A 1,153,433-nucleotide genomic window follows, 5' to 3' on the forward strand; every position below is an offset into this window, starting at 1 on the left:
ACGCACGTTGGACTCGAACACCGGCTGTTCGGCGAAGCCAGAACTCTGTGGCCCGTTCACGCCAAATTCGTGTGGCGCTCACGGCCCACAATGCACTGCGTCATCGCAGTGCATTGCTGGCTCATGATTGACCAAGCATGCACTGTAACCCCGCATGCTTGACCAATCACAGCGCCGGCAGCGAGGAGAGCCATAATTGGCCACAGGCGGGATGCCTGTGGCCAGTTATAGCTCAGGGGGGTTAAGCACATGCCCCACACTATATAAGGCCGCCAGCGTGGCGGCCTTGTGTAGTGTTCCGGCGTCTGCAGGAGTTAGTGGGTGTTGTGTGCCTTCAGTGCAGTATACACCTGTATCTACCCTTTATTGCTGTTCTCTAATAGGGCCATCTGCAGGAGTTAGTGGGTGTTGTGTGCCTCCAGCGCAGTATACACCTGTATCTATCCTTTATTTCTGTTCTCTAATAGAGCCATCTGCAGGAGTTAGTGGGTGTTGTGTGCCTCCAGCACAGCACAATATACACCTGTATCTACCCTTTATTGCTGTTCTCTAATAGAGCCATCTGCAGGAGTTAGTGGGTGTTATGTGCCTCCAGCACAATATACACCTGTATCTACCCTTTATTGCTGTTCTCTAATACAGCCATCTGCAGGAGTTAGTGGGTGTTGTGTGCCTCTAGCACAGCACAATATACACCTGTATCTACCCTTTATTGCTGGTGTTCTCTAATACAGACATCTGCAGGAGTTAGTGGGTGTTGTGTGCCTCCAGCACAGTATACACCTGTATCTACCCTTTATTGCTGGCGTTCTATCATACAAGCATCTGCAGGCGTCAGTGGGTGTTGTGTGCCTCCAGCACAATATACACTACCCAATTGCTGGTTTTGCCATCTCCCTGCAGGCCATTACTATGTCTGGAAGGCCAACAAGAGAGACAGTCACAAGCCAATAAAAGAGGGCAAGCAGGCTCTGTGTCTAGAGATAACAGTGCTGGTCGTGGACGCTGTGCAGCGTCATCAGCGCATGGCCATGGGACACGCTTGTCCTTATTTTCGGCAGCTGGACGTGTTGAGCTACATAATGCCGAAGACTTGGTAGAGTGGATGACCAAGCCCTCTTCATCCTCCTCATCCTCTCTCACCCAGGCTTAGGGTACTAGCAAAGCAGCTGCCAACGCATCCTCTTCCCTCGTCTCAATGTTGTCATCAGTCACTCCTTCCCTAGACCCACCATGTCCTCCTGAGGAGTCCCCCGAACTGTTTGAGCACAGTGTTGGGTACATGCTCCAGCAGGATGCCCAGTGTTTTGAAGGCTCTGATGATGATACTCAGCTAGAGTAAGACAGTAGCGTGAGCGCAGAGAGAGGGGATGCTGAAGAAGGACAGCAATCTGGCAGTCATGTTCCACAAGCTGCAGCATACTGCCAGGTTTGCTCCAGTGATGAAGAGGGAGGGGATGATGAGGTCACTGACTCCACGTGGGTGCCTGGTAGGAGAGAGGAGGAGGAGGCACATCTCCAACGAGGCAGGATGCCCTCCGGGGGCCAGCTTAGGGGCAGCACACTGACTGAATCACACCGCAGAGCTCCGCCTGTGCAGGGCAATGCCTCTGCGCGTTATTCCAAAAGTTCTTTGGTGTGGGCCTTTTTTGAGACGAGTGCATCAGATCGCAGCGCTGCTATTTGCAACATATGTCTCAAGCGTATCTCGCGTGGCCAAAACATAAGCCACTTGGGCACCACATGCTTGACCAGACATATGTTGACCTGCCATGCAGCTCTTTGGCAAGTGTACCTTAAAGACCCACACCAAAGAACAAAGCGAACCTCTCCTTGCTCCTCATCAGCTGGGATCTCCAACCCCACTAGACCTTCAGTCCTCTCTGAAACCTGCACTGAGAGGAACGAAGGTGTAGAATTAGGTGTGTCACAGCCAAGTGCTTGCGGGCACTCTGCTAGCAGTACACCCACGTCCGATTGTAGCAGGCAAATTTCCCTGCCCCAGCTGCTGGACCATAGAAAGAAGTTCACTCCCAGCCATCCACATGCCCAGCGGTTGAATGCTAGCTTGGCTAAATTGCTAGCACTTCAACTGCTGCCTTTTCAGTTGGTAGACTCGGCCCCCTTCCGTGAGTTTGTGCAATGTGCGTTTCCTCAGTGGCAGGTCCCCAAACGCCACTTATTCTCACGGAAGGCGATTGTGGCTCTCTACCGGCATGTGGAAGGCAATGTCCTTGCCTCACTGGACAGGGCGGTCAGGTGCATATTACCACTGACTCATGGTCCAGCAGGCATGGACAGGGACGTTACCTCTTCTTCTTCCTCCATGGCCTCTTCCAGTGCTATGTCCTCTGAACCAGCGGTGCTCTATAGGAGTTCAAGGTGCTACGCAAGTACGCAGGCAAAAAGATGCCATGCCGTGCTTGTGCTGGTTTGTTTGGGGGACAGGAGTCACACTGGGGCAGATATTTTGTCAGCTCTGCAGGGGCAGGCCGAGAGGTGGTTGACGCCAAGCCAGCTTAAGCCAGGAATGGTGGTTTGCGACAATGGCACCAACCTCCTCTCCTCCCTCCGACAGGGACAACTGACCCAAGTGCCCTGTGTGGCTCACGTCCTTAACCTGGTGGTGCAGCGGTTCTTGGGCAGGTACCCAGGCTTACAGGATGTCCTGAAGCAGGCCAGGAAAGTCTGTGTGCATTTCCGCCAATCATTTAATGCCAGCGCTCTGCTGGCTGAGCTCCAAAAGGAGTTGAACCTGTCCAAGAACTGCCTTATATGTGACATGCCCACCAGGTGGAACTCAACGTTGGCCATGCTGCAGCGGCTGCACACACAGCAGAGGGCCATCAATGAGTACCTGTGCGACTACGGCACCAGGACAGGGTAGCTTGTTTTTTTTTCTCACCACGCCAGTGGGGCATGATTAGGGATGCATGGACTGTCCTGTCACCGTTTGAGGAGGCCACAAGGATGGTGAGCAGTGACAATGCATGCATCAGTGACACTGTACCTCTTGTCCACCTGTTGGAGCATACGCTGCGTAGAATAATGGACAGGGAACAGAGGCAGGAAGAGGAGGACTTCCTTGCCTTTCAAGGCCCCCTTTATCCAGACAGTGTTCCTGATGTCCCATCGATCACACAGGAAGAGGAGGAGGATTGTGTCAGCATGGAGGTGGAGCCTAGCTCTCAGCATCAGCAGTCTTGTAGGGATGATTTACAGTCGTAAGAAATCCGTGGACTTGTACGTGGCTGGGAGGAGGTGGCTGCGGATGACGTTGTCCTTAGTGACCCAGAGGACTCCGGACCGAATGCCTCAGCTAACCTACGCTGTATGGCCTCCCTGATCCTGCAAAGCCTGCGGAAGGATCCTTGTATTCTTCGGATCAAAGAGAGGGACCATTACTGGCTGGCCACTCTCCTTGATCCACGGTACAAGGATGAGACATCTCCGGGAGGCCTTGCAGAAAGGTCTGTGCAACGCGTTCCCAGAGACTGGGAGGTTACAAACTCCTGGTCCTGGACAACGTGTTGCTGAGGCTTCAGTCAGAAGGAGCGGTGGAGAAGGTGGCCGTCTGACCAATGCCTTCAGACAATTTTTTAGTCCACAGCCCCAAGGTATAATCGGTTCCAGCAACCATTGCCAGCGTCTGATTTACATGGTGCAGGAATACCTAGGGGGCAAGGTCAGACTTGGACACCTTTCCCACTGAAAATCCTCTGGCTTACTGGGTCTTGAGGATGGATCACTGGCCAGAGCTTGCACGGTATGCAATTGAGCTACTGGCCTGTCCTGCATCCAGCATTCTTTCGGAACGCACCTTCAGTGCTGCTGGTGGCTTTGTAACCGATCACAGGGTGCGCCTGTCCACCAACTCGGTTGATCGACTGACCTTCATAAAGATGAATCAGTCTTGGATCACCACCAGCTACCAAGCACCTGAAGCTGATGTAACCGAATATTTTTTTTTTTTTAAATGTCACATCCCTCCAAGACTGCCTATGCTGAGTGACTGTCCTGTTATGTTGACTGTCTATCCTTTTCCTCCTCCGCTGATATCTTGGAAGAACATTTTTGGTTCTGGGTGATGCCACCAGCCCAATTTTTCAGCCCCTGTTTAACAGGGGCGTGTAATTACAATTTTTGATGCAATGCTTTGCAGCAGGGCTCATTCCTGCACTACAAATAGAGTATATGGTAGAGGTTGCAGTGTCGTGGCACCAGAAGCCCAATTTTTCAGCCCCTGTTTAACAGGGGCGTGTAATTGCAATTTTTGATGCAATGCTTTACAGCAGCTCTCATTCCTGCACTCCAAATAGAGTATATGGTAGAGGTTGCAGTGTCATGGCACCAGCACCTAAGGTCCAATTGTTCAGCCTGTTTATCAGGGGCATGTAATACAATTTTTGATGCAATGCTTTGCAGCAGGGCTCATTTCTGCACTCCAACTAGAGTATCTGGGAGAGGTTGCAGTGTTGTGGCACCAGCAAGCAGTGCTTAAGGCCCAATTTTTCAGCCCCTGTTTAACAGGAGCATGTAATTACAATTCTTGATATAATATTTCACAGCAGGGCCCGTTTCTGTGCCCACCGAGAGTAACTGTGAGTACTTATAGTGTTGTGGCACCAGCACCAGCAGCACCACCACAACCACCAAAAGGCCCAATTTTTCTACCACTGTTCAACAATGGCATGTAATTACAATTCTTGATATAATCGTTCACAGCAGGGCACTCCTGCACCCACCAAGAGTCACTTTGAGGGCTTACAGTGTTGTGGCAACACCAACACCTTGTTCCGGCCATTTCTGCAGAGCATATAGGGCAGACCCCTACTTTCAAACATCCAACTTACAAACGTCTCCTACTGCAAACAGGAGACAACAGGAAGTGAGATGAAAAAAGACAGACGGCAAAAAAAATTATACAGGGGACATAACCCTTCCCATGTTTTCCAAAAAGTTAAAAAATAATTTTTTGACTGGAGCTACATTTTTAAAATGTACCAGTTCCATTTTGCTGAAACCAGATATTGCATTAAAACCGCAAACAGTTTTAAATGACTTATTTTCCGTTAAATGTCATTTTGTGCAGGGACTGTTCTAAACACGGGAAACACGCGGCACTTTATAGGCATACTATAGACACCCCCCAGGCACAATATTTAAAGGAATATTTTACTTTAATCGTCATTGAAATCAGTGCTCCCGAAAAAACATCAGTTTTTAAAAACAATTTTGGCATTGACCCATGTCCCTTGGGGCAGGAGCCAGGTCCTCAAACCCCTTTTAGGACAATATCTTGCATATTAGCCATTAAAATTAGCTTTTTTTATTTTGAACGTTCAAGTCCCATAGACCTCAATGGGGTTCTAAAGTTAATATTATACTAATATTAATATTATACTAATAGCTTGGCTGTCTTGATGAAAAAATGGCTTCAATATTTTGAGCAAATGACTTGGGAAATAAGCTTAGTCAGAGCCCCTAGCCTGCATACTTGTTTCAGTTCAGCAACCCAAAGCCAATAGATCAACATAAGAGGCAAGCAACAGGCATTTCGGACAGGTTTTCTTAAAAAAAAAAAAAAATGGCAGAGGTCTCTTGCCCTTATGGTGAGTCAACATAATGCAGTTGTGTACAGAGCACATGGCTAGTTTATGATGAAGAGGTAAGGAAATGCAGTCTTTCCTCTTGCCAACACAACAGCTTGTCTCACCATGCATACATGCTCTTTCATGGGCTGGTACACTCCCCAAGTTCTCACAACTGAGCAGCTTGTCAATGTCTCCCAATTAGCAAGATGGCACATTTGCCACTCTGTAAAGGAATGCCAACTTGTACCACCCCAGTCCATGGTAGTTCACAGCACGCACTTTGACACTCAGACGCACACGCAAGCATTCTTACAAAGCATATTTCAAACAATTACATCCGACATGGTGATTACAGCAGCAGTAAAAGGAATTTTTCACACTGGGATTGTTTTGATTGGTCAAAGGACAAGTCAGACTATCTCAAAGTCAAAGCAAAATCTTACCCTGTTCATTCAAGTTGGATGGAAGTAGGACAGATGTTGCAGGGCAAAGTAGGATGATAGTTGTACAACAGTCCTTTCGTACCAATGTGAGCCTCAGCTAAAGATTTTATTATTTTGTAAAGCATAGCACTATTTTTTTTCTCTATATTTCAGTGTATACATTTTCATGTCAGTAGCTTGGTTGTACAATCATGTTTTATATTTAAAGTTTTTTTTTAACCACTTTCAGACCACCGCACACCAATGTAACGTCCCTACTTTAGGGACGGATAGCATTGTTAGGGCAGCAGCTAGTTACCATAACCCCGGTATCCCGTGTTCAGCCGGTGGTCCGGTACAAGATAAAAGTGGTCTCTTCAGCAGGTCAAGTGCAGAGACCACCAGCAAGAGCGGAGGGAAGTGAGGCGAGAAGTTAAAAAAAAAAAAAAGCTATGAGCTTCTGTGGGGATGAGGGAAAAAAAAAATACTGTTGTACCTCCCTTCCCACAGGGGGGAAAGCAAACATGCTGCTCTCTGGATGAGGAATCCCCCTGGCTTGTTGAGACCACACATGCGCTGTTAGCTGAGACACCTAGCTGACTGAGAAGAGACGTAGCAAGGTATGTGCATTTACGCCCTCTAGTGGAGAATTTAAGGCATGACATTTTACTCATGGAAGAATCAACCATAGGTGGACTTTTTACAGTTCCTAGGCTTCTTCCGTTACCCTCACCGCAGGATACTGCTAAAGTCAAACAAATCCAAACTTCACCCATCACAGCGGGCTTCATTTAGCAAATCTTCAAGAACCGGGTCCCTTTTTAACCAGGCTTCCACTCCCTTGGACCTGTATAGCACCCCACAGGAAAACTTTAGGTAAGGTGAGCATGACCAAAAAGCCCTGGGTCCCAGGGTCCAGCCCTGCAAAGAGAGGCACTACAGGCAAAACCTCATGCTTCGTATACGAGGCCTGGGTACCATCCAGCTTGGCCTCAGTGGCACTTTGGATGGATCCGGTCTGTGGAGGCTTTTTAAATCCAGCATGGATCCCTCCTGGAGCTCCTCAGAGCATATCTTCACTCGTGACCAACACCTTAGACACTGGCAAAAAAAACTGAGGTACTCCTGGTAGGAGGAGGGGTTATATAGGGAGTGAACTTCCTGTATTGGGTATACTGGTGTCCATCACCTGAAGGTGCCTTGATACCACATTGTGATTACTATGGAGCTCTGTGTCCCATGATGCATGATAAAGAAAATAGGATTTTTGTATTCACCATAAAATCCTTTTCTCTGAAGTTCATTGACAGACACAGCTCATTTAAATCGTGACCTTTAGGAGAGGACTAGGAAGAACATGTAAAAATAGCACCGCCCGGGGTGGGGGCTTCCCACTGGCTATACCCCCCCCCCCCCCCCACTCTGCTTCCTGCAGCTCATTTCGTCAAAAAGCAGTACAAACATAAAAAGGAGGGGTGGGTGCTGTGTCCGTCAATAAACGTCAGAGAAAAGGATTTTATGGCGAGTACAAAAATCCTATTTACTCTTTCGTTCACCAATGGACACAGGTCCTTTAAATCTTTACCTTAGGGATGACCCCAAGCAGTGTCAAAAAACGAGGGGTGGAAACAGCAAGAAATAACTTCATCCACAACAAGAGGAACTCCTCAAACAGAGGAGTTGCCACCTTAAAACGGCCACCAACAACCTGCGACCAACATATGCATCTAAAGATACGTTCACAACAATCTCATAACTTAATGAAAGGTTGAATTGCAACCTTACACAGCCACCTACAAAACCTTGCAACCAAAGATGCGCTCACGTCAACTTTGTGAAAGTTTTAACGGACGACCAAGTCGCCGCCTTACACACCTGGGAAACAGACGTTTGATGTCAGAAAGCCCAGGAGCTTCCAATTGCCTTGGTGGAATGAGCCATGACAGGAAAAGAGGGCACCCACCCCTTTAAGGCACAAGGCTGAACCACGATCTGTTTGATCCACCGAGAGATGGTGGTAGACGAGATCGCCATACCTTTTTTCAGACCAGCCACTGAGCCAGAGACCCTGACTTTCAGAAAGGAGCCATAGCAGACAGATACACCCGTAGAGCCTGGACCACATCCAGGGAATGTAAAGCAACTTCTTTCAAATGTGTCGACATAGGGATGGCAACAATGTCCTCATTTAGATGAAAGTCCGAACCCACCTTTGGAAGAAAAAAAAAGAGGGCTGAGGACGTAGCGCCACCTTATCCTTGTGGAGGACAAAGTAGGGATACTTTCATGACAAGGCCGCCATCCAAACCCTGGCAGATGTAATAGCCACTAGAAAGACTACTTTCTGAGAAAGTCAACAAGGGTATCTCCCTAATATTTTCAAACAGAGGTTTCTGAAGAACAGATAGCACCAGATTCAGATCCTATGGAGGTAGCAGTGGCCGAGCCGGAGGGGCTACGCGTCGAACCCCTTGCACAAAATGTACTCTCAATGAGTGAGTCACCAAGGGACATTGGAAAAAAGACAGCCAAGGCTGATATCTGCCCCTTGATGGTGCTTAAGGCAATTTTCTGATTCACTCCTCCCTGTAAAACACAGCAGGATCCTGGAAACTGAGTATGTGCATGGACGCCACCCCATCTCCTCAAACATGGAGCTGCAAGCCTTCCACGTACGATGGTAAATCTTCTGAGAAGATGACTTGTGCCCTCAGCATAGTGAAAAATACAGTTTGACAGACCTTAGTACCTGGCTTTCAACAGCCAGGCTGTTAAAACCAGCGACGGTAAAGTAGGATGAAGTATCAGACCTTGCAATAGAAGGTCCTCTTGCATCGGCAGCCGCCAAGGAACATTCGGCACCAGCCGTATTAGGTCGGCGTACCAAGGAGGCAGAGGCCAATCTGGGCCATCAGAATTACTGGAATCTCCTCGGTCTCCACTCTGCGGGGCAGGAGCTTTAGTGGGGGAAGGCATAAATCAGCCGATAATGCCCCCCATGGAGCCACCAACATGTCTGCGCAGGGGTCTCTTCTCCTGGACACAAACCTCTGCACCTTCCACATGAGCCGAGAGGCCAAGAGATACATATCTGGTGTGCCCCACTTTAGGTAAATGAGCCGGAATACATCAAGATGTAACGACCATTCCCCTTGGTCCAGCATCTGACGACTTAGGTAGTCCGCCCGCCAGTTTTCTACACCCGGAATGTATAGGGCCGGCACGTGCCGCTCTGCCCACTGTAGGATGTGAGCAACCTCCCGTGCTGCAGCTCATTGTTCCTCCTTGATGGTTGACGTAGGCCACCACTGTGGCATTGTCCAACTGGATCCTGACCGGATGCCCCTGCAGCCTCCGTGACCACGTGGAAGGACACCGCCTGATCGCCCAAAGCTCACGCACATTGATCGGCAGTTGAGATTCTTCCCACGTCAAAAGGTCCTGGGCCGACTGTGCGCCCATAATCCCCCCCAACCGGTCAGGCTGGCATCTGTTGTGATCACCGTCTAATAGGGAGGAAGGAACGATCTCCCAGACCTAAGGGCCAGAGATCTCAACCACCAGAGAAAGGAACCTCTGACTAGCTGGCTCACACAAATTTGACAATCCAGGCATAATGGAGATTTGTCCCATTTTGACAAAATCTCTTTTTGCAAGAGTCGAGTGTGAAATTGAGCGTACGGTTCTGCTTCAAAAGTGGCTACCATGAGGCCTAGGACTCGCATGTAGAAGCGCAACGACAACCACCTGCGGTTCACCAACAACTTCACCGCAGCTTGAAGAGTCTGCAGCTTGTATGAAGGGAGAAAAACTCTCGCTTCTGAAGAGTCCAGCAGTAAGCCCAGGTACTCCAGGCGTTGAGTCAGCACTAACACCAACTTTTGTTTAGGTTCGGTACCCAACCAAACTCTCAGAGCGTCTGTATGGTGACTGCTACATCCTCCCATAATTCTGAGGCAGAAGCTGACCTCAGAAGGTCGTCTAGGTAACCCATGATTGCGATCCCACATTGCCATAATGCCAGAATTGGGGCTAACACCTTAGTGAAGACTTGGGGTGCTGATGTCAGGCCAAAAGGGAGAGCCACAAATTGGTAGTGCTCTTCCCCGATTGCAAACCGAAGCAACCTCTGATGCCTGAGGATGCCTTGATATCCAAGGATGCCAGGAAGTCCCCCTGATGTAGTGCAGCGACCACACAGCGAACTGATTCCATCCTGAACCTTTGCACTTTCACAAAGCAGTTGAGGGCCTTGAGGTCTAGGATTGGGCATACCCCTTCCTTCTTTGGAACTACAAACAGATTGGAGTAAAATCCCTGAAACCTCTCCAGCGTCGGTACAGGTACTATCACCCCGTGCAGCAGCAGGTCCTGTACTGCCCTAAACAGGGCTCCCTAACAAGCTGGAAGGAAAGAATCGATTTGGTGGACAAGAAAGAAACTATCTTGTATCCTGATGAAACCAGTTTGCAGACCCCATTGGTCGGACAGTAGGGAGGTCGAACCAGCTGCAAACTCCCGTAGGCGACCCCCCCCCCGAGAGTTGGGCAGGGGCTTTTGGCCTTCAGGCGGTGCCTTGTCGGACTAGGAACGCTTACCTGCTGACCCGGGCAGGCGAAAAAGCAGTTTGAGCTCCTTATCCTTTCTGGACTGTGAGTGTAACATGCTCTTCCCACCAGTAACATTTTTAATGTCATCCAGTGAGGCTCCAAATAGCCTCTCACCTTGAAATGGCAAATCCGCCAGTGCGTTTTTTTTTAGATGCCTGGTCTGCAGACCAGCATTTCAGCCAAATCAGGCGCCGTAGCACCACTGCTGCTCTAGAGAGCAGGGGGGCCATATCCACGGCCGCATCACAGACATACTTAAGGCCATGCACCAACTGATCTGCCGGTTCTACGCAGACCGGGGAAGTCTGTTGCTTCTCCAATTCATGGTGCAACAACTTTGCCCATTCAGTAATTGTCTGCGACATTAAGGCTTTGGCCAGCACAGGTTGCAACGCTGACCCCACCACCGTAAACAGACCGGGGCCTCTGCCTTGGCCCTCCTGTCAGTTGGGTTCTTCAAGGCCCTTCTACCGGAATTGTGGTTACTTTATTCAACCTGGATACCGGTGGGGGTCAATGACTAGAGGAGATGCCCATTTTTTTTTCAAGAGGCTCTCCTCAAAAGGGGCCACACACCGCCATTCTTCTCTGGACTGAAAAGGCCCGTTACGGGCTTCCTCATTCCTTGTAGATGAACTTATCAAAATAAGTCAAATACGGAAACACCTTAGGCATGCGGGCCGGTTTGCAGGACCACCACCTCTGCAGATTTCCCTGCTGCATCCTGTATCTTCAGGGGATCCCGCACCGCTGTAATAAGTGCTCCTACTAGCACTTTTTCCTGTGCTAACCCGGACACAGTCAGTCATTCTCACCATCCGAACGGTCCTGGTCCGCATCCTCTGACCAGAGCTTTCCCCAGAAGACGGGGGAGGGGGTAGGAGGCGTTTACCCCACCGCCCCTTGCACCCACACGCTGTTTCCACCCTTACAACAAAGGTCTCCAGGACCGCCAACAAAGTCTATAGGCACCGCATTTTGTGCAGGTGAGCCGGTTGCAATAGCAGGGATGTCTGGGGAAGAAGCGCCGGCTTCTGAGGCCATGCTGACCCTCACTCTCCTGCCACAACTCAGGGACATAAGGCAAGGTACACAAAATCCCACCCTCCTAGCTGCTTGCAGACTGAGGGGCCCCCTGCAGGACTCACCACCCTGACGAAGTACTGCACTGTGCTGCCGCCGTCCACTCTGCCCTGTAAGTCACAAAGTGCTCAGAGTAAAAACTGCACTGTTCTAGAATTATAGACACCAGCACTACAGGTAAACTGCTCCGAGGCTACAAGAAAATGGCCACCGGCCATTCTAGCAAAAAAGAAAAAAAAATCACCAAGAAAAATGGCCACCGAACCTTCTAGAAAATGGCTGACAGCAATACACTGCATAAGGCTACAGCCTGATACTTTACTGCGACAGGAAGAAAAAAAGGAGGGAAAGAAAAAGTGGGCCCCAACAGTCAGCACAATAAGCCCCCCCCCCCCCCCCCCCCCGAGGACCCCCTGGCCAGGCACATGCACCGCACCTCATGCCCAGTCACACAGCGGCCCCAGCAGGGGGAGGAGGGAATAAGGGCTAGGGAGAGAGGAAAGGGAGAGCGAGAGACCCCCTAGTCAACCTCCCAGGGAATGCCCAGCTGCTCCATCCTGCCGAGGCAAGCGGAGCTGTACTTACCCCTCCTGTCAGGACTGCTGGATGCATTCCACCACAGACCCATCACCGAGCAGTACTAGGTGGCTGTTGGCCACGGTACACAGACAGCAGTAGCCCGCTCAAATGTGTGCCGTTGAGCATATAGCTCACTGGCCACCCCTGGACCAGAAGGGGCATGTCATGGCCAACCAAGCACATAGCTGGGGTCTGCTCACGCTCGATGGCCAGGCTGGGGAGACTACAAGGATCTATATTACCCAATCTGTCACCTAGCCCGGCTGTTGATTGTAGATGACAGGATCAAAACTGCAGAAATAAATAAAATAAAATTCCCAGCACCAATGGTCCCCTCAGGGAGCCAGGTCTTTCTACACTAGGCAGAAAAAATAAAAATAAAAACTGAGCTGCAGGAAGCAGAGTGAGGGGTTATAGCCAGTTGGACAACCCCCTGGGTGGTGCTGTGCAGTTTTGCTGTTTTTACATGTTTTATATGTTCTGCCTAGTCCTCTCCTGAATGTGGCGATATAACCCCAAGGTCAATGAATGAAAAATTCATTTTACCTACAAACAAGTCTCATAGGCTTACCTGTAAACAAAAATCACAAAGTGGGGTTTACAACCACTTTAAAAATCAAACTCCTGCATGTTTCAGAGTGACTCTTAATCAGACAAAATAATACTGCCTGGGAAGAGTGGAGAGGGGAAAAAAACAAAACAAAAAAAACTACACACCATTTTGCCGACGACGGCTAGTAGATGTAGGAGTACCTCTTCCACCAGTAACTTGTGAGTTCCTTGAGGAAAGAATTCCCTAAATAGGCATTCATCAAAAGACATGTGGTGAAAAATATGGTTGAGAACATTGGCTGTAGTTGTCCCAGGAGAGCAAGGTCAAAAACAGCCCTACACTGTTTATATATTAAAACACACCCATGATAAACCGAACTTATGCACCTTTACATTATAAGAACTCATTCGTGCACAAAGTGCTTTTATTTCAAAAAGTTGCTACATACAAATATATATACACACACACACACAAAAAGAAAAAAAAAAAAATCAATCCACCACAAAAAACGATGGTGGAAACTCCTAAATAAGCAACACAGTAACAAAATACAAAACTGGACAACATGCTGGATGCAGAATCATCAAACCTGCTTATAAAAAAAAAAAAAATATTATATATATTGATACAACGAATGCACATTTTGCAAACGCCAAAAGTGGAGGCTGTTTTTGTAAAGGAGCTTTCGACAAAAGGGCAACAAATTATTCAGCATTAAAATATCCTGGTGCTGGTTAAGTGCTTATTTTTTCTCTCTGATGCAACATTGACACCAACACCATCCTTGGATGTCTTCAACCCTTTGTAATGGGGCTGACCTGCGTGCATCTCTCTGACGTACAAGAGGTAGGGAAAAGTCCACGATAAGCAGGATGTATTTTGGCTCCAAATATATTAGAAACAGTGCTGCCTTCATTGGGCGTATCAAACATGTCATTAAACCTTGACATAAAAGACAAAAGTCTGCTAGTGTAACTGGATAAGGGTGAGGGGAAAAAAAAAAAAAAAAAAAGGAGGCAGGAATGATACTATCAGATCAAGAGCAATGATTCATATACGGTAAGGAAATTAAGTGGTATCTACAAACGTTACAGAACTGTTGTAACACAACAACAGAACAGAGTTTCTCTTTTGTTAGGTCTCCTTTGGCAGTTTAAGATAGAGATGAAATGCTAAAAGAAAAAAAACAAAATTGTGGACATCAGTGAAAACCTGTATTTACAACACCTAGATGGCACTGCCAAATAATGATCATAGAAAAAAAAATAAAAAACAACAGGACAAGGATGAGGCAGCGCCTCTTCAATCTGCATTTTGTTGCTCGATTGGAGGGTCTTATTACTTCAAGTTACAACTCACACATACAGGTAGCTAGGCTCATCATAGCCAAACACCGACTTTTGCTCATACAAGGCAACTACTGTTCAACGCCGCCCATTAAGCACAGGCTAGTGATGCAACACTTTAGTCTAAAACTGCTCACAGGTCAAACAGTATTACATTGCTAAACTGCAGTGTGTGCTTCACAGCCTCTGTTCTCTGGTAATGAGCAAACACTGCACGATGTTGCATAGCTGTGATGTGCCTAGCTACCGACATGCATGAGACATTACAGCAGTGTGATCTGAGGGTCTCAGGCACCATTGGAAGATTGGCAGTGACCACAAGCACCACTTGATGAGATTAGAAGCTGGTGCTGACCGGCTTGATCTTTAATATGTCTTTCCGGCACAGTGAGTAGAGGTTTATGAAAACTGATTCCCAAGTTGGAGTGCTCCGGCACTCACATACAGTCCATTGAGTTCTCTGGAATTGGGTTAAGTGCACCAGAAAGACCCTTCACAGGTGCGCAGGTTGGAGGAAGCATCGCATGGGCAGCAGGGTCCACATTCTCAATATCTTCCATCTTTGACTCGCCTGTACTCTCCCAATTGATGTGAAAGCGCGTAACACGTGGATTTGATGCCAAAATGTTCCTTTGAAGCTGTTGGGAGAAAAATTTATCGTCAAGTAACAAGTCTTGCTACAAAGGCAAAACAGCAGATTAAATGATGCCTTCCCCAAAAAAGGAGCAACAAACCCTCCCATGTTACCAGTAACTAAACCAATGCTCTGATGTTAATGCCTTTAAGCAGAAGTATAGGCCAACATAAGTCTATATATAAGTTTGTTAGGGTCCTTTCAGACGGGATGGAGCCGTGATGATCCGCTTGCTCAGCGGGGATCACGGTTTATCCCCACTGAGCTGGCGGATGACAGGGCGGTCCCTGCACACTGTGCAGGGACCGCCCTGTCAGATCTACGCTCTCCCCTATATGGGGGGGGGGGGGGGGGGGGGAGGAGAGAGATTTAATGAACACAGACCGTCTGTCCATGTTCATCCGATCTGCTCTCCAGATGGATAGAAAAATAGGATTTTCCTCCGTCTGCAGAATCGGACCATAGCGGGGACGGATGATATTGGGTGTCAGCGGGTGTTTATCCGCTGACACCTGCTATCCCATAGGGATGCGTGTATTTCATCCGAAAATGTCATCCTTTAAAAACAAAAGCATTCTAAATAGCTATTTAGAGGTCTTCAGGCTGGCCACTTTGCAGCTCCAAGACAGGGCTTCTGCGGGAGGAGCCGAGCTACCAGGAGGGACGTCAGCTGGGGAGATCACGGTCCTTCCTGCAGTAGCCGCGTATTGGAGTTGAAAAGCAGCCGCGAGTCACGTGACCCACCTGAAGACAGCTCTAAATAGCCATTTAAAATGCTCATTTTTAAAAAGGATTTACACAGTATGCCAGCCTCTAATAAAGCGGCTGGTAGCTTTTTTTGTTTTTTTTTTAAGGCTTAAAGCGGGAGTCCACCGGGACTCGCTCGGCTGCCGGGTCCCGCCGCCATCTTGGGTATGGGAATCAGGAAATGGAGCCTTTCGGCTTCATTTCCCGGTTCCCTACTGCGCATGCGCGAGCCGCGCGGCGCAATCCGGACGGTCCCCGCTGCCTCTGGGAGCTGTGTGTTTCCCAGCAGGCAGCGGGGCACTTGCTGAAGTGGGCGGGCGCTTGCGGAAAGGGGCATTACGTACGCCCCGTTCCGCAGAGAGCTAGCCTGGAAGTGGGTGCAGTTACCTGGATTATCCAGGTAACTGCACCCCCCTCCCCCCTGAAAGGTGCCGATTGTGGCGCCGGAGGGGGGGATTCCGATGAGCGGAGGTCCATTTTAGGGTGGACCTCCGCTTTAACACTTTAATCTTAAATGGACATTGGGGACTTTAAACACTGCAGCCCCAGAAGATTTGCCCCCTCCAGACCAGGCCATTTTTTTGCTATACGGCACTACGTCGATTTAACAGACCATTGCACGGTTGTGCAATTTTGTACCCAAATAAAATTGATGTTTGTTTTTTTTCCCCCACAAATAGAGCTCTCTTTTGGTGTGTGTGTGCATATTTTAATGTATTCATCAGTTTAGGGCAATATTTTCTGCTACATATTTTTGTTAAAAATAGGCATATTTGCGCAAAAGTTATAGCATCTTCAAAATAGGGGAAAGATTTAGGAAGTTTTTATTAGTAATGGTGGTGATCTGCAATTTTTTGCGGGACTGCAACATTGCAGTGGACAAACTGACACTTTTTGGGGACCAGTGACACCAATACAGTATTCAATGCTATAAAAATACACTGATCACTGTTTAAATGAAAGGGGTTAAATGCGTTCTCTGGGAAGTGTATCTAAATGGATGGGCTGCCTGGGAAAAGAGATGCTGATCACTAGGAACATCTGATCGATCTCTCTCTCTCTCCTCCCCTGTCAGAACAGGGATCGGTTTACATTGACAGACTCCTGTTCTGGCTCCCTTTCCCGCGATCATGGGTGGCCGGCAGTCGGCCAGGCCCGTGGGTGAGCTCCCACGCACACGCTTGCAGTACCACATGCACAGACCGATGTACAGGTACACCAGTTTGCGCAGGCGGTCAGCAAGTGGTTAAGTGGTAATATTTAAATAATGCCTGCAACTACAGGCATCATCCAGATCATAGCAGCTGTTTAGCCCGTTGGTTTTTACAGGCAGGAGGCGACCTCTCCCTCCCACTGCTGACCGGTCACTCCAGTGCAAATCAGTGAGCCAGAGAATTAATCTGCCGACGATGGTCCCGGGCCATTTCTATGTCCATTGGAAGCCAAGCCATGATGTCACTTCCGGCGCTGGCAATGTAAACATTGCCCTTTTTTGTTTTAGCTGGAAAGCCAGAGATAGATTCTCTATTTAATCTCAGGCTTTCCAGCATAGAGGATATTGCTTAAAGGGGTTGTACCAGGGTGATGCTTGCAGCTGCAGACATCCCAGTACTGTTTTTTTTTATTTATTTTTTTAAGAGTCCAGTTGGCCTTCTAGTAAGAACCGAGGTGGCTAAGCAGCCGCGCAGTTGTTATTACAAGCTGGAGGGGACATCCTCCACGCTTTCCACCCAGAATCAGCTTTGATCGGGCCTTGGATCTAGTAACCCGGAATCGACATCACTTCTGGATTACTGGAATCTTAAAAAGGCACCAGTTTAAAAAATTTAAAAAAGCATTCAAAAAAGCCATTCTTGGAGTACTGAATACTTTCAAGTGCAGAGGGGATTGGGGTCTTTTAGACCTCAGATCTCTCCATAAAGAGTACTTGTCACCGCCTATTACTGTAACAGCAATAAAAGTGTAAAAAAAAAAAAAGTGTAAATAAAAACATCAAATATACAGAATGATGCTGGCCTGGGGCGGCTGAAAAATCATTATCGGCCCTGAAAAAAATAAATAAATAAATTTGATAATCGGTCGACCCTCAAGGTTGTCAATTTTTATTGCTTAGTTCACCCTTTTCTCGCAAAACCCCATACATACTGTTGAGAGAAAGTGCACTGCGAATGTACATAGTTTAGTTTAAATAAGCTGCAGTGGCAGTTGGGGTGGTACTTCTTACACACAGTCATAGCACAGAAGTTTTTGCTGACCAGCTACAACAATGGAGGGGAAAGGAACACATTTAATTTAAATTTTTACTGGCTGAGCAGTGGTATGTAGTGAGCTGGGGAAGTTTAGGAAAGATGAACTAACCTTATAAACATTTAACAGAACAGGGAAGAAAAAAAAAAAAAAAAAAAAGGGAAGTTGTCGCCTAAATTTATGACTGTTTATTTTAAACCCAGCTCTTGCTGTTAGACAATGGTTCAGCTAGAAATTTTAACAGCAGCATTATTGCTGCATAACCAGACCAAAAAAAAAGATTTTTTTGTTCTGGTTATGTACACAGACAGATCTCCATTCTGACAGGAGAGTTAGAGTGAGATCTGCTGTTCCTAGTGATTAGGAACAGCGATCTCTCTTCCTCCAGTCAGCCCAGTTCCCATATAGTTAGAAACCCTCCCAGGGAACATACTAATCCCCTTGAAAGTCCCCTAGTGTTAACCCCCTTCTGTGACTTTTACAGTAATCTGTGGCTATTTTTAGCTGTGATAACTGGTACCATTGACACTTGTACAATAAAATGTCAAAAGTATCTGATCTGTCCGCTGAAATGTTGTAGTCCTGCTAAAAATTGCAGATCCATGGCATTACTTGTAAAAAAAAAAAAAAAAAAAAAAAAAAAAAAAAAAAAAAAGCCATAAATATATCCCCTATTTTGTAGACGCTATAACTTTTGCGAAACCCAATCATACGCTTACTGTGATTTTTTTTTTTTAACCATAAATATGTAGAAGAATATATATTGGCCTAAACTGGGGGGGGAGGTTTACATATTTTTGGGGGATATTATAGCAAAAAGTAAAAAAAGATTGAATTTTTCTTCAAAATTGTTGTTTTTGTTTACAGCGCAAAAAATAAAAACTGCAGAGGTGATCAAATACTACCAAAAGAAAGCTCTATTTGTGGGGAAAAAGGCACATCAATTTTGTTTGTTACAGAGCCACACCACTGTGCAATAGTCAGTTAAATCGACGCAATGCCGTATTGCAAAAAAAGGGGAAAATCTTCAGGTCTGCAAGTGGTTAAGCTTTTAATAATCAGTGCAGTTTCTCTTACAAATGACAGATACACATGCAGCTATGGGATGAAAATGTGTCCAATCTGTATTGAGCCTTTATGTAAAAGGTTATGTGACCTGTTTCAGGCTGACACACTCAAGTTGACGACCTAGGTTAATTATCACACGTTTTAAGAGCTAAACACAAAGTTTATATGAGGAAACCGTACCTGACAGAAATCTGGTTTTAGTGGTGGATTCTCTCGAAGCTCAGGATCAGAGTATTCATTATTTACATAGTAGCCAACCCGGATAAATTCTTGACCTCTATATGTGCAAGTAATCAAGACGACTGTAACCCCCACCGCATCAGACTCTGGGATAAGGCTGGAATTCGGAGCATCTGCCTACAAGGAAAAGTGTAACGTTATAGTTTCTTATGATAAAGCAGATCCTATACATTGTACTTGGATAACTGTATTACTAGATCAACTAGTATATAGGGTGTATGCCCCTCCCAAACAGGTACAGAAAACATCTCTTAGCTGTTTAAGACATTTAATAAACCCGACAAGCATAATTCTCAATATAGATTTGGAGAAATGTTTTTCCACAAGCCAGGTCTGCCCCCCGTTTTATATAAGCACAGAGTAAATAAAAGTTTGGGAAGAGCACCATTCCTCTTCTCCTGGCTTCTTCAGTAACTTTATTTAAGCCAACTCCTCAGCAAGGTAGGCAGGCAATTAAGCTTTCTCAGTTGGAGGGACAGCAGTGGCAAATTCTAACCAGTTAATATTGTGAACAGATATTCTAAGTACATTCTGTGTAAATACAAGACGTGTTCCAACTTGAATCTTCATGGGCTTAGTATATTTGTTCCAGATCTGTGTAGTAATCCAGTGTGAAACTGCCTTTGCTTAAGAAGCTTCCTGCAATAAAGACCAGTCGCTGCTGCTGTCACTTCTTGTGCAGGGCAACTGGTCTTGTCTCCACTCCCCCATAGCTTTGTGCAGGAAGCTTTAATGTGTGAAGCCTACTGAGCACCTCCACTCCATGCACAGCAATGACACTTACTTTTGCAAGGCGACATCTGGGGGAGAGCGAGAGAGAGCGAGAGATTACATACACACATTTTTAGGGGTGCAACGGATCGTAACCGATCCGTGATCCGAACAGGTCAACCTGTTCAGATCGGCGCGCGGAGCGCTCCGCTGCCTCGGCCTTAGGAAAGGCAGCGGCTTCGGCCTAGTGCCAGAGAGGCAGCCCGCTGGGTACGCCCAGCAGCCGCTTACCACGTGATCGCTCCGTCAACTGATGGAGCGTTCACTTGTCAACAAACCGGCATCATGTCATGACGCTGGTTCCTCTCCCCCCTCTGTGTACTGATCTGTACAGCAGCGCTGTGGGCTGGATCTGTAGTGCCCACAGCGCTGCTCTGTGACAATTGCAGTCACATCCATCCATGCTCAGCCAATATTACAGTGGGGGAGATGTCCATCAACGCAGCTAGATTTTAAGTGGTGAAATACTTTGGAGCGTTTAACTGGTGAATTCAAACCATGGATGTTATGCGAGTAAAACTTCAATGGAGATTGGGTCATAGCGAGGAGATGAAAGCCAGCTCACGTGATAGAGTCCAGCAGCGGTAGCTAAGTACAGTAGAGATCCTGGTCAACCACTTTTGTAAATTTCCAGCCTGGGGGAACAGGACAAGAGAAAGACAGGGGAGGGCGTAAAAGAAGAAGTGGGAATGACAGAAAAGCCAAAAACATAACAAGTACGCCACGCAAAGCGTGGACCACATCTTCAATATGATATGCAAGGCGGGGGGTCTCGACCGCTGGGCACATGGCCAATCTATGCCATGATATCTCATAATACAGCAAGAAGAGTGGGGTTCGGAATGACTGGTTGAGTCAACCAGTCAAAAGGAAGGGGACAAGGAGGAATGATCAACCTGGCAATTGGCTACAAGAAATTGCTATTTAAACTGCTACCATAAAATTGTTTCATAACAGAAAAAACGCAACTGGAATAAACAACCCTTGAGGTTCCCTTCATGCAGTTAGTTTGGCCCCCAGCCAAATAACCGTGAGGGCCAAACCTGAAGTCCGCCAAGAGATCCCCGGAGGCCCACCACCGAGCTCAAGCGCCCTCAGGAAGCGGGCCCCTGGAGAGTCCAGGCGGGGGGTAAACCCCATGGTGCAAAGTGAACAATGGGGTTTTGATGCAATGTCACAGTTTGGGGATTCCTGGGTGTGAGCACAGCCTGGAAGTCCAAAGTGAAGATCCTGAGGAGGTAACTTGAGCAGTGAGTGGAATTAAAATAGTCAGGTGCTGCACGTTTGGGAGAAGGCCAATACGTTCCGAAATCCCGGAGCAGTTCAAATGAACCTGACAGGATGCAAACTGGGTGAAAGGGCTCAGGGGTTGTCATGTAGAGTGGGCATTAGAAATGGAAGATGGTCTTAAAAATGGGTGGGAAAGGGGTGACATTAATGTCCGCATCAGCAAGTTGGGATCAGGCAGGCTGGTGGGTGGGGTGGGGGGGCACACAGCCCAACTAAAATATGGCCATCTGTGGGCTTGTGCAAACAGGAAAAGTCAACTGTTATAGGCGGTAGGAGAGGGGCCCCGGCCCAACCATCACTTACATGGGATAGCTGATAAAATATAGGAAGGTCCGGGGGAGAAAAGATAAAGACAGGACTCACGGTTTCAGGGGTCAACCTTGATCAGAGCGTTTAGGGCCGGCCACAGATGAAGTGGGGGTGGGGGGGTTTGGGCGTCTTTACCCCTTGACCGTTTCCCACGTGTGACCCGGGAGGTTGGTGGAGCATTGAGAGGACTTCGGACATCTTTATCCGTTAGTAGCAGCTGGAGCGTATCCAGAACGGACTGTGCTTCGTCTGGTGAGGTCAGCACGTGGTTGCGACCATTGTATGAGAAGGAGAGCTTGAAGGGGAAGCCCCAACGGTCCCGGATTTGATGAGACTGAAGAGCTGCAGTATAAGGCTTCATACGTCTCCTCTTCACAATCGTGGATTGGGAAAGGTCCGCGAATACCTAGTAGCGGTATCCCAGGAAAGTAAGGTTGGGTTTGTCCCGAGCCACACGCAGGAGAGTTTCCTTTTTGCAGTAGTAGGTGAATTTGATTATGATGTCGCGGGGCGGTCCCTCAGATTTCTTGGGGCCGAGTGCCCGATGGATGCGGTTGAATTCCCGCCTGTCGATGCGAATAGCTGGGACAAGTTCATGGAACAGTGCCGTGGAGGTGAGGTCTATGACCGATTCAGGAACGCCCCGCAGGCACAGATTACCTCTGCGCGCCCTGTCCTCAAAGTCCTCCAGGCGTAATAGGGCCACATCCAGCTCCTTTTTGATGTCAGAGATGTTCTGTTTGTGGTTTTCCAGGACAGTGGCATCCATTTTGTCCTCTAGGTCATTAGTGCAGGAGCCGAGCTCCCTAAATTTCCCTAGTGAGGTGGGTGGCCAGTTTGGCATTTGCTGCCGAGAGCTCTACCTGCAGCATGATCTTAAAAATGGGAGGAGATCAGCATCCCACAGTGGTGGCTGTTGAAGCGGGACCGCCAATGAGTCTTCGCTCATGACGGGAGACTGCTCCAAGTCCTCCGCTCCAGGTTCGGAGAAGGGGTCTGGGCTCGAGGCTGGGGCTTCAAACATGACGGATGCCCCAGGCCGCGTACGGCCCTCCGATCTCGAGCCGGACGCTCGCGTGAGCATTGCCTTGCACTCCACTTGGTATGGGAGTTGGCGGGGGATACCCTCTTAAATAGCTTGATTAGGGTGCCGATGTGTCCAGGCGGTGAGGAGCGAAGTTGGGTGCAACCATTTCATCCGCTGCCCACGAGCGCCCTCCGGCTGAGCATTTTTTGAGCAGGGTGGCATGGTGCGGTGTGTGATCACAGCAATGTCCACGCTCCCGATTTTAAATTCGGCCGGCCTTGGAGCTTCCCCGCCGCCCAGAGGGTTCATTAGGCCGCACTAGGCCAGAGTAGGCCATGGCGGGTGGTCACAACAGCCCCGCGGATCGCAGGGTTCCGTCTGAGGCATGGAGGGGTAAGCTGGATGAGGGGGTCCACCTACCTTGGCCAGAAACAGCTCTCCATGGATCAGGATAATGGCAGCAGCTGCAGTCATGGAGGATTGGTGGTTCCCCGGGAGATCACAGGCCCGATCTTTACAATATAGGCACAGGGAGCAGCAGATGGCATAGGGGCAACCTGCAGGCAGGTATTTTGGTCAGTTTTTGGATGTTGGAGGTGCGGATGGCGAAGGATTGACTTCAGGGTGCCTGGAGCGAACCATTTCAGTACGAGAATGCACCAACAACTTCTCAGCATGTGAAGCTGAAGAAGGTCCCCCCCCCACTTGATCCCTCGGAAGAGGAATCATCAGTCTGTTCACGGTCCCCTGAGGGGGATTCATCTTCACCTTCCCACAGTTCCTCCATTTGAGGATCCTGGGTGGAAGAAGGGGACCTAATGCGTTTTCTTCCACTCTGTGAAGATGTGATTAAAGCGACTTATCTTTCCTCTAAACCACTCATAGCCGAGGAGAAAACCTGCTCAGTTATATAGACAGGGGTTGAAGTGTCAGAAGCAATTGCAGCCCCTGATGACCACGATGGCTCACTCTGACCAGCCTCCTTAGATCGATGTGGTGTTGAAGAGGGAGACTCCTTAAGACCTGGGGCCAACCTTTGGTGTCCTTGGTTATGTGGCATTTGAACCACCTCCTCTGGTCAGTGCTGAGCACAAGCGCAGAGGTACTACCAAATAAATGCACCCACTGCTGAGCAATAGTCCAGCAACTGCCGCTGCTATTAAGCTCAGCCTGATGCTTAAGTAAATGTGCCTTGGAATGCCTGTGTCACCCACTCACATGCCACCCGCCCTGTGCACCTCCTTTAGCTGTATGCACCTGAAATAAGGTGCATTTTATAGCTATACAGTCCGTGTTGACACGGAAGCACGCTAACGCCACTAAGACCACCCACCGCCTCAGCTATTTTAAAATGGATAGTTTCCGGTACGAGTGGGCTCCGATCCTGACTGGACCGCATGGAGGACTGGGATGTAGGAGTAGAGAGCTGCTGAAGGGAACCGCCGTAATGGCAGCGGCGTGGCATACCGCCGTCTGATGCCATGCTCCCTCTGCCTGGAGGAAAGCTATCCAGGTGGGGGGACATTCCTAGGAGAGAGAAGAAAAAACCCTTTCACGCGACTTTAGCTTTAGCTTGGGCCGGAGGAAGCCTGCAGCTTGTACAGAGACGAGACGGACAAGCATGGAACAGGTACATGTTCTTGACAGCCCCTGACGGTGACTATAGATAGGCATGACATTTACTTAAAGGAGAAAACCAACAAGAATTAGAAAAATTCCTTAGGACTCTCTTTCCTCATCCAGCTGCAGGGTTCTGTGGTAACAGACCCAATCTTCACCTCTCACAGTGGGCTCTGTTAAAAAAACCTTCAGGGACTGGGGCCCTCTTTTTAATTAAGAGATCCACAGCCCTGGGCCTGTAAAAAGCACCCCGGCAAGAATATGGCTGAAAAAACAAATACTGGATCCCAGGGTCCAGCTCTCTAAAAAGAGAAGTGTTACAGGTAAAACCTTGTTTCGGACACTAGGCCCAGGTACTGGTCAGCATGCTCCGACACGTCAGAACAGGGGCCGCCAGTCACCACAGGGCCAGAGTCTGAATCAGAGCTCTCCCCAGAAGACAGTGTTTTTCCCCCTCCTTGTGCCCACATGCTGCTTCCACCCTGGCAACAAAGGTCTCCAGGACCGCTGACAAAGCGTCCATGTGCACCGCAGTTTTAGCAGGTGAGCCAGTTGCAATAGCAGGGATGTCTGGGGAAGAAGCACCTTCTGACGCCATGCTGACCCTCACTCATCTGCCACAACTTAGCGACTTAAGGCAAGGTACACAAATTCCACCCTCCTAACAGCTAGCAGACTAAGAAAGGCCAGAAAATACAAAACTGATCCCAACAGCACTGTCGGGACTGCTGGACGCATTTCACCACAGACCCATCATCCGAGCAGTATGGGGTGGCTGCTGGCCATGGCACACTGTGACAGACAGCAGTAGCCCGGTCATATGTGTGCCCCGGAGCACATAGCTCACCGGCCACCCCTGGAGCAGAAGGGGCATGTCGTGGCCGATTCAGCACGTAGCTAGGGTCTGCTCATGCTCGATGGCCAGACTGGGGAGACTACAAGGATCTATATCCAGCTCGGCTGTTTATTGTAGATCACAGAATCAAAAACGTAGGAAAAAAAAAAATTCCCAGGCACTAGGCAGAAAAAAACTGTGCTGCGGGAAGCAGGGTGAAGGGTTATAGCCAGAGGGACCGCCCCAAGGCCGGTGCTGTGCAGTCAGTTTTTACATGTGTTACATGTTCTGTCTAGTCCTCTCCTGAAGGTGGCGTGATAACCCAAAGGTCAAGAATTAAAAGAGTGGTGTCCGTCAATGAACGAAAGAGAAATAGAGTATTGAAATCTGTTGCTATTTAACACGCGCACACAATTTTAAGGTTAGACGTGTTGGGTATCTAGTCAGTGCAACCTCATCTTTTATACCATAATGTATTTATGGCATTTGGGTGCCCTAAAATTAACTTGCACATTTACTGAAATTTTACGCAAGCAGAAACTGGCTCTGCAGCAAAAGGGTTAAAATGAAGGTTCACTTTAAAAGCTTTGCACAATGTATCAATTCCCATTGTGCAGAAAGGTGTGACCAACATCTTACCTGAAATACAAACATATGACGGCCAGCAGGGACTGGTCCTACTAGCACTGAATCCAGGACCTGATCATATTCTTCACTTTCTGCTGAACCCACATATATTATTTTCCACTCCAAATCTGTGAACAGAAACATATATTGTCAGAAATAACCAGAACAGAAGGAGAATCTTCCCAATGAGATGAGAGATCGCAATAAAAGCTAGAGCGGCACTTGGACTCGTTCAACAACTAGATCAGCCAAAATGGCAAAGGGTATCCTCAGGGACTCATAAGTTAGCAATAAGTGAAGTCAGGCATGTAATGGGTCACATACCATCAGACTTCAGGTGACAGTCTGATTTCCTCAGCAACAAAGACTACCATATTTTAAGCTGTCAGATGATCAGCTAAAGTAGGGAAAGCAAATCTTTCATTTTTTATATTGCAACACCAACTCGTCTTTCCCAGATTTCATGGCCAAACTACAACTGTCATAACAATGCCAAGGTCTTGGTAGACTATAAAAGCAGTCTCAGGTAATGACATAGCACAGGGTGGTCCATAGGCATGAAATAAGGGAACATCGGTCCCCAATAAATTAGGATCAAAGATGGGTAGTGCAGAGGAATTTCCATCAAATACAGGCAATAGCAAGCATGTGTAGTAACTCCTATAAAAGTAAAAAAACTGAATAAAACTGAACTTTAACCACTTCAGCCCGGAAGGATTTACCCCCTTAATGATCATGCCATTTTTTTGCGATACGGCAGTGTGTCACCTTAACTGACAATAGTGCAGTCGCGCAACCAAACAAAATTAAGGTCCTTTTTTAAAAAAAAATAAAAAGCAATAAGTGTTTATCAATTGGTTTGCGCAACAGTTATAGTGTCTACAAAATAGGGGATAGAGTTATGGCAGCATTATTATTATGATTTTTTCCTAGTAATGGAGATTAGTGACGTAGAATGTCACTGTATAGTCCGCAGTATTTACATTTTTGATAAACTCATTTAATGAATCCAATCTCTGAAAGCGGAGATAACATGCACTGTCAATGTTATTGTTTTAATCAAATAAGAATTTGGAGTAGTTCAACTATGTGATTAACCTAAAATCAGTTATGATATAGTTATACTAACCTGACGGCTTATTCTAAAAACGAAACCGTCATTTTGTTTGCAAATATTAAGGATTCTAACAACCAGCAAGAATAAGGCCTCACATTTACAGAGCACCTGTCATTTCAGATGCATCATGACAGTGCCTGTTAGCAGGCATCCCCTCACCTTGTGTCACTGATGCATTATCAGCCTTCCCATTAAAGTAAATGGGACTGTCGGTGAGCCAACAGCGGGTCGGAGGAGTAGTCTCTGCAGGACAGATACTCTTTAAAAATTGTGATTTAAATCAAATCCACCCTGCTGGCGACGGTTAATCACAGCTCTCTGCTCTGCCCCCTCACTCACTAGGGAGCTGGGCTGTGGAGGGGGTGGGAATGGCCGGCTCAGGCTCTCTGTCAGCATGTGGGTGGATCCGGACACTGTTCACGATGATGCTGAGCCTGGACCGACTTTGTGATGTCAGCAGAGAGCAGACTTCAGCCTGCTCTCTGCTGAAAACTGGTCACAGGAGTGCAAAACAAACTGCACTCCTGTGATCCATAGAAGTACAGACTAATGAGCTTAGGCTGTACTCCTTTTAAATAAAAATTAAAGCCTTTGCTTTTACCTTTATTACACATTTACAAGATAAAATGAGATGCAAAGGATAACTCACCATCCGGAAGATCTTCTATACATTCAAAAGTAACCTCAAACTGAAAAGGGTTACGGAACGGACAGGGGTTATCCAACACCACCATGTTGAGAATCTGCACCTTCGCCATGATGCTGAAGAGATTACTGTAAGCACTGCAAAAAAAAAAAACTGGAACAAAACATATATATTAATTACAAAAAACAGATCTAATTTATCAATGTCTCTTAAACAAGCCTTAGCACCCCATCAGTAACCAGATTCTCACCTGAAACCAAACTACTGTAAAAGACTGAGATTCAGATGCCAACACCCCCTCCCTCCCTCTCTTTCCCCAGCTACACATCCTTACTCCTTTTGCTCCACCGCCAATTTAGGACCACAGGAAAAAAAGGTTTGTTTATGTGTAAGTACTTTAACTGTTATAGATATGAAGAACAAAATGTAAAGAGTTCAGGATGGTTTTTATTATTCGTAAATTTTAGCAAATAAAAAACATTTAACTCGTTTCAGAGGCGAACAGCCAATCAGAGGAAGCTTTGGATTCATTGATAGAATAGAAAGCTGCCTATAAATGGCTGAGTGCTGCTCAGCTTGATGCCATTTTCCAGTGTATACAGTGAACCCACACGTTAGTGTAGGAAATTGTTTTGGCCACCGTTTGGACTGTGACTGACAGTCACGGCTCTCTGCATAGATTGGAGGAGAGAACTGAGTGATCAGTGGTATTTGAGCGCTCAATTCTCTGAGTAAAGACAGCAGGGACAGATGCAGCTGGAATCCATGCTGCAGCCATCTAGGCAAGTACGATGATTTTTTTTTGGTCGATTCCCATACATAATGCATTTTAGCAGCGCTTAATTTGCGAGTCCCCAGGACATGCAGGTGTGAATGGGGCCTTACACTAGGTTCACAGCCCTGCATTTTGCAGCAACACATCAGTCTATTTAACATAAGTTCCTATATGTCTTTTATAACATTTATGCAGTTTCCATGGTACTTTTTTTTGGAAAGGTGCAGAACCTTTTTTTCTAAACAGCACATTGAATTTTTGGCTCTAAAGATTTCAATGGAAGAGCAAGAAAAGTGAATGTACATGCGTTATTGTTTTTTTCCCTGCATGACAGCAGACGCCTCCTCCTAGTAAAGTAGAACTACAGGCAAAACTTGTTTTTCACTTTGGATAGAGTAAGGGAGGGTTATAACCCGTCAAATTATTTTTTCTGCCTGTGTCCCATTGAGGAGATTTCCCTTCACTTCCTGTCCCATAGCCAAACAGGATGGGAGAGGAAATCCCTGCAAATTAAGGGAATCTCTTGGGTACCCCCAGGTCACCAGAACTAGTATCAATTGGAAGATTTCCTATTACTTTTCTGGTGACAACTCAAAATTTGAAATTTTCTTTTACTTTGAATGATACAAAAATAACAGAATATAGAGGGTGACTCTCCTTAAAAACGGGGACAGACAGCAATAAAAACTGACAGGGGGGTTAATCCCCCTCTATTCTATCCAAAACTGAAAAAATAAAAGTCTTGCCTTCAGTTATACTTTAATGCAGGGGTCTCTAAACTGCGGCCCTTTGGCCAGTGTTCCTCTCACTGATACAAGACACTAGTCAAACCACTGACACCAACGATGGTGCATTCTTCCTACCGACACCAATGATTACACTACTCCTCCCACAAACACCAACGGGGTACTATTCCTTCCAATGACACCGATTGGGCATTATTCCACCAACTGACACCAAAGTCCTGCCCCCCTAAAGTCTGAAGGCCCTTTGTTTTGAACGTTTGGATACCTCTGTTTTATGGATAAGTTCACTTTTCGAACATGTTACATGTTCCAGGGGTAAGTAGTAGAGTGCGGCCGATAATCACTTTTGAAGCATTGGTCAGAAACGTACCAATGTTACAGATATCGTTTCGAGGGATTCTACCAGGGTGATGCACACATCATGGTACCGGACGATCGGCTTTTTTGTAACAACCACTGATGTGGCTCAGCAGCTGCTCAGCTACTATTACAAGCAGCGGGAGGAGACGTCCCTCCCCCATCCCATCGGGAGGCCTGAGCGACCAGCTGGCACGTCCGGCAGCCGGCCGAAGACCCAAACAAAGCAATCAGCTTTGTTCGCCTTAATTCCAGTAACCCGGAAGTGATGTCATGATATCACTTCCAGATTACTGCCATCCTAAAGGCACCAGGTTTAAAAAAATAGATACTTTCAAGTGCAGAGGGGTTTTGGGGTCTTATAGACCCCACCCCGATCCCTCCATAAAAAGAGTACCTGTCCCTGCCTACTACTATGAATGGATAGACTACAAGTACCATGAGCTGGTAGTTCTCAATGAACTGTGGGGGGCACTGCTGAGCGCTGTGGGTAGTTCATTGATCTTCCTGCTCTCAGCTACCATTGTAATAGAAAAAAAGCATGACAGCTCCTCTTAAATATGAGATCTGGGTTCAAAAAGTCCTCAGATCTCATATTTGGACTTAAATGCAATAAAAGAAAAACAAAATTTGTCATTTGAAAAAAAAAAAAAAAAAAAAAAAAAAAAAAAAAAAAAACACACACACACACACACAACAAAAAAAGTGCCTTTAAGACTTATGGTTAAAAAAAGTCACTTCTGCCCATATTAGCCTCACTCCTCTCCCTACCCAGCCATGGATTGGTCACCCCCGGGGGGTGGGAATGTGGGTGGAGCCTCTGTGCTGTTACATTCCTTGTAACAGGAACAGTGACGCATGTTTTAATTTTATTTTTTAAAAGCACGTTAAAAAAAAAAGGTTCTTATTTATTTTAAGTGCCCAATCCCGACAAGCTTGCGTGCAGAAGTGCGAGTATGTCAGTAGCGGCCGCATATGAAAACGATGTTCAAACCACACATGTGAGGTATCGCCCCGATCGGTAGCGCAAGAGCAATAATTCTAGCCCTAGAACTCCTCTGTATCTTAAAACATGCAATATGTCGATTTTTTTTTAAACGTCGCCTATGGAGATTTTTAAGGGTAAAAGTTTATCACCATTCCACAAGGGAGCGCAAATTTTAAAGCGTGACATGTGGAGTATCAATTTACTCAATAATATAAAAAAAATTGGGCTAACTTTACTTGTCTTGCACTTGTAAGACTGCTGTGCAAATACGGCGTGACAGAAAGTATTGCAACGACCGCCATTTTATTCTCTGGGGTGTTAGAACCCCCCCAAACACTATACAATTTGTTTCGAAGTAATTTTCTAGCAAAAAACGTGTTTTTAACTTGTAAACACCAAATCTGAAGAAGAGACTCGGTCTTTAAGTGGTTAAATATCGCTTAAAGTGATACGCTTGCTTTGCGCGAAGGAAGGCGGCGTGTCGCCCTGCGATTATCACATTTCCCTACGACCCCCCCACATCAATAATGCTAAAAAGCGAACGGCAGTCAGATTTTCCTTCATGTATAAAATAATTCCCCTCCTGACCCCAAACCCTGATCATTAGTCCTGGAAGCCCCCGGGATAATGAGGGGGGGAAGGGGTCAGTATGGAAACCAGGGGGACAGGTGACCCCCCCATCCCCAGGACTGTCCCTATTATGACTGGAGGATGGGGGAAGGGAGGTGTAGCGGACATTACCGGCTCCCGGTGACGTCTCTTCTCCTCTCAGCTCCTCTTCTACCCGCGCGCGATCTTTCCCGCTCTGCCGTTTGTCTCCCGCGCGAACTCCCCACAACCCCGGCTCGCGCCGAGCGGCCCCGCCTCCTCTCCCCTCTGCCGCGTCACGTGCCTCAAGCCGCCCACCAATCCGCAGGAACGAGGCGTCACATAAAGAGGGCGGGGTTACGGCAAGGAGCGCTGGGATCCAAATTTTCCGTAGGGAAATGGGGCGCTTCAGTCAGTTTCTAGCGCGGTATCGGGATAGCCAGGGTGTACGGGCGTCACAGGACGTTTACTTTATAAACTGACTTGCCCATGGCAAATATGGCCGTCCAGTTAGTTGTCGTAAGGGGTGACGTAGGTGGGCGGAGCAATGCAGCTGCGGCTGACGTTCATTCCCGCGCTCTGGCACGGCTTTCAAAGGGGTGGAGTCTTTGTGGAAAGTCACGTCATTTACGTGTCGCTAGGGGGCTGACTTCCGGTTGACCTTGTTCTGGAAGTTGTCTCCGCAGATTAGGTGGACTAGTCTGAATGTGTAGCAGAAGTGACGTTTCGTCACCGCCCTCTTGCTACACCCCGCACCCCTCCTCAGTAAGGATACACCGAGAAGGGGGAAAGCGGACATCTTGTTACACCCACCGGAGTTTTGTATTTTACACTTATTTTTAAGAGTAAACCGAGGCTATATTGATATACAGTATTTAGAATTCCGTCAGAATGTTCAGATGTTGAATTTTAAAAGCAGCGAACTTCTGATTTTAAAATTCAACATCAGATGGCAGACATTCCCAACCTGCAAAAACGAATTTGAGGGGGGGGGGGGCGTGGCTTAAACGGTCCTACTTATTGGGTGTGGCTTAAATAGGGTGTGGTTTAATAGATTCTGAGATGACTTACATAGTGTAGAATGTAGTCATGTTAAATAGGGATTGTACAGTGCAGAGTATATGGCGGTGGGTATAATGTGCATGTGAGGAGTGTGGAGTGTACAGCGGGGAGTAGGATGTGCAGGATGGTGTCAGTAGTTCTTTATTTTTATTTTTTATAATTGTATGTTTTAAATGATTTTACAATTTACTTTTTTTATTTTTTGTCTTCCACAATGATTGGGGGTGGGGTTAGTGGACAGTGTCAGTAGTTTTTTGTTTTTATTATTTTCTCTATTTTTTACAATTTTGTTGTTTATTCTTTTTCTTTAAATCATTTTTTTAGGGCTGTGGAAATTATAGATTCATTTCTCGATTAATCGATTAATTTTTTTTGATCAATCAAAATTCTTTTGATCGGTACTCACCTCTCCGCCGGCTTCCGGGTCTTCAGGGAATTCCGTTGGAGATCTGGTGACGTCATGGACATCGATGTCACCGGACTCCTCCCCCCTTCCCCAAGTGCCTTTGTCTGCTAACAAAGGGAAGGGGGAGGAGTCCGGTGACGTTGAAGTTCTGAATTGAACGTAATGTGTACAGGGGAGGAGCTACGCATGACGTCACCCGCTGCTGCCCTACGGAACACGATTGTTGGCTTTACATACTTTGTTTTTATCATCTTTATGTGAGTAGTTTGTGTTTGAACACAAAAATGAAATCTTATACTTAAGCGGCGATCTTTTCTTTCTACTCATGACCTGGTGTCCTTGCTGAGATCTAAGGAGACGTGAGAGAAGTTTATGGTCAGTGTTAACCCTTTTGGTACCCGCTTGCATGACCACCTGTTTGCACAGGGGTCCATGCCATCAGGTGAGAGTGATTAGTTAGACCGGAGGTGGAGGGATTGTCACGCTACTGTGGAAAAAAAATTACTTACGTCAGTGCTACAGTTTGAATTTAAAACGTATTTGTGTGAACTGTGAAGTTAAGTCATGGCTTGTGGAAACAAACTAGTCTGTCTGGTGATTGTATATAGTCTATACCATATTTATCACTGACTACATCAACTAAAAGTAGTTGGATCTGTATGTGCATTATAATTAATAAAAATTAGTAGATTAATCGATTAAAAAAACTAAGATTAATCGAACACAAATTTTTTAATCAGTAACTGCCCTACGTTTTTTCAAATATTTTTTTCATAGTGCTTCTAGGGAATGGGTGGAAAGTATGTGGCAGTGATTGTGTCAGTAGTTTTTATTTTTACATACTTTTTTTTTTTTTTACAATTTCATTTTTTATTTTTACATAGTTTTTTTTTTTTTTTTAATCAACCCTGTTGGGGGAGGGGGGGGGGAGCTTTGATGAGATCAGTAGTCTAAACAGACCCTGACATCTCTTTGAGACAGAGAAAGAGGCTGAGGATAGAGATTCCCCAGTCCCTTTCTCAGCATTGAAGATGAATGGACAGAAGACAGCTACTCCTCTCCATTCATGAACAGAGCAGAGTATCACACAGGTTACTCTGCTCAGTTTTCACAGGAGCGATCTTAACTCATTGTGTCCTCATTGTGTCCAATTCAGAAAAGGCAGGGGCTAATAAATGACCGGTCCCTTCCTCCGCTCTCCATCCTGACAGATCCCCACAGCTGGCAGGAGAGGAGAGAAGGGAAGCCGGCTGCGGGGGACGAGGGGGGGGGGCATAGGAGGAGGACAGGGAGCCAGAAAAGAAGGGAGGGAGAAAGACACAGAGGGGGGCTGTAGAAGAATGGGGGAGAAGGACACAGAGGGGGGCTGTAGAAGAATGGGGGAGAAGGACACAGAGGGGAGCTGTGGAAGAATGGGGGAGAAGGACACAGAGGGGGGCTGTAGAAGAATGGAGGAGAAGGACACAGAGGGGGGCTGTAGAAGAATGGAGGAGAAGGACACAGAGGGGAGCTGTAGAAGAATGGAGGAGAAGGACACAGAGGGGAGCTGTGGAAGAATGGGGGAGAAGGACACAGAGGGGAGCTGTGGAAGAATGGGGGAGAAGGACACAGAGGGGAGCTGTGGAAGAATGGGGGAGAAGGACACAGAGGGGATCTGTGGAAAAATGGGGGAGAAGGACACAGAGGGGAGCTGTGGAAGAATGGGGGAGAAGGACACAGAGGGGAGCTGTAGAAGAATGGGGGAGAAGGACACAGAGGGGAGCTGTAGAAGAATGGGGGAGAAGGACACAGAGGGGAGCTGTAGAAGAATGGGGGAGAAGGACACAGAGGGGAGCTGTAGAAGAATGGGGGAGAAGGACACAGAGGGGAGCTGTAGAAGAATGGGGGAGAAGGACACAGAGGGGAGCTGTGGAAGAATGGGGGAGAAGGACACAGAGGGGAGCTGTGGAAGAATGGGGGAGAAGGACACAGAGGGGAGCTGTGGAAGAATGGGGGAGAAGGACACATAGGGGAGCTGTGGAAGAATGGGGGAGAAGGACACAGAGGGGAGCTGTAGAAGAATGGGGGAGAAGGACACAGAGGGGGAGCTGTAGAAGAATGGGGGAGAAGGACACAGAGGGGAGCTGTAGAAGAATGGGGGAGAAGGACACAGAGGGGAGCTGTAGAAGAATGGGGGAGAAGGACACAGAGGGGAGCTGTAGAAGAATGGGGGAGAAGGACACAGAGGGGAGCTGTAGAAGAATGGGGGAGAAGGACACATAGGGGAGCTGTAGAAGAATGGGGGAGAAGGACACAGAGGGGAGCTGTAGAAGAATGGGGGAGAAGGACACATAGGGGAGCTGTGGAAGAATGGGGGAGAAGGACACAGAGGGGAGCTGTGGAAGAATGGGGGAGAAGGACACAGAGGGGAGCTGTAGAAGAATGGGGGAGAAGGACACAGAGGGGGAGCTGTAGAAGTATGGGGGAGAAGGACACGGAGGGGAGCTGGAGGAGGAAGATACAGGGAACAGCTGGGGATGATCGGTGCAGCAGGAGGGACAGCTGTGATCACCGATCTTCCTGTCATCCACAGAGAGAGAGAAAGAGAAGCGGATGTCAGCTATACAGGGAAATCGGTGTTCACAGCTGTCCCTCCTGCTGTACCGATCATATCCGACTGTGAACCAGGGGACAATCCAGGATCAGCCCTGCATCCGGGAGCCTCCCCGATATGCGCGAGGCTCCTGCACCTCTTGGGAGACTTGGGATGTCTGAGATGGAGTTCTAATTATTGTATTTCACTATATAACCTCAGTTTACTGTTAAAAATAAGTGTAAAATGCAAAACTACGGTGGGAGTAACAAGATGTCCGCTTCTCCCCTTCTCACTATATCCTTATTGTGGGCGAGTGCGGGGTGTAGCATACCTCCCAACTTTGAGATGGGAATGAGGGACACCTACTAGTAAAAGTACGTAGGCATAGGACACACCCCCTATGATGCCCACCTAAAGGAGAATTGTACAAAAGGAATCGATTGTTTAAATTCACAAGTGCCTTTTTTTTTTTACCACAACTTTTTCCCATTATATTGGCTTTTGGAATTTACAAATGCAGCAATTTAGAAATTGTATCGGATGAAAGGTTTAGCACTGTAAAACACTTTTTGATAGATAAATAGTGCATTTTGTATACAACTATATAGATCAGACCAAATGAGGAGCTATAAGGGACAGAGGGACTTTGTTCCAATTCAGAGACAGTTGGGAGCTATGGTGTAGCAAAATGGTGGCGACGGAACATCGCTTCTGTTACACATTCGGACGGGTCACCTCATCTGACGAAACACCAGTGTTTCGTCAGATGATGCGACCTGTCAGATTTTCTAACGGAAGTGACGGTTCATTGCTGCCATCTTGCTACACCCCGCACGCGTCCACAGTAAGGGTATAGTGCGAAGACGTCAAGCGGACATCTTCTTACACCCACCAGAGTCTGGCATTTTAAAGTTATTTTTAACAATAAACAGAGCATATATATCGTGATATACAGTACTTAGAACTCTGTCTGACTGTTTTGACGTTGGTGTTTGAAAGCAGCGGTGTTGTGTCAGATTAGCAAACATGTGAGATCAGTGGGCTTGCCAATACTTTTAAAATTCAACATCCAAATTGTCAGATGGATTTAAAAATACTGAATTTTACTATTTCACTTAATGTGACACTAAAGGTTTGAATATAAAAAAAATAAAAATAACAAACATGTCATACTTACCTCCACTGTGCAGATCGTTTGGCACAGATTGGCCATGATCCTCGTCTTCTGGGGTCCCCCGGTGGCTGTCTCGGCTCCTCCTCGCTTCTGATAACCCCCTCTGGAAAGAGCTCTCCCAAGGGGGTTACCCTGCAGGTGCGCTCCCGGGTCCTGTATTCAGCGTCCATAGCCACCGACTACAGGACTCGGGTCGGCCCCCCGACCCTTGCGTCATTGGAGTTGACTGACAGCAGTACGAGCCAATGGCTGTGCTACTGTCAATCTATCCAATGAGAAGAGCTATGGGCAGAAGTGACATTTTTACATCGTTTCTGCCCTGCAGGGGTATGGGGACGGGTGGGGGCCATCTTCCCCTCACTCGTCTCCATACCAAGCCAGGGACAAGACATGATCACCTCAGCCGCAAACGTTGGCTCCATTAAGTGGCGGAGGGCACCGGAGAGCGGCGTGGGGGAGGCCCTCTCCCGCTGTTGATAAAAGTGATCTTGCAGCGAATCCACCGCAGAGACCACCTTTGTCTTGCAACGGACCGCCCGCTGAAGAAGAGGGTTATTGCTTGCTGCTGCCATAACAACGGTATTCCTCTTCAAAGGAGCAACGTAAAACGATGGCAGGCGGTCTGGAAGTGGTTAAGCTCCATTTACTGTTAAAAATAAGTGAGAATTGCAAGACTCCAGTGGGTGTAACAAGATGCCTGCTTGCTGCCTTCTCAGTGTATCCTTACTGTGGACGAGTGTGGGTTGTAGCAAGATAGCGGCGATGGAAAGTCACTGCCATTACAAAATCTGAAGGGTCGCCTAATCTGACGAAACACTAGTGTTCTATTAGAAAGCCGCTGCCGAAGTGACAGTCTGTGGTCATCTTGGTACACCTACACTCTTCCACAGTAACCCTACAGTCTGAAGTCGCCAAGCGGACATCTTTTTACACCCATGGAAATCTTGCATTTCACTGTTATTTTTACCAGTAAACTGACCTTATACAGTGGTGTGAAAAAGTGTTTGCCCCCTTCCTCATTTCCTGTTCCTTTGCATGTTTCACACACTTAAGTGTTTCGGAACATCAAACCAATTTAAACAATAGTCAAGGACAACACAAGTAAACACAAAATGCAATTTGTAAATGAAGGTGTTTATTATTAAAGGTGAAAAAAAAATCCAAACCATCCTGTGTGAAAAAGTGATTGCCCCCTAAACCTAATAACTGGTTGGGCCACCCTTAGCAGCAACAACTGCAACCAAGCGTTTGCGATAACGTGCAATGAGGCTTTTACAGCGTCCTGGAGGAATTTTGGCCCACTCATCTTTGCAGAATTGTCCTAATTCAGTTACATTAGAGGGTTTTCGAGCATGAACGGCCTTTTTAAGGTCATACCACAACATCTCAATAGGATTCAGGTCAGGACTTTGGCTAGGCCACTCCAAAGTCTTCATTTTGTTTTTCTTCAGCCATTCGGTGGTGGACTTGCTGGTGTGTTTAGGATCATTGTCCTGCTGCAGAACCCAAGTTCGTTTCAGCTTGAGTACACGAACAGATGGTCGGACATTCTCCTTCAGGATCTCTTGGTAGACAGCAGAATTCATAGTTCCTTTTATCACGGCAAGTCTTCCAGGTCCTGAAGCAGCAAAACAGCCCCAGACCATCACACTACCACCACCATATTTTACTGTTGGTATAATGTTCTTTTTATGAAATGCAGTGTTCCTTCTACGCCAGATATACTTGGACACACACCTTCCAAAGTGTTCCACTTTTGTCTCATCGGTCCACAGAATGTTGTCCCAAAAGTCTTGGGGATCATCAAGATGTGTTGTGGAGAAATTGAGACGAGCTTTGATGTTCTTTTTGCTCAGCAGTGGTTTTCTCCTTGGAACTCTGCCATGCAGGCCATTTTTGCCCAGTCTTTTCCTGATGGTGGAGGCATGAACGCTGACCTTAACTGAGGCAAGTGAGGCCTGCAGTTCCTTGGACGTTGTTGTGGGGTCTTTTGTGACCTCTTGGATGAGTCGTCGCTGCGCTCTTGGGGTAATTTTGGGCGGCCGGCCACTCCTGGGAAGGTTCACCACTGTTCCATGTCTTCGCCATTTGTGGATAATGGCTCTCACTGTGGTTCGCTGGATTCCCAAAGCTTTGGAAATGGCTTTATAACCCTTTCCAGACTGATAGATCTCAATTACTTTCTTTCTCAATTGTTCCTGAATTTCTTTGGGTCTCGGCATGATGTGTAGCTTTTAAGGATCTTCTGGTGGACCTTACTGTGTCAAGCAGCTCCTATTTAAGTGATGCCTTGATTGTGAACAGGTGTGGCAATAATCAGGCCTGGGTGTGGCTAGAGAAATTGAACTCAGGTGTGGACAACCACAGTTATAGTATGTTTTAACAAGGGGGGCAATCACTTTTTCACACAGGGCCATGATGGTTTGGATTTTTTTTCACCTTTAATAATAAACACCTTCATTTACAAATTGCATTTTGTGTTTACTTGTGTTGTCCTTGACTATTGTTTAAATTGGGTTGATGTTCCGAAACACTTAAGTGTGACAAACATGCAAAGGAACAGGAAATGAGGAAGGGGGCAAACACTTTTTCACACCACTGTATAGTGAAATACAATATTTATGTTTAATTTTAAAAGCAACGTTGTTTTGTCAGATTAGCAAACCTGTGAGATCAGCACCTTGCCATTGCTTTTAAAATTCAACTTCAAAACAGTCACTTCCAAATACTGTATTTGACTATATAAGCTCGGTCTACTGGTAAAACTAAGTGTGAAATGCAAGACTTCAGTGGCAACTTCAGACTGCTTACTGTTTGACAAGTGCAGCTGTACCAAGATGGTTGCAACAGAACGTCACTTATGTTACATATTCTGATGGGTTACAGCTTTCTGACAGAACACTGGTTTTATCGTCAGATTTGGCAACCCGTCAGATTTTGTAACGAAAGTGACGTTCCGTCTCTGCCATCTTGCTACATCCCACACTCGTCCCCAGTAAGGATACAGAGAGAAGGTGGCAAGCGCACATCTTGTTACCAGACATCCCAAGTCTCCTGCGAGGCAGGCTCCCGGACACCCGCAAGTGCCCTGTGACTTCCCGGCTGCCGGGCTGATCCTGAGCAGCAGTGGTGTCATCCATGTGTCCCCCTCTGTTCTCCCCTGGCCCGCTGTCCTTCTCCGCTCCCTCCTCCGGCCCGATGTCCTTCACCGCTCCCCCTTCTGTCCTCCTCCGGCCCGATGTCCTTCACCGCGCCCCCCTCCGTTCTCTGGCCCGCTGTCCTTCTCCACTCCCCCCTCATCCCCTGCAGCTGGATCTCTCCTCTCCCGCTGGCTGCGGGGGGGAGGGGGGAGGGGGATCTGTCAGGATGGACACCGGAGGAAGGGGCTAGTAAATATATCATTTACTGGCCCCTTCCTGTTATGAATTGGACACAGTGAGCTATCGATCCTGTGCCCTGTAATAACTGAGCAGAGTAAACTGTGAGTTTATGAATGGACGGGAGACTATGGAGGTTATTTACGAAAAGGAAAATCCACTTTGCACTACAAGTGCAAACTACAAGTGCAAAGTCTCTGTAGATCCGAGGGGGACATGCAAGGAGAATAAAAAAATAAAAAACAGCATTTTAGCTTACACATGACTGGATAATAAAATCATCAGTTTCCCCTCATTTCAGATCTACCCCTGATATTTACAGCGACTGCACTTCCAGTGCAATTTCAAGTGGACTTTGCACTTGTAGTTTGCACTTGTAGTGCTCAGTGGATTTTTCCTTTCGTAAATAACCCCTATGTTTCCTGTTCATTCATCTTCAGTGCGGAGAAATGGAGTGGGGAATCTGTGTCCCCAGTCCCTTTCTTTGTCTCAAAGGGGAGATGTCAGGGGTATGTTAAGACCACACCAAAGCCCCTACAACAGGGCTGATAAGAAGAAAAAAAAACAATAAATATTAAAAAATTTATTTGTACAAACATTATAAATAATGAAATTGTATAAAAAAAATATATATATATCTCTATCAAATAAAAAAAACTACTGACACCATCCACTGCCTTATTGACACCGTCCACTGCCCTACTGACACTGTCTACTGCCACATACCCCCACCCCCTTTCCTAGAAACAAATCTGTAAAAAAGAATAGATAAAATAATAAAAACAAAAAAACACTGACACCGTCCACTGCTCTCTGGACACTGTCCAATACCCCCCTCCCCCACCCCCAATCATTGTGAAAAACAAAAAATACAAAAAATGAATTGTGAAAAAAATAAAAGTGAATTCTGATACTGTCCATTGCCCATTGACACCATCCACTGGCCCCCAAAAAGCATTTTGAAAAAAATGAAAAAAATTACAAAAAAATTTAATTGTAAAAAAATAAAAATAAAGAACTCCACTGCCCTACTGACACCATCCTGCACATACGACCCACCGCTGTACACTCCACACTCCTCACGTGCACACTATACACATATATACACGCATCACTAACTTACTAACAGACATATCTGTATGGATGTCACACCACTTCCTCAAACCCAACTTGTCCAAAACCGAACTTAGAATATTTCCTCCCCCACGTGCCTCTTCCCCTGACTTCTCTGTCAAGAGCAATGGCCCAACCATCCACCCATCCCCACATGTCAGCGTGCTAGATGTTATCCTGGACTCCAAACTCTCCTTTCGGCCCCACATCCAATCACTTTCCAAAGCTTGCCGTCTCAACCTCCGCAACATCTCTAAACTACGTCCCTTTCTAACCAAAGAAACCCAAAGCTCCTGATTCACTCCCTGCTCTCTAGCTCCCTCATCACCTCCTCCCATATCCGCCTCCAGGACTTGTCCCGAGCCTCTTCCATCCTCTGGAATTCCCTACCCCAATCTGTCAGAATGTCTCCAAATTTATCCACTTTCAGGCGATCCCTGAAAACGTTCCTCTTCAGAGAAGCCTATCCTGCCTTCATTTAACAACTGCCCTATTTTCTCCATTAGTTCATCCCCCACAGCTATTACCCTTTTGTATAACTTGACCCTCCCTCCTAGATTGTAAGCTCTAATGATCAGGGCCCTCTGATTCCCCCCTGTATTGAATTGTATTGTAATTGTACTGTCTGCCCTAATATTGTAAAGCGCTGCGTAAACTGTCGGCGCTATATAAATCCTGTATAATATAATTAAAAATAATAATGCCCACCTACATACATTCTGTACTCCTCTCCTGCACATAATTCCCACCACCATACACTCCATATTCTTCTTTTGCTCATAATACCCACCACCATACAGTCCTCACTCCTCCTCCTGTACATACTACCCACTGCCGGACATGCCACCCTGTACATTCCCTATTTAACATGTAAGTCATCTCAGACTTTTAAGCCCCGATGGGTTTTACTTCCTCTGCAAAGTAAAAGCATAATGGGCTAGTATGTATTGCATATTAGCCCAATATGTGCCACTTACCTGCAAATGAAGCCTGCGATGTGCCCGCTGGAGGAAGCATCCATTTGTACTCCTCTTCCTTTCGGAGGGCCGTGGACTCCAGCTCTGTGACTGGCCAGAGTCGCGTGACATCACTCCTGCGCACGCAGCTGCAAAAAAACAAGAAATTGGAAATCCACTTCCCAGTTTAATGTTGAGTCCCAATCTATCACCTACCTAAGCATAAAGATAGGCAAAGAACCTGCATCTCTATATTATTTGAACTATCCCACTCTTATTGCCAAGATTTGTAGAGAATTAGAAGCAGAAGATGAACCTACCTTTATCACTGTTTGGTAGATGTCATTTATTTAAAATGATCTTTTGCCAGATTATTGTACCCGCTACAAACAATCCCGCTATTGCTCAAACACTCAGATATAAAAACACTCAACAGAGCTTTAAATTCATTCCTATGGAAGAATGAAAGACCTAAAATATCCTTGTCTAAACTTTATCTCCCAAAGAGTGAAGGAGGGGCTGGTATACCAAATGTTAGAACCTATAATTTGGCATGCTTGCTTAGGATAGGCATTGAATGGCTACTGTGAAACTCCTTCTATACAAATAATATACTGAAACTGGAATACGTTCAACCCTATAATCTACCAATTCTACTTCGTAGCAAGTTCAACAACCTGCCCTCAAATTTACAACAAAGTATACTGATTAGAGCCACATTCATGGCCTGGTGCCCAGGGAGGAGATTGTTAGGCCTTCTCAGCTTCAATTTCCAACCAGCAAACATTGTACAATAACGTCAAATTCTTCATAAATATAAGCAAAGAGGACGATGAAACCTGGAACTCTAACGGCCCTACAAAAGCGTCAGAAATTTTTAAACCTAACTCAACTCAATTCAAATCCTTCAGTGAAATATCAACAGAGTATGATTCTTCAAATGATGCTTCAACCAAAAAAGAAATCCCTTTCAACATTCAATTATCGACCAAGCCACTGAGCATTCAGCAAACTCTATATCAAAACTATATGCTCCCCTAAACTTAATTTTTTCAAATCCTCATGGACATTCTATCTTAAAAAGTTAGCAAAAAGATTTTGAAGATGAAAACATCTGAGAAAAGATCTTAAACGGATATCTTACGATTCATCACTTTATAATAAAGGAAAATTGGAGGATAACCCAATTGAAACGTAAACACAAAGCTTGCGTTCCATTCCTGTTTAACCACTTAAGGACTGAGATTTGGTGTTTAAGAAGTTAAAAACATTTTTTTTTGCTAGAAAATTACACAGAACCCCCAAACATTATATATAGATTTTTTAACATCCCGTGACTACGTCTTTGGAGTGACGAAACGCGTAAGAAGGAACGGCGTGCTGACGTCACCGCGTTCTATGCCAGTCACGGAACTAACAGGCGGTAGTCGAGAGCCGGCTGGCTCATTTGTTTTTTATGTCTTTTCTGTATCCAGATTATGTGAGTTTACATCTATGCACTATTTAAAGAAATTATAAAGGTTTTTTATGCTATGCGAGCATCTCCCTTTTTTTTCTATATGGATTTGCTCATAGCGGTGTAACATCTCGTTGCTGGAGACTTCCTGTTTGCTATCTCAAAGTGTCCATCCTGATGGTTTATCTATGTGCTTTTTGGTCCCACTCAATAGGGACCTAAGGTTCTGGTAAGCGGCCAGAGTTGATATTGGTGGTGGCATTTTCTGCACTTTACAACACTTTTCCAAAGGGTGTTTTGTTTGATCCTGCACTGGATTCCTGTTGATCCCTTTGCATGAGGAAATTGTTGGGACATTTATATGGACTAACATTTTCTATTTCGCTTATATTAAGCATCATTATCAAATTGTTAAGTGTCACGTATGAATTTGTATTTATTTATATGGTAATTTTTATTAGTTTAATAATTTCCATTTATTAATTTATATTCATAAATTTTCACTTATGATTTTACATTTATGTATTAGGAAAATTTTTTTTTTGCACTTTATGATAGGGTCAATATTAATCAATTTTTTGATCACAAAATAAATTTTTGATTATAGCTTTACACTTAAAATATTTTTTAGCTTAGCTCCTTATAGTTGTTGATAGATTTTTTAACACCCTAAAGAATAAAATGGCGGTCATTGCAATACTTTCTGTCACACCGTATTTGTGCAGCGGTCTCTGAAATATAAAGCATTATTTGACGCATTCTGTATAATAACTTCTTGTTTGTACAAATTATCCATAACACAATAAAAATTATGGAAAAAAAAAGAATCACTCACTTGTGAGTCAGTCTGAGGCAATGAGAGCGGATTACCGGCACTTTCATGTTTACATGTGACCGGCTGTGATTGGACACGGAGGATCACATGGTTAAAAAACCAAGTCAGCGGCTGTTTACAGAGATCAGGGTCGGCGTGTCATATGACGTCCAACCAGTACGAGAGCCGCACTATCCCTCCCTGATTTGACGGTGGATGGGCGGCAACTGGTTAATTTGTATATCATAATTGGCTCTTGCCATATTCTGCCCATAACTTCACAAAAACAAAATGTTTTTTGGTGATTATACAAGAGCTGAGGAAGCTCTGTCAGTTAACATTGTCCCCTCCCCTGTTGTCAAGAGGGAACAGAGATTTTTCAATGGAGATTTTTCAGTTTGCAAAATTTGGTCCTAACTGTGCATGATCATAACTAAGTGTACCCTTTAAATAATTTGGCCTTCACTAATGGGGCCTACACATTATATGATAATCGAGGGAAATTTCGGAATACGGAACGATTATAAGATTTTTCTATAGTGTGTACACAAATTTCAAGAGACATTTCAGGCCTTCCAAAAGAAAACGACTGAAGGAGAAAACTGCACAAAATAGACAATTTTGTGTAATGTGTACAGGTTTCGTACAATAAAACATCACATTAAAAATATTGTACATGACTGGAAAAAAATAAATTACAACCCAGAACATCCCTTGCTTTCCTAGAAATGTAAATCTCCAATTCAACCACAAGATGGTGCTGTGGATATAGGAAGTATGTGATTTGCAGCACCAATCGGATAAATAGCTCCTGGGATGGTGCAATTCTAGACTCTCTTCCCTGATCTTCCCATTGGGATCTTCCCAAAGACTCATATACCAACAAATTCAGTAATTATTCTGGTTGTTGGGTTTGCCAAAGGAATAACATTTCCCATTAAGGGAGATCTAAGCAAGTTGCAAAACATTTTTACTACAATATATTTCCACATATTTCCAGCACAGTCATGCAAATCTAAACACGTATTACTTTTTTTGGTCTAAATCTGGTGTTATTTTAAGTTTTTGCATTCAGTCAGCAGCAGATGCTGAGTGTTTATAGGGTAAGGGCTCATTTACACTTGCTTCTGCTTAAACACATTAAGGGCTAGTTTACACTTGCTTCAAAACATGGCTTCGGACATGCTTTGTTAAAGCTCTCTGAATGCCAGTCAAAGCTCCTGTCACTAAATATTTATTTATATTTTATTTGATATGATCGGGGCCATCTTTAAGGCAGGGCAAAAGGGGCAGCTGCCTTGGGCCCTGTCATTGTTGTGGGGCCCAAAGCAGCTGTCTCATACTTGCCAACTATCCCAGTGTAACTTCCCTTGTCCCTTGAAGTTTTAGTCCTGTACTGTGTCCTGATATCTCAGTGTGAAGTGATGGTACTAATGCTGCCCAGCTCTGCCTTATTGTTGTGTACAGATGACTCACCTGCAGACCCTGTGTTGTAAATAACCAGCATTCATATGTAAATATTGGCAGCATTACTAAGTAAATTGATTTGGCTGGCAGCATTGATATGTAAACAAAGGTGGCATTCATATGTGTATCATGCTCCATGCAGTGAGGAGATGATGTGCTGTAATCTCTAGAAACCAATCAGTGAGCAGTATTAGGCCTTATGCACACAAGACTCAGGTGAAAACTCTGCTCAAAAAAAGCTGAAACGTGCGTTTAGAAACGCGCGTTTTGCCGCGTTTGCATGCCGTGTTTAGCTGCGTTTGCGTTTATAAGCGTTTATAAAGATAACATCATGTAGACCCTCCCCAAGCTCTCAAAGCATGTTTTTTTTTAACTATTTCTGCTATTTTGATCAGAGTGAGCAGCAGCAGCATAAAGAGCAGTTGTACACTTGCATTTGCCTCTCTTTCTGTGGTATATGTTTTGAAATGGATCCCATATTAAATATGCTCCTGATGTTGCTCTTGATGAGACAGCAACTTCGTTGCAAATTTCGTGAGAGGTCCAGAGTCAGAGCTCGTCGATATTGGACCCATCCATTGATAGGACAGCGAATGTCCGTTGGATATTTCACAAACATGTATGTGCAGCTGCGTACCTACCTCGACAAGTTTTTTAATTTTAACCGGATGTCCATTGTCACATTTGATCTACTCTTAGAAAAAGTACGACCTGGTCTGACATTCATGGACACCAATATGAGAAACAGTGTGTCACCAGAGGAACGTCTGTTGGTAACGATCAGGTATGTGTATATATTTATAAAATATATTTATCTATAGATGTACAGATACATTTTTTTCTCTGTCCTTTATTTAAAAAATAATAATGTCTATTTATAGCAAATTATCCAATTTTTTAAAATATCTAAAATTTTCTTGTGGGAATTTTTAAAATGTTTTTATTATTTCTAATATAAAACAATATTAAAATAGTTCTTTTTTAATCTTAATGTATTTTTTATTCATTTTTTCTAGTTTCAAATTGTTTTATTTAAAAGCAAATCTATGTTAATTTGATTTTTTATAATTGTTTTCAATTTATTTGGCCAATTTTTTAATATATTTTTATCGTGAAATATGTATTGATTAATATATTTTAATTCTTTGCTGCTGTATATGGTAGTATAATATTTTTGAATGCCTTATTAAAATATCCAGAATCCTAACCCTAACCACTAACCCTACCCCTAACTCTAAACAATAACCCTAACACTAACCACTAACCCTACCCCTAAACAACCCTAACCCTAATCCAACCCTTAATCCTAAACAATAACCCTAACCCTAACGGATAACCACTTACCATAACACCCAACCCTAATGACCAAATTACATTGCCGCAGATGGTCACAGTTGACTTTGAGGCCATGTATCTATAATGCAGAAAAGTGCATGACATTTTGCGACCCGACTATCTCGGGGTCACTTGGTGATAGGAACCTCAAATTTGGATATGTTGTAGTACTAGTTCCACAGTGTCTGCATACCGAATTTTGGCCCCAAGATATGGGCCCCCAAATTCGGGTTACAAAATGTCATTCTCTGATGCAGAAAAGTGCATGACATTTTGCGACCCGAATTTGGGGCCCCCTATCTCGGGGTCACTTGGTGATAGGAAGCTCAAATTTGGATATGTTGTAGGGTCACAAAATGTCCTTCTCAGATCATATTTCTGAGTTTTCAGGTCCAACAAATTGGGTCCCTTTATAAACGCTTATAAACCTAAACGCAGGTGCCGCGTTTAGCCGCGTTTTGCGTCTGAAACGTGGACATTTTTGCGTCTGAACCCATTTTTTTGCTTCTGGAAAAACGAGGTTAAACGCAACTGCATAAAAGCGGCAAAAAATTAGACTGTGTGCATGGACACATAGGATAACATTGAATGAGTTCAGGGGGAGTTGAAAAAAGTGTCCAACTGCATCTGAACACGCGTTTAATAGCGTCTCGTGTGCATGAGGCCTTACTTAACAGTAATATCTAGCAATCAATTAACAAGCAGAAATCATTTGCTGTAACCTCTAGCAACTAATCAGTGAGCCGTAACGTGTGCTGTAACCTCTAGCAACCAGTCATTAAGCAGTAATGATATGTGGTAACCACTGGCAACCAATCGCAAATTGCTGCCTGATCTGATACAGTAAGCTGATTTTAAGTCTAGATGCTATTTATTGTATGTCTCAGAGCAGGTGGAGAGCAAAATTGCATGGGGGGATGGGCCCCAAGAAAATTTTTGCCCAGGGTCCAATCAATATTAAAGACGGCCCTGGATATGATGATTATGGCTTACAGCTGGTGAAATCCCAAAATTCTGTATGGGCTCGTTTACACTTGCTTCGGCTTCAACAAGGCTTCAACTGTCAGGTCAGGTCAGGAGTCGGAAGTGCACTGCTAAGATACTGGACCCTAGGACTGACTGCTGCGGATAGTACCCAGGGAGGTTCAGGAAGCAGGTCTATTGGATCACTAAAGCCCCATACACACTATCAGATTTTCTGCAGATTTTTGTCTTCGGATTTACCAAAACCATGTAGTGCAAGGGCCTGCCTGATTGCATACAAATTGAAACTACTAAGGTTTGACCTCATATTATATGATTTTGGTAAATCTGAAGACAAAAATCAGCAGAAAATCTGATAGTGTGTATGGGGCTTAACACAGATCCCAGTGGAACTAGAGCATAGATTCCCCAGGGCGCGCAGTCTAAGAGCCAGCAGGTGTTCACCAGAGCCTCTAGTGGTGAGGATGGACTACGCTGCAGTCTGGCTCCAGGTCGCGGCTCCTAGGGTCTCACAGCTTACACTCACGGTAGACTACAGGAGAAGGAAGCAGCAGGCTAGAACAAAAACGGATAATTCAGAGGTCAGGATGACTAGCAGACAGGAACAACAGAGTACACGCCAAAGGTTCGGGGGTCACAGGCAAGCAGGGATAGTTGGGAACACGCCAAAAGGTCAAGAGCAGACAGGAATAGTCGCGAACACGCCAAGGTCGGTAACAGAGACAAGCGAAGAGCACACGGCAAGCAGGAAACACTAAGCCAAATACACAATGGTTGATCAGCACTGCTGGCTTGCAGTGCACAGGTTAATATAGGGTTCCCTCATAGGGCCTGGAGTGGAGCCATGCTTAGAAGAGAGGTTATAAAAACAGCCAGGTGAGAGTGGCTGGCCTCTTAGTCTGAACACATGAGGAGAGGTAAGCTGACAGAGAAAGATTACTACATAATCATGACATCAACAAGGCTTCGGACAGGCTTTGTCAAAGCTCTCTGAATGCTAGTCAAAGCTCCTGTCACTAAATAGAATGGTTAGCTTGCAGTCCTGTTTACACCTTGGTTTTGCTTTGCTTCAGCTTTGCTTCAAAAATTATACCTGTAGCGCCCTGGGGTTTAGCTCCTCACCAAATTCCTTAGCAGGGGTAGCTACCATAGTCAAATTGTTAGAGATCCATTGATTTCTCCCTAAGTTTGGCCTTCTTGTACTTTTCTCTTCTGCCACTAGGTGGCCAGGCACTTGGTGGTACTAGATATGAGAGGACAACTCAAGGTCAGGTTATGGGTATATGGGGTATCTCAGCCAATGGGCAGGGGTTTTCTTGAATCCCTTGGTCTGCTGAGAGAACCTTTATATTCAGGAGAGGTCAGGTGATCTGTGTTCTGTGCCATCCACACTGCCGTCTGGGTGGACGTGTGTCGTCTGCCCTGGGCTGCAAGGCTGGAGATTGGGCCTATCCGGGGGCATCTGGCTGCCAGGCTATGTGAGGGCCTATCAAGAAGGAAGCGGGCACCGCAGGGTTGGGACTGCGGCTTGCAGTCCAACCAAAAGTAACGGCTCTTCCGGCCAGAGAACCTGTCATGGTCGGAGGTAGAAGGGAAGCTGTTGCCACTAACCACCTTTGCCATGGACCACAGTAAGTAACTGAAGTAAGTACCGGAACAGAATTCTCACCGAAAGGGTACGGTGGAGAATCTGAAAAATTCAGGCTGTGATAAAGTCAGGGACCCAACCAGCAGAGGTGATGCTTGCAGAGCAGCCTTGTGTGTCAAGCTAGGGACTAAGACGATCAGCAGGGGTGAAGCTTGAAGGTATTCAAAGTGCCAAGCTAGGGACCCAGCAGGGAAGCGTGGGTGATGCTTGAGGGAGATACCACTGCAAAAGCCTTGAGGAGCTCACGGGTTTCAGATTTAATGAATCGGAGGTTCCAGTGAGAGACAAGGAGCTCAAGGGGCAGAAGAGCTACAAGTAGAAGTTGCAGTAAAGCTGTTACGTTTGAATTAGGAACTGTTAAGTACTGTAGCCATAGGGGACAGCAAACCTGCACGTGCAGAAGTGGCACCTTGCTGGGGCCTTTCCCTGTATGGCTGTCCTCCTATTGAAGTCTCTGAGTCTGCTTATTGAAATTGACTGGTAAAAGAAATAAAACCTCTTTTGCATTCAATAAGTGTCTGGCACCCAATGACTTTTACCACCTTTGCACCCACTATGCCTCACAACCCACTACATATTGAAGGATGTCAGCGGTCTGGGGCCTCAAAGGCTCCCATTAGACCGGAAGAGGTTAGAGATTCTGCTACATACCCCATGTAGCTTTAGTGTTGCTTCAAAGTGTCAAAGCCTCCACAGAAGTCTATGGCAAAGCTCACCTGAAGCCACACAGAAGTCTTATCGAAGCCCCAAGAAGCCTCACCGAAGCCCCACCAAAGCCTCATAGAAGCCCCATCGAAGCTCCACCAAAGCCTCATCGGAGCCCCACCGAAGCCTCATCAAAGCACCAAGCAAAAGCAAGGTGTAAACAGGCCTGTAAGCTAACCATTTTATTTAGTGGCAGGAGCTTTGACTGGCGTTCAGAGAACTTTAACAAAGCGTGTCCGAACCTATGTTTTGAAGCAAGTGTAAACTAGCCCTATCTCAGAAAAGTAGCATTTTGTGGAAAAGTTCAATATTGTAGACTCATGGTGACTCTAATCAGCTAATTAACTCAAACCACATGTAAACCTAGCCTTTACAGTAAATGGTCTCTCAGTCTGGTTCAGCAGGTTACACAATCATAGGGAAAACTGCTGACTTGACCGTTGTCCAGAAGACAGGAGGGTAAGTCACAAAAGGCCATTGCTAAAGAAGCTGGCTGCTCACAGAGTGCTGTATCCAAGCATATTAATGGAAAGTTGAGTGGAAGGAAAAAGTGTGGTAGAAAAAGGTGCACAAGCAACAGGGATAACCGCAGCCTTGAGAGGATTGTGAAGCAAAGGTCATTCAAGAATTTGGGGGATATTCAGAACCAGTGGAATACGGCTGGTGTCAGTGCTTCAAGAGCCACCACACACAGACATGTCCAGGATATGGGCTACAACTGTCGTATTCCTTGTGTCAAGCCACTCCTGAACCAGAGACAAGTCAGAAGCATCTTACCTGGGCTAAGGAGAAAAAGGGATTAGACTGTTGCTCAGTGGGCCAAAGTCTCTTTTCTCATGGGAGAAGATTTTGCATTTCATTTGGTAAGCAAGGTCCAAGAGTCTGGAGGAAGAGTGGAGAGACACAGAATCCAAGTTACATGAGGTCCAGTGTGAAGTTTCCACAGTCAGTGATGATATCCGGAGCCATGTCATCCGCTGGTGTTGGTCCACTGTGTTTTATCAAGTCCAAAGTTAGCGCAGACCTCTACCTGGAATTTCTAGAGCACTTCATGCTTCCCTCCACTGACCAGCTTTATGAAGATGCTGATTTCATTTTCCAGCAGGACTTTGCACCTACCCACACTGCCAAAAGTACCAATACCTGGTTTAATGTTCATGGTATCACTGTGCTTGATTGGCCAGCAAACCCTTCTGACCTAAACCCATAGAGAATCTGAGGGCTATTGTCAAAAGGAAGATGAGAGACACCAGACCCAACAATACAGATGAGCTGAAGGCTGCTATCAAAGCAACCTGGGCTTGCATAATACCTCAGCAGTGAAACAGGCTGATCGCCTCCATGCCACGCATTGAGGTACATGGATCCTGAGGAGCCTGACCATGTATTAAGTGCATACTATACTGTACATGGACATACTTTTCAGTAAGCTAGCATTTCTGTATTAATAATCCTTTTCTTTATTGGTCTTATGTAATATTCTAATTTTCTGAGCTACTGAGTTAGCTGTAAGCCATGATCATAAAATATATGAGTTTCACTTTTTGATTTGAATTACTGAAATAAATTAACTTTTTGATAATCCAATTTTTTGGAGATGCACCTGTATATTTTGTATTCAGTGGAAACAGCTATCCTGTAAATAATAATAAAAAAAAATCTGCTGCTAGCTGTGACTTTACCTTTAAGGCTGGGTTCACACTATTGAGAATTGGATGCAGAGATCCCTCATCCAATTCGCAATAGCCTGAGAATGTGACCGGATCTGCAGTGTGAATTTGCACAGGAGCCCTGTGTGTCTTTTGGTCCATTTCAGGTCTAAATTTAGCCCAAAATTCGGGTTGAAATCGGACCCGAAACAGTGAACCAGGACACTCTGGACCCATGCTGGGAGCCGCATCGCGTGTCCTGGTTCACCATGAACTTTTTTGGCCATACTTTTTTTCCCATACTATGGATTGCAGGAGTACAGTTTGTTCTGCATTCTGTGACCTGTTTTCAGCAGACTTCTGTTCAGCAGACATCACTCTCATCAGCCAGTCTGGGCTCGGGAAAGATTCCGATCATATTCTGAGAGCCTAAGCCAGTCCCTCCTGCCCCCTCCACAGTCCAGTTCTCTAGTGAGCGTTGAAAGAGAGAGCAGAGAGCCGGTGACTGACATGCACAGCTCTCTGCTCAGAACAGAGGGGAGAACTGAGCGAACATTTGTTTTAATTTGGTCTTCCTTTCTATTGGTTCTTTCCAGCTTCTGGGTTTTGTCTGTTGATAGTAGGCAGACTATGACTTTGTATACCAAGATATTTTTTAAATAGCTTGAATTAATTATTAGTTGTAGGTGGCCCTGCAGACCACATTCAAAAATTGCAAAATCGACTGAGCCAGGTGGTAATTTATCAGCTGTGTAGTCACTGCATTCTATCATATAAAGCAGGGGTCTCCAAATTTTTTAAACAAAGGGACAGTTTACTGGCCTTCAGACTTAACGGGGGCTGGATTGTGGCCAGCGGAGGTAGAAAATGTCCCAGGCCCAGCATCAAAATAATTATAGCTCTATAGTTGGTGGTCAGTAGGAGGAGTAGTATCCCGTCATTAGTATTAGTGGAAGAAATAGTGCCCAATTATTGGTGTCAGTGGGAGGACTAGTGCCCCATCATTAGTATTAGTGGGAGGAATAATGGCCCAGCATCAGTGAGAATAAACATGACATTAGGGTTGGTGATCAGTAGTAAGAGGAGCAGTGCCCCATAATTGGTATCCAGGGCTGCCATCAGGGGGGTACAGCAGTTAAAACTATAAGGGGCCCTGGGCCCCGAAGGGCCTGCCGGGCCAGAAGAAGGCAGGACGGGTGAAGGGGATCTGTGCTGTGCAGTACAGAAACGATCTCATGCATGTCATTGACTCAGACATCAAGCTCTTTACTGCCACCTCTGGCTACTATGTGCATGTGCACCCCCGGGTGACAGTGATCTGCCTGTACTATGCATCTCAGCAACATGTCAGCTTTGTGAAAACTAGCTGGGACCAGGTAGGATGCTACAAGTAGGGGCTGTGAAGGTAACGGAGGGGGGCTGTTTGTGTACAGGGAGGGGCCAGAGGCTTGTGAGTGTACAGATTTGTGTATGGGGGGCGCTGACATATATACAGGTGTGTGTGTGGGGGGGCTGACATATATACAGGTGTGTGTGTGTGGGCTGACATATATACAGGTGTGTGTGTGGGGGCGCTGACATATATACAGGTGTATGGGGGGGCTAACATATATACAGGTGTGTGTGTGTGTGTGTGTGTGTGTGTGTGTGTGTGTGGCGCTGACATATATACAGGTGTGTGTGTGGGGGCTGACATATATACAGGTGTGTGTGTGGGGGTGGCTGACATATATACAGGTGTGTGTGGGGGGTCCTGACATATATACAGGTGTGTGTATGGGGGTGGCTGACATATATACAGGTGTGTGTGGGGGGGGTCCTGACATATATACAGGTGTGTGTATGGGGGTGGCTGACATATATACAGGTATGTGTGTGGGGAGGGCTGACATATATACAGGTGTGTGTGTGGGGCGCTGACATATATACAGGTGTGTGTGTGGGGGGCTGACAAATATACAGCTGTGTGTGTGGGGGGGGGGATACACTGACATATATACAGGTGTGTGTGGGGGGCTGACATATATACAGGTGTGTGTGTGGGGGGCTGACAAATATACAGATGTGTGTGTGGGGGGCTGACAAATATACAGGTGTGTGAGTGGGGGGTGCTGACATATGTACAGGTGTGTGTGGGGGGAGGGGGCGCTGACATATATACAGGTGTGTGTGGGGGGTGGCTGACATATATACAGGTGTGTGTTGGGGCTGACATATATACAGGTGTGTGTGGGGGGGGGGCTGACATATATACAGGTGTGTATTTAGGGGTGGCGGACATATATACAGGTGTATGTATGGGGGCTGACACATATACAGGTGTGTGTGTGGGGGGGGCGCTGACATATACAGGTGTGTGTGGGGGGCTAACATATATACACGTGTGTGTGTGAGGGGGCTGCCATATCTACAGGTGTGTGTGTGGGGGGCTTACATATATACAGGTGTGTGTGTGGGGGGTGGGTACTGACATATATACAGGTGTGTGTGTGGGGGGGCGCTGACATATATACAGGTGTGAGGGGGCTGACATATGTACAGGATTGAGGGGGGACTGAATGTGTACAGGTGAGGTGGCCGGTATGCAGATTCGGTATGATGGCCCATAGGCAAGCCCTGGGTAATATTGGTGGTCAGGCTCGGGGGTGGGGGGCCAGGCCTAAAGCTGTGTAAGGGGCCCAAAAATTTCTGATGGCTGCCCTGTTGTTATCAGTGGAAGAAATAATGTCCCATTGTTGGTGTCAGTGGGAGGAATAGCACCCCATCATTGATATTAGTGGGAGGAATAATGCCCCATCATTAGTATCAGTGATAGGAATTATTTCCCACTGTTGGTGTTAGTGGGAGGAATAGTGCCCAATATCGTTAGGAAGAAAAATGCCCCAAGGGCCAGATAAAGGCCAGCAAATGGCCACATCTGGCCTTTGGATCACAGTTTGAAGACCACTGATATTGTCAGGGCTGGGCTCAGCCCTTTCTTCTCAAAGCTGGCTGCTTGTCGGCTAATTTCTAGCTCCTATCTCTCCACAGTGACTCACCTGTTGATGATATCCTGCTTGTCAGTCCTGCCTACTTAAGTCGTCCAGTCCAGATGATCTCTGCCTTCGCCTTGGTCACATTTATAGAGACGCTCTCCTGTGTCCCTGTTAAAGACTTGCTTGGCTGACATCCCAGATCCTGCTTGCTGCTCTGCTACGCTCATCTCTGGCTCCCCGACGTTTTAGCTTGTCTGACTATCCGTTTTGAATCCTGAACTCTGGCTATGTTTTGACTACGTTTACTCTGTTTACCTTTTTTTAAATTATTATTAAACAAGTGTGATTTAACTGCACTTCTGTATCGGTCTGATTCATGGTTTCTGACCATAGTCGAAGGCCACGAATTCAGAAGATACAATGAATCCACGTGTTGGTAATATTTTTTCCAGATTGGATGAGCAGAATCACTGCATGGATCAGTTTCCCATGGCGTTACAAAGGCTCCTGAGTCACACGGCTCACCTGGAATTTCCCACTGTGGCTGCTCTGGTACAACCTGTGTTGCAGCCCATCCCTGCTGCTGCTCCAGTCTCTGTGCAGGCACCCTCCTTGAGTATCACCTCTATAAGAGGTATGTTTGGTTCAGCTCCTCTTCCCCATCAATTTGTGGGTGATCCAGTCCAATGCAGAGGGTTTCTCAACCACATTGAGATATACTTTGAGATGCTGCCCCAGGCGTTTCCCATGGACAGAAGCAAAGTAGGTTTTGTGATATCTTTGGTTTCTGAGAGAGTTTTGGCCTGGGCAAACCCTCTATGGGAGACGCAAAAACATGTTTTCTTGAGTTACCCTGAGTTTGTGACTTCTTTTAAAAGGGTATTTGACGTTCCCGCACACTCCGCTTCTGCAGCCAAGTGCCTCATGTCCATCAAACAGAGTATGAGAACTGTTGCCTATTACACCATTGAATTACGTACTCTGGCAGCAAAGGTTGCTTGGAACAATTTGGCCCTCGTGGCTGCATTTTCTCATGGTCTCTCGGATACCATCAAGAATGAGATAGCAGCCCGAAAATATACCCACTGAGCTGGAGAGGTTGATCACGTTTGCCATCCTCATTGACTCCAGACTCCCTTTTAAGGAGCGCTTGCGGAAGCCTCCTGTACATTTGTCTCCGAACTTTGCAGCCCCATCCTTGCGTCCCTCTTCTTCCATGCCTCCTGGTACCGAGTCAGTCTGTGAAGATGAACCCATGCATTTGGGCTTCACCCGTCTCTCTGTGGATGAGAGAACCCTTAGGAGGAGGGAGAAACTGTGCCTTTATTGTGGCCAGGCAGGTCACTTTTTGAAGTCTTGTCCTACCCGTCCAGGGAATGCCTGAACCTTGAGATCCAGTCACGGACAGACCTTAGGTGGCGTTGTTTCATCCCCAGTTATCTAGAAGGATATGGATGGTTTTGGTTACCCTTCCTTGGGCTGAGTCGTCCATTGAGATACAGGCTCTAATTGACTCTGGAGCTGCAGGCCTATTCATAGATGCTGCCTTTGTATCGAAGCACTAGATTCCACTGCAGCTGCGTGACACTCCACTTGCCATTGAGGCTCTTGACAGAAGACCTCTGCAGGCTGCCCATGTGACTCATGAGACTGTTCTGTTGTCCATGGCCATAGGGGTTCTTCACCATGAGATAATCAAATTGCAAGTTATTTCCTCATCTAAGTTCCCGTTGGTTATTGGTTATCCTTGGTTCAGGAGGCACAACTCCTCTTTTGATTGGCTCCGTGCTGAGGTTCTCTCCTGGTCACCACAATGAAGTAAGAAATTTTTCCAGAAGGTAGCCAACGTCCTCTTCACTTTCCTCCCTGCCGGAGCAGTACCTCGATTTTAGCAATGTCTTTGACAAAGGCCAAGCTGGTAGTTTGCCTCCACCCTGGTCGTATGATTGCGCAATTGACCTTCAACCTGGTCGGGTTTACCCTTTGTCAGTCTTGGAGGATAAGACCATGGAGGAGTATGTTGCAGATGCACTTTATAGAGGTTTCATCCATAAATTCTTGTCTCCTGCTGGTGCTGGCTTCTTCTTTGTGAAGAAGAGTGGTGAACTGAGACCTTGTATTGATTACAGGGTCCGCAATTGGCTCACGATTAGGAATGCCTATTCGATTGACTACGGAGTTATTTGACTGTCTCAAGGGAGCAACAGTTTTCACAAAGCTTGATTTGAGAGGGACATACAATCTCGTGAGGATTAAGGAGGGCGACGAGTGGAAAACTGCGTTTAATATTTTGTAAACCCATGTATATTGGGAGAAGATTTATTGTAAATTCCTATGTTATGTCATTTCCACTTCTGGTTTTTTGATGGACCCAGGGAAACTTTCAGCAGTCCTACAGTGGCCGCGACCCATAGGTTTATGTCCTCTGCAGCGTTTTCTTGGCTTTGCCAACTATTACTGAGGCTTAGTCGTAACTTCTCGTCTCTGGTCTTGCCCCTGACTGATATGACCAGAAAGGCAGGTAACCCACAGAGTTGGTCTCCGGAGTCCATTAAGGCCTTTGAGAGTTTCAAGGCTGCCTTTGTTTCTGCTCTTGTGTTGGCACATCCTGATCCAACTTTACTTTTTATCCTTGAGGTTGATGCTTCTGAGACTGGAGTTGGCGCCCTTCTGTCTCAACGCCCTACCTCTGAGAGTGCTATGCATCCTTGTGGCTACTTTTCCAAGAAATTGTCACCTGCCGAGTGCAATTACGAGATTAGTGACAGAGAGCTGTTAGCGATCATTTTAGCCCTGAAAGAATGGATACATCTCCTCGAAGGTACCACTGTGCCGGGTTCTCATTCTTACTGACCATAAGAATCTCACATTCTTGTCTGAGGCTAAGCGCCTCTCTCCCAGAAGGGCGCGATGGCCTCTTTTCTTGTCTAGTTTCAATTACATTGTCTCATTCTCACCCAGTATTAAGAATGTAAGGGCTGACGCTTTATCACAACAATTTTCTTCCACTTCCAAGATGGAGCCGTCCTGGTTCCTGTGATTCCTCCTGATCGTATTCTGGCTATGGTTCACACCAGTCTCACTTCTCCTTTGGGTGACAAAATTCTTGCTGCTCAGGCCCATGCTCCTCCTGAGAAACCTTGTGACCGCTGCTTTGTCCCAGAGAGTCTCCATACTGCCGCTCTCCAGACTTACCATTCTCCCAAGGCTGTTGGCCACCCTGGGAAGAAAAAAATGGGCTGGTCATAATTCTTGGCATCCTTTCAAAATTGTGGCTAAATAAGATTGTTTCAAGCATGTGATGCTCCTTTAAACTCACCTGGGGCAAGTAACAGGTGTGGGCAACATAAAAATCATACCTGAAAGCAGATAAAAAGAGAAGTTCACTTAGTCTTTGCATTGTGTCTATGTGTGCCACACTAAGCATGGACAACAGAAAGAGGAGAGGAGAACTGTCTGAGGACTTGAGAACCAAAATTGTGGAAAAATGTCAACAATCTCAAGTCCATCTCCAGAGACCTAGATTTGCCTTTGTCCACAGTGTGCAACATTATCAAGAAGTTTGCAACCCATGGCACTGTAGCTAATCTCTCTGGGTGTGGATGGAAGAGAAAAATTGATGAAAGGTCGCAATGCAGGATAGTCCGGATGGTGGATAAGCGGCCCCAAAAAAGTTCCAAAGAAATTCAAGCTGTCCCGCAGGCTCGGGGAGCATCAGTGTCAGTGCGAACTATCCGTTTACATTTAAATGAAATGAAACGCTATGGCAGGAGACCCAGGAGGACACTGCTGACTAGGGATGAGCTTCGTGTTCGAGTCGAACATATGTTCGACTCGAACATCGGCTGTTCGTCCGTTCGGCGAAGTTCGAACATTTTGGTCCGTTTGCGCCAAATTCGTGTGGCGCTCATGGCCCACAATGCACTGCGATGGCGCAGTGCATTGCTGGCTCATGATTGGCCAAGCATGCACTATGACCACGCATGCTTGGCCAATCGCAGCGCCAGCAGCGAGGAGAGCCATGATTGGCCACAGGCAGGATGCCTGTGGCCAATCATAGCTCAGGCTGTGTAGTGCACGCCCCACACTATATAAGGCCGCCAGCACGGCGGCCTTGTGTAGTGTGTTGGCGTCTGAAGCAGTGGGTGTTCTGTGTACCTTCAACACAGTACACACCGATCGTTTTTGGACGATTTTCAATCTTGCTGTTGTGTAGTGGTTGTTGTCTGCATGCCCTGACCGCAGTATACACCGCTATATTCACCTCACCTATATAGCTAGTGATCTATCTTTTATAATAGAGCTTGCAGTCAGTAGTGTTAGGAGCTTGTGCGTGCTGTCTGCGTGCTCTGTACCCAGTACATACCGCTATATCCACCTACATAGTTGTTCTCTATTTGAGCCCACTTGCCATCTGCAGGAGTTATTGGAAGTTGTGTGTGCCTCCAGCACAGCACAGTATACATCTGTATATACCCCTTTATCTCTGGTGTTCTATAATAAAGGCATCTGCAGGAGTTAGTGGGGGTTCTGTGTACCTTCAATACAGTACACACCGATCGTTTTCGGACGATTTTCGATCTTGCTGTTGTGTAGTGGTTGTTGTCTGCGTGCCCTGACCGCAGTATACACCGCTATATTCACCTCACCTATATAGCTAGTGATCTATCTTTTATAATAGAGCTTGCAGTCAGTAGTGTTAGGAGCTTGTGCGTGCTGTCTGCGTGCTCTGTACCCAGTACATACCGCTATATCCACCTACATAGCTCTTCTCTATTTGAGACCACCTGCCATCTGCAGGAGTTATTGGAAGTTGTGTGTGCCTCCAGCACAGCACAGTATACATCTGTATATACCTCTTTATCTCTGGTGTTCTATAATAAAGGCATCTGCAGGAGTTAGTGGGTGTTGTGTGCCTCTAGCACAATATACACTACCCAACTGCTTTTTTACCCAACTCCCTTCAGGCCATTACCATGTCTGGAAGGCCAGCAAGGAGAGGCAGACAGGCGCGAGCCGATAAAAGAGGGCAAGCAGGCTCTGTGTCTAGAGACAACAGTGCTGGTCGTGGACGCGGTGCATTGTCCTTCTTTTCGGCAGCTGGACATGTTGAGCCGCAACATGCCAACGACTTGGTAGAGTGGATGACCAAGCCCTCTTCATCCTCCTCATCCTCTCTCACCCAGTCTCAGGGTACTAGCAAAGCAGCTGCCAACGCATCGTCTTCCCTCCTCTCAATGTCATCATCAGTGACTCCTTCCCTAGACCCAACACGTCCTCCTGAGGAGTCTCCTGAACTCTTTGAGCACAGTGTTGGGTACATGCTCCAGGAGTATGCCCAGTGTTTTGTGGGCTCTGATAATGACACTCAGCTAGAGGAAGGCAGTAGCGTGAGCGCAGAGAGAGGGGATGCTCAAGAAGGACAGCAATCTGGCAGTCATGTTCCACAAGCTGCAGCATACTGCCAGGTTTGCTACAGCGATGAAGAGGGAGGGGATGATGAGGGCACTGACTCCACGTGGGTGCCTGGAAGGAGAGAGGAGGAGGAGGAGGCACATGTCCAATGAGGCAGGATGCCCTCCGGGGGCCAGCTTAGGGGCAGCACACCGACTGAATCACACCGCAGAGCTCCGCCTGTGCAGGGCGCTGCCTCTGCGCGTTATTCTAAAAGTTCTTTGGTGTGGGCCTTTTTTGAGACGAGTGCATCAGATCGCACCGCTGCTATTTGCAACATATGTCTCAAGCGTATCTCGCGTGGCCAAAACATCAGCCGCTTGGGCACCACATACTTGACCAGACATATGTTGACCTGCCATGCAGCTCGTTGGCAAGCATACCTCAAAGACCCACACCAAAGAACAAAGCGGACCTCTCCTTGCTCCTCATCAGCTGGCATCTCCAACCCCACTAGACCTTCAGTCCTCTCTGAAACCTGCTCTGAGAGGAATGAAGGTGTAGAATTAGGTGTGTCACAGCCAAGTGCTTCCGGGAACTCTGCTAGTGGTACACCCACGTCTGATTATAGCAGGCAAATGTCCCTGCCCCAGCTGCTGGACCGGCGAAAGAAGTTCACTCCCAGCCATCCACATGCCCAGCGGTTGAATGCTAGCTTGGCTAAATTGCTAGCACTTCAACTGCTGCCTTTTCAGTTGGTAGACTCGGCCCCCTTCCGTGAGTTTGTACAATGTGCGGTTCCTCAGTGGCAGGTCTCCAAATGCCACTTTTTCTCACGGAAGGCGATTCTGGCTCTCTACCGGCATGTGGAAGGCAATGTCCTTGCCTCGCTGGACAGGGCGGTCAGCGGTAATGTGCATATTACCGCTGACTCATGGTCCAGCAGGCATGGACAGGGACGTTACCTGTCTTTCACGGCCCATTGGGTCACTCTTCTGGCAGCTGGGAAGGATGCAGGACAAGGGGCAATAGTGTTGGAGGTTGTTCCGCCACCATGCCTCCAAAATGCTACTATTGGTTGTGACACACCTCTCTCCTCCACCCCCTCCTCTTCTTCTTCCTCCATGGCCTCTTCCAGTGCTCTGTCCTCAGAACCAGCGGTGCTTCGTAGGCGTTCCAGGGGCTATGCAAGTACGCAGGCAAAACGATGCCATGCCGTGCTTGCGCTGGTTTGTTTGGGGGACAGGAGCCACACTGGGGCGGATGTTTTGTCAGCTCTGCAGGGGCAGGCCGAGAGGTGGTTGACGCCACGCCAGCTTAAGCCAGGAATGGTGGTTTGTGACAATGGCACCAACCTCCTCTCCGCCCTCCGACAGGGACAACTGACCCATGTGCCCTGTGTAGCTCACGTCCTTAACCTGGTGGTGCAGCGGTTCTTGGGCAGGTACCCTGGCTTACAGGATGTCCTGAAGCAGGCCAGGAAAGTCTGTGTGCATTTCCGCCGATCATTTAATGCCTGTGCTCGGCTGGCTGAGCTCAAAAAGGAGTTGAACCTGCCCAAGAACCGCCTTATATGTGACATGCCCACCAGATGAAACTCAACGTTGGCCATGCTGCAGCGGCTGCACACGCAGCAGAGGGCCATCAATGAGTACCTGTGCGAGTACGGCACCAGGACAGGGTCAGGGGAGCATGGTTTTTTCTCACCACGCCAGTGGGGCATGATCAGGGATGCATGCACTGTCCTGTCACCGTTTGAGGAGGCCACAAGGATGGTGAGCAGTGACAGTGCATGCATCAGTGACACTGTACCTCTTGTCCACCTCTTGGAGCATACGCTGCGTGGAATAATGGACAGGGCACTTGAGGGAGAACAGAGGCAGGAAGAGGAGGACTTCCTTGCCTCTCAAGGCCCCCTTTATCCAGACAGTGTTCCTGCTCTGCCACCCATCACACAGGAAGAGGATGAGGAGGAGGAAGAGGAGGAGGAGGAGGATGATTGTGTCAGCATGGAGGTGGAGGCTGGCACTCAGCATCAGCAGCAGCAGCAGCAGTCTTGTAGGGATGATTTACAGTCCCAAGAAGCATGTGGACTTGTACGTGGCTGGGAGGAGGTAGCTGCGGATCATGTTGTCCTTAGTGACCCAGAGGACTCCGGACCGAATGCCTCAGCTAACCTACGCTGCATGGCCTCCCTGGTCCTGCAAAGCCTGCAGAAGGATCCTCGTATTCTTCGGATCAAGGAGAGGGACCATTACTGGCTGGCCACTCTCCTTGATCCACGGTACAAGGGTAAGGTTGCCGACCTTATCTTGCCATCGCAGAGGGAGCAGAGGATGAGACATCTCCGGGAGGCCTTGCAGAAAGGTCTGTGCAACGCGTTCCCAGAGACTGGGAGGTTAAAAACTCCTGGTCCTGGACAACGTGTTGCTGAGGCATCGGTCAGAAGGAGCGGTGGAGAAGGTGGCCGTCTGACTGATGCTTTCAGACAATTTTTTAGTCCGCAGCCCCAAGGTATGATCGGTTCCAGCACCCATCGCCAGCGTCTGATTTACATGGTGCAGGAATACCTAGGGGCAAGGTCAGACTTGGACACCTTTCCCACCGAAAATCCTCTGGCTTACTGGGTCTTGAGGATGGATCACTGGCCAGAGCTTGCACAGTATGCAATTGAGCTACTGGCCTGTCCTGCATCCAGCGTTCTTTCGGAACGCACCTTCAGTGCTGCTGGTGGCTTTGTTACCAATCACAGGGTGCGCCTGTCCACTGAATCAGTTGATCGACTGACCTTCATCAAGATGAATCAGTCTTGGATCACCCATAGCTACCAAGCACCTGAAGCTGATGTAACAGAATAATTTTTTTTGAAATATCACATCCCTTCAAGACTGCCTATGCTGATGCTGAGTGACTGTCCTGTTATGTTGATTGTCTATCCTCTTCCTCCTCCGCTGATATGTTGGAAGAACATTTCTGGTTCTGCGTGATGCCATCAGCCCAATTTTTCTGCCCCTGTTTAACAGGGGCGTTTAATTACAATTTTTGATGCAATGCTTTGCAGCAGGGCTAATTCCTGCAATCAAACAAGAGTATATGGGAGAGATTGCAGTGTGGTGGCACCAGCACCAGTGCCTAAGTCCCAATTTTTCTGCCCCTGTTTAACAGGGGCGTTTAATTACAATTTTTGATGCAATGCTTTGCAGCAGGGCTAATTCCTGCAATAAAACTAGAGTATATGGTAAAGGTTGCAGTGTGGTGGCACCAGCACCAGTGCCTAAGGCCCAATTTTTCTGCCCCTGTTTAACAGGGGCGTTTAAGTACAATTTTTGATGCAATGCTTTGCAGCAGGGCTAATTCCTGCAATAAAACTAGAGTATATGGGAGAGGTTGCAGTGTGGTGGCACCAGCAGCAGTGCCTAAGGCCAAATTTTTCTGCCCCTGTTTAACAGGGACATGTAATTACAATTCTTGATATAATATTTCACAGGAGGGCCCCTTCCTGTGCCCACCCAGAGTAACGGTGAGGACTTATAGTGTTGTGGCACCAGCACCACAACCACCAAAGGTCAATTTTTCTACCACTGTTCAACAATGGCATGTAATTACAATTCTTGATATAATCGTTCACAGCAGGGCACTCCAGCGCCCACCAAGAGTCACTTTGAGGGCTTACAATGTTGTGGCAAAACCAACACCTTGTTCCGCCATTTCTGCAGAGCATATAGGGCAGGCCCCCTACTTTCAAACATCCAATTTACAAACATCTCCTACTTGCAAACGGAAGGAGACAACAGCAAGTGAGATGAAAAAAGATGGACTACAAAACAAATTATACAGGGGTGATAATCCTTCCCTATGTTTTCCAAAAAGCTTAAAAATTGTTTTTTTGACTGGAGCTACACTTTAAAAATGTACCAGTTGAAAATTACAAACCGATTCAACTTAACACAACAAACCTACACAGTCCCTGTCTTGTTTGCACCGCCTGTATACTGCTGTTCTGAGTATATAGGGCCTGGGGGCCACACGTATTTCCTTTTTTTAATATGGGTACGGGGTTCCCCTTAATATGTGTACAAGACCCAAAGGGGCTGGTAATGGGCAGGGAGGGCTACCCATGCCATTTTTTTCAATGATTTTCAACCATATTGCAGGAACCAGATATAACATTAAAACCGCAAGCAGTTTTAAATGGTGTTATTTCCGTTTAATGTCATTTTGTGCAGGGACTGTTCTAAACACGGGAAACACGTGGCACTTCACAGGCATACTACAGACACCCCCCAGGCACCATATTTAAAGGAATATTTCACTTTTTTTTCACTTTAATTGTCATTAAAATCAGTGCTCCCGCCAAAACGGCCATTTTTAAAAACATTTTAGGCATTGACCCATGTCCCCTGGGGCAGGAGCCAGGTCCCCAAACCCTTTTTAGGACAGTATCTTGCATATTAGCCATTAAAATTAGCACTTTTAATTTCGAACGTTCGAGTCCCATAGACTTCAATGGGGTTCTAAAGTTCGTTCGAATTTGGGGTCCGTTCGAAAGTTCTGGTGCGAACCGAACCGGGGGTATTCGGCTCATCCCTACTGCTGACACAGAGACATAAAAAAGCAAGACTACAGTTTGCCAAAATGTACTTGAGTAACCCAAAATCCTTCTGGGAAAACGTCTTGTATACTTACAGTGAAATATGGTGGAGGTTCAATGATATTTTGGGGTTGTTTTGCTGCCTCTGGCACTGGGTACCTTGAATGTGTGTAAGGCATTATGAAATCTGAGGATTACCAAAGGATTTTGGGTTGCACTGTAGAGCCCAGTGTCAGAAAGCTGGGTTTGCGTCCGAGATCTTGGGTCTTCCAGCAGGACAATGACCACAAACATACGTCAAAAAGCACCCAGAAATGGATGGCAACAAAGCGCTGGAGAGTTCTAAAGTGGCCAGCAATGAGTCCAGATCTAAATCCCATTGAACACCTGTGGAGTGATCTTAAAATTGCTGTTGGGAAAAGGCGCCCTTCCAATAAGAGAGACCTGGAGCAGTTTGCAAAGGAAGAGTGGTCCAAAATTCTGGGTGAGAGGTGTAAAAAGCTTATTGATAGTTATAGGAAGCGACTGATTTCAGTTATTTTTTCCTAAGGGTGTACAACCAAATATTAAGTTAAGGGTGCCAAGAATTTTGACCAGCCCATTTTTGGAGTTTTGTGTGACATTATGTCCAAATTGCTTTTTTTCCACCCTTTTTTTGTTCCAATACACACAAAGGGAATAAACGTGTATAGCAAAACGTGTTACTTCAATACTTTTCCGTGAGAAATACTTGTTTTTCTGGAAAAATGTCTGGGGTGCCAACAATTTCGGCCATGACTGTATAGTGGTGAAGTCCATCCCAGATCAGGCCAATTTTTGTGCAGTTCTGAAACTAATTATATGGGAACTGCCACTCAGTTGGTACACTCAGTAATTAAAATAAGGGTGATGCTGTGATCTCAGGACACAGTCTTTGGGACAAAGCATCTACATACATAAGTATGTATATACATGCATATATATCCTCATGCATGTGTTCATGCGTGGGAAATCCTGCTGCGCATTGACTACATCTCCCACTTTTTGTAGTTATCATATAGTGATTTCTTGATTTTTTTTTTTTTTTTTGCAAGACATATTTTTTTTTTTAATGTTTTATAAAGACATTTATAAAACATAGAGAATAGATTTAAACATTGTGCTAACATCTAGTGGCTTCCATTGTAACTGCAATTTGTTGTATTCTGAAGTGGTACAATCCAGTTTACCTGCATGTTTGGATTAATTGGTTTGGTCCTTAGCTAGATCCCTTCTCTTCCACTTCTTGTTCCCTCAGAGGGTATAGAAGATTATTGTCCATTTACACTTTGATTTGACCAATGAACATCAATGTATTGTAATTCTATCAAGTAAAACTACGTTGGATTAAACTGATATGTTTTATTGGAGAGTTGAGCTGTCTGTGGAGGGGACTAATTCAACACGTGATCATACTGATCAAAAATGGGGAAAGCAACAAGGGCAGGACTTAACATGAAGTATCTATTTTTTGCACTCACGCACTTCATGTAAAGTCCTGCCGTCGTTGCTTTCCCCATTTTTGATCATTATAGGGATGGAAACATTTGACCTTACCAGGTCATTGTTTCATTTAAAGTCCCAGGGGATGGAAATAGGTGGCAATACCAGGCCATAATTTCGTCAAAGTCCCCAAACCTTCTCCTAATTAATTATTGAATAGGGAGGGAAATGCGTGTGTTGCTTTATTTTTTCAATATTCAAACTATTCTTGCCATGTATTGACTTGCTGTTAGTCTTTCCTGAGCTCATTTGCTTTACCTATTTATCTATTTTATTTTTGTAATTGACAGTCGCCTGAAACCATTCCAATAGTTGTTTCTATGGGTTCACTCCTGTTGATGGTGGTCTGATTGGCCGGACGTTACTGCCGGTGTGTGGACTCCCTCCCATCCGGGAGTTGTGACACGTTTGGTGCCCCCTCCCCCTTTGGGGGTGGTTATGCCGCCACAGCGCATCAGCGTCACGCCTCCCACTTCAGACGTGCATGCCCATTTTGAATGCTAGCACGTTCGACTTGGTGATTTTCCACGCTCCCACGTTTCAGAGGTGGGGTGTCTGTGCCGATCGGCCGGGCGCTACAGTGCCCGTTCGGCGGTGCATCTCGCCCTTCCCAGGTATGTGCGGTGTGACCCTGGTGGGCGGTCTTTGTGGTGGTGCCCATAAAGGCAGAGCCTCGGCTGTGCTGGCTCTCGGGGCTCTCATTCCACTGGATGTTTTATCTGTTTGGGGATTGTTTTTTCTTTCTCTCCTTCATCAGTTCACTCCACACACCAGGTACTCTCATTGTTTACTGCTATTTCCTTTCACAGTCCTAAATTGGCTTATGGTTTTCTATTGGCACTTGGTTCTTTCACCTTTCCTTTTAAATATCTATTCGTATTCACCCTTAGGGTCACCCTAGCCGCACTCCTCTTTCCCTCTTTTTCTTCCCATCACGTCCCATTTTTCCCCTTCCCCTCCTTCACGATCACATCCACACACTTCATTCATTCACTCCAGTTTAACACCCGATGGCACCTCCTGTTTTGAACCTCCATTCACACAATTTCACTTCACATGTAGGCCTGCCCCGTGAGGTTTATGCCGGCCTTGGATGACGTCTTGCGGGTTACCTCCACTGCTCCATCCACCTCAGATCCAGATAGCCGGCGGCGCCCGGCTCCCAGCGACCATCACACGAACCATAGTATGTAGGCATGTACCTAGGGTGGGTTTTTTTTTATTAATACCCCACCTCTGTTTCATGTCTGCAATTACCAGACCACTCTCATACCATATATTTCTAATTCTAGATAAGACACGCACTTGCTCCCGACGAGTGACATTTCAGCCATGAAACGCGTAGAGCCCCCAAATGTCGTGTTCTTCATAATTCTACCCAATCCTCTACAAGTTTTACATAATGTCTACCCCACAGGATATTCAAGCCACCTGTCATGCAGGCACTATTGTATATTTCATGATTTTACAATAATATTAATTTGGTGTACTGCTGAATATCTTCGCGTTCATAAGATTATGTATTATTGCTTTATTTTGGTTACCGTAGATATCTGTTCTTATCTGGAATTGGTATTAATATTCTATGTGTGTTGATATTCTAATATTAATATTCTACGTATGTTACATTGTTCTTTACAATTTTTATGAACCAATTAAAGTTTTCCCAATTGTTCACCAAATTCTATCTATTTTGTGCACTCACGCATTTCATGTAAAGTCCCGCCCTTGTTGCTTTCCCCATTTTTGATCATTATAGGGATGGAAACATTTGACCTTACCAGGTCATTGTTTCATTTAAAGTCCCAGGGGATGGAAATAGGTGGCCTTACCAGGCCATAAGTCCCCAAACCTTCTCCTAATTAATACGTGATCATACTGGTCGGATGGATTGGGGTCTAAAGGAGGTATGACAATGTACAAGGTGGTGTTTAAAACAGAACACATGTACTTGGTTTCAACCAGTGGCGGCTGGTGCTCAATTTTTTTTTGGGGGTGGGCAGCATCAGTGTAATGCTGCAGCTGTCCCATGCTGCCTTTAGAACTGAGAACTGAGTGTTCACAGGATTGCTCAGTTTTTGGTTTTCCTAGAGTAGAGAGCAATGACTGTCAGTCACCACTCTCCACTCTGCTCCTCCAGCACTCTCAAAGGCCCCGGGCTAGAGAGTGGCCAGTGCAGCTGACACTGCCTCCCAGCCACACACTGACAGCTGTCAGTCAGGCAGCTAGGTGGATCACAACAATATGGCCGGGATCCTTCCAGAGCCTGGTGCGTCTCTGTCATGTCAGCTGACCGTGGGCTAAGCTGACTCTGGGTCACAGGGGAGCAAAAGTAAGTGTACTTCTGAGACCCAGAAGAGAAATATGGCCAAAAAACCTTGGCCATACTTCTCCTTTAATATAACATTGAAATGTGTATAAACTTAAAAAAAATGTCTTTATCATTTATTGAGGGACACAGGAATTTAGTAATTCTTGGACATTTGGGTTATACTGCTGTCTCCAGGTGGTCAGAACACTGGAAAACAAAAAAACATTTATTTTATTGGTCTGTGCATAATTATTGAAGTCATCTGCATGTAGAGTCTCTAAGCCCCCGTACACACGGTCAGAGAATCCGTCGGAATGTGTCCTATCGGACCGTGTTGTCGGATAATCCGTCTGTGTGTGGTATGCATCGGACTGTTTCTGTCGGAATATCCGTCGGACCAAATTTTCCAACTTGTTGGAAATATTTTCCGACGAACTGGTCCGATAGGACATACTCCGATCATTCTGTAGAGAATTCCGATCGGACAAAGTGCCACACATGCTCAGATCAAATTCCTACATCAAAGCTATTGGCTACTAGCCTGAACGTAGTCCCATCGTAACGAAATTACGTCATCACGTTCTGAAAGATCAGATTTTTCGACAACTTTATCCGACCGTGTGTATGCAACAGTTTCGGACACAATCCGACGGACAAAATCCGACGGATTTGGTTGGCAGAATGTCCGACCGTGTGTACGGGGGCTTAGAGTGTTGAAGCACAAGCCATGGCAGAATCTAATTCTGACTCAACTGTACCTCCACCATGAAAAGTGTCCGAGGCTCCTATTACCATCTCTGTTTCGGATTTAGAGTCATCACAGCCTTCTACTGTAGGGACCGTATTTCAGCAAATTTCATATGACTTTACAAAGATTCCTTGGTATTCTGATTGATGTAGGGTGTTCAACCCTGCATTTGCTATGTAAAATATTCCTCTCTGAAGATGGGAAACAAACTGTGGAGTCAAGGCTTCCTCACGGCAATGTGAAGGAGATTTTTTTCACTTTGAAAGGGAATTTATTTATGATGTTTCCATATATAGGGTTAGGTTTGGTCAGACACTTGCTATTGTTTGTGCTGTATATTTCATGGCTATACCTTTTAATAGCTGTTGTGATGGGTAGCACATTGTACTTTCCTTGGCCAGATGCTGAAGTTATGTTGATATTTTTATTTCTTATGCTCCCTATGTCACTGTCAGTTCCATTCAGGCTCTGCCCATCCATAGTACAATACTCCATGGCCATGCACCTGTCAGTGTAACAGGCACAGTGGCTGGGGTGGGAGTACATTCAGGAAGGATTGTCTCTTAGAGGTACATGAATCTGGCATAAGCACCATCACTTTTGGCTACTACACCCTGTATGAATTCCCCAGTGTCTTCAGGGTCCTGCCTGTCCCTGATCCATCTTATGTTCTTCACATTTTCCAACAAGGCACCATTAAATTTATATAGGTTCCATCGAGACTGAGGATTAACAGACCATGGGGTCGATTCACTAAGAGTTAAATAACGGCTAATCTTATGCGGTAAAATGTGGCATGCGGTTGTGCAAGTGTTTCAATTCACTAAGAATTTGTAGGTAAATACCTGTAGCACCCTGGTGTTTAGGCAGAGTTTCTAACACATTTATTTTGCCAGGTAGTAATTGTCCTGGCTCATTTTTAGAAGATCCACTGATCCCGCTCTAATTCTGAAATTGCTGCACCTTTTCTCTTCTGTCACTAGGTGGTACTGTGGCTGGTGACATTAGATCGGCAAGGACATAGCAAGACCAGGTTATGAATGGATGGGGTGACTCAGCCAATTGGCAGGGGTTTCTTTAGTACCTTGGCCTGCTGGCAGAGCCTATTTATTTGGGTGGAGTCAGGTGATCGGGGTTCTGTGCCACCTGGATGGCTGTCTAGGTGGATGTGTCTTACAGTATGTCACTCCGGGTTGCTAGGCTGGAAGCCAGAGGCCCATCGCGTGGACACCTGTCTGCTAGGCTGCCTGAGGCCTATCTGGGAGCAGGAGAAGCAGCGTAGGGTTGGGACTGCAGGATTGGAGTCCAACCGAGTTGTAAAGTTTCAGCCAGACGGGAAACCAGGTGTGGTCGGAGGTAAAGGGGAAGCAGTCGCCACCTTATTACTGGAGACTACTGGGAGCTCAGTGAATGAAGACCTACAGTGGGATACTGTGAGATAAGAGAAGAACTATTCTGTGTTATCAAGAGTTAAATCAGTTGCCATAGGAGACAGTGGTCCTACCTATACAGATATGGCATCTGGCTGGAGGCCTTTCCCTGTATAGCTGTCTACCTATAGTGTCTCGGAGTCTTACCATTGCATCTACCTAAGGGTGTCCTGGCCCTAACCCACAGTTCTTGTTAAGAGACAATAAATCTCTTGTTCGTATCCAAAAAGTAACTGGGGCCCAGCCATCATTTCATCTTGCGTTACACCCACCGTGCCTGTTAACCCACTCTACAAGGAAGGATGTCAGCTCTCCCTGACCCTTGAGGTCACCATCAAGGTCTGTGAGGTCGCTACATACCAAATGCGGTATTAGTTAGATTTAGCAGTAATTACCACATTATTTAATGCAGTAATTTACCACAATAAGCTGGTTGCTAAGGAGCAGGTGACATAGCCAACTGGCCTCGCCCCTTCTTACCTATATGAGAAGACATCAGAGCCTGCAGTAGGCAGCCAGTCTTCACCGACGGTGGGAGCGCCTTTGTTATTTTTTCTTGTTTGGGTCCAGTGGGCGGTGTGATTGGTGGTGGATTTACATTATGGGACACAATTTTTTTATTTTTTAATAAAATAATTGTCAAAAACTGCCCCCCCACCCCAAAGCACCCACCCCCCCATGTTGAGGGCATATGGCCTGGTATGGTTTGGGGGGGCACTCACTCGTTCCCCCCCTTTTCTCACCTGCCGGGCTGCATGTCTGGATAGGGGTCTGGTATGGATTTGGGGGGGGGACCTCACGCCATTTAAAAAAAAAAATTTGGTCTGGCGTTCCCCTTAACCACTTGCCGACCAGCCGCCATCATTATACTGTGGCAGGTTGGCTCTATTGCGTGAATTGCCTTAGTAGTACATCAGTTTGTGCAATAGCCACAGTGGGCAGGATTTATATAGCACCAACAGTTTGCACAGTGCTTTACAATATGGGGGCAGACAGTACAGTTACAATACAATTCAATACAGGAGGAATTAGAGGGCCTTACCCGTTAGAGTTTACAATTTAGGACAGGGGTGCCCAACCTTTTGAAGAGTGAGGGCCACTTAAGTGACTTGGTAACCGGTTGCGGGCCACAATGAGTGGAGCAGAAGGATGACAGTTCCATGTCCACTCTGCATATGCAGAGCAGACATGGATACAACCCACGCTACTCTATGGGCCCTTGGATCCCATCTGCCCAGATAGAAGGGGATGTGTGGTGCACTTTCTGAAAGCGCACTTAACTTGCAGGTAATAACAGAAGTCTATGGCTCAGTGCAGGTAACCCGCTGGTGTTCTGCACTGCACCTGCGGATCAGTTTGAAAGCAGCCCAGTAACCACAGCAGAACAGATATGCCCATATATATTGTACAATTGTACAATATTATACATTGTGATTTAAGTAATAAACTTACCTTTAATAACAGTCTTCAATTCAGGTATCGCCAGCTGTTGTCCCAGGCCATAGTGCATTTAGTATCGCTCCACCCATGACAGGAGTTGGCACTAAACAGGAAGCACTGGTTTATTTGGCTCTGCAGCCACTTCCTCTACTAGTGGCTTTTTTTTTTAACAGAAGCTTTACCTGTGTATTTATTCACAACACTGATGCTCTGGGATGGCTATCCCAGAGCAGGAGGTCACGGGCCACATCCGAGGGCCCCAGGGATGGTAGGAGCAGGAGCAGGAGGTCGCGGGCCACTGATTGGGCATCCCTGATTTAGGAGATAAGAGAAACAGCTTTGACTAAAGTTGAATAATGCCCTTGCTATAGGTGTAGGCCATTTATGTACTTCATATAGCCTGACCTATATTCATTTGTTATGGTAAGTATAAAAGATGGAGTTACGTTGAGTAAATAGATACCAAACATGTCAAGCCCTAAAACTGTGTTTGACCGTGAAATAGAAAAAAAAATCTGGTTCCCAAAATTGGTCCTAGATTTATTGCTTTCACTTTGGCATGTGTGTGCCGATATCTAGTATACGTACCACAATCATTTTTGTGGGTGGGTACACCATCCACATGTGTTTATGTTCGTATGTACTATACATGGGGTGTAGGAGCTTTTAAGAAAAAAATTCTTGTGTATCTGGTTACACGTTGCCACACCTGTGAAGAATCACTTCCACAAGAAAGCCAGCAATCGGCTAAATAAGTAAACATTCCTGGCGGGTACAAGAGTCGGGAGTGCATGTAAAAAGCCTCCACCGGGTTAATAAGACCTATCCGAGGATACTATTCTATGTCAGACTAAATAGGTTGAAGAACTTGGAATCTCTGTTTGACAGATGAGGATTGAATAGATAATTGGTTAGTGATTGCCAACAGCTCTAGAAATACTTGATATATAAGATATACCTGCTCTGTAAAATTCAACATGTTATAACGTTGGTACCAGGTGCGTGCGGTGAGGTCAGTGGCTGGTGAGGCACTGGCTAGTATCTGAGACAGATACACACAGGTTACATACGCAACAATTGTTAGAGCGAGAGCAATAATTCTAGCACTGGACCTCCTCTGTAACTCTAAACATGTAATCTGTGAAAAAATGTAAAGAATTGCCTATGGAGATTTTTAAGATTTTAACATTTTAACCCAATCTGGGTTGTCTATAATTTTTTTACACATAAACACATATTGTTGGTATGTGTAAAAAAATTCTAGACAACCCAGATTGGTATAGACCCATTTCATCTAGACTCATTGAAGATGATTTTTTCCGAGTTTGTCGATAATGCCTTTGCAGATGGTATTATCCCCAAAAAGACGTGTGATTATATACGCACGGATTTCCCTAAGATCCCCATTTTTTATTCCCTCCCTAAGGCCCACAAAAGCCTTAGTAATCCACCTGGGAAACCCATTGTCTCCGGCAATGGCGCACTGATGGAAAATCTGAGTCGTCTCATTGATGAACATCTGAGACCACATGTTCTCTACCTCCCCTCATACTTTAAAGACACCATACACTTTTAGAAAATCATTGACAATTTGTGTATACTTACACATATATATTTGGTTACGATTGACAGTGAGGCCCTGTATAGTTCCATCCCTCTTGATTTGAGCCTTGCTGCCATCAGACACGTTCTATCTCAGAGAACACAAGACGATCATTTCATAGTGCAGGCCTTGGATTTTGTCCTTAGACACAATGTGTTTACCTTTGACGGTTCTCTTTTCCTACAGGTGCATTGTGTTGCGATGGGGACTTGCTGTGCCCCCATGGTATGCCAACCTGTACCTGGGAGATTGGGAACGTATGATCATGTCGGATGAACGATTATCAATGTACACGGACCACATAGCTATGTGGAACCGATACATTGATGATGTCTTTTTGATATGGGATGGTCCTGAAGATTTGCTCAAATCCTTTTTGGACAGACTAAATAAGAATGAATTCAACCTGATGTTTACTATGATGTACCACTCCAAGGAGGTCACATTTCTTGATGTCGCAGTAACATGTGACACAAATGATATGTTAAAAAGTTGCTTACATTGTAAACCGACGGCTGGCAACTCTGTTCTGCATGCGTCCAGTTTGGACACCAAACCATTACTGAAATCCATACTGTACAGCCAGTATCTTAGGATCAGAAGGAACAGCTCAGATGAAACATCCTTGCAGCAGGAAGCACTTAAATTAAGAGTAAGAGTGAGGATACACCCAACCTGTTTGAAAAAAGCCTACAAGAAAGCAATTAGCAATTCCAGGAATAAACTACTATATGGCCCTCAAATACCTAGTAAACAGGAGAATTTCACCAGAATCAGCATAAAATATTCCAATCAACATTAGACATATTATACAGAAACATTGGCACTTGATATCTCTGGATTACAATATAGGGAGATTTGTATACCAGACTTCCCAGATTACTTATAGACGTTCTCTGTCATTGCGGGATTCTATCACCTAGGGTGAATACAAAGGTGAAAAAAAGGAAGGATCCATGCAAATACAGGGGTACCTACACCTGCGGAGGTTGTAATCAATGTAGATACATACAAACAGGTGCCTCCATTACAATGCCAAATGGACATCTACTCAAGGCCAAACATTTCATTAATTGCAAAACCTGCGGTGTTGTGTATCTCTTGATTTACAGCTGTGGTTCCTTCTAAGTTGGGAAAACCAAAAATGAACTGTGCAAAAGAATTTAGAGGCATGTACTTAGCATGCAAACTGACAATCCTGAGCTACCCCTCGGTAGACACGTTCGTGTCTTACACAAGGTTTTTTTTCCTATGGTTAGGCTTTGGGCTTTGGAATGGATCCACCCCAGCTGTCACAGTGGAGATTGGAACAAACTTCTCCTCCAGAGGGAGCTGAGGTGGATCCACTCTTTATGAGCCACCACATACCCAGGCCTCAAAGAGGCTGCCAATTACAAACCCTTTTTGAAGGGCTTTGTCTCAGGAGGGATGGAGTTACAATTCCCCTCTTGTGGCTTCTTCTCACTCTCTTTACCCTTGCCTTTGAGTGGAAACTGCATTAAGTCCCCCTCCCTTTTTTTCCCCACATGTACCATCTATCTGGCTCTGCTTGTTTTTCCCAGGGGTTGTTACACCCGGCACACCCAGGCCGATGGAGTTCAGATATACTCTGACGCTTGGGGATAATGTCCCCTTGTGTCATCACTGTCTGCATTTCATTGGCTTCCTTTTGCCGTCCACTTCCGGGCTGCTGATATTTTCTTCTGCACGTGTGACCTCTAGGTGTTATTTCCATCTGACTGGTCACCGCTTCCCATTTTCGCCACTAGTCATGCCCACAGGCTTGGATGGCTGTTCTGTGTTGGTGGGTTCTGAGCGTGTGTCATCACCCCAAACACTACGCCCCCTCCTGTGGGGTGGTGCGGGATGACGCTGAGAGCTCTCTTCCTGGGAGATGACTGTTTTGGTGCCATCTGGTGCTGTGCACACCTGGGGCTGATTATAGGACTTTGTTCCCTCCTCCTGCTCCACAAGCTTCCACTTAGGTGTCCCTATATAGAGACAGCCTAGGTCATGCAGCAACCAGTTCGGCTTTCTGCATACAGGTTACGCCAGGCAAGGAGGATTCTTTGGAGCAGGTATGGATGTTCACCTTTTTGGACTTTGAATACACTTTGAATGTGGGAAAGAGGTGGCAGGATCTTGTTTCCGCCACCATCCCCACATTCTAGTATTATTTACCATCTACATATGCACTTTTTTATTTAATTTAAGAAACGTTTTGGAGTACATCATTTTCCTTGTGACATCCGCTACTGCTCTGAATCCCCTTCTTGGGATTAGACTTCTGGGCTGTATTTGGCTACTAGCACCATCTATGAGGAATTATCAAATACTTGTGATTGCTTCAGAGGTTGGGGACCATCTTACTGCTCATGAGGTAACTTTATTTATATTTGACATGTGCATTCTTGCACACTTCACTTATTACTTCCCTTTTACATATTCCTGTATATGTGTTTATATATATATATATATATATATATATATATATATATATATATATATATATATATATACAGTACAGACCAAAAGTTTGGACACACCTTCTCATTCAAAGAGTTTTCTTTATTTTCATGACTATGAAAATTGTAGATTCACACTGAAGGCATCAAAACTATGAATTAACACATGTGGAATTATATACTGAACAAAAAAGTGTGAAACAACTGAAAATATGTCTTATATTCTAGGTTCTTCAAAGTAGCCACCTTTTGCTTTGATTACTGCTCCGCACACTCTTGGCATTCTGTTGATGAGCTTCAAGAGGTAGTCACCCGAAATGGTTTTCACTTCACAGGTATGCCCTGTCAGGTTTAATAAGTGGGATTTCAAGCCTTATAAATGGGGTTGGGACCATCAGTTGTGTTGTGCAGGAGGTGGATACAGTACACAGCTGATAGTCCTACTGAATAGACTGTTAGAATTTGTATTATGGCAAGAAAAAAGCAGCTAAGTAAAGAAAAATGAGTGGCCATCATTACTTTAAGAAATGAAGGTCAGTCAGTCCGAACAATTGGGAAAACTTTGAAAGTGTCCCCAAGTGCAGTGGCAAAAACCATCAAGCACTACAAAGAAACTGGCTCACATGAGGACCGCCCCAGGAAAGGAAGACCAAGAGTCACCTCTGCTGCGGACGATAAGTTCATCCGAATCACCAGCCTCAGAAATTGCAGGTTAACAGCAGCTCAGATTAGAGAACAGGTCAATGCCACACAGAGTTCTAGCAGCAGACACATCTCTAGAACAACTGTTAAGAGGAGACTGTGTGAATCAGGCCTTCATGGTAAAATAGCTGCTAGGAAACCACTGCTGAGGACAGGCAACAAGCAGAAGAGACTTGTTTGGGCTAAAGAACACAAAGAATGGACATTAGACCAGTGGAAATCTGTGCTTTGGTCTGATGAGTCCAAGTTTGAGATCTTTGGTTCCGACCACCGTGTCTTTGTGCGACGCAGAAGAGGTGAACGGATGGACTCTACATGCCTGGTTCCCACCGTGAAGCATGGATGAGGTGTGATGGTGTTGGGGTGCTTTGCTGGTGACACTGTTGGGGATTTATTCAAAATTGAAGGCATACTGAACCAGCATGGCTACCACAGCATCTTGCAGCGGCATGCTATTCCATCCGGTTTGCGTTGTTGGACCATCATTTATTTTTCAACAGGACAATGAGCCCAAGCACACCTCCAGGCTGTGTAAGGGCTATTTTACCAAGAAGGAGAGTGATGGGGTGCTGCGCCAGATGACCTGGCCTCCACATTTACTGGACCTGAACCCAATCGAGATGGTTTGGGGTGAGCTGGACTGCAGAGTGAAGGCAAAAGGGCCAACAAGTGCCAAGCATCTCTGGGAACTCCTTCAAGACTGTTGGAAAGCCATTTCAGGTGACTACCTCTTGAAACTCATCAACAGAATGCCAAGAGTGTGCGGAGCAGTAATCAAAGCAAAAGGTGGCTACTTTGAAGAACCTAGAATATAAGACATATTTTCAGTTGTTTCACACTTTTTTGTTCAGTATATAATTCCACATGTGTTAATTCATAGTTTTGATGCCTTCAGTGTGAATCTACAATTTTCATAGTCATGAAAATAAAGAAAACTCTTTAAACTCTTCCAAACTTTTGGTCTGTACTGTATATATATATATATATATATATATATATTCCATTTCCCCCCCCACCTTGTGTTTCACATCAGGGTATCTCTGTGTAACTCCCGTAGGCCCTGTCTGAGCCTGGGGGGATTCCCTTTTTTACACTTCACTGGATCCTGCAATATTGTTTTCAAATTTTGGTTGGCCATGCGCTGTGTATCCACTATCAGGCACTGTGAGTAATTCCTCCGCTACCTCTCTCTTTTCTTCTCTGCTCCCACCCGCTTTGTTTATATTGCAGAGTACCTGTGATTATGTTCTAATATGTGTTTTATTTGATAGAAGATATTTACCAAGGCTGTTAAAACCAATCCTGAAGAAGGCGCATATAGGACTCCGAAACATGTTGGTGTTTGGTTTATACATCCATTTTATCATTGCATATTGATTGATGCTATTTTGTGCCTTGTGGCCACTGACAATCTAACTTCATGTAATATTGTTGTATGTACATTATTTTATCAATACTTTTTAACTTTTGATACTAATAAATACTTTGCATTTACTTTACGTTCAGCTTACATCTGTACACCTTTTGAGCCTAAAAAGTCCTGCCTGTTTTCTTGGGGCATTTTCCTCCTATATATGTTCCAGGGCCTAACTAAGCAGTTCTCTTAAACTTTTTTCTCAACTGAAAAAATTATAATCTACTATGGATTACATGGCATTATAAACATTCCTAAGTTCTATTCATAACTCCCAACTGTCCTTCATTTGAAGGAACTGTCTGCCTTTTGGAACACAATTGCTCTGTTCCTTCTACCCTTTCAGCAATTCCTATTTTAGGTCTGATGCTAAGACATCCATGAATGAATATAAAAAGTAAATATAAACCCCTAATAAATGACATAGTATGGCAATGTACTGAGGGAGATTTACTAAAACTGGTGCACAAAGAATCTGGTGCAGTTGTACATAGTAACTAATCAGCTTCTAGGTTTTATTGTCAAAGCTTAAAGTGGAACTTTATTTAGAAAATTATGTCCTGCTAGATCGCTTCAGACTGGCCCCTTTTGCAGGTATAGCTTCGTAAAACATAAAAAATAAGTGCCTATACTGTTCAAAATACAGTAATACACTGTCTACTACCCTGCTCTGCACATGCTCAGTTGCTCTATAATTTGCAGCACATGTGATCGGTTATGACACCAGCCATTTGATGGTTTGACAGTTTGTTTGGTTGAGGATACAGCAATCCCGGCATTCCAGGAATGTAACAGTTAAATTGATGGGTTTAGTTCCGCTTTATGATTTACTGGTGCTCAGGAACTCTGATCTTCAGCTAAATGGCAGCCTCCAGCAAGAAGAAACAGAAATAATACTAGAGGTAATTTACAGCACACACTAATTTTGGTAGCATAATTAGTAATGTGGAATGTATGTTCCTTGCTAAAAAAAACATTTCTTTTCAAGATGTGGGTAAAGTTCTGCTTTAAAGTGGATCTAAACCCATTGATTTAACGGTTTAAAAAAAACAGTTACATTCCGGCATGTGCCAGGAAGGTAACTGCCAAACCATCAAATGGCTGGTGTCATAACTGATCACATGTGTAGCATTATATCAGTTGAGGCAAATAACAAACTAAGATGGCAGCTTCCTTAGCTGAGAACAATAGGAAGGTTTAGCTCTGTTTTAATTGAATACACTGAAGTTAGAAGCTGATTGGTTACAATGCACAGCTGTACCAGATTCTGTGTGCATCCATTTTAGTAAATCATTTCAGTCTTATGAATTCAAAAACAAATATTTGCCATCTTGCCTTCTTTTCACAGAAGGTTGTGCTACATACTGCTGGTAATCCCTCCAAAAACATGGCGGCCGCTACTGGTGGAGACAGTTGTCAGAGCACTCTATCGTCAATGATGGGATGTTTCACAAACACTGCCCCTTTGACCAGCAGTGCACGAGCACAGGAAAGAACATCAGCTACAGCTGCATTGCTCCGCCCACTCATAATGTTATTTTGTGTCACCCCCCCTATGATAAGTAACTGGACAGCCATCTTTGCCATGGGCATGTAAGTCTATAATGAAAATGTCAAGTCACGCTCATATGCCTGGGCTATTCTAATACAACTCTAGAAACTGGCTGATTCTGTGTGCACCCGTTTTAGTAAACACCCCCCCCCCTGCATATCATAAACAATTGCTTTTTTTGCTTTTCATCCTTTGCTGTATCTTAGTGCTGTTGATCTCCTTCAGAGGCACGTTCTGTCTACATGCACACCAGCCATGGCTACATGGCATTTCTCAAAGCAGGTCCCTGATAATGAGAACAGTGGACCATAAATGTGTAATGTGTGTGGACCAGTTATTATTTCTGTGTTCATTTCATTATGATCTGGGTAACCGAAGGTGTGTTTCCTTTATGTACATACTGTACCTTGTGCTAAATATATTGTGCTGTCCTTGATTCTCAGAAAGTTGGGTTGTATGACATACAGTATTGCCATATGTGTGGCAGAGTAAAAGCAGCTTATTAGGGTGCATAACTAAAATTTCGACTTTCCCTTATAGCTGAATAAAAGTTCATTCAGACAATGATGACAACCATTCAGAAATCAAAATGTTTTTTATTGGTGTGTTTCTTTCACTCCACAAGTTGCGATATTCATTTTTTTTTTATATATTTTTTTCAACATCATTTTTTCTGCCTTTTTTTGTTTAATTTTTTTTTTCTACGTACGATATGGTTTCAGTCTTTCGTACGACAATTTTTTTGTTTTGTTCGCTTGTAGAATGGCGTTCGACCCATTTCTGGTTTTGGCATATGAAAAAGAAAATGAAGGAAGGAGAGAGAGAGGAGAGGAGGGGGCGGAGGTATTTAACCCTTTGCTCTTGTCAGAATCTATGGGGTTCAGTGGTGGTTGACAACAAACAATGTAAAACAAAAAGGGAACAGATACACAACCTAAATATGCGCTATAGATGTGCTGGGCCTGAGAACAAGTGTCTAACAGAGGAATTTTCCTTCTTGCCCATTACAGACCAACCTCATCCTCATTGGTTGTGGCTGGGTATTATGGACAACAGGAGTAGACCTTTTTTTTTCCAAAAGTCCATTGTTGAGGCCCATTATAACTTGTTCAAGTCTACCTCTCACTGATTTTGTGAAAGAAGATTCCAAGGACGTAAGGTTCTTTTAATCTTAGATCTCCAGCCATCATAACTTCTCCAGCAAGGAGACATAGTGGCATGTTGAGTCTCATATTATATACTGGCCTTCAACATTTAAGGATCTAACGTCAATATTTTATAGGGGGTTCTTTAAAATTATTTTTTAAAAGGGATTTTACATAAATATTCATTCTGTATACATATATCCTTTGAAATACAAGCTTGACAAAAATAGTCTTTAAAAGTGCTGAGTTCTGTTTGGGGCAACATGCAAATTATTTACTTAAGCCATCTTGACAATCAGTGGAATTTCACACAGTGTTAGCAGTACAAAAAATATATACGACAGCCACCATTAGTCCCTGTGTAGCAGTAGTATCACTGCAAATAAAATAGTAGTTTCTGAATGTGGCTACATAGTAATACACTCTTGTCCCTAATATGGTACAATGGCAGCCATTCTGTAAGTGTACAACATGTAAGTAATATTTTTGAGAAAGCAGGTCAATTTCACACTGGAAACTAACTGCACTGTCTCATTGATCTCAATAAGATTAGGCCCAGATATTATAAGCAGGCCTTGTAGTCCCAGACATAAGGTACCATAGCTGTTAAGGATGAATCTCATGCCTTGCCACTGACCAGCCAGTGTCTGCAGCTTTTAGGTATAGGGAACGACAGGCACAACTACCTACACTTCCAATTGTTCACCACCTACCAGTATTATAGTCTGGAGGAACAGTCAGAACCAAGGCCCTAACACCTGCCTCTGTTCTTAAGGCCATGCTGTAAACTGTGCAAGGAGCCATGTTTCAGTTCCAAGGGATCCTTCGGTAGTTTCCAGTGGACTGACAGGGTGAGCATTAAAGAAGCCCACAAACTAGGCCAGCTGTATCATCATATCAGTACTAAGAACCGGATCTCCTTTCCTGCTAGCACCAATCAGGTTAAATTCTGTCCTGAATGTTTGAAAATGGCTGCTTTCTCCATTAGGTAACAAAAAACCCTGAAGCACAATGAGAAAACTGTGCTGTTGAATAAACAAGAAAACATCTTGAGATTCTTTGAACTGTCCACACAATTTCTTTCTGGTGACTAGGCCACAATTATAATTTTGCCAGCTTATTTACCACAGGAGCTGAAATTTGTATCTGAAGATGGACAGTGAATTGCACATCCACATTTGCACATGAATGCAAAATGTAGATCAACCTGATTATTAGCAGTTAAGAAAATGTAAGAGGTTTACAACTGAGGAAATAACATATGAAGAGAAAGTCCAAAAAAACTACACACCTTGCAGCTTTTACATTAGGATCTACAGCTCTATATCTACTACCCCTCCATATGGCAAATTCTCACATTTCATAGATCTATGTAAATACGTTAAGATCCAATCATTTAGAGATGTATAGACCTGTGCAGGGCAAACATAAAGCTGATATATGCCAGTAAATAGGTTTTGGCTTTAGCTGTGTGCAGAAACCACAGGGCAAAGGCTATGACCTAGGAAAACCTGTGGTAAGACAAAATAGCAGACACCACGCTTGAGTTCTTGTTGAGGCAGCATGGGGCTTGTTAAAGTGATTGTTTAAAGTGACCCCATGTTTAATGCCTTATTGCACTGTTCCCTAGAATTCATGGCCTTTATTTAGCAGCAGAGAGCTGGTTAACGGGTATTTGTATTTAAAAAGAAATCCTATGGGACTATATATATATATATATATATATATATATATATATGTATATATATATATATATATATATATATATAGTATATTTTCTAGATTTAAAACATTAAGTTGTGACATCCATTCTGTTATTTGAACAAGGTCATTAATGACAGAAGTTCTTCTTTGTATATATAAGTATATATATATATATATATTTATAAAATCTTGATCTTTCATGTTTTTCTTTCAGGCAGGTAGATGACCAAATATATGAAGAACCTGTACAATTCTGGATCTCTACATGCAGAAAAATAATAAATACATAAAGAAAAACAAAGGTGTTTAAGAACTCAAACAAGGTAGCTGACAACACAAAGGCAGGATCTTTGGGACTGGTGAAGATCATTCATGATTCTGTAGTGGAATGAACAGAATACGGCACAGTGGCAATTTTGGACAGGAAGAGACACTGCTGAAGGCAGACACAAATAAAATAAAAAATGCCCCCTACTGACCATTTCCACACCTCTGATATTTATCTGGAGAGGGGTATAGGAATCTCCCCTCATCTCTCCCTTTCCCCCCCTTTAGAAGTCCGTTATTTACAGCAGTCGGAAAAGACACTCGCTTCCCCCATTGATAAAGTTCAGATGGTCCTCTGTTAACAGAGGTGGGGGATGTTTTGTGCTTAAATAAAGAATATGCAGGGCAGCTGGTCCTTTTCACCCCAGCCATTATCTTTTAAGTGGTGTTACCACCTTCCTGGCAGCAGTTCCTGTCTCCCTGGTAGCTTCCTCTTCCTTTCTGTTACGCACAAACCATGCTCTTCTGAACCGGGCATAAAAAAAGTCTGATTTCATCGTTGAGGCAGACAGTGGGGTTTGGGCGGAGAGAGAAGATGGCACCAAGGACTTTGATAGAAAGACCCAAGGAAAAAGTTCAGTGGTGAATGCAAGTGGCTTTTTTTTCAGGATATTTAACTTTCTGAAAACTCTTGTTCAGTTTGCATGTCCTCTACTTTTCTATGGGAATGCAAATCGTAAGCTGTGACATTTCAAAAATACAAAGGTAAATTTCACTATCTTAGGCAATTTACATCCTTATTACTCAGCAAGCCCATGGGTTGTTTGGCACCTCTTATTGAGTGCAAGAAATGAATTCCTGACCGTGAATAAATGACCAGTTTTACTGTTTGTATCCTTTCATTGCACCTAGCGTTGCTAACACAGAGGGGCTGCCTACAGTTACTGTTGGCTATTCACTAGCTCTGTCTGTAACTTTTCATTTTTGTTTACATTGGCTTTGCAGCAATACTGTAAATGTCAGCACCAAACTGGTGGTTGTATCATTGTATCAGTAGCTCTTGTTGGGGCAGATAGTTATGTTGCAAGCAGCTTATTTGGCACCCAAACCCCTACCTGTTTGTGGCCCTCATAAGAAATATACATAATTTTCAGATGGATGTTGGCAATCAAGAGGAAGTCCAAACAGACTGAACCCAGATAATACCTGCCATCAATACTAGTAGTCCATTGACCAAGGCAGTATTGTGTCCTCACCCCTACTCCACTGAAATAGCTCCTTAGTTAAATACCACTTCCTTCCACCATATGACCCTGCTTTCTTCTGAGATGGAGAGGGAAGGCAGTATCTCTCATTTTATTTTGTTGGGGAGTAATGGAGTTGGTGCCAGGGGTGGACGAGTAAGTTCAGAGGCTGGTGATGAGCTGCATCTGCCCGTCACCCTCAGGTACTGACCCTTCTAGACCCAGAAACCCTTGAGGCATCTGGTAGAAGGCTTGCAACTGCCCTCTGGGCACTGAACCCAGCCGGCCAGGGAAGTACATGGCATCTGCCGCTGTAGGCGGGGGGACCCCTTGGTGGCACGGCAACATTTCCCCAGAAGATGGCAGGCCTGGTTCAGGGCTGCTGTCTGGGTAGGGAGAGTCTCTGAGGTTGGTCATGCTCGTGTAGAGAGAGTCGCGGTTTGGTGAGTCACGAGGAGCGGGTTCGGCTTCAGACTCCTCTAGGTCACTCTGGTACAAGATGGACTGAGCTCTCTGTAAGAGAAGGGGTTCTTCTAAAGCTTTGTACATGCGCTCCATCTCCAAGGTGGGAACTTCTCCACCTTCTCCAATTGCCCCAGATGTTACCTCCTCATCTCCAGTGTCTGTTGTCCCCTGGTGGGTTTTGCCCCTCAGGTTGCTGTGTACCAGCTCAGAAATTATCATCTTTTCAAAGGCTGCAGCATCCGTAATATTACGACGTCCCCCATCTCCCAGTTTGGAAGGATCGGGTGGGAAGTCTCCAGCTCTAAGGGAATAGCTGTTGTTAAAATTACCATTGAGTGGAAGGGGAGGAAGGGCATCCTTTCCACACGGATCTCGGCTTAAGGTGTGTTCTGTGAAATAAAAATTAATAACAATGAAAACCTTGTTTTGATCAACCTTAGCAAATATATCAGTTCTATATTTCCTTTCTATACCGTATGGAGCTTTAAACTTTCAAGCAGGTAAACTTGTAAAAGCTGAAAACTTACACCTGCATGGTTTATAGAATCCATTGTGTTAAAAAAAAGATCGAAATACACACAAAATGGCTGATGAAACAATTCAAATTGTATGATATCACGTTCACTATACAGAAGCACACATTTAGAAAGAAGTAAAGGCTTTATTTAAGCTTTAAATGCTGGATGCAGGGCTGCTTTAACTATTAAAATGTTAGGCCAGTTGCCCCATGCTCACCATAGTAGTGGAGACCTACCACCAGACTTCTGAACAGTTCTGAATTTCATTGGCATAGGCCGCTATGCTTCACATAGGTCCAGCAGGACCCTTCCTCTCAAACTTTGCCTATACAGTGGCGTTATAGAGATTGAGATTAAGGGTATGCGCTAATTACAGAAACAGTCAGAGGAATGTATGCAGAGCAAATCAGGCTATGCCCCCTGAATCTGGGACCGCTATGGGCCTGGTGGTCATTTTAAGAAATGGGTTGTTTACCTATTTCTTAAAACAGCCCTGGCTGGCTGCATTTATTTTTCAAATGATCCTTTTATATGGCCACTTTTGAAATGATCATAAAGAAATTTATGCCACAGCTGACATATTCCTACTAACTCCTAATGCTGTTTTTCTGTTTAAACATGCTCTATAATGCTCTATAAGAGTGTAAAAACATATATCAAAACAAAAAAACAAGCAGTATATCTTTGCAATACATGCACATTTCGTCTTGTTCATTGGTTCTTGCCTTTAAAGAAGCTATAAGTGCAGTAAATATCTATCGATCAGCTTTAAGCTGTATTGTAGGTTCACAAAACACAGCATTTTGTGGAGTTTCTCAGCCTTGCCCAGTGTCTTTCCTAAACTACTAAGCCACTCACATTCTCTACAGGTCTCTACAACACAAAGGCTAATAATCATTCTTCAGCCCAAGATATGAAATAGGAAATTTTAACAGACTTTTTGAAATACAACACAGGAAGTATGCACAAGACACCTCTGATATTCTAGCAAGAGCAATATGTTCTTTTGTTTTATCAAAAAAATATGATAAATGCTTCCAATGGATTATTAAAACAGACCAAACGGTCACAAATAGAAGAAATTCATAGTTAGGGTTTACACACATTTTAGAGTGATATTAAACCCTTACATTTTTTTAATGGTTTTTAAAGAGGAGGGCAAACCATTGAATAAATAATGGTTCTCTTTTATGTAATACGTTCACTTTTATTGTCTTTGGGCTGATTCCCAAGCTACTGGCTCCCTGCCTATTTGCGGGAGTCACCTTTGCTTAGCCAGGTGTGACTATAGACACACACAGCACCTGGCAAGCCACACCCTGACTTCCTCCTCCAACCAACTTGCCTATGTCTTTGCTGTTCTCAGAACCCGGAAGATCGCAGAACAGTGCAAATGCCTGGGACCCAGCAGCAAGGACAATAGTTTTTTTTTTTTTTTTTTTTTTACTTTAATGCATATTAATGTGACTAGAGACTTCATGGACCAACAGGATGATCTGATAGTGGAGCCAAACCCAAAGCTGGCCACAAACAGCTTGAATTTCAACTAATTTCTGCTGAATCGTCTAAATTTGAGCCATGGGTGATCCAGCAAGCACCACCTGGCACAACAAAAGTCAATTCAAAATTTGATTGAGTTGGCTGGAACATTATCAGCCAACCAGTGACTGCATCCTATCAGGTGTGGTTGCTGAATACAATAGCCAGCAGTAGAGATTTCTCCATCCATACTGTTTAACATGGATGGGGGAATCAAATGATTCTTGCTAGCTTTGATTCTATTTACAGGAAGAGTTGAAGTCTGCATTTAACTTTACCTGGCAAATCTCTAGATATACTGATTGTTTTTACATATGTTTTTTTACCGAAGGCAAGCTCTGCCTATACATCTTTTCTCATACTTTCAATTTGAATTGGCCAGTTATGTTTAAATGATAACTAAACATAAAGTACAGTTATTTGTTAATGTAAAGGAGTCTTAATTTTAAGATTAACAAATTTGTTGTTTTAAAATGTTTTTGGCTGTGAATTATTAAACTTGCATTCTTTATTATAAAGATATTTCCCCTTTTATTTGAATGTAATATTTGTAAAAGCATGCCTGTTCATTGAACAGGCTAAGTACAGAAGTACATTTTGACAAGAGAGGAAGTGAGCATTGGTCCAGTGGTGGCAAGTGAGAAAATGCGTGTTGGTCATAAGTGAAGAAATAGGTGTGGTGCAGTAAAGGCAAAGAAGGAAGTGCACATTGGTACAAAGGGACGAATTAGGAAGTGCATGTGGTGATAGTGTGCATGGGGGCAGAGGCAATAAGTAAGCAAACAGGATGAATACTGAATTTCCTAAAAATTCTCTCTAACCTTAAAAATTACTACTGGTATGTAATCTGGGATAATGTAGCTTACAGTACAGAGTACAAATGATTTTAGCACATGGCTTGGCATTACATTAGCAGTGAAAATAGTGTGTAAGTGTAGCAGCAGTCAGCAAAGTAGTGCATTGGTGATGTGGTGGTCAGTAGAGTAGTGCATTCATGTAGTGGTAGTCAGTGGAATAATGCACTGGTGTAGTGGTGGTCATTGGAGTAGCTCTTTAGTGTACTGGTGATCAGAGGAAAAGTGCATCCATGTAGTGGTAGTCAGTAGAACAATGGATTGGTGTAATAGTGGTCAGTGATGTAGTTCATTAGTGGAGTGGTGGTTAATGGAGTAGTGCATTGGTGTAGTGGTATTCAGAGCAATAATGGATTAGTATAATGGTGATCAGTGGAGTAGTTCATCAGTGTAGAGGTGGTCAGTGGAATAATGCATTGGTGAAGTGGTGGTCAGTTGAGTAGTTCATTACTAGTGTAGTGGTGGTCAGTGGAGTAGTGCTTTTGGTGCTTTGGTGTGGTGACACCCTATCGCTACTGACAAGTGCTGATTGCATTTATTATAAACTATTAGCAGTAGCAGAATATTCGTAAGGTTAAATGAGGCACTTACTGGGATCTCTGAACGTTCCTGTATTTCCACAATAGAAGAACCGAGAAAGTCAGGTAAGAAAGACAGACAAAGATACATTATTAGAATCAAGGTACAGAGATATGATGATGTAGAAAAGAGGAAACTGTATGGAAAAATGTGATAAGGGGTAAGAGAAACATACATATTATATGTTAGGAAGCATTCAGTGAGGACACCTTTCTCTTTATCTACATCTACATACTGTATATATTTATCCTATGTATATTGTAAATAATATAGCATACTTGCTCTCTACATGCTGTTCCGGACTGAATTATAAGGATCTGCAAGACTTAGTGGGGGACAACTAAAGCTGAGCTTATTATATTGCTATTGTACTTGCATTAATACAATCAAAGGTTTGGCACTAAACATACTGCTCTATGTAACTTTTGAACTACAGGGTGAAAGATAGGGTTCTGTTGATAGTACACAAGGTATCAAACATGGTTCTCTAAGCCCTTGTACACACACGGTCGGACATTCCGACAACAAAATCCATCGGATTTTGTCCGAAACTTGTGTTGCATACACACGGTCGGACAAAGTTGTCGGAAAATCCGATCGTACGTAACGTGACGACGTTATTTCGTTACGACGGGATTACGTTCAGGCTAGTAGCCAATAGCTTTGGTCTAGGAATTTGATCTGAGCATGCGTGGCACTTTGTCCGATCGGAATTCTCAACACACAATCGGGCAAAGTCCGATCGGATCATGTTGTCGGAAAGTTTTATAGCCCAGCTCTAAAACAGTCCGATGGAGCCCACACACAGTTGGATTATCCGACAACATGGTCCGATCGGACAATTTACGTCGGAATGTCCGACCGTGTGTACAAGGGCTTAGAGTAATATGACTAAATATATTTTTATACTAGCCACCACATATGGTCCTTTAGATCTGCAGGATAAATTATGTACATCTGTATTATGTCTGTTATGGCTGTTACTCAATCTTGCAGTTTTGGACTGGGAATCAACTCCATAACTATTGAAATTCTGTGACCTTAACATACAGCCTCTGGTTGACAAATCTATGAGAAACCTGATCATCTAAAAATATAATTTTCTGGATGATCATTGTTGTTCCCCAAGGTAAAGCTGGCAACAGGTGTGTCTTCCTGGTGCATAATCATGCAGACTCAACAGGAACTATTGTAAATGCTTATGCCTCAATTTCTCCATAGATCAATTGTATGGTTGTCAAATTTATTTCCACAATCTCACATCTATGGCTGGTCTGAAATATGGCTCTGCAGAAGAAATGACATACACTATATGGCCACAAGTATTTTCAGGTTTTTCTTGTGAAGGATACTGTTGATGCCACAGCTTACAAAGACATTATAGACACCTGTGTGCTTCTAATCAGGTTTCAATTGTTTGGTGAAGGCCCAAATTCTGGTCTATAATGACAAGGTGTGATGGGTTTGTTGGTGAGGTTCTCAAGTGGCCTTGAGAGTCCTGACCTCAACCCTACTCAACATCTTTGGAATGAATTGCAGACAGCGAGCCAGGTCCTCTTGTCCAACATTAGTACCTGACCTCTTTTGGCTAAATTAGTACAAATTCCCACAGACACACTCTAAAATATTGTCTCTCCAGAAGAGTGGAGTCTGTTATAGTACCTTAAGAGGGGGAGGAGAGAACTCCATATAAATGTCCATTGTTAGATTGCGATAGCCAACAAGCCCAAATAGGTGTGATGATCAAGTATCCACAAACGTATGGCCGTATAGTGCACATGTGCTTGGTAAAACTATATGACTATTACACTGGGTATCGAATATGGCTTTGAGTGAATGGAAAACTGTAATTTAACTGGAATAGACGTAAAAAACCTTATAGAAAAGTGGGCTGCTTTCATTCTTGATTTCTTATCATAAGCAATTTATTTTTAATTTTGGTAGAATTTGTTTGTATGATGTACACTAAGAACCTTGTTTCCAAGTTAGGGTAAACCTTTGTTCACCTTAACTCTTAAAATGAAGGGACATCTGTAAAGAAGGCATTTAAGGCATCTGCATGTATGGTCACATGCCTTTTAGAGAACCTCAGGATCTCCAATACCAGAAAAAAAACTAGGAGCTGGAATTGCTATTGCATATTAAAGCTTCATGGGTTTGGGGAATCTTGGGATGCTCTAGGAGGTATATTACTATACATTTTATACATTTAGGTCTAACTACATTTTAGGAGATTCATGTATACACAGATAACTACGAGCCTATATAGAAAGCCATGTTGGCTTTGATACACATATTACTTTGACTTACATATATATATGTCTCTCCAATATATAACAATATACAATATGTCTCACCAGTGGTGTTGTATCCAGGGGAGGATGGACTAAAGCCCACAGACTCTGTGATAAGTGTATTATACGGGCTGGTGCCTACACGGCTTTGCAGCACAGGATTCGTCAGTAAGTGGTTACCCATTGTGCCTTGGAGGACAGTAAACAAGAGTCAGGTTGACTATTAGGAGTCAGGCCCCGTTTTTATTGAAATTTAAAACCTATCTTCAAATACAATGCCCAAGTTCAACTTTCTGACAAATGGAATATTGCAAGTCAATAGCAGTGAATCAATCATATATACAGTATCATATTTAATGTGATTTTTTCCCCCTTACACAATTCCTTGGTATCCACAGTGTTTTCTAGGAAATTTTAAAATATTATATTGGACCGATTACTGTATACACAGCCGAAGGCAACTTTTCCTATAGTAAGAATGAAAAAGGTGAGGGTTTCCTATGGAGCATCTAGGATGCTAAAGAGTTTGATCAATTGATAATTTCACTGTCCTGCCTTACAAAACATCAATTTGTCAGAAAATTAAAGTTGTGCTCTAAATTCTTCAGGTGAATATGTTCTGGACTTTGAATGGTTGTACACACCTCTGTTTAGAGTTGGGGTGCTATTTAGGTCTCCGGCAATAAAGGAGGATTCTGTCTGTTTTCTGACAGTGTCATTCCACATCCGGCGAATACGGCTCTGGGTGTAGTATCGACTGTTGACTGTCGATTTCAAGGTTCCGTGTTCTGCTCCTGGACCCCTCACACAACAGTACGAATGCCTCAGACATTTGCTGTATTCCTTATGTACCTGTTGAGACAGGGCACAATAAAGGCTATTTGAACTGTAGTTGTAATCCTTCAGACCAGAGCAGCCATCTTGCATTCTAAGCCTACCCACTTACACCTGCAACATCAAGACAGTGGATAAGCCCAACCACATCCCTTTCAACCACTTCCACAATACACAACATCCCATTCATGAAAGAATTTCAGCTAAATATAAGTTCTTTCACAGACTGACTGTATCCTCTCTCTGAGTTTGAGGGGCTTTGATGATTGATAACATTTATGGCAAGAATATAAATTCAAGGAGGAGGACAGAGGCATGTACGTCTGAGGATGAGACCCAAGAGCGTTCCTCCGGACCGTACCCTTTTCAATGCACCAGGTACAGTATGCACCCACGGAACATACGGGAGTCTTCAATGGACTCGACTTAATACTCCTCATGGTTCTCAACCTGTACTGGGTGAGGACGAGGCACCGAGGTGGTAAAGCGTTTGCAGACCAAAGGTTTTAATAAGGAGACATGAAATACATTCGAAATACACATATTAGAAGGAAGGTCTAATGCGTAAGTCACTGGGTTAATCCCATGAAGAATACAGAAAGGCCCAATAAACCGAGGTGCGAACATTCTGAGAGTGAACACAATGTCAGAGGTTGTGAGATGACAGCGAGACCCTGTCCCCAACCTGGTAGGAAGGCGCAGGCAGGCATTTGCCATCAGCATGGAGTCTATACCTATCATTAGCATGTCGCAAAGCCTCCTGGACTTGTGCCCAAGTGGAACGAAGACAAGAAAAGAGGCCATCGCGCCCCTCTGGGAGAAAGGCATTTAGCCTCAGACAAGAATGCGAGTTTCCTTATGGTGAGTAAGAATGAGAACTGGCACAGTGGTACCTTCAAGGAGATGTCTCCATTCTTTCAGGGCTAAAATGATCGCTAACAGCTCTCTGTCACCAATCACGTAATTGCACTCCACAGGTGCCAATTTCTTGGAAAAGTAGCCAGAAGGATGCATAGTGCTCTTAGAGGTAGGACGTTAATACAGAAGGGCACCAACTCCAGTCTCAAAAGCATCAACCTCAAGGATAAAAGGTAACATCGGATCAGGATGTGCCAACACAGGAGCAGAAACAAAGGCAGCCTTGAGACTCTCAAAGGCCTTAATGGACTCCAGAGAACAACTCTGTGGGATACCGTCCTTTCTGGTCATATCAGTCAGGGGCTTGACCAGAGAAGAAAAGTTACGAATAAACTTCCGATAATAGTTGGCAAAGCCAAGAAAATCCTGCAGAGGACGTAAACCCATGGATCGGGGCCACTGTGGGACTGCTGAAAGTTTCTCTGGGTCCATCGAAAAACCAGCAGTGGAAATGACCTAACCCAGGAATTGAACCTGTTCACCATGGAATTCGCACTTTTGCAATTTACAATAGAGATTGTTCTCTCTTAGTTTCTGAAGCACACGATAGACATCTGTGTGGTGGTTCTCCAGGGACTTGGAAAATATGAGGATATCATTGAGATAAACTACCACACATAACTGCAACAAATCTCGGGTAACATCGTTAATAAATTCCTGGAAAACTGCTGCGGCGTTACAAAGGCTGAAAGCCATTATGAGGTACTCATAATGGCCTATTCTGGTATTAAACGCAGTTTTCCACTCGTCAATCCTCCTTAATCCTCACAAGATTGTATGCCCCTCTCGAAACAAGCTTCGTGAAAACCTTTGTTCCCTTGAGGCAGTCAAATAACTCCGTAATCAACGGAATTGGATAGGCATTCTTAATTGTGAAGCGATTGAGACCCCTATAATCAATACAAGGTCTCGGTTTACCATTCTTCTTCTCCACAAAGAAGAAACCAGCACCAGCAGGAGATGAGGATTTACGGACGAAACCTCAAGAAAGTGCATCTGCAAAATACCCCTCCATGGCCTTATTCTCCGAGAACGATAAAGGGTAAAACCGGCCATGAGGTGGGTATGGCACCAGGTTGAAGGTCAATTGCGCAATAATACAACCGGTGTGGAGGCAAACTACCAGCTTGACCTTTGTCAAAAACATCACTAAAATTGCGGTACTCCTCCAGCAGTGAGGAGAGTGTAGAGGTGCACAGGACTTTGGCTACCTTCTGGAAGCATGTCTTACTGCATTGTGGCGACCAGGAGAGAACCTCATGCATGGAGCCAATCAAAAGAGGGGTTGTGCCTCTGTAACCAAGGATAACCCATAACCAGTGGAAACTTAAGTGAGAAAATAACGTGGAATCGGATTATCTCATGGTGAAGAGCCCCTACAGCCATGGAGAACGGAACAGTCTCATGAGTCACATGGGCAGGCTGTAGAGGTCTTCCATCAAGAGCCTCAATGGCAAATGGAGTGTCACAAAGCTTCAGCAGAATTGAGTGCTTCGATAAAAAGGCAGCATCAATGAACAGGCCTGCAACCCCAGAGTTGATTAGAGCCTTTATCTCGACGGATGACTCAGCCCAAGAAAGGGTAACCAAAACCAGGAGCATATCCTTCTGGATAACTGGGGACGAAACAACATCACCTAAGGTCTGTCCATGACAGGACCTCAAGGTTCGGACATTCCCTGGATGGGTAGGACAAGACTTCAAAAAGTGACCTGCCTGGCCACAATAAAGGCACAATCTTTCCCTCCTCCTAAGGGTCCTCTCATCCACAGAGAGAGGCGTGAAGCCCAAGTGCATGGATTCATCTTCACAGACCGACTCGGTACCAGGAGGCATGGGAGTTGAGAGAGGCAAGGATGGGACTGTAAAATTCGGAGACAAATGTACAGGAGGCTTCCGCAAGTGCTCCTTAAAAAGGCATTTGTCTAGCAGCAAGTTGGGCTGAGCTGTGTGATAAAGGCGGCCCTGTGTGTTTTCCCCGGGAGTCGCCGCAGAAGGACGGAGAGGGGACCCCGACCGCTCCGCAACCGTACAGCCCCGGCCCGACGTCCTCTCCGTGTATCGCCCTCCCCTTCCCCCCTTCTTGTCTCCCCTCCCTTCCCCCCCTTCTTCTTCTCCGGGACAAACAGACGCCGCCTCTCTCCACGACACTGCCGTCCCTCCGGGAGAGTGAGCGGGAGTGTATTGAGAGGCGAACGGGTTCCAGAGTTCCTTCGCATCCATCTGTGAAAACCCTGGACTTGGGGAATCAGTCATCCGCTCTGCATGGTTCTCTGTAATAAGGAACCATACACCTTTGGTAAGCGGCAGTAATATCTATGGTGGAGGTCATACACGGGTCACGTTCGTTTTGGATACCTATGTTGTCACTATTTCACAGTGGAATACTTTGCAAATAGAGACTCTCTATGGACTTTATGAACACTCCAATATCTTATGTTATAATTTTTTGTCACATATAACGATGGTTTATTAATGTTTAGGTTAACTGGTTATTGGATGATACATTGTTTTTTTTGTAGGTTCAAATTACATTATGATAATTTATATTATTATTTAAGGAATCCTTATTGTTAATATTGGTACATATTTGCTATTTATACCCAGTGTAATTCCACCTTCGGGTATAGTTATTAACTTAATAGCTATTCTTTAGAGTTTATTACATCTTTATGTAGGGGTTTTTCCGCTTACAATTATTAATTTTATTTTTTGTGCAGCTCACCCTTTTCTTTAATTTTCACATTCATTTGAGTATCCACTATCATGTTGGTGTTTGTATGAATAATATCAAGGTATATTTGCTATCTTCATAGCACCTTTCATCTTTATATATTTATTTAAATTCCTTTGCACTTAAAATCTTTCCGCATAGGATTGATTAGTTATCAAGTCAAAGTTTTTGGAGTTTTTCTCACGTAGGTGTATTTTTTGTTTAGTAGTTTTTTGTAGCGCAACCCATCCCTTTTTCCTCCTTAAAAAGGAGTCTTTCTTTGAGTCTGAAGTCATTGAGGATGGCAAACGTGATCAACCTCTCCAGCTCAGCGGGTTTATACCGGGCTGCTATCTCATCCTTAATGGTATGAGAGACCATGAAAAAAGGAACACCTAATGAAAGCCTCCCTGATCCAAGCAACCTCTGCTGCCAGAGTACAGAATTCAATGGCGTAATCGGTTTACAGTTCTCATACTCTGATGGACATGAGGCACTTGGTAGCAGAAGCGGAGCATACGGAAACATTAAATACCCTTTTAAATGAAGTTACAAACTCAGGGAAACTCAAGACAACAGGTTTTTGTATCTCCCATAGAGGGTTTGCCCAGGCCAAGGCTCTCTCAGAAAGCAAATATATCTCAAAATCTACTTTGCTTCTGTCTGTGGGAAGTGCCTGGGGCAGCATTTCAAAGTATATCTCAACCTGGTTGAGAAATCCTCTTCATTGGACTGGATCACCCCCAAATCGCTGGGGATGCTGAGCGGAACCAGACATACCTCTTACAGAGGTAATACTTGAGGAGCGTGCCTGCACAGAGACTGGAGCAGCAGCAGGGACAGCTTGCAACACAGATTGTACCGGAGCAGCCACAGTGTGAGATTCCAGGTGAGCCGTGCGACTCAGGAGCGTTTGTAACATAGGATGACAGCAAGCAGGATCTGGAGCCAGAAGGAATGTCAGCCAAGCAAGTCTTTAACAGGAACACAGGACAGCGTCTCTAGAGATGTGACCAAGGAAAAGACAGAGATCCTCTGGACTGGATGGCTTAAGTAGGCAGGACTGACGAGCAGGATATCCTTAACAGGTGAGTCACTGTGGAGAGATAGGAGCTGGCAATTACCCGACAGCTGAGGGGCCAGCTTTGAGAAAGGAGCGTTGAGCCCAGCCCTGACACTTTCCTAAGCTTTATACCCCGTACACACGATCCGAATATCGTACGACCGATCTCAAAACCGTTTTCGGTTAATAATCACAAGTATAAATTGAATAGCTAAATAAAGTCACAAAAATTCTCGTACGATAGAAAAAAAAATCGTTAGTGATGTCATGTGTTTGTATTGTATTTTCGGACGACAACTATACTGACTAAACGAAAATCGTACGATCTGGAATCGTACGAGGAAAATTTCCGTGCATGTCTGATCAAATAATATCGGATGGATGGTCGTGATCAACTGTCGAATTTAGAGTACACACGATCCGAAAATCATACGATCCTTCCTCGGACGACCATTTTAGTACGATATTCGGATCGTGTGTATGGGCCATTAAGGTCTTATTTACACAAGTGTTGATAAAGAACACCTTGTCAAGTGCTTCTCAAACACTGGAGGCATCGGTATACATTTCAAAACTGTGACCTTCGAAGTTTTGTTAATGCTTATATGCAGCCTTAGACCTGGCATTTAAATGCTTTGCAAGCACTTGTTAAGCCCTACATGGGTGCATAATAAGTATTTGACAAGGAGTTCTACTAGAGCTGCATTTTTCACGTTTTGGTAACTGACAACATCCAATAAACCATGAAAGTAATGCTTATTTTCTTCCACTAACAAATACAAATACTCTGCTAACTAATTTTACACAGTAAAGCTAAAAAAGCACTCATCAAACATCTTTTCCTGATGCTTCTAGGTCTTAAAAAATAAACTAGGTCTTATACAATAATCTCCTAATAAACAATTCTTTCTTGAGAAATTATGGAAGCTATTGGAGAAAAATGTGAAAAATCTGGTTGGAATCTATTTAGTAACATGTGAAAACAAAAAATTCCATTAACTGTTCACACATTTTGTAAACTAAAGTATAGCCGGTGAGCTACAGTGGTGCTTACAGAGGAGGATAGTAAAGAGCAGCCTTTCTCAACTAGGGATCCTCCTGAGGTTGCTGGGGGTTCCTTAAGCTTAGGAAGATTGGTAATTAAATTCTCCCTGACTACCAATTTAAAAGATCATTCCTACACTAATGTTGGTTGACATCAACATTTTGACTGTCTGCATTTCCTTTCATCAACCCATATTAATTGCATTTCAAGATTATATTTGAAAATAAATTTGGGTATGTTGCTGTGGGTGTTAAAAAAAATATCTGTTCTGTTGTCAAAAACTTTAGAAACATCACATTCTTTATTCTCCTATTTAAAATGTTCTACAACGTACTGATTATGCAAATGTACCATAAACTGTGGATATAACCATTATTAGCAGGGGTCCCTCAAAACCAGAAAGCTACTTTAAAGGTTCCTCAATGACAAAATTGTTTAGAATGGCTTGTATAGCTTTTAGGCACACTGCAATACCAGAAATCAGAAGCAGGTGGCACACTAGGTGAAGTCTAAAATTATATCTTCAAGTCTCAATCAAATAGTTTTCCTGGACATTTTCTTTAACCAGGAGGTGAACATAAACACTAGAACAGCAAAAGATGCGCTCACGCTGCGAAGCATGCCTAAAAAACTGATTAAAATATTATTATAATTATGTGTTTGGAAATCATTTAGAATGTAAACCACGGCAGACTCAGTAAAGCATTGCTTGATAGCTATTGCACAGTTTTTTTTTTCTTTATGGCAGCAAAGATTTAGATTATTCCTATTACAGTAAAAATGAAAAGCAAATGTTATACTGCAAAGGTTAAATGATGTTGCAATTAGCACAGGAATATTTATTAGATCTGATATTAGCTCAGTTTTCCCCATAATGTGATATGGGTAGCCTACTGTTTTGTGGGAGAAGCGGATGGATTCCAAATCTAATTTACATACGTGGAATAATAAGTTAATGTACTGTAGAAAATATGCTTTTTTTCAGCTCGAGACCATGTTCTTACATTTAAAAAAAAACATTTTATGTGTAATTATAGGGGAAATGAGAAAAATGGGGCCTGGTAACGAAGAGACAATTTACAGTGACTGACAGGCCTTCTGCGGGGAGTCATAGAGAAACACTGGCACTAGCACAATGTTCTTGATGTATTGGAGACAGACAGAAAGCACCAGATATTTAATCATGAAAGGTGCCATTCTAAAACAAAGTTTTGTATAATAATGTGTATCGTGACTTAAATATACATCAGATTTTGCCTGGTATTGTCTTTGTGGTAGAGTCAGGAATGTTCAATTCCTGTGTAGCAATGCATACTGGGGCTGAGCACTGCTGTGTCAAGCTCTGACAAGATGTTGCTTTGTGTTGAGAAGCTCTACAGGAGATGATGAAGTGCATACAGGTCAATGATTTCCCTGTGTAGGTGTTCTCGAGATTTCCACAGAGCATAATTGCAGTGGTGTAGCCTTCCGCTAGGCCTCTGTTATTTGTGAGGCTCGCGGCATGACACGCTACCAAATCTACGGGTTGCATGCTAACCTTCTTCTGGAGAGCACAGTGGAAGATGAAGATGAAGAGGCCCTGCAAAGCATTGAAGGTTGTAAAGAGATACGCCAGGACCAAAGACTCTTTATTGATGAACAGGAGGCCAAAAGCCCAGGTGAGACCGAGGAGGAAGAGGAGGGTAACTGCCCCTAAGGCCCATGACCTGAAATGGGAACAAATAAGTTCATAATTAAACATCAGATAGCTTACACTTACATTTGACAGTAAAACAAACTACCTGAAGAGCCCAAGAACTTTATTCATCCCTCAGGTTAAAAAAACAGAACATTTATGGCCAATTTCATTTCATTCCCTGAGTTCGCCATATTCAAGGGAAACTAATGGAATTTGCTAATCAGAATTAAATCTGAAAGTTATGTAATTTAGTCAAAAGTAAAGAATATGGACCGATGGGGGCTATGCTATAGCCACCCGTATAGTGGATAACTGTCCTAATATACTGAAAGTGATGATGGGGATTAGGGTGTTACTGAAATACTTACTTGATGTTCTCCAAGCGGCTGGAGTCTGGCTTCAGGACAGAGGAGGAGCGAAGCATCTTATGGAGAGTGACCAGGAGGATAAGTAGGTTCACCTAGAAATAGAGATAATGAGAGATTAAATAATATGTATTAGGGGGTTCAAAAATCGATTGGATGCCCAAAACATTTTTCTGTACTCCATTACACCATCTTTGGACGATTCTCCTATCTCTATTCTTTCACAATATGCTCAATTCACCTTAGCATAATCCATGCAATATTTTGGTTTCTCTGTTTTATTGTCTTGTTTTACTTTAATGTTTAGTCGTCAATGGGTTTTTCAATGCCGGAAATGTGGTATTTTAATGATTTATAAAGGTAGCTCAGGCTGGTGAAAACTATAATGCCGCGTACACATGATCGGACTTTCCGGCAGACTTGGTCCGGCGGACTGGAATCCATCAGACAATTCGATCGTGTGTGGGCTGCAGCGGTTCTTTTTTTCCCCAAAAGTCAGACGGACCTAGAAATAAAACATGTTTCAAATCTATCCGATAGACTCAAGTCCAACGGACTAAAAATCGGTAAAACCGTTCGTCTGTGTGCTAGTTCGATGGACCAAATACGACGCAAGGACAGCTATTGGCTACTGGCTATTGAACTTCCTTATTTAGTCCCCTTTACGTCATCACATTCAAAACGAATGGACTTTCGAACGGACATAGTCCGGGCTTGTTGGACCTCCTACGAAAGTCCGTTGGGAAGACCGTCGGACCTAGTCCGTCGAAACGTCCGGTCATGTGTAAGCGGTACAAGTTTAAGCAAGGTATCTACTGTGGAAGGCAGGAAAAAGGAGAAGTCTAGAATGATGATAAAAAAACACTTTATCAATATTGGCAACAAATCTGCCTTTGTTTTCATTTTCTGTTCTCCAGTTTTATGTAAATAGCCTCCTAAACACAGGTTTCCTGCCTTGAAGAAGGGGTCCATGCCTTCTGGGTATTCTAGATGAGGAACAGTGGCAGAGGTATCAGCATATTTTGTTAAAAAAGACATTGATTTTGGCCAGGAAGGCTATATCTCAAATGGATTCAGCCGGTCCCCCATCTGTCTGAACATGGATTCAGCTGGTGAATCAGGTTCTGTCCTTTGAGAAACTAGTGTACGAACATAGAGGTTGCCATAAGAAATATAATAAAGTATGGGATGTATGGTGCTCCTCCACTCTTACTATATCTGGTACGTAAGTACATATATGTTGCCAAGTCTATTGGTTTGCAGGCATGATGTTGCACTCTTTGGAATTTAGTCCTCAAACATGATTTTTGGGTACCCATGGGTATAATTTCTACTTGTTTTAAGTTTCCTTTTGTTTTGTGATCCAAGTGCAGCTGTATCTGTACTTTTCAATAACCGTTATCTGATTTTACAATTGTAATATGTATACTATGATACTCATGTTGAGCGTAATTGTTGAATGTGTCCAATGTTTTGCACACTTGTGTTTTTTTTAAAAGGGGGTCCACTGAGCAGTAAAACCCAGGGTTAGCAAGTACCCCTGAGCAGTTCCTCTAAAAGGGGGCTGTTGTATGTGCAAAAGATTATACAAACTGTGGACTCTTGCCCTTAAAGTGGTTGTAAACCTCATACATGAAATATGAACAAAGCATTTCCCTCTATAGTGTTTACTTGACTCAATTAGGAGCACTAAGTGTAATTTCTGTATCTGCTGCTTTGTTCCTCTGCTATCAGCAGGAGTCACTCCTAACAAGTTTTCCTGACACCAAGAAAAAAAAGATGACATGGGAGGAGCTCCAGCTAATTGACAGCCTCAGCTCTGTTCCTGTGTTCTGTGTGAAGGGGAGGATTCTCTTCCCTCCCCTCCTCTCCATTCGCCTCTCCGAACTCTCCTCACTGAGCTCTGCTGAGTGTAGCTGTCCACCTCCTTTTTTCTGACAGCTCAGACAAGCTTTATAAATTCTGCACTTTGAACAGATGTAGAGATGAGAAGACTGCAGACAATCAGGCACAACTTATGTAGGAGGGTATGTTTTATCTTTATGTATCAGCTAAGGATAATCACTTCTCTGGGTAAATGTAAGGGTTTACAACCCCTTTAACCTATGGACATGCAGGACATTGGTTCCGAACTACAAGTATATCATTCCCTAACCCTAAGCAGCAGTCGTCTGCTCTTCCTGACAACATATAAGTATTCTGATTGTGTGTTTAGATCTTTGTATAGAATTCTATGTTAAACATTTTTAAGTGAGAAATGTATCAAAGGAAAGGTTTGTTAGACTTGGGGTCTCTGTCCTTAAAGTGGAGTTTTTTTTAACTCACATCTAAATGCTTGTTGCTAGGGGGTCCCTCGTAGTCTGCCTCCTTCAGTGCCCGAGCACCCGACTTCACTTCCCCTTGGTGCAGTCAGTCATCTGGGAAACGTGACAGGTCCCAGATGACTGCGCGACATATCACGGCGCGGTGCCACTTGCACATGCGCAGTGGGTGCCTGGCTGTGAAGCCACAGGCGGGTGTCCACAGTAGGAATGCCAAGCAGAGCTTCGTTCCCCTGCATCACTGGACCCTGGGACATGCAAGTGTCTGATTATTAAAAGTCAGCAGCTGCAGTATTTGTAGCTGCTGACTTTTAATTTTTTTTTAAGGGGCGCCCCACTTTAAACTGCATACTAGAGGATGTAAATGCATTTTTTTTGTTATGCAGAGGTATTTTGTGTAGCTGACATTAAACAATAAGACATTTTGTGGTTTAGTCTGTTTACTATGGATTGGTTTGTGAAAGGCTCACATTAATAAGTATTCTGAACTATTCTCATAATGGCATAATGCTGGCTATACACAGTTTGAATCTCGGCGGGCTCAGAAGGGACTGGCCAAGATTCAAATTATGTATGGGCAGGCTGATTGTACCCAGGTTGATCAACTTGGGTACAACCAGCATGTTGGATTTTTCATGTTATAATTTCCAGCAGCTGTAGCTGCTAGTAATAATCACTGTATATTTCCCTGGCCTTGGGTGGCTCCCCGTCGGGAGAGCATAATAGCTTCATAGGAGGCATTCCCTATCAACACTGACTGTGTTGATGGGGGCATTGAGTGATTTTCTTTTACAGGTTGCAGGAAGGAAGATCGCACCATCTATGGCTGGCTTAACTTGTCCACTATTCAGATTAGACACATAACTCTGCAAAAAATGTTAGGTGTGCTTCTAGTGCTGCTTGCATCTGATACAGTATAGAACTGTAGGAGATTGTCCCAGGTGTGCATATGGTATTTTTATAGGAGCTGCCAGTACTGGGCCAAAGAGAAGATTTTAGCGTAAAAGGATGACCATCTGCATTGGGGCACCATTAAGTTCCAAACACCATGGGTGTCTACAGTGCTAATTTAATCCATTTATGTAATCATTGTAAACTAAATCACATGGCTCCATTCTTCCAGAAACAAAATATTTGTGAATTGTGTGCACTTGGCCCTTGGTATCCAGGAGCTTGGGTCAGCTTGTTGTAAAGTTATTAGCAAAAAGACCTATTAATCACTAAAAGAGTGCTTATATTACTCTTTTTAATATGACTAAATAATATGCCGATCACTGAGGTCATATGTACCCAGTAGACTATCTGGTGGGGTGTCTTTAGGGTCAGCTTGATGACAGCCAGCAACATTAGCAAAAATTCCATCACTATAGAAAATTAGCCAGTAAATTTAGAACATGGTGTCAGTAAATTTACCTAAGAATTGGTTCTACTAAAGGATAAATTCTTCACTGATCAACAGCTTGCAACACATGGAAGTGAATGAGATCCTCTGAATGGATCACCCACAGTCACTGATTGCTGTCATTGCAAGAACAAGAACACCACGAGACACCCTATGAAATATTAAAAGTGTACTGAATGCTCTAATGTAGTCTTTCTCAACCTTTTTAACATGGAAGATCCCTTGAAGTCACATTTTATTCTCAGGGAATCCCCACAAATAATTACTATATCTACAGTACACGGTACATGAACTATGATGGCCGATGGAAAGAATGCTCCTTACATTTGTGGTCAGTAAGAATTCTCCCTACAGATAGCTAAAAAAAAATCATTGGTTTTAATGGTTACTTTTCTTAGGCCCCTTTCACACAGGTGGACCGATCAGATCTGCCTGCCAGTTTTTTAGGCAGACCCAATCAGACCATCTATTGCCGTCTATGGAGAGCTAGGTGTCAATGGACAATGTGTCCGTTGACACCTGCCGACTTCCATCCAATCCTATCCACTAAAAACAGATGGATAGGGGATCCATTCCTCATCCGTCAGGTGGATCAGATGGCTATCGGGTGTATACAGACAGGTGGTCCGTTTAAACCCGACCGCCTATAGACGACAGGCTGTGTCTGTGTCCGCATTAGCTGACAGGTTCCTGGCAGACTCCATCCTACATGAAAGGGGCCTAAGAGGTAGACATTGCTCATTACTCAAGGAACACCTAGCAACCTCTGAAGGAATTCTGGGGTTCCATGCACTAATGAATCTGCATAACTCCCTGCCTGTCTTTGACTTTTGTGTTATCACCCCCTTCACTCCATATCTCCATAGTTCATGCTCTCTCATACTCACAACATTCCATACGATAAACTTGCTTTCTTGTAGGATTGATGAAAGCTAGGCCAAAAAAGCAGAAATCTACAACAAACAACTGAATGCCTAATTCAATTTTCCTTTATAGTTTAAACACGGAATCTCATTTGTTTTGCAATGGGCAAAACTATTGTTCTCCTTTCTTCCAGCTTTCCTCAGCCTCCATCTCCTCCAGCTATCTGCTGTGCTCCCCGATCACCCACCTCTCAGGTTTATTAAACCGTGAGACCAGTTTAATGGAAAGCACATTTTTTAGAGAACATCTTGATTTGAAATTTCTTGTAAAATGTCATAATTTCTTTCTTGATTCTAGACATAAAAACCCCTTGAATCCACAATGAAATGTTATAAATGGCAGGTTATCTTTGTGATTCTCTGTGTGTTTCAATCTAACACGTCTTCCACCGTCTAAAGACAATCAGCTTGGACTCATCAAGCTTGATTATAAATTACTGGCCTTAAATTTGTTGCTAGCTTAGGCTGTACTAAGTACACTTCCCTTGAAGATTTCAGACTAGCAGTTTGTTCACTGGCATTGTCAAAAGAAATACCACAAAGGAAGGTGTGCACTTGATATTGGCAGTATGGAGTTGTTGGTTGAAGGACCTTGTGCACTACTCAGCGATGACCACAAGAGGCTGCAAAGTCACAGAATACTTAGCATTGAGTTGTGTGTATAATAACTCAGAGAATAGGTGCAGGTACTCCCCTCTTCTGAATCACCCCTGTCTCCACCCCCCACCCATCACTATCCCTTGGTTTTACCCCTACCCACCTCCCTGTACCCCTGCTTTTAGAGAATACCTAAATATCATTTTATGGTACTAAGTATTTTATGTGAAATATTTTAATGATAACAAGAAAAGCAGTAAAATAGATCTCCTGCAGCCAGCAATAATACCCCCCTCCCCCACGCAACAATACACCCCCTGCAACCAAATATCTCCTCAGCAACAATATATCCACCCAACAACAATAGATGCCCTGCAATAAAATATCCTCCACAGCAATATAGACCCCTCCAGCAGCAACCGATCCCCCGGCAAAAATAGATCCCCTGCAACTATTTACCCTCCCAGCAACAATAGATTCACCCCAGGAACAGCTGACCCCCCGCCACCAACAACAGATTACCCTCCAGTGACAGCAGATCCCCTCAGTAGCCAGAATCAATGGACCATCCAGCACACCTCAGCACGCTTTTCAGTGCTGGAGGTGCCGGAAATGTATTAAAATGAAAACAAAGTTCCACTTTTATAATGAAAATATGGACACATGGGAGGTGAATTGTCAAAAGTAAATAGACTGCTCACTTTTGCAAGGGAAGTTGCACTTTGCATGGGAATTTTCCCCAGAGCTTAGTAAACGAGTTGAAGCTCTGTTGATGTCCATCTTTCAATCATGAGCAAGCAAAAATTCATTTTTTTCCTTGAACATGATTGGATATTTGCAAAGTGAAATTTCGCACATACGCCAAGCTCTGGGAAAAAAAGTGCAGTTTCCCTTGTAAAGTTAAAAAACAATTTTCCTTTAATAAATCAATCTCAATCACTCCTCTGAACAGTCCACACATTAGGGTTCCTGTCTTAGACTTATCATCTATCCATTACTGGTGAAATCAATGTATTTTGTAGGTGACTGGATTAAACCTGACAGTCTTTATAACATATTATAGTGAAGACCTTTTTTTTCTTTTTGTGTGTTCTTTTTTTCTTTCGCTGATCTGCTGATTCTTGAATTGATTCCATAAAGGAAATACATTGGCCACAGATAACTGGCCCTGTACAGGTGACGTCTTAAAAGGCTTTGCCCACTCGGGATCAGACTAGGATTCAAATACACCCAAACTCATCCCTACTGCTGAATCAACTGAAAATTGGGCCAAGCACCACCATGCAAGCACTACCACAAGTCAACAAAAGTCAATTTAAAAATCAGCAGATTTTTGACGAATCAGCAAATTTTTACCCGATCTTATCAGATGCAGTTGCTGTTAAAGGGATTGTAAAGTAAATTTTTTTATTTTTTTAAAATAACAAACATGTTATTCTTACCTCCACTGTGCAGCTCGTTTTGCACAGAGTGGCCCCGAACCTGCTCTTCTGGGGTCCCTCGGTGGCTGTCTCTGCTTCCTCCCGCAGGTACTTCTCATGTTCATGTGAGCTCCCTCGCATGGCGAGAAGCATGTACGGGCGCGCTCCCATGATACAGCCGGCGGCTATAGCAGCTCGCTGTATCACACAGCCCCGCCCCCTGGCGTGCTGCGTCATTGGATGTGATTGACAGCAGTGCAAGCCAATGGCTGCACCACTTTCAATCCATCCACTCCAGCCAATCAGCGGCCAGGCTGAGCGTAGAGGACGGCGGGAGGCAAGCGCAGGCTTTTCAAGGGTCAGGTAAGTAAAACGGGGGGACTGGAGGCGCCGGCAGTATAAGATGTTTTTTCACCTTAATGCATAGAATGCATTAAGGTGAAAAAACATTTACCTTTACAACCCCTTTAAGCTATGTATGGATACCTATAATCCCTCTTAGTTACATAGTTAGTAAGGTTGAATAAAGACACCAGTCCATCCTGAGTGAGTGTCTACAATTGTCCCTATCCCTGTACATTGCACACTCACATTGGTCCCTACCCTCAATCCAAGGTTCCCATTCATATACTAGGGCCAATTTGGATCAGAAGCCAATTAACCTACCTGCATGTCTTTGGTGTGTGGGAGGAAACTGGAGTACCTGTAGGAAACCCACACAGGCACAGGGAGAACATGCAAACTCCAGGCAGGTAGTGTTGTGGTTGGGATTCAAACCAGCAACCCTTTTTATTGCTAGGTGAGAGTGCTAACCACTACACCACTGTGTCACCAGACCAAGCAGCAACTGTAAAAGTTTGGATTTCCCATCACTTTCTGTCCCAGTGACAATGATCACCAGGAAAAGTAGAGAAAGTAAATCTCTCCAGCGGCGTGACAGGGGTTCTAACGCTTCCATTTTATTTAAAACGTGAAAAAAAAGTTCTAGCTAGAGGTACAGTTTAAGATTCTCAGGCACATACTATAAAAGCCTATATTATGTCATTAAAGTGGTATTAAACCCAAAACCATGAATGTCATTTATTGCAGCTTACCAATCATTAGATGTGGTGACTGCATTTGTTTTCTATTTTTTTTTGTTGTTTCCCCCTCTGTTTTCACCTGGTGATCTGGCCAGTAACACACCTCCTGTATTAGTGTTCTCCCACTCTGGATGAAGGAGCACAGAGGGTACCTTTTTACAACAGTATTGTTAAACTTGGGGTAGGGGAGTGTTGAATGCACTAGCAAATTTAGATGCACTAACAAATTGAAGCTGAATTCTAGCCTTACACTTTATAAGCAGTTACATCATCATGTTTTTTTCCTTTTGGGCTAAAGGTTTTACATAAATAAATGTTGATCATTGTAAGCCCCCTTGTCAGTAGTAAATGGTTTGTCTCAAGCCTGTGACTGCTACATCTGCAGGACAGCTTGTTCTGTTGAAAAACAACAGACTTGCCTGCCAGATCACCTGCTGAAAGTAAAGTAAAGAACGCCTAAAACATGAAGCTAATGCAGCCATCACATCTAAGAATTGATAAGGTGCAATATAATAAATGTTCGCTTTTGGGGCTAAAGCTACTTGGTCTACAAAAGTCTTGCATAAGCTGAATTTGCATATTGTAATGGATGCGCTTGGAAGTTAGGAAGAGAGGGAGATAGATGTGAGAGGTACTGTTGTTTTTCAGGGAACAGAAATGGCATTAGGGAAAGATAGAGCGAGAGACAGGGGGAGGGGGACTGGAACTGTGAAGGGTTGCCCAAAAAAAGGCAGTCCCCAGTATTGCCTGTAGGCTCAGTGTGGCTGATCTTTCTCCATACTGACTTACCATGCCTTGTTCTACCTGTCTCTTTGTGGAAGTGGCCATCTTGGTAGAGGCAGGGCTTTGTTTCCTCATGGCAGCCCCATGATGAAAGGTGATGATTTATGGGGCAATACTTAAAAATGTGAAAAAAGGTGATGGAAGCACAGTTACTCAGAATGCAAGCTGTTCTGTGAGATGAAGAGGGCGGATAAATGACAGGATGATTTACAGAATGTTTTGCATTTTGGGAAAATAATTCAAGGAGCTTTGTGAATGGATAAGAAAGGAGACGACAAACAGAATTTCTCCTTCACTGTTACAGTGACTGCTTCTAACCCCCATAGCGCTAGAAGATCACTGCTGCAGGCAGGATGCAGATTCACTAATGAGAGAATTTTTAAAGTAACCAGCAGCCAGCTGGACATAGCATACACTTCATTATTATTATATAACGCCAATAGTTTGTGCAGTGTTTTCCAAAACTGGAAGGAGACAGTACAGTTACAATCAATTCAATACAAGAGGGATCAGAGGACCCTCTTCATGGGAGCTTACAATCTAAAAGTCTAAGCCCCTGTACACACGGTCGGAACATTCTGCCAACCAAATCCGTTGGATTTTGCCCGTTGGATCTTGTCCGAAACTGTTGCATACACACGGTCAGACCAAGTTGTCGGAAAATCCGATCGTTCAGAACGTGATGACGTTATTTCGTTACGACGGGACTACGTTCAGGCTAGTAGCCAATAGCTTTGATGTAGGAATTTGATCTGAGCATGCGTGGCACTTTGTCCAATCGGAATTCTCTACACATGATCGGAGTATGTCCGATCGGACCAGTTTGTCGGAAAATATTTCCAACAAGTTGGAAAATTGGGTCCGACGGATATTCCGACGGAATCAGTCCGATGCATACCACACACAGTCGGATTATCCGACAACACGGTCCGATAGGACACATATTCCGACAGTTTCTCCGACCGTGTGTACAAGGGCTTAAACCCCCCTCCCCCAAAAAAATGTATACAAGACTTTTAACTATTTCTTACTCTATCTAAAATGAAATAACATTTTGGCTTTAAAAATATACCATATATTGTCAAGTATTGGGACACCTGCCTTTACACGCACATGTACTTTAATGGCTTTCTTAGTCTGTAGGAGTCAATATTGAGTTGTCCCACCCTTTGCGGCTATAACAGCTTCAACTCTACTGGGAAGGCTTGTTTAGGAGTGAGTCTATGGGAATGTTTGACTATTCTTCCAGAAGCGCATTTGTGAGGTTAGGCACTGATGTTGGACGAAAAAATTTGTTCCATCGGGTTGAGGTCAGGACTGTGCAGGGCAGTCAAGTTCGTCCACCCCAAACTCTCTCATCCATGTCTTTATGGATCTTGTTTTGTGCACTGGTGTGCAGTCATGGTGGACTGGTCCCACAAAGTTGGGTGCATGAAATTGTCCAAAAAGTCTTGATATGCTGATGCCTTAGTAGTTCCCTTCACTGGAACTAAGGGCCCCAGCTCAACCCCTGAAAAACAACCCCACACCATAGTCCCCCCTCCACCAAATGATTTGGACCAGTGTACAAAACAAGGCCTATAAAGACATGGATGGGTAAGTTTGGGGTGGAGGAACTTGACTGGCCTGCAGAGAGTCCTGACCTCAACCCAATAGAACACCTTTGGGATGAATTAGAGTGGAGACTGCGAGCCAGGCCTTCTTGTCCACATTAGTGCCTGACCTCACAAATGTGCTTCTGAAAAAATGGTCAAACATTGAACATTGAATCTCCCTTCCAGTCAGCTCTGCAGGACCTTTGTGTTCAGCTTCTCTCTCTCTCTAGGCCCCTGGGTCAACCACCCAGGGCCACACTGCCACCTCCGCAGAGGAGAGGGTAGCCACCCCCTTCCTTCTGGACTCTGTTGCCCGGCTCAACTAACTTTGTGAACATGTGCCTGGACTTTAAATACAGTATCCCAGCATGCAATGCAGCACTTTTCCTCTGCCAATTGCCAGGACTGTAACAAAGCCTGTGCGCTCACTTGTCAGGTCCCCTACCACTGTCCAATATCCTCCCTATTGGACCAGTGAGGGACAAACAAACAGTCAAACAAGCTGAGCTGCACCTGAGCACATTGAGCAGACCTAACCAATAGATCCTGCTCCCTGGTAGGCAGAGAGCACTCTAAGTTTTACCTGACCATCTTCCTGGTAAGAAGAAAGACCAAAAACTATACTCTCTTCTAGCACCTACCTAGGAGGGTGCTACATTCCCATAGAAACACTCCTAAGCCTTGTGGACAGCCTTCCCAGAAGAGTTGAAGCTCTTATAGCTGCAAAGGGTGGGCCAACTCAATATTGAACCCTATGGACTAAGACAGGGATGTCATTAAAGTTCATGTGTGTGTAAAGGCAGGCCTCCCAATACCTTTAACAGTATAGTGTACATTAATGTCATCCTGCTAAAATATATGAAAACCTTGATGGCATGAACTGAATATAGCAATGCAAATTCTAAAATGCATCTAGATCTGCGACATCAAGCTACAAGACTTCTCCTGGCGCACAGAAAACACAACTTCTGGGAAAATGGGAGACTATTTCCATTCGGCTCTTAAAGACAGTACAGAAAAGGCAGGTAATTCATTTAATTAACAAACATAACTAGTTCACCGCCCTAAATAGTAACACTGAATTTGTCAGATGTGCAGAGAAAAGTGGTGTTGCACTTTAAAGTGTATGTCATTACATATGCATCTATTCAAACCTCACATATTACAAGCGCAAATAGATTTGCAGCACTTTCCCTTCGTCACCACGGAGCTCATGTTTTACCACATTAATTCTCCATTAAATTCTATTACCTTTGATGAGATAAGTAACACACTGTACATTGTTTCCTCTTTCCGCTGAACTGTGTAAAAAGACATTTCACTTTACATTTCAGTTAAAGTGAAATAAAGCGTGCCAGTCACCTCCATAAGCAGAAATAGCCATTTTGTGAAAAAAGAGTTATTGATTACGGTGAAGGTTACAGAAGTGATCCTGTTGTCATGGGACACCCCCCGCTCTATTCTGCCGTTCTCTGCCGATCAGAGTTTAGACTTAGAGGTACTTTGAAGCCCAGTTTAAATGAGATAGATACATTCCAAGAAGCTCGGACCAACTGCGATGGATGAGAGAGAGCACATGGATTAGGTTTTGATGCTCCTTTTGCCAAGGTTTGTCTACCTTTAAATGCAATTTTACTGATTTTTCTTTATCTTTGCAACTAGTTTTGCTGGTCCCACTATGTTGTCATCCCGTACAATGCAAGACAAGCAGTCCAGCATTTTACTGAAAACGCTGAGGGTCCTTTCCCATCCCACATCATCAGAAAGGGGAGCTGTGGCTGCCAGGAAAGGGAGGTATACAGTAAGTAAAACATTACACTAGACCAGCATTTCTCAACCAGGTTTCCGTGGAATGCTATGGTTCCTCCAGAGGTTGCTAGAGGTTCCTTGAACAATGATTCATTTCTGCCTCTCAGATAAGTTCCCACTGAGACCATTGATTTTTTTTTTTTTTACCTATCAGTAAGAGGGGGATTCGTCCCAATGACCACCAATGTAAGGAACATTCTTCCCACTGACCACCAGTGTAAGGAACATTCTTCTCACTGACCACCAATGTAAGGAACATTCTTCCCTCTGACCACCAATGTAAGGAACATTCTTCACACTGACTACGAACATAAGGAACATTCTTCCCATTTATTACTAATGTTAGGAACATTCTTTCCATTGATTACTAATGTATGGAACATTCTTCCCACTGTCCACCAATGTAAGGAACATTCGTCCCACTGTCCACCAATGTTAGGAACATTCTTCCCACTGACCACTAATGTAAGGAACATTCTTCCCACTGACCACAAACATAAGGAACATTCTTCCCATTTATTACTAATGTTAGGAACATTCTTCCCATTGATTACTAATGTAAGGAACATTCTTCCCACTGTCCACCAATGTAAGGAGCATTCTTCCCACTGTCCACCAATGTTAGGAACATTCTTCCCACTGACCACTAATGTAAGGAACATTCTTCCCACTGACCATGAATGTAAGGAGCATTCTTCCCACTGACCACCATTAATGTTTTTGGTGGCCACCAATGTGATGAGCTTTCTTCCCACTGAACATCACACATTAGTGCAGTGATTTGTAGATCATCAGCATCTTGCATCTGAGTTCAGCAGTGAAATCTACTTCAATCCCAGCTGGATTCCCTCATAACATGCTGTATCTATTCTACTTACAGAGAAACCCCTTGGTAAACTGGTAATACCCCCTCTTAATAATTGCTATGGCCTTTGGTTAAAAATAGGAAACCTACCGGAGATATCTCACTATTGGAGCCTTCAAGAGGTATAACATAGAAACCTATAAATAATTTAACTTGTCAAGAAGCACATACATTAGAACAGTTCTAGGCAGAGCTGGACTTTAAGAGATTTCAAATAAAACCTAAAAGGATTAAAGAATACATTCTTATACCTCCGCCTTATTTGTGAGTTGCACTGTGAACTCCTGGGCCACATTTTAATGAAAAGCGGCTCAGCTGACAAAATGCCCGCCCGCACTGTATGAGGCCCAGAGAATTGCATTAAAAACAACACCATTCTATCCTCATTAATTTTTTTTAACTTTCCTTTTTGTAAGAGTCTAATGGCAATATTTAGAGATGAAATAATAAAATTCTTTCTATAGGACTTTAACTCTTTTCATTGGAAGGCATCACTAAGACTGCATGCAGCGCTCACAAATTTTTCCTTCTTAACATAATCCCATTACCTCCTCCCAGAGACTTCCCGTCAATCTTATTCATGTGTGATAATCCTCTCACAATATATGCTTGTATGCAGCATAATGGCAAGGGATAAGTATGGCATAATTCTAGTGGGTTATGTTGAATTTGTGGGTTGCGGCCAGGCAGTTTTATACCCAGATTTAAAGGAAGTAAAAAGTGGATTCATTTGTAGGTTTAAATGTGAAATGTACTCTTAGTTACTGACATCAGGTGGAACAGCTGGTAAACGAAACATACAAGTTGTATTACTGGCGGATCTATTTATAGCTTTAACATATATATATATATATATATATATATATATATATATATATATATATATATATATATATATATAGCAATTTTTCTATTCCACGATGCACAGTGGTTTGGTGGTTATGAATTCTGCTTTGCACCACTGGGGTTCTCAGCTCAAATCCCAGCCAGGGTACTATCTACATTGAGTTTCCATGTTCTCCTTGTGCTTGCGTGGGTTTCCCACCCACACCACAAAGATTTGCTGGTAGGAGAAATGCACTTGTATACCTATGTATGCATGGGAGATACAGACCTTAAAATGTAAGCTTCTTAAGTGCAGAGAATGATGTGAATGAATAGCATGCAAGGCACTGTGTAAATTGAAGGTGCTATATAAATGCCTGTAATAAATCACTAAGAAGATGAAAACCTGAAAAATAAAATCCTCACGGTTCCTCTACTATAGCCCCCCTGCCCATCAAAGAAGAGACCATCAAACAATTATAGGTGGAGGACTCAGATATACCCCAGAGATACTAAAAACCTGGTTGCAACTCCCAAAGCTACAAATCTTTTTTTTTTTTTTTTTTTTTTTTTTTTTTTTAGAAGTATACATAGATAACATACCAAAGTACATTCAGTAGGTTCTGATATAAACATACCAATATTTTAATCATATCAACAATAGAAAAATGACCACAATATCTTGGCCAAGTATAAGGTTGCAAAAATAACACCAACTACAGTACACCTGCTATTACAAATTGCCCCTAATATATGGCTAAAGCAAAAAATCTAAATACATCAAAAATATTCATCCTGATAACTATACATGGATCAATTCAGTCTGAAAGTAAAGTATATTGCAAATTGAATCTCTTTCAGTTCATTCACTTGTCTTTAAAATGTGATAATAGGTCATACTTTACACTAACCCAACCATAGCTTATATACAATGAAGAAATACTTCTAGACCAGGGATCTCAAACTGGCGACCCTCCAGCTGTTGCAAAACCCAAAAGTCCAGCAAAAGTCCCACCATGCCTCTGCCTGTGGTAACCATGATTGTAACTGTCAGCCTTGCAATGCCTCATGGGACTTGTAGTTTTGCAACAGCTGGAGGGCCACCAGTTTGAGATCCCTTTTCTAGACCCTCAGATAGAACAGCTGTATCTTTAAATGTCTCTTGTGCAATGCAAATATATACTGTATATCTTATGCATTCAATTTCATATATGAGGGGTCTCCAAACTTCTTAAGGAAGAATTCAGTTTACTGTCCTTCAGACTTTAGAGGGACCAGACTGTGTCCAGTGAGAGTAACAATGCCCGATTTTTGGTATTAGGAGGAGAAATAGTTGGTGTTGTTGGGAGAAATAGTGCCCCATTTTTGTTGTCAGTGGAAAGAATTATGTCCCATCATTCATGTCAGTGGAAGGAATAATGCCTCAAGTGTCAGATAAAAGCAAGGAAAGGGCAACATCCGCTCCCGGGGCCACAGTTTGAAGACCACTATGATACTGTATACTGTATTGTATGGCAATCAATCTGTGGTGGAACAACTTCCAAAAATTCCTGTACCAAATTGTATTTCCACAAAAAAGATGCAATCCTATATAACATCAGTTCTTCAAACACTCATTATATCCAATATACTGGCCAAAACACTGCAAAAAAGTAGGACTGGCTCTGCATTTGGAAAATGCATTTATTTGTGTCGTGCATGGTATAAACAATATGACATCTCCACATGTTATATTCTAGTAAAGGTAACAGGCATAACATCCCCCAGGTATAAGTGCAAAAGCCATCCATCCTAAGTTGTGGAGCATAGACCAGTCCATAGGCCACTTCATCACTCCATAGGCAGGAGACCATCAGGATCCTGTAGATTGGTGAAAGATGCCTGACCGGTTTGGCCGACATTAGGCCAGCTGCATTAGAGGCTCTAGAGCATTAAGCCTCTGATGTGGCTGGTCTAATCCTAGAAAAACAGTCAGGCATCTTTCACCAGCTACATGTTCCTGATGGCCCCTGCCTATACACTGAGGACATTATGAAATTATAAGAATTTGGGTGTTATTAATCCATTTTGCCATAGCTTATAGCTTGATCTATACTCCACAACTTAGGATGGATGGTCATTGTATATAAGCCAAGGTTTCTGGTTGCTATTATTGGGTTCCATTCCCAACAGTGGAGTATGACCTATTATAAAATTTTGGAGACAAGTGAATGAACTGAAAGAGATTCCATTTGCAAAATACATTCATACTGTATTGACCCATGTATAGATATCTGGATGTATTTTATTTATGTTTTTATGTATGGCTTTTTTGCTTTATGAATATATTAGGGGCAATTTACAAGAAGAGGTGTGGGTGGGGTTGTTTTCTTAACCTTAATCTTGGCCAAGATTTGTTTGTAATTTTTTTCTATTGTTGAATGGATGTGAACAAAACATTGGTATATTTATATGAGAACATATGTACTTTGGTGTGTTCTATATTTTCACTTCTAAAACAAAGGAGGTGGAGTTTTTATGAGTTACAGCCAGGTGTTTAGCATTTCTGTGGTAATATTTTAAGAAACCCTAATCGAATGATACCGAAGGCTCATTTACACTAGTGTCAGCCTTCTGAAGAGCGGCTCATGCTGGCCATTAAAAGTCTGCACCACCGTGCTGCAACCAAAACGGGAATGCAACATTCTTGCCAAGAAGCAAAGCATCACGGGCATGCCATATGTACACCCCTGTACGATGACTTTGGAGCTTAAGGGGGAGCAGTTGGGGGGGTGGGGGTCAGACACATGCTCAACTGCTGCAAGTGTAAATGAGCCATGTGCATCCTGAATAATTGATACATTTTAATACCATACTTGTTTCAGCATTTTCATCTTCTTCTGATCTCCTGTGTCTTTTTGTAGCCACTTCCTGTCTACATGCATACACTTGTCTGATTGCTGCATGGCATTTCTCAGGAAAAGTTTCCTGATGGTGACAACAGTGGACTATACTGGTATATTGTGTGTTATTATGGCCACTTGTGACTTCCATTGGAAGCTCATGTGACAGGGTGACAGCAAAGGAGCTCAGTTAGTAGACAGGGACAGAGCATTGTCACCCTCTAACAGGAGGTGTCTGAACAAAGACCTTCATAGTAGTATCACCAGGTATTATTTTAATGGAAGCTTTAGGATTTTAAAATATGGAAAGCTTCTTTTTAAAATCATAATAATGTGTTAATCTTAGAAGATTTTAGTAACTGGGTTGACATACTTTAACAACTAAAAGCATTTTTCTGTAGATGTTATTTACAACCTCTAAATTGCATTGCATTTCTTATTTTCACATGCTAATGTAAAGGGGAAAATGGTGGTGAAAAAGCAGCAATGTGTTTAATTGACTTGTATTTGTTGCAGTATACATTTCTGTTGATGCTAAGCCTAGTAGATTCTTTACATATACATGACGTGACTTTTTCTCATTAATTCTTCATGACGTGCATGACCTGAGGTGTGGTATCCTTTCCTTTGCTGCGTGCTGGTCACTGGTCAATGACTCAGAAAATATTGAGGTGAGACGCAGTCAGGCAATTAATGTTTTTAGAAGGAGGTCATCAAAGTCAGCCTCTGTTCACGTTTTCTTTAAAGAGAACGGATATTAAATGCATTTCAGTCTTTGTCTGAAATAAGTAACCTAGCTTAGATTATGAAAGTTTTTTATTTTTCCTTATATTTAGTATTATTTATGTCTGAATCAGATTTAAAAAAAAAATAAAACATTTAAAATAGATCATACCTGCAAAAGAAGACTCCTAATAATACTTATCTCTTAGGTGGGTGGCGAATCCAAACTTCACTCTCTTTAAGAACGACCACCTTGAGGGGAATCTTCGGCATAAGACACGTCCATGTATACCAAATGCCTGCATCTCCCACTGCATGTTGTGGTTCTGTCTGCCACCCCTACATCAGTACAGGGCACAGTAGGTGGAACAAACCACAGTGCGTAGCAGGGAGACCAGGCTGTAGCTCAAGTGAAGACTCACCACCCACCGAAGAGGTAAGAATATAGAGTATAATTTTGCAAGCCCACTTTTTTAAGACTTGTTTTTGCACATGATACAGTCACTTTCAGCTTGTGCTAGGGGTTTAGAGGTCAACCAATGTCTTAAGCTGGCCATATGCAGCTCAATTTTCATCTGATTCCTGCTGAAAGAAACAGAATTTGAGCTTTCGGCACCACCTGGCTCAACAAACATCAACTGAAAATTGGAAGGATTTTTTCCAGAAAACAGTCAAACAGTAACTGCAGCTAATTAGATGCAGCCACTAATTCAGGTGTTCCAAAAGTGCTGCGACTATATGAATACAACAGCCAACAAGGAAGATTCCTCCTCCATTTAGCCTGGATGGAGAGATCAAGTGACATCTTCTGTTCAGCTGGCAGCTGTCCTGAACCCTGACACAAGCTAAAATGTGAGAGAGAAAGACCAGGCATATGGTGCAGATGCCTAAAGCACCCCCCTAACAAAAAATATAATAATAATAATTCTTACCTGCCTGCTCAAAAAAAATATTTTGAATGTACATGCAGCTCAGTGTTTGTTTTTGCCATTCTTGGGTGCTGGGATAAATTAGCTTCTGCACATATGAATGGGGACCTTGCATTGTGGGCTCCTTGAGGGTAGGGACCAATATGAATGTGAATGTGAATGTGAATGTGCAATGTATAGGGATAGGGACAATTGTAGACACCTCACTCAGGTTGAACCGGATGGTGTCTTTTTTCAACCTTACTAACTATGAAACTATAAGTGCTGGAGTTTAGGCATCATGGCCCATTCAATAAAGTTGACCGAAGATGTAAAACACAGAAGTATAGGTGGCTTAAGTTCCACTTTAACAAGCCATCTAAGCTCCACCTACATTAGGATGTGCTAATTTATTTTGCAAAGCACAATTCATTGATCCTGATTGGACATGATTCTATCGAGAAACTTTTGTGCTTAGCATAACAGTCAAACGTACCAAAAGCAGAACCGCTGCACATAGAGTTAAATTAACTATAAGCAGTGGGTTGAAGGGTTGCTTCATTTGTGCTAAGTGATGCTTGATCTAGACAGTGTTCACAAGGCCTCCTAAAGGCAACCTACATCTACCCTAAGTAAAATCAAATAAGAATGCAAATTTGAGCCTTACTTACAGTATGTAAGCTTGCAAATTCATTCTAATTTAAAGCTAATTTTCACACAACTTAATTCTCCTTGAAATACATGTGATTGAATTGTTTGAACTTCTATAGGATTTGAGAGCTCTGCCTTTGAGTTTCTGTGTCTGTACAGCAGCTTTTTTTTTTAAGTGTAGAATATCTGCAACAGGAGAATCTGGAACGCAGGTGGGCAAGAACATCCAAAAGTCTCAAGTGGAAAGCAGAGCAATTATGGCAGAGAGGTATCACTATTGGAGCATCTAGGACCAATAAGAAGACAGAGGCCCACCCACCTCTGTACAAAAAAATGTCAACCACCCCAATCTATAACTGGACTTTGCTGCAAGGTGCACATGATTGGTAAGTGTGCTGGGAAATTTTTTGTTTCTTTGTGGCCCACCCACATCTATCTTTGACTAAATGATCACTTTGGTGGCGTCCACTAAGTCCACCATTTGGTGAACTAGGCAATTTACTTAAAGCAGACCCTCACCCACGATAAGCACTTGCTTTATTTTGCCACCTCCCTCTCCCTCTTAGCCCTTGTACACACGGTCGGAGAATCTGTCGGAATGAGTCTTATCGGACCGTGTCGTCAGATAATCCGACTGTGTGTGATATGCATCGGACTGATTCCGTCCGAATCTCCGTCCAACCCAATTTTCCAACATGTTGGAAATATTTCCCGACCAACTGGGCCGGACGGACCTAATCCGATCATGTGTAGAGCATTTTCATCGGACCAAGTGCCACGCATGCTCAGATCAAATTCCTACATCAAAGCTATTGGCTACTAGCCTGAACGTAGTCCCATCGTAACGAAATTACGTCATCACGTTCTGAAAGATCGGATTTTTTGCCAACTTGGCCCGACCGTGTGTATGCAACAGTTTCGGACACAATCCGTCGGACTAAATCCGACAGGCAAAATCCGACGGATTTGGTTGCCAAAATCTCCGACCGTGTGTACATGGGCTTGCACAACTGGATTTTTTTTTTAACATGGAATACCTTTTTTATTTTTCAATGGATGCACTTTCTGAATCCAAGCCTAAGTTAGGATGACGTGTATAGCCACCTGCTGTCTCCTGGGATGTCTACATCACAACCCATTGGGCAGTATTTCTTTGTTTAAGTGTGAGATCTCACGCATGTGCAGATCCACAGCCACAGGTCCTTGCCAGTGAATGGGTACTGGCAGAGAACTGCAGCACGTCTGCACATGCATGGGATCTTGTTCCAAAATGGCAACATGGGAGCAGAGTGACAAAGAAGAGTTTAGGTTGGAAGAAAGTCAATGCTAGACTCCATTGGAATAGTAGTATGCTTTTTATTTACATACAATGATCAGGGATTAAAAAATAAAGTATTATCCAGGTAGGGAGAAGTTCCCCTTTAAAAAGCCCAGGTAATAGAATTTAAGAATTCAGTTTGCAGTTTACAGAACTGTGATAAAAACAGGGGCAGTGGGAGAAGAAACCCTCAAAACAAGAGAATGTATCTGGAAATTAAGACGGTCGATAAAGGAAATAATATCAAGTAGGTTGCACTGATCAAAGATATGTTCCTTTCTGCTAGACTTGCGCAGCGCAGCTATTCCTGATTTACATGTATGATTATCTTTGGAAGCTCTCAAAAGACTATGACAGGCCAAGGACAACATTTTTTTAGATCTCCAAGTGGTCCTACCTACGTGGAATTTTAACAGTCTGTTTCCACACATGCACGAAGCCTTTATCACAGCAAGTCTTTGTCTTAGCACAAAATATATAGAGAATGAGACTTACAAAGCTGCAGGCTGCTCCACCATCAAAGTTATGCTCCATTGGAATCAGCCTGCCGCACTTTAAAAAATAAATCCCTTAAGCTGTATTGAAAATGGTATATTAATTAAAATACCTAATTGGTCCTGGGAGAAACATACTGTTATTTTCAGCCTCTTATTTCCAATTTTTATTACAAGCATCATTTGGTTAAGACATGATGGTGAAATGAATTAGTTGAAAGAATGAGTAAAAAAATTAGACAGCGGTGACTGCAATGCTACTTATATTTTCCCAAGACGGAGAGATCAGCGCAAAGTAATCAGAGATCTGACACTAAATTCCTTCATGGCTGGGGGTATTTCATGCTGCCTTGACTGGAGTCATTCTGGTCTAAAGGCTTTGAAGATGATTATTTATTTTTTTCTTGGAGAAAGCTACGATGGGCATTGTGAGAAGTGCCTTAAAATCCAAGTAAACCCAAAATTTATTTTATAGTATGTTTGGTATAATTTATTTATTATAGGTACTTATATAGCACTGTCAATTTACGAAGCGCTTTTATATATATATTGTACATCCACATTAGTCCCCGTCCTTAAGGAGCTTGCAATCTAAGGTCCCTAACTCACAAACATATACTAGGGACAATTTGGACAGAAGCCATTTAACCTATCAGGATGTCATTGGAGTGTGGAGTACCAGGAGAAAACCCCCACAAGCACAGGGACAACATGCAAACTCCTTAGGTAATACCATGAATTTGAATCAATGACCCTAGTGGCGCTAGGCAGAAGTGCTAACCACCTATTTATTTTGCTTTACTATGTACAGTTTTCTTAAGCACATTTCACTTTTTTTTTATTTAATCTGTTGCAAAGTTTATTACCTTGAGATCCTGCCAATAACAGCACTTTCTGTTGCCAGCTGACAATGCTCAGCCAGTTTTTCAATTCAAAAACTCTCCCTGAGGCTTGAGTCACACCTAGGCATTTTTAGTGGTTTTTGCATTTTGCAGATTTGCACTACAGAATATGTTCCATAGGAAAATGGACTGTAGTGCAAATCTGCAAAATGCAAAAAGCACCAAAAAATGCATAGGTGTGAATCCAACCTTAAAGTAGAATTCCAGCTAAAGCCTAACTAGTCTTAAAAATGATCCTTCCCCTCTCCCTGCACCTTTACTAACTAATCTGTGTAAGAAAGATGTGTGTACTTACCTATTTTCAGGCTGCTCCAGTCAAGTGATCCGGCTCCCCTGTGTCAGCCAGTGGCAACTGCAGGGGAGAGGAGAGACCACCAACAACAGTTGCACCATGGGAGCCTATGGGTGACTTCATCATCACTCTCTGCTTTCACAGCCATTGTTGGGCACCCTCTCTATTCCCCTGCAGCCACTGCTGGCTGACACAGGGGATCACCTGACCAGACCGAAGCGGGCTGAAAATAAGTACGCATATACATCTTTCTTACACAAGGCAGCAGAGGTGTTAAGAGGGGGGCGGGAGCATATTTAAAGTGGAGTTCCACCCAAAAGTGGAACCTCCGCTTAACTGCTTCCTCCACCCCTGTTTCAGGAAGGGGAGGGTTGACAGGTACCCTTCCCCACGTCCGGGAGACAGCACCCCTCCTCCTTCCTCCACTGCTGGGCCAGTTATAATGCACAGCGCGCTTTGCACATGTGCAGTAGAGAATCAATTGTGAATCCGAAAGGCTTCACTGCCAGTTTCCCTTATGATGAATGGCGCAGGCAGCACCCGACAGCTGATCTGAAAATCAGCTGGGGTGCCGACATCGTGGGCTCCTTGGACAGGTAAGTGTCCATGTATTAAAAGTCAGCAGCTACAGTATTTGAAGCTACTGAGTTTTCATTTTGTTTTTCCCAGGCGGAACACCGAAAAGTGACTGAATCCAATCAGCCACTGTTCTTCTGGGGCCAGCTCTCAACAGGAGATTTGTTCATCCATGATGTATCTGCATGGATGGAACTGAACAAAAAAAAACTATAAGTGTATGGCCAGCATTGGTGTCACTAACCTGTCATACCTACTATAAAACATACACTAGCACTTAATTCTTCCCTGTCTGAGTCCTAACCCTTAACCTAAACCTTAAAAACGAACCCATAATTCATAACTCCAAGGTTAAGTCTGTCTACAAAGACATATTTATGGGGAACACATTGAAATAGGGTGCTCTCTGCCCTACACTTTGCCACCCAAGTCCCAGTATTCCCATCTTCTCTACAAACCTGCTCCTGGCTTCTTCTTGTTGATAAGGGGTAAAGAAAATAGAGATTTATGGGGTCTATGAGAAAACTCTGAAACCTGTTTTGTATTTTAACAATACCTGCCATTTGCATGGCAGGTATTGTCAAAACTATTCCATTTCCTTTGCTTTTTCCACACACTGTGTCATTTTCTGTGTGAAATATATTCTATAATGCATTTATTTCTATTTATAAATAAGTTGAACCTAATATTTCACCTATTTGAAAGATCATTTTGACTTTTTCAGGATTTGGTGTAATCCATTGTAACCAGTGGACCTTCCCCCAGGAGGTATAAATTACTTTTAGCCACTTCTCCTTTTTTTACACCATAGTTACACCATTGTTTGCATAGCACTTCCCATTCCTTATTTTCTTATTATGGTTTAAAATGTTAATGTTAATTGTAAAAAAAAGCACTGGAAATTAAGGTTTTTAATTATTTTTTTTTTTTTTAGAAAAAGGGCGAATTGGCAACTGGCTTTAGTTCAGGAATAAGATACTTCTTCACATAGGAACTGCTTCTCTCTCTGTACAATCAATGGAAATGTAAAGACAGCTTGCCATAGGTTGATTCAGCTTAGGCGCTGTTCAAACTAGTGTGATTTCAGATGCGACTTGAATCGCATGACAATGGAAATCACATTGTTTTCAGTGGTGCCTGTTCACATCAATGCAATTTTGGAATTGGTTCCTGTACTACTTTGGCCTAATTTCAGCGTGATTTTGGCCCCATATATTGTGCAAACCACATCCAAGTTGCACTACATGATTACACTGAAAATCGTATCAAAATCGTATCACAACCAAGCCTTAGAAGAAGGTCAACTGCCATTAATTTTATACAGCAACCCAGCAAACAATCAGAATGCTGCAGCATTACCACACAACAAAACACACATTGCGGCATGACTTTTTTTGTGCAGTGCAAACCACTTATTTGATTGGCTACATCATGCAACACATCTCAACGCATTAAAGTGGTTGTAAACCCTTACAAACCACTTTGACCTACAGGTAAGCCTAGATTAAGGCTTACCTGTAGGTCCAAGAAATATCTCCCAACCCTATACGGTTTAGGAGATATTTGCCCGAAGACGGGCACCTCTGTCTACGGCGCATGCGCCGTAGACAGCGGCGCGCAGGCGCACTGAGCGTGGCATCCTCGATAACGAAGATGCCGCGCAATGCCACGCATCTCGGCTCACGTGCGCATGCGCGGGAGTGATGTCATTGCGGCTTCGCCGAATGACAGCGGTGGAGCTGCGAGACCCACTGAGATGATGGATGCGGCGGACTACAGGGGACAGCGGTGACTTCGCTGGCTCCTGTGTCAGGTAAGTGACACATAATGGGCTACTATGCAATGCATAGTAGTCCATTATGCTTTACCTTTGCAGGGAATGAAAGAGGAAGTAAACTCATCAGGGTTTACTTCCTCTTTAAGATGCATTCCCCACAGGGGTGAATGGGCCCTCCATGATCTCAAATGCAACTGAAATGTACTTGAAAGCACAAGCCCTAAAGACATTATCACAACACAATTTTGACATACAGTCACTGAAAGGGAGAGTTTATTTATAAGAATTTAGAATTATGTTCTGTATGTTCCCAAGTAGACTGTAAGCTTGAAGCCCAATTTTAGTAAAATTTTATTTGTTTTGGATGGCGTGGGGAAGGATTACAACTTCTGTCTGGTTTTTATAGTTGTCTGTGTACTCATTATGGAGATGTTCTCTAATTTTCTGTCTATTTTAAGTGTGTTAGATAAACACGTAAGAGGAAATCTCCCCACAGCATTAAAAACATATTTAGTAAACTGGGGAAGGGTTAAAACCTAAGTCAGGATTTTACAGCTGTCTGTGTATCTTGATGTTACACAGAACAGGAAGGATGGGACACAGACAGCATATAAAACTTAACAAAGATCCTAAGCCTTCCACACTCCAATTAAATAAAAATAAAAATTTGGCAACATTTAAGCTTTAACATGCATTTGACATTTGTCTCCTTTTTTTGTATGACTATATGTCTCCTGTATGCTAAAGCTTTAGGCTACATGAAAATATTAAAATAGAAAGCTTTCATTTGGTAACTGGATAATCACATCATGACATTGCTTCCAGTAGTGCAATAATGAAATATGTATGCATCAAAGATGGGCCTCATTCCCACTTGCAATTAGGGCAGACAGCAGATTCCTGCAGCAATAATCTTCAGATTTCTGTAGCTGGAATCACAGGTGGCTGACAAGAGCCACGGCTGTCCACCACTGTTCACATGTATCCACACATGTATCCACACATCCAGTGGTTACCTGAGGTTTAGCGATAGACGATTAGTCCTGGACATAATCAGTGTCAATCCAGGGTTCATCATCTGTCTCTAACTGCAGTAACTGCTACATGTGCCGATACACGTGAACAGTGGTGGACAGCCATGGTTCCTGTCGGCCTGTCATTGCTTTGTATAGGCTTCATGGCTTAACCACCTGTGATACCAACTGAAGAAATCTTCAGATTCTTGCTGCAGGAATCTGATAATGGCCCAAAATGCAAGTGTAAATGCAGCCTAAGGTATAAGGGGTTGTGTCTTGACTGCTACCGCCACTACCTTTACTGAGACATGGTCCACTTTAGGTCCATTTCACTTTGCACTGCTTTACATCTTGATCTGTTGTATTATTACATCATGATCTGCAGGACTAGTACAGCAGATAAAGATGTAACAGTACAGAAGAGCTAGATGTAAAGTAGTGGAAACGTAATTAGACCTGAAGTGGACCATGCCTCAGTAAATGTAGTGGTTGCAGCAGCCAAGACAACACCACTGACTCCTTAGGGCCTGAACTCAAAATGTGAAGATTGGCTATCTTATAGGAAACATCCAGAGCTGGTAAATAGTTCTAAGCAGTACTTGTGCTCTGAAAAATCAAATATTTTATTTAATTATTCATGATAGATTTCAGTGCACTTACTGTGCCCAGTCCTAAAAGCAGTATATTTGCAGTGTGAAAGCAATGTGCCTCTGAAAACTAGTCTCATGGGAACTGGAGTGAGTTTTGATGATGTTACTGTTCACTGTTCTCCTTACTGGAGAGGAAGGTTGAACACGACGACTGGCAGAGAAGCATCTCCCTACTTTATTTATTATGTAATCTGTGCATTCTGCACCTCACCTGCTGCTTTTCAGATATTCTCCCACCAGTCATTAGACCACTGGTCATCAGGGGTGCACCTCTGACATGAAGAAGTAAGGCCCTGCTCCTCTACCTAGATGGCTGCCTTCATATAGATGCATAGTGCAGAACAAAGTGTGGTAAGTCCATAACAGGGAAAAGATCAGGTTCATGGAGTCCACAGATAATACTGTTGATTTATTTAGTCCACTGTCCTGTACTTGCCTTTTTGGTCTCCTATTCCACAGTTTTGGTCCTTCTTAAGCTGGCCTTGCACATTACAGCCTTATTGTACATTAGTACATTTCCCTCCAGATTTACCAAAGATATGTAATGCACAGACTCATGTACATGTATGGTCATCTTAGAAATTGTGATTACAGTGTAGATTGGAGTGTTGTGAAGAACAGGAAAGTGCCAAGATCCAGTACAAAGTGTAGTAGTAGGGGTAGTAGTAGCATTGGTAGTAGTAGCAGGACAGAGAAAAAAGTTTATGAAAACTGGACAAAGGGGTTGCTGCCTAGAGCAACCAATCAGACCTAATTGAGCAAAAATAATAAAGGATCTGACTGATGCATATAAATAATTTATCTACCTTTACTCCAGTTTTCTTACCTCTGCTTTTATAACTCAGCTGCAGAATGTTATAGGAAGCCGGAAAATGGTGCAGCAGCTCAACATCGGAGCACACATGGGACAAAGCAGGTACGTGGGGGGAGAATTAGACAGTGACTTAAAGAGAAGGAGAAAGCTGAAGACAACAATATCATCACTCACCACAACAACAAGGGAAACCGGGCCAATAAAACTCCAGATGAAATAATTATCAACCCGCAGCCAGCAACTGTGACAGAGAGAGAAATGGGAAAACAGTCAGTGGCACTGATAGAAGAGCAGAGACACAGTCACATCCAGATAGCTGGCTAATGAGAGATAAACACACTTCCCCAAAGTCAGCGAGAGAGACAGAGAAAGAGGTATATGTCTAGAGATTGTATCAGACACAAAGACAGAGAAAAAGAAAGATACATAAATGTTAGAGAGCAGAGAACCCATAGTCAGACACTGATTACAAAAGAAGAAAGTTGGCACCTAGTGCTAAACTATATGAGACAGGCAATAAACTACATAAGATAGTCAAGAGGGAACATAGACTATTGCCCTATTAGAATGAGAAAAGCAGGTAAACATTGGTAAAGAAAGTTCACACATGGTCATCGTAAGGAGAACCCCATTTTCACAAAAAAAATAAAATATATAAAACACACATATTATACACAATTGTAACACAAGAAATGTAATTGCTAAAAATAATAATTTGAGGCATCAGCATGTTATACACAGTTACATTGGTCCAACTTGGACCATTGTAAATATATATATGACATACCTGGCAGATGCTGCTGGAAGCTGAAAATCACTGAAGAAGACATTGCTACCGCAGTGATCTCAACTTGTTTCTGGATCCCATGCGGAATGGCCAGCCTGATGCCTTATGAATACATGGGTGCCATTCAGAGATTGCTTTGCATTTTCTGAATTAATGCAAAGCATTCTCTGATTAGCCGAGGTGGAGAGTGTGATCTCACCTCCCCACCTCATCCAATAAGGGAATGCTTTGCATTCATTCAGAAGATACAAAGCATTCCCAGAAAGTTGCCTGTGCCGAATGGCCGACCTACTGTGCTCAGAATGCAGCAAGACAGCTGATTGGCATGGGACCCAGAGGCAAGCAAAGATCAGCTTCCAGCAGCATCAGCCAGGTATGTCATATACATAGCTGGAACAATGTAATGTCATATACATAGTTATTTTGGTCCAAGCTAGACATATGTAACTATCCATAACATTCTGATGCCTGAAATTATTCTTTAACCTCCATCCCCATCTGGCAACATATTCTTACCTTTCTTTAGCTTTCCCAATGCTCAATTCATTTACAGGAGCCAAAGGAAATTCCCAGTACTTTTAATAATGGAAAAGCATGTGACCCACTCCATATGACAGTGCTGGGCCAATCAGCATTGTCACAGAAGGCGTCCATAGCCCTATTATATGCTACTAGTATGGTGACTTATGGGACTATACAGAGCAGCGGAGGAGCGAAAGGAAGTATGTACTGCTGGCAAGGGCTAAATTTGGGTGAATAGGTTGATTTGCTCTGTGTGACCAAAGCACAAGTATGCTTTAATAATAGCATTTGCATGTCACTCTTTGCCTGCTATAGTATTCTAGAGCTGCCAAAGAAATGTAACTTCATTAAACAATGGAAACCAAGAGTGTTCTGTGCACTGTCTGTGTACAGAACACTTTACAAACTCCATTGTTGTTGTGTTTTCCTTATTGAACAAAATCTTCACAAATGCTGAAGTCAAATTACAGGCCCCATCTGCAACAGATGTTTTATTTTATTTTTTAGATACTCTAAAATAGTCTTGAAGAGTAAAGAGATGCAGATGCTAATGGTTATCTTATAATACAAATTAAACCAATAATGAAAGTAGATAAGTTTCCCACTTAAAAGTCAGTTTAAAAAAAAATAAAAAAATCAGGCAGATATGAGTATATAGTGGGACACTATATTTGTCAGAGAGTAGAAGGTATACTTTTGTACACCCGTTAAACATTAAGAAAAGGAGGAACTTAGCTGGTTACTATTTATCAGATAGACCCAAAATTAGAAGGACAGTAGTCCACTCACGCTTTATCTGTGCCGTAGCTTCTGTAATCTACAGCTGCTGAAATCCCCACCACGAGGGCTGGGAAGACGTAGCCACAGAGGTAGTAGTACTTTCGACGAGAGTGCTCTGTTTCAAATACCTCCACTAGCATGAGATAAAGCTGCACACCCTCTAGACAAAGCCAGGAGAAGGCTGACAGACTGAAGAAATGTAAGAGACCAGCCAAGATGGGGCACACCACCTGAAAGAGATATATAGTATAACAACAAATAAGCAACAGGACAAAGTTTAAGCAGCCTTGTTCATATAGCAGGAGTGAGAATGAAGCTAATAGAAAGACGATGCACACCTGATACTGGGTTTTGTCAATACCGGTGAGGAAGAGAAGCTCGACAAGGAAAAGGCTGATACACAGGTTCTTGTGGATGGTGTTCCTGTCAGTCTGAAGACCTCTTAGGAAGCAGAAGGTTGAGATACAGATTCCCAGACAGACCAGAGAGATCACAATTCCCACCCATGAGATGACAGAGAGCAGCAAATCATTTATGTGACCTGGGTACTGAGAAACACAAGTAGGCAAAAGAACACTGTCAGATATGAGATTGTTAATGCTGTAGATCCAGCAAGAAAAGACCTAATGATGCTACATATAGGACAGTAGTGGGGACAGAAACAGAAGTCAACAATTTATGCTAGGAAATGGCAAAAATATGATTCAGTTAATCAGAAAAAAAGGAAAAAATATAAAAATTATTGAGAATAATACACCAAATACAATAACTTCAAAAAGACAGTTAAAATGCACTCAGTTCATTAGCAGACTAAATAATAATCATGGCACCCTCACCATATCCCTCTGAGCCATTAGCACTGCAAAGTTGGTGAGGTGGTTGCATGCACAGGTTGTGTGAGTCTTGTTGGTATGGACCAAACGGCAGCCCTGCGTCGACCAGTACCCCAACATGGAGCGCTCTGAGTAATTCCAGAATGTGCAGTTGGCATTAAAGTGGTTTTTAGACTGAAAGACAAATGAAAAGAGGTAATGGTACAATAGGCTTACTCTATTTTCCAGCTATGACGGATGTATACTGACCACTGAATTTACAAAAAAATCCAGAGGAGAAGCAATAATTTGTGTGTCCTGGTGGAGGCTTTTCTAAGCGTTCATTTTAACTTCTCCCTACTCCACACATGGCATACTGGAAACCTACTAGAAGCCAGTAAAACAGGTCCTCCTTCTGTCCACCACCACTGTGAGAGTCTCAGATTGAAGATACTGCTTTCATAGTTTCATAGTTAGTAAGGTTGAATAAAGACACCAGTCCATCCAGTTCAACCTGAGTGAGTGTCTACCCCTATCCCTGTACATTGCACACTCACATTGGTCCCTACCCTCAAGGAGCTCACAATCTAAGGTCCCCATTCATATACTAAGGCCAATTTTGGACAGAAGGCAATTAACCTACCTGCATGTCTTTGGAGTGTGGGAGGAAACTGGAGTACCTGGAGGAAACCCATGCAGGCACAGGGAGAACATGCAAACTCCAGGCAGGTAGTGTCGTGGTTGGGATTTGAACCAGAGACCCCTTTTACTGCTAGGTGAGAGTGCTAACCACTACACCACTGTGCCGCCCCATGTTGCTTTGAACAACCAACTGGTCTGAAACTGTCAATTTTCAATGGCAGTAGTTAGAGGAACTGATGGCTATTAAGAAAAGCAATCCTGCCATAATTCTGGCTTTAGGTAGGTGTATACATGGGGGCAAAGGTTGGCAATAGGTAGTGGCTCTTTTATGCCTACTTAAGCCACTATAACTATTTCTATTCCTGAAAAAGATCTGATTACCAAAACATCCTTCATTTTACTCTTCTAATCGGATCTTCAACTAGCCTATTTTCTTTTCTACTCAGCTTGAACAACCTTACACTTACAGATTCTACTCAACTAAACATATAAGTATATTAGTATTTCTTACAAATCAAACATAAAAACTGCCCCACTGAACAGTAAAAAAAAACCCCAACCTTTATGGATTACTCACTGACATTAAATCTACCTCTAATCTATAAAGCCTGCTAAATACTGAAATGCATATTCAGTTCAATCCACACTCTGCTGTACCTCTACACGTACGGAATAATAGATTCATGCAATAATTTTTGTGGATGAACATACCATTCGGCAATATTATGTCCTAACTTGAAGAGAAAGATAGACTTTGATTTTCAGTCCATGCTTAATTTATGCTTCCCAAGCAAATGTGAGGCTTAATTCACTTATACTCTAGCCGCCTCACTTCATAAGTAGGATCTAATGTACCATTGTAGCTTATCTTCCATACATTATATTCCTTCTCCACCATACAATCTTTTTACAAAATTTTCAGCAAACCAAGTATATGTAAAATAAACCTTCAAGGCATTAATGGTGGGTTATTTTTAGAGTGATAGGCTCAAAATCAGGTCTTAAATAATGAATGGATGAACCTGAAAGACATGTATCTTATTTCATCTAAACTTGGTCAGTGAACGTGAACATTTGCCCTTTTCTTTTTTGCTCTTTATTATATTGATCTTGGTGTTTTATAATAAGTAGTTTAGCTTGTGTTAGGTGCAGTTCCCTATTTGCATGTGTCTTTGCTATTACCTGTAAGTGAGGTAAGGTAAAGAGAACGGGTTCCACCAAGAACACTCTGCTAGACTCCTTATTCATTGAAGCAGCAATTATTTGTGAGTTTACGACCAGCGAGTGTCCAGTAGAGCCACTCTCTCCCCCAAAACGTACAGTAGAATTTTCCGTTGACAAGAAGAGACCAAGATTGTTGTAGAGGATAAATACCACCTTCACCACTCCTGCAGAAAAGACATACAATACAATCATGTCAGAAGATACAATAAACTCACCTACTGCAAATACCAGTACCCGTTTTTGAGAGATTACATCAGGGCTGTACAAATCCCAGAAGCCAAACAACCCATGCTTCTGATAATTGCATCTGCTCACAACTTTGTAAAGCCTTTTCTATTGCTACAAGTGGAAGCATATGTTCTCTTTCTCCTTAGAAACGCCTCCTGGCTTCTAGATTGAACTGACCAGGGCCTCCAACCTACTTGCATGTTTAATGAATCACGTTTTTGTTATGCTGATCTGCATTTCCTTTTCAAGCCAATTCATTTGGGTCATTTCATTCATTTAACTTATTCAACGATCAGTCTACCCCGCATCAGATACATTAGCTTTTGGTAGACGTTAATCTGTTGAATCACATGCTTTTTTTAAATGTCTTTGAGACTTTGATAGTGAGATCTCTCAGCTGTAGTTTGCCTCTTGTGCTTTGACGTCTCACTCTCTCTTTTAAATTCTCCAAAGTTGACCATGATTAAAGTGTATCTAAACCGAAGAACAAAATTGTAATATATATTGTAGCTCAGCAGTTTTTAGATGTGGTGGCTGCACTGGATTTCTTTGTTCAAGGTTTTTGTTCTTTATTTTCACCAGGAGATTCAGTAAAACACTTCCTGTCCTGGGGTGACAAAGCTCACTTACCGTACTGATTCTACAGAGCAGGGGTCTCCAAACATTCTAAACATAGGGCCAGTTTACTGTCCTTTCAGACTTTAGGGAGGCCAGACTGTTGGCTATAGAAAGTGCACTGGCAACAGAGGAAGAAAACAATGCCATCTTTGGTATTCGGGTGAGGAGTAGTGCCCCATTATTGGTGTCAGTGAAAGGAATAGTGCCCCATCTTTGGTGTCAGTGGGAAAAATGGTCCCCCATTGTTGGTGTCAGTGGGAGGAATAGTGCTCCATTATTGGTGTCAGTGGGAGGAATAGTGCCCCATTGTTGGTGTCAGTAGGAAGAATAGTATCCCATTATTGGTGTCAATGGGAGGAATAGTGTCCCATTGTTGGTGTCAGTGGGAGGAGTAGTGTCCCATTGTTGGCATCGGTGGGGGGGAATAGTGCCCCAAGAGCCAGTTAAAGGCAATCTGGTCCCTGGGCCAGTTTGGAGACCACTGTTATAGAGTATTCCTAGGACAGGAAATGTGTCAGAGCTACAGACCACCCCTCTTCATCTCTATAAATAAGTGAGAGGCATTCTGTAGTTCACAGAGGGACACTGGGCAGGTCTAAAACCACTGCTTGGGATTTAACAATTATAAGCCCAATGGATTTCTAGCTGGTGATTTTGGATCAAATATAACAAAAATGCTTTCAATGGTATATTTAACATATCACAAGGTAGCAAACGAAATAAAATCATTGCTAGGGTTTACATACATTCATATATATAAAAATCCAATGGGAAGCCTGAGAAAGGAATCTCACCATTGCGACTGTTCTGCTTGATAGAGTTGGCCGAAAGTTGGATGGAGCTCACACTGTGATTGTCCTGGGGGAAAACCAGCTCAGAAACAGGACCTTCTGTGTTCACCACTGACACCTCGAGCACTAAGAGAGGAGACAGAGAGAAGTGTAGATAAGGCATAAACATCACCAACATTAGGAGAAGGGACAGTGCTATAGAGATCACACAGAGAACAGAGACATCTCCACTATTACAAGAGAGAGTATTATCTTACAGACCTCCATCAGTGAGAAACAAGCCAGTTATCATAGCCAGAAACACTTCCAGGACAGGAGATAGAAAATTACATTTTTTGATTTGTGCAGGAAGGGGGATTTAAGAGTAAAGAAGATCTCTGCTGGAAGGAGTGGGGGAGGTTAATTTGTGCTTGTCCTGGGAGACGGGATTTGAGGAGGAAGAAGAATTTGTGCTAGGAGAGGGGATTGGATAGGGGAGGATTTTTTTGGGGGGGTAAGGTTTTTTCTTAGGTTGTTGAGGGTACAAAGATATGTGGGGGATTCCGGCAAGGGGGTCATTTCTTGTAGTGGGAGGAGGTGGGAATTTTTGCAATTTTGTTTGGGTATTCCCCTGACCCCTGCACTTACTTCATTTTGTACTCCACACTCTGACCCCTCCATGCTCTGTGTTTTATGCACTCTGAAAGACTCTGCATTGCAGCACTCCTGTGCTATAATGTACATTACATACAAGCTGCCCTGTCTATTCCTATAAAAGTATCCTTTATAGGATAAGGCTTGGTAGGCTCAGACAAAGTGTTAGGTCTTTGTCTAGTTTCAGTGTACAAAAGTATATTTAATGGGAAGCCTTTCATTTAAAAAAAATTATTGTACTAAAGTTGAAACATGTCTTTGAGACTTTTGCTTGTGAAACGGCAAGCAAAGCATATTTTATGGCTACAAGGAGGCTCAGGTTTGTTTTTAAGCATGCCCCTTCTTTCACTGTTAAAGCAATTACTACTCTACTTGGGGTGCCGAAAGGTGCCCAGGTCTTTTACAATCCCAGCAATGCACCTGAAGAGGATATTGAGTGTTACAGAGGATATTTGCAGTTTTCAGTACTTTTCAACCTGAATCCATAGTCTCCTGTTTGTGTATTTAACAACTTATGGATGTTCCATTTTTTTTTTAGATATCACTGGGATCAATTTAACACAATAGATCCAGAGAAATCCAATATGTCCTATAGAAAAGTTCTGACGCTTTCTGAAGTTCTGTGCCCTTCTTATCTTCTGTCTCCGGGAAAATGATCAACCGGAATTGCTTTTTTGTTTAACTTGTTTTTTAAGAACTTTCATCACTTCTTCTCTTCAACAAATATATATATATATTTTTACAACTTCTGCATTGGATGAATTATACTAGTAAACTGAATCATAATTTCTAGGAAAAGTTCAAACAATTTGAAGATATGCCCCCAAGAAACGAAGAATCAGAAATATAGTTGCAAACACTTCTTCAGCACTAAGGAGATTAATAGATATCACCATGGCACATCCAGAACTGAGAGGGCGAAATAAACAGAAAACAAATACATTTCCAGCACAAAGAGTTTAGGAGTTTATAGATATACTTCCATCAATGAGAGAGACAGCATACAAAGATATAAAGGTCTGGAGAAAACGGAAAAAGCTCTACATGCCACACCAACAGTAACTTACACATACAGTATATCAGCGTTGAATGAATGGCAATTCCCAAATCAATAGTATCAACAAAAATGGAAATAGTATAATGGAATTTAGACAAATATATACTTTATTTCATCATGTGATACAGAAACTTAAAACAAAAACTTTTAAATCCCTTTCCAAAAAAAAAATCTCCAATGTAAGATGTTGTCAATGGTCATAAACACAACACCTATTCCTCCATTAACTCAATGTGACCTACACTCTACCTAATATAATATATGAGCAGCACAGTGGTTTAGTGGTATAGCACTACTACCTTGGAGCAATAGGACACTTACACTTTATTACCAAAAGTATTGGGGCACCTGCCTTTACATGCATATTAAAGCGGAGTTCCACCCCCTTTTTTTTTTTTTTCTAAAGGCACCTGTTCTACTGGTATTGATCAAATTCTCTAATAGATGTTCTTACTAAATCCGTCGTTTTATTACATGTTTTTTCTTCTTCTAAACTTTGTTTTCCTTTTGCTGCGTGAGTCCATCTTGATTGTGGGCATGTGACGCTCTTTTCCAGGATATGGTGCTGTTGGATACCCAGCATGCACCTCCTGATCTAGCACATGAGCATTACACACAGGGCGCAGCACAGGGATTGTCTCGGGTTGCCATCACAATGGGTGGCATCGGAGAAAGTGCCCGCCCCTTCCTTTTTTGAAATAACACAATTAAATCCTGCAGCGATGCCGACTGACTCCTGGGAAAAATGACACACATCTCCTAGGAGCAGAAATGCAATAACATACATTGCTGCATCCCCAAAGGAGGCAGATTACACAAGACACTCTAGCAACAAGCGACACAGAATAAGTAAAGAAAACAAAAACTCCAAATGTAGTTCAGCTTGCAGGAATGTACCTATTGAGTTCAATTTTTATAATATGGGTGGAACTCTGCTTTAACTAAGACTGGGATGCCATTAAAGTTCATTGCGTGTAAAGGCAGGCGTCCCAATACTTTTGGTAATATAGTGTAGCTTGAATCCTAACTAGGACACTACCTGCATGTTCTTCCTGTGCTGATATGGGTTTTCTCCCATGCTTCAAAGACATGCTGGTAGGTTAAGTGGCTCCTGCCTAAATTGTCTGTAGTATGTGTATGCATGTGAAGTAGGGACCTGAAATCACAATAACTGATTTGAATGTACATGATAGTGAAGTGCTGTGTCAGCATTATTTAAATACCTATAATAATGGAAAGAGAACACAACAGTTCTTTTAGTAAGAGAAAATACAAATGAATTGGTTCAAAAACGTGCCATCTATGAGGGTAGTTGAAAAGGAAAACCTCTCCTCCTGTGTGAAAAGTTCCTCACATGGATCACATTGAGATAAGCTATTGGAAACATTCAAAAAACATATTCTACTACTCTCAAGTTGCTGAAATTGTAGGACCTAGGCCTTTGATACCAACTTTGCAAAGGAAAAATATCAAGGACCATTTAGGTTTGGGGTAATTCCAACCCAATGAGAAACATGGTTGAGTATAACTGCACTGCATAGTATGAACCAGTGTGGGAATTGTATTATTTGCCTATATGTGGAAATTGACTAAAACACGACTAAAACTAAAACAATTCAGATGACTAAAAAACGACTAAAGCTAAAATGGCATTTTAGTCAAGATAATATGGCTAAAATGAAATTGAAAATTTAAGTCAAAATTAACACTGGTCATTACCCTGGAGGGTACAGGCAGCAATGCAAATTTGACAGGGATTCTAATCATTACTCTCAAAAAACAAAAAATAAGCCTAGTCTCTAGATATACTAATTAATGCTCTGTAATGTCGAACAACATGGAGTACAACTTGCTTATTTTTGTTTAAATCCCAAAGCCAGAAAATAAAACATAATGAAAACAGAAAATAATGATATATACAGTATAACTGAGAAATGGAAGCATGCACACCAACAAATTTGTTAGAAGGAAATGTAAAAATATGGATCATTTTAGGCTTTTAGCAGTCTTACCGACATTAGTACGCGCGGTCTGAAAGCGGGCAGGCTCTTTGACATTGTCAGCTACTAGAAAAGCTCCTTCTTCCAATATGTCCAGTAACATGGTAGCAGCATGCTCCTGCTCGGTGGCATTCATATCTCGCCATGAGGGTAATGCTTCTGGGCGTAAGAGGTTATCTACAGTTTCCACCACCGCCTTTAAATGAAAAACATAGCTAAGTATGACTGATTGTACAAGACCTGCTTGCTCCATAGAAAATACACACACACACACAAACTATGACTGCGTATAAAATGGGTGTCAGAGATAATGAAAACTCTAGCTCAGAGCGTAACTGTCTATTACAACTGCTTCCACCAGATACGTTGGCACTTTTTTATTTCAATGCATGAAAGTGCAAGGACCTGAAAAAAATAAGGTATGTAAATGGAAGCAGGTCACACTAGTGAGCCCTATGCGGACTGCTGGGAGTGTCAGTGAAACCCTAATGACACCCCCAGATCAGTTCGTATATCGCAGTGCGATCTGCAAACTCGGACTGGAATCGGATCACATGGTGTGAATACCCATGCGATCCGATTCTGCGGCAGACCAAAAAAAGGGTCCTGTGCGAGTTTGGAGCGGGTGCGATGCGAATTCAGCCATACTATCTGTATGGCTGAACTCGCATCGCACAGAGATCGGATGTGATTTGCACTGCAGTGCGGTGCGAATCACATCCGGGTCTCCCAGTCGCAGCAGTGTGAACCCAGCCTCAGGGAATGCCTGGCTAATCTTCTTGTAATGCTGGATCCAAATCACATCAATATAAATGAGGATGTGACTTGGAGGCAATTTCCATTAAAGTCTAGGTTAGACAGAAGTCACCTTGGAACCTTTTCTAAACACAGAGCAACTTCAATAGTGTTAATTCAGACAGCTCTCATTAAATAACATGGGATTTCACATGTCATGTGACTTGGGGTCTCACAAGTCTGACCCGAATTGGGCTTGGTTCGCGGCAGTGTGAACCAAGCCCAATTATCTCCAAATAAATTTCTTTAAAGAAAAAAGGGCTCATGAGTGGATGCAATTTTCACTTGCCAGGTCTGTACGTAAATGCTTCCCCAGCTATACTGTAGTAGTGGAACTGTAGAGGCTGGGTGATATACAGTTGCTGAGAAGAGTCATAAGGCAATTTGTGTCTCAAGTTAAAAAACAGCCATCACCTTTATCTCTACAGGCTCTTCAGCAGTGGCAGTGGTAATTTTTTTTTTGGGGGTGGCAAACAGTGCACAGTTGGGTTGGTTGGTGCACTTACCCCTTCCATGGTGGGCAATCTCCAGTGGCTTCCCCTGCTCCCCTTTGAGGGCATCAGGGCAGTGGGAATCATGGGCAGCTTCTCCTTCTCTGCTCGATGGCTTCCATCTCCTCCCTCCTCCTTGGCTGCCAATCAGAATGCTTCTCCTTTCGGCCAATCGGGAAACGGGTCTCAGACCCGCTTACTGATAGGCGGAGAGGAGTTTCAGTGTGAGAATAGTGAATATTCATTTGCTATTCCCACACACTTGGATGGGCTCTGAGTGCATTCTCTGCTCCCCGAGCCCACCCTATTTCGAAGCCTATTAGAGCCTCTGATTCTAATCGGTGCTTCAAAAAAACACTCAACCCCCATTGGAATTCATGCATCCGGCGTCCTGAAAGGGGCTGGATGCATGGATGGGGGGGGGGCGGCCCCTGCTCTATAGTGGCATATCCAGAGGTGTTGCTAAGGTTCCATAAAAGTGTGGGCTACCCCTGAGCAGTTATAATAAAATACTGTGGGGTTTGTAGAATAGTTTCCTTGCAAATTTGAGGCTGCATTTCAGCACATGGAGTTGATCAGATCAATGGTGTCCTCAATGCTGAGACATACAGGAACATACTTATCCATCATGCCATTTCATCAGGGAGGTGTGTGATTGGCCCCAAATTTATTCTGCAGCAGGATGATGACCCCATGATGATGACCCCAAACATACAGCCAATGTCATTAACCACTTCAGCACCGAAAGGTTTCACCTCCTTCATGACCAGGCCATATTTTGCGATACGGCACTGTGTTTCTTTAACTCTTTAATGTTACTTTAATTTATGTTCTTTTTCCCCACAAATAGAGCTTTCTTTTAGTGGTATTTAATCACCTCTGCAGTTTTTATTTTTTGTGTTCAAAACAAAATAATGACAGACAATTTTGAAAGAAAATAAAAAAATATATTTTTTACTTTCTGCTATGAAACATATCCAATAAAAAAATAAAAAAAAATCGAATTTCTTCATAAATTTAGACCAATATGTATGCTGCTACAAATGTTTGGTAAAAAAATCCCAATAAGCGACAGTGTGGTGGATATTCGGACACTACAAGATGTCACTACTACATGTCTTTGGTAAAAAAAAATTCAATAGGCATATATAGATTGGTTTGCGCAAAAGTTATAGCGTCTACAAACTATGGGATATATACTGGGATTTTTTTTCATACTAGCAATGGTGGCGATCAGCGACTTATAATAGCATGACTGCGATATTGCGGTGGACATTCTGACACTAACTGACACTTTTGACATTTTTGGGGACCGGTGATACTAATACAGTGATCACTGTCCTAATGACACTGGTATGGAAAGGGTTAACATCGGGGGCAATCAAAGGGTTAAAGGTAAACCTGGCAGTGACCGGCCCCCCAGCCCCCACTTTTACTTACCTGAGCCCTGGAATTTCACAGGCTGGAGACGCCCTCTTCCTCTGCCCGGGGTTCTCGGTTCTTGATTGGCTAGGTTGATAGCAGCGTAGCTATTGGCTCCCGCTGCTGTCAATCAAATCCAATGACGCGGGTGCTAGGGGGCGGGGCCGAGTCCAGCATTCGTGTCTATGGACGTAAATGCTGGACTTGGGAGCGCGCCCATAAGATAACCCCCCCCCAGGAGAGTGCTTCTCCTAGGGGGTTATCTGATGCAGGGAAGAGCCGCAAGAGGCGAAGAGGGACCCCAGAAGAGGATGTTCGGAGCCACTCTGTGCAAAACGAGCTGCACAGTGGAGGTAAGTATGATATGTTTGCTATTTTAAAAAAATTAAAAAAGTGCCTTTACAATCACTTTAAGTGGGCTCCTAGGAAGTGCTTTCTAACTGTGTGGGAGATGGCTTAACTGGAGAAAGAGAGATATCTGTGTTCCTGCTTAGCAGAAACACAAGGGGGGGTTATTTACGAAAGGCAAATCCACTTTGCACTGCAAGTGCACTTGAAAGTGCAGTCGCTCTAAATCTAAGGGGTAGATCTGAAATGAATGGAAGCTCTGCTGATTTTATCATCCAATCATGTGCAAGCTAAAATGCTGTTTTTTATTTTCCTTGCATGTCCCCCTCGGATCTACAGCGACTTTACTTCCAAGTGCCCCTTCAGTGCAAAGGTGATTTTCCTTTAGTAAATAACCCCCAAGTTCTCCATCTTCATCTCTGACAGAACGGTGGTCTGCCTTGTTTACATAGGCAGACCGCCGTTCTGCCTCTCCTGTCAACGATTTGCGGGTCCTTGCGAACACCGTGTCTGCCAGACCCGCTAATTGGCTTCCGCAGTGTCCAATCACAGTGGGAGCGGGTACGTAGTTTTGCACAGCCGGGCCAGCCTGCTGCAGTAAATGTGTGGTGGGCGGTCCGGAAGTGGTTAAGAACTATCTTCAGCGTAAAAAAGAATAAGGAGTCCTTGGAAGTGATGGTTTGGCCCACACAAAGCCATAATCTCAACATCATGGAGTCTGTCTAGGATTACATGAAGAGACAGAAGGATTTGAGGCAGCCTACATCCACAGAAGAGCTGTGTCTTGGAACAACCCACCTGCCTAGTTCCTTCAGAAGCTGTGTGCAAGTGTACCTAGAAGAACTGATGCTGTTTTGAAGGCAAAGGGTGGTCACACCAAATATTGAATATTGTTAATTATTTATTATTATTATTATTATTATTATTATTTTTTAGGTGGCAGGGAGGGATTCTGCAGTTACCTTAATATAGTCCTTGCAGGTCCTTTCTCTCTTGTGCATCTGTAAAACAAACACGGAGGGTCAGCGGTGGCAGACAGCCCTTCCAAACCTGTAACTCACAAAGCTGCCAATGACAATCATAAAGCTAGATGTGGATCGGTAAAATCTATATGGCTCTGCTCAAAGCTGGCTGTTGCCATGATACTGAACTTCATTTCAGAGCTAATGGACTTAATAGGCTTAATCATCATTCCTACAGGACTGAGCTTGTCACAGACCCTACTGCGCTCCCATTGTGTTACTAAGCTCACACACTGTAGCGCAGATACTTGAGCCTCCTGTCAGTTACACAAGTTGTAAGAATCTTAAGCTGGCCATAGTTACTATATTGAGAATGAAGGGGCCTCTGCAATTCAAAGGTTAAACAAATGTATTGTTAGATCTGTGTACACACTAGTATTATGAAAGCGTGACCTAGCAGGCATCTTCTGCATGATGGAAACAGTAGCGACCACTTAGGAAAAAACCAACACGGCTGATAGACTGATTAGCCAAGTTTCATGCTGATATTTTTAAGAATCTCTTCAGAATTTAATTCAAAATCAACAAAATTGGTTTACAATCATCCAAAGAGCTATGAGTTCCTTTACTTGCAAATGGTCTTAAAGTGGAACTTCACTCTTTGTTTCAATAGTTTTTGTCGGTATATCAAATAAAAAAGGAAGAATTACAGTCATATAAATACGAGATGGTCAAAAATAAACAACAATGTTGCTGAATTAACTATAAAAAATCTTAACCATAAATATTACATATACAGAGTGTATCTAAATGAGTGTTACAAAGGATTCAACTCTAATGCCACGTACACATGACCGGTCTTTCCATCAGAATAAACTCTGACGTTTTTTCTGACGGAGTTCCGCTGAAACGGACTTGCGTACACACGACCACACCAAAGTCCAATTGTTTAGAACGCAGTGCAGATGGATTCCATGAAGTAATTGCTACATGAATCATCTGCTCTTACTCAAGATGGTCACGACCAGAAATGTGGGGGAGTGGTTTTTAAAGTGATTTCTCAGCCAGAAAAACTAAGCATGGAGATATGGATGGATGGGGAGTTTGCTTTGAAAGAAAAAAAAAAGATTTTAAGTTTGTGGCGCTTAGATGCAGTGAAGTTACACTTGAAGACTAAGGCTACACTGGCAATTAAACCTTTTGGATACTTTCGGATACTCAGAAACCTACTCTAAGAAAGCCAAGGAAGCTGCCATCTTAGCCTCTGTTTCATCAGCAGTTGCCATGGTGCTGCACATGTGATCAGTGATGACACCAGTCATTTGAAGGCTTGATAGTTCTGTTGAGAACACAACCAACTGTGACAGTTGACGTTCACAGCATGCCTTGACTGTATCTGTTCTGCAAAGGCATTAAATCGATGGGTTTAGATACTTGTTAACTTTTTGTTGATAGTTATCTCATTAGAATCACTTTGAATTCAGTTTGCAGACAATTAGATCAGAGCCAACAAATGGAGATGTCTCTTAGTGACAAAGAAACTTAATCACCCATGTAGCTCTAACCCTAACTACTAAGTGGCTTGATTGACATTGGGTTGAGGGGCTTACACAGTAGTCAGGAAACATGAGTTAGTAATGACAAACATGGTCAATCAGAGTTGATCTTCTAACAAGTGAAGAAAGTTGAGCCAAGTTTACTGGATGATGTTAGATCAAAAATGGGTAATCTTACCCTGTTGTAATTCTTTCCTGCACTCTCTCTTTCTATTGGGCGCAGTGCTTGTAACTGAGCATCCAGAATATCCACAAGCTGTTCCAAAAGTCGAACCGTAGATGTGACATCCCCGGCATAGATCTGTCCACGGGTGTGACGCGCTAGTTCCCCAGCAATGTTAGCTGCATTCTCCCCACTCTTAATCTGAAGTGCACAATATGGAAAGGGTGATGACAATGTTGAAAGAACCATTACAAATGCAAAAGTGGAAGATTTAGAGAAAAAGAAACCCTTAGAAACCCAACATTATGAACATTATTAACATTATCTTAAACACAATGCAACTCATTTAAGAAAATCACTGTGTAACAAACTCTTTGTGCAAATATCACTATAGGCCTCACCTTCTGCGCCACCTGATTGACCCAAGGAGATGTACAGTTACTGAGGTCTGGGCCACGAGGGTTCCAAATGGCCACTGTTGGCATACACAGGAATGAAGCAATGCCTGAGAAGGAAATATAAGCACAAGACTTTAAAAAAAAGAAGTTAATAAAAAATGATTGACACATATTTTCGAGGCCATCAGATGTTGACCTGACAGGTCAAAACTTAAGTGGCAAGCACGAGGCCACGTACACAGTGATTGGCGATCACATGGGCATCCAAGACCCACAGTGTTCATCACACACTTAAAAGTGTTGCAATGATGTCAGTTATGGAGTACTGCAAGGACCCCGGTCATCACAACAAAATCTGTGATGCAGTGTATATTGGACTGGTTGCTTCTATTGCGTGGTGTTAATAAAATGATAATGACATCCAGTTTGGTCCCTAAATAATGCTAGCCATGCAAATATTTAGTGTCATTGTCTTGTGACGGGAACAAAAAATTGATACTGAGGCTCATCATTGTGGACATTTTCATCCATATCAGAGGCATTCTTTGCTCCTCTCTAGGCTCTTATCTCCATTAAAAACAGACAGGTTTGTTATATCTAATCGTGGATTTCAAGTGTCCTCATACGACATGAACAACAGCATATATGGATAAAAAAAAGCTTCAGAGATGGAGCTACAGCCTTAAGCCTAAAACACACTATACGTTTTTTTTGTTCAACCCAGCAGGCTGAACAAACAAAAACTGAGGCGCTCAGGAGGAGATCCTGTACTAATAATCTGATGTTACTATATCAATCTCCCTGCAGAGCTATTGTGTTCTGATAGGGGGACTGCCCCCCCCCCCTCCCCCACCAGAATACACCGGTCAGCGCTTTCAGCCATTGGCACTGATCTAATGCCAGACCTTGGCAGACCTTTTTTGGCCATGCCCCTTCGACAGAAGCCATATGTTCGGCCGACTTCTGTCATACTGGCTGCCGTATGGTCCGAATGTTGGCCAGTTTCTATTGAACTGGCCGATACCGCCCAATATTCGGCCCAATATTTGGCTTAATATTCGGCCCATGTGTACAGGGCTTTACCATGTGGATTTTCACAAAAGGAATAATACAAAACCTTTTTTTATAGAGAATGGCTAAAAGTTTTTTTTTTGTGCTTTTGTTTTTTGCTGTTTGTGACCCAGATTTGCCTTCCAGTCCTAGAGACTCAGCAGGAAGTAAGAGAAAATCTCCCCAAAGGGGGGAAATTCCCTCTAAGCCCTTGTACACACAGTCAGAGATTCCGACGGAATGTGTCCGATCGGACCGTTTTGTCGGATATTCCCACTGTGTGTGGTCTACATCGGACTGTTTCCATCAGAGTATCCGACGGACCAAGTTTTCCAACTTGTTGGCAAAATTTTCCCACGAAATGCTCCGATTGGACATACTCCGATCATGTGTAGAGTATTCCGATCGGACAAAGTGCCACACATGCTCAGATCAAATTCCTACACCAAAGCTATTGGCTACTAGCGTGAACGTAGTCCCGTCGTAACGAAATAACGTCATCACGTCGGATTTGCTGACAACTTTGTCCGACCGTGTGTATGCAAGTTTCGGACAAAATCCGACAGACAATATCCGATGGATTTGATTGTCGGAATCTCCGACCGTGTCTACAAGGGCTAAGACAACTGTCAACTGGAACAACTGGCCCCACTGAAAAATGTATTCTCCATTTTGTTCCAGAGATAACCATAAGATAACGTTTTGATTCTCTATCACTTTCTGTCCTGGTGACAATAATCACCAGGGTGAATAGAGAGGTTAAATCGCCTACAGACAGCAATAAAAACCCTAAAGTGGTTCTAACTACTCCCCACGCTATATGAAAATTAAAAATAGAATTTTTGCTTTCGATACACATTAAGGTGTCTTCAGGCATTAAATGACGCCTGATCTGGCCTTTTTTTTTTTTTTGGGCTGGGATTGCAGACAATTTATTATCTATGGGACACCAGCAGTCAAAACTTCTTGATGCTTGAAAATCTTCCTCCAGAAGAAAGATTTGCAGCCTGGGATCCAATGGTATTAGTAAATGTGGGCATGTCTGCAGTGGTTTTGCCCCCCCCCCCGTCTGCTTGTGATCGTTTGTGATGTCACAAGTTGCAGCCATGGAAATGCTTGGAAACACCTTACATATTCTGTCTCAGGTGTAACCTGTGACCTAAAAAATGTTATGCATAAAATCTGCCATTACCATACCATTTTAAAGTGAGTCTGCCTATTCAGGGCAAAGTAAAAATCATCTTTTTAGACCAAACTTTCCCGTGTTCCACCATAACCTTGTTCATCTCCCAGAGCCCTGAGTTTAATCCAGGTGTAAGATCCATATCGGAAACTTCCACTTTCCTTGGAGCTCTGCCTGTCTTTTAAAGCCTCAGCCCCCTGACTCTATCGCTAAGTTGTATTGGCTGAGAGATTCAGGCTCCCTCTGTCTGTTTAGAAGTTCTGGAACAATGCCCTGCAAACCACAGAAGAGGAACTCCTCCATCAGGTTCACATCTGTCTGGATGTGATTTGGCGAGTGTTTCCCCTCCCAGCAAGGTAGAAGTGATTACCACTGTGTAAAATAACAGCCTCCCCAGACCGTCCAGTTCTCTGTCCTCTGCACTCCCTCACTCCCATTTACTTCCCCATCCCAATTTACAGCCAGGCATTACAGCCAATAGAGATTTTACAGTTTTTTTTTTTTAAAGCTGCATTTCTGTTTGTCAAAAAGCAAGATTTTTGTTTGCATATAAATCGTGGCTTATTTATAATGACGATATATATCACAACAGCTAATCTGTGTCTATAGTGCACATTTAAACCTTAATACCATAAATAACATGTTATTAGAGTTTTACTCCAGGAGTATATAATGAGTTTGGAAATTCTAGAAATATCTTTAAATAATGCATTACAATTTACCTAAACCCATTAGATTTTAGTTGACTAAAAAGTAGTGTAGCTTTTAGTAGACTAAATAAAAATTGGAATTGATTTTGGTCATAATTTTCTTCAATTTTCTAAACTCTAATTTGATTTTTGGTTAGTTTTCGTTACTGAATACATGCAGCTGACGAAAACTATGATGAAAATATTTACGTCAATGAAATTGACACTTCCCCCATGTGACAGAGTTTGGGTCTGACGAATTGCCACTTAGGCCCAATCGCTGCATTTATGGACAAAGGGAAGGTCTGATCTTCCACCATTACTGAAAGCATTAGTGGTTTCTGAAGGCTCTTAATACATAAATGTGGCAGCAGTAGAGTGCAGCAAAAGTGAGTATCAATAGGGGAGGAAAAGTGGTTAGTTATTAAGAGAACCTGAATGGGTAAAGTGAAATGCCTGTGTTTATAAGGATTACATAAAAATACGTCTATGTTCACCCTATAGTCAGCATAAAGTGAACAGAGCTGCTTCAGTGTAGAGGCCAACTGCCAGATTTAAATGAACACATTCTTATGTTGCCCATACATTCTGTTGTGTCAATTTTAGAAACTTTCTATCTGCTTTTAATTAAAAAAATAATCATGTGGAATCTACTGCAATTTGCCACTCTAGACTATTTCTCAGGTTCAATCAAGAGATGGAAATTGGGGCAAAAAATTATCGAAAATGCCTTTCAGTTTTGATTGGTTTTCACCACAATTTCACAACGAAGAGATTGGAATCAGATGTATAGTGTATGTAGTGTATAAAATCGGATGTATAGTGTAAAATATTCAGTTTCAATAACTTTTAATCCACTGAATTAACAAATATGATTGAAAGTAATCAACGGTAACTGATCAATTTTGCCCCTGGGTTCATTGCACCACTAGAAACTGGTTTCAAACCTGGCAATAATGGACAGCTATATTACTTATCACTGATTGAATTGAAATGGTAAAAAAAATGAAAAAAGTTGTTGAAATTGATCAGATTTTCCAGCTGTGTTTGAGCAGAACAATTTTGATCCAATCTACTTGTAGTCCGTTGATACCATATTGTGACTTATATTGCTTTGTGACTTTGATAAACAATGAAATTGAATTTGCAATCAACTTGTCACTTATATGGCAAGCTTTAGACTAAAGAAGAAAGGTAGGACTGGCCAGTGAAGGGATTACTTTGCGGCAGGTGGCCAGCTTAAACATTTATTGCAATGTATATGAACTATAAAATCCCCATTTTTTTATTGAAAGGTTTGCTAGAGAGAGATGGTGTGTTGCAGTGTGCAGAGGGTTCATCCAAAATGTTAAGACTTAGACAAGATTATTTTTTGTTAGAATTAAACTTTCATACCGTAGTCTAGACTATTTAGAAAGTTTTACAAAACCACAGACTGTGTTGTTGCTTTGTGAATATTTATGTGAATTAATGCAATTTTTCTGCAAAAACACTTTGGTTAAAGCCGAATCTGAATCTGCAAATCAAGAGTCAAAATAAGAATAAATTATTTCCTTTTCATGCAACGGTGCACATAAGATGAGAATGTTTAGAACACGACTCATGATAGCATCGACTTAATCTCTTTTTTGGCTAACATTATTTGGTATGTTTTTCATGATCTCCAATGTCTGCCTGGCTTAATTACTTAACTGACCTTTACAATATGACTTCAACCCTGAAACTTGGAGTACATTCTGTAAATGGTTGAAGAGGTCAGGATTGTGTGACATTCTAAACTTCAAGCCAACAGAATTTACCATCAAATTTTGGACTGGGAACTGGTGAGGATATGGTTTAGGCAGAGCTATCTTGTATTAATATACCAATGTTTATTGCACAATATGCTTCCTAGACTGGCTCTTGCTGAACCTCCCCTTTAAGGTGATGGCAAGAGCCCATGGAATCCAATAAAGTTTTTATCGCATATGCTGCCTTAAGCAGCAGTTTTAATGCAAACTCTCCTCACTGGTTGAGATAAACCATGTCAAATGTGTACTGCTGACAGTCTTGAATCATCATTCTCTAAGAAGCTGGAACAGCCCAGCCAATAGTCATATTTTGCCTATTCTTAGAGATGGAAATGCCTATATTTTAATTCAGACAGAAACTCACCACGAGTGCCCTTTGGGCATGGTCTCTCCACTCGCATGCCTTGCTGAGTCGCTGGCCACTGGATTTTCCTTTCCTCACGGGCAGGACAGAAGACTTCAGGGTGTGAATGCTGGTTGGAAGGGGGTGGGCGACGAGTGCCTGGAGTAGGAGGGTCATGTCCCACTTGGTTTATAGCCCCCACAGGGTGTGTGGTGAGGGGAGGGCGGCGGACAGTTGTGGTGGCAGAAGGTAGAGTGGTGACAGTCACTGGAGGGGGAGGTAGAGTAACCGTAACCACAGGTGGGGTGGGAGTAACTGGACCTAAAAGAAGAAAAACAGTACCGATGATTAATATAAAGTGTGAGATACTAAACAAAGCTCATAACTACATACTGGAACATTTAAGGCATATTTTCCCTAATGCACTCCACCATTATATATGATAAAAATTTGGTCTAAATGTCCCTTAATTTGTAATTTGTAAGCTAGCCTTTCTTGTTAGATCCTATAAATCCAGACTGCCCCACCATAACAGAATAGTTGGAGTAGTGTAGATTTTACCATATGCCATAATGATTCAAATCTTTCTATCTGCCAATAATGTACACATTTTATTCCAAATATTCAGAAGCTTTTTCATTAGCAATTTATTTAACACACACAGCTGATGCACAAGACATTTCTAAATATGATTATAAAAAATTACCTTTCGATTTCTTTCTGCGTCATTGTAAAAATTTACATTTTTCTTTCTTTCAACCATAACAACGGTTTTCAATCAAAATGCATAAAATCCCAGAATCCTTACCCTGCTCCTGTAATTGGTTTCCTACTTTTTCATGAAAGTGTGGGCAAGCCAGCTTGTTACATGGAACATAGAATCCAAGGCAATGTATATAGCATTGTAAGTTTAAACTTGTATTTAGGTGTTTGTACAACAAAAGGGATTGGGTGGATATAACTCTTTTCTTTCAATGCAATGCTAGGTGCAATCATGATTAAAATAAAGGAAGAATGCCCCACTTAATGGAAAGATGTAAAGTGGTTCTAAAGCCCAAACATTTTTAATCTCAATGCATTCCCTGCCTCCTCACCACAACCCCCCTTATCCGTACCAGAGTCCTCACTCAATCCAGCACTGTGCTTCTCTGTAGCACCTCTGCCCTCTCTCCCACTCTCACAGGGCAGTGGGAGTCATTGGCACTCATTGCAATCAGTCAAATCCTGCGACGAGGAGGCGGTGCAAAGCCAAGCTGTCTGTATCTATGGACACAGGCAGCACCACTTGGTATTCAGCATGCAAAAATGGCCATATAGCAACCGACTTGCTATGGGACACTTGCAGAAGAGGAGGAGCGAGGCGCACCAGCAGGGGACTCAAGAAGAGGCGGTTTGGGCTCCTCTATGCGATTCCAATCCATTGGGTATTTTTCCCTTTAGTTCCTGTCCTAGAGTTGCAATAGGAAGGTATAAATCAACCAAAGTGAGGTTTTTTTTGTTTACCTTCTTCAATAGTTGTCCACGAAGTGTCCCTTTTGGAAGAATTTCTCTTACTCTGTTCTGGGGACTTTTCTTTCACTTGCTTTTTTGTGACAACAGTCACCTGTACAAATAGAGAAGTGTTCCAATGGGGACACAGGCTGGAATATGTCAACCTTCTATGTTTTCCAAAACGAAAAAACACTTTTTTGCCTAGCGATACATTGTTAAGCACTCCGGCAAAAAGTGTACTGTTTTTCTCTTTGTGAAGATTTAACTTAAATTTGTGTCCCGGAGATGCAACGATCTGGTAGGTGTATGGTAAGCAGGGTGTATGGAGACCTGGTTATGGTTCTAGGCTGTTGCCTCTCTGATCACAGTGGATCAATTGTTTATCAGATGATCTCTTCTTTGATGTGGAGATAGAAGCCCCTTGTAAAAATGATCATCTAGCTTGGTGATTCATATAAAATGTTTATTGCTTAGGAACATCAAATACAGCCTCAGGCTGTATTTGATGTTCTTAAGCAATAAACATTTTATATGAATCACCAGACTAGATCTTATTTACTAGGCACTCTAAAGCCTTCATCCTAAAGATGCAGCAGAAAGTATGAGGTAAAAGTAAACAGATTTCCCCTTTCATCAGAGAAGGGGGTCACCAATAACATTTCCCCCCACATTCTGTCCTGTTGACAATGGTCACCATGATAAATAGGGTAACATTACCCTGTAACGGGAACATTGCAGCAACCTCTCCCTACTTTATTCAAAACAAAACAAAAGCATGGGTATACAAACACTTTTACCAAGTTTATTTGTTGAGGAGAAGTATTTAAGGATCTGCACTTAAAAATGTAAATCCTGGTAATTTAGATTGTAGAAGGCTTCAAGGGATTTTTTTTTATTATTCCCCCCCCCCCCCAAAAAAAAAACTACAATCTTCCAAAAGCATATCTCAAGATTCAACCTCCTTGCCCCCTCAAAGTCATAAAAAAAGCAGAAGAATAATGTCTATAGAAACCCTAGCTCTAGGGTCCCACACCCCAGGCCTTACTTGTCTATTCCCCTGAGAAGAACCATATTGGCATTTTTTTCTGCAAAGTATTTTATCACTAGTACTGCTTTTATGACTGTAAGGGTGCATGGTAGCCTGGTAGCAGGGCTTTTCTTGGTCTAGGCTTACACTTCAGAAAATGAACTGTATAAATTTATTTGTTAAAACAGTTGACATCATGGCAGGATCTGACGAATATATCACAATTGTTTGGTACATCAGGTCAAAATCTAACATAACATACCCACCAGCAGTTCTGCTATGTTGGATTTTGACCTGATGTGCCAATACATTAAGTCATATTTGGAAGATCCTGCCATAGTGCCGACTTTCTTTGAAAAATTATGCTATTGGATGGCCAACAGGGGCAATAGACAGAGCACCTGCATTCTTCACCTGTGGAATTGGGTAAAGAGGTAGAATATGACTTATTTTGATATTGTTATTAACTGTATAAAGAATGAATTCTGATTGGTCTTTTCATTGCCTACCTTGTAGCAGAAAGATAAAGGTTTTCTCTGAATAAAATGAGCTAGAGGGAAAGACATGACTTACATAACACCTATATGTACAGGTTATAATCCCATATACACATCTAGATAACATGAAAATCAATCACAGTAACTAGTGAACTATGTTCATTTCACCTGCACTGGAAAAACAAGGGTGATCTGAGATATTGCCATGGCTAATACAAAAGACTGATAAGGTAACTGTGTCATAAATAAATGATTTTGCAGGCACATCTTAGATCTAATTGATTATTACATGTGTTGCCTACAACCTATTTTCCAATTACTAATAAGAATAATCAATAGCAAAACAACAGATGGGTAGTCATATGGGGGTCAACAACACCTTTAGAAGAAATGTATAGTCAGGAAAAAAATTCTACATTATTTTAAAATGTTTAATATGCAGCCTTGCTTTCAGCAAGCTAGTAGAGCTTAAGCTTTAATGATTATTCCAAATGTGGCAAACAACCCATTTCCTGAGTTAGGGCTCATTTACACTTTCTTCGACTTCAACACACATTAACGGCTAGTTTACACTTGCTTCATAACAAGGCTTCGGACAGGCTTTGTTAAAGCTCTCTGTAATTAGTTTCAAAACTCCTGTAACTAAATAAAATGGTTAGCTTACAGTCCTGCTTACTCCTTGCTTTTGCTTTGCTTTGCTTCACTTCAAAAATGATACCCCATGTACCTTTAGTGGTGATTTAAAGCATCTTCAAAGCCTCCATAGAAGTATATGGCAATGCTTGCGTGAAGCCCCACCGAAGCCTCATCGAACCCCCTGGAAGCCTCACCGAAGTCCCACCAAAGCCCCACCAAAGGCTCATCGAAGCCCCATCGAAGCTCCACCAAAGCCTCATAGAAGCCACACCAAAGTCTCATCGAAGCCTCACCAAAGCACCAAGCAAAAGCAAGGTGTAAACAGGACTATAAGCTAACCATTTTATTTAGTGACAGGGGCTTTGACTGGCATTCAGAGAGCTTTAACAAAGCGTGTCCGAAGCCATGTTTTGAAGAAAGTATAAACTAGCCCTAAAGGAAAGGAAAAAAGGCTTAGAGCCGGTTCACACAGCGGGCGATGCGAGGCGACACGACTCGCCTCGCTCTCGCAAGTCGCCCCCGTTCTGTACAATGGAACCGTTCTGAGAGGAGCGACTCGAGTCGCTCCGACTCAGAAAAAAGGTTCCTGTACTACTTTTGGGCGACCTCGGGGCGACTTGCATTGACTTCTATACAGAAGTCATCTGCAAGTTGCCGCTGAGGTCGCGGCAGGTCGCGGCGAGGCAAGTCGGAGTCGCCTCGCCTCGCCTGCAGTGTGAACCGGCCCTTAGGCTAGATTACTAATAGGAATAATTAGTAGCAAAACAAAAGATGTGAAGTCACGTGGGGGTCAAAAACATCTTTAAAAGAAATGTATAGTCAGGACAAAAAAATTAAACAAAAACAGTATTTTAAAATGTTTGTTATGCAGCATCACTTTCAGCAAACAGGTGGAGCTTAAAGTGGTTGTAAAGTCATAAGTTTTTTTTTTTCCTAATGCATTCAATACATTAAGATAAATAGCCTTCTGTGTGCAGCAGCCCACCTCAGCCCCCCTAATACTTACCAGAGCCCATCTTGTTCCAGCAATGTTGCAGGAGTGTTTTGGCTGCCTGGGACTCTCCCTCCTAATTGGCTGAGACGGCAGCGCCGCACCATTGGCTCCCACTACTCTCAAGTCAGAAAGCCAAAGAGGAGAGAGAGGGGGTGGGGCCAAACCACAGCTCTGTGTCTGAATGGACACACAGAGCAGCGGTTCAGTTGGGGTGCCCCCCAGTGAGGGACCCAAGAAGAGGAGGATCTGGGCTGCTCTGTGCAAAACCATTGCACTGAGTAGTTAAGTATAATATGTTTGTTATTTAAAAAAAAATGAGACTTTAATATCACTTTAAGGCTCCTTTTCATTTTCATGTTGTTTACAGAGCCCTCTAGCTCAAGTCAATATTTGCACATAGAAGGTTGGGGAGGTTGCAGGAATGAAAGCAAACCTGTTGCTTATCCTGCATGGGCAAAGGCTAGGTTTATTTTAAATGTGTTGCTGTAAAACAAAGTTAGAGATAGATAGATAGATAGATAGATAGATAGATAGATAGACCGAGAGATCGATAGATAGATAGATAGATAGATAGATAGATAGATAGATAGATAGATAGATAGATAGATAGATAGATAGATGGACCGAGAGATCGATAGATAGATAGATAGATAGATAGATAGATAGATAGATAGATAGATAGATAGATAGATAGATAGACTGATAAAAATGATTCTGTTGGCTTGTAATTTTAACATACATTTTTTATCATTTTCAACATGAAAATAAATGTTAATTAATTTAATTTGATATTTTAAGTACCTTACTTAATTTTCATTATTTCTTAAAACACACCTTTTACATATAAAAAAAATAATGTATAATATTGAGTAATCTATACAAAACTTTTAAGGTATGTGCATTTCCATATTCTAATTGAGTTACATTTACTTAAAAAAATTATCTTTTCATTTGAATGAAATTGTGGGACGCATGTTTTGATGCTGTATATTTTAAAGAGTTTGACGTCTTTTGGAACTTTGAAAGCTTGCAGAAGGCAGTTCCCATACGTTTGAGGCCCATCAGGACAAAAGAGCGCCACCAGTGACAAGAATTTTTCCAGGTCACTACAAAGCCATGCAATGCTATTGAAAGGTAAGAATGTTGCTTAACATACCATCCAAAATGTTCATTTTTATTTGCTGATTAATATATTTATAATAAATGGACATACGTTCGTTGTATAAACCTATTGAGACAACTCATTTGTGCGTACGCAAAGTTTGCGCTTACTGCATTATGCAGAACGCAACCAAGATGGAGGGTGATGGACCATCGGCTGTTAAGCTTAAAAACTATTTTGTGCCACAAAAATTAATGTTTCAGCCGGTTCAGTTTTTGAGAATTCAAATTCAGATTATTTAACATCAAGCCTCAGAGCCCATTCACACAGGGGCAACACGACTTGTAGGCGACTTGATCAGGCTACTTGGACACGACTTGACAGCGGCGACTTGGGACGACTTCAAAACGACTTGTGATGACTTCAAGCGCGACTTGGGACGACTTACAAGTCGCCCCAGGCCAGGCGACTTTTGCCGCGGCCAAGCAGAGAATGAGCTCAAGGGGAAACTCCACGGCAAATTTCTGAAAAAAAATTGGCGTGGGTTCCCCCTCCGAGAGCATACCAGGCCCTTAGGTCTGGTATGGATTCCAAGGGGAACCCCCTACGCCGAAAAAACGGCGTGGGGGTCCCCCCCAGATCCACACCAGACCCTTATCCGAGCACGCTACCCGGCCGGCCAGGAAAGGGGGTGGGGACGAGCGGGCGCCCCCCCCCCTCCTGAGCCGTACCAGGCCGCGTGCCCTCAACATGGGGGGGTGCCTTGGGGGAGGGGGGGCGTGCGGCCCCCCCACCCCAAAGCACCTTGTCCCCATGTTGATGAGGACAAGGGCCTCTTCCCGACAACCCTGGCCGTTGGTTGTCGGGGTCTGCGGGCGGGGGGCTTATCGGAATCCGGGAGCCCCCTTTAATAAGGGGGCCCCCGGATACCGGCCCCCCACCCTATGTGAATGAGTATGGGGTACAATGTACCCCTACCCATTCACCTGTGAAATAAAGTACAATAAAACACACAACACAGAGAAAAAGTATTTTATTGCACAGCCGGGGGTCTTCCGTCTTCGGGGGTCTTCTCGCCGGACTCCTCCGCTATGTGTGTGTAGCTCTTTTGCCAGCGGAGGAGTCCGGCTTTCTTCCTCCCCGCCGCCGGCCTCTTCTCCCGACTTCGGGGGTCTTGTCCCCCTCTTCGGTTCTTCTGCCGGCCACCGCGCCTGGTCCGGTGGCCCGGTCTTCTGTCGCCGTCTTCCGTTCTTCTGTCGCCGCCTTCGGTTCTTCTGCCGGGCCACCGCGCCTTCTTATAGCTCTTTTACAGGCGGTGGCCCGGTCTTCCGTCGTCGCCGCCGCCGCCGCCGCCGCCGCCGCCTTCCGTTCTTCTCCTTCTTCTTCTCCTGGAGATGTTGACTCGACGAGCTCTCCGGCCACAATGCCAGGGACGCGCTCCGCTGCCTCTTATATAGGGACAATGGGGCGGTGTCACATGGGTTGATGTCACATGGGTTGGTCACATGGGTTGATGTCACATGGTAAGGGGGCGGGGTCACCATGTGACATCAACCCATGTGACCAACCCATGTGACATCAACCCATGTGACACCGCCCCATTGTCCCTATATAAGAGGCAGCGGAGCGCGTCCCTGGCATTGTGGCCGGAGAGCTCGTCGAGTCAACATCTCCAGGAGAAGAAGAAGGAGAAGAACGGAAGGCGGCGGCGGCGGCGGCGGCGGCGGCGGCGGCGGCGACGGAAGACCGGAAGACGGCGACAGAAGAACCGAAGGCGGCGACAGAAGAACGGAAGACGGCGACAGAAGACCGGGCCACCGGACCAGGCGCGGTGGCCCGGCAGAAGAACCGAAGAGGGGGACAAGACCCCCGAAGTCGGGAGAAGAGGCCGGCGGCGGGGAGGAAGAAAGCCGGACTCCTCCGCTGGCAAAAGAGCTACACACACATAGCGGAGGAGTCCGGCGAGAAGACCCCCGAAGACGGAAGACCCCCGGCTGTGCAATAAAATACTTTTTCTCTGTGTTGTGTGTTTTATTGTACTTTATTTCACAGGTGAATGGGTAGGGGTACATTGTACCCCATACTCATTCACATAGGGTGGGGGGCCGGTATCCGGGGGCCCCCTTATTAAAGGGGGCTCCCGGATTCCGATAAGCCCCCCGCCCGCAGACCCCGACAACCAACGGCCAGGGTTGTCGGGAAGAGGCCCTTGTCCTCATCAACATGGGGACAAGGTGCTTTGGGGTGGGGGGGGCCGCACGCCCCCCCTCCCCCAAGGCACCCCCCCATGTTGAGGGCACGCGGCCTGGTACGGCTCAGGAGGGGGGGGGGCCGCCCGCTCGTCCCCACCCCCTTTCCTGGCCGGCCGGGTAGCGTGCTCGGATAAGGGTCTGGTGTGGATCTGGGGGGGACCCCCACGCCGTTTTTTCGGCGTAGGGGGTTCCCCTTGGAATCCATACCAGACCTAAGGGCCTGGTATGCTCTCGGAGGGGGAACCCACGCCAATTTTTTTTCAGAAATTTGCCGTGGAGTTCCCTCTTGAGAGCTGATAATTCTGTCAAAGTCGCCTCCGTATAGACGGAGATCCGACTTGGAGGCGACCTCCATTGAAATCAATGGGTACCGGTCGCCTACAAGTCGGATAGAAGTAGTACAGGAACCTTTTTTGAAGTCGGAGCGACTTCAGTAGCGTGCATTAACACGGCTCTCATTCACTTACATTGCTTTTTAAATGTTGTCCGACCTGAGGCGACCTGAGGCGACTAGGGGCGACCTGAAGTCGGATCAGGAGTTGCCCCTGTGTGAATGGGCTCTCACCCACTTTGCACCCAATGTTATTAAAATTTTAAAACAAATATAGCATTCGTTTGCACTGCATCCTTGCTGATTTGTGCTGCAAAAACGAACGTATGTGCTGGTTTGGTTTCAGAAATATTGCGCATTATAGTTGATAAAACCTCTTCCACTTTGCACCACATGTTATTACATTTTAAAAACAATTATACAATTTGTTTGTGCTGATTTGTACCACAAAAACAAACTTTCTGTTTGTTTGGTTTTGGAGATATTGGACATTCAACGTCTGATTATGTAGCCTAAAGCCCCATCCACTTTGCATTGTTATTACACTTAAAAGAAATGTAACCATATTTATGCTGCATTGGCAAGAAAAACAAGCATATTGGTATAGTGTATTTGTTTCATATAGCACTCTCATTTTGTATCAGAAAAAAATGATTATGGGTCCCATTTATGCTTTTAGCCTGAGCTACCCTGAAAACCTAAAATATAGCTTTGTAGTTTTTCAGAAGATCTTTTTAGAGCTAGATGTGCGGAATCTATCTTCAAAAGTTCACACTTTAACCTTTAACTTTAACCGCTTGCCGACTAGCTACCATCATTATACTGCAGCAGGTCAGCTCTCCTGGGCAAACCGCCGTAGGTGTCGGATGGTCTTTGCACAGGAGATAACGGGCACGCACGTGCAACTGCCGCGTACTGCCCACGGGTCCGTCGGAATCGATGTCTGCCGGCGACCCACGATCGCAGTATACAGGGGCAGAACGTTGATCTGCCTATGTAAACAAGGCGATTCCCGTTTTGCCAGATGCCACGTCAGACATCTACTGTTTAGTGATCGGGAAGAGCTATCTCTTTCATGTCCCTAGTTGCCCATACCCCTTACAGTTAGAACACACCCAGGGAACACACTTAACTCCTTGATTGCCCCTGGTGTTAACCCCTTCCCAGCCAGTGTCATTTATACATTGATCAGTGCATTTTTATAGCACTGATTAATGTAATAATGTCACTGGTCACCAAAAAGTGTAATTTGGGGTCAGATTTGTCTGCCGCAATGTCGTAGTCCTGTTAAAAATTGCAGATCTCCACCATTACCAGTAAAAACAATAAAAAAAATTAAAAGTCCCTAAATCTATACCTTAGTTCGTAGATACGATAACTTTTGCGCAAACCAATCAATATACGCCTATTGCGATTTTTTTTACCAAAAGTACAGTGGTGTGAAAAAGTGTTTGCCCCCTTCCTCATTTCCTGTTCCTTTGCATGTTTGTCACACTTAAGTGTTTCGGAACATCAAACCAATTTAAACAATAGTCAAGGACAACACAAGTAAACACAAAATGCAATTTGTAAATGAAGGTGTTTATTATTAAAGGTGAAAAAAAATCCAAACCATCATGGCCCTGTGTGAAAAAGTGATTGCCCCCTAAACCTAATAACTGGTTGGGCCACCCTTAGCAGCAACAACTGCAACCAAGCGTTTGCGATAACGTGCAATGAGGCTTTTACAGCGTCCTGGAGTAATTTTGGCCCACTCATCTTTGCAGAATTGTCCTAATTCAGTTACATTAGAGGGTTTTCGAGCATGAACGGCCTTTTTAAGGTCATACCACAACATCTCAATAGGATTCAGGTCAGGACTTTGGCTAGGCCACTCCAAAGTCTTCATTTTGTTTTTCTTCAGCCATTCGGTGGTGGACTTGCTGGTGTGTTTAGGATCATTGTCCTGCTGCAGAACCCAAGTTCGTTTCAGCTTGAGTACACGAACAGATGGTCGGACATTCTCCTTCAGGATCTCTTGGTAGACAGCAGAATTCATAGTTCCTTTTATCACGGCAAGTCTTCCAGGTCCTGAAGCAGCAAAACAGCCCCAGAACATCACACTACCCCCACCATATTTTACTGTTGGTATAATGTTCTTTTTATGAAATGCAGTGTTCCTTCTACGCCAGATATACTTGGACACACACCTTCCAAAGAGTTCCACTTTTGTCTCATCGGTCCACAGAATGTTGTCCCAAAAGTCTTGGGGATCATCAAGATGTGTTGTGGAGAAATTGAGACGAGCTTTGATGTTCTTTTTGCTCAGCAGTGGTTTTCTCCTTGGAACTCTGCCATGCAGGCCATTTTTGCCCAGTCTTTTCCTGATGGTGGAGGCATAAACGCTGACCTTAACTGAGGCAAGTGAGGCCTGCAGTTCCTTGGACGTTGTTGTGGGGTCTTTTGTGACCTCTTGGATGAGTCGTCGCTGCGCTCTTGGGGTACTTTTGGGCGGCCGGCCACTCCTGGGAAGGTTCACCACTGTTCCATGTCTTCGCCATTTGTGGATAATGGCTCTCACTGTGGTTCTCTGGATTCCCAAAGCTTTGGAAATGGCTTTATAACCCTTTCCAGACTGATAGATCTCAATTACTTTCTTTCTCAATTGTTCCTGAATTTCTTTGGGTCTCGGCATGATGTGTAGCTTTTAAGGATCTTCTGGTGGACCTTACTGTGTCAAGCAGCTCCTATTTAAGTGATGCCTTGATTGTGAACAGGTGTGGCAATAATCAGGCCTGGGTGTGGCTAGAGAAATTGAACTCAGGTGTGGACAACCACAGTTATAGTATGTTTTAACAAGGGGGGCAATCACTTTTTCACACAGGGCCATGATGGTTTGGATTTTTTTTCACCTTTAATAATAAACACCTTCATTTACAAATTGCATTTTGTGTTTACTTGTGTTGTCCTTGACTATTGTTTAAATTGGTTTGATGTTCCGAAACACTTAAGTGTGACAAACATGCAAAGGAACAGGAAATGAGGAAGGGGGCAAACACTTTTTCACACCACTGTATGTAGAAGAATATATATCGACCTAAACTGATGAATAAATTATTATTTTTTATAAATTTTTGGGATATGTATTATAGCAGAAAGTAAAGAAAAAAAATTTTTTTTTTCAAAATTGGCAGTTTTTTTGTTTATAGCACAAAAATAAAAAACGCAGAGTTGATCAAATACCACCAAAAGAAAGCTCTATTTGTGGGGAAAAAAGGAAGGTAATTTTTGTTTGGGTACAGTGTCGCACAACCGCACAATTGTCAGTTAAAACGATGCAGTGCCGTATCGCAAACAATGGCCTGGTCATTAAGCGGTCAAATCGTTTCGGGGCTGAAGAGGTTAAAGTGCAAATTACTTTCCTAAAAGGCTTAAGTGTTAATACATTCTGTATTCTATGTTCTTTACAGATATACTGTATATACATGTACGTGTTTCAGTTTGATTTGTTAGCTGAGAAAATAAGTTTTACCAAGTTAAAAAAATCGAGTAAGTTACAAGTTAATATCACTTAAAACTAAGTTACTTAGCAATAAAGCAGCACAGTGGTGTAGTGGTTAGCACTTTCATCTATGAGAAAAAGGGTTGCTGGTTCAAATCTTGACAATGGCACTCCATGCCTGCTGTTTGCATGTTCGACCCTGTGCCTGCGTAGGTTTCCTCCCACACTCCAAAGACATGCTGGTAGGGTAATTAGCTCCTGTGTAAACTGACCTTAATATGTGTATGTATGAATGTGAGTTAGATTGAGGGCAGGGACTGATGTACAATGTATATGTAAAGCGCTCTGTAAATTGACAATGCTATATAAGTACTTGAAATAAATAAGGTAATTGATGTGTTCCTAACTTAAACTTTTTATAGAAACTGGAAAAATTTAGTTGGCTTTACTTGAACCTATGGTCTATAAACTGGAAAAATTTAATTGGCTTTACTTGAACCTATGGTCTATAAACTGGAAAAATTGCGTTGGCTTTACTTAAAAATGTAGTTTCAGACAAGTTAAGGCATGTCTTCCTAACTTAAAACACTATGGTCTATAGATTGAAAAAAAAATGAGTTGGCTTTACTTAAAACAACTAAATTGAAAACATGAAACGTTGAATGAGTCAGACAAAAATAAGTTTAGTTGACAGTACTTAAAAAGAATATGCAAATAGTTGCCTCAATTTTTTTGAGTAGACCCAGCACAATATTTTTTACAGTATAGATAGATAGATATATATACAACTATAGGATTCACAGGCTTCCTTTAATCAAGAGAGGGCAGCCACATAGAATTTAATCAAAAGGTAAACCTCGAAGAGTCTGAAAGGAGAAACTCAATTTAAAGGGGGCTCTATGCGTAAAAGCTTAAAGGGGCTGTAAACCCTTTGTTTGTTTTTTTTTTAAATAATACACATGTCATACTTACCTCCACCATGCAGTTTGTTTTGCACAGAGTGGCCCTGATCTGCTACTTCTGGGGTCCCCCCGGCAGTGCTGGTGGCATCAAGTGCCCACATTGGAGAAGGCTCTCCTAAAGTGGCCACCCGTTTGGGCATGCTTCCAAGTCCTGTTATTGTGGCCATTCACACAGAATGCAGGACTTCAGTCCCGGTGCCTGTGCCATTGGATTTGATTGACAGCAGCAGGAGCCAATGGCTGTGCTGCTATCAATCTATTCAATCAGGACACAAGACACCAGCTAGAGCTGGTGTGCTCGTTCCCGGCCAGAGAATGATCGGGGTCAGGTAAGTATAACTGGGGCTCAGGGGGGCTGCAGCACCACAGCAGGTTTTTCACCTTAATACATGAGGGTTTACAACCCCTTTATAGTAGAACTAAAGGCAAACCTTTTTTTTTTTTCATTTTGTGTGGTGTAAAGGAAGTTTATAACTCCTGTCAGGTTTTTTTGCCATCTGTGTTCCTTTGGGGAGATTTCACTTCACTTCCTGTCTCAAAACCAAAACAGGAAGTGAGTAGAAATTCCTCCAAAGTGAGGGAATCCCTGGTTGTCACCAGAGATCATATGTTTTGGGGACAATCCAATATTTGGTATTTTTTTTTACGTTCATTCTCAGTAAAAATGATCTCTAGGACAAACAGAGAATTAAATCCCCCTAATAGTGGAACAGACAGAAACATGACAGATGTCCTAATCCCTCTCCACTATGTCAAAAACTAAAAAAAAGTTTTGCCTTTAGTTTTTCTTTTTTGTAAATCATTTTATTAAAGTATATATGCTCACTTTATTCAGATTACTGCTACCTGTCAGATCATGAAGTGTTTGGAATGCATAGCATCATGGAACGCATGTTGGAATGATGGGTATTGGTAATCTTCTGTCGGTCCAACTGCAGTACACACAGGCCGAATGTCAGCCTGTTTCTATTAAACCAGCCAATGCCGCCTGACATTCGGCCCGTGTCTATTAGGCTTAAAGGGGGCACCAGTTTGTCCATAGGCATGAGTAAACAAATAATTTTACATCCTACAGAATCACTTTTACTACATACAATAAATGCTGGATTGTCATGACACATAGCAATTATTAAAGTATATTTAATTGCTCGTATTTACTAATTTCTCATGCAGGCCTTGTTTTCTGCTTAGTGCCGTTGCACAATGGTTGTGTTTTGCTGATTTTATCTTACTCCAAGTCTTCCAGACAGTCTTTCTGAAGGAAAACAACAGACTCTCCAAAATCAATAATGATATAACCCACCCACATTGCTCCTGGCAGCAACATACCATGCGTTCTAGGTTACCTAGGCTTTAGGTTGCATAAGAGAGATCAATAGCAGTGTTTTTATCTAAATGAGTCAGTAACATTGCCTTTCTGATTCATGTGAAGTGTGAATGTTAAAAACCCAATCCCAGTTGTTAAATTATAAAAATTGTGCTCCCCCTTCTCCAGCTAATAATGAAGTATTTAAAGTGTAACAAGGCCAAACTTTTTATTTATTTTAATTTTTTTTAAATTTTGGATAGAGTAGTGGAGGTATAACCCCCGCCAGTTTTTTTTCCCATCATCGTGTTCCTTTGGGGAGATTTCCCTTCACTTCCTGTCCCATAACCTAAAGAGAAAGTGAAAGGAAATCCTGCCAAAGTGAGGGGATCTTGGGGTGGCACCAGGGTCACCCGAATTAGTGTCCCCATTGGAAGATATCCCCTCTATTAGTGTTCCAATGTCAACCCAAAATTTGGGATTTTCTTTAAGGGCCAGTTCACACTGGTGCGATGTCAGAGAGCGGATGTGAATCGCATCGCACTGCAGTGAAAATCACATGCAATCTCTGTGCAATGCGCTTTATAGCCACAAAGATCATATGGCTGAATTTGCAGCAAACTCGCACAGGACCCTTTTTTTTTGTCCGCAGCTGAACACCCCTACGATCCGATTCCTGTCTGAGTTTGTAGGTCGCACTGCGATATGCAAACTAATTTGGGGGTGTCTTTAACTTTTACCTGACATTCCCAGCAGTTTGCATAGGGCAGTGTGAACTGCCGGCCCTTACTTTCAATGATAACAGTAAACATGACAAATAGAGAGGATGAATCTCCCTGATGGTATATAAAGCTGACAGGTGTTCTAATCCCTCTACTCCATACAAAACAATTCAGCACTGTGCTACTTTAACTGGTAATTGCATGGTCATGCAACACTGTACCCAAATTAAATTTATGTCATTCTTTTCACACAAATAGAGCTTTCTTTTGTTGGTCTTTGATCACCACAGTATTTTACATTTTTTGCGATATAAACAAATATAAAAAAATACCGAAAATTCAAGAAAAACAAAAAACATTATTTTTTACTTTCTGCTATAAAACATATCCAATAGAAAAACAAAAAAAAAATAGAATTTATTCATAAATTTGGGCTAAAATTTATTCTGCTACATTTTTTTAATGAAATAAATGCAAATTACTGGTTTGTGTGAAAGGTATAGCTTCTTAAAACTGTGAAATATATACTGGAAATTGTATTTATTTTTTATACTAGTAATGGTGGTGATGATCAGTGATTTATAGTGGGACTGAGATAGTGCAGCGGGCAATCTGACACCTAACTGATGCTGAGGGGGAACTGACTAACTGCCACTGACATCATCAGTGACACTAATACAGTGATCAGTGCTAAAAATATACACTGTACTAATGACACTGGCTGGGAAGGGGGTTACCTTTGGGGGCAATCAAGGCGTTAGATGTGTGCCTAACAATGTTTACAGTGCTGCTTTTACTAAGCAATGTGCCGGTTTTCAGACCAAAAAAAACGCAAAAATGGCACATCGCTGCTTTCTGCGGAGAGCCCTGTGTTGTTTACCTACACCTGGCCCCCCTCTGTCATTCGCTCCGCCGATCGGCAGGTGTTGCAGTGAATGGCAGCACAGACTTAGATGGCAGGCATCTTCTCGCAAACCCTCTACCCAGAATCCAAGATCACATATATGTACGCTATCCAACGCAGGGGTCCTGAAGCAGTCAATGATCTCACACAGTGTAAATCTTGCAAAGTGAGGCTCAGTTCACACTACTGCAATGCAACATTGATGCGATTAACAGTGCGATTATATGGTGAAACTTTGATGTGACTGCATATTCTGTGGAGCCAAGTCACACTATAAATTGCACAAAAGTAGTGCAGGAACTTTTTCCAAATGCTCACCGTCACATTGATTAGAATGGGAACCAATGAAAAAAAATTACATATCACTTGTTATGCCATTCTGTGTTACTCAAGTCGCATCAGAAGTTGCACAAATATAAACCAGACCTTAATCTAGCAAGAGTAAATGTTGCATGGTCCAGCATGCCAGCAATGACTAAGCTTTTATTGCTGGTCTCTGACTGGTCCTGTCATCGCCCCTCTGACTGACATCATTACATACAATACACACAATGCAAGACCATAGCTGGTTCTGCATTGTAAAGCTGGAGTGCCCACGTACATTCTGGACTGGAGCAGGGGGGCAGGGGCAAGGCAGCACAATTTTTACAATTTAGCAACTGCCCGAATGCCTAATTTAATCAATGGTCTACGTCATTGGTGCCCAAACTATGGGCTGGATGCAGCCCTTTGTGTGTAATTAACTGGCTTGTGGCACCAACGATAGGCAAAGATAGGCGCAATTTCTCCCACTGTGACTGGCACCAAGAAGTTGGCATTATTTCTCCAACAGACAGCAACAATGAGGCACTATTCCTTCTACTGAAACTAATCATGGGGCACAATTCCTCCCATTAACACCAATGATAGGGTACTATTCCTCCATTGACACCAACGATAGGAACTATTCCTCCCACTGTTATCAATGATGGAGCACTATTCCTCTGAAACCAATGGCAGGGCTTCCCATCCCATTCCTTCCCATTCCATCCCATATCCTTCCCATTGACAAGAATGAGGCACTATTATTTCTACTGACACCAACAATGGGGCAGTACTCCTCCAATGACAGCAAAGATGGGGCAGTATTCCTCTCACTGTTATTAACCACTTACAGACCGGACCATTTTGCTGGTCAAAGACCAGACCACTTTTTGCGATTCGGCACTGCGTCGCTTTAACTGACAATTGCGCAGTCGTGCAACGTGGCTCCCAAACAAAATTGACATCCTTTTTTTCCCACAAATAAAGATTTCTTTTGGTGGTATTTGATCACCTCTGTGGTTTTAATTTTTTGCGCTATAAACAAAAATAGAGCGACAATTTTGAAAAAAACGCATTATTTTTTACTTTTTGTTATAATAAATATCCCCCAAAAATATATAAAAAAACATTTTTTTCCCTCAGTTTAGGCCGATACGTATTCTTCTACATATTTTTGGTAAAAAAAATCGCAATAAGCGATTATTGATTGGTTTGCGCAAAAGTTATAGCGTTTACAAAATAGGGATAGTTTTATAGCATTTTTATTAATACTTTTTTATTATTTTTTTTTACTAGTAATGGCGGCGATCAGCGATTTTTATTGTGACTGCGACATTGTGGGGGACCCATCGGACATTTTTGACACATTTTTGGGACCATTGTCATTTATACAGTAATCACTGCTATATAAATGCAGTGATTCCTGTGTAAATGACACTGGCAGTGAAGGGGTTAACCAGTGGGTGGCAGTGTAGGGGTTAAGTGTTCCTAGGGGTGTGTTACTAACTGTGGGGGGGTTGGGTTTTCATTTAGTGAACACTGATCTCTTCTCCAATCACATGGAGCAGAGATCAGCGTCACTAGTTGCTAGGCAGAATGGAGAAATGCTGTTTGCACGGCATTTCCTCCATTCAGCCGTCCCGTGGGATGATCGCGGGTATGCCCGCGGCGATCGAGTCCGCGGGTCCCGCGACCGGACTTACGGGGGTCCCGACCAGCGTGGGAGCGTGCCGCCGGCAGCGCGCTCCCGATGGCAGGGCGGCATTGAAGATTGGACGTACCTGTATGCCAATATGCCTGCCAGTGCCATTCTGTCGACGTACATCGTCGTGCGCTGGTCGGGAACCGGTTAATGATGGAGCACTATTACTCTGAAACCAACAACGGGGCACTATCCCTCCCATTGACAAGAATGAGGCACACTTATTTCTACTGACACCAATGATAGGTCACTATTCCTCACTCAGAAACTAATCATGGAGCACAATTCTTCCCATTAACAGCAATGATGGGGTACTATTCCTGTATTGACTCCAACGGTGGGGCACTATTCCTCCCAGTGTTATTAATGATAGGGCAATATTCCTCCAAAACCAACGGCGGGGCACTATCCTTCCCATTGACAAGAATGAGGCACTATTATTTCTACTGACACCAGCAATGGGGCACTCTTCCTCCAATGACACCAATGATGGCGCACTATTCCTCCCACTCTTATTAATGATGGGGCACTATTCCTCCGAAATATCCCTCCCATTGGCAAGAATGAGGCACTATTATTTCTACTGACACCAACAATGGTACATTATCCCCCTCAAACTGAGCACTAATGCTAGGCCATTTTTGTTTCCACTGCTTATCAACTATGGGACATTTTTTACTCCCACTCCTATTAACCACCAAGGCTGGAGCTAAAGTCCTAAGGGCAGTGATCTGATTTTGTTTGGAAAGTTTGAGAACAACTAGTCCACTTAGTTGCTTTCCTTATTTTGCCCCATACTATACTTGCCTGTGTCTGGTATTTGCACCCGGAGCCTGCACAAACCAAAATCCCTAGATTCCTTGCTGGGCAGAGCTCGGCAGCAGTGCAAACCCAAATCTGGACCAGCTTTATTCTTGCTTTGCCTGCTGTACCTTTACAATTTCTTGTTCAGGCAATTCCTGTTCTAGGATGACAATGCTCTGTCCCTGGCTCTGAGTCCTAAATGACCTCCTGAGTTGTCACTCTGCCACACAGACGTTTGATAGAGACTGCAAATGGCCAATTCAATACACATTATGCAGGCGTTATCCACTGTTGTCACTACCGAGAAACCCACCTTGAGAAATGTCATGCTCCCATCACTGGAATGTAGTCAGAAAGTGTCTGACAAGAGGATGCAGAAAATGTGTCAGAAAAAAAGAAAAAGGAAATGGTTTATGATACATGGTGCTTTAGTAAGCTAAATGTAATACATTTAGGGTTTACACCTTGTGTACTCCAGTTCTGTGTGTTTCCTAGACACCTCCTCACCCTGCCCCAGTGTGTGAAATATGCTGGAGCTCTGATCTATGAAACAATGCAGCTTATTTACAAAGCAGTGAATCTGACACTCACCAAACATTCACTGCCGGTGAATCTTCCAGGTGCATGTGTTTAAATGACTGTGGATGTTAGCTGATTGTCACATTCACTGCTAATAGAGCCGGTTCACACCATGAATCCCACGGGAACAGGCTGTGTGTGCCTGTGCGATTTACATGCAATCTGAGTGCAGTCCGATTTCAGTCAATCAATTTGAATGGGCTGGACCGTCGCAAAACTTTACAAAATGCAGAGCAACTGGATCGCATGGTTCTTCTGTACCATGCAATCTTGTGTAGGAAAATGCACTGCATTTGCGACTTGCATTTGGGAAGTCAGTAGCATTGCACTGGCACCCTCTGCAGATCGCAAGTGCGGTACTTTTGAATGGGGTGTGGGAAAGGCGCACAGAACGTGGGTATCCAGCACCGCATTTTGGTGTGAATTGGCCCTTATGATGCACATTTGCCTGTGCAGATTAAACATGCTGTTTATTTTTGGAGCCTCAGATGTCCTGCTACTGCATACAGCCACCCAAGGTCATAAATGGCTGAAGTAGAAACATAAAGAGGCCAAAGTGCAGGAATAAATAAAACCGTAGAACATTTATTTTAAAAACAATTATCCAAGCTTACATTGTACTTGAAAAAGGAGGGGGGCCTCTGAAACACGTTGTACATACCCCCTTTCCCACATTTCGAAGCTTGTCCTGAGCTTGTCCTGATCGTAGATGCCACCGTTCTATCCTTCCATCCTACAGGCGGGTCCCATGTGCTTTGACAGCTGCTGACACTCTGCAGACGGCATTCCATCTACACACACGGTTTCCCTCTACGATCAAGCAGCAATTTCTTTACCGTTTGAATATTTGTTTTTTAAATAAATGTTATTTTTTTTTTTTTTTTTTACTGCGCTTTTGCCACTTTATGTTTCTACATGGAATCCTCCCCTGATCTTTTTTTTAAATATATAATATTTATTTTGTTTTCAAACACATACATAACTTACACAAACAAAATCAAGGTGATCAGGGTTGTCCAACACTTGCATGAATCCAAAAAATATATATATATATTACAGATATCACAAATCCCCTTAGCGGTGTACTAGAAAATATAAAATAGAAAAATAGTTTATAGCATAAAATAAAAGGAAAATAAAATAATAGTACAGACTCAAACGTGTTGCATGGCCTGGCCCAGGATAGGGACAGGAGTCTGTGATATTGCGGACAACATTGTTGGTCAAAGGCCAACCCAACATACAGGGAGGCCATACTGACCACAGTAGTCATAGGAACATAATCGATGGACCACAGGATGGGAACACCACATGGAGGGTTGCCCTAGTGCCCATGATACAGTCCATTGTGTTCCATCCAAACAACTGTATAAGAGTAGCTCCTACAAATTTAGCCTTGTTTCCCCGGCACCAAATACTGTATCTCACAGGTGCAACATATGTAAAACAAAACAAAAAAATAAACCAAAAAAAAGTAAAGTGGGGGAGTTAGGGAAATATTGGATGCCAAAGTCCAAAAAATTTACAAAATTATTGGCACCCTTAATTTAATATTTGGTAGCACACCCCTAGGAAGAAATAACTGAAATCTATTGCTTCCTGTAACCATCAATGAATTTCTTACACTGCTCTACTAGAATTTTGGACCTTCTTTTTTCTTCTTTTGCCAACTGCTCCAGGTCTCTGGATCTCACAGCTGCTGTTTTGAAATCTCTCCACAAGTGCTCTATAGGATTTAGATCTGGACTCATTGCTGGCCAGTTCAGTACTCTCCAGCTCTTAAACTATTTATGGGTGCATTTTGATGTGTTCTTTGATTTATTGTCCTGCTGTAAGACCCATGACCTCTGACAGAGACCCAAATTTATGACACTGTGCCCTACATTGCACCCCAGAATTCTTTGGTAGTCTTCAGATTTCATGATGCCATGCACGCGGTCAAGACATCCAGTGGCTGAAGCAGCACAACTTCTTGACAATGTTGCGTACAGTGGACACAGGAACATAAAGATCTCTGGAGATGGACTTGCAAGCTTGAGACTGTCCATGCTTTTCAACAATTTTTGTTCTCAAATTCCAAGACAATTCTTTGCTGCTCTTTCTCTTCTCGGTGCTCCATGTGTCACACAGAAACACACAACAGAAATGTTGAGTCAATTCTTCACCATTTTACCTGGTTGCCGGTGTGATTTCTATACTGTCAGCACCTGTTAATTGATATAGGTGAGTTTAATTACAAATGATGGGATTGTTACAAACTTGGAATGCAATTATTTCTTATGATTTTGCGAAGGTGCCAATAATTGTTTCCAGTTTGTTTTTGAAGGTTTGTGTGGAATGTGTCAGATTTGGTTTTTTGTTTCTCCACTTTCTTGTTTTTCGTACCAATACAAACAAAATAAATAAACATGAGAATGCCTAAACATTTGTAATTGCAACAGTTTTCTGGGTGAAGTGATGCATTATCTGACAGAAGTGCGGGGGTGACAATATTTTTGGCCATGACTGTATTTGTGACTGTTCACACAAAGCGCCTCCAGCCACATTCACTGCAGGCAATTGCAGACAATTCTTGAAACTGGGATTCACAGTGGCTAAATGCCCAATGCGAATACAGCCAGAGGAGATAGGCAAAAACTGAAGCCACTTACTCCAGTATATCCTTAACTTCTTTTTTTTTTCTTTACTACATTTATAGAGTTCTTTTTTAAAGCCTCACTAAACACAAATTTCAAGGTGTTATATACATAAGAGCTTGTAAGAACATTCATGAATAAATATGCACTTTTTTTTTGCAAAAGCCCAGGAGAAATGAATATATTTCAAATGGAAGTAGGAACTGGAGAAAGCATAATTTTCCTGCGCAACACTGACGACTTGTTCAGTAGTTCGAGTGAAACAATTGTTTACCCCGTTTAGGCCCCTTTCACACAGGCGTCCTCCTTTTCATCTGAGCCGGGGATCCTAGACTGATTTGGATCACAACGGAACGGAATGCCATATATGTGACATCTGTGTCCATTCTGTTTTTTTATCTCCATTCTGTGATGGGGGAACAATGGACTCATGTAATTCTTATGAGATATCCTTCCACACCCGGTCAAGTCCGAAAAAGTGGACATGGACACACACTTCTTGCATTCAGTCCAACAAACCTAAATAAACACAGCAATCTGTATTTGATCAATCTAAAAGTGGGTCAAAAATGGACTGTGGGAACACACTTGAGTAAAAAGGGATTTATGGCCAAAATAGGATGACAGCATGAAACAATATGCTGTATGGCACAGCTACTTAGGGCCTGTTGCCACCAAAATGAGGTGCAGGAATCCTGTGTTCAGTATGTGTTTCCCGCACTACATTCAAAATGCACTGGGTGTGCAATCCGATGCGGGGTGTCAAACGTTGATTTCAAAGACAATGGGTTTGCCTGCACTGGATCACATGGTACCATAGTACCATGCGATCAAGTTGCAGTGCGTTTTTAAAAGCAGTGCATGCACTAATTTTGGTGCAATCCAGTGCATTTTCAGGAAATTTCTAATTAATATATTCCTGCACTGAATTGCACAGGAATCAAGCAGGAACACCAACTGCATTCAACTGCCCTTAAACTGAGTGCCAGCTAAGACTTTTTATCTTTTAGGCTCAATTCACATGTATGCATGTTGCTTTTGAACGTTTCTGCAGTACTTTTTGTGGATCTAACTTGCACTCGCCTGGGTCGAAGGCCAGTTGACTCAGTCTTTACAAAGTAGCAGAAGAAATTGGAAAAAGTACAAGCAAAACTTTAGGTGAACATTCCGTGAAGAAACCAAGAGTTTTTGAATGTCATAGGCGGTTTAAGTAGGGTTGGGAAGATGTCCACGATGACGCAAAAAGTGGGCAGCCACAAATGCAAGAGACGAAGGTAAATGTGGACAGAGTGTGAATCCTTGTACGTCCATGCTGATGTGATTTATTTATTTTTTATCTCAAGGGGATAGTTTACTGTAAGTTCATAGAACATAGTACAGTAGTCAACCAACATTGTTACTTGGAAGTTCTGGAATCTGTTTGGAGGAAATGACTGGAACTCTGGCCTGACTTTTTGGATTCTCCATCACGACAGTGCTCCTGCACCAACATTTCTTTATAGTCCATTCTGAGAAATTGAATTGTTACACCTTATATTTGGACATTTATATGATTATAGGATTTAAAGTATCACTAAATCCATATCATAAAAAACTATTAATAAATGGTGTATTACATTCTGTTCATACTCACTCAGTCACTATAAGTTTTTTTTTCTGTATTCTGCAAAAACCTGGTTCATCCTGCTGCTCTTTATGTCCACCTTCTGTTCATGTCCCAAATTCAGCTGGGGATTTTAAAGCTGTGGTAGCAACTCTGCACATTCTCAGTCTTTAGTAAGTTTCTATGCTGAGCATTCCTCTCTATCTCATCTGAGCAGCCCATGTGACTATAGAGTTACATATGTGGGCGTATACATAGTGGTAAATGAAAGTCCACTCCCTCTCTCCTCCATGCTCACTAATCAGCTAAATACAATGGGGGTGGGATATTACATGTAGATTAATGGAGGCTTCTCCACCTTCTTAATCCTGGTACACGCTACTAGTTTCTTACTGGCTACTACTGGCAGCTTCTGTCAGAGCCGCTGTACCAATGATCCGACGTTAGTACATCGATCTCCCTCGCTGAGCTATTGTGTTCTGACAGGGGATGCTCCCCCAGCCAGAACACTCCGATCAGTGCTCTCAGCCATTGGTGGAGAGCGCTGATCATGAGCTGGACAGCTGCGGGTTTTCCAGCAAGCTTGTCCGACATTCAGCCCATGTGTATTGGACTTTATTCTAAGACACAGGCTGGAGGGGTGTGACTGACCGAAATTCACCCACACCATGTTATTTCCACAAAACAGTTAAGATTTCCTTTCAAGTATATATCTGTATGACAATTTAAAACAGTTTATTGATATTATTATTATTTTTTTACTCTTTATCCTAAAGGCTGTTTTTTGTTTTTTTGAACATATGACCAGCCGTAGAGGACTAGAAGCTCCTCCTGCCTATGTTTTCCTGCAGACAGGCAGGGAAAGAGCTGGGTCATGTGACAGCTGTATATCAATTAGGAAAAAAGTTACTTATATGTTTTTTTTTAAATTAAAATAATTACAGAGCCATCATTCATATACAGAAATAAAAGGGGCAATGTAAATTAAACAGCGTGTGTTTAGTACCATTTAAATTATCACCAAAAGCCCTCAAAGTGTAAGCAGGTAGCCTTCAGTAAGATGAAATTAGAATAACAACCTGATACTAAAATTTATTAGGTGGATGCATTAGAGTACTCCTTACATATACCACCTATGGGGATGTTTTTCTGGTCTGCTATGTCGGATAACACAAACAAACAGGGATAAAATAAGTTCAGAAAATGGATAAAAATACAATTCCTCTGTTGCCCTCTTAATGATGTCCCCCTAGGCTTGTGCCCAGTGGAAAATACATCCCAGATCCTTGGCATAGTACTGAGTGCCATTTGTAATTAATGCGATCTATAAGAGAAGCAAATAACTCCCAGCGACAGCGCCCGTGTAGCCTTTGGCACTTCTAATACGCTGGGAAGCTCCTTGTTCCCTGTTGCACAATAAAGAGAGGGGATGGAGTTTTATTAGTTTTGGAAAAAAGCATTAGGAACAAATATAAGCTCATGAATAATAAGAGAATGGTGGGTGAGCAGTGGTCAGTTATCTTAAGAGAAACAGTTCAGGTTTTATAGCACACAGCATTATTGACTTTGCACTATTATTAAAATGAATATACACTTCTATTCATAATAAGCAATTAACACACTTTGCATTATGTATATTATTGTATTATGTTATGTGTTATATTATATATAATTATATTTTTGTATATTATTCATATTTACAGAAAAACAAATTTAAATGTATTATGCGTATTTTAAATGTATGTTACCTCAAAAGTAGCACTTGAAGGGCCACAAAAAAAAAAAAATTGCTTACATAAATATTGTATTGATCATATTAACGGATATGATATCTATACATATATTTGTCCTTTAAATTGCACACATAGCCAAAACGTTTTGGTAAATTTGGATAAAGTAGGGAACGGTTAAAACCTCATGGTAGGTTTTGTTTGCTGTCTATGCCATTGAGAAAACCTCTCTTCATTTACTGTCCTAGAATGGCAACAGGAAGTTAGAGAAAATCTCCTAATGTGAGGGAAATTCCCCACTTACAAAGATTTCTCCACAACATGTGTCACCAATGAAAGATTTCCCCTCACCTCTTGTTCTAGGGACAACTTTAGAATTTCCTTTACTTTCTTTCTCAGTGACCAGCACAAATAGGCACGTGTTTATTTCCATTGGGGACACAGACTACAATAACCACTTGGCAGAAGACCTAACCCTTCCCCACTCTATCCAATACTACAAAAAACCTGCCTACATGTACATTTTAAGCCCATGGTCTACATTTTTTGAAAGCTTAAATGGAAAAGACAGCTGCAAAGCTCATTTCCAGGTGCTGCCCTGTAGTAATTTCTCTTCCCCACAAGATGTCCTCAGTCTTGAACTGAACCATTCAAACCAGTACACTAAGGAAATACTGTGAGTGCAGGGTGTCATAGACCCTTCCCCCAAAGAGACATCTCTGCAGCATCCTCCCTCAGTGTAATAGGCAAAGAAAGAGTCTTTTTTAAGCAACTATAATATTATAGCAACTTGAAAATATTCTATCTATCCCCAATACAATGTTACCATCCAGGGATGAACACACTACCTCTGTGGTCTATGTTGTTAAACAGAGACCCATGTTAAAAGTGGAACAGGAGAAACAGACCCTGGTAAGGATGTCCTACTATAAGGCTCCTGGCATGGCATAAGGTGGGCTGACACTGGTAACACCATAGAATTGTGCTGAGCACTCTCCCCGTCTATGAGCAGCATTCGCTTCCAGGACGCAGCCCGGGGCAAGGTCATGTCGGGACATCATTTCAAAAACCGTGGCTGTCCCGGGAAATTCGGGACAGTTGGCAACTATGTGTGTTTGTTCCTGATAGAGGCAGACTGGCCATATTTTATTATGGCAGGTGGGCATGCATTATGAAACAATAATAGCTACAGGGACCCAAAATTGTCTTTTGCACAGGAGCCCTCTATTAATGTTTAAGGGCCATTACAGCCTCAGTGCTCAAATCTGTCACCAAGTGGATGGCTAAGATCATTAAATCCCATCATACTTTATGTATTTAGAGACAAGCAATGCAAAGCCATAGGGTGGAAATAAGAAGAAGATATGTTTGGTTACTCAGAGAAAGAGACATGTTGATTCAGACTGTGTACTCATAGCTTCCATGGCAATGAGTGTTATTTCTTTCTAAACACATGTGGGCAGAAAACGTCAGTTCATCTGAGATAGAGGGGGGCATATTAACATGTGATGAACAATTAAAGCAATTGCAAATTATATTCTCATAATATTGTATTCATTTCAGAAAATCTACATCTAAAGTCATTTAAAGGGCATCTTCCTGCTGGATTGTTCAGTCAGGGTTTCCAAACTCTTGGGCACTGCATTATCCAGGTGTGGCACCCTCCCAGTTAGTGTAAGTTGGCAGGTAAATTTAGTTTAGCTCCACTGTAATAAGTGGAGCAAAGGTTGATTGGTCTAGTCTGCTCTGTGTTTTACAGACTGCTGGTCTTATTGCTTTCCCCTGCATTCTAGAGGATTAGAGAATTACAGTGGGTGGAAGAATACCTGACTATTTATGGGTACTCAGCCAATCCCTGGAGATGTGTATCCAGAAGGTAGCTGGAGGGCCCATAAATAGTGTGATGCCTGGAGCAGTGTGTGCGTGAATCCTGGGGGCAGTCCTGCCAGAAGTGTCTCCTGTCTAAGGGGTTCTGCCCCTCTAGGCAGCCTACGGGGTGGCCATCGAGGTCCCAGGTATAGCCTAAGCTGCGGGACCTATTTTTGAACATCTGTGATTTCTCCCTTACGGTTTTATGAGAGCTCACTGGAGGGTACCTGATGGAGGCTGGAGGGAAGAGTGTCCAGTGACCTGTGGTATCATGAGTCTGTGTCTCCCTCCCTGAATAGAGCCCGGTGGATATCAGAAAGAGGCAACTGATGATCTTGTGGCATTGAGAGCACTGACCTAAGTCCTGTGCCCTACAGACTGTATGCCTTTCTCAGTTCTAATAAAAAAAAGTTCTAGGCATTCTCCCAGCAAGTAGTGAACCTGGTGGGAGCTCTCTGCAAGAACAGCGAGAAGAGAAATGTCTTCATATAATCCAGTCCTTCCAGGGTATCCCATACTTCCCCATACCCATCCAAGTTCATAAAGCAATAAAAATACAAACGACACCTCTAGACTTTTTTTTTTAGAGCAAGTGGGAAGGAAGAAATACCACATACCTGATTGTGTGTGAACTGAGTTTGGGGAAATGGGACCATCAAACCAGCAGCCCCCTTTAATGCTTACCACTGTTGCTCCATCCATGACATGATGTGGTGCCACCTGGCAAGCCCACTTTGATTAGGAATTCAATGAGACCTACAATTTGTTACACCTGAAATCATAGCTGCCCAGTTTGTCTCTGGTGCCCGGCATACCTTTCCACTGCTTAACCCTCTCATTGGTACAATATGTGGAATTGACTGCACCAGTGGACCCAATTTAATGCTGGGCTGCAGCCCTTTTTTGGGGAATATAATCTTCCTTAAAATTAGCCCAGTTTATTGTAGGTGAAAAGAATGTGCCTCCATTATTCTGGCCACTTTTTTACCTACAGGTCCCTTTTGACCTCTTTCCTTACAAATGACCCAAGTAACTATAGGCACCACCCATGTGACCCCCCCCCCCCCCCCATCACTCATGTATCTTACACATTAATCCAGGTGACTGGATAAGATGAAACCTTCTCCTTAACTCTGACCACCTCACCCCACCCCTCCCCTTGTTCCCTACTTTTTACATGAACCTCCTTTATTCTGATTGCCTAACTACCAATATGGCATCCCTCGTACTTCTCTTTCTACAAACAAATCCCTGGTAATTGGGGAAAGGGAAGTTTTTCCTTTATCGTGACCACAGGCCGCCTATTTGGTTCTCTAAAGCTCTCCTTGTCCGTTTTGTCCCTTGAGCAGGAACACATGCTACACCGTCCGACTTCCCCTGGCAACAGGAGAACTGGGCTTAATGCGATTTTGTCCATGCACTCAAGTCTAACCAGCATTTCATACCGTGGATGACACCGCAAGCACAGAAGCGTGCAGCTGTCTTTTATTAGACAAACAGTGGCAGTGTCATGGACAACCTTTAGAAAAAAAGATTACGCAAATGTTCCTGGAAATCAGGGAACACTGACAGCTCTAAGACAATATTTGTTGAACAATGACACGGCAGCAGAAGATTTTCAGCTGGGGCAAGGCTTGAACAACAGGTCATGGTTATATATGTGCCGCTGTAGGGATGATGGACAGTAGAAGGGCAGGATGATTTCTACAACTGTGAATGGGCTTGCAAGCAGAGCAATAACAGAGCTGTGACACTAAAGGCAGGCCTTGCAAGAATATGTAAAAAAACACCACTTTTTATCTTCAAATAATTAATTACACATAGATTTACTAACAACACCATTAGATTTACATTTTCCTGTGTAGTGGTGCCTTCTGGATTCGCCATATTTGTGTAGCCCTCAGAATGAACGGAGACACTTTTTTTTCTAATTTCTTCTTCTCTCTGGTCCTTTTTGAGGCTGAGAAGTAATATAGATGTAATAACTAGTGACTATTCCTATTAACAGAGGTTGGGAATGACAGTATTTTCTCAGGGCCCTCTGTAAATATCATGATGTCCTAGGTATACTTGAATGCTGACGTCCATGTGTATAGGTTCTGTGCTTGGAGCCATATGATAAATATGGCAATAACACTTCTAGAATGAGTTATTGGTGGCAGCAAGGGGTCCCCCTAGTATGCAGAATTACCTTTTATCTTTACAGACCACCAAGGTAAATAAGGAGTAATGGTATCATGTTTCCTGAATTGCAGTAAGTCACATGACTCTTCTCAACTTCCCCAGAACCTTTTTCCCCCTATCGTTTTAGTGTTGAATTCAGACACAAATTTCCAGAGGTGACTAGGAGAGAGGAACAAAATAAGGAAAAGGGTGTCACAAATAACTAATTCTGAGGCCCTTAGACAATATAGTGTGCTGCTCAGGTTCAGCTGATTCGGGGAGTGACGTCGGTGGTAGATGCATCCGCTGCGGGAATGCTGGCAAGGAAATGGAGCTCGTCCTGGCTCCTATGGTTACTGGAAAAAGAAAGGATTCTCTTGCCGCACATCCACGTGAGTGTGTGATGGTGAGAATGACAACCTCAGCCTGGGCTCCTACCAGGCCACGACTAAAGCCTCGTACACAAGATCGGATTTTCCAATGGGAATTGTGTAATGACAGGCTGTTGGCCGAAAATCGGACCGTTTCTACGCTCCATCGGACAATTGTTGTCGGATTTTCCACGAACAAATGTTGGATAGCAGGTTTTAACATTTTCCACGGACAAAGTCTGTTGTTAGGTTTTCCGAGCGTGTGTACACAAGTCCGTCGGACAAAAGTCCAAAGTATAAACACGCATGCTCGGAAGCAAGGACGAGCTGGAAGCGGTCGGTCTTCTAAACTAGCGTTCGTAATGGAGAATTAACATTTGTGACGTGGCAAATTATGAAATATCGAAATGCAGTGCACAATTCTCTTCATCTTTAATAGGATAATAATGAAGCTGCTTTGCTGGTGATACTGATGGCGTTATTGAAGGCTCAGCCACCAGAATGTGTCATCAGAATGAAGTATGATAGCGCTTTAGAGATTTAGAATGGCTGCATAAAGCATACCTCCCAACATTTTGAGATGGGAATGAGGGACACCTACCACCAAACATATGTAGGCATAGGACACACCTCCTGCCACACCCACTTAAAGGAGAATTAACCGCAAAAAATGGTTAATTAAATCCACAAGGGCTTTTTTTTACCACTACTATTCCTTTATATTGGCTTATAAAATTTACATATGCAGCAATTTAGAAATTGCACTGGGAAACACTTTTTGAAAGATAAAAAGTGCACTTTTTATACAACTATATAGATCAGATCAAAATGAGGGACAATAAAGGGGAAAGAGGGACAGAGGGACATTGCTCCAATTTAGGGACAGTTCCTCAGAATCAAGGACAGTTGGGAGCTATAACACAGCACTGTCACCTGGAAGGATCAACAGGTATGTTTGACTGTAAAGAAATGGCTAAAACAGAAAATATTATGCTACTTAAAGCCCAACTGGACTTTCAATTTAATCAGCTGAATACATTGCGGATGAATCAAAACAAAAGGTGATAAAAGTCTTACAGTTCATTTTCTTTACAAAGCAGCCACAGCCTGAATAAAAAAAGCCTATCCATTGTCATCAAGCTGCAAAGAAGAACCCTTGATCTCTGCATGGAGTCAGTGGGCTCTCTGTAGAGGTCCGACATGCCCTCTGCTGAGTCTGGCTAGAGCTTTCCGATCAGTAGGGAGCATGAGCTTTGCTGATTATAGAACTATTGGACTGACTCAGAGGGGGACCTCTGCAGAGACATCATTGCCTTCACTCTTTATCTCATTTTGAAAAAAAATGTTTGGAAAAGAAGCTTTTGAACCTTTTTTTTTCTCTTAGCCTCTTGCTGTTGGGGGCATACAATGAAGGGGATATCACAGGCATGGCTGCAAGGAAATGGCCATCCCTCAACTTCAGACTCTGCCTGCATATAGACAGTGCTTTGTATAAGTATTCACCTTTAGAAATATTTTCACAATTTGCGGTGCCGCAACCTGGAGTTAAAAATTGACTTAAAGGGGCTTTAAAGGTTCATGTTTTTTCACCTTAATGCATCATATGCATTAAGGTGAAAAAACACCTGTCTGTGCCCGGCCCCCCAGCCCCCCCCCCCATTTTACTTACCTGAACCCTCAAACTTGGCCCGCGGGGACCTGCTCTCTCTCTGCAGGGGGTTCTCAGCTCTTGACTGGATAGATTGATAGCAGTGCAGCCATTGGCTCCCTCTGCTGTCAATCAAATCCAATGACGCATGCTCCAGGGGGTGGGGCCAATCAGATTCTAACTTCAGCTTGTTCAATTAACCACTTGACCTCCGGAAGATTTACCCTCCTTTATAACCAGGCCATTTTTTGTGATATGGCACTGCGTTACCTTAACTGACAATTGCGCAGTCATGCAACGCTGTATATAAATGAAAATGATGTACTTTTTTTTTCATAAATAGAGCTTTCTTTTGGCAGTATTTCATCACCACCAAAAAAAAAAAAAAAAAGAAACAAACCTGTATTTTTTACTTTCTGCTATAAAACATATCCAGTAAAAAAAATATAAAAATCAAATCTGTTCATAAATGTAGGCAAAAATGTATTCTGCTACATGTCTTTGGTAAAAAAAATCTCAATAAGCCTATATCGATTGGTTTTGTGCAAAAGTTCTAGCGTCTACAAACTATGGGATGTATACTGGAATTTTTCCTACTAGTAATGGTGGCGATCAGCGACTTATAGCATGACTGCAATATTGCGGTGGACACTCTGACACAAACTGACACTTTTGACATTTTGTGGGAACCAGTGACGATAATACAGTGATCAGTGCTAAAAATATGCACTGTCACTGTACTAATGACACTGGCTGGGAAGGGGTTAAACATCTAGGGCGATCAAGGGGTTAAATGTGTGCCTAGCCAGTGTTTGTGTACACCATGTGTGGTGCTTTCAGTAAGGGAAGTAATGGATTTCCCTCCCTGCTTTGCGGGGAAAAACAAATCCAGCACTTGCCCAGTGACAGGACAGGGCTCTGCCTTGTTTATATAGTCAGAGCCTGTCCTGTGTTATTCAGACAAATGGTGGGTTCCAACAGTGATCTATTGGCTGGCACCCGCTGGTCGTCATATGCTGTGTTTAATCACAGCATCGCCGGGTCACCGGTGGCACGCGTGTGCCCCCTACCTGGTATTACCGAATCACGTACTAGGTATTCACGCAGCAGGGGCGCATTGCCAGTATATCCAGGTTATACAGTTGGCGAGCGGTTACGTTTTGACAATAAAACCTGGAACCTGATTGGTTTCTTTGTAGAGCTGGACTGGATTTTGCACTCTCCAGTTTTAATAAATCCCCCCAATGGGTTTTCAAGCTGTTTGCAAACAAGGAAAAAAAAATGCAAATATATCTTGATTGACTATGTATTCACTCCCTCTGAAACCCTGTAAATAGGCTCTGGTGCAAACAACCGCCTTTAAAATTGGCATAATTAGTTAAATGGAGTCCACCTGTGTGTTAATAAAGTGTCACATGATCTCAAAATAAATACACCTGTTTTTAGAGTGCCCCAGGGTTTTTTAGTGAAGGTACCTAAACAAACAGCATTGTGAACACCAAAGGAGTTATTGAAACAAGTCCAGGATAACGTTCTGCGGTAACGTTCTTGGTAATTAAGGAAAGCAAACTCCGAGCATAGTTTAAAGCACGATTAAATAGAAAAAGAATATGGCACAATCGGGACTCTAACTGGAGAAGGCTGTTCACCAAAACTCTGTGACTAGGTGAGGAGGTCATTAGCCACCAGGAGGCCAACATTTACTTTTGAAGGAGCTGTCTGGATCCACAGCTAACATCAGTGAAAATACCAAACATCATACACTATTATAAGGACTACCATGAATCTACAGTGCCTTGCAAAAGTATTCACCCTCTTGGCATTGAGGATTTGCATCATTTAATTTACAGAACATGCCCACAACATTGAAGATTTTTTTTTTATTGTGAAGCAAACAACAAATAGGACAAAATAACAGAAAAAGTCAATGTGCATAACTATTCACTCCCCTAAAGTCAATACTTTGTAGAGCCACCTTTTGTGGCTATCACAGCTCCAAGTCACTTTTGATAAGTCTCTGTGAGCTTGCCTCATCTTACCACTGGGATTTTTGCCCATTCCCCCTTGCAAAGCTGCTCCGGCTCCTTCAACTTGGATGGTTTGCACTTGTGAACAGCAATCTTTAAGTCTAACCACAGATTTTCTATTGGATTGAGGTCTGGGCTTTGACTAGGCATGTTTCCCCTTAAACCACTCAACTGTTGCTTTAGCAGTGTGTTTGGGGTCTTTGTCCTGCTGGAAGGTGAACCTCCATCCTAGCCTCAAATCACACACAGAGTGGTACAGTTTTTTGTTTAAGAATATCTCTGTATTTAGCACCATCCATCTTTCCCTAATCTCTGACCAGTTTCCCAGTCCCGACTGCTTAAAAACATCCCCACAGCATGATGCGGAAATGGTGCTCTTTGGGTGATGTGATGTGTTGGGTTTGCGCCAGACATAGCGTTTTCTTTGATGGCCAAAAAGTTAAATTTTAGTCTCATTAGACCAGCGCACATTGCTCCATACATTTTGGGAGTCTCCCACAGGCCTTTTTGCAAACTCAAAACTTGCCATTTTGTTTTTTGCTGAAAGTAATGGCTTTCTTCTGGCCAATAAACCTCAACTCTATGTAGCGTACGGCTTATTGTCGTCCTATGTACAGACACTCCAGTCTCTGCTGTGGAACTCTGCAGCTCCTCCAGGGTTACCTTAGGTCTCTGTGCTGCCTCTCTGATTAATGCCCTCCTTACCTGGTCCGTGAGTTTTGGTGTGCGACCATCTCTTGGCAGGTTTGCTGTTGTGCCATGTTCTTTCCATTTGGTTATGATAGATTTGATGGTGCGCCTAGGGACCATCAAACATTTGGATATATTTTTATAACATAACCCTGACTTGTACTTCTCAACAACATTGTCCCTTACGTGTTTGGAGAGTTCCTTGGACTTCATGGCAGTGTTTGGTTAGTGTGGTCTCTTGCTTAAATTTTGCAGCCTCTGGGGCCTTTCAAAAAGGTGTGTATATGTAATGACAGATCACGTCACACTTAGATTTCACACAGGTGGACATCATTTCACTAATTATGTGATTTCTGAAGGTAATTGGTTGCACCAGAGCTTTTTATGGGCTTAATAAAAAGGCACATGCCAATTATTAGTTTTTTATTTCTGAAAAAGTCTTATGTATATATTTTTCTAATTTTACTTCACCAACTTAGACTATTGTGTTCTGATCCATCACATATAATTCAGATTAAAAAAAAACATTGAACTAAAGGCTGTAATGTAACAAAATAGGTAAAAAACCAAGGGGGGTGAATACTTTTGCAAGGCACTGTATACTCAAAAATTAAAGAAATATATTAGGTAGCAAAAATTCAGTTATGTTTTTTTTTTCTATTACATAGAAACCCTTATAAAATTATTATTTTTACCATGGTTCAACAAACCCCATTAAAAGCAGAAACAGTCATTCCTCCCCTGAGGCACATATATTATGTTGTTCTTGAAGTAAAGGGACACTTCATAGAGGTTCTAAACAGAACTTCAAAATATATGGAAAGTAAACTAGATATAGAATCAGGTTTCAGCTTCCTCTATATAGGAGCCCATGGACGATAACTCGATGGCCGAAATGCCAGTGGTACTATAAATTAGCCTACAAGATTAAAGATCGGTCTACATATATAAAGCATGCGAAATAAGGAAATTAAAATAATTCTTATTAAGGAGATACTCAATAGTCCAAACAAGGAGTTTTCAGAACTGAACTTTTGTGTGATCTTCAAGATATTTACAAGCCAGGGTTATGAGCCTCACATCCAAAATTGGAATCAAAGCTGACAATATTAAGGCTTGGCACAGATTACAGCCTCTTCAAAGTATTTCCATGTAAACCATAGTCAGTGAAAGGGAAAGATAAATGAGTCATCCTTTTGTAAAACAACACCATCGCATTATATACTAAATCACTGCTTGTCATATGAAGAATCTAATCGCCTTTGAATCAGAGTAGTAGCCACCCTAGCTGGAAATGAATAAAGAGGATTGCACTTCTATAACTATAGGTAGATTCTTTAGATTTGTCTCTAATGGCACGATAGTTTAGAAATAGGATACAGGCTCAAGGATATATATGTGAACAAAGTCCATATTTATCCCCATCCTCATAGTAGAAGTGTCTCAGGGGAATGGACAGGGGAGGTCACAGGCATCTGACTGGTTTTGCCAGTAACGTCCAGCTTCCTCAGAATTCAGCTGCTGAAGACTGTATCTTTTATGGGACATGCATACTAGACATTGAATAGGTGGTAGTCTGTACAATGTCGAAATTATTTTTGCCCACTCAGAGTCCAGTGGTAGAAATCAGAACTGTATTGAAATTGATGTTCAATATTGTACAACAAGTCCAGCGGTAAGGCAACCTGACCAGATGAACTCACAGGATGCACATTGATGAGTAGTAGCAGTATGTCTATAGTGTGCCAACAGCGTCTGTCTCCAGGGGTGAAATGCAGTCTTGCCACTCTATACTCAAGTGGGGAGGCTTCCAGGATGGATGGCATGTCCTTGCACTTTTCCTATTCATATGGAAACTCTCCCTGATGTTAACTTCTGTCCCTGAAAAACGGGTGACCTGTCCTTACTCTAGCCACACGCGACATGAGCGCCAAACCCAGGAGCCAGGGTCCTAAATAAACTTTGCCTGACCCTAGATGACTACCAAAGTCTCATGGGAAGTCAACATCCAATTGAATGCTGCCTCTTTGTGACCGAGGACATCATGGATGAACTAGGTTCCTCTTGACTTTCTCCTCCACCTGCATTGCCGCTGCGGAAGAGTGACACCGGCTTCGGTCAAGATAGACTGCAGCTGCCTATACACTCTTGAACATTAATACTATATACCAGTGGTGGCGAACCTTGGCACCCCAGATGTTTTGGAACTACATTTCCCATGATGCTCATGCACTCTGCAGTGTAGATGAGCATCATGGGAAATGTAGTTCCAAAACATCTGGGGTGCCAAGGTTCGCCATCACTGCTATATACATTAGATGCTATATTTCCACTTAAGGCATGGCCAGTGAAGCTACTATGACAAATTGAATTGATGTGATTGTTGTCATAGATGTGGATATTTAACACTGAATGCAACTGAGGAAAGGGATATTTCTGAGATATCATGCCTTTAGAGACATCTCTAAAGACCCAGAGCGATCGTACGATAATCTACTCTTTAGTACAGAGCTTTCAAGAGCTGATCAGGACAGTTCATCTGATATTATTTGATCGGACATGCACAATTTTTTTTACGTATGATGCCAGATTGTAGGATTTTAGTTTAATCAGTACAGTTGTCAATCGAAAATGCAATACAAATACATTACAACACGTGACATAATTTCCGAATTTTTATCCTGTCGTACGAGAATGTTTGTGACTTTAGTAAACTCTTCAGGTTCGATCTGAGATCAGCATGCAAAAAAAAAAACAGACGTTCATTCGTCTGATAATCTCATCATGTGTACCAGGCATTAGGAGTCTACCTATAGTTGTGGAAGTGGAATTCTATTTTTTTTCATTTCCAGCTAGGATCCCTACTACTCCAATTCAAAAGTGTTTTGAAAGATTTTTCACATGACAAACAATAATTCAGTATGAGTATATGAAAGATACACAACTGCCTCGATTATCAGTATAATGTGCTGGTGTTGTTTTACAAAAGGAGGATTTATCTTTCCCTTTCACTAACTATGATTTACATGAAAATACTTTGAAGACGGCTGCAATGTGTGTGCCAAGCCTCAATATTGTCAGCTTTGATTCATTCCAAATTAGGATGTGAGCCTCAAAACCTTGGCTTGTAAATATCTTATTATTCCTGGTCAAGAGTTCAGCTCTGAAAACTCCTTGTTGGGACTATTGAGTTGACGGCATTCAATATCTCCTTTCTAAGAATTATTTTCACATCACTGTTTTCCTTTCTTTATATATGTGGACCACTACCTCATTTTGTGGGCTGATTTATAGTAGCACTAGCAGTTTTGTACTCAAGGCATCATCCTTGGCCCATATATATGAGAAGCAGACACCTGGTACTATATCTAAGTTTATATTCCATATATTTTAGTTAAAGGATGATAGGTCCGTTTGAAGTTCTGTTTTGAATCCCTATGAAGTGTCCCCTTGCTTCAGGGATAACAAACTATTTACAGTGTCTCACAAAAGTGAGTACACCACTAACATTTTTGTAAATATTTTATTAGTTCTTTTCATGTGACAATATTGAAGAAATGACACTTTGCTACAATGTAAAGTAGTGAGTGTACAGCTTGTATAACAGTGTGAATATACTGTCCCATTTACAATAACTCAACACACTGCCATTAATGTCTAAACCATTGGCAACAAAAGTGAGTACACCCCTACGTGAAAATGTACAAATTGGGCCCAATTAGCCATTTTGCCTCCCGATGTCATGTGATTTGCCAATGTTACAAGGTCTCTGGTGTGAATAGGGAGCAGGTGTGTTAAATTTGGTGTTATCATTCTCACTCTCTCATACTGGCCTCTGAAAGTTCAACATGAAACCTCATAGGAAAGAACTCTCTGAGGATCTGAAAAAAGGAATTGTTGCTCTACATAAAGATGGCCAAGGCTATAAGAAGATTGCCAAGACCCTAAAACTGAGCTGCAGCACTGTTGCAAGACCATACAGCAGTTTAACAGGACAGGTTCCACTCAGAACAAGCCTCGCTATGGTCAATCAAAGAGGTTGAGTGCACGTGCTCAGTGTCATATCCAGAGGTTATCTTTGGGAAATAGATGAATGAGTGCTGCCAGCATTGCTGCAAAAGTTGAAGGGATGGGGGGTCAGCCTGTCAGTGCTCAGACCATATGCCCCACACTGCATCAATTTGGTCTGCATGGCTGTTGTCCTAGAAGGAAGCCTCTTCTAAAGATGATGCACAAGAAAGTTGTAAATAGTTTGCTGAAGACAAGCAGACTTAGGACTTAGATTTCTGGAGCCATGTCCTGTGGTCCGATGAAACCAAGATAAACTTATTTGGTCCAGATGGTGTCAAGCGTGTGTGGTGGCAACCAGGTGAGGAGTACAAAGACAAGTGTGTCTTGCCTACAGTCAAGCCTGGTGGTGGGATTGTCATGGTCTGGGGCCGCATGAGTGCTGCCGGCACTGGGGAGCTAGAGTTTATTGCGGGAACCATGAATGCCAAAATGTACTGTGACATTCTGAAGCAGAGGATGATCCCCTCCCTTCAGAAACTGGGCCACAGGGCAGTATTCCAACATGATAACGACCCCAAACACACCTCCAAGACAACCAATGCCTTGTTAAAGAAGCTGAGGGTAAAGGTGATGGACTGGCCAAGCATGTCTCCAGATCTAAACCCTATTGAGCATCTGTGGGGTTTTCTCAAACAGAAGGTGGAGGAACGCAAGGTCTCTAACATCCACCAGCTCTGTGATGTCGTCATGGAAGAGTGGAAGAGGACACCAGTGGCAACCTGTGAAGCTCTGGTGAACTCCATGCCCAAAAGGTTGAAGGCAGTGCTGTAAAATAATGGCGGCCACACAAAATATTGATACCTTGGGCCCAATTTGGACATTTTCATATAGGGGTGCACTCACTTTTGTTTCCAGCGGTTTAGACATTAATGGCTGTGTTGATTTATTTTGAGGGGACAGAAAATTTACACTGTTATACAAGCTGTACACTCACTACTTTAAAGTGTAGCAAAGTGTAACTTCGTCATTGTTGTCACATGAAAAGATATAATAAAATATTTACAAAAATGTGAGGGGTGTACTCACTTTTGTGAGATACTGTACATGCCTCAGGGGAGAATAGTTTCTGTTTTTATATGGTTTGCTGACCCATGTTAAAAGGATAAGTATGTTTGGCTGTTTTTACTTTTTTGGGGGGTTTGTAAGATCAGCGAAAGCATCTCTGGGACACATATAACCTTGAAGCTCCACAAAACTGAGCTTTATGCAACAGTAATAAGGTATAGCCACTGCTGAAAAGGCTCTGAATTGAATTCAGTTTTGAGCTTGCCAGAAGGTATGTGGGAGACGCAACACACGGAAAAAATTGTTTTAGAGAAGTTTTTAGCTTTTTCACATGTTATGCGTGGTGGAAAGCTGTCTTATTCTGAAAAGGGGGAAACACTTTTGCAACCCAAAAATATCCTTTTTTTTTTTTTTTTTTTTTACAAATGAAGTTTTATGTTACAATAAAGACACTTTTATCACCTAAAAGGCCAATACAAACCATTTTTATTGCAGGTTCTAAGAAAAGTTAAGGGTGAAGCTTAAGGAAAAAGTACTGGGACATTTACCAAAGTTGCAATATGTTTTTTTATATAAAACTACTTACCTATGTTGACTTTGTGACGGGCTTATTTTAAGTCTGGTAATCATGGACTTAAACTTCTAAAGACTCCAGGTCACTTTTTTTCATCTTCAATTCATAATAAGTATTCATTATTTAATTCTATAACATTTTTTTTGACAATAAATTTCACAACTTACCCTCTGCTGGGTCAGGAGGACCAAACCTCAATGCATAGCGGACCAGAAAATAGTTGTTCCAGACATATAACTGCCCGTCTCTTGGGTTGTAGTCCACTGATGACACATACTGGTAAGGGTTGGGAAAATCCAATCCATTGGCTCCATTGATCCCCAGTGGCTCTTCTCTGTTACGATGTGTGTTAAAGGCATACTCAAGCCGGTTGCCTGCTGATTCATTATCATCATCTGCATACACTGATCTCAGCACATAAAGGACACCACATGCCATGAAAGCATTTGATGCAGAACGCTTATCATAAGTCGTCTCCCATGTCCCCTCAAACCGGAGAGTATATGGGTTAAGCTGGGTCACCACTAGCCTCCCGCTGTTTCCTTCCGTAGCATAGATAACCCATAACCCATTCTCATCCACAGCCAGGTCTATGTCAGTTTTCCCACCCCACCTATAGGGTGAAGTATCGTGATAGTTTGCTGTGGATATAATTGCCTCTCCACTCTTGATCCGTGTCCTAAGGTCATATTTGACAATGTTGCGTGTACGTTCCTTGTTATAAAAAGCAGCCCCATCGTACACCACAAAACCTGTGCCATCCACCCGACTTGGTAGACGGTATGTAGTAGTATGTCGTCCAGCAGCATAGTCCTCCCAGGATGCATACTCTGTTAACGTGTCTGTACGGTAGGGAATCCATGGCATGACATAGAGTCGCTCACCAGCTTGCAGTGGATCTCGACACCATGCTCCCGATTGATGGTCAGACTCATGGGTTGAAGTGGGCTCTAGAATCTCCTGTAGCATTCCCGGGCAGACGAAAACTGTAAGGATGGGAAAAGGTGGGACAGGACAGAGGGAGGAAGAAAGGAAAATAGCAGATGATGGTGGGGAGAATAAATGAACCATAGATAAAATACACAAAAACGACAAAAAGAGAAAGAAAAAAGTTGGAGGTAAGTCAAGAAATGTACAAAAATAATGGACAAAAAAAATCAAAAATCAAAGACAGGAATGTCCAAGGTAAGGGTGTATGGAATTTAAGAAAAAGAGTAAGTTGTAATGGATTGATGAGAAACAGGAAATTAATATAAAAAGAATGAACAAACAAGAGAAAGAAGTGACATGGTGGGAGGCAGATAAACAGAGAAGAGAAACAGGGTTGAAAGAAGGAAAAGAAACAGGGGTAGGTAGGGGAGGGGGAGAGAAAGAAACAATTGCAATGAGCTGTGTATACTTTCTACACCCCCAATATTAACCTGTGATCATAGGAGGATGAGTCTGGGGGAGTGAGAAGGGTATGACAAGGGAGAAGATTAAGAGAGAGAATCAGAAAAGAAAACCGTCTCCTAATCTTGAAGCCATCCCATACTCTACACCTTCCTGTACCAACAAATCTGACCCACTAGATTACTTTCTTGTCTCACGTCTTACATGAATTCTCCCGAAAACATGCCTCCATACTCTATTCTCCATATTCATTTACTAATAGCCATTGCTGTGAGGTGTTATTGTTTTTTCTCTAAAATCTGTTTTCTCTTTCAAGACTTTATTGTCTACCTCTTCCATGTATAAGCTCAGTGTACTATTCTACTGTTGCTCCAGGCTCAATAAAGTGTCTGAACAATCTCTGATCTCAAAACATTCCCTTTCTCCGTCTAGCTACTCCTACAGAAACTTTTTCTGTTAATGTCTTTAAAATCATAAGCATCTCTCTCCCCCTCCTCCTTTTCATAACTGATGTCTTCCACATCCCATAATAAGAGAAAAACAACATTTTTTTTTATTGCCATGGCATCGCTGCTAGGGGAGGGAGAGAGAAGAACCTCTTAGGTCACATAGCACTCTTTCAGCCAATCATGGACCATGGGTGGTTGACCTCCCCCCACTGAGGATCTCTGTTGCTGCTCACACTGGGATCCTGAAAGCTAATTGGGTTAGAGGGGAGCTGATTAAACAGCCGTGAGGTGCGAGACGCAAGAAAGAAACCTGCTGAGTTGCACTGTGGGTAAATGAGATTGGCATCCGCTGTCCTGCTGGACGGAAATATTGATTAAGTTAAAGAAACCCTTGCAGAAAACATATATCCAAATTATAGGAACATCCTGTTGTGCCAATGTGCCCTTTATAGAAGGGAACCCATTAAAAGAACACCCCGTATAAATAAATAAAATTTGTTTCAAAATATTTTTTTCCCCATAATAGGACGGCTTGATTAATTTAAGACCCAATTTAAAAGAATATTTGTGTGAGCCCATTACTTGCACATAGCAGGAACAGCCATTTATTCATCCCACACATGCTGCCGCTTTTAAATAAAGTCCGCAATCAGTGGAATATGGCATGAAATTGACAAAATGGTTGCCTCTGCTGTGTCTAGGTAATAGGGTTAACTTTGGTCGGAACAGGCAGAACTTTGAGCTTTCTCTGGGGCTGGAGTCAGATTAAAAAGCAGCAATTCAGAAATTGTATAGTCCAAGGGTCACATGGATTTAACTAGGCACTTATTGACGTAGTCTCTGGATTCACCTTTTAAAGTACTGCCTAACAAGTATTACATTACATTTAGATATACTGTTTTTGAAATATATTCCAGGGTATGCCAAGACTGTCATAAACCTTACTCATTATTTTATTCTCTAACGCAAGGCTGGACGAATTCCAGAAGCCAGGATGCCAATACGCCTAGAACATTTTAACTGGACCCTTAATTAAAGTCTCTCATATTGTCAGTGGAAGCATATATGCCCTGGCTGTTAAAAATGCCTGGTGGCTTATGCATTGGGCTTAATGGCTTCTGCATGGTGTGCTAGATTGTAAAGCCCTTCTGTAACTCTTTGTTAACATTTAATTTGTCCTTACCACCTACTCAAAAAACGGGAGTCAAATACAAAAGGCACACCAGAGGTCCACGGTTATTAGGCTCTGTTCTGAATTTACTTGCCTACAGGACAATAAAGAACTTAAGACCTTTAAACTATATGCCAATCTTGTTTATATCAAATGCAATATTTTTTCACACTATATATAGACCTAATTGCTCAAAATACATGAGGATCTATTTATATATTTTTTTTTACACAAGAATAAATTAAATCCACTTAAAATGCATGAATCTTGGGTGAAAGTTGTGTTAATCTTGTTTAAAAACCCCATGGTGAAAAAGAACTACAAGTCTTCCCAAAACATTTGCACACGCTTATTATCCTAGCTTTCTGTAATTCAGGTAATGGTGACCACTGGTAGGCCACTGGATAAAAAGCTAAAAAAATATAGTTTGAACTTTACGGCTACATTTTGGCATTTGGAGCCGATTTGGCACTACATTCAGGCACTGAACAGCATTATATACCGACATCTAGGTCTTAAAATCCAATTTAAAGCATAGCTAACTTCCCCCCCCCCACCTACACAAAGAAATATATTAATATTTTGAAGCTTACCGGTCATTAGGTGGGGTGTCTGCATTAGTTTGTTAAAGCTTTTTCCTTTTTTTCACCTCGCAGTCCTACAGATAAGACATTTCCTATCCTAGAGTGGCTACACTTACTCAGCCCCCTGTATCTATATAGGGAGCCATGGTTGCCACCTAAGCTGAACCTCAAACATATCTTAACCTGGCCGTACACCTGGCCATACACAGGCTGAATGGAAAACATCTAACAGATCTTCCATCCATGCTATATAGCTTTTGTATTTTGACAGCTGGCCTCACCAACTTTCAAAATACCCGAACAGCAGCTACATTTGATTGTATACAGATGCTGTTTAGCTGACAATTTCCCAACTGATTGCTTAAATTTTTCGATTGAGGGATGTCAGGCAGGAGGTGGCTGACAGGGCTACCCACTGAGTAAATTTCATCAGATTCTTTGGGAACTGGCTGAAATGCCCTCCATGTATGGCCAGCTTTACGCTCTTCATCTCCGATACATAGCGGTGGGCAGACTATTGGCTAACAAAAAGAAGATACAATTATTTGTGCTTTTAGTTTAGTTCACAGGAAGTGACCAGAACATAACATTTTTAGTAAAATCAACTGGTATTTTCTGTACTTTCCAAAAAATTTTCTTAGCCTGAAAAATGAAAATGAATACAGCCCCCATACCTAAGGACTGGTGAGTTGAATTATATTTTATTTTGATTCTTGACTTTAGACATTCTTTAAGGTTCACATAGACACTAGAAGACACTTTCCAACCACCATTAGGAACTTGAGTCTGCCAGGGGGTTACTAAACATGAATAAACACTTTGACTGACTTTCCATTCGGTCTATGCAAAGAGGAACAGGGTAACATGCATTTCGATAAGCTTTTCTAACCTGCCTGATAACCATTTCCTTAAAAAGACTTACAAGTACCCCACAGACATGAATTTGTAACCCATTCCAACCATGTCTATGGGTACCTTCAAATGAAGTTTTTCAACCTCCATTTGCATTTCCGAGAAGCCTTGTTTATTTCCGATGTTGTTGGATTAAGCTCAACTCTGGTGTCCTTTTCGGGTAAGAATCTAATGTATTTAGAAAACCAAGCCAAGCGTGAACATTTAGAAACAAAGCCCAGAAGCTTCCTTAAAGAAACAATCCAAAAAAGAAAACGAAAATCTATATTAGATGGAAAATGCTTGCACAAGAAATTATATTTAAGCCACTCAGTAAGTGAATAAGCATTTTTCATATATAAGAACTATAGCCTTAAAAAATCTGCTAAACGCTATATTGATCCCCTGACATAACAGCTCTTCAATTTCCAGAAGAACCCTTTATGTGAAGAACAACTTTAGGGGTCCCCATACTCCTATCTGTTTGGGCCACGCCTCCTCCTCAGCATGTCATAGCTGCTAATGATGAAGGCGGGTGAAGACACAGCATGGCTCCACAGTCTCCCAATGATCTTATGACACAACATGCACAAGCAAATCATTCTGACAATTTAAACACAAGCCCTTCTAACATCTGAAAACGAGACAAATTGTAGGTTATCACACACGCTCTAAAGGGTTTTGTTTAGACTGGAGTTATACTTTAATTAGATTATTCACTTTCTTCCCATCATTAATGTAAAGCTCAACCTCTAAAGCTCCTTACCAGAGACACTGGCTACTTTGATTTTGTACAGCACTTTAAGGCTGTTAGTAAAATGTATACCTTCATGACAAAGCTAAAAGCTCCTTTTCTTTTTTTTCTTGCTGGCTGGTTCTAAAATCCTAATGCAATCTTCATTATCTCCTGCCCAGACTTCTGTAACAGCCTATCCTCGGCCTATCTTTAAAATTTCTAAAATTGCATCTAAAAGGATGGCCTCTGCCCCACTGATCATTCTATGCTTCTTCCTACTTAGAAAACATTTACATTCTTCTCCCAAGAAAAGACTGAAGACTCTGCACATTTTCGGCAGACATCAAGACATCATGTCTGCATCATTCTTTTTTTTGCTATGAATGTCACCAACAACCAAGACAGAAGGCTACACAATTTCTTTGGTTTAAGGATAATCCAACAAAAACTGATGTTTCAGTTCAGGTGCTGCTGAAATGCATAACTTATTGGGCTCTTGTATTTCTAGAAAACTAACAGCAAAATGTATGAACCAACGTTCTCCACCTTATCCACCAACTTCAGCCATTACAAAGTTCTCTCACTCTTTCTTTTGTGAGGAGTGAGAGAGGCATCAGATGGAATGAAACTCCAACTTGGGTAGTACGGGGAATGTTAGTAGAAAATACATCTACTGGAAGCCATGAGAAATATTAGAAACCAGGGGGCGATCATACCCACCAGCTTCTCCTTTAAACTGAGAATGTCATAAACCTAGAGATATGCAGCTAACTGAAAGCAGACCTAAACTTTGAAGTAGGTTCTACATTAATTGATCAAGCATTATGGGATAGGAAGGCTAGACATGTGAAACTGAACAAATATGACCCAATCCTTTGTAAACAGCAGGTCCTGCACCCTTCAGATTTCAGACCACAGGAGTGCAGTGGGCTATTCATATCAACAGGGTCATTATTGGGTCAAATAATTTTCACATGCCCCTAGCCTGCATCTGTAAAGCCTGCCTATGGACTCCACTATACTATTTAGGTTCACTTAACTTTACTTGTTAGACTTCCGTGATGGGATGTAGTTCATTCTTAAAGGAATTTTCCACCCTATTTCCTACCCTAATACCCCATTTACCCTTGTCACCTCACTCCCCTTGCCTCTTTTTTTATATTTTGTCATGATGGATTAGGTACATCTAGGGCAATAGTGTTGTGTTGGGAATACCTGAAAATGAAGGGTGGGTGAAGGAGTACAACCATTCTCCATTAATACATAAGGGTTTCTGAAGCAGCTTTATCAGTTTTATTTATTTAAATCATACAATTAAAGTGTGTATAAACCCAAGAACTACATTTGGAATATTGCAGCTAATTAGTCCTTAGATGTGGTGCCTGCATTCATTTTTTTAAGCATTTTCCTTTTTTTTTCAGCTGATCACCCTGCAACACATTTCCTGTCCTAGACCACAAGACAGCACTGGATTCCTGGAGCGATCAATGGATATTGTTTTGCACAAGGCAATTAAGAGAAGTTCATTGTAAGGGTTTACATACACTTTAAAGGTGTCCATATGTGTGAATATACTAGGCAAGGTATCCCAGTAATCAGTGTAAACAAAAAAGATGAGAATGGAAGCTGCAAGTCACTTGAACCTCTGCCTTCTAATGCGTTTTACTCAAGCAATGCACGTATTCGTAGAGTCAACTCTAGAATAAGCGCATTGTTTGAGCAAAATGCGCTAGGGGTTGAGGTTCAGATATTTTGCCATGCATCCTATGCATTAATAAACTTGTAACAGTGTTTTTTAATTCAGCTTCTTTCTCCTCTTTTTAGTTTATTCTTCAAGCATACAATGGACTGCTGGGCAAGCCAAGACCTGTAGTTGGGAGTGATTGGGCAGATGATCAGTAGCAGCGTGTTGGGTATATTTTATACACAAGTCACCATTATTTAATGCATGTATGACTTTTTCACTTAGTATTTGCTTGGATATCTTGCAATCAGAATGAAACGCATGATCACTGCAGAGCCACACAGCCTCATATATGGGGCTCTTGTATGATCTGATTCACTGTCTCGTTGAGCAGTGAGCAACCTATCAGGACACCTGAATCTGTCAAAGCTAGATAATTTGATATCTAAATCTACTGAACATTGGGCCAATCAAAGCCAGTGATAATTGTTGAACAACCCAACCGTCTTGTGCATAGACAGCTTAAGTTGAAAAAGAATCAGCTTCCTACAATATTTAGGTACATATATGCAAACTGATTTACCTGTCAAAACCTGATTTACTTGTCAAAAGGTTTCTAATTATGTTCAGCCATTCTTTTGATTTCTATATATCTGCTAACTAGAGACCACCCTACTTCCAGTTTCAGCTTTGGAGCTTAATGTATCCCCACACTGTATCCAGCCTCCTCAAAGGACTATGAATCAACATCACCATACTGCCGATTCATTGTTCAATGAGCAGACGGGTGACACAAAAAGCTGTAAAGATGAACCAGGAAATTGTAGTGTCATCTGCATTCCTATTATGGGAGGGTGCCACACGACTGACTGAACTGCATTGAAAATACTTTAACAGATCAGGCAAAATTATATATTTCTACTTAAAGAGGAACTGCAGTCTGCTCACATAATTTGTAATAAAAACACCTGTGCAATTCTGAAGTTTCCCTCCAACTATTTTGCATATTATTTTATATATACTGTGACTCTGTACTTGCAAAATATGCTGCAGAAATCTCCCTCCACTGTCTGGCTGCATCCCTTTTAACGATGGGCAGCTGAAGCTGCTGCCTGTTCACTTCCTGGATTTATACAGACACACAGAGGCACATCTCCAGCTCTGCAGCCCTGCAGCTCTCATTGGCCCTCTTATGGCTCATCCCCCATCCCTTCCTAGCAAACTCCCACGAGAGTGGGAGAGAGAGCTGTGCATGATGTCATAAGCCTGGGCTTTTTACCAGACAAGAAACAAGAAGTGGGCTGTATATCGTATTTACTGGCAGAAAAAAAATGTTCTACTTTCCAAAGTTAAAAAAACAAGAGATGAAGATTTAATAGATGGAAAGTTGAAAAAACGACTGAAGGCCCACGTTAATTACATCTTACAACTCTTTTTAGCTATACTTCTTTATAAACCTTTGGAGGTGATGTATACAAACTGTAGGGGTGGTGATGGAAGGTCTCAGCTGAATTTTTTTTCACAGATTTAAAATGTTAGCATCACTTACTTGTTGCTGTGGGAAATGAATCTTTTTCACTAATTCACTATAATAAATGTCCACTTTTAACTGTTACAATTCTGATTAACAGGGCCTGATAAAAATGTCTCAACTCTACCTCAGTAATCCTAAACACCTGGGACTGAGCTGTACCTTTAGTAACTATATCTCACTATAACCCTGTATAGCTTCATTATAAACAAAAATGCTCGGCCCACCCATTCATTTATGTTTATATTGGAATCAATGGTCATATCTTGCTGCATTCCTTGCCATCACCTAAGTCTATGTTAGTATACAACTGATGTACTACAACTGTCTGTAAATGTGCCTCACTATAACTCTTGGTAAGTGTACTGTAACTCTTCAAATCTCTTCTTCACTATGTAACTCTCTGTAATTATACTGTACCTCATTAAATCTTTAGCTCAATCCCTGTTACCATATTATAACTCTCCAAATTTATGTCTCACTATTTACCTTTCTGTACCTATCCTATGGCTCGGGGTCACTATGTAATTCTTTCATAACATACTAAAGAAGATTTTAAGCTCACTGTATAACTCTATATAGCAATTCAGAATTTATGGCTTACTATGCAATTCTTTGATTTATGCTGTAGTGGACTGGCTAAATATGTAATTCTCTGATAGTTTATTGAAGAATATTTATAGCTCACTATATAACCCTATATAACAATAATGGCCTTCTGAATCTATGGCTCACTATGTCACTCTCTGTAACTGCACTGTAGTGGATCTATGGCTCAGTATGTAATTCTCTGATGCTATCATTTTTATCGGAAAATGTTGCCTACTATGTAACCGTGTTACTATATTTCTATGGCTCATTTTGTAACCCTCTGTAAATCAAACAATACTGTAATTCTGAATCTGAATGAAATGTATGGACGGCAATACTTTTGCAATTTTGTGTGCCACATCTAGTATTTTAAACCAAAGATTGGAGAACCTCTAATGGTGGACTTTTAGGGCAAGTACACTAAGTATAAAATGTATAGAGTGTAAAAAAGTTTATTAAATGTAAATGTCCTAAAAACATATAACAGGGAATGCATAGACAACGTAATCAACAGTACATATACAGTACAACAATCTCTGATGCTTAAGCACCCTACGCGTTTCAGAGAGCCTACGTCTCCTTCTTCAGGGGTAGGTATAAAGCGCAGGACAATTATATTAAAAAAGTAAAATAGCATGTATTAGAAAAATTAAAAACATGAATATATGACTATATATATATTATATGCATCTTTGTGTGTTACACTTACGTGTTCAGAAAAAAAGTACTGAATAAGCATTCCATGGTGTTTGTAATTAAAAGCAATCAGACAGGACAGATGTAACCGATAGTTACTTTACTCTCAAAAAAACTCCCAATATGATCGTCTTAAGATGTTTCACAGTGAGGTCGAATAGCAATAGGATGTGATAGCAGACCAAAACTCTCCCAACCTCAACACTTAGCACTTTTGCTGAGGTTGGGAGAATTTTGATCTGCTATCACATCCTATTGCTATTCAGCCTCACTGTGAAACATCTTAATTAAGACAATCATATTGGGAGTTTTTTGAGAGTAGAGTAACTATCGGTTATATCTCTCCTGTCTGATTGCTTTTAATTACAAACACCATGGAATGCTTATTCAGTACTTTTTTTCTAAACACATAAGTGTAACACAGAAAAGTGCATATAATACATATAGTCATATATTCATGTTTTTCATTTTTCTAATACATGCTATTTTACTTTTTTAATATAATTGTCCCGCGCTTTATACCTACCCCTGAAGAAGGAGACGTAGGCTCTCTGAAACGCATAGGGTGCTTAAGCATCAGAGATTGTTGTACTGTATATGTGTTGATTACGTTGTCTATGCATTCCTTGTTATATTTTTTATGACATTTACATTTAATAAACCTTTTTACACTCTATACATTTAATACTTAGTGTACATGCCTTAAAAGTCCACCATTAGGGGTTATCCAATCATTGGTAATTCTGAATCTGTGGTTTATTACATAACTCTCTATAACTATACAGTAACTCTGAATCTATGTAACTATACATCTGTGGCTCACTAACAAACCCCAAAAAAATATTTGGCTTATCAAATAACCATCTGCATCAATACTGTCATTCTAAATCTATAGTTAAATATATAACTTTCTGTAAGTATATTTTAGCTGATCTATATCGAACTCTTTATACCTATAATGTATTTCTGAATCTTCAGTTTACTGAGTAACTTTGGGGTTAGGCAAATAGACTTTTCAGTTTCCAATGAAAGTTGCAGTTTTCAAAAAGTGCAAGTGGTTGGTTATTCTTTGCAAAGTGAAATTTCAGCCCACTCACTAAGCTCTGGGGAAAATTCCGTTGCAATGTGCAACTTCCCTTGCAAAGTGAATAGCCTATTTGCCTTTAGTAAATCAACTCCATTAAATCCATGTCTCACCATATAAATCTGTTACTCTACCTTCTGCAGTATCTCTCTACACTTGACTACATTTATGTGTTCCTGTAGCTACACCTCACACTTTTCACATTCTTTTTTTGTATAAAAGATACCTTATATAACTGTGTAATCCTATTCATTACAACATTGTCCTAAATTGTGCCGTGTATTCCTGCATTTTCCATTTAAAGCAGGGTTCTACTCACAACTTTGCTGGTTGTCGGTGGGAAGTATCTGATCTCCTGCCAAATCTTTACTGCTTACAGATTGAGGATTCTCTAGAACATACTGCTATGTAAACTGCCAGCTTGTAGATTGTCTAGAAATACTTGCAAAGTTCCATTTGGCTGGTAATAGAGGAAAGGGGCTCTCAGATGAGCTGATATTGCTGAGTCTGAGCAGAGATCCTCAAATGAGGCCATGGAGAGGTGTGAAGACCAAGCAGGGGTTCAGATTCTTCCTCAAGTTTAAACCATTTGAATATGTTTCTTCTTTAACACTGTTCTAGGATCCCTATAGACAACATACTCTATATGCTAGCAAATATATTGCTAATTCTAAACTATCTTTCTTTGGTCTCTAAATTGTGCAACATCAAAGATACAAGTCCACCCATGTTATAAGAACAAGCCCCTTTAAAAGAAAACTTACAGCTCCAACATGTCCCTTCTGATAAGCAATCTTCCCGTTATAAGAACACCCCATCAATATATAAGTTTTAAGGGACAGTTGTTGTTTCTGCAGGCAGCCTATTAAGCACAATTTGGGAAAATACTGTGCTTCCATTTTAAATAATGATTTAATCCATTGCTTTATGCAAATGGGCTGGTATCATTAGAAATGTACAAGCAAACTGAAATACAACATGCCTTTTCCTCATACATGACATTACAAACCTAACACATGCTTCATAGTCTAGGGCAGAAGATGTCAAAGCAGTCATCAAATTCACCCAGTAATGAATGTTCTACAGATCTCCTCCAAGGAGAATCCATGATGAATGTGCCTACCTGGGCAGCCAGTGGTTAACCCACCACTTTTCTTAAAATTCAGAAAACCCGGACTGTCGGAGAAGCGTGAGGCCAGGTCTCAAGAAAATCTGCACTAGGGTCTTCCAGAGATAAAGGGAGCAGGCTAGACAGCATATGGGTTTATAGATATCAGATGCCACTCCTACCTATCCTTTCTTTTAATACCTAAGAAACCATTTGTCTAACCTCAGAGAACATCAGAACTAATTCAAGGTCAATGAAGACCAAACAAGGGATCAAGGTCAAGGGAATTTGTTGATAGCCTCAATTTGACCACATAGGATGAAATTAAGGTATATCACTGTTTATAGCTTTTTTAAATAACTTTTTTGATCTGATCACACTAAGAGAAAACCAAGGTACTTTATGCCTACACAATAAAGAAAAAAACAGAAAACATTGTTTCCTATTTGAGTGACCTCACCATGAAAAAAAAATCAAGGTCCTTTATAGCTGAAGTTCATTGTACCCACTCTAGCAGGAACCCAAGGAATTTTGCTGCACAGACATCTTTGCATTGATTAGCCAATTGGCACATTGTGACAGAATGCAATTTTTGAAAGGGGTGTCCTTGTAACCGGAGTTCCCTTACAATAACGGGATCAGCCTGGCTGTAAGATGTTTCTATCAGGGTGTTCTTGTAACAGGTTTTAAATCAGTTAAACAGCTTACACAGCAACGCAGAAAGAAAGGTTAATTTCAGACACCTGTAGGGAGAAGAGTGAAGTCAAAGATAGTGCGTGTTGTACGGTGGTGTGGAATCCGCCTGCTCACAAAGGAAGCCGTTAGACGTGACAAAAGCCTACAATGTAAAGACAGTTTTGTCACCAATTCATGAAATGTTGGGTGGAGACTGGTGGAGTCTGTCCCTCCCTTAATACAGTGAAACAAGCAGAAGGGAATGTAAGAAATACCTATATGAGAGGTAGATGCTTCTATGGAATCAAATGGGAATTATAGGAAGGAAAGCACTAAACAACTAGACTAAAAGGGTCTAATCAGGCAGCCAGATCTGCAGAGATAGGCTATATGAAAAATGTTAATTAGAAGGAGAAACTACATGGAGATAAAGGGGGGATTACAGGGATGGGAGAGGTCATATGAAGTGAAAGGATGAGTTACAGGTAGGAGTCATATGAAAAAAGAGTGAGTTTTAGACAGAGGGGTTTATGGAGTGATAGTTTGTGCTACAAGTAAAAGTTATAAGGATATTTAGGAGGAAATACAGACAAGGAAGTTACAGGGAGTAATAGGAGTATCTACAGACACAAAGGAGTAATAAAGAGAGTCAAAGGTTGAGGATTTATGAGGTAGAAGTAAGGTGTGCTATAGTGAAAAGTTATACAGGTTATGTAGAGGAGGACATAAGGAGACACAGAGGGAACCACAGAGAGTAATAGGAGGATATACAAACACAAAGGATTTATGGAGAAATAAAGGAAGTCATAGATAGTGGGGTTATGAGGGATAGTAAGGTGTGATACAAGGAAATGTTATACAGGTTAGCAATAGGAGGAGATATGGAGAAACAGAATGGTTTTATAGATTAATAAAAAGGGAGTCATAGATTGAGGGGTAGTAAGGTGTGCTACAGGGAAAAGCTATACAGGTTAGCAATAGGAGGAGATATGGAGAAATAGAAGGATCTAAAAACGGAAAAGTTTTCTAGAGTAATAAAGGGAGTCACAGATCGAGGGGTTATGAGGGGTAGTATGGCCTGCTATAGGGAAATGGTATACAGTTTAGGAATAGGAGGAGATACGGAGAAAGACAGAAAGGTTTTATAGAGCAATAAAAAGGGGATCATAGATATAGGGGTTATGAGGGGTAGCAAGGTGTGCTACAGGCAAACGTTACACAGGTTAGGAATTGGAGGAGGTTTGGAGAAATAGAAGGATCTAAACACAGAAAGGTTTTATAGAGTAATACATGGAGTCATGGACCCAGGTGTTATGGGGGTAGTAAGGTGTTCTTTAGAGAAAAGGTATAAAACTTAGGAAAAGGGTGAGCTATATAGAAATAGGAGAATCTAAAGACAGCAAAGTTTGATGAAGTAATAAAGGGAGTCATAGATAGAGGGGTTATTAAGAGTAGTAAGGTACGCTATTGGTAAAAGTTATACATGTTAGGAATAGGAGGAGATAACAGGAAAATAGGAGGATCTACAGACAGAAGCATATTATAAAGTAATAAAGGGAGTCACAAGTAGAGGTGTTATGAAAGGTAGTAAGGCGTGCTATGGGGAGAAATTATACAGGTTATGAATAAGAGGATATACAGAGAAATAAGAGGATCTACAGACAGAAAGGATTTATGGAGTCATTAAAGGAGTTATAGGCAAAGAGATCAAATGAAGTAGCTTGGAAAATCCATAGTCATAATCAAAGGAGGTAAAAAAACGGAGGAGGTTTTGGGACATAATAGGAGGCTCTATAGACAGAAACTATTATATGGACTAACAGACAGTGTTAGAGATAGGTTATAGGAAGTAGTAGGAGGGGTTGCAGCAAAATTAATAAAATAAATTAGAGGAAAGAGTTATTTAGTTTCATAAGAAGATTATATCAGGTCTTTATGTGAAGTCACAGGAGGAAATTTGGGATTAATAGCATGAAAAGGAAAGTGACATGAGAGAAAAATCAGAAGAGAGGAGTCCGTATGGATTTACACAAAGGGCTTTAGGTACAGGTCATCTAGAGTAAAAGGGGGAGGAAGGATATTTATATATATATATATACGAAACGGTATGAAGAGTTATTGAACAGAGGCAAGGGTCTCAAGAAGTTATAGGTAAGGGTCTTCATGAATTACCAGAAGAAGGCGATATATGGAGTCACAGTATGTGTGGATGAGGTGTGCAATGAAAAATGAAGGGTCTTACTACTTTAAATAACACAAAATTTTAGGATAGGTATATGGAATGTCAGGGTGACATAGAGGTTATACCAAGAGAACTCATGAGGTAGAGAATCAATATTAGGCTCTATATAAAAAAGATTATATGCAGCAATGAGAGAAAATTTCATGTCTTAATAGTTCCACCCACAGAGAAAGCTCCCGCCGTCCGTTTTTATATATCAATACACAGGTCTGGGCACAGGCGGAAGGAGAGACCAGATTAATGGCGTTAGTAATCAGAGTGCGGCACAGAGCAGACAGATGAGAGGTTAATCATCTCCACAGGGTGCTGTGTGTTATCAGCGAACACCACCAACCTCCCCCTTCCCCAGAATCCTGTTCTCAAATCCTCCGTGAGCAGCTAGACCATCTGAAAATGCACTATGGCCAAATATTATCTACATTTGTATCTGTCATATTTCCCATATGAGATTTGTGGATATTTAATAACACGGCACAAACAGCAGCGAAAATCCTATAGCCGCCACACAGAAACCAGCTTTCACCAGTCCGCTCATTCTAAACTATACGAAACCTTGTTTCTGACTGGTTTGACTGGAGCTACAGAATGTTGTTGCTTCTGTTATGGCTTCATGTATAAACAGAATCGGGAAGTGTCCCTGTTGCCCATAGCCACCACTTGAGCTGTACATTTTATAATGCACAAAAGGAAAGTGGAAATCTCATCCGTTACCATGAGCAGCGCACTTTTGTTTTATACATGAGGCAATGTGGGCTTGATTTATGAAAATGGAATGTATGTACAGGTCTCTGTCATCTATATCAGTAAATCAGGTCCCACTTTGGATTTTGAAATTTACACTGTGAAAGTGGAGTCTGATTGGTCGCAATGAGCAAGGGCCCAGCCTTATTAAAAAAGCCTGTTTGTGTATAAATCAACAGGCGTGCACGCTACCACACAGCTGCATATTTTGCCTCCATCTTCGTGCCACTTTATCATTTTTATTAGAGACAGCATGTACATTTACATAAGGTGTTGCTGCTGCTGTGATGCCCTTAGGCCTTTCCCTGACAGAAGCAGATGTTGTGAGGGTAAGGGAGTTCCCTTCCTTTAAAAAAAAAAGGGTGAGGAGGGAGAACAGATAAAAAGAACAAAATAAATAAATATATATAATTAAATTAAGTAGGAGAGTGACACAACGAGTGGGAAAGAGAGAGAGCGAGACTGAGCAGAGGGACGAGAGTGAGAAAGTAGGGGAAAAGCTGATGGGAATAATTGAGGTAGGCCAGGTTTCTGAGGGTTGCTATGGAAACATGACAGGATAAGAGGAGGGCAGTGAGGAATGAAGGTTGGCTGGAGGTTGCAGAGTATTGCACTTTTTATCTTATTGAATCCTGCTAACTGTAGCTGAGCTGTTTAAAATATGAAGCAGATTATCGCTTCACTGACTCTTTCTCTGCCGGAGACCTAATGCCTCCTTGAGAGGGCTGACTGGTCATTCTCTGACCCTGAGAAAAAATAAAAAAATAAAAATAGCTGCACCTTTTCCATTTATTTCATGAACCTACAATAATAGTTATTGTTATAGTTACTGATAATCTCCCTGGTGAACCTCATTGCTGAATACAGTGGCCTTTGGATATACATGTAAGGGACTTTCACGTATCACTTAATCTTACAGTGCTTAAAAAAATAAAGCAATAAAATAATAGCTGATCTCCCATGATGCACCTTCTAACCTTCCTTTTAACAAAACTTTAATCCTACCATACAGGCCTAACCCTTTACACTGCTAAATCCTTCCTCTTTCCATGCTATGGAGTCTTTCAGGATTTTTTTTTTGTTCACTGTTTCACATAAAACTCCAGCTCTTGTAATCCTTAAAAAGCGAAAGGGATTAGAGGGTAATAGGGTCAGCGAGGGGGAACAGAGGAGGAGGGGAGGTGGAGAGAGAAGGAAAAGTTAGGATTCTGACATTAATTATGGGCGGAATTAACGAGTCACCGTGAGGGTAACAGGAAGGGACTAATGAAAATTACCTTTTTGCTCCACTTCTATTCACGCATCAGAAAAGAAAGAGAGAGAAAAATATCAAATGAAAAAGAAGATAGGAAAAAGGAGAGAAAGATATTCATGAGTGTCATTACCAAACCTTCCCTCCCCTCCACTTTAAGGTATTACGAATTCTTCCCCTCCCTCCACCCCACATCCCCCACCACACAAGACAAGCCCAATTCCATATCCCCATTGTGTGATGTAGGGGAGGGGGAGGGAATCGTGGCTTCCAGTGGAAGGTCCTGTAAAGAGAGAGAGAGGTGTGCAGAGAGGAATGGAATTGGGTTTGGGGAACAGGGGGTTCAGATGGTATAAGAGAGTTTATGAAAGACAGAGAAGGTGCAAGTGATGGTGACCAAGATGGGTAGTGTATTGTGAATCGAGCAAGAAGGTTTACAGGAGATGAAATCCATGACTGAATGTGAAGAATGAAATTTGAATCTCATTTCAAGACCTTGTAAGAACAAAATGTTGAGGTGGGTATTGAGCAGCACTAGCCAAGCATAAGTAAAGAATGGTAAACGCAGTATGGAGGTAATATTGTGTGCACAGTCAGGAGAGTGCAACAATCCATATTGGGCATGGGTAAATGGGTTATCATGTGGGATCAATGACTTTTAAAACATTAAATGCAGGAATGTGAGGCCAGCATAAGCACAGTAGAGCAAATGTATGTCAGGTATAGAATGACTGTAAATGTCAATATAGGGATATATGCATAGAAGGGAAAGACAGAGTGGAAGGGAATGGTAGCGAATATAGAGGGCATAAAGAAAAGAGAGATGGTAGTAGATAACAAAGGAAGCATCAGTGAATGTAAAATGGTGTGGAAAAGAAAGGAGAAATAATGGTGGTGAACACAATTGGGGTGGAAGGGAGAGAAGAGATGGTGATGAATGTAAGTAAAGTGGAAGAGAAAAAACTTCCACTTTTTCAGAAGTGAACAGAGTGGGATTAGAACTTAAGAAGCACGCATCATGGTGAATGTAGATGGAGAGGAGGAGAAATGAGGAGGTATGATGGTGACTGGTAAATAGAGATGGGTCATAAAAGAAAGAAGATGGTATGGTGGTGAATGTAAAGGAATTGGAACGTAAAGGAGATGAGATAGTGGTGAATGGAGACCGAGTGAAAGGAAAATGTGTGGTGGTGAAGAAAAGGGGAAGGGATGATGGTAAATGGAGATGAAAGGGAAGGGAGAGGAGAATAGATGGTGGTGAATGGAGATGGCGTGAAGAGGAAGTGAATACCAAAGGGTATAGGATATAGGGTATAGGATAGTGGTAAGTGAGATGCAGAGAAGGGAAAAGTTATGGGGATGAAAGGAGAAGTGGAAAGGAAAGGATAAGGGATGGTGGGGAAACAAGAAATAATAAAAAGGAAAGGAGAAGAAATGGTGGTGAATGCAGAGGTATTAAAAGTAAAGGGAAAAAGAATGTTGGTGAACAGAGAAGGAATGGAATGAAACATAAAGGAATGGTAATGAATTTAGATTATGTGGAAGATAATGAATGAGGACTAGAAAGCAGAGGATAGAAAGTGTAAGTGAAAGAAATAAGTTTAATTGGATGATAAAGGATAAGGGATATGGAAAAAGAAGGTAATGGTAAAGGAATTTAAAGTGTGAGAGTGAAAGGAAGCAAGCGAAATCAGAGCAAATGAAAAATAGAAGTATAAATGGTCAACAATTGAAGGGAGGATTGAGAAAAGGACAAAGAGGATAGTTAATGGCGAGGGGATTGAAATGAAGGAAGAGGGTACTGAGAAGTGAAAGGATAAGCAGAGAAAATGGAATAGAATAAGGATGAAAGGGGAAGGAGAGAAAAGGGATGGAAAAGTATGGGATGCAATGGAAAGCAGTGGAAGTGGACAAGTGATTATCATAAGGCTAAATGGCAAGGAGTAGAGGGGTTTCTGAAATGCAAAGGTAGGAAAATCAGTCCTTAGATTCCTGGGCTCTGTAAATGAAAAAAAGGGAAGATGGAGAAGAGGACATTAGTGGTAAGGGGATGAAGAATGGGGGAAGGTGAATATGACCGTGCAAGATTTAGGAAGAGATACACTCAAGGAATCTGCAATGTAAAAGTTAATATTGATATTTATAGACAAGCAAACACAGGCAGTGAATGTCAAATAGGTAGAGATTTAGCAAAAGGTGTTAAGGTTTAGCAGTCCTTATCTCACACCCATAGAAATAGGAATTATGGAGTGCTAAACCGTGCCACCATCTGATAACTCCAGGGCAGAGGAATATATTGAGAGATGAAGACAAGCAAAGAGAGAGAGAGAAAGGCAAAGCAAAAATCTTACTTAGAAAAAAACTGACATATGTCATTCTGATCAAAAGATGAAAGCGTATATAATGTATATTATAAGAGATATACAGCAAAAGATAGAGTCAACTGAAGCGACAGCAAGAGACTGCAAAGACCGAGAGACAGGTAAAGGGAGAAATAGACAGAGCACGACAGCCTTGGCAGAACATCCTGGGGATAGAAGTATTATATTAATGAGCTGAACCTGGAAGGGAAATCAGAGGGTTAAACCATTAAATTCACAAAGTTCACCTCGTCTCTCCACAAGGCTCCACTAAAATGGAGAAAATAGCCCTGTGCCAAAATGCAAGGCCTGCAGAGCACTGTGGAGACCTGTCAGTCTATCAACATACTAAAACATGTTCAGAGCAATATATGGGTGCAAATCAATATGATATGTGTGCCTTCTAAGCAGAACTACAGCTTATGTGTCTATGGGGGTCGATTTACTAAAACCGGAGAGTGCAAAATCTGGTGGAGCTCTGCACAGACACCAATCAGCTTCCAGGTTTTAATGTCAAAGCTTAATTGAACAAGTTGAAGTTAGAAGCTGATTGGCTACTACGCACAGCTGCACCCGATTTTGCACTCTCCAGTTTTAGTAAATGAACCCCTATAAGTGACTGAGTACCTATTAAATGCATGTGAATATTCACCTCATGTGTCTGGTTGTGTGTGCAGTGCATTGCAATACGTTGCTTTGGCAGGGTATTCATACATCAGTAAACATGCCATGGAAACTACTCAAGAAGCCATTACAGGAAAGACTAATGCCATTGTAAATCAGGCTCAATATGGTCTTTGTAGGGGGGCTTGTTACCTACAGTATGTACATACATTTGAAAATATGCCATACATTTTGAATTATTTAATACTCTGTGAAGTCTTGAATTAGAACTCACCAGACAAGACAAGGACCCCTGGTGTAGGTAGTGAGCTTACATAAATTACAAATAATTTCCTAATGATTCTGGATTTTTGTAGTCATTTCAGGAGTGTTTTAAAGAATACCTGCCCTCCTGTTACATAGGTAACACTATGCAGCTGTTCTAGAGTATCTTAAATTTCTTGCTTTTGTATATTTAACCAGTTATGTCCTAAAAATGTAAAACAAAGTACATTAGGCATACCCTATACGCCCTGATCTTTCTCCGCTCTCCGCTCCTAAAGCTGGTATACTGATAAAATTGGAGAGAACCGGTAGACAGAATGCTTTGTATCTCAATTGTGACTGCAGTGGCCCCCATGTAAGATAATGCCAGCAAACCATTTGCAGGTATCACTTATAAATACAGTACACTGTAACAATATTATAGTTACAATGTATGCACAAAAAGTATTTAATATGCTGATCAAAGGGATATCCCTCAAAGTAACCTTACACAAAAAACATTTGTGTAATTTTTTCCTATTAAACTCCCTTATTACCCTTAGCTTTCCTTAAACAGCTCTAATGAACTCTACTTATCTTAAGTATTTTTAAACTATTTTATTTTAACAATAATGTTTTTGTTTTTTTTCTTTTATTGTGTTCCTTTGTGTTAATTGTAAGCACTGCATTAAAATAATCAGAAAAATTCAAAATAAAAACTTTGTTGTATGTGTACATAACTGCCCTGCTTTGTACCAGAAATCTAATTCAAGTGTCATTATATAAATAGATATAATGACAGAATAAAATGAGCAATTTTTAATTACAACAATAATTATTATTTTTTTTAATTATCACTGATCAAATTAAAGAAAAGAATATATACATTTTTGATTTGTCGTGTGCTTTTACATGTAGATTGTGTAGAAAATGTTTAAAAATTAAAATTTTTCTTTTTTTTATTACTATTAAATATTTGCCCTGCTTTGTACCAGAAGCTTAATTTAAGTGTCATTATAAATAAGTAATGATAGAATAAAATTTGCAGATTTAATTACAGCAACAATATTTTTTTTTATGCTATCGCTGATCAAACTAGAGAAATGCGTATGTTTTATTTTGCTATGTACTTTTGCATGTAGATTGTGAAAATTAAAATAATTACAAAAATAGAAAAAACTAAAACTTAATTTTTTGTAGATAACTGCCCTGCTTTGTACCAGAAACTTAACGTGACATAATTAAATAGTAAAATTTAGCAATTTTTAATTACAGCAAGCCTTTTTATTTTTTAAAGCTTCAAATTAGAAAAAACAAACATATTTGTGTTTTGTTATGCCCTTTTACCCATAGGTTATATAGAAAATGAAATAACAATTGCAAAACAATCATTCCAAAAAAGCATTGTCTGGCCCCCCAAAAATATGTACCGTATTTTTCACTTCATAAGACGCACCTGACCATAAGACGCACCTAGGTTTTAGAGGTTGAAAACAAGTAAAAAAAATATTCCAAACCAAATGGTGTACTAAAATATTTTCCAGTGCCCATGAAATGCAGAGTGACCATTATTATAGAAAATGCAGAGTGATAATTACCATAGAAAGTATTGGCAGGGTATGGCAGAGTATTGGCAGGGTATGGCAGAGTATTGGCAGGGTATGGCAGAGTATTGCAGAGTATTGGCAGGGTATGGAGGGAGGGCTGTGACTGCACTTGTCACAGAGCAGCGCTGTGGGCACCACAGATGCAGCCCACAGCGCTGCTGCCATCCGATCTCTCTCCTCCACTGTACAGATCTGTACACAGAGGGGAGAGAGGAACCGGCATCATCGTGACGCTGGTTTGTTTACAAGTGATCACTCCGTCATTTGACGGAGCGATCACATTGCAAACGGCGAGTGCACCAAGATGGCTGGCGCTCCGAGGCTAGGCCGAAGTAGTGGCCTTTCCTAAGGCCGAGGCCGCAGAGTGCTCCGGAGCGCGGTGGGGGGTGGTGCCAAGCGTTTATTCGCACCATAAGACGCAGGCACATTTTCTCCCATATTTCTGGGGGAAAAAAGTGCGTCTTATAGTCCGAAAAATACGGTAAATTACTTGCTACTTATTATTATGACAAAGCTACTGCTTAATTAGGAGGGCCCATAGTGGAAATGTAAAAATTCATCTGGTACATAAAGGTATATAAAGGGTATATGGATGCGAGCGCTGCAGTGAGTAACACGTTGCTGCTAGTAGATAAACGTTAACTGGCGGTGGTCTCGGTAGCCCATATAAAGCTATACTTTTTGCATACAAAAGAGCAGTAAGCTAACCAATCAGTACTCATCTTTTACTGCTCTGATAGCTCAGAACAAAAGAATGGTGAATGCAGTTTTTTGTAAATCAGGCCAGGCTAAATCAGCCCTAAGCTTTTCAATTCTGCTGCTATATTCTCTGTAATGAGAACAAAATAATTTTATAGGGTGTGTGAGACCTAATGCTAATGGCTCCCTTGTAATGGTTGCAGCAGGTCAGTAGACTTGGGAACTCCATCAGAATTCCTAAAATATTAAAGGCCGCTCAGATCTGTACATTGCGGTGTGTTGTGTTAACGCATTCGTGTTAATTTGCACTGTGTTAAGGCATCACTATCAAATGAATGGGCTGTAAACACACACCAGAATGGACTGAAAATCGGATATACACCGTTTATTCTAACATAGACCACAATACACTGGAGCGCGGTAGGGCATTGTGGTGCTCAGCAAAGTATGTGAGTCAGAGGTGAAATGGGGTGCCATTGACAATGGATGGCATTTTAAACTGCTTATGTACATAATCTGCATTGTGATGTTTGGCATGCGAGAAACAACACTACAACTAAACTTTTTTTCCCAAGCCTGAGCTACCACTTTTAGCTTTCGTGGCCCTTTCCTAGTATACTGTGATAATCTCACCTACAAGACACAAAAACATGATTGGGGTTACATACTCCATCCTAAATCATGGCTGGATCTAGGGGGCTCGGTGGCACTTGTCAGAAGGAAGCTGCACCTGGACTACTGAGCATCTCCTCCCATCCCCACACTGCACACAGCCTGGGCACAGGGCGCACAGCAGAGTTTATTCTTCCCGCACAGCACACAGCTGAGATCAGATTCTCTTATGCCGCGTACACACGGTCAAACTGTATGACGTACTTAGTCTGGCGGAAAAGTACGCCAGACTGTCCGTCGGAATTTCCGAATGGGCTACTTGCCCACACACGGCACTTTTTGAGCGGACTAATACGGCGTACTAAGTCCGCCGTACTATCCACCCTACTTTTGAAATGAACAGACTCGCCCACACACGCGGAGGAAAGTCCGCTCATTTCGAGCGCGTCTCCAGGTAGGCGGGGCCCACAAAGGAGACATCGCTGGCCCCGCCTCCTGGTATGGACTTAAAGGGGAACCCCAACGCCGAAAAAAATCGGCGTGGGGGTCCCCCCCAAGTCCACAACAGACCCTTGTCCGAGCACGCTACCCGGCCGGCCAGGAAAGGGGGGCGAGCGAGCGCCCCCCCTCCTGAGCCGTACCAGGCCGCGTGCCCTCAACATGGGGGGTGCCTTGGGGAAGGGGGGGCCGCGCGGCCCCCCCCACCCCAAAGCACCTTGTCCCCATGTTGATGAGGACAAGGGCCTCTTCCCGTCAACTCTGGCCGATGGTTGTCGGGGTCTGCGGGCGGGGGGGCTTATCGGAATCCGGGAGCCCCCTTTAATAAGGGGGCCCCCGGATACCGGCCCCCCACCCTATGTGAATGAGTATGGGGTACAATGTACCCCTACCCATTCACCTGTAAAATAAAAGTACAAAAAAAAACACAACACACGAGATAAAATACTTTATTGCACAGCTCCGGGGGTCTTCTCGCCGGACTCCTCCGCTATCTTCTTGTAGCTCTTTTGCTAGCGGAGGAGTCCGGCTTTCTTCCTCGCTGCCGGCCTCTTCTCCTGACTTTGGGGGTCTTGTCCCCCTCTTCGGTTCTTCTGCCGGGCCACCGCGCCTTCTTATAGCTCTTTTACAGGCGGTGGCCCGGTCTTCTGTCGCCGCCGCCGCCGCCTTCCGCTCTTCTTCTTCTTCTTCTTCTCCGGGAGATGTTGACTCGACGATCTCTCCGGCCACAATGCCAGGGCCGTGCTGCGCGGCCACTTATATAGGGACAAGGGGCGGTGTCACATGGCTTTATGTCACATGGGTTGGTCACATGGGTTGATGTCACATGGGGACTATGACATCGTAAGGGGGCGGGGTCACCATGTGGGGCCCCCTTTCCTGGCCGGCCGGGTAGCGTGCTCAGACAAGGGTCTGTTGTGGACTTGGGGACCCCCACGCCGATTTTTTTCGGCGTTGGGGTTCCCCTTTAAGTCCATACCAGGCGGCGGGGCCAGCGACGTCTCCTTCGCGGGCCCCGCCTACCTGGATACCCGCTCGAAATGAGCGAACTTTTCTCCGGGCGGGAAAAGTCCGCTCATTTCAAAAGTACGGCGGACTTGCATACACACGGCCGGATTGTCCGCCGAAATGCGAGTACGACGGACAGAATTTCGAAAAAACCGAAATTCTTAGTACGCCGGACTGCACGCTGAAAAAGTCAGCTGAAGCCCACACACGAGCGGACTGTCCGCTGAAATGTGTTTCGGCGGACTAAGTAGGCCATACAGTCCGCCCGTGTGTACGCGGCATTACAGACACAGATGCAAACTGCATAGTGTGTAGCTCGCTGCTATGTTCCAGTTCTGGTCTTTGAAATTCCCAGGCCGGAAAGGAAGTGCAGCTGCAGTAGCCAACTACATGCTATGCAGATCGAGGCTGTGTCTGTAAGAGAATCCAATCTCAGCTGTGTGGGAAGTTCTGCTGCGTGCCTGCCAGCGGAAACCCTTGTCCTCTTTCCTGCTAGCTTTGACCCTCTGTCCTCCGCCCTGCCAGCAGTGACCTTTGTCCTCTGCCTTGCCAGCAGTGACCCCTGTCCTCTGCCCTACCAGCAGTGACCTCTGTCCTCTGCCCTGCCAGCAGTGACCTTTGTCCTCTGCCCTGCCAGCAGTGACCCCTGTCCTCTGCCCTGCCAGCAGTGACCTCTGTCCTCTGCCCTGCCAGCAGTGACCTCTGTCCTCTGCCCTGCCAGCAGTGACCTCTGTCCTCTGCCCTGCCAGACGTGACCCCTGTCCTCTGCCCTGCCAGCAGTGACCTCTGTCCTCTGCCCTGCCAGCAGTGACCTCTGTCCTCTGCCCTGCCAGACGTGACCCCTGTCCTCTGTCCTGCTGAGCCCTGTTTTCCACCCTGCTGATCCCTGTTCTCTGCTCTACTGACCCTGTACATTGACCCAGTGACTCTTGTACACTCCCCTGATGACCCACTGTAAACTACCCTTTTCCCTCCCTATCCTAACTGCTGACCCTATCCCCTGCTGACCATCCCATCCAATTGCCCCCAGACAATTTTTACTTCATCCCCACATCATAAAGGCAAGATCCGTCCCCATCCCAAGTGAAAACAAAAAGGATTATACATTTTGAGATAGTTACTTTCCTTTCTTAAAGCCTGGTCCCTAAACCCCCCCCCCCCCCCCCGCCCTTAAATTAGATTAGCCCCAACCATCTGGCTTCTGCTGGCAATAGATTTTGCTTTTAGTGTTTTAATATTCCAGTTTTGCAAAGTGTTCAGTCCAGCTACATGATGCCCTTTTCCTTTCGGACTCTTCTCTGAGCTGATGATCCTCAGTGATGACATCAGTGCCACTCTCTGTACCAGTACTATATGAATCATGGTCCGGTGATGTCCCCAGAGAGAACAAGGCCATAATTCACAGTATGTGCCACTGGTTGCCATTTGAATGCAACTGGTTACCATTTAACATGGAGAATGAGAACATCTTGTAGAAAAGAATAGGTAATATGTGTGACAGTTCTGGACTGAAGAGGAACCCAGCTGCTTTTTTTTCTCCACTTTCTGGAGGATCTATTTACAAAGTAGAAATTCAGCCTGGAGATTGGCTTTAACCACTTGCTTACTGGGCACTTAAACCCCCCTCCTGCCCAGACCAATTTTCAGCTTTCGGCACTGACGCACTTTGAATGATCACAGCTGGGGTTTTTATTTTTTGCTAAACAAACAAAAAAAATTACAATTTTGAAAAAAAAACAAAAAAAAAAACATGTTTAATAGTTTGCTGTAAAATTTTGCAAACAGGTAATTTTTCTGCTTCATTGATATGCGCTGATGAGGCGGCACTGGTGGGCACTGATAGGCTGCACTGGTGGGCACTGATAGGCTGCAATGATGGGCACTAATAGGCACAGTTAAGTTGGCACTGATAGGCAAAGATGAGGTGGCACTGATGGGGACAGATAAGTCGGTACTGATGGGCACAGATAAGGCGGCACTGATGGCCACTGATAAGATGGCACTGATCGGCCCTGATGGGTGGCAAGGATGGGTGGCACGGATGGGTGGCACGGATGGGCACTGATAGGTACCACTGATAGGTGGCACTGATGGGCACTGATAGATTTTACTAATGGGCACTGATAGGTGGCACTGATGGGCACTGGTAGGTGACACTGATGGGCACTGGTAGACGGCACTGATGTGCAGCAGCACTGTCCAGGCACTGATTGTGTGCACTGATAGGTGGCACTGTGGGCACTGACATTTGGCACTGGTGGGCAATGACTGGTGGCGCTGGTGGGCACTGGTAGGCGGCACTTGTAGGGGGCACAGGTGGGCACTGAGGATCTGGGCACATCGCAGTGATCGGGACTGATGTCCCGCTTACTGCCGACGGTGATCGCCCGATTACCGGCTGTGTTGACATCACGTGATCAGCTGTCATTGACTGACAGCTGATCACGTGGTAAGAGGTCGGGATCGACTCCTTACTCCGATCTGTGATCCAGCCAGTCTCATAGACTCGCTGATCACAGAGTGCGCGTGCGCGCAGGGCACTCGTGCACGGGACGGCATAAATAGACGTCGTCCTGGCAATGCAGGTCCGCATTGTAGCAGTCATTTGGCTATAGTGTGGATCTCTAGAGGTTAAAGTAGAACTATAGGCATTTCCATTTTGGATAGAGTAAGGGAGGGTCATAACACCTGTCAGATTTTTTTTTTCCTGCCATCTGTGTCCCATTTCCCTTCACTTCCTGTCCCATAGCCAAACAGGAAGTGAGAAGAAATCCCTGCACTAAGGAAATCCATTGGGGTCCCCCAGGTCACCAAAACTACTATTACTTTACTATTACTTTTCTGGGGGCAACCCAAAATTTGATATTTCTTTTTTACTTTTATTTTCTATGATAATAATAAACAGGACAAATGGAGAAGGTGAATCTCCCTAAAGGGGGCACAGACAACAATAAAAACCTAATACGTGTTCTAATCTCTCTCCACACCATACCTTTACTTTAGTTATACAGTACTTTAAGTATCTGTGCCTTGGAACTGAAGTCTACCTGACAACTGAGTGAAAGATATGAGCACTAGTGATGGCCGAACGGTTCGCCCGGCGGTCGTTTCGCGGCGAATTTCCGACATTCGCGGTCCGCACGTTCGAACGCCTTTTTCCGTCGTTCGCCGCGGCGGACTTACGTGTTTAATGTATACAAGAACTTTAACCTTTGGTGACACGTTTATCATGTGATACAGGACAGCCAATTGAGACATGACAGCACATGGACACTTGTACATTCCCCCTAACCTATAAATACACCCGATCCGGTGGCCATTTTACATTCTTTCTTCTGTTAAGATAGGGACAGGTTCCTGTGTGGAGTAGGGAGAGATAAACCACTAGCTATTTGGTACACAAAAGTTCTTTTCAGGACTGGTATAGGTGTTAGGTGTTGATAGGTTTGCTGTGCTGCTGATTCTTGCAGCAGCCTGAGTGTCTTTTGTTAGTTTAGAGAAAGGGAAAGGACGGTGTATGCTACAGGGACAGCCAGATTAGTCTTTCATCATCATCATCATCATCATCATCATTAGCTGTTACTATCAAGGTCCACAAAAGAGCTGTTCCAGTAACCACTAATCGTTCTCTTTTTTTGCCAATTTGTATAGGGACAGGAAGGAAGCAGTGTTGTCAGGCAGTGAGGGTAATTTTAAAGACTTGCTGTTATTATTAGTTCCACAAAGGTTCTTTTCAGGACTGGTATCAGTGGTACAGTAATAGGCTTGTACATGTATAATATTCTTTCTTCCAAATATAGAAAGGATATTATACTTGACTGCTGCCCTTCTGCTGCAGTCTGCTAAACATTCACAACTCACTTGTTCCACAAAAGTTCTTATAAGGACTGGTAACTTGGTATAGGGTGCTACGGTACATAGGCTTGAGTGCGGTACAGTCTGCTGTTCTGTAAGGACCGCTATCGGTCCACAATAGATAGGGTTGACGTGCACCACTGCTGACCGCTGCCCTATACTGCAGCAGTCCTTCAGCGGTATAGGGACTGACGTACAGTCTGCTAATCACTAACACACAACCTGCTTGTTCCACAAAAGTTCTTATAAGGACTGGTAACTTGGTATAGGGTGCTACGGTACATAGGCTTGAGTGCGGTACAGTCTGCTGTTCTGTAAGGACCGCTATCGGTCCACAATAGATAGGGTTGACGTGCACCACTGCTGACCGCTGCCCTATACTGCAGCAGTCCTTCAGCGGTATAGGGACTGACGTACAGTCTGCTAAACACTAATACACAACCTGCTTGGTCCACAAAAGTTCTTATAAGGACTGGTAACTTGGTATAGGGTGCTACGGTACATAGGCTTGAGTGCGGTACAGTCTGCTGTTCTGTAAGGACCGCTATCGGTCCACAATAGATAGGGTTGACGTGCACCACTGCTGACCGCTGCCCTATACTGCAGCAGTCCTTCAGCGGTATAGGGACTGACGTACAGTCTGCTAAACACTAATACACAACCTGCTTGGTCCACAAAAGTTCTTATAAGGACTGGTAACTTGGTATAGGGTGCTACGGTACATAGGCTTGAGTGCGGTACAGTCTGCTGTTCTGTAAGGACCGCTATCGGTCCACAATAGATAGGGTTGACGTGCACCACTGCTGACCGCTGCCCTATACTGCAGCAGTCCTTCAGCGGTATAGGGACTGACGTACAGTCTGCTAATCACTAACACACAACCTGCTTGTTCCACAAAAGTTCTTATAAGGACTGGTAACTTGGTATAGGGTGCTACGGTACATAGGCTTGAGTGCGGTACAGTCTGCTGTTCTGTAAGGACCGCTATCGGTCCACAATAGATAGGGTTGACGTGCACCACTGCTGACCGCTGCCCTATACTGCAGCAGTCCTTCAGCGGTATAGGGACTGACGTACAGTCTGCTAAACACTAATACACAACCTGCTTGGTCCACAAAAGTTCTTATAAGGACTGGTAACTTGGTATAGGGTGCTACGGTACATAGGCTTGAGTGCGGTACAGTCTGCTGTTCTGTAAGGACCGCTATCGGTCCACAATAGATAGGGTTGACGTGCACCACTGCTGACCGCTGCCCTATACTGCAGCAGTCCTTCAGCGGTATAGGGACTGACGTACAGTCTGCTAAACACTAATACACAACCTGCTTGGTCCACAAAAGTTCTTATAAGGACTGGTAACTTGGTATAGGGTGCTACGGTACATAGGCTTGAGTGCGGTACAGTCTGCTGTTCTGTAAGGACCGCTATCGGTCCACAATAGATAGGGTTGACGTGCACCACTGCTGACCGCTCACCTATACTGCAGCAGTCCTTCAGCGGTATAGGGACTGACGTACAGTCTGCTAATCACTAACACACAACCTGCTTGTTCCACAAAAGTTCTTATAAGGACTGGTAACTTGGTATAGGGTGCTACGGTACATAGGCTTGAGTGCGGTACAGTCTGCTGTTCTGTAAGGACCGCTATCGGTCCACAATAGATAGGGTTGACGTGCACCACTGCTGACCGCTGCCCTATACTGCAGCAGTCCTTCAGCGGTATAGGGACTGACGTACAGTCTGCTAAACACTAATACACAACCTGCTTGGTCCACAAAAGTTCTTATAAGGACTGGTAACTTGGTATAGGGTGCTACGGTACATAGGCTTGAGTGCGGTACAGTCTGCTGTTCTGTAAGGACCGCTATCGGTCCACAATAGATAGGGTTGACGTGCACCACTGCTGACCGCTCACCTATACTGCAGCAGTCCTTCAGCGGTATAGGGACTGACGTACAGTCTGCTAATCACTAACACACAACCTGCTTGTTCCACAAAAGTTCTTATAAGGACTGGTAACTTGGTATAGGGTGCTACGGTACATAGGCTTGAGTGCGGTACAGTCTGCTGTTCTGTAAGGACCGCTATCGGTCCACAATAGATAGGGTTGACGTGCACCACTGCTGACCGCTGCCCTATACTGCAGCAGTCCTTCAGCGGTATAGGGACTGACGTACAGTCTGCTAATCACTAACACACAACCTGCTTGTTCCACAAAAGTTCTTATAAGGACTGGTAACTTGGTATAGGGTGCTACGGTACATAGGCTTGAGTGCGGTACAGTCTGCTGTTCTGTAAGGACCGCTATCGGTCCACAATAGATAGGGTTGACGTGCACCACTGCTGACCGCTGCCCTATACTGCAGCAGTCCTTCAGCGGTATAGGGACTGACGTACAGTCTGCTAAACACTAATACACAACCTGCTTGGTCCACAAAAGTTCTTATAAGGACTGGTAACTTGGTATAGGGTGCTACGGTACATAGGCTTGAGTGCGGTACAGTCTGCTGTTCTGTAAGGACCGCTATCGGTCCACAATAGATAGGGTTGACGTGCACCACTGCTGACCGCTCACCTATACTGCAGCAGTCCTTCAGCGGTATAGGGACTGACGTACAGTCTGCTAATCACTAACACACAACCTGCTTGTTCCACAAAAGTTCTTATAAGGACTGGTAACTTGGTATAGGGTGCTACGGTACATAGGCTTGAGTGCGGTACAGTCTGCTGTTCTGTAAGGACCGCTATCGGTCCACAATAGATAGGGTTGACGTGCACCACTGCTGACCGCTGCCCTATACTGCAGCAGTCCTTCAGCGGTATAGGGACTGACGTACAGTCTGCTAAACACTAATACACAACCTGCTTGGTCCACAAAAGTTCTTATAAGGACTGGTAACTTGGTATAGGGTGCTACGGTACATAGGCTTGAGTGCGGTACAGTCTGCTGTTCTGTAAGGACCGCTATCGGTCCACAATAGATAGGGTTGACGTGCACCACTGCTGACCGCTCACCTATACTGCAGCAGTCCTTCAGCGGTATAGGGACTGACGTACAGTCTGCTAATCACTAACACACAACCTGCTTGTTCCACAAAAGTTCTTATAAGGACTGGTAACTTGGTATAGGGTGCTACGGTACATAGGCTTGAGTGCGGTACAGTCTGCTGTTCTGTAAGGACCGCTATCGGTCCACAATAGATAGGGTTGACGTGCACCACTGCTGACCGCTGCCCTATACTGCAGCAGTCCTTCAGCGGTATAGGGACTGACGTACAGTCTGCTAATCACTAACACACAACCTGCTTGTTCCACAAAAGTTCTTATAAGGACTGGTAACTTGGTATAGGGTGCTACGGTACATAGGCTTGAGTGCGGTACAGTCTGCTGTTCTGTAAGGACCGCTATCGGTCCACAATAGATAGGGTTGACGTGCACCACTGCTGACCGCTGCCCTATACTGCAGCAGTCCTTCAGCGGTATAGGGACTGACGTACAGTCTGCTAAACACTAATACACAACCTGCTTGGTCCACAAAAGTTCTTATAAGGACTGGTAACTTGGTATAGGGTGCTACGGTACATAGGCTTGAGTGCGGTACAGTCTGCTGTTCTGTAAGGACCGCTATCGGTCCACAATAGATAGGGTTGACGTGCACCACTGCTGACCGCTCACCTATACTGCAGCAGTCCTTCAGCGGTATAGGGACTGACGTACAGTCTGCTAATCACTAACACACAACCTGCTTGTTCCACAAAAGTTCTTATAAGGACTGGTAACTTGGTATAGGGTGCTACGGTACATAGGCTTGAGTGCGGTACAGTCTGCTGTTCTGTAAGGACCGCTATCGGTCCACAATAGATAGGGTTGACGTGCACCACTGCTGACCGCTGCCCTATACTGCAGCAGTCCTTCAGCGGTATAGGGACTGACGTACAGTCTGCTAAACACTAATACACAACCTGCTTGGTCCACAAAAGTTCTTATAAGGACTGGTAACTTGGTATAGGGTGCTACGGTACATAGGCTTGAGTGCGGTACAGTCTGCTGTTCTGTAAGGACCGCTATCGGTCCACAATAGATAGGGTTGACGTGCACCACTGCTGACCGCTCACCTATACTGCAGCAGTCCTTCAGCGGTATAGGGACTGACGTACAGTCTGCTAATCACTAACACACAACCTGCTTGTTCCACAAAAGTTCTTATAAGGACTGGTAACTTGGTATAGGGTGCTACGGTACATAGGCTTGAGTGCGGTACAGTCTGCTGTTCTGTAAGGACCGCTATCGGTCCACAATAGATAGGGTTGACGTGCACCACTGCTGACCGCTGCCCTATACTGCAGCAGTCCTTCAGCGGTATAGGGACTGACGTACAGTCTGCTAATCACTAACACACAACCTGCTTGTTCCACAAAAGTTCTTATAAGGACTGGTAACTTGGTATAGGGTGCTACGGTACATAGGCTTGAGTGCGGTACAGTCTGCTGTTCTGTAAGGACCGCTATCGGTCCACAATAGATAGGGTTGACGTGCACCACTGCTGACCGCTGCCCTATACTGCAGCAGTCCTTCAGCGGTATAGGGACTGACGTACAGTCTGCTAAACACTAATACACAACCTGCTTGGTCCACAAAAGTTCTTATAAGGACTGGTAACTTGGTATAGGGTGCTACGGTACATAGGCTTGAGTGCGGTACAGTCTGCTGTTCTGTAAGGACCGCTATCGGTCCACAATAGATAGGGTTGACGTGCACCACTGCTGACCGCTCACCTATACTGCAGCAGTCCTTCAGCGGTATAGGGACTGACGTACAGTCTGCTAAACACTAATACACAACCTGCTTGGTCCACAAAAGTTCTTATAAGGACTGGTAACTTGGTATAGGGTGCTACGGTACATAGGCTTGAGTGCGGTACAGTCTGCTGTTCTGTAAGGACCGCTATCGGTCCACAATAGATAGGGTTGACGTGCACCACTGCTGACCGCTCACCTATACTGCAGCAGTCCTTCAGCGGTATAGGGACTGACGTACAGTCTGCTAAACACTAATACACAACCTGCTTGGTCCACAAAAGTTCTTATAAGGACTGGTAACTTGGTATAGGGTGCTACGGTACATAGGCTTGAGTGCGGTACAGTCTGCTGTTCTGTAAGGACCGCTATAGGTCCACAATAGATAGGGTTGACGTGCACCACTGCTGACCGCTCACCTATACTGCAGCAGTCCTTCAGCGGTATAGGGACTAAGAGTTTTGTCACAGGGTCATTTAAAAAATGACATGCAGAGGAAGAGGCAGGCCCTTCCGCAGGGGTGGTAGGGGTAGGGCAGGAGCAACAGGCTTGAGCCAAAGTGGGAAGTTGCAGAAGGTGCGTTCAATTACTTTAAAGGATGCACCAGACTTGGTTGAGTGGCTCGCTCAGCCTTACTCTTCTGCACCCTCCTCATCCTCTCGATCTGCACCCTCTTCTTCACTCTCTGCTATGTGCACCCCCAAAGACACTACCACCAACAACACGACCACCACCACCACCACCACATACCTTCCGCTTGAGTCACTGGAATTATTTTCCGATCCATATCAAGAGGACATTTCTGATGCGCAGCCACTCTTGGTATTGGATCAGGAAGAGGAGGTAGCAACAAGCGCTACTCAGCAGTCTGACGCCAGTACCCAGATCAGCCCAAGGAGGAGGTTGGTCCCCGGTGTTGCTGCCTACTCTACTTATAGCGGTGGGGAAGGTGACGTTGATGATGACGTGTCTAGTGATGTCACGTGGGTGCCCACAAGAGAGGAAGAGGAGGGGAGTTCAGAGGGAGATATGGACCAGCAGATAGGGAGGAGAAGCAGCAATGACTTACATTGCACAGCAGGGACAAAGCAGACTGCAAATGTATCAGGAGCGAGTCATCGACCATGTACGGTCACATCTGGCGCTCCCAGGACACCGGCACATGGCTCCGCAGTGTGGGCTTTTTTTAACGTGTCCGCTGCTGACAATAGCGTTGCCATCTGCAATCTTTGCAGTCAACGCGTTAGTCGCGGTAAGCCCAATACTCACCTAGGGACGACCGCCTTAAGAAGGCACATGAGCAGCCATCACCGAGCCCAGTGGGAGCAACGGAACACACAAAGCCACACTGCAGGCTCTCACCGTCCAGCCTCGTCTTCTACTTCTCCTTCTCCTCTCTCCTCACAATTGTCCTCCACTCCACCTTCCATCACGCCAAGCTCACATTTTTCTGCAAAAAGGCAGGCTTCCGTGGGCCTAATGTTTGAGCGTAAAAAAATGATGACGCCGGATAACCCTCTTGCCCAACGGTTGGCGGCTGGCTTGTCAGAACTCATAGCCCGCCAACTACTGCCATATAAACTGGTGGACTCGGAGGCCTTTCGCAAATTTGTGGCCATTGGAACACCACAATGGAAGGTCCCAGGAAGGAAGTATTTCTCAGAGAAGGGCATCCCAGAGCTATATGGCCATGTTCAGCGGCAAGTGAATGTATCTCTGGCACACAGTGTCGGTGCCAAGATACATCTGACCACAGACACGTGGTCTAGCAAACACGGGCAGGGAAGGTATATCAGTTTTACTGCCCACTGGGTGAACCTTCTGACGGCCGTCAAGCATGTAACCCGTGGCACCCGTGTAGATTTGGTTTTACCGCCACGGATTGCATGCAGGCCTGACTCTTCTTCTCCTCCTCCTACTCCATCCTCCTCCCTCTCCTCCTCAGCTGCCTCCTCCTTTTCCGCTGCTAGCGTCTCTTCCACTGCACCGCCCAAGCTCCCCAGAACCTATTCCACATGCCAGGTGAGACGTTGCCATGCCGTGCTGCGTCTGTTGTGCCTGGAAGCAAAGAGCCACACTGGCCCGGCACTCCTTTCAGCTTTGCGTTCACAGGCAGATGAGTGGCTAACACCGCTCAATTTGACAGTTGGTAAAGTGGTGTGTGACAACGGTGCCAATCTGCTTAGCGCATTGAAACAGGGCAAAATCACGCACGTGCCGTGCATGGCACACGTCTTAAACTTGGTCGTGCAGCGATTCCTTGTCAAATACCCTGGGGTCCAGGACATCTTGCGGCAGGCAAGGAAAATCTCGGCCCATTTCAGAAGATCTTACACGGCCATGGCTCGCCTTGCTGACATTCAGCGGCGACACCATCTGCCGGTCAGACGTCTTATTTGCGATTGCCCGACGCGATGGAACTCAACCTTCTATATGCTTGATAGGCTGCTCCAGCAGAAACGTGCAGTTAACGTCTACCTGTATGAACTCTGCGAAAGAAACGGTTCTGGGGAGCTGGGTTTTTTTTCACCGCGCCAGTGGCTGCTCATGCGCGACACATGCAGACTTCTGCGGCCATTTGAGGAGATCACCAAACTGGTCAGTCGCAGCCATGGCGCCATCAGTGACATGGTACCTTATGCCTTCTTTCTGGAGCGTGCATTGCGTCGTGTCATTGATCAGGCTGTGGAGGAGCAGGAGCGGGAAGATGAGGAAGTCGCAATGCTGGATGAATTCCCAGGGGGGGCTACTCTATCTGAGACAAGTCAACAACAGGAGTCTGATGAGGAGTCAGAGGAGGATGGTGCCGGGGCGGATGAGCAGGAGCAAGAAGAGCATGCTTTAAACCTTTCTGGGATCCCTGTTGTGCGAGGATGGGGAGAGGAGAATGAAGAGGACGACATTATCCTGGATGATGAGCAGGAGCCAGGCCACCACACCGCTTCCACTTTAGTGCAAATGGGGGCCTTCATGCTCCAGTGTTTTAATAGGGACCCCCGTATAAAAAGCATGAGGGTCAAGGACCAGTACTGGGTGGCAACGTACTTAGACCCCCGGTACAAACACAAAATGGCGGAAATGTTACCGCCGTCGCAGAGGGCTGTCAGAATGCAGCACTTCCAGGCCTTGCTTCGAGAAATGCTGCATTCTGCTTTTGCGTGCGCTGGCAGAGGAGCAATTCCCACTCCCAGAGAAGGATTTGCGGGTACCAATCCAACAGCGCCTGCAAGAAGAGGCCGGTTTGAAGATGTGTTGGTGACTTCGGATATGAGGTCATTCTTTCAGCCGACCCATCGACAGGTGTCATCCGGATCCAGCATCAGGGAACGCCTAGACCGTCAGGTGTCCGACTACATTGGGTTAACGGCCGATGTGGACGCTCTGAGGAGTGATGAACCCCTAGACTACTGGGTGGGCAGGCTTGACCTCTGGCCAGAGCTTGCCCAATTTGCAATCGAACTGTTGGCTTGCCCCTCATCCAGTGTCCTGTCCGAAAGGACGTTCAGCGCAGCAGGGGGGATTGTGACCGATAAGCGTACTCGCCTAGCTCACCACAGTGTTAACTACCTCACATTTCTAAAAATGAATGAGGCATGGATCTCGGAGGAATTCAACACATGTGATCAGTAGACCATGTATATGTCTATAAACAATTTTTGGAATCAAGCACACAGACCTTCTTAATTCATTTGGCTCACTTCCCTGACCCAAAAAAGCACACCGTACTATATGCCCCTACCCTCCTCTTTGAAGAGGTTGAGCGGTGTCATATTTCTACTGGGGCTGCTTATTATGAGGGGTTCCCACCATCCCTGTGCTGTGCTGACTTCCTCCTGGGTGTTCTTATTATGAGGGGCTCCCACCATCCCTGTGCTGTGCTGACTTCCTCCTGGGGGTTCTTATTATGAGGGGATCACACCATCCCTGTGCTGTGCTGACTTCCTCCTGGGGCTGCTTACGGTGCTGCTGTCAGCGCTGTATGTCACGGAGCTGCTGTCAGCGCTGTATGTCACGGAGCTGCTGTCAGCGCTGTATGTCACGGAGCTGCTGTCAGCGCTGTATGTCACGGAGCTGCTGTCAGCGCTGTATGTCACGGAGCTGCTGTCAGCGCTGTATGTCACGGAGCTGCTGTCAGCGCTGTATGTCACGGAGCTGCTGTCAGCGCTGTATGTCACGGAGCTGCTGTCAGCGCTGTATGTCACGGAGCTGCTGTCAGCGCTGTATGTCACGGAGCTGCTGTCAGCGCTGTATGTCACGGAGCTGCTGTCAGCGCTGTATGTCACGGTGCTGCTGTCAGCGCTGTATGTCACGGAGCTGCTGTCAGCGCTGTATGTCACGGAGCTGCTGTCAGTGCTGTATGTCACGGAGCTGCTGTCAGCGCTGTATGTCACGGAGCTGCTGTCAGCGCTGTATGTCACGGAGCTGCTGTCAGCGCTGTATGTCACGGTGCTGCTGTCAGCGCTGTATGTCACGGAGCTGCTGTCAGCGCTGTATGTCACGGAGCTGCTGTCAGCGCTGTATGTCACGGAGCTGCTGTCAGCGCTGTATGTCACGGAGCTGCTGTCAGCGCTGTATGTCACGGAGCTGCTGTCAGCGCTGTATGTCACGGTGCTGATGTCAGTGCTCTGTATTACGGTGCTGCTGTCAGTGCTCTGTATCTCCTGCACCCTCTTGTTTGCCTACCCTGGTCCCTGACCTTCCCTCTCCTCCATTGCCTTCATTAGCTCCATAGTCCTGAATTGTCAGAACAATTTCCCAAATAAAAAAAAAATGCTTGTAGTTATCGATCCCAAATTCACCTCATACATGTATTATGCTATTGTCCAGGTGGTGGGACTACGTGCTACCCCCTAATAATTACCCCGTGGCCGCAAATTCGACCTAAAGGTTTGCGAAATTCGCCTCCCATTGAAGTCAATGGAGCCCGCGGCGAACGGTCGTTTTCGCGAACGTTTGTGTCCGTTCGCGTTTCGCGTTCGCGAAACGTCCCGTCGGAAGTTCGTCCATCACTAATGAGCACATAGCAGGTGTCTGTACTTCATACAGGTTGATTTTATGTGCCATTTTGAACCAAAAGGGTTACCTAAAGAATGACTATATTTTATAGATGGAGGGGAAGTACTTAACACATATAATGCATTATACCCCATACTGTCCAAAAATATTTATAGCTACATTATGCCTTTCCCTAGGTTAGAGGTCATTTATCAAAACAGATAAGATTTTACAGCCTGCTTTCCCTGGTGTACTTTACTCATCCACCAATGATTGAAAGGGTGATGAGAAGTGGTGTGTAGATAGACGATGACCAAGAAATGAATGGGGACTAATCAGGCATCAGACTTTATAAAATAGGTACTCCAAGATGGTATTGTTCTGTGGCAGATGAAGCCAAATTGTCACATTCATCTGGCACTCTAAGAAGAAATTTAATAAGATTATGACCCAAACTATTTAAACATTTTTAAACTTTTTGAGAGACCATGTTGGAAGGCATTTTTCATGTCTGAACTGCTTCTCCACCCATACAAGTCAATGGGAATGCTAAAACAGATTGAAGCAGGTTGATGGCACAGTGGTGTGGGCGGCACAGTGGTGTAGTGGGTAGCACTCTCACCTAGCAGTAAAAAGGGTCACTGGTTTGAATCCCAAACATGACACTACCTGCCTGGAGTTTGCATGTTCTCCCTGTGCCTGTGTGGGTTTCCTCTGGGTACTCCGGTTTCCTCCCACACTCCAAAGACATGCAGGTAGTTTAATTGGCTTCTGTCCCAAATTAGCATTAGTATATGAATGGGGATTGTGGGCTCCTTGAGGGTAGGGACCGATGTCAGTGTGCAATGTACAGGGATAGGGACAATTGTAGACACTCACTCAGGTTGAACTGGTTGAACTGGATGGACTGGTGTCTTTATTCAACTTTACAAACTATGTAACTATGATGCAGCTCAGATAGAGATCACTTGCTGTCAGAAGGAGGTCCACTGCACCTGTCAATGAACTCAGCAAATAATCTCAGAAGCATCTCAAATGCAAGCTGCTTTCTCTCAATGATACCATAGCTTGCTCTGTTTTGCTATTAAGTAGTTTGGAAAATGCTTTTGTTAAATTTTTTATCAGCTTTTTATTATGTTACTTGAGATAATCAAACATTTCAGATAAAAAAAATTAACGTATGTTTATAAATATTTAAAAAATAGTTATAAACTATATTTGAAGCACCAAGCTGCTGTAATATTTTTTCCAATTAAAGCTGAACTTCAGGCAGGAAAAACAGCAATTAATGAAGTTACGTATTCATTAAACATTCTTGACTGTGTTTTTGAATGCAGCTAGTTTAATTCTCGGAATCTTTCGCATCATCCTCCCTTAGCCCCCTTGAACACACTTGAACGCAGCGTAAGTAGGCAATTTGAGACATTTTTTTATTCGTATTTTCGTATATGTTTTGCATGTGAAGTGCCATACATCAGCTCATATACCTTTTCAAGCTTCAGGGATTGAGTTACAGGCACCTAAATGCTCAAATGTGAACAGGGAAAAGTAAAAAACCATAGGATTTGGCTTGTTGAGCATTCATGCTACAAAAATGCCCAGGTATCAATGGGGGCTTATTCAGACTGTGAATGAAAACACCTCCAAGCAAATTGGGCTTCGCAGTGTGAGTATATGCTGATGGTGAAGATATACTGACAGGATGAGAGAGCAGAGTGATGACCTTATCTGTGTGCTACTGATGCTTCTATGACCAGCAGGAAGCTGAGTGTATGTGTTCTGCAACAGAGTTCTTGACCAAGCTGTGCTTCTTCTAATTTAGAGACTGAAACTCTGGTAGCGTTGTCTGGCAGTATGCTTCACAGAATTAAAACCCTTTGGCACATAAAACATGTTTAATACCTGTCTTTATAACTGTTTGCACAGGATTCTTCTTTAAGTATCTGTATCCCTCAACAGAACTAGCAAAGCCACATATGAAGTCATCTTCTTCTATAAAGCACTGTTCCAACTGAGCTTGAGCATGATTCTTGTGCAACATCCCGGACCCTTACACTGCTTCATCATAAAAAATTCTCTTCTACACTAATTTGTCAATGACTGAGAGGCTGACGAAAAGCAATGACAAGAGGGTGGTGACTTGGATCAGGAAATAAATGGGAGAGATTGGAACATCGTTCTTATTTAATGTCTTCAATTCCATTTCATTTTCTTTCTGTGTACATGGACTATGTACTACATGTCTCTGGCAGTGAATGAAAGGTTGGTAAAAAGCAATAAGAATAGGGAGGCTACAAGAAACAAATGGGGCAGATAAAATTGTAGAAAGTGTTACGTATGAGTAATGTCCCGGGTTTTATCTCCTTCTTTCAACATATCTGAATTGTGTACTATAGTGTTCCACCAATGAGCCATGTATTGGGAAATATCTGAAGAAAGAAAATGGTAATTGGTATAGCAGATCAATGTTTTGGGAAACAATGGTAATAGGTAGGCTACGTCAAATGTTGGGGAGGAAATGTTAATTTGTAGGGCAGATCAAACTATGGGGAAAAAATGTTAACTGGTATGGCAGATCAAACTTCGGGGGGAGAAAATGGTAATTGGTAGGGCAGAGCAAACATTAAAAAGAGCATGGTAGTTCATAGGGCAGAACAAAATTCTGGGAGAAAATGGTAATTGGTAGGGCAGATTAAACTTTGAGAAGTGAATGGTAATTGGTAGGACAGGACAAAGGTCTGGGAGAAAATGGTAATTGGTAAGGCAGATCAAACTTTGACAGGAAAATGGTAATTGGTAAGGCAGATCAAACTTTGACAGGAAAATGGTAATTGGTAAGGCAGATCAAACTTTGGAGAGAAAATGGTAATTGGTAGGGCAGATCAAACTTTGGGGAGAAACTGGTAATTGGTAGGGCAGGGCTAACTTTGGGGAGACAATGGTAATTGGTAGGGCAGATCAAACTTTGGGGATAAACTGGTAATTGGTAGGGCAGGGCTAACTTTGGGGAGAAAATGGTAATTGGTAGGGCAGAACAAACTTTGAGGTGAAAATGGTAAGTAGTTGGGCAGATTGAACTTTAGGGGGAAAATGGTAATTGGTCAGGCTGATCATAACTTGGGGGGGGGGGGGAGAAATGGTAATTAGTAGGCCTGATCAAACTATGGGGGGAAATGGTAATTGGTAGGGCTGATTAAACCTTGGGAAGAAAAGGGTAATTGGTAGGGCAGACAGGCTTTGAGGAGAAAATGGTAAGTGGTAGGGCAGATCGAACTTTGGGGGAAAATGGTAATTGGAAGGGCTGGTTAAACTTTGGGGAGAAAATGGTAATTGGTAGGGCTGATCAAACTTTGGGGGGGGGGGGGATGGTAATTGGTAGGGCTGATTAAACTTTGGGAATAAAATGGTAATTGGTGGGGCAAGGCAAACTTTGAGAAGAAAATGGTGTTCCATAGGGCAGATCAAACTTGGGGGGAAAATGGCAATTGGTTGGGATGATCATCAAATTTTGGGGAGAAAACAGTACTTGGTAGGGCTGATCAAACTTTGGGGACAAAGTGGTAACTGGTAGGGCTGATCAAACTTGGGGGGGGATGGTATTTGGTAGGGCAGATTAAACTTTGTTGTGTGTAGCAGCCCCCAGTCCACCTCTCCAGATACAGTGCCCTGAAAAAGTATGCATACCCCTTGAAATTTTCCACATTTTGTCACGTTACAACCAAAGATATCCAAAGACAACCAAATCTTTTGCAGATTCTAACAGGTTTTCTTCTGCCCTGTATTTGGCTCCATCCATCTTCCTATCAATCTGACCAGCTTCCCTGTCCTTCCTGAAGAAAAGCATCACCACAACATGATGCTGCCACCACAATGTTTCATAGTGAGGATGGTGTGTTCAGAGTGATGTGCAGTGTTAGATTTCCGCCACACATAGTGTTTTGGTTTAAGGCCAAAAAGTTAAATTTTGGTCTCATCTGACCAGAGTTCCTTCTTCCACATGTTTGCTGTGTCCCCCACATGGCTTCTTACAAATCGCAAATGGAACATCTTATGTCTTTCTTTTAACAATGGCTTTCTTCTAGCCACTCTTCCATAAAGGCCAGATTTGTGGAGTAAATAATTGGGTTGGAAATGACTGCGCTAAACCAAAAAAATTGTGAAAAAAAAAGCTAACACTCAAACAAAGTCCAAACAGAATATAGAAATACAGTGTAGCTCTAAAAACATGAGAATTATAGTGTACTGAAACCATAACAAATTATGCAGTCTGTGTGACGATATTCACTGTGGTAAGTTGTTCAGGACAACTGAATGTCCATAAATATATAATAGTGATTCTTCACTCAAAAGTCAGATGTGCAACAGGTCATGGACAATAAAATAAATTGAAATTAAATGAAAGTAATTAAAATTGGAAAAAAGCAATAAGAAGAGCATGCATAGTGATCCCAGGGATCGCTACGCATGATTTTCATGTTGCTTTTTTCCATTTTTAAATACTTGTGATCGCTTTTATATGTACTCATTACATTTTGATGTACCGTCTTTTTAACCTCCCTGGCGGTATTCCTGAGTCTGGCTCGGGGTAGAATTTCAGAACCAAAAGCGGTAACCCAGAGCCAGACTCGGGATCGCATCGCAGGATCCAGGAAGAGCTTACTTACCTTGTCCCCTGGATCTTGCGATGTCTCCCCGCAGTGTGAGAAGCTCGTCCTCTGCTCGATTCATCATGGAGCCAGACTCCATTCCCTGCGGGCACTGCGAGGCATGGGAACGGAGAAAGGCGCCAAATTAAAAAAGTGAAACACACACTATACATACAGTATACTGTAATCTTACAGATTACATTACTGGATGAAATGATTTCACATCCCTTTTGTCCCTAGTGGTTTGTCCTGTGCCCTGCATGCAGTTTTATATTATAAAAGCTGTTCTTTCTGCCTGGAAACTGGAGATTGTCCATAGCAACCAAAACTGTCCCTTTACATCAAAAGAGGTTTTAGACCAGCTAGAAAACAGCGATAATAAATTAAAATCACTCACAGAATTGAGCGATAGCGATTTGTGGGGAGATCCGTCATCAAATACTGAAAAGTAATGACAGCGACAATTCTGCAACTGAGTAAATTTCAGTGTTTTTGATGTGATTACATTATTGAATTTTTTATTATTATTATTATTTGGTATAATTATTTATAGTTATTTATTATAATTTATGATTTTGTTTTTCAAACTTTATCATACCCGGGATGTCTACTAGACTCTGGTTTGGACAGATTTAAGTAAGTTATTCCTAAGAATTACAGGCTCACAATATAAAACACCAAATTTCCGTGCAAAATAATGGTACTGCTTTCAACACCAAAAATCTGAAATAATCATACTGCCAGGGAGGTTAAATAAACCTAATTGGTTTGACCTGCACCATATGGAGCCTTCTCCCTTCTTTTTACCAGTTCATCCCTGTTGGCTGAGCCTCCTTTACACATTCTGACACTCTGAGGATCAGTACTAAGTGGAGATTCGGTGTCATTTCTGGTGAAATACAAGGATCAAGATACCATGCCAGGATTGCCATTACTAAAGTCTTGGTGTATCCTGCTGAGGAGATTCCTTCTTTCTGTCTGATCCCCACTGTGAGGCATTCGGCTCAGACAAGCTCGATTGACCCACTACCACTCGTAAGTGCGTTCACCACATCTGGTAAGAGTATCCACCCATTGTCTTACCACAGAGGATTTGGTATTTCGTTCACATTATTTTATTGTCCATGACTTGTTGCACATCGTCACTTTTGAGTGAAGAATCACTACTATATATTTATGGACATTCAGTTGTTCTCCTTTTGTATTTTTTTACACTTACGTCACACAGACTTTTATTTGGAAAGAAATTTGGAAAACCATTTATCGTTTTCCTTCCACTTCACAATTATGTGCCACTTTGTGTTGGTGTATCACATAAAATCCCAATACAATACATTTATGATTTTGGTTTTAACATGACAAAATGTGGAAAATTTCAAGGGGTATGAATACTTTTTCAAGGCACTGTATGTCAGCTGGATTTGCGTTACAATGCTCTGGCCCTGAGCAGAAGGTTCTCAGGTTAAACAGACAAATCTGTAGGTCATCACTGCTCTGCTCCATCTGTTTGTAGGTATGAGAGAGGTTTTAATTTCTCAAAAAATCTGAAGATTTCAGCAAAATGTTGCCATTTAAGCAAAATACATTGAGGTCAAATTAAACCCTAAGTGCAGCCAAAATCAAAAATAGAAAAATCAACACAAGGGACATCACAGTCAATAGGATGTACATTGGCCACTACTATATAAGAGGTCGGGGTGCCGTTTGTAACGCTTGGCACCGCAATGCACCATATTCGTGAAATGCACTGATGTTTTGCAGTTACTGCCTTGCAATAGTCTGCATAGGGCTTTAGTAATCTGTAAGCCCTTGTACACACGGTCGGAGATTCCGTCAGAATGTTTCCTATCGGACCGTATTGTCGGATATTCCGACTGTGTGTGGTCTGCATCGGACTGTTTCCATCTGAATATCCGACGGACCAAATTTTCCAACTTGCCAGTAAAATTTTCCGACAAAATGCTCCTATTGGACATACTCCGATCATGTGTAGCCTACTCCGATGGACAAAGTGCCACGCATGCTCAGATCAAATTTCTAGACCAAAGCTATTGGCTACTAACCTGAACGTAGTCTCGTCGTAACGAAATAACGTCATCACGTTATGTACAATCGGATTTTCCGACAACTTAGTCCGACTGTGTGTATGCAACATCACTTCCGGACCTCTTCCGGAATTAATCCGTCGGAATTACTCAGACGGATTTGGCAATCGGAATCTCCGACCGTGTGTACAAGGGCTTAGAAATTGACCTCTAGACAATTTTAATATGCACTGTGTGCACTACTTCTGTATTCGTTCTTTTAAAAATTGTGTAGGATCGTTTCATGCTTGTGTATGATTTATAATCTTAAAAACAGCCACCGTACTTTTAAAAATTGAAGTATACATGAAAAAGTTACCCAAGGAACCCATAGCTTTAGCTTAAGTCCCGAAGCGCAGAATATTTAACTTAGGTGTGCATAACTTACAATACCCACTGAGTGTATTCTGACAGTTATGCACATTCATTTGTAAAATGTCCATATTTTACAAGGAATATATTCTCTACAGCGTTCGGTAAATCGCTGCCAATTTCTTTCACGCTTTATTTTTGTCGGAAAAGTATTTTTGTTATACATATTATATCCGTAACCTTGTACCCTGTGCTAGGATTTCAGAAGAGTTGCACTTTGCAACTGTAGAGTTAAAAAATGAAACAAAATTTACAAATTTTGTTTCAGCCTTTCACAAAGAAATTTGACTGTTTGCTGTCAAAAAAGGTAAGATTTCTGCATGTGATCCTGAAAACCCTGATCATGCTTCTGCAACAAAAAACCTTGAGAATCACAAGTGACGCTTCATTCTTTATAGTATCAGGTAAAAAAAAAATTGACTTCTCAGAAAACGTAGGATGAAAAATGTGTCTTTGGAAACATTGGTGGACTAGAAAAAAGGCATACATGAATGGTGAATGACTGAGCATAGTAATGTTATCACAGCATAAAAAATATTCTACTACACCAAGGACAGTGACTAATAAAGCAGTGGCAGATACATTCAATATGAACACATTGAACAAAAAATGGTTTAAAAAAGAAAATAGATTTTGAAAAATGGATAAATAAAACAAATTTCTGGGCTCCATCAAAGTTGTGAACAAATGAATGCACATCTGTCAGTGCTGTAATGTTACCAATATGGCTCAGTGCTAAAACACAGGCACACCTGTACCGTATAAAAAATCTTTGCAAACACCATGAATACAAATTTTGATATTTCCTAGCACTATTATTTTCTGGCCCTAACTTCTCGGCACATGCAAGAGGACAGAATTAAAATTAGACTTGGGAAACTTAACATTAATAAATCACCAAGACCAGATGGTTTGCATCCGAGGGTACTTAGGGAACTCAGTCAAGTAATTACCAGACCATTGTTCCTAATTTTTACTGACAGTCTACTGACTGGAATGGTACCAGGTGATTGGAGAAAAGATGAAGGACTATATACAAGATTTTAGTAACGAGAGCGGTATCATTAGCAGTAATCAGCATGGATTTATGAAGAATTGTTCTTGCCAAACCAATCTATTAACCTTCTATGAGGAGGTGAGTTGCCATCTAAATAAAGGAAGACCTGTAGACGTGGTGTATCTGGATTTTGCAAAAAGCATTTGACACAGTTCCCTATAAACATTTACTGTACAAAATAAGGTCCGTAGTGGGTAGTGGGGTTCCCCAGGGTTCTGTGCTGGGACCAATCCTATTTATTTTGTTCATAAACGACCTTGAGGATGGGGTAAACAGTTCAATCTCAACCTTGCAAGAAGATCTGAACATGTTAATGGGGTGGGCAACAACATGGCAAATGAAGTTGAGCCCTGGTTCACATTGGTATGATTTGACATGCGATTTGACGTGTCAAATTGGTGTCTATTGCTGGCAATGGCACCGTCCTAATTAGTGTGACACTGCACTGATTTCGAAAAGTAGTTTCCATTCTACTCAAATCATACCAATGTGAACCAGGGCTCAACCTCATTTGCCATGTAGTTGCCCACCTTGCAAGGTTTCCACATCCTGCGGAGAAGTTATTGCCCTGCTTAGCTTAGTATCGTCTGCAAATACAGAGATTGAACTGTTTACCCCATCCTCCAGGTTGTTTATGAACAAATTAGATAGGATTGGTCCCAGCACAGAACCCTGGAGGACCCCCCTACCCACCTCTGACCATTCTGAGTACCCACCCCTGACCATTCCGAGTATTCCCCATTTATCACCACCCTCTGAACTCGCCCTTGTAGCCAGTTTTCAATTCATATACTCAGCCTATGGTCCATGCCAACGGACCTTTTTTTGTACAGTAAACGTTTATGGGGAACTGTGTCAAACACTTTTGCAAAATCCACGCCACGTCTATGGGCCTTCCTTTATCTAAATGGCAACTCAGCTCATAGAAGGTTAATAGATTGGTTTGGCAAGAATGATTCTTCATGAATCCATGCTGATTACTGCTAATGATACCGTTTTCATTACTAAAATCTTGTATAAATATATATAAATATATATATATATATATATATATATATATATATATATATTTTTTTTTTGGTCATTTTTAAATATTGGTGCTACATTGGCTTTTCTCCAATCCACTGGCACCATTCCAGTCAGTAGACTGTCAGTAAAAATTAGGAACAATGGTCTGGCAATTACTTGACTGAGTTCTCTATGTACCCTTGGGTGCAAGCCATCCGGTCCTGGTGATTTATTAATCTTAAGTTTCCCAAGTCTAATTCTAATTCTGTCCTCTGTTAGCTATGAGGGTGCTTCCTGTGATGTGTCACAAGGATAAACACTGCAGTTTTGGTTACTGAAGCCCCCCGATTCCCTTGTGAAGACTGAGGAGAAGAATACATTCAATACCTTTGCCATCTCCCTATCCTTTGTAACCAGATGTCCTTCCTCATTCTTTATGGGGCCGATATGGTCTGTCCTCCCTTTTTTACTGTTTACATACTTAAAGAATTTCTTGGGATTTTTTTTGCTCTCCTCCGCTATGTGTCTTTCATATTCTATCTTAGCTGCCCTAATTGCACCCTTACATTTCTTGTTGCATTCTTTATAAAGTTGGGAATGCTGATGATGATCCCCCAACCTTGTATTTTTTGAAGGCCTTCTCTTTTGCTTTTATATGCATTTTTACACTGGTGTTAAGACATCCAGGACTTTTGTTCGCTCTTTTAAATTTATTACCCAATGGGGTGCACTGGTTAATGCCCTAATTTAATATTCTCTTAAAGCAAACCCATCTCTCCTCTGTGTTCTTTGTTCCCACGATTTTATCCCAATATATATCTTCTAGCAAGGTTTGCAGTTTAGGGAAGTTGGCTCTTTTGAAATTCAGTGTCTTTGTATTTCCCTTATGTTTCCTATTTGTGTGATTTATACTGAAGCCAGTTGACCTGTGATCGCTGTTTCCTAAATTGCCACGTATTTCCACATCAGTGATCAGGTCTGTATTGTTGGTAATCAGTAAATTTAGTAACACTTTATTTCTAGTTGGTGCTTCTACAATCTGACCCATGAAATTGTCCTGCAAGACATTTAGGAACTGGCCAGCCTTAGATGAATGAGTGGTTCCCTCTGCCCAGTCTATGTCTGGATAATTAAAATTCCCCATTATGATAACACTTCCCATCCTTGTTGCTAATCCCAAATTGTGATAGGAGATCCATCTCCCCTCCTCCCTCAGGTTAGAATACTCCCAGTAATATTTCCCCCTTAGCTTCATCCCTTTGGAGCTCTACAGATAAGGATTCCACCTCCTTCCTTGCTTCCTCAGTGATGTCATCTCTCACATTCACTTGTAAATTGTTCTTGATATACAGGCATACCCCTCCCCCTTTTTTGCCCTCTCTATCCATGCGATAAAGGGTATAACCTAGAATGGTTGCCAACCAATCTTGAGAGTTGTTGAAGTCTCTGAAATTCCCACAAATTCCAAATCCTTCTTGTACAAAAGTATCTCTAGTTCACCCATCTTGTCCCCCAGGCTCCTGGCATTGGTGAACATGCCACATAGTTTAGACCAATTGCATACTGTCCTCTTATTAGGTGTTCTGAGATTGCAACTAGGACTTGTTACTATACTTATCTTGGGTTTTTGTGCTTTAGTCAACCTACCACTAATGCCCACAATACTATCCTTTGGAATATGTTCCGTGCTAACCATCTCTACCTCTGGACCCTCCCCTGTCGCTTAGTTTAAAAACCCTTCTAACTTTCTGGCCATCTTTACTCCCAGCAGATCTGCACCCTCCTCATTTAGGTGCAGTCCGTCCCTTCTATAGTACTGTACTATGCTGCTATTGTATATGCTATATTATTATTATTTTTCATTTGCTATTTTTATTAACCGTTTTAACATTTTTTCTTAGACCTAGGCAAATGATGTCATACATCCCAGGAATCTTCAGGAGGGGAGGAGGGGTTTTCTCAGCTAAGCACACCCTCCTGCCTGCATGCCTAAGTTAAGGGCAGATGGACTCCAGTCAGCAAATGCTACATGAATCATCTGCCCTTACTCAAGATGGCCACCCCCAATGCTAGGGAGATGTTTTTCAAAGTGATTTCTCAGCAAAATAAAGCATGGCAACATGGATGGATGGGTAAGTTTTTTTTAAATATTAAAAGTGAATTAAATAGTGTTTTTGGTTTGGCAGTGTAGTTCCATTTTAAAAATATTTTTTTAACTTTTCATAAGACACACTATGGAATTCATTAGGGCTATTTTACATTGGTGGCAGTCTCTACCATCCTCCAAAATGAAAAGTGATCCATTTTGGATGGCTTTTTAGAGGGTAGTAGAGCAGTGGCTGCAAGGCATTCAGGAGACGATCTTGAGCTAGAAGAAAATCCTGCATAAAATACTCAGCAAACGTACTTACGTGAATATGTGTTTAGATGTGTAAATTTTAGACACGCACAATTCTTTTACTGGCTTTATGTGTATATGCATATACAGTATCTCACAAAATTGGGTACACCCCTCACATTTTTGTAAATATTTTATCATATCTTTTCATGTGACAACACCGAAGAAATTATCCTTTGCTACAATGTAAAGTAGTGATTGTACAGCTTGTATAACAGTGTAAATTTACTGTCCCTTCAAAATAACTCAACACACAGCCATTGATGTCAGTAAGTGAAAATGTCCAAATTGGGCCCATTTTCCCTCCCCGGTGTCATGTGACTCGTTCGTTTTTCAAGGTCTCAGGAATGAATGGCAAGCAGGTGTGTTAAATTTGGTTTTATAGCTCTCACTCTCTCATACCGGTCACTGGAAGTTCAACATGGCACCTTGTGGCAAATAACTCTCTGAGGATCAGAAAAAAAAGAAGATTGCCAAGACCCTGAAACCGAGCTGCAGCACAGTGGCCAAGACTACACAGCGGTTTAACAGGACAGGTTCCACTCAGAACAGGCCTTGCCATGGTCGGCCAAAGAAGTTGAATGCACATGCTCAGCATCATATTCTGAGGTTGTCTTTGAGAAATAAACATATGAGCAGCATTGCTGCAGAGGTTGAAGGGGTGGGGGGTCAGCCTGTCAGTGCTCAGACCATACGCTGCACATTGCATCAAATTGGTCTGCTTGGCTGTTGTCCCAGAAGATGATGCACAAGAAAGCCCGCAAACAGTTTACTGAAGACAAGCAGACTAAGGACATGGATTACTGGAACCATGTCCTGTGGTCTGATGAGACCAATATAAACTTATTTGGTTCAGATGGTGGGAAGCGTGTGTGGTGGCAACCAGGTGAGGAGTGTCATGGTGGTGGGAGTGTCATGGTCTGGGGCTGCATGAGCGCTGCCTGCACTGGGGAGCTACAGTTCATTGAGGAAACCATGAATGCCAACATGTACTGTGATATACTGTAGCAGAGCATGATACCCTCCCTTCAGGGACAGGGCCGCAGGGCAGTATTTCAACATGATAACAACCCCAAACACACCTCCAAGATGACTACTGCCTTGCTAAAGAAGCTGAGGGTAAAGGTGATGGACTGCTCAAGCATGTCTTCAGACCTAAACCCAATTGAGCATCTGTGGAGCATCCTCAAATGGAAGGTGGAGGAGCGCAAGGTCTCTAACATCCATCAGCTCTGTGATGTCGTCATGAAGGAGTGGAAGAGACTCCAGTGGCAACCTGTGAAGTTCTGGTGAACTCCATGCCCAAGAGGGTTAAAGTAGTGCTGGAAAATAATGGTGGCCACACAAAATATTGACACATTTTTGACATTTCCACTTTTGTTGCCAGCGGTTTAGACTTTAAAGAGGAAGTGAACCCTGATGGGTTTACTTCCTCTTTGATTCCCTACAAAGGTAATGCATAATGGACTACTATGCATCGCATTGTAGCCCATTATGTGTCACTTACCTGAGGTTAAATGCTTTCAGGAGGCTCACCGGTCACACGTGGCGAGAGATCATTCCAAAGCATGTAGGGAACAGTATTGTCTTGATGGAAGAAAGTGGGGTAATGGACTGCCTCTTGTTTCTGATGTGAGGTCAGGTACTGTCAGAATCCAGAGGAATACTGTCGTGTGAGCTGGGAGACACTGGCTGGCTACGATGATGGCTGGAACTGACCTCTGTAATCCAACAGCGTTGTGCTAAGCTGTTTAGGATGTAGTGTCTGCCACCGCTGGAGGATGGAGCCAGGAAAGCCGAGTGTAGCCACTGGATCCAGGCAGGGCTGTCTTAATGAGTGGGCACACCTGGGCACTGCCCAGGGGCCCCAGCTGCATGGGGGGCTCCTGCACTTTCCCCAAAGCAGCTGGTCCTTAAGCCCACGCGGCCCAGAAATTGGGAGCCCCATGATGGCACTGAGAGTGATGGCTACACAGGGGAGGCAGGCTGGCAGCTGTGCGCCGTGCTGTGCAGATCGATACCTATTATTTCACAGCCAGCAGGGAAGGGCAGGGCTGGAGTTGGAATCCAGTCCATGGTACATATATATATATTTATATATATATATATATATATATATATATATATATATATATATAAAATTTTGGCTCCTACCCATAAACCTATAGCAACCATTTTTACTAGCCTGACTGCTAATCTGTTGAAAACTGGAATTTGATTTTATAGGTGTTACCTTAACCCATTGGCTTCCTCCCGGCGCACCATGGCACCGGAAGGGAGATCACCTCTCCCCCCTCCCTCTTAGCAATCATCTAAGACACGTCACAGGTCCCAGATGATTGCCCGGGCCAGTCATGGCACGTGGTGCGGCTCGTGCATTCGCAGTGGGTGCCTGGCTGTGAAGCCACAGCCAGGTGCCCACAGTTACCATGACGGCGTCACAAAGAGGAGTGGGAGACAAGCGGGGCTTCGTGCGCCCGTATCGCTGGACCCTGGGACAGGTAAGTGTCTGATTATTAAAAGTCAGCAGCTGCAGTATTTGTAGATGCTGACTTTTTTTTTTCTAAGCAGAACTCCTCTTTAAGTGTACTGAGGATCACTTTATGTAAACATGAGTCAATGTCTATCACTATGCAAGATGTTCAGTCTGGTGAAATCCCATTCAGTCTGTCACACTGTGTAATGCCATTATTCTTTACTGTTGGTTCAAAGGGAACCTGTCATTTTGCAGAAGCCAATATGCTCTAAAGTAGGAAGGTAAGGAAGATGAATGCCTCTGTACTTTTTCCGTTATGAAAGATTTGGTTCATTTTGGACTATTTTTGAATAACAGTAACTTAGCCTTACCATTATGTATAAGAGAGATTATGTAGGCTGCCATTGATTTTTCTACTTGGGAATGCCAACTCCCTGGCTGTTATGTTGCTGCTACCATTTCAAAGTTTAGGTGGCTTGCAGGCAAGTGCAGCCTGTACTCACCACTGCAGGCAGGTGCAGCCTGTACTCACCACTGCAGGCAGGTGCAGCCTGTACTCGCCACTGCAGGCAGGTGCAGCCTGTACTCACCACTGCAGGCAGGTGCAGCCTGTACTCACCACTGCAGGCAGGTGCAGCCTGTACTCCCCACTGCAGGAAGGTGCAGCCTGTACTTCCCACTGCAGGCAGGTGCAGCCTGTACTCACCACTGCAGGAAGGTGCAGCCTGTACTCACCACTGCAGGAAGGTGCAGCCTGTACTTCCCACTGCAGGCAGGTGCAGCCTGTACTTCCCACTGCAGGAAGGTGCAGCCTGTACTCACCACTGCAGGAAGGTGCAGCCTGTACTTCCCACTGCAGGCAGGTGCAGCCTGTACTTCCCACTGCAGGAAGGTGCAGCCTGTACTTCCCACTGCAGGCAGGTGCAGCCTGTACTCACCACTGCAGGAAGGTGCAGCCTGTACTCACCACTGCAGGAAGGTGCAGCCTGTACTTCCCACTGCAGGCAGGTGCAGCCTGTACTTCCCACTGCAGGAAGGTGCAGCCTGTACTCGCCACTGCAGGCAGGTGCAGCCTGTACTCACCACTGCAGGAAGGTGCAGCCTGTACTCACCACTGCAGGCAGGTGCAGCCTGTACTCACCACTGCAGGAAGGTGCAGCCTGTACTCTCCACTGCAGGCAGGTGCAGCCTGTACTCTCCACTGTGGGCAGGTGCAGCCTGTACTCCCCACTGCGGGCAGGTGCAGCCTGTACTCATCACTGCAGGAAGGTGCAGCCTGTACTCACCACTGCAGACAGGTGCAGCCTGTACTCACCACTGCAGGCAGGTGCAGCCTGTACTCACCACTGCAGGCAGGTGCAGCCTGTACTCCCCATTGCAGGCAGGTGCAGCCTGTACTCGCCACTGCAGGCAGGTGCAGCCTGTACTCACCACTGCAGGCAGGTGCAGCCTGTACTCCTCACTGCAGGCAGGTGCAGCCTGTACTCACCACTGCAGGCAGGTGCAGCCTGTACTCCCCACTGCAGGAAGGTGCAGCCTGTACTCACCACTGCAGACAGGTGCAGCCTGTACTCACCACTGCAGGCAGGTGCAGCCTGTACTCACCACTGCAGGCAGGTGCAGCCTGTACTCCCCATTGCAGGCAGGTGCAGCCTGTACTCACCACTGCAGGCAGGTGCAGCCTGTACTCCCCATTGCAGGCAGGTGCAGCCTGTACTCACCACTGCAGGCCAGCAGTAATGCAGGAGGGGAAGGAAATTGTGAGGAGCTTAGTTACTCTATGACTTCTTGTGTTTACAAGGAGACAGCTGTCCGATTGGATGCTGGCTCCCCATTTGACTTCAGTGGCCATCTTGGGTCAGGCAGTGTCTATTTTACACTCTGACTCTTGGGATTAGAGCGCTTTATGCAAGTGGCTAGCAAAGGGACAAAATCCTCGTCTGGCAGGGGCAGTGCTTAGAGGTAGCAAAAGGTTCCAGATCAGTAGGGACTGTGCAAGGACTATGTCTACCTCTCTTCAGGAAACCCCTCTCTTGGGTGGTCTCCCACAGTACACAGAACATAGAAATGCAATTATTTTGGTAACTATAAACTTCTAAATACCCTTTCTCATCAGCAGTATATAGCAGTCTTGTGACTTCTAACAGTGTCTGGTTAAAGCTTGTAGGAGAAGTTTTCATTCTCCTCTCACTGTCCTATGAGGCTGCATGATTCCTGACCATCTGTCTGGACAGTGCTGATTGGCCATGTGCTGATCACATCCACTCTCCCAGGAAAATAAAAAAAACTCTCTAACAATACACACCAAACTGAGCGGGTGCAGGGTGACTCCAATGGCTCTGTCTTATCAGGACATGGATTGGGGACAGTGGAAGAAAGGAAAGATCAGAGAAGACAAGATCAAACAGCTTTTTTACACAATGAAGATAATTAACCCCTTAGGTTCCACAGTGAGTATAACAAGTATGCTTTAACCACTTTAGCCCAGGAAGGATTTACCCCCTTAATGACCAGGCCATTTTTTGCTATACGCCACTGCATCGATTTAACTGACAATTGTGTGCGTCATGCTACGTTGTACACAAACAAAATGTTTGTTCTTTTTTTCCCACAAATAGAGTTTTCTTTTGGTGGTATTTGATCACCTCTGCGGTTCTTATTTTTTGCGCTATAAACAAAAAAAGAGCGATAATTTTGAACTAAAAAACAATATTTTTTACTTATATAATATAATAAATATCCTAAAAAATACATAAAAAATGCCTTCATCAGTTTGGTAAAAAAAAACGCAATAAGCGTATATTGATTGGTTTGCGCCTCCAAATAGGGGATATATTTATGGCATTTTTATTATTATTTTTTTTTTTTTACTAGTAATAGCAGTGATCAGTGGTTTTTAGCAGGACTGTGAAATTGCGGCTGACAGATCGGACACTTTTGACACTTTTTGGGGACACTTTTTGGGGACCATTGACATTTATACAACGATCAAAGCTAAAAATAGCCACTAATTACTATAAAAATGTCACTGGCAGGGAAGGGGTTAACACTAGGGGCAATCAAGGGGTTACATGTGTCCTAGGAAGTTGTTTCTAACTGTGGGGGGATGGGACTTACTGGGAGTAGCAATAGATCGCTGTTTCTGATTACTAGGAACAGCAGATCTCTCTCTACTTCCCTAACAGAACGGTGATCTGTCTGTTTATATTGACAGATCCTTGTTCGGGCTCTCTGAGATGCAATTGCGGGTCATCGTGGCTGCCGGCCCTGTGCATCGGTCTCGGCAGTGCACGCACCCCCTATAGCTCTTAAAGCAGCCACTGTACACCTACAGCGATTCGCGCAGCCGTGCCAATCTGCCGCCGTATAATGACGGAGGCTGGTTGGCAAGCAGTTAATGTACGTACAGACTGATTTTACTGCTGTGGTTTAGTAACCCTTTAAGTGTTCGCATTGTTGTCACAGTTTGTGAGTAGCTCAGGACAAGTGTGCCTACACACCAGACCAGAATAAGTTGTGTTGGACCTTTCTACAATATAGCTTATAACTCAGTCTCTGTGTGTTCACATCAAAGTGAGCAGAGAGATTACTTCATTTGTATGCTGCTGCTCTTTCACTCTCCAGTCAGCAGGCTGGGGATGGACACAGAACATCACTGTATTACCTAACTGAAAGTTGGAGTCATCCACCTGTGCTATGCGAGAGGGCTGTATAAATATTAGGATGGAATGGAGAGAAAATAATTTACCTGGTCAAATAGCAACCTCATGTATAATCCTGTATAATAATAATAATAATAATAATAATAATAATAATAATTTTATCTGCGTATTTACAAGTTTACTTAAGGTGGTTGCAGCCATATTAGTGCACATTGATTGTAAATATGGTCAGTACTCATAGGAATCGTATAGAAGAACACTGATACATTTCATTATCCCTATACAGTTGTGCTCAGAAGTTTACACACCCTGGCAGAATTTATGATTTTTTGGCCATTTTTCAGAGAACATGAATGATAACACAAAAAACATCTTTCACTCATGGTTAGTGTTTGGCTGAAGCCGCTTATTATCAATCAACTGTGTTTACTCTTTTTAAATCATAATGACGATAGAAACGACACAAATGGCCCTGATCAAAAGTTTACATACCCTGGTGATTTTGGCCTGATAACATGCATACAAGTTGACACAAAGGGGTTTGAATGGCTATTAAAGGTAAAAATCCTCACCTGTGATCTGTTTGCTTTTAATTAATGTGTGTGTATAAAAGATCAATGAGTTTCTGAACTCCTGACAGACCCTTGCATCTTTCATGCAGTGCTACACTGCTTTTTCTGGATTCTGAGTCATGGGGAAAGCAAAAGAGTTGTCAAAGGATCTGCGAGAAAAGGTAGTTGAACTGTATAAAACAGGAAAGGGAAATAAAAAAATATCTGAGGAATTGAGAATGTCAATCAGCAGTGTTCAAACTCTAATCAAGAAGTGGAAAATGAGGGGTTCTGTTAAAACCAAACCACGGTCAGGTAGACCAACTAAAATTTCAACCCCAACTGCCAGGAAAATTGTTCGGGATGCAAAGAAAAACCCACAAATAACTTCAGGTGAAATACAGGACTTTCTAAAAACACGTGGTGTGGCTGTTACAAGATGCACAACAAGGAGGCACTTGAAGAATGAAGAGCTACATGGTCAAGTCATCAGAAGAAAGCCATTACTACGCAAATACCACAAAGTATCCCGCTTACAATACGCCAAACAACACAGCCTCAAGCCTCAAACTTTCTGGCACAAAGTAATTTGGAGTGATGAGACCAAAATTGAGCTTTTTGGCCACAACCATAAATTCTTCCTTTGGAGAGGAGTCAACAAGGCCTATGATGAAAGGTACACCATTCCTACTGTGAAACACGGAGGTGGATCGCTGATGTTTTGGGGATGTGTGAGCTACAAAGGCACAGGAAATTTGGTAAAAATTGGTGGCAAGATGAATGCAGTATGTTATAAAAAAATACTGGTGGAACATTTGCATTCATCATGCCAGGAAGGCCAAGTCAACCTGTCATTGGTTAAAACAGAATAAAATGAAGGTTCTGGAGTGGCCTATCAGTCTCCTGACCTCAATATCATTGAGCCACTCTGCGGAGATCTCTAAAGTGCAGTTCATGCAAGACAGCCCAAGAATTTACAGGAGGCTTTTTGCCAAGAGGAATGGGCAGATTGACCATCTGAGAAGATAGAGAGCCTCATCCAAAAATACCCCAAAAGACTTCAAGCTGTCATTGATGTTAAAGGGGGCAATACACAAAAAAACAGGGTATGTAAACTTTTGATCAGGATAATTTGGCTAGTTTCTGTTGTGATTATGATTTAAAAAGAGTAAACACAGTTGATTGATAATAAATGGCTTCAGCCAAACACTAACCATGAGTGAAAGAAAAGTTTTTGTGTTATCATTCATATTTTCAGAAAAATGTCCAAGAAATCATAAGTTCTGCCAGGGTATGTAAACTTATGAGCACAACTGTATGTGTTCTAAGTCAGTGACTTAAAGTATTAAAGCCCTTTATTCTGGTCAGGCTAATATGGGATGATCCCTCTGGCATTTATCCTGCAACCTTAACTGAAAATGTGATCCAGCACATAGAAGGATATCAGGCATTTGTCTATTGTCATTGTATATGATACGAGGAAAACTGGGTTCAAATAGTTTCATATCATTGTGCCAATGGCCACTGTGTTGGTCTTTCCTGTAATGGGGTAGAGAATCAATGTGGTGCAATTTTTATACTTTCTCAGATAACCGCCTCCCAATATATCAGCCTTGGGGAGAATTGTATTGAGAGGAGAGTAAAGTGGGACTTTACATGAAGCATAACTGCAAGGTAAGTATGCAATGACATGTTTGATGATTCCTTATCCATGTACAAAATTTAGGGGTAAAAAATATAACATTGGTAACAACAGTATCAATTGGTTATCTTGTATTTCATATATATATATATATATATATATATATATATATATATATATACACACACATATTCCAACATAATCTACAATAGTAATAGACATATTGTTATGAGGTACACAACTAGAAATGACATAAATAATCTTCAGTTGATTGAATGATAAAACATTCTACGTGATTAGTGGAGTTCATGCACTCATCAGGAGCTCCTGATGAGTGGATGAACTCCACGAAACGCGTAGAGCGCTTATATGCTACCACTTGCAAGCATGTATTTTGAATTCTCCCTGATTACGTATTCTATCTACAATGTTTTATCCTTCAATCAATTGAAGATTATTTGTGTAATTTCTAATTGTGTACCTCATAACAATATGTCTATTACTATTGTAGATCATGTTGGAATATGTGTATATATATATATATATATATATATATATATATATATATATATATATATATATATATATATATATATATATATATGGGAAATAAAAGATAACTAATTGATATTGTTTTTACGAATGTTATATTTTTTACCCCTAAATTTTGTACATGAATAAGGAATCGTCAAACATGTCCTTGCATACTTACCTTGCAGTTATGCTTTATATAAAGTCCCACTTTGCTCTCTTCTCAATACATTACCAAGGATGGAGGTAGATGAATCTAAACATTCATTGCCTCACTCAAAGTCCCAAATTTCCCCTCCCCCTCTTTGTCTTGTGAAGAATTGGTTTCCAAATGGCAATGTTCTTCATGATGTACTTGTTTTTAACATTGACATACAAAGTGTATAACACACAACATTGAATGCAGACATTTAATATTTGGCCAAAGGTGTACAAAAAGAGCAGTAGACTAATAATTGGCTCAGAAATTGTGTTTAGCGTCCTTTTAAAAGCCAAAGGTAAGGGCATTTTTTTCAGATTTATATGCTACCATCAGCCAGACACCTGCTCCAGTTTGGCAAAATTTGCCAAACTGGAACAGACATTTTGCTTAACCACAGACTATTGCTCTTAAAAAACTCACTCAAATATTGCCATTTCTGTCCCTCCAGATATCCCCATTTTCAGTATTGCTTAAGCCCTGATCAAGGATGTTTTAAAACCCCAAAACGTGTTGGCTTTTTATTTGATGCTACAAACAATAAACAGCTTTTGACCAATTATTAGTCCCGTGCTCCTCTTCTTACACTGTTGGATACGTTACTCATTGAAGACAAACCGTGGCCTGTGCATACAAGAAAGCAGCCTAATGATTAAGTTCTATATTTGTCCATTTACTCCTCAGATTGACACCCCTATTTATTATTTGCCAGATTAAAATCAGAGCAAAGTCATACCAGATCCATTGATATGACTAATCTCTGACTATTTCTGTCAAGAGCCGGCAAATTTGTAAAGGAAATTTTAGCATCTTGGCCTTTGGAATTGTTGGTATATAAAAGCAGAGGAAGTTAATGAACATTACAAAGGGGGGATTGGTTTCCTTGGAACCTGTTTGTCTCCTGCATTGTTTCTTTAATGATGTTTTCTACAAAAAATGTATATATTGAGCTTTATATTCTCCTCATTGTGCTTTTGAGGTCATTGTCTCTTATTGTCTTTGCATTCTTTTGTGTAATTGTTATATATGGAGCTGTATGTTTCTTTCAGTGTGCTCGCTGCTAGTTTCTCTTACTTTGTACCTGTGGTTTGTGTTCATATACTGAATGTATGTTACGTGTCATGCATGTTATTGTGTATACTCACTGTAAGGTACGCAGTCATACTGAACTTCCAGGTATTTGTAGGTCCCCGGACAGGGGTCTGGAAAAGCTTCTGAATCAGCAATAACAACACATTGTGTCCGATTGTTACACCTAAAGAGAAAATACAAAATGTTAAAAGGAAATAGTCAGGAATTTTATAGTGATTCCCTATGTGTTCTTTGCATAACTTCCATCTGAAAGCCTTTTTAACAAAGTTGCCTTAAAAATATGAAATAATGACTTAAAATATATTAAAGGCAAACATTTTATACTTACCTGCTCTGTGCAGTGGTCTTGCACAGAGCAGCTCTGATCCTCTTCTTTTCGGGTCCCCTGCCGGTGCTCCTGGCTCCTCCGTCTCGATCAGTGCCTGCAGAGAAAAATCCTTGCCCTGGGGGCACAGCTGCATATTTGCACATCAAGCCACGGCTCAGCTTCACCCACCCATACTCTCCTTATTGTCGTACTGACTGTGATTGACAACAGAGGGAGCCAATGGGTTCCCACTGCTGTCTCAGCCAATGAGGAGGGAGAGTCCCGATACAGACGAGGCTATCGTAAACATCGATGGAACGGAGGGGGCTCAGGTAAGGATTGGGGCCAGTCACTGCATACAGAATTTTTTTTACCTTTATGCATAGAATGCTTGAAGGTAAAAAAACAATTTAAAGCATAGGTAAACCCAAAATCTATTGTTTGGCATTATGTATTAGGGTTTACCAGCCATTCTCAACCAGGATTTTGTAGAAACCCCAGGGCTTCTCCAGAGTTTGCTAGGGCTTCCTTGAGTTATAGGTGATTGACCTCCTATTTGATGGTAAGTACATAGTTCCAACACCGTCTGGCAAAACTAGTGGCCTGATACCAATAATCTTTTCAACTGTCTTTAAAGGTGGCATTCTGACCACCACTGTTAGCCCTTGTACACACGGTTGGACATTCCGATGGAAAATGTCCGATTGGACCGTGTTGTCGGATAATCCGACCGTGGGTGGGCTTCATCTGACTTTTTCCGTTGGAATGTCCGACCAACAAAGTTTGAGAGCTGGATATAAAATTTTTCCGACAACATGATCCGATCGGACTTTGTCCGATCGATTGTAGAGAATTCCGATCGGACAAAGTGCCACGCATGCTCAGATCAAATTCCTAGGCCAAAGCTATTGGCTACTAGCCTGAACGTAGTCCCATCGTAACTAAATAACATCATCACGTTACGAACGATCTGATTTTTCAACAACTTTGTCCGACCATGTGTATGCAACACCATTTTCGGACAAAATCCGTCGGATTTTGTTGTCGGAATGTCCGACCGTGTGTACAAGGGCTAAGGGTAGTATTCTTCCCACTTGCCACCAATGTAAGGGCATTTTCCCCATTGGCCCCCAATTAATTTTATTTTAGTAAGGGTTCGCAAAGACCTGAAAATTATTTTATGGGTTCCTCTAGGATAAAAATGTTGAAAAAGGCTGGTGTATACAGATGTTATAAGCAAATAGTTATTTTATGAATCTTTTACAAAGTTTTGTACCACGAGAGCCTGCCAATAACAATACTTTTTGTTGTAGACCAACAGCATTAAACCACTGCCTTGCAATTAAGCAACAGCATTGTCAACCTGCTACAATATGTGCAATGCTTCAGTTGACTGTTAGACTCCCTTTTTCTCAACCTCCAGGACAGCAGTATGATTCTAGACACTCTGTCTAACTCCCTGAAGGCTTCAGGAAGGGACACCACATACACCGTTATAAATCTATTCATTTGAGGAAAAAAAATTCCATCCTGCTCTTTCGAACATCCATTTGATCCCACTATGAAAAGTCAAACAACCGTTTTTAAAATTAAAATTTACAAACACATTCTACTAGCCTATGACCAGGTTTCCCCTCCCAAACAACTGAACTCGGACATGAGCTATGCCCCACTGAAGGGAAAACACATTGTTCTCTTACCACCACCTGTTGGAGCTCTCAATGGTTCTACTCTTCCTATAGACTACCACCACTAGTAGCTCCACCCCCATATACTGTATATGTCCTGTAGGAGAAAAGAGGGGTCAGCCCAAATGTTGTGGAGACCTGGTGGACCCCATCCCAAAAGAGGTATTAACCTCCTCTTACAAGTCTGTCACAGGAATATCTGTTACTGGCAGGATTTCCAGGTAAGAAACTTTGCAAAACATTATTTGCTTAAAGTTGTAGTTAAGTCAATGTAATAAAGAAAATAAATGGGTCCCCCAGCAGATTTAAATCACTCATAATGTACTAGTATGCAGCACGGCATACTGGTACATTATGACAGACTTACCTGCACATGGAGCCCTCTAGCGCAGGTCTCCCTGGTCCCCGGTGGCTTCCATCTTCATCCGGTCTTCCCTCTGGTCTTCTTATCATCGGTCGCTTGAATGGCCAGGCCAAGGTGACGTCACTCCCACACATGGCGTACTAAGTGGGCCGTAAATATGGTCTGAGCTGCGCATGTGCGGCTCAGATCACATTACCCACTGACAGGCAGGGGAGTCATTTATGACAGAAGAGACCTCCAGGGTCACATCTGTCATAAAAAACCCTGTCTGTCAGTGGATTTTATGCTTTATCACTTTACTACCACTTTAACTAAACTCTATACAGTGAAGCATGATGCCAAACATGCAGAAAAAGAGATTTTCATACACTTTAATAAGCATAATATTTTCTACAAAAACAAGGCCCACCAATCGTGATGTCAGATAGTTAAAAAGAAAGCTACAAACACATTACATCCAGGACAAACAACCTTTAGACCATAAACTGACTCTGACAACCTAAGCATGGATGTGTGCTGACACACGCAGTGTCCTCCAGAAACCTCAGGTCATTACAGAGATAAACCGAGGTGCCCAGATAGTCAGTGACAGCTGTCAGGGTTGGCACACGACAACAGATGTGAACACCTCGGCTTCTGAAGCAACATTAGAGTGAGTTTCATAATGGCACGTAACTCAAAGCATACTTCCACTTTAGTAAACGGCTACAAAGAAGAAATCAAAACCGATTCTGTACATTGGCCTTCCATTGAGGAAGGACTAAAGCTAACCTCCAGGTAAGCAATTAAATAAACACTTCAAATAAATATATTTTGCCCAACCACCAGTGCTCAGTGTCAGAAAACGAAACATCTAAGACTGCAGCAACCCTATATCTGAATACAAGATACATACAGTAGACATTATTAAAGTGGACGTAAATGATTATTTTTGACCTGTACCTACAGATAAGCCTATAATAAGGCTTACCTGTTAGTACAGTGAATATCTCCTAAACCTGGAGATATTAACACTGGATGCAGGTGGTGACGTCACCGGCGCATGCGCTCTGAAGGGACAGTATACCTGTGCCGTCCCTTCAGAGCTCCGTGCCATAGTCCATGACTTTTCCTCGCATGCACAGGACTGACATCATCGCGTTGCGGCCAAACAGACAGCCGGAGGATATGAACTCAGAAGGAGGACTGGGTAAAGATGGAAGCAACTGGCTCCTGCATTGCTCCCCTCAGTCTTGCTTTTACAGGAAAGGCTGGGGGCTGCTCCTGCTTTTTCAAGGTCTAGAGTCTTCTACTTAGACTTCATCCTGGGCCAGGATGATGTAAACCCGAATACTGGGGTTCCACACTAAGCACGTGTGCATAGTGTGGTCAGTATACAATCAATAAAACAATGCTAGATTTTATTGTAAAGACTGGGGGCAGCTCCTGGCATTTTAGGGCAGTGTGTGCGTCTATGGACACACCAAGCTTGGTGCAGATCCCAACAGGGGCACTCATGCATGGGTGCCTCCTTAGTACCCTGTTTGCTACAAGAGGCACCAAAAGGAGTGGAGAAGTCTACCACGCTGGTGGGGTATTTTAGAAAAGGAAAAATTCAACATTTCTGTGTAATATCATTGCATGGAACAGGTAAGTGTGTAAAACCTATAAAAGCTATTATTTGTTCCCTTTTAGTCAGTTAAATATACCATTAAATGTGTTTTGCTATATAATTTTAATAAGATAAAAAAACAACACTGTTGATCCTGCCAGAAATATTGTGATCTGTCAACTTCCTGTGCTCTCTGCTTGTGCACAAAGAGGGGCCATTGAAGGTGGAGAGGTCGCTGTCCTTTGTGATCCATCAAAAATGAAGTAGGCAGGGCTGACACCAGGTGTGTAAGAATTTAAGCTGTTTGGTCAAAGAGGAAAATAGGAACATGCTATATTTCTTCTGGCATATCAACAGTTGTTTTTCTGTACTTGCAGCATGTTTTAAGGGATAAAACCTGGGATAATGTGCATGTTTTGCTGAGGTGTACTATTTTTATTTTTTCTGCCTTAAACAAGACACGATTCTGCACATTCTAATGCATGGTTACTATTTTTCTGCTGAATTTAACAGACTGGAAAAATAAAACATAGTCGTGACACTCTTCTTTTTGATTCACTGGTGTTATTTATCCCTAAGGTTTCTGAACATTAAATTAAAACTTTGGGCAAAAGAAAAAATGACATATATGATGTAGTCTGTCACTGGCATTAAAGCGGAACTAAACTATTCTGGGCCCCCAGGAGCTATTGCCATAATGTGAAGTATCCGCAGCATATTTGCACATTATTGCCCACTCTCCTAGCAAAACGCCATCCTCCAGCAATGAATGTCCACACTCCCCCTCATCACTTCTGCTACCATCTTTTTTCAAGGTCTAGAGTCTTCTATTTAGACTTAATCCTGGGCCAGGATGGTGTAGCATTTTTTCACAAATCCAGTTGAGTCTGTTTAAAGGGTTACTCCACTTTAGTGGAAAAAAATATATCACAAATAACAAAAAAACAATATAGCATATACAACTGATACAAAAGCCATATTGTAAATTAGTGTTATTATAAATCACCTTTCTTTTTTATTATGCAGTGCTGTCATTTTCTGTAAAATGTAATGCAACATGGCAACCTGGAGGCGTTCTCTACACAGTGTATAGAATGCCCCCAGAAATGTCATTTCCTGCTTGTGTGATTGGCTTCCTGATTTTCCCAGAAGTCTGCACTAGGATGCACGTCACATTTTGGAAAAACCTGTGCAATGAAAATTTCAGTTTTTGGTGAAATACGCCCCAAGGGTAAAATACTTCTAAAGGGGTGCAGACCCTGCAGCTTTTCTGTTTCAATAATTCAAAAATTTTGAATAAACAGGAATAAACAATAGACTACAATCTGCTCCTTGTGCGCCCTCGCAGGGGCTACAAAGCATGAATATGAAACCGAAGGGCAAACCATCACATTATACTTATAAAAACACAAGAAAAGGAAGGAAAAAGAGTAGGGGATGGTATCGAGACTGGCTCCAGTACCAAGCAACTCGTTCCTTTATCGTTTCCGGAGGGCAAGCCCTTCTCCCACTACCCCCTTCTACGGGGGGCAGCAGTATTTGTTAGCAATGAGAGAGATTACAAAGAAGAGTGAAAAGAGATAGGGAACAGAAGAAGGAAAGGTAGGGAGAAAAGAGGGGGAAGAAAAGAGGGGGAAAGTTTGGGTGTGGACGCCTCGCCAAGAGGAGTTAGACCAAGCCCAGGCATGCAGCTTGGAGCCCGGGGAACTCATAGGAGATCCACGGCTCCCAGATTTTCAGAAATTTAGCATGAGAATTATGGACAATACTGGACATATGTTCCTGAAGTAACATAGCAGTCATGCGGGTTTTAACCCCTTGAAAATCTACCCGTTGGGACTTCCAGGCTTGGGCAATGGTCCGCTTGGCCGCTATAAATAAATAAGTAGCCAGCTTCTGTTGAGGGCCTCGCAAACCAGGTACCGGGCAATGTACAAGAGCTAGCTTAGCATCCCTTCGGATCGTAAGGTGGAAGAGTGTCTGCAGCAAACCAAAAATCCTAGACCAGAACCCCACCAGCCTTGGGCAAGCCCACCATGTGTGCATAACATCACCTCGCTGTCCACAGTTGTGGAAGCATCTGTCAGTACTCCCAGGGAAAGCCCGAGCTGTAGGGACCCCCAACACTCAAAAAAATTTTGTTGCGTGGGTTGTCAACACCTGATTTGTGCTCCTAACCCACAAACATTTAGCACTCTCTGAGTCCCTTCCACTCGTAAACCCCTTGTGGTACATTTAGATGTACCACTCTCTTTGTTCTCCTTTCTTTCCATTTTATCTCTCTCTATCCTAATTTCTTGCCCCCCCCCCCCCACCCCATTTCTCTTCCTCCTAATTTCTTGTTCTTTCTCTTCCTTTTTCTTTGTTCCTTCCCCTCTTTTACAATCTCTTCTATGTATTACCTCTTTTATTTTCCTTCTCTGGCCCCTTGTTGGGGGGGAGAATGGGATGAGTGTCAGAGCTGGTGGTGGGGGGGGGGGGATCAGCGGCATTGCTGGGGGGTGTTCTGATCGCCAACTTAGGTGCTCTTGATCAAGGTCATCTGCTCATCTGAGAACTGTAGTGGAGACTTTTAACGGCAACTATAATCACAGGCAGTGTTACTCGGATGGGACCTCTTCCATCCCCTCCCACTTCATGTTCCTCACCAGTCAACTGTCTCTAGTCTCCACCCCCCAGCCATGCCGTGAACTGAATGGGTGTCCCTAAACCCACATCATAAAAAAATCTATTAATAAATGGTGTATTACACCATTCTGTTCATAATCTTTCAGTCACTATAAGATGTTTTCTGTATTCTGTAAAAAAAACTGTTTGATCCTGCTGTTCTCTATCTCCCCCTTCTGTCCCTGTCCCCAATTCAGCTAGAGATTTTGTAGGGCAGTGGTGGCAACTTTGCACATGCTCTGTTTTCAGTGAGTTTCTATACTGAGAATTTCCTCTCAATCACATCTGAGCAGCCTATGTGATAATAGAGCCACACATGTGGGTGTATACACAGTGGTAAATGACACCTCCCTTCTCCTCCATGCCCACTAACCAGCTAAACATAATGGGGACGGGTTATTACATGTAGATTGATGGAGGCATCACCTCCCTCTTATTCTAAGACACAGACCGGAGGGGCATAAAACAGCCTGTGACTGGTAGAAATCCACCCACACCAGGTTATTGCCAAAAATAAAAATTTGATTTCAAATACATATTTATATGGTGATTTAAAACAGTTTATTGATATGAATTATTTATGTATGTATTCCAAAGGCTGTTTTTTTGTTTTGAATATGTGACCAGCAGCAGAGGACTAGAAGATCCTTCTGCCCCTGTTTCCCTGCAGACAGGCTGGTAGAGAGCTGGGTCATGTGACAGCTGTATATCGAATAGCAAAAAGCTACTTAGATGTTTTTTTATTAAAATAAATACAGTGCCATCATCCACATACAGAAATAAAAGGGATAAAGCAAATTAAACAGTGTATGTTTAAAAAGGAGTTCCGCCCCCCCCCCCACAAAAAAAAGTCAGCAGCTACAAATACTTTTAATACTAGTACACTTACCCGTCCAGGGATCCCGCAATGTCGGAACCCCAGCAGATTTTGTATCGGCTTCCAGGGGGCTGCCATTGTCATTCATGGTAAGTTAAACTTGCAGTGCAGCCTTTCGGCTTCACAGCCGGTTCCCTACTGTGCATGTGCAAAGCGCACTGTGCTTTTTAACTGGCCCGGCGGCGGAGGAAGGAGGAGGGGGCTGAACTTCCAAGGGACGGCACTGCGGTGCTGTCTCCCCGGGAAGTGGGGAAGGGCTCCTGTCAAAAACAAGTATCCGTTCCCCCCTCCCTCCTGAAAGGTGCCAAATGTGGCATGGGGGGGGGAGCAGATAAGCGGAAGTTCCACTTTTGGGTGGAGCTCCCTGTTAAGTGGCAAACGGCATTTTGTTTCTTTGAAATAACAAGAATTGGAACCCCCGTCAGTAAAATAGTTTGTCTCAAACCTTGTCACTCTCACTTTCCCTGAATGGCTTGGCCCGCAATAAATAATATGAATAAAGACATGTAAAATTAAAATAAAATTAGATATTGAATTTTAGCATCGCGGGTATTACTTTCACATCTTAAATAATTCTCTGACACTTGAAACCTCTTAAAGTGTTTTGATAATATCCATTGGCCGTATCCTGGCTTCTTATAAAGCCATGTAAGAAGCTAAAAATAAAGGATTTCATCTTACTAATAAAGGAAGGTTATAGAAAAGGTTATCTAAATGCTTACTGCTTGCAAATTTTCACTATTCAAAATGCCATTAGAAATGGGAGTTAAGAGGATGTGTTGAACCCTCGATATTAATCTAAAAGACAAAGAACTATCTCTACTTATAGAATGGTCAAGTATTTAAATAAAAATCACAATTTCACCATCAAAGTAAGCAAAGTTTTTTTATATGTCATAGGGCTACAGTCTTTTGTTGGGTTCTGCCTGCCAAATGTGATCTACATGTCAGAGTCATCTCAAATAATAGGACTTACTTACGGGACGCTTTATTACATATATAAAAAAAGAAGGACATATAAGGTATATAAAGTACAATGCAAATTGTACCATTATTGAATATGTACCATTAACTTACAAATGTGCCATTCACTTTGCTTGCTTGGAGACAAATTTGTCAGTGGAGAAAAATAAATAAATCATGTGACTGGCCTTGCCTTCAATCATATAATACATATAATATAATTAAGAAGCAAACGACAGGGATTGCTGCACAACAAGATTTATTTCCGAAGAATAATCAGATACAAAATATCAAAAAGGCACCAGATGCAGCTATAATTAGTTATAAGTAAGAGTCTAAGATAATTTATTGATAAAATTGATTCATAGCAGAATAAAGCTGACGCATTTCAGGAGCCAAACACACTTTACCTTCATCAGGGCTACAAAACAAGTACAAATACCAAGGTCATGAATCTCAAAATAAAAGGCCATACATATGAATATAACTAATATACAGTACAAGTAAAAATGAATGAATATAAAAGTCATAAATAGAAATAGAAGTGATAAAGTAAAAGCTATACCCTTTTTAAATGCATTATCTAAATGTGATTGAATAGTGAAGTGGCAGCAATGGACTGATGAAGTTATCTTTCTTCTCTCTGTTCCATTTAGCATGTTCTTGTAAGCAGATGTGAATGCAGCATGCCCGATTCCGTTCCTATGTTGCCCCTCCCTCTGCCAATCTTAGTTCTGGGACTGATGATTTTCATGGCAACTTCTGTGTTTATTATATGTCTTTATTTTTTAAAATGTTTTAACTTTTTATGTATACTGACGCTAAACACTGTATGGTATTTTTTTGTAAACGCACCTCAACAAAACGTATTATTGTTTAAAATTAAAATAAATAAACTCAGTGGAGTTTATTTACTAAAACTGGAGAGTGCAAAATCTGGTGCAGCTGAGCATTGTAGCCAATCGGCTTCTAACTTCAGCTTGTTCAATTAAGCTCTGGAAAATAAAACCTGGAAGCTGATTGGTTTCTATGCAGAGCTGCACCAGATTTTGCACTCTCCAGTTTTAGTAATTCAATCCAAATATCTAATAGAGCCTAATTAGTGCTGACTGAGCATACCTAAATATATATAAAAAAGAAAAGAAATCTACAGTCACAGTACACACTTTTATTTGTACCTTCAGCACTATAGAAAACAATAAAAACAATAGTTACATTAGACAATCTAATATAAGCTTAAAGTGGAATTCCAGGCTTTTTTTTGTTTATTAAACATCAGCAGCTACAAAATGTTTAGCTGCTGATTTTTAATAAACAGACACTTACCTGTTCCACAGTCCAGTGATGTGGCCGCACAGAGCCTCATTCCTCTCCCTTTCCTCTCCACAGCACCTCCATTGTAACTGTGGGCACCCGGCTGTGACAGCTTGCGGCTTCACGGCCGGGTGCGCACTGAGCATGTGCAAGTCGCACCGTGCTCTCCCAGTGGAGACCTGTCATGTGTCCCAGAAGATTGCCCGAAAGGGAGGGGCCGCTTAGGGGGAGAGGAGGAGTCGCCTAGGCGGCCCGTAGTCAGAAGCAGGAAGTGGGACAGGAAGTGCACTAAGCAGCCACTCCCCCCCCAAAAAAAAATTACATGCCAAATGTGGCATGTAAGGGGGCGAGGAGTGCTTAAAGCGGAAGTACCACTTTTGGGTGGAACTATGCTTTAATTGGAAAATCTCCTCTCCTCTCTCATCCTCAGCTGGCATCTCTTTCCCCAACTTCCCAGATTCCCGGCATGCTTTGCAGCTTCTCCACAAATTCTAAGGACTACATATCCCATTGTACCTTGCTGTCTGCAAGCAGGGACTGACTCCACCTCCTGATACTCTTCCTCTCAGCACCGCTGTAGTTCAGAAGGCAGGCTTTGTGAAATGCGTGACACAGCAGTGCCTACTCACAGGGCATAGTGACTCCGGGTCACAGAGGTAAACATTTGGGGATCTTCATAAAGTACGTTTACAAACTTTAAGATTGTTCTGATAAATAGCAGTAGGCTAGAAAAAATTGAAATACAATGTAGAAATGAATGTATTTGACATTTTGACTTTAGATACATGTAGCTACTGTTGTTAGTGGTGTCCATTAAATTTAGCTTTCCTGGCTATTAGTTTGCCTGGGATAAGTTACATAGTTCCCAAGTTACTGTTCCTGATTTTGAGGGACTGTCCCTGATTTGGAACTAAGTCCCTCTATCCCTCTTTCCTCTTCATTTGTCCCTCATTTTGGTCTATATAATTGAATATAAAATGCGCTTTTTATCTTTCAAAAAGTGTTTCCTGGTACTAAACCTTTAATCTTATTTCTAAATTGCTGCATTTGTACATTTCAAAAGCTAGTATAAAGGAATAGTAGTGATATAAAAAAAAATCACTTGTGGGTTTAACTAATAATTTTTTTGTATAATTCTCCTTTAAGGGGGCGTGGTAGGGTGTGTGTCCTATGCCTACATACTTTTCCTAATAGGTGTCCCTCGTTCCCATCTCAAAAAAGTTGGGAGGTATGAAGTTATAGTCTAGTCCTAGACCCTTAGGTTGAGGATTGCTACTTTCCCTACTGCCACTGGGTTTCACAGGCACTCAGAGCAATAGACATGGGGGAGGTAACAATCTTGGACTAATGTCCCCTCATCCAACCACTAGGAAGGTCATGTCCAGTGGTGCATGATGGGGTGGCATATAAATGTTTGTGGAGCTGCTTGGTGAGCTTCCTTACCCCTGGGATGCGACCTGGGGAGGTGCGTGCAATAGTTGGTGCTAAATAAGGCTAGATAGAGCCTTGTTGGGAACTAACTCAGAATCCTCAAGCTGCCCTTTCCGGCTAAGGAGGGGGCAGCACCCAAGGTGGTAGAACCAGAAGATGGAAGTCCTGCTAGAGGGGAATTGGTGCCCACCCTAAGAGGATCCTGGTACTCCCTTGAAAAAGCGTGGAACCCATGTTGTCACAGGAGACCATATCCTAACCATTTCTCCTTGTGAGTAGGAGCAATAAATTTGATAAAGATCACCTAATAAGACAATGTTGCCTCAATTCTGCTTTACAATAAAAATTCTGTCTTCTATCTAAATATAGACAGGAAGATAGATAAGCCTGGTACATTGTGCTGAAACACTTTATAGCATTTAATAGAAATCTGAAATTACTTTTAAAATAAAGACTTCAGATCACTCCGGTTACAAAGACAAGAATTGACCCCCAGTTGTACTGGGGATAGGCAGTGGAATAAATCTTGGAGTGACGCAAAAACCACTACAAGATGGGACTTTCAATGCTGAAAATCTATCCGGAAACTGTTGAAAAAATTCAAAAAATTCCACCAGGGATAGAGTAAAAAAAAGTATAAATTAATTTCCCCTCTGACATGGAAATGGTACAGTCCACATGTCAGTTACAGCCAGGCTGTTATTTGACAGTTCCATTCCTCTCCAGGGCTTTTCTCCTCCGTTTCTACAGTGAAATTCACACAAAAAAAATTCAATGTCAGTCTGCCGTTAAATCCCAAATACCAGGAAAATCTCCAGCTCTATGCCAATGTTATTAACCAGTAAACACAAGTGCTTATAGCGGGATGACAGCACAATTTTTTAAAGAGAACCCTTCACAATTTTCTATTATAGCACTGGGATTACATTTAATTATGCTATATATAGAATCTCCTATTTGGCAATTTTTAGGAAGATTTTTGAGTGGTAAGGGATTAATATTCTATAGTGTACAAGGGCAGAGAGAGCACCTTTTTAATGAAAACTTAAAAACAAATAATTGCACTTAGACCCCTTTCACACTGGGCCGTTTTTCAGGCATTTTTCAGGCGCTTTAGCGTTAAAAAATTGCCTGTAAAGCGCTTGAAAGAAGCGTTATCTTCAATCCGAATGTGAAAGCCCGAGTGCTTTCACACTGAGATCCCTTTCACACTGGGGCGTTTTTCAGGTGCTTTAGCTTAAAAAAAAAAGTGCCTGTAAAGCGCCTGAAAGAAGCCGCAACTGCAATCCCAATGTGAAAGCCCGAGTGCTTTCATACTGAGGCACTGCACTGGCAAGGCGTCAAATAAAAGTCCTGCAAGCAGGTGAATACTCTATTTGACCCCTAGCAGGGGTTAAAAGCGCCCCACTAGCGCTCAAAAAACACTAGTAAAGCTCCGCTAGTTTAAGTGGCGCTTTACGAGCGTTTTTCGGGCGCTGGCAGTGTGAAAGGCCTCTTAAAGCACTTGGGCTTTCACATTCGGATTGCAGATGAGGCTTCTTCCAAGTGCTTTTCAGGCGCTTTTTTTAACGCTAAAGCACCTGAAAAACGCCTGAAAAATGCCCCAGTGTGAAAGGGGTCTTAAAGCTGAACTCCAGGCAGAAATCGCTATCAATGTCATTACTTACCTTTAGGCAATTTCTCCAAGTTTTCAAGTGCAAGTATTGGTACTGCACACCCCATTAGCTTGAATTCTGCTCGTTTTGCGAGACAACACTCGCAAACCGAGTCAGAATCAAAAAAAAATAAAGTTGCTTGTCTTTCAAAACGCTCGTTAACCGCGTTACTCATTACCAAGGTTCCACTGTACAGGCAAAACATTTGTTTCATTTTGGATAGCGTAAGCCAGTGGTCTCCATACTGTGATGTGGCCCTTTGCTTGACTATCTGGTCCTTGGAGGAAGCATTCCTTCTGCTGATACCAACAGTGGGGCATTATTCCTCCCACTGACACCAATGGGGTACTATTCTTCCCACTGACACCAATGACTGGATGCTATTCCTCCTCCTACTGACCACAGGCGTTATGTCAATTTGGTTTTTAGTTTCACTGACCATCAAGCCTTTAAATTTACTAGTATGCCAGAATTCAGATTTGAAATGGAAGATTCTGGGTTAAAGCATGTCAAAGCATGATTCAAAGGTCCACAGTCATTATAGGAAGCTGGTGGTGCCTGTACTTCTAGACTGCCAGTCAAAAGAAGGAAGAACATGGAAAACATATACAAAGTACATTAGAAGATTGCTGGAGACACTTAGGGGTGGTTTTATTAGTGGCAAATAGACTGTGCAAGTTGCATGTGCATTTGCACTCATTTGCACACTGTAAGGCCGCGTACACACGCGCGGACTGTTCGCCCAACCTTGTTCGTCAAACAGTTTCGGCAAACAGTCCGCTCAAAATTTGCATGAGCGGACTTGCCCACACACGAGCGGACTGTTTCAGCGAACTGTTTGCCAAACAGTTCGCTCAACTTTTGAAATGAACGGACTCGCCCACGTAAGGCGGAGCCAAGTCCGCCCATTTCGAGCGCGTGTACAGGTAGGCGGGGCCCGCGAAGGAGACGTCGCGGGCTCCGCCGCCTGGAATGGGCTTAAAGGGGAACCCCAACGCCGAAAAAAATCGGCGTGGGGGTTCCCCCAAAGTCCACACCAGACCCTTGTCCGAGCACGCTACCCGGCCGGCCAGGAAAGGGGGGCGAGAGAGCGCGCCCCCCCTCCTGAGCCGTACCAGGCCGCGTGCCCTCAACATGGGGGGTGCCTTGGGGAAGGGGGGGCCGCGCGGCCCCCCCACCCCAAAGCACCTTGTCCCCATGTTGATGAGGACAAGGGCCTCTTCCCGACAACCCTGGCCGTTGGTTGTCGGGGTCTGCGGGCGGGGGGCTTATCGGAATCCGGGAGCCCCCTTTAATAAGGGGGCCCCCGGATACCGGCCCCCCACCCTATGTGAATGAGTATGGGGTACAATGTACCCCTACCCATTCACCTGTGAAATAAAGTACAAAAAAAAAACACAACACAGGGAAAAAATATTTTATTGCACAGCTCCGGGGGTCTTCCGTCTTCTCGCCGGACTCCTCCGCTATCTTCGTGTAGCTCTTTTACTAGCGGAGGAGCCCGGCTTTCTTCCTCCCCGCCGCCGGCCTCTTCTCCCGACTTCGGGGGTCTTGTCCCCCTCTTCGGTTCTTCTGCCGGGCCACCGCGCCTTCTTATAGCTCTTTTACAGGCGGTGGCCCGGTCTTCTGTCGCCGCTGCCTTCCGTTCTTCTGTCGCCGCCTTCGGTTCTTCTGTCGCCGCCTTCGGTTCTTCTGCCGGGCCACCGCGCCTTCTTGTAGCTCTTTTACAGGCGGTGGCCCGGTCTTCTGTCGCCACTGTCGCCGCCGCCGCCGCCTTCCGTTCTTGTTCTTCTTCTTCTTCTTCTTCTTCTTCTCCTGGAGATGTTGACTCGATGAGCTCTCCGGCCGGAATGCCAGAGCCGCGCTGTGCGGTCACTTATATAGTGACAATGGGGCGGTGTCACATGGTATATGTCACATGGGTTGGTCACATGGGTTGATGTCACATGGGGACTATGACATCGTAAGGGGGCGGGGTCACCATGTGACCAACCCATGTGACATATACCATGTGACACCGCCCCATTGTCACTATATAAGTGGCAGCGGAGCGTGTCCCTGGCATTCCGGCCGGAGAGCTCGTCGAGTCAACATCTCCAGGAGAAGAAGAAGAAGAAGAAGAACAAGAACAAGAACAAGAACGGAAGGCGGCGGCGGCGACAGCGGCGACAGAAGACCGGGCCACCGCCTGTAAAAGAGCTACATGAAGGTGCGGTGGCCCGGCAGAAGAACCGAAGGCGGCGACAGAAGAACGGAAGGCAGCGGCGACAGAAGACCGGGCCACCGCCTGTAAAAGAGCTATAAGAAGGCGCGGTGGCCCGGCAGAAGAACCGAAGAGAAGGACAAGACCCCCGAAGTCGGGAGAAGAGGCCGGCGGCGGGGAGGAAGAAAGCCGGGCTCCTCCGCTAGTAAAAGAGCTACACGAAGATAGCGGAGGAGTCCGGCGAGAAGACGGAAGACCCCCGGAGCTGTGCAATAAAATATTTTTTCCCTGTGTTGTGTTTTTTTTTTGTACTTTATTTCACAGGTGAATGGGTAGGGGTACATTGTACCCCATACTCATTCACATAGGGTGGGGGGCCGGTATCCGGGGGCCCCCTTATTAAAGGGGGCTCCCGGATTCCGATAAGCCCCCCGCCCGCAGACCCCGACAACCAACGGCCAGGGTTGTCGGGAAGAGGCCCTTGTCCTCATCAACATGGGGACAAGGTGCTTTGGGGTGGGGGGGCCGCGCGGCCCCCCCTTCCCCAAGGCACCCCCCATGTTGAGGGCACGCGGCCTGGTACGGCTCAGGAGGGGGGGCGCGCTCTCTCGCCCCCCTTTCCTGGCCGGCCGGGTAGCGTGCTCGGACAAGGGTCTGGTGTGGACTTTGGGGGAACCCCCACGCCGATTTTTTTCGGCGTTGGGGTTCCCCTTTAAGCCCATTCCAGGCGGCGGAGCCCGCGAAGTCTCCTTCGCGGGCCCCGCCTACCTGTACACGCGCTCGAAATGGGTGGACTTTCCGAGCGGGAACAGTTTGCTCATTTCGAAAGTGGCCTACACACGGGCGGACTGTTCGCTCAAACACAGTTTCAGCGGACAGTTTTTCGGAATTTCCGAAAGACTTTGTCCGTCCAACTGTCCGCTGAAACTGTCCGCTGAAAGCCCACACACGGGCGGACTGTCCGCCCAAACACTGTTCAGCGGACAAGGTTGGGCGAACAGTCCGCCCGTGTGTACGCGGCCTTAGTGCAGTTTCTCTAGAGCTTGGTAAATGAGATGAAGGTCTGCTGACTTTAATCATTCAATCATGTAGAACCAAAAATGCTGTTTTTTTTATTTTTTTGCTTTGCATGTGATAAGGGGTCCTTTGCAAAGTGAGGCTTCATCTCATTTACTATGCTCTGAAGCAACTGCACTTGCAAAGTGCACAGTCTATTTGCCTTTAGTAAACCCATCTCTGAGGACTGGTTCATATCTATGCTGGTTGCAGTTTGCCTATTCCAGGTGCAATTTGCATTTTTCTTTTTTTTTTTTCAAATATAAATTTTTATTAATTTCAAACAATGCCCAACATGGGCATGGACATAACATATAACATAGAAATGGGATACACAAAGGGGAAGGGAGGGAAAGGGAAATACATATTAAATATATTACCGAAAGCAAGAGGAAGGTAGGTATACAGTACACACTTACATGGCATACTAATCATAGCTCTATGGAAGACCGAATTCAATCTGCCATCTGGTGATTACCGCTTATCCAAGCATAAAATCTCCATTAAGAAGCCAGAAGTGTATCCAAGAGCCTAAGTCCGTTCAGTTCCCTCAGCTCTTGCCCTCGTCAGAATCTCAGTACCCCGGCAAAAACCCAGTGCCAGAGGGGAGAGGCCATCGGGAATGGGGGAAAGGGACATTGAAGGGGAGATGATGAGGGAAAGGGAGGGAGAGGGGGAAGAAAAAAAAAAAAAAAAGAGGGGGGGGAATTCTGGTTGAATCAGGACTGCCCCAACCCATACGTAGTCTATAACGCTGACCATATTACACGGTCCTTAAGGATACTCCTTCGGATGAGAATATGAACTGGTGCCAGAGTGCCCATGTTTTCCTAAATTTTTCCTGCTGTTGCCTCCCCGTAAGCACCAGGTCTTCCAATTTACTAACGTCCTCCACCCTACGAATCCAGGACAATTTGCATTTTTCAATACATGTTTGTGATCCATTGAAGTCTATGGAACCAAAAAACAGAAAAAAGTCCCTGGCCCTTTCCATGAAATGCACAGACGTGAACTACATCCATAGGAAACCATGTTACATGGACTGTAGTATGGTTCTGCAAAACTGAAAATGCACTAAAAACTGCATAGGTGTGAACCAGTCCTTAATCTGATAAACTGTGTCCCAGACAAGGAGAAAAGGAGCCCAACTGTCATCCCTGAGGCTGGATTCACACCTATGCATTTTTAGTGCTTTTTGCATTTTCTAGATTTGCACTACATTCCATTTAACATGGTTTCCTATGGAACACGTTCTGTAGTGCAAATCTGAAAAAATGCAAAAAGCACTAAAAATGCATAGGTGTGAATCCAGCCTTAAGTAGTATCAGAGGCTGTGATAAAAAGGCAATGCGCTGAAACATGCGAGAGGCAATTTTACATACTGAGTTAATTTTGTGGTAGCGTGGAGCACAGACAAATTCCCTTATGGATTTTGTTTACATTTTTCTATGTTTTAATCCTTACCCATGTTGTCTACGAATACACATGGAGTGTGCATGTATCAGCACCACTAACATTCATCAATTAGTAAGCATGTCACAATTTGCAAAGTTTGTTTTACGGGGTTAAACGGGACCTGAACTAAAAAAAAAAAATGAAGAATTGCTATGTTATAGGGAAAATCTAGATATGTTAAATGTGCCTGAGCAGTGCCTGAGCAGTACCCGAAAAAATGTACCCTTTGCTGGAAATTCTCCTTATAAAAGTGGTGCACTTCCTATGCCTATGGTCTCATAGCTGTGTATATGAACTATCAGATCTAAGGCTGGATTCACACCTATGCATTTTTAGTGCTTTTTGCATTTTTCAGATTTGCACTACAGAATGTGTTCCATAGGAAACCATGTTAAATGGACTGTAGTGCAAATCTGCAAAATGCAAAAAGCACTAAAACTGCATAGGTGTGAATCCCGCCTAAGGCACTGCTGCCTCTGATCATTAGGATTACAAGATTTGGAGTGAGAGTTGCTGATGTTACTACTGTGCAGCTCACTGTTCTCCTTGCTGGAGAGGAAGCTGTAGATGAGGATCTGCAGACAAGCATCTTCCTGCTTCTGCTTCATTCATTCTGTAGATACTGAATGTGCTTTCTGAATTTGTCCTAGTACGTCTTCATTTTCCCTCTATTAGTCATCAGACCACCAGTCATCAGAAGGTCAGCTCATACATGAGGACCAAAGACCTTCCTCCATCAAAAGACCAGCTGGAGAGAGAGCACAGACAATACAGGTGTCTTTGCCTTTCTGAGCATATCTTCCACAATTTAGGTACAGTTAATGCGATTGTGAAGTGAACTTGGGCCCAATTTACTAAAGTGGAGAGTACAGTGAAGAAAAGTGAACCTATTTTCACTTCAAACATCAATTCATGTGTAGGAGCAAACTGTATGCCTGATGGGTACACAGGTCCACTTCACACATCAGTACATTATGCACACGTGGCACTTCAAATCAAACAAAGCTTCTCTTGAGAAGGCCTGGAACCCCAAACCCAATTTCAACTTGAGCTCCATGTCTCTCTGACACATCCTTCATATGTCACAATGCAAGGCATGTCTCATGGTTCCTAGCGATGTTTATATTACACTGTGGAATATGGGGAGGGCCCACCAGAACTGTATAAGGGAAGTTGAAACCTTCATGCAGAGTGTAAATGGCTGTACAGTGGAAACTCTGGTTAATCTAATGGGAAGTAATGCCTGCTGTCAGGGACTTTTATCTTTTGATTTCCCATGATAACTTTACTGAAATAGAAATTTTAAATCCTAAAGTGCACCTGTATTGTCCAAAAACATCTAAGGACAGTGAACACCATTCAGATGATGCTTAGTAAATTTCTCATTCCTCATTTCTTATTCAAACAGTCCAATGTAATTTTCAACTTTGCAGAAAGTCTAAGCCTAGCCCAGCACAAACGCTCATCCATCACATCCCACAATGCAAAGCAATGCAGGTGTATCTCAATTAGTTGCGGAGAAACACATTCAGTTAATTTTGGAATGCGGCAGGCATTTAAGGTTATTGAGTGTTATCTACAAGTGCTGAATATTAACTACCTACCAAACATAAGGTTTATCAACATAAGGTATATGGATACTAAAGTTTTACTTTAAAGTGAACTCCATCTTTATATAACGTGTAACAAGAGAGAATATGATGAGTATGGATGAAGTTTGTATCCACAGTTATCATGGGCTTGCAGCATATCCTCCCTAGCATTTGCAAAGTTCTCAAATTGTGTGCTTTTGGCCAAAAAATTTGTGAGTTCAAACCAGAAATAAGGAACAACATGAAATGCAATGCATAGCTTTTGCTTCTGTTAGCAAGAATAGTTTGAAGAAATGGATAATTCTGTGTAGGGAGAAATATTGTTTTATTTTATATATATATATATTTATGGTCAAAGCCCTATGGCCGATACGGATATAAACAAATAGACTTTACCATAAGATTAACAACATGAAATGGACCTGAAGTGTGCCCTGGTCTCATGGTCGGTATACCACAATAAGGGGGCATACCCTAGATTAGAAATTAATGTTTGTGAAGAGAAATGAATTTGAGAAATGCCCTGAAAAAGGGGATGGGAGGGTGGGTGCCGCGCACCGGAAACCGACAAAGACCACAGGCGAGCGGGCTGGTTAAATACCCTCCGGGCTCCTCCCATAAATTCAGGCCACCACACTGGCCTTCCTACTTATGGTCAAAGCCCTATGGCCGATACGGATATAAACAAATAGACTTTACCATAAGATTAACAACATGAAATGGACCTGAAGTGTGCCCTGGTCTCATGGTCGGTATACCAAAATAAGGGGGCAAAAACATTCAGGTAGGGGTGTAGTTTTATTAGTTTTAGCTTAATTAGTTTGGTGAATGCTTGTGCCATTTCCATCCGAGGATTGGGGATGTACCGGGCGAGGTAGGCAGGGTTCCAACTGCTTAGACTCTCAAAGACGTGACTTGGGACCCATGCCAACATGCTGCCAAGGGTGCTCAAATACTAAAGAGTGACCACGGTATGGACCGGGGTTGAGGTGTAGGCTGCGTAGAAGAACCCCATGTGTTTGGGAAACTGGCAGGTACACAAGTGTTAGCACGAAAAGGCAATAGGGAACTGGAGTTTAGGCGTTCCGGTAGGAGTGACAGTAGGTAGTCGAGTATGGTTACTTGACACCAAGCACTGCCTATTCTATAGAAATGGACGTCTATCCTGGAGCCAGATTGCTGGGTTTTAGACACTGCAAGGTGGAGGATGAAATGGTGTTGGTAGCGAGCCAAGACGACTATGCCGGACTTGGCCTGCGGGATTGCTGAAGGCCTGGAATGCCCATACAATGGACTTTAAACTGGTGCCCCCAAGATAACTGCAGCAGTCTGCGCAGGAAGGACCCAACCGAGAGCGGTCCAGACCTGGCGTCATCAACAAGGTGAGCCTCGGCCCAGTTGTCGGTGGTGAAAGCCACAGCCTGTCCTGTCCTGACATAACCCCAGATTCGAGAGGCTGTCATGACCGGGTATAGCTTGAAGAGGGAGGAAGTCCAGGTAAACCCGGGGTTTAGGAGTATCCCTGATGCCATGGTTCTGTAACCAGTGGTGGCCAAAAATTGCAGCGAGCCTGTGGGGGCTGTGGCATCCGTCACTACCAGGGGTGACAGGGGCATCGTAGATGGTCTAAACACCGCTACACCAATCCATGCAGTAAGGAACCTTCCGACATAGATAGGTCTGCTATTGCCACGGCATCTAAATTAAGGATCTGAGAAGGGTCCTGTGTCCGTGAGAGGAGGACCAGGAGGCGTGACATAAAGATCGACCCTGGGGAATGGCCCGTATTGCCGATTTGAACGTTCGTCAGGTAGTGTCTGTGTAGAACCTGGCTGCCAGTGCTACCAACAATAAATTGGCTAGGCCATGGAAAACCACAAAGGGCCAGGTAGATGGCCGCTTGGATGACTAGACTGGGGAATATGCGAGGATTTTTATATGTCCGTAAAGATGGCAGTTGTGATGGGCGTCGTTTGCCGTTGGCTATGGGCGATGCCTCTGGATGCCTCGTAGTGGGGATCTTGCTGTATGGGCCGTAAAGACGGATGGCTCTCCGGGCCCTGTAAGGATAAGAAATGCTGAACGCTGGCTAGGTATAGCCTGAGCGTGTTACAGGAAGAAGCCAGTTGCGTGTGTCAATATGATCCTGGTGCAGGATGGAAGTTGCACTCAACTGTCCTAAGGGAGAGACAGACAGACAGGAAACGGTGAGTGGCTTGTAAGAAAAGCCACAGGAGACAAGTGGTCAATTAAGTGCTGCTGAAAACGACGTGTAGCCAGTTTGTGTGCCACTGAGAATGTGCTTGCAAAAGAATGATTGCAAGAAGTTATGCTAAGTCGCGAGCCTTTGCATGATTGCAAAAGTAGTGTTTAAATGTGTACTTGCGACAATTGCGCGGGAGTTTGTCACTGGAGATGTGTTGGTAGTGACTATGAGAAATTCGTGTTACCGCATGTGCTTTGCAAAGACTGCAGGAGTTGTGCTTGAACATGTGTTTGGATGCATGCTTGCAACGATTGCAAGATGTTATGCCAAGATACGTGCTTGCAACGATTGCAAGATGATATGCTAGGATGCGTGCCTGCAACGATTGCAAGGAGTCGCACCAGGATGCGTGCTTGCCATGATTGCAAGATGTTATGCTAGGATGCGTGCCTGCAATGATTGCAAGGAGTTATGCCAGGATGCGTGCCTGCAACAATTGCAAGGAGTTATGGTAAGATACATGGGTAGCCAGGTCGGAAAAGACAGAAGTGCATCCAGTCCTAACCACGAATCAAACAAATAAAATACTGCACAACCCGACACACCCAATTCTACACCCACAGCTGATCCAGAGGAAGGCAAAAACCCCAGCAGAGCATAGCCCAATTTGCTACAACAGGGGAAAAATTCCTTCCTGATCCCTCGAGAGGCAATCGGATTTACCCTGGATCAACTTTACCTATAAATATAAGTACCCCGTTATAATGTACCTTTAGGAAAGTATCCAGGCTTTTCCTAAAGCAATCTATTGAGCCAGCCAGAACTGCCTGCTAGCAATGATTGCAATAAGTTTGTGCCTGGACATCTGCTTGCAATGATTGCAAGAGGTCTTATGCTCCAATGCGTGTCTGCAATGACTGCAAGAGGTCTATGCCTGAATGTGTGCTTGCAACGATTGCAAGAAGTCTACGCTTGGATGCGCGCTTGCAATGACTGCAAGAAGTCTACACTTGGACGCGTGTTTGCAATGATTGCAAGAAGTCTACACTTGGATGCGTGTTTGCAATGAGTGCAAGAAGTCTATGCTTGTATGCGTACTTGCGACGACTGCAAGACGTCCATGCTTGAATGCGTGCTTGCAACGATTGCAAGAAGTTAATGCTTAATGCGTGCTTGCAACGATTTGCAAGAAGTCTATGCTTGGATTCGTGCTTGCAACGATTGCAAGAAGTCTACGCTTGTATGCGTACTTGCAACGACTGTAAGACGTCCATGCTTGGATGCGTGCTTGCAACGATTGCAAGAAGTCTATGTTTGGATGCGTGCTTGCAATGATTACCAGAAGCCTACGCTTGGATGCGTGCTTGCAATGACTGCAAGAAGTCTACGCTTGGATGCGTGTTCGCAACAATTGCAAGAAGTGTACGCTTGTATGCGTACTTGCACCAACTGCAAGATGTCCATGCTTGACTGCTTGCTTGCAACGATTGCAAGAAGTATATGTTTGGATGCGTGCTTGCAACGATTGCAAGAAGTCTACGCTTGGATGTGTGTTTGCAATGATTGCAAGAAGTCTACACTTGTGTGCGTACTTGTAACGACTGCAAGGCGTCTATGCTTGAATGCGTGCTTGCAACTGTTGCCAGAAGTCTACACTTGAATGCGAACTTGCAACGACTGCAAGACGTCCATGCTTGAATGTGTGCTTGCAACGACTTGCAAGAAGTCTATGCTTGGATGCATGCTTGCAACGATTGCAAGAAGTCTATGCTTGGATGCGTGTTTGCAAAGATTGCAAGAAGTCTATGCTTGAATGCATGCTTGCAACGATTGCGAGAAGTCTGTGCCTGGGAATGTGTTTGCAATGATTGCAGGGAGTGTATGCTTAGGTGCGCGCTAGCAGCGATTTTTCAAGACGTTGTTTCTAGGATGTGTATGGAATGAATCCGATATGAATCGGTCGTACGAATGAAAACAACTGGAGCACGCCGGAACGAATCGGTGCATGTCAGATGCGACCGACTCAAATCGGGGAATGAGGCTATAGCACTGGGGCACGCCGTAACGAATCGGTGCATGTATGCAATTGGATTCGAAACGGAGCGCGGTACGTGGTGGTGAAATTATTTTGATTGCCATGACGGAGGCACGAATCGATCATGCCGCTGATGCGACTATCCGTTAATCGTGCATGCTCTGAAGCATGTACTGAAATGTGGCTGAAATACCTGGGGCGCGGCGAGACGAATTAGCGCACGATGCGACTGGATTCGTATCGGAGCGTGATACGTGACAGTGAAATGATTTCCCATGACAGAGTCATGAATCAGAGAACCGAAAACTGCGACCGATAATGAATCCTGACTCTGGAGCATGTACTGAAATGAGGCCGTGACCAACTGGGGCACATCGAAACGAATCGGTGCATCACGGATGCGACTAGATTCGAATCGGAGCGCGGTAAGTGACAGTGAAATGAGTGACAAAGTTTGCCATGACAGAGGCCCGAACCGGTCGTGCCGCGATTGCGAGTGACAACGAACGGGACTCTGGAGCATGTACTGAAATGAGGCCGAAAAAATACCTGGGGCACGCCGGGACGAATTGGTGCATCGTAGATGCGACTGGATTCGTATCGGAACGTGATACGTGACAGTGAAATGATTTCCCATGACAGAGGCACGAATCGGTGCGCCGTAACCTGCGACTGACAACGAACGGGACTCTGGAGCATGTACTGAAATGAGGCCGAAAATACCTGGGGCCGTCCGGACGAATCGATGCACGGGGATGCGACCGGATTCGAACTGAACGTACTACGTGACAATGAAATGTTTCCCATGATAGAGCTACGAATCGGAGAGGACGCAACCTGTGACCGCCAACGAACGGGCTCTAGAGCATGTACCGAAATGAGGCCAACGCAACTGGGACACGTCGATCGAACCTGTGCGTTTTGAGAAAAGCGACTGGTTTCGATTCGAAGGTAATAGGTGAGGTGAAATGACTCCCATGACAGAGACCCGGGTCGATTAGCAACGAGCGGGCTCTGGAGCATGTACCGAAATGAGGCCGAGCAACTAGGGGCACACCGGAACGAATCGCCGCATTTAGGGATGCGACTGGATTCGAATCGGAGCGCAGTGCGTGACAGAAATGAGTGAAATGATGAAATGACCTACGTGAGCCAGCTATGGCAGAGGTACGAGTCGTTGTGCCGTGAGATACGACTGGCAACGATTTGACTGTGGAACACGGCAACGAGACTATAACAAGTTACTAAAACAGTGCAGTTTTTCCTACAAGCAATATCTACCGAAATGACGCCCGTGAATTGAAGGGCGCTGCGAAAATAGTGCGTTTTGAGTGATAACAACCCGGTATCATAACGAACGATTCGATATTTCAGGTTTTAACGACACTCAAAAATAGTACAGGAAGGTCAATCGAGACCCTTACCTGCGGCAGTCGAGCCGGCGACGTTTGTACAAAAACGAACGGGAAACGTAAACCACGAGATTCTAGTAGAGAGACGTTTTGTCCGAGCGGCAACGAAACACGAGCAGTCGGCCTAGTGACGTAGTGCCGCGCACCGGAAACCGACAAAGACCACAGGCGAGCGGGCTGGTTAAATACCCTCCGGGCTCCTCCCATAAATTCAGGCCACCACACTGGCCTTCCTACATATATGTATATATATATATATATATATATATATATATATAATTGATACATTTTTTCCCATTGGTACATTTCCCCATGGCAGTGTCTGTCTTTCTATTTGGCAATAGCTTGCTTATTATCCCTACAAAGGGATAAAATTTAATAACAAGTTTCGCCCACTATAGACTTCAGTGGGGTTTACTGCAAAATTTGCAAACTTCAAACTTTGAGAATAATTTGCCATCCCTAATGGTGAGGTCAGCCTAAAAGTTAAAAGTTTATCCAGTATAAAGCATGGTAAAGCCTTCCAATTTTGTATATATGCATTTAAAAAAAAAAAAACATTAAATTCAACCTTGTTTTGAAAGCTATAGGGCTATGTAGTTATCGTCTGCATCTGTGGAACCCTTCAAAATAAGTAAGAGCTGGAAATGTTTGCCGTTACTATAAAATCATTCTCAATAGAGCTGTAATAAAGAATGCACCTTCTACAACCCCCTCTCACTGTGTAAGTATCTTTTGAGAGGTTGACCTTCCACAACAATAAACCAAGCCTCCTAACACAGACATGCCAAGGTTATCTAAGAGGCTATGCATATTACAAAAGTCTTATGCCTAATACACATGATCAGAAAATTGTAGGCAAAATACCGCTTTCAACGCAATTATAAAATAATCTGATCGTTAGTACACAGCTTTCAAGAGACGATCACGACAGTTCATGAGAAATTGTCAGAAGGGACAAACACAAAAATCTTTTCACCTACGATACGAGAACAAACGATTTTCAATTAATCAGTATAGTATTAGTCCGAAAAAAATCGGAAGACCAAGACTACGGGTGCTAGGAAATGAAAGAATACTTTACAATACAATACATCGCTTCTGAAGTTGTATTCTGTTGTATGTGAATTTTCCTAACTTTAGTAACCTCTTGATTTTTGATATGAGACTAGCATGCAAAAAAAACAGAGGACCGTGTGTCCGATATTCTTATCGTGTGTAGTAGGCTTTACAGCTTGACATAATTTCACATGTGCTAATGCATTGAGTCTCTCACTTCCTGTGCATGCCTATTGGTCAGTGAGAAAAGAAATATCACAGCGCTGGGCCAATAGTGGACAAGACAGAAGATGCCGGTCCAACGGACTAATCTCCTACCTAAAATTACATAATGAACAATTTTTGAAGTCTTTGCTATAGAAAATGGTCAAACCTACAGGGAGAAAACTGGAGGTGTCCATTACTCCATTCCAGTGATAGTTTAGCAACCAACTACAGAAGACGTGGGACAGAAATTCTGGGAAAGGCTGACTTCATAGCTCACAGGTTTGTACTTTGTTTCAATTATGCAATTGCTATAAAATTCATACTTTATGCTGGCTGGTTATTTTATATAGTTATTGAAGGCCATATGTTGAACGGAATAAAAAATCTGAGAAATGTGCTTAGACTTTCCAAAAATTTTACACAGATGTTTGGAGGTAGAGAATATGTTTGTGAATGTTTATTCAGGTCATGGTCTAGTTTTTTTAGTAGTTAGTCACAATCAACTGAACTTTTTTCATAATGTTGTTCATCCAAGCTGCTTCTTCAGTTCTAATGAGTGCCAGGCAAAAACCCAGCACTTATAGCTACGTAACAGGTCACTTAATTCTACCACCAAGGAATGTGTCAAGGCAGATGCTGATTGTTTAGACCACTCTATTTTATTTACACTATACGGTCACCATGGTACCATGAAGTCAGGAACAAGTGTGATCAGTCCAAATTAAATGGCTGATGGTATACAGTACATCGTTGTCAAGAGATATTAAAGAAGAATTCTGGGTACGGACCAATGTAACTATGCATATACAATAGCATACCGGTGGGATCCCTCTAGAAGCTTAAAATCACTGTATTAGGCATCCCTACTTCAGTTGTCTCCACTAGCTTGAAGGTCCCGTGTGAAGCATCTGCTTTTCTCTATTCCGAACACAGGAGGTCAGCTGCTTGGCATGGGTGCCATTCAGAGGATGCTTTGTAGAGGAGGTGGAGAGCATGACATCACTTCTCCATGCTTCTCCACCTTGTTCAATCAGAGAACAGTTTGCACTCATTGAAAAAAATGGAAAGCATTCTTTGAAAGGTGCTCAAGCAGAGTGACCAACCTCTTGTTTTCAGGATGCAGCAGGGCAGCTACTGGAGATCACTGAAGTAGCGGTGCCTACTACAGGGATTTCCAACGTCTTAAGGGATCCAACAAGTATGGTATATGCAGAGTTACATTGGTCCAAGCTGAGTCAATATAACTATGTATAAAATACCATACCTGGAATTCTTCTTTAAAACAGCATTATACGGTGTATTTGGATCAGTATTTGGTACAGTGTAACAGATGGTGTTGAAGGCCCCTGTGCCTGTTTAGGGATAGTTCCAGTTTAATGTAGATTGGCCTTTTTTATACCTCTTGCAAACAAGTTGCCCTCTCTGTCCAAAATGTGCACCTCACTTTCCTGAATGAATGTCCTTTTTAATTTAGGTGAAGAAAGATTGAGGAGTCCTGAGGTCCTGGGTTCAAGATTCATAGTCCTGCCAACGTTATGGGCAGATTCGCTTGGACGAATTTTTAAAACTTGAATATTCTGCATGGTCTTTGAACTATGGCAAAGTGTCTTTTGAATTGTGGCAATAAACGTATGCGCTGCTATGTTACTAAAGCCCAAAAAAAAACAAATAGTTAATAGATGGACTGCTGCAACCACCTCTCAAGTGTACTCTACCACTTCAAATAAAAATTATTCAAAGTAAATGGTGTGCTGTTCCAAAACAATTTATGAATAATACCCCCCCCCCCCCCCCTTTTAGACTGATTCAAGCAAATGAATAAATAAACAACTAATTTAACTGATAAAACTTGTGCACAAAAATATATGACATTTAATCAGCTTTAATATAATAAATCAATTAGTATAATCAACAGCTAAACTCCATATATTTGTTGACAGTGAAAGTCCCAAAAAAGGGTCACATTCAAAACATGTAAATAGTGCTGCAATGAACATTCATAGATTATCCTTAAATCAAAAAAAGTCCATATTTAAACCATAAAAATAGTGCTGCAGTGACCATCCAAACAGATATCTTGCCTTTCCACCACCAATCACCTATAGGTGAAGTGCCTGCACACCTTCTGGGAAGACCTATTAAGGCCCCTTTCACACTGGGCCGTGCGGCCATCGGTGGTAAAGCGCCGCTATTTTTAGCGGCGCTTTACTGTAGTTTTAGCGGCGGTCTGCGGCCGCTAGCGGGGTGGTTTTAACCCCCGCTAGCGGCCGAAAAAGGGTGAAAAACCTTTTGCTGGCGATATAGCCGTGCTGTCCCATTGATTTCAATGGGTAGGAGCGATGAATACACCGCTCCTTTCATCGCTCCAAAGATTCGGCTAGCAGGACTTTTTTCACTGTCCTGCTAGCGCACCGCTCCAGCGTGAAAGCCCCTAGGGCTTTCACACTGGAGTGAAAGGGGCCGGTTTTTTCAGGCACTACACAGACGCTATTTTTAGCGCTGTAGCGCCTGAAAACCGCCCCAGTATGAAAGGGGCCTCAAGGTCAGTATCTTTATTGTGTTAGCCTTGCAGGCCTGGCATCCATGTGATTAAGTGACCTTCAACCATGTTATCCCCTTTTATTTATGGGTTTGCCTGGATTAGACTCCGCTCCACCAGGTTACTCAAATATATGAAAGGAATAAGTTCATAGAGCAATATGTACTGAATATGTGTCTTTAATAAAGATTCACTGAAACCCACTTGTATGGCTTGTATGAGGCATAAAAACTGAACATCAGCCAATCGCCTCCTCCCTGTCTTCCGGGTAACGGAGACACCGGAAGTGGCGTCACAGGCCACGCCCAAGGGGGGCCCAATAGGTGAGCATTTTACCTACAGGTGATTGGTGGTGGAAAGACAAGATATCTGTTTGGATGGTCAACGCAGCACAATTTTATGTTTTCAGGGCCAGTTCACACCACATGCATTCCAGTGCGTTTTTTTTCTGCATCAAAAATGTATGGAAAGTAGGTTATATGGTTTTCAATGGCATAGTTCACACCAGTGCTTGCAGTTCCAGTGCGTTTAATTTACAGAAAAAAAGTAGTCCTGAGCTGGACTGTACTGGAAGGCTGTAAAACGCTCTGGAACGCACAGGAATGCACCAAAAACGCACGAGAACACACATGTCCTTATTTAAGAAAAAATAGGGGGGAAAAATGCACTGGACTGTTCTATGGTGTGGACTGGCCCTAAATGTGGGCTTTTTTAAGGCTAATCTGAAAATGTTCACTGCAGCACTATTCACATATGTTTTAAATGTGACCTTTTTTTTGGGAGTTTCGCTGTCAACAAATATATGTGGTTTAGCCTGGCTCGCTTATACTAAAGCTGGTTAAATGTCATATATTTTTGTGCACAATTTTTATCAGTTAAATTAGTTGTTTATTTATTCATTTATTAGTTGTTTATTTATTCATTTGCTTGAGGGCCAGTTCACACCGCATGCAGTCCAGTGCTGTTTTTTTCTGCATCAAAAATGCATGGAAAGTAAGTTATATGGTTTTCAATGGCATAGTTCACACCAGTGCTCGCAGTTCCAGTGCGTTCCAGTTCCAGAAAAAAAAAGTACAACATGTCGCATTTTTGCTGCACTGGACTGTACTGGAAAACTGTAAAACGCATCAAAAACACACTGGAATGCATCTAAACACTTCAAAAGCATACTGGAACACACATAATTCACACCATAGTTCACACCTTAGAAATGCAGTCTGGATGCGTTCCAGATACTTTTCTGCATGAGCGTTTTTGAAGCTTTCCAGCGTGTTTTTGATGCAGTTCAGTGCATTTTTCCCCTGTTTTTTTTTTCTTAACCTTAAGGACATGTGTGTTCTAGTGTGCTTTTGGAGCATTTAGAAGTGTTCTGGTGCGTTCCAGTGCATTTTTGATGCGTTTTAGTACAGTCCAGTGCAAGAAAAATGCAGCATGTACTTTTTTTTCTGGAACTGGAATGCACTGGAACTGCAATCACTTGTGTGAACTGTGCCATTGAAAACCATATAACCTACATTCCATGTGTTTATGATGCAATGGACTGCATGTGGTGTGAACTGGCCTCAAGCTTAAGAAAAAAACAGGGGAAAAATGCACTGGACTGCATCAAAAATGCACCAAAAACGCATCAAAAACGCCCATGCAGAAAAGCATGCACTGGAACGCATCTGGACTGCATTTCTATGGTGTGAACTGCCCCTCAATTAGTCGGGGTGTATTATTCATCAATTATTATGGAACAGGACACCATTTATGTTGAATTATTTATATTGGCTTTTGGCTAAGCCAGATCCTCAATATAAAAGGGGGGAGCAACCATAAAGTCCATGAATTAGAAGCTGATGTAGGGAAATCATAGTGCAAGTTGGCAAACTGCATAAGAAGATGTTAGGGTCAGTTAGGAAAATGCACCTAAATTCTAATTGCTAGTTCTTAGGGCAATCAAACACTTTGCCGCCTTTTGTTGTTGTTGTTATTGGGGACTTTTTGCCTTTCATCCCATTTTGTGATTGATTTGAGGTCAGCAGTAACTCTTAGCTGCTGTCCTGTCCAAAGCAAACTTTTTTGCTGCAAGGATTCCCTTCTAAAAAAGGGCTTTTGTCTCAGGGAGTGGTAGTTTGAGGTTTTCATTTATTTTAGGGAGTATATATTTTTATTTCATGTTGATAAGGTTTTTGTTTGTTTTCTTGCCGTAAGGCTGCTTTAGAAAACTTGTCTTTTTTCAGCGGTGGTATTTAGGGATTTTCATTCACTTGTTACTGACTCTATCTATCAGAACTGCCTTTTTGTTTGCAGCACGCTGATGCATTTGTTTGAAAGAAAAATAAGACTACAAAACAAAAACAGTGTGCACCTAAACCACCCATATTAAAGCACTCATATTCTCCAAACCCCCCATACCCATAAATAAATGAAAAGTCAGGCATACACCGGTTAGGGCTGTTATCTCTTATTAAAACTGCCTTGCTGCTTGCCCATTTGTCACTGCTGTATCCTCTGCAGTATCCTAATTTCTGTAGTAAAGCCCCAGTCTGTGCTCTTTGTTTTTGAACATTTGGGTATAGCCTTGCACATTAAAATGTTTCTACTGCTGGCCAATTTTACACTGCTGTGTCATCTGTGGTCTCCTAAAATGGTATTAATCCCAAAAACAAACATTTATTATATTGCAGCTTACTTTTTCGGGATTTCTTTCTTTTTATTTTCACCTGGTGATCTGGCCAGTAAGTCTGTTGTTTTTCAACAGAATAAGCTGCAAATGTATCAGTTAGAGGGTTGAGAAAAAACATTTACCACTGTCAGGGGAGCTTACAATAATCAATTTTTATTTATTTATATAAAAGCTTTATCCCAATATGAGAAAGAAACAGTTTGCTGTAACTGCTTATAAAGCGTTAGCTGGAGTTTAGATTTAATTTGTTTCGTGTATTTAAAGTGGTTGTAAAGTCAGCAGTTTTTTTTTTTTTTATCTAAATGCATTCTATGCATTAAGATTAAAAAAACCTTCTGTGAGTAGCAGCACCTAAATACTTACCTGAGCACCATCTCGATCCAACGATGTGTACCCGTATTTCGGCCATCCTGGACTCTCCCTTCTGATTGGCTGAGACACATCAGTGGTGCCATTGGCTCCAGCTACTCTCAATCAACGTCAGTTAGCCAATCAGAAGAGAGAGGGGCGAGGCCAAACTGCGGCTCCATGTCTGAATGGACACACAGAGCTCGGGTGCCCCCACAGCAAGCAGCTTGCTGTGGGGGCACTTGACAGGAGGGAGGGGCCAGGAGCACCAAAGAGTAACCTGAAAAGAGGCGGTTCTGGGATGCTCACAGAGCAAGTAAATATAATATGTTTATTATTTTTAAAGAAAAAAACAAAACAAGACTTTAGTATCATTTGAAAGCTGCCTAGGACATCTAAGTCCCTGTACACACGGTCGGACATTCTGCCAACCAAATCCGTCGGATTTTGTCCGTCGGATCTTGTCCGAAACGCTTGCATACACACGGTCGGACTAAGTTGTCGAAAAATCCGATCATTCAGAACGTGATGACGTAATTTCGTTACGATGGGACTACGTTCAGGCTAGTAGCCAATAGCTTTGATGTAGGAATTTGATCTGAGCATGCGTGGCACTTGGTCCGATCATAATTCTCTACACATGATCGGAGTATGTCCGATCGAACCAGTTGGTCGGAAAATATTTCCAACAAGTTGGAAAATTGGGTCCGACGGATATTCAGATGGAATCAGTCCGATGCATACCACACACAGTCGGATTATCCGACAACACGGTCCGATAGGACACATTCCGACGGATTCTCCGACCGTGTGTACAAGGGCTTACACTCCTCTCCTCCAGAGTAACAATTCTGATGTCCAAAGGCACTCCTGTGCTCCTTCATCCAGAGAGTACTCCAATACAGGAGGTGTTATTGGCCAGATCACCAGGTGAAACCAAAGGGAAAAAAATCTAAACAATAAAAAATGAATACAGCCACCACATCTAATGATTGGTAAGGATCATTTTTGGTTTTGGGAGTAATATCTCTTTAATTCTCATAGTAATACACCTACCTTTACTTTTTTTTCTCTAGTAAATTTCACCCTATTCTATTACCAATTGCTTTCAATTGTTACACTATACTGTACTGCAGTCTCTTAATTCTTAATGAGAGACTGATAGAAATCTGCCAGCAGCAGGGCAGTTTTGTATCAGTGAGAACAGGGACAGCCACAGAGAACTACTGGCCAACTTTTATCTGCCGATCAAAGCTAATCCATTACTGTTTAAAAAAAGAAACAAATAAACAAAAAAAGAAGGTGTCACTGCTACTTGTAAAAAAGCCTTTGTTTCAAACTGAAATAAATCAGATTATAGTGCTGCTGCTGTATGTAAGCCGAGCTAATTGCAAGAGAAAAAAATCAATTCCCCAGTCAAATATGCACTGGCAGTGTACCATGCGCTGATGCCGTTTTCTTATAGGTCCGTTCACAGCATACAGCACGTAAAAAACCCAAGTGTGTTCATGTGCATTAAACATGCACTTTCATGCATATTGCATTTCATTGTGTTTGAACGTTGCCATGCATTTTCATGTCATTCTTGGTGAAGTGACGGGTCCCTGGAGGGGTTAAAATGCTAACAATAATTTAATATTTATATCTGTATTTTTAGTTTCCCTGCAATGTATTGTATCTACATGCATTTTAACACAACGCACACATATATAACATTGTGGTGTGAGAAAGGCACATAAAAAAAAAACAGTTTTCAAGGTGCCCTTACGGTAACCTGCATAGCTCCCATCTGCCCCTGATTTCGAGGGACTGCCCCTGATTTGGAGCAATGTCCCTCTGTCCCTCATTCCTCCTCATTTGTCCCTCATTTTGGTCTGATCTATACAGTTGTATATAAAATGCACTTTTCATCTTTCAAAAGGTGTTTCCCAGTGCTAAACCTTTCATCCAATGTCTAAATTGCTGCATTTGTAAATTTTAAAAGCCAATATAAAGGAATAGTAGTGGTAAAAAAAAATCCCTTGTGGATTTATTAACTTTTTTTGGGTTAATTCTCCTTTAAGGGGGTGTGTCAGGAGGCGTGTCCTATGCCTACATACATTTGCTAGTAGGTGTCCCTCATTCCCATCTAAAAATGTTGGGAGGTGTGATTGTGGTGCGAGCAAGGCACATAAAAAAACAGTTTTCAAGGTGCCCTTGCAGTAACTTGTGTTGATCTGGTGTGGAAAAAATGCACATGTTGTGAACAAGCCGCTAATGTTATTTAAAGCGGAGCGCCACCCAAAAGGGGAAGCTCCTTTTGTTTGCTTCCTCCCTCCAGTGCCACATTTAGCTCCTTTCGGGGGAGCGGGTACTTGTTTTTGACAGGTACCCATCCTCACTTCCGTGAAACCTCGCCGTGGCGAGGCTGGCCGGAAGTTCAGCCCCCCTCCTTCTTCCACCGCCACCCAAGCATTCAGAAAGCTCAGCGAGCTTCGCGCATGCGTAGTAGGGAATAGGCTGTGATGCCACAAGGCTGAAGAAATTGCAGTGGCAGTACCCGAGAGCCGACTTAAAAAGTCGGCTGGGGTGCAGAGATCGCGGGATCCCTGGACAGGTAAGTGTCTTAATATTTGTATTATTTGTGTCCTAGTATTTGTAGCTGCTGACTTGAAATTTTTGGGATGGGGGGACTGGAGCTCCATTTTAAACCTAAAAAAAAAGTGCTGACAGGTAGGATTTTTATGACAATAAAGACCGAAACAATATTTTTTACTTTCTGCTATAAAACATATTCAATAAAAAAAAAATTGAAAAATTGAAATTCTTGATAAATTTAGGCCAATATGTATTCTGCTACATATTTCTGGTTACAAAAATCTCAATAACTGTATATTGATTGGTTTAGGCAAACGTTATAGCGTCTACAAACTATGGGATATACTTATGGAATTTTTATTTATTTATCTGTTCATACTAGTAATGGTGGCAATCAGCGACTTATAGCAGGACCGTGATATTGCAGCTGACTAGCGGACACTAACTGACACCAGTGAGACTAATACGGTGATCAGTGCTAAAAATATACACTGTCGCTGTCCTAATGACACTGGCTGGGAAGGGGTTAAACATTTAGGGTAATCAAAGGGTTAACAGTGTGCCTAGCCAGTGTTGTTGTGTACTGTGTGTGCTGCTTTCACTAGGGGAAGATATCAAATCTAGTCCCTGCTTTGCAGAGACACAGGATCGGTCTCTTCCCCCCTGTCAGAATTGAGATAAGCCTTGTTTGCATAGTAAAGCAAAGAGAACTGAGATCTGCCTAACGATCGGCGAGTGCCAGAGGACACTGAGTCCCTGGAACCTGCAGATCAGCTTCTGCTGTGAATTATATTATCACAGCAGAAGTGGCCCGCTGATAACGCACACGCGCCCCCTGCAGACAGGAATGCGAAATCATGTATATATATGTGACCCTGCCCACAGCTTCCACCCTGTAGCAGAAGTGCTATATAGGGTGGTCAGCAAATAGTTAACAATTTCCATACAAATTACTTAGCATCACAAAATTCTGTATTATTCTCTAAAAGGGGGGATCCTGGGAGGTAGGTAGGGGGTGGAACCAAGGGACGGTGCTCAGGGGTGGGTAGGGGGTGGAGACAAGGGGTGAATCAGAAAAGGAGAGTACCTGCGCCTATTCTATGAGAAAAAAACCCTCACTACATTGCTCCACGTTCTTTGATTTCTTCTCTGTTCGATGGTCCTGTGGTTTTGCTTGAAATTGTAGATATGGGGACAGAGAAGTGACCATGATGAAAATATAATTGCAGACACAAAAAAATGTGGCTACCCTCTTCAGGCAAAGATCTATATGAGTGTGGGGGGACGGACAGAACCAAGAGCCAAGCACGGAAAAATAGAAGGCAATACCCAATATAAATGCTTTGACTTTTTATTTTTTGAACTTGAGATGCTTTTTACAGTAAACAAGAGAAGTAAGAGAAGTAAACAAGTCGGTCATCTGCTGGAACTGCCTCGGGCTCATCTACGCAGGAAATGGGAGTTTGACTGACAGGAAGACATTATAAAAGAAGCACATTGCTGAATTCAAAAGAAAGAACATCAGAAATAATAGCACACATATATAATAAAAAAATAAAAAAAACACTTAACTGAATGTGTTAAAGCAGATTTACACACAAATGTTAGCATAAAACAATGCTAACAGTGTTGCTGGGATAGACAATTTAAAGAGTAGGAGAAGAACTGAAATACCTTTTCCCGGAGAAATGCTGCTCCAGGCTAGCGCCAGTGCTTCTCACATAACCAAAAGCCTAAGCCTTTGGTCATGTGACCTCTGCTGGAGGGGGGATCAGAAAATAAAGTCAGCATCAGCAGAATATTCTTTTTATTTCAGATAACTGTAGGTGGGTGCAGCATTGAAACTTATATTAAAGTCAATGGAAAACAGTTCACAACAAGCCTGGTGGAAGGAAGCCCAACGGAAACACTCACGGATGACAGCAGCATGTAGTGGAACAGGTCTCAGCTGAGCTGACAGCATCTGTCTTGAGGGGCGGAATGAGGCCTGATTGGTCCAAGCCCAAGAAGAGTGGCGGATCGATCCCTTAATGTTTTCTTCCCCTCTGGAACCTTTCCCTGCCACTATTACTGTCCCTGACAGATGGGTGATCTATCCCTACACTTCCCATACTCTAAATGCACGCCAAATCCATGACCAGGGTCTTAGGTAGACTCTACCTGACCCAAGATGGCTGCCAGGGTCACATAGGCTGTCAACAGTCAACCAGATCATTGCCCCAGTGACCTAGGAAACCATAGAGGAACCATTTTCCTCCTGTTTTCCTCTCCCTCTGCACAGCCACCTGCAGTAGAGAAAGCAGACTGCACCTGCCTACAGCTTTTTCATTTATCATACTCTAGTACAGGAACCCTACATTTTCAGCAATGAGAGCATCATAGACCTTTGGTACTCTGGTTCTTGAAGATTGGCACTCTAGCTCTTGAAGATATTGAAGAAGACTTGTACTATTAAAGCTGTGTCTAAAAGGGTAAGCAGTAGGCACCTGTATTTACTGTAGGCTACCTACATCTGATCTCTTCCACATTACTGACTTACCATGTTATGTTCTACACCATGTGTCTGTGTGGAGGTGGTCATCTTGGGCTTGGAGCTATCACCCACTGACTGTGAACTAATAACTAATGGAGGAATATTCAAGAAGCTGCAGGAGAGACGGAGGAAGACCAGACCTACAGAATAAATAAAGTCGATTGCAGGGAGATCCTTGCACTGCAGGTTCTCATATACAGCTTCCTCTCCAGAAAGGAAAACATTGAGCAGCACAGGAGTGATATCACCAAATCTAGTGATACTAGCAGTCAGAAGCATAGTGCCTTAAACAGAGTCATAACTAGAAATCACAGGTCTCCATAACAGGAAAAAAGTACTATTGTGTAACATCCTAGTTAGTGTGACAGGTTACAAGGGACTGAAGAGGAGGCAGCAGTGATATTGAGGTAAGTAAAGATCTGTGAACAAGGAGGGTGGGAATAGCACAGTCATTAGAATGGAATGTTATGGAATATAAATTGGCATAAGAAATGAGGATGTGCGGGCTAGGGAATGTACAACATGGCATATGGAATGATAAGGTGTGGAATAGGAAATGTACAGCAATGCCATATGGAATGAAGTGTTGAAAATTAAGAGATGTACAGCATGCAAATGGAATGAGGAGATGCAGAATAGAGAATGTACAACATATGGAAGGAGATCTTCAGTTAGGGTTTTGGTCTACTTTATTGTAAGGCTTAAAATTAGTATTCCCTTCACTTTATTTGAAGATTTACTTTATCTGAATACGGCTATATTACTCCAACATTAATATTAATGTAATCCTATGAATCTACATATAAAAATTAAATATACACATATAAAAATATTATCTAAAAATAAACAATACAAAATAATAAGAATACTATTTGAAACGGAATACTAGCACCCCAATATAGTTACATATATTTACATAATAGATAAAAGATACGTATAGATATAGGCTAATGGTCTAGTTACATTTTTTTCTATATACTCAAGGAGTGCCACGTCCCAGTGAAAATTATACAAAGAAAGGGGATGAGAAACAAGAGGGACTGGAGGGCAACCAACCCCCGGGACTTTTATGACGGCACTAAATATACTTAAACCATGTATAAAAATTTTATACATGGTTTAAGTATATTTAGTGCCGTCATAAAAGTCCCGGGGGTTGGTTGCCCTCCAGTCCCTCTTGTTTCTCATCCCCTTTCTTTGTATAATATTTACATAATAGGTAAGGTTGAATGAAGACAATAGTCCATGCAGTTCAACCCGTGTAGGTGTGTGTGTGTCAGTGTTGATAATCATTTCCCATATCCCTGTATGTTGTGTTCTTTAAAATGCACGTCCAAGAGTATTTTAAAATATATCAATACTCCCCGCTGATGCCACCAATTGTGGAAGAGAGTTCAACATTCTTTACTGCCCTGACAGTGAAAAAACCCCATACGCAGCTTACGATTAAACCGCTTCTCCTCGGGCGTCAGAACGGACTCTTCTGCGTACCATTTTATTTTATGCACGTAAAGTGATCTTATTGCACTGGAAAGAAAATGTTCCTCCCAAAATTCAATCACTGTATGGTATTATTAATGGTGAACTCCCTAAATTTAAAATAGTGTATAAACACAGAGCTTGCTTGAAAAAGTTTCATAAGGTGTGGCAACCATGGTTGGATGTTTCTGGATCATTTTGGGGGACGGTCCTGTCCTCGCAGGACCCCCTGGGGCGGCTGCGGGGGTAGGGCCGGAGGTTTGGGCTTTGTGGATGGTGGTCCCGGGTATGGGGAGGGGGAACGAAACGGGGTAGTAATTTGCTACTGTATGACCTTATATGGCAGCTATTTATGTTGAAATGATACTGCATAGGGGGACGGTGACAGGTGTGAGTGTGATGGGTGTGTGTGCGCGAATGTTGGCATGTCTGTTGTTGTGTCTTTGTTTTGTTGGGGTTTCTCTGTGTTTTTGCATATAATGGTAGCAGTTTGGTTTACTCCAACGAGGCATCTTTATTGTTGCCTCTGTATTCACCTCTGGAGGGAGACTCCTTGACTTATGTACTGTTTGCCTTATATGCTGTATGTATGTTCAAAAATATTTTAAAATAAACACCTTTTAAAAAAAAAAAAAAACGCTTCTCCTCCAATCTCATTGTGTGGCTACGTGTCCTCTTACACTCCCTGAGACTAATTCGATTTTTTCCTATGCAGGGATCATCATTGAGGTATTTGTAAATCGCTATCATGTCCCCTCTCAATCGTCTCTTCTCCATCGAGAATAAATATAGTGTTTGTAGTTTGTAAATATCATCCACTATTAGATTTATTTTCCTACTTCCATCAGTGCAGGGCCCACTATTCCAGCTCACCCAACCACTGCTGTCACTTGTAAACACAGAAGCGGGAAGAGGCTTCCACTTCCTATATTCTTTGTTGTGCTTTGCAATAGATGATCTCATCAGCCCATCAGAGGCACAGATGAAGAAAATAGTGGAATACTTCCTGTGCCTGCTTCTGTATTTACAATTGACAGCGACGATCGAATGAGCTGTCACAGTACACCTAATGCTGATGGAGGTCTGGATGGGGCCAGGTGGCCCAATTGAAATGTGTAACAGTCAGGTAAGGATAGGAGCTCTTCCTTCCGCTGACTGGAAGGTTCCCTCCAGCTCAGACCCCGCATGGGCGCTACAGCAGTAGTTCTGCTACGGTGCTCAGGTAGTGTACTGCTACTTTTTTAAGAGGAATTCAATACAGATGTTAGATTTTCTTAGGAATTTTCAGGATACTGCTTAGGCAGAATTAAGATAGCAAATCTACACTTTTTGAATTCAGGTCCACTATAAAAGGGACTTTAAGATTTTGCATCTGTGGTGGCAAGCAACTCATGCTCAGTTTAGAGTGAGTTTCTATGCTAAACATTTCCTCCCTATCACATCTGAACAGCCCATGTGACTATAGAATCCCACATGTGGGCGAATACACAGTGGTTAATCGAGAGGCCACTCCCTCCTTTCTCCTCCATGGCCACTAACCAGCTAAACACAATGAGGGTGGGATATTCCATATAGCTTAATGGTTGCTTCAACTCCCTCTCATTCTAAGATACAAGCTGGAGGGGTGTGGCACAGCAGGTGACTGGCAGAAATCCTCCCACCTCATGTTATTTTTCACTAAATAATAAAGATTTGATTTCAAATATATATTTGTATGACAATTTAAAACAGTGTATTGATATTATTCATTTTTACTCTGTATTCAAATAAATTATTTTTTTTGAACATGTGACTAACAGCAGAGGACTAGAAGCTCCTTCTGCTTATGTTTCTCTGCAGACAGGCTGGGAAAGAGCTGGGTCATGTGCCAGCTGTATATCACATAGGGAAAAGGTACTTAGATTATTTTTTAAATAATTACAGTGCCATCATCCACGTACAGAAGTAGAAAGGACAATGTAAATTAAACAGTGTGTGTTTAGTATCACTTTAAAATACTTGAGTGTTCTGTGCATTTAGCTTACATTTTTTAAGCTGGTGACTGGGTCTCTTTAAAGTGCATCTAAAGCCATACCATTTTTTGTTTGTTTTGGATAGCATAGAATCCCTTTACAGTTTTCATGGTTGTCTGTTTCCTTGTTATGGGGATTCTCTCTACTTGTCCTGATGACCACTGTCACTGAGACTGAAAGTGAAGGAAAACCTTAGATTGTAAGCTCCTTGAGTTCAGGAACCAATGTGAATGTACAATATATCTGTAAAGTGCTGCACAAATTGGCAGTACCTATAATAAATAAATAAATCAAAAAACTTTAGTTTTCGCCAGAAGAGGACAAGGGAGGAAATCCACCATTGAGGAATAATAAAATGTTATTATTATACAAGATTTATATAGCGCCAACAGTTTGTGCAGCGATTTACAACATGAAAGCAGATAGTACAGTTAGAATACAATTCAAAACAGGAGGAATCAGAGAGCCCTGCTCGTTAGAGCTTACAATTTAGGAGGGAAGGTCAAGTTATACAAAAGGTAATAACTGTGGGGGATGAGATGATGGAGAATATGAAAGTACAGTTGTTAGGTGGAGGCAGGATAGGCTTCTCTAAAGAGGATGGTTTTTAGAGATCGTCTAGTAGGAGATAATCTGACAGATTGGGGTAGGGGTGTTTCTATAGGATGGGAGAGACTCTGGAAAAGTCCTGGAGGCGAGCATGGGAGGTGGTGACGAGGGAGCTTGAGAACAGGAGGTCTTGGGAGGAACGAAGAGAATGATTAGGTTGGTATTTTGAGACTAGGTTAGTGATGTAGCTGGCGCTGAATTGTGGATGGCTTTGTAAGTTGTTGTTAGTATATTGAATTTATTTTGTTGGGTGAGCAGGAACCAATGAAGGGTTTGACAGAGAGGAGTAGCAGACACGGAGCGATTGCTAAGGTTGATGAGCCTGGCAGCAGCATTAATGATGGACTGAAGGGGGGATATCCTATGCAAAGTTAAGCCAATAAAGAGGGAGTTGCAGTAGTCAAGACGAGAGATGACCAGGGAGTGAACTAGGAGCTTGGTGGTGTCATTGGTTAGAAAGGCACGTATTTTGGAGATGTTGCGGAGGTTGGGATGGCAAGATTTGGACAGTGATTGGATGTGGGGCCTAAAGGATAGATCAGAATCCAAGATTACACATAGAACATTGGCATGCAGGAACAGGTTGATAGTTGTGTCATCAATCTTGACAGAGAGATCAGGGGAATGAGCACGTGGTGGAGGAAATATAATGAGTTTGGTTTTTCGATAGATTGAGTTTGAGGAAGTGGTATGACATCCAGACTGATATGTCTGTTAGAAAATTAGTGATATGTAAGGGGTAGATAAAGAGATTTATTTGGGTGTCATCGGCGTAGAAATGGTATGACCCAGCTGACCAAGGGAGGAGGTGGGCAGTAGGAGGGCAGTTTCTGTGGAGTGTTGAGGGGGAAATCCAGACTGAAGGGGATCAAGAAGGTTATTCTTGCCGAGGTATTTGCTCAGTTGGTAGTAATCCAGATGTTCAAGGAGTTTGGATAAAAAACGCTATACGATATAAGGATATAAATCTTTGTTTTCAAGCAGTAAAAGCCATTTGCAACAATAGTTATGTTATTTATTTAAAATTATTTAATGGCAGCTTGATTAAAAAAAATTCAATGTTTTAAAAAAAAAACAATAAATCCCTTAGGGATTATATATATAATAAAAATATGTATTTGCCTGGTTTATTCTTCCGACAAGTTCTACGTTCTTCTTAAATCCCATTAGGAATACAGATGATGTTGATTTAATGTACTTCAATTTTAACTGAGCTCTGATCTTCCCAGAATACAATCATCAGGCTTTTTCCATAAGCCCCTCTCTAATGAACATTACACCAACCATGCCCTGTGACACCTATTGCTTTATTACAACTGGGCTTCCAGCCTCCTTAGAATAACTGATGGATCATCGTCGCTGCCAGCAAAATTTGCCACCTCGTTATGCATCTCTGTCATACACATTGTGCCAGGCAAAGTGCCTTCAGTTGCTTAATGAGAAGCGATTTACAATATGTACCATCATTCATCAAGTACAGATGGAGCCATACGTAACTCACATTTGCAATGGACGAGGAGAGGAGGACATTGTAACCCTCTGTGTCATTTAGTCTGCCACTTGTGCTCACTTCCCATCTGCATATATCTTTCTCAAGAAACTAAAGCACAACCCTGCCTTGTTATCAAAAGCCATATTGGAAACAGTGACATCGTCAACCCTATAAATCAGTCTTTCTCAACCGGTGTTACGAGGACCACCAGAATTCCATCAGAGGTTGACAGGGGTCCTGTGAATTGTGGCTAATTGACCTCCTTGATGCTATCTATATAGTTTAATCACCAATGCTACAACATGACACCAATTATCTTATTAGTTGTCTGTAATGCCGTGTACACACGACCAGACTTTCCGGAAGACTAGGTCCGACGGAATCAGTCCGTCGGACAATCCTATCGTGTGTGGGCTAATCCGATAGTTTTTCATGAAAGAAATTCAGACGGACCTAGAAATAGAACATGTTTCAAATCTGTCCGATGGACTCAATTCCTATCAGGAAAACCGTTCGTTTGTATGCTGGTCCGACGGACCAAATACAACGCAAGGGAAGCTATTGGCTACTGGCTACTGAACTTCCTTTTTTAGTCCCGTCTTACATCATCACGTTCAAAACGGATGGACTTTCGAACGGACTTAGTCCGTTCATGTGTGGTCAAGTCTGTTCGTTCGGAAAGTCCTTCGGAAATCCGTCGAAAGTCCATCGGGAAGACCGTTAAACCTAGTCTGCCGGAAAGTGCGGTCGTGTGTATGCGGCATAAGGGTGGCATTTTCCTCACTGACCACTAATGTAAGAGGCATTTTTCCTATTTACCCCAAATAAATTGGTTTTATCAGGGTTCCCCCGAGACCTGAAGATTATTTTATGGGTTCTTCGGAAGTAATAAGGTTGATAAAGGCTACTATAAATAGAATGTATGTATACATGAAAGTATAACCCTGCCTTTTTATCAAATTCCTTAAGAAGGAATAGGAATAGCAATAGTAAGAAACAACAGCAACATCATCAACCCTATAAATCAATCTTTCTCAACCATGGTTTCGTGGACCATCAGAGTTCCACTAGAGATTGCAATGGTTCTTTGTGCTGTGACTGCTGGTACCCTGTAAGGGGGCATTCTTGTCACTGAACACCAAAGTAAGAGGAAAATTGTCTTTGTAAACTGGAGTTTAGTGCTTAACGGCTACATTTACCTTTTGCATAAACTGGCCCATGCAGACAAAGGACCCCAGTCGTTTATAAGAGAAGTATGGATTTGCAAAAAAAACAAACATTTATACACCCTGCCTTTGATTGTTCAGTTCTCCCCCTCTGCTTTGAGCAGAGAGCCGTGACTGTCAGTCACCGGCTCTCTGCTCTGCCCCTGCGGAGCTCACTGGAGTGCTGGGCTGTGAAGGGGGGGAGGGAAGGGTTGTCTCAGGTTCTCAGTGGCTCGCTGAGAGGCTGAGCTGGGTGCCGGTTCAGGCTTTTGGGTGGATCCCAGAAGCAGAACGGGCTGTGACCTAAAGGAAAAGTATTGCCAAAATAGCACTGGCAATACATCTCCATTAAATTCCACTCTGCTGTTTGTAAAAACATTGTTTAACCACTTGCCGCTGGGCCACCTTCTGGGTAGATGTCAAATGATGGCCTCTCAGGCTGATGGCTCTTGTGCACCCCCAGGGCGACCCCGATCTGTGTAAAGAGCTATGGCCACAGCTCTTTAACCATGTGATCGGCTGTGTCCAATCACAGCCGATCACATGTAAACACGGAATTGGCCGGTATTTGGCGCTCCTTGCTTCACACTGACAGAGTGTGAGGAGAGGAGAGCCGATCAGTGGCATCTCCTCACAGGGGACAGCTAGGTATGTAATCAGGGCACTGATCATCAGTGACATGATTACAATTAAGTGCCCACCAGTGCCAGCAATGATTGCCCACCACTGCCAGCAATCAATGCCAACCAGTGCCCCCTCGGCTCACAAGCAATCGCTTGTGAAACATCCACCATTGCCTGTATCTGTCTGACCCTTTTGACAATAAAGATGACATCGAGATAAATTGGAGTTCCAGTGTGCAACCAATTCCTTGTCTTGTAGGGTGGTAGGTACTTGGAATGTCTGTACATTAGGTCATTAGTCTTACAGAATTGTACCTTCTGCTTTGTACAGCTGGTGTCACAGCTCAGTAGCCCCCACCCCTTGGAGCAAAGCTGTTAGTGTAGAGTGGTATTACTGAAGATGTTCAGGGAATAAGTTTACTCCAAGCTAAAGAATGAAAACAACTGGTAGGAAGAAACTTAATTACTCACATGGGAAGGCAGGATCAAAAGCCATCCCCTGCACTCCCTTACAAAGATATGGAAAGAGGACTCCAAGAACAAGTTGGAAGAAATTAAAGTGTATCTATGCTCAAAGACAAAACATTTATATATTGCACTTTACCAATCCTTAAATGTGGATCCTTATGACACATACACACAGACTTTCCGGCAGAAAAGGTCAGACGGAATCACATGAGCTTCATCTGACTTTTTATTTGGACCTAGAAATAGAACATGTTTTAAATCTTTCCGACAGTATCAATTCCTATCGGGAAAACCGTTCGTCTGTATGCTGTCCCGTCGTACGTCATTGTGTTCTAAACTAACAGACTTTGGTGTGATCGTGTGTAGTCTGTTTCAGCGGATCTCCGTCAGAAAGACCGTCAGAGTTTATTCTGACGAAAAGTCCAGTCGTGTTTACGCGGCATAAGATACACTTTGCGTTTAGATAAGCTTTTAGGCTTCATTCACACTTTGCCAATCCATTGTAGTGCATCAGACACATGCATTATATCACGTTAGGGTAGTGTAAAAATTTTAAATAGGCTGCCAACACAGCACAATGGACCTAAATTTGGACTTACGCAATTTTTTGTTGCTATGTAGCACACACAATGTACAGCAATGCAATATCACGTATTGCAGTGTGCTCTTTTGTGTAATAAGAGAAGGAGAAAGTGGTGGTGAGGTGAGTTGGTTTGTGGCATTAAGGGGAATTAGGCTGGCCATATATTATACAATTTTCTTTTACAATTTTCCATTAGATTTACCAAAACCATATAATATTTAGGTCAAACCTAAAAACTTGAATCAGGCAGGCCCTTGCACTATATAAATGAAGGTAAAGGAAATTGAATAAGAAGATTGTATAATGTATGGCCAGTCTAAAGAGGAAGACTAAGTGGTGGTGAGGTGAGAGATGGAGCGTGGAAATAGAATGAGTAAAAGGAGAAAAAAAGTGTTGGTGAGGTGAGGTGAAGGATTAGAAGCATTAGGAGTAACAGAAGGAGTAAATGATGGATGAGCTGGGTGAAGTGTGGCATTGTGAGAAGTAGGAGGTGTCTGAGATGCAATAGAGTTTGTGGCACTAGTAGGATAAGTGGTGGATGAGATTGGGGGGTGGAGGGTATGACATTAGGAGGGAAAAATGGTGGGTTTGGTAAGGTGGAGTGTGGCATGAGTAAGTGGTGGGTGAGATGGGGTGAAGTGTGGCATTAGTGAGAGTAAGAACAGTAGTAGCATTAGGAGGAGTAAGAGTGGATGAGATGCAGTTGAGTGTGGCATTAGGAGGAATAAGAGTGGGTGAGATACAGTGGAGTGTGGCATTAGGAGGAGTAAGATTGGGTGAGATGTAATGGAGTGTGGCATTAGGAGGGGTAAGATTGGGTGAGATACAGTGGATTGTGGCATTAGGAGGGGTAGGAGTGGGTAAGATGCAGTGGAGTGTGGCATTAGGGGGAGTAAGAGTGGGTGAAATGCAGTGGAGCGTGGCATTAGGAGGAGTGCATGGTGGGTAAGGATGGAGGGATAGAGTGTGGCGTTAGGTGGAAAAAGAGGTTGGACGTGGTAGGGTGGAGTATGGCATTAGTGGCATTAGGAGGAGTACATGGTGGGTAAGGTTGGAGGGATAGAGTGTGGCATTAGGTGGAAAAAGAGGTTGAACGTGGTAGGGTGGAGTATGGCATTAGTGAGAGTAAGAACAGGAGTAAGTGGTGGGTGAGGTACATAGAGTGTGGCATTTGGAGGAGTAAGATCGGGTGAGATGCAGTGGAGTGTGGAATTAGGAGGAATAGGAGTGGGTGAGATACAGTGGAGTGTGGCATTAGGAGGAGTAAGATTGGGTGAGATGTAATGGAATGTGGCATTAGGAGGGGTAAGATTGGGTGAGATCCAGTGGATTGTGGCATTAGGAGGGGTAAGAGTGGGTAAGATGCAGTGGAGTGTGGCAGTAGGAGGAGTAAGAGTGGGTGAAATGCAGTGGAGCGTGGCATTAGGAGGAGTGCATGGTGGGTAAGGATGGAGGGATAGAGTGTGGCGTTAGGTGGAAAAAGAGGTTGGACATGGTAGGGTGGAGTATGGCATTAGTGGCATTAGGAGGAGTACATGGTGGGTAAGGTTGGAGGGATAGAGTGTGGCATTAGGTGGAAAAAGAGGTTGGGCGTGGTAGGGTGGAGTATGGCATTAGTGAGAGTAAGAACAGGAGTAAGTGGTGGGTGAGGTACATAGAGTGTGGCATTTGGAGGAGTAAGATCGGGTGAGATGCAGTGGAGTGTGGAATTAGGAGGAATAGGAGTGGGTAAGATGCAGTGGAGTGTGGCATTAGGAGGAGTAAGAGTGGGTGAGATGCAGTGGAGTGTGGCATTGGGAGGGGTAAGAGTGGGTGAGATGCAGTGGAGTATGGCATTAGGAGGAGTAAGACTGGGTGAGATGCAGTGGAGCATGGCATTAGGAAGAGTACATAGTGAGTAAGGTTGGAGGCATAGGGTGTGGCATTAGGTGGAAAAAGAGGTTGGGTGTGGTAGGGTGGAGTATGGCATTAGTGAGAGTAGGAACAGGAGCAAGTGGTAGGTGAAGGTGGGTGAAGAAAGGAACATTATTTTTAATTTTTTATTTATTTTTTCAATTTCTTTTATTTTTATCTTATATGATGTCTGTCGTGTTTTCAATGTTATGTGCAATCTATCTATGTGGCCCTTAAGAATGAAAAGCTATAGGATAGTAGCTATATAACATCACCCTTATTTGTATACATTGCAGTTTTGGCTTCCCTCCAGAAAAGACATCCTGACAAATCTGGGGTCTCCCAGCGAAACGCATTTGACACCATCCTCTGCATCTCCTGCTTCCTGTGTACTATGGCTGTAGCGATGGGATTTAATCGTCTGATTGTCAGTAGGGGAGTGTGAGACAGCGAACGGGAACACATAGTGGTGCATGCCACAGCCTCCTTGGAGCGGTTCCAGACACGTATGTGTGGCTTCCTTCACATATCTGGTAACAGCTGGTGGTTTGAATGGTGGAAAAGCCTTCCACTGCATTGGCTATATGCCTCTTTTGGATCCATGGAGCCCCTCCATTGATCCCTGGATATGTAAATATACCACCTGTCAGGCTGTTTTCATGCCGCTCCTGTCCACACAGGACTTGACTATAGTCTGCGTGTTAATGCACAGCCATCCATAAGATCAAACTTTGGTCTTTGTTCCCGTTAACGATACTCACATACTGGCTCTACAATCATCCATTCCACTGGTTGGAACCTTTGAGTCAGTGCCACTTGCTATGCTGTTACAGCGGGCGGACCTTCTCCAACAGACAGCCAGTATGAAGATCATTTGATCCCCCCAACTGTTTGGAGCTCTTCAGTTATTTTAGCTCCATATTGCCATTTGGTTACCACCGATTGGGCGTTGACAATGACAGTACCACACTGTTACCGCATCCAGAGGAATATACAATTTTAGCATCAACATTATTTGATATTATGATGTGTGGAAGCATGTATGCACGGGTGACTTCTTGAGGGTTTTAGCTAGTGACAACGTTGTCATTTTAGATGGTGAATGGTGGAGGTTTTTTTCAATAATCTTTGGTTGGTTTGCAATTATTGACATCATTATGCCCTGCTGACTAGATTACTATTTCCCGTTGGTTTCTATAAATGGTCTCTATTAATGGCTCTTATGACTGTCCTTTCTTTCTTGGTTCAGTCTGTGTCTCCGATATGAAGAAAGGGACATTAGCTAGAGAAGAGAATAGTGAATGATTCCACCCTCAATTGTCCTCCTATAACTGAAAAACAAGTTTTTGTATAACCAACTTTTTGAATCTGTACAATTGCTTGGAGCGTGATAAATTCCTGGTTAAATGTGTCACTATAAAACAGTGTAATAGTAAAAAAAGGCCAAGCATTACTGGCATGTGACAGCTATCTGCCGATCAGTAAATTGTTGTTAGCCATGCAGTCAGTTAGTGGGAATCAGTCAGTGTGGATGGTTGGCCTGTTTGTGCCCTGACCTCACACACCTCCTCCGGAAGACATGTCAGTACAGAGGGCACCCTATTATGTACATGTTGTCTGCAATGTGACGGAGACCTTTTCTCAATGTAAACTCTTTGTATTGGGCTGAATAAATGTCAGGACATTACATTCTCAGCCATTCACTGTGCCTTTGCTGGCAGCAACATACCAGCTTTGTACAGGCTTGACCTATGCCATTAGCCAGTGGCCATCCAGCTTCTGTAAAAGAAAACTGATGGAACCGTCCAGCTGAGCATGCTCAGATTGGGGAGCCATGACAGCTGGGTGGCCACAGCTGCTATGTTTCTGGTGTGGGCTAGAAAAGCAAACAGAATCTCATTGGAGGCTCAGGGCAACAACAAGGCTATTTCTATGGAAAAGTTTTCATACCCTCGGGCCTGGGAACTTGGTATGAGCACAGAGGCGGTGTATGAGAATTTGTTTGTTAATATATGTGTGTGTGTGTGTGTGTGTACAGGATGGTTGCGTGTCAGGGGGGCCGCAGTAGTTGCATCAGCTAGGATCAGGTGTCATTAAACAGCAGTGTCAGGAGAATACCACAGATCTGGAGGGCATCACAATAGTAACTCATTCACTGCCTGCTCAATATCATGGTATCTGCTCCTCTGCGAGATCTTCAGAGCATCACATCTACCTTTCTGAAAGCTGCAGAGCATTACTCCATCGAGCCCCTTCTTTGAAGATACTCCCTGATCCCTCTGTCCTTTTTAGTGGCTCACCCACCTCTTTTATTTTCATAAAGCTGCAAAGCCATACTCCATTCACCCCTCTTCTGCTTCTGTTAGACACCTACTATTTAATAATTATGCAGAACCCTAATTACCAGATCTGCAGAGCATTTCAACATTGAGCAAATGAAATGAAGATTCCTCAGTTAACCAGTTTATTCTTGGTAGGCTGCAGAGCATTACTCTGACATACCCCTTGCTTTATTAAAAGATATCAAAGCCGTGATTGTGTCGGGGTCTGACACAGTCACGGCTTTGATATCTTTTAATAAATCCTGTATACATTGTAGAAACATAAATAGTATTGTTTATCTTAACATGGCACCTGATTATTTTTCTTTTCTTTAAAGAACTTCACTTCTTATTACCTTTCCTCACACCAAATTGCTCTCCTTTCCCTTCCCTTACAGAAAATTGCTATTCTCTTCATTTACAGAGCAATGAGCTCTATTCTGTTCCCTTAAAAAGAATTGCTCTTTATTCCCTTCCCTTACAGAATATTGCTCCCTACTCTATTTTCTTACAGAGCATTGCTCCCTATTATCTTCCTTTACAAAGCATTAATCTCTTTTCATTACCATTATAGAGTATTGCTCTATATGGCCTTCCCTTACAGAGTTCAGCTTTCTATTGCCTTCCCTTACAAAATATTGCTCTCAATTCCCTTTATTTACAGATTATTGTTCTTTATTCCCCTTCCCTACAGAGTAATGCTCTTTATTGCCTCCCATACTTTGCTGTATATCCCCTTCCCTTAAAGAGCATTGTCCTTTATTTCCTTTGATTACAGAGTATTGGCCTCTATTTTCTTCTCCTACAGTTATGTTCCCTATTGCCTTCACTTACAATGTATTGCTCTTAATTGTTTTCCATGCTTTGCTCCCTATTCTGTTCCCTTATAGATCATTGCTATCCATTCCCTTCCAGTGCAGATTATTGCTTTTATTCAATTCCCATACAGAGCATTGCTCTCTTCTCTCCATTTACAAAGTATTGCTTTATTCCCTTCCCTGACAGAATGTTGCTTTCTGCTGACTCCCTTGCTTTGCTCTCTATTCTCATTCCTTACAGAATACTGCTTTCTTTTCCCATTCCATACAGAGCATTGCTCTCTGACCCCCTTCCCCTCCACAGACTTGCTGTCCTTTTCCTTCTCTTACAGAGTACTGTTCTCTATTGTAGAAAACAAATAAAAGATGGATCTACTGTTAATTTTTTGGGCAAAAAGAGACCAATTTGTCTATTAAAGACAGGGTACCTCCACAACTTGGCTAATTAGATCAAAAGTTATGGGGAAACAGATGGGGAAAGGACAAGTGGTTGAATGGAGGACCAAACCATGGTATTCATATGCCATACAAATTTTATTAGAACAAAAAATGTGTAATAGTGAAAAAATATCCTCTATATAGTTATAGAAAATATATTAAAGGGACAACATCATCATTCTAAAATATTTGACACAGAGGACATTACTGCAGAAATGTAAAGGGTATTTCCATGTATCTGAGCCACAATGGTCTATATGTGGATTTATCTGGAGAACAGAGCCATACTTGTCCTAATTAATTAATGGACTATGGGTCCAAGGCTTCCTGATAGCTGGGGAAATAATACACTGCTGCTTAATACACCGCAGATTTTTTTCACTATTACACATTTTTTGTTCTAATAAAGTTGATATGGCATATGAATACCATGGTTTGGTCCTCCATTCGACTACTTGTCCCTTTCCCGTCTGTGTCCCTATCAATTTTTATACTGTTCTCTATTCTCTTCCCTTACAGAGTACTGTTCTCTATTCCCTTCCCTTACAGGCTATCACTTTCTATTTCCTTCCCTTACACAGTACAGTGCTCTATTCCCTTCCCTTACAGGGTGCTGTTCTCTATTCCCTTCCACTACATTTTATCACTCTCTGTTCCCTTCCCTTACAGAGCACTGTTCTCTATTCCCTTCCTTTATAGACTATCACTCTCTATTCCCTTCCCTTACAGAGTACTATTTTCTATCCCCTTCCCTTATAGAGTGTCACTCTCTATTCCCTTCCCTTACAGAGTACTGTTCTCTATTCCCTTCCTTTACAAAGTATTGTTCTCTGATCCCTTTCAGAGTACCGTTCTATATTCCTTTCCCTTACAGAGTATCACTCTCTACTGCCTTTCCTTAACCACTTGCAGACCGGACCAATTTGCTGGTCAAAGACCAGACCCCTTTTTGCGATTCGGCACTGCGTCGCTTTAACTGACAATTGCGCGGTCATGCGACGTGGCTCCCAAACAAAATTGACGTCCTTTTTTTTCCCACAAATAGAGCTTTCTTTTGGTGGTATTTGATCACCCCTGCGGTTTTTATTTTTTGCGCTATAACCAAAAATAGAGCGACAATTTTGAAAAAAACGCATTATTTTTTACTTTTTGTTATAATAAATATCCCCCAAAAATATATAAAAAAACATTTTTTCCCTCAGTTTAGGCCGATACGTATTCTTCTACATATTTTTGGTAAAAAAATTGCAATAAGCGATTATTGATTGGCTTGCGCACATTGTGGGGGACCCATCGGACATTTTTGACACATTTTTGGGACCATTGTCATTTATACAGTAATCACTGCTATATAAATGCAGTGATTCCTGTGTAAATGACACTGGCAGTGAAGGGGTTAACCAGTGGGTGGCAGTGTAGGGGTTAAGTGTTCCTAGGGGTGTGTTACTAACTGTGGGGGGGTTGGGCTTTCATTTAGTGAATCACATGGAGCAGAGATCAGCGTCACTAGTTGCTAGGCAGAATGGAGAAATGTTGTTTACACAGCATTTCCTCCATTCGGCCGCTCCGTGAGACGATCGCGGGGATGCCCGCGGCGACCGAGTCCGCGGGTCCTGCGACCGGACTCACGGGGGTCCCGACCAGCGCGGGAGCGTGCCGCCGGCGGCGCGCACCCGATGGCAGGGCGGCATTGAATATTGGACTACCTGTACGCCAATATGCCTGCCCGTGCCATTCTGTCGACGTACATCATCGTGCGCTGGTCGGGAAGTGGTTAAAGAGTACTGTTCTCTTTTCCCTTCCCTTACAGGCTATCACTCTCTATTTCCTTCCCTTAGAGAGTACAGTTCTCTATTCCCTTCCTTTACAGGCTACCACTCTCTATTCCCTTCCCTTACAGAGTAAAGTTCTCTATTCCCTTCCTTTACAGGCTATCACTCTCTATTCACTTCCCTTACAGAGTAAAGTTCTCTATTTCCTTCCTTTACAGGCTATCACTCTCTATTCCCTTCCCTTACATGCTATCACTCTCAATGCCCTTCCCTTACAGAGTACAGTTCTCTGTTCCCTTCCCTTACAGGGTGTTGTTCTCTATTCCCTTCCACTACATTTTATCACTCTTGGTTTCCTTCCCTTACAGAGTACTGTCCTCCATTCCCTTCCCTTATAAAGTATCACTCTCCATTCCCTTCCCTTACAGAGTACTATTCTTTATTCCCTTCCCTTATAGAGTATCACTCTCTATTCCCTTCCCTTACAGAGCACTGTTCTCTATTCCCTTCCTTTACAAATTACTATTCTCTATTTCCTTCCCTTACAGAGTACTGTTCTCTATTCCCTTCCCTTATAGAGTATCACTCTCTATTCCCTTCCCTTATAGAGTATCACTCTCTATTCCCTTCCCTTACAGAGTACTATTCTCTATCCCCTTCCCTTATAGAGTATCACTCTCTAGTCCCTTCCCTTACAAAGTACTGTTCTCTATTCCCTTCCTTTATAAAGTACTGTCCTCTATTCCCTTACCTTACAGAGTACTGTTTTCTATTCCCTTCCCTTACAGAGTATCACTCTCTATTCCATTTCCTTACAGAGTACAGTTCTCTATTCCTTTCCCTTAAAGGGTGTTGTTCTCTATTCCCTTCCACTACATTTTATCACTCTTAGTTCCCTTCCCTTACAGACTATCACTCTCCATTTCCTTCCCTTATAGAGTACTATTCTCTATTACCTTCCCTTATAGAGTATCACTCTCCATTCCCTTCCCTTACAGAGTACTGTTCTCTAGTCCCTTTCCTTTACAAAGTACTGTTCTTTTCCTTCCCGTACAGAGTACTGGTCTCTATTCCCTTCCTTTACAAAATACTGTTCTCTATTTCCTTCCCGTACAGAGTACTGTTCTCTATTCTCTTCCCTTACAGAGTACTGTTCACTATTCCCTTCCATTATGGAGTACTGTTCTATGTTCTCTTCCCTTACAGAGTACTGTTCTCTATTCCCTTCCTTTACAAAGTACTGTTCTCTATTCCCTTCCCTTACAGATTACTGTTCTCTATTCCCTTCCCTTACAGAGTACTGTTCTCAATTCCCTTCCCTTACAGGCTATCACTCTCTATTCCCTTCCCTTACAGAGTACTGTTCTCTATTCCCTTCCACTACATTTTATCACTCGTTGTTCCTTTCCCTTACAGAGTGTTGTTCTCTATTCCCTTTCCTTACAGAGTATAATTCTCTATGCCCTTCCCTTTGCAGAATAATTCTCTCTATTCCCTTCCATCACAGAGTATTTCTTCCCATTCACTTTGTTATTTTGTTCCCTTGCTTTGCATTGCTCTCTATACTCTTCCATTGCAGAGCGTTGCACCTTATTGCCCTACAAATATCTTTCCTCACCTCTCCTTTCTCTTTCGGAGACATGAAAAGAATTGTTAGCGTTCTCTTGCAGATATAGGAACATCTTTCCTCTGTTTTCAGCATTCCTTCCCTTTATGGATATGCAGATTGTTTATTGCTGTTTTCTGCTGTTGACAATTGAGTTTATTAATCGACGCAAGCTGAAAACCCTGCAGAGCATCTCTCTCTCTCTCGCCTGGAAAACATCTGTAGGTCATCACATCAACAAGCTATTTTTTCCAAGACCCAAACAGCATAACAATCCTCAAGCTTCCCCTGTCGCAGAGAGTGAGATTATTTTCCGAACCCGGGGACAGGCAACATACCACATCGTTTAACTCCAGCTGTGCCAGAGATCCTCCGAGCATGAGAACTGAGGACTTCACCACCGCTGCTGACATTGCTGCTTCAGATGGGTGTCAAATGTGCACCAAAAGGAAGAGGAGTCTCACCTACCAATCACATGACAGCTGTCCTTTTTATTTTGGGTGCTACTTTAAAAATAAAACAATTAGTTTGGATATTTGGGCCAACATCTTCATTTATCCTTTATTCATCTTTTACAAACTAGTCCTGTAAAGGCATGTTCACATCGATCTCAAATCGCGGCAGAACGCATGACGCACTTTTGGGTGCTATTAATAGTGAATGTCCAAAGGCGATGTGAATCAAGTATTTTAAATGTTCACTTAATTCCTAATATTTTTTCATTAATGGTTTTTGATGTACTTGCAATGTGCTGTTGAGCTTGCTAGACAATTTAATAGACATGTGCACATTGAAATATTTAGTTTTGGAATTTCGTTTTCGTCCGAAAAAAAAATGAATTTAGTTACTCCCAAAATTCGTTTTTATTTATTTTGTTTAGTTAAAAAATGCATTAGTCTGAAAATCCGAAATAATTAAGGTCGAATCTGTCATTGAAGGCTTATGGTGTCTGTCGAATCTTCATGTCAAATCTTTTCTCTCTATGTTGAACAATCTTGGACTAATAGAGCTAAGGCTAGGCACATTCAACCTTTTTTTGCTATTGTCTCTATAATTTCAATTCTTTTCTCTCTATGTCGAATCTTTTCTGTCTATGTCAAATCTTTTCTCTCTATGTCGAATAATCGTGGACTAATAGAGGTAGGTTAGGCACATTCAACCTTTTTTTGCTATTGTCTCTATAATTTCAATTCTTTTCTCTCTATGTCGAATCTTTTCTGTCTATGTCAAATCTTTTCTCTCTATGTCGAATAATCGTGGACTAATAGAGGTAGGTTAGGCACATTCGACCTTTTTTTGCTATTGTCTCTATAATGTCGAATCTTTTCTCTCTATGTAGAATAATCTTGGACTAATAGAGTTAGATTAGGCACATTCAACCTTTTTTTGCTATTGTCTCTATAATGTCGAATCTTTTCTCTCTATATTGAATCTTTTCTCTCTATGTCGAATAATCTTGGACTAATAGAGTTAGGTTAGGCACATTCAACCTTTTTTTGCTATTGTCTCTATAATTTCAATTCTTTTCTCTCTATGTCGAATCTTTTCTGTCTATGTCAAATCTTTTCTCTCTATGTCGAATAATCTTGGACTAATAGAGGTAGGTTAGGCACATTCGACTTTTTTTTGCTATTGTCTCTATAATGTCGAATCTTTTCTCTCTATGTAGAATAATCTTGGACTAATAGAGTTAGATTAGGCACATTCAACCTTTTTTGCTATTGTCTCTATAATGTTGAATCTTTTCTCTCTATGTAGAATAATCTTGGACTAATAGAGTTAGGTTAGGCACATTCAACCTTTTTTGTTATTGTCTCTATAATGTCAAATCTTTTCTCTCTATGTTGAATCTTTTCTCTCTATGTCGAATCTTTTCTCTCTATGTCGAATAATCTTGGACTAATAGAGTTAGGTTAGGTACATTCAACCTTTTTTGCTATTGTCTCTATAATGTCGAATCTTTTCTCTCTATGTTCAATCTTTTCTCTCTATCTGGAATCTTTTCTCTCTATGTCGAATAATCTTGGACTATTAGAGTTAGGTTAGGCACATTCAACCTTTTTTGCTATTGTCTCTATAATGTCGAATCTTTTCTCTCTATGTCGAAAATCTGGACTAATAGAGTTAGGCTAGGCACATTCAACCTTTTTTGCTATTGTCTCTATAATGTCGAATCTTTTCTCTCTATGTCGAATAATCTTGTACTAATAGAGTTAGGCTAGGCACATTCGACCTTTTTTGCTATTGTCTCTATAATATCGAATCTTTTCTCTCTATGTCGAATCTTTTCTCTCTATGTCGATTCTTTTCTCTCTATGTCGAATAATCTTGGACTAACAGAGCTAAGGTTAGGCACATTCAACCACAGGTTCGATGGACACAGACTGCTATTGTCAGTGCCATGTTGACTCTCCTATCTATATTGAACTGTTGTCACAAAAATAAAGCATTTGTTTATGTCGGATCTTTTGGTTTTCGGATTCTGCACGTTTGTTATCGTATCGAAAATACCCGAAATTCGGATGAAAACAAATGCACATGTCTACAATTTAACCAATCCAGTAGGATCAATTCCCTAGCACTAATAATAGTAGCCCCTGTTTAGGACAAAGGGGCTACATAAAAGAAAACAGCTGTGTTACCAGAGAGTGTTGCCACCATAAAAGAGAGATAATCCATGTCACCAAAGAGTGTTGTTGCCGTACAAAAAAGAGAATAACCAAGTTACTGAAGAGTGAGAAGAGAAAGAGAGAAATGCGTTTTTTGGTGCATTGGCCATTTAAATAAACATGTAGCACAACACCAATAATTGAGTGTTCATTGTAATTATGCGAACGGCTCCTCGGTATTATCCAGGTCCTAGTATAAGAAGTACAGTACCGGTGTATAATATATACCCATTAATTTCACCTCTCTACTTTCTATATTTTGCAGGGAAATAGATATCAGCCATAAATGGAGCTGTTTTCCTACGTGAGGGAAGACATGGCAGAGCCGCCTGTGATAATGCGATAGTATATGAAATGAATTTGTGATAAGAAGAAAAATGGAGGCGCGGTGGTTAGCATTCAGCGCAGAGATCACTCAGTATAATGGAAAATTTCTGTCATCCAAGCATGAAATTATTGAGAAGAGAATTCAGATCGAGAGGAGAAAAAAAAAAAAGTTGCTATTGGCTACTTTGTCTGATTGTTTATTGCTGAGTGCGTTTATGTCATTAAATACGTCCTTACTGCTAAAAGCTTGTTTTCTTATCGCTGGCCTTGAGCTTTGAGCATGTTGGGCTTTTGATGTTTTGGTGTTGCAACTGGAACTGTTCAGTTTGTCTCCCATTAACCCTAATATACTCCCCCTAATATATATAGTACTCCTGAAAATCTAGTACTTTGTTGTCTCAACCTCAGATTACAATATGTTGGCTCTCTGCACTGGGCTGATCTTTAAACAGTGGATAACAGATTAACCACTTAAGGACCAAGCCTCATTTTGAGATTTGGTGTTTACAAGTTAAAAACATTTTTTTTTTTTGCTAGAAAATTACTTAGTACCCCCAAACATTATAAAAAAAAATTTCTAACACCCTAGGGAATAAAATGGCGGTTGTTGCAATGCTTTCTGTCACACTGTATTTGCGCAGCGGTCTTACAAGCGCTCTTTTCTTTGGAAAAAAATACACTTTTTTTAATTAAAAAATAAGACAACAGTAAAGTTAGCACCAATTTTTTTCATATTGTGAAAGATAATGTTACACCGAGTACATTGATACCCAACATGTCACGCTTCAAATTGTGCCTGCTCGTGGAATGGCGACAAACTTTTACCCTTAAAAATCTCCATAGGCGACATTTAAAAAAATTCTACTGGTTGCATGTTTTGAGTTACAGAGGAGGTCTAGGGCTAAAATTATTGCTCTCGCTCTAACGATCATGGCGATATCTCACATGTGTGGTTTGAACACCGTTTTCATATGCAGGCGCAACTCAAGTATGCATTCGCTTCTGCACACAAGCTGGGCGGGATGGGGGGCGTGTTTAATTTTTTTTTTCTTATTTATTTTACCTTTTATTTTTTATTTTTACACTGTTCTTTTAAAAAAATATGTCACTTTTATTCCTATTACAACAAATGTAGAAAAAAAGCATGACAGGACCTCTTAAATATGACATCTGGGTCAAAAAGACCACTATTATCAGAAAGCGGACCGCCAGCCGAAGAAGAGGATACTGGGGTTATGGCAGCTAGCCGCTGCCATAACAATGATATTCCTTTTCAAAGTTAGGCTGTATATATTGGCGTGTGGTGGTCTGTAAGTGGTTAAAAAAAAAAAGTACAACTAAGGCTAGGTTTAGACCTGTATCTAAACTGCCGTTCCTCAACCCTTTAGGTTCCACAGTGAGTAAAACAAGCATGCTTTACTGCATATACAGACTAATTTGACTGTTGAGGGTTCAGTAACAGTTTCCTTGTTGCTCTCCAGTCCAGCGGTGGCCCTTTTCACCCCTCTGAAAAGCAGTAGACAGTGGATTGCTTTTCAGAGGCATTTGACAGATGGCAGGAGCCGATATGCCACCTTCTTGTCACTTGTTTTAACCCTGTAAATGTCACACCACCACTCTGCAGTCATGTGCATTTCATGACGGCTGTACTGTTCGACAAATTAGCTGTAAAGCATCATTTTCTCCATGCCTGCAGCATGTGCACAACTCTGTCTGGCTGTCTTTGAAGCATAAGGCATAGTGGGAGGGGAGAAAAAGGCTCAAGCACCATTTATTACCGCCCCCCCCCCCCCCGACTGCAAGTGAAAATGAGCCCTTAGGGTACATTCACACTTGCGGTTGGGGGGCTGTAAAATCACACGGCAGCAGCAGCCTGGGGTGTGCACATGCTTCAGCCTTTTTTGGTTTGCAGGAATTATACCCCTTGGTGCATTCGCTGGGCAATACTGCCCACCAAACACAACCCATTCAAGTGAATGGGGCTGTGCTGCAAATGTCCATAACTATGTGCAATGCACGCAATTGTGGCATGGTGGGGAGGTCGAGTGTGGATTGCTTTTCAGAAAAGCGGCAGTCCTTGGCTAGTGTAAACAATCCTTTAATTTGTTGTATTTAACTGCTGGTGGGCGGCTCTACCAGGCACCCTGATGTACCTGTATGTTGCGGTTAATTCCTTGGTTAGAGGCACACATGCATGTCCCCCCTGTTATTCTGTGCTGTGATTGTGATCTGTCAGCAGGTTACAGCCAATGATTTTGGCTGAATCCCTGCTGATTGGCTGTAGCCAATCACAGCACAGACATCAGTGTGTTAGTAAAAACAACAAGCAGGTTCTGTCTGGATTTCTCCCTGCTTTCATTTACCGTTCAGAACTGAAAGGAAAGAGAAACTCCAGACAGATCTGTAAGTAGAAGCGACGCACATACCCGTGCATACACTTGTTGGCCACACAGATAACCTCTTGATTGCCCTCTCGATCACTCCTGTCACTCATCCAGTGTCACTAGTACAGTGTACAGTACTATCACTAATCACTGTATTAGTGTCACTAGAGATGTCAGTGTCAGTTAGTCAGTTTTTTTCTATCCCAGCCAGTGTCAGTTAGCACCAGATTGCTCGCCACACTATCACAGTCCCACTATAAGTCACCATTACTAGTATAGCATCTGTACGGATCAATATCTTGATCATGGTCAGAACTATATTAGTTTCCCCAATAGTATAGTCCCCAAAAACGCAGATGACTTTTACCAAATACATGTAGCAGAATACATGTTGTCCTAAATTTATGAAGAAATTTGATTTTATTGGATATTTTACAACAGAAAGTAGAAAATATCGTTTTTTTTAAAAATTGTCACAATTTTTTCATTTATATAATAAAAAACCCAGTAGTGACCTTATACCATCAAAAGAATGTTCTATTTGTGTTTAAAAAATTATATAAATGTCATTTGGGTACAGTGTTGCACGACTGCGCAATTTACAGTTAAATTAGCGCAGTGCTGAATAACAGACTGGCCTGGTCATGAAGGTGTAAAATCTTCCGGGGGTCAAGTGGTTAAAAATACATGCAATTATTTTATTGAACATACTAATCGCGGAGTTCAGATGTGAACTCACACATAACCCTTTGCCACTAAATCAGAACCTTTATTAACTACTTCTCACCCAGGCCAATTCTGACACTTCTCTCGTACATGTTTTGATAGAAAATTACTTAGAACCCTCAAAATCTATATAATACGTTTAAGCAGAGGCCATAGAGCAGTGGTGTCCAAACTGCGGCCTGGGGGCCAGATTTGGCCCTTTATTTGGCTTTATCCGGCCCTTGGGACACTATTTCATACACTGATACCAGCAACGGGGCATAATCCCTCCCGTTAACACCAATGAAGGGTGCACATTTCCTCCCCATGACACCAACAATGGGGCACAATGACATCAACAATGGGACACAATTCCTCCCACTTACACCAATAATGGGGTGCAATTACTCTCTGAAACAATGGGGAATTATTTTTCCCCACTGACGTTGGGACCTTTTCTACTCCCACTTGCCACAATGTGGCCTTGCTAAAGTTTAAAGGACAGTAAACTGCCTCTTTGTTTTTTTACATTTTTTGGAAGGGGATATTTATTATAGCAAAAAGTATAAAATATTTTTTTTTCCCTAAATTGTCGGTCTTCTTTTGTTTATAGCACAAAAAATAAACACTGCAGAGGTGATCAAATACCAACAAAAAAAAGCTCTATTTGTGAGAAAAAAAGAGCATCAATTTTCTTTGGGTACAGCGTTGCATGACCGCGCAATTGTCAGTTAACGCGCCACAGTGCCGTATCGCAAAAAATGGCCTGGTCATTAAGGGGGCAAATCTTCCGGTCCTGAATTCTAGTGCAGAAAAACACAATATTAAACTTTTTTTTTGCTAAAATCTAAAAGATGATGTTACACCGAGTAAATAGATACCTAATATGTCATGCTTCAAAATTGCATAAGCTTGTGGAACGCCACCAAACTATGGCACCTAAACAGGTTACTGGTTACACAGGTCTGGTGCTAGAATTATTGTTTTATTGTTCTTGCTCTGACATCTGCCTTAAAACCTCACGTGTGGTGCGTTCGCTGTCTACGTTTGCATGCAGGACTGACGTGTGCGCTCACCTTTACGTACAAGCATGGTAGGACTGGGGTGCTTTAAAAAATGTATTTCTTTTTATTTTATTTATATTTATTTATGTTGATATTTATTTTATTTGACTATTTTATTTTTACAGTCTCTTTTTTTTATCACTTGTATTTCTTTCACGATTGTAAACATCCCTTGTGACAACAATCAGAAGTGACAGGTCCTCTTTACTGAGATATATGGGGTCTATCAGACCCCAGATATCTCTTCTGCTTATAACAGCATCTCATCAGACCAAGGTCGGTCTGGTCTGATGCTTGTACTAGATGGTAATGGCCGGTAACATAAGCATGCGCATAGAGTGTGTTGGAATGTTCCTGGGCACACCCTAAACACCCCAAGCGGCACAGATTCCCCTTGCTGCCTGGGCCCCTATGTCAGTTCCCGGCCCCTTCCTTTATGAATGAATACATTGAGTGACCAGTACCGTGTTCATACATAACTGAAGCATATAAACTGTATTATATGTACACACACACAGGGGTATGTTTGAGCTAATGAAATAGGCTGCGTGCAGCTATGGCCGATACACAGACCAAAAATCGGAAGTGTCAAAAACCTTGTTGCTTCCAGTTTCTAATACTATAGAGATGGTTAAGGACAACCTGGTCCCCGTTCAGCTCTATGGTAAGCTGTTGGAACTTTGGGCTTCAGTGTCGGTGTAGTGCCATATTTTGCTCCCCATCGTAGAATGCTCTGGAAGTGACGTTGCGGCCAGAAATGTCACACTGCGCATGCGCAATGCGTTTCAAACACTTGCGGCATGCGTTCCAAAGGATTTGCGACAATGCAGACCAGTGTAAGCGTCAGATAATGCACGGAAGTGAGGGGAGGTAATCCCCTCCCCGAGCCACGGTTAACCTCGCTCTCTCCGCCGCTCTCCGCTCTGTCTAAAGTTAATGTCACTCTGTCTAAAGTTAACATCACGATTACCTCCCCTCACTTCCATGACATTATCTGACGATTTCCTCTGGAACACATGGCGCAAGTGTTTGGAATGCATCGCGCATGCGCAGTGCGAGAATTTCTGACCGCAACGTCACTTCCAGAGCATTCTACGATGGGGAGCAAAATATTACTCTACACCGGTCTCCCTGATCAAAGGGAGAGCCCGGAGCGGCACCTGAGGGCAGCTGGGGGGGTGGGGGAGTGGAATGACCCCTTCCGTCACCTATAAAAGCAATCCGGTGGCTAATTAGCTGCTAGGACGGCTTTTACATTGTAGGAAATCGCTTGCTGAGAAGAAGAATATGGGATGATGCCTGTATATGCAGGTATTATTCTTGTAGAACCACTGAAAGTCCAGGATGTCATATGACATCCTACAGATGGGTTGTGGTTAAACATCCCATCGCCTCTCTCAGCCTGGGTTGACACTGATGTGAATTTACAGAGGGTTTGATCCGTTTAGAAACACACGGATTCGCAGGTCATGTAAAAAGCATAATATTCCATGGCTTTGGTTCACATATATGTGTTGCGCAGTGTTAATTTAGTCGACTAAAACATTTTAGTCGACTAAAATGACTAAAAGATTTTAGTCGACTAAATGAATACTATTTTAGTTGACTAAAGACTGGAGATTTGGTCGACTAAATACGACTAAAACTAAAACAATTGCAGAAGACTAAAATGGGACTAAAACTAAAATTCCATTTTAGTCCTAAGACTAAAATTTACACTGGCGTTGCGAATTTGGTGGGGGAAAAAAGGGTCCTGTGCGTGTTGACAGCGAGTGTGATGCAAATTCCTATGGTGCATTGCGAATTTTATCTTCATAGGCTTCAGTTGAACTTGCAGTAAACTCGCAGCACACAGTTCACATCTCTGCGAATTGTTCACTGTCTGCCTCCTGAAATTTGTGGTAAATTTGCAGTAAAGTCGCAGTAAATTCATGGTAAATTCGCACCTATCCTGTTGAAAACGCAAGGAAAATTCACACCTCACACAGGACAAAAAAAACTGATGACATTCGCAGTACATCACATCGCAGTAGTGTAAACCTAGGCTAAATCTTTATATCAATCTTTCAATGGTCGGTCTATTTATATATATCTAAAAAGTCTGCTTGAATACTAACTAAGGTACATTTCCCGACTTTAAACGGAAAGAAATACTTTTGGAAATGCATATATACATGTAATAGTCCAGTATAATCACAGAATAAAACTCAAAGATCTTCAGATCATCTCAACAGCATAATGACAGAACCCTGCAATTCCAGCACTCTCTCTATTTTATGGGACTTCGGAGTATTGCTTATTACTGCTCCAAAAACCACGGAATAGCTTACAAAATACAGACAGCTGCTACACTTATACTTCTATGGGAAATCTTCAGAAAGGAAAGCTCCAAAATACAGCCATCAGTACAAATGTTACCTGACAACCTAGAAACATACATAATAGGAATGAAATTATTTGGTGTGAAAGCAAGCCCATTACCCACCTCTGCGACATAATCTTGAAGGCGTCCGGCAGGTAGCACTGCACGTTCTCCATTTGGAACGGGTCGGCGTCGCAAATCTTGTCGTCTGTCCTCCCATAGTTGGCATTTTCCACCATGATTACGTCACTGCCCGGGCACCTTAATTCGATCGGGTATCCTTCACATGCCAGTTCCCGACGCATCAACCCGAATGGAAGAGCCGCACGACTCAAGCCTGTAGGGGACAACACAAGTCCAGTTACTCCACCATGACTCTTCAATTGGATAGAAAATGAAGTGGTATAATAAGCATATAGATATGATACATTCTGTATAGTAATATATATAATATTAATATTATAGTAATATATATAATATAGTAATATAGTAATATTAATCACAGTATATCAAAACTCAAGAACAAGAAATAGCATATGGCCTGGATCTGAACGAAGCTAAGAGGAGGGTCAGCATGACCGGGGTGAGCAGTAGAGGCAGTGTTGTGCAGTGCGCTGGAGGGTTTAATTATGAAAATGTACTTACCTGATTGAGTTCTTGAGGGAGCAGGGGGTGGCTTCTTACTATATGGAGAAGAGGCTGAGCCTTGTCAGGATAAGTTGGAGCTTAAACCTGTATCAGTGAGGTCTCTCCAACCCTCCCGCCCCTGGACATGTTGGTTGTTCTAGTGTTCTTTGGTTTTTATTTGTTCCCCTTTTGTTGATTTGTCTTACTTATTTGCCTTTTTGTGGGTTTTTTGTGTGTTTTTATTCTAATTCATTCTTTGGTGATCTTGGATTATAATATCAATTTTATTCCCTTGTCATAGCAGTGTGTAGGTGGGGGCAGCCTGGGGGAGCAAGAATAACACACTCAGTCGCAGTGCAATGAAAGAACTTGTATTGAAATAATGCAGAGTCAGTTTACAAGTAACCTGGTGGGAAAGCAGCCCAACCGAGAACACTTACGGTTCCAACAGCAGGTAGAGAGCAAAATGCAGCCGAATTGTCAGCATCTGTACAGAGTAGAAGAATGTGGCCTGGCCATCTTGGACCTAAACAGGCAGATGTACACAGAAGTTGCGAGCCCTAAGCTTTCCCTTCTCATCAGGAACCTTTCCCTGCCACTAGTTCTGTTCCTACCAGGCAGGGTACCAGTCCCTAGTCTACCAACTGGCAAATGCATGCCAAACCAGGGATCCAGGGCCTTAAAAAAGCTCCTCCTGACCCAAGATGGCTGCCAGAGTCTCATGGGGTAGCAGCATGTAATGGGATAACTTCCCCAGTGACCCAGGAAACCATAGAGGAACCCTGTTCCTCCTGACTTCCTCTCCAAGTGAAGTACTGCTGCGGGAGAGTGCCACCTGCAGTGGAGAAAGTAGACTGCACATGCCTACAAGTTGGCAGAGGTCTCTGGGTCTTTAAAGGCAGTGTTGTCTTAAAAATTGAGGATTATGGATTGGGCCCATCGTAGCTATGGGTATCCCTTCCCAACAGTTGGTTACGTTGATAATAATAACTTTACTGAGTTAAATCTGGGAGTATAGAAGTGGTTAATTGTCCCCAAGGCAGTGTGGTAGCAGCTGGGGGCCTTTTCACTGACTGCCAGATACAGCCAGTTTTTGTTGGCTTTATAAGTGCCTTCAAAGACCTAAGGGCGCGTACACACGGGCGGACTGTTCGCCCAACTTTGTCCGCTGAACAGTGTTTCAGCGGACAGTCCGCTCGTGTGTGGGCTTCAGCGGACAGTTTCAGCGGACAGTCTGACGAACAAAGTTTTTCGGAATTTCCGTAAGACAGTCCGCTGAAACTTGGTTTCAGCGGACAGTCCGCTCGTGTGTAGGCTTGTTCGACAAACTAAGTTTCGCGCATGCTCAGAAAGGATTTACACGGCGAAGGTTGCATTGCAGTGTATTGGACATCGAATTTCTCGTCCCGTCGTACGTGCCGTTCACGTCATCGCGCAAGCTTTCAGCGGACTGTTCGTTCATCGTGTGTGGTCAAGTCCGTTCATGCAAATTTTGAGCGGACTGTTTGTCGGATTGTTTGACGAACAAAGTTGGGCGAACAGTCCGCCCGTGTGTACGCGGCCTTAGACCTGGTAGGATCTGTTCCTGTTTCTGTTTATGTATTGATTGTATGTGTTATGCATTGATTGCAATGTTGAATTGAGTTTCATTTGGTGAGATAAAATAAGGGTTGTTATGGCCCCTTGAATCCAAAATAGTTTTTTGCCTAGTCACTTTGGGATGGAGAAGGTGTTGTGTTAAGTTTACTGGGGTTAGAGATAATTGAGCCTTGGTGCTTTGCAAGTCCCTCAGTCATGTAACATTCTGTGCACTGAACTGACATCTGTTTTATCAGCCTACCCAGTTCTCTTCTGTGGACTACAGAACACTTTCCCACAAAATTATGGGGATTGGGGCGGGGGGGGGGGGGTGTTGTTGTGAAGTCCTAACATACTTCCTGTCCAAGGGTGATAACATTACTATTTTATAGACAGTGACAGAGAGTTTTCACCCCTAGGACAGAAGTGGGCTACTGCCAAGTTCACCAGGTGAAAATAATTGAAAAAAAGTCTGAGACTGGGTTCACACTACCTTCGCATTCAGCTCACAGCAGGGGTCCCTATTCACTGTTTCAGGCCTGATTTCAGCACTAATTTTTGGCTGAATTCGGACCTGAAACAGACCAAAAGATGCACAGGGCTGTGCAAATTCGCACCAGAGCCGCAGCAGAGATATGTGAACCGGCTCCATAGAAAGCTGGTCAAAATATCCTGCTATTGCGAATTGGATGTGGAGAATCCGCATTGCAATTCGCAATAGTGTGAACCCAGCCTCAAATAAGAAAACAAATGCAGCTAGCACTTGACTGTTATGCCGCGTACACATGAGTGGATTTTCCATCGGAAAAATCTTGGATGGTTTTTCCTGACGGAATTCCGCTCAAGCTTGGCTTGCATACACACGGTCACACAAAAGTTCGCTGAACTTTCCACCGTCAAGAACGCGGTGATGTACAACACTACGACGAGCCGAGAAAATTAAGTTCAATGCTTCCGAGCATGTGTCTAATTGTTTCCAAGTAGGCGTAGGAATTTTGCGCGTCAGAATTGCTACAGATGATCGGAATTTCCAATCAAAACTTTTCCCGTTGGAAAAATTGAGAATATGCTCTCAATCTTTTGCTGGCGGGAATTCGGCCAGCAAAAGTCTAATGCAGCATTCACGCGGTCGTAGTTTCTGAACAAAAGCTCTCATCGGTCTTTTGCTGGCCAAATTTCCGATCGTATGTACGCGGCTTTAGGCCTCATTCATACTTTGCATAGCAGGACCTCATGTTCCCGCTTTCGATTTCGTGTGGGTGATTTTCACGCAATTCTGCATGTCGCGCATAGGGCAGCCCACTTACTTCAATGGGCTGCCCTATGCGCGTTTGATGTACATAATTTTTAAAGGCAAGTTTTGCCTTTAAAACAATTATGTTGTGCGACGATCATGACAAAGTGGCACCGCATTTGGGGTGCCATTTAGAACAAATAGTACTCAAATGCGTGTTGGGCCTTTTGCAGCAATGGCCATGTGATTTGGAATCACATATAAAATCGCAGCGCCAAATGGGAATGGGGCCTTAAGCTGCGAGGCCTAGTTTTGTTGTTGGTAGAGATGTTTAAGCCTGTAACTGGTAAAGCTGAGGGTCAGGTCTGTTAGAGTGCTGTCACAAGACAGTGCTCCCATGTTACAAGTAAACTCTTCACGTTACCAGGAAGTGTTGCCATGTTACTGGAGACGGAAAATTATGCTACCTGCACCTTGGTAGATAAAGTGCTGGTAAATCTGTCTATTACCAGAGATTGTGAGCTCTATATTACTTGAGAAAGTATTACATGCTACCAGAGATTGTAGGTATGACACAGGAAAGAGCTGCCATGCCAACAGTGATTGAAAACATGTTACCAGCAGGGCTTTTTTTTAGCAAGGACTAGGGGGAACTCAGTTCCACCACCTCTGGCTCAGATCTTCTGCTCCCTGCTCACCACTATCACTTGGTAACACTGAAGTCCAGCTTCTGCATTTACAAGTGATAGCTTAGTTTAGCGTAGATCCCACTGAGGGCCAGACAGGGACAAAGGAGATACAGAACAGGTGCCCAGGGTTCAGTGCAGTCATGGGCAGGAGAGGGTGCATGGTAGGCTGCACCCTATGTGGTCTCAATTTTTTCCCTGGCGACCAGTTGTTGATGCTCCTACCGCATGATTTCCTGTGCAAGTGACTGTAGTATAGTATAGTATGCTCGGAGGCACTACAGCCGGTTAGGTGTTTCAGCTTAATATTGCAACAAAGGTAAGACATATGATAGATGGTGGAGCTTTTAAGGAGGGGGGAGAAGATGAGGGCAGTGGAGGGAGGGGGTTGTATGCAGAGAGAAGAGCTACTATGTGATGCCATTTGGCAGGTATGTGTGTGTGGTGGGAATGGTTGAGTTCCTGCACTTATTCTCTGGGAAAAAAAAGCCCTGGTTACCAGAGGGTGCAGGAACCAAGAAAATGTTGCATGTTATCATAGAAACTGTTATGAGAGCTGCACATTGCTAGGGGTAGTGTCATGTCTTCAGGGAGACTACCATGGCTCCTGAAAGACTGCTATGTTTACAGTGAGAGTACTTGGTTTTTACATAGAGCGCTGACTAGGACCGTTCTTCCTACCAGAAGATATCTGCTTACCATGCATTTCAGCATCAACTCTCATTGAGATTTCCCCCTTTTTGTCCCAGATAAAGCCATTACTGTTACACATAGGAAACAATAAAATAACAACCTGACCAAAGTTCTAAGCGCTACATTTTTGATTTGGTTGGAACATCTCTTTTATGTCTTCAGTTTAGGCCTCCTTCCATCTTTCTAAAGTATTTATTGTAATATTGGATTATAATATACATGTAGAGAGCGGGCACTCTACAGTTATAGGAAGTGGATCATTTTACCTTCAGGCAGTCTTGATGACAAGACAACATCATTGTTGGTGACAAGCTTTGCATGGCAATAAGGGAAGATTGTGGGTGTTGTAATGATTGTGTCTTGTGAAATGGAGATGTTACTGATCGGGCAGAGCAGCTGTTTGGTAGAACGGTACGTATGCAATAAGCACTGGAAGCTCTGGAGATTAGAAAAGCAGATAGCCAATAAAAAGCTAACATATGGAATTACACAATGCTCGACTATCTTGAAAACCAACTGGACATAAGTCTAAGTTAGTTTCACTACAGGGGCAGCCAAGAGGTCTTTTTTGCACACATTACTAATGTTTTCTGGCTAAAATGCAACAAGGAGGTGAAGGACAGTGACGTGGGCTAGAAGCAAGCACCCAGAGGTGTCTCTATATACATTCAGTTATCTTTGTACTGCCTGGGAGCCATAACATTCAGGTTGGTCCTATTAAAATAATGCCAAATTCATTAACTGAAGTTGGACTGAAGTTGGACTTGGCCTTGTTCTTTCCTACCTCTTGTGTTTGCCACTGGTCTATAATTATGAATAATAGTTGGGGGGGCATTCAGCTTCAAGAATTGAAGTCAATATCTACATATTAGAGCTCCTATATATTTACATACTAGAGCACTTTAAAGTGTATTTAAACTAAATTTGAAATTGCTAAAATGTTCTAAAAGCATTATATATATATATATATATATATATATATATGTATGTATATACGCACACACTGTAACAAATGCTGGAACAACATACCATTAACACCTGAATGGCTTCTGTGGACAGCACAGAGATCATTTCCTATATTTATTATATATTAAGCTCCTTAATAACCTATTATATTTATATTATACCCCAGCTCAGTGCTTATGACAATGAAAGCTGTATCCCAGCATAGCATGTGTTGAAGAGAATTTGTCACTTGGTCCATTTGGGGAAAAAGAGTTTCTTAGTAGCCACCCCTGACCCCCTCTTAATATTCGTGGTCCCCTGCAGCTCAGTTGCTGCATTAAAAAGCTCAAACCGCTGATGCATTGGGGTTGATTTGCTAAAGGCAAACAGACTGTACAATTTTCAAGTGCAGTTGCGCTCATTGTTCCCAGAGCTTAGTAAATGTGGTAAATCTCTGCCTAGTTCCATCATCCAATCATGTGCAAACAAAAATGTTTTTTTTTATCTTTCCCTGCACATGATTGGGTATTTTTACAAAGTGAAGCTTTACCGCAATCTTAATTTCTAACTAAAAAGAGTGCAATTGCACAGTCTATTTGCCTTTAGTAAATCAACCCCAGCAATTTCTAAGAACAGATACTCTAGGCCTCACTCATCTTGGTCAAATACACTGTGCGTTAAAAAGGCCCTGAAACTCTATGATTCTTTAAAGAGAGTCCCGGAGCAGAAGGAGAGGAAAGGATTGGCGTAGGGATGGCATGACAGGTGTGGACAAGCACAGTCATGCTTTTCAGAGAAAAAGTTGTCCCCTTTAAGAAAGGGGGAGTGGCCGAAGCAGGGGAGGCGCTCGAGTTAGGAAGCTATTAGGAAGGAAGGGGAGTGACGTCATTAGTGAGCGGCGGAGGAGAAGATTCCCACCCACCCTCCCGAGTATGGTTAATTGTAATAGGGGCAGTAAGGACAGCTTATGCAGTGGTTGGGGCTTTGGAGGAGGAGAATATGGATGTTATATGCAGATATAACATGGTTGGTACCCATCTGTGGTATGGGGTTAACATGGTTGGTACCCATCTGTGGGATGGGGGTTAACATGGTTGGTACCCATCTGTGGGATGGGGGTTAACATGGTTGGTACCCATCTGTGGGATGGGGGTTAACATGGTTGGTACCCATATGGGGATGGGGTTAACATGGTTGGTACCCATATGGGGATGGGGTTAACATGGGTGGTACCCATCTGTGGATGGGAGTTATCAGGTACCTTCCGGTTAACGAGGGGTTAACCAGGAAGGGGTAAAAAGTAGGTCACTGTGAAAGTTGAGTACCGTCTCCAGGTCCGGGGGCTTGCGACCGGAGGCCTAAAGTTAAAAGAAGTTTGGCGCAGTGACCAGTGGTGGGTGTTTCCCTCAAAAGACCCTAATAGTATATAAAAGTTTGTTAAGAGTTATTTAAAATGTTATTTATTTAATTGTTAATAAAAGGCCGTCAAGGCCATTTACTCCAAAATCTCGTCATGTCATTTGTGGGGGGATTTGGAGGGGTTAAATATTATGTTTAACGGGTGGCTGAAGTGACTGTGGGTTAGGTCCTTCATATGTCAAGAGAAGTGTGGGATTAGAAAAAAAAATTCATACTCACCTAGATGGATGCAGCATCGATCTGATGCTGCATCTGTCCCCTGCCGCCTCTGAAGCCCAAGAACTGAGTGATCAAAGATTGCTGATCATTCAATTATCGATCTTCATTCATGACTATAGAGTCAACGACTCTATACTCTGCCCGTCCAGCGTTCACTAGAGCGCAGAGCTCTGGAGAGGGTGGGAATGGCTGACTCAGACTTTCAGCGGCATGCTGAGGGGCTGGGCCAGCTGTCGGTCAGGCATCTGGGTGGATCTCGACATTATAGTTGGTATCTCTCCAGAGCTTGGACCAGCTGAGAGACTTCACAAGGCTTTAGCCCACTGTCGACTGAATATGGCTCACAAGTGTGCAGAACAAAGTGCACTTTTGTGATCCCCAGGAGTAGTAGGGCCAATAGAGGGATACCATTTAGCACAAAGTATATAGACTAAAGACATGGCCCCGACATATGTTTGTTTTGGAGACCATGAAGAATTCTTAACGAAAAAAATGATTGGGTACAACCCACAAGTGCTGTTTTTCCTTTATACTAGCTTTCTAAATAACAAATGGGGTACTCTAGAGGTTGTATCAATAGTATAATGTTTAGAGGTCTATACATCAGACCAAAAAGAGGGACAATTGAGGAGGAAAGAGGGACTGGAGACTTTGGTTCCAAAAGATGGACAGTTGAGAGCTATGGATATAGTCTAACAATGTACAGCATAAGGTATGTTATGTACATGTAACAATAATGTCATGGAATGTCATATTATTCAAAGCATGGGTGACATCTGTATCTCAGTCTACAGTTTCAGGATGCTGTGCCCTCTGTGTTTTTGGCTCTTTCTAAAGACAGTTGTGGCCACTTCTGGTAGTGCTGGCACATGACAGGGGTAATTTGATGGCCCTGGTCAGAATTCCATGTTTTAAGGTTCTTGGCGGACATTTTGGAATGCAAACCTTGGGAAGACATCCATTTTACATGACTTTAGAGGTTTCCATAAAAGAAAGATAGACCCCCGCCGAGAGGCCTTCGCTGTTGCTGTGTTTTACACCTGTTGTTTACTAGAGTTTTCACATAGTTACTATGTGCAGTTGGTGTCTAATATGGAAATAAGTTTGCCCCCAGCAGTCCCTATAATTTCCACAGATGTCTGTTTTCTCAGACTGCATATTGCAGGTGCTATATCAGAATTTTTATTACCATTAAATGTGTCCAGATGGCTCTTGGTGAAGTTCTCATCTTGCTTATCTTTTTCTGTCAATTTGATTATTGGAAGAAAAAGGCTTAATGACTTCAGAAGAAATTTTACATCAAGAAGCACTGTGGTGTTGCGCATAGAAAGAAATCAAATATTAGCTGATAGTTTCAGATTTTTTGCCCTGGCTACTGTATGTAACATGCACAATAGGGGCAGGGTTGGGGTGTTATGATGAACAATGCTGAGGTGGCGGCAGGCAGTATGTGCAAAAGAGGAGTTTGAAGGGTATGTTGGGGCAGTGTGTGAAGGAGAGGAGTGTGGAGGGTATGGCAGTGGGCATTATGTGCAGGAGGGGAGTTTTAAAGGGTTTGTTGGCGGGTAGTATGTGAAGGAGAGGAGTGTGGAGGGTATGGCAGTGGGCAGTATGTGCAGGAGGGGAGTTTTAAAGGGTTTGTTGGTGGGTAGTATGTGAAGGAGAGGTGTGTGGAGGGAATGGCAGCAGACAGTATGTGCAGAAAAGGAGTGCGAAGGGTATGGCTGTGGGCAGTATGTGCAGGAAGGGAGTTCAAGGGGTATGCTGGTGGGCAGTATGTAAAAAGAGAGTGTGAAGTGTATGGCAGTGGGCAGTATGGAGGGGAGTTCAAAGGGTATGTTGGCGGGTAGTATGTGAAGGAGAGGAGTCTGGAGGGCATGGCAGCAGGAAGTATGTGCAGAAGAGGAGTATGGAGGGTATGGCAGTGGGCAGTAAACTAAAAGCAGAGGGTAGAAATATAAAGTAGGTACCACAAGGTTCCAGAATTTTCCTGCAGTGGTCCAGTAATTTATTTAATAGAAAAAGTACTATGCAGTCCTTCTCTATTTCTGATTGGCTAGCAAAATTTGTCGCATGGGAGGGGTGTACAGTATACTTCCTGTTACTGGAAAAAAAAATGTACATCCCTAGAGGAGGGGGAATTTTTAAACAATTTAACCAAGTAAGGGCCACCGGGACAAAAAAAATCTTTATTACTGACCAAGGACAGTGCCTACTCTCCTTTGCCTCTACTAAATCATAAATGTACTAATAAATACTTTAAAGAAATTCTGACATTAGCATACACTTTGTAAAGTGGCCTGCAGTGCCTGCACATATCTTAGAAAGTCTTCTTAGCTTCCCCAGAAACCCTAAATCCTGGGGTGCTCTAATATGAAAACGCCAACACTACCTAGTGTATGGAATGCTAATCTACTCCCTCCTGCCATCTGAACATTTCTACTGACTTATCGAATATTGTATTGAAGGATAATCTTAGTGACCAGTACAAAGGTAAAGAAGGTTTAAAGGGGCATGTCAGCTATCTGCTCTGCTAGAGAGAGTTGGAATTTTTATATTAGAGCATCCCAGGATTTTGTAATTCTTAGATGGTTGAAAAGAATGTGCAAGGTGTGTGCAAGTACTGTGAAGTATCTGCTCTTTACTCTTGAGCCGTGTTTTGGATACATTTTTTTAAACTTTACACATTTTTTTTTATCTTTGTGTGTAGCAGATGTGTATATATATATATATATATATATATATATATCACCAGACATGTCACCCATTGAGCATGTTTGGGATGTTCTGGATCGGCGTATACAACAGCGTGTTCCAGTTCCTGCCAATGTCCAGCAACTTCGCACAGCCATTGAAGAGGAACAGACCAACATTCCACACTCTATGCGACGGAGATGTGCTGCACTGTGTGAGGCAAATGGTAGTCACACCAGATACTGACTGGTTTTCGGACCCCCCCGACCCCCCTAATACAGTAACACTTTTAGAGTGGTCTTTTATTGTGGCCAGCCTAAGGAACACCTGTGTAATAATCATGCTGTCCAATCAGCATCTTGATATGCCACACTTATGAGGTGGATGGATTATCTCGGCAAAGGAGAAGTGCTCACTAACAGGGATTTAGACAGATTTGTGAACAATATTTGAGAGAAATAGGCCTTTTGTGTACATAGAAAAAGACAAAGATGTTTAAATTCATCTCATGATGAATAGGGGTAAACACAAAAGTGTTAGGTTTATAATTTTGTTCAGTGTAGTTTACAAATAATACTGAGATCTGCCAGCACAGTACAGGCAGGGTTAATTATGGTAATCAATAACTCCCCAGTCCCCTCCTAAATATGTAAAAAGGTAAGCAGCAATTTTAAATATTTTTCACATAGCAAGCTATGTGAATAAGAACATGTTACAAATATAAAGTAGCGATTATCATAATTTTGCTGCAAAAGGGGAATTATATTTAAAAAAATGTTATAGTGAAAAAAAATGTTTCTTAGTCCTGACTATAATAAAGAAATTATGTACAAAACAATATACATCCTCTTCAATTTAATCTCCAGCAGATGCTTGTAACGTTACTGTACCTTTTAAAAAAATAATTGTTTTTTTTCACCTGCTGGCCCAGTGTATTCTCCATCAGCTTAAGGCTGCATTCACACCTGAGCGTAGCGTGTTTGAACGTTTTTACCGGCGTTTTGTCGCGCGACAACGAGCGTTTTGTCACACTACAACGCGCGACAACGAGCGTTTTTTAACTTCGGCGTTTTTTTTCAGCCAATAGGAAAAATATTTTTCATCTGCTTATTTTTTCTTGAGCAGATACAGCGTCAAAACGCCCGTAGAAACGCTCGCTGTCGCGCTAAACGCTCGAATCGAGCGTTTCCATTAGTTTTCTATGGGAATGAAAACGCCCAAATCAGCCCAATTCGCGCGACAAAAAAGGGTCCGGAACTTGTTTGAGCTTCAGGCGTAGGGCTTCAGGTGACATGGAGTGGAGATGTGAACCATCTCCATTGAGAATAATGGATTTTTTCCCCTCCAGCGTTTTGTAGCTTCAGGCGTAGGGCTACAAAACGTTCAGGTGTGAACGGGCTGTAAGACTGAATAGGGCTCCTTCACCTCTGTGGCATGAATGTGGGGGGTCTACACCAGAAAAGGCTAAAAGCCGTGATTTCTAGAAAAGGGCCACGTTCCTCCCAGTTCATGTAACAAAGAAAAATTCCAATCCATTGCAGTGCATCATCCCTATAGCAAATCATAGGTTATACAGATAGAGCTGTTGGGAAAGAATTTCTGAGTTTCTGGTTGTCTGGGTAAGATTATATGATTATAGTTCGAATTTAGACGTGACTTGGGTCAGATGACCCAGCCGCCCAGGGTAACAACTACACTTTGCAAAGTAAAAATTTGCTACAGTCTTTATCTTTTAGGAACCCAAAATTAACACATTAGCTCTCTCCTGTGTGTAATTACAGGTTTCTCCTCGAATACCAGTACTGTGTCAAAGGGTTCTCAGCCTTTATAATGGTCAGTTCTCTAAAATGCCCTTGCGTGACTTACAAACGCGCAACTCTAATCTAACCTTCAGAGAGTTAATTGCTACAGTGGAACATAGAGGTGGCCCAGTGGAACACTATATCCTTCATTAGGCAGGGGTGAGAGCGATGTTTTTTCCAAATAGGTAAGAAACTGATTGACCTGTACGTTCTGAAATTTCATAGTTACAGAACATTGCTCATTCTTAACTGCCCCGTAACCAAGGCTCCTGTGTCCTAGTTTCCAAGAACTGTTTTTTTTGTCATTGAAATTCATTAACTAAGAATACTTCACACACCGCACAGTTTGGATTCCTAGGGGCCCTGCATTGAATTTTTTAGTGTAACAGGGCAATCAAGCCGAGTAATCAAACATATTTTCCACGTTTGACATTCAAAACAAGGCACCAAGCTGCTTTAAAGGGGATAGGCACCAACTAATATTTATAAGTAAATGTTTTCTGTAGAAAATTGAATCCTTTAGCTATTGTACATATCACTGAGATGATCTATAGTAGAGACTGGAAAAACAAGAAGCAAAATTGAGGAATTCCCCCATAATGGCCAGTCAGACATTATCTCTAATTATGGATGATCTATAGTAGAGACTGGAAAATCAAGAAACAAAATTGAGGAATTCCCCCATAATGGCCAGTCAGGCATTATCTCTAATTATGGATGATCTATGGTAGAGACTGGAAAATCAAGAAACAAAATTGAGGAATTTCCCCATAATGACCAGTAAGGCTTATCTCTAATTATGGATGATCTATGGTAGAGACTGGAAAAACAAGAAGCAAAATTGAGGAATTCCCCCATAATGGCCAGTCAGGCATTATCTCTAATTATGGATGATCTATGGTAGAGACTGGAAAATCAAGAAACAAAATTGAGGAATTTCCCCACAATGACCAGTCAGGCCTTATCTCTAATTATAGTTGATCTATGGTAAAGATTGGAAAACCATGAAAAAAAATTGAGGAATTTCCCCATAATGACCAGTCAGACCTCATCTCAAATTATAGTTGATCTAGGGTAAAGATTGGAAAATCAAAAAACAAAATTTAAGAATTCCCCCATTATGACCAATCAGGCTGTATCTCTAATTATAGTTGATCTATGGTAAAGATTGGAAAACCAAGAAACAAAATTGAGGAATTTCCCCATAATCGCCCGTCAGGCCTTATCGTTAATTGTGGATGATCTGTGGTAGAGAGTGGAAAACCAAGAAACAAAATTGAAAAATTTCCCCATTTAGACCAATCAGGCCTCATCTCTAATTATTAACCTTTCTTATTTGCGTTTGGTCACTGGGGCTTGTTGATAAATACAAATTTTTTTAAGAGCAATCACCGCAGTGCGGATCATCTTTTCCTCTTATCTCTAATTATAGTTGATCTATGGTAAAGATTGGAAAACCATAAACAAAATTGAGTATTTTACCCATAATGATTGGTCGGGCTTTATCTTTAATTATACTGTAGATGATCTATGGTAAAGATTAGGAAACCAAGAAACAAAATTGAAGAATTTCCCCATAGTGACCAGTCAAGCCTCATCTCTACTTATGGCAAAATCTGTTCAACCAAATTTCAATCCATTTTAATAGGAAAAACAACCAAATAGATAAAGGCAACTTACCACCAATACATGGAACACTGAATCCTATAGGCACACAACCATAACTCTCTACTTTTTGGGCTCAAAACAGGAATGCATTAAGTATGTAGATAAAGTATGTCTCTGTCACTCCCCCATTTAAGGGGATCACAAAGAGTTAATACATAAAATATTTTGGATAAACAATGACAAAATGACAAATGCAGCTACTTGGAGGGTTTAGTGCTGTATAACATTTTTGATAGTTATATAATAATTATTTATAGAGTTATATATATCAGACCAAAACATTTGAGGTAGAATGAGAGACAGAAGAATTTGGTTGCAAAAGAGGGAAAATACCTCTAAATGGGGGATAGTGGGAGGTATGTACAATGTTCAGTACCCAAAATTACATCCCTCTGGTAAGACCACTTCTAGGGATGAGGAACCCAGGCAAAGTTTAGCATGCTGGATTTTCGGTTATTCCTGAACATACTGCCGAAATTACTGAAGTTTATCGGACCCAAATCTTGATTTTTTTTTGGCCTATTTCAAGACCAAATTGTGAGCTTTTGTAAGCATGGGTAGCTAGTCACTGCCACGAAGGACATGTACATTTTTACAAATATACCATTCAACCGGTAGAAGGACTTTTAATGTGTTCTAAAGTGCAACATTAAACATACACAAATCCTTTACTTAAAGCGGAGGTCCACCCTAAAGTGGACCTTCCGCTCATTGGACTCCTCCCCCCCTCTGGCGCCACAATTGGCACCTTTCAGGGGGGAGGGGGGTACAGGTACCTGTACAGTACAGGTATCTGCACCCACTTCCGGGATAGCTCTCTGCGGAAAGGGGCGTAGATCTACGCCCCTTTCCGAAAGTCCCCCGCTGCCTGCTGGGAAACACACAGGTCCCAGAGGCAGCGGGTCCATCCTTATTGCGCAGGGCGACTCACGCATGCACAGTAGGGAACCGGGAAATGAAGCCTGAAAGGCTCCACTTCCTGATTCCCATAGCCAAGATGGCAGCGGCAGCACCCGAGAGACGATCGAGAGATCGGCTTTGGGTGCCGACATTGCGGGCGCGCTGGGCGGGTAAGTGTCCTTATTTTAAAAGTCAGCAGCTGCAGTATTTGTAGCTGCTGGCTTTTAAAAAAAAAAAACGGCGGAACTCCCGGTGGACTCCCGCTTTAACATGCCTTAAAGTATAACTCAAGACAAAACTTTTCACCCTCTCTATCTCTAACTACACTATATTACCAAAAGTATTGGGACCCCTGTCTTTACACATGAACTTTAATGGCATCCCAGTCTTAGTCCGTAGGGTTCAATAATGAGTTGCCCCCCTCCCTTTACAGCTATACCAGCCTTGACTCTTCTGGGAAGGCTGTCCACAAGGTTTAGGAGTGTGTCTATGAAAATGTTTGACCATTCTTCCAGAAGCGCATTTGTGAGGTCAGTCACTGATGTGAACTAGAAGGCCTGGCTCACAGTCTCCGCTCTAATTCATCCCAAAGATGTTCTATCGGGTTGAGGTTAAGACTCTGTGCAGGTCAGACAAGTTCCTCCACCCCAAGAAAACTCATCCATGTCTTCATGGACCTTGCTTTGTGCACTGGTGTGCAGTAATGTTGGAACAAGAAGGGGCCATCCCCAAACTGTTCCCACAAAGTTGGAACCAAGAAATTGTCCAATGTGTCTTGGTATGCTGATGCCTTAAGAGTTCCCTTCACTGAAACTAGGGGGCCAAGCCAAACCCCTGAAAAACAACCCCACACCATAATCCCCCCTCCACCGAATGATTTGGACCAGTGCACAAAGCAAGGTCCATAAAGACATGGATAAGCGAGTTTGGGGTGGAGGAGCCTGACTAGCCTGCCTTAACCGAAAAGAAAACCTTTGGGATGAATTTGAGTGGAGACTGCAAGCAGGATTTCTCATCCACATCAGTGCCTGACCACACAAATGTGCTTCTGGAAGAATGGTCAAACATTCCTATAGACACACTCCTAGACCTTGCGAACAGCCTTCCCAGAAGAGTTGAAGCTGTTATAGCTGCAAAGGGTGGGCCATCTCAATATTGAACCCTACGGACTAAGACTGTGATGCCATTAAGATGCATGTGCGTGTAAAGGCAGGCGTCCAAATTCTTTTGGTAATATAGTGTATGTTTACCATCATTGAATGTGAATGTAACAAAAAATCCCAAATTTTGGGTTGTCACCAGAAAAGTAATAGAGGCAACATTTTTCAATGGGAACATTAGTTCTGGTAACCTGGGGGGCCCCATGGGATTCCCTAGATTTGCAGGGATTTCCTCTCACTTTCTGTTCTCGCTATGGGACAGAATGTGAAAGTAAATCTCCCCAATGGGGCACAAATGGCAAAAAAATCTGATAGGGTTATAACCTTCCCTTAGCCCTTGTACACACGGTCGGACATTCCGTCAACAAAATCCGTCGGATTTTGTCCGAAACTTGTGTTGCATACACACAGTCGGACAAAGTTGTTGGAAAATCCGATCGTACGTAACGTGATGACGTTATTTCTTTACGACAGGACTATGTTCAGGCTAGTAGCCAATAGCTTTGGTCTAAGAATTTGATCTGAGCATGCATGGCACTTTGTCCGATCGGAATTCTCTACACACAATCGGACAAAGTCCGATCGGATCATGTTGTTGGAAAATTTTATAGCCGAAGTCTAAAACTTTGTCCGTCGGATATTCCGATGGAAACAGTCCGATGGAGCCCACACACAGTCGGATTATCCGACAACAGGGTCCGATCTGACATTTTCCATCGGAATGTCCGACCGTGTGTACAAGGGCTAAGGCTCAGTTCACACTGACATGATTTAGGACACGTGAAATCCCATGTTAGTCAATAAGAGCTGTCTTAAATAGCACTACTGAAGTCGCTCCAACTTTTGAGAAGGTTCCTGTACTAATTCAAGTTGACTTCTATCCAACTTGTGCCCATAGACTATAATGGAAGTCGTCTCCAAGTCAGATCCCCATCTATATTGATGTGATTTGGATCCGACATTACAGGAAGATTACCCAGACATTCCCTGAAAATTACTTCAAGGTAGCTTCAAAGTCACATCAAGTCGTACTCAAGTAGCTAGCAAATCACCAGGAAGTCACCAGGCAACTTCGCACCATAAGTCACGCGTCTTTCAGGTCCTAGCAGTGTGAACCGAGCCTTACTCTAAAATGAAAAGAAAAATGTTCTTCTTTAAGCTTGCACAAATACAAAGTCCTTCCTTCATTCTGCATAGAAGTCAATGCAAGTCGCCTGAAGTCGCCCCAAAAATAGTACAGGAACCTTTTTTCTAAGTCGGAGCGACTTGAGTCGCTCCTATTAGAACGGTTCCATAGTACAGAATGGAGCGTGACTTGTCAGGCGGCTAAGTCGCTTGACAAGTCGCTCCTGTGTGAACCGGCACTTAGTGTTTACACCACTTAACCGCTTGCCTTGTGTAGGAGTACGGTGGTAGAGTGGCTCTCCTATGCCACATTACATATCTAATAATTAGACACAGCACAAGCGATCAGTGGGTGTCGGGGAATGATTGAGCTCTGGCACTCGCTAATTGGCCAGGAGGAATACAGGACAGAACTCTGTCATTGTAAACAATACAGAGCTCTGTCCTGTCCCCGAGGATGTGCAGGTTTTTGTTTCCCTGCTAGGCAGGGGATAAAACTCGGCACATCTCTTAGTAAAAGCAACTCACAGTACACAAATAAACCCTGGTTAGGCACACATTTAACCCTTTGATCACCCTAGATGTTAACTCCTTCCCAGCCAGTGTCATTAGTACTGTGACAGTGCATATTAATAGCACTGATCACTGTGTTAGTGTCATTGGTTCCCACAAAGTGTCAAAAGTGTCAGTTAGTGTCAAATTGTCCACCATACTATCAGAGTCCCGATATAACTTGCTGATCACTACCATTACAAGTATAAAAAAAAAATTCCAGTATATATACCATAGTTTGTAGATGCTATAACTTTCAAGCAAACCAACCCATATATGCTTATTGGGATTTTTTTTTTACCATAAATATGTAGCAGAATACATATTGGCCTAAATTTATGAAGGAATTTTTTATTTTTTTTATTGAATATGTTTTAAAAATATATTTTTTTTTTTCAAAATTATAAGGTCTTTTTTTAACCGCTTAAGGACCGCCTCCTGCATATTTACATCGGCAGCATGGCACGGCTGGGCACAAGAACGTACAGGTACGTTTCTCTTTAAGTGCCCAACCGTGGGTCGTGAGCGCGCCGCCGCCGGTGCGCTCCCGAGCCGGTCCTGAGCTCCGTGACCGCGGCCACGGGACCCGATCGCCGCTGGTGTCGCGCGATCAGGTCACAGAGCTGAAGAACGAGGAGAGGTCTGTGTAAACAAACCTCTCCCCATGCTTCCTACTGTGGCTGTCACCGATCGTCTGTTCCCTGTTATAGGGAAAGACGATCAGTGATGTCACATGCCAAGCCACGCCCCCTACAATAAAAAAAAACACAACATTACACATAACCCCTCCACGCCCCCTAGTGGTTAACTCCTTCACTGCCAGTGTCATTTACACAGGAATCAGTGCATTTAAATAGCACTGATTGCTGTATAAATTACAATGGTCCCAAAAATGTGTCAAAAATGTCCGATGTGTCCGCCATAATATCGCAGTAACAATAAAAATCGCTGATCACCGCCATTACTAGTAAAAAAAAAAAAAATAATAAAAATGCCAATAAGCTATCCCCTATTTTGTAAACGCTATAACTTTTGCGCAAACCAATCAATAATCGCTAATTGTGATTTTTTTAAACAAAAATATGTAGAAGAATATGTATTGGCCTAAACTGAGGAAAATAATTTTTTTTTATATATTTTTTGGGGATATTTATTATAGTAAAAAGTTAAAAATATTGAATTTTTTTCAAAATTGTCACTCTATTTTTGTTTATACCGCAAAAAATAAAAACCGCAGAGGTGATCAAATACCACCAAAAGAAATCTCTATTTGTGGGAAAAAAAGGACGCCAATTTTGTTTGGGAGCCATGTCTCATGACCACGCAATTGTCAGTTAAAGCGACGCAGTGCCGAATCGCAAAAAGGGGCCTGGTCCTTTGGCTGCAAATTGGTCCGGGGCTTAAGTGGTTAAATAAAATAAAGAAAGAAAATAAAAGTCATGATCAAATACCTCCAAAAGAAAGCTCTATTTGTGTGAAATAAAATGACATAAATTTTGTGTGGGTACAGCATTGCATGACCGCATGACCGCACAATTGTTAGTTAAAATAACAATGCGAAAAAGCAAAAAATGGCCTGGTCAGGAAGAGTGTATATCTTCTGGACCTGAAGTGGTTAATAACAGATCCCACTGGCTTCTGTTTGTAAACAAACAAGCCTGTAGATCTTGGATGTTGTCACTGACCAAATGTAATCATGGCCATATTTGGTTAATGACGTCACCCATAATTCCCAGCCTATCTGTTTACATACAGAAGTCAGCCAGAGATCTGTCATTTGTGATGGAATTAGCAGCGTCTGAACCTGACTGGGCATTGTGGTTGCAGGTCTTTGTAAATTACAATGATCTACATTGCTGGACAATGTGATTTTAAATTTGGTTTCACATGGTTTATATTTTTTCTTATAGGTGAATAAGTAATAAATGCACTATGCACCCCTTACCTATTCACCTGATGGAGGGAGTGGTGGATAACTAGGGGCCCCATCATTCTGAAGGGAGCCTATAGATCAGTGATGGCGAAGCTTGGCACCCCAGATGTTTTGGAACTACATTTCCCATTATTCTCATGCACTCTGCAGTGTATTGGAGCATCATGGGAAATGTAGTTCCAAAACATCTGGGGTGCCAAGGTTCGCCATCACTGCTATAGATTCCGATAAGCACCCCCTATATACCCTTTGGGAAAATTATGTGAGGATGAAACCACTGTCTCCTCAACATTGGGGACAAGTTGACTTGCAAGCCACCCCCCTTGTAAGGTACCCTTCCAATGTTGAAGGCATGTGACCTGGTATGGTTCAGGAAGGGGGCTCATACTTGCGGTCCTTCACCTTTTTGGTCCACCTAGGCTGTATACCTGGATAATGGTTCTTTTTAAATTTTAATGGGACCATATACTGTTTTTTGGAAAAAAAAATGGTACTGACCCTTTAAAAAAAAAGTTAAAGAAAGGCGTGGACACCACTTAACATTCATAAAGGACCCTTATTAAGGTATGCAGCCTGGGTGGCTAGAAAAAGAGGGGGGTAGCAATGCTTTTAGAAAAAGCGGACCCGAGATACCTGGCCTCTTGTTCTCATTCACAAAAACAGGCCAGGGATCTTGTGTGACGTCATTAATCATTTCTCATCAAAGCATTCAGGTCAAGTACCGAAATATTACGTAGGTGTGAAATTATTGTTCCTTCGCACTCAACAAAATTGTAACTATTAGATGTGTTAATTTTTAATGAATGAATATTTTTTTCTAATGAATCATTTTCTCTCTGCTTTACTCATAAACAGCTCCTAGAACTTTACAATAAACTCATTCATGTTATTTAAAGCCCAACTCCACTTTATCTCACACCATCCCAACGGAGACTGCAAGTGGTTGTTGCAACATATGTTACACAGCCAAGAGTCAAGTGTTGTCAAACAAACATGAGAATTGCCATGCAGCCGCCACTGCAATGCGTCCGTAGTCAAAAGTGACTGCAAAAAGGCTGTAGGAGATCAGCAGCACTAGCAGGCAACAGAGGCTGAAAAAAGGTAAAAGCACAGTGCTTTGGTAAACTAAATGCCTTCAGTTAGACTTTATAACTAAAAACCTGGGGTCAGCTAAAAGCCTCCTGTGGCTTTCAATATCATTTCTACGCTGATGACACCCAAATCTATCTTTTTTTTATTTTTTATTTTTTTTAACATATAGTTTATTCAAAATTTCAAATTTTGAAAAAAGGTTACAAATCATCACAGACAGAATTTTGGCGTCAAATGTACAAACCACTCCTCAGCTCACTCCATCAGTCTCCTTAGGCATCACTAACTTACTAACAGACATATCTGTCTGGATGTCACACCACTACCTCAAGCTCAACTTGCCCAAAACCGAGCTCATAATATTTCCTCCCCCACGGGCCTCTTCCCCTGACTTATCTGTCAAAAGCAATGGCACAACCATCCACCCATCCCTGCTTATCAAGGTGATAGGTGTTATCCTTGACTCTGAAATCTCCTTTCAGCCCCACATCCAAACACTTTCCAAAGCTTGTTGCCTTAACCTCCGCAAAATCTCTAAAATATGTCCCTTCCCAACCAATGAAACAACAAAGCTTCTGATTCACTCCCTGGTCATCTCCCACCTCGACTACAACTCTCTCCTCATTGGCTTACCTTTAAATAGGCTATCCGCTATTCAGTCTAATATGAATTCTGCTGCCAGACTTAATCACCTTACAAACCACTCAGCATCTGCCACCCCTCTCTGCCAATCCCTCCATTGGCTGCCACTCACCCAACAAATTAAATTCAAAATACTAACAATAACTTAAAAAAACATCTACAACTCGGCCCCCAGCTACATCACTAACCTAGTCTCAATATACCAACCAAATCATCCTCATCGTTCCTCCCAAGACCTCCTGTTCTCTAGCTCCCTTGTCACCTCCTCCTTTACTCACCTCCAGGACTTCTACCGAGCCTCTCCCATCCTTTCAAATTCCCTACCCCAATCTGCTTGACTATATCCTACTCTGTCTACTTTTTGACTATCCCTAAAAACTTTTCTCTTCCCTGTACTTCACTGTACTAAACAACTGCACTTCTATTTTCTTCATCACCTCATCCCCCAGTAATTACCTTTAGTATCACTTGACCCTCCCGCTTAGATTGTAAGCTCTAATGAGCAGGGCCCCCTGATTCCTCCTGTATTGAATTGTATGGTAGCTGTACTGTCTGCCCTCATGTTGTAAATTGCTGTGCAAATTGTTGGCGCTATATAAATCCTGTTTAATAATAATAACTCTTATGACTGGCTTCACACCTATTTGTTGTGGTAACACCCTATATGCAATGTACCTTCAAAAAGACTCCGATGCGCAAAATTCCTACGCATGCTCCGAAACAATTCATTTTCTCGGCTCGTCGTAGTGTTGTACGTCACCGTGTTCTTGACAGTCGAACGTTCAGCGAATTTTGTGTGACTGTGTGTATGCAAGCCAGGCTTGAGTGGAATTCTGTCGTAAAAATCTTGGATGGAAATCTTCCGCTCGTGTGTACGGGGCATTAAACAGGTTTCCCTACTGGAAGATTTCACTTTACTTTCTATTCCGGTGACAATGTTTACTAGGAAAGCCAGAGAGGGCGAATCTCCCAAAGAGGGAACACAGACAGCAATAAAAGTCTTAATAAAAGTACTTCGGACCTGAACTTAAAAAGTAAAGCTCTGCTATGTTAAAGTTAACATCTGGATAAATCGTGCCTAAGCAGTATCCTAAAAAATATTCCTTTTATTTTGAATCCTTCCTGAAAAAAAAAAAGAGCGCTTTCTGTGCCAACAACTATATGTCTGCTGTGTGAGATCACCTAATGGCATGCTGTCCCTGCCTGCTACTCTCATGACATTTGGAGTCCTTGCTGGAGGGGGAAGATGTACATGAGGAGCTACAGTGCAAGACTCTGCCAACTTCAGCTACGACTTCCACAGTACAGGTCCTCTTCAGCATTTTCTATCTGCACAAGTCCTAACGTTAAACCCGCAAAATCAGGCACATATTGTGCTCCTGTTACTTTTTAATTATTTTTCTGTAGTTGCACAAGGAACTGCAGCACAGCCTTTGGTGTGTGTGTGTCTGTTTTCCTTGAAATGCTAAAAAAGTTATAACTGTGTATTAAATAAAAACCTGAGAATATTGGGAGTAGAGATCAGAGAGATAGATATTAATACTATGAGGATTATATTTTTTATTAACTAGAATATTTGATTACTCATAAATTATATTTTAGTTTGGATTAATTGTGGAGGTGGCCACCTAGAGCAATGTTTCTTCTCTTCTAACTGCAGCCCTGGAGTGGAGTGGTTTGTATTTGTATGGCTAATATTGTAGACATGTATAATGGTAATGTATAACTTGTTTTGCCTTGTGTTTGCTGGATATTAGCTTACTGACAGCTTTTACATGTTACCTGTTATCTCCTGTGACTCTTGTTACCAGTGAACTCCTGTGACTCTTTTTCAGCCGACAGTGGGCTAAAACCCGCTGTCTGCTGACGTCACAGAGCCGGTCCATGATCTGAAAAGATCCTGACCATATGATCGGGATCAGCTTAGAAGGCTGAACTGGCAGTTTGCTCTGTCTTTCAGCAAGCCACTGAAAGCCTGAGCCAGCTGCTCCCACCCCCTCCACAGCCCAGAGTTACAGTGAGCACACAAGGGGCAGAGCAGAGAGCTGGTAACTGAGAGTCAATAGCTCTCTGCTCAGGGAACACTGAGAACTGAGTGATCAGCGGCCTTTTATCACTCAGTTCTCAGTCTTAGAGCCAGAAGGGGACAAATGTAGCATTGGAGCGATGCATCATCTACCTAGAGTATTTTTGTTAACCCATACTTCTCTTTTAGGGCCGGTTCACATTACATGCGATGTCTGTGCGGGTGCGACGTCAGCTAATATTGCACCGTATTCGGTGCAAACATGCACAGGACCCTTTTTTCAGTTCGGACCAGAATCGTATCGCCTGTGTGTTTACACATATGCGATTTGATTCATGTCCAAACTGTCAGTTCGCAGTGCGATATGCGAGCTGAAATGGGGGTGTCGTTAACATATAATGACACTCCCGAGGAGTTCGAACTGCCATGCGTGCTGGGTGCGATGTAGGAACCCACACTTGATTCGCAGGGTTCTCGCATCGCACAAGTGTGAACTGGCCCTTAAAGGCATTCTATCGATCTATTTGACAATTCACTCCAATATAAGCTTACTCCTTTCATGTTGTGCATTTGTCCAGGCAGCTGGCTTTCTCTTTCTGTAACTTCCTGGATTCCTGGCATGCTTTACAGCTTCTCCCCTGTTGTTTGCTTCCAGTTTCTAAGAATTACATATCCCATGGCATCTTGCTTCCTGCAAGCTGTGATTCCTGTTCTGACCCCGCTTCCTGAAACTCCTCCTCTTGGCACCTCTGTAGTTCAGAAGGCAGGCTCTGTGAAATGTGTGACACAGCAGTGCCTACTCACAGGGAATAGTGACTATGTGAATTCCAGGTAGAAAACGTGGGGATCTTCACATAGTAAGTTTACAAACTTCTAGATCATTTGGAATAATAGATGTAGGCAGTACAATGTGGAAATGAATATATGATTTTAAATTTTGAACACAGATACATTTTAACCACTTCCGGACCCAGGGCCTTCTTTAATATTGATTGGCCCTGGACAAAACTTTTCTTGGGGGCCCCCCCTTCCATGCAGTTTCACTCTCCACCTGCTCTCAGACATACAATAAATAGCAGCTAGACTCAAAATCAGTTTACTGAATCAGATCAGGCAGCTATTGCAATTGGTTTCCAGAGGTTACAGTGTATCATTACCGCTCACTGACTGGTTGCTAGAGGTTACAGAACACATTACAGCTCACTGGTTAGTTGCTTGAAGTTACAGCACATGATTTCTGCTTGTTGATTGGTTGCTAAAGATTACTGTGGATATGACCTCAGGGGGGCATGATACACATATCAATGCTACCGGCCACCTCTATTTACATATGAATGCCGGTAATTTACATGTAAACACAGGGTCTGCAGGTGAGTCATCTGTACACAACAATGGGGCAGAGCTGGGCAGCATTAGTAGCAGCACTTCACACTGAGATATTGGGACACAGCACAGGACAGGAGTAAAACCTCAAGGGGCGAGGAAATTTAAACCAGTATAGTTGGCAAGTATGAAGCAGCTGCTTTGGGCCCCACAACAATGACAGGGCCCAGGGCAGCTGCCCCTTTTGCCCTGCCTTAAAAACGGCCCTGTCTGGACCAGCCATAGCAGTTTTACTGTGGCAGGTTGGCTCGGCTGGGCAAATCGACATTACCTTACGTTGCTTCGCCTTTTGGCCCCTAGGGGTGCGTGCACACGCAGCGTGTTCCCGGCAGGCAGATGGGAGTGCCTAGTGGGTGCGATGACCGCCGGCACCCACGATCGTTCAAGACTGAGCGAGAATCGGGATCTGCGTGTGTAAACACACAGATCCCGGTTCTCTCAGGGGAGAGGAGACAGATCATGTGTTCATACTAAGTATGAATACCGATATCTCTCTTTCCCTAGTCAGTCCCACCCCCCCTACAGTTAGAACACACCTAGGGAACACAGTTAACTCCTTGATCACCCCCTAGTATTAATCCCATCAAGTAGTATTAATTAGTACTAGTATTAACCCCTGGCAGTGACATTTATACAGTAATCAGTGCTTTTTTATAGCACTGATCGCTGTATAGTTGTCAATGATCCCAAAAATGTGTCAAAAGTGTCCAATTTGTCCGCCGCAATATCGCAGTCCTGATATTACTAGTAAAAAAATAATAATACAAAAAATGTTTGCGTAAACCAATCAATATACGTTTATTGTGACTTTTTGTTTTTACCAAAAAATATGTAGAAGAATACATATCAGCCTAAACTGAGGAAAAAAATGTGTTTTTTTGAAAAAAAATTTAGGATATTTATTATAGCAAAAAGTAAAAGATACAGGGGTTGATTTACTAAAGGCAAATCCACTTTGCACTACAAGTGCACTGAAAATGCACTTGGAAGTGCACATGTAAGTGCAGTCGCTGTAGATCGTTGTAGATCTGAGGGGGAGCTATGAAATGAGGGGAAGCTCTGCTGATTTTATCATCCAATCATGTGCAAGCTAAAATACTGTTTTTTTATTTCCCTTGCATGTCCCCCTCAGATCTACAGCGACTTTACTTCCAAGTGCACTTGTAGTACAAAGTGGAGTTGCCTTTAGTAAATAACCCCCATTGTGTTTTTTTTCAAAATTGTCGCTCATCTTTTGTTTATAGCGCAAAAAATAAAAACCTCCACTAAAAAGAAAGCTATATTTGTGGGGGGAAAAGAACGTCAATTTTGTTTGGGTGCAGCATTGCATGACCGCGCAATTGTCAGTTAAAGTGATGTATTGCCATATCTCAAAAAATGGCCTGGTCATTGAGCAGCCAAATCTTCCAGAGCTGAAGTTGTTAAAGAGTTATCATCACCCTGTCCATACTGGGTAAATAGTCACTGTGCTAAGGCACCACCCCCTCCCCATTTATACTCAGATTGCCGGCACTTTTTGCCACTCCCGTTGCAGCTAGCACTAAAATGCTCACTGTTGGGTGCTAGGGCAGCAGTGACACCATTCCTTGTGATAGTGCTTGGTCCTAGAAGCGCTCTGCTACATCATAAGAAGTCACATGTTCCTCCATACCCAGAAGAAGCGGGTACTTTCAGCATCAATTTAGTGAAAGGATTGTTGGGGAGCGCTGGCAAGGTGCATATCAGTTGATTCCGGAATAGGCAAAGTGACAGCATTTCTATAAAATTGTGTTCTCCTTTGTCCATCTAGGGCAAAGCCTAATAGAAATGTATATCCGCCTACATAGAAGCCTAAATTTGCTGTTCCTTTGCCACTTCAGTCAGTCACTGGGGCTAAAGTGAAGAACCTTATCAATGGCATTACAGGTAAGGATGCAAATCCAGCATCCCAATGTGACAGCATTGGTGCTTTGTGATTGGCTCAGTGCTATCACATAGGAGGGGGGAAGGAGTGCATATTCTGTGTAAGCTCCACCCAATTTGGAGCTTACACAAGGCTTGCTTTCCTTGATTGTGGCACAGCACTAGAGTGAGGAAAGTTTAGTTTTGAGAGTATATGCTGCTGGGAGTTAAAGGGTTTGTTACCCCAACATTTCATATTCCTGCTATGTGCCTGGTGTCCCATGTACTTGTATGAATAAGTATCCTGTTCTCTTTGTATTGCTTCCTTTGTGTGAAATCCCTGGTGTTCTTACCAGCCCCTCTGTTTTCCTATTACAAACTGACCACACTAAGCAGGAAAGCACACTGTGGTCAGTTCTCTAGCTGTGCTGGGAACTCAGCCTACTCTCTTCCAATGATCAGACTTGTTCTGACATGCCCTGCCCTGCACATCCTTTCACTGGGAAGCTCGGTGTGCTGCTTCCTCTCCTCCCCCAGCTCTTATGCAGCTGAGAACAGAGGGAATGTGATGAAAAGGGGAAAAAAGGTATTAATGTTTTTTTTTACATATATTCATAAATGTTTTGCCTTTCATTTCTAATTTTAAACTGAATGGGTTGTTTGATTTGTTTTACAAGGTGAAGGTTTACAATTAGTTCAACTGGCCCTCTAAGCCCACGTACACACGGTCTGAGATTTTGCCAACCAATCCGTCGGATTTTGCCTGTCGGATTTAGTCCGACGGATTGTGTCCGAAACTGTTGCATACACACGGTCGGGCCAAGTTGGCGAAAAATCCGATCTTTCAGAACGTGATGACGTCATTTTGTTACGATAGGACTACATTCAGGCTAGTAGCCAATAGCTTTGATGTAGGAATTTGATCTGAGCATGCGTGGCACTTGGTCCGATGAAAATGCTCTACACATGATCAGATTAGGTCCGTCCGGCCCAGTTGGTCGGGAAATATTTCCAACATGTTGGAAAATTGGGTCGGACGGATATTCGGATGGAATCAGTCCGATGCATACCACACACACAGTCGGATTATCTGACGACACGGTCCGATAAGACTCATTCCGACAGATTCTCCGACCGTGTGTACAAGGGCTTACAATGCTTTACATTGACAAAAGAGATGGTTAACTCTAATAACAAATTTCAGCTTACACTATGATCACATGACACAAAACTGCCCAATTGCTATTCACATATCGCTATTTTAAAGCAGAGATGTGCAAACAGATTTCGGTAAAATTAATTTGACAGCCAAATTGCTGATTTTGTTGTCAGTATTTTTTCTTCCTGTTTTTCCTTTCTGTAAATAATATAACAACGGTAATGAGGGGCTGTTTTTTTGGCATAAAAACAGTTCCAGGATAGTCAAAAGCAGTCAAATAACCCTCAGTAGCTATTTAGTGCACTTTTTCCACTTCTAATCTTGCTTTACTACGATGCATGTGACCAAAATGGCAAAATTCCTGTAAAATCCCAGCTATTCTTTTTACTCTGAATTTGAGGCAAAAGAAAATTTTCAATTTCTCTCCTTATTTGATTGAAGCTGTAAGGAAACTAAAGACACATAACGTATTTATCGGCGTATATCACACGCCAGCGTATAACACGCACCCCAAGTTTAGGTGGGAAGTTTAAGGAAAAAACTTTTAGGAGGAAAGTTTAGGGAAAAATAACTTTTAGGACAGAAGTTTAAGGAAAAAAACTTTTAGGAGGAAAGTTTAAGGAAAGAAACTTTTAGGAGGGAATTTTAAGGAAAACAACTTTTAGGAGGGAAGTTTAAGGAAAAAAACTTACATTTTAAATGCCCATCAATGCAGCTTTATCAGTGTCCATCTGCAGCATTTCCCAGTGTCTATCTGATGCAGCCTTGCCCAAAATTGCAGCATGATTTTTAAAATCTGGATGTCCTGTGTATTCGGCTCCTCTCACAGTCCCATCCAGTTCCGCCCCTTGGCCCGGCTCCTATTGATGGACACAACACCGACCCAATGGCGGGGCGTAAAGGCTAGGAGGCAGAACTGGGCGTGACTGTGAGTGGAGCCGAGCCTAGCTTAGTACACAGTACACTTGGCTCGGTCTATTTTGGCGGCGCTCATTCCTTCCTTCCCCTCAGAGACAGCTGGGATCGGCGTATAACACGCACCCAAGATTTTCCCCTGATTTTAAGAGGGAAAAGGTGTGTGTTATATGCCAATGAATACAGTAATTTATAATCTGCAGCCACCCCACCACAATATAGCAGACTATGCCAGAGAGAGGGGTTTGGTAACAAGGATTTCCCCACCAGTTTCAGAGGATCATGCCAGAGCACAAGGAAGACTACCCTTGGGTCGCTTGCCCTTGGTCCATCAACATCACAGATCAGATGACATGACCGGGCATTGAGAACACATCTGGAAGGGATTGTGTTCTGGGCGCAGCTCACCAGCATTCTGTTCCAGACAATCCTCTTTTTACATCATCTCTATGCCCAATAAGTTTTCTTGTATTCTGAGTGTTGGTAAGGAGAATAAAAAGCTATTTAGAGCAGGGGGGCACTAACAGCTAAGGCCCCTATTCATATACCCCTGTGTAGCTGACTATTGTATGCTTCTTATTGTCCCTTTTTTCTAAGCTATCCGATGATGTGACTAAAATCTGGGTGTGGACTGTTATCTTAGATTTTTTTTTAGAAAGCCATTAAAAGTTATCATATCTATTTAAGAACAAAATACGTTTGATTATCTACTGGCTAGGGCTGTGCAAAGCACCATTTAGACAATCTGTTTCTTACTTATTTAACATCTGCAACTCCCAAGGGGAAATCAGCTCTCATTAATCATTTATTACAAGAAGCTCCTTAACCCCTTCTTGTAAAATTCACTTCTGGTAAGTGCACTTAAAGGGAACCTATGGGAGCCGAAAAAGTAGAGCTTTGATTTCTGATATATTTGTAAAGGTGCAGATACTCCAGTTAATAAAAGGAAACATTTTCTCTGCTTACTCTACATGTCTGTAGACAATTAATTTTTTATAATATAAATAAATGCCCAAATGAATTATGTAAAATCCAAATCAGGTGATCTCAATTGTTCTTTCTTCTGGTCTATAGTGTGGGAGGGTTCTTCTGGCAATGGGATACATGGGAGGCAACAAGACTGGTCAGCTGGCCTGGAGTGTAGCTTCTTATCATGGTGCTCAATTATCAGAAGAGGCGCCAGAAATTGCCACACTGACTTAGGTAAATAAAAGAGGCTGTTAGAACCTTTTGTTTTAACTGATGAATGGCTAGGTGTGGGTGGGGAAAGAGGAAAGGGACCTTAGGACTTTAGCCCCCAAAGATTAGCTTTAAATACAAGTCCGCAATAACTAAATTTTTCTATCCTTACAACAGTATTATGCAAACAAATTTTCACTTTGCCTATTAAGGCCCTAACACTGTCAAATTTGGGGAGGGAAGAAGTCATTTACCCCATGTAAGCTCTGACATGGACTATAGACAGGGATTAGACTTGGGGCCCAAGCAAGCAAAAAAGCAGTGGGAGAGTGTAAAAATTGTAAGAATTAGTGGGTGGGAGGAAGTGGTCTATCAAAAGAATATGTCACTTTGCCCTGACAGGTTCCTTTAAAGCTGACCATAGCTATAACCCAGATAGCAAGGATAACTTGTCACAAATTTGTGGCAGTGTTGAATTGTAAGTCTTACTAACTTGCTGCACATTTTCACTGGCAAGTTGTATACTTGCAGAGCACTAGAAGCACAGGTTCTAGTTGATACTTTTACAATTTGTAGCAAATTTTTGTGGCGAGTCTCTAGAAAGAGCAAAGTTGCAGTGGTGAGTCTACAGCAAGAGCTTTGTAAGTCTACAGCATGAAAATTCAGGCACAGTGACCCCTGTGGTGGGATGACTATTGCACAACATAACTGAACCAGAACTTGCAGCAGACTTTCAGAATGTTTGCAAAGAAAGTTTATTTGTAGTCATGCAATGCAGACCTGATGCATTTGTGCAACAAACTTGTAAAGCCTGGCAATAGTTTAGCAAGTCATTTTCAAACTTCCAGCTCAATTGCTTGCTATCTGGGAAGATTGTACAAGCCTGAGCTTTCTCTAGAAATTGTACTGCCCTATCCTGTAGGTTTATACCCTTACCAGACCATCCTTACTTTCCCACCTGAGATTGATTGGCTAGTCGGTTTTCATTGAGTGCATGTTCCACATCCTCCAGCATGCATAAAGCAAAAATAATGTTAATCAGCACATCACATACGTTCCAATAACATTCCAATAACGCCTACACTGCAGTCAATTTACTTTGCATTTCATTGTTTTATTAAACAATTTGATTGTAATGTTTGTGGGTGCTGTCTGGTCAGGTGCATATATATGAATCTGTTGGCCAATTTATATGTGATCAATCCGGTAGAGGCACCTGGGGGTGTAAACCTTGGCATTAATCACATTGCTTATTCAATTCTAAGGATGTGATTAACTGCTGCAAGTTTATGTAATAAATTAGACACACTAAAAGGCAGTATCTGGGGTTTCTTCTAGAAGCCATCTGACTGCTCTTAGAGTGAATGTACGTGATCATTATTAGAGTAATAAGCAAGCAAGGTTTACCTATGAAAATAAATCTTGACACACAGCCAAGCATTGGAGCAGCAGCAAGGAGCAGCCCCTAAGTTTAAAGGTAAGCACAAAAACTAAATTTGACTTCCATTTGTCCCAGAACCCTGAAGAATAGAGTGCCCTTAAATCCCTTAAACCCATTGGAAGTATTCCCATCTATTTTATAATGGGAATACTATGGATTCTTCAAACTGAAAAACTATTTGACCACTTATTGCTGCAGTATTCGACCACCACCACTGGCGTATAAAAATGTCCACCTTTAGGTGCTATCAGAAAAAATGGAGTGAGTTTAAAGCGACGCTATGACTAAAGTTAAAAAATACCAATAAATAGAGTGCCTCTAAAAAAAGAGAGTTTGTATTTACCGCATTGGTTGTCTGTACCATCGAACTGTGCTGTGTTACAAAAATACCGCTGCCCATCCAACACACTATGAGAAGTGCGAGGTTTCTGGTCACCCTTGCTGCTCTCAGTGGTTCCATGTTAAAGTCCCTACATCACTACTGTGTCATTTAGTGGGATAGGGTTCGTTGGGAAAGAACTTTCTCAATGGAATCCCCAGATCTGGAACACCTATCATGAAATATTACCCATCCTGTTGTATTTTGAAAACTCTCCACTTGCTGCATTTTCTGTAAAGTTAAATAAATGGAAAGTCCACAAGGAGAAGATAGACCCCCCCCCCCCCCCTCCAAATTGCTGTGACAGTTGGGTGCGGGAGATACAAAACAAATTGAAAACATTCGTTGAAAAGTCAACCTATGGCCATCATTCTTGCACGGGCGTCGGAAAGCTGAATCACATGCTGGCTCCTTTTGTCTTTCTGGGGATCTGTTGCTGGAATATCACCAATGAAATTCCTAGCTCTGACCAACAGCTGAGGCCAATTCAAAGCCAAGTGATGGTGTCACGCTCCCCTGATATATTTTCCATAAAGCAGAATAAACAGATAATTATGGCAGCCAGCTGCCAGATTGTAATACTCTGGGCAAAGACAATGGGCAGAGATGCAATACATTAAGGGGAAATCTCGGTGGAGTTTCCAGTGGGCGATTCAACCCTCCAATGCCTATCCAAAACTGAAATGTGACTTTTTGGTGATTTTCGTTTTGTGTTTGCTGTAGGAAAAGCTGTTCTGCGCTCATTGGGTCCAATGTGCACATGCCAAGCTGTATGTGATATAGCAGTTAAGGGATGCACATTCTCTATGGGAACAACATTTTGTTGCCAAGCAACAAGAGAATGTGCATCTTAAAGAGTTTATAGGAGGAACTCTATATGTATCCAAATACATTTTGTTCAAGTGATGCATCTGATTGTAATATCATCGGTGATATTTGTCTGCTATTGGAATTCATAACCAAGTAATCATGGACATGGCCAAATGTCAATAGTGTTTTTAAAGATTGAAATTGAACAATTTTTGTCCAAGTACAGGTAATGGTGCTTCATTGTCAAAGTATCGCTACCTAAGCTAAAGCAAGGAGAAAAGTCTGGTCAGTTAGGTAATAATGTAGTCTTAGCGATTATTGTAAGATTTCCACGCTCTAAATATATCCAAGTACATTTTGTTCAAGTGATTCATTTGATTGTAATATTGCCAGGGATATTTGGGTTGTATAGGGGTTCATAACCAAGTAATCATGGACACAGCTAGATACAAAATTGTTTAACAAGACTGAACATTGAACATTGTTTTTTTGACCAAGTACAGGTAATGGTGCTTCATTGTCAAGGTATCACTACCTAACCTAAATCAAGGAGAAAAAGTTGCTAATAATGTAATCCTATCAGTTATTGGAAGATCTCTAATCTTCCTTTATAGAACTATCTGTCAACTGAAAGTCCTTGCATGGCCAGTTTCTTTAGCAGGCTTCCCTAGCAGCTAGAGTTTTCCCAGCATTAAATTTGGGAAGTTGAGCAAGTATGTATATAATATATTTGGATCATAAAAGGGCATCATGCCGAGGTAATTATTTTACCTTACAGGGGTGGTAAATGGTTAGAATCCCAGCCGGTTCAGCAAAATTTGAACCATCTATGGGCAGTATTTTTAGGATACGACTATTGCCAGTGACTATAGCCGCTAGCAACAATCACTGTGTTTTCCTGGCAGGGACGGTTCTCTGCGCCCCCCCCCCCCCTGGGAGAACACAATAGTTATGCAGGAGGCATTCCCCAATCAACACTGCTTGTTCTGATGGGGGAATCAAGTGATTTTCTTTCCTATGTCGGCTTTAGTTCTTTTGTGCAGGGACGTAATACATATCGGGTTCAAAAAGGTTAATCTGTTTGCATGTTGGTATGCTCCTGGCTCTCCTAAACTACAAACATATTCCTACATTTTGGTATATGTACACCCTAAATGAGTGACATTTAGCTTGCTAAAACAGTGTGTACATACACAGTTATCACATTTTTTGATTACCTTTTTGTTTTCACCCCTTTTTAATCTTTTTAGGCGTATGAACACTGCTGATCTCTTCCTGCCTCTTTGAAGTCACAACCTTTCTATACGCACCCCAATATCTACGGGTCTCTTGATGATGATAATGGTGGAACATGGCTATACAATGTTTAGTCACCATTGGAAAAGTGTGTGACGGGGGGACAATGTGGGAGCACAACTGGGAGACACAAAATAAGAGAAAAGGCCTGAACAAAGAACCGCATGGTAGGATCACCAGGGATTCTTTTAATGAAAGCTGATGATTTTAAATGATTGAAAATGGCATTCAATTCCTAAAACTTAAATGAGATTTTAATGATTGAATATATTCTTTAAAAAAAAAAACTTTTGGCCAAAATGTCTCTATTCTATGTGCCTGTATGATTAGGTCAGGGACATTAGATTGTACACGCTTCTGGTGCATAGAGTGATGCAAATGGTTCTATGGGCTCTGTAATGCACAGTTTAACATGCCAGTGCTATATAACTACAGAAAATAAAAGGTAAGTGAAAAAGTTCTGAAGGTGTCACCTAACTCCAGCATTGACAGTGGATATAAAAAGTCTACACACCCCTGTTAAAATGTCAGGTTTCTGTGATGTAAAACAATTAGACAAAGATAAATGATTTCAGAACGTTTTCCACCTTTAATGTGACTTATAAACTCTACAACTCAGTTGAACAACAAACTGAAATCTTTTAGATGGAAGGAAGTAAAAATAAAAAACTAAAATAATATGGTTGCATAAGTGTGCACACCCTTAAATGAATACTTTGTTGAAGCACCTTTTGATTTTATCAGCACTCAGTCTTTTTGGGTATGAGTCTATCAGCATGGCACATCTTGACTTGACAATATTTGCTCACTCTTCTTTGTAAAAACACTCCAAATCTGTCAGATTGTGAAGGCATCTCCTGTGCACAGCCCTCTTCAAATCACCCCACAGATTTTCAATCGGATTCAGGTCTGGGCTCTGGCTGGGCCATTCCAAAACTTTAATCTTCTTCCTGTGAAGCCATTCCTTTGTTGATTTGGATGTATATTTTGGGTGGTTGTCATGCTGAAAGATGAAGTTCCTCTTCATGTTCAGCTTTCTAGCAGAAGCGTGAAGGTTTTGTGCCAGTATTGACTGGTATTTTAAACTGTTCATAATTCCCTCTACCTTGACTAAGGCCCCTGTTTCAGCAGAAGAAAAACAGCCCCAAAGCATAATTCTGCCACCACGATGCTTCACAGTGGGTATGGTGTTCTTTTGGTGATGTGCAGTGTTGTTTTTGCACCAAATATATCTTTTGGAATTACAGCCAAAAAGTTCAACCTTGGTTTCATAAGACCATAACATATTTTCCCACATGCTTTTGGGAGACTTCAGATGTGTTTTTGAAAAAAAAATTCTGGGCTTGGATGTTTTTCTCTGTAAGAAAAGGCTTCCGTCTACCACCCCATAGCCCAGACATACGAAGGATACAGGAAATTGTTGTCACATGTACCACACAGTCAGAACTTGCCAGATATTCCTGCAGCTTCTTTAATGTTGCTGTAGGCCTCTTGGCAGCTTCATTGACCAGTTTTCTTCATCCATTTTAGAGGAACATTTAGTTCTTGGTAATGTCACTATTGTGCCATATTTTCTCCACTTGATGATGACTGTCTTCACTGTGTTCTATGGTATATCTAATGCCTTGGAAACTCTTTTGTACCCTTCTGCTGACTGATACCTTTTAACAATGAGATCCCTCTAATGCTCTGCGTTCAATCACTTTTGCTGTAGGATGCAACTAAGAAAATGTCAGGAAAGACCTACTAGAACAGCTAAACTTTATTTTGGGTTAATCAGAGGCACTTTACATGATGGAAGGTGTGTAATGACTGACCCCTATTTAACCACTTGCTTACTGGGCACTTAAACCCCCCTCAGTCCCAGACCAATTTTCAGCTTTCAGTGCTCTCACATTTTGAATGACAATTACTCAGTCATGCAACACTGTAACCAAATGATTTTTTTGTCCTTTTCTTCATACCAATAGAGCTTTCTTTTGGTGGTATTTGATCACCTCTCGGTTTTTTATTTTCTGCGCTATAAATTAAAAAAGACCGAAAATTTTGAAAAAAAATGAATTTTTCTTCGTTTCTGTGACAAAATTTAGCAAATTAGCAATTTTTCTTCATAAATTTTGGCCACAATTTATACTACTACACATCTTTGGTAAAAATAACCCAAATTTTTGCATATTATATGATCTGTGTGAAATTTATAGAGTCTACAAGCTATGGTGCAAATCATAAAGATTTGCAAAAAAAGATCACATCTGATGTACTAAGGCCTATCTCCATTCTTGAGACCCTAACAAGCCAGGAAAGTACAAATGCCCCCCAAATGACCCCTTTTTGGAAAGTAGACATTCCAATGTATTTAGTAAGAGGCATGGTTAGTTATTTTAAGTTGTCATTTTTTCCCATAATTCTTTGCAAAATGACGATTTTTTTTTTTTTTTTTTTTTTTCACAAAATTTTCATTGTAATAGCTTATTTCTCCCACACGGAATGTGCATACCACAAATAACACCCCAAAATACATTCTTCTACTCCTCCTGAGTATAACGATACCACATGTGTGAGACTTTTACACAGCCTGACCACATACAGAGGCCTAATTTTGAAGTAGCACCTTCAGGCATTCTAGGAGCATAAATTACACATTTCATTTCTCAACCACCTATTACAGTTTTGAAGGCCCTGGAACACCAGGGCAATGGAAACGTCCAGAAAATGACCCCATTTTGGAAAGCTAACACCCCAACGTATAATCTATGAGGCATAATGAGTCTTTTCAATGGTTCATTTTTTTCCAGAAGTTTTCGGAAAATGTGGAAAAAAATGAAAACGCATTTTTTTTTACACAAAGTTGTCCGTTTATAAGATATTTCCAACGCATAGCATTTACATAGCAAAAATAACACCCCAAAATACGTTCTACTACTCCTCCTGAGTATAACGATACCAAATGTGTGAGACTTTTACACAGCCTGACCACATACAGAGGCCTAATTTTGAAGTAGCACCTTCAGGCATTCTAAGAGCATAAATTACACATTTCATTTCTCAATCACCTATTACAGTTTTGAAGGCCCTGGAACACCAGGGCAATGGAAACGTCCAGAAAATGACCCCATTTTGGAAAGCTAACACCCCAACGTATAATCTATGAGGCATAATGAGTCTTTTCAATGGTTCATTTTTTTCCAGAAGTTTTCGGAAAATGTGGAAAAAAATGAAAACGCATTTTTTTTTACACAAAGTTGTCCGTTTATAAGATATTTCCAACGCATAGCATTTACATAGCAAAAATAACACCCCAAAATACGTTCTACTACTCCTCCTGAGTATAACGATACCACATGTGTGAGACTTTTACACAGCCTGACCACATACAGAGGCCTAATTTTGAAGTAGCACCTTCAGGCATTCTAAGAGCATAAATTACACATTTCATTTCTCAATCACCTATTACAGTTTTGAAGGCCCTGGAACACCAGGGCAATGGAAACGTCCAGAAAATGACCCCATTTTGGAAAGCTAACACCCCAACGTATAATCTATGAGGCATAATGAGTCTTTTCAATGGTTCATTTTTTTCCAGAAGTTTTCGGAAAATGTGGAAAAAAATGAAAACGCATTTTTTTTTACACAAAGTTGTCCGTTTATAAGATATTTCCAACGCATAGCATTTACATAGCAAAAATAACACCCCAAAATACGTTCTACTACTCCTCCTGAGTATAACGATACCAAATGTGTGAGACTTTTACACAGCCTGACCACATACAGAGGCCTAATTTTGAAGTAGCACCTTCAGGCATTCTAGGAGCATAAATTACACATTTCATTTCTCAACCACCTATTACAGTTTTGAAGGCCCTGGAACACCAGGGCAATGGAAACGTCCAGAAAATGACCCCATTTTGGAAAGCTAACACCCCAACGTATAATCTATGAGGCATAATGAGTCTTTTCAATGGTTCATTTTTTTCCAGAAGTTTTCGGAAAATGTGGAAAAAAATGAAAACGCATTTTTTTTTACACAAAGTTGTCCGTTTATAAGATATTTCCAACGCATAGCATTTACATAGCAAAAATAACACCCCAAAATACGTTCTACTACTCCTCCTGAGTATAACGATACCACATGTGTGAGACTTTTACACAGCCTGACCAAATACAGAGGCGCAACATGCAAGAAACACCGTCGGCGTTCCAGGGACACATAGCCTGCACATACCAAGAATTACACCCCCAAATACATTATGCTGAGCAAAGGGTAAAGAAAAGATTACCTGTGGTTTTAGAAGCGCAGTTGTCCACAGGAGGATATCACTGGTCCAGGCAGCAGGCAGGGACTTGGTCAGCAACAGCGAACACAGTTTTTCAGGCAGCAGGCAGGGATACTGTCCATATTACAGTCCAGGGTTAGTGCAGAGATGTCAGCAGTGCCAAAAATATTGGTCCTGGTAGTAGGCAGGTCCTTGTGGTGTGGTCAGTGCGGCATGATGGCAGTAAGTCCTACAGGCAGCAGACAAAAGTAGAGCCTCGTTCAGGACAGAATGGGGATAGGGGTAGAGGCTTCTCCCTCCCAAATCTCTTTGAAGCCTCCGAGTCTCCAGACCCTAATCTAGGAATAAGAAAACAAAGAAAATTGTTTTCTTCTTCCAGAAAAACTATACTGGAGCCCCTCACATATGTGAGACCCCGTGTTGAATCCCACTAGTCCAGTTGCAGAATACAAGATCAGTCCAAGAGGCAGGCAAATATCGTGGTCAAACAGTCCAAGGTCAGTTCCAGATCAGGCAGAGATATATACAGAATCGTTAGACAGAAGCATGGTCGAATAACAGTCCAGGGTCAGTTCCAGATGAGGCAGAGGTATGTACAGAATCGTTAGGCAGAAGCGTGGTCGAATAACAGTCCAGGGTCAGTTCCAGATCAGGCAGCGGTATGTACAGAATCGGCAGGCATAAGAGTGGTCAAATAACAAGCCAGGGTCCGTTACAGAGCAGGCAGTGGCATAAGGGGTGTGAAGGTGTATGAAGGCAGGAACTGAGGATTATGTTTACCATACTTCACAAAAAATTTATTGAAGTATGGTAACGCCGAAAACAGTCGCCTATACAGAGGCCTGGTTGGGAAGGACATTGTGCACAATAATAAGATGTGTCTTTTCTGACTCCTGCTTTGGTACACACCTTACATCTTTTTTGGCGTCTTTTGCCTGCTGGTGTGGGGGGAATTTTATCCGGAAAGTGGCGCTCGGAGAGTCGACTAACAACGTCTGATCGGATATTTTCTAGTGGGCCGTTTGGGAATAAAAGGGCTGTGAAAACTTCCTCCTGGTAGCCAAAGAAACGTTTGGGGTTTTGGGTGGCGTTGCTGTAAATTACATATGAATTGTAAATGGCCAATTGAAAAAAATAAATTACTACTTTTTTGTACCAATGATATGTCCGTCTTGAGACCAGATATGGTTCCATCATTTGGTCGTTGAAGTCGACTCCTCCCATGAACAAATTATACTCTGAAATACATTTGGGTTTCTTTACGGGGCCATTCCTTCTGGGGATTTCTACGAAGGTATCGTTGTGGATAGAAGATAACATGTACACATCTCTTCTGTCCCTCCACTTCACTGCCAGAACCTCCTTGTTTCTTAGACTTGCGGTTTCTCCTTTCCGCAGCTTCTTGTTCACCAGACTTTGAGGAAAGCCCTTCCGGTTCTTTTTTACAGTGCCACATGCTGGCGTCTTCTTCCGGTGAAGGTTGTGGAACAGGGGCAGAGATGTGTAGAAGTTGTCTACATAGAGGTGGTAGCCTTTATCCAGTAGGGGGTATATGAGGTCCCAAACAATTTTTCCGCTGGATCCCAAATAATCCGGACAATTAGGGGGCTGTAGCTGGGTGTCCTTCCCTTCGTACACCTTGAAGGAATATGTGTACCCTGTGGCTCGGTCACATAATTTGTAGACCTTCACCCCATAGCGGGCCCTTTTGCTGGGCATAAATTGCTTCATCCCAAGCCTGCCACTAAATTTAATAAGGGACTCATCCACACATATGTGTTGGTCCGGGGTAAACAATTTGGGGAATATTTCTGAAAAATAATTTAGTATTGGTCGAATTTTGTAAAGGCGGTCAAAATTTGGATCATTTCGTGGAAGGCATTGGGAATTGTCACTGAAATGTAAGAACCTCAGGATCATCTGATATCTGTGTCTGGGCATTACCGCGGAGAAGAGCGGTGAGTGGTGGAGGGGGTGGGTTGACCAGTAGGTACGTAATTGGTTTTTTTTGTTGAGTCCCATATTAAATGTGAGGCCTAAAAAAAGCTTGAACTCCTCCACCGTTAGGTCTCTCCATTCGTAGGGACGGGCATAATAGGAGGTTGGATTTTGAAAAATACATTGTTGTGCATACAGGTTGCACTGGGCCACAATTGACGCCAACATGTCCTCCGTAAAAATTAAATTAAAAAAATCGATGGGGCTAAAATTCTCCGTGTCCACCTGGACTCCTGGCTGGGCGGTGAAAGGGGGAACATTGGCCTCTCCTGAATTAGGAGGAAGCCACAAGGGGTTCTGAAGGGCATAGGGAAGGCCAGCATGGCTCCTAACCCTTTGGGGCTGAGATGACACCCCACTGGTACTTGGCCTTTCTTGCTGGGGCACTGCGGTGCTGGTGGACGGCATTGCGGTGCTGGTGGACGGCACTGCGGTGCTGGTGGACGGCACTGCCTCACTAGAACGCCTTCGCTTGATGGGCCGGATATCTTCCTCCTCGGATTCATCAGTCAGTGTTTCACTGCTGAGGACTGGCTCATAAGTTACGTCGGCTTCAGAATCCGAATCCGAAAAGGAATCGGAAGAGGAGAGCTCCCCGTTGCTCTCGTCGGCCGCGGAAATAATTTGGTACGCCTCCTCAGCGGAAAAGACGCGTTTAGCCATTGTAGCACTGATGGGCACTGATGAGGTGGCACAGATGGGCGTTTTTGAGGTGGCACAGATGGGCGCTTTTGAGGTGGCACAAATGGACACTGATGGGTCGGCACAGATGTGCACTGATTTATTGCACAGATGTGCAGATTTGTTGCACGGATGTGCACTGCTGAGGCGGCAGATGGGCACTGCTGAGGCGGCACAGATGGGCACTGCTGAGGCGGCACAGATGGGCACTGCTGAGGCGGCACAGATGGGCACTGCTGAGGCGGCACAGATGGGCACTGCTGAGGCGGCAGATGGGCACTGATGGGTCGGCACAGATGTGCACTGATTTATTGCACGGATGTGCACTGATTTATTGCACGGATGTGCACTGCTGAGGTGGCAGATGGGCACTGCTGAGGCGGCAGATGGGCACTGCTGAGGCGGCAGATGGGCACTGCTGAGTCGGCACAGATGGGCACTGCTGAGTCGGCAGATGGGCACTGATAGGTCGGCACAGATGTGCACTGATTTATTGCACGGATGTGCACTGATAAGGCAGCAGATGGGCACAGATGGGCACTGCTTAGGCGGCACAGATGGGCACTGCTTAGGCGGCACAGATGGGCACTGCTGAGGCGGCACAGATGGGCACTGCTTAGGCGGCACAGATGGGCACTGCTGAGGCACAGATGGGCACCGATTGGTACAGATGGGCACCGATTGGCACTGGCTGGCACTGGCTGGCACTGGTGGGCACTGGCGGGCACTGGCGGGCACTGGCGGGCACTGGCGGGCACTGGCGGGGCACTGGCGGGCACTGGCGGTGCACAGATGGAGCACTGGCGGTGCACAGGTGGGCACAGGTGGGCACAGGTGGGCACAGGTGGGCACAGGCGGGCACAGGCGGGCACAGGTGGGCACAGGTGGGCACAGGTGGGCACTGGCAGGGTAGATCTGGGCACTGGCAGGGCACTGGCAGGGTAGATCTGGGCACTGGCAGGGCACTGGCAGGGTAGATCTGGGCACAGGTGGGGTTTTTATCTGTTTACTGACAATTTTACACTCACAAGGCACATTCGGTCTCCTCACACGCTATCGCTGTGTGAGGAGACACGTTTGGCAATGGGTGATGATCTCATTTGTTTACATTTGAGATCATCACCCATTGGAGGAGGCGATCGCGCTGTAAACGGCCGCTGTGATTGGCCGTTTACAGCGATCTGTGATTGGCTGTGTCCAGCGGACACGGCCAACACAGATTTTCCCCGATGCGCGCTCCCGGGAGCGCGCGGGGAACTCTTAAAGGGGACGACGTCAATAGACGTAGTCCTGAAAATTGAGATCCGCGCTATACACGTCATTTTACTATAGCGCGGATCTCAAGTGGTTAACATGAGTTTGAATGTGATTGCTTAAATCTGAATACAGCTACATCCCCAGTTATAAAAAGGTGTGCACACTTATGCAATCACCTTATTTTATTTTATTATTTTTACTTCCCCCCTAAAAGGTTTCAGTTTGTTTTTCAATTGAGTTGTTGAGTTGTACAGTTTATAGGTCACATTAAAGGTGGGAAAAATTCTGAAATTATTTATCTTTATCCTTTTTTTTTACATCACAGAAACCTGACATTTTAACAGGGCTTCGTAGACTTTTTCTATCCATTGTATATTACCAAAAGTATTGGGACACCCGCCTTTACACACACATGAACTTTAATGGCATCCCAGTCTTCATCCGTAGAATTTAATATTGAGTTGGCCCACTTTTTGCAGCTATAACAGCTTAAACTCTTCTGGAAAGGTTGTCCACAAGGTTTAGGAGTGTGTCTATGGGAATGTTTGACCATTCTTCCAGAAGCGCATACTGAGCCCTACGGACTAAGAATGGGATGCCATTAAAGTTCATGCGTGTGTAAAGGCAGGTGTCTCAATACTTTTGGTAATACAGTGTATGTGGTCAGTACAGACCTACACAGTACTCAGAAACCTTGTTATGCTCTGTTATTTGAACAGCTAACGAAATTACTCTTCCTACGCTAACATAAGCACTTTAGTGTGCATATTATTTGACTAATATACATTTGCTAATAATATCACATTACTGCTGCAATCTGCACTCTAAAAGCATACCAAGAGCAAGCGACAAAGAGAGCGTATGTTTATTAACAGTGTCCACACTAATTATCTTGCCTAATCAATACAACATCTTAATTTTTAATCTTTCCTCCGTGGTGGATGGTATTCCCACTGTATGACATGCAAGTTCAATTACCCTTTCCTGCTTACACTAAATGAGAAGAATAATAACTTACACCGAGTTTAGATAAATATTTCCCACTCACAATGGCTGCTAATTACATACTGGTAATATGTACGACATGATAAGATTAATGTTCCATTGATCTGTTGAATGATAAGAAGAGATGGGGGTAGCGTGAAATTCATCTTGTTCAATTGATATTTATTTTTTTCTAGTATGGATTTTTAAAAAGGTCCTATACTCAAATGATCCTCTGTTATTGTGACAACCCTGCTTCATTAAACTAAATGAGGCTCAGAAATTCTAACCTTTTCTTGGCAAAACTTGGCTCCCTCCAGAAACCTTTTACATGGCTAAAAGGTTGGGGGAAGGGGGGAGCTGTTTGGGCAATGCCGCTGATTGTCTGGCTTTACTTGTGCACCAGTCCGACAAGCCCATGTAGAAAAGACCATAAGACTGATTTCAATGGTCATATGACTGGTCATCAGAGGGAGCCTGCTTGTTTCCCCTGTCCTCTAATGCATCTAATGCAGTGCAGATGCAACCCGGAATTGACGTTTTACACATGGCTTCAATAAAAAAAGGGGAGGAGAGTGGACACGTGTGCCACTCAGCTCCCTCTCCGTTACCCAGCGTCACCACGTCACCAGCCATGCCTGTCCCGGGTGCGCGGAGCTCAGGATATATGGCAGAGGCAAGTGCACAAGAAAGGGGTTGGTGGCCTTTACTGGGGGTGTTTGGAAGCCATCAGGTGGCTTTACTTCCATCTGACAGTTCGTATGACATATGGACCTGGCAGTCATACCTCCCAACATTTTGATATAGGAATGAGGGACATCTACTACTAAATATATGTAAGCATAGGACACACCCCCTGCCACACCCCCTTAAAGGAGAATTAACCAAAAAAAAGGTTAAATAAATCCACAAGGGCTTTTTTTAACCACTAGTATTCCTTTATATTGGCTTTTAACATTTACAAATGCAGAAATTTAGAAATTGGATGAAAGGTTTAGCACTGGAAAACACTTTTTGAAAGATAGAAAGTGCATTTTATATACATCTATATAGATCAGACCAAAATGAGGGACTAATGAGGAGGAAAGAGGGACAGAGGGACATTGCTCCAAATCAGGGACAGTCCCTCGAAATAAGGGACAGTTGGGAGCTATGCTGGTAGTTAAAGGGTTAAAGCAGCATTAACCACTTCAGCCCCACAAGGATTTGCCCCCTTAATGACCAGGCCATTTTTTGGGTTAAACCTCAGTGCAAACATTTATTATATTTTACCAGTTCTTAGATATGATGGCGGCATTCGTTTTCTTTTTTTAGGCTTTTTTGCTTCTATTTTCTTCTGGTGATCTGGCTAGTAAGTCTGTTGTTTTTAAAAAGAACAAGCTCTCTTCCAGATGTATCAGTTTACAGGGATGGGACAAACCATTTAGCACTGGCAGGGTTGCTTACAATGATCAGCTTTTATTTATTTATGTAAAACCTTTGTTCTAAAAGAAAAACACAGCTGTAACTGCTTATAAAATATGAGCTGGCGTTTGGCTTTAATTTTTAGTGTATTTAACCCCTCCCACTGCCGCCTCCTGGCCCTTTATGAGCTTCTAGATGTCGGGAGGCGCAGGTGGGCATGCGGGTTATGTGACAGCTGTGATTGCCGGTCACAGCTTTCACATGATCAGAAAGCTCCCAATCGCAAGTATGCATCGGGCTGGCAACTGTGCTTGGCGATTTCAGCACCGAAATGTTTACATTTAGGCCACAGATATCTCAGCATTAAACCCCACCTGCCGAGAGGCTGCATATATATATGCGTAGGTCATCGGGAAAAGGTTTAATCAGCTAATACATCTAACATTCCCTTCCCCCGAGACTGACAATGATGCTGCCCCCTGTACTCCTTCATCCAGAGTGGGGGCACTGTAATACAGGTGGTTAGTTACTGGACAGATCACCAGGTGAAAACAGAGGAATAAAAGTCTAAGCCCTTGTACACACGGTCGGAGATTCCGACAGAATGTGTCATATCGGACCGTTTTGTCGGATAATCCGACTGTGTGTGGTCTCAGACTCGGGGGAATCCGACGGACCAAGTTTTCCAACTTGTCCGTAAAATTTTCCAACAAAATGCTACGATCAGACATACTCTGATCATGTGTAGCCTACTCCGACGGACAAAGTGCCACGCATGCTCAAATTCCTAGACCAAAGCTATTGGCTACAAGCCTGAACGTAGTCCCGTCGTAACAAAATAACGTCATCACGTTATGTACAATCGGATTTTCCGACAACTTTGTCCGACCGTGTGTATGCAACAGTTTCGGACAAAATCCAACGGATTTGGTTGTCAGAATGTCCGACCGTGTGTACAAGGGCTAATAAAATAAAACAAATGCGTCGGGAATACAAAATCGTGGTGGCATTTGTGGACAATGTACTTTTTTCTTTCACCATCCTGCAAGCCCTAGAACATTTCAAAACTCTGTCCAATCTAAAAATGTATTATTCTAAGTCTTTTGCTTTAAATATCTCTTTACCCGTAGACCTGGCACAGCAGTGCCAACGGCACTTTCCCTTTAAATGGAAAACGGATGCTATTACGTATCTAGGTATCCAGCTTCCTTCCAAACTATCAGAACTGTACAGCAGAAATTTTCTGGCAGAATTGCAAAATATACGTCAGGATCTCCAGAGATGGGACAAAGCCACTATCTCCTGGTTTGGACAGGCGTCCATCATCAAGAGGACAATCTTTTCACGCTTGCTGTACAACAGCCAAACATTACCGATCCGCCTACCACCGGCATGTTTTTTTATGCTATATAACTCCATCTGCCTTTCTCCACCTGGGCTTATCTGGAGCCTTTGTGCGTGCCGAGTGGCCGTATGAGGAGATGTTGGCCAAACATTTTTTCCGCAGAGATCGCTTTATGCGGCAAACGGAACTCGCAGAGATTTCAAAAATGGGTGCTTTCCCATTTTGGCCCTATATGCAACTCAAACATCGCGGACATCACGTTCAGCCGAACAAACTGATTGGCTTCCGCTGTGTCCAATCACAGCAGGAGCAGGTCACCGGTGGTGCACGCTCCAGACCCAGGAAGACAAACAGCGCACAGTTATGTTTTTTTTGCGTAGTCTAGCCGCCCTGCCGCAGTAAATGTCTGGTGGGCGGTCTGAAAGTGGTTATTGCTTAAAATGCATTAAGATAAAAAAAAAAATTTTGTTTTTACAATCACTTTACGGGTAAGCAACATATTTAGCACTAGTTTTTTGTTTTGTTTTTTGGCTAGAACAAATTAGTTATTCCAATATTATAAAATAATAATATTTCTAAAAATTGTATGAGCACCACTACTAGGTATGCATTAGCGGGAAAAAAATTCACTGTTCAATGGGTTGGGTAATGGCAATTCATATGACATGAATTAGCACAGATAATCCTACACCAAAAACGTGCCGATTTTCAGAAGCCAAAAAACAAGGTGCTTAAATAGTGAGGATTATTATTTATTTAAAGCTCTTTCAAGGATATTATAAGAAAATAACGACTTTGTTATTCAATACCTAAGCTCAATTTTTTTTTTTCCCAATGAGGGAGATTTGCAAAGTCACATATTATTTTTACACTTTTTGCACATGTGATAAACTGCTATTGTGTGTGTCCATATTCTCAAATTTGCATAACGAGCATTTTTTTTTCCGTATATAGACAGTCCCTGCGTGACTCTTTGCAAATCTTTTCTATTAACCGCACAGTTGTTGTCAGCATGTACTGTCACATACCATTAAAGCCTCGTACACACGATCCGATTGTTGGCAGGGGATTGTCTGATGACAGACTGTTGCCTTAAAATCCGACCGTTATCACGCTCCTTCTGACAACTGTTGTCCAACTTTCGGCCAACAAATGTTGGATGGCAGGCTAGTAAATTTTCGGCGGACACGCCCTTTGGACAAAAATCAGACGCTCGGTTGGCCAACAATTGTACCGTGTGTGCGAGGCTTAAGATGTCAAGGGTTACATAAGCCTGCATACAATAAGTGCCCACACGGATGAATATGTGCTCATTTCAAACTGTCTGCATTACCATAAATTCGCCATTCAAATTAATCAGCACAATGGTAAAGAACAGATAGGTCTCCTTTACACCAGCGGTGCTCTCTATGATATACGTTCAGATTAGACATTTGCGTAATTTGGATGTATCCGAAATTTCAAATGACAATAGTAACTAATTTTAAAGAGGAAGTAAAGGCACTTTAAAAAAAAAAAATGCAACCTGCAAGGCAAAGGCATAATGAGCTAGTATGCATAGCATACTAGCTCATTATGAATAACTTACCTGAGAACAAAGCCCCCGAAGCGGTCCTCCTTCTTCATCTTCACCGCTGCCATGTATCCCAGAGTGACTTCCGGGTCTCGCTGCTCCGGCGCTGTGATTCGCCGGAGCCGTGATTACGTCACTCCCGCGCATGCGCACGGGAGCCCACACGAGCGGCATATCGCCGTAATCTGCGGCCTGCTCATTGCGCCTGCGCGCCGCTGACAGTGGTGCCTGTCTTTTTGTAAATATCTCCTAAACCATATAGGTTTAGGAGATATTTCTTGGACCTACAGGTAAGCCTTAATCTAGGCTTACCTGTAGGTCAAAGTGGTTTGTAAGGGTTTACAACCACTTTAACGAATCAAAATAAATTATAAGAAATTATAGTTAAATTATGAGAAAAACAAATTAATTTATATTAATTTGTTTCATTAGTATAACATTATGCGATGGTTTGAGCCTTTTGTTAACCACCTGGCCTCTGGAAGATTTACCCCCCTTAATGACATAGGCCACTTTTTGTGATACACCACTGTATTACTTTAACTGACCATTGTGCGGTTGAGCGATGCTGTACCCAAATAAAATTTATGTAATTTTTTTCCCCACATATAGAGCTTTCTCTTGGTCTCTTGGTGGCATTTGATCACCTCTGTGGTTTTTATTTTTTGCGCTATAAACAAAAAAAGACAGACAATATTTTTTTACTTTTTGCTATAAAATAAATACCTTATATATATATATATATATATATATATATATATATATATATATATATATTTTTTTTTTATTTTTTTTTTTAATCTAATTTCTTCATCAGTTTAGGCCAATATGTATTCTACTACATATTTTTGATTAAAAAAATCCCAATAAGCATATATTGATTGGTTTGCGCAAAAGTTATAGTGTCTACAAACTATGGGATATTTCTATTTATTTTTACTAGTAATGGTGGCGATCAGTGACTTATAGTGGGACTGTGATAAATCGGACACTTAACTGACAATTTTTGGGGAACAGTGACACTAATACAGTAATCTAAAAAATATGCACTGTCAATGTACTAATGACACTGGCTGGGAAGGGGTTAACATCGGGGGGGGGGGGGGGAATCAAAGGGTTAACTGTGTGCCTAGCTTGTGCTTTCTCACTGTGGGGGAGGTGCTTTGACTAGTGGAAGGCAAAGATCCGTGTTCCTGCTTAGCATCAATTCCTTCCCTTCTGACAGAACGACATTCTGCCTTGTTTACATAGGCAGATGGCCATTCTGCCTGTGTGCGATATAATCGGCAGGTGCCGACGGACATCGAGTCCATGGTACTCGCTGCTGGGCTCCCACTGTGTGTATTCACAACAGAAGCAGGTCTTCAGCGGCGGTCGTGCGCGCTCCAGACCCAGAAGTGTCAGAGTACGTACTAGATACATCATCTGGCACAGACCAGCCACCCTTCCACCATATATGTACGGTGGGTGGTCCACAAGTGGTTAAAGTTTGAAGCATCCAAAATAATGTAACAAATTACTTCGGATCGATTCATATTCATTTTATGAGAGGGGCACAGTAGTCTTTGACTCTTAAATAATCAGCCGATTCTTTTTGCATTAACATTTTTCAATATAATAAAAAATGGACTAAAAACGAAATGAAAACACATTGAAATAGATAAAGTAAGGTATAAAAGTGAAATCAGATGAATCCTACTTATTGTGTTTGGTTGGATAGAGGTGGATCCATCAGAATCGCCAAATCATAACAGAATGAATCCAAAATTATTTTGTTCAATTTGTTACTTCCGGATGCATGCAACTCCAGTTCATATAGTCCAATCATCTTATTTTTATTACTCCTTGTGAGTTGGACTAGCAGGGAAGCCAATTTTCTGCAATAACTTACGAAATACGAATCAATTAGGAACAACGAATATTTGAAACGAATCCGAATATACAAAATAAATTCCGAAAGCAAAGCAAATCACATTCTAACATAATGAATAAGACAAAACAAAATGATTTACTTAAAGAATGGATCCTGCTACATAAGGGGGAACAGCTTTGAAACACAGATGGGGCAGTAAAGCCAAGGCTCAGTCATGTGGTTTTACCGCACCCCAACCACTAGCATAAACAAGGCCATAGTCTGAAATCGATTGCTGTGGGAAACAGAGACCATTTTAATTTAATGCACTTTGATAGGAAAATCAAGAATGATTTTTTAAAAACAGAAGAAATGTATACGTGGAGGAGCTGTATACAGAAGCAACGAGATGTAAGGACCAAAGCTATTCAGAAGTGAATGTTGCCCACAGGGTTGGTTATCTGCTGCAGAAAAAAAAACTTTGCATACACCTTGAATCTCACTCTATGTAGATCTCAAATCATCCATTGTATTTAGATTAGTGGTGGTCAACTTTCTTGATATGGAGGACTTCAAGTGTGGCCATTGACATCACCAAAGGGTCACACATAAAACTCATTCAATTTTCAGTGTCAGACACACAACAGGATATAGTCAGAGACTACGGACAGGATACAAGAGGCGATCAGAGATTGCAGGCATGGTACAAGAGGTGGTCAGAGACTGTGGACATGGTAAAATATATGGTCAAAGACTGTGGACATGGTGCAACAGATGGTCAGGACTGGGGCATGCTGCAGGAGATGGTCATTGGTCAGAAACTGAACACGCTATGAACGTTTTTGGAGACCGGAGACATGCTTCAGAAGACAGTCATAGACTGGAGACATATTACATCAGACTGCTAGAAAATACTGCTATAACAGGTCCACTAGGTGCTTAGGGTTTCATGTCCAAGTTTCTCTCCAGCAAAGAAAACAATGGGCAGCACAGGAATGGCATTCCCCATCCTTCAATAAGTCAAGAAGGTGAAGGTAGCATGGAGGTTGGCTGGCCTGGCATCCAGAGACCCATGCAATGCCACCATTGCAATTTGATTCAGGTGGCTCATTCACAATTATTATATCTATTTCTGAAACCTATTAACATTAGGCCACTGTGTTACATTGAAAATTGTGTCCCTACCACCCTCATATTGTACATTAATACCAGCACTTTTCTAAGTATACACAGAGTTAAAAAAAAAGGTTTAAGTTCTCTTTGTCCCCAGTGACCAGTCTGAGTTCTCAGTTTCAAGAGTTCTACATGCTGAGATCTTATCTTTTTCTATTAAAGGAAAGGCTAAGTTATAAACCAACATTTAAATGTTCAATTTTCTCCCCATGGCCCTGCATACATTCTGTAACAAATCGCAATGTAAAATAGCTGTCCTTTTCCGTTCATTGAAAAACACAGTGAGGTCATAGATCTGGAACTTCTGGGTTATAGGAGGAGTAGGACATTAGGCACAAAGCACAAAAATCAGCCTATGGGTGGCCCCTGCTGATGACCAGCCTCTTAAATGCAAGGAAGAGCCTCAGTATGATTTTGGCCTTGGGGGGTTGTTTATTTTTTATTTTTTGTCTACCTCTCTGTAGATACTCCATTGTGATGTCATTGTGATTGTCCTTCAATGAACGGAAAGGGAAAATAGGATTTTTTTACTTATCATACAATGTGTTTCTCTGTGTTCATTGAGGGACCCACCACTTGCCCCATAGGTTGTTCGCCATTGCTGATGTTGGAGTAATTTCTTCTCCCTTAATGCTTGTTATTAACTTAGGCTAACTAAGGCTAACTAAGGTTAGACTAGGTTTGGCCCCCAAGCTGGGGCTGCCCTTAAGCTGGCCATATATTTGATTGAAACTCAGTAGGTTCAGCAGGGGATGGCAGGTTGAAGGGGGGCAATTACTGGAACCAATTCCCTGTATGGCTCTCACTGCAGCAGCTAAATCACGATAAATCAATTTTCCTGCCCACATCCGATTCACCCTGTTGCCTGGGTCCCCCTGCTGGCCCAGGCCCCGTACAGGAGGACCGGTGGTACAACCTTTTTACAGCCCTGAGGCTCACTCCTGAGCCCTAAAAAGCCAGTGAGACACAGAAGTAAGGGGAGAGAGGAGCTGCAGATATGCACAGCACTGGATCGATGGATCGAATGAGGGCTCAGGTAACTAAATGGGGGGGGGGGGGGGGGTGGGCGAAGGGCCAAAACCAATGGCTAAATTTTTTTTACCCTAATGCAAGGAATGCATTAAAGGAAAAAATGTTTAGGCTTGAGAACCACTTTAACACTACCCTTTCCACACTGAATTCAGTTCCAGTACTTTCAAAAATGTGTCACAATCCAAAATGTTTTTCACTGTAAACATGCTGGAATGCACATAAACATGAGGGCATACTTTAGGACTTTAGGACTTTTTGCACTTGGTTTTTCAAGTGCAAAATAAACAAAAAAACACTTGAATGGTAGGGACTGCTGTGAGTGTGCGATCTACAGGGATAGGGACAATTGTAGACACTCACTCAGGTTGAACTGGATGGACTGGTGTCTTTATTCAACCTTACTATGTAACTATGTACCTATGTAACTATGTAATGCATTAAACACAATATGAGCCCATTTAAAAAATGATTGTTAGCGTCCATATGGAAACGCACAGGGAAGGAAAAAATACAAATTTATTTGACAAAAAAATGTATGTGTAATTTTTGTTTTTTAGAAATTGAATTTCAAGTTGTGTTATTCTCATTGTGGCATCCATGCCCACTGTATCTCTCTTTTGATATATGTGTTGTAATTTATTTGTTTCCTGCATGTTTTTGGTCTCCAAATCCTAACATTTTTTATATATTGTATATATTTTTTTGCATTGATATATATAGTATAGTACAGCTAGTCTGTAACATGTGGAACTGAACTTTTATAAGACCAAATAGCAAGAAATATAAATAGAAATATACCAACTTCACAAAAGGTTGGAATACTGGCTGTTAGGGCCATACAATAGAACGGACTGCGCCCCTTAAAAACAGGTCAGCAGTTCCTATATTTTTATCCTTTACTTTAAGCATTTGGCTTCTAACCTGCGTTGAAAACGTTTGCAATCTAATTGTTAATTGAACAAGGATTTCTCTTTCCTTTCCAATTGTTTTTATAGCTCAGACCCATTTTTTCTGCCCATAGGGTGACCCTTTCTCACCTTGGAGAACCAGAGGTCACTAAAAAATTCCCGAAACAGCAACCATGATTATGCGAGTCCTCCCTGAGCCAGGGACAGAGAAGACATTATCATGGGCATAGCAAAATGGTGTCATTTAAATGAGACGGTGATTTTGCTGTTGTGCGAGAGTCTAGGGACCCGTTTCATGCTATACCAGTACTTGAAGATCTAACCAATGACCCCTGCTCGGAGAAGGGGCATCGGAAGCCATTAAAAACACATTGTTCACGTTGTGACTCCCGGGGGTGGCAGTCCAAGCTTCTGAGAGGACCCAGGGGCAGCTGCACTTCCCGTTCTCACAGTAGGTAAGGAGACACTTGCTGGCTCTGCTTTAAGCAGCAGTAGGTTACAGCCTTCGTGATCTTTCCATAGAACAGATTCAGCGTGCACTGCGGAAAGACTCGGCTGTAATTGTTGTTTAATAACCTCAACAATATGGACCTACAAATGTCATTTCAGTGTTTTTTGTCCCTGTAAACAAGACCAGTGCTCTAACCCCTGAGCTATTGAGCCTTATTTTTTTTTACTATATATTTATAGTTTTTATTTTTTTATATGTGTTGGGATAAGGGAGGTCAGTCAGTGAATAAGCTGTGTTATATGTTGATAAACTGAAAATAATAAAGAGGGAGTTAAAAAAAAAACAAAAAAACACACTTGAAATTTTTGAATTGTATTGACTACTACAGTTTGTTCTCTTTACTGGAAAACCTTATATTCAATTGGTTGTACAGGCTGAAGATTTTTTTTTTTTAACCTTCATGCATTCTATACATGAATTTAATAAAACCTTCTGTGTGCAGCAATCCACCCTGTACACCCCCCCCCATGCCTGCCCAAGCCCTATCTCGATCCAGCAATGTGCATGAGAGCATTGGCTCTCCTTGGTCCCTCCCTCCTCATTGGCTGAGACACAGCGGCGGGAGCCATTGGCTCCTGCTACTATCAATCACAGCCAGCGAGGAGGAAGTGGACAGTAGGGCCAAGTCTCGCTCTGTGTATCTTATGGATACACAGAGGCGGCCTGGGGGTGAGCATGCACAACTGCCCACATAGCAAGCAGTTTGCTATGGGTTGCTCGGCAAGGGGGAGGGGGTAAACGCCAGCAGGAGACCCAAGAAAAGGAGGATTGGAGCTGCTCTGGGCAAAATCACTGCACAGGGCAGGTAAGTATAGCATGTTTATTATTTAAAAAAAATTATGAGCCTTTAATAATACTTAAAAAAAAACAAAGACACAAGTAAGCAATTAAGGCTACTTTAAAAGCAGGCAGAAACGAATTCTTAAGGTCCATACATACTAGGCAGCATAAAAATTGCCAGAACCGCTGGCAGAAAAAAGGCACAAAAATGCTCCTATAGGGCATATTGTACATACATTTAGGCGTGTTTCCGTTTATTCGTGTTTTTCTAACAAAACAATAGAAAAATGTACGCTTAAAAACACTTCATGTGCCTAAACACATTTAGGAATGTTTAGACACGCCAAATGTTTTTTCTGCCTGAAAGCCCCTTTCAAAAACTCTCCCCTACAAATAAGCCCGTAAATACCCAAATGTGCATGAAAACATAGGCTAACATAGAGTTGCTTCTACAGGCTGAATAAGCATAAGAAGCCATTTTTATGCCCAGTGTGCATGGGGAAAACTCAATACAGTAAAACAAATACTCTTGTGCACGAATGTGTTAGCCAGGCTGTCTAAAGTTTAGGATGGACAATAGCTTTCGGCCTTGCTGCCCTCCAGGATAGGGATATCCTAGCAATCAAACGGGAAAACAGAAAAGAGAGGGTGCACCAGCCTTGTGCATTATCCTTTGATACATGTAACAGTCTTTGACTTGTGACAGAGCCTCTGAGGAAGAAGGTAAAGCCTTTGAAACGCGCCAGCCAGCAACGGTTCCACGTCCTCTCTTCAGAACCTGGAGACTGCTATCAGTGGACGGACTGCCACAAGTCAAAAACTGTTACAAGCGTGATTTTCTTTCTACCTTTGTGAGTAGTTTTTAATAATGTTTTTTCTTAATAAATGCATCAAAGGATAATGCACAAGGCTGGTGCGCCCTCTCTTTTCTGTTTTCCCATTTGCATGGGGAAAACTCAGGGTTTCCGATGTGGCCTTCTCTAAAGTTAAGATGTCCGTATGGGGGAAAATTGGGCCACCTAAGATTTCTCCTTTTTGGCCGTGGACTGCCCAAATTGCAACAGACTTGATAGACATACTTGGACAGTCTGGGCAGACGATGACCACCCATATTATTTGGTGGACAATGGCAACAACCGTATGAGTGTTGCACGTACGCTCCGATTTGGCTCATAAAGATTTTTATAGTCTGCTCCACCTGAATAATATCTCAACACCAGACAATGGGTCAGGAAGAAAGCATCTATAAGCACAACAATTCTGACTGCAAGTCTGTCTTTGCACATCACACAAAGCTTCTCCGGCCACTGTGAGACGCACGGTTGACCTCAAGGCCAGGGAGGGGGAGCGAAGGCATGCAGAGCTTCCAATACTCCCAGAAGTGTCAGAGGATCAAAGGAGGTGAAGAATAGCAGTGAGGTTTGCAGCACTCCATTTGCAAGAGAGGCAGTGACAGCTTCTGCAATGAGAATAGCTTTATATGACATCTTAAACCTAATATTCATGGGATGGTGACAGGGTCTCTTAAAGGTTGGTTCCAGGAATAAAATAAAATGATAAAGCTTGGTTCCAGAAATAAAATATGGGATAAAGGTTGGTTCCAGAAATAAAATAAATGATAACTGTTTATGTATACATTAAAATAATTCTGTTTCATCTTCCATCTTTTTCTTTTTTTTGTGTTTTTTTTTTTTTTTTTGCCGTGGCAGCCCACCTGATATCTAGCGGGAAAGGATAGTGTAGCACTCAGCATTCATATTAGAATAATTTCCGTATACCCTGAGGTGTGTTCCTAATGTACTCTGCCGTAAAAGTTAACAGCCAGCTATTGTTTTTGTATTGCATTTTCTTATATATGCAGATCCTTGTATTTATAGACATTCAATATTCTTTTGACATTTAGTCAGCCATACTTTGGAATATTGAAATGAAGACTTGAAATGAGTGTACTTTAATGTATGTTAAAGCTCTTTATTATATGTACAGTTAAAATAAACTTGGAGTTAAAAAATAAAAAAACTCTATTTCATTCCTAAATGGGATAGTGTAAGTACATGAGTCTGTCTTTGCATTCTATTCTCACAAATGTATGCCTAGCAAGACCAAAAGAAGAAGAGCAGCACTGTGACCCAATCATGGTCTACTACACTGCACGGTGGGGTCAACCCAACATTTGAAGCTTTCTCATAGGTGATGAGAACAGTAACATTTTATCTTTGTCTGATACTACTTCCTTTTACCATACTTGGGATAGGTTAGAGACCATGTTCCACTGCTTAAAGCCCAACTCCGGGCAAAAAAAAAGATTTATTTCCCATGCAGTGGGGCTATGACTACACTGCACAGGTCAACTGCTCATTTTTGTTGGAGAACAGAGCTTACCTATTCCTCCCCGCACAAGACCGGTCTCTATAGCTCCTGCCTTCCTGCGGTCTCGCAACCTTGTTCAGTGGACTGTTCCTGACGTCATCACACCCATAGACCTGCTCTGGATGTGGAGACCTCAGGAACAGTCCACCTCTGGATCGTGGGGGAGCGCCATTTGCTGGGGGAGTAGAGGATCGGGTGAGTATAAGCTTTCCCCAATCCTCTAGACTAGGGATCTCAAAACTATGGCCCTCCAGCTGTTATGGAACCACACATGAGCCATTGTAAAACTCTGACATTCACAGACATGACTAGGCATGATGGGAATTGTAGTTCCCTAACAACTGGAGGACCATAGTTTGAGACCCCTGCCCTAGAAAAACACCTGGGCACATCCCCACTGCATGGGAAAACTTTTTTTCCCTAAGCTTTAACCACAGAACAAAAAAATAAATAAAGCTTTACTAGTGCTTTGCTGTGCTTCCCAATAAGTTCTATTAGATAAAGTGATAACGTGCCATGTAATTCAATTGTGCATAGAACACCTTGTGCATCAAGTCATATACTATACTGTATACAAAAAAACGAATCAATATACAAAAAATCATCAATATAAAAAAAGTGAAGTCAAAATGAGAAACTACATGCAGTCCATAGATACAGTAATTTTTAAGTAAGCATGTAGCCAGTTTAAAAAGTACATCAAAGTTCATCAGCATAAGTGCATGTTCATCAAATATCAAACTGGAAAGTGCTTCGTGCTTGTGCAAATTCACTGCAAAACAAATGTGCAGACTCCCAACAGAGTGCGCACTCACCCGCAGGTATGGACCCCCTTGGCTTATGCTGAGGTGGGTCAATAAGGCTTAAATGGATCTGTCTCCACCCAGTGACATAGGAATCCTTTTATGTGCTCCAGATCATGGAAGGGAAGCAATTACAAAACGAACATAGCGTAATACTGTTTATTAAAAGCAAACTTTAAAAACATATAGAATGTCACTCACATATTAAAGTGCCGTGTCCCGGCACTAGGAATGATATGCCAGCTGTACAGTGTGTGTATGCCACTGCTCCTTGGGTCCTGGAGCCAGCGTGCATTCCAATCAGCAGAAGTGTCGACCAAACGTGGCCAGTAATCCCACTCCTATGCATTTCGTCATCCAGAGGTCATCAGGATAGATAACTTTTTGTATATTGATGAGTTATTTTTGTATATGGTATATAAATTGATGAACAAGGCTTTCTATGCATAATTAAGTTAAATGGCAAATTAGCACTTTATCTAATAGAATTTATTAAGAAGTGCAGCATAACACAAGAAAAGCTTGACACCAGGGTATTAACCCACCATTAATGCTACAGCATCCTATCAGCAGGTACTGGTAGTTTTGTACATTGTACATTTTAGTTCTTTAATTATTATTTTTTACACTTCGCCAGAGTGCCTCAAATGCAGCCCCTGGCATCATCATAGGACCTACAGTATGTAACGCTTGAGAGGACTGTCAGAAACTACAGACCTAATGCAGGCAATGAGGGTCAGACAGTGTGGACATGCTATATTTTTGGCTGAGGATATGATGCAGAAGACCATATCAAACAGGGAACATGTTACAGTGCCTTGGAAAAGTCTTCATACCCCTTAAAATTTTCAACATTTTGTCATGTTACAACCAAAAACTTAAATATATTTTATGGGGATTTCATGTGATAAATCAACACAAAGTGGCACATACAGTAATTGTGAAGTGGAAGGAAAATGATGAATGGTTTTCAAAAAATTTTACAAATAAATATGTGAAAAGTGTGGCGTGCTTTTATATTCAGCCCCCTTTACTCTGATATCTCTTGCTAAAATCTAGTGGAGCCGATTGCCTTCAGAAGTCACCTAATTAGTAAATAAATTCCATCTGTGTGTACTTTAATCTCAGTATAAATACAGCTGTTCTGTGAAGCCCTCAAATGTTTGTTAGAAAACCTTAATAACCAATCAGCATCGTGAAGGCCAAAGAACACACCAGACAGGTCAGGGATACAGTTGTAGAGAAGTTTAAAGCAGGATTAGGTTATAAAAAAATATCCCAAGCTTTGAACATCTCACGGAACACTGTTCAATCCATCATCCGAACATGGAATATTGCACATGGAGTATTGCACAACTACAAACCTACCAGCAGGTCTACCTAAACTGACAGGCCGGGCAAGGAGAGCATCAATCATATAAGCTGCCAAGAGGCCCATGGTAACTCCAGAGGAGCTGCAGAGATCCAAAGCTCAGGTGAAAAAATATGTCCACAAGACAACTATTAGTCCTGCACTCCACAAATCTGGCCTTTATGGAAGAGTGGCAGGAAGAAAGCCATTGTTGAAAGAAAACCATAAGAAGTTCCATTTGCAGTTTGCCAGAAGTCATGTGGGGAACACAGCAAACATGTGAAAGAAGGTGCTCTGGTCAGATGAGAGCAAAATTTAACTTTTTGGCCTAAAAGCAAAATGCTATGTGTGGAGGAAAACTAACACTGCATATAACCCTGAACACACCATCCCCACTGTGAAACATGGTGGTGGCAGCATCATATTGTGGGGATCCTTTTCTTCGGTAGGGGAAGCAGGTCAGAGTTGATGAGAAGATGAATTGAGCCGAATACAGGGCAATCTTAGAAGAAAATCTGTTAGAGTCAGTGAAACATTGGGAAGAATTCCTCCATTCACCTTGCTTGTGTGGATAGGGGAGTCTGTTTGTGTTTTTGAAATCATATACAGTATCTCACAAAATGAGTACACTCCTCATATTTTTGTAAATATTTTATTATATCTTTTCACGTGACAACACTGAAGAGATGTCACTTTGCTACAATGTATAGTAGTGAGTGTACAGCTTGTATAACAGTGTAAATTTGCTGTCCCCTCAAAATAACTCAACACACAGCCATTAATGTCTAAACCGCTGGTAACATAAATGAGTACACCCCTAAGTGAAAATGTTCAAATTGGGCCCAAAGTGTCAATATTTTGTGTGGCCACCATTATTTTCTAGCACTGTTTTAACCCACTTGAGCATGGAGTTTACCAGAGCTTCACAGGTTGCCACTGGAGTCCTCTTCCACTCCTCCATGACGATTTCATGGAGCTGGTGAATGTTAGAGACCTTGCGCTCCTCCACCTTCCGTTTGAGGATGCCCCACAGATGCTCAATAGGGTTTAGGTCTGGAGACGTACTTGGCCAGTCCATCACCTTTACCCTCAGCTTCTTTAGCAAGGCAGCGGTTGTCTTGGAGGTGTGTTTGGGGGAGTTATCACATTGGAATACTGCTCTGCGGCCCAGTCTTTGAAAGGAGGGGATCATGCTCGGCTTCAGTATGTCACAGTACATGTTGGCATTCATGGTTCTCTCAATGAACTGTAGCTCCTCAGTGTCGGCAGCAGTCATGCAGCCCCAGACCATGACACTTCCACCACCATGCTTGACTGTAGGCAAGACACACTTGTCTTTGTACTCCTCACCTGGTTGCTGCCACACACGCTTCACACCATCTGAACTAAATAACTTTAACTTGGTCTCATCAGACCACAGGACATGGTTCCAGTAATCCAAGTCCTTAGTCTGCTTGTTTTCAGCAAACTGTTTGCGGGCTTTCTTGTGCATCATCTTTAGCTGAGGCTTCCTTCTGGGACAACAGCCATGCAGAACAATTTGATGCAGTGTGCGGCGTATGGTCTGAGCACTGACAGGCTGACCCCTCAACCCTTCAACCTCTGCAGCAATGCTGGAAGCACTTATACGTCTATTCACCAAAGACAACCTCTGGATATGATGCTGAGCACGTGCACTCAGCTTCTTTTGTCCACCATGGCGATGCTTCTTCTGAGTGGAACCTGTCCTGTTAAACCGCTGTATGGTCTTGACCACTGTGGTGCAGCTCAGTTTCAGGGTCTTGGCAATCTTCTTTTAACCTAGGCCATCTTTATCTAGAGCAACAATTCTTTTTTTCAGATCCTCAGAGAGTTCTTTGCCATGAGGTGCCATGTTGAACTTCCAGTGACCAGCATGAGAGAGTGAGAGCGATAGCACCAAATTTAACACACCTGCTCCCCAATCACACCTGAGACCTTGTAACACTAAAGAGTCACATGACACCGGGGAGGGAACATGGCTAATTGGGCCCAATTTGGACATTTCCAATAAGGGGTGTACTCACTTTTGTTGCCAGCGGTTTAGACATTAATGGCTGTGTGTTGAGTTATTTTGGGGGGACAGCAAATTTACACTGTTATACAAGCTGTACACTCACTACTTTACATTGTAGCAAAGTATAATTTCTTCAGTGTTGTCACATTAAAAGATATAATAAAATATTTATAGAAATGTGAGGGGTGTACTCATTTTTGTGAGATACTGCATAACCAGCCTAAGGTTGTCATTTTTGCTATACTGTTTAGATTGGTTGAAATTATTTACAAATCTTATAAGAGATTTCGTTCATATGGACATGGTAGATAGTAAAACAGGAGGTGTTAGATCTGTATGGCTGCTGGCATGCTGTATCACATATTAGCATGGAATCTCTCTGGGCATCCCATAGAGATATCCCCAGCAGAATTCTCAGTTCAGCCCAGCTGCCACGGCTATTACAGAGCCAAATCCTGGTATCATCCTCCAAGGTGTGATCTTTGTAATAATGAATGAACAGAAAGAATGGGAATTTCAGCTAAAGAAAGTCACCTTTGTTTTGACCTCGTGGAAAAGGGTGGTACAGAGAACACGAAAAGACAATATTACTACCAAAGTCTCCAGGAGGATATTGGAGGTTGGTAGGTGATTCAGCCACTTAGTGCCCACCTAAAGCTGATATACAGTGTGTTTCAAAAAGAATGACCTGATTTCAAATAGTTTTATTGAATAATAAAAACAATGATACAGTTACATATGAAATTACAAACTATTAAAATGGTATTAAAGCTTCGTCTTTGGTTTCTCTTAGCCCCTGTACACACGGTCGGAGATTTCCACAACCAAATCCGTCGGATTTTGCCCGTCGGATTTTGTCCGTCGGATCTTGTCCGAAACTGTTGCATACACACGGTTGGACAAAGTTGGCGAAAAAATCCGATCTTTCAGAACGTGATGACGTAATTTCGTTACGATGGGACTACATTCAGGCTAGTAGCCAATAGCTTTGATGTAGGAATTTGATCTGAGCATGCGTGGCACTTGGTCGGATCAAAATTCTCTACACATGATCAGAGTATGTCCGATCGGCCCAGTTGGTCGGGAAATATTTCCAACATGTTGGAAAATTGGGTCCGATGGATATTCAGAAGGAATCAATCCGATGCATACCACACACAGTCGGATTATCCGACGACACGGTCCGATAGGACACTTTCCGATGGATTCGGCCCTTGTGTACAAGGGCTTAAATATCTTTTCTCTCAAACATGTTATATTTACCTGATCTGTGCAGTGGTTTTTCACAGAGCAGCTCTGATCCTCTTCTTTTCAGGTCCCCAATCGGCACTCCTGGCTCCTCCCCCTTGAGCGGTCCCCCTAGAGGAAGCCCCTTGCACTAGTGGGCACCACTGCGTGCTCACTCCCAAGCCGCTGCTCTTTTTGTCCATAAGACACATAGAGCCGTGGCTCAGCCCCACCCCCTGCACTCTGCTCTTTGGCTCACTGGATGTGATTGACTACAGCGGGAGTCAATGGGCACCCTCTGCTGCCTCAGTCAATGAGGAAAGAGAGTCCCAGGACAGCCGAGGCTATTGTGAACATTGCTGGATCAGTGGGAGCTCAGGTAAGGATGTGGTGGCTTGGGGCACTGCACACAGAAAGTTTTAGACCTTCAGCCTTTAGAACCACTTTAAGTAGGGTCGCTGGTTCAAATCCCAACCACGACACTACCTGCCTTGAGTTTGCATGTTCTCCCTGTGCCTGCGTGGGTTTCCTCCCACACTCCAAAGACATGCAGGTAGGTTAATTGGCTTCTGTCCAAAATGAGCCCTAGTATAGGATTGTGGGCTCCTTGAGGGTAGGGACAGATGTGAGTGTGCAATGTACAGGGATAGGGACAATTGTAGACACTCACTCAGGTTGAACTGGATGGACTGGTGTCTTTATTCAACCTTGCTAACTATGTAACTATGTAACTAAGTAAGTCCTCAAGTTTCACTAACCATGTTATAAAAGCTCTATGTGGCCTCCACCTGCCTTACAGACAACATCAAAACGATATTGAATTCGTCCCAAACACAAAACTTTACCGCTTAAATGAAACGTTGCTTCATCACAAAAAATCAACTGCGGTAAGAATCTGTTGTCCTCCATGTTGTCTAAGAGCATATGGCAGAAATCTTCTGTCACTAACATGAAGAGCTTGCACCAGTTGCAATTGGTATAGCCTCAAAGCAAATGTTGTCTTAACACACGGCAAACAGTCGTATGAGAGATTGCAAGTTCTCGGCTAGCACGACGAGCGAACTTGTGCAATTCGATGAAAAGCCTCTTGAATTTGTTGCACATCTTCCTCTGAAGTGCGTGCTCACTCTGGACTGTTCCCCTTACATAAACATCTTGATTCTCCAAATTGTTTATATCAACAACGAATGTTCTTTGCCACTGGTGGATCAATATCGAATACACTGTCAAAACACACACTGCACCATTATTACGGACTCAGCCTTGCTAAATTGGAGAGCACAAAACGCCTTCTGTTACATAGACCATATCTTGTTAATGGCTGAGGTTAATGTCTATTTGGACGCCAGTAATGGTATCTAGCGGCCGTCATTTGAAATTCTAGGCCACGCCCATTCAAGTAGTACAGGTTTCGTTCATTGACAGTGCGCAGTTGTATAGATATAAGGTTTTAAAATCGGGTCATTCTTTTTGAAGCACAGTGTATTTATTGTAGTTGCTGGACTTTAAAGTCGAGGTAAAGCCAACCATTAACGTATCTTAGAAGCTACAAGCTACAAAAAAGGAGAAGCTGCAATGCATGCAGGGAATCCAGGAAGTTGTGGAAAGAGATACAGAAAGAGATACAGACAGGCAGAATTCATAACATGAAAGGACATTTTTCAAGTACCGTAAGCTTATTTCGGATTGTCAAATATAACTGTTGCATGTATTGTTATTACAATGGTGATAAAATGAAAAGGTAATTGCGACCATAAATCTCCTCTTTTTATAAGCCAGCTTTTAAAAGTGCGGCATTTCCTGGAGTTCTATTTTAAAGCTGAACTCAGGTAAAAAGCTAAATATGCAGATAAAACAGAAACACGTGGGACGCGTACCTGCAAAAAATATTTGTATTTCTGTCTATCCAGTTTTAAGATTTACACAGCTCTTCCATGCAGTGCTGTCTGGCCAAGAAGGAGACCTGCTTTTTTTTCTGCTGCAGGTTTTGTCCCTCTTCCACCCTGTGACTAAACGGTGAAGGAAAATCAGCAGAATGATGAGCTCTTCTTTTGGTCACTCTGCTTGCTCTCTACCCCCTTCAGCAAAAATCCTTGCACTGTGGCACAACTGATTGGCTCCTTTTTCTGCTTCTATCCCCTCCAACCTGAGCCATGTTGTACAAGGTCTGCAATAGTCTGATACCATTTTAAATTCAAATAACTACACTGCTTGCGTTTAAAAATACATTTAACTACCTTCTGCCTGCCATATAAACAATTGACGGTGGGCGGGATCTTCTCTTGTTGTGGGACAACATCATATGACATTGCCCCAGTTTCACCACGCAGTGCGGGAATCGCAGGTGCGCTGTGTCCCTGGGACATGGTGGGACCCCAATCTCGGTATAGGCCTAATGATGCGGCTCTTTACCCATGTGATCAGCTGTGTCCAATCACAGCTGATCACTTGTAAACAAGGAAGTGCTGGTAATCGGCTCTCCTTGCCTCACACTGACAGAGTGTGAGGAGAGAAGTACCGATCAGCATCATCTCCTCACAGAGGAGACTGTACAGATAACAATGGCACAGATCATTAATGCCCTGATTATCACTGCAGCCCCAATAGTGCCCTGCAGTGATGCCTGTCAATGCCCAGAAGTGATGCCAATCTGTGCCCATCGGTTATGGCAATTTGTGCCAATCAGTGATACCAATCTGTGCCCATAAGTGATGCCGATCTGTGCCCATCAGTGATGCAAGTCAGTGCAACCTTTCAGTGCCCATCAGTGCCACTCATCCGTGCTGCCTATCATTTCTCATAAGTGACGCCTATCAGTGCCCACGAGTGCCACCTATTAGTGCTCATCAGTGCTGCAAATCAGTGCCCATAAGTGCTGTCTCATCAGTTCATTCTATCAGTTCTGCCTCATAAGCACACATCAGTGAAGGAGATAAATTACTTATTTACAAACATTTTGACAGAAACTAAAAAAATGTTTTTGTTTTCAAAATTTTCAGTCTTTTTTTGTTTGTTTATTAGCAAAAAATAAAAAACTCAGTAGTGATTATTTTTTTATTTCAACCTTATTTTTTTTTTATGTATTACTAACCCACATGTATCACATATTTAAAAAGAGAGAAAAACAGCAATAATTATCAAAGCATTTATATAATATACACACACATGTAACCTCCCAATGGTGAAGTGCCTAACCACTTCCCGACTGGCGCACGCCGATGTTCGCGTGCCGGTCGGGACCCCCGTGAGTCCGGTTGTGGGTGCCGCGGACTCGATCGCTGCAGGCATACCCGCAATCGTCTCACGGGTGGCTGAACTAGGAGATGCCATTGTAAACAGCATCTCCCAGTTCTGCCTAGCAACAAGTGACGCTGTTCTCTGTTCCATGTGATTGGAGCTGAGATCAGTGTTCACTAAAAGAAAGCCCAGCCCCCAACAGTTAGTAACACGCCCCTAGGAATACTTAACCCCTACACTGCCACCCACTGGTTAACCCCTTCACTGCCAGTGTCATTTACACAGGAATCACTGCATTTGTATAGCAGTGATTGCTGTATAAATGACAATGGTCCCAAAAATGTGTCAAAAATGACGTTCTCTTCATTTCCTCCTCCTCCCCTAATTTATTCAGGTATACACATATTTTTGGAATTAGTTGTTCTTTAAATGTTTTTTAGTATCTAAATGTGAATCCGTCGGGTCCAGGGCTCTTTGCTGTTGCTGTACTATTTATTGCTTTTCTGATCTTCTCTTGTGATATTGTATCTTCCAGATCCTATTGTTTATCTACTGAGATTTTGGGCAATTTTGCTTCTCTTAGGTATTCCTGTATATGCCGTTTCCTTTTTATCTATGGTTCTTGTGTCTCCTTTTCCCTTACTGAATAGAGGGAGCTATAGTAACTTTAACAACTTTTTATTTTTTAAGGTTTTTGCAAGATATTTTCCTGGCTTATTTCCCCATTTATATCTTTCGCCACCTTATTAACCACTTGCTTACTGGGCACTTAAACCCCCCTCAGTCCCAGACCAATTTTCAGCTTTCAGCGCTGATGCACTTTGAATGACAATTGCGCGGGCATACAACACTGTACCCAAATGAAATTTTTATCATTTTTTTCCCACAAATAGAGCTTTCTTTTGGTGGTATTTAGTTACAGCTCGGAGTTTTATCTTTTGCTAAACAAACAAAAAAAGATGCAAAAAAAAAAAAAAAAAAAAATCATGTTTTAATAGTTTGTTATAAAATTTTGCAAACGGGTCATTTTTCTCCTTCATTGAAGTGCGCTGATAAGGCGGCACTGATAGGCTGCATTGGTGGGCACTGATGGGCTGCATTGGTGGGCACTGATAGGCTGCATTGGTGGGCACTGATAGGCTGCACTGGTGGGCACTGATAGGCATAGTTAAGGCGGCACTAATAGGCACAGATAAGGCGGCACCGATGGGCACAGATAAGGCGGCACTGATGGGCAAAGATGGGCACAGATAAGATGGCACGGATGGGTGGCACGGATAAGTGGCACGGATGGGTGGCACGGATGGGCACTGATAGGTACCACAGATAGATGGGACTGATGGGCACTGATAGGTGGCACTGATAGGTGGCTCTGATAGGTGGCACTGCTGGGCACTGATGGGCGGCACTGCTGGGCACTGATGGGCGGCACTGCTGGGCACTGATGGGCGGCACTGGGGTGCAGCACCTTTGAGGCAGATTGGGTGGCACTGTGGGTGGCACTGTGGGTGGCACTGTGGGGTGGCACTGTGGGGTGGCACTGTGGGTGGCACTGTGGGCATTATGGGCACAGACGGGGGGCACTTACTTTTACTTTGTTAAACTTCAGGATGGCACTGCGGGAGGCAGGTGGGCACTGGCAGGTGGCATGTGGTGACTTTCATTGCTGGCCGTGATCGGGACTGATGTCCTGATCACGGCCGCCGGTGATCGGCTTTTTTTTTTTCTCCTCGCGCTGTCAGCGCGAGGAGGAATAATAGCCGATTACCGGCTCCGTTCTATCACATGATCAGCTGTCATTGGCTGACAGCTGATCACGTGATAAGGGGTCGGGATCGACCCCTTACACGGATCGGTGATCAGGCGAGTCTCACGGACTCGCCGATCACAGAGCGCGCCGCGCGCGCCCCTCAGGGGGCGCGCAGGCCGCTCGTAACCGGGACGACGTCAATAGACGTAGTCCCGGAAATCTAGGTCCGCGCTAATGCCGTCATTCGGCAATAGCGCGGTACCCAAGTGGTTAAAGACCTTTCTTGCTTCTTGTTTCATTAATGCCGCATACACATGATCAGACTATCCGGCGGACAATCTGCCGGACTTTGCAGCGGAGGTCCACCGGACTTTTCGAACGAGCGGACTTGCACACACACCACACGACCACACACGAACGGACTTTCCAGTGGACTAGATCCGACGGACAAACTGGAAAGCACGGAGAAATCAGAAGAAGACCCCCGGAGCTGCCTAATAAACCACTTTAAAAACCTGTGTAGTGTGTTTTTATTGACACTTTTTCCCTCAGGTGAATGGGTAGGGGTACAATGTACCCTATACTCATTCACATAGGGTGGGGGGCAGGATCTGGGGGCCCCCTTACTAAAGGGGGCTCCCAGATTCTGATAAGCCCCCACCCGTAGACCCTGACAACCAATGGCGAGGGTTGTCGGGAAGAGGCCCTTGTCCTCATCAACATGGGGACAAGGTGCTTTGGGATGGGGGGTGCAGGGCGCCCCCCTTCCCCAAAGAATCCACCCCCATGTTGAGGGCACACGGACTGGTACAGTTTAGGAGGGGTGTGCTCGCTCATCCCCACCCCCTTTCTTGACCGGCCAGGTTGCATGGTCGGATAAGGGTCTGGTATGGACTTTGGGGGGACACCCACGCCATTTTTCGGCATAGGGTTACCCTTAAAACCCATACCAGGCGACAGGGCTCGCAAGGTGTCAATCTCGCCGGCGAGATTGAATTCTTTCTCTAGTCCCGTCGTACCTGAAGTCACGTTCAAAATGAATGGACTTTAGTCTGTGTGTGGGCAAGTCCGTTCATTTGGAAAGTCTGGTGGACCAGCATACAGACGAGCGAATTGTCCGCTCAAAAGCCGAGTTCGGCTGACAATTTTGAGTCAAGTCTTCTTTCAAAGTCTGCCGGACTTTCGGGAAGAAAAAGTCTGCTGGAGCCCACATACAATCGAATTGTCCAGGGGACTCTAGTCCACCTGACTAGTCCAGGGGACTCTAGTCCACCTGAGTCTGCCGGATAGTCCAATCGTGTGTATGTGGCATTAGTCTTTAAGTTGGTCTCTTTTTATTATTAATGTCTGTTCTCATCTATTTCCCAGTGGTTATTAAATACCACCAAAAGAAAGCTTTATTTGTGTGAAAGAAATAATAAAAATGTAATTTGGGTACAGTGTTGCATGACTGCGCAATTGTAATTGAAAGTGTAACAGTGCTGAAAATTGGCCTGGGCAGGAAGGGGGTAAAAGTGCCCAGTATTAAAGTGGTTAAAGATCTCAGTGCTGGAAACCCCCACAAATAAAAGACACAAGTGGGTGATTCAATCTCTAGCACCCTTACAAAATTGGAAGAAAGGGTTTGAAAAGAGGAACCCGTTAAGTAAACAAATATGCCCTTGCCTATTTCTTTTTTTACTATAGAAGAACATTTTTTCCCCCTTTCTACTACACTTAACTACTAATACACACTATTCTCCAGCATGTGAAAAGGCAGGCGTTCTAAGTGCATGTTTATTGTAAATTATTAATTCTGTGGTTTGGGGCTAAGTGATTTTTTTTCTTAGCCAATATTTATATACTGAATCCTGAAATTAGAATTTTGCAGAAACAGAGGGATGGCTGCTCAGTGGAAGCCGAGTTTCGAGGCACTTGGCTACCTAACACTTCCTGTAGGTTTTCCCGAACCCAAGATAACGTAACATTGCCTGCAGTGTTTTCAAGCCGACATTTCAGAGCGGTTTTCTAAATCGATGGATTGAACCTTAAGTGAGACTTTAGAGAGGAGAATGGAAAACAGCTTTTTAGGTGCATATTTTTAGGGGATATTATAGGTGAAAACAGCAGATGTGCTGTATCAAAGAACACTTAGTAACTTTTAAAGACGGCAAACATAGATTTAAAAGTTTTGCCTTGATTGAACCCTGCGTGTTTTAGAATGAACAGAGAAGATGCATTTTGGTAAACTGAGCAAAACCTGAAGTGTACAGAACTGGAAATATCACATATTAACTGAACGCTAAGAAAAAAAGAACAGTTGTGAAACTGGACTGTTTAAGCCAGGGGTGTCTAACCTGCCCGCATGCGTCCAAGACAGCTATGAATGCGGCCCAACACTTTTTAAACTTTACAATTGTAAACTTACCTAAAAATGTGAATTTCTTTTTTGTAATTTTTTTTGTAAAAATGTGTTTACACTTATCGAACAAAAAAAAATTTGACAGCTTGTTTTTACTGGACTTTTTATCTTCTAAGGCCGCGTACACACGCGGGGACTGTTCGCCCAACTTTGTCCGCTGAACAGTGTTTCGGCGGACAGTCCGCCCGTGTGTGGGCTTTCAGCGGACAGTTTCAGCGAACAGTCTGCTGAACAAAGTTTTTCGGAAATTCCGAAAAACTGTCCGCTGAAACTTGGTTTCAGCGAACAGTCCCCTCGTGTGTAGGCTTGTTCGTCAAACTAAGTTCCGCGCATGCTCAGAAAGGATTTACACGCCGAAAGTTGTAATGCAGTGTATAGGACGTCGTATTTTCCGTCCCGTCGTACGTGCCATTCACGTCATCGCGCACGGTTTCAGCAAACTGTTCGTTCGTCGTGTGTGGGCAAGTCAGTCCATGCTAATTTTGAGCGGACTGTTCGCTGAAACTGTTTGACGGACAAAGTTGAGCGAACAGTCCCCGCGTGTGTACGCGGCCTAAGTCTTATCTTCTCAAAGAAAATTATCCCACACTTCACACCTTATTCATGTCATGAGTTTTCGGCAGCACCTATATTTGTAAGCAACTAATTTCAAGGATAAGACACACAAAGAACAAAATTAGAAGAAGAATTTTATTGAGAATTGTTACTACATCCATCAAACCCAATATTGATGAGATTGTTTAACAAAAACATTGTCCAATATCGCACTCGTTTTTTGTTGCCTTCTTTTATTTTTATAATAAAAAAATTACAAAAACTTGTAGTACTTGTAGTGATCGTTAACTTTTGATCTGTCTGACTTTTTCTGCTCATCAGCTATCCATATTGTTAGTGTATTTTATATGTGACTGCAGACAATTCCTCCTCTTCCAATGTGGCCCAGGAAGATCAAAAGGTTGAACACCCCTGGTTTAACCGCTTGAGATCCGCTCTATAGCCGAATGACGGCTACAGCGCGGACCTGCTTTGCCGGGACGACGTCTATTGACGTCATCCCGTGCACGAGCGGCCTGCGCGCCCCCTGAGGCGTGCCGCAGCTCGCTCTGTGATCAGCGAGTCTATGAGACTCGCCTGATCACAGATCGGAGCAAGGGGTCGATCCCGACCCCTTACCACGTGATCAGCTGTCAGTCAATGACAGCTGATCATGTGATCACAACAGAGCCGGTAATCGGCTATTTTTCCTCTTCACGCTAACAGCGCGAGGAGAAAAAAAAGCCGATCACCGGCGGCCGTGAGAGGGACTTCAGTCCCGATCGCAGCCAGATCATCAGTGCCCACCTGCCCCCTCCCAGTGCCACCTAATTATAGGAAACGTGCCACCCATCAGTGCCACCCATTAGTGCCCATAGTGCCACCCATCAGTGCCCATAGTGCCACCTATCAGTGCCCACAGTGCCACCTATCAGTGCCCACAATCTGCCTCAACAACAGTGCTGCACCTCATATGCCACATATCAGTGCCCATCAGTGTCATCTACCAGTGCCCATCAGTGCCCAGCAGTGCCACCTATCAGACCCACCTATCAGTGCCCATCAGTCCCATCTATCAGTGGTACCTATCAGTGCCCATCCGTGCCATCCATCCGTGCCATCTTATCTGTGCCCATCTTTGCCAATCAGTACCGCCTTATCTGTGCCCATCAGTACCGCCTTAACTGTGCATATCGTTGCCACCTTAACTGTGCCTATCGGTGCCACCTTAACTGTGCCTATCAGTGCCCACCAGTGCAGCCTATCAGTGCCCACCAGTGCCGCCTCATCAGCGTATTTCAATGAAGGAGAAAAATGACCTGTTTGCAAAATTTTATAACAAACTATTAAACATGATTTTTTATATTTTTTTTATTTTGCATCTTTTTTTGTTTGTTTAACAAAAAATAAAACTCCCAGTTGTAATTAAATACCACCAAAAGAAAGATCTATTTGTGGGAAAAAAAATGATAAAAATTTCATTTCAGTGTTGTATGACTGCGCAATTGTCAGTAAGCAAGTGGTTAAGTAAACCATTCTCACTTAGGGTTCTGTGGAACGCTAGGGTTCATCCTGAGGTTACCAAGGTTTACTTGAGCTGTGGCTGATCGACCACCCATCTGATGGTGCCTGTCCAGTGCCACTCGGCAGAGCCAGAGGCATGGAGCCAATGATCTTCTGTCTGTAAATGTGGCATTCTAACCACCACTGTAAGGCAAGCTTTGTACCCTGGCCGTCAATATAAGGGGCTTTCTTCCCACTCTCCACCAATTCTCAATTTTACCAGGGGTTCCCTAAGATCTGAAATGTATTTCAAGGGTTCTTCTGGGGTAAAATGGTTGGGAAAAGCTGGTGTACGCACTGTAGACTTTACTTTACCTTATTTTATATCGATACATACAGTGGTGTGAAAAAGTGTTTGCCCCCTTCCTCATTTCCTGTTCCTTTGCATGTTTGTCACACTTAAGTGTTTCGGAACATCAAACCAATTTAAACAATAGTCAAGGACAACACAAGTAAACACAAAATGCAATTTGTAAATGAAGGTGTTTATTATTAAAGGTGAAAAAAAATCCAAACCATCATGGCCCTGTGTGAAAAAGTGATTGCCCCCCTTGTTAAAACATACTATAACTGTGGTTGTCCACACCTGAGTTCAATTTCTCTAGCCACACCCAGGCCTGATTATTGCCACACCTGTTCACAATCAAGGCATCACTTAAATAGGAGCTGCTTGACACAGTAAGGTCCACCAGAAGATCCTTAAAAGCTACACATCATGTCGAGACCCAAAGAAATTCAGGAACAATTGAGAAAGAAAGTAATTGAGATCTATCAGTCTGGAAAGGGTTATAAAGCCATTTCCAAAGCTTTGGGAATCCAGCGAACCACAGTGAGAGCCATTATCCACAAATGGCGAAGACATGGAACAGTGGTAAACCTTCCCAGGAGTGGCCGGCCGCCCAAAATTACCCCAAGAGCGCAGTGACGACTCATCCAAGAGGTCACAAAAGACCCCACAACAACGTCCAAGGAACTGCAGGCCTCACTTGCCTCAGTTAAGGTCAGCGTTCATGCCTCCACCATCAGGAAAAGACTGGGCAAAAATGGCCTGCATGGCAGAGTTCCAAGGAGAAAACCACTGCTGAGCAAAAAGAACATCAAAGCTCGTCTCAATTTCTCCACAACACATCTTGATGATCCCCAAGACTTTTGGGACAACATTCTGTGGACTGATGAGACAAAAGTGGAACTCTTTGGAAGGTGTGTGTCCAAGTATATCTGGCGTAGAAGGAACACTGCATTTCATAAAAAGAACATTATACCAACAGTAAAATATGGTGGTGGTAGTGTGATGGTCTGGGGCTGTTTTGCTGCTTCAGGACCTGGAAGACTTGCCGTGATAAAAGGAACTATGAATTCTGCTGTCTACCAAGAGATCCTGAAGGAGAATGTCCGACCATCTGTTCGTGTACTCAAGCTGAAACGAACTTGGGTTCTGCAGCAGGACAATGATCCTAAACACACCAGCAAGTCCACCACCGAATGGCTGAAGAAAAACAAAATGAAGACTTTGGAGTGGCCTAGCCAAAGTCCTGACCTGAATCCTATTGAGATGTTGTGGTATGACCTTAAAAAGGCCGTTCATGCTCGAAAACCCTCTAATGTAACTGAATTAGGACAATTCTGCAAAGATGAGTGGGCCAAAATTCCTCCAGGACGCTGTAAAAGCCTCATTGCACGTTATTGCAAACGCTTGGTTGCAGTTGTTGCTGCTAAGGGTGGCCCAACCAGTTATTAGGTTTAGGGGGCAATCATTTTTTCACACAGGGCCATGATGGTTTGGATTTTTTTTCACCTTTTAATAATAAACACCTTCATTTACAAATTGCATTTTGTGTTTACTTGTGTTGTCCTTGACTATTGTTTAAATTGGTTTGATGTTCCGAAACACTTAAGTGTGACAAACATGCAAAGGAACAGGAAATGAGGAAGGGGGCAAACACTTTTTCACACCACTGTATATGTATGCATTTTATAAAAAAGAATACCCACTTAACAATATTTACTACCCTTGATCTTGGTTGTGGAATATTTGGACAGATTATAGGCAGAACAGGTCCTCTTTAAAGCTCCATGCACACCTGGGTTGACATGATTTGCATTAAAGTACACCAACAGCAAAAACTTATTTTGGAGTTTTGGACAGAGTAAGGGAAAGGTGAAATCTCGAAGGTGAGACAAAACAGCACCAAAATAAGGAAAACCTCCTCTTAGACCAGACAATCTCAATCTTTTTAACATTGATGAACATTTGAAATAGCTTTTCGGTCTCAGGGAACTCCTTCTAATAACTACTATAATATATTATCGTGATGGTCATGGGGAAGAATGCCCCCTACATGTGTGGTCATGGGGAAGAATGCCCCCTGCATGTGTGGTCATGGGGAAGAATGCCCCCTACATGTGTGGTCATGGGGAAGAATGCCCCCTACATGTGTGGTCATTAGGAAGAATCCCCCCCCCTACAGATGGCTAAAAAGATCATTGTTGTCAGTGGCAGTTTATCTGAGAGGAAGAAATTCCTCAATAGTCAATGAACACCTAGCAATCTCCAGAGGAACCTTAGTTGAGAATGGCTGTCTTAGAGTAGATTTAGATGTGCGTCTACATCTATTTTTCCTCTGAAACATGATCCATGTTCGGAACATGCTTTGAACACTACTGACAGGCAGTGAGAAAGCGTTGCAATGCCTCCTCACCGCCCGTTTTAACCCCATTTTTGCCGACAATGTGGTTCTGAAGAGATGTGGGAAACTCTCAAGCTTAGAAATGAACCCAATAAAATCAGAAATTGTAAAAATAAGTTTAAGCAAAAACATAAATTGCACAAGGTTGTGAGCCGTTTGTGGCACTTCCCTGTTTGCCTGCATGTGATGCATTTGGTGGGCTTGCTGTCCACTACATATTGGATAGACACCCCTATCTGATGCTTATTACAGCTTAGGTGGGGCGGTTGTTGGGGGGCAAAAACATGGCTCGACCATCCATCCCCAGTGTAAGATTTCCCATATCAATCCTGTTCTGGTGACCACTCAACGTTTGGATTTTCCAACACTTTCTGTCTAGGTGACAATAGTTACCAGGACACATAAAGGGGTGAATCTATCCAAAATGACAGCAATACACTGTAAAAGTATTAAAGGAATTCCAAACCTTCACTACTCAAAACTAACTTAAAACAAATTTATGTTTGGCGGTGGACACAGTTTCAGGCAGCTCTTTTGAATGGGCCAAACTCCCAACTATAGCATAATACTTGGGTACTTAAAGTAGAATTCCAGGCATGGGTATTTAATACATAATTACATTTGTCCAGCTTGGAGCAAAGTAACTATATACAGTATATAGATCACACCTAGTCGATGCCACGCAAAACTGGAAATGACCAAAATGCTACTCCAGTAATCCCCACTTGCTTCCAGATTGCATGCTGAATGACTGCACCTCCGAATGAATGCAAAGCATTCTCTAATTCAACAAGGTAGCGAGGTGGGGAAGTCATGCTCTCCATCCCTTCCAATCAGAGCATGCTTTGCATTTGTTATTCAATAAGAAAATGCAAAGGATTCTCTGAATGGCACTCGTGCTGAGCAGCCGGTAAGCAGAGGTGCAGCCACTTGGTGCGAGACCCGGAAGCAAGTGGAGATCACTAGAGTAGTAGTGTCCACTTCAGTGATTTCCAGCTTCCATGGACATTGGTCAGGAATGGTATATACTGCATATTGGTCCAAAATGGAGCAATGAAACTATGTATAAAACTTTGTATGGTACTGTATATATACACTCATTGGCCACTTTACTAGGTACACCTGTTCAGTTACTTGGTAACATAAATTGCTAATCAGCCAATCACATGGCAGCAATTCAATGCATTTAGGCATCTAGACTTGGTGAAGACGACTTTCTGAAGTTCAAACCATGCATCAGAACGGGTATTTAAGTGACTTTGAACGTGGCATGGTTGTTGGTGCCAGACGGCTGGTCTGAGTATTTCAAAAACTGCTGATCTACTGAGATTTCCACACACAACCATCTCTAGGGTTTAAATAAAATGGCCCGAAAAAGAGAAAATATCCAGTGAGCAGAAGTTGTGTGGACGGAAATGCCTTGTTGATGTCAGAGGTCAGAGGGGAATGTGCAGACTGGTTCGAGATGATAGAGAGACAGCAGTAACTCAAATAACCACTCGTTACAACCAAGGTATGCAGAATACCATCTCTGAATGCAAAACACATCCAACCTTCAAGCAGATGAGCTACAGCAGCAGACGACCACACTGGGTGCTACACCTGTCAGCTAAGAACAGGAAACTGAGACTACAATTCGCACAGGCTCACAAAAATTGGACAGTACAAGATTGGAAAAAAGATGTCTGGTCTGACGAGTCTTGATTTGAGCTGCAACATTCAGATGGTAGGGTCATTTGGCCTAAACAACATGAAAGCATGGATCCGTCCTGCCTTGTATCAACAGATCAGGCTGGTGGTATAATCGCGTGGGGGATATTTACTTGGCACACTTTGGGCCCCTTAGTACTAATTGAGCATTGTTTAAACGCCATGGTCTACCTGAGCATTGTTACTGATCATGTCCATCCTTTTATGACTACAGTGTCCCCATCTTCTGATGGCTCCTCCAGCAGGATAATGCACCATGTCACAAAGCTCAAATCATCTCACCACTGGTTTCTTTATCATGACAATGAGGTCACTGTACTCCAATGGCCTCCACAGTCACCAGATCTCATCCAATAGAGCACCCTTGGGATGTGGTGGAACGGGAGATTTGCAACATGGATGTGCAGCCGACTAATCTGCAGCAACTGCGTGATGCTTTCATGTCAATATGGCCAAAAATCTCTGAGGAATGTTTCCAACACCTTGTTGAATTATTATTATTATTAACGATTTATATAGCGCCAACAGTTTACGCAGCGCTTTACAATGTATAGGGGAGACAACACAATTACAGTACAATACAAAAGGTACAGGAGGAGAATCTGTGCTACAAAGTAATTAAGGCAGTTCTGAAGGCTAAAGGGGGTCCAACCTGGTACTAGCGAGGTGTATCTAGAGTGGGCGGTAAAAGTGTATATATATATATATATATATATATATATATATATAGATAGATAGATAGATAGATAGATAGATAGATAGATAGATAGATAGATAGATAGATAGATAGATCTTATATACAGTGCCTTGAAAAAGTATTCATACCCCTTGAAATTTTCCACATTTTGTCAAGTTACAACCAAAAACATAATGTATTATATTGGGATTAATTGTGATAAGTGGCATATAATTGTGAAATGGAAGGCAAATTATAAATGGTTTTCAACATGGTTTACAAATAAATATGTGAAAAGTCTGGCTTGCATTTTTTATTCAGCCCCCTTTACTCTGAGACCCCTTTCACACTGGGGCGTTTTGCAGGCGCTACAGCGCTAAAAATAGCTCCTGCAAAGCACCCTGAAAGAGTCGCTCCTGTGTCTCCAGTGTGAAAACCCCGAGGGCTTTCACACTGGAGCGGTGCCACTGGCAGGACACTAAAAAAATTATTTGAAGCAGTGAAGGAGGGTGTGTATACCGCTCCTCCACCACTCCTGGCCATTGAAATCAATGGCCAGAGTCTACCTGTGTGTAATTTAATCTCAGTATAAATACAGCTTTTCTGTGACGCCCTCGGTGACTTGTGATTAAGAACCTTAATGAACAAACAACATCATGAAGGCCAAGGAACACACCAGACAGACCAGGGATGAAGTTGTGGAGACGTTTAAAGCAGGGTTAGGTCATAAAAAAAATATCCCAAGCTTTGAAGATCTCACGGAGCACTGTTCAATCCATCATCTGAAAATGGAAAGAGTATGGCACAACTGCAAACCTACCAAGACATGTCTGTCCACCTAAACGGACAGGACGGGCAAGGAGAGCATTAATCAGAGAAGCAGCCAAGAGGCCCATGGTAACTCTGGAGGAGCTGCAGAGATCCACAGCTCAGGTGGGAGAATCTGTCCACAGGACAACTATTAGTCCTGCACTCCACAAATCTGGTCTTTATGGAAGAGTGGCAAGAAGAAAGCCATTGCTGAAAGAAAGCCATAAGAAGTCCAGTTTGTGGTTTGCGAGAAGCCATGTGGGGGACACAGCAAACATGTGGAAGAAGGTGCTCTGGTTAGATGAGACCAAAATTGAACTTTTTGGCCTAAAAGCAAAATGTTATGTGTGGAGGAAAACTAACACTGCATATCACCCTGAACACACCATCCCCACCGTGAAACATGGTGGTGGCAGAATCATGTTGTGCAGATGCTTTTCTTCACAAGGGACAAGTAAGCTGGTCAGAGTTGATGGGAAGATGGAAGGAGCCAAATACAGGGCAATCTTAGAAAGAAACCTATTAAAGCGGAGTTCCACCCACTTTTGAGAGGTGATCTAAAATGACTACCCCTCCATCCCTCGTTTTTGGATATTAAAATTATATTTTTTTTTGTTTCCTTCCTACCTTTTTATGAAGTATATAGTGTACTTCCAATCCATCTGGGCCGTGGTGCAGGCTGTCATATCCTTTTGTGCGGCGAGCCCCCCGCTGTCTTCTGGGACCTGTGTGTGTCCCAGAAGACAAGCTGGCCATTCACAAAGCACCACACGACTCATGAATGCGCAGTAGGAAATGAGCAGTGAAGCAGGAAGGCTCCACTGCCTGCTTCCCTTAGTTAGAATGTCGGTGCCTGCACCCAATCCGATGGACGGATCGGCCTCAGGGACCGATATTGTGGGCTCCCTGGACAGGTAAGTGTCCTTATTAAAAGTCAGCAGCTACAGTGTTTGTAGCTGCTGACTTTAAAAAAAAAAAATAATAATTCGGCTGGAACTCCGCTTTAAGAGTCTGCAAAAGTCTTGAGACTGGGGTGGAGGTTCAGTAGAACAACAACCCTAAACATACAACCAGAGCTACAATAGAATGGTTTAGATTAAATGTGCAGGGCTTAGAAATTTTGTACAGCTACAAAATAGTGTGAATGTAGAAAACAATATGAAACAATGTGAATAAACCCACAAATAAAATTTAAATGAGTCCATATAGTGTCCTGTGAAAGTTGATACATTGAAAGTTGATAAGTCCATAAAGCAATAGTGATGAAAAATATTCCTTGTGACGTCACGATTTTGTAGCTGTACAAAATTTTTAAGCGCTGCACATATTTTTACTTCTAGTTCGATTTGCATTTGTTTATTGCTGTGCTGTCTGCTGTGTGAAAGCCTTTTGGTGTCAGCGGGATATACACAATTTCCAATGCTTTAGATTAAAGCATATTCATATGTTAGAATGGCCCTGTCAAAGTCCAGACCTAAATCCAATTGAGAATCTGTGGCAAGATTTGAAAATTTCTGTTCACAGACGCTCTCCATCCAATCTCACAGAGCTTAAGCTATTTTGCGAAGAAGAATGGGCAAAAACCTCAATCTCTAGATGTGCAAAACTGGTAGAGACATCCCCCAAAAAGACTACAGTTGTAATTGCAGTGAAAAGTATTGACTCAGGGGGGCTGAATACAAATGCACCCCACACTTTTCAGATATTTATTTGTAAAACGTATCATTTTCCTTCCACTTTACAATTATGCGCCACTTTGTGTTGGTCTATCACATAAAAAAAATCCCAATAAAATATATTTACGTTTTTGGTTGTAACATGACAAAATGTGGAAAATTTCAAGGGGTATGAATACTTTTTCAAGGCACTGTATATATACTATATACATGCAATTCACAAACAAATTAGTGATTTAAAAATACATAACAAACCAAACTGTGAGCAAATTACATACACACTGGAGCAAAATCATGTTGGAATAGCTTTGAATTCATTGAAAAGCAACTGATTCGCCGCTTGCTTTCCCAGCACAATCAGGTAAGTTTGGAATCTATGCTCAATTTATTCATAATTAGTTAAAGATTAAAAACACACAACAGCGCACTACGCCTTGCATAATAAAAAGAGTACCGACAAAACAAGTTTACCTATTTTATACCTAATTTAAGCTTTTTATGAAGTGCGGGGCATGGAATGGTGGTGGGGGGAGGGGGGGGGGCTCATTTTTGGAAATCTATCATCCAGAAAGTTACAAAAGCCAGAAAGCCAAATAGTAAATAACTACTGCTGCTTAGTCATAATATCATAAACGGACATGAAAGCAGCCATTATAGCTGAACTCCAGGAAAACGGGTAAATAAATTGCTACATAAAAGGGAACTATTTTACTTGCCAAAGGATCTGTAATTTTGTCCATATGGTCCTGAGATTTTGAACAGTCTCTATAGATAGTACAGTCAGGTTGGTGACCTCACTTTTCTATGCAGCAGTTAAGCAATTTAATTTTGGTCACTTCCCATTCATAGGAGCAGCAGCAGACTGAGGAGATGATCTCTCTCTCTTCTCATGCCACGTACACACGGCTGGACTTTCTGGCAGAAAAGGTCCGACGGTCTTCCCGATGGAGTTCCGACCGAATGGACTTGCCCACGCACGAACGGACCAAAGTCCATTCGTTTTGAATGTGATGACGTACGACGGGACTAGAAAAGGAAGTTCAATAGCCAGTAGAGAATAGCTGCCCTTGCGTCGTATTTGGTCCGTTGGACCAGCATACAGACGAACGGATTTGAAACTTGTTCTACTTCTAGGTCCGTCTGAATTTTTGAAGAAAAAAGTCAGATGAAGCCCACACATGATCGGAATATTCCATGGAATGATTCCATCTGACCTTTTCTGCCGGAAAGTCTGGTCGTTTGTATGCGGCATCAGCTGTTCCTTGTCATCACGTGTGAATGCAGCAGAACCAGGTTCAGAGTGCTGACCCTCGTTCTCCTAATCTGAATTTGACTGTACAGGGGAGGCTAGTCAAGACCAATTTCAGCATTTACATATGTATGAAAATACATTTAAAGCGGGAGTCCGCCGGGAGTCCGCGTTTTTTTTTTTTTAAAAGCCAGCAGCTACAAATACTGCAGCTGCTGACTTTTAAAATAGTGACACTTACCTGTCCAGCGCGCCCGCGATGTCGGCACCCGAAGCCGATCTCTAGATCGTCTCTCGGGTGCTGCCGCCGCCATCTTGGGTATGGGAATCAGGGAGTGGAGCCTTTCGGCTTAATTTCCCGGTTCCCTACTGCGCATGCGCGAGTCACGCTGCGCAATAAGGATGGACCCGCTGCCTCTGGGATCTGTGTGTTTCCCAGCAGGCAGCGGGGGACTTTCGGAAAGGGGCGTAATCTACGCCCCTTTCCGCAGAGAGCTATCCCGGAAGTGGGTGCAGATACCTGTACTGTACAGGTACCTGCACCCCCCTCCCCCCTGAAAGGTGCTAATTGTGGTGCCGGAGGGGGGGAGGATTCAAATGAGCGGAAGGTCCACTTTAGGGTGGACCTCCGCTTTAATGATTTTTTATGAAACTAAACTGCATTAAAGTTGTTTTTATATCTGCCTGGATTTAAACGTTAAAGAACATTTCCAGGTATAGATATTTTTACAAGGTTACATTGGGATAGCTTGGTGCCTGCTCATCACGGGTGCCATTCAGAGAATGCTTTGCATTTTCTCATTGAAGACAAAACATTCTCGGATTGGACAATGATGTCACCACCCCACTTTTCCACTGCCTCCCATAAGAAAAACGCTATTGCATTCATTCAGAAAATGCAAAGCGATCTGTGAATGGTACCTGTTTCAGGATGAAGCTGCCAGTCGCTCACTATGGGACCCAGAAACTAGTGGAGATGACTGGAGTAGTATTGTCTTATTAGTGCTATACGGTCATGGTGTTTACCTTCTCTTCCCTTGGTTTTTCTCTGGTCAAGTTGTACAAAGGGTGTAACAGAGAAATTATTAGCTCAGCCACCCAGTCATTCAGTAATGGCTGGGGAACTCCTAAGAAGCTGCTACTCCTATATCTGAGCACATGTGTGATGCTATATCTGCCTAAACCAAGATCTAATCGATCAAGCCGCATACCACTTCAAAACGGTAAAATCAACTTCATTGAGCTGAAAATTGTCTTAGGAGCAGCTTCATCTTTTGTTAGTAACATTATTGGTCAAGGGGTGTGAGGCTGCACTGCCCAGATTGCCTGAAGTATCCCAAACTATCACATGTGCTTCCTTTGTGCACCTCAGAAGTGTAGGGACTGGTGTTTACATAACTGTCTGTTCTCTCCTTGTTGAAGAGGACCACACTCAAAATGATTGATCAATCGTTCTCACTCTTGTAATGCCATTCAAGGTGTGCCTCATACTACCAGCACTGAGTTTGTATTCAAACTCCATGTTTACATGGGCCTACTCTAATTGGATTTCTTTCACAACCCAAAAATATATATATTGATAGCTTAAATGGCATCTTATTAATATGGCTTAGAGAGTGTGTCAATAGGAGCTACATGGTCAGCTCCATGCCAGGGTAAAAGAGTAAAAGGAGGAAACGATTGACTCCAAATAAGTATGCTCCCAGTTTGTGCATTATTATATATGCCCCGTAGTTGGGAATCAAGTAGTTAAGAGATTATGCTTTTCATAGGTGCCTTGACACAGCAGTGTGGCTTTACATGTTTGCCAGACTTAGGAGTGATGTGATGCTTCACCTCCCTATGACTTGGGCGCCCCAGTTGTCTTCTGCAGCTGTGGTCAATGATGCTAGTACTACAGCACCTCTCTTGACTGTCTGACAGTTGCAAGGTGCAACAATAAAAAATTGTAGGCAGCTCGGCTGGCACCCCCCAAAGTGCCAATACCCAGTGCAGACAACATGCCCACACCCCTTAATTATGCTACTGGTGCAGAGAATGGACCTCACCACCAGAGATATTATTGCTCCTCTGCTTGGGCTCCTCATATCAGATAGGACAGCCCCCAGGCAGTGGGGGGGGGGTCAATAAATAAGGGAAAGTGTATTGGTGGGCTCTTAGCTTGGTTGAATGTACTCAACAGGCTGCTGTCTTGAGGTGCCCCCCGACACATAAAGACATTGTGCTCGGGGCAGCTGCCTCTCCTGACCCCACCTTTACCCAACTCCCAGCCCTGATGGTACCTGCTCCCAGCCCTGATGGTACCCTAAAGTTCTGGATCAAACAGCATGATGCCAATAATGTTTTCAGCTATCTGTAAGAGTGGCAATCTTCTCACTGATCAACGATGTAAGGGGCATTATCCCAATGACCTTCAATTAATTTACCTTATCAGGAGTTCCCTGAGACCAGAAAATTATTGTAAGTGTTTCAGTATGGTAAAAAGGTTGGGAAAGGCTGCTGTATATTGTAATGTAATTGATTGGGTCTACATGAAATAAATAACAGGGGAGTAAAAAGGAAAAAAAAAGGACCAAAAGAGGGTGACATTGTTCCTCTTGTCACATCCAAAGCTTATACAGTAGTCATTTTTTATCAATATTTGATGTCATCTATTTTATTTTAGACAATGTGCTCTATAATATGGAAAGGTTTACTATCCAAGAAATTCCCAATGTTCTAAACCTGCCAGATAATTGACAACATACGTACATCTAAATTCATAAATACAATATCTTGGCTCTAGAATGCTGTACACACACAGTAACAAGATTAAAATGCCATAGGTATTCACTCCCTATCTGCTACAATAACTTCTGTCACTGCGCTGATTGCTTTTTATCAAGATATGTGATCCCAGAGAGCTGTCAGTGGCAAGGGCTTCTGGGAGTTGTAGTCATACCACTTTAATGAGAGAAGCGCTGAAGGCAAAAGCCCATGATCCTCCAAGTGTTGCATGGCATCAAACTGAATCATATTCTCGCTGAGGACAGAGCACTGTGTGGAAAAAATGAAACCTGCGTCTCTTCATCTGGCAGACGCTATTGGCTATCCATGCAAATGATGCTATGGCCATTGATGTGGTGCATCAGACATGCTCCTGAATTCATGAATAATGCATAGCGCCTTCTACAACAATCTCCGGCACATGAGAATGCCATACATCAATGTAATGTGGATAGATTACCTAAAAAGTCACTTCTACAATATATATTCCACAATCAAACCTAACCACGTTAAGGAGCAAGAAAACATACCATCGGACATTTATATAGATGAAAGACTGGGCGTTTATTAGCTGTGATAGACCTGAACTGTTTAAATTTAAAGGGATACTTCACTCAACACAAGAAATGTAGTTATTTCTTTGTATTTCCCATGTTTATAAAGACCCAATATTTGCTTAGTACCTAGACAATGAACATCGGTCCTTGCTTCCGAAGTTGTTTACAGTCTAATGTCCCTACCACAGGTCAAGATACAAAAAGCCCTGCTTTGCCTAATGCATTCTAATAGAAGGATAGACGTGCAGACACTGAAGAGAATGTCAATCACAGCCTCCCGCAGCAAGCCTCAACAAAAGACCATAATGGTTTTTCAATAAATTTGATATTTATGGTAAACAAAGGGCTGGTGCAGCTTTTTGTTGAGGCTCGCTGGGTTTGGTTGTTATGCCCCTGGCACAGTTGTGCACAATGCAGCGCTATTTAACCTTTTTTGGGCTGAGGTAGGAAAATCACATAAAAATGGAGAGAATATACAAATTACACATACATAGTATCTTTAGTGAGAGTAACATCCTGGACTCCAGCACTGCATGGCATGAATGTTTAAAGTGTTCCTTTACTTACCCATGCAGGGCAAAATGAATGAGTAACTTAAAGTGTTTCTAAACTCAAGAACTAAAATTAAGTATTTTGCAGCTTACTAGTCCTTAGTTGAAGTAGCTGCATTCGTTTTCATTTTTTTCAGGCCTTTTCCCTTTTTATTTTCACCTGGTAATCCTGTGAGCACACTTCCCCTCCTGGGTACCTATGCTCACTCCTCCATTGTATTTACGGAGGGAGCCATGGCTTTCACCCAGGCTCCTCTCCTGATTTGGACTACAAAATTATCTTCTTTCTATTCATCTTCATTACATGCATGCACTTAGGAGGACATAAATAGAGGATCCCATACACTGTCAGACAGTCCACCATTTAATTTCCCCAGCGGTGTCGGCTGGTCCACAAGTGATGGAGGGGCGCAGCCCCCACAATCTGCCCCCCTAGCCTGCACAATCAAACAGCAGGGTGCCAGACCAACAGGCCTTAATCAGGCCCATCACATCCTCACAAGCACATGACCAGAGCCCGAGTCCTTCTTCAGAGTCCTTCTTCCACTGACCACAAATCTACGGGGTCCCTTCACTCTCCGACCATTAATGTATGAGGGCCCTTCTCCCAATGATCACCAGTGTAAGATGCTTCTCCTTCCACTGCCCTTAATTTTCAGGTTCCCTTTACTCTGCTGTATTTAGCGTTCCCAAGGCGCTTTGCCCATTGGAATGAGGTGTAAAAAAGCAGAAACGGCCACAACACTGGGGTTTTTAACCCCTTCCTTGGGGTTAAAAGTGCCCCTCTAGCGGGCCAAAAAGCGCCGCTTAAACAGTGGTAAAACGCTAAAACGAGCAGCGTTTCCCGGCGAACGTGGCCCCAGTGTGAAAGGGGTCTAAAACCCAAGAGAGGTGAGAACCCTTCTCAACACAACTGAAAAGGTAGAAGAGATTTCCTGTCTTGCCCTGGTGAGAGGAGAGACAGGAAGTGGAAAAAACAACATCCATAATGGGGGACACAGCCAGCCTTATACGTGAAAAGTTCTAAAACTTCTTCACTTTATCAAAAACTAATTAAAAAAAAAGTTTGGGAGTTGGGCTTTAAAAATATACCTTTTAATAGTGCAATCTACACAGCTTGTAGGCTTGTCATAGCTGATAAATTACACCGATCTGTTTCTTTGTCCATTTAATGGAAAATATGTGGCGTTATGAGGAGCTGACAGAGAATATCATTATTTATAACAGGAATTAGAGCTATCCAATCTTGAACTGTAATCCAGAACCCAATTAAGGCATAATTAGGCCCCAGTTGGCGAATCCCGTGTTTCACAACGTTATGCGTGTTTTGTTTAGGTGGAGGACAAATCTTCTTCCCTGCTAGCAGCACGGCATTCTGGGTAAAGGCTGGCGTGAGACCTTTCTGCTGGGGTCTTAACAAAGCTTTGAAGTCGCCGCGTGAGGTAACACTCGTACAACCTACTCACATCTGTTTCAACCCTTTAAATTACAATTTCTTCTTTCCACTCAGAGCTGAAGCACGGTGCAAGCCTGGTCCACCTCTTCCCCACCGTTCCGTGTGCACGAGGCTGCACTGTGCCGTGTGAAGCAGAAATGAGGCAACATAACAGGAACACAAGTGAAATGATTGTGGGTCGCAGAGGTGACACAGAAGCCTCCACCCTACAACCGGCAGCAACGTGTAAGCTTGGCGTACACATGCACCTGTAGAAAAATGAAATAATTGCATTTTGTGGTGTGAACTACACGCTTGGGTAGCATTACCGGAGCTATTTTCAGAGGCAGCATGGAAAGACTTGTCAGTTTATAAAAAAGTAAAAAATAATTTATATATATATATATATATATATATATATATATATATATATATATATATACATACATACATACAGTATCTCACAAAAGTGAAGAGTACACCCCTCACATTTTTGTAAATACCTCATTTCATTTCATGTGACAACACTGAAGAAATTACACTTTACTACAATGTAAAGTAGTGAGTGTACAGCTTGTATAACAGTGTATAACATTTTCTGTCCACTCAATATAACTTGACACACAGCCATTAATGTCTAAACCGCTGCCAACAAAAGTGAGTACACCCTAAGTGAAAATGTCCAAATTGGGTCCAAAGTGTCAATATTTTGTGTGGCCACCATTATTTTCCAGCACTGTCTTAACTCTCTTGGGCATGGAGTTCACCAGAGCTTCACAGGTTGCTACTGGAGTCTTCTTCGAGTCCTCCATGATGACATCATAGAACTGGTGAATGTTAGAGACCTTGTGCTCCTCCACCTTCCGTTTGAGGATGCCTCACAGATGCTCAATAGGGTTTATCTCTGGAGACATGCTTAGCCAATCCATCACCTTTACCCTCAGCTTCTTTAGCAAGGCAATGGTCATCTTGGAGGTGTGTTTGGGAAAATTATCATGTTGGAATAATGCCCTGCGGCCCTGTCTCCAAAGGGAGGGGGATTGTGCTCTTCTTTAGTATGGCACAGTATATGTTGGCATTCATGGTTTCCTCAATGACCTGTAGCTCCCCAGTGTCGGCAGCACTCACACAGCCCCAGACCATGACACTCCCACCACCATGCTTGACTGTAGGCAAGACACACTTGTCTTTATATTCCTCACCTAGTTGCTGCCACACATACTTGACACCATCTGAACCAAATAAGTTTACCTTGGTCTTATCAAACCGGAGGATATGGTTCCAGTAATCCATGTCCTTAGTCTGCTTGTCTTCAGCAAACTGTTTGTGGGCTTTCTTGTGCATCATCTTTAGAAGAGGCTTCCTTCTGGGATGGCAGCCATGCAGACCAATTTGATGCAGTGTGTGGCGTATGGTCTGAGCACTGACAGGCTGATCCCCCACTCCTTCAACCTCTGCAGCAATGCTGGCAGCACTTATATGTCTATTTCCCAAAGACAACCGATGGATATGACATATGAGCATGTGCACTTCTTTGGTCACCCATGGCGAGGCCTGTTCTGAGTGGAACCTGTCCTGTTAATCCCCTGTATGGTCTTGGCCACCATGCTGCAGCTCAGTTACAGGGTCTTAGCTTTCTCCTTCTAGCCTAGGCCATCTTTATCTAGAGCAACAATTCTTTTTTTTCAGATCCTCAGACAGTTCTTTGCCATGAGGTGCCATGTTGAATTTCCAGAGACCAGTATAAGAGAGTGAGAGTGATAACACCAAATTTAACACACCTGCTCCCCAGCCACACCTGAGACCTTGTAACACTGAGGTCGCGTACACACGGGCGGACTGTTCGCCCAACTTTGTCCGTCAAACAGTTTCGGCAAACAGTCCGCTCAAAATTAGCATGGACGGACATGGCCACACACGACGAACGAACAGTTGGCTGAAACCGTGCGCGATGACGTGAACGGCACGTACGACGGGACGAAAAATACGACGTCCTATACACTGCATTATAACTTTCGGAGTGAAAATCCTTTCTGAGCATGCGCGCAACTTTGTTTGACGAACAAGCCTACACACGAGCGGACTGTTCGCTGAAACCTTGTTTCAGCGGACAGTTTTACGGAATTTCCGAAAAACCTTGTTCGTCAAACTGTCCGCTGAAACTGTCCGCTGAAAGCCCACACACGAGCGGACTGTCCGCCCAAACACTGTTCAGCGGACAAAGTTGGGCGAACAGTCCGCCCGTGTGTACGCGGCCTGACAAGTCACATTACACCGGGGAGGCAAAATGGCTAATTGGGCCCAATTTGGACATTTTCACTTAGGGGTGTACTCACTTTTGTTGCCAGCGGTTTAGACATTAATGGCTGTGTGTTGAGTTATTTTGAGGGGACAGCAAATTTACACTGCTATACAAGCTGTACACTCACTACTTTACATTGTAGCAAAGTGTCATTTCTTCAGTGTTGTCACATGAAAAGATAGAATAAAATATTTACAAAAATGTGAGGGGTGTACTCACTTTTGTGAGATACTGTGTGTATATATATATATATATATATATATATATATATATATATCACACATACACTATATTGTCAAAAGTATTGGAAAACCTGTCTTTACACACACATGAACTTTAATGGCATCCCAGTCTTAGTCCTTAGGCCGCGTACACACGGGCGGACTGTTCGCCCAACCTTGTCCGCTGAACAGTGTTTGGGCGGACAGTCCGCCCGTGTGTGGGCTTTCAGCGGACAGTTTCAGCGGACAGTTGGACGGACAAAGTCTTTCGGAAATTCCGAAAAACTGTCCGCTGAAACTGTGTTTGAGCGAACAGTCCGCCCGTGTGTAGGCTACTTTCGAAATGAGCAAACTGTTCCCGCTCGGAAAGTCCGCCCATTTCGAGCGCCTGTACAGGTAGGCGGGGCCCGCGAAGGAGACGTCGCGGGCTCCGCCGCCTGGAATGGGCTTAAAGGGGAACCCCAACGCCGAAAAAAATCGGCGTGGGGGTTCCCCCAAAGTCCACACCAGACCCTTGTCCGAGCACGCTACCCGGCCGGCCAGGAAAGGGGGGCGAGCGAGCGCGCCTCCCTCCTGAGCCGTACCAGGCCGCGTGCCCTCAACATGGGGGGGTGCCTTGGGGAAGGGGGGGCCGCGCGGCCCCCCCACCCCAAAGCACCTTGTCCCCATGTTGATGAGGACAAGGGCCTCTTCCCGACAACCCTGGCCGTTGGTTGTCGGGGTCTGCGGGCGGGGGGCTTATCGGAATCCGGGAGCCCCCTTTAAGAAGGCGGCCCCCGGATACCGGCCCCCCACCCTATGTGAATGAGTATGGGGTACAATGTACCCCTACCCATTCACCTGTGAAATAAAGTACAAAAAAAAACACAACACAGGGAAAAAATATTTTATTGCACAGCTCCGGGGGTCTTCCGTCTTCGGGGGTCTTCTCGCCGGACTCCTCCGCTATCTGTGTGTAGCTCTTTTACTAGCGGAGGAGTCTGGCTTTCTTCCTCCCCGCCGCCGGCCTCTTCTCCCGACTTCGGGGGTCTTGTCCCCCTCTTCGGTTCTTCTGCCGGGCCACCGCGCCTTCTTGTAGCTCTTTTACAGGCGGTGGCCCGGTCTTAGAAGTGTGCATATGGGAATGTTTGACAATTCTTTGTGAGGTCAGGCACTGATGTGGACGAGAAGGCCTGGCTCGCAGTCTCCACTCAAATTCATACCAAAGGTGTTCTGTCGGGTTGAGGTCAGGACTCACTCATCCATGTCTTTATTGACCTTGCTTTGTACACTGGTGCTCAGTCATGTTGTCACAGGAAGGGGCCATCCCCAAACTGTTTCCAAAAAGTTGGGAGCATGAAAATGTCTAAAATGTTTTGGTATGGTGACGCTGTAAATAGAATAGAATACAATAAAACACCTTTGGGATGATTTAGAGAGGAGAATGAGAACCAGGCCTTCTCATCCAACATCATCATCTCCCCTCCCTCCCCTGTCCGAGCCAGGGAGTGCCGGGTGGCTTAACCATCAATGGTCACAGTGGCGGCTGGTGGGTCGGTCGGTCTTCTCCTCCAGCTGTGCTCTCCTCCCTTCTCCTCCTCCTAGGCATCCAATAGGATCGCCTGGCGTTTTGACCAATCAGGAAACAGGTCTCCTGATTGGCGTGGAGGTGATTCAGTGTGAAAATAGTAAATATTCATCCACTATTGTCACACCCCGAGACCACCCTCTTTTGAAGCCTATTAGAGCCTCTGGCTCTAATCACATGCTTAAAAAAAAAACACCCCCCCATTGGAATCCATGTGTCTGAGGGCCTGTATCTAGATTAGGGGGCCGTCTTAATGGATAGGGGGTCTGTCCTAATGGGGGGCCTGTCCTAATGATCCCACTACTTAAACATCTGCAAAGGTCTTTAATTCTATTCGGTTTAGCAAACTTTAAGTCTAGAGAGGTCAGGGATGACTTTTTATTTAAAGCTTATTTATATATTCTTGACACGTAGTAAATACGCTTTTCAACAAGGCGTCACTGCCCTCTGTAGCTGCAGGCATTATGACAATTCATACTCAAAGTTCACAGCAGATGCATTAAAATTGTCTAAGGCCCCTTTCACACGGGCTTTCCAATCAGGTCCACCTGTCAGTTTTTCAGGCAGACCTGATCGGATGCTCCATTCACTCCTTTGGAGCGGCGGATGTGGTGACATGTCCGCTGACACCCACTGCTATCTGATCCGATCCTTTCCCTGAAATCTAGACGGATGGAGACCCTATTTTCCATCCGTCTGGCGGATTGGATGAAAGCGGATAGGCAGTTTCCACAGTGACACCTGGTTACCATTACCTACCTCATTAGTCCAGCCCCTTTTCACCTTAATACATAGGATGCATTAAGGTGAAAAAACACAAACCTTTACAGCACCTTTAAAGTTTTGGAATGGCCCAGCCAGAGCCCAGACCTGAATCAGATTGAAAATCTGTGGGATGATCTGAAGAGGGCTGTGCACAGGAGTTACCCTCTCATTCTGACAGATTTGGAGTGTTTTTGCAAAGAAGAGTGAACAAATATTGCCAAGTCAAGATGTGCCATGCTGATAGACTCATGCCCAAAAAGACTGAGTGCTGCAATAAAATCAAAAGGTGCTTCAACAAGGCATTAGTTGAAGGGTGTGCACACTTATGCAACCATATTATTTTAGTGTTTTATTTTTACTTCCTTCCATCTAAAAGATTTCAGTTTGTTGTACAGTTTGTAGGTTACATTAAAGGTGGAAAAAGTGTGTAGACTTTTTAATTCCACTGTAAGTATGCACAGCCTTTGCCATGACACTCAAAAATTGAGCTCTGGTACATCCTATTTCCACTGATCATCCTTGAGATGTTTCTACAACTTGACTGAAGTCCACCTGTGGTAAATGCAGTTGACTGGACATGATTTGGAAAAGCGCACACATGTCTATATAAAGTCTCATAGTTAACAGTGCAAAAAAGTAGAAACATTTCTGCAGCATTGAAGGTCCCAACGAGCACAGTGGCCTCCATCATCCATAAATGGAAGAAAGTTTGGAACCACCAGGACTCTTCTTAGAGCGGGCCTCCCGGCCAAACTGAGCAATCGGGGGAGAAGGGCCTTAGTCAGGGAGGTAACCAAAAACCCGATAGTCACTCTGACAGAGGGTCAGCATTTCTCTGTGGAGAAAGGAGAACCTTCCAGAAGAACAACCATATCTGCAGCACTCCACCAATCAGGCCTGTATGGTAGAGTGGCCAGACTGAAGCTACTCCTCAGTAAAAAGCACACCTGGATTTTGCCAAAAGGCACCTGAAGGACTCTCAGACTATGAGAAACAAAGTTCTTTGGTCTGATGAAACAAAGATTGAACTCTTTGGCCTGAATGGCAAGCATCATGTCTGGAAGAAACCAGGCACCACTCATCACCTGGCCAATACATCCCTACAGTGAAGTATGGCAATGGCAGAATCAAACCGTGGGGATGTTTTTCAGCAGCAGGGACTGGGAGACTAGTCAGGGTCAAGGGAAAGATGAATGCAGCAATGTATAGAGACATCCTTGAAGAAAACCTGCTGCAGAGCGATCTGGACCTCAGATTGGGGCAAAGGCTCATCTTTCAACAGGACAACAACCCCAAGCACACAGCCAATATAATAAAGGATTGGCTACGGCACAACTCTGTGAATGTGCTTGAGTGGCCCAGCCAGAGCCAAGGCTTAAACCCGATTTAACATCTCTGGAAAGATCTGAAAACGGCTGTACACTGACATTCCCCATCCAACCTGATTGAACTTAAGAGGTCCTGCAAAGAATGGGAGAAAATGGTCAAAAATAGGTGTGCCAAGCTTGTAGCATCATTCCTATATTGCAAGCTCTAACGAGCAGTGCTCTCTAATTGCTCCTGTATTGTAACTGTACTGTCTGCCCTCATGTTGTAAAATGCTGCGCAAACTGTTGGCACTATATAAATTATGTATAAAAATAATAATAATACTCAAAAAGACTTGAATCTGTAATTGGGGCCAAAGGTGCTTCAACAAAGTATTGCGCAAAGGCTGTGAAAACTTATGTATATGTGATTTTTTTCATTTTTTATTGTTATTAAAGTTGCAAAAATTTCAAAAAAACTTCTTTCACAGTGTCATTATGGGGAATTGTTTGAAGAATTTTGAGGAAAATAATGAATTTAATCCATTTTGAAATAAGGCTGTAACATAACATAGTGTGCAAAAAAAGTGAATACTTTCCGGATGTACTGTATACTGAAAGCTATCATCACAGCTATTAAAGAGGAAGTAGAGTCTTCCTCTTTAATTGTACCTACAGGTAAGCCTATAGTAAGGCTTACCTGTAGGTACTGTAAATATCTCCTAACCTTGCACGGTTTAAGAGATATTTACCATAAACCCTGCCGCCGACATCATCGGTGCATGCGCACTGAAGGAACGGCCCGCTTGTGCCATTTCTTCAGGACCCGTGCCGCAACGCGTGCACGGGAGTGATGTTATCGCGCCGTTGGTCAATCGCAGTGTCGGAGCTTGCGAAGTAACTCCAGGAAGGATGTCGGCTATGGGGGCAGAGTGCGGGCGGCACTGCAGGGCATCATTCTAAGGTAAGTATTTCATAATGAGCTAGTATGCGATGCATACTAGCTCATTATGCCTTTGTCTTGCAGGTTTTTTGGGGGGGGGGGGATTTTTTTTCCAGAGGTTTAAAGCATTTAAATATACTCCTAAACACTCTTAACACATCATCATAACATATTTCAGACATTGGGAACTAGAGTAAGAAGTTTTTCGAGAGCAGATGACCGTACTCTTTCACAGTGCAGGCTAGAGATGGAAAGGTGATGCAGAGAGTTATATAGCTTTTTCTAAATACTCCTGTCACCATCTGGCTGTATAGCATGTGGGATGGATAGCTATAAGGGTGGCCAATGTAATTATTTTGGCAGGCCGGTCATTTTCCATCTATGTATTTCAGCTGTATATTCAGCTGTCTGGGGGTCGCACTGCTTTAAAAGGATTATAGGAAAGGAAGCACAAATACAGGCTGACGTATTGGCAATGTCACACAAACTACATAAAAGCCCATAACAAGAGCACTGCAATGCATCCATTTTTTTTAAATATTTACATGAGCCAATTACAAAGAAATATGTAAAATGAAGAGATAGAGTCCCTTTAATATAAAACTCAGTGGGGTGCACAGGCACAGGCACTTTAAACAGGCAGGACTTACAAATGACTATGTGCAACCCATTAAAGCTATCTGGAATCCCATTCCGCATCATCCTGCTCTATTGTCTTTTTTCATGATGGCAAAACGACCTCCTAATAAAATGTTCTTAAAGATCTCCAGGCAGATATAACAACACAAATTAGGGAATAACAATGGGCAAAAAAAATAAAAATAAATATGCAGTCTGTAAATAGCATTGCCACGGCAGATTTTGGTTTTCTGAGCCCCACCCCCCATAACATAGGTTTATTAGCTGTCGATCCTTCCAGCAGACCTGGTATTTTTTTTAAATAACACCCTAAGCTGTCCAGAAAAATAAAAATTCTCCAGGATTGGAACAGACCATATAACAATGACAAGGGTGCTTAAAATAGTTAGAATTTATTCATATGGTTTAAACACTTTTACAAAAAAAAAACACCAAAAAAATGATGCTGTCGCTGCTTAAAATATGTTAGTTAGGCTGTAATGTAAGCCCATGCCCATTTAATACATGCTTAACCACTTCAATACCAGGCACTTAAACACCTTCCTGCCCAGACCAATTTTGAGCTTTCAGCGCTGTCGCACTTTGAATGACAATTGCGTGGTCATGCTACACTGTACCCAAATGAAATTTTTATTATTTTTTTTCCACAAATAGAGCTTTCTTTTGGTGGTATTTGATCACCTCTACTGTTTTTATTTTTTGCTAAACAAATAAAAAAATATCGAAAAAAAAATTTTTGTTTCAGTTTCAAAACTTTGTAAATAAGTGAATAAATGAATGAATGAAATACTTGTATAGCGCACAATGCGAACTGAATCGCCTCTAGGCGCTGTGGCGAGCTTTGATCATCTGCTAAAAGAGGAAGGTCTTGAGTTTTTTCCTAAAAGCCAGGTGATTTTCTTCCAGGTGGATGTTGATTGGTAGAGCATTCCATAGCCGAGGCCCTTGGACAGCGAATCTCCGATCACCCTTGGATTTATACCGGGCTTTGGGCACGAGGAGGAGGTTTTTGTTGGCTAAGTAAGTTTTCTCCTTCGCTGATGGGGCTATACTGATGGGCACTGATAAGGCGGCACTGATGGGCACCAATGAGGTGGCACCAATGAAGTGGCACTGATGAGGTGGCATTGATGGACACTGATATGTGGCACTGATGGGCACTGATAGGCGGCACTGATGGGTGGCACTGATGGGCGACACAGATGGGCACTGATAGGTGGCACAAATTGGTACTGATAGCTGGCGCGGATTGGCATGGATGGGTGGAATGGATGGGTATGGATAGGCGGTACAGATGGCATGGATAGGCAGGACAGATGGGCATGGATAGGCGGCACAGATGGGCATGGATGGGCACTGATAGGCGGCACAGGTGGTCACTGATAGGCAGCATTGTATTACATTATACTGTACTAATGGATGCCAATAAGTGCCAAACAATAATGCATGCCAATCAGTGATGCCCATTGTGGGCACTGATTGGCATCCATTATGGGCACTGATTGGCATCCATTGTGGGCACTGACTGGCATCCCTGGTGGTCTAGGGAGGATTACCTTGTGCTGGGCATCCCTGGTGGTCTGGTGGCGTCCCTGTCGGTCCAGTGTGGGCATCCTGGGGGGGGGGCTGCGCTGATAATCGATCAGCACAGACCCCCCCTGTCAGAGGAGCAGCCGAACGGCTCTCCTCTACTCGCGTCTGACAGACGCGAGTGAGAAAAAGCCAATCACCGGCTTTTCCTATTTACACTGTGATCAGCCGTGATTGGACACGGCTGATCACGTGGTAAAGAGTCTCCATCGGAGACTCTTTACCGAGATCGTAGTTGCAGGGTGTCAGACTGATGCCCCACAACAAGGACTGCCGCGATGCAGCGGCTCAAAATCCTGATCACGTCATATGACGTCCGGTCAGGATTTTGAAACCACTATGCCGCCGTGTATCTGCTCAGCAAAGCACTAAGCCCTGGTTCACAAGTGTGACTTGTCATGAGTCTTGACAGTTCAATGTCGCATGACAAGTTGCACCACATTTGTGGCAATGGAACTGTTCAAATTGCTGCGGCTCAAGTGGCAGGGACTTTGAAAAGGACTTCTGCCATATTTATGTACCATTTCAGTGCGACTTGCATTGACATCTGTTAAATGAAGTTGCACAGATATCAGCAAGCAGCACATGAAATCAAACTGCTTTGAGATAGCTCTGAAGTAGAACATCTTCAAAAATGCAGTGGTGTGAACCAGGGCTAAAGTTCATTGATTTCTGTAAGAACTGTGAAATAATGAATTTGATGTGTTGTGAGCAGGATTAAGAAATACTCACTGGCCATCAGTGTAAAGGGCCCCTACTCATATGTAAGGTAGTCCTCATTCCACCTCTACTCTGAATGAGCAACAATGTAAGGTGGTCTTTCTTCCACTGACCACTAATGTACAGGACCATTCACTTTACTGGTAAACAGTGATAGAGGGCCCTACCGGATCCTTCTACTGACCACCACTCTACAGGGTCCCTTCACACACTGACCATAGTGTAAAGGGGTCCATCTTTCAAAGACCATCAAATTAAGGTTGTTCTCTTTCCACTTGATCAATTATCTACAGGGTCTCTTATCTCAAAAGCGCTCCTAATCCAAATGATTACCAGTGAGTGAAGTACAGGCCATCGTCCACAGGATCCCATCGCTCACTGGCCATCAGTGTAAATGGCCTCTCCTCCGAATGATCACCAATGTAAAGTGGGTCTCTTGCCACCTGACCACTAATCTACAGTGCCCCATCTGTCAATGGACATGATGTGAACCAGCTCAAGAAGCTTTTGGAGCAAGCAGCTGTGAAGATTGAATGGTTATATACAGGGTCTCTTATCTTAACAGATTAGTGGTCAAGTGGAAGGGGGACCACTGTCAATGCACATGATGTGAATCAGCTCAAGAACCTCAAGATGATTGTTTGAGTACGTAGCTGTGATGGCTGTGTGGTTAAGGCATTGCACTTGCACAATAGGGTTTACTGGCACAGGTACAAATCCTGCTCACACCATGAGATTTTTAAAACACTAATCACTAACCTACAGTATCCCTTCTCTCACTGGCCATCAATGTAAAGGACTAGCCACCAATGCCAGGTGGTCCTTCTTTGACTGACCACTAACCAACAGGATCCTTTCTCTCACTGGCCATCAGCGTAAAGATCACCTACTTCTAATGATTTCAAGTGTAAGGTGGTCCTCCATCCACTTGACCACTTTTATAGAGGGTCCTTATTCCAAATGATTACTATTATTATTATACACGATTTATATAGCGTCAACAGTTTATGCAGCGCTTTACAATGTATAGGGGGGGACAACACAATTACAGTACAATAAAAAAGGTACAGGAGGGCCATGCTCGTAGAGCTTACATTCTAAAGGGAGGGGGTGGTGGTACAAAAGGTAATAGCTGCAGAGAATGATTTGATGATTACTAGTTAGAAAAGTACAGTCCTTCTTCCATTAACCCACAGGATCCCATCTTTCAATGGCCATCAGTCTAGAGGGCCTCTACTCTGAATAATCATTAATGTAAGGTGGTCTTTCTTCCACTTGATCACTTATCTACAGGGTCTCTTATATCAACAGCACTCCTATTCCAAATGATTACCACTAAGTGAAGTACAAGTCATCTTCCGCTAACCCACAGGATCCCATCTTTCACTGGCCATCAGTCTAAATGGCCTCTTCTCTGAAAGATCATCAGTGTAAGGTGGTGTTTCTTCCACTGACCACTAATCTATAGGATCCTTCACCTTACTGACAAACAGTGTTAGAGGGCCCTACCAGATCCTTCTACTGACCACTAATCTACAGGGTCCCTTCACACACTGATCAAAGTCACATACTTACCAAAGCGATTCCACTCCAAATGATTACCAGTGAGTGAAGTACAGTCTATCTTCCATGTCCCACAGGATGGCATTTTTCAATGGCCATCAGTGTAAATAGCCTCTCCTTCAAATGATCTTTAATGTAAAGTGGCCCTCCTTCCCTCCACAGACCACTAATCTACTTTGTCCCTCATTCACTGCCAAACAGTGTTAGAGGGCCTTACCAGATCCTTCTACTGACCACCAATCTACAGGGTCTCTTCACACACTGACCATAGTGTAAAGGGGTCCATCTTTCAATAACCACCAATTAAAGGTGGTTCTCTTTCCACTTGATCAATTATCTACAGGGTCTCTTATCTCAACAGCACTCCTATTCCAAATGATTACCAGAGAGTGAAGTACAGGCCATCTCGCACTAACCCATAGGATCCCATCTCTCACTGGCCATCAGTGTAAAGGACTAGCCACCAATGTTAGGTGGTCCATCGTTCACTGAACACTAACATGCAGGTTCACTTCTCTCACTGGCCATCAGCATAAAAGTCCCCTACTTCTAATGATTCCCAGTGTAAGGTAGTCCTCCTTCACCTTGACTACTTTTATATAGGGACCTTACTCCAAATGATTACTAGCTAGTAAAGTACAGTCCTTCTTCCATTAACACAAATGCTCCCATCTTTCACTGACCATCAGTCTAAATAACTTCTACTCTGAATAATCATCAATGTAAGGTGGTCTTTCTTCCACTGACCACTAATCTACAGGATCCTTCACCTGAAAGGTAAACAGTGTTAGAGGGCCCTACCAGATCCTTCTACTGACCACTACTCTACAGGGTCCCTTCACACACTGACCATAGTGTAAAGGGGTCCATCTTTCAATGACCACCAATTATAGGTGGTTCTCTTTCCACTTGATCAATTATCTAAAGGGTCTCTTATCTCAACAGCACTCCTATTCCAAATGATTACCAGAGAGTGAAGTATAGGCCATTTTGCACTAACCCATAGGATCCCATCTTTCACTGGCCATCAGTGTAAATGGCCTCTCCTCCAAATGATCACCAATGTATGGTGGTCCCCCTTCCACTTGACCACTATTCTACAGTGCCCCATCTGTCAATACACATGACGTCAATCAGCTCAAGAAGCTTTTGGCGCAAGCATCTGTGTTTGCAGAGTGGTTATCTACAGGGTCTCTTATCTCAACAGACTAGTGGTCAAGTGCAAGGGGGACCACTGTCAATGCACATGATGTGAACCAGTGCTAGAAGCTCAAAAAATTGTGAGTCAAGTAGCTGTGATGGCCGAGTGGTTAAGGCGTTGGACTTGAAATCCAATAGGGTTTCCCTGCGCAGGCTCAAGTCCTGCTCACAGCGTGAGAATTTTAAAACACTGAACCCTAACCCTACAGTATCCCTTCTCTCACTGGCCATCAGTGTAAAGGACTAGCCACCAATGTTAGGTGGTCCATCGTTCACTGACCACTAACATACAGGTTCACTTCTCTCACTGGCCATCAGCATAAAAGTCCCCTACTTCTAATGATTCCCAGTGTAAGGTGGTCCTCCTTCCCCTTGACTACTTTTATATAGGGACCTTACTCCAAATGATTAGTAGCTAGTAAAGTACAGTCCTTCTTCCATTAACCCAAATGATCCCATCTTTCACTGGCCATCAGCCTAAAGGGTTTCTACTCTGAATAATCATCAATGTAAGGTGGTCTTTCTTCCACTGACCACTAATCTATAGGATCCTTCACCTGAAAGGAAAACAGTGTTAGAGGGCCCTACCAGATCCTTCTACTGATCACTACTCTACAGGGTCCTTTCACGCACTGACCATAGTGTAAAGGGGTCCATCTTTCAATCACCACCAATTATAGGTGGTTCTCTTTCCACTTAATCAATTATCTACAGGGTCTCTTATCTCAACAGCACTCCTATTCCAAATGATTGCCACAGAGTGAAGTATAGGCCATCTCGCACTAACCCATAGGATCCCATCTCTCACTGGCCATCAGTGTAAATGGCCTCTCCTCCAAATGATCACCAATGTATGGTGGTCCCCCTTCCACTTGACCACTAATCTACAGTGCCCCATCTGTCAATGCACATGACGTGAATCAGCTCAAGAAGCTTTTGGCGCAAGCATCTGTGTTTGCCGAGTGGTTATCTACAGGGTCTCTTATCTCAACAGACTAGTGGTCAAGTGGAAGGGGGACCACTGTCAATGCACATGATCTGAACCAGCGCAAGAAGCTCAAGAAAATAGTTGGTCAAGTAGCTGTGATGGCCGAGTGGTTAAGGCGTTGGAATCAAAATCCAATAGGGTTTCCCTGCGCAGGTTCAAATCCTCCTCACTAGGGATGAGCCGAACACCCGCCGGTTTGGTTTGTACCAGAACTTTCGAACGGACCCCACGTTCGTTACGAACGTTAGAACCCCATTGAAGTCTATGGGACTCGAACGTTCGAAATGAAAAGTGCTAATTTTAACGGCTAATATGCAAGTTACTGTCCTAAAAAGGGTTTGGGGACCTGGCTCCTGCTCCAGGGGACATGGGTCAATGCCTAAAATGTTTTTAAAAATGGCCGTTTTGGCGGGAGCACTGATTTTACTGACGATTAAAGTGAAAAAAAAAAGTGAAATATTCCTGTAAATATGGTGCCTGGGGGGTGTCTGTAGTATGCCTGTGAAGTGCCACGTGTTTCCCGTGTTTAGAACAGTCCCTGCACAAAATGACATTTAACAGAAATAACACCATTTAAAACTGCTTGCGGTTTTAATGTTATACCTGGTTCCTGCAATATGGTTGAAAATCATTGAGAAAAATGGCATGGGTAGCCCTCCCTGCCCATTACCAGCCTATTTGGGTCTTGTACGCATATTAAGGGGAACCCTGTACCCATATTAAAAAAAGGAAATGCGTGTGGCCCCCAGGCCCTATATACTCAGAACAGCAGTATACAGGCGGTGCAAACAAGACAGGGACTGTGTAGGTTTGTTGTGTTAAGTTGAATCTGTTTGTAATTTTCAACTGGTACATTTTTAAAGTGTAGCTCCAGTCAAAAAAACTATTTTTAAGCTTTTTGGAAAACATAGGGAAGGGTTATCACCCCTGTATAATTTGTTTTGTCGTCCATCTTTTTTCATCTCACTTGCTGCTGTCTCCTTGCGTTTGCAAGTAGGAGATGTTTGTAAGTTGGATGTTTGAAAGTAGGGGCCTGCCCTATATGCTCTGCAGAAATGGCGGAACAAGGTGTTGGTTTTGCCACAACATTGTAAGCCCTCAAAGTGACTCTTGGTGGGCGCTGGAGCGCCCTGCTGTGAACGATTATATCAAGAATTGTAATTACATGCCATTGTTGAACAGTGGTAGAAAAATTGACCTTTGGTGGTGCTGGTGCCACAACACTATAAGTCCTCACCGTTACTCTGGGTGGGCACAAGAAGGGGCCCTCCTGTGAAATATTATATCAAGAATTGTAATTACATGTCCCTGTTAAACAGGGGCAGAAAAATTTGGCCTTAGGCACTGCTGCTGGTGCCACCACACTGCAACCTCTTCCATATACTCTAGTTTTTTTGCTGGAATCAGCCCTGCTGCAAAGCATTGCATCAAAAATTGTACTTAAACGCCCCTGTTAAACAGGGGCAGAAAAATTGGTCCTTAGGCACTGGTGCTGGTGCCACCACACTGCAACCTCTGACATATACTCTAGTTTTATTGCAGGAATTAGCCCTGCTGCAAAGCATTGCATCAAAAATTGTACTTAAACGCCCCTGTTAAACAGGGGCAGAAAAATTGGGCCTTAGGCACTGGTGCTGGTGCCACCACACTGCAACCTCTGCCATATACTCTAGTTTTATTGCAGGAATTAGCCCTGCTGCAAAGCATTGCATCAAAAATTGTACTTAAACGCCCCTGTTAAACAGGGGCAGAAAAATTGGGCCTTAGGCACTGGTGCTGGTGCCACCACACTGCAACCTCTGCCATATACTCTAGTTTTATTGCAGGAATTAGCCCTGCTGCAAATCATTGCATCAAAAATTGTACTTAAACGCCCCTGTTAAACAGGGGCAGAAAAATTGGGCCTTAGGCACTGGTGCTGGTGACACCACACTGCAACCTCTGCCATATACTCTAGTTTTATTGCAGGAATTAGCCCTGCTGCAAAGCATTGCATCAAAAATTGTAATTAAACGCCCCTGTTAAACAGGGGGAGAAAAATTGGGCTGCTGGCATCACCCAGAACCAAAAATGTTCTTCCAACATATCAGCGGAGGAGGAAGAGGATAGACAATCAACATAACAGGACAGTCACTCAGCATCAGCATAGGCAGTCTTGAAGGGATGTGGTATTTCAAAAAAAATTATTCAGTTACATCAGCTTCAGGTGCTTGGTAGCTGTGGGTGATCCAAGACTGATTCATCTTGATGAAGGTCAGTCGATCAACTGATTCGGTGGACAGGCGCACCCTGTGATCGGTAACAAAGCCACCAGCAGCACTGAAGGTGCGTTCCGAAAGAACGCTGGATGCAGGACAGGCCAGTAGCTCAATTGCATACTGTGCAAGCTCTGGCCAGTGATCCATCCTCAAGACCCAGTAAGCCAGAGAATTTTCGGTGGGAAAGGTGTCCAAGTCTGACCTTGCCCCTAGGTATTCCTGCACAATGTAAATCAGACGCTGGCGATGGGTGCTGGAACCAATCATACCTTGGGGCTGCGGACTAAAAAATTGTCTGAAAGCATCAGTCAGACGGCCACCTTCTCCACCGCTCCTTCTGACCGATGCCTCAGCAACACGTTGTCCAGGACCAGGAGTTTGTAACCTCCCAGTCTCTGGGAACGCGTTGCACAGACCTTTCTGCAAGGCCTCCCGGAGATGTCTCATCCTCTGCTCCCTCTGCGATGGCAAGATAAGGTCGGCAACCTTACCCTTGTACCGTGGATCAAGGAGAGTGGCCAGCCAGTAATGGTCCCTCTCCTTGATCCGAAGAATACGAGGATCCTTCCGCAGGCTTTGCAGGATCAGGGAGGCCATGCAGCGTAGGTTAGCTGAGGCATTCGGTCCGGAGTCCTCTGGGTCACTAAGGACAACATGATCTGCAGCTACCTCCTCCCAGCCACGTACAAGTCCACGGGTTTCTTGGGACTGTAAATCATCCCTATAAGACTGCTGCTGCTGATGCTGATGCTGATGCTGAGTGCCAGCCTCCACCTCCATGCTGACACAATCATTCTCCTCCTCCTCTTCCTCCTCCTCATCCTCTTCCTGTGTGATGGGTGGCACAGCAGGAACACTGTCTGGATAAAGGGGGCCTTGAGAGGCAAGGAAGTCCTCCTCTTCCTGCCTCTGTTCTGCCTCAAGTGCCCTGTCCATTATTCCACGCAGCGTATGCTCCAAGAGGTGGACAAGAGGTACAGTGTCACTGATGCATGCACTGTCACTGCTCACCATCCTTGTGGCCTCCTCAAACGGTGACAGGACAGTGCATGCATCCCTGATCATGCCCCACTGGCGTGGTGAGAAAAAACCAAGCTCCCCTGACCCTGTCCTGGTGCCGTAGTCGCACAGGTACTCATTGATGGCCCTCTGCTGCGTGTGCAGCCGCTGCAGCATGGCCAATGTTGAGTTCCATCTGGTGGGCATGTCACATATAAGGCGGTTCTTGGGCAGGTTCAACTCCTTTTGGAGCTCAGCCAGCCGAGCACAGGCATTAAATGATCGGCGGAAATGCACACAGACTTTTCTGGCCTGCTTCAGGACATCCTGTAAGCCGGGGTACCTGCCCAAGAACCGCTGCACCACCAGGTTAAGGACGTGAGCTACACAGGGCACATGGGTCAGTTGTCCCTGTCGGAGGGCGGAGAGGAGGTTGGTGCCATTGTCGCAAACCACCATTCCTGGCTTAAGCTGGCGTGGCGTCAACCACCTCTCGGCCTGCCCCTGCAGAGCTGACAAAACATCCGCCCCAGTGTGGCTCCTGTCCCCCAAACAAACCAGCGCAAGCACGGCATGGCATCGTTTTGCCTGCGTACTTGCGTAGCCCCTGGAACGCCTACGGAGCACCGCTGGTTCTGAGGACAGAGCACTGGAAGAGGTCATGGAGGAAGAAGAAGAGGAGGGGGTGGAGGAGAGAGGTGTGTCACAACCAATAGTAGCATTTTGGAGGCGTGGTGGCGGAACAACCTCCAACACTACTGCACCTTGTCCTGCATCCTTCCCAGCTGCCAGAAGAGTGACCCAATGGGCCGTGAAAGACAGGTAACGTCCCTGTCCATGCCTGCTGGACCATGAGTCAGCGGTAATATGCACCTTACCGCTGACCGCCCTGTCCAGCGAGGCAAGGACATTGCCTTCCACATGCCGGTAGAGAGCCAGAATCGCCTTCCGTGAGAAAAAGTGGCGTTTGGGGACCTGCCACTGAGGAACCGCACATTGTACAACCTCACGGAAGGGGGCCGAGTCTACCAACTGAAAAGGCAGCGGTTGAAGTGCTAGCAATTTAGCCAAGCTAGCATTCAACCGCTGGGCATGTGGATGGCTGGGAATGAACTTCTTCCGCCGGTCCAGCAGCTGGGGCAGGGACATTTGCCTGCTATAATCGGATGTGGGTGTACCGCTAGCAGAGTTCCGGGAAGCACTTGACTGTGACACACCTAATTCTACACCTTCATTCCTCTCAGAGCAGGTTTCAGAGAGGACTGAAGGTCTAGTGGGGTTGGAGATGCCAGCTGATGAGGAGCAAGGAGAGGTCCGCTTTGTTCTTTGGTGTGGGTCTTTGAGGTACGCTTGCCAACGAGCTGCATGGCAGGTCAACATATGTCTGGTCAAGCATGTGGTGCCCAAGCGGCTGATGTTTTGGCCACGTGAGATACGCTTGAGACATATGTTGCAAATAGCAGCGGTGCGATCTGATGCACTCGTCTCAAAAAAGGCCCACACCAAAGAACTTTTAGAATAACGCACAGAGGCAGCGCTCTGCACAGGCGGAGCTCTGCGGTGTGATTCAGTCGGTGTGCTGCCCCTAAGCTGGCCCCCGGAGGGCATCCTGCCTCGTTGGACATGTGCCTCCTCCTCCTCCTCCTCCCTCCTTCCAGGCACCCACGTGGAGTCAGTGCCCTCATCATCCCCTCCCTCTTCATCGCTGTAGCAAACCTGGCAGTATGCTGCAGCTTGTGGAACATGACTGCCAGATTGCTGTCCTTCTTGAGCATCCCCTCTCTCTGCGCTCACGCTACTGCCTTCCTCTAGCTGAGTGTCATCATCAGAGCCCACCAAACACTGGGCATCCTCCTGGAGCATGTACCCAACACTGTGCTCAAAGAGTTCAGGAGACTCCTCAGGAGGACGTGGTGGGTCTAGGGAAGGAGTCACTGATGATGACATTGAGAGGAGGGAAGACGATGCGTTGGCAGCTGCTTTGCTACTACCCTGAGACTGGGTGAGAGAGGATGAGGAGGATGAAGAGGGCTTGGTCATCCACTCTACCAAGTCGTTGGCATGTTGCGGTTCAACATGTCCAGCTGCCGAAAAGAAGGACAAGCATGTCCCATGGCCACGTGCTGATGACAATGCACCGCGTCCACGACCAGCACTGTTGTCTCTAGACACAGAGCCTGCTTGCCCTCTTTTATCGGCTCGCGCCTGTCTGCCTCTCCTTGCTGGCCTTCCAGACATGGTAATGGCCTGAAGGGAGTTGGGTAAAACAGCAGTTGGGTAGTTTATATTGTGCTGGAGGCACACAACACCCACTAACTCCTGCAGATGCCTTTTTTTATAGAACACCAGAGATAAAGGGGTATATACAGATGTATACTGTGCTGTGCTGGAGGCACACACAACTTCCAATAACTCCTGCAGATGGCAATTGGGCTCAAATAGAGAACAGCTATGTAGGTGGATTATAGCGGTATGTACTGGGTACAGAGCACGCAGACAGCACGCACTATCTCCTAACACTACTGACTGCAAGCTCTATTATTAAAGATAGATCACTAGCTATATAGGTGAGGTGAATATCGCGGTGTATACTGCGGTCAGGGCACGCAGACAATAACCAGAAAACAGCAGAGATAAAGGGGTATATACAGATGTATACTGTGCTGTGCTGGAGGCACACACAACTTCCAATAACTCCTGCAGATGGCAATTGGGCTCAAATAGAGAACAGCTATGTAGGTGGATTATAGCGGTATGTACTGGGTACAGAGCACGCAGACAGCACACACTATCTCCTAACACTACTGACTGCAAGCTCTATTATTAAAGATAAATCACTAGCTATATAGGTGAGGTGAATATCGCGGTGTATACTGCGGTCAGGGCACGCAGACAATAACCAGAAAACAGCAGAGATAAAGGGGTATATACAGATGTATACTGTGCTGTGCTGGAGGCACACACAACTTCCAATAACTCCTGCAGATGGCAATTGCGCTCAAATAGAGAACAGCTATGTAGGTGGATTATAGCGGTATGTACTGGGTACAGAGCACGCAGACAGCACGCACTATCTCCTAACACTACTGACTGCAAGCTCTATTATTAAAGATAGATCACTAGCTATATAGGTGAGGTGAATATCGCGGTGTATACTGCGGTCAGGGCACGCAGACAATAACCAGAAAACAGCAGAGATAAAGGGGTATATACAGATGTATACTGTGCTGTGCTGGAGGCACACACAACTTCCAATAACTCCTGCAGATGGCAATTGGGCTCAAATAGAGAACAGCTATGCAGGTGAATTATAGCGGTATGTAGTGGGTACAGAGCACGCAGACAGCACGCACTATCTCCTAACACTACTGACTGCAAGCTCTATTATTAAAGATAGATCACTAGCTATATAGGTGAGGTGAATATAGTGGTGTATACTGCGGTCAGGGCACAGACAATAACCACTACACAACAGCAACATAGGAAATCAGCCAAAAACGATCGGTGTGTACTGTGTTGAAGGTACACAGAACACCCACTGCTTCAGATGCCAACATACTACACGAGGCCGCCTCAATGGCGGCCTTATATAGTGTAGGGCGTGCACTACACAGCCTGAGCTATGATTGGCCACAGGCATACTGCCTGTGGCCAATCATGGCTCTCCTGCTCTCATGGCTCTCCTGCTGGCGCTGCGATTGGCCAAGCATGCGGGGTCACAGTGCATGCTTGGCCAATCATGAGCCAGCAATGCACTGCGCCATCGCAGTGCATTGTGGGCCGTGAGCGCCATGCGAATTTTGACGCGAACGGACCAAGTGTTCGGATTTCGCCAAACGGACGAACAGCCAACGTACGTTCGACTCGAACACGAAGCTCATCCCTACTCCTCACAGCGTGAGAATTTTAAAACACTGAACCCTAACCCTACAGTATCCCTTCTCTCACTGGCCATCAGTGTAAAGGACTAGCCACCAATGTTAGGTGGTCCATCGTTCACTGACCACTAACATAAAGGTTCACTTCTCTCACTGGCCATCAGCATAAAAGTCCCCTACTTCTAATGATTCCCAGTGTAAGGTGGTCCTCCTTCACCTTGACTACTTTTATATAGGGACCTTACTCCAAATGATTACTAGCTGGTAAAGTACAGTCCTTCTTCCATTAACACAAATGCTCCCATCTTTCACTGGCCATCAGTCTAAATAACTTCTACTCTGAATAATCATCAATGTAAGGTGGTCTTTCTTCCACTGACCACTAATCTAGAGGGCCCTACCAGATCCTTCTACTGACCACTACTCTACAGGGTCCCTTCACACACTGACCATAGTGTAAAGGGGTCCATCTTTCAATGACCAGCAATTATAGGTGGTTCTCTTTCCACTTGATCAATTATCTACAGGGTCTCTTATCTCAACAGCACTCCTATTCCAAATGATTGCCACAGAGTGAAGTATAGGCCATCTCGCACTAACCCATAGGATCCCATCTCTCACTGGCCATCAGTGTAAATGGCCTCTCCTCCAAATGATCACCAATGTATGGTGGTCCCCCTTCCACTTGACCACTAATCTACAGTGCCCCATCTGTCAATGCACATGACGTGAATCAGCTCAAGAAGCTTTTGGCACAAGCATCTGTGTTTGCCGAGTGGTTATCTACAGGGTCTCTTATCTCAACAGACTAGTGGTCAAGTGGAAGGGGGACTACTGTCAATGCACATGATCTGAACCAGCGCAAGAAGCTCAAGAAAATAGCTGGTCAAGTAGCTGTGATGGCCGAGTGGTTAAGGCGTTGGACTCGAAATCCAATAGGGTAAATAACTTCTACTCTGAATAATCATCAATGTAAGGTGGTCTTTCTTCCACTGACCACTAATCTAGAGGGCCCTACCAGATCCTTCTACTGACCACTACTCTACAGGGTCCATTCACACACTGACCATAGTGTAAAGGGGTCCATCTTTCAATGACCACCAATTATAGGTGGTTCTCTTTACACTTGATCAATTATCTACAGGGTCTCTTATCTAAACAGCACTCCTATTCCAAATGATTGCCACAGAGTGAAGTATAGGCCATCTCGCACTAACCCATAGGATCCCATCTCTCACTGGCCATCAGTGTAAATGGCCTCTCCTCCAAATGATCACCAATCTATGGTGGTCCCCCTTCCACTTGACAACTAATCTACAGTGCCCCATCTGTCAATGCACATGACGTGAATCAGCTCAAGAAGCTTTTGGCGCAAGCATCTGTGTTTGCCGAGTGGTTATCTACAGGGTCTCTTATCTCAACAGACTAGTGGTCAAGTGGAAGGGGGACCACTGTCAATGCACATGATCTGAACCAGCGCAAGAAGCTCAAGAAAAATAGTTGGTCAAGTAGCTGTGATGGCCGAGTGGTTAAGGCGTTGGACTCATAAATCCAATAGGGTTTCCCTGCGCAGGTTCAAATCCTGCTCACAGCGTGAGAATTTTAAAACACTGAACCCTAACCCTACAGTATCCCTTCTCTCACTGGCCATCAGTGTAGAGGACTAGCCACCAATGTTAGGTGGTCCATCGTTCACTGACCACTAACATACAGGTTCACTTCTCTCACTGGCCATCAGCATAAAAGTCCCCTACTTCTAATGATTCACAGTGTAAGGTGGTCCTCCTTCACCTTGACTACTTTTATATAGGGACCTTACTCCAAATGATTACTAGCTAGTAAAGTACAGTCCTTCTTCCATTAACACAAATGCTCCCATCTTTCACTGGCCATCAGTCTAAATAACTTCTACTCTGAATAATCATCAATGTAAGGTGGTCTTTCTTCCACTGACCACTAATCTAGAGGGCCCTACCAGATCCTTCTACTGACCACTACTCTACAGGGTCCCTTCACACACTGACCATAGTGTAAAGGGGTCCATCTTTCAATGACCACCAATTATAGGTGGTTCTCTTTCCACTTGATCAATTATCTACAGGGTCTCTTATCTCAACAGCACTCCTATTACAAATGATTACCAGAGAGTGAAGAATAGGCCAATTTCGCACTAACCCATAGGATCCCATCTCTCACTGGCCATCAGTGTAAATGGCCTCTCCTCCAAATGATCACCAATGTATGGTGGTCCCCCTTCCACTTGACCACTATTCTACAGTGCCCCATCTGTCAATACACATGACGTGAATCAGCTCAAGAAGCTTTTGGCGCAAGCATCTGTGTTTGCCGAGTGGTTATCTTCAGGGTCTCTTATCTCAACAGACTAGTGGTCAAGTGGAAGGGGGACCACTGTCAATGCACATGATCTGAACCAGCGCAAGAAGCTCAAGAAAAATAGTTGGTCAAGTAGCTGTGATGGCCGAGTGGTTAAGGCGTTGGACTCGAAATCCAATAGGGTTTCCCTGCGCAGGTTCAAATCCTGCTCACAGCGTGAGAATTTTAAAACACTGAACCCTAACCCTACAGTATCCCTTCTCTCACTGGTCATCAGTGTAAAGGACTAGCTACCAATGTTAGGTGGTCCATCGTTCACTGACCACTAACATACAGGTTCACTTCTCTCACTGGCCATCAGCATAGAAGTCCCCTACTTCTAATGATTCACAGTGTAAGGTGGTCCTCCTTCACCTTGACTACTTTTATATAGGGACCTTACTCCAAATGATTACTAGCTAGTAAAGTACAGTCCTTCTTCCATTAACACAAATGCTCCCATCTTTCACTGGCCATCAGTCTAAATAACTTCTACTCTGAATAATCATCAATGTAAGGTGGTCTTTCTTCCACTGACCACTAATCTAGAGGGCCCTACCAGATCCTTCTACTGACCACTACTCTACAGGGTCCATTCACACACTGACCATAGTGTAAAGGGGTCCATCTTTCAATGACCACCATTTATAGGTGGTTCTCTTTCCACTTGATCAATTATCTACAGGGTCTCTTATCTCAACAGCACTCCTATTCCAAATGATTGCCACAGAGTGAAGTATAGGCCATCTCGCACTAACCCATAGGATCCCATCTCTCACTGGCCATCAGTGTAAATGGCCTCTCCTCCAAATGATCACCAATCTATGGTGGTCCCCCTTCCACTTGACAACTAATCTACAGTGCCCCATCTGTCAATGCACATGACGTGAATCAGCTCAAGAAGCTTTTGGCGCAAGCATCTGTGTTTGCCGAGTGGTTATCTACAGGGTCTCTTATCTCAACAGACTAGTGGTCAAGTGGAAGGGGGACCACTGTCAATGCACATGATCTGAACCAGCGCAAGAAGCTCAAGAAAAATAGTTGGTCAAGTAGCTGTGATGGCCGAGTGGTTAAGGCGTTGGACTCGAAATCCAATAGGGTTTCCCTGCGCAGGTTCGAATCCTGCTCACAGCGTGAGAATTTTAAAACACTGAACCCTAACCCTACAGTATCCCTTCTCTCACTGGCCATCAGTGTAGAGGACTAGCCACCAATGTTAGGTGGTCCATCGTTCACTGACCACTAACATACAGGTTCACTTCTCTCACTGGCCATCAGCATAAAAGTCCCCTACTTCTAATGATTCACAGTGTAAGGTGGTCCTCCTTCACCTTGACTACTTTTATATAGGGACCTTACTCCAAATGATTACTAGCTAGTAAAGTACAGTCCTTCTTCCATTAACACAAATGCTCCCATCTTTCACTGGCCATCAGTCTAAATAACTTCTACTCTGAATAATCATCAATGTAAGGTGGTCTTTCTTCCACTGACCACTAATCTAGAGGGCCCTACCAGATCCTTCTACTGACCACTACTCTACAGGGTCCCTTCACACACTGACCATAGTGTAAAGGGGTCCATCTTTCAATGACCACCAATTATAGGTGGTTCTCTTTCCACTTGATCAATTATCTACAGGGTCTCTTATCTCAACAGCACTCCTATTACAAATGATTACCAGAGAGTGAAGAATAGGCCAATTTCGCACTAACCCATAGGATCCCATCTCTCACTGGCCATCAGTGTAAATGGCCTCTCCTCCAAATGATCACCAATGTATGGTGGTCCCCCTTCCACTTGACCACTATTCTACAGTGCCCCATCTGTCAATACACATGACGTGAATCAGCTCAAGAAGCTTTTGGCGCAAGCATCTGTGTTTGCCGAGTGGTTATCTTCAGGGTCTCTTATCTCAACAGACTAGTGGTCAAGTGGAAGGGGGACCACTGTCAATGCACATGATCTGAACCAGCGCAAGAAGCTCAAGAAAAATAGTTGGTCAAGTAGCTGTGATGGCCGAGTGGTTGAGGCGTTGGACTCGAAATCCAATAGGGTTTCCCTGCGCAGGTTCAAATCCTGCTCACAGCGTGAGAATTTTAAAACACTGAACCCTAACCCTACAGTATCCCTTCTCTCACTGGCCATCAGTGTAAAGGAGTAGCCACCAATGTTAGGTGGTCCATCGTTCACTGACCACTAACATACAGGTTCACTTCTCTCACTGGCCATCAGCATAAAAGTCCCCTACTTCTAATGATTCACAGTGTAAGGTGGTCCTCCTTCACCTTGACTACTTTTATATAGGGACCTTACTCCAAATGATTACTAGCTAGTAAAGTACAGTCCTTCTTCCATTAACACAAATGCTCCCATCTTTCACTGGCCATCAGCCTAAATAACTTCTACTCTGAATAATCATCAATGTAAGGTGGTCTTTCTTCCACTGGCCACTAATCTAGAGGGCCCTACCAGATCCTTCTACTGACCACTACTCTACAGGGTCCATTCACACACTGACCATAGTGTAAAGGGGTCCATCTTTCAATGACCACCAATTATAGGTGGTTCTCTTTCCACTTGATCAATTATCTACAGGGTCTCTTATCTCAACAGCACTCCTATTCCAAATGATTGCCACAGAGTGAAGTATAGGCCATCTCGCACTAACCCATAGGATCCCATCTCTCACTGGCCATCAGTGTAAATGGCCTCTCCTCCAAATGATCACCAATCTATGGTGGTCCCCCTTCCACTTGACAACTAATCTACAGTGCCCCATCTGTCAATGCACATGACGTGAATCAGCTCAAGAAGCTTTTGGCGCAAGCATCTGTGTTTGCCGAGTGGTTATCTACAGGGTCTCTTATCTCAACAGACTAGTAGTCAAGTGGAAGGGGGACCACTGTCAATGCACATGATCTGAACCAGCGCAAGAAGCTCAAGAAAAATAGTTGATCAAGTAGCTCAAGAAAACTGGTTGATCAAGTAGCTGTGATGGCCGAGTGGTTAAGGCGTTGGACTCGAAATCCAATAGGGTTTCCCTGCGCAGGTTCAAATCCTGCTCACAGCGTGAGAATTTTAAAACACTGAACCCTAACCCTACAGTATCCCTTCTCTCACTGGTCATCAGTGTAAAGGACTAGCTACCAATGTTAGGTGGTCCATCGTTCACTGACCACTAACATACAGGTTCACTTCTCTCACTGGCCATCAGCATAAAAGTCCCCTACTTCTAATGATTCACAGTGTAAGGTGGTCCTCCTTCACCTTGACTACTTTTATATAGGGACCTTACTCCAAATGATTATTAGCTAGTAAAGTACAGTCCTTCTTCCATTAACACAAATGCTCCCATCTTTCACTGGCCATCAGCCTAAATAACTTCTACTCTGAATAATCATCAATGTAAGGTGGTCTTTCTTCCACTGACCACTAATCTAGAGGGCCCTACCAGATCCTTCTACTGACCACTACTCTACAGGGTCCATTCACACACTGACCATAGTGTAAAGGGGTCCATCTTTCAATGACCACCAATTATAGGTGGTTCTCTTTCCACTTGATCAATTATCTACAGGGTCTCTTATCTCAACAGCACTCCTATTCCAAATGATTGCCACAGAGTGAAGTATAGGCCATCTCGCACTAACCCATAGGATCCCATCTCTCACTGGCCATCAGTGTAAATGGCCTCTCCTCCAAATGATCACCAATCTATGGTGGTCCCCCTTCCACTTGACAACTAATCTACAGTGCCCCATCTGTCAATGCACATGACGTGAATCAGCTCAAGAAGCTTTTGGCGCAAGCATCTGTGTTTGCCGAGTGGTTATCTACAGGGTCTCTTATCTCAACAGACTAGTGGTCAAGTGGAAGGGGGACCACTGTCAATGCACATGATCTGAACCAGCGCAAGAAGCTCAAGAAAAATAGTTGGTCAAGTAGCTGTGATGGCCGAGTGGTTAAGGCGTTGGACTCGAAATCCAATAGGGTTTCCCTGCGCAGGTTCGAATCCTGCTCACAGCGTGAGAATTTTAAAACACTGAACCCTAACCCTACAGTATCCCTTCTCTCACTGGCCATCAGTGTAGAGGACTAGCCACCAATGTTAGGTGGTCCATCGTTCACTGACCACTAACATACAGGTTCACTTCTCTCACTGGCCATCAGCATAAAAGTCCCCTACTTCTAATGATTCACAGTGTAAGGTGGTCCTCCTTCACCTTGACTACTTTTATATAGTGACCTTACTCCAAATGATTACTAGCTAGTAAAGTACAGTCCTTCTTCCATTAACACAAATGCTCCCATCTTTCACTGGCCATCAGTCTAAATAACTTCTACTCTGAATAATCATCAATGTAAGGTGGTCTTTCTTCCACTGACCACTAATCTAGAGGGCCCTACCAGATCCTTCTACTGACCACTACTCTACAGGGTCCCTTCACACACTGACCATAGTGTAAAGGGGTCCATCTTTCAATGACCACCAATTATAGGTGGTTCTCTTTCCACTTGATCAATTATCTACAGGGTCTCTTATCTCAACAGCACTCCTATTACAAATGATTACCAGAGAGTGAAGTATAGGCCAATTTCGCACTAACCCATAGGATCCCATCTCTCACTGGCCATCAGTGTAAATGGCCTCTCCTCCAAATGATCACCAATGTATGGTGGTCCCCCTTCCACTTGACCACTATTCTACAGTGCCCCATCTGTCAATACACATGACGTGAATCAGCTCAAGAAGCTTTTGGCGCAAGCATCTGTGTTTGCAGAGTGGTTATCTACAGGGTCTCTTATCTCAACAGACTAGTGGTCAAGTGCAACGGGGACCACTGTCAATGCACATGATGTGAACCAGTGCTAGAAGCTCAAAAAATTGTGAGTCAAGTAGTTATGATGGCCGAGTGGTTAAGGCGTTGGACTCGAAATCCAATAGGGTTTCCCTGCGCAGGTTCAAATCCTGCTCACAGCGTGAGAATTTTAAAACACTGAACCCTAACCCTACAGTATCCCTTCTCTCACTGGCCATCAGTGTAAAGGAGTAGCCACCAATGTTAGGTGGTCCATCGTTCACTGACCACTAACATACAGGTTCACTTCTCTCACTGGCCATCAGCATAAAAGTCCCCTACTTCTAATGATTCACAGTGTAAGGTGGTCCTCCTTCACCTTGACTACTTTTATATAGGGACCTTACTCCAAATGATTACTAGCTAGTAAAGTACAGTCCTTCTTCCATTAACACAAATGCTCCCATCTTTCACTGGCCATCAGCCTAAATAACTTCTACTCTGAATAATCATCAATGTAAGGTGGTCTTTCTTCCACTGGCCACTAATCTAGAGGGCCCTACCAGATCCTTCTACTGACCACTACTCTACAGGGTCCATTCACACACTGACCATAGTGTAAAGGGGTCCATCTTTCAATGACCACCAATTATAGGTGGTTCTCTTTACACTTGATCAATTATCTACAGGGTCTCTTATCTCAACAGCACTCCTATTCCAAATGATTGCCACAGAGTGAAGTATAGGCCATCTCGCACTAACCCATAGGATCCCATCTCTCACTGGCCATCAGTGTAAATGGCCTCTCCTCCAAATGATCACCAATCTATGGTGGTCCCCCTTCCACTTGACAACTAATCTACAGTGCCCCATCTGTCAATGCACATGACGTGAATCAGCTCAAGAAGCTTTTGGCGCAAGCATCTGTGTTTGCCGAGTGGTTATCTACAGGGTCTCTTATCTCAACAGACTAGTAGTCAAGTGGAAGGGGGACCACTGTCAATGCACATGATCTGAACCAGCGCAAGAAGCTCAAGAAAAATAGTTGATCAAGTAGCTCAAGAAAAATAGTTGATCAAGTAGCTGTGATGGCCGAGTGGTTAAGGCGTTGGACTCGAAATCCAATAGGGTTTCCCTGCGCAGGTTCAAATCCTGCTCACAGCGTGAGAATTTTAAAACACTGAACCCTAACCCTACAGTATCCCTTCTCTCACTGGTCATCAGTGTAAAGGACTAGCTACCAATGTTAGGTGGTCCATTGTTCACTGACCACTAACATACAGGTTCACTTCTCTCACTGGCCATCAGCATAAAAGTCCCCTACTTCTAATGATTCACAGTGTAAGGTAGTCCTCCTTCACCTTGACTACTTTTATATAGGGACCTTACTCCAAATGATTACTAGCTAGTAAAGTACAGTCCTTCTTCCATTAACACAAATGCTCCCATCTTTCACTGGCCATCAGTCTAAATAACTTCTACTCTGAATAATCATTAATGTAAGGTGGTCTTTCTTCCACTGACCACTAATCTAGAGGGCCCTACCAGATCCTTCTACTGACCACTACTCTACAGGGTCCCTTCACACACTGACCATAGTGTAAAGGGGTCCATCTTTCAATGACCACCAATTATAGGTGGTTCTCTTTCCACTTGATCAATTATCTACAGGGTCTCTTATCTCAACAGCACTCCTATTACAAATGATTACCAGAGAGTGAAGTATAGGCCATTTCGCACTAACCCATAGGATCCCATCTATCACTGGCCATCAGTGTAAATGGCCTCTCCTCCAAATGATCACCAATGTATGGTGGTCCCCCTTCCACTTGACCACTATTCTACAGTGCCCCATCTGTCAATACACATCACGTGAATCAGCTCAAGAAGCTTTTGGCGCAACCATCTGTGTTTGCAGAGTGGTTATCTACAGGGTCTCTTATCTCAACTGACTAGTGGTCAAGTGCAACGGGGACCACTGTCAATGCACATGATGTGAACCAGTGCTAGAAGCTCAAAAAATTGTGAGTCAAGTAGCTGTGATGGCCGAGTGGTTAAGGCGTTGGACTCGAAATCCAATAGGGTTTCCCTGCGCAGGTTCAAATCCTGCTCACAGCGTGAGAATTTTAAAACACTGAACCCTAACCCTACAGTATCCCTTCTCTCACTGGTCATCAGTGTAAAGGACTAGCCACCAATGTTAGGTGGTCCATCGTTCACTGAACACTAACATGCAGGTTCACTTCTCTCACTGGCCATCAGCATAAAAGTCCCCTACTTCTAATGATTCCCAGTGTAAGGTAGTCCTCCTTCACCTTGACTACTTTTATATAGGGACCTTACTCCAAATGATTACTAGCTAGTAAAGTACAGTCCTTCTTCCATTAACACAAATGCTCCCATCTTTCACTGGCCATCAGTCTAAATAACTTCTACTCTGAATAATCATCAATGTAAGGTGGTCTTTCTTCCACTGACCACTAATCTACAGGATCCTTCACCTGAAAGGTAAACAGTGTTAGAGGGCCCTACCAGATCCTTCTACTGACCACTACTCTACAGGGTCCCTTCACACACTGACCATAGTGTAATGAATGAATGAATGAAATACTTGTATAGCGCACAATGCGAACTGAATCGCCTCTAGGCGCTGTGGCGAGCTTTGATCATCTGCTAAAAGAGGAAGGTCTTGAGTTTTTTCCTAAAAGCCAGGTGATTTTCTTCCAGGCGGATGCTGATTGGTCGAGCATTCCATAGCCGAGGCCCTTGGACAGCGAATCTCCGATCACCCTTGGATTTATACCGGGCTTTGGGTACGAGGAGGAGGTTTTTGTTGGCTGATCGAAGACTGCGGTTTGGTGTGTAATGATTTATTTTCTCCATTAGGTATTGCGGAGCTTCTCTATGCACGCATTTGTGGGTGAGGCAGAGGGTCTTGAACGTGATCCGATTTTTTACGGTTAGCCAATGTAAGCTCCTCAGTGAAGGAGAAATGGATTCCCAGGTTTTTTTTTCCTGTTATCAGCCTTGCCGCCGTGTTTTGGATCAGTTGTAATCGCGCAAGTTGATATTGTGGTAATCCTATGTAAAGCGAGTTTGCGTAGTCCAGTCGTGAATTAATGATTGTTCCAACTACCACTGCTTTGTCATTCTTTGGGATAAAAGGGATGAGTCTGCGAAGCATGCGCAGCAGATGGTGAGATCGACTGACTACAGATCCTATTTGCGCATCCATTGACATTTGTGCTTCTAAAATAACCCCGAGACTCTTCGCTTTGGTCTTTGGGGAGATAGTCTGCCCAAAGACGGTTGGTGGAGACCAGGAGGTTTTGGTTGCGGGCTTATGATTTGGATGTAAGATAAGAAGCTCTGTCTTTGATTGGTTCAGCTGGAGGGAGTTGGTGGTCATCCAGTCCTCTATTGATTTGAGGCAGTTTTTAAGTTGTTGTTGGTGATCTTTCGGAAATAAAGTTGTGTGTCGTCAGCGTAAGAGTGAAAGCAGAGATCTGAGCATCTGATGATTTGAAGGAGTGGGCGAATGTAAATGTTGAAGAGAACGGGTGACAACGGAGAGCCTTGAGGGACTCCGCAGGTGACTGCCCGAGTTTCGGAGAGGAATTTTCCTAGTTTCACTGTCTGTGACCGATAGTGTAAAGGGGTCCATCTTTCAATGACCACCAATTATAGGTGGTTCTCTTTCCACTTGATCAATTATCTAAAGGGTCTCTTATCTCAACAGCACTCCTATTACAAATGATTACCAGAGAGTGAAGTATAGGCCATTTCGCACTAACCCATAGGATCCCATCTCTCACTGGCCATCAGTGTAAATGGCCTCTCCTCCAAATGATCACCAATGTATGGTGGTCCCCCTTCCACTTGACCACTAATCTACAGTGCCCCATCTGTCAATGCACATGACGTGAATCAGCTCAAGAAGCTTTTGGCGCAAGCATCTGTGTTTGCCGAGTGGTTATCTTCAGGGTCTCTTATCTCAACAGACTAGTGGTCAAGTGGAAGAGGGACCACTGTCAATGCAAATGATCTGAACCAGCTCAAGAAGCTCAAGAAAATGTTTGGTCAAGTAGCTGTGATGGCCGAGTGGTTAAGGCGTTGGACTCGAAATCCAATAGGGTTTCCCTGCGCAGGTTCAAATCCTGCTCACAGCGTGAGAATTTTAAAACACTGAACCCTAACCCTTCTCTCACTGGCCATCAGTGTAAAGGACTAGCCACCAATGTTAGGTGGTGCCATCGTTCACTGACCACTAACATGCAGGTTCACTTCTCTCACTGGCCATCAGCATAAAAGTCCCCTACTTCTAATGATTCACAGTGTAAGGTGGTCCTACTTCACCTTGACTACTTTTATATAGGGACCTTACTCCAAACGATTACTAGCTAGTAAAGTACAGTCCTTCTTCCATTAACACAAATGTTCCCATCTTTCACTGGCCATCAGTCTAAATAACTCTAAATAATCTAAATAAGGCCAATCTCGCACTAACCCATAGGATCCCATCTCTCACTGGCCATCAGTGTAAATGGCCTCTCCTCCAAATGATCACCAATGTATGGTGGTCCCCCTTTCACTTGACCACTAATCTACAGTGCCCCATCTGTCAATGCACATGACGTGAATCAGCTCAAGAAGCTTTTGGCGCAAGCATCTGTGTTTGCCGAGTGGTTATCTACAGGGTCTCTTATCTCAACAGACTAGTGGTCAAGTGGAAGGGGGACCACTGTCAATGCACATGATGTGAACCAGTGCTAGAAGCTCAAAAAATTGTGAGCCAAGTAGCTATGATGGCCGAGTGGTTAAGGCGTTGGACTCGAAATCCAATAGGGTTTCCCTGCGCAGGTTCAAATCCTGCTCACAGCGTGAGAATTTTAAAACACTGAACCCTAACCCTACAGTATCCCTTCTCTCACTGGCCATCAGTGTAAAGGAGTAGCCACCAATGTTAGGTGGTCCATCGTTCACTGAACACTAACATGCAGGTTCACTTCTCTCACTGGCCATCAGCATAAAAGTCCCCTACTTCTAATGATTCCCAGTGTAAGGTAGTCCTCCTTCACCTTGACTACTTTTATATAGGGACCTTACTCCAAATGATTACTAGCTAGTAAAGTACAGTCCTTCTTCCATTAACACAAATGCTCCCATCTTTCACTGGCCATCAGTCTAAATAACTTCTACTCTGAATAATCATCAATGAAAGGTGGTCTTTCTTCCACTGACCACTAATCTACAGGATCCTTCACCTGAAAGGTAAACAGTGTTAGAGGGCCCTACCAGATCCTTCTACTGACCACTACTCTACAGGGTCCCTTCACACACTGACCATAGTGTAATGAATGAATGAATGAAATACTTGTATAGCGCACAATGCGAACTGAATCGCCTCTAGGCGCTGTGGCGAGCTTTGATCATCTGCTAAAAGAGGAAGGTCTTGAGTTTTTTCCTAAAAGCCAGGTGATTTTCTTCCAGGCGGATGTTGATTGGTAGAGCATTCCATAGCCGAGGCCCTTGGACAGCGAATCTCCGATCACCCTTGGATTTATACCAGGCTTTGGGTACGAGGAGGAGGTTTTTGTTGGCTGATCGAAGACTGCGGTTTGGTGTGTAATGATTTATTTTCTCCATTAGGTATTGCGGAGCTTCTCTATGCACGCATTTGTGGGTGAGGCAGAGGGTCTTGAACGTGATCCGATTTTTTACGGTTAGCCAATGTAAGCTCCTCAGTGAAGGAGAAATGGATTCCCAGGGTTTTTTTTCCTGTTATCAGCCTTGCCGCCGTGTTTTGGATCAGTTGTAATCGCGCAAGTTGATATTGTGGTAATCCTATGTAAAGCGAGTTTGCGTAGTCCAGTCGTGAATTAATGATTGTTCCAACTACCACTGCTTTGTCATTCTTTGGGATAAAAGGGATGAGTCTGCGAAGCATGCGCAGCAGATGGTGAGATCGACTGACTACAGATCCTATTTGCGCATCCATTGACATTTGTGCGTCTAAAATAACCCCGAGACTCTTCGCTTTGGTCTTTGGGGAGATAGTCTGCCCAAAGACGGTTGGTGGAGACCAGGAGGTTTTGGTTGCGGGCTTATGATTTGGATGTAAGATAAGAAGCTCTGTCTTTGATTGGTTCAGCTGGAGGGAGTTGGTGGTCATCCAGTCCTCTATTGATTTGAGGCAGTTTTTAAGTTGTTGTTGGTGATCTTTCGGAAATAAAGTTGCGTGTCGTCAGCGTAAGAGTGAAAGCAGAGATCTGAGCATCTGATGATTTGAAGGAGTGGGCGTATGTAAATGTTGAAGAGAACGGGTGACAACGGAGAGCCTTGAGGGACTCCGCAGGTGACTGCCCGAGTTTCGGAGAGGAATTTTCCTAGTTTCACTGTCTGTGACCGATAGTGTAAAGGGGTCCATCTTTCAATGACCACCAATTATAGGTGGTTCTCTTTCCACTTGATCAATTATCTAAAGGGTCTCTTATCTCAACAGCACTCCTATTACAAATGATTACCAGAGAGTGAAGTATAGGCCATTTCGCACTAACCCATAGGATCCCATCTCTCACTGGCCATCAGTGTAAATGGCCTCTCCTCCAAATGATCACCAATGTATGGTGGTCCCCCTTCCACTTGACCACTTATCTACAGTGCCCCATCTGTCAATGCACATGACTTGAATCAGCTCAAGAAGCTTTTGGCGCAAGCATCTGTTTTTGCAGAGTGGTTATCTACAGGGTCTCTTATCTCAACAGACTAGTGGTCAAGTGCAAGGGGGACCACTGTCAATGCACATGATGTGAACCAGTGCTAGAAGCTCAAAATTTTTTAGGTCAAGTAGCTGTGATGGCCGAGTGGTTAAGGCGTTGGACTCGAAATCCAATAGGGTTTCCCTGCGCAGGTTCAAATCCTGCTCACAGCGTGAGAATTTTAAAACACTGAACCCTAACCCTACAGTATCCCTTCTCTCACTGGCCATCAGTGTAAAGGACTAGCCACCAATGTTAGGTGGTCCATCGTTCACTGACCACTAACATGCAGGTTCACTTCTCTCACTGGCCATCAGCATAAAAGTCCCCTATTTCTAATGATTCCCAGTGTAAGGTGGTCCTCCTTCACCATGACTACTTTTATATAGGGACCTTACTCCAAATGATTACTAGCTAGTAAAGTACAGTCCTTCTTCCATTAACACAAATGCTCCCATCTTTCACTGGCCATCAGTCTAAATAACTTCTACTCTGAATAATCATCAATGTAAGGTGGTCTTTCTTCCACTGACCACTAATCTAGAGGGCCCTACCAGATCCTTCTACTGACCACTACTCTACAGGGTCCATTCACACACTGACCATAGTGTAAAGGGGTCCATCTTTCAATGACCACCAATTATAGGTGGTTCTCTTTCCACTTGATCAATTATCTACAGGGTCTGTTATCTCAACAGCACTCCTATTCCAAATGATTGCCACAGAGTGAAGTATAGGCCATCTCGCACTAACCCATAGGATCCCATCTCTCACTGGCCATCAGTGTAAATGGCCTCTCCTCCAAATGATGACCAATGTATGGTGGTCCCCCTTCCACTTGACCACTAATCTACAGTGCCCCATCTGTCAATGCACATGACGTGAATCAGCTCAAGAAGCTTTTGGCGCAAGCATCTGTGTTTGCAGAGTGGTTATCTACAGGGTCTCTTATCTCAACAGACTAGTGGTCAAGTGGAAGGGGGACCACTGTCAATGCACATGATCTGAACCAGCGCAAGAAGCTCAAGAAAATAGCTGGTCAAGTAGCTGTGATGGCCGAGTGGTTAAGGCGTTGGACTCGAAATCCAATAGGGTAAATAACTTCTACTCTGAATAATCATCAATGTAAGGTGGTCTTTCTTCCACTGACCACTAATCTAGAGGGCCCTACCAGATCCTTCTACTGACCACTACTCTACAGGGTCCATTCACACACGGACCATAGTGTAAAGGGGTCCATCTTTCAATGACCACCAATTATAGGTGGTTCTCTTTCCACTTGATCAATTATCTACAGGGTCTCTTATCTCAACAGCACTCCTATTCCAAATGATTGCCACAGAGTGAAGTATAGGCCATCTCGCACTAACCCATAGGATCCCATCTCTCACTGGCCATCAGTGTAAATGGCCTCTCCTCCAAATGATCACCAATCTATGGTGGTCCCCCTTCCACTTGACCACTAATCTACAGTGCCCCATCTGTCAATGCACATGACGTGAATCAGCTCAAGAAGCTTTTGGCGCAAGCATCTGTGTTTGCCGAGTTGTTATCTACAGGGTCTCTTATCTCAACAGACTAGTGGTCAAGTGGAAGGGGGACTACTGTCAATGCACATGATCTGAACCAGTGCAAGAAGCTCAAGAAAATAGTTGGTCAAGAAGCTGTGATGGCCGAGTGGTTAAGGCGTTGGACTCGAAATCCAATAGGGTTTCCCTGCGCAGGTTCAAATCCTGCTCACAGCGTGAGAATTTTAAAACACTGAACCCTAACCCTACAGTATCCCTTCTCTCACTGGCCATCAGTGTAAAGGACTAGCCACCAATGTTAGGTGGTCCATCGTTCACTGACCACTAACATGCAGGTTCACTTCTCTCACTGGCCATCAGCATAAAAGTCCCCTACTTCTAATGATTCCCAGTGTAAGGTGGTCCTCCTTCACCTTGACTACTTTTATATAGGGACCTTACTCCAAATGATTACTAGCTAGTAAAGTACAGTCCTTCTTCCATTAACACAAATGCTCCCATCTTTCACTGGCCATCAGTCTAAATAGTCTAAATGACCACCAATTATAGGTGGTTCTCTTTCCACTTGATCAATTATCTACAGGGTCTCTTATCTCAACAGCACTCCTATTCCAAATGATTGCCACAGAGTGAAGTATAGGCCATCTCGCACTAACCCATAGGATCCCATCTCTCACTGGCCATCAGTGTAAATGGCCTCTCCTCCAAATGATCACCAATCTATGGTGGTCCCCCTTCCACTTGACAACTAATCTACAGTGCCCCATCTGTCAATGCACATGACGTGAATCAGCTCAAGAAGCTTTTGGCGCAAGCATCTGTGTTTGCCGAGTGGTTATCTACAGGGTCTCTTATCTCAACAGACTAGTGGTCAAGTGGAAGGGGGACCACTGTCAATGCACATGATCTGAACCAGCGCAAGAAGCTCAAGAAAAATAGTTGATCAAGTAGCTGTGATGGCCGAGTGGTTAAGGCGTTGGACTTGAAATCCAATAGGGTTTCCCTGCGCAGGTTCAAATCCTGCTCACAGCGTGAGAATTTTAAAACACTGAACCCTAACCCTACAGTATCCCTTCTCTCACTGGTCATCAGTGTAAAGGACTAGCTACCAATGTTAGGTGGTCCATCGTTCACTGACCACTAACATACAGGTTCACTTCTCTCACTGGCCATCAGCATAAAAGTCCCCTACTTCTAATGATTCACTGTGTAAGGTGGTCCTCCTTCACCTTGACTACTTTTATATAGGGACCTTACTCCAAATGATTACTAGCTAGTAAAGTACAGTCCTTCTTCCATTAACACAAATGCTCCCATCTTTCACTGGCCATCAGTCTAAATAACTTCTACTCTGAATAATCATTAATGTAAGGTGGTCTTTCTTCCACTGACCACTAATCTAGAGGGCCCTACCAGATCCTTCTACTGACCACTACTCTACAGGGTCCCTTCACACACTGACCATAGTGTAAAGGGGTCCATCTTTCAATGACCACCAATTATAGGTGGTTCTCTTTCCACTTGATCAATTATCTACAGGGTCTCTTATCTCAACAGCACTCCTATTACAAATGATTACCAGAGAGTGAAGTATAGGCCATTTCGCACTAACCCATAGGATCCCATCTATCACTGGCCATCAGTGTAAATGGCCTCTCCTCCAAATGATCACCAATGTATGGTGGTCCCCCTTCCACTTGACCACTATTCTACAGTGCCCCATCTGTCAATACACATGACGTGAATCAGCTCAAGAAGCTTTTGGCGCATGCATCTGTGTTTGCAGAGTGGTTATCTACAGGGTCTCTTATCTCAACTGACTAGTGGTCAAGTGCAACGGGGACCACTGTCAATGCACATGATGTGAACCAGTGCTAGAAGCTCAAAAAATTGTGAGTCAAGTAGCTGTGATGGCCGAGTGGTTAAGGCGTTGGACTCGAAATCCAATAGGGTTTCCCTGCGCAGGTTCAAATCCTGCTCACAGCGTGAGAATTTTAAAACACTGAACCCTAACCCTAGAAGGGATACTCCCTTCTCTCACTGGTCATCAGTGTAAAGGACTAGCCACCAATGTTAGGTGGTCCATCGTTCACTGAACACTAACATGCAGGTTTACTTCTCTCACTGGCCATCAGCATAAAAGTCCCCTACTTCTAATGATTCCCAGTGTAAGGTAGTCCTCCTTCACCTTGACTACTTTTATATAGGGACCTTACTCCAAATGATTACTAGCTAGTAAAGTACAGTCCTTCTTCCATTAACACAAATGCTCCCATCTTTCACTGGCCATCAGTCTAAATAACTTCTACTCTGAATAATCATCAATGAAAGGTGGTCTTTCTTCCACTGACCACTAATCTACAGGATCCTTCACCTGAAAGGTAAACAGTGTTAGAGGGCCCTACCAGATCCTTCTACTGACCACTACTCTACAGGGTCCCTTCACACACTGACCATAGTGTAATGAATGAATGAATTAAATACTTGTATAGCGCACAATGCGAACTGAATCGCCTCTAGGCGCTGTGGCGAGCTTTGATCATCTGCTAAAAGAGGAAGGTCTTGAGTTTTTTCCTAAAAGCCAGGTGATTTTCTTCCAGGCGGATGTTGATTGGTAGAGCATTCCATAGCCGAGGCCCTTGGACAGCGAATCTCCGATCACCCTTGGATTTATACCAGGCTTTGGGTACGAGGAGGAGGTTTTTGTTGGCTGATCGAAGACTGCGGTTTGGTGTGTAATGATTTATTTTCTCCATTAGGTATTGCGGAGCTTCTCTATGCACGCATTTGTGGGTGAGGCAGAGGGTCTTGAACGTGATCCGATTTTTTACGGTTAGCCAATGTAAGCTCCTCAGTGAAGGAGAAATGGATTCCCAGGGTTTTTTTTCCTGTTATCAGCCTTGCCGCCGTGTTTTGGATCAGTTGTAATCGCGCAAGTTGATATTGTGGTAATCCTATGTAAAGCGAGTTTGCGTAGTCCAGTCGTGAATTAATGATTGTTCCAACTACCACTGCTTTGTCATTCTTTGGGATAAAAGGGATGAGTCTGTGAAGCATGCGCAGCAGATGGTGAGATCGACTGACTACAGATCCTATTTGCGCATCCATTGACATTTGTGCGTCTAAAATAACCCCGAGACTCTTCGCTTTGGTCTTTGGGGAGATAGTCTGCCCAAAGACGGTTGGTGGAGACCAGGAGGTTTTGGTTGCGGGCTTATGATTTGGATGTAAGATAAGAAGCTCTGTCTTTGATTGGTTCAGCTGGAGGGAGTTGGTGGTCATCCAGTCCTCTATTGATTTGAGGCAGTTTTTAAGTTGTTGTTGGTGATCTTTCGGAAATAAAGTTGCGTGTCGTCAGCGTAAGAGTGAAAGCAGAGATCTGAGCATCTGATGATTTGAAGGAGTGGGCGTATGTAAATGTTGAAGAGAACGGGTGACAACGGAGAGCCTTGAGGGACTCCGCAGGTGACTGCCCGAGTTTCGGAGAGGAATTTTCCTAGTTTCACTGTCTGTGACCGATAGTGTAAAGGGGTCCATCTTTCAATGACCACCAATTATAGGTGGTTCTCTTTCCACTTGATCAATTATCTAAAGGGTCTCTTATCTCAACAGCACTCCTATTACAAATGATTACCAGAGAGTGAAGTATAGGCCATTTCGCACTAACCCATAGGATCCCATCTCTCACTGGCCATCAGTGTAAATGGCCTCTCCTCCAAATGATCACCAATGTATGGTGGTCCCCCTTCCACTTGACCACTTATCTACAGTGCCCCATCTGTCAATGCACATGACTTGAATCAGCTCAAGAAGCTTTTGGCGCAAGCATCTGTTTTTGCAGAGTGGTTATCTACAGGGTCTCTTATCTCAACAGACTAGTGGTCAAGTGCAAGGGGGACCACTGTCAATGCACATGATGTGAACCAGTGCTAGAAGCTCAAAATTTTTTAGGTCAAGTAGCTGTGATGGCCGAGTGGTTAAGGCGTTGGACTCGAAATCCAATAGGGTTTCCCTGCGCAAGTTCAAATCCTGCTCACAGCGTGAGAATTTTAAAACACTGAACCCTAACCCTACAGTATCCCTTCTCTCACTGGCCATCAGTGTAAAGGACTAGCCACCAATGTTAGGTGGTCCATCGTTCACTGACCACTAACATGCAGGTTCACTTCTCTCACTGGCCATCAGCATAAAAGTCCCCTATTTCTAATGATTCCCAGTGTAAGGTGGTCCTCCTTCACCATGACTACTTTTATATAGGGACCTTACTCCAAATGATTACTAGCTAGTAAAGTACAGTCCTTCTTCCATTAACACAAATGCTCCCATCTTTCACTGGCCATCAGTCTAAATAACTTCTACTCTGAATAATCATCAATGTAAGGTGGTCTTTCTTCCACTGACCACTAATCTAGAGGGCCCTACCAGATCCTTCTACTGACCACTACTCTACAGGGTCCATTCACACACTGACCATAGTGTAAAGGGGTCCATCTTTCAATGACCACCAATTATAGGTGGTTCTCTTTCCACTTGATCAATTATCTACAGGGTCTCTTATCTCAACAGCACTCCTATTCCAAATGATTGCCACAGAGTGAAGTATAGGCCATCTCGCACTAACCCATAGGATCCCATCTCTCACTGGCCATCAGTGTAAATGGCCTCTCCTCCAAATGATCACCAATCTATGGTGGTCCCCCTTCCACTTGACCACTAATCTACAGTGCCCCATCTGTCAATGCACATGACGTGAATCAGCTCAAGAAGCTTTTGGCGCAAGCATCTGTGTTTGCCGAGTGGTTATCTACAGGGTCTCTTATCTCAACAGACTAGTGGTCAAGTGGAAGGGGGACTACTGTCAATGCACATGATCTGAACCAGTGCAAGAAGCTCAAGAAAATAGTTGGTCAAGTAGCTGTGATGGCCGAGTGGTTAAGGCGTTGGACTCGAAATCCAATAGGGTTTCCCTGCGCAGGTTCAAATCCTGCTCACAGCGTGAGAATTTTAAAACACTGAACCCTAACCCTACAGTATCCCTTCTCTCACTGGCCATCAGTGTAAAGGACTAGCCACCAATGTTAGGTGGTCCATCGTTCACTGACCACTAACATGCAGGTTCACTTCTCTCACTGGCCATCAGCATAAAAGTCCCCTATTTCTAATGATTCCCAGTGTAAGGTGGTCCTCCTTCACCATGACTACTTTTATATAGGGACCTTACTCCAAATGATTACTAGCTAGTAAAGTACAGTCCTTCTTCCATTAACACAAATGCTCCCATCTTTCACTGGCCATCAGTCTAAATAACTTCTACTCTGAATAATCATCAATGTAAGGTGGTCTTTCTTCCACTGACCACTAATCTAGAGGGCCCTACCAGATCCTTCTACTGACCACTACTCTACAGGGTCCATTCACACACTGACCATAGTGTAAAGGGGTCCATCTTTCAATGACCACCAATTATAGGTGGTTCTCTTTCCACTTGATCAATTATCTACAGGGTCTCTTATCTCAACAGCACTCCTATTCCAAATGATTGCCACAGAGTGAAGTATAGGCCATCTCGTACTAACCCATAGGATCCCATCTCTCACTGGCCATCAGTGTAAATGGCCTCTCCTCCAAATGATCACCAATGTATGGTGGTCCCCCTTCCACTTGACCACTAATCTACAGTGCCCCATCTGTCAATGCACATGACGTGAATCAGCTCAAGAAGCTTTTGGCGCAAGCATCTGTGTTTGCAGAGTGGTTATCTACAGGGTCTCTTATCTCAACAGACTAGTGGTCAAGTGGAAGGGGGACCACTGTCAATGCACATGATCTGAACCAGCGCAAGAAGCTCAAGAAAATAGCTGGTCAAGTAGCTGTGATGGCCGAGTGGTTAAGGCGTTGGACTCGAAATCCAATAGGGTAAATAACTTCTACTCTGAATAATCATCAATGTAAGGTGGTCTTTCTTCCACTGACCACTAATCTAGAGGGCCCTACCAGATCCTTCTACTGACCTCTACTCTACAGGGTCCATTCACACACGGACCATAGTGTAAAGGGGTCCATCTTTCAATGACCACCAATTATAGGTGGTTCTCTTTCCACTTGATCAATTATCTACAGGGTCTCTTATCTCAACAGCACTCCTATTCCAAATGATTGCCACAGAGTGAAGTATAGGCCATCTCGCACTAACCCATAGGATCCCATCTCTCACTGGCCATCAGTGTAAATGGCCTCTCCTCCAAATGATCACCAATCTATGGTGGTCCCCCTTCCACTTGACCACTAATCTACAGTGTCCCATCTGTCAATGCACATGACGTGAATCAGCTCAAGAAGCTTTTGGCGCAAGCATCTGTGTTTGCCGAGTGGTTATCTACAGGGTCTCTTATCTCAACAGACTAGTGGTCAAGTGGAAGGGGGACTACTGTCAATGCACATGATCTGAACCAGTGCAAGAAGCTCAAGAAAATAGTTGGTCAAGAAGCTGTGATGGCCGAGTGGTTAAGGCGTTGGACTCGAAATCCAATAGGGTTTCCCTGCGCAGGTTCAAATCCTGCTCACAGCGTGAGAATTTTAAAACACTGAACCCTAACCCTACAGTATCCCTTCTCTCACTGGCCATCAGTGTAAAGGACTAGCCACCAATGTTAGGTGGTCCATCGTTCACTGACCACTAACATGCAGGTTCACTTCTCTCACTGGCCATCAGCATAAAAGTCCCCTATTTCTAATGATTCCCAGTGTAAGGTGGTCCTCCTTCACCATGACTACTTTTATATAGGGACCTTACTCCAAATGATTACTAGCTAGTAAAGTACAGTCCTTCTTCCATTAACACAAATGCTCCCATCTTTCACTGGCCATCAGTCTAAATAACTTCTACTCTGAATAATCATCAATGTAAGGTGGTCTTTCTTCCACTGACCACTAATCTAGGGGGCCCTACCAGATCCTTCTACTGACCACTACTCTACAGGGTCCATTCACACACTGACCATAGTGTAAAGGGGTCCATCTTTCAATGACCACCAATTATAGGTGGTTCTCTTTCCACTTGATCAATTATCTACAGGGTCTCTTATCTCAACAGCACTCCTATTCCAAATGATTGCCACAGAGTGAAGTATAGGCCATCTCGCACTAACCCATAGGATCCCATCTCTCACTGGCCATCAGTGTAAATGGCCTCTCCTCCAAATGATCACCAATGTATGGTGGTCCCCCTTCCACTTGACCACTAATCTACAGTGCCCCATCTGTCAATGCACATGACGTGAATCAGCTCAAGAAGCTTTTGGCGCAAGCATCTGTGTTTGCAGAGTGGTTATCTACAGGGTCTCTTATCTCAACAGACTAGTGGTCAAGTGGAAGGGGGACCACTGTCAATGCACATGATCTGAACCAGCGCAAGAAGCTCAAGAAAATAGCTGGTCAAGTAGCTGTGATGGCCGAGTGGTTAAGGCGTTGGACTCGAAATCCAATAGGGTAAATAACTTCTACTCTGAATAATCATCAATGTAAGGTGGTCTTTCTTCCACTGACCACTAATCTAGAGGGCCCTACCAGATCCTTCTACTGACCACTACTCTACAGGGTCCATTCACACACGGACCATAGTGTAAAGGGGTCCATCTTTCAATGACCACCAATTATAGGTGGTTCTCTTTCCACTTGATCAATTATCTACAGGGTCTCTTATCTCAACAGCACTCCTATTCCAAATGATTGCCACAGAGTGAAGTATAGGCCATCTCGCACTAACCCATAGGATCCCATCTCTCACTGGCCATCAGTGTAAATGGCCTCTCCTCCAAATGATCACCAATCTATGGTGGTCCCCCTTCCACTTGACCACTAATCTACAGTGCCCCATCTGTCAATGCACATGACGTGAATCAGCTCAAGAAGCTTTTGGCGCAAGCATCTGTGTTTGCCGAGTGGTTATCTACAGGGTCTCTTATCTCAACAGACTAGTGGTCAAGTGGAAGGGGGACTACTGTCAATGCACATGATCTGAACCAGTGCAAGAAGCTCAAGAAAATAGTTGCTCAAGAAAATAGTTGGTCAAGAAGCTGTGATGGCCGAGTGGTTAAGGCGTTGGCCTCGAAATCCAATAGGGTTTCCCTGCGCAGGTTCAAATCCTGCTCACAGCGTGAGAATTTTAAAACACTGAACCCTAACCCTACATTATCCCTTCTCTCACTGGCCATCAGTGTAAAGGACTAGCCACCAATGTTAGGTGGTCCATCGTTCACTGACCACTAACATGCAGGTTCACTTCTCTCACTGGCCATCAGCATAAAAGTCCCCTACTTCTAATGATTCCCAGTGTAAGGTGGTCCTCCTTCACCTTGACTACTTTTATATAGGGACCTTACTCCAAATGATTACTAGCTAGTAAAGTACAGTCCTTCTTCCATTAACACAAATGCTCCCATCTTTCACTGGCCATCAGTCTAAATAACTTCTACTCTGAATAATCATCAACGTAAGGTGGTCTTTCTTCCACTGACCACTAATCTAGAGGGCCCTACCAGATCCTTCTACTGACCACTACTCTACAGGGTCCCTTCACACACTGACCATAGTGTAAAGGGGTCCATCTTTCAATGACCATCAATTATAGGTGGTTCTCTTTCCACTTGATCAATTATCTACAGGGTCTCTTATCTCAACAGCACTCCTATTACAAATGATTACCAGAGAGTGAAGTATAGGCCATTTCGCACTAACCCATAGGATCCCATCTCTCACTGGCCATCAGTGTAAATGGCCTCTCCTCCAAATGATCACCAATGTATGGTGGTCCCCCTTCCACTTGACCACTATTCTACAGTGCCCCATCTGTCAATGCACATGACGTGAATCAGCTCAAGAAGCTTTTGGCACAAGCATCTGTGTTTGCCGAGTGGTTATCTACAGGGTCTCTTATCTCAACAGACTAGTGGTCAAGTGGAAGGGGGACCACTGTCAATGCACATGATCTGAACCAGCGCAAGAAGCTCAAGAAAATAGCTGGTCAAGTAGCTGTGATGGCCGAGTGGTTAAGGCGTTGGACTCGAAATCCAATAGGGTAAATAACTTCTACTCTGAATAATCATCAATGTAAGGTGGTCTTTCTTCCACTGACCACTAATCTAGAGGGCCCTACCAGATCCTTCTACTGACCACTACTCTACAGGGTCCCTTCACACACTGACCATAGTGTAAAAGGGTCCATCTTTCAATGACCACCAATTATAGGTGGTTCTCTTTCCACTTGATCAATTATCTACAGGGTCTCTTATCTCAACAGCACTCCTATTCCAAATGATTGCCACAGAGTGAAGTATAGGCCATCTCGCACTAACCCATAGGATCCCATCTCTCACTGGCCATCAGTGTAAATGGCCTCTCCTCCAAATGATCACCAATCTATGGTGGTCCCCCTTCCACTTGACCACTAATCTACAGTGCCCCATCTGTCAATGCACATGACGTGAATCAGCTCAAGAAGCTTTTGGCGCAAGCATCTGTGTTTGCCGAGTTGTTATCTACAGGGTCTCTTATCTCAACAGACTAGTGGTCAAGTGGAAGGGGGACTACTGTCAATGCACATGATCTGAACCAGTGCAAGAAGCTCAAGAAAATAGTTGGTCAAGAAGCTGTGATGGCCGAGTGGTTAAGGCGTTGGACTCGAAATCCAATAGGGTTTCCCTGCGCAGGTTCAAATCCTGCTCACAGCGTGAGAATTTTAAAACACTGAACCCTAACCCTACAGTATCCCTTCTCTCACTGGCCATCAGTGTAAAGGACTAGCCACCAATGTTAGGTGGTCCATCGTTCACTGACCACTAACATGCAGGTTCACTTCTCTCACTGGCCATCAGCATAAAAGTCCCCTACTTCTAATGATTCCCAGTGTAAGGTGGTCCTCCTTCACCTTGACTACTTTTATATAGGGACCTTACTCCAAATGATTACTAGCTAGTAAAGTACAGTCCTTCTTCCATTAACACAAATGCTCCCATCTTTCACTGGCCATCAGTCTAAATAGTCTAAATGACCACCAATTATAGGTGGTTCTCTTTCCACTTGATCAATTATCTACAGGGTCTCTTATCTCAACAGCACTCCTATTCCAAATGATTGCCACAGAGTGAAGTATAGGCCATCTCGCACTAACCCATAGGATCCCATCTCTCACTGGCCATCAGTGTAAATGGCCTCTCCTCCAAATGATCACCAATCTATGGTGGTCCCCCTTCCACTTGACAACTAATCTACAGTGCCCCATCTGTCAATGCACATGACGTGAATCAGCTCAAGAAGCTTTTGGCGCAAGCATCTGTGTTTGCCGAGTGGTTATCTACAGGGTCTCTTATCTCAACAGACTAGTGGTCAAGTGGAAGGGGGACCACTGTCAATGCACATGATCTGAACCAGCGCAAGAAGCTCAAGAAAAATAGTTGATCAAGTAGCTGTGATGGCCGAGTGGTTAAGGCGTTGGACTCGAAATCCAATAGGGTTTCCCTGCGCAGGTTCAAATCCTGCTCACAGCGTGAGAATTTTAAAACACTGAACCCTAACCCTACAGTATCCCTTCTCTCACTGGTCATCAGTGTAAAGGACTAGCTACCAATGTTAGGTGGTCCATCGTTCACTGACCACTAACATACAGGTTCACTTCTCTCACTGGCCATCAGCATAAAAGTCCCCTACTTCTAATGATTCACAGTGTAAGGTGGTCCTCCTTCACCTTGACTACTTTTATATAGGGACCTTACTCCAAATGATTACTAGCTAGTAAAGTACAGTCCTTCTTCCATTAACACAAATGCTCCCATCTTTCACTGGCCATCAGTCTAAATAACTTCTACTCTGAATAATCATTAATGTAAGGTGGTCTTTCTTCCACTGACCACTAATCTAGAGGGCCCTACCAGATCCTTCTACTGACCACTACTCTACAGGGTCCCTTCACACACTGACCATAGTGTAAAGGGGTCCATCTTTCAATGACCACCAATTATAGGTGGTTCTCTTTCCACTTGATCAATTATCTACAGGGTCTCTTATCTCAACAGCACTCCTATTACAAATGATTACCAGAGAGTGAAGTATAGGCCATTTCGCACTAACCCATAGGATCCCATCTATCACTGGCCATCAGTGTAAATGGCCTCTCCTCCAAATGATCACCAATGTATGGTGGTCCCCCTTCCACTTGACCACTATTCTACAGTGCCCCATCTGTCAATACACATGACGTGAATCAGCTCAAGAAGCTTTTGGCGCATGCATCTGTGTTTGCAGAGTGGTTATCTACAGGGTCTCTTATCTCAACTGACTAGTGGTCAAGTGCAACGGGGACCACTGTCAATGCACATGATGTGAACCAGTGCTAGAAGCTCAAAAAATTGTGAGTCAAGTAGCTGTGATGGCCGAGTGGTTAAGGCGTTGGACTCGAAATCCAATAGGGTTTCCCTGCGCAGGTTCAAATCCTGCTCACAGCGTGAGAATTTTAAAACACTGAACCCTAACCCTAGAAGGGATACTCCCTTCTCTCACTGGTCATCAGTGTAAAGGACTAGCCACCAATGTTAGGTGGTCCATCGTTCACTGAACACTAACATGCAGGTTCACTTCTCTCACTGGCCATCAGCATAAAAGTCCCCTACTTCTAATGATTCCCAGTGTAAGGTAGTCCTCCTTCACCTTGACTACTTTTATATAGGGACCTTACTCCAAATGATTACTAGCTAGTAAAGTACAGTCCTTCTTCCATTAACACAAATGCTCCCATCTTTCACTGGCCATCAGTCTAAATAACTTCTACTCTGAATAATCATCAATGAAAGGTGGTCTTTCTTCCACTGACCACTAATCTACAGGATCCTTCACCTGAAAGGTAAACAGTGTTAGAGGGCCCTACCAGATCCTTCTACTGACCACTACTCTACAGGGTCCCTTCACACACTGACCATAGTGTAATGAATGAATGAATTAAATACTTGTATAGCGCACAATGCGAACTGAATCGCCTCTAGGCGCTGTGGCGAGCTTTGATCATCTGCTAAAAGAGGAAGGTCTTGAGTTTTTTCCTAAAAGCCAGGTGATTTTCTTCCAGGCGGATGTTGATTGGTAGAGCATTCCATAGCCGAGGCCCTTGGACAGCGAATCTCCGATCACCCTTGGATTTATACCAGGCTTTGGGTACGAGGAGGAGGTTTTTGTTGGCTGATCGAAGACTGCGGTTTGGTGTGTAATGATTTATTTTCTCCATTAGGTATTGCGGAGCTTCTCTATGCACGCATTTGTGGGTGAGGCAGAGGGTCTTGAACGTGATCCGATTTTTTACGGTTAGCCAATGTAAGCTCCTCAGTGAAGGAGAAATGGATTCCCAGGGTTTTTTTTCCTGTTATCAGCCTTGCCGCCGTGTTTTGGATCAGTTGTAATCGCGCAAGTTGATATTGTGGTAATCCTATGTAAAGCGAGTTTGCGTAGTCCAGTCGTGAATTAATGATTGTTCCAACTACCACTGCTTTGTCATTCTTTGGGATAAAAGGGATGAGTCTGCGAAGCATGCGCAGCAGATGGTGAGATCGACTGACTACAGATCCTATTTGCGCATCCATTGACATTTGTGCGTCTAAAATAACCCCGAGACTCTTCGCTTTGGTCTTTGGGGAGATAGTCTGCCCAAAGACGGTTGGTGGAGACCAGGAGGTTTTGGTTGCGGGCTTATGATTTGGATGTAAGATAAGAAGCTCTGTCTTTGATTGGTTCAGCTGGAGGGAGTTGGTGGTCATCCAGTCCTCTATTGATTTGAGGCAGTTTTTAAGTTGTTGTTGGTGATCTTTCGGAAATAAAGTTGCGTGTCGTCAGCGTAAGAGTGAAAGCAGAGATCTGAGCATCTGATGATTTGAAGGAGTGGGCGTATGTAAATGTTGAAGAGAACGGGTGACAACGGAGAGCCTTGAGGGACTCCGCAGGTGACTGCCCGAGTTTCGGAGAGGAATTTTCCTAGTTTCACTGTCTGTGACCGATAGTGTAAAGGGGTCCATCTTTCAATGACCACCAATTATAGGTGGTTCTCTTTCCACTTGATCAATTATCTAAAGGGTCTCTTATCTCAACAGCACTCCTATTACAAATGATTACCAGAGAGTGAAGTATAGGCCATTTCGCACTAACCCATAGGATCCCATCTCTCACTGGCCATCAGTGTAAATGGCCTCTCCTCCAAATGATCACCAATGTATGGTGGTCCCCCTTCCACTTGACCACTTATCTACAGTGCCCCATCTGTCAATGCACATGACTTGAATCAGCTCAAGAAGCTTTTGGCGCAAGCATCTGTTTTTGCAGAGTGGTTATCTACAGGGTCTCTTATCTCAACAGACTAGTGGTCAAGTGCAAGGGGGACCACTGTCAATGCACATGATGTGAACCAGTGCTAGAAGCTCAAAATTTTTTAGGTCAAGTAGCTGTGATGGCCGAGTGGTTAAGGCGTTGGACTCGAAATCCAATAGGGTTTCCCTGCGCAGGTTCAAATCCTGCTCACAGCGTGAGAATTTTAAAACACTGAACCCTAACCCTACAGTATCCCTTCTCTCACTGGCCATCAGTGTAAAGGACTAGCCACCAATGTTAGGTGGTCCATCGTTCACTGACCACTAACATGCAGGTTCACTTCTCTCACTGGCCATCAGCATAAAAGTCCCCTATTTCTAATGATTCCCAGTGTAAGGTGGTCCTCCTTCACCATGACTACTTTTATATAGGGACCTTACTCCAAATGATTACTAGCTAGTAAAGTACAGTCCTTCTTCCATTAACACAAATGCTCCCATCTTTCACTGGCCATCAGTCTAAATAACTTCTACTCTGAATAATCATCAATGTAAGGTGGTCTTTCTTCCACTGACCACTAATCTAGAGGGCCCTACCAGATCCTTCTACTGACCACTACTCTACAGGGTCCATTCACACACTGACCATAGTGTAAAGGGGTCCATCTTTCAATGACCACCAATTATAGGTGGTTCTCTTTCCACTTGATCAATTATCTACAGGGTCTCTTATCTCAACAGCACTCCTATTCCAAATGATTGCCACAGAGTGAAGTATAGGCCATCTCGCACTAACCCATAGGATCCCATCTCTCACTGGCCATCAGTGTAAATGGCCTCTCCTCCAAATGATCACCAATCTATGGTGGTCCCCCTTCCACTTGACCACTAATCTACAGTGCCCCATCTGTCAATGCACATGACGTGAATCAGCTCAAGAAGCTTTTGGCGCAAGCATCTGTGTTTGCCGAGTGGTTATCTACAGGGTCTCTTATCTCAACAGACTAGTGGTCAAGTGGAAGGGGGACTACTGTCAATGCACATGATCTGAACCAGTGCAAGAAGCTCAAGAAAATAGTTGGTCAAGTAGCTGTGATGGCCGAGTGGTTAAGGCGTTGGACTCGAAATCCAATAGGGTTTCCCTGCGCAGGTTCAAATCCTGCTCACAGCGTGAGAATTTTAAAACACTGAACCCTAACCCTACAGTATCCCTTCTCTCACTGGCCATCAGTGTAAAGGACTAGCCACCAATGTTAGGTGGTCCATCGTTCACTGACCACTAACATGCAGGTTCACTTCTCTCACTGGCCATCAGCATAAAAGTCCCCTATTTCTAATGATTCCCAGTGTAAGGTGGTCCTCCTTCACCATGACTACTTTTATATAGGGACCTTACTCCAAATGATTACTAGCTAGTAAAGTACAGTCCTTCTTCCATTAACACAAATGCTCCCATCTTTCACTGGCCATCAGTCTAAATAACTTCTACTCTGAATAATCATCAATGTAAGGTGGTCTTTCTTCCACTGACCACTAATCTAGAGGGCCCTACCAGATCCTTCTACTGACCACTACTCTACAGGGTCCATTCACACACTGACCATAGTGTAAAGGGGTCCATCTTTCAATGACCACCAATTATAGGTGGTTCTCTTTCCACTTGATCAATTATCTACAGGGTCTCTTATCTCAACAGCACTCCTATTCCAAATGATTGCCACAGAGTGAAGTATAGGCCATCTCGCACTAACCCATAGGATCCCATCTCTCACTGGCCATCAGTGTAAATGGCCTCTCCTCCAAATGATCACCAATGTATGGTGGTCCCCCTTCCACTTGACCACTAATCTACAGTGCCCCATCTGTCAATGCACATGACGTGAATCAGCTCAAGAAGCTTTTGGCGCAAGCATCTGTGTTTGCAGAGTGGTTATCTACAGGGTCTCTTATCTCAACAGACTAGTGGTCAAGTGGAAGGGGGACCACTGTCAATGCACATGATCTGAACCAGCGCAAGAAGCTCAAGAAAATAGCTGGTCAAGTAGCTGTGATGGCCGAGTGGTTAAGGCGTTGGACTCGAAATCCAATAGGGTAAATAACTTCTACTCTGAATAATCATCAATGTAAGGTGGTCTTTCTTCCACTGACCACTAATCTAGAGGGCCCTACCAGATCCTTCTACTGACCACTACTCTACAGGGTCCATTCACACACGGACCATAGTGTAAAGGGGTCCATCTTTCAATGACCACCAATTATAGGTGGTTCTCTTTCCACTTGATCAATTATCTACAGGGTCTCTTATCTCAACAGCACTCCTATTCCAAATGATTGCCACAGAGTGAAGTATAGGCCATCTCGCACTAACCCATAGGATCCCATCTCTCACTGGCCATCAGTGTAAATGGCCTCTCCTCCAAATGATCACCAATCTATGGTGGTCCCCCTTCCACTTGACCACTAATCTACAGTGTCCCATCTGTCAATGCACATGACGTGAATCAGCTCAAGAAGCTTTTGGCGCAAGCATCTGTGTTTGCCGAGTGGTTATCTACAGGGTCTCTTATCTCAACAGACTAGTGGTCAAGTGGAAGGGGGACTACTGTCAATGCACATGATCTGAACCAGTGCAAGAAGCTCAAGAAAATAGTTGGTCAAGAAGCTGTGATGGCCGAGTGGTTAAGGCGTTGGACTCGAAATCCAATAGGGTTTCCCTGCGCAGGTTCAAATCCTGCTCACAGCGTGAGAATTTTAAAACACTGAACCCTAACCCTACAGTATCCCTTCTCTCACTGGCCATCAGTGTAAAGGACTAGCCACCAATGTTAGGTGGTCCATCGTTCACTGACCACTAACATGCAGGTTCACTTCTCTCACTGGCCATCAGCATAAAAGTCCCCTATTTCTAATGATTCCCAGTGTAAGGTGGTCCTCCTTCACCATGACTACTTTTATATAGGGACCTTACTCCAAATGATTACTAGCTAGTAAAGTACAGTCCTTCTTCCATTAACACAAATGCTCCCATCTTTCACTGGCCATCAGTCTAAATAACTTCTACTCTGAATAATCATCAATGTAAGGTGGTCTTTCTTCCACTGACCACTAATCTAGAGGGCCCTACCAGATCCTTCTACTGACCACTACTCTACAGGGTCCATTCACACACTGACCATAGTGTAAAGGGGTCCATCTTTCAATGACCACCAATTATAGGTGGTTCTCTTTCCACTTGATCAATTATCTACAGGGTCTCTTATCTCAACAGCACTCCTATTCCAAATGATTGCCACAGAGTGAAGTATAGGCCATCTCGCACTAACCCATAGGATCCCATCTCTCACTGGCCATCAGTGTAAATGGCCTCTCCTCCAAATGATCACCAATGTATGGTGGTCCCCCTTCCACTTGACCACTAATCTACAGTGCCCCATCTGTCAATGCACATGACGTGAATCAGCTCAAGAAGCTTTTGGCGCAAGCATCTGTGTTTGCAGAGTGGTTATCTACAGGGTCTCTTATCTCAACAGACTAGTGGTCAAGTGGAAGGGGGACTACTGTCAATGCACATGATCTGAACCAGCGCAAGAAGCTCAAGAAAATAGCTGGTCAAGTAGCTGTGATGGCCGAGTGGTTAAGGCGTTGGACTCGAAATCCAATAGGGTAAATAACTTCTACTCTGAATAATCATCAATGTAAGGTGGTCTTTCTTCCACTGACCACTAATCTAGAGGGCCCTACCAGATCCTTCTACTGACCACTACTCTACAGGGTCCATTCACACACGGACCATAGTGTAAAGGGGTCCATCTTTCAATGACCACCAATTATAGGTGGTTCTCTTTCCACTTGATCAATTATCTACAGGGTCTCTTATCTCAACAGCACTCCTATTCCAAATGATTGCCACAGAGTGAAGTATAGGCCATCTCGCACTAACCCATAGGATCCCATCTCTCACTGGCCATCAGTGTAAATGGCCTCTCCTCCAAATGATCACCAATCTATGGTGGTCCCCCTTCCACTTGACCACTAATCTACAGTGCCCCATCTGTCAATGCACATGACGTGAATCAGCTCAAGAAGCTTTTGGCGCAAGCATCTGTGTTTGCCGAGTGGTTATCTACAGGGTCTCTTATCTCAACAGACTAGTGGTCAAGTGGAAGGGGGACTACTGTCAATGCACATGATCTGAACCAGTGCAAGAAGCTCAAGAAAATAGTTGGTCAAGAAGCTGTGATGGCCGAGTGGTTAAGGCGTTGGACTCGAAATCCAATAGGGTTTCCCTGCGCAGGTTCAAATCCTGCTCACAGCGTGAGAATTTTAAAACACTGAACCCTAACCCTACATTATCCCTTCTCTCACTGGCCATCAGTGTAAAGGACTAGCCACCAATGTTAGGTGGTCCATCGTTCACTGACCACTAACATGCAGGTTCACTTCTCTCACTGGCCATCAGCATAAAAGTCCCCTACTTCTAATGATTCTCAGTGTAAGGTGGTCCTCCTTCACCTTGACTACTTTTATATAGGGACCTTACTCCAAATGATTACTAGCTAGTAAAGTACAGTCCTTCTTCCATTAACACAAATGCTCCCATCTTTCACTGGCCATCAGTCTAAATAACTTCTACTCTGAATAATCATCAACGTAAGGTGGTCTTTCTTCCACTGACCACTAATCTAGAGGGCCCTACCAGATCCTTCTACTGACCACTACTCTACAGGGTCCCTTCACACACTGACCATAGTGTAAAGGGGTCCATCTTTCAATGACCATCAATTATAGGTGGTTCTCTTTCCACTTGATCAATTATCTACAGGGTCTCTTATCTCAACAGCACTCCTATTACAAATGATTACCAGAGAGTGAAGTATAGGCCATTTCGCACTAACCCATAGGATCCCATCTCTCACTGGCCATCAGTGTAAATGGCCTCTCCTCCAAATGATCACCAATGTATGGTGGTCCCCCTTCCACTTGACCACTATTCTACAGTGCCCCATCTGTCAATGCACATGACGTGAATCAGCTCAAGAAGCTTTTGGCACAAGCATCTGTGTTTGCCGAGTGGTTATCTACAGGGTCTCTTATCTCAACAGACTAGTGGTCAAGTGGAAGGGGGACCACTGTCAATGCACATGATCTGAACCAGCGCAAGAAGCTCAAGAAAATAGCTGGTCAAGTAGCTGTGATGGCCGAGTGGTTAAGGCGTTGGACTCGAAATCCAATAGGGTAAATAACTTCTACTCTGAATAATCATCAATGTAAGGTGGTCTTTCTTCCACTGACCACTAATCTAGAGGGCCCTACCAGATCCTTCTACTGACCACTACTCTACAGGGTCCCTTCACACACTGACCATAGTGTAAAAGGGTCCATCTTTCAATGACCACCAATTATAGGTGGTTCTCTTTCCACTTGATCAATTATCTACAGGGTCTCTTATCTCAACAGCACTCCTATTCCAAATGATTGCCACAGAGTGAAGTATAGGCCATCTCGCACTAACCCATAGGATCCCATATCTCACTGGCCATCAGTGTAAATGGCCTCTCCTCCAAATGATCACCAATCTATGGTGGTCCCCCTTCCACTTGACCACTAATCTACAGTGCCCCATCTGTCAATGCACATGACGTGAATCAGCTCAAGAAGCTTTTGGCGCAAGCATCTGTGTTTGCCGAGTGGTTATCTACAGGGTCTCTTATCTCAACAGACTAGTGGTCAAGTGGAAGGGGGACTACTGTCAATGCACATGATCTGAACCAGTGCAAGAAGCTCAAGAAAATAGTTGGTCAAGAAGCTGTGATGGCCGAGTGGTTAAGGCGTTGGACTCGAAATCCAATAGGGTTTCCCTGCGCAGGTTCAAATCCTGCTCACAGCGTGAGAATTTTAAAACACTGAACCCTAACCCTACAGTATCCCTTCTCTCACTGGCCATCAGTGTAAAGGACTAGCCACCAATGTTAGGTGGTCCATCGTTCACTGACCAGTAACATGCAGGTTCACTTCTCTCACTGGCCATCAGCATAAAAGTCCCCTACTTCTAATGATTCCCAGTGTAAGGTGGTCCTCCTTCACCTTGACTACTTTTATATAGGGACCTTACTCCAAATGATTACTAGCTAGTAAAGTACAGTCCTTCTTCCATTAACACAAATGCTCCCATCTTTCACTGGCCATCAGTCTAAATAACTTCTACTCTGAATAATCATCAACGTAAGGTGGTCTTTCTTCCACTGACCACTAATCTAGAGGGCCCTACCAGATCCTTCTACTGACCACTACTCTACAGGGTCCCTTCACACACTGACCATAGTGTAAAGGGGTCCATCTTTCAATGACCATCAATTATAGGTGGTTCTCTTTCCACTTGATCAATTATCTACAGGGTCTCTTATCTCAACAGCACTCCTATTACAAATGATTACCAGAGAGTGAAGTATAGGCCATTTCGCACTAACCCATAGGATCCCATCTCTCACTGGCCATCAGTGTAAATGGCCTCTCCTCCAAATGATCACCAATGTATGGTGGTCCCCCTTCCACTTGACCACTATTCTACAGTGCCCCATCTGTCAATGCACATGACGTGAATCAGCTCAAGAAGCTTTTGGCACAAGCATCTGTGTTTGCCGAGTGGTTATCTACAGGGTCTCTTATCTCAACAGACTAGTGGTCAAGTGGAAGGGGGACCACTGTCAATGCACATGATCTGAACCAGCGCAAGAAGCTCAAGAAAATAGCTGGTCAAGTAGCTGTGATGGCCGAGTGGTTAAGGCGTTGGACTCGAAATCCAATAGGGTAAATAACTTCTACTCTGAATAATCATCAATGTAAGGTGGTCTTTCTTCCACTGACCACTAATCTAGAGGGCCCTACCAGATCCTTCTACTGACCACTACTCTACAGGGTCCCTTCACACACTGACCATAGTGTAAAGGGGTCCATCTTTCAATGACCACCAATTATAGGTGGTTCTCTTTCCACTTGATCAATTATCTACAGGGTCTCTTATCTCAACAGCACTCCTATTCCAAATGATTGCCACAGAGTGAAGTATAGGCCATCTCGCACTAACCCATAGGATCCCATCTCTCACTGGCCATCAGTGTAAATGGCCTCTCCTCCAAATGATCACCAATCTATGGTGGTCCCCCTTCCACTTGACCACTAATCTACAGTGCCCCATCTGTCAATGCACATGACGTGAATCAGCTCAAGAAGCTTTTGGCGCAAGCATCTGTGTTTGCCGAGTGGTTATCTTCAGGGTCTCTTATCTCAACAGACTAGTGGTCAAGTGGAAGGGGGACCACTGTCAATGCAAATGATCTGAACCAGCTCAAGAAGCTCAAGAAAATGGTTGGTCAAGTAGCTGTGATGGCCGAGTGGTTAAGGCGTTGGACTCGAAATCCAATAGGGTTTCCCTGCGCAGGTTCAAATCCTGCTCACAGCGTGAGAATTTTAAAACACTGAACCCTAACCCTACAGTATCCCTTCTCTCACTGGCCTTCAGTGTAAAGGACTAGCCACCAATGTTAGGTGGTCCATTGTTCACTGACCACTAACATACAGGTTCACTTCTCTCACTGGCCATCAGCATAAAAGTCCCCTACTTCTAATGATTCCCAGTGTAAGGTGGTCCTCCTTCCCCTTGACTACTTTTATATAGGGACCTTACTCCAAATGATTAGTAGCTAGTAAAGTACAGTCCTTCTTCCATTAACCCAAATGATCCCATCTTTCATTGGCCATCAGTCTAAAGGGTTTCTACTCTGAATAATCATCAATGTAAGGTGGTCTTTCTTCCACTGACCACTAATCTACAGGATCCTTCACCTGAAAGGTAAACAGTGTTAGAGGGCCCTACCAGATCCTTCTACTGATCACTACTCTACAGGGTCCCTTGACACACTGACCATAGTGTAAAGGGGTCAATCTTTCAATGACCACCAATTAAAGATGGTTCTCTTTTCACGTGATCAATTATCTACAGGGTCTCTTAGATCAACAGCACTCCTATTCCAAATGATTACCAGAGAGTGAAGTATAGGCCATCTTGCACTAACCCATAGGATCCCATCTCTCACTGGCCATCAGTGTAAATGGCCTCTCCTCCAAATGATCACCAATGCATGGTGGTCCCCCTTCCACTTGACCACTAACCTACAGTGACCCATCTGTCAATGCACATGACGTGAATCAGCTCAAGAATCTTTTGGCGCAAGCATCTGTGTTTGCCGAGTGGTTATCTACAGGGTCTCTTATCTCAACAGACTAGTGGTCAAGTGCAAGGGGGACCACTGTCAATGCACATGATGTGAACCAGCGCAAGAAGCTCAAGAAGACAGTTGGTCAAGTAGCTGTGGTAGCCGAGTTGTTTAGGTGTTGGACTCAAAATACAATATTGTTTACCTGCGCAGATTCAAATCCTGCTCACAGCTTGAGAATTGGAACACACTTAACCTACAGTATCCCTTCTTTCACTGACCACTAACATACAGGATCACTTCTCTCACTGGCCATCAGCGTAAAGGTCCCCTACTTCTAATGATTTACAGTGTAAGGTGGTATGGTGGTCCCCCTTCCTCTTGACCACTTTTATATAGGGACCTTACTTCCAATGATTACTAGCTAGTAAAGTACAGTCCTTCTTCCATTAACCCAAAGGATCCCATCTTTCACTGGTCATCATTCTAAAGGGCTTCTACTCTGAATAATCATTAAAGTAAGGTGGTCTTTTTTCAACTGACCACTAATCTAAAGGATATTTCACCTTACTGGTAAACAGTGTTAGACGGCCCTACCAGGTCCTTCTACTGACCACTGCTCTACAGGGCCCCTTCACACACTGACCATAGTGTAAATGGGTCCATCTTTCAATGACCACCAATTTAAGGTGATTCACTTTCCACTTGACAACTTATCTACAGGGTCTCTTATCTCAGCAGCACTATTCCAAATGATTACCAGTGAGTTAAGTACATGCCATCTTCCGCTAACCGACAGGATCCCATCTCTCACTGGCCATCAGTGTAAATGGCTTCTCCTCTTAATCACCACCAATGTAAGGTAGTTCTCCTTCTACTTGACCACTTATCTACAGGGTCCCTTATCTCAGTCAACAGCGCTTCTACTCCAAGTGATTACCAGTGAGTGAAGTACAGTCTATCTTCCACTATCCCACAGAATGCCATCTATCACTGGCCATTAGTGTAAATAGCCACTCCTCCAAATGATCTTCCATGTAAAGTGGCCCACCTTCCTTCCACTGACCACAAATCTACTTTGTCCCTCATTCACAGGGTTTCTTATCTCAACAGATTAGTGGTCAAGTGGAAGGGGGACCACTGTCAATGCACATGATGTGAACCAGCTCAAGATGCTCAAGATAGCCATTGACAAAGCAGCTGTCATGGCCAATTGGTTAAGGTGTTGGTCTCGGGATCCAATGGGGTTTCCCTGTGCAGGTTCAAATCCTGCTCCCAGCATGAGTATTTTAAAACACTGAACACTAACCTATAGTATCCCTTCTTTCACTGACCACTAACATACAGGATTACTTCTCTCACTGGCCATCAGCGTAAAGGTCCTCTACTTCTAATGATTTCCAGTGTAAGGTGGTCATCCTTCCACTTGACCACTTTTATATAGGGACCTTACTCCAAATGATAACTAGCTACTAAAGTACAGTCCTTCTTCCATTAAAACACTGAACACTAACCTACAGTATCCCTTCTCTCACTGGCCATCATTGTAAAGGACTAGCCACCAATATTAGGTGGTCCATTGTTCACTGACCACTAACCAACAGGATCCCTTCTCTCATTTGCTATCAGTGTAATGGTCCCCTACTCCTGATGATATCCAGTGTAAGGTGGTCCTCCTTCCACTTGACCACTTATTTATAGGGACCTTACTCCAAATGATTGCTAGCTAGTAAAGTACAGTCCTTCTTCCATTAACCCAAAGGATCCCATCTTTCACTGGCCATCAGTCTAAAGGGCTTCTACTCTGAATAATCATCAGTGTAAGGTGGTCTTTCTTCCACTAGTGTAAAGGGGTCCATCCTTTAATGACCACCAATTTAAGGTGGTCATTAAAAGCTTCTTCTTCAACTGAGCAGCCAACCTTTTCAACCATGTCCTATTGACCACTACTCTACAGCGTAATATTTCTCACTGACCATCAGGCCATTTCTTCCAATGACCACCAATAGACATTGGCCCTCTTCCACTGAATAATAATCTACAGGGTCCCTTCTTTTGCTTTGGATCAGTGTTCCCTGACCAATAATCTACAGAGTGCCTTTTCTCACTGATCATTAGTGTAAAGGGACTCTTCTCCCAATGACCACCAACAAATGATGGTCCATCTTGAAATGACCACTAATCCTCAGGATTCCTTCATTCACTGACCATAGAGAAAAGAGGCTCTTCTTCCAATGACCACCAATGAAAGGTAGTCCCTCTTCCACTGACCACTAACCTATAGGATCCTATTGCTCAGTGGCCATAATTGGAAAGGGCCTCTACTCCAATTGATTACCAATGGAAGGTGGTCCTTCTTCAACTTGACCACTAATCTACAGGGCCCTTGTACCTTCTGTCAATGGACATGATGCAAACCAGTTCTAAAAGTTTGAGGGGTAAGCAGTTGTGAATTTCTAAGGAGTTGGACTCAAAATCCAATAGGGTTTGCCTTTGCAGTTTCAATTCCCGCTCACAGCGAGAGAATATAAAATACATTCAGGTTAACCACTTCAGCCCCGGACCATTTTGCTGGTCAAAGACCAGACTACTTTTTGCGATTTGGCACTGCGTCGCTTTAACTGACAATTGCGCGGTCATGCGCCGTGGCTCCCAAACAAAATTGACGTCCTTTTTTTCCCACAAATAGAGCTTTCTTTTGGTGGTATTTGATCACTTTTTTTGCGCTAAACAAAAATAGAGCGACAATTTTGGAAAAAATGCATTATTTTTTACTTTTTGTTATAATAAATATCCCCCAAAAATATATAAAAAAACATTTTCCCTCAGTTTAGGCTGATACGTATTTTTCTACATATTTTTGGTAAATAAAATCGTAATAAGCGATTATTGATTGGTTTGCGCAAAAGTTATAGTGTTTACAAAATAGGGGATAGTTTTATGGCACTTTTATTAATATTTTTTTTTTACTAGTAATGGCGGCAATCAGCATTTTTTATTGTGACTGCGACATTATGGCGGACACATCGGACATTTTTGACACATTTTTGGGACCATTGTCATTTATACAGCAATCACTGCTATATAAATGCAGTGATTCCTGTGTAAATGACACTGGCAGTGAAGGGGTTAACCAGTGGGTGGCAGTGTAGGGGTTAAGTGTTCCTATGGGTGTGTCACTAACTGTGGGGGGCTGGGCTTTAATTTAGTGAACACTGATCTCTGCTCCAATCACATGGTGCAGAGATCAGCGTCACTACTTGCTAGGCAGAACGGGGAAATGCTGTTTACAACGGCATTTCCTCGTTCAGCCGCCCCGTGAGACGATCGCGGGTATGCCCGCGGCGATCGAGTCCACAGGACCCGCAACCGGACTCACGGGGGTCCCAAGCAGCACGCGAGCGTGCCGCTGGCGGTGGCAAGGGTGGCAAATTTAAAGGGACGTACAGGTACGCCCATTTGCCTGCCGTGCCATTCTGCTGACCTACATCGGCATGTGCTGGTCGGGAACCGGTTAATGTAAAAATTAAAAACGTACTAGGTTGTGTCAATAGGCTTTTGTTTGTGTCAGGTGAGTTTTACATTAACAAAGACTTCTATGGGACTTCAAAATGTGCTTGAAGCAGGTCAGAAGGAGGTCAACGGCAGGAAAAATGCACCTGTCAATTAATTCGGAATGATTGCAGAAGTGTCTCAAACTGATGCAATCTGCACAAACCCAAAGGCCATTGACACATGCTGTAAGACTGTTATCTTTAGGGTTCACTTTAGGGATCCTCTTACAGCAGATGTTATGTTCCGACTCCAGGGCACAGTAACTTGATTTGATTTGTAGCTGTTCAGGTTGACTGCCTTAGAACTCCCAGTATATATAGGCATTCCACAGTGAGAGCTTCCATCAGTTGCTTCTCACAGCTAGGTTGGTTAATGAAAGTTGAACCTCAACACTGTCATCAATGAGGCCAATTCATTGTCAAGGTGAAAATATGAAATTTCATAATACTTTCTTTGTCCTGACTTATTAGTAATAATTGTATGTGTGTTTTGGGTGGTTGCATAAAAACACTGAAAGCAGATACACTGACAGATGTTCTAGGCTGCCTTGTCCTTACACAGTGACCCTGTCTAAGCCAATATTCTAACTTGCAGAAAATGCTAAAGCTCATGCGAAAATATTACATGATACTATGTGACAGTGGTCAAAACCAAACAGTAGGATAGGAAGTCACCAGCATTTAAGGAAAGATATGATTCTCTCATTTTATTGTGAAAGCGACAACACATAGGTCAGAATAATCGAAATAAGAGGCTGCTCTAATTTATTTGCTGCAGTTTTCATACTTAAACATGTGCTGATGACTTCCTGTCCTCATATTTGGTTTCTGCATGGCACCATCCATTGTGGCCACTGCAAGCTCCAACTGGCTACATCGGCCCAGCACTGTAGGAAGTAATGCTCTACATACAGATGTTACAGTGGCCAAAATATTGCATAATGTTCTAGATTTTCCAAAGCTTTATTACAAGCAAGTCGGTCTTTATAAACCGCTCTACCCATTTGTTCTGTACTTTATTAGTTATATTTAAAGCCTATCTCCTGGCAAATATTAAATGGCCCCCTGCACCCGGAAATGGCACTATCAAGGGACACAGACTCAGGTGAGTATATCATGGTTTACAAGGTAAGAAAAAAACATGCAGGATGGATTAGACGGGGGTGGGGGTCCCACTTGCCAAGAGATGGTATGTCAGGGCAAAAAAACAAAACACTGCCAATACAAGAAAATACCTGTTGATCTGCGAGAAATACAGCGCCTCCTAACTTCTTATTTGAGCCAACAGCTCTGCCTCTACTGCACTAAATTCCCAGGAAGTGTTATCAGCCCTGCTCAGTGCTCCTGTGCTGGGCATAAGAACAGCTTCCACTCTCCCCTAACTCTCTAACATCGAAGGAAGCGTTCTGTAGCAATACATTTTAATTACCTTTCTGTACCTAAATCTTGGGTGGTACAATGGCTTAAAGCCGTAGTAAAGCGCACCAATTGTTTCTTTTTTTTTAAACCCTGCAAAGTAAAGGCATAATGTGCTAGTATTCATCGCATACTAGCACATTATGAAGTACTTACCTTAGAACGAAGCCCTGCAGCACCGCGCTGTCAGCTCTGACAGACGGTTCCATCTTCACTCTGTCTTCCTTATGGGTTTGCGTCCTCTAGTCGTCTGACTGTGCCACGATGAGGTCACTGATTAAGTGAACTGCGGCACAGAGCTCTGAAGGGACAGTATACCCATGGAGTCCCTTCAGAGCTCTGTCCCATAATTAGTGATGTCATCATGGTGTGATCAATCAGCTGACCGGAGGGCGCAAACCCAGAAGGAAGACCAGGTGAAGATGGAAGAGTCTGTCAGAGCTGACAGCGTGGTGCTGCAGTGCTTCATTCTAAGGTAAGTATTTACCTTACAACGGCATCCCTGGCTGCAAGAAGTGTGAATATCTCCTAAACCATGCAGGTTTAGGGGATATTCTTACAACCTACAGGTAAGTCTTATAATAGGCTTACCTGTAGGTACAAGTTGACAGAAAGGGTTTACTTCCACTTAAATAGGTAGCACTTAGGGTTCTTTCAGGTAGGCACTAATGCTTACAGACCTCTGAAAAGCATGCTGCAGCTTTTTTTCACTTTTTTAAAAATGCCAAATGGCAATTTCACATTGCATGACCATGCTGTCTGATTTTACTGCCCCCCGCCCCCAATGTGAAAGAGCCCTTAGATCTTGCAACACAAATCTTGGCCAGGACGCTATGGACACTATCTGCATTGAGTTCACATGGATCTAATTTGTCCTCATATGTATGTACAAATTGGGTATGTCTACACTGGTTTCTAGGACCAGAGATCCTGCCCTAATAAGTACAGTGGTGTGAAAAAGTGTTTGCCCCCTTCCTCATTTCCTGTTCCTTTGCATGTTTGTCACACTTAAGTGTTTCGGAACATCAAACCAATTTAAACAATAGTCAAGGACAACACAAGTAAACACAAAATGCAATTTGTAAATGAAGGTGTTTATTATTAAAGGTGAAAAAAAATCCAAACCATCATGGCCCTGTGTGAAAAAGTGATTGCCCCCTAAACCTAATAACTGGTTGGGCCACCCTTAGCAGCAACAACTGCAACCAAGCGTTTGCGATAACGTGCAATGAGGCTTTTACAGCGTCCTGGAGGAATTTTGGCCCACTCATCTTTGCAGAATTGTCCTAATTCAGTTACATTAGAGGGTTTTCGAGCATGAACGGCCTTTTTAAGGTCATACCACAACATCTCAATAGGATTCAGGTCAGGACTTTGGCTAGGCCACTCCAAAGTCTTCATTTTGTTTTTCTTCAGCCATTCGGTGGTGGACTTGCTGGTGTGTTTAGGATCATTGTCCTGCTGCAGAACCCAAGTTCGTTTCAGCTTGAGTACACGAACAGATGGTCGGACATTCTCCTTCAGGATCTCTTGGTAGACAGCAGAATTCATAGTTCCTTTTATCACGGCAAGTCTTCCAGGTCCTGAAGCAGCAAAACAGCCCCAGACCATCACACTACCACCACCATATTTTACTGTTGGTATAATGTTCTTTTTATGAAATGCAGTGTTCCTTCTACGCCAGATATACTTGGACACACACCTTCCAAAGAGTTCCACTTTTGTCTCATCGGTCCACAGAATGTTGTCCCAAAAGTCTTGGGGATCATCAAGATGTGTTGTGGAGAAATTGAGATGAGCTTTGATGTTCTTTTTGCTCAGCAGTGGTTTTCTCCTTGGAACTCTGCCATGCAGGCCATTTTTGCCCAGTCTTTTCCTGATGGTGGAGGCATGAACGCTGACCTTAACTGAGGCAAGTGAGGCCTGCAGTTCCTTGGACGTTGTTGTGGGGTCTTTTGTGACCTCTTGGATGAGTCGTCGCTGCGCTCTTGGGGTAATTTTGGGCGGCCGGCCACTCCTGGGAAGGTTCACCACTGTTCCATGTCTTTGCCATTTGTGGATAATGGCTCTCACTGTGGTTCGCTGGATTCCCAAAGCTTTGGAAATGGCTTTATAACCCTTTCCAGACTGATAGATCTCAATTACTTTCTTTCTCAATTGTTCCTGAATTTCTTTGGGTCTCGGCATGATGTGTAGCTTTTAAGGATCTTCTGGTGGACCTTACTGTGTCAAGCAGCTCCTATTTAAGTGATGCCTTGATTGTGAACAGGTGTGGCAATAATCAGGCCTGGGTGTGGCTAGAGAAATTGAACTCAGGTGTGGACAACCACAGTTATAGTATGTTTTAACAAGGGGGGCAATCACTTTTTCACACAGGGCCATGATGGTTTGGATTTTTTTTCACCTTTAATAATAAACACCTTCATTTACAAATTGCATTTTGTGTTTACTGGTGTTGTCCTTGACTATTGTTTAAATTGGTTTGATGTTCCGAAACACTTAAGTGTGACAAACATGCAAAGGAACAGGAAATGAGGAAGGGGGCAAACACTTTTTCACACCACTGTAAATAATAGAAAAAAGTGTGCCTACATACACTACCTACATTTTTGGTAGAAGTCCAACACTATTCGCACATATTTAAAAAAATTGAGGTAGCACTACACTTTTTTGTATTATTTGGTTCTGTTGGTGTGGGCATAGCTTCCAACTGTCCCTGATTTCAAGGGACCATCCCTGATTTGGAGCAATGTCCCTCTTTCCTCCTTATTTGTCCCTCATTTTGTTCTGATCTATATAGTTGTGTATAAAATGCATTTGTTATCTTTCACAAAGTGTTACCCATTCTAGGGATGAGCCGAACACCCCCCGGTTTGGTTCGCACCAGAACTTTCGAACGGACCCCAAATTCGTACGAACGTTAGAACCCCATTGAAGTCTATGGGACTCGAACGTTCGAAATTAAAAGTGCTAATTTTAACGGCTAATATGCAAGATACTGTACTAAAAAGGGTTTGGGGACCTGGCTCCTGCCCCAGGGGACATGGGTCAATGCAAAAAAAATGGCCGTTTTGGCGGGAGCACTGATTTTAATGACGATTAAAGTGAAAAAAAAAAGGTGAAATATTCCTTTAAATATCATGCCTGGGGGGTGTCTGTAGTATGCCTGTGAAGTGCCACGTGTTTCCTGTGTTTAGAACAGTCCCTGCACAAAATTACATTAAACGGAAATAACATCATTTAAAACTGCTTGCGGTTTTAATGTTATATCTGGGTCCAGCAATATGATTGAAAATCATTGAGAAAAATGGCATGGGTAGCCCTCCCTGCCCATTACCAGCCCCTTTGGGTCTTGTACGCATATTAAGGGGAACCCTGTACCCATATTAAAAAAAGGAAATACGTGTGGCCCCCCAGGCCCTATATACTCAGAACAGCAGTATACAGGCGGTGCAAACAAGACAGGTACAGTGTAGGTTTGTTGTGTTAAGTTGAATCTGTTTGTAATTTTCAACTGGTACATTTTTAAAGTGTAGCTCCAGTCAAAAAAACTACTTTTAAGCTTTTTGGAAAACATAGGGAAGGGTTATCACCCCTGTATAATTTGTTTTGCCGTCTGTCTTTTTCAGAGCACGCAGACAGCACGCACAATCTTCTACCGCTGACTGCAAGCTCTATTTAAAACGAGCAAGATAGTTAGCTATATAGGTGGATATAGCGGTGTATACTGCGTTCAGAGCACGCAGACAGCACGCACAATCTCCTACCACTGACTGACAGCTCTATTTAAAACGAGCAAGATAGTTAGCTATATAGGTGGATATAGCGGTGTATACTGGGTTCAGAGCACGCAGACAGCACGCACAATCTCCTAACATTGACTGCAAGCTCTATTATAAAAGATAGATATATCGCTAGATATATAGGTGATTATAGCGGTGTATACTGCGGTCAGGGCACGCAGACAACAACCACTACAGAAGAGCAAGAACAAAAAATCAGCCGATAACGATCAGTGTATACTGTGTTGAAGGTACACAGAACATCCACTAACTGCTTCAGACGCCAACACACTACACAAGGCCGCCGCGCTGGCGGCCTTATATAGTGTGGGGCGTGTACTACACAGCCTGAGCTATGATTGGCCACAGGCATCCTGCCTGTGGCCAATCATGGCTCTCCTCGCTGCTGGCGCTGTGATTGGCCAAGCATGCGGGGTCACAGTGCATGCTTGGCCAATCATGAGCCAGCAATGCACTGCGCCACCGCAGTGCATTGTGGGCCGTGAGCGCCACACGAATTTGGCGCGAACAGCCCACACCGTTCGGAATTCACCGAACGGGCGAACAGCTGATGTTCGAGTCGAACGTATGTTCGACTCAAACACGAAGCTGATCCCTACCCAGTGCTAAACCTTTCATTCAATTTCTAAAGTGCTGCATTTGTAAATTTTAAAATCTGATATAAAGAAATAGCTGTTAACTTTTTTTTGGTTAATTTTCCTTTAAGGGGGTGTGGCAAGGGGCGTGTTCTATGCCTACATACGTTTCCTGGTAGGTGTCCCTCATTCCCATCTCAAAATGTTGGGAGGTATGTGTGGAAACACACACCGATGTTTAGCAGCAAGCTCAATAATATAACATTCTAATACATTGCAAGAGTACAATTATCATAGTAGATCTACTTGTACATACAGTATATACCTTTCCTAATAAGTGCTTTTCCAAAGTTCAGTCTTAATTAAATTGGGGGAAAAAATAAAGAACTATCAAAGTGGGGAAACATTTGCATACATTTCTGATTTGTATTATATATATTTTTTTAACTTTTAATTAAAGAAAATTTCACTGAGGATTTATTAGCTCAAGTTCAGTTTTGTGTTTTATTAATATAACTGAGGATGTTGTGCTAGACCTCTAGATAACCTTAGACAACAAGTAACTGTTTGTTTTTTTGTTTTTTTGCTTGATGCTTGAAAAGAAAGAATTCTCAACCCAGGAGAAAAGAAAAGTTTCTTTTTTGTTATTTTTGCAGGAATTAAGGACTCAAAAATTGGCAGAAAAATCCCAATTTATTTATCTGCCAGTAAATGTTGAGTGTTCCTGACTCCCAGGTTAGAGAGATCCATGAATTAATTAGGTGTTAATTAGCTTTCTGTTGAGTGATTAACTTCTGAGAATAGAGGGAAGATGGAGGTAACGGGAGGAGGGGTTGCGTTGCGGGAAAGATGGAGAAAGCAAAGTGCCTTTATTGAAAGGGTTTACTTAATAAAGTAAATAACAGTGTAGCAACCATTCATTGCTCCTTGTACAGCACTTTGCTCTGCACTTTTTTTCTTAAGATGAACTCAGAATAAAGATTCTAAATATGCAATCAAAATACATATAATTTAACTGCTATAGTCACTTAAGGAGGTGTAGACTGCTCAGTTAGTGTTGTGACCTGGTTTTCCCTGCAGATTCCATAGCAGTTAAGCAATATAGCCTCTTACTGGATCTACCCTAGCTTGCAATTGGACGTTGAAAGAGCAGCAAGCACCCTGACAAGGTCATCCTTGAGCTCTCCCATATTTAAAGGGGTTGTAAAGGTTTGTTTTTTATTTTCTAAATAGGTTCCTTTAAGTTAGTGCATCGTTGGTTCACTTACCATTTCCTTCGATTTCCCTTCTAAATGTTTTTTGTTTTTCTTTGTTTTCTTTGTCTGAATTTCTCACTTCCTGTTCCTCCTCAGTAAGATGTTCAGTAAACTGTTCAGGCTGACTAAATACCACTCGGATGATGGTGTGACGTTTACCGAGGAGAAACAGGAAGTGAGAAATTAGAAAATTAGAAATTTAGAAGGGAAATCGAAGTGAACCAACAATGCACTAGCTTAAAGGAACCTATTTAGAAAATAAAAAATGAAGCTTTACAACCCCTTTAACATTCTCCCACATTTAAACGATTTCAATGAATACAGCCTACTTGAATAAATGTGTCTGTTTTTTTATCCTGTGCTGCTGGCTGCCTCAATATCCAAATCGTTGCAGTTGCCAGTATACCCATCTACGGAATGGTCTGTGAAAATGTAGGTCTTGCTTGAACATTCACTACTGACTTCACTGCAGCCTCGCCAAATCACACTGGAGCATGAGAGGGAGGTTGTACAACACAGAATCATGTGACAGGAGGCTACGGTTCCCGCAGAAGCATCAATAAGGAGAACTGTACACTGTGTAGCACTAGACATCATGAAAGTGAGAATTAGGTTTTATAAATGGACTATTTAATCCCTTCAACTACAACTTCAATTCTCAAAAAGTTGGGACGCTGTTTAAAATCTACATAAAAACAGAATGCAATGATTTGCTAAGCTCATAATCCCATATTTCATTCACAATAGAAAATAGAAAACATATTACATGTTTAAACTGACAAAATGCACAATTTTAAGAAAAAAATAAGATCATTTTGAAATAGATGGCAGCAACACGTCTCAAAAGAGTTAGGACAGGGCCATGTTTACCACGGTATAGCATCCCTTCTTCTTTTACCAACACTCTCGAAACTTCTGGGAACTGAGGAGACCAGCTAGAGTTTTGGGAAAGGAATGTTGTCCCATTCTTGCCTGACATGAGATTCTTACTGATTAATAGTTCTGGGTTTTCTTTGTCGTACTTTTTGTTTCAAGATGTGCCAAATATTTTCCACTGGTGAAAGGTCTGGACTGCAGGCAGGCCAGTTCAGAACCCCGACTCTTCTAATATGAAGCCATACTATTACTGAAATATTGTGAAAATCAAATAAATGGTGCACCTTTGGCACCTTATCTGGAGAAGCACTGAATAAGTCATTGGTCACTTTATTCACTTCAAGCCCACATAAAGACTCTATTTATGAGCTGTTTTGTTTTTGTTTTGTTTTTTTGCTTAGTTTGCACGGTGTGTGCCACGCTTGGAATTCTATATAGCTTTCTTGATTGTATTACTTTTGAGCTATTTTAAAGCACAAGACACCTTGTTATTTGTTTATTGCTGCTACTATATTTAAGCACTGGACACTTTACTCACCTATTTGATTATTCATGATTGTATTTGCTTGAGGCACTTTATATATTTTGAATTATTTTGTATACACTGTGTAATATATAATTGTTTAGCTTAGGGTAATTCTGCTACACCTACTTAATAGGAGGAAACATTATCCCTGTTAGCTTATTATTTAGCACAACTGTTAATATACATGTATGCACAAAACACTGTAGTATAGTTTAATCTCTTAAGGTAGCGCAACACCATTTATTTGATTTTCACATTATTGCTATTCGGGGGGTAGGGTTTATACCCCTGTCGGTGGTTTGCTGCAACCTATCCTTAGTGATAGCCTATGCCCTTGATGATAGCGCAGGGATACCTTAACTTTATATTACTGAAATATGCAAGGCCTTCCCTGAAAAAGATTTTGTCTAGATGGGAGCATATGCTGCGCTAAAATATGGATCTATCTTTCAGCACCGATGATGCCTTTCCCGATGTGCAAGCTTCCCATTCCATTCGCACTAATGAGCCCTCCATACCATCAGACATGCAGGCTTTTACCTAAGCATTGATAAGGACCTGGAATGTCCCTCTTCTCTTTGGTACAGAGGGTTGCCAAAAAGCATGTCAAATTTTGATTGGTCTAACCACAGAACAGTTTTCCACTTTGCAACAGACCATTTTAAATGAGCTTTGGCTCAGAAAAAGGGGACAGCAATTTTGAATCTTGTTTAGATATGGCTTCTTCTTTGCATGTTAGAGCTTTAACTTGCAAATTTGGATGTATTTCTAATCCCATGTGGTGATGTGCATCACAGATTCATGCCTGTTTTTAATGTAGTGCTGTCTGAGGGCCCGAGATTATGGGCACCCAATATTGCATTTCAGCCTTGTCCCTTGTAAACAGAGATTTCTCCCAATTCTCTGAATTTTTCGATGATATTATGTACTGTAGATGTTCATATATTTAAAGTCTTTGCAATTTTACATTGAGAAACATTATTCTGAAATTGTTTGAAAATTTTTAGATGCAGCTTTTCACAGATTTGTGAACCTCTGCGCATTCATTTCTAAGACACTCTGACTTGGGTATAAAAATATGCTCTTTTTATACCCAATCATGTTACTGACCTGTTGCTAATTAGCTGCAAAATGTCCTTTCAGCTCTTCCTTGTTAGGTCCCTTTCACACATGCTGACCAATTGTCCGTTTTCATCCATCCGGTGATGGTTGGAAAACAGACATCAAACAGACATCATTGCATCTCTTTGGAAAAATGGATGTAAACAGATGATCATCCATTCACATCTGTTTACATAAGTGTCTGTCAACATCCTTCTTTTGGAATGAATCAAAACCCATTTTGTCTTCTGTTAAAACAATGGATTGGACGAACAAATGGATGTAAACAAACGGTCTGTTTTGGCATGATAAAGTGGCTGCAGGACCCAAGTGGTGAAGGACTTTAGCTGGCAGATGTAAAAAACTGATGTAAAAGCGGATGAAAAATGTAAACTTCATCCGGGTTTCCTTTGAAAAAAACATTACTGAACCGTTAAAACAAATAGTCCGAATGTTTGAAAGGGGGAATTTTACCACTTTGTCAGATTTCTGTTGCCCTGTCCCAACTTTTTTGAGACATGTTGCTGTCATCAGTTTGAAGATGACCTTATTTTTTTTTTATTGATATGTTTTCTATTTTCTATTTTGAATAAACAATGGATCTAGGAGATTTGCAAATCATTGCATTGTGTTTTTTGTAGATTTTACACAGCGTTCCAACTTTTTTGCCTGACGAAGGGGTCCTGCGTGGCTCTGAAACATTGCACTACACTGTTTTGTGATGTGTTCTTTCTTTAATAAAACAATGTTTGGGCAAAAATTGACGGTCCTTGGTGTACTGACGAATATCTACATAAGTGCCAGTATCCAGCTGGCTGTCGCTACAGCACCCAGTAGCCTAAAAAGCTTATACCAGGAACGTGTGCGATGGGAATATAGACTGTGAACTACTTCTAAGATGCATCAACCTGCTTTAAGCCACTTTCTGCATTCCCAAATTGGAGGAGAGGTTGATCAGATAAATAGAACAACGTGGCACAAGGCCAAGAGCACTATGTAAAGTACACCACCCATTTAGATCTCACCGAGTGTATATAGACATGGTGAACAAATGCACATTTGATTGACTGCTATGGTAAGTAGCATATAATGGTCACAAAAACGGTTGGAGGATTGTTCTACTGTTGCCTCTTCTCACTTTCTTCCTCCTCACTGCCGACATTTTTATGTCACCGTGTCCTCACATTTTGTCTCCTTCTCTTCAGATTTTAGTTTGTAGCTACAGAAACAATTGCAGCAGTGGTCCAAAGCCTCACCGTTTGTGGGGAACAGGTTTCATGCCTAGCTATGGCTAACTAAATACTGGCTCATTAAATAAAGGTCAGACGGAAGCATTCCCTGGTCAGTCTGCAGGCAGCTATTTTGTAGACTGAAAGAACGTTCATGGGAATCTTTCCTAATGATTCACATGGGACTCTTGATTTCATAATTTATTGCTGTGGCTAAAATCTTCTGTAATTATAGGCTTAATATTTGGTATTTCAAAGCACGTCAAGGGGGAGGTTTAGGCAGTCATGAAAACACATTGAGTGAAAAATAAAGCCAAAGCAGACAAATGTAATTATGAATAGATTCAGGTGCAAAAATATAGGAGCAGGGGGGAACTTACCTTGAGTAGAGGACGTCAATAATATGGCGGCTGAACAGACACCCCACAGAACCATCCAGGCCCCCGCCATACCGCTCGACACAACCCTGTCAGTGAGCACTCCACTGTGACATCACCGCTCCAACTGGAGCACTGTAAAAACACAAGAAAAATAATTATTAAGAACGTAAAGGACATATAAACCTAAACAGGTAATATAGGGAGATCAGAAGATTGGGGCTTTGATATCCAGCATTCCAGTAAGAGTCATTTGCAGGCTACTATTTCATGCACAGCAAAGTTTATGGACCTCTGAGCCAGATGTAACCCATGATAAAATGAAATTAGTCAGATCCTCTATTGGTGATCATTGTACGACATACATGTTGGTAGATCTAAAAGATAGATTGTAGACTGTACTGTGGTGTGTGGCAAACTTAAAGCAGAATTCCAACCAAAAGTGGAACCTCCGCTTATCTGCTTCCTCCTCTTTTTGACTGGTACCCTTTCCCAATTCTGGGAGACTGCGATGCGGTGCTGTCCCTCAAAAGTTTCGCCCCCCTGCTCCCTCCTCTGCTGCCGAGTCAGTTAGAAAGCGCAGTGTGCTTAGCACATGCGCAGTAGGGAACCGGCCATGAAGCAGAAAGGCTCCACTACCGGTTTCCCTTGCCATGAATGGTGGCGGCAGCACCCCTGAGCCGACCCGAAAATCGGCTGGGGTGCCGACATTGCGGGAACCCTGGACAGGTAAGTGTCCTAATATTAAAAGTCAGCAGCTACAGTATTTGTAGCTGCTGACTTTAAATTTTTTTTCCTCCTTCAGGCAGAAGCTATGGTTGGGTACTCAGGCAGAGGCAGTCAATATCAGAGCCTTTTCTTCACACTGGACCTACAGCTAGAAAATGGAAGTGTATGAATTTGTGTTGTGTATTGTATGTTTTTGTACTGTATATGCTGTGTGCATTTTATGTTGTGTTTAGTGTATGTTTTGTGTAATGTATGCTGTGTGCAGTGCATGTTTAGGCTGTTTGTGCTGTGTGGAATATAGGATTTGTGCATCGTATAGGCCATGTCTGTTGTATGTAATGTTGGATTTGGGCTGTGTATACTGCTGCTGTGTAGGATTTGGATAGGGTATGTTGTGTGCAGTGTACGATTTGGGCAGTGTATGCTGTATGCGATGTAGAATTTGGGTAGCATATGCTGCGTTCGGTGTAGGATTTGAGCAGTGTATGCTGTGTGTGGTGTAGGATTTGGGCAGAGCAAGCTGTGTGGTGTAGGATTTGAGCAGTGTATGTTGTGTGCAGTGTATGCTGTGTGCAGTGTAGGATTTGAGCAGTGTATGCTGTGTGTGGTGTAGGATTTGGGCAGTGCATGCTGTGTGGTGTGGGATTTGAGCAGTGTATGCTGTGTGCAGTGTAGAATTTGAGCAGTGTATGCTGTTTGCAGTGTATAATTTGGGCAGTGTGTGCTGTGTGCAGTGTAGAATTTGGGCAGTGTATGCAGTGTGCAGTGTAGAATTTGGGCAGCGTGTGCAGTGTAGGATTTTGTTTCAAGTATAGTAATGAAGAGACTGCAAGCTGTTAGTTTGGGGAGCCATGTTGAACTGTATAACTACATCCAGGTCAAAGGTAACAGGAAACAGGAATTATAAGGGCTGTGTATGCTGTGCTGCATGTGTGCTGTTTATACTGAGTTTGTTCTGTAGTGTATATTCCATGCCAAAGGATCGATTCACAAAGCTCACACCCTATAATAAGGACCTTTCTATTCCTATAAAAAATATTTAATAAAAACAGATAAAAAGGTACTTTTTTTTTTTTTTTTTAAAGTGACATTTATTTTAAGTTGAATCCTAATGCCACGTACACACAATCGGACTATGGTCCGCCAGACAATTCGGCGGTGTGTGGGCTCCGGTGGACTTTTTCTTCCAAAAAGTCCAGCGGACTTAGAAAGAAGTCTTGATTCAAAATTGTCCACCAGACTCGGCAGTCCGGCAGACAATCCGCCCGTCTGTGTGGTAGTCCGCCGGACATTTGAAATGAATGGACTTGCCCACACACGGAGTAAAGTCCTTTCATTTTGAACGTGGCTCCAGGTAGACGGGACTAGCGCAGGAAGTCAATATCGCTGCCTCCATCAGCGAGATTGACACCTCGTGAGCCCCGTCGCCTGGTATGGATTTAAAGGGGAACCCCTACGCCAAAAAAACATTGTGGGGGTCCCCCCAAATTCCATAGCAGACCCTTATCCGAGCACGAAGCCCGGCCAGTCAGGAAAGGGGATGGGGACGAGCGAGCACCCCCCCCGAGCCGAACTAGGTCCTGTGCCCTCAACATGGGGGGGTGCTTTGGGGAAGGGGGGACCTGCGGCCCCCTACCCCAAAGCACCTTGTCCCCATGTTGATGAGGACAAGGGCATCTTCCCGACAACCCTGGCCGTTGGTTGTCAGGGTCTGCGGGCAGGGGCTTATCAGAATCCAGGAGCCCCTTTTAATAAGGGGCCCCCAGATTCTGGCCCCCTACCCTATGTGAATGAGTATATGGTATGATGTACCCCTACTCATTCACTTGGGGGAAAAAAAACACAACACAGGTTTTTAAAATACTTTATTAGACAGCTACGGGGATTTTCTTCCGTCTTCGGGGGTCTTCTCGCTGGACTCCTCCGCTATCTTCTGCTCTTTTAACGCTAGCTCTTTTACTAGCGGAGGAGCCCGGCTTTCTCCTTCGTCAATGCCGCCGTCCGGGGGTCTTCTTCCGACATCGGGGGTCTTCTTCGGACTTTAGGGGTCTTGTTTTGACTTTGGGGGGACTCCCACGCTGTTTTTTCAGCGTAGGGGTTCCCCTTTAAATCCATACCAGGTGACGGGGCTAGCTAGGTGTCAATCTCGCTGATGGAGGTGGCGACATTGACTTCCTTCGCTAGTTACATCTACCTGGAGCCACATTCAAAATGAACAGACTTTACTCCGTGTGTGGGCAAGTCCGTTCATTTCAAAAGTCCGCAGACCTCCGCTGCAAAGTCTGGAGGGTTGTCCGCTGGACTAAGTCCCCAGGATAGTCTGATCATGTGTACGCGCCATAAGGGGTTCTAAAAATGAGTCGCTTGCCTAAAATGAAGATCCTTATTCTCGTGTTAAATCTTTGTGAATTGAGTCTCATGCTGTATGTATTCTGTGTACATTCTGTGCCGTTTGTGTGTTTTGTGATGATTGTTGCAGGTATGCACTGTGGTATATGGATTTTCTGTGTTGTATGTTTGAGTTTGTTTTGTGCTATGTGTGTGCTCTGTGTGTTTTCTGATGATTGGTGCATGTATGTACTGTGGTATATGGATTTTCTGTGGTGTATGTGTGAGTGATTTGTGCTATGTGTTGTGTGTGTGTGTTCTGTGCTATGTGTTGTGTATGTGTTTTGTGCTATGTGTTGTGTGTGTGCTGTGCTATGTGTTGTGTGTGTGTGTGCTGTGCTATGTGTTGTGTGTGTACTGTGCTATGTGTTGTGTGTGTGTGTGTGTGCATGTTCTGTGCTATATGTTGTGTGTTCTGTTCTATATGTTGTGTGTGTATGTTCTGTGCTATGTGTTGTGTGTTTACTCTGGTATGTGTTGTGTGCGCGTGTGTGTTCTGTGCTATGTGTTGTGTGTGTTGTGTGCTATGTGTTGTGTGTGTGTGTTGTGTGCTATGTGTTGTGTGTGTGTTGTGTGCTATGTGTTGTGTGTGTGTGTTGTGTGCTATGTGTTGTGTGTGTGTTGTGTGCTATGTGTTGTGTGTGTTGTGTGCTATGTGTTGTGTGTGTGTGTTGTGTGCTATGTGTTGTGTGTGTGGTGTGCTATGTGTTGTGTGTGTGGTGTGCTATGTGTTGTGTATGTGTGTTCTGTGCTATGTGTTGTGTGTGTGTGTTCTGTGCTATGTGTGTGTTCTGTGCTATGTGTGTGTATTCTGTGCTATGTGTCGTGTGTGTCTTACAAAGAAACCCCATTGATGTCATTTAGTAAAACATTACAACAAGCAGAGCCCACATGGCAGTCCCGCGGCACCAATACGAATTCCCGCACAGCTGACTCCTGAATTGGGACTGCTTAGTTGTCCGGGTTGCTGCACTTTGTACGCAGCGCTTGGCCCTTTTGCTCCTAATTGCCCGGACCCCACATACCTCCTGGTGTCCCCGTTTTCCTGTAACCAGCCCCAATTTCTGAATTCCACAATGGAAATTTGTCAGTGGGTAGGTGAATTGCTACTTTAGATTTTTACAATGTAAATTTCACAAAGGCTCATAAATAGGCTTCAGTGCCCTACAGCTTTTCTAACAATGGTGCCTTTTATAGTGTTCCCAAATTCATAAATACTTTGGCAGATTATATAGCGGCAGCAAGTCTGTCACTCTTGGTATAATTAAGCAATCCGCCGGTTATTCAGTGTTGAATGAGGGCGGCCATTTTCATCTGGACACTGCTAAGGGTTAAGCAGCATTGAAATGATCAGGATGGCCGGGCAGTGTGAGCCGCACACTCGTCCTCTATTTGTGTCACTGCGGGGGGAGGGAGGGAGAGCGGCCACACTGTATGCATTATATATGGGAGGCACAACGCAAGCCTGTCTGGAGCTGTCTTCCTCACCAAACCTTAATATATCTCTTGGAATCTCCATGTTCCCTCGTATCCCCATCCCCCATCTAGTAATAATGTGTGGATTCCCAGATCATGAGACCCTCCCCCCCCTTTTTATTCCTCGCCGGTTTCCCTTCTCCCATTCCGACTTTTCCCATATATCTCCCCATCCCACCGCACTAAGACAAGCCATAAGCGACTTCACCGCCCCAGCGTATATCATCTACCTATTGATCTATTTTCTATCATTCTAGAATTATCTATCTATCTATCGTCTTACGTCATTGTCTCTTCTACATTCATTTCCCTCTCCTCTTCTAATATCACTGGCACTCTCTACATTTCCTGTACACCTCTCTCTACGTTCGTACCTTCCCTCCCCGTCTTCTTTATTAATCCTGGCACGCTCTCTCTCTCACACACCTTTCCTCCTCTCTTCCCCATTTGGTCGCAAATCTCAGCTATTATGAGTATCAAGCACACGTCAAGCACAGATCTGCAACACCCTGCACACCGCATTCTACATACATGCTGTCCTCTTCACATGTGCTACATGCTGCATTCTGCAATCCTTCCTTTCTGCATTCATGCAATGCACTGTGCTCTGTACTCATATCATTCATTACAGAGTGTATGTACTGTACACATATGACTCATTACAGAGTATATGTATTATACACATATCACACATTACAGAGTATATGTACTATACACATATGACTCATTACAGAGTATATGTACTATACACATATCACACATTACAGAGTATATGTACTGTACACATATGACTCATTACAGAGTATATGTATTATACACATATCACACATTACAGAGTATATGTACTATACACATATGACTCATTACAGAGTATATGTACTATACACATATCACACATTACAGAGTGTATGTACTGTACACATATGACTCATTACAGAGTATATGTATTATACACATATCACACATTACAGAGTATATGTACTATACACATATGACTCATTACAGAGTATATGTACTATACACATATCACACATTACAGAGTGTATGTACTGTACACATATGACTCATTACAGAGTGTATGTACTATACACATATCACACATTACAGAGTGTATGTACTATACACATATCACACATTACAGAGTATATGTATTATACACATATCACACATTACAGAGTATATGTACTATACACATATCACACATTACAGAGTGTATGTACTGTACACATATCACACATTACAGAGTATATGTACTATACACATATCACACATTACAGAGTATATGTACTATACACATATGACTCATTACAGAGTGTATGTACTATACACATATCACACATTACAGAGTGTATGTACTATACACATATGACTCATTACAGAGTATATGTACTATACACATATCACACATTACAGAGTATATGTACTATACACATATCACACATTACAGAGTATATGTACTATACACATATGACTCATTACAGAGTGTATGTACTATATACACACTGCACTCTGTGCTCATGTCTCTCATTACAGAGTGTATGTACTATACACATATCACACATTACAGAGTGTATGTACTATACACATATCACACATTACAGAGTATGTGTACTATACACATATCACACATTACAGAGTATATGTACTATACACATATCACACATTACAGAGTATATGTACTATACACATATCACACATTACAGAGTATATGTACTATACACATATCACACATTACAGAGTATATGTACTATACACATATGACTCATTACAGAGTGTATGTACTATATACACACTGCACTCTGTGCTCATGTCTCTCATTACAGAGTGTATGTACTATACACATATCACACATTACAGAGTGTATGTACTATACACATATCACACATTACAGAGTATATGTACTATACACATATCACACATTACAGAGTATATGTACTATACACATATCACACATTACAGAGTATATGTACTATACACATATCACACATTACAGAGTATGTGTACTATACACATATCACACATTACAGAGTATATGTACTATACACATATCACACATTACAGAGTATATGTACTATACACATATCACACATTACAGAGTATATGTACTATACACATATCACACATTACAGAGTATATGTACTATACACATATGACTCATTACAGAGTGTATGTACTATATACACACTGCACTCTGTGCTCATGTCTCTCATTACAGAGTGTATGTACTATACACATATCACACATTACAGAGTGTATGTACTATACACATATCACACATTACAGAGTATATGTACTATACACATATCACACATTACAGAGTATATGTACTATACACATATCACACATTACAGAGTATATGTACTATACACATATCACACATTACAGAGTATATGTACTATACACATATCACACATTACAGAGTATATGTACTATACACATATGACTCATTACAGAGTGTATGTACTATATACACACTGCACTCTGTGCTCATGTCTCTCATTACAGAGTGTATGTACTATACACATATCACACATTACAGAGTGTATGTACTATACACATATCACACATTACAGAGTATATGTACTATACACATATCACACATTACAGAGTATATGTACTATACACATATCACACATTACAGAGTATGTGTACTATACACATATCACACATTACAGAGTATGTGTACTATACACATATCACACATTACAGAGTATGTGTACTATACACATATCACACATTACAGAGTATATGTACTATACACATATCACAAAGACAGAGTATATGTACTATACACATATCACACATTACAGAGTATATGTACTATACACATATGACTCATTACAGAGTGTATGTACTATATACACACTGCACTCTGTGCTCATGTCTCTCATTACAGAGTGTATGTACTATACACATATCACACATTACAGAGTGTATGTACTATACACATATCACACATTACAGAGTATATGTACTATACACATATCACACATTACAGAGTATATGTACTATACACATATCACACATTACAGAGTATATGTACTATACACATATCACACATTACAGAGTATATGTACTATACACATATCACACATTACAGAGTATGTGTACTATACACATATCACACATTACAGAGTATATGTACTATACACATATCACACATTACAGAGTATATGTACTATACACATATCACACATTACAGAGTATATGTACTATACACATATCACACATTACAGAGTATATGTACTATACACATATCACACATTACAGAGTATGTGTACCATACACATATGACTCATTACAGAGTATATGTACTATACACACTGCACTCTGTGCTTATATGACTCATTACAGAGTATATGTACTATACACACTGCACTCTGTGCTCATGTCCCTCATTACAGAGTATATGTACTATACACACCGCACTATATACTCATATGACTCATTACAGAGTATACTCTATGTACAATACACACCACACTCTGTGCTCATATGACTCATTAAAGAGTATATGTACTATACACACCACGCTCATGTCCCTCATTACAGAGTATATGTACTATACACATATCACTCATTACAGAGCATATGTACTATACACATATCACTCATTACAGAGCATATGTACTATACACACTGCACTCTGCGCTAATGTCCCTCATTACAGAGTATATGTATTATACACAACACACTCTGTGCTCATATGACTCATTACAGAGTATATGTATTATACACACCACACTCTGTACTCATATCACTCATTACAGAGCATATGTACTATACACACCACACTCATGTCCCTCATTACAGAGCATATGTACTATACACACCGCACTTTGTACTCATATCACTTATTACAGAGTATATGTACTATACACATATGACTCATTACAGAGTATATGTACTATACACATATCACACATTACAGAGTGTATGTACTGTACACATATGACTCATTACAGAGTATATGTATTATACACATATCACACATTACAGAGTATATGTACTATACACATATGACTCATTACAGAGTATATGTACTATACACATATCACACATTACAGAGTGTATGTACTGTACACATATGACTCATTACAGAGTGTATGTACTATACACATATCACACATTACAGAGTGTATGTACTGTACACATATCACACATTACAGAGTATATGTATTATACACATATCACACATTACAGAGTATATGTACTATACACATATGACTCATTACAGAGTATATGTACTATACACATATCACACATTACAGAGTGTATGTACTGTACACATATGACTCATTACAGAGTATATGTACTATACACATATCACACATTACAGAGTGTATGTACTGTACACATATGACTCATTACAGAGTGTATGTACTATACACATATCACACATTACAGAGTATATGTACTATACACATATCACACATTACAGAGTGTATGTACTGTACACATATCACACATTACAGAGTATATGTACTATACACATATCACACATTACAGAGTATATGTACTATACACATATGACTCATTACAGAGTGTATGTACTATACACATATCACACATTACAGAGTGTATGTACTATACACATATGACTCATTACAGAGTATATGTACTATACACATATCACACATTACAGAGTATATGTACTATACACATATCACACATTACAGAGTATATGTACTATACACATATCACACATTACAGAGTATATGTACTATACACATATGACTCATTACAGAGTGTATGTACTATATACACACTGCACTCTGTGCTCATGTCTCTCATTACAGAGTGTATGTACTATACACATATCACACATTACAGAGTGTATGTACTATACACATATCACACATTACAGAGTATATGTACTATACACATATCACACATTACAGAGTATATGTACTATACACATATCACACATTACAGAGTATATGTACTATACACATATCACACATTACAGAGTATATGTACTATACACATATCACACATTACAGAGTATATGTACTATACACATATGACTCATTACAGAGTGTATGTACTATATACACACTGCACTCTGTGCTCATGTCTCTCATTACAGAGTGTATGTACTATACACATATCACACATTACAGAGTGTATGTACTATACACATATCACACATTACAGAGTATATGTACTATACACATATCACACATTACAGAGTATATGTACTATACACATATCACACATTACAGAGTATATGTACTATACACATATCACACATTACAGAGTATGTGTACTATACACATATCACACATTACAGAGTATATGTACTATACACATATCACACATTACAGAGTATATGTACTATACACATATCACACATTACAGAGTATGTGTACTATACACATATCACACATTACAGAGTATATGTACTATACACATATCACACATTACAGAGTATATGTACTATACACATATCACACATTACAGAGTATATGTACTATACACATATCACACATTACAGAGTATATGTACTATACACATATCACACATTACAGAGTATATGTACTATACACATATGACTCATTACAGAGTGTATGTACTATATACACACTGCACTCTGTGCTCATGTCTCTCATTACAGAGTGTATGTACTATACACATATCACACATTACAGAGTGTATGTACTATACACATATCACACATTACAGAGTATATGTACTATACACATATCACACATTACAGAGTATATGTACTATACACATATCACACATTACAGAGTATATGTACTATACACATATCACACATTACAGAGTATGTGTACTATACACATATCACACATTACAGAGTATATGTACTATACACATATCACACATTACAGAGTATATGTACTATACACATATCACACATTACAGAGTATGTGTACTATACACATATCACACATTACAGAGTATATGTACTATACACATATCACACATTACAGAGTATATGTACTATACACATATCACACATTACAGAGTATATGTACTATACACATATCACACATTACAGAGTATATGTACTATACACATATGACTCATTACAGAGTGTATGTACTATACACATATCACACATTACAGAGTATATGTACTATACACATATCACACATTACAGAGTATATGTACTATACACATATCACACATTACAGAGTATATGTACTATACACATATGACTCATTACAGAGTGTATGTACTATACACATATCACACATTACAGAGTATGTGTACTATACACATATCACACATTACAGAGTATATGTACTATACACATATCACACATTACAGAGTATATGTACTATACACATATCACACATTACAGAGTATATGTACTATACACATATCACACATTACAGAGTATATGTACTATACACATATCACACATTACAGAGTATATGTACTATACACATATGACTCATTACAGAGTATGTGTACTATACACATATCACACATTACAGAGTATATGTACTATACACATATCACACATTACAGAGTATATGTACTATACACATATCACACATTACAGAGTATATGTACTATACACATATGACTCATTACAGAGTGTATGTACTATACACATATCACACATTACAGAGTATGTGTACTATACACATATCACACATTACAGAGTATATGTACTATACACATATCACACATTACAGAGTATATGTACTATACACATATCACACATTACAGAGTATATGTACTATACACATATCACACATTACAGAGTATATGTACTATACACATATCACACATTACAGAGTATATGTACTATACACATATCACACATTACAGAGTATATGTACTATACACATATCACACATTACAGAGTATATGTACTATACACATATCACACATTACAGAGTATATGTACTATACACATATGACTCATTACAGAGTGTATGTACTATATACACACTGCACTCTGTGCTCATGTCTCTCATTACAGAGTGTATGTACTATACACATATCACACATTACAGAGTGTATGTACTATACACATATCACACATTACAGAGTATATGTACTATACACATATCACACATTACAGAGTATATGTACTATACACATATCACACATTACAGAGTATATGTACTATACACATATCACACATTACAGAGTATATGTACTATACACATATCACACATTACAGAGTATATGTACTATACACATATCACACATTACAGAGTATGTGTACTATACACATATCACACATTACAGAGTATATGTACTATACACATATCACACATTACAGAGTATGTGTACTATACACATATCACACATTACAGAGTATATGTACTATACACATATCACACATTACAGAGTATATGTACTATACACATATCACACATTACAGAGTATATGTACTATACACATATCACACATTACAGAGTATGTGTACTATACACATATCACACATTACAGAGTATATGTACTATACACATATCACACATTACAGAGTATGTGTACTATACACATATGACTCATTACAGAGTATATGTACTATATACACACTGCACTCTGTGCTCATGTCCCTCATTACAGAGTATATGTACTATACACACCGCACTATATACTCATATGACTCATTACAGAGTATACTCTATGTACAATACACACCACACTCTGTGCTCATATGACTCATTAAAGAGTATATGTACTATACACACCACGCTCATGTCCCTCATTACAGAGTATATGTACTATACACATATCACTCATTACAGAGCATATGTACTATACACATATCACTCATTACAGAGCATATGTACTATACACACTGCACTCTGCGCTAATGTCCCTCATTACAGAGTATATGTATTATACACAACACACTCTGTGCTCATATGACTCATTACAGAGTATATGTATTATACACACCACACTCTGTACTCATATCACTCATTACAGAGCATATGTACTATACACACCACACTCATGTCCCTCATTACAGAGCATATGTACTATACACATATCACACATTACAGAGTATATGTACTATACACATATCACACATTACAGAGTATATGTACTATACACATATCACACATTACAGAGTATATGTACTATACACATATGACTCATTACAGAGTGTATGTACTATATACACACTGCACTCTGTGCTCATGTCTCTCATTACAGAGTGTATGTACTATACACATATCACACATTACAGAGTGTATGTACTATACACATATCACACATTACAGAGTATATGTACTATACACATATCACACATTACAGAGTATATGTACTATACACATATCACACATTACAGAGTATATGTACTATACACATATCACACATTACAGAGTATATGTACTATACACATATCACACATTACAGAGTATATGTACTATACACATATCACACATTACAGAGTATATGTACTATACACATATCACACATTACAGAGTATGTGTACTATACACATATCACACATTACAGAGTATATGTACTATACACATATCACACATTACAGAGTATGTGTACTATACACATATCACACATTACAGAGTATATGTACTATACACATATCACACATTACAGAGTATATGTACTATACACATATCACACATTACAGAGTATATGTACTATACACATATCACACATTACAGAGTATATGTACTATACACATATCACACATTACAGAGTATATGTACTATACACATATCACACATTACAGAGTATATGTACTATACACATATCACACATTACAGAGTATATGTACTATACACATATGACTCATTACAGAGTGTATGTACTATACACATATCACACATTACAGAGTATGTGTACTATACACATATCACACATTACAGAGTATATGTACTATACACATATCACACATTACAGAGTATATGTACTATACACATATCACACATTACAGAGTATATGTACTATACACATATCACACATTACAGAGTATATGTACTATACACATATCACACATTACAGAGTATATGTACTATACACATATGACTCATTACAGAGTATGTGTACTATACACATATCACACATTACAGAGTATATGTACTATACACATATCACACATTACAGAGTATATGTACTATACACATATCACACATTACAGAGTATATGTACTATACACATATGACTCATTACAGAGTGTATGTACTATACACATATCACACATTACAGAGTATGTGTACTATACACATATCACACATTACAGAGTATATGTACTATACACATATCACACATTACAGAGTATATGTACTATACACATATCACACATTACAGAGTATATGTACTATACACATATCACACATTACAGAGTATATGTACTATACACATATCACACATTACAGAGTATATGTACTATACACATATCACACATTACAGAGTATATGTACTATACACATATCACACATTACAGAGTATATGTACTATACACATATGACTCATTACAGAGTGTATGTACTATATACACACTGCACTCTGTGCTCATGTCTCTCATTACAGAGTGTATGTACTATACACATATCACACATTACAGAGTGTATGTACTATACACATATCACACATTACAGAGTATATGTACTATACACATATCACACATTACAGAGTATATGTACTATACACATATCACACATTACAGAGTATATGTACTATACACATATCACACATTACAGAGTATATGTACTATACACATATCACACATTACAGAGTATGTGTACTATACACATATCACACATTACAGAGTATATGTACTATACACATATCACACATTACAGAGTATATGTACTATACACATATCACACATTACAGAGTATATGTACTATACACATATCACACATTACAGAGTATGTGTACTATACACATATCACACATTACAGAGTATATGTACTATACACATATCACACATTACAGAGTATGTGTACTATACACATATGACTCATTACAGAGTATATGTACTATATACACACTGCACTCTGTGCTCATGTCCCTCATTACAGAGTATATGTACTATACACACCGCACTATATACTCATATGACTCATTACAGAGTATACTCTATGTACAATACACACCACACTCTGTGCTCATATGACTCATTAAAGAGTATATGTACTATACACACCACGCTCATGTCCCTCATTACAGAGTATATGTACTATACACATATCACTCATTACAGAGCATATGTACTATACACATATCACTCATTACAGAGCATATGTACTATACACACTGCACTCTGCGCTAATGTCCCTCATTACAGAGTATATGTATTATACACAACACACTCTGTGCTCATATGACTCATTACAGAGTATATGTATTATACACACCACACTCTGTACTCATATCACTCATTACAGAGCATATGTACTATACACACCACACTCATGTCCCTCATTACAGAGCATATGTACTATACACATATCACACATTACAGAGTATATGTACTATACACATATCACACATTACAGAGTATATGTACTATACACATATCACACATTACAGAGTATATGTACTATACACATATGACTCATTACAGAGTGTATGTACTATACACATATCACACATTACAGAGTATGTGTACTATACACATATCACACATTACAGAGTATATGTACTATACACATATCACACATTACAGAGTATATGTACTATACACATATCACACATTACAGAGTATATGTACTATACACATATCACACATTACAGAGTATATGTACTATACACATATCACACATTACAGAGTATATGTACTATACACATATGACTCATTACAGAGTATGTGTACTATACACATATCACACATTACAGAGTATGTGTACTATACACATATCACACATTACAGAGTATATGTACTATACACATATCACACATTACAGAGTATATGTACTATACACATATCACACATTACAGAGTATATGTACTATACACATATGACTCATTACAGAGTGTATGTACTATATACACACTGCACTCTGTGCTCATGTCTCTCATTACAGAGTGTATGTACTATACACATATCACACATTACAGAGTGTATGTACTATACACATATCACACATTACAGAGTATATGTACTATACACATATCACACATTACAGAGTATATGTACTATACACATATCACACATTACAGAGTATATGTACTATACACATATCACACATTACAGAGTATATGTACTATACACATATCACACATTACAGAGTATATGTACTATACACATATGACTCATTACAGAGTGTATGTACTATATACACACTGCACTCTGTGCTCATGTCTCTCATTACAGAGTGTATGTACTATACACATATCACACATTACAGAGTGTATGTACTATACACATATCACACATTACAGAGTATATGTACTATACACATATCACACATTACAGAGTATATGTACTATACACATATCACACATTACAGAGTATATGTACTATACACATATCACACATTACAGAGTATATGTACTATACACATATCACACATTACAGAGTATATGTACTATACACATATCACACATTACAGAGTATGTGTACTATACACATATCACACATTACAGAGTATATGTACTATACACATATCACACATTACAGAGTATGTGTACTATACACATATCACACATTACAGAGTATATGTACTATACACATATCACACATTACAGAGTATATGTACTATACACATATCACACATTACAGAGTATATGTACTATACACATATCACACATTACAGAGTATATGTACTATACACATATCACACATTACAGAGTATGTGTACTATACACATATCACACATTACAGAGTATATGTACTATACACATATCACACATTACAGAGTATATGTACTATACACATATCACACATTACAGAGTATATGTACTATACACATATGACTCATTACAGAGTATATGTACTATATACACACTGCACTCTGTGCTCATGTCCCTCATTACAGAGTATATGTACTATACACACCGCACTATATACTCATATGACTCATTACAGAGTATACTCTATGTACAATACACACCACACTCTGTGCTCATATGACTCATTAAAGAGTATATGTACTATACACACCACGCTCATGTCCCTCATTACAGAGTATATGTACTATACACATATCACTCATTACAGAGCATATGTACTATACACATATCACTCATTACAGAGCATATGTACTATACACACTGCACTCTGCGCTAATGTCCCTCATTACAGAGTATATGTATTATACACAACACACTCTGTGCTCATATGACTCATTACAGAGTATATGTATTATACACACCACACTCTGTACTCATATCACTCATTACAGAGCATATGTACTATACACACCACACTCATGTCCCTCATTACAGAGCATATGTACTATACACACCGCACTTTGTACTCATATCACTTATTACAGAGTATATGTACTATACATATGCTAAGCAGGGAGAAAAAACAACCAGATATTTAAGTAAAAGCAGCACCCATTACACATTGTTAGGCACACAGTTAACCCCTTGATCACCCTAGATGTTAACTTCTTCCCAGCCAGTATCATTAGTACAGTGTACAGTGTTATTAGAAATCACTGTGTTAGTATCATTAGTGATCCTCGCAGATAGTGTCTTTTAGTGCCAAATTGTCCGCCACCCTATCACACTCACACTATAGGTCACTGAATACCATTACAGTGTAGCGTCCATAGCTGTGTAAATTCCAGTATATATCTCATAGTTTGTAAACTATATAAGTTTTGCACAAACCAATTAATATACACTTATTGTGATGTTTTTTTTTTACCAAGGACATGTAGCAAAATACATTTTGACCTAAATTTATGAAGAAATTAGAATTTTTGGATTTTTTATTAGACATGTCTTATAACAGAAAGTAGAAAACATCTTTTTTTTTTTTTCAACATTTTCAATCTTTTTTCTCTATCTGTGTGAAAGAAAACAATATAACTTTCATTTGGGTACTGCCCACGCAATAGCCAGTTAAAATAGCGCAGCGCTGAATAGCAAAAAATGTTCCAGCCAAGAAGGGGGTGAAACCTTTCCAGAGTTCAAGTAGTTAAACTGCTTTCTGCACTCAAATCATTCTCCGTACCTTGAAACATTACATTTAATCCTCCAAGAACAATTTTTTTTCTGGTATTGTGCTGTTGATCAATATTCAATATCGCAGACATTTCCAGGAACGGTTACTCAGGGGCCGTTGGCAACTATGCAGTATACAGAGATCCTTTACTCTACATCTCGTCTTATGATGAAAAGTTTGCTGACACTGGATAACAACTGATGTTGCAGCACTTGTTTAAGGCTAGGCTCACACCTAAGTGGTCCCGCATGTCGCATTTACACAGGTAGCCCATTCATTTGTTTCATTAAAAACATCACTGGTGCCAGTGGTTACTTATCTGAGAGAAAAAATCTTCTCAGTACTCAAGAAACCCCTAGTAACCTCTGGTGGAACACTAATGCCATGTACACACGACCGGACTTTCCGGCAGACTAGGTCCAATGTATCAGTCCGTCAGACAATCCGATCATGTGTGGGCTAATCCGATCATTTTTCATAAGAAAAATCAGACGGACCTAAAAATAGAACATGTTTCAAATATGTCCGACGGACTCAATTCCTATCGGGAAAACCATTCATCTGTATGCTGGTCTGATGGACCAAATACAACGCAAGGTAAGCTATTGGCTACTGGCTATTGAACTTCCTTTTTTAGTCCTGTCTTACGTCATCACGTTAAAAACAAACGGACTTTCAAACTGACTCAGTCCGTTCGTGTGTGGGCAAGTCCGTTCGTTCGGAAGGTCCGTCGGAACTCTGCCGAAAGTCCGTCGGGAAGACTGTCGGACCTAGCCTGCCAGAAAGTCGTGTGTACGCAGCATAAGGTCACATGAAACCCTGGTTGAGAAAAGCTGATCTGAAGGAAGAGCTGCCTGCCAAGGTCCCCTTGACCCAGTAATTCACTCAACTTTCCAGAATCCATCCAAGACAGACTAATCACTTTTGTGTGGACCTAGCCTTTAAGCTATTCTAAGCTTTTCTTCAGCTTTATCTTCTTTGATATTTTTATTTCGTTTTGCATTTAAAGGCTTAGTCCACCCAAACCAGGTATACCAGTTCTGGATAGAGACTGCTGGGTAGCTCGTGCCACTCTACATCCTGAATCCATCTACTTTTTGCTGCCTTCAAGAACAGATCTTAAGCTGGTCATACACATGAAATGCCAGTCACCAAATCCATCTGTTTTTGGGCGGATCACGTGACGGACTCATGTCCGTATGTCCACCAAACGCCTGTCTACTCACCACTGTTTGGGTCGTACAATCAAATGTGAAAAATCTGTTCTGATTGCTCTTATTGGCCTGACATGAGGCAAGCCAGGAGCTTTGTGATCATATTTATGCAGCAACCATCCTAGAAACATACAATTGGATCACAACTGGTCTTTACCAGTTGGTCTTTACTCGTTGGGTTGTTTTTTTATTTGCTTTATGTGAAAGCTCAATTTCAGTCCCACACTACTTGCTCCAGTCTATCCCTCACCAGATCTATTTTTTTATTCCTTTTTCGTATCATTTTACCATTGTACTTAGAGTACATTTTGTACCGTGAGTTTATGATGCTCTAATGATGCACCCTCAGCGGCCGGGTCTGGGATGCCCTGAACTAACAGGAAATGGCTTGAAAGACAATGAGTTTCATTCAAATTGCCAGAGAGAAGGTTGTTAGCATTACAGTGAAAGCTTCTTTTTATTTTCAAAACTGAAGGGCGATAGATTTAAAAACAACAAACTGCAATTGGGCCTTATGCAAAGGCGGTGTTAGACTTTCCCCAAATATGATCAGATAGTACAGAACTGAGACCTCCAGGAGAGAGATTTTGCCAGTGGTAATCATCAGGGATTTAAAAAGTCAGTTGACCAACCTTTTAAGACCTATGTAATGCCCTAAGTAGTGGTGTTCCCAGTCCAAATTTTGCACTGATAGGCTATAGTCAGCCTGAGCTCTAATAGATAGTTCTGTTTTTTTTATTATTTTTTATTATTTTTTGCTTATGACTGCTTCTGGGAACAGTGTGAGAAAATACAATAATCAGGGTTATAATTATGTCTGAATGGCCAACCACTAGGAGGCTTACTGCCAGTGGGACTGATACGTAAGGATATAAATAATTGGAGTCACCTTAAAAAGTTCCTCTCCTCCCAGCCCCACTATCCGGTGAGGGTGTGTTTGTGGAAGCTTGTTCCTCCCAGGCACTGCCTGGAAAAGGAGATCTGTACCTGTGTTCTCCCACCTCCCTGGCCTACTGCTGAGGAGGGTATGCTGTGCTACATAGAGGCCCAAGCCTGTTGCTCCACGAGTTCAATGGCAGGAAGGTGACTACCTGAATTGGAACACCAGGGGTGAAATTATAGCTGCTGGAGAGCTGGGTATGAGCTCTTGACATCACAGGAAATTCTGGTAGCTTACTCAAGGAGTATGTGTACTGCTTTAACACTGCTTTACAGTGTGCAGAGTAAAAAGATATGTCCATATAAAAAAAAAAAAAAGATGAAGGGCAGACATGACTAAGTAAACAGGCGAATAGAGGGTTAACAGTATAAATCAGGAGATATGACGTTACATACCAGGATTGGTGGGTTTAAAGATGTAGGAGGGGCTTCTATGGGGTCTAACCACTATTAAGAAAAGGAAATTTGAAGCCAATAGAGTGAGAAGAGACTTCCTACCCTCCCACCCAGCTGTTGGGTTAGTGTTCATTGGTGGTCGTAGTGGTGTGGTGGTAGGGATCTTTGGAGGCATTCTAAATTAACATTAAAATCACTGATTAGGGACCCATCTATGGTATTATGTGTCCTCTGTAAAGTTCCAGTTAATGGTGGGTCAACTAGGAATTTGAGGTATCTGCAGAGAATGTGGAGAATTGGTGTCATCTCTGAGTTGATCTATTGCGACTGGGAATGTTTAAGTGGTTACGCAGATACAAAACAAATGCTGGTTCTTTAGTGCCTTCAAAGATCTGCAAACTTGATTATTGATTATGATTGTTATTGATTATGTTTATCTTGGTTATTTGTTAATAAATGGCCGCTGCGGACAATTTTCACTCCAAAATGGTGTTGGTCTAATTATTTTAGAACTGTTGGTAAGAGGGTTTATGAGAGCATAGTGGTTGTTAAGATGTTGGGTGTTGATATCTGTTTAACCCAAGTGCTAGTTCAGCTTAAAGGCCCTTCTTCTGCATTGATTGAGAGTAGAGATTTTGAGGTTACACTTCTGGATTGTTGGGGTATCCTGTGCCACAATTCCTCTCTCCCTGAGTTAAGTGGCCTAAATAAACTCTGGTAACCTTATTAAACTGACTACCGCCCAACTTCTTTCACCCCACAAGGAAACAAAGATTCCATCCTTGGGTGAAATGCTTACCCACCTGGGGGTCCCTACCTACCTTCAGTGGGTAATCGGGTGCTGCAATACCAATGCAGGAAAGGATTTTGTAATGTAAAAGTCTCCACAAAGAATGCTGAGACAAGAACCAGAGCACATAAAATACTTTTACATTTTTATCTTTGTCGACACGGTTTGTGACATCTTCTTTTGTTGGTAAAAAATTTAATTTTTAACCTGTTGCGTAACCCTTAACTCTGCACTCTTCTGCGACAGTCTGCTTTTCCTAAACTCAGGGATGAAACCTTGTCTTATTTTCTGAATTATTATTTTTTCTTTACTGCAGCTCTGTCTGCTGTTATCTCCAGTGCTCCCAGTCTGCCCACGCACACAGGTCTCTCACTGCAGAAAACTGACCCACCAGCAACAGTCCATCTATATCACTACTGCGACCAATTGCTGTTATGCTATAGCTGGTAGCATCACAAAACGTCATTTTATGATACATTGCACACAGCGCTTACCTAAACTTAATGGATATGAAATAATAATGACATATCAACAAGCTCCTACGCAGGACTGGGTTTTAATTATGTGCCTCCCTAAGACACTTAAAGCAAACCTCTACTAGAGGTAAACCTACTAGCTTGTCATTTAGGTGAAATTTCACATAGGTATGGCACTCCTCTAGAGCAATGGTCCCCAAGCTGCAGCCCAGGGGCCGGATGCAGCCCTTTGCTTGTCTTTATGCCCCCTTGGGGCACAATGGGGCATAATTCCTTCTACTGACAGCAACAATAGCCCAGATAGCAAGCAATTGTGCTGCAAGTTTAAAAATGACAGACTTGCCAGGCTTCACAAGTTTGTGGCACAATTGCAGCAAGAAAAAATTGCATGACTCTAGATCAACTTTCTTTGCAAACATTCTGCAAGTCTACTGCACGTTCTGGTTCAGTTATGTTGTTCAATAGCCATCCAACAAAAGGGGTCAGTGTGGCTGAATTTTCATGCTATAGACTTGCAGAGCTCTTGCTGTAGACTCACCACTGCAACTTTGCTCTTGCCACAGACTTGCCACACAAATTTTCTACAAATTGGAAAAGTGTCAACTAGAACTTGTGCGTCAAGTGCTCTGCAAGTGTACAATTTGCCAGTGAAAATGTGCAGCAAGTTAACAGATTTACAAATAAACTCTGCCACAAATTTGTGGCAAGTTATCCTTGCTATCTGGGAGGACACTTTTTCTCCCATTAACGCCAACGATGGGGCACTTTTTCTCAAACTGACACCAATGGTGGGGCACTCTTCCTCCCAATGACACCAGCAATGAGGCGCTATTCCCTAATACCAAAGATGCATTGTTTACCCCCACTGACACAGGACAATTTCTACTCCCATTGACCACAGCCTGCCCCCCCCCCCCCCTAAGTTCTGGAGGACAGTAAACAGGTCTTTTGTTTAGAAAGTTTGGAGACCCCTGCTCTAGACTAAAGATGAACTTGGGTTTGGCCCAAACTGGGTTTGGTCTGAATCCCAAGGGTAATTGTCATGAGTTTGGATTCAGTCTGAAAACAAGTTCATCCAAACCTGGAAGTTATCTGTCATTGCTGGGCCAAAGAACTGTGGGTGGGAGATTCTCTGCCCAACAGCTGACTTATACAAAAGGGCAAGAATGCTTGTGACATCATTGACCTAATATGGCCATGTGTTTATATTAAGTCATGATATCATGAGCATCTCTGCCTGCAGCTCATTGGCCCAGCAACAACAGCTAATTTTCAGGTTCAGTTGAACATGGGTTTGGACCAAACCCAAGCCTGAACCCAAGCTCATCTCTACACTAGAGCAGCCTTTCTCAACACTTGAGGAACCTTTAAAAAAATATTCTGGTCTCAGGGAACCCCTGCAGGGATTAAATTATTTGCAGGTTAGTGGTAAAATGTCCCACACATTTGTGGTCGGTGGGATGAATGCCTCTTTACAGTGGTGGTCATAATACCACCCTTACAGACAGCTAAAAGGATCACTGGGTTCTTGCATTTTGTTCTGCCAAGTGGCATTGCCTCTGGAATTTTGCAGGGACCTTTAAATGATAAGTCAGTCAGCCACAGCTCAAGCAACCTCTAGCAAATCCTGGAAGAACCAAGATTTTCCTTACCCTAGGGTTCAATGAAATCTTGGTCGAAAGGGGCTGCTTTAGAGAGTTCCTAGAGTCCCGAATCTTAGAGCATTCTGCTAGGAAAATTCAGACTTCATCCTGGAAGTCAGCTCTTAATTCCATCAATTCACATGTCCCCCTATTGGCCAATTACTGTGATGGCGAGACTCACTAACCTATAGCTGGAGTTGTCCTACAAAGTGTTTGTAAACCCTAGCAATTAACTTCTCCAATCTGCTGCTTTTTGGTCAGTAAGCATTCTATTGAATTTTGTTATTCAGTATCTGTTGGATAAGTGCAAAAAATGTCTGCTAATCCTGCCACAAATCCAGTGTTGTCCTCTACACTCTACAGTCTTATTTCAAGCATTATCAGTCCTGCCCAGTGCATTCCTGAGAAATAAAGACGAACCCCCCCCCCCCTTATGTTATGGATATGAATGGAGGGGGGAGTGTTCTGTAGTCCTAAAACAATTCCCATCCTGGGGTGACAACAATGCTCCTCCATCAGTTAGGTTAGTGAACATTGTCTCCCCCAAAGGACAGCACATGTGTTGCTGGTGATAATAATAATAAAAAAAAAAAAGCCTGGAAAAAGAAAACAAATGCAACCACCACATCTAGGGGTTGAATTTCCGCACAAGAACCTACCTACATGTTATGTGCAAATCCTAACTTTTTCTGTGACGTTGAATATGGCTTTCCCCTTGGCCACTTTCTGAGCTTGATCATTGGTCAAAAAAGACCCCGATGACACCAATAGGGATGCTGGGTAGATAGGAGGGGGTGCAAAAGCTTGACAATTTTTTTTTTTTATTGGAAATGTTTGTATTTTATCGTATCTTGGGAAATCTTTCTGACCTGCGGGGTTTACAGCCAGTTCACACCTAAACGGACAGCCGTCACACAGTAAACCGCAGCAGTTTACTGTCTGGTATCTGTGCATTCTGGCTGCAGTAAGCCAGTGGTAGATGCCAGTGAGGTGTGTGATGTATCGGATCACACAGCTCCTTTTATTTTACACTCAACTTTATTTAAAATGTACAAAAGTGACACTTCATACATATCACTGTACAGCAGTGCAGAGCGCTGTGCTGCTGTACAGTGACATGTGATCCTATCCAGTGTGCTGCGTCTGCATGTCAGCATTTTGTTAGAGATCAGATCACTGCAGCACAGCTCCAGGCTGCATTTCAGTGTACAAAAATTTGGGAAAAAAATACTGCGCTAAAGAAATCTCTCAACGATCAGTCTAAATATCTAAAAGCTGCGATTGATACGATGTGATACACACCTATAAAGCATATAAGTCAGGAATGGGTGGTCTTGACCTGCTTGACGCAAATCACATGACATTTGGGCGTTTGCTTTGCCGGCCAGCTTTTCTTAACGCTGATTTGACCTTTATGTTTGTGAGTATGTTTTTTATTATGGAATAAAAGATTTTGGTTTACGGTTTTACGCTATGGGAGTCTTTGCTTGCCTTTTATGAATGGTCCAACCACGTGAAAACGAGGTGATGTCCCAGTGTGATGACCCCGAAGATTTCTGATATCAAATGCCTTTCTGATTCTGGGATTTGGTAAGCGCGCATTTTTACCATTTATCAGCACGGTGTTGGTGAAGGAAATTCTCTCTCTTGCACCCGCATAGGATTTCTTGAGAAGAAACACTTATGATTATTGGACTGTTATGCCCACGATTACATCTTGATGAAGAACTGTTTTCTTATATATAATTTTTGAGCACTCTATTCATAATATTTCTGATTGTTCACAAAAATTCTGTGCACTTTACCACTGTATGCTCATGACTACGTCTTTATGAGGAACTGTTGCTTATATATAATTTTTGAGCACTTTATATATATATATTTTTTTGTACACTTGATTATTGTATGAGTTATAGAGTATATTTTTATTATTCACTTAGTTGGGTTTTTGTATTATAATTTTTGACTAGTTATAGTGTATACATATTATTCTGTTATAAGTTTTAGATATATTTTTTTAGATTTTTGTAATTGTGAGCGCGGTTGAAATTCCTGACTTAGGGCCGGTTCACACTGCAGGCGATACGAGGCGACACCGACTTGCCTCGCCGCGACCTGCCGCGACCTCAGCGGCAACTTGCAGATGACTTCTGTATAGAAGTCAATGCAAGTCGCCCCGAGGTCGCCCGAAAGTAGTACAGGAACCTTTTTTCTGAGTCGGAGCGACTCGAGTCGCTCCTCTCAGAACGGTTCCATTGTACAGAACAGGGGCGACTTGCCAGAGCGCGCAGAGGCGAGTCGTGTCGCCTCGCATCGCCCGCAGTGTGAACCGGCTCTTATATGCACTTCAGTGTAAATTGGACACACAGAAAACAATTGTTTTCTGTGTGTTCTAGTGGCGACAAGCGTTTTACAGTATGGAAAAATAGCGATCACTGCACTGGTATGAATTGGTCCTTATTGAAGGTTCGTGTTTTTAAAGAATATATATATATATATATATATATATATATATATATATATATATATATATATGGGTTGCACCGATACTGGTGAGTATGAGTACAGATAATTTTGGTCAATTACTTGCTGATAGCGAGTACAAATACCTTTGCGGTGCGATTTGAGCCCATACAACATGAACAGGTTAAAAACGCACTGCAAAGAATTGCATGAAATTTGAACTGGAGTGCGATGCCATTCCTGTCTGAAATGCATGTGCTTTCCCCCACCTTCCTGTGTGATCCCAGTATAGAAAGACAGGGAAGCGGCATCTAAGAAGCGTAGCAATGGGCAAACAAACAATTTGGCAAAATATTTTATCACAACTCATTTGTTAAAAGTACATAATATATTTTGCATGTCAAATCCAAAACCACCGCCACATGCGGTGCTTAAAGGACTGGAGGAGAAGTTCCGGGACCCCATGGGTATAGGGTGGAAGTGGTGTCAGCTTGGGGGCAGACTGCCTATACATCTCCTCTAGCCCTTTATAAACCTCAAGCAGCAGGGGCTTTCATTTTTATGAGCTCAAATTTCACTTCAAAAGTATCAGTTTTGGGTATCCGGAGAATTTGCGTAAGTACAAGTACTCAGTATTGGTACCGATACTGGTATTGGTGCAACCCTAATATATATACTATATATATATATATATATATATATATATATATATATATATATCTATAATCTCACAAAAGTTAGTACTCTGCTCACATTTTTGTAAATATTTTATTATACCTTTTCATGTGACAACACTGAAGAAATTACACTTTGCTACAATGTAAAGTAGTGAGTGTACAGCTTGTATAACAGTGTAGATTTCCTGTTCCCTCAAAATAACTCAACACACAGCCATTAATGTCTAAACCGCTGGCAACAAAAGTGAGTACACCCCTAAGTGAAAATCCAAAGTGTCAATATTTTGTGTGGCCACCATTATTTTCCAGCACTGCCTTAACCCTCTTGAGCATGGAGTTCACCAGAGCTTCACAGGTGACCACTGGAGTCCTCTTCCACTCCTCAATGACGACATCATGGAGCTGATGGATGTAAGCTCTTGTACACATGGTCGGACATTCTGACAACCAAATCCGTTGGATTTTGTCCGACGGATTTTGTCCGATGGATTTTGTCTGAAACTGTTGCATACACACGGTCGGACAAAGTTGTCAGAAAATCCGATCGTTCAGAACGTTATGGCGTAATTTTGTTACAATGGCACTATGTTCAGGCTAATAGCCAATAGCTTTGGTCTAGGAATTTGATCTGAGCATGCGTGGCACTTGGTCCGATCGGAATTCTCTACACACAATCGGACAAAGTCCAATCGGATCATGTTGTAAGAAAACAGTCCGATGGAGCCCACACACGGTCGTATTATCCGACAACACGGTCCTATTGGACATTGTCCATCGGAATATCCGACCATGTGTACAAGGGCTTAGAGACCTTGTGCTCCTCCACCTCCCGTTTGAAGATGCCCCACAGATGCTCAATAGGGTTTAGGTCTGGAAACATGCTCTGCTCCCTCTTATAATGAAGATAATGGAGTGAGTTCAGTACACTGGGATAGTGTAGAACCCATGGACAGGATCATGGAATGTTGGTAGAGATCATCTCTCTTTCTCTCTCTCGCCTTCCCTGTCTCCTCTCCTCCAAACACACAGCTCCCCTCTTCTCCCTCCATCCCTCCTCTGTGCTCCCCCCCTCCCAGACCCCCTCCTCCCTTCCTCTTCCAGTAAATGTTTCAGTACCAGAGACAGCTCAGACCGAGCACAGCTGTGACTGGAGAGGGGGGGAGAGCCTTATATACTCTATATATACCATATATATATTATACTGTGTGTGATAGATGGAAGGGGGGACGGGCCCTGGGGAGATCAACACACGTACTACAATCACATACAATCATAGAGAGGGTCCAACGACTCCCTGCCCCATCTATTTATCTATCACATCCATTTATCTATCTCTCTATGTTTCTGTTTCTCCATCTCTCTGCATCGCTTGCTATGTGTGTGTCTCTCTCTATTCTATTCTATCTATCTATTTATATAATAATCATCCTTCTGTTGGTCTTTCGTTTTTTTCTCGTTCTCCGTATCTCTCTCCCTCTGTGTCTTTATCTCTAACTATCTATCCTTATCTGCATATCTATCTATCTATCTATCTATCTATCTATCTATCTATCTATCTATCTATCTATCTATCTATCTATCTATCTATCTATCTATCTATCTATCTATCTACCTCTCTCTGTATTTCCCTATCTAATTTTCTATCTATTATTTCCTGCCAGGAGGGGGATCTGCCCTGGAGTCCTTGCATTGCAATGTATGTAATAAACACGACAAGCTATGTGTCCATAGGAGGAAAGGTCTTCACCTGCCCTCAGTGGAGAAGACACTTGTGGAGGTCAGGAGACGGGTGGTGTTGTCCATATTGTGATTCCTCTCTCTCTCCATGTCCCCCCTCTCTCTGCTCACATTGTCTCTGTCTCTCTCTAGCCCCGTGTGTCTCTGGAGAGCTCACAATCACTACAGATATATTTAGCTCAGGAAACAATCTAATAAACATCCGCCCTCCCACACGTCGGCACAGGTAGAGGAGGCCGCTGTCTTGCTGAATTACACAGGATGTGGCTATGGATCCATCCAGAATACAGGGCCCTATATGGACTGCAAGGCTAGAGCTGGCCATAGACTTACCAGGACCATAACGGCCACTAGGAATGCCATTTTCAGAAACTGACTTCATTCATATACAGTATCTCACAAAAGTGAGTACACCCCTCAAATTTTTGTAAATATTTTATTATATCTTTTCATGTGACAACACTGAACAAATTACACTTTGCTACAATGTAAAATAGTGCACATCTTGTATAACAGTGTAAATTTGTTGCCCCTTCAAAATAACTCAACACACAGCCATTAATATCTAAAACGCTGGCAACACAAGTGAGTACACTCCTAAGTGAAAATGTCCAAATTGGGCTAATTAGCCATTTTCCCTCCCCGGTGTCATGTGACGCGTTAGTGATACAAGGTCTCAAGTGTGAATGGGGAGCAGGTGTGTTAAATTTGGTGTTATCGCTCTCACTCTCTCATACTGGTCACTGGAAGCTCAACATGGCACCTCATGGCAAAAAACTTTGAGGATCTGAAAAAAAAATTGTTACTCTACATAAGGATGGCCCCGGCTATAATCAGATTGCCAAGATCCTGAAACTGAGCTGCAGCACGATGGCCAAGATCATACAACAGTTTGACATGAGAGGTTCCACTTAGAACAGGCCTTGCCATGGTCAACCAAAGAAGTTGAGTGCATGTGCACAGCATCATAGAGGTTGTCTGTGGGAAATAGACGTGTGAGTGCTGCCAGCATTGCTGCAGAGGTTGAAAGGGTGGGGAGTCAGCCTGTCAGTGCTCAGACCATAAGTTGCACACTGCATCAAATTGGTCTGCAATAACCAGAAGGAAGCCTCTTCTAAAGATGATGCACAAGAAAGCCTGCAAACAGTTTGCTGAAGACAAGCAGACTAAGGACATGGATTACTGGAACCATGTCCTGTGGTCAAGATAAACTTATTTGGTTCAAATGGTGTCAAGTGTGTGTGGTGGCAACCAGGTGAGGAGTACAAAGACAAGTCTGCCTTGCCTATAGTCAAACATGGTGGTGGAAGTGTCATGGTCTGGGGCTGCATGAGTGCTGCCGACACTGGGGAGCTACAGTTCATTGAGGGAACCATGAATGCCAACATGTACTGTGACATACTGAAGAAGAGCATGATCCCCTCCTTTCAGAGACTGGGCTGCAGGGCAGTATTCCAACATGATAATGACCCCAAACACACCTCCAAGATGACCACTGCCTTGCAAAAGAAGCTGAGGGTAAAGGTGATGGACTGGCCAAGCATGTTGTCAGGGCTGGGCTCAGCCCTTCCTTCTCTGAGCTGGTCGCTCAGCTGTCAGTTAATTGCCAGCTCCTATATCTCTCCACAGTGACTTACCTGTTGATGATATCTTGCTTGCCAGTCCTGCCTACTTAAGCCGTGCAGCCCAGACGATCTCTGTCTTCGCCTTGGTCAACATCACAGAGACTATCGCCTGTGTTCCCGTTAAAGACTTGTTAGGCTGATTCCTTCTGGCTCCAGATCCTGCCTGCTGTTCCGTCATGCTGTTCCTTGGCTTCCCGACTTTCTGGCTTGTCTGACTATCTGTTACCGAACTTTGGCTCTGTTTTGACTACGTTTGTTCTATTTTCTTTTATTATTAAACAAGTGTGATTTAACTGTACTTCTGTCACAGTCTGATTCATGAGTTCTGACAGTAGGTGAAGGCCATGAATTCAGAATATGTAGTCAATCCACTTGTTGGTAATATTTTTTCCAGATTGGATGAGCAGGGTCACCGCATGTATCAGTTTGCCGTGGCATTACAAATGCTTCTGAGTCGCACGGCTCACCTGGAATCTCCCACTGTGGCTGCTCCGGTACAACCTGTGTTGCAGGATGTCCCTGCTGCTGCTCCAGTCTCTGTGCAGGCACCTGCCTCAAGTATTATCTCTATAAGAGGTATTTCTGGTTCTGCTCCACTTCCCCAGTGATTTGGGGGCGATCCAGTCCAATGCAGAGGGTTTCTCAACCAGGTTGAGATATACTTTGAGATGCTTCCCCAGGTGTTTCCCACGGACAGAAGCAAAGTAGGTTTTGTGATAGCTTTGCTTTCTGAGAGAGCCTTGACTTGGGCAAATCCTCTATGGGAGACACAAAAATCTGTTGTCTTGAGTTGCCTTGAGTTTGTGGCTTCTTTTAAAAGAGTATTTGATGTTCCTGCACGCTCCGCTTCTGCTGCCAACTGTCTCATATCCATCAAACAGAGTACGCGAACTGTTGCCGAATACGCCATTGAATTCCGTACTCTGGCAGCAGAGGTTGCTTGAAACAATGAGGCCCTCGTGGCTGCTTTTTCTCATGGTCTCTTGGATACCTTCAAGGATGAGAAAGCAGCCTGAGATATGCCTACTGAGCTGGAGAAGTTGATCACGTTTGCCATCCTCACTGACTCTAGACTCAGAGAAAGACTCTCTTTTAAGGAGCACTTAAGGAGAGATTGTGCCTTTATTGTCGCCAACCAAGCAGGTCACTTTTTGAAGTCTTGTCCTACCCGTTCTGTGAAAACCTGAATTTTGAGGTTCTGTCACGGACAGACCTTAGGTGGTGTTGCTTTGTCCCCAGTTTTTCAGAAGCATAAACTCCTGGTTGTGGTTACCCTTTCTGGGGCTGAGTCGTCTGTCGAGATACAGGCTCTAATCGACTCTGGGGCTGCAGGCCTGTTCATTGATCCTGCCTTTGTATCGAAGCACTTGATTCCACTGCAGCTGCGTGACACTCCACTTGTCATTAAGGCTCTTGAAGACAGACCTCTACAGCCTGCCCATGTGACTCATGAGACTGTTCCGTTGTCCGTAGGGGCTCTTCCCCATGAGATAATCCAATTACAAGTTATTTCCTCACCTAAGTTTCCACTGGTTATTGGTTATCCTTAGTTACAGAGGCACAGAATGGCTCTGTGTTGAAGTTCTCTCCTGGTCATCACAATGCAGTAAGACATGCTTCCAGAAGGTAGCCAAGAGCCTGTGCACCTCTTCACTCTTTTCCAAGCCGGAGGAATACTGCGATTTTAGCTATGTCTTTGACAAAGGTGAAGCGAGTAGTTTTCCTTTACAATTCGGTCCTATGATTGTGCAATTGCCCTTTAACCTGGTGCCATGCCCCCTCATGGCCGAGTTTACCCTTTGTCGGTCTTGGAGGATATGGCCATAGAGGATTATGTTGCAGACGCACTTTCTCGAGGTTTCATCTGCAAATCCTTGTTTCCTGCTGGTGCTGGTTTCTTTTTTGTGAAGAAGAAGAGTGGTGAACTGAGACCTTGTATTGATTATAGGGGTCTCAATCATTTCACTATTAAGAATGCCTATCCGATCCTGTTGATGACAGAGTTACTTGAGTTGCTCAAGGGAGCAACGGTTTTCACAAAGCTTGATTTGAGAGGGGCATACAATCTTGTGAGGATTAAGGAGGGCGACGAGTGGAAAACTATGTTTAATACCAGAACTGGCCATTATGAGTACCTCATAATGCCTTTTGGCCATTTTAACACCCTGGCAGTTTTCCAGGAATTTATTAAAGATGTCCTCTGAGATTTGTTGGTTATGTGTGCTGGTTTATCTGGAGGACATCTGCATATTTTCCAAGTCCCTGGAGAGCCACCACACAGATGTCTGTTGTGCGCTTCAGAAACTAAGAGAGAACAATCTCTATTGTAAATTGCAGAAGTGTGAATTGCATCGTGAACAGGTTAAATTCCTGGGTTATGTCATTTCCACTGCTGTTTTTTTGATGGACCCAGAGAAACTTTCAGGTGGCACATCCTGATACTACTTTACCTTTTATACTTGAGGTTGATGCTTCTGAGACTGGAGTTGGTGCCCTTCTGTCTCCACGTCCTACCTCTGAGAGCGCTATGCATCCTTGTGGCTTCTTTTCCAAGAAATTGTCACCTGCGGAGTGCATTACAACATTGGTGACAGAGAGCTGTTAGCGATCATTTTAGCCCTGAAAGAATGGAGTCATCTCCTCGAAGTACCACTATGCTGGTTCTCATTCTTACTGACCATAAGAATCTCACATTCTTGTCTGAGGATAAACACCTCTCTCCCAGAAGGGCACGATTGGCAATTTTCTTGTCTAGTTTCAATTACATTGTCTTATTCTTACTTGGTACTAAGAATATAAGGGCTGATGCTTTGTCATGACAATTTTCCTCAACTCCCAAGATGGTTCCGGTTCCTCTGACTCCCCCTGATCGTATTCTGGCTACTGTTCGCACCAGTCTCACTTCTACTTTGGGTGACAAAATTCTTGCTGCTCAGGTCCATGCTCCTCCTGAGAAACCTTGTGACCGCTGCTTTGTCCCAGAGAGTCTCTGTACTGCTATGCTCCAGACTTACCATTCTGCCATTCTGCCAAGGCTGCTGGCCACCCTGGGAAGAATCAACTCTTTTGGGCCATTTCCCAACAATTCTGGTGGCCTAGTCTGTGTGCTGACGTAGCCCCCTTCGTAGCTGCCTGTTCTGTGTGTGCTTAGAGTAAGACTCCACAACACCTTCCAGTGGGCCTCCTACAATCCATACCCAATGGAGAGAGGCCCTGGACCCACCTGTCTATGGATTTCATTGTGGAGTTACACAACTCCCAGGGCAACACAGTTATCCTTATGGTGGTTGACCGGTTCTTGAAAATGTCTCATTGTATTTCCCTTAAGCCATTGCCCACATCTAAGGAACTGGCTTCTATTTTTGCTCTGGAGATCATTTGCTTAAATCGGCTACTCAAAGTAATTGTCTCGGACAGAGGTAGTCAGTTTGTGTCCCGGGTTCTGGCAAGCCTTTTGTGCACAGTTGGAAATTCAGCCTGCTTTCTCCTCTGAGAATCACCCGCAGTCTAATGGGGCCGCAGAACGAGCCAATCAGTCCTTGGAGCAATTCCTGCGTTGCTATATTTCTGACCATCATAACAACTAGTCAGACCTCTTACCGTGGGCGGTGTTTGCTCACAATAGTGCCTTGAATTCTGCTTCCCGATTGTCCCCATTTATGGTGAACTATGGTTTCCAACCTTCCATGTTGCCTGACTCATTTGTTCTACAGAGCAATCCTGCGTTAGAGGAGCCTCTCTGTGGTCTTCGTTCCACTTGGGCACAAGTCGAGGAGGCTTTGCGACATGCTAATGATAGGTACAGACTCCATGCTGACCGCAGACACCTGCCTGGGCCTTCCTACCAGGTTGGAGACAGGGTCTGGTTGTCATCTCGCAACCTCCGACTTCGTGTTCCCTCTCTGAAGTTCTCACCACGGTTTATTGGACCTTTCTGTATTCTTTGCAGGATTAACCCAGTGGCTTACACATTAGAACTTCCTTCTAATATGTGTATCTCAAATGTATTTCATGTCTCCTTATTAAAATCTTTGGTCTGCAACCGCTTTACCACCTCGTGCCTCATCCTCATCCTGTAAAGGGTGGGGAACCATGATGAGTATGAGGAGCCCTCTCTGGTCTCATCCTCGGACGTACATGCCCCTGTCCTCCTCTGTGATTTCCATAGACGTTTTCCCCTCAAGCCTGGTGGTCCTCCGAGGGGGAGTGGTTATTGAAGAGGGGGTACTGTCAGGCCTGGGCTCAGCCCTTCCTTCTCTGAGCTGGCCGCTCAGCTGTCGGCTAATTTCCAGCTCCTATCTCTCCACAGTGACTCACCTGTTGATGATATCCTGCTCATCAGTCCTGCCTACTTAAGTGCCCAGCCCAGATGATCTCTGCCTTCGCCTTGGTCAACATCACAGAGACTATCTCCTGTGTTCCTGTTTTCAGACTTGCTTAGCTGACATTCCTTCTGGCTCCAGATCCTGCTTGCTGTTCCACTACACTGTTCCCTGGCTTCCTGACTTTCTGGCTTGTCTGACTATACGATCCGGTTACCGAACGTTGGCTCTGTTTTGACTACGTTTGTTCTATTTACTTTTATTATTAAACAAGTGTGATTTAAGGGCCGGTTCACACTGCGGGCGATGCGAGGCGACACGACTCGCCTTGCCGCTATCTTACAAGTCGCCCCCGTTCTGTACAATGGAACCGTTCTGAGAGGAGCGTCTCGAGTCGCTCCGACTCAGAAAAAAGGTTCCTGTACTACTTTCGGGCGACCTCGGGGCGACTTGCATTGACTTCTATACAGAAGTCATCTGCAAGTTGCCGCTGAGGTCGCGGCAGGTCGCGGCGAGGCAAGTCGGTGTCGCCTCGCATTGCCTGCAGTGTGAACCGGCCCTAACTGTACTTCTTTCTCAGTCTGATTCATGGTTTCTGACACGTCTCCAGACCTAAACCCTATTGAACATCTGTGGGGCATCCTCAAACAGATGGTGGAGGAGCACAAGGTCTCTAACATCCACCAGCTCCATGATGTTGTCATGGAGGAGTGGAAGAGGACTCCAGTGACAACCTGTGAAGCTCTGGTGAACTCCGTGACCAAGAGGGTTAACCACTTCAGCCCCGGAAGAATTTACCCCCTTCCTGACCAGGGCACTTTTTGCGATTCGGCACTGTGTCGCTTTAACTAACATTTGCGCGGTCGTGTGACGTGACTCCAAAACAAAATTTATGTCCTTTTTTTCCCACAAATAGAGCTTTCTTTTGGTGGTATTTGATCACCTCTGCGGCTTTTATTTATTTATTTATTTATTTTTTGCGCTATAAACAAAAAAAAGCGACAATTTTTAAAAAAAAATATTATTGTTTACTTTTTGCTATAATAAATATCCCCAAAAAATATATTAAAAAATTTATTTTTTTCCTCAGTTTAGCCTGATACATATTCTACTACATATTTTTGGTAAAAAAAAATCGCAATAAGTGTTTATTGATTGGTTTGCGCAAAAGTTATAGCATCTACAAAATAGGGATAGTTTTATGGCATTTTTATTGTTTTTTTTTTTTTTTACTAGTAATGGCAGCGATCAGCGATTTTTATTGTGACTGTGACATGGCGGACACATTGGACAATTTTGACACATTTTTGGGACCATTGGCATTAATACAGCGATCAATGCTAAAAAATTGCATTGATTACTGTAAAAATGTCACTAGCAGTGAAGGGGTTAACCACTAAGTGGCACTGTAGGGGTTAAATATGTCCTAGGAAGTGATTCTAACTGTGGAGGGGAGGTGCTGTGTGTTACATGTCACTGATCAGCGCTCCTGATTACAGGGAGAGCTGATCAGTGACAGTGTCACTAGGCAGAACAGGGAGATGCTTGTTTACATTAGCATCTCCCCATTCTTCCTCACCGTGAGACGATCGCGGGTATCCCCACGGACATCGGGACCTTTTAAAGGGCTACGTACAGGTACGTTAATCTGCCTGTATGTGCCATTCTGCTGCAGTATATCAGCACAAGGTGGTCGGGAAGCGGTTAAGGCAGTGCTGGAAAATAAGGGTGGCCATACAAAATATTGACACTTTGGGCCCAACCCCTGAAAAACAACCTCACACCATAATAATCCCCCCTCCACCAAATGATTTGGACCAGTGCACAAAGCAAGATCCATAAAGACATAGATGAGTGAGTTTGGGGTGGGGGAACTTGACTGGCCTGCACAGAGTCCTGACCTCAACCCAATAGAACACCTTTGGAATGAATAAGAGCAGAGACTGTGAGCCAGGCCATCTCGTCCAACATCAGTGCCTGACTTCACAAATGCTTTTCTGGAAGAATGGTCAAACATTCCCATAGACACACTCCTAAACCTTGTGGACAGCCTTCCCAGAAGAGTTGAAGCTGTTATAGCTGCAAAGGTGGGTCAACTCAATATTGAACACTATGGACCAAGACTGGGATGTCATAAGAGTTCATGTGCGTGTAAAGGCAGTTGTCACAATACTTTTGGTAATAGAGTGTGTATGTATGTATATATATATATATATATATACATACATACACACTCTATTACCAAAAGTATTGTGACAACTGCCTTTACACGCACATGAACTCTTATGACATCCCAGTCTTGGTCCATAGTGTTCAATATTGAGTTGACCCACCTTTGCAGCTATAACAGCTATATATGTGTGTGTGTGTGTGTTTTTATGTGTATGTATATATATATATATATATATATATATATATATATATATATACTGTTCGTATTTATGTACACATACAAACTGCTGCAAAGGTGAACGCTACTTAGAAGACGTGTTCCTTTGTGCTCTGATGTGACTAAATACTGATGGATCTATGTCAGTCTAATCTGTGCAGAGCGAATAACGATTAACATAGTTTGTAATTACTGCCAGCTCTGATCTACCCCCCCCACTACATCAATATACCCCTTGCTGCGGACAGGGAGGAAGTAGTGTCACCACATAGGGGGGCCTAATATACTTTCACTGATATTCAGATTTTTTACAGGTTAACATGTTCAGTGATGGCATATACTGATACATTAACAGTTTACCGAGGTGCAGGTTAATTATGCAGTGCAACATGATCATTATATATGTATACCGATAAATGGTCAACATTATTATTCAGTGCTGAGTGACTATTATTGGTGTAAAGAGGTATATAGGTATAAAGTGTTCATTATCAGTGTATAGATATACTCAGAATTAATATACAGAACACAGTGCTCATTATCAGTGTATAGAGATACTCAGAATTATTATACAGAGCACAGTGCTCATTATCAGTGTATAGATATACTCAGAATCATTATACAGAGCACAGTGCTCATTATCAGTGTATAGATATACTCAGAATCATTATACAGAGCACAGTGCTCATTATCAGTGTATAGATATACTCAGAATCATTATACAGAGCACAGTGTTCATTATCAGTGTATAGAGATACTCAGAATCATTATACAGAGCACAGTGCTCATTATCAGTGTATAGAGATACTCAGAATTATTATACAGAGCACAGTGCTCATTATCAGTGTATAGATATACTCAGAATCATTATACAGAGCACAGTGCTCATTATCAGTGTATAGATATACTCAGAATCATTATACAGAGCACAGTGCTCATTATCAGTGTATAGATATACCCAGAATCATTATACAGAGCACAGTGCTCATTCTCAGTGTATAGATATACTCAGAATCATTATACAGAGCACAGTGCTCATTATCAGTGTATAGATATACTCAGAATCATTATATAGAGCACAGTGCTTATTATCAGTGTATAGAGATACTCAGAATTATTATACAGAGCACAGTGCTCATTATCAGTGTATAGATATACTCAGAATCATTATACAGAGCACAGTGCTCATTATCAGTGTATAGATATACTCAGAATCATTATACAGAGCACAGTGTTCATTATCAGTGTATAGATATACTCAGAATCATTATACAGAGCACAGTGCTCATTATCAGTGTATAGAGATACTCAGAATCATTATACAGAGCACAGTGCTCATTATCAGTGTATAGATATACTCAGAATCATTATATAGAGCACAGTGCTCATTATCAGTGTATAGAGATACTCAGAATCATTATACAGAGCACAGTGCTCATTATCAGTGTATAGATATACTCAGAATCATTATACAGAGCACAGTGCTCATTATCAGTGTATAGATATACTCAGAATCATTATATAGAGCACAGTGTTCATTATCAGTGTATAGATATACTCAGAATCATTATACAGAGCACAGTGCTCATTATCAGTGTATAAATATACTCAGAATCATTATACAGAGCACAGTGCTCATTATCAGTGTATAGATATACTCAGAATCATTATACAGAGCACAGTGTTCATTATCAGTGTATATATATACTCAGAATCATTATACAGAGCACAGTGCTCATTATCAGTGTATAGAGATACTCAGAATCATTATACAGAACACAGTGCTCATTATCAGTGTATAGATATACTCAGAATCATTATACAGAGCACAGTGCTCATTATCAGTGTATAGATATATTCAGAATCATTATACAGAGCACAGTGTTCATTATCAGTGTATAGAGATACTCAGAATCATTATGCAGAGCACAGTGCTCAGTATCAGTGTATAGATATACTCAGAATCATTATGCAGAGCACAGTGTTCATTATCAGTGTATAGAGATACTCAGAATCATTATGCAGAGCACAGTGCTCAGTATCAGTGTATAGAGATACTCAGAATCATTATGCAGAGCACAGTGTTTCATGCACTTTTTGCTGAGCAGTACCTCTCTCCCTGTGCTGATAATAAAAGGGGGGAGGGCTCTGTCTAGTCACACAGTGTGCATGGGAAGGAAAGCCACATCATGTAATCTTCAGCTGCTTAAAGAGAAGAGGGAGCATTTCCAGCTCGAAGAGCAAGCCTGCATGCTGTTACATCCACCATGTACGTAGAAGGATTGCTAGGACCTGCAGTCCTCCCTGAAGAATACCAGTTCTGGAGATCTGCCACTGTGCTTTGTATGGACTTTTGCCTGTGCAGGTACACTGGGGCAGCCAAATTCTGAGTTAGGGATTAGTTTAGGGAATAGACTGTGGTCTTTGTTTTGGAACTGTTATACTGAGAGTTTCCAGAAAAGCTCTTGAAACTTTGTCCTTGCCTGATCTGAAGATATTCAAGGGTTGTGATACAAGTGTTGGTCAGCTAAGCACATTGGGGTATGAAGACATCAGAGTAAGAGTTATTACAGTGTGAAGACACAATTGGTTACCAAGGGTAATGAAGGTTCCTTTTGCAATCTGTCACAAGTGTGTACATGTGGCATGTAGCAGGTGGGATAGCCTCTTGAAGGAGGAGTTAACGACACTCTCTCTGTTGGCAGGTCCGCCTCACTTGACAACAGGGTGAAGATCTGTACGGCATAGATCCCAGCCTGTGCTTAGGCACAGAAGAGGGAGAGTCAACTAAGTGCATTCATTGAGTCCAGTTTATTTGTTCTAGTGTACACGGTGTACAGCTCTCAGTTGGAGGTCCGCCTTAAGGTTGCGTTATCCCCTCTGCCTTTTCCAGGGCCATTGATAAGCATGACATGAGTTAAGGTAACCCTTGTGCAGGTTGAGTGACCAAGTCTATGGTGTCTAGCGTAGCCGTCCACAAGCATAATTGCCCAGATTGTCACTAGAGGCAACCAAAGTGGTGAGTGGGATATTACCATAGCTAATGAGATAGTGCCCCTGCCAATGTGCAGCATATTGGGAAAGAAGGCTTAGTAGTGGTAGATTGGAAGCCCAAGGGGACCTTTCCATGTTCAGGCAGGAATGGGGTAAAAAGTGCATGCCCTTCTCCATCACTTGTTTAGTTATATAGCTGGAGGACATCAGCATGTGGTCAGGCCACTATGTAAGAGATGCTCACCATTCATATACTGTAAACAGAGTTCATTATCAGTCTACAGAGATGCTCCACTATCTGAAGCCAATGCATCATACATTAAAAATAAGCATAACTGTGGCTGTAATCATATAATTTTAATTGCCGTTTAACACCACCACCTTTCTGCCTCCATGGAAAGAGGTGTATCCTAGTTCCTAGTCAAAAATCTCACATCTTGTCAATTGACATTTATTTCTTTATTACAAGCCAAGATTGCAGTTGCAGAAAGTTGAATGGCTCTTAACTCTCATTCTTTGCATTTCACTGTTATATTGAATAACGCAAAAGACTGGTGAGACTTATAGAAGTGTAGAGCTTATGTAATATTAACAAAATTGTAGCAGCAGACTTTAATAGGGCATACAGGAAAGGACACAGCGTAAATGATTACAGAAAAGCACAAAATGTATTCAACATAAAATCTCAAAATACAAAAAAAAAATCACATATAATAATATGTCCAATATGGGGTTCACACGGTATTTCATCGAATGATCCACATATGGGAACGAGTTTGAAATGATCATCCAGAGAAGCATGTGTGAATGAGTATCAATGTTAGGAACCCAGTTTCCCAATTCCCATATAGATATAGTTACTGTGGAACATTGTTTGGACACACTGTATGCCCTTGTACACACGGTCGGAAATTCCGACGGATAATCCGACCATGTGTGGGCTCCATCTGACTTTTTCCATCGGAATGTCCGACCAACAAAATTTGAGAGCTGGATATAAAATTTTCCAACAAAACGATCCGATAGGACTTTGTCCGATCCTTTGTAGAGAATTCCGATTGGACAAAGTGCCACGCATGCTCAGATCAAATTACAAGACCAAAGCTATTGGTTACTAGCCTGAACGTAGTCCCGTCGTAATGTACAAACGTCATCATGTTCCGAACGATCAGATTTTCTGACAACTTTGTCCGACCGTGTGTATGCAACACCAGTTTCGGACAAAATCCTTCAGAAAAAATCAGTCAGATTTTGTTGTCGGAATGTCCGACCATGTGTACAAGAGCTATGACTGACTATATTCTATGATCAACCTATTACCTATTTTTTTGTAGGCTTTTAAAAGGGTTACATTACATCTATATGAGATAGGAGAATGGATCTTTGGAAATACAGAATAAAATGGACCTGAGCTTTTGGTGATGGTGCCCCCTTGTATGGAGTTGATGTTCTCTGGCTCATCATCGCTCTTTTGCAGCTCCCTTGCACAAAAGATGGTTTATATCTATTCTTCCTGCAGACTTTGCACATTTGAAATGTTGATCATGTTGAAAATGTTGAGCCCACATGTGGATCATTGGATGAAATAATGTGTGAACCCCATATTGGACATGGGGGGTTATTTACGAAAGACAGATCCACTTTGCACTGCAAGTGCAGTCGCTCTAAATCTAAGGGGTAGATATGAAATGAGTGGAAGCTCTTCTGATTTTATCATCCAATCATGTGCAAGCTAAAATGCTGTTTTTTATTTTCCTTCCATGTCCCCCTCTGATCCACAGCGACTTTACTTCCAAGTGCACTTGCAATGCAAAGTGGATTTTCCTCTAGTAAATAACCCCCATGGTGTTATATGTAATTTTAAATTTTATGTATAATACATTTTGTACTTTTATATGATCATTTATGCAGTGACATTTTCTACATTCCCTAAATCCATATCTACAATTTAGTCAATATTACATATGCAATTATAAAATGTGGGCATAAAGAACAAAGAACCTCCATCTATAACAATTTGTAAATAAGTGTAATGCTGTTATACGTAATACTTATGCGTTTAGCAGTGTGTAGGGTTGTGAGCAGCATATATGGTGCCTACTGTGCATGCATACTGCTTGGCTCATTCATTCCTACCCTGAGGATTGCCATGAGTGCAACTCCAGGCATAGGAATCAGCATGTAGTAGGCACAGGACACCTTCCAGATCTTTATTTGTACAAAAGGTGTATGATACCGGACAGGACTCCTAAGTGAAGATCTCTAGAACGGGCTGAAGGTAGTTTTTTGTACTATGTGAGTTATGCTAAGGGTAAAAGCAGTAAAGGACAACTTCACTAAAAGTGAAGTAAAAGTGAAGTTGACCTTTCAATGAAAACTTTATGTTTCTTCAAACAAAAGGTTGTGATTCTCCCCTGTGGACTCCATTTTTTGTTGTTATTATGAAAGGAACCTCTTTGCTTGGCCATAATAAACAGAACTGGGTGTACTCGGGGCTGACCTGTGTGCCAACACTGCAGAGATCAATATGCTGCCCGAGTCTATCCTTTAGTTAGAACAGAAATGTAAAAGCGCGGTTATGGAAAAAGATTTTCTGTTAGAGGTTGACATTGACTATTATCAGTGTACATTCTGCTGCACAGCCAGTGCATTGGCTTCCCTATAGTTTGAAAAGAACTTGTTGAATGACAGGAACATATCATTGAACTGGTGAAGGGACCCACTTTCTGGGTGTCTCTAAATCAATGGTTTCCAAACTTTCTGAAAAAAGGGACAGTTTTTTGTCCTTTAGGCTATGGCCACTGGGAGGAGATAATGCCCCAGTGTGGGAGCAAACGATATCTCATTATTGGCGTCAGTGGGAGGAATAGTGCCCCATCATTGATGTCAGTGGATGGAATAATGCCCCATCGTTGGTGTCAGTGGGAGGAATAGTGCCCTATCATTGATGTCAGTGGATGGAATAATGCCCCATCGTTGGTGTCAGTGGGAGGAATAGTGCCCTATCATTGATGTCAGTGGATGGAATAATGCCCCATCGTTGGTGTCAGTGGGAGGAATAGTGCCCTATCATTGATGTCAGTGGATGGAATAATGCCCCATCGTTGGTGTCAGTGGGAGGAATAGTGCACCATTGTTGGTGTCCGGGGATGGAATAGTGAATGAAATAATGACACATCATTTGTTTCAGTGGCAGTAATTATGCCTCATTGTTGGTGTCAATGGGAGGAATAGTTCCTTGTATCATTGTTGTCATTGGCAGTAATTATAGTCAATTTTTAGTGTGAGAAATAGTTCCTCATATAAGTAGGAGCAATAGTGCCCCAAGGGCCATGCAAAAGCAAGCAAATGGCCATATCTAGCCCCCGGACTGCGGTTTGGAGACCTCTAGTTTAAATTGTTGAACCAAAAAGGTCTTAGATCCCGGTCCCTGTGGCTATGAGATGTGCTAGTCTGGTAATGATCAAAGCAAGGAATCCAATTCCCATTATGGAGTCGATTCTACATGAGAGAAATTAAGTTATGGATTTCACTAAACTGGACATCAAATGGAGCTATAATGAGGTTGAGTTACCCCCAGCTTCTAAAGTCATAAATACAATTGTCAGCCATAAAGATCCCTTTCTGTACAAATGACTGATGTCCACCAAATATTCATTCCTCCAAGGTTTAATAGCATGATTCATTAAGTATTGCATGACTGAGAATACTCACAATATTTCAGATGATATAAAATTGTGTTAAAAACTGAACCGGAACATTGTAGTTTTGGCATGGTACTACCATGCTTAAAAAAATGAAAGACTAGGGTCTCAATAAGCAAAAGTTCAAACTTTTAAATAACTATAATGACTTTCATAGACTACTGTATATAAATAACTATAATGACTTTCATAGACTACTGTATACCCTTTCAGAAGATGCTCTCGGTCCAGAGTCAAGTGAAATCAAAGTTATTTCTGATGTCAGAAACTCAGAGAGCCCCACAGATGTGGTTGGCAAATTATTGTTCCAACGACGGCATCTATTAGTGAACCCCAGTGACACATACATGACTCCCAAACTTCTACGACGAGAAGGAGCAACACCTTTTTGGAAAATGTGTATAGAGAAAATAAACATCCCTGTTCTCCACCCAGTAACCTATCAAAAATGAATATGCAAAAAATGTATTGGTTAAACCCACCTAGTGGAGTCTTTTAACACTAATTGACAACAAATGTCCCAGGTAGGGCTGAGGGCGTGGAGTGATATTGAACATTAAAACCAAACTCATTAAACCTCAATAAATAAATAAAACAATATGACAGTGGCGGTGCATTCATATGGGCGCACAGGCCCCGTCCCCTCTCTCCAGCCAACCCTCTAGCACCAATAGATAGATTCATTCATAGCATGAATCTATCCATGGCAGCCGCTGCCACCCCCTATTCAAATTTAAATTACACTGGCAGGGATTTTTCTTGAAGCACCTGATTAGAGCCATAGGCTCTAATAGGCATCAAAACAGGTGACCTGCAAGCTCACTCAGCTGTATTAGAACAGCAAATTAATATTTGCTTTCCTAACAATAAACTGCCTCTCTGCCAATCAAGTGCTCTGATCTGTTACCCGTCACCTGATTGGCTGAAACGACAGGCGATGTGATTGGATGCCTATCAGGCATCCAATCATAGCAGAGGACAGGAAGAAAGGATGGAAGAAGATATCGAGGAGCTATCCCACTGCCCTTGAGATAGGATAAATACAGACGGCGAGTGGGGGGCAGACTGGCAGCATTTGTTATGGCACAGTGGCTGCATAAGATGGGCACAGTAGCTGTATTTGATGGAGTACAGTGGCTGCGTTTGAAGGGCACAGTGGCTGCGTTTGATGGGCACAGTGGCTGCATTTGATGGGCACAGTGGCTGCAAAAGATGGGCACAGTAGCTGTATTTGATGGGGCCCCGTGGCTGCGTTTGATACACACAGCGGTTGCGTTTGATGGGCACAATGGCTGCATTTGATGGGTACAGTGGCTGCGTTTGATGGCAAAGTGGCAGCAATTGATGGGCACAGTGGCTGTGTTTAATGGCACAGTGGTGGCAATTGATGGGCACAGTGGCTGTGTTTGATGGCACAGTGGCTGCGTTTGATGGTACAGTGGCGGCAATTGATGGGCACAGTGGCTGCGATTGATGGTACAGTGAGGCTGCAATTGATGGGTTTTTTTTTCAGAATTTTTCAGTTTGTTTGCGCCCCCCCCAAAAATTTTGAGCACCAGCCGCCAATGATATATGACACCATTTTTTTTCATTGGAGTATTATGGGCACAACTTTTATTAAATAAAAAAATAATAACAATAACATGATTGATTGAACATGATGATAACATCAATTCTTTAAAAACAATAGGGATTTTGATACAGCCATTAAAGCCAGGTCTTTGAAAGTGTCACCCAATAACATGCTCCATTGTAAACCTGTACCAATCACTAGACCAGCTTGGTGGGTACACACTAGTCATTTTTACACCATTATTCACCTGGAATATCATGTTCTGTTGTAAACTAGTACCTGTCACCAGCCATTAGGACCAGCTCGATGGGTACATACCAGTCATTTTTACACCATTATTCACCTGGAATATCATGTTCCATTGTTAATCCCTTACTGGCCACTAGCCATCTACAACCAGCTTTGTGGGTACATACCAGTACTTTTGACACCATTATTCACCTGGAATAAACCTTAGTAAATACTTCTTTCATGAACACCACATAATCATACATATTTGTGACCATTAAGCCTAAACCACGTTTCCAAACATTACCAACAATCTTATTTTTTTGGCACCATCAAGGACCCACCAATGCTGTGACAATATGCCCTACAAGTTTGCCATTGTTTTCCCATACCTCAGTTTCTTAAACGTATGCACTTTCAATAATAGCCATATTCACAAATTTACCGAGAGGGTGGATGGTAGACCAAATTGTTCCCCACAATGTCTCTTCCTCCTTGAGGTTTCCCTAAGCTTTGACCACAACCTCCCTCTCCCTATATAATATCCCTAAACCATTCCCTACACACTGTTACCCTTCTCCTGCCTTCCAGCCCACCATATCATGTACCCTTTGTCCTATGTGGTCAGGGCAGCCCTTCTGTAATTTAGAGTTGAATAAAATATTTATTGTGGTAAAACACTTTGGTATTTAAATAATACTAAGGACAACTGAGGAGGAAAGATGGACATCAATTTGAGCCCAAAGAAGGAGTGTTTCTCCAAATAACGAACAGTTGGGGGCTATGCCAATTTACTTGTAATAGGGTTCCATGGAAGTTGGGTGTCACCTAACTGTATACATTTAATTAACTAAAAAGACAATACTCCAAGATTGATAAAAAAAGATTTAGCTATTGTTTGGGCAGGCTAATGAAAGATTTTACATGTATCTTTATTGGCTTGCTTCTGAAACTGAGACCATCCACTGGAGATTATATACTCTCCTTGCTCTAAACCTTCTGGTAGAATTGAGAGGTAGTTTTTTTTTGTCTTCTCTTTTACTAGCTTAAAATTAAATCCCATCGTGGATCTACAAACACAGCAGAAGCACTTTCAAGATTATCCCCATGGTCAGCCCCAAATCACATCATAGCAGAGTAATGTATTTGCTTTATTGTTTCTTATGCAGTTTCCCATGCCTTCTACGGGATGTGGAGAGAGCTTCAGCACCAGATTCAGAAATTTAACAGGTATGCAAATGTATTCAGCTTGGGGCATGGAATCAATGTACAACTGTCTGCAAGAAGGTAAAGAATGAGCTCACCATCGGAGGGACATTCATTTTGCATGAAAACCGCATCCTTATGCTTAAAAAAAATAATAATGCACAAACAAACCCTACAGTTGATCTTTGAGGGGCTTAAAAGTAGCACACAATTCAAGCAATGGTTACATGAAAAGATTTGATGACCAGGAATTGATAAGGGGGTAGAGTATGTGGTCTGCACATATTGAGCCTTACGAATTGGACTGATAGCAGATACCATTGCCCAAACAGCTTTGCCCACAGGTCCATGGGCGTAAGAGATATACCATCTAGACACCAACTTGTGGTGGTGGCTGATAATTATTCATGGTGGCAGGAGTTATTGATCCATACAAAGCCATCTTCCTTGACTGTATGCTTCAGAGACTTCTAACTAGGAGATAAAGTACTGCTCCGAAAGGACCATTCTGATAAATTACCCTTTTTATTAGCTGGAGCCATGTACTTTGAAAAAAAGATAGAAACCTACATTGCTATTGAGGATCCAAAGGGAAACACAATTGTTCAGTACTTTTGTAAAAAAAAAAAAAAAATGCTCACTAGTAACTATCTGAGAACTTTCTAGAGTTAGGAAAGGAATCAAGCAACCAGCATACCCTAAAGTGGTGGTGCCCAATATGTGGCAATATGTGACATGTGGTCCACAACGTAAATGTTCCCCAGCACACCACAGATCTTCAATTAAGTCCAAACTGTTTTTATTGAAGAAAGATCACATCACAAACAGTGTAGGTGCAATGATTTGGAGTCGCCCAGGATCCCTTCGCAAGGCATGTGGTCCACCGTCACTCTGTGTGTGGCCTGCCAGATCCTGGGCCACTACCAACTGGGCACCTCTGAACATTGCAGAGTGGCAGCGAGGTGCCAGGTGCTGAAGGGCTATCTGCATTTTAGATTATATATATTATTGCGGCCACTGACACCAATGCTGGGGGTTATTATTGCAATCACTCGGATCCTGGAGTCGCTCAGGATCCCTTCGCCAGGCATGTGGTCCACCATCTCTCTTTGTGTGGCGTGATCCTCGGCCATCACCAACTGGGCACCTCTGAACATTGCAGAGTGGCAGCAGGGTGCCAGGCGCTGAAGTGCTATCTGCATTTTAGATTATATATATTATTGTGGCCACTGACACCAATGCTGGGGGTTATTATTGCAATCACTCACACCAATTCTGGGGGCTATTATTGCAGTTTCTGACACCAATGCTGGAAGTTATTATTACAGCCACTGACACCAATGCTGGATTTTTTTTATTGTGGCCACTTACACCAATGATGACTCCAGTGCACAGCCCACTGGAAGTGTCGCACTTGAGGCCCTCTATAATAATAAGTTAATAACAAGGTAAATACTTAAACGTATTGAGTTTGACATGTTACACTTATAATATATGAGAATTTCCTTTTAATATTATATTTACACAGTGGTTGGACCTTTTTAGCTCTTTATTTTCACCAGATGATCTGGCCAGTCAGTCTGTTATTTTTCAACTTCCTTTAACAGACCAATCTGCCCAACAAATGTGGCAGTTAGCTTCTTTTTTTTTGTTCAAAATGGCAGTTAGGGGATTGAAATTATTTAACACTGACAGGGGGTTCTTACATTGATCAGCTCTTAATCACTTATGTAAAAACTTTATCCCAAAAGGAAAAAAAAAAACTGTTGCTGTAACTGCTTAAAAAGTGTTATATGGAGTTTGGCGTTAATTTATTAGTCATGTTCATCTAAATTTGCTAGTGAATCTAATGCCGTGTACACACGGCCGGACTTTACAGCAGAAAAGGTCAGACGGAATCATTTAATCGGATATTCCGATCGTGTGTGGGCTTCATCTGACTTTTTCCTTCGAAATTTGTGATGGACCTAGAAATAGAACATGTTTTAAATCTTTCTAAAGGAATCAATTTCTATCTGGAAAACCATTCGTCTGTGTGCTGTTCGGAGCAAGGGCAGCTATTGGCTACTGGCTATTGAACTTCCCTTTTCTAGTTCTGTCGTACGCGTTGTACATCACTGCGTTCTAAACGATCGGTTTGGTGTGATTGTGTGTAGGCAAGACCGTTTCAGTGGAACGCCGTAGAAAAAAAAGTCTATTTATTCTGATGGAAAAAACAGTCGTGTGTATTCGGCAGAATACTCCCCTCTCCCCAGGCTAAGAATGCTGCTGTCCAAAGGTGTCTCCGTTGTTCCTCCAGTGGAGCGGAGACACCCTAAGGCAGACCACATTTAAAGATTAGTAAGCTGCAATATATTATGTTTTTGGGTTTCATACTGGACAGTTTTTAATAAAAAAGGTAGAGCTACACTAGATTGTCAAAAGTACATAAACTTCAATGGCGTCCCAGTCTTAGTCCGTAGGGTTCAAAATTCATTTGGCCCACCCTTTGCAGGTATAACAGCTTCAACTCTTCTGGGAAGACTGTCCACAAGGTTTAGAAGTGTGTCTATGGGAATGTTTGACCATTCTTCTAGAAGCGCATATGTGAGGTTAGGCACGGGGCTTAGCCCTTTAGTTCCAATGAAGGGAACTCTTAAGGCATCAGCATTCCAAGACATTTTGGACAATTTTATGCTCCCAACCAGTGGGGGATGGTGGCAGAGGACAGTCAGGACATCAAAGCTCCGCACTTACCTCACCTAGGAAGTGGATGAGCAGGCAGCGTGTCCGGCAGCTTTTTTCCTCCTCCTGTGGTGTGGATCACGGCAGCTTCTGCTGTGCATCCCCCTCCAACTCCTCCTAGGCATCCAATAGGATCGACTCAACATTCAGCCAACCAGGAAATGGGTATCAGACACGTGCTTCCTAATTGGTGCAGAGGCGATTCAGTATTAGAAAAGCAAATATTAATTTGCTTTTATTATTCATTTGCTTTTCTAACACACCTGGGTGGGCTCCAAACGCAATGCTCTGCTCCACAAGTCCACCATATTTTGAAGCTTATTAGAGCCTATGGCTCTAATCAGGTGCTTCAAAAAACACCTCCACCGCTGTAATTAATGCGCCCGGCATCCTAAAAGGGGCCAGGCGCATGAATAGGGGTTGGCCATGGCGGCTGTGGATAGAGTCTATCTATTAATCATATAGGGGGTGGCCTAGATAGAGGGGGCGGTGCCCATGCGCCCTTAATGAATGGGCTGCACCTGCTCCCAACTTTGTGGGAACAGTTTGGGGATGGTCCCTTCCTGTTCCAACATGGCTGTGCAATAGTGCACAAAGCAAAGTCCATAAATACATAGATAAGCGAGTTTGGGGTGGAGGAACTTGACTGGCCTGCACAGTCCTGACCTCAACCCATTAGAACACCTTTGGGATGAATTGAAGCGGAGATGCGAGACAGGCCTTCCCGTCCAACATCAGTGCCTGACCTCACAAATGCACTTCTAGAAGAATGGTTAAACATTCCCATAGACACATTCCTAGACCTGGTGGACAGCCTTCCCAGAAGAGCTGAAAATGTTATAGCTGCAAAGGATGGACCAACTCAATATTGAGCCCTACAGACTAAGACTGGGATGCCATTAAAGTTCATGTGTGTGTGTAAAGGCAGGGGTACCAATACTTTTGACAATATAGTGTATTATGAAAAATGTTGATGCTGCTGTAAAACAGAATCATAACTGTTTCATTAAGGGTACCTTGTCATACATGAAAATAGAGCAGGGGGCTCCCAGGTACATGGATGTTTGTGGCCAACCTGAATGTTAAATGGTTTCTCTACATATTCATCTACATTGAGCTCTGTTAGGTCTTTGCCCCAGCTGTGAGATCCTCCAGGGCGTCTTTAGGACTTCTCAGCTTGTTGTAATAGGGATATTACAAGTTACTGGGGCTGTGTTGCCATTTATAGGAAGTCAATGGGTGTGTGAAATATTCTTAGTGCTCCCATCGCTGTGCTCTTCTGCATGTGTGACTTCTATGGAAAGACATACACAGGTTCTGATTCATTCATCATATCACTTATAAAGACACCTGGGATAAACACACTAACGTGTGTTATATAATATAATATTACCCTGTCAACACCTTGGAAGTCATGCTGCCAATATCACTAGGAAGCTATTAGCAGTATGTTACATGTTAATTATTTTAAAAACAGCATATGTCATAAAGAACTCAGCAAGGAAAGCAAGAGACCAGCCATGTACAAGGGATCTACGTACATGATACATCTGCTTCCGACACATTGCAGCCTCTAGGAGAACCATTTTACTGCACGCTATCCAGGACATTTGTTAAACGGTTTCATGAATACACTGAATATCTTAATAAAGATCCCAGGAACCCTGAAACACTGGGGTGCGCTTATTTTAAGACCCAAGTGAAGTGAAGTTGAGGGGTTTAGGTATAAATCAGATAAGACGAGACTTACACGTGGACTGTGTACAGAGGAAAGGCTCCGTCCCAGAACATTTATCAACGGTTAAAAATGTATCTGTAGACAGCCTTAACAATATCTTTACCTCGGGCCATACATTATACATTTTCCTTTAGATTTACCAAAAACCATGTAATATGACGTCAAACCTAAACGACACTTTCAATTTGTATCCAATCAGGCAGGACCTTGCACTACATAGTTGAGGGTAAATCAAAAGGAAATTATAAAGAAATTGTACAAGACACATGTATAATGTATGGGCAGCCACCTTTATATATCCCATCGTTATCAGAACATTTTTTATGTTTTTAGTGCTATAATAATTTGACTGACAATTACTCAGACATGTGAAATGTACCCAAATTAATTATATATATATATATATATATATATATATATATATATATATATATATATATACTCTTTCCCCGAAAATAAGACCTAGTGCGATTGTCGGTGATGGCTGAAATATAAGAAGTCCTACACCCCAAATAAGCCCTACACTGTTACCCTGAAAATAAGACCTACAAGGACTTTAGCTAGGGATTACTTGGGTGGTAGGGCTTATAATATTGCAGCCATCACCGACAATCTATAATTATTTTACTATAAAGGGAAAATGAGCAATAATTTGGTTTTGCTCATATTTACCTTTCATTTCTTTACCTTAAAAAAATAAAAAAAAATAAAAAATCCCACAATCATTGGTGATCAGTGGCATTTTAAATTCTCCCCACCAAGAGTGTGTGTAAATTTGACAAACCACTGTTGGCTGTCAGGTATAAGCACTTCAGTGTCTGTTCAGCCGCCGGATCACATCTAGACACCCCCATGACGGTCCTCCCTGCGTGCGCCCTCTATATTTCTCAGGCTTATTTAATGGGCTGCCCTATGTGCAAAAAATGGGGAAGAAGCTAATGGAGTGTGATCTGTACTCCATTAGCTTTGTCGGTGGACAGGTGAGACATCAGGGGTCTAAAAGTGCCCCAAAGTCTTGATAAAGAGAATATTTCATCAAAATGTGCATCACATAGGGGACTTTTTGCCACCCTATGTGATATGTAAATATATATTTTTTTTAAAGTGTAAAAATTGTAAGTTACACCCAAGCACTTAATATCCCCCCCCCCCCCACCCACAAAAAAACAAACATTTTTGAGCTCCCCCTCCACAAACACACAAGTATGAGAATAAATGCAGGCTTCGGAGGCGCCTACGTGCAAAAATGTTGATTGTGCTACACAGCTACACATGTTACATATCGCCAAGCACGCTGGAGTGAGATCAAGTCCATTATTCACAAGCTTTGCCTATTGAAAATATAGAATAGTTTGTTGTCATTTCACGGCTTGATATGTTTGGTATCTATTTGGTCAGCGCAACTCTATGGTTTATATTTTACCAAAAAATTTTGAAATATACTGCATTTATTATACCTTAAATTAACTCTCATGTATTTATTACTAAAATCTTGAGTTTCATAAACCGTTGCGTCAAGCGTTACCTTTATATTGCATCACATAAAAAATTGGAACTACCACAATTCTATTCTTCAGGGTGTCTGTTGTGCGGGTTTTGTTAAGCCTGCTCCTGGCTTTAAAGTGAAAGTGATGCGGTAGTTCTATAGCTGCCTATCACTTTCACGGAGACAGCAGCGTGGTGCCTCCCCCCCCCCCACTGGTGGCCCCTCTCCTCCCATGGTTCCTGGGCTCTCTCACTCATCCAGTACATCCAGGAGACATATCTAACTAAGCCGATCTGTGATTGGTTAGATGGTGTGAAGGACAGGGGAGACATTGGGGTCTATTAGCCCAGGGGATTAATGTCTACATAAAGAGCACCTGTTGCCTGCTCAGTGCTATCACATGGGGGTTTATTAACCCCGGTGTGATAAAAATCAAGTAAAAAGAAAAAAAAGGAAAAAGAAAAATAATATTTTTTTTAAATAATAAAATATATTAAAATAAAAAAAATTGCTGTAACCCCTGTTGTCCAACACACCTACGCAAACACAAAAGCAAGTCAAGATGTAAACTGTGGTTACACCACACGTGTGACATATTACTGCAAATTTCAGAGTGAGAACAATAATTCTAGCAAAAGAGCTCCTAGTTAAAGTGGAGTTCAACCCAGAAATGGAATTTCCACAGATCGGATTCCTCCCCCCCTCCAGTGCCACATTTGGCACCTTTCAGGGGGGAGGGGGGAGCAGATACCTGCATCTGACCTGGGAAAGATTGCCGCAATCTGTGTGGCGAACTATGTCCGGCCCCTCCTTCTACCCTCCCCGTTGCCTTCTGGGAGTCACAGACAGCAAAAGGACCATTCAGAAAGTGCAGTGCGACTCACGCATGCGCAGTAGGAAACCAGCTGTGAAGGTTTCACTTCCTGTTTCCCTTAGTAAGGATGCCGGCGCCTGCGCTCGGAGCCGAAGGACGGGTCAGCTTTGGGTGCCAACATCATGGGCTCCCTAAACCGGTGTCTTTTTAGTAAAAGTCAGAAGCTACAGTATTTGTAGCTGCTGGCTTTTCCTTTTTTTTCCCGGTGGAACTCTGCTTTAACTCTAAACTGATGAGCTGTAAAGGTTTTTAAAGCGACACCTATGGAGATTTTTGGGCACCACCGTTTTTGGCTAGATCGCGGGAGCACGCAACTTTAACACTTGGAATATTTGGTATCTATTTACTCAATGCAACTTTATCTTTTACATATTTGTGGGAATTATATTATGTGCCGTTATAGTCAAATTTATTTTATTATATTTTTTACTGAAAATATGCGTTTAACCACTTCCGGACCGCCGCACGCTGATATACATCCTAACTTTGATGGGGGATATCATTGTTATGGCAGCAGCTAGCTGCATAACCCCGGTATCCTCTTATTCGGCCGGCGGTCCGCTTCAAGATAAAAGTGGTCTCTGCAGCAGATTTGCCACAAGATCACTTTTATCGGTGGCGGCAGAGGGGCCTCCCCCCTCCCTCCGTGCTCCGGTGACCTCCGCCGTTTACCGGAGCCGTTGGCAGCGGCGGAGGCGATCAGATGTTTCTCCTTCTTTGGCATGGAGACGAGTGAGGGGAAGATGGCCCACACCCGTCTCCATGACATTGCAGGGCGGAAGCGAAGTCAAAACATCTGTTCTGCTCATAGATCTTAAAGGGCCATTTTTTTTTACATTATTTTTTTAAATGACAAATTTATTTTCTTTTTATTGCATTTTAGTGTAAATATGAGATTGAAGGACTTTGGACCCCAGATCTCATATTTAAGAGGTCCTGTCATGCTTTTTTTTTTATTACAAGGGATGTTTTCATTCCTTGTAATAGGAATAAAAGTGACACAATTTTTTAAAAAAGTGTAAAAATAAAAAATAGAAGATAAAATAAAAAAGAAAAAAAAATTTAAAAATGTTTTAAACGCGCCCTGTCCCGCTGAGCTCGTGTGCAGAAGCGAACGCATATATGAGTAGCGCCCGCATATAAAAACAGTGTTCAAACCACACATGTGAGGTATCACCACGATCGGTAAAGTAAGAGCAATAATTCTAGCCCTAGACCTCCTCTGTAACTCAAAACATGCAACCTGTAGAATTTTTTCAACACCGCCTATGGAGATTTTTAAGGGTAAAAGTTTGTCGCCAATCCACAAATGGGCGCAATTTTGAAGCGTGACATGTTGGGTATCAATTTACTCGGCATAACATTATCTTTCACAATATTAAAAAAAATTGGGCTAACTTTACTGTGCCCTTATTTTTTAATAAAAAAAAGTGTATTTTTTCCAAAAAAAGTGCGCTAATAAGATCGCTGCGCAAATACGTTGTGACAGAAAGTATTGCAACGACCGCCATTTTATTCTCTAGTGTGTTAGAAAAAAATGTATAATGTTTGGGGTTCTAAATAATTTTCTAGCAAAAAAAATGTTTTTAACTTGTAAACTACACATCTAAAAAAGGGGCTCAGTCCTTAAGTGGTTAATAAACAGTTGTGCAAATATCGTGTGACATAAAAATTTGCAACTATCAGCTTTATATTCTACAGGGCCTCTGCTTTGACAAAATATATAATTTTCTGGGGGTTAAAGTGGAGTTGCACCCAAAAAAAAAAAATTTCTTGAATGTTCCTAAAAAAACAAAAAAAAACAAAAAAAAAAACATTTGGAATTTTTTCTTTTTTTTTTTACTCACCTCTAAATGGCTGTTGCTAGGGGGTCCCTTGTAGTCAGCCTCCTTCAGTGCCTGGGCTCATGACATCACTTCCCCTCGGTGCAGGAAGGGCTCAGCTCTGTCCCCTCCCTCTTGTCAATCATCTGGGACAGGTGACAGGACCCAGATGATTGCGCGGACAATCACGACAGTTACAATGCAGAGGAGGAGACGAGCGGGGCTTCGATCCCCCACATCACTGGACCCTGGGACAGGTGAGTGTCCGATTATTAAAAATCAGCAGCTGCAGTATTTGTAGCTGCTGACTTTAATTTTTTTTTTAAGGCAACACCACTTTAAGTAATTTTATTGCCAAAAATTTAGATTTTTACATACAAAAAAGAAATTTCTCTGAAGCCAAACTGGTTATTAAAACAGCTTCCATGTAGATGGTGGCAACCTTTCTTACTTGCTTAGGGCTGCACTGTGTGGCTGGGATGTGTAAATCTCAGCACTGGATGGACAGAAACACAAATCCTTTGTTAGCTATAAACAACTCACTTAAACGTATTTCATCGGTGTATTTAGCTGTTAGCCTGGAGTTCAGCTTTAATAAAATAAACATTAGTCCAATTTGTGCCTGCCCTGGACCCAATATAAAAAAAATAAAAATAAATCGATAGATAGCCGGGTAGCTTTGACAGAAAGATAAATGGATAGATAAAACGCAGAAAATGATCCTAAAACAAACTTGCCTCTGCCATTCCTACTTATAAAAGAAGAGCAGACCATGATAATTAGCCGGCATCTGATCATTATCTAAGTGCAGATATCTAAAAGCCGCAATGTATGTAAGTATAGATCTTCCACAATTTGCAAAGGATACATGAGCTCAGCAATACGTGGCCATATTAGCATAGCCCACATTGCCATACATCAGAGTCAGCATCCAAAGTTCAATATGTATCAAATCTATTCATCATAAAAAAATGGAGATCCTAAGCAGCACTATAGAACACAGCATGGTAATTAGGAGTATATAGATACACCTATCATCATTATGGAGCGGAGTGTGTTCATTATCAGTGTATATACACTCAGCATCTTTGTAAAGCACAGTGTGTTCATTACAGCCGTATAGAGATACTCAGCATAATTGTAGAGTGTGGAGGGCTCGTTATCTGCATATAGACGCTCAGCATCATTACATCTCGTATTTGCCAAGTGACAGAAATGATGGCGCGCATTAAGACGTTCGGTGCGGTTCTAGTGGGTAAACACCGTGATGGACCCTTCCACTGTACAAAACGCAGTAATGATGAAACGGGCCTAGCGGAGGATTTGCATGTTTCCAGCCAGGTAATTAGGCTGCCCTTGTCACCAAAACTTGCATTTTTTTTCCGCCGTCGAGAGCAGAGGTGGGCGGAGATATGGTAATGAGACCACGGCACTGCGAGAGCTTTTAGGGGCAGATTCTATATCAAATGAGGCATGGGAGGAATGGAAATGAAAATGTTGTCACTGGAATTTAAAGGCCTATTATGACCTTGTTAGAGGCTGTGTTCCCTAGTTCCACAAATGGAGCAAACATAAAGGAAGGGGGAGGCATAAATCTTCCTAAGGGTGTCGGTGTCAGCAAAGCAGACAGATGAATGTATTGCACATTTAAAAATGAGAATGTACATATGTATGTTCTTAGTGAGCGCAAGAAGGAGGGGAAAGGAAAGATGGGGGGTGATATGGGATAGGAAATTCAAGGAGGGAAAGTGGGTGAGAGACAGGAAGTAGAGAAGGAATAGGAGAAGGAAGGAAGGAAGAGAGAGAGAGACAGAAAGAAAGAAAGAAAGAAAGAAAGAAAGAAAGAAAGAAAGAAAGAAAGAAATAGAAGGCAGGAAGGAGGGATGGATGAGAGAAAGAGGGAATGAACCAACAAACAGTGAAGGAAAGAATAGAAAAAGGAGGGAGGAATCAAATATGAAATAAAAAGAAATTTATTATTTCATATTTGATTCCTCCCTCCTTTTTCTATTCTTTTCCATCCCTCTGTCTGCTTTGCTGACACCAACACCCTTAGACAGGAAGGAAAGAAGGCAGGGAGGAAGGGTGGGTGAGAGGAAGGTAAAAGAACCAACAGATGGAAGGAAAGAATAGAAGAATGAAGGAAGGAAATAAGCCTCTGATGTCTGCATTTACGTTCATGAAAGGAAAAAGAAGGAAGAGAGAAAGAAAGAAAAGAAAGAAAGAAATAGAAGGCATGAAGGAGGGATGGATGAGAGGAGGATATAAGGAACCAACAGACAGTGAAGGAAACGATAGAAAATGGAGGGAGGAATCAAATACTAAATAGTAAGAGAGAAGGAAAATTTTGAGAAATTAAGACAGGAATGAAGGGTAGGCTAGAGGATGGTACAGAAAGAAACCACTGCTAAAAAGAAGGAAAAATTAAATACCAAATGGAAAGAAAGAAGGAAATATGGGAAAGTTGAAGATAGGAAGGAAAGAAATGTAGGAAAGCCTCTGATGCCCACATTTAAGTTCATGAACGGAAAAAGAAGGCAGGAAGGATGGGTGGGGAGAGGAAGATATAAGGAGCCATGTATGTTCTTAGTGAGCGCAAGAAGGAGGGGAAAGGAAAGAAAAAGGGGGGGGGGGTGTTATGGGATAGGAAATTCAAAATTCTAGGAGGGAAAGTGGGTGAGAGACAGGAAGTAGAGAAGGAATAGGAGAAGAAAGAGAGAAAGAAAGAAATAGAAGGCAGGAAGGAGGGATGGATGAGAGAAAGAGGGAATGAACCAACAAACAGTGAAGGAAAGAATAGAAAAAGGAGGGAGGAATCAAATACCAAATAAAAAGAAAGAAGGAAAGATTAGAGAGATGAAGACAGGAAGGAAAGAAGGCAGGGAGGAAGGGTGGGTGAGAGGAAGGTAAAAGAACCAACAGACAATAAAGGAAAGAATAGAAGAAGGAAGGAAGGAAGGAAGGAAGCCTCTGATGTCTGCATTTAATGCATGAAAGGAAAAAGAAGGAAGAAAGAAAGAAAAGAAAGAAAGAAAGAAATAGAAGGCAATAATGGATGGATGAGAGGAAGATATAAGGAACCAACAGACAGTGAAGGAAACAATAGAAAATGGAGGGAGGAATCAAATACTAAATAGTAAGAAAGAAGGAAACATTTGAGAAATGAAGACAGGAAGGAAGGGTAGGTTAGAGGATGGTACAGAAATAAACCACTGCTAAAAAGAAGGAGAAATCAAATACCAAATGGAAAGAAAGAAGGAAAAATGGGAACGTTGAAGATAGGAAGGAAAGAAATGAAGGAAATCCACTGATGCCCACATTTATGTTCATGAAAGGAAAAAAAAGGCAGGAAGGAAGGGTGAGGGAGAGGAAGCTATAAGGAGCCAACAGACAGTGAAGGAAACCATAGAAAATGGAGGGAGGAATCAAATACTAAATAGAAAGAAAGAAGGAAAGATTAGAGAGATGAAGACAGGAAGGAAGGGTGGGTGAGAGGAAGGTAAAAGGACCAACAGACAATGAAGAAAACAATAGAGAAGGAGGAAATACTAAAATACCAAATGTAAAGGAATGAGGATAGATAGGAGAGGGGAAGGAAGAAAGAAAGAACGAAAGAAAGAAAGAAAGAAAGAAAGAAAGAAAGAAAGAAAGAAAGTACTGCTAAAAGGAAGGAAAAATCAAATACCAAATGGAAAGAAAGAAGGAAAAAAGGGAAAGATAAAGATGAAGATAGGAATGAAAGAATGAAGGAAAGCCTCTGATGCCCACATTTACGTTCATAAAAGGGAAAAGAAGGCAGGGAGGAAGGGTGGTGAGAGGAAGATATAAGGAGCCAACAGACAATGAATGAATGAATAGAAAAGGGAGGAAAGAGCACAATACCAAATAGAAAGAAACAAGGAAAGATGAGAGATGAAAATAGAAAGGGAAGAAAGTAAAAATAAAGAAAGAAAGGGGAATTGAGGGAGAGAAGACACCACTGCATTTTTTAAATAGTAAGTTAAATAGTAAGTTGTATCATCCACCCGGCTTTGCTGTGTGAGGAGGCTGTGCAACTCTCAGGACTGGATGAACAGAAATACGAATACTTTGGAGGTAAAAATAGCTCCTTGATATATCAAGTAGAAGTTGTCACATTCAAATGGACTTGTTCTGTAATGTTGAAAATGTTTCGTAGCTTTTCCAAGCCACTTCTTCGATTCCAATGAGTGTCAGGACCACACCACAACATTTATGCAGCATCAACATCTTAATCTGATCACCATGGAATGTGTAGATATTGCTGTCCAAAAACAGCACAGGAGGTGTGAAAGTTGTGGAACCACCCTGTTCTTGTTACCTAATCCCATCCACAGTGTCATGAAGTCTGCATAGGTGTTGATTTCTCAATTTACTTTGTTAAAGGTGCAAATTGTTGTCAAAGCACTGGGGCAGAGACGGTAAAACTGCATTATATGTGGAAGACAGATGATGTTGAAGGCCCCATTCGACAGAAACTCAGCAACCTTCTTAAATCTTAAGGAAAAAGGACATTCTTTCAAGGATAGTTAGGTGTACAGTTTGGACAGGGAGGACAGCTAGTTCACAAGAGGCGTTCAAGAAGCCAACTACGTCAGACTGGATCAAACTTCATTGAACAGGGGTGAGGGCCTTCGGCACCATCTGTCTTCCACATATAATGCAGTTTTAACATCTACGCTCTGGTGATTTTACAACAATAAACACCTTTAGCCATGTGCATTGGGGAAATAACACTCGGCTTGCAATGTTGCCTCTATTGATTCACTGCCCATTTCTATATACCTACACAGTCTGATGACAATATGCCAATGCACCTCAATGGACATGAACCTTTTTGTTGCACCAAAATGCATGGTATTTGACATGGCACACTGTAGTGCATTGTGCATTGCCTTATACAGTACATTGGGGTGCCATTCACAATGAAATGAACTACAAATCATCAAAGTATGACAGGTGTGTTAATGTGGCAATGCACATTACTGAAATGCATAATTGTGAATGGGCCCTTAAGGATTTTAAATGGATACATAACTACTGAAAAACTAGTAATAACTCAGTAGGAGAAACGTTTGAACCCTCAAATAGATCATGCTGCTGGCAGAGGCCATATGAGTCTACTAAGTCAGCACCAAGACTGCAGATAACAATATAAGCCAATCCTTAATATGTACATCACCTTATAGCTTTATATATTTAACAACATACATATTACATCATGGTTGCTGTGACACAGATTGTTTAAAAACAGCACGCTATAAGCTAGAATTCCCCTTAAATGTAATATAAAATAATGCCATCAGGATATAATGAATGCAATGGATAGAACACACCAGATAGTATATGCAAGAAAAGGCAAGGCGCTAATCAACTTTCTAATCAATTATTTGATTTGGATCTTTGGATTTGCATGATATTCATTATAAGCTTGCATAAAAATCAATCAATAAGGGGAAATTAAGTTTAAAATATAAATTATTTTCTAAACATTCAGCACCTGTCTATAGAGTTCAGAGTTATCTTTTGCAGAAAACTTTCTAGGCGGCAAACAGGGTGCCATCTTGATCTGGCGGGAGAGTTCAGAGGCAGACATCTCGCACTTAGAACCATTGTTTGTGAGAACCCTGCTATTTCAAGAGGGGCTCTTACTGTTGTAAATCAAGTGCTACCCCTGCAGGGGCCACTGGATTTTTAGTTTTTCCCTCACTCACACAGCCAGGCGACATGAATTTTGCAACATTCACACAGACTTCAAAAAAACAGTCCAGGGTATTTAATTTAGTTTTTTTAGTTTACTAGGGGATGAACTTGGAAATGGATGGGAAGGCATGGGATGCCCAGAATTGTGAAACTTGAGGTCTTGATACTGTCTTTGTCTTTAGGAATTAATGTTACAATGCTATCCACTCATAGGACTGAAGGTTCAACTGACTCAATAGCAAAAAGTCCTAACTGTTGGGTGCAGGTGCTGCTCCATAAGGAAATGCCGATGCACTGGGCTGATCTTGAATCTCCAGCTAGAGGTGGCTTTAATGGCTGTAAACTGTCTTCAAGCTGTCCCTGGTTATGGGCTAGCAGAGTATTGCACCTTGATGCCTCTCCTCTGTCCAAGCCCGGGGTTTGAAGAATGAAAGTTACTCACTCAGTCTCTCTTTGGTTAACCCTGAAGTCCAGATGGCTGATGCACAGGCTTCCTGTTCAACAGGACCAGCTCCTGAGTGCCAGAGTAGCTCCAGCTAAGCCTAGATGAGGTTGGAAAGGGGTGTGGGTCTTTAGATCTCTCTCTCTTCCACTAGCTTTTTCCTTCTGCCCAGGGAAAGAGCCCCCCAGCACAGGGGTCCCCTCCAGGCAACTGGACCCTGGACTCTGCTCCCTCATTGCCAGGTTCCAAAAGACCTATCTCCCCACTTTCTGGGTCATACCTACCCAGAATTGGAGGAGACTCCAGAAATATTCAGGCTTGGTCTCTGTTCCTCTACCCTGTAGGTTCTAGAACCATCTAGCCAGTTCCAGAAGCCAGAGGGAGGTAACAGAGGGCCAAGCCCTTGGAGCTCTGAACAGCACAACCCAAACAATAACTCCAGCTCCTCTGCCTACAGAGGAGCTAAACTAAATTTGCCTTCTCTGTACACTGAGGGTGCTACATAAATATTACAGATTCCCATAAATACTAGCAACTTTGAACTTTTGAAAATGTAATAGTCAACAATAATAGCTTTGTTTTAGTTTTGGACAAAATAGGGAAGGATTAGAAGCCTTTATTGCTGTAGTGTTCATATTGGGGAGATTTTACCTGACTTCCTGTTAAAGGTGACACTACTAATTTGGACAGGTAGTACTACGAAATGACAGAGAGAAAAAATATCTGCCATAGGTCCATAGGTTCTAATCCTTTCCCTAATTCTTCTACTGCCATCTATGCTTGGATCTGGCTTTCTGTCCCAGGTGGCACCAGTGACCAGACAAGAGAGGGGGGGGGGGATGGGGTGGGATCAAATTAAGTGGTTAGAGGTTCTAATATTTCCTCACTCCATCCTAAACAAACAGTTTCATTTTGACACCTACTCTATTCAAGAGGACCAAGTTGTCAATGTTGGTAATATCAACCTAACCCTCAACTTTTGTGAAGAGCAACAGGCTGTATGAAGTCTACCCTCCTGCAGGGACATGGACCACTTATTGGCAAATGTCCTGTGACCTAAAACATAATTTCTTAAAGCAGAGTTCCTGTTTTCTGTTATTTTTTTGTACCCCCTCCTCCCTAGGCCCATGTCCATGTTTATTATGTAAAGATGGTACCTAACCTTATCATTATACTTAAATTAAGGGTTTTCAGTCTGGGCTATCTGTACCCATTTGGGGTATAGAAATCAAATTAAGGGGGTATGGGGCTGAATAATTCTTAAAAATTTGAAGGACTCTCAGTGTTATTGGCCCTGAAATTAAAGTGGAGAAATCGATTTGATGAGTCAGATGACATGCAGATAACATTGGTAAAACCTGAACCTTCATTCCATTGTTTGATTGCACAAAAACAACAGCAACAATCTCACTAGTTGTAGCCAGCTTGTGTATTTGTGATTTGCTGTTTTTATAAATAAGATAAAAACCCTTTGATCTTTTTTTTTAGCTTGTACCTAGCATTCCATATGTAAAATGAAACAAAGCTATTGACAACTTTTAGAGGTTATATTGGTACCTAACAGGACGATGATGATTGTGTTAATGATGGTGATAATGATTTCGACATTTGTGTGAAGAAGGTATGAGGACAAACTGATTTGCCTTCTTCCCCTTCACCACACTCTAAATGTAATATTTAATAAGAAAGACAATTCTCCAGAAAAAAACTATACATCTCTGAAACACAGACATGGCCATGGTCAGTAAAGTCGAATCTAACCCTAAAAGTAGAACATTTAGTTTGATAAAGCACTATGCGTCCTAAAGGATCACCAGTTTTTTTGTTTTTTTTAACTTTTTTCTCCCTTTCCGGCTGTACATCATTGCTCTGGGCCAGTTTCCTGATAGTCGCAACAGTGGACAATGCCTAGCAATGTGCATCGGTGTGGCTAACCAGAGTCTCTGCCAGAGGAGCACCAATGCGAGTTGTCACCTCTGCAAGAAGTGCCTGGACAAAGAACCTCATGGCAGGCTCCCAAGGTATTTGTTTAATGAAAACCACAGATTTAAACAGATTTATTAACTTCAAATTTTGCAATAACATCAGTGGGAGGCGGTTTTTGCCATCTCAAGCGAGTTGGTTACTGGACAGTGGCCTCTCCTCCTCTGGGTTGCCTAGCAACCCTTGGTGCTGTTTGGCCGCGTTGTCTTGGCTCCGCCCATCTGTGCGTTGGCGGTTTGTGATGCGGGACGCTGCTCAGCCCCTATGGACGTTGGGCATAGTCATGCCGTGCTCCCAGGGGTCCGCTGTGGAACGCACGCCAGCCCATCATGGCGCTATGTGCCACAGGGCGACGTGGCTGATACCCCCAAGGGGTATTTAAGGCGTTCAGCTGAGCTTGGTTTGTCACTTCCATATGCTATTTGGTAGGGTGGTTTCCAGCACCTTCCAGGTGATGCTCCAACTCATGTTTTCTTCGTTGTGATGTCTTTTTTCTGATGATTCTATTTGGATGGCCAGCATATTTGTTTTGCATAGGGCCACATATATTAGGGCATAGAACTATTACATTGATTTTTATCTTTGATTACCGAGCCTATACATGTATTATGATTTCCGTGGTTACATCTATACATACATCCATGTCCGGCTTACCATAGCAATCATGTTATATATACATATCTCTACTTTGGCTCGCTGGCTATTAAGACGCATACCTGCCTAGGCTAGTGGAAAACTTTCCCCCTACTGAGGACTTGATATTTATGCAAGTAGCATTTTTGCTGTGTTTTACAACCTAAGTGTTGTTTCATATCACTTACTCAGAACCTAAGGACCTCTCTGCTGCACATCAGCCCTTCTGGGCTTGTTCCGTTTTCTGACCTTGCTGGGCATCCTTCTGTTGAGTTCCGGTGAAGGTGAGTGGTTTTGATGCATGTGTTACCTCTGGCTGAACTTGGCGGTTTTTAAGTTTGAATACACTATGTGGCTAATATGTGATTTTTCATCTTCAACATGTAAGTCTGTTTTTGGGCTTGGTTTCATAACATAGACAAAGACCATACTGTTCAAGTTTTGATATGCTGTATTTGTTTAAACTTTATCTATTTGCATTTATAGCATGAATGCTTTCATCCATTGATACATCCCTGAAGAAGGAAGCAATTTCTGAAACGCGTTGGCTGTGGAGCCTGCACTCCATCTCTACTAAGTGGTGTCTTAGGACCCCTTACAGCATTTAGCCATTGCATCATGTTGATGTGTAGTTATATTAGCCACGTTTTCCTTATCAATTATCTATTGTTTGTCATTTATTTTTGAACTGCATATAGTATAATACATTTCTATTTTTATACATATTAAGTATATGATTTGTTGGTGCTATATCACCACCAGGGCCTTTAAAATCCCACAAGGGAGAACCTTGCTCTCTGTATAATGACTCCTGAAAGGAAGTGGATAAGAAGAGCATTTTTTTCATACAGAGTGGGGAAGGGTTCGGATCACAAAGGTACAGCAGGAAATGAGAGAAAATCTCCTTAAACTGAGGGGATTCCTACCTTTTGATCATTGTCAGTTTCGAACAGGTGTCCCCATCGGGAAATTCTCCACACCATCTGTTGCAGTGACAGCAAGCTGCCAACGTTTGCATTTTGGCTAACATTCCATAGCAATGACAGCTATCACTAGGACAGGAAATGAGAGATTGTCTCCACAACAGAAAAACAAGTTGGAATAAAACTCCGCAGAGGTTCTGACCCTTCCCCATTTTATTCAAAATGAAAAAAAAAATATTTTGGCCGTAGCACTCTAAATAGATATTACTTTTAAAGAGGCTTAATATGTTTTTTTTTAATATTAAAAAATGAATATTTCAGGTTTTATCACTCCCAGCTTCTTCTTCAGAATCTGTTGATAAAATTATAATGTGAAAAGTACGACTTATGGAAGCCTTACAGCCAGAATGAACAACGTTCTCACTACCTGTGAAGGAGTATGGGACCCATGGGTCTGCTTTGATGCCTACACTTAAGACTGTCTTGCAAGTCGTTCCATATAAATGACATGCGGTCGTCGTCTAGCTGTCTCCAGTTTCCTTACGCCCCCTTAACCCTCTCTCCTCATCCTTTTTATTTCTCTCTATCTTTCCTCTGCTTACACTCTAAAACACTGTACTTCATTTTTCTTGTTCTCCCTTTTTTATACTTCTCATGGTCTACAACACCTATTTTGATATCTGACAACAGGCTTAGATTCCAAACTTTCACTCACCAGGCCTCTGACCTGTAGTTGAATGATAGCATAACATGAGTTCTCTAAGAATATCCCCCCATGAATATCAAGGGACTGTATACTACCGTAATATTGCTACTACTTCTTACATTGTCTGCTGTCATGTTCAATGTCTGCTGTTATAATTGCATAACCTCATATCTGTGTGGTTTGTCTATTAGTCAATCATGTACGAGTGGTTCACTATAATGTACATTTAAAACATGTTTGAATAAAAAGACAAACAAATTAAACAAAATAAAAAAAACAATTATACTGGAAGTCTTCCAATCTCCCCCAGCGAAACCATTACCACTTTATTGGCCCCCAATTTCCCAGAGACTGGGGCAGGGTAGCCAGACCTTTGATATCAACCCTCTAGAATCCGCAAGAAATACAAGATGCCAATATTTAAAGAGTGACATATAGTGACTTGAAAAAGTATTCACACCCCTTGACATTTTTCACATATTGTCATGTTACAACCAAAAACATAAGTGTATTTTATTGGCATGCCATGCGGAGTACGGTGTCACTAAACTGCCAATATTGCTACAGAGGTTTTTTTTTAGGCAAAAGAGACTTCAGCTTTACCTTCAGACTTGCACAGTCATACAGTTTTCTCTCCAGTACTGAAATATATTTCACTGCACATTGTGAGCTTCTCCCAGTGTGCATTAGAAGCTGCCGCAAGTCAAATAGATCTTACCTAATTTCCTGACATGGAGGTGGAGTGCAGTGTGTGCGGCGGCAGTAACTCACATGGCTAGGTGCAAAAGAAAACTTGTATTGAAGTAATACAACAATAGTTCACAACAACCCAGAAGGAAGCCTGCCTAACCGGGTGCACTCACGATTTCCAAAAATCGGAAGATGACAGATTTCTGTTCAATGCCCACATGGGAAGAGGTGCAAAGCAGTTGCGACCCTACGCTTTCCCTCCTCGTCAGGAACCTTTCCCTATCGCTAGTATTGTCCTTAACAGGTGGAGTACCTGTCCCTACTCTATCCACTCACAAAATTGCACCAAGCCTGGAACCCAGGGCCTTAAATAGGCTCGGCCTGACCTAAGATGGCTTTCCAGTGTCACCTGAGGTGGCAGCATCCATTTGGGTGCTTCCCCAGTGTCCCAGAAAGCCATGGAAGAACTGTGTTCCTGAGTTCCGCTCCAGTTGAGGTGCCGCTGCAGAGGAGCGCTACTTGCAGTGTAGAAAGTAGACTGCATCTGCCTACAGACTGGAAAATTTTCAGCATCATGTAGCCCTTTCTTCACGAACCATACTGTCCCAAACACGTCTCTTTCATTTCATTTCATTTTTCAATCTTGGAGGCTCAGAATTACATTTGGATGTTACCTAGGGTAATTTTCATGCAAATTCAGCCTGACAAAGAAGTTACCACCAAGGCATTTTGATATTTGCATAACTCTTTTGAAGATCCACTGCTTGCATCAGGGCTGAGGACCCATGCATCTCACTGCTTGCATTAGGTCTGTGAATCCTTGTGAGAAGTACTGAGGCAGGGTGCTGTGATGTTTTTAGGAGGCTATATGCATCAACCTGCTGGCCCCTCTCACCAGCCATGATCTGCCCATGTATAGAAACACAGAGACTCAGTAATGATATCACTAAAGTCCAAAAAAGCTATGCTAAGGTTTTTTTAATTTTTTTTTATTTTATTAGCATGTGCATGAAGGTTGCAAGTAGGAACCAGAGAAGGCAAAAAATAAGCAGATAAAATTTCAGATTTAAGCTTGCAAGCACCCAGACAAAACTGAAGTATCAGCACTGGGTGGAGCTGCCTTTTAAACAACATCTCTGTACAAGCTTTTCTCCATCCCAGCACTAGCAGCACATCTAAAACCAGCATTCATATATGTTTAATGGCCCTGAAACTAATGAACGACATTAATTATTTATCGCAGACTGATTTGCAGGGATTCGATGCTTGAATTGACCCTTAGCTGACGAATACCCATTGTGAAGAAAGAGGGGAAATTGGGATTTTGACTGCTAAAGTATTTTATTCTGATTAATGAATATTAATACATGTTAAAACCCCCTCCAAGAATCTCAGTGCTGAACTAGATAAACTGGAAGTGGAATTCAAACAAGACTTGCGCCCTGGAGTAGAGATAGCTGTACCCGAAAAGAAACCACCAGCTGGTATGCCGATTATGGTGCAGCCGTGCGGCACTCTCATGGTGCGTTGGGTAAAAATGATCTCGGGAGGGAACCACAGGAGATGGTCGTTCTCAGGAAAAGAGATCTGACGGGCTGAAAGATTGTGGCTGATTCCTAATGGCTGTGTGCTGATTGTGTAGATGGAAGCCGTTACTGTGCCTGACAGGCTAAAGGGAGCTCGTCAGACATGCAAAGAACATGACGAGCATGTCGAGTGAGAGTCTTCCCAGGGTAAGACTGTTCGGAAACAAGATATCATATTCCTTTGTGTATGGCAAGCTTAAGACGTTAGTTTAACCCAGCGTAAGTAAGGTTTTAAATTCACCAATTAGGTCTAGAGCAACGCTTTCTTACAAAATACAGCACTTATTTATTATTTATGGGTTTTCCATATTTATATAGCAGCAAAGTATTACCAAGCTGTCATTATTTCCAGACAAGACCACATATTCTGAGGATCAGGACAGAATGTGTAAAAACCTACTTACTCTAGACACAGAGTCTCAAACAGGACAAATTTATGTTGGCAGATTGGCAGACGCCAATCATAAACGTTAGTTGGGGATGCTTGTGGCATTGCCCAGATGCCTCTTGGCATCTTGCCCTTGTAAACTCACATTCTCCTACTACATATTCAGAGCCAGATTTTAAAGTGATGGAAATCACTCACTACTCTTCTATGTAACAGCATGCTGTGCATACTTTTTAGCCAAATCATTACTTAAATCAAGTCTTTGAAGAAAACTTAGACATGCTATTATGGAAATTTTGTCTTTAGAAGAAGTTGAGCCTGGGCCAAACCACTTCCATATCATCACTTTGATCACTGTCATTGGTCAGAAGGTAAATATGGAAAACAGCTGGGTGGGGGGGGGGGGGGGTGGCATTACCAACATAACCTCTGCCGATTTCTCCTAAGTAATGTATAGGAACTCAATATCTATGAGAAAATCTAAGACGAGTATGCCTTAGCGGTCACAAGGTCAAAGGTGTGGAGTCAAGACTTAAGAAAGCTGAGCAAGCTGGAGAGGGACTGAGTAATAGTTTGAGCCTGATTAGGTTCCTATAATTGAACTCCAGTTTTAGCAATAACAATCTCATGCACAATCTTCCTCTGTTCTAATGATATTGATCAGTGGGCTCCAAATTGCGGCCACATGCAGCCCTTTGCTTGCCGTTATCTGGCTCTTGGAGGACTATTCTTATCCCTGATACAATACACGGTTCCTCTCACCAACACCAATGATGAGGCACCATTCCTTCCACTGACACCAACAGTGGGGCAAAATTCCTTGTGCTGACACCAACGATTCCATCCACGGACACCACCAATGGGGCAATATTCCTCCTACGGACACCAATGATTCTTTCCACTGACACCAGCAATGGGGCTCACTCTTTTATTACTCCCACTGATGCCCAAGTCTGAGGCATTTTTTACTGCCACTGACCCTGGGGCCTCTTCTTCTCCCATTGGCCACAGTCTGACTCCCCTTAAGTCTGAAGGACAGTAAACTGGCCCATTAATTTGAAAACTTGGAGACCCCTGATATTGATATACCTTTACCATGCCCTTTCTAAAACTGTCAGCTAAGTAGGAGGACCTGCTCACATTGAAACCACCTAAGTAGTCTCAGAGGTGTAATGAGAGTCATAGGAGTCCCGTTACACCTTTTTCTGTATGGCTTTAGAATAACCTACCAAAAAATTAAGCTTTCATCAAAGAAAATGTCTTATAATGTACAGACCTCTGGGATAAGCAGTGAGCCAATCACACGAACAGGAAATTACATTTCTGGTGGGTGTTCTGTACCCAAGCAGCGTACAGAGTGCCCCCAGGATGCCTTAGCTGCAAGGAAACGACATTTGCATTTTTGACAGTTTTAGAAAATCATAGCGGCTGAAGACTGGACTAGAAAGGTCACTTTCATTAACATTAAATTACAAAATGGTCAGTGTAACAGTTATATATGTTATATCCATTATTTTTGTTAAAGTGGAGTAAAACTGCACTTACAGAAACATGCAGGTTGCCATTGCCGGCCTACTTCCAAAATAACTAATTGCTTAGCTGTCTTTGGTTTTGCTTCTTTCTTACCTAGCAAAAGCATGCAGCAAGTGAAGTCAAAGTATCTGATATGGATGTTTGTTCATAGTCATTGACTTAGAAAATATTGAAAGCACCAGTTCAGTAAACCATCCAGAAGAGCATTTTCTTCAAAAGAAGAGTTCAACAATGATGGTTTACATGTCCCTGTCACTAGAGGTTTATTTTTAAATATAGGTGAGGCAAACAGCTACATTCACTGATGAGTTATGTACTATATGTGTGAACAGTGTTTGTAATTCTGTTCAGCCATTTTACTAATTCACACATTCGTGACAGTCGCCAGGTACTGACCTCATTTTTATCTGTTTGAATAAATGCAATGCAGTATTGTCAACGACTGCACCAGCTTGTGATTGGATAGTGATAGAGCAGTAAAATATTGGTGAGGTCAACTGAGGGCTCTCCTCTCCTGTCAACCAGCTCCATGTGCACTGTACAATGCGGTAAAACGTTACAGATTTATATTGCTCTCCATGGAACTAAATTAAGTTGATATAAGAACAGACTGAAGTAATATTCAAAGGTTAGGTTCACCTTTTAAAAAAAATTGGCCATGCAGTCAACCCCAGGAACCTCAGTAGGTAGTAAAGCTATGCAACTTTGAAAAATGGCACACAGGAGTGCTCTCCTTCTTTAAAACTTCAGGAATGTGCGGTACACTCTCTCTCCCCCTGTTGCATCTGAGCTCAGTCGCTGCTGCATCGAGGGAGAGAACGAGCACCATGCATTGTCAGGGTTTTGAATGATGGGGAGTGCGTCTTGCATCTGTGATGCTTGGGGCGAACTCCAAATGACTGGAACATCCCAACAACAAAGCTGTATGAGTGCTAGCTATAGGTTTTTTTTTTTTTTTACAAGAGTAGGGGGGTGGTATCAGGGGTCAAATTGCCTACAAGTACGACAATTACATTAGTCATATCAATAGTGCTTATACATGCAAATAGCAATGATGAATCCTCCAAAAGTCCCAATAAAAAGTCCAGAAACCGTGAACACCTCCAAAGTACCCCGAAAACAGACTTCAGTGTAATGTTCTTACACCATCCACCATTACCAGAAAATATTGACCCTCTATGAATTGGTCAAATACCACTTGTTAAATAAAGCTTTCCAGATCTCATCCGCTTCCCAAGTTCCACCTCCTTTGTTGGGATTCGTCTGGCTGCGGGTGAGATGTGGGAAGTTTTAACAAGTGCTTTTTTTGGCGGATGGTGTGGAAACATTACACTGAAGTCCGTTTTTGGCACTTTTTAAACTGGGGGTTTCTGGACTTTTTATTGGGACTTTTGGAGGATTTAACATTGTTTTTAATATAAGCACTATTTATATGTATTTTGAGCACTGCACTTTTTTGCTATATATGTTTTGGATTTGAATGTCAACATATTGGACAAGCTGCTATTGGTCAAGTTAGAGGTCCAAGCATGGGTGTAATTGAAGTTTTCATTAAATTACTTTATTCAACATTTTTCAAAGCTGTTTTTTTCCCTACTGGATCCCCTTGAATACATAATGTAAAAAGGGAATTTCTTATATCTGAACTCAAGACAGACAGCTGAATACACAGATGAATATAAACATTGGAGCTGGTTTACCTGCCAAAATATTTAAAGAAGCATTCCAGTTTTGGTTGGACCAATGTAACTGTGTACTGTACACACCATACCTGGCCAGAGCCCTTGGAAGCTCTAAGTGCCCGTTCACACAGGGGCGACGCGACTTGCAGCGCGACTCACAGATGCGACCTGCACACGACTTCAGCGCCGACTTGCAAAACGACTTCTGTATAGAAGTCAATGCAAGTCGTCTGAAGTCGACCCAAAAATAGTACAGGAACCTTTTTCTAAGTCGGAGCGACTTGAGTCGCTCCTATTAGAACGGTTCCATAGTACAGAACGGAGTGTGATTTGTCAGGCGGCTGACAAGTCGCGGTAGTGTGAACGGGCACTAAGTCAGTGAAGTGGACACTGCTACTCTAGTGATGTATACTTGCTTCTGGGTTCTGTGCTGATCGGCTGCCCTGCTGCACTGTGGATACAAGAGGTCAGTCACTCGACATGGGCACTATTCAGGGAATACTTTGCATTCAAAGCGTTCTCTGATGGGATGAGGTGGCAAGTGTGATGTCACTGTCTCACCTCTCCATCTCGTCCAAACAGAGAACACGACCCAAAAACAAGTGGAGAACACTGGAGAAGCGGTGTCTGCTTGAGTGATTTCCAGCTTCAAGGGGCATTGGCAAGATAGGGCATATACATAGATACATTGGTCCAAGCTGGACCGATGTCTCTATGTATAAAAACCATAACTGGAATTCTTCTTTAAATTTATTTCCATCCAGTTCTAAGATTTTTTTAGTGTGGGTTACCTGATTTTTCTCTGTTGCAGTTAGGCAATGGCTTATGTCGAAGCACTTTGGGCTTGTGTTGATGGTATCCAGTTGAGATGCTTGTGAGAAGTCATCGGCAGGTGCATTTGATCTTTGTACATAGACCTGCCTATAGCGGATTTTGCATTCCAATAAACTGGTATGGGAATGCAAATCCTGCTTGAAGCGGAAAAAAGCCTGTCGACCCAAGTCCTAACCATACAGGTCTTGTCCCTCTCCCAGCCCGTGACTGGGCAGTGAAAAGAGGAGCAGAAGACTAACATGCTCATTCCTCTGCCCCTCTCTTTTGCTCTATTGGCATGTCTCTTGTTAGCACATGAGCACTGCAGGACAGTTCACAGGCTCCTTGTGCTGTTTCTCGTTTTTCCTATTTTAAGTTCTGCCGTTATGGTATTGCAGTTCAAATTAAGATACTTACACTGCTTGCATTAACAAAAAAATATATAATTAACATAATGGTTTTGATTTTGAATTTAATGATTACTGAGTTGCATTAATACATATACTGTATTTTATAGCTGTCTGAAGTTTAGCTTTAAAGATGTCCACGCAATAGACAGCAAAGCGTTGAAGGTGATTTGGACATCTATCCAATCTAATATATAATCCATCCAATCTATAATCCTTCTCTAGCATCTATAACCAGCCAATATTTGATCATCACCAATAAGATAACAAACAACTATGCTGGAAAACGTATTTGTATAACCGTCTTATCTTTTGGTATGTATGCAGTCATCAAAGAACGCTGTTGCTGTTCCTGGAACATTTTGGATATTCATTTGGGCTGGGTCTTTCAAACTGGCCACAAGCCAAACTAAGACTGACTTTTAATATAACAAATTACAGAAAACCATTTGTGGAGACACGTTTAGCAGCTAGCTCCAATTAGGCGAAGATTAACCTGAATCTAATGGTGCCGATAACTGGGAACACAAATCAGAGCCTTCTCTGACTTGTCAGGGTTTTCTCTCATTAAAAATGAAGAGGAATTAATAAACAAATAATAATGATTCACATAAGAACTCAACAGAAATAATCGTACCCCTGTTTAGCTTCTGCCTATTAACATAATAACAAGATGAAAAAGCTTTTAAATTCAGAATATTAGGTCTGTTTGACAAGGCAGTGCAAAAAAAAAAAAGTAATTACGAGAAGCAAAATTTAGTATCCTGTAACAGCCAATCAGATTTTCCACATGCAGAGCAGACAGAACTCTGAAAGTTCTGATTGGTTGCTGTAGATTACTGTACTTTGCACACTGCTCTTTGACTTACAGTATAAAGTAAACCTGTCACCGGCTTAGGCATTAGGCAACTCAACTTGAACATATGATGAAAAATGCATAAGCGCTAATTATCTTCACTCAAACTCGCATGCCAAAACAATCGGTGGATGGCGAGATAGAGACGGCTGAAGTTATATACAAGTAGAGAACCAATAGGGAGACTCAAAAAGAGCAAAAAAAAACAATTTCTGGAAAAGTAGAGAATTTTTTATAGTTTCAGCTGACTATATATTTGGACCCAATGATAATTTTGACATTTTGTTTTCACTGAAGGTAACCTTTGCGAATATATATATTTTTTTGTCAACTTTAATTTATGAACCTCTTGGCTGCCTGTAACGCATATGCAGAGGAGGGTAGACCTGAAGAGACCTCAATGCCCACTTGCTACCCATATGTGTCCATGGATGTTTCTGTTCCTGAGAGTGTGCTTGCTGCCTGCTCCCAGCACAGTGACTAGGCTGTTACTGGCAGCTCTCAGTTTCTAGACCCTTGGTGGCCAACCTGTGGCCATGAGGTCATGTGAGGCCCTTTGGCACTTTTTGTGGGGTCCTCAGGGCTCCTCCAGACACTAATCTGTGTTTTTCTATAGCTCTGTTATAGCAGTGATTTTTTTTTATGCAGCCCTTTTTTTTGCAGCCTCTCCAGCAACTATAGCACATACACAGTCTTTGACAGTCGCCTGCTGCATGGTTGTAGTCTCTGACCATCTCCTGTACCATGTCTGCAGTCTCTGGTTATCTCTTGTTTCGTTCCCATAGTGTTTAACTATATCCTGTTGTTAGGTGCTGTCTCTGATAATGAATATTCACTGACTTTTCTCCTTTGGTGATGGCCCTCCATATCAAGAAAAAAGTTGACCATCACTGCTCTAGATGAACCCAACCCCGTTCACTGTTCACAGGCCAGCCTGTATCCTCCTTGATTCCCTGCAATCAGTGCAAAGGCCCTGGAGTCTGTCTTTTTTCCACTGTAGTCCACTACAAAATATCAGTGCACTGAAGACGTTCAACTCCAGCCAAAGTTTATTGCAATGACAGCACACTGCTCACTCCCACCCAAAGCCACGCCCTCAACATGTTTCTCCCACAGAAGGGCTTAATCATGGGGATACCAGTCTCTAGTATGATCATGAGACATAAGGATGGAAATTCATTTTTTTCTTTCTTATTTAGAATTGCCTAGGTTTTTTTACAAGTTTATGTATATTTTTTAATTATGTAGTTGTGGGACCTTTCAGTATCCCTTTGTACGAAAGGACAATGTTTTTTGACCAAGACTTTCAAGACACAAGGCAATTGCCGACCCAGACATGTAAATTTGGTGGCCTACAACAATGCATTCATGTCAGAGACACTGTACTCTTTTAAGTCAATATGGGAGCTAGGCACCCTGGCTCAGGTGAAACATTGGGTGACATTTGATATACACCCCTGCTGACCTTACATACCAGCGCTTCTTGCTAATCCTATCTTCTTTACTTTTTTCTGAACCTTCTTCATTTTACTACATTGCTGGTTCAGGAATCTACACTTCCCTGTGAAAAACACAGCAAGACTTTCTTGCCGAAGGCAAACTCAAAGTCTCATTGTGAATGGCACTCAAACACATATGTGCAGTAAAATAAATAAATCATCACAAAGCTTGGATGGGTGTGATGGTATAGAGCATCATCAAATATAGCGCTAGCAAGCTTAACATATGTCAATGCATAAAAGTGCAAAGGTGTTAAAGGCCCCTGAAAATGGAACTTTAGGCATATAAAGAAGACAAAACTGATACAGCTTTCTTTTCAATTATTTGTTATTAAATGTATATGCATATTTTAATGTAAACAATGTATGTTTTCTGTAACCCCTCCATAGCAGGATTTGGGAGAGGTAGATGCACCAATGGAGCCCATCAGGTCAAATGCATGCAATTGCAAAGAACACATTGACAGTAGGAGAGTGAGGCCGCGTACACACGCGGGGACTGTTCGCTCAACTTTGTCCGCTGAACAGTGTTTCGGCGGACAGTCCGCTCGTGTGTGGGCTTTCAGCGGACAGTTTCAGCGGACAGTCTGCTGAACAAGGTTTTTTGGAAATTCCGAAAAACTGTCCGCTGAAACTCTGTTTCAGCGAACAGTCCCCTCGTGTGTAGGCTTGTTCGTCAAACTAAGTTCCGCGCATGCTCAGAAAGGATTTACACGCCGAAGTTTGCATTGCAGTGTATAGGACGTCGTATTTTTCGTCCCGTCGTACGTGCCGTTCACGTCATCGCGCACGGTTTCAGCGGACTGTTCGTTCGTCGTGTGTGGGCAAGTCCGTCCATGCTAATTTTGAGCGGACTGTCCGCTGAAACTGTTTGACGGACAAAGTTGAGCGAACAGTCCCCGCGTGTGTACGCGGCCTGAGTAGAGAGATGGCCTTGTCGGCCTTCTGCTGTTCTGTCACTGTCCAATCAACAGGCAGGGCCAGGGAGGTGCCAGCAGTGCATTTTTTAATTGTAACAGAGAATGTGCTGTTATCCACCTGGCTCTGCTCTGTGCAGAGGCTGTGTAAATCTCAGGACTGAATGAACAATTATTTAAATTATATGGCAGGTAAAACAATTCCGTTATATGTATTTGATGTACTTAACTATTTGCTTGCAGTATCAAAGCTGAAGGTTACTCTGCTTATATTTTTCCTACCCTGGCTCTGCCTTTTTTCCTATTATCAACATGATAATCACATTATTACATACTTTATTTTAGATTCAGTGAGGTCATTGCTGGGTCTCTGTGCTTCTCTTAGCAGTGCAGGCAGATAGTGGCTGATGGGAAGGGTTGGCAGGGTGCTGTACATAGCTCCCTGAAAACATCAATACAGACCCAGTGGCATTGGAATGAATGACAGTCTCAGCCTGGGCTCCCACCAGGCCATGTTCCCAATGCGTTTTACTCCGCCCATTGGAGCTTAATCATGGGAACAGTTGTTTTGAGCTGCGATGAGCTCTTTCCCTTGCCTGCACTCACAGTGGTGGACACAAGATTGCTTTGCAATGTAGCCTGAGCGGCACACGTTTTCCATTACAAGCTCCCTGAAAACATCACTGCATCCTGCCCCAGTACTCCTCTCAAGAGCCCTCAGTCTTGATGTGGTGGTGGTCTGGCTCTTGGGAGGAGTTATTCAAATATAAAATGCCTTGATGGGTGAATGTTATTCTGGGGGAGTGGGTATTCATAAGCTAGCTGCATTTGGATGCCAACTCTCCTAGGTAATGCCCACATGTGATGTTGAGCTTCAGACAGTAATTGAAAAAACTGAAATCCAATAAAAAAAAGTGGTGGGCCAGGGATAGTCAGGGTGGAGAAGAAAGAGATGATGGATGCCCTCCATCCTACAAATGAGGCATGCTCTATTTGACCTTTTTCAGTTTCTAATGCACACTGTGAGAAGCTCCTGGTGTGCAGTGAGATCAAAGTAAGCTTTTTCAATACAGGATAAGCGCCTGTACAACCATGCAAGACTAAAGATAAGGCTGGATAGAGTTCAGCTTTAATTTTATCAAACAACAGAGGTACAGGTATAACATTTCAAGGTACCAATCCCCAGTTTAAGCTTTAAATCTTGTCTTGTAGAGAACTCCGGTGTATATGACACCAAGCAATTATTTAGTCATAGAGATCTTTCAGCAACCTTAAAAAGCCAGGCCACCGATCATGCATTCTTTTTTTCTGTGGATCACTTGTCTGCACACATAATGCCTTACAGATATGGCATCCAGAATTCACAATAACGAAAGCAGACCTTGTAAAAGCCTACCTGATCTGCCTTCAATGGCCAACCGATAAGCTAGCGGTGGTTGCCATGGCAGCTTCCTCCTGGTACTTTAGTATCGGAATGCAATATCCAACAGGAAAACAATCCAATAGAGGTCAGAGGTCAGCCGTCTATGCCGACATGGATTTCTAGGGAGAATATAAAGACGGATACCCACCACCCATGCGCGGTGAACTCAGTTGTACTTCAATCACCACAGACAAAAGAGATCTTCTAAGAGATGGCGGCGATATATAACATGCAGCACCTATAACCTTGCTATTTTTACTTTACACTTATTTAACAGAAGAGACATTTCATGTGGAAACACGGCCCTGGCGGCTGAACAGAAGATTCCACGTCTCCAGTCTCCTGTGAAGTAGTTGCGCTCTCGTCTCTTTCCACTTGACAAACATCCTCCAGTTTCACAGCATGACCTCCTGTTCTATAGTTTTCCCTTTATCTCAAACACTTCCTGCCTTCACTGTGTTGAATGCCCCTAATAAGGCTGATGATTGGCATGTGTTGTGTACACTAACATGTGGGAGGACACAGTACACCACCGGCGCTGTCTCAGGTGTTCAACCTGTGTGGGGCGGGCATGAAAGGAGACCGAAATAGTACAACGTAGAGACATTGCTGTGGGCTTAGAGTCAGAAATCCGTCCGGAGACTGGAAAAGGGCTACCAGCTCATAAAACCCTTGGCACATAAGAACAGGACATTTATGACTCAAAAAACTGTAAAAGTAGGTTGACATTTAGTTTTCTAAAGAACCATGGGGTTGGTTTACTAAAACTGGAGAGTGCAAAATCTGGTGCAGCTCTGCATAGTAGCCAATCAGCTTCTAGCTTGTTCAGTTAAGAAACCTAGAAGCTTATTGGTTTCCATGCAAAGCTGCACCAGATTTTGCACTCTCCAATTTTAGTAGAGCAACCCGCATGTGTCATAAACAATTGCCATTTTTCTTAAATGAAATACTTTTCTTCTTTTTTATCCCTTGTTGCACCTCAGTGCTGTTGATCTTCTGCATCCACTTCCTTCCTACAATGGTTGCATGGTATTTCTAAGGGCAGATTTCATGGTGGTGACAACAGTGTACCATGTCTGTGTAACGTTTGCAAAAATTGCCTCTTTGAATCACGATCTGAGGCTCGTGATTCAAAATGACAATGCATGAGCACAATTAGGAGACAGTGACTGAAAGATGTCACCCTACAATGTCACCCTGCCATGCCTACAATGGTTGCATGGTATTTCTATGGGCAGATTTCATGATGGTGACAACAGTGTACCATGTCTGTGTAACGTTTGCAAAAATTGCGTCTTGACTCCATCTGAGGTGTCAGTGCTACCAGTGCTAATTTTGACATAAAATTTCGATTTAGGTTTAGTCATAGTCTTTTGACTAAAATGCCATTTTAGTTTTAGTTGTATTTTAGTCATCTGAATTGTTTTAGTCATATTTTAGTCGACTAAAATCTCCAGTACTTTTTAGTTGACTAAAATCGAATGGGTTTAAATTGTAATGCATTATTTAAGTTTTTCTCCAGAATTGCCAAACTCATGACATACTCCTAGAGTTAAAATCGAATAACATATTAATATTTCTGGTATTTAGGTGTATACAGCATCTCACAAAAGTGAGTACACCCCTCACATTTTTGTAAATATTTTATTACATATTATCATGTGACAACACTGAAGAAATGACACTTTGCTACAATGTAAAGTAGTGAGTGTACGGCTTGTATAACAGTGTAAATTTGCTGTCCCCTCAAAATAACGCAACACACAGCCATTAATGTCTAAACCACTGGCAACAAAAGTGAGTACACCCCTAAGTGAAAATGTCCAAATTTGGCCAAAAGTGTCAATATTTTGTGTGGCCACCATTATTTTCCAGCACTTCCTAATACAAGCTGTACACTCACTACTTTACATTGTAGCAAAGTGTAATTTCTTCAGTGCTGTAACATGAACAGATATAATAAAACATTTACAAAAATGTGAGGGGTGTACTCACTTTTGTGAGATACTGTAGGTGATATATTACATCGTTATAAATAAATCCAAATTTCATAAACAAACAAAAATATTGTTTTTTGATAGAAGTGCAACTTTAAAATGTAAAAAAACTCAAAAAACTTTAAACTCTATTGATGTAATGCCATTGCATATACAGTATTATATAAATATACAGCCAACATTAAAGCAGTTGTAAACAGCAGCAAGTAAAAAAAATAAAAAATCCCCTGCAAGGCAATGGCAGAATGTGCTAGTAAGCATCGCATACTAGCACATTATGAAATATTTACCTTGGAACTAAGCCCTCTAGTGGCACGCTGTCACCGCTGACAGGGCTTCCACTGTCACTGACCTGTACAGGACCACCAGGTATCCCCGGCCCTTTCCTATATAAGAAATGTCAAACCACAGAGCCTGCAGTAGGCGGCCAGCATTCATTGACAGCAAAGCGTTTTTGTTTTTTCTTTCTTTTTTGTTTCGGCAGATGGCGTGATTGACGATAAATTTACATCGGGGGACACTGTGTTTTTAATTTTTTAATAATTAAATTGTCAAATATAGCAGACTCTAATTGTTGTTTTTCTTTTTTTTATACATTCAGCTATCAGCGGGAACATTTCTGACAGCTGATGAGTCATCCGTTGTTAAGGACGCGGCAGCTGGCTTCCCGGCCTGCGCGTTAGCAACCAGCTGTTTTTCACAAACCAGTATGTGATACCACCAGCAAAACCCTGGTGGTAAATATCTCATGCTTTCTTACTCTCTGGTACATTTGTGAATTGATCAGTATGTCGAAGTAACAGTGCCACAGATGTGTGCGCTAGATAAAAATGGTCTAATGGACAGCTGCTGCTCCAATTATTGACATTATCAATAAAAATCGAGTCAAATATAATATGAGTAGCGCGGATCCACACACCTACTTTAAAACTTCTATGTGCAAATATATAAGTACATGTAAATGTAACTGTACATTCACAATATAGTGTAACCATCAATCATGAAATATTATAGCTTCACTTAAACCTTCTGTAAACAAGACCTAATAGTATGAAAATATACAAAAGTGCAAATGGGAAAAAAGTGCAAATGCAAAAAAATGCGCAAAGCTCAAGATAGCATCATTAAAGTGCTTAAGTGACAGTCCATAAACTTCAAGAATTATTGGAGATAAAAAATGTGAAAACTATATCTGTAAAGATGCAATTGTGATACAAAGTCCCAGCTCCTCTTCACAGTAGCAAAAATCCACCGAAAGGGCTTGACCATAGCGTGAATCCTTCACCACTCGCACCACTCGCACTAGATCTAACTCACCAAATCAATAAGCTGGTCAAACCAGCATACACGCCAAATCTCTCCCAGCGATCACTCAATGTGCTCCTCTTTCCACATAGGCATCAGTCAGAATTTCATCTCATATATCATAGTACCCAATGTGGGAAACAAAAAGAAGGAAGGAGGCTCCCATCATGTAAAAACGTAAGACCCCTTACACACTGAGGCACTTTAGCGCTAAAAAAAAGCGCCTGAAAAGCCCCTAAAAACGACATCCTATTAATATCAAAGGAAGCTTTGGCACTGGGGCGGTGCGCTGGCAGGGTGGTGAAGAAAGTCCGGCAAGCAGCATCTTTGGAGCTTATTACACCCCTTTCACACTGAGACGTTTTTTGGGCTAAGAATAGCCCCTGTAAAGCGCCTGAAAAACAGCTCCCCTGCAGTCTCAGTGTAAAAGTCAGAGTGCGTTCATACTGGGGCAATGCGCTGGCAGGACATTAAGGCTACTTTAAAAAATAGCGGCGCTTTACCGTCATTTTAGCGGCGCTATTCGCCCACTAGCGGGACGCTTTTAACCCCCTGCTAGCGGCTGATAAAGGGTTAAAACCGCCGGCAAAGCTCTGCTTTGCCGATTAGGCGGGGCTGCCCCATTGATTTCAATGGGCAGGAGTGCTTTAGGAGCGGTGTATACACCACTCCTACATCGCTGCAAAGATGCTGTTTGCAGGACTTTTTTTTACTGTCCTGCAAGCGCACCACTTCAGTGTGAAAGCACTCGGGCTTTCACACTGGGGAGACAGGAGAGGCTCTTTACAGGCGCTATGCAGGAGCTATATTTAGCGCTGTAGCACCTGTAAAGTGCCTCAGTGTGAAAGTAGCCTAAAAAAAAATCCTGCAAGCAGCATTTTTGGAGCGGTGAAGGAACGGTGTATACACTGCTCCTCCTCCTCTCCTACCCATTAAAAAGAATGGGCAACACTGCCGAAACTGTGGCAAAGCGCCGCTGCTAGCGACCGTTTTAACTCTTTTTCAGCCACTAGCAGGGGTTTAGGCTACTTTAGGCATTGTGGGCATCATTTTATTGTTGCTATTCGGCCGCTAGCGGGGCAGTTTTAACCTCCGCTAGCGGCCGAAAAATGGTTAAAACTGCCAACATAGCGCCGCTGCGGTATTCTTTTTTTTCATTCATTTCAATTCATTCTTTTCAATGAGAATTCATTCTTTTCAATGAGAATTTTCAATGAGTATTCATTCTTTTCAATGAGAAGGGGCGCTTTAGGAGAGGTGAATACACCGCTCCTACAGCACTCCAAAGATGCAGCTTGCAGGACCTTTTGTACCGTCCTGCAAGCACACCACTCAGGCTTTCACACTGGAGACACAGGAGAGGTACTTTACAGGCGCTATACAGGCGCTATTTTTAGTGCTGTAGCGCCTGTAAAGGGCCTCAGTATGAAAGTAGCCTAAAAGCACCCCGCTAGCAGCTGAAAACTTCAGCAAAAATTACGTAAATCGCTGCTAAAAATAGCGGCTCTGTATTGCCTCAATAACATCCCTCTCCATTCAAATGAATGGGAAGTGCTTCAAAAGCACCTGAAAAACACTAGAAAAGCACTTCAAAGGTGCCACAAAATGGTTCTTTTGAGTCACGTGACTTTATTAAAAAAAAAAAGTGCACCGCTAACACTCTAAGACCTCTTCACACTGGAGCCGTTTTTCAGGTGCGTTAGTGCTAAAAATAGCGCCTGTAAATCGCCTGAAAAAAGCCTCATCTGCAATCCCAGTGTGAAAGCCCGAGAGATTTCATCTCCAAATACGAAAAGACTTCGACACAGTAAGAGGTGTGAAAATGTGGAATAGGCTCCCTCAGGAGATTGTTTTAAAAAAGCCTGGATTCTTTCCTAAATGTACATAGTATAACTGGATACTAATATTGATAGGTAAAGTTGATCCAAGGAATATCCGATTGCCTCTTGGGGATCAGGAAGTAATGTTTTCCCAGCTTGAGTAAAATGAATGATGCTTTATTGTTTTATTTGCCTTCCTCTGGATCAACTGTGTACTATGTATCCTTCAGGCCCCCTTTGCAAGGAACCCCCCCCTGATCACCGGGGACCTTTCCATTGGTTCTGGGACCCTTTCCTCTGGTCATAGGGCCCTTCGTTCCGAGCTTGGGACCCTTCCCTCTAAGCGTGGGACCCTTCCCTCTGGGCCTGGGGCCCTTCCTACTGATCCTGGGGCCCTGTACTACCATCTTAAGACCCTTATCAGTGGAAAATTTTCACATGTTTTGCAGCAGGCCCCCTTTCTGCCATCTTGCTCCACCCCCAGCGATGACGGAACGCCAGGGCCACCTTTGCAACCCTGGTAGCTCCGCCACTGTTGCATGCATTTCTCTTCACTTGGTCTTTGTAGATGAGGTCTTGTGAATCATATATTGTAGAACGTTCACATGCAAGGTTGATGAGCAGCTAGTTGTTCTGAGCATTTCTCATTCTCTTTGCAGCCATTTCTCCTACACTGTTAACACAACTATCCAATGTGCTGTCCAGCTTGCCCGTGTGCTTAGAAGGTCATAAATCTTGGGGTGAAACTTTTTGGGAGGTGACAATGCTTAAGAGGAGATTTAATCAGTAGGGATGGGCAGATACACAGGTACATAGCAGAAAACTGAATGGTAGTGGAATATAAGGTTAAAATCATGCCTCAAAATTCACAGCAGAGTGGCAAAGAAAAAAACACACCATGACTTGCTGACGATTTTACATTGAAATCTGTGGGAGTCGTGCCGCACCTGAGTCACCGAAAAGTAGTGCTGGAACTATTTATTTTTTATTTTTTGTCACAGCAATTTTGGTTGCTGCAATCCACTCACATTTTTACTGTTTGTTAGGTAGTGGATCTTTAACTTAATTTCCACACCAGCCTGCATAATTTGCGGAGGGGCGTCAGTCACTAGGGACCTTGTTCTGGGGTCCAGCTGCATCTGATACGTTTATATCTCATTGAGGATTGGCTCCATCATTGTATGTAGGACCTAAACGGGGGGGGGGGGGCTGTTTGACCTGTCTGGGACATACGGGGTATGACATACGGGGTATTTATTTTTGTGTGTTGCTCACCTTTTGACGTGTCTCATTCTCATTTTTTAGAGCTGTAATTACACAGTATCTCACCTCACTCCCCCCCTCCATTAAAGTTTTCAAGCAAAACTGGAAACGCGTCGGGTTCTGGGGTGCCCTACCCCCGTGAGAGCACAAGTTTTGCTGTAATGTTCTAATTGTATTGTGTTGTATATTGCTCAGATGCTAGTTGTTTATTATAATATTTTTTGTTTTAATAAACACTATATTTTATAGTTGCTTTGCATGTGTTGGTGACCTGTCAATGTCCCATCTAGGGGGTTCTTCTTGGTCTATATATATAGGGATGGGACCACCACACTGCTATTGCTGACACAGTGGGAGCCCTCTTTTTCTTATCATTAAAATCAATGTGCTTTCATTTGACTTGTGACTTCTTGTGTTGCCCAGAAGTAGCAAGTTGCAAACAAATCGTGGCAGTGTGAACCAATGCTTATGATCCCCTCTTGGGGCCCTCCCATGATGGCAGAACGCTAGGGCTCGGTCGCCAGTGCGATCTTTGCGACCCGGGTAGTTCCCCCCACTGCATGTATGGAAGCACAGGGCACTGGAGTCAAACCTGGTGGAAGATGCCCCCTTTTCCCCTGCACTACATATCTGTATAAGGACTTTTTGATGGAGCGGTTGGGATCGACAATCATCTATGGAAGCATAGAGTCAAACTGCAGAAAGTACATTTCTACTAAAATAAATTTCTGTTGCAAGGCATGTGCCAACAAACATCCGCTACAAATCATCACATTCACAAGTACAGGTCTACAAAATGAAAAAAAAAAAAAAAAGTGCGAGACTTAATTTGGATTGAATGAAAAATGGCGAATGCAATAAAACATGCAGAAAAAAAAAAAAAGTATTTCCATCAGTCGCTGCTGTCTAAATTTTACCTCATTTTTCCTATGTCTAAAATACCTATGTGCTTTATTGTCTGGGAAGAAATGAGGTATTTATACATTATTAAAGAAATCTATTTTACATTAAATATATGCAATTATGTAACATTTGTGAAGAAAGGGAATAAACTCAAACACTGAAAATGTCAACTCCACCCACACATGAAAAGAAAGTGGAATTTTGTGCGCATTGAGGGAACAAAAAAAACATTTTCTACTTCTGATATTATTTACCGAGCACATGGAGAGTTCCCTTCCCTGTAATCGTGTTCCATTTCTGTAGGTTCAATGTATAAGACGCTGTGACCATTGCAAGTGTACCGAAGAGATAACATTGTTCATTGGAGAGCCATGCATTCATTGTCATACAGCAAAAGATGCTTATCCACATTATATACAAGAATATAGGAGCACTGCATAGAAATTTATATGGCATAACCTAGCCCTAGTATGTGTTATGAGTCCTAGGCAGCGTACAGAATTTTTCTACATTCGCCCCATACAGTATCCTCTATGGATATAAAGATAGCATCAATCCGGAGAGGGTCTTAGGTCAGCAGCGAGTAGGTGGGGGAGAAAGAAACCGGCTGGTAACTGGGTGACAGACAGGAATAAAATGAGAACTATATGAAAAAAACTAAAAAAAAAAAAAACACAAGTGTCAATAAATCTGATATTAACATTTTACCTGGAGGCAGATTAACACCTAGAGAGAGCTAAAGACAGATGACAGCTGGCAAGAGAGATTCCAATATACAGAGGAAAATAAGGCAATAACAGGAGAAGCAAGAGAATGATCTCCACTAACAGAGGGTAAAAGGGACTGCATTGTACAAATGAGGCTTGACAAGTACTGGTCTCTACTAATAAGGGGCGACTGGGCTTATCTCTACTAATAAGGGGCGACTGGGCTCATCTCTACTAATAAGGGGCGACTGGGCTCATCTCTACTAATATAAAGTGATGAGAATGATCTGTGCTAATATACAGTGATGGGAATGATCTGTGCTAATACAAGGTGAAGGGACTGATCTGTGCTAATACAGGGTGAAGGGACTGATCTCAGCTAATTCAGGGTGAAGGGACTGATCTGTACTAGTACAACAGGGTGATGAAACTGATCTCTGCTAATACACTGCGATGGGATTTATCTGTGCTAATACACAACGATAGGACTGATTTGTGCTAATACACGGTGATAGGACTGATCTTGACTAATGCACAGTGATGGGACTGATCTCTGCTATTACAGGGTCATGGGACCAATCTTCACTAATAAAAGGCAAAAGAAGGTATCTGTACTAAAACACAGCGATGCAACAGATTTATCCTATTAAAGGGTTTTGGGACGTATTATTCCTAATACAGGGTGATGGGTCTGATCTCTGGTAATACATAGCGATGGGACTGTTAGTACCAAGACAGAGTAATTGGACTGACCCCTACCGATAGAGGGAGATTATAAAAATCTTTGATAACAGATGCCAGCGAGGCTGGTCTCTGGCAATAGAGGGTGATTAAATTGATATCTACAAATAAAGGGTGATGGCAATGAGCGCTCCTAATAGAGGGTGATGGGAACGATCTTTGATAACCGAGAAAGATGGTATTGGCATCTAATAGAGTAAAGTGATGGGAACTTTATATTTAAAAATAGAAATTCATGAGATTGAGCTTTATTGAAATGGACAATTGGAATGATCTCTACTGATAAAGGGAGATTTTACTGATCTCTTGATAAGGGGACTGGGTTCAACCATACTGATAGAGCATTATGTGACTGATATCAGCTAATAGAGCGAGATTGAACTTATCTCTTCTTATAAAGTAGAGATTGGACTGATCTCAGCTAAATGAGGGCGACGGGAGTGCTCTCTACTGATAGAGGGTGATCAGGCTGAACTCTAATGATAGAGGGAGGTTGGACTGATTTCAGCTGAAAAAGGGCGATCGTTCTGATATCTACTGACAGAGGGTGATTGGCTCTATCTACTGATAGAGCCAAGATTGGACTGATCTCAGCTAAAGGAGGGCGACTGGGGTGCTCTCTACTGATAAAGGGTGATCAAGCTGATCTTTTATGTAGGGAGAGTGAACTGATCTCATCTGAAAAGGGTGATTGGTCTGATCTCTACTGACAGAGGATGATTGGACTGATCTTTACTGATCGAGGGTAACTGTACTGACCTCAGCTGAAAGAGGACAATTGGAGTAGTCTCTACTGATAGAGGGTGATTGGAATGAGCTCTATTAATAAGGGGAGATTGGACTGATTTCTTTAGATAGAGGGAGACTGGGCTGAACCCTACTGCTAGAGGGTGATGGGACTTAAAGTCTTCTCATCCAACTAAGCACTATACTAACTTTATTCATGTACATCTGGATAGGCCCTGTGCTGGGCAACCTCAGCAGACTTTTTCTTCCCAAAAGTCCAGCAGACTTACAAAGAAGACTTGACTCAAAATTGTCCGCCGGACTCGGCTTTTGAGCAGACAATCCGGACAATCCACCCGTCTGTATGCTGGTCCGCCAGACTTTCCAAATGAACGGACTTGCCCACACACGGACTAAAGTCCATTCATTTTGAACGTGACTTCAGGTACGGCAGGACTAGAAAAGGAGGTCAATCTCGCCGCCTCCATCTGCGAGATTGACACCTTGCGAGCCCCGTCGTTTGAAGGGTAACCCCTATGCGGAAAAATGGTGTGGGGTCCCCCCAAAGTCAATACCAGACCCTTATCTGGGCGAGTGCTCCCACTTCTGAACTGTACCAGGCCGCATGCCCTCAACACGCCTGTGGCCCCTCCACCCCAAAGCACCTTGTCTCCATGTTGATGAGAACAAGGGCTTCTTCCCGACAACCCTGGCCGTTGGTTGTCAGGGTCTGGGGGCAGGGGGCTTATCAGATCCCGGCCCCCACATCGTACCCCTACCCATTCACCTGGGGGAAAAAGTGTCACTAAAAAAAACACACTACACAGGATTTTAAAGTAATTTATTAGGCAGCTCCGGGGGTCTTCTTCCAACTTCCCCGCGCTTTCCGGTTCTTCTCTTCTTTTGCCGCTCTTTTGCTAATGGAGGAGCCCGGCTTTCTCCTTCGTCATTGTCATCACCATCTCTGCTTCTTCTTCTTCCTTCTTCTGTTCTTCCAATGTTGACACAACTCTCTCTCCCGCTGTAATGCCGTGGACATGGTACACAGCGACTTATATAGGCATACGGGCGGGGTCACCAGGTGATGTCACGTGGTGACCCCACCTCTTATGACACCATAGTCCCAGCATCCCATGGGGCTGTGACATCATAAGGGGTGAGGTAACCAAGTGACATCACCCGGTGACGCCGCCCCTTATGCCTATATAAGTCACCACGTACCGTCTCCATGGCATTACAGTGGGAGAGAGGGTCATGTCAACATCGGAAGAACAGAAGAAGGAAGAAGAAGAAGATGGTGACGATGATGAAGGAGAAAGCCGGGCTCCTCCGTTAATGCCTAATAAACTACTTTAAAAACCTGTAGTGTGGTTTTTTTTTGACACTTTTTTTTCCCTCAGATGAATGGGTAGGGGTACGATGTACCCCATACTCATTCACATAGGGTCAGGCACTGGGATCTGGCGCCCCCTTCCCCAAAGCACCCACTCCCCCATGTTGAGGGCATGCGGCCTGGTATGGTTCAGGAGGGGGGGTGCTCACTCGTCCCCACCCCCTTTCCTGACCAGCCGGGCTGCGCACTCGGATAAGGGTCTGGTATGGACTTTGGGGGGACCCCCACGCCATTTTTCATTGTAGGGGTTACCCTTAAAACCCATACCAGGCGACAGGGCTTGCAAGGTTTCAATCTCGCCGATGGAGGTGGCGAGATTGACTTCCTTCTCTAGTTCCTTCGTACTTGAAGTCACTTTCAAAATGAACAGACTTTAGTCCATGTGTGGGCAAGTCTGTCCATTTGAAAAGTCCGGTGGACCTCTGCCAAAAATCTGGCCGATTGTCCACCGGACCTAATCCGCCGGAAAGTCTGTTCGTGTGTGGTCGTGTGTGTGCAAGTCCGCTCGTTCGGAAAGTCCGGTGGACCTCCGCTGCAAAGTCGTGTACCACCATTGGCCTTCATGTATTAAAGTGATACTAAAGTCTCTTTTTTGAAAAAAAATAACAAACAAGTTATACTTACCTGCTCTGTGCAGTGGTTTTGCACAGAGCAGCCCACATCCTCCTTTTTTCGGGTCCCACTTCGGCACTCCTCCAACCTCCCTCCTGCCGAGTGCTCCCACAGCAAGCAGCTTGCTATGGGGGCACCCAAGCCGAGCTCCAGCTCCTTGTGTCCATTCAGATATGGTGCCATGATTATTAAACATAAATTGTTCGTTCTGTTCATGTATGAGAAAATTTTTTAAATTTATCCCTTTGGAAATTTTCGTTTGGAAAGTCGGAATTGGATGTCGGAACTCGTGTACACACTATACAAAAATCGAATGATTGTGCCTCGTATAGAATTTTCTTCTAATTTTCTTATTGTGTGTACCCAGCTGTAGTATAATGTCTGTGATCAGGGGCGGACTGACCATTCGGGCACTCGGGCACTGCCTGAGGGCCCCATGCCACCAAGGGGCCCCATTAGGGTTGCCAGTCTCAATAAAACCAGGGACAGTATGTAAAAATCTGTGTTTTTTTTAAAATCCCAAGATTATAGCTGCCCGGCCTCTCCAGTACCTTTTCAGTGTGTGTATGTGTATTTTGTATGTGTATTCTGTGTGTGTATATTGTGTCTCTGTGTGTGTATAATGTATGTGTGTGTGTGTGTATACTGTGTGGCTCCATAATCTATTGCCTGGAGGCCCCATAATCTCCTATTGCCCGGGGGCCCCATAATCTTCTCCTAGTGCCCGGGGGCCCCATGAGTTGTCAGTCCGCCCCTGTCTGTGATAGATAATATCTCAGTTTTTTTACCAACCTGAGGAGGGGCAATGCTAATGTATATTGTGACAGAACAGTAAAAGAGTTGGCATTTTGATTGGAGGTGAGGCTTAAAAGTGCTTGCAATAGCCAGGGGAAAAGCACTGTATGAATATTATTATTATTCACAGCATCATGGTGTTGGAATGTTTATGAAATGTCACTTAGCATGTCATATGCATGGCAAGTAGGAATATATTATGTGTCCTACAAGCATTCATACATGGCTTTGTGTCAGAGTGAGCCATCTATATTAAAAGTGTAGGTTTGAATTCTGACACTTAAATCATCTGCTCCAAAGCGACATGTACATTTGATGGATGTCTGGTGGTCCAGCATGATCTTTTCTTCCTAAGATCATTATCATTCTGTATCATTTTTCGTTTTTTGCTTATTTTACTGTGATATATAGTGCAGATTTGGGCAACCTGGGACCCTTGTCCGGGAAAATTTAAGCTTCTCCCTATAAGCATATAATTTCTTTGCGCTTAAAAGCACAAATACAGCTCTCTCATATAATGCCGGGAAAGCGCGCCTTTCTTGCTCTCCAAGTAACACAGACTGATGCTGGTATCACCTTGAGCTTAGCAGAATCCTCAAGAGATTAGCCAGGCTCCTTTTATTTATACTAAAAACATGGATAACAAAAGAAGGTGGTGGCTTCAGAATCAGCCAATCAGACTCTTGTATTCATTCAAAAGAACCAATCACACACACATGTATATATTCAAATAGAAATACAGTAGTGACGTGTGCAGATGGTCAAGTGCAAAACCATGCAGCAAGCACGTGGCTCTGAACACGATCGCATGCACACTCCCACTGCTACCAATGACGCAAGCTATACTCTATCATGGCTCAGTAGGCCATATTTTTGTATGGTTATACTATGGTTCCCATGTACGCTGATCTGCTTACTTAGGAGTTTAAATGCGGTCGCCATGGAGTGGCCAGTCCCTTGGTGAGGCATAAACAAACATCCTTAAAAGAGCAAACAGATCTGCCATGTCCACGGGAAGGTTTCCACAGCCAATGGTCTTTGTATGTGCGAATACCCTCATATGAGCATATTACAGCAAAACTGACACCGGTGGACATCTGACAACATACATTATTAAAAATTTCCACAACACCCTTAAGCTGTCAGCTATTTGGAAGCCTCACCACTTGCCCCTGCACTATACTGCTTGATGCTGATACCAAGTTTCCCCCTTTTGCATCTTTAGCAAATCATCAGAGATATTTTGTAGTCCTTTACAAAGCTCATTCATTTGAACCTTTATTAGTCCATAAGAGTATCAAATCTGGGAATATGGAAGAACCATGTATCTATCCTGTGGTGTAGGTGAGGGAAGAGGCTGGTAGTGTGCGTGAGCCCTTTGTTTCTTTGGACCTCACTCGCCCCTCTGCATTGTGGATGCTTTAAGGGGTTTTCATCACTTAAAGTTTAATGGTAATGTGTTTAAAATGCACATAAAGCATTCCTAAAGGTGCAATGTACCTTCAACAGAGCTGGGCTATAGATAGTAGCTACATAAGGAGTTTTCCTTCTCGCAAAAGCACTGCAGCAAAAATAAAGACATAACATCACACAAATGATATATTTGTGTAGTAGATACTATTGTTCCTTTTTGTGCATCATACAGTTTTGTTAACTCAACCACAAAATTAGGACGGAAAGAGAAAAGTGCTAAACACATGCAAAGTCCAGAAGCAGTAAATATTAAAAAAAACCTTCAGTTAAAAGCAACATGTTTTAAGGGCATCAAAGGGTCCCCCTTCACCGGGGCTTGGCAAATGCTGAAGAAGAGCAACATTTCCAGGGCTTATGGACTTACGCCCTGTACACACGGTCGAACTTTCCGATGGAAAATGTGCGATCGGATCTTGTTGTCGGAAAATCCGATCATATGTGGGCTCCATTGAAATTTTCCAGACAACAAAGCACGATTGTTTAAATTCTGATCGTATGTAGACAATTCTGAAAACAAAGTGCCATGCATGCTCAGAATTAATTTATGAGATGAAAGCTATTGACTACTGGCCTCTTTATAGTCCCTTCGTACGTGTTCTACATCACCGCGTTCTGAAAGTTTGTATTTTCCGACAACTTTGTGCGACTGTGTGTATGCAAGACAAGTTTGGGCCAAAATTCGTCTGAAAAAAATCTGACTGATTTTGTCATCAGAATGTCTGACCGTGTGTACGGGGCAATAGACTTATCTTGAGGAGTCATTTAAATTGCATAGAAGACTTGCCAGATGCCAGTTTGACAACATTGATCAGCTTTAACGGTCCTTTTTGGGATTTAGAAGTGTGAACAATTTCACAAAAATTGAGGCTGTTAAATAGAGCCAATCTAGTCTTTGTTGAACTGTATCTACCATCCTAAGAATTTAATTAAGTCTAATTTTTACAGATAACAAAGCATCAGTAGATTTTTGACCCATCAATGTGGGGATTATCAGGAGATTAATTGTACAATGTTCTAATCCGCAGCAACAATAGACAAAAATATTTCTCGACACAGCAAAAACAATAAGACGGAACCTTTTTTCTTGGCCAGTAGTAGAAGTCCCCTAATGGAAGCTACAAGCAACACGTTGTTTTTTAATACAATAGTCCCAGAAGTTCCCTTCTGTGTGTAATACCATGTGACTGCAGCGTGCACGGTACACACAGGAGGTTATTTTGACATTGATCTGTCTATCAGACGCCAAACTAAAATTATTATGGCTGAGAAGGAACAGGCTCATTTAAATATGGCATAACGATGTTCGTGGAGATGAATATTCAATTTCTTATTAAAATATTAATTAATGATATGCCCAATTAGAAAAGAAGACATGAATATGCAATTGTTCATTAGTACACATTTGCATAAGTGATGAGAATCAGGAGAGCAGACTGAAGAACAGCGTGTGGCTCACCTCTAGCACTGTGTGACTGGCTCCCCACTACTTCGTACAACCACACGGGTCAAGGCTTATGTCTACAGCAATGGTTCGCCCATGTCTTCCCTTCTGACCCACAATCCCCTGTCCCCATGTAAGACATAAATACTACTAAAATAAATCTGAATATCTGTTACTCATTTACGAGTAGGAAGGTGCTGTGTGTGGTGAAAACAATTATATGGGAAAAAAATTGACCCAACAGGCATAAATGTGCTGTCGAAGTGTAAATATAAGTGTACTTGAAATTATTCAGGTAAGATTTGCTCATATGGACCAGTCCATGTCCACTCCTCATCTTTCTTTTCTTCCCACCTCAATTATTAGAAATGCCAGTGGATGTCAACATACACTATATTGCCAAAGGTATTGGGACACCTGCCTTTACACGCACATGAACTTTAATGGCATACCGGTCCACAAAACCACTGATTTTGGATGAGAAGGCCTAGCTCGCAGTCTTTGCGCTAATTCATCCCAAAGGTGTTTTATCGAGTTGAGGCCAGTCAAGTTCCTCCACCCCAAAGTTGCTCATCCATGTCTTTATGGACATTGCTTTATGGGCTGGTCCAAATCATTTGGTGGAGGGGGGCTTATGGTGTGGGGTTATTTTTCAGGGTTTGGGCTTGGCCCCTTAGTTCCAAGGAACTCTTAAGGCGTCAGCATACTAAGACATTTTGGACAATTTCATGCTCCCAACTTGAAAGGCTTCATTTAAAAAAATAAAAAATAAACATGTTATACTTACCTGCTCTGTGCAATGGTATTGCACAAAGTGGCCTCGATCCTGCTCTTTTGGGGTCTCCTACCAGTGCGCCACCATAGGAAGCCATTGAGACTCTTAAAGCTGTTCGGTCCCCATTGGCACACCTGGTTGTAGGTTGGATACTGCTCACACCTAAGTAACTTTTAGTGTTAGTATACTATCACTCTATAAATAGTACACAGAAATAGTTCACAAACAACTGGTGGTGGATTAAATAGATGTATTAAGGCAATGCAGTTAAACTATGCATAAATAATTCAACAGGCAAATGAACAGATTAAAAGATGCTGTACTAGATAAAATGAACACTTACTCATAAGATGGCTATTATCTGAATTATAGCAATGTTCAATCAAGTTATAACCGGTTGAAGTATCAGCATCGACTAACCCAGAAAGAGGAAAGGGTCCTTGTGTGTGCACTATGCATCCATGCATCCAGCCCCAATGGTGGACGGGCCTATACATTCCTGGTAGAGGGGTACCCCTGGAAGTGATTGCAGTGATTGGAAGTACTTGATGCCTACAGTGGTGTGAAAAAGTGTTTGCCCCCTTCCTCATTTCCTGTTCCTTTGCTCTTGGGGTAATTTTGGGCGGCCGGCCACTCCTGGGAAGGTTCACCACTGTTCCATGTCTTCGCCATTTGTGGATAATGGCTCTCACTGTGGTTCGCTGGATTCCCAAAGCTTTGGAAATGGCTTTATAACCCTTTCCAGACTGATAGATCTCAATTACTTTCTTTCTCAATTGTTCCTGAATTTCTTTGGGTCTCGGCATGATGTGTAGCTTTTAAGGATCTTCTGGTGGACCTTACTGTGTCAAGCAGCTCCTATTTAAGTGATGCCTTGATTGTGAACAGGTGTGGCAATAATCAGGCCTGGGTGTGGCTAGAGAAATTGAACTCAGGTGTGGACAACCACAGTTATAGTATGTTTTAACAAGGGGGGCAATCACTTTTTCACACAGGGCCATGATGGTTTGGATTTTTTTTCACCTTTAATAATAAACACCTTCATTTACAAATTGCATTTTGTGTTTACTTGTGTTGTCCTTGACTATTGTTTAAATTGGTTTGATGTTCCGAAACACTTAAGTGTGACAAACATGCAAAGGAACAGGAAATGAGGAAGGGGGCAAACACTTTTTCACACAACTGTATATGTTAGTGTTGTCTGGATTTCGCTGAGGCCCTTCTGTGGGGTGGTGCACATAGAGCTGTCCCTAGGAGTGTGTAATGAAATGGCCAATGGCCAGACTCTGTTGTATTAACTGTGTGTGTAGTAAAGGATAAAGTTTTGTATTTCTGCTCAGCGCTCCAGGCAGGTGAGAGGCCTGGTCCCATATGCCTGGCAGTCATCAGTCTTTTTGATTGGTTCCTTACTAGTTCAGTCTCGAGCACTTACACAACAGCAGGTCTCAAGACACAACGACTTGTTGTGGCTCTATGGGTGATCACAAGGGCTTAGCCTCTCACGCTCAGGCAATCACTGCAGCAGTCCTGTCTTCACCTCTTCTGGTTTGCCTGGGTTCATGGATCTTGAAATTCAAGCCCCCATTAATTTGCCTTGTGCAGCTCAGCTCTGGGACTACATAGCCCAGTGTCCCCTGCAGCTGCTGTATACTCTCTTTGCTGTTGATTGTCTCGGGTCCATGGCTGCCAGGAATCAGGTGGAACAAGTGAGCGGGGGATATTACAGAGCCGCTCCAGAGGAGCAGCAAGGAAGCTAAGGGAGAAAGCAAAGTCCACAGGATAGTTGGGGGGGAGCAGGCACTCTTTATGAATTACCTCAACTGACTTTTCCTTTACAGGCCAGTTATTGTGTAGAAGTGACCCTGTGGTGACAGGTTCACTTTAAGACTATGGTTGTTGTACTTTTCACATTGATCTTTACAATATCACAGTTACTAATCAGTTTTAAGTTTCTATGAAATCATTATGAAAAAAAGTTAAAAAAATAAATTGAGATTAAAACAAAAAATATACCAAATGCCAGTCATTGTTTAAACTCTTCTCTATTAGCATTTTCTTTTCCACTGAACGTGTTTACGAGAGAACTAAATATTTGTCAAGCCAGCAGCAGAGCCCTCAGACACATCTCTCTCTTTCTATACAGAATGTCACCTGAGGTGTCCAGAATCACCAAGAGAGGCCTAACAGCCTGAGGTGAGAAACATCACTTATGGAAGCATTTATACAGGTCAAATATATGTATAATAGAGTGTCATAAAATAGAACTGTCTAGAAGATTGATAACTGGTGGCGCTAGAGCAATGAGTAATGGTATGAGACTTGTAATTGTCATGCCTAAGGACAGATCAACTGCATATGTACCAGTTCATCACCCACCCCCAGGGTAACCTTCCTGCAAATGTGCCCAGGTCTACGTCACGTGCCCACTGAATTATATCCTGTGGGAATGGCCTGAAAAATATATTATGTGTCGTCACACTTAGCTGCTTTGACTAGAAAGCCGTGCATTATGGGATGCTTACATGAAACATATCTCAAATGTTTTTTTTTTTTTATGCAGCCAAGGGTTCAAAGCCAAGAATAATTTCCTTCCCGTGAAGGACAAATTCAAGCACAAATAGAAATACCGCCTGAACTTTTATTATATTACGTTACGTACACTCGGGATTTATTTTTGACAGTTCTTTACAATTTGTAACATGAAAAATGGTAAAGCAAACCAAAATGATATCGTATTAGAAAAATGAAACAAAATCAGGAGCATAGATTGTTTCTACTTCCAGGTATGGATGTTTTATACATAGTTACATTGATCCAGCTTGGACCCATGTAATTATGCATGTACCATACCTTACCGATACCCCTAAAAGTTGATAATCACTACTTCATTGATCTCCACTGGCTTCTGAATCCCGTTTTGAACAGCTGCCTTGCTACATTCTGAACACAGGAGGTTGGCCACTCGGCACAGGTGCCATTCAGAGAAATGTTCTCTATTTGCATAAGGTGACGTCATGCTCTCCACCCTGTCCAATAAAAGAACATTTTGCATTTATTCAGATCATGCAAAGAATTTCTCTTCACTTGTCCTGGAAAGACAACAGGAAGCAACAGAAGTGGGTGGTATACCCACTCTTTGGGTAGGTTCACAGAAGAACACGTGCTGCAGGATTTTGGATGACCTACAGCTTGTTGCAACTTCCTGTGATATGATGAAATGTTGACTGCCTAATTTTTTTTTCAGTGCACATCAACACAACGCATTGATGTGAACTGACACAATAGAGAACCAGACTTCTTGCTTTGTCCATACATTGAGAATGCATTGACCAACCTTGCCCATTGCTTGTGGTGAGAACAAGCCCCTAGACAGTTGTCATAAGAACAAACCTCTTGTCTCTTGTTCTGTTGACTTTCTTTCTCATTGACAATGCTCATGGGGATAAATAGAGAAGGTGAATCCCCACAGTGGGGAAACTGACAGCTATATAAAAAAAAAAACGACAACAAACTGTACCACGCCGTCTTCAACCTCCAAAGAAAAATGGTGGGTGCTTACCAATGGTGGCACCAGCAAATACCTATTGTGCAGAATCAAAGTTTTTGCTAAAGTCCTGTATGAAACATAACCGTGACATGGAGGTCCTCTTTATCAAAGTGATGCTACAGAACAGCCACATCCAAATGTATGATACAAATGTATGCATGCCACATAATGAACTACTAGGCCCACCTGAGATCCTCCCATTTGTGTATCTGATATGCCCACTCCAGGGCAAAGTCAAAAAAGCTATGAAAGATAAAAATAACCTGAACCTACCTACTATATGGCACCAGGGTTTCTCAACCAGGGTTCCATGGAACCCTAGGGTTCTTCCTGAGGTTGCTAGGGTTTAATTGAACAATGAGCAATTTGTACCTCTTAGATAAGTTTCCACTGGCACCATTGATCTTGTTAGCTATCTGTAAGGGGGTAACTCTTCCCATTGACCACAAGTGTAAAGACTCCTTCTTCCCACTGACTATCACACTAATGTATCATGAGTTGTAGATACAGTAAGCTTTAGCAGGGATTTCCTAAGACCGGAAAGTTATTTCAATTGTTCCTCTGCATTGAAAAGGTTGAGAAAGGCCACTTTAAGTGCTGCAGCTTGCACTTTGGTAACTGGATGTGCCTCCTCTTGCTTTTACATGTGAATTCCATTGCTTGGAAGGACCATCTTAGGCATACCAGCTCTGTGCAGTCAGTGTTCACTGGTTGGCCAACAGTTTTCAGTGAGACAGTCATCAACATGCTGAAAAAAATTACAAAACTGAAAAACAAAAAGAGGCAGAAAAACAAAACCAAATAACGAATGCAAGCATACAATAGGAGCAAATAAAAAAACATGACCTATTCATAGGTGTAAATAGGAATACAACAAAAAATGCCACCAAAACACCACAAAAATGGCAAAAGTTAAAAGCAAAAACAAAGAAACAAATAGGCAGTAATAATAATACAAAACAAAAACAATACTTCAGGAACAAAAATAATCTGGTGTAAATAGAACAAAGGTGATAAATCACTGTTCCCGCAAGAAACATGTCAGTGATAAATTAGTGTTCAAGCTCATGGGAGAAACCGACCACAATGTGTGAATCCAAAAGGATTCTCCTTGTAGCAAAACTCTGTTCCTGTCACCACCACAATTCGATTTCAGAACATGATCTATGATCATCCCACGGAACTTGTGGATTTGATGATGTGCTTCGACAAAATGAACTGCTACAGTTTATCCCTGTTAATCAGTTTCTGTTGACGGTGACCCTAGAGGGCAACACGTATATCGTTGCAATGTTTCAGAAGCCTATATTTAAATGTTCCTGATGTTTTTCCTACACAAGCAAAAGAACATATAGGTGAATATACGTAAACATCTGTATTGCAGTTACAATATTCATGAATCTAGTAAAGCAAGCCAGTGTGTGGATGTGGGAAAGTAAAGACACATAAAAAAATATTTTTCTCTAACTCCCTTTTGTTCAGAAACACTGGATTTCGTGCCTTATATTCTTCATAAAGCCTTGCTCCAGTATAGATCAGTTGCTGCTGAACTAAAGCATGATATAAGATTCCCGACGGGACTGCCAATAATAGATTTCCTGGACGAAACGCGTTGGGGCTGGCAGACTGACATCGCACACAGTCGGGAACCTTGCTGACAACATCCACTGTAAGTTTTAGCTGGCTTGTTTTGATGTGTTTGTTCATTATTTAATACATTTTACCAGCAGTATTTCACAATTTGGATCCCTTCTGAATTTTTTTTCTGTGGATTGAGAGAGGATTTATCATCACTGAGAAGCTTGAAAAGTCTAAGCCCTTGTACACACGGTCGGAGATTCCGACAATCAAATCCGTCGGATATTGTCCGTCGGATTTTGTCCGACGAATTTTGTTCCGAAACTGTTGCATACACACGGTCGGACAAAGTTGTCGGAAAATCCAACGTGATGACGTTATTTCATTACGACGGGACTATGTTCACGCTAGTAGCCAATAGCTTTGGTGTAGGAATTTGATCTGAGCATGTGCGGCACTTTGTCCGATCGGAATTCTCTACACATGATCGGAGTATGCCTGATCGGAGCATTTTGTCGGAAAATATTACCAACAAGTTGGAAAACTTGGTCCGTCAGATACTCCGACAGAAACAGTGCGATGTAGACCACACACAGAGTCGGAATATCCGACAAAATGGTCCAATCGGACACATTCCGTCAGAATCTCCGACCGTGTGTACAAGGGCTATACGTTTTTCCATGCTGGAAACAAGTGTGCATTGACTTTGGTCTTACTGTCAGGTAACTGTCAACTTGTGTGCATATTATCAGGCTAAAATCACCAGGGTATGTAAACTTTTGATCAGGGTCATGTGGATAGTTTCTGTTGTGATTATGATTTAAAAAGAGTGAACACAGTTTATTTATAATAAATGGCTTCAGCCAAACACTAACCATGAGTAAGAAATGTTTTTGTGTTATCATTCATATTCTATGAAAAATGGCCAAGAAATCATAAATTCTGCCAGGGTATGTAAACTTCTGAGCATAACTGTATGTTTCAAAAGCCAGCCTTTGGATTGGGCTAGAAACAAACATCTCCATTAAAATGCCTAAACACGTCCTCTTAATCTCTAATGCCGCGTACACATGATCGGACTATCCGATGGACTTAGTCTGGCGGACAATCCGAAGGACTTTGCAGCTGAGGTCCGCCGGACTTTCAAGCAAACGGATTTGGCCACACACGATCACTCTAAAAGTTCAGAGGATTCGAACGTGATGACGTAGAATAAGGAAGTTCATAGCCAGTAGCCAATAGCTGCCCTAGTGTCAGTTTTAGTTCGCCGGACTAGCACACAGATGAACGGTTTGTCCGGTAAAAGCTGAGTTCGGCAGACAATTTTGAAGCAAGTCTTATTTCTAAATCCGCCGGACTTTTGGGAAGAAAAAGTCCGGCGGAGCCCACACACGATCGAATTGTCCAATTGTGTGTACGCTGCATAAGTGTCATGTTAGCATGATAGCAATATGTAATGTCGATGAAACTGATTGGCTCATAGTGTTGGCACTCTTACTTTCAGTCTGTGCTGAGGATTATGAAAATGTATAGCAGGGTTAAGTAAATTGTGGACCAAGTGACAGTCCTGTCCGGACCATGGCCATGCCACTTATCAGCCTGGGTGCTCTCTCTTAGGCCCCTTTCACACGGATGATCCATTCAGGTCCGCCTGTCAGTTTTTCAGGCGGACCTGAACGGATGCTCCATAGAGGTCTTTGGAGCGTTGGATGCCAGCGGTGACAAGTCCGCTGACATCCGACCCGCTCCGATCCGAAAAAGTGTGATGGAGGAAAAAGCTATTTTTACATCCGTCATCGGATCGGGTGACGACAGACACTGCGGTCCATTGTCACCCGATCTCCCATAGAGGAGAGCTGCGCTGTGACAGGTCCATCCCTGCACAGTGTGCAGAGACAGACCTGTCATCTTCCTGCTCAGCGGAGATCGCTCCGGCGATCCCCGCTGAGCAAACGGATATCCACGGGGCGGATCAGCACTGATCCGCCCGTGTGAAAGGACCCTAACTCAGGTTTACTGCCAGCTGCTGTTATCATCCTCACAGGTGCTGCATATCAAGACAGAGGGCCAAATTCAGTAATAACCTGTTAATTAGGCCTTAATGCACACAGGGTGTTAGAAAAAACTAGCTGCAAAGCCACTACCAATGCCAGGAAAAAGTGGCTGTAAAAAGGCCCTGTGTGCATAAGGCCTTAATGTAATAAGTTGGACAACTCCCTCCCTCTGTCCCAAGATGCCGCACCTCCTGTCCCTGGCCGCTGTGAGGATGATTGCCATGACCGGGTGGGAGACCAGTGAGAGAGAGAACACTCAGCTGCCGCGCCTATGCCCTGGTAGGACTGTGCAGGGGAGGCTGAATGATAAAAGTGAGACTGTTATGTAAAGGAAGAGAGGGGGGCTATAACTTCAAGGGCATTTGTGATGTATAAAGGGGGCACTGTGATTTGTTAAGAGGGAACTGTGATGTGTAAAGGGGGCATTGTGTAAAGGGTGCACTGTGATGTGTTAAGAGGGCACTGTGATGTGTAAAGGGGGCATTGTGCAAAGAGGGCACTGTGATGTGTAAAGTGGGCACTGTGATGTGTAAAGGGGGCACTGTGATGTGTAAAGGGGGCACTGTGATGTGTAAAGTGGGCACTGTGATGTGTAAAGGGGGCACTGTGATGTGTAAAGGGGGCATTTTGATATGTAAAAGGGCATTCTGAGGTGTAAAATGGTATTTTAAAGTGAAGGGAACTGAGGACACTGTTGGAGTACTTTAAAGGGGAGACTGTTATGTGAAGGGGGGGTGTGTGATGTAAAAGGGGACTGTGGGCACTGATGTAAAGGGGGAGCCGTGATGTTAAGGGGGGTTCTCATATGAAGGGGGGGCTGAGGACACTGATGTACATGGGGTACTGTGATGTAAAAGGGAGCTGCAATGTGTTATAGTGCAAACATGAGATTCAGACACCTGCCAGAAGAAAATTTTACAAACTGGACCCCGTAATTTTTAATTCAAAACCCCTGATGTAAAATAAAGCTAGATTTTGGGATTTGTAAGTAATTTTATTAAAAGGAAACAAACCTTTCAATTCATCCACATTTAGACTAAATCCTGGGGATTCAGGTTTTTATGGAGTTCCGTCCGTAATGTGCTTTTGTTTTCAGGTAACAAGTCTATTTTAAATGCCTTTTATTGGCAGGACAACTGAACTGTCACGTTTAATCCTGCATCTCTATCAGGAATCATGGATGCTCTACGTAAGAAGGAACATTCAATTCCTTGAATCGTTTCTAAAAGGATCAATGATAATTTTTCTTCACGGCAATTAAATTAAGTCAGCGGAGAGTTTTTGGTTCTCCAGACAAGTCTAATCAAGGAGGTTTGTCACCATCAGCCCTGAAGGTGTGCAGCATGTTGACAGTGATGGCACAGGAGTGTTTCTAGAGAGGCACATGTGAGCAGAGAGGTGCAGGCTGGGTGATCAGGTTAATTAACTCTTTGTAAAGAAAATGTGTAATTGACATTAATTATCACTGCATAGATAGAGATTTGCTGCCTAGCTATAGTGAGTTGAATATAATTATCGGTGTGTAGAAATACGCCACATAGGACACAGAGCGGAAACTCAATATCACGGCATACCTGCCTCAGCAATCTGCCAGTTGGGACATCTGTCTGACGAAACAGTCTGTCTGGATGTATTTTTGAGCTGATGTATTTTCCAGTGGGCTGACCAGACTAACACAGCCCTTTCTTATTAAATCAGACATTTCCATTGAAGCCTTTACCTTGTTTTCCGCATTTGTGCCCTACCTTGGGTCTCTTTGGGCAATACAGTGGTTAGCACTTAGATTTGACGCACTGGGGCCCTGTGTTTTATTTCTTTCAATATCTTTATGGAGATAAAGAGATACCAAGGAATTTCAGCAGATAGAGTCATGTCTATAATAATAAGGCTCCTACAGGTGTACTTAAAGAGAATGGGCAATGTACAGCTTGTTTTTAACTAGAACCCCCCTACTTATTGATACAGCAGGAAAGGGTTAGATTAGAATCTCTTTTGGGCTTGCATTGTTGCCTGTTTACTTGTGGGCCTCTGTGATAGGTGTCATTAGGATTTAAAGGGGTTGTAAAGGTTTGTTTTTTATTTTCTAAATAGGTTCCTTTAAGCTAGTGCATTGGTTCACTTAGCTTTTCCTTCAATTTCCCTTCTAAATGTTTTTTTTCTTTGTCTGAATTTCTCACTGCCTGTTTCTCCTCAGTAAACTTCACACCGTCATCCGAGTGCTGTTTAGTCAGCCAGAACAGCTTACTGAACAGCTTACTAAGGAGGAACAGGAAGTGAGAAATTCAGACAAAGAAAACAATGAAAAAAAACATTTAGAAGGGAAATCGAAGGAAAAGGTAAGTGAACCAACAATGCACTAGCTTAAAGGAACCTATTTAGAAAATAAAAAACAAACCTTTACAACCCCTTTAAGGTGAGGTAAAGGCTCTCCAAATGGGGCACAGACCACTTAAAAAATTGTTTATATAGCAGGGATGTCTTTAGAGACATTCTGTCCATAAGGTCAATTTAGGCCTTGTGGAGGCATGGTGGACCTTGGGCTTGGGGTTGCCACCTGTCCAGTATTCACCCGGAAAGCCCAGGTTTTGATTTATGTGAAACTCGGACACATCATTCAGACTGGACTGTGGCTCCCCAAGATAAATGTGTGTGCAGGGGGATGTTTCAGGATGAAGAGTGGGTGAAGGGGCCGGTAAATATATCATTTCCCACCCCCTTCCTTTTCTGCATGTTCATTCATAACCTACGAATAGTAAAATGTGTTTAGTATGCTTCGGTTTGTGAATGTGAAGCTGCTCAGCACAGAGCACTTCCCATTAATTCAATTCCCAGTGCAGCTGAGGCTGCAGAGAGCGGGACTGGTGAATCTCTGTCCTCACCTCCTTTTCTGTGAAAAAAAAAAGTGAGACATCGGGGGCTGTTTATACCCTTGATATTTTACCAAAGCTCCCCAATGGGGCTTCTAAAAAAACTGTAAAAAATAAAATAAAAATAATATTGTAAAAAAAGTAAATTGAAAAAATACAATTATAAAATATTATAAAAAAATGTAATAATGAAAATAACTATTCTGTCCGCTGCCCGACTGACACCAATCTCTGCCCTACTAACACCGTCCACTGCTTTACTGACACCGTTCTCTGCCCTACTGACACCATCCACTGCTCTACTGACTGATACCATCCATTATCCTACTGACACCATCCACTGCTCTACTGACTGCCACCATCCATTGTCCTACTGACACCAACCTCTGTTCTACTGACATGTCCAATGCTCTACTGACTGACACTATCCACTGCCCTACTGACACCTCCACTGCACTACTGTCACTGTTCACTGCTCTATTGACACTGTCCACTGCTCTATTGACACCATGTTTTAATACATTTTAAAATATTTGTTTACATTTACTTTTAAGAATGTGTGTTCCCGAGCTGGCAACTCTGTCTTGTCTGCTCTGCACTGAAGTCTGGCTGCTATTGGTTGGTGACTGTGAAGACCACCCTCTAAAGAGGACATAGATGCACTCCAACACAACACAAAACCTTGATTCTAAAATGACTTCTGCCACGGCAAGGGTTTCCTTAAAGACACCAATACCTGGGAAAAAGTTTACCTGCGCTATATAATAAAGCTTTTTACCGCTATAATTTAGAAGGGCATATACTCTGGTGAGTGCACAGTGTTGATGATAGTTTCTTCTCTACTGTGGATACTGTGGTTTACATACTACTGGTAGAAGTATATATATATATATATATATATATATATATATATATATATATTTCATATGAACTGGTGGAATTTTTTATCAATATGTATTTTTGATGAATGAACTTCACTACTGTGCACTGATGTATTGCACTTTATTTTGATGGACTTTATTTTTACTTTGATGAATATTTTTTAATAAATTACTTGATTATTGATTTATCTGTAGTATATATATTTTTATTTTAGGTGCTGCACCTTATATTTACTTTATAGGCTAGGAACTTCCAACTGTATGGAGGGTTGGCTGCAGTTGTCCAAGCCCAGAGCGAGCACAGTTCTCCTCCCTCCACGGAGAGGAGAGAGGGCTCAATCTGCTCCTCCTCCTCCAGCCCCTACCCCTCTGTGTCTGCCCACCCACACTCCTATCCCCAGCATGCTGTGCGTCAGAAAAGGGATGTGTGGGCGGGAAGCCCAGCAGATGGCAGACACATTGTGAGTAAATGGTGCTGAAGCCTGAGCCTCCATCCTTAGGTGAGTAAGCGCGCCATCCACTGTCTGTTACTAATGTCTCCCTCCTCTCTCCCTTCTCTTACCTGCTTCTAAGCGAGTGAGTACACTAAGGTAAGAGGGACTCATATGTAAGGGGTGCTCTGTGGACTCTGATGTAAGGGAGGCTTTGGTGAGCAAAAATCTACTTACTTCAGAGTCCCTCTTTACACCAAAGTCTAAGTTCCCCCTTAAAAGAAAAAAATTGCTGTGTGCTGCTAAAGTGCTCAGGTTTGGCTTGAAGAAAAGGTGGCAGCTCTTCTTGGGCCAGAGGGGCTGAGGGGAGATTGAAGATTGAAGCAGTGAAGCACACCTTATAACATTTAAAGCGGAGTTCCACCCTAAAGTGGAACTTTCGCTCATCGGAACCCTCCCCCCCTCCGGTGTCACAACTGGCACCTTTCAGGGGGGAGGGTGGTGCAGATACCTGTCAAAGACAGGTATTTACACACACTTCTGGGCATAGACTCCCACGGGAGTCTATGCCTCTTCCTGTCCCTGAGCGCTGTCTCCTGGGACACACACGGGTCCCTGAGACAGCGCGGACAATTCCTATTGCGCTGCGCGACTCACGCATGCGCAGTAGGGAACCAGGAAGTGAAGCCCCAACGCTTCACTTCATGATTCCCTCACCTAGAATGGTGGCGGCAGCAGCCGAGAGCCGAGCGATCGATCGACCTCGGCTGCTGACATCGCTGGACCCTGGGACAGGTGAGTGTCCATTTATTAAAAGTCAGCAGCTGCAGTTTTTGTAGCTGCTGGCTTTTAATATTTTTTTTCACAGTGAAATCCCTCTTTAAGGCATTCCTTGGATGATAACTGTTACAATTACCAGTATGCATATGTCGGCTTTTACCCAAACTGTCAAATGAATGGTGTTATAGCTGATCACATGTGCAGCACCAAGGCAATTGAAGATCAAACAGAGGCTAAGATGGCAGCTCCCTTGTTAGTAAAGGATAGCAAGGTTTAGTTCCGCTTTAAAGCTGAATTTCAGAAACACTAATGCCGCATACTCGCGACCGGTTTTTCCATCAGAATAAACTCTGACGGTTTTTCCAACAGAGTTCCGACAGTGTACCGATGAAACGGAGTTGCCTATACACTATCACACAAAAGTCCAATCTTTTAGAACGCGGTGGCGTTCAACACGTATGACGGGACTAGAAAAAGGAAGTTCAATAGCCAGTAGCCAATAGCTGCCCTTGCATCATTTTTAGTCCGTCGGAACAGCATACAGACAAACAGTTTTCCCGATAGAAATTGATTCCGTCAGAAAGATTTAAAACATGTTCTATTTCTAGGTCCGTCAGAATTTTTGGAAAAAAAAGTCTGCTGAAGCCCACACATGATCGGAATATCCAATGAAATTATTCCGTCCTTTTTCTGCCAGAAATCCGACCATGTGTACACGGCATTAATCTCCTCCCTTACAATAGGGCTGCACCTACACTGCAAGAGTTAATTGCTTGATGGGTCTAGGGGATTTAAAAAATCACTTTTAACTTACCTGATCCTTCATAACTGCAGACCTCTGCTAGGCTGGTCCCTGGAGCTCCTTCCTCCCTGCATTCCAGTGGTCTAACGTCTTCTGACGTCTTCAAGACTGATTGAACATGAGGATATTGAGGAGCGGCATGTAGGAGTGGCGAGTGCTGGGGAAGTGGAGGATTGGGTAAGAATAACGCTTTTACCCACACTGAGACAGAAACAAAGAGTTAACCCTTGCAGTGAGGGCACAGCCCCACTACATGGGAGGAGTTTTAGTTTTACTTTAAGGATTGGGCTTTAAGGACTTGTAAGGTGCAAATATTAAATTGCTGTTTTGGGGTTTAATATCAATTTAAGATGATAATGTGGTAAATGCTTTTAACATAAATCTTAACAGTAAAAGCTCCAGCAAAAAAAAAATAACTCTACTAAACTTACAAAATAGTCATTACAAAAAAATTAATTACAAAATATTCATTACAAAATAGTACCTTCGGTTGGCTGGCATTTTTGGATACGCTTTTGGGTGTCTGTGGAGGTTGACACCAGGTGAAAAGCAGTGATAGTTCTGCCAGGCAATAAATGTAGACACGGTTGCTATCAGTATCTATTCTTATGCTTTCCATATTACTAAACGCTCTTATAACCTTTCCAATAGTGATGGACGAACTTCCGACGGGACGTTTCGCGAACGCGAAACGCGAACGGACACAAACGTTCGCGAAAACGACCGTTCGCCGCGGGCTCCATTGACTTCAATGGGAGGCGAATTTCGCAAACCTTTAGGTCGAATTTGCGGCCACGGGGTAATTATTAGGGGGTAGCACGTAGTCCCACCACCTGGACAATAGCATAATACATGTATGAGGTGAATTTGGGATCGATAACTACAAGCATTTTTTTTTTATTTGGGAAATTGTTCTGACAATTCAGGACTATGGAGCTAATGAAGGCAATGGAGGAGAGGGAAGGTCAGGGACCAGGGTAGGCAAACAAGAGGGTGCAGGAGATACAGAGCACTGACAGCAGCACCGTAATACAGAGCACTGACATCAGCACCGTGACATACAGCGCTGACAGCAGCTCCGTGACATACAGCGCTGACAGCAGCTCCGTGACATACAGCGCTGACAGCAGCTCCGTGACATACAGCGCTGACAGCAGCTCCGTGACATACAGCGCTGACAGCAGCTCCGTGACATACAGCGCTGACAGCAGCACCGTGACATACAGCGCTGACAGCAGCTCCGTGACATACAGCGCTGACAGCAGCTCCGTGACATACAGCGCTGACAGCAGCTCCGTGACATACAGCACTGACAGCAGCTCCGTGACATACAGCGCTGACAGCAGCTCCGTGACATACAGCGCTGACAGCAGCACCGTGACATACAGCGCTGACAGCAGCTCCGTGACATACAGCGCTGACAGCAGCTCCGTGACATACAGCGCTGACAGCAGCTCCGTGACATACAGCGCTGACAGCAGCTCCGTGACATACAGCGCTGACAGCAGCTCCGTGACATACAGCGCTGACAGCAGCTCCGTGACATACAGCGCTGACAGCAGCTCCGTGACATACAGCGCTGACAGCAGCTCCGTGACATACAGCGCTGACAGCAGCTCCGTGACATACAGCGCTGACAGCAGCTCCGTGACATACAGCGCTGACAGCAGCTCCGTGACATACAGCGCTGACAGCAGCACCGTAAGCAGCCCCAGGAGGAAGTCAGCACAGCACAGGGATGGTGTGATCCCCTCATAATAAGAACCCCCAGGAGGAAGTCAGCACAGCACAGGGATGGTGGGAGCCCCTCATAATAAGAACACCCAGGAGGAAGTCAGCACAGCACAGGGATGGTGGGAACCCCTCATAATAAGCAGCCCCAGTAGAAATATGACACCGCTCAACCTCTTCAAAGAGGAGGGTAGGGGCATATAGTACGGTGTGCTTTTTTGGGTCAGGGAAGTGAGCCAAATGAATTAAGAAGGTCTGTGTGCTTGATTCCAAAAATTGTTTATAGACATATACATGGTCTACTGATCACATGTGTTGAATTCCTCCGAGATCCATGCCTCATTCATTTTTAGAAATGTGAGGTAGTTAACACTGTGGTGAGCTAGGCGAGTACGCTTATCGGTCACAATCCCCCCTGCTGCGCTGAACGTCCTTTCGGACAGGACACTGGATGAGGGGCAAGCCAACAGTTCGATTGCAAATTGGGCAAGCTCTGGCCAGAGGTCAAGCCTGCCCACCCAGTAGTCTAGGGGTTCATCACTCCTCAGAGCGTCCACATCGGCCGTTAACCCAATGTAGTCGGACACCTGACGGTCTAGGCGTTCCCTGATGCTGGATCCGGATGACACCTGTCGATGGGTCGGCTGAAAGAATGACCTCATATCCGAAGTCACCAACACATCTTCAAACCGGCCTCTTCTTGCAGGCGCTGTTGGATTGGTACCCGCAAATCCTTCTCTGGGAGTGGGAATTGCTCCTCTGCCAGCGCACGCAAAAGCAGAATGCAGCATTTCTCGAAGCAAGGCCTGGAAGTGCTGCATTCTGACAGCCCTCTGCGACGGCGGTAACATTTCCGCCATTTTGTGTTTGTACCGGGGGTCTAAGTACGTTGCCACCCAGTACTGGTCCTTGACCCTCATGCTTTTTATACGGGGGTCCCTATTAAAACACTGGAGCATGAAGGCCCCCATTTGCACTAAAGTGGAAGCGGTGTGGTGGCCTGGCTCCTGCTCATCATCCAGGATAATGTCGTCCTCTTCATTCTCCTCTCCCCATCCTCGCACAACAGGGATCCCAGAAAGGTTTAAAGCATGCTCTTCTTGCTCCTGCTCATCCGCCCCGGCACCATCCTCCTCTGACTCCTCATCAGACTCCTGTTGTTGACTTGTCTCAGATAGAGTAGCCCCCCCTGGGAATTCATCCAGCATTGCGACTTCCTCATCTTCCCGCTCCTGCTCCTCCACAGCCTGATCAATGACACGACGCAATGCACGCTCCAGAAAGAAGGCATAAGGTACCATGTCACTGATGGCGCCATGGCTGCGACTGACCAGTTTGGTGATCTCCTCAAATGGCCGCAGAAGTCTGCATGTGTCGCGCATGAGCAGCCACTGGCGCGGTGAAAAAAAACCCAGCTCCCCAGAACCGTTTCTTTCGCAGAGTTCATACAGGTAGACGTTAACTGCACGTTTCTGCTGGAGCAGCCTATCAAGCATATAGAAGGTTGAGTTCCATCGCGTCGGGCAATCGCAAATAAGACGTCTGACCGGCAGATGGTGTCGCCGCTGAATGTCAGCAAGGCGAGCCATGGCCGTGTAAGATCTTCTGAAATGGGCCGAGATTTTCCTTGCCTGCCGCAAGATGTCCTGGACCCCAGGGTATTTGACAAGGAATCGCTGCACGACCAAGTTTAAGACGTGTGCCATGCACGGCACGTGCGTGATTTTGCCCTGTTTCAATGCGCTAAGCAGATTGGCACCGTTGTCACACACCACTTTACCAACTGTCAAATTGAGCGGTGTTAGCCACTCATCTGCCTGTGAACGCAAAGCTGAAAGGAGTGCCGGGCCAGTGTGGCTCTTTGCTTCCAGGCACAACAGACGCAGCACGGCATGGCAACGTCTCACCTGGCATGTGGAATAGGTTCTGGGGAGCTTGGGCGGTGCAGTGGAAGAGACGCTAGCAGCGGAAAAGGAGGAGGCAGCTGAGGAGGAGAGGGAGGAGGATGGAGTAGGAGGAGGAGAAGAAGAGTCAGGCCTGCATGCAATCCGTGGCGGTAAAACCAAATCTACACGGGTGCCACGGGTTACATGCTTGACGGCCGTCAGAAGGTTCACCCAGTGGGCAGTAAAACTGATATACCTTCCCTGCCCGTGTTTGCTAGACCACGTGTCTGTGGTCAGATGTATCTTGGCACCGACACTGTGTGCCAGAGATACATTCACTTGCCGCTGAACATGGCCATATAGCTCTGGGATGCCCTTCTCTGAGAAATACTTCCTTCCTGGGACCTTCCATTGTGGTGTTCCAATGGCCACAAATTTGCGAAAGGCCTCCGAGTCCACCAGTTTATATGGCAGTAGTTGGCGGGCTATGAGTTCTGACAAGCCAGCCGCCAACCGTTGGGCAAGAGGGTTATCCGGCGTCATCATTTTTTTACGCTCAAACATTAGGCCCACGGAAGCCTGCCTTTTTGCAGAAAAATGTGAGCTTGGCGTGATGGAAGGTGGAGTGGAGGACAATTGTGAGGAGAGAGGAGAAGGAGAAGTAGAAGACGAGGCTGGACGGTGAGAGCCTGCAGTGTGGCTTTGTGTGTTCCGTTGCTCCCACTGGGCTCGGTGATGGCTGCTCATGTGCCTTCTTAAGGCGGTCGTCCCTAGGTGAGTATTGGGCTTACCGCGACTAACGCGTTGACTGCAAAGATTGCAGATGGCAACGCTATTGTCAGCAGCGGACACGTTAAAAAAAGCCCACACTGCGGAGCCATGTGCCGGTGTCCTGGGAGCGCCAGATGTGACCGTACATGGTCGATGACTCGCTCCTGATACATTTGCAGTCTGCTTTGTCCCTGCTGTGCAATGTAAGTCATTGCTGCTTCTCCTCCCTATCTGCTGGTCCATATCTCCCTCTGAACTCCCCTCCTCTTCCTCTCTTGTGGGCACCCACGTGACATCACTAGACACGTCATCATCAACGTCACCTTCCCCACCGCTATAAGTAGAGTAGGCAGCAACACCGGGGACCAACCTCCTCCTTGGGCTGATCTGGGTACTGGCGTCAGACTGCTGAGTAGCGCTTGTTGCTACCTCCTCTTCCTGATCCAATACCAAGAGTGGCTGCGCATCAGAAATGTCCTCTTGATATGGATCGGAAAATAATTCCAGTGACTCAAGCGGAAGGTATGTGGTGGTGGTGGTGGTGGTCGTGTTGTTGGTGGTAGTGTCTTTGGGGGTGCACATAGCAGAGAGTGAAGAAGAGGGTGCAGATCGAGAGGATGAGGAGGGTGCAGAAGAGTAAGGCTGAGCGAGCCACTCAACCAAGTCTGGTGCATCCTTTAAAGTAATTGAACGCACCTTCTGCAACTTCCCACTTTGGCTCAAGCCTGTTGCTCCTGCCCTACCCCTACCACCCCTGCGGAAGGGCCTGCCTCTTCCTCTGCATGTCATTTTTTAAATGACCCTGTGACAAAACTCTTAGTCCCTATACCGCTGAAGGACTGCTGCAGTATAGGTGAGCGGTCAGCAGTGGTGCACGTCAACCCTATCTATTGTGGACCTATAGCGGTCCTTACAGAACAGCAGACTGTACCGCACTCAAGCCTATGTACCGTAGCACCCTATACCAAGTTACCAGTCCTTATAAGAACTTTTGTGGACCAAGCAGGTTGTGTATTAGTGTTTAGCAGACTGTACGTCAGTCCCTATACCGCTGAAGGACTGCTGCAGTATAGGGCAGCGGTCAGCAGTGGTGCACGTCAACCCTATCTATTGTGGACCGATAGCGGTCCTTACAGAACAGCAGACTGTACCGCACTCAAGCCTATGTACCGTAGCACCCTATACCAAGTTACCAGTCCTTATAAGAACTTTTGTGGACCAAGCAGGTTGTGTATTAGTGTTTAGCAGACTGTACGTCAGTCCCTATACCGCTGAAGGACTGCTGCAGTATAGGGCAGCGGTCAGCAGTGGTGCACGTCAACCCTATCTATTGTGGACCGATAGCGGTCCTTACAGAACAGCAGACTGTACCGCACTCAAGCCTATGTACCGTAGCACCCTATACCAAGTTACCAGTCCTTATAAGAACTTTTGTGGAACAAGCAGGTTGTGTGTTAGTGATTAGCAGACTGTACGTCAGTCCCTATACCGCTGAAGGACTGCTGCAGTATAGGTGAGCGGTCAGCAGTGGTGTACGTCAACCCTATCTATTGTGGACCGATAGCGGTCCTTACAGAACAGCAGACTGTACCGCACTCAAGCCTATGTACCGTAGCACCCTATACCAAGTTACCAGTCCTTATAAGAACTTTTGTGGAACAAGCAGGTTGTGTGTTAGTGATTAGCAGACTGTACGTCAGTCCCTATACCGCTGAAGGACTGCTGCAGTATAGGTGAGCGGTCAGCAGTGGTGCACGTCAACCCTATCTATTGTGGACCGATAGCGGTCCTTACAGAACAGCAGACTGTACCGCACTCAAGCCTATGTACCGTAGCACCCTATACCAAGTTACCAGTCCTTATAAGAACTTTTGTGGACCAAGCAGGTTGTGTATTAGTGTTTAGCAGACTGTACGTCAGTCCCTATACCGCTGAAGGACTGCTGCAGTATAGGGCAGCGGTCAGCAGTGGTGCACGTCAACCCTATCTATTGTGGACCGATAGCGGTCCTTACAGAACAGCAGACTGTACCGCACTCAAGCCTATGTACCGTAGCACCCTATACCAAGTTACCAGTCCTTATAAGAACTTTTGTGGAACAAGCAGGTTGTGTGTTAGTGATTAGCAGACTGTACGTCAGTCCCTATACCGCTGAAGGACTGCTGCAGTATAGGGCAGCGGTCAGCAGTGGTGCACGTCAACCCTATCTATTGTGGACCGATAGCGGTCCTTACAGAACAGCAGACTGTACCGCACTCAAGCCTATGTACCGTAGCACCCTATACCAAGTTACCAGTCCTTATAAGAACTTTTGTGGAACAAGCAGGTTGTGTGTTAGTGATTAGCAGACTGTACGTCAGTCCCTATACCGCTGAAGGACTGCTGCAGTATAGGTGAGCGGTCAGCAGTGGTGCACGTCAACCCTATCTATTGTGGACCGATAGCGGTCCTTACAGAACAGCAGACTGTACCGCACTCAAGCCTATGTACCGTAGCACCCTATACCAAGTTACCAGTCCTTATAAGAACTTTTGTGGACCAAGCAGGTTGTGTATTAGTGTTTAGCAGACTGTACGTCAGTCCCTATACCGCTGAAGGACTGCTGCAGTATAGGGCAGCGGTCAGCAGTGGTGCACGTCAACCCTATCTATTGTGGACCGATAGCGGTCCTTACAGAACAGCAGACTGTACCGCACTCAAGCCTATGTACCGTAGCACCCTATACCAAGTTACCAGTCCTTATAAGAACTTTTGTGGAACAAGCAGGTTGTGTGTTAGTGATTAGCAGACTGTACGTCAGTCCCTATACCGCTGAAGGACTGCTGCAGTATAGGGCAGCGGTCAGCAGTGGTGCACGTCAACCCTATCTATTGTGGACCGATAGCGGTCCTTACAGAACAGCAGACTGTACCGCACTCAAGCCTATGTACCGTAGCACCCTATACCAAGTTACCAGTCCTTATAAGAACTTTTGTGGACCAAGCAGGTTGTGTATTAGTGTTTAGCAGACTGTACGTCAGTCCCTATACCGCTGAAGGACTGCTGCAGTATAGGGCAGCGGTCAGCAGTGGTGCACGTCAACCCTATCTATTGTGGACCGATAGCGGTCCTTACAGAACAGCAGACTGTACCGCACTCAAGCCTATGTACCGTAGCACCCTATACCAAGTTACCAGTCCTTATAAGAACTTTTGTGGAACAAGCAGGTTGTGTGTTAGTGATTAGCAGACTGTACGTCAGTCCCTATACCGCTGAAGGACTGCTGCAGTATAGGGCAGCGGTCAGCAGTGGTGCACGTCAACCCTATCTATTGTGGACCGATAGCGGTCCTTACAGAACAGCAGACTGTACCGCACTCAAGCCTATGTACCGTAGCACCCTATACCAAGTTACCAGTCCTTATAAGAACTTTTGTGGAACAAGCAGGTTGTGTGTTAGTGATTAGCAGACTGTACGTCAGTCCCTATACCGCTGAAGGACTGCTGCAGTATAGGTGAGCGGTCAGCAGTGGTGCACGTCAACCCTATCTATTGTGGACCGATAGCGGTCCTTACAGAACAGCAGACTGTACCGCACTCAAGCCTATGTACCGTAGCACCCTATACCAAGTTACCAGTCCTTATAAGAACTTTTGTGGACCAAGCAGGTTGTGTATTAGTGTTTAGCAGACTGTACGTCAGTCCCTATACCGCTGAAGGACTGCTGCAGTATAGGGCAGCGGTCAGCAGTGGTGCACGTCAACCCTATCTATTGTGGACCGATAGCGGTCCTTACAGAACAGCAGACTGTACCGCACTCAAGCCTATGTACCGTAGCACCCTATACCAAGTTACCAGTCCTTATAAGAACTTTTGTGGACCAAGCAGGTTGTGTATTAGTGTTTAGCAGACTGTACGTCAGTCCCTATACCGCTGAAGGACTGCTGCAGTATAGGGCAGCGGTCAGCAGTGGTGCACGTCAACCCTATCTATTGTGGACCGATAGCGGTCCTTACAGAACAGCAGACTGTACCGCACTCAAGCCTATGTACCGTAGCACCCTATACCAAGTTACCAGTCCTTATAAGAACTTTTGTGGAACAAGCAGGTTGTGTGTTAGTGATTAGCAGACTGTACGTCAGTCCCTATACCGCTGAAGGACTGCTGCAGTATAGGGCAGCGGTCAGCAGTGGTGCACGTCAACCCTATCTATTGTGGACCGATAGCGGTCCTTACAGAACAGCAGACTGTACCGCACTCAAGCCTATGTACCGTAGCACCCTATACCAAGTTACCAGTCCTTATAAGAACTTTTGTGGAACAAGTGAGTTGTGAATGTTTAGCAGACTGCAGCAGAAGGGCAGCAGTCAAGTATAATATCCTTTCTATATTTGGAAGAAAGAATATTATACATGTACAAGCCTATTACTGTACCACTGATACCAGTCCTGAAAAGAACCTTTGTGGAACTAATAATAACAGCAAGTCTTTAAAATTACCCTCACTGCCTGACAACACTGCTTCCTTCCTGTCCCTATACAAATTGGCAAAAAAAGAGAACGATTAGTGGTTACTGGAACAGCTCTTTTGTGGACCTTGATAGTAACAGCTAATGATGATGATGATGATGATGATGATGAAAGACTAATCTGGCTGTCCCTGTAGCATACACCGTCCTTTCCCTTTCTCTAAACTAACAAAAGACACTCAGGCTGCTGCAAGAATCAGCAGCACAGCAAACCTATCAACACCTAACACCTATACCAGTCCTGAAAAGAACTTTTGTGTACCAAATAGCTAGTGGTTTATCTCTCCCTACTCCACACAGGAACCTGTCCCTATCTTAACAGAAGAAAGAATGTAAAATGGCCACCGGATCGGGTGTATTTATAGGTTAGGGGGAATGTACAAGTGTCCATGTGCTGTCATGTCTCAATTGGCTGTCCTGTATCACATGATAAACGTGTCACCAAAGGTTAAAGTTCTTGTATACATTAAACACGTAAGTCCGCCGCGGCGAACGACGGAAAAAGGCGTTCGAACGTGCGGACCGCGAATGTCGGAAATTCGCCGCGAAACGACCGCCGGGCGAACCGTTCGGCCATCACTACTTTCCAATGTTTAACAACAATTTGCAGTTCTACGCTTCAGTTCCCTATTGTATTGTGTGAAATTTTTAATTCAGTCATGATCTTTAATTGCTTAGGGTATCATTCGGTTTAGAAACGTTTTCAGTATTTGTGAATAATTTAAGTGTTAGCTAGCATATTCACTAAATGCAAATATGCTATAAAAGTTTCTCTTTGTCAGGTGCAGTAGATATAGCTGATAGGAAAAACCATCTTGGTTTCTGGATTTAGGGCAAAGAACAATATCTGATGAACCCTGGCCCTTTGATATCTCTATCAATCTCCCGATGCCCCTTTCTCAGTCACAGGCGCCACCAAAATACCCAGTATCAGCCCGTGCTGGAGCCTACAGGGAGTAAAGATGTTACCCTCTCCATCATGTGACCTAAGCACCACATAATAGAAGGAGATCACTGGGTATTTTTTAGCAGCTGTGACAGAGGATGTAACCGTAGGGGACATTTTAGAGAGATATTAGAGAAACAGGAAGGTGTTTTTTCACAGGGAATGGCACTTTGCCCTGATTGGGCAAAGGTACAGTCCCTGGAATTTATAAAGAGCGTTGTAGACACTCATAAAAAAACCTGACCCCCGTTCTTGCGACACAATTATGTACGTTTTGGAATCGTACATCAATTTGTTGCTTGATTTTAGGGGGTCACTGGGGCCAGGATGTCCGTACTGGACACTCCGTCTAGTATGGAGTCGCTTGTGGGGATGGTGAGGGGGGCACTGGGGTCAGGATGTCCATAATAGACACTCCATCCAGTATGGAGTCGCTTGTAGGGATGGTGAGGGGGGCATGTGGCCAGGATGTCCATACTGGACCATCCGTCCTCGGCACATGTTCAACCCCTTAGCTGCATGGGGTCCAGTTGTTATGGTGCTGCAACCAAGGACTCTGTACCAATGCAACCAGTGAAAAGTGCAGGGGGGCCTATATACTCCAGAATCAAATTTCTTAAGTCAGAACTGGTAGTATTTCATAATGAATTTGTCCCAGCCACTGCAACATACTGGGAAAAAGTAATAAATAAGAAGTACCTTAATCTATCTCACTCATTGGAACTATCACCAGAACTGTTGCAAGGCTTCATGAATTAGGTGCAACCCTTTCTAATGCGGCCATACTGCCATAAAAGTGTTACCAATGCTTTATTGAATGGGGGCCAGTGTCTCATTGAAGCTGACTCTGGACAATTCCTGTATTCACTAACAACTAAGCAGTGCCAGGGTCTACCTGAACCATGTCTATACAGTCAGATAGTCCCTCATACTGTATCGTTGTTGGTAAATCTAAAAAAATTGTACAATCAGACAATAACATGTCTGAATTTAATTATGCAATTAGAAGCTAAAGTCAGAAAGTGATTTTAGGTCCTGTTTGCTAGCAAACCACAATACATACAACAAATTCTGACCTGTAATCTGGAGTGTTCTGCTTCCACCGGACATCTAAATGTGACTGGTGACACTGGATGCCCAGGGAGGGCATTTACCAAGGTGCTGACGCTCCTTTATGAACCAGTGAATAGGAAGGTGACACACGAAGCAGCAGTTCCTAGACATTAGTGTCACATGACAGGTGTTTGTGGATTGTAACAGTGGCCAAAAAGAAATACTAATATTTTGGCAGGCAGAAATATCCACATACATACGTTGGTCAATGTACGGATGGAGGTACACTTTAAATCTTTGTTGCCCTATGGCTAGGCCCCACCACTGGACTCTTGTCCCTCAGTCCCATTCACAGCAGCTGCCTTGCAGTAATGCACACAAAACATGCACATTATTGCAATGTGTGGTAGTGCATATTACAGTGCATTGCTGTGTCATTCATTGTGAATGGTGCTTTAATGCACCTCTACAATTGACGTAGGCTACAATGCCCATCAGCATACCACAACGCACGGTTTCCTGTGTGCTGTGCTGTGGCCTGCACAATTTTCTGTGAGCTGAGATGAATTGTTATATGCTGATGAAGCAAATTTTAAAGCATGAAATTGTGTGAGTTGCAGTGCACCGCATTCTGGTGTGAATAAGCACTCAGTCATACATATTCCATTATTGGAATTACCTATGTGTCAGACTCCCCATCCCCATACAAAGCCCCCCTCTCCAGCGCCTGCTGTTCACTTGTAATCTGGACCTGATGTTTATCTCTGAGCTGAGGAAGAATGTTTACTACTGTGAAATGTTTTAATTATCAATGTATAATGATGGTCAGGATCTTATAAGACTTGAGATGTAAACTAACATCACTGACAAAATTTCAGGTACCTATACGTACAGTACTTGTCTTACAGCCTTCTTATGTTATTCAGCTGCTGGACAGACATAAGTCTTTTGAAATCTAAATACAGCTTAAAGAGAACCAGTCATCAATAGGCATCTGGATCTTCATTGCTGAGTTGCTGTAGTTGAGCAACTCTACCCATCAAGGATAATAATATATTTGTACTCTATGTAAGAAGAGAAGACCAATTGGCAGCCTTCCAAATCTGAAAAACATTGGTTGGATGCAAGAAGTACTCATAGATCTAGTAGAGTGTGCTTTTAAAATAAAGTAGAGAACCTGATCCTTGAGACTATAAGCCTGGATTATGGTCTGCCTGAGTTACCTAAAGTTAGTGGAATTAAATGCTGACCACCCTTACAGGGTCTATCCAATATTACAAAAAAAAGCCTTCCGTTGAATCCAGTGATGGTAAAGCAGGACGGCAAAGTGGTCTTTGAGACAAAAGATCCTGACAATCTGGTAGAGCCCATGAAATGTCTGCCTACAGTCTTACCACACTGGTATACCTAATCTACCTGAGTATGTCCAGAGCAATAAGTAATAACAGTATGACCTCTATCTTGATCCTGATGCAGAGGAGGAAGAAGCTTCAAGGGAGGAAGGGCATAGATTGGGGTCTACTGATTCCACCAGAGCTTCTACTGGTTTTGCTAGAGAATCCCTGTACCTGGAGACAAACCTGTTTAGTTTGTTCTTAAACCTGTAGGCCAAGTGTTCCATGTCTGACAGGCCCCACCTGCCATATAAAACCAGTAACACCTCCAGGTGTAGGGGCCTAGCCCTAAAGGAAGTTTCCTTTCAATGGTCTATGGCTGGGATGTATATGGCAGACAAGGTGGGTACATGATGCTCTGTCCAGAACAAGATCCAATTTACAGTACCTCCCTTGCCACAGCATGACTTCTAGTTCTTTTTGGATGATGTATGCCACTGGCATTGTGTTGTCTGACTACATTTGGTTCAGATGATCTTGCAGGATGGCTCAACGTCACAAAGACAGCCAGATCAAGAATGTTGATCAGTAACTGACTGTCCTCCTCTGACAAAGTGCACCACACTGACAGGGTGCCCAGGGCTCCTGACCAGGAAGATAGATTGACTTCTGTCATGGGGATCCTTCAAAATGCTGGAAGGCCAGTCAAAGCCACATTGTCTGACAGAACCCACACCAAACACCTACATCAACAGGACGTCATCTAACTATGCCACAAAGGGTTTGCCACAAGAGCACAATATGACTAACACTGAGGCCAGCACCCTGATAAACACCCTAAAGAAAAAACACCCGATGATGCTAACGTGAACACGAATGATAGAATAAACTAAAGGAGTAGAGGGCAACACAACTCCATGCTGCAGATGTTGTCACCGTTAGTAGGCAAGTTGCAAGCAGCCCTAGAGCCATTAGCAGAATGTGAGCTGAGGGCAATGCTGTCTAGAATCAAACATGTTACAACTTAGGACAGTAAGGCAATGTAAGGGTTAGAGGAAAGGGCTCAGGTGCCAAAAAAAAACAGACAGCTGGTAGTAGGTGGGGGTCAGATAGCCATAGTGACCAAAGTCACTTCAGATGGGCAACAGGTATTGGTCAAATCTCCGAGTGGCTCTTTGCAAGCAGGAGCAGGGAGATATTTCCTGTTATGGCGAGAAAGAGAGTGTGGAATGCGCATGACATTTCACCCAGAAAATGACGTTAGTGCTAAATCCTACACCAGGCATGTACTGGCCATAGGGACTATAGGGAGTTTCCCGGTGGGCCGATAGCTCAGTGGGCCGGTTTCAAAGACAGCCAGTGGCATCGCTGGGGGGAACTTTTGGAGCTATAGCCCCCGAATCTGGGGCCCATAGCCCCGAGTCAGTCCAGGAGTCCCCAACCACAGGGTCCCGGCCTACTACCTGCCATCTTTCTGGTGACCCTGATGTAAGGGGGGGCTCTGTGGAGACCCGGATGTAAGGGGGGGCTCTTTGGGGACCCGGATGTAAGGGGGGGGCTCTGTGGGGACCCGGATGTAAGGGGTTGGCTCTCTAGGGACCCTGATGTAAGGCGGATGATCTCTGGGGACTCTGATGTAAGAGGGGCTCTCTGGGGACCCTGATGTAAGGTGAAGGCTATATGGGGACCCTGATGTAAGGGGAAGGCTATATGGGGACCCTGATGTAAGGGGAAGGCTATATGGGGACCCTGATGTAAGGGGAGGCTCTCTGGGGACCCTGATGTAAGGGGAAGGCTATATGGGGACCCTGATGTAAGGGGAAGGCTATATGGGGACCCTGATGTAAGGGGAGGCTCTCTGGGGACCCTGATGTAAGGGGGAGGCTATATGGGGACCCTGATGTAAGGGGAAGGCTATATGGGGACCCTGATGTAAGGGGGAGGCTCTCTGGGGACCCTGATGTAAGGGGAAGGCTCTCTGGGGACCCTGATGTAAGGGGAAGGCTATATGGGGACCCTGATGTAAGGGGAAGGCTATATGGGGACCCTGATGTAAGGGGAAGGCTATATGGGGACCCTGATGTAAGGGGGAGGCTCTCTGGGGACCCTGATGTAAGGGGAAGGCTATATGGGGACCCTGATGTAAGGGGAAGGCTATATGGGGACCCTGATGTAAGGGGAGGCTCTCTGGGGACCCTGATGTAAGGGGAAGGCTATATGGGGACCCTGATGTAAGGGGAAGGCTATATGGGGACCCTGATGTAAGGGGAGGCTCTCTGGGGGCTTTTTTGCGCAATTGCGTACAGTTTATCTACTGTTTTTTGCGTGTTTGCAAAATTAAAGTGGGCCAGTCTGGATGAAGTCCAGGGCCAAATTTTCGTCCCAGTCCAGCCCTGTCCTACACCATAAACTCCTACTGTAAAACCTGTAGGAAACAGAGTATTTTAAAGACACCTGGCAACCTATGTAATTGAGGTAGATGGTAACTTACTTACAAAGTGAGTATTCAGAGACAGTTCAATGCCAACAATTCTGGACTTGTTAAGAGCTCTGCAAGTAACTTTTGGCGAAAGGGAATGTAGACAGTGCGCTGTGCAGAACTCACTGTCCAAAAATCATCTTCAGGCTATCCCTGCAATATCCAGTCTAGCAGGGTCTGGAGACAGCGCTTCAAAAGCCGGCTGAGGATAGCCACACCATATAGCTGCAATGGGAGAGTCAAACTCTAGGAGTAATGCAAAGAAGACTCTTGATTGAAGAAGGAAAAATCTTGAAAAGTAAGAAAAAGGTGCTTGCCTAATTTAGTTTTCCGCATAGCAGAGCTAAAGAGAAAACGTCCATCCTTGTAGGACACTAAAAACAACGGCATAATGGTAGTAGAAAGTGTTATCCTTGGCTACTTTTTTGTGCATACCAGTGTCCAAACTCCAGTTCTCCGTAGGTGAAAGTATAACATGAAGGTGAAAGACCTCCTGTTTCCTTCAATGGATGAGAAAAAAACCTGATATTTGATTATCTGTATTTTCTGCCTGCCAGGCCAGAGATGTCAGAATAGTTGTCAGGCTATAGGGCCCTTATATCCTGCCTAGGGTCAGTGCTGTTATCAGTGACTTGAAAATCTGTCTTATAACAAAGCTGCTGTCTGGATTAAAAGCTATAAAACTGACAGAATGTCATTGATTGGCCCTAATGCCATGTACACACGGTCAGACTTTCTGATGGCAAATGTGCGATCAGAGCTTGTTGTCGGAAATTCCAACCGTGTGTAGGCTCCATCGGACAGTTTCCATCGGAATTTCCATCGCACAAAATTTGAGATCTGGTTCTCAAATGTTCCAACAACAAAATCTGTTTGCTTAAATTCTGATTGTGTGTACACAATTCCGACACACAAAGTTCCAAGCATCCTCGGAATCAAGCAGAAGAGCCGCACTGGCTATTGAACTTCATTTTTCTCGGCTCGTCGTACATGTTGTACGTCACTGCGTTCTTGACTTTCGGAAATTCCGACAACTTTGTGCGACCGTATGTATGCAAGACAAGTTTGAGCCAACATCCATCTGAAAAAATCTCATGGATTTTGTTGTCGCAATGTGCGATCCTGTGTACGTGGCATAAGACTTACAGCCAGACATTGGGTGGACTTTTCTGCTCTGACATGTAGAGACTACAGGTAAATAATGTCACACACAGTCATCCCTAAGAGGCACCACTTATAACAATATTATATAAAATCTTTTAGGGTTCAGATTCTTACAAAAGACCATTCTTGACTGGTTCTCAGTAAAAATGTGAATTTTCCATTTTTTGTTTGCTTGCTGTTCCAAATGTTCTTTTTAGTATAATACACACAGCTACAAATATTTCCACTCTAGTAGTTAGCATTACATCATGTTATAGAGTCAGCAACCCTACAGCAATGGCAATGTGAAGAATTGGCTGTTTTCAGCTACTCTGACATCAATCCACAGATGTTCAGGGACCATCCTGGGTTTTCTTGACCCCAAAAATATATCTATAATTTTAAGTTTTGTCCAAATGGCTAATCTCCTTGTTTTTGTGTGAACTTCAGTTCTTATAATTTTTTCAGTTTTTGGGGAAAATACTTATTTACAAGCTGAGTTTTATAGTGTAATTGTACATAGGAACACCATGTACAACTAGTATTGTAAGTAGGCACCGTCTAGTGCAGGCCAGGGGGGTCAAACTAAATTTTATCAAGGGCTACATCAGCATTATGGTTGCTCTCAAAGGGCCAGTTGTATCTGTAAGACTATATAAATGTATCTACTCTTGATTATATATAATAAATAATTGCCTCTGCATTAGATTATTACTGGTTTTAGTAATAAGACTTAAGTTATAAAGGGCAGGTACAGACCGGCATGGAGCCCACTCACACTCCTGTAGCAGATGATGCAAGTCTGAAAAGGTTGGTCGCCTGCCGCTGGTATCATCCACAATAAACTTTATTGAAGACTGCTCAGACAGAGCATGGTTTTGAATAGTCTATGTCTGAACAGTCTCTAAAAAGTTTATTTTGGGTGATACCAGTGGTGTGTGACCCTTCTTTTCAATTGGCATAAGATTGTATTATTCTCAAAATAATTATAAGCAAATGTCCAGGGCACCCCCCTTACATCAAATGTCAAGAGCCCCCCCAAAAGTCAAGAGCCCACCAACCTCCCACACATCATAGTGCACCCCCTTACCTTTTGCTGTTTCTGGGAAGAAGCTGCTGGTGGTGCTCCAGGAGAGGTGCGAGGGCCACATTAAATGGCCTGGAGGGTTGGATTTTGCGCCCGAGCCCTGAGTTTGACACATGTGATTCATTTCAGAGTGCCTCCACCGCACCATGGGGGTCACTGAATCTTGACTCCCAAGGATCACCTAGGTTTGGCATCCAACAATGTTATGTGGGTATCTGCAACCAAGAAAAAAGCACCCCATCACACTGTAGGGTGTATGCGTGGCTCTCAAAAATTAAACTTGAGAGTTCCATCTCCTTTAGAGAAGAACAATTAAAGTATAAAACTTTTAGTTTTGTAGTTTTAGATAAAGTGAAGGATAAATCACCTGACAGGCATTTTTTCCTGTTTGAGGTCTCATTGCAGATTCCATCACACATTCCATCCTGGTGACAGAGTTGTCACTGAACAGAGAGTGACAAAAATCTGTAGCGGGACCACAGACAACATTAAAAAGCTGATGCATGCCAATCGTTGTGCAGAAATCACTGATATGTGACCATCACAGGAAGAACATGTGTGTCCTTCACACCTGGCTTCAGAAACAAGATGGTGTTAAGCAATGGGGGATTATCTGGGCCTCTAAACACCGAATGAAGCAAAGTTTTTGTTCAAAAAATATGCACTGCTGAGTTGTCTTTTAGCTCAATAGTTCATATTTGGCAATGGCTTTTGTAAACACTGGTAATGGAATGGGTTGTTTTAAAGCTCTCATGTGACCTTGCCTTTAATCTGTTTTGGTATCTTACTGAACATAACTTTTGATGGGCGTCTGATAGGGTCTTGCCTCTATTAATAGTCATATTGTAGTGCATTGCTAATAAATAATGTACAAATGAATGTCTCACTTGACAATACTTGTAATTGGTATGTTGCATTGCTTTAGCAGCACCGATGAGTATGTCTGTGGAATTTAAAGCAACCCTGTTCTCTGATGCAGATAGTAAACCTAATTTACAAAATAAAAAGCATGCGCCAAAAAGTGCCTTAAGGCTTCCCCATGACTTATTTTGGTCTCCGTATTTTTATTCGGTTTTAGAAAACACAGATTTGTACTAAAATAGCTAGTTTACAATATTTTCATACTGGCATCAAATCTGCATTTTAAGGTCTTGTTCTCAAAGGAGATTACTGTGTTCATGAGATAGATTTCATCTATGTACATGATTGCTACTGTGTATAGATAGATTTAAAGGCAGTTAGGAGCAGATCCCTGGAAATGACCACAGGTAGGTAAAAGCTAAGCAGGAGAAAAATAGTAAAGAACAAGAGAGGATATGTAGTGAACTCATAAGAGTCATCTTTCTTGGTTAAATAGCTTATAACTTCCTGAGCACACTGGGAAACTGCAGACCTTAAAGCGGACTTCCACCCAAAAATGGAACTTCCACTTTAAGGGAAGGTGACCCCCTGACATGCCACATTTGGCATGTCATTTTTTTGGGGGAGAGAGCGGGAACATTCTTTTTAGAGGGTTCCAGCTCCCACTTCCTCCCGAGTCACCACGGCACTGGAAGGAATTTCACCTCTCCCCCCTCCCTCTCTGCAGTCATCTGGGACACGTCACAGGTCCCAGATGATTGCCCGGCCAGTCACAGCGCGCAGCGTGGATCGCATATGCGCAGTGCAAGCCCGGCTGTGAAGCCACAGCCCAGCGACCACAGTGACAATGCCGGCGCCATAGAGAGGAGGGGAGACCAGTGGGGTTTCATTCCCTCGCATCGCTGGACCTTTGGACAGGTGAGTGTCTGATTATTAAAAGTCAGCAGCTATTTCAGTATTAGCTGCTGACTTTAATATTTTTTATGGCAGAACTTTGCTTTAAGAGGTTGATTTACTAAAGGCAAATAGATTAGACAGGGGCATCTTCAGAGCATCTTCAGAGTCGTATGACTTTGAAGCCACCCCTGTGTGAACTGGCACTAAGACACAACCTTTGGTGCCGAAAGCAGCACTTCTCTGCTGAGACCATCTCTTCTTTACAGAACTTTTTGTGTTTTGGTAGGATTGGAGAATCCTGACATTGTGTAATAAACTAATATGAGATGATTATATTGTCACTGCTGATGGAAAGCAGTGGTAGAAACCTATGCAAGGAAAAACTTCTTTACCTCTGCCAACTATAGGCACTAGGCGCTATGCTGAAAGCTGAATTCCAGGTATGATCTTAATTGCAAAATGACATTGCTCTAGCTTGTAGCCTTGCATAGGTGAGCTTGTGATGTTAGCGCCCTGCCTTACCACCTTGTCCAATCAGAGGACACCTAGCACTGAAAAAACATATAAGGTGTTCTGTGAATGCTGTTGGTGCCGAGAAATCGACCCTTGTGATCAGTTTGAAATGGAGCAGTTGCACACAGGGCACAGGACCCCGATGGTCGTGACAAACACTGAAGTAGTGCCGACAACTACAGTGATTGTCAGCTTTCACAGTGATCCCTCAGATATGAAATATACACACTTACATTGGTCCGAGTATGCAATTAAAATCATAAAATTATACCTGGAGTTCTGCTTTAAAGGTTTATACATATCCAATATGTAAGCAACCAAACTCAGAGCTGAAGGTCGGTGTTTTCATACTGAGCTTCCAGGGTGCTCAAGAAGATGTAAAGAAAAATACCATAGGACAGCTCGTGACTGACTTCCCTTGTCTTGCCCTGCATTTATATTTACTTGAGGGCTGCAGCTGAGCAGCTCAAAGGTAAGTCATTCAGTATGTGCTTACAGACTGTTCCCATCCTGAAATGATAGGCCTGTTCAATTTATTGTTGAGTCAAAGACATCACATAGCATTAGTTGTGCGGGGAAGGCCATGGGCACCTGACAAAAGAGTGCCTTGCAGTATTGAACTGCACTTTCCTGAAATTATAGCCCTGCTCACTGTATTGTTGAGTCAATGGCATCATGTAGCATTAGTTGTGAGGAGAAGGCCAAGAGGACATGACAATAGAGTGCCTTGAAGTAGTGGACTGCCCCTTCCTGAAATGATAGGCTCGCTCAAACTATTGCTGAGTCAATGGCATCACCTAGCATTAGATGTAGGTGGGTAGCCCAAGGGCACATGACATCAGATTGCCTTGAAGTAGTGCATTGCTCCTTCCTGAAAGGATAGGCCCGCTACTTATCCTGTTGAGTCAATGGCATCACATAATGTTAGTTGTGGCGACAGGCCATGGACATATAAGAGACCAGTTTCATTGACTAGACTTTCCAGTTTCACTAACCCAGATAAAATATAAAGATAAACACTTCTGACTTTTCTCTGACTTCTCTTGATATGCATACTCTTTCTGGGTCAGTAACTCAAAGTATTTGTAGAACCTAGCCCCTATACTCCTCTTAGGAAACCGGGGGGGGGGGGGGGGGGGGGTGTAATATAGTCAAATCAATTTGTTAAGTTAGGCAGAAAAGAGCAATAAAGCTGCCCTGCCCCCCCCCCCCGTTTAGCTGATGGGGCCTGGGCCCAGTACAACAGGACCAGTTGTACTGCCTTATCAGCTGCCCTGATAGCATCTCTTGTTTAGATTGGACTAAATCAAGTATAACACCCCTCCAAAATAGTTTTTACTAACTAACACTGTGGCAATGTGCAAGTATGCACAGCACATTTTTTTACATATATGCACAGCACAATTGGACATTAAGGCACACGTATTCTCTATTCTCTAGTGTGCCCATCCCCAGTGTTGTAACGTCCACGTTCCCCCTTGCCACTCAGTCCACAGCAGACTGACATCTTTTTGTGGCCGTTTTGTGGGACCAGCATGCTGTCCATCGTTCAACCCAGAAGAGAAGCACCATCAAGCATTCAAACCAACATTTATCACTGGATTAAAGGTGAGTATTGCAGTAGAAGTAGCATTTGTGAATTTTAACCATGTTAGCCAAAACATTTGCAGTGGCGGGGGGGCATTGGATTTTAGAGCTTAACTCCAGGTATGATCTTTATTGCAACATGGACCAACATAAGTATGCATATTGAATACTTGAGGGTTCACTTGGGAAGTTGTCAAGCATTACTACAGTGACAGCACTAATAAAGGCAAATCCACTTTGCACTACAAGTGCAAACTACAAGTGTAAAGTGCACTTGACATTGCACTGAAAGGGCACTTGGAAGTAAAGTCACTGTAGATACGAGGGGGACATGCAAGGAAAATAAAAAACAGCATTTCAGCTTGCACATGATTGGATAATAAAATCCGCAGAACTTCCACTCATTTCAGATCTACCCCTCAGATTTACAGCGACTGCACTTCCAAGTGCACGTTCAGTGCAATTTCAAGTGCACTTTGCACTTGTAGCTTGCACTTGTAGTGCAAAGTGGATTTGCCTTTTGTAAATAACCCCCAATATCTTCAGAGTCCTGTGCCAAGTTTCTACCCCTATGCACACAGACCACATGGGGTTACTTGTTGGGCACTGCTGCCATTTACTTTTTTTTTTTCAATGAATACAAGGCATTATGTGATAGGATGAGGTAGAGATTATCACGTCACCTCCCCTTCTCTCCACCTTGTCTATACACAGAACGCCTTGTATTGAAAAAATAAATAAAAAGATACAAGGTTTTCTGTGAAAGTCAGCAGTGCAGAGTGAGTGACCCCCTCTGGTTAGTGGAAGAGGAAGCCGAAAGATAGTGGCTATCACTGTAGTAGAGCTAATTACCACAGTAATTGTCAGTTGGCCCAGGGGCCCCTCAGGTATGAGATATCCATATTTACATTGAGCCAAGATGGACCAATGTAAGCATGTAATAAAGATTATACCTGGAGTTCAGCTTTAGCATGCTTTCTGCGAATGTACAGCTCTGCATACCATTCTCCCAATGGCTTCCCCCCTGCAGTAAGAGGATTGATGGCTAAGCTGTAATGAGATATTCAGAAATAATCCCAGAAATTTCAAGTTTAAACCGCAGTTGAAGTAGCCTTGGCTACAATGCATTATATATATTAGAGACATACATAAAATTTTGCACTGCAGTGTGCAGCAAGGCACAGCAAGCACCACAGCATTATACAGCACGGACTGGTTAATAAACCGACTAGACGCTTTAATAAAAATTGTTATTAGGCAGGACTGTGACAGGGGCTGATTTACTAAAGAAGTAATTTCTTACCCAGCTCTCTGTTTATTTTAGGTTCAGGGAATTCAAAAGAATAGAGTCAGCTCCGAAATGTTCCAGTCATCACAGATGCACCTCAGAATGTGTTGTTGGGACTGCGAATACCTGTGTACATGCCTTGAAGCCTCAGCATAAATTAGGCCCTGAGTGTATCATTATATGCTGCAAAATATTCCTTTACAGAGGATATAGAAATACCCATCATCATTATACAGTGTAACCAGTCCATTATGAGTTCACAAAAATACCCAGTGCTAGCATTCAGCGCAGAGAGCACATGGTCAGTGCATATAGAATAATTATAGAGTGCCACATGTACTCTATACTATCAGTGCATAATGATACTCAGTATCATTATACAGAGCACAGTGTACGTTATCAGTGTATAGAGATACTCATCATCATTATACAGAGCACAGAGCACATTATCAGTGTATAAAGATACTCAGAATCATCATACCGAGAACAGTGCTCATTATCAGTGTATAGAGATACCCTGATTATACAGAGCACAGTGTTCATTATCAGTGTATAGAAATACTCATCATCATTATACAGAGCACAGAGCACATTATCAGTGTATAGAGATATTCAAATCATGATACAGAGCACAGTGCTCATTATCAGTGTATAGAGATACTCATCATCATTATACAGAGCACAGAGCTCATTATCAGTGTATAGAGATACTCACCATCATTCACCAGCATACCCATTGGATAGGGGTCTCCAAACTGCGGCCCATGGGTGGGATGTGGTCCTTGGTTTGCCTTTATACAGCCCTTGGGGCACTACCTTCCACAGACACCGAAGACAGAGACTATTCCTCCCAAAGATACCAACAATGGGACACTATTCCTCCCACTGACACCAGAGATGGGGAACTAATTCTCCCACTAACACCAACAATATCTTTTTTTTACTCCCACTGACCACCAAGCCTATGGCATTGTTTCACTCCCACTAATACTGGGGAATTTTCTACTCATACTGGTCACAGTCTGGCCGCCCTAAAGTTTGAAGGACAGTAAACTATCTTTGGCTCTTTGTTTCGAAAGTTTGGAGACTCCTTACTTAGGAGGTCTATTGTCAGTGGTGCATGCTGAGGGGAAGATATAAACATGTGGGGTGACCTTTCAGAAAGATTGTTTGCCCTTGCTTCCTAGGTTGTGGCCAGGAGAGTAGGTTGTGTTGTAGGCCTCTGCATAGGGAGGGTGTGGCCATGAGTGGGCCTGAGTCTGGGGCCTGAAGGGCTTGCATTGCCTTACTGAAGAGTGCAATCAGAAGGAGTGAAGATGAAGCCTTCTTGAAACACCAAGACAAGGGACTTCCCCCCTAGTTGGTGGCTCAACTGTAAAGGTATTTGTGCTGCCTGAAATTGCTCAACAGGCTAAAGCAAGGTTTCTCAACCATGGTTCCATGGAACCCTAGGGTTCCTGTAGAGGTTACTTATGGGTTCCTTGAGAAATGAGCAATTTCTGCCTCTCAGATCTGTTCTGACTGACACCACTGATCATCTTATCTATCTTTAAAGCGGGATTCCACCCTAAAGTGGAACCTCCGCTAATCAGAACCCCCCCCCCCTCCGGTGTCACAATTGGCACCTTACAGGGGGGAGGGGGGTGGAGATACCTGTCAAAGACAGGTATTTACACCCACTTCCGGGCATAGACTCCCGTGGGAGTCTATGTCATATCCTGTCCTGCCACGCTGTCTGCTGGGACACACACGGGTCCCAGTGACAGCGCAGAGAATTTCTATTGCGCTGCGCGACTTGCGCATGCGCAGTAGGGAACCGGGAAGTGAAGCCGATTCGCTTCACTTCCTGATTCCCTCACCTAGAATGGTGACGGCAGCAGCCGAGAGCCGAGCGATCGATCGGCCTCGGCTGCCGGCATCGCTGGAACCCGGGACAGGTTAGTGTCCATTTATTAAAAGTCAGCAGCTGTAGTATTTATAGCTGCTGGCTTTTAATATTTTTTTTTAGGTGGAATCCCTCTTTAAGGGAGGAGTTCTTCCCAATGACCACAAGTGTAAGGAGCATTCGTCCCACTGACCATTACACTACTGTATCATGAGTTGTAGATATCGTCATTTTTAGCAGGGGTTCCCTGAGACTGGAAAGTTATTTCATGGGTTCCTCTGTGTTGAAAAGTTTAAGAAAGGCTGTTCTAAAGAGTTGAGATTGCTGGTCTTGGCTTGATGGTTCCTATTTCTGTATTGACTGCTGTTAGGCAAGATTTCTGAAAAAAATTCTGGTTGCTTTTTGGGTATCTTGTGCCCTAACCCTCTTTCCATGGGTTTTTTGTACTCTCTTGCGCAGTTTTAAAGTGACTGGCGGCCAATTCCTTCCACCATACAATGAGTCAAGAATTAAGCCCTCAGGTTTGAGATCCTAGCCCAAAGAGCTGCCTGGGGGTCTCTAACTGTCTCCAAGGGGTACAGGGGTGCTGCACAGTATATGATCCACAGTCTTGATTATCATTGGGAATTAATGGCAAGATCAGGGCAAGAATAAACAGATTGCAGAACGGGTCTTTATAAGTCCAGATGTTGAGCATTTCTAAATACTTGGAAGTATCAGGACTTTTAGTGGGAGAAAAGTCTTGTGTGCATCATTGTTTGCCTCTAGTTTCCTCGAACATGTCTTATCTTCAGATGCCTCTGTTAAGGACATTGAATTGGGAAATGCACATTTCATCAGTGTGATTGTTGACTGTAAGCATTTCTCGGAAAGATTGAATCACTGGACACTTGTGCCAATGCCATGAAGCCCCGAGCAAGGCAAAGCACTGCCAACATCGGTCAGGGACCTCAAGGGAGGCTTTACAAAGTGCAGGCGGTTGTTTCTACCATCTGTATTCAGTTTAATAGCTGGTACTGCTAACAGGCAATGTGGCCTAATATACAAATTGTAGAACACTATACTTCAGAAAAACATCGACTTTTCGGTTCATACAGAGAAGTAAACAGTAAACAATAGAATTGAATATCTAACATGAGATATCATTAGAAATAAAACCAAAAATAATTTTAAGGCAGAACTCCCATTTGCATGGGTAAAACATATATATGATTGCAGTTTTATTATCAAAACAATAAAAATACAATAAAATAGTAATTCTGTACTGCCAGACTTGTGATTTACAGTATAATGGTGGAGGGCAGGGCCAGGACAAGGGGTGGGCAGGAGGGGCGGCTGCCCCTGGCACAATGGTTAATTGCAGGAGTAGGGGGCACCCTAACCTTAAGGGAAAGGGGGCCTTTTTGGCATCTTTGCCCTGGGTGCTGGATGACCTTGTCCCGGCACTGGTGGAGGGCATGCTTCCTGATGTCGTGTATCACACGAAATGCATAGAGGCCATTTGCCCATCCCTCACTGATGTCCATGGGCGTCCGCAGAACTTTTTCAGGGGGGGGCATCATTTTAGGGTCAACCATTCACCGCCCCTTTTCGATAATGTCATTATCACATTATCATGGTCAGAGACTACAGATGTAGTACAGTTCCTAGGGTAAGTAATGGATAATGACCAACAGGCCCTCTTACCAGACCCAGCGAAACTACAGCAGTGATCCCTCCGGCTGGACGATCGCTCACTCTGGGTTCCCTGGGGGGCGACTCTGGTCAGTAGTGTAGCATGTCTGTACCCTGGCAGTGGCTCAGTGTTTCTCTCGCTGGTGGTGCTGGGCAGAGTGGCTCTCTCTGGTGGCACTGGGCAGTGTGGCTCTCCCTGGTGACACTGGGAAGTGTGGCTCTCTCTCTAGCTTCTGCCCCAGCACACTCCTCATTCTTTGTCCTGTAGCGCTCTCTCCCTCAGCTTTTTTCCAGGCTGCAGTCTCTCAATCTCTCTCTTGATCTAGCTGCAGCCTCCTCCCTGTGGCAAATGTGGCTGACAATCTTTGGGACTACATGTCCCATGATGCTCTCCTCTCCTGGTTTCCTTTGTTTGGCCCTCAGTTATGGCCAATAGGGAAGGAACAGAGTGGGCAGGAAGCCCGATAGCGACGCAACTGTGCTAAATTAAAGATCTGATCCCCAATTTCAGGGGGGGGCACTTGACCCCCCTTGCCCCTACCTGCGGACGCCCATGCTGATGTCACTTCCATGCCTCCTGGTTTCTTTTTCCTCTTGCTTTGGAACACAGGCTGTGGCTGTCTGGACGGTGTATAGAGGTACCCTAAAGTTGTTGATGTTGGTGTTAGCACATAGCACTTTTAAATGTGAGTGGGCATTGTTTTTTAACCTGCACTGACACTCGTATAACCTTCAGAACTGCATCCCTCACAATATTTTTGAACTCTTTCACGTTTTATGACTGTGTTTTGATTTATAATTTTTATTGGATTTTTTCTTGATTGTATATTCTTTTAAAGCTAATTGTTAATCATGTTTTAGTTATATTCTATATATAATCAGAGGTATTATATTCCCAATTTGATTTTAGTAGAGTATTATATGTATCTTTTGTTTTTTTGAGGTAGCGCCACACCCATTTTCTACACAGCCTGATTTACAGTATACACATCCAGACAGGTGACATGTGCCATGCTATTTTTTTTCTTTTTTTGGTAAAAGAGGCAGAGTGGGGGAGACTTACTAAAACTGGTAGCCAAACATCTTCTAACTTCAGCTTTTTTAACCACTTCAACCCTGGAAGATTTTACCCCCTTCCTGAGCAGAGCATTTTTTGCGATTCGGCACTGCGTTGCTATAACTGAAAATTGCGCGTTTGTGCGACGTTGTGCCCAAATAAAATTTACGTAATTTTTTTTCCCACAAATAGAGCTTTCTTTTGGTGGTATTTGATCACCTCTGCGGTTTTTATTTTTTGTGCTATAATCCAAAATAGAGCCAATATTCTTTACTTTTTGCTATAATAAATATATTGAAAAAATATATAAAAAAACAAATTTCTTTCTCAGTTTAGGCCAATATGTATTCTTCTACATATTTTTGGTGCAAAAAATCCTAATAAGTGTATATTGATTGGTTTGCGCAAAAGTTATAGCATCTACAAAATAGGGGATAGATTTATGGCATTTTTATTATAATTTTTTATTTTTTTATTAGTAATGGCGGTGATCGGAACTGCAACATTGCGGTGGTTAGATCAGACACTTTTGACACTATTTTGGGACCATTGACATTTATACAGGGGTCAGAATTAAAAATAGCCACCGATTACTGTGTAAATGTCACTGGCAGGGAAGGGGTTAAACACTAGGGTGTGATCAAGGGATTAAATGTGTTCCCTCAGTGTGTTCTAACTGTAAGGGGGTGGGCTACCTTTGGGCTGGAGCACTCCACCCCCCCATCACTGCCTCTTATTAGTGTCCACCTGTGTTATAGGAGGAGTCCTTTTAGTTCTCCCTTATAGAGGAGTTTGCCTCCCATGGTTCAGAGAAGCAGGATCTTCCATTCTATGGATAGCGTAGGACCCACTGATATTGGGGAACTTTGACGTAGCAGTGGGCTTAGCACTATATAGCCATATGGTGTAACTAAATCCCCATATTTTCTGAATACGCTCAGGTGTTTTTAAATAGCCTTGCAGGAGTTAAATGTCATTTTTGTATGTGTGCGCTGTAATCTTTTTTTTCTTTTCGGGGTGGGACCAAGAACACGACAGAGATCACTGCTCCCGATGACAGGGAGCAGTAGATCCCTATTATGTCACTATGCAGAACAGGGAAATGCCTTGTTTATATAGGCATCTCCCCGTTCTGCCTCTCCTCGTGGCGATTGTGGGCCACTGGTGGACCTGCGGGCATGCTCCCGAGGCGTGCATGCCACCCGCGTACCCGCACCCGCAAGCCAGTGATGCGTACGGGTACGCCCTTTTGCACACCCGTGCCATTCTGCCGACGTACATCGGCGTGCAGCGGTCGGGAATCGGTTAATTAGCCTTTGACAATAAAACCTTGAAGCTGGGTAGTCTCTATGCAGAACTGCACCAGATTTTGTAAGCTCCTGTCTTAGTAAATACCCCCCTCCCATTACTTTGCCATGAGCTGCCCTTAGTAAGAGGCAGATGCCAGGATAATGCACGGAAGTTAAATCATCATTGGCAAACCAATAAAGATGTCAGATGAGGAACAAATCATGAATATGGCAGCAATCACAACAAAGATTGGAGGGGGGACACAGAGCTGTCAGTGTTGGAGGAGGAGGCCAGACTAGGAGGTAGGTCTACCATAACAATGCCCTGAAGCTTAAAAGGGGAACTTCACATTCAACATTGACTATGTTTAATCCTTATGCTGCTAGCATTAGTAAATAGATAGGAAGGCATATAATACTTTTTTGTTTTACATTTTTTTTTACATTTCTTCAGTTACTTCTTGGTTTCCAGGGCTAGGCAAATTATGTCATACATCCCAGGAGTATTCAGGAGGGGAAGCACTCCCTCCTGGCTGCATGCCTGAGCTAAGGGCAGATGGATTCAAAAAAGTAAATGGCACATGAATCATCTGTCCTAACTTAAGACATGAATCATCTGCCCTTATCTAAGATGGCCACGGCCAGGAGTGCTTTCTCAAAAGCAAAAAAAAGCTTGGAGACATAGATAAATGGGGGAGTTTGCTTTGAATATTAAAAATAAATGAAATAGTCTTCTTGGTTTGCAGTGCTCACATGCAGTGTAGTTCTGATTTAACGTTCTCTTTATGAAAATCTTTCTAGTTCAACAGTTGACCTTCCTATCTCCCCCTTCACGCCCCCCCCCCCCCCCCCCCTTGCGTCCAGCCTCCTCATTATATAATAATCAGCATCATTACTGCTGTCTGTAATGCTTGAGTACAGAGTGATTTTACTGACCAGCTGAATTGCGTGTATCACAGGAAAGGTCGACCAAAATGTAAAATCTATTGGCAGGTAAAACATGCACATTATTTTACTGTGTATTTGGCTGTTTGCCTGGAGTTCAACTTTAAAGCAAATCTTTCCTGATTTGGGAAAATGTTGCGCATGTGAGCATTGGTAGTAATAGTAAGTGACATTCAACTAGACTCAGTAACATTGACAATGTTTCATCTCTCATCTGAGTGGCAGGGTGGCATTAAAGCGGTAGTAAACCCCCCCAAATCGAGAAAACTGGGCCCCCTGCAGCATTATGTCATGCACTGCATACTAGCACATTATGACAGACTTACCTGCACACGGAGCCCTTCTAGTGCAGCGCTGTCACTGCTCCTCTGCGCTTCCATCGACACTTGGTCTTCCTTCCGGGTTCGTGGGCACCATCTGTAAGAATGGCCAGCGCGGCGATGCTGGGGTGGCGATTACGTCACTCCCATGCATGTGCACAAGAGCCCTGGCCTCGGCACGGAGCTGGGAAGGTATGGCATGGGTATGTCGTCCCTTCAGAGTGCATGCGCCGGTGACGCCACCAGCTTTATCCCGTGTAAATATTCTCTAAACAGTCAGGTTTAGGTGATATTAACTGTACCTACAGGTAAGCTTTATTATAGGCTTACCTAGAGGTAAAAGTTAAAAAGTGGATTTTACTTCCACTTTAATATTCACACAGGTAACTCACACTAATCCACTCAATATCGTGCCATGAAATGTGCCAAGGCAAGAACATGGAAGGTTTGAAAGTTTGCAAAGCCATCTTGTTTTAATTACACAATCCAATCACTATAGTGCCAGGAAGTGTGGGGCAGGTGTTATTTGTTCAAGGAACATGGCTAAAGCTGTGTATTTCTGTCAGATCGCCAGGATAGAGATGTAAAAAACAGCACATGACATCAGGGGATGCAAGAAAATGAGAGAGAACGAGAGCAATGGGAAAGGTTCTGCTTTAGACTAGTACAGAAGTTGCTAGTGACACATTCAAAGTCTCTAATAGCCACTGGCAACAAGTCATTCGTTTCCAACAACACAACTGGATTTTGAAGCAACATGTCACTGTTCTCTCTCAGTCTCTAGCAACAAGTCAGAGGTCACTAGAAACATTTCAGAATCCTCTACATGTCTACATGTCTCTAGAAACATTCAAGTTTCTTTACAATCTTCTAATGTCTCTTGAAAAAAATCAACAGTCTCTGTGGGCATTACTCCTTACCCTTGCACTCTGTGCATAATGCACTCCTGACCCTTACACTCTGTGTGTTACACACTCCTGACCCCTGAACGTTATGCACTTCTGACTTATGTACACTGTGGGGGTTATTTACTAAAGGCAACTCCACTTTGCATGCCAAGTGCACTTGGAAGTGCAGTCGCTGTAGATGTAGATCCGAGGGGGACATGCAAGGAAAATAAAAAGCAGCCTTTTAGCTTGCACATGATTGGATGATAAAATCAGAAGAGCCTCCCCTCATTTCAGATCTACCCATCAAATTTAAAGCGACTGCACTTCCAAGTGTTCTTTCAGTGCACTTGTAGTGCAAAGTGGATTTGCCTTTTCGTGAATAACCTCCTGTGTGTTAGGCACTCCTGGCCCCTGCACTCTGTTAAACACCCCCTGACCACTGCACCTTGTGCACTCCTGAACCCTGTACTCTGTGCATTATGCACTCTTGACTCCTGTACTCTGTACATTATGCACTCCTGTCCCCTGCACTCTGTACGTTATGCACTCCTGATCCCTGCACTCTGTGCATTAGGCACTCCTGACTCTGGTACTCTGTGTGTTAGGCACTCCTGCCCCCTGCACTCTGTTTGTTACACACTCCTGACCCCTGCACTCTTTACATTAAGCACCATGTTTGTTTTGCATTCTTGACTCAGAACAGAGTAGGCTCAGGGTTTATTTAACCTTTAAACCCCTACTACTGTTAGCACAATTTTGCTACACCCATCATTTGGTGTGTCACGATTTGCTGCGTTCCTGTTCTGCCCAGCCCCATCCCCAATATATGTGAGCACGGTTAGTAGGGTGACCCCGGAATTCACTTTGAAAATGTGGTCACCCTACTCTAATAGTCTCTTGCGATGTTAGAGCAGTCTTTGCAATCTTAAGCCCCATCAGATTTTCTGCTGATTTTTGTCTTCAGATTTACCAAAACCATATAATATGAGGTCAAACCTTAGGAGCTTTAATGTGTATGCAATCAGGCACTACATGGTTTTGGTAAATCTGAAGACAAAAATCAGCAGAAAATCTGATAGTGTGTATGGGACTTAAGTGGTTAGCACTTCTGCCCAGCAGCACTAGGGTGGCAGGTTTGAATCTCAACCAAGATGCTACCTGCCTGAAGTTTGCATGTTCTCGCTATGCCAGCGTGGGTTTCCTCTGGGTACTCCGGTTTCCTCCCACACACCAAAGACATGCTGGTAGGTTATATGTCTCCTGTCTAAATTGGCCCTAATATGTGTGTGTATGATTGTGAGTTAGGGACCGTAGATTGTGAGCTCTTTGAGGGCAGGGACTGGTCTGAATGTGTAAAGTGCTGTGTAAATTGATGGCGCTATATAAGCACCTGTAATGAATAAATAATAGTCTTGTAATCTCTATCAGTGCCTCTTGTAATGAGTATAGTAAATTAGTGGCATGTCTCTGCTCGCATCTCCTTATTTTCCCATACCCATTTTTATTTTGCCACTCCCATTTCATGCCCATTTAGCCATACCTACTTTTCACAAAGGTACACCATTTTCTTACCCTTCTAAAATATGTTCTTCTTTTCCAGCTTCCAGTATTGTTGAGAGGCAGGGTATAATAATAATACAGTGTAAGAGATTAGTAGTACACCGCAGTGTTAAACTTTTTGAATGTACTAGCTTAATTTTAGACACCGCAGGATTTTTCTTAAATTATTATTGATCAAAACTCCAGAAAGCAAACACATCAAACACGGTTAGTAATAGTCCGCAATTTCCAGAAACTTTTTCCCAGCAAAGTTTATTGCTACAAACCGGGTATTATTGAATCTATTTCTCACATTCGGAGAGAATACATCTATCTAATTTCTTCCACATGTCTTAGTTTAATGCAAAATTGCATTAACCAGTTATGGGATATCACTCAGCCGTAGTGGAAGATGATGTTTCCGTTATCTCAGAATAAATACAAACAAGCCGAGCATCTTTACCTGCTAACAAAAAGAATTGGTTAGGACATACTGTAGTTAAAATTGCCCCAAGAATTCACCTAGTAATATAGTAATCTTGTATGCATGACCATGTATAAAGGCTTTGTACGTACTTTATTATGGTGGAGACTAATGCCGCATACACACGACCGAACTTTCCGGCAGACTAGGTCAGACGAAATCAGTCCGTCGGACAATCCGATCGTGTGTGGGCTAATCCGATCGTATTTCATAAAAAAAAAAAAACAGATGGACCTAGAAAAAGAACATGTTTCAAATCTGGCGGACTCAATTCCTGGTGCGAACCAACCCTAATAGCATTTTTTTAAAGACCTCAGTTGTGCTTGCCTTTCTCTCTGAAGAGCAGTCTGCATTTGGATTGCTCTTCAGAGGATATCTGACAGGTGGTGAGGAGGCACTATATCGCCTCCTCAGCACCTGTTTTAACCCCCCAAATGCTTGAATATCAAGTTGTAAACTAATCTGTTGTGGGGTGGTTGCAACCCCCTTTCATTTACTTGAACGGGTTGTGTTCATTGGGGGCGTGCCTACCGAGCATGACAGGGGGTGTAATGCCTGCCTTGGCCTCTAATCAAAAGGGGGAACGGTCGAGGGGCAGTTGCTCCCCAACTGCTAGTGTAAATGAACACTTAATATGATTATTTATTCCATGTGTATTGCACACTAGATTTGGGCTCCTGAGGCTTTGGCATTATTACAGTGATATATTTTAAGTGATTTGAAAGGTTAGGGTTTTTGCACTATTATGTGTGGGTTTTAACCTCCCTAGCTGTAATCCCGAGTCTGGCACGGGTTGGGATTTTGGTATCATTAGCGGTAACCCCGAGTCAGACTCGGGATCGCATCGCTGGATACAGGGAGGACACAGGGAGAAGTTACTTACCTTGTCCCCTGGATCCAGCAATGTCCTCCGCGCTGTGTGATTGAGCTGTCCTCTGCTCGATTCACACAGCGCCCGAGTGCCGCCGATCTCCGTTCCCTGTGACGTTATGGCGCACAGGAGTGGAGATCGCTGCCAAATTAAAAAAAGTAAAAACACACACAGTACTGTAATCTTACAGATTACAATACTGTATAAAAAATTACACACCCCCTTTGTCCCTAGTGGTCTGTCCAGTGCCCTGCATGCACTTTTATATTATAAATACTGTTTTTTCTGCCTGGAATTTGGAGATTGTCCATAGCAACCAAAAAGTGTCCCTTTATGTCAAAAGTGATTTTAGACCAACTAGAAAACAGCGATAATAAATTATAATCACTTGCAGAATTGAGCGATATCGATTTGTGGGGAAATTCGTCATCAAACACTAAATCTAATTCTGCAAATGAGCAAATTTCAGTGTTTTTGGATTTGATTACATTATTGAATAATTTTTGTTATAATTTATTATATTATAAATTTTATCATACCCGGGATGTCTGCTAGACTCTGGTTTGAACAGATTTAAGAGAGTTATTCCTAAGAATTACAGGACTACAATATAAAACGCCAAATTTCCATGCAAAATAATTGTACCGCTTTCAGTACCTAAAACCAGAACTAATCATACCACCAGGGAGGTTAATAATAAACTTCCTGATGCCAAGGATGGGATGATATGACCAGAACAGGGTGGTTCCACCATGTTTACACCTGAATGGAACTAGTGGGTGGAGTACTGTACCCCTATATAATTTGGTGTGTGAGGAACCTTGAGCAATAGGAATAGGCCACCCCTTGTATACTACATTTTTTGGGGCTAGAGTCTTCCACACCTATTAAATAATAGCAGAATGTTACATCTACTGTCGTTTTCTAAGGAACTGTTTGGGATTATTCTTCTTTTACTACCTGGAAAAGAACCCAATTAGGACTAGATTGTAGATGGCGCGTGCTGATATGCTACATGTCCCATACCAAGTGAGGGCTGATGTATGGTGGACATATGACCAGTCACTGTATACCTTCCTTCTCTATAAATGCAACTATCTGCATTTGATAACAGATCACGAATCTGACAGTGGATGGCAATCTGCTAAAATGTAAAATACCATCCAGGTACCTTTGGAGGCTTAATAGGTAGATCTAATCACCTCATTCGTTGTACTATCTCGGCTGTCCTAGCTATCACCCTAATTATAATGGATTTACCAAACTTAATTATTAAGATCTTGTTTAATCTTTAATACTCATCTTCAATTAAAAGTAGCTTAAAACTCCAGGGAGTTATTGCTATAAATTTCCACAGCACCAGTTTTTTTTTTTTAGTTTTTTTTTTATGCTGGGACTAACAATAGATGGCGAGCCAACAGGATTGGACACGTCAAGATTAGGAATAATTAAGGCGTTTTATGGATGTCCAATACTATCCCGCAGAAGAACAGTGTCTGCTGTTCCTGTAATGTAAAAGGATCAAGTTGTGAGGATATAAATATGTTTAAGAAGTTTTATTAACACCACAGCTTCGTTTTCGGAGTGCAGGGGGGCGCAGTTCTGGCACCTCTAATACTGAATGTATTCAATGGCAAGGAGTGCTGGGTTGTGCTGGAGGGTCTATTGATTCTGGCTGCTGGGGGAATCTATTATTGTGTAGGGGTCTATTGTTGCTGGGAAGGTTTTTTGCTGCTGGTGCGGTGTTAAGTTGCTGGGGGGTCAGTTGTTGTTGGGAGGGATCTACTGTTGAAGGAGAGGTCTATTGATGCTGGCTGCAGGGAGATCTGTTGTTGCTGCTGGGGTGATATTTTGTTGTGGAATGTTCATTGTTGCTGGGGGGTCTACTGTTTTGTGGGGATCTATTGTTGCTAGAGGAGGTCTATTGTTGCTCACTGCAGGTGATCTGTTTTACTGTCTTTCTTGTTATCATTAACACGTTTCATACAAATTACTTAGTAGCACAAAAATATACTTCTTTCTGTATTCTCTAAAAGTGGCAGTACTGGTAGGTGAATAGGGGGTGGAACCAAGGGATGGTGCTCAGAGGTAGGTAGGGGGCAGATGTGAAGGCTGACTCAGAAGGGGGGTGTTCCTGCACCTGTTTTCTGAGGGAAAAAAGCCCTGGTTAACACTAACTCCACCCAGATCCGATGCTAGGTCCATATCAGTAGGGTAAGCCGATTGCCATATTGCCAGTAGTAGTTTTTGACTCCGCCTGTGCCAACAAAACTATAACAAAGATGTCACTCTCCTAAAGCTGCGCTTTGCAGTTATGTGTGCATTCTACATCATAGGGAGTCCATCAAAAAAGCATAAATTCATCATTTGACTTTGCAAAAATTGGCTAGAACTGAGGTATATGGTGGAGATATTGTATGTTGCAGTAGGAAGACCCAAGAGGTGCAATTTGTCAGTCCCCATCAGTGTTAGTAATTAACGTATATCTATAGCCAAAAATGTGTTTTTCTTTTTTTCTATAGGATAGGGGAGGATTAGAACCCCTGCAAACTTTTTATTTCTTTCATTAGCTCCTGCTAAGTCAGGGGTATGGAACCTCGGCTCTCCAGCTGTTTTGAAACTACAAATCCCATGAGACATTGCAAGACCCTAACAATCACAGGCATGACTTCTAGAGGCAGAGGCATGATGGGATTTGTAGCTTCAAAACAGCTGGAGAGCCGAGGTTCCCTACCCCTGTGCTAAGTGGACCTTCCCTCTCTATTTTTCCTGGAGACCAAGGTCACCAGAACAAGAGTTGATGGAAAGCTTTCTCTGGTCCAGTAGTAACTGCCCAAGTGAGGAATCCCTTTTAGCCTTCCTCTCATTCTGTTGCATCTCGGGGACAGGAAGTGTAAGAAAATCTCCCTAATGCCCTGATAGGATTTTACGACAACAAATGCTGGATGTGAGCTTGTTGTCGGAAAGTCCGACCGTGTGTATGCACCATGGAACATTTGTTGTCGGAATTTCTGCCAACAAATGTTTGAGAGTAGGTTCTCAATTCTGAGTGTGTATCCGACGCAGAAAATTCCACGCATGCTCGGAATCAAGCAGTAGAGCCGCATTGGCTATTTCTCGGCTCGTCCTATGTATTGTACGTCACCGCATTCTTGACGTTCAGAATTTCCGACAACATTTGTGCGACCGTGTATATGCAAGACAAGTTTGAACCAACATCCTTCAGAAAAAAATCCACGGTTTTGTTGTTGGGAAATCCTATTGTGTGTACAGGGCATAACGGTTACAAGGCTAAGAGGTTTAACTTCTGTCTCTAATCTATTCTAAACTAGAGGGGGCTTTGAATGCAAGTTTAGAGACTGCTTACCCATAAAACTGTCTATCGTTCTGTCTGTTACTTGTGAAGAGGACAAATGCAATTATTTACATGGTACCTAAGCAAAAATAAAAGAATAACCCAGTCTAGTAATTATACTAATTGCAGTCAAAGAGGCCTATTCTTGTCGAGTTATGTTGCTTGTACAAGAGGGCCCAGATGATCAGCAGTACAAGGGAGTGTCTACCTCCATCCTGAACAATTGGCCCTAACCGTGGCCATAACTGCAAATGTCCATTTGAGCCCTTCTGCAAGAATATAGCCTAGACAAGCAGCTTATGAATTTTTGGAGTGATCAATTGATCGGAGTTATCCGATCTTTAGCCTAACTCCAGCCAAAGAACCATTCAAACCTGACAGAGGTTCTACCCTTTCCCCACTTTGTCATATAAATGTGCTTTTTCTCACTGCCCCTGTTAGATAGCAACACTTCCTTCTATGTTTGATGCATGTCCCTATTGGGGATAGTAAATCTCCCCAATGGGGACAGAGACAGCAATAAAAATCTTGGGAAAGTGGATGATTGGTGCTGGAACACTGAGGTTTCTTTGTATATTTATTTTATATTATTTCTTCATCCAATAGCATGATAGTGGTATAGATATAGAGAATCTGGCTGCTTCTGTATACTGAAGGGTTTCCACGATCACCTTAGGTTGGGGATAGGGACATGTGAATCTAGAACACAGAACATTGCACTGTAAACATTCAAGTCCAAATGTAAGCTCATGCATGACATGTGATCATGTGAAGGACAGATAACATCCAGCATTGCCCAAACCTGCTAGACCATAACCTCCAACCTCCCTAATTACCCCATAAAAGACGTGACAAAGGTATCTTGGAGTAAAATGGCCATAGCAGCCTTTTATTTAACAAAATATAGAACTTCAAATAAATAACATACGTAAACATAACCATCAGCCAAAATTGTTAGACTAAATCTTGGTGGTCTTTGAGGGCAACTACACACAACCTGGTCACTGCGACAAGCTTTTTCTTCAAATTTAGGCCTCCAGTCACAACACACCGACTTGGAGATGATACTCCTCATCAGCAGTGACCTACATTTTACCTATTCCTAGTTAAATGCCTCGTTAACCAGAATGTACCCGAGAACCCCATACCACAGATAGGTCCCGACCATTTTGATCTTCTAGACTCTTTCTCTTCCTCCAAAGACCCACCACTGCCAAGCTGCCATGACGGCCACATTGGAACACCAAAAAACATAGGAAGAGTGGGTGGGAAGCTGCTTCTTCTCCTTCAGCTCCCAACTGACCCCTCAATAATCACCACTCCCTCTAAGCTTCCCGGGACCCCTCCTAGTCACTAGCCATACCCCCTGCCTTAAAGAGCTACCTACCTATTCTTTTCCTGCTGTCCTACTATCCACCCCTGTCATGCTGTCCCTCCGCTCATTTTCTTCTTTCTTTTTGCTCCGGGACTCTCTTTCTAATGATAGGCTGTTTGTGATACCATCCCATATTAAGGGTCGTAACACTGCCCCTTTATCAGGGTATTAAAGAGTTGTTAATAAGAACAGCATTCATCAGCTAAAGCAGCCTGCCATATGGTGGAGTTACAGTCCCCAAAACGCATTGGCTTTATAAAGTCTGTCATTTGAATACGCGCATTTTGTCTTGAATATCCTAGAGTGGAGCTTCATTTATAGATTTACTCAGCTGAACTTCCTTGGCAGTCATCAGTCTTATCAAAGCACTATTGACAAAGAACATCAGGAATTTAGTTAACTTTCCTAAGCATACATTCCAATTAAACTGGAAAATTGTGCATTTGAACTTACTCTTAGGGGTTGATTTACTAAAGGCAAATCGACTGTGCACTCTGCAAGAGCAGTTGCTGCAGAGCTCAGTAAATGAGGTAAAGATTCACTTTACAAAGAATACCTGATCATGTGCACGGGGGAAAAACAAAAACAGCATTTTTTCTTTCGCATAATTGGATGATGGAAGTCAGTAGAGCTCCCACTCATTTACTAAGGTCTGGAGCAACTGCTCTTGCAAAGTGCACAGTTTATTAGCCTTAAGTAAATCAACCAGTGGCAGCCCATCCATGCAGGGCGCGGGGTGCTGCCCCCCTAAACCATGCGCCTGGCCCCTAATCAACATGCAGGGTGCCGGATGCATGGTTTCCAATACATTTTTTTTTTAGAGCACTTGATTAGAGCCCGGGGTGCAGATCAGGTGCGGGTGATCCATCCAACTGACCGGGGGGGGGAGTCATGGGTGGATTGTTTGTTGCCCCTCTCCCCCCAAAATAATAGTACCAGCTGCCACTGAAAAACCTGAGTGTCATGCTTACTTGTTCAACACAGATAACACCCTAATCACTACGTCGCCAATTCCCCCTCCCCTGTGCCCCCGCCACACTGCCACCACCCATCATCTCCTCTCCTGCCGGCTACTCTGTTTACTGTACTTCAGTTTGTGAAGAACATAAAGCCACTCAGCACAGAGCACATATTTATTCACTGCCCAGTGCAACTGAGGCTGCAGAGAACGGGACTGGGGAATCTCTGTCCTCCCTTTTTCTTTCTCTGTCTTAAAATTGAGACATCAGGGGTCTGTTTAGACCTCTAATATTTTACAAACGCTCCCTAACGGGGCTTCTAAAAAAAAAGTAAAAAAAATAAATAATAATAATAATTTAAAAAAATTATAAAAAAATAAAATTGTAAAAAAGAACCCCAATAAAATAATGAAAATAAAAAAAACGACTGACTCCATCCACTGCCCTTCTGACAAAGTTCATTGCCCTACTGATAATATACATACACGTATGTGTGTTTGAGATCTGGGATGCACAACTTAATGCAACAGGCTGGGCACACCTACAGGCATACCCCACTTTTAAGTACACAATGGGGTTTATTTACTAAAGCTTGTATTCTGCTCAATCACTCCAATTATCAACTACTACACCTATCTACCCCAATAGAATCTAGTGGCTAGATAAATGCTTAAAGCACATTGAAATGAAAATTTGGTGAATATTTTGGTGTAACTACATCCTGCAACAGCCAGGAGTCAATTTATGTACAATATTTTTTTTAACTTTAAAGCGGAGGTCCACCCTAAAATGGACCTTCCGCTCATTGGAATCCTCCCCCCCCTCCGGCGCCACAATTGGCACCTTTCAGGGGGGAGGGGGGTGCAGGTACCTGTACAGTACAGGTATCTGCACCCACTTCCGGCGTAGATTCTGCAGAAGGTACGCCCCTTTCCGCAGAATCTACGCCCCTTTCCAAAAGTCCCCCGCTGCCTGCTGGGAAACACACGGATCCCAGAGACAGCGGGGACCATCCTTATGCAGTATTTGTAGCTGCTGGCTTTTAAAAAAAAAAAAAAACGGCGGACTCCCGCTTTAATACTAAATTGGAACACTTGCAAAAAAAAAAGTCATGACTACTTGGGGAAAACATACAAACCCCTTGCAGATAAGCTCAATTCAATTATGAATTAAGTGCTGAAATATACAGTGCCTTGCGAAAGTATTCGGCCCCCTTGAACTTTTCAACCTTTTGCCACATCTCAGGCTTCAAACATAAAGATATAAAAATTGTATTTTTTGTGAAGAATCACCAACAAGTGGGACACAATTGTGAAGTGGAACGAAATCTATTGGATATTTTAAACTTTTTTAGCAAATAAAAAACTGAAAAGTGGTGCATGCAAAATTATTCGGCCCCTTTACTTTCAGTGCAGCAAACTCACTCCAGAAGTTCAGCGAGGATCTCTGAATGATCCAATGTTGTCCTAAATGACTGATGGTGATAAATAGAATCCACCTGTGTGTAATCAAGTCTCTGTATAAATGAACCTGCTCGGTGATAGTCTCAGGGTTCTGTTGAAAGCGCAGAGAGCATCATGAAGACCAAGGAACACACCAGGCAGGTCCGTAATACTGTTGTGGAGAAGTTTAAAGCCGGATTTGGATACAAAAAAGATTTCCCAAGCTTTAAACATCCCAAGGAGCACTGTACAAGCGATCATTTTGAAATGGAAGGAGTATCCGACCACTGCAAATCTACCAAGACCTGGCCGTCCCTCTAAACTTTCAGCTCAGACAAGGAGGAGACTGATCAGAGATGCAGCCAAGAGGCCCATGATCACTCTGGATGAACTGCAGAGAACTACAGCTGAGGTGGGAGAGTCTGTCCATAGGACAACAATCAGTCGTACACTGCACAAATCTGGCCTTTATGGAAGAGTGGCAAGAAGAAAGCCATTTCTCAAAGATATCCATAAAAAGTCGCGTCTAAAGTTTGCCACAAGCCACCTGGGAGACACACCATATATGTGGAAGAAGGTGCTCTGGTCAGATGAAACCAAAATCCAACTTTTTGCCCACAATGCAAAACGATATGTTTGGCGTAAAAGCAACGCAGCTCATCACCCTCAACACACCATCCCCACTGTCAAACATGGTGGTGGCAGCATCATGATCATGGTTTGGGTCTGCTTTTCTTCAGCAGGGACAGGGAAGATGGTTAAAATTGAGGGGGAGATGGATGCAGCCAAATACAGGACCATTCTGGATGAAAACCTGTTGGAGTCTGCAAAAGACTGAAACTGGGACGGAGATTTATCTTCCAACAAGACAATGATCCCAAACATACAGCAAAATCTACAAAGAAATGGTTCAAAAATAAACGTATCCAGGTGTTCGAATGGCCAAGTCAAAGTCCAGACCTGAATCCAATCGAGAATCTGTGGAAAGAGCTGAAAACTGCTGTTCACAAACGCTCTCCATCCAACCTCACTGAGCTCGAGCTGTTTTGCAAGGAAGAATGGGCAAGAATTTCAGTCTCTCGATGTGCAAAATTGATAGAGACATACCCCAAGCGACTTGCAGCTGTAATCGCAGCAAAAGGTGGCTCTACAAAGTATTAACACAAGGGGGCCGAATAATTTTGCACGCCCCACTTTTCATTTTTTTATTAGTTAAAAAAGTTTCAAAAATCCAATAGATTTTGTTCCACTTCACAATTGTGTCCCACTTGTTGGTGATTCTTCACAAAAAAATAAAAATGTTATATCTTTATGTTTGAAGCCTGAAATGTGGCAAAAGGTTGAAAAGTTCAAGGGGGCCGAATACTTTCACAAGGCACTGTAGTTGAAGAAGATCAACAGCACTCGCTGTCTGTCTGTGTCCCTCTTGAGGAGATCCATCCTCTCTATTAGTCCAGGTGATTGTTGTCACCGGTTTGGAAGTCACTGAAACAAGAAAGCAGGGATATATTTCCATAGGGAAAAGTGACAACTGTGTAATAAAGAACTTGCCTTCCAATGTAGAGGTTTCCCCTAACTCCCTGTTATGACTCTACATGAGAAACAAAAAAAATTCTCATGGTGACGCGGGAAGCAAAAAAACAAAAAAATTGTCATTAAAAAAAATTTGCCATTCTGTATTAAAATATAACAAAGACATTTTTGGCTTAGGATATACTTTAATCAAAAAATTTAATAAAAAATACTGCAGAAAAGTGACTTAGATTTGGAGTGACACAATTTTGTAAACAGCCATCCCAAAATGATATCAATGACAGAGATTGTAGAAAAGGGTACTGACAGTAGAACTTTAGTCAGAACATTCCATCCTGATAGGTCACTTGCCCACAGTTAATATGGTTGCAGCCAGACTCGGAGATTTCTGCAGCATATTTGACAAGTACAGAATCACAGTATATATAAAATAATACGAAAAATGGTTGGAGGGAAGAATGGCAAAGATGTTTTTATTACAAATTATGTGAGCAGACTGCAGTTCCTCTTTAAAATTTACGGGGTTCTGGTCAGCAAAATTTCCTGCCGGCAGAGGTCCAAATCTCATTCGTGCTATAACATATTAAGTTCCCACCGTACATCATCGTCTTCAGCATACCTTTCACAGTTCCCTTTACATCACAGTCCCCTCTAAGGAAGTCCCACAGTGTCCTCGGTTCCCTGTCACATTACATTGCAGTGCCCCTTACTTTGCAATACCCCTTTACACATCACAGTGCCCCTACACATAACAGTGTCCCTTTACACATCACAGTGCCCCTTTACACATCATAGTGTCCCCTTACACATCACAGTGCCGTCTACACATCACAGTGTCCCTTTACACATCACAGTGTCCCTTCACACATCACAGTGTCCCTTTACACATCATAGTGTCCCCTACACATCACAGTGTCCCGTTACACATCACAGTGCCCTTTTACACATCCCAGTGCCCCCTACACATCACAGTGCCCAGTTATACATCACAGTGCCCCTTTACACATCGCTGTGCCGCCTACACATCACAGTTCCCCTTTACACATCATAGTGCCCCCTTACACATCACAGTGCCCCCTTACACATTACAGTGCCCCTTTACACATCACAGTGCCCCTTTACACATCACAGTGCCCCTTTACACATCACAGTGCCCCCTACACATCACAGTGTCCCTTTACACATCACTGTGCCCCTTTACACATCACAGTGCCCCTTTACACATCATAGTGCCATTTTACACATCATAGTGCCCCTTTACACATCACAGTGTCCCCTTACACATCACAGTGCCCTCTACACATCACAGTGCCCCCTACACATCACAGTGCCCCTTTACACATCTCAGTGCCCCGTAACATAACACAGAGAAGAAGTATTACTAAAACTGGAGAGTTCAAAATCTAGTGCAGCTCTGCAGAGAAACCAATCAGCTTTCAGGTTTTATTGCCAAAGCTTAATTGAACAAGCTGAAGTTAGAAGCTGCTATCATGCACAGCTGCATTATATTCTGAGTGTGTCAGGTTTAGTAAATCTCCCCCATAGCCCCTTAATATAATACAATGCCACTTAACATAGCACAAGGGGTGTTATTTACGAAAGGCAAATCCACTTTGCACTGTAAGTGTACTTGAAAGTGCAGTCGCTCTAAATCTAAGGGGTATATCTGAAATGAGGGGAAGCTCTGCTGATTTTATCATCCAATCATGTGCAAGCTAAAATGTTGTTTTTTATTTCCCTTGCATGTCCCCCTTGGATCTACAGCGACTGCACTTCCAAATGCACTTGCAGTGCAAAGTGGATTTTCCTTTAGTAAATAACCCCCAATATCCCTAAACATAATACAGTGCCTCTTAACACATCACAGTGCCCCTAACACAACACATAGCCCCCTTTAATGCAAGCCTCCCCTGCACAGTCCTATGGTACCTTTGGCAGGGCAGAGGCACCAATCATCCTGCAGTGCCCTCTCCCGGGCCTTCAACCGATGTTATGCTCACAGCGGGCGGGGCTGGAGGAGCTGCAGATCAGACCAAAAGATGGGAGCTGCCCAAGTTACTAAGTTATTATGTTAACATCTGGGTGATTACTCAGCTTGTTAATATGAAGACTCCTACTCTCTGTCCTAATCTGCAGATGGTCCGATTCCGGACCGCAGTCTGCCATTTAGTGACCGCTGGCCTATGCTGTTTAAAATCCAGTAATGCACTGTCTCACCCTGCTCTGCACATGCTCAGTTGCTCTTTATTCTCATCACTGTGGCTAAAATTAGAGCCACTAGAGGCCAAACAGCTGACAGCTTTATGATTTACTGTTGTTGGAGGGGGAGGAAAGCAACAGGAATGAGGAAGACTGTGCAGGGGGAACATAGATTAGGGAGGGGGAAAATAAAGGCAGGAGAGGTGACAGGACAAACCTAGTTGCCAAGGAGACACAAAAGAGTTAAACTTACAAAGATAGTGTCTTGTCTTATCTCTCTGACCTGCAGCCTGTGAATCTCAGCACTGTAAAGCTTCTGTCAGCCTTCCTCTCTAGTTGACCCAAGACATACAATCAAAGCTGGAAATGTAAATATTTTAATTGAAGAATGTCAGACTAAAGCCGCGTACACACGGGCAGACTGTCTGTCCAACTTAATCCGACGAAACACATTTCAGCGGGCAGTCCGCTCGTGTGTGGGCTTCAGCGGACTTTTTCAGCGCGCAGTCTGGCGGACTAAGTATTTCGGAATTTCCGTAATATTGTCCGTCCAACTTTGGTTTCAGTGGACAGTCCGCTCGTGAGTAGGCTAGTTGGACGGACTAAGTATGGCGCATGCTCAGAAAGGATTTACACGGCGAAAGGTTGCATTGCTGTGTATTGGACGTCCTATTTCTAGTCCCGTCGTACGTGCTGTACACGTCATCGCGCAAGCTTTCGACGGACTGTTTGTTCATCGTGTGTGGTCAAGCCCGTTCATTCGAAAGTAGGACGGACTGTCCGTCGGATTGTCTGACGGACTTAGTTGGCCAGACAGTCCGCCCGTGTGTATGCGGCTTAAGGAGTGGGGGAGAGTGACTTCTCTGGGCTTCAGCAAAATGGCGGCCTACAACAAGAAGAAACAGGAGCAATGTAATGTATGTTCTTTTATTAAACATTAACCTCCCTGGCGGTATGATTCAGTCTGGAATAAGGTGCTGAAAGCGGTACAATTATTTTGCATGGAAATCTGGCGTTTTATTTTGTAGTCCTGTAATTCTTAGGAATAACGCTCTTAAATCTGTTCAAACCAGAGTCTAGCAGACATTCCGGGTATGATAAAGTTTATAATATAATAAAGAATAATAAAAAATATTCAATAATGTAATCAAATCCTAAAACACTGAAAAAGGGACAAGTTTTGGTTGCTATGGACAATCTCCAAATTCCAGGCAGAAAAAACAGTATTTCTAATATAAAAGTGCATGCAGGGTATTGCACAGACCACTAGGGACAAAGGGGGTGTGTGTGTGTGTGTGTTTTGTGTACATTTACTTTTTTGAATTTGCCGCCGTTCTCCGCTCCCGTGTGCCGTAACGTCGCAGGGAACGGAGCTCGGCGGCATTCGGCACTGTGAATCGAGCGGAGGACGGCTCGCACACACAGCGCGGTGGACATCGCTGGATCCAGGGGACAAGGTAAGTAACTCTCCCTGTGTCCTCCCCTGCATCGAGCGATGCGATCCCGAGTCTGGCTCGGGGTTACCGCTCCTGTAATTAAAATCCCAACCCGAGCCAGACTCGGGATTACCGCTAGGGAGGTTAATTAAAGAACATTAATTGTTACCAAACTGTTATGGGTAAAGTTCCGCTTTAAACTACGGCACTCAAAAATATAGGTAAAACAAATATCTAGGGGGAAAACTATATGTACAAATTAAAATTTTTATTTATATATGGATTGAAGTAGAACACATTGATTTAAGTTGTTTAAAAACCTCATAAAATCATAGGTGTAAATGACATGAGTATGACCACTCAATTACAGATATTTAAGTAGTATTTAACCCCAAGCCAAAAATGTAATGTATTGCGGCTTCCCAATCCTTAGATGCAGTGACTGCATTTGTTTTCTCTTTTTTAGGCCTTTTTCCCTCTGTTTTCACCTGGTGATCTGTTCAGTAACACACCTCCTTTAGATTGTCTACACTGTGGATGAAGGAGCACATGGGGCACCTTTGGACAACAACATTTCTCATCTGGTGGGAGAGGAGTGTTAGTATCAGTAACAGATTTAGATACACTAACAAACCAACAAGCTTACTGGCCGGATCACCAACTGATATTAAAGAAAGAAAACCTAAAAAAGAAAATGAATGCATCCATCACATCTAAGAATTGGTAAGCTGTAATATATTAAATGTTTGCTTTTGGGTTTAAAATTGCTTTAGAACATATTGTAATCACAGGTTGATACGTATCATGGCTTTCTCTCTATTCTTCAGGACCATTGTGATAGATGATCGTAGTTATCTAATATATTATGGTTGTCACACTTAATAAATAATATGAATTTAAAGTCCTAATTTCCAAAGTAAACTCTAAAAAAGAACACAAAGCAACCTCCAAAAAAGGCACTGATTTCCCGTATAATGACAAAAGGTGCTGTACCCGATAGACCCTGGGTCTTAAACCTTGGATCACGTAGCATCAAAAATGGTGCACCCACCAGATGGACCTTCTATCAAGGCTGCCAAATGGAAATATAAACACTGCAATGACGAAAGTATGTGCTCATTGAGAAAAATACTATACAGTTTTAAGCTATTATGCTGCCTTTATGGGTATTCACTCCATTTTTTCTTTGAGGTGTGAACTGGACACCGTTGGGCACTTTGCTGAAAATGGTGTTTCCTACGTTTAGCCCCCCCCCCCCCCCCAGTCTGAGTTCGCTTTACATGGCAGCAGATGATATTTCTTAATTCTATGTCTCCTGATCCTGGTGCTGCAGTTTGAAAAAATACCCAACGGCCCAATAATCCTCTTCAAAATGTAGTTATCCGAATCCCACGTGCACAAATCGACATCCATCATTGGAAATTTTCACCAATTCGTGAAACACCACCACCTTCTAAAATGGACACTCACCAGAAAAATGGTAAAAAGACGCCTTTGGTTTATGTTGGGCTAATCACTCCACTCATATACGCATGCCTGGAGATTTCACAATTGAATGCCAGTAATCACTCCTTGGATCTCCACATTAATCTCAGGATCTCATAAATGCTGGAAGCTTCCTGAAGACGCATATTTGGATACGAAACGTGTAGAGGCTTCTGGGTACTGCTGACGTCACTTCCTGCCCCAACCCACACCAAATCGAGGCTTCGATCGTACGACTGATCCCAGGAGACGGAACAACCCTTGCTAGCCCTAAGAGCATTGCTGGAAAGACTTAGTGCCGGTCTATAGGCACCACAATTGTGAGTGAAAATTCTCTTACTTATTTTAATGAATAAATTATAATATGTTGTGCGATGATGGCTGTTTGCTTTTTATGAGATCCCGAGATTAATTAACCCAATATAAACCAAAGGCACCTTTTACCTTGTTTCTGGTGAGTGTCCGTTTTAGAAGGTGGTGGTGTTTCACGAGTTGGTGAAAGTTTTCCAATGATGGAGGTGGATTTGTGCATGTGGGATTCGGATAACCATCTTTTGAAGAGGATTATTAGGACTATTTTTTGTTCAACACATGATTTTATATTTTTTTCTTGATTAAGAAGGATCATTTCCTTTATAATATTGCAGTTCACTAAATATGCACTTTATTTGAATTCATGATGATGAATCACTGATAAAGATTGTTTTTTATATGTGTTAAGATAATTATTATTATTTAGGGTCAGCGCAGTTAGACCTTTTTCTGTAACATAGGTTCACTTTAAAGCCTAGTATTAGTCCCAAAATGAGTATTGGTATGCAACTAACAGACATCAACGGGCTTTTGTAACTTCATGCATTCTATCAGAGGGAGATTTCACCACAAGGAAAGGTGAGAATTTAGTTCTAGATTGTGCCACCTAGGTACAGAATGAAAAGTTCTCACTTTTGCTGCAACCTACTAATGAAAACAATGGGGGAACGGCTATGTACTTTACTATTAGTAAGACTGGCAAAGCCTATCGTACAGCCCACCTTTGGAAAGGAGGGGAGATAAAAAATGATAAGTAAAATTTTAAAGTACTACCTCAGATTATGAGCATAATGCGTTCCAGAAGAATGCTTGTAATCCAAAGCACTCGTATATCAAAGCGAGTTTCCCCTTTGGAATCAGTGGAAACTCTGATGATTCATTCCACAGCCATTGCTTGTCTCCAGAGGTGGGGGGGGGGGGGGAGGGGGGTTGCTGGAGACACTCGGAAACACTCGGAAAAGCTCTGAGATGCTTAGAAAAACTCTGAGACACTTGGGAATGGAGTATTTCCCAGTGTCTCCGAGCGGCTCCGAAGGTCTCCAAACATCTCAGGCGTTACTGCACACCCCAGATGCTTAAAAAAAAAGCTCATATTGCGAAATGCTCGTAAACCGCATTACTCGCAATCCGAGGTTCCACTGAATAGCTCCTATGAGGTTAAGCCAACGCTGGGAAGAAAAATTTTAAAAAGGTGAAAAAGAATGCTCTGAAAGTGGAAGTCTGGTCAAAAGCTAACTAAGCTTAAACCTATTCCCACCGTGATTCTAAACCCAATACTACTATCCTCTAAAGGAAAGATGTGCATGCTCCCCTAATCTAGGGGCGCTCAGGTCTAGGCATGTAATTTATGCAGTGGCCAGCTTCAGGGGAGAGGAGAGAGCAGCAATAGCAGCTGCAATGCCTGGGTGGTGACATCACCAATAGACTTACTATGGGGCATCCGTTGTCTGTTGTCCCTCCTCTCCCCTGAAGCTGTCACTAGAAGGGATCACATGACCCGACCAGAGTGCCTCCAGATTAGGTATACACATCTTCCTAGTTCACACAGGTGCACTACAGCATACACCCATCTGAGGGCTGTGTTTGCTGCTTGGGGATGCACAGGTGTTCTGTGCATCTCAGTGCAGCCGGTCCCATTCATGTCAATTGCTTCAAATTTGACAGCCGTGTGGATGCAGGTGCAATATCCCGAATGCACACTGTCTGTGTCCCCACCCTGCACTGTGGGGTTGAGTTACTAAAGGCAAATATACTATATACTTTGCAAGTGCAGTTGCACTCTGCAAGGACATTTTCTCCAGAACTGAGGGAATAAGAAGAAGCTTCACTTTGCAAAGAATACCTAATCACATGCAAGGAAAATTATTTAAAAAAAAAGCATTTTTGCTTGCACATTCTTGGATGATGGAAGTCAGCAGAGCTTCACCACATTTACTAAGCTCTGGAGCAAAATACAGGGGTTGATTTACTACCATTACTAAGCTCTGGAGCAACTGTTCTTACAGAGTGCAACTGCACACGCAAAGTGCACAGTCTATTTGCCTTTAGTAAATCAACCCCTGTATTTTGAACCCATGGTTGCCTGAATACAACTACCAGCAGGGGGCAGATTACTCCATCCATGCTGTTAGCGTGGATGGAGGAATCAATAAACAATTTTCTCTCCTTCAGCACATGGGAAAAAAATCGATCCATGGCTACCTTTGCTTCTACAGTCTGGGTGACACCAAGAGTGAAAAATCTAGCACTTCTGGGAATGGGTGAGGATGTGATATGACTACGTGCCTTTTGAAAAGGGCTTAGAAAAATTGAGAATTTTCATTTTAGTACAGTTTTATCAAAAATGTAAAGATTTGGGTACACATTCACCATTTCAGTGAAGCACATTGGAATTAATAAGAAAAAAGCAAAAAAAAAAAAAAAAACATATACTTTGGTAGTTTTTTAAGAAGGCAATGAGCTTTAAATGGCTCTTGAAGGATATGAAAGCTCATTCCAACTATCCTCAACCTGTTTTTCTGCTAAAATAAAGATCCTTATTAGCCTTATTATTTTACACATATTTTCACATAGGGAAAACATGGTGAATGAAGATAGATTTAAAAGAAAAAAACACCAGTATACATACACAAAATAAAATAAACAAAACTACCCTAAACACAAAAAGACCCCCTGGAGAAAAACTTTCTTTTCACTCAAATATTGCTGCTGACTGAGCAAAATGGAGAGTTTTCTCTATGTAAAACTTCACTTCCAGGTCCTGGTGTCACTTTCCCTAGCCAGTATGACCGATGAAGCAGCTAATGGAGCTTGATCTGCTCTCTATTAGCTTCATCAGAGAGCAGGTGAGACATCAGGGTCTTTCAGATCCCTGATGTCTCATTAACCACTTTCCGATCAGCCCCCGTCATTATACTGCGGCAGGTCGGCACGATCCCACGAGCCGTCGTAGCTGTACATTGGCTCCTTTAAGTGGGAAAATAGGCGTGCGCGCCCCTGGAGGCTGCACTCGGGGATGCCGATGCTCATGAACGGCGGTCGCGATGACCGTCAACCATGAGCAATCACAGGCACGAGAGGCAGAACAGGTACATGTGTGTGTAAACAAACCCCTGTTCTGTTCTGAGAGAAGATGCAAATTGTGAGCTCCTAATAGCTAGGAACCATGATCTGTCATCTCCTATTGTCAGTCTCCTCCCCCTACAGTTAGAACACACAGTCAGGGAACACAGTTAACCCCTTGATCGCCCCCTAGTGTTAACCCCTTCCCTGCTAGTGACATTTATACAGTAATCAGTGCATTTTTATAGCACTGATCACTGTATAATTGCCAATCATCCCAAAAATGTGTCAAAAGTGTCCGATGTGTCTGCCATAATGACGCAGTCATGATAAAAATCACAGATTGCTGCAATTACTAGTAAAAGAAAAAAATAATAATAAAAATGCCATACATCTATCCCCTATTTGTAGATGCTATAACTTTTGTGAAAACCAACCAATATATACGCTTATTGTGATATTTATTACCAAACATTTGTAGAAGAATACATATCGGCCCGAGCTGAGAAAAAAATGTGCTTTTTTGAAAAAAAAAATTGGGGATATTTATAATAGCAAAAAGTACAAAATATTGTGTTTTTTCTCAAAATTGTCGCTCTTTTTTTGTTTATAGCGCAAAAAATAAAAAACACAGAGGTTATCAAATACCACCAAAAGAAATCTCTATTTGTGGGAAGAAAAGGACATCAATTTTATTTGGGTACAATGCCGCACGACCACGCAATTGTCAGTTAAAGCGACGCAGGGCCATATCGCAAAAAGTGCTCTGGTCATTGAGCAGCCAAATCTTCCAGGGCTCAAAAAAAAATAATCGCTTTTTGTCCTCTATGTAAAACTTCACTTCCAGGTCCTGTTGTCCGATGGAAGCAGCGTAGTGTGATCTGCAACCTATTAGCTTCATTGGAGAGCAAGTGCGACATCAGCATCTTTTGGACCCCTGATGTGTCATTAAAGAGAACCTGTCACCAAAAAAATTATCACTTTTTGTCCCCTTTGTAAAACTTTCCTTCCAGGTCCTGATGTCAATTTCCCCAGCCAGTATGACCGGGGGAAGCAGCGCAGTGTGATCTGCATTGGAAAGCAAGTGAGACATCAGCGTCTTTTAAGGTTGAACATAGTTTTTATTATTATCACAAGGTCAGTGCAAACAAGGAGTACAAAATGGCAGTACATTTCCAAAGGTACACAAACAGCGAGGTACAAGTGTATCAGCGTCTTTTAGACCACCTGATGTCTCATTAAAGAGAATCTGTCACCCCAAAAAAATCATCAGCTTTTTGCCCCCTATGTGATGAAAAGTGAAATGTGTTAAATGTATATGAAAGCACAAACGACCTTGTCTTTCTTCCAAGCTATCTTTTGTGGACTGCTAATCCCCCCGAAAGATGCTTTCGTAGTCCAAATCAGAAGAGCAGCCAATGACAACCATGATTCCTCCATAGATTTGGCACGGCGAGTGGTGAGAATTGTCACCCTAGGAAAGGACGTGTGTTACTGTCAGGAGCACAAAGCTAAAACAAAGGGGATAGAGCCTGTACAAAAAAAAGAAAACAAATGCAGCCACCACATCTAAAGACTGGTAAGGAGCAATATATACAATTTTTATTTTTTTGGGTTAAGATACAGTTCAATAGCTGCAACATATATTTATTTATTTGTTTTTTATGATTTTTTTTTTTAAAACCAAAAGATTGCTGTAAAGGTGCACTTATGTTTTAAGATGTGCCTTAGGAAGCTCTGTTTGTAGGGACACATTTGATTACTGTGTATTTTCTTCCCACTAGACAGGATAGTCTGTTGTGAGCTGTCTGCTGTGCCATTTGCTGTTGTGAGTCGCTTAAACGACATAATATGCGTCTTCGCTATCTTACAAGGGTTTTGGCTGCTCGTCACAAAATCATACACATTGCTGGTGAAGGTTAGACTAGATATTGCTGCTTGCCTATATCAGAACAGCATGTTTTCACAACTGTGGGTCTGGTCACAGTGAAAAAAAAAAAAAGATGGCATCTCCCAGCAAAAAAAACCACACATACCCTGAAAACACGTTGGCGGGAGTTCTTATGTGTTTTTGCAAAGGCGTGCTCAGATAAATATAAACAACATACAAAGGCAAGAGCAAGAGCCAGAAAAAAGTCGACTAGTTTGCCAATTTCCACTTTAATATATCTTCAATGTTACGGCACTGCGTTAAATACATTTTATTTTTATTTTTTTGCCGTATTCATTTAAAGTGAACCTGCTCTGTGTAAGAACATTGCAATGCTTGCAATAACTAGGGCAGGTTCATTTTAAATCAAAGATTTCAATTTTTTTTTAAATCTCCTCCTGCCCCCCCCCCCCCCGAACAATAGACAGTTGGTGAGAGACAAGAAATGACACTGGCTGCAAACTAGCCTCTCGCTTGGTACCTAAAATGATGATGCGTCAAGCTCCAAATCAATAACACTGGTGTATTTAAATATAATGTACAACGCATAATCAATAAACCCCTAATAACACATATTACAGCACTGATCGCTCTGCCGGTGGATTGCAAAGTGCACTGAAATCAGCTAATGTTTAAATTTCACGTTTTACTAAACATGGCAAATATAAAACCGGTGCCTATAAATGAAAAACTGTTTTTGGTGATATACTGTATCCTTAGATTTAAAGCTACTGGCGGGTTCGCCCTCTTGTTAGACATTAAGAGCTATAGTTGGATTAATTGGTGTATAATAGAGAGCGGCCAGTTGAAATGGGCAGGAATAGTCATTTTTGCTGGCATAACAATTCAGAAATGGTGTAATTCAGGTGGATGTCACAGTTGGATGTTATTGAATAAGAGAGAGCTGATTGTTGTAATATAGGGTAGAAAAGTGACAGTCCTTCTCTAGAACATATACTTAAATTCTAAAGCTTAAAGTGCACTTTTACATTATGTAATTTGTTTCTGCTTGTAGTATATGTGCTGCATGCTTTTTATTTTCACAGCTGCTTTTTATTTTCACAGCTTTAGTTGCCTCCCTTCGGCGCTTTGATAATGCTCTGCTTTTCTGCATACTATAGGCCAAATTTTAGACTGTCCTGCCACTCCAATCCCATCCTGGACACCAAATTGTAGAATGTCCTGCCTCTCCCATTCTATATTGGACATTACATTTTAGACTGTCCCGCCTCTCCACTACCATTCTGGACACCAAATTTTAGATTATCCCACATCTCCATTCCCATTCTGGACACCAAATTTTGGATTGTCCTGCCTCTCCCATCCCATGCTGGACACCAAATTGTAGACTGTTCTGCCTCTCCTATCCCATGCTGGACACCAAATTGTAGACTGTTCTGCCTCTCCCTTCCCATCTTGGACACCAAATTTTAGATTGTCCTGCCTTTTTCATCCCATCCTGGACACCAAATTCTAGACTGTTCTGCCTCTCCCATCCCATGCTGGACACCAAATTGTAGACTGTTCTGCCTCTCCCTTCCCATCTTGGACACCAAATTTTAGATTGTCCTGCCTTTTTCATCCCATCCTGGACACCAAATTCTAGACTGTCCTGCCTCTCCCATCCCATCCTGGACACCAAATTGTAGACTGTTCTGCCTCTCCCTTCCCATCTTGGACACTAAATTTTAGATTGTCCTGCCTTTTTCATCCCATCCTGGACACCAAATTTTAGTCTGCCCTGCCTCTCCCATCCCATGTTGGACACCAAATTTTAGATTGTCCTGCCTTTTTCATCCCATCCTGGACACCAAATTTTAGACTGTTCTGCCTCTCCCATCCCATCCTGGACACCAAATTGTAGACTGTTCTGCCTCTCCCTTCCCATCTTGGACACTAAATTTTAGATTGTCCTGCCTTTTTCATCCCATCCTGGACACCAAATTTTAGTCTGCCCTGCCTCTCCCATCCCATGTTGGACACCAAATTTTAGATTGTCCTGCCCTTTTCATCCCATCCTGGACCCCGAATTTTAGTCTGCCCTGCCTCTCCCATCCCATGTTGGACACCAAATTTTAGATTGTCCTGCCTTTTTCATCCCATGTTGGACACCAAATTTTAGATTGTCTTGCCTTTTTCTTCTCATCCTGGACACCAAATTTTAGTCTGCCTGGCCTCTCCCATCCCATGTTGGACACCAAATTTTAGATTGTCCTGCCTTTTCCATCCCATCCTGGACACCAAATTTTAGTCTGTCCTGCCTCTCCCATCCCATGTTGGACACCAAATTTTAGACGATCCTGCCTTTCCCATCCTCTACACCAAATGTTAGACTGTCCTGCCTCTCTTATCCCATCCTGTACACCAAATTTTAGACTGTCAGTCCTCTCCCATGCCATTCTGTACACTACATTTTAGACTGCCCCCTTCTCCCATACCATCCTCAACATGACCTAGGAAGCTGGTCTCAGATTTTTAACTGAAGGTATAGTAAGATGGGTCTGCAGGTTGAGCAGAAAGATGGACACCACCTCACCCTCTAGAACTACCTTACTATCTCTTTAGTTCATAATCTGAGGCCATCGTCCTAGCTCATGTAACCTGGTAGCAGCTCTGCATTCTGGTATCTGACATCAAAAGAACCTTTCACTGAAGGCTTTTCTGATGTTGGTGTCCCAAATAAGTGACTCAGGGGGAAAAGAAATAAAAAAACTGGAAACCTATAAAGCTCACTTCTTACATGCAAGTGCTTAATAACTACTGTTTTTAGATGGTACAATAATGTCTGGATAGTGGTTCTCCATGTGGGCTTTTTGTGCCAACTACTGTGCTAAGTAAAAATTAGTTGGATCCCCTAAGTGCTGATCAAGGACTGGACAGAAGAAGGAAGTAGAAGACTGAGGTCTGAGTGTGGGCAAGAAGATAAGGTGGCTTGGCTTGTAGTGATCATAGCCCATGGAGAGGATAATCAGAATGGTAGGTGAGCATGATTGGGGGTACAGAGAAGTTTAAGGAGGCAGAGCAGGAAGTTGAGTGTAGACAAAGAACTAGGCAGAGTTAAAGTTAACTTTTGTTAAGGGGTGCATGGGAGAATGGAGAAACATTAAATTCAGAACCACTGGAAAAAGATGAAGAGCAAGTGATGGTCACTGACCAGTGGGAAAAAGACAGGAGATATTTGTCGGAGGACAGAAAGGAGGCAGATGTTGGGTTGACTGTATACCAGGGATAGAGGGTGCACAGTGAGACCTGTTGTTGGCTGGAGGTAGTAGGGGTTATTGGAATACAGCAGGGACTGTATTCAGCAAGGTAGGTATATATATATATATATATATATATAAATTGTCAAGTCACATTTCATAGCCGTTTCAGAATTAGACTCCATGATGGCAGCTTGGAACAAACATTACAGTGTTTTGCAACAAAATGTTGTGGGGCAACAGAGTGCCAGAACCATGGGAGCTCACACATGGCAACAAAGCAGGGGCATGGACAATGGGAAGAGAGCAACAGAAAGCAAGCAGCAATGGCAGAATCCTGAAGAGTGAACAAAAAGTTGCAATTCCCTTATAATAATACATAGGATGTTAGTAGAAAGGAAACGAACAGCAGGGCGCTGAGGTCAGCATCAAATAAAAATTGCTTTATTAAAATAAGCAGCACACTTACATTGAAGTTAGCATGAAACAGCATGGGTAAGGAACACCTGGGACCAAGCAGCTGTGATCAGTGTGAGTCTGTAGGCATCACTAAGCAAACAGACTGAGAATGACAGGGAGACAGCCAGCTCAAAGTATGGATAGTAGCGGCGGCTTTCTCAGGTACACACAAGGATGACAGCTGTCAAAATGCCTGGTGGATGTCGGAACGGGGTGTGCATGACATGTTAGCAGGGACTTCACCCTCTTTTTCAAATGCATCAATTGAGGTGATCCTACTCAGATCTTTTGCTGGAACTGCAGAGGTTCCAGTCTTGGTCCCTTCTCCTGCTCAGCCACCCATCCATCCATTTGCCCCATCCCTTCCTCTACCCTGTTGATGGTCTACAGATACAGATGAAAGTTCCAATAGGCCAACTGACTCTGCACTTCTACTAGGAACGCTGTATGTATGGTGTACTTGTACACTCTTTGGATTTGTTGGTAGAAAGGACATAGAATAAATGTAGATGAAATAGGATGACTAGTGCAAAGAAAAGTAGTGGGTGTACAAAAAGTTAGTATTACAACACAATGTTGAACAAAATATCAAATGAAAGATATATGTTGCAATATCTACTTAGAATTGCTGTAACAATCAAATACACACTGGGGAAAGATAGAATGATCTAGTAAACAGACAGTGTTCATTTTAAACATTCTTTGTGGAGAAACAGACATAAAAGAATGTAGTATAGCAGTTAGTGGGGCAAAGTAATAAATGAAAATGGTGCTGTAGTTGCTTGAAAAGAAAGATACATTTTGTGCACAGAAATAATTCTGTGCAGTAAGGCGTTGCAAAATAATTGTTTCAAGAAAAAGTAAGAAAAAAATTAAAGACCCCAATTAAAATAATATTCAAAAGAGACATTATTGAGGTGAAACGGGCACAGAAGAAACTGTACTGGGGGCAGAGAGCTTAGGACCAAGAATTGCAGTTTGGAGAACTAGGCAGTAAACTCATAAAAGAGAATGGTGGAGAGAAAATAGAAGAATGGTATAACAAATGAGGGTGGTAAGTGAGGCACTGAGAAGAGCAAAGCATGCAGCAGAGGATGTAATGAAAGTAGCATTATTACAATGATAACTGTGGGTGTCATAGACAGGGAAAAAGATGACCAGAACTAGTGGCAGAGATCAGATATCTGAAATATCAAAGTGGATTCAGAGCCCTTTCACACTGAGGCGCTTCTAAACTGCCCGTAAAACACTTTTGTGGCGCTTTCCATGTGCTTTTTGGGTGCTTTTGAGGCATTTGCAATGTGCTTTTTAAAGGACACATGAATCAAAAACGGTTCCAAAAAATATTTTGTGATGCTCCCCATTCATTTCAATGGAAAGGCGTGTTTTTTAGGTGCTTTTTTTTATCTCCCCAAACATGTTCCAAAGATGCTGCATGTCATTTTTTTTCACCTCGCTGCCAGCACACTGCACCAGCATGAAAACATTCCTTTATTTTAATGGAAAGCATTTTTCATGAGCTTTTCAGGTGCTTTTTTTTTTTTTTTACTGCCAAAGCAATTGAAAAACTCTTCAGTGTGAAAGTGGTCTTGGGCAGAAAGGCACTATGAATATTGGAATGAGCGCATATAAAGAAAGTGTAGCAGAGTTGCAAAGGCTATGAAAGAATCCAAACAGTAAAAGGCAATACGAGGGACAGCAATGCATAAGTGCCATAAAAAAACATGGGGAAATGAGGCAGGGGATGGGCAAAAACTGGTATATGTACTGGGAAATGGGGGCACAGTAAAGTGTGTAGGTTAGAGTACAGTGGAGGACTGATCAAGCAACAGGGACAAGATTATACCAGAATGTAGCAGAAAAGTGGGGATTGTATCAGAAGAAAAGTGAATGATCATTAAAGTTTAAAGCATCGTAGAGAAATAGAGTAGTTGAGACCATAGAAAAGCAGTGAAGTGGCAGGACAGCCTGGTTCCAGAAACAATAAAGGAGTGGCAAGGCTGCGGGAATTGGGGCATATCGAGGAGTGGCAGTGTAGTGGGGACTGTGCCATAGAAGAAGAGTGGCAGAGAACAATAGAGATTGGAGCACAGTAAAAAAGTGGCTGAGCAACGGGGATCAGAGCTCAGTAGAGGAATGGCAGAGCAGTGGGTATCAGGGGATAGTTGAGGAGTGGCAGAATAAGGGGAATCAGAGCACAGTAGAGGAATGGCAGAGCAGTGGGAATCAGGGCATAGTAAAGGAGTGGTAGAGCAATGGGGATCAGAGCACAGAAGAGGAATGGCAGAGCAGTGGGGATCAGGGGATAGTTGAGGAGTGCAAGAATAATGGGGATCAGGGGATAGTTGAGGAGTGCAAGAATAATGGGGATCAGAGCACAGTAGAGGAATTGCAGAGTAGTGGGGATCAGGGGATAGTTGAGGAATGGCAGAATAATGGGAATTGGAGCACAGTAGAGGAATGGCAGAGCAGTGGGAATCAGGAGATAGTCGAGGAGTGGCAGAATAATAGGAATCGGGGCACAGTAGAAGAATGGCAGAGCAGTGGGAATCAGGAGATAGTCGAGGAGTGGCAGAATAATAGGAATCGGGGCACAGTAGAAGAATGGCAGAGCAGTGGGAATCAGGAGATAGTTGAGGAATGGCAGAATAATGGGAATTGGAGCACAGTAGAGGAATGGCAGAGCAGTGGGAATCAGGAGATAGTCGAGGAGTGGCAGAATAATAGGAATCGGGGCACAGTAGAAGAATGGCAAAGCAGTGGAAATCAGGGGATAGTCGAGGAGTGGCAGAATAATCAGAGCACAGTAGAGGAATGAGTAGTGGGAATCAGGGCATAGTAAAGGAGTGGTAGAGCAATGGGGGTTAGAGCACAGTAAAAGAGTGGCAGCGCAGTGAGGATCAGGGCATAGTAGAGGAGTGGTAGAGCAATGGAGATTGGAGGACAGCAGAGAAATGGCAGCATGGGGGCCGGGGGTCAGGGCATAGTGGCAGAGCATAGGAAATCAGTGTATAGTAGAAGAGTGACTTAGCAGTGGGGATTGAAATGCAGTAGAGAAGTGACAGAGCAGTGGGGTTTGGGCAAGAATAGAAGAATATCAAATCAGTGGGAATTATGGCATGGAAGAAGAGTGGCAGGGCAGTGGGGATCAGGCTAGTAGAGAAGTTACAAAACAGCAGGGGTGGGCACATAGTAGACACGTTTTTAGCACTTGGGGATCAGGGAATAGGAGAAGAGTGGGAGAACAGTATAGTAGAGGAGTGGCAGAGCAGAAGGGCTGAAGCTATAGCAGAGAAGTGGCCAATAACTGGGGACTGGAGCCTAGTAAAAGAGTGGCAGGTCAGTGTGGATTTGGGCATAGTGGATGAGTGGCAAAAAAACAAGGATTCGGGCAAAGTAAAGAAGCGGCAGTGCAGGAAAAAACAGGGCACAGCAGAGGAGAGTCAGAGCAGTGGGAATCAGGGCATGGTAATAGTGATAATGGCTCAGTGGAGGAATGGCAGGGCAATGGAGATCAGGCATAGTAGAGAAGTGGGAGAGCAGCACGGATGGGGACATAGTAGATAATGGGCTGAGAAATGGGCATTGGAGCATAGTAAAGTAGTGGCAGAGCAGTGGGGATCAGGGCATAGCAGAGGTGTGGCAGGGCAGTGGAAATCAGAGCATAGTAGAGGAATGGAAGAGCAACAGGGTTCAGCACATAGTAATGAATTGCAGGGCAGAGCACAAACAACTATTCCACAGAATAGAAATAATAAAACTCATTTACAGGGTCACCTTTAAACATAGAGTTGTATCCACCAACTGGGATGCACAAAAAAATCTCTTGATTCACTATTATGAACGTATAATATACAAGCTAGTCAAACCTAAATGTAAATGTATTAGGGAAATATAGAGAAGGATTGATTGTTAGGGTTTAAAATAACTTACCGGTAATTACTTTTTGACATTTTTATTGTAAAGGATACATTTATATATTAATGGAAATTCATATTCGTACTGTTGAGCTACTGTAATAAAAGCATTTGTAGCCCAGGTGGGCACTTTTGAGATTAACATTGATTTAACAATCCTAACATACTTCTAAGTCTCTGAATCTTCTTTCCATTGGTCAATTCTCTATTACTCCCAAACCAGAGAAATAGTTTAATAAAGGCAAGCTTTCTTTTGTCATTAAAGGTAAGCTGTGCTAAAGTCCCGTTAGCTCACCTGTACGTCTGTGTGCATTGCTCTGCCCACACGCATGGCGGAACACTGTCACTCAAAAATGAGTCAGGGGTGCTAAAATAACAAGTAATTAAAAATATAGTCAAATGAATTAGAATCCAGCATGATAGTATCCTTTTTTAATATATAAAATAACCTAATTAAAAAAAGAAAGGAATGTATTAATATTCAGCACAAGATTAAAAAATATGGTGTGTATATATATATATATATATATATATATATATATATATATATATATATATATATATATATATATATATGTGTCATTTTTAGCACAGGTATATATATTTAAAAAAATAAAATCACTAGCAGGAAAAAAATTTTTTTCCTGTAACCTAGTACATCCTTCTTTGGGTAAAACTATCCTTGAATTAATGCCCCACAGTCCGCTGCCTCCTCTACCTATCAACCCAGGATATCTACTGGCTGTAGGTCCACCACTGATCATTGGGATCCTCATAGATAAGAGAGGAAGCCTCTGCTCCAGATGCACTACATACCCTCTCCTTTGCCATGCCTGGTAATTCACCATGAACCTTTCTATACGGTACTGTACCAGCCGGATCCTAGTCAAATCCTGATTCAAGTGAAAGGATCTGCTCACCACTATTTAACTCATAGGCAGGGGCGGACTGACCATTGGGGCACTCGGGCACTCAATAAAATCAGGGACAGTATGTAAAAATCTGTGTTTTTTAAAAAATCCCAAGATTATAGCTGCCCCGTCTCTCCAGTACCTTTTCAATGTGTGTGTATATGTGTATTCTGTGTGTATACTGTGTGTGTATACTGTGTGGCTCCATAATCTCCTATTGCCTGGGGGCCCCATAATTTTCTATTGCCCGGGGGCCCCATAATCTCCTATTACCCGGGGGCCCCATGAGTTGTCAGTCCGCCCCTGCTCATAAGTGGTACACATTGTTGAAAATAATTAAAGTTTGCTATGGTCAACTTGCAGACAATAAAATACATTCAAAACCTTTTTCTTACTTAAATGAACTTGTCAGATTGTTAGAACTTTAACAATGAACATTAGAGATTAAAAGCAGGAGGAGATACGCTTAATAATAAAAGAACCCGCGGGCTCTGATGCTTGCTTTTAATCTCTGATGTTAGTTTTTATAGGTAAAACAAGCTGACGGGTTCCCTTTAACTGACTGACTGCTGGCTGTTCTCTCCATTGATTTCAACAAAGGCAGACTTTTTGAACTACACATGGACACTCTGCACTGTTCCCTGCCATTCTTACAAGACCTTGGACAACCTCAGGCTAACGTGATTGCAAATAATTTGAAATATTTTCATGTTCGCTGAATATGTCCTTATCAAGGTATATTGCTTTATATAGTGTCATCTTTGTGCAAAGTACAAGATACATATAAGAGATTGAATTACTACTGCATAACAACGCGTGAGAGAGCAATGACCATGAAAACGTACAATCTAGAGAGAACTGAAAACACAACTTTTTTTTTTTTTTACAAGGCAGGAACTAACTGAGACACCATGCATCATTTTCACACTTGTGTGAAGGTAGCATACAGAAAGTGTAATGCAAGAAAATGCATAATTTTTTCATTTCATTTTGAACTGAACAGGGGCGGATTTAATCTTCAATTTCCCCTCTCCTCTGGCCTATCACTAAGACAGGAATTGAGTAGAATCACTTGCAAAATTCTGGTAAATGTAAATTCTAACTGACTGATATTTCTTTTGCCAAAGCATTGTCTATTATATATATTTTTTTTAAATACAGTTTTTTTGTTTTTTCTTTGTTGCACCTGAAGTGCAGCTAATAATCCATTGCTCCTACTGCTAAACCTATTGCATGGATTTCACTAAAAGCTGCATGGGCTTTTGTGATGGTGACAACAGTGGCCCACGCTTGTATAAAATGTGACGAACAGCCACAAGTAGTCTCCATCGGAAGCTCGTGTGACAAGGTGACAACACGAGAGTTACATATTAAAAAAATGTAAACCTTGGATGACTGTTTACTATGACCTTCTAAACCTTCTCTAGACTGCTGCATATTATTGGGGTAAAATGTAAGAAGTATAAAGCCGATCTGTGGGGCAGGTGTTTTGGGTTTGATGTAAAAGTAATATATCGTCAGCAAAAAGCGCTATATTCATGTCTTCAGAGCCTAGGTGAATGCTCAGGGGTCAGCATTGATTTAGCGTAGGATTTTATTGCAATGATGAACAATATTGGTGACAATGGGCATCCCAGGCATATTCTGGCTGTAGGGCAAAAATAAGAAATGTTGATGAAATTCAAAGAAAGAAACCTTAAAAAATTAAAAGCAGGGAAAATATTTTTTTCTTGTAACCTAGTACATCCTTCTTTGGGTAAAAATATCCTTGAATTCCTGCCGCACAATCCACTGCTTCTTCTACCTATATACTGGATGGAGCACCTCCACTGATCATTTTGCCATGCCTGGTAATTCACCATGAACCTTCCTATACTGTACTGTATCAACCGGATCCTAGTCAAATCCTGATCCAAGTGAACTGATCGCAAGCCTGTGTGACAAGGTGACAACATGAGAGTTACATATTAAAAAATGTTAAACCTTGGATGACCGTTTACTATGATCTTGACATAGATTCTAAGCCTTCCCTTTGCTATACTGCTGCATGCTATTGGGGTAAAATGTAATTGTATAGTATAGAGTCCATGTGTTTCTACTTTTTCACAAATATGGAAGGGTGCGTTTGGTTTGTTGAACAGCTAGTGACCTGAGCCAGGATGTTTTGTTTTCGGGGCTGTCATCTTTCAACCATTTTGCTTTTTAGAGTAGTTTCAAGTAAGACTGAAAATGTACCAAAGTGAATAATAACGAAGAATATGTGGGGCAGGTGTGTTTTGGGTTTGATATAAAAGTAAGATATCATCAGCAAAAAGAGCTGTATTCATGTCTTCAGAGCTTAGGGCATGCCGGTGAATGCTCGGGGGTCAGCAATGATTTAGCATGGGGTTTTTATTGCAATTATTAATAATAATGGTGACAATGGACTGTTTTTTAGCCAGAGCCAATTAATGCTGTCAAAGGGCTTTCTCTGTGGCTAAGGCCAAAAATGCCCTAGGTGTAAGAGAGCTCCTGGACACCATATAATGTTCCAATATCATCAGGAGTTTTCTAATATTGCAATGTTCTACAAATTCCAACTTATTGACTCACTCCAAGGGTAACTCTTTTTAGGGATGATCGCAAGGGAATAAAGTGAAATCTATTAAGCAATAACGTGGGTAAGGATGGTCTAAAGATTCATGATCACTTTTTTTCCAGTGCAGATAAAGTATCAATACTTATAGCAATCAACAGCAGTGAGCACATAGATGGGGGTAGGTTGCCCCATTGATGCCCCCCCCCCCCCCATTGAAAGTGAAATCAGTAAAGAATGTAATGTAATGTGAGTAGGTAAGGGTAAGTATTCATGTTCACTTAGACTTCCATTTTTCTACAAAGAGACATGAATAATTAACTAACTTGCACAAGAAAAGGGTAAACATTCATGTTCTCTTGGACCTCTTTTTTGCCAATGCAGATAAACAGTAGAACTCAATCAATAGCATTAACAGCAGTGAGAACACAGACATCGTGAGTTGTCCCATCACGAAGCAGCAGGGTTCCTGACCAGTCTGCGGGGACTCCATCCCTTGTGAGATATGTTAAAAAAACAAGACAAGATAATAAAAAAACAAAACCTTTATCCTCTGCAAAGTTACGGGAGTACATAAAGCTAAACTGGATCTGACTATGATAACAAGAATGTTGCCTCAGCTGGGGAGATAGCAGCAATCTAAGAGTGTGGCAGATTACTGGCTGCCTTCGCCAGTGTGTGATTACAAAAAAAGTGATTTCCCCAGGGGTAAGACCCCTTTCACACTGGGGAAGTTTTCAGTCATTAGCACTAGGAATAGCCTCTGTTAAGTGCCTAAAAACTGCCTCCCATTGATTCCAGTGTTCCTTTTCACACTGCGGTGGTGTGCTTGCCGGACAGGAAAAAAAAGTCCTGCAAGTAGCATCTTTGGGTTGGGTTGGGAGCACTGTATACAGCACTCCCAAAATGCCCCTGTCTATTGGAATGAATGGGCAGGGCCTTGAAAGCGTCTTAAAAGCGCATTTTTAAAAGAGCCACAAAACTGGAGTTTTCTTAAGCAATATCTGCCGAAAAGCAGCAAAAAAGCACCGCTAAACAGCAGGAAGACTCCTTTCACACTAGGGCCACCCGAGCGTTCGCGGTAAAGCTTTACCGCTGTTTAAGCTTTTCGGGCGCTAGCGGGGTGCTTTTAACCCTAAAAAAGGGGTTAAATATTCCGGTGTTGAGGCGCTTCAGAAGCGCTTTTCAGGCCCTTCAAAAGCGCTGCCCATTCATTGCACAGAGCAGGGACATTTTGGGAGCGCTGTATAAAACGCTGTATAAAATGCACCCAAACTGCCCCAAAGATGCTACTTGCAGGACTTTTTTTCTAACATCCCGCAAGCACACCGCCTCAGTGTGAAAGCACCCATTGCAATGAATGGGGGGCAGTTTTCAGGTGTTTTACAGGCGTTATTTGTAGCGCTAAAATGGCTGAAAACTGTCTCAGTCTGATAGGGGTCTAAAGCACTGCTAAAAAAAACGGTGCTTTAGCGCTAACGTGGCCGTGGCCCCAGTGTGAAAGGGGTCTTATTGCACTTCTCTGATTTGTTAGTGCTATGGTGATGAGCTATGGGAAGATAAATTTCCAAGATTTATTTGTTTAGCGTATGAAGTGGCTAAAGATGAGGACAAGAGAGCTGTATAGGTAACATATGTCTTAGTTTAGTTGCGTCAATGAAGGACTGTGATTCACCTGCTGATGTTGTGAAATAGAGGACCCCCAGGTATGCTAGAGAAAATTTGTTTAGCTTTTTACCAACATTCGTCAGACAACATTAAAAGCTTTGTGTTGCTTGGTTACTTCAACAAATTAATAGCAAACGACCAGTAGCTTGTGGCCATTGGCAACAATATTTCTTTTGCTTTAGTATACACGCAGGATTTTAGTTTTCTCTGTGAAGTCCAAATAGTGATGACTGGCCATGGGGCAATTCGATCTGATTTCTGCATGTTCTCTCCACTCTGTATAGATTGCATAGACTAAGGGCTTCCAGGATGACTCAAGATCATAGATTGTGCCTGCCATTTCTAGCTGTGTTTGTGAAGGATCTGTGACTGGGTGTGCATCTTGGAGAGCGAATCCTCTAGAATACTGATATGTTTCTCCAGTAGAGAAGCATGTTTTGTGTTGTTTCAACAGAAAGTCTGTTTCTTGTATTGAGGCTGCTAAATTAAGTTCAATGCCACCTCATCTACTAGATTTTTGTAATCTAGAAGCAATGGAGCTGACTGTTGGGTGTATTATAAGTCACTACAGTCAATGGATGACATATGGTTGACGTTGGCTGGCTGAATATAGTTTGGACCTAGGGCATTTCAATTGTGAGTACTTCAGCAGGATTTTGTCCATCTGTGTGTCGGAGCTTGCTCCTAGCATGGAGGTAATCAGTCCAATGTTGGAAGGAATCTTATGTCATTTTTTTGAGACATACAGATTTTTATTCGGTGATGTTTAAAAGCACTAGATTTTTATTTGTATTATATAAAGGTAAAAAGATATAAAAAAAATGAAAAAGAAAAGTTTCCCTTACGTTCTGCTTTAAATATTAGCAAATAATGATAGGGCAGTAAGAAAACCCAAAAAATGACCCCATCTTAGAAAGAAAACACACCAAGGTTATCTGTTTTTTGCCACATTTTTTTTTTTAAATGAAGAAACATGTCATGTATTGCTAGGATTAGAACATGGCACTTGGTAATGGTGTATTAAATGTACGGGTTATACAAAGAGGGATCAGGGGGTTAATGTGCAGGTCACATACAGAGGCAGGATAGAGATGAAGAGTTCAATCAAAAACCCCATCCAGAGCTCAATCCCAGGACTTCCCCAAAAACAGGACTATGGCAGGCAATGGATTCAGCAATGCAGCAGTCCTCAGACTGGGCAGTCCTCCAAACACTGCAAAAACATAGAGAAGCGGGTGCAAACGCCTAGTGTATTACCACCAAAACCATTTATTGAAAGTACATAACAGTGTTATACTCACAAAGTACGAATAAAATCATGCTTGTCATATAAGACGCTCCAGCTTCTGAAGTGGGTGACTCTATGGCCACATGGTGGAAAAGCTTTGTGAGTGTAACACTGTTATGTGCTTTCAATAAATGGTTTTGGGGGTAATGCACTAGGCGTTTGTGCCCTGGTCTATATGTTTTTGCCGTGAAGGGTTTAATGAATATACAGATGTGCAGGATAAGGTAGGTGAGGGGTTAATATACAGATCAAAACAGATTGGAGCTGACATACACAGGAGAGGGGTGATGACAGTAGGTAAGGTGGATTTTAATATTGTTGGAGTTATATTGGAATGAACTGGTGTGGACCAGTGGTCAGGAAGTTTTCTTTCCTCTCATGCATCGATTGGTGTGCGAGAGAAAAATGTTCTCCCTCTCTGATCACTGGCCAGTAAGTGAAAAATAGCTGCCAGCTGCTGCTGTGATTGGTCACAGTGATCACATGGCACAGAGCCACTGCCATTGGCTCTGTACCTTTTGCCCGCTGTGTCCAGTCATATGCATGTGCAAATGTGCCCAGGAGCTCAGTTCCCGAAGGACGTACTGTTAGCCCTCCCAGAACAATAGTATGCTGTAGTGACCAGTCTGTAAGATGTGAAAGTGCCATTATATATCTACCAGAGTGCAACTCTGTATTATCACATATACTGTATATTATGTTTGGAACAAAAAAGATTACTTAGAATGCATAAGTAATATAGTTATTTGTTATGTAAGCAAAAAGTGAAAATATGTTATTTTAAAAAGACGTATGCCTTTTTCTATTCCTTCTTCGATCACCAAAATGACATTTTAAAGCTTGTAAAAAAACATAATTCATTTGAAAATAAAATACAACCCTAACAATTCTATAAAAACACTGTAATAATTATTTTTATTTTAAACTTCTGTTTGCTTCCTCCAATGAACTGTAAGGCTAGGTACTCCCTGATGGATTGTATAACAACTTGCCAAATGCCTATGGCACTTTCCTGGCGTCTGTTAAGCAGTTAGTAAGCATTAAAGTAGAACTATGGGCAAAATAAAAAATGACATATATGATGCAGTCTGTCACTAGCATCAGCACAACAGTTGTTGTTTGTTTCTAACTCTCCCCTGTTACAAAGTTCTATTACCTGTTGATCCTGCCAGAAGATCCATTATTGTTCTACTTCCTGTAAAAGGTTGTGCATTAAAATCGGTCTTACAGTTAGTTTTCTTTAGAAAGCAGCCACAATCTGGATAGAAAGAACCTGTCCCCTGCCAGTGTTCTGGAGACATTGCTCCTTGTTTGGAAGCAGTGGTTTCCCTGCAGAGGTCTGATATGCTAAGTCAGAACTAAAGGTCTCCAATCAGCAAAATAGCTTGATCTTTGCTTTTTTAGCACTATAAGTCGCACTGCACAGATAGGTAGTCAGACCTCTGCAGAAGAGAATTTAAAGAAAACCAACCTTTTGTATTTATTGTATTCACAATTCATAGTTTTAATCTTTTGTCTCATAGATTCCCCAAATAATGGCTTATGTCTTTTTCTTTGACAGTTACTGAAGCATTGCATTATGGGAGAAAACAGAAAATTTATGGAAAGTAAGCATAGCCTGGATAGCCCCGCATAAGAAAATACAGAAACATTTTTACAAACAGCTATGGTGATTTTGGAACTTGGGGGAAGGAGGTATGTCAAACAGGGATAAAGGTGGATTTTTCCTTTAACATCTATATAACAGGGCAGTATTACAAAGGAAATCTATAGTTTATATCTTACAAGTTCCATGTCGACACATAATTAACGTCAATTATTTATAAGGTGCTAGCATAATTTATTTAGCTTAACCACGTAGAAAATAATATACTGTACCCAATACAGATACTCCTACGCTGCTTAAAGAATGTATAGAAATCAGATTTCCTTAAAAGGATGTAATACACCATAAGCCACATATAGCACGCAAGTCCACCCACACTGTATGCACAAAACTTCAAACAAGAGGCAAGTAATGGACATGCATTGAATGTCAGCACAAGGGAAATGTTCTCCATTTCACATATAATTATTGTGTAGTATGTAACAAATACTCTATGCCAAGGTTGTCTATGACACAGAGTCAGTCACTTAAAAGAATGAGTACATCGTGGACTGATTACTTAGATCAATTGATAAAAAAAAGCTCCCTCTAAAGCTCTCTCTAAGCTCCCCACCAACTGGCTCTGTAGAGGTCCTCTATCATCTGTCTCTTTAGAGCACCTCCACTACCTGACTCTGTAGAGGTCCTCCATCATCTGTCTCTGTACAGCACCCCATCACCTGTCTCTTAAAAGCTCCCTTATCACATTTCTCTGTAAAGCTCCCCATCATCTATCTCAGTAGATGTCCCTTACCACCTGCCACTGTAGACGTCTTCCATAAGCTGTGTTTGTAGGGGTCCTTGAAAATCTGTCTCTGCGGAGCACTCCTTAACCTGTCTATGTAGAGCTACTCTACTCTATGTAGAGCTTCATCTGTTTCTGTAGATCACCCCCATCCCCTGTCTCTTTAGAGCTTTATAATCACCCGTCTCTGTAGAATTCCTTTATCACCTGTCTTTTGTGGTCCCCATTGCCTGCCTCTGCAGAGCTTTCTCCTCACCTGTCTCTGTAGAGCTCCCCAATAACCAATCTTTCTAGATCTCTCACATCACCTTTATCAGTAGAACTCCCCCATCACCTGTCTCTGTAGATCTCACCCATCCCCTGTCTCTGTAGAAGTTTCCCATCACATGTGTAATTTAAGGTCCACCATCACCTGTCTCTGTAGATCTCACCCATCTCCTGTCTCTGTTGAGGTCCCCCATCACGTGTCATTTAAGGTCCACCATCACCTGTCTCTGTAGATCTCACCCATCTCCTGTCTCTGTAGAAGTTCCCCATCACATGTGTCATTTGAGGTCCACCATCACCTGTCTCTGTAGAGCTCCCCTATTAACTGTCCCAGTATCAAACCTTCTGGAGTTGAGTATAAAGACTTCCCCCTCCCTAGACTCCAACTCTGTCACCTGTTTCTGTTGAGTGTCTCTATAAACTGTTTTTGTATAACCCCTATCACTTTTCTCTGTAGTGAACGGTGGCCTCTTCATTGTCCCTCTGTCACATGTATTAGTTTGCTACCGCCGTGGTGCTCCCATATCACTTGTGTCTGTAGTGCTCCCTGGTGTCCTATTTCAGCAGTGCTTCCCTTGTAGTGCAGCTTTTGTGGAGCTCCTCCATCACTTAGCCTTCTACCAGTGCTGCCTTTAAAGTGAACTCCCATCTGCTTTTTCTTTAAGACTGTCTCTGCAGTGCTCCACAGTCACCTAGCTTTGATCCATTGACTAAATATGTACTAAAATAATTAGTCACCCAGGCTATATGTAGTTGATTATATATATATATATATATATATATATATATATATATATATATATATATATATATATATATACAGTATGTATGTATATATATATATATATATATATATATATATATATATAAAATCAGTGTTTTAAATCTATCAAGGTATTAAACAAAACCCATATTTTTCACTGGTCACAACCCCAAATAAATATGAAGTTAGGTTCAAGAATAAGTTAGATATTTTTAGAAGTAAAGTAAGGGACATCTTTAAGAGCCTGAAGGGGCTACATTTCTTTTGAGCTACGGAGAAACTTGTGATCCCTGCCAGCAGACCATTTCCTTTTGTTTGCCCAGTCCATTGTAGGCAAAATAATAAAAAAAAACATGAAAATGCTATATTTTATTTTAATATACTTCTCAACTAGCCTTGAGATGTCCCTTGGTAAATAAGTCTCATTCTTTAAACAGCTTATATATAATTAGCTATTAATGTCTGCCTACAAAAAAGCAGTATACATCAGTGGACCATTCAACTTTTCATTCTATTACAACACACAGACATAAACCTAAAGTAGAGAAAGTCTAAAAATCTGCTATGTGCATTTTATTTAATATTGTATTTCTATGTATTGCATAAAAAAGTCACTACTTAAGATCATTAAACCTCTTTTTATAGCAGCACTGAGGTTATGTCCCAAGATGGCGCCGGCTCAGCTCACAAAGGACTCCACAGCCTCCGATCTCTTTGTTTCTGACCGTTTTGCTCACAATTCTGCTCCACTGACCGAAGCTGACATGCAAAACTTGCTTAATGGCCTGTGCTCGACAATGGGCATAATGATGTGGTTAATGCTCATAACGAGCAGCAAGGGGAAGTTGACTTCTTCGCCTCCAAACTAGCAGGCTTGATGGCAAACAGCGGGATCCCTGAGTCACTGCCTGCAGCTGATTTCTCTGACATTTTCTCTGGGGTTTCATCCTCTGATGTTCTTTTTGCCTCATTGATAGCATATACAGATTCCCAAAAGCACTGGGAATTTTAGCTTTCTTCATTGGAAGCACCATTGGAAGAGAGCATCTTCTACGAATTAGCTGTAAGACCATTGCCTCTCCTAATTTACTTCTTTGCTTTACCTTTTTCTAGGCCTAAACCTGCTCTGTACACTAAACATTTTTAATCAATTTTGAGCTCATTAACTGTTTAACACCACCATTGTGAACGCATTATGCTATTTATTTTGTGTTTTTAATAAATGCATTTCTGTTAATTAATGGAAAATGGGTATCTCATTTAACATTTAGCCCAGAAAAAGGGGTATTGTTAACAAATGATTGGTCACCTAATCTTGAGCCACAGCTCTTCAGTCACTGGGTTCTGAACTCCACCAACCTATAGCCCTGAAGACTGATGAATGTACAGCATAAACCAGCTGGGGGCCACATCCCAAAAATAAAATTAAACCCATATTTGGGCTTTAAATTGAACCAATGCTTTGCCATGGCACATGTGGTTATCATTGTTTGTTGTGAACATAGGCAAGAAGATGGTTTGAGATGGACTTGGAGGTGGACAAACAAGACAGCCAAGAAAGGTGATGTAATTCCAAATTGTATCAAAATGTTGTAGTTTGATGCCTCCTCCTCTTAGTTGGCTGCCCTGAGCTCTGCTATATGAAAACCTTACTGTAAATATGTCTTAGCCCTTATACACATGGTCGGACATTACGACAACAAAATCAGTCGGATTTTGTCTGATGGATTTTGTCCGAAACTGGTGTTGCATACACATGGTAGGACAGTTGTTGAAAGTTGTCGGAAAATCCGATCGTTCATAACGTGATGACGTTATTTAGTTACAACGTGACTATGTTCAGGCTAGTAGCCAAAAGCTTTGGTCTAGGAATTGGATCTGAGCATGCGGGGCACTTTGTCAGATCGGAATTCTCTACAAACTATGGGACAAAGTCCGATCAGATCATGTTGTAGCATATTTTTATATCCAGCTCTCAAACTTTGTTGGTCGAACATTCCGACGGAAAAAGTCAGATGAAACCCACACATATAATAATACATAATATCCGACCATGTGTACAAGGGCTTAGACAAACCACTACAGCAAAAATGGATAGTGTTCAAGGTGTACAAAATATAGGAAGCTATGTTGTGATATGAAAAAACTGTCAAAGGAAAAGGTATGGAGAATATGATTGTACGGTCATTATCTAAAACAATACAGAAAAGAAGCAATTAGATCTATATTATATCTTAACACACTACTACTAAATTGGTACAAAAATACTAACACACTGAACAAAAAAATACTGAAAGTTCCACCACAAATAAAATTGATTTTTATTCATAAATAAAAAACAAAACTCAAACATATTAAGCAAATAGTATCTAGTAATTAGGAGTATACAGTATATTAAATCCCAACACATTTCACAGACATCAATTGATGTTACAATGATTACATAAAAACAGTTCAAGCCTGTGCCATATTGCCCTATTACAGTTATATGCTGTAGATTAGTACCCCACTTACCAGTCCCAAAAGCATGTGTAGAAGGCCAAAAAGCAGGCCACCTCACCAACTCTGAATGCTGTGGGCTAAAGGCCCCCTAGAAGGGAAAGGCAGAGTGGGTAAAGTAGACTGTGCTTTCGCTTCCCACACATACTTTGGGGACTTGGTAAGCGGCCCCTAGCCCACAACATTTAATTGCAGTAGTGCAATCTGGCACAAAATTGGAGCGTTACGCATTGTTTGTTGTGTGATTCTTGTGTTTTCCATTGTTGGCTGACATACAGAGATTTAGTATGCAATTTGATATATTCCCAATTAGTAGATAATGTTTGCTGTCCTTATGTGAGACATATATATATATATATATATATACAGTATATAAAAGAGAAAGGGGTCCAGGTGAGATCTCCAGCTGCTGGAGGTTTATTCACCTGGAACACTCAGGGTTGACATCTTTCATTCAAATGCACTACATCACTTCCAGCTCTTCTTGTTTATTTTCCACTGTCCCAGGTTTTACAATGTTCTTACTTCTTACTATTTTACTTCTCTTCTATGCCATTTTACCCAGTACTCTACCTTGATTCCCACTGCTCTGACTGTAAGCCATGGTTAGAGATTGGCAGGAGCTATCATCACCTCATCTGTGGGACTATTGTGTTTTTTTTTGGTTTGAATGTGTCTGAGGCCCAAACTTGGGCCACATGACTCACTTATTTTAGGCAATTTTAGGCACTGTCATAAAGGTACTCCAACTCCAAGATAAGTGACAGAAGCACAGAGCTTGGCCACTTCAAGTTCAACCAAGTGACCAGACAAAGGGACACTAAGTCCCTTTGTCTGGTCACCGGAAGTAGTGATCATGGGTCACTCACAAAACCATCTCCATGGACAAAGGATGGACACTAACCAGGCCAACTAAGGCTGCACACACACAGGATCCACTTCCTTCCTTCTTTTCCCAAGGCTTCTCTATCCAGCCCCAATACCAGATTGTCCAGTCGGTTCTGGTGTTTATATGACAAAATAAAATGTACTTGGAAGGAGAATGTAGAACAGAACAAAATAAACAGGAACTGACCCATTTCAGTCAAATCAAGCTCTATGCAACATTGTGAACATTCTTCTTCCATTGCCCATATAGGGAAAAAATGTACTTAGCGATATGTTACCACATTTGAGTATGTGGTAACATATAGCAAAACATAAAAAAAATTTTTAAAAATGGTGCAATTCACAAAGAAACAATTGTCAGCTCTCAATGGGTTTCCGTGCTGATAGCTGAAAAAAAAAAGTGCTGGTTAAAACAAATAAAAAAAAAAACTACGTGGGATCCCCCATAAAATCCATACTAGACCCTTATCTGAGCAGTCTGGCAGGTCAGGAAAGGGGGGGATGAACGAGCCCCCCCCCCCCCCGAACCATCATGCACCAGTCCGTTACATTCCAAGGGGGCTGGGCCACTGGGTGACATTGCCAGGTGGCCCTGCCCTTACCTATATAAGAACCGTCAAAGCAGAGAGGAGGCATACGGCTGGGGGCGGTACAGAAGGTGGAACTTTTTTCTCTTCTTTTCCAGGTCGGCAGGAAGCGTGATTGATGATAAATTTACATCTAGGGACACTATTTTTTCATTATTTAATAAAGGATTTGTCAAAAACTTGTCTCCTGTTTTTATTTTCTTTGTACACTTTTTTGGTGAATGGCTAGGGGTACTATGTAGGGGTACTACACTTGTTAAAGGGGACTTCCAGACTCCGATAAGCCCCTTGCCTGCAGACCCTGACGACCACACCCCAGGGTTGTAGGGAAGAGGCCCTTGTCCCCATCAATATGGGAACAAGGTGCTTTGGGGCAGGGGGCAGGCGTTTGCTTGTCCCCCCCCTTACCTGACCTGCCTGGCTGCATGCTCGGATAAGGGTCTGATATGGATTTTGGGGGGGGGGGGAGAACACCACACCGGCAATTGTAACCGTGAGTCATTTTAATGTGATTTGACTCATTATTTTTTCTTTATAAATGTCAGTTTTGCTGTAGCATGTTCTATATATGCTACAAAAGCGCCACTTTACAGGCAGACTAAGGGGACCCCTTAGGCACTATATTTAAAGGAAATTTTCATTTTTATTGTTGCACTTTAAGCATCATTAAAATCACTGCATTGATACATGTCCCCAGGGCAGTACCCAGACCCCCATACCCCTTTTGCATGCATGTATTTCTTTTAGTGAATTCACTTTAATGCCTTTTTAAGCATTATTTACAGACTTTTTTTGGTGTTTCTGTTAAATACCGCATACGAACGATAGTGAATTGACATTTTCATTAGGCGTTAAGTAATCACATGACCGACATAACGCATGCGATAAGATTTAGTGAATTGTGCCTATAGTATCTAACAGGGCAACAACATGGCTACCTCTCCCCCTAAAACTAGAGCCCTTCACCCACTTTTTCTATCTTCTCTATGGAGCAGAAACATTCTCTAAGGTGGAACCCCAACTTGGCTATTCACACAATGTCCCTCAGTTCAAGCTGTCTTTCTTTTAATGGGGGTTCCTCCACCAAAGTTTCTTTTGCTGCCTGAAAACACTTTGCTGGCTCCATCCACTACATGTTATATTCACAAACTAAGACCGCTTGACTGACAGGCAGTTTGCTAACAACACTAAAGAGTTGTTACTAAAAAGGTCTTAATCTCTTATTTTTCCATGATCCTTACTGCTCTGCCATTACCTTACTATGTCTTGATCCCCACTGCTCTGCCAGTTCTTTTATCCCAATCCCTGCTGTTTTGCCACTTCCCTACTCTTCATTCTACTCTTTTCCATGTGTCTTTACCAATAACCTTCCTTCCATTATCATATATATTATATTAAGAAGATTTTATATTTTTAAAATAAGATTGCACATTTGTGTTTTTACTGGAGGATCCTGACACTACTACATGCATTCTACTGTCCTGTGTCACATCCCTCTACTCATAGCTCCCATCAGCTTCTGTGCTCCTGTGTTTCCGACATTCTGTGATCCACATTCTCCATAATGCTTTCCTTTATGAAATATTTTGTTCCCAAACACTGTCCTCACTGTCCCTTAAATACCATAACGGAGACAAACTCTGAAGCACATATGAAATGTGACATTTCTCAGATTCCCCACTACACTAAGGCTGACCTTTCCCACTAAGCCCCATTCCTTAAAGCCACGATTAGCAACCATTCTTCCCCTCTATCCCTGGTATACAATCAGCCCTGGATCTACCTCCCCTCTCTACTCCTAAGTCAGTGAGTGGCTTTCTCTCTGTCCCTTTACCCATCACAACTACTGGTCAATGAGCAGAACCTGTTTTTCATCTTTTCCCAGGGAAACAGAATCAGTTGCTAATCCACTCTCCCCTCCACTCTTCAGTAGCACACCCGCTCCATTACTATCCCCACCATTGTCATCTTCCCTGTCGCCTCAACCATGCATAGCTCCCCATATAACATACTACCAATGGCAAATAATCAGCTCATGCTCAGCCTAATCCTCTTGTCCTCAATACGATACTACACCTCCATGTCTTTTTTCCACAAAGACCTTAACCCAATCATACTCTGCCTCCTTTCTCTTTCTTCCTTGGGCCCAGGATTTGCTCTTCCATGCTCATCAGCATGTTATGATTAAAAGGCAAATACCAAAAACATTCATGTACACATTGCATTGCCGTTGTTCACACCTCTTCCAATTTGTTAAAAAACTAGCATGTAAGTAACAAGTTCTTGCATATGGCCGCACAAACTCTTATTGGAAATATTTTAAACTATTCTTGTTCTACTATTAATTTGCTAGACCTAAAGAGATATTCCAAATGTATCCAGTTAGGTTCTAAACATCACAACTGCATAAGCGGATGTCTACGTGTGCGGTACCACTCTATGTTCTTCTCATGTGAATCACTAGTGAAATCTTACAGTAGCTGAAAAAAAGATTGTGGCCTAAAACCATTATTTAATCGTATACAGTTGACTGTGCATGACTGGCTTAAAGCTAAACTTTAGGTACACATACAGTAAAATAATCACAATTTTATCCAATTATGTATACATTAAAAATACTGTATTTGTTAAACTCTAGTAAGTATATTACAAAACCCTCCTAGTATAAAAAACAGTCTCCACCTCTGTGTTAGTCTCATGTAATCTATGCACAGCAGGAGTCATCATGCACAATCACACGCCATCATTTTTGTGAAGACTTTTGGCCTGATAGTCCTCTGTTATCCATAATTGAACTATCAAACATCAAGTCTAGTCTAGCATTACTGCCCTTTTGAAAGTAGAATAAAAGATGTTCTCCTCAAAAAATCATTGCCATTGAAAGTGGTAGTATAACATAAGCCCAATATCATTTCAAAAAGAAAAAAATACTGAGACAAATGAGAAAACCGTTGTTTAACAAGGCCCCTAATATGCAATTAGAAAAATTCCAACTTTTGTGTATGAGACTGAACTAATGAAACAAACGGAATGCCTGTGTGAAAGGGGCCTTATTTGTTTTTTTCGATGAGTTTAATGGACAAACCCCCCCCCCCCCCCCCCATTGCGGTCCCACAGCAGTCAAATGACAGAAGACTCTACCACTACTGTTGGTATAACTAAGTGACTGGTCACCTAATACTAAGCCACAATACTAAGCTTTAAGCACTGGGTTCTCAACTCCAGCTACTAAAGTGCTGTGGATTGATGCATGTAAAGTATAAAACATTGCTTTTTTCCTTTTTACTAAAAGTAATATTTTACTTGATGACTTTAAAAAAAGAACATGGCCACCAAAGACCCTATTTGCTGTTACTAAACAGATTCTCATCTAAGCTCCAGCTTCATTGAGAGTTGAGTTGAATTCTGTTCATGTCTGCTATGCATCTTGAAGCTAACAGATGGCAGTTCTGCATTCAAAAGCAAATATGTCAGACTTGCTAAATTGTCTTTTGTACCTTGTGCAGTGCAATGGTAGGTTGTGAAAGATCTGCAGTGTTACAGTCTATGCGTTTTCATAAGTGCGTTACGTGCCAGTGCTCTCTTTTGTCCTTATTTGGATACGAAGAACCTGGATATGTACAACATAGATTTTAATTTTATTTGTTCCTGGTCAGCCATGTCTTTTTCTTTTACTTTTTATTTTCCCCTAAGTGATCTAGCAACTTCAAAGACAACAGAATCATAATTATGTTCAGATCACTGAAGCATTAGGCTCAGATTTCTCCTTTACCTACCTGTGCATGCATACCTTTGTGGCGTTTAGGCATCAGCAGGTTGATTCTCTATCAGCATGCTGTGTAAAGAGAGTTTTCCTGGATCTTCTGGCTTTTGAATCATGCAGTGTTGTGAGGGGAGATCGTTATATGTAACTATATCTTCCCAGTCAACCACTGCTGCCTCTGTTAGCCTCTTTGCCTTGTCTTTTTCTTCTGCTCTCTGTCAAGCAAAAGGCAACCTGCAGATTAGTTGCCCAGCTGGACTCAGGCTAGACCTAGGACATGACCGGGGGGGGGGGGTCTCCTCTGGTGCTACCTTGAACAACCACTTGGACATGACCTTCATATCAAGCCTAGTTGCTCTGCAGGTTTTGAAGCATCCTGATCAAAACACCAACACCTTCCTTCCCATCCTCTCAAGTTGTAAGAAAGCATTCTCAGCACTGCAAGAAACGGTTTGAAATCTAAAAGAGCACTGCTGTTTTTCTGATGGTCTGTGAAAATTCTGTTACTACAAATATTATTTGTTGGGTCCATTTAAATCTGATAACTGAAAACTACCACAGCAGACAATATTGCCTTGAGGAAGAACTTTCCTTCTTGTCTTGAAGTATATATTTGTATCACTGGGTCCCTAACTTCCGTTGGGTCAACAAACTTAGGATCCCTAATATATGTGTCCTTAAATACAACTAAAGGCAAAACGTGTTTTTTTTTTTCGTTTTGGACTGAGTGGAGATAGATTAAAACTTTGTCAGTTTTTATTGCTGTCTGTGTCCCCGCTAAGGAGATTCACCCTCTCTATTTGTCCGGTTTTACCATTATCATTAAACGCGAAAGTAAAAAAATATCCCAAATTGTGGGTTGTCCCCATAAAAGTAATAGAGCGGAAATCTTTCAATGGGGACACTAGTTCTAGTGACCTGGGGTCCACAGAGAATTCCTTTAAGGAATCCCTTAGGGATTTCCTCTCACTTCCGGTTTTGACAATGGGACAGGAAGGAAAAGGAAAATCTCCCCAATGGGAAACAGATGGCAAAAAATAAACTGGCAGGGGCAATGACCCTCCCTTACTCTATCCAAATTGAGAAAAAAAGTTTTGCCTATAATTCTACTTTAACCCATCTGAGCACATGGTAACCCATCTAGAGAACAGTTGCTTGTAGTATCACTCAGCATAAATGGACCAGGCTGTACTGACATTCCCATAGAATTTAACTATCTCTTTAGAAAACATTTTGGGCCAAGTAGTCAGCACAGAAACAGACCTGAATTCTGTAAACTATTATGAAAGAGCAGGGCTTGAATAAACTGCAATTAAGCTCCTTGTCACATACAAGTCCAACAGATGGCAGCTACAGAACAAGAGAATCTGCTTGTCAAAGGGCAATACTCCACATTATATTTCCAAAGTTTTTCAAAGCCCCAGTTGCCAACCTGGGATGAGCTACAGAAGATGACTACAACATGACTGTGATCCCTGTAAAATCTAAGGGAACATAGAAACGAAAAGCACTGATCATCTGCTTTCGTATACCTTCTTTAGCTAGAACAGTTTGAAAGAAGAATGGCTAGTAAGGTGTGATATTTAACAGTCTTATGCTTCATACATGGTCGGACATTCCGACCACAAAATCCGTCCGATTTTTTCCAATGGATTTTGGCCGCAAATTGTCATGCATACACACGGACAGACAAAGTTGTCGGAAAATCCGATCGTTCGAAACGAGGTGACGTAAACATCGTACGACGGGACTACGTAGAGGCCAGTAGCCAATAGCTTTCGTCTCCAAATTTTTTCTGAGCATGCGTGGCACTTTGTGCGTCGGAATTCTCTACACACAATCGGAAAATGTCCGATCGGATTTTGTTGACGGAAAATTTTAGATCCTGCTCTCAAACTTTTTCCGTTGGAAATTCCAATGGAAAAAGTCGGATAGAGCCCACACACGATCGGATTTTCCGACAACATAATCCAATTGGACTTTTTCTGTTGGAAATTCCGACCATGTGTATGGGGCATTAGACTATAGTTGAAGCTTCTAATCTTTTTATTTTCAAAATGGCTAATTATATAAGAATAAAAAGTTTGGTAAAAGTATAGTCTTAGATCTATGTAAGCTTTCACTTTTTAACCTGCACTGGATAACTGAGAAATTCAACCCTAAAGCTGCATACACACAACTGGACTTTCTGTCAGAATAAACTCTGACGGTCTTCTGAAATGGACTTGCCTACACACGATCACACCAAAGTCCGTTCGTTTAGAACGTGATGGCGTATCATGGGACTAGAAAAGGAAGTTCACTAGCTAGTAGCCAATAGCTGACCTTGCGTAGTTTTTGGTCCTTTGTAAAAGCATACAGACGAGCGGTTTTCCCGATAGGAATTGATTCCGTTGGAAAGATTTAAAACGTTCTATTTCTAGGTCCGTCAGAATTTTTGAAAAAAAAAGTCCAATGAAGCCCACACACGATTGGAATATCCGATGAAATGATTCTGTCTGACCTTTTCTGCTGGAAAGTCCGGTCGTGTGTACGAGGCATAAGAAATACATGAGATGGGAAACGGGTAACGAAAACTAAATGGAACGTTTATTTTGCTGTGCTACCTTTATCCACAACTTGTGTAACTATATCCAAGAACAGGAAATCAAGACTGATCCCAACCATGGCACTACATGCATAAAGTTTGCATGTTCTCCCTGTGGTTGCAATGGTTTTCTTCAGGCACTACGGTTTCCTTACACACCCCAAAGACATGCTGGTAGATGAATTGGCTGCTGTCTAAATTGTCCCTAGTGTGTGTATGTATGAATGTGAGCTAGGGACCTTAGATTGTAAGCTCCTTGATGGTAGGGACTGATATGAATGTACAATATATATGGAAAGTGCTGCATAAATTGACAGCGCTATATAAGTACCTGTAATAATAATATTAAAAATAAAAAATTGTACCACCATAAAGGAGGTTGGGAATAGAAAATTCCTCTTCAATGTTCAGCTTGAGTATAGGAACCGCCTCCTAGTTTTAAACCTGAGGACTTGGTGTTGGTTATATTGTGGCTGAGGCCTTTATTGAGGTTAAAGTTTAGATCAGCAACTGACAATTCTTATTTGAAGCTTTTTTTTTTTTACTATATTATTAATACATTAATAATTAAGATAGGAAATGGCAATATCCCTAATGAAGTCATCCTTTGTGGCGATTAAGTTCCTACAGTGAATATCATACTAATGAGGCCAATATAAAGTTACTTGAATAGTAATGATGCAAGCTTCACCTTTTGCACTAATATAATGTATATATGACCCCAGATGCACTCAGAGGCTGATACAGTTACTGGTCCTTTGGAACAGCTGTCACAAGGCAGAAACCATGGTAACTATGGCAACTGTGAGATCTCTGCCTGGTTTCCATAGATACCGACTATGGTTCAGGCCTTTCAAAAACGAAGCAGTATAAATGAACTTCTTAAAATTTGCTCTGCCGACTACTCAACCTTTCGATCTGTTTCGCAGTAGATCATTCTTCCATGGTTTGTAATGTTTCTCATTTTGCATGGTTATTTATTTATTTATTTTTTATGGAGAATCAATTAAAAGGTTTTCTTATTGAGTTTGTCAGCCACTATCTCAGTTTGCATAACCAATAGCTGATGGTGTCAGGGGTTTGATTATAAGGGCCCGGGAGCAGTCCAGTTCTGATAAATTTTATCATGTGTCATACATTTTTGTTGTCTTATGTTTTTTTTTAATACTATGCTTTTGGTATCATCCAAAGTGTCTCATTATGACAGAGCAGCTGGAATACATGTTCCATCATAGTGTAATGTTTAAACTGTAATGTCTGATTCTAATGCTGGTGCTAATGGAACCTCTAGATTGAAAGGCACTAGAGAGATGAGGGCATCACGTATGATGGACTGATGTTACAATGTGGAAGAAGGTGGTGGTCCTTCCTCAGAAGTGGAACATTGAAAGTTCTGCTGAGAACGGACACAAGTTGGATACAGATTACAGTCTGATAATGTTTTACTTTAGCATTCCTTTCAGAAGTTTTGAAAATTTCTCCAAGTTTTGAACATTCAACAAGGATGCCTAAGCACATTTTTTTATTTAAGAATTTAAGAAGCAAGCACGAACTTTGACAAGCTGGTCAACCTTTCTCAGTCTGAGGATAAAACATTCTTCATGTAACACTGCAATATTTCATCAATGTCCTCATCATCATCATGGTCACCACATGGTGGCCTTATCTTATCCACCTTTAAATCAATGAGATGTTGGTTTCCTCCTCAATTTTTTTACACTACATTCCATTAAGTTGGCACCTCAGGATTGATCCCCAAAAGCAATAAGGTTGTAGTCAGGTAGTAAAGTTGGTCATGTTCTTTTCCAATCACAATTATGTCAGGGATTTTTCTAATATACAATTAAGGGAGATAACATTGCTGACACTACCTTACTGTCTACCAAGGAACTTGATATTTATTAGGTAACACACATTCCTGATCTACTACTGAAATACTACTAGAATGACAAGTCATCACCAGCATTTTAGGGTGAAGATTCCCCTGTTCAGTACATGTCCAGGACCTTTCCCAACCCTCCATTTTTTTCTAATATTACCACTAATTTACGGTGCATGCAAATCAGATTGTGTTAGTTTCGTCAAAGACAGCAGAGAGAAGAACTCACAGGCCATGCCACCATACGAAGGTGGAGTAAAACCAGGAGGCTATTTACTGATGAATAAATACCACCAACTCATCACCAATGCTTCACTTTACATGCGTTGAGATTTAGAAGCAATGGCTGTCTGTTAGACATAGGTGGTATTACATTGAGAAGGATGTAGAGAGGAAAGGCTAAAGTGGTAGACATGTTGTACTGCGATGATTGCAAGATTGATTGGCCATGACACTGAAAGAATAACATTTTTTTCTCATTATGGCCTAAATGTGTATCAAAGAAAGAAAGCTTTATATTACGTTGGAGAAATGTTCACAGTCAATATAACCTACAATAGGATTGAAGTGGTTGCCCAACAACAATAATTATATATAGAAAATTACTAAACCAATGGTGTTTTGAAATTTGTGGTATGTTCATTTTCAAGGCTATTTCTTCAGGGAGCTTTTGGGACTGGAAACAAAGGTGAATTCCACTGTAAGCAACAAAGCTCCCTAAGCTAATCTCACTCAAACATGAGAATTATCAGAAAAGATGGAACTTTTTGGTGCAGAAATGATCAAAGGCATGTGATTCACAGGGACACTGCCGCAGTAATGGCTTTTGCCACAGCAGTGTAATATACCGTATTTATCAGCATATAACATGCACAGGCATATAAAACGCACATTAATTTTAAAAGGGAAGTTTCAGGAAAAAAACTTTGGGTCAGTGCCCATCTACAGACTCATCATTGCCATCAATGCCCATCTGCAGCCTCACAAGTGCCATCAATGCAGCCTCATCAGTCCACATCAATGCAGCCTCACCATTGCCATCAGTGCAGCCTGGTCGATGCCCATCTGCAGTCTAGAGGGGGCAGGGAGGGGGGTGGGACGAGTGCCAACAGATTACATACAGTGAGAATCTCCTGCTATAGGCAGAACAGTGGTCCAATGGTGGCCCAGGAGACGGGAATTCCTATTACAGAGGCTGCCAAGTAAACAGGAGATTCTCACTGTATGTAATCTAATGGCACTCATCCCTCCCCCCTCCCTGTCCCCTCCGAGGCAGCTAAAATTGAATTATTGGCGTATAACACGCACACCCTATTTGCAACCGATTTTCATGGTGAAAAGGTGAGTGTTATACGCCAATAAATACAGTATGTATTATGGAGCTTTTATAAAAAAAAAATTTAAATCCTGAGGACATAAGCCTGCAGCACAGTTGGCATTTGGTAAGTGACTTCAGCAGCAGCTGAAAAAACATATGTGCGTTAAGGCTGTTTTTTTGTCATCTATGGGTGAGGGGTCCTGTGTTCAGTTCTTTTGAAAACTACAGCCTCTCCACTGGGCTGGGGCTTTGAAATCAATCTTTTTCCTCTTCTCCATGCAGCACCTACCAGACAGATCAGATTGATGCCCTGTGATGACACTGGCCAATCAGAATCGTTTGGATCCATCCTTGAAGTGCTGCACGAGGAGTGGGAGAAAAGTGGGCACCGCAGCAATGACTGGTCTGTCCAGCATCAAGTGAACATATAAAATGTCTTACACTTCTGCAATATTTTTTCTATATACTCAAGCCCTTTTGGTTGGCTGTGGAAAAGAGAAGAAAGGCATAGCAGAAAGTGGAGGGAATTTCAAGGAGCATGGCGAAATCTACAGGAAATAAACAGACATTTACAATTGGACCATTTCCAATGCAGCACATTGAAATGTACTATGCTTTGTAACCCAATTTGTGTGATAACTGAAAATAAATAATAGGGATCCAGAGTATATTACTAATAATATAGTGCTGACATTGTCAGAAACCCATTAAAGTGGTTGTAAACCCTTACAAACCACTTTGACCTACAGGTAAGCCTAGATTAAGGCTTACCTGTAGGTCCAAGAAATATCTCCTAAACCTATACGGTTTAGGAGATATTTGCCCGAAGACAGGCACCACTGTCTACGGCGCATGCAGGATGGGAGTGACGTCATCGCGGCTTCGCCGAATGACAGCGGTGGAGCTGCGAGACCCTACCGAGAAGATGGATGCGCCGGACTACATGGGACAGCGGTGACTTCGCTGGCTCCTGTATCAGGTAAGTGACACATAATGGACTACTATGCGATGCATAGTAGTCCATTATGCTTTGCCTTTGCAGGGAATGAAAGAGGAAGTAAACCCATCAGGATTTACTTCCTCTTTAAATGATTTGTACCGTTTACATATCAAAGGGGTCTTTACATGTACATGTTAATGTATAGAATGCCATCAACTCCCATGACTGTATTAAATAGGTCTTGGATAGAACCACAAATAATAACCACAATACAAGAGTACCAAATTTACTATGTTGTAATGTATATGTGTAGCACACCTCTAGGTAGGTGCCTAGTCCTTTTTGTTTTGCTCCTCTGTACTTAGTGGAGCTGTTGTTTGCTTTGGACTGATCAGGGTCCTCATAGGCTGCACACTTGACTACTTCTACCTGCCTTCTGGAAAGTACTAGAACATAGGTGTGGAGCAGGCTAAGTGAGCAGTCTGAATATTTATGAAGACTCAGACAATCCCCGAGGAGGCATGCTCAGAAGGTGGCTGAAATGGACATAAATAATTTGGTGCTGGTCATTGTCCTCCTAGGCCACCCTGCTCTTTTACCAGGAGCCCAGCAGGGCCCCCAGCTACATTAAAGCTGGGGCCCTAGCTTCTGCGCAAGAGAAGGGGAATTTCACCTGGGAACCAGTCTGGAGAAGTGCATTACACAGCAGGCTGCTTGATGTTGAAAAGGGCACCACAGCAACCAAGGACTTGTGGGTACAGATCTGAGAGAGGAATCTGAGTGAATACTGTTTCTTAACCCCTTGGTGCACTAAGACTGAGAACCGACCCAGCCTAGGACCATGCTTTGGTGGCCAGTGTTGCCCACCTCTTAAGAGCTCTCAAGAGGAATTAGTTGCTATTAGTTACTATGAGAGACCAACCTACTTTAATCCTGGCCAAGTTACTGTAATAAATTTAAGAAAAGCAACCCCCTAGACCAGTGATGGTGGACCTTGGCACCCAAGATGTTTTGGAACTACATTTTCCATGATGCTCAACTACACTGCAGAGTGTATGAGCATCATGGAATGTAGTTCCAAAACATCTGGGGTGCCAAGGTTCCCCATGATTGCCCTAAACTATTTATTGAGCCAGAAGTGTAGATGGTACTGTGTGCCTGGCTACTCTTACTTTGTGGGAAAAGCATAACAAAGACAAGGTAGCAGGTCCAATCAGAGTGTCTTCTTATGTTGTTAAGCAAATTAATCTTTAAAGAGTTAAAAAATGGATTACACTCCAAGGACCAATTTGTTATTATGGTCTGCAGCCTTGAAGTTGATGCTCTTTATTCTGCTAATATGATACTCCAAAGCCATAAAAGTCACCCATAACAAGCAACACTAATTTATTGCTGGTGTATGAGAGAGAACTTGATGTTAAATATGTTGACTCTGTAGCTACATGCTAAGAAATGAATGAAAAATGCTTCTCTACTTGTGCTGGCTGCCAACAGATTCACACAGTACACCATTGCGTCTATTTATATTTATGTTGAATAAGTGGATGAAAAGGCAAATTTTCTTTGTGTTTTTATTCAAGTACATCACCTTTATCTGTAGGCAGTGTTTGAATGAAGATCTAATGTTTGCCTGTTCAAATATGTAGAAAAAGTCAACAATTTCCACGGGGTGTAATTATTTTTTTTTTACACGACTGTACATACCTTTTATAATAAATGTCATCAGTTCCAGTACATATTTTTACAACTGTATTATGCTTTTAAGCACCAGGACAAAATACGTAAGTTAAAGAGCATTTAGAATCTTCTGCATTAAAATTATGTATTTTTTTCTTTTGGAAATATTCAGCAATACGTACAACCGCAAACAAAACCAGCTACCATATGAAATTTGAGTGCAATTCAATTTATTGCCCTGCTAGACCAAACATATTTAATTCAATAAAGTTAAAAGAGGTAATATAACCAGAGCTTGTAGTTAAGTGATCAAATTGTATTAAAGCAACTTGTTAAATAACACCCAGGATAACAGAACAGCAACTTTGAAGGCCCATGCACACTGCCCAGCTCTTCTGAACGCCTTTTTCACCTGGCAGGGAAAAAATCAGCGTTAAAATCTCGCCTAAAGCCTTGTTTTACAAATACAATAAGCAAGTTCAGGTGTATAGGTGTTCATTAATTTCATTGGCCAGAATATTAATTTATTCTGGACATCAAAATGAATGAACGCTCAAGTGCTAAACACTCCTAGTGCTTAGGTGCGTTTAGATGCGTTTAACACGTTCTGCGTTTTTTTTTCTGTCAGAATGCTCCTCTCCCGAAAGGGAAAGAGGTGGGGGTTTTTTTTCCTACCTCTAAACGCCTGTAGGTGCCTATGTGTGAATGGAGCGGGCATATACAGATGCCATCTTCTGCAAAATTCAATGGTGAGAAAATCGAGTTGCAATTTGCTGAGAATTGGACTCATCAATGTTAGATTGAGCAAAGCTGATTTGTTCCAAGTGAACAGCAATTTGCTGATTCTCCAAAATTGGCATGTGTATACTCAACAGTGTCGGAAAATTGCAATTTGTCTACAGAGAATCAAATTCAAATAATCCTCTTAATCTGCTTACCTCAAAACACACTGCTATTTGGGGGCATCAAGGTGATTGGAGCCAGAAGAAGAAAACTGGCACCAAAAGCAAAGCTTCCGGAAAGAGATATATGCTGCAGTCTATCATTAGTATTAATAGGGTAGTATCTTTTTAGTTCCCCATAACATATTTTCATTACATGTTGATCCTGCTACTAGATCTGGTATTTTACTTCCCGTAATAGGCTGTCAGTGCTCACCACCCATTGTTCTGTAAAGCAACATTATCACCTGTTGTTCCACTTCAAAGGTGTCAATCTTTTTTACTCCCCTGCAGATATAACAGAGCCTGTTCCCTGAGAATCAGCAGTACTGCCCATTCTTCAATATCTAGTTCAGCTTTTCTCAACTAGGGTTCCTCCCGATGTTGGGAGGGGTTCCTTGAGCATTGAGAAACTTCTGCCTCTTAGATGAGTGGACAATGACATCAGTCATCTTATTAGCCATCTGTAAGGGGGCAGATTCATCCCAATGACCACCAATGTAAGGAGCATTCTTCCGAGTGACCATCACACTAATGTATAATGAACTGTAGATATTGTAATTTATAGCAAGGGGTTCCATGAGCCTAAAATGTTATTACAGAGGTTCCTTTGGGTTAAAAAGCTTAGGAAAGGTTGGTCTAGTGGTGCTATTTACTTCCACTTTAACAATGCATCTAGCTTTCCCTGCCCCTTCTTTTTCTCAGCATCAATACCCAAAGAGATAAGTTCAAGGCAAAACAGAAAAGTGGCACTAGCCAATCACTGGCACAGCTGGCAGACTCTAACTCCCTCTTCTAAGCTGATAGCCATTACTATGCTAGTGCAGGAGAAGACCAGTTGACCAATAATAATAAGAATATCCCCAGGCTGGGCCCTTTCATTTGATCACTTTTGAAGCACCAGCCTACAGAAGGAAATGGTGGGAATAGCAGGATCATTAAAATATGCAAGAAGTTGCCTCCTTCCCCTTTGCTTTAGCAAGCCTTTATTACTCAGGAGTAGATATACTACCTGAACTGCTCAAGGGCCAAATAAAGAAGAGAGATCCATCCAGGGAATGTGACAGTTCAATGAGCACCTGTTAATATTATGAAAGTTGACCTTTATTTTTTTTATTTCTACTGCAGATCTTCTATGTTTCCCTGTAGAAGGATAAAATATTACTAATGATGATTAACCCATTAAGGTCTGAACATGACATTGGATTCATTGGTTTGGTGAACATTTAGTGCACCAGCAATGCTGAAGATGCCAAGGAGACACGTTTGAGGCATAACAGGAAATAATATGGCCCTAGTCAATCACTGGCACAGTTGGCAGACTCTAACTTCCCCTTCTAAGCTGATCGCCATTACTATGCCGGTACAGGAGAAGTTAACCAACCATAATATGAATGTCCGCAGGTTGTTTGGGCCCTTTCATTTGGTCACTTTGGAGCCATCATTCTACAAAAGGAAAGGGAGAATAGCAGGGTCATTATAATATGCAAGAAGTTGCCTCCTTCACCTTAGCAAGCCTCTATTACTCAGAGGTGGATATACTACCTGTACGGCTTAGGGGCTAAATGAAGAAGGGAGATCCATCTGGGGAAAGTGACAGTTCAATGGGCACCTGGTTCATGTTGAAAGTGACAGTTCAATGGGCACTTGGTTAATGTTATGAAAGTTTTTTGTTTTTTCTACTGCAGTTTGTCTATGTCTCCCTGTAGAAGGATATACTAATGATGAATAACCCATTAAGGTCTGAGCATGGCTTTGAATCCACTGGTTTGGCGAACATTTAAAGTGGTTATAAACCCTTACAACCAACTTTGACCTACAGGTAAGCCTAGATTAAGGCTTACCTGTAGGTCCAAGAAATATCTCCTAAAGCTACACGGTTTAGAAAATATTTGCTGAAAGGCAGGCACAGCTGTCTATGGCGCATGCATCGTAGGCAGGGGCGCGCAGGCGCACTGAGCACGCCGCTGTCAACGGTGATATGCCGCGAGCGGCGGCTCCCGTGCACATACGCGGGAGTGACGTCATCGCGGCTTCGCCGAATGACAGCAGCGGAGCAGCGAGACCCACTGAGAAGATCCAGACTACAGGGGACAGCGGTGACTTCGCTGGCTCCTGTATCAGGTAAGTGACACATAATGGACTACAATGCGATGCATAGTAGCCCATTATGCTTTACCTTTGCAGGGAATCAAAGAGGAAGTAAACCCATCAGGGTTTACTTCCTCTTTAATGCACTAGCAATGCTAAGATGTCAGTGAGGACATTGCTGGTAAGAAGATGCTAGTTGGTGACATGTGGCATGAATAGGCGACTAAGGTAATTTTTTGCCCATGTATATATGTGGTGCAAAAATGATGAGCATCAAAGCTGGGTCCTTACTGTTGGGTCTCTCAGCAGGCTAAGTTCACTACTAAAATTACTGGAATTGCTACCTTTGCCAAACAAAAGGATCTCTTTTGAGCTTGAAGATGCTATTAATGTTGCATAAAATCTACACACCACAACTGACCAAAATCCACAAGCTCTAGAGATCCGGCAAACCCTGCAATGAGCCACTACAGTTCACAGAGAAAGTCAAATCAGTCCATGTGACACATCATAGCATATTCAGGGTTGATTAGGTAGGCAGATTTTGGTGCCATAAGGAGTGCACTCTGTGCCAACGCTTGTCATGGACCGGGTTGCAGAACACATACTATCAAACTGGCATGCAAATAACCTTTCACTTGTCACACTGAAAAGCAGCATGACAATCCTAGCTAACATTTTAAATCTATATCTAGGGGCAGATGTATCCAAAGAATAAATTTTATTAGGATCATATTAAAAGAACATTATTTGAAATATAATGCCACATTTTGGCTTAAGGGAATTCGAAGCTCGCTTACAGCATACACTTTCATTTTATAACATGAACATTACAATAACAATACAAAGAATAGTTATTTTTGACAATCCAATGTAAGCTTACTTGAAAAATATTTAATTTTGTGAGTATTGCCTCTCTACTAGCCACCTCTTTCCACAACCTCCTGGATTCCCTGCTTCCTTTTGCAGCTTCTCCACTGCTGTTTACTTTCAATTTCTAAGGACTACATATCCCACGTTACCTTGCTCTATTCCTGTACTGATTCCACCTCTGAAACTCCTCCTCTCAGCAACTCTGTAGGTCAGAAGGCAGGCTTTGTGAAATGTGTGGCACAGCCGTGCCTACTTCCAGGGCATAGTGACTATTGGCTTTTAATATTTACAAATGCAGCAATTTAGAAATTGGATGAAAGGTTTAGCACTGGGAAACATTTTTGAAAGATAACTTTTTTTTTATACATTTATATATATATATATATATACAAATTTTTTGATCAGACCAAAATAAGGGACAAATGAGGAGAAAAAAAAGGGACTTTGGGGTTGATTTCCTAAAGGCAAATAACCTGTGGACTCTGCAAGTGCAGTTGCTCCAGAGCTTAGTAAATGATGCAAAGGTTCACTTTGCAATGAATACCCAATCACATGCAAGGAAAAAACAACAGCATTTTTGCTTGCATATGATTGGATGATGGAAATCAGCAGAGCTTCTGCTCATTTACTAAGTTCTGGAGCAACTGCACTTGTAAGTGCACTGTCTTCTAGTCTTTAGTAAATCAACCCCTCTGCTCCAAATCTGGGACAGTTGGGAACTTTGACTAAAGGCAAATAGACTGTGCACTTTGCATGTGCAGTTGATCCAGAGCATAGTAAATGAGGAAAAGCTCTGCTGACTTCTATCATCCAATCATGCAAGCAAAAATGCTATAAATTTTTTTTCTTGGATGTGATTGATTATTCTTTGAAAAGTGAACCTGTGTCCCATTTCTAAGCTCTAGAGAAATCAACCCCAATGTGTCATAGAATTCAAGGAAGTAAACAGGTGGGATCTTTAAAAAGTAAGCTTACTTAGATCTGCTATGATTAATAGGAGTAGGCTAGAAATAATTGAAATACAATTGGGAAATTATTACCGTATATGATTTTACATTTTGACCATCAATACGGTTTACCATAATTATATACCAGAGGGCCTCTGTGTTGCCCATCTATATGGTGCATTCTCTGTGGAAGGGTGTTTTTTGGAGCTGCCATGCTTGAGCAATGTTAAATTGCATAAAAAGAAATTATGGTGAGACCTTGCACATAGGGCCAAGCAGGTTTGAACAGCTTTTTTCTCTTAATAAATGAAATAATAATTTAAAAACTGCATCTTGGATTTACTCGGGTTATCTTTGTGCAATATTAAATTTTTTTTGATAATCTGAAATATTTAAGTGTGAGAAATATGAAAAAAAAAAATCAGGAAGGGGGCAAACACTTTTTCACAGCACTGTATCTGGCAGGAGCACTTGGATTACAAGACTGGCTAAACAGAACTACCATTCCACTGGCAGGCAAAATGGTATGTATTTTCATTGTGCGTTTAACTGCTTACTCAGACCCTGGTTTTAAAGCCTAGTGGAAAAATTTAGGCTGCATTCACACCCGTAGAGCGATTTCAGGTTTTTTTGCAGACATATTTTCATTGAGTGTTTTTTGCTTGTTTTGGTACCCAGAGAAAAGCAGTTTGTAAGCATACTTCAACTGTTTTGTATGTGTACTCAAGCTTCAGGTCTTTATGTTTTAACCAATGAAAAGCATTGCAGGCTTGTGTAGCACCCTACTAGTGTGTGTGCTACTAGAAGAGTATTGTAGGAAAAAAACAGCCCTCTGTTCTCTATGGACGGTCGCATGAAATCGGACTGGCTGTCCCTTTCCATCCGATTGTCATCCCCATCCGTCTGTGTTTAGTGGACTGGATCGGATGCCAGCGGGTGACAGCGGACACGTCCGCTGACATCCGCTGCCCCATAGAGAACAATGGGTGGTCCGATTAGGTCCGCCTGAAAAACAGACAGGTAGACCCGATCGGTCTGCTGGTGTGAAAAGCGCCTAAAGTATATTTGAACCCTCAACTTGTAAAACAACCTATTCAGTTTAACCACTTCAATACCGGGCCTATTCTGGCACTTCACTTCTACATGTAAACATCATCATATTTTTGCTAGAAAATTACTCAGCACCCCCAAACATTATATATGTTTTTTTAGCAGACGCCCTTTTATTCCTATTACAAGGAATGAAAACTTCCCTTGTAATAGGAATGGTGTGTGACAGGTCCTCTTTATGGAGAGATGCGGGGTGAATAAGATCCCACATCTCTCCTCTAGGCTGGAAAGAATGAGATCGAGAGAACAAATTCACAATCTCATGCTGACAGCCGCGATCGCGGCATTGTTTACTTCCGGGAACACCCAGGCTCCCGACAGTCATAGAGATGACTGGTGACCAACTTGTCACCGGAAATCTCTATTGTCGTCATGCGACACTGGCCGATTCTTCCTCCAGGCCCCCCGATGGCATGGGAGAGCCCGGAGAAGCACCGGCGGGTCATCCCCTCCCGTCGCCTATAAGAACGATCAGAACTGTCGCTATGATCATTCTTATCGTGCACAGAATCGCCGGCCAGAAAGAATGATATCTGAAGGATGCCTGTAGCTGCAGGCATCATTCAGATATCCCCACTCAATTTCAAGGACGTCATATGACGCCCTAAGGTATTGAAGTGGTAAAATAAAAATGAAAGGCAAAACATTTGTGTATAGATATAAAAAAAACATTATGAACACCCGTTTTTGTCCTTTTTGTTTTAATAAGTGATTGCATCCCCTCTGTTCCCAGCTGCATATGGAGCTCAGAGAGATTTGGGAAGGAGAAACAGCAGTATGCTGATCTTCCCAGTAAATGGGTGTGTCAGAACAAGTCTGATCATTGGAGGAAAGCAGGCTGAGTTCCCAGCACAGCTAGAGAACGGGTCGCACTGTGCTCTCCTGCCTAGTGTGGTCAGTTTTTAATAGGAAAGCAGAGGGACTGACAGGAACACCAGGGATTTAACATAAAGGAAGCAAATTAACTGGCAATTGCACGGTTATGCAATGCTGTACCCAATCAAAATTTGCCTCCTTTTTTTTACTACAAATATAGCTTTCTTTTGGTGGTATTTCATCACCTCTGCAGTATTTATTTTTTCTATAAACAAGCAAGCGGTTAAATAAAAATCGTACGATCTAGCATCACATGAGAACAACGTTGTGTGGATGAACTGTCGTGATCGGCTCTTGAAATCTGTGTAGTAACAATCAGATTATGATGCGATCGCTTCGAAAGCTGTATTTTCCGTACAATTTACTGATTGTGTGTAGAGAGCTTAAAACTGGAAGTGTGTTACCAGATTACAAGGTGAAAATAAAGCTGGCCATACATGGATTGAAATGTGGCCACTTCATCAGGGACAGGCCAAATTTTGCATCCATGTATGGGCAATGAGGTTGTACAGAAGTTGATCTACTGATCTGCCCTTCCAGATTTTCCCTGGTTGATTAGAACTGCAGGCTATAGCCTGAAACACTGATCAGTGTATTCTGACAGTGGAGAAGTCTCCCTGCTGTCAGAATACATTGAGTCTGTGGATTGGGGAACGTTTTTTTCGTTCAACTGCTGATTAAAAATAGAAAAACTGTATCATCTATGGGCTGCTTAAAGGGGAAAAAAAGAATAAAAAATAAAATAAAAAAATAAAACGAACTCAGCCACCACACTTAAAGCGGAGGTCCACCCTAAAGTGGACCTCCGCTCATCGGAACCCTCCCCCCCTGCGGCGCCACAATTGGCACCTTTCAGGGGGGAGGGGGGTGCAGATACCTGTACAGTACAGGTATTCTGCACCCACTTCCGGGATAGCTCTCTGCGGAAAGGGGCGTAGATTACGCCCCTTTCCGCAAGTGCCCACCCCTTTCTGCAAGTGCCCCGCTGCCTGCTGGGAAACACACAGATCCCAGAGGCAGCGGGGACCATCCTTATTGCGCAGCGCGATTCGCGCATGCGCAGTAGGGAACCGGGAAATGAAGCCGAAAGGCTCCATTTCCTGATTCCCATACCCAAGATGGCGGCGGCAGCACCCGACAAGACGATCTAGAGATCGGCTTCGGGTGCCGACATCGCGGGCGCGCTGGACAGGTAAGTGTCACTATTTTAAAAGTCAGCAGCTGCAGTATTTGTAGCTGCTGGCTTTTAAAAAAAAAAAAAAAAACGCGGAGTCCCGGCGGACTCCCGCTTTAAAGTGTTACTAAACCCAGGACCCTGCATTCACTATATCTGGTCTCCCACAGTACACAGAACATGGAAATGCAATCGTTTTAGTAAATATAAACTGCTAAATACCTTTTCTCAACAGGAGTATAAAGCAGTCTTGTAACTTTTATCAGTGCCTGGTTAAAGCTTGTAGGAGGAGTTTTCATTCTCCCATGATTCTCCTATGAGAATGCAGAACCCCTGACCTTTTGTCTGGACAATGCTGATTGGCCCTGTGTTGATCACATGCCCCCTCCCAAGGAAAGAAAAAAAATTTAAGCAATACACACCAAACTGAGCATGTGCAGAGTGCCCCCCAAGGCTCTGTAAATATCAGGTTATTTTTTGGAGACTCTAGAACAAGGTGAAGATCAGAGCAGACAGGAATACACAATGCAGAGGGTTAACCCCTTAGCTTCCACAAGGAGTATAACAAGCATGCTTTACTGCATATACCGACTGATTTTACTGTTGTGGGTGTAGTAACAGGATTAGTGTAGTAGGATTGCTAAGCTGCAATGTATGACATTTTTGTTTCTGGGTTTAATATCACTTTAATTCTGCTTTAATTATTCAAAACAAAATGTTCTTAGGGAATGATGAGAATTTGTTCTGCAATGCAGAAAAACAAAGATTGTACAGCGAGGTTGGTCACTGCTGAAAATCAGGGACATTTCCAGAGACAAACGTATCAAGGGAGCCATCTTCAAGCCCTGGCATTGTCTCTGAACGTGTCAGGGGCAGTTGGCATCTCTGGGCGGACGTTGGGCAGCGATCAAAAACCAAAAACAAAAACAAAACAAGAAAATCTTTCTATTGTAGGGCACATGGGCACAGAAAGAGATAGCTTCACTTCCCCCGTAACAAGTATGTAGTAATGTGTGTTAATTAATGGGGGAGTGTGAGCTCTGGCAGGCAAATTACCGGGTAACAGCACAGAGCTAATTAGTCTGATTTGTTAATAAGCGCGTGGCACCGGCCCTTTAAAAACATGGGAGGAAGGAAGGTCGTGTCTTAGGCCGACAGCTGAGCTATATCTTCTGTATGTATGCACAAGGCGCATATACAAACTGCATAGCTCCCAACTGTCCCTGATTTCAAGGGACGGTCCCTGATTTGGAGCAATGTCCCTCTGTCCCTCTTTCCTCCTCATTTGTCCCTCATTTTGCTCTGATCTATATAGTTTTATATAAAATTCACTTTTTATCTATCAAAAAAGTGTTTTCCAGTGCTAAACCTTTCATCTGATTTCTAAATTTCTGCATTTGTAAATTACAAAAGCCAATATAAAAAAAATAGTAGTGGTATAAAAAGCACTTGTGGGTTTAACCAATCTTGTTTTTTTGTACAATTCTCCTTTAAGGGGGCGTGGTAAGGGGTGTGTCCTATGCCTGCATATTTTTGCTGATAGGTGTCCCTCATTCCCATCTCAAAAAGTTGGGAGATATGAAACTGCGCTAATGTACACCGCACCATTCTCACATACTGTATGCTGGTGCCCTTATACCACATGCTCATATACTGTATGCTGGTGCCCTGTCAAGCCCTACCCTGAAAATAAGCCCTACTGGGTCTTTTGTTGCCAAAATTAATATGACAGGCTTATTTTCGGGGAAACACGGTACATTCTCATATGCTGGTGCCCTAATACTACATTCTCATATACTGGGTGCTGGTGCCCTATCAAGCCCTACCCTGAAAATAAGCCCTACTGGGTCTTTTGTTGGCATAATTAATATAAGATTCAGGCTTATGTTTGGGGAAACAGGGCAAATTCTCATATACTTTATGCTGGTGCCCTTATACCACATTCTCATATACTGTATGCTGGTGCCCATATACTACATTTTCATATACTGTATGCTGGTGCCCTTATACTACATGCTCATATACTGTATGCTGGTGCCCTTATACTACATGCTCATCGGCATTCTGCCATGAACAGTATGAACGTGTCGGCATTAATATTCTCAAATATGTATATAAAGAAACATTACATATTAATGTGAACCTGCCAGATTTTGCAGCATTTATAAACTAATGGAAATGCTGGAAGCTGAACTCCAGGCAAGCAGCTAAATATACGTATTAAATACACATATGGCAGCTGATTTTCCTGCCAAAGGATTTGTATTTTTGTCCACCCAGTTCTGCGATTTACACAGCTCTGCACACACCAGGGTAGGAGACTTGATTTTTCTAGGCTTCATATCAGCGTCACTTATAGGTGTTATCCCTCTCCAGCCTGTGAAAGGAAGAAGCAGTAGAATGGCGAGCTCTTCTCTTAGGCTCCATTCACACCTAAGCGTAGCAATTTAATGGCATTTTTCAGGTGTTTTTTAAGCGATTTTGCCGTTTTTTGCAAGCGTTTTTAAAGCGTTTTAGAAGCGTATTACAAGCGTTTTACATTTTCAGGCATTTTTGTTCAGCCAATAGAAAACACTAGGGGGAAGGCAAGAAAATTAGGGGTGGAGAGTTGCTGTTTGAGCAGAAAACGAGCATCAAAACGCCCGTAAAACGCTCAAGTCAGGCATTTCTATTGAAGTCTATAGGGCCAAAAAGCTTGTAATCTGCCAAAAGGAAGCTCATGTACTTTTTTTGAGTGACAGGCATTTTGCGTTAGGAGACAGACCGCTCATATGTGAACAGGGGCTATTGAAATGAATGGGATTTGGCTTGTTGAGCATTTTAAAGAGGAAGTAAAGTTCCATGGATTGTTTGTACCTATAGGTAAGACTATAATAAGGCTTACCCATAGGTACTGTAAATATCTCCTAAACCTGCGCCGTCTAGGAGATATTTATTTACTGTATACGCCACCGATGACGTCATCGGCGGATGTGCTCTGAAGGAACGGCCACCTGTGCCATTTCTTTAGCCCTGTGCCGTAACCGACGTCATGCTCACATGTGGTAGTGACGTCAAGCGGCTCCAGCTAGTCACACAGCCAGAATCCGCGGACCCAGAAGGAAGACGGGCGAAGATGGATGTGGCCTCCAGTGGTGACAACGAGGGCTTTTTTTGCAGGTAAGTTTCACATAATGTGGTAGTATGTGATGCATACTAGCACATTATACCTTTACTTTTCAGGTCAGGAAAAAGAAAAAAAAAGAGGAATCGTTTACTTCCTCTTTAAAGCTACAAGCTTCAAGCAGAAAATCGCTCAGGTGCGAAAGGGGCCTTACTCTGTTCCTCCTATTGGCATGCTCCTTGCTCTGCAGCCCAACTGAATGCCTCTATGTATTGCTTCTCCCTCCCTCAGTCTGAGCTCTGCTGTACAGACTGCAAAACGCTGACGCCAAGTCAATCTCAGGTCCTTATACATTCAGTCATGTATTGATAATTCTTGAACTTTATATCTACCTGGATAAGCTGAACTCAAGGTAGACATGAAAGACATACATTAGAGTGCCCCTAAACGATATCCTTATTCTCCAAAAATGATTAATACACACCCACTACCCTGTAATTTATTTTTCATGAAATTGTTTCTTACTTTTTTGGTGCCTCCCTGTAACATCCTTCATGATCTCATGAGCCTCTCCTCTTCCCTCTCAATTCCATTTGTTTGGAACGAGTAGTGTACGTTAGAGCCATTCATATGAACTGCTCTATGTACACTACAAATCCCATTCTCCATCTAGGTAACGATCAAGAAGGTCTTCTTCCCAGAGACTAAAGCACTACACAGTCACTTTTGCAGCACTGAGGTACTCACTCAACCACGAGATCATTGGTGGGCTCCTACTGATATCCACCAGGCTCTTTCCCTGTGAGGGAGAAGAAGACTCACTCAGCTTCAAGGCAACTTGGGCTCTCTCCCACGGCTTCCTTCCGGGGTCTTCTTCTGTGAGCTCTCTCCTGACCCCTTCGATTTCTGGGATTCTCTGACTGGGACCTCAATGTGTTCCTCTTGCTGCTTCTCTGGCTACTGCCCAGGAGGCAAGACCTCTCAACAGGGGTCTCCTCCTGGCTGGAACTTGGAACATTTACTCCCACCAGCATACTGCAATACTCCTCTGCCACTCAGGCTCAAACTATTTATGGACTCTTCTCTTACCTTCTGGGAACATCTCCCCAGGGATTGGCTGAAGTCCCATAAAAATTAAGACTGCAGCCTCCCTCGCACTGTGTCCCAGAGATTTCTAGAAAACAGAGGGAAGTATCAGCAGCCTGTGAAAACCTGAGCAACCTCAACCAATCAACGCCTTCTACACTGATTACAGTGGAGCCAAACTAAATTTACCGAACAACCTTACCTGAACCAAGGAAGGTGTTACGTTTATTTATGAAACCAGAAATTTGTGTCACATTAATGCACCACTTGACTCAGAGGAAGTGGGCTGAATGATGCTGGACATCAGAATGAGGACATCTAGTGATGGACTATATAGAGACCATGAGAGATTTTAAAACCTCACCACTTATACATGCAAATATTACAAAACTGCTAGAAAAATAAAATTGTTGTGATGTAACCTTGAAAAAGTATCTTCTCTGTGTCTGCATGTATCATAAGTGGTAGAACCCTGGATGCTCTATGACCTCTGCCTTGATCTGTTCTAGCTGCCTAATTCAGGGGACATGGGCCCCCTCTGAGTACATTAGGGCCCTCAACTCTCTACTAAAAAGCACAGTGCCTATTGTTACATAGATGAAAATAGCTCTTTCCAGTCCACCCTACAATTAATATTATGTGGTGCCAACCTCTCCCACTAGACGAAGGCAATGACATTGAGAGAACAAAAAAGCAAGATGGTGGGTGGAATTTTAGGAATGCGGTATACAATAGAATACAAAGTAAATGCATTTGTTTTGTTAAAGTGTAACTATGAGCAAAATAAAAATGATACATAGGATGCCATCAGTCAGTATCATTTAAGGGTTTGTTCACCTTTATATATAAAAAAAACACTATGCGGTCACACTACACCATTACAGCACATTATGCAAATCAGATCTCACAATCATGCCTCTTCTCTGGTAACATATCTGGTTGCCATATTCCCAATAACAAAAGCCTGCCAGAAAAACTGTAATGTCGCGTAAACACAACCCGACTTTCCAGCAGAAAAGGTCTGATGGAATCATTTCATTGGATATGCCAATCATGTGTGGGCTTCATCTGACTTTTATTTTCAAAAATTCTGACGGACCTAGAAATAGAACATGTTTTAAATCTTTCCGACGGAATCAAGTCATATAGGGAAAACCGTTAGTCTGTATGCTATTCCGACGGACCAAAAACGACGCAAGGGCAGCTATAGGCTACTGGCTATTGAACTTAGTTTTTCTAGTCCCATCGTACGTCATCGTGTTCTAAACGAAACGGACTTTGGTGTGATCGTGTGTAGGCAAGTTAGTTTCAGCGGAACTCCGTCGGAAAGACCCTCAGAGTTTATTCTGACGGAAAGAATGGTTGTGTGTACGTGGCATTACTGCGTTACACGGTTTCTTCCTGTCTTACTACAGCCACTAGGATGATGCATGCTTTAAAGAAGGCCCTATTGTCCGAAATGTGTTAGCTATTTTGTACCGCTTTTAATGTAGCCTAATAAAGAATTTGGAATTTGGAACGCACCGGGTTGCTGGCTAATTTCTGCTATGGTTTGATGGCTTTGGAACATACACCTCAGCCATGAGCAATGAACCCTCAGAAATCTATGTGATAATAGACCAGTTGAGCATGGGTAAAGCTTCTTTAGGTTGTCTACATGTAGGAGCATGCAGAGATCTGTGTAAGTTTTGACTTCCCAGAAAGTTTCTGAGGGATTTGGTAGCTGAATGGAAACAGTGTAAGAGAGTAGAAACTAAGAATAGGATATTTACTTTATTTGCAATAAAGTTAGCTACTGAAAAATGTTCCTAGCACTTCACTTTTCCAAATAAATGTCCCAGAATCCCAACACTCCAGTACCTACAACAAAGCTCAGTGGAATTCATATATTCTAGATCAGACATTTTCAACCAGGGTTCTGTAGAATCCGAGGTTTCCTTCAGGGTAGGCTAGAGGTTCTTTGAGCTGACCTTCCATTTCATGGTGCCTGCATACTTTGGAGGCCAAAACCAATTGGCATTACACCAATGATATTATAACTGTCTGTAAGGCCGCGTACACACGGGCGGACTGTTCGCCCAACCTTGTCCGCTGAACAGTGTTTGGGCGGACAGTCCGCTCGTGTGTGGGCTTTCAGCGGACAGTTTCAGCGGACAGTTGGACGGACAATGTCTTTCGGAAATTCCGAAAAACTGTCCGCTGAAACTGTGTTTGAGCGAACAGTCCGCCCGTGTGTGGGCTTGTCCGCTGTACTTTCGAAATGAGCGGACTGTTCCCGCTCGGAAAGTCCGCCCATTTCGAGCGCGTGTACAGGTAGGCGGGGCCCGCGAAGGAGACGTCGCGGGCTCCGCCGCCTGGAATGGGCTTAAAGGGGAACCCCAACGCCGAAAAAAATCGGCGTGGGGGTTCCCCCCAAGTCCAGACCAGACCCTTGTCCGAGCACGCTACCCGGCCGGCCAGGAAAGGGGGGCGAGCGAGCGCGCCCCCCCTCCTGAGCCGTACCAGGCCGCGTGCCCTCAACATGGGGGGTGCCTTGGGGAAGGGGGGGGCCGCGCGGCCCCCCCACCCCAAAGCACCTTGTCCCCATGTTGATGAGGACAAGGGCCTCTTCCCGACAACCCTGGCCGTTGGTTGTCGGGGTCTGCGGGCGGGGGGCTTATCGGAATCCGGGAGCCCCCTTTAAGAAGGGGGCCCCCGGATACCGGCCCCCCACCCTATGTGAATGAGTATGGGGTACAATGTACCCCTACCCATTCACCTGTGAAATAAAGTACAAATAAAAACACAACACAGGGGGAAAAAATATTTTATTGCACAGCCGGGGGTCTTCCGTCTTCGGGGGTCTTCTCGCCGGACTCCTCCGCTATGTGTGTGTAGCTCTTTTGCCAGCGGAGGAGTCCGGCTTTCTTCCTCCCCGCCGCCGGCCTCTTCTCCCGACTTCGGGGGTCTTGTCCCCCTCTTCGGTTCTTCTGCCGGGCCACCGCGCCTGGTCCGGTGGCCCGGTCTTCTGTCGCCGTCTTCCGTTCTTCTGTCGCCGCCTTCGGTTCTTCTGCCGGGCCACCGCGCCTTCTTGTAGCTCTTTTACAGGCGGTGGCCCGGTCTTCTGTCGCCGTCGCCGCCTTCCGTTCGTGTTCTTCTTCTTGTTCTTCTCCTGGAGATGTTGACTCGACGAGCTCTCCGGCCGGAATGCCGGGGACGCGCTGTGCGGTCACTTATATAGTGACAATGGGGCGGGGTCACATGGTATATGTCACATGGGTTGGTCACATGGGTTGATGTCACATGGGGACTATGACATCGTAAGGGGGCGGGGTCACCATGTGACATCAACCCATGTGACATATACCATGTGACCCCGCCCCATTGTCACTATATAAGTCACAGCGCAGGGCGGCTCTGGCATTCCGGCCGGAGGGAGCGACGTGTCAACATCGCCTGGAGAAGAACAAGAAGAACAAGAAGAAGAACACGAACGGAAGGCGGCGACGGCGACAGAAGACCGGGCCACCGCCTGTAAAAGAGCTACAAGAAGGCGCGGTGGCCCGGCAGAAGAACCGAAGGCGGCGACAGAAGAACGGAAGACGGCGACAGAAGACCGGGCCACCGGACCAGGCGCGGTGGCCCGGCAGAAGAACCGAAGAGGGGGACAAGACCCCCGAAGTCGGGAGAAGAGGCCGGCGGCGGGGAGGAAGAAAGCCGGACTCCTCCGCTGGCAAAAGAGCTACACACACATAGCGGAGGAGTCCGGCGAGAAGACCCCCGAAGACGGAAGACCCCCGGCTGTGCAATAAAATATTTTTTCCCCCTGTGTTGTGTTTTTATTTGTACTTTATTTCACAGGTGAATGGGTAGGGGTACATTGTACCCCATACTCATTCACATAGGGTGGGGGGCCGGTATCCGGGGGCCCCCTTCTTAAAGGGGGCTCCCGGATTCCGATAAGCCCCCCGCCCGCAGACCCCGACAACCAACGGCCAGGGTTGTCGGGAAGAGGCCCTTGTCCTCATCAACATGGGGACAAGGTGCTTTGGGGTGGGGGGGCCGCGCGGCCCCCCCCTTCCCCAAGGCACCCCCCATGTTGAGGGCACGCGGCCTGGTACGGCTCAGGAGGGGGGGCGCGCTCGCTCGCCCCCCTTTCCTGGCCGGCCGGGTAGCGTGCTCGGACAAGGGTCTGGTCTGGACTTGGGGGGAACCCCCACGCCGATTTTTTTCGGCGTTGGGGTTCCCCTTTAAGCCCATTCCAGGCGGCGGAGCCCGCGACGTCTCCTTCGCGGGCCCCGCCTACCTGTACACGCGCTCGAAATGGGCGGATTTGCCTCCTCCTTACGTGGGCGAGTCCGTTCATTTCAAAAGTTGAGCGAACTGTTTGCCCAACCTTGTTCGTCAAACAGTCCGCTCGTGTGTGGGCAAGTCCGCTCATGCAAATTTTGAGCGGACTGTTTGACAAACTGTTTGCCGAACAAGGTTGGGCGAACAGTCCGCGCGTGTGTACGCGGCCTAAGAGTTACATTCTGATCACCACTGTAAGTTGGGCATTCTTCCCAGGGTTATCTGAGATCTGAAGAGTAATTCAAGGGTTGCCTTGGGGTAAAATGGTTGATAAATGCTGTTTTGGATTAAAGATTTGAGAAAAATTTCTCCCCCTAAAGGTAACCTTACATTTTGTTTTTGAAGAGGAGACCCCAAGTGCCACAAAGAAAAAAAAAGTAACCCAAGTCCTTAGTAGGGATTAACTGTAGAATTCATTGCTAGACCACGTTGTTACTCTCTAAGCCAATGGTCTCCAAACTGTGGCCCATGAGCTAGATGCGGCCCTTTTGCCTGCCTTTATCTGCACCTTGGATCACTATTCCTCCTACTAATATGAGGCACTATTCCTTCCACTGAAACCAACAATGAGAAACCATTTATTTTGCTGACTATACAGTGGGGCATTATTCCTCACATTAACATCAACAATGGAGTGCTATTATTACCACCGATACCAACAAAGGGTCACTATTCCTCCCACTAATACAAATGATGAAACGCTATTTTTTATCCTACTGACCACAAGCTTCATGTATTTTTTTACTCCCACTGACTACCAAACCCTGGACATTCTCTTACTTATTATTTCTTTACTCCCACTGACCACCAAACCCTGGACACTCTCTTATTATTTTTTTACACCCACTGACTACCAAACCCTGGACATTCTCTTACTTCTTATTTCTGTACTCCATCTGACCACCTCAAAGTTTAAAGGACAGTAAACTGGCCTTTGTTTAGAAAATTTTGGGGACCCCTGCTCTAAGCCAATATGAGGCCCACATTTTTAAGAAAGGGAAGGCAGGTTAGGTAAATAAATTAACTCAAGGGTCCCTACAGTAAAGACGTGCTGCATTCCCCAGTCTTGGCAATGCAAAGGTTCAATTAATGATTTTGTGTTTCGTATTAGTTAACCGAATTTGCACAAAATCGACCAAATTTAACGATAATATACATAGATATGCAAGAAATATACAACGTTAATGGAAACCCAGAGGGAGTCCTGATTACAATTTATGATTTATTTAGTCTAAAAAATGCACACAATGCTATGCACAATGCAACATACCAACACACAGAAATAGACGTTCTAATGCTTACACACCAGGCGGACAAACAATGGAATAGGAGGGATAATTATACCACGCAGTCTATTGTCATATTAACCTTTCACTGTAATTTGGTCGCAGTCACAGATTATCACCCACATATTGTTATCCAAACAACACCATCCTGTTTATCCAGATGTGAAGTTCTTTATCACTGGCAGACGAGTATACAAATTAGCATTCAGTGTTATATACACTGTTACCTACTGCAATAACGCGAACGCAGCTGATAACATGCACACTTCCATTCGCCCAGACATCAGAATCAAGATGTCGCTTCAGCTCTCCGAATTTATACAATGTCTTCTTCTCCTTACTCAACCCCACCTCCCCGTGTCTAGGATACCGCCACATTTTACAGTGCGTCACATCCATCCATACCTCCATTTAACTATCTATCTAGCTATCTTATCTACCTATAGCTACAAAATATATCTATATACCTCCTTGTGTGCAGGATACTGCCATAATTCCACACATATCTATCTATGTATCTATCTATCTCTCATACTATTCTAATCTATATTTATCTATCTAGCTCTCTATAGATAGACAGATAGTTATAGCAATCTATAGCTAAGCCATATCTCTTTAGATATCTAATGTAATCTAGCTCTCTAGGATCTATCTATCTATCTAACTATCTATCTATCTATCTATCTATCTATCTATCTATCTATCTATCTATCTATCTATCTATCTATCTATCTATCTCCTCTTTTCAGTTTGGAATGCTGTGGTTCTAAACTGTGCTAAGTGGCATTCTACACTATCCTTAAAGAAGAACATTGCAAGGGAAGTTGCAGTTTGCAAAAAAATCCCTTGGTGAATGTGGTGAAATTTCGTTATGCAAAGAATACCCAATTATGTGCAAGAAGAAAAAAAAAACAGCATATTCGCTTGTACATGATTGAATGATGGAAGTCAACCGAGCTTCACCTCATTCACTAGGCTCTGTGGAAAATTACCTTGCAAAGAAAACAAATCTATTTGCCTTTAGTAAATCAACGTTACTGTGCTCCAGAACGTTCAATGATGCATTAATCTGAGAATTGGGAAGGAAACGGAAGGTATGTGGTAATATCAAGAAGTTCCAAAAAGGCTTCTTGCTTGAGGTGATACGAGCAATAGTTCATTCATTGCTGAATCCAGATTGCTATCATCCCTTAATTTGCCAAAATATCTCAATGACCTCTTATGGAACTTTTACACAGCAATCAATGTAACATAAAATATTTTGTATGAAAATATTAATTTTATTCTTCACAAATTTTAAATAGACCTCCATGAGGCTCTATTTCATGTATAAAAACAATACAGAAGTGTATATACAGATAGGATACTTGGTGGTGATACCCAATACCATACATGACAATCAAAGATGGTTCAGTAACAGTTAATATACAAAGGGGATCCATGGGAATGCAATCTTTGATTGAGTACTGTCCATGATACTTTTTTTATTGGCAATCACATAACATTTTTCAGGACAAGCTTTTGGGATTCTGAAATAGGTTTAGCATTATGTATGTGGATGTTATCATCCTTGAACAGGGGAACAATCTATGGGAGTGGCATCTTAACCATAGGTGGCACCTGACCCCTGTAATTTAAACACCTTATGATTCCCATGAGATTGACGCCCATACCAATATGAATTCCCCACAATGTTCAAAAAGAAGAAATAGGTGATTTTGGATGGATGAATGCTTGAGCTTTCTCCAAATATCCAAATATAAACCCATTCAGAAGCACGAAACAGGTTAAATGTGACTCATTAGACCATATTTTTTTTAATTGCCTAAGGATCCAATTTGTTGTGACCTGAGAAACATGTTATTCCAAAATGCGAACCCTGCTACAAATCCTGACTATGTGAATATCACCTGAATATCCAGTGTTCTTTGGACATTGTATGTAATTTACCCAACCATGAGGGAGGAGTTTTCTTAACCACTTAAGGACCGTAAGGATTTAGCCCCTTCCTGGCCAGGCCATTTTTTGAGATACGGTACTGCTTCGCTTTAAAGCGGGAATAAACCCAGTTTCAAAAAACACTTACATTGCCGGCATGCCGGAAATGCTAACTTTCACATTGGTTGTGTTCTCAACCAAACTTTCAAACTATCCAATGGCTGGTTTCATAACTGATGACATGCGCATTATTATGGCAGTTGAAGAATCATTAGAAGCCAAGATGGCAGCTTCCTTTACTGAAAACGATAGAAGGGTTTACTTCCTCTTTAACTGACAATTGCATGGTCATGCAACGTTGTGCCCAAACAAAATTGACGTTCTTTTTTTCCTACACATATAGCATTCTTTTGGAAGTATTTGATCACCTCTGCAGTGTTTCTTTTTTGCGCTATAAACAAAAAAATAGTGGCAATTTTGAAAAAAAATATTTTTTACTTTTTGCTATAAATATCCCCCAAAATATATAAAAAAAAACACATTTCTTCCTCAGTTTAGGCCAATATGAATTCTTCTACAAATTTTTGGTAAGAAAAATCACAATAAGCCTATATTGATTGGTTTGCGCAAAAGTAATAGCGTCTACAAAATAGGGGATAGATTTACGGCATTTTTATTATTATTTTTTTTTTACTAGTAATGGCGGTGAGCAGCGATTTTTAGCGACACTGTGACATTGCGACTGACACTAATGACACTTTTTTTGGGACTGGTGACATTTATACAGTGATTAGTGCTATAAAAATGCACTGATTACTGTATAAATGACACTGGCAGGGAAGGGGTTAACATTAGTGGTGATCAATGGGGTTAAATGTGTTCCCTGTAGGTGTTTTCTAACTGTTTGAGGGACTGTGAGCCTGGGGAAACACACAGATCCATCTTCTTGCTTAGCAGAAAGACAGGATCTGTGTGATCTCCCCTGTCAGAACGGAGATCTGCCTTGTTTACACAGACAATTTCCTGGTCTGTCAGTGAGGGAAATGATTGTGGGTGGCTGGCGGACATCGAGTCCACCAGACACGTTGATTGGCTCCCCCCTCTGGCCAATGAGAGCGTGTGTGCCGCTGGACGCCTTGTCCTTAGGGACAAAAACAACTCCCCACATCCTACTGGGGGACCTAGCAGCAACCGCCCATGCCCACGGAGGTGCAGAGACCAGGGGGGAATAAAATTGCTTTGGCATCACTTGGAGATGATCAGGCAGGCTTGTCACCTTTTGCCAATCTATATAGAGCCCACTCTATCTCTCACAGCATTCAGTAGCTGGAGTTAAAACCGTCAGTTCATGCTGAGTGTAAGTAAGCAAATTTTTTACTCTCCAAGCTTTTCTTTTGTTTGACTATAGGGCTCTTCAGAGAGGTTTTTCTCTCTCTCTCTCTCTCTCTCTCTCTCTCTCTCTCTCTCTCTCTCCTTTTTTTGCTGCATGAGCCCATCTAGTTTGCACCTCTATGACCATTCATTTTTAAAACAGGTATGCTTTGCCTCACACATTGTCATGCTAATTTACTTGCATGGAGGATTGTATTTAAATATACATATTCATTCCATTGATCTCTATTTCCAAATATTAAAATGTGGATGCAAGCTCTAACTGACTCCAAATAGCCTATGATTGTTTGGTAATGAAATGCAGCTAAGGCCGCGTACACACGGGCGGATTGTCTGCCCAACTAAGTTCGTCAGACAATCCGACAGACAGTCCGTCCAACTTTTGAATGAACGGACTTGACCACACACGATGAACAGACAGTCCGCTGAAAGCTTGCGCGATGACGTGTACAGCACGTACGACGGGACTAGAAATACGACGTCCAATACACTGCAATGCAACCTTCGGCGTGTAAATCCTTTCTGAGCATGCGCCATACTTAGTCCGTCCAACTTGCCTACACACGAGCGGACTGTCCGCTGAAACCAAGTTTGGACGGACAAAATTACGGAAATTCCGAAAGACTTAGTCCGCCAGACTGTCCGCTGAAAAAGTCCGCTGAAGCCCACACACGGATTGTCCGCTGAAACACGTTTCAGCGGACTAAGTTGGACGGACAATCCTCTCGTGTGTACGCGGCCTAACATGAGTGATATGCCTCTATTACCTCTCTGATGCCCATTGATCTTCTGTGGGATCTGGAGCCCCTACTGGACTGATACCTGAATGACACACACTACCTAGCCATTCTTGCTGGTCTGGACTTTTGATTATGTCCAAATTTTATGTAAATGTAAATAATATTTTTGATAAATACTATTTGAGCTAATAACTTTTGTATTTTGGCACATTAAAATGAATTTCACTTTGAATGGAAAAGTTTTCTCCTTTTTCCCTTGTCTCTATGTATGTAGGATTGCTTCCTCTTCTTTATCCCCCCCGATGAAGACTTTGTATAAGTTGAAACGCGTTGGGTTGATTTGGTGGATATGCAATCTATTTTAAATTTTCATACCTTGTATATCTGCTACCTGTATGTTCAGTAAGAACATTTTACAGTTTAGGACATGAACTGTATAGACCAGATATATATTTTTTTATATTGTTCACTGAAGATTTTTCATTTTTTATATATTCCAATTGTATGATTTCTATTGCTGCAACAAAGTCCCATGGGAGATATCTTTCCAATGGTTTACTAGAGGCGGACCAGCTATCTCTCCCATGATATAATTGCCATTTAATTGTCTTAGTATCTGTATATGTATACGTGACCATGTTCTTTGCTGACCCAGTTTGTGCATGTTTGCCACTCATGATTCCCTTCAGATAATTTATTTATTTGTCTCAGTGATACGCTTGCAGTTTTAACACCAGCTATTTGCCCTTTTGCAACGCTGTTAGTCGCCTTAAGTTGCTACCACAGCTCAAATTCCAAAGTTTTTAAGTGGCAGACCTAATTTAAAGCCGACAGATACTGCTAATTAGCAATCAACCTAATATAATTCACCTTCGCTGCTTTGTATGTAAGTGTATTTTGCACCAAGGTTAAATCATTATTTTCCATATTTGCTCATATCATATCATCATCCATATAATTTCAATCCATCTAAAGTTACAGTATATATCTATATCCTCCCTGTGTCCACATTTCTACAGTACATCACATCTATCTATTGCTACTGTATATATCTACGTATATACTGTACCTCCCTGTGTGCAGAACACTACTACAATTCTTCACTAAATTATCTATCTATCTATCTATTTATCTAATCAATCTCATGTATAAAGTAATCATTAAAATACTTGTTACCTATTTTTTTTTTTTTATTTCGAGAAATGCTGATCTTCCACTTTACAGATTTCAATCTTCTAATTAGTAAGTAATGAAAAATGTTTACAAAAACAAAAGTTTGTTTGAAAAGCACTAATGCTAAAGCTGGCTCCAGGCACAAAAAAAATCCAACAAATGCAGTTTTGTATTCAATAAAAATCTTTAAATGTATTTTAAAAGCAACTTGTGTAATCACTTGAACCTGACTTGGTATCAGTCTCTTGCAATCCTCTGTACAGCAGATAGGAGAAGAGTACCACTTGGGGCCAATAATGTGCACTGCATGACATATGCTGACAGGAAGAGAGCAGAGTAATGACTTTATCAGTTAGCTGCTCTATCACTGTCCAATGACGGGCTGAGGGTGGAGAGGTGACCTATCTATGTTACTAAACTACTTAACTGCAGCTGCATTGCAGGGGGGAGGATGACAAGAGGAACATGGTTCCTCTATGGTCTCCTAGGTCATTTGGAAAGCTGAGCTGCTGCCCCATGTAACTCTAACAGCCATCTTGGGTCTGGTAGAGCCCATTTAAGGATGTCTGGATATGCAAATTTGTACAAGGTCTCATAGCTGAGATCCTGACCATGCCCTACTCCATCCTCCTATTTGCTCATAACTGTTATAGGCAGTCTCACTGGCGAATAGTAAAGTGTCTGAGTTCGAAGAGCCAGGAAGGCTACTTAGATTGACAAGTGGCATACAAATGAATTTCTTTTTAACTTTTGACAGTTGTTTTTAAGTTATTTTGTGTTATTGCTAGCAAAACAGTGGCTTCAAAAAAATCTGCTGCATCTGTCTGCAAGCAAAACTCTCTAATCTATGAAGTAGACATGTGATTGGTTTGTTACACTTACAGTAAGCCCTTGCACACAAGGTTGGACATTCTGACAACCAAATCCGTTGGATTTTGTCTGGCGGATTTTGTCCGACGGATTTTGTCCGAAACTGTTGCATGCACATGGTCGGACAAAGTTGTCGGAAAATCCAATTGTACATAACGTGATGATGTTATTTCGTTACAACGGGACTACGTTCAGGCTAGTAGCCAATAGCTTTGGTCTAGGAATTTGATCTGAGCATGCGTGGCACTTTGTCTGTCGGAGTAGGCTACACATGATCGGAGTATGTCCGATCGGAGAATTTTGTCGGAAAATTTTACGGACAAGTTGGAAAACTTGGTCCGTTGGATACTCCGACGGAAACAGTCCGATGGAGACCACACACAGTCGGATTATCCGACAAAAATGTCCGATAGGACACATTCCGTCGGAATCTCCGACCGTGTGTACAAGGGCTTAGGCTCAGCATTGACTTCATTCCTTGGCACTGACCTCATTCGCCTCGCATAACTCATCAATGAAAATTTGAACTAAAACAATTGTTTTATTACAATAAGCTAGTAGAAATCTGGAACAACATTTACAAAATGCAAAATAACTCTCTCTCTCTCTCAATATATAGCAGACTGAGGAAGGGCAGGGATGGTGTTTAAAAGGTAAGTTTACCTTTACCACAAAACTGCCTATGCAAGTAAGGGGCACCTGTAGATGAAAACAAAGAGATGGCATCATCCTGTCCTGCCATGTTGATAGGACGTTGCTAAGACTCTCCCAGCAGATACTGCTTACCCCCACCATTACAGGAGTGAGCTCCCAAACTACTACAAATGTGTGGTCCACTATCTCTTCTGTCGCAGCATAGAGCTACTGAGACAGTGACAGAGATCGCATGCAAAGGGGTTTGAATCAGCTGGCAGTGTCTTAGAAATGCCCTAACAACAGTATTATTTAACTTCAGCCAAAGCTGCATAATTTGTTTTTATGTACAGGTATCCCTTTACCTGAATATATTTATATAATTAGTATTTTATATATATATATATATATATATATATATATATATATATTATTTTTGGTGAAATAACCCTTTAAACAAAGAAAGAGTTTCAAAATATAATTTAATGAGTGACATGACCTCCAGATCTTTGGAGGAACAGAAAAGCAATAAGAGGTAATGCATCTAGGTGCACAACATGACCTGGTAGTTAGTGAAGACACCTTCTAAGACCAGTTCTAAGACCAGTTCATGAATGCATTCATCAAAACACCACATTACAGTCGGTGGTGCTGCCTTCTAATGAGCAATGAATAATGAACAATACATTTCCAAAAGTAGCTTGAGATACAGTTTAATGAGAGTCACTATACTTTAATGACGAAGAATTAAATCTTTTATTTAAAGACAAAGCCTTCAAGTCAGAAAACCTCCTTTAAAATGGATGAAACACTCCTGCAATGGGTGGCAATTTTCCAAAGCAAAGCTGTTCAGTGACTGACAATGCAGCTAGTTCTCGATACTACTGTACAGAGTGCATTTAGGTAATGGGATCAATCAGTGAAAATGATATAATAGAGAAGAGAGATTTTCCTTCACTGATGAATCCACTTTACTTTGTTATTGAGGTCCCTTTGCCTGAGGTTCCTTGAAGCATCCTCTTCCACATATTTACTCTGTCTCCAAATAAATGGTAATCCTTGCAGCAATCAAGACAGCTTCCTGATGTTGGGTGATGATTACTAAAAGGAATTTCTTTCCTAAAGTTGGGTAGTGTCTAAGCACTGTTGCAAAGCATTATACGGTATCACAGAAGACAATTTTGACTCCTAACAAATGATTCTGAATGCGAGGCTCATAAGTGAATTGGGTCAGCTGTAGTATTTAAGATGTTGTACAGCTTATAGAAGGAAAATATAAACCAAGCTTTTAGACGAAGCTTATCGGTTCCAGCGAATCTACATCTCTACCATCATCTGTGCTTAAAGGCTAAGGGAACTGAACAAAAGAACAAGGTTATGAGTGTAAGCAGCTAAATTAGGTTTCTCTATGTTTACTGGGCTTTCTCATGATAAAATGTTGATCATTTTAATGATCCATGAGAGCCTTGGCATATGGCCACTGTTTCTTTGTATCAGAAGAGGTCAGTTGAAGTTGTTGGGACATTTTATTAAGTTGTTTCACCAAGTGGCTCATTCTGGAGATACTCCAAATATGTCTTACTAGAAGAGGGCCTGGAAGACCCAAACATGCTACGACACTATATCTTCCAATCTGCCTGGGAATCATTTGGAATCCATAGGCAGAGCTTGAAATCAAAACTAAAATCTGGTTTTGCATGATATTTTCTTATGGCCACTGGGAGAAGTTTTAGAAACCATTTCCATGTCTTTCTACTCTAAAGCAATTAAGTTCCGTCAAATGACCAGCTTATGGTTGGTGTAAATATTGGCACCAGAAGACAGTAATCTGTCCAGAGCAGCATGTGTTACAGTAAATTAAATAAAGCTCAAAATATACGTCCAATGTTTGCAATGCTCTAAAATAGAAAAAAAAATCTTAAAATTTAAAGTGTAAGTGCATAATATATGGGCCAACAATTTTTTTTGCCCTAGCTAATTAATGTTTTAAGCCAGCACGAATTTCAGTGGGTAATATGAAGTATGTGAGACGCTGTGGCTTATTGGTTAGCACATATGCCATGCAGCATGGGAATTCTTGGTTTGAATAACAAAAAGATCATACTGGGGTTGATTAACTAAAACTGGAGAGTGCAAAATCTAGTTCATGGTAGCCAACCAGCTTCTAACCTCAGCTTGATTAATTCAACTTTGACAAAAAATAATGGAAGCTGATTGGTTTCTCTGCAGAACTGTTCTCCCTGTGTTTGCATGGGTTTTCCCCAGGTAATTCGGTATTTGAGATAAAGTCCAATGCAAAATAAATAGCGTATTTTGCAGTGGACTTTATCCCAAATGCCGAAGTACCCGTATTATTGAGCCTATTTATTTTGTATTGACCATGTAGCTAATAAGGATTACTTCATTTGGATGACACCAGTTGCCAACTGGACATTATCTCGAATGTTGAAGCTGTAGTGGAGACGTTTGATGTATGGAGACAATAAAGCCACGTCACTGGCTTCCTCAGCTCCTTACTGGGTCATGGACATTATGAATTATATGATGTAGATTTCTGCAATGCATGCACATTTCTTTCCATCTTGTCCCTTTAAAAACTGTGCAAGTAGAGAAAAATACCTATTTACCTGACAGAAATCCAGTGATCTCCTAAATTCCTTTTTGGGCTGACAACACTGTGCCTTTTATGAACTGAAAGCCCAACTAGTGTTGTCAGCCCTACATGCTGGATTACAGGACTCCACCTATCCTCCAATACTGTCTGTCCCTCTCAAAATCCATACAATGATTTCTTTCACCAGCAAAACAATGCCGCTGCCTTGATTCTCAAGAGTCGGTTTACAATCTCCGAAAAGGCTGTTTGGAGAGGTGCTGCCCCTGCAAAAATATTGCAAGCCTGATGATGATGTTAGAAGGGACTAATAAAAGCTATTATTACCTGGACATGATCCAAAAGTGGAAAGGGAGGTTTGGGGGTACATGTAGGTCTTGTCTGGAAAATGCAGTTCTGGGACAAAATTCTATTAAAAACTCTATAAAATATTTCAACCATTCCAAATTCACACAATTCCTCATTTTATGTTAACCTGGACTCCTGTCACTAATGACAAGTGGAGCACAGATCAGCAAAGAATCTCCAAGACAATACCTTCTGAAGTATGTTCTGTGTAGCTTGCTCTCTCTCCTAAGCTCACTATAAACATCACAATCTGACTTGTACTGCCTCATTTAGATCAATTCATAATTATGTAATGTAATAACTGACTACGTAAAAAATGACTGGATAGTTAGGAAGGAACTTATATGACATAGCTTTGTTAAATCTAAAGGAGATCACATTGTTAAGTATATGATGAGCTTTAGACTTTCAAGACAGGTTTGATTCTAACTGGTTGCTGTGAATAACTTTGGATTTTTTTTTTTTTAAGGCTTTTTATATGTGAGAGACAGCAAAGAGCCTAAGTGTGCTTAGGAACTTCTCTCCGCATCACAACCAAGGGTTCCATGGTCATATGCGCTACTGTCATGCATCTTATAGTGGTTATAAAAATGAACATATCCTTCTAAAGTGCATACTTGCCTTGATCCAAGGCACTTGGTGTGATTGCGCTCTGCTCTCTCATTCCTCTGCTATCTGCATAAGTCCCTTCTGATAGTCTACACCAGTCATTCTCAACCAGGGTTCCGTGGAACCCTGGGGTTCCTCCAGAGGTTGCTAGGGGTTCCTTGAGCTGTGGCTGATGAACCACCTTTTTGATGGTGCCTACAGAGTTCAAGGTTCAGCATCACTTAGCAAAGCCAGCAGCATGGCACAAAATATATTTTTAGCTGTCTTTAAGGGTGGCATTCTGAGCACCATTTTAAAGGGGAACAGTCTTCCTATTGGCCACCAGTATAAGGGGCATTGTTCTATTGACCCCTGATGAATTGGTTTTAGTAAGGGTTCCTCGAGACTTGAAAATTATTTTTGAGGTTCCTCTAGGGTTAAAAGGTCGAGAAAGCCTGGTTTATACTGACACTCAGCATTTCAGGGAGACAGCCCCCCCCCCCCTCCCCCAAACATGCAGAACACAGCAGATGATTGACAGCCTTAGCTGTGCATGTTTCCCTATGAGATTGTGTAGAGAGATGTGTGTTCATTCCCTCTCAGGTATCAGATTACACTCAGCTCCCTGTTCTGTGCTGTAGAGTGTGTGACATCCGATCTCCACAGGTCTACTAAGGAATGCCATGTAAAATGTGTGCTTTAGGACAGTGGTCATCAACCTTGTCCTCAGGACCCACTAACAGGCCAGATTTTATGTATTACCTTGGGGGAGATGCAGACTAGAATATTGCAATCACTGAGCAGCAAATGATATCACCTGTGATATATTTCAGTTATCTTGCAAATCTGGCCAGTTAGTGGGCCTTGAGGACAGAGTTGATGACCGCAGATCAACAGATACAAATTAGGTAGGAGGTTTGTTTAGTTTCTGTGTATCACCTGTGGCCAGTCACTTCAATGGGTATATGTAATGGTTTAAAACCACTTTAAGGTTTCATTTTAATTCTGAGTATTTTCATATATCATGTTACAGACCATTGGGTGAACCAACCCTCCAAGGAGTGATTTCAGAGTGATTGGATCCATAGTTCAATAATCAATTCCAGCTAACCAACAACAACCCTGCAGTTTGATAACTCAACTGATAAGCATATTAGTTATTTATATAACGGCTGACTGTAGATTACAAGGGGGCCTATTTATAAAACAGCAATGCTAAGCTGACATTTCACATTGAAAATATTGACTTTTTGGGGTATTTATAAGGCTGTGTAGGGTAATTTTCACATTTGTTTCCATCAATATTTGACTATAATTTAGCCCCATCAATTTTCTAGATAGATTTCGCTCATTTATTTCTGCCTTGTTTCGTAGAGATAAGATTCCACCGTTAAACTGGCAAAACCCATTATTTTAATTGGACAAGATCTCAAATGGAACTTTGCTCAAGATGTAAATATTATATGCATATTTGGGCCATTTAACCAGATTTAACAGTTCTTGACCAACCTGTCTATCTTTCACCATAACATACATTGCATGAGTGTCTCTCCAAAGTTCCACACCTGACTATGTCTTCCAACAAGTGATTCTGCAACTATACAGTATATGTCAACAGATCACATCCAAGTCCAGTAGGCATAATACTATTCTAAATTATATTGCCTACCTTCTAAAGCTGGCCCAAGATATCCAATGCACATCAGACATGCAGCCACAATCTATCTGGCAACAGACCTTTCTGTAGACAGATAGCTCCATACATATGGAAATGTGGAGTGCCTGTTTTCCATACACAGGTTTATATCTTTTTATATCAGCCACCTCACTGGAGAAGGATATGTTTGGAGCCAAGAACCAAGTGTAGGTTTTCCCTGCATTTTAAGAAATTTATAATAAAATTCTTTATATATTGGGAATGATCAATGATGGTGTGACAGTATTATTTTTAAAGGGACCCTGTATCCAGACCATCCAAGCCACACTATCCAGATAAAATCTTCCCATAGGATTAATCTTTGCATTTAACACACTTTATACATGTTATTTACCTGTAAAATCCTCAAATTTTTAGACATCCAAAAGCTCTAAGACCACTGGTTGCTTAGAATAAAGATCACGATTCTCGCGGCATAACATCATTTATAACATTATACAAAAAAATTGGGCTAATGTTACAGTTTTTTTTTTCTTTATTAATTGAAGAGTATTTTTTCCCAAAAAAAGAGGAAAGACCGATGCGCAAATACAGTGTGACATAAAATATCGCAACAGCAACCATTTTGTTCTCTAGGGTGCTAAGAAATATATATATATATATATATATATATATATATATATATATATATCTATATATATATATATATATTGTTTGGAGGTTCCAAGTAATTTCCTAGCAAAAAATACTGATTTTAAATTGTATGCAACAAGTGTCAGAAAAAGTTTAGCCTTTAAGTGGTAAAACCGACCTAAATACAAATAAAGTGATAAATGGTGGCGCCAGAGAATTGTGAGAAAATTATAAAAAAAATTTGAAGCTGCCCCTTTAAAAGTGGATAAACCACTCCAAAACCGTGGATAAATATAAATGAAAAGGTATGGTACTATCTCATATTAAACCTTCAGCTTTACAAATGTGTGGCAAATTCATAAACAACAAGCAAGAAATAGCAAAAAAGTTAATTATATATGAAAATAATCCAATTAAAATTACTTCATATATTTTCACAAAAAAGGAAAAAAGTCCCGTCACCGTGAAAAAAAGAGATACCAGGTAAAAACCTTCAAATGGTGCTCCACCACAATTTGTGCATAAACAATGTAAGCTCACCAGAACCTTGAATAAAAAAAGTCTTATCAATAGATTGGATTTCTCTCAGTCACTAGCGTGGATGAAAGCGATCCTTATAAATTAGGATGTGCTATAAGTTAGCACCGACATGTATAGCTTGAGATAGATATGCACGCTGTTCTATCAGCCGTGGCGTGTGTTTCAAAACAAATGGGTTAGGATCCAGAAAATCTGGATATGATGTGAGTGGATAGCAGACATGCAGTCTCTATGCATTTCGTGTTACACACATCATCAGGAAGCTGGCAAGCATATGTGCTGAATAACTGTCATTAATGTGGGTTGCTATGACGCTGGTGGATGGATGCTGGCATCCTAGCAACCAGAGATGCATCCCTGGCCCCATCCATGTACTGAGGGTGGAATGTCCATGGTATGGACACTCTGGCCTCAGTGCCTCCCCTTTCCATGCAGTTACCTTCACCTGTTCTGACAAGTACGTTGTACATACATTTGTTGCCTGCGGTGACATAGAGGAGGAAGGGAATTCTAAATAATGTTTATGACAATCTATGACACTGTTTATGAATTCCCCATACTGCATCAGACTGAGTAAACGCCTAATGTATGAACCCTGTTCTGAATGTGAACTTTGTTTCAAGTAAAGACGTTTTCTGTTAACATGCTATCTGACATTTAGCACACATGTAACACATGATGCTGACACACTAGGCCAGTACCTCCAGTATTTTCAGTCATACTAGCATCCAGGGAGCATCCAGGAAGCAAGTTTCTCTTATTGCACCTCTCCAGTTTGCACTGTATACTGACTGGGTCTCTTTAAAGTGGAAATAAACGTTGACATAAGCCAACTGAAATCAGAAGCCTCAGGTGATAATTATAAAGCAAATCCTTTCATGTAAACTGTACCTCTTCAGCTGCAACCTTCTCTGCTTCAGAGCCCTGTGAAGTACCATGTTCAGCTTCCAGGGGGTAGAGACCTCACTCTGCAGAACAAAGCAGAGAGTGGGGTGTAATCTGAGACCTGAGTGCTTTCCACAGGAGGGAAGGGACACACCCAATTTTGGTCTCAGTGGGAAACATGCACGGTCAGCAAAGTGAGGCTTTCAATGATTTCCTATTTGCTGTAAGAAGTGACAAATGCAGATTGCAGGGGAATGGGAGGGTGAACAGAATCCACACTAGGTACTATTGAGTGAAATTTTCCATTTCAAAGGTGGATTACCACTTTAACTTTCTATAGACAGCACAGACGATTTCCTTCACAACAAAGTCAAAATTACAGTTTTGGCGGTCCACCACAATCTTATAAAGTGGTCCACCATGACTAGAACATGATGCTATCTGTCTCTGATACATTGAGTGTAAGAAAAACAATGTTTAGTTCCTTTAGTAGAGTAGACATGTCAAGTCAGAGGTGCAATTATGGCCTTAGCAACCTTTGACCCTGAACACACCACAAAGTATCGGCAAGTTCAACCAGATGAAAGAGACTCATAAACACTGTATTGTGGACATCCTGATGCCCCACTTCCATGTGGATTTTTAATACCACAGACAGGACCTGGGGCCCTTGACAGTATGACCTGCCATGTTTCCGACTATTATTCTGTGAAATTATTCTGTGGTAGAGTATACCATTCCATAGGATGAGATGGGGCCGCTCACCTAGCATTGTGTAGGTTTCTGGTAGTAGCTTTGATCTCTCCATAGGACTGGGTCACTTCCATAACTGTACTGTCTGTTTCTTTTTGGGGGGGGGGGGGCAATTTAATCCTCTATTTATGTCTCTGCCCATTTATACTCTTACAGTACATGAATAAGGTTCACCTTAGACCTACTTTTGGTATGCAAAATTGCCAGGAACAGGCCTTTCCCCAGTCACATCAGGGATTTGTTTCTATTCAGTTTCTTCATCCATATCTTCAGTTCTTGGATAGGGAGTTATTTCACTTTGCCACCTCATGCTTGACTCCTGGCAGTGGGGCATTTTAGTTTAAGAGCTTTCACTGTGTATGGATGGGGCAGTCTCTTTGGAGATGGTCCAATTTGACAGCCTCAGTACAGATAGTGACCTTACTTGCCTTGGCTACTTCCAAGGCAGGGCCCTTCTTCTCTACAAGGGGGCATCACCTCATTTCCCATTGGAGCATTCATGTTCTTCACTTCAACCTTGATTAGGTAGTCTAGAGCCATCTTTTCTATCAGTTTCAGGGATCACCTTCCATGCAGTTATCGCTTCTGTTGCAAACGGGTCTATAGATTTTCCACCTATGATGGCCATAGGGGCATCCAATCCTGTATGTCTCTGCTCCTGACACACCAGGGCTGCTTTTAACAATTGATGTAACTTCAAATTGTGGTTGGTTCTATCCTTTTCTTGCAGGATTTCTCTTACCTTGTCAGACAGCAGTCCATCTACTTAAAGTTCCTTCAGTCATCCATCCACATTACTCTAGTCAGGCCGTCCTACTCAGCCCTTTCCCTTCTATGTCAAGCGTTTCAGTGCATAATGCAAAATGCCAAAATAAATGGGCCCTAAGGATCCTTAAGGTTCCAGGAAGTGTGTTTCTGGCTGGATGACCAGGTGAAATAAAGGGGGAAAAAAGCCTAAAAAAAGAAACCAATGCAGCCACCACATCTAGGGATTAGTAAACTGCAATATTTTATATTTTTAATTTTGAGTATAATACTGCTTTAACTATCTTGTAAAAGAAAAGGACTTCCACAGGGAGGTGCAGGATTAACTCACTTGCTTCCTCTCTAGAGCAATAATGACTATTTTTGCCTGCTGATTGGGCGGGATCCCATCTGATCATATTAGGCCTCACAATCTGTTGGCCTAATTAGCCAAGGACTGACTTGACGATGTGTATTTGCATAGTTAATGGAAGAGGAATCCTGCACACATCAAGTGGGTCATTATACCAGGTGCCTATTTAGCTCCACTCCCATCACCATTGACTGACATAGTCATTCCTAGCTGATTCATAGATGGCAAGGGTAACAAAATGGGTAATCGGCCGAATGATTAGGCAAAGGGTAACTGTAGCTTGCAGTTTAATAAACAGGTGCAAATTTGGAATCAATAATGCGAAACAGGTTCTGAATGGTCAAACACATGCATATACTTTAGTTTAATGAAAGCTGCACAAACGTGGACTCTTCACAGCAATGTCTTTGTGACCAGAGTCAGAGTAACATGTGACTGCTTAGAATAGTCTCTAGACACTTTAACAAAAGAGAGTCAAAGTGAGTATCACTACTTCAGTAAAACAGTACACAATAAAGCTTGTGATTATCTTCTTAGGCAGAATGCCTTACAGCGAAGTGAAGGGCAGCTTAAACAGCTGGAGGGATCCAAAGCCCAAGGATGAAGCACCACCCCACTGAAATTGCAGTAATCTGGCAGTACTCTGGCAGTTATCTGGGGTGGTGCTCCCCACAGTAGCTGGGTCTTTTGGAAAAACTATGTGTTATTAGGCCCTGGCAAGCTGTTTCTGACAGTGGAGGGCCCCTCACCTGGCCACAGATCACTTGCTCAGCTGCCTCTGCATCATCAAGTGTGGCCAGTGCCGGGACAAGGTCATCCAGTGCCCAGGGCAAAGATTAGGGGTTAGGGTCAGGGTGCCCCCTACCCCTGCAATAGACCACTGCGCCAGGGGCGGCCCCTTGTCCCAGCCCTGAGTGTGGCCTCTCTGAGCTGCTGAGGGAGGGAAGTTGAAGAACTTATCTTCCCTTGGCGAACTCCAGGAGTTGTGACAAAAGGGATTGTATCTGAGCATGGTGAGTAAATGAACAATCTGTTACACTTTTACCATTCACCATTTTTCACCATACTCACATCCCCATGTCCTCACACACAAATCCCTTTATGTAGCACTCCTAAGACAGGTAGCACAACATAAACTGATAGAACAATGACTCAACCTTACTAGGAGATTCTTCAATATTGGCTTTTTGGCCAATTAGCGCACAGCACAGAATAGTCTTGACTGTACTATCTCCAGATTAACCACTTCAATACCAGGCACTTAGACACCTTTCTGCCCAGACCATTTTTCAGCTTTCAGCGCTGTCGCACTTTGAATGACAATTGCACGGTCATGCTGCACTGTACCCAAACAGAATTTTAATCATTTTGTTCACACAAATAGAGCTTTCTTTTGGTGGTATTTTATCACCTCTTCGATTTTTATTTTTTGCGCAACAAATAAAAAATACAGAAAATTTTGAAAAAAAAACAAGTTTTTCTTTGTTTCTGTAAATTTTTTTGTAAATAAGTAAATTTTCTTCTTCAATGATGGGCACTGATATGGCTGCACTGACGGGCGCTGATAAGGCGGCACTGATGGGCAACGATGAGGTGGCACCAATGAGGTGGTACTGATGAGGTGGCATTGACGGGCACTGATGGGTGGCACTGATGGGCACTGATAGGTGGCACTGGTATGCAGCATTGATGAGCACTCATAGGTGACACTACTGAGCACTCATAGGCGGCACTGATTGGCACTTATAGGCAGCACTGATGGGCACTTATGGGTGGCACTGATGGGTACTTATGAGTGGCAGAAGAGCAGTAGGGCTCAAATGTAGTAATCTGGTCCAGATAGTCAGATAAGTGTACTATAGAAATGTTTAACCTAATGGTAATCAAACACCTCTGATTTCGGCAATTTTTTTTGCTCCTGTAAAACTGGGAATGGTTTAAATCCCAACAAGGTGACCAGCCCTAGTACTTGCAGGTGACTTCAATGATAGAAGAAGGAAGGGGAGACGTACGTGGGATAAAATGCCAGGTGACGCAAAAAAGAAAGCAATGGAGTGTGGGGAGATACAAACCCAGAGGTTCATTTCAACCTACCCCAAAAAGTCAGGAAATGAAGGGTACCTTGGTTGGCAAGCACCTTATGTTTTGGTCAACATAATAATAATAGTAATAATAAGGTTTAAAATTTATTTTCAAAAAGCAAAAAAAAACTGTTGCTGTAACAGCTTAAAATGTGTTAGCTAGAGTTAGGCTCCTTTCACACATCACTTAGCAGGATTGCATGCGTGTTTTTCTTCAATTCTCATACGTTTTGTCGTACAACAATTGTGACATAATCATGCCACATTTGGGGTGCCATTCAGGGTGACATTGCACATTTTGCCACCATATGAAAAAGGATTTCATTTGTTTGTCAAATACTTAAAGCCACTGTAAACTCTCAAGTGTCTTTATTGTCTTAACCAGGTCTATGTTGTTTGTTTGCATTATCTTGTAATGATGGACTCACATGTTGTAGTATCATGGCTATTCAATTCCCCTATGTCCATGTATTCATTCACCTAGCTTGTCCCTATTCGTTAAAGGGACAGGAAACTTCTTAATCCGGTCACACTTTGTCCAATCCATACCCTGCCATTTACTTGTGTTGCATCACAAATGTGGGAGTGCTAATGTGATGAATGACTGCATGGTGGTCTGCATGACAGATTTACTGGCAAGGTCAATAGGGGAGAATCAGAAAAACATTACATAGTTAGTCTGGTTGAAAAAAGACTCAAATCCATCTAGTTAAACCAATTAAATAGACTGCATCATATACAGTATGTCATTTTCTATTGTGCCCACAATTTCACTTTATGGGTTAGATGTAGGAATTATATTCAGGTTTACTGTTTAGTGTAGTGAATGGGAAAATATTAAGGGCTAGGATGAAGTTAAAAAGAAATTCTATGCAAAAAGTGAAATTAATTAGTAAGGTGCTAATGGCTACTAATGCTATTGTTAAATACAACAACTGTGCTAAGGTTCACTCAATTTACCTTAATCCAAGTTTCTGTTATCCTCTGCAGGAAGAATCCAGCAAACACCTCGAATGGTCACTGGAAACCCTGGAAACATACTCCCAACAGAATGTGATGAGTACATTCCTCTCGATCTGCTCTCCGTACCATCAATCACATTCAGTCTTTGGAGACAGTTCTAAGCTGTGTTATCGGTACTGACATTTTTTTTAAGTCAAGATTTCCTTATATGAGACGCCAGGGCATCTGCAGTAGGTGTGTTGGAGAATTTCCTCCTGCATTACAAGAAGGGGTTCTCAGATCACCAGATTACTAACAAACAAAAGTGGGGTGATACACAACAATGGCTGACTGGAAAATGTAAGTAGTGATCTGGTAGGCTATGCTCCATGTATGAATTATAGAGCTAAATTTGTAACATGGAGTTTGGGGTCAGGTTCATAATTATAGTAATCTACCCAGAATTCCATGACTTTTTGGACTGTAAACATTTCTTGTAAACTACTGGTAGATTGCCTTTGTTGCAGAGCATACCATTATTGTTGGAGCTTACACTTAAAGTGTTACTAAACCCAGGAGCCTGCATGTCTGATCTCCCACAGGACAGCCATGTGAATTTTTTGTTTTGGGCCCTTTACATAGCTTTAAGCCTGCCCCCCCCCCTAGCCTGACCCCCAACATTCCCCAGGGCTTTCCCACTGGCCATCCAACCAAATCCAAACACCAGCCACCTCACCTTTACACTCTCAGCCCCCCCCCCCCCCTCAATCCTGTATATATGTCATCCCCCCTCACAACTGCATAGATGTCAGCGCCACCCCCCCACACCTGTATATATATCAGCGCCCCCCCCACACACCTGTATATATGTCAGCACCCCCCCCACACCTGTATATATGTCAGCACCTTCCACCCCACACACCTGTATATATATATATATATATATATATGAGCCCCTCTCACACCTGTATGTATGTCAGCACCCCCCCACACACCTGTAAATATGTCAGCGCCTCCCCCCAAACACCTGTATATATGTCAGCGCCTCCCCCCCACACACCTGTAAATATGTCAGCACCCCCCCACACACCTGTATATATGTCAGCACCCCCCCACACACCTGTATATATATCAGCCCCTCCCACACACACCTGTATATATGTCAGCACCCCCCCACACACCTGTAAATATGTCAGCGCCTCCCCCCCACACACCTGTAAATATGTCAGCGCCTTCCCCCCACACACCTGTATATATGTCAGCACCCCCCCACACACCTGTATATATGTCAGAACCCCCCACACACACCTGTATATATGTCAGCACCCCCCCACACACCTGTATATATGTCAAAACCCCCCACACACACCTGTATATATGTCAGCAGCCCCCCCCCCCACACACCTGTATATATGTCAGCAGCCCCCCCACACACCTGTATATATGTCAGCACCCCCCCCCCCACACACACCTGTATATATGTCAGCGCCTTCCACCCCACACACCTGTATATATATATATATATATACATACACACACACACCTGTATATATTTTAGTGTCCCCTCACACATCTGTATATATGTCAGCCCCCCCCCCCCCACACCTGTATACATCAGCCCCCTTCACACCTGTAAATATGTCAGACCCCTCCACACACCTGTATATATGTCAGCCCCACACATACACAAATCTGTTAACACACAAGGCTCTGGCCCCTTCCTGTACACAAACAGCCCCCCTCCCTTACCTTCACAGCCCTTGTAAAGTAGGTCTTCCTACCTAGTCCCAGCTCCTTTTCACAAAGCTGACATGTTGCTGAGAGTACAAAGCACACGAGGGGTGCACATACACATATTAGCCAGAGGTGGCAGTAAAGAGCTCTAAATGCAATGAGACGAGAACAGCAGAAGCTGTGAAATGATTTCTGTAATGCACAGCATTACCTTCACCTGTCCTGACTTCTTCTGGTTCTAGCGGGCCCCTCAGGGCCCCCTACAGTTGTGGCAGCTGTACCCCCTTAATGGCGGCCCTGAGTACACAGCACATGGAAATGCAACTAATTTAGTAAATAAATAAATAGCTAAATACCTTTTCTCATCAGCAGAATATAGCAGTCTTGTGATTTCTATCAGTGTCTGGTTAAAGCTTCTAGGAGGAGTTTTCTTACTGCACTGGCTGTCCTATCAGGATGCAGGCATACCTCCCAACATTTTGAGATGGGAATGAGGGACACCTACTAACAAATGTATGTAGGCATACATTTGTAGGATACGCCCCCTGCCACACCCCCTTAAAGGAGAATTAACCCAAAAAAAGTTAATTAAATTCACAAGGACTTTTTTTGTTTCCACTACTGGTCCTCTATGTTGGCTTTTAAAATGTACAAATGCAACAATTTAGAATTTAGATGAAATGTTTAGCACTGGGAAACACTTTTTGAAAGACAAAAAAGTGCATTTTATATACAACTATATGGATCAGACCAAAATGAGGGACAAATGAGGGGGAAAGAGGGACAGGGGGACATTTCTCCAAATCAGGGACAGTCCCTCGAATTCAGGGACAGTTGGAAGCTATGTGCAGGACCCCTGACCCTCTGTCTGGACTCTCTCTAGCAATACATGCCAAACTGAGCATGTGCAGCCTGCCTCCGTTTACTTTATCTTATCCGGCCATGTTTTGGGGCAATGCAAGAAGGAGATGATCAGAGAAGACAGGATGAAACAGCCTTTTTACCACAATGCAGAGGATTAACCCCTTAGTTTCCACAGTGAGTATAAAACACATGCTTTACTGCATATACAGACTGATTTTACTGTTGTGGGTTTAATAACACTTTAAAGAACAACGGGCTCCATTCACTAAAGCAGATCGCATGAGGTATTTAAGTGATCTGACACATTTTTCACACATATCGCATGTGATGCTGATAATGTAAATGCGATATTTACCTCAAAAAAACAAAAACGTTCAGTAAATACCTTATGAAATAGCATTAAAGGCAGTTCACTAAAGGAAATAAATAAATGCATGTGGTAAATAAGTAGTGGTAAGTAGTGGTCCAGGCATGCAGTATTTAAGGAATGTAAAAATATAATAGCCAGTAGTAGTCACTACCTTTTTGGCTCAGTAATCTCTCAACGGTGATGCACAGAAACTGAAATATGGATAAAAACACAGAAACATTGGAGTGAATTTACTAAAGGCAAATAGACTGCGCACTTTGTATGTGCATTTGCTTCAGAGTTTAGTAAATTAGGTAAAGCTTCACTTTAAAAAGAATACCCAATCATATGCAAGGAAAATTTAAAAAAATAATTTTTGCTTGCACATGATTGCATGATGGTAATCAGCAGAGCTCCCTCTCATTTACTAAGCACCGGAGTAACTGCACTTGCAAAGTGCACAGTCTATTTGTCTTTAGTAAATCAACCCCATTACGTGTTGTGAAATATATTTATTTTGTTCTGTCATTTCACCAGATTTTCAGAGACTTGTTGTGTGTTAATACAAGCCTATACATCGTTTGCTGCATAAACCTCCCAATCACTTCAAACATAATACAATGTACATGCATATTACAATGGTCTAATCTCTTGGTGAAACATATGTCCTATGTAGTGAGACTATCTTACTTTATATTTTTGGAAATATCTTTGTCGAAAATTTTTGCACGACAGAAGTGGATTATAAATAGACAAGTATTCTTACAAAAGTGTGGAACTTGATCTGTTAGGAGAAGGGTGTCATCAATTGGAAGGATTGGCAGATGGATATCAGAGTGACACTTTCGAGAACATCATAAAAAGACGACAAAAAAAAAAAAGCCCGATACGGCCTGCATCGGATTATTAGACGCATAAACAGTAAGCGTTGTTATTCTGGAAGAACCCTGGCTTATGTTAAGTGGTCACTTTTGATAGAAATGCAGCTTAAAGAAAATCTTTAATTTGAAGTGAGTCTATGTTCCAATGAATGATTCCCCATTCTGGTGTGCGATTATGTCCAACCACCGCTTCTCCATTCCAGTAAGTGATTCTTCCTCCAGACGGACAAATCTGTGTTCCAACGACAGATTCCATCAACAAGTGTCTCCACAACTCATTGAGTGATCCTGCATTCCAGTAAGTGTTTTTTTTTTTTGTTCCGCCGAATGATTCTAGCACACATTAAAGGATTGTACTTTACGCTAATTCCTCCAATACATGTTTTTGCCATCCAGTGCTTGGCTCTATGTTCCAGTGAGTGACTCCGCAGTTCGATGAGTGCTTGATTCGACAGCCTGGAGAATAATTCATCTGTTCAATAAGTCCTTTTACCTTCCACAGAGTGAGCCGAACATCTCTTGAGTGGCGCTGACTCTAAATGAGCAACATTTTTTTTTCTCTTAATGCTGTGAGATAGGTTACTGTCCAGTAATTGACTCAAACTACGAATCTTGAGTGACAGTGATTTTAATAAGTGATGCTGCTGGCCAATGGGTTCTAGGCTTGGCTCTATATTACGGCCTAATCTTGACAACTCATAATTGCATTTACTGAATCAAACTACCTGTTAATGTGTCCAGGATGATATGGTGAGATGGCTATACATAAACCACATTACTTTGGGCATGTTTATTTTTGGTGACTGCGGTCAGGCAAGTGACCTTACTGGGTTAACCAAGATACGGGCTCTTATAATTTAATGACAGGGTTAGAGGAAATGTTTCCTAGATTGTCAGCTTCTCTGTACACATTTAGCAGCTGAGTCTTTTATCTCGCAAATTAATCCAACTACTGTCCACGGAGTCAGCAATGAATTATTTTTCTCCAGCTGTGAAGATAAATTGGCAGCTGTGTCACCTGGCTTTGTTTTAGCTTTCTCTAGATCACACTGTTACAGATAACAAGAGTGGGTTGATCTAGTTTCTTTTCATCCTTGCTGACTACATATCAATGAATAAAATAATACAACTCCCTAAATTATATGTTGGGACCACATATAGGGACTGATGATTTTGTTTCTTTTACAAAATACACTGCACAGGTAGTCACATCTTGGGGTTCCAGAATACCAGAATGCTTCTTTGTCGAGTCCCAGAACAATCACACAACAATCACATCTTGGGGTTCCAGAACACCAGAATGCTTCTTTGTCGAGTCCTAGAACAATCACACAACAATCACATCTTGGGGTTCCAGAACACCAGAATGCTTCTTTGTCGAGTCCCAGAACAATCACACAACAATCACATCTTGGGGTTCCAGAACACCAGGATGCTTCTTTGTCGAGTCCCAGAACAATGACACAACAATCACATCTTGGCGTTCCAGAACACAGAATGCTTCTTTGTCGAGTCCCAGAACAATCACACAACAATCACATCTTGGGGTTCCAGAACACCAGGATGCTTCTTTGTCGAGTCCCAGAACAATCACACAACAATCACATCTTGGTGTTCCAGAACACCAGAATATTTCTTTGTTGGGTCCCAGAACAATCATGCAACAATCACATCTTGGGGTTCCAGAACACCGGATTACTTCTTGGTTGGGTCCCAGAACAATCACACAACAATCACATCTTGGTATTCCAGAACACCAGAATATTTGTTGGGTTCCAGAACAATCACAACAACAATCACATCTTGGGGTTCCAGAACATTTCTTTGTTGGGTCCCAGAACAATCACACGACAATCACATATTGGGGTTCCAGAACATCAGAATATATCCTTGTTGGGTCCCAGAACAATCACACCACAATCCCATCTTTGGGATTCCAGAACATTTCTTTGTTGGGTCCCAGAACAATCACACGACAATCACATATTGGGGTTCCAGAACATCAGAATATATCCTTGTTGGGTCCCAGAACAATCACACCACAATCCCATCTTTGGGATTCCAGAACACCGGAATATTTCTTTGTTGGGTCCCAGAACAATCACACAACAATGGTTAAGAGTCATAATTTTAAAATGGTTGAGCACTACAGCTCTATGAAAAATTCCAAACACTTGTATCCCCAACATTTCACTCTAGCATTCACCCTAACTGTTAAAATGCAATTAAAATGAACTTCTAAAAGTCATTCTTAAAATGAAATCTTAAAATAATTTCAAATTAACTCTTAAATGTAATTAATGTGAACTCTTAAAATGTACTTTTAAATCAAAATTAAAATCAACTCTTAATTTAAAATAAAATACATTTAATTAATTCACCATTATCACCTAACTTTAAACTTGAACTTATGACATAACATAAAAACCCCTAACTGTTAACCTTAACCACTCAACCTTTGACCCTAATCCAAAACGAATATTCAGCACTAATAAACTCCTGAATAGCCACACTTACCTTAGCGTGCCTGGAACTCTTAACACCAAAAGCAATTACTCCTTGCTGAAATCTCCGTGCCAAAAACGACTGATCTGACCATTACAAGACGAACCTGTTTTTTGTGTTGGGAACATTGTCATTCCATGTAAAGCTCACCGATGACAGGTTCCCTTTAATTAGATCTGCAATGCCCACTGGATAAGTGTGATCTGACAACCAGGTATATTTTCAATGCATAAAACCTCTTCCCGAGTTCCAGACAAAAATAACCAAGACGTATGTTGTTAACCTTAAATGAGCGAATGAGTTGAGCCGTATATATGTCATAATATCGCACGGGTGCATTATCAGTGCATGAGCCTGGACAATTGGAATTTGCAAGGGGGAGGGGAATAAAAAAAAGAGCATTATGCCGTGAGCCACTGGACATTCTTACACGAAAGACCACCTTCTGATGAACATATGACTGACCACTCAGTAAAGAGAGAGTCTCTGCATCAAAGTAGATGGCCATACTGGGAGACAGGCTTCCTCCCATAACCAGAGGCCAACTGGCCTGTACAGGGTTGTCTGTAATCAATTATGTATAATATGGACTCCCAGAGAAGAGAAGAGCAGGAATAAGACCCATATGAGAGATAGATAGAAAAAAAAAAGAGAGATTTTTGAAAATAGGCATATGTTAATAGAAATATCTTAAGGAACCCATCAATATGTATACACACAGTCCTCCTATACACACTCACTCTTCGTCTTTTTAATTTCTATAGAAACGAAGATAAGACGTAAATAGTATGGTTTCTATTAACGCTGTAATACTTATACGGTCTAATGCACCTACATATATTTCAATCACAGCGTGCATTACGGAATATATATATATTCTGCATTTTGTTTACTTATTTGCCCAGCCATATATCCCATGCATGCACATTATGTACCCACTGCATGCCTATGCAGGCATACACCGGTCTCGTGCCCCTTACCTTGTTATACTGTCTTTTTTTCCCAGATGTTTAGTTTTGTTTTTTAGGGGTCTGGGGTAAAAGCTGGTCACCGATTCTCTTCTAGAAGACCACCTGCCGTGGACATTATTCCACAGGGGAGGAGCCTGGCAGACAAGCCCCACCTCCTGCGCTTTGTTGCCACTGTCCAAGGATGTACAATTAACACTGGCCTTTTGTCAACAAGGCAGTAGTCCACGTCTGTGTGCAGAGCTGGGTACAAATCGGCTTCTTTTTTTTCGAGTGGTATAATAGGGTCAATGGGTATGGCAGTCCTTTTGATTTGGTGATCAGTGTGGCACGGTGCAAACAGTCCGACAATTCAAAATGTTTTTTTTTTTTCTTTTTTAAATCTTGGCTTCCGACAAGCCAACCGACTGCAGATGTTTCGGTAATATTCTTTTTTTTTTTTCCCCACCGAAACTCCAATTTTTATAGATTCTCAGTCTCCTAAGCTTGTATTAGCTGCCAGGCGTTTCGTGGTAAACACTCCTTTTAGATTTGGCATGTTTGTATTTGGTGGGCCTTGCCATGGGTCAGTAGGCTTCCCACTTCATATGCTTTCCATATTCGTCGCCGCTGTTGGATTCTCACCAAGCACGAGACTGGCGGCGATCCTGCAAGCTGTGTTTTTTTTTTTTTTTTCTCCTTTTCTCGATTCTCTGCTAGCCGCAGGATGGATGGAAGACGGTCGTTCTGCACGATGCGCTGGGGGGGTGGGTGCTGGATCCTTCTGGCCTGACCGTGTTCAGGTCCTTTCTGGCACGCTAGCCATTGCGGGATTGCTGGTAGTCAGGGATGAAGGGAAAGGGGGGGGGGGGGTGTCAGTGGTTGCTTGTCTGAATTAAACTCGCATGGGATTCGTACATCCCCCACCTGTCAGAGGATATTAACCCTCTTGTCTACTCTTCTTTTACTGCTTGCTTAACCTGACGGCTTTCGATAAATAGTCACTGATGACCATCCAAAAGCCTCCTATCCCCAGGTGGCCCGGTCGCTGTCCAGGGTGCTAGCGAAGCTGTTTTGAGATTCTTGAAGCACCTGCTAGGTAGCCAACGCTGGTTGGTCAATGGCCACTTGTATCCGAAGGTCTGATAGCAGCAGCAGCAATCTTTGCATCCATCCTACTTAGCATGATCAGCAGCACAGGAAAGCGATCACTAGCCACAGCTAGGAAAACAGAAGCCAGCCCCCTTGTTTTCTGCTCTTAGGAAGATTGTAGACACCCCTCTGTGATCTCATTATTTGTCCTGTCCTCTCTTCATATCTGATTTTTTCGCTCCCTGTGCTGGCTATCTGAGATCTCCCTTCGTCCTCTCCATCTTTAACCTCCTGATCCTGTGCGTCGCCGGCAGTCGGTCTATTGTGCGGCGCTGGGCAGCTGTCTCGGCTATGCCCCGGCGTCTATGCTTGGCGGTCTCTGGCTACCTGTCCGTCTCTTCTCCTCTGCTCCAGCATTCCTCTAGAAGACAGATCAGGCTGGATGTCTCTTTTTTTCCTTGCCAGGATCTGATGCTCTCTCTCTCTCTGCTCCTCTTCTTTGCTATTTTTTTATCCCACGTAAAGAAATAACAAAGAAAATAAATGAGAGATTGTGGGGCTGTTTCAGTCTCCCTGCCCCTCCTCCGTCTCTCCCTCCCTTGCTCTCTCTCTCTCTCTCCTTCTCCTTCCCTCCCCCTCACTCCTTTTAACCCTCTCTCACATTCAGATTGCTTCACCTATCTGTGTCTCTTTCATCTCAGTTGTCTTTTGTGTTGTGAGTGTTGGTGCCTGCCATCCCAGACCCCCTGAGCTGCCACCCTGGATGTGTGTGTGTGTTATTGTACCACCCCCCAATATTTCCACAGCCCCCCTCCACCTTCCCTGTCCCCCCCTCACTCCATCCATCTCTCCCAATCTCCACCCTCTGCTCCCTCCTCTCCTCCTTCTCTCGCTCACTCCATCTTTCTCCTGCTTCATCCTCCTCTCCTCCTCTCTCTGTACAAACATTTCTGTCTCACTCCATCTTTTCTCCCCTCCCCTCTGTCATCCCTCTTATAGCAATCTCCCGTCCTCGCTCCATACGTGTGTGTACATATACAGTACATATATACACCATATATATATATATATATATAGCAATCTCCCGTCCTCGCTCCATACGTGTGTGTACATATACAGTACATATATACACCATACATATATATATATAGCAATCTCCTGTCCTCGCTCAATACGTGTGTGTACATATACAGTACATATATACACCATACATATATATAGCAATCTCCCGTCCTCGCTCCATACGTGTGTGTACATATACAGTACATATATACACCATACATATATATATATAGCAATCTCCTGTCCTTGCTCAATACGTGTGTGTACATATACAATGCATATATACGCCATACATATATAGCAATCTCCCGTCCTTGCTCAATACGTGTGTACATATACAATACATACATACACCATACATATATATAGCAATCTCCCGTCCTCGCTCCATACGTGTGTGTACATATACAGTACATATATACAACATACATATATATATCAATCTCCCGTCCTCGCTCCATACGTGTGTGTACATATACAGTACATATATACACCATACATATATATATATAGCAATCTCCCGTCCTCGCTCAATACGTGTGTGTACATATACAATACATATATACACCATACATATATAGCAATCTCCCGTCCTTGCTCAATACGTGTGTGTACATATACAGTACATATATACACCATACATATATATATCAATCTCCCGTCCTCGCTCCATACGTGTGTGTACATATACAGTACATATATACACCATACATATATATATATAGCAATCTCCCATCCTCGCTCCATACGTGTGTGTACATATACAGTACATACATACAACATACATATATATATATATCAATCTCCCGTCCTCGCTCCATACGTGTGTGTACATATACAGTACATATATACACCATACATATATATATATAGCAATCTCCCGTCCTCGCTCAATACGTGTGTGTACATATACAATGCATACATACACCATACATATATATAGCAATCTCCCGTCCTCGCTCCATACATGTGTGTACATATACAGTACATATATACACCATACATATATATAGCAATCTCCCGTCCTCGCTCCATACGTGTGTGTACATATACAGCACATATATACACCATACATATATATATAGCAATCTCCCGTCCTCACTCCATACATGTGTGTGTACATATACAATACATATACATACATATATATATATATATATATATATATATATATATAGCAATCTCCTGTCCTCGCTCCATACATGTGTGTGTACATATACAGTACATATATACACCATACATATATATAGCAATCTCCCGTCCTTGCTCCATACGTGTGTGTGTACATATACAGTACATATATACTTCATACATATATATATATATATATATATATATATATATATATATATATATATATATATATATAGCAATCTCTCGTACTCACTCCATATGCGTGTGTGTACATATACAATACATATATACACCATACAAATATATAGCAATCTCCCATCCTTGCTCCATACGTGTGCGTACATATACAATACATACATACACCATACATATATATATATATATATATATAGCAATCTCCTGTCCTCGCTCCATACATGTGTGTGTACATATACAATACATACATACACCATACATATATATAGCAACCTCCTGTCCTCACTCCATACATGTATGTGTACATATACAATACATACATACACCATACATATATATATATATATAGCAATCTCCCATTCCTCGCTCCATACATGTGTGTGTACATATACATACATACACCATACATATATATATAGCAATCTCCTGTCCTCGCTCCATACATGTGTGTGTGTACATATACAATACATATATACACCATACATATATATATATATATTTATGGCCCAGAGCCCTCTGACCGATACGGATAAGGATGACAAACAAGGATAACACAAAACTCGCTTACTTGAACCGGACCTGAAAGTGTGCCCTGGCCTAACGTAGGGTATACCAAAATAAGGGGGCATACCCTTGATAGAGAAATGAGTAATAAATGAAATGAAAATGAAATGGAGTGAAATGAGTACTCGCCCGGGAGTATAATGCTTGAGAAATGCCCTGACAGGGGATGGGTGGGTGGGTATCGCGCACCGGAACCGACGAGGGAGCCAGGCGAACGGGCTGGTTATATACTCCACCGGGCTCCACCCATAATTCCAGGCCACCATACTGGCCTTTCCATTTATGGCCCAGAGCCCTCTGACCGATACGGATAAGGATGACAAACAAGGATAACACAAAACTCGCTTACTTGAACCGGACCTGAAAGTGTGCCCTGGCCTAACGTAGGGTATACCAAAATAAGGGGGCAAAAACATACAGGTAGGGAATGCCTTTATTGATTCGAGTTTGTTACTGGGTGAGCTTGACGAAGGCCTGGGCCATCTCTACTTGCGGATTGGGTATGTAACGGGCGAAACAGGCGGACTTCCACCTACCCAACTTTTTGATAACGTGGACCGGGACCCCTTGGCGGGAGGCAGTTGAAGCCGCTCCGATCCGAAACGAATGTCCGGAGTAGTGAGCCGGATTGAGGTGAAGGATGCCCAGGAGTATCCTGACATGCTCCATGAACTGGGCTGCGTTCAGTGGCTTACCGTGGAATGGCAGAAGCGGGCCAGTTCCTGGTTGATCGGCCAGAAGGGTCAACAAGCGGGTGAGCATGGCGACCGGGCACCAGCGGTTGTTAGTTTTATAAAAATGTATGTCCGTCCCCGGGCCAAGCTGCTGCGTCTTGGATACCGCTATATGCAGGATGAAATGGTCTCCGTGCCTGACCAGGTGGTGCTTGCATAGCGTGCGAGCTGAGGGGCTACTGGAGGTAAACTCGCCTGGCCGCAAGAAGCCGTAGAAGGCCAGGTGTATGGCTGCTTGTATAATGGTACTAGTGTGGAGTCCGAAAGGTGCAGTGGCCAGAATATCGGACATGTTTCTGAAAACGTCTCCTGTGATAGGCAGGCGTTTGAGGGAGGCCGCAGGCTGGCGTTTCTGGATGCCACGCATGACGGCCCGAATGGCGTGAAAAGTGAACAAGGAAGGTTCAGCGGGGTCCTGGAGGGACGTAAAATGTTGTACCCCGGCCAGGTATAGTCGGATCGTGTTGAAGGATAACGCCAAGTCCGAGTGGCAATGGGCAATGAAGGCCAGAACTTGCTTGACCCGGGAGGTCTCTGTGGAGTGAGATGTTAAGAAACGGTTGAAGGCCCTCCAGGCTGTTTGGTAGGCCTTGCGGGTATTGTCTGCGAGGGAGTGATTGATGAGTTGAGTCGCGGCTACTAGGTGAGGGGTTAATCCAGGGTCAGTTGAGACCAGTCCGGGATAACTGCTGACGTTGGTCCGGCTCCGGGCACCTGATCAAAAAAGGAAACTAAGTTAAAGCGGGAGAGGGCGTCCGCTGCCCGGTTACATTTACCGGGGATAAAGGCACAATGAACATTAAATTGAAACAATAACGAGAGCTGGACCAGTCGCCGCAGGAAGGACATAATCTCCAGAGACTTGGACCTGCCTTTGTTAATGATTTCCGCAGTGGCGAGATTGTCCGTTGAAAAGGTCACTGTTTGACCGGACCAACTGCGGCCCCACGTATGGGCAGCGGCTACGATGGGGTACAACTCGAATAGGGAGGACGTCTCGGTGAAGCCCGGAATAGCCAGTATCTGAGGAGGCCAAGGGGCTGCGAGCCAGAGGTGGCCAAAAATTGCCGCAAAACCCGTGGAGGCCGCTGCGTCGGTCACGACCTGCGGTGACGAGGAGGACACGGAGGGAATGAATAGGGACACACCATTCCAGGACGTCAGGAATTCCTCCCACATGGCAAGATCTGCTATAGCTGCGGGGTCCAGGCTGAGGATATGCTCCGGGTCTTGTGAATGAGACAGTAGGACTAACAGGCGTGATATGAAAGCGCGACCTTGAGGGATGATGCGCATGGCAAAATTAAGCATACCGAGAAGGGACTGTAGCTGCCTCTTGGTACAAGTTCTGGTGCGGGTGAAGTCCCTCATGACCGACCTGATGCGGCTTAGTTTATCCGGGGGAAGGCTGGCCTGCATAGTGCTGGTATTTAAGCTGACCCCGAGGAAGGTGATTGCCTGCGCAGGGCCCTCCACCTTGTGCTCAGCAATCGGGACGTCAAGGTTATCGAAGACCACCCTTAGTTTATCCAAATCCCCTGGAAGGGAGCCAGGTGACTCGACCAGCAGGAAGTCATCCAAATAGTGTATGACTCCCTGGCACTGGGCTACGTGCAGCAAGATCCATTCGAGAGCCTGCGCAAACGAGTCGAAGAGCCAGGGGCTACTCTTGGACCCGAAGGTCAGCTTAGTGGCAAAATAGTAGAGCTCCCTCCATTTGATGCCATGCCAGCACCAGAGAGTTGGATGGATAGGAAGGAGCTTGAAGGCGTCCGAGATGTCGGCCTTGGATAGCCATGTTCCTGTGCCTGACTTGAGAATGGCCTGGATGGCCATGTCTACGGACGCGTATTTAAGGGAGAACTCCTCAGAGGGGATAAGAGAATTAAGACTGGGGACAGAGGAAGAATAAGGCGCTGACAAATCGTAGACCAACCTAAGTTTATTTGAGAACTTGCCCTTGACAAGCCCAATAGGGCTGACTCGCCAGGTGTTAAATGGGGGCTTCGTGAAAGGGCCTATGATGAAATCCCGGTCTAGCTCCGCCTGTAATAGCTGGTCGATGGCTTGTACGTCGGTGGCTGCTGACCGCAGGTTCTGGCACTCGTGTGTGAGGTGAGGGAGGGAAATAAGTCCTGTATGAAAGCCCTGAGTAAAGCCCTGAACTAGGTAGGTGGCAAGTGAGGGGGTGGGGTGATTGGCGAGGTAGACACTGAGCCACGACACGTTGACCCGGCTTAGTCACGATTTTCTAGCCTGCTTGACCTCGCACATGAGCCTGGGATGAGCTCTATTACATCGTGAGCATACATGGAGCAGCCTGCACTGGCTGAAATTGCACGACCCGCTGTTATAGTTGTTACAGATGGCTGCGCCTCCCAAGGTCTTGACCGGGCGCCCCAGTTTATCTGTCTGCGGCAGGCGTGCCGGCGCTGGTAGGGCCTGGGCAGTACCTGAGGTCGATGGACCGTCTACGGGCGGGGTTGCCACTGAGCTGGCACACCAAGTCGCGGTGTGAGTAGCCGACTGGCAGATGGCACAAAGAGGAGACCGCAGCCCTGCGAAGTGTCGGCAGAACAACTCGGTGTCCAAGACACTCCAATCCGTAGGTATCTGAAATTGAGAGAGCCTGGCGGCCGCCTTAGCGGAGAAGGAGCGGTGATAGTCATAAAATGCAAAACCGCCGTATTTGTACCCCAGGTCAACTACTACGTGGAGGTAACGATCCAGTTCCTCCCTCCTGCCGGGGGAGGCTGAGCAGATGACATCCCTCAGCATGCCGAAGGCCAAGGTGAACTCGGTGACTGACAGCTTCCTGTCCAGCCTGGGGTCTTTGGCTTTGAGGACCACCGACACGTCCCCCCAAGTGTAAGCTTTATTTTCTGCCAGCTCATGAATGGATATCAGTAGCGAAGCCAGATTGACGTCCTTTCCCTCCAGGATGTCCTTCCTGATGTTGGCTGATATTAAATGGGAAGGGTACACTACTGGTGTACACCCAGGGGTACCTGCGCTGGTGTTCTCCACTGCTTGTGAAGTTGGTATAGGAGGAGAAACGACTGGGCGGGTCTCGAGGAGGGCCACCCGACTCTGAACTTCTGACATTGAGGTCGTCAGGGATGACACCAGCGTGTGAAGCTGCGTGATGGAGGCAGCGATGGAGCCCAGGGAGGCCTGCTGGGCACTATCCTCAACCGCGGCTGGGGGAGGGAAGAGGAGCCCGAAAAGCTCGGCCTTTCTGGCTGTAGCTGGGAAGGGTACACCCCTACGCCTCAACTCGGCCGTCAGCCTGGGGATGGTCCATGTTCTGAAGGACCTTTGGCTGCCGCTCTCTGAGACAAGAGACGGAGACAACGGAGCCGTGTAGTCCTCGCTGCCAGCCTGGGACATGGTGGCAAAATCCAGGCTTGGTGAGCTTATTAATCCCTGGGACCGGGTTTTTCTCCTATACGAAACCTAAGAGGGTGACATGGATTACAAGACTCGTAGGAGACTCCTAAGCAAACTTTTTTTTTTTTTTTTTTTTTTTTTTTTTGAGAAGGGTACTACCGCTTGTGGGCGTTTCCCTTCCCGAAAATTCTCTTACCTAAGGAGGCACCGTCCGACCCGGTGCAGGTTGGACCTACTGAAAACTCGACTGATCTGAGGAGATGAAGGTAAGTTTGTATGAGACTCCTATGCCTGCAGAGAGATGTCTAGCTAAATCGTGGAGGTAACACTGGAAAATGTGAAGAAAGACATAACTGAAACGAGCTGCATAAATGAAACGAGCAGACAACCGAATTTAGAATAATGTGCATATGGCGACAGAGACGTGACTTGGTTGCGTCGTAGATGCAAAATTTCCTTTTCCCTTCCCTTGCCCGTTTTTTTTTTTTTCTTTTTTTCAACGCAAATGCGCATAGAACGTGGAGCTTAAGCGGAGGTGGACCCGCCACGTGGAGCTCAGGCGGAGGTGGAGCCCGCCACGTGGAGCTCAGGCAGGGGAGAGGGGGATCTGCCGCGTGGAGCTCAGGCGGAGGTGGAGCCCGCCACGTGGAGCTCAGGCAGGGGAGAGGGGGGGGGGGATCTGCCGCGTGGAGCTCAGGCGGAGGTGGAGCCCGCCACGTGGAGCTCAGGCAGGGGAGGGGAGGGGGGGGGGGATCTGCCGCGTGGAGCTCAGGCGGAGGTGGAGCCCGCCACGTGGAGCTCAGGCAGGGGAGAGGGGGGGGGGGATCTGCCGCGTGGAGCTCAGGCGGAGGTGGAGCCCGCCACGTGGAGCTCAGGCAGGGGGGGGGAGGGGGACCCTGCCACGTGGAGCTCAGGCAGGGGGGGGGGAGGGGACTTTGCCGCGTGGAGCTCAGGCAGGGGGGGGGAGGGGGGACCCTGCCACGTGGAGCTCAGGCAAAAAAGGGGGGGGTACTGAAATGAGGCGTGCAGCTGGGCGCACCAGAACGAATCGATGCATGAGGAATGCGATGGGATTCGGATTGGAGCGTAATAAGTGACAGAAATGATAACATGGTTAGAAATGGCAGAAAATGAAATGATCCGACATCACCGACTGACATGATTGAAGTGACTGCAATGATTGACATGAAAGGAAATGACATGACGGACATAGTACAAACGGTATGACATGATTTTTTTTTTTTTTTCTCTTTTTTTTTTTTTTGGTTTTTGAACAACCTGAGATTGACATTGCCCGGACTGCTCAATTTAGCGCGACAAGCAGACGGCTGTGATTTCGAGATGGTTCGATCGGTTCGAACACAACAAAAGAGTCATTCGGTTTAGCAACGACGTGCTACGAAACGAAGTGCCAGTTGGCACGAACGACATGTACCGAAAAGGTGACAACGACTTCTACGAAGGAGGGGTAGTGACAGTGAGGTACCGAATACAAGTGTCGCGGTTAAGCCGTTCGTGTGACCTAGAGTGAGTGGTTCGTGAGTTCAGGAAACAGATTTACGTGACTTTAATAACACATGAAACGAAAAGGGTGCCGAAGCCCTACCTGCGACAGCCGGCCCAGACGTGTTGTACGACAACGGAAACTTTCGATTAGAGTATAGCGACTCAGACGGCGACCGGACGGACGCTGACGAACGACAAGGTTTTGTCGACACGAGGCGGACGAAAACGTAGGAACTCACGAACCCGGCTCACTGTAAAGTCTCGTGGATAGTCGGCCCTTGATTTCTGACGTATCAGATATCGCGCACCGGAAACGACGAGGGAGCCAGGCGAACGGGCTGGTTATATACTCCACCGGGCTCCACCCATAATTCCAGGCCACCATACTGGCCTTTCCATATATATATATCAATCTCCCGTCCTCACTCCATACGTGTGTGTACATATACAATACATACATACACCATACATATATATAGCAATCTTCCATCCTCACTCCATACGTGTGTGTACATATACAGTACATACATACACCATACATATACATATATATATATATAGCAATCTCCTGTCATCGCTCCATACATGTATGTGTGTACATATACAATACATACATACACCATACATATATACAGCAATCTCCCGTCCTCGCTCCATACATGTGTGTGTACATATATAATACATACATACACCATACATATATATATAGCAATCTCCCGTCCTCGCTCCATACATGTGTGTGTACATATACAATACATACATATACCATACATATATATATAGCAATCTCCCGTCCTCACTCCATACACCTGTGTGTACATATACAATACATACATACACCATATATATATATATATATATATATATATATATATATATATATATATATATATATATATAGCAATCTCCCGTCCTCGCTCCATATGTGTGTGTACATATACAATACATATACATACATACACCATACATATATATAGCAATCTCCCATCCTTGCTCCATACATGTGTGTGTACATATACAATACATATATATATATATACATACACCATACATATATATATATAGCAATCTCCCATCCTCGCTCCATACATGTGTGTGTACATATACAGTACATACATACACCATACATATATATATATATATATATATATATATATATATATATATATATATATAGCAATCTCCTGTCCTCGCTCCATACATGTATGTGTGTACATATACAATATATACATACACCATACATATATACAGCAATCTCCCGTCCTCGCTCCATACGTGTGTGTGTGTACATATACAATACATACATACACCATACATATATATATATATATATATATAGCAATCTCCCGTCCTCGCTCCATACATGTGTGTGTACATATACAATACATACATACATACACCATACATATATATATATATATATATATATATATATATAGCAATCTCCCGTCCTCGCTCCATACGTGTGTGTGTGTACATATACAATACATACATACACCATACATATATATATATATATATATATATATAGCAATCTCCCGTCCTCGCTCCATACATGTGTGTGTACATATACAATACATACATATACCATACATACATATATATATATATATATATATATATATAGCAATCTCCCGTCCTCACTCCATACATGTGTGTGTACATATACAATACATACATACATACACCATACATATATATATATATATATATATATATATATATATAGCAATCTCCCGTCCTCGCTCCATACATGTGTGTGTACATATACAATACATATACATACATACACCATACATATATATATATATATATAGATAGCAATCTCCTGTCCTCGCTCCATATATGTGTGTACATATACAATACATACATACACCATACATATATATAGCAATCTCCCATCCTCGCTCCATACATGTGTGTACATATACAATACATATACTTAGCAATCTCCTGTCCTCGCTCCATACATGTATGTGTGTACATATACAATATATACATACACCATACATATATATAGCAATCTCCCATCCTTGCTCCATACATGTGTGTGTACATATACAATACATATATACACCATACATATATATAAAGCAATCTCCCGTCCTCACTCCATACGTGTGTGTACATATACAATACATATATACACCATGCAAATATATAGCAATCTCCCATCCTCGCTCCATACATGTGTGTGTACATATACAATACATATACATACATACACCATACATATATATATATATATATATAGCAATCTCTTGTCCTCACTCCATACATGTGTGTGTACATATACAGTACATATATACACCATACATTTATATATAGCAATCTCCCGTCCTCGCTCCATATGTGTGTGTGTACATATACAGTACATATATACTTCATACATATATATATATATAGCAATCTCTCGTCCTCACTCCATACATGTGTGTGTACATATACAATACATATATACACCATACATATATATAGCAATCTCTCGTCCTCGCTCCATATGTGTTTGTGTACATATACAATACATATATACACCTTACAAATATATAGCAATCTCCCATCCTTGCTCCATACATGTGTGTGTACATATACAATACATACACATACATACACCATACATATATATATATAGCAATCTCCCGTCCTTGCTCCATACATGTGTGTGTACATATACAATACATACATACACCATACATATATATAGCAATCTCCCGTCCTCACTCCATACATGTGTGTGTACATATACAATGCATATATACACCATACATATATATAGCAATCTCCTGTCCTCGCTCCATACATGTGTGTGTACATATACAGTACATGTATACACCATACATGTATATATATATAGCAATCTCCCGTCCTCGCTCCATATGTGTGTGTACATATACAATACATACATACACCATAAATATATAGAGCAATCTCCCATCCTCGCTTCATACATGTGTGTGTACATATACAATACATATACATACATACACCATCCATATATATAGCAATCTCCCATCCTTGCTCCATACATATACAATGTGTACATATACAATACATATACATACATACACCATACATATATATATAGCAATCTCCCGTCCTCGCTCCATATGTGTGTGCACATATACAATACATACATACACCATAAATATATAGAGCAATCTCCCATCCTCGCTTCATACATGTGTGTGTACATATACAATACATATACATACATACACCATACGTATATATATAGCAATCTCCCGTCCTCGCTCCATATGTGTGTGCACATATACAATACATATACATACATACACCAAATATATATATATATATATATATATATATATATATATATAGCAATCTCCTGTCCTCGCTCCATACATGTGTGTGTACATATACAATACATATACATACATACACCAAACATATATATATATATATATATATATATATATATATATATATATATATAAATATATAGCAACCTCCCGTCCTCGCTCCATACATGTGTGTGTACATATACAATACATATATACACCATACATATATATAGCAATCTCCCGTCCTCGCTCCATACATGTGTGTGTACATATACAATACTTATATACACCATACATATATAAATAGCAATTTCCCGTCCTCGCTCCATACATGTGTGTGTACATATACAATACATTTATACACCATACATATATATAGCAATCTTCCGTCCTCGCTCCATACATGTGTGTGTACATATACAATACATACATACACCATACATATATATAGCAATCTCCCGTCCTCGCTCCATACATTTATGTGTGTACATATACAATACATACATATACCATACATATATATAGCAATTTCCCGTCCTCGCTACATACGTGTGTGTGTACATTTACAATACATATATACACCATACATATATATAGCAATCTCCGGCCATCGCTCCATACGTGTGTGTACATATACAGTACATACATACACCATACATATACATATATATATATATAGCAATCTCCTGTCATCGCTCCATACATGTATGTGTGTACATATACAGTACATATATACACCATACATATATATAGCAATTTCCCGTCCTCGCTCCATACATGTGTGTGTACATTTACAATACATATATACACCATACATATATATAGCAATCTCCCGTCCTTGCTCCATACATTTATGTGTGCACATATACAACATATACATGCACCATACATATATATAGCAGGGGGGGAGGGTTCCAATAAGCAGAAGTTCCACTTTAGGGTGGAGCTCCCCTTTAAACGAGGGTTCCCAAAGCCCCCATTACATCAGAGTCCACAGGGCACCGCTTACTTCTGAGTCCCCCTTCCTTTAGTATAATCATATGCTTGGAGGCAGGAGAAAGAAGGGACGGAGGGGGGATGACTTTAGTCACAGACCGTGGATGGTGAGCTCACTCGTCCGAGGATGGAGGCTCAGGCATTGACACCTTTTACCCACGATGTATCTGCCGGTTGCTGAGCTTCAAACTTCCAGCCCACGCATCTCTTTCCTGAGGCACAGAACACTGGGGATTGGAGTGTGGGTGGGCAGACAGATGGGTGGGGGTAGGAGGAGGAGCAGATCAAGCTCTCTCTTCTCTCCTGCCCATGTATGGGGGTGGGGCCTGTGTGCACATCTATGTGCTCGGGACCGGCGGTTATGGTATTTTGTTACTTGGGGAGCCACCGTCCATTATGAATATTGTGTCCGGGTTTCAGGTGGTCTAAATCCTGGGAATGTCCCGGTATATTTGGGACAGTTGGCAACTATGCACCACACTCTGTATGCATGTGTGTTTATATATATCTACAGTACACACACATATATACACATATATATATATATATAGAAAGGCCAGTATGGTGGCCTGAAATTATGGGTGGAGCCCGGTGGTATATAAGCAGCCGTTCGCCCATCCTTCCTCGTCGGTTCCAGTGCGCGATATCTGATACGTCAGATATCAAGGGCCGACTATCCAGACCAGACGCAGTGAGCCTGTTCGTCAGCTCCCGCGTTATTCGTCTCCAATTTTTTGACAAACCGTCTCTCATCCATCAGCACCCGTAGGTTTTCGCCGTCGGAGTGTCGTTGTACCCGTCGAATTTGTCGCTACGCCTCGGGCCGGCTGTCGCAGGTAGGGCTTCGGCACCCTCTTTTCATTATGTTTTCGATGTACCGTCATCATGCTTATACTCACGAGCCGCTCGGTCCTTTCATATCGAATGTTTTCGGTGGCCTCGTACGCATGTCACTATGTTCTACTTTCGATGTAGTCGTTATCATCATTCGACACGTTCGATTTTGCCACGTCAGGCGATTCATTCGCAGGTACGGCAGTCGAAATCGTTCGACTGCCCGAGCATTTCTATTTGTAGCGGTCGAATCGTTCGACTCACAGCCGACTGCTTGTTACGACAAGGCAAACAGTCCGCACGTTTCGCTTGGTCCACTCCAGTTCGAATATGTCTCTTCATTTATGCAATTGTGTTATGTGTCTCATTTGTCATCTCGTTTCATTCATTTCAGTCCCAGTCATTTCTACTGTCTCAAAATCATTTCTGTCACTAGTCGCGCTCCGGCGCGAATCCTGTCGCACCTCCGGTGCACCGATTCGCTTTGAAGTGCCCCAGGGTTCGGCCTCATTTCTGTACATGCTCCAGAGACTGAATCACTCGCAGGATCACGCACGGTCCCCGATTCTTGTCTTTGTCATGGCATACCATTTCTGTCACTTATTACGCTCCAAATCGAGTCTTGTCGCATTTCTCTATGCACTGATTCGTCCTGGTGCGCCCAGCTGCTACGCCTCATTTCGGTACATGCCCCAGAGACGGATTCTCTTGTAAACCTACAGATCAGTCCTTGAATCCTGTCTCTGTCATGGGACATCATTTCTGTCACTTATTACACTCCAATTTGAATCCTGTCGCATATTGTTATGCACCGATTCATTCTGGTGTGCCCAGCTGCTACGCCTCATTTCAGTACATGCGCCAGAGACGGATTCTTTGTTGCTACCATCAGTCCAGTCGTTGATTCCTGTCTCTGTCATGGGATATCATTTCTGTCACTTATTACGCTCCGATTCGAATCTTGTTGCATTTATTGGATGCACCGATTCGTCCCGGTGTGCCCAGCTGCTACGCCTCATTTCAGTACATGCTCCAAAGACAGGATTCATCTGTTAGGTGCATGGGCTCGTCTTCTGATTCCAGTCTTTGTCATGGGTTTCATTTCATTTCACCTATCACGTTCCGGTACGAATTAATCACATTTACGATCCAATTCGTCCCGGCGTGCCCCAGGATTGGCCTCATTTCAGTACATGCTCCAGTTTCCGTTTCCTGCTCGGTCGCAAGTCTGTGGCATGGCGATTCGGATCTCTGTCATGGCAGATTTACTCATTTCACGGTCACGTATCGCTTCCCGCTTCGAGTCCAGTTGATTCTTCAATGTTGGATTCCTATCGGGGGGCCCTTGCTCGTCAGCCTCATTTCACAAAAAAAAAAAAAAAGGAAAAGAGGGGGGGAAATATATATAATAAAGGGGGTAGGGGGGAAGAGAAGAGAAATTTCATCTGTTTCTTTCATTGGTGTCATTTTCCATCTCATGTCTGAAGTCTCACCTCCACTGTTAGCTAGCCTTCATCAAGTGCGAGTCTCAAACAAAAAACTTCACCTTCATCTCCTCAGGTCAGTCGAGTTCAGTAGGTCCAGCCTGCACCTGGTCGGACGGTGCCTCCTTCGGTAAGCATAAATCATCTAGGGGGAAAAAACGCCCTTCAGCAAGCATCCTTCCTTAAAACAGGTATTTTTGTAGGAGTCTCCAACCAGTTATAATCCATGTCACCCCTTGTAGGTCCGTATTAGGAGAAAACCCGGATCAGAGGGCGTAGCCTCATCAGACCCACGTTCTGTTACCATGTCCCAGGCTGACAGCGAGGACCTCACGGCTCCATTATCCCCATCCGTTTCAGAAAACGGCAGTCAAAGGGCCTTCAGAGCATGGACCATTCCCAGGCTGACAGCCGAGCTGAGACGCAGGGGCGTCCCCTTTCCAGCAACAGCCAGAAAGGCAGAGCTTTACCGGCTCCTGTTTCCTCCCCCCGCGGTGGTGGAGGCTTCGGCTCAGCAGGCCTCATTGGGCTCCATCGCCTCCTCTATCTCGCAGCTCCACACCCTGGTGTCGTCCCTCACTACCTCGATGTCTGATCTACAGGGCCGAGTGGCCCTCCTCGAGACCCACCCCTCTGTTTCTCCGCCAGAGCCAGCATCCCAGCCAGCTGTTAGTCTTCCCGCAGGTATCTCCGGAGGTGCACCAATAGTGTACCCATCTCATTTGGTGTCAGCAAACATCAGAAAAGATATATTAGAGGGCAAGGACGTCAACTTGGCTTCTCTTCTGATCTCGATTCACGAGCTGGCAGAGAATAAGGCATATACTTGGGGGGACGTATCAGTGGTCCTCAAGGCCAAGGATCCCAGACTAGACAGGAAACTCTCTATCACCGAGTTTTCCCTGGCCTTCGGCATGATGAGGGATATCATTTGCTCAGCCTCCCCTGGCAGAAGGGAGGAGCTAGATCGGTACCTCCATGTGGTAGTTGACCTGGGGTACAAGTACGGCGGGTTTTCATTCTATGACTATCACCGCTCCTTCTCCGCTAGAGCAGCTGCCAGGCTCTCCCAGTTCCAGACCCCTACGGACTGGAGCACCATGGACACCGAACTGTTTTGCCGCCACTTCGCGGGGCTACGGTCTCCTCTGTGTGCAATATGCCAGTCAGCAACACATACTGCGGCCTGGTGCGCTACCTCAGTGGCAGCCTCTCCCTTCGACGGTCCATCTACCTCGGGTACCGCTCAGAGCCTGCAAGCACCAACTCGCCCGCCACAGACTGATAAGCTAGGGCGCCCAGTTAAGACCATGGGCGGTGCTCCGATCTGCAACAACTACAACAGCGGGTCGTGTAACTTCAGTCAGTGTAGGCTGCTCCATGTGTGCACCCAGTGCCATAGAGCTCACCCCCGGCTCATGTGTGAGGTCAAGCAGCTCAAAAGGTCCTGACTGAGCCGGCTCAATGTCGCATGGCTTAGTGTCTACCTTTCCAGTCATCCTACCCCCTCACTGTCCACCTTCCTCGTCCAGGGCTTCACAGACGGCTTTCACACTGGACTTGTCTCTCTCCCTCACTGCACGCATGAATGCCAGAACCTACGGTCAGCAGCCACGGATGAACTAGCCATCGACCAACTACTGCAATCTGAGCTAGATCAGGACTTTGTCATCGGCCCTTTTGAACAGCCCCCTTTCAGCACCTGGCGAGTCAGCCCTATTGGGCTTGTCAAGGGCAAGTTCTCTAATAAACTCAGATTGGTTTATGATTTGTCAGCGCCTCATTCCTCCACGGTTCCCAGCCTCAATTCCCTTATTCCCTCTGAGGAATTCTCCCTTAAATATGCATCAGTAGACATGGCCATCCAGGCCATTCTTAAAACAGGCACAGGTACCTGGCTTTCCAAAGCCGACATCTCAAACGCTTTTAAACTTCTTCCCATCCATCCGTCCCTCTGGTGCTGGCATGGAATCAAGTGGAGGCAGCGGTACTACTTTGCCACTAAACTCACGTTCGGGTCCAAAAGTAGTCCTTGGCTCTTCGACACCTTCGCGCAGGCTCTTGCTTGGATCCTGTTACACGTAGCCCAGTGTCAGGAAGTCATTCATTATCTGGATGACTTCCTGCTGATAGAGCCACCCGGCTCTCCTCCACGAGATCTGGGTAAGTTGAGGGTAGTCTTCAATAATCTTAATGTCCCCATCGCCGAGCACAAGGTGGAGGGTCCGTCGCAGGCTATCACCTTCCTCGGGGTCAGCCTAGACACCAACACTATGCAGGCCAGCCTTCCCCCGGATAAACTGACCCGCATCAGGACGGTCCTGAGGGACTTCACTCATGCCAGAACTTGTACCAAGAGACAACTTCAGTCCCTTCTTGGTATGCTTAATTTTGCTATGCGCATCATCCCCCAGGGGCGCTCGTTCGTGTCACGCCTGTTAGCCTTGTTATCCCACTCTCAGGACCCGGAGCAAGTACTCAGCCTGGATTCCGCGGCTATGGCAGACCTAGCCATGTGGGAGGAATTCTTATCTTCTTGGAACGGAGTGTCCCTGTTCGTCCCCTCCGTGTCCGCCCTTTCACCTCGGGTGGTGACCGACGCGGCGGCCTCCACGGGCTTTGCAGCGATCTTTGGCAACCTCTGGCTCGCAGCCCCCTGGCCTCCACAGATACTGGCTATTCCTGGCTTCACTGAGACGTCCTCCCTGTTTGAGCTATATCCCATTGTAGCCGCTGCACACACCTGGGGCCGCAGCTGGTCGGGCCAGACGGTGGTCTTTTCTACAGATAACCTGGCCACTGCGGAGATTGTTAATAAAGGCAGGTCCAGGTCTCTACAGATTATGTCCTTCCTGCGGCGACTGACTCAGCTCTCATTATTGTTTCAGTTCAACCTTCATTGTTCCTTTGTTCCCGGCAAATTTAATCAGGCGGCGGATGCTCTCTCCCGCTTTAACTTTGTTTCATTTTTTAATCAGGTACCCGGAGCCGAACTAACATCAGCAGCTATCCCGGACTGGTCTCAACTGATCTTGGATTAGCCCCACACTTGTCAGCAGCAACGCAACTCATCGATCACTCCCTCTCAGACAATACCCGCAAGGCCTATCAGTCGGCCTGGAGGGCCTTTAGTCGCTTCACATCATCTCACAATACAGAGTCCTCCCGGGTCAAACAAGTCCTTGCCTTCCTTTCCTACTGCCATTCGGACTTGGCATTATCCTTCAACACAATCCGGTTGTACTTGGCCGGGGTACAACACTTCACGTCCCTCCAGGACCCTACCAAACCCTCCTTATTTACCTTTCACGCCGTCCGGGCTCTCATGCGCGGCATTCAGAAACGTCGGCCAGTTTCCAGCGTCAAACGGCTGCCCATCACAGGCGAAGTGTTCAGGGACATGTCAGACATTTTGGCCTCTTCACCTTTCGGTCTCCATGTCAGTGTCGTCCTGCAAGCAGCCATACATCTGGCCTTCTACGGCTTCCTGCGCCCAGGCGAGTTTACCTGCAGTAGCCCCTCGGCACGTATGCTGTGCAAGCACCATCTAGTCAGGTTCGAGGACCACTTCATCTTGCACTTAGCGGTTTCCAAGACACAGCAGCTTGGCCCAGGGACGGACATACATTTCTATAAGACCTACAACCGCTGGTGTCCGGTTACTGTCCTCTCCCGCTTGTTGACCCTTTTGGCCGATCAACCAGGGACTGGCCCACTTCTACCCTTTCACTCAAAACCTCTCAACGCAGCCCAGTTCATGGAGCATGTCAGGATACTCCTGGGCATCCTTCACCTCAATCCTGCGCACTACTCAGGACATTCGTTTCGCATCGGGGCAGCTTCAACAGCCTCCCGCCAAGGGGTCCCGGTCCATGTTATTAAAAAGTTGGGTAGATGGAAGTCCTCCTGTTTTGCACGTTACGTACCCAATCCGCAGATTGAGATGGCCCAGGCCTTTGTCAAGCTTACCCAGTAACAGTCTGTGTTCAATAAAATGCTTCCCCTACCTGAGTGTTTTGCCCCCTTATTTTGGTATACCGTACGTTAGACCAAGGCACACTTTCAGGTCCATTTCAAGTAAGCGAGTTTATGTTATCCTTGTCTGTCATCCTTATCCGTATCGGTCAGAGGGCTCTACACCATAAATAGAAAGGCCAGTATGGTGGCCTGAAATTATGGGTGGAGCCCGGTGGTATATAAGCAGCCGTTCGCCCATCCTTCCTCGTCGGTTCCAGTGCGCGATACCCGCCCACCCGCCCCTTTTATCAGGCCTTTACTCTAGCACACTCCTCATATGAGTACTCATTTCACCCATTTCATATTTATTTCATTTTAAGGTATGCCCCCTTATTTTGGTATACCGTACGTTAGACCAAGGCACACTTTCAGGTCCATTTCAAGTAAGCGAGTTTATGTTATCCTTGTCTGTCATCCTTATCCGTATCGGTCAGAGGGCTCTACACCATAAATATATATATATATATATATATATATATATATATATATATATATATATATATATATTATATATTGTGTGTGTGTATACATATAAAGTACATACGTACAAATCTCCCATCTTTGCTCCATACATCTCTGTGCATAGGGACCGAGAGAGAGAGAGAGAGAGAGAGAGAGAGAGAGAGAGAGAGAGAGAGAGAGAGAGAGAGAGAGAGAGAGAGAGAGAGAGAGAGAGAGAGAGAGAGAGAGAGAGAGAGAGATGGGAATGAGGGACACCTATCAGCAAAAATATGCATAGGACACACCCCTTGCCATGCCCACTTAAAGGAGAATTGTACAAAAAAACATGATTGGTTAAACATACAAGTGCTTTTTGTACCACTACTATTGGCTTTTGGAATTTACAAATGCAGCAATTTAGAAATCAGATGAAAGGTTTAGCGCTGGGAAACACTTTTTGATAGATAAAACGTGCTTTTTTATATACATCTATATGGATCAGACGAAAATGAGGGACAAATGAGGAGGAATGAGGGACAGAGGGACATTGCTCCAAATCAGGGACAATCCCTTGAAATCAGGGACAGTTGGTAGCTATGAGTACACACACATATACCATACAAATATATATACAGTATATCTGTATATAACATCTCCCATCCTCACGCCATACATTTCTGCGTGTATAAATATACAGTATATATATATATATATATATATATATATATATACACACACCATACATATTTAGCAATCTCCCATCCTCGCTCCAAACCTGTAGGCGCCACTGCGCTCTATACATATGTTAGTATACATACATAGTACATACACATACATACACTATATATAGTGTAACTGCATCAAATCGATCCCTCCCTGGTCAGTCCCTACTCTATCTTGCAGATTTAACAACTCGAATGCTGCGTACACACGACTGGACTTTCCGGCAGAAAAAGTCAGACGGTCTTCCCGACGGAGTTCCGACGGACTTCCGACCGAATGGACTTACCCACACATGAACGGACCAAAGTCCATTAGTTTTGAACGTGATGACGTACGACAGGACTCAAGAAGGAAGTTCAATAGCCAGTAACCAATAGTTGCCCTAGCGTCATATTTGGTCCGTCCGTCGGACCAGCATACAAACGAACGGATTTCCCAATAGAAACTGATTCTGTCAGACAGATTTGAAACATGTTCTATTTCTAGGTCTGTCTGAATTTTTGAAGAAAAAAGTCAGATGAAGCCCACATACAATCGAAATATACGACGGAATGATTCCATCTGACCTTTTCTCCCGGAAAGTTGTGTGTACGCAGCATTACTTGGGAAGATTTACTAAAAGTGGAGCACTCAGAATCTGGTGCAGCTGTGTATGGTAGCTTCTAGAATAAAACCTGGAAGCTGATTGGTTACTTTGCACGGCTGCACCAGATTCTGTGTGCACAGGTGTTAGTAAATCTCCCCCCATAATGCTAAGATGGGAGAGACACAGCTGGAGATAAAAACGAAGCCATGCACATCCACAATGAAAAAAACCCAAAAGTTTAAGGGTCCTTTCACACGGGCGGAACAGTGGTGATCCGCCCCGTGGATATCCGCTTGCTCAGCGGGGATCGCTCCGCCGATCCCCGCTAAGCAGGAAGAGGACAGGTCCGTCTCTGCACACTGCGCAGGGACGGACCTGTCACAGCGCTGCTCTCCCCTATAGGAGATCGGATGACGACGGACCGCAGTGTCCGTAGTCACCCGATCCGATCCGATGACGGGTGGAAAAATTGCTTTTTCCTCCATCACACTTTTTCGGATCGGAGCGGGTCGGATGTCAGCGGACATGTCACCGCTGACATCCGATGCTCCATAGACCTCTATGGAGCATCCGTTCAGGTCCGCCTGAAAAACTGACAGGCGGACTTGAACGGAATGGTAGTGTGAAAGGGGCCTTAGAGGGTGGCCAGCACCAGCAGCAAAACTAGTTATGTAGTTATCTATACATTAGGATAAATAATTATGTCTAAAAAACCCCAACAAAGTGTAGCGATGGCCCCGTGGGGGTCGCTGCGTGTTTCTACATACACACATTTCACCCTGCTGGGCAGACATCCATTTTGGCAGCAATGGGAAAAGAAAATGCCACTCCAGGTGAGTGATGGAACCAAGTAGGCCGGGGAATGGACTCCTCCCAAGGTCGCTAGCCTCGGCTCGCTGGCCGTGCAATTTGGATAAAAGGGGAATGGATGGCTGCACACCAAGGTAGTGATGAATCTCTTTATTGTAAAATCTGTTACATGAATAACACCACAGGACAGACAAACAGGTACAGGTAGACGTGTTTCACACAGTGACGCTTATGCGGTAATGACTAAGAACAGCGTCACTGTGTGAAACTAGTCTACCTGTACCTGTTTGTCTGTCCTGTGGTGTCATTCATGTAACGGATTTTACAATAAAGAGATTCATCACTACCTCGGTGTGCAGCCATCCATTCCTTTTATCCATTTTGGCACACTTTCCCAGACAATGAATAGTCTCTTGCTTGTTTTTGTTGTTTTCATTAGGGGATTAAACTTGGATAGGGAAAAAGGGCATGGGATGTCCAGATAATGAATACTTCTTATTGGAATAAAAGTATTTGAGTCTAGATCTGACAGTCTCTTCCTCTGCACATCTCCTCCAGCACACTACTTGACACCCCTTGCTTCACTTCACTGTCCAATTCTAGCTTCCTGTCACATTAGCACATGGCTAGGCTTCACTCTGAATAAGTTCTAATGGTCGCCTTTTCACCTTTACAGGCAGGGTTCTGCAGTCCCCTTTGAGGTAGCAACCATCTTAGATGAGAAGAATAAATGTACCAACTGACCCTTGGTGGACTACTGATCCCAGCACGTCTGATGCAAATCCTGTCAGCCCTCCTGGCTGCAGCGACTTGACTCCACAACAACCCCACTGCCTCTCACTCTGGCTCCACATCCAAATACTGGCATGTCTCTTCCAGAGCTTTCCACTGTGCTTTTCACTCGGCATGGATCCCTCCTGAATGACTTGCCTGGACGTGCACCCAGCTGTCCTCTTTTCTGCTCCTGTTCCAGGACACCACTCAATGACCATGTAATGAGAGGCTCCCTCTCAGCTCCACCCATAACAGGTTGACCATGGGTATATATAGGAGGCCTGCCCCCTGCCAATCCCAGTTGGGGATTGGTCAGGGCTCCCACATGCACCCCATGTCACTCCAGATCTCTGCCCTGTCTCTTTCCCAGAACCTTCTGAAAACATAGCTCCCAACTGGAGGGACTATCCTTGATTTGGAGCAATGTGCCTCTGTCCCTCTTTGCGTCTCATTTGTCCCTCATTTCAGTCTGATCTATATAGATGTATATAAAATGCACTTTTTATCTTTCAAAAAAGACTTCCCTAGTGCTAAACCTTTCCCCCATTTTCTAAATTGCTGCATTTGTACATTTTAAAAGCCAATATAAAGGAATTGTAGTGGTAAAAAAAAGTCCTTGTGGATTTAATTAACTTTTTTTGTTTAATTCTCCTTTAAGAGGTTGTGGCAGGGGGCGTGTCCTATTCCTACATGCGTTTGTTAGTAGGTGTCCCTCATTCCCATCTCAAAATGTTGGGAGGTATGTGAAAACCAGAGAAGGCTCTCAAGAGCTGAAGTACATGTAAATCACCTGCTGCTACATTAAACCACTCCCCTGCCCCCAAATCAAAACAAACAGGCCTAGCTCGCAGCATAGCCCTGCCTAAATTTACCTCCGCTAACAGTACAAAAACAAACACGCTACACAAGTGTAGCGCCGGTGTCCTGTCAAATACCGTCCCCCTTCGGATAGTGTCCGCTGTGTACTGCGCATGCAGTACACATGACAAGCAGAGTCTGAAAATATCCGAAGATGAATGGCGCCTGCGCCGTGAGTCCAGGTTCAAGCCCCACCATCCAAGTGGACACAGAGTTAGTATAAAAAAGAGCCGAGCGAAGCGAGGCCGTGCCCGAAGCGTGGCAAGTGAAGCAAGCCTGCGAGGGTCCCTCTAAATATTTGCAGCCCTATGTCCACTTGGATGGTGGGGCTTGCACCTGGACTCACGGTGCAGCCGCCGTTCATCTTCGGAGATTTTCCGAATCTCCTTGTGCTCCATACTGCACTGCACCTGCGCAGTACGGGGCGGACACCATCTGATAGGTGGACATTTTTGGACAGAACACCGGCTCCTGAAGAGCACACGCTATGTTTTTGAAGTTTAATGTTACACCTGAACTGCAGTTTGGTTTGGGTATAATTATTCCAAATTTGGACCTCAGCATCAGTCTGGCTGAACTATAGGGTGTTCAGCCTGGCCATAGGGGCCACTGTCTCTTCTGGCAGGCATGGAACTACAGTCTGCTTGGGTGCTTTAAGTTTACTTTCTCTCTGAGCCAGCCCAGTGGGAGTGTCCCTCTTGCTGTGCTTTCTGGGAGAGGGTACTTAAGATGTGGATGCCACATGGTTCGGGGGTTTCGGTCCAGAAGTATGCTCTGACTCCATGGTCCTGGTCCTCCTGACCAGCCCCCAGGAAGGCTATGGCCTGGGGTGCAGATCCACCCGACTTTATGTCTCGGGGCTGGCTAGCCAGAGGCAAGGAAACTAAAGAAAGGATTCCGAGGTATTCTGATGCTGTCTCCGGTTGTGGAGAGGCTCAGCATTTTTGTAGCTATCCAGGGGAGGACTCTTCAGAAGAAGGCCACATACGGGTTGGCTTCTTAGCAAGAGCCTGATGAGGCTGAGGAACCTAAGTGAATCCAATCTCATGGGTATTGCCAAACCGGCTGAAAGATCCAGGTATCAAAGGAGTGTTCTACAAGTCCTAGTTTCCTGCATGTTCTACAATAAAGTCTGTGGCAGAGACTTATTCCTGATTTAAGCACCTTGTTGGCTGCTAGGCCTTGTGAGAGAGGGACTTTCCAACTTGAGTGAACATCCAACTGTGAATGGCTATTCTCTGGATTTAGTCAAAGTAAGCAAGTTCTTTATTATTGACTTTGACACTTATGCCGCGTACACACGATCAGACTTTATAAAAACGGGCTTGGCCACACATGGACACTCTGAAAGTCCGGTGATTTCTAACGCGATGACGTACAGCACGTACGACGGGACTAGAAAAAGGAAGTTCAATAGCCAGTAGCCAATAGCTTCCTTCTCGTACTTGCTTCAGAGCATGCATAATTCTTAGTCCGCCAGGCTAGCACACTGACGAATGGATTGTCCACTGAAAGCCAAGTCCGGCAGACAAATTTTGAGTCAAAACTACTTTCTAAGTCCGCCAGACTTTACGGTGAAGAAGTCCGCTGGAGCCCACACACGATCGAATTGTCCGGCGTACTGTGGTCCGGCAGACCAAGTCCTCTGGACAATTCGATCATGTGTACGCGGCATAAGAATACCTGAACTTTCCTCCTAACCCTCTGACCTTTACTAAGAGAATGTTCGTTAACTACGTTTTTGCAAATAAAAATCCCTTTAAGCGGATCTGTCGTCAGTCTCTAAAGTTTCTGGGCCATCTACCATGGGAACTCCTAGGCGTAAATCGAGGAGAAGAAGGTAACAGTAAGCCCAATCAAACCAGCAGCTCCTTCGGGGTTAGTGCTACACTAGCACCTACTTATGGTAGAGGGTGCTACAAAAGTAATCATTATTTAATACAAAGGAGTTACAGCATCATAAGCATACAGATATTGCCAGTCCTGCACTGCGCAGTAGAAATTGGGACATGAATGTTCAGGTCCTAAATAGCTTCATATATATATATATATATATATATATATATATATATATTTATATATATATATATTTATATACAACACATGATTACATATTGATTAGTTTGGTGGGGTATTTTTGGGATCCACCCGGTTATTTGCATAGATAACTATTTTTGCCTACTGGTGCTGTCTACCCTCTTAAACGTTGTGTTTTTTTTTTCTATTGTGGATATACATGGCTTGATTTTCATCCATAGCTGTGTTCTTCAGCTCTGTCTGCTCCATATTAGCACTACACATGGGCGTGCACAGAACTTTTTTTTTGGGGGGGGGGGCATCGTGGCTCTCTCTGGCTTCTGCCCACCACACACCTCTTTCTTTGTCCTGTAGCACTTACTCCCTCAGCTTTTTTCCAGGCTGCAGTCTCTCAATCTCTTGATCGAGCTGTAGCCTCCTTCCTGTGGAAAATGGGGCTGACAATCTTCAGGACTACATGTCCCATGATGCTCTTCTCTACTAGTCTCCTTTGATTGGCCCCAGTTATGGCCAATGGGGAAGTAACGGAGCGGGAAGGAAGCTGGGAGCGGGGAACCTGGTGAGAGCCGCCGTCTCTTCTCCCTGACAGGAGAAAGGGGGGGTGAGCGGGGGAAACCTCTGACAGCCCACAGTGCCGCCGAGTTCTCTGCTGGACCGAGCAGGGAAAAGAGCCCGTAATTTCCCAGCAGTCAGTGTTCCGCCTATCACGGACATCCTCTCATCCTCGTCCGTAGTATGAGGATGACCGGATGTCCGTGATAGGCGGACCACTGACTGCTGGGAAATTGAGTGTTCCGCCTATCACAGACAGGGAGGCGCGGCTTTTGAATAGTGGAATGGCCACCGTCTGTCTGCGCGACACGCTGATCGGGTAGACAGACGGCGGTGACTCGAGTATAAGCCGAGGGGGGCACTTTCAGCCTAAAAAAAGGGGCTGAAAATCTCGGCTTATACTCGAGTATATACGGTAAGCACCACCCCTCAGGGCTTTTGTGCAGTGAACACATTGCACCCATGGATGATATGCCACTGGGATAGGGCAGTATAGGGGTGGGCTAGGGCAGTACAGGGGCACACTAGGTTAGGGTAGTATATAGACAGCCTAGTGTCCATCAGTGCCCCCTATCGGTGTCCTTCAGTGTCACCTCATTAGTGTCCACAAGTGCAGCCTATCAGGGTCCACCAGTGCCACCTCATCAGTGAAAATCTGTGCAGCCTATCAGTGTCCATTAGTTCTGCCTCATCAGTGCCCACTAGTGCAGCCCATCACTGCTATCTCATCAGTGCAGCCTATCACTGCCCATTAGTGTCCATCGGTGCAGCTTATCAGTGCACATCAGTGCCACCTCATCAGTGCCCACCAGTGCAGCTTATCAGTGTTCATCAGTGCACCCTCATCAGTGCCCACCGGTACAGACTTTCTGTGCCCAACAGTGCCACCTCATCAGTGCCCCCCATTGCAGCCTATCAGTGTCCATCAGTGCACCCTCATCAGAGACCACTAGTGCAGCCCATCAATATCCATCAGTGCCACCTAATCAGTGCTCACTAGTGCAGCCTATCATGGGCATCCGCAGGTAGGGGCAAGCGGGGTCAAGTGCACCCCAACCCTGGAATCAGGGATCAGATCTTAAATTCAGCACAGTTGCATCGCTAACGGGGTGCGGGCAGCCAGCACCCGGGTGCCATCCACCAGTGGGGTAACACCATCAAGGTTCTGTCAAGCCCCCCATCAGTGTAGTGTGACTTCGGGCTCTTTTCCTTGCTCAGTCCAGCAGAGAACTCAGCGTCACTGTGACAGGAGAAAGGCGTGCTGCGGGCTATCAAATGTTTCCCCCCCTCGCCCCCCCCCCTTTCTCCTGTCAGGGACAAGAGACAGCGGCTCTCACCAGGTTCCCCGCCCAGCTTCCTGCCCGAGAGACACACTGCCCAGTGCCACCAGAGAGAGAAACGCTGCCCAGTGCCACCAGAGAGAAAAAATGAGCCACTACCAGGGTACAGACATGCTACACTACTGACCAGAGTCGCCCCAGGGGAACCCAGAGTGAGCGATCATCCAGCCGGAGGGATCACTGCTGTAGTTTTGCTGGGTCTGGTAAGAGGGACTGTTGGCCATAATCCATTACTTATCCTAGGGACTGTACTATGTCTGCAGTCTCTGACCATGATAATGTGATCATGACATTGTCGAAAAGGGGCGGTGCATGGGTGACCCTAAAATGATGCCCCCCCCCCCTGAAAAAAGTTCTATGGACGCCCATGCAGCCTATCAGTGTCCATCAGTGTCCACCAGTGGAGCCTATCAGTGTCCATTAGTGCCACCTCATCAGTGCCCACTAGTGTAGCCTATCAGTGCCCACCAGTGCAGCCTATCAGTGTCAATCAGTGGCTCCTATCAGTGCCAACCAGTGCAGCCTATCAGTGCCCATCAGTGCAGCCTATCAGTGTCCATCAGTGCCACCTCTTCAGTGCCCACCAGTGCAGCCTATAAATGCCCATCAGTGGCTCCTATCAGTGCCCACCAGTGCAGACATTCAGTGCCCATCACTGCCACCTCATCAGTGCCCAGCATTGCCACCTCATCAGTGCCCACCAGTGCAGCCTTTCAGTATCCATCAGTGCCCCCTCATCAGTTCCCAACAGTGCAGCCTATCCATGTCAATCAGTGCCTCCTATCAGTGCCCCACCAGTGAAGACTATCAGTGTCCATCAGTGCCCACCAGTGCAGCCTATCAGTGTCCATCAGTGCCATTTTGTTTTTTACTTTGTTTCCCCCATTTCCCTAATGCATCTTTATTTTGTGTGTGTTTACCTTACATTATGGGGTGTGACACCATTTCTTTTCCTATAATAATGAGATATCAAATTTTTTTTAATTAGTTCAGTGTAGTTTATCTAATTTTTTAAGTGTAAGCTCTCATGAGCAGGGCCCTCTGATTCCTCTTGTATTGTATTATATTGTAACTCGCTGCACAAACTGTTGACGCTATACAAATTCTGTATAATAGTAATATAATAAATTAAAGTGATTTGTGACTGGCTCACGCGAGCTGCTGTCTATTACCGCTCTAATTAATAAAGAACTATAGTTATGTTGTATTTGATTTACACAATCAGGTTTAGTAATTATGATGAGATATAAGTTGTTTTTTTTTTAATTATTAAATTGATTTAGTGTACTTTATCTATTGAAAATGATTTGTGATGGGCTTATGTGAGTTGGTGCCTATGACTACCCTTTCTAAAGAATTATACTTCTTTCTATGTTTGATTCAAACAACATGATTTAGTGAATTTCTATCAAATTATTATTATTTTTTTCTTCTAATGCAAATTTGCACATTGGTAAAAAGAAACCTTGTTTAGATCATCAGCTCCTACTGTATACCCCAAGGATGGGCAGGCAGAGCTAAGTGGATGACATAAGATATACGTATATACAGCATGTTAGCTGCCTTTCTGCAATCATATGCATCTCTGCACATGTAAGCAGAATCTGGCTTGTTCAGTACGGCAGTGCAGGAAGCACAGCTGAATACTAGAAAAAATAAATACCGTCAGTAACCCATTGTAAGCAACCCCAGGTCAGCGTGTGTTATCCTGATCAGTAACAGTAAATTCTGATTGGCTGCCCCTGGCTATCACACTTTATCTTTTGGAATAAGGCCATGTTTGTATATGGGGAATGCTGATTGGATCTGTGTACAGATAAACATCCTTATGTCATTACTACCCCCCCCCCCTTCTTCCACCTCCTAGATGTAAGCGTTCTATTTTTAGACCTTCACATTTTATGACTGGTCAATAAAGTCGTTTATTAAAGGCCCATCAGTCGTCTGTTTGCAATAAAAGTAGCACTGAGCCTATAGGCTGGTGAAGTCCAAGATTTTTTTTTTAGGTCATCTTTTACCCATCGTGGTCATAAAAATGCCATGCAGACCTTGCAGCCTTGCCTGCCTTGGAGGTGCCAAGCTTTTTATCCTGCCATGTCCTAGAGGTGCCAAGCTCAGTACAGTGACAGATGGCAGGGGGTGATGTGAGCAAGATGGAAGCAGTCCAGATTGACTCCTACAGTACTGGTACACACACTGACTCAGTGTCACCTCACCAGCAAATAACACAGCAGAGGGGGCTTGTACGCCATGCCGAGAATTTCCTTATAGGATTCCAGGGATTATGGGGTCATAGGCTCGAAAATCTCTGATGCCCGCCATACGGGTACAGGTTCTGTGGCTGGTTGTATATGATGCCTCAGTTCAGACACTGCTTTGTGTTACTGTTTTCTGGTTGTGTGTATACTGTAACCCCTCGTTTCAATGTGTGCCTGTGTACCTGCATGCGTCTGAATCAGCGTAGGCTTCAGCTTCATTGTGAGTATTAATGTCACAAGGTTAAAGATGAAAATATTAAACCATCCATCAGTTGTCACCAATTACTGTACGTAGAGCGGAGAGCTGTACCCACGGCTAGTAATATACACACCATAGCTACAAGCAGTGTTATCCTAATAAAACCACCCACCCAGAGGCCTGCTATAGAGCAATATCAGCTATATCATACTGTTACTTTTTGGTTTATCCTGAGATGTATAATACACTACAATACATATCTATATACAGTACTGCACACATCACTCTGACTCCACTCTGACTCCAGCAGTACATGATTATATACAGTGTGACAGAGCGAGGCTATGTCCCTGTGAAATTGGAGGAAAAAGGGATCTCCAACCCTGTGTCTAGGTCTGGATGATAACGAGCAGGGTGTGTGCCCAGCTACACATAGGCCATAAAACAAAGGGCTGTTGGGAATGGAGTAAGAAGGGATGGTGGAGTGGAGTAGCTTGCTGCTGTGCATGTCCAAAGAGCCCAAAGCTGTGTGTGTTGAAGGGTTGAAGCTGTGTGCGTCCAAAGAGCCCAAAGCTGTGTGCGTCCAAAGAGCCCAAAGCTGTGTGCATTGAAGGGTTGAAGCTGTGTGCATCCAAGGAGTCCAAAGCTGTGTGTTAAAGGGCTTGAAGCTGTGTGCGTCCAAGGAGCCTAAGACTGTGTGTATCCAAGCAGTTCGTTTGAGGGGCAAGTACTTATAGCAGCACTACTGCTGAAGAGTAGCCAGGTGGGCTAGCATTTTCGTTTGGATTTTTGTGTGTATTTAATTTAAGCTTGGACCCCTGCGTGGGATTACTGGATGGACTAATATTTAGTTTTTCTTATAATAAACGTGGGCTACCAGGCCCTTAACCATCAACGCCTGCCTGATGTGGACTAAAAAATGCATCTACCAATTGAGCTAAACATCCCAATGTCACAACAGTTACCTAAGATGGTTGACATATAGGTCAATTCTAAAGAATTCCAGCTATAGTTACATTGGTTCAGCTTAGACCAGAGCATCTATGTATAGTGGGGAAAATAATTATTTGATCCCCTGCAGATTTTGTAAGTTTGCCCACTTAGAAAGAAATGGGCAGCACAGTGGTGTAGTGGGTAGCACTCTCACCTAGCAGTAAGAAGAGTCACTGGTTCAAATCCCAACCATGATACTACCTGCCAAAATTGCCCCTAGTATATTAATGGGGACCTTGGATTGTGGGCTCCTTGGGGGTAGGGACCAATCTGAGTGTGGAATGTACATGGATAGTGAAAATTGTAGGCACTCCCTCAGGTTGGACTGGTGTCTTTATTCAACCTTACTAACTATGTAAATGAAGGGTATATATATAATATATATATATATTTTTTAATCATATGTGTATTTTAAAATGATAGAGACAGAATATCAACCAAAAATCCAGAAAAAGCACATGATACAAATGTTATAAGTTGAATTGCAGTTCAATGAGTAAAATAAGTATTTGATCCCCAAGCAAAACATGACTTAGTACTTGGTGGAGGTGGAGAAACCTTTAGTGGCAAGCACAGAGGTAAGATGTTTCTTGTAGTTGGTTACCAGGTTTGCACACATCTCAGGGGGGATTTTGGTCCACTCTTCTTTACAGATGTCACCTATTGACAGTGCCGCCCCATCACCCTCCTGCTGCAAGAATAACATATAGATTTGTATACTATCCATTCTGTATCTTAGTACGGTGCCCCCCTGTCTCTGTATTTTATAAAAAATGTAGCGGTACCCCCGTGAGGGCTACTGATTGACTCTATACCCCACTGGCTACCCCGACTCTACAGATCCTCTCTTACCTCTGACACCTTGAGTTCCATTCTGAAATAGGATGTTGTGAATAAGAAACCACTCAGAAAGTTTACTACAGTGAATAATAAACACAATGAACCATGTGAATAAACACAAACATAAAGTGACAGTTAGTAGCGATCAATTTAGATACAAAACTGTGGATTGAATAATCACCGTATGGTGTATATGTAGACATGTATACAATGAGACAAGTGTTCAATATCCTTCAATACCTATAGTAAACACCTTCCCACCGAGGCCTCAATACACACACCAATTGCAATATAATATTCCTTACATTCAACAATACAATGCAATCTCTAACATGTACTCAATGGCTCCCCCTAGGTTGTAATTCAAAGTTCAAGCTACAAATAGAACAGTATTACAGAAGATGATAAAAGTTCCTTGACTCCAGATATCTTCAGCTAGCCTGTAGTTTAAACTGCAGTATTTGTAATCCACAAGGCAAAAGAGGGAAAAAAAACTGTAGAATAAATGGTACGTTAATAATTGCTTAACTGAAGAAATATGGCACTTGTAACTTCCTTCTCATGTGTGAGTGTAATACAGTACTGACCATACAGCACAGGGAACAACAAACCTCAGAGTTCAGCTGTATGATACCAGTGAAGAAGTAGATTCACATCCGTGGAACTACAAGTCTCACCAGCAGTCTGTAAAATAACTCACTCAGCAAACAGTACACTTTACTGGAATGGGTAGGTGCCCTGTCACCACAATAGATTCAAAGGCTGTGAAGTTCCGTCCGGATTCTTCTCCTGATGTCCTAGTCTGGTGAAAAGATGGCACTGCCATGCTGTACTGCTACTTCAGATGGCTGAAGCACAGGAAACTTCTAGATGTCTTGATGCTGCAAACCGATCCGCTTACTAAGCTGGCAGGGCTTCACTTTGAAGTACCTCAGAGGCTGGCGATCCTGCTCCGCACTGTATAGGGCGCAGTCTCTCACTCCTGGTCACACACACAGACCTCCTGTTGGCAGGTATTGAATGGCATCCAGAGAGGCTGAAAGATGGCAGCACTGATCCTTTTATTACTGCTCCCAGCATGCAGTGCTGCACGCTTTGCATTGTCTTTATTGTAGTTCAGAACTGATCCAGCTAAAAGAGTCTCCTCAAAACTACATCTCCCACAATGCTTTGCTGTGCTCCTTATCAGGAATTAAAAGAAAGTCCTAACAACATTAAGAAGACACTAGAGGGAGCCAAACCCATTTGAAATAATAACAACTGTAGTACCTATAGTAGCAAACCCTTGGCTACAAAAAAACCTCCTTCGTCGTATCTCACGGCGGCTCCTGGCGATCACGTTACCGGCTGTATAGGATTAAGGTCTAGCGACTGGCTAGGCCACTCCATGACCTTAATGTGCTTCTTCTTGAACCACTCCTTTGTTTCCTTGGCAGTATGTTTTGGGTCATTGTCATGCTGAAAGACCTATCCACGACCCATCTTCAGTGTTCTGGCTGAGGGAAGAAAGTTGGTGTTCTTATGGTCATAGTCAGCATTTTTCTTCCTTCAAACATGGCAAGTCAAGTTAATGCCAAAGAGCTCAGTTTTGTTCTCATCTGACCACAGCACTTTCTCCCAATCCTTCTCTGAATCATTTAGATGTTTATTGGCAAACTTCAGACGGGCCTGTACATGACCCTAAGAACACCATCCCTACAGTCAAGCACGGAGGTGGAAATGCTATGCTTTGGGGCTGTTTCTCTGCTAAAGGTACAGACCGACTTTGCCGTATTGAGGGGTCGTGGATAGGTCTTCCAGCAAGACAATGACTCAAAACGTAGCACCAAGGCAACAAAGGAGTGGCTCAAGAAGAGCCCAGGGCAGCACAACACACATCCACCCAGACAGCCATCCAGGTAGCACAGAACCCTGATCACCTGACCTCACCTAAATAAATAGGCTCTCCCAGCAGGCCAAGGGACCCAAGAAGACCCCTGCCCATTATCTGAAATACTCCATCTGTTCCTAATCTGTCCTTTCAATGTCCTTGTCTTATCTAATGCCACCAGATACCTGGTATCTAGTGACAGGAGAGAGAAGTGCAACAATTCCAGAATTAGGGTGGAATCCATTGATCTCCTATCAATTGGCCAAGGCAACTATACCTGGAAGGTAAATTTACTAGCAACCCTGCCTAAACATCAGGGTGCTACATCATGACTGACTTTGAGATGGTAGCTAGTGCAGACATTTCACCATGCCTTGCTTCGTAATCATGGTCAGTTGACCAAGTTTTTCTGTCTTTTTGATGACTGAGTCTCAAGTTTTTCATATAACCATTATAAAACATGTTTGTGAAGAACTAAAAGCCAACTGATAGCACAAGCTACAAGTAAGTGGGTTATGTCTGTTTTCTGATGGGTTGGTGCTCCCCTAGAAAAGTGTGAGCTCAGGATGTGAGAGACGAGTGAGGAAGAATGCTCCTCTGGGAGTGAGAGGTGGTCCAGGGTAGAAAGAAGGTAAATGAAGACCTTTCTCCTGGGTACAGAACACTCAGATTTTGGGCAATGGCGAACTGGCAGAAAGTTCTGTCATGTGCTAGAGAATGTCAGACTTAGAAACCCTCATGGGGCAATGAGTCTAGTTTACACACAGAGATAGAAGCCTAGCCTGATATAACCTTTGTGTGGTAAAGTTACCATGTTTACATGTTTGTACATCATCTCATACAGAATACACGAGAGGAAGTGTCAGAGATGAATCAGCTGCAAGAACAAAAGGCAACAAATGGCTGGTGACACCGTCCAGCCAAATGTGCACATGATGTCAAGCACCACATTGCTGGTTGCACAGTGCTTGCCAGCCCGTCTGTGAAAACTTGATTGGTTTTTTGCTAGCAAAGACTGACTTATATACAAAGTAGACAGCTTAGACTCCTATGGGTATGTGCAGTTGTAAAATCCAAATATGAAAAAAATTGGAAAAATGTGTCTGCCATTTGTAATGTGGCCTTGGTTGTTACACTAGATGATAGCATGTCACTACAATCAAGCTTGTTTGATATTGATGCAATTATTAGTCCAGCAACCCTTTCCACTTTATATCACAATTTCTATTTTCTTTCTTTTTTTGTTTTTTTGCAGCATGCCTCAAGATGATATCAAGCATTGGGCATACATTCTGCTAAACCATTAGTTTCAGGGATGACTGGAACACAAAGCCCCTGCAGTGTTGACATGAGTGTAACACGGTACATATGAATATTCACCAAATATTTCTCTGGCTTGGAAAAGTTTAAAGCTCATCTCCAGGCATAGCTATTAGTATTTGCCTGGAGATGTGTGCATATTCGCCTGCCAGTGGAAGATCATACCAGTGGAGATCTGAGCCTGAGACTGGGACAAAGCAAGGTCCATAAAAACATGAATGAGCATGTTTGATGAATTAGAGCGGAGACTGCAAGCCAGGCTTTCTCGTCCACATCAGTGTTTGACCTCACAAATGCGCTTCTGGAAGAATGGTCAAACATTCCCATAGACACACTCCTAAACCTTGTGGACAGCCTTCTCAGAAGAGTTGAAGCTATTATAGCTGCAGAGAGTGGGCCAACTCAATATTGAACCCTACGGACCAAGACTGGGATGCCAATAAAATATATGTGCGAGTAAAGGCAGATGTCCAAATACTTTTGGTAATATAGTGTACAGTATGTGCACACACCCACTGCTTCTGCACCGATTTTTCTTCACAGGAGGGGGCACTGACTAATTGAAGAATATTCTTTTTTGGTGGGCATCACTGCCCAGTCCCCAGCCAGTCTCCTGCCTTTTCAGTTCACTGCTGAAATCGTCTCTCCCCCTGTCACTATATACATTTTTACACAGTAACTGGTCAGTTACACTGTATGTCAATCTTCAACTTTACAGGTTTCCAGCCAAGTGCACTTCACCTCAATACAAGTTTGAAGTTTAAATAGTCTTTACCTGGCCACTTACATTCCACGTATCCATTGCGAAAGAGCATCTGACGACAAAAAGTGCATACTACTAGTGGTGGTACAGTGAAAGATGTGTTAAAAACTTAGGGCTACACTAGCCTGTATGGCTAATAAAATTGGACTGTTTGTTTCCAGAGGGAAGGCTAGGAAAGATTTTAGTGTGAGTACACTGAGTAGGGATGCTACCCCATACAGTTTTATTCCATCTGTGTACCTGTTGCAAATTTGACCTACAATAAGTTTTGGGAAATCTCCCAATTGGGAGTGTCACGTACCTTGTGACTGAGCCTGACGTGCAGAGGGAAGGTCTCTCATACAGCACCGACTCGGAGACCACTGATGTTGTGACAGTGGCCATGAGAGCTCGGTGAGGTATGGGTGCCTGTGTAGTTTTCCACTGGAAGCAGTGATACGTGGGTTATGTGTTACCAGGATTGACCAGGTAGCTGGAACGGTAGATGTCAGCAGGAACAACAGACCCTGGGTTGGTGGACAGCAGGCAGCAGTAGGCAGGTGCTGATAGCTGGTACAGGAAGACTGGGGATCCACAGTAGAGGAATCTCCAGCGGGAGCCACTCAGGTGCATGCAGGACAGATGAAAGACTAGGTTGGCAATAGAAGGTCAGATGCAGGCAAAGAATGGTCAAGGTACAGGCAGAGGTTGGCAACAAGAGATCAGGCAGATGGTCAGAAGGCAGAGGCAAAGTCCAGATACAGGCCAGGATCAGGGAAGGTAGCATTTAAGCAAGGTCAAGAGTCAGATTCAGCAACATACATACAGCTGCAGATCAGACAGTAAAGGATTAGTGCAGCTGCTGCACTTTTGTAGGCCATTTGGCACCAGCGTTAATGGCTAACACGTGCGAATGCGCATAAGCGTTTGCATCTGTGTACAAAAATTTGTGTGCGTGCACATATTCCTGCACTTGTGCCTGGCAAGATGGGCACCTACAAGGCGTACCTGAGCATTTGCATCTGCCTCGAAACACGCCCCTGACATGGAACAGTAACATCTTAACGTGGTTTTAATCTTTTTTTATTATATCTAAAACAGACAAAAAAAAAAAAAGCTTTGGTTGGCTTTGCAATTTAAAGCCCAACCCCGGCCTCTGCACTGCAAGGGTTAGATGCTCATTTATTTCTGTGGAATGGGAAACACACCTTTACTTACATGACCCTCCACTCTTCCCCGGCAGACCGGGCTCCCACTATCTGCAGCAATGTACTGTTCCTTCATTCTCTCATGTTCAGTGCAAGGCTGGAAGCCCTTCAACAGTCTCAATGACATAAGTAGACCTATGACTTTCAGAATACAGGGGGAAATAGGCAGCAGGGACTGATCTTGCAGTGGGGAGATGCCTGTGGGAGTGGAGGATCAGATAAGTATAACTTTTTTATCCAGTCCCCTAGAATTTAACCTTTGTAGCATGGGGGCCGTCTCACTGCAAGGACGAATTTTCACATTTCCCAGAGTTCAGAATTAATTCCCTAACTGGCCTTGGTTGATGTCTTCCAGAGGGTCATGCTGGGAGAGCTAATATTTTAAGTTTTTAAAAACTATACAGTAGCTCCAGTCATTCTTTGTTAAAGCGGAGTTCGCTTAAATTTATTTTTTATAAAAGTCAGCAGCTACAAATACTGCAGCTGCTGACTTTTAATAATCGGACACTTACCTGTCCAGGGGTCCAGCAATGCGGGGGAATGAAGCCCCACTTGTCTCTCCCTCCTCTTTGCGGTGCTGGCATTGTAAGTGTGGGCGCCCGGCTGTGGCTTCGCAGCCGGGCACCGGCTGCGCGCGAGCGAGCCGCGCTGCGCTCCGTGACTGGCCGGGCGATCATCTGGGACCTGTGACGTTTCCCAGATAATTGCCTAGAGGGAGGGGGAGAGGTAATCTCCCTTCCAGTGCTGGGGTGCGCCGGGAGGAAGTGGGAGCTGGGACCTATCTATCCCCCCCCCCAGAAAATGACATGGCAAATGTGACATGTCAGGGGGTGACCTTCCCTTAAAGCGGAAGTTCCATTTTTTGGTGGAACTCCGCTTTAATGTGTTGTGGATGATTGTGCTTTGAAAGTTAACACATAGAGTATTTAGATGTAGGCTCATGGTTCAGCTGTACTCCAGGGTCATGTTCCTGGCCAGCAGCCATATAAAGAAAAGTCCTTGGATTGCTCATCTGGTTTTAGGTGTGACTTGGTTGAATCAGGTGCAGAGAAAACACAGAAACATCTGCTGTGAGAATTATGCTGCTATGTGATACATACAAGGAAGGCTCAATAGGCCAAATAAGCTGATCAGAGGCAGGCATATTAGAACCAGTGTTAATTTTAGTCTTAGGACAAAACTGGCATTTTAGTTTTAGTCTCATTTTAGTCTTTTGACTAAAATGGCTTTTAGTTTTAGTCATATTTTATTCATCTCAATTGTTTTAGTCGTATTTTAGTCGACTAAAATAGTATTCATTTAGTCGACTAAAATGTTTTAGTCATTTTAGTCAACTAAAATGTTTTAGTCAACTAAATTAACACTGACTAGAACAACTTCACCTTCTTGGATGAAGGTAAGGCCCTAATACTCAGCTGCACCTAGACAACACTTTTGCCCCTTCATTGCTGAACCAGGGGGTTCCTGTAGTTTGCCTTTGCCCACTTCCTCAGTGGCTCATTGCTTTCTTTAGCCCTCTGCCTTTCCCTCCCCTTCTCTTTCCTACTTTACAACCCTGACAGCTCCTAATCTACATCTGACCCACAATCTCATCGTACAATCTCCCATCCCTTACCCATTTTCTCGAATTTTCCTTTTCTGTTCTCGACCTCATCTTCTACATTCCCACATATCTTTACTTCAGAAAGTGCACTTTGTATTGCTCATGCTCTCCTATTTCTGAACAGTACTTATTAGAAATGCACTTCTATGTGCCTGGTAAATTGCTGTGGGATCAGTTTACTTCTATAACAATACCTCAGTGGTTGTGTATTCACCAATTTTCATGTTTACTATTGATATACTTGACATGTGTATCCTGTGACTCTGTACACTACAACAAAGGATTGTACAACAAGAGTGAGAGACTCAAAAACATAGGCAAAAATGTGCATTTATGCTCACGTTTCTGGAAATGTGCTAACACATATCAATATAATAAAGACCGCTCTGAAAAATTTGAACAAAAAAGTGTAAAAAAATTGTTATGAAACCTTCAAATTTTAAAAAGTGACAATGTAACCCAGAATCAATGAAGTAAAAAAAAATTAAAAAAAATTGTGATTACTTTAAAATATGTGCAAAAAATCCATCAAGAGCTATACATTATATTACCAAAAGTATTGGTACGCCTGCCTTTACGCACACATGAACTTTAATGGCATCCCAGTCTTAGTCCGTAGGGTTCAATATTGAGTTGTCCCACCCTTTGCAGCTATAACAGCTTCAGCTCTTCTGGGAAGGCTGTCTACAAGGTTTAGGAGTGTGTCTATGGGAATGTTTGACCATTCTTCCAGAAGCGCATTTGTGAGGCCATACATTGATGCTGAACAAGAAGGCCTGGTTCCACAGTCTCCACTCTCTAATTCATCACAAAGGTGTTTTATCGGGTTAACGTCCAGACTCTGTGCAGGCCAGTCAAGTTCCCCCACCCCAAACTCCCTCATCCATGTCTTTATGGACGTTGCTTTGCGCACTGATCCAAATCATCTGGTGGAGGGGGGATTATGGTATGAGGTAGTTTTTCAGGGGTTGGGCTTGGCCTCTTAAAGAGGAAGTAAACCCTGATGAGTTTACTTCCTCTTTGATTCCCTGCAAAGGTAAAGCATAATGGACTACTATGCATCGTATAGTACTCCATTATGTATCACTTACCTGACACAGGAGCCAGCGATGTCACCGATAAGACTGGGATACAATTTATGGACGTGTAATAGCAGGTGTCCCAATACTTTTAGTAATATGCTGTATATCTCTATTGCAATAACAAATGTTAAATGAACCTTCAAAATATAAATACAGTAGAGGAGATTGCTGTACTAACATCGGATTGTTAGCGCAGGGGCTCTGACTTAGTAGTGTGTACGAGGCTTTACCAAAACTATGTAAATTGAGGACCCACATCACCTATCCAATCAGTTTGTACCCAGCCAGGCAGACCCTTGCATTACATAGTTGTTGGTAACCCCGAAGGAGATTATACAGTCAGATTGTAATATATAAGATGAGCTTTAGGCCTCAAGTACACTGGAAGTTTTTACAGCTGCTGTTTTTGGCTTCAGGCGTTTTTTTCTGCAGCCAATAAGCTCTCCAGCATTTTATCCTATGTGTCCATGCACACATAGGCTGTTATCAGCAGTTTTTTGGCAGGGGCATTTTCTGACTGGATAAAACCCCCAGAACTAGTGGGTTTTGAGAAGAGTTTTTCACCTGTAAAAACTCTGAAAAAAGCTTAAAAACGCCCAAAAAGCTCCGAAAAACATTGTTTATCAGCATTTTTAAGCCATAAGCTTTTGTGAGCGTATAATTTTGTTATAAAAAAGTTATAAAGCACTACAGCTAAAAAATGCAGAAAAAAACATTCTACAGCTACAGCTACTGGCATTTTTATAACATCCAGTGTGCATAAGGCCCATCTCTATCCAGCAATGTCCACTGGTACCTCAGCCATCCAGGACTCTCCTCCTGATTGGCTGAGACACAACAGCTGTACCATTGGCTCCCACTGCTGTCAATCAAAATCAGTCAGCCAATCAGGAGAGAGAGAGGGCGGTACCAAACTGTGGCTCCGTGTCTGAATTGACACAAGAAGCTGTGACTCGGCTTGGGTGCCCCATAGCAATCTGCTTGCTGTGGGGGCACTCGACAGGAGGGAGGGGCTAGGAGCAGCAAAGAGGGACCTGAGAAGAGGAGGATCTAGGCTGCTCTGTGCAAAATGACTTCACAGAGCAGGTAAGTAAAAACAAGACTTTACAATCACTTTAAATCTTCTACCCTTCACTGCAACATGGCCATTGTACCCACTGTGACATCACGATCCTCCTAATTCTTACACACACATCTACATATCTTCCTATTACTGGCATGATCCCAGACTCTCTCTGTTTTTGCTGGGTGGGCCCACTTCTACAGGCAGTGGGGTTGATTTATTAAAGGCAAATAGGCTGTTCACTTAGCAAGAGAAGTTGCACTTTGTAAGGGGTTTACCTAGCGCTTAGTAAGGCTCCAATTCACACTTGTAAGACTTCAAAGTTGTGTCCACTTTGGAGCACAACTTTGAAGCAACTTTGGATGGGTGCAACTTGGATACGACTTTGGCTTTGACCAGTGATAATGGACAACTGTTGCACAACTGTTGCATTGTATAACATTCAGGTATAAATTTCATACACATTTTGAGGGTTAACATTGAAGTCTATGCCCTCAAGTTACTGGAAAGTCGGATCAAAATAGTGCATGAACTACACTGAAGTCACTGCAACTTTACAGCGTGGAAAATAATTATTTGATCCCCTGCATATTTTGTAAGTTTGCCCACTTACAAAGAAATTAAGGGTCTACAATTATTATCATAGCTGCATTTTAAAAGATAGAGACAGAATATCAACCAACAATTCAGAAAAAAAACACATAAAACAAATGCTATAAATTAAGTTGCAATTCATTGAGTAAAATAAGTATTTGATCAACAAGCAAAACATGACTTAGTACTTGGTGGAGAAACCCTTGTTGGCAATCACAGAGGTCAGACATTTCTTGTAGTTGGTTACTAGGTTTGGTCATTCTTCTTTACAGATCTTCTCTATCTTGGCTGCCTCTTGGCAACTCGAAGTTTCAGCTCCCTCCATAAATTTTCTATAGGATTAATGTCTGGAGACTGACTAGGCCACTCCATGACCTTAATGTGCTTCTCCTTGAATCACTCCTTTGTTACCTTGGCGGTATGTTTAGGGTATTGTCATGCTGGAAGACCCATCCACGACCCATCTTCAGTGTTTTGGCTGAGGGAGGAAGGTTCTCATCCAGGATTTTACAATACATGGCCCCGTCTATTGACCCCTCAATGCACCAAAGTCAGCCTCAGCCTGTACCTTTAGTAGAGAAACAGCCCCAAAGTATAATGTTTCCACCTCCATGTTTGACTGTAGGAATGCTGTTCTTAGGGCAATAGTCAGCATTTTTCTTCCTCCAAACACAGAGAGTCAAGATAATGGCAAAAAGCTTAATTTTGGTCTCATTTCTCAATCCTTCTCTGAGGTATTTAGATGTTCATTAGCAAACTTAAGACGGGCCTGTACATGTGCCTTCATGAGTAGAGGGACTCGCCACGTTGAACTGTAAAGCCCCATACACACTATCAGATTTTCTGCAGATTTTTTCCTTCAGATTTACCAAAATCATATAATATGAGGTCAAACCTTAGGAGTTTCAATGTGCATGCAATCAGGCAAGCCCTTGCACTACATGGCTTTGGTAAATATGAAGACAGAAATCAGCAGAAAATCTGATAGTGTGTATGGGGCTTAACTAAATTTTTAACATTTTTATCATGTGTTTTTTTCATGACTATAGTATGGCTGATGCTGCGCTGTTATTATAATGACCACCCACTCCATGCCATTCCCTTTCCCATTAAAGAGACCACACATTCTTTGGAGCAATTAGTGGCCGTAGCAGCCCCTTTATTATCAAAATATAATTAACATGTAATCCAAAACAACAATATAACAACATCCTTTAACTTAAAACACTGAGCACGTTGGTCTTCCGCAGGACATTCCCCCTCCCCACCCATTATCATATCGATCAAACAGGCACTGCGGTGATATTACTGTAACTAGGCCTCAAGCTGACATGCTAGCTCAAAGACATCCCAACTCTTGACCGCAGTGCACCCCATTACCAGTTACCATATAGACCCTCGCTATATGGCATATCAGCAGCGAGCCCATATCTCCAATGGGTCCCGCATCAACAATTCTCTGTGGGGAGGGGTTATCTTCCTTTACCTGCACCGACCAACACCCGCCACCGCTACGACATCCAGCACCAAGTCCTGAAATGAAAATAAGTTAACTTCCGACCACCATATTGATCCACCGCAACCCCAAGTAGAATCACCATGCATCCGTCTGTTTTGCACCCTGTCTCGCCCCTAGGGCACCACCCCGTGCCATCGACCCACTAACCAACCATTGCGAAGAAAAAAAATTAGAAAAGTAAAATGGAAATAAATAATGTAAGGGAGGGAGGGTGGGAATCTTCTCTTCCGCCGACTGGCGCTGGGGCGTAGAGCGAGCTCTCCTCTACACGTAGGCTCCGCCCCCTAACCTGCACTGGCCAATCCTTGCCCAGCACTATGGTCATGTCATCCCTCCGCCTACCCTTCGGTCCTGGCTCTGTGCTGTTCTGGAATTTTGGTTGATATTCTGTCTCTATCATTTAAAACACACCTATGATAAACATTATAGACCCTTCACTTCTTTGTAAGTAGGCAAAATTACAAAATCTGCAGGGGATCAAATAATTATTTTACCCACTGTAAGTCGCAAATACATGAATGGTTATCATTGAAAACACAGGAATGCCTTCATGCAACTTTGATGGTCATTGTGTGAACGGAGCCTAAATATAGTGAAATGTCACTTTGCAAAGAATACCCCATCATTTGCAAGGACAATATAAAAAAAATGCATTTTTGCTTGCACATGGTTGTATGATGACTGTCAACAGAGCTTCAGCCCTATGTAAAATTCCCTTGCAAAGTACAACTTCCCTTGCAAAATGAACAGACAATTTTCCTTTAGTAAATCCCCAATTTTTTTATATCCCTGCTATGGCACACACTACACATAAAAATGTATTTTATTTATTATTGCACATCATCACTTGTACTTTATCCATTATAAATCAAGCTTGCGGTGTCTATACCAGCTGATGAAAACCAAACAGTTGGTGGCAGAAACTTCACTGGTCATTATACATCTTCTTTTTTAAGCGGAGTTCCACCCAAAATGATGACATGTCTGCTGACACCTGCTGCCATCCAATCCGGTCCTGCCCGCAAAAACCAGATGGATGGTAGTCCTATTTTCCATCCGTCTGGTGGATCAGATTGCATAGGATTGGATAGAAACAGACAGACGGTCCATTTTCACACGATTTTTCTATAGAGGAGAGTGGGACTATGTCTGTAGACCTGTCATCTGCCTGCTCAGCGGGGATCAGCAGAGCAATCCCTCGCTGAGCAAGAGGAATCCCGTGTTAAAGGGGCCTTCGTTTGTTGAGTGAGTGGCAGCTCATAGAAATTTTCTTGGCAAACTGTCAATTTTTATTGCTGTCCGTGCCCCTGTTAGGAATAATCACGCTGTATGTTTCTGTGCGATTCACTGGTAGGTCATTGCGAGGCGATTTGAGTAAGGTGACCAGATTTTTAAAATGAAACCCGGGGACATATTTTTTTTTTTTTATTGGCAAATCGTAAACTATTTTATAAGCATATTTCCAATGATATATGCTGTGTAAGTGGTATGTGTTTATGGAATGATTGTATGATATGTATGTTTTTTCTCGCGTTTCGTCCATGAGATCAAAAAAATGATACTTAGAATTTTTGGGGAACTGACTACCAAATGTTAAAAAAACACTTTTCAATGTAGCTATGTATATCTCTATATACTGTATCTCCTCCTTCCTGTATACTGTATTTCCTATTCTCTCTCTGTATATTGTATCCCCCTCTCTGTATTATACATACATACACACGCAATGGGGGGTTATTTACGAAAGTCAAGTCCACTTTGCACTGCAAGTGCACTTGGAAGTGCAGCCGATGTAAATCTGAGGGGTAGATCTGAAATTAGTGATTTTATCATCGTGTGTAGGCTAAAATGCTGTTTTTTATTTTACTTGCATGTCCCCCTCGGATCTACAGCGACTTTACTTCCAAGTGCACTTTCAGCGCAAAGTGGATTTTCCTTTAATAAATAACCCCCAGTAAATATATAAAAAATCTTATGGAGACTATATTAAAATTAATTATTTAGGCATGTGAAATGTTTGTGACTCAACTTTGTGCTTTGCAGCTCTGGAACGTGCACACTTCATGCTTAAATGTGATCGCCTTGGGGAAGAACTGATTCTTTATAAACTATACGTTAGTGAATGCTCTAGTGTCTGAAAACGTACACCAAACAAACTTTGCACTGAAAGTGCACCTGGAAGTAGAGTCACTGTAGATCCGAGGGGGACATGCAAGAAAAATAAAAAACTGAATTTTAGCTTGTACATGATTGGATGATAAAATCAGCAGAGCTTCCCCTAATTTCAGATCTACCCCTTAGATTTAGAGCCACTGCACTTCCAAGCGCACTTTCAGTGAAATTTCAAGTGCACTTTGCACTTGTAGTGCAAAGTGGATTTGTCTTTCGTAGAGAACCCCCATTGTTTCATGCATTCAGCTCTATAAAGCAGGTTTTGCTATTTTAATAAGGTATATCGCCCCAGGCTCCAGCCACGATGAAGTAGCTCTTTCCTTCCACCCTCCTCCTCGGCTCTGTTCTGCTTTTTCTCCCACGCTTGGGTGGCCTCTGCACTGACTCCCAGGCCAGTCCCTCCTCCCTCCTGTCCCTGCTCCCTCAGAAGCCCTCAGAACAACACATTAAACGTACTCTGCTCTGGCTGCTGCGCTTTACCGTCAATTTTGCGGCTCTGTTCGGATGCTAGCGGGGCACTTTTACCCCCTCGCTAGTGGCTGAGAAAGGGTTAAAACCACCGCAAAGTGCTGCTGCAGCAGCGGTATAGCTGGGCAGGAGCAGTGAAGGAGCGGTGTGTATACCAGATGCAGCTAGCAGCATCTTTGGAGCGGGTGTCACCGCTCCAAAGATGCTGCTAGCTGGACTTTTTTGTAGCGTCCTGCCAGTGCACCGCTCCAGTGTGAAAGCCCTATGGGCTTTCAGATTGGAGAGACAGGAGCGGCTCTTTACAGGCACTATGCAGACATTATTTTTAGTGCTGTAGCGCCTGTAAAGCGCCTCAGTGTGAAAAGGGTCTTAGTCAGTCACCCGGCGGCTCCCTGGGCTGCCTTCCTCCTGTCCTGTTGTTCCCCAGTTCTCCCCCGCACCCACGTGCGCTGCCTGCATGGGCGGTGGTGGGTGGCCGTTGCACAGATAGAGAAGAGATCACACAGCAGGACTCCATTAGAATGGGAGGCACCACCCCCCGACCGGGCCTTTAATACACAGTACACACGTACAGGAGGAGAGAGCAGTGTGACAAAGGGGGCGGGGCTCCGCATATCGGCCCCTGCCCATCCCTGACATCAGAGCTGCGATTTGACAGCTCCACTCACTGTCATTGCATGAAAAGACCCATCGGAGGCATTTTTCTAGTCGGAGGGGCAATATTTGACAGGAAACTGTACACCCCTGGCTTGCCCACCAATCCCTGGCTGTGTGTGATGCATGATCACACTGCTAAATACTTGAATCTGGGGACAAAAACAGGGACAGACATGGTCTGTCAATACAAATTGAAACTCTTATGCCGCGTACACATGATTGGAATTCCGGCAAGAAAAAGACCGATGAGAGCTTTTCATCGGAAAATGCGACCGTGTGTATGCACCATCGAAATTTAGCTGTCCGAATTTCCGCCAGCCAAAAATTGATAGTATGTTCTCAATTTTCCCGACGGAAAAACTTTCTGTCGGAAATTCCGATTATGTGTATGCAATTCCGACACGTCAAAAATCACGCATGCTCAGATTCAACTATGAGACCGAAGCTATTGGCCACTGGCTATTGAACTTACTTTTTCTAGTCCCATTGTATGTGTTGTACGTCACCGCTTTCTAAATGATCGGAATTTGGTGTGACCGTGTGTAGGCAAGACAGCTTGAGCAGAATTCCATCGGAATTCCGTTGGGAAAACCATCAGAGCTTTTTCTGACGAGAATTCCGATCGTGTGTACGCGGCATAAAGGTTTGACCTCATATTATATGGTTTTGGTAAATCTGAAGGAAAAAATCAGCAGAAAATTGTATAGTGTGTATCCAGCTTTACATTTACCTAAATGTCAGCAGAGGAAGTTTACTTCCTCTTTAAACTATGGGATGACATTGAATTCACTTACATGAGCGTTTGACACTCACGCAGTAAGCGCATCATTTCACCATTCAGAAAATGATTTTCATTACTTTCAGAATGGTGAATGTACCTTGCCAGTGTTTTCTGCAAGTCCTGGGTGGAAATTCAATTTGTCACTTTATAAATTCCGTGAATCTGATCGTAGAAAGCATTTCACACTAAAAGTGAAACAGCAGTTTTTTTTGTTTTTTTTAAGAAACATACAATTCCCTCTAGGCGAAGAGTATATTGCAAGAACTGTTGGAAATTTTATTGCATATCCTTACCTGTTTTCGTCCCAGAAACAGGGATGTAGCCTGGACAGTTTGCTTTTCATCCTAAGTGCTAATAGTCACATATTTAGAATTGTCATAATAAAATCGGAGCCGGTCAGCCCTTTACTTAACCAGGAACTCTGAAACTGTCCCATGAAAGACAAAACTACCGATGAAGGGAATGCCTTCAATGTGACCCTAATGGTGCGTACACACGACCGGACTTTCCGGCAGACTAGGTCCGAAGGGATTAGTCCGTCAGACAATCCGTTCATGTGTGTGCTAGTCCGATCATTTTTCGAAAAAAAAAATTAAAGGGACCTAGAAATAGAACATGTTTCAAATCTATCCAACGGACTAAAATCGCGAAAACCGTTCGTCTGTGTGCTGGTCCGACAGACCAAATATGACATAAGGGAAGCTATTGGCTACTGGCTATTGAACTTCCTTGTTTAGTCCCGTTTACGTCATCACGTTCAAAACTAACGGACTTACGAAACGTTCTTAGTTGTGTGTGGCCAACCGTTCGTTCAGAAAGTCCGTCTGATGGGAGGGGGTATGGCGGCTGGTTGTGTTTTTTTTTTGTTTCTGGTTTCTTTCTTTGGGTCGCCTTCTGCTTCTCTTTTCCACCCGCATAGGAAATAAAAGAGGGGAGGGGGGGGGGAGGGGGGTAAAATAATGTAAAGATAAATGTGTGAGGGTTGTTCGGGTTAACTACCAGGTACAGAAGGGAATAGTTGGGCCCCTCTTTTTATATATGATTTAATAAAGACGAATGTTGGCAATGTTTGTATAAAAGGATGGGCTACAATGATGTGATGACGAGGAAAACTAAATGAACGTTAAGTTGATTAGAGCCTCGCCGATAAACTCGCTGATGTAGCAAAAAAAAAAAAGAAAGTCCGTCTGAACTCAGCAGAAAGTCCGTCAGGAAGACCGTCGGATCTAGTCTGCCGGAAAGTCCGGTCGTGTGTACGCGGCATTAGTGCTGTGCACACTTCTGTGGAAAGAACAGTGATGCAAACACAAACCAGGGGCCCCTTCAATGGAGACAGCGCAAGTAAACAGACATCAAGTAGGTAGGAGACAGACAAGCGGAGCTTCCCCTTTTGGGTGGAGCTCGGCATTAACTACATGAACAATCATTCTGTACAGCAAAGAAACAGTGGGGAAATACTGCATACATAAAGTAAAAAAGCTGTCCTATGCATATAATATATCTGCTGGAATGATGCTCAGGACAGTTGTAACAAGTATAGACACGGGCGCCAATAAAATTCATGAGGCACCATCCTGTCCGACAGGACCTCAGATGCCCCCAACATTGTAATCCCTCTACATCTTATATACATCTAGCACTCCTAACTCAACCCAACCAAAAAAACACACACACACACACACCAGGTTTCCCCCTACCATTGTTATCCTATTACCACCTCCATACCCCTGGATTCTCAACCCCAAATAAATAACGCCCTAGCACTCTGACTCCTTTACACCCCAAATATCCCCCCAGCACTCTGACTCCTTTACACCCCAAATATCCCCCCAGCACTCTGACCCCTCTACACCCCAGATATCCCCCCAGCACTTTGACTCCTCTACACCCCAGATATCCCCCCAGCACTCTGACCCCTCTACACCTCAGATACCCCCCAAGAACTCTGACTCCTCTACATTCCAGATATCCCCCCAGTACTCTGACCCCTCTACACCCAGATATCCCCAAGCACTATGACCCCTCTACACCCCAGATATCCCCCTAGCACTCTGATCCCTCTACACCCCAGATATCTCCTGCACTCTAACCTCTCTACACCCCAGATACCCCCCATGCACTCTTACCCCTCTAGATCCCAGATATCACCCAATCACTCTGACCCCTCTACACCCCAGATATCCCCCAAGCACTCTGACCCCTCTACACCCCAGATGTCCCTCTAGCACTCTGACCCCTCTACACCCCAGAGATCCCCCAAGCACTCTGACCCCTCTATACCCCAGATATCCCCCAAGCACTTTGACTCATCTACACCCCAGATATCCCCCAAGCACTCTGACCCCTCTACACCCCAGATACCCCCCCCCCCCGCACTCTAACCTCTCTATACCTCAGATAACCCCCAAGAACTCTGACTCCTCTAAATTCCAGATATCACCCCAGAACCCTGACCCTTCTACACCCTAGATATCCCCCCAGCACTCTGACCCCTCTACACCCCAGATATCCCCCCAGCACTCTGATGCCTTTCTGCACCCTAGATATTCCATCCCCAAAAGTGTTACCATATACCATAAGATACCCCTTTTATTGTGACCCCACTATATCTATATATTTTTTTTCCCTCTTTCTTCCTGCCAAATTAGGGGAGGGGTTAATTGTTCACAGGTGTATAAAGGTAGTTCTACAAACTCCCCCTTGAGCTTGCACCCTGATTGTGGCTTGCATGTGGATTTTGTGAACACAAGTGGATTTTTTGAACTAAAGTGGAGAGTTAACAACCAGGAGTTGAAAACAGGAGTTAAGACAGGAGTCTCTAACCTCTATCCTACCTCCATTTTAAAGATCCCACTGCAAGGGGTAACCAGACAGCTTTCCAGAAATGTCAGGCTGACAGCAAGCCAGATTCACCGGAACCAGAGTGTGTAAAGGGGACAACCGCAGCCAGGTAAGCTCGCACCTCCACTCCCCACCCCCCCCAGTGATTGTTCCAGGGACTCCGTCCGACCGCCTACGGGGGTCAGGAAGGAATTTTTGCCCCACTGGTGCATTTGGCTGCTACTGTCAGGGGGTTTTTCGCCTTCCTCTGGAACAACCATAGGTTAGCATACCCCTACCTCCGGCCTCCTTTCCATTTTTTACGCTATCCTAGGACGACTATTCCAGATCATAGCCAGACTTCTTTTCTAAGCGGAGACCTCCACCCTAAGTAAAGGCAGCTGGAACAGCCAGCAACCGAATACAACAACTCCTTCCGCATCCATATAGGCATCCCCTGATCAACTTGCGCGCTAATAGCCTCAAGCACGGCGGCAAGTCTGATACCTAGCCCCACCTCAGGATCAATACCCTGATCAGGATCATCATCTTAGGCCCATAGTACCATCAACAGCATCCACAAACCATGTGCTACTTCAAATACTCAGCTGAAGTTCTGCACAGACTAAGGAACATCAACACCACATTGCCATCTTCCATACAAAAAATACTTCAAAGAGAACAACTATTAAAAACCGGACGACAACCAGCTCCCAACCACAGGAAGACATCTACTCGACCACTACAATTAGATTGCGCCTTGATTAACGCCAGGTCTGCAGTCAAACATAGACTGGAAGTACACGACTTCATCATCGAGAACAATGTAGACTGCCTCTTCGTCACCGAAAGCTGGTTAACCTCTGACTGCAACACCATCCTCACCGAATTGGTGCCGGAAAACTACAGGATCCTAACCGAACACCGGATAGGGAAAAAAGGAGGAGGCCTAGCAGTGATCTTTAAAGGTCACCTGGATCTCACTAAACCATCATCTCAGAACCCAGTGTCTTTTATGGAAACCCTGACGCTACATTTTCAACCAACACCCCATGACACCACTCATATTCTACTGTGCTACAGACCACCGGGATCAAAGTCCAATCTTCTTTCACCCCTCACGGAATCCTTTGCAATGCACACCCTAAAATTCAAAAATTTCCTGGCACTCGGAGATTTCAACCTTTGGGCAAACGAGCCTAAAGACCCCATTGCGACTGCCTGCATCAATCAACTAGAAGAACTGGGTCTACAGCAACTGATAAAGACTCCCACGCATGGGTCAGGACACACCCTGGACCTCATTTTCAAACAGAACATCGACGTCAACTTACTCGACAACATAACTCTGCCATGGACGGATCACCACGCCATCAAATTCAAAATCACTACCAATATCACCAACGCAAAACGGAAACCTGTAACAACGCACTGGACCAGATCGCATAAAAAACTGTACTCCGAAGCCTTCAAAACCACTCTGTCCAAAAAAATATCTACAATAACTTTAAACCACTCTACGGAGGAAACACTCAACTCCTTGAACAAGGCATTACTGCAATCAGCAGACTCGGTAGCACCAAAACGCAGGGCTCTCATCAGGAAGAAAAATGCTGGATGGTTTAATAGCTCCCTCTCCGTACTAAAGCAAGAACGCAGAAGAGCGGAAAGAACATGGAGAAGAAATCCCACCGAGGAAAACCTATTTAACTACAAAGGTCTGACAGAGAATTATCGGAAAGCAATCTTCAAAGCCAAAAAGGACCACTTCTCATATACAATCTCAACGGCAGCAAACCAACCACGGGAACTGTTTAAACTGGTTAATCAATCAATGAATCCGGTGTGCCTAGAACCCCCAGAAAGCGAATCCCAGGATTACTGTGACAAACTGTCGGATTTTTTCATCGATAAAGTCAAAACCATCAGGGAAACAATTTGTCAGAAGAAAACATCCAACCTCAGCCAGCAAATACATAAAGAGGATGTCCGCACCAACATACCGCAACCGCCAAAATTTTCACTATCCCCAATTACCGTAGACACCGCAAAAAACATCATTAATAAACTGCGTGACAGTACCTCACCTATTGACATCATCCCCACAAAACTACTGAAAGAATGCTCCGACATCGTGGCTCCAACCATAACCCACCTCATAAACCGATCATTCCACGAAGGGATTGTTCCCAGCATCCTCAAACAAGGCATCATCAAACCTCTACTCAAGAAACCAAACCTGGACCCTCAGGATCCAAACAACCGTAGGCCGATTACAAGCCTCAACACCATTTCTAAGATCATGGAGAAAGCTGTAGTACATCAGCTACAACTTCACCTGGATACTCACAAACTCCTGGACCCACTGCAATTAGGCTTCCGCCCGGGTCATGGAACAGAAACAGCTCTCCTCAAGATTTGGGATGACGCCCTCGAAGCAGCAGATGACGGAGAGCCGTGTCTCCTCGTACTGCTAGACCTAAGTGCAGCGTTTGATACAGTAGATCACAATACTCTACTCGTCCGCCTCACAGAAGTAGCCGGAGTCCAAGACATAGATCTCCATTGGTTCGCGTCCTTCCTAGGAAATCGGTCACAGACAGTGAAACTAGGAAAATTCCTCTCCGAAACTCGGGCAGTCACCTGCGGAGTCCCTCAAGGCTCTCCGTTGTCACCCGTTCTCTTCAACATTTACATTCGCCCACTCATTCAAATCATCAGATGCTCAGATCTCTGCTTCCACTCTTACGCTGACGACACGCAACTTTATTTCCGGATCAATGGAAAAAAAGATCACCAACAACAACTTGAAAACTGCCTCAAATCAATAGAGGACTGGATGACCACCAACTCCCTCCAGCTGAACCAATCAAAGACAGAGCTTCTTATCTTACACCCAAATCATAAGCCCGCAACCAAAACCTCCTGGTCTCCACCAACCGTCTTTGGGCAGACTATCTCCCCAAAGACCAAAGCTAAGAGTCTCGGGGTTATTTTAGACGCACAAATGTCAATGGATGCGCAAATAGGATCTGTAGTCAGTCGATCTCACCATCTGCTGCGCATGCTTCGCAGACTCATCCCTTTTATCCCAAAGAATGACAAAGCAGTGGTAGTTGGAACAATCATTAATTCACGACTGGACTACGCAAACTCGCTTTACATAGGATTACCACAATATCAACTTGCGCGATTACAACTGATCCAAAACACGGCGGCAAGGCTGATAACAGGAAAAAAACCCTGGGAATCCATTTCTCCTTCACTGAGGAGCTTACATTGGCTAACCGTAAAAAATCGGATCATGTTCAAGACCCTTTGCCTCACCCACAAATGCGTGGATAGAGAAGCTCCGCAATACCTAATGGAGAAAATAAATCATTACACACCAAACCGCAGTCTTCGATCAGCCAACAAAAACCTCCTCCTCATGCCCAAAGCCCGGTATAAATCCAAGGGTGATCGGAGATTCGCTGTCCAAGGGCCTCGGCTAAGGAATGCTCTACCAATCAACATCCGCCTGGAAGAAAATCACCTGGCTTTTAGGAAAAAACTCAAGACCTTCCTCTTTTAGCAGATGATCAAAGCTCGCCACAGCGCCTAGAGGCGATTCAGTTCGCATTGTGCGCTATATAAGTATTTCATTCATTCATTCATTCATTCATATCCCTGATACCCTCTACACTGTGGCCTCTCTACATCCCTGATACCTCTAGCACTGTAGCCACCCAAACTACCCCAAGCATTGCTACCCCCTATACACACCAGATCTCCCCTCAGCATTGTTACCCCCATACACCCTTGATTTCCCCCAGCCCCATTATTCCATCCATGTAGTAACCCTACAGATACACTGCATGTGAACTTTTGGCCATGTGCCCACCTCCAGCACTGTGACAAGGATTCGCCTATATCAATCAAGTCATGCAGGCAGAAGGAGGGGTGGAGGAGGGAGCATCCCTCCGGGCATTCCAAGCCCTTCGGTGCAAACAATGCTGGACAGCTGGGCTCACCATGACACCATCCACAATGCCACTTCCGCAGGCGGGCTCTCAGTGCTGCCGACTCAGCATCTCCCACTCCAGCTCCTACCCAGTGGCCTCCAAGTCCCAAGCATTCAAGCTGCATGGGGCGGGGTCAGAGCATCAGTGGCGCTCCGGCCCCGCCCCCCTGCTGGCTGTGAAATGGGTATGGTTCTGCACAGCATGGCACACCACACCTGTCTCATTTGTGTATCAATCACTCTCAGTGTCATCATGGGGCCCCAATTTCTGGGCAGTGTGGGCTCCAGGAGCAGCTTCTTTGGTGAAAGTATAGGGGCCCCCCATGCAGCTGGGGCCCCTGGGTTGTGCCCAGGTGTGCCCTCTCATTAAGACGGCCCTGTGCTTTAACCCATTGTTTCTCAACTCCAGTCCTCAAGGGGCCCCAACAGGTCATATTTTCAGGCTTACCATTATTTTGCACAGGTGATTTGATCCGTTTCACTGCCTTAGTGATTACCACAGCCATTTCATCTTAAGGAAATCCTAGTAAAAGAGCTGGCAAAAGAGCAGAAGATAGCGGAGGAGTCTGGCGAGAAGACCCCAAAGATGGAAGAAGTCCCCCGGAGCTGTCTAATAAAGTATTTTAAAAACCTGTGCTGTGTTTTTTTTATGTACACTTTTTTTCCGAGGTGAATGGGTAGGGGTACATCGTACCCCATAATCATTCACATAAGGTAGGGGGCCAGAATCTGGGGGCCCCCTTATTAAAGGGGGCTCCCAGATTCTGATAAGCCCCCCGCCTGCAGACCCCGACAACCAACGGCCAGGATTGCTGGGAAGAGGCCCATGTCCTCATCAACATGGGGACAAGGTGCTTTGGGGTGGGGGGGGGCGCATGTTGAGGGTGCGCGGCCTGGTACGGCTCAGGGGGGGGGCGCGCTTGCTCTTCACCACCCCCTTTCCTGACCGGCTGGGCTGCATGCTCGTATAAGGGTCTGCTATGGACTAGAAACGTTTTTTCAGCGTAGGGGTTCCCCTTTAAATCCATACCAGGTGACGGGGCTAGCGAGGTGTCAATCTTGCCAAAATTAACGGACTTTACTCCGTGTGTAGGCAAGTCCGTTCATTTCAAAAGTCCGGCGGACTAGCACACAGACGGCGGATTGTCCGCCGGACTGCCGAGTCCGGTGGACAATTTTGAGTCAAGACAAAAAGTCCGCCAGAGCCCACACACGGCAGATTGTCCGCCCGTGTGTCCGCCGGATAATCGGCCAGATAATCTGATCGTGTGTACGTGGCATTAGAAACATCTAAAAGGTAAAAAGGATTTTTTTAGGTATGCTGTGTGAATGGGAACACCTAATAAACATATAGTGGAGTTTTCTCAAATGTGGCTACAAAAGTAGAAATACCCTTTAAGCAAATTGTGGTGGAGAAATCAAATGTAGATATAGAAGTTTCCTCTGAAGCAGATGCAGGGAAAATATAAATACTGTATATATACCAAATTTTTTTTGTTAAAATTTTTGTTTATTTAAATGTTACACTCAGATCTTTATACCTTTTTAATCATTTTAGGGTCAGTGATCCATACGTCCCCACCTTTCAGCTGTGCATTTTCAAGGAATGCCTACTTTTGATATTGATGAAGTCCTTAGAATCCCTTCAACTTCCCCTACGTGCCTTTGAAGCACTTTTAAACTGTTGTAAAGGGGTCCACTCATATAAATGGACGTCTACACAAGAGCTTCTGAAGTTCCGTAAAAAGCGTGAGCCTTTGAAATGCTTTATTTCTCTCTTTCTTCACATCTTATAAAATGGAGTTCTACTCATGTATGAACTTTTACATAAAGGCAAGCCACTATAGATGTGGGTAAAGGTCCTTTATAGGAAATTATTTTCATTCAGCTGACTTGGCTTTACTTCTAAGGTATCACAAACTGCTATAAATGAGGGTGGTGGAGACACTGCATTGTGCGCTATGCTGATCATACAGAATAAGGGGACTGATTTACAGTATAAAAATGGAAAAGCATGCTGCAAACCGTGGCCAGAAACCAGCTCCCCAGTGGCATTTTTCTAGGAAATCCAAAAACTTTTTTGTTGCTTTTTTGGGAGGACATGGCAATGCAAGAGATCCAAACATGGACACAGAACTCCCTAGGTGCAGTAAAATGTAGCCTTCAACTGTACATGACCTACAGGTGCATTGCTCTTGATGTCTCAGCCCTGATTCTTTCTCCCTTAGCCCTCACCCTGTCATCAGACATCTCCTAGTGCTCAACCCACACCAAGAAGGACCAACGGGTCCAAAACCTGGTCACCCAGCAACTCCTGCACAGAAGAGTCATCTACACTCCATATATTTGGTGACCCTTGCCTTCTTAATTTGTCTTACCTCTCCTTTCTAACACAGTGCCACTTGTTTATCTGTAAAGAGAACCTCTTGCCTCTTTATATCTCTGGGCAACATATTTGTCATCAGACATCACCTGGTCCTCAACTCACAGCAATTGCCCTGTATTTCCCAAATAAGTGGACCAACAGGTCTCAACATAGTCTCCCAGAAGCTCCTGCAGAAATAGTACTCCCTGCACAGAAGAGTCATACATAACCCTTATATTTGTTAACCCTTGCTTTCTTAACATGACTTACCATTCATCTGTAACACAGTGCCACCTATTTTTATAGCTGTAGCACCCTCTGCCTTAGGTGGGTAGGTTTCTAGAGTAGTGTGTTTGTTACAGTCAGTGCAGGTACATTTAGACAGGCCTGTCTTTTTGACCTGTGGGCTGGAGAGTGGTTTAGTGTAGCAGCAGGTGAGTGACATGTACTTCATCTCTCTGGCGCCTCCTCTGTTTCCAGAGGGTTCTGCAAAAGAGGCAGGGCAGAGGGTGGGAGTGGTATGGAGTATATCTGGGAGACCTGAACAATCCCCAACTAGGGTTGGCAGGGGGCAGGCCTCCTATATACACTCATGGTCAACCTGCTGGGGGAGTTGTTGTCGGGTGTAAGAGTTGAATGATGGAGTGTTAGACTGTCGTGGCCCTTGAGGGAGCCCCCTTTCTGGTTGGAGGGGTGAACTTGGGTCTGGAACTCGGAAGCTGGGAGGGAGCCTCTCTCTACACAGTCATTGAGAGGTGTCCTGGAACAGGAGCAGGAGGAGGACAGTGGGGGGCAGGTCATTCAGGAGGGATCCATTCCAGGGTCGGTGAGTGAGAAGCACAGTGAGACGCTCTGGGAGAGACATTCCAGGATTAGATGTGAATCCAGAGGGAGAGACTGTGGTGTCGTTGGAGTCAAGCTGCTGCAGCCAGGAGGGTTGGCAGGATTTGCATTGGACTTTCTGGGATCAGTAGTCCACCAAGTTTTAGTTAGCACACTGTCTTTTTTCATCGATAATGGTTGCTACAAAAAAGGGGACTGCAGACCCCTGCCTGCAAATGGCTATTAGTAAAATGTTGGGACTTATTCAGAGTGAGGCCTAAACATGTGCTAACAGTGACAGGAATCTAGGATCATACAGTAGAGAAAGCCATGTGATCTTAAGTAATGTGCTGGAGGAGTATGAAGTGTGGGAGACTGTCAATTTAGATTCAACCAGCTTTATTTAACCAAGCAAGATTCATCATTTGGGCATCCCATGTCCCTTTCCCCATCCAAGTTCAATCCCCTAAATAAAATCAACAAAAAAACAAGCTAAAGACTGTTCATTGACTCGCAAATTATGAAAAATGAATGATTGGCCAAGCAGGGTGACATGTGGAACTAGAACACGCAGCGACCCAACGGGGACACACCGCTACACAACTCTGGGCAACATATTTTGTATCTTAAAGCTCATAAATGTTACTTTTTATTCCTTCAGCTCAAGGAAGCTTTTATCGAAAAACTCCAGGCCTCTAAACTAGGCAATTCAAATAATTCAATGTACTCCAGTACACATAGGCACACTTTTAAACCCCTGATAGCTCCCCGATTGCCCCCCCCCCCAATTAACCCTAAGTCACCAAGTGCAGTTTTCCGATTTTTCAATGATCACTGTATTGGCATCACTTGAGCAGTTAGTGGTTGGGCCAGGTATGTTTAGGGTACCCCTCATATATTCCCTAATAAAGGTTTAACCCCTTGATCACCGACAATTAACCCTTTCACTCCCTGTCACTGTGTCACTAGTTAGCTAGTTGGTCAATCTTGTATAGCGTCAGGGTACCCACCACGCATTCCCTAATAAAGGTTTATCCCCTTGATCACCTCCATGAACCCTTTCACTCCCTGTCACTAGCATAGTGTACAGATCTATTTTCTGATCGCTGTATTAGTGTCATGGGTGACATCAGTTAGGTGTTAGCGTCAGTGTCAGCGTCAATCAGAGACGACGTCAGATTTTAACCCTTTGATTGCCAGGAACACTAACACACACACGCACTATATACCGCCATTACTAGTATAGTGTCTGAACGGATCAATATCTTTCATCTGATCAGAACTATATTACTGTCCCCATTAGTATAGTGTTCCCAAAAACACGGCGTTAGCAGGATCAGCCCAGACGCCTTTCAGCACCTGCGCCCAGCCCACCCAAAGTGCAGGATCAATAGCATTAGCAGAGTCATTCCTGATCCCTTCTAGCACTAACAGTTAATTTTTTGTAGCGATTCAAGCAGTCTCTGACAACCAGGTGCTTTTTTACTTGTGAGTCACACTAGCTGTACCTGTAAATTTAGTGGCCAAAATGTCAAACGAAAGATACACTAGTGAAGAGGCCTGCAGGATACTGAGCATGACAGATGAGAGGGCAGGGGAAGCTGTCACTATCAGAATCACAGTCTGATTCAGGCTCACTATATGAACCTGTAGAGAGTACCGTCACCATGACAGATAGCTCTGACAATGGAGTAGTGGTCCCTGCTAAGGTCAGGCGTACACGACCCTGTTCTTCTGTTGCTGATGTGCAACAACTGCATGGTTCTCGTATGCAGCATAGAGACAGTACTAGTGCTGTTCTACCTTCTGGTGAACTGGCAAGCACCAGCTACCTAGTACATACTGGTCGTAGACAAACCAGCACTGCAGTAACACTTGGTGACCCAATTCAACATATACCGCAATGGCTAGGACTTGATACGAGCAAATCTTGGGGTGACCCTGAATATGATCGGCTCCATAGAATTTGGCCCCTCGTAAACCACTTCAGCAAACAATTTGCAGCCTTGTTTATCCCCAATCAAGATGTCTGTATTGATGAGTTTAAGTTTTGTGGCTGTCTTGTGTTCAAACAGTTTCTCCCCAGCAAGTGTGCCAGACTACATAGGGAGCAGCGGCAAGATTGTTTGGGACTTGGTGTCACCCTTGCTCCGAATAGGGTACCATTTATATGTGGAGAATGTCTATACAAGCATGCCACTTTTTAGACACCTCTTTCAATTAGGAATTGGTGCATGTGGCATCTTGCGATCTAATCGATGGAGCTTTCCCCAACGGCTTGTAGATACCCGACTTAGACAGGGGGAGAGAGCCTGCTTGAGGTCCAACTAATTGCTTGCCATGAGATAGAAGGACAAACTGAATGTTTTCGTTCTGTCTTCCACAGACACGGCAGTGTAACTATGTTTTTAAGGAGCATGTACAGTACCCTGGGTCTCCTGTCATCGGCTGTATACACTGAAAGGGACAGTGTAAAAAAAACAGAAAAAAGCAAAATAAATAATAAAAAAAAACCCTGTCCCCCTGTGCTCGTGCACAAAGACGAACGCAAGCATCGGTCTCGTGTCGTGATCATATTGATTGGACACCGGGCAAACATTTTCTTGGGCCCCCCCCCCTCCATGCAGTTTCGCTCTCCACCTGCCTTTGAGGCATACAATAAATAGCAGCTAGACTCAAAATCTGTTTACTGAATCAGATCAGGCATTGATTGCGTTTGGTTGGCAGAGGTTACAGGGTATAGTTACCACTCACTGATTAGTTGCCAGAGGTAACAACACATGATTTATGCTTGTTGATTGGTTGCCAGAGATTACTGTACAACAATACTGCTCACTGGTTGGTTGCTAGAGGTTACTGCACATCATTACTGCTTACTGATTGGTTGCTAGAGGTTACAGCACATCATCTCCTCACTGCCTGCACACCAAGGACTGAGGAGGTGAGGGGACCCATTAATAGACAGAAAACTCCTAGGGATCCTAGGACTCCTTGGATCAGTGGCAGTGCTGAGGGGTGTGGTGGGTGTGATCAATTTCCAGGATGCCCCTTTATCTCCCCAGTGGCAGCATTCCATATAGATGATGGTGGATATGACCTCAGGCGGGCATAATATACATATGAATACTGCCTCTATTTACATATGAATGCTGCCGCTCTGCCGCTATGTACATAACGTTGCTGGCATTTACATGTAAACACAGGGTCTGCATGTGAGTCATCTGTACACAACAATAGGGCAGAGCTGGGCAAAATTAGTAGCAGAATTTCACACTGAGATATCAGGACACAGCACTGGACTAAAACCTCAAGGGATTAGGGAATTTAAACTTGGATAGTTGGCAAGTATGGGGCAGCTGCTTTGGACCCCACAATAATGACAGGGCCCAGGGCAGCTGCCCCTTTTGCCCTGCCTTAAAGATGGTCATGTGTAAACAGCAATTGCACCATGCATATGAGGTAGATCGAGGGCAATAATTCTAGCAGTAATTTTAGCAGTAGATCTAGCAGTAGATCTCCTCTGTAAATCTAAAGTAACCTGTAAAGGCTTTTAGAAATATATGTAGTTTGTCACTTCTACATGGGTGTGCGTATTTTTTATTTTTATTTTTTACACAAAGTTGTCACTAAGTGATATATTGCTCAAACATGACATGGATATATGTGAAATGACACCCCAAAATACATTCTACTGCTTCTCCTGAATATGAGAATACCACATGTGTGAGACTTTTTGGCAGTCTAGCCACGTACAGGACCCCAAAAAACAAACACTGCCTTCAGGATTTCTAAGGGTGTAAAATAGCGATTTCACTTCCTCGCTACCTATCGCAGTTTCGGAGGCCCTAAAATGCCCAGATAGCACCAAATCCCCCCCAAATAACCCCTTTTCAGAAAGTAGACACCGCAAGGTATTTGCTAAGAGGCATGGTGATTATTTTGCAGCTCTCATTTGTTTTTGAAAAATGAAGAAAGTAAAGGAATGTTTTTTTTATTTAATTTTCAAAACTTTGTGACAAAAAGTGAGATCGGCAAAATACTCACCATGCCTCTAAGCAAATATTTTGGGGTGTCTACTTTTCAAAATGGGGTCATTTGGGGTGGGGGGGTTGGGCTATCTTGGCATTTCATGGCCTCCGAAACTGTGATAGTGAGGTGTGAAATCAAAAATGTACACCCTTATGCCGCGTACACACGATCGGACATTCCGCCAGCAAAAATCTAATGAGAGCTTTTGGTCGGAAAATGCGACCGTGTGTATGCTGTGATCGGACATTTACTGGCAGAATTCCGGCCAGCAAAAGATTGAGAGCAGGTTCTTTATTTTTGGGTCGGAAAAAGTTCAGATCGTCTGTAGAAAATCCAACGCGCAAAATTCCTACGCATGCTCGGAAACAATTCGACGCACGCTCGGAAGCATTGAACTTAATTTACTTGACTTGTCGTAGTGTTGCACGTCACCGCGATCTTGATGGTCAGAGAACTTTTGTGTGACTGTGTGTATACAAGCCAAGCTTGAGCGGAACTCCATCCCAGATTTTTCAGACGGAAATTTTACTCGTGTGTACTGGGGATTAGAAAGCATGAAGGCAGTGATTGGATTTCAAGGCCCTGTACGCGGCTAGACTGCCAAAAAGTCCCATACATGTGGTATCCCTGTACTCAGAAGAAGCAGCAGAATTTTTTTTGTGGTGTAATTCCACATATAACCATGGCATTATCATTTAGTGACAACTTTGTCACTTTCCTGAAACTTGTGGCAAAATATAAAATATTCCATGGATTCAACATGCCTATCAGAAAATATCTGAAAATTCGGAACTAAACAAACTGCACATGTCTATTGAGTATTTAACCATTGAAGTGCAAGGGGGCCCCACCGCAAGAGTGCATTTTTTTTTAATTCCTGGAGTTGGGCGTTAATGTATTATTAATACAACTAATACCAATATCCAGATTTTACTTGTTATCAGCCTTCTATGATTCAGACTAGGAGAGGAAGGGGCACATCTAGGAGCTAATCAGGCTCTGCTGCACGTACATGTGCCCACACCAATGCTGCTGAGAGATGAAGAGTTCAAAAGGATGAGCTCAACAGTGTTCTGCTGCTAGTTCACTGTCCACTCACAAGAAGAGGGTGGGGAAGTGACCTACCTGCATTACTTTAGCGCAGTAGCTACAAATCAGGTTGCAACCTGACTGTGCTTATTGGCAGTCCTACGTAAATTCAAGAATGTATAGACAGTAATACAAATCCTTTTGGCATATAATGTATCCATTTCAAGGGTGTATTTGCCTGTTTCCCTGGAGTTCAACTTTAATAAAAAGAACTATTCCTGGCAATAGCTTATAGTACAGTTTAAAAATAACATTGGCAAATGTTCAAACCGTACACATAAGGGCGAAATCAAAGGTCCCTAACCATGGTAAGCTTATGTGTCACAATCAACTATAAGAGATTGGTAGTGAGCCACACTAAATATTAAAAAAAATCTTAAAAACAGTGCTCAAAGCATTGCTGCTTATTAGAAGTGTAGAAAGTAGCAGAAGTTCAGACAGGCAGGTACTGAGCTCCTACAGGGAGGCTTCTGGGAGCGGAGAGCCACATGGGCGGATGGAAGGTTTTACATTGACTTCTCCTTTGAAGAACACAGCCACCTTCCTGGCATTGCTGATATTTTAAGGCAGTGCTAGGAAACCGTCTGCTTTTATATTTGTTCCTACATCCTTGAAAAAAAAATGAAAAATCTTGAATATTCAGCAAATAATTGTAAAGAGCAGATTGAACTCTGGAATAACCAATGAAAATACAATGAGAACACATATAATACTTTATTAGTTCCCTGTACGGCGTTGAGTACAGCTGCTAATGGCTTGTATATAAACCTAGTGATATATGGAATACATTCTCAGTTGATTTAACTACAGAAATGAGACAGTTTAACAAGCTTTAATGAACCAACCATACTGTAAATAGACTCCATCACTCTGTCCATTAACAGGAGAGTGACATCATTTATTACTAGCCCATTCCCTGACCCACTTATGCACACCTTTCCTGCCCTCCAATGCTGCTCATTTCCTCCGTAGTCCTAATTCAGTGCAGGGCTGACATACCCTCCGAACCACCCAGGGTTCCAAAGGACATTCCTTGGATTTCACCAAAATACTGGTGTCCATCAGGTCCAGGATTTGTCCTGCTACTAGTTCCAGCATACAGCAGTAAATATACACCCACTTTATTAGGTACACCTTGCTAGTATCGGGTTTGACCTCCTTTTGCCTTCAGAACTGCCTTAATTCTTTGTGGCATAGATTCAATGAGGTGTTGGAAACATTCCCCAGAGATTTTGGTCCATATTGACCTGATAGCATCACTCAGTTGCTTCAGATTTGTCAGCTGCACATCCATGATGTGAATCTCCCGTTCTACCACATATCAAAGGTGTCCTAGTGGCATGAGATCTGGTGACTGTGGAGGCCATTGGAGTACAGTGACCTCATTGTCATGTTCAAGAAACCAGTGGTGAGATGATCTGAGCTTTGTGACATGGTGCATTATCCTACTGGAAGGAGCCATCAGAAGATGGGTACACTGTAGTCATAAAGGGATGGACATGGTCAGGAACAATACTCAGGTAGGCCGTGGTGTTTAAATGATGCTCAATTGGTACCAAGGGGCCCAAAGTTTGCCAAGAAAATATCCCTCACACCATTACACCCCCATCACCAGCTTGAACCGTTGATACAAGGCAGGATGGACCCATGCTTTCACGTTTATGCCAAATTCTGGCCCTACCATCTGAATGTTGCAGCTGAAATCGAGACTCGTTACCAGACCAGGCAACATTTTTCCAATCTTCTTCTCTCCAATTTTGGCTAGCCTGATGCGAATTGACCCTGTTCCTTGACCTCTGGGGTCCCCCGGGGGTGCTGGTAGCTCCTCCCCACATCATATAATGCCCTAGGAGAAGTCGCCTCCCGAGGGGTTACCTTGCAGGCACGCTCCCGAGTCCAGCATTTGCGTCCATAGACGCAGAATGCCGGACTCGGCCCTGCCCCCGCCACCCGTGTCATTTGATTTGATTGACAGCAGCAAGAGCCAATGGCTGTGCTGCAATCAATCTATCTAATCAAGAGCTGAGACAATGGGCAGAGGGGAAGAGCGTGTCTAACGGTACTTGGTTTCCCCCAGGACTTATACACAATGCTATAGTGCCTGGCCACCACACCAGGGCAGACGCAAACAGAGCAAACATCAGGTGACTGATCAGATCAATCACCTTCCAGGTGGAAACAGACAGGGGAAAAGCAACAGCCAACACCCGGTGCTGAAATGAGGAACAGGAGCACTAAGTGATCATGATATTATCCCCCTCTGAGGAGGGGTCCCCAAACCCTCAAAGACCAGTTGGACATCCAGCACAGAACCATCAAACTGGGCAGAGGTCCGTTGATCCACGAGGTCGGGCTGGTTAGCAGGGGACGTGTCACCAGTGTTAATTTTGGCGGCAAATTTCAATTTAGCTTTAGACTTAGTCTTAGGACTAATCTTGGCGGCATTTTAGTTTTCGTCCCATTTTAGTCTTCTGCAATTGTTTTAGTTTTAGTCATATTTAGTCGACTAGAATCTCCAGTACATTTTAGTCAAGTAAAATAAATTTAGTCGACTAAAACTCATTTTAGTCATCTAAAATCAAATAGGTGTAGTTAAATTGTAATGCATTATTAAAGCATTTCTCTACAATTTCCAAACTCATTATATACTGCTAGAGTGAAAAATCTAATATGTTATTATTTATGGTATTAAAGTATGAACATGCAATGCAGACCAGTGTTAATTTTACATCAAATTTCAATTTACTTTTAGTCTTTTGACTAAAATGGCATTTTAGTTTTAGTCGTATTTTAGTAATCTCAATAGTTTTAGTCGTATTTTAGTGTACTAAAATGGTATTAAGTTAGTGGACTAAAATGTTTTAGTCCGTTTTAATCGACTAAATTAACACTGCATGTCACAGGGGTCAACCTGGACAGCTGAAACACAAGTGGAATACAGAGAGCCCTGAAAAAAGGATTAAAAGCCCCACCTGGTCGAATGAGGCAGTTTATCCAAAGGGTGGATTGAACCTCTTAGACCGGTTACAGAAGTAGGGTGAGGCCAGGTTACAGAAAGCCCTGGGGGCTTGACTTCTGAGGATTTAGAGGAAGTTTCCAAACATTACTCAAGGTTACAAGACAATGGATAAGCTTAGTTTCTAGGAGGAGAGGGTTCAGGCTGTGGACATGATCAGTGTAGTCCAGAGGTATCCAACCCACCTCTTACTGCTATACCACTTGTACTCCAACACCCCCATTTCTTACAAATGATGAGAGCACACCTTAATTTGGAGTATAAATGACCATAACAGCCTATTTTATTAACACAATCTAAATAAATAACTCCAATATCAAATTATAATGAAATATAACATCTGTAAACAACTTGTTTAACCCAAGTCTGTTGGTCTTTGACGGCACCCCCAAACTCCAAAACATATACCACCAATACACTGCAGGACCTTTTCCAATATGATAGCCCTCCAGCCATATAACAGCTCGGTGACAAACCCCTTCCTGTAGTGCAACCATTACAGTATTCCATCCACCTTTCTGCTGGAATACACCGGAGGGGCACATGCTACCGATGAGCACCCCACCCTTTTCCATCACATATGTTTACTGCCACAGTCAAAAAACAACGACACCCCGCCAATCCACAGCTGTCATGACGACCATCTTCCAACGCCCCTGAAGGAAAGAAAAACACACAAACACACACCAACAACATATAGGGAGGGTGGGTGGGAAAACTGCCTCCTCCTTTCTCTTTCCTCAGCTTACTGTTCCCCAGCCTGGTCCCGCTTCTATCGTAAATACCACCACTCCCCCATGTACTTTCCTCTCTGTCCCCTCCCCTCTCAGCACTTTACCTATTAAGCCTTATGTAGTCTCCCCTTAAAGTGGTTGTAAACCCATGGGGGGGAAAAAAAAGCAACCTACAAGGCAAAGGCATAATGAGCTAGTATGCATAGCATACTAGCTCATTATGAATAACTTACCTGAGAACGAAGCCCCCGAAGCGGTCCTCCGTCTTCATGTCTGCCGCTGCCACGGATCCCGGAGTGACCTCTTGCTGTGATTCGCTGGAGCAGTGATGACATCACTCCCACGCATGCGCACAGGGGCCGACACTCGCGGCATATCACCGCGATCTACGGCCTGCCCAGTGTGCCTGCGCGCCGATGTCTACGGCGCATGTGTATAGGTTTAGCAGATATTTCTTGGGCCTACAGGTAAGCCTTAATCTAGGCTTACCTGTAGGTCAAAGTGGTTTGTAAGGGTTTACAACCACTTTAACACACTGTCATGCCAGGCCCTGTACTACTCTTCTCTCTTCTTTTCCGTTCCGGGCCTCACTTTGGCTGGAGAGGTGGCCTGTAGAGAATTCAATAGACTTATCAGCAGCTTTTGTTATAACAGAGTCATATAAAGGTACATGGTTATGTAAACTGTAGTCACATTTGGAAATCTTGTCATGAACAGGATTTGAATAGGACTGGAAAAAAAGGCACATGGCTGGTACTGGCCACTCAAGAGTTATACATGGGCAACTGGTCAGCTATTTTGGACCAGAACCCAATCTCCTCTGCAGCCCAGTCTATGTGGGGGTTGTGAAGTTTAAGCCAGGGATACCCCAAGATAAGGGGATAAGCAGGAAAAGAGATCAGGTAGAAGCTGATTGTCAGGGTAATAGGTACCGTACACAAGGTCACCAGACCCATGGACAAGGGGGAATTATAAAAGACTGAGAAGGGTCTGTACACCTTAGGCTACTTTCAGACTTGGGCGGGCGTTGGCGGTAAAGCGGCTCTATTTTTAGCGCCGATTTATCATCGTTTTGGCGGTGGTATTCGGCCACTTTTTAACCCCGCTAGCAGACGAAGAAGGGTTAAAACCGCCCGCAACGGCGGTTTAGCGGTGCTGTCCCATTGTTTTCACTGCTCCTACAGCGCTGCAAAGATGCAGTTTGCAGGATTTTTTTGACCATCCTGCAAGCGCACCGCTCCATTGTGAAAGCGCTCGGGCTTTCACACTGGAGAGACAGGAGAGGCTCTTTACAGGCACTATGCAGGAGCTATTTTTTGCTCTATAGTGCCTTTAAAGCGCCTCAGTGTGAAAGTAGCCTTAGTCACAGGAATCTTTACACTGTGCGCTAAGTCCCTATCAATGAAATTGCTAGCAGCACCAGAATCAATGAAAGCAGAGAGGTGGTGAGAGAACTTGGCAGACCTAAGTTGTGCAGGAACAAATAAGCCATTTCTGAGGGAAACAGACACAGTATGGTGAATAGAAGCAGACCCCACCCGTACTAGACTCTTGGCGTTTCTCGGTTTAGTAGGACAGTCAGCGACAAAGTGGCCATGGTTGCCACAATATGAACAGAGTCCCTGAGATCTCCTTCTAGCCTTTTGCCCAGGGAATAAATGGATAGCACCAATTTGCATGGGTTTGTCCTCCTGGAGAGGTTGAGAGAGCTCAGGAAAAGAAGAAAAGGTAGGCAGCGTACTAGGGGGCAAAGAAACAAACCTCTCTGTATGCCTGTCCCGTAAACGCCTGTCTATACGGATGGCTACTTGCATGGCTTCATTTAATGACTTCGATTCAGGGTAGTGAACTAAGGAGTCCTTGATGGAATCAGATAAGCCTAACCTGAATTGGCTTCTTAGAGCGGGGTCATTCCACCCATGCTATGTGCATTTGGATCTGCTTATATGTGTGAGCAAATATTCCCACATATAAAAGGAATATCGAACCAATATTGCACTCTGTTGACCTCTGATCACTCAGAAAAGTTACCATTTACTTTACCACTTACCACTGATCTTTGAAAGCTTAATGTCCATTTGTTATTATTATTCAAGTAGTTTACAGCATTTTTTCGTGATGGAGAGTGTGAAGTTGACATTTATTTTTATATAACCGACACTTTCAATTTCTTTGAAAACATTTTTCGGCACACTGTGCTCGAAAAGGTTGCCTACCCCTGACTTAAAGTGTAAGTGTAAGTTATTGCTGTCTGTGCCCCCATTAGGAAGGTTCACCCTCTCTATTTGTCCTGTTTACTGTTATAATCAAAAGTGAAAGTAAAAGAAAATCCTAAATTTAGATTGACATCAGAACACTAATATAGGAGTAATCTTCCAATGAGGACACTAGTTCTGGTGACCCTGGTGACACAGTGGGATTCCCTCACTTTGGAAGGGTTTCCAGTCACTTCCTATTTGGCTATGGGACAGTAAGTCAGGGAAATCTCCCCAATGAGGCACAGATGGCAAAAAAAAACAACTGACGGGGGTTATAACCCTGTTTTACGCTATCTAGAATGAAAAAAAAAAGACTTTAGTTACACTTTAAAGTTTTGGAAAGAGTAAGTGGCGGTTCACACAGGGGTGACCCGTCAGGCGGCTTGTTAGCCTGACAAGTCGCGCTCCATTCAGTACAATTCAACCGTTCTAATAGGAGCGACTCAAGTCGTTCAGACTTAGAAAAAGGTTCCTGTAGTACTTGGGTGGCGACTTCGGATCGGCTTTCATTGACTTCTATACAGAAGTTATTTTGCAAGACGCTCTGAAGTCATGCTGTACAGGGCAGCTTCAGAGTCGGACGGGAGTTGGGCAACTTTGAAGCCGCCCCTGTGTGAACCGGTACTTAGGGAGGGTTATAAGTCCTGTCAGTTTTTTTTTGCCATCTATGTCCTAATGGTGGGAAGGTTTACCCTGTCCCTTAGCCAAACAGCAAAACCCCATACACACTATCAGTTTTTCCATACCTCCCAACATTTTGAGAAGAGAATGAGGGACACCTACTAACAAACGTATGTAGGCATAGGACACACCCCCTGCCACACCCCCTTAAAGGAGAATTAACAAAAAAAAAAGGTTAATTAAATCCACAAGGGCTTTTTTTTTTTAACACTACTATTCCTTTATATTGGCTTTTAAAATGTACACATGTAGTAATTTAGAAATTGGATGAAAGGTTTAGCACTGGGAAACACTTTTTGAAAGATAGAAAGTGCATTTTATATACATCTATATAGATCAGACCAAAATGAGGGACAAATGAGGAGGAAAGAGGGACAGATGGACATTGCTCCAAATCAGGGACAGTCCCTCAAAATCAGGGACAGTTGAGAGCTATGTGTTTCTGCTGATTTTTGTCTTCAGATTTACCAAAACCATGTGGTGCAAGGGCCTGCCAGATTGCATACACATTGAAACTCCTAAGTCTTGGCCACACACGATCACTCCAAAAGTCTGGCACATTCGAACGTGATGATGTAGAATAAGGAAGTTCATAGCCAGTAGCCAATAGCTGCCCTAGCGTTGGTTTTAGTCCATCGAACTAGCACACAGACGAACAGATTGTCTGCTAAAAGCTGAGTTCGGCAGACAAATTTGAAGCCAGTCTTATTTCTAGGTCTTTACTTCTTTTGGGAAGAAAAAGTCCGCTGGAGCACACACACAATTGAATTGTCTGACGGACTCTGGTCTGCCGGAAAGTCCGATCGCGTGTATGCGGCATTACTTTCACTTTCAATGATAATGGTAAACAGGACAAATAGAGAAGGTGAATCTCCCCAACAGGGGGCACAGGCAGCAATAAAAACCTAATAGGTGTTCTCTCCGTTCTATCCAGTCAAAAAAAAAGTTTTGCCCTTAGTTATACTTGAAACTACTTGCCGACCACCCTACAGCAGTTTCACTGCTACAGGGTGGCAGCTGTACATCAAATCACATATATATATATATATATATATATATATATATATATATATATATATGTAGGAAGGCCAGTATGGTGGCCTGAATTTATGGGAGGAGCCCGGGGGGTATTTAACCAGCCCGTTCGCCTGTGGTAGTTGTCGGTTTCCGGTGCGCAATATCATGTCACTAGGCCGACAGCTCGTGTTGATCACCATTGATTACCATTCGGATAGACGTCTCTCTTCTAGAAAGTCTCGTGGTTCTCGTGTTCCGTCCGGTTTTGTACAACGTCGCTGGCTCGACTGCCACAGGTAGGGGTCTCGATTGACCTTCCTTTCTATTTTTGTTTGAGTGTCGTTAAAACCTGAAAATATCATGTCGTTCGTTATGATACCGGGTTGTTATCACTCAAACGCACCATGTTCGCAAACGCCTTTCATTTCACGGGCGTCGTTCGGTAGATATTGCTTGTAAATGCACTGTTTAGTAGCTGGTTGTATAATCTTGTTAATCGTGTTCCGCAGTCAAATCGTTGCCAGTCGTATCTCACGGCACAACGACTCGTACCTCTGCCACAAGCTGGCTCACGTAGGTCATTCCTTCATTTCACCTGTCACTTACTGCGCTCCGATTCGAATCCAGACGCATCCGCTAAATGCGCCGATTCGTTCCGGTGTGCCCCTAGTTGCTCGGCCTCATTTCGGTACATGCTCCAGAGCCCGCTCGTTCCTAACCGTCCGGGTCTCTGTCATGGGAATCATTTCACGTCACCTACTACGTTCGAATCGATACCAGTCGCGGTTTCAAAATCGCACAGGTTCGATCGACGTATCCCAGTTATCTTGGCCCCATTTCGGTACATGCTCCAGAGCCCGTTCGTTACCAATCAACCCGGGTCTCTGTCATGGGAGTCATTTCACGTCACATTTCACGTTCGAATCGATGCCAGTCGCTTTGTCAAAACGCACAGGTTCGATCGACGTGTCCCAGTCACGTTGGCCTCATTTCAGTACATGCGCTAGAGCCCGTTCGTTGACGGTCGCAGGTCGCGTCCTCTCCGAGTCGCAGCTCTATCATGGGAAACATTTCATCCTCATCTAGTACGCCCAGTTCGAATCCGGTTGCATCCACATGCATCGATTCGTCCGGACGGTCCCAGGTTTTTGTTGGGTTTTTTCGGCCTCATTTCAGTGCATGCTCCAGAAGACCGGGTCGGTTCCAGCCTCAGTCTGTGGCCGGCCGTCCCAGGCCTCTGTCATGACAGTAGTTCTTCAGTTCATTTCACTGTCACGTTCCGCGTTCCGGTTCGAATCCAGTCGCACGGTCACATGCACCGATTCGTTCCGGTTCGCCCCAGGTTATTTCCCACATTTCAGTACGTGCTCCAGAGTCCGTTCTGTTGTCAGTCGCACTTGCGACACGACCAGTTGTGCCTCTGTCACGGCAATCATGCTTCATTTCACGGTCACTTATAGCGCTCCGACTCGAATCCAGTAGCATCCACGATGCATCGATTCGGTTTGGCGTGCCCCAGAGGGAACAGCCACATTTCATTCGTTTTCTCCACAGGTTGCCTGGTCGTACGGCCACAGTTACAGCACTTACTTATGCTCCCGCATTGGACATGAGTCGTCCCACGCTTCGTCCTTTACGCAATAAAAACTTCGGATTGGGACCAAAAAAAAAAAAAAAAGCGGCCAAAGGAAAAGACAGGGAAAATGAGGGAAATAGAGGCGTGATGATTTAGAAGTTGTGGCGAAGAAATATCTACTCACCGGTGCACTTCGGTTGTATTAGCCAGCCGCTTACATCGCTTTTCAGTTTACTTGTTAGGCTCCTCAACAATTGTCATCTGTTGTTTCTCTCTCCAGGTCAGTCAAGTTTAGTAGGTTCACCCTGCACCAGCTTGGACGTTATCTCCCAGGTAAAAAAAAAAAAAAAAAAAAAGAAGAGGGGTAGGAGTGGAAAAGGCGGCAGCAAACCGGACTGGTACACATATATATGTACGCTAAGGCACGCGTCAATATATATATATGTGTATACACGTTCGCTCCCGCCTTAGTACCCAGCAACAGGTGGGTTCGCTTGGAAAATAGAGAAACAGTCTTGACTTTGTCGTCCTCTATAGGTTCCGGTCGTCCATCTGTCTTCCCCAAAGAGATAGGACATCACTCCTAGGGCGCGATTCACCGGGAGCCATGTCCCAACTCGGCAGCGAAGACCTTACTGCCCCCTTGTCGCCTCGCCCACCTTCAGTGAGCGACAGCGTACAGTCTTTCAGGGGCTGGACTATCCCTAGGCTGACAGCGGAGCTCAGACGCAGGGGCATTCCCTTCCCAGCCACAGCTAGGAAGGCAGAGCTTTTTAGGCTCCTCTCTACCCCCCCAGCTACCGCCGGGCCTAGTACCCCGCCTCAGGCTACTCTTCAGTCCATCTCAATGGCTATAGGCCAGCTGCATGCTATGGTGTCGTCCCTATCCAGCTCGGTCACGGATGTCCAAACCAGAGTGACCCTCTTAGAAACACTCCCAGCCACAGCCACCCCTGTTCCGGCCTCAGTCCCGTCTCCACTACCAACAGGTATCGAAGGAACATGTCCCGTGGTCTGTCCAGCACATCTGGTGCCGGCCGGCATTAGGAAGGACATCTTGGACGGCAAGGATGTTAACCTTGCCTCCCTGCTTATTTCAGTGCACGACCTGGTAGAGAACAAGGCTTACACCTGGGGGGATGTATCCGTAGTCCTCAAAGCTAAGGACCCCAGGCTGAATCGTAAACTTTCCATCCCAGAGTTTACCCTAGCCTTTGGGATGCTGAGAGATGTCGTTTGCTCAGCTTCCCCTGCCAGGAGGGAAGAACAAGATTTGTATCTCCACACGGTGGTGGACCTAGGGTACAAGTACGGTGGCTTTGCATTTTACGATTACCATCGTTCCTTCTCAGCTAAGGCAGCCGCCAAACTGGCACAGTTCCAGTCACCCACAGACTGGAGCCTTATGGATACTGAACTATTCTGCCGGCATTTTGCCGGCCTTCGTTCACCCCTGTGTGCCATCTTCCAGTCCTCCACCCATACCGCTCCCTGGTGCGCCAACATACCGGTTAGTCGCCCGGTAGAGTTCCCCTCCACCTCTGCCGCAGCCCTAGGCCCATCAGGCCCTGCACCTAAGAACCAAGTGGACAAGTTTGGACGCACGGTCCGAACCGTAGGGGGTGCGGCCATCTGCAATAACTACAACTATGGTTCTTGCAATTACAGCCAATGCCGCCTACTGCACATCTGTGTTATATGTCACAGAGCGCACCCCAGAAATTTGTGCGAGGTCAAAGCACACAAAGGCTCATGACTAAGTCGTATAGACGTCCTATGCCTGGGCTTCTATCTCAATACGCACCCCACTCCTTCACTAGCCACCTTCCTCATCGGTGGCTTCACGACAGGTTTCCACACCGGCCTCATCTCCCTACCCCACCAAACCCACGAGTGCAGAAACCTCCGCTCAGCAGCCTCTGACGAACAGGCCATCGACCTACTGCTGCAGAACGAGGTGGAACGAGGCTTTGTCATAGGCCCCTTCACTCAGCCCCCCTTCAATATGTGGAGAGTTAGCCCTATTGGGCTTGTCAAGGGCAAGTTTTCCAATAAAAATCGTTTAGTGTACGACCTGTCTGCGCCTCGTTCTTCTCACATTCCCAGCTTAAACTCCTTGATTCCTTCCGAAGAGTTCTCCTTAAAATACTCCTCCGTGGACATGGCAATTCAGGCCATCCTTAAAGTAGGCACAGGTGCGTGGCTGGCCAAAGCAGACATATCCGACGCCTTTAAACTGTTGCCTATCCACCCGTCCCTCTGGTGCTGGCACGGGATTAAGTGGAAGGATCAATATTACTTCGCCACGAAGTTGACGTTCGGCTCCAAAAGCAGCCCGTGGCTGTTCGACATATTCGCTCAGTCTCTCGAGTGGATTCTCCTGCACAAGGTCGGCTGTCAGCAAGTTATCCACTACCTAGATGACTTCTTGTTGATTGAACAGCCAGGCACACCTCCTAGGGATCTCGACAAATTAAGGACCGTCTTTGGGAACCTCAATGTTCCCATCGCTGAACATAAGGTGGACGGGCCCGCACATTCAGTCACCTTCCTCGGAGTCAATCTAGACACCAGCTCCATGAAGGCCAGCCTGCCCCTTGACAAACTAACCCGCATCAGGGCGGTGCTCCACGAGTTCACCCGGACCAGGGGATGTACAAGGAGACAGCTACAGTCACTGTTGGGCATGCTCAACTATGCCAAATATTCCACAAGGCCGCTCCTTTGTCTCACGCCTGTTGGTCTACCTTTCTCAGGCACAAGACCCGGGTCAAATCCTCTGCCTAGATAGCTTTAGCAGACCTAGCAATGTGGGACGAGTTCCTGTCCGCCTGGAATGGTATCTCTCTCTTCATCCCGTGCATCTCACCTCTCTCACCACAGGTAGTCACAGATGCCGCAGCCTCTACAGGGTTTGCAGCAATTTTTGGCCACCATTGGTTCGCCGGACCCTGGCCTTCTCAAATACTTAGGATCCCGGGGTTTAGTCAATCCTCATCACTCTTCGAGCTCTACCCCATGGTAGCAGCCGCCCAGCTCTGGGGCCCTACCTGGTCAGGACAAACGGTAGGCTTCACCACCGACAATCAGGCCACAGCCGAAATTGTCAATAAAGGCAGGTCTAAATTTCCCTCCGTGATGTCCTTCCTATGCAGGCTGGTGCAGCTGTCTCTACAGCACCAGTTTAACGTTGTCTGCATGTTTATCCCAGGGAAATATAACCTTGCAGCTGACGCCCTGTCCCGCTTTAATTTCCGGTCCTTCTTTCAACAGGTTCCCAGTGCAGATACCGCGTCAGCTCCTATCCCGCATTGGTCGCAGTTGACCCTGGACTAGAGCCGCATCTACTGGGAGCCACGCAGCTCATCAACCGTTCTCTATCGGACAATACTCTGAAAGCCTACCGGGTAGCCTGGAAGGCCTTCAATACATTCCTGGTTGCCTCCACAGTAGGCACCCCCACAGATGCTAGGCACATACTAGCCTTCACCTCGTACTGCCACAACCAACTGGCCTTGTCTTTTAACACCATCCGCTTATACTTAGCTGGCGTACAACACTTCCTCTCAATTCAGGATCCTACCAAACCCTCAATTTTTTCGTCCCACGCAGTCCGAGCCATCCTACGCGGCATCCAGAAGCAACAGCCGCCAGTGAAAGTCAAACGGCTCCCCATCACCAGTTCCATCTTCAGGGACATGTCCACCATACTCACCAGCTACCCCTTTGGTGTTCTCCCCAGTCTGGTCATACAGGCAGCCATTTACCTAGCCTTCTATGGCTTCCTTCGGCCCGGTGAGTTCACTCATAACAGCCCACACAGCCCAGTCCTTCGCAGACGTCATCTGCTCCGTCACCAGGACCACTTCATCCTCCACCTCCCGGTAACCAAGACCCAGCAAACAGGCACCGGCGTAGATATCCACCTCTACAAAACCAACAATGCCTGGTGCCCGGTCGCGGTGCTTACACAGTTACTCTCTCGGCTACCCGAGCTCCCGGACTCTAGCCCTCTTTTGCCCTTCCTGGTCAAACCATTAACTAACCACCAATTCATCAAACATGTCAGGATTCTCCTCCGCAACTTGCTCCTCAATCCCAGTGAGTATTCCGGCCACTCCTTCCGCATCGGAGCAGCTTCATCCGCATCCCGGCACGGGGTCCCGGACCACGTCATCAAAAGGTTGGGTAGGTGGAAATCGGCCTGCTTCACTCGGTACATCCCTAACCCACAGGTAGAGATGTCTCGGGCATTCACTCAACTGGCTCAATAAAGATTAACCAGGAAACAATAAAACTCTCTTATCCCTACCTGAGTGTTTTGCCCCCTTATTTTGGTATACCGTCCATTAGACCAGGGCACACTTTCAGGTCCATTTCATATAAGGTGTCTCATGATAAGTTGGTATTGTTCGGATACGTATCGGCCATAGGGCTCCAGCCATAAGTAGGAAGGCCAGTATGGTGGCCTGAATTTATGGGAGGAGCCCGGGTGGTATTTAACCAGCCCGTTCGCCTGTGGTAGTTGTCGGTTTCCGGTGCGCAATACCCTCCCTCCCATCCCCTTTTTTAGGGCATTTATCAAAAACATTTCTCTTCAATCACATTCATTCTAATTACTGGGTATGCCCCCTTATTTTGGTATACCGTCCATTAGACCAGGGCACACTTTCAGGTCCATTTCATATAAGGTGTCTCATGATAAGTTGGTATTGTTTGGATACGTATCGGCCATAGGGCTCCAGCCATAAATATATATATATATATATATATATCTATATGTGAATATGTGATCCCGCACTTCCTGGTAGGGGGTGCACATGCATGCTGCTGGCGGCTCCGTCCTGCTCTGATTACACACAACAGAGGCCGATTGTCAGGGGCTGGATACTTGATGTCCACCAACACCTGCCGTTCGTCTACTATGTAAACAAGGCAGAAAGCCGTTCTGGCAGGGGAGAAGGGATGGAGTTTGTGTCCCTGCAAAGCAGGGGATAAATTCCATCTCTTCCTCTAGTAAAATCACCTTACACAGTTCACATAAATGCTGGTTAGGCACACAGTTAACCCTTTGATTGCCCCTGATGTTAACCCCTTCGCAGACAGTGTCATTAGTACAGTGACAGTGCATATTTTTAGCACTGATCACTGTTTTAGCATCACTGGTTCCCAAGAATTGTCAAAAGTGTCAGTTAGTGTAAAACGTTGTCACCCCTTGGTCCGTTGTTTTAGTCCTGATGGTCTTTCAATAAACCTGTTGGACTGAATGTTGGTGTGCAGCTAATTTTTCTCACTTGGTCTAGAGTAATAATATAGCATGACTATGGTATTAAATATATATTGTTACTGCTATACCGAGAACCCTCCCACATTTTCCCCTAGTGACCAAACCACACAAAATTGGAGTTAAATTGGCCATAGCAGCCTTTTTATTAAACAAATATAAATAACCAATAATTAACATTAATACCATGAACCAGACCAGACCAGACCAGAGAAAAGGCTACAAGGTCCTTATATGCATAAAACAAAGCACAGTACCTGCTTGTCACTTCACAGGCCTCAAGCCACAAAGAAACACCAACTCAGAGGCAACTAGCAGGTATACATCCACCACCTAGGAGCCCTACCTCAGACGGGTCTCTACACCATACCTTTGGTGCCCATATGAACCACAAAAAGGACCTTGCACCCCGCCACCACCACATCTGGCTTAGAACGACCCCTCCGATTCCCTAACCGGTCCCACACCACCATATTCAGGGCGGGAGGGTTAGAAGTTCTTCTCTGACTGAAGCCCCCCCTTCCTGTCCACTGCTTAATTCCCCTTTTTCTCCACCTAGCTGAAACCCTGTCCCCTGCAGCCTACTGACCTATCATGTAGCCCTAAACTCAGTACATTAAACCCTCAGCAAGACCCTTTAACCCCTGTCATGCCAGCTCTGCGTCTATTGCTTTCTTCCTTCTACTCCGGGCATCTCTTTACAAGGACCAAGGTTTCTCAACCAGGGTTTCATGGAACCCTAGGGTTCCTCCAGAGGTTGCTAGGGGTTCTTCAAGCAATGAGCAATTTCTGCCTCTCAGATAAGTTCCCACCGACACCATTGATCTTTTTTGCTATCTTTAAGGGGGTAATTCTTCCCAAACACCACAAGTGTAAGGAGCATTCTCCCCACTGACCATCGCACTAATGTACCATGAGTTGTAGATATAGTCATTTTCAGCAGGGGTTCCCTGAGAGCAGAATGTAATTTCAAGGGTTCCTCTGTATTGAAAAGGTTGAGAAACACTGACAAGGACGCTATGTTTATTGAATTACCCCTTACTGTATTTAATGGAGCACCAACAATGTTTAGAGAACACCAACTAGCTCTGCAGCTTGCAGACACAGACTAAAGAGACAACCCAAAAGTTGACATGTGACTCAGACTCCAGCTGTGGCTCTCTAGGAAAACATTTTCCGCTTGAGCACAGATCAGTGCATCTATTCAGGTCTAGAACCACTTCATAAAGGAAATTAAAGCCTGTTTAAAAGGGTGCATACACTACATAATAGGAGCCGTTTTCTGTGACTAGAAGGGTATGTAAAGGATATGTTTAGCATTCATGATTTCTCAAAAGAGAGGATAGGGGGAAAAAAAGGTTGCCCGTAACCACCAATTAAAAAAAAAAAAAAAATATATATATATATATATATATATATATACATATATACACAATTTTATTTTTTAGTATTATAAGTATTTTTTTGGTTAAATAAAATAAATAAATAAAAGGGATTACAAAATGTAATAGCACAAGATAAAGTAAGGAATTGCAGCAAAAATTGTAGTTTTTTATTTTAACAATTAGGCTCAGAATTAAAACAAATAAAAACGTACAATTTTTTTTTCTTTTTAATTAGATGAATTAAAAAATATTGAGTGTAAATTTCTTACTAACCACTTGCAGCCAATAGTTAGCAAAAAAACTTAACAATTTTCTGGGGGCTCAGATAGCAATGACTGTTGTGAAATGTGTTTGAATAGAATATTTTTAGCATTACTTGAAGAGGGGGACACATCCCTCACCCCTAGCAGAGATAACTTTGTGTTAGAGACAAAGCTACCTTTAGAGGGGGACCCACTGCAAGGGCAATTTTGTCTCCAGCCAGGAATTTTGCTTCAAAATGTCATGTTGTAAAAGAACGTGATCTAAGTGCAGCATAATGAATCTATTAATAAGAAAGAAAAATGGCCACTCACATGTTATAGGAGAGAAATCATTTTCTTGTTATGACTAGAGAAAAGAACAAGTACAAATATCTAGCTTATTAGTTCTTCCAGCAGTTGGCACTCTCTTCTGCTGTCCAACACTCTGGGATGTGGGCTGACCCCTGGCCTCCTTATACATTGCAGGACCATAGTCTGGCAACGAAGAGAAGCAGCTTTGAGGGACCAGTTGTGGAAGCATATACACTATATTGTCAAAAGTATTGGGGCACTTTCTTTTACACGCACATGAATTTTAATGGCATCCCAATCTTAGTCCATAGGGTTCAATATTCAGTTGGCCCACCCATGGCAGTTATAACCGCTACAACTCTTCTGAGAAGGCTGTCCACAGAGTTTAGGAGTCTGTCTATGGGAATGTTTGACCATTCTTCCAGAAGCGCATTTGTGAGGTCAGGCACTGATGTTGGACGAGAAGGCCTGGCTCACAGTCTCTGCTCTAATTCATCCCAAAGGTGTTCTATCGGGTTAAGTTCAGGACTCTGTGCAGGTCAGTCAAGTTCCTTTACCCCAAACTTGCTCATTCATGTCTTTATGGACCTTTCTTTGTGCACTGGTGCACATTCATGTTGGAACAGGAAGGGACAATCCCCAAACTGTTCCCACAAATTTTGGAGCGTGAAATTGTCCAAAATATCTTGGTATGCTGACACCTTATTAGTTCCCTTCACTGGAACTAAGGGGCCAAGCCCAATCATTGAAAAACAACCCCACACCATAATCCCCCCTCCACCAAATGATTTGGACCAGTGCACAACGCAAGTTCTTTTTTAGACTTTTTCTTAAAAAATTTTTCACTTGTTGATATTGTCAGTAAGTCTTTTTTTTTCAACAAACCAAGCTGTCCAGAAAAAGTGGCAATTGAAGGCTTAACTTTCAAATTGACAGAGATGTCTTTATCCCAAACCATGGGGGGCAGAGGGGTTATTAAAATTAACATTATTTTTCCATAAACATCTGAAACAACATAACAATTTTCAGCCTGATTGGTCTTTTGACTGCACCCAGAAATCCAATACTATTCCACATCTGCATTGCGGGCCCTTTTACCATAATAGGCCTCCAGCTGTGAACACCATGTCGGAGACAACCGCCACTACCCGCAGTACAACCATTACCATATTCAAGTTAACCTATTTAACTGGAATACACCAGGAGGCATATAACAACGATCAGTCCCCCACACTTCCATCTCTATAGTATTTTCTTACACCGTCAAAAGACCAACCACTGCCACCACCCAAAAGGGTGACACATTACCCTTACAGCCCCTTCCACACCCGCAATGCCCTTTGAATTCCATCCTCTAATCCCAGGGACTATAAATCTATTCCCACTGCAGATAAATGAATTCCATCCCCTCTCAGGTAGAGCCCAGTATCAGACTCTAATTAAAAATGGCGGATAACCATGCCACCATTCCGAATAAAAAAGACCCCCATCACTTTATTAACCTTTGCAAGTTTTGTTGATTCAGACAACCGACCTTGCCATGTTCCAGGCCCTCCGAGCTACCATGTCGGACCACAAGATCATCATACTGGGGAAGGCCGCACAAAGTCGAAGGAAATAGATTTTGATGTCCAAAATGAGCTCCATACTGGAATGAACCCCCAGATCATTCCCCGCCGACATGAGGTACCAATATGTCAGGTGGCCTGTCAAGGCATGCAAAATGATACACCTCAGGCCCAACTCTGCTCCACATCATCCCTGATACCCCAACCATCGAACACACGCCTCCCTCCTGGAAATCCTCAGCTGCCTCCCATCAGGTCTAACGTCCACTCGTATGGCCCCCACAAAACATAGGAGTGGCCCAAGATCCAGACGAGGCGTGGCTGCACTCCATCTGAAAGAAAAGAACAAACAACTGGATAAAATCAATCTCCCAGGAATGCTCACCCAATATGACAAAAACCACACTAAATACCAGCCGTCCGTAGCATACCTCCCCCCTGATTAAATGCTCAATCCACCAACAAATGTGGGCGAATGTAGAAACAGAATCTCTTGGAGTCCCATCTGCCAATCTGCCTAACAGCCGCCCCGTGCAGCCCGCACAGAGCAGCCTCTGTGGCCGCCCCGATGCAGAGGGAGTGCGAAGCATACTGTTTTTATTCCAAGCCCCCCTGCCCTAAGCCCCTTCCTGAAGATGGCTATGAACTGAAACCTGGACAGCAAGGATCCATCCCAATGTATTAGAAACAGACCCTCAATGACCGGCACCTATCCATAAACTCCTGCACCACCCTTACTGAACAGACCGGGAAACCTGGCAGTGGAAACAGTTGCACCCTCACCCCCTTGCCTGCCTGGTCTGTTTTTGACCTGCGCAGCAAAACTTGCAATCAGTCCCCACAGAGCACATCTTGTATCAATATTCCCCTAGGGACCTTAAGAGATGGGCTGACCAGCTCGCTGATCCAGAATGCCCCAAAAAATGCCAGGGAAAAAGCCGTCTTGAATAAGGCAACCTCGTATAAGGAGGAACATAGTGAGCCCAATCCCTCAAAAATGGCCTGTAAATTACTAAAGGACACTGGCTGCCTCACGTCCTTGCTCTTATGTGACTACCGATATCCTTTTACTGTCTGCCAAACCCAAAAATCCTTTTTAAAATCCACCCCACCCTGTAACTTAAAGAAAAATGCCAACCCTTCCAGTTTTTGCTCCAGAGCAGACACTGACACTCCTTGCTCCATGTTCCTAGAAACAAAATACAGAACCACCAACCGTACATCCGAATCTCCCTGCTCCACCCCAGCTAAACGTAACACCTCCATCCATTCCCGCCATACCTTGGAGTAGGCCGTCCAAGTGGCCTCACTCACGACCTTCTGATCCATCCCCCGATGACTCCAAGATAATCCCCCACAGCCAACTGGGACAGGGGACCCCCCATTTTCGCTGTCGCTGGTACAAGTTCACGAAAAGCTCTCCCACTGAAACTGAGACAAAGGGTCAGCTACCGTATTGTCTAGCTCCAGGAGGTGTACAGCATACAAATATATGTTCAGCTGAAGGCAGCGTAACACAATATGCTGCAACAGCCTGATGATGGGTTGTGACGACGCTGAGGTTCAGTTAATTACTTGAACTTCTCCCATTTTTTAAAAATATAATGGATTTTCAAGTTTTGAAATGACTCAAACAATTAAACCCGCGTCTATCCAGGAACGTGGCCAAGGCCCCATAGCCTGAAGACCCAGCAGGGTTCGTAAACAGCTCCAAGTCAAAATTACTAACCGGCCCTGACCGATACTGTACCATGATGTGACCAAAACGATGGTCCATTAAAGTGTTCCATAAATGAGTGCTAATCCCCCAAATCCTCCCGATGCTCCTTTTTCAAAAGCTGTAGCCGCCCATGCGAATTATGCAGCATGTAAAATTCAGCTTACCTAACAGGGATTGTAGCATCTGCAGCTGGATCTTGCACAGTCCCAAAATCCCACGTATCTCTGTCTTGAGGGCCACCAATTTATCCTTTGGCAGACGACACTCCATGACATCCGAGTTGAGGACTATTCCCAAGAAACTTAGCATGGTAGTCAGGCCCTCCATCTTGTCCGCAGCCAATGGAATACCCAACCTGCCTGCAATGTGCTGCAACATGGTCAATATTATTGCACACATCTTCGATAAGGGAGGCCCCATGCAAAGGAAATCATCCAAATAATGGATGATGGAATTCACCCCCGATACATCACGGACCATGCCACAATAGAACTGAACTTCTCGAACAGAGCAAAGGAAACAGAGCAGCCTATAGGTAAACAGCGATCTACGTAGAAACTCTCTTGCCAACAGCACCCCGGAAGTTAGAAACTTTCGGGGTGAACAGGGAGAAACCGAAAAGCAGATTTGTGGTCCACTTTTGACATCAGAGCTCTTAACCATACTTCTGGCAATGACAGTTCATCCTCCTGAAGCAGCCCAGGTGATGTGGGCCTGGCCACCGTGGATCCGCACTGTGCTTGGCTCCACCTCCCAGCACTGAACCCACCCACCAAACTGGTGCTGTGACCGCCCCCATGTCTCTAACCCCTGGCCATGGTCTCACCTCTCCTGCCCCACTTTCCCCTTTTTCCTTCCTGGCGGGTGTCCACTAGCTCTCCTCTGAGCTGCTAGCCGCATCAGGTGACGGCTGTGGTATTGCCTCTCCCTCGCTGAGACTCCCCCCGTCCTGATACGTCAGAGGGGGAGGAGTCTGCATGCTCCGGGTGGGCGGAGGAGGCGTGCGCATTGTACCTGACTACCTGCTCTCTGAGCTCTGCCTTCGCCGAGGATTCGGTCCAGGTCCACCACCTGCAGAAGCCAGTGGATGCTTCATGGGTGTGATGGGTCCCATAAGCAGCTCCTAACGTAGCGCAAAGCTTGGGAGATGATCCAGGCGAAAAACGCTTCGGTGGCCTAGACGATCATGCCTGGGAGACCCCACCTCCCCCTTAAATAAACTACCATGCCCCTCCCCATCCTGTTGCTCCTGGCCAATACCAACTCTCCCCCTTTTTCCACTTACACTGCCTTAACCCTATAATTGCCAACCCTTATCACCCTGTCATGCCAGCCCTTTACTATCCTTTCCATTTCATTCCACCCGCTCCAGGCCTTACTTTTAAATATGCTAGTACACTTAAGGCTACCCTTATCACTGGATGACAATGCTACTGCCCAAAAGTGTCTCCGTTGCTCCTCCATCCAGGGTGGAGACACCCTAAGTGTGTTGCGGGCCAGATCACCAGGTGAAAATAATAATAATAAAAAAAGGCTAAAAGAAGAAAGCAAATGCAGCCACCACATTTTTGATTTTGGGTTTAATACCGCTTTAGAACCAATCCTCCTTACAGTACTAGATGCATTGGCTGTTATTTCTAGCTGAATTCATCACATGAACTGCTCTCTTTAGGTCATGCCACAGCATCTCACCTGGGATGAGGTCTGAACCTCAGCCAACTTACAATACAACTTTGTTTCTGTTTATGCCAATCAAAATCTCCTCTTGCATCTCAGGTCATGTTGGGTCATCACCCATCTACAATTCAGCTTAAAGTGTAGCTATGGGCAAAATATAAAAAAATGACATACATGATGCCGTCTGTCACTAGCATTAACACAGCAGTTTCTGTTTTTCTCAATTCCCAATGTAACTAGTTTTATCACCTTTTGATTCTGCCAATAGATATGCTATTTGTGGACTTCAACACACTGACAGCGCTGTTTATTCTGCACTGTAGAAATAGCTGCAAAACTTGAACACAAACTTCAAATCTTGCATTAAAATATGATGCCTTTAATTGCATCTTTCAATTAAATGTATAAATAAAAGGATAATGCAGGTGAAATAAAGAGGTAACGCTCTTGTTACAGGGTAACATTTACATAGCTATCAATAAGGGCGCTGAGCCAACCTTGGCATTTACTGTAGATGATTTATTTATTTTTATTTTTATTTTTTTATTAAAAGTCAACAGCTACAAAAAGTTTAGCTGCTGACTTTTAATAAACAGACACTTACCTGTCCCACGGTCCAGCGATGCGGCTGCACGGAGCCTTGCTCCTCTCCCCTTCCTCTCCACATTGCCTCCATTGAAACTGTGGACACCTGGCTGGGACAGCTTGCGGCCTTGCGCTATGCTCCTAGTGGACAGGCAAATGTCTGGGACCTGTGACGTGTCCCAGAAGATTGCCGAGAGGGAGGGGCCGCCTAGGGAGAGAGGAGGAGTCGCCTAGGCGGCCCTAAGTCGGAAGCAGGAAGTGGGACAGGAATTCCCACTCAAAACTAAGCAGCCACGCCCCCCCACAAAAAAATGACATAACAAATGTGGCATGTAGGGGGGCGAGGAGTGCTTAAAGTGGAAGTTCCACTTTTGGGTGGAACTCCGCTTTAAGTCCCAATTCTCATTCATAAATGCATGACCAGTGTAGCTCAGATATCGCCAATTTTCTTCCCATACTTTTTACACCCAACTTACCCATGCCCACCTTTTATCACCCTAAAATGAACCAGATCACACATGGATTTGGAGTTTTAAAAGGCCATAGCAGCCATATTTTATTTAACCAAAATGTAAATATTTTTAAATAACGGCAACTTTATTAAACATACAGCTTGTTGGTCTTTGACGGTACTCCCACTTAACCACCAATACACTGCGGGACCTTTTTCCATACCAGGCCTCCAGTCGTGTTGCCAGCTCTGAGACAACCCCTTTCCCGCAGTGCAAAACATAACCGTATTCCAGTCTCCCATTCCACCCCAGAGAGGCCCCAGAGAGGCCCATTCCATCGATGAGCCCCCCACCACTTTGATCACATCTGTTATCTGCCACCATCAAAGACCAAGGAACCACCGCTACGAGCTGCTATGACCTCCTGTAATCTATTGAAACCTGAAATACAAAACACACAACACACAACACCAACAATACCACAACAATACCAACAATAACACAGGGAGGGTGGGTGGGAAATACTGCCTCCTTCAGCTTCTCCTTCCAGACTGAACCCCTCTTAGCCCCGCCTCCTCCTTTATACTGCTCCTCCCCCTTCCACACATATAACTCACGCTCCACCCCTTCCTACGCTCCTCTGTTTCTTAACCCTTAAGTTGCCTACTTCCCACCTCATGCCCGGCCCTACACTACATTTTTGTCCTGTCTTTTCGTTCCGGGCCTCACTGTTCTGGGGGCCATCAGAGGGCCCATTACTACAGGCTGTCTCAGGACCCTTATCACTGCTACGTTTTCAAGTATTACGTAAAACAACATTAGAGAGATTTTTATGTTGTTACAGTTATAAAAAAATGAGGAATGCAAGGTCTGTTAATTCAAAATTTTTCGCCAGTTGTGTATGCAAACATATTAATCTTTGATTCCAGTTATGTTTTATTAAACATCAAAATAGGTTTACAAGAACTAAATAATGGTTTAGTACAGGGGTAGGGATGAGCTTCGTGTTCGAGTCAAACGTACTTTCGACTCGAACATTGGCTGTTCGTCCGTTCGGCGAAGTCCGAACATTTTGGTCCGTTCGCGCCAAATTCGTGTGGCGCTCGCGGCCCACAATGCACTGCGATGGCGCAGTGCATTGCTGGCTCATGATTGGCCAAGCATGCACTGTGACCCTGCATGCTTGGCCAATCGCAGTGCCAGCAGCGAGGAGAGCCATGATTGGCCACAGGCAGGATGCCTGTGGCCAATCATAGCTCAGGCTGTGTAGTGCACGCCCCACACCATATAAGGCCGCCAGCGCGGCGGCCTTGTGTAGTGTGTTGGCGTCTGAAGCAGTGGGTGTTCTGTGTACCTTCAACACATTACACACCGATCGTTTTCGGACGATTTTCGATCTTGCTGTTGTGTAGTGGTTATTGTCTGCGTGCCCTGACCGCAGTATACACCGCTATATTCACCTCACCTATATAGCTAGTGATCTATCTTTTATAATAGAGCTTGCAGTCAGTAGTGTTAGGAGATAGTGCATGCTGTCTGCGTGCTCTGTACCCAGTACATACCGCTATATCCACCTACATAGCTGTTCTCTATTTGAGCCCACTTGCCATCTGCAGGAGTTATTGGAAGTTGTGTGTGCCTCCAGCACAGCACAGTATACATCTGTATATACCCCTTTATCTCTGGTGTTCTCTGGTTATTGTCTGCGTGCCCTGACCGCAGTATACACCGCTATATTCACCTCACCTATATAGCTAGTGATCTATCTTTTATAATAGAGCTTGCAGTCAGTAGTGTTAGGAGATAGTGCGTGCTGTCTGCGTGCTCTGTACCCAGTACATACCGCTATATCCACCTACATAGCTGTTCTCTATTTGAGCCCACTTGCCATCTGCAGGAGTTATTGGAAGTTGTGTGTGCCTCCAGCACAGCACAGTATACATCTGTATATACCCCTTTATCTCTGGTGTTCTATAATAAAGGCATCTGCAGGAGTTAGTGGGTGTTGTGTGCCTCTAGCACAATATACACTACCCAACTGCTTTTTTACCCAACTCCCTTCAGGCCATTACCATGTCTGGAAGGCCAGCAAGGAGAGGCAGACAGGCGCGAGCCGATAAAAGAGGGCAAGCAGGCTCTGTGTCTAGAGACAACAGTGCTGGTCGTGGACGCGGTGCATTGTCATCAGCACGTGGCCATGGGACACGCTTGTCCTTCTTTTCGGCAGCTGGACATGTTGAACCGCAACATGCCAACGACTTGGTAGAGTGGATGACCAAGCCCTCTTCATCCTCCTCATCCTCTCTCACCCAGTCTCAGGGTACTAGCAAAGCAGCTGCCAACGCATCGTCTTCCCTCCTCTCAATGTCATCATCAGTGACTCCTTCCCTAGACCCACCACGTCCTCCTGAGGAGTCTCCTGAACTCTTTGAGCACAGTGTTGGGTACATGCTCCAGGAGGATGCCCAGTGTTTTGTGGGCTCTGATGATGACACTCAGCTAGAGGAAGGCAGTAGCGTGAGCGCAGAGAGAGGGGATGCTCAAGGAGGACAGCAATCTGGCAGTCATGTTCCACAAGCTGCAGCATACTGCCAGGTTTGCTACAGCGATGAAGAGGGAGGGGATGATGAGGGCACTGACTCCACGTGGGTGCCTGGAAGGAGGGAGGAGGAGGCACATGTCCAACGAGGCAGGATGCCCTCCGGGGGCCAGCTTAGGGGCAGCACACCGACTGAATCACACCGCAGAGCTCCGCCTGTGCAGAGCGCTGCCTCTGCGCGTTATTCTAAAAGTTCTTTGGTGTGGGCCTTTTTTGAGACGAGTGCATCAGATCGCACCGCTGCTATTTGCAACATATGTCTCAAGCGTATCTCACGTGGCCAAAACATCAGCCGCTTGGGCACCACATGCTTGACCAGACATATGTTGACCTGCCATGCAGCTCGTTGGCAAGCATGCCTCAAAGACCCACACCAAAGAACAAAGCGGACCTCTCCTTGCTCCTCATCAGCTGGCATCTCCAACCCCACTAGACCTTCAGTCCTCTCTGAAACCTGCTCTGAGAGGAATGAAGGTGTAGAATTAGGTGTTTCACAGCCAAGTGCTTCCGGGAACTCTGCTAGCGGTACACCCACGTCCGATTATAGCAGGCAAATGTCCCTGCCCCAGCTGCTGGACCGGCGGAAGAAGTTCACTCCCAGCCATCCACATGCCCAGCGGTTGAATGCTAGCTTGGCTAAATTGCTAGCACTTCAACTGCTGCCTTTTCAGTTGGTAGACTCGACCCCCTTCCGTGAGTTTGTACAATGTGCGGTTCCTCAGTGGCAGGTCCCCAAATGCCACTTTTTCTCACGGAAGGCGATTCCGGCTCTCTACCGGCATGTGGAAGGCAATGTCCTTGCCTCGCTGGACAGGGCGGTCAGCGGTAAGGTGCATATTACCGCTGACTCATGGTCCAGCAGGCATGGACAGGGACGTTACCTGTCTTTCACGGCCAATTGGGTCACTCTTCTGGCAGCTGGGAAGGATGCAGGACAAGGTGCAGTAGTGTTGGAGGTTGTTCCGCCACCACGCCTCCAAAATGCTACTATTGGTTGTGACACACCTCTCTCCTCCACCCCCTCCTCTTCTTCTTCCTCCATGGCCTCTTCCAGTGCTCTGTCCTCAGAACCAGCGGTGCTTCGTAGGCGTTCCAGGGGCTACGCAAGTACGCAGGCAAAACAATGCCATGCTGTGCTTGCGCTGGTTTGTTTGGGGGACAGGAGCCACACTGGGGCGGATGTTTTGTCAGCTCTGCAGGGGCAGGCCGAGAGGTGGTTGACGCCACGCCAGCTTAAGCCAGGAATGGTGGTTTGTGACAATGGCACCAACCTCCTCTCCGCCCTCCGACAGCGACAACTGACCCATGTGCCCTGTGTAGCTCACGTCCTTAACCTGGTGGTGCAGCGGTTCTTGGGCAAGTACCCCGGCTTACAGGATGTCCTGAAGCAGGCCAGGAAAGTCTGTGTGCATTTCCGCCGATCATTTAATGCCTGTGCTCGGCTGGCTGAGCTCCAAAAGGAGTTGAACCTGCCCAAGAACCGCCTCATATGTGACATGCCCACCAGATGGAACTCAACATTGGCCATGCTGCAGCGGCTGCACACGCAGCAGAGGGCCATCAATGAGTACCTGTGCGACTACGGCACCAGGACAGGGTCAGGGGAGCTCGGTTTTTTCTCACCACGCCAGTGGGGCATGATCAGGGATGCATGCACTGTCCTGTCACCATTTGAGGAGGCCACAAGGATGGTGAGCAGTGACAGTGCATGCATCAGTGACACTGTACCTCTTGTCCACCTCTTGGAGCATACGCTGCGTGGAATAATGGACAGGGCACTTGAGGCAGAACAGAGGCAGGAAGAGGAGGACTTCCTCGCCTCTCAAGGCCCCCTTAATCCAGACAGTGTTCCTGCTGTGCCACCCATCACACAGGAAGAGGATGAGGAGGAGGAAGAGGAGGAGGAGGATGATTGTGTCAGCATGGAGGTGGAGGCTGGCACTCAGCATCAGCAGCAGCAGCAGCAGTCTTGTAGGGATGATTTAGTGACCCAGAGGACTCCGGACCGAATGCCTCAGCTAACCTACGCTGCATGGCCTCCCTGATCCGGCAAAGCCTGCGGAAGGATCCTCGTATTCTTCGGATCAAGGAGAGGGACCATTACTGGCTGGCCACTCTCCTTGATCCACGGTACAAGGGTAAGGTTGCCGACCTTATCTTGCCATCGCAGAGGGAGCAGAGGATGAGACATCTCCGGGAGGCCTTGCAGAAAGGTCTGTGCAACGCGTTCCCAGAGACTGGGAGGTTACAAACTCCTGGCCCTGGACAATGTGTTGCTGAGGCATCGGTCAGAAGGAGCGGTGGAGAAGGTGGCCATCTGACTGATGCTTTCAGACAATTTTTTAGTCCGCAGCCCCAAGGTATGATCGGTTCCAGCACCCATCGCCAGCGTCTGATTTACATGGTGCAGGAATACCTAGGGGCAAGGTCAGACTTGGACACCTTTCCCACCGAAAATCCTCTGGCTTACTGGGTCTTGAGGATGGATCACTGGCCAGAGCTTGCACAGTATGCATTTGAGCTACTGGCCTGTCCTGCATCCAGCGTTCTTTCGGAACGCACCTTCAGTGCTGCTGGTGGCTTTGTTACCGATCACAGGGTGCGCCTGTCCACCGAATCAGTTGATCAACTGACCTTCATCAAGATGAATCAGTCTTGGATCACCCACAGCTACCAAGCACCTGAAGCTGATGTAACAGAATAATTTTTTTTTTAAATATCACATCCCTTCAAGACTGCCTATGCTGATGCTGAGTGACTGTCCTGTTATGTTGATTGTCTATCCTCTTCCTCCTCCGCTGATATGTTGGAAGAACATTTCTGGTTCTGGTTGATGCCATCAGCCCAATTTTTCTGCCCCTGTTTAACAGGGGCGTTTAAGTACAATTTTTGATGCAATGCTTTGCAGCAGGGCGAATTCCTGCAATCAAACAAGAGTATATGGGAGAGGTTGCAGTGTGGTGGCACCAGCACCAGTGCCTAAGGCCCAATTTTTCTGCCCCTGTTTAACAGGGGCGTTTAAGTACAATTTTTGATGCAATGCTTTGCAGCAGGGCTAATTCCTGCAATAAAACTAGAGTATATGGAAGAGGTTGCAGTGTGGTGGCACCAGCAGCAGTGCCTAAGGCCAAATTTTTCTGCCCCTGTTTAAAAGGGGCGTTTAAGTACAATTTTTGATGCAATGCTTTGCAGCAGGGCTAATTCCTGCAATAAAACTAGAGTATATGGCAGAGGTTGCAGTGTGGTGGCACCAGCACCAGTGCCTAAGGCCCAATTTTTCTGCCCCTGTTTAACAGGGGCGTTTAATTACAATTTTTGATGCAATGCTTTGCAGCAGGGCTAATTCCTGCAATAAAACTAGAGTATATGGCAGAGGTTGCAGTGTGGTGGCACCAGCACCAGTGCCTAAGGCCCAATTTTTCTGCCCCTGTTTAACAGGGGCGTTTAAGTACAATTTTTGATGCAATGCTTTGCAGCAGGGCTAATTCCTGTAATAAAACTAGAGTATATGGCAGAGGTTGCAGTGTGGTGGCACCAGCACCAGTGCCTAAGGCCCAATTTTTCTGCCCCTGCTTAACAGGGACATGTAATTACAATTCTTGATATAATATTTCACAGGAGGGCCCCTTCCTGTGCCCACCCAGAGTAACGGTGAGGACTTATAGTGTTGTGGCACCAGCACCACAACCACCAAAGGTCAATTTTTCTACCACTGTTCAACAATGGCATGTAATTACAATTCTTGATATAATCGTTCACAGCAGGGCGCTCCAGCGCCCACCAAGAGTCACTTTGAGGGCTTACAATGTTGTGGCAAAACCAACACCTTGTTCCGCCATTTCTGCAGAGCATATAGGGCAGGCCCCTACTTTCAAACATCCAATTTACAAACATCTCCTACTTGCAAACGGAAGGAGACAACAGCAAGTGAGATGAAAAAAGATGGACGACAAAACAAATTATACAGGGGTGATAACCCTTCCCTATGTTTTCCAAAAAGCTTAAAAATCGTTTTTTTGACTGGAGCTACACTTTAAAAATGTACCAGTTGAAAATTACAAACAGATTCAACTTAACACAACAAACCTACACAGTCCCTGTCTTGTTTGCACCGCCTGTATACTGCTGTTCTGAGTATATAGGGCCTGGGGGCCACAGCATTTCCTTTTTTTAATATGGGTACAGGGTTCCCCTTAATATGCGTACAAGACCCAAATAGGCTGGTAATGGGCAGGGAGGGCTACCCATGCCATTTTTCTAAATGATTTTCAACCATATTGCAGGAAACAGATATAACATTAAAACCGCAAGCAGTTTTAAATGGTGTTATTTCCGTTTAATGTCATTTTGTGCAGGGACTGTTCTAAACACGTGAAACACGTGGCACTTCACAGGCATACTACAGACACCCCCCAGGCACCATATTTAAAGGAATATTTCACTTTTTTTTTCACTTTAATCGTCATTAAAATCAGTGCTCCCGCCAAAACGGCCATTTTTAAAAACATTTTAGGCATTGACCCATGTCCCCTGGGGCAGGAGCCAGGTCCCCAAACCCTTTTTAGGACAGTATCTTGCATATTAGCCGTTAAAATTAGCACTTTTCATTTCGAACGTTCGAGTCCCATAGACTTCAATGGGGTTCTAACGTTCGTACGAATTTGGGGTCCGTTCGAAAGTTCTGGTGCGAACCGAACCGGGGGGTGTTCGGCTCATCCCTATACAGGGGTATGGAATTAAAGCTCACAGAGGTCAACAACATGTTCTTCCAGCAGAGGTCTGAATGGCATGTCTGTGTGATGTGTAATGTCTCCGATCCTTTACATCGAAGGATTTAATGCAATCCCCTCCTTACATCAGGATCATCAGTTCCCCCTACGCAGTCCCCCCACTTTACATCACATTGTCCCCTTTACAGCAGTGTCCTAAGTCTCCCCATTGACATCAATGTCCTCTGTCACATAACAGTCCTTCCCTTCACATTAAAGTCTTCCCCTTTACATCCGTTTCCCCCCTTCACATCACAGTCCCCCCTTCACATCACAGTCCCCCTTCACATCACAGTCCTTCCCATTACATCACAGTCCTCCCCTTTACACCACATTCCTCCCTTTACATTACAGTTCCCTCTCCACATCACAGTTCCCCCCCCCCCCCTTTTACATTAAATTCCTCCCCATTATATCCCAGTCCTCCCCTGTACATCCCAGACCTCTTCTTTTTACATCCCAGTCCTCTTCTTTTTACATCACAGTCCTCTTCTTTTTACATCACAGTCCTCCCCTTTACATCACAGTCCTCCCCTTTACATCACAGTCCTCCCCTTTACACCACCCTTTACATTACAGTTCCCTCTACAAATCACAGTCCCCTTTCACACCACAGTCACCCCCTTTTACATCCAATTCTTCCCTTTTTATCACAGTCCCCCCTTCACATCCAATTCCTCTGTCATATACAATTCCCCTCTTCACATCACAGTCCGCCCTTCACATCACAGTCCCCCTTCACATCACAGCCCCCCCCCCTTCGCATCACAGTCCCCCCTTCACATCACAGTCCTCCCCTTTACATTACAATTCCCTCTCCATGTTACAGTCCCCCTTCACTTCACAGTTCCCCCTCACATCCATTTCCCCCTTCGCATTACAGTCCTCCCCTTTACATTACAGTTCTCTCTCCAAATCACAATAGCCCTTCACGTCACAGTTCCCCTTTACATCCATTTCCCCCCTTCACATTACAGTTCCCCCTGCAAATCACAGCCCCATTCACATCACTGTCCCTCCTTCACATGAAAGTCCCACTTTCACATGACAGCCTGTCATGGTTATGCAGTAATCTTCCTCTGTTTGCCTACCTCTCCTCATGTGTTCTGACTAAGAGGCCAGCCACTTCCACCTGGTGGTTTCTATAACCTCTCCTCTAAGCATGGCTCCACCCCAGGCCCCATCAGGGAACCCTATATTAACCTGTGCACTGCAAGCCAGTGGTGCTGATCAACCATTGTGTGTTTGGCTTCCTGCTTGCTGTGTGCTCTACGTTTGTCTCTGTTACTGACCTTGGAGTGTTCTCAACGATTCCTGTCTGCTTGTGACCTTGACCTTTTGGCATGTCCCCGACCATCCCTGTCTGCCTGTGACCCTGAACCTTTGGAATGTACTCTGTTGTTCCTGTCTGCTAGTTGCCCTGACCTCTGCCTTGTCCCCTTACTATCCTTGTCGTCCCAGCCTGCTGCTTCCTTCTCCTGTAGTCTACTGTGAGCTGTGAGACCCTAGGGGCCGCGACCTGGAGCCAGACTGCAGCGAAGTCCATCCTCACCACTGGAGGCTCTGATGAACACCTGCTGGCTCTTAGACTGCATGCCCTGGGGAATCTATGCTCCAGCTCCCATTGGGATCTGTGTTAGTGATCCTGTAGACCTGTGTCCTCAATCTCCCTGGGTACAATCCGCAGCAGTCACTCCTAAGGTGACCTGACACAGCCCTTCCCTTTACATCCCAATCCTCCCTTTTACATTACAGTTCCCTCTTCAAAATCGCAGTCCCCCTTCACATCCAGGTCTCCCCTTCACATCACAATTGTGCCCTTTATATTACAGTTTATCCTTTATATCACAGCCCCCCTCCCCTTCACATCAGCCCCTCACATTTACAGTAGTGTTCTCAGCCCCCCCATCATAGCAGTGTCCTTAGCCCCCCCCCTCTCCACCATCAGATCACTTCCCCCACCCTTTCCCAGCAGCGTTTTTAGTCTCCTTCACTATCTTGTGAGGGGGAAATCGTTGGGTATCGGTGCCACAATACAAAATAAAATTTGCTAATTATAGACCAATGCTGCACCTAAAATTTGTGAAAAACTGATAACAATGCAAAAATATATATATAAAGGGCGCAAAGGAAACAATTCAAAAAACAAATATAAAATGAATAATATACAATGTGTATCTGATTAATGAAGTGCACAATAAAATAAACCATTAAAAATTTCCATAATAATCATATGTGATTGTGAACAAATCTTGTGTATGCTCCAACACTGTGAAAAATAAAGTGCACATGTGCTTCAGTAAACTTGTACCACGCACATTGCGATTTTTATACCGGCGTCGGATTGGTTTCTGCTTCCTCCTGAGCGGATTGTTTGCGATTTCATGCTGGCATTCTGTGGCTCTTTGTTGGGGAGCTATTTCACAGACTTACTTGATGCAAGTTGATATATGCAGCGGAGAGATGTTATAAGGTGAAGACACCTACATTTGTATACCTGTAAAGGGGATTGGGATCCAGCTTCTTCCATATATGATTCCTTGATTGGAATGGGATGCATAAAGAAGCTAGAGCATTGAATTAAGGAGTCCTTCCCATTAGTCATGCTTTGAGGTCATTCTGTGACCGAGGCGACCTGGTGAGCATATCTTACCTTACACAGGGTAGAGGGAGGGCGGGAGGTGCCCAACTTTTCACGTTCTTAAATCAGGATTTATTGCATCTTTCAATTAAATGTATAAATAAAAGGATAATACAGGTGAAATAAAGAGGAAACGCTCTTGTTACAGGGTAACATTTTTGTAGCTATCAATTTTAAGGGCGCTGAGCCAACCGTGGCATTTAGATGTTAAAGCGGAGTTCCAAGCTTTTATTTTTATTTTTTTTTAATTAAAAGTCAGCAGCTACAAAAAGTTTAGCTGATGACTTTTAATAAACAGATACTCACCTGTCCCACTGTCCAGCGATGCGGCCGCACAGAGCCTCGCCCCCCCCCCCCCCTCCTCTCTGTGTCGTCTCTATTGAAACTGTGGCCAGGACAACTTGTGCTCTCCCAGTGGACAGGCAATCTTCTGGGACCTGTGACGTGCCCCAGATGATTGCCGAGAGGGAGGGGCTGCCTAGGGGGAGAGGAAGAGTCATCCAGGCAGTCTGTAGTCAAAAACAGGAAGTTCCACTCAAAACTAAGCACCCACTCCCCCCTCCCCCCCAAAAAAATGACATGCCAAATGTGGCATGTATAGGGGCGAGGAATGCTTAAAGCGGAAGTTCCACTTTTGGGTGGAACTCTGCTTTAAGACCCCTTTCACACTGGGGCGTTTTTCAGGCGCTTTAGCGTTAAAAAAAGCGCCTGTAAAGCGCTTGAAAGAAGCCTGATCTGCAGTCCCAATGTGAAAGCCCAAGTGCTTTAAGAGCCCTTTCACAATGTCAGTGCCCAAAAAACGCTTGTAAAGCGCCGCTTAAACTAGCAGCGCTTTACCAGTGTTTTTCGAGCGTTATTGGGGAGCTTTAACCCCTGCTAGTGGCCAAATAAAGGGTTAAAAGCACCCACAAAACGCTGCTGCCAATAGCGCTTTTCAGGCATTTTACAGGCGTTCGCATTGATTTCAATGGAAAAGGGCACTTTAGAAGCGTTGTATTCACCGCTCCAAAAGCGCTGCAAAGAAGCTGCTTGCAGGACTTTTTTTGACGCCCTGCCAGCGCAGCGCCTCAGTGTGAAAGGTTTTTACATTGGGATTGCAGTTGCGGCTTCTTTCAGGCGTTTTACATGCACTTTTTTTTAAAGCTAAGGCTCCTGAAAAACGCCCCAGTGTGAAACGGATCTCAGTGTGAAATCACTCGGGCTTTTACATTGGGATTTCAGTTGCAGCTTCTTTCCAGCGCTTTACAGGCACTTTTTTTAACGCTAAAGCGCCTGAAAAACGCCCCAGTGTGAAAGGGGTGTAAGTCCCAATTCTCATTTAGACCCCTTTCACACCAGGGCGTTTTGCAGGCGCTATAGCATTAGAAATAGCGCCTGCAATCCGCCCTAAAAAAGCTGTACCATTGTCTGTAGTGTGAAAGCCCGAGGGCTTTCACACTACAGCGGTACGCTGGCAGGACGTCAGGGAAAAGTCCTGCCAGCAGCTTCTTTGGAACGGTGAAGGAGCGGTGTGTTTACCGCTCCTCCACCGCTGCTCTCCATTGAAATCATTGTAATAACCCCTTTCTCGGCCGCTAGCAGGGGGTAAAAGTGCCCTGCTAGGGGCCGAAATGCGCTGCAAATCCGCCGCAAAAATAGCAGCGTTTTACCGCCCACGCTATGGGCAGTGTGGTGTGAAAGGGGTCTTATAAATGCAGTTCTGAGGGCCATTACAGGTCCCATTACTACAGGCTGTGTCAGGACCCTTATCACTGCTACGTTTTCAAGTATTACGTAAAACAACATTAGAGAGATTTTTATGTTCTTACATTTATAAAAAAAATGAGGAATGCAAGGTCTGTTAATTCAACAATTTTCGCCAGTTGTGTATGCGAACATATTAATCTTTGATTCCACTTATGTTCTATTAAACATCAAAATAGGTTTACAAGAACTAAATAATGATTTAGTACAGGAGTATGGAATTAAAGCTCACAGAGGTCAATAAAATATTCTTCCAGCAGAGGTCTGAATGGCATGTCTGTGTGATGTGTAATGTCTCCGATCCTTTACATCAAAGGATTTAATGCAATCCCCTTCTTACATCAGGATCATCAGTTCCCCCTACACAGTCCCCCCACTTTACATCACATTCTCCCCTTTACAGCAGTGTCCTAAGTCTCCCCATTGACATCAATGTCCTCCGTCACATAACAGTCCTTCCTTTTACATCACAGTCCTCCCCTTTACATCACAGCCCTCCCCATCACATCACAGTCCTCCCCTTTATATCACAGTCCTCCCCTTTACATCACAGTCCTCCCTTTCACATCACAGTCCTCCCCTTCACATCAATGTCCTCCCCTTCACATCACAGTCCTCCCCTTTACATCACAGTCCTCCCCTTTACATCACAGTCCTCCCCTTCACATCACAGTCCTCCCCTTCACATCACAGTCCTCCCCTTTACATCACAGTCCTGCCTTTTACATCACAGTCCTCCCCATTATATCACAGTCCCTCCTTCACATTACAGACCCCCCATGACATCACAGTCCTCCCCTTCACATCACAGTCCTCCCCTTCACATTGCAGTCCTCCCCTTTATATTGCAGTCCTCCCCTTTATACCTCATTCCTCCCTTTACATTACAGTTCCCTCTCCAAATCACAGTCCCCCTTCACATCACAGTCCTCCCTATTACATCAAATTCCTCCCCTTTACACCACCCTTTACATTACAGTTCCCTCTACAAATCACAGTCCCCTTTCACACCACAGTCACCCCCTTTTACATCCAATTCTTCCCTTTTTATCACAGTCCCCCCTTCACATCCCATTCCCCCCTTCACTGTCTTTCCTTACACAGGGTAGAGGGAGGGCAGGAGCTGTCCAACTTTTCACATTTACAATCTGTTGATTGGTTGCTTGGAGAGCCCAGCATCCTAGCAAATAATCATTCACTTGTTAACTTAAAAAGTTAACTTGGTCAGAACCTGCCCTCCATCCACACCTTCTATGCCTCCCTTCCTCTGCCCTGCTGCAAATATGACAGTGCAGCAGCTTGGGTGAAAGAAGAAGCAGAAATAACTACACGGCAGCCCAGCAAGAGAGAGACCAGGCTCCTAAGTGATGGTCCAGATGGGAGACAGTCACTAAGGACTGGAAATAAAACTTGAATCAAAACAGACAGTTCTAAGTAGACATGTAATGTTGCTTGCAGGTACCCCATTTGTTTTGTAGAGTGCCCTAGTACCAGGGACACATTCATATCAGAGCTCTTCCAAAAGCCCACCTTCTCCCCACAGAGCAATGCTCTGCGCCTTTCCAACCAATAGAGAAGCTGTGGCAAATCTCAATTTAAAGTTGAACTTAATCCTTCCCTTCAGTCTTGCACAGTTGAGCAGACTCCTCTCCTTTACTGAAAATGCTTGCTCTGATTTCACCGCACACTGAGATTCTCACAGTATGCATTAGAAGCTGCAAGTCAGATTTCCTGGCTGGCTTAGCATCATCTAACGTTTTCCTCCACACCCTTACTCAGGGCTTTTTTTCATCAGGAACGGGGGGGGGGGGGGGGGGTTGGGGGGACACAGTTCTGGACATCCAGCACTAAATGCCTGTACTGGCAAGGGGTGCTGGGGTGTGGGGTGTGCTGGAGGGTCTATTAATGCTGGCTGCTGGGGGATCTATTATTAATGGAGGGGATCTGTTGTTGATGGAGTGGATCTATTGTTGATGGAGGGGATGTATTTTTGCGAGCAAGGGGTTAATTGTGTTTCCTAGGAGGTGATTCTAACTTGCGCATTCTGTCTCTTGTGCTCGCGATCTCCGTGGCCACGAGCATCGGCAGCCTGCAATCCCGATCCTGCGAGCCGACATATAGCTATGATGGTTTGTGGGATCGTGCCGACCTTCCGCAGTAAAATGATGGTGGCTGGTCGGCAAGCGTTTAAAGAGGGTGCAACTGTGAAGTAAGTAGGGGATGGAACCAAGGAACAGTGCTCAGAGGTGGGTAGGGGCGGAGACAAGAAGTGACTCAAAAGGGGAGGGGGTTCCTGTTCCTATTTTCTGAGAAAGAAAGCCCTGGCCTTACTAGCCCTGGCTTGTCCCTTTCATTCGTAGGACTGCAGTTGTTTCAATTATGGAGGCTCGCCATCACATGTAGGAGGTACGTAGAGTGTACTGGTAGCAAATAGAGTCTCAATCCTACAAACTTACTCCCAACCATCAAGACATTTTTGAGATTTGCATAACTCCTCTCAAAAGGCAGCACCTGATTGCATTGGGACTGAGGACTCCTGAGAGAAGCACTGAGGCAGGGTGCTGTAATGTTATCAAGCAGTTATGTACAGCAAAACCCCACCACCAGCTACACTATATTACCAAAAGTATTGGGACACCTGCCTTTACATGCACATGAACTTTAATGGCATCCCAGTTTTAGTCCATAGGGTTCAATATTGAGTTGGCCCATGCTTTGCAGCTATAACTGCTTCAACTCTTCTGGGAAGGATGTCCACAAGGTTTAGGAGTGTGTCTATGGGAAGTCTGACCATTCTTCCAGAAGGTCAGGCACGGCTATGGACGAGAAGGCCTGGCTCGTAGTTTCCGCTTTAATTCCTCCCAAAGGTGTTCTATCCGGTTGAGGTCATGACTCTGTGCAGGTCAGTCAAGTTCCTCCACCCCAAACTCACTCATCCATGTCTTTATGGACCTTTCTTTGTTCACTGATCCATATCATTTGGTGGAGGACAGATTATGGTGTGGGTTTCTTTTTCTTTTTCAGGGGTTGAGCTTTGCCCCTTAGTTTCCAGTGAAGGGAACTCTTAAGGCATCAGTTTACCAATACATTTTGGATAATTTTATGCTCCCAACTTTGTCGGAACAGTTTGAGGATGGCCCCATCCTGTTCCAACGTGACTGCGCACCAGTGCACAAAGCAAGGTCCATAAAGACATGGCTGAGCGAGTTTGGGGTTGAGGAACTTGACTGGCTTGACCTCAACCTGATAGAAAACCTTTGGGATGAATTAGAGTGGAGACTGCGAGCCAGGCCTTCTCATCCACATCAGTGCCTGACCTCACAAATACGCTTCTGGAAGAATGATCAAACATTTCCATAAACACACTTCTAAACCTTGTGGACATCCCTCCCAGAAGAGTTGAAGCTGTTATAGCTGCAAAGAGTGGGCCAACTCAATATTGAAGCCTACAGATTAAGAATGGGATGACATTAATGTTCATGTGCGTGTAAAGGCAGGTGTCACAAAACTTTTGGTAATGTAGTGTAGCTGGTGGAGTGGTCAGCAGAATGCTTTACATAACTGCTTGAAAACTCCTAAACCTCACGGACAGCCTTCTCAGAAGGGTTGAAGCTGTTGAATAGCTGCAAAGGCTGGGCCAACTCAATATTGAACCCTACAGACTAAGACTGGGATTCCATTAAAGTTCATGTACGTGTAAAGGCAGGCATCTCAATACATCTGGTAATATAGTGTATGATCTAAACAAAAAATGTGGAATCCACCTCTCCTGATTATAAACAACGTGCTGCTAGCCCAATAGGGTATGTAACAAAAAGATACTCCCAAAGGCAGCTTACAAGTAATGAAAAATACTTTAATAACAAAATGGAAAGGGGAGCATGTGGAAAAGGAGTGACAACAATGAGAGCTCTGGTGTACACCAAAATAAACATGTTAGATGTCTATAAAGAAAAAAGGAATAGTAATTCTATGCATTTGTAGTGTCACATCCAAAATTAAAGCGGGAGTCCGCCCTTTTTTTTTTTTTAAAGCCAGCAGCTACAAATACTGCAGCTGCTGACTTTTAAAATAATGACACTTACCCGCCCAGCGCGCCCGCGATGTCGGCACCCGAAGCCGATCTCTCGATCGTCTCTCGGGTGCTGCCGCCGCCATCTTGGGTATGGGAATCAGGAAGTGGAGCCTTGCGGCTTCATTTCCCGGTTCCCTACTGCGCATGCGCGAGTCATGCTGCGCAATAAGGATGGTCCCCGCTGTCTCTGGGATCCGTGTGTTTCCCAGCAGGCAGCGGGGGACCTTCGGAAAGGGGCGTAGCTTCTGCAGAATCTACGCCGGAAGTGGGTGCAGATACCTGTACTGTACAGGTACCTGAACCCCCCTCCCCCCTAAAAAGGTGCCAATTGTGGCGTCGGAGGGGGGGAGGGTTCCAATGAGCGGAAGCTCCACTTTAGGGTGGACCTCCACTTTAAAGTCAAAGCAGGAAGAAACCTCCTATGGTGGACTTTTTAGGCACACTTAGTAAAAGTATAAATATTTTAGCGTAGTTTGGTTTAGTAAGAAATTGTTTTATTAAGTATTAAACATATTGAATAAAATACATATGAAATCAATTCATGGCATTACCATCATATCCTAAAAGGACAAATATGATCTTCTTGCAACCAACGCGTTTTGGAGTACAGATATCTCCTTCTTCAGGGTTGTATGTTGAAGAAGAAAATATATCTATAATATAATTTGAAGAACAGTAAGTATCTAACAGTGAAAGTACATTGTGAGTAGCAATTGCAAGATTAGTTTGCAAATACGCTTACATCTACTTTTGAGTGATGTAAATTACCATTCCATCATATTACATGTAAAAATAAGAAAGAGAAGATATCTTCTCGATATCACAACCATCTCTTTTGTCTGCTGTGATTTTCATCTTTGATTTTGATGTGAACTTTTCTAAATAAAAGAAGGCAATTTTTCAAGAGTGTGGCTGTCCAGAATCAGTTCCTGTTTATTGCTATTAGCAATTGCCAGCACCTACGGCTTCTGAACCTAGAGAGAGGTTTACTATCTGTCTGTCTTCCTGGAGCGGTGATATCTCCCTCTTCCCATCACAACCATCACAAGGAATATTAAAACCCGATTCTCCACCCTTACTAAACCCTACAGAGGGGAGATGGCCAGAGGAACTCGCTGCGGTCAAAAATAGATAGATCCTGCAATGAAAGGTATAGATAATTCTGGGGTATAATTCTGGAGTATAATAAGAAATGAAGAAATTATGTTGTATATTTAGTAAATAAATCATTTAGAGTCCATTCCAACAGGGGCAACTTTGGATTGGACTTGAAGTCTCCCCAAGTTGCCTCAAGTTGCGCGACATGATAAAATCAATGTAAGTGAATGAGAGCCGTCTTAATGCACACTACTGAAGTCGCTCCGACTTCAGAAAAGGTTCCTATACTACTTCAATCCGACTTCTAGGCAACTTGTACCCATTGATTTCAATTGAAGTTGCCTCCAAGTCGGATTCCCTGTCTTAACTGAAGCAACTTTCCAGGAAGTAAAAATAGTTTTCTGGGCAAACCTCTCCCTCCCACAGAGCTGAGTATTATGTGATTGGCCACTGGCAAAGTCCCCTGTCCTGGAGGCAACTTCAAGTTGCCTTGTAAGTTGCCCCAAGTTGCGCTGTGATTCATACTCAAGTCGTTCCAAAGCCTCCCAAAGTCACGCTGGAAGTCACTTTGCCCCTGTGTGAATGGACTCTAAATGATATCCAATTATACTTTTATGTATACCTGAATATTGTAAGTGACAAGCAGCCAAGGCAAGAGAAGGGCTCTACTATAAAAGAGCTGATCCCAACTGGAAAGGTATAATAAATTGAAAATGAATTAATCATTTATAGGGCCATTTGTAAAAAACATAGTTTCGAAAAAATATAGGATAACAAGACAAATAGAATTAAACTATCAGAGAGAAATGAAACATGGTATAATATTTCCATATGGTGATTATAGTGAACCATATGTCAAATATCTGTTGTATACAAAGTAGGGGTGAGCCGAACACCCCCCCCCCCCCCACCCCAGTTCGGTTTGCGACAGAACATGCGAACATTTCCCTTCCTAAGGGTAGATTTCCTCTCACTTCTTTTTGTCTCCCTCCGTTTGTAAGTAGGAGTCGTTTGTAAGTCAGATGTTTGAAAATAGGGGACCGTCTGTATATATTACACAGCCTGCCCTATATACTCTGTGGAAAATTGGACCTTAGGTGTTGGTGGTACCAGAACACTGTAAGCCCTCACAGTTACTCTTGGTGTGCCCTGGAATGGGCCCTGCTGTGAAATATTGTATCAAGAATTTTAATTACATTACCCTGTAAAACAGGGGCAGAAAAATTGGGCCTTAGGTGGTGGTGGTGGAAGCACAACACTGTAAAGCCTCACAGATACTCTTGTTGAGCATAGGAACGGGGCCCTGCTGTTAAATATTTGGTCAAAAATTGTAATTACCTGCCCCTGTTAAACAGGGGCAGAAAAATTGGGCCTTAGGCTGTGGTGGTGGTGCCCTGAAGCAAAAATATTATTAGAAGCTATCATCATGAATATTGAGGAATAATTGGATAGTCGCTCAGCATAATAGGATAGTCATTCAGCATATGCAGTCTTCAAGGGATCCCACATCTATAGAAAAATCAATTGGCACATTAGCATCAGGTGCTTAGTAGCTGGACTGTGGACAGGCGCACTCTGTGATCGGTAACAAAGCCTCCAGCAGCACTGAATGTGCATTCAGAAAGAACGTTGGATGCAGGACAGGCCAGTAGCTCAATTGCATATTGAGCAAGCTCTGGCCAGTGGTCTATCCTCAAGACCCAGTAACCCAGTGGATGTTCTGTTGGAAAGGTCTCCAAGTCTGATCTTGCCCCTAGATATTCCTGCACCATGTAATTCAGATGCTGGCGATGGTTGCTGGAACTGATCAGACCTTGGCGCTGAGGACTGGAGAATTGTCTGAAGGCATCGGTCAGCCAGCCACCTTCTCCCAGACTCTTTTTGTGACTCAACGAAGCCTGAGCAACACGTTGTCCAGCACCAGGAAATTGTAAACCTCCCAGGCTCTGGAAAACGCATTACACAAACCTTTCTGCAAGGCCTCCCGAAGATGTTTCATCCTCTGCAACTTCTGCGACCTTACCCTTGTAACATGGATCAAGAAGGGTTGCCAGCCAGTAATGATCCCTTTCCTTGATACCACGAATCCTAGGGTCCTTTCGCAGGCTTTGCAGGATCAGGGAGGCCATGCAGCGTAAGTTTGCAGAGACATTCGATCCTGAGTCCCCTGGGTCACTAAGATCACATGATCCTCAACCACCTCCCCCCAGCCACATACAACTCCATGGGTTTCTGGGGACTGAAAACGATCCCTTGAAGACTCAAGACTGCTGCTGAGTGTTATCCTCCACCTCCATGCTGACACAATCCTCCTCCTCCTCCTCTTCTTCTTCCTGTGTGATCGGCAAGCCCACAAGAATACTATCTGGATAAAGGGGGCCTTGAGAGGTAAGGAAGTTCTCCTCTTCCTCTTGCTGTTCTGCCTCAAGTGCCCTGTCCATTATACAGTATCACTGATGCATGCACTGTCACTGCTCACCATGCTTGCGGCCTTATCAAATGATGACAGGCTACTCGCACAGGTACTCATTGATGGCCCTCTGCTGCGCGTGCATTGAGTTCCACCTGGTGTGAATGTCACAAATGAGGCGGTTTTTGGGCAGGTTGCCTTTTTCTTTGAATGGCAGCCAGCCGAGCACTGGCATTATTTGACCGGCGGAAATGACCACAGACTTTCCTAGCCTGCCTCAGGAGATCCTTTAAGCTCGGGTACCTGCTCAAGAACCGCTGCACCACCAAATTCAGTACGTGATCCAAACAGAGAACATGGGTCAAGTGTCCCTGTCAGAGGGCGGAGAGGAGGTTGGTGCCATTGTCGCATACAACCATTCCTGGCTGAAGATGGCATGGCGTCTACCACCTCTGAGTCTGCCCCTGCAGAGCTGGCCGAATCTCTGCCTCAGTGTGGATCCTGTCCCCTAAGCAAACCAACTCAAGCACCGCATGGTATCTTTTTGCCTGAGAGCTTGCGTAGACCCTTGAATGCCTAAAGAGCACTGCTGGTTCAGAGGACAAATCTGCAGAGGAAGAGGCCATAGAGGAAGAAGAAGTGGAGGGGGTGGAGAGAGCTGTGGCAGAATCACCACTACTAGCATTTTGGAGGCGTGGTGGTGGAATAAGCTCCAACATTACTGAACCCTGTCCTGCATCCTTCTCAGTTGCCAGTAGAGTTACCCAGTGGCTTTGAAAGAAAGGTAACGTCCCTGTCCATGCCTGCTGGACCATATGTCAGCAGTAATATGCACCTTACTGCTGACCACCCTGTCCAACGAGGCCGAGACAACATGCTGGTAGAGAGCCAGAATGGACTTCCGTGAAAAGAAATGGCGTTTGGGAACCTGCCACTGAGGTACAGCACATTCCACAAATTCACGAAAGGGGGCAGAGTCTACCAGCTGAAAAGGCAGCAGTTGCAGTGCTAGCAATTTGGCCAAGCTATAATTTAGATGCTGAGCATGTGGATTTCTGGGACTGAATGTCAAAGGACTAGCAGAAATCCACCCTGTCAGAGTTGGTGCTTCCCTGTGCGCCGGCAGGGTAGAAATGCGCAACAGTGCACACGGGTGCGCAAAGCGGCGGGTCTGCGCATACGGGTGCGCAAATTAGCAGGTTCGCGCACACACAGTACAGCGAGCCAGTGATGCGGCGCAACGGCGGGTGCACGTGCGCACAACCTAATTTCCCCTGGCAGGCCTATAAAAGGCAGCTCTGTTTCCTCTGTCATTGCTGGTTTGTCTTTTCAGCTCCAGTGGTCCCATCCCTTGCCTGTGTTTCCTGTGCCTACCCGCTGTGACTCGGATGGACCTAACTACTCTTGAATCTCTCCTGCATCTGACCCTCTGCTTTCCTTACTGACTTCTCTATCTGCTGGATACCTGTGTTAGACCCTCGGCTTCCTCCTGGACCTGTCTCTGCCTGCTCCTTGTGTTTGATGCTCAGCCTGCTGCTTGACTACTGTGTATGACCTCAGCTTGTTTCCAAGATTCCGTTCCTGTTTGGACTTTCCTGTGTTTGACCCCTGGCCTTCTCATCTGATCCTGCTCCAGTCTCTGTCCCAGCTTCAGGTGTTTGAGCCCCAGCCGGGCTTTCTCCAGCCAGTGTCAAGTCCACCCTGCACGGATCTCTCTTCTGCGAGAAGACCTTCAGCAGACTTCACCTACCTGCTGGTAACCCATCCCTCTTCGTGCCCAGTACCCACTGTTGCACCCTTAGGGGTACCTGACACCGAATTTCTTTTGATGGTTTAGCAACTGTGGTAGGGAAATTTGCCTGCTAAAATCGGATGTTGGTGTACCACTAGCAGATTGGCCGCAAGTACTTTGGACACCTATTTCTATACCTTCATTCCTCTCAGTGCAGGTTTCTGAGAGGACTGGAGGTATAGTGGGGTTGGAGATCAAAAGCTGATGAGAAGCAAGGAGAGGTCCGCTTTGTTCTTTGATGTGGGTCTTTTAAGTGCTGTTGCCAACGGACTGAATAGGAGGTTGTCATATGTCTGGTGAAGCATGTGGTGCCCAAGTGGCTGCTGTTTTGGCCACGCTTGATACGCTTCAGACATATGTTGCAAATAGAAAAGGTGTGATCTTCTGCACACGTGTCAAAATAGGCCCACACCAAAGAACTTTTCAAAATATGCTGGGAGTCAGCAGCATCCTGCACCTGCTTAGCTCTGCGGTGTGATGCAATATGGTGGCTGCCCTTAAGCTGCCCCCTGGAGGGAATCCTGCCTCATTGGAGATGTGCCTCCTCCTCCTTCTCCTCTCTTCAATCAGGCACCCAAGTAGAGTCAGTGATCTCACCATCCCCTCCCTCTTTGTCACTGGAGCAAACTTGGCAGTATTCTGCAGATGGGGGAGTATGACTGCCAGTTTCTTGACCTTCTTGGGCACCCCCTCTCTCTAGGCTCACATTACTCGCTTCCTCGACCTGGGTACCATCATCGGAACCTTCAAATTGCTGCGCATCCTCCTGCAGCATGTACCCAACATTGTGGTCGAATAGTTCAGGGGACTACTCCATGCATGATGGTGGGGCTAGGGAAGGAGTGACTGTTGACATGGAGCCAATGGAATAGGCCGCTTTGGCAGCTGCATTGGCAGGCAAAACTACTCTGAGCCTGGGTGACAGAGGATGAGGATGGCTTTGTTATCCATTCCACCAACTCTTCTGCATGTTGTGGCTCAATACATGGCCAGCTGCAGAAAAAAAGGACAAGCGTGCCACACGGCCATGTGCTGAGGATGCACCATGTCCACAACCAGCACTGTCAACTGTAGACACAGACAAGTAGTATAATAGTGCAGCGCAATTCAGAAATTAACTATAAAAGTTCAATATCAGGTTAAAAAGGAAGTCCTCTAAAAATAAGAAAAAGTCCTCTAAATAGAAGGAAATCCAAATAAGTGCATGTGAACAGCAGTAGGGATGAGCCTGGTGTTCGATTCAAACCCATGTTAGAATCAAACATCGTCCGTTCATCGAAACCAGAACTTTGTGGGCCGTTTGCATCAAATTCGTGTGATACGAACGGCCCACAATGCACTGCGCCAGTCGCAGTGCATTGCTGGCTGATGATTGGCCAAGTATGCACTGTGACCCCGCATGCTTGACCAATCACAGCGCCGGCAGTGAGGAGAGCCATAATTGGCCACAGGTTGGGTGCCTGTGGCCAATTATAGCTCAGGGGGTTTAGTGCACACCCCACACTATATAAGGCCGCCAACGCGGCGGCCTTGTGTAGTGTGTTGCGGCATTCATAGAGAGAAGGATAGGCAGAGACAGTGTCAGCTGTGCTTTACTTCTTAAGATAGCGTTGTTACAGTGAGTGTAGTGTTCGGGTAGAGAGCAGGATAGGCAGGGACAGTGTCAGCTTTGCTTTGCTTCCTAACCTAGCGCTGTTACAGTGGGTGTAGTGTGCCTCCTGCACAGCATACGCCTGAATCTACCCCCTCATTGCTGGTGTTGTGTAGTTGATTTGTGCAACACAGGCATCTGCCTAATATTCAGTCAGTGTAGTGTGCCTCCTGCACAGCATACACCTGAATCTACCCCCTTGTTGCTGGTGTTGTGTAGTTCATTTGTGCAACACAGGCATCTGCCTAACATTAACATAACATATTTTGGGTGCGGGATTCCCCTTAATATCCATACAAGACCCAAAGTGGCTGGTAATGGGCTGGAGTAGGGGGGGTGATGGGGTAGCCATGCCATTTTTCTCAAAGATTTTCATCCATATTGCCAGGACAAGACATTACATTAAAGCCGCAAGCAGTTTTAAATGGCTTTTTTTCCTTTACAAATGTCATTTTGTGCAGGGACTGTTCTAAACATGGGAAACACATGGCACTTCACAGTCATACTTTAGACACCCCCCAGGTATGATATTTAAAGGAATATTTCACTTTTTTTTCACTTTATGCATCATTAACCACTTTCAGACCGGACCATTTTGCTGGTCAAAGACCAGACCACTTTTTGCGATTCGGCACTGCGTGAAAGGGTTAACCAGTGGGTGGCAGTGTAGGGGTTAAGTGTTCCTAGGGGTGTGTTACTAACTGTGGGGGGGGTTGGGCTTTCATTTAGTGAACACTGATCTCTGCTCCAATCACATGGAGCAGAGATCAGCGTCACTAGTTGCTAGGCAGAATGGAGAAATGCTGTTTACACGGCATTTCCTCCTTTCAGCCGTCCCGTGAGACGATCACGGGTATGCCCCCGGCGATCGAGTCCGCGGGTCCCGCGACCGGACTCACGGGGGTCCCGTCCAGCGCGGGAGCGCGCCGCCGCCAGCGCGCTCCCGATGGCAGGGCGGCATTGAAGATTGGACGTACATGTACGCCAATATGCCTGCCCGTGCCATTCTGTCGATGTACATCGTCGTGCGCTGGTCGGGAAGTGGTTAAAATGACTGCTCCAGAAAAACGTCAGTTTTTAAAACTTCTTTTTGCATTCATACATGTCCCCTGGGGCAGGACCCGGGTCCCCAAACCCTTTTTAGGACAATAGCATGCATATTGGCCGTTATAATTAGCACTTTAGATTTAGAACGTTCGTGTCCATTGTAATTAATAGGGTTCTAATGTTCGTGCAAACTTTTGTCCGTTCGCAGGTTCTGGTGCGAACCGAACCGGGGGGTGTTCGGCTCATCCCTAAACAGCAGCACAAATTCAACTGCATGCGGTGATAAAATATAGAAGATCTGGTGATAATGATCCCTCCACCACAGGTAAAAATGGCCTCTCACCTCATGGAATCGACCTGCAACAGGTCATAAAGTGGTATGCAGATCCCCGGGCAATACACCTTCAAAAATTACCGTCCCCAGATTCAGAATGTTAATGATCACTGCAAAACTATAAAAGAAGGAAAGCAATCTAATGCTCACTGTGTTAAATCTACACCAACAGAAGTGTAATAACAACTATGGGTGTACTGTATTGTGTACACCACCAGAAAAGTAGTAGCAACTGCACTATGGGTGCACAGTACTGTGTACACCGCCTGAAGTATATTAGAGAAAGTACACCAGGAATGGCCTGCAGTCAGATATAGCTAAACTAAATGCAGTGGATATATATATACGAGACTGGCTGTATATATATATATATATATATATATATATATATATATATATATATATATATATATATATATATATTAAATACACTGCAGCTGACTAAATAACCTGCCTGCTTGCTCAATCTAAATTACACTCTCTCTCCGTCCACGGCAACAGCACACTACACTGGGCCACTGTGCAGGCAGCCTTATATAGTGTAGGGCATGGACTTAGTCCCGCTGAGCCATGATTGGCCAAAGGCACCCTGCGTTTGGCCAATTGTGGCTCTCTTAGCTGAGATCATGGGATTAGCCAAAGCATGCAGGTCATGGTGCATGCTTTGACCAATCATCATACAGCAATGCACTGCGCTCCTGTAGTGCATTATGGGGCATTACGCGGTGCTCAAATCAAAACTCCCCATAATGCGGGTTTTTGACGAATGAGCGAATAGCCAATGTTCGAGTCAAACTCATGTTCGACCCGAACATAAAGCTCACCCCTAATACAATGTATATTATTTCAGTCTTAAACACTGGCTGGATGGATTACCTATATCCTATAGTTACTATTTATTAAATATAAAGACAGAAGAGGGGGGGCAGATAGTACTTTGTATAGTTGCAGTTAGGATTAATAGAAGCAGATACAAGGGGGCATTTCTACCTTTAAACAGAATCTCCAAATGAGCAGCAGAACATGCCAACATCCAGTAACCAAATGTAGTGGGTGCAGGATGTGCTAGGAGTTGTGTGTTATATACCCCTCCTTCTCCAATCAGCTGGCGCAGGTGATTGCCACAGCTGACATGCTTGGAGAGAGAGGAGGAGGGAGCAGGTCTCTCCGTGATGGCCCCTTGGGCTTTGTGTGCGCCGCCCCATCCTCAGGGCGCATGCGCAGAGCAACGGAATGACACTACGTGCACGCCAACCACCAACACAAACGGCTTCAGCAGCGGACTGCGAATGCCCACCGGAGTAGCAAGATGGAGGCTAGATGAAGGTGGTCTGTAGCCTCACAATCACCGGAAAGAGCAGAACGGCTCGGGTGGCTTTGTGTGCCGGTGGTCCTAATGGCCTCTCTGTGGGAAAAGGGGGTGAATAATAGGACTGCAAAGGAAAAACAAATCATATCAAAGCAACAAATATAGTTATAGAATGTACATATTGCATGAAGTGCAGATACATTAATATTTAAATATCACAAGGATCTAAACAAGCAGCAGCAGCACATATATTATTTTTTAAACAGCAATGAGACTTATTTCAACAGGGAAGTATTATTATGTTACACCATAACAGAATTAGAAAGTGCAAAATATAATACAAATAAATTAAAAGAGGGAAAAAAAAGAACGGGAGGGGGAAAGAAAGGGTCATGGAAACTATAGATATATCTGAATGTACAGTTTATCCCCAACATAGAAGAAGAGTTTGATGAAAATATAAGAATCCAATTATAGATGCATATAATTTTTTCCATTGCTCCAGAAGAAAAACCTTCAAGCAATGGTTTAAAACAAATGGCTTTGTTTAACCATGGTGGCTGTGTGGCTTTCAGCTTATGGATCCACTGCAGCTCCATTTGGAGAAGGACTTTATTCCAGTCCCCTCCCCTGGGGCCTGGGGTGTATGCGAAAAGTAACTTATAAGCATTGATAATTGGAATCTTATATTTTCATCAACTCTTCTTCTATGTTTGGTATAAACTGTTCGTTCAGATATATCTATAGTTTCCATGGCCCTTTCTCTCCCCCCCCCTCCCCCTGTTCTTTTTGTTCCCATTTTCATTTATTTATTTGTATTATGTTTGCACTTTCTAATTCTGTTATGGTGTAACATAATAATATTTCCCTGTTGAAATAAGTCTCATTGTTGTTTAACCCCTTGCCGACCAGCGCACGACGATGTACGTTGACAGAAAGACACGGCTGGGCAAATGGTACATCCCCTTTAAAGTGCGGCATAGTGGGTGCACGCATGCTGTCAGCGGGGAGCATGCACGCATACTCCGTGAGCGTGCCCACGGACTCAAGGCCCGGAATCATGTCATAGAGTTGCAGAACTGGGAAATGCCTATATAAACAAGTAATTTCTTTGTTCTGCCTAGCAACATGAGAGATCTACTTCTCCCTCTCATCGGGAGCAGTGATCTCTGTCATGTTCTAGTGAGACAATCCCCCTACAGTTAGAATCACTCCCTAGGACACACTTAACCCCTTGATCGCCGCCTAGTGTTTAACCCCTTCCCTGCCAGTGTCATTTACACAGTAATCAGTGCATTTTTATAGCACTGATCGCTGTATAAATGACAATGGTCCCAAAAATGTGTCAAAGGTGTCCGATGTGTCCGCCATAATTTCGCAGTCACGATAAAAATCGCAGCTCGCTGCCATTACTAATAAAAAAATATATTTATAATAAAAATGCCATAAATCTATCCCCTATCTATATACGCTTATTGTGTTTTTTTTTTTTTACCAAAAATATGTAGAAGAATACATATCGGTCTAAACTGGGAAAGAAATTTGTTTATTTTTTTAAATTTTTATGTATTTTATTGAGATATTATAGCAAAAAGTAAATTTTTTTTCTCTCAAAATTTGGCTCTTTTTTTGTTTATTTATTTTGTTTGTTTATTTTTTATCATGTTCTAGTGAGACATGCCCCCTACAGTTAGAATCACTCCCTAGGACACACTTAACCCCTTGATCGCCCCCTAGTGTTTAACCCCTTCCCTGCCAGTGTCATTTACACAGTAATCAGTGCATTTTTATAGCAATGATCGCTGTATAAATGACAATGGTCCCAAACATATGTCAAAAGTGTTTGATGTGTTCGCCATAATGTCACAGTCAACATAAAAATCGCAGCTCGCGCAAACCAATCAATATACGCTTATTGTGTTTTTTTTAACCAAAAATATGTAGAAGAATACATATCAGCCCAAACTGGGAAAGATATTTTTTATTTTTTAAAATTTTTATGTATTTTTTTTAGATATTATAGCAAAAAGTAAAAAATATTGTTTTTGTTTTCAAAATTTGGCTCTTTTTTTGTTAAAATCGGCAGAGGTGATCAAATACCGCCAAAAGAAAGCTCTATTTGTGGGAAAAAAGGACATACATTTTGTTCGGGTACAGTGTCGAACAACTGCGCAATTGTCAGTTAAAGCGAAGCAGTGCCAAATCGTAAAAAGTGCTCTGGTCAGGAAGGGGGTAAAATCTTCCGAGGCTGAAGTGGTTAATGTGTGCTGCTGCTGTTGCTGCTTGTTTAGATCCTTGTTACATTTAAATATTAATGTATCTGCACTTCATGCAATATGTACAATCTATAACAGTGGCCTCACCCCTTATAGAATCCAACCACTCTGTCTCCTGTATTCCACTTACTTCCACCCATGTGTTAGGAGTATACAGCTCAGCATCACATGACAGAGTATACACAGCTCAGCCTCACAAATCAGGTTATATAGCTCAGGGTATACAGTTCAGCCTCAAAGAGCAGGGTATACAGCTCAGCATCACAGGCAGAGTATATAGCTCAGCCTCATCGGGGTATACAGCTCAGGGTATACAGATCAGGGTATACAGCTTAGCCTCCCAGATCAGGGTATACAGATCAGGGTATATAAAGCTCAGCCTCATAGATCACAATATACAGATTAGGGTATATAAAGTTCAGCCGTACATGTCAGGCTATACAGATCAGGGTATATAAAGCTCATCCTTACATATCAGGGTATACTGATTGGGGTATATAAAGCTCAGCCTCACATATCAGGGTATATAAAGCTCAGCCTTACAGATCAGGGTATACAGATCAGGATATATAAAGCTCAGCCTCACAGATCAGGGTATACAGATCAGCACAGGGCCCCTTGGCTCAGACAGCACACCCCTGACCCCCCCCCCCCCACTCACAGGACTCTCAGCTCTGACAGCACACTTGCCCCCATCTCTGGACACTGACAGCGGCACCCCGTGAAGGAACTTGTGGTTCTAGGCTCTGAAAGCACCCCCCCATCTCTGGGCTTTAACAGCAGTACCCCTGAGAAGGAGCTCACGGCTCTAGGCTCTGACAGCTCCTGCCCCTGTCTCTGGGCTTTGACAGCAGCCCCCCCTTGGAGCTCATGGCTCTAACAGGCTCTGGGAGCATGCCCAACCCCCCTGCACGTGGCTCGTGGCTCTTAGCTCTGACAGACCCCCTGTGGTCAGGCACTTACCACCAGGCTCCTCTCCAAGTACACCAGAGCGGCGGAGGAGGTATCCTTCCTCCAGTTCAGTGTGTGTCTCCTCTGTTCCTCTTCCTAAGCCCCAGGCATCCAATAGAGGGCTGGGTGCTTTGGCCAATCAGGAAACAGGTCTGACGCCCTGCCTCCTGATTGGTGGAGAGGAAGGTTAGTGTGAAAATAGTGAAAATTAATTTGCTATCATGACACAATTGGGTGGGATCAGGCTGCACTCCCTGTGCCCCGACCCCACCCTATTTTGAAGCCTATTAGACCCTCTGACTCTAATCAGGTGCTTAAAAAAACACCCCCTCCCACCCCCACCATAGGAATCCATGAGTCCAGCGTCCTGAAAGGGGCAAGGCGCATGGATGTGGCGGCGCTCTGCGCATGTGCGCTGGGTATGGTGCGGCGTGCACACGGCCCTGCTGGGGGTCATCACTGAGAGACCTCAATCCTTCTCTCTCCAAGCATGCCAGCTGTCGCAATCACCTGCACCAGCTGATTGGAGAGGGAGGGGTGTATAACACACAACTCCTAGCACGTCCTGCACCCACTACATTTGGTTACTGGATGTCAGGATATGCTGCTGCTCATTTGGAGATCCTGTTTTAGGCTGGGTTCACACTGAAGCGATGCGGGAACGCCGTGAATCCGCGGCGGGTTCCCGCATCGCATGCCTCCCGCCAGCAGTTCACACTGCCCTATGCGGACTCCTGGGAGTGTCAGTGAAACCTTAATGACACCCCCAGACCAGTTCACATATCGCAGTGCGATCTGCAAACTCGGACAGGAATCGGATCGCATGGTGTGAACACCCATGCGATCCGATTCTGCTGCGGACCAAAAAAAGGGTCCTGTGCGAGTTTGTGGCGGGTGCGATGCGAATTTAGCCATACTACCCGTATGGCTGAACTCGCATCGCACAGAGATCGGATGTGATTTGCACTGCAGTGCGGTGCGAATCACATCCGGTTCTCCTAGCCGCAGCAGTGTGAACCCAGCCTAAAGGTAGAAATGCTTCTATTAAGCCTTACTGCAACTATACAAAGTACCCCTTTCTGTCTTTATATTTAATGCATAGTAACTATAGGATATGGCTAATCCATCCAGCCAGTGTCTAAGACTGAAATAATATACATAGTATACAACAAATATTTGACATCTGGTTCACTATAATCACCATATGGAAATATTATATTGTGTTTCAGCTCTCTATGATAATTTCATTCTATTTCTCATATTATCCTATATTTTTCTGAAGTTATGTTTTTTTTAAAATGGCCCTATAAATGACTAATTAATTTTCAATTTATTATACCTTTCCAGTTGAGATCAGCTCTTTTATAATAGAGCCCTTCTCCTGTCTTGGCTGCATGTCACCTATAATATTCAGGTATACATAAAAGTATTTATAATTGGATATCATTTGAAGATTTATTTACTAAACATACAACATCATTTCTTCATTTCTTATTATACCCCAGCATTATCTATACCTTCCATTGCAGGATATACCTATTTCTGACCCCAGCGAGTTCCTCTGGCCATCTCCCCTCTGTGGGGTTTAGTATGGGAGGAGAAAAACATACAATGCTGTTCTAATATTCCTTGTGCTGGTTGTGATATTGAAGCAGAAACTCAGCAAGCACAGTCCCCATTTGATGTTCTTCTCTTTCTTGTTTTTAAATGTAATATGATGGAATGTTAATTTACTATGTCACCCAAAAGTAGATGTAAGTGTATTTGCAAACTATTCTTGCAAGTGCTACTCACAATGTGCTTTCACTGTTATATATTTACTCTTCTTCAAATTATATTATAGATATATTTTCCTCTTCAACATACAACCCCGAAGAAGGAGATATCTGTACTCCGAAACGCACTCGGTGCAAGAGAATCATATTTGTCCTTTTAATATTATAAATTGGTAATTTTCATATGTATTTTATTCAATATGTTTAAATACATAAAACAATTTCTTACTAAACTACTCTAAAATATTTATACTTTTACTAAGTGTACCTAAAAAATCCACCATAGGAGGTTTCTTCCTGCTTTGACTATTAGATGTCTATATGACATTTAACAAAAAGAAATCCACAAATGATATATCTGTGGATATTACTGTTTAGAGTAACACCAATGCGTTTCAATCAAAATTTTGTATACAATCTTCTTCAGGGGTACAGACATCTATAACATATCAATACAGAATATTAACAATATTGACATCAATAACATCATTACCATTGGGAATAAAGAGCCTATATGTACAGGGATTCAAAAATAACAAAGGGTCTCACCTATGATATGTATAATATCTAGGGATGAATTACCTTCAACTTTTTTATTTTGTTTTTGTAAGGCTATCCTATGCACTGATGTAAATCCTGTGCTTTGTGCTGAAGCAATGTATTTTCCAGATTAAATGCATCACCCGGGGGATATAAATTTCCATCAGATGTATACATTTGTATAGAAGTTGATAACACATGTCTACATAGGTAAAGCTACATTCAATGGGTATAATTACCTTGTTTAAAGCGGGACTGTACTGGGGAAAAAAATATTAAAAGCCAGCAGCTATAAATACTACAGCTGCTGACTTTTAATAAATGGACACTCACCTGCCGGGGTCCAGCGATGCCGGCAGCCGAGGCCGATCGATCGCTCGGCTCTCGGCTGCTGCCGCCACCATTCTAGGTGAGGGAATCAGGAAGTGAAGCGAATCGGCTTCACTTCCCGGTTCCCTACTGAGCATGCGCGAGTCGCGCAGCGCAATAGGAATTGTCCGTGCTGTCTCTGGGACCCGTGTGTGTCCCAGCAGACAGCGCGGCAGGACAGGAAGAGGCATAGACTCCCACGGGAGTCTATGCCCGGAAGTGGGTGTAAATACCTGTCTTTGACAGGTATCTCCACCCCCCTCCCCCCTGAAAGGTGCCAATTGTGGGGGAGGAGGGTTCCGATCAGCGGAAGTTCCACTTTAGGGTGGAACCCCGCTTTAACTATCAATCCAGTGAGTAATATATTGATTTAGGCAGTATGTCAGAGCAGGGGGCTCTTTCCTTATCTGTCTCCTGGCGCGGAGGGGGGAGGGATGACTCCAGGGTCTGTTCCTCCCACTATACCTCTGGCATCAACTGGGGCTCTCCCTCCGCATCAGCGGCATTCAGTGGTTGACTCGAGGCATTGGCGTGTAATATAGGATGGGGAGGTGAGACACTGATGCGCTGGTTCATACCTTGATTATGCACACAGGTGAGATAGGTCAAGGCATCAGCAGGCTTCCATATAAACAGCACACCCAGTATACATCCTATTCCTATGTGGATACAACACACTGGATAGTCGCAGAACAGGAGCATATAGTGAAAGCCAACTCTCAGTAAGTAACCATTTACCATCCCTTTCCTTTGAAAATATATTGCAATATGGTCAGTTTACCTGGGAATTTGAGATAGCTGTCCCAGCCCTCTTTGACTAATTAATCATATATATATATATATATATATATATATATATATATATATATATATATAATTTCTTTCAATGCAGCATGTGGGTGCTTTAACGGTGAGGAACTGATGATACCACTAACATGATGAACATATAACTAGCTGCCTGCTCTGACATACTGGATAAATCAACATATTACACACTGGATTGATAGTTAAACAAGGCAATTACACCCATTGAATGTAGCTTTACCCATATATACATATGTTATAAACTTCTATACATATGTATACACCTGTTGGAAAAGTTATATCCCCCAGGTGATGCATTTAAAAAAACAAAATAAAGTTGAATAGTTGAATAGTTGAATGTAATTTCTGGATGGTGGACCACCGTGAGCATATCCCGATGTGTTGTGACATTTTGTCTTTTGTTCTCTGGCTATTTAAATATTTCTCATATCAAAGGTAGGACCCTTTGTTATTTTTGAATTCCTGTATATACAGGCTCTTTCTTCCCAATGATTAAAATGTTATTGATGTCAATATTGTTAAAAATCTGTATTGATATGTTATAGATGTCTGTATCTTCCTGAAGAAGATCGTATACAAAATTATGATTGAAACACGTTTGGGGTTACTCTAAACAGTAATATCCACAGATATACCATTTGTGGATTTATTTTTGTTAAATGTTATATAGACATCTAACATGTTTGTTTTTGTGTACACCAGAGCTCTCGTTGTTTTTCCTCCTTTTCCACCTGTTCCCCTTCCCATTCCCTTTCTCTTTTGTTATTGCTGCTTTTATTGATGCAATTTTACCCATTGAAAATAAAAACAATATTTTTATATATAAGTATTTATTTTTCATTACTTGTAAGCCATTGGGAGTATCTTGCTTTTTGTTATATACATTATTGGGCTAGCAACATGTAGTTTATAATCAGGAGAGGTGGGTTCCACATTTTCTGTTTAAAACATTTGGGTGGCTAAACACCCGTATCTCCCATTCCAAAATCCCTTTTCCAATCCTGTGGTTGACAACAGGAACTTTTGTATATTACATTTCAATTTTGATCAATATCTGATTTTGGAAAATGTATGGTTGTTCTCAAAGTTGTGTTTTCTTTGTGTGTTTTGATACAGAACTGAAGAAGACATTATGAGTAATTTTCAGGGGCAACAGTTGACTGACCTTATGTCAACATATGAAACAGATTTTGAACAAAATGAACAAACTGAAACTGAGATCTCCTTCCTCTTTTATAAGCTATACAAGACTCTTGAGAAAAAAACGGCTTTGTTTTGGCACAATAAGACTTTTGATAGATATATAAAAGAGAAAATCAATCCTTATGGGTTGAGAATCCAAATTTTTCCGAATTTAGAAAATACCATTGTGGAATTTAAAAAAGAGTGGGAGGACAACTTATAGTTATGTTCACAAGCTATGATGACTACTTTAATCAAAGTGTATGAGAAACAGATCTCTCAGCTAGATAAGGAGATAGACAAAATAGAACAAGCCATAGTTTCCCTTAACCACTTAACACCGGCCCATAGCCAAATGATGGCTACAGGGCGGTTGCTTAACTCTGGGAGGCCGTCATATGACGTCCTCCCAGAATTCCGCTCTCGCACGCCCCCTGGGGCGCGCACTTGAGAACATCCGTGACCGGCGGGTCCACAGGACCCTGCGCATCACGGATCATGGTAAACGGGCACTCATCGCGGCCATTTAGCACGTGATCGCGATCACTTGTAAACAAACCGGCGTCATGTTATGACGCTGAATCCTCCCTGCCCGCTCTGTACTGATCGGTACAGTGCGAGGGGAGAGATCGGTGTCAGCAGTGCTCACTGACAATTAACCCCTCAATTCCCTGCCAATACACTGCAATACCCAGCAATGCCCTGCCAATACTCTGCAATGCCCTGCCAATACTCTGCAATACCCAGCAATGCCCTGCCAATACTCTGCAATACCCAGCAATACCCTGACAATACTCTGCAATGCCCTGCCAATACTCAGCAATACCCAGCAATGCCCTGCCAATACTCTGTGATGCCCTGCCAATACTCTGCAATACCCAGCAATGCCCTGCCAATACTCTGCAATACCCAGCAATAATATGCAATAACCAGCAATACTCTGCAATAGCCTGCAATACCCTGCCAATACTCTGCCATAAATTGCCATACCCAGCCATACTCGCTGATACCCAGCCATACTCGCTGATACCCTGCAATACCCAGCCATACTCTGCAATACCCAGCCATACTCGGTGATACCCTGCAATACCCAGCCATACTCAGTGATACCCTGCAATACCCAGCCATACTCGGTGATACTCTGCAATACCCAGCCATACCTGGTGATACTCTGCAATACCCAGCCATACTCAGCCATACTCAGCCATACTCTGATACCCTGCAATACCCAGCCATACTCGGCCATGCTTAGTCATACTCGGTGATACTCTGCAATACCCAGCCATACTCAGCCATGCTTAGTCATACTCGGTGATACCCTGCAATACCCAGCCATACTCGGTGATACCCTGCAATACTCAGTGATTCCCGGTCATGCTCAGCCATGCTCGGCTGTACTCGGCCTTTGTATGTGTCCAGGCTGGGGAAGTCACACATGTGGTATCGCCGTACTCAGGAGGAGTAGGAGAATCTATTTTGGGGTGTTATTTTTGGTATGTACATGCTATGTGTTAGAAATATTGTATAAATGGACAACTTTGTGTTAAAAAAAAAATGCATTTTAACCACTTCCAGCCTGCCGGCCGTCATATGACGTCCTTGACTTTGTGCGGGGATATCTGAAAGATGGGTGTAGCTACAGGCATCATTCAGATATCAGCTTTTTCAGCCGGTGCTTCTCTACACCATAAGAACAATCATAGCAGCTGTTTTGCTGCTTGATCGTTCTTACAGAAGGCGAGAGGGTACATCCCCCCTCCCGCCGCCCTCCAGTGCTTCTACCGACTCGCCAATACGATCAAAGCCAGAATTGTTTTTTTTTGTTTGTTTTTTCATGCTTTCTAGCCTAGAGGTGAGATGTGGGGTCTTATTGACCCTATATCTCACTGTAAAGAGGACCTGTCATGCCATATTCCTATTACAAGGGATGTTTACATTCTTTGTAATAGGAATAAAAGTGATCAAAAAATGTATTTTTGGGGAAAAAAATGTCAAACTAAAATAAATAAAGTAAAAAGAACAATAAAATAAAATGTTAAAGCGCCCCTGTCCCCATGTGCTCACATGCAGAAGCAAACGCATCCGTAAGTCCCGCCCACATATGAAAACGGTATTCAAACCACACATGTGAGGTATCGCTGCGAACGTTGGAGCGAGAGCAATTATTTTGGCCCTAGACCTCCTCTGTAACTCAAAACATGTAACCAGTAAAAAAATTTCAATTGCCGCCTATGGGGATTTTTAAGTAGCGACGTTTGGCGCCATTCCATGAACGTGTGCAATTTTGAATGGTGGCATGTTAGGTATCTATTTACTCGGCGTAACTTCATCTTTCACATTATGAAAAAACATTGGGCTAACTTTACTGTTTTTTTTTTTTAAAGCACAAAACTGTTTTTTTTTTCCCAAAATGCGTTCGAAAAATTGCTGTGCAAGCTGCAACGACCACCATTGTGTTCTCTAGGGTCTTTGCTAAAAATAAATATATAATGTTTTGGGGTTCTATGTAATTTTCTAGCAAATAAATGATGATTTTTACATGTAGGAGAGAAATGTCAGAATTGGCCTGGGTGCTCCAGAACGCCTGATGGTGCTCCCTGCATGTTGGGCCTCTGTATGTGGCCACGCTGTGTAAAAGTTTCACACATGTGGTATCGCCATACTCGGGAGTAATAGCAGAATGTGTTTTGGGGTGTAATTTGCGGTATGCATATGCTGTGTGTGAGAAATAACCTGATAATATGACAATTTTGTGAAAAAAAAAATAAGCAAAAAAAAATCTTGATTTTGCAAAGAATTATGGGAAAAAATGACAACTTCAAAAAACTCATCATGCCTCTTACTAAATAAATACCTTGGAATGTCTTCTTTCCAAAAAGGGGTCATTTGGGAGGTATTTGTACTTTCCTGGCATGTTAGGGTCTCAAGAAATTAGTCAGTACTTCAGGTGTGATAATTTTTTAGATATTGGCAACATTGTTTGTGGACTCTATAACTTTCACACAGACCAAATAATATCCACCAATTGGTACTTATTTTTACCAAAGATATGTAGTAGTATACATTTTGGCCAAAATTTATGAAGAAAAATTACTAATCTGTTAAATTTTATAACAGAAACAAAGAAAAATAAATTTTTTTACAGAATTTTCATTTTTTTTCTTTTATAGCACAAAAAAATTAAAACCCAGCGGTGATTAAATACCACCAAAAGAAAGCTCCATTTGTGTGAAAAAAGGCCAAAAATGTCATATGGGTACAGTGTTGCATGACTGAGTAATTGTCATTCAAAATGCGAGAGCACCGAAAGCTGAAAATATGTCTGGTTATTAAGGGTGTTTAAGTGCCCAGTGGCTAAAGAGTATACTTCATATCAGGATCTTGAGAATAAACTAAAGGAAGATTTGGCAAATTTCAATAAGAGTACCTTCCTGATAAAGGAGAAGAAATACTGAGACAAAAATGCACTCCACGAAAGCAAGGCCTATTAATGGAATAGTGAAACTAAAAGATATGTATACCCCCTGAAGGAATTACCAGCCACCGACTAAATCTCAGGGTGCATATTACCCTTCCGATTCTTCTGCACCATTGGCATGGGACAATGCATGTCCCTACCAAGGTCATGGCAGAGGATAAAAGAACTAGAAAACATAGAAGCGCAAGTTGGACACAGAAGTAGAACACATACATAAACAAATGCCACCTAATACAAGTGGACACATACAGGGTGCCTCCAATGGTGACCAAGAATCGTCACTATCTGACACTTCCCATAACACAAATCACATTTCACACCCTTTAGGCAGACCAAAAGCACAATTACACAACAACTGTACAGAGAGGTAAAGGGGGCAGGGGAATGCGGCCATACCTAAACCAAAATTGAACACAGAATCATGTAATTTTGAAATCACTGAGCACCTAAATGTCATTAACCATTCTTCACAAAACCTAACACACAAGGAAAAAAAACGTTATTTCTAGAGATCTTAGTTTTTGTCCACAACAAGATAGAGATATTTTTGAAGTCACAAAAGATCTACAATTAATTGCACACAGTTTTTTTTACTGAAATGCCTATGTACCAAACCTAATAAGGATCAGGATATAAAAAAATGGCCTAGGTACTCTATGAGAGAATTCAAAGCCCTAAGGGACCTTACAGCCCTCTTGCAAGAGAGTAACACAATTGACCTAATAGATGAAATTGATCTAGAGGGTATTCTCTTATCCATAGAGCCCCCTTCTAGAAATCCATTACCTTCCTTTAACCACTTCAGCCCTGGAAGATTTGGCTGCTCAATGACCAGAGCGTTATTTGTGATACGGTACTGCATCACTTTAACTGACAATTTTGCGGCCGATATGTATTCTTCTACATATTTTTGGTAATAAAAAAATCACAAAATGCGCGTATTGATTGGTTTGCGCAAAAGTTATAACGTCTACAAAATAGGGGATAGATTTATGGCTTTTTTTTTTTACTAATAATGGTGGTGATCTGCGCTTTTTTTTATTGTGACTGCGACACATCGGACACTTTTGACAGATTTTTGGACAATTGACAATTATATAACGATCAGTGCTAGAAAAATGCACTGATTACTGTATAAATGTCACTGGCAGGGAAGGTGTTAACACTAGGGGGCGATCAAGGGGTTAACTGTGTTCCCTGACTGTGTGTTCTAATTTTAGGGGGAGGTGACTGACTAGAGGGGATGACAGATCATGGTTTCTAGCTATTAGGAACTCACAATCTCTCTCTCCTCCTTTAAGCGCCTGCTATTCCGCTTAAAGAAGCCGACATATAGCTACAACGGCTCGCAGTGCAGACCTGCCTCAGTATAATGATGGGGGCTGGTCGGCAAGCGGTTAAACCTCCATCTGCCAAATTCCCTCCTTTGAATACCAATCAAAGTGTTGCCATATTTTTACAACTGCCACTTAGAGACATAAAAAAATTGTCATTTGACAAAATGGATCATAGTAATTTATCATGTGAAGAAAAACAACCTATCCAATCTTTGCAAAACAATACAACAATTATAATCAAACCCTCAGAAAAGGGGGGGAGGGCAATGTTGTCCTGATGGACAACTCAAATTACATCAAAATGTGTGAAAAAATTCGAAATAACCGAGATTGGTATAAACCGATCTCAGGTAGTGTAATTGAAAACTTTAACAAGGTTTGTTTATGACTTTGTGGACAGCTTCTATAGCAAAGGGATAATTTCCAAAGACCTACATGGCTATATTCTACCAAACATTTCAAGATTTTTATAGTCTTCCAAAAATAAACAAAAACACTACCTTCTCTACTGGTCGACCCATAGTTCCAGGAAGGATAGGGCTAACGGAGAACCTCAGAAGGGTCATTGATGCTTGATGATCTACAACCCCATGTCACATCTCTCTCATCGTACGTCAAGGACACAATGCATTTTTTGCAGATAATTAATGAACTCACTAATTTGGATGCTTGTCTATTGGTGACAGTGGATGTAGAAGCTCTTTACAGCTCCATCCCTCACCCACAAGGACTGACGGTCATACGGCAAGTACTTTTTCAGAGACATTTCGATGATAGGCCTTTCAGTTCATAATATATGGACTTGAGTATATACTACAACACAACTTTTTTCAATTTAACTGCTCTCACTACCTCCAAGGGCAGTGCATAGTGATGGAGACTTGTTGTGCCCCATCCTATGCCAATCTGTACCTGGAGGAGTGGGAGCAGGCCCTCCTCTCAGACGAGAGGTTTGTACAATGTTCTGGCCATGTTCTTACTTGGCACAGATACATTGATGACGTGTTTCTGGTCTGGGACGGGTCCAAGGAAAGCCTTTTGGATTTTATGGATCAACAATAATATCAACAATAATATCTTTAATCTTAAATTCACAATGATGTGTGACCCGAAACGGATTGCGTTTCTGGATGTGATGATTGAAATAAATCCACAAGGTAAATTAGAAAGTACCCTCTACAGCAAGGAGACTGCAGGCAATACAGTACTTCACGCCTCTAGCTTCCATCCTATATCTTTGAAGAATTCGATACCTTACAGCCAGTATCTTAGGTTAAGGGGTAATTGCTCTGATACCCTGTTTCAGCAAGAAGCTAGAAAACTGCAATTAAGATTATTAGATATAGCATACAGTAGAACATGCCTATGTAAAGCATACAACAAGGCACAACAAAAATCTCATCCTGATCTCCTATTCAAGAATAAAAACAAATTAAATTCAGTGACGCATAAAGGGAATTATGAATTTTCTAAAAAACTTTTGAGATACTCCAATCAGCACATGCAAATTAGGAACATTTTGTGTAAATGTTGGTCGATACTTACAGATGACCGTACTGTCAGACAATTTTAGTCCTACCCCTTCAATCACTTTTAAGAGAGCTAACTCCCTCAAGGACAAAGTTTTCTAGAACGAGTATGCAGATACATCTAAACGCGATAAAATAATAGAGATAAAAGATTTGTTTTACCAAATGGGAGAAAATTGAATCCAAAACATTTTGTCAATTTCCAAACCAAAGGGATTGTATATTTGGTCTCATATGAATGTGGTTCATTCTATGTGGGCAAAACCAAAAAATAACTATGGCAAATAATCCAAAAACACATATACAGTATGCAAATTGGCAACTTTTATCTTCCTGTAGGGAGACATGTAGTGGATGAACATGGATATAGCGTCCCCAAAGTCAAAGCCACAGCCCTAGACAGGGTACATATACCCATTTGGCGGAGTGACTGGAACAAAAAGTTATTACAATTAGAACAGGGATGGATTTTTCGCTTACAGGCGACTTTCCCTCTTGGACAATCTATTTCATATTGTCCCTTTCTGAAAGGCTTTTCCTCAGGGAAGACAAATTAATTTGCCAAATCTGACAAGAAAATTGATGAATGTATGTCTCTTCCTCAGTACCAAACAAACATATAGTCATCATTTAATATACACATAATTGGTTGATATAGTAAGATAATAACAGTTAAGTAATTTTGCAAGCTCTTATGGGAGTATTTATATACCCCTTTAAAATCAATATTCATTAAAACATAATTAATAAACCCTAATGATAAATTAAAGTCCTTGCCTTTTTTATACAAGGACTTTTACATGTACGTGACAAATAATCACCTATATAGAAAAATATATAGATGTATGCAATAACCGTGCCCATATATATATATATATATATATATATATATATATATATATATATATATATATGTGGTTTCCTGTTCCCGGTTGGATGGTCGGGGCTCTTTCCTTCTCTGTCTCCTGGCACGCAGGGGGGGGGAGACTTCAGGGCCTGTCCCTCCCATTATACCTCCGGCATCAGCTGGGGATCTCCCTCCATGTCAGTGTAATTCAGTCGCTGACTCCAGGCGCTGGTGTCTGTTGCGCACAGCCACCACCAGGGGAGCGGTAAGCTGGCCCGTGGCATCACAATGCCGAACAGGTTTCCATGGAGTCAGCTATGAGTAAGCGCTAATTTCAGCGTGAAACGCATCAGCATTTCCTGCTCTACATTCCCTTTGCTGTTGTGACTCGTATGATGTGAAGGTTTTTTAGTGGAATTAATAAAGGCACAATCTATTTTACCTGATCCGGAGTGCGGCTATCCAGAGTTCTTTCGCTTCTATCATCAGGTTTCCATGGAGTCGGTGCCCATTCTTGGGATTCTACCTGAACACAGAGGAGGCCATACAGCTGGCCTTTAATTTATTAATTGATCTAATCTGGGAAATACATTCCTTCAGCACAAAGCACAGGATTTGCATCAGTGCATAGGATATCATTACAAGAACAAAATAAAAAAAATTAAGGTACTTCATCCCTAGATATTATACATATCATACATGCATTTGTGTCTCCTCCCACCCTTGCGCATCTAAGTATGACCTCTTGTAGATAGAATTGAACTCCTTGCCTACTTTCTGGATGGTGGACCACCGTGAGCATATCTTGATTTGTTGTGTCTTTTTGCGCTGGCTATTTAAATATTTTTCATATCCAAGGTAGGACTCTTTGTTATGTTTGAATTCCTGTATGTACAGGCTCTCTATGCCCAATGATGATGATGTTATTCATGTCAATATTGTTAATATTCTGTATTGATATGTCATAGATGTCTGTATCCCCCTGAAGATCGTATACAAAATTGTGATTGAAATGCGCTGGAGTTACACCAAACAGTAATAGCCACAGATATACCATTTGTGGATTTCTTTTTGTTAAATGTTACATAGACATCTAATATGTTTATTTTTGTGTACACCAGAGCTTTCGTTGTTCCTCCTTTTCCACATGTTCCCCTTCCCATTCCCTTTCTCTTTTGTTATTGCTGCTTTTATTGATGCAATTTTACCCATTGAAAATAAAAACAATAATTTTATATAAAAAAAAGTATTTTTCATTATTTGTAAGCAGTGTATAAGCCACTGGGAGTGTCTTGCTTTTTGTTACATATAGTGTATGATCTACCTTCATTGCATAGAGATACACAGAGACTCAGTGTTGGCCTAAAATAAGGTTTCTAATTAAAACTGAAAGGGGTGTTTTTTTTTTTATTTTATAGAAATTTCCTTAGCATGTTGATGAGAGGAACCAGAGAAGGCAAATTATAAGCAGATTAAACTTCAGCTTTAACAGCAGGAAAGTTAAGATTTAGATCTTGAGTGTCCCAGGCCCTGGGTTGTCCTAGAAGATAAAACAAGGTATATACAGTCAGGCTTTGGTGCCAAGTTTAAAATAAAATCTACAGACATTTTTTATAGTTTTGTATAGCGTGGGAAGAGTAGAAACTTTGGCTTACTACTGTATCTAAAGATTATTATTTTTGGTCTGTAATGCCATTAAACTATCTAGTTAAATTGGAACAATAGGCAAAATAAAAATCATGACTATCATGCAGTTTGTTACTAGCATTAAAATGGGAGTAAACTCTCATGCATAATTTGTACCTATAGATAAGCCTATATTAAGGCTTACCTATAGATACTGTAAATGTCCCTTAAGCGTGCACCGTTTAGGAGATATTTACTGTACATGCTGCTGGTTACGTCACCGGAACATGCTCTCTAAGGGAACAGCCATCTGGGCTGTTCCTTCAGAGTCCTGTGCCGTAAATGGTGGCTCCCGCGTGCATGTGCAGGAGTGACTCACACAGCCGGAGTCCAGGAACCCAAAAGGAAGATGGGTGAAGATGGAAGCCTTGTCAGTGGTGACAGCTTGCTGCTGGAAGGGTTTCATTCTAAGGTAAGGCCTCATGTACATGTGCCCCTGAAATCTCCTCTGTTACCTTACCCAGTACATGTACACAGGGTCGTTTATTGTCATTTCTAGGCAGTTGAGTTTAGAGGAATTTTTTGGAAGGTAACAAAAAAAATGGGTTCAGGACAGATGTTCAGAGGCATTTGAAACGCCAAATGCCTTTACCAGCTTGTGAACGCGGTAACTCGCATTTAGCAGAATTTCGTTTACAGACTTTTTCATTTTAACAAAAAAAATTAAATGATGCAAACGCGGCTAAACGGACGTTTTTAAACGTCCAATTCTAGCTGTCAAGTTAAATCATTCAGGAGAGGTTAAACAATGTCCCATGTGCATGAAGCCTACATTTCAAATAATGTGCTAGTATGCAATGTAGGTTCCAAAAAAGAACAAACAAAAAAAAACACAACAGTTTGCTACAGCTTTAATACAACAGTTTTTATTTTTCGGAGCCCCTCCCATAACGTAGTTTTATTAGCTGTAGATCCGTTATTTTCCATTTAATTTATCAGGCCAAGCTGTCTACTGAAAGTAACAGTTACAGGGATAGAACAAGCCATATATTACTGACAAAAGGAATTTTTTTACTGCAATACGTACAGTTATGCACATAAGTTTACATACCCTGGCAGAATTTATGATTTCTTTCCCATTTCTTTCCCATTTCCCATATGAATAACATAAACTTTTCTTTCACACATTGTTAGTGTTTGGCTGAAGCTATTTGTTATCAATCAACTGTGTTTAATCATAATCACAACAGAAACTACCCAAATTACCCTGATCAAAAGTTTACATACCCCCTTGACTTTGGCCTGATAACATGCACACAAGTTGACACAAAGGGGTTTGAATGGCTATTAAAGGTAACCATCCTCACCTGTGATCTGTTTGCTTGTAATTAGTGTGTGTGTGTATAAAAGGTCAATGAGTTTCTGCATTCCTGACAGACCCTTGCATTTTCCATCCAGTGCTGCACTGACGTTTCTGGATTCTGAGTCATGGGGAAAGCAAAAGAATTGTCAAAAGATCTGCAGGAAAAGGTAGTTGAACTGTATAAAACAGGAAAGGGATATAAAAAGATATCCAAGGAATTGAAAATGCCAATCAGCAGTGTTCAAACTCTAATCTAAAAGTGGAAAATCAGGGGTACTGTTGAAAGAAGTAGACCAACTAGCATTTCAGCCACAACTGCCAGAAAAAAATGTTCAGGATGCAAAGAAAAACCCACAAATAACTTCAGGTCAAATACAGGACTCTCTAAAAACATGTGGTGTGGCTGTTTCAAGATGCACAATAAGGAGACACTTGAAGAAAGATGGGCTGCATGGTCGAGTCGCCAGAAGAAATCCATATGCAAATGCCATAAAATATCCCACTTACAATATGCCAAACAGCACAGAGACAAGCCTTAAACCTTCTGGCACAAAGTCATTTGGAGTGATGAGAGCAAAGTTTACCTCTTTTTTGCCACAGCCAAAAATGCTTTTTTTGGAGAGGAGTCAACAAGGCCTATGATGAAAGGTACACCATTCCTACTGTGAAACACAGAGGTGGATCGCTGATGTTTTGGGGATGTGTGAGCAACAAAGGCACAGGAAATTTAGTCAAAATTGATGGCAAGATGAATGCAGTATGTTATCAAATACTAGAGGAACAATTGCATTCATCAGCCAGGAACCTGCACATGGAACGTACTTGGACATTCCAACATGACAATGATCCACAACACAAGGCCAAGTGGACCTGCCATTGGCTACAGCAGAATAAAGTGAAGGTTCTAGAGTGGACATATCAGTCTATTTTGCTTTTTAAGGTAAAGGAGAGATTTGGGGTCTTTGTGGCCCAAGATCTCTCTATAAAGAGGACCTGTCACCCTTATTTCTATTACAAGGGATGTTTACGTTCTTTGTAATAGGAATAAAAAGTGATCAAAAAAAAAAATAGAGACGTAAAAATAAAAAATAAAATAAATAAGAAAAAAATGTAGCCCCCTTCATGCCGACATTACACATACATGCAGCCTCACTGGACTGGGCTTTTTTCCATGGGGCCGCATATGTGTTTCTCCCTTTGTGCACAGAGACCAGGTTCTCACTGAGAGCCCCAGGCCCCGTATTAACAATCGGGACCTGGATCCCCTGATTCTGAGTCACCTGATCTCTGTGGTAGCCTCCAATTGGCTACCAAAGTGATCAGTCACTGTAAAGCCCTCCCCTGTCTGTTTCTTTTTTTTTTCTTTCGGTGAATGGAGAAGAAAGATACTGTGGGGGTGATTTACGGAAGCCACACACCATCAGTAGAGGTGCACGGCGAGGAGCAACACACATTTCCATATTTACGAAACCGTGTGCCGGTAACAGAGCATGAATCCCCCACTTACTATATCGATCTCGGCGCATGGGAGAATGCAATCTGGGCGCCACTGTGGACATGGCGCATGGCATCTCCAATTCAATATTGACAGAAGATGGAGGTGCCAATATTATGGGGTGATGTGAGGAAGTTTAGTAACAACTGCCAGAGTACCAAATATGCCCAAAATAGAATGAGAAAATAACCTTTTCAGAGAAAGCCTGCTGTGCCCGCAAGTACGTTTAGAACTGTGTGAGATCAATGTAAGCAGTGTGCATGCGTGAGCGGCTGTTGCGCTCGTTCACATGAGTTTGTTCATTGAATGGCCAAAATCTTAATAAATGTTAAGCAACGTACATGCAATTGCATGGGTTCAACAGGTGCACCTCTAAACTTGACAAATTTTTTATATTTTTTTTATACTGGTTCACCTTTATTGTATTTTTTTTTTTTAAAGGATATTTGCACACAGATCATGTTAGCATGTTACGTTGTCAATATGTGACTTGTTAAAATTATGTAAAAAAGACTCTTGCTCCTCCTAAAAGGGCATTTAACCTTCTCCCTCTAATGCACATGATTTCCTTTGGGCTCTAATCTCTTGGGTTTCCATGGTATAGTTTTTGCTTTTAAAGGGGAATTCTACACTCCACTCCATTCCCAAAAGGTTGTGAGCTGCCTTCACCAATCAATCTAAACCACATACTTTTTCAGAGCATACAACATGACCTGCGTAGCCCAATGTCCCCTTTCCTGTTGTTAAACCCCATAACACCTCTGCCCCTTATCAACCTTTTAATAATAATGAGACCACACCTTTTCTTTGGAGTAAACTGGCCACAACAGCCTTTTATTAACACACCGAAATTTTAACTCACTCCAAAGATCTGTATATAAATATATAAATATATAAATATATATATAAACCATAAACAACATTTAAACCAAAGTCCAGTCTGGTGATCTCTGACGGTGACCCACTTTTATAACCAAAAACCAACCTCACTGCGGTACCATTAACATAACCAGGCCTCCAGCTGTGACCGCCCGGAGACAACCAATTCCTGCAGTGCAAAACACCCAGTATTCCGTCCAACGTTCGGGAATACCCCGGAGGGGCCCCCTATTACTGATGAGCCCCCCACCCCTTTTAGATCACCTCCATTTTACCGCCACCGTCAAAGACCACCAGAAAGATAACGCTGCAGCCCCCAATAGGGCCGTTTTCACTGCTGTGACGACCAATCCTCTGTTCCTGAAAGAAAGAAAGAAAAACAACAACCAGCCAGCTACCAATAACCTAAATGCTCAAATAACCCCACATTAGGGAGGGAGGGTGGGAAAGCTGCCTCCTCCTGTGATCTCTCCTCGTGTACTGGCCCTGTCTAAGCTCCGCCCCCTTTTTATATGGCTCCGCCCCCCCTCGCTTCTCTCAGTTCATTCAGACTCCTTTTCTTCCATTGGCTCCTGGGCACCAGGTCATGCCCGCCCCTCATTACCCCTCCCCTTGGGGGTCGGATCATTCCGTGGCTCCCTTGACCTGCGTAGCCCAATGTCCCCCCTGTTGTTAAACCCCATAACACCTCTGCCCCTTATCAACCTTTTAATAATAATGAGACCACACCTTTTCTTTGGAGTAAACTGGCCACAACAGCCTTTTATTAACACACCGAAATTTTAACTCACTCCAAAGATCTGTATATAAATATATAAATATATAAATATATATATAAACCATAAACAACATTTAAACCAAAGTCCAGTCTGGTGATCTCTGACGGTGACCCACTTTTATAACCAAAAACCAACCTCACTGCGGTACCATTAACATAACCAGGCCTCCAGCTGTGACCGCCCGGAGACAACCAATTCCTGCAGTGCAAAACACCCAGTATTCCGTCCAACGTTCGGGAATACCCCGGAGGGGCCCCCTATTACTGATGAGCCCCCCACCCCTTTTAGATCACCTCCATTTTACCGCCACCGTCAAAGACCACCAGAAAGATAACGCCACAGCCTGAAAGGGTGACCCCCCTTACCCTTGAGGGCAACCCCACACCCTCAAAGCAGTTTGAATGCCCCCTTGCAAACCCAGGGACCATAAGTCGATGCCGACATCCGTGAGATGTACGCCATCCCGTCTTAAATACAAGCCCACATTAGACTCCAGCTCCCTGTGTCTAATCACCAACCCTCCATTCTTGACCACGAACCTTCCCACCACCTTATTCACCCTGATCCGTGTTTTCTGGATACTGGCCACCGATCTGGCCCATCTCCACTTTGTCCGGGCCACAATGTCGGACCAGAGCAAAATCGTGTTCGGGAACCTCTCTCGGAGCCGCAGAAAATCCGCCTTTATGTCCACGAGCAGGTCCCGGACCTTTACGCAACCCCAGGTCGTTCCCCCCAGCATGGAGCACCAACACATCCGGAGGCCCGTCTAGAAGCACATACCTGTCCACCAAACCCATCACCCCGTCCCACTGCATGCCCGGGATTCCCAACCAATGCAACTCCGCTGCTCTCCTGGAAATCCCCAGCTGCCTCCCATCCGGTCTCATGTCACCTCTCCTGGCCCCCCAACATACATAAGAATGTCCCACGATCCAAACGAGGCGTGGTGCACCTCCATCTGAAACGAAAAACCACACACACGTACACTGAAACGGAGAGAAAAACAAAACAAAGCAAAAAACACATCAACCACCCAACCGTGCCATCCCACCAGACACCAATCCCTCTGGAACCAAGTTGTCGAGTTACCCTTTTTTTTTTTTTTTTTTTTTTTTATATATTTATTGAGCTGTCATCCACCTCCTGTATGGGGAACCCCCACTCCAAACCAACCACCCCACCGCTATCACCCTACCACCAACTGCGGCCTAACGTAGGACCTGAACCTACGCGACTCCCATCGACCTATCTTGCGCACCGATGCTTCGTCCAACCCGCACCTGGCCGCTTCCGTGGCCGCCCCGATGCGGAAGGAGTGTGAAGCATACTCCGCCTCTACTAAACCTTGATTCCGCAAACACCGCCGAAAAACCGACACAAACTGGAACCGTGACAAGAAAGACCCATCCTCGTGCATAAGGAACGGGCCCTCCCAGCCCGGCCTGACCCCCCGATACCCCTGAACAGCAGCAACCGGGCAAACCGGGGACCCAGGTAACTGAAACAACGAAACCTCCACCCCCCGACCCCGCTGGTCAGTTTTCGATCTTCGGATAAGCAAACAAACCTTATCCCGTGTCACCTGCACGTCCTGATCCAACAGCCCTCCCGGCATTTTTTTGGATGGGCTGACCAACTCACCCACCCTAAACGCCCCGTAAAACGCTAACGAAAAAGCCGTAGTAAACAGTCGCACCTCAAAACTAGACTTACAAACCGACCCCAATTCCGCGCATATGGCCACCAAAAGGTTGAACGTCACCGGACGCCGTCCGTCCCCCCGCTTAATCTGTTTACGGAAACCCCGCAGCATCTGCCGCACCCAAAAGTCTTTTGTCCAATCCTCCGAACCCAACAGCTTAAAAAGAAATGACAAACCTGCCATTTTCTTGTCAATCGCGGCCGCTGAGCGCCCGCCCTCCATATTCCGGACCACAAAATACAGCACCAATAAACGCCAGTCACCCGCATCCCCGTCCGAGGACACCTCCTCCACCAACCCTTGCCATTCCCGCCATACCCTTTCGTATGCTGACCAGGTAGACCCACTCACAGACCGCCGTATCCATCCCGCGGCGATTCCAAGGGCAGCGCCCACATCCACTCTGGGCAAGGGAGTCCGTCCACCGCCGCTCCAGGCGCCAGTTCCCTGAACTTGTCCCACTGGAAACGAGACAGTGAGTCAGCCAAGGAATTCTCCACCCCTGGGATGTGCACGGCATAAATGAACACGTTTAAACGCAGGCACCGAAAGACCAAATGACGCAAAACTCGAATAACCGGGGGGGAAGATGCCGACATGCGATTCACCACCTGCACCACCCCCATGTTATCACAGTTAATGCGCAATTTCAAATCCCTGCACCTCTCCCCCCACAGCTCCAGTGCGAGCACTATCGGGAAGAGTTCCAATAGCACCAAATTGCCCAGGAAACCTGCCTCCTTCCAGGAGCTCGGCCACGGTGCCGCGCTCCATTCACCCCGAAAAAACGCACCATAACCCGTTGACCCGGCCGCGTCGGTGACCAACTCCAGATCGAAATTGCTCACCGGCCCGGCCATCCAGACTGCCCGTCCATTGTAAGAGGACAGGAAGTCATGCCACGCGCTCAAATCATCCCTGTGTTCCTTCGTCAATCGAATGAAGTGCGTCGGTGCTTTTGCCCCGGCCGTCGCAGCCGACAGCCGTCGGCAAAACACCCTCCCCATAGGGATAATCCGGCACGCAAAATTCAGTTTTCCGAGCAATGACTGTAAGCTCTTCAACTGCACTTTCCGGCGACCCTGAACCTCCCGGATCTCCCTCTGCAGGCCCTCCAGTTTGTCCAACGGCAGCCTGCATTCCATGGCCTCCAAATCGATCACTATGCCCAAAAAACTCAACACCTGCACAGGACCCTCCGTTTTTTCAGCCGCCAAAGGCACCCCGAAAATGCTCGCGATGTGCTGCAACGTGGAAAGAAGAATCGCACACACAGACGAAGCCCGGGGGCCAATGCAGAGAAAATCGTCCAAATAATGAATGATCGATTCGAGGCCAGAGACATCCCTCACCACCCATTCCAAGAACGAGCTAAACTGTTCGAACACCGCACACGAAACGGAGCAGCCCATGGGCAAACACTTGTCCACGTAAAACTGCTCCCTCCAATGACAACCCAACAGTGGAAAACTGTCCGGGTGCACCGGAAGCAACCGGAACGCCGACTCGACGTCCGCCTTCGCCATAAGCGCCCCCCGGCCGTACTTCCGCACCCACCGGACCGCCGCGTCAAATGACGTATAAGACACCGTGCAGAACTCCGGATCAATGAAGTCGTTGACCGAACCCCCCTTCGGGAAGGACAAGTGGTGAATGAGCCGAAACTTGTTCGGCTCCTTCTTGGGGACAACCCCCAGTGGAGACACCACAAGACACCCCCAAGGTTTTTCCTCAAAAGGACCCCCCATGCGACCCAGCGCAACCTCTTTGCCCAACTTGTCATCCACTACCGACGGATGCAGTAGGGCCGACTTGAGGTTCCGCGCCAACGGCGGCACCACCTGCAGGTCACAAGGAATCCGGAAACCCACGCGGAACCCCTCCGCCAGCAGACGCGCCGCCTCCCCGTCCGGGTACTTATTTAGGAAAGGAAGCATCCTTTCCACCTTCACCAGCGTCCTCCCTCTTGTTAGAAGCGTCGCCGGCACGTTTCCCTTTCTTAAAGCACCGAGACAGCGCGTGGGCCCCCCCGCAACCCGAACATTCGTGCTTGAATCTGCAGGCACCCCCGAACTTGCACGCACCCTCGTTGAACTGCCAGCAAACTCCCCACTTCTTTCCGGCCGACAGTCCTGAGGAGGTTGTACCCCCGGCCCCCCCTGAAAAAACGAAGGCTGAGCCCGGGCCGAGGACATCAGCCGCATCCAGAGGCTGATGTCCTTGTGATCCCACCGCAGTTCCTGACGCACCGCCTTTCGCTGCCGGAACTGTTCATCATACCGCAGCCACGCAACACCCCCGTACACCCTGTGGGCCTCCCCGATGGCGTCCATGTAGCAAAACAACGCCGAGCAGTGCTCGGGGTTCTTTTCCCCAATGACGCTCGCCAATATCGCGAATGCCTGCAACCAATTTGCAAACGTTCGCGGTATCAACCGGTAACGCCTCTTTTCCTCGTCATCCTTCTTGGTGTCATTAGGTTTGACCCGATCCAAATTGAACTTTTCTAATGGGAGCAGCGAGAATATCTCCACGTACTCACCTTTTGTAATCTTCTCCCGGACCTCCGGCTTCAAGTGCGCTCCCAGCGGGCCCTCGAAGCAGACGTACACCTCGCACCGTGCCGCATCCCCAATTCTGACCACGTCCGACCGACCTGCCGCCACCTCCGCGACCTTGTCGCCACCGGCCCCCCCACTCGATGCCGGCCCCTCCACCCCGGATACCGCGGGTTCCACCACCGCCGCCGGCACGGCCGCAGCTGCCGAAATCGCACCCGACCCCCACGGTGCCGCCAGAGCAGGCGTGCCCGGAGCCCCCCCAAACCTCTCCACCAATGCCCGCAGGCCGTCCAGAAGCCCCTGCAGCTGCGGTGCAGGCGCCGGCATAGTCGAGCCGGGCCCCGCCCCCCGCTGCTCCCCCCCCACCGGCACCACCGGTGCCGGAGACCCCGTCGGCACCCCTTGAACCACCCCCAGCAACCCCTGCAAAGCATCAGTCAAAACATTATGCATGGACTTACCGGGCCGACCAGGCACCGCTCCCACAGCCGCACTGCCGCTCTCCACTGCCGGATCTGCCACCTCGTCTTCCGTGGACAGCTCTCCCTCCGACCGCTCCGCCACGTCCGCTTCTGCTTGCGAAGGGAGCCCCCTGGGCGATCCCCCCCCAGAGGCCGCAATGCTCCGGCGGCTGGAAAGGTGTGTCTCCACAGGGTGCGCACTCCCAGACCGGCGATGAGGACCGGACCTGTGGTGCCCCCCCGTACCGCCCTGCTCCTCCACTTTTCCCCCGCGGCGCCCCGCTTGTCCATCCACCGGTCTGCGTCCCCTCCTCCCTGTCTCCAGCTTCCTCGCTATGCTCCTGCCGTCTTCCGCCCCTGGCACCTCTTCCACCCGAACTCCGCTCGTGCTGGGGCCCCCCCCGAGCTCCCCCACGCGACTGGTTGCCGGGCTGTGAGACGGGGAACCAGCGCAGGTACTGCCTGTGGCCCCGCTCCCCGGGGCGGGCCGGCGGCGTGTCGACCGCCCTGAGCCCCGACACTCCTGCTGCCTCTTCTTCGCCGGGGGGACCGATCCGTCCCTCCCCGGGCTCCGCCGGTCACGAGGTGGCCGAGGGGCGGGGCCTGGCGAAAATCGCGCCGGCGGCCGAGACCGCCGGGCCCGCTGTACAGTCCCCCCGCCGCCCCTCGCCTCAGCACTATCCCCCAGCAGCTCCTGCACTTGCCTGGTCAGCCATTCCGGTCCCTTCACCGCCACCTGTGCCCGCAATCCCGCCAGCGCCGCCTCGATCGCCGCCATCTTGAATGTGGAGGAGCAGTGAACAAAGCTGCCTCCTCCTGTGATCTCTCCTCGTGTACTGGCCCCGTCTAAGCTCCGCCCCTTTTTATATGGCTCCGCCCCCTCGCTTCTCTCAGTTCATTCAGACTCCTTTTCTTCCATTGGCTCCTGGGCACCAGGTCATGCCCGCCCCTCATTACCCCTCCCCTTGGGGGTCGGATCATTCCGTGGCTCCCTGGACCAGCTAGGAAAGGGGCGAGAAGAGCGATCGCCCAACCATACAAGGCCACATGCATTCAACATAACTGGCTGCCTTTGGGGCATGTTGCGCTCAGCCCAATACTAACCACAAAGCACCTTGTACCCACTAGTTTAGGGGGACCCAACCAATGGCCCGGGGGCCACATGTGGACCGTGGAGCGCTCTGATGTGGCCCGCGACCTCCTGCTCTGGGATGGCTGGTTGGCAAGCCAAGATCGCAGGTTCCTGACCTGGCATTCCAGAGCATCAGTGTTGTGAATGAAGCTGGTGGTAGAGGAAACATGCAGTTGCGTAGCAGAGCCATATAAGATGATGCTTTCTGTATAGCGCCACATCCTGTCACAGGCGGGGTGATAACAAATGCACTCTGCCTGAAACAGCAACAGCTGGTGATACCCAAATTGAAGACTGTTATTAAAGGTATGTTTAATACTATAATCAGAGTGTACATATGGGCATATTTTTTCTGCAGTGGTTACCGGGCTGCTTTCAAACTGCACTGAGCCATAGACCTCTGTTATTACCTACGGGTTTGGTGCACTTTCAGAAAGTGCACACCTGCAGGATATAATAGAATTCTATGGCAAAGTGCAGCTAACCCCAAGAAAAGCCAGAGGTGCACTGCTCTGGGTAGGCCACAGCACATCAGTGTGAAAGCAGCCTTAGGCCCCTTTCACATGATTGGTCCGACTCAATCAGACCCTCCATTCACCTCTATGGAGCAGCAAATGTAAACAGACTTGTGTCTGTTTACACCTGCATACCTTCAATGCATATGCAGAGTGTACACGGACCTATCATCCGCCCACCCTGCTCATTGTGGCCCGCAACTGGTTACCAGGTCGTTTAAGTGGCCCTTGTTCTTCAAAAGGTTGGGCATCCCTGCTCTAGTTTAAAGGGGCTTTCCACATTATTTTTTTTTTCTTTACTAGTAATGGCGGTGATCTGCCATTTTTAAAAGGACTGCGATATTGCAGCAGACAAATTGGCCACTTTTGATACATTTTTGGAGCCATTGACAATTAGACATGGGCGCCGTCAAAATATTTGTTTTGTTTCGTTTCGTATTTAAAAAAATCGTATTTCGTAATTCGTGTCTGAAATTAAATTCGGATTCGTATTAATTTAGTTAGATTCATAAACTTTTCATTAAATTAACAAAAGTTTGTTATGATGAATTTATCATTTTGAGGGGCTCCCACCATCCCTGTGCTGTGCTGACTTCCTGGGGTTTTAACTTTTAGGTTTGTTAACTTTTCGTAACAGTTATGAATTTGGATCCGAAATTCATAAACTAAATTTTGTACAGAATTCATATGCATAAAAATTTGTATTTCGGATTCATACAAATGTATGAATTTCCGGAAATTTGTACGAATTTTCGATTCGTACGAAACTAATCGCACATGTCTATTGACACTCATACAGCAATCAGTGCTATAAAAATGCACTGATTACTTTATAAATGTCACTTGCAGGGAAGGGGTCAACACTAGTGGTGATCAAGGTTACATGTGTTCCCTAGGTGTGTTCTAACTGTAGGGGGTGGGACTGACTAGGGAAGGGGAGAGATCGGTGTTAATACTTAGTTTGAACACACAATCTGTCTCATCTCCTCTAAGACCCAGCTGCAGCTTAACTAGGCTGACTAGCATGGCAAAACAAAAAAAGGTGTGATTTGTCTAAAAGCTACTTTTCTGGTCCCTTCATGGTAGCATATGCATGCATTGTGCATATGCTGCCATGGATAGGCACCAGGAAAGGAAAATGACAGAGAGTTAAGTATTAAATTTCTCATTTTAGCACAGTGGTTCTCAGCCTCAGTATTTCCAAGTACATCAGACTAATGTTAGTGAAGCCTATCTCATGTAGGCACCATGCAACATATATGGTGGAGTTGCACCGTCTTGCGCCCATTTTGGGACAGGGTTTTTAAAATATGCCTTTGCCTCAGAGACAGTGCCCCAAACTCCTCAAATAGCACTGGTATCTATGTTCCCAGAATCTGCCTCAAAAAGTTAAAAAGGATCATTTTCATTTATTTTTAGTGGCTACCAGGGCAATAATTCAGAGACATTGGAAATAGAAAAATACTCCTTGAACAATAGATTGGATAACTGAGGTAAACAGGCTTATGAGAATGAAAGAGTTGTCAGCGATGCTGCAAGACCGATACTCCCATTTTCAAGCGGTATGGCTTCCCTGGATATCTTTTATGGAAAAACCTGATTTTGCAACCTTAATATCTTAAAATTCTCTCATGTGACCATAAAACCCATTTTTTCCTTATAGATTATATGACGCTCTATCCACAGGCTCATTTCACTCCTTTTTTTTTTTTTAATACTTAATTATAGTTATTATTGCTCAATCACTAATGTACACTTGTAAATTATTCTTAATATTTTTCACAGTAACTTACGTTAATTACTAAATATATTTAGGGTACTAATAAGCATTATCGTACATTTTGAAGTTGTTAATTTGTTTTTTGTTTTTTTCTTTTTCTCTCTTATGTAAATTTCTATGATAAAAATTTCAATAAAAATATATTGAAAGAAAATAAAATAAAAGATTTTTTTTACAATTTTTGGACATATTTTCTTTGATAATAAAAAAAAATAAGGAAACATCCGTTACCATTTACCACCAAATGAAAACCCAATTTGTCCTGGCAAAACGTGGTATAATCCATCTGGATGCACAAAGTAGTTGTGGTGATATGTACAGTTTTACAAACACATGTCAAAGTTGCAAAATTGAGCTTAAACATGTACATTTGTTTTATTCTTAGGCGTGAAGGGGTTAAAGTACATCCTTCATGAGAGAAATATGGGCGCCACTGTTACTGGCCTCCTCCAAGATACTATTTGTCCAGTTGTTCTTAAAATAATGAAGGAAGGATTAGGACAACAACCTGGCACCCTGAACATCAAGTTAGCAATGGTAGTTACCATATCTCTATGCTGGAGGAAGCCTCTACTGAAAGAAATATAGAGGCTGCCATTGTTTAAAAAAGGGTAGCACTAGATTTGTCTTGGACAGAATAAGTATGCAGCATTCGCCATACCCTCCATGTCTGATTAGAACACTATAACCCACATTACAGAGTAGCTAAGTTTTGTCAGAAATTGTAAACCATAGGCTACATGGCTGCAACGGCAGTGACTAAAATATGTGGCATAAACAGGATTCAAGGCTGAGTGATCCTACGATTTTGGCCTCAAGCCCTGAGACGCTGAGATTTACCTAAATGCCTAAAGTCTCAAGGCCAGAGTTTGACAGTTCCAAGGTTTGTTTACATGCATAATCAACTTCGATTACAAGTGCTGTGCCCAGCAGCCCTTTGATATCAGCAGGTACGCAAAACATTGAGTGTATATTAAAGTCGTAGAGGACGGGTCTGTGGAGCCGGGACTATTTCACTCTGCCTATTGCAGGAAATGGGTAATCATATCTTGCATTTATGCCGCAGGGCAAAACCTGCCATCTCCAAGTGTGAATGTAACTTACCAACTGCAACGATTCCTGCTTACAATCCAGTTTTCTCATTTCATCCTATGTCAACCTTCTTTTCCTGAGAACAAAATGGGGCTATGAGCTGAATGAGCACATTATGATGCTCCAGAACTTACACATTGGGGTTGATTTACTAAAACTGGCTCATTCAGAATGTGGTGCAGTTGTGCATGGTAGCCAATCAGCTTCTAACTTCAGCTTGTTCAATTAAGCATTGACAATAAAACCTGGAAGTTGATTGGTTTCTATGCAGAGCTGCACCAGATTTTGCACTCTCCAGTTTCAGTAAATCAACCCCACAGTCTTACTCCAATCAGAACATGTTTTTTTCAGATTATTTGTGACATGCTTGTTATATGTTTAAATGTATTTAGGTCATGCTCTTTTGTACGTATCCTTATAGCCCTTTCACACTGGGGCCACCCGTGCGTTAGCGGTAAAGTGCCAATCGCTTTACCAAAACAGGGGTTAAAAATACCCGTGTTGCAGCGCTTCTGAAGTGCCCGAATGCATGGGCTGCCCCAGTGTGAAAGGGCTCTAAAGATATGTAAAAAAAGGCATGATCTAAAGAAATAAAAATGTATAACAAGCATGTCACAAATAATCAGAATTTTTTTTTTCTGATTGGAGTAAGACATTGGGGGGGATTTGCTAAGAAGGCACTGCACCAGTTCATACATTAATTGGTGCGCTGGAAAAGTCAGTATTCAAACATACAAATAGGCGCACATTGAAATACAAATAGCGATAATAAATACCCGCATATGTAAACTGAAACTGGTGCTAAGGTAACTGCGGTTTTCTCATTGTTAATAGCGCAAGCCCAATATGATTGGTTAATTTCATCTCATTGGATATGTCTTGTTAGGCAATTAGTAGGTGTCAGTTAATTAATCCTTTTGATGCTAATCTCATTCCTATCACTTCTAATATATCTTTGAATTTTTTTTTCTTTTTTTACCCAAATCTTTCAATACATTACAAAGAACAGAGAAGTGTTTCTAAAATATATAAATATATTAATATATTCAGATCTTGATTTTTAAAAGTGACATACACTGCAATCATTTAGATCTTAAATAAATTAGATTTAGTGCAAGAACCTGTTTGTTTTTATATAATTTGAATTAATTGTTCAAGTGCGTCTTCCTATAACCTATTTTGCCTAAATATTAAGTTGTACAGAGATTGGCCAATCAGATTGCATAGTGCATGACCATCTTAAGTGCCAAATTTGGAATGCAGATGTGCCATGACCCACTTGGGTATTATACAAGGCACGTGAAAAAACAGAAGCATTGTAAAACGCTGACATTCACAGACATGACTAGGTATGATGGGAATTGTAGTTCCTGAACAACTGGAGGGCAGTAGTTTGAAGACCCCTGTGCTAGACCATTATTATGCCTCAAAATTGGGAGTGTGGCATCTACCCAACTTCTCCCTGCTGGTGTACACAAGAACCTGCATCTATATATATATACATATTTCTATATATAAACACACACTGCAGCAGGAAGCAATATACATTGGCCTGGAAGTGAATCTGTATACAGGAAGTGGGTGAGTGTTTTGAGGCCAAATCATTTAAACATACACACATGACCCACACAAACACCAACCCATGTAAAAATAAATCAAAGTTGATCTTAATTTGCATATAAGGATCATCTGTTCTTCAGAGACCAGTGAGCAGGGCATGGTGAAGAAATTAGCGGCAGTACAAGCAACTTCCTGGAGGGGCGTGATGTCATTCCTCTGTGCTGGCCACTGCTCCTGGAACCTGATATGTGCCACGGGTATGTTTGCATGTGTGCGCTGTAATATTTTGTTCTGTTGTATAGTCTTATGGCTGCACCATTTTTAATGCATCTTTTGGGGTGTGCCTCCCAAATATCTTTTTTGACTATTGTATGGATTCTGATCAAATCCACCCCACTCTCTCATTAGTACCTCTCATTAGTGTCCACCTGTGTCATGGTTGGAGACCTCTAGTTCTCCCATATAGAGGAGTGTATTGCTCCTATGGTTCAGAGAAGCAGGATCTCCCAGTCTATGGATAGTGAAGGACCCACTAATCATGGGTACTTTGTCGCAGTAAGTGGGCTTAAGCACCATATAGCAATATGGTGTGACCAAATCCCCATATTTTTTGATAGAGTTTTGTGAAAATGTCTAGGTGTTTTAAATAAGCCTTGCTGGAGGTAAATGTCTTTTTTGCATGTGTCCGCTGTAATATTTTGTTGTAACTTATGGCAGCATACGCACAATCCATGCATATGCTACTGTGAAGGCACCAGGAAAGTAGCTTTTAGACAAATCACACCTTTTTTTGTTTTGCCATACCAATCAGCCTAGTTAAGCTGCAGCTGGGAAATCTGTTGCATGAAAATTGTTTGGGGGGGGGGGGGGGGAGTATAAAATACATTACTTGGATTGAGCACGCATCTGCAAAATTAATTATTAAGAAAACACATAGAAAATTTGCTACAAATTTTATTGGTCCACAAAACAGGATCTGGATCTGGAAAAGAGCAAGGAAAGCTCTTGGTTTTGAGGTCTGACCATTTTGCAGAGGAAAGTAACAGGAGTTAAAAGGACTACACCCACAAACAGACATCTATTAAGGATTTAAACATTTATTAGAACTAGACAAAAATGGACGGTAACACCCCAAAACAGGGTCAGAGGGTGCTGATCACCCCTGGTATATTACAAACAAAAAAGAAAGTGTCCCCAGAGTGGGGCTTTTTACCAGCATATATTACCTGTGGAAGCTAATAGGTGTAGATATAAAAAAATTGACATGTGGCAAAGGGCTAGTAGTATAAATATTTTATTGATAAAAAAGAGGATTAGATAGATGACACAGTGGTCAGGGACTGAGCTCCACTATGTGAGTAAAAATGTATAGTATTACATGTATAAGCAAAAATACACATATACATACGATTATAATGCTTGAAACATAATATCACTATAAATACAATAAAATGAAAAATATATATGTAGATAATATGAACCCTTTACGCGTTTCGACCCTCTCGGGGGTCTTCTTCAGAAGGTTATTATCTATTGTAAAAAGGGGAGAGACAAGCATAAATGTATATCCATACATGATACACTGTGTTATACTGAAAATAGTCTGCTGTAGGCAGAATATACATCAAGCATTGTATAATTACACAGTTAGCGATCAAGTAATATATATTGCAAAAATAAATACCTATATTAATCACAAAGGGAATCCTCTTTAAAGGACAGGACAAGACTCCGTCACTTCTCCCATAACCTTCATGGATGTGCCGACCTTGTATGGATAGAAATAGTAGCTAACTCCACCACAAAGGGAGAGCAAGGAAACTGGGTCCAAGGGGTAAATAGCTTGCAAGGGATCACATCCCTATTGCTACCTCCAATATAAAATAGTGGAGGAAGGTATGGGTATGGGTAAACAGGGTTAGGAGAGGGGGCAACCTACAGGAAAAGAAAAAGTATGAGATATATATGTATATAAAAAGTCCTGTTTAAGAACTATCACCTCTGTGTAGAGAGATAGAAAATACCCACATGCAGTGTCAGGGGTATATATATGTAGCAGTGAATCCTGCTATTTCCATATAGGATGCTACACAAGATTAGAGTATAAACAAGTGCATGCCCAAGAGGAAAACTAACACCGGCAAAGAACACCACATACGAAGAGGAAAAGAGGAAAAGTGAAAGGGATGAAGGGAACAAAACACGAGTGCAAATAAGCATAACACAGCGTGACTAAAGTGAAACAGTGAAAAAAAAAAAAAAATGGGATGAAAAGTGCAATGGTGTTGCAAAGTCCAATATGCCCCAGCATGGCAACAGTGATACTGGAATTGAACAGTGTGTGTGTACCTGTAAGCAATTTCCAATAGGTCCATGTTAAATAGCAGGGCCCAAAAAAGGGCAATGTGATAATGGAAGTAAGGTGATTAGGAATGGTAGCCTTTACAATGAAGCCCCTCACACTGATATATTATCATGAGGCAAAAAAGGCCTTATGTCTGCAAATGAACAAGAGATAATATTATACTCCTGCTAGCAGAGCTATATATAGTGCAGTGAAAAAGATGTGGTGAAGCATTGAGTGAAGAGACCCAGTAACTTACCCCAATGTATAAAAACGATGCAAGTGCTGTCCTATAGTAGGCGGAGTGGGTTGCCAATGTGAGGAAGTGGGGTATAAATAGCCCATGTGTGGTTTAATTACTTAAATTGAATTAGTTCCTCGATCATGGTACCGAGGGGACCACATCCGGTCGGCCGTTACGGCGACCAAAAAGGGCTATGGCGCAACAGGTGGAGACCATGATCGAGGAACTAATTCAATTTAGGTAATTAAACCACACATGGGCTATTTATACCCCACTTCCTCACATTGGCAACCCACTCCGCCTACTATAGGACAGCACTTGCATCGTTTTTATACATTGGGGTAAGTTACTGGGTCTCTTCACTCAATGCTTCACCACATCTTTTTCACTGCACTATATATAGCTCTGCTAGCAGGAGTATAATATTATCTCTTGTTCATTTGCAGACATACGGCCTTTTTTGCCTCATGATAATATATCAGTGTGAGGGGCTTCATTGTAAAGGCTACCATTCCTAATCACCTTACTTCCATTATCACATTGCCCTTTTTTGGGCCCTGCTATTTAACGTGGACCTATTGGAAATTGCTTACAGGTACACACACACTGTTCAATTCCAGTATCACTGTTGCCATGCCGGGGCATATTGGACTTTGCAACACCATTGCACTTTTCATCCCATTTTTATTTTTTATTTTTTTATTTTTTTCACTGTTTCACTTTAGTCACGCTGTGTTATGCTTTTTTGCACTCGTGTTTTGTTCCCTTCATCCCTTTCACTTTTCCTCTTTTCCTCTTCGTATGTGGTGTTCTTTGCCGGTGTTAGTTTTCCACTTGGGCATGCACTTGTTTATACTCTAATCTTGTGCAGCATCCTATATGGAAATAGCAGGATTCACTGCTACATATATATACCCCTGACACTGCATGTGGGTATTTTCTATCTCTCTACACAGAGGTGATAGTTCTTAAACAGGACTTTTTATATACATACATATCTCATACTTTTTCTTTTCCTGTAGGTTGCCCCCTCTCCTAACCCTGTTTACCCATACCCATACCTTCCTCCACTATTTTATATTGGAGGTAGCAATAGGGATGTGATCCCTTGCAAGCTATTTACCCCTTGGACCCAGTTTCCTTGCTCTCCCTTTGTGGTGGAGTTAGCTACTATTTCTATCCATACAAGGTCGGCACATCCATGAAGGTTATGGGAGAAGTGACGGAGTCTTGTCCTGTCCTTTAAAGAGGATTCCCTTTGTGATTAATATAGGTATTTATTTTTGCAATATATATTACTTGATCGCTAACTGTGTAATTATACAATGCTTGATGTATATTCTGCCTACAGCAGACTATTTTCAGTATAACACAGTGTATCATGTATGGATATACATTTATGCTTGTCTCTCCCCTTTTTACAATAGATAATAACCTTCTGAAGAAGACCCCCGAGAGGGTCGAAACGCGTAAAGGGTTCATATTATCTACATATATATTTTTCATTTTATTGTATTTATAGTGATATTATGTTTCAAGCATTATAATCGTATGTATATGTGTATTTTTGCTTATACATGTAATACTATACATTTTTACTCACATAGTGGAGCTCAGTCCCTGACCACTGTGTCATCTATCTAATCCTCTTTTTTATCAATAAAATATTTATACTACTAGCCCTTTGCCACATGTCAATTTTTTTATATCTACACCTATTAGCTTCCACAGGTAATATATGCTGGTAAAAAGCCCCACTCTGGGGACACTTTCTTTTTTGTTTTTAAACATTTATTAGTCACACCATCTTGAGGAAGAATGCAGCACAGACAATTGAATCAAAGTGAAACTAACTACCTACAAACACACATTGACAACATCAAAAAAATTTCAGGTAAAAATCCCCCCCCTCCCAAAAAAAATTAACAAAAGTAAAAAAATACTTGCTCCAAAACACATCTCTTTTTCAAAGACATAACAACGTACAAAGAGAAAATACATGTGTTACAAACTCTATAACAGTGATGGCGAACCTTGGCACCCCTGATGTTTTGGAACTACATTTCCCATGATGCTTAAGCACTCTGCAGTGTAGTTGAGCATCATGGGAAATGTAGTTTCAAAACATCTGGAGTGCCAAGGTTCACCATCACTGCTCTATAAGGACACCCAAATGTACTCTCTTGACACACTCATTGGCTTACACACTCACTGACTGACGCACATACACCTGAGCATGCCCAGACCAACCCAAATGCAGCTAGCACAAAATAAGCCACCTCCTGTCCCAAATTAAGCACATTATCCAGCATGCTACAAAATTATAGATGGGACAAACACGCTCCAGTCCAGGAGGGGCAAACAAAGAGCTTAACATGGGCAAAAGTTATACAACAAATACCATTGCAGTCTTTGGGAACTGACTTGTTAATTTTGCTAGTCCCCACTTGGCTGGCTTATATTCTAGTTATTGGCCTTAAAATGGGTATGGGGGACCAGGTCCCACCCTGAAGGACATATATCACCAATTTGAACAACCCTAAAAACTAAACAGAGAAGTGCCTTTAAAAAGGCAAAATTGCTTAAAAGCTAGTAACTTGGGGAAGGGGGAGGCTTACTCTGCCTGTAAAGTGGTGCATCTGTAGCATGTACCCAAAATGCTGCTTCAAAGATGTACGGCTTTAGAGAAAACTTACAAATTTACATTGCAGCTGAAAGATTTTAACCAAAAACATAAAATAGCCTGGCCGCTCCCTCCAATACATACAAGGCCATTTGGGTCTATTAAAGCTGTAATGAGAACCTTCATGTGAAAAATACCACCCCAAACACACAGTAAGCCAGCCCATGAAAGGGGGTGGATGCTTGGGGGCAGGAGGTGCTCGGGCACCCCAAAAGTCAACCACCTTGTTCCCATATTCAGGGGGACAACGGTCTCTTCTACACAACTCTAGGCTGGGGAAGTGGGGGGCTTTACAGAATGTGGAAAGCCCCTTTAAACTAGTGGGTACAAGGTGCTTTGTGGCTGAGCCCAACATGCCCCAAAGGCAGCCAGCTATGTTGAGTGCATGTGGCCTTGTATGGTTCAGGAGGGGGTTGGGCGATCGCTCTTCTCACCACTTTCCTAGCTGGCCCTGTTGTATTCTCTGAAAAAGGATGTGGTTTGGATTGGTGAATGCAGCACACATCTTTTTGAGAATGGAGTGGAGTGTGGAGTTCCCCTTTAAAAGCAAAATTAGCCCATGGAAATCCAAGAGCATTGGAAAATGGAGTGTGGTGTTCCCCTTTAAAAGCAAAAGCTAGCCCAAGGAAATCATGCTTTAGAGGGGGAAGGTTAAATGCCCTTTTAGGAGGAGCTAGAGGACTGAGAGTCTTTTTACATAATTTTAACAAGGTGCATGTCACATGTTGGCAACGTAACATGCTAATATTACCTTAGATTATTGCATTAGATCCCCTGCCGTGCAAACTCGCGCGCCTGCTATGGTTCTTAAAGGAGCCAATATAAGGTACGGCGATTCATGGGAAAGAGACACTCTGCCGATGTAAATGCTTGTGAGCTGGTCTGCAAGTGGTTAATTAATGAATTGGCAACTGATGGGGACAAAGTAAATTGGTGATCCCCAAAAAATTATGCATGGGAAGCTCTGATGTAGTCCTTTGTATTAATTTGATTAACTCATTGACAAATGTTGACCTCTAAAAACCTTCTTGGGAGATCATCAAAACCTGTCTACCTGTGAAGTGCTACATCTCTAACATGTAAACAAAGTAGTATTGCAAACATAGTTACATACTGTAGTTACATAGTAGGTGAGGTTGAAAAAAGACAAAAGTCCATCAAGTCCAACCTATATGTGTGATTATATGTTAGTATTACATTGTATATCCCTGTATGTTGCGGTCGTTCAGGTGCTTATCTAATAATTTTATTAACCCCTTCCCGCTGAGCGTACGCAGATCTGCGTACTCGGCTTCCGGGGGGTATACCGGGATGATGCCCGCACCTGCAGGCATCATCCTGGTACCGTTTTTTTTACAGCGGACGATTGACTATCCAGCCATAACAACTGAAGCGGCTAAAAGCCGCTTGGCTGTTATGCCGGAGGAGCGGGAGGGGACGTCCCCCCCCTCCCGCCGCCTCCCTCCGCTGTTACCGGTGCTCCATCGTTCCAGTATCCTAATAGTAAACACGGAAGCAACGTCATGACCTCCTCTGTAATGCTAACCTGGTAACTGTAAAAAAAATTTAAAGCGTCACCTATTGAGATTTTTAGGTACCGTACTTTGTCGTCAATCCAGGAGTGTGTGCAATTATAAAGTGTAACATGTTTGGTATCTATTTACATTGGGCTAATTTTACTGTTTCATTTTTTTTTTATTCATGAAAGTGTCCCTTTTCACAAAAAGTTGCGTTTAAAACACTGCTGCGCAAATACTGTGTGACATAAAATATTGCAACAATCCCCGTTTTATTCTCCAGAGTCTCTGCTAAAAAAATATATATAATGTTTGGGGGTTCCAAGTAATTTTCTAGCAACAAATATGGATTTTAACTTGTAAACACCAAATGCCAAAAATAGGCTTAGTCATGAAAGGGTTAAACTATCGATGCTCCACGCTGAGACCACATCCTAACCGCTCTTACAGTAAAGAACCCTCTACACAGTTTAAGGTTAAACCACTTTTCTTCTAAATTTAGTAAATGGCTGCTTGTCTTATTAAATGCCTTTACACAAAAAAGTTTTATCCCTATTGTGGGGTCACCAGTATGGTATTTGTACATTGAAATCATATCACCTCTCAAGCGTCTCTTCTCCAGAGAGAATAAGTTCAGTGCTCGCAACCTTTCCTCATAACTAATATCCTACAGACCCTTTATTCATTTTGTTGCCCTTCTCTGTATTCTCTCCAGTTCCACCTTCCTGAGGACTGGTGCCCAGAACTGTACAGCATACGCCAGGTTCGGCCGGACCAGAGTCTTGTAAACGTGGCATTTTAAAGGAAAAAGTTGTTTAAAATGTTATTAATTCACATTCCCTGGCAAGCTTCCTTTTATTTTGAAAAGTATGCAATGGGGACACCCACAAAATATATACCAGACCCTCAACAAGGGGTATTTTTTGTGGGGGTCTTCATTGTATTATTTATAAAACAATACATTTTTTAATCACTTTTGCTATACAAACAAAAACAAAAAAGACCCTTCAGGTGTGGTAAAGATTTAAGGGGCCCCCAGTCGCCATCTGATCACCTGATAACCGTGGAGTCAAAACGCATCGGGGTGGACCTCCTGTTTGCATCGCTCTTTGTTATATAAATGCTTTTTTCTACTCTTCCAAATGTGAGTGTTTTATCCTATTTTTAATAAATTGCCTTCTTTATACGGTATCATGCTATGTTAGCCCATCTTTTCATTGCATGATATATCCCTCCTGGCATTTACCTTCCACCCTCCTCATGATGATTGGAGACTTCAAGTCACTATTCAGTGACAGTCCAAGGTCGATTGATTGATACAGATCTAGGACCAGTTGTTTCCAACAGATGTGTTCAACCTAATAAGCTCTGCAGACTTGAGTGGTGTAAGCCCCGCCAAATCAATAAGATCCTGGTAAGCCTCCCACTGTTTACGGTGGTAGTACTTCTGTTTTTCCCTTCACAGTTCATACCGGTGATTGGAATCCCTCATATGTCTAACGGGGCTGCACATCTAATTGGATTTCTTTGGGCTTTTAATTCACCATTTTCGTTTTTTGGACTTTGTTGTGCAGTTATTATACTAGCACATTATTATACCAGCACATTTTTCAGCAAATTAGTCTAATTTTTTCTGAGTTTGGATTCACATTCATTATGTGTTAATCCTTGTTTATTTGATGTGTTTCTATTCAATATTAACACCCTAATTTCTATCTCTCACCTCATTTATGGTATAGTCACCATACTAGCACATTTTTCACCATACCTGCAATTTTTTTCAGAAATTTCACTTTTTCTTAGTTTGATTTACATTTCACCATGTATGAATCTCTGTTTATTTGATTATATTTATGTTTAACCACTTGACATCCGCGCTGTGGCCGAATGACGGATCATATGACGGCCTCCCCTGTGCACGCTCCCTGCGTGCGCTGTGATCACTGAGTCACTGAGACTCGGGTGATCACCGGTCCGAGCCCTTTACTATGTGATCAGCTGTCAGCCAATGACAGCTGGTCACATGATCAAAATAACAGCTCGGTGATCCTTATTTTCTCCTCACGCTGACAGCGGAGGAGAAAAAAAAAAGCTGATCACCGGCTCATCTTAAAGTGACATCGGTCCCGACAAGGAAGAGGCAATTATGCCTCATTTATGCCACCTGACAGTGCCCACATCAATGCCCACAAGTGCCACCTATCAGTGCCACCTAGAAGTGCTGCCTATCAGCCTAACCGATCGTTGCCCATCAGTGCCGTCTCATCTGCGTACATCAATGATGGACAAAAATTACCTGTTTTAAAATTTTATAACAAAATAAAAAAAAATATATATTTTTTTAATTCTGTCTTTTTACATTTATTAACAAAAAATTAAAATCACACAGGTGATCAAATACCTCCAAAAGAAAGCTCTATTTGGGGGAAAAAAAGGATAAAAATGTAATTTAGGTACAGTGTTGTATGACACAATTGTCATTCAAAGCGCATCAGCGATGAAAGCTGAAAATTGGTCTGGATAGGAGGGGGGTTTAAGTGCCCAGTAAGCAAGTGGTTAAATCACATTTATATAATTTATTTATGCAAATTAGCTTTTTGCAACCATAGCGCTGGGCTTACTACCGCAGACACCTAACGCAAGGTTTGCTCCCAACGTAGAGTTTGGATTGAATCTTAAGCTTGTGCCTAGTTATAAGAAAAAAAAATCTATTGGAAAGCAGTCATTTTAAGCATTTTAGGCATTCACCGACCACCGACCGTCGCAGAATGGCACAGGCAGACAAGTGGGCGTACCTGTACGTCCCTTTGAATTTGCTGCCTTTCAGGCGCATGCGCCCGATGCACACTGCGGGAGCTTGTCCGCAGGTCCCGGGAACGCAATGTTCACCGGCGGCCCGCGATTGCGGTGAGGAGAGGCAGAACGGGAAGATGCTTTGTAAACAAGGCATTTCTCTGTTCTGCCTAGCAACATGACAGAGATCCACTGCTCCCTGTCATTGGGAGCAGTGATCTGTCATGTTGTAGGTAGCCCATCCCCCTACAGTTAGAACACCTCCCTAGGGCACACTTAAACCCTTGATTGCCCCCTAGTGTTCAACCCCTTCCCTGCCAGTGTCATTGATACAGTAATTAGTGGCTATTAGTAGCTCTGATTACTTTATAAATGATAATGGTCCCAAAATGGTGTCAAAAGTGTCTGATGTGTCCGCCATAATGTCGCAGTCCTGATAAAAATCGCAGATCGCCGCCATTACTAGTAAAAATAAATAAATAATTAAAATCCTATAAATCTATCCCCTATCCTAGACTGTAAACTCTAAGGAGCAGGGCCCTCTGATTCCCCCTGTCTTGAATTGTATTGTAATGTCTGCCCTAATTTTGTAAAGCGCTGTATAAACTGTTAACGCTATATAAATCCTGTATAATAGTAATATAATAATTTTGTAGACGCTATAACTTTTGCGCAAACCAATCAATATACACTTATTTTGATATTTTTGGTAAAAAAAAAAAATGTAGAAGAATATATATTGGCCTAAATTGAGAAAGAAATGTGTTTTATTTATATATATATATATATATATATATATATATATATATATATATATATATATATATATATATATATATATATATATATATATATATATTAATTATTATTTTTTTTGAGGGGGGATATTTATTATAGCAAAAAGTAAAAATATTGCTTTTTTTTTCAAAATTGATGGCCTTTTTTTGTTTATAGCGCAAAAAATAAAAATCGCAGAGATGATCAAATACCACCAAAAGAGAGCTCTATTTGTGGGGAAAAAAAAAATTCAATTTTGTTTGGGTAAAACATTTTCTACCACACAATTGTCGGCTAATCCGTGCCGTATCGCAAATAATGCTCTGGTCAGGAATGGGGGTAAAATCTTCCGGGGCTGAAGTGGTTAAATAATGAATCAACCGCTTTCTATATTGTGAATGTATGTCTCTTCTCTTGTGTAAAATGACTTTAAGCAGGTGATATTTTAACAGTGGATGGCCTTTAAATGCATTTTTGCACCGTAAATGCGGCTTCTCCTGTAAATATCAATATAATTAGCCATAAAAATAGACGGTGAACCTAACATGCGGTCTAATGGGGATTTTATGGTACAGTTGGTCTGCACTTAAACCTAGGACGGTGTTGTTTTCATATTCCGACACCAATTTCTTGTTTTTGTCTTAAATTGTGGTAAGCTTCATGTCAAGCATTGTTATCACATGAGATAATACCACTTGATTCATCAAAGAGGAAAAGGTTTGTGATGTTAACACCTTCCCAAAGCTTTCCACTCAATTAGGCTGTGTTCCCTTCAAAGCCGTTCCAAGCTGTATATCGCAGTCAATTACCGTGGGGAAACTGCAACAAATAAAAGGACATCACTAAGGAAAGAAAGTTCTGAACAGGCCTTTAAGCTGCAACACAATACATCCTAGAGAAAACATGGCTGGTGTTTAGCGCCAAGCAGGTGAAAAGCCATCGCCATTGTGAGATGGTATGGCGGGTGATAGTGTCAGAGCCATCCTGTCCTGCTGCAGTACTTGAGGGCTTAAAATTTGTTTTCCTCCAGGCATATGAGCTCTTGGGCCATTGACTTTACCATGTCAAGGATACAAGCTAAATGACGGTAGTTGAGCCTCTTGGAGAAGTGATTTGATGTAATCAGGGGAGTTTGAAGTGATTTAAGTTATTTTTAAATCGGGTAGAATCCCCTCAATCCCTTACATTATTTTTATGGGCTCTGGATGGCTTCTGAGGGCTTATGCACACTGGGCATAGCTTCTTATACAGGTGTTTGCCATTTTTTTTCTTTTAGCTTGTAGAAGCAACTCTATCTTAGGGCAGCCAAACATGGAATACATTTCTTTCCTGCAACCACGGGTTGCAGTAAAGAAATTCGCTAATTTCTAGACATGTGCAATTCATTTAGTTCTGAATTCGTTTTTTACCAAATTTTGACAAATTTCATTCCAAAGTTTCCAAATTTTTACATTTCCAAAATTTTTTGAAATTATGAATTTCAAAAAATTACGAATTTCTAATTTCCCATTTTCATAAAATCCGGGAATTCGAAAATTCGGGAATTCAGAAATTCTAAATTTTCGGAAATTCGAATATTCAAAATTTCATATATTTAATGATTCTAAAATTTGGAAATTTGAAAATCCAAGAATAGGAATGAAAATCTGAACATTTGAAAACCCCAAAAATCTGAAGTAATAACTAACTAATAATAAATATTAAATTATAGATGTTGGAATTTCCTTTCAAATTCGACTGTTAGTGAACATAACGAGTGTGAATTTATCCGAAGTTACGAATTATCTGAAATAACAAATGCTGAACAGCCAAATTTGAAAAGAAGTTCCAATACCTATTGGAAATTTGGAAATCTGAAAATTCGGAAATGCAGAAATTCAGAAATCCGAAAAGTCTAAATTCGGAAATTTGGAGATCCGAAAATTAGAAATTCGGAAATTCAGAAATTTGAAATTTGGAAATTCAAAATTTGGAAATCCGAAAATTTGGAAATTCAGAAATCCAAAAATTTGAAATGGGAAAATCCGAATTTTAATTTTACCAAATTTTTGAATAAAGCAAAAAAAGAATGAAAGGAAAGTGAGAACATTTATTTATTTTTTTTGTCAGTGCACATGTCTAATTTCCCTCCTGCCTGGCCATTATCTTCACCTGGCTGGGGGGAGCGGGGGAGAAGACAGTGATTATCGCTAGTGGCTGTATCTCTAGCGATAATCGCTAAATAATTTGATCGCTCAACTTGGTACATTCAGCCTGCCCATTAAGCCTAGGTTCACACTTGCACATCTCTCCTGCTGGCAGTTCACCCTGCCCTCTGCGAACCGCTACTGGTGTCAATACATTGTTAATGACACCCCCCAGATCGGATCACAGAACTTTGAACTCGCACAGGAATCGGATCATATAGATGAGAACACCCATGCGCTCCGATTCCAGTGCACTATTTTCGTTTGAATCCAAAGCAAGTTCAGCCATACAACTGTATGGCTGAACTCGCATTGCACAGGCATTGCATGCCTTTGGCAGTGGGCTAAAGGGGTTAAAAATGCTTGCAAATTGCAGCTGCAGTGGCGCTTTGCCGGCACTGGCCATTGATAAAAGCTGCCCAGCGCTGGCAAAGCGCCATTGCAGCGGCAATTTGCAGGCACTTTTAACCCTTTTGGCCCATTAGCGGGGGTCAAATCTGCCCCACTGGCGGCTAAAAGGCATTGCAAAAACAACGGTAAAGCACCGCTAAAAATAGCGGCACTTTACCGCCTGGGCGCTGCCAGTGTGAAAGTGCCCTTATGAGCAGGGATCTCTTAACCTTGTATTTTATTGTATTGAAACAATACTGTTTCCCTTGATATTGTAAAGCACTGTGGAAACTGTTGGAGCTATATAAATCCTGTATAACAATAGAGGATATGATAATGGGACCAAGTTTTTAATCTTTTTCGCCAAACTGATATAATGAATGGAATTTGTTGACAAGCAAAGTCATTGCCTATGAAAAAGCAAGCAGCTACCTGGAATCTGGTGTCAGCTTGACGATGGTTCCCTGCCGAGCGTCAGGGTAGTCAATGGCGGTTCATACATTGCACAGGCATTATCTCACAGCCACAGAAAGTGTTAGGACATATCTAAATGTTCATTCCACGGAGCAACCAAGTTTTATTTTCATTTTACTTTGCAGTACCGCACGAAAAAAATTTAGAGGGCGAATTCGCCAAAAAAATTTCACAGCTAATTTCACGGTTAAGTCAGATTAAATTGGGCGCCCATCACTCACTCATGCCCAAGTGAGGAGAATCTTTAGATAGGGCATGGCGTCCAAAGCAGGGAGTGTCACACTGAAATTACTATTACTAGAAAAGCTAATGTATTAGAATTTTTTTCCCTAAAAAAAGTTTAAAAAAATTAACTTTTTATTTGTCATGGAAAATACACCTCCTATGATCCTATGATCTGAACAAATGTATATAAAAACGTCCAGGTAACAGCATTGTCGAGAAAATCTGTCTTTTGCTACTGGTATTTCTAATAAAAAAATGTTGCCAGTTTCCTTTTATTGTGCAGGGTCATGTGTTATACTGGTGACTATGGACTTTTAGTATTCATTTTTTTTTTTTTTTGGAATTGCATCGTGATTATAGAAATTCAAGTGGTTAAGGTGGCTGATATGGGGAAAAAGGAATGAAGGAAGAAATATGTAATTTTTTTTTTTTTTTTAAGTAGTGACATCATAATTATGAAGCAGGCGGGGAAGCCAATAATAAAGAAGACAAAACGTATATTTGTTTCATAAATATAAGGCGCCTGGGGTGCAGCATCGGCAGTAGTATCACGGACAGAGAAAGTGGAAACAGAAGGCAAAAATAGAATTCAGCTATAATTTATTTCTAGGGTACATGAGCAGCCCAGCAGCATCAGAAGATTAGTGAACTTCTAAAAATCCACTTAGCTGAGGATTTCTGATTCGTCCCTGGAATCCGATTTGCAGCACAAATTTCCCCGGTGGGTTTTTATTTTAAGGGTTATTTTTATTTTGGATATGCAGAGGATAAATACTCCCTGTTGGGTTCCCACACAGATCACTTTTTCTTTTTTTTTTTACCTAAGCACTAAGCAGAAAGGTGACAATATTGTAAGGGACATGTGTCTTTTTCGAGCCATTACAAGATTATTATTTTTTTGGCTTTTTTTATTTAATTTTTTTGGAGGTTTGAGTATTGGAACCTTCCCTGTTCTCTGGGTGTTCTATACAGAAAACTGGAGATTGTATAGAACACCAAGAGAACAGGGAAGGTGACAGTAAAAATAAGACAGAGTACAATATGCCCTAATGTTGTAAAGTGCTGCGTAAACTGTCAGTGCTATTTAAATCCTGTATAATAATAATAATAACAATACAATTATTATTATTAATTATTATTTTTAAAAACTGAAATTATCACCAGAATGCAGTAGAAGCAACAGCATCATAAACTAGGATGGTAACTGTGACTGTACCAGTCTCAAAATGCACTGCTGCCATCAATATATGACAGCAGCACTCAAATTCTTCTTGTCTTCTTCTGTTAGAATGTGATAAATGCACTCTCAAGCCTCACCCTATGCAGCGATTTCCTGCTTATGAGACAAAAATCTAAGGCCGGCTATAGACAGATCAGAATTCTTACAATTCAGCAGGAACTGGCTGAATTTTGATCCGTATAAGAGCAGGCTGCTTGTACTGAAGTTGATCCAAGCCTGTCTGGCTTTTTTCATGTGATCACTGCCAGCGGCTATAGCCGCCAACAGTTATTGTCGTATTCTGATGGCCGGTATATTAAAGTCCAATAACGCAAGAAAGTGGGCTATAGGCGCAAAGACATAGGAACACACAGCATATTAAAGTCCAAACTAGTTTGGGTGAAGCCCATACACTTGTGTCAGCTTGGGTTCAAGAGTGTAGCTCACTCTGTACATATAGCAGACAAAAAGAGAGAAGAAAGTGCCACTAAGTGTAGTAGATTAATAGCAGTTTATTTAACCCCCATAATGGGCTACTCACAGGATAATAGTGGTAAATAAGGATGAGCTTGGTGTTCGAGTCGAACGCATGTTCGACTCGAACACCGGCTGTTCGCTCGTTCGGCGAAGCCAGTGCATTACTGTGACCCCGCATGCTTGGCCAATCACAGTGCTGGCAGCGAGGAGAGCCATGATTGGCCACAGGCAGGATGCCTGTGGCCAATTATAGTTCAGGCGGTGTAGTACACGCTCCACACTATATAAGGCCGCCAGCGCGGCGGCCTTGTGTAGTGTTCCGGCGTCTGCAGGAGTTAGTGGGTGTTGTCTGTGTGCCTTCAGCGCAGAATACACATGTATCTACCCTTTATTGCTGTTCTCTAATTGAGCCATCTGCCATCTGCAGGAGTTAGTGGGTGTTGTCTGTGTGCCTTCAGGGTAGTATACACCTGTATCTACCTATATTGCTCTTCTCTAATTGAGCCATCTGCCCTCTGCAGGAGTTAGTTGGTGTTGTGTGCCTCCAGCGCAGTATACACCTGTAGCTACCTATATTGCTCTTCTCTAATTGAGCCATCTGCAGGAGTTAGTTGGTGTTGTGTGCCTCCAGCACAGCACAGTATACACCGGTATCTACCCTTTCATTGCTGGTGTTCTATAATAAAGGCATCTGCAGGAGTTAGTGGGTGTTGTGTGCCTCCAGCACAGCACAATATACATCTGTATCTACCCTTTATTGATGGTGTTCTATAATAAAGGCATCTGCTTAAGTTAGTGGGCGTTGTGTGCCTCCAGCCCAGTATACACCTGTATCTACCCTTTATTGCTGGTGTTCTATCATACAGGCATCTGCAGGAGTTAGTGGGTGCTGTGTGCCTCCAGCACAATATACACTACCCAATTGCTGGGTTTCCCATCTCCCTGCAGGCCATTACCCTGTCTGGAAGGCCAACAAGGAGAGGCAGACAGGCATGTGCCAATAAAAGGGGGCAAGCAAGCTCTGTATCTAGAGACAACAGTGCTGGTCGTGGAAGCGGTGCATCGTCATCAGCACGTGGCCATGGGACACGCTTGTCCTTATTTTCAGCAGCTGGACGTGTTGCGCCGCATCATGCCGAAGACTTGGTAGAGTGGATGACCAAGTCCTCTTCATCCTCCTCATCCTCTCTCACCCAGGCTCAGGGTACTAGCAAAGCAGCTGCCAACGCATCCTCTTCCCTTATCTCAATGTCATCATCAGTGACTCCTTTCCCTGACCCACCACGTCCTCCTGAGGAGTCCCCCAAGCTGTTTGAGCCCAGTGTTGGGTACATGCTCCAGGAGGATGCCCAGTGTTTTGTAGGCTCTGATGATGATACTCAGCTAGAGGAAGGCAGTAGCGTGAGCGCAGAGAGAGGGGATGCTCAAGGAGGACAGCAATCTAGCAGTCATGTTCCAAAAGGTGCAGCATACTGCCAGGTTTGCTCCAGTGATGAAGAGGGAGGGGATGATGAGGTCACTGACTCCACATGGGTGCCTGGTAGGAGAGAGGAGGAGGAGGCACATCTCCAACGAGGCAGGATGCCCTCCGGGGGCCAGCTTAGGGGCAGCACACCGACTGAATCACACCACAGAGCTCCACCTGTGCAGGGCGCTGCCTCTGCGCATTATTCTAAAAGTTCTTTGGTGTGGGCCTTTTTTGAAACGAGTGCATCAGATCGCACCGCTGCTATTTGCAACATATGTCTCAAGTGTATCTCGTGTGGCCAAAACATAAGCCGCTTGGGCACCACATGCTTGACCAGACATATGTTGACCTGCCATACAGCTCGTTGGCAAGCTTACCTCAAAGACTCACACCAAAGAACAAAGCGGACCTCTCCTTGCTCCTCATCAGCTGGGATCTCCAACCCCACTAGACCTAGACCGTCCTCTCTGAAACCTGCACTGAGAGGAATGAAGGTGTAGAATTAGGTGTGTCTCAGCCAAGTTCTTGCGGGCACTCTGCTAGCAGTACACCCACGCCCGATTGTAGCAGGCAAATTTCCCTGCCCCAGCTGCTGGACCGTAGAAAGAAGTTCACTCCCAGCCATCCACATGCCCAGCAGTTGAATGCTAGCTTGGCTAAATTTCTAGCACTTCAACTGCTGCCTTTTCAGTTGGTAGACTCGGCCCCCTTCCATGAGTTTGTGCAATGTGCCTCAGTGGCAGGTCCCCAAACGCCTTTTTCTCACGGAAGGCAATTCCGGCTCTCTACCAGCATGTGGAAGGCAATGTCCTTGCCTCGCTGAACAGGGCGGTCAGCGGTAAGGTGCATTTTACTGCTGACTCATGGTCCAGCAGGCATGGACAGGGACGTTACCTGTCTTTCACGGCCCATTGGGTCACTCTTCTGGCAGCTGGGAAGGATGCAGGACAAGATGCAGTAGTATTGGAGGTTGTTCCGCCACCACGCCTCCAAAATGCTACTACTGGTTGTGACCCACCTCTCTCCTCCACCCCCTCCTCTTCTTCTTCCTCCATGGCCTCTTCCAGTGCTCTGTCCTCGGAACCAGCGGTGCTCCGTAGGCGTTCAAGGGGCTACGCAAGTACGCAGGCAAAACTATGCCATACTGTGCTTGCACTGGTTTGTTTGGGGGACCTGAGCCACACTGGGGCAGATATTTTGTCAGCTCTGCAGGGGCAGGCCAAGAGGTGGTTGATGCCATCCCAGCTTAAGCCAGGAATGGTGGTTTGCGACAATGGCACCAACCTCCTCTCCGCCCTCCGACAGTGACAACTGACCCATGTGCCCTGTGTGGCTCATGTCCTTAACCTGGTGGTGCAGCGGTTCTTGGGCAGGTACCTGGGCTTACAGGATGTCCTGAAGCAGGCCAGGAAAGTCTGTGTGCATTTGCGCCGATCATTTAATGCCAGTTCTCGGCTGGCTGAGCTCCAAAAGGAGTTGAACCTGCCCAAGAACCGCCTTATAAGTGACATGCCCACCAGGTGGAACTCAACGTTGGCCATGCTGCAGCGGCTGCACATACGGCAGAGGGCCATCAATGAGTAGCTGTGCGACTACGGCACCAGGACAGGGTCAGGGGAGCTCGGTTTTTTCTCACCACACTAGTGGGGCATGATCAGGGATGCATGCACTGTCCTGTCACCATTTGAGGAGGCCACAAGGATGGTGAGCAGTGACAGTGCATGCATCAGTGACACTGTACTTCTTGTCCACCTGTTGGAGCATACGCTGTGTGGAATAATGGACAGGGCACTTGAGGCAGAAAAGAGGCAGGAAGAGGAGGACTTCCTTGCCTCTCAAGGCCCCCTTTATCCAGACAGTGTTCCTGCTGTCCCACCCATCACACAGGAAGAGGAGGGGGAGGATTGTGTCAGCATTGAGGTGGAGCCTGGCCCTCAGCATCAGCAGCAGAAGTCTTGTAGGGATGATTTACAGTCCCAAGAAACCCGTGGACTTGTACGTGGCTGGGAGGAGGTAGCTGCGGATCATGTTGTCCTTAGTGACCCAGAGGACTTGGGACAGAATGCCTCAGCTAACCTACACTGCATGGCCTCCCTGATCCTGCAAAGCCTGCGGAAGGATCCTCGTATTTTTCGGATCAAGGAGAGGGACCATTACTGGCTGGCCACTCTCCTTGATCCATGGTACAAGGGTAAGGTTGCCGACCTTATCTTACCGTCGCAGAGGGAGCAGAGGATGAGACATCTCTGGGAGGCCTTGCAGAAAGGTCTGTGCAACGCGTTCCCAGAGAATGGGAGGCTACAAACTCCTAGTCCTGGACAACGTGTTGCTGAGGCTTCGGTCAGAAGGAGCGGTGGAGAAGGTGGCTGTCTGACCGATGCGTTCAGACAATTTTTTAGTCCGCAGCCCCAAGGTATGATTGGTTCCAGCAACCATCGCCAGCGTCTGATTTATATGGTGCAGGAATACCTACCAGACTTGGACACCTTTCCCACCGAAAATCTTCTGGCTTACTGGGTCTTGAGGATGGATCACTGGCCAGAGTTTGCACAGTATGCAATTGAGTTACTGGCCTGTCCTGCCTCCAGCGTTCTTTCGGAACGCACCTTCAGTGCTGCTGGTGGCTTTGTAACCGATCACAGGGTGCACCTGTCCACCAGATCGGTTGATCGACTGACCTTCATAAAGATGAATCAGTCTTGGATCACCACCAGCTACCAAGCACCTGAAGTTGATGTAACCGAATAATTTTTTTTCGAAATATCACAACCAATGTCCTGTTATGTTGACTGTCTATCCTCTTCCTCCTCCGCTGATATCTTGGAAGAACATTTTTGGTTCTGGGTGATGCCACCAGCCCAATTTTTCAGCCCCCGTTTAACAGGGGCGTGTAATTACAATTTTTGATGCAATGCTTTGCAGCAGGGCTCATTCCTGCACTCCAACTAGAGTATATGTTAGAGGTTGCAGTGTATAGGCCCAATTTTTCAGCCCCTGTTTAACAGGGGCGTGTAATAAAATTTTTGATGCAATGCTTTGCAGCAGGTCTCATTCATGCACTCCAACTAGAGTATCTGGGAGAGGTTGCAGTGTTGTGGCACCAGCAAGCAGTGCCTAAGGCCCAATTTTTCAGCCCCTGTTTAACAGGGGCATGTAATTACAATTCTTGATATAATATTTCACAGCAGGGCCCGTTCCTGTGCCCACCGAGAGTAACTGTGAGGACTTATAGTGTTGTGGCACCAGCACCAGCACCACAACCACCAAAGGCCCAATTTTTATACTACTGTTCAACAATGGCATGTAATTACAATTCTTTATATAATCGTTCACAGCAGGGTGCTCCAGCACCCACCAAGAGTCACTTTGAGGGCTTACAGTGTTGTGGCAACACCAACACCTTGTTCCGCCATTTCTGCAGAGCATATAGGGCAGGCTCCTACTTTCAAACATCCAACTTACAAACGTCTCCTACTTGCAAACGGAAGGAGACAACAGGAAGTGAGATGAAAAAAATTATACAGGGGTGATAACCCTTCCCTATGTTTTCCAAAAAGCTTAAAAATAGATTTTTTGACTGGAGCTACACTTGTAAAAATCTAAGTCTAAAAATGTACCAGCTCAAAATTACAAACAGATTCTACTTAACACAACAAACCTACACAGTCCCTATCTTGTTTGCACCGCCTGTATACTCCTGTTCTGAGTATATAAGGCCTAAGGGCCCAACGCCTTCCCTTTTTTTATTATGGGTACGGGGTTCCCCTTAATATCCGTACAAGAGCCAAAGGGGCTGGTAATGGGGGGGGGGGGGGCTACCTATGCCATTTTTCTTAATGATTTTCATCCATATTGCCCTTTTTAGGACAATATCTTGCATATTAGCCATTAAAATGAGCACTTTTTATTTTGAACGTTCGAGTTCCATAGACTTCAATGGGGTTCTAAAGTTTGCATGAATTTTCGGTCCGTTCAAAAGTTCTGGTGCAAACCGAACCGGGGGGGGGGGTGTTCGGCTCATCCCTAGTGGTAAACAGGCTCATCAATATGGGGTGGTCTGACAGTCCGTATACGGAGCACTAAACAGCAGCGTTTTGCCATGCTGTGGCTGGAGCTGGAAGCCGAGGGGGGAAGGAAAGTGGGGGAACGCTGGAAAGGCTCTGCGTTCCAAGGTGGAGCGCAGCATAGTACGAGCAGCTCGAGGAGTACAGACGTTGCAAGTCCCAGGATGCTTTGCGACATGTTTCGGAGCATGCGCTGTGCTACGTTAGCGTCAGGGCTGGCTTAGCCCTTCCTTCTCTGGGCTGGCTGTTCAGCTGTCGGCTAATTGCCAGCTCTCATCTCTCTCCACAGTTACCAGCTGTTCCTGATCATGCTCGTCTGACCTGCCTACTTAAAGCTGTCCAGCTCACTTCACCTCTGCCTTCGCCTTGGTCACATCACAAGAAACCATCTCCTGCAGTTCTGTTTAAAGACTGGCTTTCCGACATCCCTTCTGGCTCCTTATCCTGCTTGCTGTTGCTCTACTTGGATCCCTGACTTCTGGCCTGGCTGATTACCCGATCTGGTTATTGAACTCTGGCCTGGCTGACTACTCGATCCAGTTACTAGACTCTGGCTATGATTTGACTACGCTTTTTCTATTTACCTTTTTATTTTTATTTAATAAACAAGTGTGATTTAATTGTACTTCTGTCTCGGTCTGATTCATGTTTTCTGACAGTAGGCGAAGGTCATGAATTCAGAAGATACAGTCAATCCACTTGTTGGTAATATTTTTTCCAGATTGGATGAGCAAGATTACCACATGGATCAGTTTTTCATGGCGTTACAAACGCTCCTGAGTCGCATGGCTCACCTGGAATCCTCCACGGTGGCTGCTCCAGTACAACCTGAGTCGCAGGCCATCCCTGCTGCTGCGCCAGTCTCTGTGCAGGCCCCCGCCTCGAGTATAACCTCTATAAGAGGTATGTCTGGTTCCGCTCCGCTTCCTCAGCGATTTGGGTGTGATCCAGTTCAATGCAGAGGATTTCTCAATCAGGTTGAGATATACTTCGAGATGCTGCCCCAGGCATTTCCCATGGACAGAAGCAAAGTAGGTTTCGTGATATCTTTGCTTTCTGAGAGAGCCTTGGTCTGGGCTAACCCTCTATGGGAGAAGCAAAAACCTGTTGTCTTGAGTTACCCTGAGTTTGTGGTCTCCTTTTTAAAAGGGTATTTGATGTTCCCGCATGCTCCGCTTCTGCTGCCAAGTGCCTCCTGTCCATCAAACAGAGTACGAGAACTGTTGCCGACTACGCCATTGAATTCCGTACTCTGGCAGCAGAGGTTGCTTGGAACAATGAGGCCCTCGTGGCTGCTTTTTCTCATGGTCTCTCAGATTCCATCAAGGATGAGATAGCATCCCGAGATATACCCACTGAGCTGGAGAGCTTGATCTCGTTTGGCATGCCTCCTGTACGTTTGCCTCTGAGCTTTGTAGTCCCACCCATGCCTCTCTCACCTCCCATGCCTCCTGGTACAGAGTCGGTCAGTGAAGATGAACCCATGCACCTGGGCTTCATGCATCTCTCTGCGGATGAGAGAGCCTTTAGGAGGAGCCTAATATTGTGGCCAGGCAGGTCACTTTTTGAAGTCTTGTCCTACCCATCCAGGGAACGCCCGAACCTTGAGGTCCTGTCATGGACAGATCTTAGGTGGTGTTGTTTCATCCCCAGCTATCCAGAAGGATAAGCCCCTGGTTTCGGTCACCCTTTCTTGGGGTGAGTCGTCCGTCATGATACAGGCTCTAATCGACTCTGGGGCTGCAGGCCTGTTAATTGATGCTGCATTTGTTTTGCAGCACTCGATTCCGCTGCAGCTGCGTGACACTCAACTTGCTATTGAGGCTCTTGACGGGAGACCTTTACAGCCTGCCCATGTGACTCATGAGACGGTTCCATTGTCCATGGCAGTAGGGACTCTTCACCATGAGATAATCCAATTCCAAGTTATTTCCTCACCCAGGTTTCCACTGGTTATTGGTTCTTTGGTTACACAGGCACAACCCCTCTTTTGATTGGCTCAGTGCTGAGGTTCTCTCCTGGTCACCACAATGCAGTGAGACATGCTTCCTGAAGGTATCCAAGGTCCTGTGCACCTCTTCACTCCCCTCCCTGCCGGAGGAGTACCGCGATTTTAGCGATGTCTTTGATAAAGGTCAAGCTGGTAGTTTGCCTCCACACCATTCTTATGATTATGCAATTGAATTTCAACCTTATGCCATACCTCCTCATGGCCAGGTTTACCCTTTGTCGGTCTTGGAGGATAAGGCCATGGAGGAGTATGTTGCTGATGCACTTTCTCAAGGTTTCATCCGCAAATCCTTGTCTCCTGCTAGTGCTGGTTTCTTCTTTGTGAAGAAGAGGAGCGGTGAACTGAGACCTTGTATAGATTGTAGGGGTCTCAGCCGTGTCACGATTAGGAATGCCTACCCGATTCCTTTGATTACAGAGTTATTTGACCGCCTCAAGGGAGCAACGGTTTTCACGAAGCTTGACTTGAGAGGGGCGTACAATCTCATGCGCATTAAGGAGGGCGACGAGTGGAAAACTGCGTTTAATACCAGAACAGGCCATTATGAATACCTGGTAATGCCTTTTGGTCTTTATAACGCCCCTGCAGTTTTCCAGGAATTTATTAACGATATCCTCCGAGATTTGTTGCAGTTATGTGTGGTGGTTTATCTCGATGATATCCTCATATTTTCCAAGTCCCTGCAGACCCACCAGTTGTCTGTCGTGTGCTTCAGAAACTAAGAGAGAACAATCTCTATTGTAAACTGGAGAAGTGCGAGTTCCATCGTGAACAGGTTACATTCCTGGGCTATGTCATTTCCACTGCTGGTTTTTCGATGGACCCAGAGAAACTTTCGGCAGTCCTACAGTGGCCTCGACCCGTGGGTTTACATCCTCTGCAGCGTTTCCTGAGTTTTGCCAACTACTATCGGAAGTTTATTCGTAACTTCTCGTCTCTGGTCAAGCCCCTGACTGATATGACCAGAAAGGACGGTAACCCACAGAGTTGGTCTCCGGAGTCCATTAAGGCCTTTGAGACTCTCAAGGCTGCCTTTGTTTCTACTCCTGTGTTGGCAAATCCTGATCCTACATTGCCTTTTATCCCAGAAGTTGATGCTTCTGAGACTGGAGTTGGCGCCCTTCTGTCTCAACGCCCTAACTCTGAGAGCGCTATGCATCCGTATGGCAAATTTTCCAAGAAATTGTCACCTGCTGAGTGCAATTATGAGATTGGTGACAGAGAGCTGTTGGCGATCATTTTAGCCCTGAAAGAATGGAGACATCTCCTTGAAGGTACCACTGTGCCTGTTCTTATTCTTACTGACCATAAGAATCTTACATTCTTGTCTGAGGCTAAGCGACTCTCTCCCAGAAGCGCGCGATGGGCTCTTTTCTTGTCAAGCTTTAATTACATTGTCTCATTCTTACTAAGAATGTAAGGGCTGATGCCTTGTCATGACAATTTTCCTCCACTTCCAAGTCTGAGTCGGTTCCGGTTCCTATGATTCCTACTGATCGTATCTTGGCTATGGCTCGCACTAGTCTTACTTCTCCTTTTGGGTGAAAAAATTCTTGCTGCTCAGGTTCATGCTCCTCCTGAGAAACCTTGTGACCGCTGCTTTGTCCCAGAGAGTCTCCATACTGCTGTGCTCCAGACTTGCCATTCTCCCAAGGCAGCTGACCATCCTGGGAAGAATCAACTTATTTGGGCCAATTCCCAACAATTCTGGTGGCCTAGTCTGTGGGCTGATGTTTCTGCCTTCGTAGCTGACTGTCCTGTGTGTGCTCAGAGTAAGACTCCACGACACCTTCCAGTGGGCCTCCTACAACCCATACCCAATGGAGAGAGGCCCTGGACTCACCTGTCAATGGATTTCATTGTGGAGTTGCCCAACTCCCAAGGCAACACTGTTATCCTTATGGTGGTTGACCAGTTCTCAAAGATGTGTCATTGTATTACACTTAAGAAGTTGCCTACCTCTAAGGAACTGGCTTCAATTTTTGCTCGGGAGATCTTTCGCTTACATGGGCTACCCAAGGTGATTGTCTCGGACAGGGGCAGTCAGTTTGTCTCCCGATTCTGGCAAGCCTTTTGTGCACAGTTGGGAATCCAGCTTGCGTTCTGTTCTGCGTATCACCCGCAGTCTAATGGGGCCGCAGGGCGAGCCAATCAGTCCTTGGAGCAATTCCTACGTTGCCATATTTCTGACTACCATAGCAACTGGTCAGACCTATTACCATGGGCAGAGTTTGCTCACAACAGTGCCTTGAATTCTGCCTTCCGATTGTCTCCATTTATGGGGAATTATGGTTTCTAACCTTCCATGTTGTCTGACTCATTTGTTCCGCAGAGTATTCCTGCATTAGAGGAGCATCTCCGTGGTCTTCCTTCCACTTGGGTACAAGTCCAGGAGGCTTTGCGTCATGCTAATGATAGGTACAGACTCCATGCTGACCGCAGACGCCTGCCTGCGCCTTCCTACCAGGTTGGGGAGAGGGTCTGGCTGTCATCTCGCAACCTCCAGCTTCGTGTTCCCTCACTGAAGTTTGCACCTCGGTTTATTGGGCCTTTCTGTATCCTTTGCAGGATTAACCCAGCCGGTTACACATTGGACCTTCCTCCTAGTATGCGCATCTCAAATGTGTTTCATGTCTCCTTATTGAAACCATTGGTCTGTAACCGATTTACCACCTCGGTGCCACACCCTCATATATATTCAAGTTGAGAACCATGAGGAGTATGAGGTACAATCCATTGTTGACTCCCGTAGGTTCCGTGGGCGCATACAGTACCTGGTGCATTGGAAGGGGTACGGCCTGGAGGAACGCTCCTGGGTTTCATCCTCGGACGTACATGCCCCTGTCCTCCTCTGCGAGTTCCATAGATGGTTTCCCCTCAAGTCCGGTGGCCCTCCGAGGGAGAGGGGTCATTAAGGAGGGGGTACTGTCAGGGCTGGCTTAGCCCTTCCTTCTCTGGGCTGGCTGCTCAGCTGTCGGCTAATTGCCAGCTCTCATCTCTCTCCACAGTTACCAGCTGTTCCTGATCATGCTCGTCTGACCTGCCCACTTAAAGCTGTCCAGCTTACTTCACCTCTGCCTTCGCCTTGGTCACATCCCAAGAAACCATCTCCTGCGGTTCTGTTTAAAGACTGGTTGGCTGACATCCCTTCTGGCTCCTTGTCCTGCTTGCTGTTGCTCTACTTGGATTCCTGATTCTGGCCTGGCTGATTACCCGATCTGGTTATTGAACTCTGGCCTGGCTGACTACTCGATACGGTTACTGGACTCTGGCTATGCTTTGACTATGCTTTTTCTATTTACCTTTTTATTTTTATTTAATAAACAAGTGTGATTTAATTGTACTTCTGTCTCGGTCTGATTCATGGCTTCTGAGGCCGCGTACACACGCGCGGACTGTTTGCCCAACCTTGTTCGTCAAACAGTTTCGGCAAACAGTCCGCTCAAAATTTGCATGAGCGGACTTGCCCACACACGAGCGGACTGTTTCAGCAAACTGTTTGCCAAACAGTTCGCTCAACTTTTGAAATGAACGGACTCTCCCACGTAAGGAGGAGGCAAATCCGCCCATTTCGAGCGCGTGTACAGGTAGGCGGGGCCCGCGAAGGAGACGTCGCGGGCTCCGCCGCCTGGAATGGGCTTAAAGGGGAACCCCAACGCCGAAAAAAATCGGCGTGGGGGTCCCCCCAAAGTCCACACCAGACCCTTGTCCGAGCACGCTACCCGGCCGGCCAGGAAAGGGGGGCGAGCGAGCGCGCCCCCCCTCCTGAGCCGTACCAGGCCGCGTGCCCTCAACATGGGGGGTGCCTTGGGGAAGGGGGGGCCGCGCGGCCCCCCCACCCCAAAGCACCTTGTCCCCATGTTGATGAGGACAAGGGCCTCTTCCCGACAACCCTGGCCGTTGGTTGTCGGGGTCTGCGGGCGGGGGGCTTATCGGAATCCGGGAGCCCCCTTTAAGAAGGGGGCCCCCGGATACCGGCCCCCCACCCTATGTGAATGAGTATGGGGTACAATGTACCCCTACCCATTCACCTGTGAAATAAAGTACAAAAAAAAACACAACACAGGGAAAAAATATTTTATTGCACAGCTCCGGGGGGTCTTCCGTCTTCGGGGGTCTTCTCGCCGGACTCCTCCGCTATCTGTGTGTAGCTCTTTTACTAGCGGAGGAGTCCGGCTTTCTTCCTCCCCGCCGCCGGCCTCTTCTCCCGACTTCGGGGGTCTTGTCCCCCTCTTCGGTTCTTCTGCCGGGCCACCGCGCCTTCTTGTAGCTCTTTTACAGGCGGTGGCCCGGTCTTCTGTCGCCGCTGCCTTCCGTTCTTCTGTCGCCGCCTTCGGTTCTTCTGCCGGGCCACCGCGCCTTCTTGTAGCTCTTTTACAGGCGGTGGCCCGGTCTTCTGTCGCCGCTGTCGTCGCCGCCGCCGCCGCCTTCCGTTCTTGATCTTCTTCTTGTTCTTCTTCTTCTTCTCCTGGAGATGTTGACTCGACGAGCTCTCCGGCCGGAATGCCAGGGCCGCGCTGTGCGGTCACTTATATAGTGACAATGGGGCGGTGTCACATGGTATATGTCACATGGGTTGGTCACATGGGTTGATGTCACATGGGGACTATGACATCGTAAGGGGGCGGGGTCACCATGTGACCAACCCATGTGACATATACCATGTGACACCGCCCCATTGTCACTATATAAGTGACCGCACAGCGCGGCCCTGGCATTCCGGCCGGAGAGCTCGTCGAGTCAACATCTCCAGGAGAAGAAGAAGAAGAACAAGAAGAAGATCAAGAACGGAAGGCGGCGGCGGCGGCGGCGGCGACGACAGCGGCGACAGAAGACCGGGCCACCGCCTGTAAAAGAGCTACAAGAAGGCGCGGTGGCCCGGCAGAAGAACCGAAGGCGGCGACAGAAGAACGGAAGGCAGCGGCGACAGAAGACCGGGCCACCGCCTGTAAAAGAGCTACAAGAAGGCGCGGTGGCCCGGCAGAAGAACCGAAGAGGGGGACAAGACCCCCGAAGTCGGGAGAAGAGGCCGGCGGCGGGGAGGAAGAAAGCCGGACTCCTCCGCTAGTAAAAGAGCTACACACAGATAGCGGAGGAGTCCGGCGAGAAGACCCCCGAAGACGGAAGACCCCCCGGAGCTGTGCAATAAAATATTTTTTCCCTGTGTTGTGTTTTTTTTTGTACTTTATTTCACAGGTGAATGGGTAGGGGTACATTGTACCCCATACTCATTCACATAGGGTGGGGGGCCGGTATCCGGGGGCCCCCTTCTTAAAGGGGGCTCCCGGATTCCGATAAGCCCCCCGCCCGCAGACCCCGACAACCAACGGCCAGGGTTGTCGGGAAGAGGCCCTTGTCCTCATCAACATGGGGACAAGGTGCTTTGGGGTGGGGGGGCCGCGCGGCCCCCCCTTCCCCAAGGCACCCCCCATGTTGAGGGCACGCGGCCTGGTACGGCTCAGGAGGGGGGGCGCGCTCGCTCGCCCCCCTTTCCTGGCCGGCCGGGTAGCGTGCTCGGACAAGGGTCTGGTGTGGACTTTGGGGGAACCCCCACGCCGATTTTTTTCGGCGTTGGGGTTCCCCTTTAAGCCCATTCCAGGCGGCGGAGCCCGCGACGTCTCCTTCGCGGGCCCCGCCTACCTGTACACGCGCTCGAAATGGGCGGACTTTCCGAGCGGGAACAGTCCGCTCATTTCGAAAGTACAGCGGACAGGCCCACACACGGGCGGACTGTTCGCTCAAACACAGTTTCAGCGGACAGTTTTTCGGAATTTCCGAAAGACTTTGTCCGTCCAACTGTCCGCTGAAACTGTCCGCTGAAAGCCCACACACGAGCGGACTGTCCGCCCAAACACTGTTCAGCGGACAAGGTTGGGCGAACAGTCCGCCCGTGTGTACGCGGCCTGACAGTTAAAGCATGAGCACTCCTTGTTCAATCTCTAATAGAATAGCATGGGGGGGGGGGGTCAAGCAATGTTCTTCAAAACATGGTTGAAGGAAAGAAAATTGTATAAAGTATGACTTGCTTAAAGTGGAGTTCCGCAAATTTTTGTGTTTATTAAAAGTCAACAGCTACAAAAAGAGTAGCTGCTGACTTTTAACCACGTTAAAAGTGCTAGAAAATTACTTAGAACCCCCAAATATTATATATATATTTTTCAAACACTCTAGAGAATAAAATGGTGGTCGTTGCAATACTTTCTGTCACATCGTATCTGCGCAGCTTTTTTAATTAAAGAATAAGCCAGCCATAAAGTCAGCCAAATTTCTGTTTTTATATTGTGAAAGATGATGTTACGCTGAGTAAATTGATACCCAACATGTCACGCTTCAAAATTGGGCTAGCTTGTGGAATGGTAGCAAACTTTTAACAACTTTTTACAAACGACCGCCGGGCGAACAGTTCGGCCATCCCTATCTAGGACTACTTTTTTTTTTCTTATTTTTTTTTACTTTTTTATTTTTTATTTTTACACTTTTCTTTTAAAAAAAAAAGTGTCGCTTTTATTCCTATTACAAGAAATGTAAACATCCCTTGTCATAGAAAAAAAGCATGACAGGACCTTTTAAATATGAGAGCTGGGGTCAAAAAGACCTCAGATCTCATATTTACACTAAAATACAAAAAAAATAAAAATAAAAAAAAAGGTTGTTTAAAAAAAAAAAAATGGCCTTTTAAGAGCTATGGGCAGAAGTGATGTTTTGATATTGATTGTGCTCTGCAATGGTATGGAGCCGGCTGGGGGCCATCTTCCCCTGCCTCAGCTCCATGGCAAGCAGGGAACAGGACCCGATCGTCTCTGTTGCTGCCAGCAGCTACGGTAAGCAGCCCAGGGCACCAGAGAACGGCGGAAGGGTATCCCTCTCCCACCACAGATAAAAGTGATCTTGTGGTGAATCCACCACGGAGACCACTTTTATCTTAAAGTGGACCACCCACTGATGAAGTGGATACTGGGCGAGGCGCTGCCATAACAGCGATATTCCACTTCAAACAGCCTCCGTATAATGAAGGCGGATTGTCTGTAAGTGGTTATTAAACACACACTTGCCTGTCCCGCGATACAGTGATGTGGCCGCCCGAAACCCTGCTTCTCTCTCTCTCCCTCGCCTCTTCACGGCGCCAGCATTGCAAGTGTGGGAACCTGGCTGTGACAGCTTGCGGCTTCACATCTGGGTGTGCATTGCGCATGCGCAAGTTGCCCAGTGCATCCCCATTGGTCGGGCAATCGCCTGGGACCTGTGACGTGTCCCAGAAGATTGCAGGGAGACAGGGGGAGAGGAGAGCTTCCTAGGTGGCTCGAGCGGAAGTGGAAGCAGGTACCTGTCAAAACTAGGTACCTGTCCCCCCCCCCCCCCCCCCAAAAAAATGACATGCCAAATGTGGCATATTTAGGGGGGAGGAGCGCTTAAAGTGGAACTTCTCCTTTTCGGGTGGAGCTCCGCTTAAAGCACCAGCAGATCATCAAGTAATCATCAAGATTAGTGATGATCACGTAACGTTATCATCACTGCAGTTGGCTAACCCTACAGTCAACCTTTTACACACCCAAACAGTAGCTGCCACTACCTACTTACTAAAGGAAACAAGAAGTGTTCAAAGCATCTGCTATAGCAGTTCTGACCTTCAAAAAGTGACAGTTGCTGCCACGCCAGACAGGAATTTAATGGAGTTTAAAAAATAGTAGCTGTTTTCAAAGAAGAAAGGATTCTTTAATATCTCAACAGAGCATTTAGAGATCTAGCTTAAAGAAGAGCTCCAGGCTTCGCCAAATCTATTAAAAATCAGCAGCTACAAATACTGTAGCTGCTGACTTTTAATATAAGGAAATCTATCTGTCCAGGCATCCAGCGATGTCCTCACCTGGGCTGGTTCTTCAATTGGCTTTGGGTGCAGGCGTCAGCATAGCAAGTAAGGGAAACAGATAGTGAAGTCTTGCGGCTTCACAGTCAACTTCCTATTGTGCATGTGTGAGCCACGCTGCACATTGTGAATGGCCCCATGGTCTTCTGGGACCTGTGATATGTCCCAGAAGACTGCTAGTGAAGGAGAGGGGGGCCTAACTTCCGGCTCAGATCGCCGCAGCGATCTGAGCCAGAAGTGGGAGGGGGTACCTGTCAAAACCAGGTACCCGCTCCCCCCCAAAAAGTGCCAAATGTGGCAGTGGAGGAGGGAGGGTGCAAACAAGCAGAGCTTCCCCTTTTGGGTGGAGCTCAGCTTTAAGTATATAAAAAAAAAATTTAGTTAAAAGAAAGGAATAAAAATATTTCACCACCTCCAGTTCAGGCCAATTCTGACATTTCTCTCATACATGTCAAATTCTGAATATTTTGTGCTAGGACCCCCACACATTGTATATATATTTTTAAAGCAAAGACCCTGGAGAATAAAATGGTTGTTTTAATTACTTTGAACCCCCAAACATTTTATATATATTTTTTTTTAAAGCAGAGGCCATGGAGAATAAAATGGTTGTTGCAATTTTTTTCATATTGCACAATATTTGCACAGCAGTTTATCAAAAGCAAATTTTCAGGAAAAAATACACTTTAATGAATTGTATTGCATACAGCACAATATAACATCCAATTTTTAAATAAAATATAAAAGATCATGTTACGATGAATAAATAGCTACCTGAAATGCCATGTTTTAAAATTGCACACATCCGTGGAATGCTGACAAACTATGGTAAATTATCCATAGACAATGCTTTGAAAGCCTTTACAGGTTACCAGTTTTGAGTTACACAAGAGGACTTGTGCTAGAATTATTGCTCCTATTGTGAAGTTTGCAGCAATACCCCATATGTGTAGTTTACACATGCATGCAGGATGTGCATGTTCACATTTGCATGGGAGCACAGCAGTATGGGGGTGAGTTAAAAAAAAAAAAATTTACATGTATTTTTTTTACACTGTTCCCTTTTTTCTTTTTTCTTTTTTTTTTTTTTTTTACTTTATTGCTATAACAAAGGATGAACAACATCCCTAGTGATATCAAGGGCCGTGACAGGTCCTCTTTATGGAGAGAGCTGGGGTCCATTAGACCCCAGATCTCTCCTCTGCCCTCCAAAGAAGCCAATTAAACTGAGACTGGTTTGATCAGCTTCTTTACAAGCTGGTAATGACAAACAAAACTAAATTGGAAGTGACAAAATCATTGTCGTTTTCAGTCTGGCATCACAGAAGATAAGGCACAACAGAAATTCCTCTCACTCTGTCTAGGGCATCCAATGCAATAGGTCACATTGGTGTGGGGCTTTCCAGTGGGATGGGGGAGTCCAGTAAAGGTGTCAGGCAGCAGCAGGAGGTGGCGGGGATCCTCTTCCTTTGTAAAAGCGATCAGGCAGCTATATAACCACCTGGATCACTTTTACCATGTAGGGTAAAAAAATTATATTTGGATCATGGCTGCTGCAACCATGACCAAGATATCAGCACTCCCTATTCGAGGACATACAGGGACGTCAAGCATTTAAAGAAAATATGTTTTTAAAAAACAGACAATAACAACAGTAACATAAGGAAAATTAAAGTGATATTAAAGTCTTGCTTTAAAAATAACAAACATGTTATACTTACCTGCTCTGTGCAGTGGTTTTGCACATAGCAGCCCAGATCCTCCTCTTCTTGGGTCCCTTGTCAGCTCTCCTGGTCCCTCCCCCCTACTGAGTGCCCCCACAGCGAGTAGCTTGCTATGGGGGCACCTGGGCCAAGAAAATGCTCTGTGTGTCCATTCAGACATGGAGAGAAGGGTCGGCCCTGTCTCTGCTCTCTCCTCATTGGCTCACTGACTTTGAATGACACCGAGTGCCAATAGCGCCCACTGCTGTCTCAACCAATGAGGAAGGAGACTCCCAGACAGCCGAGACTCTCATGCAGCATTGTTGGATCCAGATGGGGCTCAGGTAATTATTAGGGGGGGCTCAGGTAATTATTAGGGGGGGCTGAGGAGGGCTGCTGTACACAGAATGTTTGTTATCTTAATGCATAGAATGGCTGACTTCCAGTGAATTGGATATATACTACATTCCCCTCCTCCCCCCGGAATAATGGTATCGTGGAGTTGAGAGCATCAAATGTATAGAGGAGCTAACGAGTTTGTTGAAGGGCAGGGGAGAGCAATGCTGTAATACTTTGAACTACTGGAATGACCTCGTAGCAGGTTGAGCTAGATCCTCCTGGTCTTCTTAACTACTGTTCCTATGTCCATTTCCCCCTGTGATATTGTGATCGTTCTTTCTCCTCCACACGGGCCCCTTCTATTCTAACTAAGCCTTGCTGGAGTCACCTCTCCTTTACGTCTTATTACACAGACTGCATTTAGATATTTTTATACTAAACCTATTTGGTTTGCCAACCATATTTAAGTCTCGATGATTATTGGTTGCAATATGATATCTCGAAATTGCACTGCTAGGTCATTTTCATTAGGCATTCTATCTTCATAACACTAATAACGCTCTATTCTGATTTCTTGAATGCGATACCTTTTGTTTATTTTCCCTAGCATCAGTCTAATTTTTCATTAAGGTAGAAACCTGTGTTGATGGAGACTTATTATTTTTCCATGAAACAATACCTGATCTCAGTGATCTTTGTGCTCTGTATTCATTCTCTTTGATATCTCATCTATAGTCTGTATATTCTGTTATATATTGAAAACTTTATAAATAAAGAATGCAGAAAAAAAAAAAAAGTGAGAAGTACTTAATGAAATTTACCTGGTCTTGGTTCGAAAGACTGATTCTGGGTCTGATTTGATGAATCATTGGCTTTCAAGAATGACTCTAAACATGCCTGCAAAGTTTCAATGGAGACATGAGCTGTCATCTGTCATATGCAGTATATTTTTGTTGACCCTCCAGAGGGTGTTTCCAAACAGGCATTGAAGTGTTTTTTTCAGCAGACACTCCCGCAAGGCTAGATTTTCTAAATGCATCAATATTTTATATTTGGGTAGGCGCTTGCTATGAATGTAAATTTTGTCATGGATTGTGTGAGAGTTTGAGAGAGTAGTTTCAGGTCAAGAAGATCTTGACTCCAAATGTGTACAGTATATGCTTCTAAATAATTTACGACAGCCAATTATGAGTCTCTGGTCTAATAACTGCTATTAGCGCTTCCACTTGCCAAATTTCTGCTAAGTACTGTTTACGACGGGGCTTAATTAGAAGTCTTTTGAGTATTTGCAAATCCTACTAGTACTGTTTAGTCAACTTGATCTGCTTAAGCTGGTTGTGTTCTAGTGTGGAGGTGTTCAATCTTATCTGTGGATTTTTGGGATTCATGCACACTGGACAGCATGTTATCCTATATGTCCATGCACATATAGGCTTTTATGAGCATTTTTTTGGCAGGGGAGTTTGCAGGCTGGAAAAAATAGAACTGCTGCTGTACAAATGCTTTAACGCTGACAAACGCGGTAAAACGTGATAAAACGCAGCTGGCGTTTATGAGAGTTTTTGAGATTCAATGTTTTTTTTTTTTTTAAGCAATATTTTTGGACACTTTTCTTCAGTAAATTCCTACATTTCTCAGTGTGCTTTTCTGTTCTTGCTTTCATTGTCTGACCCATGCTGTGTGCAAACCATAACATGTCCTTTGCTGCTGATATTCCTTAGTACGAGCCATCAGAGCCTTCAAATGGTTGTAAAGTCCAAAGGTTTTTTATCTTAATGCATTTTATGCATTAAGATAAAAAGACTTCTGTGAGCAGCAGCCCCCCCCCCCCCCCTCCAATAGATACCTGAGGTCCATCTCTCTCTAGCGATGTCCATGAGTTCCTCAGCCATCTGGGACACCCCCTCCTGATTGGCTGAGACACAGCTGTGGCACCATTGGCTCCCACTGCTGTCAATCAAAGTCAGTTAGCCAATCAGGAGAGAGAGGTGGGACCAAACCACAGCTCCGTGTCTGAATGGACACACGGAGCTGCAGCTCAGCTCGGGTGCCTCCATAGCAAACTTCTTGCTGTGGGAGCACTCGACAGGAGGGAGGGGCCAGGAGCAGCAAAGAGGGACCAGAGAAGAGGAGGATCCAGGCTGCCCTGTGCAAATTCACTGCACAGAGGAGGTAAGTATAACATGTTTGTAAAGTCTTGTTTTGAAAAAAGAAAAAATCACTTTCAGGGTCGACACTATCCAGTATCCACAATGGCAGCTACCCACCTGTCACCTGTACCTAACCCTGAACACAGTTCTATCAATAAATCTATCACTCGATCAATCAATGTATGTAAATAAGATAAGATAAGACTTATTGTCATTGTAGAAAACAAATTCACAATGAAATTACATTTCTACTCTACACATTATTCTTACATCAGAATTATCAACCATGCATTCACCACACAGGATTTAATTATACCAAAAAAAAGTATATATAAAAGTATAAAAAGTGTCCTCATATTAAAAACTCAACAAGACAATAAAATAAGACTATGTGACCTCTTTAATTTCATTCATGCATTGATAGCCTTAATAGCCCTGGGAAAGAAGCTCTCTTTAAATCTATTTGTCCTTGTTTTAATCACCCTAAAACATCTCCCAGATGGCAATAATTCAAAGAAATGACAACCAGAATGAGTCTGGTCTCTCACTAGTTTTCCTGCTCTACGAAGGCAATGAGTCTTATATATTTCTTCTAGAGAAACAAGTTCACACCCTACAATTTTTTGTGCTGTTTGAACCACTCCTTAGAGCATTTTTATCTGCCTATGTGCAAGTAGGATACCAAACTAGAATACAATTTATTAATGTACTCTCAGTGGCAGAGTGATAGAAAGTCTCTAGTACTTTCCTTCCCAAGCCATTCTTCCTAAGGAGTAGGGATGAGCCCGAAATTTGAGTCGAATGTAAATTTGACTTGAAAATCAGGTGTTCGCCTGTTCGCCGAATAGCGAAAAATTTGGGGTGTTTGTGGCAAATTCTAAAGCCGCAGAACACCCTTTAAAGGTCTATGGCAGAAATCAAAAGTGCTAATTTTAAAGGCTGGTATGCATGGTATTGTCATAAAAAGTGTTTGGGGATCAGGGTCCTGCTCCAGGGGACATGTATCAATCCAAAAAAAAGTTTTAAAAAAGGCTGTTTTTTTCGGGAGCAGTGATTTTAATAATGCTTAAAATGAAACAAAAAAAGTGAAATACTCCTTTAAATTTTGTACCTGGGAGATGTCTATAGTATGGCTGTAAACTGGCACATTTTCCCATGTTTAGAACAGCCCCTGCACAAAATTACATTTCTAAAGGAAGAAAATAATTTAAAACTACTAGTGGCTATAATAAATTGTCGGGGTTCGGCAATACAGATAAAAGTCATTGGAAAAAAACAGCATGGGATCCCCCCCAGTCCATTACCAGGCCCTTTGGGTCTGGTATGAATATTAAGGGGAACCCCAAACCAAATTGGAGAAAAAAATTGCGTGGGGGTCCCCCAAAATTTCATACCAGGCCTTTCAGGTTGATACATGTCCCCTGGGGCAGGACCCGGGTCCTTAAACACTTTTAATGACAATAACTTGCATATTAACCCTTAAAATGAGCACTTTTGATTTTTCACGTTCGTGTCCCGTAGACTTTAACGGTGTTTGAACACATTTTTTGCCTGTTCGCAGCATGTTCTGCTGCAAACCAAACCGGGGGTGTTCGGCACATCCCTACTAAGGCGTCGCAAAAAATATAAATGCTGTTGCGATTTCTTAATAATGGCTTTAACGTTGATTGTCCATGATAAGTTTTCAGGAATGCATGTTCCCAAAAACGTGAAGGTAGAGACCCGCTCCAAGCACATGCCTTTAATAAAAAGCACTGCTGGTTCAGGCCTGTTCCTTCTGAAATCTACAATCAGTTCCTTTGTTTTCCCTGTGTTTAGGATCAGGTTATTCGTTGTATACCATTCCACTATCCTATCAACCTCTCTCTTGTATTGCTCCTCATCGTCTCCAGGGATACAATCGATTATGGTAGTGTCATCAGCAAACGTAACTATACTATTGGTGTCAAAATAGGGGGTGCAGTGATATGAGTACAGCGCATACAAAAACATTGTATTTTTTTTTTTTTACAGAACTTAGAGATGGAGACCGAGAGCAACCAGTTTATAAATGGTGCCGGGTGATTCAGCAGCGTACTGATGACTAGTTTGTCTGACGGAAATACGCTTCTGAGTCACTGTTGTATGAGGCGCGTTGGCATGGTGATGGCGTGCACGTCGTGTCCTGACATCTCCGCTTCTAGTATTAGTGTGAGAGTTGAGGAGGCGGGACGGAGGAGTGACTTCTTGTTTGCTCGCCTCCTGCTCTGTATATAAACGTATGAGCTGCGCTGCTTGGCCACGCCCACAGATGAAGACGTAGTGACGAAGCGCGTATGGGCGTGACCAAGCAGCTGTACGTCATCGCAGAGGAGAGGGTTTGACTGTTTGCCCGGGATCCGCCGTGGACGCTGAGATCTTATGTTCTCAGGACTGCGGTGAGACAAACCTGATCGCACTGCGAGTGACACTAATGATGATAATGATATTACAATTTTAAATTGTGTAGGTATGTTTTTATCAGCGCATGAGAAATGTATTAAATAAAAAACAGTTTTCACTATGGAATATGTTTTTCATCTTTTCCTACATGTGAATTCGTATTGAGTGGAGTACTGTAAATCCAAAGATATTGTTGTAAGGAGATCAAGGAACCTCTAACTATTGATGTTGACAACCGCTTGGCATTGGTTATATTGAGAAGCATCTCTATAAGGAATCCAATGAACCAATAATAATAATTGTTTATGATGTACCTGTAACCCTTTGAGTTCTGGTGAGTTTTTTACCATAAGGGGTGTCACCGATTGTGAAGCTTCTGTGCACTGGTGTCTCTGGCTTGGAGATGGACTTTCTTCTCTTTTTCATCATCTTGTGAACACTCATATTCACGTTTTTGGGCTTCAAAAAACTTTTTTGGTGGATTCCTTGAAAATTACGAACTGTCATCTTTTTATGTATATTTGTTTTGAAATTTATTGGATATTTAGCGCTGTCAATATAGTATATTTTATATGATGAGAGGTTAACAGATGACGTATACTATATGTCCATGTGATTTGTGATTTTAATTTATGATAGCAGCTTACAATTGGATTCTGGTAACTTCCTTTTATCTGAGCGCTGGGATCAGTGAGGAATATTTTTATATATTTTTCAGTGATATTAGTACCGGAGACCGAGAGCAGCCCATCTTCTAGAGGCTGTGGAAGGGGTCATAGCCAGCATCAGAGGGGTGCAGGACTGACAGTGGAAACTGAGCTGCTGCAGGAAGTACGGCAGGTGTGGAGGAGCAAGGATCCACTGTTAGATCCAAACAAATAGCGCAGCAGCTACTTAAGAAACATGTACCATTTTATGGAGGACATAGGTGCGAACCTTGAAAAGTAATTAATCGACAACATGTATGCTGCGGCCATGCTGTATCATTCAGTTGAACTGATGGGCCACCACCTGCAATTCCAAGTATTGTTTTCCAAGGTCCTTCCATGTACCCAGGGACTCAGCAGCAGCACATAGTACCCTATCACTATTCTCCTCCTCAATGTCTGCCCCCACCTACCCATTATCAAAAAGCTACATACCATCTCCCCCAATCCACAAGTGATTTTCCCCCAGCTAGGCCGCCCCCAACAACATATTTATATGGGGAGATCACCCCACAGATTTTCAATCAGATTCAGGTCTGGGCCCTGGCTGGACCATTCCAAAACTTTACTCTTCTTCTGGTGAAGCCATTCCTTTGTTGATTTGGATGTATGCTTTAGGCCATTGTGATGCTGAAAGATGAAGTTCAGTCAGCTTTCCAGCAGAAGCCTTAAGGTTTTTTGCCAATATTGACTGGTGTTTGGAACTGTTCATAATTCCCTCTACCTTGACTAAGGCCCCTGTTCCAGCTGAAGAAAAACAACCCCAAAGAATGATTCTGCCACCCCCGTGCTTCACGGTGGGTATGGTGTTCTTTTGGTGCAGTGGCGGCAGTTGTCTTTTTTTTTTTTAGGGGGGCCGCAAACAACCCTCCCCCCGGGGCGATCGGCGCCCCCCCACTTGCTCTCTGTCTGCCGGTTGGTCCACCCGTCTAGGTAGTGGGTGGCGGGCAGGGCCGGACTTACCATTGGACTTGACTGGGCTAAAGCCCATGGGCCCCACCCAATAGGGGGCCCCGACGGCCCCGCCGAGATGCATAGCAGAGTGTGCTCGGCTCCGCTCACAGTCACGCTCAGTCCCACACTATGATGGACATAACACAGGGACTGGGAGTGACTGTGAGCCAAGCCAAGTAAACTCGGCTACTCTCGGCTCCCATCGGGATTGCGAGAGGACCCGAGAGCCGCTGAGAGGACCCGAGAGCCACCAAGATACACAGGACTCTGTATCTCGGCGGCGCCATTTTTAAACAAGACTGCAATGAAAAGGCTGCAAATGACAAGGCTACACTGACAAGGCTGCCAATGACATGACAAGGCTGCAATGACACTGGACAAGACTTCAGATGGGGCAAGGCTACAGATGGACACTGATAAGGCTGCATTGATGGGCATTTAAATGTAAGTTTTTTTCCTTAAAATCCCCTCCTAAACTTGGGGTCCGTGTTATACGCCAATAAATACGGTAATGTATAGAAGGTAGGAAAAAATATAAACACTATGGTGGTAGCTATGGCACTCTACCTGAAACAGCAAATATATATGTCTATCTACTATAATTCAAAATTCACCATAAATAAAGATTGATTAGAATCATCACAATATTAATTACTTCAACATGCAGATTGCAAACTAAAAGTGCTAGTGCTTAAGTGCAAGTAAGCATCTGTTAAATTTGAGAATAATAATATCCACAATGAAGAAAAGGAAAAAAAAAAAAGGGAAATGGAATACACAGCTATGTGCAGTATAAAGTGCTTGTGCTCTAGTGCAAAAATGGTAGATATTAATCTTCGATTTTCTCCACATAATAATGTCCATTTGAATCAAAACCAAAGTCTTTGAAAAGTTCCAAATAGATTAAAGTGACTATTGCTCAGTATTTGATGAATCCTGAATTACGACCGGTGCGTTTTTCGTGCATAAGACAAGTTGCCGCACTCACCAGCTCCGCTGCCCCTGCAGGGGTTAAAGCGCCTCCACAGTGTGAGCCCCTGTGTCGCTATGTAAAGCTGGTCCAGTTATTATTCAGTTACGCCTCATTTCATCGCATTATATAGAAAATAAAATATCCTTAGTGTGATATTGTTACAACTTATTAGTTTATTAAAATCCAAAAGTGGCTACTCACAGTAATCAGAATAAAACAAGCGCTATGAGATACATTCACCGCCACCGCCTTGTGAGAGAGTCTGTGCACGTCTATTCTTTTCTTCATTGTGGACATTATTATTCTCAAATTTAACAGATGCTTACTTGCACTTAAGCACTAACACTTTTAGTTTGCAATCTGCATGTTGAAGTAATTAATATTGTGATGATTCTAATCAATCTTTATTTATGGTGAATTTTGAATTATAGTAGATAGACATATATATTTGCTGTTTCAGGTAGAGCGCCATAGGTACCACCATAGTGTTCATATTTTTTCCAACCTACCAGGCTGGTAATATTTGGTAGCGGCAGTCCCCTCTTTCAATTACTTTTTCCATAGCACAACCTAACCCCCTTTTATTATAGAAGGTAGGGCCTGAAAGTGACTCAAGCCCAGGGGCCCCCACCACCCTAAGTCCGGCCTGGTTGGTGGGCATCGGGCAGTGGCTGCCGTGCCTCTCCTTTCTCCTAGGCACCCAATAGTATCGCCTGTCCTTTCAGCCATTAGGGTCACGGGTCTCAAGACCCACTTCCTGATTAGCCGGGAGGAGGATTAGTGTTACATACCTGGGTTGGCTCGGTTTGCAGTGCTTGCTCCCCGAGCTCACGCTATTTTGAAGCCTAGTAGAGCCTCTGACTCTAATCAGGTGCTTCAACCCCCGCCCCCCCAATTGGAATCCATGCATCCTGCATGGGGGCTGGACGCATGGATGGGGGGCACCCCTGGTGCAATGATGTTTTTACATCACATATATCTTTTGGAAATATGGCCTAAAAGTTCAGCCTTGGTTTTATAAGACCAAAACACATTTTCCTACATGCTGTTGGGAGATGTGTAATTTTTGCAAAATTTAGCTGGGCTTGGATGTTTTATTTCGTAAGAAAAGGCTTCAGTCTTGCCACTCTACCCCATGGCCCAGACATATAAAGAATATGTGAGTATGTCCCACACAGACAGTACTTGCCACATATTCTTTCAGTTCCTTTAATGTTGCTGTAGGCCTCTTGGCAGCCTCCCAGACCAGTTTTCTTCCCGTCTTTTCATCAATTTTGGAGGGACGCCCAGTTCTTGGTAATGTCAATGTTGTGCCATATTTTCTCCACTTGATGATGACTGTCTTCACTGTGTTCTATGGTATATCTAATGCCTTGCAAATTCTTTTGTACCCTTCGCCTGACTGATACCTTTTAACAATGAGATTTTTATACGTCTTTAGGAATACCCCGGTTCCAATCCCTGCAACATTTTTCCATAAACTAGATGGGATCATTTCTTCATTCATTTGGGGTGGGAAGGTCCCAAGGATATCCAAGGCCAAACTGCAACTCCCTTTGTCTCTAGGTGGTCTATTACTGCCCTGTTTCCAAAGGTACTATTGGGCAGTGGTATTATTTACTGTCCGATGGTGGTTCACCCAAACTAAGTCCAACCCTGCAGTTAATTTAGAAGCCGCAATTATGGGCTCATATGCTAACTAACTTAGTCTACAGGGGAACCAAGGCTAGCCCGCAGGCGACGACCCCAATGCGAACTACAGTCCAAGTTTGGGAAAAGGTCACCGCCGCAGTTAAGGCGGTTGATACTATTTCCTCGCATACCCCTCTGTGTGGCAATCCCAAACTCCCGCATTTTCGATCTATCCCAGATCCCAGTGTCTGGGCCAGATTCGGAGTAGTTAAGATTGAACAGATTATGCCGGCAAGAGCTCTCCTCCCCTTTCCAGAACTTAAGGAGATGTATCGGCTCCCCTCCTGGATGCTATTCAGATATTTACAACTAAAACATGCGACTCAGGCGCAATTCCCGGGGGGAGATCTCAGTGGAGCCACATGTGATAGAAAGATTTCTTACCTCTCGGGGGGTGGATAGAATTCTTTCCTCCCTATATCTCCGACTGACATGTAGGAAACCGGGGGGAGATTCACCCTTGTTTCAGACTTGGAAGGGAGACATTCCCTCCCTTTCAGAAGAGGAATGGAACCTAGCCCTCCAACATTTTATTCCCATGGTAACCTCTGCATGGGACAGGTTCATCCAACTTAAATTTATACATTGGGCTTATTATACCCCCCAGCGTGTAGATAAAATATACCCCACCCAGTCAGAGATATGCCCTAAGTGTCAACAGGCAGTTGGAACATACTACCATGTTATTTGGGAGTGTTCGGTTATTCAAAGCTTCTGGGAGCGGGTGCTGGTGGACATTAACGCGGTCACCGACCTTTCAGTATCAATGGAACCCAAGGTGCTTCTCTTAGGTATAACTGACTTAGCAACACATTCCACTCATAGGAGTCTTTTGTTGTTTTATCTCTGCTTTTATGCCAGGAAGGTGTTGCTGCAAAGCTGGAAGCTGATGTCCCCCCCTACAATTAACCAGTGGTACTCACTGGTGGACTCGGTACTACCTCTCTATAAGCTAACGTATATGGGGCGGAAATGCCCGAAGAAATTTGGTAAAATTTGAGATTCCTGGATAAAAGCTCGATCACTTACTGTCTAACAGCGGGAATGTAAAAGGGATGTGCTCTTTGTGCTTCACTGGTACTAGTTCTGAAACCCTATGGCAGTAGTGGATGAGTCTTCTTCCCATGTGTATACCCATTCAGTATGTCCTCTTTATATTGTATTATACTATAGGTGCACACTGTACTCAATACCTGTATATTATACTCAGTTTTCGTGCCCCTGGCCTACTCATGCTTGGTGACATTTTGACAAACATGCTTGGTGGTGATGACCTGTGTAGCTAATTGCACTTGTTGAACTATGCATAATGCCGCGTACACACGTAGCCGACTATCCGGCGGACTTAGTCTGGCGGACTTCCCGCCGGACTGTCCTCTGACTTTCCGAACGGGCTACTTGCCCACACATGGCACTTTTTCAGCGGACTAATACGGCGTACTAAGTCCACCGTACTATCCACCGTACTTTTGAAATGAACGGACTCGCCCACACACGCGGAGGAAAGTCCGCTCATTTCGAGCACGTCTTCAGGTAGACGCTGACCCCACCACCTGGTATGGACTTAAAGGGGCCCCCCACCCCAAAGCACCTTGTCCCCATGTTGATGAGGACAAGGGCCTCTTCCCGACAACCCTGGCCGTTGGTTGTCGGGGTCTGCGAGCGGGGGCTTATGGGAATCCGGGAGCCCCCTTTAATAAGGGGGTCCCCGGATACTGGCCCCCCACCCTATGTGAATGAGTATGGGGTACAATGTACCCCTACCCATTCACCTGTGAAAAAAAGTACAAAAAAAAACACAATACAAGGTAAAAATTGTTTATCGCACAGCTCTGGGGGTCTTCTGTCTTCGGGGGTCTTCTCGCCGGACTCCTCCGCTATCTTCTGCTAGCTCTTTTACTAGTGGAGGAGCCCGGCTTTCTTCCTCGCCGCCGGCCTCTTCTTCCGACTTCAGTTCTTCTGCCGGGCCACCGCGTCTTCTTATAGCTCTTTTACAGGCGGTGGCCCGGTCTTCTGTCGCCGCTGTCGTCGTCGCCGTCGTCGCCTTCTGTTCTTCTGTTGTTCTGTTCTTCTCTTCTCTTCAGATGTTGGCTCGTCGCTCCCTCCGCTCACAATAACCGGGACCGGACGCGCGGCGACTTATATAGGGACATCGCCGGATGATGTCCCCGCCTATTATGATGTCACAGTCCCAGCATCCTCCATACCAGGTGGCGGGGCCAGCGACATCTCCTTCGCGGGCCCCGCCTACCTGGAGACCCGCTCAAAATGAGCGGACTTTTCTCCGGGCGGGAAAAGTCTGTTCATTTCAAAAGTACGGCAGACTGCCATACGCACGGCTGGATTGTCCGCCGAAATGCGAGCCTGGCGGGAAGATTGGAGTGCAAAACTACTTTCTAAGTCCGCCGTACTTTCGGGTCAAAAAAGTATGCCGGAGGCTACACACGGGGGGATTGTCCGGCGGACTTGAGTTTGCCAGACTTTTCCACCCGATTGTTTGATTGTGTGTACGCGGCAAAAGTTGTAATGATGCTTTACTTTATTAATAAAAACGTTTCTGTTAAAAAAAACAAAAAAAAAATGAGATCCCTCTGATGCTTTTATATCTATATATCTATATATCTAGAAGAGGAATTTGGATAGGAGGGGGGGTGGGGGTGGCATATAGAGGAACCAATATCCATTCATTTTTTTTCCCTGCAGCTGCTAAATGACTGTGGGAGGGAGAGGAGGAGAAGCAGGCTTTCAGCTACTACAGGAAAATGGAGGGCATTCGTTCCTCTATATGTTTCCCCACTGCCCCTCCTGTGTAGGTATACAGGGGAGTCACACAAGCCCCCTGGAGCATTAGGCCGGGTCGCAATTGTGAACTCTGTACTTACACCCCTGCTTCTATTTCTTAAAGCATTCTTAATTTACAAAAAATGTTCACACCTGCCTAAAACGTTAACATTCTTTCTACCTTCTTGCAGCATCAATTCAACAACATCACAGACTGGGCAGAGAAACTTTCTGGGAAGAAGACATATTTTCTTTTTTTATGACCCTGGATCTATCCAGTGACACCCCCAAGGCAAGAAGTGTTCATTCTAGGGTGAAGTTGTTGGAAAACAACAGCATTGAAGTTCAGTAATGGGAACTGGGAAAGGCAGGCTTTCTTTATGATAATAATGGACAGTACAGTAGCTTGGGCATAATGGGCAGCACTGAAGACTTCCGAGCGAACAGACTTGGCCACACATGAACGGACTAAGTCCATTCAAAAGTCTGTTCGTTTTGATGACGTAAACGGAACTAAACAAGGAAGTTCAATAGCCAATAGCTTCCCTTGCGTCATATTTGGTCCATCAGACCAGCACACAGACAAACATTTTTTCTGATTTTTAGTCCTTCGAAATTGAGTCAGTCGGATAGATTTGAAACATGTTCTATTTCTAGGTCCATCGGATTTATTTTTCTAAAACCAATCGGGTTAGCCCACACACGATCGAATTGTCCGACGGACTAATCCCTTCGGACCTAGTCTGCCGGAAAGTCCGGTCGTTTGTATGAGGCATTAGTGTCCTTTATATTAAAAGTCAGCAGCTACAGTATTTGTAGCTGCTGACTTTAATTTTTTTGTATACAATATGTGTGTATGTGAGATAGGGACATTTAGATTGTAAGCTCTTTAAAGCCAGGGATTGATATGACTATACAATGTGTAAAGCACTTAAAAAAATGTTGGTGCTATATAAAATGTCTGAAATAAAAAAATAAAAAATCACACTGATGGATAGTATAACATAAGATAGGGATAAGATTTATGTCTAAGCTGTCAGTTTAGTTTATTGTAGAACTCGCCAGGCATGCAAACCATTTTAAATCAATAGTATAGCCAATATTAATAGGTTGGTTTACGAATGCTGGGCATACGTGAAAAAATTCCCTGTTTTTTCTACTTTAGTATATTTGTTGCTGTGGTTTACTTAGGTGTAGTCTGGGACCGAGCTAAGATAGCCTGTAAAAAGTGTATTTAAAGCCCCATAAACACTATCAGATTTTCTGCTGATTTTTGTCTTCAGATTTACCAAAACCATGTAGTGCAAGGGCCTGCCTGATTGCATACACATTGAAACTCCTAAGGTTTGACCTCATATTATATGGTTTTGGTAAATGTGAAGGAAAAAAACAGCAGAAAATCTGATAGTGTGTATGGGGCTTTACTTAAGAGAAAGCATGTAGGAAAAAAGCTCACATTGACTGTGCATATTCTCTCTCCCAATGTGTAAAGTAAATTCTGGAAATTACTGGGATACTATTTACCTTCACAGCATCCCAAGAGCAAAGAGCAAGAGCAGTAGTCCTGTTTCTGAAGAAAGCCCTGCTGTATGTGCACTGCAGATAAATGTTGGCTTTTCTTTCATATTTAGTGGCAAAACAACCTCCTATCCAGATATAGTGATAGTATAAAATCTCCCAAAAATCATAACCATCAAACGGATAAATACAGAAATGTATCAATTCTCTACCAAAGCAATAACCTAATTAATTTATGAACTGCTAAAAATTAAATGATACGAAAGGGGAGAAGTTGGTAATATCATGACGATGTCTGTGTGGATCTCAGTACAGTTTAGAGGAAAAATACTGAAAAAAAGGAAATGCAATCAACTAACTCACTTAAAGCAGCGTTCCACCCATTTTTTTGTTTATTAAAAGTCAGTAGCTACAAAAAGCATAGCTGCCGACTTTAAACCGTAATAAACCGACACTTACCTGTCATACGGTCCAGCAATGTGGCCGCCCCGAGGTTAGCTCCACTGCCCCCTCCTCTCCTCGGCACCGTCATGGTAACTGTGGGTACCCGGCCGCACAGCTTGCGGCTCCACGGCTGGGCACGCACTGCGCATGAGCAAGTAGCGCTGCACTCTCCTATTGGCCAGCCGATCTTCTGGGACCTGAGTTGTGTCCCAGAAGATTGCTGGCAGGTAGGGGCCGCCTAGGGTGAGAGGAGGAGTCGCCTAGAAGGGCGAAGATAGGAAGCAGGAAGCGGGACAGAAAGTCCCATGAAAAAAGGGTACACACCCCCCCTCCCATTTTTGGGTGGAACTGCGCTTTAAGCAATTCCCCCCCCCCCCCGGAAGGTTTTTTCTCCCTCAATGACCAGAGCATTTTTTGCGATTTGGCTTTGTGTTGCTTTAACTGACAATTACTCTGTCGTGCAACGCTGTACCCAAACAAAAATATCCTTTTTTTTCCCACAAATAGAGCTTTCTTTTGGTGGTATTTGATCACCTTTGTGGTTTTTATTTTTTGCGCTATAAACAACACAAACAAATAAAAAAAGGACTGACAAATTTGAAAAAAAAAGCACATGCTGCTATAATAGCCCCAAAATATATGTAAAAAAAACTAATTTCTTTCTCAGTTTAGGCCAATATGTATTTTTCTACATATTTTTGATAAAAAAAAATTGCAATAAGTGTATATTCATTGGTTTGCACAAAAGTTATAGCGTCTAAAAAATAGGGGATAGATTTATGTCATTTTTATTATGATTTTTTTTTATTAGTAATTTCAGTGATCTTTTATTGGGACTGCTACATTGCAGTGAACAGATCGGACACTTTTGACACTATTTTGGGATCATTGGCATTTATACAGCGATCAGAGCTAAAAATAACCACTGATTACTGTGTAAATGTCACTGGCAGGGAAGGGGTTAAACACTAGGGGGCAATCAAGGGGTTAACTGTGTTCCCTCAGCATGTTCTAACTATTGGGGGGGGGGGGTGGGCTACCTAGGACATGACAGAGATCACTAGGCAGAACAGGGAAATGCCTTGTTTTCATAGGCATTTCCCCATTCTGCCTCTCCTCGTCTCGGCCCACCAGTGGACATCGAGTCTGGGACCTGCGGGCACGCTCATACGGAACCTGCGGGCCCACTAGCCTGAAATTAAGAAGGGACATACGGGTACACCTTCAGTGTGCGGTGGTCTTGAAAATTGTTAAAGTGATTTTAAAGTCAAGTTTAAAAAAAAATTTAAAAATTAAATAACAAACATGTCATACCTGCTCTGTGCAGTGGTTTTGTACACAGCAGCCGCAATCGTTTTCTTCTCTGGTGTTCCTAGCTCCTCCCCCCTGCCAAGTGCCCCCAGAGCAAACAGCTTGCTGTGGAGGCACCCGAGCAGGCTCCCTCCCGAACCGCTGCTCTACGCGTCCATTCAGACACGGAGCCACGGCTCGGCCCCACCCCCTTTCTCTTCTCATTGGTTCACTGCCTGTGATTGAGAGCCAATGGCTCCAGCTGCTGTCTCAGCCAATGAGGAGGGAGAGTCCCCGGAAAGCCAAAACTCTTGTGCACATCGCTGGATTGAGAGGGGGCTCAGATGAGTATTAGGGGGCTGCTGCACACAGAAGTTTTTTTTTTTTACCTCCAGGCTTAGAATGCATGAAGGTAAAAGAGCCTTTAGAATCACTTTAAATGTTTTATATGTGGTTTACTATGTAATGCTTCAAATCTCATACTATGTTATGGAATGCTTTAAATCTCAAATACCCATCTTCCAGAGGCAAAAATGAAAGGATTATGAAATAAATAAGAAAAGTAAGTAAAGGACAGAAAATAAGAGTATACTGTGGAAGAGAAGTGTAGGGAAGAGAGGGGGAGTGTGGGAGGTTATCCCAGGGGGTCAACGCTTGTAGGTCATGCAATATTCACTAAGTAGCAATTAGAGGGGATAAACCTCTGTCCAAGAAGCCTACATTTAATTGTATTTTTCAGTGTATTATTCATTTAAAAATAAACAACTAAGTCCGCAAAACGAATCCCAGAGCAGTTTTCCATTATTTTATCTTATTTCCATCTCTTCCTTTTGCAGCAGACTTTACCATTCCACCAGTACTTGTCTAGTATTCTTGTTAATTATATCCGTAGGTAAATAGCGGGTGCTGCCCTAAAATTGCCAGGAATAAAAGGAAAATGTATTTTTGTCAATTCTTTTTTTTTAAATTATCTTTCTTTCATACAAGGCGCACAACCTTTCCTGCTTGAAGCAACACCTCTCGGCTAGGATCCCATTTTACACAGAATATTTCAGGGCATTATGTGTTTGTTCTTTGATTTTCTGCTAGTCTTTATCTGTTTTTTAACATTGCGACAGTGTGTAAATAAGCCTATTGACTATATTTCTGCAGATAACAGAAAAAAATGCATGGTGATTAGGGATAAATGGAGTGATTTGGCAAAATTGATCTCTCATTGCACAAAATTTGTTTGAAGAAAAGGCCAAACAATCTCCCTTTATTTTTAATTTGGATGATTGTTTGGGGTGTATTTAGTGTCTAGCTTATTTCTTCAAAGTGTTCTCTGTATTTCAGTTTTTTTTCTGTCCTTTTGAATTTTTTTTTATTTGCATGTTTTTTTTTTTTTACTGTCTGTTTTTTTTCTGTGAAAAAAGTAAAATAATGAAGCTAATGAGAGCACGTTTTTATTGGCACAAGAACAGGTCCGAGAAAGTTGAAGGGAGCTTTTTGTAACCCTCAGGAGTAGGGATGAGCTTCGTATTCGAGTCGAACATACGTTCGACACGAACATCGGCTGTTCGCCCGTTCGGCGAATTCTGAACATTATGGGCCGTTCGCGCCAAATTCGTGTGGCGCTCACGGCCCACAATGCACTGCGTCATCGCAGTGCATTGCTGGCTCATGATTGGCCAAGCATGCACTGTGACCCCGCATGCTTGGCCAATCACAGCGCCAGCAGCGAAGAGAGCCATGATTGGCCACAGGCAGGATGCCTGTGGCCAATCATAGCTCAGGCTGTGTAGTACACGCCCCACACTATATAAGGCCACCAGTGCGGCGGCCTTGTGTAGTGTGTTGGCGTCTGAAGCAGTTAGTGGGTGTTCTGTGTACCTTCAACACAGTACACACCGATCGTTATCGGCCGATTTTCGATCTTGCTCTTCTGTAGTGGTTGTTGTCTGCTTGCCCTGACCGCAGTATACACCGCTATATTCACCTCACCTATATAGCTAGTGATCTATCTTTTATAATAGAGCTTGCAGTCAGTAGTGTTAGGAGCTTGTGCGTGCTGTCTGCGTGCTCTGTACCCAGTACACACCGCTATATCCACCTACATAGCTCTTCTCTATTTGAGCCCACTTGCCATCTGCAGGAGTTATTGGAAGTCGTGTGTGCCTCCAGCACAACACAGTATACATCTGTATATACCCCTTTATCTCTGGTGTTCTATAAAAAAGGCATCTGCAGGAGTTAGTGGGTGTTTTGTGCCTCCAGCACAATATACACCTGTATCTACCCTTTATTGCTGTTCTCTAATAGAGCCATCTGCAGGGCTTAGTGGGTGTTGTGTGACTCCATTACAGTATACCCCTTTATCTCTGGTGTTCTATAATAAAGGCATCTGCAGGAGTTAGTGGGTGTTGTGTGCCTCCAGCACAATATACACTACCCAACTGCTGTTTTACCCAACTCCCTTCAGGCCATTACCATGTCTGGAAGGCCAGCAAGGAGAGGCAGACAGGCGCGAGCCGATAAAAGAGGGCAAGCAGGCTCTGTGTCTAGAGACAACAGTGCTGGTCGTGGACGCGGTGCATTGTCATCAGCACGTGGCCATGGGACCTGCTTGTCCTTCTTTTCGGCAGCTGGACATGTTGAACTGCAACATGCCAACGACTTGGTAGAGTGGATGACCAAGCCCTCTTCATCCTCCTCATCCTCTCTCACCCAGTCTCAGGGTACTAGCAAAGCAGCTGCCAACGCATCGTCTTCCCTCATCTCAATGTCATCATCAGTGACTCCTTCCCTAGACCCACCACGTCCTCCTGAGGAGTCTCCTGAACTCTTTGAGCACAGTGTTGGGTACATGCTCCAGGAGGATGCCCAGTGTTTTGTAGCCTCTGATGATGACACTCAGCTAGAGGAAGACAGTAGCGTGAATGCAGAGAGAGGGGATGCTCAAGAAGGACAGCAATCTGGCAGTCATGTTCCACAAGCTGCAGCATGTTGCCAGGTTTGCTACAGCGATGAAGAGGGAGGGGATGATGAGGGCACTGACTCCACGTGGGTGCCTGGTAGGAGAGAGGAGGAGGAGGAGGAGGCACATGTCCAACGAGGCAGGATGCCCTCCGGGGGCCAGCTTAGGGGCAGCACACCGACTGAATCACACCGCAGAGCTCCGCCTGTGCAGGGCGCTGCCTCTGCACATTATTCTAAAAGTTCTTTGGTGTGGGCCTTTTTTTGAGACGAGTGCATCAGATCGCACCGCTGCTATTTGCAACATATGTCTCAAGCGTATCTCACGTGGCCAAAACATCAGCCGCTTCGGCACCACATGCTTGACCAGACATATGTTGACCTGCCATGCAGCTCGTTGGCAAGCGTACCTCAAAGACCCACACCAAAGAACAAAGCGGACCTCTCCTTGCTCCTCATCAGCTGGCATCTCAAACCCCACTAGACCTTCAGTCCTCTCTGAAACCTGCTCTGAGAGGAATGAAGCTGTAGAATTAGGTGTGTCACAGCCAAGTGCTTCCAGGCACTCTGCTAGCAGTACACCCACGTCCGATTATAGCAGGCAAATGTCCCTGCCCCAGCTGCTGGACCGGCGAAAGAAGTTCACTCCCAGCCATCCACATGCCCAGCGGTTGAATGCTAGCATGGCTAAATTGCTAGCACTTCAACTGCTTCCTTTTCAGTTGGTAGACTCTGCCCCCTTCCGTGAGTTTGTACAATGTGCGGTTCCTCAGTGGCAGGTCCCCAAACGCCACTTTTTCTCACGGAAGGTGATTCCGGCTCTCTACCGGCATGTGGAAGGCAATGTCCTTGCCTCGCTGGACAGGGCGGTCAGCGGTAAGGTGCATATTACCACTGACTCATGGTCCAGCAGGCATGGACAGGGACGTTACCTGTCTTTCACGGCCCATTGGGTCACTCTTCTGGCAGCTGGGAAGGATGCAGGACAAGGTGCAGTAGTGTTGGAGGTTGTTCCGCCACCACACCTCCAAAATGGTACTATTGGTTTTGACACACCTCTCTCCTCCACCCCCTCCTCTTCTTCTTCCTCCATGGCCTCTTCCAGTGCTCTGTCCTCAGAACCAGCGGTGCTCCGTAGGCGTTCCAGGGGCTACGCAAGTACGCAGGCAAAACGATGCCATGCCGTGCTTGCGCTGGTTTGTTTGGGGGACAGGAGCCACACTGGGGGCGGATGTTTTGTCAGCTCTGCAGGGGCAGGCCGAGAGGTGGTTGACGCCACGCCAGCTTAAGTCAGGAATGGTGGTTTGCGACAATGGCACCAACCTCCTCTCCGCCCTCCGACAGGGACAACTGACCCATGTGCCCTGTGTACCTCACGTCCTTAACCTGGTGGTGCAGCGGTTCTTGGGCAGGTACCCCGGCTTACAGGATGTCCTGAAACAGGCCAGGAAAGTCTATGTGCATTTCCGCCGATCATTTAATGCCTGTGCTCGGCTGGCTGAGCTCCAAAAGGAGTTGAACCTGCCCAAGAACCGCCTTATATGTGACATGCCCACCAGGTGGAAATCAACGTTGGCCATGCTGCAGCGGCTGCACACGCAGCAGAGGGCCATCAATGAGTACCTGTGTGACTACGGCACCAGGACAGGGTCAGGGGAACTTGGTTTTTTCTCACCACGCCAGTGGGGCATGATCAGGGATGCATGCACTGTCCTGTCACCGTTTGAGGAGGCCACAAGGATGGTGAGCAGTGACAGTGCATGCATCAGTGACACTGTACCTCTTGTCCACCTCTTGGAGCATACGCTGCGTGGAATAATGGACAGGGCACTTGAGGCAGAACAGAGGCAGGAAGAGGAGGACTTCCTTGCCTCTCAAGGCCCCCTTTATCCAGACAGTGTTCCTGCTGTGCCACCCATCACACAGGAAGAGGATGAGGAGGAGGAAGAGGAGGAGGAGGATGATTGTGTCAGCATGGAGGTGGAGGCTGGCACTCAGCATCAGCATCAGCATCAGCAGCAGCAGCAGCAGCAGCAGCAGCAGTCTTGTAGAGATGATTTACAGTCCCAAGAAACACGTGGACTTGTACGTGGCTGGGAGGAGGTAGCTGTGGATCATGTTGCCCTTAGTGACCCAGAGGACTCCGGACCGAATGCCTCAGCTAACCTACGCTGCATGGCCTCCCTGATCCTGCAAAGCCTGCGGAAGGATCCTCGTATTCTTCGGATCAAGGAGAGGGACCATTACTGGCTGGCCACTCTCCTTGATCCACGGTACAAGGGTAAGGTTGCCGACCTTATCTTGCCATCGCAGAGGGAGCAGAGGATGAGACATCTCCGGGAGGCCTTGCAGAAAGGTCTGTGCAATGCGTTCCCAGAGACTGGGAGGTTACAAACTCCTGGTCCTGGACAACGTGTTGCTGAGCCATCGGTCAGAAGGAGCGGTGGAGAACGTGGCCGTCTGACTGATGCTTTCAGACAATTTTTTAGTCCGCAGCCCCAAGGTATGATCTGTTCCAGCAACCATCGCCAGCGTCTGATTTACATGGTGCAGGAATACCTAGGGGCAAGGTCAGACTTGGACACCTTTCCCACCGAAAATCCTCTGGCTTACTGGGTCTAGAGGATGGATCACTGGCCAGAGCTTGCACAGTATGCAATTGAGCTACTGGCCTGTCCTGCATCCAGCGTTCTTTCGGAACGCACCTTCAGTGCTGCTGGTGGCTTTGTTACCGATCACAGGGTGCGCCTGTCCACCGAATCAGTTGATCGACTGACCTTCATCAAGATGAATCAGTCTTGGATCACCCACAGCTACCAAGCACCTGAAGCTGATGTAACCGAATAATTTTTTTTGAAATGTCACATCCCTTCAAGACTGCCTATGCTGATGCTGAGTGACTGTCCTGTTATGTTGATTGTCTATCCTCTTCCTCCTCCGCTGATATGTTGGAAGAACATTTCTGGTTCTGGGTGATGCCATCAGCCCAATTTTTCTGCCCCTGTTTAACAGGGGCGTTTAATTACAATTTTTGATGCAATGCTTTGCAGCAGGGCTAATTCCTGCAATAAAACTAGAGTATATGGGAGAGGTTGCAGTGTCGTGACACCAGCACCAGTGCCTAAGGCCCAATTTTTCTGCCCCTGTTTAACAGGGACATGTAATTACAATTCTTGATATAATATTTCACAGGAGGACCCGTTCCTGTGCCCACCCAGAGTAACGGTGAGGACTTATAGTGTTGTGGCACCAGCACCACAACCACCAAAGGTCAATTTTTCTACCACTGTTCAACAATGGCATGTAATTACAATTCTTGATATAATCATTCACAGCAGGGTGCTCCAGCGCCCACCAAGTGTCACTTTGAGGGCTTACAATGTTGTGGCAAAACCAACACCTTGTTCCGCCATTTCTGCAGAGCATATAGGGCAGGCCCCTACTTTCAAACATCCAACTTACAAACATCTCCTACTTGCAAATGGAAGGAGACAACAGCAAGTGAGATGAAAAAAGATGGACGACAAAACAAATTATACAGGGGTGATAACCCTTCCCTATGTTTTCCAAAAAGCTTAAAAATAGTTTTTTTGACTGGAGCTACACTTTAAAAATGTACCAGTTGATAATTACAAACAGATTCAACTTAACACAACAAACCTACACAGTCCCTGTCTTGTTTGCACCGCCTGTATACTGCTGTTCTGAGTATATAGGGCCTGGGGGCCACACGCATTTCCTTTTTTTAATATGGGTACGGGGTTCCCCTTAATATGCGTACAAGACCCAAAGGGGCTGGTAATGGGCAGGGAGGGCTACCCATGCCATTTTTCTCAATGATTTTCAACCATATTGCAGGAACCAGATATAACATTAAAACCGCAAGCAGTTTTAAATGATGTTATTTCCATTTAATGTCATTTTGTGCAGGGACTGTTCTAAACACGGGAAACACATGGCACTTCACAGGCATACTACAGACACCCCCCAGGCACCATATTTAAAGGAATATTTCACTTTTTTTTCACTTTAATCGTCATTAAAATCAGTGCTCCCGCCAAAACGGCCATTTTTAAAAACATTTTAGGCATTGACCCATGTCCCCTGGGGCAGGAGCCAGGTCCCCAAACCCTTTTTAGGACAGTATCTTGCATATTAGCCGTTAAAATTGGCACTTTTAATTTCGAACGTTCGAGTCCCATAGACTTCAATGGGGTTCTAAAGTTCGTACGAATTTGGGGTCCGTTCGAAAGTTCTGGTGCGAACCGAACCGGGGGGTGTACGGCTCATCCCTACTCAGGAGCCATTTAAAGCTATTTGCACCTTTAAAAACCATTGTATAGTACATAGAGGTTATCTTCTTCTTTGACTTAAAGTGATTATAAAGTCTTGTTTTAAAAACAAAAGAAAATAACAAACATGTTATACTTACTGCCTCTGTGCAGTTGGTTTTGCACAGGGCAGCCCAGATCCTCCTCTTCTCAGGTCCCTATTCGCTGCTCCTGGCCCCTCTCTCCTGTTGAGTGCCCCCACAGCAAGCAGCTTTCTATGGGGGCACCCGAGCCAATTCACAGCTCCATGTGTCCATTCAGACATGGAGCCGGCCCCGCCCCCCAGATTGGCTAACTAACTTTGACAGCCACGGGAGCCAATGGCACTGCTGCTGTGTCTCAGCCAATCAGGAGGAGAGTCCTTGATGGTTAAGACACTTGTGGACACTGCTGTAGAGAGATGGGGCTTAGGTAAGTACTTAGGGGATGCTGGGGGACTGCTACACACACAGAAGTTTTTTTTTTTATCTTAATGCATAAAAACGCTTCTGCCTTTACAACTCCTTTTAAGCATTTCACTTATGTTTTGGAGACATAAAAGTTCCCCATTTTCTCATTTCCAGTGGTCATAGCTATTCAAAAAAAACAGCCTCTTATAAAACTATAGGCTAATGATAAATTAGTACCTTACTAAGAAAGTTTCCCATATGAACCAATATTTTTAAGCTCTGGTTAACGCCAATGCAGCTTTGAAACTGTGCCACTTCAGTGTGATTTCAAAGCCGCACATCAGTGCCATTTGCACTGCAAAATTAATTACGGCTTGCGACTTCATTTAACAGAAGTCTATGCAAGTCGCAATGAAAGCGATAAAAAGTAGTGCAGGAACCTTTTTCATAATCGCTGCGACATGAATTGCGGTGATATTAATGGTTGCATTGCTGGCTATGGAATGCAGCTTGTCATGCGATTTGGAACTGTCAAATCACATGACAAGCCACACCGGTGTGAATGGGAGCTTACAGTGGTACACTTCATATCTTATACATTATATCAGGTAATTTGTAGGGTACACTGCTACTCCTGTTATTAAAATAATTTCTAAGTTTCTGTCTGATTAACATCCCTCAAAGGCTTCCAGACTTTTTTTTAAATGCATAAAGGTTATACATCCCATCAGATTTTTTTTTCATAGTATTGAGCGAAAGATTGTCTAATGAGAGAGGAGGGAATCTCAGGTCCAAACTACTGACGTGAAGCATATTGAATTGTTAAGTTAGGTTTTAACATTCTAGTAGGCTTAAATCACAGATGGCATATTGATCTGTTTGTGAAAGCATCATTTTCTCCCAATTATAGATTTTGGCTACAAGGGCGAGTTCAGAGGGTGGTGATAAATGGGGAATACTCGGAATGGTCAGAGGTGGGTAGTGGGTCCCCCAGGGTTCTGTGCTAGGATAAATCCTGTTTAATTTGTTCATAAATGACTTGGAGGGTGGGGTAAACAGTTCAATCTCTGTATTTGCAGACAATACTAAGCTAAGCAGGGCAATAACTTCTCCATATGATGTGGAAACCTTGCAAGAAGATCTGAACGAATTAATGGGGTGGGCAACTACATGGAAAATTAGGTTTATTGTAGAAAAATGTAAAATAATGCATTTGGGTGGCAAAAATATGAAAGCAATCTATATACTGGGGCAGGACCGTTTTTAAGGCAGGGCAAAAGGGTCAGCTGCCCCGGGCCCCATCACTGTAGTGGGGCCCTAAGCAGCTGCTCATACTTGCCAACTATTCCAGTTAAAATTCCCTTATCCCCTGAAGTTTTAGTCCCGTGCTGTGTCCCGATATCTCAGTGTAAACTTCTGCTGCTGCTGCCCAGCTCTGCCCTATTGCCATATACAGATGACTCCCCTGCAGACCCTGTGTTTACATGTAAATAACCTGCACTGATATGTAAATAGAGGCGGCATTAATATGTACATTGTTGTGGATCGTGGCATTGATATGTATATAGAGGTGGCATTCATATGTATATCATGTCCCCCTAAGGTCACATCCACCATTACTTCTGCTGAATGCTGCCCACTGGGGAGGTAAAGGAGCATGCATGAAAGTCCTGCCTACAACTGTGGTCATTAAGCCTAACAGCAGCCTGTTCTGCAAAAGTAAGTAAATTGGAGGTGGAATCCTTCTTCAAAATAACATGAATTTTGGTGCATGTGAATATGCAGGCAGGCAGTGAGAAGAGGATGTGCTGTAACATTTAGCAACCAATCAGTGAGCATTAATGCTGTGCACTAACCTCTTTCAACCAATCAGCAAGCAGTAATAATTTGCAGTAACCTCTAACAACCAATTAGTGAGTGGTATATATGTTCAGTAACCTCTAGCAATCAATCAGTGAGCAGTATTTATGTATAGTAATCTCTAGCAACCAATCAACAAGCAGAAGTCATGTGCTGTAACCTCTAGAAAATAACAGTGGCCCATAATGTGTGCTGTAACTTCTAGCAGCCAGTCAGTGAGCAGTAATGATACACTGTAACCTCTGGCAACCAATCGCAATCACTGCCTGATCTGAATCAGTAAACTGATTTTAAGTCTAGCTGCTATTTATTGTATGTCTCAAACCATGTGGAGAGCAAAATTGCATGGAAGAGGGGGCCTAAGAAAATGTTTGCCCAGGGTCCAGTCAATATTAAAGATGGCCCTGCACTGGGGGGAGAACCTCTGGGGGAACCTAGGATGGAAAAGGACCTGGGGGTCCTAGTAGATGATAGGCTCAGCAATGGCATGCAGTGCCAAGCTGCTGCTAACAAAGCAAACAGAATATTGGCATGCATTAAAAAGGGGATTAACTCCAGAGATAAAATGATAATTCTTCCGCTCTACAAGACTCTGGTCCGGCTGCACCTGGAGTATGCTGTCCAGTCCTGGGCACCAGTCCTCAGGAAGGATATGCTGAAAAAGGAGCGAGTACAAAGAAAGGCAACTAAGCTAATAAAAGGTCTGGAGGATATTAGTTATGAGGAAAGGTTGCGAGCAATGAACTTATTCTCTCTGGAGAAGAGACCCTTGAGAGGGGATATGATTTCAATTTACAAATACCGTACTGGTGACCTCACAATAGGGATAAAACTTTTTTGCGGAAGGGAGTTCAATAAGACACATGACCACTTATTAAAATGAGAAGAAAAGAGGTTTAACCTTAAACTGCATAGAGGGTTCTTTACTGTAAGAGCGGCAAGGATGTGGAATTCCCTTCCACAGGCGGTGGTCTCAGCGGGGGTATCGATAGTTTCAAAAAACGATTAGATAAGCACCCGAACGACCACAACATATAGGGATATACTGACATATAATCACACACATAGGTTGGACTTGTGTCTTTTTTCAACCTCACCTACTATGTAACTATGTAATAGATTACAGATACATTTTTCTTTTTCTTTTTTTTTTTTTTTCTTTTTTTCCCTTTTGTTTAATCCTGGAAAACTCAAGCTATAAAAATAAATGATCTATTTTGGGTTGAATATGGAGCTGAGGTTTTTGGATGCGCTTATTTGTGAATACAAAATAATGACTTTTGCCAGTGTCTAATAATATCCAAATACGTCATTGGAAAAGCCGTGGAATTGTATCTGATGTTGCTTTTTATAGATGTATTTGTAACGATCTGATTGTGTTTGTGTTTATGCAGTTTAACACTCTGGGTTTTCCATACTATTCAGGGAGGTAGCCTGGAAATTGATTATTATATTTCTATTTATTCTACTGCATTAGAGAGCGTGTATAAATATCATCTAATTTAAAGCTGAATTCCAGCTAAATACACAGATTAATTATTATTATGAATATAATTATTATTATACAGGATTTATATAGTGCCAACAGTTTGTACAATGCTTTACAATATAAAGGGAGATCGTACGATTACAATACAGCTCAATACTGAATGGATAGGAGGGCCTTGATTATGGAACTTACAATCTGAAGTGGGGGAGATATACATGAACTCTTTTACCTACCAAAATGAATTGTATTTCTGTCCATCCAGTTATATTTCCATAGCTCTTCCCTACTGAACGGCCTTGTCTAGCAGGGGATGGGATTTAATGTTCTCCTGCTTTAGTTTAAAGTGGTTGTAAAGTCAGAATGTTTTTTTTAATCTTAATGCATTCTGTTCATTAAGATAAAAAACCTTCTGTGTGCAGCAGCCCCCTCAGCCCCCTAATACTTACCTGAGCCCCCTTTCTGTCCAGCGATGTCCACGAGTCCCTTGGTCATCCCTGATTGGCTGAGACACAGCAGTGACGCCATCAATCAAAGTCAGTTAGCCAATCAGGAGAGTGAGGGGGCGGGGCCGAACCCCACTTCCGTGTCTAACACAGAGCTGCAGCTCAGCTCGGGTGCCCCCATAGCAAGCTGCTTGCTTTGGGGGTACTCAGCAGGAGGGAGGAGCCAGGAGCAGCAAAGAGGGACCTGAGAAGAGGAGGATCTGGGCTGCTCTGTGCAAATCCACTACAACAGAGCATGTAAGTATAACATGTTTGTTATTTATTTAGTTTTTTTAAACAAGACTTTACAATCACTTTAACTTCTACTTAGCAGTGCGCTCCCCACCTCCACTATTGTGACTGGACAGTAAAATGAGAAGCAGCACACTGATGAGTTCATTTCTTTGCCTTTCCACTCTCTCCTTCAATCAGCATGCTCCTTAAAACTACAGAACACTTGGTGTGTGTTGCTTCTCCCTTCCTCTTTCCATGCTCTGCTGTACAGGCTGTTCCATAGGCTGCAAGAGGCTGATACCAAGTCAATATAGGTACTTTCATTGCTTGCAAAAAAAGCACATTTAATAATCTGTTATTAATAACAAGATTAAATTATGTTGTGCTTTTCATACAGCATATCTGCCTCTAGCTTCAATTGCAGGAGCAAAGTGCAGCAATGTGTACTATATCCACACTGAAAATGTTAAACGTTTTAGCTGTTAAAGCGGAGTTCCACCCAAAAGTGCAATTCCGGCACCAGGGAGAGGCGGGGGGAGAGAATCGAGGCTTCGGGCGGCCGCATTGCTGGACCATGGGACAGGTGAGTGTGTGTTTAATAAAAGTCAGCAGCTACACTTTTTGTAGCTGCTGACTTTTAATAAACACAAAATATGTCAGGTACTCCGATTTAATACCTGTTTTGCCTTTAAAAATGGTGGTCATATGATGTTTTTCATCATTGGAACTGTAGTCTGCCTCAGGTCTGAATGTCCCCGTTACATATAATTGGCTCCTCTGAGTGGCACTAATAGAATAATAATATTAATAATATGATGATGATTATTATTATTAATAATAAAAAAAATATTAATAGTTTTATCATTTATTAAAAATAGTAATCATTATCATCATCATCCTCATAACTAATAATAATTCATAATATTATTAATGGTACAATAATGTAAATAATTAATAGAAGTGTTCTGGCAAGCTTTACAGTAATCCTTAAATAAGATCAACAATGCTCAACAACATTTTAACAAGATGTTGCAGCCATAACACAAAAAAAGGATTTCAAGAAGCCAGTTACTAGTGATGGCCGAACGGTTCGCCCGGCGGTCGTTTCGCGGCGAATTTCCGACTTTCGCCGTCCGCGGGTTCGAACGCCTTTTTCCGTCGTTCGCCCCGGCGGACTTACGTGTTTAATGTATACAAGAACTTTAACCTTTCGTGACACGTTTATCATGTGTTACAGGACAACCAATTGAGACATGACAGCTCATGGACACTTGGACATTCCCCCTAACCTATAAATACACCCGATCCGGTGGCCATTTTACATTCTTTCTTCTGTCACTGTAGGGAAAGGATCCTGTGTGGAGTAGGGACAGAGAAAACGCTAGCTATTTGGTACACAAAAGTTCTTTTCAGGACTGGTATAGGTGTTAGGTCAGCAGCCTGAGTTTCTTTTGTCAGTTTAGATAAAGGGACAGAGCGCTGTATGCTGCTATTTTAGGGACAGCTCAGCCAGATTAGTCTTTCTTCATCATCATCATCATCATCATCATTAGCTGTTACTATCAGGTCCACAAAAGAGCTGTTCCAGCTAATCGTTCCAGCCTACTCTTTTTTGCCAATTTGTATAGGGACAGGCAGGAAGCAGTGTGTCAGGCAGTGAGGATAATTTTAAAGACTTGCTGTTACTATTAGTTCCACAAAGGTTCTTTTCAGGACTGGTATCAGTGGTACGGTAATAGGCTTGTACACGTATAATATTCTTTCTTCCAAATATAGAAAGAATATTATACTTGACTGCTGCCCTTCTGCTGCAGTCTGCTAATCATTCACAACTCACTTGTTCCACAAAAGTTCTTATAAGGACTGGTAACTTGGTCTGTCTAGGGTGCTACGGTACATAGGCTTGGGTGCGGTACAGTCTGCTGTTCTGTAAGGACCGCTATCGGTCCACAATAGATAGGGTTGCCGTGCACTACTGCTGACCGCTGCCCTATACTGCAGCAGTCCTTCAGCGGTATAGGGACTGACGCACAGTCTGCTAAACACTAATACACAACCTGCTTGGTCCACAAAAGTTCTTATAAGGACTGGTAACTTGGTATAGGGTGCTACGGTACATAGGCCTGAGTGCGTTACAGTCTGCTGTTCTGTAAGGACCGCTATCGGTCCACAATACATAGGGTTGACGTGCACTACTGCTGACCGCTGCCCTATACTGCAGCAGTCCTTCAGCGGTATAGGGACTGACGCACAGTCTGCTAAACACTAACACACAACCTGCTTGGTCCACAAAAGTTCTTATAAGGACTGGTAACTTGGTATAGGGTGCTACGGTACATAGGCCTGAGTGCGTTACAGTCTGCTGTTCTGTAAGGACCGCTATCGGTCCACAATACATAGGGTTGCCGTGCACTACTGCTGACCGCTGCCCTATACTGCAGCAGTCCTTCATTGGTATAGGGACTGACGTACAGTCTGCTAATCACTAACACACAACCTGCTTGGTCCACAAAAGTTCTTATAAGGACTGGTAACTTGGTATAGGGTGCTACGGTACATAGGCCTGAGTGCGTTACAGTCTGCTGTTCTGTAAGGACCGCTATCGGTCCACAATACATAGGGTTGCCGTGCACTACTGCTGACCGCTGCCCTATACTGCAGCAGTCCTTCAGCGGTATAGGGACTGACGCACAGTCTGCTAAACACTAACACACAACCTGCTTGGTCCACAAAAGTTCTTATAAGGACTGGTAACTTGGTATAGGGTGCTACGGTACATAGGCCTGAGTGCGTTACAGTCTGCTGTTCTGTAAGGACCGCTATCGGTCCACAATACATAGGGTTGCCGTGCACTACTGCTGACCGCTGCCCTATACTGCAGCAGTCCTTCATTGGTATAGGGACTGACGTACAGTCTGCTAATCACTAACACACAACCTGCTTGGTCCACAAAAGTTCTTATAAGGACTGGTAACTTGGTATAGGGTGCTACGGTACATAGGCCTGAGTGCGTTACAGTCTGCTGTTCTGTAAGGACCGCTATCGGTCCACAATACATAGGGTTGCCGTGCACTACTGCTGACCGCTGCCCTATACTGCAGCAGTCCTTCAGCGGTATAGGGACTGACGCACAGTCTGCTAAACACTAACACACAACCTGCTTGGTCCACAAAAGTTCTTATAAGGACTGGTAACTTGGTATAGGGTGCTACGGTACATAGGCCTGAGTGCAGTACAGTCTGCTGTTCTGTAAGGACCGCTATCGGTCCACAATACATAGGGTTGCCGTGCACTACTGCTGACCGCTGCCCTATACTGCAGCAGTCCTTCATTGGTATAGGGACTGACGTACAGTCTGCTAATCACTAACACACAACCTGCTTGGTCCACAAAAGTTCTTATAAGGACTGGTAACTTGGTATAGGGTGCTACGGTACATAGGCCTGAGTGCGTTACAGTCTGCTGTTCTGTAAGGACCGCTATCGGTCCACAATACATAGGGTTGCCGTGCACTACTGCTGACCGCTGCCCTATACTGCAGCAGTCCTTCATTGGTATAGGGACTGACGTACAGTCTGCTAATCACTAACACACAACCTGCTTGGTCCACAAAAGTTCTTATAAGGACTGGTAACTTGGTATAGGGTGCTACGGTACATAGGCCTGAGTGCGTTACAGTCTGCTGTTCTGTAAGGACCGCTATCGGTCCACAATACATAGGGTTGCCGTGCACTACTGCTGACCGCTGCCCTATACTGCAGCAGTCCTTCAGCGGTATAGGGACTGACGCACAGTCTGCTAAACACTAACACACAACCTGCTTGGTCCACAAAAGTTCTTATAAGGACTGGTAACTTGGTATAGGGTGCTACGGTACATAGGCCTGAGTGCAGTACAGTCTGCTGTTCTGTAAGGACCGCTATCGGTCCACAATACATAGGGTTGCCGTGCACTACTGCTGACCGCTGCCCTATACTGCAGCAGTCCTTCATTGGTATAGGGACTGACGTACAGTCTGCTAATCACTAACACACAACCTGCTTGGTCCACAAAAGTTCTTATAAGGACTGGTAACTTGGTATAGGGTGCTACGGTACATAGGCCTGAGTGCAGTACAGTCTGCTGTTCTGTAAGGACCGCTATCGGTCCACAATACATAGGGTTGCCGTGCACTACTGCTGACCGCTGCCCTATACTGCAGCAGTCCTTCATTGGTATAGGGACTGACGTACAGTCTGCTAATCACTAACACACAACCTGCTTGGTCCACAAAAGTTTTTATAAGGACTGGTAACTTGGTATAGGGTGCTACGGTACATAGGCCTGAGTGCAGTACAGTCTGCTGTTCTGTAAGGACCGCTATCGGTCCACAATACATAGGGTTGACGTGCACTACTGCTGACCGCTGCCCTATACTGCAGCAGTCCTTCATTGGTATAGGGACTGACGTACAGTCTGCTAATCACTAACACACAACCTGCTTGGTCCACAAAAGTTCTTATAAGGACTGGTAACTTGGTATAGGGTGCTACGGTACATAGGCCTGAGTGCAGTACAGTCTGCTGTTCTGTAAGGACCGCTATCGGTCCACAATACATAGGGTTGCCGTGCACTACTGCTGACCGCTGCCCTATACTGCAGCAGTCCTTCATTGGTATAGGGACTGACGTACAGTCTGCTAATCACTAACACACAACCTGCTTGGTCCACAAAAGTTTTTATAAGGACTGGTAACTTGGTATAGGGTGCTACGGTACATAGGCCTGAGTGCAGTACAGTCTGCTGTTCTGTAAGGACCGCTATCGGTCCACAATACATAGGGTTGACGTGCACTACTGCTGACCGCTGCCCTATACTGCAGCAGTCCTTCAGCGGTATAGGGACTAAGAGTTTTGTCACAGGGTGATTTAAAAAATGACAGGCAGAGGAAGAGGCAGGCCCTTCCGCAGGGGTGGTAGGGGTAGGGCAGGAGCAACAGCCTTGAGCCAAAGTGGGAAGTTGCAGAAGGTGCGTTCAATTACTTTAAAGGACGCACCAGACTTGGTTGAGTGGCTCACTCAGCCTTATTCTTCTGCACCCTCCTCATCCTCTCGATCTGCACCCTCTTCTTCACTCTCTGCTATGTGCACCCCCAAAGACACTACCACCAACAACACCACCACCACCACATACCTTCCGCTTGAGTGCAAATGGGGGCCTTCATGCTCCAGTGTTTTAATAGGGACCCCCGTATAAAAAGCATGAGGGTCAAGGACCAGTACTGGGTGGCAACGTACTTAGATCCCCGGTACAAACACAAAATGGCGGAAATGTTACCGCCGTCGCAGAGGGCTGTCAGAATGCAGCACTTCCAGGCCTTGCTTCGAGAAATGCTGCATTCTGCTTTTGCGTGCGCTGGCAGAGGAGCAATTCCCACTCCCAGAGAAGGATTTGCGGGTACCAATCCAACAGCGCCTGCAAGAAGAGGCCGGTTTGAAGATGTGTTGGTGACTTCGGATATGAGGTCATTCTTTCAGCCGACCCATCGACAGGTGTCATCCGGATCCAGCATCAGGGAACGCCTAGACCGTCAGGTGTCCGACTACATTGGGTTAACGGCCGATGTGGACGCTCTGAGGAGTGATGAACCCCTAGACTACTGGGTGGGCAGGCTTGACCTCTGGCCAGAGCTTGCCCAATTTGCAATCGAACTGTTGGCTTGCCCCTCATCCAGTGTCCTGTCCGAAAGGACGTTCAGCGCAGCAGGGGGGATTGTGACCGATAAGCGTACTCGCCTAGCTCACGACAGTGTTAACTACCTCACATTTCTAAAAATGAATGAGGCATGGATCTCGGAGGAATTCAACACATGTGATCAGTAGACCATGTATATGTCTATAAACAATTTTTGGAATCAAGCACACAGACCTTCTTAATTCATTTGGCTCACTTCCCTGACCCAAAAAAGCACACCGTACTATATGCCCCTACCCTCCTCTTTGAAGAGGTTGAGCGGTGTCATATTTCTACTGGGGCTGCTTATTATGAGGGGTTCCCACCATCCCTGTGCTGTGCTGACTTCCTCCTGGGTGTTCTTATTATGAGGGGCTCCCACCATCCCTGTGCTGTGCTGACTTCCTCCTGGGGGTTCTTATTATGAGGGGCTCCCACCATCCCTGTGCTGTGCTGACTTCCTCCTGGGGGTTCTTATTATGAGGGGATCACACCATCCCTGTGCTGTGCTGACTTCCTCCTGGGGCTGCTTACGGTGCTGCTGTCAGCGCTGTATGTCACGGAGCTGCTGTCAGCGCTGTATGTCACGGAGCTGCTGTCAGCGCTGTATGTCACGGAGCTGCTGTCAGCGCTGTATGTCACGGAGCTGCTGTCAGCGCTGTATGTCACGGAGCTGCTGTCAGCGCTGTATGTCACGGAGCTGCTGTCAGCGCTGTATGTCACGGAGCTGCTGTCAGCGCTGTATGTCACGGAGCTGCTGTCAGCGCTGTATGTCACGGTGCTGCTGTCAGCGCTGTATGTCACGGAGCTGCTGTCAGCGCTGTATGTCACGGAGCTGCTGTCAGTGCTGTATGTCACGGAGCTGCTGTCAGCGCTGTATGTCACGGAGCTGCTGTCAGCGCTGTATGTCACGGAGCTGCTGTCAGCGCTGTATGTCACGGTGCTGCTGTCAGCGCTGTATGTCACGGAGCTGCTGTCAGCGCTGTATGTCACGGAGCTGCTGTCAGTGCTGTATGTCACGGAGCTGCTGTCAGCGCTGTATGTCACGGAGCTGCTGTCAGCGCTGTATGTCACGGAGCTGCTGTCAGCGCTGTATGTCACGGTGCTGCTGTCAGCGCTGTATGTCACGGAGCTGCTGTCAGCGCTGTATGTCACGGAGCTGCTGTCAGCGCTGTATGTCACGGAGCTGCTGTCAGCGCTGTATGTCACGGAGCTGCTGTCAGCGCTGTATGTCACGGAGCTGCTGTCAGCGCTGTATGTCACGGTGCTGATGTCAGTGCTCTGTATTACGGTGCTGCTGTCAGTGCTCTGTATCTCCTGCACCCTCTTGTTTGCCTACCCTGGTCCCTGACCTTCCCTCTCCTCCATTGCCTTCATTAGCTCCATAGTCCTGAATTGTCAGAACAATTTCCCAAATAAAAAAAAAATGCTTGTAGTTATCGATCCCAAATTCACCTCATACATGTATTATGCTATTGTCCAGGTGGTGGGACTACGTGCTACCCCCTAATAATTACCCCGTGGCCGCAAATTCGACCTAAAGGTTTGCGAAATTCGCCTCCCATTGAAGTCAATGGAGCCCGCGGCGAACGGTCGTTTTCGCGAACGTTTGTGCCCGTTCGCGTTTCGCGTTCGCGAAACGTCCCGTCGGAAGTTCGTCCATCACTACCAGTTACCAGATGCAATAGACACGTCTCCTGCTGTTCCCTGGGCACCACCATGGATACAAGGTCCTAAAAACTGCTGAACTGAAAGTAAAGAGCATAATCAGCTTTAATATTAGTCTTCTGTGGAACATGGGGATTTTTAAAGTATGTCTAAAGCCAAAACGTCTTCATGTTTTCTTTTTTTCTTTTGGTTAAAGTAGTGAACAGTTAAATGCTTCAGATTTTTGTGTCAGTTTTTTGTTCCTGGAAATGTTTCCAGGATTAAAGTCCTCTGTGGTCAAGAAAATGCCCTATACTGTATAGGCTTTGTTTAACCACCACTTAAATTGCTGGAGTCCTGGTGGGAACAGGGGGTTAGGAGCTACTGGAGTATGGGGAGAAGTGTCATTGATTTACAAGAAATATCCCATAAAGGAATAAGTGGGAAATGGTGGGACATTAGACTACTTTGTGCTACTTTAATGGCAACCACATAAAGAGCTCTATGGAATGAGGAGCACCTGCTTGCGATTCCATAGTTCTCCTATCAGGTTTGCAGCTAGTAGAATACTAGTTGTTAGTAGGGATGAGCCGAACACCCCACGGTTCGGTTCGCACCAGAACAAACGAACGGACTGAAAATTCGTACGAACTTTAGAACCCCATTAAAGTCTATGGGACTCGAATGTTCGAAATCAAAAGTGCTAATTTTAAAGGCTAATATGCAAGCTATGCAACAGACAACACCAGCAATAAGGGGTATCTTCAGGTGTATACAGCACCCACTTTAACTCCTGCAGATGCCTGTATCAGATAACACTAGCAATAAAGGGTAGATACAGGTGTATGCTGTGCCGTGCTGGAGGCACACAACACCCACTAACTCCTGCAGATGCCTGTATTAGAGAACACCAGCAATAAAGGGTAGATACAGGTGTATACTGTGCTGAAGGCACACAACACCCACTAACTCCTGCAGATGGCTGTATTAGAGAGCAACAGCAATAAAGGGTAGATACAGGTGTATACTGCGCTGGAGGCACACAACACCCACCAACTCCTGCAAATGGCTGAGAAAAGAACACACTGTCCCTGCCTATCTAGCTCTTTCCCTGCACGCCAACACACTACACAAGGCCGCCGCAATGGTGGCCTTATTTAGTGTGGGGCATGTACTAAACCCCCTGAGCTATAATTGGCCACAGGCACCCTGCCTGTGGCCAATTATGACTTTCCTCGCTGCCGGCGTTGTGATTGGCCAAAAATGCGGGGTCACAGTGCATGCTTGGCCAATCATGAGCCAGCAACGTACTGCGATGGCGTAGTGCATTGTGGGCCGTTTGTGCCACACGAATTTGGTGCGAACGATCCACAAAGTTCTGAATTTGCTGAACCGACGAACGCCCGATGTTTGAGTCAAACATACGTTCGAATCGAACACCGAGCTCATCCATAGCTGTCAGTTTGATTTCACTATAATAGTTCAAACTTTAGGGATTGCAGTCTGTAAAGGACTGGGATACATTTTCTTGCAAGAAGTGTGCCTGGCTGGTCCGATTGGGTGTAAAATTTAGCATTCGCCCAACAAAGGCTTTTTTCAACCTTTTTGTAATAAAACAAATATTAAGTTACAATCTAGTGTCGTCAGTCTTGCTGCAAAGATCAAAGTTTTGGTTTTGCTTATGTTCTTTGGGTAACTGAGACCAAGTAATTGTTTTTGTTCAATAAGTGCTTGCCTGTTTTTTTTTTTTTTTAAACAAATGGCATTTTGGATGAAAAGCACCCTGATGGCAGCTTTGTGAGCTGCGCAGCTGACTGTGAGGAAGGTCTCTTCAGGTGTATTTAGAGTGAAAAATTATTTACAATACAATTTGATATCAAAACAGATATAAGGGTTCTTGAAGAGTGCTTTATTAAGACTTTAGGGTACATTTGTGTTTTATTTTCAGTGGTAAGCTAAGGTTGCTGGGGAGTGGTCTGACCAAGGCACTTCAGTAATTTAAGCTGTGAGGACTGAAGGCCTGTGTGAAAAGGATGATCTGGTCAATTTATGAGTAAGTGCAATGCACCTGTTATTAGTGTGTATAGTTCCATGTGGTGGGTTGAGCTTTCTCCAGACATCAATCGGGTTATGATGGAAAAACATTTTGGCAAATTTTGGAAACCAATTTAGATGGGTGTTTGAGGGAATCCTTGCCTTGTTTGGAGGACCAGTTCCATATAGGAATCCTCACCAATCAAGCTTATTTCTTCAGTATGTTGAAACAAACTGTAAAATAGCATGCAAAGAACAACTGGGCACACAATAGGAAATGCATGTGACCGAATCTAAAGATATATTTCCAGAGAAGTAAATGACCGCTTCTCTTTCTTTATCTGGTGCATTCACCAAATATAGTGTTTGTTTAGTAGACATGTGCGATTAGTTTCGTACAAAACGAAAATTCGTATGAATTTCCGAAAATTCATACATTCGTACGAATCCGAAATACAAATTTTTATGCATACGAATTCCAAAAGGAAATGACGAAATTTCATTTATGAATTTCGGATCCAAATTCATAATGAGAATTTGTATTTAATGAAAAGTTAATGAACCTGAAAGTTAAAAACCCAGGACTTCAGCACAGCACAGGGATGGTGGGAAGCCCTCATAATGATAAATTCTCATAACTAAAATTTGTAATTGTTACGACAAGTTAATTAACCTTAAAACCCCCAGGAAGTCAGCACAGGGATGCCGGGAACCATATGGGAATCTCTATGCTTACGAATTTGATACGAAATATGACATTTCGGAATTTCGGATCCAAATTAACAGAAACATGACTGGTGTTTTGTTCACCAATCAGAGGAAGTCGGAACAGCACAGGGATGGTGGGAACCCCTCTTAATGATAAATTCATCATAACGAACTTTCGTTATTTTAAAGAAAATTTAACAAAACTAAAGTTTAAAAACCCAGGAAGTCAGCACAGCACAGAGATGGTGGGAGCCCCTCATAATGATAAATTCATCATAATGAACTTTCGTTATTTAAGGAAAAGTTTATGAATCTAATAAATTCATATTTCGTACAAATCCGAATTGAATTTCGTACATGAATTACGAAATACAATTTTTTTTTTCATACGGGACGAAACAGAACGAAACAATATGATAAAGAAAAAAACATTCCCTGTCAAAGAAAGGTGCCAGTCCCATTGAATGAGAGTGTAAGAATGTCTACAAACTTTTGACAGATGAACTTAGGTCCTGTGTGTTGTGAATTAAGGTTTTAATTGGTGGTGTTATGTTCAGTGTAGTCATGGTGTTCAGTAAAAGTGGGTTTTACTTCCTGTCTGAAGCAACCTCATGTCAGGGTCTGGATCTGAACCTGGGACCTCTGCAGTGTCTGGCTGTTGCTCTTCATGCTGTACCACTTGAGATGCTGAGCAAGTCCCTGCCTGATCCCTTAGACAACCTTGCTTTGTATTTTGTTTCTGGTGAACCTTGAACTCTTTGCTCCACCCATGAACTTCCTGATTTAAGCCATGACTCTGCACTAGGGATGAGCTCTGGCGTGTTCGCATGCGCCATATGCAGAGCCCGCCAGGAAGTCAGCACAGCACTGCGCTAATCACAGGCAGTGAGACATTGCCCTGATGCGCAGCTGCAGAGATCGGGCAATGTCTCACTGCCTGTGATTAGCGTATCACTGCGCCAACTTCCTGGCAGGCTCTGCGCGTGGAGCTTGCAAACACGCCGGAGCTCATCCCTACTCTGCACTTTTCCAGATTAATATACTCTTTCTAGCTAATATCTTGCTCCTTGCATACCTGCTGCTGTCAACAACTTCACTGCTACTCATTATCAACCCTTGGCTTGTTCATCAACTTGAAGTTTAAAACAGTAGAACTTTAAATCTGCCAAGTCTCCAGCCTATAAGGCTTATAGGCAGGACATTGAGAAGCTAGGACAGCTGTCCAAAGCTTATGTAAGGGGTAAATATCCTCTGAGTTGAATATATGAGTCTTTTCTAGATTTTTGCACCATCTATTCCTTGGCAATATACAAGTGAGGTTTGGAATATTGTCCCTTGTGCTAACACGTGGATGAAGTGAGGTGAGAGCTCTATCTGCATGGCTGAACTCCTGCAAGGAAAATCCCCATTGGAAGAAGTTGGGTGAGCTCACCTGCCTGAGGACTTGAGTATTTTTGTATGTCCTCAATGTCCAGTGCTATGGCAGCCTACTGCTGTGGAGGCAACAGGACTGCAGGAGCCATATTGATATTCAAGGCAGCTGAAGATCTCACATCGGGTGGTTTAATAGCAGGCTTTTTCTGCCAGCCCATTGGAGTATTACTGGAGCTGTTGAAGAACATCAGTGATGTCCTATATTGGCTGCTTGTCAGGGAAATAGGCGTAACCTCGCGCGGTACGATCGCGTTAACGCGCGTCAGCAAACAAGAAGGCGCTATATGGTTCCGAGACGAACGTCCCAAGCTGCGTCTGATCGAGTGCGAGTACGCGGTGTAGGACGAACGCATTCCGTTACACGTCGTAGGCGTACGAACGCTACGGCGCGCACACGACGTAACCCAGCCACCCTGCCTATTTAAACGTTCACCTGACAGAGCCTCATCGCTGGATTATCGTCAGCTTCTCCTGAGTACCTGTGTACCTGTGCCCGTGATTCCTGCTGTCTGATCTCCCGTTCACCGACCCGGCTCGTTTGACCTGCTTCTGTTGATTCTCCTGGCTCCGACCTCTGGCTTACATCTGACGCTCCCTGTCTGCTCCCAGTATCCGACCTCGGCTTGGCTTGACCTCCGCTCTCCGGCTCTCTGCTTGGGACCTGTTGTTCTGACCTCTGGACTGATCTTCCGTGTTGACCCTCGGCCTGGCCTTGACCCTGCCATTGGACTTCCTTGCACAGTTGCCCCAAGACTGATCTTCGGCTACTGCTACCTGGCAACCTGTGCTACTGTGGGCACTGCATCCCTGTGTCACCTTCAGGGTTGTACTGCACTCGGCCGCAAGGGGAGCCCTCTCAGCATCTCGGCCTCCCTACCCGGACGTGACACTGCTATAAGCACTTTATGGCTAGCATGGTGCAGAGCTCAGGCTTCAGGATTCCACCATCTTCAGCCATGCGCATGGGCCCAACCTCCATATTTCCTATTAAATATGACACTCTCTTACTAAATAATGTCAAAAATAAATTTGATATCCCCATATAATTCTTTGGTGGACTCCTAAGACCCAATTTGAATGATTTCTTTCTTCCCTTCTTTTTTATTCTTTTCTCTAGCATATTATTTTTATCCTATGCTATCTGGTCAGCCTACAGTACTATTTAGAGGGGAAATGGCCATCTCCTCCTATTTCTACCACTATTTCATTAATAGTTTGGAATTGTATTTCTATCTAGGCTCAAGGATTTGCCTAAAGACGAAAACAGTTTCTCATAATACAGTAATTGAGGATAACTACATATGATTTCAGAAATGTATAAAGTCACTACCATGCAACAAGAATGAAACATTGAAAAGCAAAATTGATTTTTTATTGCTGTACTTTTGTACCTTTCATTCCACATTTTTTTTTGTACAAAAACCAATAAAAAGAATTAATATAAAAAACTTTTTTTAAACTAAATCAGACACACCCGATTTTCTCTCATTTTTATATTTTATTGTGTGAAATAAATGTAAAAAAGTGAGGCTAATGAGGCAATTTACTAGGAAAAGAACAGGTCTTTGATAGTTGGAGCTCCCATAATCACTTGTTGCCCTTTGCAACCTTAAAAACCAAAAACCTCCTTAATTTTAACTGCCCATTTGACAACAATCATTTAGCGAAAATGCAAAACTTTGAAGAAAAGAAAGCTCTGATTTTTGCTTATCCATGTTGCATTAGTATACAGCTTGAGAAAAATACTGAACGATGTTACTGAATATTCTCTTCTCTGTCATATAGATTATTAATTCCCAGAAATCTGCCAAATCATCTCTCTCACTCACCATAAAGAGTGATTTTTGTACAAAGGACTCCACCTGTAGGAATAGTACAAAGATCAAATAGCTACAACAAAAGGTATAAGGTATGACTTTTGGCCCAAGAACTAAAGCTTGGTTTACACTTGGAGGCTGGAGGCAGTGATAAAAACAAGGGTTGAGCAGCATTTTTACAGGCCCCTAACCTCTGCCCCTAAACTGCAAAGGCAAGCAGTACAAAAAAATTATCCCCGATGTTGTGTTTGGTGCACAGTACCACCTGCCAAGCGAGACCCATATAAATGAATGCTCAGCAACCTCATGCACATGATTGTGGTTCACTGGTTTTAGGTTTAAGGGCTTAAAACAGGCAGTAAGGAGGTAATGTAATGCCTCCTTGTAGCCTGTCAAAATCCCTTTGTAGATCGATCCAAGGCGGGTCATTTGTAAAAGAGGCCTAAGGCTGGCCATTCACAGTTTGAATTTGAATTGTTAGTGGGCCGGCTGAATGTACCAAGTTGATCGCTCAATCAACTTGGGTACAATCAGCCGGCCAGATTCCTGTGCGATTATTGCTAGTGGCTGCTATAGCCGCTAGCGATAATCACGGTCTTCCCCCTGCCCCATGCCAGAAGAAAATGACCTGGAAGGAGGGATTCCCACATCAATAGTGTCTGTCTGTGTTAATGGGGGAATCAAGCAAATTTCTTATGCTCAGTGTATGACCGGCCTAAAGCCCCATACACATCTGATTTTCGGATGGGAAATGTTGGATGTCAGGCTGTTGGTGGAAAATCCGACTGTGTGTAAGCTCCATCGGACATTGGTTGTCGGGCTTTCCACCAACAAATGTTGGCTAGCATGTCTTCAAATTTTCCGCCAACAAATGTGTGTTGTCAGATTTTCTGATCGTGTGTACACAAGTCCATCGGACAACAGTCCAAAGTACAAACATGTATGTTCGGAAGCAAGGACAAGCTGGAAGCGGTTGGTCTTGTAAACTAGTGTTCGTAATGGAGAATTAACATTTGTGACGTGTCAAATTATGAAATCTCGAAAATGCAGCACACATTCTCTTCTTTAATGGGATAATAATGAAGCTACTTTGCTGGTGATACTGATGGAGTTTTTGCAAAGTATTTTTCAAAGGCTTTTTTTTTCTAGTAATATCAAGAATAATAATATTATTATGTTTTTTTTTTTTGTTATTTGTTATTTGTGCAAGTTACCACCACAACACCATTATCCCCTAGTTTATAAGATCAAAGATACAACTATTTTGTTGTCAATTTTACATTGTATTTTTTTTAAATGTAACTGCCTACTCCCAAACTGTCATTTGAAGTAAAACACATAGCCAAGTATTATTCACCACAATTTTTTTTATTGTGCATTAAAAAAAAATTAAACATACTATCTGCCAATAGAACTTAACAAAAAAGTGCATTCTATGCATCCAAAAATAGAGAAAATATACCAAATCAAAGCAAATCATTATTCAACCAAAAAAAAAAAAAATGTCAAAGCAATAACTCCAAGGCCAATAATAAATAACACGTTATCTCCTCTGATTCCGCAACATGTCTGGTTGACGAATGGCCATTCAGAAATTAACTGAAAAGCACAAAATGAAAAACGTGAAAAGAAAAGCGCGAATCAACGCTCACCAAACTTCTACTAACACTAAAAATTAGCAGAAGGAGCCCAAAGGGTGGCGCTAAAGAGCTGAAAAACCACATAGTACGTCTAGTACGTCATTACGTTCGTAATTGTTGGCCAACATTTGTGTGACCGTGTGTTCTAAACCTTTTGCATAGCTTTTTGTCCATCTGAATGCACAATACTCTAATATAGTGCTAATTGATTTGGTATACTTTTGTCAACTTTGACACATGGTTTCAAACAGTATATGAGGCACAGTATTGCATGAACAGAGCCTCTTAAATATAAAGACAATTAAGTATTGGAGACAATTTTTTAACTTTTTTTTATTTCAGGTCTCCCAGGCTAGTGTTCTTTTAGACGTTTTTGAGTTTCAGATTTAATAATATGAAAATTTTATGTATGTTTTCCAATAGATGCTGAGGCCTTGATAAGTGTGTCTATGTCTTGTCTTTTATGTACATTTTTGTACCTATAATTTTTAGATTTCTTTTTATAGATTACTGATTTAAAAAATGTGTCTTTTGTATTTATTTAATGTGGACTAAGATCTCCCTCTCTTTATACTTCTATAGTGCAAATACACAATAAATAGCTGCGGCTATTTTAGTTTCAACTCTGTAGGTCCTTGTCACAAGCTGATGTAAGCTAGACAACTTTTCAACTAGCAAACACAATACCATGTTAACAGAATCAGTCTTGATCCTCCGGAAACAATAACTGTAATAAAGTAAAGACTTCAGGTCTTCTGTCTTTTCCTCAGCTAAAGAGAGGCATAAAGACTGCACAACCTGGTTAAATGAAATCAGCTTAAAGGACCATGTCTGGGGTATTGTCCAATTCCAGACTGAATGCCATTTCCCGTTACCCATAACATACCAGTAATAAAAACCAGACACCTTGCTCTTTGGGTTTAAATGGCCATAGCAGCCTTTTATTAACAAAAAACATAACAGCAAAAACATTTTACATCAGTAAAACATCTATAATCATCTGGTAACATAACTGCCTAGGATTTTTGAAGGCACTATTGACATCACTATCTGTATCCGGCACCACCTTGCCTCTTACCCGGCCCCTAGCCGTGACTTATGCCAGCACAGGGGTTGCTGTCTCAAGACGAATGATTCTAGAATCCCCACACCCCTCCTAGCAACCCCTAAGGACCACCCAACCCCACCCTGCCACACCTTACTATCGTCCAATGATATATCTCTTTAAGACCCTCCTTAAGTTCAGACCTCCTCCTATTGTAACTGAATTATTTTAACCCCCACCTTACCTTAGCCTTACTGTACAAAGCCCAATATGTAGGCCCTCTGCCTAAGCTGTGCTTCAGCTACTGGCCTGTACTATCATCAAAGCCTTGAGGATCCACTATGGTGGTTACAAAGCCTCACCCTATGCAGAGAACCTCCAACCCCCCCCCCCCCCAAAAAAAAACCCTGCAAGACAAAGGCATAATGAGCTAGTATGCATACTAGCTCATTGTGATATACTTACCTTAGAACAATGCCCTGCAATGCCGCTTGCACTCTGATCCCATGGCCGTCATTTTTCCCTGGAGCTACATACGGGTTCGCAGGCTCCGGCACTGCGATTGGCCGGAGCCATGATTACATCACCCCCAGAATAGTCAAAGTATAGGCCCATGTCAGTAGCTGTGGGTATGTGAGTTTGCACACGCATGCACACTTGCACACACATACGCACGGCTATGCACAAGAAAAAGAGCACCTGCGCATCTGTATGCGCCCCAGAATTTCACTTGTACTATGGCCAGCACTTCTCTGACAACAGCAATCTAAGGACCAGAAGACTGAGACTGATCATTACTGAGACTGATCATACACATGGTAGCGACCACAAAAGATTTTAACAGAAACATGCACCATTCATAGCATCAGCTGTTGCAATTCTGACCTTTATAAAAATGTCTATCATTTGCTGCCATACCCCGACAGGGTTTTAAATTGTGGTAGCTTCCTAACTTTTTCACGTTTATAATTTCTAGTTTGAGTGTTCAGATATTCACTTTATTGATTTTTTAAATGTTTTAACAAAAAAAATGGTTAAAGTATTTATAAAATGATCTTACAAAACATACATAAGCAACAGTAAAATAAAAGTGAAGAAAATACTTAATAGAAGTTCACTTGGTCTTTGGCTCAGTACAGAGTTTGGATCTCTTGCAAGTAAATGTAGTCTGATATTTGCAAGGGTCACTGGCCCCTAGACAAAGTGACTAATTATTCTTAGTAGTTTTGATTGTAAAACAAGAGCTTAGCTGCGCAAATGCACTCTGGAGAGGGTGTCACAGATCGAATTCCATCCAGTGAAAGGATCAAGACCTGACAGCTATTCTACTACCCACCTATGAACAAACAAAATAATTGGAAATAATAGATAATGCAGCCAGTGGTAATTGCATGTAATAAAGGAAAAGCCCTCTAAAACTTCAGTCTAACCAGTGGAAACCTTTGACCTACTCTTATTCCTAAGCAATCAATAGTGTATGTTACTCTCTCCTTCTCAATCCCATCATTCAAAAAAAGACCCCTTAGGACAGAAAGGTGGTGAAAGGTCTTCTTATGTCTAACCCTTTCTTAAGCCCAGTACACACGGTACGATTGTTGGCAGGGGATTGTCTGTTGACAGACTGTTGTTCAAAAATCTTACTGTTCGTACGCTCCTTTTGACAATTGTTGTCCACCTTTCGGCCAACAAATGTTGGGTGACAGGCTAGTAAATTTTCGGCAGACAACAGTTTGACATGAGATTTTTGTATGGTCAGTACACAAATCTGTCACAAAAAGTCGAAAGTACAAACACGCATGCTCTGAATCAATGCTCACCAAACACAAAATTAGTAGATTTTATATAGGGGGCCAAAGGGTGGTGCTCAAGAGCTCTTGTATCTGTGCCAGGCTTTAATACTTATGCGCAAGAGTGTTTTCTTGTTCTTCACCAAATGCATGCTAGAAGGTAAACCTCCTCATCACATGACCCAAAAAAAAAACAGGTAGTGTTAATTTTGAAGTCAAATTTCAATTTAGTTTTAGTCATAGTCTTTTGACTAAAATGGCATTTTAATTTTAGTCATCTCAATTGTTTTAGTTTTAGTCTTATTTTAGTAAACTAAAATAGTATTAATTTAGTCTACAAAAATGTTTTAGTCAACAAAATTAACACTGCTTACAGGGCACATACGCTAACTCAAAACGAATAAAAATAAGATTCTTAACCAATTAAAATTGACAACATATACTGGTTTTATGATATACTAAATGTTCATTTACAGTTCATGAAACGGTATCCCTCATAAGTGTGCTCTTTTCTTGCGTTATTTGATGAACCATTATGGACTTTAGCACCATTCCCTCTTCACTCAAGATAATCAGTGGCTAGATAGAGTTTTGCAAGATGTTCCCTTGTAAAATATTAATGTTTTCACTTCCACGACAACTTCACACTTACTCTCGCCATAGCCTGCACAATTTTGTGATATCAGCTGGCCAACAGAGGGGGATCACATGACCGTACAGCGGCATTGTAGAAAAAGGTATTTAATCTTTTTCATTAAAAAAAAAACACATACACTGTAGTTATTGACAGCGTAATCTGGAGGGAAAACATGAATATTTGCTGCACATTGCAGCAGAATAGCGACGGGGAGGACAACTGCTCTCATGCTGACAGGCATGGAGGGAGGGGAAGGGGGGAGAGATTCAAAGCAGAGAGCCTGTAACCTGACCACAGTATCATGGATCAGCAGCCATGATTATTGTGGTCAACAAAGACAGGGGGACACAGGAACAGGCAGGATCAACCAGATAAATCCTGGATCCATGCATGTGGGATTGGACTGAGTTTCTGTTGTCACTGATTTATTTAATTATATTGATTTGTGGCACCATTATTTTATGATATTAATGGGCGGTATCACATAATATTTTGGTTTATAAGGTTATACATTTAACTCCAGTTAGGAGGGGTATACCTTTGCACAGTATTTTGCACTTTATTTCATAGGTACTAATGAAGAGTATATGTAGAACTTTTTTCTTCCCTTGTGTATGATATAATTAAGCATTTTTGCACAGCAATTTTTACACAATATTTTGTATAATTATTTTTACACAATATTTTGCACAGCATTCAGCACTTTACTTTATTTTGTTTTATGTCCGTGGACGTATTATTGCACTTAGCACCTTTCTATGCATGGATTTATATTGAGCAGTATTTATTCCATTTCTAGTGCAGTGGGTAAGTAGGAAATTGATTAGAGCGCACCATCATTTAGATATTGCATTGTTGTGAAGTTGTGTTCCATCAAGAACAGTGAGATGATATTAGATGTTAGGACATACACTGGAGGACTAAGTTAAGGTGTTGTATGAATGTGAGAGTAGAGGAGGGTAGAAGGAGAGGAGGGGGGATATGGGAGGAGTGATGGGGAGAGGGGGAGGGTTTATGAGGGGGATGGCGGGCAGGGGAATTGACTCCTCGGCCTCCACCAGAAGCCTTATTTTGTCTAAACGACAGCCTAGTATGATATTTGAAGGGGAAGAGGCAGAGAGCATGCTGTTGAAATGCTTGTGATTAAAGCGGTTTGGTACCTAAAAATGAAACTTCATCTTATTAAAATCACCAGATTGAATACTTACCTAAATGAACCCTGAAAAAAAAAATTATTCTTTACTTACCTTTTATTTAAGATGTTTCTGCTGACTTCCGGGTTGTCCTCCCGTGGGAGTAGGCGTGGTTATTGTCCTCGCAATGGTCCCTGGGAAATTTCTAAGCTATTTCCCAAGAATCCATGGGGGGACAATGAAATTGCGAAATCTCGCGAGATTTCGTTAGAACGCCGGTCACGTGACGAGGGCGTGTCCGAATTTGCCATTTTTAAAGTGGGCAGGCAGCTGTATCTGCCATTACCACTATTGCACACTGAGCATGCGCGAGATGGAGCGGAGCATGCTGGGAGCCGAGCGTCATCGATACACAGGAAGTAAATGCCTGTGGGCTTCAGACGCCCACACTTAAAATGGAAAACGCCAGAGCACTTTTTTAAAAGTCATCCCGAGGAAAAGAATCGTCGCGCCGGGGGTCAAAAAAACGCCGGACGTGGATGCTAAGCGAAGGTAGCAGTCGCCCACCTGTAACACAGGTAAGAAAGAAAAAAAAAAAGAGCGGAATCCCGCTTTAAGGACCTTAACATGTGTCCCCCCCCCCCCCCCATACTCCCTTGTGTCTATTTTAAAAGTATGGCTTGTATTTACTGTGGTTCCATTAGCTTTAACCTGTTAGCGTGTGGCGTCATTATGTGCATAACCCATCACTGTGAGTCCAGCAGGCCCTTGTGTGTAAAAATGTATCTGGAGCATCTTTAGCTATATGGATTAATTCTTCCAGTTCTGCAATTCTATTGATGCGGTTGAATCATTCTGGGATGGTCGGGATATGAGAGGAACTCCTGTGTATTGGGATACACATTTTGGCAGCGTTATAATTAAATGCACTACTAGGGATTTGCGGTATGCGTATGGAGTGATGGAGGAGGATCTGAACTGAAGTATGTTCCAGGGCGTATGTGACGATTTGCATTGTTAGATCATGGACTTGTGACCAGAAACTTTTTAGAAGTGGGCATGACCACCAGATATGTAGTAGAGTGCCAGGTTCCCTGGAGCATCTCCAGCACATATGAGGAATGTTAGGATCGTATTTGCTGAGTAGTACCGGAGTACGGTACCATCGTGTCAGAGTTTTGTAGTTATTTTCTTGGATCGAGACATTAAGTTAGCCTTTGTGTGCGATTGTAAGTATTTGCTCCCATTGCTCTTCTGTCAGCTCTAATTGCAGATCCCTTTCCCAGCTTGGACACGTTTTCCCGGAGTTAGGGGCCGTGTCTGCAAAAAGCCTGTTGTGAATGTTATCAACCCTAATTCTAATTCTAGCTTTAATCCTCTTGTTAACTAACCCCTCTTCTAACCCTAGACATAACTTTCTCTTGCATTTCCAAGGTACTTTGTGCTGAAGACCAACCCTTCCTCTGTCACACTCTACAAATATTGCAAGACATTTTTTTTATTTTCTGCAATCTGAAGCTTGTTAAAATGCAATAAACTTACTATTTACTTATAACAGCAACAGTAAAGTAATATTACTGATATTACAATATATTATGATACATGCATATAGTATCAGCATGAGTAAAGACTGGAACCTGCTTCTGGTCCAGTCTGGAAATGCGCATTTCTAGCGCATACAGTGCAGCTTTTCTTTGTGATTGAACTGCTTGTCAGCTGCAGGCACTTTGGGTTTTGCCTAGTGTTACATGAGAGCATTTCATACCGACTCTTAGGAGGCTCTTCTTTCAAAAACGGCTGCCTATCTGACAGTATCAGGGCAGTACCCAACAACTCCCATTCTGGAATAATGCCACAACAGTCAGCTCATTGACTCATTCAGACACTGTGATTTTCAATTTAAAAGAAAATCACTGACATGAAACCTCCCAAGTAACCCCAGACTTTTGTGCTTGCATTTTTTAATTGAAAATAGCAGCTTGCAAGTTCTACGCTGAGCTGGTGATTGGTGCGTCATCTCGTTACCATTTCGATAGGATTGTACGGGAGGTTTTTGTGCTTGTAATCTTGTCAGATGAGAGAATAAAGTACTAGAAAGTTAAATCAAAGTTTATATGTAATGAAGTGTGGTCCATGTTAAACAGGACCTCTCAGTAACATTTAAAGTGTTGCTAAACCCAGAACCTGCATTCACTATATCTGGTCTCCCACAGTACACAGAACATGGAAATGCAATTATTTAGTAATAGTAATTATAAACTGCTAAATACCTTTTCTCATCAGCAGTGGTGAGTAAAAAAAAAATTGTTTTTTCAAATGTTTTTTTTTATATATTTTTTGAAGAATATTAATGTTTTTATTTTAATTTTTTTTATGGTGGCCCTCCACTTTAAAGAAGAGGAGGTTTAGAGAAGACAGGATCAAACAGCCTTTATACACAATGCAAAGGATTAACCCCTTCGGTTCCACAGTGAGTATAACAAGCATGCTTTACTGCATATACAGGCTGATTTTACTGGTGTGGGTTTAGTAACACTTTAAATTCCGCTTTTAGAATGATCTAGATTTCCACAATACTTTACCATCAAAAAGAAGTCTTTAAACTCCAATCAGGGCACTTTCCCTAAATTGGGATGGTATCACCAGTCTGCTGCAGGAAGCATTTCCTCAGTCTCCTCTCCCCCAGTAATCAGACTGCAACATTGTAGCTTTGTACAATCAACATATTGAGAGGCAGCCGGGGCAGATCTATGTCTGACATTAGTGAATGCAACCAAGAACTGTGCAGGCGCCAGGATTTCTATGATCATTTAATCTCAAGCCAAGAAATGGGTGCTGAGCATGGATGATACCTGAACAAAGGGGGCTCTGACTTTCTGGGGGAAAAAAATATTATAGCATTATCACTGGAAATGCTGTGAGAGGTAATACCTATAATGTCTCTTACACATGACCAGACTTTTCGACGGACTAGGTCCGATGGTCTTCCCGATGGACTTTCGGCAGAGGTCCGATGGACTTTCTGAATGAACGGACTTGGCCACACACGACCGGACTAAGTCCGTTCAAAAGTCCATTTGTTTTGAACGTGATGACGTAAACGGGACTAAACAAGGAAGTTCAATAGCCAGTAGCCAATAGCTGCCCTTGTGTCATATTTGGTCCGTAGCCCACAGACGAACGGTTTTCCAGATTTTTAGCCCGTTGGATAGATTTAAAACATGTTTTATTTCAAGGTCCGTCCGACTTTTGGGGAAAAAAAGTCTGCTGGAGCCCACACACGATCGAATTGTCCAATGGATTCCGGTCCGCCGGACCAAGTCTGACGGAAAGTCTGATCGTGTGTACGCGGCATTAGTGTTACACTTACACCTTACCTAGCATCCATGTGCCTGCTGTAGCATAAAACAATGCATCTAAAGCTAAGTCAATTTTAAAGCTAGAATACATTTATAGCAGCTGTTTTACTTGCCAAAAGATTGATTCTCCTGTCCAACGAGCGAGGCTTTTTCTCAGCAGTGGACAGGAGAATAACGGTTGAACTCCGTTCCAGTACCTCCAGCACTGAATGTATGTAATTGCAGGGGGTGCTGAGGTGTGCTGGATGCTCTATTGATGCTGGCTGCAGGGGGAATATTTTACTGCAGGGGTTAATTGTTGCTGGGTAGGTCTTTTGTTGCTAATGGGAGATCTATTTTTGCTGGGGGTATCTTATGTTGCTAGCAGGAATTTACTGTTAAGGGAGTGGTTATTACTGCTGGGTGGGGCAGTCATTTGTTGCAGGGGTCTATTGTTGCAAGGGAGATCTATTGTTGCTGGGGGGTCTATTGTTGCTGGCTGCAGGGAATCTATTTTATTGCTTTTCTTGTTATCATGAAAAAAATTCATACAGATTCCTTAGCACCACAAAATGATATTTGGTGCTCTCTTCTAGATTAAAATAGGTTGTGCTAGGGGGTGGGTAAGGAATAGAAGGGACAATGCTCAGAGTTGGGAAGAGGGTGAAGACAAGGGGTGACCGGGGGTGGGGGTACCTGAACCTATTCTGTGAAAAAAGAAGCCCTGCCAACAAGTACTAAGATTTGTCCCTTTCACACTGGTGACCTGTCTTTTTTCAACCAAAGTTATGCAATTCAACCTGGTCACCTTTCTAACCTCTAATTGGATAGTAAAGGAGCAGCAGGAGGCTGTTGATGCCTTCTCTCTCCTCTTTCCATCTGTTAGCATATTACTTATTAGCATCTTTAATTAGTGCTGCCCCTGAATGCTAGGGCTAATGATAGGTAGTTGATACAAAGTCAGATGAGCTACTTGCATTGAAATAAATTGGTATTCATTAATAAAGTGTATTAAATGTTTTATATTTCTGCCTGGAATTTAGATTGAACCAGCGTTGTGGATTGGGTGTGTGCGGCAAGGATTTCTAGCATGTTGGATTTCTTCCTACAAACTGTATGGGCAGCAGGGGGCACCAAGGAAGGGTCTATTGTGGGAGCCATGATGATCAGAGAAGGTGTGAGTATTGTAAGTTCACATGGTGTGACTCTCTAGAGCAGTGGTCCTCAACCCTGTCCTCAGAGCCCACTAATAGGCCAGGTTTGATGTATTACCCTGGGGAGATGCAGACTAGACTACTGCAATCGCTGAGCAGAAAATGATATCACCTGTGATATATTTCAGTTATCTTGCAAACCTGGCCTGTTAGTGGGCCCTGAGGACAGGGTTGATGACCACTGCTCTAGAGAGCAGCAGAAGATGGTAGTATGCTTAGAATAGGCAGGGGTGATCTCAGACTAGTGTTAATGTTCTAAAGAGGAGCATAGCCAATTCAGAAGAGTTCTGGAGCTTAGGTTCAGATCTTCAAGACAGTATGTGAACATCAGGAATCAATGGATGAAAGAAGGACGTTTATCATTCTGCATTCAGGAAGTCGGAGCCAGATTTGGGGTGCCCAGGGAACTTCAGGTTCACGGGCCCCTTATACACAGAGATTACATTCTCAATGACAGTCACACATTTTTAGAATGCATGACACAATGTCATTCTAAGGCCACACATGCCCACACGCATACAGTCATAGTGCTGTATTTGTGGTTTACTTGAGCGACCAAAATAGATTTTTGAAAAACGATGCAACATACCAGTCCAAGGTTTTCCAGATGATGACCGCAAAATATTACTTATTACTGCAAAAAAGATACATTTAATAAAAGAAAATACATTTTTTTTATTATACATTTTAGATTATTTTATTAGAAATTAATTTTGCATTATTATTATTATATATTTTTTTTAAAACTGTTTTATATCATTTTTGTTTAGAGGGGCCCTGGGCATTTGCCCATATTGCCTCCTTATAAATCTGGCCCTGTAGTAAGTTGTTATTTTTAAAGCGCCTGGATTTGGGGTTGATTTACTAAAGGCAAATAGACTGTTAAAAAAAAAATAATCAAATCAGTGCAACGCTAAAAGTGAGTATAATGTATAAGTAAACCAATTGAATAAACATGTGAAAATGAAAAACTTCAGTTCAGAAATAAACATAAAGTAAAAAAAGGAGTGATGATAACAAGTTGCTAAGTCTATCAAAACGTCTCCTTTCAAAGAAACTGTGTGGTGTCAAAACGTGTATCAAACATCAACCGGAAGTTAGCATCTCATGCAGAGGACTTTCCACCCAAAATGTAGCCGGTTGATTCTCCAACGTGATATCCCTCCACCAGTATACACTGCATTCACCAGAAGAAGAATAAAGATGAGCCTTGTGTTATAAAACATAGACAGAGGATGATCTCAGCCAGGTCCTGCATCAATGATTAGCATCCAGGTGGAAGTGGAGTGAGCAGCAATAAATTCACGTACCCCTTCAATTTTAGATAAAAAGGGAGTATATGTACATATGCCCGAAAAGGCCTTAAAACTGATATAAAAGTGCATAAAAAACACCCCGCTCCTACCGCGAGGAAGTGGCGGCAGTGTATAGGATGCTTCCCACACATTTCAAGGGATCTGCCTATAGACAACGTTTTATAGCACGCATAAATATTAAAAAATATCAGCTACATTCTTTGCTCCTGGTGAGTTTTTTTTTTTTATACAGCTTAACCTCATTGAAGGGGTATGCAGATTCAGGACCCAGCTAAGATCATCCTCTGTCTATGTGTTTTATAACACAAGGCTCATCTTTATCCATCTTCTGGTGAGTGCATTATATACTGGTGGAGGGTTATACCCTTGGAGAATCAACAGACTACATTTTGGGTGGAATGTCCTCTGCATGAGATGATAACTTCCAGCTGATGTTTGACACATGTTTTGACACTTACAGTTTCTTTGAAAGGAGACGTTTTGATAGACTTATTAACTTGTCATTAGCACTCACTTTATGTTTATTTATGAACTGACGTTTTTCATTTTCATATTTGTTTTTTTTCACTTGGGATATTTATCTATGATATTCACTTTTAGCGCTGTACTGATTTGATTTTTATTGTTTGAGGATTGTATATTCACCTTTTTGTGCAAGCGGTTTCATAGTTGGGGGAATCAGGAAGTGAAGCGAATCGGCTTCACTTCCCGGTTCCCTACTACGCATGCGCGAGTCGCGCCACGCAATAGGAAATCTCCGCGCTGTCACTGGGACCCATGTGTGTCCCAGCAGACAGCGCGGCAGGGCAGGAAATGGCGTAGACTCCCACGGGAGTCTATGCCCGGAAGTGGGTGTAAATACCTGTCTTTGACAGGTATCTCCACCCCCCTCCCCCCTGAAAGGTGTCAATTGTGACACCGGAGGGGGGGAGGGATCCGATCAGCGGAGGTTCCACTTTAGGGTGGAATCCCGCTTTAAATAGACTGTTCAATTTGCAAGGGAAGTTGCACTTTGCAGGGGAATTTTCTCCAGAACCCTGAATGAGTTGAAGCTCTGCTGATCTCAATCAGCCAATCACGTGCAAGTAAAAAATGCCTAATTCAAAAATTTCTGGGGAAAGTTCCCTTGCAAAAGTAAAGTGAAAAGCCTATTTGCCCTTAGTAAATCAAGCTTTTTACATTACAGTTCCAGAGATGGCGTGTTTATAGTATATTACTTCTGTGAGGTGTCCACCCACGGCCTCAACCTATGTAAGCTGTGCCCCTTTTAGGTGATCTGCAGTAATGCAGTCGACCCTGAGCCATCATCTGTGCCCATTCTTGAATTTGTGGGTGCTCTGTAAAACACCTTGTGCTTTTGTAGTAATCTTATATGCTCTACATGTGAATGTGAATGCTTGCTGTTTATGGTGAATCCTCTGATTTTGAAATCAATACAGTTGGGCCGAACTCTCTCCGTTTCGGTTGGTGCCAGAACTCTCGAACATCGTAAAAGTTCTGACACGAACCCTAGGACCGAGCCTCTTTCTGATATTTGTCGTTTACACGTTAAAAACGTTTTTTTTGCTAGAAAATTTACTTAGAACCCCAAACATTATAATTTTTTTTCTAACACCGTGGAGAATAATATGGCGGTTGTTGCAATACTTTCTGTTGCAAACGTATTTGCACAGCGATCTCACAAGCGCAATTTTTTGGAAAAAATACACTCTTTGAAATAAAAAAATAAGAGAACGGTAAAGTTAGCCTATTTTTTTCTTTTATATTGTGAAAGATAATGTTAGGCTGAGTAAATTAATACCCAACATGTCACGCTTCAAAATTGCGCCTGCTTGTGGAATGGCGACAAACTTTTACCCTTAAAAATCTCCATAGGCGACGTTTAAAAAATTCTACAGGTTGCATGTTTTGAGTTACAGAGGAGTTCTAGGGCTAGAATTATTGCTCTTGCTCTACCGATCTCGGCGATACCTCACATGTGTGGTCTGTATACCGTTTTCATATGCGGGCTCTACTCACTTATGTATTCGCTACTGCACACGAGCTTGGCGGGATGGGGTGCATTTTTTTTTCTTATTTATTTGACATTTTATGTTTTATTTTACAATGTTCTTTTTTTAAAACAAAAAAAAAATGTGACACTTTTATTCCTATTACAAGGAATGTAAACATTCCTTGTAATAGAACAAAAAAAGCATGACAGGACCTTTTAGCCCTTGTACACACAGTCGGACATTCTGACAACCAAATCCGTTGGATTTTGTCCGAAACTGTTGCATACACACGGTCGGACAAAGTTGTCGGAAAATCCGATTGTACATAACGTGATGATGTTATTTCGTTACGACGGGACCACATTCAGGCTAGTAGCCAATAGCTTTGGTCTATGAATTTGATCTGAGCATGCGTGGCACTTTGTCCGTCGGAGTAGGCTACAGATGATCGGAGTATGTCCGATTGGAGCATTTTTTTTGAAAAATTTTACGAACAAGTTGGAAAACTTGGTCCGTCGGATACTTTGACGGAAACAGTCTGATGTAGAACACACACAGTCGGATTATCCGATAAAACGGTCCGATAGGACACATTCCGTTGGAATTTCCGACCGTGTGTACAAGGGCTAAGATATGGGACCTGGGGTCAAAAAGACCTCAGATCTCATATTTACTCTAAGATGCAATAAAAAAAAAAAAAAATGTCATTTGAAAAAAAAAAAAAAAAAATGGCCCTTTAAGAGCTATGGGTGGATGTGATGTTTTGACGTCGCTTCCGCCTTGCAATGGCATCCCCTCACTCGTCTCCATTCTCAGGAAGGAAAAGCATCTGATTACCGCAGGTTCTGGTATGCGCCAGAGAGCACCATAGAGTGGTGGGGGGCGGGGGGCCCACTCCCACTGCCGATAAAAAGCGTTCTTGCGGCGAATCGCTGCAGAGACCACTATTATTGGGAACCGGACCGCCCACTGAAAAAGAGGATACCAGGGCTATGGCAGGGTTACGGCTTCAAAGTTAGCACGTATATTGGCGTGCGGCGGTCCAGAAGTGGTTAAAGTCTATGGGACCTGAACTTGAAAAATTGCCCATTTTGAAGGCCTATATGCAAGTTATTGGCCATAAAAAGGATATGGTGGACAGGAAACTGCCCTGGAGAACATGTAACAATGCAAACTTAATTTTTTTAAAGATTGTTTTTAAAAGAGCAGTGATTTTAGTGAAACAATAAAATGAAAAAAATCCTTTAAAGCGTAACTCCACTTTTGTTGAGAAATAAACATTCTGGGAAAATCGGCGAGCCAATCACATAAGCAGGAAATTATGTTCCTGGGGTGTGTTACGTACACATTCTGTGTACAGAACACCTCCAGATATCCATATTGCATTGCATTTATAGAAAATTACAGCGGCTGCAGATTGAAAAAGAAAAGTAATTTTTAATAACATTCAATCAGAATATGACTTGTGTTGCAATTGTATACGCTATATTATTTTTTCTTTATTTGCAATTTTTTTCCCCAAGAAAGTGGAGTTACTCCTTTGATATAGTGCCTGGGAGATCCCCTTCATCTGCCTGTAAAGTGGCCTACTTGTATCGTGTATAGAACCTGCTGCAGCAAAACTGACATTTATAAAGAAAAAAAGTAATTTAAATCGATTTTCCCTGCAAGCTTTCTTTATTTTTTAACCACTTCAATACCAGGCACTTTCCCCCCTTACTGCCCGAGCCCATTTCCAGCTTTCAGCACTGTCGCTTTTTAAATGACAATTGATTGATTATGCTACACTGTACCCAAACAAAATTGTTATCATTTTGTTCCCACAAATAGAGCTTTCTTTCGGTAGTATTTGATCACCTCTGCGGTTTTAATTTTTTTCTAAACAAATAAAAAAAAGACCAAAAATGTTGAAAAAATGTTTTGCTTCGTTTCTGTTATAAAATTTTGTAAATATGTACGTTTTCTCCTTCATTTATGGGCACCGATGAGGCTGCACTGACAGGCACTGCTAAGTCGGCACTGATGAGGTGGCACCAATGATGTGCCACTGATGTGGTGGCACTGATGGGCACTAATAAGCAGCACTGATGGGCACTGATAGGTGGCACTGATAGGCGACACTGATGGCCATTGATAGGCACCACTGATGGGCACTGAAAGGCTGCTCTGATGAGTACTTATAGGTGGCACTGATAGGCAATGATAGGCGGCACTGATAGGTGGCACTGATGGCCATGAATGGGCATTGATCGGTCACACTGATGGACAATGATGGATGGTACCGATGGCATAATTTGTCGGCACAGATTGGCATCCCTGGTGGCCATGGGTGGCATACCTGGTGGTGATCAGTGCGCTGGCTTGTTATCCTGCTGGCTGTCATTTTGCTATAATCTGGGCGGGAAGTGTTTAAACAGCTTAGGAAGCCAGTCTGCATGATGAAGCCACATTTTAGTGCACTCGGAACAAGTTTAGAGACTTTTTGAAAACATTTTGGTGTTTCTTTGGATGGAAATAACAAAGTTTCCACCACAGTGAGCAAGCCTTATGTGAAGAAACCAAATTATAGTATACTCAGGCCCAAGTTCATGGGGAAACATGACTGCCAATTTCTTGTTTACTAGTGTTATCCCCTCTCTGTAGGCTCATGTTCCTGCCTTTCTCTACCTCAGAGCCAAGATCTGAATCAAGTAATGGCTGTGCATCGTCAAGGAGCAAGTGGCTGATGCCATTTTCAAATAATTCATTTGACTCCTCCATGCACGATGCTGCAGCTATGGCAGGAGTAGCTGTGGACAAGGAGGCAGAATAAGCCGCTCTCGCAGCTGTGGTAGACTACACACTAGTCTCCATCTGGGTGATAGAGGATGAGGAGGATGAGGATGGTTTAGTAAGACAGTCCACCTCCTCTGCATGTTGTGGCTGGATAGCACTGGCAACGCACTAAACAAAGAAAAACATGCCCTGCCTGAGGATGGACCACGTCAGCATATTAAGACATTTTGGAAAATGTCATGCTCCCAGCTATGGGAACAGTTTGGGGATGGCCCTGACCTTAACCTGATAGAACACATTTGGGATAAATTAGAGCGGAGACTGTGAGCCAGGCCTTCTCGTCCTACATCAGTGCCTGACCTCACAAATTCTTCTAGATGAATGGTCAAACATTCACATAGACACACGCTTAAAACTTGTGGACAACTTTCCCAGAAGAGTTGAAGCTGTTATTGCTGCAGAGGGTGGGCAAACTCCATATTGAACCCCACGGACTAAGACTGGGATTCCAATAAAGTTAATTTACTTTTAAAGGCAGGCATTCCAATACTTTTGGTAATATAGTGCACATACATACACATGTGTGTTTGAGCATTGGGGTGCACACCCTAAAGCAATAGGCTGCGCAAACCTATGCACTAGGTGCTTGCGTATGATATAACACCCCCAACAATTCTGCTAGCACCAGAACATATAGAACCCCCAGTCTGCTAGCACCCCTATAAACACCCATCAGCAGCTGCCATAAGTGTCACTAGCCCCAGGCACCTGTGGCGCATGCCCTGTAAGTCTTGCCTGGTGCTCTAGGTGTGGACGAAGCTGACACCAATGGTTCTGCTGTATTGTGCCCTGTACACACAGTTGGACTTTCCAATGGAAAATGTGTGATCAGATCGCGTTGTCAGAAAATCCGATCGTGTGTGCGCTCCATCTGACTTTTTCCGTTGGAATTTCCGACACACAAAGTTTGAGAGCTGGATCTAAAATTTTCCGACAACAAAATCCAATCCTTTAAATTCCGATCATGTGTAGAAAATTCCAACGGACAAAGTGCCATGCATGCTCAGAATAAATTACGAGACTAAAGCTATTGGCTACTGGCCTCTTTATAGTTCCGTTGTATGTGTTCTACGTCACCTCGTTCTGAACGATCTGATTTTCCAAAAACTTTGTGTGACTGTGTGTATGCAAGACAAGTTTGGGCCAAAATCCGTTGAAAAAAATCAGTCTGATTTTGTCGTCCGAATGTCCAACCGTGTGCACAGGGCATACAGTAACTGGGGATCATGACATGGTGCTTTCAGGCAACCCCAGCCTTCTGTGCACAATGCGAGGGTGGCAGCCTTAAACTGGAAACGCTACTCCTCCTAAGTATTGCTTTCTCCACACTCCTCTGCCAGCAGGAGAGAAGCAAGGGGAGATGAAGAGGATCAAAGGATAGCCAGCTGTGCCACCAGAGGCATTGTGTGGTCAGAAAGATACAAATTCCTTTATTTTAGTGTATTATTTATTAAATAAGTATTATATTCTTATTTATGTGTTAAATCAATTGTATGGTGCCCTAAAAGCCCCCATATTATATACAAGCATGACCAAGGTAGTTTATTTAGTATTTTAGGGATGCCACAGCCCATCTATTAGCCCCACATTGGTACATGCAAACAATTTAAATCCCAAATCCATCTAAGCCCTTGTACACACGGTCGGACATTCCGATAACCAAATCTGTTGGATTTTGTCCGACGGATTTTGTCTGAGGGATTTTGTCCAAAACTGTTGCATACACACATTCGGACAAAGTTGTCAGAAAATCCGATCGTACTTAACGTGATGACGTTATTTCATTAGGACGGGACTACATTCAGGCTAGTAGCCAATAGCTTTGGTCTAGGAATTTAATCTGAGCATGCATGGCACTTTGTCTGAATCGGAATTATTTACACATGATCGGACAAAGTGCGATCGGATCATGTTATCGGAAAATTTTATAGCCCAGCTGGAAAACTTGGTCTGTCGGATACTCCGACGGAAACAGTCCAATGGAACCCACACACTGCCGGATTATCCGACAACACGATCCTATCGGACATTGTCCATCGGAATGTCCGACCGTGTGTACAAGGGCTTACACCTTTTAAACAGTTATGCCGCGTACACATGACTGGACTTAGGTCCGACAGACTTTCGATGGAGTTCTGACGGAGTTCTGACGGACTTTCCGAATGAACGGACTTGGCCACACACAATCACACCAAAGTCCGACGGATTCGAGCGTGATGACGTACAACCGGACTAGAATAAGGAAGTTCATAGCCAGTAGCCAATAGCTGCCCTAGCGTCAGTTTTTGTCCGTCGGACTAGCATACACACGAGCGGATTTCTCGGTAGGAACTGGGTCCGGCGGAGTTCTGGCGGAAAAATTTGAAACATGTTCCATTTCTAAAGTCTGTCAGACTTTTGCAAATCAAAAGTCCGCTGCAGCCCACACACGATCGAATAGTCTGCCGGAATTGTTCAGTCGGACCTTTGATGTTGGAAAGTTTGGTCGTGTGTACGCGGCATTAGAGGCATTTTTTATTTCAGGAGAAAGGTTTAAGGCATTAGAAAAAAGAACTGACCATTGTAAGCACCCCTTTCAATGTTTTATAGATTGTATCAACCCCTGTAATTGCCTTTTCTGTTGGACAGCTTGATCTGTTAAAGAAGATGGAAAAATAACAGCTCTACTGGCAGGATCATACTTTTTCTTTATTTTTCTTTATTCCCCTCCAGGTGTCTATTTTTCCCAACTTCTGATGTTGAGAGGTATGCAGCTTTGATTTCAAAATGCCAGAGTAACCATTTATTCATTCTCAGATTTTCTCACACTTGCTATTTAACTGTAAAGCAAGACAGATTACTTATCGTAGGTGTTAGCATTACCATATTGTTTATGCTGTTAAAAAGTTTGTTTTAGTTATTAATGGGAGTTCCTATCACATTTCAAGCTGTCAGTAGAAAATATACTCTGTTAGTAAATTCTGTGTGTTTTGTTGGTAAAAAAAGTTTGGGGAGGTTTGCAACTCTAAAACTAATACCTTAAACAGCTGAGTATTGAGGTCTCTATGCCATGTGCATTTGGCAGCAGCTTCTTCTAAGATCTCCTGGCCATATTTTTACATAGCAGACCTCTATGGAGATGCTTCAACAAGAAACCATCTCTCCGGTTCTCTAGGCCCTAACACAGGCCTGCTAAAGGTTTTTGGGCCCAGACTTAGGCCCTCAGCTGAGACTAGGTCCCAAGAAACATACCTCCTTGTGCTGCAACCTCCCACCAGGTATCAGGCTTGAGAGGCAACAAAATGAACCCTGATAAACACATATGCTTACAAGGCAAAGCATGGGAGGCAAGGCACTTTTTAGAAGCTCTTTCAAAAAATGTGTCCTCATCCCCTTTCCACAACGCTGCCATTAGCCCTCAGTGATTGGTCAGGGAAGAATGAATATTCATACCTATAATCAGTGCCGGGACAAGGGCACCCAGCGCCCAGGGCAAAGATGCCAAACTGCCCCCCCCTTTCCCTTAGGGTTAGGGTCAGGGTGCCCCCTACCCCTGCAATAAACCATTGCGCCAGGGGCAGCCGCCCCTCCTGCCCACCCCTTGTCCCGGCCCTGCCTATAATCATTGCATCTTGTCCCTCTCTCTACTGAAGAACACATTCCACAAACAGACAGAAGCTAACAATGTCATTGGGCTTAGAAGAAACCTAACAAACATAGATAACATAAACAAAGCTCAGGCTGGCTACATTCTAGCTGAAAATACTAAATTTGAAATAGGGACAGGTTAATTGAGAAATATTCTGACCCATGTAATTTTGCCAACAGACTTTGGGAGAGTCATGAAGAATTCTTTTTTTCTTTCGATGTAAAACTGGTAAGAGCTGCACAATTGCCCTTCTTTGGGCCACAGCTGCAGGATGGGAGACGCTGAACTTAAAGTGGACCTTCACAATAAAGAAGATTAAACCTGGCTCCTCCCCACCTTGAATTTCCACAATTAGATTAAAACATTTTTTTTTGTGTGTGTTCATGATACTTTTTGTGCTGTAGCGCTACCTTCTTTCTTGCCAAGGTGAGAGCCAGGTTGAACTTCTACAGCACTCTGACAGTTCCCCCATGCACTCTGGTAGCGCTTGTGCTTTTGGGCCTGCCAAAGACCTGTGGCACGTCTGAGCACCTGAGGAAGATTCCCACACATGTGCAAAAGACGACAAAGGATATCAGGGTGCCTGTGCATATGTGGGGACACCACCTATGCATGGGCAACTATGACGCAGGTCTCTGACTGGTCCAGTGCCCTTCAGCGCATCTGCACATGCGCCAGGTTTTTGAAGGTGGCAGCACTGGAGAGAGGAGGCAGGACCAAATTACAGGGGACTGAAGTTCCTCTTTAATAGACATCTGCCTTTTAGTTTTATTGGGTATGTAATTATAGGAAACTCTCTGACCTCTGAGGTTGATAAGCAGGATTGCTAGTCAGGCTGTCATTGCGGCATCCTAAAATAATTACATCAACATAAGTCAAACTAAGTCTATTGCATTTGTGTTAACAGTGAATCCCAATGGCTGGAAGCACATGCTGGGACTTGCAGTTCCACTGATGCGAGGCCCCAGGCTGCCTATGCCTGCTCTAATAACTGTAATCTTATAATATGGAGCAAGATAGTCTCTCCGCCGTGGCTTTGTATAATTAGTTCTCAGATTTGCAGCCTCAGGTGGCTCAGGAGCAGGATGCAGAGTTTATCCGTCTGAGTAGGCCCGACACGTCACCATGACAACCACCTGAGCCCCCCCATTGACAGAGGAAGAATGAGCGGGAGACAAAGACGGGGGAAAAAAAGGAGACTGTTAGCTAAAGATGAATTAATCTGTGAGTGTAATGCAAGTATGCTGTCACAGCTATTCTATGCAGCAAGGTTTGTGTAGCTGTACAAGATAACAGGTGCAGGAACCTGACATTCTCCACAAATGTTATATCTCGGTAGTTATAAACACAGAAATGGCCCAAACTGACGCATGCCAGAGCCATACTCATGTACCCACCATGTTTCATACCACAGCTATTTGAAGTATGATTCCATCTTCAAGTTAAAGGAGAAGTTCGCAAAGATACAAAAGTCTCTTGTAAATATGTAAAAGTGAAAAATTACATACCTACAGAGATGTTAACCCAGGCAAATAATAAAGGAGTGACAGTGGAGTGGTGTGTTGTGTATGCCTGTTGCACTACCATGTGAATGTTAATATTTCATTAACCACTTCAGTCCTGGAAGATCTGGCTGCTCAATGACCAGGCCATTTTTTGCGATACAGCACTGCATCGCTTTAACTGACAATTGCACAGTCATGCGACATTGTGCTTTCTTTTGGTAGTATTTGATCACCTCTGTGGTTTTTTATTTTTTAATAAACAATAAACAAAATAATAAACAAAAGAAGAGCGACAATTTTGAAAAGAACACAGTGGGGTTTATTTGCTAAAGGCAAATCCATTTTGTACTACAAGTGCACTTGTAAGTGCAGTCGCTGTAGATCGCTGTAGATCTGAGGGGAAGCTCTGAAATGAGGGGAAACTCTGCTGATTTTATCATCCAATCATGTACAAGCAAAAATGCTGTTTTTTTTTACTTTCCTTGCATGTCCCCCTCAGATCTCCAGCAACTGCACTTCCAAGTGAAATTGCAGTGCAAAGTGGATTTGCCTTTTGTAAATAACCCCAAATATCTTTTACTTTTTGCTATAATAAATATCCCACATTTTTTATCAAAAAAGTAAATGTTTTTCCCTCAGTTTAGGCCGATATGTATTCTTCTACATATTTTTGGTAAAAACAAATCACAAAAAACATATATTGATTGGTTTGTGCCAAAGTTATAGCATCTCCAAAATAGGGGATAGATTTATGTCATTTTTATTCATTCTTTTACTAGTAATGGCAGAAATCTGCAATTTTTATAGGGACTGCGATATTGCGGCGGACAAATTAGACACTTTTGACACATTTTTGGGACCATTGACAATTATAAAGTATATATGCACTGATTAATGTATACATTTCTCTGGCAGGGAAGGGGTTAACACTAGGCGGTGATCAAGAGGTTAACTGTGTTCCTTCACTGTGTTTTAACTGTAGGGGTGATGGGACTGTCTAGAAGGAGAGAGAGATCGGTGTTCATCGGTTCTCGCTCTGTCACAAACGATTGCGGGTGCCCGGCGGTCATCGCGCCGGCCGGGCACTCGTATCTGTTCCGGGCACACGCTGCAGGCCCGCACACCCCTAGTGGCCAAAAGGCGAAGTTACGTAAGGTAACGTTGTTTCACCCAGCTGTGCCATTCTACCGCAGTAGAACTGCGGTAGCTGGTCGGCAACCAGTTAATACTATTATATAGGATTTATATAGCACTAACAATTTGCACAGCACCTTACAACATGAGGGCAGACAGCTCAGTTACAATACAATTTAATACAGGAGGAATCAGAGGGCTCTGCCAATTAGAGCTCAAAATCTAAAAGGGAGCGTCATGTGATACAAAAAGTAATAGCTTTCCATGATGAGCTGATGGAGAAAATAACAGTACAGTTGTTACATGGAGGCAGGATAGGCTTCTCTAAAGAGAAGTGTTTTCAAGTATCACCTAAACGTGGACAGAGTAGAAAATAGTTAGACAGATCAGGATCCTTGTTTTAGAGGATGGGAGAGGCTTGGGAGAAGTCCTGGAAGTGAGTATGGGAGGAGGTGTCAAGGGTGCTAGAGAGCAGAAATTTTTGGAGGGATGAAGAGGACAATTTGGTTAGTATTTTGAAACTAGGTTAGTTATGTAGCTGGGAGCAGACATTATAAGTTAGTATATTAGATTTTTTTCTTTGGGTGAGCTAATGGAGGGATTGGCTGAGAGGGGTGGAGGACACTGAGCAGTTGGTAAGGTGGAGTCTGGCAGCAGAATTCATGATGAACTGAAGAGGGGATAGCCTATGTAAAGGTAATCCAATGAGTAGGGAGTTCTAGTAGTCAAGGCTACAGGATGTGGGGCCAAAAGGAGGGTTCAGAGTCCAGGATTACACCTAGCACCCTGGCATGCGGTGATGGGTTGATGGGTTCATGGTTGGGCCATCAATCTTTACAGAAAAGTCAAAGAAAGGGGCACATGGGGGAGGAAAAATTATGAGCTTGGTTTTAGATAGATTGAGTTTCAGGAATTCGTGTGGCATTCAGACTGATATGGTTGTAAGTAATTTAGTGGTGGGTGAAGAGACTGATAGAGTAAGCTGAGGGGTAGAAAGATTTTGGGTATCATCAGTGTAGAAATGGTACTTAAAGCCATGGGAGGCCATGGGATCAGCTGACCCAGGGAGGAGGTGTAGATCAAGAATAGGAGAGGTCCAAGAACAGAACCTTGGTGGAAAAAGGAGGAAGAGAGGAGTGGGTAGAATTGTAAGTGACACTGAAGGTGCAGAGGGAGAATACAGGGTTATGAGTGTTGCTATCTGAGTAAGTAGAATCATGTATCCAGTGCTTTAGGTCAAAAGAGGCTAGATTGAGAAGTTTAAAAGTAGCAGGAGGACTTCAGATCAAAAGGCAGTGAGTTTCTGTCATTGATAGAATTAATAATGTTAGTATTAACGGGGATGTTAAAGCCACTAAGAATGATTGTGGGAATTTCAGAAGAGAGAAAGTAGGGCTGGGAAGTCATCAAGGAACTTTAATACTGGTCCAGGAAGTCAGTAAATCACAGCAATTCTAAAAGAAACTGGAGAAAATAGATGAAAACAGTCTGTCTCAAATGAGGAGAGGAACAGGGTGGTAGGTGTGTGGAGAACCTGAAAAGTGCTTTGTGGGGATAGGATTCCAACTCCACCTCCCTTCCGTCCGCTGGGTCTGAATGAGTACAGAGAAGACCATCATGAGAGAGGGAAGCAGAATGGGATTCTTGAAGCCATGTTTCAGTAACAGCAAGTATATTAAAAGCATTAGAAATAAAATGGTTGTGGACAGAGGTGAGTTTATTACAGACAGAGCGGGCATTCCAAGGGGCACGTGAGAAGGGGAGTCTGGTTTTGCAAACAAAAGGAATACAAACTAAATTGTATGGATTGCTGCTCTGAGAAGGTGTGGGGTGATGGGTGTGTTCGCCACAATTAATAGAGGAGGCCCAGGATTTGAGAATATACTAAAACATATTTACTTTGTGACTTGAGGGACAAACCCCCCAATTATATATTATACACCACAAAATCTGTTGTATTTGTTACTGTTGCCTACATAAAAATCACAAATGTCAAATAGTATAAGCCCCAAAAATAGTTTTTTTTTTGTAAGAGTAGCATTGTAACTTACATTCCACAAATGAATAATTATGTATTAAATAACACCCAGTGTTCATGCATGATCATTAAAGTGGTAGAAAACTCAACAATGTATACTTTTGTTCAATATAAACAGTGCAAAGTAACTTGCTGTACCATGTCCTTTATATCTTCTGCCCATCAGCCTGTCAAAAGATGTAGCCCGAAATCTTTATTGACGTCAATGGCAAATGCGCAATTTTTCCTTCATCAGCGGCACAATGTGCCGTCAGTTAAAATGGCCTCCTGCCATCTTATGGTCATCAGCACTCACAGCATTGCAGCGCAGTATCACGAGAGTGCTGATTCTTGGCCAAGTTAGCAACTGAGGATGAAAACAAGCCTTGGCTATATCTTACTGTGCATGTGCGAGATTAGCCAGAGCCATAGAAAAAGGAAGGAAGCAATAGCCCGCTGGATGCGGAATAGACAAGCTAATATGGCATCAGCTTCTACAGCCATCCAGGGAAATAAAAGTAAGGCAAACATATATGATAATACCATATTCAAAAGCAGCTGATATAGCAATGTATCTTGTGGTTGCTTCAACGAATGCTCTAATGTTTATTTAGATACAAGGTGGCTGAATTTACTACCGCTTTAAATATCAATAATGTCCATAAATGTTATTCTTGAGACCGTTTTTTGACAATGTTCATGGAGACACTGTAAGTACTGCAAATGTATCCACCCTTGCTCCAAGAGGATGCTTTGTACACATAAATATCGATATGTGTTCTAATATGTTTTTTATTTTGTAGACCATACTTACAACAATTGCAAAACTATCCCTGAGGAAGGAGTTTAAACGCGTTGGATTGGTTGATGCATATAGTTATATGTACGTAGATTTTATACAAGTTATTCTTGTTAGTACTGTGTGGTAATTTGTACTTTCCATTTTTAATGCACATTCATGTAAAGATTTAATTGCATATTCTTTTGACAAATAAACATTTGATCTTTTTAAATGTATACTTTTTGAGCCTAAAAAGTCCCATTTCCACTAGGGGGAAACTTGGTTTTCTATAATTCTAAGGGATGTGGCCATATTAATCATTAACCTCTATTTTTCTAATGTTTAATTAGATACAAGGTGGCTGAATTTACTACCACTTCAAATATCATTAATGTCCATAAAATTCCACATAAGTAATTCTTCATGTAATGCACTCACCAAAACATCAAGACTCTTATTTTCTTGATTGGCAAATCGCGCTTCACACTATGCACCACTTATTTGGCTCCAGCTGAGTCATCAGCTCTTCCTTCCTCAGATGAGCAAACATAATGTGCAAAGAAAAGAGAAAGCCTGAATAGTGGAATATTGCTAAAACACCTTTATTATTTCAGATTCCATCAAAAATACAAGCATATAAAGAGATTGTAAACCTTCCTGTATTTTTACCTATAGGTAAGCCTAGAATAAGGCTTACCTATAGGTACTGTAAATATCTCCTAAACGTGCGCCATTTGGGATATATTTACTGTATACTGCGCCGATGATGTAATCAGCGTATGTGCTCTAAAGGAACAGCCGCTTCAAACGTTATTTATATTCCTAAATCCAAATTCTTCCTTATTATAATAACAAACAATAAAAGCAAAATAAATATAAGATAAATATACCATCAAATAAAATTAGGTTCAACTTTAACTACCCTTATTACAAATATTAAAAGTTATGTTTTTAAAGTGAATGATACAATCTATAATACACATACAGTTTGTAAAAAGGACGTCATTCATTAAGTAATATTAAAATGAAAAAACTTGCTAATATTCAGTTAAATTATTTAAAATTAGGATACCTTAATTTTAGATGAAACATGATGAGTTTATAGGATATGAGTATTATGGTAGTGTACTTTAACTGATATATTTTTAGGGGTATCTTGATTTTAAATAATATGAATAATTATTAGTAAGTTTTTTTCTTTTTAATTTTACTTTATGAAAGGATTCATAGATTACCAGTGAAGGGACAGAGAAGAGATGTTCAGATGAGACTGAGCAGACGTGTCCCACTTAATCAAAGAAACGCGCTTTATCGAAATAAAAAGGAACTAGCCTCTGCCATCCATGCATGTGACCCCAGCAATGTTGAATGTTATGGAATCATATGGAAGAAGTTGTATGGCCACATTCTGCCAGCATTCTGGAGTTGCCGGTTAAAAAAATAACCTGATCTTATTCTTGAAACATTTATTTATGGAATCCTACAGTTTATGGGGATTAAGGAACAAAGTGTCTGTTTATATGTAAACTTTCAGAGGAAAAACAAATTAAAAAAGTGAAGCAGTCAGTTTTGGAAAGGCGGCAGTGGGGGCCGGTGACAGAGGTTCTGACATAGCAGTGGAATGGTGGCTGCATGGTCTACCCTTTTAGTGGCAAAGACCCTCAGTTAGGGCCTACTGTGTAGCAGAGCTGTCCTATGGACTGGGCCTAGACCACTGATATACAAGGTCTTGTGAATTATAAAACAGTTTCCCTTCTTGCCTTTGGGTTGAAAAGTACATTGCAAAGTGTGTCATGTGTTTAAAACAGGTAAAGGGAGGACAGTGTCTATTTGAAGCATGCTGGTCCCTCCATGCTAAAGGGAAGGCCCCTCAACAAGTTTAACAAACTTTCAACTTAATAAAATCAGGATTGCCCTGAAACATATTTGCAGAACGTTTAAGCTTGTGATAAGGGGGTTTACATTTTAATAAGCTAGACATTTGTTACAATATTCATCAAATGCAGGGCTGGTGCAAGGATTTTTGACACCCTAGGCGAAACCTCAGGAGGTGGCACTATACAAGAAGGACTCTGCTTCCTCTAGTGCTGGCTCCAGTGCTGGGCTGCGTCTCTAATTACACTACCGGAAAGACAGGGCAGGTGCCTGAGACTGAGTTAGTTACATGCTGCAGCCTGCAGACCATACAGACGCGGAGGGAAGTCAGTGGGCAGGTGCCCCTAGGCAGCAGTGCGCCCTAGGGGGCTGCCTAGTTTGCCTAGTGGTAGCACCGGCCCTGATCAAATGACATATGGTAACTCATGCACTATATTGCATTATGACTGAACTAAAGTCACTATACTTACCTCCTTTCTAATGGTCTGAAGTCTGGGGGCCAGCATCTTCTCTATGGGTGCTGGTGTTCCTGCATGTTCATTGACCGGAATGGGATGATGTAACAATAGCACACAGGGACTGTGCTGAGGATGTAATCTAAGCTGTGAATGTCACAGAACTGTGAGCAGGCAGGTGGATGTATTTTATTGCAGAAAAGATGCTGCATGTCTCTTTTGTCATAAATTAGCTGTAAAGGCTCTTAATTTTTGGAAAATGCCTTCAGTTTTGCTTTAACCCCCTCTGGCGGTATTCCCGAGTGTGGCTCGGGGTGAGATTTCAGTACCATTAGCGGTAACTCCAAGCCACAGGATTGGCTCGGGATTGCATCGCTGAATCCTGGAAGAGGTTACTTACCTTGTCCCCGGGATCCCACAATGTACTCCCGCTGTGTACGGCGGCCGGATCTTCCGCCCGATACAGGGAACGGAAGCCAGGGCACACAGTGCATTGGGTGGAAGATCCAGCCACCACACACAGCAGAAGTACATCGAGGGATCCTAGGGACAAGGTAAGTAACCTCTTCCAGGATTCAGTGATGCAATCCTGAGTGTAGCTCGGGTTACCGCTAATGGTACTGTAATCTCACCCCGAGCCACACTCGGGATTGCATAGCTGGATCCTGGAAGAGGTTACTTACCTTGTCCCTGGGATCCTGTGATGTACCCCCACTGTGTACGGCGGCCGGATCTTACGCCCGATGCACTGTGTGCCCTGGCTTCCGTTCCCTGTGAGTGTCACAACCCAGGGGGGTGGACCCTGTGGCAAATTCAAATAGTATAAAGCAAAAACACACTGATACAATATAAACCCTTGCCTGCAGTTTGCCTGTACATTCTATCTGGAAACTGCAGAACGACCATGGCATCAAAAAAGCCTACCTCAAAAACGACATATGACCTGCTGGAAAACAGCGACAGCAATACAGAATCGCTTGCAGAATTGAGTGATAGCAATTTGTGGGGAAGTTTGTCATCAGGCATGGAAAGCGATTTCAGTGATGATCCTGCGACTGTGCCCAGTGATATGCGGACTTGGTGCTCAATTGACTGTGGTAAGGGGCACGTAGCGCCCCCAAGATTCATTTACTGGAGCACCCGGTATCAAAGTGGAGGTTGAAGATGACAACCCATTGGCATACCTACAACTCTGTAAGGTTATAGAAAAAATTGTTACAGAGACAAATCTGTAAAAGGAGCAACAAGTTGCTACGCATCAGAGGTTTGCAAGGAACAGAAAGTGGGAACCAGTAACCAAGGAGGACATCTGCAAGTTTCTGGGCCTAATAATTCTTCAGGGAGTGATGGGGAAACCCCTGCAGAAGTGGTACTGAACAACCAACAAATTACTAGCCACTCCTTTTTTTTGGCACGGTCATGTCGGAGTACAAATTTTCTCTGATAATGAAGTATTTGCACTTTGAAAATAATGAAGAATTTGATGAGTCGTCTCATCCAGCACCAAAACGCCAACCTTTGGCAATAAAAAGCTCAAGGCAGGAGAAATTGTTTCCTCGCAGAAAGGCAAAATGATGGCACTGAGATGGCGTGACAAAAAAGATGTGTGCTTATGAGTACTATTCACTCATCTACTGTCCTGGTACACACAAAAGGTTGAAAAGACGTAATGAAACCACAAGAGTTGATAGACTACAACAACACCATGGGAGGCGTTGACAGAGCTGACCAGGCCATGACATTTTATCCAGTGATAAAAAACAACAACAAAAAAAATTACAAAAAAATCTTCAGGCATCTTCTTGAACAATGCCTGTGGAATGCCTTCATTCTGATAAAAAGTGACAAGCCTGTGGTTCATTCGGACTTTGTTTGGAAAGTTGCCAGACTTATATTTCTCAAGCACCAAACACCAACGACTGTCATGCTGCTGGCATTGTGAACACGGAACGCCTGACTGATCATCATTTTATGGACCACATTCTACCAACGGAAAAGAAGTCAGCACCCACAAGGATGTGTTGTTTGCTGCTCTAAGCGTGACGACACTGGAAGGAAAATCAGAAAAGAGACCAGGTCCTATTGTCTTGATTGTGACGTCGGACTTTGTGCTGTACCATGTTTTAAACATTTCCATACCCGGGACGTTTACTGAAGCAATATGACTACTAATATTGCACCCTTGTTTGGCCTAAAAAAATGTCAGTGTTTTTGATTATATTATTTACTAAAATGTATTGAATAAAAATAATAATTATTATATTATTATTTGTTATTATTTATAGTTATTTATTATATTATAATTTATGATTTTGTGTTTCAAACTTTATCATACCTGGGATGTCTACTAGACTCTGGTTTGGACAGATTTAAGTGAGTTATTCCTAAGAATTACAGGCCTACAATATAAAATGCCAAATTTCCATGCAAAATAATGGTACTGCTTTCAGCACCAATACCAATACCAATATCAATGGTACCGCTTTCAGCATCATACCGCCAGGGAGGTTAAAGCAGAACTGAAAAAACAAACTCATGCTGAAGGGAAGGCCCTTTAACAAGTTTAACAAACTTCCAACTTACTAAAATCAGGATTGCCTTGAAACATATTTGCAAAACATTTAAACTTATGATAAGGTGGTCAAATTGTAATAATATAGGGATTTGTTTTGGAGATGTGCATGAAGGAAAAATGTGTTTTGTTTCATAATTGTTCATTGAGTTATTAGAATGATTTGTTTTCTATAAATCGATTTATTCTAAATTAGAATTTTGGAAGCTTGCTATAGTCATTTTATTGTATTCTATTCTACTGTTTTATTCTATTCTTTTTCGGAAGTGGGAGCGAGTACAGATAAAAATTGATACTTGTTCTTCTGCATTCCTCAAAAAGACCTGTAGCTGGGTTACGGTTTGGGGGAGAGTGGGGGGGCAAACTAGCGGGACTTAATTTGTTTTTTTGCCTGAACTTCCGCTTTAAGCTACCAAATTAGATTTTCTAGTACACTTTGTATGCCATGTTTTATGTTCAATATTTCGATCTGGCTCATCCCATCTGCCATGCTGTAAGTTTACTATTCTACACTTTGCAGCACTTGTTAACACTGAAAGAAAACCAGACATGTGTCTGTTCATTTAAGCACAGTCAAAACGTTTGAACCCTAGGGTCTGTTAGGCCCTCGAAACGCATTGGATTTTTTTCTGCTGTGAAACAATTTTATCAATAAAATGTGACTCTTGGAAATTTGTTTGGAACTTTCATTGGATTGTATGTGGATTCATTAAGATGTTGTACAGTGTTTCTTTTTATTTCTGTTGGGGGCTCATTAACATTTTTGGGCGCTGTTATCTCTAGTTAACCCTAGGTACAATTGCATTTATGTGCTTTTACACTTATTTTGTGTTTCAATATTTCCCTTCCATGCAGATATAGTCGGCAACCAGGTGAGGATAAATAAAAATTCTCTTTATTTTTGTCAGAAACCATGAAATCAGGCCGAGACACAAGTACAGTTAAATCACACTTATTTAATAATAAAAGTAAAAAGAACAAACGTAGTCAAAACATAGCCAAAATTCAGTGACGGGAACAGATAGTCAGCCAAGACAGAAGATCAGGAATCAATGTAGTGGAAAAGCAAGCAGGATCTGGAGCCAGAAGGGATGTCAGCAAAGCAAGTCTTGAACAGGATCGCAGGAGACTTTCTGTGATGTTGACCAAGGCAAAGGCAGAGACCCTCTGGACTGGATGGCTTAAGTAGGCAGGACTGATGAGCAGGATATCATCAACAGCTGAGTAACTGTGGAGAGATAGGAGCCAGACTCCTTAGTACACAGTAGGCATATACCTATAAGTGGCAGGAGACAAATAGGCAGCTTTTCCCTTTACAGTTATGTGCCACACATTTTTCCCCATTATCAGTAGGAATACAATCATCTCATTTAGAAACATATCTCTCAACTTTCTGAGATGAGAGAAAAAGGGACAACTTCTTGCACAGTGTGTAGGCAAAGGACACCCCCATGCCAACCTCCCTATTATGTAGACTATTACAAACTGATACACAAAAATTATTTGTTACACCCAAGTACTTTTATATCTCTACTTTTTCTTTTTACTGGATTTTAAAATAACACATGCAATAATTCAAAGGTGGAATAGAAAGTCTTTGTGCAGTTTTGATTAATTAAATGTTGCAGTTAACTGATGAATTTTGATATAGAAATCTTTGCATCAGAACAGAACGAGGGGCAACTGAGCAGGAAGGAGAGACAGAGGTAATTGACAACAAAATAATTCTTCTAAATGTGGGAAATTTGGGAGCTATGTAGAACTATTTGCAAATTGTTAAAAAATATTTTAATTCAAGTTTACTGACCTGGTCCCCTTCAAGGATTTACATACTCATTTACAAATCCACCTGATCCTGGGTAGATGTGAATTCATTGCATTCTATTCGCTCATCTCTTGGGAACACTGAGTTCCCAGTGCACAAAAATGTGCTGCGTAAAAAAGAGGATGATGGGTAAGTGTTGCTTTGGGCAACAAAGGTTGTGTGCCTACAGGAACCAACTGTTCAAATCCAGCCTACCCAAAGCATAACTTTTACAGACAACCTCTTCAAGGATTTACAGACCCAAGATTGGTCCTGCACATTGACAGCTTTAATCCTTTAAATCCACCTGATAGTAGATAGATGTGAATTCATTCCATTCCATTCACTTATCTCTAGGGAATATTGTGTTCCCAATGCACATAAAGGTGTTGTCTTTACAATTTAAACTCTGAAAAAGTAAATAGCAATCCAGAAAGTCAATTTAGATGTATCTCTGCAAGAATAAGTTGAGGGCAGAGGTCCTTGGCATTTATGTCTCCTTTGGCACCACTAACTTTTAGTGCACATAGAGCCATGGAAGTATTGGAGCAGAGGCCCTTTGCCAGTGGCCCAGACAACTGCGATCAGAGCAGGCAAGGGCCTATATAGTCACATGCAGGTCAAAGCCTTTTGGATATCCAGAACTAATAATAACTATAACTCTAATATGCAACTGGGGTCAAGTGGTAAATTGCCTTCAGATCCCAAATCTGCCTATATATACAGTATATATATGTGTGTGTGTGTGTGTGTGTGTGTGTGTATATATATATATATATATATATATATATATATATATATTATTAGTATCTCATCTGACAACACTGAAGAAAAGGCACTTTGCTACAATGTAAAGTAGTGAGTGTACAGTCCTTGTATAACATTGTAAAGGGAGAGAAAAAGGCTAATTAGGCCCAATTTGGACATTTTCACTTAGGGGTGTACTCACTTTTGTTGCCAGCGGTTTTATACATTGATGGCTGTGCGTTGTGTTATTTTGAGGGGACAGCAAATTTACACTGTTATACAAGCTGTACACTCACTACTTCACATTGTAGCAAAGTGTAATTTCTGCAGTTTTGAAAAGATATAAAATATTTCCAAAAATGTTAGGGGTGTACTCACTTTTGTGAGATACAGTAGGGGTTATTTACGAAAGGCAAATCCACTTTGCACTGCAAGTGCACTTGAAAGTGCATTGAAAGTGCACTTGGAAGTGCAGTCGCTCTAAATCTAAGGGCTAGATCTGAAATGAGTGGAAGCTCTGCTGATTTCATCATCCAATCATACGCAAGCTAAAATGCTGTTTTTTATTTTCCTTGCATGTCCCCCTCGGATCTACAGCGACTTTACTTCCGAGTGCACTCTCAGTTGCAGTTACAGTGCAAAATGGATTTTCCTTTAGTAAATAATAATAATAATTAGTAAGTGTGTGTGTGTGTGTGTGTGTGTGTGTGTGTGTGTGTGTGTGTGTGTGTGTGTGTGTGTGTGTGTGTGTGTGTGTGTGTGTGTGTGTGTGTGTGTGTGTGTGTGTGTGTGTGTGTGTGTGTGTGTGTGTGTGTGTGTGTGTGTGTGTGTGTGTGTGTGTGTGTGTGTAGCAGGTACCTCTCCAGGCTGATTGCAAAGAGTCCATTCAGGAACAGTGGACCACTCAGTGTGAAGATTCTTTTAGGCAGTTGAAGTGGGGCTCCAGTCCTGGCCTACGCAGATCCAGCTAAGCCATATGAACTACATGTGAAGAAGGGTTAGGCGGGGTGCTGTATCAAGAACATGATGGGCACCTACGGCCTGTTGCCTATGTGAGTCGGAGTTTGACACCCACTGAAAAGAACTACCCCACACACAAACTTGAGTTTCTGGCCTTGCAGTGGGCAGTAGTGGATAAACTGAGGGATTATCTGTATGGAGCGGAGTTCGTGATTAAGACCGACAATTATCCTCTCACATACCTGCTTTCTACCGCCAAGTTGGATGCCACGGGTCACAGATGGTTAGCTACCCTATCAGGGTTTACCTTCAGCCTGAAGTATCGGCCAGGGATGGGGAACAAGGATGCAGATGCATTGTTAAGAAGGCCTCACTGTCCCTTAGACTCTCCAGAAGAATGGACCGAGCTGACCCCTGAGGGGATGTGACCCCTTTGTCAAGGAGTGTAACAGTAAGCTAGAGGTAGAGCCAGGGCTGAGGAAGTTGGAGTGTCAGCTGCTGGGGTGCCCAGGTGCTATTGCAACGTCACCCAACTTGGGGATGAAGATCTGCCGAAGCTTTCTAGGAAGGACTTTTGAAGGGATCAGTTGGAAGATCCCCTCCGTAGCTTGGCATTGAAGGCTTTGGAGAGCCAATGCCCTGACTTTCTCCTTACTGACTCCCCAAAGGCAGTCTGTCTACTGCGCCGAGAGTGGGATCGTTTGAAGCTGCATCAAGGGGTGGTCTACCGAAGGGGCCCCTCTGATGATCCCGAAAAAAAATGGCAGCTATTCCTACCAGAAAAGCATAGGGAGATAGTGTTAACTGCTTTACATGATCATCATGGCCATCTAGGGTCCGAGAGGGTTTTCCAACTGGTGAGGGACCAATTCTATTTGCCCTGCATGTGGGCCAAAGTTGAGGGCTACTGTCACTCTTGCCTTAGATGTATTCAAAGGAAGACACCCCGATAGGCCATCTTCAGAGCCAGAGACCACTGGAGATGGTGTGCATTGACGTTCTATGCTTGGAGCCTGATCTGAGTGGGCAGAGAAATATCCTGGTAATAACCAACCACTTCACTCGTTATGCCCAGGCATTTCCCACAAAGGATCAACAGGCATCCACGGTGGCCAAGATTTTAGTAGAGAATTTCTTTGTGGCCTGCCCCAGTGTATCCACTCCAAGCAAGGGAGAGACTTTGAGAGCAGTCTCATTAAGAGACTTTTAGACCTGCTGGGCATCAAGAAGTCTAGAACCCACCTGTATCATCTGCAAGGAGATCCTCAACCAGAGAGATTCAACAGAACTCTTCTGAATATGCTTGGGACTCTAACTTCAGAGCAAAAGCAACACTGGAGCAAGCACATAGCGGCTATTGTGCATGCTTATAACAGCACTGCAAATGATGACACAGAATACTCTCCCTATCGCTTGATGTTTGGGTGGGATACCTCAGTAACGTCCCACAGAGGGTATGTGGACCAACTGCGGAGAAGCCTGAAGATGCCCAAGGACAGAAGAACAAAATAAATTTAGACTCAGGGTGCGAGTACAGGATTTACAGCCAGGTGATAGAGTGGAATCTAGGTGTACCTGGGAAATACAAATTGGCTGATCGCTGGAAGCCACAGCTCTATGTTATCTGCAAACAACTCCCAAGACTGCCAGTGTACCAGATCCAGCCAGAGGGATGCACAGGCCCTCTAAAGACTTGCCATCTCAATCATCTGTTGCCCTTGTTAAAGGAAGTTTGTGTACCACCGCAGCCAGATTCACAGCCCACAACCACCGCCTCTCAGAAATCCCAACCAGTGAATATATCTCAGTCTGTGCCTCTTGCTGTAGATGATGAGGACAGTGACGTTGAAGAGATGGGAATAGACTGATTGTGGCCATCTCACACACCAGAGACTGCTACCACCCCTTCTTCTCTTCCCACAGTGTCAGACATTGGGATCCTTCGACCAGAGGCTCCTGAGTTTGTGTCTCAGGATAAACCTCTGGAAGACCCCCAATCTTCCTTGCTGGAAGCAAACTCTGAGGTGTTTTCTTCTTTCATTGAAGCTGAAACGCAGGAAGCTGAAGTGTATGTGCAGGAGGAAGATGTGGTCGTGGATGAAGGTGATACTAGTGTGCCTGTAACACCAGAACCTGAAGAACAGAGAGAGAGGAGGGTTATTCACCCACCCAAGAGACTAACCTATGACACTCTGGATGAAAGCTCTGAGGAGATCTTTCTTACTTCAAAAAGGACTCCTGAAGCGCCTGGTCCTTCCACCACTAATTTGGTGGAGGAAAACCCCAACTCACCCCCTGGCACATCTATACAGGGCACTTCGGTGTCAGTGGTACATGGACAGAACAGCCTCCCTTCTTATGACAATTGGTGGGAGGCAGGGGCGGACTGACAACTCATGGGGCCCGCGGCAATAGGAGATAATGGGGCCCCCTGGCAATCAGAGATTATGGGACCACACAGTATACACAAACATACACACACAGTATACAATCACACAGTATACACATACATGTATACACAGACATGATTCTATTGGCTGAGAAGGTACTGGAGAGGTGGGGCGGCTATAATCTCTGGATTTTTAGACCAAAAGGATGTCGGTAAGGGACATTTCAGAGACAGAAGTAAATAAAACACAGATTTTTACATACTATCCCTGGTTTTATTGAGGCTGGCAACCCTGATGGTGCCCCCTAGTGGCCTGGGGCCCTCGAGCAGTGCCCAAGTGGTCAAATGGTCAGTCCACCCCTGGTGGGAGGCTCCTCTGTCAGCTGTGTGTCATGATTTGAGCTGCTTGAGTTTGGGCTCTTCTTTAGAAAATACAAATTGTTTGTTGTTATGTGTGTATTAACCTATTTTTTTTCTCCGCTTGTATATAAAAAGCATGTAATAGGTCACAGACTTTTTTTTTTAAAGGGTAATATTAAATTTTAAACAATCTTGTACATTTCAATGTTACATTTCAAATTTTTATACAAGCTAATTTGATTACATAACATTTCGAACTCCACAATCTCTAACAAACGCATATGCAGGTTAATAGTAAAACATTTCTATTTTGTTCAGTAACCAATTAAAACCTGTTGCAATAAAGTAATACTACATCATTACTGTGTCTCTTCTGTGTCTCTCCTCTATGTGCCAGGGTACATCTCATCATATAGTCATTTTCCATGTTATTACATTCTCTCTATGACATACACTACATCTATCACTGCTCTACATCTCCTGATATTTTTTCGATCCATTCCCTCCATACCTTCTCAAACTTTTTAGAGCATCTGCTGGCCTTGTTTCACCCAGTTTTGTAGGGATGGAGGGGACGGGTCCCACCATTTAAAGGGCAGAGCTTTTTTGGTGTATCAAAAGACTATTTTCAAAAGGGTATTTTTTTACGTCAATAAATCTTCTTCCTCCAAGTCTCCTAGGAGACATCTGGCTGGAGAATATATGTTTGGGAGGTCCAGGGTATCCTCCAAATATGTAAGGATTTCCATCCAGTATTTCCCCACCTGAGGACACTGCCATATCATATGAAAAAAGTCTCCCACTGCTGAATTGCAGCGAGGACACTCTGGCAACTCTTTTCTACCCATTTTCTACCCATTAATCATTATTAGTATTATATTCTGTGTAGATAGTTACTGTATTTTCTGGCGTATAAGACTACCTTTTACACTTAAAAAAAAATGGCCAAAAATTGGGGGTCGTCTTCTACGCCGGGTATACAATACTGCCCGATGGATGTCAGCCCCCAAATGTCTGCTAATACTGTATGTGGCTTCAGCTACAAACAGTATACGCCGCTGAGCCAATCCCGGCAAGCGGTGTATTCTATTAATGAATACAGAGCCTGCTTGGATTGGAGTAACAACAACAACAACAGAGGCTACTCTATGTAGCCTGCTCGGATTGGCTTTGTGTGAGTGTGAGTGTGAGAGTGAGAGAGCGAGAGAGCGAGAGAGAGAGACAAGGGCTGATGATGCTACAGCCTCCGCCAATCCAAGCAGGTGTTGTATTCATTAAAATAATACACCGCTCACCATACTTCCCTGGGTAAATCCATTTACTGATCTCCTACTACTATACATCCTGCTGTTTGCCTTTGAGGTCCCAGGCACCCAAGAGGGGCAGGTAAATCTGGGAAATATGACAGGGGGGGGGGGGGGTTATTAAATGCATTTTGGTGGACAATTCCCATAGAATGTAACCCAAAAGTGGTATAGGTTTGGTTAGTGAAAAATTCTACTTTGCAGAGTTGTGGCATTCAATAGATCTCTGTTTGTGTTATTATTGTTTGATTTACTTTATGAGATATCACAGCATGGCGGATGAGTAGTTGGCATTCTTGCTTTGTGTTTTTTAATGGTTCTAATGTTTTTTTTTAAATGGTGTTGCCTCAGAAGGGGGGTAGTCTTATACCGCGAGTATTGCCCAAAACCTATGTTTTCACTTGAAAAATAGGGGGTCGTCTTATACGCCCAGTCGCCTTATACGCTGGCAAATACGGTAAATTGTAATAGTTTGTCTCTGGCAGAGATCGAGGGCACCAGTGTTTCTAGGGCTTCTGACCAGGCCTCTTCTGTAAGGGACGGTATGTCTGTCTTCTACTGTGCAGCCCCCTCTCCATTCTAGGGAAGGAGGGTGTCAGCAGTACGAAGTAATATTTAGAGATCAACTTCATGTGGTCCTCCTTAGCCACCAATTTTTCCATATTGGTGGGGGAGAGTGCCACCTCTCTCCCACCATATTGGGCTGTTGCTGCGTGCCGTACCTGAAAAATAATGTATTTGGAACTCCATATTCAGTTTTCAGGTCTATGAAAGATCTAAACACCCCCTCCCTAAACAGCTGATGGACATATTTTACTCCTTATACTGCTCAGTATGCTCCATCTGGTACCTTGACTATCTCCTTTAGCTGAGGCTTGTTCCACAGCGGGGCGTTAGGGGAATCTGCAAGGCTAGTGCCACCCTTTCTAGTATTATACATGTGAAATTTTTTATATGACAATTTTAGTATATCTGCCCCCTTTTCTGGGTATGGACGATTTCTGTAGAGGATATTAATCAGCGTCTCCTATGAGTGGACCTGAGCTGCCTGTGTTGCCACCTAGGCGATGTTCATTTGTGGAAAACCCCACCAGTGCACATGTGTCAATTGGTCTGCCAAGTAAGAACATTGAAGGTTTGGTAATGCTAATCCTCCTGATCTTACTGGTAAGTGAAGCATTTCCAGGGACACTCTAGCTGGTTTAGGTCCCCATAAGAATGAGGAACGTATTTTTATTAATGCCTATAAACCACTTCTTAGGAATATAGATTGGGGCATGCTAGAACAGGTAAAGAAACCTGGGAAGGTAAATAATTTTGAACATATTTATGCTTCCAAGGAGGCCGAGAGGCAACTTAGCCCATGTTTGCGCACTTTCCCTTAAGCGTTGCTTCATGGGAGACAGGTTATTGGGTATATATATATATATAGTAGCAGCTGTATCTCGATCCCCAAATCCCAAAATTTGGAGAATACCTTCAGTGGGACCTCCAGGGGGTATTTTCGGGCATATTCAGTATGAAAGGGAAAGATTATGGATTTATTCCAGTTCACCTTAAATCCCGAATTCTGAAATTCTATCTAGGGCAGTAATCAGTGAGTCCTCTGCCTCACTCAGGTACAGGAGCATATCATCTGCGTATAGAAATGTTTTTTTCTCCAAAGCGTTAACACTACAACCCCTGATATTTCCATCCACTCTCAGAGCCACCAGCGGCTCTATAGCCGGGGCAAACAGCAGGGGTAACAAAGGGCACCCCTGCCGCATGCCCCTAGCAGTATTGAACTGGTTCATAATAGTATTATTAACCCTAAGCTTGGCTCTTGGTTCTGCATATAATATTTTAACCCATGCTATGAATCTAGGACTGCAATTAGATATAGTCATTCTAGAGAATCAAACTCTTTGTGCGTATCAAGCGACACCAGCTACTCTGGTGTCTGGGGTGGGACCTTCCGACTGCACAATGGTAAAGAGGCATCGAAAATTTATGGAGATTGATCTTTCAGGTATGTAACCTGTCTGATCTGGGTGGACAATGGTGGCAATCACTTTATTTATTCTCTTGGCCAGAATTTTTGCCAATATTTTTGCATCAACGTTAATTAAAGATATTGGCCTTTATGATTCACATAAGTCATGGTCCTTGTGTGGCTTGGGAATCAGCACTATAAGTGCCTGTCTCATAGATTCGGGAAGTATACCCCTATCATAGGCATCCTTATACATGTCAAGTAATTTGGGTGCTAGTTTTTCAGTATACGTGTCATACCATTCAGCTGGTAGACCATCCATTCCTGGGGTCTTATTTGGGTTCAGGGATCTTATGGCCAGTATAACCTCTTCTACCGAAAGGGGGAGGTCAAGTTCCTCCACCCCTACTCCAGTAAGCTCCTGTAGGGGTATTGGGGCTAAATAAATTTGAACTGCCTCCTTCCCATGGTCTACCTTTTGAAGTATAGAGATCAGAGTAAAAGGACACAAAGGCATCAGCTATTTCTAATTGTAATGTACAGAGTTTCATGTTTGCATCATAGATGCGTGGGATAGAGGTTGGGGCTTGTTGTGCATGAGCCAGATATGCTAGTAGTTTACTGTTTTTATCCCCAAACTCAAAAATACACTGTGACTGGTAGAATAGTTTTTTCTGTGTTTTCTCCACTAAAACTAGATCCAATTGACGTATTGTCTCCCTCCATGTTTTATGAGTATCAGGGTTTGGGTTTTTGATGTAATCTACCTCGGCTTCAGTAGCACTTTGTTCCGACTCCTTAATCTTCCATTCTCTGTCTGATTGGAGCTGTATGACCAGTCCCGAGAAAGAACCTCTATGTGTGGCCTTGAACGCATCCAAGGTTACCCCCACTGGAACCTCTCCCCTATTCTCCAGCCAAAAGTTATGGATAGACACTGCAGTGGACCTCTCCAAGCACTCCTCCTTGAGCCACAAGGGGCTCAGTCTCCACACCATGCACCCACATGGTTTCTCCATATCAATGGTAAGAAGCATAGGGGAGTGGTCCGAGATGGCCCTTGGCAGATATTGAACTTCCTGCACCCTTGGCAGTAGTGCCCTGGACACAAAACACATGACTATACTAGATAGGGTGTTAAATGCTGAGGAAAAGCAAGAATATGCTTTAGCATCAGGATGTTTCCACCTCCGCGCCTCTACCAAATCATATGGTTTCACACATGCTTCTAGTGGGGATCCTCCCACAGTCGCCATTCTGAACCTATCTTTGTCAGGAGACAGTACTGCGTTTAGATCCCCTGCTAAGATAATAGGTCCCTCTGCCACCTGAATCACTTCCGCCATCATTGTTTCCCAAACCCCTACTGTAAAGGGGGGTGGTATATAGACCGCTACCAGGGTATATGATTGGTTATTAATAATTAATACTAAGACTACAAACCTACCTATCTGTTTTCTTCCTTAGGTGACATGAAGAATTGTGGCTGCCCTTTGTGTACAACTTTCAATTTAGCTGGGTAGAGCATACTGTATGGCAGGCTGCATTCTCTCAGGCGCTGCTTTACACTCTGGAAAGCTGCTCTTTGCTTCTGTGTAGCAGCAGAAAATTCCAGGAAGATGGAGATACGATTGTTGTACATCAATTCAAGTAGATTGCCTGCCTTATGCAGTATGGTTTCCTTATCCCTGAAGTACAGAAAGCGAGCCAGCATGGGTCTAGGATATCTGCCCGGGGGGCCTCACAGGGAAACCCTGTGTGCCCGTTTTATGGCAAACAGATGAGAGAAACTGTCAGCTCCAAAGGTTTGTTTGAGCCAGGACAGCAGGAATTCCTCAGGATTCTTTCCCTCTGAACTTTCTGGGAAACCAAGGAATTCGAGGTTGTTCCTTCGGAGTCTGTCCTCAATGTCCCCCAGTTTGGCTTCCTGGGATTTGTTGTCCTCCATCATATCTCTCACCTGTACCAGCAGAGGGTTGAGGACATCTTCCACCGCCCTTATGCATTGTTCTGTCTGCGTGACCCTCTGTCTCATCTTCTGCACATCATCTTTGAGGAGAGCGAAGTCCACACTGATGGTTTCAATCTGTGTGGACAAGGTCGCATGGCAGCTTTTAATAGTGTCCATAATCTGCAGCAGTGTTGGCTCTCCTGTCTGTGTACTGGAGCCGCTCTCCCCCGAGTCTGACTGGGGAGAAGGCAGGGGATTTGCCAGAGGATCAGTTGGATCCAGCCAGTCAGTGTCCCCATCAGTCCACCTAAGATCCAGAGGAGCAGAAGCAGCATGCCACTCCGATCCCTAGCGGGCGCCATTTTGGGGGTCCTCATGGGTGAACTTTGCCAGCTTCGCTGCAGGCGTAGGGTCCACACTCGGGGTGTATTTTACCATAGCCGTGTTCCCAGTGCTTTCCCCTATCAATGCTGGTCAATATGGGGTAAAAAGTCCAAACCTGGAACCTGTCAGGATGATGAAGGATGGTTTCACAGTTGGAGCTCTGGAGAAAAGCCTCCTCACATACCGGAAGCTGGACACACCCCCTGGGTTCACAGACTTTTTACTCCCTTTGAGGACTAAAGGTTTTTTGGTGGGGGGAGTGTGTAGCAGGTTCCTATCCAGGCTGATTGCATCTATGAGGGAGAGAGTTACCTGCTAGCAGCTGCGTGGGCTTTTCACCCACCTTCCTTTTCTCTCACATACACACAGACACACAGAACTGCTTGCTCAGTAGCCTCCTCATTGGAAGAGAATGACAGACAATCACAAGGAAAATGCAGCAAAGCATTGTGGGTGATATAGTTTGGAGGAAGAAGTGACTCTGTTAGCTGGATCAGCCCTGAACTACAATACAGACAATGCAAAGCATGCAGCACTGCATGCTGGGAGCAGTAATAAACGGACTAGCACAGCCATCTTTCAGCTTCTCTGGATGTCATTCAACACCTGCAGGAAGGAGGTCTGTGTGTCACCAGGAGAGAAAGACTGCGGCCTTTACAGCAGAGAGCCAGATCGCCTGCATCTGAGGGATCTTGGAGGACAGCCCTGCTATTCCAGCAAGCGGACAAGCCTGCGCTTCAGAGCAACTGGATTTCACTGCATTTTAGCACACTGGGAGTTGCAGCACGGCGTGGTGGTGCCATTTTCACCAGACAGAGACATCAGGAGGGGATGGAGCCTCACAGCCTCTGAGTCTATTGTGGTGAGAGGGCACCTACCCATTCCAGTAGAGTGCACAGTACTGAGTGAGTTCTTTTACAGACTGCTGGTGAGACTTGTAGTTCCACAAAGGTGAATCTACTTCTTCACAAGCATCATACAGCTGAACTCTGGGGTTTGTTAGTTCCCTGTGCTGTAAGGTCAGTACTGTATTACACTCACATATAAGGAGGAATCTACAAGTGCTATATTTCTTCAGTTAAGTAGTTATCAACATACCATTTATTCTACAGTTATTTATTTTCTTTTGCCTTGTGGATTATAAATACTGCAGTTTAAACTACAGGCTAGCTGAATATATCTGGAGTCAAAGAACTTTTACCATTATCCTTTTCTGCCAAGCTCTGCTGCTCTGTATGCAGGGTTGATTGCGGTATTACAACCATTGGGGAGCCATTTTATTGGGACATTCTGAAAACGTTGTACTGTCACTGTGTGCATATGTTGTGTTCGTTTATGCTGGTCTGTGTGTTGAGGCCTCAGGGGACGGATATCCAATACATGCGTTGAGGGTGTTGGATGTTCACCTACCTGTGTACCTGTTCACATATACCTTTTCAGGTAAAAAAGGTACACATACTGTATATTGGAATTAACTGATATTTTCCTGTCAGTTATAACTTGTGTGTTCATGCCATTTTATTATGTCTATTCTTTATCTTAAGTAAACATTTCTGAGTGGTTCATTGATATTGTGTGAGTCTCTATTTACTGCCACAGCTGGTGACATGATGGAACCCAGAGCCCCAGTAAATATACTTCATGGTTTATCATTACTGTGTTTCTTCTCTATTGCTGGGTTCCACACTTACATTATCAATAGGGATGAGCCGAACACCCCCCGGTTCGGTTCGCACCAGAACTTGCGAACGACCCCCGCGTTCGGTACGAACGTTAGAACCCCATTGAAGTCTATGGGACTCGAACGTTCGAATTGGAAAGTGCTAATTTTAACGGCTAATATGCAAGATAGTGTCCTAAAAAGGGTTTGGGGACCTGCCTCCTGCCTCAGGGGACATGGGTCACTGCAAAAAAAAGTTTTAAAAACTGCCGTTTTGGCGGGAGCACTGATTTTAATGACGATTAAAGTGAAAAAAAAAAAGTGAAATATTCCTTTAAATATGGTGCCTGGGGGGTGTCTGTAGTATGCCTGTGAAGTGCCACGTGTTTCCCGTGTTTAGAACAGTCCCTGCACACAATGACATTAAACGGAAATAACACCATTTAAAACTGCTTGCGGTTTTAATGTTATATCTGGTTCCTGCAATATGGTTGAAAATCATTGAGAAACATGGCATGGGTAGCCCTCCCTGCCCATTACCAGCCTATTTGGGTCTTGTACGCATATTAAGGGGAACCCCGTACCCATATTAAAAAAAGGAAATGCGTGTGGCCCCCAGGCCCTATATACTCAGAACAGCAGTATACAGGCGGTGCAAACAAGACAGGGACTGTGTAGGTTTGTTGTGTTAAGTTGAATCTGTTGGTCATTTTCAACCGGTACATTTTTAAAGTGTAGCTCCAGTCAAAAAAACTATCTTTAAGCTTTTTGGAAAACATAGGGAAGGGTTATCACCCCTGTATAATTTGTTTTGTCGTCCATCTTTTTTCATCTCACTTGCTGCCGTCTCCTTGCGTTTGCAAGTAGGAGATGTTTGTAAGTTGGATGTTTGAAAGTAGGGGCCTGCCCTATATTATAGCGGTATGTACTGGGTACAGAGCACGCAGACAGCACGCACTATCTCCTAACACTACTGACTGCAAGCTCTATTATTAACCACTTGTTAGGCCAATGTTTGCATAAAGTGAAAGATGAAGTTATGCTGAGTAAATAGATATCAAACATGTCACTCTTCAAAATTGCACATGCCTGTGGAATGGCGCCAAACGTCGCTACTTAAAAAATCCCCATAGGCGACGCTTTAATTTTTTTTTTACTGGTTACATGTTTTGAGTTGCAGAGGAGGTCTAGGACTAGAATTATTGCTCTCGCTCTAACATTCTCGGCGATACCTCACATGTGTGGCACATGCGAGCACATGGGGACATGGGCGCTTTAATTTTTATTTTATTTTTTTATTGTTCATTTTACTTTATTTATGTTAGTTTGACATTTTTTTCCCCAAAAATATATTTTTGATCACTTTTATTCCTATTACAAGAAATGCAAACATCCCTTGTAATAGGAATATGGGGTGACAGGTCCTCTTTACAGTGAAATCTGGGGGGTCAATATGACCCCACATCTCACCTCTAGGCTGGGAAGCCTGAAATAAAAAATAAAAAAAAGATTCTGGCTTTGATCGTACTGGCGAGTTGGTAGAAGCACCGGAGGGCGGTGAGGGGTGGGGGGCGTCTATGGCTGGGTATTTCAGGGTATCACCGAGTATGGCTGGGTATCTCTGAGTATGGCTGGGTATGGCAATTTATGGCAGGGTATTACAGAGTATTGGCGGGGTATTGGCGGGGTACTACAGAGTAATAGCAGGGTACTGCAGAGTATTGGGGGGTACTACAGAGTAATGGCGGGTACTGCAGAGTATTGGGGGGTACTGCAGAGTAATGGGGGTTACTGCAGAGTAATGGGGGTTACTGCAGAGTAATGGGGGGTACTGCAGAGTAATGGCAGGGTACTGCACTGCAGAGTAATGGCAGGGTACTGCACTGCAGAGTAATGGCGGGGTACTGCAGAGTAATGGCAGGGTACTGCAGAGTATGCACTGGTATTGCAGAGTATTGGCAGGGAATTGAGGGGTTAAATTCGGTGAGCAGCGATGTGGGCACTGCAGATGCAGCCCACATCGCTGCTGACACCGATCTCTTTCCCCTCCGCTGTACCGATCGGTACAGAGAGGGGAGGGAGGAACAGGCGTCATAACATGACGCCGGTTTGTTTCCAAGTGATCACTCCGTCATTTGACGGAGCAATCACGTGGTAAACGGCCGCTATGAGCGGCCGTTTACCGTGATCCGTGATGCGACCCGGCGGTCACGGATGCTCTCGAGTGCGCACACCTCGGGGCACGTGAGAGCAGAATTCTGGGAGGCCGTTAATTAACGGCCTCTCAGAGTTAAACCACCCCCCTGAAGCCGTTAATCGGCAATGGGCAGTTGTTAAGTGGTTAAAGCTAGATCACTAGCTATATAGGTGAGGTGAATATAGTGGTGTATACTGCAGTCAGGGCACAGACAACAACCACTACACAGCAGCAAGATAGGAAATCAGCCAAAAATGATTGGTGTGTACTGTGTTGAAGGTACACAGAACACCCACTGCTTCAGATGCTAAGTAACACACTACACGAGGCCGCCTCAAAGGCGGCCTTATATAGTGTGGGGCGTGCACTACACAGCCTGAGCTATGATTGGCCACAGGCAAGATGCCTGTGGCCAATCATGGCTCTCCTCGCTGCCGGCGCTGCGATTGGCCAAGCATGCGGGGTCACAGTGCATGCTTGGCCAATCATGGGGCAGCAATGCACTGCGCCACCGCAGTGCATTGTGGTCCGCGCGCGCGTCACTCGAATTTTGACGCGAACGGCCCAAACGTTCGGAATTCGCCGAACGGCCGAACAGCCAATGTTCGAGTCGAACGTACGTTCGACTCGAACACGAAGCTCATCCCTAGTTAGGAGTTTTCGGTAGATTTCCAAAGGCTGGATATATAGTGAGTCTTGCAGCTATTAGTCATTAAAAGTGGAAAAGTGGAACCTCCGCTTATTTGCTTCCTCCCCCCTCTGGTACCACATTTGGCACCTTTCAGTGGGGAGGACGGAACAGGGACCTGTCCTCGGAAGTTCAGCCCCATCCTCCTTCCTCCATCGCTGGGCCAATTATAAAGAGCAGCGCACTTCATTTACCTTAGTGGAGATGTCGGCGGCAGCACCTGACAGCGGATCTGTAAATCGGCAGGTGCCGACATTGTGGGCTACCTGGACAGGTAAGTGTCCATATATTAAAAGTCAGCAGCTACAATATTTGCACCTGCTGACTTTTAATTTCTTTTCCCCAGGCGGGACTCCTCTTTAAATGTATTTTTAAATGCAAGCAGCACCTACATTTCACCTGGTATGAGCCTCTTGCAGCCCCAATCAGTTTATGTGCCGACACGAAGCATGCTGATTGAAAGAGAAAGCAGAGTGATAGAGAGATGAGCTCGTCGCTGTGATGCTTCTCCCTTCACTGGCTGGGGCAGGACCAGGACGACCTGGGCTCAGAGTAGATGGGTTGAACGACATCAGACTGAGAACATATAATAGGGAAAATAAAGTATTATGAGTTAAAACTCTGCTTTGAAAGTGAATATTGCAACGAAAGCTGGTTTTGATATTTGATATTTTATTGTTTTTTTTTGTTTTTGTTTTATGAGCTACAGTATCTATTTTATCTTTTTCATTTCATCTTATTTTGGGCTGGAGTTCTTCTTAAAAAAAAAAAATAAACACTGAAGAAGCAGCATGTGTCCAATCTGAAATATCAAAATATCACTGGGCTCCTGTAGTTGTTACCCTTCCATTTTTACAGATGGTGCTATTTGCCATGTGAGCTTATAATGAGGTCTCCAGCTTGTCAGAGAAGTGTCGTTTTTGTATCATTGGAATTCCAACTAAGACTCCTGTACATTCTCCGTGGCTCTGGGATCAAGACTTTGGTCTTGCTGCAATAGAGTAATGGGTCCGTTCCTAACTACGCAATATCTGCATGCATTATTTTTTTTCTGTCTATCCTTTTTAAATATATTTTTTCACATTTGACTGCATAGAACATTAAAGTGAAACATTTTTTTTAATTATTATTTTCATTATCTCTCTCTGCTCATTAAAAATCTTGTTTGTGGCTTCTGGCTGCAATTCCCCAGCCATAAGTGTGATTTTGGGGTCGGCATCTGTGCATTGTATGCAGCAGCCTGGTGCTCAGAGTCCAAGAAACTAGTGCCAGATCTTAGGAGGTGGTATTGCCGAGATAAACAGAGCTACGGAAAATAGCTACTGTACAGTATAGAGATTTTATGTGTTGTTCAAATGGAAAAAAAGTCACAATCTCACATTTTGATCTAAAATTGCAGTGTGTCTAAAGTTTGGGTATTTGTTCACGCCATACCCAGTTACTCTTTTTTTCTGGTCACCATAAGCATCAGGAAAGATCAGCTAGGCTTGATCTTCTCATATACCTGCAAGCTTGAAAATGCTGAACAACATCATTGTGGCACTGGGGTTGATTTACTAAAACTGGAGAGCGCAAAATCTGGTGCAGCTCTGCATAGAAACCAATCAGCTTCCAGATTTTTTGTCAAGCCTAATCGAACCACCTGAAGTTTGAAGCTGATACCATGCACAGCTGAACCAGATTTCTCCAGTTTTACTAAATCAAACCCAAAATGTCACAATCTGGGGTCAGGATTAGAGTCCAAGTTCCTGGCTCTTAGCAGGCCAGGTTCAGTACACAAGTTGGTGGAAGTAGCGTAGAAGCAAGCAGCTGGAGATCAAGCCAAAGGCAAACCAAAGGTATAATGTTTGAGTGGAGAGCAATGAAATGTAATTGAATCAGCAGACAAGAGTTGGTACATGATCAGCAGGGAAAAGAAACATAGGGGAGGATTTACTAAAACTGGAACATGCTAAATCTGGTGCAGCTCTGCATAGAAACCAATCAGCTTCCAGGTTTTATTGTCAAAACTTAATTGAGCTGAAGTTAGAAGCTGAATGACTACATGCACACAGGGGTCAAGTCCTGGGGAAAAAAGTGTGGGAACTCCCACCCAAGATCCACTCCCCCACCCAAAAAAATAAAAAAATGATACGCTCATATGCACGAACGCTTCAAAAGTAGTATTTTTCATCCAATTTTTGTATTATGTGTATGAAGCTTAACTGTTAGTATATATAAAAAAAAAAAAATCCTCAATAAACATAAATACGGTAATTCTTTGAATAATCAGCATTCATTCAATTGTGCTTCCATGCAAATGTGAACATCATGTTCTGATCTTTATTGGGGAATGTTATTTTGTATATAGAGTGTTTATGTGGTGAGTTTACACTTTTCATTGAACAGAGTTTGGATAACACAGGGTTAAACGGAAAGGTCATAAATGAACTGCACATTATCTGGACAGAATGCTTGGGGAGATAGTGATGTGTTCCTGCTTAGGAGATGTATGTTAGCTTGGGGGGCTGCAAACTCTGCAGGTCTCCAACACACTCGCTGCTATTCCAACCCTTCACATATTTCCACATAAACTTCCCTCCTGGCATTAAACTTTGCCAGGTATTGTGCTCAGCTTACCACCCCAAACTGATGTTCCTTCCTCAGCTCACCTCTCTCCCTGCATGTCCTGTGAGCAGAATAGCTGTGCTCCTCCTCTGGGTTCTCTCATCATATGGCACTGAAGATAGAGGAGGGGGGGGGGATTCAGCGGGACACACAGAGCAAGTATGCAGGAGATTGGGGGGGGAGATGAGGAAACATAAAAATCAGGAGGGGTCGTGGGGAGGAGCGCATCATGAGAGGTCTGACTAAATACAATCTCTTAGCAGCAGGGACCTGATCTACCCGTCAGCTAGCTGTGATTGACAGGTAGATGGAAGAGGAAGCTGTCATGGGGCCCCCTACTAGCAATGCCTGAATGGTCAGGTGTGCGTCACTTACTATTGCGAGCTGTGTCGGCAGCTGCTGGTGTAGCACCTACCACACAGCTCGCATACTACAAAGTCTTGTAGGACACGGCTGCTAACGGGAACTGAGTTCCTGTTGTGGAAAAAGTACAGGAACTTCGTTCCCATGCGTTCTCGCAGGACTTGAGCCCTGCGTGCACAGCTCCACACGATTCTGAGTGCTCCAGTTTTTGTAAATCTCCCTTATAGCGTAACAGTAGCAACAAAAGAGCAAGATACTGGATAAAGCACAATAAACTGCAAAACAGGAAGTGTAGAGATACAGTATCTCACTAAAGTGAGTACACCCCTCACATTTTTGTAAATACTTTATTCTATATTTTCATGTGACAACACTGAAGAAATTACACTTTTCTACAATGTAAAGTAGTGAGTGTACAGCTTGTATAACGGTGTAAATTTGCTGTCCCCTCAAAATAACTCAACACACAGCCATTAATGTCTAAACCGCTGGCAACAAATATGAGTACACCGCTAAGTGAAAATGTCCAAATTGGGCCCAAGTGTCAATATTTTGTGTGGCCACCATTATTTTTCAGCACTGCCTTAACCCTCTTGGGCATGGACTTCACCAGAGCTTCACAGGTTGCCACTGGAGTCCTTCTACTCCTCCATGACGACATCACGGAGCTGGTGGATGTTAGAGACCTTGTGCTCCTCCACCTGCTGTTTGAGGATGCCCCACAGAGGCTCAATGGGCTTTAGATCTAGGAGACATGCTTGGCCAGTCCATTGCCTTTACCCTCAGCTTCTTTAGCAAGGCAGTGGTCATCTTGAAGGTGTGTTTGGGGTCGTTATCATGTTGGAATTCTGCCCTGTGGCCCAGCCTCTGAAGGGAGGAGATTATGCTCTGCTTCAGTATGCCACAGTACATGTTGGCATTCATGGTTCCCTCAATGAACTGTAGCTCCCAAGTGACGGTGTTCTGACAAAATCTGTCCCCCCATCGGATAGTGTCCGCCCCGTACTGCGCAGGCACAGTGCTTGCACAGTACGGAGGACAAGGTGATGCCAAAAGTCTCCAAAGATGAACGGCGCCTGCGCACTTGCTAGTTTCTTTTGCCCTGAGTCCAGGTGCAAGCCCCACCATGCAAGTGGATATACGGTAGCACTTAGTAACAGGGCCGCTTGCGGGCTCGCTTCACTCGTCACGCTTCGGGCACGGCCTCGCTTCGCTATGCAATTTTTTATTCTAACTCTATGTCCACTTGGATGGTGAGGCTTGAACCTGGACTCAGTGCGCAGGCGCCGTTCATCTTCAGAGACCTTCAGTGTCTCCTTGTCCTCCGTACTGTGCGAAGCGCAGTACATTGTGGACACTATCCGACGGGGGACAGTATTCAACACAACACCGGTAGCACTCATGTAGCCCCAGACCACGACACTACCACCACCATGCTTGACTGTAGGCAAGACACACTTGTATTTGTATGGCTCACCTGGTTGCCGCCACTCACCATCTGAACCAAATATATTTATCTTGGTCTTATCAGACCACAGGACATGGTTCCAGTAATCCATATCCTTAGTCTGCTTTTCTTCAGCAAACTGTTAGTTCTTGTACGTCATCTTCGCTGTCCAAGGGCCTCGGCTATGGAATGCTCTACCAATCAACATCCGCCTGGAAGAAAATCACCTGGCTTTTAGGAAAAAACTCAAGACCTTCCTATTTTAGCAGATGATCAAATCTCGCCACAGCGCCTAGAGGCGATTCAGTTTGCATTGTGCGCTATATAAGTATTTCATTCATTCATTCATTCATCTTTAGAAGAGGCTTCCTTCTGGGACGACAGCCATGCAGACCAATTTGGTGCCGTGTGCGCCATATGGTCTTAGCACTGACAGGCTGACCCCTCCACCCCTTCAACCTCTGCAGCAATGCTGGCAGGACTCATACGTTTATTTCCCAAAGACAACCTCTGGATATGACGCTGAGCACATTGCACTCAACTTCTTTTGTCAACCATGGCGAGGACTGTTCTGAGTGGAATTTGTCCTGTTAAACCGCTGTATGGTCTTTGCCACCTTGCTGCAGCTCAGTTTCAGGGTCTTGGAAATCTTCTTATAGCCTAGGAAAACTTTATGTAGAGCAACAATTCTTTTTTTCAGATTCTCAGAGAGAATGAGGTGACATGTTGAACTGCCACTGACCAGTATGAGAGAGTGAGAGCGATAACGCCAAATTTAACACACCTGCTCCCCATTTACACCTGAGACTTTGTAACACTAATGAGTCACATGGCACCGGGGAGGGAAAATGGGTACTTAGGCCCAATTTGGACATTTTCACTTAGGGGCGTACTCACTTTTGTTGCCAGCGGTTTAGACATTAATGGCTGTGTGTTGAGTTATTTTGAGGGGACAGCAATTTTACACTGTTATACAAGCTGTACACTTACTATTTTACATTGTAGCAAAGTGTCATTTCTTCAGTGCTGTCACATGAAAAGATATAATAAAATATTTACAAAAATGTGAGGGGTGTACTTACTTTTGTGACATACTGTATGTCTAAATAGGAAGTTTGGGAAAAGAGCAAAGAGTTCAGTGTTCATCAAGAAACTGGATATCTATTTAGACTGACCAAGAGATCAGGGAGCTGTCCAGTGCTTCAACTGGCTCAGTAGGAAACGCCACTGCCAGACACAACAGAGGCCTTGGATTTGGACCTGCAAAACCTTTCCACCAAAAAGAGGGTTTAAACTATGTGCAGCATGCTTGTAGCAGTTTGTGATCTCCAGCGACTACATGACTGTAGTGCAGCATAAAAATCACCATTTATGCTCCCCAACAAGATAGATAATGAATTTAACAGGTGTGTAAATTAGATGGCTTTCTTGTTCTTACTATGTGTCTGTTGTTACAGTGCAAACAGGCTGAATATGAATAATGCCAAAGTAAAGGCAGACTTAAGAGCTAATCATTTGAAAACTCTGAATACATTAAAAGAGCTAATGTGCCTGATTCATTAAAACTGGAGAAAAGAAAACAAGCAAAAAAAAGTTGTTTGCAATAGCAATTATCAGGATTCATGATTCATTTTGTATAAAAAATAAATAAAAAAAACTATTTTGATTTTGTCACTACCGAATAAAAACTCACATTTTTGCTTTTCTTTTTTTAAATTAGCCCCAAAGTGTTTTAAAAGTACAGTTATTTTTTTAAAAGTATTTTTATGTAAATAAGATTGCAGAAAATGTTATTTTTACATCTGAAGTCTGCATTAAAAGTAATAATAACAGAAAAAAATGTAACATTGGGCATACAGTATATGCCTTGATTAAAACAAGCAATGCAGAAGATTCAAGCATCATTTGTGAGAACTGGGTCACGTAGGAGTTAACAGCAGAGCAATAATAAACATAAAATCAAGCATCGGAAGCACTCATTACTGCATGTAGAGATTTTCTCTATGCGACGTGTTGCTGTTGCTTCCTTTATATGAAGAAAGAAAAAAAAAACCTTTCACTGCCCTGTACTATCCCCGTTTGTTGGCTGTTTTGGAGAAGAGTGCGGCTTGCGTGAGGAAGAAGATATCCACCCATTGTTCCTCAGAGGTTTGCCTGTCTGTCATGATCATCATCCAGGTTCCTTTAGACCAGGGGGTGTTGAACCTTTTTGAAGAGCACGGGCCACTTAATCGATTCTGTCATCAATCTACAATATAGTATGTTTTTTGAACGTGGCATATCAAGCAATATTATCACATTATAAGAGAGCACAGATAGCGGGACTTTTCCATGAAGCACATGGGAGAAATAGAGTAAATTAAATCAAAAATAAGTTTTAATAGGTTCAAATTGTCATAAAGTATTCATATTAATTGGTTCCATGCATTTTGCTATATACTAATATGTTTACACTTATACAATTCATTAGAAAATATTGCACATTGATTGACATTCCAACAAGTAGTTAATACATATATTGTGGGATACAAAAGATAATTGAAACACGATTTTGTAAAATGAAATTACTGGCTGTACAAACATGGCAAAAAAGCGCTAAAATTAAAATAAAAATGAATTATAAAATTATATCACATTATCACATTATAATTTTGATTAAATCTGTGACACAGTTGGGTATTTTTCTGTTCCTGTGAAGCCTATACAAAACATTATAGTACATTTGTCTCTAGGACAACAATTAAAGCACTATTAGAAGTTCTAACTCTTGCCCACTGTACTAAAATTGAGTTTAGTGTCATGGTTGTTCCCATCCTCAGTCCTGAGTCCGGACAAGAAGTAAAGTTAAGGGCTTGGTCAACTTTCAATGGGCAAATCTTGGGTGCTTTTGACATCAGTTTGAGATCATTCATAAAATCATTGAAGGTATAATTGACCTGCTTATATGCTTTTGCAAATTTTCGTTTTCATTGTATGGAGATAGAAGCAGGTCTGATCAAATACAACCCCATAGACCCAGGCCTTTAACAGAGACATGAACTTTTCCATGCTTTATAAAGTCTTTAAATGTGCCACCAACTATCATGTTATAGTAGGCTACCAAATTCCTCCCGTGCGCTTCCATCATCATACTACTTTGTCTTTGTCTAATCCTAACCAATAAATAGTTCCAAAGACGCAAACAACTCATAAAAGGGAACCCATGGGATTCCTTGCTTAAACCACTGAGTATAATATCTTGATTAGCATAATACCTGCCTGTTCACAGAGAACCTAGAGGGGAAAGGAGTGGGTCATCTTTTTCCTAGTCATGAACCACCTCTACCTGACTGCCAAAACACAAGTAGTGGAAAAAGGAGAGCTTGTGGTCCTTATGTTTTTCCCTAGCTAGGATTGGTATGGTATATGTATGAAAAAAAAACAATTGAATGTGGTAGTATTCCTTTTTTTTTATGTTTGTATGCCAAACATTGCAGCAGAATTATGAATCATGCAAACATTTAGAAATTCCATGAAAAAAGTATTGAGTACAACAGCTTACCTTACGTATCTTTAGTGGATCAAGCCCAGATTTCTTTGTACTAGAAAAGTGAAGGAAGAGAAGGAGTATTCACATTATTTTATTTTATTTGAGAAGAAGGACAAAAACAAGGAAAAAATTATGCTTGGATCTGTTGCATCATCTGTTAAAGTGTTTGTTAGCCCAAAAAAAAATAAAAATAGATTTTCTGGTATCTTAAAGCAGATTAAGCAGCACAGTGCTTGTGCTGTGTAATCTGCCCCCCTCTAAACTATACAAACAAAACCTGAATCTGGCACTTCCCGTATCCCCTCTCTAAACAGACCACAAAAATCAGGGCACTAAATCAGGGTCTAATTGCGGCCCTCCATCATGCGCTGCTGTCCCCTCTGCTCTCCTCTCTCCCCCCTGACCCCCTCCCTCCTGCATGTCAGCTCATGTCTGTGTCTCTGTCTCTGCCCCCCACCCACCTCCCACGTGCCACTTTTAGAAAAATTGAAAATGTTTTTTACTCACTGCCATCAACTTTTTCATATTCTGGCAGAGCACACTGCATTATTCTTTTAGAAAAACGAGCACTGTAAATACCGTTTTAGCGTTGTCTTCAGCCCAGTCACGTGACTCTCGGCCGGTTTCCATGGCTACTGCAGGAGAGACTCAGGGGCCATGTGATCTCCCCGGCTGACATCAGAGGTGTACAGCGGCCTCGAGTCATGTGACTGGTCTGACGACAGCTCTAAATAAGTACTTACAGCGTTCGTTTTCCTATAAGACAGGTACAGTGTGCTCTGCCAGGCTCTAATAGAGAGTCTGGCAGTGTTTGAGTTATATGGGTTAACAAACCCTTTAAATCGTGCCATGTATGCCTATCATTACATTACTTATGTTACATTTTTAATATAGATGTCTGATGTAAATCTTGACTCATCAATACCTAAGAAAAATACTTTTCTTTTTAATGGACAGATGTACTTTTAGAGCACATCCGAACCATCGTTCATGAATCAGCCACATTAGCCCTTCTTATATATTCAGGTTTATCATGGAAATGAGATTCTCTTGCTTTTGTCTTTACTTTACCATTATTCCTATACTACACTATGAGGGTTACTGTATTTATGAAAGGCAAATCAACTTTACTCTGCAAGTGCACTTGAAAATGCAGTCGCTCTAAATCTAAGGGGTAGATCTGAAATGAGGGGAAGCTCTGCTGATTTTATCATCCAATCATGTGCAAGCTAAAAGTCTGTTTTCTATTTTCCTTGCATGTCCCCCTTGGATCTACAGTGACTCCACTTCCAAGTGCACTTGCAGTGCAAAGTGGATTTTCCTTTAGTAAATAACCCCCTATGTCTGCAGACAAGGACAGAGGAGAAGAAAGTCCTCTACTTCACATACCTGCCTTAAACAATAGCTATTCCCCACTGCGCCCAGACTCCTTCCCAGTCTTATAGGCATCTGTCCTTTATCTAGCAATATTCTCTTGTCAAAGTCATCCTAGGGGAGTGGTCCGATTCATTCCTATTGACAATGGAATTCCAAGTACAAACTACCTCTCTGAGAAAAGTGTTCATTAATATTATTTTGTTTTGAGAGCATCTTTAGTTTATGGATCTGATAACTCACTTATTTTTAATGACTAAATACAATACACCTATTGCCCCCCCCCATCTTCACTTACTACTGCTACCCTATTGGTCTTTCTTTTTCTTTCTCTATGGTCCTATGTATAAGTGTCTAATTTATGTGAATTTTCCCTTTGCTCTTCATCATCTATTATCAGCCCCCTCCTCAATCCAAAGTTGCAGAGCCAGGCCAGATGTTTCTGGGAATAAATAGCCAATTACACTGTTCCTCACCCCAGTGAGAGAGACAGACTTCAACTTCAATTTGTAGAAACTTCAAAACACATTTGCAGCAGACGGATAATGGCGGGCACAGACCGGAGCAATGGGTTTTTATGGTGCTTAGAGCTCCACTTAAATATTTACCATTTCTATCATTTTTGTGCCATTCATGTTATATTTCATTACACTAACATGCTAACCAATAGGAACCTTTTGTGATAGGCAGATGACATACGAGCAGAGCTCTTTACCCTAATATGATAACGGTAAATTCAACACGAATTGACAGCCCTGACAAAAAATTTCCATTGCTGCATGTCAAATCATGTGGCCTTTCAGGGCTTGTAAGCCACAAACCTGAGCACAATAAGCCACAAATGGCTGTTCTAAGTGCTGATCTTTTTCTGTTGTGCCTTCAGTACTAAATGGAGTTTCTGTAATGCCGGCCATACACGGTTCGAATTTCGAAAGAATTTTCTTTCGAAAATCGTATCTAAGAATTTTCGTATGAATTTCGCACCATTAGTGGGCTGCAGCAACAGCCGATTTTCGTGCAGAAATAAAATTTGAGGAATCGGACATGTTGGAAATTTTTAGAAAAATGAACGATTTTCTAATCAATGATGGGAGAATCGTGCGAGAAACGTAAGAAAATGTACGGAGATAAAAGAAAATGTACGGAGATAAAAGAAAATGTACGGAGAGAAAAGAAGATTCCCAGCCAAGAAAATTCTTTTCTGTAGCAACATGAGGTGAAATTGAAGGCTTGGTCGGCCGAATTTCGAAAATCAATGGTGGCATCATCGGATCACAAAAAAAACGAATTTTCTGATTTTGAAAAGAAAATTCGTTCGAAATTCGACCGTGTATGGCCTGCATAAGGATAGATAATAAAAGCAGCTTAAATTAATACATATATGCCACCTGCTCAGAACTGAGCCAGCCATGATTTTAGGGGTTGTAGCAAAGGCCTAATAGACAGTTTAAGAAGGACTCGGAATAGCTATGTATGCATGTTGGAACTTCTCAAAGAGGCCCGTATCAGCAAGTATCAGTAATAGAATAACACTGCACTGCTCCTTATTGGCAAAAGCAATAACAGTTTAGTCTCAAATGATAATGTCTTTGGTCTTTTTTTCCCTCTTTGGGGAGCCACAGCAGCTGCAAGGTTCTTTTGGATTGCTAGAGTAACACTTTAGTATGGTAGACGCACACAGTGTCAGAGAAAGATTAGTTGGCTGGCACACTGAAAATATGTTTTGAAATGCTTTACTTAAAGAAAAAAACTTTTAGCCTTCAAAAAAGCAAAATCTTGCTTGACATTTGGCTGAAGAATGATGCAAACATCTTGGCATAGGGGCAGCTGCATAATAAGTCAATGTTCTGGCTTTCCTGATCTTCTGTGGAAGAGCACTTTAGTCTGCGGACACTGAAGTGACTCACTATTGTGATGACCTGGGCCAGGGCTGCCCCACTGGTGACCCTACTCATTTTCCAGCATTGACCTTCTCACAAGCAGCTGATCAGGGATTGACACACGATTGGTGCAGAGAATACAGCTGCACAAGAGCCCTCTAAGGCCGCGTACACACGGGCGGACTGTTCGTCCAACTTTGTCCGCTGAACAGTGTTTGGGCGGACAGTCCGCTCGTGTGTGGGCTTTCAGCGGACAGTTTCAGCGGACAGTTGGACGGACAAGGTTTTTCGGAAATTCCATAAAACTGTCCGCTGAAACCTTGTTTCAGCGAACAGTCCGCTCGTGTGTAGGCTTGTTCGTCAAACAAAGTTGCGCGCATGCTCAGAAAGGATTTTCACGCCGAAAGCTATAATGCAGTGTATAGGACGTCGTATTTTTCGTCCCGTCATACGTGCCGTTCACGTCATCGCGCACGGTTTCAGCAAACTGTTCGTCCGTCGTGTGTGGCCATGTCCGTCCATGCTAAGTTTGAGCGGACTGTTTGCCGAAACTGTTGGACGGACAAAGTTGGGCGAACAGTCCGCGCGTGTGTACGCGGCCTAGGAATTAGGAGCCAGTCTTTAATATACACTATATTGCCAAAAGTATTGGGACACCTGCCTTTACACACATGATCTTTAATAGCATCCCAGTCTTAGTCAGTAGGGTTCAATATTGAGTTGGCCCACCCTTTGCAGCTATAACAGCTTCAACCTTTCTGGGAAGGCTGTCCACAAGGTTTAGGAGTATGTCTATGAAGAATGTTTTACCATTCTTCCAGCAGCACATTTGTGAGGTCAGGCATTGATTTTGGACAAGAAGGCCTGGCTCACAGTCTCCACTCAAATTCATCCCGAAGGTGTTCTATTGGATTGAGGTCAGGACTCAATTTCCTCCATCCCACACTCGCTCATCCATGTCTTTATGAACCCTGCTGAGTGCATTGGTCCAAATCATTTGGGGGAGGGGGGATTAGGGTGTGGGGTTGTGGGGTTGTTTTTCAGGGGTTGGGCTTGCCCCTTAGTTCCAGTGAAGGGAACTCTTAAGGCCTTAGCATACCAAGACAATTCTTTCAACAACTTCATGCTCCCATCTTTGCGGGAACAGTTTGAGAATGGCCCCTACCTGTTCCAACATGACTGTGCACCAGTGCACAAAGCAAGGTCCATAATGACATGGATGAGCAAGTTTGTGGACAGACTAAACCTTGTGAACAGCCTTCCCAGAAGAGTTGAAGCTATTATAGCTGCATAGGGTGGGACAACTCAATATCAAACCCTACGGAATAATACTGGGATGTGTTCATGTGTGTGTAAAGGCAGGCGTCCAAATACTTTTGGGAACATAGTGTGTACATATGGAGCTGCTTAATGTATGTTTGGTTCTGTACTCTGCCTCTCAACCCCCACAACGGGCCCAACCCCTCTGGCACACCTACTTGATAATTAGGGATGAGCCGAACACCCCCCGGTTCGGTTCGCACCAGAACTTGCGAACGACCCCCGCGTTCGGTACGAACGTTAGAACCCCATTGAAGTCTATGGGACTCGAACGTTCGAATTGGAAAGTGCTAATTTTAACGGCTAATATGCAAGATAGTGTCTTAAAAAGGGTTTGGGGACCTGCCTCCTGCCTCAGGGGACATGGGTCACTGCAAAAAAAAGTTTTAAAAACTGCCGTTTTGGCGGGAGCACTGATTTTAATGACGATTAAAGTGAAAAAAAAAAAGTGAAATATTCCTTTAAATATGGTGCCTGGGGGGTGTCTGTAGTATGCCTGTGAAGTGCCACGTGTTTCCCGTGTTTAGAACAGTCCCTGCACACAATGACATTAAACGGAAATAACACCATTTAAAACTGCTTGCGGTTTTAATGTTATATCTGGTTCCTGCAATATGGTTGAAAATCATTGAGAAACATGGCATGGGTAGCCCTCCCTGCCCATTACCAGCCTATTTGGGTCTTGTACGCATATTAAGGGGAACCCCGTACCCATATTAAAAAAAGGAAATGCGTGTGGCCCCCAGGCCCTATATACTCAGAACAGCAGTATACAGGCGGTGCAAACAAGACAGGGACTGTGTAGGCTTGTTGTGTTAAGTTGAATCTGTTTGTCATTTTCAACCGGTACATTTTTAAAGTGTAGCTCCAGTCAAAAAAACTATCTTTAAGCTTTTTGGAAAACATAGGGAAGGGTTATCACCCCTGTATAATTTGTTTTGTCGTCCATCTTTTTTCATCTCACTTGCTGCTGTCTCCTTGCGTTTGCAAGTAGAAGATGTTTGTAAGTTGGATGTTTGAAAGTAGGGGCCTGCCCTATATTATAGCGGTATGTACTGGGTACAGAGCACGCAGACAGCACGCACTATCTCCTAACACTACTGACTGCAAGCTCTATTATTAACCACTTGTTAGGCCAATGTTTGCATAAAGTGAAAGATGAAGTTATGCTGAGTAAATAGATATCAAACATGTCACTCTTCAAAATTGCACATGCCCGTGGAATGGCGCCAAACGTCGCTACTTAGAAAATCCCCATAGGCGACGCTTTAATTTTTTTTTACTGGTTACATGTTTTGAGTTGCAGAGGAGGTCTAGGACTAGAATTATTGCTCTCGCTCTAACATTCTCGGCGATACCTCACATGTGTGGCACATGCGAGCACATGGGGACATGGGCGCTTTAATTTTTATTTTTATTTTTTATTGTTCATTTTACTTTATTTTAGTTTGACATTTTTTTCCCCAAAAATATATTTTTGATCACTTTTATTCCTATTACAAGAAATGTAAACATCCCTTGTAATAGGAATATGGGGTGACAGGTCCTCTTTACAGTGAAATCTGGGGGGTCAATATGACCCCACATCTCACCTCTAGGCTGGGAAGCCTGAAATAAAAAATAAAAAAAAGATTCTGGCTTTGATCGTACTGGCGAGTTGGTAGAAGCACCGGAGGGCGGTGAGGGGTGGGGGGCGTCTATGGCTGGGTATTTCAGGGTATCACCGAGTATGGCTGGGTATCTCTGAGTATGGCTGGGTATGGCAATTTATGGCAGGGTATTACAGAGTATTGGCGGGGTATTGGCGGGGTACTACAGAGTAATAGCAGGGTACTGCAGAGTATTGGGGGGTACTACAGAGTAATGGCAGGGTACTGCAGAGTATTGGGGGTACTGCAGAGTAATGGCGGGTACTGCAGAGTATTGGGGGGTACTGCAGAGTAATGGGGGTTACTGCAGAGTAATGGGGGGTACTGCAGAGTAATGGCAGGGTACTGCACTGCAGAGTAATGGCAGGGTACTGCACTGCAGAGTAATGGCGGGGTACTGCAGAGTAATGGCAGGGTACTGCAGAGTATGCACTGGTATTGCAGAGTATTGGCAGGGAATTGAGGGGTTAAATTCGGTGAGCAGCGATGTGGGCACTGCAGATGCAGCCCACATCGCTGCTGACACCGATCTCTTTCCCCTCCGCTGTACCGATCGGTACAGAGAGGGGAGGGAGGAACAGGCGTCATAACATGACGCCGGTTTGTTTCCAAGTGATCACTCCGTCATTTGACGGAGCAATCACGTGGTAAACGGCCGCTATGAGCGGCCGTTTACCGTGATCCGTGATGCGACCCGGCGGTCACGGATGCTCTCGAGTGCGCACACCTCGGGGCACGCGAGAGCAGAATTCTGGGAGGCCGTTAATTAACGGCCTCTCAGAGTTAAACAACCCCCCTGAATCCGTTAATCGGCAATGGGCAGTTGTTAAGTGGTTAAAGCTAGATCACTAGCTATATAGGTGAGGTGAATATAGTGGTGTATACTGCAGTCAGGGCACAGACAACAACCACTACACAGCAGCAAGATAGGAAATCAGCCAAAAACGATTGGTGTGTACTGTGTTGAAGGTACACAGAACACCCACTGCTTCAGATGCTAAGTAACACACTACACGAGGCCGCCTCAAAGGCGGCCTTATATAGTGTGGGGCGTGCACTACACAGTCTGAGCTATGATTGGCCACAGGCAGGATGCCTGTGGCCAATCATGGCTCTCCTCGCTGCCGGCGCTGCGATTGGCCAAGCATGCGGGGTCACAGTGCATGCTTGGCCAATCATGGGGCAGCAATGCACTGCGCCACCGCATTGCATTGTGGTCCGCGCGCGCGTAACTCGAATTTTGACGCGAACGGCCCAAACGTTCGGAATTCGCCGAACGGCCGAACAGCCAATGTTCGAGTCGAACGTACGTTCGACTCGAACACGAGGCTCATCCCTAGTTACCATTAAGGGTAAGCGGAAATTGGTTACTAAGATTATTGACACTACCAGTGGTGGCTGGTGGTTTATTCTTTTGGGGGGGGCGGCAAACAAACAACACTCCCCCGGTGCGTAGCACGGCACTGAAGCCGCACCCCCCTCCTTGCAGGTGGTTCGGCCCTTACCCACTCGTGTGGCGGGGATGTGGTGCCCTCTCCCGCTCTCCTGAAGTGCAAGCAGCAGCCAAGGCAGCTCCGGTGTCCGCTCCTCCAGCTTCCTCTGCCGTGTCTCCTCTTCTGCTAAAGCAATAGGATCCCCTGACGCTTTTGCAAATCAGGAAACAGGTCTCACAGACCTGCCTCCTGATTGGCAGGGAGGAAATTTAGTGTGATAATAATGAAAATTAATTCACTATGGTCACACAACTGGGTGGCCTCAGAGCGCAATGCTCTGCTCTCTCCGAGGCCACCCTTTTTTGAAGCCTATTAGAGCCCCTAGCTCTAATCAGGTGCTTCAAAAATACACCTACCTCGCATTGGAATCCATGGTCCGGCGCCACTGATATGTAGATCAGGTGTCCAGATGCATGGATGGGGGGGCTGCGCCCATGCGCCCTCTATGGACAGGCCACCACTGGACACTACCTTGTATTCCTCCTCTTTTTTCTTTATTGATTGTTTAAATACTATAATAAGCAATGTTACAATGTGATATAGAAATATGAAATTTTGAAAATGAATAAAAAATTTAAAAATACATTTAATGATGTACGTATAGCGCTAACCCTCCCACCCCGCCAGGAGTCACTTGGTTAATTGGGTTCTCTATTCTTCTCTTTCAATAACTTCAGCCTCTCTGGCACTCCTAGTAAAATGAAAATGCTGCAAGAACTTAAAGCGGGGTTCCACCCAAAAGTGGAACTTCTGCTTTAAGCACTCCTTGCCCCCCTTTTTTGGGGGGGTATCTAGTTTTGGCAGGTACCCAGCTCCCACTTCACTCTCACCGCTTAGGCGACTCCTTCTCTCCCCCTCCCTCCCTGCAATCTTCTGGGACAGGTCCCAGAAAATTGTCCGGCCAGTGAGAAGCCGCAGCGCGCCTCGCACCATGCACAGTGCGCATATGTCTGTGAAGCCACAAGCTGTCACAGCTGGGTGTGCACACTTGCAATGCCGATGCCGCGGAGAGGAGAGGGAGGGGAATGAGGCTTCAGGTGGCCACATCGCTGGACCGTGGAAGAGGTAAGTGTCTGTTTATTAAAAGTCAGCAGCTACACCTTTTGTGTAACTCTTCTTTAATATATAGATACCTTTTAACCCGGCTGTGAATTAGTTGCAGGAAATAGACACAAGATCATTGAATGGTAAATTAACTGTACTGTACAAGTTAAAGTAAATGGTATATGCATGAATGAGCAGATATTGTGGTAGATTCGGACACAGTCTGCTGGATAGAATAATCACCATGCCAAAGTAACCTAGATTGGAGTTCTGCACCACTAGACTGAAATTAACTCATTAGTCAGCAAATTCAGCAATAAACAGTACAAAGAATCAATGACTGCAGTATGGTTTAGGACACTATAACTGATTTTGAGTGTACTCTAGAAGAATGACTAGGATATGATGCAATGTAAGGTACCTCTTAAAATAAACAATAGGCAAAGGTCTCTATGAAGTAGCTATGGGGAAGGCATCCCTTAGTCCTATCTCGTCAGCTGGCTAACATTGGGGCCCAGTTCCCCCAGTGGTGCACGAGTACAGTCCCAAGAAAACCTGCAGGCAGCGAGTAAGGCTACTAGGTAGCTGTGTAGTCAGTTCTTAAATGGCTCAGTCTTTCTAGCAGCAGAGGGTAGATCATTGCAGTGGCAGCTCGCCAGTCACAGGAATATTGTAGTTGACAATTCAGTCACCTACAGCCATCAGTCTTCCCTCCGCTCTGCACTCAGGTTACTGTGGCTATCAGCATACCAGTCCAGGACTCAGCACTCAAGACCTCAGGCCACTGATTTGCAGCAAGCGATGACGCACACAGGACAGTGATGTGCCTCACAGCAGGAGGACATTAATCCCTGTAATGCAGCCTTTTCCCCCTCCTCCCAGCAATCAATCTGTGGGGAATGTAGTTAAAAACTCTTAATTTTCCACAGTAGAATCTCTCCTCTGGACTAGAGTTTCCACAGTGCACTGCTTTTGTTTAATAAACTTTTATTGAAGGAAAGAAGCATACACCGTATAGGAAAACACACCGTTACCAGGAGAAAACAGTCACGTAATACATGCATATTCCTATGAGGTAGGCAATGAGGTACAGACGAGTATATCCCTCTTTCCGATATATAGGAAAAAAAAAAACTATAAAGCCCCGTATACACGAGAGGACTTATGTCCGACAGACTTCCGAAGGAGTTCTGCCGGAGTTCTGCCAGAGTTCCGACAGAGTTCTGACGGACTTTTCGACTGAGCGGACTTGGCCACACACAATCACACCAAACTCCGACGGATTCGAACGTGATGACGTACGACTGGACTCGAATAAGGAAGTTCATAGCCAGTAGCCAATAGCTGCCCTAGCGTCGGTTTTAGTCCGTCGGAATAGCATACACACGAGCAAATTTTTCGGTAGGAACTGGGTCCGGCGGAGTTCCGTCGGAAAAATTTGAAGCATGTTCCATTTTCTAAAGTCTGTCAGACTTTTGCAAATCAAAAGTCCGTTGCAGCCCACACACGATCGAATAGTCTGACGGAATCATTCCATCGGACTTTGGATGTTGCAAAGTCCGCTCGTGTGTACGCGGCATAACAGATTAGAAAAGAGAAAGGTTAGAAAAAGAGAAGAGCAGGAGTGCAGAGTGCTGAAAAGAGAGAGAGGGGAGTAGGGAGGGGAGGGGGGGGGGCGAAGTTGGCCTGTGAACCTGCCTTCTCAGAGAGCAACCTCAATACACCAATATCAAAAAGCAGTTGAGATTCATACAGGTTGAGACATAATATCCGCATAGGCAGTAGAATATTTAAAGGCGACCCAGCAGGCCCATATTTTTTGCGCTAAATCGGCCTTGTCACGCAGGGAGAGAGTCAAGTCTTCCATAGCATAAATATTGTCAACCTTAATTAGCCAATGTCGAAGCGTCGGGACCTTTCTCTGCTTCCAAAATTGTGGGATGAGTGTTTTAGCGGCATTAAGGAGATGAGGTGCGATAGAGTTTTTATATGAGCCTGCTGGTTTCCCTGTACAATGGAGCAAAACATACCATGGGTCATTAGGTACCTCCCATCCCTGAATCTGGTGGATCCAATGCAAGACCGCCAGCCAGAATGGTCGGATCCTAGGACAGAACCACCAGATGTGGGCATGAGTAGCCTCTTCGCCACATTCTCTCCAACAAAGCGGCGAGACTTGGGGGAAGACCTTGTGGAAGGTCACGGGTGTGTAATGCCACCAGGTCAGCAATTTATAAGCCACCTCCGCCATTTTCGAGGATCCAGAGGCAGTATGCGCCATGTTGAGGACCGTAGATTTGTGGTGTGTGGTAAGTTCCTTATGGAGATCCATTTCCCAGTTATGTATAAAAGTAGGGGTAGTAGTAGACATCAAGGATAGTAGGGTATGATAGAAGTATGAAATGGGTTTCTCAATGGGTTGATCCTCCGAGAAAGCGATCTCCAAGGGGGTGAGGTTATTATCAGTACGCAGAGGTTTGGGCAGCGAGGATACAAAGGCTGCCAGTTGTTGATATTTCCAACGGTCCATAGAAGAGATATGTGAGTCCCCCATAATGGCAGGGAGTGGAAAAGTGCCAGAAGGACCAGTGACTTGACCCAAGAGAGTTCTATTCCCCAGGTGCCAGGGGGAGCGTGAATACAGGTCGACGTTGCCAGGGGGGAAATAGTTGTGTCCAGACAGGGATAGTAATGGAGAATTATAGGCCCATCCCTGGGCTTTACACAAAGAGTCCCAAACCATAAGAGAAGAGCTTGTCAATGGTGACAGGGTGGCAGAGAAGGCCCTATATTTCCTCGGAACCCACATTTGCTTAGAAAGGTCGGTACCACTGAGTTCAGTTTCCAATGCAACCCACAATTTAGTCCGAATGTTGTACTTCCAGTCCGACAACCGGGCCAACACTATGGCGCGGAAATAGAGCCGGAAGTCTGGCATTGCTAGGCCCCGTCGGACCTCGACCATATGAGCAAGGACCTAGGGAGCCTAGGCTTCTTCCTGTTCCAGACATATCTATAAACCAACGAATTTAATAATGTGAAAAAACCAACTGGTATCCCAAATGGGATCATTTGAAACATGAAAAGCACCCTGGGTAGCAGGTTCATCTTGACCAATCCGATTCTCCCCAACCATGAATGATTCAATTGTGACCATTTCTGGATATCAGACCTTATGGCGTTGAGGAGTGGCAGGAAATTTGCGCGGAAGAGGGCGAGTGGGTTGGGAGTAAGTTGAATACCGAGATACATCATATGCTGCGTCTGCCAGGTAAAGGGGAAACTTTGTTTCATATGAGATGTGGCGGTCGTGGGGACCGAAACGTTCAGTATTTCAGATTTGGCCATATTAATTTTAAAATTAGAAACCTTACCGTAAGCTGCGAATTCAGATATGAGATTGGGGAGGGTAATCAGGGGCTGTTGTATATAGAATAGGACGTCGTCTGCGTATGCCGCGTATTTATGTTCCGTGCTCCTGACCGATATACCGTGTATGTTTGGGTTACGTCGAACGATGGAGAGAAAAGGCTCTAGGGAGATTGCAAAGAGGATTGGGGAGAGCGGACAGCCTTGGCGCGTACCGTTATGTAGAGTGAAGGAGTCACTAAGCGTGCCGTTGATTCGTATTTGAGCCGTGGGATGGCAATACTGAGATCGGAGGATAGGGCCGATGCCTAAATGAGACAACGTTGCCATAAGATACTCCCAGTCCACCCTGTCAAACGCTTTTTCAGCATCCGTGGACAATAACAGGGTGGGCTGGGAGAGCCGACGTACGTGTGCCATCAGGGAGATGGTGCGCAGGGAGTTGTCCCGCGCCTCCCTCCCTGGTATAAAACCCGTCTGGTCCCCCGATATCCATCTCAGGACCAGGGGGAGCAACCTATTCGCAATGGCTTTAGCATAAATTTTTGCGTCGATATTCAATAAGGAGATGGGGTGATAACTCGCACAATCGGCCGGGTCCTTCCCTACCTTAGGAATTACAGTGATATGGGCATGCACAGTTTCCGGGCGGAGAGTCCCCCGGTTAACGTTACATTAGCATAATTGGTCAAATGTGGGAATAAGATATCAGCATAAGAACGGAAGTAAGACACCGGAAAGCCATCAGGGCCCAGTGCCTTTCCATTCGCCATGCCCTTCAGGGCACCCAGCAACTCCACCGAGGTGAACTCCCCCTCCAAAGATGCAAGAGTCTCCGGAGGGAGCTGCGGGAGCTCAGCCTTGGCCAGGTATGCCTGGATGAGCGAACTCCGGATGTTGCTATCCGTAGCCCCTTGGGAGACACTATAAAGGCGTTGATAAAAATCCCTAAATTCTTTGGCAATGTGCGGGGTGTCATATGCCATTGATCCTAGAGGGGTCTTAATTTTAGAGATGAAGGCAGCTGCCTTCCGCTGCCTCACAGAGTTAGCGAGCAATTTACTAGGTCTATCCCCCCATTCATAAAAACGCTGGGATATCAGTCGCGAACGTCTCTTATGTTCTAAATGTAATAGGGCTTTTAAGGCCTCCCGTTTCTCCGTCAGGGTATGGAAGAGGGCCAGAGTCTGGCTCCGCTTGTGTTGCTGTTCCAGCTTCCTAATATCCTGTAGTAGTGCGTCCTGTTGTGCTATCCATTCTCTCTTTTTCCTGGCTCCCAGTTCAATAAGTTTACCTCTAATAAAGGCTTTATGGGCCTCCCATAACGTACCGGAGGAGATTTCGGTGGCCGCATTGGTTTTAAAATAACTGTCTAGTTCCTCACCTATCATCTTTTTATCTACCTCCTCCAAAATCAGATTTTCATTCAATTTCCAATTAGCAGATTTAAGTGGGATGGACTGCACTTTTAGGGTGAGCGAAATCGGGGCATGGTCCGATAGGGGGGACGTTTCTATACGCGACCGCACTAATAACAGCAGATGTCGGTAATCTATCAGGCACAAATCGATTCTAGAGTATGTCCGATGTACCGCCGAGTAGTAGGTGAAATCCCGGTCGCGTGGGTGCATGATCCGCCAGGCATCCATCATCTGAGCCTCTGTAAGCCGTGCACGAATGAATCTCAGCTTATTATGGGACAGGGTCGATCCCCCCCTGGAAGTGTCCAGGGTGGGTTCAAGTGCAATATTAAATTCTCCTGCTAGGATCACGCACCCACGCGCGAAGTCTCGCAACGAAGTAAGCGTAGATGCAATAAAACCCGCCTGGTCTTTGTTGGGGGAATAAAGGGTAGCCAGGGTACAGGTCATGCTACCCAGGGTGCCTCGCAGGAACAAAAAGCGGCCAGCTGGGTCACTAAGCATAGAATCCAGGGAGAACGCGGTGCCTCTACGAAACGGCCACTCCCTTAGCTTTAGAAACATCGGACAGGCTATAATACCACGTGGGGTATTTGGGGGAGTATAATTTAACCTGCGTCGTATGGGTGAGATGGGTTTCCTGAAGGAAAACCACATCTCCCCGTAGACGGTCCAGTTCCCTGTACAGGTTGTGTCTCTTTCCGGGGGCATGGAGACCCCGCACGTTAAAGGAGATAAGATTTACCGTAGCCATGGGGTCACAGATAGAGGAACCGCGCTCCGCTCAAACCAGATACAATAATATGGAGTTAGACAGGCCCACCCAGGAGGGAAGGGACGGCAAGGGAGTGGGGGGGGAGGGGGAAGGGAAGCCAGTAGGGCGAGAAAGAACAGAAACAAAAGAGGAAGAAAAGGTGGAGCATCAGAGAGAAAAAAAAGTATAGACTAGCAATAATGCTGAGTGCACGCAGAAATCTGCGGTGCGGGGGCAGGGCTCCGGTCCGGGACGTCGCCCCCACGCCCGGCGCCCCCAGTGGGGCAGGGGCACAAGGACGCCGCCCCAGCCGTCCCCCGCCATGAAGGGGGGAGGTGACAGTCAGGCAATCGGGAGTCAACCACGCCATGGTGGGAGGAATGCATCCCGAGCGCCCGGCGCCAGCACAGTCAAATAAACTCACAGCACCATAACAAAAACATAACAGTAAAAAGAGAAAAACAAGGCAAAAGGCAAATAAACAGGCAAAGTATGTAGGGCAGCCACTGGGAACCGAACTAGGAGATCAGTGGGCACAGTATCGCATAGTCCCCTGAGCCCACCCGGGGGTCAGCTCAAGACAGGTCCCTATAATGTCCATAGGGCATCCCACTCAGAGCAGACAAGCAGCCCTGCTCGCAAGTACAGGGCAGTAAATAAAGTGGCCGGGCAGTAAAGTCAAACAAAACAGGAAACTGAGAAAATATGCCCGGTGGAGAAAAAATAAAACTTTACCCAGGAGTCATACTTGCGGAGAACGATGAACCCCTCGCAGCCGGGGAAGGAGAAGGCGTTGCAGCAGAAGCCCGTAGGGGATTCCCTCTACTGACGGTCCAGGGTGTCCCGTGGTGCAGCTTGCATTTTGCGGCCTACCCTCTGCCAACTGCTGTCCGAGCCGCCTGGCACTGGTGGGATGAAGTCTTGCCAGCCGGGGAGGTCCGGAACGTCGATATTGAGGTCCGCACAAAATTTCGCCAGGTCCTCAGGGAACCGGAGGGCCGAAGTTTTGCCGTTTACAGTAGCTAGGAGTGCCGCGGGGAAGCCCCATCTGTACCGTATGGACGCTGCTTGGAGGCGTTCAGTAAGCGGGCGCAAAGCCCTGCGTCTGTCCAAGGTCTCTTTCGCCAGGTCCGGAAAGAGGGTAAGTGAAGCGCCATCGAAGTCGAATGGCATAGCATCCCTGGCTTTCCGCATGATCATGTCCTTATCCGGGTAGTGATGGATTCTGCAGAGAACATCGCGCGGAGCGTCCATAGCCAAACTACGGGGACGGAGAGTCCTATGGACCCGGTCAATTTTAAGGGGCGCGTCCGCAGCCCGACCCAGGAGACTGTTAAAGATACCTCTGACCGATGGTAGTAGGTCTTCGTCTCCGGTCGCCTCCGGTAGGCCTCGGATCCGGATGTTATTGCGCCTGTTTCGGTTCTCTTGGTCCTCGATTCGATAAAGGGCTGTCCGGTGGGCAATCGCTAGCTGGCGGGTGGTCGACTGCAGGGACCGTATGGCAGTGGCATGTCAGTCCAATCGCTGTTCGGATTCCTCCACGCGGGCCAGGACCTGCGACAGGTCAGAGCGTACCGCCGAGACCTCCTTCCTAATCACTTTCTCCAGATGTAACAGCATGGAGGCCAGGTCTGTTTTAGTAGGAAGGTCGCTCACCGTGGGCACCGCTCTAGTAGGTGTAGACTGGGCGCCCTCATCTTCCGACTCGGCCGAGGATTCAGGTAAGCATGGTCTGCGTGTCGGCCTGTCTGCAGAGGCGGAGTTAGTACCAAGCACTGCGCCATGTGGTGAGCGGCCTAGGCCATCCCGCTCATCTCCGTCTTTGGGTTCCGCGGATAAAAAACGCTTGATCGTGCCCGCAGCGGCACCCTTCTTGGGCAGAGACTTCCCCGTCTTCCTCCCCATCATCAGGCAAGGTAGCTGTGAGAGTATCGGGGCAAAAAAAGATAAAATTGCCGCGCCCGGGAAACACGTCCGCTCTAGCACATCGTCAAGCCACGCCCCCTCCACAGTGCACTGCTGCGTGACTCAGGTTATTGAACCCTTCCTGCTCAGCAGCTTCCTCCTCTCACTGGAACAACGTTAGATTCTTCCCATGGCCATAGTCTCTGCCTGGTCCCAGACAGTGATAAGCACATTCTGCAAAAAAGGTACCCCCACATTCAGGGTGAGTGGGACCCGTCCACATACTGCACCTGCCGTGTAAAGGTGAACTTATCCTTCAGGGCTCATTGACATTGCCAAATTTCTCCCTACCAGTGGCAGCTGGTGTTTTTTTTGGGGCAGGGGTGGGGGCGGCAAACAACCACCCACCCCCCGCTGTTTGCCGGTCAGTCCGGCACTTACTCCATCATTATTTAAAAAAAATTGAATATATCAGATGAATAATTGCAAAAAAAGTGTTGATTCCTCCAGAAATACAGTCTGCTTGTAACTTCCTGTGTACTCTGTCTCTGCTGAATGCTATCAGTTAGCTTTGTTCCTTGCTCTCTTTGTGGACTACAAAACACCACCTTCCACTGTTATCGAGATGTGGGGGAGGCGCTCTGTAGTCCTAAAATAGATCCCGTGTTAGGGTAACAATACTTCTCCTCTAGAGCTACAGTGTGCTGAGTGAGCATTATCACCCTAGGACAGTAAGAGTGTTACAGGCCCTATCGTTCAGTAAAAATACAGAAAAGGAAAGAATACAGTGCTGTCCTCTCTCTACCCCTGCTTACCTACTTTTAGGCAGGTTCCACTATGGTTTTCCTGTGTCACTGGGGCAGAGTTCAGGTAGGATGCTGGCAGTCCACGTGACCCTGGCAGCCATCTTAGGTAAGGTAGAGTCAATTTAAGACCCTGGCTCCTGGTTTTAGCGGGCATTTAGCACGTGAATAGTGCTGGGACAGGTCATCAATCTGTTAGGAACAGTATTAGCGGCAGAGAAAGGTTCCAGACAAGTAGGGAAAGCATTGGGATCAGCCACTCTTCCTGAAAACCTCCCCACTTCAACCGACCAAGCTGCATTCCACCCCTCAAGACAGACGCTGTCAGTTTGGTTGAGATCTCCCCTGCTACACGCAGCTGTCATCTGTGAGTGTTCCCAGTTGGGCTTCCTTCTGTTGGGCTTGCTGTGATCTGTTTACTTTGACTTTAATACAAGTTCTTTCAATTGCATCTGGACTAAGTGTGTGTTATTGCCACCACACCACGCTGCACCCTCCCACATCCTGGACAGTGAAAGAAAAGCAGTAATTCATGCAGTGGTGGCCCATCCATTAGGGGCACAGGGGCGCTACCCTCCTAATCCGGTGCCCTAATCTACATGCAGGGCACAGGATACATGGATTTCAATGTTTTTTTTTTTTTTGGAAGCACATGATTGGTGCCTGAGGCTCTAATTAGCTTCAAAAAAGGTGGGTTGGGGGAGCAAAACACTGCGCCCTGAGCCCGCCCAGTTGTGTGACAATAGTGAATTAATACTCGCTAATTTCTTCTTGTTTCTCCTCCCAGCCAATCTGGAAGCGAGTCCTGAGACCTAATTGGCTGAGAGTCCTAAGACCCAATTGGCTGGGAGGAAAAGCAGTGACCGCCAAGACATGGAGGAGACAGAGGGGGGAAGCCGCAGCAGCAACCTGGATGGGGTATGTTCTGATCGTTTGGCGAGCGAGCTGGTGAGGATGGTGTGGGGTGGTGGGCTGGAGTGACCAGAGGGGGGGGGGGGGGGGTAGATGTTTCAGGTTTGTTTGCCACCCTCCTGACTGATGGAGCACCAGCCATCACTGAATTCATGTCAACATATTAGTGTACAGCACCCTCTCCTAGTCTGTATAATGGATTGCCAAAGGCTTGAACTAGTCACATTTAATAAAATACCTTTAAAAATGTATTAACGAATAGACATGTGCAGTGCTGAAAAATTAGTTTGTTTCCGTTTCATTCAATTTTTTTTTTCGTTTTCCAGGTCATTTGTTATGATCGCAATTCGTAAATTTGAAAATCCGAAAATAAGAAAGAAAATTCGAAAGAATAACTAACTAAATATTAACTAACTATTAAATTATTGTCAGGGCTGGGGCCAGCTCTTCCTTCTCTGAGCTCCACAGTGACTCACCTGTTGATGATATCCTGCTCGTCAGTCCTGCCTACTTAAGCCATCCAGTCCAGATTATTCCAGCCTTCGTATTGGTCGCAACTCTAGAGATGCTCTCCTATGTTCCTGTTAAAGACTTGCTTGGCTGACATTCCTTCTGGCTCCAGATCCTGCTTGCTGTTCTAATACGCTGTTCTCTGGCTCCCTGACGTTTTGGCTTGTCTCACTATTCGTTCCGATTCCTGAACTCTGGCTATGTTTTGACTACATTTACTCTTTTTACCTTTTTTATTATTATTAAACAAGTGTGATTTAACTGTACTTCTCACTAATTCTAATTCATGGTTTCTGACAATTATAGGTATTTAAACTTCCTTTCATATTTGGCTGTTAGTGAAATTAATGAATACAAATTTATCTGAAGTTCCGAATTACCCGACATAACGAATGCCATAGCTAAACAAATGGAACTGAAAAAAAAATGAAAAATAAATAATAATAATAATAATAATAAAAAGTTATTGTTATTTATTATTATTAATTTCTTACGTTCCATTTGTTTAGATACAACATTCATTATTTCGGATAATTCTTAACTTTGAATGAATGAATGAATGAATGAAATACTTGTATAGCGCACAATGCGAACTGAATCGTCTCTAGGCGCTGTGGCGAGCTTTGATCATCTGCTAAAAGAGGAAGGTCTTGAGTTTTTTCCTAAAAGCCAGGTGATTTTCTTCCTGGCGGATGTTGATTGGTAGAGCATTCCATAGCCGAGGCCCTTGGACAGCGAATCTCCGATCACCCTTGGATTTATACCGGGCTTTGGGCACGAGGAGGAGGTTTTTGTTGGCTGATCGAAGACTGCGGTTTGGTGTGTAATGATTTATTTTCTCCATTAGGTATTGCGGAGCTTCTCTATGCACGCATTTGTGGGTGAGGCAAAGGGTCTTGAACATGATCCGATTTTCTACGGTTAGCCAATGTAAGCTCCTCAGTGAAGGAGAGATGGATTCCCAGGGTTTTTTTCCTGTTATCAGCCTTGCCGCCGTGTTTTTGATAAATTTGTATTCATTAAGTTCACTAACAGCCAAATTTGAAGGGAAATTCCAATACCTATAATTTAATAGTTAGTAATAGTTTTAATTTTAAGTTTTAATTTTCGAATTTGCGAATATTCGAATTTACAAATATGCAGAAAATTTGTTAAACAGGTTTTTGTTAATTCAGATATTTCCGAATTAACGGATTTGTCAAAATTTGTTAAAAAACGAATTCGTAGTGAAACGAACTTCACATTTCTATTAAGGAATAAAGAGCTGTGTGTTCTCTATGTCTGCCAATAGTTCAGAGTTGATCAAGAGGATTATTGTTTAATTTTATTTTTTTATTTTTTTTCCTTATAATAATTTATATGAAATAGTTAGATGATTATTAGGACCACATTCTAGTTTGCTGTAGTGACTTAAAAACAAAAAAAAGTCCTTTACTGTTCGCTGTCTCACCTGTCATGCATCAGCACATCGTTTACTTCTGCTTGTGTATGATCTGTCCAGCTGCAGCCCTGACAAGCTGATACATGACAGGTATACTGCGCTTCTGCACATATTTATTATTGTAAAAAAATATTTCCTACTGGATAACAACTGTAATGATAAGAGATAGGAGCAGGGAAGTATGACCCATAAGGTATCTGACCCAACTTCTGATCTAATAATCAGAGGTGAACAGTGGGGGACTTACATCTACAGATGAGCTTCAGGTTTGCCGCTACCAAAGGTTTACAGCAGATTCCAAGGGTTTACCGTGCAAAGTCTTGGTGAATTAATATGTAAATTTGTTAGACAGAATTCTTTGTAACCATACAAGCCTGAGCTGGGCCAGCAGGGTTACAATGATTAATAATGGGGGTATTGTAATGTGAAAGCCCCCTCACTTTCAAAGACAGGGTTCCAAACAACCATTTATCAGGTGTTGGAGTAATTTAGGGAGAGCTGACCATCTGTGTAGGGAGAGTTAGTTTCAATACTGTACAATATTGTGCTAAATTGCTGTGGATTGCAGTGTGGTGGGCTACACATTCTTGTGTATCCCCCTTTGTGTTCACAATTCAGAGACCTATTGGTGCTTTTTTGGACTACCTCTGCCTAGTGGATCAGCCATTTGGCTACCACATGCATGAGAAATCACAGGACTCTGAACCACGGACCTTGATGAGAGCAGAACCTCAGTGAGACAAATCTGAAACCAAAGGCCCACACTCCTCCTCTGCATTCATCACTTTCTACATCTCCCCCCTGCTCACCACAACATTCTCTTGTTGCATTCACCCCAACATCTCCAGCCTCTAGTGACATGGGAGGGAAGCCTCACTGGGAGTTTCAGTAGCTTAGGATATGCCATGTGGCAAAGAGAGTAATAGGCCACACTGAAAATACCATAGTCCCACACTGCTGCCCTACTCTGCAAGAAGTATAGTGCTTATATCTGCCAGGAGATCAATCTTCCCAGCAAAGCAGCAGAGGAGATGGGTGCTCAAATGATTATTTCAGCACTCAGCAGGCAGCAATACACACTCCAGATCTGCAGGACACCAAGACTGTGTTTAAATCAAGGTATAGTCTCACAGAATCTGGGACTGTTAATATTGTAGCAAGATCCCAGACCTCCTTTAGTCTAATGGAAACCTCCAAAGCCAGGGACAGCTGATATCCTTCCATATAGAGTGGGTTGTAAGGCATAGCGGGTGTTGTGTAAGTTAGATTCATGGGCACCAGACACTTCTTGAATGCAAAAAGATTTATTTTTCTCTTGAACAGAACTGTGGGAGAGAGGGTTTAGGACCAGGACACCCTTAGGTAGTTGTAATGCCTATTGGCACACTCTGAGACTTCTACAGGTAGACATCTATGCAGGGAAATGCATCCAACAAGACACCACATCTGCATTTGTAGGAGCACTGTCTCCTATGTCAACAGTCTTAGAACTCTTCCTAACACAAGTTGTAATGAACTCCTTTTACTTTTAAACAGTTACTTCTTATAGACTCTCAGCCCACTGAGCTCCGAGCCTTTCTCACTAGACTTACTGGTTCACTGCCACTAACTCCTATGAGCTCTTCCAAACTTCTTACTTTAGTATCCTCCTCAAGCATCACCCCTGCTTCCCTGCTGGCTCCCTGGCTCGGCACTCTGGATAATTCGCAAGTGTCACCTTACTGGCTGGGTCCCTGGCTTGGCACCTGCTGAAGTTTCCCAAATCTTCACTGTCCCAGTTTGGTGAGAATACTGCTCCGGTACTTGCTTCAGCTACTCACTGTGGTCCCTGGTAATAAGGTGGCTGATCCCTTAGTGGCGACAGCTTCCCCCCTACCTCCGACCACGACAGGTTCTCAAGCCGGCAGAACTGTCACTTCTGGTTGGACTGCAAGCCGCAGACCTCCTAGCAGCCAGATGGGCCTAAGATAGGCCCAAACTCTGGCCTAGCAGCCCGGGCAGCACAACACACGTCCGCCAAGACAGCTGTCCAGGTGGCACAGAACAATGATCACCCAAATATATAGGTTCTCCCAGCAGGCCAACAGACCCAAGAAGACCCCTGCACATTCCTAATATGTCCTTGCTTTGCCCTTGTCTTATCTAATGTCACCAGATACTTGGCCATCTAGTGACAGAAGAAAGAAGTGCAGTAATTCCAGACTTAGGGCAAAACCACTTGATCCCTAACAATGAGCCAAGGTAACTACACCGGCAGGTAAATTTAGGAGCAACCCTGCCTAGACATCAGGGTGCTACAATAGGTATGGAGTTTGTATGATTAACCAAAAACAACCAGTTTTGTTCTTGGGTTGAGATGTACTAAAAGACAAACAGAGGGTCATTGTCTGATAAAATTCTGAATACTCATTTGTAGACATGTGCATTAGTTTTCCTCCGAATGCATTTTCATCTGTATTTCGGGTATTTTCGTTATCGTTTTAACAAACGATAACAAACATGCAGAATCCGAAAACGAAAGATCCGACATAAACAAATGCTTTATTTTTGTTTTCGTTGTGACAACAGTGTCCATCAAACCTGTGGTCGAATGTGCCTAACCTATTAGTTCAAGATTATTCTACATAGAGAGAAAAGATTCGACATTATAGAAACAATAGCAAAAAATGTGGAATGTGGGGGCGTGGCCTGACCTTGCATGGAGTAGGACGTGTGTCTCCGGAGCTCCGCCGATTGATCCTGTCTCCCACGCTGATCCTGTGACACCACAGCACCAATACTTACCTGAATACGTCTGGAAGGCTTCCCTTCATCCCGGTGGACATGTCTCCCTCGAAATCCCAGCGATCGGTGGCAGCGCGGCTGTCTCAATACCGCCGACATGTGAGTGAGGAGGGGGAGGAAAATGGCGGCGCGGAGGAGACGGGAGGGCCGCGTGCAGCGGGAGATATGGACAGGCTTCTTGAAGCCATTACATTGTGCCGCACGTCCCTTACATCCCAAATTGAAGAAGTGCAAATGGACATCTCTTTAATAAGGCAGGATTTTCAGAAGCTGCGTGACCGGGTGAGGGAAACTGAGACCCGCATTAGCAATGTGGAGGACGCTCTCCCGCCACTGCAAACTGATGCTGACCACATGCAGAAGCAAATAGACCTCCTGCTTGCTAAGCAAGACGAAATGGAAAATCGCATACGCAGATGCAATATCCGACTGATTGGTCTTCCGGAAGGGGCTGAAGGTAAAGACCCCACAACTTTTCTGGAACAATTTCTGATAACTACCTATGGCCGGGAGTCTTTTTCCCCCGTGTTGACGGTTGAGCGCGCGCATCGTATGCCTGCCAGGCCTCCACCTCAAGGTGCACCCCCGCGCACATTCATTGCAAAACTCCTGAACTATAAGGATAGAGATGCTGCCCTGCGCATGGCTCGGGAAAAGGGTAACATCCCTATAGGAAATGCTAAAGTTGCAATCTTGTCCTGATTTTTCAGCGGATGTCCAGAAACGCAGACAGAGCTTCCTGGAGGCTAAAAGATTGCTGCGTGCACAACAAGTGAAATACTCTATGCTATTCCCAGCGCGCCTCAGGGTGGAGGCAGGGGACCGGGCACTTTTCTTTGAACAACCCAGGGAGGTCATAGCATGGTTGGAACGCAGAGCGCCTCGGGATAGAGCTGACTAAGAACCCGTGGGACGGGTGAGCTTACAACTTTTTTACTTTTCCCCTGGTGTCCTGGATATATGGCATGCTACCTGATCCCTTTATCCTGCTCCAGCATCGCTAGGATGCTTGCATCTGTGGCGTCCGATACTCTTGTGCCTTTTCTACTTTGGGATATGCTGGACTTTCCGATTCTGGACCTAATAGGGGAAGAACTTTTACGCATGCTGATGGTGTCAACGTTCATGGAACAAATTTTTTCCTCTTTTTTCTTCGTGTCCATATTGAGGGACTTTTTCTGCAATACATGCCTGTTAGTTTATTTCAGCAATTTTGGGGGGTTTATTTTTCCTTTTTTTCTCCCGGAGCAAGGGGAGACATGTTAGTCCTACGGACTGATTGCAGGGTGCAGCGGAAAACTGCTCTATTGTCTGCTGGGACTTCCTATTGCCATGGGGGAGTTGGTCACTGGGACCGGACAGCAACTGACACTTTTGCCTCTCTACCCAGGTCACCGCTGTGTGCTGTTATGCAGGGTGCTCTACTTTACCTGGCCTTCTGGTACCGGTGGCCACGACCCTTTTTCAGATTTATTGTTCTAGGTTTTCTTTCTAATTCACTGAAACTGGTTTTCCCAGCCAGGCATGTTTGGTTTTTGGGGGAATATACCCGCACAAGTTGGGGCAGGTGCAGGGTAGGGTGGGGGGAGGGGGGTGGATTGGTTTGGGTTGACATACAGAAGAGTAATATGAACAAGCTGGAGTACGTAATTGGATTATGTGTGGCTTTTGACGACTGTTTTTTGCAACTACTGACTAAGCAGTCCCTATATGGGATCGATCAAGCACAATTGTATTGGGGTGCACTTACAGGAGGGCTGTTAGGGGGAAAGCTGAATGCACTCATTACTGTATATGACTCTATATGGCATCTATACGATTTTTTGTTTGGAACGTGAGGGGCCTGCGTGATAAAATTAAGCGTGCGGCAGCTTTCACGTTCCTCAAGAAGCAAAGGGCGGAGGTGATGGTGTTGGTTGAGACCCATGTGGAGGGTGGACTGCAGATGGCCCTTAAGCGCCCTTGGATTGGGTGGGCATTTCATTCCACCCACACGTCTCACTCGAGGGGAGTTTCGGTACTTGTAGCTAAGTCTGTCCAATTTGAACTTTGCAAAGTTCTTACTGACCCGCAGGGCAGGTTTGTTTTTCTGCATGCTAAATTGTATGGGGAACCCTACCTTATTATGGCCTTTTATATCCCCCCTCCATTTAACATGGCGTTGGTTGTTGAGGGACTGTCTTTTATGTCCAGACACCTGGCGGTTCCTGTTATCTGGCTGGGGGATTTCAACACTACGCTTAATCCTTCCCTGGATAGGCTCAAACCCCCCGAGTTGATGGTGGGGCAGGCTGGGACCACTAGGCTGTCCAGGCTCTTAGCCACCATTCATCTTGTGGACACTTGGAGACACAAATTCCCTCAAAAGAAAGAGTATTCATGCTTCTCGCCCACACATGGTTCTCTATCACGTATTGATTTTATATTAATATCTCAACAACTCACTCCCAGACTCAGGGAAGCATTGTTTTGCCCCAGACTACTTTCGGACCACAGCCCCTACTCTATAGTGCTTGATGTACCCCTGGGTAGGCCTCCGAGGGCGTGGCGGTTAAATCCGTTCTGGCTGACATTATTACCCGACGATGGCACTATTGAGGCGGAGTGGACAATATTTTTTGAGGACAATGACCACACGGCCTCGGATCCGGCCGTGTGGGATGCATTTAAATTACATGCTCGTTCGGTACTGACTACCCACATTAATAGGCTCAAGGCTGATTCGGCTACTGCCTTTGCTGGGGCTGAAGCGGAATTGAGCTCCATGGAACACACCTACATAAACAACCCGTCTGCGGCAAACGCCGATTCACTCGAGAGTGGTTTCCCAACTGCACCATGACAAGGCCCGACAGAAACTTTTTTTTACCAAACAAAAATATTTTGAATCTGGGGAGAGAGCTGGTAAGTTGCTAGCATACTTAGTGCATAAGGAAGACAGACCCCCGATTGTTATCTCTTTGCGTGGACAAGGAGATACAATGGTCACGGACCCTTCTGAGGTAGTGGCTAGATTTCGGGACTTTTTTGCGGACTTATACACCACTACAGTATCCGACGACACTACTCAGATGGACAGCTTTCTAGCTCAGGTGTCCCTCCCCCAAGTCACTGAGGAACAGGTGCAGGCTTTGGAGGCCCCCCTGACCACTGACGAAATAGTGTGTGCTATTGCGGAATTTGCAAGATCCAAGTCACCGGGGTCAGATGGTCTTCCCATTGAATTTTACTCCTGTTATCAAGAAATACTGGCGCCTCGGCTTCTCGCCCTCTACAGGAGTCTTTTTGATACACTGACACTGCCTCCATCCATGAGGGAGGCAACGATAGTTTTAATACCCAAGCCTGGAAAAGATCCAGGTTTCCCAGAATCCTACCGCCCAATCTCCCTATTACAGGTTGATATTAAGATTTTAGCTAAGATACTTGCTACTCGATTGAACGGAGTGATCCTTACCCTGATCCAGGCTGATCAAGCGGGCTTTATGCCGGGTCGGAATACGTCGTTCAATCTACGCAGGCTCTATATTAATTTACAGGCAACGCATGAGGCGGTGGGTGAGCGGGTGGTGGTGTCACTTGACACGGCCAAGGCATTTGACTCTGTGGAATGGGGGTATTTGTGGAGGTGTCTCGAAGAATACGGCTTCGGCCCTAACTTTATTCGGTGGGTGAAACTGTTGTATCATCACCCTACGGCCAGGGTGGTGGCAAATGGGTGGTCCTCCCGGGCGTTTGACCTCAGTAGGGGTACCCGGCAGGGGTGCCCACTGTCCCCACTACTTTATGCCTTGGCTGCAGAACCTTTAGCGGTGTCGATCCGTACAGACCCTGAAATCAGGGGACTGACGGTGGGTCAACTAACGGAGAAAATCAGTCAATACGCTGATGACACGCTGTTATACTTGGCAGACTCTGGCCCTTCCCTCGCAAAGGCCCTGCACATGACAGAGTGGTTTGGTAGCTTTTCCGGTCTTCGTATAAACTGGGAAAAATCCCAAATCTTACCTCTTGACAGTTTTCCACAGTCAGAATCTCAGGCCAGCCTGCCTCTTCAGCGAGTGGGAACTATTAAATATCTGGGTGTATATATCTCTAGGTCTCCGGCAGATTATATTGCACTGAATATAGAACCTTTATTCTCCCTAGTGCGCACCAAGCTTCAAGCCTGGGCTCGTCTCCCGCTTGGGGTTTGGGGGCGCGTTAATCTTATTAAAATGGTTTTATTACCTAAAATACTATATGTGCTGTGGCACGCCCCGGTATACTTACCGCTAAAATATTTTAAATCCCTTGAAAGTCTTCTTAGACCCTTTGTATGGGGGAATAATAGGCACAAGCTTGCTTGGCAAGCTTTGAAAAGCCCGACTGATATAGGGGGCATGGCTCTTCCAGATCTAAATCACTACTATATTGCCTCACAATTGTCTCAACTTTTTCATGTGGACAAGACTGATAAACAACGGTTTCTTACCCTTCTCTGCCCCACCTGGGCTCAAATTGCAGATGATCCGATAGCTGCTGTCTCGACGGGGGCTGGGATCTCTGCACTAGAGCCAGGTAAACACTCCATGCTTTTTCACTACAGAAGGATTTGGGACCTGGCATCCACTAAACTGAATGTTATGTCCCCAAATGACTATACGCCACTTTGGCATAACAAACAATTGCCAGAACTTCAAAAGATCCAGAGTGTTCAGTTATGGGTGTCGAGGGGCATATACTACATGCATCACCTGCTTCACCATGGCACTATTAAAACATTCCAGACGCTGCAGGAGGAATTTGGTATTCCAAACACTATGCTGTTTCAGTACCTTCAGGTTCAGCATGCACTCAGGGCACAATTTCCGCAGTCATTGCCTCAGCCTGCTCCCAACCCTATTGTCGCCATAGTGAAGGATACTGATCCCAAAAAGCTTATCTCGTGCTTCTATGGTATGCTTGCGGCCCCCATCTCAGCGAGACTGGCATATGCCCTAAAGTCCCGCTGGGAGGGTGATGTAGGTGAGCTGACAGATGAGGAATGGGAGGAGGCCCTGGAGACGTGCAAGCTGGTGTCCCCTAGGCTCCAAGACAGGCTTTCCCAAATTTACATGGTGCATAGAGCGTACCTCACCCCCCTTAGGACCGCCAAATATAACACGAATCAATCTGTGTTCTGCCCGATATGTACTGTTGAGACTGGGACATTTTTCCACCTTATCTGGTCTTGCCCCAAACTGCAGGAACTTTGGATACAAGTAGTATCATTTCTACATGACGTTATGGGCTCACCCTTGGCCCTCGACCCCAAATCCTGTCTCCTAGGGATATTCCCCGAAGTATTGGATAAATTTACCAAAACTTTTCTGCAGGAAACCTTGTTTTCTGTTCGAAAAGTAATAGCTAGACAGTGGATGAGACCACTTCCGCCCAGGGTGGAGGACTGGAAACGGGAAGTTAATTCCACGCTGCCATATAAAAAATTCATATATAAAAATAGGGGATGCCCAGCCAAATACAATAAAATTTGGGATAGGTGGTTGCAAGAGGCTGCCACGTGTGATCAGGAATTTTGATGTAATGTTGAAGTAAATACAATGTACGTGCTATGACTTTGTTTAGCTGTGATCCATACTGTCTACTGCAACGGAGAAATGTTTCTTTATTTACTGTTATGGTTATGACGCAACACCTTTTGATTGTTCAGTGTTTGCCACTGTGATTGTACTCTCTGCAATAATGTTCAATAAACAATACATGTTTAACCCAAAAAAAAAAAATGTGGAATGTGCCTAACCTAACTCTATTAGTCCAAGATTATTTGACATATAGAGAAAAGATTCAACATGAAGACTCGACAAAGCAGTCGCCGCGAGTGGACATTTATGGTCAAATGCTCTGCCCATAGGCTATAGATATACCATAAGCCTTCAATGACAGATTTGACCTTAATTATTTTGGATTTTCAGACGAATGCATTTTTTAACGAAACTAAATAAATAAAAACAAATTTCGAGAGTAACTAAATAAACGAAAATCCAATGAAAACAAAATTCCGAAACAAAATATTTCAGTGTGCTCATGTCTACTCATTTGTTTAAATCTGGGAAGGATGCAGGATAGAACCTCCCCTCCCTCCCCACATGTCTTGTCTGATGATTTCAGTGAAGTCACCTCTACCCCCTTTTGCTCACTGACTTTAATCTCAGACTCCTCTAAACCAGCTCCAGAGCATACACAACGTTTTAAGCTAAATGCTGCCATACTATGTTGCAGCTCAGGTGCCACACTAACCCCTAGGACAGCTACGTACTGCTCTCCAGGCCCAGACCATCTTTAGTGAGGCAAGGTCATGTGTGACAACAGTACTAACCCGCTGACCACCATTGTACCTTGCCAGGAATGTCCTGAACCTGGCGCCAACATGAGCTGCCTACCAACTGTCCTATCTGTGACTCCCCTAGGCGCTGGAACACAACATTGCCCATGCACCAGGAACTTATGATATGAGGACAGAGGGTGAGGTTCTTGTCACCATATCAATGGCTCATCATTCAGGATGCATGCAGCATTTGAGGCTTTGCCTGCTGCCTCCATCCCTGTGAGGCAGCAGTTTGCAGAGGAGTACAGGGAGGAAAGTTGGGATGTTGGCAGTAAGGTGAAGAAAGAGGAAATGGGGCATGCTTTAAAGAGGAACAGTTTACCCCTTCCAATACCAGGAAGTAGTAGGCGGGTGGGGTGAGATTGTTAAGAACAGTGTTGTCCTCAGTGACACAAGGACTCAGGTCCTCTGCTGCAGTCAGTTTGAAGCAAACCGTGTTTTGAGGCTGGGTTCACACTTATGCAAATTGTATTCGGATTTCCTGGCATCCAATTCACATGACAGGAGATTGTGCCTGGCCTCTCAATGGAGCCCGTTCACACACCCCCGGGGCGGCCGCAGTCTGCATTGAAGAAGGGTCCTGTGCGTCTTTGGCTCAGAATCAGGTGCAAATTCAGCCAGAAATTCGTACCTGATTTGTACCTAAATCAGTGTACAGGGACACACCGGACCCCCTGGTGTGAGTGGTGGTCACAGCAAGTGTGAACCCAGCCTTAATGCTCAAATAAATAATGCTCAAATGCCTGCACATGGATCGCAGGATTTGGGTTATCAAAGAGAAGGACCACTAGTGAAAAGCCACCCTATTAGACCCCTCATATAAGGATAAAATTGCCAATCTGATACCACCATTTCTATGAAATAGCTTGTCTATTATCCTTGAAAATTGTTAGAATTTACTATAAAGATTCTGCCATCATAGATTTAATTCATAATGGCAGCCCAATGCAAATCCACAGGTTTTCGCATGTGCCAAACAGAATTTTTTCCCCACCTATCTTGTGGGTAGGGCAGACTATTTATACGAGTGGACTGTCCTACACAAGATGCACAGTAGGGTAAGCCAGGCCTTCGTAAATTTGGCACTGTTGCAATGCTTCTTAGATAACATTTACAGTTACACTACATGTTGCCTGAAGTTGATTTTCTTTTTGTTTGTTTTTTTTTTGTTTTTTTTGAGAACCCTATTTATAAAGCTAATTAGCAATCATTTACTTACATTTGCTTGGTGAAGCCCATGGGTGTAAACTTTGCCTTGCTAATAGCCGTGTGCATTTTTTAATTTGAGTGGTGTTTTCTTTAGTTTATTTTAATATGCCTGCCTGCAGAGGTGGATCCAGAACAGAACCAAAAAACTGTGGAATAAAACAAGAGTTGCAGCCTAAGGCATAACTATAGGGGATAGAGAGGGTACATCCTTCTCCCGACTCATGAGGTCAGGAGGCCCAAGCAGAGATGCTATTCCAATATGCCAACTGTGTGCTCACATTACTTTATAATAAAAATGCATTTACTCTTTCCTACGCCTACCTTCTTTTCTATCATCTGCTGTTTGAACCTGGAACAGTCTTGTTAGGCTTATTAAAAGAAAAATGCTGTAACACATTTTGTTAGAAATTAACAGTGTAAAGTCTGAACAGTAGCTGTGTGATCTAAAAAGGCCCTTGTTTTATATATATAAATAAATTACAGTGGTGTGAAAAAGTGTTTGCCCCCTTCCTCATTTCCTGTACCTTTGCATGTTTGTCACACTTAAGTGTTTCGGAACATCAAACCAATTTAAACAATAGTCAAGGACAACACAAGTAAACACAAAATGCAATTTGTAAATGAAGGTGTTTATTATTAAAAGCGAAAAAAAATCCAAACCATCATGGCCCTGTGTGAAAAAGTGATTGCCCCCTAAACCTAATAACTGGTTGGGCCACCCTTAGCAGCAACAACTGCAACCAAGCGTTTGCGATAACGTGCAATGAGGCTTTTACAGCGTCCTGGAGGAATTTTGGCCCACTCATCTTTGCAGAATTGTCCTAATTCAGTTACATTAGAGGGTTTTCGAGCATGAACGGCCTTTTTAAGGTCATACCACAACATCTCAATAGGATTCAGGTCAGGACTTTGGCTAGGCCACTCCAAAGTCTTCATTTTGTTTTTCTTCAGCCATTCGGTGGTGGACTTGCTGGTGTGTTTAGGATCATTGTCTTGCTGCAGAACCCAAGTTCGTTTCAGCTTGAGTACACGAACAGATGGTCGGACATTCTCCTTCAGGATCTCTTGGTAGACAGCAGAATTCATAGTTCCTTTTATCACGGCAAGTCTTCCAGGTCCTGAAGCAGCAAAACAGCCCCAGACCATCACACTACCACCACCATATTTTACTGTTGGTATAATGTTCTTTTTATGAAATGCAGTGTTCCTTCTACGCCAGATATACTTGGACACACACCTTCCAAAGAGTTCCACTTTTGTCTCATCGGTCCACAGAATGTTGTCCCAAAAGTCTTGGGGATAATCAAGATGTGTTGTGGAGAAATTGAGACGAGCTTTGATGTTCTTTTTGCTCAGCAGTGGTTTTCTCCTTGGAACTCTGCCATGCAGGCCATTTTTGCCCAGTCTTTTCCTGATGGTGGAGGCATGAACGCTGACCTTAACTGAGGCAAGTGAGGCCTGCAGTTCCTTGGACATTGTTGTGGGGTCTTTTGTGACCTCTTGGATGAGTCGTCGCTGCGCTCTTGGGGTAATTTTGGGCGGCCGGCCACTCCTGGGAAGGTTCACCACTGTTCCATGTCTTCGCCATTTGTGGATAATGGCTCTCACTGTGGTTCGCTGGATTCCCAAAGCTTTGGAAATGGCTTTATAACCCTTTCCAGACTGATAGATCTCAATTACTTTCTTTCTCAATCGTTCCTGAATTTCTTTGGGTCTTGGCATGATGTGTAGCTTTTAAGGATCTTCTGGTGGACCTTACTGTGTCAAGCAGCTCCTATTTAAGTGATGCCTTGATTGTGAACAGGTGTGGCAATAATCAGGCCTGGGTGTGGCTAGAAAAATTGAACTCAGGTGTGGACAACCACAGTTATAGTATGTTTTAACAAGGGGGGCAATCACTTTTTCACACAGGGCCATGATGGTTTGGATTTTTTTTCACCTTTAATAATAAACACCTTCATTTACAAATTGCATTTTGTGTTTACTTGTGTTGTCCTTGACTATTGTTTAAATTGGTTTGATGTTCCGAAACACTTAAGTGTGACAAACATGCAAAGGAACAGGAAATGAGGAAGGGGGCAAACACTTTTTCACACCACTGTATATATATATATATATATATATATAGAGATATATATATATATATATATATATATATATATATATATATATATATATATATATAGAGATATATATATATATATATATATATATATATATATATATATATATATATATATATATATATATATATATATATATATAGAGAGAGAGAGATAGAGATAGATAATAAAATAAAATAATAGCAGTCCAACATCACTAATCGGATCAATCACTGTTTTTGGTATAAATTATATTTCTACATGGTAAATAATTTACTAGTAGGTGTAGTAGAGTAATAGAAAACCAACAGACCCAACAGTCATGACATGCATGTTGCTGATTCTGTGTAATTGAATCATTAATTGAAAGGGCGTGTTCAAAATAAATGGAACTTCCGGTGTCACATTTGCCACCTTTCAGGGGGAGCAGATACCTGCGTAATACAGGTATTTGCTCCTACTTCCGGCGAAAGATCGCTGCAGTATCTGCATTGATCTACGCCTTGTCTGGCCCTTGTAGCATTTACTTCCTGGAATCTGTCTGCCCTTAGCTCAGGCATACAGACAGGAGGATGTGCTTAGCTGATAAAACTCCACCTCTCCTCCAGATGGAAGAAAAAAATGGCCGTGAATTCTTCTGGAATGTATGACATAATTTTGGCCTAGGCAAAAAAACAGGAATCAACCAAAGAAAAAAAAAGTATAAAACAAGTAAATTTAATATATCTTCCCATCAATTTACTAATACTACCCTGTTTCCCCGAAAATAAGACCTAGCGTGATTGTTGGTGATGGCTGCAATATAAGCCCTCCAAATAAGCCCTACTCTGTTTCCCAAAAAATAAGCCCTATCCTGAAAATAAGACATACAAGGACTTTAACTAGAGCTTATTTGGGGGGTAGGGCTTATATTGCAGTCACCACCGACCATCACGCTAGATCTTATTTTCGGGCAAACAGGGTAGCAGCATAAGGATTACAAATAGTTCATGCTGATTAGGAAAGTTTCGTTCTACTTTAAAATTCACCCAATGTCAGATACATTTTTCATGTTAAGTTCATGCATGCTAGTGCATTAGTATAACATTGCCATGTATTTATAATTTCTCACAGAGGTTACAATATTCCCCCCTGACAATGCCTTCATCTGCTTTCTCTTCAGACAGATGCATCTTTGTTCCGGAATCAGCATCTACTTCCTTGATTGAAAAACGAGAAATTACACAATCATGTAATTCCCAGATCGGCTTCAGTTGTTGGCTGTGTTTAATGTGTGTTTGACACAGATCAGCCCCTGCTGCAGCCTCTCACTTTTTGACTTCCTTTAACAATCTGTTCATGAGGAGAGTTCAACAAGGTAGAGAATGTGGTGTCAGTCTTGCTTCTCTACCTCACTCAGTCAGAGAACATCTTGCATTCATTGAGAAAAAAAAGCTAAGTGTTCTGTAAATGGCACCTGTGCTAAGAGGGCGACCCCCTGTGGTTATTATGCAACAGATTTTCAGACCTCCTAACCTTAGAAGTTGAGGAAGAAAGAGTGACAACCTGGAAAGGATGAAAGGATACAATGGTGAAAATTGGTGGGGCTAAATTGCGCTGGATTTTGCATGTGTCTGGTTAAATATAGGGTGAGGCTACTTACAGCTGGGACGTACAGTCAGGGGAGGCAGGTGAGGCAGAGCCTCACTTGCCATGAACATTAAAATAAATAAATAAATAAAATCAAACTTTGAGGATTGTAGCTCGGCGCCCTGAGGTCAGAGACCCCAAATTTGGGGGGTAGGTATCCTAATGCTGCGTACACACGTAGCCAACTATCCGGCTGACTTAGTCTGACGGACTTCCCGCCAGACTGTCCGCCGGACTTTCCGAACGAGCTACTTGCCCACACACGGCACTTTTTCAGCAGACTAATACAGCGTACTAAGTCCGCCGGACTATCCGCCGTACTTTTGAAATGAACGGACTCGCCCACATACGCGGAGGAAAGTCCGCTCATTTTGAGCGCATATCCAGGTAGCCAGGGCCAGCGAAGGAGGCGTCGCTGGCCCCGTCACCTGGTATGGACTTAAAGGGGAAAACCCTACGCCGAAAAATCGGCATGGGGGTCCCCCCTAGGTCCACATCAGACCCTTATCCGAGCACGCTACCCGGCCGGCCAGGAAAGGGGGTGGGGACGAGCCAGGCCGCGTGCCCTCAACATGGGGGGTGCCTTGGGGAAGGGGGGGCGCACGGCCCCCCCACCCCAAAGCATCTTGTCCCTATGTTGATGAGGACAAGGGCCTCTTCCCAACAACCCTGGCCGTTGGTTGTTGGGGTCTGCAGGCGGGAGGCTTATCGGAATCCGGAAGCCCCCTTTAATAAGGGGGCCCCCGGATACCGGCCCCCCACTACTAAGGGGGCCCCCGCGCAGCCCCCCCTTCCCCACCCCGTTTCCTGGCCGGCCGCGTAGTGTGCTCGGATAAGGGTCTGATGTGGACCTAGGGGGGACCCCACGTCGATTTTTCGGCGTAGGGATTCCCCTTTAAGTCCATACCAGGTGACGGGGCCAGCGACGCCTCCTTCGCTGGCCCCGTCTACCTGGATACGCGCTCAAAATGAGCAGACTTTTCTCCGGGCGGGAAAAGTCTGTTTATTTCAAAAGTACAGCGGACTGGCACACACACGGCCGGATTGTCCGCCGAAATGCGAGTCCGGCGGACAGATTGGAGTGCAAAAATACTTTCTAAGTCCGCCGGACTTTTGGGTAAAAAAAGTCCGCCGGAGGCTACACACAGGCAGATTGTCCGGCGGACTTGAGTTTGCCTGACTTTTCCACCGGATTGTTTGATCGTGTGTACGCGGCATTAGTCCTACCTGACCACTGGTAAAAATTGGGGCTCCCACGACCTATGGTACCGGAGATTCGAGGCTCCTTGCACAGCCAGAAGCTACATACAGATCGGCCAGTTTAAATACAAGCTGGCACGCTCTGTTTGCAGCAGACTGAGAGGATGAGCTCACAGTTCCTCTCTCCTCACTTCTTGTCAGAGGCACTGAGCTCAATGGACAGCTTGGAGTCTTGGACCAATGGTAAAGAACCATTAGCCCCAGCTGTCCAATAAAAATTCTGCAGTGGAGGCACGCCTCTTACTACAGTGTCATAGAAGGGGACTGTGTCTAAAAGACAAATGCTCCCTTCCAGCCCACTTAACTACAAGGAAAAAACATGGGTTTATGGGTATAAGATTTACCCACAATCCCATGTTTTCCTCATACAGTTAAGAGGGAGAATGAGAATCTGCTGCCTGCTGAAAAGGTACTGTTATAACATATAGCATAATAATATAGGATTTAGCTTGATTAAAACATAATAATTTATCTTTTATCTATTTACTGTGAAATTACTGATTAGAAGATATAACTTTAAATTTCAGTAATTTGTCCGTTAAGCCATCTGCTTGAGTACAGTTTTTGAAAATATAGCAAATTACCTTAAAAATATTATATAATGATTAATGTTATATTACTTATGTAACCTGTGTGTATCTGGCTCTGATACTAGCCAGTGCCTCACCAGTCACTGATCTCACCGCACATCCCTGACTTACAGTAAACACTGTACACATACACTGTACACATATGCCCGTCTTTTTACCCACAAAACGCACCCTAAAAATGTGAGCATTTCACAAAGACATATAAATTTTAACTTAGAACTTTCATCTTTAAAAAATAAAACATAATATGGACAGAGAGTTAACATTTTGTTTATAAATGGCTTTTATAATTCAGCCAAATAATTTTTTTTTAACCACTTGCTGACCAGACACGTACCTGGTACATCCCTGGACTTCAAATGGTTATAACAGTATAATGCCTGCAGCTGCAGTGCCGTTTTTTAGAGCCAACGATCAGCTCTCTTGTAATAGCAATCCTAGTGGCTAACTAGCTGCTGGATTGGTATAACAAGCAACAGGAGGGGACAACCCCCCACCCGCCACCTTCAAAGGCTTTACTGGGATCACCTATCCCACCCGGAGTCTCGATCGACCAGTAGGTGCTTCCGCAGGGTGCTTGCAGAGAAAAACAAAGATCGTCTTTTTTCAGCTCTGGGCTATGGTAAGCAGGACAGTGGTGGCTTGTGGGTTCTTCTTTTGGGCGGTCCAGCATTTATCCACTCATGTGGCAGGCTGTGGTGTCCTCTCCTCCTCTCCTGATGTGCGTGCAATGGTGGCTCCGGTGCCCGCTCCTCAAGCTTGTGTCTTGTGTCAAGCTTGTGTCTCCTATTCTGCCAAAGCGCTAGGCATCCAATAGGGCTGTGGTGTCCTCTCCTCCTCTCCTAATGTGTGTGCAACAGTGGCTCCGATGCCCGCTCCTCAAGCTTGTGTCTTGTTCAAGCTTGTGTCTCCTCTTCCGTCAAAGCGCTAGGCATCCAATAGGATCACCTGATGCTTTGGCCAATCGGAAAACAGGATTCACGACCTGCCTCCTGATTAGTGGGCAGGAACTTTAGTGTGAAAATAGAGAAAATGAATTCGCTATTGTCACACATAGGGTGGGATTGGAGCGCAATGCTCTGCACTCTGATGCCACCCTTTTTTGAAGCCTATTAGAGCCTCTGGCTCTAATCAGGCGCTTAAAAAAACACCCCCCCCCCCCATTGGAATCCATGGTCCAGCACTCTGATATGTAGATCAGGGGGCCGGATACATGGGCAGGGGACGTGGCGCCCGTGCGCCCTCTATGAACCCAAAAGTGATGGATGTAAACTGTGCCGTTTTTCAAAAATTCAAAAGCATTCGAAAACATCAATCCTGGTGCGATCAACTGCTTTTAAGAGCAGAGGAGGTTTTGCCCCCCCATATCTCTCCATGCCTGCACATCTGATATTTATATACCCCAGCTATAGTAATTTCTAAAAGGTGCCTGTAACTAGTAAATGGGCTGCTGCTGAAATAAAGGGATGATTCCCCTTTCAATGATCTATGTGCCAATCATGGTGCTGTTCCCATGAATCATACAATTCCTAGATCAACAATCCTTTAAAATTATATACATATATAATATTTCATTGAGTCGAAACATGACAAAAATTGATAAAGTTCTCCTAAAAAAAGTGCAAAAGTGCTTTCTTCAAGGTGCAAGCAGTGCTCCAATTCTTCTACGGTATGTGCAATGATGTGCCGTGCTCCGCTCTTGTGCTCTCACTCACCAACTTATGAATTTGAATGTGCCTTTCAGTAAGGATGAATCCTCAGATAATGTTTCTCCAACTCTTCCACTTCTCTCAATGAGATGGCAGGTTGTCAAGATGTTTGTCATGTAAAGAGGATAAAGAAATTTCCATAGTGTAATTCCATTTTATTAATAAAAAAGTTTTAAACGTATACATTTTTCACTCACTGGATAAAAAAGCACCGCCGCGGTACAAATGCATATGCTTTTTGCAGATTAATTCTTTGCCCAAGAGTATGTAATTTACAGCAGTCAGCACTTTGTTATGTACAATATTGGTTAGCAGTGTCATAGTGCCTCTTATATTGCTGGTCGGCAAGAGGAAAACTTGTCCAGTGTCTGGTCAATGGGAGATAAAAACGGCTGGCATCGGTGATCAGCAGGTGAAATGCCTGGCCTTGATGGTCGGGTGGGAAATATGTCAGGGTGCCAGTGGGAAGAAGAACATTCTTGGTAATGGAAGGAAAATGGGAAATGGGTTTAAATTTGCGCTCCGTGGATGGAGAAGGAGGCATTGGTACTCTGTGGTGGAAAGGGGCACTGATGTTCTGTTGATGGAGATAGGGTAATATTAATCTGTGGAAGGATCAGGGGAAACTCATGCTCTTTGTTGGCACTTGTGCTTGTTGAGTTATGGGAGCCCCGATAGCAAGCAATAGAAATGCAAGTTTGAAAATGACTTGCTAAGCTATTGCTAGACTTGTCAGGCTTCACAATTTGTTGCACAATTGCAGCAAGTCTACATTGCATGACTTCAGGTCAACTTTCTTTGCAAACTTTCTGCAAGTTCTGGTTCAATTATGTTAGGCAATAGTCATCCCACTGCAGGGGTCACTGTGGCTGAATTTTCATGCTGACTTGCAGAGCTCTTGCTGTAGACTCACCACTGCAACTTTGCTCTTGCACTTGTTCCACAAATTTTCTACAAAATTTGTTACAAAAAAAGTGTCAGCTAGAACTTCAAATGCTCTGCAAATGTACAACTTGCCAGTGGAAATGTGCAGCAACTTAACAAGGCTTACAATTCAACACTGCCACAAATTTGTGGCAAGTTATCCTTACTATCTGGGAGGGATAGTGGTGTCAGTTGGGGACATTGGCAACAGTCAAAGTATATGGGTGTTCAGTGGATTACTTACCTCTACATGCTCATCCCTGTATTGACATGTTCTAGCAGGTGATGCCGTTTCCTCTGAGATACGGACTCTAAGTGACAGATGGTCTTTACCAGAGCCTCTGATAGTTGAAGATGACCAGAAACTCTACTGGTCCTGTAACCAGGTTGCGGCCCTCAAGATTTTCCCTCTGGATTCCCCTACTAAGGGGGAAAGATGGTCTACAGTATGGAGACTGTATACAAAAACACTAGGCGAAAGAGTAGTTGGGTCCAGGCAGAGGTCATTGGCAGGCTAGAGTGTAGCCAAGTCCAGATAGAGGTTGCGAGCAGGAGGCAGCAAAGAGTAGTCAGGTCAATCCAGGTCAGCAACATGCAAGGCAATCAGAAAGTATAGGGAAGTGTAATAGCTCTTTTGCACAAAGGATAGCTAGCACTAGGACTTAGCACCAGTCAATTCATAGGCTGGTGTTTAAATACCCTATTGGTCAGAGGACACACCTAGTCTTGTTTCAGGGAACTCTGGAAGTCCTGTCATAGCAGTCATGGAAGTCGTGGCATGGCAGTGCTTTTGAGAGCAAAGGTTTTGGAAGTCCTAGCAGGGATTCTACATATGCCACAATAGTCCCACACCACCGCCTTACTCTGCTAGAACAATACTGCTTATATTGAGTAGGCAGACATATACAGTCCAGATCCGAAGGGAACCAAGATTATGTTAAAATCCTGGTGTAGTCCCACAGAATCCGAGACCGTTGTTAGGTATGGTGTTTCTAAGCTTGACTTGTAAACAGCCATTTATTACAGTTTTGTTCTTGGTTTATATATAGTTTAGGGCAAACAGAAGGCATTGTCTGATATACTTCTAAATACTTATGCAGTTCCATGTCTTGAAAAAAATTCCTCCCATTTTTCAAAGAAATATAAAGATTTTTTTTAAGCGTTCAATTTCCATAAAAGTGCTGTAATAGTGCAGAGTCAGAATATAGTTATTGTGGTCAAACACATAAAAAGATTTTATGCACCTTTCTGGTGTAATTTTGATGGTATTGATGATGGTACAATGTGCAATGTTAAAAGCAAACATTTCAGCACTATTTTCTAAATGGGAACATTCAGTCCTAAAAAGCACAATATATCCCTGGTTCCTTTTTTTACATTTCGTATTCCCAGAACTCCTTGGTATATTGATTAAATCAGTTCATTTTTCATGGATTTGGGGACAACCGCTCTTTCACCTTGACAGACCAAATTATCCATAATAGTCAACTTTTTTCTCAAAAATTTCAATATTCTTCTTCTGTTGGAGGACACTTTGCTTTTTGCCAGCCATTTAGTATGACATATTTCAGTGTTAATAGTTGAGTCATATTTTAGTTTCATTTTTTATCTGAAATGGGAAATCAGTACATAATTAAATGCACTTGAGTCTCATGCTCATTACTAGTTCCCTTGGCTTTGAGCTGCAGCAACTGGAATTGCGTTCTCTGGTTTCTAAGTCAGTACAGTCATAATTTTTTAGGTGTAGCATCATACATTGCAACATAGCTAAGATACGTTTTGGATATATAGGTGAAGTTTCTTTTATTTTTTGTTTGTTATGTGTGCTTTAGGGAAATCCCAGAGATTTAACAGGAAGTAAGAGGAAAATTCATCCAAGTTGGGAGATATATCCCCTCTTAAACAGTTAACATTTTTCCCCATTTGAATAACCTAGCTCACATCCTATTCTTATGACAATTAAAAATTTTGTGTTTCTCTTCACTTTCTGTACCAGAGATAATGGCCACAAGGGCACACAGGCAGGGTCAATTTTCCCAGAGCGGACCCAGGAAGCAATAAAAACATACAATGGGTATAATCCACCCACATTGTATCCAAAGCTAAAAAACTGAAAAAAACAAAAAACGTTTTGGCATTGTAAACACTTTAAGCACTTCAGCCCCGGAGGATTTGACTGGCCAAAGACCAGAGTACTTTTTGAGATTCGGCACTGCCTCGCTTTAACTGACAATTGCGCAGCCGAGCGACGTGGCTCCCAAACAAAATTGATATCCTTTTTCCCCCACAAATAGAGCTTTCTTTTGGTCGCATTTGATCACCTCTGCGGTTTTTATTTTTTTCACTATAACCAAAAAAAGAGCGACAATTTTGAAAAAAAACAAACACATTATTTTTTACTTTTTGCTATAATAAATATCCCCCCCAAAAAATAAAAATAAAATTTTCCCTCAGTTTAGGCCAATACGTATTCTTCTACATATTTTTGGTTAAAAATAAATCACAATAAGTGTTTATTGATTGGTTTGCGCAAAAGAAATAGCGTCTACAAAATAGGGAATAGTTTTATAGCATTTTTATTCATTTTTTTTACTAGTAATGGTGGCGATCAGTGATTTTTATCGTGATTGCGACATTATGGCTGACACATCGAACACTTTTGGCACTATTTTGGGACCATTCACATTTATACAGTGATCAGTGCGATTAAAAATGCATTGATTACTGTGGAAATGTGACTGGCAGTGAAGGGGTTAACACTAGGTGGTGCTGTAGGGGTTAAGTGTGCCCTAAGGAGTGATTCTAACTGTGGGGGGGGGGGGCTGGGCTGTGTGTCACACATCACTGATCACTGCTCCCGATTACAGGGAGCGCTGATCATTGACAGTGTCACTAGGCAGAACGGGGAGATGCTTGTTTACATTAGCATCATCTCCCTGTTCTTCCTCTCCGTGAGACGATCGCGGGTATAAGACCCCTTTCACACCACACTGCTGATAGCGTCGGCGGTAAAACGCCGCTATTTTTAGTGGCGTTTTACCGCCGGATTTGCGGCGCATTGCGGCCGATAGCGGGGCACTTTTACCCCAGCTAGCGGCCGCAAAAGGGTTAAAACCGCGGGCAATATGTCGCAATAGCGGCGTTTTGCTGGCGGCATTACAGCGCTGCCCCATTGATTTCAATGGGGAGCAGCGGTGGAGGAGCGGTAAACACACCGCTCCTTCACCGCTCCAAAGAAGCTGCTGGCAGGACTTTTTTCTGACGTCTTGCCAGCACACCGCTGTAGTGTGAAAGCCCTCGGGGCTTTCACACTGCACACAATGGTGCAGCTTCTTTAGGGCGGATTGCAGGCGCTATTTCTAACGCTATAGCACCTGCAAAACGGGTCTGAGGGACCCGCGGTCAGACTCACAGAGCTCGTGGCAGGCACATCAAGCCTCGCGAGATAACGTACAATAGCGTGATTGCACACAGTGGAGCCAGCCTGCCGCGGTAAAGTGGTTAAGTTTGAAGAATACCCTGCTACCCCTGTTTGTTCTGGCAAAAATTATACAATTTTGAATTTACCATCACTTCCTGTCTCAGTGATAATAGTCACCAGGGTCATAGAAAATAAAATAAAAAAACAGACAAGTGTTTTTAACACTTTCAAGCAAAAAAATGGTTTTGGCTTTAGATACACTCTCAATAAAAATTATATGTTTTAAAAAAAGATAAAGATACACTTTAATCCAAATACAATTGTATAGATCTCCTTTTTTATTTTGTCAGAGCTGATTTGTCTTTTTCACTTAGGTGAAGTAAGGCTGCTACTACTGTGATCACAGGATGCTGTATCTGCTGCTTTGTTATTTAGTCATCAAGCTGGCATATGAAATACTTTAGAGGGAAATTATAATTGCTTTGTTTAATTGTTTTTTTTTTTAATACATTTTTTTAATTGTTTTTTAAAAATATTTCAAAATAATATGATACAAAAAAAAAAAAACAAGAACGCAAAAGAAAAAGAATCAAATACAAATAAAGACTTTCTGTTGTTTTCTCATGACTAAGTACTTCACACAGCATAAAACTATATATAGAAGACATACAGTTTGATAGCTACACTTGTATAGCTTTCAAAAATAGTCAGTTACATAAAATAAAACCATAGTTCATGTAACCATTAGGCTTTTCTTTTAGGTCTATTTCTTTTTAGTTTATTTGGTTTTATTTTACTTCCATACTTGTTTTTGGAGCATTTGACTAATAACATCTACATCTTTTACTTCAAATTAGTATTGAATTCGTATTCTTGGTCTAGGCATATTATTCTACCACACTTGACTATCATTTTTTTTTTTTATTGAATATTTTTTATAGGTTTACAAATTGATATTTTATATGATTTAAAAACATATTATTTTTTTTCATTTTTAAGGAAATTGTAAAATCTGTATATAATTATATTCTTTTTTTGCACGTTTGCCTATGCATTGCACACTGCACTCACTGTGCACATTGCACTAATAATGTTTTCATTACATGTTTGTATTCTTTTGAGTTCAGATTAGAATTAGCCTGCCTATGCTACGCTCCTTGTTACCATAAAAGTACAATGACATTTTTTTTGTTAGTTTTTTTGTTTACAAAAGTTTTTATTGGAAGATCAATCATGGAAACAGTGGTACAAAACAAATGGTTACAGGCAATAATACAATTTGTACAATAAATTACATCAAAAGAAGTTGTTGAATAATCTTGATGGAAAATCACTTTAACTTGGCTATATGAGCAGAGGAATTAAGGTTACAAAGGTTACTATGGTGTATAGATAGTTGAAGAGATCTAGGTGATTAGGGCGGATCCTACTATGACCGTTTTTTGTAAAAAATATGCATATTATCATGAACTGTGTGGTGGATTCATGATTTCCATCCTAGATAGTATTTGCGACCAGATGAGATTATTTGATCTCCAGTTGTATGCAATCATCATTGTATGGCACTGAGTTTATTAGTCTTTTGCAAGGTGTTGGAATAATTGGTATAGAAGCAAACAGAAGACATCTTTTGGGTGTAAGTTCAATTGTTTTGCCTGATGCTTCTTTAATTCTGTTATTCGCAGCATGCCATATTGGTTTTAGAAATGTACAGCTCCAGAATATGTGGACAAGAGTCCCTTATTCTGAGCAGCCTCTAAAGCAATTCTGGGAGGCTATGGATCTTTTGAGGGGTCAAATACCATCTGGTTGGTAGTTTTAATGGTGTCTCTCTAACTGAGATAGCACGGTTGCTCTTGCAGAGGTAGTCCATAATTTTTTCCCATGTTGGTGTTGTAAATTAGCAGTCTAATTCTGCTTCACAGTGTAGCATGGATCCAGATTTCTCTGGTAGAGAAAGTCTGTTGATATGACTATATAATTGGGAAATTAAACCTCTATCTCTGGGGGAGTTTATACAGATGTTCAAAAATTGTATTTGGAGTTCTGAGTTTGGGAGTCGATATTTAGATTGGAGAAGTTCAAAAGTGGTAAACTTCAAGTCACAGACTAGGGATCTAAGAGAGGTTAGTTTATTATTTAACCACAGTATAAAGGAACTATGATCTGTATATGCCTGTGTAAATCTAGGATCTCCTAGGAATGAGGTCAATGGGGGGACATTTGATTAATGTTTAAAGGTATTTTTATGTTTAAGCCATACATGGAAGGAATGTGTGATTATTATGTTTTCTTTGAGGATATTGTGGTGAGAATTTATATCAGACCATAAAAGACCTGGAAGAAATAAAGGGTAAATCGAGATTTATTCAAAGGATAACCATGGTATATGATGTGGGTGGATCATTGTGCTAGCTGTGAGAATCTGGCAGCTAAAAAGTATTGCCAGATGTTTGGTAGTCCAAGACCACCTTTGGTTTGTGGGCTATGCATCAGGGAGTAGCTGAATCGTTTTTTTCATCCGACCAAATTAATGAATGAATTTCTCTTTGAAGTATATCCAATCTAGTTTTGGGAGGTGCATGTGCGGAAGCTTCTAAGGTGGCCACGTCCCTCTAGAGCTCCGTGCCACCACGGCCCCATAACCAGCCACTGCAGCATTCAAAGCACCCGCCCGCACACACCACACTGTGACGAAAGTGCAGGGAAACCCCCTGGGATCAAGTTGATGACATCGGCGCTGACTAGAAGAAGCCTAGCCCACCAGATGACCGCTGCAGCTAGCCCGCTCAAGTATGCCAAAATGGTGGCCACGCCACGAGGGAAAAACACAGATGCTGAAGATGAGGAATCCATTGCCGATCAGGACACGGCTCCTCCGTCATCCCAGGTACTGCAAACTCCCCACTGTGTATGGCATCCTTCCCTACCTCCACTGAATCCTTGCTAGGAAGATAGGTCTCCCCACTACACTTATGATTGATCCCCTCTGTAAGGGAGAAGCCTGTGACCTTACCCCTGCTTCCACTACTTAACCTCAATGATGCAAGCTTTCTCACAAATGTTATCCAGGGGCCTTGCTCTTAATGCTGCCCAAATTACTTCATCCATGCATGCTGACCTGCAACAATTGGTAATGAGGATTGAAGTAATAGAAAAGAAAGTGGACCAGTTTGTTGCCAGGATCAGTCAAAATTTGGCCAGACTCCAAGAGGTGCAGGATCAGCTAGAAACTGCTCTCTCAAAGATCAATGGGAGACACATACATTTGTCTATTATTATACTCCCAATAGGGTCCAGGAGAAATTCTTTGACAAGACATTGTGCAAACTACAAAAACACTTCAAGAGGACGGTCTTCTTCGGTGGATACTCCAACACCACTTTTGACTTCTCCCTGGACAAAACAGCTGGAGGGAAACCAAAACCCAAATGCCTCTCAAGACATAGTATGAAAATTGCTCTCCAGCTAAATTCTGCAGGGATGGTAGACATATGGAGAGAGGTAAACCCCATGTAAAAGACTACACCCATTTTTCAGCACTCCATAATTCCTATGCCAGGATAGACCACATCTTCACCCACTCGACAACGATCACTTTAATCGTAGGGTCTAAAATTGTAGATACCCCTCTTTCAGACCACTCTGTTATCACCCTTGTTACACGGCATCCATCGGGTAACACAGTCCTTTTCAGATGGCATCTTAATGAAGCCTTTTTGAGCGACCCTATTCAGTGCACCTTAATAGAACAAGACATCAATGCATATTTTCTTGAAAATTACACTGAGGTCTCCCCATCGATACTATGGGCAGCTCACAAGACGGTTCTCAGGAGAAAGCTCATTCAGCTCTCCTCTAAAGTTAACAAAGAGTACAGGGCAGAAGTACTGAAGTGAACGGAGGAATATCAAAGACTTGCTAAGGCACACAGGCATCACCCTACACAGCTAGACATTGTACGTACCCACCTCAACTTTTCCCTCACAACGGCTGCTGAGAAACACCTTAGATGGACAGGGGCTAAATTTTACTCCCAAAAGGACAGAATTGGAGCTAGACTCGCTACCAAACCACGCACATTATCATTCTCCAAAATTCGTTCCTTCTCTGGGGACCTGACCCAGAATCCGAAAGTAACAGAGACCTTCTTACAGTTTTACTCAGAGCTTTGCAAAACCAACCCCCCGCCTTCCCAAACACTTAAGAATAACTTTATTGACAACCTCCCTTTACCCTCCATTTCTAAAGATCACGAGGAACTGCTAAAGAATCCATTCACAAATGCAGAGATTTTAGACTCCCTTAAACAGGGATCAGCGCCTGGGCCAGACGACTTCTGTACAGGATATTACAAAAAATGTGGCCCAAGCCTGGCCCCTTATCTGGCCCGGTTCTTCAACTCTCTCAGGGATGGAGCCCCCCTAGGGAAATACCTAAATTCTGCGTACCTCTGTCATCCCTAAACCTGGGAAGGACTCGAGCGAGGTCGGTAACTACCATCCGATTTCACTTATTAATAACAATATCATGTTAATGACTAAGATCCTTGCCAACAGAGTAGCCAGTTTCATTGCTACGTACATAGACAGGGATCAGGTGGGCTTCATCCCTGGGAGACAGGGACTGGACCAGATTAGAAGAGTGGTTGACATCATCTCCCTACTTAACTCCCAACGGGATGGCGGTCTCCCACAGAAGGGTTTCCTTCTTTCAATAGACCTTCTTAAGGCATTTCACTCGGTAGCATGGCCATATCTTTTTGGCCCACACTTTCTAGGCATAGTTAGATCTTTATACTCTTTCCCGAATGCACAAGTGTGACTGTTAGGCATTAATGATGAGCCAAACACCCCCCTGTTCGGTTCACATCCAGAATATGCGAACAGGCAAAAAATTTGTTCGAACACGCGAACACCGTTAAAGTTTATGGGACACGAACAAGAATAATCAAAAGTGCTAATTTTAAAGGCTTATATGCATGGTATTGTCATAAAAAGTGCGAAGAGGAGGGGGGAGAACGGGCAGCACTTTCTGGTGCCCCTTTCAATGCTGAAGGAGTCTGAGTATCTGCTTAAAAGGGATGGGCTTTATGTTAGAGTCGAACATGAGTTTGACTCGAACATTGGCTGTTTGCCAGTTTGCCGAACAGCGAACAGTTTTGGGTGTTCACGGCAAATTCGAAAACCGTGGAACTCTCTTTAAAAGTCTATAGAAGAAATCGGCTTATATGCATGGTATTGTCATAAAAAGTGTTTGGGGACCCGGGTCCTGCCCCAGGGGACATGTATCAATACCAATTTTTTTTTTAAAACAGATGTTTTTCCGGGAGCAGTGATTTTAATAATCCTTAAATTGAAACAATAAAAGTGTAATATTCCTTTAAATTTTGTACCTGGGGTGTCTATAGTATGCCTGTAAAGAGGCGCATGTTTCCCGTGTTTAGAACAGTCTGACAGCAAAATTACATTTCTAAAGGAAAAAAAGTAATTCAAAACTACTCGCGGCTATAATGAATTGTTGGTCCGACAATACACATAACAGTTCATTGATAAAAAATAGCATGGAATTTCCCCACAGGGGAGCCCCGAACCAAAATGTAAAAAAAAAATGCATGGGGGTCCCCCTAAATTCCATATTAGGCCCTTCAGGTCTGGTATGGATTTTAAGGGGAACCCCGTGCCAATTTTTTTTTAAAAATGGCGTAAGGCCCCCCAAAAATCCATACCAGACCCTTATCCGAGCACGTAACCTGACAGGCCACAGGAAAAGAGGGGGGTGAGAGAGCACCCCACCCTCCTGAACCGTACCAGGTCACATGCCCTCAACATTGGCAGGGTGCTTTGAGGTAGCAGCCCACCTCAAAGCACCCTGTCCCCATGTTGATGGGGAGAAGGGCCTCATCCCCACAACCCTTGCCCAGTGGTTGTGGGGGTCTGCGGGCGGGAGGCTTATTGGAATCTGGAAGCCCCCTTTAACAAAAGGGACCCCCATATCCCGCCCCCCATGTGAATTGGTAATGGGGTACCCCTACCATTTCCCAAAAAAAGTGTCAAAAGTAGGGGTGCAACCGATCAAAAAACTCATGGATCGGATCGTTACTCGGATCAGAGTCATGGATTGGATCATTTTTCGGATCAGCAAAAACCTGTGAAAATTCCACCACCATATAGTCCCCACTGTAATATCCACGTCATCTTCCCCACTGTAATATCCATGTCATCTCCCCCACTGTAATATCGACGTCATCTCCCCCACTGTAATATCCATGTCATCTCCCCCACTGTAATGCACATCTCACCCACTGTAATATTGGCTGAGTATGGCTGGGTATGGCTAAGCATAGCTGGGTATGGCCGAGTATGGCTGGGTATCACCAAGTATTGCAGTGTATAGCTGGGAATCCCCGAGTATTACAGAGTATGGCTGGGTATGGCAGAGAATGGCTGGGTATTGCAGGGTATTGGCAGGGTGTTGCAGAGTATTGGCAGGGTGTTGCAGGGTGTTGCAGAGTATTGGCAGGGTGTTGCAGAGTATTGGCATTGAATGGCTGGGTATGGCAGAATATGGCTGGGTATGGCAGGGTATTGCGGAATATTGCAGAGTATTGGCAGGGTATTTCAGAGTATTGGCAGGGTATTGGCAGGGTGTTGCAGAGTATTGGCCAGGTGTTGCAGAGTATTAGCAGGGTATTGGCAGAGTATGGATAGATGTGACTGCAATTGTCACAAAGCAGCACTACAGATCCAGCCCACAGCACTGCTTCCATCCGATCTCTCCCCTCCACTGTACAGATCAGTACACAGAGGGAGTGATCACATTGTAAATGGCCACCGGGTGTACCAAGATGGCATCCGGAGCTAGGCCGAAGGTGAGGCCTTTTCTAAGGCAGCGGAGCACTCCACGGATCGTAGGGTGTGCAGATCCGAACAGGTTGACCCGTTCGGATCACAGATAGGTGACGATCTGTTGCATCCCTAGTCAAAAGGGTTAAAAAACACAAGAGACAATTTTTATTCCTTTATTAATTTCTTCTTCTTTCCGCTTCTTCTTCCATATTCTTTCTTCTGGTCTTCCTTCAGTGTTCTTCTTCCTCCATCTTCTTCTTCTCCATCTTCTTCTTCTCCATCTTCTTCTCCATCTTCTTCTTCATCTTCTTCTTCCTCCGCTTTACATAAACGGGTGACACCGAGTGGCCCAGCCCTCTGTTATATAAGAAGTGTCAGAAGAACAGAGGCGTTGCACGGCGGAAGACTCCTACTGAGGCGGATCGTGCGGGCGGAGCGGAGAAGAAGCTGGAGCAAGATGCTGTACGAGCAGAGCGGAGGAAGAAGATGAAGATGAAGAAGAAGATGGAGAAGAAGAAGAACACCAAAGGAAGACCAGAAGAAAGAAGATGGAAGAAGAAGCGGAAAGAAAAAGAAATTCATAAATGACTTGTCAAAAACCATCTCTTGTGTTTTTGAACCCTTTGTTAAAGGGGGCTTCTAGATTCCGATAAGCCCCCCACCCGCAGACCCCCACAACCACCGGGCAAGGGTTGAGGGGATGAGGCCCTTCTCCCCAGCAACATGAGGACAAGGTGCTTTGAGGTGGGCCTCGACCCAAAAGCACCCTCCTAATGTTGAGGGCATGTGGCCTGGAACGGTTCAGGAAGGGGGCCCTCTTTTCCTGTGGCCTGCCAGGTTGTGTGCTCGGATAAGGGTCTGGTGTGGATTTTTGGGGGGACCCTACGCCATTTTTTTTACATTTTGGCGTGGGGTTCTCCTTAATATCCATACCAGATCGGAAGGGCCCTGGGGCAGGACCCGGGTCCCCAAACACTTTTTATGACAATACCATGCATATAAGCCTTAAAAATTAGCACTTTTGATTTCTCCTATAGACTTTTAAAGAGTGTTCCACGGCTTTCGAATTTGCCGCGAACACCAAAAATGTTTTGCTGTTCGGCGAACTGGCGAACAGCCAATGTTCGACTCAAACATAAAGCCCAAAGCACACTTAAAGAAGTAAAAATCTGTACGTAGGTGTTCTTTAACCACTTCAGCCCCGGAAGAATTTACCCCCTTCCTGACCAGAGCACTTTTTGTGATTCGGCACTACATCGCTTTAAATGACAATTGCGCGGTCGTGTGAGTGGCTCCCAAATAAAATTGACGTCCTTTTTTCCCCACAAATAGAGCTTTCTTTTGGTGGTAATTGATCATACCTGCAGTTTTTATTTTTTGGGCTATAAACAAAAAAAGAGTAACAATTTTGAAAAAAACGCATTATTTTTTACTTTTTGCTATAATAAATATCCCCCAAAAATATATAAAAAAACAATTTTTTTCCTCAGTTTAGGCCGATACGTATTCGTCTACATATTTTTGGTTAAACAGTTAAACTGGCAGTAACGTACACAGAAGTAAATGGCGTTAAACTGGCAATAACGCAATCAAATAGATGGTGTTCAACTGTCACTACACTGACGCTATCTGAACTGTCCCTAGCTATACATTAATGTAAGGATTACTGGCACAGTCTCACTATACTACACTGAAACTATCCCTACTCTACACTAACGTATGTATGAATGACACAGTCTCACTACACTGTCCCTACTCTAGCTGCACACTATGCAAAGCTGAATGATGGTCCTCCTCACTACACTCACACTATCCTTAGACTGACACTAAACTAATATTCTATACCGACAAGTAAAATAGCACAGTATAGCACACTAACTAATAGCACTTAACAGAACTCTGTTCTATCTCTCTCCACGCTGAAATCACACTGAAAATGGCTGCCATTGAAAGAATACTTTTATACTGTGGGGCGGGATGAGCCATGATTGGATGATTGGATAAAGTCATGATGACAGTGTACAATCATGACTCCGACAGTGCTCTGTGTCCTGATTGGCTGAAGCTTTCACTGCTTCAGCCAATCAGGGTTTGAAATGCACTGTTCAGCGCCGCAATGCATTGTGGTCAGTTCAAGGGACCGAACAAATGGTCAAACTTTTTTTTGTTCGGATGTTCGCCGAACGTCCTAACAATGAAAATTTGGCCCGAACGTATGCGTTCACCCATCCCTACTGCTTACTCCCCTTGCCAAACTCTCGGGCGTGAACAATCCTAGTCTGAACTTACTGGAGCTATCCGCCAGGAAGCTGTCACAGCAGACCCACCAATCATAAGTATCTGAAGGCCTATGCAGAGCCGCACTCTCCTGGCCGAAACACTCCGGCAGACGAGACACCGCCGAGGGCGGATAGCCCGCCAAGCTCCCATGCCCTAACCATGTCGGATCTCAGGTCGGTTGCGACGGATATCAAGAGCTCTTTAATAGCAGTGATCAAGGAGTTCAGAAGGGATATCCACACCATGCTGCATGTAAATAAAGGGTGTGTGTGTTCTGCGTATACTATAAAAACAGTAGGCTGGTTTAAAGGGTTGAAAGGTAAGGGATGAAGGTAAGACTATTCTTGATTTTCCAACTTTCTGGCTAGCAAAAGTGAGCATAATGAACATGATGGAAATATACTGAAGGAAGAAACAGTGTCCGGGTCAATCCTCCCAGCTGTTTCTGATTTGGAGGGACTGTCTATTTTTGGAACCAAATCCCTCTGTTCCATGTTCCTCCTTAAAGTAAACCCCCCTATTGTTATCAGCCAAGGAAGCTGCCATCTCTGCCTCTGTTTAATCTACAACTGCCCTGATGCTGCACATGTGATCAGTTATGACACCAGCCATTGCATGGTTTGACAGTTTGGTTGAGAGCACAACCAATGGGAGTGCTACATTTCCGTCACATGATGTAAATGAAACTGTTTTATAGATGGGTTTGCTTCTGCTTTAAATGTCCCTTTTCTAGCTCTGGTGTGGAGATCAATATCAATACATTTAATTGCCAGAGATGATTATATTGCACTCCAGTTTGTATCTATACTTCACATGATTGCACTGGCTATTTTCAAATGCTGACATAAAGAAAATGTAGCCGTGAAAAAAAGCTCTACTGGTTTTAATTGATCATCCCGCCATTTTGTTCATCTTGGTCCAATTGATTGGTGGTTTAGCAGGGGTGTGTGCAGTGCCTAAATATTTTGTGCTAAAAGGTGTTTCCCAACAGGTGTCCCTTCTTATCTCAGAAGTTTTTTTTGCAAGTTTCTGACCAACTGAAAGGTCAGTATGGCTCTGGACACACAGTTGGACACAGATGTAATTTAGGCGGGGTAGAGAGAAGATCTAGAAAAGAAAGAAAAAAGAGAAACATAGACAAAGAACATAACTAGCATTAGCTGTAACATACGCTAGGTCCGGATGCCCTACAGGGACACCGAGCCTGAACAGTTCCAATAGGTCACCTGGCCCGGAAACACCAAAAAAAAGGGGGGGGGGCCGGGCAGGTAGACACCAACAGTCAATAGTCTCTGGAGGAACCAAGGGGTGGAATGAACCACGGGGGGGGTCAGTAACCTGGGAGTCGAACTGCTCTCGGACTCTACCTAGTCCAGCCCTAGGTAAAAGACAGTTCCAAGTAGAAACCTTGTAAAGCTCAGGCCCTCGGGGGAGGGAACGGGGAGCAAACCCTATGTGGGGAAAAAAAATGAGAGTGAGCACTCCGGGGAGAGCAAAAAAAGAAAAAAAGGAGGAAACCGGGTCAAAAATAAACTGCAGGGAGTTCCACCGGCGGGGGAATCCATGTCATTTGTGCGTAGGCGGTCTGCGATCCGGATCCGGTCCTCTGTGTCTCTTGGCCGAGGGAACCTTCTGCCAGAGCACCGGCGGAGGTGGCGGGGAGGCTATCAAGTCCCAGGCCGGGAGTTTAGGGACAGGTATGCCCAGGGTGTCACAAAATGAGTCGAGGTCCTCCGGAAAGCGAAGGGAGGCCGATTTCCCCTGATGTCTGGCCGTGAGGCAGAAGGGGAAACCCCATCTGTAGGGCATGTTCCTGTCTTGCAAAGTGCGGAGGAGAGGCTGCAGCATCCGACGTTTTTGGAGGGTTATCCAGGAGAGGTCCGGGTACACCTGGATCGGGGCATTGTCAAACATGAGGTTGCGAATTGATCGGGATTTAGTCATAATGTCTTCCTTGAGAGGGAAGGAGTGTATCCTACAGACAACATCTCTTGGTTTGGAAGCAGGGCCTTTAGGACGTAGGGCCCGGTGTGCTCTGTCCATCTCAATATGTTTGGCCGGGTCCTCTCCCAGCATTTCGTTAAATAGCGTTTGCAGGGAAGTCTGTAGGTCCTCGGGTCCATCCGTCTCCGGGAGGCCCCGAACACGAATGTTATTCCTGCGACCCCTATTATCGAGGTCCTCTACATGGCGCTGCATGTCCCGCAGGAGGAGGCGGTGATCCGAGTTCTCCAGTTGGGTGCGGTGTACAGCCATTTTAGTCTCCTGAATCTCTTCCTCCGCCATCTCGACCCTTTCAGCTAGGTGTTTAAGGCCGGCATGCAGGGTCTGGATTTCAGCTCGGCAGGTGGCTTTCACGTCCGCCACCAGTTGTTTAAAGTCATCCTTAGTTGGGATAGCGGTCAGATATGCGTGCCAGGGGGGGTGTCCATCCCCATATCGCTCTGTGGGGGAGCGGGGACTCAAAGGACGTTGGGGGGACGGTGGGGGGAGCCTCCCTGCGGGGGTCCCGAGGCCGTGGAGGGGGGCCAGGGGGACAAGGGGTGTCCGTGGTCCGGCCAGGATGTAGCATGGGGAGAGAGAGTCATAGGGTCCGGGGAGGCCCCTTGGGACCGTGGGGAGCGGGGATGGGCTACCTGGGCATAAGAAAGGCGGCTGGCGTCCTGGCCTCTGATTGCGCTGGATTCCCGGGAGCGGGGCTGCCTCTGGGCCTTGGGGGGAGCGAGTGGCCTCAAGGCATCTTGGGCCCCCACTTCAGAGAGGGGGAGAGCTGCTGCTACCGCTCGGCTGGGGAGGCCATGGGGGTCTCCTGTAGCGCCTGAAGAAATGGGGGTAGGGGACCCTCTCATCTCTGGGTCCGAGGCCGTCCGCAACAGGCGGGGAAATGCTTCTGAGCATTGCGTGGAGGGCAGGTGGGGCTGCAGAATGGCCGTGTAAGTCCCTGGAGAGGTGGGGGAGGAAGCGTGGGGGGGAGGCTGTTCACTCACCCCTTGTGCTGATGCAGCCAGCAAAGGCTCCTGATGGGCCCTCCGGTCATCCCAGGATCCCGTGTGGCCAGAAAGGTAAAGAGGCTCCGTGTGCCTGCGCTGGGCCTCCAGGCTTGCAGGCTCCACGCCGTCCATGCGGCCTAGGCCGGATCGCGGCCCGCGCACCCCCGCGGCCTGGCTGCGGCCGGAATCACACGGGGGGTGTCCCAGAGCTTCCATCTCCCAGAGGGGGTCCACGGCAGACGGGTGCGGGTGCACCGCTCGGCTTTCGTTCGTCCGCGGCGGCGGCGGTGGGAGGTCCCGCGGCAACGCGGTCGGATCGTCCGGCGCCATCTTGCGGTCTTCGCCCGGCGGGAGCACGGGCGGCTGAAAGTATGATTTCAGGGAGGATGACGGACCCGGGGGAGGCTGGGATGATCCCCGGGCAGACGTGGACCTGGTGGCTCGCGATCTCCCCATCGAGCTGTGCTGTAAAACCCCCGAAATAGGCCGTTGTAGCGCTGGGCTGGAGGAGAGCTCTCACTCACAGCGTCCTTCCAGCTCGGCTTCCGGTCACGCCCCCCCACAGATGTAATTTAACCTGGAACACATAGAGGAGCACAAATGTTCCCCTAGCCATTTACTAAGGGGAATGGATAGCTTTGGCCTACCAGCCAAACAAGTACAGTGATAAGTACAGAAAAACAACAATTTCCTTTTTTTCCTCCAAATGTCTCTGCAGATATCCACAAACATTTTGTGGATAAAGAGTTCAGTATTGCAATTGCCCTAAGATGCAGGCAGCAATTACACAAAATTGTAGGAGTTAGCCTGCCAAACATACTGCCTAAAATCACAGTGAAATGAGACATGCTACCACTATCAAACAGGTACTTTAAAAAATGAAATAGGAAACACTTATTTTTCCAGGTCTATACTGATATCTGCAAAAGATAGTTTTAATGACCTACAAAACAAGCAGCAATAGGTTGAAGAAGGGGGACAGAAGATAATCGCCTATATCTAAGTATATACTGTACATAATACACAGTTTTTTTCTTATTGTGGCATTCAGCAATCCTTTCTCAGTATGTTTTCTGGTTTATCTCTCTGTGCTCTCTGTCCTACACAGGAAGAAAGTAGATATGTCCTTTAGTCCATGGTAGTTGGGTAACCAACCAGATTTACATAAATTAGAAGGTTGCTAGTGCCCTTGGTAGTAGTTGCTTATAAGGAACACAAGTAGGCATTGAATGGTATCTTGATTTCGTGTTCTTCGTTTTTTTTATGATGGGGCGGGGGGGGGGGGGGTCTCTTCAGCTAGCTGTAAAGAACCTGTAGGCAGTGTGTATAATGTAATGTTCTTTTTACGGTCTCGGGTGCCACATTCCCTGGCAGCCATGGACAGGGAAAACTAGTAGAACCTGGCCTGCACTTCATTAGCTTCAGTGCCTAAAAGACCCCTAATGTTTCAAAGAACTTGCCACAAATTATCACAAAAGGGACTTTATCAAATATTTACACCAATGCCATCCCCTTCCCCATGTACATGCATATATGAATGTAAACACTGGGGGCATCTACATACAAAAACCTTTCTTGTGCTATGTGTTCCATATCGCTGCGTGTATTGGAGTGAGAGCAATAATTGTAAGGCCATTATTCATTGTTACCCCCAAACTGACCTATAAAGGCTTTTAAAATGTTGCCTAATATAAAAATGAATTGCTTAATTTGGTGTACAAAATTTTAATGCTTTACATGTTTGCGTAACATCTGCAAACACTAAATCTATTTTTACTGGAGAAATTACACTCGAGAGGTAACATGATAGTGATTTACAAATAGCTCAATGGCGATCCCAGCATAGGAAAAAAACATTCAGTCTCAAGGATTTTAAGAGGACACGGGACACACTATGAGATTGGAGGAAAGGGGGCGTGGTTTGGAGCCGGGACAAAATGGCTGCATGATCTCTCAGCTCCGTCCACGGGAATCCTAAAGACGCTTACACCGGGAACCAACACGCCTTACAATATGGGGAAATCCAGAGGACACGGATCACAGTCCCGCTCTCGGTCCCGAGAGGATCCGAGAGCCAAAATGGACGCAGCATCCCGGAGATATTCCGGCCTCCATCACGCGAGGCCGAGGCCTCACGTAGGCCTATGCAGAGCCGCACTCTCCTGGCCGAAACACTCCGGCAGACGAGACACCGCCGAGGGCGGATAGCCCGCCAAGCTCCCATGCCCTAACCATGTCGGATCTCAGGTCGGTTGCGATGGATATCAAGAGCTCTTTAATAGCAGTGATCACGGAGTTCAGAAGGGACATCCACACCATGCATATGCGTGTTGTTGAAGTAGAGGCATTAACCGCCCGCCATGACACCGTCATCATACAGATCCAGCAAACATCACAGAGATTCAATACGCAAATGAAAGATGTTAACAGGTACATGGAAGACCTTGATAACAGAGGTCGTCGGCACAATGTTCGGGTAAGAGGAATCCCAGAAAGTGTTGAACAAACTAGCTCAGGCTACCATACAGATTTTTAATGACCTGCTTGGCAGACCACCAGAATCACCCATTGAGTACGAAAGACTACATAGGGCTCTGAAACCTAGAAGCAGAGACTCTGACCCTCCCAGGGATGTTATCTGTTGTCTGGTGAACTTTAAAATCAAAGAAGGCATTTTGAAAAGAGCCAGAGACCGTCGCAATCTACTTCATCAGGGTTCTGAGATAAAGATTTTTCAGGATCTGTCTCCTATAACACTGCAAAATAGGAGAGATTTGCGTCCCCTACTTGAAGTCCTGCGCCGTAAAGGCATTCAATATAGGTGGAAGTTCCCCTTTGGCCTCTCAGCATCAGCAGCAGGTCGCATAGCCAACTTAAGAGTACCAGAGGACCTGAGGGGATTCTGCGACACTCTGCAGATACCCCTAGTTGACCTCCCAGAGTGGTATAAAGCATTCCGTTCCAGCACGTTCCAGAGAACCAGCTCTATGGACACTATCCCGGAGAGAGATGACTTCCACATCAGGAGACGCATCATCATCACCAAACCCACTTCCACAAAGAAGTCAAGGAGACAGAACATACGCCAGCCCCACAGCATCACACGTCCATAGACGGGCCAGACCAGATTGTGCATAGATTGACCTAACGCAATCAGGAGCTTATTACGTTTCGCCCTAGAATTTGTTACCCGGGCAAACCACATACACCTGCCCCGCTTGTCCCCCCTCCCCCCTTTTTTTTTCTATGTTTTTTTTTTTTGCATCTGTTCTGAATTCGCTCCCCCACCATGAACCTAAACGACCCCCATCCACCCCCTAACGGCCTGTTAACACCTAGATAACTCTATCTACGACTTATAAGAGACTGTTCAGCCTTTAGATGTTCCCCATCAGAACGCTACATAAATGGACTCAATTCCTCTTGGATCTTGCGTCCATACTAAGCGAGGATGGAGAGTCTTCCCCCCTGGATTTAGGCTCTGACACGGGGTTTCCTCATCAGAAGCCCGCCACAGTGATCTCTATTCTGTCACCTCAAATAAATGATCACTGCCCTCTCACACATGCATCTGAGCTCTAGCCTCCCTTCCTCCCCTCCATGCCTCCCTCCTTTACCTTACCCTCTTTCCCCACCTTTCCATCCCTTCCTTTGGCCAACTTGGACCTCATTTACAATGCTCCGAAGCATGTGTGGGAGTGTTTTTGCTACCACAGAAAGCTTCTGGACACTTCTTCACAAGGCTACTTAAAGCGGTAGTAAACCCACTAATGTTTTTTTTTTTTTTACCACCTGCAAAGCAAAAGGCATAATGAGCTAGTATGCACCGCATACTAGCTCATTATGAAATACTTACCTTAGAACGAGGCCCCGACATCTGGCCCGATCCACGCAGAGGGAGCTGACATGCTCCCTCTGCGTTTCTTCCGGGTATCGCGGCTCCGGCACTGTGAGTGGCCGGAGCCGCAATATTGTCACTCCCGCGCATGCGCGCGGGAGATTTCATTCCGGCTGGTCGGCCACTGCCGGATTTTCAGCCGAGAATCCCCTTGTGTGCATGCGCCACTGCAGTCAGCGGCGCATACCAAGGGGAATATCTATTTTTTTTACCTACAGGTAAGCCTTATTATAGGCTTTCCTGTAGGTAAAAGTAAAAAAAAAAAGAGTATACAACCACTTTAAGTCTATCAATATAGATGATCATTTACGGTATGATGGGTCGCATAAACGATTCCCAGATAAGTTAAAAATCTGGTATACCGTTCACTCGCTGATACTCAAATACTAACAGTTTTTGTTTTAATATATGTTATCTGTTCATCAACCACGCATACCTATTTTGTTCGGTCTGATGGGGGGGGGGGGGGGGGGGGGGGTGGGAAAAGTTGATCTCTAAAAGCAAAAAAACATTATTTCTTTTTGATATATGGTGGCCTCACTCCACACCGCCATTGATGATTGTAATTCTTTATCCTCTTGACATTCCTCTTTCCTAAGATGTACTGAGACCATTACGAGAACTAACCTAATGCTCTCCCTATGCTTTATTTCCTGTAGTAGGCTCCAATCTGACTACATACAACCAACCAAGGATTCCTGTCGGACCGACACTCACAAGGACTTGACCCAGACTACCTCACACGCCCTTACACAGCGGAAGACCACCTCGACCGTTGACCTGCCCTGGATCTAACGACCCACTCCAGGGTAAAGTAGCTGTGCTACACAACCCTTCGGTATCTAAAGTTATCCCTCTACTTTTTCCCCCTTCTCCCTCTTGTCCCCCACCCCTTCTCCTTCCCCCACCCACACTCTCCCCATCCCCCTCTTGCCTTTCTTCTCAGCACATATCCCGAAGCCTTGACCTCTCCGATCTCCCCCATAGCCTGTATAGCCCACTAAACTAGGATTGCTTTAGGGCTGACCGACCTAAATTTCCCTACCATTATACTCTTGCTCTATTGCAACAGGGAACAACCGACACACTTAAACCCACTGGTGCTTCCACCGCCAACGGTGGAAATCATGGCCACTCCAAACTCAAATTTAGAGCCAAGTACTCTTAAAATAATTTCCCAAAATGCTAAAGGTCTTAATGTTCCTGAAATGCGGAGTCAAATTCTGAACTTGATGTCTAAAATGAAAGCAGACATCATCTTTTTACAAGAAACACACTTCTGTACAAAAAGCATCCCTAAACTTGCCAATTCCAAATTCCCCACAGTATACCACGCTACGAATCCTCTAGCTAAAACAAAGGGAGTCTCGATTCTATTATCAAAAAACATCCCATGGCAATTTGAAGACTCTCTAATTGACCCGGAAGGACGCTTCATTTTCCTAAAGGGACTTATACATAACCGCCCAATCACATTAGCAAACGTATACAGTTCCAACTCTGCCCAACTGAGCTTCTTTCGCTCAGTTATTGACAGCCTGATGAATTTCCAGGTAGGAATAACCATTCTTGGAGGGGACTTTAGCATGACACTTCAACCCCTCTTAGACTCTTCATCAGGTACATCCTCCCTTCCCTATAGGACCTTGAGACAAATCAGGTCCCAATTACAAAGCCTCTCCCTCCATGATACATGATGTACTCTACACCCCGACGCAAAAGACTACACCTTCTTCTCTCACCTGCACAATAGATACTCCAGGCTTGACTATTTATTTCTTTCCCAGAGAGACCTTCCCTTCCTCAAGTCCACCACTATTGAACCCCTTCTCATTGCCGATCATCACCCGATCTCGATACTCCTCACCCCCCCAAACCAGAAAAGGGCAGCGAAAACCTGGCGCTTGTCCGCCTCACTTCTTACATCAGAAACCGACATTAACCAGATCAGAACTAGCCTTAATCAATGTTTCCAAGAGATCACCAACCCCCTCACCTCACCCATCTTAATATGGGAGGCTCACAAATGCACTATTAGGGGAAAATTCTTACAACTTGCAGCTCTTAAGAAGAGAGCAAACCAAGCCACAATGTCAGAACTGATTCATAAAATCATACGCATAGAACAAACCCACAAATGATCCTTAGCACAGGACACCTTACAGGAATTGACCGATATGAGACAGATGCTCTTAGAGCTAATGGGTCACAAAACACGTCGTAAATTTATCCTTACACAAAAGCTCTTCTTTTACGAGCAGGGCAACAAATGTGGTAGACTACTTGCCCGAGCCATCCGATTGAAAAAAGTAGCCACGAGTATATACACGATAAAGGATTAGACAGGTAAAACGCACACTTCTTCGGAAGATATAGCAGCCCAATTTGAACACTATTACAAGGAGCTATACAATCTACCTAGTCAACCAGGTTCCTCCAAATCTCAAACTCGGAGAGAGACACTAATCACACAATTTCTAGAAAAATACAGCCCCCCGTGTGATATCCGGGGAAGAATCTCGCGACCTAGATAACCCTATTACAGAGGCAGAACTTAAACAGGCCATCAAACAATTAAAACCGAGATTGTAGGAAAATCGGCTTAACCTTAAATCACGCAGGGGTTTTTTCCCTGTCAGGGCAATAAGGATGTGGAACTATCTTCCACAATTGGTTATGTCAGCAGGGAGTATGGATATATTTAAGGGACTCTTGGATGTGCATCCAAAAGTCTCGCCTCATCAGTCCCATCAGTTGCATGACCGCACAATTGTCATTCAAAGTGCAACAGCGCTGAAAGTTCAAAATTGGCTTGGGCAGGAAGGGGGTAAAAGTGCCCTGTAGGCAAGTGCTTATCTGTTCTGTTTATTGAAGTTTTTTTATACACATGATAACGTAGGTATCACATTAATATTTAATTGTACTACCACATAAGGACCATTCCCTCCCACAAAATTTTCAGCCCATTTCAGTCCTTGATAAGGATTTAAAAATCTTTGATAGAGTTCTAGCAGACAGATTAGCTGGGGTTGTCTCATCTCTGATACATACTGACCAAACCGGCTTCATCCCTGGTAGACAAATAGTAGACAATATCAGACTGGTCTCAAATATCATCCAAGACACTAACCTACATTCTAGCCCGGTTTGCTTATTAAGCCTTGACATACACAAAGCGTTTGATAGTGTAATTTGGTCATATCTAAACAACCTACTCCCTAAATTTGGAATATCGGATACATTTATACATGGATTCAACACCCTTTACCACTTCCCCCAAATTAGAATCAAAATCCCAGTTAATAACTCTGATTTCTTCCCATTGAGTAGAGGCACTAGATAGGGTTGCCCATTATCCCCCCTACTCTTTGCATTAGCGATTGAACCTCTTGCACATTTAATAAGGAACAACATTAATTTTAAGGGTTACACCAAGTGCCACAGAGAATTCAAAATGAGTTTATATGCAGATGACGTACTCTTGTTTTTAACAGACCCACTTATCTCTTTACCTAACCTGTTGGCAGAACTCCATAAATTCCATAAGCTCTCTGGTCTAAGTATAAACTTAAATAAATGCTCAGCACTCCCTATTAACATTACTCCTGTCATTACATCCATATTGCAAGAAAAATTTCCATACATAGCCCCCATTAATTTAGATACCTTGGAGTACATATCACTGCTTTCTATAACACTCTTTATAAATCCAACTACCCACCACTCTTTTCTCATATAAGCACATTATTGAAATTATGGTCCTCTCACCATATTTCATTCCTGGGTAGAAATTGCGCTTTCAAAATGACAATCCTCCCAAAACTTCTCTACTACTTCAGAGCACTTCCAGTCAACATCTCCAAAACTAGATTATTTTCAAAGTATTTTATTGGGTTTTGACAATAAGAAGAAGAGCAAATACGATGCAGTACAGAATTAATCTCAGTATCAGACTACAAGGTCCAGTATCAGGAAAAACATAATATTAACATAATGAACCTTAAGCCGCGTACACACGGGCGGACTGTCTGGCCAACTTAGTCCGTCGAAACACATTTCAGCGGACAGTCCGCTCGTGTGTGGGCTTCAGCGGACTTTTTCAGCGTGCAGTCTGGCGGATTAAGTATTTCGGAATTTCCGTAATATTGTCCGTCAGACTTTGGTTTCAGCGGACAATCCGCTCGTGAGTAGGCTAGTTCGACGGACTAAGTATGGCGCATGCTCAGAAAGGATTTACACGGCGAAAGGTTGCATTGCTGTGTATTGGACTTCCTATTTCTAGTCCCATCGTACGTGCTGTACACGTCATCGCGCAAACTTTCGATGGACTGTTTTGCATCCGTGTGTGGTCAAGTCCGTTCATTCGAAAGTAGGACGAACTGTCCGTCGGATTGTCTGACGGACTAAGTTGGCCATACAGTCCGCCTGTGTGTACGCGGTTTTAGAATAACAGTATCTAATCTAATCTTAAGGTATTTGGTGGTTAATAGGAAAGAGCTCGATGTTCGACTCGAACACCGGCTGTTTGCCTGTTCGGCGAATCCAGAACTTTGTGGGCCGTTTGCGACATATTCGTGTGGCGCTCACAGCCCACAATGCACTGTACCATCGCAGTGCATTGCTGGCTGATGACAAGCATGCACTGTGACCCCGCATGCTTGACCAATCACGGAGCATCTAGGAGAGCCATAATTGGCCCAGGCACAATTATATCTCAGGGGGGTTTACTACACGCCCGACACTATATAAGGCCGTCTTTGTGGTGTCATCTTTGCTTGTTAACCTAGCGCAGTTACATTGGGTGTATTGTGCCTCCTGCACAGTATACACCTGAAGCTACCCCTTATTGCTGGTGTTGTTCTGTTTCTCTAACACAGGCATCTGCAGTAGGGATGAGCCGAACACCCTCCGGTTCGGTTCGCACCAGAACTTTCGAACGGACCCCAAATTCGTACGAACGTTAGAACCCCATTGAAGTCTATGGGACTCGAACGTTCGAAATTAAAAGTGCTAATTTTAACGGCTAATATGCAAGATGCTGTCCTAAAAAGGGTTTGGGGACCTGGCTCCTGCTCCAGGGGACATGGGTCAATGCCTAAAATGTTTTTAAAAATGGCCGTTTTGGCGGGAGCACTGATTTTAATGACGATTAAAGTATATAAAAAGTGAAATATCACTTTAAATATCATGCCTGGGGGGTGTCTGTAGTATGCCATGGAGGGGCCCCGTGTTTCCCATGTTTAGAACAGTCCCTGCACAAAATGACATCAAACGGAAATAACATCATTTAAAACTGCTTGCGGTTTTAATGTTATATCTGGTTCCTGCAATATGGTTGAAAATCATTGAGAAAAATGGCATGGGTAGCCCCCCCTGCCCATTACCAGCCCCTTTGGGTCTTGTACGCATATTAAGGGGAACCCCGTACCCATATAAAAAAAGGAAATGCGTGTGGCCCCCAGGCCCTATATACTCAGAACAGCAGTATACAGGCGGTGCAAACAAGACAGGGACTGTGTAGGTTTGTTGTGTTAAGTTGAATCTGTTTGTAATTTTCAACTGGTACATTTTTAAAGTGTAGCTCCAGTCAAAAAAACTATTTTTAAGCTTTTTGGAAAACATAGGGAAGGGTTATCACCCCTGTATAATTAGTTTTGTCGTACATCTTTTTCCATCTCACTTGCTGTTGTCTCCTTCCATTTGCAAGTAGGAGATGTTTGTATGTTGGATGTTTGAAAGTAGGGGCCTGCCCTATATGCTCTGCAGAAATGGCGGAACAAGGTGTTGGTTTTGCCACAACATTGTAAGCCCTCAAAGTGACTCTTGGTGGGCGCTGGAGCGCCCTGCTGTGAACGATTATATCAAGAATTGTAATTACATGCCATTGTTGAACAGTGGTAGAAAAATTGACCTTTGGTGGTTGTGGTGCTGGTGCCACAACACTATAAGTCCTCACAGTTACTCTGGGTGGGCACAAGAACGGGCCCTCCTGTAAAATATTATATCAAGAATTGTAATTACATGTCCCTGTTAAACAGGGGCAGAAAAATTGGGCCTTAGGCACTGGTACTGGTGCCACCACACTGCAACTTCTCCCATATACTCTAGTTTTATTGCAGGAATTAGCCCTGCTGCAAAGCATTGCATCAAAAATTGTAATTAAACGCCCCTGTTAAACTGGGGCAGAAAAATTGGGCTGATGGCACTGGTGCTGGTGCCACCACACTGCAACCTCTCTCATATACTCTAGTTTTATTGCAGGAATTAGCCCTGCTGCAAAGCATTGCATCAAAAATTGTAATTAAACGCCCCTGTTAAACAGGGGCAGAAAAATTGAGCCTTAGGCACTGGTGCTGGTGCCACCACACTGCAACCTCTCCCATATACTCTAGTTTTATTGCAAGAATTAGCCCTGCTGCAAAGCAAGGCATCAAAAATTGTAATTAAACGCCCCTGTTAAACAGGGGCAGAAAAATTGGGCTGATGGCACTGGTGCTGGTGCCACCACACTGCAACCTCTCCCATATACTCTAGTTTTATTGCAGGAATTAGCCCTGCTGCAAAGCATTGCATCAAAAATTGTAATTGAACGCCCCTGTTAAACAGGGTCAGAAAAATTGGGCCTTAGGCACTGGTGCTGGTGCCACGACACTGCAACCTCTCCCATATACTCTAGTTTTATTGCAGGAATTAGCCCTGCTGCAAAGCATTGCATCAAAAATTGTAATTAAATGCCCCTGTTAAACAGGGGCAGGAAAATTGGGCTGATGGCATCACCCAGAACCAGAAATGTTCTTCCAACATATCAGCGGAGGAGGAAGAGGATAGACAATCAACATAACAGGACAGTCACTCAGCATCAGCATAGGCAGTCTTGAAGGGATGTGATATTTCAAAAAAAATTATTCGGTTACATCAGCATCAGGTGCTTGGTAGCTGTGGGTTATCCAAAACTGATTCATCTTGATGAAGGTCAGTCGATCAACTGATTCGGTGGACAGGTGCACCCTGTGATCGGTAACAAAGCCACCAGCAGCACTGAAGGTGCGTTCCGAAAGAACGCTGGATGCAGGACAGGCCAGTAGCTCAATTGCATACTGTGCAAGCTCTGGCCAGTGATCCATCCTCAAGACCCAGTAAGCCATAGGATTTTCGGTGGGAAAGGTGTCCAAGTCTGACCTTGCCCCTAGGTATTCCTGCACCATGTAAATCAGACGCTGGCGATGGTTGCTGGAACTGATCATACCTTGGGGCTGTGGACTAAAAAATTGTCTGAAAGCATCAGTCAGACGGCCACCTTCTCCACCGCTCCTTCTGACCGATTCCTCAGTAACACGTTGTCCAGGACCAGGAGTTTGTAACCTCCCAGTCTCTGGGAACACGTTGCACAGACCTTTCTGCAAGGCTTCCCGGAGATGTCTCATCCTCTGCGATGGCAAGATAAGGTCGGCAACCTTACCCTTGTACCGTGGATCAGGGAGAGTGGCCAGCAAGTAATGGTCCCTCTCCTTGATCCGAAGAATACGAGGATCCTTCCGCAGGCTTTGCGGGATCAGGGAGGCCATGCAGCGTAGGTTAGCTGAGTCATTCGGTCCAGAGTCCTCTGGGTCACTAAGGACAACATGATCGGCAGCTACCTCCTCCCAGCCACCCTCTGGGTCACTAAGGACAACATGATCGGCAGCTACCTCCTCCCAGCCACGTACAAGTCCACGTGTTTCTTGGGACTGTAAATCATCCCTACAAGACTGCTGCTGCTGCTGATGCTGAGTGCCAGCCTCCACCTCCATGCTGACACAATCATCCTCCTCCTCCTCTTCCTCCTCCTCATCCTCTTCCTGTGTGATGGGTGGCATAGCAGGAACACTGTCTGGATAAAGGGGGCCTTGAGAGGCAAGGAAGTCCTCCTCTTCCTGCCTCTGTTCTGCCTCAAGTGCCCTGTCCATTATTCCACGCAGCGTATGCTCCAAGAGGTGGACAAGAGGTACAGTGTCACTGATGCATGCACTGCCACTGCTCACCATCCTTGTGGCCTCCTCAAACGGTGACAGAACAGTGCATGCATCCCTGATCATGCCCCACTGGCGTGGTGAGAAAAAACCGAGCTCCCCTGACCCTGTCCTGGTGCCGTAGTTGCACAGGTACTCATTGATGGCCCTCTGCTGCATGTGCAGGCACTGCAGCATGGCCAACGTTGAGTTCCACCTGGTGGGCATGTCACAAATAAGGCGGTTCTTGGGCAGGTTCAACTCCTTTTGGAGCTCAGCCAGCCGAGCCCAGGCATTAAATGATCGGCGGAAATGCACACAGACTTTCCTGGCCTGCTTCAGGACATCCTGTAAGCCCGGGTACCTGCCCAAGAACCACTGCACCACCAGGTTAAGGACGTGAGCTACACAGGGCACATGGGTCAGTTGTCCCTGTCGGAGGGCGGAGAGGAGGTTGGTGCCATTGTCGCAAACCACCTTTCCTGGCTTAAGCTGGCGTGGTGTCAACCACCTCTCGGCCTGCCCCTGCAGAGCTGACAAAACATCCGCCCCAGTGTGGCTCCTGTCCCCCAAACAAACCAGCGCAAGCACGGCATCGTTTTGCCTGCGTACTTGCGTAGCCCCTGGAACGCCTACGGAGCACCGCTGGTTCTGAGGACAGAGCACTGGAAGAGGCCATGGAGGAAGAAGAAGAGGAGGGGGTGGAGGAGAGAGGTGTGTCACAACCAATAGTAGCATTTTGGAGGAGTGGTGGCGGAACAACCTCCAACACTACTGCACCTTGTCCTGCATCCTTCCCAGCTGCCAGAAGAGTGACCCAATGGGCCGTGAAAGACAGGTAACGTCCCTGTCCATGCCTGCTGGACCATGAGTCAGCGGTAATATGCACCTTACCGCTGACCGCACTGTCCAGCGAGGCAAGGACATTGCCTTCCACATGCCGGTAGAGAGCCGGAATCACCTTCCGTGAGAAAAAGTGGCGTTTGGGGACCTGCCACTGAGGAACCGCACATTGTACAAACTCACAGAAGGGGGCCGAGTCTACTAACTGAAAAGGCAGCAGTTGAAGTGCTAGCAATTTAGCCAAGCTAGCATTCAACCGCTGGGCATGTGGATGGCTGGGAGTGAACTTCTTTCGTCCAGCAGCTGGGGCAGGGACATTTGCCTGCTATAATCGGACGTGGGTGTACTGCTAGCAGAGTGCCTGGAAGCACTTGGCTGTGACACACCTAATTCTACACCTTAATTTCTCTCAGAGCAGGTTTCAGAGAGGACTGAAGGTCTAGTGGGGTTGGAGATGCCAGCTGATGAGGAGCAAGGAGAGGTCCGCTTTGTTCTTTGGTGTGGGTCTTTGAGGTACGCTTGCCAACGAGCTGCATGGCAGGTCAACATATGTCTGGTCAAGCATGTGGTGCCCAAGCGGCTGATGTTTTGGCCACGCGAGATACGCTTGAGACATATGTTGCAAATAGCAGCGGTGCGATCTGATGCACTCGTCTCAAAAAAGGCTCACACCAAAGAACTTTTAGAATAACGCGCAGAGGCAGCGCCCTGCACAGGCGGAGCTCTGCGGTGTGATTCAGTCGGTGTGCTGCCCCTAAGCTGGCCCCCGGAGGGCATCCTGCCTCGTTGGACATGTGCCTCCTCCTCCTCTCTCCTACCAGGCACCCACGTGGAGTCAGTGCCCTCATCATCCCCTCCCTCTTCATCGCTGTAGCAAACCTGGCAGTATGCTGCAGCTTGTGGAACATGACTGCCAGATTGCTGTCCTTCTTGAGCATCCCCTCTCTCTGCATTCACGCTACTGCCTTCCTCTAGCTGAGTGTCATCATCAGAGCCTACAAAACACTGGGCATCCTCCTGGAGCATGTACCCAACACTGTGCTCAAAGAGTTCAGGAGACTCCTCAGGAGGACGTGGTGGGTCTAGGGAAGGAGTCACTGATGATGACATTGAGACGAGGGAAGACGATGCGTTGGCAGCTGCTTTGCTAGTACCCTGAGACTGGGTGAGAGAGAATGAGGAGGATGAAGAGGGCTTGGTCATCCACTCTACCAAGTCATTGGCATGTTGCGGCTCAACATGTCCAGCTGCCGAAAAGAAGGACAAGCGTGTCCCATGGCCACGTGCTGATGACAATCCACGACCAGCACTGTTGTCTCTAGACACAGACCCTGCTTTCCCTTTTTTATCGGCTCGCGCCTGTCTGCCTGTCCTTGCTGGCCTTCCAGACATGGTAATGGCCTGAAGGGAGTTGGGTAAAACAGCAGTTGGGTAGTGTATATTGTGCTGGAGGCACACAACACCCACTAACTCCTGCAGATGCCTTTATTATAGAACACCAGAGATAAAGGGGTTTGTAGTCAGAGTCTTCAAGCGGGAAATGCGATACTCCTAAGAACCAAGGCCTGAGGTGTGCCTTGGCCTAGCTGGTCAGTATGCCTGAGAAGAGGGCATACCCTGAATGTAAGAATAAGAACAAAATACTATGAGAATGTATGAAACTGGGGAACGGGTGGGTGGGAACTCAAAAATCCTAACGACACTGGCCCTGACAGAGGAGGAGGTTTAAATAGCCCTCTCAGGCTCCTCCTACAAATACAGGCTGGCCTGCGGCCAGCCTTCAACATACTGTACTGGAGGCACACAACACCCACTAAGCCCTGCAGATGGCTCTATTAGAGAACAGCAATAAAGGGTAGATACAGGTGTATATTGTGCTGGAGGAACAAAACACCCACTAACTCCTGCAGATGCCTTTATTATAGAACACCAGAGATAAAGGGGTATATACAGATGTATACTGTGCTGTGCTGGAGGCACACACAACTTCCAATAACTCCTGCAGATGGCAGATGGCTCAAATAGAGAAGAGCTATGTAGGTGGATATAGCGGTGTGTACTGGGTACAGAGCACGCAGACAGCACGCACAAGCTCCTAACACTACTGACTGCAAGCTCTATTATAAAAGATAGATCACTAGCTATATAGGTGAGGTGAATATAGCGGTGTATACTGGGGTCAGGGCACGCAGACAACAACCACTACAGAAGAGCAAGATTGAAAATCGGCCGATAACGATCGGTGTATACTGTGTTGAAGGTACACAGAACACCCACTAACTGCTTCAGACGCCAACACACTACACAAGGCCGCCGCGCTGGTGGCCTTATATAGTGTGGGGCGTGTGCTCTCCTCGCTGCTGGCGCTGTGATTGGCCAAGCATGCGGGGTCACAGTGCATGCTTGACCAATCATGAGCCAGCAATGCACTGCGATGACGCAGTGCATTGTGGGCCGTGAGCGCCACACGAATTTGGCGCGAACGGCCCATAACGTTCGGAATTCGCCGAACGGGCGAACAGCCGATGTTCGAGTCGAACGTATGTTCGACTCAGACGCGAAGCTCATCCCTAATCTGCAGCAGTTAGAGTGGGTGTAGTGTGCTTCCTGCACAGTATACACCTGAAGCTACCCCTTATTGCTGGTGTTGTACTGTTTCTGTAACACAGACATCTGCAGCAGTTACAGTAGGTGTAGTGTGCCTCCTGCACAGTATACACCTGAAGCTACCCCTTATTGCTGGTGTTGTTCAGTTTCTGTAACACAGACATCTGCAGCAGTTACAGTAGGTGTAGTGTGCCTCCTGTACAGTATACACTTGAAGCTACCCCTTATTGCTGGTGTTGTTCTGTTTCTGTAACACAGGCATCTGCAGCAGTTGGAGTGGGTGTAGTGTGCCTCCTGCACAGTATACACCTGAAGCTACCCCTGATTGCTGGTGTTGTTCAGTTTCTGTAACACAGGCATCTGCAGCAGTTAGAGTGGGTGTAGTGTGCCTCCTGCACAGTATACACCTGAAGCTACCCCTTATTGCTGGTGTTGTTCTGTTTCTGTAACACAGGCATCTGCAGCAGTTAGAGTGGGTGTAGTGTGCCTCCTGCACAGTATACACCTGGAGCTACCCCTTATTGCTGGTGTTGTTCTGTTCCTGTAACACAGGCATCTGCAGCAGTTAGAGTGGGTGTAGTGTGCCTCCTGCACAGTATACACCTGAAGCTACCCCTTATTGCTGGTGTTGTTCTGTTTCTGTAACACAGGCATCTGCAGCAGTTACTGTGGGTGTAGTGTGCCTCTTGCACAGTATACACCTGAAGCTACCCCTTATTGCTGATGTTGTTCTGTTTCTGTAGCACAGGCAGGCAGCTGCAGTAATTACAGTCGATTTACTGTGTCATCTGCTCGGTGTGCACCTAAAGCTACCCCAATTGCTGGTTTTCCCATCTCCCTGCAGGCCATTACTATGTCTCGAAGGCTAACAAGGAGAGGCAGACAGTCACGAGCCAATAAAAGAGGGCAACAAGGCTCTGTGTCTACAGGCAACAGTGCTGGTCGTGGACGCGGTGCAACGTCATCAGCACATGGCCATGGGACACGCTTGTCCTTATTTTCGGCAGCTGGACGTGTTGAGCCACATCATGCCGAAGACTTGGTAGAGTGGATGACCAAGCCCTCCTCACCCTCTCTCACCCAGGCTCAGGGTACTGGCAAAGCAGCTGCCAATGCATCCTCTTCCCTCGTCTCAATGTCATCAGTCACTCCTTCCCTAGACCACCATGACCTCCTGAGGAGTCTCCTGAACTGTTTGAGCACAGTGTTGGGTACATGCTCCAGGGGAATGCCCAGCGTTTTGAAGGCTCTGATGATGATACCCTGCTAGAGGAAGGCAGTAGCATGAGCGCAGAGAGAGGGGATACTCAAGAAGGACAGCAATCTGGCAGTCATGTTCCACCAGCTGCAGCATACTGCCAGGTTTGCTCCAGTGATGAAGAGGAGGGGTTGATGAGGTCACTGACTCCATGTGGGTGCCTGATAGGAGAGAGGAGGAGGAGGAGGCACATCTCCAATGAGGCAGGATGCCCTCCGGGGGTCAGCTTAAGGGCAGCACACCGACTGAATCACACCGCAGAGCTCCGCCTGTGCAGCACGCTGCCTCTGCGCGTTATTCCAAAAGTTCTTTGGTGTGGGCCTTTTTTGAGACAAGTGCATCAAATCACACCGCTGCTATTTGCAACATATGTCTCAAGCGTATCTCGTGTGGCCAAAACATCAGTCGCTTGGGCACCACATGCTTGACTAGACATATGTTGACCTGCCATGCAGCTTGTTAACAAGCGTACCTTAAAGACCCACACCAAAGAACAAAGCAGACCTCTCCTTGCTCCTCATCAGCTGGGATCTCCAACCCCACTATACCTTCAGTCCTCTCTGAAACCTGCACTGAGAGGAATGAAGGTGTAGAACTAGGTGTGTCACAGCCAAGTACTTGCAGGCACTCTGCTAGCAGTACACCGACGTCCAATTGTACCAGGCAAATTGTACCAGGCAAATTTCCCTGCCCCGTCGAAAGAAGTTCACTCCCAGCCAGCCATCCACATGCCCGGCGGTTGAATGCTAGCTTGGCTAAATTGCTAGCACTTCAACTGGTGCCTTTTCAGTTGGTAGACTCGGCCCTCTTCTGTGAGTTTGTGCACTGTGCTGTCCCTCAGTGGCAGGTTCCTCACGGAATCTGCCACTTTTTCTCACGGAAGGTGATTCCGGCTCTCTTCCAGCATGTGGAAGGCAATGCCCATGCCTTGCTGGACAGGGCTGTCAGCGGTAAGGTGCATATTACCGCTGACTCATGGTCAAGCAGGCATGGACAGGGATGTTATCTATCTTTCACGGCCCATTGGGTCACTCTTTTGGCAGCTGGGAAGGATGCAGGACAAGGTTACATAGTTACATAGTTAGTAAGGTTGAATAAAGACACAAGTCCATCCAGTTCAACCTGAGTGAGTGTCAACAATTGTCCCTATACTTGTACATTGTACACTCACATCGGTCCCTACCCTCAAGGAGCCCATGATCCAAGGTCCCCATTCATATACTAGGGTCAATTTTGGACAGAAGCCAATTAACCTACCTGCATGTCTTTGGAGTGTGGGAGGAAACCAGAGCACCCGGAGGAAACCCACGCAGGCACAGGGAGAACATGCAAACTCCAGGCAGGTAGTGTCATGGTTGGGATTCAAACCAGCGACCCTTCTTACTGCTAGGCAAGAGTGCTAACCACTACACCACTGTGCCGCCCAAAGGTGCAGTGGTGTTTGAGGTTGTTCCGCCCCATACCTCCAAAATGCTACTTTTGGTTTTGACACACCTCTCTCCTCCATCCCCTTCTCTTCTTCTTCCTCCATGGCCTCTTCCTGTGCTTTGTCCTCAGGACCAGTGGTGCTCCATAGGCGTTCAAGGCACTACGCAAGTATGCAGGCAAAAAGATGCCATGCCGTGCTTGCGCTGGTGTGTTTGGGGGACAGGAGCCACACTGGGACAGATATTTTGTCAGCTCTGCAGGGGCAGGCCGAGAGGTGGTTGACGCCATGCCAGCTTAAGCCAGGAATGGTGGTTTGCGACAATTGCACCAACCTCCTCCCCACCCTCCGACAGGAACAACTGACCCATATGCCCTGTGTGGCTCACGTCCTTAACCTGGTGGTGCAGCGGTTCTTAGGCATGTACCAGGAATGTCTGTGTGCATTTCCGCTGATCATTTAATGCCAGTGCTCGGCTGGCTGAGCTCTAAAAGGAGTTGAACCTGCCAAAGAACCACCTTTTATGTGACATGCCCACCAGGTGGAACTCAACATTGGCCATGCTGCAGCGGCTGTACACACAGCAGAGGGCCATCAATGAGTACCTGTGCGACTATGGCACCAGGACAGGGTCAGGGGAGCTTGTTTTTTTTACACCACGCCAGTGGGGCATGATCAGGGATGCATGCACTGTCCTGTCACCATTTGAGGAGGCCACGAGGATGGTGAGAAGTGACAGTGCATGCATCAGTGACACTGTACCTCTTGTCCACCTGTTGGAGCACACGCTGCATGGAATAATGGACAGAGCACTTGAGGCAGAACAGAGGCAGGAAGAGGAGGACTTCCTCGCCACTCAAGGCCCCCTTTATCCAGACAGTGTTCCTGCTGTCCCACCCATCACACAGGAAGAGGACGAGGACAAGGAGGAGGAGGCTTGTGTCAGCATGGAGGTGGAGCCTGGCACTCAGCATCAGCAGCAGCAGCAGCAGCAGCAGCAGCAGTCTTTTAGGGATGATTCACAGTCCCAAGAAACACGTGGACTTGTACGTGGCTGGTAGGAGGTGGCTGTGGATCATGTTGTCCTTAGTGACCCAGAGGACTCCGGACCGAATGCCTCAGCTAAAATACACTGCATGGCCTCCCTGATCCTGCAAAGCCTGCGGAAGGATCCTCATATTCTTTGGATCAAGGAGAGGGACCATTACTGGCTGGCCACTCTCCTTGATCCACAGTACAAGGGTAAGGTTGCGGACCTTATCTTGCCGTGGCAGAGGGAGCAGAAGATGAGACATCTCCGGGAGGCCTTGCAGAAAGGTCTGTTCAATGCGTTCCCAGAGACTGGGAGGTTACAAACTCCTGGTCTTGGACAACGTGTTGCTGAGGCTTCGGTCAGTCACAGAAGGAGTAGTGGAGAAGGTGGCCACCTGACCGATACGTTCAGACAATTTTTTAGTCCGCAGCCCCAAGGTATGATCGGTACCAGCAGCCATCGCCAGTGTCTGATTTACATGGTGCAGGAATACCTAGGGGCAAGGTCAGACTTGGACACCTTTCCCACCGAAAATCCTCTGGCTTACTGGGACTTGAGGATGGATCACTGGCCAAAGCTTGCACAGTATGCAATTGAGCTACTGGCCTGTCCTGCATCCAGCATTCTTTCGGAACGCACATTCAGTGCTGCTGGAGGCTTTGTTACCGATCACAGGGTGTGCCTGTCCACTGACTCGGTTGATCGACTGACCTTCATAAAGATGAATCAGTCTTGGATCACCACCAGCTACCAAGCACCTGAAGCTGATGTAACCGAATATTTTTTTTGAAATGTCACATCCCTTTAAGACTGCCTATGCTGACTGTCCTGTTATGTTGACTGACTATCCTCTTCCTCCACAATGATCCTGCTGATAGCTTAAAAGAACATTTTTGGTTCCTCCACTAGTGCCTAAGGCCCAATTTTTCAGTCCCTGTTTAACAGGGGCATGTAATTACAATTTTTGATGCAATGCTTTGCAGCAGGGCTCATTCCTGCACTCCAACTAGAGTATCTGTGAGGGGTTGAAGTGTTGTGGCACCAGTGCCTAAGGCCCAATTTTTCAGCTCCTGTTTAACAGGTGCATGTAATTACAATTCTTGATATAATATTTCACAGCAGGGCCCGTTCCAGCGCCCACCGAGAGAAACTGTGAGGACTTACAGTGTTGTGGCACCAGCACCACCACCACCACCACCAAAGGCCCAATTTTTCTACCACTGTTCAACAATAGCATGTAATTACAATTCTTGATATAATAGTTCACAGCAGGGTGCTCCAGCGCCCACTAAGAGTCACTTTGAGGGCTTACAGTGTTAACTTGTGGCAATACCAACACCTTAGGGACAAATTTCTGCAGAGCATATAGGGCAGGCCCCTACTTTCAAACATCCAACTTACAAACGTCTCCTACTTGCAAACGGAAGGAGACAACAGGAAGTGAGATGAAAAAAGACGGAAGGGCCAAAAAAATTATACAGGGGTGATAACCCTTCCCTATGTTTTCCATAAAGCTTAAAAATAGATTTTCTGACTGGAGCTACACTTTAAAAATGCACCACTTCAAAATTACAAACAGATTCTACTTAACACAACAGACCTACACAGTTCCTGGTAATGGGCAGGGGGGCTACCCATGCCATTTTTCTCAATGAATTTCATCCGTATTGCGAGCAGTTTTATTGACTTTTTTCCGTTAAATGTAATTTTGTGCAGGGACTGTTCTAAACACGAGAAACACGTGCCACTTCACAGGCATACTATAGACACCCCCCAGGCACGATATTTAAAGGAATATTTTTTTTTCACTTTAATCTTCATTAAAATCAGTGCTCCCGAAAAAAATACCGTTTAAAAAAAAATATTTTTGCATTGATCCATGTCCCCTGGGACAAGAGCCGGGTTTAGGACTAATATCTTGCATATTAGCCTTTAAAACGTGCACTTTTGATTTCAGACGTTCGTGTCCCATAGTCTTTAATGGGGTTCTAAAGTCAGTATGAATTTTCGGTCCATTCGAAGGTTCTGGTGCGAACCGAACCGGGGGGTGTTCGGCTCATCCCTATTGTTTATAAGCACTGCCCCCTCCCTCCCCATAAATGTCTGGAAGGACAACAAGGAGAGGCAGATGTTCCCTTGACACTGTAAGAGGGCCAGCAACAAATGTGTTCATAGGCAAAGGTGGACGTAGTGATCAGTCCTCAGGCAGGGCATAATTTCCTCTGTTTAGTGAGTTTGCCTGTGCTATCCAGCCACAGCATGCAGAGGAGGTGGTGGACTGGCTTACTAAACCTTCCTCACCCTCCTCCTCCTCTGTCATGCAAGCAGAGACAAGTGTGCAGTCTCCTGCAGTTGCCAGAGTGGATAAACCTGCCCCCTTGTCCACATCAGATGTTGGTTCTGAGGTTGAGGATGACAGGAACATGAGCTTAGAGAGAGGGGAGAACACTGGTTGACAAATTGGCATTCATGTTCCCCCAGCTGCAGCATATTGCCAAGTTGTCTCCAGTGGTAATGATGATGCAATTTTTTACAGCAAGGCCAATTCTTGCTTTCATCAAGAGTACCTCTATAAGGTTACAGTGGGAAGGTGCCACCGACACCCAAAGACCAATTTTACTGCACCTGTTTGACAGTTGCATATCATTGCAGAGAGTTTACAGCCCACTCCCAGCGGCTACAGCCACCAGGAGTGTGTGTAAATCTGTCAAGCCTGACAGAGGGAAGCAATCGGGTGGCTGGGCATCTGTCCGATTGCATCCATAAACCCTAAGTAATGGGCACTCCCATCATGCATCCTGGGCTCTGTGGGTGGGTTTCCACCAGGTAGAGGGGAGGGAGCCAAGCGAACATCCATCAGCTCTCTTCCCATTCTTCTTCCTGACCAGAAAGTGACACTTCTGGGTCCCCCTTTCACTTTCTCCAGCCTGTATAGCTGGGACAGAATCTGTTGGAATGTGATCTGCATTCCCTCAGCCTCATTTAAGGACAGGTGATAAATTAGGGGTCTTTTAGACCTCTGGTGTCTCATACCACTTGCTAACCACCCCACATACATATACTGCGGGGCGGTGACTCCTACAGGTGAAATCACATGCCTGTCCATGTTCCCCTCTTCCAGGTTTGCTGCCGGCGACAAGCGCAGACCCGATGTCTGCCAGGGCCTGCTGATCATTTCCGAGAGAGGCAGAATGGAGGTCTGCCTATCTAAACAGGGCAGATCGCTGTTCTGTGACAAGGGAAGACAGAGATCCTGTGTTTTTGCAGGAACACAGATCTCTGTCTTCCCACAGCACAAGCACCCCCCACACAGTTAGAAAGCACTCCCTAATCACACATTTAACCCTTTGATCACCTTTGATGTTAACCCCTTCCCCCTGTCTCATTAGTATAGTGACAGTACATATTTATTAGCACTGATCACTGTATTGGTGTCACTGGTCCCCAAAAAGTGTCACGTAGGGTTCGATTTGTCTGCCACAAGGTTGCAGTCCTGCTACAAGTTGCTGATTGCCTCCATTACTAGTAAAAAAAAGAGATAAATAAAGAAAAATTCCATAATAATATCCCATCGTTTGGTTTGCGCAAGAGTTATAGCATCTACAATCAATATACGCTTACTGGGATTTTTTTTTTTTACCAGAAACATGTAGCTGAATACATATTGGCCTAACTGATGAAGAAATTCGATTTTTTACATTGTTTTTATTGGATATGTTTTTTTTATAGTAGAAAGTAAAAAATATCATTTTTTTTCAAAATTGTTGGTCTTTTTTAGTTTATATTGTAAAACATAAAAACAAATGATCAAATGCCACCAAAAGAAAGCTCTATTTTTGGGAAGAAAAGGACAACAATTTTATTTTGGTACAGTGTTGCTGGTCATGAAGGGGGGGGGGGTAAACCTTCTGGAGCTGAAGTGGTTAAACATTTTACCAAAAAATCATTACATAAGGGACTAGGTAAAAAAAAAAAATGTAAAATGTAAAATTGTAAAAATTTAAGTTACAACCAAGCAAATCCCTCTCCCAAAAAATATTTTAGGCTCTCCCACCCCTACATGAATATGAAAATGTTATAAATGTAAATGCATATGTTGGCAGCACCTATGAATAAAAATGTCAATTGCCCTACACAGGTTTCAAATCACCTTGCATGGCAGAAAGAGAATGGTATTACTAGGGGCTTTTAAATTGTCGCCTATGGAAAACATAGGCTACTGAAGTTTGTTGCCATTTCACAAGCAAATGCAGTTTTAGGATTTGACATGTTGGGTATCTATTTACTTTTCTTTTATACCTTACCAAAAAAATTAGGAAATATATTGCATTTGTGTTCCCTAAAATTAAAATGTTTGTAACCCTAAAAAATAAAAAATAAATGGATCCGGTGCCCTTATAGTAGGTTAAATAGCACAATGCTTGAGCTGTCTAAGCTGCCCCTCTGGATGCTGTAAAAAAAAATCTGGCTGATCCTGCCAGTTTCTGCCCTCCCCCTGTAAACTGAGCACAGTTTATCATGGCTGCTGAGCCCTGACACCGTGGTCAGTTTATGTGCCTCCGTCATCCGCAGTTCTCCTCTGTCTGTGTGAGCTGCTTCTTCCCCCCCCCCCCCCCTACAGCTATTAGTAGTACATTCAATTTTGCCATGCTCCTTTATCCAGCGGTAATGTACAGTGCAAGTGTTTACTGAAAACAAAGCCTCTAAAAACATTTTTCAGATATCTTCAGGCCAGTCACGTGACTCCAGGCTGCTCTACTACTCTGATCCAGGGCTACAGCAGCAGGGGCTAAGCAGCCAGCAAGGTGGGCATGTGACCTTTGATGTCAGAGGGAGATCTCGACTCCTCCCGCTGTAGCCTGGGGATCGGAGTAGCAGATTGGCCAGGAGTCATGTGAGCCTTAAGATCTCTAAAAAAAAGGTAATTAGAGGCATTTATTTCAGTAAACATTTGCAATGTGCCTTAATGCTGGATAAAGGAGAGGGGCTGACAGTTATTTTTTTTGTTATGGTGACAAACACTTTAACCTTAGTGTATTTTTGACAGAAATTTTACATTTCTTAAATTGTTGTGCAAATATCGTGTAACATAAAAAAATTGAACTACCTCCATTATTTTCTCTAAGGTACCGTATTTATCAGCGTATAACACGCACAGGTGTATAACACGCACATTCATTTTAAGAAGGAAGTTTCAGGAAAAAACTTACATTTTAAATAAGGCAGCTAAAATTTAAGTATTGGCATATAAAACGCACACGCTATTTGAACCTGATTTTCATGGTGAAAAAGTGAGTGTTATACGCCAATAAATACAGTCTCTGCTTTTAGAAAATATATAATGTTTGAGGGTTTTATGTAATCTTCAGGGCTCAAATGATTTTTTAAATGCAAAAACCCAGCAGCGAAAGGATTAAACCACTCTGATGGCAACATTTCTATTTCATATTGAAATCACTGTCATGTTTAAATTAATTTGGAGTAACGCTCAAGTTTCTTCTAACATGTCAATTAGACATCCTTGTGTGTGGGCTGGAACATGAAGAGAAAGGGGTGCTTTGTACTAAAGTGGGCTCTGTCTGTACTTCAGAGGTGGCTTACCTGGTGTCTGCCCTGTCAAAGGCTCTGTCTGGGTAATTTGGAACTTAAGATTCCTATGATGTGTGTAGTGTAAACCAGAAGAAACCAGCCTATGGACTGTTTGTGCCTTTTCTTGGAGGAAAGAGCTGTCTTCTAGAGACTGTGCCTGTGTTAGTAGTACATTTTGTTTTTCACAGTTGAGGTCTCTGACCACTTATATTCAGGGGAGTTTTGGTGTCACAAGTTGAGGTCTCTGATCACTTGTAACTCAGAAGAGTTTTGGTGTCACAAGTTGAGGTCTCTGACCCCTTATTACTCAAACGAGTTTTGGTGTCACAAGTTGAGGTCTCTGACCACTTCTAATTCAGAAGACTTCTGAAGCCACTCTAGGTGTAACTGTCAGCTCAGACTTTGTAAGTACCAGACCAGTCACTTGATTTCATGTTTTTGCTATAGATCATGGTAATTCAAGTGTATGTCAAGCCAAAATGGTTTTCACTCTCTCCTGCTGACAATGATTTACTAGACAGGAATTGAGGGCAGGTCAACAACAGCAAAACAGACAGAAATAAAATGTTTTTCTTTAGTAAAGTAAGAGAAGGCTAAAACCTTTGTCAGACTTGTATTTCTGCCACATCCATGTTGCATCTTTTCCTTCACTTCCTCTCTGGTGAAACCATTGTTAACGGGACAGGAAGTAAGAAGAAATAGCCGTATGTAGCACCCTTGTCTTAAACAGGGGCTATGAGTAAATTTTGCTTTTCTGGGTTGTAGTTAACCTGGTTAATTTGTACTCTTTATGATCATTTGGGTTTTCTCCTAAGCCTGGTTTAGCTGTGGTTCCTCCCTTATGTCAGCAGGTGGCACTGTTATCTTTGGCATTAGTATGATGAGCTACATACTTTTCTCAGCCAATCAGTAGCAGATTCTCTGGCCGCTGAGCATCCTTTGAAATAGTATAAATATTTGGAGAGGTCAAGTGATCAGGGTCCTCCCACCCAGAAGTCGGTCTAGGGTGGATGCGTGAGGGACAGCTGTATTGGGTAGGCCTGAAGCCTGATGCCTAGCAGTGGCGTCAATAGTGGTGGTGTCATCTGTTGTGGTAAAACATGGTGTCACCCCCTCATGGGAAATCCCATGTTTTACTGCACTGCCGTGGCCCCCCCTCCTAGCCTGCTACAGTGCTCTTTCCTGCTGCTGTGGATTGCTGGTTACAGCTCAGGGGATCATTTTCTGTACTGCTGTCTACCTTTCTACTTTTTGTCTAAGGAGTCTGCCGGTCTGCTAGTCTGCTAGGCCGAGTTTACACAGCTCTGACGTGAAAGTTACGCGACTTTGCCAGGTGACTTTGACGTTACATTGAAGCAGCTTCAGGGAATGCCTGTGTAAACTTCCTGTAATATCGGATCCAAATCACATCAATTAAGATCCAACGTGACTTCTATTCAATTCTATGGGCTGAAATCGATTAGAAGTAGTGCAGGAACCTTTTCCAAAGTCGGCTCAAACCAGGCCTAAGGGTGACCTGTGCCCTACCCCTCTGTCCCTGGTTTTTTTCCTATTGTGAGCAATAAACACACTATTGTCCAACCATAAAAGTGACTGACGCCCTTCTTTTCTACCTTGTACACCATCCACCATGAAGGGAAATGTCAGCCCTCCCTGTCTCTGGGGGTCACCACTACATCTCTGAAGGTCAGGGGGGTGCTACAAGTAAAACCTGAAATAAATTCTAATCCTTCCCGTCTCTACCCATGGTTTTTGGCTTAAAAAAACTCCTTAAAACTCAACTATACCTGAGCACCACAAACTGAAAATGCTATTTAATATATTTGTAATATTCAAAGCAAACTCCACCATCCACCCATGTCTCCATGCTTTATTTTGTTGAGAAATAAGTTTGAAAAAACACCTCCCTAGCATTACTAAACATAGCCATCTTGAGGAAGGGCAGATTCATGAAGCATGCACTTTCTGCAATCTATCTGCCCTTTGCTCAGGCATGTGGGCGGGATGGTGTGCTTATCTGAGAAAGTCCCTCCTGATGAAAGAAAGAAATATAATTATGAACACTCCTGGGATGTATGGCATCATTTTGACCTAGGCCAGAAGCAACTGAAAAAATGAAAAAAAAAGTTTACAAGTAAATATAATACACCTTCTTATCTATTTACTAATGCTAGCAGTAGCGATTAGCTGAACACCCCCCAGTTCGGTTCGCACCAGAACTTTCGAACGGACCCAAAATTGGTACGAACTTTAGAACCCCATTGAAGTCTATGGGACTCGAAAGTTTGAAATAAAAAAGTGCTAATTTTAATGGCTAATATGCAAGATATTGTCCTAAAAAGGGTTTGGGGACCCGGCTCCTGCCCCAGGGGATATGGATCAATGCCAATTAATTTTTTTAAAACAGCAGTTTTTTCGGGAGCACTGATTTTAATGATGAATAAAGTAGAAAAAAAGTGAAATATTCCTTTAAATATCGTGCCTGGGGGGTGTCTATGGTATGCCTGTGAAGTGGCACGTGTTTCCCATGTTTAGAACAGTCCCTGCACAAAAAAACATTTAACTGAAAAAAGCCATTTACAACTGCTTGCGGTTTTAATGTAATGTCAGGTTCCGGCAATACGGATGAAAATCATTGAGAAAAAAATGGCATGGGTAGCCCCCCTGCCCATTACCAGCCCCTTTGGGCCTTGTTAAGAGGATCCTCGTACCCAAATTAAAAAAAGGAAAGGTGTGGGGCCCCCAGGCCCTATATACTCAGAACAGCAGTATACAGGCGGTGCAAACAAGATAGGGACTGTGTAGGTTTGTGGTGTTAAGTAGAATCTGTTTGTAATTTTGAAGTGGTACATTTTTAAAGTGTAGCTCCAATCAAAAAATCTATTTTTAAGCTTTTTGGAAAACATAGGGAAGGGTTATCACCCCTGTATCATTTTTTTGTCCGTCCGCCTTTATTCATCTCACTTCCTGTTGTCTACTTCCGTTTGCAAGTAGAAGCCTTTTGTAAGTTGGATGTTTGAAAGTAGGGGCCTGCCCTATATGCTCTGCAGAAATGTGGGCCTAAGGTGTTGGTGTTGCCACAACACTGTAAGCCCTCAAAGTGACTCTTGGTGGGAGCTGGACCGCCCTGCTGTGAATGATTATATCAAGAATTGTAATTACATGCCATTGTTGAACAGTGGTAGAAAAATTGGGCCTTTGGTGGTTGTGGTGGTGGTGCTGGTGCCGCAACACTATAAGTCCTCACAGTTACCCTCGGTGGGCGCAGGAACGGGCCCTGCTGTGAAATAATATATCAGGAATTGTAATTACATGCCCCTGTTAAACAGTGGCTGAAAAATTGGGCCTTAGGCACTCGTGCTGGTGCCCCGACACTGCAACCTCTCCCAGATACTCTAGTTGGAGCACAGGAATGAGCCTTGCTGCTAAGCATTGCATCAAAAATTGTAATGACATGCCCCTGTTAAACAAGGGCTGAAAAATTGGGCCTTAGGCACTGGTGCTGGTGCCACAACACTGCAACCTCTCCAAGATACTCTAGTTGGAGCACAGGAATGAGCCCTGCTGCAAAGCATTGCATCAAAAATTGTAATTACATGCCCCTGTTAAACAAGGGCTGAAAAATTGGGCTTTAGGCACTGGTGCTGGTGCCACGACACTGCAACCTCTCCTAGATACTCTAGTTGGAGCACAGGAATGAGCCCTGCTGCAAAGCATTGCATCAAAAATTGTAATTACATGCCCCTGTAAAACAGGGGCTGAAAAATTGGGCCTTAGCCACTGGTGCTGGTGCCACGACACTCTAACCTCTCCCAGATACTCTAGTTGGAGTGCAGGAATGAGCCCTGCTGCAAACCATTGCAGCTGGTGGTGATCCAAGACTGATTCATCTTCATGAAGGTCAGCCGATCAACCGAGTTGGTGGACAGGCGCACCCTGTGGTCGGTTACAAAGCCTTCAGCAGAACTGAAGGTGGATTCCGAAAGAATGCTGGATACAGGACAGGCCATGGAGGAAGAAGAAGAAGAGGGGGTGGAGGAGAGAGGTGTGTCACAACCAGTAGTAGCATTTTGGAGGCGTGGTGGCGGAACAACCTACAACACTACTGCACCTTGTCCTGCATCCTTTCCAGCTGCCAGAAGAGAGACCCAATGGGCCAAGAAAGATAGGTAGCATACCTGCCCATGTCTGCTGGACCATGAGTCAGAGGTAATATGCACCTTACCGCTGACCGCCCTGTCCAGCGAGGCATGGACATTGCCTTCCATGCCAATAGAGAGCCGGAATTGCCTTCCGTGAGAAAAAGTGGCGTTTGGGAACCTGCCACTGAGGAACTGCACATTGCACAAACTCACAGAAGGAGGCCGAGTTTACCAACTGAAAAGGCAGCAGTTGAAGTGCTAGCAATTTAGCATTCAACCGCTTGGCATGTGGATGGCTGGGAGTGAACTTCTATCGATGGTCCAGCAGCTGGGGCAGGGAAATTTGCCTGCTACAATCGGACATCGGTGTACGGCTAGTAGAGTTCCCGCAAGTACTTGGCTGTGACACACCTAATTCTACACCTTCATTCCTCTCAGTGCAGGTTTCAGAGAGGACTGAAGGTCTAGTGGGGTTGGAGATCCCAGCTGATGAGGAGCAAGGAGAGTTCCGTTTGTTCTTTGGTGTGGGTCTTTAAGGTACGCTTGCCAACAAGCTGCATGGCAGGTCAACATATGTCTGGTCAGGCATGTGGTGCCCAAGCGGCTGATGTTTTGGCCACACGAGATACGCTTGAGACATATGTTGCAAATAGCAGTGGTGCAATCTGATGCACTCGTCTCAAAAAAGGCCCACACCAAAGTTTTTGGAATAACGTGCAAAGGCAGCGCCCTGCAGAGGCGGAGCTCTGCGGTGTGATTCAGTCGGTGTGCTGCCCCTAAGCTGGCCCCCGTAGGGCATCCTGCCTCATTGGAGATGTGCCTCCTCCTCCTCTCTCCTATCAGGCACCCACGTGGAGTCAGTGACCTCATCATCCCCTCCCTCTTCATCACTGGAGCAAACCTGGCAGTATGCTGCAGCTGATGGATCATGACTGATGGCTGTCCTTCGTGAGCATCCCCTCTCTCTGTGCTCTCGCTACTGACTTCCTCTAGCTGGGTATCATCATCAGATCCTTCAAAACGCTGGGTATCCTCCTGGAGCATGTACCCAACACTGTGCTCAAATAGTTCGGGGGACTCCTCAGGAGGACACGGTGGGTCTAGGGAAGGAGTGACTGATGACATTGAGACGAGGGAAGAGGACGCATTGGCAGCTGCTTGGCTAGTACCCTTAGCCTGGGTGAGAGAGGATGAGGAGGATGAGGAGGGCTTGGTCATCTACTCTACCAAGTCTTCGGCATGATGCGGCTCAACACGTCCAGCTGCCGAAAATAAGGACAAGCGTGTCTCATGGCCACGTGCTGATGATGATTCACCGTGTCTACGACCAGCACTGTTGCCTCTAGACACAGGGCATGCTTGCCCTCTTTTATTGGCTCGTGACTGTCTGCCTCTCCTTGTTGGCATAGTGACATGACATAGTAATGGCCTGGGAGATGGGAAAACCAGCAATTGGGTAGCTTTAGGTGCACACTGAGCAGATGACATCGTACACCAACTGTAATTACTGCAGCTGCCTGCCTGTGTTACAGAAACAAAACAACACCAGCAATAAGGGGTAACTTCAGGTGTATACTGTGCAGGAGGTACACAACACTCACTATAAATGCTGCAGATGCCTGTATTACAGAAACAGAATACCAGCAATAAAGGGTAGCTTCAGGTGTATACTGTGCAGGAGGCACAAAACACTCACTATAAATGCTGCAGATGCCTGTATTACAGAAACAGAATACCATCAATAAAGGGTAGCTTCAGGTGTATACTGTGCAGGAGACACACAACACCCACTTTAACTGCTGCATATGCCTGTATTACAGAAAGAGAACACCAGCAATAAGGGGTATCTTCAAGTGTATACTGTGCAGGAGGCAAACAACACCCCCTCTCACTTCTGCACTGCAGATGCCTGTATTACAGAACACCAGTGATAAAGGGTAGCTTCAGGTGTATACTGTGCAGGAGGCACACAACACCCACTCTAACTTCTGCAGATGCCTGTATTACAAAAACAGAACACCAGCCATAAGGGGTATCTTCAGGTATATACTGTGCAGGCGGCACACAATACCGACCCTAACTGATGCAGATGCCTGTATTACAGAAACAGAACACCAGCAATAAGGGGTATCTTCAGATGTATACTGTGCAGGAGGCACACAACACCCACTTTAACTGCTGCAGATGCCTGTATTACAGAAACAGAACACCAGAAATAAGGGGTATATTCAGGTGTATACTGTGCAGGAGGCACACACCACCCACTTTAACTGCTGCAGATGCCTGTATTACAGAAACAAAACACCAGAAATAAGGGGTATCTTCAGGTATCTTCAGGTGTATACTGTGCTGGAGGCACACAACACCCACTTTAACTGCTGCAGGTGCCTGTATTACAGAAACAGAACACCAGTAATAAAGGGTAGCTTCAGGTGTATACTGTGCTGAAGGCACACAACACCCACTGCAACAGTGCTAGGTTTCCAAGCAACAAAAACACTGTCCCTGCCTATCCTGCTCTTTCCCTGACTGCTGCAACACACTACACAAGGCCGCCGTGCTGGCGACCTTATAGTGCGTGGGGCGTGTACTTACCCCCCCTGAGCTATAATTGGCCACAGGCATCCTGCTTGTGGCCAATTATGGCTCTCCTCATTGCCGGTGCTGTGATTGGCCAAGCATGCGGGGTCATAGTGCACGCTTGGCCAATCATGAGCCAGCAATGCACTGCGATGGCGCAGTGCATTATGGGCCATGAGCGCCACACGTATATGGCACGAACGGCCCACAAAGTTCTGGCTTCGCCGTACCGGCGATCAGTCGGTGTTTGAGTTGAACATGCGTTCGACTCGAACACCGAGCTCATCCCTAGCTAGCAGCATAAGGATTAAAGTGTTAGTAAAGCCCGCTTTGTAATTTTCACCTACAAGTAAGCCTATAATAAGGTAAAATGAATATCTCCTAAACGAGCATCATTTAGGAGATATTCACCCTGGGTGCAGCCAGTGACATCACCGGCGCATGCACTCTAAAGGTCTGGCATAGCTTGCCGGAACATGCACGGGAGTGATGTCATCACGGCTATGGCCAATCACACAGCCTGAGCACGCAAACCTTGAAGAAAGACCCAGGGAAAATGTCAGCCCTCTCAACGGTGACAGCGCAGCACTGGAGCTCTTCATTGTAAGGTAAGTATTTCATAATATGCTAGTATGCAATGCATACTAGCACATTGTGTCATTGTCTTACAGGTGTTTTATTTTTTTATTATCTTTAATCAGCCGCAGTTTACTACCGCTCTAAAAATAGTTAATGTTGATTGAGAGTGTTTAGTTCTGCTTTAAACTCTAGGGTGAACACATTATGAAGCACAGCTAACCTAGCCTATGTTTGTGCATTAAATACACCTGAATACTTCATGTTGAGTACATTCAGTGCTTTAGCATAACTGCATCCATTTTTATGAAAGAGTATTTTTGTTTTTCAAAGATCATTCACTGGCAAGTGCACCCATATGTTGGACAAAGACAATGTGAGCACATTTCGTCTCCAGAACTCTCCCGCACAATTCCCTTGTCTGCATGAGGTTTATATGTTTTCCTTTCATTGTCTAGATTTTCTATGAATATTCTTGTTCTCTTCTACAATATAGTGTTCAGTTAACTGGCTTCTACCTAAACAATGGCCCCCAGAATGAATACATCCTTTAAAGAACAGATTTTTTTTTAAACACTGGCTTGCACACTGCTCTGTTACAAGTACAGCCAATAGTTCCATGTATCCTAATGCCCTGAGCAATATGCCAGCATTATATATAAAATATAAAAATTCCAAAGAACTTTTGTAATGGAATAGGTTGATGCACTAGTTTACAAATCTGTATGTAAACATTTTAAAGAAATCCTGCAGTCACTTCCAGATATTCATCAATTGCAGAGTAAGCAGCCTAGTGGGAAATTAAAGATTAAGCAAGCTTTGGAGGAAACCACAGACGCGACAGCTGCCAATTCCAAAATGCAGTATGTCAACAATGAAAACGGAGAGGATACATCCCGAATGTGTTGTCCCAGCTACCAATCAAGAAGCACCTAGAAAAGAAAATTCAAAATTAAATATAAATGTACAATCAAATCAAATTCAGTTCATAATCTACATAAAGCCAATAATGATAACATTGCAAATTGGATTGTTAAATTGAAGTAGAAATTTTAGGATGTGATTCAGAGTTTGTGAAATTGGGAATGCTACTACATAGTGCTACCAGTCTATACTAGTCGATTGTAATTTGTTAAAGAACAAATGCAATTATAACCAAGTTTTGGTGGTTTAAACATGGGCTGTGGTGCCTGGGGGAACTTAGTACACTGGTAAAGATTTCTTTCATTCTCATGCCCCTAGGATGCGCACAGGTTAGGTTGAGCCTCTGATGTTCTGACACATAGAGGTTGATTCACTAAAGTCAAATAGTCTGTTAACTTTGCAAGGGAACTATCCCCAGAGATTAGGGAATAGGATGAAGTTTCACTTTGCAAATAATACCCAATCACGTTTAAGGAAAATAAAAAATGAAATTTTTGCTTGCAGATGATTGGATGATGGATGTCAACAGAGACCTACCTGATTCACTTTAGTACATCCGGAAAGTATTCACAGCTTTAATTTTTCCATATTTTGTTATGTTACAGCTTTATTCCAAAAAGCATTAAATGTATTATTTTCCTCAAAATTCTACAAACAATACCCCATAATGACAGTGTGAAAGACGTTGGTTTGAAATCTTTGCAAATTTATTAAAAATGTAAAAAATTACACATATATAAGTATTCACAGCTTTTGCCATGACACTCAAAATTGAGCTCAGGTGCATCCTGTTTCCACTAATCATCCTTGATGTTTCTACAACTTGATTGGAGTCCAGCTATGGTAAATTCAGTTGATTGGACAAGCCATGATGTCCAAGGAATTGTCTGTAGACTTCTGAGACAGGATTGTATCGAGACACAGATGTGAGAAGGGTTCAGAAAAATTTCTGCAGGTCCCAATGAGCAAAGTGGCTTCCATCATCCATGAATGGAAGAAGTTTGGAACCACCAGGACTCTTCCTAGAGAGGACAGCCTGGCCAAACGGAGTGATTGGGAGAGAAGGGACTTAGTCAGGAAGGTGACCAAGAACCTGATGGTCACTGTGACAGAGCTCTGGTGTTTCTCTGTGGAGAGAGGAGAACCTTCCAGAAGAACAACCACCTCTATAGCACTCCACCAATCAGGCCTGTATGGTAGAGTGGCCAAACAAAAGCCATTCCTCAGTAAAAGGCATATGACAGCCCGCCTGAAGTTTGCCAAAAGGCCCCTGAAGGACTCTCAGACCATGAGATATAAAATTCTCTGGTCTGATGAAACAAAGATTTAACTCTTTGGCCTGTTTTTCAGTGACAGGAACTGGGAGACTAGTCAGAATTGAGGGAAAGAGGAATGCAGCAATGTACAGAGACATCCTTGATGAACACCTGCTCCGGAGCACTCTGGACCTCAGACTGGGGCAAAGGTTCATCTTCCAACAGGACAACGACCCTAAGCAAACAGCCAAGATACCAAAAGAGTGGATACGAGACAACTCTGAATAACCTTGAGTGGCCCAGCTAGAGCCCAGACTTGAACCTGATTGAATATCTTTGGAAAGATCTGAAAATGGCTGTGCACCGACACTCCCCATCCAACCTGATGGAGCTTGAGAGGTCCTGCAAAGAAGAATGGAGGAAGCTGCTCAAAAATAGGTGTGCCAAGCTTGTAGCATCATACTCAAAAAGACTTGAGGCTGTAATTGGTGCCAAAAGTGCTTCACCAAAGTATTGAGCAAAGGCTGTGAATACTTATGTACATGTGATGCTTTTATTTTTTTTTTGTTTTTAATGAATTTGCAAAGATTTCAAACTTCTTTCACATAGTCATTATGGGGAAATTGTTTGTAGAATTTTTAGGAAAATAATGAATTTAATTCATTTTGGAATAGGGCTATAACATAACAAAATGTGGAAAAAGTTAAGCGCTGTGAATACTTTCCAGATGCACTGTGATTTTTGGGGAAAATTCCCTCACAAAGTTCATCTTTCCTTGCTAAATGAAAAGCCCTTTTGCCTTTAGAAAATCAACCCCATAAAGAATCTCCAGCAAACCCTGATAGATTAATCCCCACTCTCCAAGCGCATGCAATGATTGCTCTGTTCTCCTTATCCCCTAATTGGCTGGTAACAACTATCATATCCTAGTGTTTATGTTGCCTGCAAGAGGCATTCACTTATTATTGTCATTTGAATAGTTTAGATACTCAAACCCTCAAAACACTGTACCTTTTTTGTAAAACCCAACTTACCAGGCTCACTTTTTTTTAAAGCTGAGGTTTAAGTATGATTTTTATTTCTCATACCTTACTGATCCCTCTGTAAGCTGCAAATCACTGTTGTAGTCTCTGCTACTACAGTGATAAGAGCAGTTTTCAGAATCCAACGCTGAGTGACTGCAGTTCTGCATAGTACACACAGGGGCGTGTGCTTGGCACTGCCACCATTTAGAGAAGGCCTTGTATTTTTTTCAATTAATACAATGTGTTCTCTGATTGACACGCTATAGTATTCCCCCCTCGCTCCCCCTCTGGCTACTACATACAAGATGAGTGTAGGGAGGGGGTGTCTGCACTGGGTGCCCATCTGTACTAAGGAGTCTGTTCTGGGGGGAGTCTGGGCTAGGGGGCGATCTGTCTGTGCTGGGGGGTCATTCTATCCTAAGAGGCCTGCGGTGGGAGGGGTGACTTGTACTAAGGGGTCTGTTCTGGAGGGAGCCTGTGCTGAGGGGCAATCTGTCTATGCTAGTAGAGGGGAAACTGTCTTAAAGGGTCTGTGTTGGGGGGTGATCTGTACTAAAAGATCAGTGCTGGGGGGGGGGGGGGTCGAGGTCTGTGCCGGGGGCGCGATCTGTACTAAGGAGTCTGTACTGGGTGTACTATATTGATGGGGGAAATGTTTTTCTATGCTGGGCTGGTAATCTGTACTAGGAGGTTTGTGTGGTGTTGAGGGGATCAGTTCTTGCTGAGGAGTCTGGGCGGGTGGTGCTCAGTCTGCAGTCTGTACTAAGGGATCTCTGCTGAGGGAGTTGGTCTGTGCTGAGAGATCTGTGTTTGGAAGTCAGTCTATACTAGTGGGGATAAGGAAAGTTAGTACTGAGGGATTTGTGCTGGATGGGACCTGTCTGTGTTGGGGGGGGGTCAAACTGTGCTGGGGAGGGGCAGTCTGTGCTGGGGGTTCTATCTCTACTGAGGGTTCTGTGATGGGAAGGGGTCAGTCTATGCTGGGTGGGGGAGGGGGGGGGTCGGTCTATGCTGAGAGTTCTTTCAAATGAAATCACCGCTCAACGTGCTTCAATCTCAGTGGTAGTTGCACGCCCTGACTCTCCGCCGCCACATACCAAGACAAGAGAAATTGGCTGCACATCACCATGAGGATGCTTGAATCATTTATTCCATTGTAGTATCAAATGAAGACAGCACATATGACTTAGAGTAATGCTGTTGCTGTTAATGCATTTCAGACATATTCTAGTGCTTATCCATAACAATAGAGAAATCTAAATAGCCACTACACACCTGCCAGGTAATTAGCCTGAAACCACACCACTGATTGCCACCTGACAGCCATACCCCACATCAATTGAAATATACAAAACGCAGACAGCAATCAAATCCATTAAAGTGTTACTAAACCCAGGAGCCTGCAGCTACTATATCTGGTCTCCCACAGTACACAGAACATGGAAATGCAATTATTTTAGGAAATATAAACTGCTAAATAGCTTTTCTGATCAGCAGTATATAGCAGTCTTGTGACTTCTATCACTGTTTGGCCAAGCACTGTTTAAAGCTTGTAGGAGGAGTTTTCATTCTCCTCTGACTGTCCTATAAGGCTGTATGACCCCTGACCCTCTGTTTGGACAGTGCTGATTGGCCCTGTGCTGATCACATACACAGCTCTCTAGCAATACACATCAAACTGAGCATGTGCCTCCATGGCTCTGTTCCATGGGTGTAGCATAAGGGGTTGCAGGGGTCACAATCGAAAACCCTGCCCCAGCTCCAGGGGGCCCCTCCAGCCTCCCTGTCATATTATCATATCCTCCACAAAATCCAGTTCCGATCTCCCCTAGGGCCCCACAGCCACTCTCCAGTATTTGGCTTCTACTTTGCCTTCCACAGTCCACACCCCTCTGTTCCCATTGGCTGGGGAGAAGGTGTGAGCCATTTCCTGAATGGAGAGGAGCACGAGGTGAGAACAGCCTAGGATGGGGAAGTGTCTGTGCTGTGTGCTGGCAACATGGAATGGTAACCGAGCTCAGTGAGGCAAGAGGAGGAGAGTGCTATCCTGTAGCCACAATGGGACTGATGTCACTGGTGAGGTAAGACAATGGTCAGTATCTCCTAGTCACCAGCTGGGATTCTCTGTACCCCCCACCTGGGGATGTCTACTTGGCCTACTTCCCTGACAACTGGGGAAAAGACACATACCTTCCCAACATCTGCCAACACTGACAGAGAACCCTTCAGAAATTGCTAAAACAAATCCTTTAACACCTCCTTGGGGGGCCCCTGAAGGGGTGCAGGCTCCAGATTTTGTGTCACATGGCTTTGCCCTCCCAGATCTAAGCCCCCAAGGCCCCCTGACCACCCCCTCCACCCTGCATGCTATGTCTGGCTGCTGAGCTCCTTTCTCTTTACAGCACTCTATACTGTTCCTCCTCCGCAGAGCTGAAATCACATTCCTTTACAACACAGCCAGTTAGCCATGATCTGCACAGGGTGTATCTTCCTACTGCAACTACACTGCTGTTCCCACCAGAGAATTTCACAGTTTAGTAAATCAACCCCATAGAGTGGAATTATAGTACAGTATAACCATCACAGTTTTTATTTTCTTTAGAGGACTTTCAAAATGCGCAGATGCTACAACAATCCCAGCTATAATTATCAGGTTTCCGAGGCTCTGATATTTTTTATGCTTGCAACAATGTCTTTCATGGCCTAGGAATGTTTCCTGAAGTATAACATTCAGGTGGATAAAACAATTAGCCCAATGGTGCCTGCTCCTTGCAGAGCCCTGGCCGCAATGAAAAAAATATTTCCAATCAAGCTTGACAAGATGGCAAAACTTTGATTGTCAAATAACACAGTGTGGAATAAGGTACAATAAGTCAGTAATGGAAAAAAAGATCAGCTGCAGGGAGCTTACAGGGAGCTTACAGCAATACTGGTGTTGACTATCACTTTGCCCTTTGCTTGCAATTTTGGCACAACATCCATGGTAGAGGTCCTGTTTCACAGTTATAGTTGAAAAACCACATATGGGTGAGCTGTGAAATTGCTTGAACCCCACAGACATTAATAAAGCAGTATCTAATACCTAGACTCCTAGATAGAGCTGGCAAGCTGACAAAATACTTCAGTATCCAGGAAGCATGGTCAAGATAGCTAGACAAGTCTAGTTCCATTATACACGCCCCCATTCATCTTGGAATACTAGGACTGTGTTGAGGTTGAAATAGAGTCGGTGGAAGCCTTTTCAGCACTGGATCTCTGATGGGAATGTCTTGTGGAATGCTCTGCACCACAGTACCTCTACTGGTTCCTCTACTGTTCTAGCATTGAATGAAGTAGCAGCGTGCAACACTACATGAGTTTAGGTAAGTATAACCCATTAACACCTATTATTTTTTTCCTACACTGACACAAATATTTTCTTCTTACACTGGTATCAACTTTTTTTTGCACTGACAATGTCCTGGCCTTTCTTCTTGTTGACCCAGATCACGCGACATCTTTTCATCCCATTGACCAACAAGGTCTGGGTGTTTTTTCCACCTGTTGGTCACTGTCAATGGAACTTTCCTTCTTTCAATGACCAGCATAGTAAAGCATAGTAAAGTGTAGTGTACTACAATACAAAGTCCTGACCACTGCATTCTATACGCAATGTTGTACATAGGGGTTGATTTACTAAAGGCAAATAGACTGTGCAAAGTGAACAAGTGCAGTTGCTCCGGAGCTTAATAAATGAGCAGAAGCTCTGCTGACTTCAATCATCCAATCACGTGTAAGCAAAAATGTTTTTTTTTTCCTTGCATGTGATTGGGTATTCTTTGCAAAGTGAAGCCTTGCCTCATTTACTAAGCTCTGGAGCAACTGCACTTGCAGAGTGCAATTGCATTTGCAAAGTGCAAGTCTATTTGCCTTTAGTAAATCAACTCCAACTAATGCACTCTTCTCATCTAAGGCAGACGTTATTAGATCCTGACCACTATATTCTATATGTGAGCCCAAATGCGACTTCACAGTGCCTTCTAAACCCTGATTGGCAAAGCTTTGCCCAAACAGGGCATAGTGAATAGTTGGCTGTTACGGAGGGGCCTTGGAAGCTGCATCCCTAACAACGGATGAGTCAGCAGCTGTCAACGAGCTTCCCCGCTGACAGCTGAATAAACAAAAAATGCCGGTAATAGAAAAATGTACAAAAAAAAATAGCATGTGGGTCCCCCCCCCCAATCCATACCAGTCCCTTTAAACCTGGCATGTATTTTAAGGGGATCCCTACGCCAAAATAAAAAAAAGGGCTTTAAAAATCTAAACCGGACCCTTATCCGAGCATGCAGCCTGACAGGAAAGGAGGGGGGATGAGCGAACGCCCCCCCAAACTATACCAAGCCCCATGCCCTCAACATGGAGGGCTGGTTGAGGTTGGGGGCTCCCCTAAAGCACCTTGTCCCCGTGTTGATGGGGAAAAGGGCCTCTTCCCCACAACCCTGGCTGCTTCCAACAAAGGCTAAGTGCCGTGTGCCTGCTCCGCCATTGGACAGTTCTTAAATAGGTAAGGGGCAGGGCCACCGGCAACATCACCTGGTGGCATCGCCCCATGTGATGTCACAGACCCAGCATGCACTGATTAGTGATGTCACACATGGGGTGGTGCCACCAGGTGATGTCACCAGGTGGCTGTGCGCCTTACCTGTATTGCCAAAACTGTGTGTGTGTTTATATTACTTTTTGACACTTTTTTGGTGAATGAGTAGGGGTATAATGTACCCCATACTCATTCACATGGGGGGCAGGATCTGGGGGCCCCTTTGTTAAAGATGGCTTACAGTTTCCGCTAAGACCCCTGTTTGCAGATCCCCAGAACCATTGACCAGGGTTGTCAGGAAGAGGCCCACCATGCTCGGATAAGGGTCTGGTTTAGACTTTTTTTAACATGTTTGTGTGACATTTTTTAAATGTAATTTTTCTTTATATATGCCAGTTTTGCTGCAGCAGGTTCTATACACGGTATAGATGCGCCACTTTACAGACAGACTAAGCCCCCCCAGCACTATATTTAAAGGATTTTTTTTTATTGCTCAGTACCTGGGCCTCTATACCCCTTTTATGGCCAATATCTTGCATATAAGCCTTCAAAATGGGGACTTTTAATTTTCAAATTCGGGTCCCATAAACTTTGATAGAGTGCGCAGCTGGGGTGTGAACTTTTTACATGTTCGGGAGTTCTGGTGCCAAACGAACTGGAAGGTTTTCCGCCCAACTCTGGTGGTGTGCATTACATAGTCCTGACTACTACACCGCATACACTCTTTTGTATCTTGCATACACCTGACTGCTGTACTCTGGACATTATGTTGTACATTGCATAGTCTTTACAAAATAATTTATTGCCTAAAGTATTTCTATAAGGTAGATTCAAGAAATGTTTAGCTCTTTGTCTATATTCTCTATACAGAATAGCATACCTGTGTGTAACAGAAGAGTTTTTTTTAATGATCCTTGATAGTTACAGAATGTGTGACTGTGAAACTCTTGCTTGCGGCACTATAATTAAAGAGTATTTTGTGGGTACAAGGACTATGGCATATGTGTGTCGTTTATACTGTCAGTAGGCTCAGACTCTATTTAAAGAGGAAGTAAACCCTGATTGGTTTACTTCCTCTTTGTCTCCCTGCAAAGGTAAAGCATAATGGACTACTATGCATCGCATAGTAGCCCATTATGTGTCACTTACCTGACACAGGAGCCAGCGATGTCACTGCTGTCCCCTGTAGTCTGGAGCATCCATCTTCTTCCGGGTATCGCATGCACACGGGAGCCGCCACTAATGGCCTATCGCTGTAGACAGCTGTCACTGTCTTTTAGTAAATATCTCCTAAACCGTGTAGCCTTAATCTAGGCTTACCTGTAGGTCAAAGTGGTTTGTAAGGGTTTACAACCACTTTAACTCTATGTCCCAGTAAGTCTCAATAAGCCATGTCCAATAGTTAGGAAAATATAGCCATGCCTATTCTAATGTGTCATGCTTCATCTTTCTAAAAGGGTCCCCCTTTTGAAGTTGGGAGGTATGAGTATACCACAACCTTATCAAAATTTTGCACACCACCACCTCATCCACCTTATCCACCTACTACTTGCCATCTGATGTGTGCAGAAAGGTTCCAAAGGAAAGTAGATGTGCAGGACCTTGCTATGTGTTTGTCAGTGTTATTGAAGGACATGATCCCAATGTGAAAGCCATTCCTAAAAGTTTGAGAGAAAAAGAAGTGAAACTTAATGTGTAAAAAAAAAAAAAAAAAAAAAAAAAACTTCAAGTAAGCAAAGTATTGTGACCACATTTTGTAAAACCATATTCAGATAAAAGTCTAGCTATCTCTCACATGATACCGTCTCAAAATTGGACTTGGCAACAGTTCTAGAGATGGCCAATTACCAGCCAAACTTCACCACACATCTCGCTGACATTTTCTGACATCTGAGAGAACTTTTAAAGAAAAACTATGATTTTCAAAGGGAACCTCAAAAGAATAATACATTTGATAAAACGAAACTCATTGCTAATGCTGAGACATTAGCATACTATGAAATGTCAAAAGAAAAGACATTTCAGTGTAATATCTCAAAACAAGGGTTTGATGCTGTGTGGCTGCAAGGAGGGAAACAGGTTATTTATGACTCTAAAGCAACCCATATATTAAACAATTTTCTTTCCTTCCATCATGGGTGAAATACCCCAATCAACCCCAATCAACAGTCAATGGGGAATTACTTTGCAGTGTTATTGTATTCTGCTGAAGCAGCACCTACCTTGCCAGCAGAATGCAATGAACACTGCTTGTGGCTAAAGCCACCACCAGTGAGCACATGTCAAAAATCTGACAGGCTGGTTGTGCTGAAGTTGATCGATGGATCAACTTCAGTACAACCAGCCTGCCCATAGATGGATCAAATCTCGGCCAGTCCCTGCTGAACCAGCCACAATTTGATCCATCTATGGCAGGCTTAAGTCACAAACAATGACGGAGATTAGCTATGTCCTAATAGAAAAGTATGTGGGGAGGTGCAGCGTGGTGTGGCGGCAGAAAACACCCAAAGTCCAGTTGCAGAAACAGAACTTATATTAATGGTTAAGTTCACAACAAACCCGGTGGGAAGGCACTCAACCAAGAACACTTACAGAATGTAACAGCGATGTGTAGCTTTGTTTATGCCGGCAGAATCTGTCTTGAGGGATAGATTGCGGCCTGCCGATCCGTGCCGAAAAGTGGAGTCTTCCAGGAAGGATGGCATGTCCCTATCCTTTCCAGTTCACCCAGATGGGTGAACTGTCCCTACACTACCCACAAGTAAAATGCGCGCCAATTCTGGGACTCAGGGTCTTAAATAGACTCTGCTTGACCCAAGATTGCCGCCAGAGTCACATTAGGTGGCAGCATCCAAACAGACACCTTCCCCACTGACCTAGCAAACCATGTTCCTCTTCACTTCCCCTCCCTCTGTAATGCCGCTGGCTGAGGTTGAGCACCACCTGCAGTAGTGAAAGAATACTGCACCTGCCTACAATTAGAAGGGTGGAACATTTCTATTTGTCCACACATAGTTGATGAGTAATCATTGAATCATTTCAAAAACCCAAGGCAATAATCATGAAGTGTCTTGTGTACGTCAGACGTACAAAAATATGACACTGTAGTAGCGTACAAGCCTGGCAACATGATTCTATTCTTGATACTCAAAAACAGAATATTGTAACTTAGAAACACGTAACTTAGAGACAAGACTGAATAGACCAAGTGGTATACTTTGCAATTTTTTGAGTGAGAACATGATTAAAGTCACATACTGTTGCTTGGCACAGTAAAATAATACTTTCTAATGTTATTGTCAAACTTTCCCCCTTCGTGGTTAAGGCCATGCCCCTGTGTTCTTGATCTCAGCTAAATATTGAAAATGATGCCTTCCTGTAGCTTCCCCCAGGGCTTTTTTCATCTGGAACATGGAGGGACCCTGTACTGGCATCTTCGACCCTGACCCTGTGCTCACGACTTCTCACTGATAAACTTGGAAGCCAGCACTACTTGCTTCCATTTCTGGCTGATGTGTTTACCAGTGACAGTACACCTTTTAAAGCAGCCCAGCCACAGCACCCTCACTGCCCATATGAAACAGAGGAGGAGGTCAGCCGCACCAGCCTCATGGCAGTGGTTCCTCCTGCAGCCCCTCCTCACCCAGCCGGTACTGAGGGCCTTTTCCTGGCATTCACAGGTAAGTATTAGCTGCTCTTCCTCAGCAGCCCCTCTCTGTGCCACTTTGGGCTAAGAAGGGGGAGTGAGGGGTAAAGGAAGGACTCTGTACTGGGGGGGAGTTTGGGGGTTTGGTAATTTTTGGTTGCACACTGGCCTGTGAGCAGTATGCCCTGTGCAATCCAAACCCTATGGCATATGCACTACTGAGCACTGCACAATAGGAACTCCTGAGCCCTGTGCAATATGCATGCCAGAGCTCTGTTTCATATGCACTTCTAAACCCTGTCCAATGCACACTTCTGCACACAGTCCGGTGCACTGTGAGATATGCACTCCTGGGGTGGGGGAATGTGAGTACCGGCACCTATTCTCTGAAAAAAATGCACCGATCTCACCTGATATTGTAGACCATTGCAACCAGTGTTATGGATAAATATTATAGATTCTTGACATTCATTTTAACCGCTCCCTGCCTATAGTAATATGACATCCTTCCAGGGTCGCTCCTAGAGCATGCCACACAGGCTAAACTGCAGTGCAATCTGTCACCTGACAGATCAGTTTACCGGGCCGCTGCTGGTACCATGTCATCGCTATGAAAAATCATAGCAGAACACAATGCAATTGCACACAATGAATGGCTTTAATTCAAAGCCATTCATTGTGTACTATTGTGTTGATCTCTGTGATTGAATATAGTGATCACATGGTACACACAGGGCCAATCACTGTACCATGTGATAGCTGTGGCTAATAACAGCTTCACAATAGTACACACTGGATGAATGGATGTCATTCATAAAAAATTGGGTGCTTATAACAGTGATATTCACCTCCCCAGAGTAGAACAGTGAATAGTAGTAGAATACTATAGTAACATTGTATTGCTCTGGTCACAGCATATAAAAAGAAATCGTAAAAGAAAGAAAAAAACAAAAAAATTAATATATTGAAAAAAATATTTAAAAAATCGGAAAAAATCTGACGGATTTTGTCATCAGAATGTCCAACTGTGTGTAAAAGAAAAAAAAAAAAGAAAAGCAAAGAAATGTAGCAGATTGTATCTTGGCCTATATTTATAAACAAAGATTATTCATTTGCAGCATTTTATAACAGAAACAAAGAAAAACACATTTTTTTCCAAAATTTTCTGTATTTTTTTGTTTATTTGACAAAAAATAAAATGCCCAGCAGTGATTAAATATCACCAAAAGAAAGTCCTTTCTGTCTAAAAAAAATTATAAAAATTTCATATGGGTGCAGTGTTGCATGACTGAATAATTGTCATTCAAAATGTGACAGCATTAAAAGCTATAAATAGGCTTGGGCAGGAACAGGGTAAAGGGTGCCCGCTATTGTTAATGGTTAAAGTAAAAACTGTATGCATATGGGCATGTTAATTCATATGTTATGACACTGTCCTAAACTATTTCAGAATTGGAAACATATATTTAGAATTTTATCCAAAATGTGTTCAATTCAATTGACGCTTGATCCTAAACTTGCCCTATTACAGGGCTCCGCCGGGCCGTGCGGTGCCGGGCTGTGGCTTCTCTGCAGCCAGCTCACAAAGACTGCACTGTCGGATGTGCTGTGGGGAGCAGAGAGATGACATCTCTCCACCCGCCCTGCTTCACCACTCACCATCCTCACAGCTGGGCCGCTTCAATGTCAGAGGTGCATCAGGGAGCAGAGAGATGATGACATCTCTCACCGCCCCGCATCACCTCTCTACTGCTCTCACTCGGAACCCACTACTGCATGGAGGCCTGCCTCTGTGCTCAATGCAACAGTGCTGCCACCAATGCAGTGGCAAGTGACAATCCACATCTGGTGGCAGGTGACATGGCAACTGACAATCTGTATATAGTGGCAGGCGATGTGGCAAGTGACAATCCGCACCTGTTGGCAGGCGATGTGTCAAGTCACGATCCGCATCTGGTGGCAGATGACATGGCAAGTGACAATCTGTATATATAGTGGCAGGCGATGTGGCAAGTGACAATCCGCACCTGTTGGCAGGCGATGTGGCAAGTCACGATCCGCATCTGGTGGCAGGTGACGTGGCAAGTCACAATCCGCATCTGGTGGCAGGCGATGTGGCAAGTGACAATCTTCATCTAGTTACAGGTGATGTGGCAAGCGACAAGCTGCATCTGAAGGCAAGTGATGTAGAAAGTGATAATCCACATCTGGTGGCAGGAGACGTGTCAAGTGACAAGCTGCATCTAGTGGTAAGTGGCAAGCTGCATCTGGTGACAGGTGATGTGGCAAGTGACACGCTCAGGGCTCCCACTGATTCTGCATTACGGGGAGTTGAACTATTTAAATTTATATTACAATGTAATAATAGATATAGTCGCTCTAATTCTGACACCATATTAACCATGGTGCCGTAATAATTGAAGTGCCAACACCAGCCATTGTCAAATTGCCCATGAAAAATCAAATACACCCAGTGCGAATCCACACCCCAGGCCTTGGCACAATTTTTTTCCATGCAGGAGGTCCCCGGTGCCACAAAGGTTGGGGACCGCTACCCTTTTGGGTATATTTCTGGAGAATTGGCCATTATTCTGTCAGAAAATGTTATTTACCCATTTGTTATTTCTTGCCCGTAACTTGATTTCTCAATGTTGGCTATCATCTAACCCACCAACTTGTGTTCAGTGGTGCACGGCGGTAAATGCTGTGCTGGATAGAGAGTGATTTATTGATAAGCACATGGGTTGTATGCACAAATTTAATAAGATCTGGTCTTTTTTCGTTATTCTTCCCATATATATGAATGAATCACTGAAATCTCTGTAATGTTATTATCAGTGATGACTGTTGTATAACCAAATGCATTTATTGTTATTGTTAAATTTATTTATCTATTTAAAATCCTTTTATTATATTATTTATTATATTTTATATGTCCTGTATAGGTATTTATGATGTACTTTGTATATGTATAAGAAAAAACAACAATTTTAAACGCAATAAAAAGTATTTAATTGAAAAAAAAAAAAGAAAATAAACTGAAAGCGACAACAGCAGGTGAACATTGGGCACCACAAACATAAAATGACTCTACAAACACCGATGTACTAACAAAATCGCGGCAAATCGCGGGACGCTTGTGCGATGCCATTACTTCTTAATGGCACCGCAATCGTGCTGCAATCGCGGAAAATTGCAATGCTTGTGGCTTAAAAAGGAGCAGAGGCTTCTTTTGAGCGACAGCATTGCGCGTTGTGATTTATGCGAACATTATAAAGTCCTTTAGAAAATTAGCCTCAATGTGTTTATTTATAGATATGACTGTTTTTATTGTTATGCTCAACTTGCATTGCTTTTATTATCCTTCTGGCTTTAAATTTTCGCAGAACATTTCTGCTTTTTCAGGGAACTTCTGTGTGTCAACTCCATTGATAGGACAGACAATTAGGACGTAGATTAGACTAGCTGTCTCTATAATTGTTACTATGGAACTTTATTGCAAATTGTAGGAAAATATTTATGGGATTGAGAAGGAAATGCTGCACATAAAATTGTGGGGCTCTTGAAGACTTCCTTTAGCAATTAAACTGTCGACTATTGGATTGAATTTGATGGGCTGGCCAATCCTAGACAAACTAGCAGTTGAAATCTATGCAACTTGTAAATTATTTTCCAAAAAGTGAACTGATTGATTTCAAATCATTAAAGTGCCTTGCAAAGGTATTCACCCCCTTTGGCATTTTTCGTGTTTTGTTGCCTCACAACCTGGAATTAACATAGATTATTTGAGGATTTGCATAATTTAATTTACAGAACATGCCCGCAACTTTAAAAATGTTTTTTTTTATTTTTTTATTGTGAAGCAAACAACAAATAGGACAAAATAACAGAAAAAGTCAATATGCATAACTATTCACCCCCCTAAAGTCAATACTTTGTAGAGCCGCCTTTTGTGGCTATCTCAGCTCCAAGTCACTTTGGATAAGTCTCTATGAGCTTGTTGCCACATCTTACCACTTGGATTTTTGCCCATTTCTCCTTGCAAAACTGCTCCAGCTCCTTCAAGTTGGATGGTTTGCACTTGTGAACAGCAATCTTTAAGGCTGACCACAGATTTTCTATTGGATTGAGGTCTGGGCTTTGACTAGGCCATTCCAACACATTTACATAACAAAGTATATATAAAGATGAAGTGATCAGGATAAGATTTTCATTACACACGGGTACCACATCCCAAAATTTAGATACTAAAAGATACAAGGAAAAGTGAGAGGGCTGGAGGGTAACCAACCCCCGAGATTTTTATACGGTACCCAGATAGAGGCGGATCATTGACATGCCTATGTTAAAATAAATACATTTTATTCAAAACACTTATATATGAAAACAAAAATAAAGACACTGTTGGTACAAATATCAAATGATTGTGTACAGAGCGGATACAAGATCATCAATGACCATACATGTTTCAACATGCTTCGCTCCCTTGAGCTTCAATAGGATACTGCAGCACACGTTTAAAAACTGAAAAAATAAATTGAAAAAATACAATAGCAAAATTAATTGAACATACAAAAAAATAGTCCACGTGGAAAAATAATAATGACACTAATAATATAATTAATTAATTACAAAAAAATATAAACATAGATAATAGATCAATAAATCAAAATCAGTAACCAAAAACTAAATATATAGAGATCATTACAATAAATAATAATAATGATGTTGCTGTCTTACCACAGATTATAGCTCATGAATTAAATATAGTTTGTATCCCAAAGTTTGGTCACCCCCAAACATAGAAGAGAACGGGGTTCTTTGGAAAAAACGGAAAGCCGCAAAAAAATGACAACAAACCGCAGAAAAGGATTAGAAGTCCCACCAGCGACCTAGAGACATATGATTAAAATAGTAAACCGGTAACAAAACATTATTAAGTATTAAACTAGCTGTTCAAACCAAGCATATACAGTGACATACCTGAAAGTAGTGAAAATAGGGAGTGATAGAATCAATGAGGATTAATTGAGACGATGTGCCTTTAATTAGCTATGTGCTGTCAGACTGTCTATGACGAAATCCATTTATGACCGCCTACCTCTGTTGTATCAAAGAGATAAAAACAATAGGGACCAGTATAAATAGATGGCTATATTGTTATGGTCACCAGGACCAAAGTACAGCCGATCAATGAAAGTATGCAAAATCTTGATAAATGAGACTCAGTGAATGGACACTATACCTTCGTAATGCTATCACAGCCTGTTAAGGCTAAGCCGCTCCAGATCTGCAATCCACCTGCAGCAGGTCCTGCGCTGTCAATTGCCAACAAGGCAATGACATTTAGCAGGGATTTTTAAACATTGTCTCCAGCTCGGCGGCGTCCGTTTATTTTAACATAGGCATGTCAATGATCCGCCTCTATCTGGGTACCGTATAAAAATCCCGGGGGTTGGTTACCCTCCGGCCCTCTCACTTTTCCCTGTATCTTTTAGTATCCAACACATTTACATGTTTCCCCTTAAACCACTCAAGTGTTGCTTTAGCAGTGTGTTTGGGGTCATTGTCCTGCTGGAAGGTGAACCTCCATCCTATCTTCAAATCACACATAGAGTGGTACAGGTTTTGCTCAAGAATATCCCTGTATTTAGCACCATCCATCTTTCCCTCAACTCTGACCAGTTTCCCAGTCCCGACTGCTGAAAAACATCCCCACAGCAGGATGGTGTTCTTTGGGTGATGTGATGTATTTGGTTTGCGCCAGGCATAACATTTTCTATGATGGCCAAAAAGTTCAATTTTAGCCTCATCAGACCAGAGCACCTTCCTCCATACATTTTGGGAGTCTCCTACATGCCTTTTCGCAAACTCAAAACAGGCCATTTTGTTTTTTGCTGAAAGTAATGGCTTTTTTCTGGCCACTCTGCCATAAAGCCCAACTCTATGGCATGCTCGGCTTATTGTCGTCCTATGTACAGATACTCCAGTCTCTGCTGTGGAACTCTGCAGCTCCTCCAGGGTTACCTTAGGTCTCTGTGCTGCCTCTCTGATTAATGCCCTCCTTGCCCGATCCGTGAGTTTTGGTGTGTGGCCGTCTCTTGGCAGGCTTGCTGTTGTGCCATGTTCTTTCCATTTGGTTATGATAGATTTGATGGTGCGCCTAGGGATCATCAAAGATTTGGATATTTTTTTTATAACATAACCCTGACTTGTACTTCTCAACAACATTGTCCCTTACTTGTTTGGAGAGTTCCTTGGTCTTCATGGCAGTGTTTGGTTAGTGGTGCCTCTTGCTTAGGTGTTGCAGCCTCTGGGGCCTTTCAAAAAGGTGTGTGTATGTAATGACAGATCATGTGACACTTAGATTGCACACAGGTGGACATCATTTCACTAATTATTTGACTTCTGAAGCTAATTGGTTGCACCAGAGCTATTTATGGTCTTCATAACAAAGGGGGTGAATACATAGGCACATGCCAATTATCATTTTTTTATTTCTGAAAAATTGTTTTATGTATATATTTTTCTAATCTTACATATAATTCAGGTTAAAATAACATTGAACTAAAGGCTGTAATGTAACAAAATAGGTAAAAAGCCAAGGGGGTGAATACTTTTGCAAGGCACTGTAGATGATCTTTTTAAATCCCTTTCCAGGCTCATAGACATTGAAGCATGGGGGTGGCAGCATCATGCTGTGGGGATGTTTTTCAGAGGCTGGAACTGGGAGACTAGTCAGGATGGAGGGAAAGATGAATACAGCAATGTACAGCCTTAGAGAGCTCTGTTGAACTTGACATGATGATACCACACTTGCCAACAGCAAAGAGAACACCATACTCTAATTGTCTAAAGTTTTCCACCTGCATACTTTGTAAGAAAGTTCTAATCATTGGCACCCAATCTAAAACACCAGATTCTAATTAAATAAATTTAAAGTGGCGATTAATGTGGGGATATAATTTACTTTTTCCATTTGACAAATGTGCATTCCATTCATTTAGATCATGAAACTGAATACATATGTCAACTTTGAGTTTTGTTTGTTGAATTATATCATCTTTAACTGTAGGCACATTTTGCATTAAGAGCTGTTTGTCTTTTCAAAAATGCTGAAGAAGTCAACAATTTCAAAGGGGTATACTTACTTTTTTGCATTACTGTATAATATACCTGTAAGGCAGAACAGCCCTCTGTCTGTCAGGACTGGCGTCATTCTAGTCCTGCTACCCTTCACCTCGCTAATACTCTGTATTGTGTCCTACAACCCGGTGAACACTACAGAACAGTGTCCAAAATCCTAGGATCAGGGATTGCTGGCAACAATGTAACAAGTGAGGTTATATAGTGTTAGTTTCATATAAAACAGGTTTGGTTAGAGAGAGGGGATGAGGAATTATGGACCTAAAAAAGGGTTAAAAAGTATAATGTGAGCATGTGATAGACAGTGGCGGAACTTTCAGGGTCACAGCAGTCGCATTTGCCGTTATGTCGCTGTGGGGGGCCCCAAGACCTGGCATCTCCCCCTGCACCTCTGGCTTTCAGTTTGGGATGCAGTGGGGGGAGTGGGGGGCGGCGATCGGCAGCTCTATGGTGCCCTCGGGGCTAGTAGTTACACTCCCGAGTGTAAGCAGTGGAGAGGGGAGGGGCCTCTGACCCGGGTAACTATCAGTTTCACTCTTCAGTGTACAAGTGAGTCGGCTCCCTGCTTGTACACTGTTGCTGATAGTTGCCCGGGTCAGAGGCCCCTCCCCTCTCCACTGTATACACTCGGGAGGAGAACTACAAGCCCCAGGGAGATTGCGTGGTCCACAGGCACCATAGAGCTGCCAATTGCCCCCTCCCACCTCCCCCTGTGCTGGGGGTTGGAGGGGCACAGACAGCGGAGACCAGCCAGGTACACGGGGAACCTCTGGAGGGGGGGGGGTGGCTGTCTGGGGACTCTAATGTAAGGGGGGCCCTCTGAGGACCCTGATGTAAGTGGGGACTCTCTGGGGACCCTGATGTAAGCGGGGGCTCTCAGGACCCTGATATAAGGGGGCCCTCTGGGGACTCTGATGTAAGAGGGGGGCTCTCTGGAGACCCTGCTAAATGGGGAGGACTCTCTGGTGACCTTGATGTAAGGGTTCTATGGGGACCCTGATATATGGGGGGGGGGCTCTCTGGTGACCCTGATGTGAGGGGGCTCTCTGGAGATCCTGATGTAAGGAGGGGGCTCTCTAGAGACCCTGGTGTAAGGGGGGCTCTCTGGGGACCCTAATGTAAGAGGGGGTGCTCTAGGGACCCTGATGTAAGAGGGACTCTCTGGGGACTCTGATGTAAGGAGGGAGCTCTCTGGAGACTCTAATGTAAGTGGGGGCTTTCTGGGGACCCTGATGTAAGAGAGGGCTCTCTGGGGACCCTGATGTAAGAGGGGGCTCTCTGGGGACCCTGATGTAAGAGGGGGCTCTCTGGGGACCCTGATGTAAGAGGGGGCTCTCTGGGCACTCTGATGTAAGGGGGCTCTCTGAAGACCCTGATGTAAGGAGGTGCTCTCTGGGGATCCTTATGTAGGGGGGGCTCTCTGGGGACCCTGCCTTAAGGAGGGGCTTGCTGGGGACCCTGCTTTAAGGAGGGGCTCGCTGGGGACCCTGATGTAAGGAGGGGCTCTCTGGGGACCCGGATGTAAGGTGAGCTCTCTGGGGACGCTGATATAAGGGGGCTCTCTGGGGATCCTGATATAAAGGGGCTCTCTGGGACCCTGATGTAAGGGGGGCTCTCTGGGGACCCTGATATAAGGGGGCTCTCTGGGGACCCTGATGTAAGGGGGGCTCTCTGGGGACCAAGATGTAAGGAGGGGCTCTCTGGGGATCCTTATGTAAGGTGAGGCTCTCTGGGGACCATGATGTAAGAGGGGGCTCTCTGGGGACCTTGAGATAAGGAGGGGCTCTCTGGGGACCCTGATGTAAGGAGGGGCTCCCTGGGGACTATGATGTAAGAGGGGGCTCTCTGTGGACCCTGACGTAAGAGGGGTTTCTCTAGGGACTCTGATGTAAGGGGGGCTCTCTGGGAACCCTGATGTAAGGAGGGGGCTCTCTGGGGACCTTGAGATAAGGAGGGGCTCTCTGGGGACCCTGATGTAAGGAGTGGCTCTCTGGGGACTCTGATGTAAGAGGGGGCTCTCTGTGGACCCTGACGTAAGAGGGGTTTCTCTGGGGACTCTGATGTAAGGGGGGGGGGCTCTCTGGGAACCCTGATGTAAGGAGGGGCTCTCTGGGGACCCTGCTTTAAGAAGGAGCTCGCTGGGGACCCTGATGTAAGGAGGGACTCTCTGGGGACCCTGATGTAAGGGGGCTCTCTGGGAACCCTGATGTAAGGGAGCTCTCTGGGGACCCTGATGCAAGGAGGGGCTCTCTGGGAACCCTGATGTAAGGATGAGCTCTCTGGGGACCCTGATGTAAGAGGGGGCTCTCTGGGGACCCTGATGTAAGAGGGGGCTCTCTGGGGACCCTGATGTAAGAGGGGGCTCTATGGGGACCCTGACGTAAGAAGGGGGTCTCTGGAGACCCTGATGTAAGGAGGGGGCTCTCTGAAGATCCTGATGTAAGGAGGGGCTCTCTGGGGACCCTGCCTTAAGGAGGGGCTTGCTGGGGACCCTGCTTTAAGGAGGGGCTCGCTGGGGACCCTGATGTAAGGAGGGGCTCTCTGGGGACCCGGATGTAAGGTGAGCTCTCTGGGGACGCTGATATAAGGGGGCTCTCTGGGGATCCTGATATAAAGGGGCTCTCTGGGGACCCTGATATAAGGGGGCTCTCTGGGGACCCTGATGTAAGGGGGGCTCTCTGGGGACCAAGATGTAAGGAGGGGCTCTCTGGGGATCCTTATGTAAGGTGAGGCTCTCTGGGGACCATGATGTAAGAGGGGGCTCTCTGGGGACCTTGAGATAAGGAGGGGCTCTCTGGGGACCCTGATGTAAGGAGGGGCTCTCTGGGGACTATGATGTAAGAGGGGGCTCTCTGTGGACCCTGACGTAAGAGGGGTTTCTCTGGGGACTCTGATGTAAGGGGGGCTCTCTGGGAACCCTGATGTAAGGAGGGGGCTCTCTGGGGACCTTGAGATAAGGAGGGGCTCTCTGGGGACCCTGATGTAAGGAGTGGCTCTCTGGGGACTCTGATGTAAGAGGGGGCTCTCTGTGGACCCTGATGTAAGAGGGGTTTCTCTGGGGACTCTGATGTAAGGGGGGGCTCTCTGGGAACCCTGATGTAAGGAGGGGCTCTCTGGGGACCCTGCTTTAAGAAGGAGCTCGCTGGGGAGCCTGATGTAAGGAGGGGCTCTCTGGGGACCCTGATGTAAGGGGGCTCTCTGGGAACCCTGATGTAAGGGAGCTCTCTGGGGACCCTGATGCAGGGAGGGGGCTCTCTGGGGACCCTGATGTAAGGAAGGGCTCTCTGAGAACCCTGATGTAAGGATGAGCTCTCTGGGGACCCTGATGTAAGAGGGGGCTCTATGGGGACCCTGACGTAAGAAGGGGCTCTCTGGAGACCCTGATGTAAGGAGGGGGCTCTCTGAAGATCCTGATGTAAGGAGGGGCTCTCTGGGGACCCTGCTTTAAGGATGGGCTCGCTGGGGACCCTGCTTTAAGGAGGGGCTCGCTGGGGACCCTGACGTAAGGAGGGGCTCTCTGGGGACCCAGATGTAAGGTGAGCTCTCTGGGGACGCTGATGTAAGGGGGCTCTCTGGGGATCCTGATATAAAGGGGCTCTCTGGGGACCCTGATGTAAGAGGGGGCTCTCTGGGGACCCTGATGTAAGGGGGGCTCTCTGGGGACCCTGATGTAAGGGGGGCTCTCTGGGGACCTGGATGTAATGAGGGGCTCTGGGGACTGATGTGAAGGGAGAGGCTCTTTGGGGACTCTGATGTAAGGGGGAAGCTCTCTGTGGATCCTGATGTAAGGAAGGGCTATGTGGGGACCCTGATGTAAGGGGGGTCACTGGGGGACCCTGATGTAAGGGGAGGCTCTCCAGGGACCCTGATGTAAGGAGAGGGCTCTCTGGGGACCCTGATATAAGGAAAGGGCTCTCTGGGGGCCTTGATGTAATAAGGGGCTCTGGGGGCCCTAATGTAAGGGGGGGCTCTCTGGGGACCCTGATGTAAGAGAGGGCTCTCTGGAGACTCTGATGTACGGGTACTCTCTGGGGACCTTGATGTAAGGGGGGGGGGTCTCTGGGGATCCTGATGTAATGGGAGGCTCTCTGGGGATCCTGATGTAATGGGAGGCTCTCTGGGGACCCTGATGTAAGGGGGGGCTCTCTGGAGACCCTGATGTAAGGGAGCTCTCTGAGCACACTGATGCAAGGAGGGGGCTCTCTGGGGAACAGGGTGTAATGAGGGCTCTGGGGCCCCTGATGTAAAGGGGGAGGCTCTGTGTGGACCCTGATGTAAGGAGGGGCTCTCTGGGGACTCTGATGTAAGGGGGGCTCTCTGGGGGACCCTGATGTAATGAGGGGGCTCTGGTGACAGTGATATAAGGGGGGAGGCTCTGGGGACCCTGATGTAAGGGGGAGGCTCTTTGGGGACCCTGATGTAAGGGGGGAGGCTCTCTGTGGACCCAGATGTAAGTAGGGGCTCTCTGGGGACCCTGGTTTAAGTGGGAGATCTCTGTGGACCCTGATGTAAGGGGATCCGCAGATATGTAACGATTTATATTTATATAAAAGTATATAATTATATAAATACATATACACACACATGTATGTTGTATATATGTGTATGCCTGCCCCCAAACGTATGACTTTCTTTACTTGCTACAATACTATGGGCTTTAGCCCGAGATCTTTTGTAGACCTAGCAATGCCCATGGTGGGTAGGGTTGCTACCTGTCCAGGATTCACCTGGGCAGTTTGGGTTTGGAATCATGTGTCCGGGTAACAGACTGCCTGAAACCCGGACAAATTATCTAGACTCTTTCACACTGCTAAAAGCCAGCACTAACAACCCCCCCCCCCAAACACACACACACACAGACAGGAGAGGAGACAGGGCTCGATCTGCACCTCTTCCCCCCACCCCTACCCCTCTGTGTCTGCCCACACTCCAATACTCTGCGCTGTATCTCAGAAAAGGAATGTTGGGGCTGGAAATTTGAAGTCTAGCAGCCTCAGATACATCCGGATGAGAGGTGTTGACTGACAAGAGGTGAGTGAGCTCACTGTCCATCCATGTCTGTGACTGAAGTCTCCACTCCTTCTCTCTCCTGCATCTGAGTAAGTACACTAAGGTAAATTAGGGTTTTCAGAGCACCCCTTACATCAGAGTTCCCCTTTACACCAGAGGCCACAGTGTTTCCCCTTACATCAGAGTATTCTATGTACATCAGAGTTCTTAGTGTTCCCCCTTAAATCCGGGTTCCCAGAGCATCCTTTATGGTAGAGGCCCCCGAGTACTCCCTTACATCAGAGTCTGCAGAGTCCCTCCCTTACTGTGAAAGGGAACTCTGTAAGTTCAGATGTAAAAGGGGAACTCTGTGGACTCTGATGTAAACGGGGACTCTTGTTATTAACTTCACATGATTAGAAATGTTATTTAATAGCAAAATATATGTATAGTTTATACTAGAAAAAAAATTGCAGTGTGTCGCTAAAGTGTTTGGGTTTGACTTGAAGAAAAGGTGGCAACCCTACTGGTGGGGGCCCATCATGGTTGTACCGGGGCCCTGAAGATTCTAGTTATGCCTCTGCCATCTGATAATATGGAGCCCTCTTGTGTTGGTTGTTGTCATGGGGTTCAGTTCTCAGAAGTCTGCAATGGTTTTGACAACATGTTTTTCTGCTGGTAGGGTGCCAGTGAGGGCAGGATTTTGATGCAGTCAGTATAATATCTGTTGTAACCAAATACCACCTTTCAGCTAGCTGGTTAGATTTTCCAGTACAATGTTATTTTGGTCCATTGTTACTGGTGGTATTTAATTGATCTGTTAAATATTTATAGTTTAATTAAATGCCTGCAGTGGCCAGTTGAACTCAGTGTCATGCAATTTGGTGTTTTATTGTGGGAGGTAATTAGGGACATTATTGATGAAACCCTCAGCCATGTTATATTGCTTAAGTGTGTGGCTATATATCTTCTGTATCCAGACTGTGTCCACACTACAACCGAACATTACAAGACTTCTTTTTCTTTAAGTGCTAAAAAATAGCCTGTTATATCAGACACAGCTTCTACTGCTAGTCTGGTGCTAAATGAGTGCTTACCTCATTTATTTAAAGTAGAACTCCAGCCAAAAAAAAAAACATAAACAGCCCATTAAAAGTTACAGTATCATAACCAGCTTTTGCTATAATATTTACCTTCAAACACGTGATTTTCCCTGCAGTACTTTTTCCTGCTGCTATATACCTTTAGTTTAGTGGCCATTAGGGATGGGCGAACGGTTCGGCACGAGCATAAGTTCGGACCAAACTTTCGTTGTTCAGACGTTCGGCGAACATCCTAACAAACGGGTCGTTCGACCGTTTGTTCGGCCTCTCGAACCGACCACAATGCATTGCTGCGCTGAATAGTGCATTGCAAGCCCTGATTGGCTGAAGCAATGAAAGCTTCAGCCAATCAGGGCACAGAGCACTGTCAGATCATGGCTCATTCCTGCCCCATAGTTTAAAACAGGCCCGGATTGGCCATAGGGCAAACCGGGCACTTGCCCGGTGGGCTGCGGCCGCCGGGGCCGCCAGGCTGCAAGTCCTTGCGGGGCTTGAGCTGGCGCCGTTCATCCAGCCTCTCCTCGGCCTCTCCTCGGCCGCCCGGCTGCTTAACCATCGGCGCCGGGGGGGAGGAGCTAAATGTCACTCCTTCGGCCTCTGCTCGGCTGCGCGGCCGCCTGTATAGGTCAGCCGTCGGTGCCGGGAGGAGAAGCCAGAGCGACACCTTGGAGCCAGTGAAAATGTGAGTTCAGCCCCCCCGCCAAACTGCACAGGAGGAGCGGTGGGGGCGGCTGCATATAGAAGAATAATTCTCTCCATCTTCCTCCTGCAGTAGCGGAATGCCTGCGAGAGGGAGAGGAGAAGCATTCAGAGACTGCAGGAGGAGGATGGAGAGAATTATTCTTCTATATGCAGCCGTCCCCACCGCTCCTCCTATCCTGCTTCTCTCTGCTGCTCCCCCCTGGGCTCTCCACCGCACCCATACTCTCTGCCATCCCCTCATGCTCTCCGCCACCCCTCCATGCTCTCTGCTACCCCCCATACTCTCTGCCATCCCCCCATGCTCTCTGCCACCCCCCATGCTCTCTGCCACCCCCCCATGCTCTCTGCCACCCTCCCATACTCTCCACCTCTCCCCATGCTCTCCGCCACCCCCCATGCTCTCCGCCTCCCCCCATGCTCTCCGCCACCCCCCATGCTCTCCACCTCTCCCCATGCTCTCCGCCACCCTGATGGTACATAATATAACTGGGTACTAACATAGGTAAAGTTGATCCAGGGAAAATCCGATCGCCTCTTGGGGGATCAGGAAGGAATTTTTTTCCCCTGCAGTAGCAAATTGGAGCATGCTCTGCTGGTTTTTTTTTTCGCCTTCCTCTGGATCAATTGTGGGCATAAAATTGGGTATCTGGACTGTACGATTATTTTTTATTTTATTTATTTGTTTTTAAGGTTGAACAGGATGGACTTGTGTCTTTTTTCAACCAGACTAACTATGTAACTATGTAACTATGTAACCCCCCCATGCTCTCCGCCACCCCCCATGCTCTCCACCTCTCCCCATGCTCTCCGCCACCCCCCATGCACTCCGCCACCCCCCATGCTCTCCACCTCCCCCATGCTCTCCGCCTCCCCCCATGCTCTCCGCCACCCCCCATGCTCTCCGCCACCCCCGGGCTCTCCGCCATCCCCCATGCTCTCCGCCGCCCCATGCTCTCTGCTGACCCCATACTCTCCGCCACCTCCCCCATACTCTCCGCCACCTCCACCGTGCTCTCCGCCACCCTCCCTGTGCTCTCTGCCCACCCTCCCTGTGCTCTCTGCCCACCCTCCCTTTGCTCTCTGCCCACCCCCCATGCTCTCCGCCACCCCCCATGCTCTCCGCCACCCCCCATGCTCTCCGCCATCCCCCCATGCTCTCCACCTCCCCCCCCATATTCTCTGCCACCCCCATGCTCTCTGCCGCCCCCATGCTCTCTGCCGCCCCCATGCTCTCCGCCACCTCCCCCATACTCTCCGCCACCTCCCCCGTGCTCTCCGCTACCCTCCCCCGTGCTCTCTGCCCACCCTCCCTGTGCTCTCTGCCCACCCCCCATGCTCTCTGCCCACCCCCTGTGCTCTCCGCCACCTCCCCATGCTCTCCACGGCACCCATACTCTCTGCCACCCCCCCATATTCTCCACCCCCCCCATACTCTCCACCTTCCCCCATGCTCTCCGCCACCCCCCATGCTCTCCGCCACCTCCCCCTGTGCTCTCCAACCCCCCATGCTCTTTCCTGGTCCCACATCACCCCCTCCCCCTCTCAGGGGATCTGTCAGGGAGGACAGTGGGGAAGGGGCCAGTTAACATGTCATGGGCTGCTCAATGCAAAATGCCCGGGCCTATTTTTTGTCCCAGTCCGGGCCTGGTTTAAAAGTATTCTTTAGATGGCAGCTATTTTCAGTGTGATTTTGGCGTGGAGAGAGATAAAACAGGGGTCTGTTCAGTTCTATTAGTTAGTGTGCTATACTGTGCTATTTTGCTTCAATTGTCAGTATAGAACATTAGTTTAGTGTCAGTGTAGGGATAGTGTGAGTGTAGTGAGGAGGACCATCATTCAGCTTTGCATTGTGTTCAGCTAGAGTAGGGACAGCTCAGATAGTTTAACTGTAGTGTAGTGAAACCGAATCATTCATACATACATTAGTGTAAAGTAGGAACAGCTCATATAGTTTCAGTGTAGTGTAGTGAGACCATGTCAGTAATCTTGACATTAGTTTATAGCTAAAGTAGGGACAGTTCAGATAACGTCAGTGTAGTGACTGTTGAACACTGTCCATTTTATTGCGTTACTGCCAGTTTAACTCCATTTACTTCTGTGTGCATTACTGCCAGTTTCACGCCATTTACTTCTGTGTGCATTACTGCCAGTTTAACGCCATATAGTTCTATGTGCGTTACTGCCAGTTTAACGCCATATAGTTCTGTGTGCATTACTGCCAGTTTAACGCCATATAGTTTTGTGCAGTACTACCAGTTTAACGCCATATAGTTCTGTGTGTGTTACTGCCAGTTTAATGCCATGTAGTTTTGTGCATTACTGCAAGTTTAACGCCATTTACTTCTGTGTGCGTTACTGCCAGTTTAACACCATATAGTTTTGTGCGTTACTGCCAGTTTAACGCCATATAGTTATGTGTGCATTACTGGCAGTTTAACGCCATATAGTTCTGTGTGCGTTACTGCCAGTTTAACGCTATTTACTTCTGTGTGCGTTACTGCCAGTTTAACACCATATAGTTTTATGTGAGTTACTGCCAGTTTAACGCCATATAGTTCTGTATGCATTACTGCCAGTTTAATTCCATATAGTTCTGTGTGCCTTACAGCCAGTTTAACACCATATAGTTTTGTGCATTACTGCCAGATTAACACCATATAGTTCTGTATGCATTACTGCCAGTTTAACATCATATAGTTCTGTGTGCGTTACTGCCAGTTTATTGTCATATAGTTCTGTGTGTGTTAATGCCAGTTTAATGCCATAAAGTTCTGTGTGTGTTACTGCCAGTTTAACCCCATATACTTCTGTGTGCATTACTGCGAGTTTAACGCCATATAGTTCTGTGTGCATTACTGTTAGTTTAACACCATATAGTTTTGTGCGTTACTGGCAGTTTAACGTCATATAATTCTATGTGCGTTACTGACAGTTTAACGCTATATAGTTTTGTGCTTTACTGGCAGTTTAACACCATATAGTTCTGTGTGCGTTACTACCAGTTTAATGCCATATAGTTTTGTGCGTTACTGCCAGTTTAACATCATGTAGTTCTGTGTGCGTTACTGCCAGTTTAACGTCATATAGTTCTGTATGCGTTACTGTCAGTTTAATGCCATATAGTTCTGTGTGCGTTACTGCCAGTTTAGCACCATATACTTCTGTGTGCGCTACTGCCAGTTTAACACCATATAGTTCTGTATACATTACTGACAGTTTAACGCCATATAGTTTTGTATGAGTTACTGTCAGTTTAACATCATATAGTTTTGTGCGTCCACATCTTTTTTACATTTGCTTATAAGCATCGACCTTCTCCCTCCCAATAATGTCTGGGAGGACAACAAAGGAGAGGCAGACGTTCCCTTCGCACTGTAAGGGGGGCCAGCAGCAAATGTGTCCACAGGCAAAGGTGGACGTGGTGGTCAGTCCTCAGGCAGGGCATCATTTCCTCACTTTAGTAAGTTTGCCTGTGCTATCCAGCCACAGCATGCAGAGGAGGTGGTAGACTGGCTTACTAAACCTTCCTTGTCCTCCTCACGTTACGCAAGCAGAGACAAGTGTGAAGTCCCCTGCAGGTGCCAGAATGGGTAAACCTGCCTCCTTGTCCACATTTATTCCTGCCATAGCCCCAACATCAGCCATTGAAGAGTCAGCTGAATTATTTGACCACAGTGTCAGCCACTTGCTCCTTGATGATGCCAAGCCATTACTGGATTCAGATGTTGGTTCTGAGGTTGAGGATGACAGAAACATGAGCCTAGAGGAGCAAGGAACACTGGTAGACAAATTGGCATTCATGTTCCCCAAGCCACAGCGTATTGCCAAGTTGTCTCCAGTGGTAATGATGAAGATGGAGGAGATGGAGATGATGATGATGTCACTGATGCGACTTGGGTGCCAGATAGAGCAGGGGAGGAAACTGAAGGTGAGGTGGCACAATCCCAAGGAGGCGTAGAGAGCAGCTGCCCTTTTCCATCACATATTGCAGATGATATCTCCTGGCCCACTCCCCAAAGCTCAGCTGTCTGGGCCTTTTTTCAGTACATCTGCAGCATATCGCACTGTTGCTATCTTCAAACTGTGTCTCAGGCACATCAAATGTGGCAAAAACACCAACCATTTGGGTACCACTTGCTTAACAAGGCATCTAAGGTCCAACCACAACCAAAGCTCGTTGGCAAGAGCACTTAAAAGCCACACAAAAGGGGCACAAGTTTGTAGCCATTTGTGACATGTCTATCAGGTGGAACTCGACTTTGACAATGCTGCAGCAGCTATACATGCAGCAGAGGGTCGTCAATGAGTACCTCTGTGAGTACGGCACAATGACAGGCTCAGACCACCTCGGCTTTTTTTCTCCATGCCAATGGCTGATCATTAACTGTTTGCCGACCAGTGCATGCCGATTTACGTCGGCAGAATGGCACTGGTGGGCAAAAGGGCGTACAGGTACATCCCCTTTAAGAAGCGGTGCTACGTGCACATGCAGGCAGCAGTGCATGGCCACGCCCACCGTGGTCTCCGTGACAATGACCGCGGGTTCCACAGACTCGATGTGTCATGGAGAGGTAGAACGGGACGATGATTTTGTAAACAAAACATTTCCCCTTTCTGCCTCGTGACAGGACAGAGATCACTGCTCTCTGTCATTGAGAGCAGTGATCGCTGTCATGTGAGGTGTCGCTCCTCCCCCCATAGTTAGAATCACTGCCTAGGACACACTTAACCCCTTCACTGCCCCCTAGTGGTTAACCCCTTCACTGCCAGTTTCATTTACACAGTAATCAATGCATTTTTATAGCACTGATCGCTGTATAAATGACAATGGTCCCAAAATAGTGTTAAAAGTGTCCAATCTGTCTGCCATAATGTTGCAGTCTCGATAAAAATCGCAGATCGCCACCATTACTAATAAGAAAAAGGTAAAAATAATAAAAATGCTATAAATCTATCCCCTATTTTGTAGACACTATAAATGTTGCGCAAACCAATCAATATACGCTTATTGCAATTTTTTTTACCAAACATATGTAGAATACATATGGGCTTAAAAAATATTTTTTTTATATATTTTTGGGGGATATTTATTATAGCAAAAAGTAAAGAATATTGCTTTTTTTTCAAAATTTCGCTCTTTTTTTGTTTATAGTGCAAAAAATAAAAAACGCAGAGGCGATTAAATACCACCAAAAGAAATCTCTATTTGTTGGAAAAAAAGGATGTAAATTTTATTTGGGTACAACATTGCACAACCACGCAATTGTCAGTTAAATCAACGCAGTGCCGAATCGCAAAAAGTGCTTTGGTCAGGAAGGGGGTAAATCCTTCCAGGGCTGAAGTGGTTAAGGATGCATGCACTGTATTGTCACCATTTGAGGAGGCCAATAGGATGGTGATCCGTGACAGTGTATGCATCAGTGACACAGTCCCTGTTGTGTTCCTGCTCGAGCAGACTCTGTGTGGCATTATGGACAGGGAAGTGGACGCAGAGCAGCAAAAGGAAGAGGAGGACTTCCTTTCCTCTCAAGGCCCACTTTATCCAGACACCATCATTCCTATGTCACAGAACACACAGGAGGAGAGAGGGATGGAGGATGAGGATTCTGGCACTTTCATAAGCTTCGAAGAAGAGGAAGACATGTGTCAATCTGTAAGCGTTGGGTTTCCAACCCCAGGACCCTTGGGAGTAGTACGTGGCTGGGAAGAGGAAGTTCCAGATGCTGTCACCCTGAGTGACCCAGAGGAGTCTGCTTCTCAAGCCTTGGCAAATTTAAGGCGCATGGGCAACCTCATGCTTCAAAGCCTGCAAAAGGACCCAAGAATACGTGGCATAAAGGAGAAGGATGATTACCGGTTGGCAACCCTCAATGACCACCATTATAAGGGGAAGGTCTCAGAACTCATCCCATCCCCACAGAGAGTGCAGAAGAAAAAGCTCTTGAGGACACGTTAAAGAGGATTTTATTGAACGTTTTTCCTGACTCCAGTAGGTTACAGTCTTCTGTTGGTCAAGAGAGGAGCGATGGAGAAGGCGTCTGCCTAAGTGAGGCATTTCAGAATTTTTTTTGTCCTCACCGCCCAGGGCTGCAAGCTTCCACATCCCATCAGCAGCGTCTGCATCAAATGGTGGATGATTACCTCTGAGCCAAAACAGAGATGGAGACATTTCCAGCTGACTATCCACTGACTTACTGGGTCATGAGAATAGACCACTGGCCAGAACTTGCCCAGTATGCTATTGACTTGTTGGGATGCCCTGCATCCAGTGTGCTTTCAGAAGGGGCATTCAGTGCTGCAGGAGGTTTTGTTACTAATCATAGAACGCATCTGTTCACAGACTTCGTGGACCGTTTGACTTTTAAAAAAATTAATCAGTCCTGGATTACCAGTTATGAAGCCCCTGATGCAGATGTCACTGATTAAGTCTTTTTGGGATGTGGAATCTCTGCAGGACTTCTAGGCTGCCTAGCTTTGAGGGTGTTCAATCATTTCATCTGGAAGAATGTTTTTAGTACGGTATAGGTTTTATGAGCACAATTAACACCCAAAGACCAATTTTTCAGCACCTGTTTGACAGGTACATATCACTGCAATTTTTTTTCCTTCATCAAGAGCACCTCTATAGGGTTACGGTGGGATGGTGCCCCCGACACCCAAAGCGTAATTTTCTGCACCTGTTTGACAGGTGCATATCATTGCAATTTTTTACAGCATGGCCAATTCCTGCTTTTATCAAGATCTATAGGGTTACGTTGGGAAGGCGCCATGACACCCAAAGACCAATTTTTATGCACCCGTTACTTCTATCCAAAGTCAAAGTGACACTAGAATATATCCAAAAAATCTCTAATCTTGTTCCCAGTGCACTACGTTGTGGCCTCATCATACACACTGGCTCCCCAGCTGTTTCTGAGCAAAATAAAGGCAGCTTGCAGGGTAAATCTCATATTCTTTTTTGGCTTCATAAATGCAGTTATTGCTGCAGCAGATTCTAGACATGGTACAGATCTGCCACTTTACAGGTAGACTAAGGGGACCCCCCAGGCACTATATTGGAAGGATTTTTTAATTTTTATGCTTTCACTTTAAAAATCAAAAAATCACAGCTGATTTAAAAATGAAGTTTTTTACATACTTTTTTTATTGATAAATGTCCCTCAGGGCAGGACCCAGACCCCTATAACCATTGTATGCCCAATTACTTTCATATAAGCCTCCAAAATGGGCTCTTTGGATTTTTGACGTTCGGGTCCCATTGACTTTAATGGGGTTCGTTATTCGAGTCTGAACATTCACGGTGTTCGAAAGTTCTGGTGTGAACCGAACAGGGGTTTATTTGGCCCATCCCTAGTGGCCAGCATCATTCAACCCAAGTCAAGAAAATCGAGTACATACCCATCCTCAAAGAGCACGTTTAAATTTACTTCGGCCTATTTAAAGCACTGCAAAACTCAAGATCATTGCTGAGTAGTCATCAAGTCCTGTAACCTGTGACCATATCCTGCTTGTTCTTTTAATATACCCTTCTGATCTTGATCCCTCCAATACTTGACCACTGGCTTGCTTCTTGACTCTGCTCCTTGCTTATCCCTTTGATTCATCTTCTGCCTGTGTAAAACTGGCTCTTGTTTACTCTCTCATCTTCTGAATCTGAACCTCTTCTGCCCACCCATTGCCAACTTCTCTCTGTCCAACTATGGTCTTGCCTCTTGCCGCTGCAAGCCCTGTGATGGCATCTGGCACATGTTCCTGTTCTTCAGCTTCTACCTCAAGATCCAGTTCTTCTGCTGGGTTACAACTTAATACAGGCGCCCATGCCACTCCATGTCCTGTCCTACCCTGTCATCAATCTCTGGGGACAAACAAGACAGGAGGTGTAAGGGAGAGCCCTCTCATCAGTTTGGTCTTTACCAGGTATGTGACTGTCAAAATTCCAACTTCCAGCGGCAGTAACTTTACATATACCTGTAGGTATTTATATAGTGCCATCATTTTACACAGTGCTTTACATTTATATTTTATATCCACATCAGTCCCTGCCCTTCAATGAGCTTGCAATCTAAGGTCACTAAATCCCATTCATAAATATACTAGTGTCAATTTAGACAGGAGCCAATTGCCCTACCAGCATGTCTTTGGAATGTGGGAGGAAACCCACACAGGCACAGGGAGAACATGGAAACTCCATCAGGTAGTGCCATGGTTGGAATTTGAACCAACTTAGTGCTGCTAGGCAGAATTGCTAATCACTTAGCCACTGCACTTCCATGTCTCCACGCTTTATTTTGTTCAGAAATCACTTTGAAAAACACCCTCATAGCATTTCTAGCTGTGGCCATCTTGAGTAAGGGCAGATGGTTTATGTAGCATTTACTTCCTGGAATCCATCTGCCCTTAGCTCACACATGCAGGAAGGTGGGTGTGCTTATCTGAGAAAGCCCCTCCTCCAGATGAATGAAAAAAGTCCATAAAGACTCCTGGGATGTATGACATAATTTGTCCTAGGCCAGAAACCAGGAAGCAACTGAAGAAATGTAAAAAAAACGAATAAAAATTAAAAATAGCTGAAGAGAATTTAATTCCGATTAAAAGATTTAAACTATAATGTAAGATCTGCTTATTTATTCACAGCCTGCCTTCCTCCATAACATTGTGCTGCATTAGGCTAGGTTCACACATGTCCGGTGCAAATTTCCTGTCTGTTTCCACAGTGAATTTCTAAAGCAGCTGTTCAGCAGTTCAGTCGTGATTTCCAGATACAGTTCAGATGCAAATTTTTGGATCTTTACCAATAGCTGGCTGCTAAGGAGGCGGCCAGGAAGCCAGCCGCCATGTCCTTAACAATTGATGATTCATCAGCTGCCAGTGAGTACCCCGCTGACAGCTGAATTTAAACCAAAGAATTGCCTGCAATAAAATTTGAGAAACAAAACAGCATGGGGATCCCCCCAATCTATACCAGGCCCTTTGGGTCTGGTGTAGATTTTAAGGGAAACCCCCACACACAAAAAAAGGCTGTGGGGTCCCCTCCATATCCATACCAGACCCTTAGGTCTGGTATGGATTTTGAGAGGAACCCCATGTCTAACATTTTTTTTGTGTAGGGTTTCCCTCAACTTGGAGTGGTGCTTTAGGGCAAGGCCCCCAACCCAAAACACCTTATCCCCATGTTGATGGGGAAAATGGCCTCTTCTCCACAACCATGGCCGGTGGTTGTGGGGGTCTGTGGGCAGGGGCTTATCGGAATCTGGAAGCCTCCTTTAACAAGGGCCCCAGATCCCAGCTCCCCATGTGAATGAGTATGGGGTACAATGCACCCTTACTCATTCACTTACTCATTCACCCAAAAAGACAGTTTTTGAAAATTCCTTTTTAAAAAACAAAAACAGTGTCTCCCGGTGTAGATCCAGTGTCAATCATAATAAATTCCGCTGCCGCCACCACCAACTGGAGAGATAAAGAGGTTGGCGCCCTCCCGCTGTCTGCCAGCTCTGCCGTCTGACAGTTCTTAAATAGCTAAGGGGTGGGGCCACCAAGCAATGTCACCGGTTGACCCTGCCCCCTTGTGACATCATTAACTGGTGCATGCTGGGTCGATGACATCAAAAGGGGAGCGGGGTCACTCAGTTACATCACCTAGTGGCCCCGCCCCTCAGTTATTTTTGAACTAGCAGACGCTGGGAGCTGGCATATGGCAGGAGCCAGGGATGGGTGCAGATCCTTTTTTTTTCAAGTCAGCGGCAGCAGTGTTCATCGTGATTGATGCTGGATTTGCTTCAGTGGACATTTTTTGTTTCTGCCTCTCCACCTCATCCAATAAGAAAATGCTTTGCATTTATTGAAAACATTTAAAGTGTTCCCTGAATTGCATGCTAGCGACTCCCTGTGGTTATTATGCAGCAGTGCAGCTGCTCAACACAGCACCTGGAAAAGAGTGGAGATTACAGTAGTAGTGGTACGTACCACAATGATTTCCAGCTTCCAGGGGGATCACACAGGTATGACACATACATACTTACATTGGTTTAAGCTGGACCAATGTAACTATGTAAAAAAATGCCATACCTAAAACTCACCTTTAAGCCATCTAATTTCTAAAATAAAGTAGGATCTCTGGAAGGGAGGAGCTAAGAGAACAAATTGCATGAAATCAGGGCTTCTGTTGTGAAGCTTGAGGATGAATTGCTCTACAATACCTGCAGCTACAGAGATGGTTGTTTTAAAGCTCATGTGTTTGTTTGCTAAGCACATATAAATAATCTATTGCTCATAGCCTGGATCCAGGTTCACTTTAAATCTACAGTACTCATTATTTTTTAAGGTCTGAACATGGGTTAAAGACAATAAACACCCCTTTTTCCAGTTGGAGTTCCTTGATGATCTGTGGACACCACAGCTGTTAAAATGAAAAGGTAGAGTCTTTCCCAGAAGAGCTCACAGTCTAAAAAAACTAGGGATAGATAGATTTTGTGAAGGGCATAGCAAGCCTGCTTTATTCTGTAAGGACACAATTCTGGTAAATAAAAGAGAATTGCAGCTATCAGACCTGGAGAAAATTATACCCTTCACACCCCCTGCAGGATAAACAAACAAGCCTATGATGTAAGCAGTATGGCATTGTAGTCAAGCTGCACTGACCCATGGATTCGGCAGAACACACGCTCACATAACTATCAGTCTATTTCCTGCTCTGATTCTGTCTGATAATTGAATTTCAGGAAATTCTATAGATCTCCCCCTCCCCACACACAAGTTACTAGGCAACACATCACCGGTTCACATGTGCTAGATGCTGCCAGGCAGCAGTGTTCCTATTAATGCCTCGGTGTCTAGACATGTGTATGTGTTAATGTGTGAATTCATTGTGTGTTTATAATGCGCCTTTGCTTCTGTACACCCTTTTACATTTCTAAGTGTCTGGGATCTCAAGCTGTGCTTTGCCCATGATGGACAAGGTTTCTGTCATGGGAAATCTTTCTTACCATTGTGTACGTACTGTGCTTATTTTATTACTGTGTATTTTTTATATTAATCATAATACATCTCCAAAGGTGGCCAGCTGCATGTTAATGACTTATGGGAACGAGCGCTTGTGTAGGTTCTTATTGTCTGTGTTTTGCCAGGCGGCACTAGTGTGACAAAATTATTATTGTCAAAGCACAGCAATGTCATTGCTTCTCTCACTAGAGAGCTATATGGATTGCCATTGTTGATGCCCATTTCAAATAGTTGGTGACCTGGTTTTCCTGTTGACCCAAGGCTTTGATACTTGAAGTGACTAACCTGGGTTATCATAACGCTTGATCTGCACACATATTTTGGGTCCAAGACTTAGAAAGCTGTGGATGTAGAGCAGCCTTGTTCAACCAGGGTGCCCAAGCACCCTAGGCTGCCTTCAGGTTTCTTCAGGGGCGCCTTGGCAGAATGCCTAAAAAATTTCCCAAAAATGTATACAAACCAGTGGGTAGATGAAACATTTTAGTTACACAAAGCCATGGGTTTTCATTATTCACCATTACAACCTTCTAGCCACTAGGGTCTTAACAACCAATAATGCCATCAGTTGATAAGAAGGACATTGAGTTCCTACACACCCCCTGATTTACCCCTCCCCTGACACTCTCCATCAGCACTGGGGTCACATTAGCTGAGTGAGGGAGAGAAACTGAGGAAAAAGAAACACTGCAATACTAGTCATTACCAGCTTGCAAATGTGTGTTTGCATCACCTCTAATGTTGGGTGTCATAAGCTTATGGAAGTTGCTGTATTATGTAAAAATATTTTTTTTTTTTTTACATTTTAGAAAAGCATGCCTCAAGGTTGTGCAGCATTTTAGAGGGTGCCTTGACTGGAAAAAGGTTGCGAAACACTGATATAGAGGGTGAGCATGACAGACAAGCAATGCACATTTTGAGAGGATAATATGCTGGATGGCTTGAAGAGCTTGCTAAACAATTTTACCTGCTAGCTGAAGCTGCTGTTTAACTTGCCGATGTAGTGACCTCCTAGTTGGGCTGCTATGTATATTTAGTTTTTGGCTTCTGTAACCAGGGGAGCAGTATTTTTTTGGTCTGGCCTGTTCAGAGCTTCAAAAGCTGGGAGTTTGATTGCTTCCCCCTACCTCCAGAAGCAGTTTCTAGAGTTTAGAGAGTGAGAATTCAAATGATTAGCCTGAATATTGAGCTGGGACTAGCTATACTCTGAAGAGGTATGCCCAGATGGTAGCTGGGAGGCTGTTAAGTAGTCTGGAGCCCTGAAGAGAGGGTCTTTTCCCCAGGAGGGGTCAAATCATGGAATCTTCAGGGGGCTGCTGCCCCTGGACTGCTTCTAGACTGGATGCTGGACTGCTCTTCAAAGGAATCTTTAGTATAATCTATAGCGTAATCCTGTTCCAGGATCTGTGAGTAGAGACCCTTAATCTGTGCTGCAACTGACTTCATGAGCCCCAGCCATGAATCCAGCTGTTCTAGTCTACTGTTACCTGTGTTTCAAATTGCCTTGGGGCCCCCCAGCTGTAAGGACACAGAATGATCCAGTCTACCATTATTGGTGCTAAATACTACTTCATGGTCCCCTGTTGTGTGTGCTGCTGTTACTAAGAGAGAAGTGTCCTCTGCTAATTGTGCTTGTTTTGGAGGATCAAATACCCCACTGCCCTCTCCTGTTGCAAATTTCTGCAAACAATAAATAAAATAAAAAAGACATCGCTAGGGCCTAGACCAGGGATTTCCAAACTATGGCCCTCCAACTGTTGTGGAACTACATGCCCCATGAGGCATTGTAAAACTGACATTCACAGACATGACTAGGCATGATGGTAATTGCAGTTCCTGAACTACATATGGAGGGCCATAGTTTGGAGACCCCTAGCCTAGACTGTTTAATAAGCCTGTGTGAGTGGACTGTTGCTATGTGACTGGCTGCCTCTGCACTAATTTGGGAAAGAACCTGTTGAATTACAGCAGTTCCTGCTGGGGTAGCGCTACATCAGCATCAGGGAAACTTCAGCATTGGCTTGTATCCAATAAAAGCACAGATAATGTAATTTACAAAATTTGATCTGCTATACATGTACACACACATCCAAATTTTTTGTTGTGTGTAACTGGAAAATTTTAAAATATAATTTATCTGTTAAACAAACAACATGCACAAATGGAAGGAGCACCAGACCAAATGATAAAAGAGAGAAGAAAATTCCAACACGTTTCAGGGACCAGAAACAAATCCTCCTTCATCAGGGCTTCAATTAAAATAAGGATCTTGAATGGACTCAAAACATGTTTTTCCTGTGTGAATCTATGTTGGGAAGCTAACTGCTGGACTAGAGTTACTTGCAAGCAGCATCTGCGTGAGCAACGATGAGGAAAATCATATCTGATCGTCTGTCTTTGGCTGCCCACCAAAATTTAAAATACAGCCAAATGAGGATGTACACATGTCGAGGCTGCAATGCTTTGCATTGTGACTGCAGAAAATTTAATGCTGCATGTCCAGTTGACAGATGGCATGGCCTGTCAAACACTACCATTCAAGTCAAAGAGGCTGCGTTGCAACTGCAACTCAAGTGCTTGGCTTGTGGTTGTGGCATATTACCCTATTCTAAATTGCCATTTGGTAAAACATGTAAAAAAAAAGAAGAATCAGATATTCAGGAGATGATAGCGTTGCATCCCGAATATCTGACCGGGGCCGTATTCTGAAAAGTATTCCACAGTAGTTGGCTTTTCAGATAATTGGCTGGTGTGAACCTAACCTTCGGCTCTTAGATTCCATAAGATTTCAACAACTGGCAACATTTTAATGATTCACTTTGTGAAAAATAGATTCTTTGTACAGACAGTAGTGTGTGCGGGGATTCTATACTAGATCCTTATCTTAAATTAGGGTCTATTATAGATGTTAATGGAACACAGAACAAAAACACTTAAAAATATAATTACAAACCAACCTCAATGCACTGTTTAATCGGGCAACTATGTGGCGAATGAGGTTGAGACCGGGTTCGGTTAAGTTTGATCATTTACGTTAATGCTTTGAAGTCAAAAGCACTCACGATCCAGTAGCATTCTTTGCAAGTATGAGTTTACTTAGAATAATACATACGAATACAGATACAGCTGCAACGTAGCTGGTCCACAGCTCAATGGGGAGTGGCCCTGATACAAATATAACTTCAGCTTTTCTACATAAATTACAGAATATTTGTCTATGCATGGCATGATCCCAAAGCACAAGTCATCCTTAACTAATTATTTCTACATTACATATGGTCATCGTGACCTCTGTCAAGTCCAAAAGGGACTTTTTGTTATGATACCTCTTTCACAGAAAGGGTTCAATGTACAGCCAAACTAGCATTTGGCAGCACATTGTATTCCTTCAACACAACATTGCTTAATACCTAAGAGGTTTAGAACATATTACTAAACTATATTTTGTAGAAGCAAACAGTTCAATATAAGGAGGAACTCTGTGGGGTCTTCCAAAAGCTTTATAATTCCGGACTCCAGATATTCTGCATGTTAACAGTTCACACTGGTATGACACAACAGTTGTACGACTGTGGATCCGACTTTACCCTGTGACTTGAAGTCCAAAATGCATCCGAATTTAATGAACAGGGATCTGACTTGGATCCCCGACAATACTAGGCACTGTGTCTGGTATGTATCTTTAAGGGGAACACAGCGGAAAAAGGAAAAAAAGAAAAACAAAAAAAAACGGTATGGGTTCCCCCTCCAAGAGCATACCAGGCCCCTCGGCCTAGTATGGATTTAAAGGGGAACCCCAAAATCCATACCAGGCGTTTATCCGAGCACACAGCCTGGCAAGTCAGGAAAGTGAGTAGGGACGATCGAGCCCCCTTCCTGAACCGCACCAGGCCGCATGCTCTCTCCCACTCTCCGGGTCTTCTCCCCTGTCTTCTCCCTCTGTTCTTCTTCCGATGTTGATGCGACACTCTCTTCCACTCTAATGCTGGATGTGCAGTGTGCCACTACTTATATTGGCATTGGGTGGGGTCACATAGTGACGTCATATGGCGGCCACACCCCCATATGACATCACTGTCCCATCATGCACCAGGCGGTGAGATCATAAGGGGGCAGGGCCTCCATATGACGTCACCCGGTGACCCCACCCCATGCCTATATAAGTAGTGGCCCACCGCGCACCCAGCATTAGAGTAGGAGAGAGCGTTTCATCAAAATCGGAAGATGAACAGAGGCAGAAGGCAGCGGACCCGACAAAGACCCAACAAAAGAGAGAGAAGACATCAGAGAAGACCCGGCAGAGGCAGAAGACAGCAGACAGTGAGAAAAGAACCCGAGAGGGCTAGAAGACCCGGCATAGGCAGAAGTCGGAAGAGATGTGGGAGCTGTCATAATAAATTACTTTAAAAACGTGTGTACTGCATTTTATTTTTTACAACTTTTTTTTTAGGTGAATGGGTAGGGGTACAATGACCCAGCTCCCACTTCCTCCCTAGCACCGTGGCTCTGGAAGGAAGATCACCTCTCCGCCCTACCTCCCTGTAATCTTCTGGGACATGTCGCAGGTCCCAGAAGATTGCCCGGCCAATCACAGAGTGCAGTGAGGCTCGCGCGTGCGCAATGCGCACCTGGCTGTGAGGACACAGCTGGGCACCCACAGCTAGAATGCCGGCACCACGGAGAGGAGGGGGAGAGGAGTGGGGCTTCGTACGCAGGTGTCTGATTATTAAGCGCCGGTTCACACAGGGGCAGCACGACTTGCAGCGCGACTCACAGAGGCGACCTGCACACGACTTCAGCGGGGCTTGCAAAATCACTTCTGTATAGAAGTCAATATAAGTCACCGGAAGTCATCCCAAAAGTAGTACAGGAACCTTTTTCTAAATTGGAGCAACTTTTAGAATGGTTCCATAGTACAGAACAGAATGTCACTTGTCAGGCAGCTAAGTCATCTGACAAGTTGCCCCCATGTGAACCGGGTCTAAAAGTCAGCAGCTACACTTTTTGTAGCTGCTGACTTTTAAATGGGTAGAACTCAGCTTTAAGTTCTTTTGTTTGTTTTCTTTAAAGATATTTTGTTTATACCCTTAAGTTACTAAACATTGATGTTTAAGCAAATACAAGAATATGTAACATAATGTTATTGTTTTATTTTAATCAAATGAATTTGAGTAGTTCTCTATATGTATGTCAGGAACCATGAAACAGACGGAGACAGAAAATGCAGTAAAAATCACACCATTTAATAAAATGGTAAAAATGGTACAACTGGTAAACATTAGACATGTGCATTCGTTTTCGTCCGAATGCATTTTCGTCCGAATTTCAGCTATTTTCGTTTTCGTTTTGACAAACGATAACGAAAGCACAGAATCCGAAAAACGAAAGATCCGACATAAATAAATGCTTTATTTTCGTTTTCATTGTTACAACAGTTCAATATAGAATAGGAGATTCGATGTGACTCTGACAATAACAATCTGTCTATAGAACCTGTGGTCGAATGTGCCTAACCTTACCTCTATTAGTCCAAGATTATCTAGAGAAAATATTCGACAGAGAAAAAAGATTTGACAGAGAGAAAAGATTCTGCAAGTTACTGTCCTAAAAAGTGTTTGGGGACCCGGGTCCTGCCCCAGGGGACATGGATCAATGCAAAAAAAAGTTTTAAAAACGTCAGTTTTTTCGGGAGGAGTGATTTTAATAATGATTAAAGTGAAACAATAAAAGTGTAATATTCCTTTAAATTTCGTAGGGGGGGGGGGTGTCTATAGTATGCCTGTGAAGGGGCTCATGTTTCTGGTGCTTAGAACTGTCCCTGCACAAAGTGTCATTTATGCAGGAAAAAAAGTCCTTTAAAATCACTCGCAGCTATTATGAATTGTCGGCTCCGTAATACAGAGAACACTCATTGAAAGTCATTGATAAAAAATAAATAAATAAATTAAAAAAAAAGCGTGGGGGTCCCCCAAATTCAATTACCAGGCCCTTCAGGTCTGGTATGGATATTAAGGGGAACCCTGCCTAAAATTTAAGAAAAAAATTGACGTGGGGTTCCCCCTAAATATCCATAACCAGACCCTTCAGGTCTGGTATGGATATTAAGGGGAACCCCGCGTCAAATTTTAAAAAAAATTGACGTGGGGGTCCCCCTAAAAATCCATACCAGACCCTTTATCTGAGCACGCAACCTGGCAGGCCGCAGGAAAAGAGGGGGGGGGGGCGAGAGAGATTCCAGCGGTGGTTATCCACTCTTGCTATCCAGTGACGGACGGTCATCTCTCCAGCGATGGCTGATCTGAATCAGCGCAGCGAATCCATCCTTCTTCTGTCTCCACGGAGGATACACTGCAAGGATTCCGGCGGCCTGACGTTTCTTATATACGGAGGGCGGGGCCACCCATCACCTGACCCTGCCCCCCTCTGACGCAAGGGGAAACCCGGGGTTCCCTGTGACATATGGGTGACCCCGTACCCCTCTGATGTAACACAGGCAGGTTTCCGTTACATCAGAGGGGGGCGGGGTCACCATACGTCACGGGGAACCCCGGGTCTCCCCTTGCATCAGAGGGGGCGGGGTCAGGTGACGGGAGGCCCCGCCCTCCATATATAAGAAATGGCAGGCCGCCAGAATCCCTGCAGTGTCTCCTCCATGGAGACAGAAGAAGGATGCTGCGCTGATTCAGATGAGCCATCGCTGGACCCCGGAGAGATGATCGTCCGTCGCTGGATAGCAAGAGTGGATTAGCACCGCTGGAATCTTTTTTTTTCTTCTTTAAATAAAGGAATTTTTCAAAAGTGTGTTTGTCTTATTTAACTATTTTTTACACTTTCTTTGTGAAATGGTAGGGGTACTTTTGTACCCCCCTACCATTTCAAACAGGGAGGGGGCGGGATCTGGGGGTCCCCTTGTTAAAGGGGGCTTCCAGATTCTGATAAGCCCCCCGCCCGCAGACCCCCACAACTACCGGCCAGGGTTGTGGGGATGAGGCCCTTGTCCTCATCAACATGGGGACAAGGTGCTTTGAGGGGTCACAGACCCCCAAAGCATCCTCCCAATGTTGAGGGCATGTGGCCTGGTACGATTCAGGAGGGAGGGGGGCCGCTCTCTCGTCCCCCCCTCTTTTCCTGCGACCTGCCAGGTTGCGTGCTTGGATAAAGGGTCTGGTATGGATTTTTAGGGGGACCCCAACGTCAATTTTTTTTTAAATTTGATGCGAGGTTCCCCTTAATATCCATACCAGACCTGAAGGGCCTGGTTATGGATATTTAGGGGGAACCCCACGTCAAATTTTTTCTTAAATTTGAGGCAGGGTTCCCCTTAATATCCATACCAGACCTGAAGGGCCTGGTAATTGAATTTGGGGGACCCCCACGCTTTTTTATTTATTTTTTATTTTATTTTTTTTATCAATGACTTTCAATGAGTGTTTTCTGTATTACAGAGCCGACAATTCATAATAATTAGTGTATAAAGTACCTCTGCGCCAACCACCTTGACAAGGGGAATAGAGGGATGCTGCAAACACTGAGGGGAGCTTCACCTACTCCCTGAGCAATATCGATTAAGTGGTTTTAGTGTTGCGCAAATGGGGGAATACAAGAAAGGAGGGGAGAGGGAGGGGGGGAGGGGGGAGAAAGAGAGGGAAGGAGAAAAGAAAAAGGGGAAGGGGAAGAAAGGGCAGGGAGGGGGAAGGGAAACAGATGAGTATGTAGGTAAAGGATAAAAGGGTAAAGGTCAAAAAGTGCTAGTGTAAAATTATGTGTCTGGGTGTGCACAAATCCTTGTTCGGTACGTGCTAAACTAAAATAAATGTTAGAGAGTGGCAATCAAATATAGATTCTGATAGAGTGCCATACAAATAAAAACTCACAGTAATGAATGAATGCCTGAAACAATAGACATACAAATCGTGGGTGCTGTGCAAAACTGCAATAAAATATGCTGACAATAAATAAATATATAACTTAAGGTGATAGTCCAAAATATATGACTAAAAGTGTACAGTGAGAATAATCACATAAGCACAATCCCATGTGACATGCCAAGTGGAAAAAACACAGATATCAATCAATCCAATATAACAAAATGCATGTTCCATGCGGTGTTTATAAAGTGCCAAGTGAAAAAAAAATATACAGATAACAATCAATCCAATATAACAAAATGCATGTTCCATGCGGTGTTTATAAAGTGCAAATAGTGCTAGCAGCAAAATGAATGAATGAATGAATGAAATACTTATATAGCGCACAATGCAAACTGAATCGCCTCTAGGCGCTGTGGCGAGCTTTGATCATCTGCTAAAAGAGGAAGGTCTTGAGTTTTTTCCTAAAAGCCAGGTGATTTTCTTCCAGGCGGATGTTGATTGGTAGAGCATTCCATAGCCGAGGCCCTTGGACAGCGAATCTCCGATCACCCTTGGATTTATACCGGGCTTTGGGCACGAGGAGGAGGTTTTTGTTGGCTGATCGAAGACTGCAGTTTGGTGTGTAATGATTTATTTTCTCCATTAGGTATTGCGGAGCTTCTCTATGCACGCATTTGTGGGTGAGGCAAAGGGTCTTGAACGTGATACGATTTTTTACGGTTAGCCAATGTAAGCTCCTCAGTGAAGGAGAAATGGATTCCCAGGTTTTTTTTCCTGTTATCAGCCTTGCCGCCGTGTTTTGGATCAGTTGTAATCGCGCAAGTTGATATTGTGGTAATCCTATGTAAAGCGAGTTTGCGTAGTCCAGTCGTGAATTAATGATTGTTCCAACTACCACTGCTTTGTCATTCTTTGGGATAAAAGGGATGAGTCTGCGAAGCATGCGCAGCAGATGGTGAGATCGACTGACTACAGATCCTATTTGCGCATCCATTGACATTTGTGCGTCTAAAATAACCCCGAGACTCTTCGCTTTGGTCTTTGGGGAGATAGTCTGCCCAAAGACGGTTGGTGGAGACCAGGAGGTTTTGGTTGCGGGCTTATGATTTGGGTGTAAGATAAGAAGCTCTGTCTTTGATTGGTTCAGCTGGAGGGAGTTGGTGGTCATCCAGTCCTCTATTGATTTGAGGCAGTTTTCAAGTTGTTGTTGGTGATCTTTTTTTCCATTGATCCGGAAATAAAGTTGCGTGTCGTCAGCGTAAGAGTGGAAGCAGAGATCTGAGCATCTGATGATTTGAAGGAGTGGGCGAATGTAAATGTTGAAGAGAACGGGTGACAACGGAGAGCCTTGAGGGACTCCGCAGGTGACTGCCCGAGTTTCGGAGAGGAATTTTCCTAGTTTCACTGTCTGTGACCGATTTCCTAGGAAGAACGCGAACCAATGGAGATCTATGTCTTGGACTCCGGCTACTTCTGTGAGGCGGACGAGTAGAGTATTGTGATCTACTGTATCAAATGCTGCACTTAGGTCTAGCAGTACGAGGAGACACGGCTCTCCGTCATCTGCTGCTTCGAGGGCGTCATCCCAAATCTTGAGGAGAGCTGTTTCTGTTCCATGACCCGGGTGGAAGCCTGATTGCAGCGGGTCCAGGAGTTTGTGAGTATCCAGGTGAAGTTGTAGCTGATGTACTACAGCTTTCTCCATGATCTTAGAAATGGTGTTGAGGCTTGTAATCGGCCTACGGTTGTTTGGATCCTGAGGGTCCAGGTTTGGTTTCTTGAGTAGAGGTTTGACGATGCCTTGTTTGAGGATGCTGGGAACAATCCGTTCGTGGAATGATCGGTTTATGAGGTGGGTTATGGTTGGAGCAAAAAAAACGTTACAACACAGGTGAAATGATAAACACATAAAAATAAGGTGCTGGTAATCAGTCTGGGATATTCAGTCCTGTGAGGTTACAGCCTTAATAGTATAGGTGGATAACTGGCTCCTGTTCCTGGGATCTCTTTATCTTGTGAGGCATACCTATCCCAGGAACAGGAGCCAGTTATCCACCTATACTATTAAGGCTGTAACCTCACAGCCGTGAGGTAAGGGCACATCTATCCACGTATTGGATAAATAGGAGGATTAAGTCACTGCACATGTATGCCTGCATGGATCACTGAAGTTCAAAGCTAGTGCTGGACTGAATATCCCAGACTGATTACCAGCACCTTATTTTTATGTGTTTATCATTTCACCTGTGTTGTAACGTTTTTTTTGCTGCTAGCACTATTTGCACTTTATAAACACTGCATGGAACATGCATTTTGTTATATTGGATTGATTGTTATCTGTATATTTTTTTTCACTTGCCACTTTATAAACACCGCATGGAACATGCATTTTGTTATATTGGATTGATTGATATCTGTGTTTTTTCCACTTGGCATGTCACATGGGATTGTGCTTATGTGATTATTCTCACTGTACACTTTTAGTCATATATTTTGGACTATCACCTTAAGTTATATATTTATTTATTGTCAGCATATTTTATTGCAGTTTTGCACAGCACCCACGATTTGTATGTCTATTGTTTCAGGCATTCATTCATTACTGTGAGTTTTTATTTGTATGGCACTCTATCAAAATCTATATTTGATTGCCACTCTCTAACATTTATTTTAGTTTAGCACGTACCGAACAAGGATTTGTGCACACCCAGACACATAATTTTACACTAGCACTTTTTGACCTTTACCCTTTTATGCTTTACCTACATACTCATCTGTTTCCCTTCCCCCTCCCTGCCCTTTCTTCCCCTTCCCCTTTTTCTTTTCTCCTTCCCTCTCTTTCTCCCCCCCCCCCCCCCTCCCTCTCCCCTCCTTTCTTGTATTCCCCCATTTGCGCAACACTAAAACCACTTAATCGACAATTCATAATAGCTGCAAGTGATTTTAAAGGACTTTTTTTCCTGCATAAATTACACTTTGTGCAGGGACAGTTCTAAGCACCAGAAACATGCGCCCCTTCACAGGCATACTATAGACACCCCCCCCCCCCCCACTACGAAATTTAAAGGAATATTACACTTTTATTGTTTCACTTTAATCATTATTAAATTCACTGCTCCCGAAAAAACGGCCGTTTTTAAAACTTTTTTTTGCATTGATCCATGTCCCCTGGGGCAGGACCCGGGTCCCCAAACACTTTTTAGGACAGTAACTTGCAAATTAGTCTTTAAAATTAGCACTTTAGATTTTGAACGTTGGAGTCCCATAGACTTTAATAGGGTTCTAAAGTATGCTATATACTAGCTCCGTCGAATCTTCTTTATACATTCGACAGACACCATAAGCCTTCAAAGACAGATTCGACCGTAATTCATGTGGATTTTCGGATGAATGCAATTTTTGAACGAAAAACGAAATAAATAAAAACGAATTTCGGGAGTAACTAAATAAATTAAGTTTTTCGGACGAAAACGAAATTCCGAAACAAAATATTTTACTCTGCACAAGTCTAGTAAACATAGTCAAAACATAGCCAGGGTTCGGTAGCCAAATTGGGTAGTCAGAACAAGCCAAGAAATCAGGGAGCCAGAGATCAACGTAGTCAGAGGCAGCAGACAGGATCAGGAATCAGAAGGGACATCAGCCAGGCAAGTCTTCAACAGGAGCACAGCATAGAGATTCTCTAGATGTGTTTGACCAAGGCAAAGTCAATAGATGAAATGAACCAGGCAGTTTAAATAGCCAGGAGGGGCTGGCTGTGGGCTTGACTGATGAGCAGGAGATGATCAACAGGTGAGTCACTGTGGAACTATGAGTTCTGGCAATTAGCCAACAGCTGAGCAACCTAAGAACAGAGAAGGAAGGACTGAGAGCCCAGCCCTGACAGTGTGATTAACCTATTAACCTAAAATCGGTTCTGATATCGCTGTTTTACTAACCTGACAGCTTATTATTCTAAATAGGAAACATTCATTTTGTTTGCAAATATTAAAGATTCTAACTACCAGCAAGAATAAGTCCTTACATTTAAAGAGCACCTGTCATTTCAGATCCACCATGGCAGCGCATGTTCGTGGGCATCCACTCGCCTTCTGCTGCCACATCCCTCACCTTTTTGTGTCACTGCTGCATCACCAGCCGCCCCATTAAAGTGAATGGGACTGTCGGTCAGAGGAGGAGCTGCGGGACAGAGATGACAGTTATTTTTAAAAATTATGATTTAAATCAGGTTGATTTAAATGAAGCCTTTTCACTAATGATTTAAATTGACTTGATTTAAATAAAATCCACCCTGGAACACAGATGGTGTACATAACGCCCCCCTGAAAATTTATTTTTCTGCTTGTGTGAGTGGCTCACTGATTTGCCCAGAATCTGCAACAAAGTTAGTTAAAATTCTTGCCCAGAGGGGAATGTGTTTTTCTCAACAAAAGTGAAGGTACTCTTTAAAGTTTGACATAAAAAAAATAACTAGAAGCTGAATTGTTTCTATGCAGAACTGCACCAGATGTTGCCTTCTCCAGTTTTAGTTAATCAACCCCTTTGGGACTAGAATGAATTTTAATGCCGCGTACACAAGACCGGACTTTCCGACGCACTAGGTCCAACGGAATAAGTCAGTCGGACAATCCGACGAATTGTCTTTCACCCACAACTGGGGACCATGAAGTAGTATTTAGCACCAATAATGGTAGACTAGAACAGTCCATGTTCTAGGGGAGTGGCTAGGCTGAGCATGTGAGAGGAGGACGCTGTAGCACTGTGCTCCTGCCGACCATCAGCTGGCAATTAGTGAGGTATAGGGGAAGGATTCACCTGGCTTTCCACTGCTCCACAAGCTGGTTACTGGAGATTTATGTGTCTCTCCGTTTTTTTCACTGATAAGTTGCTGAACTGCTGATAACCCTGCTGATAACCCTGCTGATAACCCTGACCTAATTATCTTCCTCCTTCAATCCTTACCGGCCACGCTGTTAGAGGAAAAGTTTGTTTTGTCTGAAGTTTGCTGTGTTTGGCTTTTGCTAAGCTAATCTACTGACTACATTTCCCAGTGTGCATCTTGCATCCTGCAGCCTTATCTGGTTACAAGAGCAATGGGTAGGGGCGTCTGAAGGAAACTGGAACAAGTGGAATAGCAGGTGAGAAAAGTATACAAGAAAGTGCTGTTCAGCCCTCACTCCAGGCAGGGAAAAAGGATAGAGGAAAAGATGCAGCTGCAAGGCTGGAAGGGTTTGCTTGGAGTGTGAACCGGGACGCAAACAGAGTGCCTAATATGCCTGGTATGTCTAATCCATATAATATTTCTGATAGAATAAAAGGCAAAGTGAGAGATGAAGTGGAGATGGAGGAGGTGATGAGGATGGAGAGAAATGAAAAGGGGAAGGCTGACTCATGTGAGATAATGGAGGGGGCTATACAAACAGAGCAGAGTGGAGCTGCTGGACGGATGGAAAGAGTAGAGAAAGAAGGGGGGAATGTTTCAGGTGTTGTTGCTCTGCCTGTCCAAGATGAGTTGGGGAGAGAACCAACAATTAAGGATGTGTTCCTGGCAGTACAAAATTGTAACTGTACCTTGACTTCACTATCTACTCAGTTTAACCATCTCAGGGAAGATGTGTCTATTATGGGCCAGGATATGCAGAAAGTACGAGAGCGAACATCTGCAGTGGAGGGGCGGGTGGCTACTTTGGAGGAAGAGATGAGCCTAATGCAGAGGGACTTTAAGGAAATGGGAATGCAGTCGGGTCGCAATGCAAATCGCATGGATGACCTTGAGAACAGACTCAGAAGAAATAACGTGCGAATCCTTGGTATACCGGAACGCCTAGAAGGGGGGAAGCCAACGGAATTCATAGAGCAGTGGTTACTGGAAGTGTTTGACAAAAAAAACTTTACCCCTTTCTTCGCTGTGGAGAGAGCACACCGTATTCCTGCTAGACCCCCACCTCCGGGTAAATATCCAAGGCAGTTTATCCTAAAAATGCTTCATTACAGAGACAGAGACAAAATATTATCACTGGCTCGTATTAAGGGCACCATCGAAGTCAATGGGTCTAGAATTTATTTTTTTCCGGACTATTCTGCTGAGGTTCAAAAGCAAAGGGCTCAATTTAAAGATGTTAAAAGGCGACTTCGTGATATTCAAGTTCAATATTCCATGCTTTATCCTGCCAAATTAAGGATTATAGCTAGAGGAGAAACTTTTTTTTTTGATAATTCTAAGGCAGCGGCATCTTGGCTTGACAAAAATGAGCAACATATTTCATCGCTTGTTGACAGCACTGATGTTGTGCAAGGAAACTGAACTTTTTATGAATAAATTCAAAGGATAATGATTAAAAATATGATGAAAAATTAAAAATGTGTTAAAAATGCGATAGAAGGTGAAGAAATGCGACTGGGATTTGGAAAAGAACTTTTCTCTGTACTATATGGGGGAGGGGACAGAGACAAAAATGTTTTGTTTTCTAACCTTTAATCTCTTTTTTTTTTTTTTCTCTTCCTTGTCCCCAACCCTGCCCCTTCCTGCCCCTTCCTTTCCTTGTCCTTTCCTTGCGCCCACCTGAGGCATTTTTTTTTCTTTTTTTCTTCCTTCCCTTATCCCTCCCCTTTTATTTATGTGTATGTGTATGCATGTGTATATGTGTATATGTATATATATATATGTATATATATGTATATATATATGTATATGTATGTGTGTGTGTGTATGTATGTATATATATATATATATATATATATATATATATATATATATATATATATATATATTTTTTTTTTAGGCAGGAGCCCCTGCTTTTGCTTTTGTACTTGCAATAGTACAAGAACTCCTCCTCATTAGGGCTCAAGCCTGGATGGATTTTTTCCTTCTCCCCTGTATACACCTTCCTGCGGGAAACAATGTTTTTTTTTTTTTTTTTTTTTTTTTTTCTGTTTTTCTTGTTTTGTTTTGTTTTATTTCTTTTTTGTTTTTTGTGTGTGTATGGGTGTATGTGTGTGTTTATGGGCGACAATTTACATGTTACTGCTTGATGCTGTTGTATTATTTTGTTTATGTCTATTACAGTACGATACGCTTAAGAGATCAACTGAATGTTGGGCTGGTCAGGTCTGTAACTCTTCAAATGGAGGAAGACCGTATAATGACTTACTGTTGTATGGTTTACCGTATTTTGGGGATCATGTGGACAATATGGGCACCATGTCATGTGTGTGTATATATAATTATTAATGGATAATAAGATCAGAATATGGTCATGGAATATTAGAGGGATTAAGAACCCTATTAAAAAGCGTGCTATGTTCAATAAACTGGTCCAGCATGACCCGTTGATTGTTTGCTTGCAGGAAACACATTTAACTAAAGATACTGTTAGCTTATTACAGAATAAAAAGTACACTACTCAATACCATTCAGTATATTCAGCTTACGCAAGAGGAACAAGTATATTAATTTCCTCAAAGGTCCAGTTTTCCTGCAAGCAAGCAAGGATAGATCCACAGGGTAGGTTTGTTTTGCTGGTATGTACACTGTTTTCTACGCAATGTATTTTGGGGTCTATTTATATCCCTCCTCCATATAACAGTGAAGTAATGCGACAGATAGGGATGATATTGGCTGATAATCCAGGGACCCCCATGTTTATTATGGGGGATTTCAATAATGTGTGTAATCCCAGCATGGACAGATATCCAGCAGGCCCTAATGTGAATACTACATTCTACAATTATATTCAGGAGCTTGGACTGTATGACATATGGCGGCTTAGGAATCCATCTTCTAAAGAATATTCTTGTTGCTCTGGTACTTTTCAGACCCTATCAAGGTTAGATATGTTCTTGGGAACAGACTCAGCTATTGTTTGGGTTTCTGATGTTTATTATTTATCAGATCATTCACCGTTAGTAGTAACAGTAGATAAAATAAAGCCTAAAATTAGGTCTAACTGGAGAGTTCCTGCTTTCTGGTTTAAAGTTCCCCATCAGGGGGATGAAATGAGGTTGGCCTTAGTTGAATTTTTTCAAATTAATAATAACTCAACATCACCTCAGGTAGTATGGGACACCATGAAGGCATTTTTGAGAGGATTATTGGTTAAGGCCATAAGCGTCTACAAAAAAGCATGTAGAGAACGGGAATCGCTGTTAGCAGCAGAGGCGCAGCAGAAAGAAGTTCAGTATATTCAGAGTCCTACTACCTCTAATCGTAGGGTGTGGAAGGATGCACAATTATTATATAAACAAACTTCTATGAAAAAGGCTGCGCGGTCTGACTTTTTGTCTAGATGTCGCAGATTTGAAGAAGGGGAAAAATCAGGCAGAATGCTATCAGTAATAGCTAAATCCCAAGAAGATAGTAAAATTATTTCTGCTATTCGTACAGTGGAGGGAGATATTACTTATGACCAGAAGGAAATAATGCGATCCTTTGTTCATTTTTATAGTAATTTATATCAAAATAAAGTTAATTGTTCCGAGACAAGACTTAGAGAGTTTTTAGAACCTTTAAAACTCCCCTCTCTTTCTGAAAATGATAAACAAGAACTGGGTGCTCCTCTGACATTGGAGGAATTGATTAAGGCAGTGGAAGAAAGTCCAAATGATAAAGCCCCGGGTATTGATGGGTTACCCTCAGAAGTATATAAACAATATGGTGAGGTTTTGCTTACAGAATTATTGAAGGTCCTTAACCAGGCTTTGGAATCATTCAGGCTTCCTGAATCTATGAGGGATGCTTGTATTATTGTATTAGCAAAGCCGGGAAAGGACCCTTTGGCTCCGGAATCCTACCGCCCGATATCATTGTTGAACTCGGACGCTAAGATTTTAGCCAGGGTCCTGGCTAAAAGACTAAGTAGACATATGCAGGGATTGATTCATCATGACCAATGTGGCTTTATCCCAACAAGGTCTACAGCTATTAATATAAGGAGGCTTTATTTGAATATGCAAATACCAACTGATAATATTGGGACAAGAGCGATTTTGTCACTCGACGCTGCGAAAGCTTTCGACAGTGTCGAGTGGACATATCTGTGGGAGGTGTTGGGTTTGTTTGGCCTGGGGGACAAGTTTATAAGGTGGATCAGGATGCTGTATGCCACTCCGAGGGCATGTATGCAAATAAATGGCAGAATTTTTCCCATTATACAGAGGAACAAGACAGGGGTGTCCCCTGTCTCCTTTACTATTCGCACTGGCTCTTGAACCACTGGCCGAGGCCGTTCGACAGGCAGAATCTATTTGCGGATTTATTAGAGGAACGAGGATTGAAAAAATCTCCTTGTATGCTGATGATGCATTACTGTTTCTTGGGGATACAGAAGGTTCTTTAAGCTCCTTAATGTCACTAATAAAACAATTTGGATCGTTTTCTGGTTACAATATTAATTGGGATAAATCCGTACTACTTCCCTTAGATAATCCTAGTCTGTCCAGGTTAAAAGAGGCCCCTCAAGTTAAAATAGTGTCATCATTTAAATACTTGGGAATAATTATAAACTCTAGAATAGAAAACTATTTAATGGATAACTTGTCACCTATTCTTAACAAATTTCAACTTAAGAGCATGGCGTGGACCAAATTGCCATTATCGGTGGTAGGCCGTGCAAATCTCATAAAAATGATCTGGACCCCTCAATTGTTATATATACTCCATAATTCACCGATATGGATAACTTTAAAATGGTTCAAAAAAACAGAATTAATATTTCGTAGGCTATTGTGGAAAGGAAAAACCCCGAGAATTAAGTTATCAATTCTCCAGAGGGCAAGGGATTGGGGTGGATTAGCGGTACCACAGCCAAGACTCTACTTCATAGCCTCCCAGCTTCAGCATTTTGCAGGCTGGGGGAAAAGTAATTGGGAAGACCCCATACAGGTTTTACTGTTAAATAACAGTTTTCGATATAATCTTGTGGCTCAGTTGGAATCCGGAGCCCTGGGTAACACCGGTAGGGGTCTAACAACGACACTTATGAATAGAGTCTGGAAGGAAATGAGGAGTATAATGAAATTTGAAGGAGTCTCAAAATACTCCCCGCTTTGGGGGAATAAGCAATACAAAGAACTATATAAATTGGAGGGATTCGAAAGCTGGCACTCTAAGGGGCTTCAATATATAGAACAGATGTTTACACATAACGTTCTGCGCTCCTTTCAGGACCTGCAAGAATCCTTTCAACTGCCTTCTAGTCACTTCTATAAATATTTACAATTACGGCATGCGATTCAAACTCAGTTTAGAAGGGAAAAGATAGTGATAAAACCTACCCCACTTATAACATCATTAGCAAGGGGGGAGGAAAAAAAGGGCTTGATCTCGTCTTTATATGGTCAATTGATGAGACTATATCAGGATAAAGTTGTCAGCCCGGGTAGAACAGGCTGGGAGAGAGACATAGGGGACATCTCAGATGAAAACTGGCAAATTATTTTGAGAAGGGTGCCCCTAGTATCATTATCACCGGCTCATTGCCTGACGCAACTATTTATAATATATAGGGTATATAGAACACCAGTTAAATTATTTAAGTGGGGCAGACGCGATTCTCCAGAGTGTCCTAGATGTCAAAAGTCTCCAGCGGATTTAGTACACATGATGTGGAATTGTCCAAAAGTGGCTAGATATTGGCGAGAGGTGGTTAATACAATCAATGCTACATGTAATACGCATATCGACAGGACCCCTATGACATGTCTACTGGGATATTTGGACGAGGAAGGTTTCTTTCCCAGGGAGGTGATGATATTAGTTACCAGACTATTGTTTATTGCACGTAAGTTAATTGCTCTAAGGTGGATATCTTCGAATGCACCTTTACTTGAGGACTGGTGTCTTCAGGTAAATGAAAACATCTTGAAAGAACAACAAATTGGTTGCAATAGGGGAGAATCCAATAACTGGATTAAAATATGGAAACGATGGATATCGGATCCACGGGTAGCTCCACCCTCAATGGTAATGGGGGAGTCTGTATTGAGTGGTTAGTATAGTTTTTCTTTTTCTGTTTGAGTGGGACAGTAAAAGCAGTATTCAAAGGAAGATGTGGGTATAAACATTCTCCTCCTTTGTCAGCTTGTGATATATAACTCACTATGGAAACTACGCTATGGATTTTTCGCCCGGAGAGTGCGTGTGTTTTTTATATTTTTTTTATTTATTTATTTATTTTTGTTTTTTTTTGTGTTTATGTCTGTGTGTATGTTTGTAAATACTTGTGTCTAAAGGATGGTTAGGTAGTATATATGATAGTGGCAAGTAAGAATAAGAGAAAAATATAAAAAGTTGTTTTGCACGGATCAATTGAAATAAATAGGAAAACGAGAATATGATGTATTAGCGGTATAAGGAAACAAAACTGTAAAATATATACTGATATTGTAACTTGGTCTGTTATAACTTGTAATATGTCAAATAAAGAAATAAACAAATAAAAAAAAAGAACAGTCCATGTCCTTACAGCTGGGGACCCCAAGGCAATTTAAAGCACAGGTAACAGTAGACTAGAACAGCTGGAGTCATGGCTGGGGCACATAAAGTCAGTTGCAGCACAGATTAAGGGGCTCTACTCACAGATCCTGGAACAGGATTAAGCTATAGATTTTATTCCATTAAAGAGCAGTCCAGCATCCAGTCTAGAAGCAGTCCAGGGGCAGCAGCCCCCTGAAGATTTGCTGATTTGACCCCTTCTGGGGAAAAGACCCCCTCTTCATGACTCTAGACTACTTAACAGCCTCCCAGCCACCATCTGGGCAAACCTTTCCAGAGTATGGCTAGTCCCAGCTCAATATTCAATATGTAAAAAAACAAAAAAACAAATAGTTTTACATAATACAGCAACTTCCATAAGCTTATGACACCCAACATTAGAGGTGATGCAAACACACATTTGCAAGCTGGTAATGACTAGTATCCCAGTGTTTCTTTTTCCTCAGTTTCTCTCCCTCACTCAGCTAATGTGACCCCAGTGCTGATGGAGAGTGTTAGGGGAGGGGTAAATCAGGAGGTGTGTGCAGGGACCCAATGTCCTCCTTGGCTTTGTGTAACTAAAATGTACCCACTGGTTTGTATACATTCTTGGGAAATTTTTTAGGTGTTCTGCCAAGGCACCCCTGAAGAAACCTGAAGGCAGCCTAGGGTGCTTGGGCATCCTGGTTGAACAAGGCTGCTCTACATCCACAGCTTTCTAAGTCTTGGACCCAAAATATGTGTGCAGATCAAGCGTTATGATAACCCAGGTTAGTCACTTCAAGTATCAAAGCCTTGGGTCAACAGGAAAACCAGGTCACCAACTATTTTAAATGGGTATCAACAATGGCAGTCAATATAGATCTCTAGTGCGTGAAGCAATGAGAGTGAATACTGTGCTTGGACAATAATAATTTTGTCACACTAGTGCCGCCTGGCAAAACACAGACAATAAGAACCTACACAAGTGCTCGTTCCCATAAGTCATTAACATGCAGCTTGCCACCTGTGGAGATGATCCCAAAGCACAAGTCATCCTTAACTAATTATTTCTACATTACATATGGTCAGCGTGACCTCTGTCAAGTCCAAAAGGGACTTTTTGTTATGATAGCTCTTTCACCGAAAAGGGCCAATGTACAGCCAAACTAGCATTTGGCAACACATTGTATTCCTTCAGCACAACATTGCTTAATACCTAAGAGGTTTAGACCATATTACTAAACTATATTTTGTAGAAGCAAACAGTTCAATATAAGGAGGAACTCTGTGGGAGTCTTCCAGAAGCTTTATAATTCCGGACTCCAGATATTCTGCATGTTAACAGTTCACACTGTTACGACACGACAGTCGTACGACTGTGGATCCGACTTTGCCCTGTGACTTGAAGTCCAAAATGCGTCCGAATTTAATGAACAGGGATCTGACTTTGATCCCTGACAATACTAGGCACTGTGTCTGGTATGAATCTTTAAGGGGAACACAGCAGAAAAAGAAAAAAACAAAAACAAAAAAAACGGTATGGGTTCCCCCTCCAAGAGCATACCAGACCCCTCAGCCTAGTATGGATTTAAAGGGGAACCCCAAAATCCATTCCAGGTGTTTATCCGAGCACACAGCCCGGCAAGTCAGGAAAGTGGGTGGGGACGATCGAGCGCCCCCTTCCTGAACCGTACCAGGCCGCATGCTCTCTCCCACTCTTTTGCCAGGTCTTCTCCCCTGTCTTCTCCCTCTGTTCTTCTTCCGATGTTGATGCGACACTCCCTCCCACTCTAATGCTGGATGTGCAGTGTGCCACTACTTATATTGGCATTGGGTGGGGTCACATAGTGACGTCATATGGCGGCCACACCCCCATATGACATCACTGTCCCATCATGCACCAGGCGGTCAGATCATAAGGGGGCAGGGCCTCCATATGACGTCGCCCGGTGACTCCACCCCATGCCTATATAAGTAGTGGCACACCGCGCACCCAGCATTAGAGCAGGAGAGAGTGTTGCATCAAGATCGGAAGATGAGCAGAGGCAGAAGGCAGCGGACCCGACAAAGACCCGACAAAAGAGCGAGAAGACATCAGAGAAGACCCGGCAGAGGCAGACAGTGGGAAAAGAACCAGAGAGGGCTTGAAGACCCGGCAGAGGCAGAAGAAGTCTGAAGAGATGTCGGAGCTGTCATAATAAATTACTTTAAAAACGTGTGTACTGCATTTTATTTTTGACACATTTTTTTTTAGGTGAATGGGTAGGGGTACAATGACCCAGCTCCCACTTCCTCCCTAGCACCGTGGCTCTGGAAGGAAGATCACCTCTCCGCCCTACCTCCCTGAAATCTTCTGGGACATGTCGCAGGTCCCAGAAGATTGCCCGGCCAATCACAGAGCGCAGCGAGGCTCACGCATGCGCAATGCACGCCTGGCTGTGAGGACACAGATGGACACCCACAGCTAGAATGCCGGCACCACGGAGAGGACGGGGAGAGGAGTGGGGCTTCGTACGCAGGTGTCTGATTACTAAGTGCCGGTTCACACAGGGGCAGCACGACTTGCAGCGCGACTCACAGAGGCGACCTGCACACTATTTCAGCGGCGGCTAGCAAAATGACTTCTGTATAGAAGTCTATATAAGTCATCGGAAGTCATCCCAAAAGTAGTACAGGAACCTTTTTCTAAATTGGAGCAACTTTTAGAATGGTTCCATAGTACAGAACAGAACGTCACTTGTCAGGCAGCTAAGTCACCTGACAAGTTGCCCCGTGTGAACCGGGTCTAAAAGTCAGCAGCTACACTTTTTGTAGCTGCTGACTTTTAAATGGGTAGAACTCAGCTTTAAGTTCTTTTGTTAGTTTTTTTTAAAGATATTTTGTTTATACCCTTCAGTTACTAAACATTGATGTTTAAGCAAATACAAGAATATGTAACATAATGTTATTGTTTTATTTTAATCAAATGAATTTGAGTAGTTCTCTATATGTATGTCAGGAACCATGAAACAGACGGAGACAGAAAATGCAGTAAAAATCACACCATTTAATAAAATGGTAAAAATGGTACAACTGGTAAACATAGTGTTAAGAACTTCGGGTATTGAGTCTGACTTAGTGGAAGGGGTAGCAGGTAGGTAAACAGGTATTCTCAGGCACTAGCTGCAGACGAGACAGCACAGAACCACTGCAACTGCGCCTTTAAAAAGGGCCACTGGCGCCAATCGAGCTAACGCTCGTCCGTGCGTGCGTGTACCGCGCGCACATACGATCGACGTGCACCCGCGCGCGTTGGAAGACGCTCGTGCCCACGACGACCCGCGGCACGAATGCGTGTGCGCGTACGGAAAGTCGATCGTATGGAACGGACGGATTCCTGACATTGCCCCCCCACAAGGGGCAACCTCCGGGTGCCCCAAGTGGCTCTTTTCTCCGGGTGTGCAGCAAAGAAGGCTCGGATAAGTCTATCGGCATGTATATTGGAAGCAGGTTCCCAAGAATTATCCTCCGGGCCATAGCCCTTCCATTTAATTAGAAACTGACCTTGTCCCCGTCGTTTTCTGAAATCCAGAATGGCCTCCACTTCAAATTCCTCGCTGCCATCAATCAGCACGGGATCAGGTGGCCTTGTTTCTCTACCAGGGAAGGGATCAGGTACAGCAGGCTTGAGAAGAGCTACATGAAAAACTGGGTGTATTCGCATGGAATCAGGCAGGGACAACTCATAAGACACCTCGTTAATCCTCCTCTTAACGGGAAACGGGCCCAGAAACTTGGGTGCCAATTTCCTGGAGGGACATGCTAGTTTTAAATTAGAAGAAGACAGCCATACCTGGTCCCCGACTTGAAGGATCAATTCACCCCTTCTTCCACGGTCAAAACTCTTCTTGATGTCAGCCTGAGCCTTGGTTATGACCTCCTGCAGGGTCCGATTATTCTGCTGGAGAAAGGATACCGTATCCTGTACTGCTGGCACATGAGATTCTGTAAGAACATCGGGAAGAAAAGACAAGTTAAAACCGTAATTGGCAAAGAACGGGGACTGCCCGGTGGTGGCATGGCTGGCATTGTTGTAGGCAAATTCCGCCAGTGGTAACAGGGAAACCCAATTGTCTTGGACAAAAGAAGAAAAGCACCTAATATACTGCTCGAGGGTCTGATTGGTGCGCTCCGTTTGCCCATTGGTCTGTGGGTGGTAGGCAGAGGACAGGGCCAAATCGATCTTTAAAGACTCACAAAGGGCTCGCCAGAAACGGGAGGTGAACTGAACCCCTCTATCAGACACGATATTGGTGGGCACCCCGTGGAGCCTGATTATTTCTTTAATAAAGACATGGGCAGTCTCGGTCGCGGAGGGGGTTCCCCTTAAGGGTAAGAAGTGTGCCATCTTGGTCAGACGGTCACAAACTACAAAGATGGCAGTGCAGTTTTCAGACGGGGGAAGTTCCACAATAAAATCCATAGTGATCATCCACCAAGGGCGGTCGGGTGCGGGAAGAGGTTTAAGCAGCCCCCAAGCCCGAATTCTGGGAACCTTATTCCGATTGCATACGGGGCAGGAACTTACATACTGCTTGCAAAACTCCCTCATTCCTGGCCACCAGAAGGAGCGCTGTACCAGTTCAAAAGTCTTACGGACACCAAAGTGCCCAGTGAGTGGGTGGTCATGAAGGAGGCCCAGAACCTTAATTCTCACATCTTCAGGGACGAAGATCAGGTTATCCTTCCAAAACAAACCCTCTCTGGACGCTAGTGAGAGTCCCGGGGGACAGGAAGATGTGGAGGAAGCACTCCTTAGCAGAGACACTAGATCTGGCTGAATGAGTAGGAAGGTGTTAGCAGGGAGGATGGTATCCGGGGGTGTGATGTCCTTGGGGCTGTCAAACATACGGGAAAGGGCATCAGGCTTGACGTTTCTTGATCCAGGGCGATAGGTTATGTGGAAACAGAACCGGGAGAAAAAGAGGGCCCAGCGAGCCTGCCGAGGTTTTAAGCGTTTTGCGGTACGGAGGTACTCGAGGTTCTTGTGGTCCGTGTAGATGAGCACGGGGTGTACCGCCCCCTCGAGTAAGTATCTCCACTCCTCCAAAGCAGACTTGATGGCAAGTAACTCCCGGTCGCCCACATCATAATTCTTCTCCGCTGGAGAGAGTTTTCGGGAAAAGAACCCCACGGGGTGCATCAGGTCGTCTTTACCTAAGCGTTGGGAGACCACTGCCCCTACTGCTATCTCGGAGGCGTCTACCTCCAGAATATAAGGTCTAGATGGATCCGGGTGGCTAAGGATAGAAGCAGAGGTGAACAGGTCCTTAAGTCTTTTGAAGGCGGCCTGGGCTTCAGGGCCCCAATGGAAGCGCGTATTCAGTTTGGTGAGCTGGGTGATGGGCGAGATAATGGCTGAGAAACCCCTGATGAATTTTCTATAAAAGTTGGCAAAGCCTACAAAGCGTTGAATGCCTTTCTTGTCAGAGGGGGCTGGCCATTCGAGGACAGCAGCGACCTTCTGCGGGTCCATCCTGATGCCCGCTGGAGAGATTTCAAGGCCGAGGAATTGGATCTCCTGTTGTTCGAATTTACACTTTTCGGCTTTAGCGTAGAGTCCATGCTGCCGGAGCCGAAGCAATACTCTGCCAACGTGTCCCCGGTGCTGCTCCAGGGACCCAGAGAAGATCAGGATGTCATCGAGGTATACGATGACGAAGATATGCAAGAAGTCCCGGAAGACGTCGTTAATTAAGTGCTGAAAGGTAGCTGGGGCGTTACATAACCCGAAAGGCATCACCAGATTCTCGTAGTGCCCAAAACGAGTTCGGAACGCAGTTTTCCATTCGTCACCTGCTCGAATGCGGACCAAATTATAGGCTCCCCTCAAGTCTAGCTTAGTGAAGATGGTGGCCGACCTTAGCTTTTGGAAGAGTTCTGGAATCAGGGGTAGAGGGTAGCGGTTTTTAATTGTGACCCTGTTCAGCTCTCGGTAGTCCACACAGGGTCGAAGGGTCTGGTCCTTCTTAGTAACAAAAAATATTCCAGCCCCGGCAGGAGATGTAGAGTGCCGGATGAACCCCTTTTGGAGGTTCTCAGAGATGTATGTCTTCAGAGCCTCCTGTTCTTTCTCGGACAACGGATAGACTCGTCCAAATGGGATCTCTGCCCCAGGGAGGAGCTCTATGGGACAGTCATAGGGGCGATGCGGGGGTAAAGAATCAGCCCCCCGTTTACTGAAAACGTCCAGGAACTCATGGTAAGGCTCGGGGACGGATTGACATAAGTCCAGATCTGGGTCTAGGCTGAGAAGAGTTCCGGATTGTTCAGAAGCCCTTGAAAAGCAGTGGTCCTGGCAGTAAGAGGAGAGGAACTTCACCTCCCCCGAAGTCCAGTTAATGGAGGGATTGTGGGCCTGCAGCCATGGGATGCCCAGAATCACAGGAAAAAGTGGGGATGAAATTACATCAAGGATCAGTAGTTCCGTGTGTTGGCAAAAGGTGGAGGTAGGTAGTGGAAGGGTCTCCTGGGTGACTCGGCCGGACTTAATCTGGGACCCATCAGCCAAGAAGATAGCGAGTCCATGAGTCTTTTGCTTAAGTGGAATGGAGTGTAGGTCGGTGAAGGCGGAATCAATGAAGCAACCGCAGGCTCCGGAGTCAAGGATGGCGTTGACGTGGATCGTTCTTCCCGAAAGCTGAAACGAGAGCAGAAGGGCGACATGGAGAGAGTTGGAGGGAGAAATACAGGTACTGCGAGACACTGAAGAAAGGCACTTACGTGACTTCACCGGACAGTTGGCCACATAATGTCCGGAGCCGCCACAGTATAGACATAAGTTCATCTGACGGCGGCGGGCTCGCTCTTCAGGTGACAGGGAAGGTCGGAGAAGTCCAAGCTGCATGGGTTCCTCAGGAGCAGGAGGCACGCTGGCAGGTCCTCTTTGAGGGAGAGGAGAGAAGAAGGGTGTGGAAGATGGGGTCCTGGCCGTCATCCAGGCAGGTCTCAGTGGTTGGGAGGAGCGTTCGGCCCTACGCTCGCGAAGTCTGCGGTCTATCTGAATGGCCAGAGCAATCAAGTCCTCTAAGGCGTCGGGAGCGCCAACGCGAGCCAACTCGTCCTTGAGACCTTCAGACAGGCCCATGCGGAATTGGTGTCTAAGGGCCGACTCATTCCACTGGGTATCTGCGCTCCAGCGTCTAAAGTCCGAGACATAGTCCTCGGCCGTCCTACGGCCTTGCTGGAGCGCAGTTAATGCAGATTCTGCGGTGGCAGCCCGCTGGGGGTCATCGTAAAGCTGTGCCATCCCTTCGAAGAAGGTGGAGAGAGTCTGTGTAAGGGGGCTGTCATTCTCCAGCAGATGGTGGGCCCAAGACTGAGGTTCTTCTTGCAAGAGAGAAATGACGAAACCCACCTTAGTCGCCTCCAGCGAAAAAGTCCTGGGCTGGAGGGCAAAGTAAAGCTGGCAGGCGTTGCGAAAAGCCCGGAACTTGGAGCGATCCCCAGAAAACCTTTCCGGAATGGGAACCCTAGGCTCAGGTGGAAGCATCATGACTGTCGAATGAGCTGCAGGCTGGGCAGGAGGAGGCTGAGGTGTGGTGTCTGGAGACCCTGAAATGGAGAGATGCTGGACCCGCTCCTCCAATCTGGTGTAGCCATCCTGCAGGGACTTCACGGCCTGGGTGAGAGCCGCAAGGTGAGAGCAAATCTCCTTCATGGCGGAGGCCCCTTCCGCAGACTCAGACATGGCTGTCTCGTACTGTTAAGAACTTCGGGTATTGAGTCTGACTTAGTGGAAGGGGACCTCTCTTACGGCTCTGGTTCTGGTCTCACTGGAATGGGAACAGAGAGACCGGAGCACAGTGGGGTAGGAGAGTCCAGCCAGGTGCAGCAGCAGGTGTCAGGAGATGAGGATCCCCTGAAGCAGGAACTCTCTATAGCAGAGAAGCAGAAGGCTGCAGGCCACTGGATCAGGATGGATGGATGGATCCTCCGGAGGCAAGGTAGCAGATACAGGAACAGGCAGGAGACAGCAGAGGTATCAGGTGCAAGCAAGGTTCGGCAACAGGAAATCAGTCCAAGAAGGGTCAAACAAGCCGGGGTCGGAGCAGGAGAGGTCAGCAAGGTCAGACGGAGCCGGGTCAGATATCAGATAGGTAGCAGGTAGGTAAACAGGTATTCTCAGGCACTAGCTGCAGACGAGACAGCACAGAACCACTGCAACTGCGCCTTTAAAAAGGGCCACTGGCGCCAATCGAGCTAACGCTCGTCCGTGCGTGCGTGTACCGCGCGCACATACGATCGACGTGCACCCGCGCGCGTTGGAAGACGCTCATGCCCACGACGACCCGCGGCACGAATGCGTGTGCGCGTACGGAAAGTCGATCGTACGGAACGGACGGATTCCTGACACATAGTCAAAACATAGCCAGGGTTCGGTAGCCAAATTGGGTAGTTAGAACAAGCCAAGAAATCAGGGAGCCAGAGATCAATGTAGTCAGAGGCAGCGGACAGGATCAGGAATCAGAAGGGACGTCAGCCAGACAAGTCTTCAACAGGAGCACAGCATAGAGATTCTCTAGTAACGTGTTTGACCAAGGCAAAGTCAATAGATGAAATGAACCAGGCAGTTTAAATAGCCAGGAGGGGCTGGCTGTGGGCTTGACTGATGAGTAGGAGATGATCAACAGGTGAGCCACTGTGGAACTATGAGTTCTGGCAATTAGCCGACAGCTGAGCAACCTAAGAACAGAGAAGGAAGGACTGAGAGCCCAGCCCTGACAGTGTGATTAACCTATTAACCTAAAATCGGTTGTGATATCGCTGTTTTACTAACCTGACAGCTTATTATTCTAAATAGGAAACATTCATTTTGTTTGCAAATATTAAAGATTCTAACTACCAGCAAGAATGAGTCCTTACATTTAAAGAGCACCTGTCATTTCAGATCCACCATGGCAGCGCCTGTTCGCGGGCATTCACTCACCTTCTGCCGCCACATCCCTCACCTTTTTGTGTCACTGCTGCATCACCAGCCGCCCCATTAAAGTGAATGGGAGTGTTGGTCAGAGGAGGAGCTGCGGGACAGAGATGACAGTTGCTTTTTAAAAATTATGATTTAAATCAGGTTGATTTAAATGAAGCCTTTTTCTCTAATGATTTAAATCGACTTGATTTAAATAAAATCCACCCTGGAACACAGATGGTGTACATAACACCCCCCCTGAAAATTAAATTTTCTGCTTGTGTGAGTGTCTCACTGATTTTCCCAGAATCTGCAACAAAGTTTGTTAAAATTCTTGCCCAGAGGGGAATGTGTTTTTCTCAACAAAAGTGAAGGTACTCTTTAAAGTTTGACATAAAAAAAAACTAGAAGCTGAATTGTTTCTATGCAGAACTGCACCAGATGTTGCCTTCTCCAGTTTTAGTTAATCAACCCCTTTGGGACTAGAATTAATTTTAATGCCGCGTACACAAGACCCGGACTTTCCGACACACTAGGTCCAACGGAATCAGTCCGTCAGACAATCCCATCGTGTGTGGTATAATCCAATCGTTTTTCGTTAAAAAAATCAGATGGACCTAGAAATAGAACAGGTTTCAAATCTTTCCATCGGACTCAACTCCTATCGGGAAAACCGTTTGTCTGTATGCTGGTCTGATGGACCAAATACTACACAAGGGAAGCTATTGGCTACTGGCTACTGAACTTCTTTTTTTAGTCCCGTCTTATGTCATCACATTCAAAAAGAATGGACTTTCGAAAGGACTTAGTCCGTTCATGTGTGACCAAGTCCATTCGTTCGGAAAGTCCGTCGGAACTCTGCCAAAAGTCTGTCGGAAAGACCGTCGGACCTAGTCTGCTGTAAACTACGGTCGTGTGTACGTGGCAAAAGGGGGAACCCCAATGCAAAAATCTAGAAAAAAAAGTGTGCCCTTTCCCAAATCCAACCAGACCAGATACTTATCTGAGCATACAGCCTGGCAGGTCAAGAAAGGGGAGGGGCATGTTTGGCACCTGCTGCTTTATAAGCAACCTTTGAAGGGTAGGAAGCTGTAATAGACAGTAGTAGCAGTAGTAGAGATACCACTACTATATAGAATGTTTGGCTCCTGCCATTTGGATGAACTTGGTTTGTTTCCAACTTTGAGCTTTTCTCTACCCTCTGCTGGCACACATGCTTCAGTTGTTTGTGCTTCTGCCTACAATCATGCTTGAGCAGCTTCTACTTCTGCCTGAACTCATGCCTGGGCAGCTTGTGCCTCTGCCTGTACATTTGTTTGGCAGCTTGTGCTTCAATGGCAATGTCCCTCTCAATGCACTAAGCTTCCACCTTTGCTGCTCCAGCTCCAGCATGAGATGCTTTATGCTGACTACTTAGTGATGACTGCTGTGAGCAGGGTCTTACCAATGATCACTGTGAGTGGGACCTAAGCTGGGGGAGGGCAAACGATATTAGAACACTCCATATTGTGTCCTGTGATACAGAGTTTGTATTGTCTTTGAAATCTGGTGTTCCCATCAGCAGAGCTCCTCTTTACTACTTGTGGGATCCCCTTCTTACATCTGGTGTCCCCAGCAGCGGAGTCCCTTCTTACATCTGGTGTTCCCAGCAGCGGAGCCCCATTCTTAAATCAGTGTCCCCAGCAGTGGAGCTCCTCCTTACATCAGTGACCCCATCAGCGGAGCTCCCTCGTTACATTAGTGTCCCTAGCAGTGGGGCCCCTTCTTGCATCAGTTTCCCTAGCAGTGGAGCCCCTGCTTACATCAGTGTCCCCATCAGCAGAGCGCCTCCTTACATCAGTGTCCCCAACAGTGGAGCCACTGCTTACATCAGTGTCTCCATCAGAGAAGCCCTCATTACATCAGTGTCTGTCCCCTCTCGGTGGATACGAGGTAGATGGTTGGTGGCAGCTACAGTTCCTGGCTTTCTCGCCAAAAACATTCCTAATTTCCCAGGACAAAGGCAAAATCCTGGGAATTTAATCTGGACGTCTTTAATCGGGACGAGCTCCGATTGAGACGAGGTTCCCAAAATCGGGATTGTCCCGGGAAAATCGGGACTGTTGCCAAGTATGGCATCGTTTTCCACAGAGTGGCCCCGAACCTGGTCTTCTGGGGTCCCTTGTCGGCTGTCTCAGCTTCCCCCTGCAAGTACTTCTCACATTCATGCGAGCTCCCTCGCATGGTGAGAGGTGCTTGCGGGCGCACGCTCCCGTGATACAGCCGGCGGCCATAGCCGCTCACTGTATCACTCGGCCCCGCCCCAGCGCGCCGCATCATTGGATGTGATTGACAGCAGCTTGAGCCAATGGCTGCGTTGCTTTCAATCCATCCACTGTAACCAATCAACGGCCAGGCTGAGTGGCGAAGAGGATGTCGGGGGCCGAGCACAGGACATTCAAGGGGTCAGGTTAGAAACGGCGGGGGCTTGGGGGGCCTTTACCTTTGCAACCCCTTTTACTACCACAAAAGCTTCAAAGAACACTTATGTATGCATGCATATTGGTCTAGTAGATATCACTACCTATTGCAAATCGGCTTCATATTGAAAGGCTTTTTCTAGTAGATGCACAGATCTTTGCTGAGACTTGTTACTGAAGTGTGAACAGTGTAGATTTATTTGTGTGCACTCAGGAGTTGCCTAGGGCAGACATTAAACAGTCTATCACAGCACAGCAATTCCAGCAGTAGGGATAATTCTAGAAACAGCAGCAATCCAACATACAGAAAACACCTATCAGCAAAAGTATGCAGGCATAGAACACGCCCCCCTGCCACGCCCCCTTAAAGGAGAATTGTACAAAAAAAACAAGATTGGTTAAACCCACAAGCGCTTTTTTTTTTAAACCACTACTATTCCTTTATATTGGCTTTTGGCATTTGCAAATGCAGCAATTTAGAAATCAGATGAAAGGTTTAGCACTGGAAAACACTTTTGGATAGATAAAAAGTGCATTTCATATTCAGCTATATAGATCAGACCAAAAGGAGGGACAAATGAGGAGGAATGAGGGACAGAGGGACATTGCTCGAAATCAGGGACAGTTGGGAGCTATGTATAATCTGATCAGTTGCTTCAAAAAACAACATTACTATATTCCTAGTAGATCTCAGTGTCTGTAATGCAGCCATGTACAGACGGAGACTACAGGGTGAATTTACTGAAGGCAAATGAACTGTATTCTGCAAGTGCAATTGGTCCAGAGTTTGGTAAATGAAAGGAAACTCTGTTGACTTCAATCATCCAGTCATGTGCAAGGAAAAATGCTATTTTTTTTTTATGTATTTTCTTTGCATGTGATTGAGTATTCTTTGCATTGTCTCGTTTACTAAACCCGGGATCAACTGCACTTGCAAAGTGCACAGTCAATTTGCCTTTAGTAAATTCACCCTGTAGTCTCCGTCTGTACATGGCTGCATTACAGACACTGAGATCTACTAGGAATATAGTAATGTTGTTTTTTGAAGCAACTGATCAGATTATACATAGCTCCCAACTGTCCCTGATTTCGAGCAATGTCCCTCTGTCCCTCATTCGTCCTCATTTGTCCCTCATTTTGGTCTGATCTATATAGCTGAATATGAAATGCACTTTTTATCTATCCAAAAGTGTTTTCCAGTGCTAAATATAAAATAAATCTGTCTTTCTGCTGTTCCTTTTCAAATATATAAGCACTGACATACTTCCTAGACCCAACTGTGCAGACAGTACTACCACTTGCTGATTTGGTGCAATCTAGGTGTAGCTTAAGAGGATGTAAACCCTGGTGGGTTTTACTTCTTTTTTATTTCCCTGCAAAAGAAAAGCATAATTGGCTACTCTGCATCATATAGTAGCCCATTATGGGGGTAATTTACTAAAGGCAAATCCACTTTGCACTACAAGTGCAAACTACAAGTGCAAAGTGCGCTTGAAATTGCGCTGAAAGAGCACTTAGCAGTCACTGTAGATTTGCAAGGATGCAAGGATGCAAGGGGGATGCAAGGAAAATAAAAAACAGAATTTTAACTTGCATATGATTGGATAATAAAATCAGCAGAGCTTCCCCTGATTTTAGATCTACCCCTCAGATTTACAGCGACTGCACTTCCAAGTGCACTTTCAGTGCAATTTCAAGTGCACTTTGCACTTGTAGTTTGCACTTGTAGTGCAAAGTGGATTTGCCTTTCGTAAATAACCCCCTATGTGTCACTTACCTAAAAACCGAAGCCCGCAATGTCTCCATTGTCCCCACTAGCAGCAGGCATCCATCTTCATCCATCTTCCTTCCAGGGCCACAAACTCCGACTCTGTGACTCGCCGTTGCGTGACGTCACTCCCGCCAGTCATGCCGCCAGTCACGGCATTACCCCTATTAGAAACAGAACAGTGTGCCCTTTCTAAAGGGGGTATGGGCCGTAGTCATCGGTCCTCCGCTTTTTAGTAAGCAGGAGTTTTAGGAGATATTTCAAGCACCTAAAGGTAAGCCTTAAAGTGGAAGTAAACCCATCGATCTAACGGTTTGAAAAAACAGTTACATTCCCGGCATGCCGGAAATGTTAACTGTCACATTGGTTGTGCTTTCAACCAAACTGTCAAACCATCCAATGGCTGGTGTCAAAGCTGATCACATGTGCAGCTTCATGGCAGTTAAAGATTAAAGGGAGGCCAAGATGGCAGCTTCCTTGGCTGAAAACGATAGGAGGGTTTACTTCCACTTTAACATAGGCTTATCTGTAGGTAAAAGGGGTTGTATATGGTGTACAACCACTTTGACTCTTCATTCTGTGCTGTCAATATACTCAAAAAGACATTGGATGGCCTCTCATAGTCTAGTGAACCAAGTACCAAGTGTTTATTAAATATAAAAGTGTCTTTAAAAATCCCTCACTGTGCAGCCACGATCCAACACTCCTTAGGAGGAGCCGGGTGACGCAGATCCCGCAGGAGTGTTGGATTGTGGCTGCACAGTGGGAGATTTTTAAAGCGGAGGTCCACCCTAAAATGGACCTTCCGCTCATCGGATTCCTCCCCCCCTCCGGCGCCACAATTGGCACCTTTCAGGGGGGAGGGGGGTGCAGTTACCTGGATAATCCAGGTAACTGCACCCACTTCCGGGCTAGCTCTCTGCGAAAAGGGGCGTACATTACGCCCCTTTCCGCAAGTGCCCGCCCCCTTCCGCAAGTGCCCCGCTGCCTGCTGGGAAACACACAGATCCCAGAGGCAGCGGGGACCGTCCTCATTGCGCAGCGCGGCTCGCGCATGCGCAGTAGGGAACCGGGAAATGAAGCCGAAAGACTCCATTTCCTGATTCCCATACCCAAGATGGCGGCGGCAGCACTCGAGTGTCGATCTAGAGATCGGCTTCGGGTGCCGACATCGCGGGCGCGCTGGACAGGTAAGTGTCACTATTTTAAAAGTCAGCAGCTACAGTATTTGTAGCTGCTGACTTTAAAAAAAAAAAAAAAAAATGCGGAGTCCCGGCTGACTCCCGCTTTAAAGGCACTTTTACTATATGCAATACCTTTAATAAACACTTGGGAGTTTATTTACTAAAACAAAATCCACTCTGCACTACAAGTGCACCCACAATTTGCAATTTCTAATTGAGCTGGTCATTCTCGCTGTGGCTGGAGGACAGGCAGAACCTAATAGGGTTTCAATTTCCTGCTGTAAAAATAAAATTATGTTTCCACCTAGAGAACTGTTTGGGTGCCAATCTCATTATGCACCTGGCACCTTGACTTGTGTGCCATGTTCTGCCTGCAGCTCTCACAGCTGTCCAGACTTCTCTAAACCAGATGCGGGCATAATCAATGGGAAAGCAGCTTGTAGCTCTTCTCCATGCTGCTCATCATTACACATTAAAGAGAACCTGTCGCTGGCATGTTTATAAAGAAAGAGAGAAGAGAAAAATAACCATCAGATTTTCTCTAGTTATGAATGATATAACATGTAGGGACAGGTGTTCAGCAAGTACGTTAGCCTTTTCTGTACTAGGCACCATCTGTCGTTCATAAAGTGGAGTTGAGCTAATGCTGTTCACATGTTTCATTAAGAAATTCTGACAAATTGATATACTCCGCATGCAGAATACAATGAAAAGGCAAAATCCTTTAGTGTTATAACAATAGTCCTCACTGTTCATGTACATTCCTGGGCATACTGAATGGGAACTGACCTCTTAAGCAGGCTATATCTGGTTCAAGTTTTTCGTTCAGACAGTTTTACTAGTGTGTTGATGGGGGAATCTGTTCAGTTTTTTTTGTTCAGCCATATGGCTGGATACAAAAAACAGAACCGTGTATGTCCAGCTTAGTCTTAGACATGCTCAGCTGCTGCATTCCCCAGCCAGAGCTGGCAGCCTACTTATCTGGGACTGGTGAGCCCTGGAAAATGCTCTCCTGGGTGCCAAACATAGGGAGGCTGAAACCACATTCTGTATATTCATTTTCCATTGAAACGCATGTTGCAAGATGCTTTGCAGTAACAGGTATAATAACGAGTGACAACACACTTTAACATTCATTTAATGCCTGACCACCCATGTGTTTTGATGTGTTTTTCCATTGATTTAAAGTGGTTGTATCCTCCGCTTTGTGATTGTTACCTACAGGTAAGCCTGTAATCAGGCTTACCTGTTGGTAAAATGAATATCTCCTACACCTACACAGTTTAGGAGATATTCGCCCTGCATAATGCGCTCTGAAGATCCGGTAGATTGTGCCCCAAATTCAGAGCTCCTTGCCAGAACGGTGGACTCCCTCGCATTCGCTGTGAGTGGCCGGAGTCGCGAACTCAGAAGAAACGCTGAGGGAACATATCAGCTCCCTCATCGGTGACTAGGATGTGATACGGGCACCTTGTTCTAAGGTAAGTATTCCATAACAAGCTAGTATGCAATGCATACTAGCTCATTATGCCTTTGCCTTCCAGGACTTTTTTTTCATAAATGCATACAACCGCTTTAAAAAAGAAAACATGTTGCCAAAATGTACAAGTTCGGTTCCAGTAAGACCTAGGGGTTATTTATTAAAGGCAAATCCACTTTGCATTACAAGTGCACTGCAAGTCACTGTAGATCTGAGGGGGACATGCAAGGAAAATAAATAACAGCATTTTAGCTTGCACATGATTGGATGATAAAATCAGCAGAGCTTTCCCTCATTTCAGATCTACCCCTCAGCATGGTCGATCGCAGCTGCACCGTGTTGCTAGGACATGGCGCAACACCAGTGCCACATATCTGCCCAGTGCCCACCAGTGCCACCCATCAATGCTCATCAGTGCGGCATATTCGTGCCTCCTTATCAGTGCCACCTAACCAGTGGCCATAAGTGCCACCTCATCAGTTCCCATCAGTGCAGCCTATCAGTGCTGCCTCTTCAGCGCCCATCAGTGAAGGAAAAAAATTACTTATTTACAAAAATTTACTGACAGAAACTAAAAAAAAACTTTTTTTTCTTTTTAAATATTTGGTCTTTTTTTTTTTTTTTGGAAAAAAGGAGTGACTAAATGCCATCAAAAGAAAGCTCTATTTGTGTGAATAAATGATACAATTTTTCACATGGTTACAGTGTAGCACCGTGCAAGTGTGACAGCGCTGAAAACTGAAAAATGGCCTGGGCAAGAAGGGGGTGTAAGTGCCCTGTATTGAGGTGGTTAAGATTTTTTTCTGTGATGTAAAAAAAAAAATTAGAAAAAGATAAAAAATATCAGAACTTTTTCCACCTTTAATGTGACCTATAAACTGTACAACACAGTTGAACAACAAACTGAAATCTTCAAAATGACACATCTTGACTTGGCAATATCTGCCCGCTCTTTGCAAAAAACACTCCAAATCTGTCAGATTGTGAGGGCATCTCACAATCACAATCACAGAGTGCACAGCCCTCTGCAGATCACCCCGCAGATTTCAGTCAGATTCAGGTCTGGACTCTGGCTTAGCCTTTCCAAAACTTTAATCTTCTTCTGGTGAAGCCATTCCTTTGTTGATTTGGATGTATGCTTTGGGTCATTGTCATGCAGAAAGATGAGGTTCCTCTTCATTTTCAGCTTTCTAGCAGAAGCCTGAAGGTTTTGTGCCAATGTTCAAAAGTATTTGGAACTATTCATAATTCCCTCTACCTTGACTCTTTTCCAGCTGAAGAAAAACAGCCCCAAAGCAATATGCTGCCGCCACCACCATGCTTCACTATGGGTATGGTGTTCTGTTGGTGATGTGCAGAGTTGTTTTTGAGGCAAACATATCTTTTGGAATGTTGTCCAAAAAGTTCAAACTTTGGTTTCATAAGACCATAACATATTTTCCCACAGGCTTTTAGGAGACTTCAGATGTGTTTTTGAAGAATTTAGCTGGTTTAGATATTTTTCTTGGTAAGAAAAGGCTTCCATCTTGCCACTCTACCCCATAGCCCAGACATATGAAGAATACGAGAGATTGTTGTCACATGTACCACACAGCTAGTACTTGCCAGATATTCCTGAAGATCCTTTAATTTTGCTGTAGGCCTCTTAGCAGTGTCCCTGACCAGTTTTATTCTAGTCTTTTCGTCAAATTTGGAGGGACGTCCAGTTCTTGGTAATGTCACTGTTGTGCCATATTTTCTCCACTTGATGGCTATCTTCACTGTGTTTCATGGTATATCTCAAAGCCTTGGAAATTCTTTTGTACCCTTGTCCAGACTGATCATTTTTAACAATGAGATCTCTCTGATGCTTTGGAAGCTCTATGCGGACCATGGCTTTTTCTGTAGGATGGGATTAAGAAAATGTCAGGAAAGACCTACTAGAATAGCTGAACTTTATTTGTGGTTAATCAGAGGCACGTTAAATGATGGCAGGTGTGTACTGACTCCTATTTAACATGTGTTTGAATGTGATCACTTAACTCTGAACACAGCTACATCCGCAGTTATAGAGGGTGTACACACTTGTGCAACCACATTATTTTATTTTTTTATTTTTATTCCCCTCCCACCCTAAAAGATTTCAGTTTATTTTTCAATTGAGTTGTAGAGTGTATAGGTCCCATTAAAGGTGGAAAAAATTATCTATGTCTTATTGTTTACATCACAGAGACCTGACATTTTAACAGGGGTGTGTAGCCTTTTTTATCCATTTTATATACACAGTCAGGTCCATAAATATTGGGACATTGACACAATTCTACTCTTTTTGGCTCTATACACCACCACAATGGATTTAAAATGAAACAAACAAGATGTGCTTTAACCGCAGACATTCAGCTTTAATTTGAGGGTATTTACATCCAAATCAGGTGAACGGTGTAGGAACAACAGTTTGTATATGTGCCTCACACTTTCTCTCCTTGTGTATGTCACACCCACTGCACAAGCTTTGGTCTAAAATGCCCAGCGGTACTGTAACAAATTTCCAACTCTTGGACCGGCTCCTGCGATAGACGGAAGATTGATCCAATGCAAAATCGAATCAGTGTGACTTGTACCATAGGAGCCACAAGGCGGTCTAGGAGGCGGGACTTTTTTACAGTGGTCACCCAGGCGATTTAAATACAAGCTCCGTGAAAGCAAAAGGAGATTTCAGCTCTGTGTGATACAGGGGCACTAGTAGGCTGAATTTGGTGGGCACTGGTAGGCTGCATTTGGTTTGCACTGGGAGGTTGCATTTGGTGGGCTTTGATGAGGCTGCATTTGGTTGGCACTGATAAGCTGCATTTGATGGGCACTGGTATGCTGCATTTGATGGGCACTGATAAAGCTGCATTTGGTGGGGAGGTGTTATTAAGATGACCACACCCATGTGCGGCGGCAAAAATATTTCTGCATCCAGGCGTCTGTGACCATAGAATCGGCCCTGTTTAGGAGTGTGCTTATGGGAATGTTTGACCATTCTTCCAGAAGCATATTTGTTAAAGCGGGATTCCGCTGACCTATAATTTTCTTTTTGTGTGTCTCATTGATATACGTTTATACTATTATTCTATCACTCACTTCTTGCTGGTTTTATATCCCTTGCTTGCCGATTTCGTCCATGAGGTAAACTTATAAAAATTCCTCCCCGCGGTTTCCATTTTGCTTGTGGGCATTTGAAGCCCACAACCACTGATTTCATGGATGCAGTGAATGCTGTGCTCCCAGCATTCACCGCTCGATCCCGTGCATGCTCAGGGATATCAGTGAGCAGCGCCGTAGAATTTTGGGTTGCCATCACAACGGGCGGCGTCGTCACGTGACCGGCGTCTTCCTTCCGAAATCTCACGAGATTTCGGCATGACGGCGTCCCCCACTGATTCTTGGGAAGAATCTAACAAAGCTCCCATGGGTCTTTGCAAAGCCGGGGAAAGGCGATAAACACGCCTACTCCCACGGGAGGAGAGCCCGGAAGTCATTGTAATAATTAATGCTAAAAGGTAATTACTGCATAATAATTTTTTTTAAATGTCATTTCAGGATCTATGGTCCAAAGTGATTTAAATAACATTAAGTTGCAATTTTGAGTACAAAACCGCTTTAAGTCAGGCACTGATGTGGGACAAAGCTGGGGTTCCCCAGCGAAACACATTGACGTCATCCCCCTGAGTGTCTGACACTCCGTGCACCTCTACATCACCGTCCAGGATCCACGGCACGGACAGACTCTGGCATAGAAGTGCGGGACACAGGATTCCAGTCTACTGCACCTAGTTGCTATCCACAAGCCTATCCAAACAACACAGAGTCACTCTCCACACACTCTGGGTGATGAGACTCCGAGCCGGGCGTAGTGTACGTTACCTTGAGGAAATCAGAAAACGTATGAAAAAAAGATATCCCTCACTCAGCTGTCACAGCCATTGACTCTATGGAACATTGCCTTCATCCTAGCTGATGACATAGCAAGGTAATATTTACCATTTGCAGAGTATTCATTCTCACATCTGGACAAGGTATATCATGTACTAGATATGAATATCTGCTACTCGTGCTCCCACTGCTGGAAACTGGGTCCGCTTCATGTTTGATCATACAGTTGCAAAAGAAAGTATGTGAACCCTTTTGGAATTATATGGATGTCTGCACAAATTGGTCATAAAATGTGATCTGATCTTCATCTAAGTCACAACAATAGACAATCACAGTCTGCTTAAAGTGGTTGTAAACCCTTACAAACCACTTTGACCTACAGGTAAGCCTAGATTAAGGCTTACCTGTAGGTCCAAGCAATATCTCCTAAACCTATATGGTTTAGGAGATATTTGCCCGAAAACGGACACCGCTGTCTACGGCGCATGCGCCGTAGACAGCGGCGCGCAGGCGCACTGAGCGCGGCATTTCCAAAAATGGAGCTGCCGCGCGTGTCGACTCCCGTGCGCATGCGCGGGAATGACTTCATCGCGGCTTCGCCGAATGACAGCGGCGGAGCTGCGAGACGCCACCAGCAAGATGGATGCGGCGGACTACAGGGGACAGCGGCGACTTCGCTGGCTCCTGTGTCAGGTAAGTGACACATAATGGGCTACTATGCGATGCATAGTAGTCCATTATGCTTTGCCTTTGCAGGGAATGAAAGAGGAAGTGAACCCATCAGAGTTTACTTCCTCTTTAAACTAATAACACACAAATAATTAAATATTACCATGTTTTTATTGAACACACCATGTAAACATTCACAGTGCAGGTGGAAAAAGTATATGAACCCTTGGATTTAATAACTGGTTGAACCTCCTTTGCAGCAATAACTTCAACCAAACTTTTCCTGTAGTTGCAGATCAGACGTGCACAAAAGTCAGGAGTAATTCTTGATCATTCCTCTTTACAGAACTGTTTCAGTTCAGCAATATTCTTGGGATGTCTGGTGTGGATCGCTTTCTTGAGGTCATGCCACAGCATCTCAATCGGGTTGAGGTCAGGACTTTGCCAGAAGGCGTATTTTCTTCTGTTTAAGCCATTATGTTGTTGATTTACTTTTAAGCTTTAGGTTGTTGTCCTGTTGCAGCACCCATCTTCTGTTGAGCTTCAGCTGGTGGACAGAGTGGCCTTAAGTTTTCCTGCAAAATGTCTTGATAAACTTGGGAATTCATTTTTCCTTCAATGATAGCAATCTGTCCAGGCCCTGACGCAGCAAAGCAGCCCCAAACCATGATGCCCTTATCACCATACTTCACAGTCGGGATGAGGTTTTGATGTTGGTGTGCTGTGCCTCTTTTTCTCCACACATAGTGTTGTGTGTTTCTTCCAAACAACTCAACTTTGGTTTCATCTGTCCACAGAATATTTTGTCAGTACTGCTGTGGAACATCCAGGTGCTCTTGTGCAAACTGTAAACTTGCAGCAATGTTTTTTTTTTGGACAGCAGTGGCTGTCGGATTCATCTTCATCACCTCATTGAGCAGTCTGCGCTGTGCTCTTGCCGTCATCTTTACAGGACGCCCACTCCTAGGGAGAGTAGCAGCAGTGCTGTACTTTATCCATTTATAGACAATTTGTCTTACCATGGACTGATGAACAGCAAGGCTTTTAGAGATACTTTTATAGCCCTTTCCAGGTTTATGCAAGTCAACAATTCTTAATCGTAGGTCTTCTGAGAACTCTTTTGTGTGAGGCATCATTCACATAAGGAAATGCTTCTTGTGAAAAGCAAACCCAGAACTGGTGTGTGTTTTTCATAGGGCAGGGCAACTGTAACCAACACCTCCAATCTCATCTTATTGATTGGACTCCAGTTGGCTGACACCTCACTCCAATTAGCTCTTGGAGAACTCATTAGTCTAGGGGTTCACATACTTTTTCAACCTGCACTGTGAATGTTTACATGGTGTGTTCAATAAAAACATGGTAACATTTAATTCTTTGTGTGTTATTAGTTTAAGCAGACTGTGATTGTCTATTGTTGTGACTTAGATGAAGATCAGACCACATTTTATGACCAATTTGTGCAGAAATCCATATCATTCCAAAAGGGTTCACATACTTTTTTTTTGCAACTGTATATGATGTCAGTTCATCAATTGCTTTCCGCATCCCTTCAGATCAGTGCGTATGGGATGAGGCTTCATAAGCTACCATCCAGCTCTCTGTACAGTTCTCCTTCCCTGTGTGTCCCCTTCAACCATAGACTGCAGCTCTTTGGATTTTCTGATTCGTGCAATTTTTGCCTTTCTTTTTGACATCCATGTAAGGACTGCCTGGCCCTGATGGTGTCATTTCTATACTGCACATTGCTTATGAAGTGCATTTTTATGGTTCCCTTTGTTGATGCATGTGTAGTGAAGACGCTCTGTTTGTTTTGTCTTTGCTTGTCCATAGACAATGTTGTCTTTAGATGGGGAACGGAGGAGGATATGATAATTGTATGCATTTTTGTATTTGTTCATTTATTTATTCTTCAATAAATTTTCATTTTTTGATACTTGATTTGAATCGGACACTATGTTTTTTTTTTACGAAAAGGTATATCCACTTTGCACTGCAAGTGCACTTGAAAATGCAGTCGCTCTAAATCTAAAGGGTGGATCTGAAATGAGTGGAAGCTCTGCTGACTTAAAGTGGTTCTGCATCTAAAAAAAAAATATTAAAAGCCAGCAGCTACTAATATTGCAGCTGCTGACTTTTAATAAAATCACACTTACCTGTCCCAAGGTCCAGCGATGTCGGCGGCAGATGACGAGCAATCGCTCGTCTCGCTGCTGCCCCCGCCGCCATCCTCTGTCAGGAAATCGGGAAGTGAAGCATTGCGGTTTCACTGCCCGGTTCCCTACTGCGCATGCGCGAGTCGCGCTGCGCATCTCTTCTGGTCCCCTGCTGTGTCCTGGGAACTGTGTGTTTCCCAGAACACAACGGGGGGGGGGGGGGGGGGGGCGTCTGTGGGGGTCTGCCCGGAAGTGGGTGCAGATACCTGGATTATCCAGGTAACTGCACCCCCTCCCCCCTGAAAGGTGTCGATTGTGGCACCGGGGGGGGGGAGGGATCAGATTAGCGGAACTACCCCTTTAGGGTGAAGAACCGCTTTAATCATCCAATCATGTGCAAGCTAAAATGCTGTTTTTCATTTTCCTTGCATGTCCCCCTCAGATCTACAACGACTTTACGTCCAAGTGGACTTTCAGTGCACTTTCAAGTGCAAAGTGGATTTTCCTTTAGTAAATAACCCCCTATATCTCTGAGGCTCTATATGTGGTATCTTTCTCTATACCCGTCTCTCTCCTTGGTATAGTGCTGTATTTTCACTGATGTGGGACAAGAAAGCCTGGCTCACAGTCTCCACCCCAAACTCGCTCATTCATGTCTTTATGGACCTTGCTTTGTGCACTGGTGTGCAGTCATGTTGGAACAGGAAGGGGAGATCCCTAAACTTTTCCCACAAAGTTGGGAGCATGAAATTGTCCAGAATCTCTTGGTATGCTGATGCCTTATGAGTTCCCTTTACTGGAACTAAGGGGCCAAGCCCAAGCCCAAGTTGCAATAGCTCCAAACAGAGGGTTACATAAATATTAAACATTCAATTTTTCTCTAATTAAAAATAATGCTTCTTAGCCCTTGTACACACGGTCGGACATTCTGACAACCAAATCCGTTGGATTTTGTCCGACGGATTTTGTCCGAAACTGTTGCATACACACGGTCGGACAAAGTTGTCGGAAAATCCGATTGTACATAACGTGATGACGTTATTTCGTTACGACTGGACTACGTTCAGGCTAGCAGCCAATAGCTTTGGCCTAGGAATTTGATCTGAGCATGTGTGGCACTTTGTCCGTCGGAGTAGGCCACACATGATCAGAGTATGTCTGATCGGAGCATTTTGTCTGAAAAATTTACGGACAAGTTGGAAAACTTGGTCCGTCAGATACTCCGACGGAAACAGTCCGATGGAGACCACACACAGTCGGATTATCCGACAAAACGGTCCGATAGGACACATTCAGTCGGAATCTCCGACCGTGTGTACAAGGGCTTACCCTCCTACTCCAGTGCTCTGTTTTGGCAGAGCTGAGTAACAGCCAAACCCATTTGCCCTCAACTGACTTGTATTACAGAGGACGAGAGAAGACACCTTATACCAAGATAGTGATGCGACCCGACACAACCTGATCATAGCAGTGGCAAAACTGGTTTAATCCCCATATCCCTGAAGAGCAGTATGGGCTGTCAAGTATACACAAGATTCACATGGTTGTGATATGGTTGCCTGGTCTTCACCTGGCTGCTACCTCTGGTCTGGATGGGATTCCCCACCTCAGCTCCGTCCTCCCTTGGACACGGGGTGGGCATCAACATTGGGCTGCATTGTAATTTATAGACCTTTTTTGAGAGATGGTCTCCGTTTAAAGGGTATCCTATATTTATAGATATGTTATTGATTTCATTTCAGAGCATTTTTACTCCTGATGATTGGCGTGAGCCATGAAATGTGCTTCGAGTATAGATTGAACTGATGCCCAGGCAAGTTTGGCTCACTAAGAGCAATTGCTTATGTTTATTTAATTGTTAACAATGGGTGAGCATTTTATGAAGTTGTACTGCTAATCATGTTGTATTTTACTTTGTATAATAACTGTATATTCATACAAGTGAACTGTTATTTACAGTATATTGGGGGTTATTTACTAAAGGAAAATCCACTTTGGAAGTGCAGTCGCTGTAGATCCGAGGAAAAAAAAAACAGCATTTTAGCTTGCACATGATTGGATGATAAAATCAGCAGAGCTTCCCCTCATTTCAGATCTACCCCTTAAATTTAGAGCGACTGCAGTGCACTTTCAATTGCACTTGCAGTGCAAAGGGGATTTGCCTTTTCTAAATAACCCCCATTGTGTCCTTTACTAAAGATTGACACTTTTTAATTTGATTTGTAATTTATACATAATTCAATGATCAATATGAACAAGGTACTAATTCAGTGACATATCTCAGACAAAGTCCCATTCCTTCCTTCCTTTTTGTCTAACCTTATACCAAGCCTGTTACTCACTGCTAATTAATGAGAACACTGGGTCTAATTCTGTTGCTTAAATGTAAAGCTGTATTTAGACTCAACACACCTAATTTATCAGGAAAAAGGAGGTAAACTATGAAAAATGGAGGTTATCTGTACATATCTGTCTGAATGCATATTTATTTCTTTGACTTCAGTTGGGCTGACGCACAGTGATTGATTATAAGCTCTTGGTACACAGAAATGACCTTTCATTCTAACTTATGTAAATTCATTTTATTGTTAGAAAAATTTTTTTTTTTCTGTAAGCCATATTGAAATAAATGTCACAAAGGCAAAACTATGGGAAGCATAGTGAGCTGTGCCATACCTACATTGTGCAATGTCCTGCTATCATCCCTCTTCAGATGAGACTCCCCCTGCAGTGCATTGACAAGACTTGCAACCTGTGGTGAGGAACAAAGATCTTTTCTATGACTGGCAAATGCACTGCGGTTGCCCAGGATCCTTGTCTACGTGTCTGAAATTTTAAGCAATAAAAATGTGAAAATTATTCCCCTTAAAGATGGCTGTATAAATTAGCTGAATAGTTAAAGGTGTAAAATGTCAGAGGCTGCCAGGAATGCCATTAATGTATAGATGGCCTCTAGCTTTATGGAATGCGGTGACATATGGGAGCTCATTTCAAAACGACTGTGGATATTTAATGAGGTGAAGAACAAAAGGGCTGATTTACAATAAGTGGAGTTGTTACCCACACAAACCAATAAGGTTCCTTGTTTCATTTTAGTGCATAAAAGCCGAAGCCTGATTGGCCGCTATAGAGAAGAACATGTTATATATTGTCCTAGTTTTCATAACACAAAGGCTAGTAACATATATCTTTATTTAGGTGATGTCAAAAAGCTGAAAGAAAAGCTGTACCAAGGAGATTTATGAAGTCAGCTATTCATCTCCTTCTAGGAATATTAGCTGTCTGGATGTTTCTGGTTTCAATGCTTTCTGAGACTCTGACCTGGAACAAGCATTTCGATTAGAATGTCAGAACATTTGCATACTTGTTTTGGGTAGTGCATCAGAAAGCTCTGAAGCGATTGGAAAAAATATGATGGCGAAGCAACTAGCATTTTCAGAAAAGGAGGTCAGCAGTAGCAGCCTCTGTATTTTCTCAGTGCAAGCAGAAAATGGTGGGCCTAGAGGAAATATCTCCTGAGCCTCCCCAATCATATCTTAAATGAAAGACTCCCACCTCTACAGGTCCACATTTGTCCCACTGTCTGTCACTGTGATCAATGCAAAGGGACCCTTCCTCTCAAACTCTGCCTGTGCTAGGTCTAGGGACATAGAGAGAGTTTGAAAGAAAAGGCTCTACTTACAGTAGTTGGCAGCTGCATCCTTTCTCTGAAACTCCATCTAGATCACCATGTAATTGGTGTTTGAAACACAAAGTCACACTTTACTGTTTACAAAAACAGTCAATGGGACTCCAAAAATATTGGGGTCTGGTGGTAGTCCCTCTAACCTGGTGAGTTTAGAACAACTGCCTAATTTTTATAATCAGAAAAGTGGCCCTGAGTGAAGGTCTGTAGGGCATAGAGAGAGGGCGTAAGGAAGGGCCCTGCTGCTTTACTTCCAGTGATGGGTAGCTGCATCCTATCAAACTTTATCTAGGTCACCATATGGGGGGGAGAGGGTTGAGAGGAAGGGTCATGCTGCAATGTTTACAAACACAATGGGAATCTAAGAATATTGGGGTCTGGTGGTGCATTTCCTTACCTGGTGGGCTAAGCACAACTGGTGCATTTTTGAAATGCCAAATGCAGTGCTGAGTGGATATTTTGGGCCATTTCACTTTGACCATTACCATTGCTCTTTATTGAATAAACTGTCACAACCACTTTTCTTTTCTTTAGTTTATGTGTTTAAAGCTAAATGGGCCTTAAAGGTTCCTTAGTAGGCTGAATACACAATTGACCTTGAAATTTTATCTGAAAATAAGTTTGCCTGAATGCCTGGATTGAGGAGCAAGTATCGCTCTTGGGGCAACAGAGTTTATAATATCTTTCCAGGTGTATGGTGTTATGCAACCCCACTTGCTTTAGAGACCTTAGGTTGTATGACTCACCTCTTGCTATAGAGTCAGAATTGGATAGATTATCTACATGGATCATATATATCATATGCTTATGGACACCATGTGATAGCATCCCTGCCATAAATCTCTTGGCTCTGTCAACCCTTTTTGGTCATTGTGAGGCACTCAAAGAAGTCTTCACTGTTCAAGCTGCTGCACTGTCTGTACTGTATAACAAATAAACATAGAGGGAGGGTGGGAGAATGTTGCTATGGTCATTGCAAATTATATGAGCTGGTATTTGAGAAGCATATAACCTACTGGCATAGTCTCAGAAAGATAAAATAATTCATTGCATTAGTCAAACTAAAATCACATTGTCTACAAGGGAGACAGTTTACCAGCTTAAGGGTTTTGTTTTTTAATTTGACTCTGGCTTTGTGTACCACATTCAAAAGGCTTCTTAATCTTGATAATCGGGAATCCTGGAAATACACCCTTGACAAAAATATAAAGGTGTAGTGGAGTATTGCTGATCTTTGTTAGTTAATGTATTGTTTCCTAGAGGGTTTAAAGGTTGTGCCGATGCCGTGTACACATGAGCGGAATGTCCGACAGAAAAAGTCAGACGGGAGCTTTTCTTCCTATATTCCGATCATGTGTATGCCCCATCGGACTTTTTACGTTGAAAATTCTGATGGACCTAGCAATAGAACATGTTCTAAATATTTCCGCCGGAACCAATTTCTATTGGGAAAACTGCTCGTCTGTATGCTGTTCTGACGGACCAAAAACAACACATGCTCTGAAGCATTAGCGTCACTAATTCTTCTGAAACGAATGCTTCACTTAACTCTGAAGTAGCTATTGGCTACTGGCTATTGAACTTCCTTTTTCTAGTCCCGTTGTATGTGTTGCACGTCACCGTGTTCTCGACGGTCGGACTTTGGTGTGATTATGTGTACGCAGGACAGTTTCAGTGGAATTCCGTTGGAACTCCATTGAAAAAACCTTCAGAGTTTCTGCCGACGGGAAACCAATCATGTGTACAGGGCATCAGAACATTACACCCTGGCACCTTCCACTCACCTTGTGGCTCTTTAGCATTTGTTCCCCTAGGCCAGTGATGGCAAACCTTGGCACTCCAGATGTTTTGGAATTACATTTCCCATGATGATCATGCACTCTGCAGTGTAATTGAACATCATGGGAAATGCAGTTCCAAAACATCCGGAGTGCCAAGGTTCGCCATCACTGCCTTAGGCCTTCCTTCAAGACCACCTTTCTCTTGTGTTGTGTCCTTCCATCCATTCAGGAGGATAAAAGATGTATGATTTGATTTTGTTTTTACCGTCCCACCCAGAAGACCCAGATGCCTTAAGAAATGCCCTTAACTGCGTTCCTTTAAAAAGTTATTTGGAATTTGCTGAATGCAGAAGAGGATATTTGAAAAATTCATTGCAGCTTTTAGTGCAATCATTTGGCTAAGCTAACTGCAGTAGCTTAAAACCTGGGTGGTTGCTTTTGGTTACTACATTTTGTACTTCCTTACCCTTTTTTACACAGTGGTTGTTAATTAGCTTGGAAGTGTTGATAAGCTAATATTGTGTAATTTACTGTTAATTTTTATCCTGAGTTCTCCTTTAGGTCTATTCAGTGTTGTATTTTAAGGTCCTATTAATGTGAGAGATAACTCGCAGATATAACTGTACAAGGAGATGAAAGACATTAATCTACAGAAGATTTCAGCCTGTGAACTGACAGATTCCTCTTTATTTTCTTATTTGAACTAACGCCAGTCTCCTGATCAATGTCTTATCTGCTCGTCTTTGATTTTTATTTTGCTTTGTAACAATTGTGGTTTTTCTCTAATCGTGTACCTTTGTTTATCAGCAATTCTCCAGCCTTATAGCATCAAACAGTGGGGTGTGACATTTTTATATAGGGAGCAGGAAATGTAGTGCATCTGTGACCTGGAAAGGATTGGCTATTCATGGTCATTAAGGTGGGACTGTGTCCTCTCCACATTGTTGTTTAAGCAGGCCTAGTTACACCCCTGATCATGTCCAACCCCATCCTCTTGCAATAAAAAGATACTTGGTTTACAGAAAATGGTAATTTGAGCTCCCAAACTGGCTGGATCCTTGACCTTTTAGAGTGGGAGCCTAGAGCAGAATTGTCCAAAAGTAGAAGAAAAAATACCCCTTCAACTGAGATCATATGACCAAATGCCTAGAAATTTAGCCATGTGTCCAACTGCTATAGGAATCTTAATCAGGCCATTTTATTTGCAACCTAGGGTCCAGGGTGGTTCACTTTGGCTAAATATCCAATGTAAAGGGTTTTTTATATATCCCAGATTGGCCCTTCTGCTGAGGTCATCATTATCATCAATCAGCTGCTGAAATTGTAATTAATGCCAAATGAAAGCAAGCCTTGTATGAATATCCAAGGTACACATCACATCCACATACCTTAGAGCCCCTAATCTCTTATTAAAATTCACAAAAAAAATGCTTGAAACATGTGAAGCTTGCTTGTCCCCCACTGTGATTACATTGTGCTTTTATGTTGTGACACCACTGCTTCAATAAAGATGGAACACAGAATTTAGTGCAGCTGTCTGGACTCTTCTGGTTAATGCGGGGATATGCAGTTTCTAATTCAATCTGAAAACAAAGACTCCGCCTGTCTGGGAACTACATCTTCCACAAGTCAGATGTCCTTTCCACAATCCACAGCAGTTCATATCCCCCTTCTCTGTGTCCTCCATCAGCTAACCACAATCTGTCCAGCATACATATTGGCTCACAAATGACGGCTGCCTCCAGAGTTTAAGACACTCTATAGCTGAACATTGTTCGTGGTGTTCTCCAAAATGGTAATTGCGCTTAGTTTTGCAAGCAATACATTTAATCCTCCTTGTGCCACGGTAAGGCAAAGCTTCCAAACATAAAAAAAACATGTGTAACTACTGGGTGTATACTTGTGCTGAATACACAGGCAGGTGGGACAAACAGTCTGAACAGATATGAACCCCCTTGGCTGCAGGAAAGTAACATTTAATATAAGCAGCAAACTTGATAGACACGCCTGAAAATTAATTTCATTTTTGATACCCACAGAGGGCATTGTGCCAAGAAGGTAAATCCACATTGTTTCTTTTCTTAGCAGTTCAGCATTAAAATGACCTTGCCTTGGAGACCATTAAAAATGATAGATCCCCTCAGAACATGCAGACCTGAACCATGACATTTTTAAGATTGCTGTCATAAGGGACTTGTGGATTAAGTTTAAATATCATGTAGATGTTCACCAGTCTGAATAATAATTCATGCTTCATTCTTTTCCACATAATATTATCAACATAGACATGAAACAAATAAACTATTCTTGTAGTTCTGAAATCAATGTTGTGCTGGCAGTATTTCAGTGGGACAAGAGACCAGTTGGATAATTTATTGCAGGAAGGAATTCACATCTGAGAATAAGAGTGGACCTGAGAATAAGAGTGCAGGATGGGTGGATTTGTGTCAAATAAGGATGATCCGAACACCCTCTGGCTCGGTTCGCACCAGAACCTGCGAACAGACCTAAACTTCGTGTGAACTTTAGAACCCTATTAAAGTCTATGGGACCCGAACATTCAAAATCAAAAGTGCTAATTTTAAAGGCTAATATGCAAGTGATTGCCCTAAAAAGTGTTTGGGGACCCGGGTCCTGCCCCAGGGGACATGTGTCAATGCAAAAAAAAGTTTTAAAAACTTCAGTTTTTTCGGGAGCAGTGATTTTAATAATGCTTAAAGTAAAAAAATAAAAGTATAATATTCCTTTAAATTTCATACCTGGGGGGTGTGTATAGTATGCCTGTAAAGGGGCACATGTTTCCTGTGCTTAGAACTGTCCCTGCACTAAATGTCATTTCTGCAGGAAAAACCCATCACCTGACCCTGCCCCCTCTGGCGTAAGGGTAAAGCCGGGCTTCCCCAGTGACGTGCGGGTGATCCCACCTCCTCTGATGTAATGCAGGTTTCCGTTACATCAGAGGGGGGCGGGCTCGCAATATTACACTTTTATTGTTTCACTTTAAGCATTATTAAAATCACTGCTCCCGAAAAAACTGACGTTTTTATGACAATAAGTTACATATAAGCCTTTGAAATTAGCACTTTAGATTTCTCCCATAGACTTTTACAGGGTGTTCCACGGCTTTTTGAATTTGCACGAACACCCCAAATTGTTCGCTGTTCGGTGAACAGGCGAACAGGCAGCTCATCCCTATTGTCAATGTAACCACCTAATGTTGGTCAGCATGTGGCTTGGTATGGTTTTGAGGAGGGGGAGTGTTGGGGTGTGTCTGTCCTGGGCAGCCTGGCTGCATGCCTGGATAGGAGTCTGGTATGAATTTTTAGGGGGATCCTTACCATTTGTTTTATATTTAAGGGTCAATTGGCTGAAATCAGCTGCTAAACTTGTGCTATGTCCAATCACAGCACGAGTCAACGGGGGGCACATGCATATGCGCATCAGCTCAGAAACAAAGGCTGAGTTGTCCAGCCTGAAGCTACCATCCGCTTGCAGTACGACTACTGTGGGTAGCCAGAAAGCTGTTAAAGGATAAGTTCATAATAAATGTTCACTTTTTCTCTGTGAACGAATGACGCAGCCGGGCAGGTGGAGCCCAAGAAGATCTCCCACTCACTATCACAACGGGAGATCGAGGGGGTGCGGGGAACGGTGCCACAGTTACATGTGTAGCACTAACCCCCGAAGGAGCTGCTGGTTTGATTGGGCTTACCGTTACCTTCTTCACCTCGATTTGCGAGGGGTTTCCCATGGTAGATGGCTCAGAAACTTTAGAGACTGACGACAGATCCGCTTAAAAGGATTTTTATTTGCAAAAAACGTAGTTAACAAACAGTCTCTTAACATAGGATCAGAGGGTTAGGAGGAAAGTTCAGGTTCTCTTATCCCTCGTACACACGATCAAACAATCCGGTGGAAAAGTCTGGCGGACCTAAGCCCGTGTGTAGGCTCTGGTGGACTTTTTTTACCCAAAAGTCCGGCGGACTTAGAAAGTATTTTTGCACTCCAATTTGTCCGCCGGACTCGCATCCGGCCGTGTGTGTGCCAGTCCGCCGTACTTTTGAAATGAACGGACTTTTCCCGCCCAGAGAAAAGTCTGCTCATTTTGAACGCGTGTCCAGGTAGCCGGGGCCAGCGAAGGAGGCGTCGCTTGCCCCGTCACCTGGTATGAACTTAAAGGGGAAGCCCTACACCGAAAAATCGGCGTGTGGGGTCCCCCCTAGGTCCACATCAGACCTTTGTCCGAGCGCGCTACCCGGCCGGCCAGGAAAGGGGGTGGGGATGAGCGAGCGCCCCCCTCGCCCTGAGCCATACCAGGCCGCGTGCTCTCAACATGGGGGGGTGCCTTGAGGAAGGGGGGGCCGCGCGGCCCCCCCACCCCAAAGCACCTTGTCCCTATGTTGATGAGGACAAGGGCCTCTTCCCGACATCCCTGGCCGTTGGTTGTCGGGGTCTGCGGGCGGGGGGCTTATCGGAATCTGGGAGCCCCCTTTAATAAGGGGGCCCCCGGATACCGGCCCCCCACCCTATGTGAATGATTATGGGGTACAATGTACCCCTACCCATTCACCTGTAAAAAAAAGTTAAAAAAAACACAACACACAAGGGTTAAAATAGTTTATTGCACAGCTTCGGGGGTCTTCTGTCCTTCTTCGGGGGTCTTCTCGCCGGACTCCTCCGCTATCTTCTGCTAGCTATTTTGCTAGCGGAGGAGCCCGGCTTTCTTCTTCGCCGCCGCCCTCTTCTTCCTACTTCGGGAGTCTTGTCCCCCTCTTCGGGGTCTTGTCCCCCTCTTCGGTTCTTCTTGCCAGGCCACCACGCCTTCTTCTAGCTCTTTTACAGGCGGTGGCCCGGTCTTCTGTCGCCGCTGTCTGAAGGAGGCATCGCTGGCCCCGGCTACCTGGACACGCACTCAAAATGAGCAGACTTTCCTCCGCGTGTGTGGGCGAGTCCGTTCATTTCAAAAGTATGGCGGATAATCCAGCGGACTTAGTACGCCGTATTAGTCTGCTGAAAAAGTGGCGTGTGTGGGCAAGTAGCTTGTTCGTTAAGTACGGCGGACATCCGGCAGTAAGTCCGCCAGACTAATTCCGCCGGATAGTCTGCTACGTGTGTATGCGGCATTAGTGTCAAAGTCAATGATAAAGGACTTGCTTACTTCAACTAAATCCAGAGAATAGCCATTCACAGCTGGATGTTCACTCAAGTTGGATAGTCCCTCTATCACAAGGCCTAGCAGCCAACAGAGTGCTTAAATCAGGAACAAGTCTCTGCCACAGATGTTGTTGTAGAATATGTAGGAATAAGTCTCTGCCACAGACGTTGTTGTAGAACATGTAGGAAACTAGAACTTGTAGAACATTCGTGTGGTACCAGTATCTTTCAGCCGGTTCGGCGATACCCACGAGATTGGATTCACTTAGGTCTCTTGGCCTCACCAGACTCTTGCTAAGAAGCCAACCCGTACGTGGCCTTCTTCTGAAGAGTCCTCCCCTGGATAGCTACTTAGTTGCTGGGCCTCTCCACAACCGGAGACGGCACCAGACCACCTCGGAATCCTTTCTTTAGTTTCCTACATAAAGTCGGGTGGACCTGCACCCCAGGCCATAGCCTTCCTGGGGGCTGGTCAGGAGGACCAGGACCATGGAGTCAGAACATACTTCTGCACCAGAAACCCCGAACCACGTGACATTTGCATCTTAAGTACCCTCTCCCAGAAAGCACAGCAAGAGTGACACTCCCACTGGGCTGGCTCCGAGAGAAAGTAACCTTAAAGCACCCAACCAGACCGTGGTTCCATGCCTGCCAGAAGAGACAGTGCCCCTATGGTCAGACTGAACACCCTATAGTCCAGTCAGACTGATTCTGAGGTCCAAATTTGGAATAATTATACCCAAACCAAACTGCAGTTCAGGTGTAACATTAATTTTCAAAAACATAGTGCATGCTCTTCAGGAGCAGGTGCTACACATGTTACACAGCAGAGTATGGGTGTAACATGTTACGAAGGGTGATCTTATCCCTTAAAGATAAATACATAAATAGACAATGTCCCCTTATGTAAATTCAACTTCAATCACACTATCCATTGATATAGGTCCACATCAGTTATAATGAGATACACTCAACAATGTTAACATGATGACAGTGCTGCCTTGTCACTACTCCCATTGCAATTGACAGATTCCTGGTCCCATGTGTGGGGGCACTCAGTTTTCTGCACTCCTCACACAGCTGTTCCCCATCCTATGCTGTTTTTTTATACTCTGGTAAGTGGTGCAGCAGGGGAACTGTGTAAATGATATGAATATATGTGATCAGCGGGTTGTTAGCTCCTGAGCATATTCATTCATCATTGCATGGTTACATAGTAGGTGAGGTTGAAAAAAGACACAAGTCAAGCAAGTCCAACCTGTGTGCGTGTGATTAAAAGTCAGTATTACCTTGTATATCCCTGTATGTTGCGGTCGTTCAGGTGCCTATCTAATAATTTTTTAAACTCTCGATGCCCCACCGCTGATACCACTGCCTGTGGAAGAGAATTCCACATCCTGGCCGCTCTTACAGTAAAGAACCCTCTATGTAGTTCATGGCTAAAAAGTTCACAACATTTCGTCATAACTAATATCCTCCAGACCCTTTATTAGCTTTGTTGCCCTTCTTTGTACTCGCTCCATTTCCAGTACATCCTTTCTGAGTACTGGTGCCCAGAACTGGACAGCATACTCTAGTTGCGGCTGCACCAGAGTCTTGTAGAGTGGGAGAATTATCGCTTTATCCCTGGAGCTAATCCCTTTTTTAATGCATGCCAATATTCTGTTTGCTTTGTTAGAAGCAGCTTGGCATAGCATAACATTGCTATGCCTATAATCTACTAGGACCTCCAGGTCCTTTTTCATCCTCGATTCCCCCAGAGGTTTTCCCCCCAGTGTATAGATTGCATTCATATTTTTGCCACCCAAATGCATTATTTTAAAATTTTCTACATTAAACCTCATTTGTCATGTAGTTGCCCACCCCATTAATTTGGACAGATCTTCGTGCAATGTTTCCACATCCTGCGAAGAAGTTATTGCCCTGCTTAGCTTAGTATCGTCCAAATACAGAGTTTGAACTGTTTACCCCATCCTCCAGGTTGTTTATGAATAAATTAAATAGGATTGGTCCCAGCACAGAACCTTGTGGGACCCCACTACCCACCCCTATGGGGAACTGTGTCAAATGCTTTTGCAAAATACAGATACACCACGTCTACGGGCCTTCCTTTATCTAGATGGCAACTCACTTACTCATAGAAGGTTAATAAATTGATTTGGCAAGAACGATTATTTATACCATGCTGATTACTGCTAGTGATGACTTTTTCATTACTAAAATCTTGTATATAGTTCCTTATCATCCCTAAAGCTTGCATACTATGGATGTTAGGCTAACTGGTCTGTAATTCCCAGGGATCTATTTTGGGCCCTTTTTAAATATTGGTGCTACATTTCCAATCTTCTGGTACCATTCCATTCAGTAGACTGTCAGTAAAAATTAGGAACAATGGTCTGGCAATTACTTGAGTTCCCTAAGTACCTTTGGGTGCAAGCCATCCATTCCCGGTGATTTATTAATGTAAAGTTTCCCAAGTCGTAGACCGCTTTCACACTGAGGTGCTTTTCACGCTGAAAAAAGCACCTGAAAAGCTCATGAAAACCTATTTTCATTAAAATCAATGAATCCTTTCACACTGGGGCAGTGCTCTGGTAGGGTGGTGAAAAAATGCCCCTCTCCATTGAAATTAATGGAAAACACTTAACAAAAGCGGATGAAAAGCTCTTCAAAAGCGCTTGAGAAGCTCTTCAAAAGTGCTCAGTGTTTTACTGGCAGTTTACAAGCACCTCAGTGTGAAGGGGTCTTATCCATGAGGATGATTCCTGTGACGTGTCATGAGTATAAGCACTGCAGTTTTGGTCACTAAAGCCCCCCGATTCCCTCGTGAAGACTGAGGAGAAAAATAAATTCAATACCTTCGCCATCTCCCCATCCTTTGTAACCAGATGTCCTTCCTCATTCTTTATGGGGGCAATTTGATCTGTCCTCCCTTTTTTACTGTTTACACACTCAAAGAATTTCTTGGTTTTTTTTTTCCTCTCCTCCTCTATGTGTCTTTCATGTTCTATCTTAGCTGCCTTAATTGCTCCCTTACATTTCTTGTTGCATTCTTTATAAAGTCTGAATGCTGATGATGATCCCTCAACCTTGTATTTTTTTAAGGCCTTCTCCTTTGATTTTATATGCATTTTTACATGGTAGTTAAACCATTCAGGACTTTTGTTCGCTCTTTTAAATTTATTACTCAATGGGATGCACTGGTTAATGACCTTATTTAATATTCTTTTCTAACGAACCCATCTCTACTCCGTGTTTTTTGTTCCTAAGATTTTATCCCACTTTATGCCTTCTAGCAAGGTTCCTAGTTTAGGGATGTTGGCTCTTTTGAAATTCAGTGTCTTTGTATTCCCCTTATGTTTCCTATTTGTGTGATTTATACTGAAGCCAATTGACCTGTGATTGCTATTTCCTAAATTGCCCCATATTTCCACATCTGCGATCAGGTCTGTATTGTTGGTAATCAGTAGATCTAGTAACGCTTTATTTCTAGTCTATTTATAGTCTACCATCTGACCCATGAAATTGTCCTGCAAGACCTTTAGGAGCTGACGAGTCTTAGACAAATGCGTGGTTCCCTCCGCCCAGTCTATGTCTGGATAATTAAAATCCCCCATTATAATGACACTTCCCATCTTTGTTACTAATCCAAATTGTGATAGGAGGTCCACCTCCACCTCCTCCCTCAGGTTAGGGGGTCTATAGCATACTCCCAGTATTATTTTCCCCTTAGCTTCATCCCTTTGGAGCTCTACCCATAAGGATTCCACCTCCTCCCTTACTCCCTTCATGATGTCACCTTTCACATTCACTTGTACATTATTCTTTACTTATAGAAATGCCCCTCCCCCTTTTTTAACCTCTCTATCCCTGCGATAAAGGGAATACCTTTGAATGGTTGCCAGCCAATCATGAGAGCTGTTGAACCAGGTCTCTGAAATTCCCACAAAATCCAAATTCTCCTCGTACAAGAGTATCTCTAGTTCACCCATCTTGTCTGCCAGGCTCCTGACATTGGTGAACATGCCACGTAGTTTAGACCGGTTGCTTACTATCCTCTTATTGGGTGTTCCGAGATTGCAACTAGGACTTGTTACTATACTTACCTTGGGTTTATGTGCTTTAGTCAACCTACCACTAATGCCCCCAATACTACCCTCTGGAATATGTTCTGCGCTGACTATCTCTACCTCTGGGCCCTCCCCCCAGTGCCTAGTTTAAAAACTCCTCTAACTTTTTTCCCATCTTTACTCCCAGCATATCTGCACCCTCCTCATATAGGGGCAGTCTGTCCATTCTATAATACTGGTGACCGACTGAGAAGTCAGCCCCGTCCTCCAGGAACCCAAACCACTCCTTACTACACCAGCTCCTCAACCACTTGTTTACTTCCCTAATCTCCTTTTCAAGGTACTGGTAGTATTCCTGAAAATACTACCTTGGAGGTCCTGGGCATGATGGCTGTAAGTTTTGGTCATTGAAGAGACCGTAAATGTACAGCCTCTGACACTGCCATAGACATAAGGCTTAATGACCTGGCCAGCTAGAAGCAGTTCTGCTCCAACATTAGTCTTATGTCCATGGTGAAAGTGTTAAGGCATTTCCCAAGCATGTTATTTATAGGATTTGTGTATTTCCAGTCTTGCCCTTTAAGCTGCATGAAGGGAATGCTGTAGACAAAAAAATCCTTTATTGAGATTCAACAATAATGTACCATGAATAAAATTCCCCCCACAAACAATACCCTCTAGTGTAGTAAAAAAGCTGAATGACCACATTATCATCTGACCTACAATCTCTCATAAACACATCCACATTTATCAATGAGAAAGAATTTGACAAATCCACTTTGCCTTTGCCTCTGTAAGGGCTAAATAGAAATACCATCCTATAGCAAAAATTCTGAACCAATAGGGTCAACATTTAAACACGTGATACCCAAATCTCTATAGACATAGTGCGGGGAACTTATGCCGCGTACACACGATCAAACAATCCGGTGGAAAAGTCAATCCGCCTGTGTGTGGGCTCCGGTAGACTTTATTTACCCAAAAGTCCAGCGGACTTAGAAAGTAGTTTTGCACCAAAATTTGTACACAATATTGCCGTGTGTGTGCTA

At 43.7% G+C, this 1,153,433-nt stretch overlaps 2 protein-coding genes and 28 non-coding genes across 33 annotated transcripts; 28 read left to right on the forward strand and 2 right to left on the reverse strand.

Moving 5' to 3' along the window:
• Nucleotides 1-13,228: 13,228 nt before the first annotated feature.
• LOC143960984 (histone chaperone asf1b) lies at nt 13,229-31,224 on the reverse strand. 2 transcript variants are annotated; one of them, XM_077470072.1, is made up of 5 exons: nt 30,973-31,224; nt 27,369-27,502; nt 25,615-25,730; nt 19,064-19,240; nt 13,229-14,825 (listed from the first exon to the last, which is right to left on the reverse strand). In XM_077470072.1, exons 2-5 carry the CDS (start codon nt 27,475-27,477, stop codon nt 14,625-14,627), a joined length of 603 nt encoding a protein of 200 aa, XP_077326198.1. In that variant the 5' UTR covers nt 27,478-27,502; nt 30,973-31,224; the 3' UTR covers nt 13,229-14,624. The 2 variants fall into 2 exon arrangements, with proteins under 2 accessions (XP_077326198.1, XP_077326200.1); XM_077470074.1 differs by having other exon boundaries at nt 27,369-27,518; nt 30,973-31,112.
• A 49,038-nt stretch (nt 31,225-80,262) lies between these two features.
• ADGRL1 (adhesion G protein-coupled receptor L1) lies at nt 80,263-704,356 on the reverse strand. Of its 3 annotated transcripts, XM_077470078.1 has the most exons (22): nt 702,518-704,355; nt 466,990-467,121; nt 309,847-310,060; nt 246,197-246,306; nt 186,469-187,287; nt 146,843-147,142; nt 141,770-141,873; nt 141,384-141,569; nt 139,650-139,688; nt 135,644-135,827; nt 131,945-132,067; nt 130,263-130,468; nt 128,463-128,633; nt 127,965-128,174; nt 127,636-127,856; nt 125,712-125,778; nt 98,915-99,006; nt 98,406-98,574; nt 90,940-91,147; nt 90,359-90,484; nt 88,014-88,031; nt 80,263-84,900 (listed from the first exon to the last, which is right to left on the reverse strand). In XM_077470078.1, exons 2-22 carry the CDS (start codon nt 467,057-467,059, stop codon nt 84,209-84,211), a joined length of 4,329 nt encoding a protein of 1,442 aa, XP_077326204.1. In that variant the 5' UTR covers nt 467,060-467,121; nt 702,518-704,355; the 3' UTR covers nt 80,263-84,208. The 3 variants fall into 3 exon arrangements, with proteins under 3 accessions (XP_077326204.1, XP_077326205.1, XP_077326206.1); XM_077470079.1 differs by lacking the exon at nt 88,014-88,031 and having other exon boundaries at nt 702,518-704,356; XM_077470080.1 differs by lacking the exons at nt 246,197-246,306; nt 309,847-310,060; nt 466,990-467,121; nt 702,518-704,355 and adding an exon at nt 203,154-205,430.
• TRNAM-CAU (transfer RNA methionine (anticodon CAU)) lies at nt 416,773-416,855 on the forward strand. The gene has a single exon. It is a non-coding gene; the product is annotated as a tRNA-Met (tRNA).
• On the forward strand, nt 417,731-417,812 carry TRNAS-CGA (transfer RNA serine (anticodon CGA)). The gene has a single exon. It is a non-coding gene; the product is annotated as a tRNA-Ser (tRNA).
• Nucleotides 418,687-418,768, forward strand: TRNAS-CGA (transfer RNA serine (anticodon CGA)). Its single transcript has one exon. It is a non-coding gene; the product is annotated as a tRNA-Ser (tRNA).
• Nucleotides 419,644-419,725, forward strand: TRNAS-CGA (transfer RNA serine (anticodon CGA)). The gene has a single exon. It is a non-coding gene; the product is annotated as a tRNA-Ser (tRNA).
• On the forward strand, nt 420,626-420,707 carry TRNAS-CGA (transfer RNA serine (anticodon CGA)). Its single transcript has one exon. It is a non-coding gene; the product is annotated as a tRNA-Ser (tRNA).
• TRNAS-CGA (transfer RNA serine (anticodon CGA)) lies at nt 421,582-421,663 on the forward strand. Its single transcript has one exon. It is a non-coding gene; the product is annotated as a tRNA-Ser (tRNA).
• Nucleotides 422,537-422,618, forward strand: TRNAS-CGA (transfer RNA serine (anticodon CGA)). The gene has a single exon. It is a non-coding gene; the product is annotated as a tRNA-Ser (tRNA).
• TRNAS-CGA (transfer RNA serine (anticodon CGA)) lies at nt 423,519-423,600 on the forward strand. The gene has a single exon. It is a non-coding gene; the product is annotated as a tRNA-Ser (tRNA).
• TRNAS-CGA (transfer RNA serine (anticodon CGA)) lies at nt 424,473-424,554 on the forward strand. The gene has a single exon. It is a non-coding gene; the product is annotated as a tRNA-Ser (tRNA).
• Nucleotides 426,524-426,605, forward strand: TRNAS-CGA (transfer RNA serine (anticodon CGA)). The gene has a single exon. It is a non-coding gene; the product is annotated as a tRNA-Ser (tRNA).
• Nucleotides 427,236-427,317, forward strand: TRNAS-CGA (transfer RNA serine (anticodon CGA)). Its single transcript has one exon. It is a non-coding gene; the product is annotated as a tRNA-Ser (tRNA).
• On the forward strand, nt 429,286-429,367 carry TRNAS-CGA (transfer RNA serine (anticodon CGA)). Its single transcript has one exon. It is a non-coding gene; the product is annotated as a tRNA-Ser (tRNA).
• Nucleotides 430,858-430,939, forward strand: TRNAS-CGA (transfer RNA serine (anticodon CGA)). The gene has a single exon. It is a non-coding gene; the product is annotated as a tRNA-Ser (tRNA).
• On the forward strand, nt 431,674-431,755 carry TRNAS-UGA (transfer RNA serine (anticodon UGA)). The gene has a single exon. It is a non-coding gene; the product is annotated as a tRNA-Ser (tRNA).
• Nucleotides 432,628-432,709, forward strand: TRNAS-CGA (transfer RNA serine (anticodon CGA)). Its single transcript has one exon. It is a non-coding gene; the product is annotated as a tRNA-Ser (tRNA).
• Nucleotides 434,683-434,764, forward strand: TRNAS-CGA (transfer RNA serine (anticodon CGA)). The gene has a single exon. It is a non-coding gene; the product is annotated as a tRNA-Ser (tRNA).
• On the forward strand, nt 435,638-435,719 carry TRNAS-CGA (transfer RNA serine (anticodon CGA)). The gene has a single exon. It is a non-coding gene; the product is annotated as a tRNA-Ser (tRNA).
• Nucleotides 437,210-437,291, forward strand: TRNAS-CGA (transfer RNA serine (anticodon CGA)). The gene has a single exon. It is a non-coding gene; the product is annotated as a tRNA-Ser (tRNA).
• Nucleotides 438,798-438,879, forward strand: TRNAS-CGA (transfer RNA serine (anticodon CGA)). Its single transcript has one exon. It is a non-coding gene; the product is annotated as a tRNA-Ser (tRNA).
• On the forward strand, nt 440,370-440,451 carry TRNAS-CGA (transfer RNA serine (anticodon CGA)). The gene has a single exon. It is a non-coding gene; the product is annotated as a tRNA-Ser (tRNA).
• On the forward strand, nt 441,186-441,267 carry TRNAS-CGA (transfer RNA serine (anticodon CGA)). Its single transcript has one exon. It is a non-coding gene; the product is annotated as a tRNA-Ser (tRNA).
• TRNAS-CGA (transfer RNA serine (anticodon CGA)) lies at nt 442,140-442,221 on the forward strand. The gene has a single exon. It is a non-coding gene; the product is annotated as a tRNA-Ser (tRNA).
• TRNAS-CGA (transfer RNA serine (anticodon CGA)) lies at nt 444,195-444,276 on the forward strand. Its single transcript has one exon. It is a non-coding gene; the product is annotated as a tRNA-Ser (tRNA).
• On the forward strand, nt 445,150-445,231 carry TRNAS-CGA (transfer RNA serine (anticodon CGA)). The gene has a single exon. It is a non-coding gene; the product is annotated as a tRNA-Ser (tRNA).
• Nucleotides 446,722-446,803, forward strand: TRNAS-CGA (transfer RNA serine (anticodon CGA)). The gene has a single exon. It is a non-coding gene; the product is annotated as a tRNA-Ser (tRNA).
• On the forward strand, nt 448,294-448,375 carry TRNAS-CGA (transfer RNA serine (anticodon CGA)). Its single transcript has one exon. It is a non-coding gene; the product is annotated as a tRNA-Ser (tRNA).
• On the forward strand, nt 449,866-449,947 carry TRNAS-CGA (transfer RNA serine (anticodon CGA)). The gene has a single exon. It is a non-coding gene; the product is annotated as a tRNA-Ser (tRNA).
• On the forward strand, nt 451,438-451,519 carry TRNAS-CGA (transfer RNA serine (anticodon CGA)). Its single transcript has one exon. It is a non-coding gene; the product is annotated as a tRNA-Ser (tRNA).
• Nucleotides 704,357-1,153,433: the final 449,077 nt, after the last annotated feature.

The sequence above is a fragment of the Lithobates pipiens genome, unplaced genomic scaffold, assembly GCF_037356315.1.
Source record: "Lithobates pipiens isolate NorthernLeopardFrog02 unplaced genomic scaffold, aLitPip1_a1.2 Scaffold_8, whole genome shotgun sequence".
Lineage (NCBI taxonomy): Eukaryota > Metazoa > Chordata > Amphibia > Anura > Ranidae > Lithobates > Lithobates pipiens.

What these genes read in the sequence shown, in the direction of transcription:
- LOC143960984 (XM_077470072.1), bottom strand. Translation starts at nt 27,477, where the DNA reads ATGGCGAAGGTGCAGATTCTCAACATGGTGGTGTTGGATAACCCCTGT. An exon ending in TATAGAAGATCTTCCGGATG is followed by an intron (nt 25,731 to 27,368) that starts GTGAGTTATCCT and finishes TTCTGTTCACAG; the next exon opens with ATTTGGAGTGGAAAATAATA. An exon ending in TAAAACCAGATTTCTGTCAG is followed by an intron (nt 14,826 to 19,063) that starts GTACGGTTTCCT and finishes TTCTCCCAACAG; the next exon opens with CTTCAAAGGAACATTTTGGC.
- ADGRL1 (XM_077470078.1), bottom strand. Translation starts at nt 467,059, where the DNA reads ATGGCGGGGGCCTGGATGGTTCTGTGGGGTGTCTGTTCAGCCGCCATA. An exon ending in AGCCGCTTGGAGAACATCAA is followed by an intron (nt 98,575 to 98,914) that starts GTAAGTATTTCA and finishes TTCCCATTTCAG; the next exon opens with GTCATGGGCCTTAGGGGCAG. An exon ending in ACTGTGCTCTCCAGAAGAAG is followed by an intron (nt 91,148 to 98,405) that starts GTTAGCATGCAA and finishes CTGTCTCAACAG; the next exon opens with GTACATAAGGAATACAGCAA.